The sequence below is a fragment of the Rhinatrema bivittatum genome, chromosome 6, assembly GCF_901001135.1.
Source record: "Rhinatrema bivittatum chromosome 6, aRhiBiv1.1, whole genome shotgun sequence".
Taxonomy (NCBI): Eukaryota; Metazoa; Chordata; class Amphibia; order Gymnophiona; family Rhinatrematidae; genus Rhinatrema; species Rhinatrema bivittatum.
The window spans coordinates 355,743,774-356,742,560 of record NC_042620.1 but is presented as its reverse complement, the minus strand read 5'-3'; the positions used below and the strand labels follow the sequence as shown (position 1 = coordinate 356,742,560).

At 44.7% G+C, this 998,787-nt stretch overlaps 2 protein-coding genes across 4 annotated transcripts; one reads left to right on the top strand and one right to left on the bottom strand.

The window, feature by feature from the left end:
- Positions 1 to 24,390: 24,390 nt before the first annotated feature.
- Positions 24,391 to 784,083, bottom strand: GRIA3 (glutamate ionotropic receptor AMPA type subunit 3). 3 transcript variants are annotated; one of them, XM_029607861.1, is made up of 16 exons: positions 783,497 to 783,601; positions 782,457 to 782,615; positions 621,768 to 622,007; positions 424,301 to 424,488; positions 355,495 to 355,548; positions 350,813 to 350,974; positions 294,583 to 294,750; positions 285,462 to 285,566; positions 271,825 to 271,932; positions 270,905 to 271,111; positions 208,651 to 209,024; positions 174,203 to 174,401; positions 113,658 to 113,905; positions 112,984 to 113,098; positions 48,663 to 48,911; positions 24,391 to 30,536 (listed from the first exon to the last, which is right to left on the bottom strand). In XM_029607861.1, the coding sequence occupies exons 1-15, from the start codon at positions 783,585 to 783,587 to the stop codon at positions 48,666 to 48,668; spliced, it is 2,664 nt and encodes an 887-aa protein (XP_029463721.1). In that variant the 5' UTR covers positions 783,588 to 783,601; the 3' UTR covers positions 24,391 to 30,536; positions 48,663 to 48,665. The 3 variants fall into 3 exon arrangements, 2 of the variants coding, with proteins under 2 accessions (XP_029463721.1, XP_029463719.1); XR_003857595.1 differs by lacking the exon at positions 24,391 to 30,536 and adding an exon at positions 52,188 to 52,302 and having other exon boundaries at positions 48,781 to 48,911; positions 783,497 to 784,083; XM_029607859.1 differs by lacking the exons at positions 24,391 to 30,536; positions 48,663 to 48,911 and having other exon boundaries at positions 111,476 to 113,098; positions 783,497 to 784,083.
- An 89,317-nt stretch (positions 784,084 to 873,400) lies between these two features.
- On the top strand, positions 873,401 to 874,705 carry LOC115094737 (piggyBac transposable element-derived protein 3-like). The gene has a single exon (XM_029607995.1). The coding sequence runs from the start codon at positions 873,401 to 873,403 to the stop codon at positions 874,703 to 874,705; it is 1,305 nt and encodes a 434-aa protein (XP_029463855.1).
- Positions 874,706 to 998,787: the final 124,082 nt, after the last annotated feature.

Genomic DNA, 998,787 nt, shown 5'->3' with positions numbered 1-998,787 from the left:
TGATTGGCTCTTGCAGCCTTGGTGAGTTAGCAGGCTTTAGTGAACTGGCTGTAGCAGTAGGATACTTATACATACATATTCTCATTCAATTGTAATCTGCACAAATTCTCACCAATTTTTTTTCTCATTTGTGATGACCCAATTAAATGATTTAAATGCTGTAGAACAGTGGTTCCCCTAGTCCTCCACCTAGTTGGGCTCATAGGATATTCACAATGGACTTGTGTGAGATATATTTCCATGCAATGAAGGCAGCAGATAAAAATCTCTCTCATGCGTATTCATTGTGGATATTCTGAAAACTTGGTATGGACTGGCAGATCTTAAATATTAATCTATATTTAGAGCTTCAAAATTTAGGGTTTTTAAATTGCAAACGTGTTTATTTCCCATCCATCTAGGGGTTCTATTAGAGTACAAAACAAAATCAGTGTTTATTGGTGGTTTTGCGATACAGGTATTATTGCTAGGTAGCTTTTTTGGGTGATTCAAAGTATTGTGCATTTGTGCAGCTGAGGAGTCAGCGTGAACAAGGCACAAAAACAGAGTGGAGGAGCTAAGGCAGGCAAGAGGAGGCGTGAAGTGTTTTCCCAGTGTTTATCCATTTTAGTTTTTTGCATCGGGGAGTTTTATTGCTGTGAATCAGTTAAAACCTAAAATCACATGCCCTATCTATATTTGTACCAAAATTATATCTTTTTTTGTTGCAGCTGAAAAAAAAATATACACCTCGGATCGGAGTAAACTAAATAACATGGTTTCAAAATTCTCACAAGTTCTCATGAAAATGTTCTTTATCTCTAGATAAGAAGATATTTCTGCCTTACATTTGCTGAAAAATCATGTCAAAATATTTTTCTCATATAAAAGCGAAATCATAGCTGGCACATACGTATACTGGATGGAGCCAGTTGAAGACGGCAGTCTGTGGACTAAAGGAATTACTTTTATTTCTCTGTCAGCCAGGGACACTTTCTGCTGGCATTGCCTTGCAATTTTGCACCATACTAGGCCTGCAGTTCTACAATTAGGCAGGGGCCAGGCATGGTGCAAAATTGTAAGACAGCACCAGTAGAAAGTATCCCCGGCTCCCGCAATCCGCAAGTAACTCCAACGGTTGTAAAAATAGGCAGGAGCTGTGGGAGCCCATGTGACCAGGCAGACCGGCCCACCAGGGCATGCCCGATCCCCCGATAAGCCAATCCGTGAAGGTGACAATATCGTTTCGACTGTGCGCATAGAAACATAGAACCAAAGGCCTCAGACCAGGGTCGGATTGGCTTATCGGGGGATCGGGCATGCCCTGGTGGGCCGGTCTGCCTGGTCACATGATCTCCCACAGCTCCTGTCTGGCCTATTTTTACAACTGCTGGAGTTACTTGCGGGTTGCAGGAGCCGGGGACACTTTTTACCGGTGCTGTCTTACAATTTTGCGCCATGCCTGGCCCCTGCCTAATTGTAGAACTGCAGGCCTAGTATGGTGCAAAATTGCAAGGCAGTGCCAGCAGAAAGTGTCCCCGGCTCCCGCAGCCTGCAAACAAGCAATAGAAGACGAGACCCAGAAAGGTTGTCGGCATCAACCCTCCCACCCGCGGCTGAGAAAAAGACCCGGGGGGCTACTGACACTAACTCTCCTGCCAGCGACCAATGAAAAAACCAAAGGGGCCTCCGGCAAAAGTCTTCCCACCCACGGCAGAAGAAAGAAGGAACCAGCTAAGAGGAAGCTTAGCGGGATGGGGCTGGCATACCTCTCCCACAGGAATTTTAACTACAAAGAACCTGTGGGGCCGCCGACACTGTTGCCCCCGCCCACAGTTAAAGAAGAGGCCTACCAGTGCTGGCACAGCCCTCCCAGCAGTTGTTTAATACAAAGGCCCTGCACATCCTCTGGCACCTGCAGCAGAAGAGGAGGCCTGGATTGTGAGAGAGCCAGTGAATGAGTGTGCGTATGAGAGGGAGAGAGCAGGTATGGGTGTGTGTATGAAGGAGAGATAGCCAGTGAGTATTATTGTGTCTGTGTATGAGGAGAGAGCCTGTGTGTATATGAGAAAGAGATTGAGAGTGAACATGTACAGTATGATTGTGTGTGAGAGAATGAATATATGTGTGGTGTGTGTGTGTGTGAGAGATACAGAGAAGATAGTATGTTCGCTCTCTTCCTCCTCTTCTAATCTATGACAATTTCAGGGTGACTGGAAATAAAAAATTTCCTAGGTATGGATGGCAGAGGATTTTTTTCATCCCTATTAGTTTTAATTATTGGGTAGTATTTGATGTCTGTAGTTTTGAAATATTTTGTTATTTCTGGTAAATTTTTAAACATTTTAAATGAGCTTTTTATATTATTGGATGTTCTAAATATCAGCTATTTCGAAATATTTTTTTTTATTACTATGATTGACTTTTTAAAAATTCTGCATGTGTGACTAATGTGAGGTATTCTGCTAACGTATAGTTTCTGTGTATGGATCTATAGCAGAAGGAGGTGTATTGGTGATTTAGGATCTGATATATTTCCAGTTTTGATTTTTTATAGTTAGGGCTGTTACTGTTTGAGTCTGGCAGTTAGTATGTTATTGTATGGCAGCAGTACATTTTGCAGGATTTTGGATTATTCCATGTTCCTGATAGTGGAGGGAATTGTTGTAGCTGTTAATGAGGTGACATCAGCATTTGAATATTTATTTTTTTATGGTGATTGGTAAGGAGAAATATCCTAGTTCAGCAGATTTTTCTGACTCTGGGACTAAGCCCATCAACTCAAGCTGCCGGTGACTGTGGAATACTGCATTCTTGTATTGCCACCTGCTCTTCCACTGAAAACAGAAAATGTACTCAAACTAGTAGGTTTCTTGTTGATTGAAAGTGCTTACTGAAATATTTTATATATGATATAAACCTTTCACCATGTTCGTCACTCACAGCACCAAGGTCGTCTGGCAAGAAGTCCAAGTGGGAATGAAGAAAATGTATCTTCAATGACATGTTGCACTTCATCAATTTGTATGCCTGAAGCAGATTTTCAACCTGTTTGACATATTTTTCTGCCTTATAGTTGCCTAGAAAGTTACAAATGACATTCTTGAAGGCTGTCTACGCAACACGTTCTGTACCTTGCAGAGGACTATCAAAGTGGCTGTCCTTCATCACAGCTCGGATTTATGGGCCAACAAAAACACCTTTTTTTATCTTTGCATCACTTATGCGTGGAAACATTTATAATAATCAAAGGCTTTACTTTGCTTGTTCATTGCCTTAATGAAGTTTTTCATCAGCCCACGTTTGATGTGCAAAGGTGGAAGAAATATCTTACTTGGATCCACCAATGGGTCGTGTGCAACATTCTTCTGCCCTGGAACCAACTTCTTGCGGAGAGGTCAGACTTTTCTGACATAATGTGAATCTCTTGCTCAACTGTCCCACTCACAAAGGAAGCAACAATACTTGGTGTAACCAAGCTGCAGATGTTGTGCTTCCTGGCCGCAGCCGGGCCTGCTCACCTCATGCTTCCATCGACCAGCTCCGGGCACCCCTCCCTTGCGGCCGCAGCCAGTTCACGGCGTCCTTGGACTCCACGCTCACCACAGACCTCACGGCAGAGCTCCTGTCGGGGCTCCGTGTTGTCGGCATCCTCGGCCACGCCCCTAGGCTCATGTGCGGCTGACGTGCAGCCCTTTAAAGGGCCCAAGGTGGGAAAACCCGCGGGGGCACCTCCTGATGACGTCACATAGACTCACTACTTAAGGCGAGACCCTGTCCCCAGGAACTCGCCTTGGCCATCGGGTCGACACCATTGGTGTACTAGTTTACCTTCATGTTCCAGTGTCTCCTGTTCTAATGTCTCTTGTTCCAGCATCTCCTGTTCCAAATCTCCATGTTCCTGCATCCTCCGTTCCCAGTGGCTCCATGTGTTCCTGTATCCTTCTCAGGTAGTACCTCTCTGGACTGACCTTTGGTACTGACCTCTGCCTGCCTGACCATTCTCTGCCTGCCGCCCGGAACCGACCGCTGCCTGCCTGACCATCCTCTTGCCTGCTGCCTGGAACTGACCACTGCTTGCCTGATCACTCTCTTGCCTGCTGCCTGGAAGCACTCCCCTTTGTGCACCCCTTCGTGCATCCCGTAGTGTTAGCCATTCCCCATGTTCTTTTATATCCCTTGTTAACAATCCCCATATTTAAATGTTTAATGTATTTGACAAAGGTAACGCATGAGTTCCTGCAAATTTTGTTTAAATGTAAACCGATGTGATATGTAAAATCGAACACCGGTATATAAAAATAAATAAATAAATAAACCAACCACTGCCTGCTTGGCCATTCTCTTGTCTGCCGCCTGGAACCAACCTCCTCTTGCCTCAACTACATTCGGACTGATTCTTGTATTGTCCTTTGTTTTGGCTGACTTGCCTGGACTGATACTCTGGCTCTGACCCTCGCGCTTCACTCGGACATTCTCTTCTGGCCTACTGTGACCATTGGACCACGCTGCTTGGAAACCAACAGCGGCTTCTACTTGGCTAGACCTGCAGGCACTGCCTGTCTTGCCCAGAGAACCTTCCTGAACTGTTGCCTCCCTGATATCTCCGGAGCTTCCAATTCGGGTCTAGCCAATCCACTCTGCATCAGCCACACACCCTTGCTCGTGGTGGGCACACCCCTCCACTACCTCTCCAGGAGACCACCAGAGGCCCACCTAAGCCCAGGCGGTTTGGGTACCCAAGGGCTCAACCTGCGGAAACCCCAGACTGTTATTGGTGAAGCCTCTATCTCCTTGTGTGGTCTGCCTCCTGGTGGCAGGCAGGCGCTCTCTGGGTCTGACCAGGGGGCTGTACCAATCCTGCACCATGCCAAGGGTCCACCTCCAGTGCAACAGCAGACCCAGTAGAATTGCAACTACCTTTAGATCACACAAATTCAAGTTGTACCTCGAGTACTCAATGTGGTTCAGCAGTAGCTGCATGTTCTCATACGTTTCTTTCATATGAATGGCATGTCCAACAGGTTTTGATGGGTAGATATTGCCGTTGTGCAGCAAAACAGCCTTCAAACTTAAGATTGATAAATCAATAACAGTCGCCATTTTGTTGGCTCGTGGTCACATCTGAGAGCACAAAACAATCCATTGATGTCACAGCAAAAAGTCAGACTGTCTACTTGGTTGAAATATTTTGTCAAATCTTCATGATGGCTGCAAAATACTGAAATTTTCATATCAGATGACAAAATATGCCATCCTTGCAGCCTTGACCCAAGCAGCTCTGCCTGACTCTTTGATAAAGCCAAATCTCTGACCAGATTGTTCAGCTCTGACTGAGATATTAAATGAGGATCGCTGGACGTTGATGGCACAAAGTCAGGATCAGCCTCAGCTTCCATATGCGATGGCTCACAATCATCGCCTTCCTCCTCATCCTCGTCATCAAGTGTCCATACGTCTGGTGGTTTTGGAACAGGAAGACTGTCGTCATGCGGCACTGGTCTCATTGCCAATGCAAGGTTAGGGTACTCAATAAACTTCCTGTTCTTTGAGTATCCTGACACATTCGTCATGCAGAAGTAACAATCAGTTATATGATCTTTCTGTTCCCTCCATATCATTGGGATGGCAAACAGCATGGATGGTCGCACACCTTTCAGCCAAGCTCGCAGACTACTGGCGCAAGATGCGCAACATATATGAGGAGCCCATGCTCTGTCCTGGTCACCAATTTTGCACCCGAAGTATAACTCGTATGCCTTCTTAATGAGTGCAGTCATACTCCTTTTCTGTGCTTTCAGAGTAAACTCACCACAGATGTAACAAAACGTGTCACGGCTATTACGACATTGGCGCAAAATTTCATAAAGTATATGAAATTTAATCCACAAGCTTTAAACTCAACAGTTTTTGTGATATGATTCGCTCATTCACACAGATGTTGCATAGGAGATTACTCATTGCTGCTGCTTATATAAGGCTGCATCGCATGGAAACAAGTTGGAATCTTGCAGCCCAGCTGGGGCATGCCCGAGCAAGTTCTGGCATGATCAGGCAGAGTTTCTTGGTATATTTTTTAAAAAGGTAGTCTGTTACATGTTACGTTGCTTATGGCTGTCAAAAATACGACATGAATTTTAAAAATCATAAAAACTACTGACCAGCAAGAAAATATATGTATGCGAGATAATGTTTTAAAATTTCTCAATTATTGAAACACAAAATTGGCTGTTTCTCAAAAATCTTACGTGATGTACAAATTTTGAAGTAATATCTGTGATCAGCATCAAAAAATCTATTTGGAACACCAAAAAGCCTGAAGGAAACAAAAACTTTGTTTACCAGTGAAACCCTGCCTTCAGCTCTCGGCCCTGAAGAACTGTTTCCCCACCTCGGGGTTGTGAATACCAAGCACCCTGAGACTGGGAAGGTGGCCCCACTGAAAGGGAGAGGGTTACATACTGAATTTCTGTCAAATATTTCTAGGTTTTTATCATATTCTCCCTTTCTCTTCTTTCCTTCACTGAGTACATTTTGAGTATCTTAAGCCTTTCTTTGTAGGATTTATGTTGCAGATCCTGTAGCATTTTAGTAGCCCTTTTTTTTTATCTTCTTCTTTCTCTCAATGTTTATATGAAGGTATGGACTGCAGAACTATACACAGTACTCAAAGTGGGGTTTCACTAGGAAGGAAGTGAAAGAAAATACTATACATGGATAAATAAGTTCTCTCATATATGCAGAAATACAGAGATCCATATTTAAATGCATTTAACCGGCTAACTCAGAAGTTAGATGGCTAAAGGAATATTTGTGACAAACCTAAACAAATCAATGCCACTAATGCAGCGATTGGAAAATACTGATAATCAATCTGGAACTGCTGCTCAATCGCTGAAACGTAAACAAGTTGAAAACTTAAATGCCTGTTTGTGAATTATTTATTAGAACTGGTATTTAGCAACAATTTATGACACCTACTCTGTATTCAGTGTATGCTAGTATGATTAAATGATTTATGTAATAATTTTTAAAAAGTGTTAAGGAGTGGAGGGAAAGTTTCATATAAACTCATTGGTGTCTCGGCACCACGGTTATGTGGTGGTATAATCATTAACTGACCCCCTCCTCCTGTGTGCGATTTTTTTTCTATAAAAGGATTTTTTTCACCTATGTAAACTCTTCCGTGAAACTTAATTATAAAGCCATAACAGTGCTGTATTTAAAGAGCAAAAATGCTCTGCTTTTAAAATGTTATGGAGTAAAGTTCAGACTTCCCTTTATGATGTTGGTATGCGCTGTCCAGTTTCCAACAAAGGTCCCGACACAGTCGATCAGTGTTTCAGACTATAAGTCTTTCCTCAGGGGTATGAAACATTATAGAGCTGCCAACTTGCTGGGAATCTGGATGAACTCCATGCGATGTAAGCCTCTGGTGAACTTGAGGTTTACGACTCTTGACGGGGTGGCTCTCACTCCGTCACCGGAAGAGTAAAGGAATATTTGGGCACATATCTAGCTAATTTATAGCCACCTAATAAGTTGGGTGGCTAGAATATAGCTAGATAAGTTCAGGGCATAACAGGGACATAACTGGGAGGAGCTGAGTTAGCCGGCCTAGTTAACCAGCTAACTCCGATATTCAGAGTTAACCAGATGACTTGCTTAGTCTAGTCAGACAAAGAGCTGTCCTAAAGTTAGCTGGCTAACTTTAAGATAGCTGGCTATATGCAACAGTGCAGCTGGATAAGTTTAGCTGGCTAACCCCCTCATTTATCAAAATGCTATAAGGCGTTTTCGCATGCATTAAGGCCTTATCGCATGCGAAAAGCGCTGTTAACACATGCGATAAGCCCTTAACATATGCGAAATCGCCTTTCATGCTTGCGATAGCACCATATCATCTGGTGCGATGCAAATCTGAAAAAGAGGAGGAGCTAGGGGCGGGCTGGGTTTACCATTTTGCGAAGCCCTATCTCACAGCTTTAACTACAACGTTTTCAGTAAGAGAGAGAGTCCATGTGCTAGGTTGAATGTCAAAGTGGCCCTTAACCCCTACACTAATACCTAAACCTCACCTCAAGTTACTTGGTGGGCCTCCCATAGGGATATAAATACCTATCTAGTATGAGGGCATTATGGCTCTCTCTCTCTCAAAATGCAAACAAGTTATTGTGGTAACTTAGCTCTTCATATAGGTATTATTGCAATAAAGTGTCTATTACCATAAAACATGCCCCTTTTTCTATCGCATGTGATACTTAGTGCATTTTGATAAATCCAGGCCTAAGTTTCCTATCTGGACCTTGTCTGAATATGAATCTCAGCGAAATAAAATGTTTCTTTCCTTTTGCCCCATCAGTAATCTAGTGGTTAAAACAGCAGGCTGTGAACCAGGGAAGGCGAGGATCAAATCCTACCGCTGCTCTTTGTGCCCTTGGGCAAGTCACTTCACTCTCCACTGCCTCAGGTGCAAACTTGGGGCCTGTCTTTTAATACTTTGCTTCCCTTCTGTGTCAATGGGAAAGTTGCTCAGTAAATCAGGCCCTTAAATGGTAATCCCTATGGGGGGAGGGAAATAACTACTGTACCTGAATGTAATTCACTTTGAAGTGAGTGGCCAGTCACAAAAGGCAGAATATAATTGCACAGATTACATTAAATTAAATTAAGGAGGAACAATCTCTTCGCAAACAGCACATGCTTGCTTTATACCAGTGATTCTGAAGTCAGTCCTGGAGTACTCCCCAGTCTGTTTTTTAGGATATCCACAATGAATATGCATGAAGTAGATTGGTGTGCAGTGGTGGCACTGCAGGCATAGCTATTGTAACCCTTGAAGTTCAAATTTCTTTATGATTCCTTGTGTCTGAAACCTGCACTTTGATTCCCAGCCCAGTATCAGAAATGAATCCACACGCTCTTTAGTGAGTAACAGTTTTATCTTTACTGGGATGAATGACTGAAATAAATCTGTTCACTTCCTAAGCATCTGCATTTTTCATATAAACACATGTATATAGTACAAGAGAAAACTTAACTTTGTCATAAACTCATGTGAAGTATTTCAACCAGAATCAGCATGTGATAATAGCACCCGACCTTAAGCAGTCTCTAAACAAGCAAAGTCCCAGATTGTACCCTACTGTGTGTCCATTTGAATTTAGAGCTGAAGATGGCGTCAGTACTGCTCTTTGCTTCAACTGTCAAATCCACAATACAGCAGCCTCGATCCGAAAGAAAAGCTTCAAATCCTGACAGGCACAGTTCAATTACTCCCAAGTCGTCCACAGCAGGGTTCCAGAAAAGAGAACCTTAATCAGCACAGATAATATTTATTAGTTCAGAGCAGGGCAGAAACTCTGTTCAGGCTGTAGCAGTGATCTGTTTGCACATGCTCAATACAATCCAATTTTGAATCTCCTTCCCCCCCCCCCCCCCCCCCACAGCTCTTAAAGAGACAGCACTCTATTGTCAGTCTTTTCATGTCACAATGATGATTCAACATTTCTCTGCCCTAGTTCCTAGAGGTATGTTACATGGTCCCCTCCTAAAACCTGACGTCCCCGGCAGGTATTTATGTCCACAGCTTATATATTAACTCTGTTTGCTCAATATCTCTTGCATCATACTACTTAGTTGCTGCATGGATATACACGCCTCTAATGGATTCCTTGAATATTACTGTCTCAATATGTTGTGGCTGTGCAACCCCTTGGGCAATTGCACTTCAAAGTCATCGAATCTACTAGGCAGTCTCCTTGGTCTCTGCGATCTTTGAGGTAACGGTAGAAGTCCTATTTTGGTCATTGATTCATCAAGAGTTTTCTTCTTCCCCGAGGAGGATGCACGCTGTTCTTCATTGACTGAGCTGTTCAGATCGCATGAATTGTTATGATTTACTGGTATACTAACTTCCACAGGATCCTCTTCCCATGACTCTGGATGAAACTCCTCCGCATTAGGATTTAATGTTCCATTTGACTGAATTTCACCAGTAATTGGACTCTCTTCCAGTTCAGCTGGATCTGAACTTCCCCTCTCCATGTTAGAGCCATCCATACTATCCTCAGCGTCCTCCTTCTGCTTTTTCATCAATTGCTGGGTACTATTGAATGGTTCACAGTGAATATCAGCCTCTTCTCTTCCAGAAATAAATCCACAGGGGCGCAGTAGATCCCTGTGTAACGTCCTTTCGGGTCCATCCCCTGTTTCTGGCTTCACCACATAGACTGGTATACCTTCAATTTGTTTTACCACAATATACACTGAAGACTCCCACCGATCAGCCAATTTATGCTTGCCCCTCAACTTCACATTCTTGACCAATACTCTATCACCCTCTTCCACTGAGGATGGCATTACTTTCGCATCCCATCTGCGTTTGTTGGCTAGTTGATGTTTCTCAGCTTCCTGAGTAGCCAGCTCGTATGCATACTTCAACCTCTGACGTAACTCTCGTACATATTGGTGATGAGTTTTAGCGTTATGACCCACTGGACTGATGCCGAAGCATAAGTCTATTGGAAGTCGAGGTTCTCTCCCAAACATGAGAAAAAACGGAGAAATTCCAGTACTGTCATTCCGAGTACAATTATAGGCATGTACTAGTGGCCGAACATATTTTCTCCAATGTTCCTTACACTTATCCTCTAATGTACCCAACATTTCTATTAAGGTTCTATTGAAGCGTTCTATGGGATTTCCTCGAGGGTGATATGGCGTGGTTCTGGATTTAGTGCCTGCTATTCTACATAGCTCTGAGATGAGTTCAGATTCAAAATTGGCTCCTTGGTCACTATGGATTTGTTTTGGAAATCCATAGTGGCAGATGAAATTCTCCCATAGGGTAACAGCAACAGTTCTTGCGGTCTGATCTCTAGTGGATATGCCTGAGCATACTTAGTAAAGTGATCCGTGACTACCAAAACATTTCGTGTATCCTTGTCGTCAGGCTCTAAGGTGAGGAAATCAATGCAAACTAGCTCCATGGGGGCGTAAGCTTTTATATTTACCAAGGGGGCTGCTTTTTCTGCCCTAGCTTTTCTCTGCACACATCTTTCGCATGTCTTCACCCATTGCTCTACCCCATGTGCCATTCTCGGCCAATAAAAATGTGCACGTGCTAAGTCCAAGGTCCGTTCACAACCCAGATGGCCAGTTTCATCATGTACCCCCTCCAGAGCTCTCTGACGATATTTTCTTGGAATCACAAGTTGTTGGTGTGGTCCTCCACTCCTCATCACTTTTCTGAAAAGTACCCCCTCTTGAAGACATAGTTTTTGCCATTCTCTAAAGAATAATCGCAATTCTGGATGCTCCCGATTCCTGTCTCGATCTTCAAATTACTCACCTCTCTCCAGCATCATTATGACTTGGGATAAACATGGGTCTTCCCTCTGGAACACTCTCCAGTCACCCAGGGTAAACCCAGGTAGGGTGGGTTGTCCAGGCCACAGGTCCGGGTCATCAAAATCATCTGGAATAGCATCTCCTCCTGCAGGTAAGATTTCCACCGAGGCACCAGGGCTGCACTCAAACTTGGAAGTAGAATGAGGTGTAATGGGAGTGTCGTAGTCTCTCGAATCTTCTGAAATATGTGTCAAAATAGAGACATCATGCTTCTGGAATGCCGCCTTACATATTACCTTAGATAGAATGTCCATTCCTTCTTGATCTGTCTTCACATGAGATAGCATCTTGGCAACCCTCTCCTCATATTTCAAAAATTCTTCATCATCTTCTTCAGGATCATGTGGTCTCCTAGACAACCCGTCAGCATCTATATTGGCTTTACCAGATTTGTATCCGATGTCAAAGTTGTACAGGGAGAGGGATGCTAACCATCGATGACCTGTGGCATCCAGTTTAGCAGTCGTCAGGATGTACGTCAGAGGGTTATTATCTGTCACTACTTTAAACTCTGCACCATATAGATAATCATGAAATTTTTCACAAACTGCCCATTTAAGGGCTAAAAATTCCAATTTGTGGATAGGGTAATTCCGTTCACTTTTAGTGAGCCCACGACTGGCATATGAAATCACTCGCAGTTTTCCTTCTTGAATTTGGTAAAGTGCAGTGCCTAGCCCTGTAGTGCTGGCAGCAGTGTGTAATACATAAGGTAGCTTCCAATTTGCGAAAGCCAACACAGGGGCAACCGTGAGTTTTTCCTTTATAATTTCGAATGCTTTCTGACATTCTGAGGTCCACCGCATACCCAATGGCTGCTGGCTTTGAATCCGGGCTTCTTTCCTATCCTTTCAACTGTTAGTCCCACTAACAGATTACTGAGCGGCTTCACCAAGCGTGAGTATTGATTCACGAATCTTCGGTAATAGCCCGCAAATCCTAGAAAAGATCGCAGCTCTCTAATGTTTTTAGGTTGTGGCCACTTAGTAATGGCTGAAATCTTCTCTTCATCGGGGAGCACCCCCTTCTCTGAGATATGATGACCCAAATATTTCACTGACTTCTGAAAGAATTTACATTTAGATGGAGAGAGCTTCAATCCGCATTTCAACAGTCGTTGTAACACCCTCATCAATCGATCCTCATGCTCTTCCAGTGTGTCCGAGAATATTATAAGATCATCCAAGAAGGCCACAACTTCATGTAGATTAATATCAGTCATTACTTTCTCTGTCATTCTTTGAAAACTTGCTGGAGCATTTGTCAGTCCTTGAGCCATTCTCTTAAATTGCCAGTTTCCAAAGGGCGTGGTGAATGCAGTTTTAGGCCTATCCATTTCTTCTACCTCAATCTGATAGTACCCACTCTTGAGATCTAGTACTGAGAACCACTTGCTACCTGATAGGAGAGTGAATGTCTCCTCAATTCGAGGCAACGGATAGGCGTCTTTTCTGGTTATGTTGTTCAATTTACGATAATCAACAACCATCCTCAAGGTACCATTTTTCTTTCTAACCAATACCACAGGTGAAGCATAAGGGCTATCAGACTCCTCAATCACTCCTGTGGCTAATAGCTCCTTCAGGTGCTGCCTGAGATCCTCAAAGTCAGCTGGGGATACATGACGTGTGCGCTCTTTGAATGGAGTTGGATCCAACAGGGTGATTTTATGCATTATTCCTGGAATACATCCAATATCAAGGTCATGACAGGAAAATGCTCCTTTTGCCTCTTGATTAATTCTCTTTTCTATATGCTGTTTAAACTCTTCAGATATTGGAGAATCTCCGAAGTCTAGCGACACCTTCTCAGACTCCATGTTACCCTCTCCAATAGCTTCTAGTTTAGCACCATCCTTATAGGTCGAGCCTGTAACGTTCATGGTCCTCACTATATCGACTGGTTCACCTACACCCAATGTCCTTCTAGGAGGCAAACTGATGCTACAATCCGATATATTCTTCAATAGCACCCTAGCCTTTGTGTGCGACTTACTGCCAGTTCGGATGAGTTGAGGTTGTACTAGTAAGCCTCCGGGTAGAGGATAATTTTCTGAAGCCTCAAGCAATATGGACAAACTCTGACCATGTCTGGGCATTCTCAGAATGCATTCCACTTCCTTGGCTTCATCTCTTTCGAACACTATTGGTCTGGTGCTGGTCAATCTAGCCATCATTGGCCTAGTAACTCTTTGATTGGAACTTTGATGAGAAACATAGGTCTGATATATAGTTACCCAATTTTTGTCCATGGCTAACTCCTTAAGGTAATTTGGGCCAGCCAGTTCTTTACAGTCATGTATTAGATGTCTGAGAATATTCGTTCCCACTATTAAAGGCAGGGGTTTGTTCTTTTGATCGGGACAGACTAGAGCAAGGACAGAATATTTGTTCCCACTTCCACAGGCCTCCTTGGGAAACTGTACTTCAACTTCAATATACCCCAGATAAGGAACAGGTTGACCTCCTGCACCCGTAACACAAAGTAAGTCTTCTAGAGGGTATAGCTTCCGATGTGATAAATATTCTTCATAGAAGGTTTGTGTTATGCACGTCACTTGAGAGCCAGTGTCCACTAAGCAAGGGCACTGCACACCATCCAAATAAGCGGTTGCAGAACAAACCTTTCCCACGAGGTGTTTCAAAACATCATCTGGTAGAGGACATGGTGGGATATGATCACTGGATATTTCTCTTTTGGGACTTATCTGAATTGCATTTGGTGCCTTTGTCTGCCCCTCGCAAAAGCACCTTTTTAGTTTAAAGGAGTATTTGAAACCTGCCTAATGCTGGGTATTTTTTTTTTCTTTCAAATTTTTCCCGCAATTTCTGTTGGACTAGAGCAGCATTTACAGGATTGATGCATTCTCCCATCATGTGTCCATTCTCTCCACAGTTATAACAAAATGAAAGTATCTTGAGATGATGCCTCCCTTTTTGAGGCATCTTCTCTATCCAAGAGTTTCTTCGCATCATGCTGTTTGCAGCAGGGCTATTTACTATTTGTGAATTGGCAGCTCTACAATGAGTGATCAATGGGGCGAGCAAAACATTATCTTCTTCTCCTGAAAATGTTCCCAACTCAGATCCCACCTTAAACTCACTTGCCTCTGGTGTCATATGTTGAGTAATGCTTATGTCATTTGCTAGGTAAGTCCTGCTTACAGGTTTAATCTGGGTAACTCCCAATTGACGTATCCTCCTAGATTCTTTCATGTTTCTTTCTTCCTCAATCGTTCTGATTTTCAATAGCAGCTCCGAGTACTGTGGCAGTTTCTTCGACTGGCTCTCTAATAAGTCCCTCAATTGCAGTCGGGTAATCAGGGTCTCCTCCCAGCACCCACGTACAAACTGTTGTAGTAACTGCCTGTCTGGGGCGAGCCCAAAGAAAATTCCCCGCTCCACGACTTTCTGTAACAGGACCTGAAGCCTTCTCAAATAGTCTGAAGATTTTTCTTTGCCATTCTGGAAAGTTTCAATAAACTGAAAAAATAATTCCTCTCCATTAGTTACACTGCCATATGCCTTCTCCAGTTCCTCTAAACACTGCTCTGCTGTGGCGCTTTTATCTATGTAAGAGACAATATTTAAAGCTGGAGGAAGGAGACTTTCAATTAATTTCCTTTTTTTTGCACCTGCGGTGAGATCTGGATCCTGCAATAATTGCTTAATTTGAATATGCCAAGTTTCATAGTCTCCTTCATTACTAGGTTTAGGGACATTTCCAGAGAAAACTTTAATTTTGTAGTACGTATGATTCAACTCTGCGCCCTTTTCCTTAGGAGTTTTGATCACATGCTCCACTATAACCTTTGAAACATCCGCAGGAATAGAAATTGGTGGAATGGAATATTGAGAATAATTGACTGCCACAGGATGTTGGGTTAGCATAGCATCCTGCCATTTGGGGACCTTTTTTCGGCTTTTAACTGGAGTCTGCAATATACTCTGGGGTGATTGATCCATATCTCGTGTTTCTTTTTCTTGTGACCCCAAACTCTCAATCATGAGAGCAGATGTTCTTTTTCTCAGATCTTGAATATTGATTTTATGACTGTCAGCTATATATGCTAATTCTTCTTGAAATCGATCTGTCATATCTAAAAGTATGTCACTCACTAGTGGGTCAGTGCATGCTTCAGGAGCAATCGACTCAACATTCTGTTCTGATAATGTCTCATCTAAGACAGGTAAAATTATCCACTGACTGTCCAGTTCCCCTTTTAAGCTCATTCTTTCTAAAATAATTATAGAAAGCGGTTCTTCAAACTCACACAAAACATGATCAGATGACTCAGCTCTTAAATGTTTCAATTTTGTAACTACACCCGCTGGGCTTAAGGCATCTTCTACACTTGCTAAAGATATTTCAGGGTTTACAGAACTCAGAATAACAGAGCTATCAGGAATACAATCATAGTATTTATTTATTTATTTATTTAGCATTTTTATATACCGACGTTCTCGATACAAATATCAAATCAGGTCGGTTTACATAAAACAAAACAATCGCGGTGAGGCGTTACAATAAATGGAGTTTCAGAACATGAGAATAAATATTAAATAAACAACAGTGACTCATCAAATGACGAGAATCTATATAGTAAATAACATGTAATAAAATAGATAATGGTGTAAATAACTAACTTGAAATAAAATAAATAATAAATAGAATAGTATAAAATATATATGTAAAGACAACAGTAACTCGTTATGAGTACTTGCAATACTCCATTTTATATGAGAAAGAAACAAAGAGAATACTGTGCTCACTTTGATTCCTTTTGATTTAAGATCTTTAGACGATCTTAAGAAATTCAAAACATCTGATAAAGATTTTCTTCTCACCCGTGCTTTTGAGATGTAAGCAATGAAGTTAGTCATCTAACTGATTAAGAATTTTTATAGTATATTTGAGATGTACCGTAATGAAGTTTTTGTTATCTGACTTCATATACAAATGTGACAATGTTTTGTCTGTTGACTTGATGATTTTTTTTTTTTTATTATTTAATCTCTGTTAACTTAAATTTTTGTGGAGTTTAGTTTTTGTTAAATTTTTATTGTAATGCTGTGTGTGTAATTATGTACATCGCTTAGGCCAATTGTGTTAAGCGATTAATAAATTTAAAAAAAAAAACAAAAAACAAACTTCACTAATGATGCTGGGTCGCTCAGTAGCAGGTCAGACAGAGAGAAGAAAAAAAAATTACAGCCCCACGTTGATGCACCAAAATTTGTTGTAACCCTTGAAGTTCAAATTTCTTTATGACTCCTTGTGTCTGAAACCTGCACTTTGATTCCCAGCCCAGTATCAGAAATGAATCCACACGCTCTTTAGTGAGTAACAGTTTTATCTTTACTGGGATGAATGACTGAAATAAATCTGTTCACTTCCTAAGCATCTGCATTTTTCATATAAACACATGTATATAGTACAAGAGAAAACTTAACTTTGTCATAAACTCATGTGAAGTATTTCAACCAGAATCAGCATGTGATAATAGCACCCGACCTTAAGCAGTCTCTAAACAAGCAAAGTCCCAGATTGTACCCTACTGTGTGTCCATTTGAATTTAGAGCTGAAGATGGCGTCAGTACTGCTCTTTGCTTCAACTGTCAAATCCACAATACAGCAGCCTCTATCCGAAAGAAAAGCTTCAAATCTTGAAAGGCACAGTTCAATTACTCCCAAGTCGTCCACAGCAGGGTTCCAGAAAAGAGAACCTTAATCAGCACAGATAATATTTATTAGTTCAGAGCAGGGCAGAAACTCTGTCCATCAGGCTGTAGCAGTGATCTGCTGCACATGCTCAATACAATCCAAGTTTGAATCTCCTTTTCCCCCCCCCCCCCAGCTCTTAAAGAGACAGCACTCTATTGTCAGTCTTTTCGTCACAATGATGATTCAACATTTCTCTGCCCTAGTTCCTAGAGGTATGTTACACTATCTCATGCATACTCACTCTGGAGATCCTCAGGGCCAGTGCAAAGATATTAGGTGCCCTAGGCGAACCCTACAATCTTGTGGCCCCCTCCTCTCACCCTGGTCTCACTTTCCCCATACACAATTAAAATGTATGCTTTTATAACAGATTTTACGTGGTATAGAATACCCCCAGAGTTGACCTGTCGAAGCCCTGTGCGAAAGGGAGGATGGAGATGTCCCTGACATTAAAAGCGATACCGTTTATACTGACTCCTGCAGAGTGAAATTGTCTAAGCCTTGGTCCCTCCCAACAGCATAGTGAAGCACGGTCCATGCCAGGTGGCCTTCAGCATTTGCTATTTGGATATTATGTTTGCCCTTTTGGAGGAAATAAAAATTGCTTTCTATGAACTTTTGAAATTTTTAGACTAGAATCATTGTGTAGCACACCTTCTTCTTTCGTATTTATAGAACGGGAGTGGCCAACTCTGATCCTCAAGAGCCACAAGCTGGCCAGGATTTCAGGATATTCACAATGACTATGCATGAGACAGATCTGCATACACTGCCTCCATCTCATGCATAGTCATTGTGGATATCCTGAAAACCTGGCCTGTTTATGGCTCTTGAAGATCAAATTTGGCCACCCCTGGTCCAGGACATTCGGTTTTCAGAGGTAAAAAAATATCACTTACAACATGTACATTATATTTACTTGCACTGCTAGAGTGCCAACCAGAAAGCGTAAAAATAAGTATAAAAGTCACTTGGAACCCATATGCTATTAGGTCTATTCTAATGTGTTGCTTGACCCTCAGAAAGCCATTAGTAAACAGAATAACAATAAGAATATAGTAAACCTCCTATATTTAAACAGCACTAACTGCCAACAACCCTACCTATGAAAAGGCAACACTGGAAATATTACACCAGGCCCTAAAACACCAATACATGTCCTATTAAGAACCAGCTAGGCTACTATAGATCCCTACACAGAAAGTATATACTAGCACAATACCTTACCTCAGTCACACATGCAGAACACAGACAGACCCTCATCAAATAGAGAATAGATACCATAAAGTATAAATTAAAACTTGCAAACAAAAGCTGTACTGTTAACAGCAACAAGCCAGAATCTGTATGTAGTGCAACACTAGAGATTTAGAAACATTGCCATTCCTCATGAAACAAACAATTAAATCAAGAAATATAAAACATCAGTCATAACAGTGAACCCATACTAATAGAAAGAATAAATATTTCCTAACAGTTGATAATAGAATAACATCCAATAATTAAAAGATTTTTTTTTTAAATTTCCAAACACCAATTAAATATTTCAAAAGAGCAGACACAGCAAATAACACCTAATAATTAAAACTAACAATTAAAAATATCCTCTGCGCTCCATACTTGGGAACTTTTCATTTACGGTACCCTGAGATTGTCATGGATGAGTGGAGGAATAGAGAAAGAGGGATTATTGTATATAGACTTTTTCTTCTCTTTCATATACCCACCCATACACACACACATGCATGCTTTCTCACTCTCATTCATATGCTCACTCAGAAACATGCTCATATGCTATCTCTCACCCATGCTTAATCACACACACACACACACACACACACATGAGGTCTTTCATACTTGCTCACACTCCCTTTCACACATGCTAAATCATGCACGCGCATGCTCTCTTTTTCAGACTTGCTCACTCATACTCCTCTCTCTCACTCTCTGTCACACACACAGACACACACAGATATATGTATATGCTCAGTCACACATACATATATTCACTCTCTCATTTCACTCCCCCCCCTCTGGAAGCCCAAGGGATACAGCAGCAACAGCCTCCTCCTTGAGCCCCCCCCCATGCCTCCCAGCCGCAGTCAACAGGGGTGCAGGGGCCCAAGCTGCTTCTGCTGATTTCTTCCACAACATGGGCGAATCTTGCTTTGCCTAGGCTTCTCCTCCTTTAAGCCTACATGGCAGATACTGCTCTGCCTCTTGCTCTTCTCAACCTTCGCGGGTGATGCTGCTCTGGGACCAACTCCTTTTAGCCTGTATGGTCGACGCTGCTCCATCTCCTGCTCTTCTTGGCCTGTGCAACCAATGCTTCTCTGGGGCTTCCTCTTTTCCACCGTATGGGCCCATGTTGCAGCCTCCTTCTTCTGGCTACGAATCTTCTTCTTCCTGCCTACACCAGGGAAGGAGATGCCGTCTGCCACCCCCAGAACCGTGGTGGTCTAGGCAGCTGCCTAGTGCTTCCACCAGTTCTAGATATCCTGAAAACCTGATTGGCTAGAGGACCAGCTGCAGAAACACTGCTTTATACTACTCTGGATTGCCAGTCTCCACCCCTCGTAGATTAGGATGCCTTCAGAGTTTAGAACAGACTATATAGAGCTGCCTAGTCAGTTATCCTCTCTATTTAAAAAAGATTTAATTTTGGGGTTAACAAAAGAAGTTATTGAGGTGAAAAATCAAGTAAGCTTAAATGCTACTGAAATAGAACAACAGAAACAAAAGTTGCTAAAAATGGAAGACCGTGTGACTGAAATGGAAAAAGTACATTCAACTGTGATATTAACTCATAATGATACGAACAGAAGGTTGGAAAAACTTGAGAATAACATAAGGGTCCATAATTTACGCTTCTTAAATTTTCCGGTGATAAAAAATGTCTCACCACTTGATTTGTTTAGGCTTTATGTTGCTCAGGCTCTTAAAATACCTGATGAAATAAAACCAGTGGTTACTAAAGCCTATTACCTATATGCTAAGCAAGGAAGCGCTGAGGTACAAGAAGAACAAGTTTTACCAGATTTGTCCTCAATATTGGATTCGTCACAAGAATTGGAGATTACTGTGAGAAGACCTCTTTTAGTCACTTTTGCCTTGTTGATGGACAGAAATAATATCTTTAAAAATTATTTTAGAAGCGCCCATGTATTATTCTTTGGACAAAGAGTTTGGTGTTACCCAGACCTTGTTAAACAAACTCAGATTAGAAGAAAGCAATTTCTCAATATGAGACAGGAGGTGGTAAAAATTGGAGCTAAGTTTAAACTTTGTTTTCCCTGTAAATGTTGCATGCAATATCAACAACAAATGTATGTATTCATGGAACCTATACAGTTAAGGTCCTTCCTAAACTCACATAGCACCCCCCAATAGCCCAGTATGGCGATTTTTTGTTTGGAATAGAACGGGGGTCTGAATTCAGAATGTCACTAACTTGAAATATTATATTTCCTAAATTTTGCTCCTTATATTACATGCTCTCCCATTATTTCCTTTATTATTTAGGTACATGAATTTAAATATTGCCTATTGAATATTTTGTTTCAATATTCTGGTTTCAGAATTTTACTTGGTTATTTATGTACTTAAGAATTTCAATGCAAGTGTTCTTGTATAAATTGTTTAAAAAGCAATAAATAAAGAATTTAAAAAAGATTTAAAACTGTCAGCATCACTTTCATAGGGAGCTGTGTGCTTACTGCAACAATCTGGCCCAGATTTACATTAGCCTGGAGCAAGAATAAATGTATTCATGCCTGAGGGTCTGGGAAGAGAATAAAGGATGCATAAATATGTAGGTGAATAAATGTTTGTAGGCATGTCTGTGGGCAGAATGGAAGGATTTATTAGAGCATCTATTGTGGCTTCTTCTCATACATACTCTGAATATCTTTTTTTTTTAAATTTTATTTTGGGAAAGTGACAAATATTTTCTTTTTTAAAGATGACTGTCTCATGAATTTCTTCTTTTATGTCATTTGTTTTTTGTCAAACCCTAATATTTACTACTATTTATTCTCCCGAGGCAAAAAGGAATATGGGTGAATTGAGCTCTAAGAGATTAGCATGAATGTAACACTAAATATTACACTTTAAATTCAGGGTCAACTTGTAAAGAAACTATAAACCAAAGCAAATATATTAAAAAAAAAAGTGATTTAAAATGTTACACAGGCAAACTCTGCAGTTTAAATTTCATTAGCGAGAGAGAGCCTGCAGCCAGCTTCTCAAAATAGTAAGTTTTCTTTGACGATCAAAGTTAAAGCATATGATCCAGCACATAACTGGTTAGCCAGATAAGCACTTCTGTGCTACACATTGTAAAGGCATCAGTAAGAGATAGGAAGCAAGGGACCAGTGCTGTTTAACCTTTACTTAAATGATCTGGAAAAGGAAGCTATGAGCGAGGTGATCAGATTTGTAGATAACAAAAAAATTATTCAAATCTGTTAAACACAAGTGGACTAAGAGGACCTGCAGAAGGACCTTGCCAATCTAGGGAACCAGGCATCTAAATGTCAGAAGAAATTTAAGTGCAAAGTGATGCACATAGAAAAAAATAATTCTAAGTACACAATGCTGGGTTCTGTGTTAGGAATCACCACCCAGGAAAAGGATCATGGAGATCAGGGGAGGGATGGAGGGGGGGGAGGGAGAGAAAGAAACTAGCCATAATGCCCTCACACTATATCCCTAAGGGAGGCCCACCTAGTAACTCGAGGTGAGGTTTAGGTATTAGTGTAGGGGTTAGGGGCCACGTAGACATTCAAAGTGAGACGTACGAACAGAACAGTGCTCTCTTATGAAGATTTGATGACCTTCGGAGTGAGGAAACTCACCCAAAGATGATATTTGTGCAATGTTCTCTCAACCTAGCTTGATGTTACCCAGGTAGAGAGTCCATCAAGCTAGGTTGAGAGAACATTGCATAGGGGAAGAGGAGCAGCTGGGAGGGGAGCTGACAAAGGGAAGGGGAGAAAGGGAGAAGGGATGCTGACTGGAAGGACAGTGAAGAAGGATGCTGTTGGCTGAGTGAGGAGGAGAAGAACTGTAAGGGGGAGAAGGAATGGGAAAGAGAGAAAGGGCTAGGTGATAGGAAGAGTGGCTGGGAGTGGAGCTGGAGTAGAAGAGAAGTAGACCTAAGCCATGAGAGGGGAGAGTGAATATGGGAGGGGAAAGGATCTGAAAGAAGAGAAAAGGGAATGTCGACTGGTGGAGAGCAAGAGCTGCTGGGAGATGGGACAGGTTGTGATGGGAGAGGACCTGAGAGACGGGGGAACATCGGTTCTGAGAAGAAGGGGAGTTGGGGGTGAGGATAAGAGGGAGAGCGAGGAGCTAAGAGGTGCAGAACACTGATCAATAAGAGACTTTAAAGTTTGCATGGACCAGCACTGCCTAACATAGTGTTCACTTGTTCTAGATAAGTACAGTTGTTTGAGATGCTTTAGTTACAATCAGAGGGCATTTTAGGTGCACATGTTGGGTTGGGGGAGGCATTTTTCAAACTGACTGCATTGGGCATACTTTGCTTTGAAATTTGACTTGGGTACAAAGTATCCCATGGACCATTTGCACCTGCTTTTTCTGCAGGTACTTTTTTCATGGAAAATAACGTTCATGGAGTTGAGAATGTAATCTCTGCACCTACTTTTTCTCCTCTGACCAAACACACCCACAGAAAGCTTCCTCTCCATGCGGCTAATAGTACATGGCGCTGCAGAGCAATGTGTGATCTTTTAGCCACATTGAGGAAGGGCAGTTTTTGGACAGCTCATGAAGGAAGGTAACCCCTGTTAATCACTTAGAAAATTGTATTCATGAAAAATTTGATAACATTTTGAGAAGAGACCTGGACCATGATTATAAATTAGCAACATTTCTATGAGTTTCTGTGAACTGAGTCACATGAATGTGCCCCTAGGTAACATCTATCATCTCATTACAATATAAAGTTTTGACAAAAGCATAAACATTCTGAAACATTTCTGGTTGCATAAGTTGCTCACAAAAAATTTGAATTCAGATATTTGTTTCTGGCATTCCATTTGCTTAATAATTAGCTAGGTTCATTTGGGCATTGATTTGGTATTTTGTTAGGACCCACTTTTTTTGTGTATTCTGATTGTGGTAATTTTGAGGCTGATTTTATGGTTTTCTCACTTTACACTATTGGAATAAGACACTGTTATCGTTTCATCTACCTTTGTCCCCCAAGCCTGTTGATGGCACATCCATTGAAAGACAGAAACTATAAAGTTCATGTGTTTTCCAGAGGAGGGCGTTGTGAGTGCACCCAGTGACCAAGAGCCTTACAAAGCAGATACATTGAGCATAGACCAATAAGGAAAAATGGAGCCAGTGGATCAAAACCTTTTTTTTCTTTACCCTTTTATTTACAAAATGTATTAAAACTCTTTGTACAACACCTCATTAAAATGAGGTTTAGTAAATTTATACCCACACATGCAGTTCTATGCTTTAAGAGCCATTAGTTTGCTTGGCAAGCTCTCTGTTCATTGAAGTGCTGTTAACGAAAGGCAAATGAAATCCAAATGCTAAAACCGAACCAAAACAAAAAAAACAAAACAAGAACAAAGAAATAAAAAAATAAAAGGAAAACCAAGTCATAGAATTCCTCAATGATTCCTCACATTAGTAGCAGGATTATGTAAGCAGTCAATACTTTTTCATGCAGGCTTTTAAAAAATAGCAAATCAATTACCAAAAGCCTTCACTTTTGTGAAGATCTTACGTTTAAAAAAATGCATTTCTTTCCATAAAGGTACATTTCTTTTATACAGCATTTAAGAAAAAAATTCTTTTTATTTTTTTTTAATTTAATACAACTATTAATCGCACAGGTTTATCTTCCCTGACTGGGACATTGGAGCATTCAAAAATCACAGTTTCATGAAATAAAAACATTGTTTTTCTTCCATACTTGTAAAAATTCGAAGTCTGTTTCTTGTGACATCTTTCACATTTTTTAAACTTCATTTGGAATGGAAGGTTTCTCTTTTTACATTTTGAAGGTTTTATTAACAAGACATTACTTTTACTTTTGATCTTTCTTTTTGTAAAGTAAAAAAAAAAAAAAAAGAGATTTAGTGTTGGACTGAATGAACTGGGTGTCTATTGGTCTTTGCCTTCCGAAGATCGTCTGGTATGTGACATCAATGTAGGAAAGCGCGTGTTGCGGCATTAAAGGAATCAGGGATGAAGAAAGCAATGGGTCATGATACTCACTTCTTGATTTCATTTTGTCTCACTCCTGTGTCTTTTCCTTTTTTTTTTTTTTTTTTATTAGCCCTGGATAATTTACAGATGAGGCAGGGTGAGTGGGCCAGTTTATACTTTGTTCAGAGTGTGTGTGTGTGTGTGTGGGGGGGTGTATATGGTCATGCTAGAATGTGAAATGTATATGTGTATATATATATGTGTGTGTATTTTATATCTTTTATATCTTTGTTTATATATTCATTTATGTATATGTATATTGTTATGGTTATTATGACAAAGTTCATTATTTGGTTCCTTACCGCTAGCATTCAATATATATTGACTACTCATTTGCTCCTTCTCTCTACTCGCTTCCATCCTCCAAGTTTCAGCAACCCTCGTTCATTGTAGCTCATCTCTTCTCTCAACTATATCAGTAGCTCCTTAGCTACAATTAAGTTAACGTTAATTTACCCTTGTTCGATGTGAACCGATGTGATGTAACATGTGTTATGAATGTCGGTATAGAAAAGAATAAAATAAAATACTTTTCTGATGCCACTTGGTACATTAGCACTCGTAAGGCTTTATTTTCAGAAGTGAGCAAAACAAAACTTCTTTCTGACAGAGCAATTTGAGTTGTATATTTATCTAGGGCCACCTATCAACTGCTTTTTTGATAAGTGCACAAATGTTTAAATTCAATTGGCACATGATAGATCAAATTGCACTCCTCTCAAAATATTAATACCCAAGTGGCTGAAATAAGTGCACAGTTAAACCAGTTGCCTGAGCATTTGATTGCATGACTTTTATGGGTTGAATTTTCTCCCTAAAAAAATTCTACATTTAAATAGATTTGTGTGACAGAGTTCTGAAACTTCATATATTGAGAAGCCGGACTAGATTAATAGCTAAGGATTTATCCTTAATCACTGTGGGGAGGAATCAATTCACTTTTATTGTGGTCAGAAAGGAGACTGAGGTGACTGGGTATACTGGCAGGCCAGCAAATCAAAATGTATGCTGTTCAGAGCTGGAGCAAAGACTGCACTAGAGACCGGCTGGAGCTGACTAGGGCAAAAATGGGCATTTAATAAAGCATTTCATGACCTGGATTCCATTAGCTACCTCATTATGCATGAGCTGTATTGTCATTTTTTCAACATGCAGAGTTACTCAGGTAATGTCGATCCCCTATAGAAAAAGGAGAGGAAACAATACTCAGCATATTTGGGTTATAATGTCAGTACTCTCTAAGGACAAGAAGCTCACACTCCAGTCTCCACACTGCCTTATTTGCATACTCTCTGAAACACATATTTAGCCTGACCATAAAAATCAATGGGGAAACCCCCAACATTTATACACACAGTACTACTTATTACAGTCAGAGAAAAGATTGGCAATGTCTTAGCAAGTTATAGGGCACGAGGAACTGCTGGCATGCAAGGAAGAATCTATTCAATTATCCCCCCGCCGTTCCCATTTACATAATCTTTACTCTCTATCCTTCATTCTCAGCTGTCCTTTACATGATGTGACAGCATGTACAGGGCGCGCAGCACGTTCATCTTCTACATAACCATGCAATCTTCAACTTCTGCAATGTGGGCAACTCCCTTCCACACAGACCAGCAAGGATAGGGGCACTGGCAACTGGAGTTTTCTTTGTTTTACACAAGGATTCCATCACTGCATCATCTATCCTACATGCTCAGTAGTCATGCTGTAATGGGGGGGCTCTGCCTTCATCCAGTCTATTTCTGCAAGCACTCTACCACCTTCTATAACACAACCATTGTGCATATTCGCTGGCCTAGAGCCTTCTAGGTAAGAATACCCTGCATATCTCCTTCTTTCACTGTTCTCAATAAGGATGCATGTCAGTAAGGCGGCAGCCACGTCACATACAAATGACTGGAAACATCTGGATGCCAAGGAGTAACTACTGACAACTACTGTTCTTGCCTGTCTTCTAAAGCTTGCTGTTTAGAATTGCCAGACAGCATAGGATACTTGTTAGCTATGCACAAGCAGCCCAAACAGACCTGGACCCTTTAAAGGCTGATAATGTGCCATCTTAGAAGTGCGGTTAGACACAATATAAAAAGGCAGATATCATGCAATCATGCTCATTGCCTGACTAAGAGCCAGCATGGCATCCAGGGCTAGCATCTTTGTCACTCCAGGTGAGGCCCACCTCCTTTCCTGCAGCAGATCCTGCTGCTCCAATACTGGGGCGAGGACGACTACTCCTGGTGGTTCTCCTCCCATTTCCGATACGTCTGACAGGTCATGTCAGCTATCTTTCTGTTTGAGAAAGGTAGAGTCTACATACTTTATTGATGAGTCCATTGTGTGTTGCTATAATGAAAATTAACCTTTCTTCTAGACTAATACTTTGCTTTGCCCTTGTTGCACTGAGTTTATAAATGAATGCCTCCTTTTTTGATATTTTACAGACCTATGAAATGCCTGTTCCTGGTCCAGAGGTTGGAACAGGGCACCCTGCCTCCTGGATACCAGGAGGAAAGGCTAGGGGCTAGCATGCCCTACTGGTTGATGGAAGGAGTACAAAGTTGCAGAGGACCAACTGGGACTAGTGGCATCTCAGAGTCAAATGTGCGTGTTTGCAAGTTTCTTATCGTGTGATGTCTATCTATGGTATGCTGCTATGGCATTTTCTGTGTTTTCTGGTCTTGTTTGTGTGTGCCATTTGGTCCAGTATTAACATAGTGCCTGCTCCCTTTTTCTGTCCCTTTCTTTTGTGCCTCCAAATGTGTGCGCTGTAGCATTGTTTTCTCAATTGGCTTTGAGTGTAGTCCTCTGTTGCATGTAATGGAAAGGCATGTGCTGTTTTTACGTTCCCTGAAGAGTGTCTGTCATACTTCTTGTCTTTGTCTTGGTGCATTGTATGTCTTCTCTCTTCAGTGCTTCCTGCCTTTGCATTCTTTGTTCATGCTTTAGTGTAATTGTAACCCCAATGAATATGAGTTTCTTCCCATTTCTTCCCATTTCTTTCTTTCGCCTTGTCTGCCCAGAACATGCAGCGGTCTTTTCAAAGGAGTGATATCCTGAAGCACAGGTATATCACCGGTGGATGCATGCACGTATTCCCTGGGGCTTGCTTTAGAAAGGAAGAGATATCCCTTATGCAAGTGTAGTTGTATGTGCTGCCTTCTTTTTAGCTTTGTATCTATTGCTTTCTGTCTGTGAGACATCCTACATGAGTCTCCTTTATCCTCTTGTTCAGCTTTGTCTGGATATACTCATGCTGGGAGGCCCATGAAGGTGGAGTGAGGATTCTCATCCCATCCAGAGACTTCATAACACTGGCACCTCTTTATCACTTACAGTCTGGGAAGGGGCAAATTATAATAACATTTTATTTGTGCACTTAATATATTATCTTTTATTTTGTTTGACTTTTGGTGTCCTAAGTGATTTTTCCTAGGCTTAGAGGAAAAGGCATGAATGATGTGTCTGAGTATGAAGGAGGTATAAGTGGGGAGGGGGAAGGCTAGGATGTGTGCGTGTGGAGGTGGGGAGGAGGACCGTGTGTGTTAAGATGCACGTGCAATAAATAGGGCCTGTCGGCATTGCTTTTCAACAGACAACTGCCATTATGTGTTGTAGCCATGGGGAAATTGTCTCTTTAAAAGCAACGTGAAATGGTTCCAGACAGGGCTTTTTTTTTTCTGATACTTCTTCCTGATTCCTTTGCAAAGGAATTGGTCAGAGTAAAATGAAACAGTGCGGCACAGGCCAGCTCCCTTGGAGGAGGAAAAGAAAAGGGAAAGTGTTTTCTCTTTCTGGCAATAACAAAAACTGTGCAGAAAATGGGAGAGCAGCTCACGCCTGTCCCGAGCTGGAGGAAACAGATTCAGGGAGAAACTTCCGGGAGGTGAATTAAAGCCATGTACCCAGGTGGGTGAATACTCAACTGTAGGCAGGATTGAAAGCATAGAGAAGCTCAATTATGGCATTTATAATATAGACAGAATCTACTGCTTGCACATTCCAAATATATTTGTTTTAGTCCCATGCAGAAACCTTTTTGAGAGAATGAAAGCACATAAAACAATAACTGAATATCCCCTTTTTCAACAGCAGAGATTCAGGAAAACCTGATATTTGGTCACCTCTTACCTCTTGGAGGCCAAAACCATTGGGGGGTGGGGGGGGGGGGGGGAGTGAATCGACCTCTAGGGTATTTATTCAGCAAAACTTCTGAGGTATGCAAAAACCTGTGCGCAGAAATAAATCTCTTCCATGTGACGCAGCCAAATATCTTGTGAGCTGCATGAGAAAAAAATGCCATCTGACCAATCATTTCAGACACTTTAAGTGCCTCAGGAGTTTTACTGAATTGCAACCCAGCAGTTTGGAGCTATCTATAGATTAGGAAAGAATAAGTGCATTCTTCATAGTCATGGAAAAAAAAAAAATCTAATCGTACTAGTTAGCAAAATAGTAATCTTAGTCTTTAGATCCATTAGCTGCAGTTTGGAATTGTAGGGCTAAAATAAACTTAACTATCCCGTTTTCTTGACTCAGGGTATAGTTTAGGCTTATTGGAGAGACAACTAAGATATCTTGCAAAAAAGAAATATCTGTGTTAAACTGTGCTATTGGTCTGTGCACAATTACACAGAAACGCAAACATAACCCATAAAATGAGATGCACTTTTCTACTATGAGGGATTAGTCATGGTCTTTTACTCCCTTTTATTAAGGATTATTTTGGTTTAATAGGGAGTGTAAATTTTGCAGGTCAGAGAAGCACCTTATTAAGCTCATTAGCTGATTGATCGGGAAGTGAGATAAATTAGCATCACCACATTACTTAGTCTAGTTTGGGGGTTGTTGTTTTTTTGTTACTCAAAATGTTGCATTTACTTCTGGCTGATATATATTTTTTTAGTGTCCTAGTTGAGAGAAGGACTTAAAAAGTCAAGAACGAGAGGCAAAAATCAAATCACAGAAAATATAACATAAAACAAGAGTGGTGGACAACAAAGGATGCCCTTGGATGATATCAAGAAATATTGAAATTAAAGCTTACAAATGCAAAGAAGGATGTCAAACAATTGATTAATATATACCTAAGTGAGATATACCATAATATTAATAATCATAAAAATAGTAGTGATAATAATATTATAATAAAATCCCAACAAGGCCATGGTTCAGGAAATTGCCTGCATCGGGGGAGGAATGGCTTAGTGAGTAGAGCAGAGGGCTGGGAAGCCAGGGTTGAAATCCTGTTTCTCCATTGATGCTCCTTGTGACTTTGGGCAAGTCACTTCGCCATCCATTGCCTCAAACTTAGAGCCCTGTTGCATAAGCATTTTTCCTCAGACACAAAATGGGCGAAATCTTTTAGTAAATAGACTCCTTAGATTATAAGCTATCTCTGGGGCAGGGACCTACCTGCTGTACCTGAACTGCAACTCACCTTGGGAAGGTAATAAATCTAAAACATCTAATGATTTATCATTTTTACTACCACCTTATTAGTTATTATTATTATTATTATTATTATTATTGTAGCAATCAATTGTTTGATGCCCTTCTTTGGTTTATAAGTTATAATTTCTATATGGTTGCTACCCTTCTGCAACATAATTTGCTGTTTACCACTCTTGGTTGTTTTTTTATGCTTTAGAAAAGGATTTAAAGCAATTATTAAAACAACTGTTGGTGGCTGTCACAAGTAATGAATCTCATCTCAAGAGAGCTGAAATGCTGTTGCCTTATCAAGAATGGGGTAACACAGTAAAACAGATTTATGAAACCGTGCAATGGTATCACAAAATGGCTTTTTCTGAACTGATTCCTTGTACAAGAATGTTTCCCCTCTTCCCCCAACTCCCCCGTACGAATCAGGTCTTGTTACCAGTTCTAGGGTGTTTTTTGTTTTTTTAAATTTATTTTCAAGCAAAGCAAAGGGACTGTTCAGGGATGATTTGCATCGTCGTGAGTTTGAGAACGTTTCATAAGGCACTGAAGGAAAACTTTCAGTTCTTCCTAATAAAAGTTAATTGCACCATCAGCAATTTTTGTTTGAGTCATGCCTGAACACCAAAGAGAATTTCACCGGCTCCGGTGCTCAAGATTCTGTGAAGTAGTAGCCGCATTCTCAGATGCTTCTCCCGCTGCATGCCCTCACTTTTAGAGACCTGTGAAGAAAAAAAAAATATATATATATATCTATAGTCTTTGAGTGGGCTTCTTGTGAGAATAAAAGATAATGGATTGAGGCGAGAGATAAACAATTCTGGTCCTCATGGGGCACATACAGTTCTGGGTATGTGGATAATCAAATACAAGCATGTCTCCTGTACATGCATTGCAGGTATCCTGAAAATCAGGCAAGTTTGTGGCCCTCAGTGACTAGAGCTGGCCTTCCCTACTTGAATTCTCTGATATTAATGTGACCATCTTTTTATTTTTTATTCAGTTTATAATAAAAATCATAGTTTGGATACTCATATTGCCTTTTATCCAAAGATAATGTCTATGTACTCCTTCAAAGCCATATATGTAGCCATTTCTGGGATGGAATATCTGAGATCCTATGTCTAGCAACCCATTTTGCTGCATGACAACTTCCAGTGGGAAATGGAATAATAACAGTATGATGCTATGATTAACTCTTAAACTGCAGCACAATAGAGATGTGAATCGGAACCGGTTCGGATTCCGGTTCTGATTCACATGTGTTTTTTTTTTCATCGGGCCCGATCGTGGTTTTGTTTAACGGCTGCACCCGAGCCGATAAACAAAAAACCCACCCCGACCCTTTAAAACTAATCCCTTTGCTTCCCTCACCCTCCCGACCCCCCCCAAAAACATTTTACAGGTACCTGGTGGTCCAGTGGGGGTCCCGGGAGCGATCTCCCGCTCTCGGGCCGTTGGCTGCCACTAATCAAAATGGCGCCGATGGCCTTTGCCCTTATCATGTGACAGGGTATCCATGCCATTGGCCGGCCCCTGTCACATGGAGGGAGCACTGGATGGCTGGCGCCATCTTTAAAAATGGCGCGGGCCATCCAGTGCTCCTACCATGTGACAGGGGCCGGCCAATGACACGGATACCCTGTCACATGGTAAGGGCAAAGGGCCATTGGCGTCATTTTGATTAGTGGCAGCCGACAGCCCGGGAGCGGGAGATCGCTCCCGGGACCCCCACTGGACCACCAGGTACCTGTAAAATGTTTTTTGGGGGGTCAGGAGGGTGGGGGAAGCAAAGGGATTAGTTTTAAAGGGTCGGGGTGGGTTTAGGGGTTATTTTTGTGTGCCGTTTTTTCCCGCCCTCCCCCAAAATGATAAGAGAACCCCCACGAACAATATCGTGGGGTTTTCCTATCGTTTCGGGGGAGCCCCCGATTTCTGACGATTTTGAAAATATCGACGATATTTTCAATCATCCGAAGCCCGATTCACATCCCTACAGCACAAGAAGATCACCAAAATTCACAGAGTAAGTCTCTAAAGAAGTGATAAAGCAGAGTTGCTGACGTGTAACAGGTGTTCTCTGAGGACAGCAGGATGTCAGTCCTCACACATGGATGACATCATCAGATGGAGCCCGGTTTGGAACTTTGATCTCAAAGATTCTAGAACTTTCAATCATGTTCTGCTGAGCATGTGCAGCTGTAGCTATCACCCTGCCTCCTAGGCAGAATCCCTCAGTCCATGATATAGCTCATATATGGAGAAATTAACTCCCAGGGGAGGCAGTTGGATTTTGTGAGGACTAATATCCTGCTGTCCTCAGAGAATACCTGTTACGGGTAAGCAACTCTGCTTTCTCCAAGGACAAGTAGGATGATAGTCCTCATACATGGGTGATTCCCAAGCTATAGGCTATCCGAGCAGGACAAAGCGGGAAATCACACCGTGCTGAAAGCACCACTTTTCTCCCTTTTGCTTGTGAGGCAGCTGACCCACAAATGGATCTATGCAGGAAAAGAGTTAGGTTCTACAAAGAGAAAACCATAGAAAAGACTGAGACACAAAACCCCAACGTGTAGCAGAGGCGCCTAAGGCAGGGGAGTGATGCGAGTACCAGCAAGAAACATACTCCATATCACAGAAAACATTACAAGCAGGGTTTCAGATCAGTAAACCCTGGCAATGACAGTAAGTCTAGAACCTCCTCGATACAGAAAAAAGTCTATAGATGTATACAAGAGAAGAACTCTTGGATGAAGACCACACAGTTTCCTTCAGTTTTACAAGACAACCGAAAAACCAGCTGGGGCCAGAGAACTCCCCAAGAAGAAACTGCGGTCCACTGACATCCGAAGGACAGAATGTCTCTGCAGAAATATACCCATGTTTGGCTGATAGGCACAATGGATTGAAAAACCAAAGAAACACTTGGAAGAATAATCAGCAACAACGGCAGGGTCTGTGACAGACCCTACATGCCAAAGTACCAGACATAGCTGACAAGCAGGACAGCATCAATAGTTTCAGGGGATGAAAGGTAATCCCTGAATGGGATTGCTAGCCCAAACCCCTAAGCAAGGAGAAGCGTTACACCTGAAGCTCACCCACAATGCACCCTGTCAAGGGCAAGGCTAACCAACCAGTCTATAGTATAGTTCAGATGAGCAGGAAGACACTTTGGGCAACCTAGTGATGTGAGAAAAGCTAAAGGCAGTACTGGCCAGAACCTGGCAAAAATATAGGGAACAAGTGGTGTATTGTTCCCTACAGGTATACATTAAGATATACCACAAATGCCTTAGTGTTATAACTTGTAAGAGTGTGAACCTTGGACCGAGGTGAGAGGTGTCTCCGCCCACAGGGTGGAGCCCTGTGAGCCTCACCATTCGCAGGTGCAGTCTCAGTGGTATCAGACACAGCTGTGGAATAGAGTCTTTATAAAGAGAGAAAGGCACAGCCCGCAGAGCGGGAGGTGCAGTATAAGTATAATTCTGAGCAGAGGGGTATACCCAGGGGTGATACCTCCGATGTGAAGATCCGGTAGTGGCCCGCAGAGCGGGGTACACCAGGAAGTCTCTCAGTAGTTTAGAAATACCTCAGACGTGCTGATCTGGTAATGGCCTGCGGAGCGGGGTATGCTGGAGAGGTGTCTGAGTAGTGGTAATGAGATGGTAATCCAAGGTGCAGGAACTCCGAGGAGAGTCCTGTAGCGATGGTGCGGTAATGACCTGCAGCGCAGGGTATACCGGAGTGGTTCCTACTGGGATGATGCGGTAGTGGCCCAAGGCGTGGGGTACACCGAAGAGAATCCCACAATGAGGCTTGGTATGTTGAAGTCCATAGTAGTAAGGTACTCACAGGAGGTAGTTCTAGGAGAAGTCCCGGGGAGTGGGACAAAAGGAAGTCCAAGGCGAGAAGGCCCTCTGAGGAGCGATTAGCCAGAGATGAGGAAGGGCCCCCAAGAAGCGGGTACCCAGAGCATCTCATGCCAAGTGTAGAGTCTGGAACCGGAAGTCCAAGGATGGAGCGAAATTCAGCAACGAGGGAAACTCCTTGCTAACTCATCAAACCGAAGCGCCAGCCAGCTTAAGTACAACAGATGGATGATGTCATCCGGAGGGGGTTCGCCCACGAGGTTCCCACCATAACGTTTACAAAGGTGGCCCCTGTGTGCACGCGCGTGACTAGATAATTCCTGAAACAAGATGGTGGTCGGCAGCACCCACGCCATCCCGGGAACACCAGGCTGGTTGTCGGTGGTGGTCGGAGATCGCCATTCTTCCAAGAGATGACAAGGCAGCAAAGAATGAGGTGAGCATTAGTGGTTGCATTCATCTGCAACCAACGGGCATAACAGTACTCCCCTTCTTAGGGCCCCTCCTCAGTGGTTTTGGTTTCCTAGGATGAGAAATGTGGAATTGTCTGATCAACTCCTTGTCGAGGATGTTGCTTGCAGGCTCCCAACTGTTCTCCTCGGGACCAAATCCTTCCCATGAGATGAGATACTTTCAGCGCCTTCTTCATTTTCTTATATCCAGTATATTCTTGACCTGATAAATGATGTCCTCTTCTGCGAAAAAAGGTTGAGGTTCAGGTGTTTTCTTCGAGAATTCTGAGAGGATGAGTGACTTTAAAAGGGCGATGTGGAAGGCATTGTGGATTCTAAGTGAAGAAGGCAACTGAAGGCTGTAGGTGATTGGACCCAGGCGGTGAAGTACTGAAAAAGGTCCAATATATCTGGGCGCAAATCGAGCGGAAGGCAGCTTTAAGCGGATGAAGCAGGTCCTGAGCCACACCTTGTCTCCGGGATGCAGCTGCAAAGCTGCTCGGTGGTGAGTGTCATAAACTTCTTAGCCTTTTGCCCAGTCTTTTGGTGGAATTCTTTGGTATGCTCCCAGAGTTGGTGCAGTTCTTGTGCCGAAGCCTGTGCTGCGGCAGAAGACACCGACAAAGGCACTGGAAGAGGAGGCAGAGGTTGACGTCCATAGACGATTTGAAAAGGTGAAGATCTGGTTGAAGCAGACTGGTGTGAATTTAATGCAAATTCGGCCCAGGGAAGCAACTCAGACCAGTCACTCTGTCTGGACTTAACGTATGGCCGGAGAAACTGTTTTAGCATATGGTTTGTCCTCTCTGTCTGTCCATTGGCCTGCGGATGGTAAGCTGATGTGAGATCCAGGGAGATGTCAAATTTTTTGCATAGGGATCTCCAGAATTTTGCTGTAAATTGGACCCCTCGGTCGGAGAGGATGTGTTTTGGCAGGCCATAAGAACATAAGAAAATGCCATACTGGGTCAGACCGAGGGCCCATCAAGCCCAGCATCCTGTTTCCAACAGTGGCCAATCCAGGCCATAAGAACCTGGCAAGTACCCAAAAACTAAGTCTATTCCATGTTACCATGGCTAATAGCAGTGGCTATTCTCTAAGTGAACTTAATAGCAGGTAATGGACTTCTCCTCCAAGAACTTATCCAATCCTTTTTTAAACACAGTTATACTAACTGCACTAACCACATCCTCTGGCAACAAATTCCAGAGTTTAATTGTGCATTGAGTAAAAAAGAACTTTCTCCGATTAGTTTTAAATGTGCCCCATGTTAACTTCATGGAGTGCCCCCTAGTCTTTCTACTAACCGAAAGAGTAAATAACTGATTCACATCTACCCATTCTAGACCTCTCATGATTTTAAACATCTCTATCATATCCCCCCTCAGTCGTCTCTTCTCCAAGCTGAAAAGTCCTAACCTCTTTAGTCTTTCCTCATAGGGGAGTCTTTCCTCATAGGGGAGCTGTTTCATTCCCCTTATCATTTTGGTAGCCCTTCTCTGGGGACCAGTGAGAGGGATTGGCTCCCTTTTTAGTCATGGCTGTAAGAGGCACGGTCAAAGTAGAATAATGGTGAATGAATGATCTGTAGTAGTTAGTGAACCCTAGAAATCTTCACAGAGCCTTAAGACTAGTGGGTTGTGGCCAGTCCCGAATACTCTTGGTTTTTTGTGGATCCATCTGGAACCCTTGGCTGGACACCACATAGCCTAAAAAGGGGACAGACTCCTGGTGAAAGGAGCATTTTTCCAGTTTGGCATATAAGTGGTTGTCTCTTAATCTCTGCAGAACATTAACGATGTCCAGTTGATGGCTCTGGAGATCTTAAGAGAAGACCAGTATGTCGTCTAGGTATACTACTACACAGCTGTAAAGCATGTCCCTGAAGATTTCATTCACCATGTTTTGAAAAATGGCCGGGGCATTGCAAAGGCCAAAGGGTATGACTAAATATTCAAAATGGCCGTCGCGGGTATTAAATGCGGTCTTCCATTCATCGCCCTGGCATATCCGGACCAAGCTGTATGCCCCTCTGAGGTCTAGCTTAGTGAATATTTTGGCCCCTTGGAGCCTATCAAAGAGTTCAGAGGACAATGGCAATGGGTAGCGGTCCTTCATAGTGATCTCATTTAAGCCACAGTAGTCTATGAACAGGCGAAGGGATCCATCCTTCTTTTCCACAAAAAAGAACCCGGTTCCAGCAGGAGACTTAGAAGGCCGAATGAAGCCCTTTGCCAAGTTCTCTTGAATATAATCGGACATTGCCTTGGTCTCCATCAGAGAAAGTGGGTACACCCTTCCTCTGGGGGGTTCGGTGTTGGGTAATAGGTTTATGGCACAGTCAAAAGATCGGTGAGGTGGTAAAGTGTCTGCCGCTTTCTTAGAGAATACATCTCAATAAGAGGAGTACTGCAGAGGTAAACCCGGAAGGGATGTGGTGGTGGTCAGCAAAGCGTAGGAGTCACAGTCTCTAGACACTTTCCATGGCATGAATTGCCCCATTGGGACAGTTGCAGGGTGCTCCAGTCAAATTGGGGTGTGTGCAATTGTAACCATGGCAGTCCGAGTACCACAGGGTGTATTGCCTTGTCTAAGACCAGGAAGGAAATGGTCTCCATGTGCAGAGATCCAGTGCGGAGTTGGATAGGTTGAGTGGAATAGGTGACTTCGCCAGGTAATGGATCGCCATGAATTGATGACAATAGCAGAGGTGTAGGTGTCCGAATGGTGGGGATTCGTAGGTGCTCCACAAGTTGTCCGAGTATAAAGTTCCTGCCGGCACCGGAGTCCACCAGGGCTAACATGTGGAATTCAAGGGTATCTGAGTTAATGGAGACTGGAAGAGTCAATGGAGGAGATGGAGAGTTGAGACCTAGGAGGAGTCCTCCAGCAGATCCTAGGTCTGAGAGTTTCCCGGAAGATAGGACAAGAGGGCACAGAGTGTTCCGGCTGACCGCTGTACATGCAGAGGCCTAATTTTTGCCGGTGATGTCTCTCTTTAGCAGATAGGTGACTGCGGCCCATTTGCATGGGTTCTTCCTCGATACTGGGTGTGGGAGTAGTCTGGGTGACTGGCGTTGGACGAGAGTGCGGGACCCCCGAGGACATCTTCTTGGGCCCCTTAGTCTCCTGGGATCGCTCACGCATGCAACAGTCAATGCGACCAGCGAGATCGATGAGAGTCCAGAGTCTTGGGGAGCTCACGTGCAGCTAATTCGTCTTTGACTCATGAATTGAGACCTTCCAGGAATATAGCACGTAGGCAACCCGGATCCCAATGTAGTTCTGAGGATAGAGTTTTAAACTCAATCACATATTCAGTCAAAGGTCTGGTACCTTGTAGATGCAGGAGTGCAGATCCAGCGACAGTCTTGCGAGCAGGGTCATCAAATACAGAATGAAATAGAGCTAGGAACCCTGTCAAATCATTGAGAATTGGATCCATTCGCTCCCAAAGGGGTGATGCTCAGGCCAGGGCTTTCCCATCCAAAAGGGACAAAATGTTCGTAGTTTTGGACACTATGTCCAGAAAGTAGGTAGGTTGCAGCAAAAAGTGCATACAGCATTGATTCAGAAAGCCCCTACATAACAGGGGATCACCTGTAAAATGAGTAGGTGCTGGCAAGGGCACAGAGAGCCGTATAGTCAGGCAGCGCATGTGAAGCAGAAGTGGGCTTGACAGGCATCAAGGCAGAGTCCAGCCGAGAGCTTAACTGATTGATGACATTAGCCAAATTCTCTAATACCTTTTGTTGCTCTGAGATTTATTTATTTATTTAAACATTTTTATATACCGGCATTACTTGTGGACATCATGCCGGTTTACAGCAAACGGGTTAAGCTTGGAAATTACATTTTAACAGGGAAATCAAAACTGGGAGGGGGTAACAAGAAGTAGAAGAGAATAGAAAAGATAACAATAACATGGTTCCTCAATGTGAGAAGAGAGAGGATAACAAAATATGGTTCCTCAATATGAGGAGAAAAGAGTAGATGCAAAGTGGTCTATTTTTGGAAACGGTGTGGTAGCCTTTTATTCTGGGTAGGCTTGCTTGAACAACCATGTTTTCAATTTCTTTTTGAAGTTGTTCATACATGGTTCGAGGCATAGGTCAGGCGGCAGTGTGTTCCAATGAGTTGGACCTGCTATGGAGAGTGCACGGTCACGTGTAGAGGAGAGATGGGCTGTTTTCAGGGAGGGCACAACTAGGGTGCCTTTTTTGGTCATTCTAGTGGGTCGACTGGACTGAGGAGTTGTGAAAGGGAAATCTAGCCAGTTGGAGTTGTGGGTGTGAATTGCTTTATGCATTATGGTGAGGGTTTTGTAGACAATACGAGAGGCTATGGGGAGCCAGTGTAGGTCTCTAAGGATGGGATTGATGTGGTCATATTTACGGGAGTTTGCAATGAGTCTAGCTGTAGCATGTTGTAACATTTGTAGTGGTTTGATGGAAGAGTAAGGGAGCCCTAGGAGTAGAGCATTACAGTAGTCTAATTTGGATGAGATGGTGGCCTGGATAACTGTACGGAAGTCTTGGTTGTGTAGAAGGGGTCTGAGTTTTTTAAGCACATTAAGTTTGAAAAAGCAGGTTTTGAGAATGGAATTTATGTAGTTCTTCATGCTTAGTTGGTGGTCAAGGAGAACTCCAAGGTCCCTCACAAATAGTTGTGTTGAGAGGAGGTTGAGTTTGGTAATATCAGATGGCGGAGGGGAGGAAGATGAGTGAGGGGAGATGAGTAGAAGTTCAGTTTTGTTCGTATTGAGGGCGAGATGGAGGTTAGTGAGCAGGGAGTTAATGGCTGTGAGGCATTTCTCCCAATGTTCTAGGGCGTCGGAGATGGAGTTCTGGATAGGGATGATGATCTGAACATCATCAGCGTAAAGGTAGAACTTAAGATTGAGATCAGAGAGGAGTTGGCAGAGGGGGGTGATGTAAATGTTGAAGAGGGTGGAGGAGAGAGATGAGCCTTGGGGGACTCCCTGCTGGAGGGGCTGTGGGGTGGATGTGGAGTTCCCGATTTTAACGGAGAACTTTCTGTTTGAGAGGAAGGATTTAAACCAGGTGAGAGCCAGGTCTGAGATGCCAATGTGCTCCAGGTGTGTTAGTAGATGATGATGGTGGGCCAGGACAGGGATGGCCTGGATGGCTGAGACCTGAGCCGGGTCCATGGAGTTAGCAATCTGTTATGACTTGTAAGAGTGTGAACCCTGGGCTGAGTTGAGAGGTGACTCCACCCATAGGGAGGAGCCCTGTGAGCCTCACTGTCATTAAGCGAGGAGAAAGGCACAGCCTGCGGAGTGGAAGGTGCAGTATAAGTATAGTTCTGAGCAGAGGGGTATAACCCAAAGGTGATACCTCCGATGTGAAGATCCGGTAGTGGCCTGCAGAGTGGGGTACACTAGGAAGTCTCTCAGTAGTGTAGAAATACCTCAGATGTGCTGATCCGGTAGTGGCCCGCGGAGCGGGGTATGCCGGAGAGGTGTCTCAGTAGTGGTAATGAGATGGTAGTCCAAGGTGCAGGAACCCCCAATGAGAGTCCTGTAGTGATGGTGCGGTAATGACCTGCAGCGCAGGGTATACCGGAGTGGTCCCTACTGGGATGATGCAGTAGTGGACTGAGGCGCGGGGTACACCGAAGAGGAACCCACAATGAGGCTTAGTACGTTGAAGTCCGTAGTAGTAAAATACTCACAGGAGGTAGTTCCAGGAGAAGGCCCTCCGAGGAGCGGATAGCCAGAGACGAGGAAGGGCCCCCAAGAAGCGGGTACCCAGAGCGTCTCACGCCAAGTGTAGAGTCTGGAACTGGAAGTCCAAGGATGGAGCGGAATTCAACAACGAGGGAAACTCTTTGCCAACTCGTCAAACTGAAGGGCCAGCCAGCTTAAATCAACAGATGGATGACATCATCTGGAGGGGATGCCCCTGAGGTTCCCGCCATGATGTGTACAAAGGTGGCCTGTGCGCACGCGCATGACTAGATAATTCCTGAAACAAGATGGTGGTCGGCAGCGCCCACGCCATCCCAGGAATGCCAGGCTGGTCGGCGGAGACCGCCAATCTTCCAAGAGATGACAAGGCAGCAAAGAAAGAGGTGAGCATTGTTGGTCGCAGTCGTCTGCAACCTACGGGCGTAACACATAGCTTTTATTCCCTTCCCCTTGACATTAAAACTGGAAGTTGGAAGGAGCGAAGAACACAAGGAGGCAGACCGCTGAACTGCAGAGGTAAGAAAAAGTCACTAGATTGTATATTTTAACCTCAAGTGAATTACTACTCACTGCTGATGTCAGTAGGGAATTATCTACTGAGATAAAGCCCTCAGCCTGCTTGGAACAGCTGAAACTGAGAGTGAATCCCCAGGGAAGAAATCCAGAAACACTACACCAAGAGACAAGAAGCCGGGGTGCTGCAAGTGCAAACCCCTGTAGAACAGGATTTTTTCACTGGCCTGGAAACCCTAAGGGTACAAGGCCAGGGTCAGTGTGATCTCGGAACAGACTGTCCACCAACCTGGCTTAGGTATTAATATCTCTGCCATGATTACATATACTTCCCCAAGGAAGCACAAAGTCCAATAAACTGAACAATTGTTTCATGAACCAGGACCAGACAGGGTTAATCCCTAAAATGTGGATGTATAGCTTGCAAACCATTGCAATCAAAGAGTAGCACCTCTGTTGTGGAGTCACTTATCTCCCAACTCCCTCAGCAATGGATTTAGTGATAGGTTGAAAGGCATACTTGCTAATTAGATGCATTAGAATGCTCCTCACTGAGGTAGGGACTCACAGGTATGAATGACTGGCAATAGTGGTCCTCCACGTAAAATGCCCATTGAGCTCAGCAGGTATCAAAGGTGACTTCCAAACAGGAGAAACCTTTCATCTTCACTGGGCAGCTAACCTAGGAGCAGACTCCTAGTACGATGGGGAAACTGAATCTGGAATGGCTTCCTTGCGAAATAGATGTGCTGTGCCTTAGGATGACCTAAGGAGAGTGCTACTGCCTGACCGGCTCTTGGATCCCGCAAGGAACAGCAACCATCTGCCAGTCAGAAGCAGTGATATCCATTCTCTGGGAAAAGGAGAACAAGGGACATTCAGTATAGGGGTGGACAACCAGGCGTACAGGGGGGGACCCATAAGGTTTGTCCTGAAAACTTAGTTGTATCTCTCCTTCCTGAATGGAGAGGAAAGCAACGAGAATGAAAACCCTTCCAACTCTCCAGGTGAGAATTGGGTTACAGACACTAATCCTTGAGGTTCAGAAGTGACCAAATCTTCCAATTATGGCCACCCTTAGATGGGGTAGGCCACCACGGTAATCAATGGAGGGACCCCAGCATAAATGGTCCAATGACTGCCGCTGCTGTTCCCCAGTCCTGGCCTACAAGGAGCTGCACATGTTCAAAAGAATTGAGGCTCCAGTTTGGTGATAAACCTGCAAGGGACAGAGCCCCATGGACTTCCCCACAAAGGGGATTTCTAACATGGAAGGGGTCAAAAGAAATAGTCCTCTTCTGAGGAAGTGGAAGACTCCCGACACTACCCTCCTGGTATCCACTCCCAGAAGGGTTTGACCAGGAACGCAGTCTTAGGTCAATCCTGTGGCTGCAGCGCACCTGTTGTGCTTGTCATGAGGGAAACACACACATACCCATACAGTAGAGGGCAACTGGAAGAATAGTGCTCTCCACTGTAAAAGCATGCTGACCAGTACTCAGGTGGTATCCCATCCTAAGGATGGCAGTACACTTACAAACCCACCCATTCTACTTGGGGATAGAATCCCACAGCACAGCAAGGACCGAGCATCACCAGAGTCAGTGGCTGCATGCTGCCAAAAAGCAATCATAGTGATTGTTATGGTGCCTTCCTCGTCATTGCTCCCAAGCACCTTATGATGCAGAATTAATGAGGTGGCTAATACTTGATATGACAATAACTCTAGCATGGCTGTGTACTGCACCGACAGAGAGAATTCTGCCTGTCAGAACCGAGGCATTTGGAGTAGATGCCCTGCCACACCCAACCTCACATGCTGCGCTCCACTGTCGCACTAACTCCCAATGGAGTGATTAGGAACATTATAACAACGGTGTTCCCAGTATCACTGGGGCTCTGATTATGGCATGGTGGTAGGTGGCATTCTATAGTGTCGTATTCATGGTACCCCAGTACCTGATAATGCTCCAAGAGGCTGAACACAGCCTTTGAAATTTTGTCAGAAATGGCTCACCACTGTTTGCCTCATGGAATGGCAGCAGCAAATTCCATGGCGACCGATGGTTCCCATGATGCTCTGTGGTAATGTCCTGCTGCATCCGACCATGTCTGCTGGTGCCTACCATGGTGATGGCGCCCATGGGCCCATAGCACTCTCGTGCTCACCAATGATGGATTGTATCAGTGGCACCAAACGATGCTGGACTCAGTTCAATGGAATACAATACCATCCCCAGTGCCCATGGACATCAACAGCCCAGAAGCACCAATAGAGACCCGGTTCTCGAAGGTATCGATGGATCTGTGGTACCAAGGATGCCAGGGGCGCCTGCAGGCAGAGGCTCTGCAGCCCCAACACGGCCTCAACTCACCTCATCATTGCCGAAAGGATCCGATGACTGCCAGCATCATCAACAGTTTCTGTTGGTGGCAATAGCTAATGATAGCCTCGACAGCAACCCTAGCACTCATTAGCACCAATGGTACACAAAGCCAAGCGAGGCCTCCGATGCCCCCTGATCCCAGCGGCTCAGGGTCCCTGAGATCATTGGCATCCATGGTACCCAACAGCCATAAGCCAGTGATGGGACAGCACGATGTCCCTCAGTGCCCCGTCTGGACACTGCAAATAAACCTCGAGGGCAACTGAATCACTGTGCCTGGATGCCTTGGCACTCCAGGATGCCTTGGCACTCCAGGGTGCCTTGAGAAGATGGCGACTCTGGCACTCGACAACACCAAGTTCACCAAGCCCTGTTGCCCTCAGGAGCCCCGGTGATCGATGGCCTTGACGGCAACCAGGTCACTCAATGATGATCCAGTGCCTTGTTGATGGTACTCAATATCATAGAGAGTGGTAATGAATAGCATTGCTGGTCAAAACCCCTGATGGCCTCCATGGCGGCCTCGCACCTTGATGGCAGCAAGGGCGTCGATGGTATCAAGGTAGCTCCACACCGTGATAGCACTGAGAGCATCAATGGTATTAAGGCAGCTCCGCACCATGATGGCATCAAGGCCACATACCGCGATGGCATTGAGGGTGGCCATGGCATCGAGGGTGGCCACAGCATTGAGGCCATGTACCGTGAAAACTTTGAGGGCGGCCATGCATGTGCCTCAATGGCATTGAGGGTGGCTCCGATATGTCGATGGGGACCATGGCGCTTGATGACCAGTCATGGTCCCCAACATTAGCGGTCAGAGCTGCTACTCCGCCACATCAAGGCCCAAGGCGCAGATGCCTATCCTCCGGTGCATCAAGGATGCACCGGAGGATAGGCCATAAGGGCCGTGTCGGCCATGTGCACTAGCAAGCACCATGGCCATGTGTACCAGCAAGCACCATGCGCTCAGAGCATGCATGGTGCTTGCTGGTGCACATGGCCCTTATGGCATCGAAGACAGTCATGCACCTTGATGGCATCGAGGGTGCCCTGGCACCTCAATGATGTCAAAGGTTAACATGGTGCTCAATGGCAGTCCTGGTCCCTGGTGAAGTCTTGACATCGACGTATCAGATCATCAGTTCATTGGTCACAGATGTGCATGGGCAACCAATACTGGGCATGGCAATGAAGGTGCAGCAGCAAGCTGCTTGCCCAGGCTCCTGCTTACTCTCACTCACAAGGAGACTAGATTGCCATCACAGGCAAGCAGGTGGGGAGGCTAAGTCTTCCAGGGCTCCTGCCCTTGGAGACTAGTTCCTCTGAATATGGGGAGGTTGAGCTCTCCCCTCCGCAGGAACAGTGTGGTCCTCGATCTCTTCACTGTACAAACCTCTATTGATGCTGATCAATCGGTGAAATGACATGGAACTCTTGCCCGGGTAGAACTCAGGCGAGTCCCCTGGCTCAGCAGCCTACACGGATCATTCTGTCAATCCTGTCAGCACCTGACAAAGGTACAAAAACAGTCAAAGCAAGGAGAGGGCACAGATATAAAACTGCAGGTGCAGTATTTATTTAATAAGGGATAGTATTAGACTCTGCAGGCTGCACAGCAACTAAGGCCCATCATGTGGCTGGCAGACAGTGGAAAGGAAAAAAATGACAAGAAAAAAGAAAATAAAACTACCGTAAGGTAAAGGAAAGAAAAACAGCTGCTGATCCAGAAAAAATCAATTTCAAAAACTGTGAGGAGAGAGCAAAGCTGAATACTATGACACACATGGCTCCGTGACCACACGGCTCTGCGGAAAGAAAGAGACTGAGAGACTGTGCCTAGGGGTCAGAGTGATGACTACAGCTGCACATGCTCAGTAGGGCATGTTTGAAAGTTCTAGATTCTTTGAGATCAAAGTTCTATGCCGGGCTCCATTCAATGATGTCACCCATGTGGGAGGATTAACATCTTGCTGTCCTCGGAGAATTCCAAATTCCTGAGCAAGGGGCTCTTCTGACTTTCTGTTCTAGCCATTACACAGCTCTTAGGTCCTTAGGAGGTGTTTTCATTAATCAACTCAATAGTCTAATTCTGCAGGTTTAATAGTTTCCGTTGCAAAACTGATACTTCTACCTTATTTAAATGGTTTCCAATGATTCAGCATGACAGCTGAAGGTTAATTCTTTCAAAACAAATCCATTATTTAAGGTGGTGAAGTAATCATATATCACCGCATCTTGGATAGCTATATAGCATTCTTTATACTTGTGTGGACTTTCCTGGATAAATAATAGCTTACAAAATTGCCTCAGGAGCTTCAAAAGTGTTATTTGTAGATGTAATTGGGGCCTGGCTACTTGCCAGCTTTATGATTGGGTATGCAGTGTATTGAGTGTCATAGCATACTGCAGACAATCCCAGTTATATATTCACAAGGAGGCCAATATTCAAAGCCATTTAGCCGGATAACTCACAAGTTATCCAGCTAAATGTCAAGTTTTAAATATCCCTGGTCAGGGCCAGATTTCAGATTTTGTTATCCATAGGCAGAGTGCCATGGCAGCACCCAATTGAAGCTGTGCCGGCACGTGACCCTAAAGAAAGCAGAGGCAGGCTTCTCCTTGGTGTACACATTTGGTACCTTCAAAATTTAGCACCCTAGGCAGTGGCCTATGCAGTCTATTCTTAAATATGAACCAGCACCTGCTATTTATTTGGCTAACTTTTAGCCGGTTAAGTCATTACCCAGCTATAAGTTAGCCAGATAAATAAAAGGGCATTTTGGGGGCATTCTGGGGTAGGGGACGTTAGCTGGATAACTTATTCGGCTAACTTTGATATTCGTTGAATACGTTTTTCGGCTAACTCTAGCTGTCTCCTTCAGCAGGTTTAAAATTAGCCACTTCAAAGCACCACCACCCAAAGCTGAAACCATGGGCCTTATCAGGCTGAGCCTCCCCAAACCTCTCTGATAGCTTTTTACCACTAAAAGTGCAACACGGAAAGCACTGGCCAGGATCTCAGTATCAATATATTGTGATCCCGGCAGAAGAAAGACGTGAAAAGGTACTGGGAGGGTGGGATGGTTGGCAGGGGTGTGGGGAGGAGAGAGGCACAGTAGGGCTGATTGTTGGACATTTAGGTTCACTGGGGGAGCAGGGGGGGGGGGGACTTGCCCCAGAGCCCTTGCACTTTTAGTGGTAAAATGCTATCAGAGGAGTTTTGGGGTGGGGCATCTTTTAGAAGCTGGCTGAGCAGGAGACAGCAAAGGGTAGAGGTAAATGGAGTTTTCTTTGAGGAGGGGGTTGTTACTAGTAGTGTACCTCAGGGATCAGTCCTTGGACTGCTTCTTTTCAACATTTTTGTGAGTGGCTTAACGGAAGAGTTGTTGGGAACGGTTTGTCTTTTTGCCGATGATACTGAAATCTGTAATAGGGTGGTCAGGCAGGGAGCAGGGAAAACATGAGGAGGGATCTAGCGAAGCTCAAGGAATGGTAAGGTCTGGCAGCTAAGATTTAATGCTAAAAATGCAGAGTAATGCACCCTGGATGCAAAAACCCAAGGGAAAGGCAAAATATTAGAAGTGAAATTCTTTTAAACATAAAGGAAGAGCAGGAGCTGTGGGTGAGTGTATCTGATGATCTTAAGGAGGCTAATTTGGTGGATAAAGTGATGGTAAAAGCCAGAAAGATGCTTTGCTGCATAGGGAGAGGAATGGTCAGCAGAAAAAGGGAGGTGAGGTTGCCCCTGTATAGGTCCCTGGTGAGATCTTGCTTGGAATACTGTGTACAGTTCTGGAGACCGCACCTTCAAAAGGATATAAGCAGGATGGAATCAGTCCATAGGGTGGCTACTAAAATGGTCAGTGGTCTTTGTACTAAAGCATATGGGGATAGACTTAAAGATCTAAACATGTATACCCTAGAGGAAAGGTGAGATAGGGGAGATATGATACAGATATTCAAATATCTCAAAGGAATTCATGTACAGGAGGTGATCCTTTTTCAGTGGAAAGGAGGATCTAGAACGAGGGGTCATGAGATGAGGTTGAAAGGGGCTAAACTCAGGAGTAATCTTAGGAAATATATCTTTACAAAGAGGGTGGTGATAAGAAGTGATGAGAATTATAATGCTAAATTAATTGGATAGATGGGCAGACTGGATGGGCCTAACGGTCTTTTTCTGCCATCATGTTTCTATGTTTCTAGCTGGGTTGATGGACTTTGATTCAGGCCAATAAGCCCGCAAGGCACTTTTTAAAAACAATTTCAGCATGGCCACTTAATCAGCTATATTATGATTGTAGCTGGTTAAGTGTAAAATTATCTGGCCACATGAATCTGGATAACTTTAAACCTAAAAAGCAATTTTCAAAAGATAGCTGATTAGATTTAAAGTTATATAGCTAAATGAGCCAGATAACTTTAATTGAGGATATTCAGCAGGATATTTATCTCACTGAATATCCGAGACAATTGATCCAGGTAAATTTAGCCGGATAAGTTATCTGTTGTATGTTTTTTGAATATTGACCCTGTGAGGGCCTTCTGACTGTTGACCAGCAGAGAGAGCAAAGTCAACTGCAGATAGTGAACAACAGTTCAGTGATTCCCCACCTCAGTCCCACTGAAGAGTACCAAATATTTTTCAAGGGCATCTGAAGCAACCTGAGACATCTGGTGGCAAGAAGGCTGTCAGAAAAGGAGGTGGGCAGAGATCCATGGGGCAGCTACAGAAGCTGTAGCTGCAGTAGCAGAGGGAGCCAGCAGAAACTTTATAGAGTTAAGGAGGCAGTTACAGAAGCAGCAACACAGCAGAGGAAATCAGGGGAGCTGCAGAGAGTTCTGAGGCTAGTCACAGGAGTACAGTCATTCACCTGTCAGCCTGAATTACAACACAGCCCTCACCAGAGAAGGCACAAGGAAACCTCATTTCTAAAATCCATCTGCACTCAGGGCAGATGCTTTAATGGCTTTCCAGAGTCGGGGGTCCTACTCTCTGATTGACTTTCTTCTGCTATTAAACATTTACCTTCCTTTCTGTTATATCTGCCATTAATCCCTGCTCTAATTGTACTCACTAACCAATGCTCATTAGACTTTAATTATGGATCTTATATTCCACTGTGCTTGTTTTCTAGAGGGATTTTCTTGTTTCCCAATTCTCTGAGCCATAATTGGTGCCACGTTTCAAGAGTTCCTCAAAGAAGAGCCCACAGCTCCTACCCTGGGGTGGGTGGTCTGAGCCGGTGGGGTTCATTTCCTATCCCTGTGGGCCGCAAATGGGTCAGGATATTTAGGATACCCCTATTGAATATGCATCAAAAGAGAGTGGTGGTACAATTGAGGCAGTGTGCATGCAAATCTATCTCACACATGTTCATTAGGGATATCCTGAAAAGCCAACCTGACCCGTTTGCGGCCCTCGAGGAGTGGAAGTGAACACCACTCTTCTGGGCTCCAAAAAGGCCATGCACCCAGCTGGCTCACTCTCCAGCCCTGAGGGAGAGGTAGCACAGTAACACGCTCAAAGTGGAAATATTAGCAAAATTGTAGCTTTACGAAATAGCCTATGGAATCAATATGTTAACATAATAATATTACATTATCCAGTCTTAACACTAGCTAAAGTAAGCACTGGCAAAAGTGCACAAGGAAAATAATTGGGAATGAATATGCTTACATGTATTTTAAGAAATATAATTAACATATGATCAACCTGAATTTTAAGAAGAGAATTACCATCTGAAAAACATTTCTCTGATACTTCATCTTAACAATAAAAAAAACCCAGAGGCATCAGTGGTTAAAGGGGCTTTTGTGTAGCGTTTATCACAGCAGACATGAGAGCACAAGGGGATCAGTGAATCAGAAATCAAGTTGTCTTAGCTCCCGAGAGCTTGGTCATACCCTTTAGATCTTAACACTCTCTGTTCCGTACACGTTGTATCCTTCTCGGTAAGTGGCATAATTCTGAGCACTGGTGGCGGGGACAGGCTTAAAGGTTTGTGAATTCTTTGTGAGTTTCATTTTTTTAGACTCTGCCCGGCTCTTGTAACAGAATTCAATCAAGGCCACCATCATGGCCAGACCAAGACCTCCAACCAGAATATAGAACACCCCAGCAACATTGCTCAAGCTCAGGGCACTTGTCTTGTCCTAAGAAAAATGGACAATATAGTTAGTTGTACTGAGATCTAGAAAGAAGGCTGGAAGCATAACTTGTACTAGTATGACTTGCTCTAGCTGTAAATAATTGAACAAATATGCATGACTCACTAGCACTTAACCCTGAACATGTGTCCTTAAGTCAGTTTCCAGATCAGAATACAAGGTTGCTGGTTCCTCTTATCTGGGTCCTCCACATAATGTGTTTCACTATTGGCTTTACAGTGGTTCTAGATTCCTAAATAGGGGATTTTGAGTGGTTCCACAGTCCTTCCTAAAAGAGGGCGGGCTGAATTCTGAATATTGATTTTTTTTTTTCTCATTTGGATTAATAAGGCCTTTGGTGTTGCTACATTTGTCTGGCAGCATAAGGAAGGGACTTAGTCACATCTTACCATCAGATTCTCCTTTCCCACTGCTCACCAATAAGCAGGCTAATGGCAGCTCAAGGCCACTCAAAACCTATGCAACAACCATAATACTTTTGCTTTGGTGAATGAAAAGTATTATATTTTTGCTAGTGAAGAAAATGGTTAATTATTTTCAGGTCATTCTGTATATTCCCAATTATCCTATTGGTCTTTATTCTAAACAAGAATCTAGGAAAATGATTTTCTATCTTTCATCATCAGCATGCCAGCCTCTTTGTGAGATAGAAGCCTCTTGTCCTTTGTTTAAAAAAATTACTACTTGTGACTGGTGTTAAAGTTAATTTAAATTATTTCATTGCTAAACTGATTAACTGCTAATAATAATATTAATAATACTAACATATGAACAGTTTTGGCCTGATTCTCTAAGCTTTGTTCATCCCATAGACAGAGAATGGAGAAAAACCTTACTCAATCAGGCTTCTGGTGTTTAACTTAAAGGGAAATTAGCCTTTAATACTCTCAAATACTATGTGCATTTATTATTGTGTAAAATAAGATTTTTTTTTCTATCTTTCAGGCTGATGTACTAAGCTGCAAATATTTTTTGCAGAAGGGGCTTTGCATGAAAAGTAGCGCAAAGTGCCCATAAATACGCAAAAACATTTACATTTTGGCATCTTGGAATATTTTATGTAAAGCCCCCTTTTGCTAAGAAACTTCCAAAAAGTGGGATTCACAATAGTAAGCTTTCCCATATAGTCCACTATGCGTGAAAGTTTATTGACATCCCATATCAACGAGTTGCTGAAATGCAAAACCATGCATAGCAGCCCATTAATGTGTGAATTTGAGAACAGGGGTACACAAAAAATAAGGCACACAGGCCCATTTTTAAAAAAGATAACTACTCCTCATTGAAATGTAGTTATCTTTGCTGTTCACCTGAGGAAGTGGTGATTTGTGCCTGCCAGCATGCAGTTCAAGGGGCCGCATGGCTGTCTGAACTCCCACATCGAGCACATGAGGTCAGCTGGCACCATTTTCCAAAATGGCACCAGCAGAGCAGGAGTGACTGGGGATCGCTTTGCCCCCAGAAGGCTACTCTATCTATAGAGTAGGCTTTGGGGAGGCGAGGGTGGGGCTTTAAGGGGCAGGGCTTAATAAAGAACATTTTTTAAAATACATTTACATACCACAAGAGGGCTGGGGGTTGAGGGTGGATGGTTCACATGGACCATCGTGGATTTTTGGAAACACATGGGGGGAGGGAAGCCTTCAGACGAACCACATGGCCCCCTTTAACACTGTGGCAGCTCCAAGGAACCTGGGCCACCATTGCGCATTGCCACAGTCGGGAGCCCAACTGCAAAATATTTCTTGCAAACATTTGCTGTGGATGCAAATGAGCTCTGACCTCATGAAAACAGACTTTTAATCCATGGAGTATACTGTAGGTTAGTACATCAACCTCTTTGTGAGATAGCAAAGCTACAGAAACATAGGCAAGGTCATGTGCACGTTGCACACATGTGAAAGACAAATGCATTCTGCATATTTTCTTATGGAAGATGCGGAATATAAAACGGTGTAAAAAAATAAATAGGAGTGCAACTAAAAGGAAATTCCTTTTAGTTGGATTGTATATCCCTTCCTTATCATAAGGAAAGCTACCAGCCTTAGCTAATATGCAGTGTTGCAGTAGCAAAACAATTAATCAGAGCACAATCAAAATGAATGCCCCCAAAGAGATGATGTGAATGTGAATGTCACAATGCCAGTAACAGAAAGGAAGAGAAAATTCTACCCTCTTATAGGAAGGATGTTTTCATGCTATCAGTAGGATGCTGTGTTGATAATGCATTTTTTTTTAAAGAGTCATGATGGTAGATCTTAAAACCACTACAGTTTGCAACTAACCATTTTTGTAAGAGAACTGTGTATGTGTCCAATAAAGTTCGACAATACAATAAATCCTACATCAAACAATGTACCTTGCATCTACAGTGTTGAGGTTGACATTAAAATTTGTTTTCTTTTCAAAAGATAGTGTTTTCTGGTTAAAAGATTAAAAAAAAAAAAAAATATATATATATATATATATATATATACATAATGGGCCAGATTTTCGAACCTACGCACGGGTGTAGATTTGTGTGCGCAACCCGGCGCACACAAATCTACACCTGATTTTATAACATACGCGCGCAGCTGCGCACATGTTATAAAATCCGGGGTCGGCGCGCACAAGGGGGTGCACACTTTTGCACCTTGCGCACGCCGAGCCCTAGGGGCGCCCCGATGGCTTTCCCCGTTCCCTCCAAGGCCGCTCTGAAATTGGAGCGGCCTCGGAGGGAACTTTCCTTTTGCCCTCCCACCTTCCCCTATCGAACCCACCCCCCAGCCCTAAATCCCCCCTACCTTTATTTAAGTTGCACCTGCCTCCAGGCAATCCCCTGGCCTAGCAGGCCTTCGGAGGCCTCTGGCCTTTGGCCCCACCCCCACCCCGCCTCTTTTTTCAAGCCCCGGGACATTCGAGCGTCCCGGGGCTTGCGTGCATCGCCGAGCCTATGCAAAATAGACTCGGCATGCGCAGGAGTGGTTTAAAAGGGTTACGCACATATATTACCTGCGTAACCCTTTTAAAATCCGCCCCTATATATATATATATATATATCTTGGGCCGTATGATTCTGAAATGCTACTGAATACAGCTAAGATGTTTTATGCCATTAAAGAATATCGTGGTGTCCTGAGCTGTTGGCTATTGTTGTTAGTGTCATCGTGAATCGGAATGTGGAGACTGTTTTGAAAATCAATTTTTCTTTTAAGCATGAACAGTGGATCAAAAAAATGTGATTTCTAAATCAGTACAAAAAGACCTTCTGCGACTGACCTTACTTCCCGAGTCCTTGGCGCCACATTCACCCTTATCGTACCACCATTTGTTTTTCAGCTTGTCTAAGATGCCTTGTTCACTGAGTTTCAATACTGCAAGGTTTACGGGAGTTCTTCACGTGGGAAATAACATAAATAACATTATATTATGTTATTTTATGTTATTCAAGCTTTAAACTACTTTAAAACTATGGAAAGCGATAAGGCAGGGATCCTGGTCACAAAGTTATCACACGGCAGGCAAACCTCGTCATCACCTCAAGTTTAAATTCTAGAGCGACTCTAATTTCACCAGGTCCTGCCCATATCGCTTTGAGTAATCGGCACACACTGTTAAGTAAAGGTAAATGAAATTAGATAACTTTAAAGAATACTCTTCCCTGGTGTCAACGTTTTTGACTCACAGTAGCTTTATCGTTATTTTGAAAAGTTTGATCTAACAGGATTCCTTACTCCACAAAGAGATGGGAAGCAATACTTTTTTTTTTTTTCTCTTTTGGCAGAATGGATGTATGGATTAATTTAGGAAAAGTCTGCCCAATAGTGTGCCATATCACCAGATAATCTGAGTTTGACAAGCTGAAGCTGAGGGAAACAGAGGTACCTAGTCTGTATTTGTGACACGGGTCATCCAACAAAGGGAATATTTGTTAGAGAAAATTGAAAGGAATGAAACATAAGAACTTGAGGGTTTTCTTTTTTTTACGTGCCCTTCAGCAGTGCAGTTCTAGCACGTTTTTAAATGTCAGGTCACGTCCTGGTGCTCACAGCCGAGGGACAAACAGACATATTCAGCTGCGCCACGGAATATACCCAGCTATTTTAAAGTCTGCTGGATAAGTTTATCTGGCTAACTTTAGGACAAGTCTATGGGCTGACCAGAGTTAGCCAGATTAACTATCCAGCTAACTCAACTCCTCCCAGTTATGCCATCCAGAACACTCCCAACTTATCCGGCAAAATTCTCGCCGCATAAATTATTATGCGGCTAGAATTTATCTGGATCAGTGCTCACATTTTTATTTAGATGCATAACTTCTCTGTTATCCGGCTAAATGCTTTTGAATATGGACCTGTAAGAGGGCAACTTTCATAGCTATTCACGCCGGTAAAAGCAGTGCTTTACCCATATAAGTTGCTCCTTTGAAAATTTTCTGCCCGGCGAGCACCTACATTTATGTGCATACGTGGATTGTGTGTAAACTTACGTGCGCACCAGGAGAGGCGTTCCAGGGGCGGAAGGAGGGCAGGGTAAGGATTTACGTGCGTATGTTTTACTTTCAAAATGTACGAGTGTAAGTTAGGATGGCAAAAGTACCTTCACAAATGGCAGGCACGAGTCTGTGTGGGTACATTTTCCAATTCCATTTTCGAAGGAAACTTTTCACCTTTGAAAACTGACGTAAAGTCTGGGGGTAAAAGATACCTACAAACATGATCCTTCCCAGCGCAGACTTAAAATTGCCCCTGAAGAATTTTTTTTTTATGCTCCCAGTACTCTTAGTGGTCGTATCGCCTCCAAGACATACCTTCAATGCTGCTGGTTGATTGGTAGGGGCTGGTACTATAGCAACAACCATTTTCCCTCCCTCCCTAACCCGGAGGCACCACCTTCGCAGCATGCCAAGTCCCATTCAGCCCTATAGGGTGAGGGATCTGAACCTGGATCACAGGGCTAGACTCCCAGAAGTCTACTTTAAAACCAAGGTGATGGAATTATTCTTTTTGTTCTGCTTCAAAAAAAAATCCAGATGTTCTTGGGTATTCTGACTCTTGCAGAAAGAACACTGATGTGGTCTTTCAATTATTCTTCAATAACGAACATTTTTTATTTTGTAATAAGATAACCTTTCCCTCTCCCCAGCAGCATAGCCTCAGTGATGAAACCACTGATGAGGTTCAAACATATGTACTTGTGTGCCAGCCTCACCAGGTACCAGGTTACTTGCCTGAGTAACAGTGAAATAAAAGGATTATGAGAAGTGCTTACCTTTAATTAATGGGATCATTGGAAGATATGAACTGTCTTCACTGTGCAAAGTATGGTGTTACATTTTTATATATGCCCAAATCATATAGAACCAATTTTAGTGCTGCCCCCTATCTGTATACATAATGGTCATTGCTGGAGAGTGTGTCTATGAGTTAATCATTTCAAACATAATTATCAGTTAATAGAAATCAAGAACTGTGAGTTGTCAGAAAGATTCATGAAGAGGTGTCTGCAAATCCTGCACAAATAATACACCACAAGGCCCTATACAATGGCAAAAACGACAATTTTAGGAAACAATATTCAAAACAGACCATGCAGGCACAAACCATGTGGGCACATTTAATGCAAGTACTTTTTGAAACTTTCCAAAGAGAAACTGTTTGCCCTGCTTCTTGTTGAAAATTAAGAAGTACAAAGGGCTGCACTAAAAGCTTCCACGTACTTTGCACCTATTTGTGCAGCTGGCGGAAGGATTTCAAAATAGTGCATGAGGGAGCAACTCATGCAGGTGAATATTTTTTAAAAGGAAAAGGTATGCATGCAAGCCCTAACTCAGCTCCCGAGAAATATCTTTCTGCAGTGCTCATAAATGCATGCATGAAACAGAGGTATATGCAAACTTTCATGTGCATTGAGTTCTAGGCTATATTATAATTTACATGCAAAAATCCAGGTTTTATGCCCATAAGCGGCTTTGAAAATCAGGCCCTAAAACAAACCTAAAACACAAACGAAATGGGAAAATAAAAAGAAAACAATTTCCCGACACAACTTCAGAAATTTCGATTGAGACAGTCAACCTTCCAGAAAAATGAATAACAATAATCTTTTCATTTTAAAAGCAAGATCTTGTGCTGCTACATTATTTTTGTTCTGGGCCATATATCCGTATATGAACAAGTCTAAGGGCCTGATTTACACCCAATCCATGCCAATCTAATCATGATGTTTGCTGGTTGGCTGATGGATGTTGCAAATATAACAAAATAAAAATTACTTTTACAATCGAACTTATGATACTCTTCAGTTTAAAGTCTTCCAAGCATATTATTTGTGATCATGCCTTTCCTGGGTACAGATGACTGATCAAGAACAAAGGCACTAAGAAACTGTTTTTCACTCAACTCACAATCGATGGACTTTTGGCCCATTTCAGCATGTCTTATGCTCTTATGGGGATAATGAAAGAAGGCTAAATGTCATCGTTTACATAAATACTCCTTTCTGGTTAAATGAGGGCATGTAACTGGCCCCTTCTAAAACTAAGATATTACAATTGTGTTATGGTGATGGTGTGTGTGTGTGTGTGTATAATATTTGGTTATTCTAAGAATGAAATGGTAGCAGTTCACAAGGTGAAAATTAATTGATGCTGAAATAGAAAAAAAAACAGAAAATCAGCAACAATAAATGTATATCTTTCCAGGGTGCGTGTCTGAGCCAAGGATGCCTTCCTTTGCATCCAAGATTATATTTTGAAGACTATCATCATCTAAAAGTATTCAAACAAGCATGCTTCTAGAAAAACATACCCTTAACATAACCAAATAATCCAGCTTCATAGTGTTTAACAGAGGCTTAAAATGGAATCTAGAAAGATTAAGAATAAAAGAGAAACCAAATATATTTCAAGCCTGCCTGAAAGCTATAATCAGCGTGAATAGACATACTGCATTTAGCAAGGTTTAGATGACTTACAAGTACAGCTTTATACAGAATTATGGGTGAAGCTATGCATATTTTAGTGAATCCAGTGCTAAGTGGAGTTATTTTTCATAGCAAGTGCCGGCAAAGAGCCTTCTCCAATGGTCACCGCAATGCTAGCATCATTTACCATGTTTTGTTGCAAATTTCCATTTTTAGAGCATTGTTCTTTGCAGGCACCTTAATTTAAATTAACCATCAGCAGAGATGGCAGATATTTCCTTCGTCTGTGCCAAGTGCTGTTCTGCTGAGACGTGCCACAGAAGAGGTGACATATGCCTCTCTGTTTGCTGTGTCAGCTTTTGGTAGAGTGGTTACGGAAGAAGCTCCTAACCGGCATCTAATGGCATTATTAAATGTCAGGTGCATTGCTTTGTGGGAATCTGCATGCATTATCTATGTTGCCTTGTGCTTTTACTTATAAATCAAAGTCAACAAGAACAAAGACACCATTAAGCAACATACCTAAGCAGAGAAATCGGATGCCCGGGACGATCAGGGTTTGAAAAATGTTAAGGCTGAAAATTCAGGGTGTAGAGAGTGAATTATTCATAGTTTTCAAGCCAAGCAAAACCCAGCCTCAAACCTTGAGGCTGGGTTTTGCTAGTAAAGTCAAATAAAAGTAAAATCAAGCACTTTCTTTATATAGTTGCTCCCAGGATTAAAATTCTAAAGTCATTCAAATGACTTCTGTTCTCCCTGTTGGGCAGGGCACGGATGAGATCTAGAATTTATTCATATTTTGAGACTGATATAGCTTAGACAAAGAAGTCTTTGTCTTAAAAAAAATAATAGGGCCATGTTTAATAAGGATTTTTCCCCCATAGGCACAGAATGGAAAAAGTCCCATTTCAATAAAGTTTATGTTATGTTAGAAACTTTAGCTAAGCAACCTGTATTTCTGGGGCAGGAGGGTCAGTGATTCCATGCATACACACAGATCTGGTTAACCTGCAATTGTTTTCTTCTAGGGATGAAGCAAGCCGTGCAACCTGTTGACCAGCCAATGCAATCTACAAGTAGAGAAGGTAACTGAACATTGCTAGAAGCTCTGTTACAGCACTGTGCTCTGTGGAAAGGGAACTCAAACACAAATGAACAAAATTATCATCCGTAGCTTGGCCACATTAATGAGCTTTAACAATGACAAAAGCAATAGGAAAAAGAAACAGAAATGACGGCAAAAAAGGACCAATCGGCCCATCCAGTCTGCCCAGCAAGCTCCCACACTTACTTTCCCATACTTATCTGTTTCACCAACCACCAAGTTCAGGGCCCTTGTTGGTAACTGTTTGATTCAAATTTCCTGTCATCCCCTGCCATTGATGCAGAGAGTAGGGATGTGAATCGTGTCCTCGATCGTCTTAACGATCGATTTCGGCTGGGAGGGGGAGGGAATCGTATTGTTGCCGTTTGGGGGGGTAAAATATCGTGAAAAATCGTGAAAAATCTAAAAATCGCAAAACCGGCACATTAAAACCCCCTAAAACCCACCCCCGACCCTTTAAATTAAATCCCCCACCCTCCCGAACCCCCCCCAAATGAGTTAAATAACCTGCGGGTCCAGCGGCGGTCCGGAACGGCAGCGGTCCGGAACGGGCTCCTGCTCCTGAATCTTGTTGTCTTCAGCCGGCGCCATTTTCCAAAATGGCGCCGAAAAATGGCGGCGGCCATAGACGAACACGATTGGACGGCAGGAGGTCCTTCCGGACCCCCGCTGAACTTTTGGCAAGTCTCGTGGGGGTCAGGAGGCCCCCCACAAGCTGGCCAAAAGTTCCTGGAGGTCCAGCGGGGGTCAGGGAGTGATTTCCCGCCGCGAATCGTTTTCGTACGGAAAATGGCGCCGGCAGGAGATCGACTGCAGGAGGTCGTTCAGCGAGGGTTCCGGCGCCTCGCTGAACGACCTCCTGCAGTCGATCTCCTGCCGGCGCCATTTTCCGTACGAAAACGATTCGCGGCGGGAAATCGCTCCCTGACCCCCGCTGGACCTCCAGGAACTTTTGGCCAGCTTGTGGGGGGCCTCCTGACCCCCACGAGACTTGCCAAAAGTCCAGCGGGGGTCCGGAAGGACCTCCTGCCGTCCAATCATGTTCGTCTATGGCCGCCGCCATTTTTCGGCGCCATTTTGGAAAATGGCGCCGGCTGAAGACAACAAGATTCAGGAGCAGGAGCCCGTTGCGGACCGCTGCCGTTCCGGACCGCCGCTGGACCCGCAGGTTATTTAACTCATTTGGGGGGGGGGTTCGGGAGGGTGGGGGATTTAATTTAAAGGGTCGGGGGTGGGTTTTAGGGGGTTTTAGTGTGCCGGCTCACGATTCTAACGATTTATAACGATAAATCGTTAGAATCTCTATTGTATTGTGTTCCATAACGGTTTAAGACGATATTAAAATTATCGGACGATAATTTTAATCGTCCTAAAACGATTCACATCCCTAGCAGAGAGTAATGTTGGAGTTGCATCAAAGGTGAGCATAAGGCTTAATGGTTATGGGTAGTAATCGCTGCATCAAGCAAGTTACTCCAATGCTTGTTTATCCAGGCTGCACAGATCAATGCCTTGATGAATGTTGTCTGAAAATAAATCCTTTTCCCACATTTATCCCTGCTGTTGAAGCAGAGAGCAATGCTGTATATGCATTCAAAGTGATGTATCAGGCTTAATTGGTTTAGGGTAGTAACCACCGTAATAAGCAAGCTACCCCTATGCTTATTTGTTTATCCAGACTGTGAAGTTCAGTTCTTGTAGGTTGTTGTCTGAATGCAAATCCTCTTTTTCACATTTCTCCTTGCCGTTGAAGCAGAGAGCAATGTTGGAGTTGCATTAACCATACGAAGGCTTATTGAGTAATGGTAGTAATCACTAGGTAGTAGCCTCCATTCCAACAAGCCACCCCCATGGCTCTTCTCTTCATTCCCATCCTCTTGCCTTTATGGATCCACAGTGTTTATCCCATGCCCCTTTGGAATCCTTCACAGTTTTAGTCTTCACCACTTCCTCCGGAAGGGCATTCCAGGCATCCATCACCTTCTCCATGAAGAAATTCCTGACATTGGTTCTGAGTCTTCCTCCCTGGAGTTTTGAATCATGACCCGATTTTTTTCCAATCGGAAAAGGTTTGTTGTTGACCATGGATCATTAAAACCTTTCAAGTATCTGCTCTGTTATGAGCCGCCCCCCCCGTGGTCGTCCCGTGCATGGGACAGCTCACCTTCGGGGTCACACAGGGGGTCCTGGTCCTGTCTCCCTCGCTGCCCTTGCAAGACTTCGTCTTCTTTCAAACATCCACCTCAGTAATCGATCTTTACTAGACCAATCACATTCATCATGATCACCTCCTACATTCCAGTTCTAAAATACTCGAACTTCACCACCAATATAATGAGAACAAAGTCTAACACTTCATACTACAAGTCTCTCATTCCAATTATGACTTCCCCCATCACTCAAATCATAGGATTAATGACATTTTCCATCCTGCTTATGAACACACAATCCCTACTAAAAAAGGCCATACTATTAGGTGATATACTCTCTGATGAGTCCCCCGACATATGTGCAATTACAGAGACCTGGCTCAAAGGCACAGACGTCTCCATTATAAATCAACTACCAACAGACTTATACGATATGTTCTCCATTCCGAGACCTAAAAAGAAAGGAGGGGGACTTCTCCTGGCTGCAAAAAAGAAATTCAATCTCACCCTGCAACCCACCTTACCTCCTCACAAGATTGAAATTGGTCTATTTAAATCAAAAGACCTTCAAATTTGTTTGATTTATGCCCCCCCCCCCCCCGGCATAATGGAAAAAAACCCTTCTCCCCTTGCGGAATATATTACAAAACACATTGACATCAGCATACCTGCCATCATCCTAGGAGATCTAAACCTCAATTTTGACCGCTCCCCTCTCACACCAGCATGTGAAGCCACACTCGCTACGCTAAATGCAATCGGATTTAAACAAATGGTTTCAGGCCCAACTCACAAGGCAGGCCATACCCTGGATGTTATATTCACGAATTCTCTCTTACACACTGACCACCCCCAATGCACCCCCATACCTTGGTCAGACCACTACCGAGTAGACACTCGCTGTACTCTCAACTGTAACCCCCATGCGACACCCCCTAAGAAAAGAACCATAGAATTTAGAAAAAAATGCCAAACGGAAGACATCATTGAAGCGTTTACAGAAGATCTCCATAAATTAGATCTCTCTGATGCCAATTCTGCCTGCCTCTCCTGGCACCAACTCACCAGCTGCATTGCAAATCGTCTCTGTCCTATACTAACAAAAGAGATCAGCTCTGAAAAGAAAGATAAAAAACCATGGTACACCACGGACCTTAGAAATATGAAACGCGAACTCTGCAAACTGGAAAAGAGATGGCGTAGAAACCAAGATCCAACACATCTACAAAAATACAAATCTCTACTCCACGAGTATCATAAAACAACAGATGAAGCCAAGAAAAGCTTCTACACAGCAAAAATTCATCAATACCAGTTTAACCCGCGTGCCCTCTTCCAATATGTTTCTAACATAATTTCCCCCCCCCCAATAAACATCAACCCAGAAAACGAAGATAAAAATAAATGTGAGAAACTAGCTACCTATTTTCACGACAAGGTTGCTAATATCATGGTTCGCTTCACCTCTCCTGCTCCTCCGGTATCCCTATTGTCCACAAGCACCATGATCCCCTCACCCACTCTCGCAAATTTCGAAACTACAACTGCATCAGAAATTGAATCAATTCTTAAAAAAATCAAACCTGCCATGCACCCCATTGATATCATGCCAACAAAAACACTCCTTTCCATTCCTACAAGAATTGCCCCTCCCATTTCTAACATCAACAAATCCATAACGGCTGGTGTTTTTCCTACGCAACTCAAGCACGCAATAATAAAGCCTACACTCAAAAAATCTGACCTGGATCCCGCTGAACCCGCCAACTATCGTCCAGTCTCGAACCTCCCTTTCTTGTCAAAAATCATAGAGAAAGCCATCAACAAGCAACTCACAGACTTTCTAGATGAAAATCGATTACTATTCCCTTCACAATATGGTTTCCGTAAGAACCATAGCACTGAAACTCTGCTAGTGTCCCTCTCAGATTCAATACTAAAAACCCTAGATACTGGTCATTCTTACTTACTGGCTCTACTTGATATTTCTTCTGCTTTTGACACTGTCAACCACAATACCCTTCTTTCCCTCCTCTCACAAATTGGCATCGCTGGCACTGCCTTATGCTGGATCCAATCTTTCCTGAAAGACAGGACATACAGTGTCAAGATGGGATGCCAAGTTTCGAAACCCAGAAATCTATCTCAAGGTGTCCCACAAGGATCTTCTCTTTCCTCAACACTGTTCAACGTATACCTTTCTCCTCTCTGTCGACTCCTGGTGAAACTGGACCTCCGTCATTTCATATACGCCGACGATGTACAGATCCTCATCCCCATCAACGATTCCCTCGCTAATGCTCTGAAAACCTGGGATACGGCACTGGCTGAAATAAAAAATCTTCTCACAGAAAACTTCCTAGCAATAAACACTACCAAGACAGAGCTCCTCATCATCACTCCACACAATAACATCTCCTCTAACACCACACTACTTTCAACATCAGACCCTCCCCATTTGCAGCAAGTCCGCAGCCTTGGCGTTATGATTGACAATCATTTTTCCTTAAAGAAATTCATCTCGGCCACAATCAAGAATGGTTTCTTCAAGCTACGTACACTAAAAAGAATTAAACCGCTTCTACATTCACATGACTTCCAGACAGTGTTACAAGCCACAATACTGCCGAAACTAGACTACTGTAACGCCTTTATTTATTTATTTATTTAGTGATTTTTATATACCGCGGCACGTAAAGATATACATCACCTCGGTTTACAGTAAGCAATAAATTAGCAACAGGCTTTACAGGAAGTAAACAAATGACAGCAACAGGCTTTACATAAATAACGGAATTCAGGAGTGCCTAATATAACTACTTTAACTATTAAGAACAAATGCATATTCTAATTCAATAACGAAGCAGGGGAGCAATATATGCAATTAACCTGCTACAGGCCTATTCCAATAGTTAATGTCAAGTCACAAATATTGCAAATAGGGATAGCAGGCGTAAATGGAGAACAGATAAATTAGCAGATTGAATCAAACATAAGGGAGAGAATAGGAACAGGAAACTAGTGAAATGTAAACAAGAAAACGGCATTTCAGATTAATCGATGATCATAGTGTGAAAGCTTGTTCGAACAACCAAGTTTTGAGGTTTTTTTTGAATGTTTTATGGCAGGATTCGAGACGCAAGTCCATGGGCATTTTATTCTAGATGTTGATACCAGCTATGGAGAAAGAACAGTCTCTTGTGGTCACGTGTTTGATGTGTTTAAGAGGAAGAGAGGCAAGTTTAGCTTGGTGGATATTTCTTATAGGTCTATTAGATGTACGGAATATAAACTGATCAGAAAACCATTGCATCTCTTGGTTATGTATTGATTTATGAATGAGGGAGAGAACTTTAAATGTAATCCTGTATGCTACAGGAAGCCAGTGCAGGAACATGAGAGCTGGAGTGATGTGTTCGTGTCGGCGAGTATTGGTGAGTAAACGAGCAGCAGAGTTTTGTAGCATCTGCAATGGTTGAATAGCGTTTTTCGGGAGACCTAGTAGTAAGGCGTTACAGTAGTCTAGTTTCGGCAGAATTGTGGCTTGTAACACAGTCCGGAAGTCCTGTGGGTGTAAGAGAGGTTTAATTCTTTTTAGCGTATGTAGCTTGAAGAAACCATTTTTGATTGTGGCCGAGATGAAATTCTTTAAGGAAAAGTGATTATCAATCATAACGCCAAGGCTGCGGACTTGCTGCAAATGGGGATGGTCTCCCTAAAAACACAATTCAACCATTACAGATGCTACAAAACACTGCCGCACGCTTACTCACCAATACCCGCCGTCATGAACACATCACACCAGCGCTCATGTTCCTGCACTGGCTTCCTGTAGCATCCAGAATTATATTCAAAGTACTATCCCTCATTCAGAAGTCGATCCATAACCAAGAGATGCAATGGTTCTCCGAACATTTTATGTTCCGTACATCGAAGAGACCAATAAGAAATATCCACCAAGCTAAACTGGCCTATTCTCCTCTTAAACACATCAGACACGTTGCCACAAGAGACCGCGCTTTCTCCATAGCCGGAATCAACATCTGGAACAAAATGCCCCACGGACCTGCGTCTCGAACCCTGCCATAAGAAATTCAAACAAAACCTCAAAACCTGGTTGTTCGAACAAGCTTACACGCAATGAACACCGATTAATCTGAAATGCTGTTTACTTGTATTCTTGTTCCCTATCTCCCTGCTCCTATTCCTCTCCCCAATTAATTTTGCTTGCTGCGAAATTCTCCTTTTTCCCTTTACTCCCGACCACCTTCTGTTTATGATTTTTGACTTGGCATTAACGAATGGAATAGGACATTCAACAGTTTAATTGCCTATTGTTCTTAACTAATTCGCTATTGATTTATATTATGTATTTGTTCTTAATAGTTCTTAAATGATTTATTTTATGTACACCTTATTTTCTTTTGTCTGTAAAGCCTGTTGCTGATTTATTGTTTAATGTAAACCGAGGTGATGTATTTTTTTTACGTGCCGCGGTATATAAAAAATCACTAAATAGGCTCCGGCGTTGGTCGCCGGGCCTTCAGTCGTGCAGAGCCTCACGCCAGGACTCGGCATCTCAGCAGCTAGCCATGCCCCTACACGCGCGCGGACCAGCCGCCCTAATGTAGGTTCCTAGTTCTGCAGCGCACCCTGATTGAACTCATGTTATAAGGAAGTTCCTAGCCTCATTTCCTTGCCTTGGCAATCGGTCGGTTTGTTCCTGAGATTGCCCTTGTTCGTGTTCCTGCTTGCTTGTTCCTAGTCTTGTTCCAGGATCCTTCTGTTCCAGTTCCATTCCTGCTCGTACCTGCTCCTTGCCTGCTTGTTCCTGTCTTCATTGTTTGTCTTCCTGGTCTTATCTCGGACTGACTTTCTGGTAAAAACCTCAGCTTGTTCCTGATCTGCCTGCCTGCCTGACGCCTGCCAAAGACCTCAGCTTGTTCCTGACCTGCCTGTCTGCCTGATGCCTGCAAAGACCTCAGCTTGTACCTGACCTGCCTGCCTGCCGCCTGCCAAAGACCTCAGCCTGCTCTTTGACCTTGCCTGACCTCTGGATCTTGACCCTTGCTTCGTTGACCACTCCTTGGACTGATCATTGGACTTTGACCCTGCTCGCCTGACCTTGCTTGATTCTGGCTCTGTCCCTAGCCTTGTCCTCACCAACTCTATTCTGGTTCTCTCTCTTCCAACCTGTTTCCAGCTTTGAACCCAATAGCGCTCTCCCAGTGTCTGTGGGCATGCCGGACTCTGACTCTCCCAGGAGACCCTGCGAGGTCCACCTAAGTCCCAGCAGCCTGGGTCCCTACAGGCTCCTCCCGGGGGGACCTCGAGCTTCCAGTGGTGAAGACCTACACTGCCTCTGTCTCCTTCTGTGCTCCACCCCCTGTGGCCAGTCCCTGTACTGCCATAGGACAGGGGTCCACCCCCGAGCACAATAGGTTGCCAAGGCCATGGACTCAGCGGAGTCTCCTGCCTCCAGGGCCCTACCAGGACTGGCCACTACCATAAAGCAACATCATCAATCCTTGGAGACGCTGGCTTCTTCAGTGGAGGAGCTACACTCTCATCTACAAGAGACTGTTATGGCCAACCCTGTGGGCCTCCCGACCACAATGCTTCCTAGAGCAACTCTGGCACTTACTGCACCCACTAGATACAATGGAGATTCATGCTCCTGTCGTGGCTTTCTTAATCAGTGCTTTATGCAATTCGCTCTCCAGCCTTCCTTGTTTTTGAAGGAGATCATGAAGGTCACCTTCATCCTGTTCTGGTTGGAAGGGAAGGCCCTGGCATGGGCCTCTCCCTTATGGGAACGTTTTGATCCCATCCACTCCAAGATGTCTGACTTCATTACTCTCTTCAAGCAGACCTTTGGAGATCCTGCTCGGATGGCTATTGCCGGTCACAATCTACTCCATCTCCGTCAAGGGTCAAGGACCCTCTCTGAATACACGGTGGAGTTCCGAACCTTAGCCACAGAACTTGAATGGCAAGAGAACTACCTACAAGCCATCTTCCTAGATGGACTCCCGTCTGCTCTAAAAGATGAGCTCTCCGTCCGTGAGACTCCCACGTCTCTAGAGGACCTGATCTCGCTTGCCGGAAGGATCGATCATCACCTCCGGCAAAGATGCCTAGAAGTAAAGGCTCCATGCTCTTCTCCAGTATGGGCTTGCAAGTGTACCATGCACCCCTGCAAGGAACATCACACCACCACCTTCCTCCACAGTGGAACCCATGGAGATGAGTCAGGGACGGCTGTCTCTCACTGAACATCTCTGCCGTAGAAAAGAAAGGCTTTGCCTTTATTGTGGTACTTCTGGACATCATCTGCAGTGCTGCCCGGTTCGTCTGGGAAACTGCAAATCCTGAGCCCGGCAGGGGTCCCGAGCTTGGGCGCAACTGTTTCTGGCCCTCAACTCCTGCTTCCAGTATCTCTGGGCATTAATACATACACATTCGCCACCACTGGCCTTATTGATACCGATGCGAGTGGCAGTTTCATTATGGACGATATCGCCAAAATCTTGGGAATACCTCTTCAAGCATTAGAGGTGAGTCTCTGTATCACTTCCATTCAAGCAGAACATCTTCCCAGTCTCATCACCCATTGGACCGTGCCTATTCACATGTCAGTGGGCACACTCTATAAAGAAGAAACATCCTTCTACGTGTTGAAACGCTCAACACATCTGGTAATTCTGGGGTTGCCTTGGCTCCAGACTCACGAACCCCAGTTTGACTGGCAATTCCTGCAACTGGTATGGTGCGGTCTGAAATGCCAAGCTACCTGTCTCCAGCCAGTGTCTCCCGTGATCCAGGTTTTGAAGTCCACTACGCTTCCTGGTCTGCCTCCGCAGTACGCGGAATTCAGTGATGTATTCTTAAAACAGAAAGTAGACATTTTGCCTCCATTACGTAAGTTCAACTGTCCCATTGAATTGCTGCTGGGCACGATGCCTCCCAAAAGCAGAACTTATCCCTTGTCACAGCCTGAGATGCAGGCTATGTCAGAGTACATAAAAGAAAACTTGGAAAAGGGCTTTATTCGACCATCTGATTCACCCGCAGGAGCAGGGTTCTTCTTTGTGAAGAAAAAAGATGGTGGACTCTGCCCTTGCATTGACTATCGGGGCCTTAACGACATAACGTGTAAGGACCGTTATCCATTACCCCTTTTCAGTGAATTATTTGATTGCCTCGAGGGTGCTAACGTGTTTACCAAGTTGGATTTGATAGTTGCGTACAATTTAGTATGCATCCAACCTGATGACATCTAGAAGACAGCGTTTAATACGAGGGATGGTCATTATGAATACGTGGTCATGCCCTTCGGGCTATGTAATGCCCCAGCCGTCTTTCAGCGTTTCATGAATGAGATCTTCAGCGATCTCCTGAACAAGTTTGTTGTCATCTACCTTGATGACATTCTAATATTCTCCAAGGACATCGAAAGTCACTATGAACATGTTCGTACTGTCCTTCAATAATTACGAGAAAATCATCTCTACACTAAACTAGAAAAGTGTCTATTTGAATGCACTCGTCTACCCTTCCTAGGGTATATAATATCTGACTGTGGTTTTTCCATGGACCCGGAGAAAGTCCAAGGAATCCCGTGACTGCCTCAGCCAGTTGGCTTTGAGCCTTACAATGTTTCCTAGGCTTCACCAACTATTATCGAAGCTTCAATGCTAATTACTCCTCCATAGTCGCCCCCTTACATCGATGACTAAGAAGGGGGCTAACACTCGAGTCTGGACACCAAAAGCCATCGCAGCCTTCCAGAGGCTCAAAGATGCCTTCAACTCTGGCCCGTGCCTCCAACACCCGGATCCCAAACATCCGTTTATTGTTGAAGTAGATGCCTCAGCCATCGGAGCCAGGTCCGGCTTAAGCCAATACTCATCCATGGGCAAATCGACTCCTTGTTCCTTCTATTCGCACAAGTTCACCCCCAGAGAACAACGCTATACAGCTGGCGATCATGAAGTTAGCCCTTCAAGAATGGTGCCCCTGGTTGGAAGGGGCGCAGTACAAATTCACTATATTCACGGATCACAAGAACTTAGAGCACATCAAAGAGGCCCAGCTTCTGAACCCCCGGCAGGCCCGCTGGGCCTTGTTTTTTGAGAGATTCGACTTTAATCTCTGTTTCCATCCTGGTTCAAAAAATCAGCGAGCTGATGCGCTGTCTCGATCCTTTGAACCCGAAGGCTTTCCAGAAATTCCTAGTTATATCATCGATCCTGCCTGTATATCCCTAGCAGCAACCACCACGGTTCCAGTCGGGAAGACTGTTGTTCCTCACCGACTCTGAGAACGGGTCTTAAAGTGGGCCCATGACTCAAAACTAGCAGGCCACCCTGGCCATGCCAGGACACTAGAGATGCTACACCGGCACTATTGGTGGCCCACCATGGTACAGGACTCGCGGAGTTATGTGGACTCATGTCCCACCTGCGCACAACAAAAGCCGCCCACAGGAAAGCCCGGGGGTTTGCTACAGCCACTCCCAGAGCCTACGGAACCCTGGTCCAGTATTTCAACAGATTTCATCATGGATCTTCCTCCATCACAAGGCAATATGGTGATTTGGGTTGTAATCGACCGCTTCTCGAAGATGGGGCACTTCATCCCATTACCAGGTCTTCCATCAGCCCCAGAACTCGCAAAACCTTTCTTGAGAAACATCTTTCCACTTCATGGGCTCCCCAAGGAGATTGTCTCTGATCTGGGACCACAGTTTGCAGCCAAATACTGGCACTCCCTATGTCAGAAATTAAGTATTTCCTTGAGCTACACTTCGGCCTATCACCCTCAGGCCAATGGGCAGGCCGAGAGAACAAATCGGACCTTGAAAACGTTCCTATGCTCATACGACAATGACCAACAGAATGATTGGTCAGACCTCCTCCCTTGGGCCGAACTGTCACATAATACTCACCTTGCAGCAGCCACCAATGTGTCTCCCTTTTCAGTGGTCTTTGGAAGGTAGCCCCATCTGCCTCTTCCTGTTCTGGTTCCGTCTCCTGCAGCACCATCTATGGCTCAAACCATCCGCCAAGTATGGACCCAAGTAAGAGAATGTCTCTCGCAGGCTGCTGAGTGTGCTAAACGCACTTCAGATCTCCATCAATGACCTGCTCCACTCTTTCGACCGGGACAGAAAGTTTGGCTGAGTGCCCGCCATATTCGTCTCCGACTTCCATCTCATCGGCTGGCCCCGAAGTATATCGGTCCATTCCCAATCCTCAGAAGAGTGGGGGCTGTTTCCTATCAGCTCCAGCTTCCCCGGTCCATGGGCATCCACAACATGTTCCACGTGTCCTTGCTGAAGCCTCTTGTCCTATCATGGCCCTCTCGCAAAGAACCTCCAGCTCCACGCATCTCGGCAGAACCCGATTCTTCTCTGCAGGTAAGAGAAGTTCTAGACGTCTGATCGAGGAAAATGGGAGTATCTCATCGCTTGGAAGGGCTATGGGGCCTAGGAGAATTTGTGGGAATCCTCTCAGAATATCCTTGACAAGGATCTCCTGAAGACCTTCCATAGACAGAATCCTGAGAAACCCCAGCCGTGTAGGGGAAGGCCTAGAAGGGGGGGGGGGGTACTGTTAAGCGCCCCACTTGCGGTCATCCCTCGCATGGGACCGCTCACTTTTGGGGTCACACAGCGGGTCCCGGTCCTGTCTCCCTCATGGCCCTTGCAAGTCCAGCTAGGCCCTGGCGTCCCATGGCGATGGTCGCCGGGCCTTCAGTCATGCGCCGAGCCTCATGCCAGGCCCCGGCGTCTCAGCAACTAGCCATGCCCCTACGCACGTGGACAAGCCACCCTAATGTAGGTTCCAGGGCGAGGCCTAGTTCCGCGGCGCACCCTGATTAAACTCATAACATGGTCTCACTTCCTTGCCTTGGCAATCGGATCGGTTTGTTCCCAAGATTGCCCGTGTTCGTGTTCCTGCTTACTTGTTCCTAGTCTCGTTCCAGAATCCTTCTGTTCCAGTTCTGTTCCTGCTCATACCTGCTTGTTCCTATGTTCGTTGTTCATCTCCCTGGTCTTACCTCAGACTGACTTTCTGGTAAAGACCTCAGCTTGTTCCTGACCTGCCTGCCTGCCACCTGCCAAAGACCTTAGCTTGTTCCTGACCTGCCTGCCCTGCCGCCTGCCAAAGACCTCAGCTTGTTCCTGACCTGCCTGCCGCCTGCCAAAGACCTCAGCCTGCTCTTTGACCTTGCCTGACCTCTGGATCTTGACCCTTGCTTCATTGATCACTCCTCGGACTGATTCTTGGACTTTGACCCTGCTCGCCTGACCTTGCTTGATTCAGGCTCTGTCCCTATCCTTGTCCTCACCAACTCTATTCTGGTTCGTTCTCTTCCAACCTGTTTCCAGCTTCAAACCTGATAGTGCTCTCCCAGTGTCTGTGGGCACACCGGACTCTCCCAGGAGACCCTGCGAGGCCCACCTAAGTCCCAGCGGCCTGGGTCCCTACAGGCTCCTCCCGGGGGGACCTCGGGCTTCCAGTGGTGAAGACCTACACTGCTTCTGTCTCCTTCCGTGCTCCGCCCCCTGTGGCCAGTCCCACAGCACAACAAGCTCCTCCTCTTCTCCAGGGTATACATATTTAGGTTTATTCTCCAGGGTATACATATTTAGGTTTATTTTATTTATTTTATTTAAAAATGTTTGTATACCGCTTTTACAATTGGAAATTAATCAAAATGTTTAACAAAATTAAAAACATACATAATCTAATTTTAAAACAAATTATAATAGCTAAAAAACCTTATAAAACAAATGCAAAGACTCAAACAAACAATCAAAATACAAACCATAGTGCCTTCAAAAATGTCAAATGAAGAGATATTATTGAGAGAAAATATAAATGAGTAAGCATAGATGAACTAGAGAATGAAGATTTATGATTGAGAATTAATCAGGGAATTGTATGCTTTCTGGAACAGGTAGGTTTTTAACGTTTTCTTGAATTGTTGTGTTGATGGTATGAGACGTAAGGAGTCAGGCAATGAATTCCACAAAATGGGATCTGCTACCGAAAAAGCTCTTTTGTGAGTTAGTTCTAATTAGGGATGTGAATCATGTGCCCGATCGTTTTAATGATCTGGATCGGCTGGGGGGAGAAAAAAATCTGATCAGCATGATTTTTTTGCAAAAAAAAAAAATCGTTTTTCTGAATAGTGCGCACTAACTCGAGTTAGTGCACACTAACAGAAGGTTAGTGCGCACTAATGCGAGTTAGTGTGCACTATCAAAAAATTGTTACTTAATGGTTTAAAATTTATTTATTTATTTATTTATTTATTTAACAACTTTTTAATATACCGACGTTCGTATGGTACATCACGCCGGTTTACAAGTAACTCAAAAGGAGGAAATTACAATGAACAGGGGAAGGGGGTGGGAGCAGGCGAGAAAGAGGAGAGGGGTGAGGGAGACAGGAGAGGAGGGAAAAGATAGGTAGCATGGAATGGAGAATAAAAGAACAACTGTTAAAATAGCAGGAACTTATTTACAGAAGGATCTATTTACAGTAACATTTGAGGAAATGTTCATTAGCTAGAGGTGCACACTAAGCCGCGCATGCTTGGTGCTGTCCACCGTGGCCATTTTGCTACCAGATATAGCACGCACTAGCCAGAAAGAGAAAAAAAGTGCCAGCAGGCTGCAGCAGTGACAGTGCCAGCAGTAGCCAGTCTAGCCTCAGCCTGCTCTTTAAATTTAACCACTGTAAATATAATAAATTAATAATAGTTTTTTGTTTTGTTTTTCTATAGTATGTTAATGTTTTGAAGCTCAGGTTGCAAGTTTCTTTATAAAATGTTTTGTTTCACTAAAGTAGAATATAGAGAAGTACTTAATTTCATGTTATGTAAAGTTTCTTTAGTTTAATACACAAAGTACTTTTATTTTATTCGACTCTAGTGAAAAAAAAGTTTAGTTTAACACAGGAACTGCAAACTTGAGCACAGTGAATGGGGGGGGGGGGGGGAAGAGGAATGTGAAGGGGGAGACAGCCCCTGCATTCAGCAGCTCTGATTTTCTGAAGAGATCTGTCCTTCAGAGACCAGGGAGTGGGACTGCTTGGCCCTTCACTTCCCCTTCCCTTCCCTTTGTCAAGCTACCAACCTTTTCCATTTCCCATCCCCCATATATTAAACCATCACCTCAGTGGGAACCTTGGTAACATCAATAAATAAGAGGGCAGCCAATAGGAATACATATTCATTCCTAACTGACCTTAACTGACCTGAAAAGTGTCAAATTGTATCATTTTCTGTTAGTGTGCACTAACCCGATTAACGATTTTTTTTACGATAAATCAGGGGAATTTCTATTGTATCGCACTCTTTAACGGTTAATGACGATATTAAAAATATTGGACGATAATTTAAATCGTTAAAAAACGATTCACATCCCTAGTTCTAATCTAGCAAGTTTGACCGTGGGTATGTCTAGATAGTTTTTAGAGAAGGATATTAGTTGTCTAGTTGGTTTGTATATACGAAGAGTGGAGCAAAGCCATGTTGAAGAAGCATTGTAAATGAGAGCATGAATGATTGTCAGTATCTTGTAGTGTATTCTGTATTTGATAGGGAGCCAATGGAGGGAAAATAGCACTGGAGTAATATGATTTCTACGGGAAATGCCTGAAAGAATCCAAGCAGCTGAATTTTATATTAGTTGCAGAGGGTAAATTGCAGAGTCAGATAGACCTAGATATAGCACATTACAGTAATCCAATCCCGAAAATAGCAAGGATTGCAAAACTGTACGGAAGTCTTGAAAAAAAAGCAAAGGTCGAAGTCTTTTCAAAAGATGTAATTTGTAAAATGATTTTTTTGTAATATTGAGATATGGTTTGACATAGATAAATTTGAATTTATCGTGACACCTAGACTAGTAGCATGACTGTGAAATGGAATAGAAATTCCTTTAAAATCTAAATGAGAAGCAGGACCTATAGAAGAGTTAGAGATTGACGTTAAATGTGTAGGTTCAGTTTTTGCAGGGTTTGATTTTAACCGATTGTGGGCAAGCCAAGTATTGATTGAGGATAGATCTAGTGTTATTGTAGAAAATGTATCTGACCAGGAAGTTTTATAGGGGTCTAATAGTTGAATATCGTCTGCGTGGATTCTAAAATAAACATTGAGAGCCCCGAGAATATGACACAAAGGCAATAGATAAATATTAAAAAGAATTGATGACAATGAAGAACCCTGTGGAACGCCTGATGAAGATGGATAATAATCTGAGGATTGGTTACAGACATGAATTTGTTGTGAACGATTAGATAAAAAAGATTGAAACCAAGAGAAGACAGTTGCCTGAATACCTAGAGATTTTAAACCCATAAGGAGAATATGGTGTTCCAAGGTATTGAATGCTGCAGATATATTTAATGAGATGAGAATGAAGTCAGTATAGGCGTCAAAGTCACAAAATACAGTATCAAAGCATGAAAGTAAAAGTGTTTCTGTAGAATGGCCTTTTCTAAAACCATGTTGCCCCAGATGTAAAAAGTCATTGTCAGCTAGAAAATCAGAAAGTTGGTGTAAAACCATGGATTCAATTAACTTAGCTAAAGAAGGTATTATTGCTATTGGCCTAAGATTATTGAAATCTAGAGGGTCTTTTAATTTGTTTTTTTGAATCTGCAGAATAGCAGTTTTTTTCAGATTATTGGGGAAAATACCAGCTTGAAGAGATTGATTAACCATTTCACATAAAAAATTACTGGTTAATGGAGCGATGACTTTGAATAAAGAACCTGAACATGGATTTAACGGAGAATTGGTGGTGTTCTGCTTCTGAATTATTTTCAGTAAAGTAAATTCTGTTATGGGAGAAAACTCAGACCAGTCGACTGCATCTGAAGGGCTCTTAAAAGTAGGTTAAGGTAGGCAGTTGTGAGTGGTTTGGAGATCCTACCTGGTGAGCCAGAGTTTACAGCTGACTTTCTCCGGTCCCCGGTTCTGTGACGGCATCGGGAGGGGCCTGCGCCCATATAATCGGCAATACTGCGGCGTGCTAGCCGCAGTTGTGAGTGGTTTGGAGATCTTACCTGGTGAGCCAGAGTTTACAGCTGACTTTCTCCGGTCCCCGGTTCTGTGACGTCATCGGGAGGGGCCTGCGCCCATATAATCGGCGATACTGCGGCGTGCTAGCCACAGTTGTGAGTGGTTTGGAGATCCTACCTGGTAAGCCAGAGGTTACAGCTGACTTTCTCGGTCCCCGGTTCTGTGGCATCATTGGGAGGGGCCTGCGCCCATAAAATCGTCGATACTGCAGCGCGCCTTAGCCGCTGGCACGCCGCCAAAGCCACGCGTGGCTTGGTCCGGCTTAGTCCGGACTAGGACGGAGTAGTGGCGGAGAAGTCTCTAAAACACTGCAGCTGCCAACCAGATCTCAAGATAGCGGCTGTTTTTTGATAGTGAAATAAGATCCCCAAATATACTTGATTTCTAGGGATGTGCAGATAAAAAGTTTATGTTCATAAGTCCATAAGTCGAAGGTGAGGGTCAATTTCGGTCAATATGGACATACGTAGAATTCCATAAGTTGAGGCTATGTCCATACGTGCACCGGTTCCCTAAATAAAAATTTAAACCCCTCACCCTCCTTAATCCCCCCCCCCCGAGACTTACCAAAACTCCCTGGTGGTCCAGCGGGGAGTCAGGAAGCCATTCCTGTATTCCTTTGCGAGGAGCACGTGACGTCGGCGTCACGTCGGAGTGACGCCGACGTCACGTGATTCACCGCGCCTCCACTCCCGGACCCCCGTTGGACCCAACCGGAAACTTTTGGCCAGCTTGGGGGGGCCTCCTTTTTTTCACGAAGTGGTGCAGTAACTTCAGTAGTGCTTCCAGTTGTTGGCGCGAGTGCAGAGCAAGTGCAGATGCCGCTGGATTTAAACATCTCGCTAGCCCCGGAGAGCCTGAGACTCCTCTGCCACTGTGTCTCGCACAGTCTCCAGTTTTGGGTGCCAGTAACTGACCAGAGCAGCTGGAAAAAGCTGTCCCTATCGGGGGAAATTTGGAGAAGGAAGGGGCGAGTCCTAAAATGAGGGGGAACACCGATGGAAGAAACGGGCTCCCCCTAACATCAACACCAACGGGGCATGATGTGAGGACAGAGGCCTCAGATGTGAGGAAGGAACCCTGCCCTCAAGGAACAGTGAGTTTATTAAATAGCTCATATGTGTCACAGTCACAGCCTATAACTCTGGAGAATATTTGGTCCACTTTTATTGACTTAAAATCAATTATCCTGTCTCTAAATACAACAGTTGTGGATTCACAAAACCGGTTATTAAAAGTTGAACCAGTAATTTTGCAGCATGAAGAGAAAAACCTAGGATTTGGTAATCAGCTTAATCAAATTGAAAAGGTTCAAACAGGCTTGATTCAGGGTGAATTGGTGAATAATAGAAAAATTGAATTTATAGAAAATCAAATGAGATATAATAATTTAAGAATTCTTAATTTTCCCAACGTGAAGCTCATATCTCCATATGAGCAATATAAGAAATTTATGATGGAGAATTTAATGTTAACTGTTGGTGAGCTACCAATTATTGAGAAAATCTTTTTTGTATCATTGGGAAAAAGAAAGAATGAAGTTAGTCAACAAAATTTACAACAGCAGAATGAAATAAGTAATATCACAGTTTTCTTGGAACAAACTATGTCTGAACAAGTTGACTGCCGAGGAACATTATGTGTAAAATTTAGGAATGCAATGGAGAGGGATAGGATACTTAAATTGTCTTTAAAGAACAAAGATAAATTGTATTTGGGTCAAAAGACTTGGACCTTTCCAGATATAACTAGAATTACTCAACTGTGTAGGAGAGGTTTTCTCCAGATGAATCAGGAAGTAAAAACCTTAGGGGCTCAATGTACAATATATTATCCGAGTAAATGTGTTGTAAAATTTCAGCAAGAGAGGTTTGTGATCTTAGAACCTATTGAGTTACAAAAATTTCTTGATGCCAGATTACCTGCACTGAATCCTAGTCTCAGCAATAAGGAAATAGCGCCACCTGTTTCTTAGTGATGTTATTTACCTGATTTTGCTCATATTGTCTGTTGTCTGCTATCTTGGATCTTTTTTTTCCTTATAAAAGGGATTGTTTCTTTTTCAGAGAAAATATGGATAATGGTTAATTAGATTACCTTTGTACTATATTGATTAAGATGTAATGGCTTAAATCTATATTTCTCATTTATAATTTTATTTTACTTGTACCTATTCAAGTGACAAGCGGATATTGCTGTCTGTATGATTGAAACTTGCATAAATAAAAAAAAAAAAAAGTAGGATAAGGTAAATGTTGAAATTCCTTTGAAATGGTATCTATCTTTGATTTGAAGTGGGTAGCTATTTTATTGCACATAGTAGAATCGTAACTAGTACTATTTAGCGGATTAATTGTAGTCAAAGATTTTACAATGTTAAAAAGAATACTAGGGTTACCATTAGCTTCAGAAATCTTTTTCGCAAAGGTTTTTCAATCTCTCCTCATAAGCCATTTTATGAAGACCTTCCACCTTTTTGGTCGCCCTTAATCTGGACTGCCTCCGTCCTGACTCTGTCCCTTTGGAGATACGGTCTCCAGAACTGAACATAGTACTCCAGGTGACAGAACTCAGAAAAAATGAGCAAGAAAAAAAAATCATCTTAATGAAAACATGACTCATGCAATGCAGCCTAGGTGAGACTATGCATGAATCCCGTGACGCTTACAAGGTGCTTGGGGCAGAAGAAGTAGGTTTCCATAACCTGCATGACTATCGACGAATTGCCTGCAGATCACACAGAAGAGTGGTGACCCGACCAATCTGTAGGATCTGCATGTGGATTGCGTAAACCTGCTTCTGCTGCCCCAGGCATCTTTAGTTTACATATTCACCTTGCAAGGGTCATATGATCCATGCACACTCTCACCTGGGCTTCATTGCTTGAGTCATGTTTTCCTTAAGAAGAGCTGTGACCAAACTTATGCAGGTTAAGTCATCTGTGAGCAGGACTCATGGTCTGCAAACAACATAAATCCAATGTTTCAGCTTGCATTCTATTTGTTTTCTTGGGTTCCTCTAGTTTCTTACTTCCTCTTTGGATTCCCAGCTCAACTGGAATTGATTCTTACTGGGGCTAGAGATCTATGAACCTTCATTCAGAGCTATCTAGTGTTTTCCCCATTTTTTAACCCTCTCCCATCTAGCCCAGTCATCCCAGTGACAGTGTTTGGCTACTGGCCAGATACCACAGCTCCCTTTAGTACCAAGTACACATGCACCCTGAACCTGGCCAGGAACTGTCATCTTGAGCAATGACTGGGTCTCATTTCAGCTGGGACTTTGATTGATGCTTCTGTGGCATCACCAGCTGTAGCTCGCCACAGCTGCAGAAGTCAAGCTTGGGAAGTAAACCCCGCTTTCTCGTATGAGCGACCAGAATGGCCCATAACATGTGCTCCAAATGCTATAATCTTTTAAAACTTTGAAATGTGAGACTTATTATGATCAATAAAATATCAAAATAATGCAAAGAACATAATTAACATATCATAAGGTACTTATAAGATAATTTAAGATGTTTTAATGTAAAATAAAAACAATTATAAAATATTAAGAACATTAAAGTGATAAAGTGTATTTATTTAAATAACACAAAGAGAAAATTGGCCACAAAACGTTTTGCAGAAAAAAACATGTAAAAGCAAAATAAAACATAGCACAACAAACCCAAAACTGAGTTAGAACTTAAGCATGCTTGGTAAGGTTAAGAACATGAGGGTGACCTGTTAGCATAGATATGGAAATCAATATGCTGCTTATTCACTGAGTCAAGGAGCGGCGACGACAAAATCAACTCGCATAGAACAGTGTATCACAAAGACCAGGAAAAGTAAAAAAAAAACCAAACCATGAAACCGCAGCAAGATGGTATATTTTCAGATTTAAACAAGGAGAGGCAGCAAGTTTCCTTACATGGGCAGCAGGCTGGTTTGACTACACTTCCCAGCTAAGGACAAAAATCACGAGCAATCTCCCCTACAGGGGATCCAGCTTGTACAGTTAACAGCTGAGAAATTACCTTAGCACTGTTCCCTCTAATACGCGTCATACGCGCGCACATGTACGCGCGCATGATGGCTTGCATCCAGAGAAGCATCCATTTCATAACATATGCGCGTATATGCGCGCATGTTATAAAATATCCTAGACGTGCATACATGAACACACAATTTTATATAGACATGCGCATGTGCGTGCACATGCTGCCTTTACTGTACAAGTGGAAGGACTTTAATAGAAATGTGTGCCGATGCAATTACCAGTTAAACCACTTTGCTCCCAGTTTGCCCAGGTAAGGGATAGGTCTTCCTAACCATTCTATTTAAACAGCTTTCATTTTCCCTTCTTAACCTCGATCTTTAAAATCCTGCTGTCATGCCTATATTTTTTTCTTTTAGGTCTTACATGCCATCCATAGCAGAAGTAAAGTTATCCAGTAGGGAACCCCAGTGCCCGCTTGCGTGCATAAGTTTTTATGCGCTGGTTTTATTCATAAATTCAGGAACACCCACACCCCACCCAGACCATGCCCATGCCCAGTGTGCTGTGGTGATCAAAAAAGCAAACAAAATGTTAGGAATTATTAGGAAGGGAATGGAAAATAAAACAGAGGATGTCATAATGCCTCTGTATCGCTCCATGGTGGGACCGCACCTTGAATACTGTGTGCAGTTCTGGTCGCCGCATCTTAAAAAGGATATAGCTGCAGTGGAGAAAGTGCAGAGAAGGGCGACCAAAATGATATGGGGCATGGAACAGCTGCCTTATGAAGAAAGGCTAAATAAGTTAGGGCTGTTCAGTTTGGAGAAGAGAGAACTGAGGGGGGATATGATAGAAGTCTACAAAATAATAAAAGGACATGATATGATATGATAGAGGTCTTTAAGATCATGAGAGGTCTTGAACGAGTAGATGTGACTCGGTTATTTATACTTTCGAATAATAGAAGGACTAGGGGCATTCCATGAAGTTAGCAAGTAGCACATTTAAGACTAATCAGAGAAAATTCTTTTTCACTCAATGCACAATAAAGCTCTGGAATTTGTTGCCAGAGGATGTGGTTAGTGCAGTTAGTGTAGCTGGATTCAAAAAAGGTTTGGATATGTTCTTGGAGGAGAAGTCCATTAACGCCTATTAATCAAGTTGACTTAGGGAATAGCCACTGCTATTAATTGCATCAGTAGCATGGGATCTTCTTAGTGTTTGGGTAATTGCCAGGTTCTTGTGGCCTGGTTTGGCCTCTGTTGGAAACAGGATGCTGGGCTTGATGGACCCTTGGTCTAACCCAGCATGGCAAGTTCTTATGTTCTTAAAAGTTAATGTAAATCGGTTACTTACTCTCTCAGATAATAGAAGGACCAGTGGCACTGCATAAAGTTAGCAATTAGCTCATTTAAAACAAATTGAAGAAAATTATTTTTTACTCAGCACATAGTTAAACTCTGGAATTCATTGCCAGAGGATGTGGTTTCAGCAGTTAGTGTTACTGGGTTTAAAAACTGGATAAGTTCCTAGAGGTTAAATCCAAAAACTGCTATCACGGTAATTAATAGGGGTGTGCATTCGTTTTGAACGCATATGTAAAACGCAACTTTTTTTTTTTTTTAAACTTAAAAAAGTGATGAGGCGCAACGATCGCGATTTCCAACTTATACAACATAGCTATGTTGAATACGTCGAACCTAAATAAACACTTAAACCCCCCACCCTCCTGACCCCCCCAAGACTTACCAAAACTCCCTGGTGGTCCAGCGGGGAGTCAGGAAGCCATTCCTGTATTCCTTTGCGAGGAGCACGTGACGTCGGCGTCACATCGGAGTGACGCGGACGTCACGTGATTCACCGCGCCTCCGCTCCGGGACCCCCGCTGGACCCAACCGGAACTTTTGGCCAGCTTGGGGGGGCCTCCTGACCCCCCAAAGCCTCCTGACCCCCCCCCCAAGCTGGCCAAAAGTTCCGGTTGGGTCCAACGGGGGTCCCGGAGCGGAGGCACGGTGAATCACGTGACGTCCGCGTCACTCCGACGTGACGCCGACGTCACGTGCTCCTCGCAAAGGAATACAGGAATGGCTTCCTGACTCCCCGCTGGACCACCAGGGAGTTTTGGTAAGTCTTGGGGGGGGATTAAGGAGGGTGAGGGGTTTAAATTTTTATTTAGGGAACCGGTGAACGTATGGACATAGCCTCAACTTATGGAATTCTCCATATGTCCATATTGACCGAAATTGACCCTCACCTTCAACTTATGGACTTATCAACATAAACTTTTTGTCTGCACATCCCTAGTAATTAATAAGCAATAGTAGGTTGTGATTTATCTAATGTTTGGGTACTTGCCAGTTACATGTGACTTGGATTGGCCACTGTTGGAAACAGGTTACTGGGCTTGATAGACCCTTGGTCTGACCTAGTATGGCATTTCTTATGTTCTTATGCCCCATTCCTTTTTTGGACTTTTTCATTTGTGCGCATACTGGGAGATATGCACACACTCGGGCAGCTTTTAAAATCTGCTCAGTGTTATGCTTTGGTAGGGATGTGAACCCTGGGCCGAGGTGAGAGATGACTCCACCCACAGGGAGGAGCCCTGTGGGCCTCACCGTCGATAGGCACAGTCTCAGAGGTTTAGGACACAACTGTAAGAGAGACTTTATTATAAAGGAGAAAGAGCAGAACCCATGGAGCGGGGCCTGCAGTAGAGATACAGTTCTTGAGCAAGGGGTATGCCCAGGGTGATACTTCAGATGTAACCCGCGGATATGCCTGCAGTAGAGATACAGTTCTTGAGCAAGGGGTATGCCCAGGGTGATACTTCAGATGTAACCTGGCGGGTATGCCAGGCAGACTTCTCAGTAGTGAAGCAATTACCTTTGATGTGCAGATCTGGTAGTAGCCCGCAGGGCGGGGTACACCAGACAGCCTTCTTAGAGATGAAGCAATTACATCAGGTAATGCCGAGGATGACTGTACAATGATGGTGATGCTGAGGTAGACAGATGTATGGAAGCTCAGAAGGTTCCTGAAGAAGTTGAGGCAGCAATCTGCAGCACAGGGTAAGGTGAAGCAAATCCTGCTGAGGAGAATGTGGTAGTGGCCCGAGGCACGGGGTACCCCACGGGGAATCCCAGCAAAGCTTGGTAGAGTTGAAGTACGAAGAAAGTACTCATGAGACATGGTTCCAAGGGAAGTCCTGAGAAGTAGAACAAACAGGAGTTCAAAAGCAGGAAGGCCCTCTGAGGAGCGGATAGCCTAGGAACATGGAAGAGCCCCCGAGAAGCGGGTACTCAGAGCTTTCACACAGCAAGCCAGGAACTGGAACCGATAGTCCGAGAGGTGGATTCAGCAATGAGGAAACTCCTTGCTAACTTGTCAGTGCATAGGGCCGGTCTCCTTAAGTACAGGTAACGAGACTACGTCATCCAAAGGTGATGCCCCCAAGGTTCCCGCCATGACGTGTACATAGCTGGCCCATGTGCGCACGCCTATGTGATCCTAGAAGCAAGATGGCGATCGTCAGCACCCATGCCATCCCGGGAACACTAGGGAGGTTGGTGGTGACTGGTGGAGGCCACCACTCGTCTTAGATTTGATGGTGTAGCGAAAAAAGAGGTGAGCATGAGAGGTTTCAGCCGTATGTGAACGACGGGTGCAACAGTACCCCCTTCTTAGGGCCTAGGGGTTTCGATTTCATAGGATGGGAAACTTGGAATTGCCGGATCAACTCCTTGTCAAGGATGTTGCTTGCAGGCTCCCAACTATTCTCCTTGGGACCAAATCCTTCCCAGGATATGAGATTCTCCCAGATCCTTCCATGTTTTCTCACATCCAATATATCCTCGACCTGATAGGTGATGTCCTCTTCAGCTGTAAGAGGTTGTGTTTCAGGTGTCTTCCTTGAGAATTCTGATAATATGAGAGGCTTAAGAAGGGAGATGTGGAAAGCATTGTGGATACGCAGAGAGGGAGGTAACTGTAGGCTGTAGGTGACGGGACCCAGGCGGCAAAGCACTGAGAAAAGCCCAATGTATCTAGGCGCAAATCGGGCAGAAGGCAGTTTTAGGCGGATGAGGTGGTTACTGAGCCATACCTTGCCTCCAGGTTGAAACTGTGGAGTGGCTCGGTGGTGAGCATCATAGAATCTTTTGGCCTTCTGTCCAGCCTTCTGAAAAAGTTCTTGGTGTGCTGCCAGAGTTGATGCAGTTCTTGTGCCGACACCTGGGCTGCTGGAGACGGTACCGACAACATAACTGGTAGAGGAGGTAAAGGTTGTTGTCCATAGACAAGTTGAAAGGGTGATGACCCTGTAGACGCTGATGGATGAGAATTCAATGCATATTTGGCCCATGGAAGCAGCTCAGACCAATCGCTTTGCTTGGAATTAACATAGGCTCAGAGAAATTGTTTTAGTGTGTGATTTGTTCTTTCAGTTTGTCCGTTTGCCTGTGGGTGGTAAGTGCTTGTGAAATCCAGAGAGATGTCAAATTTTTGGTAGAGCCTTCCAAAACTTAGCTGTAAATTGAACCCCCCTGTCGGAGAGGATATGTCTTGGTAGGCCATGGAGATGAAAGAAATGACGGATGAACAGTTTTGCCAACTCTGGAGCTGAAGGTATCCTGGGTAGCGCCACAAAATGGGCCATTTTAGAAAAATGGTCAACTGTGACCCAGATGGTGCTATTGCCGTTGGACGCTGGTAGGTCAACTATGAAATCTGTAGCAATATGTGTCCACGGTTCAGTTGGAGCGGGTAGTGGCTGAAGAAGTCCCCAAGGACGACCCGGCAGTGGTTTCTGTCTAGCGCAGGTAGGACATGACTCCACGTAGGCCCGAATGTCTTTTTTCATGGAGGGCCACCAGTAATACCTTTGTAGAGTAGCTAAGGTTTGGGATTGTCCAGGATGACCTGCGAGTAGAGAATCGTGGGCCCATCGGAGTATCTTCTTCTGGAGGGTCTGTGGAACCACCGTTTTCCCGGCTGGAACCGTGTTAGTAGCAGAGAGAAGTATCCTATTAGGGTCGATGATATGACTCGGAGTGTCAGGAACATCTTCCATAGAAAAGGAATGGGATAAGGCAGGGGTCAGGAACCTTTTTGGCTGAGAGAGCCATAAACGCCACATATTTTAAAATGTAATTCCATGAGAGCCATACAATATGTTTAAAACTAAATACAAGTAAATGTGTGCATTTTATGTAAGATCACACTTTTAAAGTACAATAAGTCTCTGAAAATATTACACCAGGCCTTAAGACACCAATACATCTCCTATTAGGAAAACGGACCAAGTCAGGCTGCTATAGAGTCCTACACAGAAACTACACGCCAGCAGAAAACCTCACCTGAATCATGTGCTGTCCCTCACCTAACATAGAATAAAGAGACCAAAACGCATAACAAGAAGCATGCAGAAAAAACTGAATTGGAAACTGCAACAAGCCAGAGTCTCTGTATGCAGTATAATAAAGGAAAAAAGAAACATCACCCATCCTTATAAAACAAATCAAGAAATATAAAATCATCAGCAGTAAAACTGTACTAACAAAAAGAACATATTTCGAAACAGCTAATGAGTGGAATATCCAATAATTAAAAACTCATATAAAACATTTCCAGATACCAACAAAATATTTCAAAATAGCAGACACAAAGATCCAGTAATGAAAAATAATAAGGATACAAAAATTTTTTTGCTCTGCATACCTGGGAACGTTTGATATCCAGGTGTCCTGAGATTGTTCTGAATTAGCAGGAGGCGGGGTGGTTTGCTTGGAACTTTCTCCTCTCTCAGTCGCATACCAGCGCTCTCTCTCACACTGGCTCTCAATGACACACCTATACACACATGCTCTCAGTACTCACATATACACATGTTTTTTCTCTCTCATATAGGCTCTTAATTACACATTTACACACATGCTGTCTATCTTTTCACGCTTACACACACACACAGGCTTTCAATCACATAAATACATGCTGTCTTTTTCTCTCACACACAGACTCTCATTCACATGCTTACAAACATGTCCTCTCTTTCTCTCATTTACACACAGGCTCTCAATCACATACTCACATGCTCCCTCACCTAAATCAGCTCTCAATCACACACAGACACACATGGTCTCTCTCTCTCATTTAAACACAGGCTCTCAATCACATACTCACATGCTCCATCACCTAAACCAGCTGTCAATCAGACACAGACACACATGATATCTATCTTACTTATACACACAGGCTCTTAATCATACATACACATGATTTCTCTCACACACAAAGGATCTCAATCATACACACATACTCTTTCACACAAACAGGTTTTCAATTACAAACTTACACATACAGGTTCCCAATGGTAAACTTACATTCATGCTCTCTCTCTCATAGGCAGGCTCTCAATCACAGACATACTCTCTTTCACATATACAGGCTCTCAATCATTCACATACATGCAATCTCTCACTCACACACACACACACACACACACACACACACACAGGATCTCAAACACACATGCTTGCTCGCTCATTCACTCTCTCTCTCCCCCACCCCGGGAACTCGCGGCAGCAGCAGCCTCCTCCCAACGCTAACCTCCTTCATTTTCAGCCCTCGCGGAGGCGAAGCCGGAGTCCCATCGGCCGCGGTTGAAACTCTTCATTTTCCTCCGAGCCGCGCTGCAGTCTTCTTCCCGGACACTAGCGTGGCCTCTTCTTCCCGCGCAGGCACCCGATGCTCTCCACTTCCTCTTCCGGGCCGCGGGAAGAAGAGGAAGTGGAGAGCATCGGGTGCCTGCGCGGGAAGACTCCCGCGCAGGCACCCGGCTGACACCCGATGACTCCCGCTTAGGTAACCGATGACTCCAGCGCAGGCACCCGGCTGACACCCGATGACTCCCGCGCAGGCACCCGGCTGGCACCCGATGACTCCCGCGCAGGCACCCGATGACTCCCGCGCAGGCACCCGGATGACTCCAGTCGTGCTGCTGACTCCAGTCAGCGGCACCGGCGTGCTCTCTTCTCCTCCCCCCCGCGGCCCGGAAGAGGAAGTGGTGAGCATCGGGTGCCTGCGCGGGAAGAAGAGACCACACTAGCGTGGTCTCTTCTTCCGCGCCAGCACCCGATGCTCTCCACTTCCTCTTCCGGGCCGCGGGGGGGGGGGGGGGGGAGAAGAGAGCACGCCGGTGCCGCTGACTCCAGCTGTCCTGCTGCGTTCCACCCGGGCTGACAGCATTTTAAACCCGGGCGGCGGAGGACTGGGGAGCAGCTGGGTCAGCGGGGAACCGCGAAGTGTGGCGACACTTGTCTGCGAGCCAGATGCAGCCCTCAAAAGAGCCATATCTGGCTCGCGAGCCATGGGTTCCCGACCCCTGGGATAAGGCATCCGCGCGAGTGTTCTTGTCTGCTGGGTGATACTTCAAGAGGAAGTCGAAGCGGTTGAAAAATAATGACCAACGGGCTTGTCTGCGATTCAGGCGTTGTGCGTGCCGCAAGTATTCAAGGTTTTTGTGGTATGTGTAAACCGTGATTTGATGTTGAGCGCCTTCGAGCCACGGGCGCCATTTCTCAAAGGCCAATTTAATCGCTAAGAGTTCCTTGTCTCCTATCCCATAGTTTCGTTCGGCTGGGGAAAAACGCTGAGAAAAGAAGGAACAGAGATATAGGGTATGATTGTCAGCGTGTTGGCTAAGGACTGCTCCTATCCTGACGTCTGAAGCATCTACTTCAACAATGAAAGGTCGTCGGGAATCCAGGTGGCACAGAAGAGGCTCTTGAAGGAACACCTGCTTGAGATTTTAGAAGGCGATCACGGCTTCGGGGACCATTGAGAAGGATTAGCTCCTTTTCACATCATGGCAGTAAGAGGCGCGGTCAAGGTGGAATAGTGATGAATGAATGATCTGTAATAGTTGGTGAAGCCGAGGAATTTTCTCAGAGCTTTAAGTCCAGGAGGTTGGGGCCAGTCTTGAATACTCTTGGTCTTTTGCGGATCCATCTGGAACTCCTGGCTGGATACCACATAGCCTAAAAAAGGAACGGATTCTTGGTGAAAAGACCATTTCTCTAATTTGGCTTGTCTCTCAGTCTCTGGAGAACTCTCTTGACGTCCAATTGGTGATTCTGGAGCTCCTGGGAAAAGACCAGTATGTCGTCGATAGACTACTATGCAGGTGTAAAGCATGTCCCTGAAAATTTAATTCATTATGTTTTGAAACACGGCCAAGGCATTGCAAAGGCCAAAGGGCATGACTAAATATTCAAAATGGCCTTCGAGGGTATTAAATGCTGTCTTCTATTCTTCCCCCCTGGCATATTCGGACCAGATTGTATGCCCCTCTGAGGTCCAATTTCGTGACTATTTTGGCTCCTTGGAGCTTATCAAAAGGTTCGGAGATCAATGGCAGTGGGTAGTGATCCTTCATAGTGATCTCGTTCAGGCCCCGGTAGTCTATACATGGGCCGACAAAAAAGAACCCGGCTCCAGCAGGAGACTTAAAATGTCGAATGAAGCCATTTGCCAAGTTCTCTTGGATATAGGAGGACATGGCCTGGGTTTCCGAGAGAGAAAGTAAGTACACCCTTCCTCTGGGGGGCTCGGTATCAGGTAGTAGATTGATGGAACAGTCAAAAGATCAGTGAGGTAGTAGAGCATCTGCCACTGCTTTAGTTGATTATGTCTTGATAGGCGGAGTATTGTGGAGGTAGGCCCGGAAGCGATGTAGTAGTGGTCATGCATGGCATAGGAGTCACCACCTCGAGACATCTCTCATGGCAAGACGTCCGCCATTGGGATAATTGAAGGGTGCTCCAGTCAAATTGAGGTGAGTGCAATTGTAGCCATGGTATTTTGAGTACCACCAGATGTATTGCCTTATCTAGGACTAAAAAAGAAATGGTCTCTGTATGAAGAGCCCCTGTGTGGAGACGAATAGGTTGAGTGGTAAACGAGACCTCACTAGGTAATGGCTCGCCATGGATTGAAGACAAGAGCAGTGATGTGGGTGTCCAAATGGTAGGAATTCGTAGGTGCTCCATGAGTTGTCTGAGTATAAAGTTTCCACCGGCACCAGAATCCACTAAGACTAATGTGTGGAACTCAAGGGCTTCGGAATTAATATAGACTGGAAGGTCAGTGGAGGAGATGGAGAGGTTAAACCTAGGAGGAGTCCTCCGGTGGATCCTAGGTCTGCGAGTTTCCCGGACAAATAGGTCAGGTGGGAACAGCGTGACCAGGTTGTCCACAGTACATGCAGAGCCCTAGTGTTTTCTGGTGACGCCTCTCTTTAGTGGATAAATGACTGCGGCCCAGTTGCATGGGTTCTTCTTCAACAATGGATACCGGCGCAGTCTGGGTAAAACTTGGAACCACTCCCGATTCCAGGGATCTATTGATCAGGTCACTCAGCGGACCCCCCAGCACATCTCTGAGCTCCCTAAGAATTCTCATCAGGCCCCATAGCTTTGTCTACTTTCAGTTTTCCTAACTCTTCCCATACATTCTCTTCCGTAAATGGGGTTTCATCAAATCCACCCCTGTCGACTGCCTTATTAACCAGCGATGGTACTTCCCCAGGGTCTTCCTTAGTGAACACTGAACTGAAGCATTTGTTTAATATTTCTGCCTTTTCTTGATCTCTTTCCACACATTGATCCTTTTCACCTTTCAGTTTCACTGTACCACTTTGGACCTTTCTCTGATGTCTCTGAAAAAAGTTTTGTCACCTCTCTTTACCTCTTTGGCAATCCTTTCTTCCGCCAGACATTTTGCATGCCTGATTACTTTCTTTGTCTCTCTCAGTTTAACCAGATATTCTTCCCTGTGATCCTCTTTTTAGGATCCTTTATATTTCTCGAACTCTGTTCTTTTTATTTTTATTTTGTCAGCCACCTCCTTTGAGAACCAGATAGGTTTCCTATTACTCTTGCTTTTGTTTACTTTTCTAACGTAAAGATTAGTTGCCTTTGTGATCGCTCCTTTTAGTTTGGCCACATTTGTTCCACTTCTCTCATTTTCTCCCAGTCTGCAAGTTCCATCTCCAGGAATTTTCCCATTTCAGCAAAGTCCGTATGTTTGAAGTTCAAAACTCGGGTCTTTGTGTGACTTCTCCGTATCCTGTTTGCAATATCAAACCATACCATTTGATAGTCGCTGGTGCTAAGGTGAGCCCCCACCTGGGCATTTGAGATGCTATCCCCATTTGTGAGCACCAAGTCAAGAATAGCTCCCTCCCTTGTGGGTTCCATCACCATTTGTTTGAACAGAGCCCTGTGCAGGGCATCCACTATCTACTTCTGTTAGATTCCACAGAAGGGATTCTCCAGTCTACATCAGGCAGATTATAATCTCCAACAATCAACACATCTCCCTTCATTCCCACCTTTTGTATGTCTTCTATCAGCTCTCTGTCTAGTTCTTCCATTTCAGTTGGAGGCCTGTAAACCACTCCTATAAAAATGGACGCACCATCCTCTTTTTTTTAGGACGGCCCATAATGCTTCTTCTCTACCCCCTATTCCTTGCAGTTCAGCTGCTTGGATATTATTTTTGACATAAAGAGTGACTCCTCCCCTTTTTCCGTCCTCTCTGTCCTTCCTTAACAAGTTATAACCCAGTATGGCCATAGCCCAATCAAGAGATTCTGTGAACCATGTCTCCGTAACAGCAACATCCAAGTCTGCCTCCACCAGGTCTCGGATTTTATTGCCCAGACTATGAGCATTTGTGCTCATAGCTCTCCAGTTTCATTTGTTCTGTTTACTGCTTTTCTTCAACTTGGTTTTTACCTTTTTCAGCTGACTTTTGTTATCCCTTTCATCCTTCTCCTTTGCTTTGTATTTGTTTTTATTTTTGTTGTTGGGGGTGATGCTCCACTCTCCTCCTGTCACCCCCATTGTTTAGTTTAAATGCCTTATGGCATAGGATTTGAATGTATCCCTTAGTAACCCTTTTCCTGCCACAGACAGATGTAAGCCATCTTTGACATAGAGACCTTTTCTATTCCATAAATTGCCCCAGCCTCCAATATCCAAAACTTTGTCCCTTGCACCAAGTTTTGAACCATGTATTGAATTTACGTATATTGCTTAGTTTCTCTTTCCCCTTTCCATCAACAGGTAAGACTTCTGAAAGGCAATAGTCTTCACCATGTGAGTAATCTGCTTCACCAGAGACTGGAAGTCTCACTCTACCACTTTGATGCTGTTCCTAGCAAGGTCATTGGTTCCCAGATGGATAATATCAGCTTCAGAGTCCTTGCCTTCTTCTTTGATTGCAATGACTATTTCAATAGCGTTTCTACCAGCTGAAGATCCCAGAAAGCTTTTGACTATAGTGTTCTCCTCGAAAGAGTTCCCAAATTAGAGCCTCTGATGATTGAGTCTCCCAGCACAATGAGCTTGGTCTGATTGTTATTGTTTGTATTCTGGAATTTTTGCATACACTGGGTTTCTTCCTTCTTGTCAAATGCCTCTTCAAGCTCCATCACTTTAGCTTCTTCATTATGTAATACAGAGAAGGCATTTTGTATTTGTGTCCCTTGAAAGCTTGTGTGTCTCCACATCACAGGTTTTACTGTACCAGAGCCCACAGTAATCCATTTGTTCCTGAGTTGCTATATGCTACTTGTAAGTGTGTATGTGTGTGTGTGTGGGGGGGGGGGGGGGGGCACATGTGGGCTTCACACTTGTGACGGATGAATGTGTTTGGGTCACATGTTTTGTCCTACTTGTGCCTACTGAAAATCACTTTTTCATGGGCTTCTGAGTTCTCCTTGGTAGTGGTGAAACAGTTCCTGATTTATACTGTAGAGTGGGTGTGGATTCCTTGTTAGTTTCTGATATTTTCTTTATTGCAGCTAATTCAGCTATAAGGTGAGCCAATTCCTCTTTCATGGAAGTGAGTTCTGAACAAATGGGGCAAACCCTAAGATTCCAGATGTTTTGCCTCAAAATAAAGGCTCCACAATTGTTACATTGGATAGTCCTCATTTTGTTCAATAAAATGATGTTTCCAATTCTTTATTCTGGTGGACTATATTAGAAGAACAAGCCTAGGGGTGGGAGGGAAATTAAACAGACGCTTTGGTTTCAAATAACTAATCAAAAACATCCCCAATTTCTAGTAGAACCAATAATCTGAGTTCCTCTATTCATAACAGACTTGGAAATTAGAATAATAACTGGCTTATGTGCTGCTGAGCTCTTTTAAAAAGCCTCTGGTCAGTCTTGCATCCAGGACAACATGTGCTTAGGAATTCTATGTCCAAAACAGGTAGCTGAAGATCACCCCTCCCCCCATTAACTAGATGGAACCAGTTTTCAGGGCACCCCAGTGAATCAAAGATTTTGGTTTAAAAATGTAAAGAAAATATCTATTCACCTAGCCAGCAAACACTAAATTCAAACAGTAATCCAGAGAAAAGACTACAAGGAAAGAACAGTACTAAGTATATTGTTTTTTTTTCTTTTTTGTATAGCTTTATTCAACTTCCCACACCTACAGCTTTCAGCACAATGCAAACATAAACTAATAAAAACAGCAAACTTGCCAGCAATAATAACCCTCCCAACCTTACAATGAGAAGAGCAAGGAAAAAAGTTGGAAAGATAGATTATGTATTCTTAAACGTATCTGCTGCTGAGCTCTTTTAAAAAGCCTCTGGTCAGTCTTGCATCCAGGACAACATGGATTCAAAACTAAAGGAGGAGGATATGTTGTCAGATGCAGATCTCTGAAGAATAACTAATTTGATTTTTTTGCAGGTTTAAGGCCAGGCAATTGTGAAAAGGCCATTGCTGAACCACTGCGAGCCATATGATTATTGACACCATGTGGACATAGCATCCAGCCTGTATTCCATGCCAAGCCCAGCAAGGAGCCTGCAAATCAGGGCCATGTCTATATGAGAGAGTGGCTGACAGGACTGAACCCGGGGGGACACTGGTGGTAAGATGCTGTTAAGCAGAACCAGTTCTCACTTGCTGAGATCTGTCTGCTAAATATGATTTAAACCATTTCAAAATGACTCCTGAAATTCTGTATTCCCTAAGATCTGATAATTCAAAGTGTAAAATTCTGCAGATACATCAAGTAAATCAAGTACATAACTCTGACCCGCATCAAATCCTCCCCTGAATGTATCTATGCTGGATAATAAAAGAGTTTCTGTGATAAGAGATTTCCTAAAACCAAACTGAAATTGATCAAGAATGGAATGATCTTGAATAAAGTCATTTAGATCTTTTAATATTCAATAATCTTCGACAGAAAGCACAGAGAGGAAATGGGACCAAAACTGGAAAAATTGGAAACATCCAGGGAAGGTTGTTTTAAAATAATGGTTGGACAGATGCCTGTTTTAAACTTGCTGGCAAACAGCCTTCCAGCAGGGAGAAATTGACAGCATTTACCACAAAGTGTGAAATATCATCCCTTGCTGCTTTTAGCAGCACAGCCATGCAGGAGTTTAAAGGGAAGAAGGATGTGTTCAGTGCTGCCATCCTCTGTCTAATTTCACACTGTGTTACTAAACTGAATTGGTCCCATTGCGATTCGGCACCCTGAAGTGAAGACAGTGATCAGTTACTACTGGTGGGAAATTCTGCAGATATCAGTAATCTTGTTAGTGAAAGAATGGGTTAATCTGTCACACTGTGTGCCAGTTGCAACTTGAGGTGGAGCTAGGACAATGGTGCAAGGAAGAGGGATTCAGTTTTGTAAGGAACTGCGGAACCTTTTGGGGAAGGGGAAGTCTTTTCTGAAGGGATGGGCTCCACCTTAACCAGGGTGGAACCAGACTGCTGGCGCTAACCTTTAAAAAGGAGATACAGCAGCTTTTAAACTAGAACAAAGGGGAAAGCTGACAGTCGCTCAGCAGCACATGGTTCAGAGGGAGGTATCTTCAAAGAATACTAATGAAGCATTAGAGTTAGGGCATCCGGACAGTGAGGTTCCAATAATAAGAAAAGGAGTCCAAGTACCTATAATTAAAAACTCACCTAAAAGATTCCAATTTATCCCTGTCAACTGAAAACCAGAATGTAAATACAAACAAAAAACACACTTTGAAATGTTTGTATGCTAATGCCAGAAATCTAAGAAGTAAGATGGGAGAATTAGAGTGTATAGCAGTGAATGACGACATAGACTTAATTGGCATCTCAGAGACATGATGAAAAGAGGATAACCAATGGGACAGTGCTACACCAGGGTACAAATTATATCGCAGTGGCAAAGAGGAGCATCTTCGTGGCAGGGTGGAGCTTTATGTCTGGAATAGCATACAGTCCTGCATGAGACTAAACATACAATTGAATTTTTATGGGTAGAAATCCCTTGTGTGTTTGGGAAGACTATAGTGATAGGAGTAATATTACCATCCACCTGGCCAAAATGATGAGATGGACAGTGAAATGCTAAGAGAGATTAGGGAAGCTAACCAAAATGGTAGTGCGGTAATAATGAGAGATTTCAATTATTCCAGTATTGACTAGGTAAATGTAACATCGGGACATGCTAGAGAGAGAAAGTTCCTGGATGGAATAAATGACAGTTTTATGGAGCAATTGTTTCAGGAACCGGCGAGAGAGGGAGCAATTTTAGATCTCTCAGTGGAGCACAGGATTTGGTGACAGAGGTTACGGCGGTGGGGCCGCTTGGCAATAGTGATCATAATATGATCAATTTTGAATTAATGACTGAAAAGGGGGACAGTAAATAAATCCACAGTTCTAGCACTAAACTTTCAAAAGGGAAACTTTGATAAAATGTGAAAAAAAACCCTGAAAGATGCAGTTACAAAGGTTAAAGGTGTGCAACAGGTATGGACATTGTTAAAAAATACCATCTTAGAAGTGCAGTCCAGATGTATTCCATGCATTAAGAAAGGTGGAAGAAAGGCAAAATGATTACCGGCATGGCTAAAAGGTGAGGTGAAAGAGGCTATTTTAGCCAAAAGATCTTCATTCAAAAACTGGAAGAAGGATCCATCAGAAGAAAATAGGGTAAAGCATAAGCATTGGCAAGTTAAATGTAAGACATTGATAAGACAGGCTAAGAGAGAATTTGAAAAGAAGTTGGCCGTAGAGGCAAAACCTCATAATAAAATCTTTTAAAAATATATCTGAAGCAGAAAGCCTGTGAGGGAATCAGTTGTACCATTAGATGATCGAGTTGCTTCTGCTCTACTGGTATCCCTTTAAAAATGGCATCAGCCAGCACCAATATTTGATGTGAACTAAATGATGCAATCTCAAAGCTGACTGGTGCCATTTTTAAAGGAATGTCAGTGGGGCAGGAGCAGCTTGGGATTGCTCCTGCCCCTTTCTTTGCTGAAGACTCCCATGGAAGAGGTAACTGAGGGATGGGGAGGTCTCCAGCCCTGCTTATTTGCAGGGGCGATGGTGGGGTCAGAGGGGTCTGGTGAAGCCAGGTATGCACCAGCTTATTGGTTGGGGTTGAGAGCTCCTGGGATATCTGGCACCTTTTTATGTTTTTCCTTTTATTTTTTTGGGAGCAAACTGAAAATATTTGAAAGTTTTCAGGTGTTTTGGGGTAAGTTTAGGGGGTAAGTCTATTTTGGTTCATTCTATTTGGAATGAGCCAAACATAGACCTTTTCCTTCAAAAAAAAAAAATGTGGCAAAAAATAAATGCATATCCTGAGTCCAGTGTTCATAATTTGCCTGGCAAGCTTGAGCAAATGCCTAGCCAAGCAAAACTAACAGCTCTTACTTTCCAGAAGGTGCATGAATCTATGCATATATAGATCCCCCAAACATTACACTTGTCAGGATCCCCTAGTATGCCCTGACAAATCTTGAAAATTAGGTGTAGATAGGACCCCAAATTGAAAAGTTATTAGGGACAAACATGGCAATTTTCTTCCCTTTGAAAAGTAGGCTAAAAATGCCTTCTCTCTAGATTTCATAGAGTAATTAATTACGTATGAAAGCATTTGTAACCCAGGCTTCTTGGTTGTAATGCTTATAATACACAATCTTTTCCCCCTGGGAGCTACCAGCTTGCTCCCTACCAGTTATTCTTTTGCATTCATAGAAGATCATGCAGCTTCTATTTCTTTTTCTCTAATAGTTAAAAATTGCTGCTTGAGTGGAAATCTGGTGGAGGAACTGGCTTAAGCCATAATTTTTAGAAAATCAAATTGGCGTCTATTCTCACAATACACATCGTGTATAATTAATAGAAACTGGAACCCAAGCATTAGAAAACTGGGGTTTATGATACAAATGTCGTATGATCCATAGCTATAGTCACATTACCATAATAGCTGATAAGTAAAAAAAATTATTTGCAGAAAGTACTCCTGTAATAAGGCTCTAATGTGTGCTTTCCTTTTCTATGTGTTATACTAAGGTTTATAAGGTCATATTTCATAGTGATGTGCTGCCATCTGATAGCAGAGTCCTGAGTGGTTAATAAAACATCACTTGCAACACATGCTGGACACATGCAGAGACAGAAAGATAGAAGACGATTTTGCTTTTATGAATAACATTATCATGAGTTCCAATCACAGTGATTTAAAAGGTTAGTTGACTATTCATAATGCAAGGAACACAAACTCATGATATAAGGCTAGACGAAACCAGACTCAGGAATAGTATCAGAACATATTCCTTCACAGAAAGGGTGGAGGCTCATGGAACAGTCTCCCAGTGGAGGCCATGGAGGTCAAAACTAACAGAATTCAAGAAAGCCTGGGATTAAAAACAGAGAAAGAAGAAGGGAAAAGCAATGACTGACTTTAATTCATGACAAGGCAAAAAAACGCAAATTCAGCAGACTAGATGGATTTATGGACCTTATCTGCTCAATTCCTTATGCAACAGAATGTCTTATATGACTGAGTTACACATGGTTGGGGAGTTTTCAAAGCAATGTAGCTGGGTGGATGACTTCCAGACATCCTGAGAGAAAGAAGAAAGAGATAGAGGAAAGAATGAGAGGAGATGGACCACATCTATGGCCCATAGTATCAACTGAAGATTGGGAGAAAAAGGTATCACCCTTGATATTACAAGAGAAGGCAGGAGATAAAAGACTTAACTCTTTAAAAGTACAATTTTGATACCTTCATCTACATTGGGAGGGAAGCGCCACACTTGCCCTGTATTCCAATGGGAGGGAAGAAATCAAGCAACTAAAAGAACAAAGTAAATTGGAGGAACATCTGGACTGAAAAAAGGTTGTAAGAAGTCACAAACTTGCTAAAAGTGTTTTGTATAATCTTGAAAAATTAAGTACCCAGCTGTAAAGACTTTAAACTCATCACTGCACAAGTGCACATTATTAGTAAAAGAGAAATATTGGAAACCCCCAAACAACTCTCCTGTGTCTTACTGAGATTATCAGTGCTGTGTGCAAGAGACTTACTTATGGGAAAAGTAAAGAGCCTTGAAAGGAAACTTCCCCAAACGCAGGAAACCCTGGAGATAAATATAATGGAACAATGACAGTGTCCAACCTCATAGAAGTGTGAGAGATGGCCTGTGGAGCTGTTATCTGGGTTCAGCCATCACAGGGGTTACACATGCATCAACGATGCAACGGCAACATCAGTGCGCTTGATGCTTCTACATCACTGGTGCATTCAATGCACCAGCATCATCGATGCATCGGCTGCAAATGTTGGAAAATAAATCATTATCCATGCGCCGCTACTTAAATGAGGCCATACTGGTAAAATGAGACCCCTTTTATTGTGGTTCTGTCAAACAGTTCACTATAGAAGTCTGGTAAGGCACTGAACTTCATTCTCTCATTGTCTTTACATGAAAATTAAAATGAATCATTCATTGCTTACCCAGTTCCTCACCCAAGCTGCAGAATTGCTGTTCCAAGCAGATACACTGTTGAGGTCCATATTCAGTGATGGATTTATAATTTTTGGCGTCCCTAGGTACTGTTGGTGCTGTCACACCCTGTCATCCCTATAACCTCCGCCCTCCCCCCAGGTTAGACATCAAGGAGCAGAAGGTCTAAGACACAGACCCCTAATTTCCTGTGGCTGTTCATGGGTAGATCCCGTGGCAAACATTAAAAGATTCTGAAGCAAATTGGCAGGCATTTCCATTTTTTATATTGCATTATAAAAACAAAGTAGTTTAACACCATGATTAGCATTATTTATTTCATTCTTATTGGATGAAGAAAAGTTATATCAAGAATCAGTGCAAGGGAAGACCTCAGGAATGTGGAGAAGGGAGGAGGAACAGGAATGGGGTGAGGAGAGGGAGAAGGAAAGAAGACTGGGGATGGGGAGGATGGGAGAGAGGAAATATTAGGGAATCTAGAATAGGGAAGGAGGAGGGAGAGAGAGGGAGGTTCTTAGAATGAGAAAGGGGAGAAGGGAGCAGGAAGGGTTGGGGTGTGGGCTCCACGATCTGGGGAGAAGGGAGAGGTAGGAAAGAAGGGAAATTTCAGAATCTGGGAGACAGAACCAAGATCAAGAAAGGGAAGATTTGCAGTGGATGGAGAAGGGAGGAAGGAGGTGTTACTACAATAGTCCTGCTCCTCCTTGTAGCTGCTCTCTGATATCTAACCAATATCACACACTCTCTCTCACACACACACACACACACACACTCTTCTCTCTCCCAAACATGAACACTGCCTTCTACCCTTGTTCCCCTCTCACATACATATACACCCCCAGCTGATCCTCCCTTTTACCCCCCCCACTCTCTTTTCCCACCCTCCAATGATTTCTACTCAGTTCCCCCTAATCTCCCCAAAATAATCCCCCTTTGCTCTGTCTGCTGCAGGCTTTCCTCTTCCCTGCATGCTGCTGAAGGGGAGGGGTTGGATCAGGAAAGAAAGGGCTATTCTCTGCTGAGTGAGATTCAGCACAGCTGAAAGGCAGCAAGTCTTCAGTCAGCCTGCTGCCTCCCAGATTTCTGCTGCCCTAGGCACAGGCCTAGTGCCTACTGACAAATCCAGGCCTGTCCATATTCAGACATAGCTGGCTAAGTAAGTTAGCTGGATAAGACTTATCCGCTAAGTTAGCTGAGATATTCAGTGGGGCAGCCATGCTGCTGAATATACTTGGATAAGTTTAGTCACCCAGATAAGATAACCAACTAACTTTAGACCAGCTTAATAGGAGGTCTAAAGTTAGTTGGATACGTTAGCTGGATAAGTTTGAAGATGACTACCTATCCGGATATGTAGCTCTTCCCAGTTACGTCCCTGGAATGCCTCTTTTTTATTTGGCTAGAATTTAGCCGGATAATAATTTATCCAGCTAAAATCTAGCTGGATAAGAGGCCGAATATGTTACCTCTAGAAGTTTTGGCTTCAGGATATAAGGAGCGCTGATGAATCAATTCTGTGCTGCTAATAAAGAACCATAGAAGATGAAACCACTTGCAAGATTTCTTCTGTGATTTTTCTTGCGATAAAGAGAAACTGTTCTTAACTTTGTGAAGGAAGAGGAATTTGGATTTGGATTTTAATATTGAATTTTTATAATAAATTGACTTTACTTTTGGATCAGCTATACTTGTCTTTGTTGGAGGACTGATAGCAAAAGCCCATCCTCCAGACAACAAAGGGTTAACATTCCCTGGTTGTGTCACCTGAATATGCAAGAGAAAAGGAGGGGCTGAAAAAGTTACCTAGATAGTTGAAACCTGTTTTTGTCAGTATGAGACAGCTACCCCTCTCTCCCTGTTATTGTGTCTGGTGATACCAGCACAACAGAATCATGTAACCATGTATATAAAGAGGTCAATATCCAGGCATAGCCAGCTATGCTGCTGAATATCTCCGTATTTGCTGCTACTTATACGGATACATTTTATCTGGCTAAGTACTGGCCTGCTATGGAACACATCTAACATCTGGGTAAATCTGAATATCGCTGCTTATCCAGCTACATTAGCTGGATAAGTAGTGCTATCCAGTTACGTCCATTGCTCACCCACTGAATATCTGGCTAACTACTTAAGTGACTTATCCAGCTAAATGGTGACCACTAAGTGTAGCCAGGTACTCAACAGCCGCCGCTTAGCTGGATAAATCCTACTTATCTGGCTAAGTAGTGTTTGAATATCGGGCTGAATGTTTACTATTTTCTATCATAATTTCCAAGTGAAATATCCTTGCATGCTACTACAGAAGGGTGCTGAATTATTTCGGCTTCATAATATCTATTTTGCCTGGAGAGCATGGGGTTTCTCACTGCACAAACCCAATTCTGACCCTGAAGAAAAAAAATCGGGCCACACCAGTGTCACTGCAACAACAATCAATCCAGTGATTCCAGTGAAATTGTTGCAATTTAGTTAAAGAGTGAAGTCTCAGCTGGCTGATGTGTGCAACTTACTTCTGCTCAAAGAAGCAGGTAAATTTTCAAACAAAAAAAATAAGGTAGGTAGGGTGGGTTTAGGGATCGGGGTAGAGAGGGGAAAAGGGAGGAAGGTGAGTTAGGGGGATAGGGAAGATTCCTCCCAATCTGCTCCTTAATTGGAGTGGACAGGAAGGGACCTGGGCAAAGGCCTGATCATGTCGCCGTGTGCGAGTTAAAAAAAAACTCCCCCCCCCCCTCCGCGCGTGCGAGTGGGTACCCGCGCACACATGTGTGCCGATACAAAATCAGGCGCGCATGTGGGTATTGGATTTTATAACGTGTGCAGCGACACATACATGTTATAAAACTGGTGCGTCCATATGCGCGTGCCGGGAACTGCGAGCACATGGATGCCCCCGCGGGCTTTAAAAAATTTACCCCATAGCCCTTTTGTGGTAATAAAAATAGCACACTTTGCTGTAAGGCCTTAACATGTGCATTCAGACGGTCACCCATCACATTAACGTGTAAGTGCTAAAATTAGTGCTTACTGATATTTAAATGAGGAAGATCATATGTAAATTAAGCTTTATTGGGCCCATGGGAAATAGCATGATATGCTCTCGACACCCGCCATTTTATGTGGTCTTGGTAAAGCCTGAAAGGGAACACCTGCCTCAGACCAGGTGCCACGGCAAGGTGTAAAAGGGCTATTTAGCTTTTATGAAGTGGACCTTGAGTCCGAGACAAGGTTGTTATCCACCTGCAGGGAGAAACCCTGTAGGTTCTCGTCGTTAGTAGACGGAGCTGGCAGATGCAGAGACCCAACAGGATCCTCACTAATACCAGCCCTGGTATTAGTGAGGATCCTGTTGGTGGAGAATCCTGTTAGTGGAGAATCCCATCTGCAGAATCTAATAATAGTAGAGAAATAGTAGATGCCCTGCAAGTAGCTTTGTTCAAACAAATGGTAATGGAACCCACGAGAGAAGGAGCTATACTCGACTTAGTGCTCACTAATGGAGATAATGTCTCAGACATCCAGGTGGGTGCCCACCTCAGCATCAGTGATCATCAAACGGTATGGTTTAATATCACAAAAAGGACATGGAAAAGAAGCACAAAAACCCAAGTTTTGATGTTCAAAAACACAGACTTTGATGAAATGGGGAAGTACCTGAAGGAAGAACTAAAAGGCTGGGAAAATGAGAGAGATGTGGATCAACAGTGGACCAATCTAAAAGGAGCAATTACCAAGGCAACTAATCTATATGTTAGAAAAGTAAAGAAAAGCAAAAGAAAAATGAAACCTATCTGGTTCTCAAAGGAGGTGGCTGACAAAATAAAGGCTAAAAGAACAGCGTTCAAGAAATATAAAAGATCCCAAAAGGAGGAGCACAAAGAAGAATATCTGGTAGAACTGAGGGAGACGAAGAAATTAATCAAGATGGCAAAAAGTCAAGCGGAAGAGAGGATTGCCAAAGAGGTAAAGAGTGGTAACAAAACATTTTTCAGATACATCAGTGAAAAGAGAAAAGTTCAAAGTGGTATAGTGAAATTGAAAGGTGGAAAGGATCAATGTGTGGAGAGAGACGAAGAAATGGCAGAAATATTAAATGAATACTTCAGTTCTGTGTTCACTAAAGAGGACCCTGGAGAAGGACTGTCACTAGTTAACAAGAAACTGGAGGGGAATGGAGTAGATCTAACTCCATTTACAGTAGAAAATGTATGGGAAGAGCTGGTGAAACTGAAAGTGGACAAAGCCATGGGGCCTGATGAAGTTCATCCCAGAATACTGAGGGAGCTCAGAGATGTGCTGGCGGGTCCGCTGTGTGACCTGTTCTAGATCCCTAGAAACGGGAGTGGTGCCGAATGATTGGAGGAGAGCGGTGGTGGTCCCGCTTCACAAGAGTGGGAACAGAGAAGAGGCTGGTAACTACAGACCGGTTAGCCTCACTTCGGTGGTGGGAAAAGTAATGGAGTCACTGTTGAAAGAGAGAATAGTGAAGTATCTACAGTCGGGAGAATTGCTGGACCAAAGGCAGCATGGATTCACCATTGGAAGATCCTGTCAGACAAATCTGATTGACTTTTTTGACTGGGTAACCAAGGAATTGGATCAAGGAAGAGCACTCGATGTCATCTACTTGGACTTCAGCAAAGCTTTTGACAGTGTCCTGCACAGAAGACTGGTGAATAAAATGAGAAGCTTAGGAGTGAGTGCTGAGGTGGTGGCCTGGATTGCAAACTGGTTGACGGACAGAAGACAATGTGTGATGGTAAATGGAACTCTCGCTGAAGAGAGAGAGGTTTTAAGCGGTGTACCGCAGGGATCGGTGTTGGGACCGGTCCTTTTCAATATCTTTGTGAGCGACATTGCGGAAGGGATAGAAGGTAAGGTATGTCTTTTTGCGGATGACACTAAGATCTGCAACAGAGTGGACACGCCGGAAGGAGTGGAGAGAATGAGACGGGATTTAAAGAAGATGGAAGAGTGGTCGAAGATATTTATTTTTTATTTATTTATTTAAGGTTTTTATATACCGGCAATCATGAGCACATATCTTGCTGGTTTACATGAAACGGGAGTGCATTAAATACATCAACTAGAACTGTGGTGATCGAAGGAGCAGTTACAAATAACAAGGGTAGCAGAACTTGGATAAGAAGGAAGAGATAGGAAAGAATAAACGGTTGAACGGTATACAAATAAATTAAATGCTATGTAAAAATGGCATGATTAATGGCTGAATATTTGAAGTCCTTGGTTTGTATCTATGACGTGATATTAGATTGTGTCTGGGAAAGCTTGCTTGAATAACCAAGTCTTAAGTCCTTTCCTGAAAGTTAAGAGGCAAGGTTCCAGTCTGAGATCTGTGGGAATGGAATTCCACAGAGAAGGGCCAGCAGTGGAGGTGGCACGATCTCTTAGAGTGATGTGTTTGGTCATTTTCGCAGGAGGAACTTTGAGGGCGCCTCGGTAGACATTTCTGGTAGGTCTTGTCGAGTTGTATACTTGGAGGGGGATTTGTAGATCGAGGGAGATGCGTTGATGAATAGTTTTGAAGATGACACAAATGGCTTTGTACATGATACGGAAGTGGACGGGTAGCCAATGTAACTCTTTCAGAATGGGGGATATGTGGTCTCTCTTTCTTGCGCCTGTTAGTAATCGAGCTGCTGAATTTTGAACCATCTGTAGTGGTTTGGAGTAGGAAGAGGGCAGACCTAGCAATAGGGAATTGCAGTAGTCTAATTTTGCAAAAATGACTGCTTGGATGATCGTTCTGAAGTCTTGGGCATGGAAAAGAGGTCTTATCCTCTTCAGAACCTGGAGTTTATAGAAGCAGTCTTTGGTTGTTTTGTTGATATGGGCCTTGAAGTTTAGCCGGTTGTCTATTATCACTCCTAAGTCTCGAACTTGTGTGGTAGGTAGGTTGGTGGGAAGAGTAGTGGAGATGTTGGTTTCCGGAGAAATGAGAAGGATTTCTGTCTTAGAAGAGTTTAAGATGAGGTGTAGGTTGTTTAGTAGTTGTTTGATTTTCAGGTGGCATGATTCCCAGTAGTCAAGAGTTTCAGAATATGTATCTTTGATGGGGATGATGATTTGGATATCGTCTGCATAAAGGAAGTACTTTAGATTGAGGTTGGTGAGAAGTTGGCAGAGAGGAAGAAGATAGATGTTAAATAGGGTCGGAGATAATGAAGAACCTTGAGGGACTCCTATGACAGAGTCAAATCTAGAGGATTCCTTGTTTTGGATTTTAACTTTGTAACCTCTGTTATTGAGAAAGGTTTTGAACCAGGATAGGACGGTGCCGCTGATTCCTATAGACGAGAGTTGGTTTAGGAGGATGGCGTGGTTGACCGTGTCGAACGCTGCTGAGAGGTCTAACAAGATCAATAGGAATGAGTTTCCTTTGTCAAGGCCCATTAAGATATAATCTGTCAACGAGGAGAGGAGGGATTCTGTGCCTCGATTTTTTCTGAAGCCGTGTTGTGGGGTGAAGAGAAGATTGTTGTCTTCGATGAAATCTGAGAGTTGAGAGTTCACTAGTTTTTCCATGATCTTGGCGATGAATGGGAGGTTAGCTATGGGGCAGCTGACATTCAATGCCAAGTGCTGACATTCAATGCCAAGTGCTATGGGGCAGCTGACATTCAATGCCAAGTGCAGAGTCATGCATATGGGGAGTGGAAATCTGAATGAACTGTATTCGATGGGGGGAGAAAGGCTGATGTGCACGGAGCAGGAGAGAGACCTTGGGGTGATGGTGTCTAATGATCTGAAGTCGGCGAAACAATGTGACAAGGCGATAGCTAAAGCCAGAAGAATGCTGGGCTGCATAGAGAGAGGAATATCGAGTAAGAAAAGGGAAGTGATTATCCCCTTGTACAGGTCCTTGGTGAGGCCTCACCTGGAGTACTGTGTTCAGTTCTGGAGACCGTATCTCCGAAGAGACAGAGACAAGATGGAGGCGGTCCAGAGAAGGGCGACCAAAAAGGTGGAAGGTCTTCATCAAATGACTTATGAGGAGAGATTGAAGAATCTAAATATGTACACCCTGGAGGAAAGGAGGAGCAGAGGTGATATGATACAGACTTTCAGATACTTGAAAGGTTTTAATGATCCAAAGACAACGACAAACCTTTTCTGTAGGAAAAAAATCAGCAGAACCAGGGGTCACGATTTGAAGCTCCAGGGAGGAAGATTCAGAACCAATGTCAGGAAGTATTTCTTCACGGAGAGGGTGGTGGATGCCTGGAATGCCCTTCCGGAGGAAGTGGTGAAGACCAGAACTGTGAAGGACTTCAAAGGGGCGTGGGATAAACACTGTGGATCCATAAAATCAAGAGGCCGTCAATAAAGAGTGGGTGGCTCGCCAGAATGACGGCTACTGCCTGGAGATAATACCCTTATTCAATAAACATACACATGGTTACTGTGACTCCAACATCGCTCTAAGCTACAACAGCAAGAGGAAATGTGGAAAAAAGGATTCGCACTCACAAAGCGGGGAGTAGCTGGCTTGTTACGGCGGTTACTACCCCAAACCAAATAAGCCTGATACTTCACTTTCAACCCATATCCAGCATAGCTCTCTGCTTCAACGGCAGGGGAGAAGAAAAACTGATACTTCACGCATATCCAGCATAGCGCTCTGCTTCAACGGCAGGGGAGAAGAAAAACTGATACTTCACGCATATCCAGCATAGCTCCCTGCTTCAACGGCAGGGGAGAAGAAAAACTGATACTTCACGCATATCCAGCATAGCTCTCTGCTTCAACGGCAGGGGAGAAGAAAAACTGATACTTCACGCATATCCAGCATAGCTCTCTGCTTCAACGGCAGGGGAGAAGAAAAACTGATACTTCACGCATATCCAGCATAGCTCTCTGCTTCAACGGCAGGGGAGAAGAAAAACTGATACTTCACGCATATCCAGCATAGCTCTCTGCTTCAACAGCAGGGGAGAAGAAAAAAGGATTCGCACTCACAAAGCGGGGAGTAGCTGGCTTGTTACGGCGGTTACTACCCCAAACCAAATAAGCCTGATACTTCACTTTCAATGCATTTCCGGCATAGCTCTCTGCTTTAACGGCAGGGGAGAAGAAAAACTGATACTACACGCATATCCAGCATAGCTCCCTGCTTCAACGGCAGGGGAGAAGAAAAACAACCAATAAGGACTGAATAACATAGTCTGGGTAAAACAAATAAGCATGGGTGTAGCTGGCTTATTGCGGCGGTTACTTCCCCTACTACCCCTAACTAATCAAGCTTGATATTTCACTTGGATGCAGCTCCATCACTGCTCTCTACATTAATGGTGGGGGTGGAAGGGAAATAGAACCAAAGAGCTAAGAGAAACAGATAAGTATGAGAAAAAATGTGTGAAGCTTGATGGGCAGACTGGATGGGCCGTTTGGTCTTCTTCTGCTGTCATTTCTATGTTTCTATGTTTCCTCTCGAGTTGTACTATTTATCAACAGAAAGTTCTCTGTCAAGATAGGAAACGCCAACTCCTCACTCTATCCCCTATCCCAAGGTGTCCCCCAAGGCTCCTCCCTCTCTTCTACCCTTTTCAATATATACATTACACCTCTATGTCAGCTCCTCACAGACCTCGGCCTCAAATTCTTCCTCTATGCAGACGATGTGCAAGTCCTCATACCCATTCACAACTCTCTTTCAGATTCCCTTGCTTTCTGGAACACATGCCTTGCAAACATAAATGACTTCCTCACCAACATCCACCTCGCTCTAAACTCCTCCAAAACAGAGCTGCTCCTCATCTCTCCCCACCTCCCTCCTAAACCCCTTGTCTCCAACGACCCAGCATTCGACTCCACACTGTCCCAACCTACCGTAAGAGACCTTGGGGTAATTCTCGATCAGCAACTTAACCTAAAAAAACAGATCAACGCCATCCTCAAAGAAGGTTTCTTCAAACTCAGTATCCTGAAGAAACTCAAACCCCTCCTCCACTATCACGATTTCCGCACTGTCATCCAAGCTACCCTCTCCTCAAAGCTCGACTATTGTAATGCCCTCCTCCTCGGCCTACCCTCATCCACCATCAAACCCCTACAGATGTTCCAAAATGCCATTGCCAGGGTTATCACCAACTCACGGAAAACCGATCACATCACCCCCATCCTCAAAGAACTCCACTGGCTCCCCATCGCATCCCGTATCCTCTTTAAAACCCTTACTATAATACACAAATCCATCCACTCGCACAACTCTAACTGGCTTGACGAACCCTTCTGTCCCATACGATCTGATCGACCCATTCGAGCTATCAACAAAGGTACTCTCTCTATTCCCCCATTAAAAAAAGCCCACCTCTCCACTACTAGGGATCGTGCACTATCCATTGCAGGACCCAAACAATGGAACACCCTCCCCACCTCACTCAGGCTTGAGCCATGCTACTCCAAATTCAGAAAAAAACTTAAGACATGGCTCTTCCAACAAGCCTACCCAGACTAATCTTCACCACCCCTGACCATCATTCACCTTACCTGTACCTTTGTATCTAGACCATCATTCACCCTACCTGTACCTTTGTATAGACCCCTGTAATTAACATGCTTAAGCCTTCTGTATATACCTGTAAATAGCCTGTTATTTGCTCTATTTTCCTACCTTCCTGCTCTATGTATATTCCTCCCTGTTTCCCCCTCCCCGTTGATTGTAATTTCAGCCTATTAGTTACAATGTGAACCGGTATGATGTATGCTTACTAATGCCGGTATATAAAAGTTTCAAATAAATAAATAAATAAATACTCTTGAATGCTGGTGCTGACTGGGCTTAGGAACAGGTCTCTAGAGAAGATGAACTCCAAGAGGCAGCAAGCCGGTGGGGGTCAAAGACGAGCCAGAAGTCAGGGCAGGCGATAACCCAACAGAGTCCTTATCCAATCCAAGGTTTGGGACTGGCAGCAATTCAACAGAGTCCATATCTGTTCCAAGAGTCGGGGCAGGCAGCAATCCAACAGAGTCTGTATCTGATCCAAGGGTCAGGGCAGGCAACAATCCAATGTAAACTGGACAGTCCAAACCAGAAACAGGAAGGCAATCCAGGAGAAGACAGCAACAGACGAGAGACCCACAAGGAGCATGACCTGTTGCTGAGGCAAGGCATAGCAGGCAGGTATGGCCTTGAGTAGGTAGAAGCACTGACTACATCAGGGAACCGCGGGAACTTTTCCTGCCATGGTCCCTTTAAGATAATTGGAGCGGCACATCTGCGTGCCTAGGACGCCTGCAAGGTTGGACTTCCATGTGCTGATCGGTGGCCCAGTGCCATGGGGAAGCACTGTGCTGGCGGTTGCTCTCTGCCGCTGCAGAAGAGCATGTGGTTGGACCAGGGTTGCCTTGGGTGAGTGCGGATGGCCATGGAATGCTGTAGCCAGTGTGCATAACAGATAGCATGGGGAATTTTTGCTCCCCTGAGACCCTCTCCCACCACGAGAGGCATGACCCTCCCCATCCCAGTGCAGACTCTTATCCCCCTCCCCCTCTCAAAGTCTCAATTCTCCAATATCAAAAGTATGAGTCCCTTTCAAGACAATACTTTGCTATCAAATGAAATAACCTCCACTGGTGCAAATCTCTCTTTCTCCCCCAAAGAATGGAAGGATCTCCTTCAAAACAGAAAAAGACCCCTCTGCAGGCTAGCCCATAACCCCCATCCATTTTTCTTGTGACGGCAGGGACATAGGTATAATTTTGGATGGTAATTTGTCCTTGAAGCCTCAAATTCAAATAGTGGCTAAGGCAGCCTTTCATAAGCTTAAGCTGGTGTGGTGGTTAAAATCATTGCTAACCTCATACATTTCAGGGTAGGAATGCAGGTATTAGTGCTTACTAGGGTCGATTATTATAATACCTTCCACTTGGGTTTGCCTAATATACATGCTTTAGAGATTATCCAGAATGCGGCAATATGCATTATTGTTGGAATTAGATACTGGGACTGGATAACTCCAGAACTGAGGAAACTCTACTGGCTTCCCATTGCTTGGAGGATAAAATCTACAGTTGTGCTTCTGATCTTCAAGACTTGGATTAGGAAGCAATATATCTTTTATAAAATAAATAATAAATACTCACCAGTCTGGAATGGCCATTCCTGTGGTCTCAATATTCTTCAGCAGTGGGAGGGACTGCAGAGTCTGAATAATGCCAGCTTGATATATAACAATGTGTCACGATGGTGTCACTTATAGGTGGCTGGGAGGGCAGCAGAGATCTGAAGAAAGTTGGACCTTCCAGAATGCTAGGTGACCATTCCAGAGCAGTGGGTGGGGAGATCTGGGCTGACTTGTGGATGGGGCTCTTTGAATTTTGGGGGACTGGTAAGATTACCCTGGAAGGGTCTCTTTCATTCTTTGGAGGAGAAGGGAGGGATGGGTTGCACTGGAAGGGGCTCTTTCATTTAACATTAGAGAATCAGGACTATTTTAGGGATGGGGTAGGGAAGGAGGCTGAGGGTCAGCACTAAGGTGGGGATGGGTTGGACTTCTAGTGATAGGAGGGTTTTGGAAGAGAGAGCCTTTCTCTTTCGGCCAATTGGCATGGGGATTTCTACAATGGAGCTAGTGCTCCATGTAAAAATATTTTTTTTTCTTTCTGTGGCCACACTAGGGGTGTGCAGCCAGAAAATGTATTGGTTTTCTTTTTGGGTTCATTTCACTTTTTAAATTTGTTTCATGTGTTTCTTTCAATTTTGTTAAATTTTTGTTTTTATTTAGTGTGCACTAATTCAGAATAGTGCACACTGAAACATTTAGGGCCGGATTTTCAAAAGGTTAAGCATGCCGGGCCTATTTTAAAAAGGCCCGGCGGCGCGTGTAAGTCCCGGGGATTTACAAAATGGGCAGGGTAGTCTGGGGCAGGGCGTGGGCGGGGCCAGAGGCCTGCAACACAGCGGCCATTGCCGCTGTGTTGAGGAATCGTGTGTCGCAGCCTGCTGGCAGGCGCAAAAGGTAGGATAAAACTTTGGGGGGGTTAGAGTAGGGCAAGGGGGGGAAAGGTTAGAGGAAGGGGTGGGAAGGTCAGGCTAGGGGGGAGTGAACGGAGGAAGGCTGCGTGGCTCGGTGCACGCAAGGTGCACAATTGTGCACCCCCTTGCGTGCGCTGACCCCAGATTTTATAACATGTGCGTGCACGTGTTATAAAATCTACCCCTTAGTGTGCATTAAAAACAAAAACAAATTAAATAAAAGCATATCCTTAGACCACGCCAGTGTGGCAAAAATGTATTTTAGGACAATTTTACAAGCATTGAGTTTTACTAAATTAGACTATTGCAACACCCTCTTACTGGGCCTTCCTGCTAGCACTATGCGACCGCTGCAACTCCTGCAGAATTCTGCTGCAAGGAGACTAACACTAAGAAATTTGAGCACATCACCCCTGTTCTGAAAGAGCTTCAATGGCTCCCTATGGGATACAGGTCACAATACAAAACACTTACATTAATACACAAATCCTTGTACAATGAGAAGCTCGTTTGGTTAAATGCAGCACTACACTTTCATGTACCAGCACGAATAACCAGATCTGCGAACACTGGGCTATTACCAATTCTGACAAAATCTGCTCATATGAACACTGTACGAGAAAGAGCTTTATCTATTGCCGGTCCCAACCTTTGGAACTCTACCACCACAGCTGAGGATGGAAATGGATATCAGACTTTTTAAAAAAGGAGTCAAACCTGCCTTTTTAACCAAGCCTTTAACAACAAGGATTGATGTTTTTACTTATAATTTTTAGTGATATACCTTTTAATGTTACATTTTGTATTTTTAAGATGTGCTTTGATCTATAGTTTTATTTTTTAAGATGTGCTTGGATCCATAGTTTTTTTTAATTTTAGCTTATGTTGAGACAGATTTTATATTTTAGATGAATCGTTTTAAAAGTTGTCCTCCTTTTATACGCAAATGTAGTAACCAACATTTGATTTATGTTGTAAACCGACGTGATATGTATCAACATGAATGACGGTATAAAAAATCATTATATAAATAAAATGAACATGCAGATGGTAAAACTTATTCCATAGCAAGGAGAGGAGTGTGAAGCCAATCAGTGATGCTGTTCCATATGAAATAAGGTGACAATAGATTAACAGATTTCTCAGGACAACATCTTTATATAATCAGCTTCAAAGGAGAATCAAAGTACAGCCCCCAACATGGCCGTGTTTCGCCATGGGGCTGCGTCGGGAGAGAGTCATGAAGAACAAATTCCAAAAATTGTTAGCTAAACAAGAAGTGAAGGATTAAATAAGAACCGTGGCATATAAAACATCTGACAAAAAACAACAAACAATACACAGCATGTCTTTTTGGCGGGCTTTTCACGTTTTTTAAAACAGCTTAGCCTTTCTTTTTCCAGTAGGCATCCCGTCTTTACATTTGGCAGTTTCTTAAAGTTTCATATTGTTGGTAAGAGCAGTTTTTTTAGGCTCATTGCGTCTTCTCAATATGTTACTTTTTTCTCCATCTTCTTTCCTTTTACTCGTGTTTCTTTTTCTTGATATACCTTTTCCCTTAAACACTGTGCTTTTAGCCCGATACTATATTTACATACCGTATTTTCCGGCGTATAAGATGAGTTTTTAACCCCTGAAAATCTTTTCAAAAGTCAGGGGTCGTCTTATACGCCGGATGTCGTCTTAAAGGGCGAATATTTGCTGGTGTATAGGACGGTGTAAAGCTCGCTGCGTAGGGCGACGGGAGCCATTTGTGGAGCGCTGACCTCTGTGCTGCGAGGACGGAGCAAGCAGCTTCAGATCATCTCACCGCCACCCCTCCTTGTTTCGTTCTGCTCTGCAAGGGAAGGTAGCGTGCCTTCGCTCGAGTCACTCCCTCCCCCCCACCGGACACTGTAAAAAAAAGTTCATTCTCCGCTCCCTTGCTCCCCGATTGGCCGGTGCTGGGCAAAAGGGGCTTGCCAAAGCAAGCCCCTTTTGCCCAGCACCGGCCAATCGGGCAGCGCGCCTTCGCTCCTCGAGTCACTCCCTCCTGCTGTAAATGTTGGAATGCGTTGGAAGAGGGGTAGTCTTATATGGCGAGTATATCCCAAATTCTATATTTTAACTGAAAAAGTTGGGGGGTCGTCTTATACGCCCAGTCGTCTTATATGCCGGAAAATACGGTACTCTGTTTATGGCATGCTTTTCTTCTCCTTTTTTAAATGAATCCTTTTTAATGATTTTCTTGTTTCCATCTTCTTTTTTTGTAGCATATTATTGAACATATAAACCACATACGGTATGTTTGAGCCTTAAAATTACTTTTGCAGTACTGCTGTTCTCAACACAGTTGTTGCACTTTTTTGTTCTTACTATTTTCTTCTGAATTTTTTACAGGATGTCTCCTACTGAGAAAAACTAAGAACATAAGAAGTTTCCATAGTGCATCAGACCAATGGTACATCAAGCCCAGCATTCTGTTTCCAACAGTGGCCAATCCAGGCTACAAGTACCTGAAAAGTACCCAAACACTAAGTATATCCCATGCTACTGATGCCAATAATAGCAGTGGCTATTCCCTATGGCGCAGATTTTAAAACCTGCACGTGGGCGCACATTTGTTCACGCAACCCTGCGCGAACAAATCTACGCCCAATTTTATAACATGCGCTCGCAGCTGCGCGCATGTTATAAAATCTAGGGTCTGCACGTGCAAGGGGGTGCACCGAGCCGCGCAGCCTGCCTCCGTTCCCTCCGAGGCTGCTCTGAAATCGGAGCGGCCTCGGAGGGAACTTTCCTTCCACCCCCCCCTTCCCCTCCCTAACCCGCCCTCCCAGCCCTACCTAGAACCCCCCCCTTACCTTTGTTGAAGAAGTTACGCGTGCCGGCCAACGGCCAGCCCACAATCCCGAGCACAGTGGCAAATGGACTCTGTGCCTGGAGGCTCAGGCCACGCCCTTCTCCGCCCCCGGACCGCCTCCGCCCCGCCCCTTTTTGCAAGCCCTGGGACTTACGCACGTCCCGGGGCTTGCGCGCGCCGCCGAGCCTATGCAAGATAGGCTCGGCATGCTCAGGGGGAGACAGGGGTAGGTTTTCGGGGGTTGAGCGCGTATCTTACGTGCACAACCTTTTGAAAATCTACCCTTAAGTCAACTTAATTAATAGCATGTAATGTCTTCTCCTCCAAGAACTTATCCAAACCTTTTTTAAACCCAACTACACTAACTGCATCCCTTGGCAACAAATTCCAGAGTTTAATTGTGAGTTGAGTGAAAAAGAATTTTCTCCGATTAGTCTTAAATGTGTCACATGCTAACTTCATGGAATGCCCCCTAGTCCTTCTATTATCTGAAAGTGTAAATAAACGATTCACATCTACTCATTCAAGACCTCTCATGATTTTAAACACCTCTATCATATCCCCCCTCAGCCGTCTCTTCTCCAAGCTGAACAGCCCTAACCTCTTTAGTCTTTCCTCATAGGGGAGCTGTTCCATCCCCTTTATCATTTTGTTCGCACTTCTCTGTACCTTCTCCATCGCAACTATATATTTTTTGAGATGTGGTGACCAGAATTGTACACAGTATTCAAGGTGTGGTCTCACCATGGAGCAATACAGAGGCATTATGACATTTTCTGGTTTATTCACCATTCCTAACATTGTTTGCTTTTTTGACTGCCGCAGCACACTGAGCTGACGATTTGAAAATATTATCCACTATGACGCCTAGATCTCTTTCCTGAGTGGTAACTATGAATATGGAACTTAACATCGTGTAACTATAGCATGATTTATTTTTCCCTATGTGCATCACCTTGCACTTATCCACATTAAATTTCATCTGCCATTTGGATGCCCAATCTTCCAGTCTCGCAAGGTCCTCCTGCAATTTATCACAATCACACCTTGTTACTATTGTTTTGGGTATGTACTTTGTATTGTTTGTTTATTGTCAGCTGTTTTATATGCCATGGTTCTTATTTAATCCTTCACTTCTTGTTTAGATAACAATTTTTGGTATTTATTCTTCATGTCTCTCTCCCAATGCAGCCCCATGGCGAAACACGGCCGTGTTGGGGGACTGTACCTTGATTCTCCTTTGAAGCTGATTATATAAAGATGTTGTCCTGAGAAATCTGTTGATCTATTGTGACCTCATTTCAATCGGAACAGCATCACTGATTGGCTTCACATTCCTCTCCTTGCTATGTGCTATTTTGTGTGTTCCACATTAACTATTTGCAAAACTTATTGCATACCATGTTGAAAGATCTTTTACTGTGCAAATTAAATTTTTATCAGCTCATGCAGCTGATTATTTTTTACAGTGTTTTTCTAATTGCATGTCCCTCAGTGAAAAAAATTGTGTTTTTATCAACTCACAGTCAGAATATAACAACTTTTGAATCGTATAGAAGAGACAAATCTTCTATGACGGTGAGATATTCTTAAGGCAAAGGGTAAGAAAAAGTGCATGAAAAACTGAAAAATGTTAAACACTGACCTATGTACTTTGATAATATGTATCATGACAGCGGAAGAGGTTAATCAAGTTACTGTAATAAATCACTTAAACACTGATTATGGATTACAACTGCTCTCTAAAGTCACATGTAGTGATTTATGAGCCCATTAAGAAATAAGGAGTATATAAGTGCATTCCAAATCCATTCCTTTCCATACCCTTAACTGGATGATTCCTGTCTCGGTTACAGAGAGTTTTGTGCACATTACAAAACTGAGTTCTTAGATCAGAATAGTATTTAAAATGTTATAAAACATTAGCTAACATTCTGTTTATTCTTGTTCTGTTTACTAAGATGAGCCAGGGGCATGCTAAGTAATATCACACAAGATCAGAGGGAGCTGGTTTAATGGACATGCTATGTGCTGCCCATATAGAAGAAGGTCTCTAGTTTGATCCCTGCGTAAGTTCATCCACACCCAAGGCTGAGGAGGCTGTGGAAACTGCATTCACAAGCCCAGGGTGGGCAAGGTGGGGGGAGGTCATGTTTATCACCAAATGCAATACCTGGTGGCCAGATTCCTGGCTCATGAAGCAGCGTCCAGGAAGGAGCCCTGGTGCACGGCCCCAAGCCTCAGGACTGCTGGGGCAATGAGGGCGAGAGGGGAAAGATCCCTGGATAGTTGTTGATGGAGGTTTCATGGTACCAGCCTCCCAGCACTGGTTCTGATTGAGCTGGAAGGTGAAAACACTGCATCTCCAATTCACTTCTCTAGGTCATGCTTCATGGGTTTGTAGGACAGAATACATTTTTGAGAAAGTGATTGCGTTTCGTAATCTATCATTGTTCAAGGTTGATTTATTGATACTCCAACTTTCCACTTAAAAGCAGAGGAAACAAACAGAATTCAAGCCAATGCAGACTTTTTTTTTTTTAATCCTCCCGGTTTGTTTATGACTCAAACATTTTGTGTTCCCAGAGGGGAAGCCCGGCAGGGCCTTAACTTCCCAGCAGAATTAAGCATGACACGATTCTCTTTTCTCTTACCAATGTTGTGCAAAGGTTATCGGAGATTAGTAAACGAAAGATTACAGTAAAAAAAGAAAAGTGATCAGTATTTTGTAATGGATTCTTTTTATGATGTAGGGACTGTTCATTTGTGAGCAGTGCCCAGAAATCAGGATGACAATTTGTGTGATGCTTCAGCGGTGCATTTTGAAAACTGAGTCTGAAATACCTTAAGCCTTGGGGGGAAAAAAAGCTTCTGATTTTTAGCTCTTGGAGGTAAGGTTCTACTACAGCCTCCATCTGTTAGTTCAATAAGGATTCCCAGTTTGACCAAACTTGAGGATGCAAATAAGATTGCCTAATTTGAAAGCTACTGTAAAAGTGATTTCAACAATGGTCATGACTTAAAAGGTTCAAATTTGTGTACCCTCTCTTTGATGATAAAATAACAGCTTTGCCGATTACTCTGGTCTAAGGTACCCGATTGTGGTGACATTGAGGCTGACCTTGGAGTCACCTCCCCCGCTGCCGCACTCTCCTTTGTCGTACCACCATTTGTTTTTCAATTTGTCCAAGAGGCCTTGCTCATTCAGTTTTAATACTGCCAGGTTAACAGCATTTCTTGAAACGATAAAACATAACTTGTAAGAAAATGCACAAAATGCTTAAAAAATCGTAACGTATAAAAAGGAGCACAAGAGGACAAATTGGCTAAATTTCACAGAACGTGGAGCTATAAAAAATGTCTGAACAGCAAGTACAGGGTTAAATATTGGAAGGTGGCATGGAGGATAACATTTGCTCAAAACTGAAGTGTGCGGGACGGGGAAATTGTCTGAGAAAATACTAACAGGAACACCACATCATGCAAGAAACATATGTCACGTATGGCAATTTAACTTGGCTTTTTACCATGTCAATTGAAAAAAAGCCATCGGACTGTAAAATTAAAACAGCAACAAACAGAGGACAACACACAGAGAACGCAAAAAACAAAAAGAAATTGGATGCATTAAATAAATGAAACCATAATTTACCCATCTTTTGTAACTTCAAGGAATATTGAAGAGTTTAAACTTTGTTACCTCAAGCATCCACAAGAAAGAAAATGACAACACAAACACATCAGGGTAGGTGGAATACTATAACAACGTACATATTGTTATATTATTCCACCCACCTTAATGCTGAGCCCTTTGGAGTTGCCACACCATAGCCCTTGGAATCCAGGTTTCCACCGACTTTCATCGTGTCGCACGGCTTGCGCTGCTCAATGTATTCGTTCATGGTCGACTCAAGCAGGAAGGCGAACTTCCCCTTGGACTTCCGAACCCTTGCCACACCATCATCAGTCGTTTTGGTGAACACAGATGGCTCTGCAGATTTCATATATGACCACATCTTCTCATAGACTGCTATTTTCGATCTCTGAAAAAAAATTGATGCACAGAAATTCAAGACAAAGTCATTAGACTGGTTACCAATATGCAAACAGCACCATTTTAAGCCCCAGAAGGCTCTGCCTCTGTATTTTATGTCATCAGAGTTACTTGCTGCTGATGGGTTCTTTGAGGATCAACAGAAGAAAACAGATTTACATATATTTCCATAATAAAAAAAGACAATTAATATTAACAAATGTTATGCTAATTGTAATCAAATTAAGTCCTCAAGGTTAACATATCCGGAAATCTGTTTTATATTCTTTTAGTTGCACAGAGTCTGAGAACTGCAAGCAATCTTGGAATCCAGAAGGTACATATAGAAGAGCACAGCGTATATTAGACATCCTTTAGTCCACAGAAAAATGGCTAAATTAGTGCAAATTTGTATCTTGTAAACAGTGATGCTATTGCCGATTTTTTTTTTGTGTGCTAACTCTTGTTTAAGCTTTTAGAAAATGATAATCGTAGGGACTGGGGATTCTGGGGAGCAGCATTCACAACCCCCAGGAGGAAAGGAATTGCACAACGACACCTACTGGATTGCTTACGAGTGCCCTGGCAGAGGATTCTGGAGAGAACCATAGTCTGTGCTTCTCAGTCAGAGGACCTTTGCCGCAATGTCTGGATTTAATAGGAGCGGGGAAAAAATGGAGAACCTCCAGTGATTAAAAACGTATTGCCTCTAAATGACCTGCAAATTTTATTACAGAATAGCTATTAATGGAAGTTGACAGCCTGCAGACTCTAAAGGGTTTATATATTGTAGGAATATTGTAGGAATAGTTCCTCCGTGAATTCAGTCAATGTGTAACTTGTTTTAGATCTGAATAAAACAATTTCAGAATGAGGTACTATGTAAAGTCATACAACTAGCATTCTGTCCCATATGCCATTTTATCTTTTTTCTTTTTAAGATAGTTTTTAAAAGATAGAACAGAAAGCTTCCCTGACTCCGTGGCGAAGGCAGCGTGACATCAAGCGCTGTTTGAATTCTGACAGCAACAAAGAGGCTGTATTTGATAGCTATTGTGTTTTCCTTGACAGTTTTGACCTAAATGCTACTATTTCTTGATGCTCTCACACCCTGAAGTGAACTAGATAAAACCAGCTAAAGATGTAATGCAATGGAAACTCTACAAAAAATAACTCATTCCTGTTATCTTAAAGGCTTGTAATTATCCCCATCAATGAAAGAACCTATTTTACATTGGTTATTTGTAGTTGTATCACTCCTGAGGACTTTCAATGTACTCTAGGAGCACAGAGAAGCACAGGGTTACAACAGCACAGGGTTACAACAGCAGCAGCCCCAAGAACAGTTGGGCGGCTGAGCCCATTCTGAGGCCATATCACTTCAAGCAAGCCTTCTTTTCTCTTTCAGAGCTTTTATTACTGAATAAAGTAACATGTTTGCTTAAATATGTGCAAAATAACTTTAATTTAATTTGCATGCTTAAATTCACTTTTCATCACTTCAAGAAACAACAAAGGAGATTACAATATCTAAAATAAAAAATACTCAATATGATTAACAAAATCCTACTCCCCTTACAGCCATCCTCCCGATTACTCAAAAACATCAATCAGAATTACATGCAAATTATAGAAGAAACAAATTTAAAATACAATATAGCATAACAAAAAAAACCAAACTTCCCTCCTCCTTAAAACACAGTAACTTCTCAATTCAAATGGAGTGCAGTACCTAACATTTCACTGATCTATTTATTAGATGATGTTAAAGATGTGTGTTGATAGAACTGCAACATGCTGTTCACTAAATGGTTCAAGCCTTTAGTGAACAGTATATAAAAAGCAGGTTTTACATTGGCCTGTAACGCATCCTATGTTCCTGTCCCTGGCTATAGTAACACCAGGCTGATCCACCCTTCAAGTGTACAGAAAGGGTAGTTTGTGGTTCGACATCCATGCTGTGAATAAAGGTCCTGCAGCAGGCTGAGTGATCCACCCTCCCGGGCTGGTGCCCCCCTCTGGCCAAGATCATTCATGGTGCCCTGATCCATCTTTCCTTCCCCCCTCCCAAGATCATTCAATTGGCTCCAAGCCCCAATGCACCCCCTCCTACACTCCTTTCTATATTCCCTCAGATCTATGCTCTACATTTTTCAAGTAATGCAAGGACAAAGTGGATTACATAAAAACAATATCCTTAATTTATGATACAAACAACATGCAAGGATATGGACACTTCCAGACAACCCAATCCATGAAAACCATAAAATGCCATGACTCCCACAACCCCAAGCCCCCACCATTACACCTCCACCCTAAACTACTAAATGCTGTTGGGGTAGGAGAGATCTCTATTGCTCCGATGAGGAAAATTACACTGGCTATCCTGATCTGACCTTTGCCCTGAATATCCATTAGCCAGCCATTAGCTGGATTGATTACTACAAATTGCCGACTGAGGGCTGACAATTTGCGAAAATTACTATGTATAAATTGCCAAGTAAATGATTTTGGAAATCACCCTCTGTATTCAAATAACACTGTTTTTAGTTCACTTTGCATTGACCTGATATCAGGAGTGCTACTGGCAAATAGCTGAAAGCATTTTTAAAAAATAATAATTTGGCAATACATTTTTTAATGAAGATCCAATTCATAAGGTGCATAGCTAGATTTGATTCAGGAGTGAGGGTTCCTCCAAAATGAAAGGGCCATGGTTCTAAGGGGCCCAATGAAGACCATCCTGTGGCAGTATCCGTCTCCAGTAAGGTCAGTCTTGTTCGTCCTAGGCCACATGGTAGTGGCAGTACATGTCATCCCAAAGAGATGGTTGAACAAAGTCACTACACCCATATAACCCATCTTCTGAAGTCACTGCATTGGCTCCCTAGCCACTCTCGCAGTTCAAGCTCCTCTTTCTCACCTACATGTGTTTTCACTCTGCAGCTCCTCGCTACCTTTCCTCTCTTATCTCTCTCTATACCCCTCCTTGTGCACCCCGCTCATCAGATAAGTCACTTCTATCTTTGCTCTTCTCCTCTGTGCTTTCCATCTGGCTGCCCAGTGTGTTTGGATTACAATTCCTGAGCATGTATGTCCGTTCCCTCTCTCGCCTTGTTTAAATCCCATCTAAAAACTCACCTTTTCTAGGCTGCTTTTAAATCTTAAGCCTGATTGTTCACCTTCAACCTCATTAACTAATTTATTTTAACCATTTCTTACCAAATGAAACTTCCTAAGTCTCTTGACCTATATGTTTGTCTTGATTAGATTATAAGCTCTATTGAGTAGGGACTGTCTCTTATGCGTTGTCTGTACAGTGCTGTGTTATAGAAATATTAAATAAGAGAAGTAGTAGTAGTAGTAAATTGTATCGGGTGGTTGCTGTCTTTTTAAAGTGCTGCAGAATACACAAACTTTCTTTTAACCAGTAAGTTGGAATAAGAAATATTTTGGTATGACTATTGTCATACTTTTGGGGCCCATGCAATAAAAGACATGCAACATTGTAGTGTGCAAAATTTTGCAAAAAAATGTAATAAGCTTGTTAAAATGCCACTTGATGAGCCATACAAAAAGGCTTAGCATGTTTGCAGTATAAATGCCAGAAACAGTGTGGTCAAGCCATTCTCGTGCATGAAAAAAAGAAAATGCATTGACTAAATAGTGTGAGCATACTACTTACTGAAGGTATTCTATATACTATGAGCACCTTAAAGTGAGCATGCTCAGTTCTCGTTTCATCTTGGTTCCTCCTGCTGGCTTCTAAGGGGTACAAACATTATGCTGGCACTTGGAGGTGGTTTGTCAATGTGGAGGTAAGAATGGAGAGACCTTCTGTACTCCTGGTGCTAAGAACTAGGAATAAGTCTATACTGCTTCAAAAGATGTGGCTCCAAAACAGGCCTGCTTTATTTGCAAAAGAACATATTTACAATGCTCATCCACAGATGGACAATTTGAGTGTACACAGTTAGATTTTTTTTTCTGTGCTGAGCAAGTAATTCAATTTCACAGTTCCAATATAGATATCAAATATTGTACATCACTCCTTTTCTAGATTTTTTCAGTATTTCAAAGCAGATTACATTCAGATACTGTAGGTATTTCCCTATCCCCAGTGGTTTACAATCTAAGGGGGTCATTTATCAAAGTGCTATATGGCATTTTCGCATGCGAAAAACGCCTTTAATGCATGGTGCGATGTAAATTAAGAAAAGGAGAGAGAGACTAGCTATAAGGCCCTCATAGTAGTTAGGTATTAATTAGGGATGTGCAGAGCAAAAGTTTAAGTTCATATGTCCATATGTCCAAAGGGGGTCCCATTTGCGGTCAATATGGACATATACAGAATTCAATAAGTTGAGTCTATGTCCATATGTCGCCCATTAAAGTCAATGGGGGAAGGATTTCCAGCCTATTTTTGGCTGCAGAATTGGGGTTTTCTTATCAATTGGCCCAGGAGAGAGTTCCCTTTCCTTTGTGCAGGGAAGGACTCCCTGGAAAGGGTCCACCCCTAGAGTTGGGTGTACCCGGTGTTTACATTGGCGTCCAGTGAATATCATTGGCGTCTAGTGAATTCTGTTGGCGTCTAGTGAATTCAGACTGTACTTACGCACTTCAGCTGATGACAAAGGAATTGGAGGATCTCTCAGAAATAAGAATACGTGTGGGAACACAAGGTCTGGATGAACAGGCAGGCACAGCAATGGAGTTAAAACACCAGTAGGAACACAAGGCCTGGATGAACAGGCACATCATTCGAGGACAGAGGTCAATCCCAGCTAGGGACACAAGGCCTGCATGAACAGGCACAGGAACTAGGTTAAAACACTGGTAGCTCGCCAGCATCTTTCTGATGCATGCTAGAATATTGGCAGCGGTATGGGCATGGTCCATCAGGTGGGTGTGCAGTAAAGCCCACCTCCACCCTCATGCTTGTTCAGGGAAGGACTCCCTGGACGGGTCCACCCCTAGAGTTGTGTGTACCCGGTGTTTACATTGGCGTCCAGTGAATATCGTTGGCGTCTAGTGAATTCCGTTGGCGTCTAGTGAATTCCGACTGTACTTACGCACTTCAGCTGATGACAAAGGAATTGGAGGATCTCTCAGAAATAAGAATACGTGTGGGAACACAAGGCCTGGATGAACAGGCACATCATTCGAGGACAGAGGTCAATCCCAGCTAGGGACACAAGGCCTGCATGAACAGGAACAGCAACCAGGTTAAAACACTTGTGGGAACACAAGGCCTGGATGAAGAGGTGCAGCAGTCGAGCACAGAGGTCAATCCCAGCTAGGGACACAAGGCCTGGATGAACAGGAACAGCAACTGAGTTAAAACACCTGTGGGAACACAAGGCCTGGATGAACACGGATACTCGGATAGTAATTTTTATTTGTTTTTATGTATTTATATTCTTATTCTAAAACGTTTCTAGCACTTCATACTTGATTACACTCAGGTACTGTAGGTATTTCCCTATCCCCAGAGGAACACAAGGCCCTGGAGGAACGGGCACAGCAACGGAGTTAAACACTTGTGGGAACACAAGGCCTGGATGAACAGGCACATCGTTCGAGGTTCAGAGGTCAACCCAGCTAGGGACTCAAGGCCTGGATGAACAAGCACATCATTCGAGCACAGAGGTCAATCCCACCTAGGGACACAAGGCGAACAAGCTCAATCCAAAGCAAATGAGCTAGCCCTATTCTTTCAGCAGAAGATTTCAAACACACTTGCTGTCCTTCCTACCAAGACTGACTACAACACCTCGTTCGATAACACCTACATTCTTAAGGGAGTCAAGTTCGACAAATTTGAATTAACCATCAAGCAAAGAGATTGGAATCCATTCTTAAAAGGCAGAAACCATCCAGCCACCCATCGGACAACATACCTTCCAAGCTACTGCTACTTATTCCAAATATAATCTCTGGTCCCTTAACCAAAATCATAAACTGCTGCTTAACTCAGGACTCTACCCAGATAGTCTAAAAAACGCATCCCTGAAACCAACTCCTCAAGAAACATAACCTAGACCCCTGGTGTTCTGGCTAATTTCCGCCCTATCTGGAATCTACCATTTTTAGCCAAACTCACAGAGAAATTGGTCAACATCCAGCTCTGGATTATTTAGAAGATCACAACTTACTTTTCCCTTCCCAATATGGGTTCCGCAAATTTCGCAGCACAGAAACCCTACTCATATCTCTGACCATATTATTATGGGTCTAGACAAAGGACACTCCTTTCTCCTAATCCTTTTAGACATTTTGGCGGCTTTCGACACCATCAACAACCCCATCCTCTTCAATCGCCTTTCAGACATAGGCATTTTGGGAACAGTCCACAATTGATTCAAGTCGTTCCTCAGTAATAGAAGTTTTAAAGTCTAAATAAAAATAAAGAATCACCATCTACAAATTCTTCCCTTGGCGTACCACAAGGTTCATCCCTATCACCTACCCTTTTCAATATTTACCTCCTTCCCCTTTGCCAACCGTTAACTAGTCTTAACCTCATTCACTACATCTATGCAGACCATGTTCAGATTCTTATTCCCATAACAGAATCTATTAACAAAGCCATCGCACTTTGGAACAACAGCTTACAAGCCATCACTAATCTCCTCAACAGTCTAGCATGAGATCTTATTAAGAAACTCACATTATTCTCAACAATTTTTTACTCCTAGCAAAACCTCTACCAAGTACACAGGGGTCTGTATATTGATAGCCCAGCGCCTGCTGTTTGAATACCGCTCTTGCCGTACTGACCCGCAGGGTCGATATTTATATTATTACAGATAGCAATAGATGGAACGGTCAATCCCACCTAGGGACACAAGGCCTGGATGAACAGGCACAGCCGCAACTGAGTTAAAACACTTGTGGGAACACAAGGTCTGGATGAACAGGCAAACAAACAGGTTGTTTTCTTTGCACCCCTGTTTTCTGTAAACCGACATGATGTTAAAGATTTCATGAATGCCGGTATAAAAAAACCTTAAATAAATAAAATCAATAAGTACGTAAGGGAAAGTTGAAAAGAACTTTCAAGAGCGAGTTCAAAAGGGCGGGAAAACCGTTAAGAGGTAAACGGGTGGGGTGGGGTCCGTGCAGTCCGCCCGGAGGATTCAACCCGGCGGGTTCGGTCGGACCGGGGTTTCGGCGGATCCCCCACCCCTTTCGCGGGGGGGTGGGGGGGGGGGGGGCGGGGAACGCGTCCCGGATGGCCCCTGCCTCCGCAGGGGCGCATTTCCTCCGCGGCGGTGCGCCGCAAACCGCTGTCCGTGTCGGCTGGAAAGGCCCAGGGGGGGCAGGTGGCCCGCCGCTTCCAGCGGCGAGTGTTATAGCCTCCCCCCGGCAGCAGCTTCGCAGTTCCCCCTGACAAGGTCCACCTCCAAGTTCACAACAATTTCTTACTCTTTACTTTGTCTGGTCGAGGCTTGACGTCTCTACAAGGGTTTGACCTGAAATGCTGTGCATGTCCGTCCCGGAGTATAATAATAAAATAAATAAATAAAAATCAATAAGTACGTAAGGGAAAGTTGGAAAAGAACTTTGAAGAGCGAGTTCAAAAGGGCGGGAAACCGTTAAGAGGTAAACGGGGTGGGGTGGGGTGCGTGCAGTCCGCCTGGAGGATTCAACCAGCGGGTTTGGTGTCGGACCGGGGTTTCGGCGGATCCCCCACCCCGGACGGCCCCGGCCCCCGCAGGGCGCATTTCCTCCGCGGCGGTGTGCCGCAACCGGCTCCGTGTCGGCTGGGAAGGCCCAGGGGGGGGGGGGCAGGTGGCCCGCTGCTCCGGCGGCGAGTGTTATAGCCCCCCCCCCGGCAGCAGCTTCGCAGTTTCCCCCGGACAAGGGTTCCACCTCCAAGTTCAACAATTTCTTACTCTTTACTTTGTCTGTAGAGGCTTGACGTCTCTAAAAGGGTTTGACCTGGAATGCTGTGCATGTCCATCCAATATCGCATACAATATAAAGTGGCCCTGTTTAATTCAAATGTTGTACACGGGGAGATCTCAGAAATGAACCTCGCCTCCTAACCTTTCGGGAAAGACTCAAGACATGGCTTTTCAGGCAAGCCTTCCCGAACTCCACCTAACACGCACCATCAATAAATTCTCTGCTCAGAAGCTGTATATATTGTATATACAGGTGGCCCGCCGCTCCGGCGGCGCGTGTTATCGCCCCCCCTGGCAGCAGCTTCGCCGTTTCCCCCCGCCGTTTCCTCCTTCCCCTTTGCCAACTGTTAACTAGTCTTAACCTCATTCACTACATCTATGCAGACGATGTTCAGATTCTTATTCCCATAACAGAATCTATTAACAAAGCCATCGCACTTTGGAACAACAGCTTACAAGCCATCACTATCTCCTCAACAGTCTAAGCATGAGATCTTATTAAGAAACTCACATTATCCTCAACAAATTCTTAACTCCTAGCAAAACCTCTACCAAGTACAACAGGGGTCTGTATTTTGAATAGCCCAGCCGCTTGCTGTTTGAATACCGCTCTTGCCGTACCGACCCGCATGGACCACCTAGGGACACAAGCTGTGGAGGAAAAGAAAGTAACCAGGATTCCCTCAGTAACGGCGAGTGAAGAGGGAAGAGCCCAGCGCCGAATCCCCGCCTGTCCGGCAGGCGCAGGAAATGTGGCATACGGAAGACCGCCTCCCCAGCGCCGCTCGGGGGCCCCAAGTCCTTCTGATGGAGGATCAGCCCGCGGACGGTGTTAGGCCGGTAGTGGCCCCCGGCGCGCCGGGACCGGGTCTTCTCTGAGTCGGGTTCTTTGGGAAATCAGCCCAAAGTGGGTGGTAAACTCCGTGTAAGGCTAAATACTGGCACGAGACCGATAAACAGCTAGTAGCAATCGGAATCTCTGGATTGGCGCTCGCCTGGTTCAAATTGTTTCTAACCAACAGAGGTTATAAGGTAAAAATCCAGAACAAAGAATCACCACGCCACGACTCGGCCATCGGAGTCCCACAAGGTTCCTCTTTATCCCCTAAACTCTTTAATATTTACCTCCTACCACTCTGCCGACTCCTTACCAACCTCAATTTAATACACTTTCTCTATGCAGACGACATCCAGATCCTGATCCCCATCAAAGAATCATACCAAAAACCCTCGAATACTGGGATTCCTGTCACCTAGAAATCAAAAGCCTCCTCAAAAGCCTAAATCTGGTACTAAACTCCTCTAAAACTGAAGTATTACTCATAACTCCTGACAACAATCTCACAGCTTGTCTCCCAACCAACCTACAAACTACTCATGTGAGGGATCTAGGTGTGCTAATCGACAATTAACTGAACTTGAAATCCCACATCAATAAAACCACCAAAGACTGCTTCTCTAAACTGCAAGTTTAAAAAGGATAAGACCACTCTTCCACGCCAAAGACTTCAGAACCATCCTCCAAGCCCTCATTTTCTACTACTGCAACTCTACATTACTTGGACTCCCTTCCTCATACACAAAACCACTCCAAATGGTTAAAACGCAGCAGCCCGTCTACTAACAAACACTAGGAAAGGGGCCACATTTCCCCAGTCCTAAAAGACCTCCACTGGTTACCAATTCAGTTCAGAGTCATTTACAAATCCATCACCTTGATATAAAAATCATTCACCAACACACCATAATCGACCTACAAATTCCTCTCGTTTATTCAAATGCACAAGACCACCAGGGAAGCCTACAGAGGATGCAATGCCGGTTATAAATAAATAATAAAATCAATAAGTACGTAAGGGAAAGTTGAAAAAACTTTCAAGAGCGAGTTCAAAAGGGCGGGAAACCGTTAAGAGGTAAACGGGTGGGTGGGGTGCGTGCAGTCCGCCTGGAGGATTCAACCCGGCGGGTTCGGTCGGACCGGGGTTTCGGCGGATCCCCCACCCCTTTCGCGGGGGGCGGGGGGGGGGAACCCCCGCTGAACGACCTCCTGCAGTCGATCTCCTGCCGGCGCCATTTTCCGTACGAAAACGATTCGCGGCAAGAAATCGCTCCCGGAACCCCGCTGGACTCCCAGGAAACTTTTGGCCAGCTGGGGGGGCCTCCTGACCCCCACAAGACTTGCCAAAAGTCCAGCGGGGGTCCGGAACGACCTCCTCCGTCGAATCGTTTTTGTCTATGGCCGCCGCCATTTTGCGGCGGCCATTTTGAAAAATGGCACCGGCTGAAGACAACACGATTCTATTGAGGGGGCTGTTCCGGACCGCCGCCGTTCTGGACCACCGCCGGATCCCCAGGTAATTTAAAGCATTGGGGGGGGGGGGTTCGGGAGGGTGGGGGATTTAATTTAAAGGGTCGGGGGTGGGTTTTAGGGGGTTTTAGTGTGCTGGTTTTCCTGCCCTCCCCCTTCCCCCGATTTACGATTTTTTAACGATAAATCGGGGGAATTGGTATTGTATCGTGGCCCTAACGATTTTTTGACGATTTAAAATATATTGGACGATATTTTAAATCGTCAAAAAACGATTCACATCCCTATTGACTTCTGGGAAACATGCCACCAGAAAATCAAACAAGTACTAAACAACCTACACCTCATCTTAAACTCATCCAAGACAGAAATCCTACTCATCTCTCCTGAAAACAATATCTCCAACACTACTCTTCCCACCAACCTACCTACCACACAAGTTAGAGACTTAGGAGTGATAATAGACAACCGGCTAAACTTCAAGGCACATATCAACAAAACAACCAAAGACTGCTTCTATAAACTCCAGGTTCTGAAGAGGATAAGACCTCTTTTCCATGCTCAAGACTTCAGAACGATCATCCAAGCAGTCATTTTTGCAAAATTAGACTACTGCAATTCCCTATTGCTAGGTCTACCCTCATCCTATTCCAAACCACTACAGATGGTTCAAAATTCAGCAGCCCGATTACTAACAGGCGCAAGAAAGAGAGACCACATATCTCCCATTCTGAAAGAGTTACATTGGCTACCCGTCCACTTCCGTATCATGTATAAAGCCATATGTGTCATCTTCAAAACTATTCATCAACGCATCTTATGCACTTCAGCTGATGACAAAGGAATTGGAAAATCTCTCAGAAATAAGAATACGTGTGGGAACACAAGGTCTGGATGAACAGGCACATCATTCGAGGACAGAGGTCAATCCCAGCTAGGGACACAAGGCCTGGATGAAGAGGCACATCATTTGAGGACAGAGGTCAATCCCACCTAGGGACACAAGCCGCGGAGTAAAAGAAAATAACTAACCAGGATTCCCTCAGTAATGGCGAGTGAAGAGGGAAGAGCCCAGCGCCGAATCTCCGCCACTCCGGGTTCGGGGATCTGAACCCGACTCCCTTTCGATCAGCCGAGGACGACGGAGGCCATCGCCCGTCCCTTCTGAACGGCACTCGCCTATCTCTTAGGACCGACTGACCCATGTTGAACTGCTGTTCACATGGAACCCTTCTCCACTTCGGCCTTTAAGAAGAATGCTTAGTCTGTTTAAAAAAAGAAAATGAACGGACCCACTCTGAAGGACAATGCTCAGTCTGTTTAAAATAAGAAAATGAACAGACCCACTCAAGGACAATGCTGCTCACTCTGTTTAAAATAAGAAAAAGTTGTAAACACGCAACTCTCCGACTACATTGAAGACAATAAAATTCTATTCCCCTCACAATACGGATTTCGCAAATCTTTGAGTACAGAATCCCTACTCATCTCCATGTCAGATTTCATTGTAATGGGCCTTGACAAAGGTCAATCATTCCTCCTAATTCTACTTGACTTATCAGCGGCCTTTGATACGGTCAACCACTCCATTCTCACATCCTTGCTGGCTTCTATAGGTATCTCAGGCTACGCACTCTCATGGTTTAAATCTTTTCTCGCCAACAGAGGCTTCAAGGTTAAGATTCAGAACAAAGAATCACCATGAATGGACTCATCCATAGGTGTCCCCCAGGGCTCCTCGCTGTCGCCCACGCTTTTCAACATTTATCTCTTACCAATCTGCCAACTCCTCTCCAACCTTTACCTCAAACACTTCCTTTACGCCGACGATATCCAGATCGTGATACCCATTAAAGAGTCTTTTACGAAAACATTGGATTACTGGGAAACTTGCCTCCTTGAAATTAAACACCTCTTATCCAACCTAAACCTAGTTTTAAACTCCTCCAAAACCGAACTGCTGCTTATCTCCCCAGACAACAACAACTCCATCTCAAATCTTCCAGCTATCCTTACTACCACACATGTGAGAGACCTAGGAGTATTAATCGACAACCGGATGAACCTCAAAGCTTCTATCAACAGAACTACCAAACTCAGACATAAGATTGGACTCCTTTGATTCGACCCACACTTTAGAGGTAGAATCGCTGATAAAAAGAATGAAACCTTCGACCCACCCGCTGGACCAAATACCTTCCAAATTACTGATTCTCATACCAGAATACATATCCAAATATCTAGCTGATATCATCAATTGTTCCCTTACACAAGGAACATTCCCGGACGCTCTCAAATTGGCCACGCTCAAACCCATACTCAAAAATCCAACCTGGACCCAGAAGACCTCACATAATTACCCTACCGTCCCATATCAAAATCTCCCCATTTGTAGCTAAGATCATGGAGAAAATTGTAAATAAGCAACTTTCAAATTACCTAGAAGACCACAATATACTTCACATGTCACAATATGGTTTCCGAAAAGAACACAATACGGAAACCCTCCTCACCTCCCTCCTGGATCAACTATTTATTGGTTTTGATAAAGGGACAGTCGTTTCTCCTAGCTCTCCTCGACATCTCTGCGGCTTTTGATACTGGTAAAATCTTCTAAACCGGCTCTCAGACATAGGAATTACAGGTTCAGCCCTCAGATGGTTCGAATCTTTCCCTCAGTAATAAAGGCTATAAGGTAAAAATTAAAAACATGGAATCACCTCATACTACTGCCATCTTTGGCATCCCCCGGGCTCCTCCCTATCACCCACACTGTTTAATATCTAAATTTCTCCCCCTCTGCCACCTACTTTCAAACCTCAAACTCAAATTTTATATTTATGCAGATGACCTTCAAATTTTAATCCCTATATCCAAATCACTGGACTCAACACTCAGTTATGGAACTCTCATCTACAAACTATAAACCATTACTTATCCAGCCTCAACCTCGTGCTCAACACTCTAAAACCGAACTCTTACTAATTACTCCAGAAGGTAGTCCCATACTTCTCCAATCACAAAATATTCCACATATATCACACGCCAGAGATCTTGGAGTCTTAATCGACAGTCACCTGAACCTAAAGCATTTATAAAACACACTACTAAGGAGTGCTTTTACAAGTACTCAAAAAACTCAAACCGCTCCTATTCCACTACGATTTCAGATCCGTCCTCCAAGCCATTCTGTTCTCCAAGATCGACTATTGCAATTCCATTCTGCACGGTCTTCCAGCCTCTACCATTAAACCTCTCCAGCTGCTACAAAATGCAGCGGCAAGAATTTTGACAAATACCAATCGGAGAGAGCATATTTCTCCTATTCTAAAAGATCTCCACTGGCTCCCAGTAAACTTCCGGATCCTCATAAATCTCTCACAATCATTCATAAAAATATCCACCATCAGACCCGCTTGATCTGTCTCATCCTCTCAGACTGCACTCGACAGCCAGGCCTTTAAGGGTAGCTACAAGGGATCTTTACACGTTCCTACAATCAAATTAGTGCACCACGCAAACATCAGAGACCGATCATTCTCTACCGCAGGCCCTTCCATGTGGAACGCCATGCCTCCAGACCTCAGACTGGAGACTTGTCTAACAACTTTTAAAAAGAAACTAAAGACATGGCTGTTCAGCCAAGCCTTCCCCACTACAAACCCCATTGCCTGATCTAGAATTGTCCACCACTCACCATTGTAAACAATATTTTCCATACTTTTCTTGCATAATATCCATTAAAGAGGTTGGCCCCTTGCCTCCTCTTCTGTATATAGTATTTATTTATTTTATTTCACTTTATATATTTATTGTTCCGTTCACCCCTTCTTTATTTTCCTACTCCAAGTTAAGGCTTCCTTGTTATAATGTAACTGTATGCTCCGTATCTCTTGTTGATTGGTTAATTTTATATTATGCTTAGTTCATTGTAAACCGAGTTGATTTGATTTGTATCAAGAAAGTCGATATATAAAAGCCTTAATAAATAAAATAAATAAATAAATTGTTTTCATAAACTCCAAGTACTGAAAAGAATCAGACCGTTCTTCCATCTCCAGGATTTCAGAACTATTCTACAAGGCATCATTTTCTCTAAGATCGATTACTGTAACTCTATCTTTCTAGGCCTCCCTTCCTCCTACACTAAACCTCTTCAGATGATACAGAATGCTGCTGCATGACTACTGACAAACTCTAGGAGAAGGGACCATATAACTCCAATCCTCAAAGATCTCCATTGGTTGCCTATTCATTTCAGAATCCTTTACAAATCTCTTTCCATAATATACAAAACCATTCATCAACACACCCCACTCGATCTACAAGTCCCTCTCCAAATTTATAAATCCTCCAGACCAACTAGAGATGCACTCAGAGGATCTCTTCAAGTACCCACTGCCAAAACTACCAGACACATCACATTAAGAGATCGGGCTTTCTCAACAGCCGGCCCCCCTTTATGGAACTCAATCCCTCCGGACCTCAGACAAGAACCTAGCCTCCCAACCTTCAGAAAAAGACTTAAGACCTGGCTGTTTAAACAAGCATTCCCAGACACTAACTAATCTCATACCATCAACTATACATCATACAGCCTGTCCTACCCCTTCTTTTATGTAAATATCTACAGCTAATGTTTAGCTAATGTAAATATCTTATCGTATCTAATGTATCCTATCCTGTATTTTCTCTTCTCCCAGTTTTATGTCCCCTGTTATTTGTACTGCTTACTTCCTCACAATAAGTACTCAAGTGTTCATGTACACCCATTGTTTATGTAAACCGCATGATGTTATTGTATCACGAATGCCGGTATCTAGAATCTTAAATAAATAAATAATAAATAAATAAATAACAAACAGACCCACTGTGAAGGACAATGCTCAGTCTGTTTAAAATAAGAAAATGAACGACCCCACTCTGAAGGACAATGCTCACTCGTTTAATATATGGTATCACCTCATATTTATTTCCTGCCTTATCTTCTTCCAGCTTGTTGCAAGCTTCCAAGTTCTCTTACCCTGTTGATTGTAACTTTTTGACTCATTCCTACCTACTGTTTTTTGCTGTACTTGAATTGTTACCCCAGTTATTTTCTTGTTAATTGTAAACCGATCCGATATGGTTATTTACTATGAAGGTCGGTATATAAAAACTATTAAATAAATAAATAAATAAATAAGAAAATGAACGGACCCACTGTGAAGGACAATGCTCAGTCTGTTTAAAATAAGAAAATGAACAGACCCACTGTGAAGGACAATGCTAACTCTGTTTAAAATAAGAAAATGAACGGACCCACTGTGAAGGACAATGCTCAGTCTGTTTAAAATAAGAAAATGAACAGACCCACTCTGAAGGACAATGCTCACTCTGTTTAAAATAAGAAAATTGAACAGACCCATTCAAGGACAATGCTCAGTCTGTTTAAAATAAGAAAATTGAACAGACCCACTCAAGGACAATGCTCATGTCTGTTTAAATTGCCGCCAAATTGAAAGATTGGTTATTTAAACTAGTTAACTTAAGAAAGTTAAAGCCATTCTTCAATTTTAAAGATTTTAGATCTGTTTTACAGAACCTTGATTTTTTCGAATTTAGATTAGCGACAGAGGCCATCGCCCGTCCCTTCCGAACGGCGCTTGCCTATCTTAGGACCGACTTGACCCATGTTGACCTGCTGTTCACATGGAACCCTTCTCCCACTCGGCCTCTTCAAAGTTCTCGTTTGAATATTTGCTACTACCACCAAGATCCGCACCCTCGGCAGCTCCACCCCGGGCCCTTGGCCCGGGCTTCGTGCCCACCGCTGGCAGGCCCTCCTATCGTCGCGGCCTTAGTTATTATTATTTAGTTATATTCTGGGGTGGGTATCTTGATACATAAAGATTTCCATTTTGAACTTAAACAGTGTGTGCCAGACCCGGAGGGGCGTTATCTTATGCTGCTCATCTCGGTGGGAGGGGGAATTGCTCACCCTTGTATCAGTTTATGGACCAAGTCGCATAAGAGGAGTTTTATTCCTCGTTAAACACACGTTTAACTAATGTGCAGAAGGCTTATGCATTATAGGGGGAGATTCCAATATTACTCTTCAGCCCAACCTGGACAAACTCAGCTGGGTGAAGAACTGATTCTAAACAGGCCAGGAAATCCCTGAGGGCCCTTATGAATAGCCTGGGCCTCATGGATGCATGGCGCTCTAGATATCCATCTTGCAGAAACTATACGTTCTACTCTCACCCGCACGACAGCTACTCACGCATTGACATGTTTATGTATATATTTGGTCTTAATAAAAGGGTTAATATAAAAAAACAACACTTGTGGGAACACAAGGCCTGGAGGAACAGGTACATCATTCGAGGACAGAGGTCAATCCCAGCTAGGGACACAAGGCCTGGATCAAACAGGCTGGCACCAGCAATGGCAGTTAAAACACAAGTAGGAACACAAGGCCTGGATGAACGGCAGGCACAGCAATGGAGTAAAACACTTTTGGGAACACAAGGTTCTGGATGAACAGGCACAGCAACTAGGCTTTAAAACACTTGGGGGAACACAAGGCCTGGATGAAACAGGGCACAGCAACTAGGGTTAAAACACTTGTGGGAACACAAGGCCTGGATGAACAGGCAGGCACATCAATGGAGTTAAAACACCGTAGGAACACAAGGCCTGGATGAACAGGCACATGAACTAGGTTACACACACTGTGGGAACACCAAGGCTGGATGAACGGGCACAGCAATGGAGGTATAACAATTGTAGGAACACAAGGGCTGCCACAGTAGACGCCGGGTCAGGCACAGCGATCCATGTCAAGAAAATGTGCTGCAGTGCTTACATTATCTTGAGCATGAGGAGGCAATTGGAGCTGCTGCAAGGCTTTCAATAGCTTTTATTCATCTTGCCATTCACAAGGAAAATCTGGAAAGCCAAGCAATGGCATGGTTTACTTTCAAGAACACTAGCATTTCCATCCAAGTCTGGTGACAGCCTTGAGCGGTGAGGGCTCATGATATCCCCTGTCATTGAAAAGACACGTTCACTGGGCACACTGGTTGTGGACATGACAGATATCCTTCAGCCACTTTGGCTAGGTGTGGCCAGACAGTGGACTTGTGTGCCCAATATGCCAGCGGATCTGTCTGCGTGTTCTCTATTGGCTCTGAGAGATACTGTGTCACTTGCAGCTGTGCTGCTGTCTCCTCCTGTGGCTTGGGAGGGCTGAGAGTCAACTCGATCCAGTTACTTCTCTCTCGCCCGCTGCACAACTGATGATCTTATGGCGACATGCCTTGGGCGTTCTGACGTGGAGGAGGAGGTACTAATAATAGTATCTGTCGCTGACACAGTGCTTCTCCTGCCAGGGCTCTAGCAGCAGCACAACTCTGTGACGTGCCTGCTGTTTCCACCTCTGCTTGAAGCCTAATCTGTCTCCGCCTATGGTGCTCCTGTTCACGGACCTTTGCTAACAACAGCTCCTTCACATATTGACAGACAATTGGTCTGTAGGGCGAGTTTTACCTTTCACACGGGGATCACAGACAGAGGCGAGCATGTATTGTGCTGTCCTCTGTTAAAGGCCTTAATCTGTCTTTCACTGCTGCTGCAAAACGTCCACAACACTGCAGCACCTCAGCAGTCATTCCCTCTTGCCGTTTAAAGCCCTCCAAATGTCATCCAGGAAATTTCACTATAGGGATGATGTCAGCCCAAGGTGGAACTTCTGGAACTCAGCTCCCTCCGTGACATCCTTGAAGGGCTGCAGGATTTCTACCAGCTGACTCATGACTAACCAATTGTGATGCCCTAGGGGATTCTGCACACCTATGGTCTATTGTACCAGAAAGTTCATGAAGGGTGTGTCTGCAGCTCCAGTAACCTCTCCAGCATCATAAAGGTGGAATTCCACCGGGTGCCCCCGCCCTGACACTTCTGTGGAAGTGTGCTGCTATGTTCCTGCACTTGTATATTAACCTACGCAGGTATTCAGTCTCCTTGTCCTTGCCACTCCAAGCCCAGACCTGACTTCACTACCAGATGCAGAGTGTGTGTGCAAAACATCGGATGTTCTTAAAACCGCCCATCGCTTATTGCCTTAACCATGTTTGCACCGTTGTCTGTGACAAAAAAGCCTGCCCGGGTTTACTGTCTCGCTGGTGTACTTGCCAGCTCGCCAGCATCTTTCTGATGCATGCTAGAATATTGGCAGCGGTATGGGCATGGTCCGTCAGGTGGGTGTGCAGTAAAGCCCACCTCCACCCTGATGCTTGTTCAGTAATAGAGCTGCTGGCTGCCCCTGCCTCTGCCATGTCCCACCAGTGTGCTGTCAGAGAGAGGTAAGAGTGTGCAGCGTTCATGGCGGTCCAGATATCGCAGGTGAAATGCACTCTTCCGTCTGCCTTACCTAGCAGTGCTTGCAAGCGACTGAGACAGTGCTTTGTACAGGCTGGGGATGACCTTTCTACTAAATGTGGTTCTGGAGGGGACTTTGTAATTTGGAAGTACGACCTTCAAAAAACGTTTGAAACCCACATTCTCCACTAAACTGCAGGGGCTGGTCAATCAAGGGCAATCATTTCCCCAATGCTCCTGGTTACAACTTTTTGAGGCTGCCTGCTTCCTTACCCCGGGGATAGAGTTACCCGCACTTCACCCCATTTCCTCCATGGTGCATTGTCGCTTCTGCCACGTGTCAGTGGGTTGCTGGCCTGCCGCCTGACTGCTAGAAGGGTATGAGGGCGTGGGCTGACTCTGCTGCTTTCCTACACTGCCACCCTGGTTGGAAGGGGAAGGGGACCCCCCACGGAAACTGGCACCATCCCCAGATGGCAGTAATCTTGTGGGGTGTTGCCTCTTTATATGATGCTCCATGCCAACAATTTGATAGATGTCCCATTTGCTTGCCTCTGCTAATATCCCTGGCACAGTAATTACACCGAGCATAACGCGGGTCTTCCGTCACTTTTACAATGTGCCCAGATCGCAGATAGATTTCTTTTGTGATCCTCCTCTCTTCCCACCCTGGGGGGTGGATGGTGGCACTGGAGTTGAGGTACTAGTGGGTGTGTGTGGTGCACCCACTGCACCCGGCGAAGCAATGCCAGCGGGGGGCAACAGTCACCCTCTGTCTCCCTTCTGACAGCTCTTCCTCCTCCTCGATATCAGTGGAATGTCTCCCCTGCCGCAGAATTCTGGAGGTGGAGGCTAAAACAGGACTAACTGACAATTCTACCGAAGATTGCTCAGGTATTACATCTTCCGTTTCTGATGAGAATCCCATCCAAGAAGATTCTTCTTCTGAATCAGAAGCTAACAGTGCCAGTGCTACCTTGTCACCGCGAAGTTTTGCAGGACACTTCTGTCCCCTGGCTGCTCTTGGGTGTGTAACTTTTGTCTGGCTAGACTCTGCCTCCTCTTCACTCTCCTCCAAAACTACAGGGCCAGAAACACGTGGTGGCGATAGCAAAGTTTCATGGTCTGATTTCTTTTTTTTTGCCATGGAACTGCCATCCCCTACAAAGACGTTTGATTGCGACAGTTGCCTTTTTAGCTGTACTGGTAGTGTTGCACTGGTGTCTTTTGCGGTGCCTCCGCTGCCATTCCCACTAAGTCGCTTGCATCTCACTTTCCCTGACATTATGGATTTAATGTCAATGAGTACTAGTGGTAACACTGCCCACTGTTCCACAATAATAATGTTCAGTCTGTTTAAAATAACAAAATGAACAGACCCACTCAAGAATGCTCAGTCTGTTTAAAATAACAAAATTTAACAGACCCGCTCAAGGACAATGTTAAGTCTGTTTAAAATAGCAAATTCAACAGACTGGCTGAAGGCCAATGTTCACTCTGTTTACAATGCCCACTGCCTCACTGCCCTGCCTGGCAATGCACTGAATGTCTCTGTTTGTGTGCAGTGCACACAGAAGTAGCTTGCTTTTACGTAGATATGAGGCAGAGTACTGCCAGCCCTGGCACTGCCCCACCCAGCTCAGAACCACTCAAGGACAATGTTAAGTCTGTTTAAAAATAGCAAATTCAACAGACTGGCTGAAGGCCAATGTTCACTCTGTTTACAATGCCCACTGCCTGCCTGGCAATGCACTGAATGTCTCTGTTTGTGTGCAGTCCACACACAAGTCACGTAGATATGAGGCAGAGCACTGCCAGTGCCAGCCCTGGCACTGCCCACCCAGCACAACCCACTGAAAAACACATGCTCAGTCTGTTTAAAATAGCAAATTCAACAGACTGGCTGAAGGCCAATGTTCACTCTGTTTACACTGCCCACTGCCTCACTGCCTGCCTGGCAATGCACTGAATGTCTCTGTCTGTGTGCAGTCCACACACAAGTCACGTAGATATGAGGCAGAGTACTGCCAGCCGTGGCACTGCCCCACCCAGCTCAGAACCACTCAAGGACAATGTTAAGTCTGTTTAAAAATAGCAAATTCAACAGACTGGCTGAAGGCCAATGTTCACTGTTTACAATGCCCACTGCCTCACTGCCTGCCTGGCAATGCACTGAATGTCTCTGTTTGTGTGCAGTGCACACAGAAGTAGCTTGCTTTTACGTAGATATGAGGCAGAGTACTGCCAGCCCTAGCAGCACTGCCCACCCAGTCAAGGACAATGTTTTTTTTTTTTTTTGCCTAACACAAAATCCGTTCTGTGTTGTCTATCAAATCTGGTTCTGGTTCTGTTCTGTGTTGTCTATCAAATCTGGTTCTGGTTCTGCTTCTATTTCTGCTTGCCTGCGCCTGCCACCCAGCCCACCTCCCCACAGAATCGCTGACAATGTCCGTGAGCCCTCGTGCTGCTGCTGCTTTTATAGTGCTGTCTCGTCAGGAAATCCTCAGAGAAGCACTGAATGACAGCGCGATTCGCTGCATTCAGTGCTTCTCTGAAAACGTGAATGCAGATTCGCTGCGTTCCGGTATCCATGCCGACCTGTCCAACCCTTACCTGTGAGTCACTGCGACTCACAGGGAGGGGTCAGACAGGTTGGCATGGTTACTGCAGGGGCGCCGCCATTTTGAGGTAAGCCGGGGCTCCGAGCTCGCAGCTAATGGCGGCGAGAAAGCGCGCGCATCGCGGTTCGACGTATTCAACATAGCTATGTCGAATAAGTTGGAAATCCGCTCGTATACGCCTCATCTTTTTTTTAAGTTAAAAAACAAATATAAGTAGCGTTTTGCATTTAAGTTCAAAACGAATGCACACCCCTAGTATTAATACCTCTATATGAGGCCCACCTAGTTACTCGAGGTGAGGTTTAGGTAGTAGTGTAGGGTTTAGGGGCCACTTTGACATTCAGAGTGAGACATACGAACAGAACGTCTCTCTTGTGAAGATTTGATGTCCTTTGGAGTGAGGAAACTCACCCAAAGATGAGATTTGTACAATGTTCTCTCAACCTAGCTTGATGGACTCTCTACCTGGGTAACATCATTGAATAGCGTTGCAGACAGGCTAGATCCCTGTGGTATGCCAGATTTACAGTTAATCCATTGAGAGATTTTATTTTCGAAAACCATCTGGAAACTTCTGTTCGATAGAAAAGATGAAAATCATTTTCCCACAGCACCAGTTATTCCCAATTAGGCCAAATGAAATAATAACAAAGAGTGATCAATAGTATCAAATGCTGCCGAAATATCTAGAAGTACCAACAAATAACTTTGTCCACTATCAAAAGCTCTTAAGATTGTATCTTATAATGCTAATAACACAATTTTGGTACTATGATCTCTTCTAAAAGCATAAAGGTAAATTTTAAAAAGGTCACGCTGATTTTATAACATGCGCGAGTCGCCGTGCACATGTTATAAAATCTGATACCCTCGCGCACATGCGTGCCTGATTTTATAACATGCTCGAGTCGCAGTGCACATGTTATAAAATCTGATACCCACGCGCACATGCGTGCCTGTTATAACATGCGCGAGTCGCCGTGCACATGCTATAAAATCTGATACCCACGCGCACATGCGTGCCTGATTTTATAACATGCGCGAGTCGCCGTGCACATGCAATAAAATCTGATAACCACGCGCACATGCGTGCCTGATTTTATAACATGCGTGAGTCGCCGTGCACATGCTATAAAATCTGATACCCACGCGCACATGCGTGCCTGATTTTATAACATGCGCGAGTCGCCGTGCACATGCTATAAAATCTGATACCCTCGCGTACATGCGTGCCCGATTTTATAACATGCGCGAGTCGCCGTGCACATGCTATAAAATCTGATACCCTCGCGCACATGCGTGCCCGATTTTATAACATGCTCGAGTCGCCGTGCACATGCTATAAAATCTGATACCCTCGCGCACATGCGTGCCCGATTTTATAACATGCTCGAGTCGCCGTGCACATGCTATAAAATCTGATACCCTCGCGCACATGTGTGCCCGATTTTATAACATGCTCGAGTCGCCGTGCACATGCCATAAAATCTGATACCCTCGCGCACATGCGTGCCTGATTTTATTTTGGCTTGTGCATATGCACGTGCAAGGAGGTGGGTTTTATTTAAAAGTGCGCAGCGACGCAATCAGGCCTTACCCATTTCCCTAACCCCCTAACTATCCTTCCTCCCTTTTCCCCTCTCCACCCCAACCCCTAACTCCCCCAACTCACCTAAATTTTTTTGTTTTAAAACTTATCTGCTTTCACGAGCAAAAGTAAGTTCCGCGCGCCGGCCAGCTGCCGGCATGCGCTTTACCGGGGCAGCGCCTAATGGCGCTGTCCTGGCCGACTCCCTCCTGCCCAGACCCTGCCCCCAGCTCTCCTCTGGCCCACCCCTTTTTAGAAACCTGGTACTTCCGCACATACTGGAGATATGCGTATGGCCAGGCCACTTGGAAAATGAGCGCAGTGGGTGCGCGGCTCGACCACGCGAGTATCTCCCAGTATTTGTGCGCGCCAGGAATTTAAAATCAACCCAATACTGATTGGGATTTAACAAAGAATTTTCCTTTCTAAGGAGGGACCATAAGGTAAGATCTATAACATCCTTAGACTGTGAGTATAAGGATGGTTCCCTTTTACTCACCATTGCAGGTCCTCATGACTCAGACACTCATACAGGTAGGATTGCACACTCCTTGCTGGAGCTCTGGAGCTTCACTAGAAGATTGGCTTCTATGCTACTGCCATTTCTTCTGGAAGTCTGTCCGTCTCAGCTCTGTGTAGAAAGCTACTCTCTCATGCTGCTTCACGCACCAACACCAGCTTCAATCTCTACTGCAAGACTGAAAACACACCCTGAACGCACTTCCTCTAAAGCATGCTCGCAACATCCCTTCATGGGACATTACTAATATGGTCCAAAAACACAGGGTTTCATATCTCTCTGGGACCTCGTTGCACAGGGGCTACACTGAGATTTTGGAAGAGAAGAGGAAATTCTAACTCAAGACATTTCTTGCTAACTGGCATTTAATTGACAACCTAACATTGAAACTGGAAATAATACAAGATGCTTTTTCTTCCTTTTTTACTCAGCTAAGTAAAGAGTACTGAATCTGAGGTCAGGGAGACATGGGAAAGCTTTTTCCTCCCCTTTGCGCATCTACTCAAACACAATTAGTAATGCATTGCATCCGATGATTCTCCACAACACACCAAAATGTGATTTCTTCATACAAAAAAGGTCCCTCCAAGCCAAGAATTCTAAGCTTTTCATCAGCCGCTAACAGAGTCTAATAGCTTCAGCAGGTCAATATGGGATGAGATTTTCTTCTCAAGAAATATGTACTACAATTAGCACGATGTTCTATTTTAAATCTAGCAGCTTTGGATCAATAGTGTAGGCATTCTGAAAGGGTTCAAATCTTAATGAAGCCACCTGAAAGCCATCCCGGGCTTAGTAATGAGATGCATTCTGCACTTAAACATTTAGAGGCCTGCAGAATGCCAAATGTTCCTGCAATCCATATCATTTATAATGCTTAGCTGAGATTCAGAAATCCTTACCTGCAATCCTGTTATTGCTGAATTGGTCACTTCAATGTTTAATTTGGCACTTCAATGTTTAATTTGGTGACTTCAGTATCTGACATAGATATATATGTATATATAATTTTTAGAGCCTCAAACATATTTCATTTGTTACAGAAGGGGGGCCTTAGGAGGCCTTGCCTTCTGTTATGTGCACGCAGGCTTTGGCTAGATGTAGCAAGAGATGCCATGAGCAGCTGCTGCACGAGAATAGGAGATGTGTGCCCTTGGACCTCGGTGAACCCAGAGAGGAGCTCCGGGGAAACACCGAGGCTGGTGAGACAAATCGGTGTCTGGGTCTAGGCTAAGCCCAGGCCCCTGCCAACCTGCATACTTCAGTGAGACCATCCAACCTTGGTTGGTCTCTGAGTGGTCCTCCAACTACTCCAAGCCCTTTTGGACCACCGCTAGGAACGGCAATGGCAGCAGGCTGGACAGGAGACAAGGGCGGATGAAGGCTCTGGAACATGAAGACTGAGACAGGAGACTTGGGACGTGAAGACTCAGATGAGAGGCTTGAAATGTGAAGACTCAGACAAGAAGCTTGAGCACGAAGACTCAGAATCAAGGTTTTAGGAACAAGTACTGGTTTGAGGCTGCGACGCAGTGCACCCTACACAGCCCATAGCCCGTGGACTGGTCGCGGACCACGCATGAGTGCGAAGCTGACTCCAGATGAATACGTGGTAGTTGAAGCCGGAACATGGCGAAGATTCAGTAGAAGCCTGTACCCAGGCACGCCCTACACAGCTGCCCATGGTTGGTCGCGGACCACGCTGGAAAGGCACAGGTTCAGTCAGAGTCAGGCATGGATGGTGCAGCCACCAGAACATCCGAGGGCCGAGACGAATTCCAGGGTAAAGGACCAAGACAAGACTTGGCACTGAGCAAAGGGAAGGGGGCCAAGGCGAGACTTGGCTTAAGGCATGAAACATGGGACCAAGACGAGACTTGGCGTCAAGTGAAGATGACCTTCCGGAGACTAGTGCTGTGAGACAAGGAGGCAGGCCCATGCCACAAGGTGACGAGACATGATGTGACACACCAGAGAAGGCAGCGATGAGGAACCAAGGGTCCAGGAAGCAGAAGCGGAGATGAGGCATCAGGAAGGAACATCAGGAAGACCATGAGACATCAGGAAGACAAGGGATAATCCAGAAGAGACCACGAACATGAAGAATGAAGAGGGATCCCAGGAAGAACAGGAAATACCAGCAGGAGCGAAGACGAGAAGTCCAAGAAGAGAATAACTCCTTGTGAAGGCAACTAAGGACTGGAAGCTGGGCCCTTACAAAGGGCTGAAGATCAGGAAATGCCCTAGGAGGAGTCCAGGTGGGGCCAGGAGGCTGGCCCTTTAAATCCGTGAATGAGGCGCGGCTCGCGCCCTAGGAGACAAGAAGCAGGAAGTATGCAGAACCATGGCCAGCAGCCATGCTGCAGGAGCAGTGCAGGGAAAAGCCTGGCCTCTGCACAGGCCCCGATGTCAGCAGCAGCTCCTGCTGCTGCTGGAGGCACAGAGGACAGCTCCAGCCGCCAGGAAAGCCCAGGGACTGCGGCCTCAAGGCCGCGAGGCTGAAGAGGGTGTCGGCGGCACTCCCTGCTGCAAGAGGGTCCTGATAGACGCGGCTCCATGCCGTGCTGAAGATTAAAGTCCACGGCTCCTGCTGCGAAGGTCGGCGGCTCCTGCGCTGCGGAGGTAAGTGCAGAATCATAACATCATTTCTCTTTCAATGCCATAAAGAACATGTAGGACAAATTGTTTATCTTCCTTCTCTGATCAAAGTGAAATGATACTGTGACAAGTCTAAGGATAATGCCATATCAAGTTGCTTTTCTAAGTCAAATTCAACAGTAAATCCTGAAAGATTTTTACTGGCCTATGTGGATAACTGTCATGAACACATGCCATTTTCACTGTTTAGATCTCCTAGAGACACTAGCCTTGCCTGTTCCGTATTCCAGTCTATTATGGGTCTGGTGTTTTCCCCTTTTTTTAATATTTGATTATTTTATACAATACAATCCAATACATCTGCATGATGTGAGTTTGACTTTGAACTGTTCACATATCTCTGAGAGGGAGAGAGTGGACTGATTATCCTGAAGTAGAAAAAAGGATTTTTACCTTGTTTTATGAAATTAAAAGTTCTTATGTTTTTTTGTTTCTGTATCTGTCCATTCATCTGTGATACTGGTGAGCAGGCGATGAGTAGCAGCAGACAGGCAGACCAAACAAGAACATAGGTGGTGGGGAAAAGACCGTCTGGTAGTGCTAACCTCACTGGGCCCCCAAAGGCACAGTAACATACACTTTTGCCAAGGCAACCTGATGGCAGAAGTAGGGCGCTGATTGGGTTCCTCAGACTCCACCAGCTGTAGATGTGGGGAAAGTTGCTGCTGGCGGAAGTACCACGTCTCCCCCTCCCCTTTTCCTCCTCCCCTTCAGGCCCTCACTCTCTCTCACCAACACCCATATCCACACTTCCCTCACCCATACCAATGCCTCCCATGCTTCCCAATGCACACACATCTAAGCATCCCCTCCTCACCTCACCCACCCCAAACTCCTACTACACACTTCCCTACTTACACACACATACATACACATATCCTACACACACACATGCAGGTCTTAGAGTCACAATATGCACTCTCAATTTGCTATGCAGTTCTAGAACTGTTTTGTTTTTTTTGGAACAGCAACTTCTTCCTGCTCTTTTGGGCTTACACCTTCCTTGGAACTTTTCCCTTTATTCACAATTACTGAGGGATTTTCCCCCTCACATCTAACCCAGCTAGCACAGGAACAAAAAGCCAGGACTGCAAGTTGCTCCAAAAACTGGCACAAGTATTGTTCTTGAGTCAGCATGTAGGTGACACCACTGTGCGATGACTGAGACTCCACAGAATCCCAAGCACTGGCCGGCCTAGAGATGAGGAAGCAGGTCAAGGAATTAAACCTAGGTCTCCTGCATGACAGTGCTGTATTGGGTGGGTTCCAGAGGTCAACATATCAGTGAGGGAAGCTGTTCCTTGAGCTGGTGATTTTGTGTGGTTGAATCTGGAGGTCGAATGCTCAGTTCTCAAGATCTCCAGCATGGTAAATGAGGCTGCAAAACCGAGGTGTGCCTAGTTGGGTACCAGTAGACATGATGAAAAAGCTAGAGCCCGACACCACTCTTGGAAATTGGGTCAGAGGCTGATGAGTAAACCACAAAAAGACCTCACAAGACTAAAGGAAGTACTGATGTAGCACCTGTGCCACACTGCATGTACCAGAGAGAGTGAACCCCTGCGTTTTGAGACCTAGTGGTAGTGCCCAAGAGATGTTCTGATCGTGCTCAGAAAGGAGTGACATTGAAGCTGGGGTTCGGGGTTCGAAGCAATGTGTTACATGCTAATGCTGTTGGAGAAATATAATGTTCTGACGGGAGCCAGCACAGAAGAAGGGGGGTATTGTAAACCTGAGCAGTAGTATATGTGCCCTGCCACTTTTCAGCTATTGCTGCTGCTGCTTTGCTGTTTCAGCCCTCCCCCACTTCCTGTGGCTTCCCATGCTACAAGCACCGAGTAAGACACTTGGCTCCTGTAGTCTGCCCTTTCGCTTCCTGCCTGTAGATGCATGCAGATACAGGACAGGGGAGACAGCCAATGGGAGGCGAGGAGGGCCTGCTGGGAGGGTGTGGACATCAGAGTATTCCCTGAGGACAGGCAGAGAAACCCAAGAAGCCAAGTGGAAAAGACATGAAACTGTGGGTGGGATCATTAAGTTGCTGCATTGTAGTTTATTGTATAATTAGAGACAGGAACTGTTAATCTTAGCTAGAGGCAGAAGATTCTGAGGGTCTATAGAAGGTGTTTGGGACTCTTTAGAAGAGAGATCCATGCACCTAGATGGGGAAACCCACGCTGGGGGGAACCCCAGTGAAGAGACTGGGAGGCCCAGCCAGTAACAAGACTGGAAGTGGCAGCTGTACCCAGGTGGGGCCAGTGGCACCTGACCCTGCCTGCCAAGCCCCACAACTGAGCACTGTTAAGAAATCAGCCAGTGTACTATGGAGAGGTTACCTTGTCTCCACTGAGCAAGCAGCCCCAGGACTGCAGCAGTGTAGCACAAAGGACTGAAACACCTCTTGTCTGGGAAACACCGAGACCTAAAGCTGTGAGTAAGCAGACTCTGCCTGTTGTATTACTGTTGTTAAAGTGTATATACAAAATAAAGTGTGTTGGACCCTTCCTGTGCGAACCCTCCTTCGATGCATGCTGCCACTGAACCCACGACCTCAGGGGCAGGAAGGGGAGAAGAACCCAAAAGTGTAACACTAACACATGCTGGCCCCTGCCAGTGAGATTGCATGAAGATTAAATTTGCTATTCTTCAACAAAGAGCAATCTGCCTTCACCTTGCAATTTAGCTGGTACAAGCTGGACACAAACTTGCTGACCTTTTCATTGCATCCTTAGAGTCGGGCGTGGTTCTGGAGGACTAGAAAAGGGTGGATATGGTTGCTATTCATAAAAGTGGAAGTAAGCAGGAGGCTGGGAACTACAGGTCAGTTAGTCTCTGTGCTGAGCAAACTAATGGAATCGCCGCCTCTGGCATCAAGTTCAAGACAGACTGGGCCAAGCAGCCGAAAAAGCCAAACGTGTTGCGGATTCCCATCGCTGCATGGCACCCCTATTCCAACCTGGCCAGAAAGTGTGGCTCAGTACAAGGCACACCAAATTACGCCTGCCTTCCCAGTGTCTGGCTCCTCGCTTTATTGGACCCTTTCCGGTCATTCGCAGGATTAGAGCAGTCACATATCAACTACGATTACCTCCTTCCATGGGTAGCCATAGTACCTTTCATATTTCATTGTTGAAACCCTCGTCATGAATTGGCCTTCTCGCAGACCTCCAGCTCCTTCGTAAGTTTCCGTTGAACCCGAGGACATCCTCCAAGTCAGAGATGTCCTGGACGTCTGGAAAAGGAGAGGCCATTGTGAGTACCTCCTGTTGTGGGAGGGCTTTGGTCCGGAAGAGAACTCCTGGGAGCCCTCCCACCACATATATGACAAGAACCTCCTTGCGGAGTTCCACAGGACTCATCCTGACAAACCCAGGCCGGTAAGGGGGAGGCCTAGAAGGGGGGGGGGGGGTACTGTTGCGCTTCCCAGCCGCGTCTGCTCCGCGGCCGGTCTGTTCACCTGGACCAACCGTCTACCAGCTCTGCCCTGAGTACCTGCGCTGCTCAGCTGCGGCATTCACGGGCATCCCCGGCTCCCTCGCAGCCTTCTACCTCGCTGCTCTCCTCATGCCAGGGCTCGGCGTCCTCCTTGGCGTCAGCCCCACCCCCTAGCGCGCGGCGCTCTCCTCCACTTAAAGGGCCCAGTGTGGGAAAACCTCGGGCAGCGCCCGAGTCTGACATCACATGAGCAAGGTATATAACCAACGACTCTAGCCCTAGCTCATTGCCTTGGCAATCGGGTTGTACACTCTGGTGTGTCTAGTTTGCCTTCCAGCGTTTCTTGTTCCAGTGTCTCCTGTTCCAGCGTATCCTGTTCCAGCGTCTCCAGCGTCTCCTGTTCCTTCATCTCTCCATCCTTGGTAGTACCCTTTGGACTGATCTCACGGTACTGACCATTGCTTGCTCCTGAATATTCTTGATCGCTGCCTGGACCTGACCTCTGCCTGAACACTGACCACTGCCTGGAACTGACCTCTGCCTGGACACTGACTACTTCCGGATTGACCTCAGGTATTGACCCCTGCTTCGGCAGACCATCCTTATCTACTTTGGCTTTGATTCTCACTATTCATTCGGACTCTCTGTTCTGGCCTCCTGTGACCATTGGACACTCTGGTGTTGACCTCGACCGCACACCCTTGTTCGTGGTGGGCACTCCTCTACACTTCCTCTCCAGGAGATCCTGCGAGGCCCACCTAAGACCAGGTGACCCGGGTAACCAAGGGCTCAACCTGAGGGAACCCCGGGTTGCTATTGGTGAAGCTCCAGCTAGCCTCTGTCTCCTGCTGTGCTCCGCCTCCTGTTGGCAGGCGCTCTCCGAGTTTGACTGGAGGGCCGTACCAATCCTGCACCGGGCCAAGGGTCCACCTCCAGCGCAATATATGTCAGCAAATTTTAAAACATGCTTCCATTCTGCCTCAGATTTTACAATCCATTGGATTCCAATTAGTTCACCAGTTTGTCCAGTTAATAGTGAGGTCTTTCAGGCCCCTCCGGTTCTTCATCCTGCACGCCACCCATTTGACCCAGACCCCTTATCTTGTCCTGTAAGATCTAAAACCTGAGATCTACAGACTTGCTTCTCATCAGGAGCAGCAGTAAAAGTACGCAGATATCTAGCATATGCGCGTTGCAGGTTTCATTTTTAAAATTCAGAGTTACTCGCAATTCTTGGACCCACCCTGCCCCTGAATGCCCATGCTCCACCCATGCCTTGCCCCTTTTCTGCCTCCTCACGTATGCACAGGTAAATATGCGTGTATTTTGTTGCTTTTTAAAACCCTGTTGTTTGTGCTCAGCCAACATACGCACCTATGTGGGCATTTTTGCGCGAGCAATGCTTTTAAAATCAGTCTGTATTTGCATTTATCAACCAGGAAGCAGCAGTTTCAAAAATTCACTAATCCTATGCAGTGGATTGTAATAAAATCCAATTACAATACTTACCTTGGATACTATACATAAAGTTATGACAAGAGCCAGAAGAAGTAGCTTAAAAAGTGACTGAATAACAAAGGATTGAAGTTTCTAGCTTAAGCTTCAAACTTGAACTTCCCACTCAGTCTGCCAAATCATCCTTGCACGTGCATCTGCAGGCCAAGCTGCCTCCCTCCTGCTTACAACTGTAATTACTCTGGGATTTCCACCCTGGGACCGTTGTAATGTAGCTACCTGTTGCTTGTTAGTGGAGAATATGGCTGGCTGTCCTCCATACAGAACTTGGGACCCTGACCAGACTTTTGAGATGGAAGCCTGTGATTGCAGCAGAGAGTGAGCGAATCAGAGACTGTTTAGATATCTTCAGCACTCCTGATGAACGAAAGATTGGCTAGTTACTATTCTTATGCTGGGCATTTAGACTGCAATATGTCTTTAAAGTGCAAGCTGGACTGGGGCAAACATAGGGTGTGTCCAAAGCAGTATAACAAGAATGATTATGTTAAACAGCAAAGTTAAAATAATATGCACCATATCTAAAACCATTATATGCCTTAAGCTGATAATATACTATAAATTCCTATAATCTGCCTCAAATGTTGTAAACAGTCCTGATCTCTTTAATTGAACTTGGCTCAAATTTTATCTTTTATCTAAACAATTCAGATTAACAAAAGGTTAGGATTTTGCCTGCTAAGCAGCCTCATCCTGCCCTGCTGCCTCCTGCTGTGACACCTCCTCAGCAGCAGAGGCCTCTAATGAACTCTGCCCTCAGTCACTGAAGCCAGCGACTCAGTGACCAACTTGACTCATTCCGTGGTACAGCCTTCTCTCTACTAGGAGTCCTCAGCAGGCTTGGCTTCCAGAACTTGCCAGATTCCTCCATCCTGCCTGCACCACATCCAGCCCCAGCTCTAGTTAGATTTGCCTTGAAAGAACCTCCTCTCTGGCTCATTGAAACATTCTTGGCTCTTTGTCCTAGCCTTTGTTTCTTGTTCTTGCTCTGTAGCTTCTGGGCCTTCTTGGTCCTTGCCTTGCCTTGCCTTGTGGCCTAAGGGCCTTCTCACTCCTTGCCTTGCCTTACGGTCTAAGGGCCTTCTTGCTCCCTGCCTTGCCTTGTGGCCTAAGGGCCTTTTTTCTCCCTGCCCTGCGGCCTAAGGGCCTTCTTGGCTCTTGCCTATCTAGGCCTTTCCTGACCTTGACCTCCAAGGCCCTTTGCTCAGTGGCCTTCGGGCCTCCTAGCCTTGCTGCCTTCGGGCTTATATGTTCTGTGTGATCCTTGTTGGTTCTTGCCTTGTCTAAGTCCTGCCCTAGTCTGCCTTGTTTGAGTCCTGTCCTTGTCTGGTCTTGTCGTGCCCTGCCCAGTTCAGTCCCCAGGATCCTATCCACAGCCCCCTGTTTGTTCCAGAACCTTTTCCACAGGCCCTGTCTGTTTCAGTACCTGGTCTGCTGCTCCCTGCCTGTCCCATTGCCCAGTCCATGCTCCTTGTCTGTTCTAGCTTCCAGTCCTCAGCTCCTTGCCTGTTTCTATATCCAGTCATCAACTCATTGCCTGCTCCAGTCTCTCTGCTCACTACCTCCAGCCTATGTCTGCCCGGCCCTGACCAATGTATACAGCCTGTCCAGTTAAGACCTACTGGCCTCCAGAACCCAAGGGCTCAACCTGCGGGGGAGGGGGCTGGCTAGGGAGAAGACAGATCCAGCTCCTGCCTTGTGGTCCTGCCCTGCTTCTGAGAGGGTATTGTGAAACAATAAGGTTATATTCCTTCCATCCCTCATCAGAACTCTAATGGAGACCTCACCACCTTAGTCCTCTTGGTAATTTGAAAGGTCGCATGAGGCCTTTCACGTAAAAAATTTGTGAACCCCTGTTCTAGGGCAGGGGTGAGGAAACTATGGCCTGCATGCCAAATCAGGCCCAACATTGACTTTTATCTGGCCTGGTAAACATTTTAAAATTAACATTAGGTGCAGCCTGCAATGTTTACCGAGTTCCAATGTCATCAGTAAAGGCTCATGCAATCCATTTTGAATCACATGCTGAATCATGCGATGCTGGGTCCTGGCCTTTGCTGATGACATCAGCACCTGAAGGGAGGAGGAAGTAAGCACATAGCCAAATATTTTTCTTTCCACCAGGGCGGGTGGGCAGGTGAGCATCTGTGCTGCATGGCATCCATCCAGCACTCATCTGCCTGCCAACCTTTCCCCATTTAAGTTTTTCGATTGGAGAGGAAAGACCTTGTGCTTCAGTGCTGGAGAAATTACCATCCCCCACCAAGAAGGAGAGACACAGTGCATTGGCGTTGATGGGGTTCCCATCCCCTGCCAGCAAGGAGAGTCCCCATGCTGCTGTGAGAAGTGGTGAGTAATAGGGGGTGTAAGGGAAGGGACAGAGAGGGAAGGAAGGGAAAGTGGCAAGAATGGTGTGAGTGAAATGGAAGGGACATGAATTAGTGGGAAGGAGAGGAAGGTGGTGAGTGTCAGGGAAAGGAATGAGAGTGAGTGAGTGGGTAGGTGGGGCTAATGACTGAGTGGGAAGGGGTAAGAATGGAAAACAAGAGGGTGAGTGGGAGTGACGGAGAGGGAAAGGGATTGAATGGGAGGGTGAGTGAAAAAGGGGGTGAATAGGAGTGAGTAACAGATGGAAGGGGAGGAATGGGAGGGAAGAGAAGGGACTGGATGGGAGGGAGTGACTGAGGAGTGAGTGGGAATGAGGATTGAGTGACAGAGGGAAGGGGACAGAATGGGAGGGTGAGTGACAGAGGGGAGTGAATGGGAGTAAGAGTGAGTGACAAAGGGAAGGGGGAATGGGAAGGGAGGGAATGGGAGGGAATGACTGAGGGATGAGTGGGAATGAGCAGTGAGTGACAGAGGGAAGGGTAATGAAGCAAGAGAAAAGAGTAAATGGAAGTGAGGGTGTGAATGACAGAGGGAAGAGAAGGGGATTGAGTAGGAGAGTGAGTGACAGAGCTAAGGGAAGAAGGTGAGGGGGGTTGAGTGACTGGGACGGAAGGAGGGTGAATGACTGAAAGCGAGTGAGAGGGAAGGGAAAAGGGAGGATGTAGAGGAGGAGAGTGAGGGTAGAAGGGTATATGAGTGTGTGTGAGTGAATGAACTTGTGGATATGAGAAAGGAGGAAGTTTATGTGTTTCCTCCTCTCCTTCCCCCTACTAATCCTCTACAATCTCAGGGTGACTGGAAATGTAAAGTTTCCAGGTATGGAGAGGGGAGAATTTTTTAAAATCCTTATTCATTTTAATTATTGGGTGTTTGATGTGTCTGCTGTTTTGAAATATTTGATTGATTTTGGGGAAATGTTTAAAGTTGTTCTTTATCCCTATTCTTCAGGTTGTCTATTTATCATCTGTTTTGAAATATGCTTTTTATTAGTATGGTTTCCTCATTGTTGTGACTGATTTATATTTCTTGACTTTGTTTTATGAGGAATGGTGATATTTCTATTTTGCACTATTGCACTGTGTCTGAGTCTGGCTTTTTTGTCTGCATTTGTGACTGAGGTGAGGTAGTCTGCTAGCTGAAGACTACCTTGTACCTGTTGGGTTGAAGGTTTTTCTGATTTTGATAGAGGCTACGATCCATAAGAACATAAGAAATTGCCATGCTGGGTCAGACCAAGGGTCCATCAAGCCCAGCATCCTGTTTCCAACAGTGGCCAATCCAAGCCATAAGAACCTGATTGAAGGGGCTCCTTGGGTGCTAAAAATGATGGCTCTTAAGCCTGCTGGATAATGAAATGCCTGCAGCAAGTGGTGGGGATTTGATTGCTCTCTCAAGGACCTGCCACGCCCCAACGTCCCGCCCTCATTGCGCTCAATAACATTTAATGTGGCTGCAGCACAAAAAGGTTTGGGGACCCCTGTTCTAAAGAGTATCTTTTTAGCTTAAGAACATAAAAACATAAGAACATGCCATACTGGGTCCATGAATCCCAGCATCCTGTCTCCAACAGTGGCCAATCCAGGCCATAAGAACCTGGCAAGTACCCAAAAACTAAGTCTATCCCATGCTACTGATGCTAGTAATAGCAGTGGCTATTCTCTAAGTGAACTTAATTAATAGCAGGTAATGGACTTCTCCTCCAAGAACTTATCCAATCCTTTTTTAAACTCAGCTACACTAACTGCACTAACCACATCTCCTGGCAACAAATTCCAGAGCTTAATTATGCATTGAGTAAAAAAGAACTTTCTCTGTTTAGTTTTAAATGTGCCCCATGCTAACTTCATGGAGTGCCCCCTAGTCCTTCTATTATCCGAAAGAGTAAATAACTGATTCACATTTACCCATTCTAGACCTCTCATGATTTTAAACACCTCTATCATATCCCCCCTCAGCTGTCTCTTCTCCAAGCAGAACATCCTAACCTCTTTAGTCTTTCCTCATAGGGGAGCTGTTCCATCCCCTTTTATCATTTTGGTTGCCCTTCTCTGTACCTTCTCCATTACAATTATATCTTTTTTGAGATGCGGCGGCCAGAATTGTACACCGTATTCAAGGTGCGGTCTCACCATGGAGCGATACAGAGGCATTATGACATTTTCCGTTTTATTCACCATTCCCTTTCTAATAATTCCCAACATTCTGTTTGCTTTTTTGACTGCCGCAGCACACTGAACCGATGATTTCAATGTGTTATTCACTATGACGCCTAGATCTCTTTCTTGGGTGGTAGCACCTAATATGGAACCTAACATTGTGTAACTATAGCATGGGTTATTTTTCCCTATATGCATCACCTTGCACTTATCCACATTAAATTTCATCTGCCATTTGGATGCCCGTTTTTCCAGTCTCACAAGGTCTTCCTGCAATTTATCACAATCTGCTTGTGATTTAACTACTCTGAATAATTTTGTATCATCTGCAAATTTGATTACCTCACTCGTTGTATTCCTTTCCAGATCATTTATAAATATATTGAAAAGCACCGGTCCCAATACAGATCCACTGAGGCACTCCACTGTCCACTCCATTTAAGTTTACTCACTCTTTCTGTGTATGGCTTATAGCACAGGGTGTGCACCATTTTGGTGACCCTCCTATAAATTGCTTCTATCTTGCCAATGTCCTTTTGTAGATATGGTCTCTGGAAATCAACACAATTTCAAAAGGTGGGGCACTACCAGAGCCCCATTTAGAGGTATTACTTCCCTTTTTCTACTAGTGATATTCTTGTTTTATCGCTAATTTAACAGTTCAAAGCAAACAACAAATCATGTCAGAAATTTCATAAAAACCCAAAGCAGTTTTATAAAAAAAGAATTCAACATAACTGATAAATAAGAAATAGCAGCCAAATTTTTTAAACATTTAAATCAACATCCAGCAATAAGTTTGAAAGAAAACTCAAAAGAAAAAGAAGTTAAAGCCTGTGCTAAAAACCAGGAATTAACTAACTTTCTGAATGATAAAAGATCTTGTGTCAGTTGGGCCTTTCCAGGGAGAGCATTCCGTTATTTAAAAACCACTCCCATAAGGCTTTCAATTATTGCTGTTAACCTAATCTCTCAGTTAGAGGGAATGTAAAGTAGTGTCATATGCAGATCTCACATGTGTACTTGAGATATATGGTTTTAATTGTTCTTTTAAATACTCAGGGCCAATTCCCTTAATATGTCTAGTACGTTAGTACTAATGTACTGGAAGCCAATATAGTTCTCTCAGAACCGGAATGATGTATCAGCTGTACCTTATGCCACATAAAATTCGAGCTGCCATATTTGATTGATTGCAATGTTCTTAATATCTTTAAAGGTAAACTATTACATAATGAATTGCAGTAATCTAGTCTTGAGGAAATTAAGGCATGCATTATGATTTCTAAGTTGAAGTAATTAAACAAAAGAGATAGCATTTTTTTTTTACGTAGCTGTACAAAGTAACAATTGATATGATAGGGGTTTTCATGGACAAGGTACCTCTCTCAGCATTGAACTGAAGTCTCCAGCTGCCCCCAGGCTGCCTGCCACCCTCCTCCCAATTTGCAAGTTGTGGCCGGCCCGGGGTAGGGGAAGGGTCTCCCTTGATAATGCGTGGGCTGTGCAAGAGTAGCCATTGGAACTGCTTTCAGTGATGTGCTGGATTCCTCCCCCACCCATGCCCCAAAGCGGGCACCCCTAGGCAATTACGTACTTTGCCTATTGGGAAGGCTGCCTCTGATCTTTCTTTAAACACTCAGATAAACTTTTACCTTTCGCAACTGCTGTGTCGCACTGATTGACTATCTCGAGATCATAAGAGATGATGATTCCCAGGCCTCTTTCCTATTTGGTAATTGCTACATCTTCGTCTCCATTAGTATTTGGCCTTTGAATTTTTGATTCCTAAATGCATGAATTTGCATTTTTTTGGATTAAATCATAGTTACCATATATTTGACCATTTTTCCAGTTTTAAAAATCATCTTTCATCTTATTTATTCCCCCTACCCTGGCATGTCTACTGCTTTAGAAATGTTCAAATTACAGAAATGACAATAGCAAATAACTTCCCTTGGGTTGCAATGTTTTGATTTGCAGATAAAGTCCCATCTTGATCATTTTCACCACCCTCAGGACTCAAATACTTCCTTCCCATTTTCATCTATCTATCTATCTGTACACACAGCACATATATATGCACAGATACTGTAATTCAGAGTCTACCATTATATAGTATCTAAGCCACATGGTATGTCTCAGAGATTATGTTTTAAATTGTATTGCTATAGTAGTGCCCCAAGAGATGTTGTGAGTAAGTTATAGAGTGAATGTGTTCAGTTCAGTGAGACTCAAGCTGGAGTTTGATATGTGACACAGCGCATGAGAGCAGCTGCAGTGAGTGAAGCTGAAAGACAGAGAATCTTCAGGAAGAATGACAGGAGAGAGAAGGCCAATTTCCTAGTGAAGCTCTAAGCTCCTGGGAGAGAAGTGGAGTTCCACTTGAAAGCACTTCCGGTCAGGGAGGGAATTGAAAAGTGACTAAAAAGGGATTCTCTTAACACACGAACGCACACACACATACACTCTCTCTCTCTCTCACTCTGATAACGCTCAACCCTATTCTAATGTGCTGCTGGAATAGAAAGGATTCATTGGTAGTACCTGTCTAAGAAGGAAATGTTCATTATCATCCCTTGGGTAGACTAGGGAGAAGCCAAATTAAGACTGCTGCGGCCTCTGAAGGTCCTGCTGCAATCTATGGGTTTTCAATAAGTAGTTCAGGCATTAATAACACCCTTGATTGACTACTGTAACATCCTATTCTTAGGCCTCCTATTTTATGCCATTAGGTCCCTGCAGCTTCTACAGAATACTGCTGCTCACTTTATTTCTGGCCTTTCAGTCAAGGATCATATTACTCCTGTTCTGTTAAGTCTACAATGGCTTCCGGTTGCTTTTAGAATCAGATTTGGTCCACAGCCTGTTTGGTCCACAATCTAAAAGCTCGTACAGCAAAATCTTGGGTTTCCATCATGATTAAGCCTTACTGTCCATCTAGATCTTTGTGTTCATTACAGAGTATTCCTTGATGTAACTTCTCCTATGGAGGTTCACCTGTATGAAATTCGAAAGACTGCATTTTCAGTTGCAGGTCCAGACCTCTGGAATAGTTTACCAGACGAGCTGAGATCGGTGACCTGCCTGAAAGTGTTTAGGAAATTACTAAAAACCTTACTTTTTGAGCAAGCCTACTATTGATACATTTTAGTTTTGCTCTCTAGTTAGCCATGCCAGAGTCTGTAGATGTCTTTCCTTGTGTTATTGTGCTGCTTGGTTCTGACCTGTTGTCATGAGATGGGATTGAAGGGATGTTAGTTTTATTGTGAGTTATTAGTCTTGGCTAGTGATGCTTATTTTATGTTGTTTTATTATGTTTATTTATCTATGTTAGTATTGCTTATTTTATGTTGTTTTTTATGTATATTTACCTATGTTTTATTATGTATGTTTTGTTGTGAAGCCACCCTGGACAGGGGCAGCATATAAATACATTTTATCCATAACCATAACCAAATGCTTTAAAATCTAGGATCCTTAATCGGAGAAGTATATTTTGATGAAGTTTATTACCTTCGTAGGGTTAGGAAAGCAATCAACGCCATGGGAACAGAAAACAAACAAATTGTGGCTGAATAACCCCCAGGAGAGTGAGTGTTGGAGATCAGTCCAGGTTGAATGGGATGGAGCCCTCAGGCTGGGACTTCTCCCACATTCAGATCAGTAGAGAAAAGTCCATGGCGTGAGAAAGCAAATGAAGGATAGGAGCCTGTCCCCGTCTGGTCCAGGGTCAGAGAGATGAGAAGACATAGGTGCAGACTTAAAAATAAATCTGGTTTGAAGGGCTAGAAGGTAAGCACAGTCCATCTGCAGGTAAGCACAGAAAGACTGTGTAAAACCATGTATAGCTCTGTGAAGTCAGCAGATGCTGGACCATTTCTGCCAGCGCAGAGGAACTGTAGTGAGTTGTAACTACATCTGTGAGACTAACAGGTGCTGGAAAAGTCTCTGGCATTTGCCTGTTCCAGGGGCGTTATAGGCTGTGAATAAGCTGTTTTGAAGTGTTGCTGTGAGGAATAGTGGCAAACACAAGCTGAGTTTATCCAGGAGGATCACCGCTGCTTTAGCCTCAGCCTGCATGCTGAAAGAGGGATTATGAAACATATCTAAAGTTGGAATAAGATGTATCAATGATTTCTCCAATTAATTATTATCCATGATCCAGAAGCTCCAAGACATAGCCATTAGCAGGAAAAAAACCTTGTTCAGGAGAGTGAATTGTCAGAACCACTACCTGCTGTAAGAAGCAGCATACTTTTAAAAATCCTTAAGTGCTTTCCTGAGAATGTTATCAGAAACAGGAGTAAGATAAAATGCCTAATCTCTGTACTGGAACTTTGAAAGTGAACCTATTTGCTCAGCACAGAGAAATAAAAACTGTGCTCATGTAAATGGTGCCAGTGGAACGGCTTGTAAACACTGGGAGTTGTCCGATATCATTCGGGTCTTGACAACCTCAAAACAGTGCTGCCGCAGTTGACTTGAGCATCTTTTTTTGTTTGAGTACTTTCACCGACGGGTCCATGATCTGATCCACTGCTTACTGAAGAACCAATAGACAATCAGACATTGACCCCCCCTGCCACCTCCCCCCGAGAAAACAGTGAGAATTAATAAAGCTAATACACTATAACGTAGTTCAGAAAGTACAAACTCCAAACCTAATTTAAATATGTAGGGCTGAATAGGCCCCAGTGGACTTTAATATTAGGAGCCACCTAACAATGGGAGGTTCTAACGGAGCAGTGTCACTGGAATAACAGGGAGGTGCATGCCCTAAAGAGGGGATTGCAGGAGTTCTGGGGCGTGGTAGAGAGAAAGAGAGCGAGAGAGATGTCTTGGAGGGAGCACAGGGGTGCTGGAGTCTCTTGGCTCCACAGATGAGGGCGCGTTCCTGTTCGGTTGGTGAAAGATTTTTTATTTATTTTTTTTTAAAAGGGGGGATTCTAACCTACTAATTGAGTAGAAGACTGCCTTTTACCAGCCTGCCACCAGGAAGTAACTGAGAGTGGGAGCATAAGGGGTTTCTGCAATTTTCCTGTTGGGGTTGAAGAGAAGGCCTTTTTTTTGGGAAGGCCCTGGAATCTTTCTTTTGTTTGAATAGAAGAAACTGTCTGCATATGTGAGTTTCTGGAATTTAATGAACTGTGTTTCCTGCTTTGACTTTTGTAATCTGGACTATGTCTAGTATTTTGCATCTGCTGAACTCTGCTTTTATTTAGTAAACTCTATGTCTCTGTTGGAGCACAATATTTGCACTGTTTATTTTAATCGTGATCCTTTTAAGGTCCTCGAGAACATAAGAACATAAGATTTGCAATACTGCGTCAGACCAAAGGTCCATCAAACCCAATATCTAGGTTTCCAACAGTGGCCAATCCATGTCACAGGTACCTGGTGGGATCCCAAACAATTGATAGATTCCATGCTACACATCCCAGGGATAGGGATTTTCCCCAAGTCCACCTTATTAATGGCTTATGGATTTTCCTTCCAGGAACTTGTCCAAACCTTTTTCTAAGCTGAGCTACACTAACAGCTTTCACCACATCCTCCAGCAACAAATTCCAGAGTTTAATTATGTGTTGAGAAAAAACCCCCTCCTATTTGTCTTAAATATATTACCTAGTAACTTCATTGTGTGTCCCTTTGAGGGAGTGTATAGGAGTCTTCCTCAATCTACCTTAAAGGACCAGGCTCAGATATTCTGCCTGGTCCTCCTTAAGCTTGGGCTCCCCGAGGTTTCCTGGGAGGAGGGAGGAGCCCAACCTGAGCCTAAAACCTGAGGGCCTAGACAGGGTAGATGGGCCCTGAGGAGCTGAAGGAGTCCCAGTGTACCGACTGAGGCCTTCTCTGTAATGTTGGTAAACTGCTTCTACTTAAAGCTGAGAGAATGTCTGAGTTCAAGGAGTCTGTTCTGTTGTCTGCTGCCACTTGTGTGTCTTTGAGATCAAGCAGGCCGATACAGAATGGTGTGCTTAGCTGAGCGCACCGTTTATCCCCCGTTTGGCAGCGCATTTTAGATGCACTATTATTACTATTATTATTACCCCTTATACTGCGTGGAAAACTCGTGGCCAACCTGCCCCCCCCCCCCGAAACTAATAGCGTTCATCACATGCAAATGCATGTTGATGAGCCTATTTGTTACTTACCCGAAATACAGAAAGTAAAATGTGCGGTCAAGCCGCACATTTTACGCTCAGAAATTAACGCCTGCCCAAAGCAGGCGTTAATTTCAGACGGCACCGGGCAAGTGTTCAGAAAAGCAGAAAAAACTGCTTTTCTGTACACCCTCCGACTTACTATCATAGCGATATTAAATCGGAGGCACCAAAAATAAAAAATAAAAAAATCCAGAAAAAAAAAATCTGCCTGCCGGTCGGCGGGTTTGAAAACGGACACTCAATTTTGCTGGCGTCTGTTTTCCGAACCCGTGGCTGTCAACAGGTTTGACAACCAATGCCGGTAAAATTAATTGTTGGTTGTCGGACCTGCTGACAGCTGCTGTTTCCGCTAATAAAGAGGCACTAGGGATGCGCTAGTGCCCCATGTGCCTCCTTATTAGCACGCAGCCTAATTTGAATAGAGAATCGTGTGCCCAGGAGAGGTGCCTGGGCGCGCGTCAGGAGAGTGGGCGCTCAACTCGGAGCACCGGCTCTCCCGCACGTTTTATTGAATCGCCTGATTGTAAATAAAGAGCACTTTAAGCACAGCTAGAGTTCCGGTGTGGTTTTCCTCTGGCTGTAACCACACCACTGACCACTCGAGGCCTCTAGTCTTTGTACTTTTTGAAAGGGTAAACATTTGATTCACATTTATCCATTCCACTCCACTCAGGTATATCCTGTTTCCATCACAGAATCCGTATCCCCCAACCCTGCAATGAGTAGGTCAGTGCTTAGCAGGGATTATAGGTGTAACTCCCTTGTAAAAAGGGGAGGGTTAGTACAAAGATTATACACATTAAGCTATGGGCATTAATGAACAGGCCCAGAACAATCTAAGAAAATACAGAGACACACTATTATATTGTACCAAGTCTTAAAAGCTTCCTAGAGACTTGACCCTCCCTTCTGAGGTTAAATCAGGTTATCTTTGCCATGTCAGATCGAGATCAAATGCTTTAGTGTTCCAGAAGAAAGTTCCATTGGGAAAATAACAGTGTGTCTAAGCCTTAGGTTAGCAAGAATATATTCTGAACTATTGTTCTCCCATGCAAGTGGTGTCTTTCTTTTTCATCATGAATTTTCTCATCTTCGTTTAAGATGAAATACACACTTTAGCCAAAGGCAAAAGGTACCTGCCCAGAGACCAACTGGGTTCCATGATAGTACACCAGGAAGAATGTTTGGCAGACTGGATGGAGCTTACGGTTATCTAGCAAATAACACTTATTCTTTATTTATTTTGAGCTTGTTGGCCCATTTGTGAATACTATTGCAACACACCTGTTATTTGCTATCCAGTCTAGTGTGTTCGCTCATCTTTCCACATTTCGTGTGTGTCCTTACTGTTATCTGCCATCATATTCCATGTTTCTATGACGGGAAACCTGCTCAGTGACCTGTATTTAAAAACGCATCGATTTAATGCATCGACTTTGTTTTCTATAGTATGACTAGATTCAATTTTTGCATTTTGAGATTGCTATATATTTGCTGCTGTATTTATCTTTGTACGGTACCATAGATACCAGCAATAGAATACTTCCAAAAAACATATAATAGATTGTTTATTACTAATCCCTTATTTTTAAAATGTATACAATAAATTTACACTTGTGCATATATTTATCTAAGGATACTAGGTAGATGTTAAAATGCTGGATGCACTAAGCAAATAACAGTCTACAGAAAAAGGAGAATGCGGCAGACCCATACTAATTTAAAAGCACAGCACACAGTGCCCATTATATTCATTAAGGTCAAACATCCCTAGCTCTCACTGACCTTCTTTGCTGTACCTAGCAATTCTCATTGCATTCAACACTTATCTGAAGGCGTTCTGGGCTTGTGCTGTCATAGGAATAAAATCCTGTTGCGGATGGAGAAAATCCGGATGTGGATCCTTAGGCCGACCGACCCGAAGGAGCAGTCGGTAGGCAGAACTCCCACTGGGCAATTGGAGCTTCACCTGGAAACCCGTGACTCCTCCAGAGGAGCTGTGGGAGCCCGGGTTGCTAGGACTTAGGAGTCTTCGCCCTGGAAGCCCGAGGTCCCCCCAGGAGGAGCCCGTAGGGACCCGGACCGCTGGGACTTAGGCGGAAACGAAGAAACCCAGGAGTGGAATCCGAACTGGAGTCTGGGCAGGCGGCGAGCAAGCAGCAGTCGGGGTCACGAACCGGGATCAAGGCAGGCGAAGACAACAGGAGTCGAAGTCACGGACCGGAGTCAAGGCAGGCTGAAGACAAGCAGGAGTCGAAGTCACGGACCGGAGTCAAGGCAGGCTGAAGACAAGCAGGAGTCGAAGTCACGGACCGGAGTCAAGGCAGGCTGAAGACAAGCAGGAGTCGGAGTCACGGACCGGAGTCAAGGCAGGCTGAAGACAAGCGTGGTCAAGCTATCCGAGGTCAAGGCAGGAGACAGGCAAGCAGGGTCAGGCAAAGCAGAGTCAGGCAGGAAACAGGCAATCCAGGAACGCAACTCAGAGCTACCAAAGGCAGTGAACCTCGTTGCAAGGCAAGGAAGGCTGGGAACTGCAGGGCTTAAATAGCCCTGCAGCGTCTGACGTCAGGAAAGGGAGGAGCCGTGTTTTCCCGCGCTGGTCCCTTCAAAAGCAGGGCTCAGCCGCGCGCGCCTGGGGGCGGAGCTAGCCGCGAGAGGACGCCGGCGGCAGAGAGGGAGCTGGCGCGTGGCGCAGGAAGGCCCTGCAGGCCCGCGCGGGGTCGGGACGGCAGGCGGAAGCTGCGGCCGGGGTCCCGAGTCCACGGAACGCGGTAGCTCTCCGGGGCCCGAAAAGAAGGTAAGGCCTCGGGCGCCACCGTGGCGACCGAGACCGCAACAATCCTGCATACCGTGGGTTTCCTCTTCTACCCTCTTTTTTTATTGAATCACTTGGTAAAAGGGGGCCGGGCGGGTTTCTGAACTCATTCTCAGTGTTAACACCCAATCAGCATTCCTTTTGCCTTTCTATTAACGTTCTCTCCAAATTCTTTCAGAGGGTGACACGGCAGCGTTCACTGGCAAATACCATCGCTTTGAAACATAGAAACATAGAAATGACGGCAGAAGAAGACCAAACGGCCCATCCAGTCTGCCCAGCAAGCTTCACTCATTTTTTCTCTCATACTTATCTGTTTCTCTTAGCTCTTGGTTCTATTTCCCTTCCACCCCCACCATTAATGTAGAGAGCGGTGATGGAGCTGCATCCAAGTGAAATATCTAGCTTGATTAGTTAGGGGTAGTAGGGGTAGTAACCGTCGCAATAAGCAAGCTACACCCATGCTTATTTGTTTTTACCCAGACTATGTTATACAGCCCTTATTGGTTGTTTTTCTTCTCCCCTGCCGTTGAAGCAGGGAGCTATGCTGGATATGCGTGAAGTATCAGTTTTTCTTCTCCCCTGCCGTTGAAGCAGAGAGCTATGCTGGATATGCATCGAAAGTGAAGTATCAGGCACATTTGGTTTGGGGTAGTAACCGCCGTAACAAGCCAGCTACTCCCCGCTTTGTGAGTGTGAACCCTTTTTTCTTCTCCCCTGCCGTTGAAGCAGAGAGCTCTGCTGGATGTGTGAAGTTACAGTTTTTCTTCTCCCCTGCCGTTGAAGCAGAGAACTATGCTGGATATGCATTGAAAGTGAAGTATCAGGCTTATTTGGTTTGGGGTAGTAACCGCCGTAACAAGCCAGCTACTCCCGTCTTTGTGAGTGCAAATCCTTTTTTCCACATTTCCTCTTGCTGTTGAAGCTTAGAGTGATGTTGGAGTCACAGTAACCATGTGTATGTTTATTGAATAAGGGTATTGTCTCCAGGCAGTAGCCATCATTCTGGTGAGTCACCTACTCTTCATTGGCGGCCTCTTGACTTTATGGATCCACAGTGTTTATCCCACGCCCCTTTGAAGTCCTTCACAGTTCTGGTCTTCACCACTTCCTCCGGAAGGGCATTCCAGGCATCCACCACCCTCTCCGTGAAGAAATACTTCCTGACATTGGTTCTGAATCTTCCTCCCTGGAGCTTCAAATCGTGACCCCTGGTTCTGCTGATTTTTTTCTTATGGTAAAGGTTTGTTGTTGCCTTTGGATCATTAAAACCTTTCAAGTATCTGAAAGTCTGTATCATATCACCTCTGCTCCTCCTTTCCTCCAGGGTGTACATATTTAGATTCTTCAATCTCTCCTCGTACGTCATCCGATGAAGATCCTCCACCTTCCTGGTCGCCCTTCTCTGTACCGCTTCCATCTTGTCTTTGTCTTTTTGTAGATATGGTCTCCAGAACTGAACACAGTACTCCAGGTGAATCCTCACCAAGGACCTGTACAAGGGAATAATCACTTCCCTTTTCTTACTCGATATTCCTCTCTCTATGCAGCCCAGCATTCTTCTGGCTTTTGCTATCGCCTTGTCGCATTGTTTCGCAGACTTTGACATGGTAAAACATAATCCCGTTGTTTGCTTATAAGAACAACACGATGTTGCTCTGCTTTTCTTTGTGCTTTGTGCTTCCTTTGCCTGCATTAGAAGGCTTAAGTTCCGGGCTGAACAAAGGCGCCTATATTTAAAATAAAGCTTCAAATCTTTTTCAAAAATTTTTTAAGGTTAGAACAATTGTAGCTTGAATTTATGCAATATTCTTTTTAAAAAAATGTTCTTTTCACCGAAAAGACAAACTATGGAAAAATTGTTCTCTATAATGAGCAGACTGAGTGGGTCCAAGTGGTGCTTATCTGTTGTCTTCTATGTGTCTATGTTAATGTTACATAGCATAGAGTAATACAGAACTGGGAAAAGGTCTACATACTTCAATATCCTTCAGTATTCATCAAGTAACTAACTCACTAGTTCATAACCTTCTCAGGGATTCTTCTCATTAATATGCTAATGAGCCAATCCAGATGTTTTTAAGGACACTTAGAATTAAATATAAAGAGACTTTAATAGGCCTTGAGACACTTCTATATTCACTCCTGTGAATTTGACAGCGAACTCCATTTTTGCATGAGAACCAGACCTAATTACACTTTGGAAAATTAATATTTAATAAAATATAAAGCAAAACATCTGAAAATAAAAAAAAATCTGTCAGTGCTGATACCAGCAATAACATTCTCATGTTCTTTAATTTGGAAACCGAAAGTTCATTGCTGGTGGAGGTTCACGTGATTTCTGTTGGACTGTGCTAGGCTTACTACAATCCAGATATTTTAATAAAAACTGACAGCAAATTATGCCACAATTCTTTGATAAATACTTGTCTATGGGTGAATAAAACTATGCCAAATTCATCACATAACCTAAAGAAGATAAAGCCAATAGCAGAGAAGATGGTTGAACATGTATGCTGGCTTTCCTTTAATGGATACAGGGGAGATTCCCAAACCAGAATTCCCTTTTGGGGATAAATATGAAGAAGCAGCTGTATGTTTTAGAACACCTTGATTAATTATGATGATAAGTCAGCAGGACTAAACACCTCTTACCCAAGAAGTCTAAAGGAACTGAAATCTGAAATGACAGAACACCTAACAATAATATGTTACCTCTGACTAAAAACAATCTAGATACCAGTGAACTGGAGGGTTGCTAATTTAATACCCATCTTTAAAAAAGGAGACAGCTCCAGAAGAAACTCAAGCAATTTTAGACCATTAAGTCTAACTTCTGATTCAGGAAAATTGGTTAAATCTTTAATTAAAAATCCAGAACCATCCTAGAGGGGCTGGTCCAGTGGTTCAGTGACAGTTCTGTGCACTGCCTGGATTTAATTTCCTGGGTGAGGTTTCTGTGCCCCAAGCTGGCTAGGGCTGTGATGTTGCAGAGGCAATATTTACAGTCCTTTGCAGGATGGAATCTTGGCCATTGCTCCATGGCGGCAACTAGTGGCCAGACTTAGGATCTATGTTAACTGGGCTTTGGAAATCAATGCAGCCTGTGGATCCATGGACCACGACTATCACTGCAATGGCTGGGCAGAGTTGGAAGAGGGATATACAATAGAGAGAAAAGACCTTGGCAGTTGCGAATAAAGGCTTCATAGCCCAATACAAGCCAGCTCTGACTGAGCTCAAAGCACAAAAGATCAAGAGGAAATTTCTGGGATTAAAAGAAAAGTCAGAATAAAAAATCACATATGTAAATATGATATGTTGGGGTAGATTCAATTTTTATAAAGGGAAATCATGTTTCCCTAATGCAGTGATTTTCAAACTATTTTCTGTCGGGACACACCTGACAGATGTTTCTCACATGCGTGACACACTGAACACATGACCATCATAAGGTAAATGTAAAAGTACAGTTTACATCCACAGGAACCCCCCTGACCCACAATTATGGATGTAAAGCAGAATTATGACATTCCCCGTACAACTCACCTTACAAAAAATATATTCTGGTTCTAGTGTAATCCCAGTAACAGCAACACAAACGCCAACTACCAGGCTCAATAGCCCTACTTATGAAAAGACAGCAGTTTACCACCAATGCATGTCCTCTTGAGAAAATACAACAAATAAGACTGATACAGTAAAATACCTCACCTCGTTCACTTACACAGAACCGACATAACATATTCCCAGGATCTGCAGTAATGCACATAAACTAATCAGCACACAGTTACACTTGTTATTATGGAATGCACTCAAACAGTAACAACCCCACCTATGAAAAGGCAACACTAAAAATATTAAATCAGGCCCTAAACACCAATACATCTATTAGGAAAACAGAACTAGCCAAGCAGCTATAGATCCCAACACAGAAATAATTGTATAACTATACTAATAAGTAGAATAAATACATAGAAACATATAAACATAGAAATGACGGCAGAAGAAGACCAAACGGCCCGTCTAGTCTGCCCAGCAAGCTACGCACTTTATCCATTTTTTTCCCCTTTTTTTTCTCTCCCACCTGTTACTACTGGCTTCCAGTACCCTCCAGCCCTAATTCCCCTCCACCCCACCACCAATTTAGAGAGCAGCGCCGTATCTGCATCCAAGTGAACCTCCAGCTCAATTAGGGGTAGCAACCGCTGTAACAAGCAGGCCACACCCTTACCCCATACTCTTACCCACCCCTGTTTTTATTTTTTTGTTTGTTTTTTTGTTTTTTGTTTTTGTTTTTGTTTTTTTTTTAGATAGCAGCCCTCCATCCTTCCGCTCCGTGAAGGTGGAACACCAACTACTGGCCACTGGCATCCCACTCCGTGAATGCCTCTGTGGCTACTGCCGCTCCGTGCAGTGTTTGAATGCCTCTGTGGCTACTGCCGCTCCGTGCAGTGTTTTGCTGCCTCCTCTTTATTCACGCCCTCTAGACTTGATGGATCCACAGTGTTTATCCCACGCCCCTTTGAAGTCGTTCACAGTTTTAGACTTCCTCCGGAAGGGCATTCCAGGCATCCACCACCCTTTCCGTGAAGAAATACTTCCTGACATTGGTTCTTAGTCTTCCTCCCTGGAGCCTCAGCTCGTGACCTCTGGTTCTGCTGTTTTTTTTCTGATGGAAAATGTCTTTGGATGTCGTTGTCTTTGGATCATTAAAGTTTTTCAAGTATCTGAAAGTCTGAATCATATCACCCCTGCTCCTCCTTTCCTCCAGGGAGTACATATTTAGATTGTTCAATCTCTCCTCGTACGTCATCCGATGAAGACCCTCCACCTTCCTGGTCGCCCTTCTCTGTACCGCTTCCATCTTGTCCTTGTCTCTTTGTAGATACGGTCTCCAGAACTGAACACAGTACTCCAGGTGAGGCCTCACCAAGGACCTGTACAAGGGGATAATCTTGTACAGGTCCTTGTACAGAATAATATCCAACAATTAAAAACTCATAACAATTATTTAAAATTCTCCAAACACCAATAAAATATTTCAAAACAGCAGACACATCACATAATATTCAGTAATTAAAATGTCAGTCAATCAAGGAAAAATAAACTTAAAAAGCCACCTTTACTAACCCCCTCCAGCAGCTCTCCTACTCCTCTTACATGCAGGCCAGTAGCAAACACCAGAAGCAGTAGTGGCCGAAGCTCTGTACTCATGGTCCTCTTCCTTAGTGCCCACGACCAGTCTCTCTGTCTCTCACACACACACATACCAGTTACACCCCCATGACCAGTTTCTGTCTTTCACACACCAATCATCTCCCAACCAGTCTTTCTCTTTCATACATACCAGTCACCTTCCTGATCAGTCTCTCTCTCTCACGCACACATACACACACACACACACACACACATATATATATACACATACATACACACACACACACAGGCTTCCCACTTCCATGGTCTATCTTACATATACAGGCTTCTCATTCCCATGCTGTGTCTCACACACACCCAGGTTTCTTACTCCTATGCTAGCTCTCGCCACATGCACAGCCTTCTCATTCCCATAATCACTTTTTCTCTCACTCACACACATACCAGTCACACTCGCATACCAGTTTCTGTCTCTCACACACCAATCATCTCCTGACCAATCTTCACACACACACACACACACACACTCACATATCAGTCACCTTCCCGAAGTTTCTCTCTCTCATGCACACACACACACACACACACACACACACACACACACACACACACACACACAGACTTCCCACTCCCATGTTCTATCTTACATATACAGGCTTCTCATTCCCATGCTGTGTCTCACACACACCCAGGTTTCTTACTCCTATGCTAGCTCTCGCCACATGCACAGGCTTCTCATTCCCATAATCACTTTTTTTCTCTCTCACACATACATACCAGTCACACTCACATACCAGTTTCTGTCTCTCACACACCAATCATCTCCTGACCAGTCTCTCACACACACACACACACACACACACACCAGTCACCTTCCCGAACAGTCTCTCTCTCTCATGCACACACACACACACACACACACACAGGCTTCCCACTCCCATGTTCTATCTTACATATACAGGCTTCACACTCCCATGCTGTGTCTCACACACACCCATGTTTCTCACTCCTATGCTAGCTCTCTCCATATGCACAGGCTTTTCATTCCCACAATCAGTTTCTCTCTCTCACACACACACACACTGCAGTTATCTCCCTGACCAGTCACTTCCATTGTCTCTCCTATATACACACACATCACCTCTCTGACCAGTTTCTCTCAGTCATACACATTTTCTCTCTCTCTCACACACTTTACATAGATGATCTCAATCAAATGCTCTCACTTACACACAGGCTCTCAGTCACAGTTACACATGCATACTCTCAATCACACATGCATTCTCTCACTTACAGACTGGCTGGCTGTCTCACTCTCTCATTTCCTGCCCCCCCCCCCCCGAGCACAAATGGTAGCTGCAGCAGCCTCCTCCTCTAGCCCCCACAGGCCAAGAAAGAAGAATCCCATTGGCCACGGGAGGCTAATTCTGCTGTCTCCTGTGCCGATTTCTGGCTGCTTCTGATTTTGCTTCGGGCCCATGCTACTGCTCGAAGCTACTGCTACTTTTTCGTGCAGCATGGCTCTTTCTTCTCCCCACGCACCCCACTGCACATCACTTCCTGTTCCGGGCCAGGGTGGGGGCAGGTACGGGAAGAAGAAAAGGCCCGGCCACAGTTGCCAGCCTCCACTAACACTGCTGCCGTTCCCATCCAGGCTTGAACGTGCTGATAGCCCGGGCGGCAACGGCAGCAGTGGAAGATAGCCTGGCTCTCGTTTGGTGAAGGAAAAGGGGGGGAAGAGCAGCGGGAGACCGGTAGCACGCAACACACCTGCTGCTGCTGCTTGGCAGTGTGTTGCGAGACACCGGTTGAGAAGCGCTGCCCTAATGTACTAGAGATATTTGAGAATGTCAGCAAATTCATTGATAAGGGCGATCCAACTGATAGAATATATTTGAATTTTCAAAAATCTTTTGGTAGAGCCACTCACCAAAGGCTCTTAATGAAACTTAGTTGACTTGGCATAAGAAGAAAAGTGTTCCAATGGATCAGAAAAAAAGGGAAGATCTGTATCATTTCACAGTGGAAGAAGGTAAATATAAGGAATGATGTGAGCATGAGCCCTTCGTACTGCGGTGTTGTTGACACTGTCTTGTGGGTGGGCCCAGGAGTCCTCCTCCTACAGCTGAAGAACGTGCTTTAACGAGCCAGATTAAGGCCTGAATCAGCCATCTTCCCTGCCAGTTGGGCCCTTGGGTTCTGGTGACTGGCAGCAGATTCAAGGGCAAGGCAGTATCCAGAGGTAGTCTAAGAGTCGAGGCTGGTGCCAGTCAAGGTGTGGTCCAGGTTCAAGGCTAAGGTCAGGTCCAGGCGGCAAGCAAGGGGTAGGTATAAGTCCAAGGCTGAGGTCAGAACCGGAGAGGTTGGCAAAGACAAACAAGAGACACAGAGGGACAGATAGGACAGGTCAGAAAAGACAAGGCATGGCAAAACTTTGAAGACACAAACAAGACAGACAGAGATAGAGCAAGGCTGGAAGACAGGCTGGATGAGGCAAGACTAGAAAGCAGGCTGGATGAGGCAAGGCTAAAAAGGCAGGCTGGAAGGCAAGATGGATGAGGCAAGGCTGGAAGGTAGGTTGGATGAGGCAAGGCTAGAAAGCAGGCTGGATGAGGCAAGGCCAAAAGGCAGGGTGGATGAGGCAAGGCCAAAAGGCAGGCTGGAAGGCAAGATGGATGAGGCAAGGCTGGAAGGTAGGCTGGATGAGGCAAGGCTAGAAAGCAGGCTGGATGAGGCAAGGCCAAAAGGCAGGCTGGAAAGCAAGATGGATGAAGCAAGGCTGGAAGGCAAGCAAAGAACATGTTGCTGAGGCAAGGTAGGGATGTCTGCAGTGCCATTTTATAGGGCTGAAGGAGATGATGTCAGCCTTGTACGCCATGTAATTTCTGCAGGCCCTTTAAATGCAGATATGTCGGGTGCGTGCATGCGCCTGTGGGGGTTGGAGATGGAGGTTATGGTGGCAACCTGCCATGCACAGGAAATTGGCAATGTATGCTGTGAAGGAAGGTGCTGGCAACTTTGGGGTATGTGTGGCGGCTTGCGGTAAAAAGTGGCATCCCACCAGGAAATGTGTTAGACCAGAGTTAAGGAAGTAACCAATGAGGCGGCAAAGCTTGCAGATGATTCAAAATTATTCTGTAAAATCAAAAACCAAAAGCAAATAGTGGAGAGATACCACTGGATGTCATGAAGCTGGATAGTTGAACCATAGAGTGGCAGATGAGTTTCAGCACTGGTAAGTGCAAAGTGATTCACATGGGTAAAAACAATCCATGGTTTACACCCACAGTAATGCATGCTGGTTTGACTATTACCATTCAGCATCTAGGATGTGAATTGGTTATTTACACTTTTGGATAATAGGACTAGGGGGCACTTCACGAAGTTAGCAAGTAGCACATTTAAGACTAATCGGAGAAAATTCTTTTTCATTCAACACACAATTAGTGCAGTTAGTATAAAAATGATAAGGCCGATATTCAGCTCCATTTGTCTGGCTAAATTCGTACTTTGCTGGACAAATGGCAGGATTAGAAAATCCCACCACGCTTACTGGCCCCAAGTTAGCTGGATAACTGTTTATCTGGCTAAAAAGTTATCTGGATAACTTGGGGAGCAGGGAGTTCTGGGACAAAGTTGGCTATCTTCCCTCTAGGCATCATAGTGGATAATATATTGAAATTGTCAGCTCAGTGTGCTGCAGCGCTCAAAAAAGCAAACAAAATTTTAAGAATTATTAAGAAGGGAATGTGAATAAAACAAAGAATGTCATAATGCCTCCGTATCGCTCCATGGTGAGATTGCACCTTGAGTACTGGTTCAATTCTGGTTGCCGCATCTCAAAAAAAGATATAGATGCACTGAAGAAGGTACAGAGAAAGGTGATGAAAATGATAAAGGGGATGGAATGGCTCCCCTATGAGGAAAGGCTAAGGAGGTTAGGGCTGTTCAGCTTGAAGAAGAGACGGGAAATATGATGGAGGTCTACAAAATCATGAGAGGACTAGAATGGGTAAATATGAATTGGTTGTTTATTCTTTCAGATAATAGAAGGAGTAGGGCCACTGAATGAAGTTAGAAAGTAGCACATTTAAAACAAATCGTAGAAAATTCTTTTTCACTCAATGCACAATTAAGCTCTGGAATTCATTGCCAGAGGATGTGATTAAGGCAGTTAGCTTAGCTGGGTTTTAAAAAAGGTTTGGACAAGTTCTTGGAGAAGTCCATAAACTGCTATTAGTCAAGTTGACTTAGGGAATAACCACTTTTTATTACAGGTATTAGAAGCATGGGATCAATTTAAAGTTTGGATACTTGCCAGATACTTGTAACCTGGATTGGCCACTATTGAAAATAGGATGGTGGGCTTGATGGATGCTCGGTCTGACCCAGTATGGGACCTTCTTATCTGTCTTAAATTAGCTGGATAAATGCCGATTTTCTGTGTTATCCATCTAACATAACCGGATAACATTAGTACTGCTGAAGAGTTATTCTACAATTAGCCAAATAAACCTATCTAGCTAGTTTTGACAAAGCTGGGTATATTCAGCAGTAGAGATGTGAATCGTGTGATCGATCGTCTTAACGATCGATTTCAGCTGGGAGGGGGAGGGAATCGGATCGTCGCAGTTTGGGTTTTTTAAATATCGTGTAAATCGTGTAAATCGAAAACTGGCACACTAAAACATCCCTAAAATAAATCCCCCACCCTCCCGAACCCCCCCAAAATGCCTTAAATTACCTGGGGTCCAGTGGGGGGGGGGGAGGGCGGGAAAACCGGCACACTAAAACAACCCTAAAACCCACCCCGACCCTTTAAAATAAATCCCCCACCCTCCCGAACCCCCCCCAAATGCCTTAAATTACCTGGGGTCCAGAGGAAGGGTCCCGGTGTGATCTTTTACTCTCGGACCTCGGACCTCCATGGTCTGTAGAAACAAAATGGCGCCGGAGCTACCTTTGACCTGTCATATGACAGGGCAAAGGTAGCGCTGGCGCCATTTTGTTTTTTTGTCCCCCGACGGCAGGAGCATAGGAGATCGCTCCCGGACCCGCAGGGACTTTTGGCCAGAAAATGGCGCCAGCCGTATGGCCGGCACCATTTTCCGAACGGAAAAACAATTCGACTGCAGGAGGTCGTTCCGGACCCCCGCTGGACGCCCAGGGACTTTTGGCCAGCTTGGGGGGGCCTCCTGACCCCCACAAGACTTGCCAAAAGTCCAGCGGGGGTCCGGAACGACCTCCTGCAGTCGAATCGTGTTGCCGTACGGCCGGCGCCATTTTGCGCAAATCGATAAAGGGCTCAAATTTTGCTGAGCTGTACTGTGAGACCTCTTGAGAAAAAGCAATAGATCATGTCAGATTTGCAGATAAACAATAAAATCCTGTTTCAGATAAACAATAAAATCCTAACTCCATCATGAAGAAATCAAATGATTCCACGTGAACCGTGTTTGATGTCAGTCATAGCATTACAATAGACATGGCATTGTTAGCTAATCTAACTAGATAAACGACGCTTGACCGACGTGCCGCAAATGCGCAGTAGAGAGCAGCTCTACTGCGCATGTGCGGGCGAGCACGTCAGTCTTAGGCAGCGTCAAAAAAAACCAAAAAACATGGCGGCAGTGGTGGTAGCAGCGGCAGCGGTAGCGGGCGGTAGCGGGCGGCGGCGGTAGCGGCAGCGGGTGGCGGTAGCGGGTGGCGGTAGCGGGCGGCGGCGGTAGCGGCAGCGGGGGCGGGCGGCGGCGGCGGTAGCGGGCGGCAGCGGAGGCGGTAGCGGCGGGCGGCAGTGGCGGCGGTAGCGGGCGGCGGTGGTGGGCGGCGGCGGTAGCGGCGGCGGGCAGCGGCAGCGGGCGGCGGCAGCGGTAGTGGCGGTAGCGGCAGCGGCCAGTAGCGAGGGAGGGAGGAGAGAGAGAGAGGGAGGGAGGGACGGACTAAGTGGGAGGGACGAAGAGAGAGTGGGAGGGAGTGACTGAGTGAGAGGGAGGGATTGAGTGAGGGGGGGGGAGTGAGGGGGAGGGACTGAGTGAGGGGGAGTGAGTGGGACTGAGGGAGAGGGAGGGAGGGAGTGGGGACTGAGGGAGAGTGAGTGGGACTGAGTGTGAGTGAGAGGGAGAGAGGGGGAGGGAGTGAGTGAGACTGAGTGGGAGGGAGGGACTGAGTGAGAGGAGAGGGAGGCTGGGGAGGAGTGGGTGAGTGGGTGGGTGGGAGGGAGGTAGGGGAGAGAGAATGAGGGAGGTAGGGGAGAGAGAATGAGGGGGAGGTGAGAGACAGAGGGATGTAGCCCGTTTTAACGGGCTTAACGGCTTGTCTTTCATATATAACCTTTGTTTTTTTTTTTTTACTTTGTTGTACTCTGCTTCAGGTGGCCTATTTTAAGACAGGGAGGCTGTTAAGAATTTTTAAATAAATAGATATACTTGGTACAACACTGCCAGCTGAAATGGCAGATTTCATGAAAATGGAAAATATAAAAGGACTCGACAAAGTCATCTGAATCTTCAGAAACCTCCACACTTTGAGATGATGCCATTAAATGATCAGAAGCCACTTCAAGTGATAACTTATCTTTTTCTGAATACCGGACATACTTAAGATTCAGAGGGGCCACCACCTGACTTTTCAATTCCAGATCAACAAAATCATTTGCAACCAACAGTGAATTACCCAGTGAGCAAAGAAGCCATACCACGTTACATAACCTGAAATGCAAAAATCATAATCCTGCTTCCTCCCTAGACACCACTAGTCTTTTCAGGGTTAAACAAGGGTTATTCCCCCCATTACACCAATATGGAACATATTAAAGTATTATAATATCTTTAGTTACTAACATCAGAGAGAGCATTTGCAAAGAGTATAATAGCTTCGGTGCCAATATAATTTTTATCAATGCTATTTTCTCCTGAATTAAACACTGGAAAATGTATCCAACTATCCAATTTTTCCCCAATGTTTTCATAGTTGGTGCAATATTTTATTTATATAATGCAATTGGTGGTTTGGTATTCCAAAATTCCAAAATATTTAATTGAATCTTCAGCCCCTCTGAGAAGGAAATTTTCTCAGGCATTGCTTAGGTGTCTCATAATATCCAAAGGCCTCCAATTTCTCTGGATTGAGCTTAAAACCTGAAAATTGCCCCTAGGATGTCAACCAGAAGTGATCACTTTGCCTCTGATATCAATAACAAAACATCATCTGCAAAGAGTAATGATTTGATGGGTTTATTTCTTGTTGGTATACCCAAAGGGCCTGATTTTCAAAAGCATTTACACTCTTAAACCGGGTTTTACACATGTAGATGCACTTTACCCGAGTATTTATTTATTTTAATTTTTTTTATTTATTTAGATTTATATTCCGCTTTTCGCACTTTTTTCAGCACTTCAAAGTGGATTACATTCAGGTACTTTAGTAAGTGAACTTTTGAAAACTGCTACAATACTGAATTGTCCATAGGATTTACCCATGTAAGTACACTTTACACGGGTAAATTACTTTTGAAAATTGCTATGATAGTAGTTACATTTACATATATAAACCCTTTTGAAATTTATCACCAGTGGAAGTAATTTTCAAAAGGGCTATGCCTGAAAATGTACATACTATCGTAGCAGTTTTCAGAAGCCCATTTATGCGCTTAAAGTAAAAATTTTAAAGCCCGACGCGCCTTGAATTTAGGGAATGCACTTGCTGCCAGGAGAATAAATGAAAAGTTTATAAAAAGGGGCGGGGCGTGGGTGTGGTCTGGGTACGGCACGGGTGTTCCTGGATTTTAATATGAAATTGGCGTACAAATACTTATGTGCGCTGGTGCGCGCGCGTAACTTTACTTCTGCTATGGATGATGTGTAACCTGTAAAAAAAAAAAAAAAATCTAGGCAGATCAGCGGGGTTTTAAGGGTCGGGGGAGAAGGGGGGTGGGTTTGGAATTCCTATCCCTTAACTGAGTGACCTGGGAATGAACTGTGAAAATGGACGATGGCATCGGCATGCATCCTTTTAAAAATTCCCTAGCTTACAAGGTCGAAGCGATATTTGTGCGCACATGTGTGTGTCCACTTAAAAGTGTGCGCATTCAGGCTATTTTATAATATGCACGCAGATATGCGCACCTGTTATAAAATAGCTGCAACCCTGGGCGCGAGCTGATGGATGTGTGCACATGTGCGCCCGTCTGCCACTATGAAAGTTACCGTCTTAAAGTGCACTTACACACGTAAAAACCTATTGACAATTCAATGTCATAAACCGTAGCCCACTTACACACGTAAAGTGCATTTGCCTAACACCCAGTTTTAAGTGTGTATATCCTCTGGAAAATTAGCCCCACAGCAACTCTCTCATTCTCCAATTTTCGTACCAAGGGATTCAAAGGTCAAAATAAACATAAAAGGAGATAATGAACAAACCTGTCTTGAACCAGTCTCCGGCTGGAAAGCGTGAGACAAGCATCCATGTACTTACTCTTCCATGAGTGCTTACATTTGAATATAACACATGGGCAAAATCCATAATTAGCCTTTGGAAACCATATTTTAAAAAGCGCCCAGGTACGTGCACAAATGCCTCAGGCGCGCACATATCTATCCTTTCAAAGAAGGGCGGACTCTGGGCCTGGCCAGGAAGTGAGCACATAAATCATTACGCGCCACGGCGTGGGCAGAGGCCCCCAGCCGCGTAACTTTACTCCTGCTATGGATGACGTGCAAGTTATAAAAGAAAAAAGACCAAGCAATTTCTAAGGGGTTTAAAGTATCTGGGGTAACTGGGGAGTGCAGGGTATTAAAACAGGGGGGTTGAAGGACCTAGCTCTTAACTGGGTGAACTGGTGGGTGAATTGGAAAACTGGTAATGGTATGGGCATGTGCCCCTTTTAAACCCCTCCGACTTACGCGGTAGAAGTGGGATTTGCAACCACATGCACACATTCATTTAAAATTTGGTGTGCATGTGCACGCGGCCAGGCTATTTTATAACATGTGCACATACACACGTTCCTGGGTTCGGGCCAAAGCCCACACGCCAATGTGCGCCCCCGTGCCAGTTTAAAAGTTACCGTCCCATTTCCCTCCAGCACCTAACATTTCCCTTTCCTAACCACAAGGTTGTATAATAATCTGAATAGCCATAAATACTACCTTGGCCATTGCCCAAACAGCCAACCGGTCCTGTGCGTAGCCTGCTGGACAAACGCACCTATGTGAGTGCCTGTGTTTCCACTAGGACTTTAGTTATTACAGAACTTGTGGCCTGCCACACAGACCCAGCTGCTAGTTTGAGTCTTATCATCAGTCTTATCTAAACAGATCATTACTGGCAAGACATCTGGTCCCTTTCGTAGCTTGACAAAAAAGACCACACATCTACACAAGCACCTGCATTTCCAGTAGGTTATCTAGTTATTATGGAACTTGCAGCCTTCCAGCAATGTTTCCTCACAATTATTTTCTGGGCGGTGTGCGCCAAAAGGTTTTTCATTGCAACGTAACGTACAAATTTGTGTGGTGAGTTCTTTACAGTGCCGGTGTGAGAGCCTCCAGCCGTCCTAGTCGGTGGTGTAATGGAGTTACTTGACTCTCCCCAAAATTGCGTACCTCTCGCACCCAATCTCTACCCTCCTCCTTGTCTCCCACACGACGAATCACTTGCAAGCCACCATCTCTCTCATTTCTCTGTCGCGCATTTAAAAAATGGCGCCCTTGCGTCACCCTAAGGCACCCCGCCCAATTCCGGCACCCTAGGTGACCTAGTCCCGCCTGATTCTTACACCATCCCTTGTTCTTCAAACACCATTCTACTTTCCTTTTCTTCTGCAGGCTGTGCTTTCCCGTGCGCGCTTGTTTCACGAACTGTGTGCATGCACACTCGTGCCCAGCTTACAGGGAGCATTGCCTGTCAGATGGACCCAGCTTCCTTCGCAGCTTGTCAGACACGCCCAGCCATGTGAATGACTGTGTCTAATAATATTTAATTTAAATTCTTTTTAAACCGCCTTTCCAGGCCAATTTAATTCCTCCAAAGCTGTGTATAAAAAAATAAATAAAGCAATTTTACATTTGACAGTGCATTACAATTCTAATAAAGCCCAGACATTGAAAGGCTTTGTTGGGATAACTTTGGGGTTACCATCACAAAAGCCAAGATATGAACATTCCCCCACCCTGCTCTGTAGCTACATTTTTCCCAGGTAACTCATTACCTGCACAAAATTTACCTGGACGGTGATGAAGGAATGGTTAAATTTTAGCCTGAATTTCTGGTCTACCTAGCTGAAATTAGCAGGGTAACTGGTCGGAAAAATACCAGTCTTAAAGTTACCCAGGTAACTTTATTTGGGTAACTTTAGCTGGGTATATTCAGCAGCAGACTTATCTGGGAAACCTTCCTGCTTGCAGACCTGCTGAATATCGACCTCTCGGTGTTAAATCAGGTGAGCACGATACTATGAATACCTAAACACCAGCTGCCAAGGCATGCTGCAGATGACAGAATATTGCATATGTTAATATACCTGTGCACTAAACTAGGCAATTTTTAGATGGGACTTTCTATAATGTCATACCATTTAGACACATATTTTATGCATATAAACAACATTTTACACAGGAGTACATTCCCTTTTCATAATTAGAAAGCCTGCCCCCCAAGATATCACTCACACCAAGTTTGAAAACGTAATACTTACTCGAAAAAATTCTTTGGTGGAGCCTGAATCCAGTGTTCCATAGGCTATTTCAGTTTGCTTGGCAAGGTCTTCAGCACTCTCTATAGGAGAAACCATCCTTTCCACAGTGAGAAATGCAGCAAGATTGGCGGTATAGGAAGAGATTATGATTAGCGTGAAGAACCACCAGACACCTCCGACAATACGTCCCGAGAGAGATCTGTCATAACAAGAAAGGGTCAGAGTAAGTTTTCCTTTTCCCCCTCCGATTTGGCAACTGAGTTGCTTTTTTCCGAAACCCAGACATCAATGTAAAACAAAAGCAGCCCAGTCTTACACTTCCCCAGCTGGATGGCGGGGCTGTGAATCCTGCGGTGGCAGGATTCACAGCCCCTGGAAGGGAGTCCCAGTCATCAAGCAGCGACGATGCTAGCAGACTGCGCAGCCCCATCTGAGGGCTGTCGCTGGAATGATTGGGTTAAGTGACTTGAGAGAGGGAATAAATAAAGCAGAGGACAAATTCCTATACAGTTCCCAGTGAAGGCTCATGGAGCCATATCACAGACTCAGATTCCATAGAGCTGGAGGAAACTGCCGAGTCATAAAAAATAAAAACAATGTCGCAATAGTTAAGATTGGGTCTGTTTGGATAATCTAAATTTCAGATAATTATAATTTAAAAAGCATATACTGGAACTAGTAATGGAGCAGGCCCTGGCCTGCACATCCGTGTATGTGTATGCAATATTACTCAAGTCCAAATAATCAGAACGTTCACTTTCAGATAACTTACTGGATAGCAAATACTGTAATATTGCATTTACATTGCCTACTGATTACTTACGTATGGGACAACGACAGTGTTTTTGCACTAACACAACCAGTAGTGTCTTACTTATTCAGTGCAAAACCCACTTTTAGATTTTAGAAGGTAAAACATTTTTATATTCAAAATTCTTTACTCCTGCTCTGAACTTAGCATATTATGCAAGTGCAAATTGTGATCGTTTCTAATGTTTTATGTTGCCATCTGAAATCAACTTAAAGAAGCTGTGTTATCTTCAATATAACCTGAAGCAATAGCATGACAGGGACTAGTATCATTCTTATCTTTCCTAGTTGTTTGACCTAAGTAGGAAAAGGAATTCAGGCCATCCCAACTGAAGGTTTACCCTTGTGATATTATAGCATCAGCAAAAAGAATGGGAACTTAACCTCTTATTGAACTGAAAATAAGAAATCAGGATCTGGGGTATCTCTGCATGAGTCGGAAGAGCTGGATTTTGTATGATGACCATTTAATCTTTCAGCCAACACAAGAACCCAGCATGGCAAAGAACTTCTATGTGGCCCCTATGAATTGGGCAAAAAAAAATGGTCAAAAACCCCACTGCAAACAGGTTTCTTGTACTATTTTGAAACAATGCCTCCTTTCCTGTACCTTCTAAAAGGGAAAACATTTCACAGATAAAAAGGATGCAAGCAAAAATATATTAAAAACGTGCTGTAGGGTCTTACCCAGGTAAGTCTGCCACTGAATATTACCTGAGAAAAAAGTTAGCTGGGTAACTTTAGGGGCGTGATTTTCATGACCAGATTTATCTTGCTAAATTTATTTGGGTAACTGAATATCAGTGCTAGCCAAATAAACTTTGGCCATGCACCAACAATCCCCCCTTCCCCCAACCACCACCGCCCTCCCTATTTTTAAGCAGCTAACTTGTTCCCTGGTAAAAAGTTACCCAGCTAACATTTTGCCTGTGGAAGATGTACAAAATTGAAATCTCAGGTTTTTCTGGGTAATTTATTAGTTCCTGGAAAAAAATGTTTCACTGTAGCAAGCTACTACAAACCAGATTCTTGCCCCCATTAATTTATCATGTGTTGGAGTCTTACAATGTGGACCAAGCTGCATCTGGATCTGAATGATGTGTTTTGCACCTGCCAAAAAAGGGTTTTTCAACCCCGCAGAGCCTGAAGAGACAACCTATTGCCGAGGAGAGACGTGCAAGGATAGAGAGCCTTAAATAGGAGGGGAGTCTTAATGTCATCAGTGGGTGCCGCGGGAAAGTTCCCGCCGCGGGACCGTTAAATTGCAGGAGGTCGGGTGTGCGCGCGCTTAGGGCAGCCCAGAATCAGGGTAGGCATCTCGGAGGCATCTGGAGAAGGCACGGGGCTGGAGGTAAGAGCAGCGTTCTGTGGGCACGTCCTGCAGATCACCAAATGCAACAAAAATTCATCAGGTCTTAAAATCAGTAGGTCTTAGTGGGAAAGGACAGAGGGCACAAAGCAATCTTGATACTGTGTGATTGAGAATCTCTTCTTCACTTAATCAAGAGGGAAGCGAGTTTGTCATGCTTAAGTGAGGAGGAAAGGGGATCTGCAACTGACATGGATAAATAAATGAATAAAATGCAGACGGTTCACACACAACACTGTTGAATGAGTCATGGTGCTCAGAGTTCATGGAAATCTCAAGGCAGCTTTGAGCAAATACCTTCTACTTTGTGATAGCGTCCATGTCAGCAATTTAACTTCTAGATAAATAGCAGAGTGGCCGCTGTTATGGCAGGTTACGGCAGTAGTGACATTTGTATAGTGTGGTCTTCTGAGCTCTCTGAAATTTGCAGAATCTTCCTCGGTACTGTGTGCTTTTGTCCTTCTGAGGACACAATGCTTTATTGTTTTGAGTTGCTTTGTTTGAGCTGTATTTTATACTAAAACTCCAGAACTCAAGAGCTATCACTGGGCACCGACTGAAACTAACAGGTCAGAGAGAGTTGTACGTGCAAAGATTTAGAGAAGTTTAGTCCATTTGAACTGGCTGCAGACCAATGGAAGAAAATCTGTGCCTGCCATGATAGGTTTTCTAGGCTCAAATGGGATCAAAAATTCCAAAGGCAATGAAAGAAGAAATGCCAGAAGCTTCTCATGCTTTCAAACCAATGATCGTCTTATTCCACCTACCAATCAGATTGGTGGAACGAGCAGTTGCTTGAAAACATTTTAGAAATAAAAACATTTCTCTCAGCCATCATATATGGCTGAAGGAATCTGGTTGCAATAGTAGTCTACTTAGGTATGCAAAAACATGGGTAGGCAAGTTGCAGGTGATAAGTTTTTTTTTTATTGGACCAGTATTGCCATAGGGGTCTATTTCCATTCATTAATTTAAAAAAAAACAAAGGGCATTACAAACAGGTTCAGTATAAAAATCATTTAAAATAGATCAGTCACTGAGATGTAATTTAAGGGGGTAATTTTTAAAAACATTTAGGTGTATAAATAGACTTTCTGAAAATTACCTTAGGAGTTGTTGGCATAAAAATACAATGTGGATGTGGTTTTGTGTGTACTTGAAACAAGCATTCCCCGAGGTGGAAGTGGGGAGGTGAAACCATTTGCCTGCATATTTTCAGTTTTCAAAAGTGTGTGTGTACATGTGTCCATACACATTTATATCTGCTCTGAAGCAGATATAAATGAGTACATGTGCGTGTGTGTGACCCTGCTAAATTTGAAAGCCGACTTACAGGTGTAAGTCTGCATTGAAAACTGGGCTGAAGTCCGCATGTACTTTCTACATGCGGACTTCAGCCCTATGCAGTCTATTATAAAAATTACCCTCCCTGTGTGTTAGGTACTATTTACATCTACTATTTAGAGCATATTGTAATTGATAGAAATCCAGTTCAATTGATCTGCTTAGTGTGGTGGTAGGGAAAAAAAATCCCTACTTTTTCAATATTTGCCAGACCTGATGTTAAATGCCCTCTAATCTACCATTCATTTCAAACTGAGAATTTGTGCTATATATTTGCACCTTACTGATAGGATCTAGTGAAGATCAGAAAACTATATTGTTAAGAAAAGCAAGATCCCGTGCCTGCCATGATATGGGACACATCATGGAAGATATCAAATCTTTGTTTGTTTACACAAAAGTGTTTTCAATTTCTAATCTAAGGAAATGCATGTAATGCTACTTTACCTATGCCTACCCACGCAACTCAAATAATATTCTTTGTGTTTATATAGAAGCTCTGCTTTGAGCAATACATCCCATGCAAAGAATTATGGATAAATAACCTACCTTATGACTGTACGCTCCTCAGTCAGATCCATATTATTTGCAATTAGGCATTTTAATACCACAAACTACAATTGTGTTGTGTTATCATTATCTTTTCTTACCATCCAGCAAATTACTATTGAATAATTTATATAACACATATGGGTAGCTTGCACTGTGCAACTGTACCTTACAAAGAGTAGAGGAAGAGATTGATACTACTTGGATGCTCTTAAATTCCTCTGGACATAATTTGTTTACTATCAAATTATTAACGATATGGTTTCTATTAATAGGAAAGCATTAATATTACCATGCAATTAAAGTTTAAGCCATGAGAGATACTGTGGGTGACATAATTAATTCACACCCCACTCTTGCACTAAATGTCACAAGATGAAGTTGAGTGACATTTACGGGAGGGGGCATGAATGATGAACTTACCTACTGAAGTGTTGTTATAATTCAGCCTATTGTTAACTCCCTAAATGTTATTATGATTTAACCTACAGCAGACAGGCAGCAGCAGCAAGGGAAGCAGCTGCAATGACAAAAGAGACAGGGACTAGAGCATCAGAAGCAGGAATTTGATGTGAAAATGGGCGACGTGTGCCTGTTAACAGTTGTGCATCAAGGCTATGCAAGCATCGGCACTATATTAGAGTACCTGGTAAATGCTGAACTGAACTGCGGAGTAATGTCAGGCACTGCTCATGATTATGACAAGGTTTAATGGCGATCTGCTACACAAATGGTTTATGTTTAGCCACCAATTTCACTGAAACAAAAACTCCCCTCTTAAAGATCTCAAAATTTTGACATGGGTATTTTAAAAGGTTTCACTTGGAACATTCTGCAGATAATTTTCAAAGGCTTTTATGCGCATAAATCCCAGTTTTATGCATGTAAGTGACTTTTTATTTATATTATTTATTTGTAGACATTTAGGGGAAGATTTTAAAACCGCGCGCAGGCGCAGATTTGTTCGCGCAACCCGGCGCGAACAAATCTATGCCTGATTTTATAACATGCGCATGTTATAAAATCCAGGGTCGGCACGCGCAAGGGGGTGCACAATTGTGCAACTTGCGTGTGCCGAGCCACGTAGCCTGCCTCCGTTCCCTCTGAGGCCGCTCTGAAATCGGAGCGGCCTCGGAGGGAACTTTCCTTCCACCCCCCCCCCCCCCCCGCACCTTCCCCTCCCTTCCCCTACCTAACCCACCCCCCAGCCCTATCTAAACCCCCCCATAGCTTTGTTGAAGAAGTTACACCTGCCTCCTGGCAGGCGTAACTTACGTGCGCCGACCGATGGCCGGCCTGCGATCCTGGGCACAGCAGCATATGCCCCCTCCCTGCCCCCTCCCCACCCAGGACCGCCCACTCCCCACCCCTTTATGCAAGCCCCGGGACATACATTTGTCCTGGGGTTTGTGCACGCCGCCGAGTCTATGCAAGATAGGCTCGGCGCTGCAGGGGCAGCTTGGGGTAGCTTTTTAGGGGTTACGCTAGTAACCCTTTGAAAATCTACCCCTTAATATTCTCCCTTTTCCCACAAAATATTCATGAATCAGATTATAATTGAAGTTAATTACAATTGCCATTGTATCATAGCTTATAATCATTAAAAGATTATTGATCAGAGGACAAAACCAGAAACAGAAGAGATGTGAAGTAGATTATCATGGCTGCTTAGAAAGTAGCAGGGTACGTCCTAGGAATTGGTCTGCTAACAGTGTCAAAGGGTAAGGCTAGAATAGGGATGAACATAGTTGGTTTCATAATGCAGGAATCAGTATAGATGGAAAATAGTTGTTAAATAAGATGTTAGAATACGAAAGCCCTTAGGGCTTGATGGGGTGGTCCAGTGATGAGTTCTGGTAGTCCTTACAAGAATAAAGCCTCTGTCATGGGGTTTATGTGAAGGCCTGGGTGAATAGTCATGCCTTGACTTATTTTCATAAGGTAAGGTAGCTTTCTTCAAGGTGAAGGGTAGCAGTAATGTGTTCCATGGTATTGGAGCATGGCAGCTGAATGCACACAGTCTAGTACAAGTAAGTTTAGCAGCTATGAAAGGATAGGAGGATAGGAGGGCCATCTGGGAAGATAAAAGATGTATTGTGGGAATGTAAGGGAGCAGAGGCTGGCAGACATAATCTGGGGCCAGTTTGTTCACACATTTGAAGACTAGGCAGCTGGAGGTTGATATTCAGAATCATTTAGCTGGATAAGTAAGGACTTATCTGGCTAAGTGGTGGTGGCTGAATATCTGGCCACACTTAGCAGCCACCACATATCTGCTAAGCATTTACCTGGATAAATACTTATCAGGCTAAGTCATTGGTGGAAAATCGGCATTTTTGGAGAGAAGCTTCTTATCTAACTTAGGCCTGGATTTATCAAAATGCGATAAGTATCGTATGCGATAGCAAAAGGGGTGTGTTTTATGCTAATAGACAGTTTATCGCAATTTGCGCTAATACCTATGCGAAAAGCAAAGTTAGCGCAATGTGCAATGATAACTTTTTCACACTTTGCAATAAGTTGTATTTCCTGTATACAACCACTGGGGGACCATTTTTAATGGTCCCAGGGAGCTCAGACATATGAGAGAGAGAGAGACTAGCCATAATGCCCTCTCCCTAGATAGGTATTTATATCCCTATGGGAGGCCCACCTAGTAACTCAGTGGACTCTTTACCTGGGTAACATCAAGCTAGGTGGAGAGAACATTGCCCAAATCTCATCTTTGAATGAGCTTCCTCATTCCGAAGGTCACAAAATCTTCATAAGACACCACTGTTCTGTTCGTACGTCTCACTTTGAATGTCAAAGTGGCCCCTAACCCCCTACACTAATACCTAAACCTCACCTCGAGTTACTAGGTGGGCCTCCCATAGGGATATAAATATCTATGTAGGGAGAGGGTATTATAGCTAGTCTCTCTCTCTCTCTCTCTCCCTCCAGATGGCTAGAGCTATCACTCATCTTAACATTACTGAAATCATTGTAGCTAAAATTGGCATTAAAGCCATGCGATAGGTCTTTGCAAAATCATTAACCCACTCTTCCTCTTTTTCAGATTTGCATCACACCATACGATATGGTGCTATCGCATGCGTTAACGGGGCTTATAGATACAAAATGGGAGAAAAGCCTTATCCCTTAGCTGGATAAGTAGCAAAATTTAAACTTAGCTGGTTAACTAGCGCCTTATTCGAGGATATTCAGCAGCATAGCCTGCTGCTGAATATCTCTTGTAAGATAACCAGGTAAGTCATATCCGGCTAACTTGCTGAACCATTTATCTTTGAGTATTTACCCCAGAGTTTTTAATTAGATCCTGTATTTGTCTGGATGTCAGTGCATCTTCTTTAGGTTCAGCCATATGTGGTTTGTTGCTTTGGCTTTGACCAAGATTCTGGTTGCCATGCTCTGTAAGAGTTGGAGGCATTTGAGTCTGTGTTGTGAAACACTAGCAAATACAGATCTGCAGTAGTCCATGTAACTGGTGATTAATGTATGCATAATGGTAACAAGGTTGTGCTTCTCAAAGTAGTTGCGCAGTTGGCCAATTTGACGCACGTACATGTCGGAGATTCTTATTATCTATGAGATGTTGGCTTTCATTCTAAAGTTGTGATCTAGCTGAATTCCTGGACTCCATACTGAGGCTAGGTTGTAGAGGGTTTCCTGATAGGGAGAGTAAGGTTTATAAGGAGTGGCTCTGTCAGTTTAGCTAGAAGAATTTGGATTTGAAGAGGTTTAATTTAAAGTTGTGGTGGTCCAGCCATTATGCTACTGCTGCTAGACATTGGTTGAGATCTGCAACAAAAGAAGTTTGGTGTAAACCTGTTTTCATGTAGAGGTGAATGTCATCAGCAAAAAGGTATTGAACAAAAAAAGCCCAATTCAAACTGAATGAGAATCAATAAAACACTCGATACAAATATCCAACAGAATCAAAAGTAACAATTTTTGTTGGTGCTCATTATATAAGGTTTGTCGGGCCTCAGTGAACCAGGAGTTTAGTAGTGTAAAATTCACAACTCGGTTAAACAATCCATTTTGATTGTTTTTTAAATATTTTTTAATGCAATGGTGTTCACAAAAACTTAATCAAATGCTACTAAAATTTCATTAATAAACTCGAATATAAAGTGTCCGTGAATTTTTTCTTTACACCGTAATATATTCAATACTTGGGAGAAATAACTCTCCTGTGATTTTATATGCAACTTATAATGAAAAAATTATCAGCAATAAAATTTAAAGGAAGAAGTGGAATGTTTCATAAATTTTTCGGGCATTACTGGATTGTAATGCCTTTCAGCTGTTTTAATCATAAACTTTCCACCTCCAACCTTTTTTGATTTTTTGTTGAATTTATAAAGTGCGCTGTGAAATCTCTAGGAGATAAATTACTTTGGTTGCATGTCTAAATCAAAATGATAATACCGACTTTATATGTCACTAAAATTTCATTGACATCAATGAAAATTGATGCTGCATGTGATAATTCCACAGAATGTCATCAACAAAAAGGTAGCATTCAATACTGAAAGACTGGATGAGGTCACAGATTGGACGAATGTATATGCTGAAGCACTGAACCCTGAGGTACTCCACAGCAATGTTCCTTCTATGGATTGGGTTGCTGTATGCAAATATTTTTGCTCATGAGCAAATATTTTTGCTTTAATTTCCCTGTCAGCACTACTTTATTTGATGCTAAAAGTCTATGAATGTTAGAGAGAACTTTGGTAGCAGCATAAACACAAACTCTTTCACATACACACAAACTAACATACTTGCATAATCACGCTCATACACTTTCACACAAATACATGCTCATTTTTCACACATACAGTCACACTCATTCTTCTCATTCATTCCCTAGACTCTCATGTACATACACACTCACTCAATTCTCTTCCACACACTCACATTCATCTCAGTAACTGCAAACCCTTCACTGCCAAACACTTTGAAAAGTAACACAAACCTCTACAAAAAAAAAAAAGTCACCTAGAACCTTGCCATACCATAACTTATCAGCACTATCTCAGGACTCAAACAGCAGCAGTCTTATCTATGACATCGCAGCAATGCAAATATGATACCATGCCCTAGAACACTAATACACCACCTACTGGGGTTAACAGAATAAGCCAGACTGCTACAAAGCCCTACAGAAAAACTACATGCCAGCAGAAATACTGCATCTCAGTTACACACGCAGAACATAGACAGACCCTTACTTAATACAGAATAAGGGACTACAAATTAGAAACAGAAACATGCAGACAAAAATAGAATAGAAATCCCAAGAAACCAGACTCTGAACAGTGTAATACTGAAGAAGGAACAAAATACAAATATGTAATGCACAGTCCCAAAGATAACATATGCCAATCACTAAAAATTCAAAGTATTTTCTTTTACCTTTTTTGTCTAATCTTATTTTTCTAATTGGTTGTTCCCAGACTCTTTTTCCATGCTCCCTTTCTCGGTCTTTTCCCAATTCCTTTTGCAGGACTTCTATTTTTTCTGTTTCTTCTCTCTCCACTTGTCTTCTTCCCTCAAACACACATTCAGGCTCTCATTCTCACATGCTGTCTCTCTCTCTCACATACACACACACACACACACATATGCTCTCACCTTATGTACTGTCTCACACACACATATGCTCTCACCTCATATGCTGTCTCACACACACACACACAGACTCTCATTCTCACATGCTGTCTCTCTCACATACACACACACATATGCTCTCACCTCATATGCTGTCTCACACACACACAGACTCTCATTCTCACATGCTGTCTGTCTCATACACATAATCTCTCAACCCTCTCAGTTATGGGCTTCCTCTTCATGGGCCACTGCAGGATCAGCTATGCAGCGGCCCTGATCTTCTTGGGCTGCCGCAAAATGGGGTCCGTGGCAGCCCTGCTACTGGCCTCGGCTGCTGTGAGATAGGATATGTGGTGGCCCTGCTACCGTAACTCTTCTCGAGTCACTGCGAGATGGGATCTGTGGTAGCCCTGCCACAAACGCTGCACCTCTTCTACATGTGGGCTGACGCTCCCCCTCCTTCCTGTCCACACGGCTCTGGAAATTCTTTTCTTCTGGGGGCTGTGCGGGCAGGAAGGAGGAGGAGTACTCAAGAGTTTTAGGGTTCTGTTTTGCTTCGGCCGTGGTGGGATAAGCTCCACTGTGGCCCTGCTGGTATTCCTGCGCAGGGGGGTATAAAAGTTGTACATGGCCGCAAGAAAAGTTGTATGCAGCCGCGCACATGTGCAGCTTAGAGAGAACAGTGCTCCACAGGTGATCTCTTTTGATGAAGAAGATATGTTTACCGATTAGATAGACTGAATCCTGTTCGCCAGGAAGGATTCAAGCCATTTAAAGATAGCCCTAGAAGTTTTGCACATGAAACTACATGCGGAACTCGATTTTGCATTTTATATGCATACTAAATAGCTGTTCCAGAGCTGGAGCTGGGTTGAGGAAAGGATTTATGCACATACTTTTGATTTTTGAAAGTATGCGTGTTAATCCGTACCCCATACATGCCTTGGAGAATAAATTGGAAAATATCATATTGCCTCTGATTCGATCCATGTTGCGACCGCATCGTAAGTAGTGTATACAGTTCTGGCTCCCCTGTCTCAAAAAAGTCGTAGCTGAACTAGAAAAAGTACAGAATGATAAAAGGAAGAGAATGGCTCCCCTGTGATAAGAAGCTATGCAGATTAGGTCTCCTCCACTTGGAAAAGAGACGGCCAGGAGAGGACATGATAGAAGTTTAGAAAATCATGAGTGGGCTTCAACTGGTAAATAAAGGATGGTTATTTACCTTAAACAAGGGGAGATTATATGAAGCTGACAAACAGCAGATTTAAAACAAATTATAGCAAGTACTTTTTTACTAGGCATTCAATCATGCTGTGGAATTTGTTGCCAGTAGACATGGTCAAGGCGACTAGCACAGAGGGGTTTAAAAGACAAGTCCCTGGAGGAAAAGTCCATAGCACATTATTAGTCAGGTAGGACAAAAAAAAAAGCAACTACTATCTGACTGAGCGAGTAACAGGAAATAGGTCTATTTCAAGGGGTCTGCTGGGTATTTGCAACCCGGACTGGCCATAGATAGGGTGCTGGGCTTAATGGACCTTGCTCTAAGCCAGTGTGGCATTTCTTATGTTTTTATTGTATATAGTAAGTGTTCTCAGTTGTAAACATTTGACAGACTGTGTAGGACGAATCAACATGCACTGCAATAGTATCTTTTAATATTTATAGATATTACCTGTATAGTTAAACTGCTGAAATGTCATTAGAAAATGGAAAATGAAATGATTAAAAAATATGTAAACCTTTACAGGAATACAGGAAAGGTTGCATGAAGTAAAATGACAAGAAGTTATAAAAGAGAGAAAAATACAGATAAAATTTCAAAATTTGCATAACAATTAAGATGTAATGATCAGTACATTTACTCTGGCTCTCCTGAGCTTTTATGGAGCACTAATCTATAAACACATTTAACGTTGTATAAATGACTGATGTGGAAAACTGTCTCTTGATGCTTGATCATAGATCGCTTGAACACATAATGTTCCTTGTCTATGCTTTTGAGCAACAGTTGATTAATGGAGTAAGCAACTGTTAATTAGCATGGAGAAAGTGTAATGTTTGGGGAAATATCAGCATTCTTTATGCTATGAATGCTGTGCTCTCTACAAAGTGTCTGACTTGTGACTAGTCTACCCATTTTCCAAACCAATCCCTGCTTATCGTTACCCCCAAAGGCAAACACAGAGGCACATTTCCATGTGCACTGCTTGCATGTTCCGTTTGTAGCCACATCACCTGGGCAGTAAGTGCAACGTAATCACTGCTATCCTGTGAGCATTTTATTAGCGTGCTCACTTTCGAAGGCAGAAAATCCACGGCGATATGGTAACAGATCGGCTTGTGCACTCCGTTAGGAAATGACTGTGCTTAAAGAAAATACCTATCTACTGTCTTTTCTGTTACATTTTATTTTCCTTAAATTTGAGTTGGGCAAAATATATGTACTGCCTATTTGAACTGACAGATTCATAATGCCTTTCCTTACTAGAGTCAATACTGAATATTCCTTGTTAGTGCTAAGTGGCCCGAATACGTGTGGATCATGTAGAAATGAGCTAAACATAACAGGCAGACGGTATCTGATCCAAGTTGATGGCCTTTTTGAAAAACTGCCTGCCCTGTGGGCAGATAAACTGCTTTGGGCGCCGTTTCAGGAGAGAAGTTTGGTATAAAAGCTTGAAATAGAATAGAATAGGATTAGCACATAGTGCCTTTACAGGCATAACATTATCTGCAGTGTGAAGAGGCATTCCCAGAGGTGGGGGTGGGGGAGGGGCTTCCACTCGCATGCCGCTTTTAGAATTTTCATAAGTATGCGAGTAGTTTTTTTTCTCGGAAAAGTTACCTGCGCAAATGAATGGGTATGAATGTGTGTGAGTGGTTTTTCCCCAGGAATAAATTTCAAAGTGAAACTTGATGCAAAATCCACAAGTAAAATGTACCCATGGGCTTTGTACGAGTATGTGAAGCTAGAAAATTATGCACCCCCCCCCCCCCTCAATATGACACATTTTAAAAACCATTCACTCTTACAAATGCCCTATTTATATGGTTAAAAGTGCTTTTTGAAAATGGTCTATCCTGTACCAGGGAAAAGTGCGCGTGCTACTCCACAATACCTCCATTTTTAACCTCCATTTTCACAGAAGCATTCCAGGGTGGAGAGGCGGAACTAGTATAAATAAAATGTATCATCAGTAGAGAATAAATGAAGCTCCTTGTTAATTCTAAGTCCCCTAGGTATTCTATTTATGTGGCAATATTCAGCCAATGTGGCAGCGTGAAGTTCCATACGTATCAACTTCCTCTTAGTTTTAATGAGGACATTCCAAGTCCCCCTCATTTGGGGGTGCAGGTGTGGGTGTATCTAATAATCTCAAACCCGCCAGAATTTCTGCTGAAGCTTGATCAGTGTAACTATGCATCTTATCCATTTTATTACCTTCTGTTTGTATTAAACTCACAAATACTGGTTGGTACCTATTCCTATAAATCCGCACAACGGGGAAACCTATTCAGGTCATAAATCTATGTGCATTACCTCTGTTACTCAAAGTAATTAAACTATTAAAACAGAGACTCGGCAAACTATAATGCCAATCAGTGAGTATATATCAAATTTTATTTAAGCAAAAGTTTCATATATCAGTATTATATAAGGACCACTATGTGCTGTGAACATTACAAATTAAAACCAACAACGACGCATCACATCCATTATATCATTCACACCATTCATACCATATATCCCAGCTTACCCCTAAAAATCAATATACTGAACAATTCTTATACCATAACCAACCAATGCCCAACATATAGCATACAATAAATCTCTACAATGTACAATGTATTATATCTGGTAAATACCTATGATGATTTAATGAATGCATATGATACAATATCCACTCTTATCAGCCAAAATTGATCAGAATATATGTCCTTATTATATCACAGGAATCTTCGCTACCACTCTCCATGTCATACATAAAATGGTGACTATGTGTATGTAACCACTAGATGTAAATGTAATGCCTGACATTTATGGTACTAAAACCACTAATAATTCACCCTGAGCATCCTTAAACACCATAAAAAGCCTCCCACTCAATGATGTCATTTAATCCTCAAGGATGCACAGTATTCCATGTATAAATGTATCTCTGCTCAACTCTCCTGAGAATATTACTTATGTCGCCATGCTCGTCGGGTAGTATAAATATTACATTGGTAATTTGTTGTTACAAGATTGTTAATGGTCAAATCATCATAGGTATTTACCAGATATAATACATTGTAGAGGTTTATTGTATGCTATATGTCAACATTGCTTGGTTATGGTATAAGAATTGTTCAGTATATTGATTTTTAGGGGTAAGCTGGGATATATGGTATGAATGGTGTGAATGATATAACGGGTGTGATGCGTCGATGTTGGTTTTAATTTGTAATGTTCATAGCACATAGTGGTCCTTATATAATACTGATATATGAAACTTTTGCTTAAATAGAATTTGATATATACTCACTGATTGGCATTATAGTTTGCCGAGCCCTCTGTTTTAATAGTTTAATTAAGCCTTTATTTAGGCATTTGACCTTTTAGACTTAACATAAGTCTAATAGTAGAAGCAAGCTGAGCCGCGAGTTTTTGTGATTTTTCTTTTCTAGTTACACTGTTAGGCTTTGCAATTGTTTGTTCTTCAATCTGCTGGAGATGGCACCGGATCACTCACAATCCTATCTCCCACTCTCTAACAAGGGAGTATATTTTGATCTTGCTCATAACTATGGGGAATAAGAGGCAAAGGGGTAAAGGGTGGAGGGAGGGGAAGGAGGGAAGGGGAGAAGCAATACCACTTGTTGGTGCATGGCTTTATAAGAGGAGCAGCAGTTGGTACATTTATCTTTGTATGTTTATTTGATTATGTGAGCAACTTAGAATATGATATCTTTATTTGCAAATTTTTCTTTCCTTTTAATACTTTATAAGAGATAAACCTGAAAAAATGTGGACTTCTGCATGGTCATTTGGGGATATTGCTTATGTCTATTACATGCTTAGTTTTTCTTTGTATGTGGATTGCTATAAATTATGTGCCAAACTTTATTTTTTACATTCGTACTTATAGGTCCTTTAATTAAGGTCGTAACCTGGAATGCGGCCGATCTGGGCTCACCAGTTAAGAGAGAAAAAGTTTTATCTCACCTTAACAGGTTTAAAAGACAGATTATATTCTTACAAGAGACCCATATGAATGATAAAGAGCATGTCAAATTACAAAATAAAAGAGGTTTTAATCAGATCTTTGTTATGACTGTTGGCTGCGGTTGGCCGTGGCCGACCCAGCTCACATCATGTCTTGCCCTGCTCTCCACTCCTGGTAAGCTCACTGCTGTGGCTTGCTGCTACTGCCACATTCTTCCTGGCTTTCGAGACTCCACATGGCGGCTGGGACACCGCTGAGCTACACTCCGACTCCGGGGCTCCCTAGACGCATACGCGCACGCCACTTGGCCTCTCTTTAAAGGCCCTATGGCGGGAACTCCAGGGGCGTCCCTGGCTGATGACATCACAAGTCTGAGATTCTTAAGCACCTCCTTTGGCCTATGCTAACTGACTTGGCAACGAGTTCCCTGAGCTCCTGTGGTGTTTGTTCCCGTTCTCCGGACCTACAGTTCCTGCCTTAGATCTCTGCTCTTCTATCTTGGGCTCTGGCTCTGGGTACCCGCTCCTCGGGGGCCTACTCTGCGCTCTCTTTCGGGACCTTGTCCTGCGCTGCCCCGCTCCTCGGGGTAGCCTCAGTGCTACTACTCCAGTCTCCACACTTCCCTGCTCCTCGGGGTAGCCTCAACGTTACCATGACCCTTTTTAATATTTATATGCTTCCTTTATGTAGAATTTTATCTGGTTTCAGTCTTACGTATTTTATATATATACAGATGATGGACAAATTTTAATTCCGATCGAAAAATCAATTGATCTATCACTTAAGCTTTGGGATATATATCAATCTGCCATTGATAAAATATTAAACCAAATGCATCTTTCTCTGAATGCAAAAACCCCCTGAAATTTTATATATCTTCCCTAAATTAAGCCAGGCAAAGGAACTTGAAATTCAACAATCTACAGGGGCCCTCTTTATTTATAAACATAAACTTTTCCAACACAGAAATAAGCCAAGTCGATTGTTAGCTAATTTCATGAAACCCCAGTATCAATCTAAATTTATTAGTAGTATCCAAAGACCTGATGGGTCGATTGCTCAATCCACAGCGGATATAGGGGAGGTATTTTGGAACTTTTACCAGACTCTTTATAGCAGAGACGAAGCTGATGTGACTGTCCAATCTAAATTTATGGGAAATCCGCAAATTCCCCATCTTTCTCAAGCACAAGTTGAGGGGTTAAATAAATCTATCTCCTTACTAGAAATTAACTTTGTTATTAAACAACAAGATGGGTTAAATTATTATTGTGTTATTAAAGAACAAGATGGGTTAAATTCCTTGTTTTATAAATCTCTTCAATCGTTAGTAGCCCCAGATATGTTTAATTTTTTAATTATATGATTCAAACCTCAAATTTTTATTTATTTCTATTTATTTAAAGTTTTTGTATACCGACATTCGTTAAGAAAACATCACATCGGTTTCCATGAAACAAGAAAGTAGCCAACAGGGCTTTACAATGAAACTGATATTAGAACAGGGGGGAGGGGGGGGAGGAGGAGGGGCGAGGGGAGGGGGGCGGGAGGGAGGGAGGGAGGTAACCAGGGTCTTTGCTGTACAATCAGTAAACGCGAAACATAATTAAGTACAAAAATATAGAATATATACAATAATAATACAAGGGGGGGGGGGGGTGAGTTAAGTGGACGAGTTATGGGTTACCTGAATCTATGTCCCTAGCAGTGTTAACGATCTTAGCCAAACTAGGGAGAGACCTATTAGATCCCAGCTTTTACAAGCCTATCTCCTTACTAAATCAAGATGTAAAAATTTATGCAAAAATTTTGGCCAATCATTTAAAATTCATTTTACCCACATTGATATCTCCTGAGCAAACAGGTTTTGTCTTCGGCAGGAAGCCCATAGCTAACATTAGATGCTTATTACTAGCATTAGAATCTTCTCATGTTAATGCAGAAAAAGCATTTGATACAAGTGGTGTGGCACTTTCTATTTACAACTCTACGAGCATTTGGTTTTGAGGATTTTTTCTTGTCAGCTCTACAGCTCCTCTTATAATCCTAATGCTTTTATCTGCATTAATGGTTCTGCCTCCTCTGTATTTAATCCGGGAAGGGGCACTCGGCAAGGATGCCCCCTATCCCCTCTTTTATTTGCTTTATCTTTAGAACGGGGGTAAAGATTGGAGCCTATGAGCTTAAAATGATGCTTTTTGCGGATGATGTGATGGTGGTTCTATCAAACTCACGCTCTACCCTCTCATCGTTATTGCAACACTTTCACTCATTTGGGTCCTCTTCAGGGTTAAAATTAAACCTTACTAAATCAGAAGCTGTGGACAACTTGGGATGGATTCCCTTTAGCCTGGGCTGCAGATTCTGTCAAATATTTAGGAGTTCAAATAGTTTACCTGCCCTTTGGTATCAGAGTAATATCTCTCCAGTTCTGGGGGAATTTCACAAAAAAATTGGATAGTTGGAAACATTTCCCACTATCGCTACAAGGGGCGCATGCCGCTGGTTAAAATGGTTTTAATACCCAAGATGATATACTGCTTGCAAATGATACCCATCTTCCTAAAAAAAAAGGATATTATGTCAATTCAAAAAATGTGTTCACAATTTTTTGGGGGTAATAAGAATGTGCGCCTTCGTTTTTCACTTTTGTCAACCCCTACAGATGGTGGTTTGGGATTTGCACACCTTCGTTTTTACAATTTGCCGTGTCTTCTACAAATTTTTAAGGAATGGTGACGTTATCAATCTTCGCAAAGCAACACCCGAGTTCTATTAGAAACAGAGTTTGTAAAACCCTATAACTTGTAACTTGTTCCTTCCTCTGTATGCAAATCCACAGTTTTTACCAAGCTGGGGTATAAATAACTATAACTATTTTGAACTTCATCAGCAAGGCAAAGCCAATCTAAATTCATTTGTTAATTTACAAGATGGCTCAGTACATTCATTTTCTTTTTGTTGTCAATCTTTGAAGTTTGTTACTGCTGACTACCTGAAATATAATAGTCAGTTATATTAAGGCTTTGCATGTGACAGAGTTTCGAATGTTAACTAATGGCCAATTTCAGCATCTGATTCACTCTTGTGAAAAAGCAAAAACTCCCATATCCTTGTTTTACAAATTTTTTCACTCTTCTTTTCAATATTGTATTTATCCCACTTTAGCAACTACTTGGTCGAAGGATATTGAAGGCAGCATAGCAAGTGATGACCTATGTAAAGCAGATCACTTTATACGTAGTGCTGCTTGGAGTGCTCTATATTGGGAAATTCATGTTAAGATACTGCACAGATCAATTTTTTGGCCATGCAAAGCCTTCTTGGCAGGGATCTCAACTTCTGACCATTGTCTCAAATGTTCACAGGCACAGGCTACTCTCTTTCACTACTTGTGGTAATGTGAAAAAGTAGAATCCTTTTGGAAATCTGTTGCACAACTTTGAAAAAATTAAGGTGCAAATTACAACTTGGGGCCCAGCCTTTTGTATTCTTGGTATCATTAATTCTAAATGCACAACTAATTTAGATGCTCTTTTACTTTTGATCAAAGGATGTTTAATTGTACTGAGGTTATTACTGTGAGAGTGGTTGATACCTAGGTGTCCTTCGCTGGGGTGTTTGCGCAACTTGATGTTGGAGTTATATTTATTGGAAAATAGATCTGCATTGGAAGCTTCAAGGATGAGAAGCCTGCTTCACAGGGACATCTGGAGGCCCTTCTTAATGGAAATGCCCAGAGACTTGATAAAATACTTGCAGATGGTTTAGTAACATTATTTATTTGCTTTTTCTAACATCATCTCTAAGGGCCTCATTTTCTAAAGTATTGCAGGCCTGTGATACTTTAGAAGATGAGGGGCGGGGGGGGGCGAAACGGGGGGCGGGCCGGCTGCCAATAGCGCCACCATAGGAGGTGTAGCGCCACCATAGGAAGTGTAGCTATTGGGAGCGAAATAGGCAGCGAAAAGGCACCTACCTTTTCGCTGTCCGTGGCATCGGCGCAGAGTCGGCCCCAGTGACGCCCCAACTCCTCCTCTTCCGGGGCCGACTCCGCCCCAACTCCACCCCCATCCTGGTATCGCATGCGATAAGGGACTTTTCGCATGCGAGCGGCTTGGAAAATGAGGCCCTAAGTTGCTTTTCAGTTTTTACACTTCTGTTTCATTGTTTAAGATCATCATGATAAGTACCAACTGCGTGGGAGGGAGGGAGGTGGGAGGGGATATGTTCACTGAGAGTTTCAAACTGATGTGTACTGGCAATGTGCTGTTGAAGGTTTTCTTGATGTGTACATATGCTGAAAAAGTTCAATAAAAAGATTTAAAAAAATATCAAGAAATATAAAACATCAGTCATAATAGTAAAACCAATATTTCAAAACAGCTGATGAATAGATTAACATTTAATAATTTAATTTATACCAAATTTTTTTAAAGTTCCCAAAAAAACAATAAAATATTTCAAAATAGCAACACATTAAATAACACCCAATAAGATTCCATGGGAGATAGTAGAGTGTGAGTAAGCACTGCTAAATATGTGTGTACTGAAGATGCCCAGTTTGGGCGCAAGCTGAGCGACATAGGATGATATTCAATTTATTATTCTCTGATGGTGGTCTTCATCTATGTAGACTTGCAAATTGTTTTAAGAGCATTATCTTATGGATGAATGAGAATAAGTTGGTTTTAAATCTAAGTATATCAGTTACAATGTGGGTAGCAGGTTCTTCCCCTCCTATGAATTTTACTTTACAGTTCTCCAGTGACATTAATTTATGCATTACTGCGGAGCGTGAAATCTTGGGGTTGTGACAGATTCAAAGTTGAGTTTACCCATATTAAAGTTGTTGCCAGGTCCACATTTTATAAACTAAAGATAAGACATCTGAAATTTTAGCTTTCTGGAGAAGATTTTAGGCTTATTGCATAATCATTGGTTTTGTCAAAGTTAGAATATTGTAACACTTTATTTGTTGGCTTGCCCACAAAATCTTGATATGTATTACCGCCAGTGCAAAATGCTACTGCTTGGGTCATTGCTAATGGGAATGTTCGAGCCAGAGAGTATTTCTCTAACACTTAGGCTGTTGTATTGGCTTTCAATTTAGCAAAGAGTTCAGTTTTGAGTTTTGATAATTGTTCATAAGTTTTTTTTTCTTTTTTAAATACAGAAAATATGGTACTTCCTGTTTGAGAAACGTATTGACTCATTACACCCCTGTTCTCTCATTCTGATCTGTTGAGCAAAATCTTCTTGCTGTTCTCTCTTTATGTGAATTCTCCTTGCAGGAAATTCACTGTACAGCTTTTATCTTTATGAATCCAATTTTATGGAATGGACTTCTCAGTGACTTGAGGGACAAGTCTGATACTTGCAATTTAAGGAAAAATTTAACATTCTTTTTTTTTTTTTTTAGCAGGCATTTGAATGAAAACACATTTTAGTTATATTTTACTTTTATCTGTGTTTTTAAAATTGTTTGTGTAAATGTTGTTATATTATGCATATAATAGTGTGATCCTCACTGAAAAACTGTTTGGAAGATGTGGAGTATAAGAATCAATCAATCAATAAAATAATTTAAACTAATAAGGATAAAAACATTTCCCGCTCTCTATACCTGGGAACTTTGATTTCCAGTCTTGCTGAGATTGTCGTGGATTAGTTGGGGGAGGGAGGCTCCACACAAATTTTATCTTCTCTCTCTCCTATACACACACGCACTCTAAGTATTATACCCATGTTCATTCTTAAACACACATACTCGCTCACACTCTCTCACATGCTTGCTCACACACACACACATGCTCATTTTCACTCTCTCACACAAATGCTCATTCTCACTCACTCACTCTAACAAACTCAATCATCTTGCCCTTCAGTGCACAAGCAGCAGCAGCCTTCACTTTCAGCCCATGCAAAAGATGGGAATCCTTCTGGGGCGCAGGCCAATACTGCTCCTCCTCCTTTCTTATGGCCATACAGTCTGACACTGCTTCTGCTCCCTCAGGCTGCCATGATTGTGCCTCTTTCGTCCCACCTATATAGGCCCACCCTACCCTCTTCTGGGCCCAAGTGGACAGGAAGAACAAGGAGTTGCAATCATTGAGATGCTGCCACTGTTGTGCCTTCCCTCTCATACCTCTCCCTTTCCTTCCCTTCCGTTCCACTCACCCCTTCCTTTTCCTCCCCTCCCTTCTCACATACCCTCCTTCCCTTTCATTCACTCATTCCCTCTTCTCTTCCTTCTCACTCACCCCTCGGGCAGATAATCATCTGGCCACATTGCCGCTATAGGGCTCTTCATTCTCCTGCAGCATGTTGGAACCCTGTGGGCACATCATTATCCAGCACTGCAGGACTCCTCTTCTTCTTAATTTAGTAACATAGTATTGTAGGCAGAAAAAGACCAAATGGCCATCCAGTCTGGCCAGCAAGCTTCCCATGGCAGTAACTGCCGCTCCATGGAGGTTACCCCCATGACTTATGTTAAGAATAGTACACTTACAAGCAAGCTCAAACAACTGTCAAACCCATAACAAAATTACTGCAACATTTTTACATGGAGAGCAGCTTTCCTGATAATTCAGACAATGCTTCTTTAATGTTCTTTGCTTTTGGACTTGCCTGCAGAATGTGCAAAGCTCATGGACACTTAATCATCCTACTCTGCAAGTGCCATCTTGTCTCTAGATATAAGGTATGGCAGCAATGGCAGGGGTGTTATGGGGGGGGGGGGGCACATGCTATCACCCCCACATTTTTTGCCATCTGAGTTGGCCACCTCACCCTGCTTAATGATAGAACTACCCTGGGCAGAAGTGAAACACATTTGCAGCACTCTAAAAAAGAGTGTTGGAAGTCCACAGGATGGCGCCACAGTGACGTCACTTTGGTGCCCATCTCAGGGACAGCACCATTTTCTTGTATGGTTGTATGTCACTTTTGTTCTTAGAGATAGCTGGTTCCATTTTCTTGTATGGCCGTACAGCCATATGACTGTGCAAGAAAATGACACTGGCCATCCCTGAGATAGACGGCAAAGTGCCATCACTTTGCACCATCCTGAGGGCCTCTGGTGCTATTTTTAAAATGTCAAGAGTGAGGGCAGGAGTGAGTTTGTCTTTATTTCTGTCCTTACTACTTGATGCAGTTATAGATGTGGGTGGGCTTACGTAGTCCCCGGAAAATTTTAAAGGGTGGGAGTGGGGTTGGGAACTGGATTTCTGTGGCTAGGAATGAGGGTCAGAGGTACCTGGGGAGGCCCCAGCTGGATGGACCCTGGCCCTGAGCTTCTCTTTGCCAGGTGGCAGAGGGGTTAGAGAGCTTCTGTGAAGCCTATTTTTTATTTTTATCACAAAAACAAAAATACCTACAAATATTTGGGTATTTTCATGAGAGGCCATTTTTGATGCAGTCCATTTGGAACAAAACAAAAATGGTCTTATTTGTTGCATTTTAAGCATTCATCAAAAATGAATCTACATCCCTAATCAACAAATAAATAGTAATTTTGCATTAAAATTGCAGAAAGATGTTGTGTTTAACTTTGAAGCATGTAGGGATTGTATCAGCCTCTGTTCACTTTGAGATTCATTGAAACATTCAATTTGACCAGGAGTGACTAAACCTTTGTGCACAACTCTGTGAGTGTGTGTATAAATATCTATATCTATCTATCTATAGAGATCTTCCCAGATCTCTACCAGAACCAGATCTCTATCAACGAATATTCCGTTGGTATGGGAGGAACTAGAGGAGTCATTAGTATGGGTATACAGCTACCCCATGTGTGCTCCTAGAGTATATAAACCTCTGCCATCATTTTAGAGTGTGGAATCTTTAGTTGCCCCTCCAGGAACAGCATATCCATGATTGTTCCCTGGCTTTTGTTTATTTTTTTTCAGGAGGAAGGCCTCTCTGGATTGAGATCTGGGTTCAGAAAAGGGGCAGAGAGCTTCACCCTTTTTGAAGAACTGTGTCTGGAACAATGCAGATCATTTTATTTATTTATTTAAGATTTTTATCTACCGACATTCGTAGGTACATCATGCCGGATTACATCGAACGTTGTTAACTGAGAAAACGAGAGTTACATGAAACAGGGGAGATAAGGAATTAAAGTCTTTTCAAGATATAAAGTGAACGCAGAGAATAACGCTAAGGCATAACAATAAATATGAAGAACGTAACCAATAACAATATAAGCACATGGCTTTGGAGGCCAGATTGCATAGCGAGGAAAGATGGAGAGGTTAAAGGTCAATGGAGGGGGGCAGGAGCGGTGAGGGGGGCATAATGCAAGGGAGGGCAGAATAAGGGAGAATAAAAGGTGGGAAGAGAGAGGAGAGAGTAGGGTGGCGGTTAAGGGAAAGCTTGTCTGGAAGCCTGGTAATTCTCCTGAATCCTGAGATAGCAGAAGTTGCTTACCTATAACAGGTGTTCTCACAGGACAGCAGGATGTTAGTCCTCACATATGGCTGACATCACAGGATGGAGCCCAATCACGGAACACTTTTGTCAAAGTTTCTAGAACTTTGACTGGCAACTACTGGGCATACCCAGGATGGCACTAACCCTGCAACCAGCAGGGGTCCCCCTTCAGTCTTGTTTAAAAGCTATAGTAAGTGCCAAAAAATAAAATAAGAAAACGTAACGAACCCAACACCGCAGGGTGGCAGGTGGGTTTCATGAGGACTACCATCCTGCTGTTCTATGAGAACACCTGTTACAAGTAAGCAACTCCTGCTTTCTCACAGGACTAGCAGGATGGTAGTCCTCACATATGGGGAGTATCGAGCTGAGGATGTCTGAGAAATGCACCAAATGTACCCAAGATGTGCAGTAGGCACAAGGACTGGGGTGGAATTTGGTAGAGGGCATCCTGAACCCTAACGGGCAGGCGGAAGGGTGTTGGTACATCAAGTTGCAAATAGGTTGCGCAAGACAGACTGGCCAAAGATGGAATCTTGTCTTCCAGCCTTGTCTAAACAATAATGGGCTGCAAAGGTATGGAGAGAACTCCAGGTAGCAGCCCTACAAATATCAGGAAGCGGCACCGAGCGTAGGTGCGCTACTGAAGTTGCCATGGCCCTGACAGAGTGTGCTTTAACATGGTCTTGAAGTGAAATTCCTGCTTGCTGATAGCAAAAGGATATACAGTCCGCTAACCAGGAGGAGAGAGTCTGCTTACCCATAGGTTTACCCAATTTGATGGAATCAAAGGAAACAAACAATTGAGTGGATTTGTCTTTTCAAGATATAAAGTCTTTTCAAGATATAAAGTGAACGGTCTAGATAGAATGCTAGAGCACGTTTACAGTCAAGGATATGCAGAGCCCGCTCTCCTGGATTTGAATGGGGCCTGGGAAAGAAGGTGGGTAGTATGATGGATTGATTGATATGAAACTCCGATACTACCTTAGGCAAAAACTTAGGGTGAGTGCAGAGTATTACCCTATCATGCAGAAGTTTAGTGTAAGGCAGGTAGGTAACTAAGGCCTGTAACTCACTAACTCTGCAGTGGATATGATCACCAAAAGAAAAATCACTTTCCAAGTGAGATAGCGGAGATCACAGGATTGGAGAGGCTCGAATGATGGTTTCATGAGCCGACCCAAAATCAGGTTGAGGTCCCAAGAAGGGACCGGAGGGCGCAGTGGAGGTTTACGGTGGAGAAAGCCCTTCAGAAAACATGTTACAAGGGGTTGTACTGAAATGGGAACATCCCCAACACCTTTATAGAAGGCAGCTACCGCACTGACATGCATCCTGATGGAAGAAGTTTTTAGACCTGCTTCTGACAAGTGCCAGAGATAGTCTAGAAACTTCATGGTGGAATAAGTGAGGAACACCATGACTTAAACCTGTTCAATTTGTAATAATAAGATTTTCTCGTGGAAGGCTTTTGTGAAGCAATCAGGACACGGGAAACTGGTTCCGAAAGGTTGAGAGGCTGAAGAATCAACCTTTCAACATCCAGGCAGTCAGGAACAAGGTCTGAAGATTGGGGTGGCATAGGCACCCGTTGTTTTGAGTAATCAGAAGTGGGTCCTTCCCCAGTGGAATATGCCTGCAAATGGAGAGGTCCTGAAGAATCGGAAACCACACTTGGCATGGCCAGTGAGGGGCTATCAGGATCATACTTCCCTTGTCCTGACGTAACTTCACGAGAGTCTTTGAGAGAAGTGGAAGTGGAGGGAATGCATATAGGAGACCGGTCGCCCATGAGAGACGTCTCCCCGGAAGCGCATCTGGATGGACATACGGAGGGGGACGACCCTCGAGCCCTACGGATTTTTCAAAAAGAAGAGCTGGATGAACTCATCCACCATATTATTCAGGAGCTGGACCTCGACCCACCTCCAGATCCGCCGATCCCTGTGGCTCCTGCCGTCGCCACCTCTTCTCGCAAAGGGGATCCAGTACTTGCCACCCTCCGTCCTAGGGCAAGGGCTTTCCCTATCCATGAGTCCTTCCTACAGCTTCTCACCAGGGAGTGGGACACTCCCGAGGCGTCCTTGAAAGTCACACGCGCCATGGAAAAGCTATACCCGCTCCCTGAGGATTTTTTTTTTGGATCTTATCAAGGTGCCCAAGGTGGATTCAGCGGTGTCGGCAGTGACCAAGAGGACAACCATCCCGGTCACGGGTAGAACGGCCCTGCGGGTTACGCAGGACCATAAACTAGAAACCTTCCTCAAGAGGGTCTTCGAAGTCTCCGCCCTAGGTATGCGGGCCGTGATGTGCAGTTCGCTCGCGCAAAGGGCCAGCTTACTCTGGGTACAGCAGCTTCTCACCTCTCAGGAATTGCCCCCCGAAGAGGCCGCCCAGGCGGACCGTCTGGAATCTGCCATAGCATACGGGGCGGACGCCCTATATGATCTCTTTCGCGTAATGGCGCGGTCCATGGTTTCGGTTGTAGCAGCCCGACGGCTCTTGTGGCTTCGCAACTGGGTGGCGGATGCTTCCTCCAAGTCGAGCCTTGGCTCCCTCCCCTTTCGGGGGAAGTTTTTATTTGGAGAGGACCTGGATCAGATCATCAAGTCACTGGGGGAAAATTCGGTGCATCGGCTGCCGGAGGATAGACAGCGTTCCTTCAGGTCATTTTCTTCCGGTAGAACCAGGGCCAGGGCACAGCGACGTTACAGGTCTTACCGGCAGTCCGGTTCCCGGACACAGCAGACAAGATCCCAGCCTTGGTCTCGTTCCTTTCGTGGGCGGAGGCCCGCGAGAGAGGGTCCAGGGCAGGGAAATCCACCCACAAAGTCATCCCAATGATGCCAAAGGAGCCCACTTCTCACCTCCCCGGATCGGAGGCCACCTCATGGACTTCTACGAGGAGTGGGCAGTTATCTCCACGGACCAGTGGGTGCTGGACACCATAAGAGACGGTTACGCCTTGGAATTTGTCCGCCCCCCGAGGGACCGGGGGGCGGTTCATCTTCTCCCCCTGCGGTTCAGATCTCAAGAGGATAGCGGTTCAACAAACACTAGACCGACTGCAGGAAATAGGGGCCATCGTTCCCGTCCCCTTCGACGAGGTGGGCTTGGGCCACTATTCCATTTACTTCATCGTTCCCAAAAAGGACGGTTCCTTTCGCCCCATCCTGGACTTGAAGGAGGTAAACAAGGCCCTCAGGGTCACCCGGTTCCGCATGGAGACTCTTCGATCAGTGATTGCCGCAGTGCACAAGGGAGAATTCCTCGCTTCACTGGATCTCTTGGAAGCATACTTGCACATTCCCATCCTGCCGGCTCACCGGCGGTATCTTCGCTTCAAGATTTTCGGTCAACACTTTCAGTTCAAGGCGCTTCCCTTCGGTTTGGCGACTGCACCTCGGACCTTCACAAAGATCATGGTAGTGGTGGCGGCGCCCTCCGCAAGGAGGGTATCCTAGTACATCCGTACCTAGACGACTGGCTGATTCGAGCGAAGTCCTTCTCTCATGGTCAGACCTCAGTGGCCAGAGTAGTACAATTCCTACGCTCTCTGGGCTGGGTGTTGAACCTTCCAAAGAGTTCCCTTGTGCCCTCGCAACACCTGGATTTCTTAGGAGTGAGCTTCGATACCTGGCGGGGTATGGTGTTCTTGCACCAGGACAAGGCGCAAGCCCTGAGAGAGCACGTGTCTCGGTTTTCCGCTTTGGAAGAACCAACCGCCTGGAATTATCTGCAGCTCTTGGGAGTAATGGCCTCTACCATCGACATGGTACCCTGGGCGTTTGCACACCTGCGTCCACTGCAGGCGTCCCTACTATCCCGCTGGAAACCAGTCTCCCAGGAGTATCAGGTGATCCTGCCGCTTCCACCATTAGCCAGGAAAAGCCTGGATTGGTGGCTTGTCCCCTCGCATCTGGCTCGGGGAGTCTCACTCGAGGTTCCCAATTGGGTTGTGGTGACCACCGATGCCAGCCTCGCGGGATGGGGGGCCGTCTGCGAAAGAAGCGCCACTCAAGGGACTTGGACGCCAGAGGAGGCAAAGTGGCCGATCAATCGCTTGGAAACGAGAGCCGTGCGTTTCGCTCTCCAGCGTTTTCTTCCCCTGGTGCGACACAGAGAGGTGAGGATCCTCTCGGACAACGCCACCACCGGGGCCTACATCAATCGTCAAAGGGGGACAAGAAGCAAGCATGTCTCCCTCGAGTCTACTCCCCTGATGGAGTGGGCGGAGAGCAATCTCGTCCGGATAGCGGCCTCTCACATCGCCGGGGTGGACAACGTTCAGGCGGACTTCCTGAGTCGTCAACAGCTAGACCCCGGCGAGTGGGCTCTCTCTGACGAGGCAATGCATCTCATCATCCGTCGTTGGGGGACTCCACACCTCGATCTAATGGCGACCTTTCTCAACACCAAGGCTCCACGCTTCTTCAGCCGCAGAAGAAAGCGCGGCGCGGAGGGGGTGGATGCCCTCGCCCTTCCGTGGCCGTCGGATCAACTGCTCTATGTGTTTCCTCCTTGGCCTCTGGTCGGCAAGGTTCTCCGCAGGTTGGAACATCATCGAGGGACTGTAATTCTCGTCGCCCCGGAATGGCCCCGTCGGCCATGGTTCGCAGATCTACTTCAGATGACGGTGGACGGCCCACTTCGCCTGTCCCATCTTCCTCATCTTCTCCGTCAGGGGCCGGTATTTTTCGAGCAGGCAGAACTCTTCTGTTTTGCGGCCTGGCTTTTGAACGGCGCCGTCTCCGCCACAGAGGCTACCCGGAGACAGTGATCTCAACGATCCTTCGTTCCCGCAAGCCTTCGACCTCCGTCGCTTACGTTCGAGTTTGGAAGGTCTTCGAAGCCTGGTGCTCCGACCGCGGGGTCCAAACCATGGAGGCGACTGTCCCGCTGATCCTTCATTTCCTACAGGATGGTCTGGATAAGGGTCTCGCCTATAATTCGCTCCGGGTTCAGGTGGCGGCCTTGAATGTCTTGGTACAGAAGGACTGCTCTCTACCCCTTCAGCCGGATATCGCACGTTTTCTGAAGGGTACCAAACACCTACGGCCACCGGTCAGGGATCCTTTCCCTTCTTGGAGCCTCAACTTGGTGCTGCGAATGCTGTCGGGCCCTCCTTTTGAACCCCTGAGGGGGTCCTCCCTCAAGGACCTGACCCTCAAGATGGTTTTCCTGGTAGCCATCTCTTCTGCTTGCCGGATCTCAGAGCTTCAAGCCTTGTCCTGCCGGGACCCTTATCTGCGTTTCTCCGACTCCGGGGTTTCCCTTCGTACGGTGCCATCCTTCCTACCAAAGGTGGTCTCGGCCTTTCACGTCAATTAAACGGTGGAGCTTCCAGCGTTCGCTCCAGAGGAACCCCGGTCTCTCCGGCTCCTGGACGTCAAGCGTGTGCTGCTCCGTTACCTGGAGGTTACCAATGACTTCCGGGTATCCGATCATTTGTTTGTCCTCTGGTCAGGACCGAGGAGAGGTTCTCAGGCATCCAAGACGACTATTGCGCGCTGGATAAAGGACGCCATCTCATCGGCTTACATTGCGGCGGGGTGGGTGCCGCCTCGCAGCGTGTCGGCTCATTCCACGCGATCCCAAGCGGCGTCCTGGGCGGAATCTCGCTCCGTTTCCTCCCAGGAAATCTGCCGTGCGGCGACGTGGAAGTCGTTGCACACTTTTTCCAGACATTACAGACTACACCTGGCGCCTCAGTGCACGGGTTCTTTTGGCGATCAAGTTCTCCGAGCAGGTCTCTCAGGACCCCACCCGGTTTAGGGAAGCTTGGGTACATCCCACTGTCTGGACTGATCCAGGTACGTACAGGGAAAAGAAAATTATTCCTTACCTGCTAATTTTCGTTCCTGTAGTACCATGGATCAGTCCAGATGCCCGCCACTAGGGGTTCATTAGGTCTTGCTCGGATTCTTCCAGGTAACTTTCATTCTGTTTGTCTCTGATTATTGTTAAAGTTCACAGCTCCTCACAAGTTGACTGTTGGTGGTCCCGTTGACCGTTTGTTTATATCTTTCTCTGTTCCTTTTCGGGAACGGTTCTGGATCCAAAATGTTGTGTTTTGCTTTTGGGCTTTGCTATGCGTAATACTGAGCTCCAGCAGAGGGTGCACTACTCTATATGCTGACACTCTCAAACTCTGTTCTGACTCCATCTGCTGGTCGGGGGATATAACCCACTGTCTGGACTGATCCATGGTACTACAGGAACGAAAATTAGCAGGTAAGGAATAATTTTCTTTTTGAGATCTGGAGCCTGGAATGGAAGGCCTTGGATGAGATTGGACTGATTCTTCCACCAAGCCAGAGATAAGCGAAGTGGGTTGGTGATGTGGACAATAGCTGACAGTGGTTGAGATGATTGTATCCCCTGTGACCTTAAAGTCCACTGCATGACTCTCATGGCGAGATGAGCCATTGGAGTGACATGTACCGAGGAAGCCATGTGTCCTAGCAATACTAGGAAGTGACGTGCAGTTGAGCGTTTTCGAGACTGCAGTTGATGGGCGAGAGAAATGAGAGTGAGAGCTCGTTCTTGTGGAAGAAATGCTTTTGCTTTGAAGGTGTCCAAGTCTGCCCCTATGAACGACAGGGTTTGTGATGGGACTAAGTTGGACTTTTGGTAATTGATGAGAAACCCTAGAGAGATCAGGATATGCAAGGGGGAGAACGTAGGGATGTCAGAGCAGTTTGCTGTGTGGGAGCCCTGATCAGCCAATCATTAAGGTAGGGGTAAACATGGACACCTTGAGTTCTTAGGAATGCTGCTACTACTACGAGGCACTTGGTGAAGACTTGTGGTGTAGATGCCAGGCCGAATAGTAGCACTCAGTATTGATAGTGCTTTGGGCCTACCAGGAATCACAGAAATTTGCGTTGAGACGGAGTTATTGCGATGTGTGTGTAAGCGTCCTGGAGATCTAGAGAGCTGAGCCAGTCTTCCTTTTGCAGAAAGGGAAGGAGGGAATCCAAGATTACCATCTTGAACTTTTCTCTTTGTAGGTATTTGTTTAAGGCATGAAGGTCTAGTATTGGGCGAACGCCACCTAATGTTTTTGGGATTAGAAAGTACCGGGAGTAGAAGCCGAGGCCCTTTTGAGAGTAGGGCACTGGTTCGATTGCTCTGGATTGAAGGAGGAGGGAGACCTCCTGATCCAGGAGAGGTGAGTGATCGGATATTCCCCACGTCAGCCGAGGTGGGGAGTCCAGCGGAATGGCGAGAAAGTTGAGATGATAACCTTGAGTGATTATGGCAAGAACCCACTGGTCTGAGGTGATTGTGTGCCAGATGTTGCTGAAGTGGCACAATCGACCTGCCACTGGTATATGCAGTAGTGGAGGCTGAATGCTGCTCTCTAGGAAAGAGTCAAAAACCAGATGCTGGGCCTGGCTGAGGGGTTGACTGTGGTTTTTGCCTGCGAGGTTGTCTGGACTGGCCTTTCTGGTAAGGCTTAGTAGAGCAGGCTTTGGACAGTGGAGGATAAGATTTCCTTTGGTGGTAGAAAGACTTTTTGGGATCCTTTCTGAATGTTTGTTTAGCAGGATATTCAGAAGGCAACAAGGAGAGTTGGCGAAGAGTCTCTTGGTGATCTTTGAGCTGTGCCACTGCTTGTTGTATCTGTTCACCAAAAAGATTGTCACCAGTGCCAGGCAAGTCAGATAGTCTGTCCTGGACCTCAGGTCATAGGTCCGAAGACTTTAGCCAGGCCCACCTCCTCGCAGAAATAGCTGTTGCTGATACCCTGGAAGCGGTGTCAAAAATATCATATGCTGATCTTATTTCATGTTTGCCCGCTTCTAATCCTTTTTGAATCAGGGCATGTAATTGCTCTTGAGACTGCTGAGGCAGGGACTCAGCAAAGTCCTGTATTTGTTTAAAGAGGATCCTGTTGTACTGGGTCATATAGAGCTGGTAAGAGGCAATGTGGGACATAAGCATTGACCCCTGAAAGACACGCCGACCTATGGCATCCAGGAACTTTTTCTCCTTCCCTGGAGGGAAAGAAGAGTGAGGCTTGGAGTGTCGGGCTTTCTTTTGGGCTAACTCAAGAACCACTGAATGGTGATCCAATTGAGTTTTTTGGAAACCTGGAGTTGACTGGACTAGGTATGTGGTATCCACCTTTCAGTTAACTGGTGTCACCGAACCAGGATGCTTCCAATTCCTCTTCAGAAGATCCAAGAGGACATCATGGATAGGGATAGAGGTGATTTCTTTAGGAGCATCCAGAAATTGCAGAAGTTCCATCATCTGGTGTCTATCATCTTGTTCTGTCTGAAGTTGAAATGGAACCAATTCAGACATTTCCTTCACAAAATTAATGAAGAACAAGTCCTCTGGAGGAGAACGCTTCCTGCTTTCAGTAGGAGAGGGTGGTGATGGTAAGTCATCGGTATCCTGGGACGAATCATCGGTCCATGTGTCATAGGGTTCATCACCAGCACTCCTAGGATCCTTAGAGGGACGAAATGATGGTATTCCTGAAGGTCCTGGTTGAGGCACCGAAAGCATAGAGGGAGTCACCGGAGGCATTGATGGGGACACAGGGCATTGATGAGCGGATCAGCGGCATCAATGGTAGCAAAGACTCTATCGGTGACATCGATGGCTGAGGCATCAGCAGGACTCCCGATGGAGGAAGTAACGGTGTTTCTCCTTCTGTCGATGAAAGAGGAATTGGGGAGGAGGGCACCGGGCCCATCGATGCCCCCGGATCCATCGGAGGAAAAGCAGTGAGCAGCGCTTCCATCCTCGTTAGCGCTACGGTTCAGGAATCGGCACCGGCATCGGAGGAATCTTGAAGCCTTCCATCGCTCTGCCGATGGCCTCTTGAATCATGAGATCCAACTCTTCTTGGAAACCTGGGGCGTGGAGCCCCGATGCTGGAGGAGGAGGCGGAGTCGTAGCCAGAGGGACCACCGTTGGAGGTGGAATCGCGGCTCCTATCACCGGTCATGCTGAAGGTTGCCTCGGTGACCCGGAGCCAGATAGGGATGGTGCCTTTTCTGGACGGCTTTCTTCGGCGGCGGCTCAGACGGTGGTGACGTCGAGGACTTGCTTGCATCGATGGTCTGAGACCTACGGTGTCGATGTCGATGCTTTTCTCGATGATCTCCTCGGTCCTTAAGCTGAGGAGGAACAGAGGGCGTTGATGGCCATGGAGTCATCGATGCCAGTCGGACACCGGTCGGTGTATGATACTGGTGCGACGTAGACAGTGTCGGCTCGGACAACGTCGAGGCTATGGACAACGTTGGAGTTTGTGACCAAAAGACAAGTTCCAACTTCTCCATTCTAGCCTTGAGACCTTTTGGTGTCATAAGGGCACATTTGGTGCAAGTAAGGACATCATGCTCACTCCCTAGACACATTACACAGACCTTGTGAGGGTCAGTAATGGACATTGTGCGAGTGCAGTCGAGGCATCGATGGAACCACGATGCCATGGCCTCTGAAAAGATTTAGCCGCGGTGCGGTCGATGGCCAGTAGGCCACGAGGGCCGAACTTGATGGGAATCGACCAGAATCAGGTAAAAAAACTTACCGGATCACTGCAGACACAAAAATTGAATAGGGAGACCCCTGTGGGGTATTAAATTATGAAGTAATTCCGTGAGGAAAATTCCTGTCAGGAATCTGTGTAGAGCTCCTTAACCGACGTGGCTACTGCTGCGCGTAAAAAAGAAGACTGAAGGGGGACTCTTGCTGGTTGCAGGTTAGTGTCATCCTGGGCATGCCCAGTAGGTGCCAGTCAAAGTTCTAGAAACTTTGACAAAAGTGTTTCGTGATTGGGCTCCATCCACGTTTTGGTTTCTCTTTTTTGTGTTTTAACATACCTGAAAACTCAACCATGGGCTCAGTGTATGCCAACTGAAGGTGTGGCGTGTGTCAGTCTGAGAACATGAGTGAACTGCAAGGAGTTCTAAAAGGAGTGGGCTCTCATTCACTTCTGGATGAAGGCGTGCCAAGGAGAAAAGGAGTTGCCTAGACCTAGTAGGCTTACTGTGATCTCAAGGAGATTCAAGGAGGAGTAAGAGAAATGCTAATCAAGAACTGTGAATAAGAAGAAGAAAGAAGGACTGCAGAAGAGGTGTGAGAAATTGGACTTTGTTTATGAAATCACTAAATTGACTAACAAGATATTCCCTTATCAGTTGAGAGGGAGCTTACAAAGTGACCCATAATTGATGGGAGAGGAAGAGAAATTGAACTTATTAAATGGAAATCATTAGAACCATCTATCTAAATTTTTTGGAAAGAAGGAAGGTAACAGCCTTAAATTTACGATATCAACTATTGAAACAACTATTGAAATTTTAATCAATTTCACCATTAGTAAAAGTTATGTTGGAAACCAATGATTCCAGTGTGATTATTACTGCTGTGATCATTAATGATGTTTGCATGAACTTTTAAAATTGGGATTTGACTAAAGAAATGCACACGACCTAGAACAGAAACTGTGGACAGTCAGATAAATTAACAGTTTTGGAAGAACGAACTTAAAAGTCTGTGTTTGAGGTATGGTTCCAAGGGCCTTTATCCAGGACGATCAGCCCAGGGATTATATATACATGAATGCATGAATGGCATTAGAGATAATGCCAATCATTCAGTCATAATACCCACTACTTATCCGCAAAGAATTATAATGATTTAAATCAACAGGAGGTTGGAGGTTGGTTAATGATTCTTCCTATGTTGGTTTAAGGTAACCTGGCAGGTACCGTTAATGACAACTATATATATGAAACCACTTCTCCTCTTTCAAATATTTTTTCTTTATTGAAGTAATATGTAGTGTTTTCATTATAATTCTTTGCAGATAACGAGTGGGTGTTATTTTTGTGTTAAAGTATACTTTTCTCACGACGTGGATTCTTGTATTTTTTTGGTAAGTCATACAGTCATAGCAGGTGAATGTTTAGCAAGCTTTATAGTGACTTGATGATAAAGCTTAGTGCTTGGCTGGAATGTGTAAACTAATAAATACAAAACAAAAGAAGTTGGAATTAAAGGCTTGAGAAAGAAACATATATGTGCATTTGATCATAAACCACAAGTACGTGATGGAGTAATATAAAACAAACCTTGGAGAAATATCGCATCCTTGCTGCATAAAGGCACCCAGAGAAAACCAAAGGCTGTTAAATATGCCAAACTCGTTTGGTGGGTCAGGAGGGTTCTGAGGATCACGGGCTTCATCGCTGTCCTCCAAGTGCCATTCATAAGGGCTGAATCTGCTGACCAAGAAAAGAACTACACTGACTCCAATATATGCAAAAACGATGCACATCCAGATCTCATAGGCCAAAGGATCCAAAAAGGAGAAGACCCCAGGTTTAGATTTTTGAGGCTTCTTGATCATGATGGAGATTCCCAAGCTCATAAAAGGTTTTGAAAAGTCTATCACTTCTTCTCGTACCAGTGTGATGGTGAGGGGGGCAACAGCTATATCTGCTCTCTGAAAATGGAGAAAATATGGGAGTTAGTTGAAACCTCTTTGCAACTCATTCTCAATCTTCTCATCCTAAATCAACAAGCAAAACATCTGCTGTATGTCATGGTTAATGTATAAGGCAATATAAAGCAGAGGAAAATGTATTCCAATTGCAGCAATAAAAAAAGAATGATAGAAATGCATATCAAGGAACCAATTTATAAAAGTATGCCTCTTTACAAGTAAGAAGTGAAGAATTTACACATGAATAGCTACGTTCTGAAGGGACATACTGTTACTTTAAGTCTGATTGTTGCATAATTTGAAGGGGAAAAGTGAAGGCATTCAGCTTTTCCATATAATTTATACTAAACATGTGCTTAATTGTGCAGCACTCAGATGGTCCCTGGCTGGTGCATTGTAAAGTGTGCATGTGAAGTTCATGTACATGTGGCATGTTTGAAGTTGTGACTATGTGGTCTTGAAAGCACATGTAGAAAGCTCATGTAGAACCTGTGTTAATCTGTAGCAACAAAAAAGACAGAGGCTAGGCTAGTGGCACGTTATAGATGAAATGATTTATTGAGGCCAGAATCACTTCATCCTCTAAAAACATGGACTTTTGTCCTAGAAAGCTCATGCCTCAATTAATTAGTCTATTATGTAGAATATTATTCTTATGCTGGTACAATAAAAAGTAACAGGACCTCAAAATGAATTCTACCTGAAGTTCAGAAAAGAAGGAGAAATTCATAAACAAAACAGAAATATTCCCCAATCTATTCACAGTGCAAATCTGACAGGATTTATTTAATCTGCACATTACAGCTGGTAGTCTCTCGATACTCCTGCAAGTTAATTCTTGGCACTTAACCAGTAGGGGCTGTCCAACTTCAAAGCCCGAAGAAAGAAATAGGGATTTGGGACAACTGACCCACAAAACTTTAACAAACCAATAACTTTTCAGACAGGTAGAAAATGCCAATGGTTTTCAACAGCAAGGGACTAGAATTGGGCTCCTTATGATCATGACCGGGGGAATACAAAGCATTTATTTATCTATTTAGCTAGTTGTTTTATATACCGTCGTTCCAAAAGAAGATCACAACTGTTTACAGTAACAGCATTCATAATACATGGTTTTCAATCATATACTTTGTGTTCACATTCCACATCTCATTCAAGACCATAGCAAGTGCATATTCTAGTTTATAGTTATACATATTCTAGGATATCAAACAAGCTATTATATAAATTTAGTTCATATTTCTAGTTCAACCCAACAGTAAATACAAATTCTAATTCTTATTGATACTTTTCTAGTTCAACATAATAGTGAATACATGGATACTTATCTCTCTTAAGGGGTTATTTACTAAGCCATGTTATTTTCCCCCAAAGAAAATACTTGGTACCACAGCTTAGAAAACCATGTGGTAGCTTCCACAGTGGTAAAATAGCCTGAGTAAAAATATTGCAGCTTACACCATGCAATGGCAGCACGCTCAGGGCCCTCTATCATGTTAAAGGGCAGAAAAGCCTTAACAAATCCCCCTGCAACATGTGGAACTTACACCGGGAGTCATGTGAGAACCCCATCCCAACCCACTGCTATCCCCTTGAGGTGGTTTCAGTGCCAAATAAAAAACATTTCAAAAAAATAAATGTGGTTCTGGCCCCTCCCACTCCCCAACCCTGCCCCTTTGCAAAAAAGGACCCTGGCCTCCAAACCCCTCCCAGCTCTAGGACCCACCTCACTCTAACCCACTCCTCCAATCCCTTTAACCTCGCAATACCTGGTGAGTTAGTGGGGCTCAGAGTGCCCCCTTAAATTCTGATTCCTGTGCCATCTTTCAAAATGATGCTAACCCTTAATTCCACTGTCACAAAGAGAGACCCCACACTGGAAGCAATGTGCAGAGGCAATATTGTTTATTTATTTTGTAGGTCACCTCCATTCATCTGGTTCATTTCAAATGAAAGCAAGTTTTTGTTTAGTCATTCCATTCACTTTTTGTTTTCCATTGAAATCAATGGAGAATATTTTGAGCTCTAAAATTTGGGTTTTCTAATCAATTTTAATGAAACTTGTTGGTAGACATTATCAGAAGTGGAAAGACAACTCTAGGGCACCAAGCCTGTGGCAAAGTGGCACAAACAGCCTAAGGCACTGTAAAGGGGCAAAAGGGCACTATTATTTATTTATTTATTTTTATTTTAATTACAGTATATTTTGCATTTCAAGCACTTCAAAGCAAATTTCATCATTGGCAGGAGTTCTCCAAGGCACTGTGAGAGGAGAAAAACAGTAGCAAGAATGGCAAGACTTCAAAAGAGGGCATCAACAACAGTGGCATGAAACCCCAAAGGTAGCACATGAGGGCAAATTGGCACCAGGAGTGGCAAGAACATCCTAAGGCACCAAAGGGGGAAAGAAGCAGCAAAGATGCCTGGAAAACCTTTAAGGCACTGCTAGAGGGATTAAGCTGCACCAAGAGTGGCATGAAGATTCCTAAGGCACCATGAAAGAAGCAAAGTAGGCACTCACAGTGGCAAGAACATCCCAAGATGTAGAGTCTGGCGTATGGCAATAAGGCAGAGTGGCAGCAAGATCCTCATGGTGTGAAGTCTGGGGCATGGCATCCAAGGCTGAGTGGCAGAAAGACTCCCATGGTGTAGCATAAGTGGTATAGTAGTAAGGCAAAGTGGCAGCAAGCCCCCCAAGCTATCGAGTCGAGTACGGCACCAAGGCTGAGTGGCCCAAAATCCTCCAGAGTGGTACATAAGGGGTATGACAACAAGGCAGAGTGGTAACAAGACCCCAGGATCATATATCAGGGGTATGGCAGCAGGCAAACAGACAGTAAGAACCAGAATATAGCCTAAGGGGTATAATGGCAAGGTACAGTGGCAGCAAGACCCCAAGGTATAGAGTCTGGGAAATAGCAGCAAGGCAGATTGGCAGCAAGACCCCCAAATTATAGAGTCTGAGGTACAGCAGGAAGGCTGAATGGCAGCAAGACCTCCAAAGCGGCACATCAGAGGTACAGCAGCAAGGTAGATTGGCAACAAGACCCCCAAGGTGTAGTGCAAGTATTATAGTAGCAAAGAAGTTTGTCAGCAAGAATCCCAAAGTGTAGTGTCTGGGGTACAACAATAAGGCTGCATGCAAGACCCCCAATGTGGTATATGATGAAATATCAGCAGGGGAGAGTGTCAGCAAGTCCTCTAAGGTGATACATCAGGGGTATAGCAGCAAGGCTTAGTGGCAGCAAGACCCCCAAGGTGTAGCATAAGGTCTATAGCAGCAAGGAAGAGTGGCAGTAAGGCCCCCCAAGGTGGTACAACAGGGTTATGGCAGCAAGGCAGAGTAGCAGTAAATCCCATGAGGTGTAGTGTTAGGAGCAGGGCTGTAAGACAGAGTGGCAGAAATCTTAAAGGCAGTTTCAGAGGCATCACTCATGCTCACTATCTGCACTGCCTGCTCTTCCTGGGGACTGCTCTCAGCACCATCAGTATCATCTACTTCCCCCACCTCCTCACTGAGGAGTAGATTTTAAAAGGCCCATGCACACGTCCATGTGCTCACGGTTCCTGGCACACAGACATGGATGGTCTGATTTTATAATATGCGCGCGTTGGCGTGTGCATGTTATAAAATCCATTTCCCATGCATACATATGTGCCAGATTTTAATATCCATGCACATGTAGAGGCGGGTGGCCTCCTCTGTACGCGGGGGGGATTTTTAAAATTAGGCGTGCCGACACGATTGGGCTTTTTCCCAGTTCCCTCCGAGTCTACTCCAATTAAGGAGCAGACTAGGAGGGATCCTTTCTATCCCCTACCTAAACTTCCTCCCTTTGCCCCTCTCCACTCCGACCCCTATATCAAGCCTAGCTAGCCCCAATTTTTTTGTTTTTGTACTTACTGTTCTTCTGGAGCAGAAGTATCTTCCATGTGCCGGCCGACTGCCGGTGCGCTCTTCCCAGGGACAGGGCCTAATGGCTACTGTCCCGGCCAGCCTCCACCCCCAGTCAGCCCCTTTTAGTTGGCCTGGCACTTCGGCGCGTATCGTGGGTTATGCATGTGGCTGGGCCTTTTAGAAAATGAGCGTGGCACACACAGGGCCCTGCTATGCGCATAACCCCCAGTATTTGCTTGTGCAGAGCTTTTAAAATAAGGGCTTAAGATGCTACTGCTAGAGCAGGGGTGGCTAACTCTGGTCCTTGAGAGCTACAAACACCTGATTTTCAGAATATCCACAATGAATATGCATGAGATAGATTTGCATACAATAGAGGCAGTGCACGCAAATCTATCTCATGCATATTCATTTTGGGTATCCTGAAAACCAGGCTTGTTTGTTGCTCTTGAGAACTGGAATTGGTTATTCCTCGACTACAGATTCCAAATTTTCTTTGATATCTTCTGATTCAGAGAATCTGAGAAACAATTCAGAATCAGTTTTTGAAAATACTGTTTCAATTACCTTAGAAGTAGTAATCATGGAGCTATTGGTTTGGGTGTCACACTTCTGTTGTCACTGTCCTTGCCCCTGCCCTGCTAACACCAACCTCAGATGGCTCTTCCATCTTTAGCCCCTGCTCCAAAGCAAGAAGGAGAAGAACAGGTGCAATACATGCTTTCCCAATTTTAACTTCTTATGGCTTGAGTCAACTTCCACTGCTTGCTTTCTGTGGTTAAAAAAATAACTTTTATATTTAGGGTCAAGACTTCCTTTCTGTCACTGCTACTAGTACTGCTTGTTCTTCTGGGCTGGCTCTGCTGCAACACCCATTCCTCTACCCCTACCATCTTTCTTCACGTTGCCATTTCTTCCTTTCCCCTTTGCTCACAGTGGCATGATGAAATTTGATGTGGCTACTGGATTTTGCTGTCACAATATATTTTATTGATACTGTACTACTCACCAGTACTACTCTGTTACTGACTGTCTGTCACACACACACTCAATCAAGTTGACAGACTGAGTTCACTTCAATGCTTAGCAAGCACAGTACTAACTTGCCAAACAGAGTTAGCAGCTTGCTAGTGGCGCAAACTCAGTCTCTTTCTTTCTAGGGCTATCCCTCACGGTCGGGTAGATTTTATAAATTTACGCTAGCGCGTACTTTTGTTCGCGCACCAGGCGTGAACAAAAGTACGCTGGATTTTATAAGATACGTGCGTAGCCGTGCGTATCTTATAAAATCCGGGGTCGGCGCGCGCAAGAGGGTGCACATTTGTGCAACCTGCGCGCGCCGAGCCCAGTGTGCGCTGCCTGTTCCCTCCAAGGCTGCTCCAAAATCGAAGCGGCCTCAGAGGGAACTTTCTTTCCACCCCCCCGCACCTTCCCCTCCCTTCCCCTATCTAACCCACCCCCCGGCCCTATCTAAACCCCCCCTACCTTTGTTAGCAGATTTACGCCTGCAGGCTGCTGGCGCGCCATCACCCGACCTGGGGGCTGGTCCGGAGGCCTCGACCACACCCCCGGGCCAGCGCCATGCCCCGGTCCCGCCCCGAACTGCCCCCTGACCCTGGACATGCCCCCGGACACGCCCCCAGACATGCCCCCTCCCCCACTCCTTTTATGAAGCCCCGGGACTTACGCTCGTCCCAGGGCTGTGCGCGCGCCGGCGGCCTATGGAAAATAGGCGCACCGGTGCGCAAGTGCCCTGCGTGCGTAAATCTGGCCGGATTTACGTGCGCAGGGCTTTTAAAATCCGGCCCAGTGTGTGCAAAAATGTCTCTCTCTCTCTCTCACACACACACTTAAGCATACATACAGGCAGGGTAATTTTAAAAGGAACTCATGTGCACCCATAAATGTGTGTATCTGCGCGCAAGCGGAGATATGCAACAATTTTAAAGCCTGCATGCAATAACATACATATCATTTAAAATACCCTTCCCACGTTTATGTTTGCATGTGATCTTAAGAGGTGGCTTTCATAAATAACCTGCACATATTTCTGCTAGGGCTTTAGCGGCTTTTATGCAAGTATGCAGGTGGTTTTTAATACATGCTCGTGTGAGGGAAAAAAAAAACAGTTTTTCCAAGTAGTCCACCAATTGCCCAGTTCATTTTGAGGGGTTCAAATTCTTCTGGCTTTTCATCCTGCAAGCCCTCTACTTGACCCCGAATCCTCTGGAGATCTTTAGGGCTAAAAGCCCTAAAGATCTCCAGACTTGCCCCCCATCAGGACCAGCAATGAAGTTGCACAGATAACAAGCTGAAGCGTGCCATGGTCAGCCTTTTTAAAAATACAAATTTACGCGCATAAGTCTTGACCCCACCCCGGAACACCTACACCCCCGCCCCTTTTCCACCCTCTTATTTTTGATACTTGCACTGGTAAGTACATGTGTAATTTGCGGCTTCTTAAAATTCACGTTGCTCGTGCGCGGCCCATATATGCATGTATATGGCCATTTTTGTGAGAGCAACACTTTTATTAAAATATACCTGAGTGTGTATGTGTATGTACTGCTGATTAACTCCTTTTGCAGCACAAAAAAACTGACAGAGAAAAAAATGGCAAGGCTGCTTTTCTGTTCTCTCTCTGCTAGTTAAACAGTGCATTGTGCAGTCTGAGCTAATAAACACTACTGTTTGCACACTGGCATTGCTTCTCTATCTCCTCTCCACTACCCTTTGCCCCACTCCAGTGAACAGACTGAAAGCAGCAGCACCTCTCTCTCTCTTTCACAGTGACAGTACTTTGACTGTAATAATGAAGAAAAGAAAAAGCCTTTTGCCAAGGCCTAAATTCTTCTCTATTTAAACATTTTCTTTGACTCTAAGAGAGCTTCTGAAAAGTCAACAGAGAAAACGGAGTTTCTTTGCCCTGCTCAGACCTTTCAGTGGGAACGAAGTTAATGTCACTTAATCCAGATGCCAGCTAAAGGCTAGTTAAAAAAAATGCTTCACCTTGATTGGTCCTCCATTTTGTCTATTTGCCTAGTTCTCCCACTTTGGCTCCAGCCAGGCTGCTGCCTCACTGTAAAATTTTTAATGTGCCATAGGCTTGAATGGGAATCATAATCAAATTAAATAAAATGTTTGTTTAAATTCATTCACACTTTCCATTCATTTTGAGGGTGCACAAATGAAACAAAAATGGTCTCATTTGTTGTATTTTATCCATTTGTTTCAAACAGATGCACATCCCTACATACTAGCATGTTATAATATAAGGCAGTAGGAGAGGCAAGCAAGAGAAGCAATGACACAAGGGAATAGAGGAGATCACAAGAGACAAATAAAGACAGCACACACCAGGCTATGATGGAATAAATGCATACATTTGTTTCATTTTTCTGAAATGCACATTTTAACCAGTATAGCTGAATGCAGCAATTTCAAATAAATGAGATACTCAGAAAAATGAAAAAAAAAATGTCTAACACAACCATTTTTTTCACACTTTTTCATTTGATTTTTAATCCTGGCTGGTTAACCCACTTTTCCATTCCCTTGACGCTAAGCACTTTTCTCATAGACACAAAATGGGAGTATAGCCTTGGTAAATTAGACCTTATATTTGTAATTACACAATTTCCTACTGGGGAAAAGAGAACAATATTGCAGGTGCTTAAAAATGCCACCATGAGATGCGTCAGGCTGACTATGCAAGAAACAGTTCCTACCACATAAAAAAAGTATCTTCAATAATTTGCAATGTTGGGAAGTAAATTCTAAACAAAGCACATGCCAATCAGGTGAGGTACATCTAGTATCAGAAGAGAATGATCTGATCAGCCTTATACATGATGGTTATTATAGCCACAACCCCTTCTGTGGTAGATTTTTCAAGATGCTGTGGCAAGAATTAGCAAATTCTGTGTTACAATTCTGTAGAAAATTTACATAAAGTTTTATATTTCTTGCAATGTAAAAAAGTTAATTTTTTATTTATAACTTTTCACAAAGTTTTTAAATATTTTTAACTCTATACAAATACAATATTTACCATGTAGAAAAATCAACTGTTTATCAAATAAAGCCATACAGTTCTATGCAAAGTGTATGGTCAAATTGTATGTTTCAATGAATCTCTAACCGAACAGAAGCTGAAACAGATACGCGCACAAAACCCGTTGCGTGCATATCTGAACATTTTCAAAAAGGGATGAGGATGTGGACATGGTCTGGGCATGGGCATTTCAGAGTCTGGACAAGAGATGTGCATGTAAATATTTACATGCCCTGGTGCATGCCAAGGTCCCCTGCCGTGTAACGTTACTTCTGCTATGGATGACGTGTAAGTTATAAAATAAAAGGATTGAGCCATTTAAAAAGGGTTTAAAGGATCTGGAGTAACTGGGGGGGCATGTAGGTTATTAAACTAGGGGGCTTTGGATCGCCTAGCTGTTGTGGTTGAACTGGTGGACTAACTGGTAAACTGGCAATGACATGGGTTCATGCCCATTTTAAAATCCCGCAATGTACATGGTAGAAGCGGGATTTGTGCGCCTATGTGCATGTCCATTTAAAATTTGGTGCACATGTGCGTGTGGCCAGGCTATTTTATAACATGCACGCAAATATGCACGCAAGTTATAAAATGGCTGCATCCCTGGGCGCATGCCAACGCACAGGCGCCAATGTACGCCCATGCGCTGGTTTAAACATTACTGTCCTTGGTTGTGATTTGAGTTCTGTCTGCTTTCAACATCCATGGGCTCCTCTAAGCAGCAGTTGGCTGAGCATTTGAAAATGAAGAAAATTCACTCTTACAAAGCAGGGGATGGCTATTAAAAATATATATCTAAATGCTACTAGCTAGCAATTTCAACTGTTAGAAACATTGTTAAGAAATGGAAGTTACATGGAATTGTTGAAGTCAAGGTAAGATCTGGAAGACCAATTAAAATCTCTGATAAAACCGCCCAAAAACTGGTCAGATCTGCAAAACAGAATTCACTGATCACTGCAAATAACCTGCTGAAAAGTTTAACTGACACTGGCGTAATTGTCCACAAGTACACAATGTAGAGATTACTTACCTGATAATCTCCTTTTCCTTAGTGTATGCAGATGGACTCAAAACAAGTGGGTATAGTGTGCTCGTGCTAGCAGTTGGAGATGGATCTGACGTCAGCACGGGTACATATACCCCCACAGGAAGTGTAGCAAATCAGTACTCTTCCTTGCAAAGCTTTTATGGATTTTCAGAAGGCGTTTGACAATGTTCCTCATGAGAGGCTTCTAGGAAAAGTAAAAAGTCATGGGATAGGTGGCGATGTCCTTTCATGGATTGCAAACTGGCTAAAAGACAGGAAACAGAGAGTAGGATTAAATGGGCAATTTTCTCAGTGGAAGGGAGTGGACAGTGGAGTGCCTCAGGGATCTGTATTGGGACCCTTACTGTTCAATATATTTATAAATGATCTGGAAAGAAATACGACGAGTGAGATAATCAAATTTGCAGATGACACAAAATTGTTCAGAATAGTTAAATCACAAGCAGATTGTGATAAATTGCAGGAAGACCTTGTGAGACTGGAAAATTGGGCATCCAAATGGCAGATGAAATTTAATGTGGATAAGTGCAAGGTGATGCATATAGGGAAAAATAATCCATGCTATAATTACACGATATTGGGTTCCATATTAGGTGCTACAACCCAAGAAAGAGATCTAGGTGTCATAGTGGATAACACATTGAAATCGTCGGTTCAGTGTGCTGCGGCAGTCAAAAAAGCAAACAGAATGTTGGGAATTATTAGAAAAGGAATGATGAATAAAACGGAAAATGTCATAATGCCTCTGTATCGCTCCATGGTGAGACCGCACCTTGAATACTGTGTACAATTCTGGTCGCCGCATCTCAAAAAAGATATAATTGCGATGGAGAAGGTACAGAGAAGGGCTACCAAAATGATAAGGGGAATGGCACAACTCCCCTATGAGGAAAGACTAAAGAGGTTAGGGCTTTTCAGCTTGGAGAAGAGACGACTGAGAGGGGATATGATAGAGGTGTTTAAAATCATGAGAGGTCTAGAACGGGTAGATGTGAATCGGTTATTTACTCTTTCGGATAGTAGAAAGACTAGGGGACACTCCATGAAGTTAGCATGGGGCACATTTAAAACTAATCGGAGAAAGTTCTTTTTTACTCAACGCACAATTAAACTCTGGAATTTGTTGCCAGAGAATGTGGTTCGTGCAGTTAGTATAGCTGTGTTTAAAAAAGGATTGGATAAATTCTTGGAGGAGAAGTCCATTACCTGCTATTAAGTTCACTTAGAGAATAGCCACTGCCATTAGCAATGGTTACATGGAATAGACTTAGTTTTTGGGTACTTGCCAGGTTCTTATGGCCTGGATTGGCCACTGTTGGAAACAGGATGCTGGGCTTGATGGACCCTTGGTCTGACCCAGTATGGCATTTTCTTATGTTCTTATCTTCTTATGTTCTTATGGATATATATGTGTGACTGACTGATCGATTAAATGAACAGGATTACCCTGACCAATTGATGGTAGCTGGAGACCGCCAGTGTACTCAGCCGGAAGGCGTCGACACCCGGCAGGGTGGATGCCCTATATAAGAAAACATGGCTTACCGTGAGTCGGCGAATCCCCGTGTATACCGGCAGCCGGGCGGGATGCTGAGTCCATCTGCATACACTAAGGAAAAGGAGATTATCAGGTAAGTAATCTCAACATTTCCTAGCGTGTAGCAGATGGACTCAAAACAAGTGGGATGTACAAAAGCTACTCCCGGACTGGGCGGGAGGCTGCCCGAGGATTGCCCTCGCAAATGCCGTGTCCTCCCTGGCCTGGACATCCAGATGGTAAAATCTGGAGAAGGTATTGAGGGAGGACCACATCGCTGCTTTACATATCTCTGCAGGCGACAGCAGCTTAGTTTCTGCCCAAGAGGCCGATTGCGCTCTGGTAGAATGAGCCTTGACCTGTAGAGGCGGTGATTTTCCTGCTTCGACGTAGGCTGCCTTGATAACTTCTTTAATCCAGCGGGCGATGGTTGGCCGTGAGGCTGCTTCCCCTTGCTTCTTCCCGCTGTGCGGGACGAACAGGTCTTTCGTACTGCTTCTGACATTTCCAGATATCTGGACAGCAGTCTGCCGATTTCGAGATGGCGTAGCATTCGACCTTCTTCTGACTTCTTCAAACCTTCCGTGGTAGGCAAGGATATGGTTTGGTTGAGGTGAAAGTGTGAGACCACTTTGGGTAAAAAGGATGGAACTGTGCGAAGATGGATAGCCTCTGGAGTGATTCTGAGAAATGGATCATGGCAAGATAGTGCTTGTAGCTCTGAGATGTGGCGTGCTGAACACACAGCCAGCAGGAACACCATCTTCAAGGTTAACAAATGGAGAGACAGGCCTCGAAGGGGCCTGAAGGCTGATCCCGCTAAAAATTCCAATACTAGGTTGAGGTTCCACAAGGGCACCGGCCACTTCAGTGGCGGGGAAATGTGTTTGACTCCCTTCAGGAAACGTGAAACGTCTGGGTGTTTGGCAATGGTGTTGCCGTCACTCCTGGGACCGTAGCAAGACAGTGCTGCTACCTGAACCTTGATGGAGCTGAGGGACAGACCCTTCTGAAGTCCATCTTGCAGGAAGTCCAAAATGATAGGAATCTTAGCGGCATGCGAATAGGTGCTGTGAGAGTCGCACCAGGCTTCAAAAACTCTCCAGATCCTGAATATGTTAGTGATGTGGAGAACTTGCGTGCTCGGAGGAATGTATCTATTACCGGCTCCGAGTATCCCCTTTTCTTCATTCTAGCCCTCTCAATGGCCAGACCGTAAGAGAGAATTGAGCTGGATCCTCGTGGAGGATGGGGCCTTGCCGTAGCAGGTCCCTGTAGGGAGGCAGAGGTAGAGGGTTCCCTGCCAGTAGTCTTCTTATGTCTAGTCGTTAGAATTTGGAAACACGCTCAGCGAGCGTGAGATAGCTCCAAACTGCTTTGGAGACGGAAACTACTGATTTGCTACACTTCCTGTGGGGGTATATGTACCCGTGCTGACGTCAGATCCGTCTCCAACTGCTAGCACGAGCACAATATACCCACTTGTTTTGAGCCCATCTGCTACACGCTAGGAAATACAGCTTTGCTTACACAACAGTGATTTGCATTGCAAAGTTGTAAGAAAGAAACCTTTTCTTATAACCTCATCACAAAAGTCTAATATATTAAGATTTAGATGATGACTAATTGCAGACCCAATGAATTAACTTGTTGGGCCTTATTAACAACTTTTTTTCTTTTTAATAATAACGAATCACCTGGACATATGTCCAAACTTTTGCATTGTTTTATTATTTTAAAATCAGCAAATAAATAGTAATTTTCCATTAAAATTGTCAAAAAGTATTGTGTTTAATTTGGAACATGTAGAGGTTATGTCAGCTTCAGATCACTTAAAGATTCATTGAAACATCCAATTTGACCAGGGGTACCTAAACATTTAACTGTGAAAAGTAATGCCTGTTTTGAATTGAAATGCAGTGCAATCCTCCTTTTTATATTTTGCTGAGAAAGTTTTCATCATCTTCTGAAGTATGAGTTTATGTAGCCCCTTTACAGCACACATAAAATAATGAGAGGATCTGACAAAATTAGAGCAAGAGCCAATTTCTCTAATTTATTTGGTGCATTCAGAAAAATGGGGTCACACAGATGGTGAAGTGGGCCCAGCTAGAGACAGTGGGGTAGGTTACTCCTCTTGGAATAATCCGGGAGTCTTCTAATATCCTCCCCTCCATGAACCCTGTCCCTCATTTGATCTTTAAGTGCTGGCCACCCTTGGAATCCCACAGATTTCATGCTAATCCAAGATTAAATTAAACATTAAAATTAAATTTTCTGGGATGTCCAGTCAGCAACTATGTATGTGCTATATCAAGGATATACAAAACATACTGAATTATGCAGTTAATGAGGTACTCAGCCAAGTTAAACATTCAATAAACAAGAATAATAATTTGCAAATATAATCTGGATTATCTCCTTCTCCCTTCAACATCTCCTTTTCCGTCCATACCATAGTCTGTCAGAATATAGAACTTACATCCTTCTCTCCCATAACCTTGTGCAATACCCCAAATGGTAAAACGTCTTTCATCTTCACAAGAGAATATGTAAAACATCCCCTCAATTTTATCTTCCTGTGCACATAAACTCCTACATGAGAGATGGGCTAAAACCGCTACTAACCAAAAAACACTTCAGGACAGTTCTTCAAGCACTGATTTTCACTAGTACAGACTACTGTAACACACTATTTCTAGGATTACTGTACTCGACAATAAGACCACTACAAGTCCTACAGAACTCTGCTGCCAGAATACTCACTGGCAAGAGCAAAAGAGATCACATCACTCAAACACTGGCCGAGCTACACTGGTTACCAATAGAGTAGTGAGTGCAATATAAAACATTATGCATAATTCACAAACTAATCAATGAAGAAAAAGCTGACTTACATGTACCCCAGAGAAATCTGAGATCAGACAATAAAGCTCTACTAACCATCCCCTCGGTAAAGACAGCAAAACTAACACAAGTTAGAGAGCGAGCATAAGGTACGCGCGTAACCCTTTCTAAATGCCCCTGCGCGCGCCGAGCCTATTTTGCAAGCCCCGGGACGCGCATAAGTCCCGGAGCTTTGCAAGGGGTGTGTGTCGGGGGCGTGTCAGGTGGGCGGCGCAAATTTTGGGGCGTTCTGGGGGGCATGTCTGAGGCATGGTGCCGGCCTGGGGGCGTGGTCGAGGCCTCCGGACCAGCCCCCGGGTCGGGTGATGGCGCACCAGCATCCTGCTGGCGCATGCAGAGTTACGCCTGCCTCTGGCAGGCGTAACTTTCCCAACAAAGGTAGGGGGAAGGTTTAGATAGGGCCGGGGGGTGGGTTAAGTAGGGGAAGGGAGGGGAAGGTGCCGGGGGGGTGTAAGAAAAGTTCCCTCCGAGGCCGCTCCGATTTCGGAGCGGCCTCAGAGGGAACAGGCAGCACGCGCAGGGCTCAGTGTGCGCAAGTTGCACAAATGTGCACCCCCTTGCGCGTGCCAACCCCGGATTTTATAAGATATGTGCAGCTATGCGCGTATCTTATAAAAATCCGGCGTACTTTTTTGTTCGTGCCTGGTGAGCGAACAAAAGTACACACACGCGTAGATTTATAAAATCTAACCCTATGAACACATTGCCACTAGAAACAAGATTACAGAGTGATCCAAATCTCTTCAAAAAAAGCTTAAAAACATGGCTATTCAGAAAAGCATTTTACAATGAGAACGGAGAATTACCGAGATGCGTGGTTGCAGATTCTATTCTTTTCTTTTATCTTTTTATATACTCAAATGATAATGTTAGAGAACTTCAGTTTAAGCACATTCTTGTATGATTTCCCTATTAATCATATAAATGGACTAGATCCATGTCACCTATCTTATATTATATAAGCATGTATCGACACTGTAATGGCACTTTCATAGATACATTTTTTTAACTATACTAAATATATGTGCGTCTATGTAAACCGTTGTGATGGTCCATTACTAAACGACGGTATAGAAAAGATTTTAAATAAATAAATAAATAAAACTCTTAATCCATACCTCATAGAAACATAGAAACATAGAAATGACGGCAGAAGAAGACCAACCGGTCCATCCAGTCTGCCCAGCAAGCCTTACACTTATTTTTCTCATACTTAACTGTTTCTCTTGGCTCTTAGTAACCTTATGTTCTAATTCCCTTTTCACCCCCACTATTAATGTAGAGAGCAGTGATGGAGCTGCTTCCAAGTGAAATATTAAGTTTGATTAGTTGGGTAAGCGGCAGCATAGCTCTCTGCCATGAAGCAGAGGGCAATGCTGGAAATGTGTGAAGTATCAGTTTTTCTTTTCCCCTGTCATTGAAGCAGGGAGTCATGCCGGACATGCACCGAAAGTGAAGCATGCCTTGAAAGTCATATTAACTATCATCAAATATTGAAAAGCCTAATAATTGGTAATACCTATAGCCCATGAACCCATCCCTGTTTTTTTCTTTTTTTCTTTTTTTTTTTTTTTTAATTGGGAGATGGATGCCCTTCATTCTTCTACTCTGTGAAGGTGGACACCTACCACTGGCCACTGGCATCCCGCTCCGTGAATGCCTCTGTGGCTACTGCCGCTCCATGCAGTGTTTTACTACCTGCTCTTTATATGCGTCCTCTAGAACTGATGGATCCCATCCCTGGTTTTTTTTTTCTTATTTATTTAATTGGGAGATGACAGCCCTCCATCCTTCCGCTCCGTGAAGGTGGACACCTACCACTGGCCACTGGCATCCCGCTCCGTGAATGCCTCTGTGGCTACTGCCGCTCCGTGCAGTATTTTACTACCTGCTCTTTATATGGACACCTACCACTGGCCACTGGCATCCCGCTCCGTGAATGCCTCTGTGGCTACTGCCGCTCCGTGCAGAATTTTACTACCTGCTCTTTATATGTGTCCTCTAGACCTGATGGATCCCATCCCTGTTTTGTTTGTTTTTTTTTATTCCGCTCCATGAAGGTGGACACCTACCACTGGCCACTGGCATCATCTCCTACTCATGGCTCTCGGAGCATCAGACACCTTGTCTTCTTAGTCCCAGCAGTGTGTAAGCTTCCCTTGTATCCTTTATACACCAGTCCTTTGAATGATATTCCTCCTTCTCTATCTGTTTCCTCAGGAGGAGGAAATCCCTCTTCTCCTGCTCCTGGCCATGGGACTCTCCCTTTGCAGGAAGAGCCCCTGAAGGGCCCACTCCATACTGGAGGGGGTCCCTGGGCTCACCAGTGCATGGGCTGGCCACTCCCAGCTCCCTACATCCTGGAGATCCCTCTCTTTTTCTCAACCTTAATCAAGATGGATATTGGCTAGGTAAGAATCAGGATGTAGCCTTACCCTCATCAGTAAAGGCTGAGGAAGGCTAGCAATCTCGCCATCAATGATCCTTATCTTCACTATGATCATTACTATTGCAATAGCAAGTTTCTCTAATTTATTTGGTGTGTTTTACACCCTCCTAGGCCAAACCTTCAAGAATCAGAACCCCTAATCTTCTTAAAGGGAATATCCATGCCAAAAACCCTTAACAACATTCAGGTTAAAACAGCTCAGTAGAAGACAATACAAACAAACAATTGCTCAGCATTATACCAACTGCTATCCAGTGATCACTTAGCAGAATTTAAAGCACAATATATTTTTTACCAACCAAGGTCACCCTAGGGTCTCCTCCACCCAAAGGTCCTTGTACACCTAATTGTACACTGCTGCACTCAGTATCAGCAGATTTTTTCATGCTACATTGAAATTAATGCCATCTCTGCCAGCTGTGGACGGAAGCTGCTGCAGGCTTCCAAAATGCATCCAAGTCTGTGTCAACTGGTGCATGGTTAGCCACATTTGTAGATGCAATAACTTTTGTAAAAAGGTTAAATTCTTCTAAAAGAATATTATTACATCGAGGAATTTCTGTATATCAAAATCATCTTCGGTTTGATTTAAAAACAAAAAAAAGAGATCTTTGAGGGCCCAAACACAGACTGTTTGTCCACTCCAAACTCATCTTCTGCCCTCCTTGGCGGGGGATAACAGGAGAGGAGCATCTGGATTAGGGAGCAGAGTGGCTTGGCTCTTGTCTGCTCCTGCTTCACCCTCAGCCTCCACTCCTGTTCCCTTCAAGCTGACTAACAGGTCGATACAGTACATTTGGAAGCGCGTTTTCGACGCGCTAGCTTTACCCCTTATTCAGTAAGGGGTAATAGTGTGTCGAAAAAGCGCGTCCAACCCTCCTGAGACTAATAGCGCACACAACATGCAAATGCATGTTGATGGCCCTATTAGTCATTCTCGTGTGATATAGTAAGTAAAATGTGCAGCCAAACCGCACGTTTTACTTTAAGAAATTAGCGCCTACCCAAAGGTAAGCGTTAATTTCTGCCAGTGCCGGGGAAGTGCACAGAAAAGCAGAAAAAACTGCTTTTCTGTGCACCCTCCGACTTAATATCATGACGATATTAAGTCAGAGGTCCCAAAAGTTAAAAAAAAGTTAAAAATAATTAAAAAAAAAAATTAAAAATGGGCCTGCTCAATTTTGCTGGCGTCCGGTTTCCGAACCTGTGGCTGTCAGTGGGTTTGAGAACCGATGCTGGCAAAATTGAGTGTCGGCTGTCAAACCCGCTGACAGCCGCCGCTCCTGTCCAAAAAGAGGCGCTAGGGACGCACTAGTGTCCCTAGCGCCTCTTTTTACAGCGGGCCCTAATTTAAATAAATTCACTTACTGAATCGCGCGCACAGGAGAGTGGCCTGTGCGCTCGCCTGCTCTCCCGCGATTTTTACTGTATTGGCCCGTACGTGTGGAGTGGCATAAAGCAGAGAGATTAGTTGCAATGGGCTGAGATAGAAGGCTGCTGAATCAGCCCTGCAGGCACTGATTGAATTATCATGGGGAGCTTTATATTTGTCAAGTGGGCAGCTGGTTGTAAATTATGTGGCAACAGGCTAATAATGTGGTATCTCCTGTGGTTTAAGACAGAATTGTGGGATCCTGGAGGCACTGGTTATAGCCTATTTAATTTCTCCTCCAATTAATCTGAGAGATTATTTAGCACTGCCTGTAGTATTCATCAGTAACTGCTGTAAGCACCTGTTGCCAAAAACTGTAGAAAAGTCAACTATACTATATTCTCTGGATACTCTGGAGCGATTTTGAAAGTATACTGGGATACCAGTGGTGATAACTGCAGGAGCAGCAGCAGCAGTGATAATGATCATAATGAAGATGAGGATCATTGATGGCGAGATTGCTAGCCTTGTTCACCTTTATAGCAACCTTAACTGATGAGGGTAAGGCTACATCCTGATTCTTACCTAGGCCATATCCAGATGCCCTCCTCACATAGATATAATTTGTCTTGCTTGCAATACTGATCCCTTCTCCCTTCTGTAACTAATTATTTTGTTGAAGTTGCTCATTAAGCATGGGTTTTATCTTTTAAATATCAGAGAGAATGGATAACTCAAGCCTGTTGTGCACGGGAAGTAAATTGTTTGCAAGGGTTGACTGCTCCCAGGGGTAGATGGGAGGGATTTTGGTATTGTTTTAAAAAAATTATTCCACATGTATTATCTTTTTAAGACAAATCTTGTTGCCTGGTAAAGTGGACTCATATATGGCCAAAAAAATCTGCAGTCCTCAATTTAATCACAATCACAAGGCTGGATTGAAAGATGAAAGAGCCTAAATCATTAGGCTCGTGAACTGTGAATGCCAGACTGCAAATCCTAAAAGCTGAATGAGCCTTGCTCTGTGTAAAGTATTGTATTTTTAAAATGTGCTTGCAGTGGCACTGCAATAGCTCTTTAAATACTCCACCACAGTCAATAAATATTGACTTTGCCAAAGAATCAATCAAATCCCATGGCAATATATGACTTCTGAAGGACTCTGAAACCTCTAAGCAAAATTTAATTTACTGCCTAGCTAAAAGGTTGTCCACCATTAAAGCAATCTTTGTAGAATCTAACACCTTTTTAAAGGACCAACAAAAAAGCTGTTGTACATGGAGCTATCAAAATCACAAAGAACACGGGAATTCATGGTTGAAGAGAAAACATTTTTCATGATTTCAGTATAACTATGGTCAAAGAGTCATAGGGAATAGCAAGAGCTGATGACAGTTGGCAGAAGACGAGAGAGAGAGAGAGAGGAAGAATCAAATAGTGCAGTAGGATGAAATAGTACTATAGGATCTTGCTGATGGAATGAGTTATCGAATGAAATTAAAACTGAGAGTTCTATAATCAGATTTCAGAAAATAGCCTACTTGTTCCAACAAGCTTATGGATTAGAGTTTTTACCAAGACTTACCTCATTTATATCTTAGAAAAGCCTTTAAAGACACAATTAGGCTGATGCAGGCGCACGCATGTTATAAAATCGGACGTACATGTGTGCGCGCTGGGTAGCGCGCGCACATGTACGCCCGCGCACAACCTTTTAAAATCTACCTCTAAGTTATATGCTTTGTAATTTTAAGTTTGCTTGTTTTTATGTTTTTAAAGATTATAAATGTTTTATATTGTTACCTGCCTAGTATTGTGGATAGGATAGTTATAAATAGTTTAAATAAATAAATAAGGAAAAAGTTAACATATATGTTTTGCTCATGCATACTATTCTGTAGCAAGAACATTACAGGGGTAACTTTATAACAGCCTGCATAAATTTGTAGTCTGCTTTGTGCCCATGTTATCCCAAATTTCAAAGTGAACATATGCTTTGAAAACTATCCCAGCAGAACTTGCACACAGAATTACAGGGTAGATTTTAAAAGGGTGCGCACGCACATATACACCCAATTTTATAACTTGCGCATACAAGCACGTCTGACCCCTTCCCGCCCCTTTAGTAAAGCCCAGGGACTTACACGTGTCCCGGGGCTTTATGCGCATCGCCGGCCCTTTTTAAAATAGGCCCGGCGCGCGTAACCCTTTTAAAATCCAGCCCTATATCTGTAATTTGGTGAACATATTTTTGCAGAGAGAATTTGCAAGCACATGCACTTCCTAATCCTGCCCACACCCCTCCTCCTGGAACGCATTTCCTTTCCCCTATGCTTGTAAAAATGTGCAGACATACAGTGTGCTTGCGAGTAATTTTACTCATGTATTGACCATGCAGTTTTCTGAAAGGGTCATTTCTGTGTGTAAAGCATTAATTTACCAGCTCAAGTCCCTTTGAAATTTTCTCTCCACATGTTCACTGTAGAGGTTCTGATGTAGAGGTGGTGGGACAATCTGTCTCCAGTTCAATAGAGGCAGGTGAGTCAATGCTAATTTTCAAGCATTCTGTGAATTTTTTTCATGTCACATCTTTGAAGCAGATGAAAAACGAGGACCAATTTGCCTTTTCCTTAGTACTTACAGTCAGATAGATACATTCTTGAGAGACTTTCTGAGTAAATCACTGTGGGGCCAGGACCAGTTTCTGTTTCTCTGGTCTCTTGGCTAACTTCTTCCTCTGAAGGTTTATCAGTCTCACAATATATAGTGTTGATGGATTTCAAAGATACTGTCTCTTCTCTTTTTATAAGTGTTTAATGAATCAATTTATAGTTAAAATTATGAATGTTTTACTCTAATGTACAATATGAGAGGGATAGGTATGGTGCTTCAAAATTATAATGTAATAGAACAGGCTCAATGCCAAATACAGCGCTATAAATTAATTATTCACAATTTCTATTTTACTGTGGATTTTAGAAATCTGGCATGATGTCTGCACACACTGGCGGCAAGAAGCTTCTTTCTGCATTTCGCTTATTGAACACTTATGAGCTGACTATTGCCAGTAGTGGGTGGACAATTATGTTTCTGGATATTCTAGAGATCTGCACAAGAATGGCAGAACTTTAAAATCTGGTTTACTCATTTATTTTTGCACCATTAAGTGTACAGAGCTCTGTACAAGATACTATACATGATTGCAATGACCCTACCCCACAGAGCTTTCCTGAGCTCAGGGATGTTGTAACTTGCTCCAGCAGGTGGTGGATGGGGGAACTGAGCTGGTATCTCCTGCTTCTCAGCACTGCACTGTTACTACTGCTATAACTGACAGCACTTCACTGTCACTCTCCCTTTTTCGCTGTATTGATAAAGGCAATCACTGCTCATCAAAAATTGGATGGCCTCAAATAAAAAAGTAAAATACATTTTTGCAAATTATTTCAGGCACTTGGCCTTCACAACATAACTAATCATTTGGCAAGCATTTTATTTGAAACTGGACATTTTTCAAAAAGTTGTGATTGAAGCCTTCATTTTGCCATTTATGTCTAAAAATAGACACTCTGAATCAGATGATGATTTTTACTCTTTTAGGAAAGCACATTTCCACACTGGAGAAGTTAATTACAGAGAAAAATGCAGCAAATGTTAAAGGCGCTCCTTTCCAAATGTTTCCTTCCGTTCTTTGTCTACAAACGAATCTGGACAAAAATAGAGCTTTAATGTAGTTTCAAAAGAAGGTGCTTGTAATTGAGGATTAAACAGTTAGGGATGTACAGGGGAAAAAAATGTTTTTGTTTCGTTTTTGGCAATTTTTTTCCCCATGAATTTCAGTTCATGGATTGCTTGATTTTTTTCATTCGTTTGAAAAAAATCAAATCAAGCAATTAAAAAAAAAACAAAAAACCCCAAAACGGCCAAAAAATGTAAACTAGACCTCCCTTCCACCCTCCCGGAAAAATGCCAGTGCCAGGATCTCCCCTGGCTCCCACTTACCCAGTCCAGTGGGGATCTGCTGGCTCGGACTAGGCTGAAGCCTTGGACTTGCATAGGCTGAGACTGCATAGGCTGAGACTGCAGTAGATCACTGTGGAATTGGCCTATGCAAGGCCTGACGCCTGGGCCTGAGCCCAGAATCAGGCTCGATGCTGCGGCCTGGCCTGGAGGCTGCTTCCCGACACTGGAACCTCTGCCTGAACCTCAGTTTGATGGTGTGACCCAACCTTGAGATGGGCCTGGACACAGGCCCAATGCCTAGACCTGACCTGAAAGCCAGGTCCCGATGCTGGGGCCTCGGCCTAGGTTGAGGCACAATGTTGCAAACCTGACCCAGAGGCCAGGTTCCCACACTGGGGCCTCAGCCCGGACTCAGGCAGATGCCATGACCCAACCCGGAGGCTGGGTCATGACGTTGCGGCCTCGGCCTAGGACAGGATCCAGATCCAGGCCAGACACCATGACTCGACCCAGAGGCTAGGTCCTGACTCCAGGGCCTTAGCCTGGGCCCAGGTTGAATGCTACAACCCAACGCGGTGGCTGGATCCTAACACTGGGCCTTAGGCCCAGACCCAGGGCCTTTGCCAGGTTCTGATGCCTGGGCCTTGGCCCAGGGTCAGGCCCAGGTCTTAGAGTGGGTCATGCCAGAGTTAATTATCTCTGGTGCATTCACCCCAGTGGACAGCACCATTTGGCTTTCAAGCAACCAAAGAAAGAAGACTAAAGAAGAGCTCCCAGGTCTGGGTTATGAGGCCTGGGCCCAGGCCCACTCCTCGTTGTCAGGACCCAACCTCCGGGTTGGGTTGTGGCATCGGGCCTTTGTTGAATACCTGATGGATCAGGTAAGTTTTTTTTTTTTTTTTTTTTTGGGAGACTCGGCCGAGAATCTGGCATTGGCCCATGTCTCCACTGAGACCCCGGCATTATGCTTTGGCCTCAGCCAAGGCCTTAGGCGAGGCCCTGGCTTTGGGCCTAGACCTAGGCCTGATACATTAGTTTAAAACAAAACAAATAAATAAATAAGATTTGTTTCTTTTGGGGGGCTCCCGATTTGGTTTGGGGCCCCTTAATGAAACAAATTAGCCTTATTTGTCTCATTTTGCATTTTCATTTTAAACAAATCACATTCCTATTATACATAGGATGACTTTTTCACCACTGTAAGCTTCTAAAACTGGAATTGGAAAGTTTAGTAAATGTATGAAATATGGACAAGATAAAGCAACATTAATTCATGGTTTCATGGTCCAATCCTCGGACCTTATTCCTATACGATCCTCGGCGAACACTGAATCCCCAATGATTACTATTTGAGGTATGGGGAGGGTTGGGGGGGGATCTGGAAGCCCCCCCCAGACCAACAGGCAACAATTTTTAGTTTGGGCTGGGGTAGAGGTGAATCCTAGACACCAGGGACTATATTTTATTTGGATAGGCTGTGGGGGGGGGGGGGGGGGGGGGGAGGATCTTGAGACTAAGGAGGCTTTTTTCACTATTAAGGGGAGTGGATGGAGAAGGGAAGGGTGCCGTTGCTGCATGGTTGGATACATTCAACATTTTTTATTTAGGGGGACCAGTACTGCCTTGGAAGTGGTGGAGGTCTTCAATGAGCTCTGGGGTGATTTTTGCAACTTTGGGGTGATATGCTTTTTTGGGACTCTGGCCCTTTAAGCAATGCCAGCCCTAGCTGAGGTGGGCTGACATAGTGTGGGAAAGCCCCATACCATGGTGTGACATTTTGTTGCACATTTGTTCTGCGATAAAAAATCATGCCGTGGTATTGACAGAATAGTCTGATGGAGAGGGACACAATATCCCATGGATACCTTCTGTGATATTTGGCCCCTCCCATAATAATCTATCGCAGCTTAGTAAATCTCCCTTTATTTATGTATGTTTTATTGGAAACCTCCTTGAAGCTCTTGCCTAGCCAGTCTAGAAATCTTCTAAAATAAATAAATAAAATAAGTTAGCTGGATAAGTTTGGAATGCCCATAGCCTGCTCCTGACTTAGCCAGCTAACTACTTAGCTAGCTAAATCAAAGGTGATGAAATCGGCTGTTTTTTAAAATCCTGTAGTTTGTCTGGATAAATTCGGGACTTAGCCGGACAAATCATTAAATCTATAGTATTAACCCTTACATTGGAGGATATTAATCTAAGTGTGCCTGTGTTGTGTTATTAGATTCTCTCTCATGAGAAAGGTTTAGGTACTAGGTGTATCTCTGTGTTTGGTTTCACATAGAGGATGTAAGTTCTAGTCTTTTCTAGATAGGCTCTCCTTCTCGTCCCTAAAGGCATCATTGCCCAATAGATTTTGCTATAGATGCAAAAATAGAAAAACCTTTTTAAAAGCAGAGTCCATAATATCTTCCTCGAAGACGAAGAGCAGTTTTCTTTAACATGGATATATCCATGTGATGTAGTCATTGAAAGAAAGGCAAAATGTTTTTACCACAGAATGTCCCCATTCTTGGAGTTACAAAGCCTGGTTTCAACTTCAATAATAGCACCCTTCCAGATTAACATCCAGGTAATGCAGGCTAGGGATGTGCATTCGTTTTTAACGAATGTGCAATCTGCAAAGCATAAGTCCTTATTTGTTTTATTTGTGGGTTGACGAAATCATGGCGATCCTCCACGAATAAAACATATCATATTAGTTTCATTCTTTTGGTTCGCAGTGATTTCTTAGCGGCCGTTTGAAATAGGAGAAGGCCATGTGGGAGTATCCATAAGAAAAACCAGCCCTTTCCTGTGAGTCATAAGTGACCTCACAGCACTGCACGGTGCGCCGGTCATAGAGTGGGTCAGACAGGTTGGATAGGAGACAAGAATGCATCCTATCAGAGCTAAGCATTTTTCTAATGCTGCCAATCACTGCTCTCACTCAGTGCTCTGTGACACTGTTCCTGATGACACCGAACTATTTATACCTTAAGCACGCAGCGTGCCACGCTCTTTCTTTATGGAGGTGGTCTGGGGATGGTGGCTTTACTTAGAGCTAGTCTGAGTGTCTCAAATCTGTATTCAATTGCTAGCTACTTTGATAGAATTTTCCATTGAAAAAGATATTTGTTCGTTTTTGCTGCAGTGCCAGCCAGGCAGGCTTTTTTTGACCGCACTTTTTTTTTTATTGATCTTAGACGGTCTCTCTGTCTCTCTCTCACTGAGACAAGCTGCTTATCTTACCCCCCTGGTGTAGGTAGTTGCAGGCACAGGCAGGGTGTGGGTGGGAGATAGTCTGAGTTGGTATTTTCAAACAAGAAGCAGCATCACTAGGAATTGTGCACACAGAGCAGTCTCAGTTGTAGTGTACTGTACATCAAGGCACTGTACTGCATCTGTGGGCAGTTTTGCAGACTCACATATATTGGGACAGCAGTGCTCTTTGAAGCCAAATCCCCAGTAGGCCTCTTTTGTAGTTACAAGTTTGGTGTGTGTACATACAGCGGTCCCAGTTGTAGTGTACATCAAGGCACTGCATGGTGCACCTGTGGGCAGTTTTGCAGATTCACATATATTGGGTCAACGGTGCTCTTTGAAGCCAAATCCCCAATAGGCCTCTTTTGGAAATAATTCTTATAACTGAAATTCCTAGTAGGCAGGGACATTAAATCCATGATGTCAGGGAAAGCTAGACATGGTCAAGTGATTGGGACTGGCAGTGGAGGCACTGGCAGAGGAGGCACTTCAAAAGGCATTGCAAGTCCCCCATTAAAGTTAAAAAGGGAGCTGTTCCAATCTAAAATCTCTGAAGGGGCATCCAGAAAAAAATGAAATTTAAAGATGATGCATCGCCACCACCTGTTTCTGACCCTGTAGTTTTGGAGGTGAGGGAAGGGGAGGCTGAGTCATGCAAGAGAAAAGCAGCAGTGCGACAGCAGACTCGACTAAGAGTTGAAAATGTAGCACAGGCACTGTTTGCTTCTGATTCCGATGAAGAATCATCTTGTGTGGGATTCTCATCATCAGAAATGAAAGAATAGCTGAAGAAGGTTTAGGAGGATTAGTTAGTTCTGTCTTAGCCTCCACTTCAGTGCTGCAGGGGAGAGATGAAATTGATGATGATGAGGAGGAAGAGCAGTCAGCGCAGGCACAGAATGTGACTGATGCCCCTGGCATTGCTTCTCAGGGTGCACCCGCTACTTCAACTCCAGTGCCAGCATCTACCCCGAAGGCTATAGAGAAGGGATGACGAAAGAAATCTGCAATCTGGAGCCACTTTAAAGTGATGGAGGACCTGCGTTTTGCTCAGTGTAATTACTGTGCCAGGGCTATTAGCAGAGGCAAGCAAATGGGACATCTAACTAATTTTGGCATGATGCATCATATGTTGAAGCAACACCCAACAGTACTGCCATCTGGGGATGGTGACAGTACCAGTTAGGGGACCCCTTTTTCCAGGCAGCGTAAATTAGGTGAAAAGGAGCAGAGTCACCCCACGTCCTCAGCCCCTTCTAGCAGTCAGGTGGCAGGCCAGCAGCCCCCTGACATGTGTCAGAAGCGACAACCCACCATGGAGGAAATGGGGTGGTGTTCGGTAATGCTATCCCGGGGAAGGAGGCAGGCAGCCTCAAAAGTTGTAACCAGGAGCATCGGGGAAATGATTGCCCTTGATGACCAGCCCTTGCAGATAGTGGAGAATGTGGGTTTCAAGCATTTGTTGAAGGTCTTAGTTCCAAATTACAAAGTCCCCTCCAGAACGACATTTAGGAGAAAGGTCATCCCCAGCCTGTACAACTAGGGCAGAGGGGAGTGTGCATTTCACCTGCGATATCTGGACTGCCATGAATGCTGCACACTCTTACCTCTCCCTGACAGCACACTGGTGGGACCTGGCTGAGGCAGGGGCAGGCAGCAGCTCTATTAGTGAACAAGTATCAGGGTGAAGGTGGGCTTTACTGCACACCCACCTGACGGACGAGGCCCATACCTCAGCCAATATTCTAGCATGCATCCGACAGATGCTGGTGGGCTGGCAGCTACACCAGTGAGACAGGAATCTGCAGGCAGGGTTCATTGTCACAGACAATGGTGCAAACATAGTAAAGACAATATCTGACGGGGGCTTTCAGAACATCTGATGTTTTGCACACACTCTGCACCTGGTAGTGAAGTCAGCTCTGGGGTTGGAGTCCAAGTACCAAGAGAATGAATACCTGCAGGACTTAATGTACAAGTGCAGGAACATAGCAGCACACTTCCACAGAAGTGTGAAGGCGGGGCAGGTTCTCCGACAAAAGCAGACTGATTTGGAGATGCCTCACAAGCATCTCATTCAAGACATTGCCACTGGTGGAATTCCACCTATATGATGCTGCAGAGGTTAGTGGAGCAGCAGACACCCCTTCATGACCTTTCTCTGGAAATGGAGGTAGGTGTGCATAGTCCTCTAGGGCATCATGATTGGTTAGTCATGAGTCAGCTGGTAAAAATCCTGCAGCCCTTCAAGGATGCCACGGAGGAGTTGACTTCCAGAAGTGCCACCTTGGCTGACATCATCCCTATAGTTAATTTTCTGAAGGAAAATTTGGAGGGCTTTAAACAGGAAGAGGGAATGACAGCAGAGGTGCTGCATTGTCTGGACTTTTTGCAGAAGCAGGTGCAAGAGAGATTAAGGCCTTTAACAGAAGAGCAGACATACATGCTCGCCACAGTCTGTGATCTCCATGTGAAAGGGAAACTCGCCCTACAGTCCGATTGTCTCATATTTGTGAAGGACCTGCTGTTAGTAAAAGTCCGTGAACAGGAGCGCAATAGGCAGAGACAGATTAGGTATGAAGCAGAGGAGGAAACAGCGGGCACTTCAGAGAGTAGTGCTAACCCAAGCAGGAGCAGTATTCTATCAGTGACAGCTAGTACTTCCTCCTCCACTTCAGTACACCAAAGCCATGTTTCCCCAAAAAATCATCTGTTCTGGAACGGGCTAGAGAGAAAGCAGCTGGCATGAAGGATTCTTAGCCCACCCAAGCAAAGGAGACACCAGTACAAATGTCAGTGTCACAGTATCTCACAGAGCCCATAGAGGACAAGCAGACAGATCCGCTGGCATATTGGGCACGCAAGCCAACTGTCTGGCCACACCTAACCAAAGTGGATCAGCGATATCTGTCATGTCCACCAACCAATGTGCCCAGTGAACGTGTATTTTCAATGACAGGGGATATCATGAGCCTTCACCGCTCAAGGCTGGCACCAGAGTTGATGGAAATGCTAGTGTTTTTGAAAATAAACATGCCTTTGCTTGGGTTTCCAAATTTTCCCTGTGAATGGCAAGATGAATAAAAGCAATGGAAAGCCGTGCAGCAGATCCAACTGCACGGCTTAGTTTTTGGGTACTTGCCAGGTTCTTATGGCCTGGATTGGCCACTGTTGGAAACAGGATGCTGGGCTTGATGGACCCTTGGTCTGACCCAGTATGGCATTTTCTTATGTTCTTATGTTCTCCTATGCTCCAGATAATATCAGCACATATACCTGACCTCTAACGCTGTGCCAGTCTGTCCACTGTCCAGGCTGTTCATCCCTACAAGGGCCTGACCTCAAATGCTGTGCCTGTCTGAGTTTAATTCTTGTTATGGTTCCTGGCTGTGCTTACCCGTGGCCAGGCCCCCCTACCTTCCTCATGCTGCCGGCACAGGGTCCCGATCAGGGCAGCCAGAAGCGCACGGACTGCGGCACGATGGCCTCCGGGCATCAGGGAGCAGTGTCGGGGAGGACGCGGCAAACCCCGCCTCTTAAAGGGGCAGCAGCACAAAGACCAGGCCGGCACCGGAAGATGACATCATCAGCCAGGGAGATTTAAACCTCTCCCTGAAGACAGGAAGACGCCTTTGCAACAAGGTTCCAGTGGTTACTTGCTTGTCTTCTTCTGGATTCCCTGTCTTCTGGCTGTCTCGGACTGGAGATTGGACTTTGCTGTTTGCCGCCTGCCTCGGACCTTTGCCTGGATTTGGACTTTGCTGCTTTGCTGCCTGCCCCGACCTGTGGCGTGGATTCTCTGTCTTCTGGCTCGACTCGGATTGGATTTGGACTTTGCTGCTTGCTGCCTGCCTTGGACCTTTGCCTGGATACTGGACTTTGCTGCTTGCCGCCTGCCTTGGACCTTTGCCTGGATATTGGACTTAGCTGTTTGCCGCCTGCCTTGGACCTTTGCCTGAATACTGGACTTAGCTGTTTGCCGCCTGCGTGGGACCCTTGCCTGGATACTGGACTTTGCTGCTTGCCGCCTGCCTTGGACCTTTGCCTGGATATTGGACTTAGCTGTTTGCCGCCTGCCTTGGACCTTTGCCTGAATACTGGACTTAGCTGTTTGCTGCCTGCGTGGGACCCTTGCCTGGATACTGGACTTTGCTGTTCGCCGCCTGCCTCTGACCACTTGCCCGGAACCTGGACTTTGTTGCTTGCCGCCAGCTCCAGACACCTTGCCTGGAACTTTTCATTCATTGAGCTACAGTACATTTCCACTTTCCGGAGACGAGCACACCTTGGCTTTGCTGGTGGGTATCATCCCTCGTCCCGGACCAAGGATCCACTTTCCTAACAGATTGCAAAGGCCATGGATCCGGTGGATTTGGTCTCCAGGCTATTCCAGGCCTAGCCCAACAGCTCATGCAGCAACGACAACAGCAGCAGCAACAGCAGCAGAGTCTGGAAGCTTTAACCGCCACCGTGGAACGCCTGGTTTGTCATCTTGATTCCGTTCATGGAGCAGAGGCGGCCACTCCTTCGCAGACAGTTCCAAGTAACCGTACTTCAGTTTCTCACATGCCTGCCCCTCCTCGCTTTTCAGGAGAAGCTAAACAATGTCGAGGTTTCCTGAATTTATGTTTTATCAGATTTTCCCTACAAGGGCAACAGTTCCCCTCTGACCAAATGAAGACTTCGTTCATCATTTCACTGTTAGATGGGAAAGCCATGGCCTGGGCCTCTCCCATCTGGGAACGCGGGGACCCCATCTTAAGTGACCTGACAAGATTCATCCAGACCTTCCGTCAAGTTTTTGATGAGCCTGGGTGGCTTTCAACGGCCTCTTCTGAATTACTCAATCTACGCCAAGATACCCGTACGCTAGCTGACTTTGCGGTTGAATTCCGCACCCTAGCCTCCAAACTTGGATGGCATTCCGACTGTCTATGGGGTATTTTCCTGGAAGGGTTATCACCCCGCATCAAGGATGAACTGGCAGCCCGGGAGATCCCGGAGGATTTGGAGGCGCTCATTGACTTGACAGGCCGCATCGACCGATGTCTACAACAGCGCGCAAAGGAATCAAGTCCACCCTGGCGAATGGTTCCTTTGGCCCCTACCTTCTCTCAGCCTTTGGTTACCCCTACTACGGCTGAAGCATCATCAGAAAGTAGGGAAGAACCCATGCAGCTAGGAAGAAGTCGGTTAACCGCTGAGGAGAAACAGCACCGGAGAAGAATGGGACTTTGTCTATATTGTGGAAACAAGGGACACCTATTGGCCCAATGCCAGGAACGGCCAGGAAACTTTTGAACCTAGGTGTTCTCGAGGAGCGAACCCTAGGGAGTAATCTGGCTTCTCACTTTGTTGTTCCGGTTACGCTGCAGCATGGGCAAGGATTCCTCACTACCCAAGCTCTTGTTGATTCAGGAGCTGGAGGGAACTTTATCTTTGCAGAATTGGTCCATCAGCTGCAACTTCCGATACTCCCTCGCAAGACACCCTTATTCATCTCCTCTATCCAGGGAGAGAACCTCCCAGGTCGTGTCACGTCTTGCACGGCTCCCATAACTGTCCAGACAGGGGTCCTTCATCAGGAAGAAATATCTTTTTTCATATTGGAGAAGACTGTCCACCCAGTGGTACTGGGTCTTCCTTGGTTACAAAGGCATTCTCTTACTATTAACTGGAGGACTCTTCAGATTACTGCCTGGGATCTGGACTGTTTTGAGACTTGTCTACAACAAAGACCACAACCAGTGATACCACTAACTACCACAAAAATTCCAGTGCCTCCACAGTATGCTGATTTCTCGGATGTCTTCTCCAAGGAAAGAACTGAGATCCTTCCAACTTATCGGAGATTTGACTGCGCCATTAATCTTCTACCTAATACTAGCCCACCCAGGGGGCGAGTTTCCCCCCTCTCTGGTCCAGAATCACAAGCCATGGCTCAGTATATAAAAGAGAGCCTTGAACAGGGGTTCATCTGCCCCTCTATGTCACCAGCGGGGGCGGGGTTTTTCTTTGTCCCAAAGAAAGACGGGTCCTTGAGACCTTGCATCGACTACAGAGGACTTAACGCAATTACTCGCAAGGACCGATATCCCCTTCCATTAATTCCAGAATTACTTGATCGCCTGCACAGAGCCAGAATTTTCTCCAAACTAGATTTACGTGGAGCCTACAATCTTGTCCGAAATAAGCCCGGTGATGAATGGAAGACTGCATTTAATACTCATGATGGTCATTACGAGTATCTTGTTATGCCTTTTGTACTGTGTAATGTGCCTGCAGTTTTCCAGAATTTAATGAACGAAGTGTTCCGGGACATATTATACAAACAAGTAATCATTTATTTGGATGATATACTTATCTATTCTAAAGACTTGGCTACACATCGCATGGATGTCAGACGCGTTCTGCAACAACTAAGAGAAAACCAGTTATTTGTTAAGCTCGAAAAATGTCTTTTTGAGAGAGAATCTTTACCCTTTTTGGGTTCATTGTTTCCACCACTGGATTTCAGATGGATCCGGATAAAGTGGCTGGTATTCGGGATTGGCCACAACCAGTGGGACTCCGAGCTATACAATGTTTTCTTGGCTTTGCCAATTTTTACAGGAACTTTATTCCCCAATACTCTCACATCATAGCCCCGATTACAGCCCTAACCAAGAAAGGGGCAAACCCCAGAAAATGGTCCTGTGAAGCCATACAGGCTTTCGAAAGACTCAAGACAGCTTTTCTACAAAGACCATGTCTCCGCCACCCGGATCCCACTCGACCATTCATTCTGGAGGTAGACGCCTCTGAAATAGCTGTTGGGGCGGTCCTCAGCCAACACTCTGATCGAGGTATCTTACTCCCCTGCTCATACTTCTCCCGAAAGTTTTCTCCCGCTGAGAAGAATTATGGTATTGGCGATAAAGAGTTGTTGGCCATCAAGATGGCTTTCGAAGAGTGGAGACAATGGTTGGAAGGGGCACAACACACCATTATGGTATATACTGACCACAAGAATTTAGAATACCTCAACAAAACTCAGCGCCTTAACCCACGCCAAGCCCGCTGGTCACTATTCTTTAGTCGCTTCGACTTTGTAGTAAGATATCATCCAGCAACCAAGAATATCCATGCGGATGCTCTGTCCAGATCATACGAGACGGAGGATACAAAAGAAACACTCAGCTATATTATAGATCCAGCCAAGGTGATACTTGCCTCGACAGACACTGCACCACCAGGGAAGACGGTAGTTCCGCTGCGACATCACCCCAAAGTACTATCCTGGGCACATGATTCCCTCACCGCAGGCCATCCCGGGAGAGTACGTACTCTGGAACTCTTATCACGCTATTATTGGTGGCCCCATATGAAAGGGGATGTGTGGGCCTACGTTGCCTCTTGCCCAAAGTGTGCCCAACAAAAACCATTACCCGGTCGACCGGGTAATGGTAGGAGGTAGGGGCCTCCTCCAGCCCCTACCTCCTCCTCAAGAATCCTGGACCCACAAATCCACTGACTTTGTAGTAGATCTTCCTTCGACATTCGGGAATCAGGTAATATGGGTTGTAGTCAACCGATTCTCCAAGATGGCGCATTTTGTTCCCCTGCCCAAACTACCATCTGCCCCTGAATTGGCGAGTCTGTTCTCTCTGCATATTTTCCGCCTCCATGGGCTTCCACGTCACATAACTTCTGATAGAGGCCCCCAATTCACGGCCAAATACTGGAGTGCATTATGCAAAAAATTCGGCATACAGTTGGATTTTACCACAGCTTTTCACCCCCTAGGGAATGGGCAGGCGGAGCGGATCAATAGAGGGTTGAAGTTGTTTTTATGTTTATTTGTGAACCAATGCCAAGATGATTGGTCTACACTCTTACCCTGGGCCGAATTTTCACATAATTCCCATGTACACTCGGCTACAGGACAGTCTCCTTTTCAGATCATTTTTGGCAAGCAACCTCGGCCTCCACTTCCCCTGCCTCTTGCAGTTGCCTCTCCGGCGGCTCAACTTTCGGCGCAACAACTCCATGAACTCTGGGAGGTTACCAATGCTCGCCTTCTCCATGCCGCCGAGACCGCGAAACGGATGTCCAACAAACGTCGACGACCTGCTCCACAATTTAATACGGGAGACCGGGTTTGGATCTGCACGGGTTCCTTTGATGCGGCTAGCTCCCAGATATATTGGACCTTTTCTCATTAGCAGACGTCTGGGGCCGGTGAACTATCGGCTATGACTTCCTACCAGCCTTCGCATTCATAAGTCTTTCCATGTCTCCTTGCTAAAGCCTTTGATTTCTTCTTCATTCCATGATATTCCACTCCGGCCTCCTGCCGTCAAATCCGATGATGATCCCATCTATCAAGTATGTGAGATTCTGGACATCCGTCGTAATCATAGACGATGGGAATATCTGATTGCCTGGGAGGGTTTTGGTCCAGAGGAGAACTCCTGGGAACCATCCTCGAATATTTTGGATAAATCCTTACTTCAACATTTTCAGAGGTACCCTAACAAGCCGGGTCCTTCCAGGAGGGGGCATAAGAGGGGGGGTACTGTTATGGTTCCTGGCCGTGCTTACCCGCAGCCAGGCCCCCCTACCTTCCTCATGCTGCCGGCACAGGGTCCCGATCAGGGCAGCCAGTAGCGCACGGGCCGTGGCACGATGGCCTCCGGGCGTCAGGGAGCAGCGTCGGGGAAGACGTGGCAAACCCCGCCTCTTAAAGGGGCAGCAGCGTGAAGACCAGGCCGGCCCTGGAAGATGACATCATCAGCCAGGGAGATTTAAACCTCTCCCTGAAGACAGGAAGACGCCTTTGCAACAAGGTTCCAGTGGTTACTTGCTTGTCTTCTTCTGGATTCCCTGTCTTCTGGCTGACTCAGACTGGAGATTGGACTTTGCTGTTTGCCGCCTGCCTCGGACCTTTGCCTGGATTTGGACTTTGCTGCTTTGCTGCCTGCCCCGACCTGTGGCGTGGATTCTCTGTCTTCTGGCTCGACTCGGATTGGATTTGGACTTTGCTGTTTACCGCCTGCCTGGGACCCTTGCCTGGATACTGGACTTTGCTGTTCGCCGCCTGCCTCTGACCACTTGCCCGGAACCTGGACTTTGTTGCTTGCCGCCAGTTCCAGACATCTTGCCTGGAACCTTTCATTCACTGAGCTACAGTACATTTTCACCTTCCGGAGACGAGCACACCTTGGCTTTGCTGGTGGGTATCATCCCTCGTCCCGGACCAATGATCCACTTTCCTAACAATTCTAGTATTTCTAATTTCAGTTTCATGTATTTGTGCATCACTTCTTTACAGAATATTCTTTTTCCTGTTTAGCAACATTTGGAATGTAAGAACATAAAAAGCTGACTTAAGATGTTTGGAACTTGCATATTTCATATGCTCAATAGTTTTTATGACCTTCATAATATGGGCCATTTTCCCTAAATCTTTCTTAGGTGCCAACATTAATGTTTCTAGTACTATAGATTACTGGTGGTAGTTGCACTCTAGTTCATCCTCTGTGTTCCCATAGTTTACAGAGGCACTGTGTAAACTACAAAGTCAACATAGGTTGATATTGTAGATTTGGACTTGAGTATCGGTTTTCTTATTTCTGAGAGCTTTTCAAGTTCCTTTGTCATCAGCTGGTGCATAAGTACAGTTAATAGCTTCTGGGTATTTACAAGGGCCTGACAATCCAGGCCTTACATCCCTACAAGGGTCTGACCTCTAACGCTGTGCCTGTCCATCCACTGTCCAGGCCTTACATCCCTACAAGGGCCTGTCCTCAAACGCTGTGCCTGTCCGTCCACTGTCCAGGCCTTATGTCCCTACAACGGCCGGACCTCTAATGCTGTGCCTGTCCGTCTCGGCCTCTATATCGCTCCATGGTGAGACCACACCTTGAATACTGTGTACAATTCTGGTCGCCACTTCTCAAAAAAGATATAGTTGCGATGGAGAAGGTACAGAGAAGGGCAACCAAAATGATAAAGGGGATGGAACAGCACCCCTATGAGGAAAGGCTGAAGAGGTTAGGGCTGTTCAGCTTGGAGAAGAGACGGCTGAGGGGGAATATGATAGAGGTCTTTAAGATCATGAGAGGTCTAGAACGAGTAGATGTGACTCGGTTATTTACACTTTCGAATAATAGAAGGACTAGGGGGCATTCCATGAAGTTAGCAAATAGCACATTTAAGACTAATCGGAGAAAATTCTTTTTCACTCAACGCACAATAAAGCTCTGGAATTTGTTGCCAGAGGATGTGGTTAGTGCAGTTAGTGTAGCTGGGTTCAAAAAAGGTTTGGATAAGTTCTTGGAGGAGAAGTCCATTAACGGCTATTAATCAAGTTTACTTAGGGAATAGCCACTGCTATTAATTGCATCAGTAGCATGGGATCTTCTTAGTGTTTGGATAATTGCCAGGTTTTTGTGGCCTGGTTTGGCCTCTGTTGGAAACAGGATGCTTGGCTTGATGGACCCTTGGTCTGACCCAGCATGGCAATTTCTTATGTTCTTAAGTCAAGCATATACCCTTGCCACAGCCACACAAGATAGGACTGTGACAGAGGAGCTGATGAACTGTGGTCTTTCTGTAAAAGACTGAAACCGGACCTGCTTTCTGTTTGTACCAAATAAACCTTTAGGGGAAGTTCCCCAGGAGAGAGAGAGACCTTCCACACACTGCAGTGCTCATCTAATTGGGTTGTCATTTAGCCAGTTGTATCATCAAGAGGGACTTCTTCATTTTCTTGATTGTTTTTTTTTTTACACACAGTTTTGTGTTTGGGACAGCAAGTGCCCTTTACAAACTGATGACATTGGTGTGGATCTGTTCCTCCCCCCTCTTTTTTTTTTTTTTTTTTTAGTACTCAGGGGTAAAGACAATTTTTCAAATCTGTGTACTTCACTGCTTTTCCCCAAAACCTTTCTCTATTAGCATTCCTTATTCATTTTTACTATCCATATGAGTATGTTCGTAGCCCTGGCTAACAGGCCATCCCCAGGGTTATTTCTGCATTGCTTGATTTAAAATAAGAAAACTGCATGTTTATATTTTGCTTCACTACTGTACTTTTGCCATTTAATGTTCTGGTTGGATTTACTTTCCACTTGCACAATACTAGTAAAAGGGTTAATTACTAGAGATGTGAATCGTGTGATCGATCGTCTTAACGATCGATTTCGGCTGGGGGGGGGAGGGAATCGGATCGTCACGGTTTGGTTTATTTAAATATCGTGTAAATCGGGGGAGGGCGGGAAAACCGCCACACTAAAACATCCCTAAAACCCACCCCGACCCTTTAAAGTAAATCCCCCACCCTTCCGAACCCCCCCAAAATGTCTTAAATTACCTGGGGTCCAGTGGGGGGGTCCCGTTGTGATCTTCCACTCTCGGGCCACGGGTGCGTTGATGGAAATGGCGCCGGCACTACCTTTGCCCTGTCATATGACAGGGCAAAGGTAGCGCCGGCGCCATTTTGGTTCCTGTCCCCCGACATCACGAGCGTAGGAGATCGCTCCCGGACCCCCGCTGGACCCCCAGGGACTTTTGGCCAGCTTGGGGTGGCCTCCTGACCCCCATAAGACTTGCCAAAAGTCCAGCGGGGGTCCGGGAATGACCTCCTGCACTCGAATCGTGTTGCCGTAATGAAAAATGGCGCCGGCCATATGGCCATATTGCCGTACTGCAAAATGGCGCCGGCCGTACGGCAACACGATTCGAGTGTAGGAGGTCATTCCCGGACCCCCGCTGGACTTTTGGCAAGTCTTGTGGGGGTCAGGAGGCCCCCCCAAGCTGGCCAAAAGTCCCTGGGGGTCCAGGAGCGATCTCCTACGCTCGTGACGTCGGGGGACAGGAACCAAAATGGCGCCGGCGCTACCTTTGCCCTGTCATATCATGCTTTTTGGCTTCACAAAGTCAGCTCACGTTTTCTGAAATCCCGCCCCCAACTCCTCCCCAATTCCTACCCTTTAAAAAATTTGCATCATACCATGCATTATGGTGCTTATCGCGATTTGATAAATAACCCTGTTAATTTGTTACGGCACCTCAAACCATTGCTTGATGCCAAAGACTTCCGAACTGTCTTGCAGGCGTTACTGTTTTCTAGTATGGACTACTGTAATTCATTACTCATTGGTTTGCCAAATTAAGAACATAAGAACATAAAAAATTGCCATGCTGGGTCAGACCAAGGGTCATTCAAGCCCAGCATCCTATTTCCAACAGAGGCCAAACCAGGCCACAAGAACCTGGCAATTACCCAAACACTAAGAAGATCCCATGCTACTGATGCAATTAATAGCAGTGGCTATTCCCTAAGTAAACTTGATTAATAGCCATCAATGGACTTCTCCTCCAAGAACTTATCCAAACCTTTTTTGAACCCAGCTACACTAACTGCACTAACCACATCCTCTGGCAACAAATTCCAGAGTTTAATTGTGCGTTGAGTGAAAAAGAACTTTCTCCAATTAGTTTTAAATGTGCCACATGCTAACTTCATGGAGTGCCCCCTAGTCTTTCTATTATCCGAAAGAGTAAAAAAACGATTCACATCTACCCGTTCTAGACCTCTCATGATTTTATTTATTTATTTATTTAACAGTTTTTTATACCGACCTTCATAGTAAATAACCATATCGGATCAGTTTACATTTAACAAGGGTATAACTGGAGTAACAATTCAAGTAAACGAAAGAAAACAATAGGTAGGAATAAGTCAAAGTTACAATCAACAGGGAAGGAGAACTTGGATCCCCCTCAGCCATCTCTTCTCCAAGCTGAAAAGTCCTAACCTCTTTAGTCTTTCCTCATAGGGGAGCTGTTACATTCCCTTTATCATTTTGGTAGCCTTTCTCTGTACCTTCTCCATTGCAATTATATCTTTTTTGAGATGCGGCGACCAGAATTGTAAACAGTATTCAAGGTGCAGTCTCACCATGGAGCGATACAGAGGCATTATGAAATTTTCTGTTTTATTCACCATTCCCTTTCTAATAATTCCCAACATTCTGTTTGCTTTTTTGACTGCCGCAGCACACTGAACCGATGATTTCAATGTGTTATCCACTATGACGCCTAGATCTCTTTCTTGGGTAGTAGCACCTAATATGGAACCTAACATTGTGTAACTATAGCATGGGTTATTTTTCCCTATATGCATCACCTTGCACTTGTCCACATTACATTTCATCTGCCATTTCGATGCCCAATTTTCCAGTCTCACAAGGTCTTCCTGCAATTTATCACAATCTGCTTGTGATTTAACTACTCTGAACAATTTTGTATCATCTGCAAATTTGATTACCTCACTCGTCGTATTTCTTTCCAGATCATTTATAAATATATTGAAAAGTAAGGGTCCCAGTACAGATCCCTGAGGCACTCCACTGCCCACTCCCTTCCACTGAGAAAATTGTCCATTTAATCCTACTCTCTATTTCCTTTCTTTTAGCCAGTTTGTAATCCACAAAGGACATCGCCACCTATCCCATGACTTTTTACTTTTCCTAGAAGCCTCTCATGAGAAACTTTGTCAAATGCCTTCTGAAAATCCAAGTACCCTACATCTACCGGTTCACCTTTATCCACATGTTTATTAACTCCTTCAAAAAAGTGAAGCAGATTTGTGAGGCAAGACTTGCCTTGGGTAAAGCCATGCTGACTTTGTTCCATTAAACCATGTCTTTCTATATGTTCAGTGATTTTGATGTTTAGAACACTTTCCACTATTTTTCCTGGCACTGAAGTCAGGCTAACCGGTCTGTAATTTCCCGGATCTCCCCTGGAGCCCTTTTTAAATATGGGGGTTACATTAGCTATCCTCCAGTCTTCAGGTACAATGGATGATTTTAATGATAGGTTACAAATTTTTACTAATAGGTCTGAAATTTCATTTTTTAGTTCCTTCAGAACTCTGGGGTATATACCATCCGGTCCAGGTGATTTACTACTCTTCAGTTTATCAATCAGGTCTACCACATCTTCTAGGTTCACCGAGATTTGGTTCAGTCCATCTGAATAATTACCCATGAAAACCTTCTCCAGTACGGGTACCTCCCCAACATCCTCTTCAGTAAACATCGAAGAAAAGAAATCATTTAATCTTTCCGCGATGGCCTTACCCCTTGATCATCTATCGGTCCAACTGACTCCCTCACAGGCTTTCTGCTTCGGATTGATTTTAAAAAGTTTTTACTGTGAGTTTTTGCCTCTGTGGCGAACTTCTTTTCAAATTCTCTCTTAGCTTGTCTTATCAATGTCCTACATTTAACTTGCCAACGTTTATGCATTTTCCTATTTTCCTCTGTTGGATCCTTCTTCCAATTTTTGAATGAAGATCTTTTGGCTAAAATAGCTTCTTTCACCTCCCCTTTTAACCATGCCGGTAATCATTTTGCCTGCTTTCCACCTTTCTTAATGTGTGGAATACATCTGGATTGTGCTTCTAGGATGCTATATTTTTTAACAATGACCATGCCTCTTGCACACATTTTACTTTTGTAGCTGCTCCTTTCAGTTTTTTTCTGAAAATGTTTCTCATTTTCTCAAAGTTTCCCTTTTGAAAGTTTAGCACGAGAGCCGTGGATTTGCTTACTGTCCCCCTTCCAGTCGTTAATTCAAATTTGATCATATTATGTTCACTATTGCCAAGCGGCCCCACCACCGTTAGCTCTCTCACCAAATCTTGTGCTCCACTGAGAATTAGATCTAAAATTGCTCCCTCTCTCATCGGTTCCTGAACCAGTTGCTCCATAAAGCTATCATTTATTCCATCCAGGAACTTTAACCCATATGCTCACTTTCTCGCGCACACATATGCGGGGATAAAAGGGGCAGTGTATAGGTAAAAGTAACACATGTAAGTTGATGTTTTTATACCTGTTAATTATCTGGCATAAGTGATATTTAATGTGTTTACTGTGTAGTACTAAATGAGTGGGAGGTCTACGTGGACTGGAGGGAAGTTCAGGCTGAAGAACCAGGAGGGTCTTGATGAGATGCAGAAGGACAGTCGAACTGGTGGACTAACTGGTAAAACTGGTAATTTCATCAGTGCGTGCAGGTTATAAAATACAACAACTTATATGGGTAACTTGGGACTGACATAAGTCCTACTTTACTTTCATGTTCAAAATCTACACACATATAGGGCTAGATTTAAAAATCTATGCCCGATTTGATAACATGCGCGTGTAGCTGCGCGCATGTTATAAATTCCGGGTTCAGCACACACAAGGGGGTGCAGAGTTGTGCACCTTGCATGTGCCGAGCCCTAGGGGAGCCCCAATGGCTTTCCCTGTTCCCTCCGAGGCTGCTCTGAAATCCATGTGGCTTCGGAGGGAACTTTCCTTCCTCCCCCCCACCTTCCCCCACCTTCCCCTCCCTTCCCCTAACTAACTCGCCCTCCAGCCTTATCTAACCTCCCCCTGACCTTTGTTGATGAAGTTGCGCCTGCCTCCGGGTAGGCGTAGGTTGCATGCGCTGGCCAAGTGATGGCGCGCGAGCTCCCGGCACGACCGCAGTGACGGAGGCCTCGGTCCCACCCCCGCCCTGCTTCCGGCCTGCCCACTCCCCGCCCACTTTTTCAAGCACCGGGACATATGCACGTCCTGGGGCTTGCGTGCGTCACCGGGCCTATGCAAAATAGGCTCGGTGCGCGCAGGAGCGGGTTTTTGGGATTACTTGTATAATATACGCACGTAACCCTTTGAAAATCCACCCCATATTTTTTTAAATAGGTGGTTAAAGAAGTACATTCAATGCATTGAAAAGTTCCCAAAAAGGGGCAGGGCATGGGTGTTTTCTGGGTGATCTTGGATTTCAATTTCAAATTAGCCCGTAAATAATTATGTGCACAGGTGCCCGCTGGGGCATAACTTTACTTCTGCTATGGAGGACATATAAGTAATAAAATAAAGATAGACAGATCGGAGGGGTTTTATGGGTTGGGGTTAACAGCGGAGAAGGAAGGCTATTAGTTTGGAAGTCCTATCCCTTACCTGGGACAACTGGGAGCAAGCTGGGAAAACTTGTAATGGCATTGGGGCGTGTGCCTATTAAAATTCCACCATTTACATGGTAGAAGCGGCATTTATGTGCATGGGTGCACATTCACTTAAAATTGCATGCACATGTGCGCGCATTCAGGCTATTTTATAGCATGGGCACATATACGTGCGTATGTTATAAAATGGCCAACAAACGCTCGCACATGTGTGCCTGCACGCCTGTTTAAAAGGTACCGTCCCTCTGTGCTATTTCTGAGGGCTTTTATTTGATTGTTGAATGTATTGTATTTGGTTTTATTGTTCCTTGATGTTTTAATTAGAGCTTGTAATTATTTGTGTTTTAATGTTCAGAAGATCTGAATACTGCTTTATTTATTTAAAAAATTTGTATCTTGCACCATTCTCAGCTCTGGGCAGGTAACAGGTTACATACATAGATGACAGATTTTTGGTTTTCGGTTTTCATTTTTGTATGGTTTAAATTGTTTATGAGCGCTATACATTTAGCAAGGATAAAGAGAGGTATGTTTGGGTGCTGCAGGTTGTCTGCTAGCTTGCTGCAGCACCTGACGTTCTACAGAGGGAAAAGCAAAAGCTTCGGGCTCCACAGGGTTAGGATACATGCAGCACTCGGTAAAAAAGATATCACTGTCCATACCAGAAAATAAAACCATTTACTGACGGCAGATGGTGCCTAGGGACAGTTACTTTAAAACTCTGATTTGGGTAGAGCAGCTCTCCTTCTCTAGCAGAAAAAGGAAACTAGAAGAAAATCTCCTGGACATTCACAGCTGAGCTCCTGTGGATTCCCTCTTCAGCAAATCTATGGCTGATCCACATGTCTGGAAGTTCTCCCTTTAGACTCCAACCAGGGAATCCCTTCTTAAGACCCTTAAGGTCTTAAGAAGGGATCTTCAGTGAAACTAGGTGAAACCAAGTGAAATCTTCAGTGAAACCAGGGAGTATGATGCTACCTCCCCTGTCACCAACTCTAGCCACTGTCCAGCTTTTGTTTGCAAGCCTTCCAAAGCTTGGGGGCCCATGTGCTCCTCCGTTGCATCTCAGCCACCTTTCCAAGACAGAAGACGGGAAGAAAACGCGAGCTAACGTGGGCTCATGAGTTTTATTAGTTCACACTCCTTGATAAAACATCTCCCACTGGGGAGTGTCAGAAAATGGTATGCACACCCTGACCTCATACATCCAGCATCTGGGAAGAATTCCATGCATATGGTAGGGGACACATTATTTTAATGGATGCATTATTTTATTGTTCCTCACCTTGAGCTTTACACTGGAAGAGCAGGTAACAAATGAAAATATAATATATTTTTAACGAGGGAAACGGCCATTCTAGCTTTAATATTATTATAGCCCAACGAAGCTACACCACAACTATATGTTTCATTTGCGGATTGCAATATGTTATATTGAACTAAGGTAAAAATTATTCACAGATGATACTGTACCTGAACTTTCTAGTCTACATAGGTCCTTTCTTCAAATGTGAATAACTGTGAGATCTAATGCATTAGTAAATATCAAACATATTCCTATGACGTATACTGTAAAATGTATTTTCCTGCAATTTTATTTCAGATAAATGTGATGGAACATAGTACCCTGGCCTGGGACCACATCTGTTCTTGATCTGAGAAAAAAGATCTTTTCTTTAAACTCTAAGAACTGAATGCAGCAAACATTAAAGGTATGATCTGGAAATTTTTTATAAGGAAAGCATGGCACTGGGCCATTTTAAAATGCATTAGGAGAAAAGCAGAAGTGCCTTCATTAAAGAACAAAAGACTCGGTGTAAAACACTGGAAGCTATATTTTTACCATTAGCTGTCTTTCATACAAAGTAGAAGCTCCTAAATGAACACAGATGGCAAAATGAAGTAATTATAAGAAATTTCATGATGCTTGAGTTTCTAATAATCTTAGCCTGTTGTGGAAAATAGGAGAATGCAATGCAATATATGCTTACATTTAGAAGAGCTTTATGATTTTAGTACAAAAAGATGTTGTATTAACATCAGAAATTTTAAAATTATGCAAGAAACATACCTTGCTCTGCAGAAATGACTACTGAGTAGTAGGTGGGTGTGTAACCCCCATTCGGGGCAGACTGGCCTATTGAGAGTGTTGCGGCGGCAGGCCACGGCCGGTCCCCCCTACCTCCTTCGTTGCCGGTTGCTGCCGCTGCTGCCCGACATTTTAAAAGCCTGCATGCGCCAAAGCCAAGAGATACATGCAGAGATCGGGCCGGTGCATGACATGTGTATTTTAAAAGGCGCCCCCATATGTGCATATCTCCTGGTACATGCACAATTTCTTTTTTTAAAGGGGCGGGGCACGAGTAAATACTTATGTGTACAAGTGTGCCCTGGGGTCCCCTACCACGTAACTTTACTTCGGGTATGGATGGTGTGTAAGTAGGGATGTGCATTCGTTTGCAAAGAAATAGGAAATTAAGACGATATTTTCTATTTCGTTGCATTTCAGGGGGGCTGCTGAAACAATAGGAAAACCCACGAAATCTTGTGTGGTTTTCTTATCGTTTTTGGGTGGGGAGAATGGGCACATTAAAAAAAAAAACAAAAAACCCCAAACCCACCTCAACCATTCAAATTTAATTAATTGCAACCCCTCACCCTCCTGACCCCCAAAACTTGCCCCCCCCCAAGACTTACCGAAAGTCCCTGGTGGTCCAGCGGGGGCCCGGGAGCGATTTCCCCCTCTCAGACCATCGGCTGCCACTAATCAAAATGGCGCCGATGGCCCTTTGCTCTTACAATGTGACAGGAGCTATCGGTGTCATTGGTCGGCCCCTGTCACATGGTAGGAACAATGGATGGCCCGCATCATTTTTTAAGGTGGCGCCAGCTGTCCATTGCTCCTACCATGTGACAGAGGCTGGCCAATGGCACCGATAGCCCCTGTCACATGGTAAGGGAAAGGGCCATCGGCGCCATTTTGATTACTGGCAGCTGACAGCCTGAGAGTGGGAGATCGCTCCCGGGACCCCACCTGGACCACCAGGAACTTTCAGCAAGTTTTGGGGGGGTCGGGAGTGTGTGGGGGCTTGTAATTAATTAAATTTGAAGTGTTGGGGTGGGTTTCGGGTTTTGTTTCGGGGGGGCAACAGAAATAAAATCGGCCCGAACCGCGGGAAAACGAAATTTCCCGCACGGGCCGATAGCCAAGGTCGAACCGAAAGGTTCAGCTGAACCACATCTCTATGTGTAAGTCCTAAAACAAAATAAACTAGTCAGCAGAGTTTTAAGGGTCAAGGTTAACAGAGGAAAAAGGAGGCTAATTAACTAGGGAGGTCAGGAAGTCCTATCCTTTACCTGGGTGAACTGGGAACGAACTGTGGAAAATGGTAATTGTGCTGGCACACGAGTCTATTAAAATCCTACCACTTTCGCGGTAGAGTCGGCATTTGTACGCACATGTGCACATCCATATAAAATTGTGTGCACATATATGCGTGTGCAGCCTATTTTATACCATGCACGCATATACACACATATGTTATAACATGGCTGCATTCTTTGGTGCGAGCCAGCATATGGGTGTACATGTTTATTATTTTTTAATCTTACTGGTTGTCTACTTTTTTGTGACCATTTGTTTCTTATTGATGCAATGCTGCTTGCAGGCCTAGCCGCGAGCAGCCTCTCACCTCTACTCCCGGAGGCCGCAGCCGACATCCTGCTCCGCGGTGGGTCAGCCGCCGCCACCGTTTCTCTCTTGCGGCCTGGAGCCGCCCACGCTATTCTCCTGCGGCGGGCAGGGCTGCCGCTGCCACGCTTCCATGCGGCCTGGAGGCCACCGACATCATCCCTGTGTGGGCAGGGCCATCGCCTCCAGCCGACCTTCCTGGGGGTAAATCCGTATCTAATCTGGTGTCCATTTCCGGTGACTGGAGTCCTCTTCCAGCTGGATCCTTCTTCGAGCACTGCCTGGATTCCTCCTTCGTCCTGAGCCTCAGTCCTGCGCATGTTCCACTCTCCATGTAGTCCATTGCCAGCCTCTTCAGGTTATGTAGGGCGCGCAATGGGACAGGGTGGTCCATGACCAGCCCAAGTGGGGCTGATAGGGTGCCCTGAGGGGCAGTGCTTGCCTAAGTCTCCAAGTATCTTCATCTCATCCAAGTTTCCAGGTATTCTAGTCTTGTCCAAGTCTCCAAGTGTCCACGTTTTGTCCCAGTACCATCGCCTGTCCTCGACCTCTGTCCATCCTGTCGCATCTGCTGTTTCCAGGTGGCAGGTCTGAAAGGGCTATCGAGGGGCCGGAGGGCTACCCCAGAGACCAGCATTGCATTGGGTCTCTTCCGGTGCATTCAGGTTCCGCAGAGGTCAGAGCTCCTGGTCTTCAGCCTGTCCACCCGTGCTCGGACTCATCTTGCCTGCCTCGGCGCTTCATTGGAGCTCCTCTGCAGTCACGCCATGGTCCAAGGGCACACTAACCTCCCCGGAATTGGGACCGCTCCCTAGCGCTCCTGCAACACTTATTAGTTTTAAGTTGTTTTAACTTTGTGATTTTATGATTGTTCAAGTTGTGATCCATACTGAACACATTTTTGTCTGGAGGATGCAGAATACAAGATTTTTTAAATAAATAAATGCACAGGGAAAATTGGCCCCAATGAGGGCCACAATCTACCTCCCTACTCGCCAGGACCAAAATTCAAGTGCCCAATTGCCCCCCTCCCATCCCAGCCCCTGACATCAAGTCAGGTGCTGGATAGCCTCTCTTCCTGTAACCCCCAAAGCAAAAATTACGAGCCTACCATCCCGTACCCCATTCCTTTCACCCTCCATCACTTTGGAGATTGTCAAACGTGAAATAGGGGATAAGAGGGAGTGCATTTTATTCCTGCTCCAATTTCCATTTGATGACCTCTTAAACAATAGTTGGGAGGGAGTGAGACATGAGAGAATTTGGAAGGTGGGATTGTGCACAACATTAGGTCTTTGGGGGAGGGCCAATTAAGAATGTGGAGATGATTATGGCCCCTTTTGAGGCTGGCATTACTAGGCCAGTAACACAGATGAGTTACCAGCAGTAGGAATGCAAAAAGCCAAAAGCCTGTGAGAGAGTCCTGCTAGATGACTAAGGAGTGAAAGGGGTACTTAGGAAGGATAAGGAAATAACAGAAAACTAAAATAAATTCTTTGCCTCTGCCGTTACTGAGGAGAATTGGGGTTATGCCCAGGGGCGGATTGTGAGAAAGTAGTGGTCCGGGGATTTTTCTCCAACTGGCCCTTGCATACCCAATTACACATACAATATAATTTACACCAGTGGAGGATTGCAGGAAAATATAGGCCTGGGGGATTTTTTAAAAACCAGCCGTTTCCCTGCAGCAGATGTCAACAGCTCCCAAAAGCACACCATGTTAATTCTGGAACCTGATGGAATTGAGCTAAAATATCTCCAAAATAAACATCTTGTGAGGTAAAAATATTACTTACAACATGTATACTATACTTGTATGGAGTGCTGAAAAACCCTGCAAAAAAGTAAAAAAGACCCTTGGAATTGGTATTAGGTCTATTGTAATGTGCATTGGGTATGAGCTTTGCCCTCAGAAAGCCACAAGTAAACTGGATTACTATTTCAATACAGTAAATCTCCATATCAAAACTGCAATAACTGCCAGCACGCAAACACTAACAACCCTACTTATGAAAAGGCAACACTGTGATCATTACACCAGACCCTAAAAAGCCAATACACCTACTGTTAGGAAAACAGAAAAATCCAAACTGCTACAGATCATAAGAACATAAGAAAATGCCATACTGGGTCAGACCAAGGGTCCATCAAGCCCAGCATCCTGTTTCCAACAGTGGACAATCCAGGCCATAAGAACCTGGCAAGTACCCAAAAACTAAGTCTATTCCATGTAACCATTGCTACACAGAACCTCCACACTAGCAGAATACGTCAACTCAGTCACAGATGCAAAATACAAACAGACTCTCACAAAAATGCAGAATAAAGTAACCATAAAGTATTATTACAAACATTCAGACAAAAATTGAACTGTTAACCGCACTAGGCCAGACTATTATGCAGTGCAACAACGGAAAAACAGAAATATTACAATACCTGAAAAAACATCAAAATCAGTAAATATATAAAGGATCAATAGAAATAAAACCATACTAATAAAAAGAATATTTCAAAACAGCTGACAAACAGAACAATATCTAATAATTGAAAACTCATATACATTTTTCAGACCAATAAAATATTTCAAACACTATGCAATACTTAAAACTTTAAAAGGATAAAAAAATCCCTGGTTGTTCATACCTGGAATCTTTTGATTTCCAGATGCCCTGAGATTGTTGTGGATTAGCAGGGGAGAGGTGAGGGGTTGTTCCTCCCAATCTCTCTCTCTCTCTCTCATATAAACACACATGCTCAATCATAGAACATGCTCTCTCTCTCTCTCACACACACACACACAAACATGCTCTGAGACACAGCAACACACACACACACATAATCTCACAGATACACACACACACAGACATGCTCACAGACACACACACAGACATGATCTCACAGATACACACAGACATGCTGTCTTAGACATGCAGTCATACACAGTCATGCATGCTCTCACACACACACATGCACAAACACATGCACAAGCACATGCTCTCACAGACAGATATGCTCTTTCACCTACACATGCCCTCACAGAGGCATACATACACACACATGCTCTCACTCAATCACTTCCTCCCCCCTCCCCAGCAGAAGTACAGCAGGCCTTGGGGGCTGATGCTGCTCTGTTTTCTGCAGGGGGGAGAGGGAGGTATCGCTGTTGATTTTCCTCTGGCCCTTAAGAACATAAGAACATAAGAAATTGCCATGCTGGGTCAGACCAAGGGTCCATGAAGCCCAGCATCCTGTTTCCAACAGAGGCTAAACCAGGCCACAAGAACCTGGCAATTACCCAAACACTAAGAAGATCCCATGCTACTGATGCAATTAATAGCAGTGGCTATTCCCTAAGTAAACTTGATTAATAGCCGTTAATGGACTTCTCCTCCAAGAACCTATCCAAACCTTTTTTGAACCCAGCTACACTAACTGCAATAACCACATCCTCTGGAAACAAATTCCAGAGCTTTATTGTGCGTTGAGTGAGAAAGAATGTTCTCCGATTAGTCTTAAATGTGCTACTTGCTAACTTCATGGAATGCCCCCTAGTCCTTCTAATATTCGAAAGTGTAAATAACCAATTCACATCTACTCGTTCAAGACCTCTCATGATCTTAAAGACCTCTATCATATCCCCCTCAGCCGTCTCTTCTCCAAGCTGAACAGCCCTAACCTCTTCAGCCTTTCCTCAAAGGGGAGCTGTTCCATCCCCTTCAAAAAAATGAAACAGATTTGTGAGGCAAGTCTTCCCTTGGGTTAATCCCTGTTGACTGTGTTCCATTAAACCATGTCTTTCTATATGCTCTGTGATTTTGATTTTTAGAATAGTTTCCACTATTTTTCCCGGCACTGAAGTCATGTTCACTGGTCTATAGTTTCCCAGATCGCCCCTGGAGCCCTTTTTAAGTATTGGTGTTACATTGGCCACCCTCCAATCTTCATGTGCAATGAATGATTTTAATGATAGTGTTATGTGCCCCGCCTGCGGCCGTCCCACGCACGGGCCTGCTCACCTTCATGGTTCCACAGCGGGTCCCGGGACGACCTCCCTCACGGTAGTTGCCAGCCCTGCCAGGCCCCGGCGTCCCGCGGCGGCAGTCACCGGGCCTTCCACTCCGCGCCAGGCCTCACGCCGAGGCTCGGCGTCCTCTGCCATGTTAGCCATGCCCCTATGCACGCGCGGACCGCCCAGACTCATATAGGGGCACGGGCGAGTCTTAGCTCCGCAGCACGCCCTGATTGATCCCTCGATATAAGGAAGTTCCTGTCTATGCATTTTTTTTCGTGCTGCCCGATCGGGTTTTTTTTTTTAAATCGGCTGCGCCCGAGCCAATAAACAACCCCGACACTTCAGAACAGCTCCCTTAGCTTCCCCCACCCTCCCGACCATCCCCTAAAACGTTTTAAATTATCTGGTGGTCCAGTGGTGGTCCCGGGAGCGATGGACGGCTGGTGCCATCTTTAAAAATGGCTCGGGCCATCCAGTGCTCCTACCATGTGACAGGGGCCGGCCAATGGCACGGATACCCTGTCACATGATAAGGGCAAAGGTCCATCGGTGCCATTTTTTTTAGTGGCAGCCGACGACCCGAAAGCGGGAGATCGCTCCCGGGACCACCACTGGACCACCAGGTAATTTAAAACGTTTTTGGGGGGGGGGGAGACTGACTTCTGGATCTTGACCTTTGCCTGCCTGACCTCATCTTCAGATTCTGGCTCTGTTCCTCGCCTTGTCATCACCAACTCTGTTCTGGTTCTCCTTGTTCCAACCAGCCTCCATCTTTGAACCTGATCGCACTCCCCCTGTCTCCATGGGCACGCCGGACTTTCATTCTCTCAGGACACTCTGCGAGGCCCACCTAAGTCCAAGCGGCCCAGGTCCCTACGGGCTCCTCCCGGGGGGACCTCGGGCTTCCAGAGGTGAAGCTCTTCACAGCCTCTGTCTCCTTCAGTGTTCCGCCCCCTGGGGCTAGTTACCTCATGTTCCCTTTCAGGAGACATTCCATCATCGTCCCAGGACAAGGGTACACCCCCGAGCACAACAGGTTGCCAAGGCCAAGGACTCGGTGGAGTCTCCTGCCTCTAGGGCCCTACAGGACTGGCCGCCCAGTAAAACATCATCAAGCTTTAGAGATGCTGGCCTCTTCGGTAGAAGAACTGCGCTCTCAATTACAAGATACAGCAATGGCCAACCCGGTGGGCTTCTCGGCCACTATGCTTCCCTAAGGAACTCTGGCACTTCCTGCACCCCCCAGGTATAATGCCTTGATGCCTCTTCCTGAGACGGCCCAGGGGATGCACTTGCGTGGAGGTGGAGGCTGAGGCGGGGGCACTGTTGCTGTTGCTTCTTGGACGCTGTGTGAACTTTGAGCCAATGCTGCCTGTTCCTGCAACAGCCAGCACTCTTCTTTTTCCTGCATGGCCTCTTCTCCTTCCCGCCCACGTGGACCCACCACTTCCTCTTCTCGGCCGTGCGGAAAGGAAGAAGGAGAAGTCATGCTATCGCCACCCCCAGACTAGTGGCGCACCGGCCCTGCACGCAGGTCCTCTTCAGCAGCCCGGCAGATCTCTCTTCACGCCGCAGCAGGATGGGCTCCGCCACGACCTTACAGTCCTTTCTCCCGGCCCCGGAATGACTTTCTTCTGGCCGCGGCAGGATGGGCTCTGCCACGGCTTTGCAGGTTCTCTCCCGGCCTGCATGGCTTTCTTCTGCCACGGCAAGATGGGCTCTGCTGCAGCCTTGCAGGCCATTCTCCCGGCTCTGCAAGTTTCTCTTCAGGCCACAGAAGCCCCACTTCTCTTTGGCTGGAAACTTTATAATACAAAAAAAAAAAAAATCATGTGACAGGAGTGACCGGCCCACCGGGGGAAGCCCAATCCCCTGATAGGGCAATCCGCCCCTGGTTATGCCCACGGTGGAAGCATTTTTTGATAGTGATGACTCTGAGCAACTAAATAAAATCACTGTGAAACTGGAGGATGTAATACATCAGATTGACAGACTAAAGAATAACAAATCACTGGGACCAGATGATATTCACCCAGAATTCTGGTGGAACTCTAACATGAAATTGCAGATCTGTTTCTGGTGATTTGCAACCTATTATTTAAAACAGCCACAGTACCAGAAGACTGGAGGGTGGCCAATATAATGCCAATTTTTTAAAATGACTCCAGGGGTGATCTGGGAAACTATATGTTACGTGCCCCGTCCGCGCCCGTTCCGCGCACAGGCCTGCTCACCTTCATGGTTCCACAGCAGGTCCTGGGTTGGCCTCCCTAGCAGCAGCTGCTAGCACTTCCAGGCCCCGGCGTCCTGCGGCGGTGGTTGCCGGGCCTTCTACTGCGCACCAGGCTTCACAGTGGAGCTCGGCAATTTCGGCGCTGTTGGCCATGCCCCTACACACGCAAGGACCGCCCGGCCTCTTGTAGGGCCAAGGTCATTAACTGTTTTTCCAAAATGGTCACTTTATTCCCCTGCATGGCTTTCCATCAGCTCCAGAGTTGGCCAAGTTGTTCCTCAAGCACGTCTTTCGTCTTTCGTCTTCATGGCCTTCCTAAAGAGATCATATCGGACCAAGGACCACAATTCGCTGCAAGGTACTGGCGCTCCTTGTGTAAAAAGTTCAATATATCCTTGAATTTCACGTCGGCCTATCATCCCCAGGCCAACGGCCAAGCGGAAAGAACCAACTGGACCCTAAAGACTTTCCTTCGCTCGTATGTGAACGATCAGCAGGACAACTGGTCCAACCTACTGCCTTGGGCAGAGTTGTCACATAATACCCACGTCGCCGCTGCCACCGATGTATCACCGTTCTTTGTGGTGTTTGGTTGACAGCCACGTTTACCATTACCAGTACCTCTCTCCGTCACCAGCTGCCCAGTTTACGGCTCACACCATTCGTCAGGTGTGGAACCAAGTCAAGGAACGCCTCAACCAAGCCGCTGAACATACCAAATGCACATCCGATGCCCACTCTTCCTTCTTGGCCAGAAGGTGTGGCTAAGCACCCGACATATAAGGTTGCAACTTCCCTCACATCGCCTGGCAACAAAATATATTGGCCCATTTCCGGTCCTTCGAAGAGTGCGTGCTATTTCATACCAGCTACATTTACCTCGTGCGATGGGTATCCATAACACGTTCCACATCTCCTTGTTAAAACCACTCATGCTCTCTTGGCCTTCCTGCAAAGATCCTCCACCTCCACAGGTCTCTACAGAACCCGACAATACCCTCCTGGTAAGAGAGGTCATCGACGTCCGTCCGTGTCGAGGCCACTGGGAATACCTTCTTGCCTGGGAAGGGTAAGGGGCCGAAGAAAACTCCTGGGAACCCTCGCACAACATCCTAGATAAGGAGCTCCTCAGGGCCTTCCACAGGGCTCACCCTGAGAAACCTCGGCCGCGTAGGGGGAGGCCTAGAATGGGGGGTACTGTTGCGCGCCCTGTCTGCGCTCGGCCCATGCACGGGCCTGCTTACCTTCCCAACTCCTCTGCAGGTCCTGGGTCAGCCTCTCCCGCGGCTGCAGCTTGCTCCTCAAGGCCTTGGCGTCCCACGGCGGCAGTCGCCGGGCCTTCCTCAGCACACCAGGCCTCACAGCGGGGCTCGGCGTCCTCCGTGGTGTCGGCCCCGTCCCTAGGCACACATGCGTGCAGACCGCCCGGTCCCTTATAGGGCCAGGGGCGGGTCCTAGCTCCACGGCGTGCCCTGATTGAGCACAGTGTATCAGGAAGTTCCTGCCTTCACTTCCTTGCCTTGGCAATCGGGTCGACACTGTGTGTGTGTACTAGTTTGCCTCAGTGTCTCATTGCTTGTTCCAGTCTTGTTCCAGTCCTGTTCCAGCGTCCTCCTGTTCCAGCGTTCTCCTATTCCAGTGTCCTTCTGTTCCAGCATCTGTCTGTTCCTGCGTTCCCTCAGGTAGTACCTCTTGGACTGACTCTCTGGTACTGACCTCTGCCTGCTCTTGACTACGCTGATCGCTGCCTGGATTCTGAGCTTTGCCTGCTTCCTTGACCACTTGTGATCTCTGGAACCTGACCCCTGCTTTGGATGACTACTCTCGGACTGACCTTTGGAACTTGACCCCTGCTTTGGCTGACTATTCTCAGACTGACCTCTGGAACTTGACCTCTGCTATCACTGACCACATCTCCTTGAGCCTGGCCCTGCTCCTAGCCTTGTCATCACAGACACTGTTCTGGCATTCCTTGATTCCCCAAGTCTCCAGTTCTGACATCGACCGCGCACCCTTGATCCTGATGGGCACACCTCTATTCTTCCTATCCAGGAGACCCTGCGAGGCCCACCTAAGTCCAAGCGGCCCGGGTTCCCAAGGGCTCCACCCGGGGGTACCTCGGGCTTCCAGTGGTGAAGCTCCAGCTAGCCTTGTCTCCTCCTGTGCTCTACCTCCTGTTGGCAGTTGCTTCCTGGGCCCAACCAGGAAGCCCCTCCTCACTGTCTCAGGACAAGGGTCCACCTCCAAGCGCCACAAAAAGTAAGTAATTAAATGTTTTCAACTTTCATTTCCCTTCCGCTAAGCCTCCAACAGCAGTAACTTTCAAATAGTACTTGAAAGTAAACTGATAGTTCTCAAGGAGTCTACAAGGATTCTTGTTACTTTTTCTTGTTTGTTTGGTATATTAGTATGCCACACACCAAAAGGAAGGGCAAGCTGAAGGAGGTGACAGCAACACCATCCTCAGCAAACCCAGCCCAGGCAAAAATTGAGTGCTTTTTCAATTCAGCTCCCGAGAAAACTCCAGAGGGAAGCACTGTGAACCCAGCTATAGAGCAAATGCTGGATTCACCTGCTTCAGCTATTTCACTCAGCCCGGGAGCGCCAGCAACCCCTTCTCCTCCCTTTTTGGATTGTCCTCTTGAAAGTGCTTTTCCTGAAAAAAGAACTTTAATATCTGATTTACCAGAAGTGGAAAAGGAATCATCACTGGGGGGGGGGGGGTGTTTAGAAATAGCCACTAAAACTCCGATAAAGAAGCTGGAAAAAACACTGGTAATTACATTGGATACCGTCTGGACGGCAATTGTGACTCTGGAAAAATCCAAATCTGGAAATGAATAAAAGGGTATTAAAAACAGAGTAACAGGACTTAGGGCCTCGTCCCGAGGGGGGCAAGCTGATGTCCTGACTGGGTTTAAGGACAGAGCAGCTCTTTTCCCCTTCTGAAATTTCTTCAAAAATTGCTACTATGCCGCCGAAACGTAAGGGAAAGGTGAGGGTGTTCCCTTCTATACCTATTCAGCTTTCTGAGCAGGCTCTAATAACCAACTTCCTAGCCCAGGGAGCTGTAAATATCGGGGAGGTCAATCCCGTTGCGGACATACCTGGAGGAAAGGTAATTTCGCCAGGGACCGAGGTTTCCCTCAGCTCCTCTGACGTGCGACCGCCGGCAGCTCGAGGAACATCGACTCCAGATGCCCAGCAGACGGTGCAGACTGATGAGGTCAGAGGCGTGGGTGAGCTGGGAGAAGCGTCGACGAGTCAAGCAATACCAGAAAGTGGAGAGGATTCAGCGGGGGAAGAAAATTTGACCCGCACTGACTCAATGGGACCGTCTACCTCCGAAACGACCCCCCCCCAACATCGGGTGTTCGACCTGAGATATTGGTAAGACCTGCAGTCGTCACACTTGAAAACTTGTGGGAATTATCTGCAGGACTAACATTGGCTGTTCGGGACTATAATACCAAATTGGACTCTTTTGCGTTGCAAATGAATCAAAAAGTTTTGGACCAAGAAAACACACTGACTCAAGTTCAATCCACTGTTGCAAGGGTAGAGGCAGATATAACGTAGTTAAAGAACTTTAATATTGCAACAATAAAGGATTTGTTATGCTCAGGCTTGTGGACCCTTGGCCGACGAGAGGATGGTATACCTTTCGGAGGGTCCGTAGGCTCTCTCGTCAGGTGGCGAGGCAGAACAGGAGGCAGGACCAGCTGACCCTTGGCACTGGACGCTGAGGTGAATACGGAGGCGATGAAGAGACGAGATGAGGCGCTGTGTCTTCACCACTGGTGGTCAGCGGTCCCCCCTGGGAGGAGCCCGTAGGGACCCGACCGCTGGGACTTAGGTGGACCTAGGGAGGTCAGGGAACGGTGCAAGGGCCAACTGGAGCTTCGCCCTGGAAGCCCGCGGTCCCCCCAGGAGGAGACCGTAGGGACCCGGGCCGCTGGGACTTAGGCGGGCCCTTGGAGATGGTAGTCTTGAAGAAATCCTAGGTCAAGTGCCAGAGGGTCGTTGCTCACCAGTCCGAAAATCACCACTTGCCAATCCGAAGGCAGGAACCAGAGAATCACTGTCAGCCAATCCGAAGTCAGGAGCCAGAGAATCACCGTAAGCCAATCCGAAGTCAGGAACCAGGAACACCAAGACGGAACAGGATCCAAAGTTCAAGGACTCACTGAAGCAAGCAGACTGGACAGCGCTGGAGGACGTTGCCAAGTCACTGGATGAGCAGAGGAAGCTGCCTTTTATACTTCCTCTGCCCTGGCTGATAGAAAACAGGTGAGGAAATTTAAAGGGATGGGTCCCTTTAATTCTGTGGAGGGGACGTGGCCTCATGCCCAAGCATGGCGGTGGCCATCTTGGATTTCCCCTGCGGAGGGGAGACGCCGCTGGGAGGAAGCAGGACGGCTTCCCCTGCAATGGGCAGCACTGGAGGCCGCGATGGCCCGAGTCAGAGCCCTCTCCCGGGGCTCCCGTGGCTCCCGTGGCACCGTGAATCAGGTAGGGGGCCGTGGTCGTGGGCACCACGGCCGCGGAGCACAACAGGATTGAGCAGCCTTATCTCATTGTTTGGAATTTCTGGAGAATTGGAATAGGCGTCTCAATTTAAGATTAATTAATTTTCCTAGAATAATGGGGAATTACCTTTAACTACCTTTAAAAGATACCTGGGAGAAAATTTAGTTACCAGAGACACAATTTCCTGCTATAAATAAGGTATATTTTCTCCCAGTAAATGTACAGGATTGTACAAGTGCACAGGCGGCTCCCCCCCATTGACTTTCAAAATTTAACCAACTTTTTGGAATCATCTGCTGTAGAGATTATTGATTTTCTACATTGTTAGTCTCTCTGATAATGGATGATATTAGTAAATTGATGACTTGTTACTTTAAAAATCTGAATACTATGTTCCATGGCAGAAAGGTTTGCATGTTTCCTGATATATCTAAGATTATTCAGGAGAGACGCAAGGGATTTCTTAATATGAGGCAGAAAGTGATATCCTTAGGTGCCACCTTTATGCTACGATTTCCCTGTAGGTGTGTTATAAAAAAAGAAGCAGATACATTTATATTTTTTTCTCCTGAGCAGTTGAGAACATATTTAGACTCATTTTCCCCTCATAACCCCTAGATTTTCAAGATAATGTTTAAAATAAGACATCATCTGTTATCAGGTTAAACCTTGATTGTGAAACTATTTCCTTTATTGTCCTCAATAATATAGTCCCCTCTGGCTCTGATTTATTTTGAAATTTGGTTATGGCATTAGAAAAAATAATAAAACAATAAAATGGTTCGAGTCATACTTAAACAATAGATGTTTCCAGGTACAAATAAAAAATGCACTTTCAGACAAAGTCACACTGCTAACTGGTGTCCCACAGGGATCAGCCCTATCTGCAACACTCTTTAACATTTACCTCCTCCCAGTATGTCATTTACTTGCAGGACTGGGAATCATACACTACATTTACGCAGATGATATACAATTACTGTTACCCATTCTAAATACCATCGAAGAAACAATGAAACTAGCCAATATGTATCTAGAAATAATCAAATAGCTCCTAAACCAGATGGAACTGGTATTAAACATTGACAAAACTGAATTCTTACACCTTGAACGTAAAAAACACACACCACACACAACCAACATTCACAATCAAAAATATTCAAACCGCTGAGTTAGATATACAAGTTTGGAATCTAGGAGTAATAATTGAGCCTGAGCTAAACATGAAACACCACATCTCACAGAAAATAAAAGAAGGTTACGCAAAACTAATGATCCTGAGAAGACTAAAACCTCTACTAACGATTAACAATTTTCGCACAGTTCTACAAGCAATGATATTTGCAAGCACAGATAATTGTAACTCCCTGCTTTTAGGATTACCTCAATCTATAATTTGGCCTCTGCAAATATTGCAAAATTCTGCTGCCAGAGTTTTGACAGGCAAAAAAAGAGTGACCACATTACAGGAACACTTGCTGAGCTCCACTGGCTTCCAATTGAACAAAGAATACAATATAAGGCACTTTGTATAATCCATAAACTAATCCACGATGAAAAAGCTGACTGGCTTAACACGGCACTGCGCGTGCACGTACCACAAAGAAACCTGAGATCTGCAAATAAAGCTCTACTAACTGTCCCCTCTGTCAAATCAGAACATCCCATGCAAGTAAGGGAAAGAGTACTGTTACTGGCTGGTCCCGTACTATGGAACACCATGCCACTTGAAATAAGACTACAGAGAAATCTGAAATTATTCAAAACTAATCTGAAAACCTGGCTTTTTAAACAAGCATTTTATAAAGATAAAGAGAAGGAGAAAAATAGTTGATAGATAAGTTTGCACCAAGCTAGAAGTTATTAGTAACCTACTAAAGCATATTAATGTTAAAATCAAACTGCCTAACTTGTTCCTAACAATCAGGATTAACTTACACACTGAGGGCCGGATTTTAAAAGGGTTATGCGCATAAGGTACACGGGTAACCCTTCTAAAACGGCCCTGCATGCACCGAGCCTATATTGCATAGGCTTCTGGCATGCGCAAAGCCCCGGGTCGTGCGTAAGTCCCGGGGCTTTCTTGGGGTGGGCGTGTCGGGGGTCATGAGGTGATCGGTGCGTCATCCGGGGGTGAGTTGGGGGCGTGTCGCGGTCGGCGTGTCATCCGTGGGTGGTGCCATGGGCGTGGTTTCGGCCCGGGGGCGTTCTGGGGGCATGGCCGAGGCCTCCGGACCAGCCCCCGGACCGGAACATGGCGCCAGGAAGGCGTTACGTCTGCGACAAAGGTAGGGGGTGTTTAGATAGGGCCGGGGGGGGGGGGGGGTGTTAGGTAGGGGAAGGGAGAGGAAGGTGGGGGGAGGCGGAAGGAAAGTTCCCTCTGAGGCCGCTCTGATTTCGGACTGGCCTTGGAGGGAACGGGCAGCACGCGCAGGGCTCAGCGCGCGCAAGTTGCACAAATGCACGCGCCGATCCCGGATTTTATAAAATACGTGCGGCTACACCCATATCTTATAAAATCCAGCGTACTTTTGTTCGCGCCTGGTGCGCGAACAAAAGTTCGCGCGCGTGCTATATTTTAAAATGTACCCCTTAGTTTATTATCTTAAATTGTTACCGTACTATGATGGCACATGATTAATTTGTAATCTATACCACCCATAGTTCTCTTTATCGTGCCCTTCTGTAAACCGTTGTGATGGTTAACTTAACGATGGTATAGAAAAGTTTTAAAATAAATAAATAAATAAATGTTTTGTTCATAACTATTGATAAAAGGAAAATTTGTTTCTATGTAATGTATTGTAACGTTTTCCTGAAATATTTCAATACAATGTGTATTTGAAAAGCAATAAATAAAGAATAAAATTTTTTTTTAATAAAAACAGCCCAACAACTTGAAAAACAGAACACACAGTTAGAGGAGCTTGAGCAAAATGTATCTCAAGTCCAGAAAGTTCAAGCGGGAATATTGTAAGTGGAGATGATGCAGATGAAAAACCTTGAAAGATTAGAAAATGATTCAAGATATTTAAACCTTAGAGTTATAAATTTTCCCCAGACTAGGTATACATCGTTACTTGATCAGTTTTAAAAATATTTGAACGAGGTTTTAAAAATCCCAATAGAAGCTATTCCTCTTCTCGCAAAGATATACTATATTTAATCTAGTAAAGTGAATGAAGAGCAAACATCTCCTCTAAATATGTCTGAGATTTTAGAGACATCTGTCAATGATTCTGTGGAAAACAGTGGAACTCTATTAGTAAAATTTGTATTTCCCTTGGATAGGGATACAGTTCTTAAGCTATTTTTGCAAAACAGAACTGTAAAAGTTTACTATCATCAAATTTGGATTTATCCGGACATTGTTAGAGCAACACAACGTAGAAGGAAAGAATTCCTAGCAATGAGATAATTAGCTGAGCAGATTGAGGCTCAAATGGTAGTTTGCTACCCATGTAAATGTTTTTTAAGATTAAACAATGTGAAATATGTATATTTTGATCCAGCAGATTTAAAAGTGTTCCTAGAAGCTAAGAAACTAATTGGGAGTAATACTGGCTAAGAAGGTTGCCACATAGTAAAAATAATGGGATGTTATACTTTCTTTTTCCTAAGATATAATACTTAAAATATGGCTCTACTTAATAAAGTCTGTTTCCTGCTAATTACATAGTAAATAGGGTATCAATTGACAATACTTCTGATAGAAGATAATATTGGACTGTTTTTGTTTTGTCAATTTTTCCTTTATAGATAACTCAATGCGTGTTATAATATCCAATATTATTTACTTTTGCATTTTGAGACAAAATGATATCTGTATTCTATTTTGACATGTTATATCATGATATTTGTAAAAATTAATAAAGTATAAATTTAAAAAATATATATTTTTCATTTTGAAACTAAAAGAAATGAATTAGGGTCCCCATGAAACATTTTAAAATGAAACACTTTTTCCTGCTTCAAATGCCTAGTGTGCTGTGGCGGTTAAAAAGGAAAATAGAATATTAGGAATTATTTGGGAAGGAATAGAGAACAAAACTGAATGCTAGGCTCGATGAACCTTGGTCTGACCCAGGATGGCACTTCTTATGCCTTTCTGCCACTGATACCACATATACTTTACTAGTGATGGTAAAACTTCCTATGGATTTCCAATGTACAAATGTTTTTATACATTTTAGTACATTGGGCCTTAAATTCCCCTTGAATGCTCGCCTTAAAATTGATGCATTAATCCACAATAATGACAGATTTTAATGCGGCTTAGTGCATAGACCACTAGGTGACATACTTATATAAAGTTACCCTCTCTAGTTAACTACCACACTATTCACATTCTTGTATATTAGTCAGAAAATATTCACTTCCTTCAAACAGGTGAGTTTTGAAAAAGTTTGTGGTGCTAGAAATTGAGAGAGAGCACTGTGCTGAGCAAGAGTTACACCTGACTGGATTTCATTGGATGTGGGGAAATCCACCTGTGGGACTACCACAATCCCCCTGTGGGACTACCACAATCTACAATGCGGCCACTGCAAATATTACAAAACTCAGCTGCTAGAATTTTGACTGGCAAAAAAAGAATGACCACATAACAGGAACACTTGGGGGTAGATTTTTTAAAAAAGCGCGATTGCGTACTTTTGTTTGCGCAGCAGGCGCAAACAAAAGTACGCCGAGCCGCGCAGCCTGCCTCCGTTCCCTCTGAGGCCGCTCCGAAATCAGAGCGGCCTCAGAGGGAACTCTCTTTCACCCTCCCCTCACCATCCCCTCCCTTCCCCTACCTAACCCACCCCCCCGGCCCTATCTAACCCCCCCCCCCTACCTTTATCCATGGATTTACGCCTCCCGGAGGGAGACGTAAATCCACGCGCGCCAGCGGGCTGCTGGCGCGCCGAGACCCGACCTGGGGGCAGTTCCGGAGGGCGCGGCCACGCCCCTGGAACGCCCCGGCCCGAAACCACGCCCCCAAAACGCCGCGTCGTTCGGCCCCACCCCCAACACGCCCCCTTCCAAAAACCCCAGGACCTACGCGCGTCTCGGGGTTCTGCGCACGCCGGCGGCCTATGGAAAATAGGCGCACAAGGCCCTGCTCACGTAAATCCGGGCGGATTTACGCGAGCAGGGCTTTTAAAATCCGCCCCTTGCTGAATTACACTGGCTCCCAATTGAACAAAGGATACAATATAAGGCTTTATGTATAATTCATAAACTAATCCACGATGAAAAAGCCGACTGGCTTAACACTGCACTACGCGTACATGTCCCGCAAAGAAATCTGAGATCTGCTAATAAGGCTCTACTAACTGTCCCTCTGTTAAAACAGCATGCCTCACGCAAGTAAGGGAAAGAGCTCTATCCCTGGTTGGCCCAGTGCTATGGAACACCATGCCACTCGAAATAAGGCTGCAGAGAAATCTGAAAATTTTCAAAACAAATCTGAAAACCTGGCTCTTTAAACAAGCTTTTTATAAAGATAAAGAGAAGGAGAAAAACAGTTGATTGATAAGGACGCACCAAACTTGAAGTTGTTAATTATAAGATACAAATGCATATTAATGTTAAATACAAAACCGCCTAATATGATCCTGATATACAAGCTTAAATTACACATATAGTTTTATATAAAATTGTTACCATACTGTGATGGCACATGATTAAGTTGTAATCTATACCACTCATTCTTTCATTATCATGCCTTACTGTAAACCGTTGTGATGGTTAACTAACTTAACGACGGTATAGAAGAATTAGTAAATAAATAAATAAATAAATAAATAAATAAATGTCAGTACCACCAGTATGGCGCCCCATAACATCAGAATTAATTCATTGGAAGTATTCCCAGAGATGATAGCATCTCCCAGAGAGATGTTGCAGGGTTTTGTTTTGTTTTTTGGAAGATCCTCTTGATTATCTATGGCTCTTGGCACATGGACATTCTTGCCTCTTTTCTATTTGAATATAGTCATTTGGTTATTGTATTAGTTCTGTTGGTCCAGACCAGCATGCAGTCGAATATTTATTTAACTTCTGGAAAGGTTTACAAATATTCAGAAGTTCTGCAGAACACACAAAGAATTCATCTGATTTCATTTTAAACAACTAAATGCTTGTGACCTCATTCGGTCTTTAGCAAAAGCATGTAAGATGATGACATTTTAGCACTATTCCAATAATGTAAACCACCACTAAGGAGCTGCTTCAATCCACTCATCTGTCCATGAGTCCAAAGGTTTCTAAACTTTCAGGAAAACTCATCTGTTAGTTCCAAACAGGGGCTGGGGGATGGAGAAGGAGCATGGGTCCGGCACCCAGTCTATTGTACATAACTTTTATCCGATACGGGCGAGGAATTTTTCAGTTGCGTTAAAGTTTGAAATGCACCTGAAAATCCATGCATAAGCATGGTTTTCACTTTTTTGTTTAAATGAATACTTGATTTTGTTGCGCGCCCGGGCCTGCTCACCTTCTTCCTAGCTCTGCGGGTCCCGGACTCACCTCCCCTGCTGCTGCGGCAAACCAGCTGCGTCCTCGGCTTCGGGCAGCGACGTCCCCAGCTTCCTCTAGCACTTAACTTAACCAGATGAGTTGGAATATCGCTACTTAGTCATTTAAGTTAACTGGATAAGTAGCTCTTCCCCAGAAAACTCATATTCCGCCTACAAATTATCTGGCTAACTACATAGCCGGATAAGTACTTATGCTGAACGGGACTGGATATTCAGCTGCCACCACTTGCATAATTATCCAGCTAAGTAGCACTGAATATCGGCTTCCTAGTGCTTGAATTCCTTATTTTTGATATGGAAAATTGAACCAGAGCTTTTGGAGAAATTCAGAACCTTGAGAAAAAAATGTCAAGCAGGTACCATCTTCTAACAATATAGCATGAATAAATCACACTTACCCCATAGACCAGTTCGCCCACCATGCCATTCCATATTTTAGTTTCAGGGTCCCTAGCTCCATATTTCCCATCTTCTACAATTGACAGTTTGTATGTTATTCCAACATGTTTTGCTATTTCATAAGCAAGGTCAACACAATATCCTTCATATCGGTTATTCCCTTCCAGTTGCTCATGGTTTTTCTTTTTCATGACATATGGATTTTCCTTTGATCAGAGAAAGGAAACATCAAAAAGATAATGACCATAACACATAGTAATGTATGGAAAATGAAAGCTGCTAGCCTCTTTTATAGAGAAGTGGCAATTTCTTGACTTGTTATGTATAGTTGAAAGGCCTGGGCATCCAAGTTAACATCAAACAAATCCAGATTTTAATGTTAAAATGCATTCATCATAGTTAAAAAAAATCTTTAGAAGAGTAATTGATACTGCTTAGATCATGAGTATATCACAGTCATAAATCAAACTTAAGATACAGAGTAAAACACATTGTTAGGGAATAAGCAATGTGATCATAGCCAGAATGTTAAGAAAATGGCATGTACTTAGTTCAGTTGCAATAAACATTATACAAACTTTAGCACTGACTATCATATACATTCTTGTACAAAGCAACTCTATTTATTTATTTTTTAAAAACACGTTATTTCCGCATAACCGGTGAAACACAATAAAGTAGAAATCTACTGATTATGGTAGGGTTCAAGCTGTTTTCCAGGGAATCAGATTTTCTTGAACAGTGAAGGCACAATTCATTTCGAGAAACCACAGACATCACAGAGCAAAAATAAATAACATTCCCAATTAAATCAAGGGGGCTGCTGATCAAAAATGAAATCTCTTCCTTCCCCATTCTTTAGATGGAGATTCTGACATTCTAAAAACTGGTTCCCACCTCCAATGAAGATACAACTCACCAGGATCGTAGTGACTACTATTGTCCTGTTTTCTACAGAGGAAGATTCATTTGTGGGTGGTTGATCAGCTGCAGGCACAAATCTTTCATATTCATTCCAGTAACCAACCTAAAAAAAACCCAACAAATTGTGGTGATAATATCTATCACAAGGCTTTCCAAATCTGCTGGGCTTTCAGAATATATACAGGGAGGGTAGATATTAAATAGGGATTTATCTGACTAAGCAATGACATCTGAATATTAGGGATGTGAATCGTTTTAGGACGATTAAAATTATCGTCCGATAATTTTAATATCGTCTTAAACCGTTATGGAACACAATACAATAGAGATTCTAACGATTTATCGTTATAAATCGTTAGAATCGTAAGCCGGCACACTAAAACCCCCTAAAACCCACCCCCGACCCTTTAAATTAAATCCCCCACCCTCCCGAACCCCCCCCCCAAATGACTTAAATAACCTGCGGGTCCAGCGGCGGTCCGGAACGGCAGCGGTCCGGAACGGGCTCCTGCTACTGAATCTTGTTGTCTTCGGCCGGCGCCATTTTCCAAAATGGCGCCGAAAAATGGCGGCGGCCATAGACGAACACGATTGGACGGCAGGAGGTCCTTCCGGACCCCCGCTGGACTTTTGGCAAGTCTTGTGGGGGTCAGGAGGCCCCCCCCAAGCTGGCCAAAAGTTCCTGGAGGTCCAGCGGGGGTCAGGGAGCGATTTCCCGCCGCGAATCGTTTTCGTACGGAAAATGGCGCCGGCCATACGCGTATGGCCGGCGCCATTTTCCGTACGGAAAATGGCGCAGGCAGGAGATCGACTGCAGGAGGTCGTTCAGCGAGGGTTCCGGCGCCTCGCTGAACGACCTCCTGCAGTCGATCTCCTGCCGGCGCCATTTTCTGTACGAAAACGATTCGCGGCGGGAAATCGCTCCCTGACCCCCGCTGGACCTCCAGGAACTTTTGGCCAGCTTGGGGGGGGCCTCCTGACCCCCACAAGACTTGCCAAAAGTCCAGCGGGGGTCCGGAAGGACCTCCTGCCGTCCAATCGTGTTCGTCTATGGCCGCCGCCATTTTTCAGCGCCATTTTGGAAAATGGCGCCGGCCGAAGACAAGAAGATTCAGTAGCAGGAGCCCGTTCCGGACCGCTGCCGTTCCGGACCGCCGCTGGACCCGCAGGTTATTTAAGTCATTTGGGGGGGGTTCGGGAGGGTGGGGGATTTAATTTAAAGGGTCGGGGGTGGGTTTTAGGGGGTTTTAATGTGCCGGTTTTGCGATTTTACGTTTTTTCGATTTTTTACGATTTTTCACGATATTTTACCCCCCCAAACGGCAACAATACGATTCCCTCCCCCTCCCAGCCGAAATCGATCGTTAAGACGATCGAGGACACGATTCACATCTCTACTGAATATCTGGCTGTGCTCAGCAGCTGCCACTTAGCTAGATTACTTATCTGACTAAGTAGTTAGCTGGCTAAGTGGTGGGCGGAACAGGGGCATAATGGGGAGGAGCTACTTATCCAGCTAACGGGCCGATACAGTAAACTGCTCTGCTGGGCACACGATTCAGGAAGCAAAGATATGCAAATTAGGGCCCGCAGTAAAAAGGAGGCGCTAGGGACACTAGCGCATCCCTATCGCGTCCTTATTGGCAGAAGCGGCAGCTGTCAATGGGTTTGACAGCTGATGCTTAATTTTACCGGCGTCAGTTGTCGAATCCGCTGAGAGCCACGGGTTCGGAAAATGGACGCTGGCAAAATTGAGCATCCGTCTTCCAACCCGTGGGCTGCGGGCAGATTTTTAATTTTTTTTTATTTTTGGGGTCTCCGACTTAATATCGCTATGATATTAAGTTGGAGGGTGTACAGAAAAGCAGTTTTTTTCTGCTTTTCTGTACACTTGCCCGGTGCCGTCTGAAATTAACTCCTGCCTTTGGCCAGGCATTAATTTCTGAAAGTAAAATGTGCGGCTTCGCTGCACATTTTACTTTCTGTATCACGTGGGAATAACTAATAGGCCCATCAACATGCATTTGCATGATGCGGGCGCTATTAGTTTCAAGGGGGTTGGCCGCGCGTATTACCCATTACTATATAAGGGGTAATAATAGCGCATCAGAAACGCGCGGCCAAACGGGGGCTAAAGGTGCGCTCGGCCAAGTGCACCATACTGAATCGGCCCGTAAGTTAGCTGAATAAGGGGCAATATTTAGACTTCTCTGGCTAACCCCTGGATTCATCAAAATGCTATAAATATAGTGGAAATAGTGCCCACGATAAAAAAGGGGGTGAGGTTAGGCTAATTTTCCTGCTTCCGCATCGCATAGGTATTTTCCACAATGCGTGATACATTTATCGTACCCATTTTATTTTTTGCATCGCATGCTAAGTAATCCACCTCAGGCACGATACTGACCAAAAATGTTTTTTTTTTTGCAAATGGCGGTTTAGGCTGTGAGAGAAAGAAAATCTTCACTGATGGCACCTTTGCTGTTCATACATCTGACTGGATATGTAAAACTCCCCCTCCAATGTATTCGACATTAGGAGCTGCTCATTACCATTAACTCCGCTCAAATTCCTCCCTCTTGCATAGCAAATGGAAATTTGCATATTAATGCGTGTTGCGCTATTTACTGCATGCATTATGGCGTTATGCACTAGCGTTAAGGCCCTAATGCAAAATGATAAATGACCCTGTAAGTTAGCCAGATAAGCTAGACCTGCTGTATCGTTTGTTCGGCTGCGGGAAGGCTCCACAATCAGCCACACTTACCCCCGAATGCCTCCAACGCAGCTAGGACGCTGCCATGCCAATCTTGCCCTGGTCCTCCTTAGGTGCATGCGCACAGCGCCGCATCTTAAAGGCCTTGCAGTGGGAAACATTTCTTCTGGCACCCACTGATGACATCATATGGCTAGGTACTTAATCCCCAGCCATGCTACATGTTCACCTGCTCTTGCACTGCATGTTGCTTGCTGACTCCGTGCCTTGCCTTGCTGTTTTCTTGCCTTTCCCTGTTCATTCTAGCCATGACTTGGTCTCTTGTACACAGTCTTTATCTTGTCTGATCGTCTCTGCCTGACTCCTGGTTCTGAGTCTAGCTTTGGACTCTGACTATGATTCTGGACTGACGCTTGCCCTGACCTCTGTCTGGACCTCGACATTGCTGTTATGACCGTCGGTCGCAGATCGCTTTGACTGCATCTACTCACATCCTGTACTGTCCTGCTTCCCTCTCCGGGCCTGCTCGTGGCTGGAGCCAGCCTGTACTGCCGTGTATCTCCTGGTCCCTTGTGGCGGCCAGGACACCACCGCCATCTACGCCGACTCTGGGCCTTCCTAGGCGCGCGCGCCACCGCGCCCCTCTTTTGAAGTTGCTTCAGCGGGAACCTCAGGGGCATCCCTCATTGATGACATCATTGGATCTGGGTTCTTAAGCACCGCCTTCACCCCCTACTAGCTCCTGTCTCCTTGGACCTGTGTGACTGTCTCGGACCCTTCTTGGACTTTGGACCCTGGTTCAGGTACCTGCTCTTCGGGGGCCTGTGTGCGCTCTCTCCAGAGACTTGATCTCCTGGCTTCCCCCGCTCCTCAGGCTAGCCCTGCGCTTTCCAGGAACTCTACCTGCCGGCTCCCCACTCCTCGGGGTTGCCGCTGAGACGCCCTTGCCACTTGGGAGACCTATCTCTGTGCTTCCCCACTCCTCGGGGCAGTGCCTACGAGCTACTCCAGGGACTGCCTATGCATCCCTGCTGCTTGGGGCAGTGACTACGTTCCATCCAGAGACTGTTCGTGCTTTCCCGCTCCTCGGAGCAGTGCCTAAGTTTTACTCCAGAGACTGTCTGTGCTTCCCCGCTCCTCAGGGGAAGCACAGAGATAGGTCTCCCAAGTGGCAAGAGATAGGCAGAGATAGGTATCCCCGGTGTTAGCTGGCACTTCCCCGATCCTCGGGGATATCTACGTCATCACTTGGAGATCCGACTTGTGCTTCCCCGCTCCGCAGGGTAGCCTACATCATCGCATCAGTACCTCCCTTGCTATGCAGCTCTGCCTCTTGGGGTTGCCTCAGCAGTATACCTCCGGCGCTCCTTGCCTCCTGCTTCGCGCTCCTTGAGCCTGCCTGGCACCACCCTCTTGGAGGTCTCCGCCTAGGTACTGCTCTCCAGCCTACCAACTTCCTGTGGGGTCCCTCACCGCTATGTCTCCCACCCCGCTCCTCGGGACCTTCCCACAGATTCTCTCTCAGAGCTCCTGTTGTATCAGACCTCACCTCCTGGTGGTATGGTCCTGTGGGGCTCCTCCCCACAGGTGGTAACAACTCCCACCTCAGTCCAAGGGCCCACAAAACCCACAAATCATAACAATTGCCTGATCTCCTCCTGCCCCAACCTTGGACTGGGCCTCGACACTGCATGTTTCCCACCTACTCCGACCTCTGCCTGAACCTCGGCACCACTTATTTGCTGCCCATCCTGACCTTGGCCTGCTACTCGACTTCATCTGACTGCTCCATACAGGACCTTCTCCTATGCCCTGCTGGCCCCTGGAACAGGGCTGGTATAGGTGAATCCCTGTACCTAGTCCTTGCAAGAGCGTGTCCACCTGCTGTTGGCATGGGTCTAGTGGGTTCACCTGCTAGGCTGCATCATCCGTGCCACAGCCAAAGTTAGCCAGATAGCCAACTAAGTTGGCTAACTCAAAAGTTATCCAGGTATAAGTAGCACAGCTAACTTACCTAGCTGGATAATTTTTAAATATCTTTCTCAAACAATATGCATGGATAGATTTACATATATTGGGTCTCCAATGTATGCAGTTTTATCTCATACATATTCATTATGGATCTCCTGTAAATCTGATTGGCTGTGGGGTCTCCTGGACAGGTTTGGGAAGCTCTGATCTACCATGTATATATTTTACAACTAATGTTGTAAACTATAAAATGGCAGGTAGCTGCTGACATTCTAGTGGTATAAACAATCAAGGATCAAGGATGGGACCACCAATATCATGCATTGTGGTTTAGTGACAAGAGAAGGTACAGGAACAAAAACTGCATTAGAATGCTCCGACTACTAAAATTATCCTTGACAAGTCCACTCCTCATGACCCACCCACAACTCTGGTTTTCAGCATAACCAAAATAGGCAAGTTAAACTTGCTCACAGATCAAACATCTGCCAAAATTGGTGGCTGAGAAGGGGAGACCACTGGACTACTGCTTGCATGGATCACAGAAAATCAAATGGAAGACTGCACATACTTCTTTTCAAAACATAGTTTCTACTGATATATGCAGATACTTTCGAATACTGGGGAGAACAGTTTTCAGTGGCATCCGGTCACATTAATCATGATTAACATGGCTAGATTGCCGTTTTGAGAACTGTGTCCCCACTCCTCCCATGCAGCCCAAGGTATCTGCATTGCTTCACATTGTGCGTACTTTTAGCTGCACCAAATGGGTGAGGGTGAAGGGTGTGGTTAGGGTGTGGAAGGTAAAATACATGCAGGGAGTTCATTTTGAACTCTCAGTGGTTACTTTCCCTACATATACTTTGTATCAGTGGGCAAGCAATGCATACTCGGTGTCCATGCTTGCCCAGACCTGCAACCTTCTCGGCCATTCATATTGCTCTCTTAAGATTGTAATATGCAAGGATTCAATATTAATGTCTTTAACTGTGCTTAGAACAACAAATCGTTTTGGATTTTTAAGGTTCAAACACCTGGTTTCTCATAATACCAGCTCTTACAGAAGTGAAGATGTGATGCATCCACTCGGAACATATATTGCCCACTCTAAAGCATGTGGCCTGTATGCTGTATGTATTTGTCTCAGTCAGGTGGCCAGATGACTGACTTTTATGTACTATTTCAGCAAATTGAAAAGCAGCTGGCTCATAAGAATACTAATATCCAAACTTCTCGATAATTAAGAGCGAGGTATTTGCCACAATAATAGTAGGTAATCATAGAAGACCAAAACACCTCTATTCTGAAAACACTTTCCCAAAAACTTGATTCAAAATTATTTTTTGTAATTTAAATGACCTCATATTAGGCTTTTAGCAGTGCATAATTTGCACGGTCATTTAGCCTTTGTGTGCTGTTTTTGTGCAGGATAGCATATAGCATTCTCTACTACCGCACTTCATATAATCATTGGTCATTCAAATATTTTCTCTTTGCCATTCGTGTCAATACACCATTGTGAGCAAATAAAGATTTGTGAAGTTTCTCCGTATCTTTAATGTACTTCAAAGGTCATTTTTGAATATATCATTTCCGCAAATTGCATTTAAGCAAGCATACCACAAAGGGAATGAAGAGTAGAATCCAGAGAATTGTATGATGCAGTCTGAAGAACTCACACACACACACACATCAGCTTACTCAAATGGTGTGTGTGTATATATTTTATCTTACTTTACCTCTATTAGATTACTTAAGTGTGGTCCTCTGTTTGCAAACTATTCATTGTTTTAGATTTTTATTTTTATTATATATTTTTGTAATTTTGAGCTTTTATAATTTGATAATCTTTATGTTCTTTTAAATTTAAATCTTTATTTACATTTGTTTTTTATTTAGTTATGTAAACCGTTTTGATTAAACACTGTTTGTAAAGACGGTATACAAACACTTTTAAATAAATAAATAAATAAATAAGTGTTAATTTATCTTATAGCCGATATACTTAAAGTTGACATGACTTATCACCACCACTAAGTAATATTTAATATGAAACTATGTTACAGTATTTTGATGGCACCTGTTAAGTTAATATAATTCAACACATTGAAGTTTGAAATTATGTGCCTTATTGTGAACCGTTGTGATGGCAACTAGCTTAACAATGGTATAGAAAAGATTTTAAATAAATAAAATAAATAAATTGTAACATTTCAGCTACTTAGCTTTTGTGAAGAAACAGTGACTCAATGCCTTGAGGTATCTGACAAGCTGCCCTCTCTATATCCGGCCATGTTGAGCCTCGGTATCGAAAAAAACGGCATCCCTGTCATCGATGAGATGATCGATAATTATTGTAACGGTACTCATCAGAAGAAACTTGGACATTTGATGCTGCCGGATATATAGTAGGAGGGGTGGTATAATCTTCTTCCGAGCCTGAAGATGAGTCATCCGAATTAGCAAAGGCAACTTTTCTTGGTTTTGTGATTTGGCGACATTGCCACGGATATACTGTACTTGCAGAATAATCTTTTTCGTATCGCTTACATTTTGAGATTTTATTCTGACGTAGATCAGCACAGAATTTTTCTATTATTTGATTATGCTCATGAAGTTTTTTATCATAGTCTTCTATTTTTTCCATGGACTGTAGTGATGTCTTAATTTCTTCACATGAGTTCCTTACTGTCTCTGCCATTTTCCCAGTGGTTTCTACTATAAGAAGCATAATGTCCAAGGAACATTTGTTTAAAATAGCAATCCATTTGTTGACAAAAACTTCATCTTCTGCATATAATGAAGGTTCAAGATTGATTCGTAGACCTCTTGGGATCCTTTCAGTCTTGATGTATTGTAGTAAGGTAGAAACCTGTAAATCAGAATGGATGAGACGCTTATGTTTATCTAACAATGAGTTCCAAATTTTATTATCTGATGGTTCCGGTTCATCAAGTATCAGAGAGCTTGTGCTATGTGCTGTTTAGTATAGCTGAAAACGTTAGACCACATTTTAGGTGCCAAGTATATATGAGAAGAAAAATTGAAGAATACTAATATCCAAACTTCTCGATAATTAAGAGTGAGGTATTTGCCACAACAATAGTAGGTAATCATAGAAGACCAAAACCAAAACACCTCTGTTTTGATTACCTACTATTGTGGCAAATACCTCGCTCCTAATTATCGAGAAGTTTGGATATTAGTATTCTTCAGTTTTTCTTCTCAAATATACTTGGCACCTAAAATGTGGTCTAACATGTTCAGCTATACCGAACAGCACATAGCACAAGTTCTCCAAGGCACCCTGCTACTTGATGAAACGGAACCATCAGATAAGAAAACTTGGAATTCATTGTTAAGTACACATAGGCGTCTCATCCGTTCTGATTTACATGTTTCTACCTTACTACAATACATCAAGACTGAAAGGATCCCAAGAGGTCTACGAATCAATCTTGAACCTTCATTATATGCAGAAGATGAAGTTTTTGTCAACAAATGGATTGCTATTTTAAACAAATGTTCCTTGGACATTATGCTTCTTATAGTAGAAACCACTGGGACAATAGCAGAGACAGTAAGGAACTCATGTGAAGAAATTAAGACATCACTACGGTCCATGGAAAAAATAGAAGACTATGATAAAAAACTTCATGAGCATAATCAAATGACAGAAAAATTCTGTGCTGATCTACGTCAGAATAAAATCTCAAAATTTAAGCGAGATGAAAAAGATTATTCTGCAAGTACAGTATATCCGTGGCAACCTGGTGCGAAGGTGGCGGACTTCAAGCGTCACCTAGATAAGATTTTAGACAGTGCTGGGGAGGAGCCGGCTGTCATGGTACATGTGGGCACCAACGACATAGGAAAATGTGGGAGGGAGGTTCTGGAAGCCAAATTTAGGCTCTTAGGCAGAAAGCTTAAATCCAGAACCTCCAGGGTAGCATTCTCTGAAATGCTCCCTGTTCCACACGCAGGTTCACCAGAGGCAGGCAGAGCTCCGGAGTCTCAATGCGTGGATGAGACGATGGTGCAAGGAAGAGGGATTCAGTTTTGTTAGGAACTGGGGAACCTTTTGGGGAAGGGGGAGTCTCTTCCAAAGGGATGGGCTCCACCTTAACCAGGGTGGAACCAGACTGCTGGCGCTAACCTTTAAAAAGGAGATAGAGCAGCTTTTAAACTAGAACAAAGGGGAAAGCCGACAGTCGCTCAGCAGTGCATGGTTCGGAAAGAGGTATCTTCAAAGGATACTAATGATGCATTAGAATTAGGGCATCCCAACAGTGAGGTTCCAATAATTAGAAAAATAGTCCAAGTGACTGTAACTAAAAACTCACCTGAGCTAAAAAATTCTAACTTATCCATATCAATTAAAAAGCAGAATGAAAATACAAACAAAAAACAAACTTTGAAATGTTTGTATGCTAATGCCAGAAGTCTAAGAAGTAAGATGGGAGAATTAGAATGTATAGCAGTGAATGATGACATAGACTTAATTGGCATCTCAGAGACATGGTGGAAAGAGGATAACCAATGGGACAGTGCTATACCGGAGTACAAATTATATCGCAATGAAAGAGGAGCACCCGGGAGGAGGTGTGGCGCTTTATGTCCGGGATGGCATAGAGTCCAACAGGATAAACATCCTGCATGAGACTAAATACAAAATTGAATCTTTATGGGTAGAAATCCCTTGTGTGTCTGGGAAGACTATAGTGATAGGGGTATACTACCGTCTACCTGGTCAAGATGGTGAAACGGACAGTGAAATGCTAAGAGAAATTAGGGAAGCTAACCAAATTGGTAGTGCAGTAATAATGGGAGAGTTCAATTACCCCAATATTGACTGGGTAAATGTATCATCGGGACACGCTAGAGAGATAACGTTCCTGGATGGAATAAATTATAGCTTTATGGAGCAATTGGTTCAGGAACCGATGAGAGAGGGAGAAATTTTAGATCTAATTCTCAGTGGAGCACAAGACTTGGTGAGAGAGGTAACGGTGGTGGGGCCGCTTGGCAATAGTGATCATAATATGATCAAATTTGATTTAATGACTGGAAGAGGAACAGTGTGCAAATCCAAGGCTCTCGTGCTTAACTTTCAAAAGGGAAACTTTGATAAAGTGAGAAAAATTGTTAGAAAAAAACTGAAAGGAGCAGCTACAAAAGCAAAAAATTGTTAAAAAATACCATTCTAGAAGCACAGTCTAGATGTATTCCACACATTAAGACAGGTGGAAAGAAGGCAAAACGATTACCGGCAAGGTTAAAAGGGGAGGTGAAAGAAGCTATTTTAGCCAAAAGATCTTCATTCAAAAATTGGAAGAAGGATCCAACAGAAGAAAATAGGATAAAGCATAAACGGCAAGTTAAATGTAAGACATTGATAAGACAGGCTAAGAGAGAATTTGAAAAGAAGTTGGCTGTAGAGGCAAAAACTCACAGTAAAAACTTTTAAAAATATATCCGAAGCAGAAAGCCTGTGAGAAAGTCAGTTGGACCGTTAGATGATCGAGGGATTAAAGGGGCACTTAGAGAAGATAAGACCATCGCAGAAAGATTAAATGATTTCTTTGCTTCGGTGTTTACTGAAGAGGATGTTGGGGAGGTACCCGTAATGGAGAAGGTTTTCATGGGTAATGATTCAGATGGACTGAATCAAATCACGGTGAACCTAGAAGATGTGGTAGGCCTGATTGATAAACTGAAGAGTAGTAAATCACCTGAACCAGATGCTATGCACCCCAGAGTTCTGAAGAACTAAAAAATAAAATTTCAGACCTATTAGTAAAAATTTGTAACCTATCATTAAAATCATCTATTGTACCTGAAGACTGGAGGATAGCTAATGTAACCCCCATATTTAAAAAGGGCTCCAGGGGAGATCCTGGAAATTACAGACCGGTTAGCCTGACTTCAGTGCTAGGAAAAATAGTGGAAAGTGTTCTAAACATCAAAATCACAGAACATATAGAAAGTCAGCATGGCTTTACCCAAGGCAAGTCTTGCCTCACAAATCTGCTTCACTTTTTTGAAGGAGTTAATAAACATGTGGATAAGGGTGAACTGGTAAATGTAGTATACTTGGATTTTCAGAAGGCGTTTGACAAAGTTCCTCATGAGAGGCTTCTAGGAAAAGTAAAAAGTCATGGGATAGGTGGCGGGATCCATAAAGTCAAGAGGCCGTCAATGAAGAGTGGGTGGCTCGCCAGAATGACGGCTACTGCCTGGAGATAATACCCTTATTCAATAAACATACACATGGTTACTGTGACTCCAACATCGCTCTAAGCTTCAACAGCAAGAGGAAATGTGGAAAAAAGAATTTGCACTCACAAAGCGGGGAGTAGCTGGCTTGTTACGGCGGTTACTACCCCAAACCAAATAAGCCTGATACTTCACTTTCAATGCATATCCAGCATAGCTCTCTGCTTCAATGGCAGGGGAGAAGAAAAACTGATACTTCACGCATATCCAGCATAGCTCTCTGCTTCAACGGCAGGGGAGAAGAAAAACTGATACTTCACACATATCCAGCATAACTCTCTGCTTCAATGGCAGGGGAGAAGAAAAACTGATACTTCACGCATAACCAGCATAGCTCTCTGCTTCAACGGCAGGGGAGAAGAAAAACTGATACTTCATGCATATCCAGCATAGCTCCCTGCTTCAAACAGCAGGGGAGAAGAAAAACAACCAATAAGGGCTGAATAACATAGTCTGGGTAAAACAAATAAGCATGGGTGTAGCTTGCTTATTGCGGCGGTTACTACCCCTACTACCCCAAACTAATCAAGCTTGATATTTCACTTGGATGCAGCTCCATCACTGCTCTCTACATTAATGGTGTGGGTGGAAGGGAAATAGAACCAAAGAGCTAAGAGAAACAGATAAGTAGAAAAAAATGTGTGAAGCTTGCTGGGCAGACTGGATGGGCCGTTTGGTCTTCTTCTGCCGTCATTTCTATGTTTCATTTCTATATGTTTCTATGTGGATTGCAAACTGGCTAAAAGACAGGAAACAGAGTAGGATTAAATGGACAATTTTCTCAGTGGAAGGGAGTGGACAGGAGTGCCTCAGGGATCTGTATTGGGACCCTTACTTTTCAATATATTTATAAATGATCTGGAAAGAAATACGACGAGTGAGATAATCAAATTTGCAGATGACACAAAATTGTTCAGAGTAGTTAAATCACAAGCAGATTGTGATAAATGGCAGGAAGACCTTGTGAGACTGGAAAATTGGGCATCCAAATGGCAGAAGAAATTAAATGTGGATCAGTGCAAGGTGATGCATATAGGGAAAAATAACCCATGCTATAATTACAGAATGTTGGGTTCCATATTAAGTGCTACAACCCAAGAAAGAGATCTAGGCGTCATAGTGGATAACACATTGAAATCGTCGGTTCAGTGTGCTGCGGCAGTCAAAAAAGCAAACAGAATGTTGGGAATTATTAGAAAGGGAATGGTGGAAAATGACATATAGAAACATAGAAACATAGAAATGACGGCAGAAGAAGACCAAACGGCCCATCCAGTCTGCCCAGCAAGCTTCACACATTTTTTCTCTCATACTTATCTGTTTCTTTTAGCTCTTGGTTCTATTTCCCTTCCTCCCCCACCATTAATGTAGAGAGCAGTGATGGAGCTGCATCCAAGTGAAATGTTCATTATTATAATGCCTCTGTATCGCTCCATGGTGAGACCGCACCTTGAATACTGTGTACAATTCTGGTCGTCACATCTCAAAAAAGATATAATTGCGATGGAGAAGGTACAGAGAAGGGCTACCAAAATGATAAGGGGAATGGAACAGCTCCCCTATGAGGAAAGACTAAAGAGGTTAGGACTTTTCAGCTTGGAGAAGAGACGGCTGAGGGGGGATATGATAGAGATGTTTAAAATTATGAGAGGTCTAGAACGGGTAGATGTGAATCGGTTATTTACTCTTTCGGATAGTTGAAAGACTAGGGGGCACTCCATGAAGTTAGCATGTGGCACATTTAAAACTAATCAGAGAAAGTTATTTTTTACTCAACGCACAATTAAACTCTGGAATTTGTTGCCAGAGGATGTGGTTAGTGCAGTTAGTATAGCGGTGTTTTAAAAAAAAGATTGGATAAGTTCTTGGACGAGAAGTCCATTACCTGCTATTAAGTTCACTTAGAGAATAGCCACTGCCATTAGCAATGGTAACATGGAATAGACTTAGTTTTTGGGTACTTGCCAGGTTCTTATGGCTTGGATTGGCCACTGTTGGAAACAGGATGCTGGGCTTGATGGACCCTTGGTCTGACCCAGTATGGCATTTTCTTATGTTCTTATTATATGAAGTGCGGTAGTAGAGAATGCTACATGCTATCCTGCACAAAAACAGCACTCAAAGGCTAAATGACCATGCAAATTATGCACTACTAAAAGCCTAATATGAGGTCATTTAAATTACAAAAAATAATTTTGAATCAAGTTTTTGGGAAAGTGTTTTGAGAATAGAGGTGTTCTGGTCTTCTATGATTACCTCATAAGAATACTATACAGCCTATATTTCAGTTCAGATTTTGCTCTGGAAACAAGCTAAAAATTAAACTGGAACATAAATTTCAAAATATTTGCAAATATTTGCAAACCCTTAAAAATACGGCAGCTAAAGGTGCCATACCTTTAATGAACATGTTGCCTTCCTATTGACTTCCATTATCTATCGTTTTCACTGATTAGCTGCCATATTCACTATCAAAAATTATACAAAAACTATGCCAAACTCACGCCCATTCTTCCAAAAGTCGTTTGCAGAAAATAATATCAAGTGAATTCTGGAGGACTTTTTTTTCAGTTATATTACATTTTTTTGTAGTTGGTTATTACCAACATTGTTTATTTGTTGTCCCTGTACAAAGCATTAGGAATTAACGTTAATTAAACACTTACTTTCTGTGGCCGACTGGCTTTCATTTCATACACATCAATAGTATAATTTGTTCTGCGTCCATAGGTGTCAAACTGGATGTTCCCAGTCATTCCTTGTACTTGTACCTCAAATATAAACCACAGTATAATATAATTATTAAACAAAAGATTGCTTAAATGATTTCCACAGTACTTGAATCATTTTGTCCGAATTAGCAGAAACCAGTCTTGCAACAACACAGTTGGGTTCTATTGCCAAATCTCCTCAAAGGACATTAATATTACACATTCCTGATCTCTAACATTATAGGATTGTAGAGGGTGACTGTGATCATTGCATGATGCTGCACATGACTGCTGACTGATTTTTCAGAGGTCAATACAGGGGAAGTAATTTTCAAAGGGCATATGTACGTGTAAGGAGCATGTACATGCTCCTTACACGTACATATGCCTAATTTATAAACCTTGAGAGCACGAGTGTGCTTGAAGATTTGCATGTAAATATTAACATGGGAAAAAGGGAGCAGTTTAGAGGAGTTCTGGAGCAGGGTTCGGAAATTTGCACACAAACTCTTATTTTGTGAGCAGTATTTACCCGTACATTGCTGAACTTGATTGTGCATTTTTACATCGGCTAATTGACACGCTCAATTGAAATAGTACTTGTCTTTTGTCTGCACAGTGTGGGTGGACTGGTGGGGGATCACAGTGAGGTGCTAGAGCTCTAGCTAAACTGATGAAAGCCTGCGTGGTGTGTGTGTGTGTGTGTGTGTGTGGTATGTGAAGGGGGAATTGGAAAACTGGTGATTCCAGTACACGCACATTTAAGTATTTTTAGAAGCAGCGTAAGTGCATATTTTATGTAACCTCTGGGCGGGACGAATCCTTCTACTTGCACCCAGGGGTACATAGGAAGAGAGATAGACCCTTTCTATGCACAGTTCTCTCTCTGTCTCTCCATGGATGAAACTGATATCCAGGTTCCAAGGCTTCCTGTGGAAGGGGACCATAGTTCCAAGGCCCTTTTACGTTAGTCCCAGTACCAGCCCCCTTTTCTTCACTGCATGTGCACTAAAATAAACACATCTAAGAAGCACTTGAGGGACATTGGGATCTCCTTCACTGATAGTTGATTAGATGACTGAAGAATATTTACAGCACTTGAGTCATGTGTCAAATAAAGTGAATAATTAACAGAACAGCAGAAAGATTAATAAATTTCTGATCTCACTTCTCTAGCAAACTGTTTTAATTTCTCCGGAAGCATACTTCTTCTACTTGATCTCTTTCTCTTCCTACTTACTCAGATTACTCATATTGAAGCTAGGAACTGAAAAGAGGATTGAACTAATTTGATAACTGTGCTGTCTCCCACTGTGGACTAGTTAGAATATCAGAACGTAAGTCCCAAATTCTCAGACCTTTCCTGAAGTACTTTAGCTCTGCTTATGAAGTACTAGGTGGGCAGTTTCTTCTCTAGTGTAGCACATCTTAGTCAGCAGCAAAAACAGTCCTTAAACCCTTTCAGCTTCTTCCCTCTAGCTAGGGACAGGACTCCTCTTCTTAGATGAAAACAACCTTCACTCCTTCTAGATGAAAGATGCCTCCTCCCAAAAGAATGGAAACTGATTACTCACTCAGCTCCAGCTGGAACAAAAACTGTCTTTTACAAAAAAAGAAAAACAAACTAGAGACAGGACGGGTGGAAAAACTTCTTTGCCTCCAAAATGAGGAGATAGCACTAAAAACAGATCCTTTAAAGTTGAAACTCCGCTGCATTGGGTCACTAACAGGTCTAAAGTCTGGAGGATCCCTTCCCTTGATTTAACCACACACATGGATGCCCCAATCCTCTGTGCACAGCTCATCCAAGAGTCTCACAAACTGAAGTCTCCCAGAATTGGATTACAAGAGAAAAATAACATCAAACTGGGCCAAACCGATAGGCAGACCCTCAAGGGAAAATCAAACTTTTCTCCTTTCCCCTCAATTATTAGATACAAATAAAAGGGCAGGAGATAGAGAGCTCCTGTCCTCTTGAAAGGATAATGAAAAATCCACAACTTAACCAATGTCTAACTAAAATCCACGAGGATTGATGGTGCTTGAGGAGGCTATCCCAGTAGAAAGAGGAATGGTCAAATATTCATAAAGTCCACTTATTTTTCAATAATAAAGTTTATATTTTTATTGAAACAAAGATGTAAAGAATGCATTTGTAATCCGTTGCACATGGAGGAGGATAAACAGTGAGAACCCACCATCGGCAGCTCCCACGTGCAGGAGTAAAACCCAGAACTCTCTTTTTATTGAATAGCTCTGAACCTCCCCAGCTAGTTAGTGCACTTCTTCTGCTAAGCAAACCAGTGATTCCTTACATTTATAAAATGCTTTCCTCCAATCTTATTTCTGGGTTATTATGCATGCATTACTACAATTATTACACTCGTAAAATATATGCGTGCACTTTTATAAAATGGGTAGAAAAGGAATGTGTTTTCTTGAATTACAAATTTACATGTGTACTGAAACATACGCATGCATTCGAGGTAGAAGTGTGGGCTCTTCAGTCAGTCCAGTTCTCCGCAGTATGGATACCAATAGGTTCTAAGATGCAGGATCAGATTTATTTATTTATTACTCTAATTCTTTGTTCTTTAGACTGGTTTCTGATTATTTATTCTTTTTATTTAAAAAATGAAATAAATTAACTGTGAAGCTCCTGCCAGGTTATAAAATACTAGCATAACTCTCCACAGATCCACTTAACGCATACACTTCTTGCCTTGTGCGCACCTTTGAAAGTCAGACTCTACATGCTGAGGACAATTTTCAGAAGGATCGAGCTGGCTAACTGGGGAACTAGACAAATCAATGCCACTACTACAGCGATTAGAAATTATAATCAATCAATCAGGTGCGGCTGCTCAATCGCTGGGATATGAAGATATTAAGAATTTAAATGCCTACTTGTGAATGATTTATTAGAAACTAGTATTTAATGACAATTTATGACACCTGTGCTGTATTCAGTGTATGCCAATGTTAATAAATTGTTTGTGTGATAATTTTAAAAATTGTTAAGGAGTAGAGGGAAAGTTTCATATAAACTCATTGGTGTCTCGGCACCACGGTTATGTGGTGGTATAATCATTAACTGACCCCCTCCCTCCTATGTGAAAATTTTTTTTGCTATAAAAGATTTTTTTCTTTCGCCTATGTGAACTCTTCCGTAAGATAAACGTAGAACTTGTTTATAAAGCCATAACAGTGCTGAATTTAAAGAGCTGAATGTGCTCTGCTTTTTAAACTATTATGGAGTAAAGTAAAGACTTCCCTTTTTGATGTTGGTATACGCTGTCCAATTTCCAACGAAAGTCCCGACACAGTCGATCCGTGTTTCAGACTGTTAGTCTTTCCTCAGGGGTGTGAAACATTGTAGGGCTGCCAACTTGATGGGAATCTAGATGAACTCCGTTCAATGCAAGCCTCTGATGAACTTGAGGTGTACGACTCTAGGCGGAGTGACTATCACTCCGTCACCGGAAGAGTAATTGTGTCTTCTCAACTGACCCTTTATATGTGCAGCTGAAAGAGTAAGTTATGACCAATGACCGTATACTAACTTGGTGACGTAATAACGCCAGCGTGAAAAGAGATTGATATACTGAATCACGACCTGATGGAGAACTCCTGTCTGGGTGGCTTGCTAACGTAATGACGTAGGCGAAGCTGTCAGGCTTGCTCGCTGGTGTGATGCCGTCAGTTGGTTCAAAAACGAATGTGTTTAAGTCCATCCATATTCACTGATCTGGTGCTCACATGAAACTGCATCAATGTGCCATATTAAACTGTTATCAGACCGTGCGGTCAGGTTCACTACCAGAACGCACTATATGCCAACGGGTTCCATGGACTGGTATACTGGAGATGGAGTTTTACAGCAACATATTCCAATTTAGATCGTCATTCATGCCCCGAGGTGCCGCGGTGGCTAAAGTGAAAATCCAAAAAGCTTCACGTTGATTAAGTAATGCTTTAATGTCCCCGCCCCTAGATGGGGCGTCCAGATGTTCCAGTACCGTCCATGTGAGATCTGCTATAATATGTCCCTTATCTGTCAGATGTTGCACCATTGGCGCTGTCATTTTTGCTGTATTGAATCTGGACTTGTGTTCTCCCAGTCTCACCTTAACTGGTCTTGAGGTACGACCGATGTATAGCTGGGGGCACGGGCAGATGATAACATAGACTACATTGCTGGATAAACAGTTTGTATTTTGCTTGCGCCAAACTTTGTATCCTGAAACGGGATCTTTCCATAGGATACCTTGGATGGTTTGTGCACACCATGTGCAATTGCCACATGGTTGATAGCCCACTAGCATCTCTTCTTGTTTGGGAATGTTGGCTTGTGCATGAACTGTGTAGTCTCTAATATTTCTGCCACGGGACATGGCAAATATAGGTGTTTCCTGAAATATGTCATGTATTGACAAAATATGCCAGTGTCTTCGTATGGCTGTCTTGATGACGTTGGATGCATCAGATTGTTTTAGTACACAGGTCAACCGTGTTTCCTGCTTGTTAGGCTTATACTGTAATAGAGTGTTACGGTCACTGTACTTGGCTCTTTTGTATGCTGCATTGATGGCTTTGCGAGGATAACCTCGTGCGAGGAATCTGTCTGCTAGAATGTCTGCTTGTGTCTCAAAATCCTTATCCGTGGAACAAATACGTTTTGCTCTAAAGTATTGGCTGACTGGGAGGCCCATTTTAAAGCTGTGTGAGTGATGACTGCTGAACTTGAGTAAGTTATTGCGATCAGTAGATTTGCGGAATATGGTTGTGTGTATTCCACCTTGTTCTATTCTTAGGAATGTTGGCTTGTGCATGAACTGTGTAGTCTCTAATATTTCTGCCACGGGACATGGCAAATATAGGTGTTTCCTGAAATATGTCATGTATTGACAAAATATGCCAGTGTCTTCGTATGGCTGTCTTGATGACGTTGGATGCATCAGATTGTTTTAGTACACAGGTCAACCGTGTTTCCTGCTTGTTAGGCTTATACTGTAATAGAGTGTTACGGTCACTGTACTTGGCTCTTTTGTATGCTGCATTGATGGCTTTGCGAGGATAACCTCGTGCGAGGAATCTGTCTGCTAGAATGTCTGCTTGTGTCTCAAAATCCTTATCCGTGGAACAAATACGTTTTGCTCTAAAGTATTGGCTGACTGGGAGGCCCATTTTAAAGCTGTGTGAGTGATGACTGCTGAACTTGAGTAAGAATAGAACAAGGTGGAATACACACAACCATATTCCGCAAATCTACTGATCGCAATAACTTACTCAAGTTCAGCAGTCATCACTCACACAGCTTTAAAATGGGCCTCCCAGTCAGCCAATACTTTAGAGCAAAACGTATTTGTTCCACGGATAAGGATTTTGAGACACAAGCAGACATTCTAGCAGACAGATTCCTCGCACGAGGTTATCCTCGCAAAGCCATCAATGCAGCATACAAAAGAGCCAAGTACAGTGACCGTAACACTCTATTACAGTATAAGCCTAACAAGCAGGAAACACGGTTGACCTGTGTACTAAAACAATCTGATGCATCCAACGTCATCAAGACAGCCATACGAAGACACTGGCATATTTTGTCAATACATGACATATTTCAGGAAACACCTATATTTGCCATGTCCCGTGGCAGAAATATTAGAGACTACACAGTTCATGCACAAGCCAACATTCCCAAACAAGAAGAGATGCTAGTGGGCCATCAACCATGTGGCAATTGCACATGGTGTGCACAAACCATCCAAGGTATCCTATGGAAAGATCCCGTTTCAGGATACAAAGTTTGGCGCAAGCAAAATACAAACTGTTTATCCAGCAATGTAGTCTATGTTATCATCTGCCCGTGCCCCCAGCTATACATCGGTCGTACCTCAAGACCAGTTAAGGTGAGACTGGGAGAACACAAGTCCAGATTCAATACAGCAAAAATGACAGCGCCAATGGTGCAACATCTGACAGATAAGGGACATATTATAGCAGATCTCACATGGACGGTACTGGAACATCTGGACGCCCCATCTAGGGGCGGGGACATTAAAGCATTACTTAATCAACGTGAAGCTTTTTGAATTTTCACTTTAGCCACCGCGGCACCGCGGGGCATGAATGACGATCTAAATTGGAATATGTTGCTGTAAAACTCCATCTCCAGTATACCAGTCCATGGAACCCGTTGGCATATAGTGCGTTCTGGTAGTGAACCTGACCGCACGGTCTGATAACAGTTTAATATGGCACATTGATGCAGTTTCATGTGAGCACCAGATCAGTGAATATGGATGGACTTAAACACATTCGTTTTTGAACCAACTGACGGCATCACACCAGCGAGCAAGCCTGACAGCTTCGCCTACGTCATTACGTTAGCAAGCCACCCAGACAGGAGTTCTCCATCAGGTCGTGATTCAGTATATCAATCTCTTTTCACGCTGGCGTTATTACGTCACCAAGTTAGTATACGGTCATTGGTCATAACTTACTCTTTCAGCTGCACATATAAAGGGTCAGTTGAGAAGACACAATTACTCTTCCGGTGACGGAGTGATAGTCACTCCGCCTAGAGTCGTACACCTCAAGTTCATCAGAGGCTTGCATTGAACGGAGTTCATCTAGATTCCCATCAAGTTGGCAGCCCTACAATGTTTCACACCCCTGAGGAAAGACTAACAGTCTGAAACACGGATCGACTGTGTCGGGACTTTCGTTGGAAATTGGTCAGCGTATACCAACATCAAAAAGGGAAGTCTTTACTTTACTCCATAATAGTTTAAAAAGCAGAGCACATTCAGCTCTTTAAATTCAGCACTGTTATGGCTTTATAAACAAGTTCTACGTTTATCTTATGGAAGAGTTCACATAGACGAAAGAAAAAAATCTTTTATAGCAAAAAAAATTTTCACAAAGGAGGAGGGGGTCAGTTAATGATTATACCACCACATAACCGTGGTGCCGAGACACCAATGAGTTTATATGAAACTTTCCCTCTACTCCTTAACAATTTTTAAAATTATCACACAAACAATTTATTAACATTGGCATACACTGAATACAGCACAGGTGTCATAAATTGTCATTAAATACTAGTTTCTAATAAATCATTCACAAGTAGGCATTTAAATTCTTAATATCTTCATATCCCAGCGATTGAGCAGCCGCTCCTGATTGATTGATTATAACTGGGGAACTAGCCTGTTGGATCTAGGGGGCTGAAAATTGCCCCCCACTTATTTTATAAAGTATGTGTGTACTCTGCTTCTGAAAATCCTTAATTTTGTAAGTACTTGAAATAATCAGTTTACCAATTCTTCTGTACAGTATTTCACAACTATTACGCATATTTAAAAAAGGCATTCCAGTGGGCGTTTTAGGGTGGGGGAGTAAACTATGCATGTATAATTGAATTTTCAAATGTACGTGCCTAGGTTTCCCCTCCCCCTCACTCAGACCTACTGCACCTGCTGATATAGCATGCGCAGAGGACACAGGCACTCTTGTACCCATCGAAGTGTGATCGATTTTTACAAAGGGAAACTACCTGGGTGGTTTATGTTTGAAAATGTGCTTACCACTTACATAAGTACAAAAGTACTTTGCCACTAGGCAGGCCAGTGAAAATTACTCCTTTATGTTCATCAGGATCTCTGTTCTGGTTATTGTTGATTACCCGACAGTCATGATAGAAATCAGTTGAGCAAAAATATTCAGAACCCTGGCGGCAGTAATGGAATGATAGAATGAGAACTGAACCCACTGGTCACAATCAACACTGTTGTTACTATCATCCTAAAAGCATAGCTGAACACATGCAGCACAAATTGTTTTTTTCCTTGTTGAATGAGCTTGTTACAATGCATTTAATTATTTTCAACAATATTGATGCACGTTTATAGGACGCGTCAAGATTTATTGCCCCTCAGAAGAAATCCTGACCTAAGCAAATTTAACCTTTCATTTTGATGTGCTACTCAACAGAAGTAAATATTGACTTGATGTTTGTGCTTAATCTTCCATGGAAGGACTCTTATTCTATATGATTGATTTCCTATTACTCCTCTTCAAATCAACTGAAATTCAATATATAACTATTCAGCCAAATGAACCTCACGTTGTAGAAATCAGGTAGGGCAACAACATTATTTTAGTCAATAAGAATCTCTCTGGTGATCGAAGAGAAGTTTAATCTGACAATACAACTGTGTTAACTGTTAAAAATAATTGCATTCATCTCCCCTTTCTCAAGTAATAACTGTGCCATGCCTTGCTAACTGGCCTTCTTAATTACAAACTGCATATCCCTGGTCTATTAGAAATTAGCTTCCTTGAGGGCTAACCTGGCAGCTCAGTGGCCATGCCGGACTCAATTCCCAGGCCAGCTCTTCTGCTCCGTGGGCCAGCTAGGAATGATACAGAGGCAGCATGCATAGCCCTTGGGTGAAGGGGGTGGGGGAGACACAACCATCCTGCAATGTTGACACCTAGTGTCTGGATCCTGGGATTACATTAGTTGGGTTCTGGCAGATATCATGCTTTGTGACCCCTGGCTGAGGATTCTTGCTTGAGGACAGTTGCTGCGACAGCTGGCCAGAGTTGGGAGGAGGGCTATAAAACAAAGGGGTGGGCAAACCTCTCCACCGGTTAATTACAAATGAAAATTTATGGTGCCGTAGCAGGTTAAAAATAGTAGGGCTCTTACATAATATTGCTGTATCTTTGCTCACTGCCTATATTCATATGTACTGCACTGAACCCATTTTAATTCCCTCCCTATCACAACAAATTACTTGACACCTACAAAAAGAAACCCGCATAGTGAGTCTCGTACCCATTTCAGAGCGTACTGGCTAATAATGCGGCAGTCAAGTAAAACACATTTTCTTTCATAAACACAAAGAGGACTGCCTTGATATGATTTTGCCCCGAGGAACTCAAAGGCCATATCCACTTGTGGAGAGTTCTAAAGAAGCTTCTTCTGGAAACAGAACGTCAGCTGCATGAGTGTATCATAAATTCTTTAATATTTCATATCCGAGAAGGCTTGCCTGGCTTCCCTCACCATTTTCAGTGCTCTTTCAATGTCGATTCCTTGGCTCCAGGGCACTGCGGGGTTTGCTAGGCAGTCTCCGGCACTGCCTCTCCTGGAAACATCGACCCGCTGCCTCCTCAAGTAACGGAAAGCCTCCGCAATAACCAAGACTGCATCGTGGGTTAGTGCAGATGTGTACTAAAAGCAAAGCAGACAGAATATTATAGGACCCTGCAGGCCGCAGAAGATCTTAGGTAGACAAAATACATTCTTCTTCTCTCTTTTTTTTTCCTTTAACAGCTTTTTGGAGCAGCTAGGGTACTGAGAATCTGGATTAGTCGCAGATATAAGAAGAGCTTAATTAAAATATATTACTTTATGGTTAAATGTGGTTTTCCAAATAGGGGTAGATACTGAAAGAACAACTGAGCGAGAAGGATAACCGGCTGATTTGAGCAGGTTATCTTTAGGAGAATATTCAGCTGAACCTTACTGGCTAGGATTTTAGCTCACTATCCACTCAGATCTGGCCAGATGGATTTATTGTGGCTAAACTTAACCTGGCTAGTGCAGAAAATCAGGCTCTAACCGGCTAAGTCTTGCTTAGAAAATCAAAACAAACAAGAACAACCATCAAACTCTTGAAATTGAAAAAAGTCCCTCCCCTCCCCTCAGTTATTATATTACATTTTTTTATAGCTGGTTATTGCCAACATGTTTTATTTGTTGTCCCTGTACAAAGTATTAGAAACTAACAGGGTAAACGCTTACTTTACGAGTTTGTCTGGCTAGACCGTCTTCCCTCCCTCCCTTTGGATTTTTAAACTGAAAAAATGGTACCAATGGGCATTCTGACCCCTTTATGTCCCTCCTGGTATTTAAAGTGAAGGATGGCCCCAGCCATGAAAATGTAGTAAATGGTCCTTCCGTCATGGGACCCCTTCTGGCCTCTCCTCTCCACACTTGAAAATATAGAAAATAGTCCTGAATTTGCCAGACCCCCCTTTAATACGTCCATCACCTTGAAAATGCATAAAATGGTCCCACAGCAGCGAGGCACCCTCCCTTCTCTTTATAATTGAAAAAATAAGGCCTCTTAGCAGGAGGACCCTCGCTTGCCTTCTTCGCTGCCCTTAAATGGAGAGTGAAGCTGGGGACACTTCTGCCTTCCTTCCTGCTGTTCAACTGAAAACTAAATGGCAGTAGGCTCTGAGAACTACCAGCACTTAGAATCCTTTATTTACTGGTAAATAGACCAACCCCCATTCATAATAATTTAGCTATGATTGGTCTCTTCACTGACAGGGCAGTGAATAAATGAATACTAAGTATCTGTAGCACTGAAAGCATGCCGACACTTAGTTTTCAGCGTGACCGATGGAGATCCCCAGTCGCGCTCTAAAGGGCAGCAAGAAACGAAAGGGGATATCCTTCTGCCATGGGGCAATTTCTTCCATTATAAAGAGGGAGGGTTGGAAGGGGTCCTGCTAGTGCAGGATCAGTTTGTACATTTTCAAGGGTGGGGAGTGAGGGAGAGGAAGGGTCCCATGACTTCAGGGCTATTTTCTATATTTCCAAGGGTGGGGAAAAGGGGGTCACACAGCCACAGAACTATGCTTTTATCAACTTAAAAACCAAGAGGGAGCAAGGGAAGGGGGTGCAGCTGCCTGAGCAATTTTTTTTTTCAATATTAAAAAGGAGGGAAGGTGACTGGACAAATTAGCCCCTAAATGTGGTCAGCCTGGTTGGGCATCTAAGTGCTGAAAATATGCATTAGACACCTAACTTTCTCTCCTTTTCCTAAGCTTGTCAATAATTTGACAGGCAAAAATTAGCCTCCTAGTGAAATTTAGGTGGCTAAATTTAGCCAGTTAGCCCAGCCAGTTTATAAAGGCTTTGGTTTAGCCTGTTGTGTCCTTACTTTGCTGGCTAGATCCATTTGAATACTGATCTTATAAGCCATATTTTAGATTTATCTCATAACCAGCAAGCCTAGACCATACCTATGAAAAATATTTGACTTTTGAGTTTTTCCACACTATTGAACATAGGCAGCTATCTTACAGTTAGCTGGCAAATTTTATCCAGCTAACGTTACGATAGCTCTTTCGCATAACCAGACAGGCCTAGATTAATCAAAAAGCTATAAATATAGCGGACATAGTGCCTGCGATAAAAAAAATGGGCATGGTTAGGATAATTTCCTGTATATCGCATGGCAGAGGAAATTATCGTGACGCGCATTGCGTCAGCATGTTGCGTGTGGTGTCAGTGCACAGGGCGTTGCATCAGCGCATTGCGTATCATTTTACACAACGCGTGTTATTGTTTTTGTTTATATATACCAGCTTCCTGAAGCTGCCTCTTTGAAGGTGTGTCAGGCATTGGAGAGAGGACAGGAGTTGAGTTATTGGATAATGGTTGGAGTAGGAGTTTAGCTAGCAATTTCTGAGTGCAGTGTCTTGTGTTCTGTTGCCATCTATTTCCCTGTATCTTGTTCTTTTGTCTTCTATGTTGGAGTGAAAGTTTTTGTCAGTTTGTCCTGTTTGTCTGTGTTTGTGTCAGGAGGAGGTGTGGTGGTGAGGTGGAAGAGGAGTGGTGAGGAGAATTGGTGAGGTGTGGTGGGCAGGAGTGCTATGGGAAGGAGTAGTAGGGATAGGAACAGGAGTAGAGATAGGGAGAGGGCTAGGGATAGGAGGAGGCAGGAGGGGGAAGGGGTTAGACAGGCGAGTCTGGTGGGAGGAAGACGACAGGCTAGGAACAGACAGAGAAGGCGGAGGGGAGGAGAGTTGGTGGGGCAGTTGCAGGGGGGAGGAAGAGAGGGGAGAGAGGAACATGAGCGAGAGTGAGGGAAGGGAGGACACCTCTCCAGAAGTGGAAGTGGCACCCCCCTCAGGCAGCAAGGCACATTCGACTCAGGGCCTTGGAGTTCAGCTGGGAAGACGACGACATGATAATTGCTGGGGTCCTGAAACATTATGCCATGTTTGGGAACTGTGCAGCCAAAATCTCGAAGGTAGCCAAGGGCCAGATCTGGTGCACCATTGCCCAGGCAATCTCCAGGTGCACCGGCATGAGACATTGTGGGGAGCATATGGCCCACAGATACCAGGACATAAAAACACAGTTAAAGACCAAGGTGGCGAACCGTAAGAGGTACATCTGGCAGACTGGTGGAGAAGGCTCGTGTTCAATAGTGCTGATGCCCATGGAGGAGCACCTCGTCCAAGGCTGGGACCGGATGTGTTCGAAGGCATGGCTGAGCAACTGGACACCACGCAAGCTAGAGCCAGTAAATTCACCTCCCCTGTAAATGGCAAGGTTCCTACAGTTGTGCACAACATTTGGCATAAGAGGCTCACATTGATTGACATGCAAAGTGTGCAGCTCATGCCAAACGGTCTGTGTGTGTAACTCTTGGCTTTGGTACTTATGTGTTTTTTGTTTTCACAGCTCTCACCCAGGACTCTGCTGGTCCCAGCCATCCAGCCCCAGGGACCAGCAGTGAAGAACCAGGGGCCAGCTGTGCAACAGCCTTTTTCCGTGCCCCTTTTCTCATGGACACAGTACAGTGAGGAGGAAGAGGAGCAGCAGCAGCTTCCTCAGCACAGCCTCATCCTGCAAGGCCTTGGCTCAACCAGCTCTCCGAATGTGAGCCTAAATTGTTCCAGCTTCATGAAGGAACCCAGCCTGCATTGACCCAGCTTAACCTCAATCCAGCATACCATGCTCAGCACAAGGCAGCACATACAGAGCCACAGCCATCCACCAGCTCCCTCATGCCACTTCTAAAGCCTCAACCCTCCACTCCGTCCACGACCAACACTGGACCAGCACCAGCTCTGCCAACACCACCGGCACCAACTGAGGCCTCAATGCACAAGCAGTCGGACTGGCTGGAAAGCAGCCATGGTGTCCACCTGCTCCACATACAGGCAGAGCTAGTGCACCTCAGGAGGGCAGTCAATGGGCAGACCCAGGCCATGTGTGACCAGACAGCAGCCCAGGCGCAAGCTCTCACCACAGTGGCAACATTAATAAATAACCTCACCAGTGTCCTCACACAGATTCTGCAAAGAATGCTGAAGCCTGCAGCATTGCCTTCCCCAACATCCCAAGACTCTATGCCTCATAGCAGTCCCTGCCCTGACAGGCGAACAAGGGGTAGCCCCCCAAAGAAATGCCACCTCTAAGTGGTAAGCCACAGCATGGCAAAGGCCCATGAACATTCGCCACTGAGGACCTGTTTTGCTGAGAAACAAGATTTGTTGAACAAGTCTGACTGGGCCTCTCGACAGAGTTTCTGTGCTGGCTAGATGGAAGAAGACTGCTGGGCCCATCCTCACTACAGAGTTCCTGTGCTGGATAAATGGAAGCAGACTGCTGGGCCTGTCCTCACTACAGAGTTCCTGTGCCAGTTAGATGGAAGACTGCTGGGTCCATCCTCACTACAGAGTTCCTGTGCTGGCTAAATGGAAGAAGACTGCTGGACTTGTCTTCTCTAGAGAGTTCCTGTGCCAGCTAGATGGAAGTAAACTGCTGGGCCCATCCTCACTACAGAGTTCCTTTGCTGGCTAGATGGAAGAAGACTGCTGGGCCTGTCCTCACTACAGAGTTCCTGTGCTGGCTAGCTGAAAGAATGGTCTACTGTCTGTCACTGTGGTGCTGCTGCCTAGCTCTAAAGCCCTCCTCAATGCTCTGCCCATACTCAAGCCTCCTTGATGTGGTCTCCAGTTCAGTCTATGAACATTCACCACTTAGGGTCCAGCTGCTGTCTCTTCTCTCCTGCTCTTGATCATAGTGTCTGGCTTATCTCAGCTCATCTCATCCTGGTGCTGCCTCCTCCATCTTGCTATGTCTCATCTTATCTCATCTCAGGCTGCAGCTACCTCTGTCCTGCTTTGTCTTCTCCTATGGCTGCTACCTCCATGCTGCTGTGACTTCTCCTGGGGCTGCTATTTCCATGTTGCTGTGAATTCTCCTGGGGCTCGTGCCTTCATGCTGCGGTGTCTTCACCTGGTCCTGCTGCCTGCTACTTGAACTCTGCAGCCTTGGTCCTTAGTTTGTCCCCCCTTTGAGTATGCTCTTTCAACATGGACTGCCTAGAGCCTTACTTGAACTTTGCTGCCTTGGCCCTTAGGCTGTCCACCCTTTGAGTGCACTCTTTTAACCTCGAATGTCTGGGTCCCTTTTGGTTTACATCACATAGTTGTGCTGATATCAGCTTTAATACTACAGCTGTACTGTAGCTTTTGAGGTGCTACATCTGCTTCATGTGCTCTTTGCTGTAATCATGATTGTGCAAAAGGATGATGCTAACACTGTATATATACTGTTGTCATTTGTAACAATGTATGCAGAGGTATACACTCAATGTGCTGTTAATTTCGCTTATAATGTGATGTGCAATTGTATCTCTTATCCTTGCAGAATGTGATTACCAAAGAATTTGACTTTCTTTCAGTCTGTTGACATTTTCTGTGTAATAAAGTGGTCACAGGTTTGAAAGAACACTTCTTGCTTGTCTGTTTTTATTGTGTACTTTTTCTCTTAAGGGTTCACTAGGTGAAAGTTTGGGGATCCACATGACCTTGCATGCTATAGTGCCAGTGGCCATTCCAAGTAGGCACTTTTCTGGCACGCAAGACGATTTGACCTATGGCATACAATCTAAAGCTGATTGTATGCTTCCAAGGAAGATGGCAATAGCTAAACAGGAAGCTCCTTACTGCGGAGCTTCAGTATTGGCTCCAGTTGCTTTCTCCAGAGAACATACTCTTACCTAACTGTTAGGTACATGGGCATGTATATGAGATGGCCAGTAGCTAGCTAGTGAGCACCTTCATATGCAGTATGGTGGAACAGGTGTAGAAATGTTTGGCTACAGTTGCAGTAGCTATGTTTTCACTCTGTTGGGGACCAATCAGTTGACCATCTATGCAAAGGTAATAGTGGACCTATTACAAACCATTGGCCTGTAACATTATAAAAATATATCACCTCTGAAAAACAATGGCCCTTCTCTCTGGCACCAAATGCTATCATGACCTAAGTCTTCAGTCAGAGAGCTACTAAAAAAAGACATAAAGTCCTAGGTGGGTTTTAGCTGTACTGATCCTAAATCTGCATCTGCAGGTGTCTGTGACAGAGAGTACATAGTATACATGTAAAGCCTGGGTGGTATTAAGGGCAAGTTTCACTAATCACCCCCCAATACTTTACATTGGGACCTTTACTTGGGTCCTCACACCACCTAAAAGGCAATCTGGACAAAACCCTATTTATGTTTCTCACTAAATAAAATATACACACAATGCCACAGCCCAGGATCAGATAGCTAGGGAGCCTGTAGCTGCTTGGAAGCAGGCAGCCCTCCACAGACCTGTTGGTATTATACAGATAATATAATACCTGTACAGATATATAATACCTGTTGATATTATACAGATCTACTTGCGAGGCTAGTACAGGGGAGGCAGCCAGTTTGTGAAGGTCTTCCTGCTCCCAAGCAACTGCAGGCCTATCCTTCACAACTATCCTCACTTCTCCTCAGTTGTCACACAGCTGATGACATGCTGTTAGAGTAGCCAGCAAGTAGACAGAGGTGCCAAATGCACAGGTTGTGTAGAGGACAAGTGATGCAGGGAAAATTGGCTGCTAACCCTATCCCCTAAAATCAACTGCAAAATCTGCCACCACTTCAATGTATGCACACAGAACATATCGAGCTACTAGGGATGTGAATCGTTTTCCATATCGTCTTAACGATAGAAATCGTGTGGCAGGGCAAGAAAATCGTCTTAGGCACGATTTTTTAGTTAAAAAATCGTTAAAAATCATTTTTTTCCGATTAGTGCGCACTAACTCGAGTTAGTGCGCACTAACGGGAGTTAGTGCGCACTAACTGGGAGTTAGTGCGCACTAACTGAAAATGATACAATTTGACACTTTTCAGGTCAGTTAAGGTCAGTTTAGGAATGAATATGTATTCCTATTGGCTGCCCTCTTATTTATTCATGTTACCAAGTTTCCTACTGACAGTATATGGGGGATGGGAAATGGAAACAGTTGGTAGCTTGACAAAACAAGTAATGTGATCAGTCAATGTGACTAGAACTTGTGCCCTAACCCTGATACCAGGGGTATTGTGATCTTCCTGCACACAGTGCCCTATCCCTATTAATACCAGGAGTGTTGTGATCTTCCTGCACACAGTGCCCTATCCCTAATACCAGGGGTGTTGTGATCTTCCTGCACACAGTGCCCTATTCCTGATACTGGGGGTGTTGTGATCTTCCTGCACACAGTGCCCTATTCCTGATACCGGGGGTGTTGTGATCTTCTTGCACACATCCCGGTATCAGGGATAGGGCACTGCATGCAGGAAGATCACAACACTCCTGGTATTAATAGGGATAGGGCACTGCATGCAGGAAGATCACAACACTCCTGGTATTAATAGGGATAGGGCACTGCATGCAGGAAGATCACAACACCCCTGGTATCAGGGATAGGGCACTGTGTGCAGGAAGATCACAATACCCCGGAGGAGTGAGGGTCAGGCAGCTCCCCCCTGTCTGTGAAGCCAGCCTCTCACTAGTAATGCAGGGAGGGAGCTGTCTCAGACTTCACCATCCTCCCCCCCCCCCCCTCACCCACACACCATTCACTAGCTGGGACATGGGGGAAGTCAGGAGTGAGGGTCAGGCAGCTCCCCCCTGTCTGTGAAGCCAGCCTCTCACTAGTAATGCAGGGAGGGAGCTGTCTCAGACTTCACCATCCTCCCCCCCCCCCCCTCACCCACACACCATTCACTAGCTGGGACATGGGGGAAGTCAGGAGTGAGGGTCAGGCAGCTCCCCCCTGTCTGTGAAGCCAGCCTCTCACTAGTAATGCAGGGAGGGAGCTGTCTCAGACTTCACCATCCTCCCCCCCCCCTCACCCACACACCATTCACTAGCTGGGACATGGGGGAAGTCAGGAGTGAGGGTCAGGCAGCTCCCCCCTGTCTGTGAAGCCAGCCTCTCACTAGTAATGCAGGGAGGGAGCTGTCTCAGACTTCACCATCCACCCCCCCCCCCTCACCCACACACCATTCACTAGCTGGGACATAGGGGAAGTCAGGAGTGAGGGTCAGGCAGCTCCCCCCTGTCTGTGAAGCCAGCCTCTCACTAGTAATGCAGGGAGGGAGCTGTCTCAGACTTCACCATCCACCCCCCCCCCCCTCACCCACACACCATTCACTAGCTGGGACATGGGGGAAGTCAGGAGTGAGGGTCAGGCAGCTCCCCCCTTGTCTGTGAAGCCAGCCTCTCACTAGTAATGCAGGGAGGGAGCTGTCTCAGACTTCACCATCCTCCCCCCCCCCTCACCCACACACCATTCACTAGCTGGGACATGGGGGAAGTCAGGAGTGAGGGTCAGGCAGCTCCCCCCTGTCTGTGAAGCCAGCCTCTCACTAGTAATGCAGGGAGGGAGCTGTCTCAGACTTCACCATCCTCCCCCCCCCCCCTCACCCACACACCATTCACTAGCTGGGACATGGGGGAAGTCAGGAGTGAGGGTCAGGCAGCTCCCCCCCTGTCTGTGAAGCCAGCCTCTCACTAGTAATGCAGGGAGGGAGCTGTCTCAGACTTCACCATCCTCCCCCCCCCCCTCACCCACACACCATTCACTAGCTGGGACATGGGGGAAGTCAGGAGTGAGGGTCAGGCAGCTCCCCCCTGTCTGTGAAGCCAGCCTCTCACTAGTAATGCAGGGAGGGAGCTGTCTCAGACTTCACCATCCACCCCCCCCCCCTCACCCACACACCATTCACTAGCTGGGACATGGGGGAAGTCAGGAGTGAGGGTCAGGCAGCTCCCCCCTGTCTGTGAAGCCAGCCTCTCACTAGTAATGCAGGGAGGGAGCTGTCTCAGACTTCACCATCCACCCCCCCCCTCACCCACACACCATTCACTAGCTGGGACATGGGGGAAGTCAGGAGTGAGGGTCAGGCAGCTCCCCCCTGTCTGTGAAGCCAGCCTCTCACTAGTAATGCAGGGAGGGAGCTGTCTCAGACTTCACCATCCTCCCCCCCCCCTCACCCACACACCATTCACTAGCTGGGACATGGGGGAAGTCAGGAGTGAGGGTCAGGCAGCTCCCCCCTGTCTGTGAAGCCAGCCTCTCACTAGTAATGCAGGGAGGGAGCTGTCTCAGACTTCACCATCCTCCCCCCCCCCCCTCACCCACACACCATTCACTAGCTGGGACATGGGGGAAGTCAGGAGTGAGGGTCAGGCAGCTCCCCCCCTGTCTGTGAAGCCAGCCTCTCACTAGTAATGCAGGGAGGGAGCTGTCTCAGACTTCACCATCCTCCCCCCCCCCCTCACCCACACACCATTCACTAGCTGGGACATGGGGGAAGTCAGGAGTGAGGGTCAGGCAGCTCCCCCCTGTCTGTGAAGCCAGCCTCTCACTAGTAATGCAGGGAGGGAGCTGTCTCAGACTTCACCATCCTCCCCCCCCCCCTCACCCACACACCATTCACTAGCTGGGACATGGGGGAAGTCAGGAGTGAGGGTCAGGCAGCTCCCCCCCTGTCTGTGAAGCCAGCCTCTCACTAGTAATGCAGGGAGGGAGCTGTCTCAGACTTCACCATCCTCCCCCCCCCCCTCACCCACACACCATTCACTAGCTGGGACATGGGGGAAGTCAGGAGTGAGGGTCAGGCAGCTCCCCCCTGTCTGTGAAGCCAGCCTCTCACTAGTAATGCAGGGAGGGAGCTGTCTCAGACTGGTATCAGGGTTAGGGCACTGTGTGCAGGAAGATCACAACACTCCTGGTATTAATAGGGATAGGGCACTGTAAGAGATGACTGTAGTAGATTGAATAAAGATCTGATGTTTCTGCTCTCCTCACACCAAACAAAAACAACACACAAGCAGAGAAGCCCTTCTTACAAAGCTGAGCTAGTGAGTTAAGTAGGAGGAAAAGTAAACATACTGGTGCCAGTGTGGCTACTTAAAAAATACACTTACCAACAATCAATTACATATATTTGAACTGTGTACAGTTCCAGCCAGGACCACCTTTCTAAAATGCACAGTGATTGGCAAATTCAACATGCACTAGCATTTCAGGTGCCTGCTAACAAAAATAATAAACAAACAAGTTCTAGTCAGGTGAGTGCTGATCATTACATTACTTTTTTTGTCAAGCTTCCAACTGTTTCCATTTCACATCCCCCCAACCATATTGGTAACATCAATAGATAAGAGCACAGCCAGCCAATAGGAATACATACATACATATTCATTCCTAAGTGACCTTTACTGACCTGGGAAGTGTGAACACTTTGTTTCATTTTCTGTTGGTGTTCGTTAGTTTCCAGTTCCATTTCCCATCCCCCCAACCATCACCTCAGTGGTAACCTTGGTAACATCAATAGATAAGAGGGCAGCCAGCCAATAGGAACACATATTCATTCCTAACTGACCTTCAGTGACCTGGAAAGTGTTTATTTGTATCATTTTCAGTTAGTGCGCACTAAATCGAGTTAGTGCGCACTAACGGGGAGTTAGTGCGCACTAACTCGAGTTAGTGCGCACTAACACGATTTAACGATTTTTAACGATAAATCGTTAGAATTTCTATTGTATCGTGTTCTATAACGATTTAAGACGATATAAACATTATCGGACGATAATTTTAATCGTTGAAAAACGATTCACATCCCTACGAGCTACATATGGCGGTATCTTTGTAGGCATAAGCTGGCAGCATATACATCTGGCAGAGTAAAGTACAAAAGATGTGACAGCCTCTATGTGGAGTGTCCAGGATCTGTTCTACAGAGAGGTGGGTAATTAAGGCCATGGTCTGGAAAAAGGGAACCTCTAATTGGAGTGCCAGCAGGCCTCAAGCAAGGCCCACCCCCCCCCAAGAAAAAACCCAGAAAACCCTCTCTGGCAGCTGAAGCTCTTGGAACCATGAACACCCCCAAATAAGTGGAGAGTTAGGACCACTTCAAGTACTAGGTAGAAAAGTATCAGGGTTCAGGGGGTGGAAGGGATATACTACAGCCAGATATCTACTCATGCAGAATTGTGACACAGGGCAGAACAAGTTTTACATCCCCTCCCCTCTCAACACAAGGAATAAACAATATGAGCCATAGGTGGAATGGTCTTTGAGTAAGCGTGAGGACATTTTCTCACCCTATGATACAAAAGTTTTTCTGAGGCACCCGTTGGAAGCACAGATCACTTGTGGTGAAAGACAGTCTGTGTAAAATGGATGCACACACACTGCCTGCTCTGGGTATGCATAAGTGTGATAATGGAGGGAACAAGGAGGCAAATATCATCCCCAGACACAGATGTAGACCAAGGTTAACACAGCACGTCACTCACCCAGATGCACACATTCACACATATGTGTTGGGCCTTTTTTGGGGACAGACTACCTCTAGCAGTTTGTGCACCTACACATGACCAAAGACTATGTTCCAGCCATGTCCGTAATCTGAAAACATTGATGTCTCTGGCTGCCTGGTTCCTATGTGATAATGAGGGCGTGAGAGTGCAAAGTACGCACAGAAGATTAGGTACACCGGCCAGCATGACAGACATCTGCAAGAAGTATATATTCCAGGCACTTTATAAAAGATACTGACATGGGTCCCTCAATCCTCCAGAGGACAAGAAATGCTTGTCTTTAAAGAAAGCAACACAGGAAGGGCATAAGCCATCATACCAACCACATGACACCTCTGGGAGCATTTGTCCCATTCAGTCAATAACAGGTTTCCCAATGAGGCTCCTGAGCGCATCAGCTGACAACAGCTTCTCTAGCCTTTATGCTATACACAGAGCTGATGATTGTGAGTTTATCAGCACACCTGCCCTTCACACCACTAAAATGTAAAAGTGACAAAGACCACATGAGGCACAGCCTAGAGGACAACAGTTCTTCCAGCTTGGCCACAAGTCCTGCCAGCCATGTGGCTCAGCAAGGGCCTGCAATCATAAAAGTATGGAAAGGTGGGGAATGACCTTGGAAATGGACCAGTCTGCAAGCTATTCACCCCAGGAGTGCTTAGCCTATGTGCTTTAAGGGTGGCCACAGATAGCATTAGACTGTAACTGATATTAGCGATCGTTGCAAGCAAACTACTCTGCATATTTTCTGGGTGCATACATACATACAGTAGCACCACATGACTATCTGTGAGCTACAACGGCCAAGAGCATTGCAGCACCATGAAATCTCCATATCTGACTAAGACTACCTGTGACGGGTCAGTCGAGGCAAAGAGCTTTGAACATACCTTAGCGTTGGGTTCAATGATGTGAACCTTAGGAGAGATGTGGGTGCTCTTAGAGCCATTAAAAACTATACTGTGATGGTGACATTTCTGAGATGACTGGCAACTACAAGTGAAGGCAGGCCACCATCTGATTCCCAATCCTGCCTTCACAGAGTCAGCCCTGCATTCTTGTTTAGCCTCCCTGAGAAGCTAACCTACCCAACATGACATCCCAATGGCCAAGGCCCTCACCTTCTGCACATGATACTTGACAAATAGCCTATGTAGATGTAGTAGGGTGCATCTGTGTATGAGTGAATGCAACCACAAAGAGGTATGCTAGCTTGGAAGGATCTGTGAGCATTGTGGGAATGGCACTAGCACAGGCACTTTACCCAACGCTGTAATGAAGGTCCCTAGGTGAACACTCTGAAGTCAGCAGTAGGGTTGCCAACTGCCACCCAGTTTCCAGGCCAGGCTGATTCAGTCCTGGCTTTCCCTCCTAGAGAGAGGCTGTGTGCATGTCGTGCTCCTGCAGCAGAGATTAAAAACCTTTATTTTTAAATATTTTCATTTACTTAGCCTTATAATTTTGATATATTTTAGTTAAGTTTGTATTGAGGCATCAGTCCTCACTTTTATTTAGAGTTTATTTCATTTATTTAGACTTTGATTAGATTTGTTTGAGGGGAAAGAAGCTCCACTGCCTTCCCATGTATACAGACTGCAGCCTCTCTTCCTTTCTCCCATTTACTTATACACACGTTTCTTTGTTGTAGGGTGAAGTTTTAGTTAGGCAGGGACAGTTTTTCAGGGCTTTAGTTTTAGGGTGAGTTTTGTTTTAGGCAGGGTTAGTTTCAAATCACATTTTCTATCTTCTTTGCTTTATAGTTTTACATTCTGTTGTACTCTTTCCTTCAGCCTCCCATTGGAGCTGAAGGAAGAGTTTTATTTCAACTGTCTTGTTTGATTTAGTTATTTAATTTCAACCCTTCCCCCAACAATTGCTTTTTTTAATTTTATTTTAGTTTTATAAGTTAAAAGAGCAGCAAGCTCTTACCTTTTTATTTTCTTTATTTAATCACCGAGGCTCCTGGAACTCTGGGATGGGAAGGGCTCAGCTCCTCAGCAGGGCCACAAGCTCTGAAGCCCGGCTGAGCTCTAATCAGACACCTGCTGCAGGCCTTCCTGGAGCAACCAAGGAGCTTTCTTTTCTAAGTTTTATTTATAGGTTTTGTTTTGTTTTTTGTACTTCTTACTCCTCTGTGCACTCTCTTTTTAATTTTGGAGCATAGGTTCACTTGTTCAGTTAAAACTTGTCATTTCACTTTTTATACATTTAATTTAATTAAAAAAATTATTAGAAAAAAAAGTCACCTTTAAGTGACCCTTCTCACCTTCCTTTTAATTTCAGTAGAGGCTGCTTCAGTCCCAGTCCCTATTGCCAAAGCTGAATAGAAAGAACAGCCTGGGCAATGGGGAAGAAGCAGCCTCAAGCAGGCCCCAAGAAAGCTGGGGGGGAGGTGCCAGCTGGAAGTCAGTACCACAGAAGAACATCTGTGACTTTCTGGCCCACACCTCAAAAGCTGCAGCAACAATATCAGCTGCAGCTGCACCCCCTCAAAATGCAGCATCCAACCCAGCAACAGCTAATAATGACATCTCTGCTGTTGCTGGGCACAATACTCCTATCCCAGCACTGTTATCTGCTGGAGCAGAGACCCCTATTATAGCTTCTTCCACCACTGAGGTAGCCATTCTGGCCAACATTACCCTTCCTTCCACCTCAGAGGTGTCTGTGTCGCTGGCCAGAGAGACAAGCGGTGTCCGTGCTGCTGCAGAAATTACTAAAAACACCTCAGGCAGCAGCAGGGCACAATAAAGACAGCTCAGGGTCCAAGTTCCTCCCCAGTCATTGCTTCCACTTCTGCTGCAGTCAAACTGCCGCAAACAAGATCCTATGTGGTGGTGGTGTCAGGCGCAGCAGCTGGTGGCTCTGCCGGGAGGAATGTAGGATGAGCACAACAAAAAAAAAAGAAGAGCCTCCTACTCTTTTTTTCCAGCTACCTTTGCTTCCAAGTTTATCCACCTTGTAGATTGTAACTTTGCTCCTTCTGTTAAATGATTGTTTATTGTTAAAGTTCTTACCCCGTTCTATGTAAACCGATCTGATATGGTTATTACCATGAAGGTCGGTATAGAAAAGTGTTAAATAAATAAATAAACAGCCAGGATCAGGCAGTAGAGCCCCATACCCAATACAATATGTCACCTATGACTTCCACGGGCTAACCCGGAGGCATGAAGTAAGGTGTCCAGCAATGGGAGAAGCAACTATCAAGGACCACGTCATGGCACTGGCCAACGTGGTGGGTCCTGCAGCCATTATGGTGGCTGTCAGGATGTACAGAAAAATAGTGTTTTTCCTCTGTTCACTGGCTGCCACACATATGGCAATTGTAAAGGGCATAGTGGTGGAGGGGTTCTTACCAGCTGAGGCTCTAGAGGTCCCCGGAACCAAGATGGTACTATCAAATGTGCCACCCTATATTCCTGAGGCAGTAATAATGGGTCACCTGTGCACCCTGGCGGAGGTTTGCTTTCTCATCACTGTGATACCCCTGGGGTGCAGGCACAGGATGCCACGTCCTGTCCTATAGAGTGCAGGTGACCATGAAGTTGCCTCAGGGAAGGGAAGTGGACGGCTCTTTTATTATCCCACATGAGAGGGCCCCCCACATACTATCTACTACAGCACAGAGGAAGTGAGGTGCTTCCTGTGCCGGGAGGTGGGGTATACCAGCAAAGTATGCCCCAAGGCAAAGAAAGCCAATAAGTCTCTGCTGTCCCCGAGCAGCCCTCCTCTCTTGCCCCCTCATCAGCAGCTGCTACTAACACCTTGGCAGCGCAAAGTCCTCCACCCCAAACTCCACCTGTTCCTCTGGGGGCCAAAGTCCTAGCATCCCTACCACCTCTGCTAGGACCCACTCAATTGGCACCACTCGGACCTCCCACTCCACTGCCAAAATTGCAGATGCCCATCACTTCAACATAACTGCCAGTGCTGAGGAACAGCAGTCCCTGATGGGGGGGGGGGGGGGGCCTTTAAAACCATCTCAGAAGTCCCCAGGGACATCACAGCCAGAACCCCTACTGCCAAATATGGCAATAACTTCCTCTAGCATGCCAAACAAAGCTACAAAGAAAACTAGCAGGGCATGCCAGATGTTGAAAATGCAGTCTCTCCTCTCACCATCCCAAAGATTTCTGCTCCTCACCCCAGTACTGTTGAGGCAGCTACCCATACAAATAATACCTGGCAGGGGCCATCTTGGATGAGAATGAGGCAGCCACATCTGCAGAATCCACCTAAAAGAAGACTTCACCCTATGAGTATGTGGCAGTCACTTCCTCAAATTCTAACTTGTGGGGAACTGCCCCAGATGAGAAATTGGCAACCACCCCTGCAAAATCCAACTTGCAGAGGTCTGATGGGAATGTGCCAGCCACTCCTGCGAATTCCATCGTGCAGGGGACTGCATCTAATGAGATGTGGCTACCCTAATGCAAACACTATCAACAGAGGACTTAACCACACCCCCAATTTCAGCAGGGGGGAATGGGGTAGTCTCTAGAGATTTGGCCGCTGCCGAAAAGATATGGAGCAGCTTAAGGAAGGAGAACAAATGCCTTCCTTGTCAATATTCACCCCAATAGAGGAAGCATTTGTTACTTATGTGGACCCTTGGGCTGTGACAAGATGGAGGGGCCAATGGGGGTGCCCCAAAGGTTCTTGCCATCAGCAGGCAGATACCCTTTCGAAGACCAGTAGCTTGGTACGAGGCCTGACAAGCTGCCCTTAAATAAGGGCAGCTTGATGATGTCCTTCACCCACGCCACAGAGAATTCCTGCCGCAGCCCTTTAAAGAAAGGGCTATTGTGCACGCGCGCACCTGGGAAAATCCACAGTAGCTCGTCCCTGCTGCGGAATGGCGACGTTTGGCGGTTGGTCGCGTCTCTGAGGTCCATGGAGGGTAACAGTACTCCCTCCTTTAGGGCTCCCTACACGAGGTCTTAGTTTTTTAAAATGAGTGGCATAAAAGGTCTTTAAAAAATGTTTATCTAGGATGTTTGATGCGGGTTCCCAAGAATTTTCCTCAGGAGCAAAACCTTCCCAAGAAAGTAATTATTCCCATTTATGGTTCCTATGGTGAACATCCAAAACTTTTTTTACTTGGTATACTTGATCCTTGGATGCAGTGGCAGTAGGTGTATGTGTCTTCCAGGAAGGCCATGTAAGAACCAGCGGTTTAAGAAGAGACACTTGAAAAATGTTATGTTACTCTAACAGTACCTCCCCTTAAAAGAGCCCACCTCTCCACCACAAGGGCTCGCGCAATCTCCATCGCAGGCCCCAAACAATGGAACTCCCTCCCGCCTGTTCTCAGACTTGAGCCATGCGTCTCTAAATTCCGAAAGAAACTAAAGACCTGGCTCTTCCGACAAGCCGACCCAGAATAGTACGCATCCACAAACCTCTCCCCCCCCCAGTACTCGCTCTAACACACCTCTGAACTTCACCATCTTTACCATTAGAAAACATCCCATAGTCTCTCTTGAACCCATGTATATAATTTCTCCCCAAGACCCTTGTATATAAGTTACTCCATTGCATTTTGTTCCTTCGTTTACCGTTTACTGTTCACTGTTTGCACTTTCTATACTACCTTATCTCTGTAATTACCAATTCCCATGCCCCCTCCCCTGTTCATTGTACTTTCGATCTTTCAGTTGTAATGTAAACCGGCATGATGTTTGCATACTAATGTTGGTATATAAAAACCTTAAATAAATAAATAAATAAATAAATAGGAGCTACCATCCAGGAAAAAGATCTAGGCATCATAGTGGATGTGCTCAGTGTGCTGCAGCAGTCAGATGTGCTCAGTGTGCTGCAGCAGTCAAAAAAGCAAATAGAATGTTAAGAATTATTAGGAAGGGAATGGTTAATAAAACAGAAAATGTCATAATGCCTCTATATCGCTCCATGGTGAGACCACACCTTGAATACTGTGTACAATTCTGGTTGCCGCATCTCAAAAAATATATAGTTGCGATGGAAAAGGTACAGAGAAGGGCAACCAAAATGATAAAGGGGATGGAACAGCTCCCCTATGAGGAAAGGCTGAAGAGGTTAAGGCTGTTCAGCTTGGAGAAGAGACGGCTGAGGTGGGATATGATAGAGGTTTTAAGATCATGAGAGGTCTTGAATGAGTAGATGTGACTCGGTTATTTACACTTTCAAATAATAGAAGGACTAGGGGGCATTCCATGAAGTTAGCAAGTAGCACATTTAAGACTAATTGGAGAAAATTCTTTTTCACTCAACGCACAATAAAGCTCTGGAATTTGTTCCCAGAGGATGTGGTTAGTGCAGTTAGTGTAGCTGGGTTCAAAAAAGGTTTGGATAAGTTCTTGGAGGAGAAGTCCATTAATGGCTATTAATCAATTTTACTTAGGGAATAGCCACTGCTATTAATTGCATCAGTCACTAACCAACCTCTTCCCCTTTTCAATAATATTCCAACAAAAACATATAGGGGATTAATTGCTCGGTGATAATCTTGTACGGAGGTAGTTCTATGAGGGTAACCAATTTATGGTTATCCTCTTGTGTACCCCCGTCTATTATTCTTTTATTAATTTTTATTTAATTTACCAACATCTTTTGCTTTTTGTAATTTTCAGTTTTTCTTAAAATCCCTTCTCCCCTGCTGCTTTTCCGCCCCACTAATGTTTTATTGCATACTTATCGGGACGTCGCCTCTATAATATCTCATGGGCGCGGAGCTGCTCGTCCGACACGGGCCATGTTTCGGCACAGGGTGCCTGCTTCAGGGACTGTGGGAGAATAAGCTGTGTCCAACACTGGGTTCACAGCATGTGGCAAACCTTCAATATATGAAAAAGTCAATCTCAGATAACACAAGCCTTATGAAGCCTTTATAACTTATTTAAGATCACAAGACCCACCTGGCTTTTTTCAAAAAACTTACTGTTATGCCGCTTTCCTTTGTCATACTCGGGACGCCCATAATGCTTATCTGGGCGTCGGCTTCATTCTAACCGTTTATATAGACCTGCCTGGGAAACCTACCTCCTCCTCTTTGTCAAAACCGAGGCTATCTCAGGTGTGGATGATCACAATAGTGTCTTGAATTTCCGACGTGGGCGGACCTGATTGTCTCTATGGGCGGCTTCAATTCAACCAGGGGCGTTTTCTAGGCGGGGTTAGTCACTTTCAATTTTTTCTGTTTAGCGTTTTACGCCCCCGGGTGAATCAGACCCGGGTGAATCAGACCCCGGGTGAATCAGACCCGGGTAAAACGCCCCCGGGTGAATCAGACCCGCCCGCTATGTCTCTATGGGCGGCTTCAATTCAACCAGGGGCGTTTTCCAGGCGGGGTTAGTCACTTTCAATTTTTTCTGTTTAGCGGGCGGGTCTGATTCACCCGGGGGCGTTTTACCCGGGTCTGATTCACCCGGGGTCTGATTCACCCGGGTCTGATTCACCCGGGGGCGTAAAACGCCCCCGGGTGAATCAGACCCGCCCGCTAAACAGAAAAAATTGAAAGTGACTAACCCCGCCTAGAAAACGCCCCTGGTTGAATTGAAGCCGCCCATAGAGACAATCAGGTCCGCCCACGTCGGAAATTCAAGACACTATTGTGATCATCCACACCTGAGATAGCCTCGGTTTTGACAAAGAGGAGGAGGTAGGTTTCCCAGGCAGGTCTATATAAACGGTTAGAATGAAGCCGACGCCCAGATAAGCATTACGGGCGTCCCGAGTATGACAAAGGAAAGCGGCATAACAGTAAGTTTTTTGAAAAAAGCCAGGTGGGTCTTGTGATCTTAAATAAGTTATAAAGGCTTCATAAGGCTTGTGTTATCTGAGATTGACTTTTTCATATATTGAAGGTTTGCCACATGCTGTGAACCCAGTGTTGGACACAGCTTATTCTCCCACAGTCCCTGAAGCAGGCACCCTGTGCCGAAACATGGCCCGTGTCGGACGAGCAGCTCCGCGCCCATGAGATATTATAGAGGCGACGTCCCGATAAGTATGCAATAAAACATTAGTGGGGCGGAAAAGCAGCAGGGGAGAAGGGATTTTAAGAAAAACTGAAAATTACAAAAAGCAAAAGATGTTGGTAAATTAAATAAAAATTAATAAAAGAATAATAGACGGGGGTACACAAGAGGATAACCATAAATTGGTTACCCTCATAGAACTACCTCCGTACAAGATTATCACCGAGCAATTAATCCCCTATATGTTTTTGTTGGAATATTAATTGCATCAGTAGCATGGGATCTTCTTAGTGTTTGGGTAATTGCCAGGTTCTTGTGGCCTGGTTTTGGCCTCTGTTGGAAACAGAATGCTGGGCTTGATGGACCCTTGGTCTGACCCAGCATGGCAATTTCTTATGTTCTTATGTTCTTATGTATGCCCATGGAAATGGGTAGTCGTAGTTGGTAGGTGACAGGACCAATTTGTCGGAGGATGGGGAATGGCCCTACATATCGAGGTGCCAATCTCATGGAGGGTAGGCGAAGTCAAAGATGTCGGCTTCTTGGCTTTCCATGCTGCTCGTTTTAGCATTTCCTCAGTACGAATCTGTAGTTCTTCCAACTCCTGAGTGGTAGATTGGGCGCAGGCAAAGGTTCCAATAGAGGTAACGGAAATGGGGGTAAAGATTGTTTTCCAAACATGATCTGGAAAGGAGAGGTCCCAGTTGCATAATTAACAAGTGAATTATGTGAAAACTCTGCCCATGGTAAAAGGGTAGACCAGTCATTCTGGTGTTGGTTGACATAAGCTCTTAAAAAGATAATGTTCTATTGGTTCTCTCTGCTTGACCGTTGGCCTGAGGATTATAAGTGGTAGTATGATCCAGGGTAATGTTAAATTTGCAACAAAGGGCACGCCAGTAATTGGCGGTAATTTGCGAACCTCTATCAGAAATAATATATTTAGGAAGTCCATGTAATCGAAATATATGAGTGACAATCGGGCTAATACTGGGGCTGAAGGCAGGCCTGGAAGAGGAGTGACATGGACCATCTTAGAGAACCTATCAATAATGACCCAAATTACTGTATTGCCATCTGAGGGGAGTAGGTCTACAATAAAGTCCATAGAAACATGCGTCCAAGGCTCCTTAGGAGGAGGTATGGGTTGCAACAGTCCCCAAGGCGTCCCCACCAACGGCATCTGCTCTTCACAAGTGGGGCTGGATTCCACATAGGCCTTTACATCAGACTGCATACGGGGCCACCAGTAGTAACACTGGAGAAGCTCCAATGTTCGCTTTTGCCCAGGGTGTCCGGGAATGTGTGAATCATGGGCCCATTTTAAGACTTTAGGTCGGAGGTGGCGAGACACAACATCTTACCAGGAGGAACGGTCTCTGAAGACACTAAGAGAATACAGGCAGGGTCTTTTATGTGTTGAGGTGGTTCCAATATTTCTTCGGACTCAAAAGATCGAGATAACGCGTCTACCCGGAGATTCTTTGAAGTAAGGTGGTAGCATATCTTGAAATGAAACCAAGAGAATAATAAGGCCCATCGGGCCTGTCAAGCGTCCAAATGCTGTGCCTGATGCAGATGCTCTAAATTCTTATGGTCCATGTAAATGGTAATTAGGTGTTGAGCTCCCTCCAGCCATTGACACCATTCTTCAAGGGCCAATTTAATAGCCAAAAGTTTCTTATCCCCAATACTATAATGTGTGAATTTCCGAGAAAAAATAGAACAAGGATGAAGACTTCTGGAGTTAGAATGCTGAATACATACAGCACCCATCCTGTAATCAGAGGCATCTACTTACAAGATAAAGGGATGGGAGGGATCTGGGTGATGGCATGGTTCTTGGAGGAAAGCCTTCTTTAGATCCTGGAATGCTTTGACCGCTTCCGGTGACCAATCTTTTGTATTAGCTCCTTTACGAGTGAGAGCCGTGAGGGAGGCAGTAATCAGGGAGAAGTTGGGAATGAAATTCCTGTAATAATTGACAAATCCCAGAAACCTCTGCAAGGCGTGGAGCCCAGAGGGTTGTGGCCATTCCAGAACAGTATGAATCTTCTCAGGGTCCAAGTTAAAGCCCTGACTCGACACTATATATCCAAGAAAAGGAAGACTTTCTTGTTCAAAACTGCATTTTTCCAACTTAGCAAACATTCTATTTTCCCGGCATCGTAAGACTAGTCGAACATGGTGATGATGCAAGTGGAGGTCCTTGGAGAAGACCAAGATGTCATCCAAATAAATTACAACACACTGATATAACAGATCTCGGAAGACATCGTTCATGAGATTCTAAAACACTGCAGGGACATTGCATAGCTCGAAAGGCATTACTAAATAGTCATAATGTCCATTTCAAGTGTTAAAAGCTATCTTCCATTCATCTTTGGATCATATACTTACTAGATTGTAGGGTCCTCAAAGATCCAGCTTGGTGAAAATTCGAGCTCCTTGTAATCGATCAAATAATTTCATGATGAGAGGTAAAGCATACCGATCTCTTTTGGTTATAACGTTTAGTCCATAATAGTCTATACAGGGTCTAAGAGAACCGTCTTTCTTGGTGACGAAAAAGAACCCCGCTCCTGTGGGGGAGGAAGAGGGTCTAATAAATCCTTGATCTAGATTCTCTTTGATATATACATTCATGGCTGTCATCTCAGGAGCTGATAAAGGGTACACCCGGCCGTGGGGTGGTATGGTTCCTGGGAGCAAGTTAATGGCCCTTAAATAAGGGCAGCTTGATGATGTCCTTCACCCACGCCACAGAAAATTCCCGCCGCAGGCCCTTTAAAGAAAGGGCTATTGCGCATGTGTGCACCTGGGAGAACCCGTGGCAACTCATCTCTGCCGCGGAATGGCAATGTTCGGCGGTCGGCCGCGTCTCTGAGGTCCGAGGAGGATAACAGCATCAAACCCTCCTGACCCCTTCCATATCATCTCTTCCCTTAACAACACCTCTGCTGGAGGAGAAATAAAGACTGTAAAGAGGGAAAGGGAGGAGCCAGGGGTACACTGAATGTGGGGTTAGTGCACAGGGAAGGAAAAGCCTGCTCCCAAAGTCAGGAGGAGGATGATATTGGTCCCTTATGGGATAAGGGACTTGGAATCAGATTCTGAGAATCCAGGCCCAATTACCAGCAAGGACCTGGAACAGAGGCCTAAAACACCAGACCCCAAAGCAGTTACACCATCAGAGGCCCGATCCCGGAAACATCAGCTCTCATGGGCAGAGCAAGTCCCCAAGCAGATCTCTTTTGATGAGAACCCCCTCCTCCATTGTGGCTCAGGCGGGCGGAAAATCCTCCTCCTGGTGGAACCGCAGAGGAAACCCCTCACACTTCCCTCTAACCACCACCAGCCAGCCCGCAGACCTCTGAATCCCGGGCTGCTGAAGAAGAGAGGGAAAGCCCCTCGGGGTTACCACCTGGCCAGGGTGGGGAGCTAGGTCTGACCCCAGTCACAATCACTGAGGTCGAGACAATCAGCGGGGCATATTTGACCTCAAGAGAGGCAGAGCCAGACAATGGATGAAGAGGAAGGGGTTTCCAGACTGTCAGTGACTCCGGACTTGGCCATGGAGACTGGCTCTGCTGAAACACCGGAGAGGAATCAACACTGCAGCCTCCTTAGAGGTTTCTCCTCTTCTCAGTAGCCATTCTCCTGAGGTCCCAGTAGCGGTGACCATAACCCCTCCAGAAGAGTTCCTGGAGAGGATGCCTATCACTTTTTTCTGGAAGCTTTCACCTCAACTCCAGAGGCACCATACCAAGCACCTCCAGGTTCCACCACTGTGGAGTCCACAGGTCCCTCACAATCAGAGACACCATCTTGGGGCAGTGAGGAACCAATTAACAAGTCTCTCCCTGATCATGGGCTGAACTTTGAAATCCTCAGCAATGGGGAGGCAAGGGATGATGAGCTGTCAGATGATGAGCCTACAAACTTCTAGGCTCCCATCATCCCAAAGCAGGAGATCCTTCAATTTCTGGAGGGAACCCTGCATCTCAGAAAGAAGGAGCGCTTGGTGTTGGAGAAGTGGCCAGATGCAGAGTTGCTGTAGCGATTGGTCTGGCCCATTCTCTGAGCCAACCATCAGGCCAAACTGTATGGGACAGCTGAACATGTCTGTCTCAGTAAGTTCTATAACAGCCTCAAGCTTCTCAAGTAAGGAGAATAACATCGACAGAGGATGGCTTTTAGCATAGGCACACTCAATGTCGCTGTATGATGGGGTTTAGGAGACTCCAGGTACTCAGCTTCCTGTGAGTGGAGAGGCATGCTGTGAACTTTCTCCAAGAGACCCACACCACTCCAGCAGTAGAGGCCAACTAGCTGCTGGAGTGGCGCGGCGGTGCCTTCTTTAACCACCTCACTGCTACATCTTGTGGGGTGGTGACACTGTTGGCAGAGTCCTTTCAGCCTGAGGTGCTATATGTGAAGGCCACCATGCCAGGAAGACTGTTGCACGTCAGGTCTGGCTCGTGTGGAATCATTAATTTTGTTAATGTATACGCTCAGAGCACAAGGCCCAGTACGCAGCAGTTCTTCAGCCAGATGTTAACCTTGTCATACAGCTTGGATGTGGACGAAGCTATGGTGTTTGGGGGTGATTTTAACTGTATCCTCGAAACCCTGGACAGGAACAGCCAGGAACCACATCAGGGCTCATCAACTGTCCTGAAGAAGTTAGTCTGCCGCTTCTCTCTGGTTGATGTCTGGCGAGAACACCACCCCGAGACCTCCGACACCTTTACCTTTGTCAGGGTGAGAGACAGGGTGGTGTCCCAATCCTGAATCGACAGGCTCTATATAGCCATCTGATGTAATGAGCCTGGTCCAGTTTCATTAGACTGGCGCCATTCACAGATCACAATGCGGTGACTGTGATGGTAGGGTTAGAGTCTGTGGAGCCCCGAGCAGCCTATTGGCATTTTAACAACTCCTTACTGGAGGACCTGGCCTTTGTGACATTGGTTCGGGAATTTTGGGACGACTGGCATGGCTACGAGGCAGACTTCTCACTGAGTCAGTGGTGGGACGTGGGGAATGTCCATTTCAAGATCCTCTGTCAGGAGTATGCCAGAGGTGCCAGTAGGAGATGCGATGCTGGGATCGAGTACTGGGGGGGAAGTGCTCAATCTTGAGAAGCACCTACCTGAGCTTGGGGACCAAGGCCTGCAGAGCCTGTACATTGAGAAGAAGCACACCCTCCGGGACCTAGTCAAGCATTGGAACCGAGAGGCTTACATCAGATCATGCATCCAAATCCTTCGGGAGATGGATCATAGCTCACGCTTCTTCTACAGGTTGGAGAAGAGAAGGGGAACCATGAAGCAGATAGCATACCTGCTGTCTGTGGATAGGTCTCTCCTTAACGATCCGGAGAGTATTCAACCCAGAGCTATAGAATTCTAATTGATGCTCTTCTCTCCAGATAACACTGACCCGGACACCTGCAGGGTTTTATGGGAGGGGCTTCTCACGGTCAGTCAGGATGATAGGAAATGACTGGATGCACCTCTTGGTCTCACCGAACTCTCTGAAGCCCTGGGTCTGATGCCCTACATTGTCTCCAAGTATCGTTGGGCTGACCGGGGAGTTCTATTGTCACTTCTGGAATGAGCTAGGGCCTGAGCTCTTGAGGGTCCTAGATGAAGCCCTCAAGACTGGGCGGTTACCACTGTCATGCCACCTCACAGTGTGAACACTGATACCTAAGAAGGGGGACCTGCGTGACATGAAGAACTGGTGCCCGGTCTCGCTGCTCAGCACAGACTATAAAATCATAGTCAAAGCCATCTCACTGCGACTTGTGCTAGCCGATGTGATTCACCCTGACCAGTCCTACACGATCCCGGGCCGAGTAATAATGGGAGACTTCAATTACTCCAATATTGACTGGGTAAATGTATCATCAGGACACGCTAGAGAGATAACATTCCTGGATGGAATAAATGATAGCTATATGGAGCAATTGGTTCAGGAACCGACGAGAGAGGGAGCAATTTTAGATCTAATTCTCAGTGGAGCACAGGACTTGGTGAGAGAGGTAACGGTGGTGGGGCCACTTGGCAACAGTGATCATAATATGATCATTTTGAATTAATGACTGGAAGAAGAACAGTATGCAAATCCGTGGCTCTCGTGCTAAACTTTCAAAAGGGAAACTTTGATAAAATGAGAAACATTTTCAGAAAAAAACTGAAAGGAGCAGCTACAAAAGTAAAAAATGTGCAAGAGGCATGGTCATTTTTAAAAAATACCATTCTAGAAACACAGTCCAGATGAATTTCACACATTAAGAAAGGTGGAAAGAAGGCAAAACGATTACTGGCATGGTTAAAAGGGGAGGTGAAAGAAGCTATTTTAGCCAAAAGATTTTCATTCAAAAATTGGAAGAAGGATCCAACAGAAGAAAATAGGATAATGCATAAATGTTGGCAAGTTAAATGTAAGACATTGATAAGACAGGCTAAGAGAAAATTTGAAAAGAAGTTGCCCGTAGAGGCAAAAACTCACAGTAAAAACTTTTTAAAATATATCCGAAGCAGAAAGCCTGTGAGGGAGTCAGTTGGACCGTTAGATGATCGATAGGTTAAAGGGGCACTTAGAGAAGATAAGGCCATCGCGGAAAGATTAAATGATTTCTTTGCTTCAGTGTTTACTGAAGAGGATATTGGGAAGGTACCCGTACTGGAGAAGGTTTCCATGGGAAATGATTCAGCTGGACTGAATCAAATCACGGTGAACCTAGAAGATGTGGTAGACCTGATGGACAAACTGAAGAGTAGTAAATCACCTGGACCGGATGGTATATACCCCAGAGTTCTGAAGGAACTGAAAAATGAAATTTCAGACCTATTAGTAAAAATTTGTAACTTATCATTAAAATCATCCATTGTACCTGAAGACTGGAGGATAGCTAATGTAACGCCAATATTTAAAAAGGGCTCCAGGGGCGATCCGGGAAACTACAGACCGATTAGCCTGACTTCAGTGCCAGGAAAAATAGTGGAAAGTGTTCTAAACATCAAAATCACAGAACATATAGAAAGACATGGTTTAATGGAACAAAGTCAGCATGGCTTTACCCAATGCAAGTCTTGCCTCACAAATCTGCTTCACTTTTTTGAAGGAGTTAATAAACATGTGGATAAAGGTGAACCGGTAGATGGAGTATACTTGGATTTTCAGAAGGCGTTTGACAAAGTTCTTCATGAGAGGCTTCTAGGAAAAATAAAAAGTCATGGGATAGGTGGCGATATCCTTTTGTGGATTGCAAACTGGCTAAAAGACAAGAAACAGAGAGTAGGATTAAAGGGACAATTTTCTCAGTGGAAGGGAGTGGGCAGTGGAGTGTCTCAGAGAACCTTACTTTTCAATATATTTATAAATGATCTGGAAAGAAATACGACGAGTGAGATAATCAAATTTGCAGATGATACAAAATTGTTCAGAGTAGTTAAATCACAAGCAGATTATGATAAATTGGAGGAAGACCTTGTGAGACTAGAAAATTGGGCAAAAAAATGGCAGATGAAATTTAATGTGCATAAGTGCAAGGTGATGCATATAGGGAAAAATAACCCATGCTATAGTTACACAATGTTAGGTTCCATATTAGGTGCTACAACCCAAGAAAAAGATCTAGGCGTCATAGTGGATAACACGTTGAAATCATCGGTTCAGTGTGCTGCGGCAGTCAAAAAAGCAAACAGAATGTTGGGAATTATTGGAAAGGGGATGGTAAATAAAATGGAAAATGTCATAATGCCTCTGTATTGCTCTATGGTGAGACCGTACCTTGAATACTGTGTACAATTCTGGTCGCCGCATCTCAAAAAAGATATAATTGTGATGGAGAAGGTACAGAGAAGGCTACCAAAATGATAAGGGGAATGAAACAGCTCCCCTATGAGGAAAGACTAAAGAGGTTAGGACTTTTCAGCTTGGAGAAGAGACGGCTGAGGGGGGATATGATAGAGGTGTTTAAAATCATGAGCGGTCTAGAACGGGTAGATGTGAATCGGTTATTTACTCTTTCGGATAATAGAAAGACTAGGGGGCACTCCATGAAGTTAGCATGCGGCACGTTTAAAACTAATCGGAGAAAGTTCTTTTTTACTCAATTCACAATTAAACTCTGGAATTTGTTGCCAGAGGATGTGGTTAGTGCAGTTAGTATAGCTGTGTTTAAAAAAGGATTGGATAAGTTCTTGGAGGAGAAGTCCATTACCTGCTATTAATTAAGTTGACTTAGAAATAGCCACTGCTATTACTAGCAACGGTAACATGGAATAGACTTAGTTTTTGGGTACTTGCCAGGTTCTTATGGCCTGGATTGGCCACTGTTGAAAACAGGATGCTGGGCTTGATGGACCCTTGGTCTGACCCAGTATGGCATGTTCTTATGTTCTCATGTTCTTATCTATTTGGTCTGTAATCTGATCCATCTCGCTCACAGGATTGGTCTGCCAATCGCCCTTCTCGCTCTAGACCAAGAGAAGGCATTTGACAGGGTGGACTATGGATATCTCATGGTAACCCTGCAGGCGTTTGGTTTTGGCCCACACTTCGTGGGTTTTCTCCAATTCCTGTACAGCTCTGCAGAGTGCCTTGTGAGGGTCAATTGGTCCCTAATGGTACCTCTGGCATTCAGGCGAGGAGTACGTCAAGGGTGCCCCTTGTCAGGGCAACTGTATGCACTGGCCATTGAGTCTTTCCTACACCTCCTATGCAGGAGGCTCACCAGGCTGGTGCTGCAGGAACCCAAGATGTGGGTGACTCTTTTGGCATATGCCGACAACGTTCTCCTCGTGGCCCGATACCCAGTTCATCTAGTGAGGGTGCATTTGTGTCAGCAGGTGTACTCTGCCGTGTCCTCTGTGAGGATCAACTGGGCCAAATGTTCCAGGCTTTTAGTAGGAAGACAGATGGATACGCTCCCCAAAGCTTTTTGTCATCTAGTTTGGAGCGGGGAGTCGTTGCAATACCTAAGCGTCCGCCTGTCGACTGTGGAGACGATGGCCCCTGTCAATTGGTTTGCACTGAAAGAGAAAGTAGATGCTCGCCTGAGGACGTGGACTGGTCTGCTCATGTTGCTATCCCTCAGGGGAAGGGCCTTGGTGATCAACCAGCTAATGGAAAGCTTCCTCTGGCATTGGTTTATCGCCCTGAGAGCTCCTCCCTGACACTGGGTGGGATGATGGGTACGTGAGTGGAGTTAATAGCTCCCAGAAAATTGGGAAAGTTACGATGGCATAAAAGCCTCTCTTCAAATCCATCAAGTCCTACCTGTCCTGAGGAAATGCTATGTACCTATTCATGCGGTCAGATACAGCTGTAATCACCTGGTCCAGGCAGCGGTAAAAAATTGGTTTGGGACATTCCTCCCACAACCTGTACTGTCATTTGGAAGGAACTGGTTGCCTTGAAATGCATGTCACTGGGTCCCAGTACTTAAGGCCAGACCCAGCCAGTGCTTCCTTGCCTTGGCAACAGGTCTCCATACTAGTCGTGTGCTTTGTTACTTGTTCCTGCGTTTCCTCCGTGTTCCTGGTTCCTGGTTTGTTCCTGCTTCATTTGTGTTCTTGTTCCTGATCCTGGTATCCGTTCCTGCTCCTATGTTCCGTGTCTACCCTGCTTGTCTTCTACTGATTGATTCCTGGCTTGACCTCCGCTTCGTCTGACCATGCTACTGACTGATACCTGGCTTTGACCTCTGCTTCTTCTGACCACGCTACCGATTGATACCTGGCTTGACCTCTGCTACATCTGACTACGTTCCTGCCTGTCTCTTGGTTTGACCTTTGCCTTGCCTGACCATTCTCCAGCCGACTCCTGGTTTGACCTGCGCTTGTCTTGCCACTCTTCCTTGCCTGCTGCCTGCCCTCTGCCCTGACTTCAGCCTGCTCTACGATGCTCCTGTTTAACTCGCTCTGGACTTGGCCTCTCAGGCTTCAGCCTGTTCTTACTCGGGCACCCTCTGCCTCCTGTTCTCATTGGCACCCGGGCCTCCAGGACTCTGCCTCATCCAGATCAGACCACCTACTCCTACTACCACTGCTGGTCCCTGGCTGACTTCCTTGTCGTCCTCAGATGGAGGCCCACCTAAGCACAGCCGGCCCCGGTACCCAAGGGCTCAACCTGCGGGGAACGAAGGCTGGTATTGGCGAAGCTCCAGCCTGCCTCCGTCAATCAACCAGCTCCGCCTGCCGACAGTGGGGACCTGTAGGGCTTGCCCTGTGGGTAGCATCAACCCCACCTCGGCCCAAGGGTCCACCTCCTGCGCAACAGGCAACATCATGCTTAGCTCATTTTGCATTAATGTGATCAAGAGAACAGAGCTGTCAAAAGCTAGTCATAAACATATTGTTAGTCTAATATAGAAATATAGAAACATAGAAACATAGAAATGACGGCAGAAGAAGACCAAATGGCCCATCCAGTCTGCCCAGCAAGCTTCACACATTTTTTCTCATACTTATCTGTTTCTCTTAGCTCTTTGGTTCTATTTCCCTTCCACCCCCACCATTAATGTAGAGAGCAGTGATGGAGATGCATCCAAGTGAAATATCTAGCTTGATTAGTTAAGGGTAGTAGGGGTAGTAACCGCCGCAATAAGCAAGCTACACCCATGCTTATTTGTTTTACCCAGAATATGTTATTCAGCCCTTATTGGTTGTTTTTCTTCTCCCCTGCCGTTGAAGCAGGGAGCTATGCTGGATATGCGTGTAGTATCAGTTTTTCTTCTCCCCTGCCGTTGAAGCAGAGAGCTATGCTGGATATGCATGAAGTATCAGTTTTTCTTCTCCCCTGCCGTTAAAGCAGAGAGCTATGCTGGAAATGCATTGAAAGTGAAGTATCAGGCTTATTTGGTTTGGGGTAGTAACCGCCGTAACAAGCCAGCTACTCCCCGCTTTGTGAGTGCGAATCCTTTTTTCTTCTCCCCTGCCGTTGAAGCAGAGAGCTATGCTGGATATGCGTGAAGTATCAGTTTTTCTTCTCCCCTGCCGTTGAAGAAGAGAGCTATGCTGGATATGCGTGAAGTATCAGTTTTTCTTCTCCCCTGCCGTTGAAGCAGAGAGCTATGCTGGATATGCGTGAAGTATCAGTTTTTCTTCTCCCCTGCCGTTGAAGCAGGGAGCTATGCTGGATATGCGTGAAGTATCAGTTTTTCTTCTCCCCTGCCGTTGAAGCAGGGAGCTATGCTGGATATGTGTGAAGTATCAGTTTTTCTTCTCCCCTGCCGTTGAAGCAGAGAGCTATGCTGGATATGCGGAAAGTATCAGTTTTTCTTCTCCCCTGCCGTTGAAGCAGAGAGCTATGCTGGATATGCATTGAAAGTGAAGTATCAGGCTTATTTGGTTTGGGGTAGTAACCGCCGTAACAAGCCAGTTACTCCCCGCTTTGTGAGTGTGAATCCTTTTTTCCACCTACAACTTTTTTCCACCTACAACTTGTTAGTTGACCTATATTTCAAAATATTTGAAAATTAAGGGGGTTATTTACTAAAGCTTTTTTCTCATTCTGTATCTATGGGGAAAATACTTAGTAAATCAGTCCCTAATAAAGATGTGAATCGTGTGATTGATCGTCTTAACGATCGATTTCGGCTGGGAGGGGGAGGGAATCGGATCGTCGCAGTTTGGGTTTTTTAAATATCGTGTAAATCATGTAAATAGAAAACCGGCACACTAAAACATCCCTAAAACCCACCCCGACCCTTTAAAATAAATCCCCCCACCCTCCCGAACCCCCCCAAAATGCCTTAAATTACCTGGGGTCCAGTGGGGGGGGAGGGCAGGAAAACCGGCACACTAAAACAATCCTAAAACCCACCCCGACCCTTTAAAATAAATCCCCCACCCTCCCGAACCCCCCCAAAATGCCTTAAATTACCTGGGGTCTAGAGGAAGGGTCCCGGTGTGATCTTTTACTCTCGGACCTCGGACCTCCGTGCGTTGTAGAAACAAAATGGCACCGGCGCTACCTTTGACCTGTCATATGACAGGTCAAAGGTAGCGCCGGCGCCATTTTGTTTTTTTGTCCCCTGACGTCAGGAGCGTAGGAGATCGCTCCCGAACCCCCGCTGGACCCCCAGGGACTTTTGGCCAGCTTGGGGGGGCCTCCTGACCCCCACAAGACTTGCCAAAAGTCCAGCGGGGGTCCGGAACGACCTCCTGCAGTCGAATCGTGTTGCCGTATGGCCGGCGCCATTTTGCGGCGCCATTTTGCGCAAAATGGTGCCGGCCGTAAGGCAACACGATTCGACTGCAGGAGGTCGTTCCGGACCCCCGCTGGACTTTTGGCAAGTCTTGTGGGGGTCAGGAGGCCCCCCCAAGCTGGCCAAAAGTCCCTGCGGGTCCGGGAGCGATCTCCTAAGCTCCTGCCGTCGGGGGACAAAAAAAAACAAAATGGCGCCGGCGCTACCTTTGCCCTGTCATATGACAGGTCAAAGGTAGCGCCGGCGCCATTTTGTTTCTACAGACCACGGAGGTCCGAGGTCCGAGAGTAAAAGATCACACCGGGACCCTTCCTCTGGACCCCAGGTAATTTAAGGCATTTTGGGGGGGTTCGGGAGGGTGGGGGATTTATTTTAAAGGGTCGGGGTGGGTTTTAGGGTTGTTTTAGTGTGCCGGTTTTCCCGCCCTCCCCCCCCACTGGACCCCAGGTAATTTACGGCATTTTGGGGGGGTTCGGGAGGGTGGGGGATTTATTTTAGGGATGTTTTAGTGTGCCGGTTTTTGATTTACACGATTTACACGATATTTAAAAAACCCAAACTGCGACGATCCGATTCCCTCCCCCTCCCAGCTGAAATCGATCGTTAAGACGATCGATCACACAATTCACATCTCTAATAATTACACAATGTTGGGTTCCATATTAGGTGCTACAACCCAAGAAAGAGATCTAGGTGTCATAGTGGATAACACATTGAAATCGTCGGTTCAGTGTGCTGCGGCAGTCAAAAAAGCAAACAGAATGTTGGGAATTATTAGAAAGGGAATGGTGAATAAAACGAAAAATGTCATAATGCCTCTGTATCGTTCCATGGTGAGACCGCACCTTGAATACTGTGTACAATTCTGGTCGCCACATCTCAAAAAAGATATAATTGCGATGGAGAAGGTACAGAGAAGGGCTACCAAAATGATAAGGGGAATGGAACAACTCCCCTATGAGGAAAGACTAAAGAGGTTAGGACTTTTCAGCTTGGAGAAGAGATGACTGAGGGGGGATATGATAGAGGTGTTTAAAATCATGAGAGGTCTAGAACGGGTAGATGTGAATCGGTTATTTAGTCTTTCGGATAGTAGAAAGACTAGGGGGCACTCCATGAGGTTAGCATGGGGTACATTTAAAACTAATCGGAGAAAGTTCTTTTTTACTCAACGCACAATTAAACTCTGGAATTTGTTGCCAGAGGATGTGGTTAGTGCAGTTAGTATAGCTGTATTTAAAAAAGGATTGGATAAGTTCTTGGAGGAGAAGTCCATTACCTGCTATTAAGTTCACTTAGAGAATAGCCACTGCCATTAGCAATGGTAACATGGAATAGACTTAGTTTTTGGGTACTTGCCAGGTTCTTTTGGCCTGGATTGGCCACTGTTGGAAACAGGATGCTGGGATTGATGGACCCTTGGTCTGACCCAGTATGGCATTTTCTTATGTTCTTATGTTCTAATGAAATTAATGATATGTTTGTATTCGTGGGGGATTGCGATCCGTTTCGCGAACCCACAAATACAATGAATATGGACCTGTACGTTGCGGATTGCCAATGCATTGCAAACAAATGCACACCCCTATTAGTTGGACAAATTTATCCACCTATCTAGGACATTATCCAGCTATATCCAGTGAACTGCTTAATTGGCAGTACTCCACTGAATATCTGTGATAGTTTATTTATCTTTAGCTGAATAAATTGCTCACTGTGCTGCTCAATATTGACCTTCAATGTGCTACCAAATACTAGATTTATTTGTATACTCTGTCTAGACAGACTGAAAGAAAGTCTAAAGAAAACAAATCATTTTCAAGCACATGACCAAAGTCATTGTGCAAAGGTGACACCTGGAGGCCAATATTCAGCCAGTATCTGGCTGACAAAGTTAGCTGGATAAATTAATCTGAATATCCTAGTTGAGACATATAGGTTGCTTTTAAAAGCCCTACGCGCGCCAAAGCTAGGAGATATGCCCATGTCTTGGGCTGGTGAGTGCCGCGTGGATTTTAAAAAGTGCATGAAGACATGCACAAAAGAAAAAGGTTTTAAAAAAGTGATGGGGCATGGTCGTGGTTTGAGCGGAGCATGGGTGGCTCGTGGGCATTCTGGGAAGCTGCCTTGAAATGTGCGAGTAAGTATTTATGCGCAGAAGCTCGCGCACTGGAGGTCCCTACTTCACAACTTCTGCTATGGACGTCATGTAAGTATTAAGATAAAAAAAACTAGGCCAGTCAGCGGGGTTTTAAGGGTCAGGGTTAAGAGTAAAAGGGAGATTACATGACAGGGGGGCTTAGGAAGTCCGATCCATTAACTGGGCGAACTGGGAATGAACTGGAAAAAAGGCTTTTTGCGTTGGCATAGGTTGTTTTTAAAATCCCCTCCACTTACGCAGTAGAGAAGCATTTGCACGCACACGTGTGCTTCCATATAAAATTGTGCACACATGTTCGCTCGTACAGCTGATTTTGTACCATGCGTTAAAAAAAAAGCATATGTTAGAAAATGACTGCGTCCATTCGCGAAAGCTGGCATACGCATGTACATGCACACCTGTGCGGCTGTTTTAAAATTACCATAATTGCAGCGCTGAATATACTTGGCTATCTTAAAACTAGCCTGATAGGTTTCTGGCTAACTTTAGGATAGCTGGATAATGTCGAATATCAGCTGGATAATGTCGAATATCAGCTGGATAATGCCGAATATCAGCCCTGCCCCTCACTTAGCTGGCTAACCTTTTAGTTGGATAAAGTGGCAGCCGCTGACTGCAGTAGAATATTTAAATCCCGCCATTTATCCGGCTTAGTCCAAACTTAGCCAGACAAAAGGCACTGAACATGGACCCCCTAGTGGCTCTATTTAGGTTCTGTGATTACAGGGTTGTGCATAGACCCCGGCTGAGGACTGTTTGGGAGGGGATATATAAAAGGGGAAAAAAATCCCTGGGTAGTTGTGAATGAAGGCTCATGGTGCCAAATCCCAGTCCTGATTTTGATAAAATTGAAGGCCCAAAGGAGTAGGAGGAAATTGTTGGGTCAACGCCATTTCCTTAAAAATAACCCAAACATGTAACTATAGAAATGACTCTTCTATTTGCTTAGCTACTAGGCTTGCAGGAATACGTTCAGAGATACTGACGGACAAGTGAAGAAAAGGACAGGAGCTAAGAGCTGTCAAGGATCCACATAAAGAATATAATACAGCATAGCACGTAGTTATGGAGTCTTCTCTTCCACACATTTATCAATTGTCTATGGATTGAGGTCCTTTCATAGCAGAGAGATTTGCACTATGGTCAGCATGCATCATTCTTGTTGGTTCTAGTTCTCTTGAATAAACTTGAGTGCAATCTTGTCCTTTACAATGCTCTATGCATCAGAATGTTTCCTCCCCCTTTTAAGCAACAGCTGGCAGCAGTGTAACATTTATTCACCTCACTGGTTGGATGGGGAGGGGAGAGACAGAATCATGAATGTTTTCCGCAGTGATGGAATACTATATCCCTTCAACTATGTCAGACATGGAGGAGCAAAAATTGCGGGGCAGTAAAAGCAATGTACAAATTTAGTGCACCTTAAGGCCCTATGTCTCAACTTGTGAGTCATTATCTCTTTTTGGCAGTCATGGGATCGTCTCTTGTGTCAGTGGGTCCTAGGAACGCCTGTGGAGAAACATCTGGATAGATATATTAATTCTTTCTTTCTGACATGAGGCAATATCATTAAAGAAAATAAAACACAGTAATTTTGTAGCATATAGTTATAGACAGCTGTTTATCACCTCACAGACAGCAGGGCACTATTCCACAGCTAAATGGGCAACACAATTATTCTCCTGTGCATAACGTACTGAAACTTCCTAGATTCTATATTAGGTGTTGATGCGAGGACGAGAAGGACTGATGAAGCTACATCTACAAAACTTTTTTTTTTTTTAGTCAATTGGACCTACGCAGACGACAGAGAATATGGAAATACAGTAACAAAGTAACATAGTAAATTACGTTACAAAAAGATCAGATTGGCCCATCCAATCTGCCCATTTGAGATTCTTCCACTTTGTTAGATAAACATACAGCATACTAGGGATGTGCAGACAAAAAGTTTTCGTTGAATCGTTGATACGTTTTCGTGGGGTGTCGATTTCGTTCAATATGGACTTATGGAGAATTCCATAAGTTGAGGATCTGTCCATACTTCTCCCGGTTCCCTAAATAAAAATTTAAACCCCCCACCCTCCTTAATCCCCCCCCAAGACTTACCAAAACTCCCTGGTGGTCCAGCGGGGAGTCAGGAAGCCATCCCGGCACTCCTTTGCAATTTCCTCATTGCGCCGATAGCCTGTGTCACAGGGGCTGCCCGTGCCATTGGTCAGCCCCTGTCACATGGTCACCGGCGCCATCTTGTGCTCCTACCACGTGACAGGTAGGTCATGTGGCAGGAGGTCGCTCCGGGACCCCCGCTGGACCCAACCGGAACTTTTGGCCCCCCCCAAGCTGGCCAAAAGTTCCGGTTGGGTCCAACGGGGGTCCCGGAGCGACCTCCTGCCACATGACCTACCTGTCATGTGGTAGGAGCACAAGATGGTGCCGGTGACCATGTGACCAGGGCTGACCAATGACACCGGCAGCCCCTGTGACACAGGCTATCGGCGCCATGAGGAAATCGCAAAGGAGTGCAGGGATAGCTTCCTGACTCCCCGCTGGACCACCAGGGAGTTTTGGTAAGTCTTGGGGGGTCAGGAGGGTGGGGGGTTTAAGTGTTTATTTAGGTTCAACGTATTCAACATAGCTATGTTGAATAAGTTGGAAGTCGCGATGCGTTGCGCATCATCACTTTTTTTAAGTTTGAAAAAAAATAAGTTGCGGAGTGCAAATGCGTTCAAAACGAATGCACACCCCTACAGCATACATATGCAACCCAACATCATTTCATCCCCCTTCTCCTCAATATATTTTATCAAATCCTTGAAGCCTTTCCTCACCCCCTGCCTTCTTCATCAGTCCCAAGCCTGCCCAGATTCTATTAATGTACTGGTCTCCATCACATCCAGTGGTAGGCCATTTCAAGCTTTGCTATCTTTGATTCTTGCACAACAACACTTAATCCAACATCTGGGTCACCCTCCTTGTGTTATCGCCAAGCTTTTTAACAATACACACTGCCATCAAAATCAGCAAGACTATTGTCCAAAACATCCAACCTCCCCATGCACATTGGTTTTAACCATGGTCACTCCATGCAAGTTACCCCAGCCTTCTTAGAAGGCTAATGCAGCCATACCACTGCTCTTAAGGTATTATGTAGGTTACATATGTTGGCCGTGCCCCATGGCCTTTGGTGCCATTAGTTCATATTTCAGGTATCCACTTTTTGAAAGTATGGATCATATGCCTTTTTGAAGTTTGTTACCATTTTAACCTCAACTCATTCATTTTGAGTTGTTCTAAGCATCCATCACATGTTCCATGAATAAATATTTCCTGACATTGGTACTGAGTGTACTCCATTAGAGTTCTACAACTTCCTTTCCATCAAAAAAGTTTTACTTGCTTCATTCAATAGAAACATATAAGCATAGAAACATGACGGCAGAAAAAGACCCATCCAGTCTACCTATCCGTTCAATAATTTAGCATTACAATTCCCATCACTTCCTTAGAGACCCCCTGCATTTATCACATGCTTTCTTGAATTCAGATACTGTTTTTGTCTCCACCACTTCCATTGGGAAGTTGTTCCACACAACTACCACTCACTCTGTAAAGAAATATTTCTTAAGATTACTCCTGAGTCTACCCCCTTTCAACCTCATCTTATGGCCCCTCATTCTAGAGCCTCCTTTTTATCGATTTGCTAGGGAGTTAGCAATCTGTTGTATATCTGCTGCTTGAGTTAGCAATCTGTTATGGATCTGCTATGGAGAAGATGCTTGATGGGAGGAGCAATCAGATAGGAGGAGCAATCTGTAGAGAAAGCTCTGTGTAGCGGGCTCCTGAAGAGGGAGGAGTCAGCAATCTTGTAGTGTCTCAGATATCGTCTTGCTAAGGAGTAGCAATCTGTAATGAATCTGATATAGTTGTGGGTGGATCCCTGGGCCAATGGCAGATGACCACGCTCCCAGGAGGATACCCCGAGAGGGACCACCAGCTAGGCTGGAGTATGGGAGAGACACATTAGTTCTTTTATTAAACAGGTTATTAGAAACCACAGAAGTGGCAGTAGTGAGCTTATATGCCCGACAGGGCTTTAGTCCCTCAGGTACTGGAACAATGATCCCAGGATGGCTGAGCTGTTGAGAAACTGTAGAAAGTGAGTAGGCAGAGTAGGCAGAGTTCATGAATAGAACTAGATGACAAAACTCACGTAAGGTCTCAAGTAAGCTCAGGAGCTGGAAAGGATTAGGCCCTCGAGGAGCTAGTACCTGGTTCCAGGGAAAGCTCTGAGAGAGCGATGGTAACTCACAGTTGTTTGTAGCAGTGATAGCTTCCAGGCAGTAGAGAATCTTCAGAGTGTCCAGGATCATGGGCCCTCGAGGAGCGAGTACCCGTTCCTATCTGTAATCTGAAAATAAAGAAAAGAGCGAGATCCCCGAGGAGCAGGTATCTCTGGTAAGTCCGAGGAGGCAGAGTAGCTTGGAATGAATCCCCTTGCTTATCCTTGCTAACTCAGTTTGTTAGCATTTTCAAAGACCTTTAAATATTGGAAGCAGATGACATCATCTCAGGGGGACGCCCCTGAGGTTCGCGCCCTTGCTGGTATAAGAGTCGGGATGCACGTGCACGCACGCCCTAGGCATCAGGACAAGATGGCGGAGTTGCAGCGTCGAGCTGGTCCGGGAACGCCAGAGAGAGACGGCATGGAGACGCCGCAGTAGCCAGCCGTCCATCAGACCCAGAGGGAGTTGCCACAGAGGTAAAGAGGGCGGAGTGAGGGCGTCGAGCAGCGATGGTCACAACACCTTTCCATTGAAAAAGGCTCACCTTCTGTGCATGGAAACTTTTGAGATATTTAAACATCTGTATTATGTCTCCCCTATCTCGCCTTTCCTCTAGGGTATACATATTTATTCTATCCCCATATGTTTTAGAGCAGAGACTACTGACCATTTTAATAGCCACTCTCTGGATCGACTCCATCCTGTTTATAAATGTTACAGAAGCGGGGCCTTAGGAGTCCTTCACGATCTGTTATGCGCATGCAGGCTTTGGCTGGATGTAGCAAGAAATGCAATGAGCAGCTGCTGCACGAGAATAGGAGATGTGTGCCCTTGGACCTCAGGGAACCCAGAGAGGAGCTCTGGGGAAACACCGAGGCTTGTGAGACAAATCTGTGTCTGGGTCGAGACCAAGCCCAGGCCCCTGCTGACCTGCATACCTCAGTGAGACCAACCACCCTTGGTTGGTCTCTGAGTGGTCCTCCGACTACTCCAAGCCCTTTCAGACCTGCCGCTGGAAATGGCAATGGCAGCAGGTCGGACAGGAGACGAGGGCAGATGAAGGCTCTGGAACATGAAGACTGAGACAGGAGACTTGGGGTGTACAGACTCAGACGAGACGCTTGGGATGTGAAAACTCCAACAAGAAGCTTGAGCACGAAGATTCAGATCAAGGTTTAGGAACAAGTACTGGTTTGAGGCTGCCACGCAGCACACCCTACACAGCCCACCGACATGGGCGGACCCCATGTCGGTGGGCGGACTGGTTGGTAAGGTGGGCGGACTGGTTGGTAAGGTGACGGTGTGTGTGAGAGAAAAGGTTTGGTGTGTGTGAATGTGAGAGAGAGAATGTGATTCAGGGAATGAGAAGCCTGTGCACGTGGAGAGTGAGCATGGAAATGAGAGAGACTGGTGTGTGTGTAACAGAGAGAAAGTGATTATGGGAATGAGAAGCCTGTGCATGTGAAGAGAGTGAGCATGGGAGTGAGAAACCTGGTGTGTGTGAGACACAGCATGGGAGGGAGAAGCCTGTATATCTGAAAGAGAACGTGGGAGTGGGAAGCCTATGTGTTTGTGTATGCATGAGAGAGATCAGGTGACTGGTGTGTGTTTGTGTGTATGTGTTTGTGTGTGTGAGAGAGAGAGAAAAAAGAAAGTGATTATGGGAATGAGAAGCCTGTGCATGTGAAGAGTGAGCATGGGAGGTAGAAACCTGGGTGTGTGTGAGACACATCATGGGAGTGAGAAGCCTGTATATCTGAAAGAGAACATGGGAGTGGGAAGCCTGTGTGTGTGTGTGTGTGTGAGAGAGAGAGAGAGAGAGAGAAAAAGTGATTATAGGAATGAGAAGCCTGTGCATGTGGAGAGAACAAGTAAGGGAGTGAGAGACTGGTGAGTGTGTGTGTGTGTGTGTGTGTGTGAGAGAGAGACAGAGAAAGTGATTATGAGAGTGAGAAGTCCATATATGTAAGTAGAACACAGGAGTGGGAAGCCTGTGTGTGTGTATGGCATGAGAGAAACTGTTCAGGAAATTGACTGGTGTGTGTGTGCCAAAGACTGTTTGGGAGATGATTGGTGTATGAGAGACATAAACTGGTCATGGGGGCATGACTGGTATGGTATGTGTGTGAGAGACATGAGCACTAAGGAAGAGGACCATAAGTATAGAGCTTAGCTTCTACTGCTGCTTCTGGTGTGTGCCACGGCCTGCATGGAAGGGGAGTAAGAGAGCTGCTGGAGGGGGTAAGTAAAGCTGGCTTTTAAAGTTTATTTTTCATGATTGACTGCCATTTTAATTATGTGATGTCTGCTTTTTTGAAATATTTTATTGATGTTTGGAGAATGTTTAATAGTTTTTATGAGTTTTTAATTGTTGGATGTTATTCTGTTCATAGCTGTTTTGAAACATTTATTCTGCTTATTAGTATAGTTTTACAATTATTTCTGTGTGGGGATCTATAGCTGCTTGCTAGTTCTGTTTTCCTAATAAGAGGTGTATTGGTTTTTAGGACCTGATTTAATATTTGTAGTGTTGCCTTTTCATAGATAGGGTTGCTCCTGTTTGAGTGTATTCCATAATACAGGTGTAACTGTGTGCGGATTAGTTTATATGCATTACTACAGATCCTGGGAGTATGTTAGGTCGGTTCTGTGTCAGTTACCGAGATGAGATATTTTACTAGCATGTAAGCGTTTGTATCGGTCTTATTTGTTGTGTTTTCTCAAGAGGACATGCATTGGTGGTAAACTGCTGTCTTTTCATAAGTAGGGCTATAGAGCCTGGAAGTAGAAGGAGTTTGAGTTGCTGTTACTGAGATGACACCAGAACCAGAATATCTTTTCTGTAGGGTGAGTTGTATGGGGAATGTCATAATTCTGCTTTACATCCATTATTGTGGGTCAGGGGGGTTCCCGTGGATGCAAACTGTACTTTTACATCTAGCCTCGTGATGATCATGGGTCAGTGTGTCATGCATGTGAGAACCTATGGTGAGTTGAGTCACATTCACATTATAAATGTCATAATTAAATGATAAGTGTGCACTAAAATCCAACCCCCTCCATAACCCCGCCCCCATATGACCAAAGCCCTGCCCCTGCCCCACCCCACCCTGCCCTGCCGGGCCATGGAAAAATGGTTTTGCTTGAAACCGGTCCCTGGTGCAAAAAAGGTTGGGGACCACTGCTTTAGGGTACCACTGACTCTTAAAGAAGATGCTGGACACTCTGGTGGGTTGTTCAAAAATAAATTTACTATCACCAAAAAAACTCCAAGTCGAATTACCAACAAAATTTCTCTAGTTGATCTCACAAAAAAATGAGTCCAAAAGATTCTATTTTCTTAGTTCTATCAGCTGAGTCAGTGTCCCTTAGGTGGCAGGCACCTGGAAACAGCCCAACACCCATTAGTGCAGAACGTGGGCTCCTGGTGGGGACTGGGATCTCCTTATTCCTCTCTCTGTGATGCTAACACTGGTGTTGTCCAAAAAGTGTCCAAAAATCGAAGGCCTCTTCTCACTTTCAATGGGCAGAGACTGATGGCAGAAAATCCCTTCCAAAACAACAGGGAAGAAATGGAATTTCAAAACTGCTTCTCTCTTCTTCTCTGCTAGTTCACTGATGCTCCCCCTTAGTTGGTCAGCAGGGAATCACCAGCACCCTACCTATCCTGACCTCCTCCAGTCCTCCAGACCAGGATCAGGCTCCAAAAAGAAAATTCTTCTCAAAAGCAAACAGCCTGCCCCCCCCACTCCAGAAACCCCCCCCCCCAAACAACCCAGAAACTCCTCTTTCACTCTCACCATACCCTCCCTTCCAGATCTGGTGAGTACTGGCCAGGGATAAGTCTCTTCCCCGGATCAGGCTGTTGGGCCCAAAATGGGGAGCACTGCACCACTCTCCTATTTCTGCAAACTCTTCAGAAAGCGATGGCAGTCCGCTCCTTGTGCACTGCTGCTTTTCAGGAGGAAGCTGTCCTATCCAAGCAAACCTCTATGGTCAGCAAACTACCCTTCCTACCTAAATGCCTAGGGTCAAAATAGCTAGTGGGGAACTAGGGTATACCTGCAATATGTTAAATGATATTTCAGTTTCCAATTTAAAAAAACAGTTGTACATTATGAGGATAATTTTGAAAGGCATTTCTGTGCTAAATAAATGCCGCTACAAAACTGCCTGCCTGATAAGCAGGTAAAATTACGAACATATGCCCTGTGCTTTTAGCTGCTTTGAGGAGGGCAGTTTGCAATCAGGGTGTTGCAAAAACCTAACACTGCTTCATTGCAATATTTCTACTGCACTATTTTTTTGCAGCTGTGGTATTTTTTACATTTTTTTGTGCAAGTCTTATGTTTTGTTTTGGGGGGATGGGAGGAGAATCACACCTCCAATTGCGAACAATTTTGCTGAGGTTTTTTTTTTCAAATTATGTCCTGTTTTTAAATCTCCCCCTAAATAGGCTTTCATCATTATCATATAATTTTTTTTTTTTTTAACAAAACTGTATTATTGTTTCAAGAAAGCATCTATTGTAGAAAGGCATTGTATAATTCCTTTTTATAACTGGATGCACTAGGACAGACTGTGCATCACTGAGAAGATTCATCATACAGTATTTGAATTTCTCCGACATTAATCAACTACCAGGATCCAAGCCATTCTGTGGTGGGGTGTTATAAATTACAGTAATAAAATGAAGCATATCTGCAGTTAATACACTTATGTACAGTAAATCTACATCTGGTCACCAGGCAACCACTGAAGGCAGGCCACCAAGTGCAAATGCCGGCAGTGCCTGAAATGGAATGCTCCATCCAAAGATATGCAAATAAAAAAAATGATATAAAGGAGAAGTGTGAGAAAAAATAAATAGCCCACAAATTCTCACTTGAATGGAGACAACTGTCGCCTAGCAAATGCACACGTTTCTATGCAGGCTCTAAATTCCCTATATAAAAGGAGGCAAAGACTTCAGACAAGAACCAAATATTTGCAAGTCACTGTCAGCTCAAATATTCTTAATCATCATCGGTCATAAAAACTTCCAAAGTCTCCTCACTTTCATTTTATAATTTTTATGCTTTGTGGAAAGCTACTACTGAAAGCAGTAGTCCTGAAAATATGTATAACACTAAAGAGAAGATTGTGCAGCCATGGTGAAGTTTTTCATCTTTTTGGAGCAAGTTACCTAACGCTGGCTCCCTGCCTCCCCCCCCCCCCACCTCATCGCAAATCCTTTCCCCTCCCCAATAAGACAACGAGACTCAGTGGTGGATAACAAAAGGCCGCAGCTTTATTGAACTTCAACACAAAATCATACCTATAGTACCTGAGCCATGGAGCACCCATGTGATGTTACCGCACCACCCACAATATGCCCCCCCCCCCCCCCCCCCCGCTGTGTCAAGCAAGGGAGGCCCCATCTCTGGCGTCACCACGTCCCACAAACCCATTTGGAACCGTCCTTTATGGAACATAATCTAGCGTTTGCCCCAGGTAGCAAGTCTGGCATCACGTTGCCTCGTCACCAAGGCTCGGGTGACTTGCCTCATGCACTCCCCCATCAATTAGCTGCAGCTGTGTACACCCTGACACCCAAGCATGCTTCCAAAGCTTCCTGCAGTGAGTTGTTAAATAAGTTCTGCCCAATGTCAGACAAATGAACCAAATCACCTCGATAGAGCCCCTCACATTGAATATCAGCCCACTCATGTTGAATCTGATGACCCCTAAACCTTGCAGGCATATGCCCACCTGCCTGTTTAACTTCCTGCATCCCCTGTTCCTTAGCTTCGAGTCACCCCATTATTTCCACGGTATGATATCGAACCATTCCTAGCAACTGTGTTTGAATAATGTGGCTAACACCTTGACGTCCTCCCTGATTGCCTTCAACAGCTGCCTGGTGGGTATTCTGCCTAGATTGTTCCCACCCAAGTGAATAATGATGACCTGTGGCTGAGCACAGTTGTTCCCACAGCATACTGCGATTACTGATCCATTCAATGCAGACCCCATATGGCGCCAGTCCAAGATGCATCCCATATGATTTCTCTCTCACCCTCTAGGCTGCCCAATGAAAGAAGGAGTGTCCAACACTCGTTGGGCTCCCCCTGTAACATAAATAACGATATTGTTAATTACCTCTGCCCCCCTCTAGCATACAGGTAAACTGTGGATGACTTCCATATACCTATTCTCTGTATTGTTTCCACGTCTTAACCCACACTCACATTGCTGGTCGCTGCGCCTACATGGAAGGAATAAGCTCTGAACTCCTGCGGCTTCAAACCCAAATGAGCCAAAGCCCTTTTTAACACCACATGAACTGATACCTCGTGAGTGGTGCCCCGTCGGCATGCACCGGCAAATGATTCCCTCCAGCCGATCTGCATGCCAAATAACGGTTGAGATTACTTAGCGGACACGTGACCTGAGATTCAACCCACCTCAAACGTAGCATGACCACCCCATTTTTCTGGTTGGCTTTCGAACGGTGTATTAAGGCAAGCACCACCCCGTCCCTAATATGTCCCGGTGTCCGCTTTGGAGCCGGCTACTAACTTGCTCACTCTCAATGCTCCAAAAAAGGCCAGGGAGAATGCCACTCTAAAGAGTGAATCTTTAAATCAGATTTGCACATCACAGGCAAGGTGTTCCATAACTGTACTAGCAACTCGTGTGTAATAGGCCTTCTGCCGTTCCTATTATTGACCAACCTCCGACCCCAGCCGGCAAGCATTTTCTTTACCAAGGAGGTCCTGGTCGGGTCCCCCCACCCTTGCGCCTTGGTGAAAAAAGCAAAACCGGCATGGTGGTTCACTACCATGCCCCTGGAGACCCCTGCCTCCTTTGCCCTTGCAATGTATTGAACAATCATTTTCGCTGGTACCGGGCCCTGCACCCAACCAAGTCCTTTCTAAAATGCCTGCACGCGCTAGTAGCCACTAGAATAGGCAGTCCACGTTGCTGGAGCTACTGCACTGTGTAACAAGTCCTCGGTGGTCATATTCCAATGGTCCATAAGCACTCTGGGATCCTCGTAGCCTCCTCATCCACATTTAGAACCTGTATATGAAATAAATCCCACTTAGCATGCAACAGGGAATTGGCCACTTCATTGCTTATGCTAGGTATGTGGCGTGCCCTAATGGTCATGTTTGAGCCCAAACATTGCAGAACTATTTCCCTGCATAACTCCCCCACCAGCAGACACTTCGCGGAATGCCTATTGATAACCTCCACCATCGCTCGGTTGTCGCACCAAAATATTATTCTTTTGTTGGCCAGCCACTTGCTGGCCACAGTGGTCGTGTTTGTTTTCCATAGACGATAGAGAACGGTGACGTGCCTGTAGCAGTGGCAATGTGGGAGTTGTGAGAAAACTCCGCCCAAGATAAAAGCTCGGACCAATTGTCTTGGTGGTCATTGATATATGCGCGCAGGAAGGCCTTCAAAGAGTGATTCATTCGCTTGGCTTGTCCGTTAGCTTGGGGATGATAGGCAGTTGTTAAACTGATGTTAATACCGAATTTTCGGCAAAGGGTGCGCCAATATCTAGCAACAAACTGTGGACCTCTATCTGAGATAATATCCTTGGGCAGGCCATGCAATCTAAAGATATGATGAAAAAATAGGCATGCCAATTCTGGAGCAGATGGTAGGCCCAGTAGAGGGACAAAATGGGCCATTTTTGAAAATCGGTCTATGGTTACCCATATTACGGTATGGCCCTTTGATGGAGGCAAATCCACGATGCAATCCATAGACAAGTGGGTCCACGGTTCCTCAGGTGCTGGAAGTGGTTGCAGGAGACCCCAAAGTCGACTGACCGGGGGCTTTTGCTGTGCACAAGTGTTACAGGATTCGACGTATGCTTTAGCATCTTAAACCATAGTAGGTTTATGACGCTGGATGACCGGCGAACTTAGAATCATGCGCCCAACGGAGAACTCTTTCTCAGAGTCGTCGGGGCACGACAGTCTTCCCAGCAGGGACTGGGTGAGTAGCAGACAAACAGATGCAGGCTGGGTCTATTATATGGCTAGGTTCTTCTGGATTATCTTCAGGCTTGAAAGAGCGTGATAAGGCATCGGCCCGGAGGTTTTTGTCGGCTGGGCGGTAATGAAGCTCAAAATTGAACCTGGAGAAGAATAGAGCCCATCGAGCTTGATGGGCGTTGAGATGTTGGGCCTGGCTCAGATGTTCCAGGTTCTTATGATTGGTGAACACAGTGAACTTATGTTGCACATCCTCTAGCCATGGGCGCCATTCTTCGAGGGCCAATTTTATGGCCAGTAACTCACGCTCCTATGCTGTAGTTCTGCTCCGTGGATGAGAACTTATGGGAGTAGAATGAGCATGGGCTGTAGTGCCAGAAGCAGTGCATTGGCTCAGGTCCGCCCCAGCTCCAATAGCAGAGGCGTCCATTTCCACTTGAAATGGACAGTTCAGATTGGGATGATGGAAACAAGACCCCACCTGGAAGGCTTCTTTGAGGCGGTGGAAGGCTGCGACTGCTTCCAGAGTCCAATTGCGAGTATCTTTACCCTTACAAGTTAGGGCTGTCAAAGGTGCAGCCAGAGTAGAGTAACGAGGGATGAAATGGCGGTAGTAGTTCAGAAACCCCAGGAAGCGCTGGAGAGCTAAAAGGAATCCCGGATTCCTTTTAGCTTAGCTGGGTCCATGGAAAATCCTTTGCTGGGAGATAATGTATCCGAGGAAAGGCAAGCTGGTCTTCTCGAACAAGCATTTGTCTAATTTTGCAAACAAGTGGTTCTCTCAAAGGCGTTGGAGGACTATACGGATATCAGTGCGGTGTGTGGCCAGGTCTTTAGAAAAGACAAGGATATTGTCCAAGTAGGTCACAACCTTGGTGTACAGTAAATCCCTGAAAGTTTCGTTCATCATTCGTTGGAAAACTGCGGACGCATTACAGAGGCCGAAAGGCATCACCAGGTATTCGAAGTGCCCGTCCCGGGTATTAAAGGCAGTCTTCCAAATGTCATCGGGGCGGATTCAAACTAAGTTATACGCCCAACTAGGTCCAATTTTGTGAATATAGATGCTCCCTGAAGACGATCGAATAATTCTGAGATTAGTGGCAGAGGATTTTTGTCTTTGTGAGTGATGGCATTTAGGCCGCGGTAGTCAATACACGGCCTAAGTGACCCGTCTTTCTTGGTCACAAAAAAGAATCCCGTCCCAGCGGGAGAGGTTGAGGGATGGATGAATCCCTTTGCAAGGTTTTCTTGGATGTACTCCGTCATGGCCTTTGTCTCGGGTAGAGACAGAGGGTAGGTACGTCCTCAAGGAGATGTGGTCCCTGGAAGAAGATCAATAAGACAATCAAACCTCCGAAGAGGCGGAAGAAGGTCTGCTTTTTGCTTGGAAAACACATCCTCGAAATTGGCGTAAGGAGCGGGTGTACCAGAGGAGGTAACAGCCAAAGGAATCATGGATGGCGGTACTACTTTTTGGAGACAGGACTGATGGCAGGCAGGACCCCACTCCATCAGTTGCAATGAGCCCCAATCAAATTGGGGAGCGTGCTTTTGTAGCCAGGGGAGTCCGAGGACTACCGGATGGATGGATTTCTAAGATACTAACAGTTCAAGTGCACAGCTGGACAGTTCAAGTGCACAGTGGTAAGGAAGATTCAACTGGGTAGTGGTTCTCCATAAATGGATGCTATACACAAGGAGGTCTCTAGCGAACAGGTCTTTATACCCAGAAGCTGGACAAGATCTTTGAGAATGAAATTACTTCCTGCTCCGGAATCCACCAGAGCAAGTACTGGAAAGGACCAGGAATCCCAGATAAAGGTGTCCGGTACAGATAACTGAGGGGCCAGAGAACTTGTGCCCAAGTTCAGGACCCCTACTGAACTTAGGCCGGGAAGTTTCCCGGACAGATGGGACAGGTCTGAAGATGGTGGCCAGATGCTCTGCAATACAGACACAGACCGGTTTGTCTCCACCGGAGGCACTCTTCCGGTGTCAGCTGCCCACAGCCCAGCTGCATAGGCTCTTCCGTCTTAGCCACAGTAGTGATCCTGCTTGTGGCAGGGTTGGTGGTCGGTGGCAAGCGGGATCAAACCCGAGAGGGCTTCTTGGGCATCTGACTCTCCCGGTGATGCTCTTGGAGACGATGGTCGATTCGGCCCATCAAGTCTATAAGGTCCTTGAGGGAGGAAGGGAGCTCCCTTGCAGCCAGCTCATCCTTCAGTTGTAAAGAGAGCCCGTCCAGGTAGATGGCTCGCAGGCAGTCTTCCTGCCAAGCGAACTCGGAGGCCAGTCCGAAACTCGATAGTATAGTCTAAGAGATTTCTTTGATCTTGACAAAGATGTAGTAAGCTAGTGCTTGCCACGGCATGCCGCCCTGGATCATTGAAGGTCCTTCGAAACACAGCCACAAACTAGGACAACTCCCTTAGGAGAGAGTCCAAGCGTTCCCACAGGGGGAAAGCCCAAGCCAGCGCCTTCCCCTTGAGACGAGATAGGATGAAGGTGACTAGTCAATTTTTCCTGGAAGATGGAGGGCTGCAGAGTGAATTGCATATAGCATTGGTTAATGAACCCTCTGCAAAGTCGGGAGTCACCATTGAAGCGTGGGGGTGCTGGTAGGGCCAGCAAAGCTTGAGGCATCAATGGTGATGGCTGTGGATGAGGAGGAGCCAGAATAGTATTGGTGAGGGCATCAAGCCGGGCGTGAAGGCGATCCATGGAAGAGGCCAGTGCCTCAAGAAACTGCTGCTGTTCTTGTACCTTGAATGCCAGGCCTGGGATGGCCTGGCGGGCAGGCGACTCTACCGAGTCCATGGCCTTTGCAACCTGTTGCGTCGGAGGTGGACCCTCTGCCTGAAAGGCAGAGGCCACTGGAGCTTCACCTATTCCAGCCCTCATTCCCCATGGGGCTGGCAGGACTTAGGTGGGCCTCTGAGTATAGTTGCAGGAGAAGTGGGTTCAGCCCATAGACAGCAGGCGAGGGATAGTTCAGTTCTTCTTTGGACTGGATAATGTCCTGGAAACTCGGGTGCCAATGGAACAAAAGCAGGTAGAGGGCGCTTGAGCAAAGGTGGGCCGAAGCCTGCTGAGTCCACGTCCAGGAAGTAGACAGAAGAGGCGTCCAATGGTAGGCTTGAGTCAGGGCTGGCGGCAATCCAAAGCAATGGTAAGCAAGGCTGAGGTCTGATCACGGAGATAGTCAATAGCGTAGTCAAGCAAAGCTGAGGTCTGATCACAGAGATAGTCAATAGCGTAGTGTTGCGTTTGTGCCTATTCTCGCCCTCGCTCCAACCTCTCTACCTTTGTGGTGACTCCCTTTGGTTCAGACGGACAGATGCAGCCGTGGCTCTCCACGCCTCTTGGTCCCTGTATCCCCGGCTGGCCTGACGCCATGGATCCGCCATGTTCCTGATGACGTAAGGGTGCACGCACCCGCTCCAGACTTTGTACCAGCAAGGGCGCGAACCTCGGGGGCATCCCCCCGTAGTGACGTCATCCGTTTTCAATTTAAAAGGTCTTTGTTTGCTAACTACAAACGAGTTAGCAAGGAACTCCAACGGGACTTGCTTCAGCAGTCCACGCTACTTGCAACAACAATCCGAGTCAGCAAGGGGAAATCTTTCTCCACTGCTCGGCCTTTTCAAACTTACCAGGAGTACCCGCTCCTTGGGGGCTCCGTTCTCTCTCTTCTTGATTTCAGATTGTTAGACGGGATCCGGTACTCGCTCCTCGAGGGCCTACGTTCCCGAAGGCACAGAAGACTCCTATTGCCTGGAGGCGATCGCAGACGTGAACACAGTGAGACCTATTACAGACAGGAACCGGGAGTCGCTCCACAAGGGCCCTTGTTCCTAATCTCTAAGACTCCCTTCAGTCTAAGACGTTATCGCAGGTACGGAGATTGTGAGTTGCCATTGTAGATTGCATATAGGAACCGGTACTCGCTCCACGAGGGCCTATGTTCCTAATATCTTTCTCAGACTCTCTTCTTCCTCAGAAGATATCGCATACCTATATCTTATGGATTACTATTCAGATTGACAGATAGGAACCGGTACTCGCTCCACGAGGGCCTATGTTCCTAAATATCTCCTAGCCTTTCTTCTATTCCAGAAGCCATCCCATACACAGTTATTGTGAGTTCTATTTCAGACTGCCTATAGGAACCAGTACTCGCCTGCGGCTCCTGTTCCTGAATACTGAAGACTCTCTGTTGCATAAGAAGACATTACTGATATCTTCAATTGTGAGTGTATCATCTACCACTGGTTATGTCCAGCATACCCTGTCTACTCACTACCTATAGACTCTCCTTACAGTTCAGCAACTCAGAGATTGTAGTTCCAGTATCAGAGGGACTTCAGCCCTGCCGGGTACATCAACTCCCTACTGCCACCTCTGGTGGTTCTACTTCTAGTCTAATAAAGAACTATCTGTGTTTGTCTCAATACTCCAGCCTAGCCGGTGGTCCCTCTCAGGATCTCCACTTGAGGGCGCTGTCATCTGCCATCGGCCCAGGGATTCACTATTTCTACTAAGTGTTACTCCTTACACTAATAGAGCGGTATTATCATCTGCCACTCTGTGGGAGCCAACCCACATCAGACCATTACTCCTCTTTCTGCGGAAGCTGATCCATATCAGATAGCCATCTCCTCGTGGGGATCATACAGGTTGCTGGCTCATATTTCTACAGGAACAAAGCATAACAGTTGCTACTCCTTCCGTCTGGGGAAGCAGAGCACTAACAGATTGCTAAACTCCTCCTCCTACAGGAGCCAAGCCTATCAGATTGCTATCTCCTCTCTTGGGAGGAGCTGATCGATACCAGATTGCTCACTCCGCCCTCCTGGCAGGGGTAAGGGCTAGCAGATTGCTAACTCCTTGGCAGATTCCATAACAGATTGCTAACTCCTCCTTCAATGGGAGTATCCAGCAGCCAGATTATAACAGATTGCTAACTCCTCCCTCTCCTGGAGGAGATTTATAACAGATTGCTAACTCCCTAGCAAGATTCCTAACACGTAGTCAGACGAAGTGGAGGTCTAGGTCTGGAGATAGGCTGTAGCATGGTCAGATAAGCAAAGTCAAAGTCTGTGTAGTCAATCCGAAGCATAAGCAGAAGTCAAGCGAAGCAGAAGTCTGGGCCTGGAGATAAGCTGTAGCGTAGGCAAGCGAAGCAGAAGTCTGGGTCTGGACATAGGCTGTAGCATGGTCAGATAAGTCAAAGTCCGTGTAGTCAATCCGAAGCATAAGCAGAACTGGAACAAGGAAACAGGAACCAGGAACAACAAGGAACAGGAATGTAGGGAAGAGATGAAGCTCTTAGTAGCAATGAATACTCGACCAGTGAGGAGACCTGTTGCAAAGGTAACGCTAGGGAGCGGAGCCTGAGCTTAAATACTGTGAACAGTTTGACGTCATCATTCGGGGCCGCGGCTAGGTTCCTGCTGCAGTCAGTACATAAGGATCAGCGATGCACGCGCGCGCTCCTAGGGCCACGCAGAGAGGCCCAACGAGTAGTGGCATCAGGACCGGGAAGGCTGGAGACTGTTGCAGGGCTGGAGGCACCGGAGAAGGCCTGAGGATGGAGCTGGCAGCCCACCGCCGCCAGCGAGGAGGAACCAGAGGCTAGAGACCTTAAGGAAAGGTGAGAGGGCCATGCCGCGGGTCTGCTGCAGATGGCACGTGTTGCAGGTACTGAATCCGCTTTTCCAGTGCTCCTGGTGACAGCTTTTTGTTCCTAGGCTTCTATTTTGATAAGGGCATGCTGATAGGCTGTTTGATTGCACATGCCTATTTTGAGATGTTCAGTTCATTCATACACTTGGTCATGGCCAAGGTCACAGGGAACATAAACATAATACACTATTTGAATGATGCACTTTATCTCACCCCTAGGGCTTCCGAAACCTGCATAGTGCTTTTACTAGGCTTCCAGGTGACAGCAGTAGAATTTTTCATACCCGAAGAGCTGGAAAGAAGTGAAGGGCCTGCTACAGTAATAATGTTCTTGAATATAGTTTGCGGATGCTGATTGAGCTAACCCTTCAAATATGAAATGCTTCATCAGCTTTTTGTGAGCACATTTTGTTTTGGCAGTGTTAGCATTTGACAGGAAAAAGTAACTTTGGATATTACTGTGACAAAAGTGCTTTTGCAATGGTGCACAGGCCAAACCAGAACATCATTACAAGTAGTGGCCTCCGCTGTTCTAACAAACTGCATCATTTTCATAAATAACACAACGGCTTCTGGCTGCTCGCTCTCATACTCCTGTGCTTGGCTTGCAGAGTTATTTGGCTCACTGCAGTAGATCACAGGTGCCAATCAAATATGTATTTATCCGGGGAGCTTGGGTAGCACAGCTGTCAGTTCATCAAGAAGTCCCTCCTTAGGGACAGCGGCACGGCAATGGTGCCAGTCTGCCTTATTTGATGTCACCTGTCGACATAATTTGTGTCAAAAAAGATTACCGACACACAATAGAGAAAAAAGAAGAGTTTATAGTCTGAAGTGGTTACTTACTGCCAGCAGAACAGACAGCAGGGCACCTGAGAAATCCATTAGGACTCTTGGGTTGTTAAAGCACAATCTATGTCACATGGGTGTACAAAGAGCAATCACTCTTTTAAAGCAAACCCTCAGAAGACCACTCACACCAGCCAGATTTAAAGAGCAGCGATTCAAGCTGACAAAGCCCCAGGAACCAAGTGCTCTGCTTGCTGAAGCAGCGAAGACAACAATCCTGGGCATTTAAAGATTCCCCCTCACCTGGAGCAAAGGAATGCAAATAATGGACCTGCTTGCTACAAAATAAAGACGTTTCCTGATGTTGCAGAGCATACAGAAGGGCATTGCCATTGCTCAGAAGACAGATCCTGCCACCCACAGCAGCAACATACAAAAAAAATAAACATATGATAGAAAGTCCATGCGATTACGAGGAGCCAAAGCCTGGGAAGGGTCATATGAAATATTATTTCCTCTGAAGGATGCTGTGCTGAGGGAATACCTTTCCTTGCCGTGCACCCTGATTTCTCAGTGCTGCCTTTGGAAAGTAGGCTGACGTATACGGAAGAACAGAATGATTTTGTTTCGTGCTCTAACCTGAGAGCATTATTAGATGATGTCCCCAGCAGTCTATAGGGATTTACAGGTCCTGAAAGCCAGCAAAACATGTAAAGGACTGATCTTTATCTGTGTAAGGCCCAGTTTTTATTATTTTACCTTAGACAGTCTAATGTTTTAATATGTATGCAAAAATGTTATCAGGTGTTTTCACTTTAGGGATTGTTTCATCTATTTTGTTGCATTTTTATACAATTAATACAACAAAAGGTTGCCTGTTTACAGAGATTCAATGGGTTGGTGATCAGACTCCTGATTCAGTATTTACTATGTCTAGAGGGTCAGTTACTACCTATCATCCACAGGTTCATAATTTAGTAGTTCAGGATTAAGCATGCTATCTCAAGCTCTGCTTTTTAGCAACTGATTAGACAAATGAGGTTTTATTTCTTACCCAAGTACTTTGCTCTGATTGTGCAAGTGTGTTGTTTGTGGACGTACAATAAATAGCCTTGAAGAGTTTCAGGTTGATTCAACAGATAACAGATTGGGGACTAAAGAGCAAAAAACCCTATTTTACCACTGCTGTGTGATGTCCACTGTTACCAGTCAAGTCCCACATTATTTTTAGGATTCTCTGTGTAGTTTTTAATGACATGGCCCCTTAGCTATCTCTCTGACTTTAAGGTAGAATTTTAAACCCGCGCATGGGTGTCCATGTGCGCGTGGTTAAAGGCGCAGGCACATGGACATGCCGATTTCATGACATGCGCGCGTTGACGTGCACATGTTATAAAATCGTCTATCCGCGCAAGGGGGGCAATTTTCTTAGAAACGCACAACAACGCGATAGGGCACTTCCCCAGTTCCCTCCCAGTCTGCTCCAATAAAGGAGTGCACTTGGAGAGAACGTCCTAACTCCCTAGCTAACTTGCCTCCCTTTCTCCCTAAACTTCCCAACCCTAAAATCTACCTGATTACCCTTCTGTTTTTTTGTTGTTCTACTTACCTGATCTACGGAGCAGCAGTAAGTTGTGGGCTGGCTGGCTGGCTGCTGGCGCGCACTTCAGTGGGACAGTGCCTAATAGTGCAGTCCCAGCCAGACCCCGCCCCTGACCCACCCCCTTTTTCAAACCCGGTTCTTCCGCACATACTGGGAGATAGGCCCGTGGCTGGGCTGCTTTGAAAATGCATACAGCGCGTGCATGGCCCGGCCATGTGCGGATCTCCTGATATTGGCGCACATCAGTGTTTTAAAATTTACTCATTTGGTTTTATGTTCTAGGGTAGTCTTTGCAATCATCCCAAAAATAATCCCTTTGTATCCCTGGTGCACAAGATGTTACCTAGGAAAGCGCGAGAAGTCACATGTTCTTGGTAGTTGCCCCAATAACATGGAATACATTGCCCATTGAAATAAAACAGATCAATAACTATCTTCTTTTTTGTAGGAAGCTTAAGACATGGCTTTTCCATACTGCTTTTGGTAAAAAAGGAAGATCTGGGAAGTTTATGTTCAGGTATTTAATTACTGAATCGAGATATTGCATGATACATGCTATTGCTTTTATCATTATGATTTTATTTGTTTGATTGTAAGCTTTAAGATGAATTTTAAAAGCCCGATGTGCACTGAATTTAGGGGATGTGTGAATATGTTGGGCTGGTGTGTGCCGAGCGGATTTTAAAAGTCGCCGCATATGCGCGTACTTGCTGCTGTGCGCACAACTGAAAAGTTCAAAAAAGGGGCGTGGGCTTGGTCTGGGCAGGGCATAGGCGTTCCTGGATTTAAACATGAAATTAGTGCGTAAAACCTATGCGCATTAGCGCATACCGGGTCCCATGCCGCATAACTGTATTAAATCTAGGCAAATCAGTGGGGTTCTAAGGGTTGGGGCTAATAGGGAAAAAGGAAGAGTTTTAAACTCAGGGGATTTGGAAGTCCTATCCCTTAACTGGGAACGAACTGGTAAAACAGGTAATGGCATCGACGTGTGTGTCTTTTAAAATCCCCCCACTTATGCAATAGAAGAGGCATTTATGCACACAGATGCGTGTCCACTTAAAATTGCGTGCACGTGTGCGCACGGTCAGGCTATTTTATAACGTGCGCATATATGTGCATATGTTATAAAATGGCTGTGTCCCTGAGCGGGGCCAATGAATGCATGCACATGTGCACCCGTAATCTGCATTGAAAGTTACCGACCCTGTGTTGCTGTACGGTTTTAATGATTCGTGGTATGTATTTGTGTATATGTTTTTTTCTCTGTGTCGCTTTGGGTCTACAGAGGAATGTGAGTTATCAATGCAAAAAATAAACAAATGACCAGAAATGGGTTGAACCTTTTTTGTCTGCTCTGCTTGGGTAAAGTCTCACAAATCAATTTGTTAAGAGGCCCACTGCTTTTCTAGCATGAAATCTTGAGTATTCAAAATGAGCTTTGCAGGGTACAAAGTGGTTCTCCGTGGATTTTCAGAGAAAAACTTGCTTGAAATTTGTGTGGGTAAATTTAGCACTGCCATATGCATGGCTGGGGTCACCTTGCTAAATTTAGCTGCACACTACTGAATTTTGCACTAACTGGCTAAATTTGGAAGCTCAAGCTAGGAACCTGACTCTTTTTTACCCAGCTGCGTACTAAGCATTTTTCTCATAGGCACAAAATAGGAGAAAACCTTTAGTAAATAAGGCCTTACATTTGTTCAGCTTGCAGTTTTAACCATATTAATTTAGGGAGTCAAAGGGAACACATTTTTAAATGGTTTATGTAGCTAAAACCCAGTTGTAAATTGGTAATTTTTTTTTAACATTGACCCCACCACAAATAAATAATAGCCATTGTTAATAGGTGAATATATATGTGTGTATGTATATATATATATATATATGTAATTTATTTATTTATTATTTTTATATACCGACATTCGATCTCAAGTGAGATATCACACCTATATATATATATATATATATATGTATATCTAATACTACTGATATTAGAGGTTAATGGTAAATCAGAATCATTGTGTGCAGAGATTATTTTATGCAAAGTGAGAAAAAGTTAGAAAAATGTCTGTAATACATATAGTTGCAAAGGAGTACAACTTTAATTAGAAAAAGCCTACCTTTAATGGAGAATTTCTGGCTTCAGGGAATTCCCTTTCATCCAGCCTAACCCATCTCTGTAAGAACTGTTGCACAAATGCATTTTCATTATTAACAATTTGGAATCCGGTCACGTTGGCGCCTCCATGCATAACTCTGTCCAGCACAATACCTGTAAAACCCTAGGAAGGCACAAGTGAACAAAAAATGTAAATAACCTGGTGATTGGCAGTGTATCTTGGTGAAAAGTACAAACCAGTGGTATGAGAGTGCCCCTGAATTGCCCTGGTTCGTGCTGTGTACTTGACAAGCATGTTGCTTGTCTGAATTTGCATAAAAGCGGAAAACAAAACAAAAATACACCAAAAACAAAACAAAAATGCACCAAAATAAGGGCCAAATGCTGGTGCCAGGATTTCTCTTGTGCACTCTTCAAACTACAAGCCTGCGATTTCCTTACTGTTTTCCCTTAAGGCCATGCAGTTAGGCTGGATCTAACTGAGAAATTGCATTTATTTTGATGTTGTGGACTTCTTCGTGCCAACATCACATTTTTTTAATACAATATTTTTTTAAAAATGAATTCCTTTATGCGATCTATGGCCACGTAGAATTTGGGAGAATGAAGGGTGTAGGCTGCAACCTACACCCTTCAACCCCCCCCCCCCCCCCCCCCCCCCCCCGACAAACAACTCTGATATAGGTTTGCCAACTGGCTCCATATTTTCAGGACAGGCTGATCCAGTCCTAGTTTTACCCCACTGAATGCAGGGATTTGTAGTCTTGCTTTTCTGAGGACCTGCAATATGGAAGTCAGAAATATAAATTCCTGCAAGCAATTGTGTGTGTGTGTGTGTGTGTGTGTGTGTGTGTGAAGAGATCTTACATGCAGATTATGACAAAATTACCCTTCCAAAGACATGGCTTATTTCAAAGGTTGAATTGGTCTGTCTTTAGGATGGAATATCATAGCAGAAAAAAAAATGCAAAGGAACCCATTACTGGCTGATTCAGAAACTTGGCACTGGGTTGAGCAAGTTGTAGAAAGAAAAAAAAATAATTTGACAATCAAACTGCATTTAGGGCACCTTGTGCTTCAGCTGAAAATATCAGTTTCTAGCTTTGCCACTAGTGATGCCTTAAAAAAGTGCAATAAGAAACTGCCTCTTTCATTGCCATATTGCTTACCCTTTTGGTCTTTTATCTAGGCCTCTTTTTTTTTTTTTTCTGGAATATATTTTTAAGGTGATCAGGACAGGCTGAAACCAGTCCTGGATTTACCCTGTTTCATGCATGGGATTGTCGTTCCAATTAATCTAAGAAAAAAGCAGGTACATGACAAGTCCACATATGGAATAGGGTATCAGCCCCTCCCTTACACACCTTACATTGAATTCATTATTGGCCCAATTTTAAAAGGGCCTCTCACGTAAAAAAACAGTGGTTACGTGTGTGGCTGGGCCTTGTGTGCACCGCGGGCATTTTAGAATGGGCCCGGCCACGCGCATAACCCCCATTACGCGCCGAAGTGCCGGGCCCTGCAAAAGGGGGCGGGCTAGGGGGGCATGGTCTGGGTGGGGAGGGGTGCGATGGGGCAGAGGGATGGGCCGGGACAGCACCAGTAGCCTCTGTCCCAAGGAAGCGCGCACCGGCAGCCGACCAGTGCATGGAGATTACTTCTGCTGCCGGGGAACAGTAAGTATTAAAATAAAACAATTAGGGATAGGTAGGGTTAGGTTAAGGGTCGGGGAAGAGGTAGGAAGGGTAGGGTTAGGGACTGGGAGGGAACTGGAGGAGGCCTGATTGTGTCGTGCGCGTATTTTGCTAAAAATCCCCTCCCTGCACGAACGAGTCGCAGGCCACCCGCACATGCACACGTGGATTTTAAAGTCTGGCACACACATGCGCACAGCCATCAGATTTTAGAATATGGACATGCTGGCATACACATTTTGTAAAATGGCACATCCATGTGCGCGCGCCGGGAACTGCACGCACAGGTCTTAAAATCGACCCCTATAGTTTTACAATTTATGTATTTTTTTATTTTTGTAATTAAAGCCATTTACTTTTTTCTTCTGGCCACATTCCCTGTTTCTAAAACTCTTCTTCGCCTCGACAGGTAGGTTGAGCTCTGTACTTCCCAAATCCCAGCCTGCAGCCTAGCAAGGGGCCAGCTGAGAATCAGCATAGAAGCACCCTGATTTACATATATTCAAGGCAGTGGGGGGAGCTTACAAAGCTATACAATTATTTCTTATCAGAAGTGACCTAAAACTCAGAATCACAAAGGGGAACCAATTACCTTCTTTATTTTATAGTTACATGTTATTTTGATAGGCCATGATTATCGGGTACAATCCTCTACGCCTCTCTCCCCGCCCCCACCCAGCCTGATATAATAATGAAGAAGCAAGTCCATCTATGTGATATTAAATATATGAGCCTCCTTTTGTAACATTGGTATGCCATCTAAATTGCTGAATATCCGAAGATATTTAGCCTGCCTCACAGGCTTGCAGAAAAGAAAATCAGATTCTCCTGGGGGTATTTAGCACTGAAGTGGCTGTTATACATCTATGAACTGAGTACATTTTTTTCTCTCTCCGAATATACTGGAGCGCCAGTATATGCAAATTTCTCTCATGCATACTCATTATGGATATCCTGAAATGGTTGTGGACAGGTTTGGGGAAACCACTGATAAATATAGGTATATATGATTATGCATACCCTCAAACATGCCTATATCTATTTGTATACATAGTTATTGATAATGATATATTTATTTATTTTATTTATTTATTTAAGGTTTTTATATACCGGCAATCATGAGAACATATCTTGCTGGTTTACATGAAACGGGAGTGCATTAAATACATCAAACTAGAACTGAGGTGACCGAAGGTACAGTTACAATTAACAAGGATAGCATTGGTGAAGAGGAAGAAATAGGAAAGAATAAATGGTTAAACGATATACAAGTCAAATTACAATTTATGTGCAAATAGCATGATTAATGGCTGAATGTTTTAGAGGAGTCCTTGGATTGTGTCCTTGGATTGTGTCATATATCATGATCTCATCTTTGCTCTCTATTCTGCAAAACTCTTGAACTATGTAAATCAGTGGTCCCCAATCCTGTCCTAGGGGCCCACCAGCCAGTCGGGTTTTCAGGGTATCCACAATGAATATGCATGAGAGAAAATGTGCATGCACTGCATGAGAGAAAATTTGCATGCATTGCCTCCATAACATGCACATTTTTTCCTCATGCATATTCAATGTGGTTATCCTGAAAACCTGACTGGCTGGTGGGCCCCCAGGACAAGGCTGGGGACCACTGATGTAAATGACCCAAATATTTGGATATTTTCTCTGAATGCTGGAAAAATAAAGATTCAGGCTGTCTCAGGGGGTTTTTGACTCTGTCCTCTGTGGATATGTAGACCTATGCAACATTTTTCACACACCTCCAAATTTTGCAGAATAGAGAGGCCTTTGTGTGTTCAAAGCCAAGTTGGTGTGCTGGGAATTCACTGCACTATTGGTGTATATATACACCAATAGTGTATATATATATATATATATATATATCTTTATAAAAAACAGTAAATGCTTTAGATTTTTAAGGGTACTGAGTCTGTTAGCATTCTTCCCAGGTGCATGCTGCTCCTGTGACATAATAATAACACTCAAACAGAATAGTCTTAAGTGACTGGCAGGTTGACGGATTCGTTTGATGTTTGATAATGTCAAGCACAGTGAGCATTTATCATGATTGACTGCTCAGTTCCCTCTGGGAGTGGGCAAGCGTTCTAATTTCTAATATACAATTAGGCAACTGGACATGAAGAGGTGCATATTATGGACATCCCTGCTGCTGTAATCCTTCCGGAGAGGGGGGGGGGGGGGGCGGTAGGGTAGGTGGGTGTAATTTAATTACTGACACAAATGCTAAAGTATCCAATTGCTATTATAAGCTGTTTGCAGTTTTTTATCTTTTTTTTTTTTTTTTTTTAATATTCTGATCATTTACAATAGCACACGGAGTGGATATGCCTTAATAGAAATGCATGCGTATCACATTTGTGCCACATGGCCTGCTTTCTTGGATTCCCCGAGTTATTTTAGAACTGAAATAAAAAAAAAACACAATTGCACATGGCCTGACAAAATGAAATGTGGCACCATTAAAGCATACAAAAACCCATGCTGAGCAAAATCGTTCATGCAACTTAGTTAACTCTTCAAGCATCTACATTATACAGTTCGATAGATCAATTCTGTCATAGTATTTGAGAAAAAAAAGAAAACAAACAGTATGAGCACATCACCAAAGTTCACTGCAGGCTCACACTGTCGGGAAAATGATGATTGCAGTTGCTTCATATTTTTTAAGGTGCGACACAGAAATGTACCATTAGCAGATGTCTCTATCGAGAACTTAAATGGCTAGACGGATACACCGCATGCAATTTATTTGTTATTTGAAAGAAGGAAAACATATGAAATACTCAGATTAAATTAAAAAGGGAAATATAGTATAAATGACAAGTAGAAATTGTTTCTGGTGGGCACAGAAGTCATCTTCCAAAACCCAATAAATATCTGCTCTCTGCTCCTTTGGAGGCATTTCTGCCTTGGATAATTAAAGTTCTAGAGATTACCATAGCACCCGTTCACAAAAACAAAGGCTTACCAGGTTAGCCAGCATGTAGTGATAGCCCCTTGTGTGTTTACCAAGGATCACAACCTGCAAGAAGCAGAAATGGCATGCATTAGCAAATTCGTTTTAAATTAGGACTATTTCATCTACAGAAAACGTACAATATTTGCTATTTTATGATTCTTCCTACAAACATTATTCTTTATAATCTTTTTTTCCTAGCCTTTAAAACATTTTTGTTTTAATTTGCTCATTCCTTCTTTCCCCAGTCTACTTTAACTAGTTTTTTTTTTGTTTCTTCTTTCTGCATGCCCCGTCATCCCAGAATGGCAAACGATGCTGCCTTAATCAAACCTTAAACCTCTAAAAAAGATCAGGAATATGAAGTATTAGGAGGGACAGAGATTAGGGAAACGAGGTAGAACATACAAGAATAGTCCCCATCATCTTAAGCACCACCAGGTTTATCTATTAAGAGCTAGGGATGTGCATTTGTTTAACATGAATAAGGAATCCAACTGAATCAGGCAGATTTATTTCCATTCACTGAAAATAATGACAAATGGCTAGTGCCCAAAAATCAACAAAAATGTTCATTTGCGTTCATTTTCATTTCCATTAAATTATGGGCCAAGCAAATCTGCAGGGTTTTTTTTCTCCTCAGGCAGCTAGCAAGCAGTGATGTCACTTGACCCTAGACTGACTAGGTTCAGGGCAGGAGCATTCAAGGTCAAGCATTTTTTTAAACCAGCCTATTCTAGCAGGAATCTGCCTAGATTGACAGTGACTTCTTTCTTTTTTAAAGCTGAAAGTAAAAGAAACAAGTGGACTATTTCAGTTGTCTGTGGACTGTGGGAGAGTGTGATTGTGTAGCTCTGAGAGCTGAAATAAAATACAAAAAGAATAAGAAAAGACTGAGGAATTAGAAGTTAAAAGCGAGGTGGGCTTTAGCTTTACTGTTGTCACATACTGTGTTATTATGTACAAAATCTTGTTTTCCGTTTTTATTTTCAGTGATATACCACATACAAAGTAATACTGAAAAAAAACAGAAGGAAAGGTCATTCAGAGAGCTCCGTAGCGAGTGAAAATGTCAATTTACTGACACAGAGGTTTTACAACTGAAGTGCACTGACTAGAAAACACAGCAAAAGGGCCAGGCTTGAATTTTTTGCTTTTTTGAGTTTCATCTTCTAGTGTAAAAAGGATTCAAATAATGTGTAAACTGTGCATGTGGTGTGCTGCTTTTCCATAAACTGTGACATCATCTCTGGAAAACAAAACACTGCCAGGTGCAAGTAGACACTTGCTAGGTAGGCAGGCAGTGGAACTGGCAGGGCAGCAAAGTGGCTGTGACACTCAGGCTATAGGTAGTCTGAGGGCCAAAGGATTGTTTCATTAAGGGGTAGATTTCTAAAGGTGCGCGTGGGCATCCATGTGCGCACGCTTCCTGGCGCACACACATGGACGTGCCGATTATATAACATGTGCGCACCGCTGCGTACATGTTGTAAAATCCGGAGGCCGCTTGCCAGATTTTATAATCCACGCTCGCATGTGCGGGCCCAGTCCGCTCCAATTAAGGAGCGGACTGGGAGGGAACTTCCCTGTCCCCCTACTTAACCTCCCTTCCCCTTTCCCTAGTAGAGTGCCAATTGCTCATCATTATCAAAAGAACTAAAAAAAGAAGTTATTTTTGACACAGAGCAAGTTTTAAGAAAAGTACACGAAGCACATTCGAGGCAGTCGGCTTGTAGCAGACCATAACCTGGTTTAAGAAAGAGGTTTGTTAATGGTATCCTTCCAGATGCGTTAATGTTACAGCCACTAAAAAGAAATTGTATAAAAATATTCTTGTGAATTTAATAAAAATATATGAACACAAAAAAAGAAAGATGTTCACACTGGCCAGGGTATGCAGAAAGCAGATGTATTGTAAATTACTAGCATTGAGGGTGAGGCCTGTATTTCATGGAATTAAAGAAGTCCAAAATGGTGCCCCCACTTCCTTTTCAGGCTTGCAAGCTGATCCAATGACTCAAAGCCCCCCCCCCCCCCCCCACTGGATTGGTGCCCAGAGTGGTTGCCCTCCTTGTCTACCCCTTGTGTTAGTTCTGGGCTGAGATGCCCCTTTAAACATACCTGCTTTTGTTCCATTGCATTTAGGTAACTTTACTCTGCGGGAACTTTTGTTTTTGATCAGACACAGGATCCAGGACTGCAGCTGTCATGCTCTGGAGGATTCTCTTTAATAAAGCCACTTTGCTGCTTCTTGATAATCTCATCAGGCATTTCTGCTGACAGCTTGAAATTTGCTGAGGTATCAGTTACTTCATTAGGCTCCCTGCTGCCTAATATATTAGATGCTATTACTTTATATATTCATTTAATTCTTAAGAATCTGCATACTTTCAGCAACTAGAACATAAATTGCAGTAAAAATCCATATGGGATTTTGAAAGAGACAGAAAGCATCTGTTGTCCATAACTGGTTCTGTTTTTTATGGACATTATTTTATACTGTTGTTTAGATTTGTCTGCTGTGCGCCCTTTTTAAAGACTGTTTTCTTTTATTAGCATTTCATATTTACATTTCAAACTTGGATGGCAAAGGGCTTTACTGATCAGAAAGCAGAACGAAGCGCTTTGCTTTCTAACACTCAGAAATGATTTGTGCTTTACAGCCTTGAAGCGAAGATGTGCTTACAAGGTCAAAACGACGAAGCCATTCCTGGCAGTAATGTCCTAAATTATCTTTTTCCATTATGCAGAGGAGCCGTGCTAAATGCTTACCATCCATGTACAGAAAGATCCTTTAACAGACCTCTTCCACTTTGTTAAGAAGCGCTAACGTATGGCCCTGTTTCCCCGAAGATACAAAATGGGAAATCCTTTCAGTAAATAGGTCCCTTAAGATGTTGCCAGTGAGGGAGAAAGAGCTGCAGGGTTCACATAAACCTTTTTTTTTTTTTTGCTTTATATGAAGGTAAGAGATGGGGAAGGAGGGGAGACCAATGTGAATGTTTCTTCCTGTGAATCCTCTGTGCCTGCAAATATATAACCAGATGGTGGAGGAAGCGTTCCAATCTCTAACCCTAGTTGCTGGTTCACAACTGAACAATTTTATATATGTATTTATTTATTCATTTATTTATTTTTACTATTTATTTTAAAGCATTTATTACTCATGCCCCCCCCCCCACCCCCCCACGTGTAGTTTCCGGGCAAGGTACATACATATATGCCTAATGAAAAGGGTTATTCCAATTATTTTGTATATTGTCTGGGTAATCATGCATTGATTTTCAGGCTTGCAGATGGTATCCTGTGCCAGTGGCAGAGCTTGCTGTGGTCTGAACAATCACAGTAAGTATAGGAATGTTTGCTCCCCCTTGTGAAATGTTATTCTGGATAGAGCCAGTTGTGGGTAACCAGCATAACTGTATGTAATTTAATACTCTGTGGTACATGATTAAGTGTCTTAATGCCTAATGTCCATTTATGTATTATGTTCTTCTTTAATGTATCTTTTAGGGCCAAAAGTTCTTACCTGAAGGTACATGTCAACCTATGGCACTGTGCGACTATATCTTGGGATATGCCTATTGGCGGGGCTTGTGTTTCTTTGTCACTGTGGAACAGCTTGGGAGACCCCTTGTATGTATTTGTGTAATACCTCTAGAGCAGTGGTTCTCAACCTTTTTTCTGTCGGGACACACCTGACAAATGGTTCTCACATGCGTGACACACTGACCCATGATCGTCACAGGGCTAGATGTAAATGTACAGTTTGCATCCACGGGAACCCCCCTGATCCACAATAATGGATGTAAAGCAGAATTATGACATTCCCCGTTCAACTCACTCTACAAAAAAGATATTCTGGTTCTGATGTCATCTCAGTAACAGCAACTCAAACTCCTTCTACTTTCAGGCTCAATAGCCCTACTTATGAAAAGACAGCAGTTTACCACCAATGCATGTCCTCTTGAGAAAACGCAACAAATAAGACTGATAAAACACTTACATGCTAGTAAAATATCTCTGTAACAGACACAGAACCGACCTAACATACTCCCAGGATCTGTAGTAATGCACATAAACTAATCCACACACAGTTACACCTGTATTATGGAATACACTCAAACAGGAGCAACCCTATCTATGAAAAGGCAACACTACAAATATTAAATCAGGCCCTAAAAACCAATACACCTCTTATTAGGAAAACAGAACTAGCAAGCAGCTATAGATCCCCACACAGAAATAATTGTAAAACTATACTAATAAGCAGAATAAATGTTTCACAACAACTATGAACAGAATAACATCCAACAATTAAAAACTCATAAAAACTATTAAAAATTCTCCAAACACCAATAAAATATTTCAAAAAAAGCAGACACATCACATAATATTAAATAATTAAAATAGCAGTCAATCAAGAAAAATAAACTTAAAAAGCCACCTTTACTTACCCCTCCAGCAGCTTTCCTACTCCTCTTCCATGCAGGCTGTAGCACACACCAGAAGCAGCAGTAGTGGCTAAGCTCTATACTCATGGTCCTCTTCCTTAGGGCCCATGTCTCTCACACACACACACACACACCATACCAGTCATGCCCCCATGACCAGTTTCTGTCTCTCACACACCAATCATCTCCCAGTCTTTGACAAACACACCAGTCACCTTCCTGAACAGTTTCTCTCATGCCATAAACACACACACAGGCTTCCCACTCCCGTGTTCCACTTACATATATGGGCTTCTCACTCTCATAATCACTTTCTCACATACACTCACTCACCAGTCTCTCACTCCCATGCTTGTTCTCTCCACATGCACAGGCTTCTCATTCCCATAATCACTTTCTTTCTCTCCCACATACACACACACCAGTCACCTGATCTCTCTCATGCATACACACACAGGCTTCCCACTCCCATGTTCTCTTTCAGATATACAGGCTTCTCACTCCCATGCTGTATCTCACACACTCCCAGCTTTCTCACTCCCATGCTCACTCTTCACATGTACAGGCTTCTTATTCCCATAATCACTTTCTTTCTCTCTCTCACATACACGCAAACACACACCAGTCACCTGATCTCTCTCATGCATATACACACACACATAGGCTTCCCACTCTCATGTTCTCTTTCAGATATACAGGCTTCTCACTCCCATGCTGTGTCTCACACACACACAGGTTTCTCACTCCCATGCCCACTCTTCACCTGCACAGGCTTCTCATTCCCATAATCACTTTCTCTCTCTCTCTCACACACACACCCGTCACCTGATCTCTCTCATGCATACACACACACACACAGGCTTCCCACTTCCATGTTCTGTCTTACATACACAGGCTTCTCCCTCCCATGCTGTGTCTCACACACACCCAGGTTCTCACTCCCATGCTCACTCTCTTCACATGCACAGGCTTCTCATTCCCATAATCACTTTCTCTGTTACACACACACACACCCAGTCTCTCTCTCATTTCCATGCTCGCTCTCCACGTGCACAGGCTTCTCATTCCCTGAATCACATTCTCTCTCTCACATTCACATACACACCAGTCACACCGACACCTTACCAACCAGTCTCTCTCATATACGTGCACACACACAGGCTTCCCACTCCCATGCTCTCTCTCACATAATCAGGCTTCTCACTCCCATGCTTTCTTTCACATACACCCCCACAACACCAGGCTTCTTACTCCCATGCTTTCTCACATACCCAGATTTCTCACTTCCATGCTTTCTCTCTCTCTCTCTCACACACACACACATCCCTGACTGTCTCACACTCTCACATACACATCAGTCATCTCCTTGAGCAGTCACTTTCATTGTCTCTCACATATACACATACATCAGCTCTCTGACCAGTTTCTCTCAATCACACACATACTCTCGATCAAATACATTCTCTCACTTACACACAGGCTCTCAATCACACACAGGCTCTCAATCACACACATTCTCTCACTTACACACAGGCTGGCTGGCTGCTTCTCTCTCTTTCTGTCACTCACTTCCTCTCCCCCCCCCCCCCCAGCACAAACGGTAGCTGCTCCTCCAGCCCCCGCAGGCCAAGAAGGAAGAATTCCATCGATCGCGGGAGGCTCATGCTGCTCTCTCCTTTCCTTTCCACTTTCTCCCCCAGAGCAGGAAGATCAGCTGCCTCTCCTGCTGCCACCGGACTCCTGCTATCTTCGGGCGTCCGAACTTCCTGTCGGGGGGGGGGGGGGGGGTGTAGCGGAAGCGCAGCGCACAATGTCCGCTTCCTCCCTCCCCCCACCCAAGCAGGAAGATCGGCGGACCATACGGCCCGACGCCCGAAGATAGCAGGAGGCCGGTGGCAGCAGGAGAGGCAGCTGATCTTCCTGCTTTGGGGGAGAAAGCGGAAGCTGTGCGTGACGCTTCCGCTCCCCCACCCCAAGCAGGAAGATCGACGGACCATACGGCCCGACGCCCGAAGATAGCAGGAGAACGGGTGGCAGCAGGAGAGGCAGCTGATCTTCCTGCATTGGGGGGAGGAAGCGGAAGCTGCACACGGCGCTTCCGCTCCCCCCCCCCCCCCCGAACAGGAAGACCGGTTGGCCATACGGCTGCAGCAGCGCTTCCCCATGTGTGCAGTGATGGCGCGCGAGGCGTGGGTTCTCTTGCGGCACGGCCTTTCTTCTTCCCGCGCACCACTTCCTGTTCCGGGTCCGGGGGGGGGGAATGCAGGCGCGGGAAGAAGAAAAGGGCAGCCGCGGATGCCACAGCTTTTTTTTTTTTTTTGCACCGCTGCCGTTCCCGCTGGGCTTGAACGTGCTGATAGCCTGGCGGCAACGGCAGCAGGGAAGAACGAGCAGCGGGAGGGACCGGGAGCCACGCGACACACCTGCCGGTGCTTGGCGACACACTAGTGTGTCGCGACGCACCGGTTGAGAACCGCTGCTCTAGAGGTCTCTGTTCTTATGTTCAGTAACAGTCTGCAGGAGGAACACCTCACTTAGGGGCCTGTTTACTAACAGGCCGATACAGTATCGCCGGAGCGCACTGTTAACCCACGATTGGACGCGCGTTTTCGACCCGCTAACTTTACCCCTTATTCAGTAAGGGGCAATAGCACGTTGAAAACGCGCATCCACCCCCCTGAACCTAATAGCGCCTGCCACATGCAAATGCATGTTGATAACCCTATTAGGTATTCCCGCGCGATACAGTAAGTAAAATGTGCAGCCAAACCACACATTTTACTTTAAGAAATTAGCGCCTACCCAAAGGTAGGCGTTAATTTCTGCTGGCACCGGGGAAGTGCACAGAAAAGCAGTAAAAACTGCTTTTCTGTGCACCCTCCGACTTAATATCATGGCGATATTAAGTCGGAGGCCCCAAAAGTTAAAAAAAGTAAAAAATTAAAAAATCTAAAACGGCTTGAAAACTGGACGCTCAATTTTGCCGGCGTCCGGTTTCTGAACTCGTGGCTGTCAGCGGGCTCGAGAACCGACGCCTGCAAAATTAAGCATCGGCTGTCAAACCAGCTGACAGCCGCCGATCCTGTCCAAAAAGAGGCGTTAGGGACGCGCTAGTGTCCCTAGCACCTCTTTTTGCCGCGGACCCTAATTTAAATAAACTAATTTACTGTATTGCGAGCACAGGAGAGTGTCCTGTGCGCGCGCTGGGAGAGCGGGCGCTCGCCCGCTCTCCTGCGACTTTTACTGTGTCGGCCCGTAAGTCTGTGAAGGGCTGTGTTTATGAGAAAAGCCATTTTAATAGACACATATGTTGCTGAGCAAGCCTTTATATTGCATTTAAACTTTGAAGGATCTATTTAACAATTGTTTATATGCTTCAGGAAAGTTTGAGCTGTTTGACTACCAGGACAAAACTGCCCCTGAGGAAGAAATATAAATCGAAATACGAATCGTGTCAGGCTTAAAGTAGGCTTAGCATCTATATGGCTTCTTTCAATGCACTTCTGCCATAAATTTCAAAAGATAAATGTCATTATATGGGATCTTTCTCTCTCTTTTTGCACATGTCTTTCCGTTGAAGCATATAGACAACCAGAAAAAGGGATGCCTCTCCCTGTGGAAGTAAGCCTGCACATGACTGATCCACCAGACCAATAGCATATGCTTGTGTCTTGGAATAAGCCATGCACGTCATAGTTACCTATGTGCACAGCACAGTAGAACTGCGAATGGGCCATGAAATCAGTTATGGTTCATGGAATGGTGCAGAAAGTGGGCAGAACAATGGATAACCATGGCAACTGGAAAGAAGGTGAGTACCATAGAGGAAGAATGGTACTAAAAGCTGAGCAGTGTTTCAGTAAGTTTGCATAACAATGTATGGCTAGGGCAAGATGAAAAGTGGGCAAGTACTGTAGGAAAAGGGGATTAGGCAAGAATCCTGAACACAGCTGGAACAGTGGAGGAAGCATCCTAAGGGGTAGATTTTAAAAGGTGCACGCGCTTCCCGGCTTGCACACATGGGCACGCCGATTTTATAACATGCATGCGCCGGCGCACGCATGTTATAAAATCCCATGGCCATGCACCCATGTGCGTGGGATTTTATAATCCAGGCGCGCATGTGTGGGCGGCGCACACGGGGGGGGGGGGGGGGGGGGTGGCCAATTTTATAAGATTATGCGCGGTGATGCAATCAGGCCTCCCCGAGTTTTTTCCCAGTCCGCTCCAATTAAGGAGTGGACTGGGAGGGAGCTTCCCTACTCCCCTACCCATATTCCCTCCCTCTTTCCCTCTCCTACCCACCCCCCTAAACCCGTTCTCCTACCTTGCCTTTTTTTTTGTTTTGTTGCATACTGCTCCGTTGGAGCAGAAGCAACTTGCGCGAGCTGGCCGACTGCTGGCGCGCGCTTTCCTGGCACAGCGGAAAATGGCCGCTGTACCAGCCGCCTCCAACCCTGCCTCTCCCCACCCCCCGAACTGCCCCCTTTTCAGGCTCCCGCACTTATTCGCATCCTGGGGTTTACACGTGTGGCCAGGCCCATTTGAAAATTCGCCCGGCACGCATAAGGCCCGGCCACGCGCGTAAATCCCAGAATTTACGCGTGCAGGGGTTTTAAAATCTACCCAAAAGGTTCCAAGACTAGTTTGGAATGGCAGCGGCAACAGCAGTAGTGCTGGTATATCTTAAGAATTGGAATGGTAGCAGCTAGAGATGTGAATCGTGTCCTCGATCGTCTTAACGATCGATTTCGGCTGGGAGGGGGAGGGAATCGTATCGTCGCCGTTTGGGTGTTTAGATTATCGTGAAAAATCGTTAAAATCGTGAACACACACTAAAACCCCCTAAAACCCACCCCCGACCCTTTAAATTAAATCCCCCACCCTCCCGAACCCCCCCCCAAATGCCTTAAATTACCTGGGGGTCCAGCGGCACACTAAAACCCCCTAAAACCCACCCCCGGCACACTAAAACCCACCCCGACCCTTTAAATTAAATCCCCCACCCCAAATGCCTTAAATTACCTGGGGGTCCATAGCGGCGGTCCGTAGCTTAAATTACCCCCGGGTCCGTAGCTAAATCGGGGAAAGGGGGAGAGCAGGAAATCCGGCACAGTAAATCGTGGTGTCTTCAGCCGGCGCCATTTTGCAAAATGGCCGCCGCAAAATGGCGGCGGCCATAGACCAATACGATTCGACGCAGGAGGTCGTTCTGGACCCCCGCTGGACTTTTGGCAAGTCTTGTGGGGGTCAGGAGGCCCCCCCAAGCTGGCCAAAAGTTCCTGGAGGTCCAGCGGGGGCCCCTGGAGCGATCTCCTGCCGCGAATCGTTTCCGTACGGAAAATGGCGCCGGCAGGAGATCGACTGCAGGAGGTCGTTCAGCGAGGGTTCCAGACCGCCGCTGAACGATCTCCTGCAGTCGATCTCCTGCCGGCGCCATTTTCCGTACGGAAACGATTCGCGGCAGGAGATCGCTCCAGGGGCCCCCGCTGGACCCCCAGGAACTTTTGGCCAGCTTGGGGGGGGCCTCTTGATCCCCACAAGACTTGCCAAAAGTCCAGCTGGGGTCCGGAATGACCTCCTGCGTCGAATCGTATTGGTCTATGGGCGCCCTCATTTTGCGGCGGCCATTTTGCAAAATGGCGCCGGCTGAAGACACCACGATTTACTGTGCCGGATTTCCTGCTCTCCCCCTTCCCCCGATTTAGCTATGGACCCGGGGGTAATTTAAGCTACGGACCGCCGCTACGGACCCCCAGGTAATTTAAGGCATTTGGGGTGGGGGATTTAATTTAAAGGGTCGGGGTGGGTTTTAGGGGGTTTTAGTGTGCCGGGGGTGGGTTTTAGGGTGTTTTAGTGTGCCGCTGGACCCCCAGGTAATTTAAGGCATGGGGGGGGGGGTTCGGGAGGGTGGGGGATTTAATTTAAAGGGTCGGGGGTGGGTTTTAGGGGGTTTTAGTGTGCCGGTTTTCCTGCCCTCCCCCTTCCCCCGATTTACGATTTTTTGACGATAAATCGGGGGAATTGGTATTGTATCGTGGCCCTAACGATTTTTGACGATTTAAAATATATCGGACGATATTTTAAATCGTCAAAAAACGATTCACATCCCTAGTAGCAGCAGAGCAAGGCAGCGAGAAGGGTATCTGTATCACCCCCAAAGGCGTTTGCCAATTATTGCACAGTGGATTGACTGGGCACCGTAATGTGGCAAGAATGGCTTAGAGCAGCAGCGGCAGCGGCAGTGGTGTTGCAATGGTTGATACTTTTAAAAACTAGAATGGTAGGAGCAGAGCAACGGAGCAAGAAGTGGGGATGAAACATCCCCAGAGTTGTGGTGTTGTCAGTTTCCTGTAGCTTTTGGAAAATGCCATCCTCTGCAGGCAAAAAATGAAGCATTCTTAGGGACTGCAAATTTTATTTGTAATTACTAAGGATCCTGAGCCTTTCTAAGACTGTTCTGAAATGGGCAAGATGTGCAAGCATGGCCATAAAAGTGCATTTAAACTCGACAGCTGGTGTGTATCTCCAGAAGCCGACATTACAGTCTACATTGTATGTGACATCCCAGAGGGGATTGTGTGTTAAGTTTTTCTTTTGGCAGAGGATATTACGATCCGTAACAGAGTACAGAGGCCTGAAGAAGTAGAGAGAATGAAAAGGGATTGAAGAAAGTTTGGTTAAAGATTTGGCATGTAGGATTCAATGCCAAAAAGTGCATAGAATGAATCTGGGGGTGCAATAATCCAAAAGAGCTGCATGCGATGGGGGGTGGGGTGGGGGAGAGAGAATTATGTGCACTGACCAGGAGAAGGATCTTGGGGGTTATATTATCTGGTGATATGAAGGCAGCGGTAAAGCCAGAAGGATACTGGGCTGCATAAAAAGAGGGATAACCATAAGAAAAAGGAGGTGAGAATGCCCTTGTACAGGACCGTGCTGAGGCGGGAGTACTGTGCTGAAGACTATATCTCAAAAAGGATAGAGATGTTAGCGGTCCATAGAAAAGAGACAAAAATGGTATGTAAGCAGAACTGTGGCCCAGCTGGCAGTGTTGGAGACACAGCAGAATTTAGCACTGGGTGTTTTCTGGCCCTTGGACTGGCATCTTGGAGCTGGGAGGCAGCAGCAGTGAAGTGTGGCCCAATTGGCAGTACTGGGGACACAGCAGGCAGATGTAGTCACTGGATGTAGCTGGATGCTGGATGGAGGCCCCATTGCTGGTACTTGATGCACGGCACGCAGATAGGTAGACCAGCTACAAAACTTCAAATTTATTTATTTATTTATTTTATTTATTTATTTATTTATTTATTTATTTAAGGAGTTTTATATACCGCGGCTCGTTAGCAAACATCACCTCGGTTTACAAAGAACATTAAATTATTGCTTTTATTCACCCTGCCACTCGCAAGGGAAATCTGGAATGCCAAGCAAAGGGAGATTGATTTTCAGGAACACTATGCTTTTCCATCAAATATGACAGCCTTGAGCGATGAGGGCTCACAATGTCCCCCTGTCATCGAAAACACTCTTTCGCTGGGTACACTTGGTGGGCAAGAGAGATAGCACTGAGCCATTCTCGCTGGGTCTGGCCAGACTCTGGAATTGTGGGACCAACATACCAGGACATTTATTTATTTTATTTATTTAAAAGTATTTATATACCACTTTATAAAATCGGTTTTGTCAAAGTGGTTTACATTAGATGAAAATAAAATTATAAAGAAACAATCGAAATCAAATTAAATTAAAATATACATAAAATTAATTAATAGCTGGAACAAATTCTAGCTTAAAATAAATCAGATATTTACTAAAAATAAATAAAATAAAAATTGTTGCCATAGGACTTGCTATTGCTATGGGAGGGGAGGAAGGAGAGGAGGATGGGACAGAAGAGTGAAATAAGATTAATGACATAACTGGCTGGAGGGAAGGAAGAGGAGGGGAGGAGTGGAATGATATGAGTGGAACTGATAGGGGCTATAAATGAGACTGTGGAAAAGCTTTATGTTTGGTCTTGAGTAAGTGTTTTAAATGCTAATTGAAACAAATGAGTTTTGAGTGATTTTTTGAAATGAGAGGAGTTTGAAATTAAGCGAAGAGGGTTGGGGAGTGAGTTCCACAGAATAGGTCCGGCTACCGAGAAAGCTCGTTTTCTGGTGACATCTAGCCTTGCTTGTTTGGGGGATGGGATATCTAGGAGATTTTGAGTAAGTGATCGTAAATGTCGAGTAGGTTTATAAATCTGTAATAAGGAGCAGAGCCAAGTGGAGGTTGGGTTGTGAATTAAGCCATGGATGGTAGACAGAATTTTATATTGTATCCTAAACTTTACTGGGAGCCAATGTAATGATTGGAGGATCGGGGTGATATGGTTGTGTAAAGGAGTCCTGGTTAATATTCGGGCTGCACTATTTTGGATAAGTTGGAGGGGATGTAGTGAGGAATCTGGTAGTCCTAGGTAAAGTGCATTGCAATAGTCTAGTCCAGAAAAGACTAGAGATTGGAGAATGGTTCTGTAATCACGATAGAAGAGTAATGGTCGAAGGTGTTTTAAAAGTCGTAGTTTATAGAAAGATTTTTTGGTAAGTGAGGAGATATGTTGTTTCATGGAGAGATCTGAATTTATGATTATTCCTAGGTTAGTGGCATGGCGTGTTATGGGGATAGTGGTATTATTTATTATCAATTGTGGTGGTGGGCCTATTGAAGAGTCTGAAATAGAAGATAAATGTATGATTTCTGTTTTCGAAGAGTTTAGTTTCAATCGGTTATGGGAAAGCCAGGAGTTTATGGTGGATAGATAGAGAGAGACCAAAGAATGTCGCTGACCAGGATGTTTTATATGAGACAAAGAACTGGATATCATCTGCGTAAATTTTGAATTGTAGATTTAGAGAAGATAGAATGTTACATAAAGGGAGAAGATATATATTAAACAGAATAGGAGATAATGATGAACCTTGAGGGACGCTGGAATTAATAATATAGGGGGTGGAAGAATGTTGATTGAAGTTGACTTGTTGAGGGCGGTCCGAGAGAAATGATGAAAACCAGTTTAAGACTGTTCCTGTAATGCCTATGGATTTTAAACCTGAAATGAGAATTTGATGATCTACTGTCTCCATGTCCTTAATGGTCTCTGCGAGATAGCGGGCTACAGAATTTGAGTTGCCATTTTATTTGCTTGTGTAGGACATGTGTTGTCCCAGCTGCTTTCATGATTGCTTGAGACAGAAGTGAGGATTGTTTCAGGGGCACCTTGCTTTGATGTTTTTAGTGAAGGAGAGAATGCTAGGTGTCGATGACAGGTTGCTGCTTTGACTTGCACTACTGTCTGACCTGCCCAATAATGGTGTTTCTTCCTGTGTCTTTCTTCGTCTGCCTCAACCTCTGGTGCTTTAGTTTACAGACCTTCTCTGTCAGTATGCTTTTCATATGTGTCAGATTGTTTGCCTGTAGGGTGAGTCTCCCTTTCACACGAGGATCACATAATGTAACAAGCATGTATGTGGGATTTCTTATGAGAAGTCCTAGTCTCTCTATCACCTGATTTTCCAAGGACTCAACACAGCACAGTACCTCAGCTCTCATTCCTGTTGAAAGCCCTCTAACTTTTCTAAATGGATGTTTACAATGGGGATGACATCTCCCAAGGTGGTGCTTGTAGCACTCAGATCCTCTGTGGCATCCTTAAAGGGCCTCAGGATTTTTACAAGCTGTCTCATGACTGACCAATCATGATGCCCTAGGGGGGCCTGCACACCTATCTCCATTTCCAGAGAGATCATGCAGAGGTATCTGCTGCTCCACTAGCCTCTGCAGCATCATATAGGTAGAATTAAAGTGGGTGTCTACATCTTGAATGAGATACTTGTGAAGCATCTCTAAATCCTCCTGCTTTTCAAGTAGAAGCTACTCTGCCTTCACACTTTGGTGGACACGCCCAGCTATTTTCTTACACTTGTCTATTAAATCATGCACATAGACATTCTCTGAGTTCCTGGACCCCAGCCCCAGGGTCTCCTTCACTGCTAGGTGCAGAGTGTGAGCAAAGCATTGTACACTCTGATATCCCCCTTTAGCATGTTAGAGCCATTTTCAGTGACAAACAACCTTGCCTTTAGACTTCTGGCACTCTGGTCCAGCTGCCAGCCAACCAGCATTTCTCCAATGGCTCCTAAAATATTGGGTGAGGTATGGGCCTTGTCCGCCCCAGGTGAGTGTGCAGCAAAACCCACCTGTGCCCTGATGCTCCGTCCCCTATGGAGTTTCTGCCTTCCCCTACTTCAGCCAGGTTCCATCAGTATGCCATCAGAAAGAAGGAGTGGAAAGTGTTTGTGGCTATCCAGATGTCATTAGTGAAATGCACGCTGCTCCCCTGTGCCTTTGCCAGCAGCACTTGGATGCGACTATGGCAATGATTGTACAAACTGGGGATAACCTTTTTATTGAAAGTAGGCCTGGAGGGCACTAATACCTGCAGCAAAAGCCTGAAACCCATATTCTCCATTACTTGCAGGGGCTGATCATCTAAAGTGATCATCTCGTTTTAGATGATCACCACTTTGGATACTGCCTGCCTCTTTCCCCGTGACAGTGCTAATGAACACCACCCCCTTTCCTCCACTGTGAGCTGTTGCTTCCAACGTATAGCTGGGGCCTGCTGCTGCTGCTGATTTGCCACCTCACTGGTACAAGGAGCTGAAGGCCTGGAGCAGCTTGAGGAAAACCTGTCTCCTTTTCAAATAATGTCCTCTGGCTTGCAGAAGGGGTCCCCCTTTCCTTGGGTCACCCTAGGCTATAATACAGACACTTCAATATGTCCAAAATTCGGCTGTCTGCATTATCTCTGGAACCTTGATGCGCCAACATATTTCTCCAGCTCTAAGACAGTATCACTGGGTTCCTATTATTTGGTGCGTCAAGTTTAGGGTTCTATTATTTATGTTCAAGGGCATTAATGGGATTGTGTCCTTTGCCTTTAACTCAGATTTGAAACTCTATCAACCCTCTGGGCCATTACAGTCAGGTATACAATTATTATTAGATATCCCATCCTATAAACATATAAGACTGGATGAATCTTGTGAGTGGCTTTTAATGATCCAAGGCCCAATATTGGGGAATTCACTACCAGGAGAAATAAAAAATGAAACATCCTTTCTTAGGTCTAGAAAGCTGATTAAAACTGAATTACTTAAATGGCCCAGTTGCTTGCCTCAGCTGATTTCCTTTTCACATTAATAACACAGAGCAAAGCATGGGTTGTCCTTCATTTAAAAATGCCTCCAGATCACAGATTTCTTTCATGATCGCTTTCCTCTGTCTGCATCCTTCGGGGTGGATAATGGTGGCACTGAAGTGGTGGAGACATAGAGCCTGAGAAACTGGTGCAAAGAATTCACTCATCTTCTGTTCCTGCACTGTCAGTGTTGCTTGCGCTCCCTCAGCTCCTGTCTCTCTCTCCTCCATCACTGAAGTGGAAGCTAACACAGTATTGAGTAATCCTCCTAATAAAGGGTCTTCAGCTATCAGCTTTAAGAAGATAAGAAATTGCCATGCTGGGTCAGACCAAGGGTCCATCAAGCCCAGCATCCTGTTTCCAACAGAGGCCAAACCGAGTATCATCTACTCGTTCAAGACCTCTCATGATCTTAAAGACCTCTATCATATCCCGCCTCAACCATCTCTTCTCCAGGCTAAACAGCCATAACCTCTTCAGCCTTTCCTCATAGGGGAGCTGTTCCATCCCCTTTATCATTTTGGTTGCCCTTCTCTGTACCTTCTCCATCACAACTATATCTTTTTTGAGATGTGGCGACCAGAATTGTACACAGTATTCAAGGTGTGGTCTCACCATGTAACGATACAGAGGCATTAAGACATTTTCCGTTCTATTAACCATTCCCTTCCTAATAATTCCTAACATTCTGTTTGCTTTTTTGACTGCTGCAGCACACTGAGCCGACGATTTTAAAGTATTATCCACTATGATGCCTAGATCTTTTTCCTGGTAGGTAGCTCCTAATATGGAACCTAACATCTTGTAACTACAGCAAGGTTTATTTTTCCCTATATGCAATAGAGATGTGCATTCGTTTTTGCCGAATTGGAAAATTGCAACGAAATTGTCCAATTCGGCATATTTCAGGGAGCCTGAAAAAAATCAGGATTTTCCTGTTTTTTCGCAAAAATTCGTTTTTCCGATTAGTGCGCACTAATGGGAGTCAGTGCGCGCTAACTCCCCGTTAGTGCGCGCTAACTCCTGTTACCTGGCTCCGCGGCGCTGCGAACCGCCGGGTTTCTGGCCTCCAGGGCCGCATGGCAGCGGCGTCTCCTCGTGGAGACGCCGCCGGAGACTCCTCCCCTCGATGGGGGAACGCGCGCGCGCGCGAAGAGCCGCGTTTTGAGGCGTCTGCACCCGGATGTGCAGACACGCCTCCTCTGACGTCAGACGCTGAGCAGGGGATTTAAACCGGGACTTTTGAGCTGGAAACTTGCCTTGCAACGAGGTCTCTCTTCGGAGTGCTAGTTGCCGTCGGATCGTTTTCCTGCCTGGTTCCTGATCTCTGCCTGCCTGACTCTGGTTTCGCCTGCCTGCCTGGTTCCTGATCTCTGCCTGCCTGACCTCTGCTCTACCTGCTTGCCGCCTGCCTTGACTCCAGTTCGTGACCTCTACTCTGCCTGCTTGCCGCCCGCCTTGACTTCAGTTCGTGACCTATACTCTGCCAGTTTGCCGCCTGTCCTGATTCCGGTCCGGGTCTTCGTTCATCTTTCTTCTTGGACCCCTCGGTCTTCACCTAAGTCCCAGCGGTCCGGGTCCCTACGGGCTCCTCCTGGGGGGATCTCGGGCTTCCAGGGCGAAGTCTCCTAAGTCCTAGCAACCCGGACCTCTACAGCTCCTCTGGAGGGGTCACGGGTTTCCAGGTGAAGACTCATCGATACCATCGAGTTCTGCCTCCCGTTCGTCTCTCAACGACGGTCGACCCAAGGATCCACCTCCGGATTGGACAATCATAACACTAAAAATCGATTTTTCGCGAAAAAAAGGACCCGAACTGAAAAAAACCGACAATTTCCATGGCGGCCGAAAAACAAAGAACGACACGAACACAAAAAACGATGCACATCTCTAATATGCAACACCTTTTACTTGTCCACATTAAATTTCATCTGCCATTTGGATGCCCAATCTTCCAGTCTTGCAAGGTCCTCCTGTAAGAACATAAGAACATGCCATACTGGGTCATACCAAGGGTCCATCAAGCCCAGCATCCTGTTTCCAACAGTGGCTAATACAGGCCATAAGAACCTGGCAAGTACCCAACAACTAAGTCTATTCCATGTTACCGTTGCTAGTAATAGCGGTGGTTATTATCTAAGTCAACTTAATTAATAGCAGGCAATGGACTTCTCCTCCAAGAACTTATCCAATCCTTTTTTAAACCCAGCTATACTAACTGCACTAACCACATCTTCTGGCAACAAATTCCAGTTTAATTGTGCGTTGAGTGAAAAAGAACTTTCTCCGATTAGTTTTAAATGTGCCACATGGTAACTTCATGGAGTGCCCCCTAGTCTTTCTATTATCCGAAAGAGTAAAAAACCGATTCAATCTACCCATTCTAGACCTCTCACAGTCTGCTTGCGATTTAAGTTCTCTGAATAATTTTGTATCATCCGCAAATTTGATAAACTCACTCATCGTATTCCTTTCCAGATCATTTATATATATATATTGAAAAGCACCAGTTTAAGTACAGATCCCTGAGGCACTCCAATGTTTACCCTTTTCCACTTAGAAAATTGACCATTTAATCCTACTCTCTGTTTCCTATCTTTTAACCAGTTTATAATCCACGAAAGGACATCACCTCCTATCCCATGACTTTTTAGTTTTTGTAGAAGCCTCTCATGAGGGACTTTGTCAAACGCCTTCTGAAAATCCAAATACACTACATCTACCAGTTCACCTTTATCCACATGTTTATTAACCCCTTCAAAAAAATGAAGCAGATTTGTTAGGCAAGACTTCCCTTGGGTAAATCCATGTTGACTGTGTTCCATTAAATCATGTCTTTCTATATGCTCTATGATTTTGATCTTGAGAATAGTTTCCACTATTTTTCCCAGCACTGAAGTCAGGCTCACTGATCTATAGTTACATTAATCGCCCCTGGAGCCTTTTTTAAATATTCGGGTTACATTGGCCACCCTCCAGTCTTCAGGAACAATGGATGATTTTAATGATAGTTTACAAATTTTAACTAATAGATCAGAAATTTCATTTCTGAGTTCCTTCAGTACCCTAGGATGCATACCATCCGGTCCAGGTGATTTGTTACTCTTTAGTTTGTCAATCTGTCCTACTACATCTTCCAGGTTCACAGTGATTTCGTTCAGTTCATCTGACTCATCACCCCTGAAAACCATCTCTGGAACTGGTATCTCCCCAACATCCTCATTAATAAACACGGAAGCAAAGAATTCATTTAGTCTTTCTGCAATGGCCTTATCTTCCCTAAGAGCCCCTTTAACCCCTCGGTCATCTAATTGTCCAACCGACTCTCTCACAGGTTTCTTGCTTTGGATATATTTTAAAAAGTTTTTATTATGAGTTTTTGCCTCTATGGCCAACTTTATTTCAAATTCTCTCTTCGCCTGTCTTATCAATGTTTTACACTTAACTTGACAATACTTATGTTTTATCCTATTTTCTTCAGATGGATCCTTCTAATTTTTGAAGGATGTTTTTTTGGCTAAAATAGCCTCTTTCACCTCACCTTTTAACCATGATGGTAATCGTTTTGCCTTTCTCCACCTTTCTTAATGTGTGGAATACATATGGACTGCGCCTCTAGGATTGTATTTTTAAACAATGTCCAAGCCTGTTGAACACTTTTAACTTTTAGCTGCACCTTTCAGTTTTTTTCTATTTTCCTTATTTTATCAAAGTTTCCCTTTTGAAAGTTTAGTGTTAGAGCTGCAGATTTACTTATTGTCCCCCTTCCAGTTATTAGTTTAAATTTGATCATGTTATGATCATTGTTGCCAAGTGGCCCCACCACTGTTACCTCTCTCACCAAATCCTGCGTTCCACTAAGAATTAAATCTAAAATAGCTCTCTCTCTTGTTGGTTCCTGAACCAATTGCTCCGTGAAGCAATCAATTATTACATCCAGGAACTTTATGTCTCTAGCAAGTCTTGATGTTACATTTACCCAGTCAATATTGGGGTAATTGAAATCTAATCACCAAAAATGTGGAACCCAAATAACAATTCAAGTAGTGGCCTAAGAAGGTGTCAGCAAGCCTTGACGTTATGTGTCACTCTCAAGCAGACACTAACCGGTCTTATCTATCATTCACCTTAGAAGGAAACAAATGGAGGACAAATTGTCCTCCATTTGTTTCCTTCTAAGATGGTTGAGACGTCTGGTCCCATCTAATATGATATGTGGCTCTGCATTGAAGTGCTTCTATACACCCCTGAGGAAGCTTACTCAGCTAAACACCGGCCAGTGTAGGGCTCCCCTACCAACTGTATATGAAAGAGTCATTTTGTTCATAATAATGGAGGACATTTTTAATTAATTAATTTTTGAAAAAAGAAAGGAAAAAAAGAAAAAATATTTTGTTGCATTAAAATTATGATGAAGGTGAATGATAGATAAGACCGGTTAGTGTCTGCTTGAGAGTGACACATAATGTCAAGGCTTGCTGACACCTTCTTAGGCCACTACTTGAATTGTTATTTGGGTTCCACATTTTCGGTGATTTGATTATATGTTGTGGTTAACCGCTGACTCCCTTGTGTGAGTAGGGTAATTGAAATCTCCCATTATTATTGCACTGCCAAAGTGGTTTGCTTCCCTGATTTCTCTTAGCATTTCATCATCTGTCTGACCATTTTGTCCAGGTGGACGGTAATATACTCCTATCACTATAATCTTACCAACACACATGGGATTTCTACCTATATAGATTCTACTGAGCATTTAGTCTCTTGATGGTCTTTATCCTGTTGGACTCTATACCCTTCCAGACATAAAGTGCCACACCGCCACCAAGTTGATCCTCCCTATCATTGTGATATAATTTGTACCCTGATATAGCACTGTCCCATTGGTTATACTCCTTCCACCAAGTCTCTGTGATGCCAATTATGTCAATCTCATCATTTGCTGCTATACTCTCTAACTCTCCCATCTTACTTCTTAGACTTCTGGCATTCAGACATTTCAAAGTGTGTTTTTTGTTTGTTTTAACAACCTGCTTTTCAGTTGTTTGGGATAATTCGGAAATCATTAGCTTTGGTGATTTTTTACACATAGGCATATGGACTATGTTTGCTTTTAATGGAACCTCTCTGTTGGGATGCCCTAACTCTCCTGTTTCATTAGTATCTTTCAAGGATATATTTCTCCGAACCATGCACTGCTGAGTGACTGTCGGCTTTCCCCCTTGTTCTAGTTTAAAAGCTGCTCTATCTCCTTTTTGAAAGTTAGTGCCAGCAGCTTGGTTCCACTCTGGTTAAGGTGGAGCCCATCCTTTCGGAAAAATCTCCCCTTTCCCCAAATGTTGCCCCAATTCCTTACAAAGCTGAATCCCACTTCCCTGCACCATCGTCTCATCCAAGCATTGAAATTCTGGAGTTCTGCCTGCCTCTGGGGACCTGCACGTGGAACAGAAAGCATTTCAGAGAATGCCACCCTGGAGGTTCTGGATTTCAGCTTCCTACCTAAAATCCTAAATTTGGCTTCCAGAACCTCTCTCCTACATTTTCCTATGTCATTGGTGCCCACATGTACGACGACAGCCGGCTACTCCCCAGCCCTGTCTATAATCCTATCTAGGTGATGCGTGAGGTCTGCCACCTGCGCACCAGGTAGGCAAGTTACCAGGCAGTCCTCCTGTCCACCAGCCACCCTGCTATCTACATTTCTAATAATCGAATCACCAACTATGATGGCCGGCCTAACCCTTCCCTCCTGGGCAGTAGCCCTGGGAGACTTGTCCTCAGTGCGAGAGGATAATACATAACCTGGAGAGCAGGTCCTTGCTACAGGATCACTTCCTGCTACACCAGGGTGATGTTCTCCTACTGGGAGACCTTTCTGATCCAAGGCAGCACTGGGGCTGCCAGACTGGATTTGGGACTTGGCTACTATGTCCCTGAAGGTCTCATCAATGTACCACTCTGTCTCCCTCAGCTCCTCCAAGTCTGCTACTCTAGCCTCCAGAGATCGGACTCGTTCTCTGAGAGCCAGGCACTCTTTGCACCGAGTGCACACATACAATCTCTCACCTGCGGGTAAAGAATCATACATGTGACACTCAATGCAAAAGACTGGAAAGCCCCCCTCTTGCTGCTGGACTGCTGCCTTCATCTTAGTTTTATTGAATTCCTAGTTAAGTTTAAGATACTAAGGGAGTTGGAATGAGAGTTCTTTAAATTTACAAGTGAATTTACTAATTAATCAGCTAGTGTCCTACAATGGGATGATTAAACTTTCAATAAGGGCTGGTACAATAGTATGATTTAGATAAGACCCTGATTGATTTTTAATGAGAAAGTGTCTCATGCCTAAAAATCAAAGGTTGAGTGGGTGGGAAAGACAGACACTAGAATTAACTATCTCTGGCTTGCTTATTATCTCAGACACACACAAACTCTAAAGAATATATCCCTTAATTTCACCTTTCACCAAACTTATATAAGCCCAAAAATTTCTGAAATCTATACTTACCAATCCTCTTTAACCACCGTTAAATGAATCTTCACTCAGTTAATGGAAGGGTTTGAGATTTGGCGCGCACTTCTGGTCTTCCTCTACTGCAACGGGTGCAGGGCCTCTGGAAGCTGGGGCTGTGGAATTCAATCCCTGGATCACTTGCGGTGACCTCTGGGCTCCTCTCCCAGGGGATGCTGGGAGCAGTATGCAGATGAGCCTTTTGGTCCTCCTCTACTGCAAAAGATGTGGGGCCTCTGGAAGCTGGGGCTGTGGAATTCAATCTCTGGATCGCTTGCGGTGACCTCTGGACTCCTCTCCCGGGGATGCTGGGAGCAGTATGCAGATGAGCCTTCCGGTCCTTTTCTACTGCTTTCCCATCTCTAATTCAGGAAATCCATTAAAGGGAGATTCTTCTCTCTCAGATTCAGAGGAAGAAACTGACAAAAATGCTTTTATTGCCTCTTTCGCACTAATGGATTGCGCAGCTGGTGTTTTAAGTTTTAGAACTTGAACTTTTATTTTCAATGGCACGGATGGTGGTTATACTCTGTCAGTGTCTGCCCTTTCCCTCTCCTCTGACACAAAAGGGCCTGGCAGAGACACCGATGGTGATGACATAGCCTCCTCAAATTTCAATTTCTTAAGGCTTAACCTGCCTGCCTCTACTGATGTTTAGTATTTGAAAAAAATCCCTCTATTTTGGTTGGAGGACTCACTGTTGTCTTATAAAAAAATTCTCTACCAACTGCGGGCTTCTCTCAGCCTCTACCTTTGCCTGACAAGATAGGATTTTATCAGGTGTAGTGCCTGTGGCATACTGGGATTTAAATGATAATGAATAGATGGGATTCTCGGGAACCAGAACCTCTGCTGAATCTAATTCAGTTCTCATTGGGCCCTGCCATGACTGCCTAACTGTCGGCCCTCAACAACCAAGTCTCCGTCCAGAACAGCATCATCGAGAGGCGCCCCAACCTGCATCATCCAGAAGCGCCGCGGGACAAGCTTAAAAGACGCGCCGATGAGCCGAGACCTTCCTCTTCATCGCAGACCTCATCCAGACCCCATTGACGGCCTCTGCTCAAGTCCTGCCCTCACACGCAGCCATGAGGCGATGCCCAGCGAGCCCCCCCCAGACCCTCGATCGGGCCCTACCGTGACCACCTACCTGCTGGCCCTCAACGACTAAGTCTGTGCCCAGAACAGCATCATCGAGAGGCGCCCCGACCTGCATCATCCAGAAGTGCCACAGGACAAGCTTAAAAGCCATGCCGGTGAGCCGTAGGTGCTGCGTGACAAAGGAGTGCAACTAAGGGGCACACCCTTAGTGTGCCCTTTTGTGCTGCCCCTCTTGCTACGCTCTCATCTTCTCTCATCCTAAACCCCCGCCTCACTAAAATTCAACATTCCTCATCTCACAAAGATCAGATCCCTCAAACCCAAATACCCAAATACCCAAATACCCACACCCCCATAACCCCTCACAGCTCCCTCACTCTTCACTCCCCTACTCTACAAAAAAATACCCCTTCCCCCATCAAAATTACCTCCCTCCTATCCATAGTGCATCCATTGCATCATCATCCTCCCTTCCCAACCCCTCCCAACTCCTGCACTCCTTATCCTCATCCCCTGCATCATTCAGGCCCTCTCGCTATTCCGATCACTCTCCCCTACTCCCTCCCAACTCCCCAAATCCCATCCTTTCAGAAACACAATGCATCTCCTGCCAAGAAAAACAACAACCATTTCATCAGAAACCTTTACCACAAAAGAAATGCCATTCACCCCAAATCCCTAATCCCAATCGTTATCTCCCCCATGTCTCAATTGCTCGGCCTTTATTTATTCTCTCTCATACTATTCACTGCCCAATCCTTGGTGAAAAAAACCCCAATCCTTCATGACATCCTAACTGACCACAACCCTGACATTTGAGCTGTCACAGAAACATGGCTCAAGCCAACCAACATAGTGCTAATCAAGCAACTCCCCCCACCACCTTTATGACATCATCTCCATTCCCAGAATCAAAAAAAGAGGAGGCGGCTTCCTACTAGCCTCAAAAAAAGAACTTAACATCAAACAAATCACCACTCACACAGCCCTCAACTATGAAATCGCTTTCCTCAAATCCAATCAACTCCAAATCTGCCTAGTTTACACGCCACCAGGTATCAACGTAATGCATCCCCTCTTATCAAATTCATCACGGAAAACATCAACATAAACACCCCTGCCAACATCCTAGGAGACTTCAACCTACACGTTGACACTATCCCCGTAACCCCCGCCTGCGAAACTGTCCTCAACACCCTATCAGCCATAGGATTCAACCAAATCATTAACTCCCCCACACACAAAGCGGGACACGCCTTAGACCTGATATTCGTAAATACCCTCATACAAACCCCAAAACCCCCATCCTGTACCCCTGTCCCCTGGTCCAACCACTCGCTAATCCATGAAATCTTTTCCATAAACACTCCCACCTACCCATCACCTGACCACAACCCCACCATTCAATTCAGAATACAATGTAAATCTGACAACCTGACTGAAGCACTCCTCCCCACCCTAAATAAATTAGATCTAACACTGAATCCGCCCTTGCCTCATGAAACTCCATCACAAGCGACACTGCTAACCAAATATGCCCACTAATAACCAAAGAAAGAAATCCGACCAAGAATAATAAAAACCCCCAGTACTCTCCAGAACTAAAAAAACTCAAACAAAACCTTTGAAAAATCGAAAAAAATGGCAAAACTCCCATGCCCCTAACCTGCTGACCAACTATAGAACCAGTCTCCACAACTACCGAACAGAAATCCTCAAATCAAAACGTGACTATTTCTTAAAGAAAATACATGAGTTCCAATATAACCCTAAAACCCTATTTTCATACATCACCAAACTCACAAAAAGTTCCCCACCAATCTCTTCTGACTTTGAGACTAAAACAAAATGCAACGAACTCGCCCTCTTCTTCAATGACAAAGTAAATAACATAATGGCCAAACTCCCCCCCCCACACACAATAACCAAAATCACCCTACCCAATATCCCTGATGCCGTCCTCAGTGAATTCGAAATAATATCATCCTCAGAAATAGAATCGCTCATCAGAAAAATCAACCCTGCCTCTCATCCAGCTGATGCAATCCCAGCGAAACACCTAAAATCTATCCTCAACATCATAGCCAAACCCATAACAGACATCATAAACTCATCCCTATCTCTAGGATATGTACCCATTGACATAAAGGAAGCCATAATCCCATCTTTAAAAATCCCCAACTAAACCCCGCAGAGCTAAACAACTTCAGACCCATATCCATCCTCCCCTTCCTTGCAAAAATCCTAGAAAAAATAGTAAACAACCAACTTACAGAACACCTCGAAAAATATAATATACTATACCCCTCCCAATTTGGCTTCCGCAAATTTTGCAGCACGGAAACACTTTTACTCTCCCTCACTGATACCGTCCTCAAAGGACTAGATAAGGGCCAATCTTTCATCCTAGCTATGCTAGATATCTCAGCGGCCTTCGATACCGTTAATCACATCCTTATCGACCGTCTAATTGAAATCGGTCTTTCTGGCATCACATTACAATGGTTTATTTCTTAGCTAGAGAATAGGCAATATAAAGTCAAAATTGGCAAAATTGAATCAGAGTCCATCAAAATAACCCAAGGTGTACCACAAGGATCCTCCCTATCCTCTACTCTTTTCAATATATACATGCTCCCCCTATGTAAACTCCTAACAGATCTAGGCCTAACCTTCTTCATTTACGCGGACGACATCCAAATCCTCATCCTCATCTCTGAATCCATTACCAATTCCCTCCTTCTCTGGGACAACCTCCTCACTTCAATTAAACATCTCCTCAATCAAATGAACGTCGCACTCAATACCGATAAAACCGAACTATTAATATTAAACCATAGATCCAATGACTTATTCCCCACTATATCCTCCCCCCAGCAAGGCCAACCACCTATTTCAAAAAAAGTAAGAAACTTAGGTGCACAATAGACAATGAGTTAAAACTAAAGAAATTCATAAACTCAACCATAAAAGACGGCTTTTATAAACTACAAGTCCTAAAAAAGCTAAGACCCCACTTACATCAAAACGACTTTCGAACAGTACTATAGGCCCTCATCCTATTCAAGTTAGACTATTGCAATTCCTTAGGACTCCCAGATATGTCCCTCAAGCCCCTACAAATGCTCCAAAATGCCTCCGCCAGAATCCTCACAAACACCAGAAGAAATGAACACATCTCCCCCATACTAAAAAACCTACACTGGCTTCCTTTACACCTCCAAATACGATTCAAGAGTCTTACCCTAATTCACAAAACTCTATACAACCAAAACATAAACTGGTTCAACACATCCTTCCACTTCCCCCCCCCCCCCCCCCCGAAGATCCACAAGATTAGCCGATAATGGCACTCTACCAACAACCTCCCTCAAACTCACTAACCTTGCCTTAACACGAGTACGTGCTTTCTCCATTGCCGGTCCTTCCATATGGAACACTATGCCACTAGACCTAAGGCTAGAATCCAACACCATTAACTTAAAAAAAAAAAGCTGAAAACTTGGCTCTTCAAACAAGCCTACCAATAACTTGTGTTCAATACAATCTCATTCACGCTATCTCCTCCCCCCCTTCCCCAGTCAACCTCTCCAGTACTATTAATGATTGAATTCTATCTCCCCTTTCAACATGTTAACCACATGCTTCCTCAACAATGTCAATAGTTATAGTTAATGCTTTACTTGATGGCTTTGTATTATTCTGTTCCTGCATCCCCTCCACCCTCTCTTACCCCAGAGCATCCCACTTTTATCTCCTAGTTACCCGAAGTGTTATAATGTAACTTCCTTCCTCATTCAATTGTTATAATGTAAACCGATGTGATGTGTAAACGAATGTCGGTATATAAAAGAGTTAAATAAATAAATAAATTTTTTTTATTTTGAATGAAGTGAACGTGTGTATAGTACCGACAGTGACTGAAATGATCACTCTGTGTGTAAGGGTGAATGACACATACAGACAATGCACTACACTACAAAATGTCCTCTTCACACTACTGCACTACACATATACAGAGCACAGATGAATAATGCTCTAGTGCATGCATGCTGTCAGTGCACCAGTACTGCAGTAATAAAATCCACAAAGTGGCTGGCAGTACCTGTGACTGGTGACTGCCTGTTTTCTTTGTAGATGCACTGACAACTCTGGTGCACTGTACAAACCAGACAGACAGAGAAAAAAAGCCTCTCTGTCTTGAGCTCTGTATGGCACAGCTAGCGTAGCTGCTGCTGGTTCACTGCAATGAGTCCAATATCAGCCACAGTCACAAACCTTTCCCCCAAAGAGGAGAGGAAGCTTGTTAAAAGAAAAAAAAACAAAACACCAGCCTTCCTTTGTCAGTGGGAGTGACAGTTAAATAAAATAAAAACCTTTGCAGATGAACACAGCACCAAAAAGGATTAGAAACTACATTACTGTTGATCTGAACACTAAAAAGAACAAAGGGGCCGATGCAATAATGTTCACGGAAAGCGGGCGCTGATTTTTCAGCACCTGCTTTCTTAATGAACACATGGCGCCCGCAAGGGGGGCGCCATGCAATATGTAAATTAGGGGGTCGCACTAGGAAAGGGGGCTTAGGGTCGCTTGCGCAACCTTAGCGCCTCCTTGCTAACGCGACCCGCCGTGGTGGCCATTTTCATTACTGGCAGACAGCCGGTTATGAAAACCGACGCTGAGTTTACCAGCATCAATCTTCATAACTCTGTGGTCTGCGGTCTTCTAGCATTGATCTGTCTGCCCAGATTCATTTTACAAGCCTTCTAGCATTGCTTCTGTAGTTTGTATTTTACCTCTTTGCTCTCCAATATGATTACCTACACCATCCCCCGCATCCATTACCCCACCCACCGATATCCCTCTCCCCCCATATTTAACCCCATAGCACACCGCAAATCCCTAATATCAATTCTAATCTCCCCACTGACTCAATTCCTTGGCCTCACCGTCCTAACTATAGTGCTCTTTAATGCCCAATCACTTACGAAAAAAGCTCTGATCCTCAATGATCTCCTTCTAGACTGCAAACCAGAAATCTGTGCCATCACTGAATCCTGGCTCAAGCACACTGACTCAGTACTCTTAAATCAGCTACCCACACAAACCTATGATCTCATCTCTATACCTAGGCCTAACAAAAGAGGCGGTGGACTCCTCCTAGCGGCCAAAAAACACCTCAGACTTAAACTCCTAAACATCAAGGCTCCTCCCAGACTCGAAATTGGCTTATTTAAATCCCACAAACTTCAAATATGCCTTATCTACTCCCCCCCTGGCCTACTTGAACAAAACCCCTCATCAAATTCATCTCCGACAACCTTAATATTTACATTCCTGCCATCATATTAGGAGATTTCAACCACCACGTGGATTCTATCCCCCTCTCTTCCTCCTGTGAGACGTTTCTAAACTCTATTAATGCCCTCGGCTTCAGACAACTCATCACCTCACCTACACACAAAGCAGGACATACGTTTGACCTAATTTTTGTCAACTCCAGTATACACTCCCCCTATGCACCCAATTGCACCCCTGTCCCATGGTCAGACCACTCCCTCATCAATGCGCTCCTCTCCATAAAGCCCTCAACTTCACACAATCCCTCACACACTAACACCATACACTTCAGAAAACCCTCCCCTAAAGAGGACTTAATCTCCTCCCTCTCCAACACCCTTGACAATTTAGACCTCACCAATCCTGATGCTGCACTCTCCACCTGGATTAACCTCACCAATAACATTGCTAATGAGTTATGCCCCTTCATTAGTAGAGAAATACACCACACACACAAATCTAAGAAACCTTGGTACACCCCTGAACTGAAAAAACTCAAACATGACGTCAGATCTAAAGAGAGAATATGGCACAAAAACCCCACCCCAAACAATCAGCCATATAGAATTCCACCCTCCATACCTACAGAATCTCCACTCTCCAGACTAAACGCGATTACTACGCAGCCAAAATTCACGATTACCAGTACAATGCCAAAGCCCTTTTCTCATATGTAGCAGGCCTCACAAAAACAGCCTCCCCTCCCATCTCCGATGAGGAAATTCATAAACAAATGTGAAGAACTTGCCCAGTTCTTCAACACAAAAATAGCAAATATTCTGTTCCGTTTTCCTACAACCACCCCTCACATGAACCCCCTCCCCAAAAACCCTAACGCCAACCTAGAATCACTTGACCTCACTTCTTCTGAAATCGAATCCATTCTTAAGAAAACTAAACCTGCCACTCACCCCTCAGACACAATCCCCACTAAATCCCTCCTATCCATCCCTAAAACCATTGCCAAACCCCTAGCCGAAATAATCAATTGCTCTCTCTCCCTTGGTAAAGTTCCTGACCCATTAAAGCAGGCCGTAGTCAAACCCCTCCTTAAAAAACCCACCCTCAACCCCTCTGATCCAGCCATCTACAGGCCCATTTCAAACCTCCCTTTCCTATCCAAAATAATGGAAAAGGTGGTCAACTCCCAACTCTCAGACTATCTATAAGCCCATAATATACTATTCCCTTCCCAATTCAGTTTCCGTAAGTTCTTCAATACGGAAACCCTCTTAATCTCCCTCCTTAAAGATCTAGACCAAGGTCAATCCTACATTCTTGCCCTGCTTGACATCTCCTCAGCCTTTGACACCATAAGCCACAACATCCTTATGTCCTGACTTTCAGAAATTGGCATCACTGGCACAGCCCATACCTTGATAAGAGAGAATACATAGTCAAAATTGGAAATGCGAAATCTATACCCATCCAATTAACTCAAGGTGTCCCTCAAGGCTCTTCGATATCCTCTACCCTCTTTAATATATACCTGCTGCCCCTCTGCCAACTTCTTTCCGACCTTGGCCTCAAGCACTTCATATATGTGGATGATGTCCAAATCCTAATCCCTGTTCAAGAATCCTTATCCAAGTCCCTAAAGATCTGGGAAAAATGCCTCTCATCTATAAATACCCTCCTTACCAACCTCCACCTGGCCTTAAACACCTCAAAAACTGAACTCATCATTTCAACCCACCATAACATATTGCCTCCCCACAGCACTGAACCCCTCTCCCCCCACTACCTCCTTCCCCCACATTGCACAGAACCTTGGTGTCACCTTTGACCAACAATTGAATCTGAAAAAACATATCAATGTACCTTAAAAGAATGCTTCTTTAAGCTCCATGTTCTAAAAAAACTTATTCTACATTTCTATGACTTCCGCACAGTCCTACAAACGACTATTTTTTCCAAAATGGACTACTGTAATTCCTTACTTCTAGGCCTCCTTAACTCAACCATCAAACCTCTCCAAATGCTGCAGAATGCTGCGGCTAGAATTCTTACTAACACCCGTAAAACTGACCATATTATCCCTGTCCTCAAAGAACTCCATTGGCTCCCAATCTCCTCCCGTATACTCTACAAAACCCTCACCATTATCCACAAAAACCTACACTCCCATAATTTACACTGGCTCGATGACTCCCTCCGCTTCCTTCCTTCCAACCGTCCTACTAGATCAGCCTGCAAAGGTAGCCTATACACACCTTCCCCCAGGACTACCCGCCTCACCTCGACCAAAGAGCGAGCTCTATCCGTTGCAGGCCCTGCCCTCTGAAACACGAAGCCCCCTGATCTCCGCCTAGAGCCATGTACTCAGAAATTTAAGAAAAAACTAAAGACATGGCTTTTCAAACTTGCATACCCTGAATAGGCTCCCTCCTCCCTCCCCCCTTCCTCTTCACCCGTTCCCACTTTCTGCTCACCCCTCCCCCCTCCTTCTTTATATTTTTCCCTTCCCCCTGCTCTCATATCCCCTTGTACGGCTCTGTACTCCCCCCCCCCCCATATCCTCCCTTATTGACCTGTACACCTTACTTCGTGTATAATATTAAGTGTTTATTATATATCAGTTGTGCATTTAATTGTATTCTATAGATATATAACTGTACATATATTCCTGCGTATATTAGTTACTCTTCATCTTACTATAATTTACCTATGGTTACCTATTTTAAGGCTCTTCTGTACTTTCTCTCCTTTTTTGTTTGTTCTCCCGGTTGCTCCCCCCATTTCCCTCGCCCTGTTCTATGTATTTCTTTGACTTCTATGTAAGCTGATATGATGTACCCACGAATACCAGTATAGAAAAGTTTATAAATAAATAATAAATAATTTTATTTTTTTTACTTTAAAAAAGAAAGAACAGAAAAGCAGTTTTTTCTGCTTTTCTGTACTTCTTTTACCTGCGCTCAGCTATTAAAGCCTGCTCCAGGCATGCGGAGTAAATGAGTAATGGGCTCATTCACATGCATTTGCATGTGATGAGCGCTATCTCATTCACTCCACGTTGGACGCGCGTTAAATAGGAGCTAATCCCCTCATTGCATTAAGGGGTGGATGAGTGCCTATTTATCCCGGGTTATACAGTGAGCTCGGCTGAGCGTACTGTATTGCATCGGCCCCAAAGAACTCAATACAACAGCTACAACATCCCTCTCCTTCCAAAGAAAAGGATCAAATGCAGTTTCCAAAGTACAACCATGCTCAGAAGTAAAGATAAGTCACAGGATATATAGACCAGCGATTTGATGATTTAGAAAAATGCTTCACTTTGATATGTTCATTTACGTTATCATTCTGGTTTTCTTGCAGCAGATCCTGAGCTCACACATGAGTTATAGTTAAGGACTGGTTGCTTTGGAGACTCCCACATGATCAGTTTCAGACAGCTCCACTAGAGGACAATGGGTTTCATTCTTTATAATTGAGCCATTATTCTCTATGTCCACTAATGAAACAAAAGGGGCATATTCGTCATGGAATTAACATTCTTTTTAAACAAATGCACATCCCTACTCCCTGCTGATTCCTTCTCAGTCAGACAAATCTACAGCTGATTCACATTTCTGGAAGCTCTCTTTTTTTACTTCAACCAGTAAATCCTCTCTTAAGACACTTTAGATAATCAGTGAAATTAAGGAATATGGAACTAACTTTTTTTTCCACATATTTTAGCTTCTGATCCTCTCTTTCTTAAAAGTCCTTTTGGACCCAAGTTTTTCCAAATCCTGAGGACTCGAGTGCTCCTCCCTTGAGTCTCAGCCACCCTTCTAGAACAGAAGACTCAAAGAAAGAACATGAGCTGACGTGGGCTCATGAGTTTTGTTAAATCACACTCCTTGACAAGACACCTGCCACTGGAGAGTATCAGAGAACACTCTCTAACCTCATATATCCTGCAACTTTGAAGAATCTGATAGATATAGGAAAGGAACACTTTGTTAACATGCTTATATGTAAAACTGAAAATAAGACATCTGAATCAAGCAAAAAATGCTGCAAAAACTGTCAACTGGAAGGAGAGTTCAAAATACTTAGATCTATGATGGAACTCTTTGGCAGCAGATACTGTTTCTCAATTGCATTCTTGAGCATTGCTTACTATATCTTCAAATTTATTTATTTATTTATATTTATTTCGGGTTTTTATATACCGGCATTCGAGAACGCAGTCCCATCATGCTGGTTCACATAAAAAACAAGGGTGCATCGTAAACAAAACTAAAACAATGGTGCGGAAAAAGGCAGTTACATATAACAGGGAGAATAGAACTTGGCAGAGAGAGAAGAGAAAGGACAGGTTATTAATTCAAACATGTAAACAATAGTGTAAAATAATATACAAATTCAAACATGATAGTTCAAATAGTTCAAATAGTTCAAATAGTTCAACTAATATTTTTTCTTTCATTCTCCTTTACAATGTTGAAAGCTTGTGAACCATAATTCCATCTTGAAGTAACCTCCATATGAATTCTTTCTTTTTACAGGGTCATCTACTACTGAGGTCTCTTATTTGATTTTGTGAAAAATGCAACTGTTCTATTCAGATTGAAAAGAAAATCTTGTATTGTTGAATATATCCAGCAAGCAGTACTAAATTTAAGATATCTGGATTAGAGTGAACTAATATTGCATCAGACCTTCTGTTCAAATCAACGATTGAACTCCATGCAAATCTGAAGCCATTACTGCAGCTCCATCAAGTGCGTGCATGGCAAGATTTTGCAAACATTAAAATTCTTTAAGAATTTGAAGAATAAGTATTGAAATTCCATGTGCACTTTTAAAACTTTCAGTTTGATAAATCCCCAAAATGTCTCCTATGATCCATTGTTTTCATTGGTGAGATATCTGACTGATGTAGAAAGTTGAGAAAGATTTGCTCTGTCAGAAGCTTCAACAGCCAGCACTGCAACAAATGTTTATTTCTGCAATTCCTTCTTAATTGAAGAATCAATCACAGCAGTGACTGAAGAAATTGTCATTCTGAATATAGTCTGATATTCCTGAGACAACTGTAGCTGTTTTCAAGTGCTGACACAAAACCAAATTATAACTTGACAAAACTGTTGCAGTTGGACATAATTTCCTCTGTTGAATGACTGCAAGACTCATCGTGAACGTGAAATACTAGTTCTTGTTGATTGAGAAAACAAACCACATCAATTAATCACTTCAAAGCAGCTCTGTTTCTTCTGACCACCACACTGTATTTCAAAATCCCAACTCGACGCTGTTCATTGATTTTGAAATCAGTTCAAGTTTGATCAAACATTTTGGGTTGCAAATTAGATTGCAAATGTGCACCTGCTGCCACCAACACCCCCTCCAGTGCTGCCAAATACGAAAGGTAACCATTTCCCCAACCCTTTCCCTATCCTTCCACCTGCCCTCATCTGTGGAGTCAAATACATTGAAATGGGGCAAGAGCAATTTCTAGTTGTTCCTGCCCCACTGCGTCCTGTTGACAAAATGGTGTTGGAATGGCTGACCCTGAGGCTGGTGCCATTCTGCTGCAATCCCGGATGTCGCAAAGCAGTACCAAGGTTTGTAAATGTAAATTTTCTCTGTGCATATTGTAAACATATAGATATATAATATAACATATATTCATACACGGGTATGTACTGTATATGAAGCCACCTTCTTGTCAGATGTTTCCTCCTGCTCTGTAGAATTTGTATTAGTCATGCATTTCTAGAAGTAACACTACTTCAAAAGAACAGAACCTAGGGGGTGTCTTAAGATTGAAATATTGACAATCCCTCGCATCTGACACATCTAATCACAGTTGTTTACTCTTCAGGCCACATGAAATTAATTAAATAAGGTTTTCTTTAAATCAAGATCTTTGTCTTGACAGATGAGAACAGAAATAATGGAGCTCTGTCTCAGAATATTGTATCTGCCTCCATAGTCCTTTAATCTAAAGAACTGGAGGCCAAAATCAATCAGAGAACCAAATCTAACCTTTTGCCACTCAGAGCCATCCTGCCACAGTTTACTGAGACTTGTTAGAGAAATATAGGCCTGTAAAAATGAATGAAGCATTCTTTACTAAGGATATTAGATTGTCGAATCAAGGGCTCTTAGACATCCCATCCCCCAGACTTGTCCATCTGGATGAAACCAGGGAACATGCCTTTTCATCAGCAGGGCCTATCCTCTGCAACTCCTTACCAGCAGAGATAAGAATTATGGAAAATCCAAAATTTTTCAGGAAAACAGTTAAGACATTTTTCTCCCGGATGTTGCAAAGCAGTACCAAGGTTTGTAAATGTAAATTTTCTCTGTGCATATTGTAAACATATAGATATATAATATAACATATATTCATACACGGGTATGTACTGTATATGAAGCCACCTTCTTGTCAGATGTTTCCTCCTGCTCTGTAGAATTTGTATTAGTCATGCATTTCTAGAAGTAACACTACTTCAAAAGAAATATAGGCCTGTAAAAATGAATGAAGCATTCTTTACTAAGGATATTAGATTGTCGAATCAAGGGCTTAGACATCCCATCCCCCAGACTTGTCCATCTGGATGAAACCAGGGAACACGCCTTTTCATCAGCAGGGCCTATCCTCTAGAACTCATCTGTGGAGTCAAATAACTAAATATTAGGACACGCAGAAGTTTTGTGTTATGACCAGCTATGTTTTTTGTATTTTAATTTTATACTTGTTTTGTTTTTTATTATGAGTGTTTCCCTGTAACCCACCCTGAATGTTGAAAGGGCAGCTAACAAATCTTTCAAATGAATGAATTAATTAAGAAATAAATTAAGAAATAGATAGAAAAGCAGATAGTACAGGCCACTGAAACTTTTTCTGCTTTGCAAGGAGGAATCAGAGGATTTCTAAGATGGCTTGATGCTGCTGTCTCCAAAGGGGCCCCTGGTTCAGAGTTTTGCAGAGCATGCTAAGCTCTGTGGAGATGGTGGAGTCTGGGAACATTGCATCAGAATTGCAGGAGTGGATGGTTTGCAGACTCAAATACTCTTAAAGCGTTTTTGGCCACTGCGATTCCATCAGCTGCAGTCTTGCCATGACAGTCTACCATTCTCGATGCTAAGGTTGGGTAAATGTGGAAAGATAAGTTGCATCAGAAGTTCCAGTAGCTCTTCAGTTTCAGTGACGGTGTCCAGTCCATGTGGAAGGTGGAAATATGAGAGGAAAAATCTTTTGGTGGTTGCAATTGTGTATAGTTTTCTGCTTCTTTTTCTTGAAATGAGATGGACGTCAGATTTTCCCTATGTCTGCAGCTGGTTCTATGAGCTGGGGAAGTCTGTTTGCTGGCACTCTTTACTGTGTGCACCTCTGGTTTGGTCCTTCGTTTGTGGCCTTCACGAAAGCAAATCAAGAGGGATGACGGCTGAGTCCAGTAGCGATAATGAGTTCTTGAATTGGAATCTATTCTTGACTTTTTTAGGATTTTGGGCCTCAAGATCTAGCGAACACAGAGGCTGTAGCTTGCCCACTAATGTATGTAAGTTCCATTGATCTTTGTATTTATTTATTTAAAAGGTTTTATTGCACATGTTCTCCTATGAAAGTTGGTTTCTGCCATGCCCTTCAAGTTTCTGGTTGGGGGAAAGTGTAGGATAGGGAGCCCAAGTCAGCATGGTAAGCAGTAATGGAGGAACTCATAGCCAGTGGTGATGAGTTGGGTCCCTACATAGGTAAGAGTCATGGAGGTGAAGTTCACTTTACATGGAGTGAATTGATCACATTTTTCAGAAAACACAAAATATTTAAAGAAGTTAAAACACAAGTAGATTGTGAGGAACTGCAGAAGGACTTTGCTAGACTTGAGAACTGGGCATTTAAATGGCAGATTAAATTAATGTGGACAAATACAAAATGATGCACACAGGGAAAAACAATCCAAAGCATAGGTACATAATAGGCACATGCATTTGTTTCAAATGAATGGATAAACTGAAAGAAACAGCCCATTTTTGTTTCAGTTCAGATTACAAAAACCCTGAACATTTTTTGGCATTTTCCAAGAAAAAATGGGGCCAGGGCCTACCTGGCTGGGCTGAGCCAAACCTAGCTGGTGCCTTCCCAGGTCAAGGTAATGGAGCCCATATCTACATGGCTGGGCTGAGCTGAACCCAGCTGGGGCCTCCCTAGCCCCTACTTGCCCCTTCTATGATGTTACCCACTGGAATCCCCACCGGAAGCCCCCAAACAGCCCTAAAACTGGTGCCCAATCCTGTCAGCCTAGATGTGCTGCAGTGGGGCTCGGCATAGCGTCTGGTGGGAGGGGCTCCAGCCATTTTCTGCCTATACCAACTCTTCTTGGAGAAGTGGTGGAGGAGGAGGGAGCCTGGGAAAGCTATCAACCAGCTCAAAGAAGAAGTAGAAAATATAGCAGCAGTTCAGGTTGTTGTGCTTGTTTATAGACAAAAAATGAGCACTCTTTAAAGAAGAAAATTGGAAAATTAGCATCTGCTTTTTTTTTAATATCGAGTGAAAAACAAAATTTATTTTATAAATCTGCATTCAAAATTCGAATTGCTCATTGATTCCTCATTTACTTTAAAGCGGTATTTTGATTGATGATGAGGTTGTGACTGTTTTAACATGAAGTGTTTGTTTCTTGAGCATCGCCAATATTTATGTGTCCTCTCATACAAACTCATACTCCACACGTATTGCCCATCCCTGATCTAGCAGGTTTGTCCTTTCAAGTATGGGCTCTGTTGGGACCAGTCTCTTGTTATTGACTTGTTATTGCTGGAGGTGCTATTAGTAGAAGGTGTTTCACAATAAAAAAAACCTCTTTGGGAGTCAAGGAAGCCTGCAGATCTAGTAAACCAAGTGATATCTGACAAGAGATACTTGGCATTAAAGCTGAGATACTCTTGAGCAGGGTAAAACCCCCTTTACCAGGATATTTACCACAACAGAATTAATTTGATCTTCATTGTACACATTTTTTTCCTCTTCTGATTTTTTTATTCTGTCTTTTTTGGGGGATATTATTGGTGATTATTGTGAGAAATAACCTGTATTTTCTTTAGTTGTTATCGAGGAACATAAATGTAAATTTCATTCCATCTCTCCTGTTAGGTGTCCCATGGACCAGAACCTCATAAAATCATAGCCCTGGAAAGCCTCAACACAAATTACTAGGACTCTTGGTACTCAGAATGTAGTAGAGGACTTGGGTGGAGTTGATTGAAAAACTTGTTTTTTTTATAACTGTAAGTGGCTAACCTACAAAATAAGCAACCCTTGAATTCTTATATGAAAAGTAAATCCATAGAGGATTGCTTGGCTATGATTTCTGCTGTACTAAATAGGCTACAGATAAAAATCAATTCCATTTCTTCTAAATCTGGTTTGATGGAAGCTCTAATCAGGTCAATGGATAAAAGGACTGAAGTGAAGATCAAGATAATTGTTTTCTGACACAAGCAGGTAAAATTCTAACTTGACAGGCACAAATTCAAGCGATTATCAAGGATAATGCTAGTTTACACCATAAAGCGGCAGATTTGGAGAATTTGTAGAGATTTAAGATGATAAATAATTTACCAACAGCAAGGAACTGGTATGTTAAGACTGTTTTTGTAATTACTTAAAAAAAGACTGCAGAATTAAGGAGATTACTTTACCATGTATTTTGCTAAGGCTTTTTTCTTGTCTTCTAGAATAAGGGAGTAGGATCCTGAATTGTTATCCAGTTTAGAAATGGCAGCTGGTAACAAGAAAACTTGATCTGAAAAGCTCTTTTGTTATTTAAATTTGATTTGAATGTGAATGAGTGATATGATTGGTGAGATTAGATCAGGGGTAGGCAATTCTGGTTCTGGAGTGCCACAAGCAGATCTGGTTTTCAGGAGATCCACAATGATTATGCATGAGATATTCATATTTGCATACAATGGCAGCAGTGCATGTAAAAATACCTCATGCATATTCATTGTGGATCTCCTAAAAACCAGACCTCTCGGTGGCATTCCAAGACTAGAATTGCCTACCTCTGGATTAGATCAAGATGTTTTATATGAAAGATTTAAGGTTTTATTTTTTTGCAAACATTGTTTATTGATTTTGATTTATAACTCACCTCTCCACTATAGGTGAGGAAAACCAAAATTAAAATACAATTCAAATAGATCTTTGTGAGATAAAGTCATAAAATTACACTAAATGTGACATGATATGCATAATGAGCTGAATTTTCAAAGCCATTTGTGTGCATAAAATTGGGTTTTATGCGTGTCAATGGCTGTTATAAAATAGCCCGGGGCTCAGTATCTTAAAAAGTATGTGCATAATCTAGTTACTTTTGTAGTTTTACAGGAATTGGGGATAGATGTAGTAGGAGATGGAATTTACATGCATATTTCTTTTATTTTAAAAAGTATGAAGATAACTTTCAGATAACTCTGTGCAGCCCCATATAAACACATTTATGGGGGTTGGAGATCTGCTATAATATTACCTGCACGTATCTGGTCCATGTAGATTATGAAATACATGCGTATGTTTCAGTATGCATAAATATCAACAACGCACTGAAAGCCCATACTTTATCTATTTTATAAATATACATGCATATATTTTATGTGTGAAAAAAATTAGCACTTATTTATGTAAAACTCTGATTTATACCCTGAAGTAGGTTTATTTTTAAAAAATGCATGCGCAATTGAAATCACCAATTTGCCAATACCTCCACCAGTTTATCCAGTTGATCTCCAGTTCATTGAGATCCTCCTAGTACTTCACCTTGAACTCCCCCCAGTTTACCCACTCACCCAATAGCAATCAACAGACAAGTCTGACATCAATTGTGCTAGATAATTAGCAGGTGTAAAATTGCATGAATAAGTTGCCTAATGTATTCACATAGATCTCTTATAAAATAGCAATTTAAGCACCTTGGCCCTGCCCAAGAATGCTTCAAGCCCATCCTTTTGTATAGGTAAATATGCATGCAAAACCAAATATGCAAATACTTTTGATGTTTATAAAATAACTTGTACGCAAGTAGAAGCTACTTATGTGCATATATGCTAATTTTACGTGTGTAACTCCTTTGAAAATTAACTAGTATGCATGTAAATTTATCCACACAAGTTATGCCCTCTGAAGATGAGGTGTAACTATTTCGTGACAGTTATTCTGTGCATGTAACAGGGCCTGCAAAGTTTCAAAGCAAACTTATGCCCATGAGCTCACTTTGAAGGGTAAAGTCTACGTGTAAAAGTATGCACAAATTTTACTGATTGTGCACAGTTATAAACTAACCCTTAATATATAAAAACAAAAATTTAAGCAACTTTAAAGTTAAAACTCAAGTTGAAAGAATTAGTGGGTGGGGTGGGATTTGTGTATAGATGTCTAAGTGTTCTTCCCCTGGCAAGCTTGAATGGATATGACTGTCACCTTTTCAAGCTCCATGGCCCTGGCTGCCTTCCCTATCAGGCCGATTAAAAAAAACCCGCGGGAGAGCCGGCGCTCCGTGTTGAGCGCCCATTCTCACGACACGTGCTCAGGCACCTCTCCTGGGCATGCGATTCTCTATTTAAATTAGGTCCCACACTAATAAGGAGGCGCTAGGGACAATAGCGTGTCCCTAGTGCCTCCTTATTAGCGGCTGTCAGTGGGTCCGACAATCAACGCTTAATTTTACCGGCATCAGTTTTCAAACCCACTGACAGCCACGGGTTCGGAAAACGGACGCTGGCAAAATTGAGTGTCCATTTTCCAACCCGCGGGCCGCGGGCAGATTTTTTTTTATAAATAAGTTTTCGTTTTTTTTATTTTTGGGGTCTCCGACTTAATATCACTATGATATTAAGTCGTAGAGTGTACAGAAAAACATTTTTTTCTGCTTTTCTGCTGGGTATACCCGGTGCTTTTCTGCTGGGTATACCCGGTGCTGGGTATGGTTAACACCTGCCTTTGGGCAGGCGTTAATTTCTGAGAGTAAAATATGTGGCTTGGCCACACATTTTACTTTCAGTATCCTGGGTGACTAACTAATAGGCTCAATAACATGCATTTGCATGTGATGAGCGCTATTAGTTTTCACGAGTTTGGATGCACGTTTTCAGGGCGCTATTACCCCTTACAGTATTAGGGGTAATAGACGTGGGTAGAAAATGCATGGCCAAATGGGTTCTGTACGGTGCACTCGAATGAGCGCACCGTATTGAATCAGCCTATTTGCTTGGTAGCACAGCACCTCCATGCATTACGTGCATTTAGTACTACAAGCAAGCAGGTCACAGATAGGACAGACAGACACAACCGGGACACAAAGCATTTTCTTATAGAAAACACCTAAAAATCATCAACTAACAGCCAGAGAATATAAAAGAAATACACAAATATCAAGTAATTTCAATTAAAACCTTGCCAAAATATCCATGATTTAATAAGATGTTTAGAAATCACATAATAGGTTTTTTTTTTCGGGGTGGGGGGAAGGGGCCATAACATGAGAAAGCTTGTTTGTGAGTTCTTACAAACTTTACCACTGATGAAGGAACTTGCAAAAAAAGCCTCCTGGGCTGAATGCAGTGCTCTCATAGGCAAATAATGAGTAAGGCAATTTTTAAAATAAGTTGGGCCTACTCCATTCAGTGCTTTTAAATCAAGCGATAAAACTTTAAACCATGGATACCGACAGCCACATGATCTCTGTAAATTAGCCCTGAATAATAATGGAGCACCTGCATTCTACACCAGTTGTAACAATTTTGTGCTGTTTAAGGGCAATCTGAGAGGGTTACAGTAGTCAATACGTGACGTTATGAAAGCATGTTTAATTGTAATCAAATCAGTTTTCTCAAGAAACGGGCTCCCCTGCTGAATTTGGCTGAATTGTGCACTCAACAGTTGTTGAGTTCTGAGCTTCTAATTTAAATTACTGTCAAAATCACTCTTTCATTTTTCAACAGGTTTACTGTTCTCTTTAATAATAGCAGAGCATCTCAGATCTAATTTTATTTACGCATACAATTTTATTTTATGCAGAATTTAACTTTAGTTTATTTTCTATCATTCTGTCATCTATGGCTATTAAGCATTAGTGGATTTCATCACTATTGCATGTTTTATTGTAAAATGCAAGTTTTATTTTTTTAATTGTATTTGACAATTTGTTTTATGTTAGCTTGCTCTGGGCCACAAGATTAGAGCGAGTCATCAAATTGAAGTAAATGACTAAATAAATACATTGGAACTGTATGAAATGTATAAATGCACATAATTTTCATAACAGTTGTAATCCATCTCAAACTTCTATATTATATTTCCTAAAAGATGCATGGAGATATTAAGCAAAGGAGGTGATAAGATGGAGCCTTGTGGGATTCTCTACACTGAAGGCCAGGGATGCAAACAAAAATCCACTTATTTATATATATATATATAGTTATTTATTTATTTGTTTGTTTGTTTATTTATTTATTTATTTATGGTAATTTTTTATTCGCCCATTACCAGATATCTGTTCTGGATGGTTCACAAAACAACATACATAATTATAATAACATCATATACCATGCTTTGCCTTTCAGAAAGGAGTCAAATAATTCAAGCAGAAGACCTTCAACTCCTATTCTTGTTAAACGATCTAACAGAAGGTTGTGGTCTATAATGTCATAATCTGCTGTTATATCTAAAAGTTCTTATAATCTTTGATGATCACCTGTGAGGGACAACAATGTCTCTGTTTTGAGGCCAACTCTAAAGCCTGAACAGCTCCCCTATGAGGAAAGGCTGAAGAGGTTAGGGCTGTTCAGCTTGGAGAAGAGATGGCAGAGGAGGGATATGATAGAGGTCTTTGAAATCATGAGAGGTCTTGAACAAATAGACGTGAATCAGTTATTTACACTTTCAGATAATAGAAGGACTAGGGGGCATTCTATGAAATTAGCAAGTAGCACATTTAAGACTAATTGGAGAAAAATCTTTTTCACTCAATGCACAATTAAGCTCTGGAATTTGTTGCTAGAGGATGTGGTTAGTGAAGTTAGTGTAGCTGGGTTTAAAAAAGGATTGGATAAGTTCTTGGAGGAGAAGTCCATTAATTGCTATTAATCAAGTTGACTTAGGGAAAGGCCTCTGCTATTACTGGCATCAGTAGCATGGGATCTTCTTGGTGTTTGGGTACTTGCCAGGTTTTTGTGGCCTGGTTTGGCCTTTGTTGGAAACAGGATGCTGGGCTTGAAGGACCCTTGGTCTGACCCAGCATGGCATGTTCTTATGTTCTTATTGCAGTGGATCAAGATAATTTATTTTCACTAAGAAATCCTGGAGCTGTTGGTGTACCACTTGTTTAACAACGTTTCCTAAGAAGGGACTGGAGACTGGTTTAGATCCATCCAGTTTTATAGGATCAAGGGATGCCTTCTTTTTAATTGTTACATTTGGCCAACTGCGGGGTAAGCCAAGAGCAACATGCACTGCCTGGAGCAGTGCATGTTGCTCCTGTCATTCATGCATTCTTGTTGTTCCTGAATTCCTGGATCCTACCTGCTTGTCTCATCCAGCCTTGCCTTGCCCAGCTCACCTCATCCAGTGTCTCCTTGCCTGTCCTTGCCCATTCTCCAGTCTGATCTCCTGTAATATTGCCTTGGACCTGATCTTGTCTGCCGCTCATTCCCAGCACCTCCGGTGGCCTGCTGACATGGCTGGAATGTTGCTGCTTGCTCATGGATTCTTTGTGGCAAGATACTGCCATCACTGTGCTGCTGTTGTCTACTTCTTTAGGCCCTGTGGTGGGAACTCGCTCCAGGCGCCCTTTGATGATGCTAGCCCTGCTGGGCTATTTTAGCAAGGATCTCACATCACTTCCTCACCTCAGCAACAGGTCTCGCCTGGAGCAGTGCATGTTGCTCCTGTCATTCATGCGTTCTTGTTGTTCCTGAATTCCTGGATCCTACCTGCCTGTCTCATCCAGCCTTGCCTTGCCCAGCTCATCTCATCCAGTGTCTCCTTGCCTGTCCTTGCCCATTCTCCAGTCTCATCTCCTGTAATATTGCCTTGGACCTGATCCTGTCTGCTGCTTGGCCCTAATTATTGTCTTGGACCTGACCACACTTGTCTGCTGTCCAGATCTGACCATTACCTTGGATCTGACTATGCTTGTCTGCTGCCTGGACCAGACCATTGCCTTGACTACACTTGCTTGCCACCTGCACTAACCCTTGGTTATTCCTGGTATCTCCTGTATGCTGTGTCCTGACCTCTGCGTGTTTTTTTAACTCTTGCTCACCCTACCACCCTAGGGACCCAGCTAAGTCCTGCCCACCACCAGAACCCCAGGGCTCAACCTGTAGGGTAGGAGGCTGGTACAGGTGAAGCCTACAAGGCTGCGTCAACTATGTCACAGCACTAAGGGCTCACACCCATGCCACTCATCACATTAACTGATCAGATTACTGATTTTTTTTAAATTGAGAAAGCAAAATACCATGGGACAAGGGGGCATTAACAATAATTTTAAATTACTCAAGTAGTTCCACCTTGACTTCCTTCATCAGCCAAGGAGAACGTGGATCCAATGAGCAAGTGATAGGCTTCATATATCTAGACAATTAATTTCCTTGAATTCAATAAACGACTCTCGTGACTAAATATGGTTTTCAATATATAACTGGGGTGGATTAATAGGTATAGATTAGCTGATTTACAAATCAGTCTCTCTCTCTCTTTCTCTGTCACTGGGAAAGTATAAAATACCTGTTTCTTATCAGCACAAGATTTGATGAGTGCAAGAAAAATAAAATGAAAGGAATGGATATTGAATAAATTTGTTAATATTACAAAATCTGATCTTTATACCAGGCAGAACAAGGAAGGAAGCTGCTTAAACTTGCCAATGAAATAGAAATCTGCTGTTTCAAATGGATTACAAACTGATTACTTGCTTGCAAGATGGAAAAAATGCACAGGAAATAGGATGTTTGACAAAGTATTCCAATGAGGTTTTTTTTTTTTAATTTGAAATACCAAAAATTCAGTGCAATGTTCTTGATTCAGTCAATATATCCATTACCTCTCAGCACTAATATGGAAGCTCTCTTCACTGACCATTTTGTCTCAATTGATATTATGTTCCTGATAGAAAAATATTCTCTCTTTCTCTCACACTAAGAAGAAACAGAAGAAGAAGACACTGCTAACTCTGGAACCAGCTAAAGTGATGAGTTACACTCACTGATTTGGTGTGAGATAATTCTTTTTTTTTTTTTTAGTTCTTTTATTGGATAGCTAGCTAAAGATGTATGCATGTCTGGAGTAGGTTATTTCTTAGTACTTAGTATAACTATTTTCTTAATACTAATAAAATTGTTTTATTCTCAGAAATTATCTGTCTGTCATTCTATTGCTCCACAGCATACTTCTTGCTCTTTACACTGCCAGTGATAGGGACAGTCAGAGAGGTGAATATTCAAAAGCATTTAGCTGGATAACTCACAAGTTATATTGCTAAGTAGCAATTTTTTTTAAAACACTCAGACACTTATCTGGTTAAATCTTAATTGGAAAAATCATTATGCAGTTACAGTTTAGTTCCAATACTTATCTCATTGCATTGGTTGTTGCGGTCCTGGCCGCGAGCACCGCAACCAGGCCCTTACCTCTTGTTTCCCGGACCTGCTTCTGCCTCCGGAGTTCTGCCTTGCAGCCTGTTTGGCGGCCTCCCCGCTGGGGACACCCTGCCCCTAGGCGCACACGCGTGCCACTTGGGCGCCTTTGTAGCCCGTTTCCCGCCAGTGCCGACTCCGCCCAATACCTGACGTCAGATGCCGCAGCCTTGATAAGCCGGCCACGGCCATCCAGCCTTTGCCTTGCAATGGGTTAGCATCCTGGTTTCCTGTTGCGTTGCGCCCTGGAGCGACCCGCATGGCTACATCGCTCCGTTCCTACCTGCTTGCTACAGTACCTGCTTGGTTCCTGCCTGGTTCCAGTACCTGAGTCCTGCTACAGTTCCTGCCTGGTTCCAGTACCCGAGTCCTGCTACAGTTCCTGCCTGGTTCCAGAACCCGTACCCAGTTACAGTATCACTACTGTCCTAGTCTGGTTCCAGTTACCTGTCCTGAACCACAACCCGCCTAAGTCCCAGCGGCCAGGCCCCTATGGGCTCCTCCCGGGAGGGCTTCGGCTTCCAAGGGTGAAGCCACCTAAGTCCCAGTGGTTGGGCTCCTACGGGCTCCTCCCGGGGGAATACCAGTTTCCAGGGTGAAGAGCATCTACGTCTCGCCTGAACGTCTGCCTCCCGGCCTGCTGTTCATCAGAGACATTGTCCATCTCCTCCTAGTCTCCAGCAGGTCGGCCCAAGGGTCCACTAAACTGAAACTCCCACAACATTGGTTACCAATTTTCATATACACTACAAAACAGCTTGTATCATTCATAACATTATATATGGTACAAATACAGAATGGTTAAATACATCAATTCATTTACACGTCCCCCCAAAAAACCTGTGGTCAGCACATAAAGGACTATTAACTGTCCCAACAATTAGATCAGCCTGATTAAGCCAAGATCGTGAATGAGCAATTTCCATAGCTGGCACAAAACTGTGGAACACTCTCCCCACTGAAATAAGACTACAAGCTGATACTAAAAAATTTAAAGCAGACCTCAAGACCTGGCTATTTAAATGTGCCTATGCAGAATCACAATGACAGAACAAGTATAGTCTTAACCCTGCACTTAAGTCACTTTATCTATTTTTATTTATTTTATTCGTAACTTATTTCTTTAGACTATTGACTTTAATTACATTTTAATCAAGTATTAACATGTATAATATTTTTTATGATGCTTCTATTATATTCTGTTTTTTGTTTTTATTGATTGCCTTTTTGATTGACTAAATATTGTATTTTCATGCTTTGAACACATTGTACACCGTTATGATGGTTTTACCGATATGACAGTATAAAAAATTAATAAACTTTAAACCTGTTCCAGGATGGGGTAAAGTTATCCAGATCACTTAGCCAATGTTCAACTATAATTGCTCAGTTAGCTGGATAACTTTAGACCTGCCAGTGGGACAGAGCCAAGTAGGTCCCAAATTAGCCTGATATCATTTTTGCAGCATAAAAAATGTACTTTAGGTGAATATTTCCAGATATTTGACCATTTACACATCTCGGGGAATTTGTAGAACTGAAGATGAAGTGCCATAATTGAATTTTTTTGAAATGTGATAGTACAAAAAATATGTTATCTTACTTTTCGCTATGGTACAAAATCTCTAGAGTTGAGAATTAAAGGTCTTCTTACATAATTTTCCACAGTTTTGTGCCAGCTATGGAAATTGCTCATTCACGATCTTGGCTTAATCAGGCTGATCTAATTGTTGGGACAGTTAATAGTCCTTTATGTGCTGACCACAGGTTTTTTGGGGGGACGTGTAAATGAATTGATGTATTTAACCATTCTGTATTTGTACCATATATAATGTTATGAATGATACAAGCCGTTTTGTAGTGTATATGAAAATTGGTAACCAATGTTGTGGGAGTTTCAGTTTAGTGGACCCTTGGGCCGACCTGCTGGAGACTAGGAGGAGATGGACAATGTCTCTGATGAACAGCAGGCCGGGAGGCAGACGTTCAGGCGAGACGTAGATGCTCTTCACCCTGGAAACTGGTATTCCCCCGGGAGGAGCCCGTAGGAGCCCAACCACTGGGACTTAGGTGGCTTCACCCTTGGAAGCCGAAGCCCTCCCGGGAGGAGCCCGTAGGGGCCTGGCCGCTGGGACTTAGGCGGGTTGTGGTTCAGGACAGGTAACTGGAACCAGACTAGGACAGTAGTGATACTGTAACTGGGTACGGGTTCTGGAACCAGGAAGCGCTTATCAAAACAGACTAACCACCCAACCGGCTAAATCCTCGCTGAGGAAACGCGCTCTATCCACAGCGGGCCCTTCACTCTGGAACTCGCTTCCTCCTGACCTTCGCCTTGAACCATGCCACGCTACATTCAAAAAGAAACTTAAGACTTGGTTATTCAAACAAGCATTCCCATAGAACCAAGAGCAGGAAGAAAATCAGTCACATATTTTCCGATCACCCCAGCATATTTCACATAACCTTGTTATTTAACCATGTTATTTTCTCATTAACCCTCATGTTATTTTACCAACCGCTATTGTATTTTATTTATTGTCATTTTTTATTGCCATTTTTCATTGATATTTATTGTTGTTTATTTATTAATTATTTATTAATTGTTATTGCATTTATTTTCATTTATTAATTGTTATTTATTAATTGTTAGCATTGTTATATATATATATTTTATTCTGTTTCTTGGATTAACTATGTTCATTGTAAACCGCTAACTTGAAGCGATAGTTACTGTTCATTGTAAACCGGGGTGATATGTATATTATACAGGAACCTCCGGTATATAAATCCTTAAATAAATAAATAAAATAAATAATTTATTCCGTCAGACTTAAGTTTTCAGACATTCTAGCAGCAGAACACAGTTTTTGCTATTCTCCAGGGCAATATACTGATCAGGGACTGTCTGCCTCGCGAATGCCTTTATTTAATTTCCACTGCATTCTTAAACCTCTTGTGATAACAATCCATTTTTTAAAGGACTATACAAAACATTTATAGTGTTCCAACATTTTGATCCTGAATACAAATATTTTTCCTCCTTTATTATCCCAGAGGGAATTATTAGAAATGAACCTAATCCCATTCTAGTCTGAAATATGATTTGTTTATCTAGAGAACTGAAATAACATTTATTTTTTCTGGAATTGAAGATATAGCTTAATATAGAATCCTAAATCTTAAGACTAGACGTGGAGATCTCTGTATGTGGGCATGCTAAGCTATTTTGATCTATATACTTCTTAACATGGAGCAGTCTCAGACTGAATACTTATTGTTGCTGCCCTATGTGGTAAATCCCTCATGTAGCTTTATCACCGTTCCCATGTCTTAACGCCTCAAAGTAGAAAAATCAAAATTCCCCATTCTGAACCTATTGGTTTAGTGAAAAAAATCAAAATATACAATGTGTTGTTACTTGTGTAGCCCCTACCTTAGAGCAAATAAAATGATGGGAAGTTTTTCCCTATTGAGGGGGAGGGTCCATCTTCCAAATTTATTTAGTGGGTTCCAATTTATGGGTCATGCAGATGGTGAAGTGGACCTGGATGGAGACAGCAGAGGCACTTTACCAATCTCTGGCCTGGTCAGGGAGACCCTCCATCATCCTTCCCTCCATGAACTCTGGCCCATAAACTATCCCATAGTGCTGGCAGTATTTAGGTATTATGAGGCGTCACACCACTCTTAGATAAACAGAACTTTATTTCTGGTTTTAATTCAGCCACTATGTATAGGAATAGCATAGGGTAGGCATATACATATTGAATACTCAGAATTCATGGGATACAAACAGAGTAAATCCCCAGTATGCTATATGGTACCTCATTGAATTAGTGTACCAGCTTTCACTTGAACATCAGCTAAATCTCCCAGCTCCACATTCCAAACATTTCCTAGGAATATAACAATTACATTCCCCCACATCTCAGTTCTCTCATTCTCCCCGTTGCATACTCTTCCTTTTCCATAGCTCAACTCACTTCCAACCACAAGGGTTAGGTACCACATTTCCAGATTCCTCTTAAATTTAAACACCAGTCTCAAACCCCTTTGAGAAGTGAAGTTCACCCCTTAGGATCTACTCATGACTCCGTCTTCACTCTATATTTCACTCTTGTTCTTTCATTTCCCCTCCCCAGTCATGTGCTCGGGCTTCCAGTTCGCCATTCTCCTCACAGCTCCCGTTGGGGCTCTGCGGCGTCGGCATTCTCGGCTATACCCCTAGGCACATGCACGGCCAACGTGCAGCCTTTAAAGGACCCAGGGCGGGAAAACATGCAGGGGCGCCTTCAGATGATGTCACATAGATGCACTATTTAAGGTGAGGCCCTTTCCCCAGGACCTCGCCTTGGCAATCGGGTTGACACCGTTGGTGTAGTGAGTTTGCCTTCGTGTTCCAGTGCCCCCTGTTCCAGCATCTCCGTGTTCCTGTGTCCTCCATTCCCAGTGGCTTCGTGTGTTCCTGTATCCTTCCCAGGTAGTACCTCTCCAGACTGACCTTTGGTACTGACCTCTGCTTGCCTGACCATTCTCTTGCCTGCCGCCTGGAACCGACCACTGCTTGCCTGACCATTCTCTTGCCTACCGCCTGGAACTGACCACTGCCTGCCTGACCATTCTACTGTCTGCCACCTGGAACTGACCACTGCCTGCCTGACCATTCTCTTGCCTGCCACCTGCAACTGACCACTGCCTACCTGACCATTCTACTGTCTGCCTCCTGGAACTGACCCTCGCTTGCCCTGACTACGCTCAGACTGATTCTGGTTTTAACCCCTGCTTTGGCTGACCTCTCCTGGACTGATACTCTGGCTCTGACCCTTGCGCTTCACTCGGATACTCTCTTCTGGCCTCCTGTTACCATTGGACCAACCTATTTGGAAACCAACTGCAGCTTCCACTTGGCTAGACCTACAGGCGCTGCCTGTCTCGCCCGGAGGATGTCCCTGAACTGTTGCCTCCCTGAGGTCTCCGGAGCTTCCGGTTCAAGTCTAGCTCACCCACTCTGCATCAGCCACGCACCCTTGCTCGTGGTGGGCACACCTCTCCGCTACCTCTCCGGGAGACTACCGGAGGTACACCTAAGTCCAGGCGGTCTGGGTACCCAAGGGCTCAACCTGAGGAAATCCTGGACTGTTATTGGTGAAGCTCCAGCTAGTCTCTGTCTCCTTGTGTGCTCTGCCTCCTGGTGGTAGGTGCTCTCTGGGTCTGACCAGAGGGCCATACCAATCCTGCACCAGGCCAAAGGTCCACCTCCAGTGCAACAGGTTGCCAAGGCCATCGACTCGGCGGAGTCTCCTGCCTTGCAGGCCATCCCTGGTCTGGCTAATCGTGTCTGAGAGCAACAACGGATCTTGGAAGCGTTGGCTTCTTCTGTGGAGAGGATACGTACACAATTGGAAGAATCTGTCATGGCCAACTCAGGGGGTCTTGCCCAAACTTTACCCTCATGGGCACCACTGACCCTCCCAACTCCACCCCTTTTTAATACGGATCCGCGCCTTTGTCGAGGCTTCATAAACCAATGCTATATGCAGTTCTCACTGGAACCCTTGCTGTTTCCTGATGAAGCAACTCAGATCACATTTATCCTTTCACACCTTTAGGGGAAGGCCCTGGCATGGACTTCCCCACTTTGGGAGCATTCTGACACCATCCTTTGCCAGCTCCCTCAGTTCATCTCTGTTTTCCGACGTACCTTCGAGGACCCAGGCCAACAAGTGGTCGCGGGCCACCACCTGCTCCACCTCTGTCAGGGCTCGCACCTGCTTGCTGAATATACAGTGGAGTTCAGAACAATAGCTACTGAGCTAGGTTGGCAAGAAGACTGAGGGTACTGTACCTCGAGGGACTCTCTCCGGCTCTTAAGGATGAACTGACCACTCGCGAGATCCCCGTATCTCTGGAAGACTTGATCTCCCTGGTCGGTAGATTTGATTACCATCTCCGACAACGTCATCAGGAGGTGAGGGCACTTCGACCTCCTGCCCCACGACCATCATGTGCAGCGAGTCCTCCGCTGAAGGCCTTATTGGCTCCTCAGCCACCCGAGGAGCCCATGCAAATCAATCACGGGTGCTTGACTCCAGAAGAACGTCTCAGACGCAGGAAAGCAGGCCTCTGCATATAGTGCGGCAGTTCTGGACACCTTCAAACATGCCCCATACATCCAGGAAACTCCAAAGCGTGAGCCCGGCGGGGACCTCCTGACACCCCCAAGCTGGCCAATAGTTCCTTTTGGGTCGAACGAGGGTCCCGGAGCGAACCCTCGGGGAATCACGTGACGCCGCGTCACTCCGACGTGACGCCGACGTCACGTGATTCCCCGCGGGTTCGCTCCGGGACCCTCGTTCGGCCCAAAAGGAACTTTTGGCCAGCTTGGGGGGGCCTCCTGACACCCCCAAGCTGGCCAAAAGTTCCTTTTGGGTCGAACGAGGGTCCCGGAGCGAACCCGCGGGGAATCACGTGACGCCGCATCACTCCGACGTGACGCCGACGTCACGTGCTCCTTGCAAAGGAGTTCAGAAATGGCGTCCTGACCCCGCTGGACCACCAGGGAGTTTTGGTAAGTCTTTGGGGGGGGGGGGATTAAGGAGGGTGAGGGGTTTAAATTTTTATTTGCACATATGGACATAGACTCAACTTATGGAATTCTCCATATGTCCATATTGACCGCAAATGACCCCCCCTTTCGACTTATGGACTTATGAACATAAACTTTTGGTCTGCACATCCCTATCTTCTGGCCTCCTGTTACCTCTGGACCAACCTACTTGGAAACCAACTGCAGCTTCCACTTGGCTAGACCTACAGGCGCTGCCTGTCTCACCCGGAGGACGTCCCTGAACTGTTGCTTCCCTGAGGTCTCTGGAGCTTCCGGTTCAAGTCTAGCTCACCCACTCTGTATCAGCCACGCACCCTTGCTCGTGATGGGCACACCTCTCCGCTACCTCTCCGGGAGACTACCGGAGGCCCACCTAAGTCCAGGCGGTCTGGGTACCCAAGGGCTCAATCTGCGGAAACCCTGGACTGTTATTGGTGAAGCTCCATCTAGCCTCTGTCTCCTTGTGTGCGCCGCCTCCTGGTGGCAGGCGCTGTCTGGGTCCTGACCAGAGGGCCATACCAATCCTGCAGCAGGCCAAGGTCCACCTCCAGCGCAACATCCCCTTCCCAAACTGTCTTAAGGGTGAACCCCCTCTATACTTGTGTTTCCTTATAGCCAATTTGGAAATCACATGGTAAATCTTTTTAACACTATGGAAAGTAGAAATTGTATGCTTTGAAAATTATTTACCTTGTGTTACCTGAATAATTCTGATTTATAGATGCTCAATGGCAAAAAACAAGATCCTGATGTACTAAAGTGTGAATGTCTTCATAAATGCAATAATGTGTGCAAGAATAGCAAATAATACATGCAGTCCCGTTTGCAAGTTCTTGCTATTTATGCATGTGTAATTTTTTATTTGCAAGGCAAAATTGTGCACGGAAAATCATGCAGTTTGGTAATTTTCTGCAAAACGTAAGTACACTTCGGAGAACTGCAATTTCATGTAGATTTAATTGTTAATAAATGCCATTGAACTCATTTCCATAGCATTTAAATGATCAGGTATCACGAAAGCGATTTTTTGTGGTACCGGCCCATTCCCATGGAGCTGGCTGTAGGTTACTACATTGGCCCCAAAGGCTTCTTTTTAAGGACTGGGCAAAAGAGAGGAAAAATTAAAAAAAAAATGCACAAAAAGACTGGAATCCATTGGCTTGTACAATTTTGAAATGGCATGTTTTGCCCAAGGCTAGTCATCGGTTGCAATGTCTGGAAATTCACAGAAAAGCTTCTGCTGAAAGCATATTGGGCCTTTTGCTAGTTTCTTAAATTGAACACTTTCGGGCAAAAGTCCCGCCCTGTGTTTTGCACAAGATTGTAATTGTGTTTTTTTCCTGTGGATTAATTTCCTTCCAAAAGTCACAAAAAAAATCATTAAAGCCACAAGGGAAAAAACCCCAGAAAAATACTGTTTCATACTGATGCAAGCAAATAGACTTACAGGCTTCTGTATCACATTTTTTACCTACTCCTGCTTGATCAATTATCCCTACCTACAAATAATTTTACATATGAGGCATTTTAATTTTTTAAGCAATTATAGCTCTTGTACAAATATGGTGTATTATGAACTAAAACGTGTCTCATAAAACCTGAAGACAAATTTCAGTGGACAGGGTAGTGCTGGGCATTTATACAAAACTCATACATATGTGTACTATTTGAATGGGAAGAGGAGATAATGATAAGGATGAATGGATTTATTTTTCAATTATGATTCCTGGATAATAACCAATTAACATTCCACAGAAGCCTGCACAGAAACTTGCACTATATTTATTATTATCATTATTATTATTGTAGAATTTTATATACCGTCGTTCGGTATTGCCATCACAATGGTTCACAATAGGGATGTGAATCGTTTTTTGACGATTTAAAATATCGTCCAATATATTTTAAATCGTCAAAAATCGTTAGAGGCGATATATAATAGGAATTCCCCCGATTTATCGTCAAAAATCGTAAATCGGGGGAAGGGGGAGGGCGGGAAAACCGGCACACTAAAATAACTCTAAAACCCACCCCGACCCTTTAAAATAAATCCCCCACCCTCCCGAACCCCCCCAAAATGTCTTAAATTACCTGTCATATGACAGGGCAAAGGTAGCGCCGGCGCCATTTTGGTTCCTGTCCCCCGACGTCACGAGCGCAGGAGATCGCTCCCGGACCCCCGCTGGACCCCCAGGGACTTTTGGCCAGCTTGGGGGGGCCTCCTGACCCCCACAAGACTTGCCAAAAGTCCAGCGGGGGTCCGGAAGCGACCTCCTGCACTCGAATCTTATTGCCGTATTGCAAAATGGTGCCGGCCATACGGCCATACGGCCGACGCCATTTTCCAATACGGCAATATGGCCATACGGCCGGCGCCATTTTGTATTGCAAAATGGCGCCGGCCGTATGGCCATATTGCCATACGGCCGGCACCAGCTTTTGGCCAAGCTGGCCAAAAGCTGGCCAAAAGTCCCTGGGGGTCCGGGAACGATCTCCTGCGCTCGTGACGTCGGGGGACAGGAACCAAAATGGCACTGGAGCTACCTTGCCCTGTCATATGACAGGGCAAAGGTAGCGCAAAATGGTATTGCAAAATGGCGCCGGCCGTATGGCCATATTGCCGTATTGCAAAATGGCACCAGCCGTATGGCCGGCGCCATTTTTCAATACGGCAATAAGATTCGAGTGCAGGAGGTCGCTTCCGGACCCCCGCTGGACTTTTGGTAAGTCTTGTGGGGGTCAGGAGGCCCTCCCGAGCTGGCCAAAAGTCCCTGGGGGTCCAGCGGGGGTCCGGGAGCGATCTCCTGCGCTCGTGATTTCGGGGGACAGGAACCAAAATGGCACCGGCGCCATTTCTATTAACGCACCCGTGGCCCGAAAGTGGAAGATCACACCGGGACTCCCCACTAGACCCCAGGTAATTTAAAACATTTTGGGGGGGTTCGGGAGGGTGGGGGATTTATTTTAAAGGGTCGGGGTGGGTTTTAGGGTTGTTTTAGTGTGCCGGTTTACGATTTACACGATTTACACGATTTTAAAAAACCCAAAACCGCGACGATCCGATTCCCTCCCCCCCAGCCAAAATCGATCGTTAAGACGATCGATCACACGATTCACATCTCTAGTTCACAATTCCAATATGTTTAACATGGTTAGCAATTTTTCATAGAACGTACATTGTAATGCTACAATTATAGTACATGAAATAGTAGGAAATACAGTATTACGTTAAATAGTTAAGGTTTGCCAAGTTATTAGTATATAGCAAGGTTTCGCTTATGGGTTTAGACAAGTATCATGGGTGTTAGTGATCTTTCAGAGTGGTGTGTGGTGGGTTATTGGCAGTGTGCATTTTGGTAGGCTTTGGTGAACAGCCATGTTTTCAGTTCTTTTTTTAATGTCTTTTGGCTTGGTTGTAGCCTTAGTTCAGTCGATAGTGTATTCCATAGTTGGGGGCTTGTTAGGGATATAGCGCGTTCACATACTGATGTCAGTTGTGTGGCTCGGCGGGGATGGGGGTGGGGGGTGGGGGGATTTCCAGGAGTCCTTTGTTGGCAGAGCTGAGGTTTTTTAGTTCTTCATGTATGTGTTTGTGTACAATGGTTAATATTTTGTAGTCAATTCGGTATTTGATTGGAAGCCAGTATAGGAATGTAAGAATTGGGGTTATATGCTCGTGTTTTTTGGTTCCGGTTAGTAGTCTGGCTGCTGAATTTTGTACAATTTGGAGTGGACGGATGGTGGATAGAGGTAGTCCGAGTAGTAGAGAGTTGCAGTAGTTGAGTATGGAGAGAATGAGAAGTTGTAATACTGTTCTGAAGTCTTCTTGGGTTAGGAAGGGTTTTATGCGTCTCAAGGTTAGTAGTTTTAGGTATCCTTTTTTTAGTTTTGTTGTGATGTGATTTTTGAATGAGAGTTCACTGTCTATGATGACTCCAAGATTGTATGTATGTGAGATCGGGGAGATTGCAGTTATTTGATTCTCTATAATTAGGGGTGGTGGGGGAGTTGGTTTGGTTTTTCTGTCAAGAATTATTATTTCTGTTTTTTCTATGTTTATTACAAGTTTCAATTTGGTTAACAATTGTTTGATTGTTGTGAGATACGTTGCTGTTTTCTTGTATGTTTCGTCCAGGGAGTTTTGAATCGGGATGAGTATTTGATTTAAACAGATTTGATTGCATGGAAATTGAAATTTCCATTTTAACAAAGACCTGGAATGGGGAGTGGTATTTATTTTGCCTGGCTGCTTTCTTCTACACCTCTGGGCGTTCCAAGGTCAATCAGAATCTGCCCCAGCTAAGGCAAAGGTACCACTGGCCTTCATTCACAGTTACCTCTTCACCTCCTCTGCAATCCAGTCATCACAGCAATGCTCATCCAACAGGGGTAGGAGGAAGACTGCGGCTGCTGTCAGATCCTGGTACTTGTACTACCACTTATTTTTAAAATGCTAATATACATACATGGAGCTTACAATCTAGTCATGACAAACATACATGACAAACAATAATCTGTGGAAAATATATTTTAAAATCCATTTAGGATTTTAAAAAGCCTCAACAGGTGAGTTTTTAGAAAGAATATGAATTTTGTGTAAGGAAATATATATGTGTGAGACCCTCTTGCCGTGATGCAGCTTCATAGATCCTGGACCCATACCAATGGTGGGTGAATGAATCTTGGCATGGGCCAAACTATGACTGAGTCCAAAAGTCTATACTAAGACCAGGCTTGTGGCTGAAGCCAGGCAAGGGCAAGACTGATGGCTTGAGACAAGGCTTATTGCTTGAGACAAGGCTGATGGCTTGAAACAAGGCTAAGGACTGAAGCAGAGCTGAAGACTGTACTGGAACCACAGGCAAAGACTGAAGCAAAGCTGGACTGAGAAGATGGAACCAGACTGGAAGGCTTGAGCATGACAGAAGGCTGGAACCAGGAGGCACAGAAACCAGGCGACCTTGCTGAGCAACAAATCCAAGTCCAGCCAGGCTAAATAGTCTTGAGCGTGTGACATCAGCATAGTCTTCAGCGTGTGACATCAGCATTCTTAAGAAACCCTTCTTAAGAGAAGGGTTTCTTAAGAATAGTTATATATTACACGTCTCCACTAATAAAGAATTGGAAAAGACTTCTTTGTGGCATCCACCTCTTTGTTGTTTCCTCACGGCTTTACTGGATCACCTACCTTGCTGTTTCTTGGGTCCAATCTGCATTGTGACAGGCAAGGAAGTAGTAGTCACATAACCAGGTAGGGACTCTCCATAGATGGATGAAATGACACAGGGGGTGGTTACGCTGGTAATAGGGCAACCACATTGACACAGCAATGATTCTTGAATAAAGTTGCCCCCAGTTCTGGAATCTAAAGCTTCAGTCTGAACTGAGTGTTTTCCATAGGTAAGACACACTGAAACCATTAGTAGTGCAGAGGAAGCAGGATGGTGCAAGGCTGCCCTCTCAATGAGACTTCTCTTTATAGAGTTTTCCAGTCTCATGAGGCACTGACAGACAAAAATGTGCAGCACAGTAGAGACAAAGATTTTGTGATCTTCACCTTTGTTTCTCATCAAGCAAAAGTTGGATATTACCCAAATGCATGGATTCTTTCAGGGCAGCCACCTTTGGTGGTTCCAGTATGGGTTGTGAAAGATTTGGAGGTCTGGGAACCACCAGCAAAGTCCACTGAGAGTTCTTTTCATGAGCCTGTTTGTAGAATCTCAGGTTAATATGAATAGCCAAGGTAATGAGTACTTTGAGGGACGGAGGAAGGTCCTGGGCTGTAAGTTCATCTTTTATTCTCTCACGTAATCCCAGCCAAAAAATGGCGGTTTGGCTATCTTTACCCTAACTGAATTCGGAAGCTAAGCTACAAAATTCTACTACATATTCGCCAACAGAACGATTGCTCTGACTAATACGAAGGAGTTCTGTGGCAGCGGACATGACATGCCCAGATTAATCAAAGATCAAATGAAATTGCTGAATGAAATTGTCAAATTCCTGAGAAGCAAATCATCTTGCTCCCACAAGAGAGAGGCCCAAGCAAGAGCTGGACTGTCCAGTAAGGAGAGTATATATGTGAGAAAAAACGAGCTGGTTGTAATTAAAATTGCATCTTCCACAAGTTAAAGAATCCTCTGCATGCTGTAGCATGACCCTCATACTTTGGAGGCAGCGGTAGTTGAATCATGGACTCACCAGTCCAGATAGGTGTCAGTGCAGGGTTCGCCAGAATTGGAATTGAGACTGAAGCTGGATGTTGAACTTGTATTACATCTAAATGCAGTGACAAGGTCGGTAAGGAGTCTTTAACTTGATCAAGTTGCTGCTGGGCCTGTTGCATGAACTGGTGCAGGAGACCAATCAATTCTGTTTTTTGCTCCTGCATCTGGGTGATCAAGGCAGTGATGGCCCATTGCAAGGCCATGTTCACCAAACTCATGGCCTCAACAAACTGTAAGGAACTATGTGTGCATGAGTCCCTCTTGCCATGATACAGCCTCATAGGTAGAGTCCTGAGACCCATGCCAACAATGGGTCTTGGCATGGGTCAGATTATGACTGGGTTCAAAAGTTTTATTTATGTATTTATTTATTTATAACTTTTATATACCGATCTTCTTGCATGGGATACAAATCAAACTGGTTTACAGTGAAACAATAACCTCGCATGAGAGCGTTACATAGAACATGAAACATTGAATAAACTTTGAATAAAACATTAGGAATATAGTACAAAGGCCAGGCTTGTAGTTGAAGCCAGGCAAGGAAAAGACTAATGGCTTGAGACAAGGTTGAGAACTGAAGCAGAGCTGAATACTACAGTACAATTACAGACAAAGACTGAAGTAAAGCTGAACTCGGCTCACCATCCAGCCTACCCTCCAGCCATCCAGCTTACCCTCCAGCCATATCCTAGACCAGTCGGATCTATCACTTGGCTCCACGTCTATATTCCCTATTCCTCACTTTCAAGGACCTTTGATACATTGTTCTAATTTTATCCTAGCCTCATTTTGAAAATTAGCTCCCATCGATTAAGACCCCCCCCCCCCCTTATAGCTAGACTTCTTATCCTCATCTGACTAAGTCCGCCGTAAGACTCTTACCTTGTCAGTTAAAAACTTTTAAACAGATTCATTAAATATTTATCTCACTTAGAACCCTGTTTAATTCAGATTATTAAGTATTGATCAATGTCTGTTTGGATGTAACTAATTAGTTATTTAGGTTTTTTTAACTATGTAGAGTATTGTTTCTGTTGAAATGGGCAAGCTCTTAGCCCTGGTTCTCTCACTATTCCATGTAACGCTCTTATGCAATTTTTTGTTCATTTTAAACCGGTCTGATTTGTAATTTTTTACAGGAAGGTCGGTATATAAAAACAAAAAATAAATAAATAAGACTGGACTCAGGAGGAACAGGAGCCAGGAGACGTTTTTGCTGAGGTAACAAATCCAACTCTAGGCAAGTTATGTAGTCTTGAGCGTGTGACATCATCATCAGGGCGGGTGCCCAACTCTCCCACCAACGTGTGCTGAATCATGCGCACATATGGCCTAAGCATCTCTTATCGGGTCCTAGTATCACACGCATCAGAGCATCCAATGATGGCACCCTATTGCAAGGTGAAGTCCACCACCAAGGAGTCTGGGAAGGCAGCTGGATTCTAACATATGGCCAGAGAGGGAGCATGACACACCAACTCAGGAAGTCTATTCCATGCATATGGTGCAGCAAGGTTGAAAGCACAGAGTTGGGGGTTGACGTGGAGGAAAGGGGCACAGGTTTATGTGTTCTGAATCCCACCCATAGGTACTGCTGTTGTGGAGTGGCTGGGAGAGTGGACACTGCCTCCAAAGCACTGCAGGTCCTTTTGAAAGAGAACCTGCAATGTTATGTTCTTTGGCGTTTGACATTTTATGAGTGGCATTTGCCAATGTACTCCTTGCTTTTCTTTTCGGAAAACAGCACAGACCTTGCTCAAATATTTGAAAGGAGGATGCAGAAATTGATTGTACTGACTTACGTGAAAAAATACAGGCAAGCAGACAAGAGAAACACCTACAGTGCTGTCCATTTAAATGTGATGAGCAGTCATGGCTGTAGGTGAAATACACTGCTTGTGCTCACATCCTCCATCATTCTTACTCTGATGGCACTTTATTAAGTAGTTTACAGGATTTTTATATACTTCAGCTTCTCTAGTGATCCTAGGAAAGGAAGACCTTACCCAAGCAGAATTGTTTTTTGCTAATCATCAAGAATAATGTGAATTTGTTCCAAAAATTGTGCAGTATAGGTCTCAGACAAACCATGGCTAAAAATGGGTCAGAGGCCTATGGGTATGCAAAGATTGTCTTGTAATATTATAAGGTACTTACTGAGAGAATAAAATGAGGTCTTTATTTTCAGAAGTGGATAAAACAAATTTTACAACATATGACCGAGTTGTGTACTTTTTCTGCTGGTTGAGCAATCTCCTTTGTGTGTAAATATAAAAATTGTAATGGCACCCATGGCAATTGTCACATGCATGGTGCCCCCAATCCAGCTAACTTGTTGTGTTTCCCCTGCCTACCCTGGGTAAATTGGGAAGGACATAAATTCCTAAAAAGTGAGTAATTTAAAACTAATTTCGATTCCTCCACCCGCCTCCATTGCATGAAGATTCAATAAAATATTTTTGAGAAGTTGTGTCAAAGGGGCATACATCCAAGGTAAACACCAATTTCCTCTATATTATTGCCCCATACCAAGCGGAAGGCAAGAGTCAGGGAGATGTCAATGTCATCCCCTGTACTGAATGCCTCTCAACCTCGGATTCCAGCTTTCTTTGCCCCTGCAACGGGTACAGAACCGGTGGAAAGGGCCGCTGGAGGCAGTGGTATGGAGCGAATACCTGCCTCCCTAGCCGAAACAACTTTAAGTCCCGGTGCCCCAAGTACTCCTTCTCCTCCATTACAATTTCCACAGATTTTTTAAGATTACATTCTGATAATCAGGAGCAAGGGGAAGGAGTGTCAGCCGCATTTGGGGAGCTAGACTCTAGAACACCAGAGAAATTACTCTTACATTTGGAAAAACCACCTTCAATAACAATGGAAAGTCTGTGGGATGCCATTAAAGCACTAGAAGCTGCTGTTTTAAATCTGACGAAGATAACAACGGACTCTAATCAGCGATTTAATAAAATAGAAACAGAAATGTCTAAGTTGAATTTACTATCTGAATGGGTAGAGAAGAGATTTGAGAATTTAGAAGTGAGCAGCAGAAGTTTGCCAGAGCGGAAATAGTTTATGATAAAAAGTTGGAAATTTTGGAAAATTTATTTAAATATTTGAACTTAAGAATATTAAACTTTCCAAAACATAATCTAATTTCCCCTTATGATATGTTTAAAGAATATTTGTTGGAAACCTAACATCGTGTAACTTTAGCAAGGGTTATTTTTCCCTATATGCAACACCTTGAATTTGTCCACATTAAATTTCATCTGCCATTTGGATTCCCAATCTTTCAGTCTTGCAAGATCCTCCTGCAATTTATCACAATCCGCTTGTGATTTAATTATGCTGAATAATTTTGTATCATCTGCAAATTTGATTACCTCACTCATGGTATTCCTTTCCAGATCATTTATAAATAGATTGAAAAGCACCGGTCCAAGTACAGATCTTTGAGGCACTCCACTGTTTACCCTTTTCCACCGAGAAAATTGACCATTTAATCCTACTCTCTGTTTCCTGTCTTTTAACCACTTTGTAATCCACGAAAGGACATTGCCTCCTATCCATGCCTTTTTAGTTTTCTTAGAAGCCTCTCATGAGGGACTTTGTCAAACACCTTCTGAAAATCCAAATACACTACATCTACCAATTCACCTTTATCCACATGTCTATTAACCCCTTCAAAAAATGAAGCAGATTTGTAAGGCAAGACTTGCGTTGGGTAATTCCATGCTATGTTCCATTAAACCATGTCTTTCTATATGCTCTGTGATTCTGATCTTTAGAATAGTTTCCATTATTTTTCCCGGCACTGAAGTCAGGCTTACTGGTCTATAGTTTCCTGGATCACCCTTTTTAAATATTGGGGTTACACTGGCCACCCTCCAGTCTTCAGGTTCAATAGGTGATTTAATTATAGGTTACAAATTTTAACTAATAGGTTTGAAATTTCATTTTTAGTTCCTTCAGAACCCTGGGATGCATACCATCCGATCCAGGTGATTTGCTACTCTTTATTTGGTCAATCTGGCCTACTGCATCTTCCAGGTTCACAATGATTTGGTTCAGTTCCTCTGACTCATCACTCTTGAAAACCATTTCTGGAACTAGTATCTCCTCAAAATCCTCATTAGTAAACACAGAAGCAAATAATTCATTTAGTCTTTCTGCAATGGCCTTATCTTCCCTAAGAGCCCCTTTAACCCCTTGGTCATCTAACGGTCCCTCACAGGTTTCTTGCTTAGGATATATTTTAACAAATTTTTATTATAAGTTTTTAACTTTATGGCCAACTTTATTTCAGATTCTCTCTTAGCCTGCCTTATTAATGTTTTACACTTAACTTGACAATGCTTATGCTTTTTCCTATTTTCTTCAGATGGAGCCTTCTTCCTATTTTTGAAAACATTTTTTTTGCTAAAATTGCTTCTTTCACCTCACCTTTTAACCATGCTGGTAATCATTTTATCTTCCTCCCACCTTTCTTAATGCATGGAATACATCTGGACTGCGCTTCTAAGATTGTTTAAAAATACAATGTCCATGCCTGTTGTTCACTTAACCTTTGCAGCTACACCTTTCAGTTCTTTCCTATTTTCCTTATTTTATCAAAGTTTCCTTTTGAAAATTTAGTGTTAGAGCTGTTCAAATTTGATCATGTTATAATCACAATTGCCAAGTGGCCCCACCATCATTACCTCTTTCACCAAATCCTGTGATCCACTAAGAATTAAATCTAAAATAGCTCCCTTTCTCGTTGGTTCCTGAACCAATTGCTCTATGAAGCAGTTGTTTATTCCTTGAATACTGCATGCAATTCTGGTCGCCACATCTCATAAAGATATAGTTGCACTGGAGAACGTGCAGAAAACGGCGACCAAAATGATAAGTGGCATGGAACGACTCCCCTATGAGGAAAGGCTAAATATGTTAGGGCTGTTCAGTTTGGAGAAGAGACGACTGAATGAGGATATAATATAGGACTATGAAATCATGAAAGGACTTGAACAGGTTAATGTAAATTGGTTATTTTCTCTCTCAGATAATAGAAGGACTAGGGAGTACTCTATGAAGTTAGCAAGTAGCTCATTTAAAACAAATCAAAGAAAATTCTTTTTCACTCTGCGTATAGTTAAGCTCTGGAATTCATTGCCAGAGGATGTGTTTATGGCAGTTAGTGTAATTGGGTTTAAAAAAGGTTTGGCTAAGTTCCTAGAGGAAAAATCCATAAACTGCTATTAATTAATAAGCAATAGTAGCTTGAGATCTATTTAATGTTTGGGTACTTGGCAGGTACTTGTAGCCTGGATTGGCCACTGTTGGAAACAGAATGCTGGGCTTGATGGACCCTTGTATGACACAGTATGGCACATCTTATGTTCTCATGATATTATATACCTGCGTCATAGCAAAAACTGGAGCAACATATGGGCTGAGATATGTCAGTGGCATGGGTACTAAAACCCCTTGTTAGGATTGATAGAAATATACTTTCATGAATGCCTGATCTTACTGTAGTAGGCATCAGCTGCCATCTTCATGCAGCAAGCGGGAAAATGCTGAAGGAGTGCTGCTGCTGTGATTTCCTCCAGTGACTCCATAGCTGTAGTTTCAGCAAGCAAATCAAACAGCATTGGCATCATAGGAAGCCCACCTCTCTCTCTACACCATCATGTTTCATAAAGTGTCCCAGGTCCTGGTTTGTTCCAAAGTTTATCTCCCCTACTGACCCAGTCAGGTGGGAGGTAGATTACTGTCATGGTGAGGTTGTGCTGTATCCACTAGCATCAGGAGAGAGAATATGAATGAAGCCTGAAGTTTGGTTACACCACCTTCCATGCAGATCATGCACACACTTCACTGGGTACAGACTCTCTTTGGACCCCAGCATTCTCCAGCAGGCCAAAGTAATTGGACAAGACAAGCGGTGGAGATGTGCCGACTCCCAGATCCTTGACTTCATTGCTGAGCATCAGTTGGGGGAGCAGTGGCATGTAACACAGATGCCTTGTGATGATTTGAGGGTATGTCTATCCATAGTCCCAACCAGCTCATGAAGTCCTCTGTCGCATCTCTGCTGTGCTTGTCATACTAGACTCTAGGAAGAGACTACACTATGTTTTAACTTATCTAGCTGACTGAACTAACCCACCTTCACATGGTGCAAAATCTTGTACCAGAGCCAATCTGGACAAAGGAGCAGGGGCAAGGCAGGGGCATGGAACTATTTTATAAATTTAGCTTCATAAACTGTGGCCAGGGCCTTTTAAAAAGTCAGCCTCATACAGGGGCATAAGACAACCCTGAAGAACCCATGTTGCACCAGATGTGGACCCTTGAGCACAAGGTGGGGTTGACGCAACCCGTAGGAAGGGACCTACGGGTCCCCACCGTCGGCAGGCGGAGTGGGCTGAACTACGGAGGCCGGCTGGCACTTCACCAATACTAGCCCTCGTTCCCCGCGGGTTAAGCCTTTGGGTGGACTTAAATGGGCCTCCATATGTTGTCGTTGAAGTAGAGAGCAGGGAGGTCAGCCCTGAGGCAGCAACGATGGAATGACGATGTCTACACTAGACGAGGCGTAGTCCCGGAGACCCAGGCACTGATTGGAGCTCGGACAGACAGGGGGCGCCCGAGCAAGAACAGGCCAAAGCCTGAGTAGGCCAAGCCCAGGGCATAGACTGAAGCGGCGTAGTCAGGCAATGCAGAGGTCGTGGCTCGGAGAAGATCAGAGGCATAGTCAGGCAATGCAGAGGTCGTAGCTCGGAGAGGGTCAGAGGCATAGTCAGACAATGCAGAGGTTGTGGCTCAGAGAGGATCAGAGGCATAGACAGGCAATGCAGAGGTCATGGCTCGGAGAAGATCAGAGGCGTAGTCAGGCAATGCAGTGGTCGCGGCTCGGAGGGTCAGAGGCATAGTTGGGCAATGCAGAGGTTGTGGCTCGGAGAGGATCAGAGGCGTAGTCAGGCAATGCAGTGGTTGTGGCTCGGAGGGTCCCTCTGCATAGTCTGGCAATGCAGAGGTTGTGGCTCGGAGAGGATCAGAGGCATAGACGGGCAATGCAGAGGTCGTAGCTCGGAGTCAAAGAGAAGACAAGGCAGGAAATCAGGAACATGGAGAAGCACAAGGCAACAAGTAACAGGGAGACCTTTTGAGAAGGCAACTAGTGAGAACTAGGCCTGGCCTTAAATACCGGGCCACGTGACATCACTGCAGGAAGTGCCGGCAGCCTTAGCGTGCAGCGGGCCCTTTAAATATTCCAGTGAGATGTGTGCACGCGCCTAGGAGGCCGGGCCGGCCAAGTTAGCGGCGGCGGCGTTTCTGCCACGAAGGTGCCGACCTCTGACAAGGCCGCCGTAAGGGAGGCAGTGCTGGAGATGCTCCCCCCTTGCCAGAAAGGGACTAGAGCCTGTCCCCAGGAATGCAGCAGAAGGTGAGGAAGGCTGGCCACGGGTACCTAGGCACCGTGGCCGGCCGATGTACCAACCCTAGCAAATTAATTTTGAGTATTTTTCAATATAAATTTGTATAAATGCATATTGAGGTGAATTTTAAAAGCCTGCAAAATCAATTAGGCGTGCAAATCAATTAGGGGATGTGCAAAAATGTCGGGCTTATATGTGCCGACCCTATTTTAAAAAGTGCTCAGATATGCGAGTAACACCCGCTGCGTGCACACCTGCAAAGTTTTGAAAAGGCGTGGGGTTTGGGAGTGGTCTGGGTGGGACATGGGAATTTCATGGCCCAGCCAAGAGATGTGCACGTAAATATTTATGCGCCCTGGTGCACGCTGAGATCCCCTGCCAAGTAACTTTACTTTTCCTATGAGGACTTTTAAGTAATAAAATTAAATGATCGTGCCAATTCTGAGAGGTTTAAAGGGTCTGGGATGATTGGGGAGCGTGTAGGCTATCAAACCAAGGGGGGTGTGGAGGACTTAACTGGGGGAAACTGGTAGACGAAGTGGTTAAACTGGCAATGGCATGGGCAGGCGCCCCTTTTAAGGTTCCCCGACTTAACGCGATAGAAGCGGGATTTCTGTACCCATGCACGCGCTCACTTAAAATTGGCCTGGCTATTTCATAACATGCGCACATAAATGGTCTCAAGTTATAAAATGGCCACTTTCCTGGGCGCGTGCCGATACACATGTGCCAGTGTGAGCCTGTGCGCTGGTTTGAAAGTTACTGTATCTTTATTTACGGTAAACTGAAGAAAAAAATAGTTTTATAAAATAGTTGGGGGGACAGAAGGGAGAACGGAGGAGCATTTTTTAAATTGAGAGATCCTTTCTATAATAACATACATCATTTTATTTGCAATAAAAGTGGAAAAATATAAAGAAAACAATGTATTTTAGGATGAAATAGCTATTTTGAGCAATCTGTTTAGTACTGTTGCATAAATAAACAGTGGTTAACCAGTAGTAAAAGCTCTCCGAGAGTTACCACTGTAGCCAGAAACAATGGGGCAGGCATTCAAAAAAAGCTGAGCTCCAAAATTCATCAAAATGCGATGGGCCGTTATTGCACGCAATAACTCCCTAACGTATGCAATAACTACCGCATTGCAATTTGAGAATGTAAATTAGGGAAAGGGGAGGAGTTTCGGCGGGGTTTAGGTAAATTAGGGGCCTGTAGCTCTGCGGGCAATAATGTATCGCACATTATCGACCTCAGTAGCACCGGAAATATCTATAGCTATTTCATTGGCGCTACAGGGGTGATAGTGTGCACCGTGGCTGCAACCGCGGTGGGCAAAAATGCACCACCGCGATGCGCCTGCCTGCTCCTTACCGCCCCCCCCCGCCCCTTTTTTTTTCATGGAATGAATCTAGGGGTAAATTAGGTCCCTAGGTTTTCAGCTGAAAATTCACATAAATGTAGGATGCTATTGATTTTCCTAGATTTACGCTTCTGAATTAGGTGCTTGGTTCTGAAAATCAGAGCTAAGCTCATAACTTTGTTTCCCTGTCCCCGTAGCCACCCATTTGTTTTGGGTTCTAAATTTAGGAGAATAATGAAGCTGGGGGGGGGGGGGGGTCAATTTTCAAAGAGTTTAGGCTCCTAACGTTTGGAGTTAGGGACCTAAATTAACCCTTTTGAAAATTTAGTAGGCCTAAGCCCTAAATTTTAGTTATTAAATTTTGAACCCTAAAAAAAGTGTGGTGGTTTATGGGGACGGAGTTAAGGAAGGGAACAAAGTTAGGAGATTAGCACTGATTTTCAGACCTAGGCACCTAATTTATAATCCTAAATCTAGAAAATACCATATTTGCCGGCGTTTAGGATGCAGTGGCGCATAAGACGCCCCCCCCCCCTTTTTTTACACACATTTTTAAGGAATGGTGTAATGTCCTGAATGCTCTAGCATTCCTGATTGGCCAGTGCTCCAGCCAGTCGGAAGCGAGGGTGTAGGGAATGCTAGAGCAGCCAGGACATTACACCATACCAAAACAGCGCACTAAATGATTTAACATAGTTTATCATTGGCTCTCTGGGATATTCATTTTGTAGAAAGAAGACTGTGATTGGTTTTCCTTCTGGAATAGAAGAAAGGATTTCAAAGATGCTGGAAAAGTGCCCACTGTCTGAGGAGCGAGAGCGCGCCGCCTGATTGGCTGGTGCTGGGCAAAAGGGGCTTGCTTCAGCACCGGCCAATCGGAAGCAAGGGCGCATAGAATCAACATTTACAGCAGGAGGGAGTGACTCGAGGAGTGAGGGCGCGCTGCCCGATTGGCCGGTGCTGAAGAATGAACATTTTTACAGCATCTGGGTGGGGGTGAGGGAGTGACTTGAGGAGCGAGGGCATGCTGCCCGATTGGCCGAAGCAAGCCCCTTTTGCCCAGCACCGGCCAATCGGGGAGCAAGGGAGCAGAGAATGAACATTTTTACAGCATCCGGTGGGGGGGAGGGAGTGACTCGAGCAAAGGTGCGCTGCCCGATTGGTCGGTGCTGGGCAATCACGGAGCGGAGAATGAACATTTTACAGCATCCGGGGGGAGTGACTCGAGGAGCGAGGGCACGGAGAATCAATTTCTACGGTGTCCGGAGGTGAGGGTGAGTGACTTGGGGAGCAAGAGTGCATCGGCCAATCGGGGAGCGAAGGCGTGGGGAATCCACCAGACACTGTAAATTTGGATTACCGGCGCATAGAACGCACTCCTTATTTTTCATCTATTTTCAGTGGAAAAAAGTGTGTCCTATACACTGGCAAATACGGTAAATAGCAGGCCTACATTTAGGACCTAACATATAGGATTGTAAATTTATGTGAATTTTCAGCTGAAATCATAGGCACCTAATTTAGAGGCCTACATTTAGAAGCTCATGGTTTTTTTTTTTTAATATCTGCCCCTGGGAGCCTAAATTTAGGAACTCAGCCCTAGTAAATTTTCAAAAGGGCTAATTTAGAAGCCTAAACTCTTTGAAAATTGACCCCAAAATCTTTTATTCTATGAACTGAATGCAGGAAAAATCAGGTAGAACACAGTTATGAAAAGTGCCGGATAGTAGGCATGTGCACATTGTATACATCCAAATTCTCCATACTTGTGCACCACAGGCTTGATTTATCAAAGTTTTCTTCCTCATGCACAGAGAAAAGAAGAAAGCCCTTTAGAAGTTATATCACATGTTATAAGGAGCCTGCAAAATACCATGCCAATGATAAGCATACCTGTTCCAAAATTGTGTTTATCCTCTCCACTTCACAGTCAATCACATATCTTTTCTCTTGACGTCTGTCCATTTCTTCTATAATCCGCTTAAATTCTTGCACATCTTTTATATTTCCTACAGATCGGGCTGTCACTTGCCAGTTGTTTTGTACTGCTGCTTCCATAATTGCTTGAAGAATGGAAAATCCTGGAGAATAATAATAATAATTTTTTTAAATTAAATAAAACCCAAAGCTGATCAATTTCTTGTTTCTTATGGTTTTTTGAGGAGAAGAATTTTAAATAAAATGCATATAAAAGTAACGCTCAACAAACCCGGTGGTTTCCTCTTGCTCCTTTGGGCTTCCAGCTCAGCTGTGGCCGGAATAGGAATCTGGTTCCATGAGTCCTCATTCTCGGTTACCCAGGGATATTTCCCTTTAATATCTCTACCCAGCTCACTTAGAGGGTCATTCATCAAAATGTGTTATGGCGTTAACGCCCGTGATAATGCCGTAATGAATGCGTTAATGCCATAACGCATGCGATAGTAATGCTATCGCATTGCGTGAATGAACATTTTTCTTATGGGTGGGATGGGGGAGGGGTTTGGGCGGGATTAATGAAAATGAAGGGCATTTTTGCGCTGTGCGATAGCACACCGGAAATAATGACACCTTTTTTCCAGGCATTAAACTGTACAAAATGCCCGCAGTGCAATTTGTGATAAAGATTGCAAATTGCATTTGGCCATTCCTGGGCTTCAGAGAGGGGAGAGGGGAGTGGAGTATAGAGAGAGAGAGAAAGAGTCTCTGGGGAGGCCTTCATAGTATTTCAACTATTTAAATTGTCTATAGGAGGGCAGCTAATAGTGCGAGGTGAGGTTTTGGTGGTGGTTTAGGGTTTTAGGGGCCAGTTTTACATGCAGAGTGAGTTGTACGAAGAGCACAGTACACCTCAGTGAAGATTTGACGTCATTTGGCGTGAGGAAAGTCTCACAAACATGAGATTTCTACTATATTCTCTCGCCCTAGGTTGATTGTAAGGATTCTGAATTGGGCTTCTTGAGCCCAATTCAGAATATCGGACGATATTTTCAAAATCGTCAGAAATCGGGGGCTCCCCCAAACGATAGGAAAACCCCATGAAATTGTTCGGGGAGTCTCTTATCATTTTGGGGGAGGGTGGGAAAAAAAACGGCACACAAAAATAACCCCAAAACCCACCCCGACTCTTTAAAACTAATCCCTTAGCTTCTCCCACCCCCCCCCGACCCGCCCAAAAACATTTTACAGGTACCTGGTGGTCCAGTGGGGTCCCGGGAGCAATCTCCCACTCTCGGGCCGTCGGCTGCCACTATAAAAATGGCACCGATGGCCTTTGCCCTTACCATGTGACAGGGTATCCGTGCCATTGGCCAGCCCCTTTCACATGGTAGGAGCACTGGATGGCCCGCGCCATTTTTAAAGATGGCGCGGGCCATGCAATGCTGTGCATAGTTCACATGGCACAGCATTCTATTTAAATTTAAAATTAAAAAGCTGCTGTGATGCAAGATCCTGCACAGTAGCTCATTAGTTATGAATGCCAGCTTCGCCCTAGCTAAATTTCTCACAAATGCTTGCCATGGAGCTCCTTCACGTCAATAGCAGATTTTCGTGGAATGGGCTGCCAACTCAGGAAGAAATCTCGCAGCATGCAGGGAATGGAAATGTGAGCCTCGCTTTGTGCAGCACACACATTGCACACAGTACCTCTTCCTCTCCCACTCTGAGTCTCATCCTTTGAGTCTTCCCAGCCTCTGTCCTATCCTCAAGCTGAGTGAGATGGGAGTGTTGGAAGCAGCAGCACTGGAGGAGGGATGTCTCCCTTAATCTGCCCTTGTATATAGAGGGAGCTGGTCTATCGTGAAGGGGTCATGTATTTTTCTGTCCCTCTCTTCCATTGTTTAAAATTTGGAAGAGAGAGTGGTGGGTCTTTCAGTGTCCCCTAGCTCTTCTTTTGGCGATATGAGTCGTCTCCATGTCCACACTGCGTGCTCCATGGAGGCTGATGTATTACACAACATTTTTGTTAATGTAGGTGCACCTTGGCTTCAAAAAGATTGGGAAACAATGTTGTATCTTAAGAGTAAGGCTTATTCCTGCCATTATGTGTATCTATGGGAAAAACCAAGATAGTTACCTTGGTTGCCACATGTGGCTGATATAGCTCCTTCACTGCTGTACTTCCAACATTAGGAGTAAGTCACATCCAGTGCTCAGGGTATGTGGCTGGGGCCAGGGCCGGTGCAAGGGGATTTGGCGCCCTAGGCGAGCCTTCTTCCTTGCGCCCCCCCCGGTCTCGGCCCCGACTCCTACCTCATTCTCAATCACGCCCGCTGACTGGGGTTTTATGGGTCGCGAGCAGATGGGCACTGCTGTGGCCCCGCCAAATCTCCACTCCTCTTTGCCACCACTTGCGGCCCCCATATGGCTCGCACCCAGTGGCGCACCAAGGGTCTCCAGCGCCAGGGGCCAATGCATTTGTGTGCCACAGAAAATCAGTGGCATCTCTAGACAGAAGAATTTGGTTTGGGTGGGGGGGGAGCCAAAATGACATTTCTTCATCACACCCACCTCATTAGCATGGATCCTGCTTTAAAATTGGTTATAAAAAAAAGTGTTGTTAAAAAAAGTCCAAAGGGTCCTCTGCATTATTTTAAAAAGCTGGCCAGTTTCACACTTCTAGTAAAACTACTATAAAATTATTTGATAGCCTCATTCAACTAATTCTATATGATTATGAGAGTGAAGTCTGGAATATATAGGAAGGGACAGAATGTCAATATAAATCCTGCACCTCCAGTTCTGTATCTCTGTGTATCCACTGAAATTCCCCCAAACAATGGAGCTTGGATGTTTCCCTTACAGCTCATCATACTAAAAGATATTTTCAAATTCTGGTGTCACTTCACAGTAACAGCAGTACAAACACCTTCCACTGCCAGGCACAATGTGAACTAACATAAAGCACCGCAAAAGAGACACCCAAAATCTATACTGCAATCCCATCATAACATAACAGTAATAACACCAAGGATTCAAACAATAATAACCCTACCTGTGAAAAAAGCAAGGGTAAATATTACACTGGGTCCTGGGATAACAATACACCACCTACTGAGGAAACAAAACAAACCCGATTGCTATAGATCCCTATACAGACACTACATGCTAGCAGAACCTCTCATCGTGGTCACACACACAGAGCAGAGACAGACCCTCACCAAATACAGAATACAAAATAAAGGAGCACAAATTAGACAAAACTGGAATGGAAACCCCAAGAAGCCAGACTCTGTGTATTAATAATGGAAAAAACAGAACCACCATTCCTCATAAAACAAATAAATCAAGAAACAAAGCATCAGTTATAATAGTAAAACCATACTAATAAAATATTTTAAAACTACTGATAAATAGAATTTCTATTAATTAAAATCATATACATTTTTTACAATTTCCCAAACACCAATAAAATATTTCAAAACAGTACATATATCAAATAACACACAATAATTAAAATTAATAAGGATTTTAAAAAGCCCCTACTGTCCATACATGGGAGCTCTTGATTTCCAGTCACCCTGATATTGTCGAGGATTAGGAGGTTATCCTCTCTCTCTCACACATACTCACATGTCCATTCTCTCTCACACATACACTGTCACATACATACACATTCATGCTCTTATACCCAACCATAACCTCTCGCTCTCACAGACACTGACACACTCAGGCTCTAAGGCACTCTCTCCCCCTCCACACACACCCCCACACAAACTCTTACTCCCCTGGATTTTCTCATACACACTCATGCTCTCACTCTCACTGGCTCCCTCACATACACACAAACACACACTCCCAGGCAAGCTCCCACTCGTTCTCACACACACACACACACACAGGCAAGCTCCTAGTCATTCTCACACTGAACCCCAGGCAGGCTCCCATTCATTTTCACACCACTCCCTCCCCATCCCCCAGGCATGCACACATTCATTCTCACACACACAGACCCCCAGGCAGGCACCAATTTATTCTCACACACACCCATACACCACAAACAGGCAGGCACCTATTCTCACACATACAAACCCCAGGAAGACACCCATACATTCTCATTCACAGACACACCCTCAGGCGGGCACCCATGCATTCACACACATACACCCCCAGGCAGACTCCCATTCATACACATGCACACACTAAAGGCAGAGACCCCCTCTCTTTCTTTTGCCAGCAACCTCAGAGCCTCTCTCATTCTTCTGCTGCCACTGTCACTGCCGCTGTATGGCTATTGCGGAGGTGCTGATTGCTGCTATTGGCACTGAAGCCCATTCTGCTGCCTCCTCTGTGCAGGCCCCATGGGCTTCCAGTTCCTCTATGCTGATCTCGTACATTGTGAGATCCGCATAGAGAAAGTGCTACTCTTGCACATTCCCAAAGATTACATGTTCCAATCAGTAAAAAGTAATGTATTTCTTTTTACATTTGCTGTCTGATCTTAGTTTTCTAATCGGTTGGTCACAGGCTTTTTTTTTTCCACCTTCCCTTTCTTATTTTTTTGCCAATTCCTTTTATAACATATTTATTTCTCTCCATCTGTCTGCTTCCCTCAAACACACGGTCAGGTTCTCATTCTCACATGCTTTCTCTCTCTCACATACACAGGCACTCATTCTCACATGCTGTCCCTCATACAATCATTTATACACAGTCTCTCTCTTGCACATGCTGTCTAACTCTCACTCCCACATGCTGTCCTGCTCAAGCACAGGCTCTCACTGTCACATGCTCTCTCTCATACAATCATTCCTACACACGGGCTCTCACTGTCACATGCTGACTCACACACACACACACACACACAGGCTCTCTCTCACTCCCACATGCTGTCTTGCTCAAGCACAGGCTCTCACTACCACATGCTGTCTCTCACACACACAAAGGCTCTCCCATGCTGTCTCTGCAAACATTCAGGTCTTCACTCCCACACACACACACACAGTCTCTCAACTCATCTCATACACGCACACATACACACTGTACAAACCCTCAGTCTCTCTCTCTCACCTCTGGGCCTCCTCTTCACGGGGCTCTGCAGCGGCCCCGGTCTTCTCGAGCCGCGCTGATCCTCTTCTGAACGTGGCAGATGCTCCTCCTCCTTCCGGCACGCGGCTGATGCTCCTCCTCTTTCCTGCCCGCGCGGCTCCGGCAACATTTTTCTTCCGGGGCCGCGCGGGCAGGAAGGAGAAGTTCCTGCATTGGCTGATGCTCCTCCTCCTCCTTCCTGCCCGCGCGGCTCCGGCAACATTTTTCTTCCGGGGCCGCGCGGGCAGGAAGGAGGAGAAGTTCCTGCATTGGCTGATGCTCCTCCTCCTCCTTCCTGCTCGCGCGGCTCCGGCAACATTTTTCTTCCGGGGCCGCGCGGGCAGGAAGGAGGAGAAGTTCCTGCATTGGGCTGATGCTCCTCCTCCTTGCTTCTCCTCCTTCCTGCCCGCGCGGCTCCGGCAACATTTTCTTCCGGGGCCGCGCGGGCAGGAAGGAGGAGGAGCACCAGCATGTTTAGACGCGGACTGTACCACGGCCCTGCGATCTTCTTGCTGTGTGTATCTGCCATTGGGATGACGTCCACCGGCGGCCATTGGCCGTCAGCGGCTCGGCGCCCCCTAATGCTCAGCGCCCTAGGCGATCGCCTAGTTCGCCTAGTGCTTCCGCCGGCCCTGGCTGGGGCTAGGACAAAGGCTCTGAAGGTGCTGTCTACGTTGTGAGCTGCATAAAGCAGAGTTCAGCTGCCCTCTAATTCCCACACTCCAGGGTTCATGCTGTAGCTAGGAGGAAGAGGCATGCCCAATTACACATGTTCTCAGAAAGGACTCCTACATGTGTAAGAGCCACCACTGGTGTCTCTTTATGCAGCAAGGCGCTGAAAGCATAGCCTAGATGCTGCTATGGATCTGGGCATCAGGAAGTGGCGACTTTTCCATGGCACACCTGATCAGGTCTAAAGGTACACCAGTGCGCCATAGCAGACTGGTTGGGATACACTATATTTTAAATCATTCATAAACTAAATATTTTATACTATCGGGCTGGGTTCTATACTTTTTCAGAACAAAATTCTGTGCTGTAAAATGTTAATCCTTTTACAGAAAGCTCATTCTGCTATGAGTGAATAGTTTTTACCTCTAATCATTAACAAAACACCAGACACACTAGCATATAAGTGCTTTTTGCTGAACTAAGTAGCTTTGCCGTACCCATTCAAGATGCTATCCGATCCCCAGCATGTACTAGCTGGAAACTGATCTTCAAAGTAGAGAACTAGAGAAGGCAAGGCAGGCAGAATACACAGTGCGTGCCTGAAAATGATTTTCTAGGCATCTTTTTAAAATGAAAGCTTTTCTTTGGGAGGGTGGAGGGACATGTACAAAGCTACTTAGTACAGCGCAGTGCGGCACAATTTAATGTAGCCTGAATTCTTTTTTCCTTGCTACACTCAGTCCTATCCAGCTTTCAATTGATTTATTTCATTACTCTTGTGTTTCTGCTCTGTTCTGGCTGTATTAAAATTGAAAGCCTTTTTAGCATGTGTTTCTAGAATATGGGTTCACAGTTCTTTGCTTGCTCACTCAGTACATATAAAGCTGATATTTCATTTGTGTGGTAATTAATATTTCTGTTCATGGGCCAGCAATGAAAATTTACATTTTTTTTTTTTTTTTTAAAGAATTGAGAAATGAATTGAGGGACTAGAATTTCTCACAGATTTAAGTCCTTGTTCTGCCACTGTCTCCTTCTGTGACCTTGGGCAAGTCCATTCTAGCTCCTTCTACCCAGGTTTACCCTGTTGTAACTGCTTAAAAATAAAATAGTAGCTCTTATACTGTTAGTTCATAACCTTACACACGTTCAAAATACCTCATTTCAAAATAGTTTTGCCATAGCTATGGATTGGGAAAGGGATTTTTTCAAAAGAGGTCCCCATGCAAAGTTATTTTTTTTTATTTTATTTTTGGCCTGGCAGTTTCCTCCAATGCCTTTGGACTTCTAGCTGTATCAGACTCAGCATCTATGGGACTACGGTGCCATGAACATAATATTCACAACCACTTAGGGGGGTATTACTCTGATTTTTATAATCTCCCCTAGCCAAGTCAAGGCAGAGACAGTCCTTGGCTGGGAGCCGCAGACTGTGATTCCTTTCAGTAGCACGTGCTCCCTAGTTCCAGCCAGCACTTCAGAGGAGGATATTGCAGGCCTGCAGGAAAAGATTGTGTCTTTAGAAAAAGAGATGAAAGGGAGAAAAGCCAAGTTAGAAGATTTGAAGAATTGATCTAGAAGGAGCAATCTTACAGGTAGAGTTTAAAAGCATTGCTTGCGCAAAAACGGCCCCATACTTCTGTCTGTGGGCCGTACGCAAGCAACGCAAATTTTAAGAAGCCAGGAAATACGCATGTACATATCTGTGCGCGCATCAAGAATAAGGAGGCAGAAAAAGGGCAGGGCATGAGCGATCCGGGGTGGGGCCTAGACTTACACCCCTAATGTAACCCCGAATTTTGCAAAGGCTGAACATGGCAATGCACACCCTGTTACCTGCATAACTTTACTACTGGTTCTAATGAGTCGCAAGTCTGGAGATTTTGAACCAGAGGGGTCCTGAACACTGGGGGGGGGGAGAGAGAGAGAGAGAGAAAGAGAATCTGACACTCTATATCTCCTACTGTAAGAGGGGCACTTTTAACTCAGGGTGGGTTTTGGAGGGGTGGTATTACAAGGGTCTACAGACCCTTGCACCCTAGGCAGACCAATGTAACACCCCCCCAAAAACCCCACCCTGAGTTTAAAGTGGGAGATATATAGTGTGTCAGATTACTCTCTAACAGAGTCTCTCTCTCTCTCTCTCTCCCCCCCCCCCCCAAAAAATATGGTCACTTGGTGTGTAAAGGCTACACACACATGTGTAGGAGGGATATTTTAAATGATATATGTGTAAGAACAATATAAAATTAAGCGTATTTTTGTTCGTGCACCCAATATGGGTGCATGCACACCCCTTTTAAAATGTACTTGTTAGGTTTGTGGGCATACCAGAATCTATTTTGAATTGGCAGAAACGCTGTAAGGTTGGCTAATAAAAGTGCTAAACCTATCTGATTTGCAAGTAAGGCTGGCAATAGAAAGGTCTTATCATCTAGGAGTGAAGCGCTCAGGTCAGGACCGTCCTTGTGTTGTCATCGCCAAAATATTGAATTATGCCCACAAGGTAAACATCTTAGGAGCCCATCAAAAGAATTGAGATATCCAATTTCAAAATGGAAAACTTTTAATATTTCAGGACTATTCACAATGGGCTGGATTTTAAAAGCCCTACGTGCGTAAATCCAGAGGATTTACACACGAAGGTTGAGGTTTACGCGTGCCGGGCCTATTTTAAAAAGGCCCGGTGACGCTTGTAAAGCCCCGGGACACGTGTCAGTCCTGGGGCTTTACTAAAGGGGCGGGAAGGGAGGCGGGGCGGGGCAGGCGCAAAAGGTAAGACAAAGGTCAGGGGGGGTTAGAGAAGGGCTGGGGGGGGGAAGGTTAGGGGAAGGGGTGGGAAGGTCAGGCTAGGGGGAAGGGACCGGGGGAAGGCAGCTTGGCTCGGCGTATGCAAGGTGCACAATTGTGCACCCCCTTGCGTGCACGCCCGACCCCGATTTTATAACATGTGCGTGCCTGTGCGCGCATGTTATAAAATCAGGCGTACATGTGTGCGCGCTGGGTAGCGCGCGCACCTTTTAAAATCTACCCCAATGTGTTGGTCTCCAAAGGAAGGAATTTGCAGCTACTTGCTCAGAACTGGTCAGGTTAAATGTACAATTTTCTCTGTTGTTTCCTGCATGACTTAAAATATGACATGGTAACTCCACTCACTTTTGTGATACTTGAAGAAATGAAGACTTTTTTTGCAGCACTTGCAAGGTCCAACAGGATGAAATATAACGGAGTTATAGGTTTCTTTTCTCAGTTGGCATTCATGTTGTATGTTATATTGCTCCACCTATAACTCAAAGCATCAGTAGATGCCTAAAATTGTATGAGGTTATCGGAATGTGGAAGGTTGTGGGATGGCACCCCACATATCTTTGTTACCTCTGTTCCATATGGTTGGGCATGTATGTGGGTTTGGTTGATTAATTTATGTCTGGTTGGATATATGTGTGATTTGAGAGTGGGGGTGGAGGGAGGGAAGAAGGAAGGTGAAGGTATCTTATGAGGAATTTGGGAATAAGGAATTGGATAGGAAAGAAAAGATGTATTGGATATATGCAGATAGTGGGTCTGTTCAATGTAATCAGGATTACATTGCTCGAAGTGGGATAAAATGAGGTCCTGGTGAAATGGTGTTTAATTTTTCGGTATTATGATCACTAGTGATCACTAGTGATCACTATGATCATCGCTCCCTCCCCCCGTTATCATTGATCCTTTGGTTCTCTTTGTATTCAGATTTTTGGTTCTGTTATTAATGTGTTATTGTTATATTGTTTCATTGTATTTCCCGCCTGAGTTCTTTGTAAACCGGCATGATGTGCTTCACGAATGTCGGTAAATAAAAGTTAATAAATAAAATAAATAAATAAATAGTGTTGGGATGGGGACCCCAATTAATTAGGTCACTTGGAATGTGGCTGGTTTGGGAACTATAATAAAGAGAGAAAAAGTCCTAGTGTATCTCAACAAGTTAAAAAGAGAGTGTGTTTCCACAGGAAACACAAACGTCAGGGAAAGAACACTACAAACTGTGAAAGAAACGGGTAAATCAGGTTTATGCAGCTCACAGTACCACCAAGAGTTGTGGGGTGGCAATTTTATTTTGCCACTATGTGTCATTTAACCTGCATAAATCAATATAGATCCTAATGCCAGGTATGTGATCATATCTGGTAAATTGTTCGGGGTAGATACCATTTTGGCATCCATTTATGCTCTGAATATACCTATAATCATGCATTTTTCACTGAGATTATCTCTTATATAAGTTCTTTGGTTCAGCTTAATTATTGAAAGGTGGAAACTTTAATTGTGTTCGAGATCCTCAATTAGATTGCCAGTCTAATACTAAGATCACATCTTTGGGCAATACAAAGGGTATAGATTTTTATGTCAGTCACTGAAAGTAGTTGATATCTGGAGAGCATTAAATTCTTTGGTACGAGATTTTATTCACCTTGATAAGTCGCACAATACTAAGTCTAGAACAGACTGTTAATATCAGAGCAGGTGTTCTCAAGGATATCTATAGTTACTATTGAAGCAATGTGATCTCGAGCACTGTTCAGTATTATGTTCCCTCAGATGACATTGCCCAGGACAAGGGATGAAGGACTGGTGGATGACTGCATGGTTAGTCACTGATAAGGATTTCCCTAAATTTCTGTCTGAAAAATGGGAAATTTTTGAGGAAAACTAATCAACAATATTAAAACAATCCTGTTTTTATACTGGGAAAATGACAAAGTAGTGATGAGGGGGGAGAATATTAGTGTTTAGTCAAGAAAAGGAGAGAATTAGATTCAGACATTTTGAATATGCATAAGGAATTACAGAGGGTGAAACAAAATTTATTATGTTGTGCGCCTCGTCCGTGCTCGCCTGCGCATGGGCCTGCTCACCTTTCCAACTCCTCTGCAGGTCCAGGTCAGCCTCTCCAGCAGCAGCCGCAAGCTCCTCCAGGCCTCGGTGTCCTGTGGCGGCAGTCGCCGGGCCTTCTTCAGCGCACCAGGCCTCACGGCGGGGCTCGGCATCCTCCATGGCGTCAGCCCCACCCCTAGGGCGCGCACACACGGACCACCCGGTTACCTTATAGGGCCAGGGGCGGGTCCAAGCTCTGTGGCGCGTCCGGATTGAACGCAGTACAAGAGGAAGTGCCTGCCTGCCCTTCCTTGCCTTGGCAATCAGGTCGACACCGTGTGTGTACTAGTTTGCCTTCTTGTCTTATCCCCTGTTCCAGTCTTCTTCCAGTCTTGTTCCAGTCTTGTTCCAGTCCTTCTGTTCCAGCGTCCTTCCATTCCAGCATCCTTCAATTTCAGCGTCCTCCTGTTCCAGTGTCTGTCTGTTCCTGCATCCCCCCAGGTAGTACCTCTTGGACTGACTCTCTGGTACTTGACCCTCTGCCTGCTCTTTGCCACGCTGTTCGCTGCCAAGATACTGACCTCTGCCTGCCTCCTTAACCATGTCTAATCTCTGGAACCTGACCCCTGCTTTGGCTGACTACTCTCGGACTGATCTTTGGAACTTGATCTCTGCGACTACTGACCATGCCTCCTGGATTCTGGCCCTGCTCCTAGCCTTGACATCGCAGACACTGTACTGGCTTTCCTTGATTCCTCAGGCCTCCAGTCTAGACATCGACCACGCACCTTTGATCCTGGTGGGCACACCTTTGAACTTCCTTTCTGGAAGACCATGCGAGGCCCACCTAAGTCCAAGCGGCCCGGTTCCCCAAGGGCTCCACTTGGGGGGATTGCAGACTTCCAGTGGTGAAGCTCCAGCTAACCTCTGTTTCCTCCTGTGCTCCGCCTCCTGGGTGCAGATGCTTCCTGAGTCTGACCAGGGAGCTGTCCTACACTGCTCCAGAACAAGGGTCCACCTCCAAGCGCAACAGGTTGCCAAGGCCATGGACTCGCCGGAGTCTCCCCCCCTCCCGGGCCCTACCAGGTCTGGTCACAACTGTCCAAGAGCATCAATGAGCCTTGGAATCATTAACCTATTTGGTGGGAGAGCTTTGTTCCCAGTTGCGAGATACAGCTCTGGCCAATCCCTTTGTCGAGGCTTCCTCAATCAGTGCTTCATGCAATTTGCACTGCAACCCTGATTGTTCCTGAAGGAAACCACGAAGATGACTTTCATTCTTTCTCGCCTCGAAGGAAGGCTCTAGCATGGGCTTCTCCATTGTGGGAACGCTCCAATCCCATGCTCTCCAGTTATCTGACTTCGTCACCGTTTTCAAGCAGACCTTCGGAGACCTGGGCCGCCAAGCAGTTGCCAGCCATAATCTTCTCCACCTTTGTCAAGGGTCGAAAACCCTCTCTGAATACACGGTGGAATTCAGGACCCTGGCTACTTAACTTGGGTGTCAAGAGGATTGTCTGCAAGCCATTTTCCTAGATGGTCTCTCCAGCACTCTCAAAGATGAACTCACTGTCCATGAGACTCCCATGTCTCTAGAGGACCTGATCTCCCTCATTGGGAAGATCGACCACTCTGGCAAATGTGCCTAGAAGTAAAGGTCTCTCGATCTCCTTCTCCACGCTCGATGTGTGCCAAAAGTCCTCCATCTAAGGCTTCATCGGCATCACCACTTCCTGCTGAAGAACCCATGCAGGTTAACATTGGGCAACTGTCCTCCGACCGAAGGTCTTCGTCGGAGGAAAGAAGGTCTCTGCCTTTACTGTGGTGCCTCCGGACATCTTCGGCAGTCCTGCCCGGTTTGACTGGGAAACTGCAACGCCTGAGCCTGGTGGGGGTCCCAAGCTTGGGCGCTACTGTCACCGGCCCCCAACTTCTACTTCCAATCTCCCTTGGCATCGAGTCCCGCTCCTTTGCCACCACTGCCCTTGTCAACACAGGGGAAAGTGGCAGCTTCATCATGGATGACATCATCAAGCTCCTGAACATCCCTCTACAGCCACTGGAGGTGACCCTCTGCATTGCGTCCATCCAAGGGGAACACCTTCCAGGACTCATCACCCACCAAACAGTGGCTGTCTGCCTTACTGTGGGCACTCTCCATGAGGAGGAGATGTCCTTCTATGTGTTGAAACGTTCTACACACCCTGTCATCCTGGGGCTGCCCTGGCTCCAGGTTCACGGACCTCAATTCGATTGGCATTCCCTGCAGTTGGTGCAGTGGGATTCCAAATGCCAGAAGACCTGTCTATGACAAATATCTCCAGTGGTAACCGTCTTAAAGTCCACCACCCTTACTGGGTTGCCAATCAAGTACGCCGAATTTGAGTACGTCTTCTCGAAGCAGAAGACAGACACGTTACCTCCATTGCGCAAACTGAATTGCCCTATAGAGCTTCTGCCAGGCACGACGCCCCCCCAAGAGTAGAACCTATCCATTGTGTTGTCCAGAAACCCTTGCCATGTCCGAGTATATTAAAGAAAACCTAGAAAAAGGGTTCATTAGACCCTCCGACTTTTCCGCAGGAGCGGGTTTTTTTCTTCGTTAAGAAAAAGGACAGAGGATTACGCCCTTGTATTGATTACAGAGGGCTCAACGCCATAACCTGAAAAGACTGGTACCTGTTACCCCTCATCAGCAAGCTGTTTGACCGCCTCTAAGGTGCTTGGATCTTTATCAAGTTGAATCTGAGGGGTGTGTACAATCTTGTGCGCATCCAACCGGAAGATATTTGGAAGACGAAATTCAACACTAGGGATGGTCACTACAAGTACACCATGAAACCCTTCAGCCTATGTAATGCCCCCGCTGTCTTTCAACATTTCATGAACGAAATTCTCTGAGACCTCTTATACTCCTTTGAAGTTGTATACCTGGATGACATCCTGATTTTTTCTAAAGATCTAGAATCACATCGGGAACAGGTCAGGACCGTACTTCAATGCCTAAGAGAGAACCACCTCTATGCCAAATTGGAAAAATGCACCTTCGAGCAGAACTGCTTACCCTTCCTAGAGTAAATCATCTCCGATCGAGGATTCTCTATGCACCCAGAAAAACTGCAAGGCATCCGAGACTGGCCTCAGCCAGTTGGCCTCCATGCATTGAAACGCTTCCTTGGTTTCATGAATTATTATAGAAGCTTTATTGCTAATTATTTTACCCTAGCTGCTCCGCTCACCGCCATGACAAAGAAAGGGGCTAATACCTTTCTTTGTCATGTATGGACTCCCAAAGCACAAGCCGCCTTTCAAATGCTAAAAGAGGCATTCTGCTCTGGCCCTTGCCTGCAACACCCAGACCCTAGACGCCCATTCGTTGTAGAAGTCGACGCATCTGCTATCGGAGCTGGGGTGGTCTTAAGCCAATTTTCTCCCAAGGGTACATTGGTACCATGTTCATTCTATTCGCACAATTTTTATTTATTTATTTTATTTATTTAGCTATTTTCTATACCGGCTTTCACGATCAGGTGTCGCATGAAACCGGTTTACATTTAACAAGTCGTGCATTGAACATAGAACTTGAACAACTAAACTGGTGCAAGAATTACAGTTACAATAAACAAGGAAGTATACAACTGGGAGAATGGGAAGAAGAAGAAGAAGAAAGTAGAACAATTGATAAAAACACATTTACAAAGGATCTTTACAAAATATGCAGCTTTAAAAGCCAGGACTGAGTGAAGTCCTGGCCTGAATTAGGTCGCGGATGAATAAGTCTTTACAATGGAATTATGGGATGTCGTGAACTTGGGATGATGAAATTAAGGGATGATATTAACATGGGTTAATCTGGGATCTGAAAGGCTTTTTTAAAAAGCCAGGTTTTTAGCCTTTTTCTAAAAGTTAGTAGGCACGTTTTCCTGGTGCAGCTCGGATGGGATGGAGTTCCATAAACGTGGTCCTGCTGTTGATAGTCCTCTGTCTTCAAGTGATTTGTGTTGGAAGGCTTTGGCGTGTGGAACATGTAATGCTTCTTTGTAACATTCCCTGATTGGTCTGACAGTGGTGTGCTTTTCCAGGGGAATTTGTAGATTTAATGGTGTGAGATGATGGATGACTTTGAAAATGGAAGTTATGGACTTATACATAATTCTGTATTGAATAGGTAGGCAGTGAAGGGCTTTCAGGATCGGGGTGATGTGGTCGAATCTCCGGGAGTTGGTCAGAATTCTGGCAGCTATGTTCTGCACCATCTGTAAAGGTTTTGTATGAGAGGCTGGGAGGCCTAGTAGAATGGAATTACAATAATCCAGCTTGGAAAATATAATTGCTTGTAGAATTGTTCTGAAGTCGTGGGAGTGGAAGAGTGGTCTGATCTTTTGAGGATGTATAATTTGTGAAAACAGTCCTTGGTCATTTGGTTGATGAATGGTTTTAGGTTTAGGCGGTTATCGATGATAGCTCCTAGATCTCTTACGTGTGTGGTTTGCAGGTTGGCTGGTGGGTTTGAGGTGATGCTGTTGTTTTCATGGGCTATGATGAGGAATTCCGTTTTTGAAGCATTGAGAATCAAGTTCAGACTGTTGAGGAGGGTGTTTGATCTCAGTTAGGCAAGCTCTCCCAGAATTCTAATGTATTTGTAATGGATTCTTTTATGGGGATAACGATCTGAAACGTCGTCTGCGAATAGGAAGTGTTTTAATTTTAGTTTAGTAAGGAGGTGGCAGAGTGGGAGCAGGTAAATATTAAAAAGGGTTGGTGAAAGGGAGGAGCCCTGTGGCACCCCTAGCGAAAGAAGGATGGTATTGAGATTCTTTTGTTATGGATTTTAACCTTGTATCCTCTGTTCTCCAAGAAGGTTTTGAACCATGTTTTGAACCATGCCTGAAACTCCGATGCTTGTCAGTTGGTTTAGTAGGATGTGATGGTTAACCATATCGAATGCCGCCGAAAAGTCCAGTAGAATTAGAAGGTATGCGTGACCTTTGTCGATGCCGGCTAGGAGGAAGTCTGTGAGAGAGAGTAATAGTGTTTCCGTGCTTGCTGCTTTGCGGAATCCAAATTGATTGGGCGATAGTATTTGGTGATCCTCCAGGTAGTTAGATAATTGTGTATTTACTAGTTTTTCCATGATATTTGATATGAACGGGAGGTTAGAGATGGGGCGGAAATTGCCGGGATCATTGGTGTTAAGGTTTGGTTTTTTGAGTAGTGGCTTGATTGATGCCGTTTTAAGGTCATCTGGGTAGATACCCTGGGCTAGGGAGCAATTTATAATGTCGGCTAGAGTTTTAGAAATGGTATCCGGGATTAGTAAGAGTATTTGGTAGGGATTGGTCGAAGGGGTTGTGATGATGGTTTCATTTTTTTTCAGGATCGTTAGTATGTCAGCAGTAGTGATGGGTTCGAAAGAATTGAGAGTGATGTCTTTGTTTGGATGAAAATATGAAGTATTGGAAGGTCCGTTTGCGTTTGGTGTCAGCTTATTAAGGAGGTCAGAGATTTTTCTATTGAAGTAGAGAGCCAGTTCGTCAGCTTTAGTCTGTGCTAGGTCCTCTGGGATGGCTGGAGTGATGGTTTTTGTGAGACTGGACACGTAAATGAATAAAGCTTTTGAGTCAAATATGAGGTGATGAATCTTGCGGGCGTAATAGTCTCTTTAGTTTTCAATGTGCTGTTTTTGTAGAAGTGGAGGGTGCGTTTGTATTCCTGTAGTGATGCAAGTGAAGGGGTTTTTCGCCATTTTTTTTTCCTTCTGTCGTAAAGTCAATTTGAGTTTTCGCAGATCCTCGTTGAACCATGGTTGACTCTTAGGTGCATTGTGTTTGAGATTTTTTGGTGTTAGGGGACCATAGCGTGTGGCTAATGATTCTGTTATTTTAGACCAGGATTGGACGGCTGAGTTGGGAGTGGAAACTTCTATGAGTGAAAGATCTGGGGCTAGATGCTTGGCGAGGTGTTCCGAGGGGCATGTTTTCCTGTATAGAAATGGTGGAGGGGGGGGGGGGGATTATTGTAGCTTGGTTTTAACAGTGAGAATGCGGTGGAGATTAATGTATGGTCTGACCATGGGACCTTTTTGCACTCCGGGTGTTCTGGGAGTGAGATGCCGGAGTTAGTAAAGAAAAGGTCCAGCGTATGACCCGCTTTGTGTGTGGGTTTGTTAATTTGTTGCTTGAAACCCAAGGCTGCCATGGCTGTGAGAAAGGTTTCGCAGTTGGGAGAGAGAGGGGACTTATCCACGTGAAGATTGAAGTCTCCCACGATAATGGCTGGAGAGTCTAAGTTTAGGTGAGTTGTAATGATTTCCAGAATAGGAGAGGAGTTGAATTCTAGAAGGCTTGGTGGGGCGTAGACTAAGAGAATTTGAAGATATTCAGATTTAAAGAGGTCTATTTCGAGTATGGTTGGTGATTTGATCGGATGATGAGTAAATCTCAGAGATTTTTTTACTGCAAGGAAAATACCCTCGCCTCTTTTTTTTTTGCCTTGGGATGGAGAAGAGGTCGTAGTTTTGGGTAGGAAGTTGGTTTAAGAGGGCGATGTCCGATGTTTTGAGCCATGTTTCAGTTATGGCGCAGAAGTCTGCGTTATTATCTTGAAGAAGGTCGTTGAGTATCAGCGTTTTGTTAGTGAGCGATTGAGCGTTGAAAAGGATGATGGTGAATAGTGTGAGTCCTAAAACTGAGTGGTGGGGGAGATCATGATAGGAATGAGAGATTTGTACGTGCTTGGCCGGTTGATCATTGTAGATATTGTAGATGTTTAGACGGCCTGCTGAGAAGATATTGTGGGTATAGTATATATTGTCTCCTAGATGATAAGGTGGCTGTTCGGGGTGGCGTTAAGAGCGGTGTTTATGCCCCTGTGTATATTAGAGGGAGAATGATTCACTTCTCGATGTTCTTTCTCCAATGTGTCGTCCTTTCTGGGCCCGGAGGAGGAGTTCTGTGTGGTTGAGTCCGGTTGTGGCTGAATGGGTGTTGTATGGTAGTGGATGTGTGCTGGATGCGGCTGGATGATGATGAGTGGGTCCTGGATGCAGCTGGATTGATGCTGGAAGCAGCTGGTAGTGTGATGGACGAATACGGATGTGTGCTGGATGAAGTCCGCGAAGGTTTTGGTGGGTTGGATTTTATTCGTTGAAGGTCTATGTGAGCCGAGCTGAAAGAGGCTAACTATATGGGACTGGGTTATTGACCTTGTTGCTAAGCCTCAGAAAGGGGCAGGCCCCTTAGTTCGCACTCGTTCTGGTGTGCGACGCCGCCGGGAGGGTCAACTAATTTAAAGGTCACTGCTTCCCACTGCTGCGTTCCGGTGCCTCCTCAACCCTGCTAGCTTTGATAGTCGGTCAGGCTCTGGCCCTGGGTGGGTCACGAGAGCCTCGTTCGAGGAGGAGGTATACAGGTGCGGTTGGTGGCGCTGTAAGTAACAGGAGCGGGAGAGCGCGAAAATGACTTAACCTAGTTCTCACCGACTGAACAGAACTACACAGTCGGAGATCGGGAACTCCTCATGGTCAAGCTGAATCTCCAAGAGTGGCGCCCCTGGTTAGAAGGAATGCAACATAAATTTACTATCTTCACCGACCACAAAAATCTCGAACACCTAAAAGAGGCACAACTCTTGAATCCAAGGCAAGCCCAATGGGCGCTGTTCTTTGAGCGATTCAATTTCGAACTGTACTACAGGCCAGCCTAAAAAAACCTCTGCACAGATGCGCTCTCCAGATCTTTTGAACCAGAAGACATTCCCAATGTCTCAAGACATATTATTGACCCTGCCTGTGTATCTCTCGCAGTGACCACTACAGTTCCTGCCAGAAAAACCGTCATCCCGAGTAGGTTATGTGAGTGGGTTCTTAAGTGGGCCCATGATTCTAAGTTGGCAGGACATCCGGGCCGTGCAAGAACCCTTGAGATGTTGCAGAGATTTTACTGGTGGCCCAGTATGGTGCAAGACTCCCGCAACTACGTAGATTCATGCCCCATCTGTGCCCAACAGAAACCCCCTACAGGGTGACCATGGGGTCTCCTCCAACCGCTTCCAGCTCCCACCGAACCTTGGTCAAGCATATCAATGGATTTCATCATGGACCTACCACCATCACAGAATAATACCATGTTCTGGGTCATCATTGACCGTTTTTCTAAAATGGGTCACTTCATTCCCCTGCAAGGCCTTCCATTGGCCCCAGAATTGGCCAAATTGTTTCTAAGGCATGTCTTTCGCCTCCATGGTCTCCCCAAAGAGATCATATCAGACCAAGGACCACAGTTCGCTGCAAGGTACTGGTGCTCCTTATGTAAAAAATTCAAAATCACCTTGAATCTCACATCGGCCTATCACCCCCAGGCCAACGGCCAAGCAGAAAGAACCAATCGGACCCTGAAGACCTTCCTCCGCTCATATGTGAATGACCAACAGGACAATTGGTCCGACCTGCTGCCCTAACATTTGCCTCTTGTTCTTCCAAGTTAATTTGCCCTACCATTTCGCACTTATGCTCATTAGCTAGATTTTTTTCTGATACTCCTCCTTTTTTCATTTATTATTTACTGTAAAGTTACTGAGTTCTTTGTAATGTTCCCCCAAATGTTATATGTAAACCGATGTGATGTCCTTCGAATGTCGGTATAAAAAAGCTTTAAATACATAAATAAATAATATCAACATTGCGACTGCCACCGATGTATCACCAATTTCTGTGGTGTTTGGTCGACAAACACGGTCACCGCTGCCAGTACCCCTCGCTGTGCCATCACTAGCCGCTCAATTCACAGCTCACACCATTCGTCAGGTGTGGAATCAGGTTAAAGAATGCCTCAATCAGGCCGCCGAACGTTCCAAGCGTACATCAGATGCTCACAGACGTCCCGCTCCACTCTTCCGTCCTGGCCAGAAGGTGTGGCTGAGCACCCGACACATAAGGCTGCGACTCCCCTCACATATTCTGGCACCTAAGTTCATCGGTCCTTTTTCAGTACTCCGGAGAGTGGGAGCAGTGTCTTACCAATTACAACTGCCACGTTCCATGGGTATTCACAACACGTTCCACGTGTCCCTGTTGAAGCCATTAGTCCTATCCTGGCCCTCTCGTAAAGAACCCTCGACACTTCGGATGTCTACAGAACCAGATTCCACTCTTCAGGTAAGAGAGGTCCTCAACGTCCGTTGGCGTTGAGGCAAATGGGAATACTTATCCTGGGAGGGTTATGGGGCCGAGGAGAACTTGTGGGAACCATCCCACAATATTCTAGACAAAGAACTCCTCAGAATATTCCTCAGGACTCATCCTGAAAAACCTTGCCCGCGTAGAGGGAGGCCTAGAAGGGGGGAACTGTTGCGTGCCCCGTCTGCGCACGGGCCTGCTCACCTCTCCAACTCCTCTGCAGGTCCCGGGTTGGCCTCTCCAGCAGCAGCCACAAGCTCCTCCAGGCCTTGGCGTCCTGCAGTGGCTGTCACTGGGCCTTCCCTCAGTGCACCAGGCCTCAAGGCGGGGCTCGGCGTCTTCCGTGGCGTCGGCCCCTCCCCTAGGCATGCACGGGCCGACCGCCAGTCCCTTATAGTTCCAGGGGCAGGTCCAAGCTCTGCGGCGCGCCCTGATTGAATGCAGTACAAGAGGAAGTGCCTGACTGCACTTCCTTGCCTTGGCAATCGGGTCGACACCGTGTGTGTACTAGTTTGCCTCCGTGTTTCCAGTCTCGTTCCAGTGCCCTTCCGTTCCAACGTCTTTCCGTTCCAGCGTCCTTCCGTTCCAGCATCCTCCTGTTCCAGCGTCTGTCTGTTCCTGCGTCCCCCCCAGTAGTATCTCTTGGACTGACTCTCTGGTACTGACCTCTGCCTGCTCTTGACCACACTGATCGCTGCCTGGATACTGACCTCTGCCTTCCTCCTTGACCACATCTGATCTCTGGAACCTGACCCCTGCTTTGGCTGACTACTCTCGGACTGATCCTTGGAACTCAACCCCTGCTTTGGCTGACTACTCTCAGACTGATCTTTGGAACTTGACCTCTGCGACTACTGACCATGCCTCCTGGATTCTGGCCCTGCTCCTAGCCTTGTTATCGCAGACACTGTACTGGCCTTCCTTGATTCCTCAGGCCTCCAGTCTAGACTTCAACAGTGCACCCTTGATCCTGGTGGGCACACCTTTGAACTTCCTTTCTGGGAGACCCTGCGAGGCCCACCTAAGTCCAAGTAGCCCGGGTCCCCAAGGGCTCCACCTGGGAGGACCGCAGTCTTCCAGTGGTGAAGCTCCAGCTAGCCTCCTGTGCTCCACCTCCTGGTGGCAGGTGCTTCCTGGGTCCGACCAGGGAGCTGCCCTACACTGCTCCAGAACAAGGGTCCACCTCCAAGCGCAACATATTATCTAGAGACTCCTGGGTCTTCCAAAAAAATGTTTTTCAAATTCAAAAAATTCTAAATTGCATCACAGAGCCATGGCATCGTTATTTTCATTAAAGCATATGCTTTTTATTTATGGGAATAAAATGGGCCGGCTGTTAGCCAATTTGCTGAGACCTAAGGGAAGCTCTGTGTTCATTCCTACTTTACAACATTCTTCTGGGAAGTTGGTTAATTCTCCAGATCAAATTTGCAAAAATTTCAAACAATATTATGAGAATTTATATACCGTTGATAAAGATGATGTAGAAGGGGGTAGACGATTTTTATCACAAACCACACTACCAGGTATAAGTCCATAGCAACTTGAATATCTCAATCACCCCATTCTTTCTGCAGAAATAGTCGCTGCTATTTCGGTTCTCAATAGTTTTAAATCTCCTGGTCTGGATGGTCTGACAGCTCACTTTTATAAGTCACTTAAAGCCGTCTTACTGCATATTCTCAGAGATTTGTTTCAAAGTATGATTAATGATGGCAACATGCCTAATTCTATGAAAATGACAAATATAGTAATTTTGCCTAAGCCTGGTAGTAAAATATTGCTCCCAAGCTCCTACAGTCCAATATTTTTATTGAATCAGGACATAAAAATGTATGCAAAAGTTTTAGCCAGTAGGCTGAAGGACTTTCTACCAAGTCTTATCTCTAGTGGGCAGACAAGGTTTGTTAAAGAGTGGAAGGCTAGTATTAATGTGCGAAGAATTTTGGCGTGGTTAGAACTTGCATTAGAATTGCATTTGATGGTGAACAGTCTTTCAGTTGAGTTTCTTGGACTTTTTTGGAAAATGTGTTAATTGCATTTGGCTTTGCAGGACATTTTTCTATGGCAATTAGAGTATTATACTCAAATCCAGAGGCTAGAAAAAGCCAATAATACCTTATCTGATGCCTTTTCTCTTACCAGAGGAACTAAGCAGGGTTGCCTTCTGATCCCATTGTTACTTATCCTAACTTTAGAGCCTCTAATAATAAACTTGGAGGAACAACTGGACAATGCTGTACCAAATTGTGGTCCTACTCTGTCTAAAGCAATGCTTTTTGCTGATGACATATTGCTATTTCTCCCAGATGCAAAAGGCAGCTTAAAGACGTCTTATCTCTTTTTAATAGATATGGGAGCTTTTCAGGTTTAAAGCTCAATTTGGAGAAATCAGAGGCTTTAGATCTTATCGGGACACTACAAGACACCTGGCCTAATTTTCCATTACACTGCACTGAAGACAGGATAAAATATCTAGGATTATATGTTCATTAGTCCCCAGACCACTGGCATTCTAATATCCCTAAAATAATCCAGATCTTTCAGCAAAAGACCCAGAGTTGGATGAATTTCCCCATTTCGTTAATAGGGCATCTGGTGCTTTTTAAGATGGTGCTTTTGCCAAAGTTGTTATTTACCTTACAAATGCTAGTGATTTGGATAAGAAAAGTAGCTGTTATAAAAATTAATAGAATTTGTTCTAGTTTTTTTATGGAAAGAGAAAAAATCTAGTCTATCCCTGGCAAAAATGTTTATGCCAAAGATTGAGGTGGACTGGGGTTTCCCGAACATCAAGTTTTATAATTTAGCATGTCTAAAGCGCCCATTGGGAGACTGGTTATGGCAGTCTAATCATTATTCAGATATCCATATGGAAACATGTTTATTCCCTGATCTTGTTCCTCGTTATGTTTTACACACTAAAAATGGGGATTTACCTGTCTTTACCTGTAACTCCTTACTAGTCTCCACAATGAGGTGTACCTGGAGATCTATTGGGGTATGTTATCATTGTCATGGGATGCATCTGGTTGGCTACCAATACTAGGCAATTTAGATTTTGCAGTGGACAGTTCTAGCAAAGTCTTTATAGAGTTGGTCTTAAGAGAGATTGATATAGTACAAAAATGTATTGACTTAAGAGCCTTTAAACCATACTCATTTGAGTACTGTCAGAGTCACTTAGGGATGAACAAGTCATTCTTCTTGGCTTATATGCAAATTATGGGCTATATAAAAGCTAAATTTGGATTGGCTCCCAGTCACTATATTTCTGGGGCTTTTCAAAGATTAATACAGATTTACAAGATGGGTAAGCAGTCACTCTCTATGCTTTACAAATTTTTACATTCTGTTACCGATTATACTTACCTAAAAGTACTGGCAGATACATGGAGTAAAGATATGAAGATAGAAATTACTGATGATCAATTGATAGTCTGTTTGAATAAGGCCTTCAAGACTACTGAATCTGCGATATTGAGAATACAGCAAATGAAAGTGATATATCATTTATATTTTTCTGCATATAAAGCCTATAAAGCTAATATTTCCTCTTCAACTACTTGTTTAAAATGTGAGGTGCAGAATGCTTCATTATATCATAGACTATGGGAATGCCCAAGAGTTCAAAGATTCTGGGTAGAAGTACTGAATTTTATGTCGGTCTTAATAATAATGCGGATACCTGCCAATCCTGTTCTATGTGTACTTGGTTATACAATTGAAATAGTGGGCCGTTATCATATCAATTTGTAATGTTGTTTATATTGAAGAGCATGATGCCAGCCAGATGAAGTATATTGAGAACTTGATTGATAGCCCAGTACTCCAATGCTGGAAATCATAATTTATTGAGCTATTGAGCCTTAACCACAGGACTTGGAGTCTTCGTATGGATGGAGCAAGGCACAAGTTTTGTAAAATTTGGTTACTACAGTCACTTCCACAAGATGTTCAAATGCAATTCAAATGATAGCAAAATTCTACCTGGTTGGACTGATAATACTATGTTGCTGGACTAAGCATTGAAAGGGATGGGTAGTAGGGGAGGATGAGGTTATTGGGGGGTATGAAAGCTGTTGTGAAAATGTGTTGAATTTGTTTCAAGGTTATATGGAACATTTTGAATAAATATATATAAAAAAAAGATTTTATCCTGGAGAAGACGTCAATAAGCTGTTATTAACTAAGTAGACGTAAGAAATAACCACTACCATTGTGCGATAGCAGCATGGGATTTATTTACTGTTTGGGATCTTGCCAGGTACTTGTGACCTAGATCGACCACTTGGGAAACAGGATTCCGGGCTTGAAGGACCCTCGGTCTGACCCAATATGGCAAATTTTATATTCTTATCTCATAGTAGCAAAACAATGTGACAAGGCAGAGGCCAAAGCAAGAGTAATGCTAGGGTGCATAGGAAGAAATATAACCAGTGGAAAAAAGGAGATGATAATGTATATGTAATTCTGTACAGATCATTGGTGAGTCGTGATCTGGAGTATTGTGTCTAATTCTGGAGGCCGTACCACTGAAAGGATAATGAAAAAGTAAAGATGGTCCAGAGAAGGGCTACCAAAAAAGGAACAGTGTATGCACCAAAAGCCCTACAAGATGTGGCCTAAGCATCTAAATGTAGAAGGGTGCCTATTTTCTCCCTCTTACAAAATGTCCCTGCCTTTTATAAACATGCAGGATGAAAAAAGAAGATAGATGCCTGATGTCTTATGAAATCCTTTATTGAAGCGGAGACACAAAAATTTGCCCGACTCAGGCCGAGTTTCGCCGTTTGAAAACGGCTGCCTCAGGGGCTTATATTCTCTCTAATTCACAATTGGGATAACTGTATACGAAAGGTCACATTGAAAACTATGCGACCAACTGCATTATCTGGTCTCATGGGTGCGTTCACGGTGAATTCTCCGCTTGAAAAGTCAAACATTTTATAAACATGCAACATGTGGCTTTAGTTGGTCTGAGTGTCCTCGGTAAGTCTGAGGTCTCAACAGTCAACAGTTTGGTGATATCAGAGAGTGTTAGTGTAGTAGTGAGGAGAAATATTCCCCATTGGGAGAGGGTTATATAGTGGAATAAAAAATCTTTACTCCCATGTGAGTAGGAGGAGGAGTAGCATTCTAAGCTCTAGAATCCTGAGTGGTGTCTAGAGCCCTCTTCCATTGAGGGGGTCCGTAGGGCCTGTCTTCCATGAAGGGGGTCCTGAGAAGTTGGAGGAGGGGAAGAATTCCAGGGTGGAATTTCTTGGGAGTTTGAAAGAAGAAAAGAGGATGCCAGTCAGTGGACAGGTAAACTGGGTAGTTACTGAGTGGTAGAGCATTTAGGCTGGGAAGGTCATCAGAGTCAAAGACTGATTCCAATGTCATCAACCAACGATTCCAAGCATTGAGAGAAAAGAGAGGTATTATGGAACAGATGCGAAATAACTATCCTGCAGGGTCTGTGAGGGCCCAGAGAGGAGAAGAGTACCTTCCTTGAAGAGCTAACTGGTTGGAAAAAAGAGGGAAGAGACTGTGATCTGGTGTTCTGTATTTCTTTTGTGGACTTTGTTACAATATTGGTGCACTACCCCAAGTGTACTATTTTGGATTTGCCATCAATTTTGAATAGACTTTAGTTTGGACAAGATTGCTGGCCTGAAGAGTTATTTTTTTCCTATGGCGGTGAAGAGAGTGACCGGTATGCAGAGAATCCTTCCAGACTGAGTAAAATCTCTAAAGGCCCTCCCCATTACGGAAACCCTCCCCATGACCCTCCCCATGTACCCTCCCTTGCCCAGGCCCAGAATGGGATGGGGACTACATAAATAACTAAACCCTAGAGATAGAACAGATAAAGGGATTTGAAGGAGACACTGAAATATCTCAGAACGTATAAATAATACACAATAAGCAAATCTCTGTCAATGGGAAGGAAGCTCTAGAATAAGAGGCCATAGTATGAGGCTCCAAAGGGAATAACAGAAAATCTTTCTTCACAGAAAGATGGATGTGTGCCATGGACTCCAAGTGGAGGTAAAAATGGAAAGGCAGGTCCAGAACAGATGACATAAGCACAGAGGATCCCCAACTGTGAAGAAATGGAGAGGAAGCCAAAGATCAACTGGTGTCTGGGCATCGTACTCAGAAGTAAACTGGGCAGACTGAATGGGCCTTCTGGTCCTTACCTGCCATCACATTCTATGTGACTATGGTGAAGGTTTTGTATCAGAGGGACATGAGTTATTTCCTACATGAATTTCCAAGCCAATCCCAGTTTTAGCATTCGGCATTCAGTCTTGCCTGCTTATGTGTCTTAGAATCCTCCTTTTTTTTAACTTCTGAAATGTGCAGGACTTTGAAAAGTTGAAGCCCCCAGAATGCCTTGCACTATGCATTAAAAATAATAATAAAAAAATGCTTGGATCCAAAATCTCTCATAGGAATTAATTGTTTACGAAAATGTTATTGGCTCCTTAAAATATGTTACACAAATAAAACAGAGCCACAAGCCTGCAGGGAAGCATTACAAGATAACAAACTTTCAGTGCCGAAGTGCTGCTTTAAGTACATTAAGATCCTAAACTTGAATTAAAGAGCAGGGGGAATTAGCTCCTTTCGAGCACCAGGTCTATGTTAGCTGATTGCGTTTCAGGCTCTGTGGAACAGCTCCCTTGTGTGTGCTGCACACGATGTGTTGAGTGCTGCTATGCTCTTTAAAACATACAAAGCAAAACAAAACAAAACAGAAAAAGCAAACTTTGACAAACAGACTGTCTTTTCCCTATTCCATTAATATCAGGGCCTAGAAGAGTGCTGCAGCTGCTCCCTGCGTGCTCCTGCATTGGCCTATGGGAGCAGAAGAGGGAAAACTAGGGGAAGAGCAAGAATAAGGCACATGGATCCATAGTTATTCACAGAGGTATTTCATAGAAATGATTTCATAATTTTGATTTAAGCTAAAAAAAAGAATATAGCTACATGAAAGTACATGGTAGCTATTACATTATATTATTTATTTATTTGTTTTTCTATACCGACATTCGATTCAAGGTGTCACACTGGTCTACATACAACAGGATGTTTAAAGGCAAGCCTTTTGGTAACATGATACACTATAACAGTCAGATTAACCAAGAAAATATAAAGAGAACTTGCTTTACATAATAACTATCTTAACTGAAAATATGTTCTGAATTTAACTTACTATGTACAATGGCGGGGGGGGGGGGGGGGGGGGGGAATTGGCTGTGCCAGGTGGGGGGGGGGGGGGGGACGGGGGGAGGGGGATTAATTGTCTGGAGGGAATGCTTTCCTGAAGAGCCAAGTTTTGAGATTCTTTCTAAAGGAAGGCGTTGAGGGGTCAGTTCTGAGAGGAGCTGGGAGGTTGTTCCAAATGTGGGGGCCTGCTATTAAAGCAGCGTGTTCTCTTGTGGAGACTCGATGAACTTCCTTAATGGAGGGAGCTGCGTTGGATGAGCGGAGGTTCCTTGTGGGGTTGTAGGGGTGCAGTGGTCCTTGTAACCATCTGGCCTTGTCATTGTGGACTGCTTTGTGGATAAGCATGAGGATCTTGTATTGGGATCTGAAAAGGACGGGTAGCCAGTGGAGTTGTTTGAGTAGGGGCGTGATGTGATCTGTTTTTCTGCTGTTAGTGATCTTGCGGCTGCATTCTGAAGGAGCTGGAGGGGAACGGAGCCGCGCAGCCTGCCTCCATTCCCTCCGAGGCCACTCCGAAATCGGAGTGGCCTCGGAGGGAACTTTCCTTCCGCCTCCCCCCACCTTCCCCTACCTAACCCATCCCCCCAGCCCTATCTAAACCCCCCTACCTCTTGTTGTACAAGTTACGCCTGCCTGAAGCAGGCGTAACTCGTGGGTGCCGGGCTGGCCGCCGGGGCGTGATTCCCAGGCCTGGGAGTCGTTTCAGAGGCCTCGGCCACGCCCCTGGGCCGGAACCACACCCGCGGCCCCTCCCCCGAATGACGTGCCGCCACGACATGCGTGTCGTGGCGGCACGTCCCAACACGCCCCCCAGGAAAGCCCTGGGACTTACGTGCATCCTGGGGCTTGTGCGCGCCGCCGAGCCTACTCAACATAGGCTCGGCGTGCACAGGGGGTACTTCGGCCAGGTTTTCGGGGGGTACGCGCGTATCCCTTTGAAAATCTGGCCCTAAATGAACTGAAAAAAGACACTCTTCCCATAGAAAAATGAAACAAACAAACAAACCCCCAAACAACAAAATATAAAATTTGGACTTGCACATCTCTAACTACTATTACTTAATTCAATGTTTGTTTTGTTCTCTGCAGTTTATTAATGGCTTTTTTGCTCTCCTGCTCATGGATTTTTACTGCAAACTGTCAGCAATGTACCTTTACTCAACAGAAACTGACATGTCACTTTGTTCAGAGAAATTCAACTTGCCCTTTTTTAGCTAAAGTGGAATTTGCAGGAAGTATCTCTCTCTGTCTCTCTCTGTCTCTCTCTCTCTCTCTCTGTCTCTCTCTCTCTCTATATATATATATAGATATGCACAAAACATTTGTTTAGAATGGGATATATCCAAGTATCACAAGATTTCACAACTAGAGTGATCCTATTCTAAAACTCGATACACCAACGCTAACATTGAAGGGCATCAAAATTACATTTTAAATGTGTACAGCTAAAAAGCACACCTGTCAGAGCAATCACATTCTGTGACGTCTGCCCTGCTAACACTACAGAGACATTATCTGACAAAAGAGACAGGAATGTGACAGCTGTCTTTAATCTGGCAGGAGGAGAAGCGGGTGAAGGGAAAAGAGAGAAACTGACAAAATTATTTATCCTAAAAGAAATGAAAACATTAACAGCTGCAAGAACCTTGTAGGAATGTTTTTCTCTTCTACCCTAAATGACCCTGTTTTTCAAATGTTTTTGGCTACTGTACCCCTGGTAAACCTCCGCTAAGAACAGGGTTAAAATCTGTAATGAAGGCTAACAGAACTGCCCAGGAGTGTCAGGTTAGACAATAAGAAGGACTCTGATCAGGGATTTCTTTGCTATGTATAATATAGGGCCATGTTCACGTAGCAATTTAGCCATAGATACAAAATGGGAGAAAACCTTTAGTAAGTATGCCCTATAATTTGGGATTAGTCACATAGAGGTCCATATTCACATATAGCTAACTAAGAAAGGCCCTGATTCATCAAAAAGCTATAAATATAGCAGAAATCTGGCACGTTAGCCTCTGTTCTAAACAAGGGTTGTGGTTAGGGAAATTTAAGATCTACTGCATTGCATAGGTAATTAGCGCAATTCGCGATACCTTATCGCGTCTCATGAAACCTTAGCATATCACGCATCATTTTACATGTTGTGCATTGATTTACGCCTGTTGTGTTATTTTTTTTATTTATATATGCCAGCTTCCTCTTTGAGGCTGTGTCAGGCATTGAAGAGAGGAGAGTAGGTGAGTTTAGTGGTTTAGTGGGAGTAGGAACTTTTTTCTTTCAATTACCTGAGTGTGTTGTCTTCTGTTGTCATCTGTTTCCCTTTACTGTGATCTATTGTTTATATTTGTGGTGAAAGGTTTTGTACGTTTGAAGAGGAATGGTAGTGGTGGTGTGGAGGAGTGGTGGTGATGATGTGGTGGAGTGGTGGTGGTGGTGAGGAGTGAGGAGTGAAGATCTGGAGAGGATGGAGCATGAGAGGCGTGGGGAGAGAGTAGAGGACAGGTGGCAGGAGAGGAGGGGGAGGATGAGGGGGAGGAGGAGGGCAGGAGTGGTAGGTGGAGGAGGAGGAGGAGTAGGGGCAGGGACTGGAGTAGAGATAGGCAGGAAGGAAGGGATAGGAGGAGGTGGGAGGGGGAAGGGGGAAGGGGATAGGCAGGCGAGAATGGAGGGAGGAGAATGGCAGGGTAGGGATAGACAGAGAGGACAGAGGGGAAGGGAAGTTGGTAGGGCAGGTGCAGGAGTGGGGAAAGATGGGAGGGGTGTGGGGAGTGGGAGCAAGAGCTAGATGCTTTGAACTGTCAAGTTGTAGCTTCAGTCTGTGCCTTTAAGCAGCTGAGGAACTTGTGATTTCTAAGATTTTTAAAGCAGTTGGCCTCCAAGTCCTAGGCCCTGCTGGAGTTCCATCATACCTATGCCACTATGTCGCCCACACATGAGGGCTAGGACGGGATCCAAGACATAGCCCTGGCAAGCAAGAAGGTGCAAGCTAGGGCAAGCTATACACACTGAATGGGCAGTCCTTCATGAATGCTATTGTCAGACATGGCATTTTTTAGATGGACAATCACTCAGAATACATTAGGTCAGCTACATGTCTTTGGTGTAATCTTTATTTTGTATCTTCTTGAAATACTCCAGACTATTGCTCCAATGTCTAGATGTAGCCTAACTAGGCCTAACTGGTTTCTGTGACCCACTGACCTAGACAGAGGACCTGTGATTAAAAGAAAGATCGAGGAGACCAGCTAGAAACACTCTGCTGGGCTCTCTTCCATGGAAGGGGAAGGGGTAGTTGAGGTCTAACAGGCAAAGTAGCATTATATGACACTTTGCCAAAGCTGGCTGCCAGTCTGTCTGCTGTTCCCATCTTCTGTGGAGGGGACATGGGGGTCCTCGGGTAGATCTGGAACTATGTCTATTGGGATACCATGGCGTAGAGCAAGAACCTGCAACTGTATCCCGAATCTCCTGCAGCAAAGAGAGAATGGCGGCATCACGCACAACAACGTGACTTTGTGATATCGCTGCCAACCCACAGCATAATTCAAGACAGTAGAAGCTATGCTCTAGCCTAGCATGAGCCTTAAAAGACTTTCCAAACCCAAAGTCCATGCTGCCTTTTACTGTGACAATATATGAACACTTTAGCACTGGCTTATAGATCTTCCTGAATGGAAAACTGTATCTGGGGTTCCTACCAAATGTGTCCATGTCACTCACAACCAAGCTATTGCAATCCCTATAACACTGAAGGAGTTCATCGCAGCTGCCACGTCATAGCTGGAAAACATCAACCTGGCTGTTCTGCTGTAGGTCCTCCAGAGAAACTCGTTTATCTGACCTAACACAGTGACTATGATAGGGCCTAAATGCACAGCCCTCAGCTTCTATAGAACCCGTGTGATGGTGAAGACAAACTGTGGCTGACATCCTGGTTGACTTGATCACTAACAGGGGCCTAGAATCCCCTGCACTGTGCACACAAAAAGGTTTGGGTTAACAAGTGACATTTCACAAGCTCCAAATGGGAGGATTTCAAAAGCCACTTGTTCAAAGTCATCCAGTAGAAAGTGGGTAGTGCCTGGTCACATAGAGTTTTGTGGCAATTGCCTTATTTGGGCAGGCCTCATCAGCATGGAGCGAGAAAGACAGGGCTTGGCTCAAAGGCTGGTAGATCTAACTGTAGAAGCCACTTATCATATAGTTGATGCTGTCACATCCATGATAGACCCTCCTGTCAGTGCTCTTTGCTGGAAACACATAGCTGGAGAGGGATGAGCCAACCGTCACTGTAGAGGCCATACTCAAAATTTTCAAATGGGGCCGATTGCCTAAGTATAAAGGAATCATGCACGGCTCCTGATATCTGGCACTCACATCGAGGATATGCATTCGAGAGTCTCAGACCATTTGCACATTGATGGAGTGGAAGAGCTTTCTATTGCAGTAGATCTCCTCCCTGCCACGAAGTGGGATGATGGCTACGTGAGTGCAGTGAATAGCTTCCAATACATCTGGAAAGTTGGCACTGGCATAAAACCCTCTCTTCAATTCCATCAAGTCCTGTCTTTCACGTGGGAATGTTATGTAGTAGGGATGTGAATCGGGCTTTGGACGATTGAAAATATTGTCGATATTTTCAAAATTGTCAGAAATCGGGGGCTCCCCCAAAATGATAGGAAAACCCCACGATATTGATCGTGGGGTCTCCCTTATCATTTTGGGGGAGGGCGGGAAAAACGGCACACAAAAATAACCCCTAAACCCACCCGACCCTTTAAAACTAACCCCTTAGCTTCCCCCACTCTCCCGACGTCCCCAAAAACGTTTTACAGGTATCTGGTGGTCCAGTGGGGGTCCCGGGAGCAATCTCCAGCTCCGAGCCATCCTCCCGCTCCCGGGCCGTCGGCTGCCACTAATTAAAATGGCGCCAATGGCCCTTTGCCCTTACCATGTGACAGGGTATCCGTGCCATTGGCCGGACCCTGTCACAAGGTAGGAGCACTGGATGGCCGGCGCCATCTTGTGCTCCTACCATGTGACAGGGGCTGGACAATGGCACCAGTAGCCCCTGTGACATAGTAAGGGCAAAGGCTATCGGCGCCATTTTGATTACTGGCAGCCGATGGCCCGAGTGCAGGAGATCGCTCCCGGACCCCCGCTGGACCACCAGGGGCTTTTGGCAAGTCTTGGGGGACCCTCCTGACCCCCACAAGACTTGCCAAAAGTCCAGTGGTGGTCCGGGAGCGACATCCTGCACTCGGGCCATCGGCTGCCAGTAATCAAAATGGCGCCGATAGCCTTTGCCCTTACTATGTCACAGGGGCTACCGGTGCCATTGGTCAGCCCCTATCACATGGTAGGAGCACAAGATGGCACCGGCCATCCAGTGCTCCTACCATGTGACAGGGTCTGGCCAATGGCACGGATACCCTGTCACATGGTAAGGGCAAATGGCCATCGGCGCCATTTTGATTAGTGGCAGCCGACAGCCCGGGAGCGGGAGGACGGCCCGGAGCGGGAGATCGCTCCCGGGACCCCCACTGGACCACCAGGTACCTGTAAAACGTTTTGGGGGCGTCGGGAGGGTGGGGGAAGCTAAGGGGTTAGTTTTAAAGGGTCAGGGTGGGTTTTTTGTTTATCGGCTCGGGTGCAGCCGATAAACAAAACCGCGATCGGGCCCGATGCAAAAAAACCCACATGTGAATCGGAACTGGAATCCGAACCGATTCCGGTTCCGATTCACATCTCTATTATGTAGTGATTAATGTGGTCACATACAGCTGTTATGACTTGGCCCAGACAGCAGGAAAATGAGGTTTGGGACATTCCCCTGATGACCCTGACTGTCGTTTGGAAGGATTTAGATGCCATGAAATGCAGGGCACACAATAGTTTGGTGAGGCCCAGTGTAGCATGAGACCTTTCTGTGACTGCATCCAGATCCCCTCTTAGTTCTTCATATAATTCTATTATAGCCTGAGAACTGAAGCTGTACCTGGTAACCACATGTCCCTCAGGTATGCCTAGCAATGTGGTGCGTGGATGAAAGATGCGCTCCCTGTATCACAACCATGCCATCCTATGAGGCAAGACCTGCCGTGAGCCAGGACACTCTACCGGTGGGGTTGGTGGCTCTAGCTCCGGTGCAGGCACTTCCCTAAGAGGGGTTTCAACTACCCTTGCCTGTAATTGTGATTCTTGTTGTTGTCGTTGCCTAACTGCCTGAAGTAGCCAGTATCCCGCTACAAGTAAACTTCCCACAAACATAGTAACTAATGGAAGACAGGTCAGGTAAGAAATGCTGTTTTTATTGGCCCAGGAGGGCTTTGTAGGTGTGTGCGATAGAAGGCCTCATTTTATCGTGTGCGATAATAGCCAAGACTTATCCAGCTAACTTGGCTGGGATACTGAGTGGCACAGCCAATCTACTGAATATGCCCGGATAAGTTTAAAACTGGATGCACTTTTTATAACATGCACACAACTGCCTCTCCTGGGTGCTAGATGTGATAGGCAAATCAGCCATAGCGCTAAAAAGGATGCACTACGGATAAATTGTGCGTCCCTAGCGAGTCCATAGCACCAGGTTCCCAGGATGAGCGTCCATTTTCCTAACCTGACTGCCAGCAAGACTTTTTGTTTTTTCACATTGCTGCTTTCTGTGGTTCCTCTGACTTAATATCACCATGCATTTTCTGCTTTTCTGTAAACTTTTGGGGCTCTCCAAGACTTAACTCCAGCTCTGGGGCTGGCATTAAGTTTTGAGTGTAAAAATATGCATGTCGGGCACACATTTATTTTTTACATAAGAGGATAATAACTATTAGCCTCATCAACATGGCATTTACATGGGATGGGCGCTATTAGCTACGCGTGTTTTGGACGAGCTATATTTACCTTATTGCATGAGGGGTTATGGATGCGCGTCCAACTGTGAGTTAACCTGTGTGCTAGCCTGGGCTCACGGTATTGTATTGGCCTGTTAATTAGGTACCTAAACACTTTGAAAACTAACTGGCCCTAAAGATGCTCTGGATTAGAATAAGTAAGTGAGATGCTTCTTTTGGTTTTTTTTTTTTTTGTCTTTGAAATTGTAACTGAATAACGCAATAGAAGAAAGGGAAGGAAGGAAGAGATTGGAGCACGGAACCTAACAATGGTAAAAACGGAGCTTGTAGAAAGGAAAAGCAGTGACAGCGGGAGGACAGGGAGCAGGGAATGGGGTACTGCTTCATGGAAACACCCTACAAGGCATTCTCCCTTACATTTATCAGGGAAATGGTAGATATTTGCAATACTGGTGCTATCAGAGAGCTGTCAGATGCAGGATTAAGACATGTTGTGGCTTGGAGGATGCAAGGGGATGTTAAGATTTTGGTTTATATACAGGAAAGCAAATCCTGCCTAGAAGAAAGACCCTTTTAAAAAGCCATTGATATACCTTATCAAAAACCAGATCTCTTCAAATGCCTCTCTGAAGTTAATCCAGCACAACCAGTGCAAGAGATATTAATCAGGGATGAGGGAGTCAGGATAGGGGCAGAATATATTAAGTGAAGCTTGGAAAATATTACTGAGACTCAGGAGAAGAAGGTAAAAAAGAGAGAGAAGAGTTTGAATTTATTCCCACTTACTTAATGGGTTGGGTACATACTGTACATGATGTGCATGGAAATACTAAATACCTATCCCAATATTTTTCTAATTAAATTAATACTATATTGAATAATTTAACTAACAAGGGATAAGAATAATATTGTTATTGTAGAAATATATTTTAATGTTATTTGCTGTGCAATGCAATGAGAAATTTGCATCCCGTGCAGCTATGATAGGAGAAAAAAGCAGGAAACACGAAGAAATAAAAAAAACCCCCAACTTTCTTTTCTTCTTAGAGTTATTGCCACTCAAGACAAAACTGGTTGTCTGTATTCCACATTTCAGTGTTAACATTTTTCGTGTCCCTGAACTGTAGCTCCTGGTGACACATTCAGCTAATATTTTCTTACACAACCAAGAATAATAATAGAGGCACATTCTTTACAGTCTGTTTTATTCAACAGCATAAATGATTTCCCTCTGATTTGCCAGGTGTATCTGCAAACAATCCCTCTGCATTGTGATTTTTCACCATTACAATTAGTTCTAGCTGAAGATGAACAAAAGGCTAACTCAGGTGAATGAGCAAGTTCACAAGCAGAAATTTGTCTAGAGAATTCTTTCCATTATCGTCAGCACTAAGGTAGAACATTCCTTGGTATAATAAAGAGCTATACACACCCACACACACACAGAGTTACCTTGCAGCAATTCACTCTGAGAAGCAGACACTAGATTAACTCACTGTTCTAATTGATGAACTTCCTCCATCTGGGTAATAAGAGCCATTTTATTGGTTTGCAATTTCTTATGACTATGTACAGTCAGTTATAACAGAAGTTACTGCTTGTTCTAATGGAGCCAAAATTTGCCACAAGGAATCCAAAGTGATGATAGAATATTTAAGCAGTGGGGACCTAGTAAAGAGTATAGTTAGTGTTGCCAATGTGCCTCCTCCCAACAGAGGGGCTAACTCCACTTATGTTTCCCAATGTCCTTGCTTGTTGACCCTCCACAGCAAAATCCTGTGAGAAAGCGAGAGGCCTTCCCCAGACATTGCCACATGCAACACATCTCCCAGTGTCACCGGATGCAACACAGCCACTCTGCTGAATTCTCTGACACATGGTGAAGGTTCAAGGAACTGCTGACACACCCAGACTTAGCAATGTCTCTAATCCGACGGCGGAATTGTTCATCTTCTCGCACTCAAGGACTGTCCATCTTCACCTGCCAGATAGGATCCTCTTAACCATAATAGGATCCTCTTAACCATAAAGGAGAATTGAGCAAGCCCCCCCCCAAATAAAGTTCAGAGGGAACTTCTTAAACGTCCTCTCATCAAGCCACCATCTTGAATCTCCAACAACATTTTATCACAAAAGTGAGTATTACCACTGTCCTTCACTTCAAAAGAATCTTTGATAATAATAAGACAGGCGAAGAGAGAATTTGAAATGAAGTTGGCCATAGAGGCAAAAACTCATAATAAAAACTTTTTAAAATATATCCAAAGCAAGAAACCTGTGAGGGAGTCGGTTGGACCATTAGATGACAGAGGGGTTAAAGGGGCTCTTAGGGAAGATAAGGCCATTGCAGAAAGACTAAATGCATTCTTTGCCTCCGTGTTTACTAATGAGGATGTTGGGGAGATACCAGTTCCGGAGATGGTTTTCAGGGGTGATGACTCAGACGAACTGAACGAAATCACTGTGAACCTGGAAGATGTAGTAGGCCAGATTGACAAACTAAAGAGTAGCAAATCACCTGGACCGGATGATATGCATCCTAGGGTTCTGAAGGAACTAAAAAATGAAATTTCTGATCTATTAGTTAAAATTTGTAACCTATCATTAAAATCATCCATTGTACCTGAAGACTGGAGGGTGGCCAATGTAACCCCAATATTTAAAAAAGGCTCCAGGGGTGATCCGGGTAATTATAGACCAGTGAGCCTGACTTCAGTGCCGGGAAAAATAGTGGAAACTATTCTCAAGATGAAAATTGTAGAGCATATAGAAAGACATGATTTAATGGGACACAGTCAACATGGATTTACCCAAGGGAAGTCTTGCCTAACAAATCTGCTTCATTTTTTTGAAGGGATTAATAAACATGTGGATAAAGGTGAACCGGTAGATGTAGTGTATTTGGATTTTCAGAAGGCGTTTGACAAAGTCCCTCATGAGAGGCTTCTACGAAAACTAAAAAGTCATGGGATAGGAGGCGATGTCCTTTCGTGGATTACAAACTGGTTAAAAGACAGGAAAAGACAGGAAAAGACAGGAAAAGGGTAAACAGTGGAGTACCTCAGGGATCTGTATTGGGACCGGTGCTTTTCAATATATATATATATATATAAATAATCTGGAAAGGAATACGACGAGTGAGGTTATCAAATTTGCGGATGATACAAAATTATTCAGAGTAGTTAAATCACAGGCAGACTGTGATACATTACAGGAGGACCTTGCAAGACTGGAAGATTGGGCATCCAAATGGCAGATGAAATTTAATGTGGACAAGTGCAAGGTGATGCACATAGGGAAAAATAACCCTTGCTGTAGTTACACGATGTTAGGTTCCATGTTAGGAGCTACCACCCAGGAAAAAGATCTAGGCATCATAGTGGATAATACTTTAAAATCGTCGGCTCAGTGTGCTGCAGCAGTCAAAAAAGCAAATAGAATGTTAGGAATTATTAGGAAGGGAATGGTTAATAGAACGGAAAATGTCATAATGCCTCTGTATCGCTCCATGGTGAGACCGCACCTTGAATACTGTGTACAATTCTGGTCGCCGCATCTCAAAAAAGATATAGTTGCGATGGAGAAGGTACAGAGAAGGGCAACCAAAATGATAAAGGGGATGGAACAGCTCCCCTATGAGGAAAGGCTGAAGAGGTTAGGGCTGTTCAGCTTGGAGAAGAGACGGCTGAGGGGGGATATGATAGAGGTCTTTAAGATCATGAGAGGTCTTGAACGAGTAGATGTGACTCGGTTATTTACACTTTCGAATAATAGAAGGACTAGGGGGCATTCCATGAAGTTAGCAAGTAACACATTTAAGACTAATCGGAGAAAATTCTTTTTCACTCAACACACAATAAAGCTCTGGAATTTGTTGCCAGAGAAGGTAGTTAGTGCAGTTAGTGTAGCTGGGTTCAAAAAAGGTTTGGATAAGTTCTTGGAGGAGAAGTCCATTAATGGCAATTAATCAATTATACTTAGGGAATAGCCACTGCTATTAATTGCATCAGTAGCATGGGTTCTTCTTAGTGTTTGGGTAATTGCCAGGTTCTTGTGGCCTGGTTTTTGGCCTCTGTTGGAAACAGGATGCTGGGCTTGATGGACCCTTGGTCTGTCCCAGCATGGCAATTTCTTATGTTCTTATGTTCTTATGTACGGTAATGCTATTCATTGAAAATAAATCCCAGTGCACGTCACGATTTAATAATTCCAAATTTACTTGTGTTTGGATAATGGAAGCCAGCATGCAAATTTGGTTGGCAGTGTTTCTTTATACTATTACTTTTTATTTGTTCTCTACTGTGGACTACAAACTAATGATCATTGTATATTATTTCTTTTTTTTTACTTTTTTAAATTGATATTTAATAGGGATGTGAATAGTATTTCGGACGATTGAAAATCGTCAGAAATCGGGGGCTCCCCGAAACTGATAGGAAAACCACACGATATTGTTCGTGGGGTTCTCTTATTGTTTTGGGGGAGGGCAGGAAAAATGGCACACAAAAATAATCCCTAAACCCACCCCGACCCTTTGAAACTAATCCCTTAGCTTACCCCACCCTCCCAACCCCTCCAAAAACTTTTCACAGGTACCTGGTGGTCCAGTGGGGGTCCCGGGAGCGATCTCCCGCTCTCGGGCCATCAGCTGCCACTAATAAAAATGGCGCCGATGGCCCTTTGCCCTTACCAAGTGACAGGGTATCCGTGCCATTGGCTGGCCCCCGTCACATGGAGGGAGCACTGGCTGGCTGGCGCCATCTTTAAAAATGGCGTGGGATGGCCGGCGCCATCTTTAAAAATGGCGCGGGCTATCCAGTGCTCCTACCATGTGACAAGTTGCCGGCCAATGGCACGGATACCCTGTCATATGGTAGGGGCAAAGGGCCATCGGCGCCATTTTTATTAGTGGCAGCCGACGGCCCGAGAGCGGGAGATCGCTCCCGGGACATGGTTGTAGGGGAGTTGTCATGAGCTTCTTTGTTCTCTCGTTACTTGATATTCTTTTTTTATGATCTGGGAAAACAAATAAGCATGGGAGTAACTTTCTGATGCGACTGTTACTACCCTTAACCAATAAGTCTTAAACTTGTGATGTAATTCCAACATTGCTCTCTGCTTCAACGGCAAGAGATAAGAGATAACAGGGAACTGGACTCGGACATAACCAACAAGGGCCCTGATTTTAACAGTTTGGGAAAGTGGAAAAGGGTAAACAGTGGAGTACCTCAGGGATCTGTATTGGGACTGGTGCTTTTCAATATATATATAAATGATCTGGAAAGGAATACGACGAGTGAGGTTATCAAATTTGCGGATGATACAAAATTATTCAGAGTAGTTAAATCACAGGCAGACTGTGATACATTACAGGAGGACCTTGCAAGACTGGAAGATTGGGCATCCAAATGGCAGATGAAATTTAATGTGGACAAGTGCAAGGTGATGCACATAGGGAAAAATAACCCTTGCTGTAGTTACACGATGTTAGGTTCCATGTTAGGAGCTACCACCCAGGAAAAAGATCTAGGCATCATAGTGGATAATACTTTAAAATCGTCGGCTCAGTGTGCTGCAGCAGTCAAAAAAGCAAATAGAATGTTAGGAATTATTAGGAAGGGAATGGTTAATAGAACGGAAAATGTCATAATGCCTCTGTATCGCTCCATGGTGAGACCGCACCTTGAATACTGTGTACAATTCTGGTCGCCGCATCTCAAAAAAGATATAGTTGCGATGGAGAAGGTACAGAGAAGGGCAACCAAAATGATAAAGGGGATGGAACAGCTCCCCTATGAGGAAAGGCTGAAGAGGTTAGGGCTGTTCAGCTTGGAGAAGAGATGGCTGAGGGGGGATATGATAGAGGTCTTTAAGATCATGAGAGGTCTTGAACGAGTAGATGTGACTCGGTTATTTACACTTTCGAATAATAGAAGGACTAGGGGGCATTCCATGAAGTTAGCAAGTAACACATTTAAGACTAATCGGAGAAAATTCTTTTTCACTCAACGCACAATAAAGCTCTGGAATTTGTTGCCAGAGAAGGTAGTAAGTGCAGTTAGTGTAGCTGGGTTCAAAAAAGGTTTGGATAAGTTCTTGGAGGAGAAGTCCATTAATGGCAATTAATCAATTATACTTAGGGAATAGCCACTGCTATTAATTGCATCAGTAGCATGGGTTCTTCTTAGTGTTTGGGTAATTGCCAGGTTCTTGTGGCCTGGTTTTTGGCCTCTGTTGGAAACAGGATGCTGGGCTTGATGGACCCTTGGTCTGTCCCAGCATGGCAATTTCTTATGTTCTTATGTTCTTAAGTGTGGGGGTAACTTGTATGCCACAGTAGATGCCACCCCCTGATGCTATCATTATAGGGGAAACCTGTATGGCGTGGCTGTTGCCATCATAAGCTTGCTGGGCAGACTGGATGGACCATTTGGTCCTTTCCCCCCATCATTTCTATGTTTTATATATAATTGTATGATTATCTGCTTGATTCTCATTCAAGTTTTCTTGAATTAATATGTTTCTGAAAATCCAATAAAGAGAATTAAAAAAAAAAAATTAGTTGTGGGGTGAATGACAAGACAACATTCTCGTGCTCATTCTCTGAAAGTTTCCAAAAGGCTGAGAAGAAGGAGCAGTACGATTAGTGTTTCCTATCCTGCTAAGGAGGGATCATTGGAAGCACAGGAGGATACAGTAACTTGCCCAAGGTCACACATAGTTTTCACAGAGTAGTAACAGAGGGGATTTATTTAACCTTTGGGATGCAAGTTTGGATACTTGTATCCCAGACTGTTTGCGAAATTGTGTCTCAGTGCTTCAGTGCCTTAAGCACCTGCCATAGGTGTAAATCTAGGAATAAACTGCATAGTATACACTTAACAGCTACAGCAAACAAAATCCTCAGGATCCTGTGCCCCCCTTTCTCCTTCTGATTTTTGAGTTTTGAGGTGATATTAAAGTGTTTGAAAGCCCTCCTGTTTATGTTCTCTCATCATCATGAATCTTGGTAAACCATGGGCACCACCATGTTAGATCCTTAGCAGTGCCCAATACAGGTATCGCACTAAGACATACTGGGAGCAATAATCAAAGTGCAAGCTACTATTCAATGGGAAACTCCCCATGGATTGTAAGCATCAGGGGCATATGAAAAGTGTGAGCCAGGGATCACTGGGTGCTCTACTAGATGAGGTGCAAATCTGAATGAAATTGGATGAATGGTTCCAAAGTTGTTGATGGGGAGAGTGGAGACAGACAGACAAGATGATCTTATAAAGTCAGTTTCTCTATAGGAAATTAGGCTAATAAAATAAATTAGTTCAAGCCAGAAAGTATGTGCAAAAAAAGGAAAACTGTGAAACAAGAGAGTCAAGAAACAGACAAATTGATATGTAAAAATAATCTTTCTGGTCCAGTTGCTTTAGGAAACCTTGCTTACAACAAACAGAAATCAAAGTGATTTTTTTTTCTGACAGGGGAGACAAGTTGAAGCAATTTGCCATGTCAAAGGTGTTTGGCCTTCCATGCATTTACAGCAAAGTATAGTTATTATCCTCTGCTCAATCTCACATGCTTGTGTGCGGCACTTCCTTATGATTCAGAATGTTGAGTCCTCCAGCTGAAGATTCTGTCTCAGTGCAGGAGTGGGTACCGACAATGCCAACTACTTCACTGTGACACTATGAGTACTTACATTAGTACTGCTTAAGCAGCTAATTACAGCCATGACCTCCGTGGACTATACAGTATTTCAAAAGTCGGAAAGGCATACAGCAACACCATTAGCTTTTACCAATTACAAACACTGCATGCAAGTTATTGCATTGAAGGTGCTACTCTAGAATTCTTTCCTGTGCCAAACTTCTAGAATTAGACCTTAGTTTAGAAGTGTGCACGCTGTTTTATTGAACTGTATTATTTATATTTTATGAGTGCTATTTTGGAATCTGCACTGCTTGGTTCTACTAGAATTGCAGAAAATAAGACTGATATATAAATAAATAAATTGGGTCACATAAGATGTTCATCTATCTGTGACATCACAGTGAATACGGATTCAGAATCAGTGAATGTGGCTCTCTTGCTGACACGCCTGCTCCCAAAGGGGGTTGGAGAATCTCAGAAAATTCTGCCTTAGCAGTAACATTTTAAAATGTCAAATAGGGAATATTGCTGCTTGTCATGCATATTTCTGAATTACTGTACTTCTAAAGCAAATAAATGAGGTACTGTTTTCTTTTAAGCATCACCATATTTTCTAACCAGTCAACCATTGATTGTTCATCAGAACACAAGATATGCCAATGGGTTGCTCAATTTCCTGTTCATACTTTGAGATGTTCAGCACATGTGTGCCCTGGATCAGATAAGAGATCACGGGGAGTAGCAACATAGTTCACTACCTTAACAGCTTCCAGTTTATAGACCTGGCCAGTAGCCATGTCCCGCACTTGTGCTGACATCCTGACTAGCAAAGGGTAAAGTGGAGAAGTGGACCACTCTTTCCTCCTTGCTTTTGGCAGGGTTCCTGACCTAGTAGCCACTAAGTTTTATTGGCATAGAGGGACTGAGTCATGCAACAGATCACAAAGTATGGAAATCAGCAGTAGGAGGCTGGCTAGCTATATGTAGAAGGCATGGTGGGGACTGTCCCCTTGAGGCTGCGTGGAGAACAGGTGAGGGCTAAGCTGATGCCCAGGTCAAAATTAATGGGAATGGAGCCCTTCCTATAGGGAGCTGGAAATGGGATTCTTTGCTAGGGATCTGCCATTTTGATGTATGGCTGTACATTTTTACAGCCGTACAACAAAATGGTGCTGGCCACACTGGATGAAGGCACCATTTTTAAACTGCTGGAACCCGGGGGGGGGGGGGGGGGGGGGGGGGGGGGAGAGTGACTGGGCATCGCTAATGCTCATTTTGATGCTGGATCCAGGAAGGAGGTAAGAAGGGGCCTGGATGGGAGATCTCCGGCCTTGGCAATTTTTAAGGAATAAACCACAGCCTGCTCTGGGAAGGCCTTGGGCTAGGCCTCGGTGCCAGGCCCAGCCTAGAGTTATGTCTCAGCAGCAGGGCCAGGCTTAAGTGCCTGTCCTGGGCCAGGGCTAGGCCCCGGGGCCCAACTCAGGGCAGCTTTTTAGCTTGGGAGGCCAGCCAAGGCCACTGAAGACCCAGTTTTTTAACTTTCAGTGGCTCATTTTTGGGGTTTTTTTTAAAAATGTTTTTTGGTTTGATAAATAAATTGAACTGAAAAAACATTAAACAGACTAAATAAAAATAAATAAATAAAAACAAAATGGAAAAACAAAACAAACATTTCTGGGATGCAAATCCCTATTCTTTGCTACTGCATGACTAAGACAATGGCAGATTTGTGTGGATAAGGGAATCTAGCTTAGGCATTGAGACTCACATGTATGATTTTTTACCCGCCGGTGAGAAGTTGTACATGTGCATGCGATGCAAAGAGCTCCTGGCTCAAAGAGAATGAGTCCAATCTCTGGAGGCTAGAGTGGCAGACCTGGAGGAGCTGAGGCAGACAGAGAGGTATATAGATGAGACCTTCAGGGACATAGTAGCCAACTCCCAACTTCAGACTGGCAGCCCTGGTGCTGCCTTGGAGGAAGAAGGTCTCATGATTGGAGAGCATCAACCTGGTACAGCAGGAAAGGATCCTGTAGCAAGGACCTGCTCTCCAGGTGATGCATTGTCCTTTCGCACCGAGGATATCTCCCCAAGGCCTATTGCCCAGGAAGGAAGGGTTAGGTCGGCCATCATAGTTGGTGATTCGATTATTAGGAATGTGGACAGCTGGGTGGCTGGTGGGCAAGAGGATCGCCTGGTAACATGTCTACCTGGTGCAAAGGTGGCGGACCTCACGCGTCACCTAGATAGGATTTTAGACAGTGTTGGGGAGGAGCCGGCTGTCGTGGTACATGTGGGCACCAATGACATAGGAAAATGTGGGAGGGAGGTTCTGGAAGCCAAATTTAGGCTCTTAGGTAGAAAGCTTAAATCCAGAATCTCCAGGGTGGCATTCTCTGAAATGCTCCCTGTTCCACATGCAGATTACCAGAGGCAGGCAGAGCTCCGGAGTCTCAATGCGTGGATGAGACGATGGTGCAAGGAAGAGGAATTCAGTTTTGTTAGGAACTGGGGAAACATTTGGGGAAGGGGGAGTCTCTTCCGAAGGGATGGGCTCCACCTTAACCAGGGTGGAACCAGATTGCTGGCACTAACCTTTAAAAAGGAGATAGAGCAGCTTTTAAACTAGAACAAAGGGGAAAGCCGACAGTCGCTCAGCAGCGCATGGTTCAGAGAGAAGTATCTTCAAAGGATACTATTGATGCATTAGAATTAGGGCATCCTGACAGTGAGGTTCCAATAATAAGAAAAGTATTCGAAGTACCTGTAACTAAAAACTCACCTGAGCTAAAAAATTCTAACTTATCCCTATCAATTAAAAAGCAGAATGAAAATAAAAACAAAAAACAAACTTTGAAATGATTGTATGCTAATGCCAGAAGGCTAAGAAGTAAGATGGGAGAATTAGAATGTATAGCAGTGAATGATGACATAGACTTAATTGGCATCTCAGAGACATGGTGGAAGGAGGATAACCAATGGGACAGTGCTATACCAGGGTACAAATTATATCGCAATGACAGAGAGGAGCACCCGGGAGGCAGTGTGGCGCTTTATGTCCGGGATGGCAGAGAGTCCAACAGGATAAACATCCTGCATGAGACTAAATGCACAATTGAATCTTTATGGGTAGAAATCCCTTGTGTGTTGGGGAAGACTATAGTGATAGGAGTATACTACCGTCCACATGGTCAAGATGGTGAGACTGATAGTGAAATGCTAAGAGAAATTAGGGAAGCTAACCAAATTGGTAGTGCAGTAATAATGGGAGACTTCAATTACCCCAATATTGACTGGGTAAATGTATCATCGGTGCATGCTAGAGATATAAAGTTCCTGGATGGACATTTTTATGGAGCAATTGGTTCAGGAACCAACAAGAGAGGGAACAATTTTAGATCTAATTCTCAGTGGAGCACAGGATTTGGTGAGAGAGGGAACGGTGGTGGAGCCGCTTGGCAATAGTGATCATAATATGATCAAATTTGATTTAATGACTGGAAGGGGGACAGGAAGCAAATCCAGGGCTCTTGTGCTAAACTTTCAAAAGGGAAACTTTGATAAAATGAGAAAAATTGTTAGAAAAAGACAAAGGAGCAGCTACAGAGGTAAAAAGTGTACAAGAGGCGTGGTCGTTATTAAAAAATACCATCCTAGAAGCACAGTCCAGATGTATTCTACACATTAAAAAAGGTAGAAAGAAAGCAAAACGATTACCAGCATGGTTAAAAGGGGAGGTGAAAGAAGCTATTTTAGCCAAAAGATCTTCATTCAAAAATTGGAAGAAGGATCCAACAGAAGAAAATAAGATAATGCATAAGCATTGGCAAGTTAAATGTAAGACATTGATAAAACAGGTTGAGAGAATTTGAAAAGAAGTTGGCCGTAGAGGCAAAAACTCACAGTAAAAACTTTTTAAAATATATCCGAAGCAGAAAGCCTGTGAGAGAGTCAGTTGGACCGTTAGATGATCGAGGGGTTAAAGGGGCACTTAGAGAAGTTATGGCCATCATGGAAAGATTAAATGATTTCTTTGCTTCAGTGTTTACTGAAGAGGATGTTGGGGAGGTACCCATACTGGAGATGGTTTTCATGGGTAATGAATCAGGTGGACTGAACCAAATCACGGTGAACCTAGAAAATGTGGTAGGCCTAATTGACAACCTGAACAGTAGTAAATCACCTGGACTGGATGGTATACACCCCAGAGTTCTGAAGGAACTAAAAAATGAAATTTCAGACCTATTAGTAAAAATTTGTAACTTATCATTAAAATCATCCATTGTACCTGAAGACTGGAGGATAGCAAATGTAACCCCAATATTTAAAAAGGGCTCTAGGGGCGATCCGGGAAACTACAGACTGGTTAGCCTGACTTCAGTGCCAGGAAAAATAGTGTAAAGTGTTCTAAACATCAAAATCACAGAACATATAGAAAAACATGTTTAAATGGAACAAAGTCAGCATGGCTTTACCCAAGGTAAGTCTTGCCTCGCCTCACAAATCTGCTTCACTTTTTTGAAGGAGTTAATAAACATGTGGATAAAGGTGAACCGGTAGATGTAGTGGGGTAGACTTTCAAAGGGGTACGCGCGTAAGATATGCGCGTACCCCCTGAAAACTTACCCCAAACCCCCCTGCGCACGCCGAGCCTATTTTGCATAGGCTCGTCAGCGCGCACAAGCCCCGGGACGCGCGTAAGTCCCAGAGCTTGCATGGAGGGGCGTGTCGGGGGATGTACCGGGAGTGACTCGGCATTTCGGGGGCATGTCCGGGGGCGTGATTCCGGCCCGGGGGCATTCCGGGGGCATGACAGCGGCCCCTGGACCTGCCCCCGGACCGGAACATGGAGCGCGGCAGGCGTAACTTTCGGGATAGAGGTAGGGGGGAGGTTAGGGTGGGTTAGGGAGGGGAAGGGAGGGGATGGTGGGGGAGGGGGAAGGAAAGTTCCCTCCGAGGCCGCTCCGATTTCGGAGCGGCCTTGGAGGGAACGGAGGCAGGCTGCGTTGCTTGGTGCACGCGGGCTGCCGATTTTGGGCAGCCTTGCGCGCGCCGACCCCGGATTTTAACAGATATGTGCAGCTACGCTATTGAAATCCCGCGTACTCTTGTTCGCGCCTAGTGCGCGAACAAAAGTACACGTGTGCGCAGATTTATAAAATCTGCCTCAGTGTACTTGGATTTTCAGAAGGCGTTTGACAAAGTTCCTCGTGAGAGGCTTCTAGGAAAAGTAAAAAGTTATGGGATAGGTGGCGATGTCCTTTTGTGGATTACAAACTGGCTAAAAGACAGGAAACAGAGAGTAGGATTAAATGGACAATTTTCTTAGTGGAAGGGAGTGGGCAGTGGTGTGCCTCAGGGATCTGTATTGGGACCTTTACTTTTCAATCATCCTAATAAATGAAGGTTGACCGACGTGCCGCAAATGTGCAGTAGAGAGCAACTCTACTGCGCATGTGCGAGCACGTCGGTCACAGCAGAGCATCAGCTGCTTGATAACATGGCGGCTGCAGCAGCGGCGGCATCGGCAAGGGGCAGTGGCGGCGGCGGCGGCATTGGCGAGGGGCAGCGGCGGCGGCATCGGCGAGGGGCAGTAGAGGCGGCGGCATCAGCGAGGAGCGGCGGCGGCGGCATCGGCAAGGTGCAGTGGTGGCGGCGGCGGTGGTATCGGCGAGGGGCAGCAGCGGTGGCGGCATCGGCGAGGGGCAGTAAGAGGTGGCGGCAAGCAGTAGCAGCAGCGGCGAGAAGCAGCGAACCCGGTGGTGAGGGAGGGGAGAGTGAGAGTGAGGGGAGGGGTGAGAGGGGGAGAGAGGGGGAGAGGGGGAGGGAGGGAGAGTGAGGGGAGGGAGGGAGAGAGAGTGAGGGGAGGGAGGGAGAGTGAGGGGAGGGGTGAGAGGGAGAGTGAGGGGAGGGGAGGGAGGGAGAGAGGGGAGGGGTGAGAGGGGGAGAGTGAGGGGGGAGGGAGAGTGAGGGGAGGGATGAGAGGGGGAGGGAGGGAGAGTGAGGGGAGGGGGAGGGGTGAGAGGGGGAGGGAGGGAGAGTGAGGGGGGGAGGGTTGCCCGTTTTAACGGGCTTAACGGCTTGTATATTTATAAATGATCTGGAAAGAAATACGAGGAATAAGGTAATCAAATTTGCAGATGATACAAAATTGTTCAGAGTAGTTAAATCACAAGCAGATTGTGATAAATTGCAGGAAGACCTTTTGAGACTGGAAAATTGGGTATCGTAATGGCAGATGAAATTTAATGTGGATAAGTACAAGGTGATGCATATAGGGAAAAATAACCCATGCTATAGTTACACAATGATAAGTTCCATATTAGGTGCTACCACCCAAGAAAGAGATCTTGTTATGGTTGTGGACCCTTGGGCTGGCTGAGACAGTAGATGGTATGCTGTGGAGTACCACAGCGAGCATAAAAGCCGGGAGGCGGCGTGAAAAGAGTCAGAAGAGGCTTCGCCACTGGAAGTCCGAGGTCCCCCTAGGAGGGGCCTGTAAGGACCCATACCTCTTGAACTTAGGTGGGATCCTATGCGAGCAAGGATCCGGGCTGCTGCCGAAGAGATGGATGAAGGACGGCTGGACCCAGGTAGCAGAAGAGTCTTCACCCTTGGAAGGCCGTGGCTCCCCCGGGAGGAGCCCGTGAGAGCCTGAGCCGCTGGGACTTAGGAGAATCCCTCTGGGCCAGCAAGTACCGGATACCTGAGATGATGGATGAAGCTGAGTCAGAGTCCAAGAGCGAAGCCGGGTCAGAAGCCAGAAGTCCAAGATCCAAACCAAAGCCAGAGACGCAAGCAGAAGACGGAGTTGTGGGATGGAGCCTGGTCAAAGCCAGAAGTCAGAGGACAAACCAAAACCAGGAGCGGAAGCTGGAAGCGAAGTCAGAAGATGGAGCCGGGTCAGAAGCCAGAAGACAAGACAATCAGAGATACTGCAGCAACTAGAGAGTCAGGAAACCTGAGGAACCTTGTTGCAAGGCCCCATGCTGATGGAGCTGCAGGGTTTAAATACCCTGCAGTGTTTGACGTCATCCGGGGCATCCCCTGTCTTTTTCCCATGCTGGCCCCTTTGAGGCTCCAGCCCCTGGGCATGCGCGCGCCTAGGGGGTGGGGCCAAGCGCGTCGGGCCGGCGGCGTCTCCCTCGCACAGGGAGAGCCGCTGCAGGCTGCGAATCAGGCCTGCATGGCCTCGGGAGCATCCATGCAGGCCGGGCTGGCCCGGAGGTAAGAGGAGGGACCGGAGCACGGCCCGGTCCCGTAACAGTACCCCCCTCCTACGCCCCCTTCCCGGGGGTTCAGGCTTGGCAGGATGAGCCAAGTGAAACTGACGGAGGAGGGACTTGTCCAGGATATGAGAAGAAGGCTCCCAGGAATTCTCCTCCAGGCCGTACCCCTTCCGGAGAGGAAGTACTCCCACCGGCGACGGTGGGATCGAACGTCCAGGACATCCTTTACTGTATAGGTGACGTCGGCATCAGCTTCAGCGGGGGTAAGTTCCGGAGGTGTGGCATGGAATGTGGAGAGCACCACCGGCTTAAGCAGAGACACGTGGAACACATTGTGGATCCTCAGGGTGGACGGCAGCCATAGCTGATAGAAGACTGCCCTCACTCGCTCCACTACCGTGAATGGCCCAATGTACCTTGGGGCCAGACGCAAAGAGGAAGTCCGCAGGTGGATATTCCTGGTGCTCAACCAAACTCTCTGCCCTGGAAGGAAGGTTTGAGCAGGCCGTCGTGATCTATCTGCATATTTCTTGGCCTTGGCTGCTGCTAAACAGAGTTTCTCCTGGGTGGAAATCCAGAGGGTGCGCAACTGTCGTGCCGTAAGCTGAACCGTAGGCGAAGGTACTGTCAGCGGCAAAGGCAAAGGAGGTCTAGGGCTCTTTCCATAGACCAACTGAAAAGGGGACAGGTTCGTTGCGGAGTGCTTGTGGCGGTTATATGAAAACTCTGCCCGAGGTAATAAAGTGACCCAGTCATTTTGCAGATCTCCGACGAAGGCCCAGAGGAAAGCCTTTAGTGTTCTGTTGGTCCGTTCGGCCTGGCCATTGGCCTGAGGGTGAAAGGCGGTTGTCAGATCCAGTTGCACCCTGAACTTCCTGCAGAGGGACTTCCAATATTTTACCGTAAACTGGGGACCACGGTCTGAGGTAATGTGCGAAGGAAGACCATGGAGTCGGAAGATGTGCTGGGTGAAGAGGGTAGCCAACTCCGGTGCTGAAGGTAATTTGGCAAGAGGCACAAAGTGGGCCATCTTCAAAAACCGATCGACTGTTACCCGGATCACGGTCTTCCCATCCGAAACCGGAAAATCCACGATAAAGTCTGTGGACAGGTGAGTCCAGGGCTCCGTGGAAATGGGTAGTGGCTGCAGGAGCCCCCAGGGGCGTCCATGTAGGGGCTTCTGCCGGGCGCAGGTAGGACACGACTGGACATAGATTCGTATATCTTTCTTGACCTGCGGCCAACAGTAGAACTCTGTCAGCAGCTCTAGGGTCCTGGCGGCACCTGGATGCCCAGCAGTCAGGGAATCATGGGCCCATGCTAAAACCTTTCTACGGGAGCGAGATGGCACGACTGTCTTACCCACGGGAGCCAGTTCAGATGCGGCCAGAAAACCTTGGGCTGGATCCAGAATGTACTGAGGTGGGTTGATGGTATCCTCTGTCTCCGCGGTGCGGGAGAGCGCATCCGCCTGGACGTTCTTGGATGCTGGTCGGTACCGAAGAGAAAAATTGAAACGGCTGAAAAAGAGTGACCAGCGCACCTGCTGTGGGTTAAGACGCTGGGCACGACACAGGTATTCCAGGTTCTTGTGGTCTATGTAAACGACGACCGGGTGCTAGGCCCCCTCCAGCCATTGCCGCCACTCCTCAAATGCAATTTTGATGGCCAGTAGTTCCTTATCCCTTTCGGCAGGGGAGAACTTGCGAATGTAGTAGGAACATGGCAGGAGTTTACCTCCATTGGACAGCTGACTTAGAACGGCCCCAACTGCTATGTCGGAGGCATCAACATCCATGATGAAAGGGCATTGAGGGTCAGGGTGGCGAAGACAGGTATCCTGGAGGAACGCTTCCTTCAATTCTTGGAAGGCTCGTAGGGCTGTCGATGGCCAGTGATTAGCGTCGGCGCCCTTTATGGTAAGGGCTGTCAGCGGAGCTACCTTCTGAGAGTAGAGGGATAAATTGCCGGTAAAAGTTGGGAAACCCCAGGAACCAGTTGGAGTGCCTTCACTCTTAGTGGTTGCGGCCAATCCTTGATTGCCCCGACCTTCTCTGGATCCATACGGAAACCAGTGGAGGATACAATGTACCCAAGGAAGGGTAACGACTCCTGCTCGAATAGATATTTCTCAAACTTAGCGTAAAGTTGGTTATCTCGTAGCTTCTGTAGGACTCTTCGAACATCTTGGCGGTGCATCTCCAGGTCCTTGGAATATATGAGTACATCATCGAGGTAAACGATTACCGAGGAATGTAGCATGTCTCTTAGGACCTCGTTCATGAGTTTTGAAAAACCGCCGGGGCATTGCAGAGACCAAAGGGCATGACTAGGTATTCGTAATGTCCATCCCTTGTGTTGAATGCGGTTTTCCATTTGTCGCCTGGACAAATTCTTACTAGGTTGTATGCCCCACGGAGATCCAGTTTTGTGAACACCTTGGCTCCTTGTAGCCTGTCCAGAAGTTCCGGGATCAAAGGCAGTGGATACCGATCCCGCCAGGTAATGCTGTTCAAGCCACGGTAGTCTATGCAGGGTCGGAGGGACCCGTCCTTCTTTGCCATGAAGAAGAAGCCTGCTCCAGCCGGGGACTTGGATGGTCAAATGAACCTACGATCTAGGTTCTCACGGATGTATGTAGACATGGCTTGTGTCTCAGGAAGAGACAACGGGTAGACCTGTCCTCGTGGCGGTGTGGTACCCGGGAGCAAGTTGATTGCACAGTCGAAAGGGTGGTGTTCCGGGAGGATCTCGGCTCTTTCCTTGGAAAAGACATCGTAGTAGTCCTGATAGTGAGGCGGCAACGCCAATGATGTCGTCAGGAGAGGTATCTGTGGTCGTGGAACAGCAGTCAAGCAAGAGCCGAAACATGAAGGGCCCCAGGATGCCACCTGGAGGGTCTCCCAACAAATTATGGGAGAGTGCTTCCGTAGCCACGACAGTCCCAGGATGACCAGGTACATAGACCTCTCCAGGATGAGGAATGAAATCTCCTCTTCATGCAAAATTCCCATGCGTAGCGTGAGAGGACTAGTACGAGTATCGATGGTCCCTGGAAGAAGCCTCCCCTGAATAGAAGACACTCAGAGCGTGGGTCGTTGGGGTTGAACTGCAATCTGGAGTTGCTGGGCCAGGTCCTTGAGAATGAAGTTTCCCCCAGCTCCTGAGTCAATCAGGGCTAGCGTCTCGAACTCTTCTTTGGGAAGGAGTATGGTCACCGGTACGGTGCATGGGGAGGCAGCAGTGGCGTGACCTAGGGTTAGCTCTCTGACCATCCCTAGGTCCGAGCATTTCCCGGACGCTCGCTACAGTGGGCGAGGAAATGACCCTTCCCAGCGCAATAGAGACACAGGCCCAGGGACCGATGTCTTCTCCTTTCAGAGCTTGCCCAATTTGTGCACAACTCTCTTCCTTGAAAAAGGAGCTGTCTGAGATTAAAGATCAATTAGCTTCAATTAAAAGTAATACACACACATTGCATTACTCAGAACATAATTCCCCAATATCACAAAAAAACCAGGAGTCAAGAAAAGGAGATTCATTAGGCTCAGGTAGGCCCCATAGTCACCCATTTTTGACAGATGGGCAGCCAACAGGTACACCCCCCCACTCAAACAGGTCATTAAGTTCTTTAAAATCCAGGAATACAGTGGGCTCAGGTAGAATTAGACCTGTGATGAGGAGACACACAATGTACCAAATGCAAAAAGAACAACAATCTATCTCTATATTAAAAACTGAAGAAGTTCTTCAGAAAAACATTGAAGTGTTACCAGAAATGAGAGAAAAAACACAATGCATGCAGTATTTCATGATCCATAACCAAAAGAAAAATCTAATTCAGATGAATAACTCTGTCAACAGTGGCACAACTAAAAAAAGAGAGAGTGAAGTGAATAGCAAACCTCAACTAATATCTTATAAGGAGTCCAGGAAAAGCAATAACCTTAAAGAGAGTACCTGGAAGGCTATGATCACAAATGCTCATAGTTTGGGAAATAAAATCCCAGATCTGCAGGCCCTAATGGCTGAGGCACAATTGGACATTGTTGCTATCACAGAGACATGGTTCACAGAATCTCATGATTGGGATACAACAATACCAGGCTATAACTTGTTAAGGAAGGACAGAGAGGATAGAAAAGGGGGAGGTGTGGCTCTTTATGTCAGAAACAACATCCAAGCATCTGAGCTACAAGGAAGTTGGGGTAAGGAAGAAGCTCTATGGCTCGACCTTAAAAAAGATGATGGAGCATCCATTTATATTGGAGTGGTTTACAGGCCTCCAAACCAAAAGGAAGAGCTGGACAGAGACCTGGTTGAAGACATCCATAAGATAGGTAAGAAGGGAGAAGTGGTGATCGTGGGTGACTTTAATATGCCAGATGTAGACTGGAAAATCCCATCTGCAGAAACTAAAAATAGCAGAGCGATAGTGGATGCCATGCAAGTATCTTTGTTCAAACAAATGGTGTTGGAACCCACCAGAGAAGGAGCTATACTCGACTTAGTGCTCACTAATGCAGATAATGTCTCAGATGTCCAGGTGGGTGCCCACCTCAGCAGCAGTGATCATCAAACGGTATGGTTTAATATCACTAAAAGAATAGGGAAAAGAACCACAAAGACCCGAGTTTTACAGTTCAAAAACACAGACTTTGCGGAAATGGGGAAGTACCTGGAGGAAGAACTTAAAGGATGGGAGAACGAGAGAGATGTGGATCAGCAGTGGACCAATCTAAAAGGAGCAATCACCAAGGCAACTGCTCTATACGTTAGAAATGTAAAGAAAAGCAAAAGAAAATTGAAACCTATCTGGTTCTCAAAGGAGGTGGCTGACAAAATTAAAGCTAAAAGAACAGCATTCAAGATATATAAAAGATCCCAAAGGGAGGAACACAAAGAAGAATATCTGATTCAACTGAGGGAGACAAAGAAATTAATCAAGTTGGCAAAAAGTCAAGCGGAAGAGAGGATTGCCAAGGAGATAAAAAATGGAGACAAAACATTTTTCAGATACATCAGCGAAAAGAGAAAGATCCAAAGTGGTATAGTGAAATTGAAAGGTGGTAATGATCAATGTGTGGAGGGAGACGAAGAAATGGCAGAAATTAATATTTCGGGTCTTTGTGTGCGAATACTTCAGCTCTGTGTTCACTAAAGAAGACCCTGGAGAAGGACCATCTCTACACAACAAAAAACTGGTGGGAAGTGGAATAGATGAAAATCCTTTTACAGTAGAAAATGTGTGGGAAGAGCTAAAGAACCTGAAAGTGGACAAAGCCATGGGGCCTGATGGGATTCATCCAAGGATATTGAGGGAGCTCAGAGATGTTCTGGCGGCTCCGCTGTGTGACCTTGTTCAATAGATCCCTAGAAACGGGAGTGGTGCCGAGTGATTGGAGAAGAGCGGTGGTGGTCCCGCTTCACAAGAGTGGGAACAGGGAGGAGGCTGGCAACTACAGACCGGTCAGCCTCACTTCGGTGGTGGGAAAAGTAATGGAGTCACTGCTGAAAGAGAGAATAGTGAACTATCTACAGTCCGGAGAATTGATGGACCAGAGGCAAATTGGATTCACCAGGGGAAGATCCTGTCAGACAAATCTGATTGACTTTTTTGACTGGGTAACCAAGGAATTGGATCGAGGAAGAGCGCTCGATATCATATACTTGGATTTCAGCAAAGCTTTTGACACGGTTCCGCACAGGAGACTGGTGAATAAAACGAGAAGCTTGGGAGTGAGTGCCGAGGTGGTGACCTGGATTGCAAATTGGTTGACGGACAGAAGACAATGTGTGATGGTAAATGGAACCTTCTCTGAAGAGAGAGCGGTTTTAAGTGGTGTACTGCAAGGATCGGTGTTGGGACCGGTCCTGTTCAATATCTTTGTGAGCGACATTGCGGACGGGATAGAAGGCAAGGTTTGTCTTTTCGCGGATGACACTAAGATCTGCAACAGAGTGGACACGCCGGAAGGAGTGGAGAGAATGAGACGGGATCTAAGGAAACTGGAAGAGTGGTCGAAGATATGGCAGCTGAGATTCAATGCCAAGAAGTGCAAAGTCATGCATATGGGGAGTGGAAACCCGAATGAACTGTATTCGATGGGGGGGGAAAGGCTGATGTGCACGGAGCAGGAGAGGGACCTTGGGGTGATGGTGTCTAATGATATGAAGTCTGCGAAACAATGCGACAAGGCTATAGCAAAAGCCAGAAGAATGCTGGGCTGCATAGAGAGAGGAATATCGAGTAAGAAAAGGGAAGTGATTATTCCCTTGTACAGGTCCTTGGTGAGGCCTTACCTGGAGTACTGTGTTCAGTTCTGGAGACCGTATCTACAAAAAGACAAAGACAAGATGGAAGCGGTACAGAGAAGGGCGACCAGGAAGGTGGAGGATCTTCATCGGATGACGTACGAGGAGAGATTGAAGAATCTAAATATGTACACCCTGGAGGAAAGGAGGAGCAGAGGCGATATGATACAGACTTTCAGATACTTGAAAGGTTTTAATGATCCAAAGACAACGACAAACCTTTTCCGTAGGAAAAAAATCAGCAGAACCAGGGGTCACGATTTGAAGCTCCAGGGAGGAAGATTCAGAACCAATGTTAGGAAGTATTTCTTCACGGAGAGGGTGGTGGATGCCTGGAATGCCCTTCCGGAGGATGTGGTGAAGACCAGAACTGTGAAGGACTTCAAAGGGGCGTGGGATAAACACTGTGGATCCATAAAGTCAAGAGGCCGCCAATGAAGAGTGGGTGACTCACCAGAATGATGGCTACTGCCTGGAGACAATACCCTTATTCAATAAACGTACACATGCTTACTGTGACTCCAACATCGTTCTAGCTTCAACAGCAAGAGGAAATGTGGAATAAAGGATCTGCACTCACAAAGGGGGGAGTAGCTGGCTTGTTACGGCGGTTACTACCCCAAACCAAATAAGCCTGTTACTTCTATTTCTATGCATATACAGCATAGTTCTCTGCTTCAACGGCAGGGGAGAAGAAAAAACTGATACTTCACGCATATCCAGCATAGCTCCCTGCTTCAACGGCAGGGGAGAAGAAAAAAGGGTTCACACTCACAAAGCGGGGAGTAGCTGGCTTGTTACGGCGGTTACTACCCCAAACCAAATGTGCCTGATACTTCACTTTCGATGCATATCCAACATGGCTCTCTGCTTCAACAGCATGGGAGAAGAATAAACTGATACCTCAAGCATATCCAGCATAGCTCCCTGCTTCAACGGCAGGGGAGAAGATAAACAACCAATAAGGGCTGTATAACATAGTCTGAGTAAAACAAATAAGCATGGGTGTAGCTTGCTTATTGCGGCGGTTACTACCCCTACTACCCCTAACTTATCAGCTAGATATTCTCTTGGATGCAGCTCCATCACTGCTTTCTACATTAATGGTGGGGGTGGAAAGGAAATAGAACCAAGAGCTAAGAGAAACAGATAAGTATGAGAGAAAAAGTGTGTGAAGCTTGCTGGGCAGACTGGATGGGCCATTTGGTCTTCTTCTGCCGTCATTTCTATGTTTCTATGTTTCCTCCTGTGAGATAGGCCCCCGACCCACCTGCATGGGTTCGGGATCAGAAGCTCCTGGAGAGGCAGAAGGAGTGAAACCGCTTTGGGAAGGGGTGATTCCAGCATTCCCAGGTCTGTGGGCAGGCCTCCTTTCTCGGAACCGACGTTGGATACGGCAGACCACCCGGCCCGCAAGGTCAATGAGATCATCCAAGTCGTCTGGGAGATCTCGGGCTGCCAATTCATCCTGGAGCCTTGGGGAGAGGCTTTCCAAAAAGATACCGTGCAAGCTGTCACTTCCCCAGTTTAATTCAGCGGCCAGCATCTGGAAATCCACAGCATGTTCCGCCAAAGGCAGGTTACCCTGATGCAGCTGGAGCAACTCTGATGCGGCAGTGGGTTTGCGAGAAGACTCATCAAAGACCCGTCTAAATGCAGAGACGAAGTGTACCAGGTTGTCCAGGCATGAGTCCTGGCACTTCCAGAGGTTGGAGGCCCATGCCAGGGGTCTGCCATCCAGCAGAGAGATAATAAAGCTGGTCTTGACCCGGTCTGTCGGAAAGTGAAGCGGGAGGAGGTTGAATCGAATATAACACTGGTTCAGGAACCCTCAGCAAAGCTACACGTCTCCTGAAAACTGCGAAGGGACCGGTATCTGTATGGGTGCTGAAGATCCGGAAGTTGTCCCAGCTCCGTGTACCGAAGGACTGGCAGCCGTGGCTTCGCCAACATGGTCGGCTAATCCCTGGATTGTTGCCATCAGGGTGTCGAGGCAGGTTTGCTGCTGTTGCAGCCTCCGAGCAATACCCGGAATGGCTTTCAGGCCTGCAAGATCCGCCGGGTCCATGGCCTTGCAAACTGTTACGGTCATGGACCTTGGGCTGGCTGAGATGGTGGATGGTATGCTGTGGAGGACCACAGTGAGTGTCACAGCAGGGAGGCGGCACGGAAGAGAGTCAGAAGAGGCTTCGCCATTGGAAGTCCGAGGTCCCCCCAGGAGGGGCCCATAGCGACCCGGACCTCTTGGACTTAGGTGGGATCCTATGTGAGCAAGGATCCGGGCTGCTGCCGAAGAGATGGATGAAGGATGGCTGGAACCAGGTAGCAGAAGAGTCTTCACCCTTAGAAGCCCGCGGCTCCCCCGGGAGGAGCCCGAGAGAGCCCGAGCCGCTGGGACTTAGGAGAATCCCTCTGGGCCAGCAAGTACCGGATACCTGAGATGATGGATGAAGCTGAGTCGGAGTCCAAGAGCAAAGCTGGGTCAGAAGCCAGAGGTCTGAGATCCAAATCAAAGCCAGAGACGCAAGCGGAAGACGGAGTCGTGGGATGGAGCCAGGTCAAAGCCAGAAGTCAGAGGACGAACCAAAACCAGGAGCGGAAGCTGGAAGTGATGTCAGGAGACAGAGCCGGGTCAGAAGCCAGAAGACAAGACGATCAGAGATACTGCAGCAACTAGAGAGTCAGGAAACCTGAGGAATCTCTTTGCAAGGCCCCGTCCTGATGGAGCTGCAGGGTTTAAATACCCTGCAGCGTCTGATGTCATCCGGGGCAACCCCTGTCATTTTCCCGCACTGGCCCCTTAAGGCTCCAGCCCCTTGGCGCGCTCGTGCCTAGGGGGCGGGGCCAAGCGCGTCGGGCCGGCGGCTTCTCCCTCGCACAGGGAGAGCCGCGACAGGCCGCGAATCAGGCCTGCATGGCCTCGGGAGCATCTGTGTGGGCCAGGCCGGCCTGAAGGTAAGAGAAGGGACTGGAGCACGGCCCGGTCCCGTAACAGATCTAGGCATCATAGTGGATAGTACATTGAAATCGTCGGTTCAGTGTGCTGCGGCAGTCAAAAAAGCAAACAGAATGTTGGGAATTATTAGAAAGGGAATGGTGAATAAAACAGAAAATGTCATAATGCCTCTGATTTACTCCATGGTGAGACCGCACCTTGAATACTGTGTACAATTCTGTTCGACGTATCTCAAAAAAGATATAACTGCGATGGAGAAGGTACAGAAAAGGGCGACCAAAATGATAAGGGGAATGGAACAGCTCCCCTATGAGGAAATATTAAAGAGGTTAGGACTTTTCAGCTTGGAGAAGAGACGGTTGAGGGGGGATATGATAGAGGTGTTTAAAATCATGAGAGGACTAGAATGGGTAGATGTGAATCGGTTATTTACTCTTTCGGATAGTAGAAAGACTAGGGGGCACTCTATGAAGTTAGCATGTGGCACATTTAAAACTAATCGGAAAAAGTTCTTTTTCACTCAACGCACAATTAAACTGGAATTTGTTGCCAGAGGATGTGGGTAGTGCAGTTAGTATAGCTGTGTTTAAAATAGGATTGGATAAGTTCTTGGAGGAGAAGTCCATTACCTGCTATTAATTAAGTTGACTTAGAAAATAGCCACTGCTATTACTAGCAACAGTAACATGGAATAGACTTAGTTTTCGGGTACTTGCCAGGTTCTTATGGCCTGGATTAGCCACAGTTGGAAACAGGATGCTGGGCTTGATGGACCCTTGGTCTGACCCAGTATGGCATGTTCTTATGATCTTATGAAATTATAATCTTCAATAAAGTATTAGTCATACTATGCCAGCTCTACCACCTGGATTTTGTATGGTTTTTGAGGGCATGGGTGGAATTGAGACAGCACAGTGCCAGAGGGGTCTATACGATACAAGAAGGGGGTTACATTTATTTCTTTCTTCAACCACAAAAGTTAGCATAAAAAAATCTCTCAGTGATTAAAAGTAAGCCATTATGACTTATCACATCTTGCAGACAGTGTTAACCTACTAACAGGGGTTGCATGCCAATATAATGTTATTTCTGTTCGGTGTTCACTGTGGAAGGCCTGTCGAGGGACCACATAAAACAAACACAAATAAGACTGGAAGTGTGGTAAACCTGAATAGATTTTTGGAAGTTTGTTTGTGAGAAGCTAACTAAACTTAAAGAGGATAAGGCATTGGGGTCGGATGGGATACATTGAGGAAATTTAGAGACATCCTGGCAGCTTTGCTGCAACAGGATGGACCATCAAGAAGATGTGGAAAACATCTGAGGGATCTAGCAAAGCTGGAGGAATATTCTAGGGTCTGGCAACTAAGATTTAAAACCAAAAAATACAAAGTAATAGGGATGTGAATCGTTTTTGAACGATTAAAATTATCGTCAGATAATTTTAAAATCATCCAAAATCGTTAGAGTGCATGATACAATACAAATGCCCCCGATTTATCGTCAGGGGCATTTGTATTGTATCGTTAAATAGGGCGCAAGAAAACCGGCACACCAAAAAAACCCTAACACCCACCCCGAACCTTTAAAACAAATCCCCCACCCTCCTGAACCCCCCCAAAATGTTTTAAATTACCTGGGGTCCAGTGGGGGGTCCCGACGCAATCTCCCTCTCTCTCTGGCCACGGCTGCATTGAGAAATGGAGCCGGTTGCCCTTTGCCCTTATCATGTGACAGGGCAAAGGTAGCGCCGGCGCCATTTTGGTTCCTGGCTCCCGACATCATGCGTGCAGGAGATCGCCCCCGGACCCTCGCTGGACCCCCAGGGACTTTTGGCCAGCTTGGGGGGGGGCCTCCTAACCCCCACAAGACTTGCCAAAAGTCCAGCGGGGGTCTGGGAGCGACCTCCTGCACGCGGGCCGTATTGCCAATCTTCAAAATGGCGCCGACGCTACCTTTGCCCTCACTATGTCATATGGGCGACGGTTGCCCGTATGACAGTGAGGGCAAAGGTAGCGCCGGTGCCGCTTTTCCCGCCCTCCCCCGATTTACGATTTTTAACGATTTAAAAAAAACCAAAAAAAAAACACGACGATAAGATTTCCCTCCCCCCCCAGCCAAAATCAATCGTTAAGACAATCGATCACACGATTCACACCTCTACAAAGTAATGGTTTAGGCTGCAAAGTTTAGGGTGCAAAAACCCAAGGGAGAGGTGCAGTATTGGAGGTGAAATTCTTCTAAGCATGGAAGAAGAGCGAGATCCGGGAATGACTGTATCTGATGATGTTAAGGTGGTCAAACAGCGATGGTAAAATGATGGCAAAAGTCAGAAAGATGCTTGGCTGCATAAGGAGAGGAATGGTCAGCAGAAAAAGGGAGGTGATATTGCATCTGTATATGTCCCTGATGAAGCCTCACTTAGAATACTATGTACAAGTCTGGAGACCGCACCTTCAAAAGGATATAAACAGTATGGAGTCAGTTCAGAAGTAGAATTGCCAACTGGCTCCAGATTTTCAGGACATATTGATCCAGTCCTGATTTTACTCCCTTGCATGTAGTACTTATAGTCTTGATTTTCTCAGGGAATGCAATAGGGAGAATCAGAATAAGATAAATACAGGGGATCTCTGAGAGAATGATGGGAATTATAAAGCTAAATTAATTAGGAAGATGGGCAGACTGGATGAGCTGTTCAGTCTTTTTCTGCCCTCAAGTTTCTATGTTTCTATGACACCTTGAGAGATTTTTAACACTACCTTTTCCTGTTTATTTGATAATTATTGGTGGTGTTTTGTTAGCCTTTCCATGTGTTATTTTTTTTCGTTGTGCTGTGATGCCTTAATAATGCAGTGATTCCTGTGCAGTGACAAGTGAGAATATTTTTACATATGTAACATCTATGAAATGAAAAACAAACTGGGATGGCTTTATAAATCAAGATAAAACTTGACTCATCTTGAAATAGATGGTAAAAATATAAAAGAGGATATAGAAATAAACAGATGGGAAGTGACAGTCTGGACAACAGTGAAAAAATTGAAAGGAAGGAGAAAAAAATATGAAAGGATTGTTACATAGTAGAATACTAAATGACAGCAGATAAAAACCGACTGGCCCCTCCATTCTGCCCCGTTGGGAGTTTTCCTCTGATTTCTACCATCCTGGTACAGATGACTATACAAATTTGTATATGCAGACTACACCAGTTTTCCCTATTCCATGTCATCCTCCTTCCCAATAGCACTGCCCTCCACATCTGATCCAGGCATGTCCAAAATTGCTCCACTGTCTCCACTTTCAGGCCACCTTAAGCCTTGCCATCTTCTTCTTTGATTGTTAAAAGACCAAGATCAATACTTAAGCCCATACACTGCCCTTCCATCTTCTTATCAAGTTATGAAGTAATCTGCACAGCTACCAAAATTAGTGAGGCTATTGTCCAAAACATATGACCTCCACATGCTCATTTATGTTTTGGTTGCAACCGTAGTCACTCCGTGCAAGTTACCCCAGCCTTCTTGGAAGCCTGATGCAGCTGTACAATTGCTGTTTAAGGTTGTTATGGCCTCTCCATGCAGGTTACCCCAATGCTTTTGGAAGCTCGATGCAGTCATAGCACTCTTTAGGGTTGTAACCACTGCTTGCTTTAGATTACAATAGTGTTTCTACCAAACTGGTTAGATGGGCATACAAGATCCCATACATAATCCTACATTTGCTGCCCCCCCCCCCCCATGTCTTACCAACAGGCTTTGTAATAATCAGCAACCAAAATTAGCAAAGCTGTTGCCCTAATATCTTGCCTGTCGGTCCCTGTTATCTTAAATATCTGAATCCCAAAATAATGTGTTGAACTATAATATCAACTGTTCAATACATATATTAATTGCTTAATTTGTGTGAAGGCCAACAGGAAAGAACACTTGCTTAAACAATATACTTTTATTCTGAAAAGGTAGAAACACCCCAACATGGCCATGTTTCGCACCAAGGCTGCATCAGAGGGATAGCGAGCATTCATATCAAGTCAAGATAAAGAGCGTTTTCTTGGCCATCACAATGTGAAAGTTATATATGACATCTTGTTTGGAAGCTACCAGCAAAAAGGGGACCACGAGTGATCAGAGATTAATATAATTTCAGTACAGTGTTTCAAAAGTGGCTTAAAGCCAGCATAGGAATATGTGAAAACTCAAGGATGAGGAAGCTTGTCAGGATACAATGTAGTTTGTTTTGAGATGATCTGTCGACAAATTCTCTTTGCACAAAACGAGTCAGGAATTATATATGTGTGTGCTATTTACTCCGCATTTCCTGTGTGCATCTTAAATATCTGACCACCATCCACCTGCTGGCACTGACCTTGTTGGTTTCTGGGAAATTGTAGCCTGATGGCAGCCAGCCATGTCAATGCTGGCAGATTGATGGTGGCTGGATACTGTCCAGTAAATCCACAGGGACCCAGAAGGCCAGATGTTAGGGCAACAGCTTTGCTAGTTTGGAATCTCTTTCATTGCAAAAATTCCTCTTAACTATTAAACTGTAGTATAATGTGGGTAATTTTTTTCAAAATGATTCCTATATCAAAAATATAAATAAAATAGATAATGGAAATTATAATTCACTTTACTGAATTATTAACAAGATTTATTTGCTTTAACTTCTTGGGAGAAACTTGACTGAAGAGCTTGGAATGAAAAGGTAAAATTAAAAGGAAAATCAACCGAGATTAAGAAAGTGTTAAGAATAGGACTATTTAAATTAGGGATGTGAATCGTTTTCCATATCGTCTTAACGATAGAAATCGTGTGGCAGGGCAAGAAAATCGTCTTAGGCACGATTTTTTAGTTAAAAAATCGTTAAAAATCGTTTTTTCCGATTAGTGCGCACTAACTCGAGTTAGTGCGCACTAACTGAAAATGATACAATTTGACACTTTTCAGGTCAGTTAAGGTCAGTTTAGGAATGAATATGTATTCCTATTGGCTGCCCTCTTATTTATTCATGTTACCAAGTTTCCTACTGACAGTATATGGGGGATGGGAAATGGAAACAGTTGGTAGCTTGACAAAACAAGTAATGTGATCAGTCAATGTGACTAGAACTTGTGCCCTAACCCTGATACCAGGGGTATTGTGATCTTCCTGCACACAGTGCCCTATCCCTATTAATACCAGGAGTGTTGTGATCTTCCTGCACACAGTGCCCTATCCCTAATACCAGGGGTGTTGTGATCTTCCTGCACACAGTGCCCTATTCCTGATACTGGGGGTGTTGTGATCTTCCTGCACACAGTGCCCTATTCCTGATACCAGGGGTGTTGTGATCTTCTTGCACACATCCCGATATCAGGGATAGGGCACTGCATGCAGGAAGATCACAACACTCCTGGTATTAATAGGGATAGGGCACTGCATGCAGGAAGATCACAACACTCCTGGTATTAATAGGGATAGGGCACTGCATGCAGGAAGATCACAACACCCCTGGTATCAGGGATAGGGCACTGTGTGCAGGAAGATCACAATACCCCGGAGGAGTGAGGGTCAGGCAGCTCCCCCCTGTCTGTGAAGCCAGCCTCTCACTAGTAATGCAGGGAGGGAGCTGTCTCAGACTTCACCATCCTCCCCCCCCCCCCCCCTCACCCACACACCATTCACTAGCTGGGACATGGGGGAAGTCAGGAGTGAGGGACAGGCAGCTCCCCCCTGTCTGTGAAGCCAGCCTCTCACTAGTAATGCAGGGAGGGAGCTGTCTCAGACTTCACCATCCTCCCCCCCCCCCCCCCTCACCCACACACCATTCACTAGCTGGGACATGGGGGAAGTCAGGAGTGAGGGTCAGGCAGCTCCCCCCTGTCTGTGAAGCCAGCCTCTCACTAATAATGCAGGGAGGGAGCTGTCTCAGACTTCACCATCCTCCCCCCCCCTCACCCACACACCATTCACTAGCTGGGACATGGGGGAAGTCAGGAGTGAGGGTCAGGCAGCTCCCCCCTGTCTGCGAAGCCAGCCTCTCACTAGTAATGCAGGGAGGGAGCTGTCTCAGACTTCACCATCCTCCCCCCCCCCCCCCCTCACCCACACACCATTCACTCGCTGGGACATGGGGGAAGTCAGGAGTGAGGGTCAGGCAGCTCCCCCCTGTCTGTGAAGCCAGCCTCTCACTAGTAATGCAGGGAGGGAGCTGTCTCAGACTTCACCATCCTCCCCCCCCCCCTCACCCACACACCATTCACTAGCTGGGACATGGGGGAAGTCAGGAGGGAGGGTCAGGCAGCCCCCCCCTGTCTGTGAAGCCAGCCTCTCACTAGTAATGCAGGGGGGGAGCTGTCTCAGACTTCACCCTCCCCCCCCCCCCCCCCCCCTCACCCACACACCATTCACTAGCTGGGACATGGGGGAAGTCAGGAGTGAGGGTCAGGCAGCTCCCCCCTGTCTGTGAAGCCAGCCTCTCACTAGTAATGCAGGGAGGGAGCTGTCTCAGACTTCACCATCCTCCCCCCCCCCCCCTCACCCACACACCATTCACTAGCTGGGACATGGGGGAAGTCAGGAGTGAGGGTCAGGCAGCTCCCCCCTGTCTGTGAAGCCAGCCTCTCACTAGTAATGCAGGGAGGGAGCTGTCTCAGACTGGTATCAGGGTTAGGGCACTGTGTGCAGGAAGATCACAACACTCCTGGTATTAATAGGGATAGGGCACTGTAAGAGATGACTGTAGTAGATTGAATAAAGATCTGATGTTTCTGCTCTCCTCACACCAAACAAAAACAACACACAAGCAGAGAAGCCCTTCTTACAAAGCTGAGCTAGTGAGTTAAGTAGGAGGAAAAGTAAACATACTGGTGCCAGTGTGGCTACTTAAAAAATACACTTACCAACAATCAATTACATATATTTGAACTGTGTACAGTTCCAGCCAGGACCACCTTTCTAAAATGCACAGTGATTGGCAAATTCAACATGCACTAGCATTTCAGGTGCCTGCTAACAAAAATAATAAACAAACAAGTTCTAGTCACGTGAGTGCTGATCATTACATTACTTTTTTTGTCAAGCTTCCAACTGTTTCCATTTCACATCCCCCCAACCATATTGGTAACATCAATAGATAAGAGCACAGCCAGCCAATAGGAATACATACATACATATTCATTCCTAAGTGACCTTTACTGACCTGGGAAGTGTGAACACTTTGTTTCATTTTCTGTTGGTGTTCGTTAGTTTCCAGTTCCATTTCCCATCCCCCCAACCATCACCTCAGTGGTAACCTTGGTAACATCAATAGATAAGAGGGCAGCCAGCCAATAGGAACACATATTCATTCCTAACTGACCTTCAGTGACCTGGAAAGTGTTTATTTGTATCATTTTCAGTTAGTGCGCACTAAATCGAGTTAGTGCGCACTAACGGGGAGTTAGTGCGCACTAACTCGAGTTAGTGCGCACTAACACGATTTAACGATTTTTAACGATAAATCGTTAGAATTTCTATTGTATCGTGTTCTATAACGATTTAAGACGATATGAACATTATCGGACGATAATTTTAATCGTTGAAAAACGATTCACATCCCTAATTTAAATCAAATTTAAATAACATTTCAACTCTGGAATCACAGTGTCTCCATAGCATGGAGAATATAATAGGCCTCTTTAAAATGAAGTAATGCCATTAGTGATAGGTTTCCCGAAAAGGAAACCTTAATCACTGAAGAGTCCCTCAAAAAGGATTCTGGGTGGGGAAGAGCATTTGATCTCTGCCCGGGATTTTGTAAATGTTTTGATAATGGTTTATATGTTATGGAAAATTTCTGATGAGGTAATTCCATTGAACCAACAGCAGATGGTATTGTGTTGTTATAATTCTGCTAGCGGGTTACTCCTGTAAAGGGAGGAGTTAGCAATCTGTTGCACTCCATAGGCGGAGTAGCATTCTGTTGTAGGATCTGCTATGTGGATGGGAAGAGCTAGCAGAGAGAATAGCAGTCTGATAGAATCCCCTCCCCAAACGGGAGGAGTAGCAATCTGTAGTGAGCTGCCTCCTATGGGTCTGCTAAGGAATGGCAATAGGTTATGATGTAGACTGCAGAGCTGACAATCTGTACCAGCGGAGCATTGGAGATGGTGCACAGCTGGACAGAAAGTAAATAGGTGAATCCTTGGGCCAATGGCAGATGACAGCGCCCCCAGGAGGAAGTCCCGAGAGGAACCACCGGCTAGGCTGGAGTATGGAGACAGACACAGATAATGCTTTTATTAGATAAGTAGTATAACCACCAGAGGTGGCAGTAGTGAGCTGGTATGCCCGGCAGGGCTGAAGTCCCTCAGATACTGGAACTGCGATTCCCAGGTTGCTAAGCTGCAAAGAGACTGTAGATAGTGAATAGACAGGGTATGCAGATATACATAGCCAGTACTAGATGATAACTCACATAAGGTCTTGAGATAGCTCAGTAGCTGGAAAGGGTTAGGCCCTCGAGGAGCGAGTACCTGGTTCCAGGGAAAGCTCTGAGAGCGCGGTGGTCACTCACAATAATCTGTATCTGGAATAGCTTCTAGTCAATAGAGAATCTTCAGAGTGTTCAGGAACATAGGCCCTTGAGGAGCGAGTACCGGTTCCCATCTGTAGTCTAACATAATAACTCACAAATGTCTGTACCTGCGATAGCTTCTGGGCAAGGAGAATCTTCAGAGTGTTCAGGAACATAGGCCCTCGAGGAGCGAGTACTGGTTCCCTTCTGTAATCTGAAATAGAGAAAGAGAATGAGGCCCCCGAGAAGCAGGTACCCTTGGTAGGTCCGGGGAGGCAATGCTGCAAGAGTATAGCGGGTCCGAAGGATCCAGGCAATGAATCCTTTGGGTGCAGAATAGTCTTTGGACAGCCGAAGCTAGTCCAATCGAAGTCCTTGCTAACTCGATCTGTTAGCAAAAGTAAAGACCTTTTATGTTGGAAGCGGATGACGTCAATACAAGGGCACGCCCCTGAGGTTCGCGCCCTTGCTGGTACATACTTCGGAGCGCGCGCGACCTACGTCATCAGGAACATGGTGGATCTGCAGCGTTGAGCCGCCCGGGGATGCCGGGGAGAAGCGGCATGGAGATGCCGCGGCATCAAGCCGTCCATCAGGCACGGAGGGAGTCACCACACAGGTAGAGAGGGTGGAGCGAGGGCGAAAGCAGGCATGAACGCAACACGTGTATGGCAAAATTACACTTTGCACGTGCAATTAGAGACAACTACCACTATTTCCAAAGTCTACTAATTGGCGTGTTTCCTTTAAGAGGATCTGGGAGGGAGCTTCTCTAGGGGGAGTTGGAATTGGGATTATATAATCCTGGATTTGAAGTTCAATGGGAGGGAAATTGAACTGGATGTGTTGAAATGAACCTGGAGCACATCTCCCCAAGGAAAGGGCTCTGCAGGGGCTTTCTCTCTCAAGGGGAAAGGCCCAATGCTGAGAGGTGCTTCTCCTCATGGGGAAATAACCAAGGGAACCTAACTGGATCATTGTGAAAGGAGGAGGAATCTTGGTCCCAATGTTGTGGAGGATCTGGAAGTAAGGAGGTCCACAGGGGTTTGAGTTGGGGGAATCTGAGGAACCCTTTACAAGTCCTCAAGAATTCAAAATATAAGAAAATATTATAGTCATGAGAGAGGAAGGTATTCTTGATCAAACTGAAGCTAAGATAAAAGTGTTCTGTGAGAAGAATTCAAGGAGTAAGGTAGTATATTCTTTCTGGGAAGTAATAGTTTGTTCTATTTGAGTAGTAAGTTGTTCTGGCTGGAAATTGATGCTGCTGCAGCTTTATGTGGAAGCTTCTGAACTTTCAATTTAATGAGTACAGTTTAAGATAATGTTTTGTATACTCTCACTACTGGTAGCCCTGAAAATATTTTGGAGTGAGTCCTTATAGGTGTGAGATTCTGGGAAATACCATTTGAAGAGCAGTCAGAAGAGGAGACTAGGTGGTTTGTTCCCCGTGCAGCTCAGGAATTCTCATTCCTTGCCTCTGGGCCCAGCCCACTACACCATCTTCTCAACCCACTCATCCTTGAACTCTAGTGAGAGACTGGCACTGGGATTTCAAACCAGCACCAGACTCTCTCACGCTTAATATGCTCCATCCAGGGGACTTAGACATACTCTTGCTATTTCATAGAAATAGCAGTCAATAAAACAAGTTCTGCCATAGCAGCATAGCAGCATACAGCATACAAGTTCTGCATAGTAGCATAGCAGCATACAGTGGCCACCTCTCCATTTCCATCTCCTCCCCACTAAGTCTTCATCAGTCTCGTTCCCTCTGACCCCTCTCCCCTCTCCCCTCCCACACCGCCCCCACCCAAGTGTTCATCAGTCTCACTCCCTCTGCCCCCTATCCCCAACATACAAAAGACAATTGGAATCCATATGACATTAGGCCTTTTGTAACATTGGGTGTGGGCTTGGCCCTCAGAAAGCCATTATTTATTTATTTATTTATTTATTTATTTATTTAATGTCTCTTATATACCGATGTCCGTTTGCACATCGCATCGGTTCACAGTAAAACATGAACTTTATGGGCGAAGCCCTTACAAGGAACAGATAAATACAGTTAACTTTAGGGCATAGCCCTTAACAAAAACCAAGGAAGAAATACATTGGAGGGGGGTATTGATTTACATACTATAACCTATATATATGTATATATATATATATATATATAAATAACTATAAACATAAAATTATAACATTTCAAGGTACCAAAATCAGAGGCATTTCGTAATCCAATATTCAGGCCGAGTTCACAAATGTGGATTGGGGTTATCCATTTCGGAAGGAGTTTATGTGATGGGGGGTGACGTAGGGTAGGCTTGCTGGAAGAGCCAGGTCTTTAGTTTTTTTTTGAAAGTGGGTGTATATGACTCCATGCGGAGTCATATACACTCCATGCGGAGTCATATACATGGAGTCATATGACTCCATGCGGACTCCATGCGGAGTCATAGTTTTTTTTTGAAAGTGGGTGTATATGACTCCATGCGGAGTCATTAATAAACAATTACAATATAGTAAGCCTCCCATACTAAAAAAGCACTAACTGCCAGCACTCAAACATTAAAACTCTATCTATAAAAAGGCAACACTGCAAAAATTACATCAGGCTCTAAAACACCAATATGCCTTCCATTAGGTAAACAGAACAAGCCAGGCTACCTGAAAATATCTGCAAAATAAAAAATACCTGTACCTAAAAATATAGTACAAAAGCTTTTAAAACTACAAGGGCCCTTTCTTCAGATGTCAGATGTGGAAACCTATCCCCTAAGGACTGATTTTATATTGCAACTTATTTTATAAGAATTATTACAGTACATGCTAAGTGCACATAACTCTTAAATATATTAGTTAGTGTAGCCTGATAGCTCCCGAGGGTCCTGGAGTTGGCTCTGTGTGAATTTATACCAGTGGGGGAGATGGGGGATGGGGTGAGCAGGAGTTCCAAGGTCCTATTGGTGGAGACATGGAAGTACAAATCTCTGACAACACTATGCATCCAAATCAAAGTCCAGATAGGAATTTGCTCCTAAGGATTTTATTCTGATATCAGTTCTACAAAAAATATCTGTTGGAATACACAAACATGGTGACAGCATGCATGACTGAAGTTGATGGATGATCTTCACAACTAGGTATTTCGTGTAAACAGCAGAGGTATGTAAATTAAGTCAATGTCAATAGCAACTTCCACAGTTGATGCAAAGAAAGTGATTAAAGGCTACTTTCTTCTTAGCCCTTTCATTCAAAAGGTTAAATCTAATTCTAATCTAATTCTAATGTCTTGTTCCACATGCATTATATCACCTATTCCAAGCCTGGATCTTTATTCAAAAAGATCCTGCAACACAGGTTTTGTTCTGTGCTTCTTGCAGGTAAAATGACCATTGGGTGATCAGGAAATGCTGGTTATATAGACTTCCAGGAGGCAAACTGAGTTGTTCACTGCCTCTTAATAAGTAGGCAAATTTAAAACAATGAAATGTGTGTTGAATTAAATCAAACTCTCACTGAGATAAATTTCTGCAGTTTCCACTGTCACAGAAATCCATGCAAATCTCTGAGGGCACTCCTTTTTCCCCCTTTGTTCCTCTAGAGGTCAAAATACCACCCTGGCCAGAATGTACCATTATGTCTACAAACTCAGAGGTGCATTAGACAAGAATGCACCAGCTCTCATTTACGGGTATATTTGAATATCATTTTAGTAAATAACCATAGTAAAACATTTACTGTCCTGTTGAATATTCAATCCAACTCTAGGGACACTAGGAACCTATCAATACTTCTTCCTATTGAAGGGGTCTGAACGCTTCAACCTGACAAAGGACTTCATGTACCAGAATTCCCTGCTTCATGACGGGTTTACTTACAGTCTGCAATACAGCTGTAATTAGGACATTGAGAAACTCTCTGTCAGCACATTGCACATTTTCATTTTTTTGGCTTCGCTGTTCTTATTCTCTGATAAGCTTTCACTGCTGTAACCTAGATTAGAACAATGGATGTATTATGTGATGGGCTGTATTACTGCAGACTCGCAAATTCCTTTCCAGAACTGCAAGTCCCAGCAGCCTCTCCTGCAGAACATGGGAGAAGTTTCACGAAAGTTCCAGGGTGTCTAGGGAGGGGGTCAGTAGCCCCTTCAGCCGGAATATGCTTGCTCAGCAATGCTTAGAACGCATGTGTAAAAGATAAGAACTGTAAAGTGCATAAGAGTCTGCTCCTGGAGGGGAGGGGCATGCAGTTGTACTGAGCCTTTGTCTTAGCTGCATCTTGCTGGCAATAAAAGTCTATCTTTACGGATCAGTTGTCTGGACCTCCTTACTGACTAAAAAGAGACGGTTACATTTGGCGAGCCTCAGCCAGGAGGTACCGGGGACGCTATTTTAGCCCCCCAGTTGGTCCAGGGGATTTTGTGGCGGAGTGATCCCCCAGACTTGCCTGGTGAGTGGCCACCGCTGAGTTCAGTGATCAGGTATCTGAGGGGGTCATTCCACGGAGATCCTCTGAGACCTTTGGGCTGGTGATCTGGGAAGAAGCTTTCGTGACGATCGGAAGAACCCTGCAGGCGAGTATTATGGGAATGATGGGAAAAGTGAAGAATAGCTAAAAGAGTAGCAAATGACCGGTCCATCCTTGAGGGGACCGAGGGGGCTTTGATCACACCCCAAGCGGTGGTTTGGTAGGAATTGCATTCCGAAAGCCACGCGCATAAAAAGAGGAAAAAGAAGTAACGCATACGATAGTGGGAATAGGTTTCTTGTTGTGTGAAAGAGAGTGAATGGCCTCGCAGTTCTAGGCCGGGCTGACCGCGTCCTAGTCGGGGCGATTGTGACCCTTTTGTGTCTGACGGATACGGACCCCTTACCTATCCGTCTTCCCTTCCCTCCTCTGTCTGTGAATTCTATCCTAATGAGAGGGGGTGGTTCGACTCCATTAAAAGCCATGACGGAGCACTATAGCGAAGTGTTCGATAGACATAAATGTACTAAACCCGGAATGATTCAACGATGTACCCATAGGTGGCCCAGTTTGTGTGTAAACTGGCCTCCGGTAGGAACTTTCGATTTCCAAACGGCCACGAGGGTCCAGAAAATAGTTAGTGAAGAAGGGAATCCGGGTTGCCCTGAGGATATACCGTACATAACTGCTTGGATTGCAGTCATTGAGAATCCTCCGTCATGGGCAAAGAAGTTAGTGGAGGGAGCCGCCCTCGTAATGGTGGCTCAGGCGCACAAAATGGGGAACTGGAAGTCCCCATTATTAATTAAGGATAATGTATGTAACTGCTATCTGTGAATTGCAAGCACATGTACCAACGATTTTTTGTTTTTAATTGTTTTAAAATAAAAAAAAAGACGTTGAGCCAGTGCGTAGTGCATTCAATATGGCTGTGCGTTTCAATGCTGGCATTGTTAATCAGAAGCTTTCAGTTTTCTTATATCTTCTATCCCAGTGTCCTCCCTATGCTTATCTTTCTATTCTCTAATACCATGTTAATTATTGTTCTTACTTGTCTCCTATATATTATCTGTTATTTAAAAGTTACATTGGAACGCATGATAAAGTATGAACTCTCTTTTGCTGACGCAGTTTATTTTGAAGCTGTCTCTGGGAAATTTAGAGAAATGATTAAGAATGGGTTCTTTGTTAAAGTTTTTCTTGTTGCTTCTTTGGCTAGCAGTAGTTAAATATGCAGAGCTACTCCCTGTTTTAAGGAACTGGCAAGATAAGACAGCCAAGCATTTGCAGCGCTGACTGTGGGAATTACAGGATGCCGTTTGTAAAAAAAAAAAAAACGGAGAAAACAAAGACTTAATATTAAAAATTTTGATTCAGTGGCAGGCGCAAGATAAGGATTATTGGAAGTTGTGGGCAAGAGAAAGGGCCACTATGCAAGATTAGGAACAAGAGCAAATATGAGTCGGCCCAAATGATAAAGTAGTGGCCCCCACACACATATATATATATATATTGCAATTATGTTCTTTTACCACTGGTGGGGGCTGGGCTCTGGCTATTACCATATGTTCTTAGTGTTTGCAATGTAATTGATACAAGGCTTCCAAGGGTTTGATCATCACTCCTGCACACCTAAAGCGCCCCCCCTGGATCCTTGCCTGCAGATCCAGGTTTACTTTATTGAATTAACCCAATGCCAAACTTACAAGTATGAAGGAAGCAATGTTTTGCAGCTTCTCAGCCTCGTCAGAACTGATTTGCCTCCAGGCGCAGGTCACCTATTCAATTTCCAGATGGACTGTGATCTTTTCATCATATTTTGAGGTGTATTGGAACAGGGATCAGGAAGAGAAGAAAAGGGCCCGTCCCTGCAACCAGGAACTTAATAATAGAGACCCGACATCTGAAAGAAGCTGCAGAAGGCCGAAGGCTTTGAGGGCATGAGCCTCAGCCAGTTAAAAGCTATAGCAGACCAAGTATGTGGAAATAGAGAAGTGGAAGAGAAAAGAGAGAAGCAAGTAGAGACATGAAGGAGAAAGTGACTGTTAGCCGCCGCTCTCGAGGACACGCGGACGGGAAGGAGCCAAGACAATGGCAGACCGCGAAGAGGAGGGGGAACAAGACCCCCCCTTTGGGAAAGAATCAGTGTGCGTACTGCAAAAATGAAGGCCATTGGAAGAGAGACTGTGAAGAATGGCAAAAGAAATACGGGAGCCCTGCAGTGAATACTAACGACAAAAATGGACCTGCACCGACACAAAGGGGCCGAGGAGGAAGGAGATTGGACAACCCCCACTGGCAGATGGCGGGGGAGGCGACAAGGAGCATACAGCCTGAAGAGACCGGGAGGGAAGAATCCCCACTGACCCTCTGGTGGAGATCCACGAGGTAACACAACAAAAATCAGGGGCCTGTTGGACTCAGAGGCCAATGATCTGTCATGACTGCACCAATCGGCCCCCCCGACGAAAGAGACTGTTTCTATAGTGGGTGCCTCAGGTCAGGTACTCACTGCCCCTCTGCAGAAAGAATGAACTATACAAGTAGGCGGGACCATGGTATCCCTTATCGGATGGAACCTGCTGTGTAAGCCTCAGACCACATTGAGATTTCAACCAACAGGGGAAGTTAAAGCCTCCTTCGGGGACCATCCAGTGATACTCATCTGTCCCCTCCAAGAAGAATGGAGACTACATCTTCCCATAGTCGAACGAACCATCGAACATCGATATGAAAACAACACCCCCCTCAACAAAAACGAAGACAACTGATGGATAGTGTACCCCAAGTATGGTTCGAACAGAACCCGGGAGGAATAGCTATCGACGCTACCCCCATATGGATAGAGATGAAACAGAATGCACAGGTGATTAATCAACCTCAATACCCCATTCCATATATGGCCAGACAAGGAATCCAGATACACCTGCAAAGACTGTATGATTTGGGCATTCTTCGGCGAATCCGATCTGCTTGGAACACCCCTTTGTTGCCAGTAAAGAAGCCTGGATCTAATGACTATCGACCAGTACAAGACTTAAGAAAAGTGAATAGTCAAGTAGCAGATCTAGTAGCCCTCGTCCCAAATCCGTATTCAATCTTGGCTCAAGTCTCTCCTGCATCAAAGTGGTACAGTGTCATTGATCTCAAAGATGCCTTCTTCTCCGTCCCGGTGGCGGAGGAATGTCAAAAGATTTTTGCTTTCACATGGGAAGATGCAGATACTGGAGTAAAGCAGCAGTACACATGGACTCGGTTGCCTCAAGGGTTTAGGCACTCACCTACGCTGTTCGGTGAGCAACTGGCAAAAGACTTAAAGATGTATCAAGTAAAGTATGGGCCAGTCATACAATACGTGGATGACCTTCTGTTGTTTCGAGAGACGTACCTCGAATGTGCGGTATCCACTCTTCAGCTGCTAAAGATGTTGTACTCAAAAGGGTATCGTGCAAGTAAAAAGAAAGTGCAAATCTGTGAATTGGAAGTAGAGTATTTAGGCTTCCAAATACGTGGAGGAACCCGTTGTCTGGGAGTTTCTCGCACCAGTTCTATAAGAGATCAACCTGTACCCACTTGCAAGAAAGAGCTCCGAGTGTTCCTTGGAGCTGCAGGATACTGTAGGCTGTGGATTGCTAACTATGCAGTTATTGCCCAACCCCTGTACGACAAGCTGCGGGGTAAAGAGGCAGAATCTCAACCCTTCCAATGGGAAGGAAACGAACTGGCAAGCTTACGTCAACTAAAAGAAGCCTTAATTGAACCACCTGCCTTAGGATTGCCAGATGTGATGAAACCATTCCATCTATTCGTTGACGAGAAAAAAGGCATGGCCATAGGGGTATTGACTCAAACCTTAGGCTCATGGGAACGACCTGTTGCATATCTGTCAAAAGGAATGGACAATGTTGCAAAAGGATGGCCAGGTTGTCTTCGAAGCATTGCGGCTGCATGCTTACTAATTCCAGAAGCAGTCAAATTAACTTTTGGACAAACCTTGAACGTAACGACTCCCCACACCATTCACGGATTACTAGAGACTCATGGACCAAAATGGATGACTAATTCACGTCTCGTCAAGTATTAAGCCTTACTGTGTGAAACACCTGAAATTCAAATACAGGACAGCAAAAACTTGAACCCGGCCACTCTTATGCCGGCACCTGAACCAGTTGCCCATGACTGTGAAGAAGTCATGACTACAATACATTCCAGTAGACCAGACCTGAGGGATCAACCCTGGCAAGGAGCTTGGACTTTATTCACTGATGGGAGCAGCCAAATCATTCATGAGATACGTTCTGCTGGATATGCTGTTGTATCCGAAGATGAAATCATTGAGGCTCAACCTCTTCCCCCAGGAACGTCTGCACAAAAAGCTGAACTAATTGCCCTTACTCGAGCTCTGCAGTTGGCAGAAGGACAAACTGTAAATATCTATACAGACTCTAAATATGCCTTCCTTACAATTCAAGTGCATGGAGCATTATAGAGGGAAAACAATTGAACAATGCATCAGAAGTACGTGAATTACTAGACGCAGTTTGGCTACCTCGCAAGGTGGCTGTAATGCATTGCAAGCACACACCAGGAAATCAAACCCTATTGTCAAGGAAATCAGAGAGCAGATGAAGCAGCAAAAAGGGGCAACTCGGGAACCCTTCCAAGCAGTATTAATTGCATCGAATCATCAGGCTTCAGGCAGTCCTGGAGCTCATCACCAACGACTGCTTTCGCTCTTAAACTCTGGGCAAAACAAAATACCAAAATTATGACTGCAGTGTACCAGAATAGATTGGTTTTAGATTACCCTCTGGCCCAGGAAGGAGGGTTTGTGGAACATTTAACCTCTCCAATTGTTGTTTACAGGTAGATGACCAAAACAAGGTTATCCAAGACATCACTGATCGCATGGTCAAGATGGCACACGTCCCTGTCCAGCAATGGAATAGTGCTTAGGACTGGACCAATGGATTCCGTGGTTGGTTTTCCATGATCGGTGGATTTAAGAGCTTGTTTGTTATCCCAGCCAGTTTAATTCTGTTTTGTTTTTTAGGACCCTGAATTATTCCTTTCTTGCTCAAACCGCCTTCGTCGGGTGATGAAGGACATTGCTGAACGCAAAACAGCCACGCAGCTTCTGTCACTGTACATGTATTCCTCTGAGCCTATAGAACCTGTTTAACCATCCTCATGTTTAATCCTGGGCCATCTTCCCATACATGACAAGTTCGGGCTACAAAGGGGGGTGGAGCCATTAGGGCCCATCCGTCTCACACCCGTGAAGAAACCATCGGACTGTTTGGGAAATTAGGGCCCCCTGAGAACTCAAATTGCTAATTTTCCTTGTTTCTGTTTCTTTCAGCTCCACAGTTGCGTTGTGATGGTGTGATACTTTTCATAAAGAATGATAAGTATCAAAGGGGGGAATGAAGGGGTCTGAACGCTTCAACCTGACAAAGGACTTCATGTACCAGAATTCCCTGCTTCATGACGGGCTTACTTACAGTCTGCAATACAGCTGTAATTAGGACATTGAGAAACTCTCTGTCAGCACATTGCACATTTTCATTTTTTTGGCTTCGCTGTTCTTATTCTCTGATAAGCTTTCACTGCTGTAACCTAGATTAGAACAATGGATGTATTATGTGATGGGCTGTATTACTGCAGACTCGCAAATTCCTTTCCAGAACTGCAAGTCCCAGCAGCCTCTCCTGCAGAACATGGGAGAAGTTTCACGAAAGTTCCAGGGTGTCTAGGGAGGGGGTCAGTAGCCCCTTCAGCCAGAATATGCTTGCTCAGCAATGCTTAGAACGCATGTGTAAAAGATAAGAACTGTAAAGTGCATAAGAGTCTGCTCCTGGAGGGGAGGAGCATGCAGTTGTACTGAGCCTTTGTCTTAGCTGCATCTTGCTGGCAATAAAAGTCTATCTTTACGGATCAGTTGTCTGGACCTCCTTACTGACTAAAAAGAGACGGTTACACTATGACATTACCATTGATACATGCCCACTGGTTTTTATTGCTTCAAACTTCAATAAATCATATTATAAATACTCTTGTTTACAGCATTCACATCCTTAAAATATGCAAATGGTTTGTTATCATATAGTGTCATGGAACAGATTCATAAGTCCCTCTCTTTTTTTTTTCTAACATACACGCATTTCTAATCAGTTCTGTCAAAACTTTTCTCCATCACTGTAATTAATTTGGAAGATTTTTCACACTTTTGGCAAGACATATGTCTGCCTCCTTTCATATAAATTGGAAATCATGTTCAATGGATTCTCAACTTCTTTAAATTTTGAAGGGGAAAAAAACATTCTGTTTTACAAACATCTCTTTAGATGAGATAAAATCCAATTACAAAGAGCTGGAAGCTACTGAAGTGACTAAACTAATCCAAATATAGTACCTGATTCACTAGGGGTTTTTCTCATAGATACAAACAGGGTCATTCATCAAAGTGTGTTAGGGCCTTATCGCGTGTTAAATGAGGTTTAACACGTGATAGATGTGTGATATTTATTGCATTGCACATTAGTATGCAAATATGATAATGAGCATGCAAACACTAGAACATTATGCAATTTAGGGACTCTCACTGCATATTGCAGTGAAATAACGCACAATAATGCAGGTTTTAATGTGGGAAATAACACCTTTTTTTTGGGCGGTAGAGGGGATCATGGCTATTATTGCGTGCGATAAAATGAGGCCTTCTCTCAGACACACCTACAAAACCCTCCTGGGCCAATAAAACCACCTTTTCTTTCCTGCCTGTCTTCCTAAAGCTACAATGTTAGAGGGAAGTTTACTTCAGGCTGCTTGGCAACAACAAAAACAAGAAAACAAGAACCACAACAACAGGCAAGGGAAATTTAAATCCCTCCTAGCGAAGTCCCTGCCCCAGAGCCTAAGTTGCCAGCCCCACTGGTAGAGCGTTCTGGCCCACAGTAAGGCTTGCCACACAGGAAGGCACAGTGGCGATACAGGGAGTGCAGGTATCCTCAGGCTTTTCATGGAATTATATCAAGAACTCAGAGAGGATCTTCCGGTCACGGAAAGGTCCCACGCTATACCGGGCCTCACCAAACTATTGTGCCCCCTGCATTTCCTGGCATCTGACTTCTTCCAAATGACAGTCAGAGCTGTCGGGGGAATGTCCCAAACATATTTTTCCTGCTGTCTGCGCCAGATCATAACAGCTGTATGTGGCCGCATGAATCACTACATAACATTCCCTTGTGAAAGGCAGGGCTTGATGGAATTGAAGAGAGGCTGTCAGGGATGTAACAGCATTGCTGATATGAAAATTGGCTTGTACTGTTAGGTCTCCAAGCCATCTGCTTTCTTTCTCAATGGTGGAGAGGTCTGCTAATGTTGTGTGCCTAAACAATGGAATTGCCACAAAGCTCTGTGTGTGACCAGTCACTGCACACTTTCTACTGGTTTACTTTAGGCAAGTGGCTTTTCAAATCCTCCCATTTGGAGATGTTGAAATGTCACTTATAAATCAGAACCTTTTTGTGTCCACAGTCCAGGGACTCCCAGGTCAGGTGTGCCCTGTTAGTCATGTCAGCCAGGATGTCTGCCACAGTTTGTCTTGATCATCACACAAGTTAAAGAGAAACTGGGGGCTGTGACTTTTGGCTCTATCATAGTCACTGTGTCATGTCAGACAAAAGTGTATCTCTGGAGGCCATACTGCAGAACAGACAAGGACATGCACCATCATACTAGGAGGTTGCTGTATTTCTGCAATGAAATGTGTGGCAGATGTGATGTACAGCTTCAGTGTTAGACAAGTACTAGAAACAGTTGTGATAGCTTGACTGTGAGTGACATGGACACATTGTGTAGGAACCCCAGAAGCTGTTTCCCATTCAGGAAGATCTGACACAGCATAAGCAAGAGCTACTGCATTAATATAGTGTCACAGTAAAAGGCAGCATGGACTTTGGGCTTGGCAATATCCTTTTAAGGCTCATGTCAGGCTAGAGTCTCACCTCTAGCATCTTACAGCATGCATTGTGTTGGCCGTGAGATCACAAAGTCACGGTGGTGTGAAAGATGCAGCCATTCTTTCTTTGCCACAGGAGATTCCGGATACAGTTGCAGGATGTGGCTTCTCACAACACGCCAGTGGAGCTGAGCTACAACAAAGCCTTGTGTTCTACCCGCTGTGTCATAGAATACATCTCTGGAGTTCTCAAAAGTAGATTTCACTTTTTGGATAAAACGGGGGCAGTTTTAATGAACATCCCACCCAGAGTCACTGAAATAGTTCTACTCTGCTGTTTCTTCCATAATCTGGTTCTATGGCATAGTATCCCAGTAGACATCATTCCAGATCTATCCTAGGATCCCCCATGTCCCCCCTGGAGAAGCCGGGGAGGCCTAACAGACTAGCAGCCAGCTTCAGCAAAGTGTCATACAATGCTACTTTGCCTGTTAGTCCTCATTTACTCCTTCCCCTTCCATGGAAGAGAGAGCCAAGAAGAGTGTTTTGAGATTGTCTCATCTCTAGCTTTCTTTTACTCACAGGTCCTCTGTCTGGTCAGTGTGTCACTGAAACCACTTAGAGTTTGTTAGGCCACAGAGACATAAACAAGCAATAGGTATAATAGACTGTAGTAGACAAAGTACAGAGCTTGCCTCTTGCCTCAGTTTTGCCTTGGACCCTGTCCTAGCCCTCACATATTGGTGAGATAGTGGCCTAGGTATAATGGAACTCCAGCAGGGCATTGGGCATGGAACCAAGTACTCTAGAAGTCATATACATCACAAGTACCTCAGCTGCTTAAAGACACAACATGAAGTTACAAGTTGACACTCACAATCATCAATCACAGCCTTCACATGTTACAGCCTGATTCCCTAGCTGACATCCATGTGCATCTGAAGATATCCACATGTACATCAGATACACAGTGTCACATGGGCCTGCAAAGCCACAATTGGCAGCACTGCCTCAGAAATGGCTGAGGCAGTGTCACATTGGAGTGCTCACCTATCAGCCTTTCACTTACAGCCTTTTGGAAAGCAATTGTCAAAGATAGTGCCAATCCCAAACTTATCACAGGTCATTGCAAGCTAGCATATTTTATTGGGGTTGCACAATAGGGATGTGCAGAAGGAAAAAATTTGTTTAAATTTGTTTTTCGTTTCAGGGACACAAATTCATTGCATTAGTTTCATAGGGGGAAAAACCAATTTGTTGATTAGTTTTATTCATTTTTCGTTTCCCCATTACGGTCAATGGGGGAAGTATTTGCAGCCTATTTCTGGCTGCAGAATTGGGGTTTTCTTATCAATTTTGATGAAACTTCTGGGGAGCAATCATCAGAACGAGAAAAGAGCTCCAAGGTACTTATACTGTGGCAAAGTGGCACCAAAGTGGCATGAATAGCCTAAGGTACTGTAAAGGGGCACCAGGAGTGGCAAGAGTGCTTTAACAAAGGTGCAAAGCAGCAGCGAGAGTGTCAAAAACACCACAGCTTCAAAAGAGAGCACCGATAACAGTTACATGAACCCTTGAAGGCAGCACAACAGGCAAAGTGGAAAGACAAGTGGCATCAATATCATACAGCACAATGAAGGGGGAACATAGCAAGCAGAAAGAGTGTCAGAAAAAACCACAAGGCACCGATAAAGAGACAAAGCAGCAGAAAGACTGTGAGTCGTCTGGTGTATGGCAGCAAGGCAGAGTGGCAGAAAGTTGATAGGGGCAAGACAGGCTGGCAGAGCTGAGGTAGTCATGTCCCTGTGGTTTTGATAGAGGCAAGACAGGCTGGCCCCGGGGAGCCCTTTCCTTTGTGCAGGAAAGGGCTCCCTAGAATGGGTTCACCCCTAGAGTGGGGTGTTTCCATTGGCGTCTAGTGAGCTCTTGCTCTGGTGGATGTAGCAGATATACAAACGAGAGTTTTGAAGGCCGAGGCGGAGGAGGTTTGCATGTGAACAGCGGTTCAACATAGGTCAGCAGGTGTTAAGAGATAGGCTGGCTACACCCTTGGAGATTTCCCTTTCCTTTGTGCAGGAAAGGGCTCCCTAGATTGGGTTGTTGGCCCCTAGAGTGGAGCACGAGCCTTCAAAGCGTGGTGAGTCGACGTGAAGGAGATTTCCATGTGAACAGCGGTTCAACATGGGTCGGCAGGCATTAAGAGATAGGCTGGCTACACCCGGGGAGAGTTCCCTTTCCTTTGTGCAGGAAAGGGCTCCCTAGAATTGGTTGGCCCCTAGAGTGGAGCACGAGCCTTCAAAGCGTGGTGAGTCGACGTGGAGAAGGTTTCCATGTGAACAATGGTTCTGGTTCAACATGGGTCAACAGGTACTAAGAGATAGACCGGCTACACCTGGGGAGAGTTCCCTTTCCTTTGCGCAGGAAAGGGCTCCCTAGAATGGGTTGGCCCCTAGAGTGGGGTGTTTCCATTGGCATCTAGTGAATACCCAGAAGCTATTAACTGCTTATGCACTTCAGCTGATGACAAAGGAACTTGAAGAGCTCTCAGAAATAAGAAAACTTTTACTCAAGTTCAAATCTTCAATATCAACCTATATTGACTTTGTACCCTACACAGTGCCTCTGTAAACTATGGGAACACAGAGGATGAACTAGAGTGCAACTACCACCAGTTTTCTATAGTACTAGAAACATTAATGTTGGCATCTAAGAAAGATTTAGGGACAATGGCCCATATTATGAAGGTCATGAAAACTATTGAACATATGAAATTTGCAAGCTCCAAACATCTTAAGTCAGCTTTTTATGTTCTTACATTCCAAATGTTGCAAAACAGGAAAAAGAATATTCTGTAACGACGTGAGGCACAAATACATGATCAGAAATACTAGAACTAAACTCAGACAGGCACAGCGTTTGAGGTCAGGCCCTTGTAGTGAAGTAAGGGCTGGACAGTGGACAGACAGGCACAGCGTTTGAGGTCAGGCCCTTGTAGTGTCATAAGGGCTGGACAATGGACACTGCAGACAGGCACAGCGTTGGAGGTCAGGCCCTTGTTGAGACATAAGGGCTGGACAGTGGACACTGCAGACAGGCACAGCGTTTGAGGTCAGGCCCTTGTAGTGTCATAAGGGCTGGATAGTGGACATACAGGCACAGCATTTGAGGTCAGGCTCTTGTAGTGATGTAAGGGCTGGACAGTGGACACTGCAGACAGGCATAGCGTTTGAGGTCAGGTCCTTGTAGTGATGTAAGGGCTGGTCAGAGGACAGACAGACACAGCATTTGAGGTCAGGCCCTTGTAGTGATGTAAGGGCTGGATAGTGGACACTGTAGACAGGCACAGCGTTTGAGGTTAGGCCCTTGTAGTGACGTAAGGGCTGGACAGTGGACACTGCAGACAGGCACAGCATTTGAGGTCAGGCCCTTGTAGTGATGAAAGGGCTGGACAGTGGACACTGCAGACAGGCACAGCGTTTGAGGTCAGGCCCTTGTAGTGACGTAAGGGCTGGACAGACAGGCACAGTGTTTGAGGTCAGGTACATGTGCTGATATTATCTGGAGCATATGAGGCAGTTGGAGCTGCTGCAAGGCTTTATATTGCTTTTATTCATCTTGCTATTCACAGGGAAAATTTAGAAACCCAAGCAAAGGCATGTTTATTTTCAAAAACACTAGCATTTCCGTCAACTATGGTGCCAGCCTTGAGCGGTGAGGGCTCATGATATCCCCTGTCATTGAAAATACATGTTCACTGGGCACACTGGTTGGTGGACATGACAAATATCGCTGAGCCGGAAGTGCACAAATCTGAAACCCATCAGTTAACTGAGTGAAGATTAATTTAACGGTGGTTAAAGAGGATTGGTAAGTATATTTTTTGGAAATCTTTGGACTTATAAAAGTTTGGTGAAAGGTGAAATAGAGGGATATATTCTTTAGAGTTTGTGTGTGTTTGAGGTAATAAGCAAGCCAGAGATAGTTAATTCTAGTGTCTGTCTTTCCCACCCACTCAACCCTTGATTTTTAAGCACGAGACACTTTCTCATTAAAATTCAGGGTCTTATCTAAATCATACTATTGTACCTGCCCTTATTAAAAGTTTAATCATTCCCTTGTAGGACACTAATTAATTAGTCAATTCACCTGTAAATTTAAAATACTATCATTCTAACTCCCTTAGTATCCTAAACTTAAATAGCAGATTAATTAGTAAATATTCCTGTAAATTTAAAGTACTCTAATTCCAACTCCCTTAGTATCCTAAATTTAACTAGGAACTCAATAAAACTAAGATGAAGACAGCAGTCAAGCAGCAAGAGGGGGGCTTTCCAGTCTTTTGCATTGAATGTCACATGTATGATTTTTTACCCGCCGGTGAGAAATTGTACATGTGCATGCGATGCAAAGAGCTCCTGGCTCTCAGAGAACGAGTCTGATCTCTGGAGGCTAGAGTGCCAGACCTGGAGGAGCTGAGGCAGACAGAGAGGTATGTAGATGAGACCTTCAGGGACATAGTAGCCAACTCCCAACTTCAGACTGGCAGCCCTGGTGCTGCCTTGGAGGAAGAAGGTCTCATGATTGGAGAGCAAAAACCTGATACAGCAGGAAAGGATCCTGTAGCAAGGACCTGCTCTCCAGGTGATGCATTGTCCTTTCGCACCGAGGATATCTCCCCAAGGCCTACTGCCCAGGAAGGAAGGGTTAGGTCATCCGTCATAGTTGGTGATTCGATTATTAGGAATGTAGACAGCTGGGTGACTGGTGGGCGTGAGGATCGCCTGGTAACATGCCTACCTGGTGCGAAGGTGGCGGACCTCACGCGTCAACCTGATAGGATTTTAGACAGTGCTGGGGAGGAGCCGGCTGTCATGGTACATGTGAGCACCAATGACATAGGAAAATGTGGGGAGGGAGGTTCTGGAAGCTAAATTTAGGCTCTTAGGTAGAAAGCTTAAATCCAGAACCTCCAGGGTAGCATTCTCTGAAATGTTCCCTGTTCCACGCGCAGGTCACCAGAGGCAGGCAGAGCTCCGGAGTCTCAATGTGTGGAGACGATGGTGCAAAGAAGAGGGAGTCTCTTCCGAAGGGATGGGCTCCACCTTAACCAGGGTGGAACCAGACTGCTGGCGCTAACTTTTAAAAAGGAGATAGAGCAGCTTTTAAACTAGAACAAAGGGGAAAGCCGATAGTTGCTCAGTAGCGCATGGTTCGGAGGGAGGTATCTTCAAAGGATACTAATGATGCATTAGAATTAGGGCATCCCGACAGTGAGGTTCCAATTATAAGAAAAGTAGTCCAAGTGCCTGTAACTAAAAACTCACCTGAGCTAAAAAATTTTAACTTATCCCTATCAATTAAAAAGCAGAATGAAAATACAAACAAAAGCAAACTTTGAAATGTTTGTATGCTAATACCAGAAGTAAGATAGGAGAATTAGAATGTATAGCAGTGAATGATGACATAGACTTGGCATCTCAAAGACATGGTGGAAGGAGGACAGCCAATGGGACAGTGCTATACCAGGGTACAAATTATACTGCAATGACAGAGAGGAGCACCCAGGAGGCGGTGTTGCACTTTATGTCCGGGATGGCATAGAGTCCAACAGGATAAACATCCTGCATGAGACTAAATGCACAATTGAATCGTTATGGGTAGAAATCACTTGTGTGTCGGGCAAGGCTATAGTGATAGGAGTATACTACCATCCACCTGGTCAAGATGGTGAGAATGATAGTGAAATGCTAAGAGAAATTAGGGAAGCTAACCAAATTGGTAGTGCGGTAATAATGGGAGACTTCAATTACCGCAATATTGACTGGGTAAATGTATCATCGGTACATGCTAGAGATATAAAGTTCCTGGATGGACATTTTTATGGAGCAATTGGTTCAGGAACCGACAAGAGAGGGAGCAATTTTAGATCTAATTCTCAGTGGAGCACAGGATTTGGTGAGAGCGGTAACGGTGATGAGTGCCGCTTAGCAATAGTGATCATAATATGATGAAATTTGAATTAATGACTGGATGGGGGATAGTAAGCAAATCCACGGTTATCGTGCTAAACTTTCAAAATGAGAAAAATTGTAAGAAAAAAACTGAAAGGAGCAGTAACAAAGGTAAAAAGTTTGCAAGAGGTGTGGTCATTGTTAAAAAATACCATCCTAGAAGCACAGTCCAGATGTATTACACACATTAAAAAAGGTGGAAAGAAGGCAAAACGATTACCGGCATGGTTAAAAAGGGAGGTGAAAGAAGCTATTTTAGCCAAAAAGTCTTCAATCAAAAATTGGAAGAAGGATCCAACAGAAGAAAATAGGATAATTCATAACCGTTGGCAAGTTAAATGTAAGACCTTGATAAGACAGGCTAAGAGAGAATTTGAAAAGAAGTTGGCCGTAGAGGCAAAAACTCACAGTAAAAACTTTTAAAAATATATCCGAAGCAGAAAGCCTGTGAGGGAGTCAGTTGGACTGTTAGATGATCGAGGAGTTAAAGGGGCACTTAGAGAAGATAAGGCTATCGCGGAAAGATTAAATGATTTCTTTGCTTCGGTGTTTACTAAAGAGTATGTTGGGGAGATACCCATTCTGGAGAATGTTTTCATGGGTAATGATTCAGATGGACTGAACCAAATCACGTTGAACCTAGAAGATGTGGTAGGCCTGATTGATAAGCTGAAGAAAAGTAAATCACCTGGACCGGATGGTATACACCCCCATGGCCTTCAGCGAGTCTGTTCAATTTGCTATTTTTAAACAGACTTAACCACATTGTCCTGGACTGGTTCAGTGCTGGGTGGGGGCAGTGCCAGGGCTGGGAGTGCTGTGCCTCATATCTACTTTAGTTCTGTGTTTTCTGCACACACACACAGATACATTCAGTGCATTGCCAGGCAGGCAGTGAGGCAGTGGGCATTGTAAACAGAGTGAAGATTGGCCTTCAGCGAGTCTGTTCAATTTGCTATTTTTAAACAGACTTAAAAGCATTGTCCTGGACTGGTTCAGTGCTGGGTGGGGGCAGTGCCAGGGCTGGGATTGCTGTGCCTCATATCTACTTTAGTTCTGTGTTTTCTGCACACACACACAGACACATTCAGTGCATTGCCAGGCAGGCAGTGAGGCAGTGGGCATTGTAAACAGAGTGAAGATTGGCCTTCAGCGAGTCTGTTCAATTTGCTATTTTTAAACAGACTGAGCATTGTCGTTGAGTGGGTCTGTTAAATTCTGTTATTTTAAACAGACTGAGCATTCTTCTTGAGTGGGTCTGTTAATTTTTTTATTTTAAACAGACTGAGCATTGTCCTTCAGAGTTGGCCCGTTCATTTTCTTATTTTAAACAGACTGAGCATTCTTCTTGAGTGGGTCTGTTCAATTTTGTTATTTTAAACAGACTGAACATTATTATTGTGGGACAGTGGGCAGTGTTACCACTAGTACTCATTGACATTAAATCCATAATGTCAGGGAAAGAGAGATGCAAGCGACTTAGTGGGAATGGCAGCGGAGGCACCGCAAAAGACACCAGTGCAACATCACCAGTACAGCTAAAAAGGCAACTGTCGCAATCAAACGTCTTTGTAGGGGATGGCAGTTCCATGGCAAAAAAAAAGAAATCAGACCATGAAACTTTGCAATCGCCACCACGTGTTTCTGGCCCTGTAGTTTTGGAGGAGAGTGAAGATGAGGCAGAGTCTAGCCAGACAAAAGTTACACACCCAAGAGAAGCCAGGGGACAGAAGTGTCCAGCAAAACTTCGCGGTGACAAGGTAGCGCTGGCACTGTTAGCTTCTGATTCAGAAGAAGAATCTTCTTGGATGGGATTCTCATCAGAAACGGAAGATGTAATACCTGAGGAATCTTCGGTAGAATTGTCAGTTACTCCTGTTTTAGCCTCCACCTCCAGAATTCTGCGGCAGGGGAGACATTCCACTGATATCGAGGAGGAGGAAGAGCTGTCAGAAGGGAGACAGAGGGTGACTGTTGCCCCCGCTGGCATTGCTTCGCCGGGTGCAGTGGGTGCACCATACACACCCACTAGTACCTCAACTCCAGTGCCACCATCCACCCCCAGGGTGGGAAAGAGAGGAGAATCACAAAAGAAATCTGCGATCTGGGCACATTTTAAAGTGACGGAAGACCCGCGTTATGCTCGGTGTAATTACTGTGCCAGGGATATTAGCAGAGGCAAGCAAATGGGACATCTATCAAATTTTGGCATGGAGCATCATATTAAGAGGCAACACCCAACAAGATTACTGCCATCTGGGGATGGTGGCAGTTTCCGTCGGGGGACCTCTTCCCCTTCCAACCAGGGTGCAGTGGTAGGAAAGCAGCAGAGTCAGCCCACGCCCTCATACCCTTCTAGTAGTCAGGCGGCAGGCCAGCAACTCACTGACATGTGGCAGAAGCGACAATGCACCATGGAGGAAATGGGGTGGAGTGCGGTAACGCTATCCCGGGGTAGGAGGCAGGCAGCCTCAAAAGTTGTAACCAGGAGCATTGGGGAAATGATTGCCCTTGATGACCAGCCCCTGCAGTTAGTGGAGAATGTGGGTTTCAAACGTTTTTTGAAGGTCGTACTTCCAAATTACAAAGTCCCCTCCAGAACCACATTTAGTAGAAAGGTCATCCCCAGCCTGTACAAGCACTGTCTCAGTCGCTTGCAAGCACTGCTAGGTAAGGCAGACGGAAGAGTGCATTTCACCTGCAATATCTGGACCACCATGAATGCTGCACACTCTTACCTCTCTCTGACAGCACACTGGTGGGACATGGCAGAGGCAGGGGCAGCCAGCAGCTCTATTACTGAACAAGCATCAGGGTGGAGGTGGGCTTTACTGCACACCCACCTGACGGACCATGCCCATACCGCTGCCAATATTCTAGCATGCATCAGAAAGATGCTGGCGAGCTGGCAGGTGCACCAGCGAGACAGTAAAGCGCGGGCAGGCTTTTTTGTCACAGACAACGGTGCAAACATGGTTAAGGCAATAAGCGGGCGGTTTAAGAACATCCGATGTTTTGCACACACTCTGCATCTGGTAGTGAAGTCAGGTCTGGGCTTGGAGTCCAAGGACAAGGAGACTGAATACCTGCGTAGGTTAATACACAAGTGCAGGAACATAGCAGCACACTTCCACAGAAGTGTCAGGGCGGGGCAGGTTCTCCGAGAAAAGCAGACTGATTTGGATATGCCTCAGAAGCGTCTCATTCAAGACGTTGCCACCCGGTGGAATTCCACCTTTATGATGCTGGAGAGGTTACTGGAGCTGCAGACACCCCTTCATGAACTTTCTGGTACAATAGACATAGGTGTGCAGAATCCCCTAGGGCATCACGATTGGTTAGTCATGAGTCAGCTGGTAAAAATCCTGCAGCCCTTCAAGGATGTCACGGAGGAGCTGAGTTCCAGAAGTTCCACCTTGGCTGACATCATCCCTATAGTGAAATTCCTGGATGACCATTTGGAGGGCTTTAAACGGCAAGAGGGAATGACTGCTGAGGTGCTGCAGTGTGTGGACGTTTTGCAGCAGCAGGTGAAAGACAGATTAAGGCCTTTAAAAGAGGACAGCACATACATGCTCGCCTCTGTCTGTGATCCCCGTGTGAAAGGTAAACTCGCCCTACAGACCAATTGTCTGTCATTTGTGAAGGAGCTGTTGTTAGCAAAGGTCCGTGAACAGGAGCGCCAAAGGCGGAGACAGATTAGGCTTGAAGCAGAGGTGGAAACAGCAGGCACGTCACAGAGTTGTGCTGCTGCTAGCCCTGGCAGGAGAAGCACTGTGTCATTGACAGATACTATTATTAGTACCTCCTCCTCCATGTCAGAACGCCCAAGGCATGTTGGCCATAAAGATACATCAGTTGTGCAATGGGCGAGAGAGAAAGTAACTGGATTGAGTGACTCTCAGCCCTCCCAAGCACAGGAGGAGACAGCAGCACAGCTGTCAGTGACACGGTATCTCTCAGAGCCGATAGAGAACATGCAGACAGATCCGCTGGCATATTGGGCACACAAGTCCACTGTCTGGCCACACCTAGCCAAAGTGGCTGAAGGATATCTGTCATGTCCACCAACCAGTGTGCCCAGTGAACGTGTCTTTTCAATGACAGGGGATATCATGAGCCCTCACCGCTCAAGGCTGTCACCAGACTTGATGGAAATGCTAGTGTTTTTGAAAGTAAACCTGCCATTGCTTGGCTTTCCAGATTTTCCTTGTGAATGGCAAGATGACTAAAAGCTATTGAAAGCCTTGCAGCAGCTCCAATTGCCTCATATGCTCAAGATAATGTAAGCACTGCAGCACATGTTCTTGACATGAATCGCTGTGCCTGACCGGCGTCTACTGTGCAGCCCTTGTGTTCCTACAAGTGTTATACCTCCATTGCTGTGCCCGTTCATCCAGGCCTTGTGTTCCCACAGGTGTTTTAACTCCATGGTTGTGCCTGTTCATCCAGGCCTTGTGTCCCTAGCTGGGATTGACCTCTGTCCTCGAATGATGTGCCTGTTCCTCTAGGCCTTGTGTTCCCACAAGTGCTTTAACCTACTTGCTGTGCCTGTTCATCCAGGCCTTCTGTGTTCCTACTGGTGTTTTAACTCCATTGCTGTGCCTGCCTGTTCATCCGGGCCTTGGGTCCCTAGCTGGGATTGACCTCTGTCCTCGAATGATGTGCCTGTTCATCCAGGCCTTGTGTCCCTAGGTGGGATTGACCTCTGTCCTCGAATAATGTGCCTCTTCATCCAGGCCTTGTGTTCCCACAGGTGTTTTAACTCCGTTGCTGTGCCCGTTCCTCCAGGCCTTGTGTTCCTCTGGGGATAGGGAAATAATACATACAGTACCTGAGTGTTATCAAGTATGAAGTGCTAGAAACTTTTTAAAAAAAGAATATAAATCCATTAAAAAGAAACTTTACTATCCGAGTATCCGTGTTCATCCATGTTCCTACTGGTGTTTTAACTCCATTGCTGTGCCTGCCTGTTCCTCCAGGCCTTGTGTCCCTAGCTGGGATTGACCTCTGTCCTCGAATGATGTGCCTGTTCCTCCACGCCTTGTGTTCCCACAAGTGTTTTAACCTAGTTCATGTGCCTGTTCCTCTACGCCTTGTGTTCCTACTGGTGTTTTAACTCCATTGCTGTGCCTGCCTGTTCCTCCAGGACTTGTGTCCCTAGCTGGGATTGACCTCTGTCCTCGAATGATGTGCCTGTTCCTCCACGCCTTGTGTTCCTCCTACTGGTGTTTTAACTCCATTGCTGTGCCTGCCTGTTCCTCCAGGCCTTGTGTCCCTAGCTGGGATTGACCTCTGTCCTCGAATGATGCGCCTGTTCCTGCAGGCCTTGTGTTCCCACAAGTGTTTTAACTCCGTTGCTGTGCCCGTTCCTCCAGGCCTTGTGTTCCTCTGGGGATAGGGACATAATATATACAGTACCTGAGTGTAATCAAGTATGAAGTGCTAGAAACTTTTGAAAAAAAAAAATATAAATCCATTAAAAAAATTAATTTACTATCCGAGTATCCGTGTTCATCCATGTTCCTACTGGTGTTTTAACTCCATTGCTGTGCCTGCCTGTTCCTCCAGGCCTTGTGTCCCTAGCTGGGATTGACCTCTGTGCTCGACTGCTGTGCCTCTTCATCCAGGCCTTGTGTTCCCACAAGTGTTTTTTTTTTTATATTTGTAACTTTATTAACAAGAGATCAGATACATTGAGGTCACCCCCCAACATTAAGGTTCCCCTTCCCATGCAACAAGATAAGATTGTTGACTTCGTTAAAGAATGTCCCCTGGTCCTGATTGGTTATTTGTTAAATGTAAGCCCCCGAGGCGACAGTTTTGTTTCATTGTACACCGGTGCGATGTGTATATTATACAGGAGCGTCGGTTTATAAAAACTAAAAATAAATAAATAAATAAATTGGGAGCATATAGATTTACAAAACTATATTCCGTTCCATCTATTCCTATCTGTAATAATAAATATCGACCCAGCGGGTCGGTAAGGCAAGAGCGGTATTCAAACAGCAGGTGCTGGACTATCAATATACAGACCCCTGTGCACTTGGTAGAGGTTTTTCTAGGAGTAAAAAATTGTTGAGGATAATGTGAGTTTCTTAATAAGATCTCATGCTTATGCTTTAAATGAGATTCTTGAATGAATACTACATCTGCTTTCAGCAGATTTAATTCTTTAAACAGGCTATGCCTTTTATAAGGTGAATTCATTCCCTTAACATTAAGGAATACCAGGTGGAATGTGGCCATTATCGCTGTTCAGAGTAAATAGTATTCCAGCACCATCCACCAAAATACACAAAGCCATGCATTGCCTTCCAGCTGAGCATTCTTCTTGAGTGGGTCTGTTAATTTTCTTATTTTAAACAGACTGAGCATTGTCCTTTAGAGTGGGTCTGTTCATTTTGTCATTTTAAACAGACTGAGCATTCTTCTTGAGTGGGTCTGTTCCATTTTGTTATTTTAAACAGACTGAGCATTGTCCTTCAGAGTGGGTCCGTTCATTTTGTTATTTTAAGCAGACTGAGCATTGACCTTCAGAGTGGGTCCGTTCATTTTCTTATTTTAAACAGACTGAGCATTGTCCTTCAGAGTGGGTCCGTTAATTTTGTCATTTTAAACAGACTGAGCATTCTTCTTGAGTGGGTCTGTTCCATTTTGTTATTTTAAACAGACTGAGCATTGTCCTTCAGAGTGGGTCCGTTAATTTTGTTATTTTAAACAGACTGAGCATTCTTCTTGAGCGGGTCTGTTCCATTTTGTTATTTTAAACAGACTGAGCATTGTCCTTGAGTGGGTCTGTTAATTTTGTTATTTTAAACAGACTGAGCATTGTCCTTCAGAGTGGGTCTGTTAATTTTGTTATTTTAAACAGACTGAGCATTCTTCTTGAGTGGGTCCGTTCATTTTCTTATTTTAAACAGACTGAGCATTGTCCTTGAGTGGGTCTGTTAATTTTGTTATTTTAAACAGACTGAGCATTGACCTTCAGATTGGGTCCGTTCATTTTCTTATTTTAAACAGACTGAGCATTGTCCTTCAGAGTGGGTCTGTTAATTTTGTTATTTTAAACAGACTGAGCATTCTTCTTGAGTGGGTCCGTTCATTTTCTTATTTTAAACAGACTGAGCATTGTCCTTGAGTGGGTCTGTTAATTTTGTTATTTTAAACAGACTGAGCATTGACCTTCAGATTGGGTCCGTTCATTTTCTTATTTTAAACAGACTGAGCATTGTCCTTCAGAGTGGGTCCGTTCATTTTGTTATTTTAAACAGACTGAGCATTCTTCTTGAGTGGGTCTGTTCAATTTTCTTATTTTAAACAGACTGAGCATTGTCCTTGAGTGGGTCTGTTAATTTTGTTATTTTAAACAGACTGAGCATTGTCCTTCAGAGTGGGTCTGTTAATTTTGTTATTTTAAACAGACTGAGCATTCTTCTTGAGTGGGTCCGTTCATTTTCTTATTTTAAACAGACTGAGCATTGTCCTTGAGTGGGTCTGTTAATTTTGTTATTTTAAACAGACTGAGCATTGACCTTCAGATTGGGTCCGTTCATTTTCTTATTTTAAACAGACTGAGCATTGTCCTTCAGAGAGGGTCTGTTAATTTTGTTATTTTAAACAGACTGAGCATTCTTCTTGAGTGGCTCTGTTCCATTTTGTTATTTTAAACAGACTGAGCATTGTCCTTCAGAGTGGGTCCGTTAATTTTGTTATTTTAAACAGACTGAGCATTCTTCTTGAGTGGGTCTGTTCCATTTTGTTATTTTAAACAGACTGAGCATTGTCCTTGAGTGGGTCTGTTAATTTTGTTATTTTAAACAGACTGAGCATTCTTCTTGAGTGGCTCTGTTCCATTTTGTTATTTTAAACAGACTGAGCATTGTCCTTCAGAGTGGGTCTGTTAATTTTGTTATTTTAAACAGACTGAGCATTCTTCTTGAGTGGGTCTGTTCCATTTTGTTATTTTAAACAGAATGAGCATTGTCCTTGAGTGGGTCTGTTAATTTTGTTATTTTAAACAGACTGAGCATTCTTCTTAAGTGGGTCTGTTCAATTTTCTTATTTTAAACAGACAGAGCATTGTCCTTGAGTGGGTCTGTTTAATTTTGTTATTTTAAACAGACTGAGCATTCTTCTTGAAGGCCGAAGTGGAGAAGGGTTCCATCTGAGCAGCAGTTCAACATGGGTCAGTCGGTCCTAAGGGATAGGTGAGAGCCGTTCGGAAGGGACGGGCGAAGGCCTCCGTCGCCCTGGGCCGATCAAAAGGGAGTCGGGTTCAGATCCCCGAACCCGGAGTGGCGGAGATTCGGCGCTGGGCTCTTCCCTCTTCACTCGCCATTACTGAGGGAATCCTGGTTAGTTTCTTTTCCTACGCGGCTTGTGTCCCTAGGTGGGATTGACCTCTGTCCTCGAATAATGTGCCTCTTCATCCAGGCCTTGTGTTCCCACAGGTGTTTTAACTCCGTTGCTATGCCCGTTCCTCCAGGCCTTGTGTTCCTCTGGGGATAGGGAAATAATACATACAGTACCTCAGTGTTATCAAGTATGAAGTGCTAGAAACTTTTTAAAAAAAGAATATAAATCCATTAAAAAGAAACTTTACTATCCGAGTATCCGTGTTCATCCATGTTCCTACTGGTGTTTTAACTCCATTGCTGTGCCTGCCTGTTCCTCCAGGCCTTGTGTCCCTAGCTGGGATTGACCTCTGTCCTCGAATGATGTGCCTGTTCCTCCACGCCTTGTGTTCCCACAAGTGTTTTAACCTAGTTCATGTGCCTGTTCCTCCACGCCTTGTGTTCCTACTGGTGTTTTAACTCCATTGCTGTGCCTGCCTGTTCCTCCAGGACTTGTGTCCCTAGCTGGGATTGACCTCTGTCCTCGAATGATGTGCCTGTTCCTCCACGCCTTGTGTTCCTCCTATTGGTGTTTTAACTCCATTGCTATGCCTGCCTGTTCCTCCAGGCCTTGTGTCCCTAGCTGGGATTGACCTCTGTCCTCGAATGATGCGCCTGTTCCTCCAGGCCTTGTGTTCCCACAAGTGTTTTAACTCCGTTGCTGTGCCCGTTCCTCCAGGCCTTGTGTTCCTCTGGGGATAGGGAAATAATATATACAGTACCTGAGTGTAATCAAGAATGAAGTGCTAGAAACTTTTGATAAAAAAAAATATAAATCCATTAAAAAAATTAATTTACTATCCGAGTATCCGTGTTCATCCATGTTCCTACTGGTGTTTTAACTCCATTGCTGTGCCTGCCTGTTCCTCCAGGCCTTGTGTCCCTAGCTGGGATTGACCTCTGTCCTCGAATGATGTGCCTGTTCATGCAGGCCTTGTGTCCCTAGGTGGGATTGACCTCTGTGCTCGACTGCTGCGCCTCTTCATCCAGGCCTTGTGTTCCCACAAGTGTTTTTTTTTTTATATTTGTAACTTTATTAACAAGAGATCAGATACATTGAGGTCACCCCCCAACATTAAGGTTCCCCTTCCCATGCAACAAGATAAGATTGTTGACTTCATTAAAGAATGTCCCCTGGTCCTGATTGGTTATTTGTTAAATGTAAGCCCCCGAGGCGACAGTTTTGTTTCATTGTACACCGGTGCGATGTGTATATTATACAGGAGCGTCGGTTTATAAAAACTAAAAATAAATAAATAAATAAATTGGGAGCATATAGATTTACAAAACTATATTCCGTTCCATCTATTCCTATCTGTAATAATAAATATTGACCCAGCGAGTCGGTAAGGCAAGAGCGGTATTCAAACAGCAGGTGCTGGACTATCAATATACAGACCCCTGTGCACTTGGTAGAGGTTTTGCTAGGAGTAAAAAATTGTTGAGGATAATGTGAGTTTCTTAATAGGATCTCATGCTTATGCTTTAAATGAGATTCTTGAATGAATACTACATCTGCTTTCAGCAGATTTAATTCTTTAAACAGGCTATGCCTTTTATAAGGTGAATTCATTCCCTTAACATTAAGGAATACCAGGCGGAATGTGGCCATTATCGCTGTTCAGAGTAAATAGTATTCCAGCACCATCCACCAAAATACACAAAGCCATGCATTGCCTTCCAGCTGAGCATTCTTCTTGAGTGGGACTCAAGGTGAGCCCACCGCCACCCCAACATTCAAATGAAAGGCAATGGCCCTCTCCTGGGAGAGAATGGGGTAAAGATTGTGGGTGGGTTTTGAGGGTGGGGTGGGGGACAGGAGGGGGCTCAGAGTCATTTAAATATTGTGGAGGGTGGGTGAGCGACTGGCCTTGGGTCACTATGGCCCGTGTCTTTTTAAAATTTGGGGGCTTGAGGGGAATTGGTTGCTAGTCTGCAAATACGTTCAAGTATTTTTTTTTGGGGGGGGGCTGGGGGATTAGGCTTGCAGGCCTGGAAGGTACTTTCTTTTTAGTTACCTGGCTATATTCTGAATATCGCCAAGTAGGGTTAAACTTATTTGGATAAATTTACCCGGATACCATTAAACTTACCTGGCTATGTTCCGAATTTACACTTAAATTTAAAGATATCTGGGATGAGTATATTCTGTGAAAGTCTTGTCTTGCTGAATATCCATCATAAGTTAGCCAGCTAACTTAAGCCAGATAACTTGACTGCTCACAGCTTTTCTGAATTTTGACCTCCAGGTGTCTCATTTAACTATTCAGCAGCTGAAATGAGATCTAGCAACTGAACTCTGTGGATAGGTAGCTAGATCGCTTTGAACATTGATTGCTAGCCGTCTACATATGTGAAATAATATTTGCATAATAAATTAGCATCATACAGAGACAGTAGTCGATGTAGTAAAGTTGGGATGACTGATCCATTTATTTCACTTACTTTTTACATCGTAATAATTTAAAAGATAGGTGACTATTTAGAGCAGTTTATAGGCTGGATCCCTTGCAGTATGTGCTTCCCAACCACTGACTTAGAAAGACACATAACCCATCTGCTTTTCAGGATATTCATAATGAAATATGCATAAGATATATCTTTATGAACTGGTGGGACCACACCTTGAATACTGTGTGCAATTCTGGTCACTGCATCTCAAAAAGGATATAGCTGCACTAGAGAAAGTGCAGACAAGAGCAACCAAAATTATAAGTGGCATGGAACGGCTGCCCTATGAGGAAAGGCTAAAGAAGTTAGGGCTGCTCAGTTTGGAGGAGGGATATGATAGAAGTCTACAAAATAATGAAAGGACTTGAACAAGTTAATGTAAATCGGTTATTTATTATCTCAGATAATAGGGACACTCCAAGAAGTTAGCAAGTAGCTCATTTAAAACAAATCGAAGAAAATTCTTTTTCACTCACAGGTAGATTTTCAAAGGGGTACGCGCGTAGGATATGCGCATACCCCCCGAAAACCTAACCCAAACTCCCCTGCGCACGCCGAGCTTATTTTGCATAGGCTCGGCGGTGCGCGCAAGCCCCGGGACGCGCGTAAGTCCCATGGCTTGCATGGAGGGGCGTGTCGGGGGGGCATGCCGCGAGTGACGCGGCGTTTGGGGGCGGCACTGCGGGCGTGGTTTCGGCCCGGGGGCTTTCCGGGGGCATGGCCGCAGCCTCCGGACCAGCCCCCGGGATCGGAACATGGAGCGGGGCAGCCAGCCGGCGCGCGCAAAGTTACGCCTGCTTCCAGCAGGCGTAACTTTGCCGACAAAGGTGGGGGGGGGGGGTTAGATAGGGCCGGGGGGTGGGTGGGTTAGGTAGGGGAAGGGAAGGGAAGGTGCGGGGGGGGGTGGGGAGGGAACGGAGGCAGGCTGCTCGGCTTGGCGCGCGCAGGCTGCCGATTTTGGGCAGCCTTGCGCGCGCTGACCCCGGATTTTAATGGATACGCGCGGCTACGCGCGTATCTATTAAAATCGCGCGAACAAAAGTACGCGATCGTGTTAATTTATAAAATCCGGCCCTCAGTGCATAGATAAGCCAGAGGATTTGGTTACAACAGTTATAAGCCAGAGGATTTGGTTACAACAGTTAGTGCAATTGAGTTTAAAAAAGGTTTAGATAAGTTCCTAGAGGAAATAGCCATCAACTGCTATTATGGTAATTAATAAGCAATAATAGCTTGTGATTTATCTAATGTTTAGGTACTTGCCAGGTACTTGTGACTTGGCTTGACCACTGTTGGGAACAGGATGCTGGGCTTGATGGACCCTTGGTCTGACCCAGTATGGCATATCTTATGTTCTAGACCCAGAATGTACCAATCTATCTCATGCATATTCTTTGTGGCTATCCAAAAAAACATATGTTCTTCCAGGCCTGGGTTTGGAAACAGTGATAGAGATCATACTTGATAAATTTAGTGATATTTTTGCTTAGCCTTTTGCATCATGCAATAGTCTGAAAACTATATCTTGTATAAAAAAATATAAAAGGATGACATTATACTCTTTTAACCTATGATAAAAAAATATTACAAGCTTTGTCAGAAGCTATCAAAAAGGATAAGGATTTGAAATGAAAGAATGTTCTTTCATTATGGGAAGGTCCAATCTGACATCCTAGATATGCTTCAAGGTTAATTTCTGTTTAACCAGAATTGATGAATGCATCTATTGAACAAAACGTTGGACCACTGCCAGTTTCATCTACTGGCAAGAGGACAGAATTTTTTGAACACAAGGGCTGATTCTTTGGATTGCAGGATCACAAACCAACAAAGCCAGCTATATGTTGATGTACTAAATTGTGCATGGCTTTGCAAACATGATAATGCGATTGTAATCTGCTCCAAGTGTCTTGCATGAATGAAGCTATGTATAAATTCCAACAAATACATATTAATGGCAAATAGCATGTGCAATCACGGTTGCAAATTTTAACTCATATGACTTGCTGTTTTTCTGTGCATAATTTTGCATTTGTCAAGCCATTCACAAAAATCATGCAGAATTGCTAAAGAGCTGAAGAATTTTGCAAATCAGCTCATTAGTGATTTTATGCCAAAAGAATCTCTACAAAGTCATTTGCATATTAGGTAAAATTTCTCTTGGCCATTCCTGCAGTGTTTGCCACAGTTTAGTATATCATCTCCCTAGCGTGGAGTATGTTCTGTGAGGGTGGGGCTTCTTTTGTATAAGAATCATGGGTTCAAACTAGTAAAATTACTGATCTCAGTTGGGAGTTATTTTAAACAGATTTTGCTGGATCATAAAAAAAAAATAAATCCAGAAAAGCAAAAACAATCCATGACCTCAAACAATTCCCTCCTCAATGCAAGAAAAAAAAATGTTGCCATATTGGAACATCAATTCTGAATCAAGATTCTGACATCCAAAATGCTAGACTATCTCTAGTTTTAAATTCAGTTGTGATTAAATAATATTTGGTAAGATGTAGATATTGTTCTGTGCAAACATTTGCATAAAAACAGTATTAAGATATATCGGAGAGATCCAAGAAGGCCGATCAGTAGACGGCAACATGGGATCTCTCTCAGGCGTTTTTTTTTCAACACCTTTGCCTCTTGTTCCTTTTAACCTGTAATGGGCAGTAAGAGAAAGCCGAAGCCTGAGGCTCTCCCCGCAGCCCACCTGACGCACCCCTTGATGGGTCAGATGAATGCCCATGTCGATAGCAGCAAGCCACTGGTGGGAGTCAGCCACTGGAGACAGAGGGAGGGGAATTTGAGCTCCCTTCTCCCCCCGACTCCCTTTCACTCTTCATCCTGGCAGAGAGAACCCTACCCGGGAGTCTCGCTGCAGTCAGAGCCTCCCGAGTGCTATTAGGATTGTCGCTGGTTGATGTAACTGGTGTGGCGATCTTGGCGGGGAGTGGTGGGGAAGGTCCTGCAGCTGTTAGAGCTGCAACCATCTCTGGACACTCAGGTGAAGTGTTTACTGGAGCTAAAGGACTGGGGACAGCCTGAGTGTGTCAAGTGTGTCACAATTGCAATTATAGCCATCCTTGTCTGTGAAGAGACCTTTTTCTTTTTCGCTGGAGTCTATATGGGACCAGGGCCGCCATCAGGAATTTTGAGGCCCCATACAGCAAGCAGACAGCGACGGACCGCGCGCTTTGCCGGCGCATACTGTCTGACGCGGCGGTGACGTCACAGCCGCGTCAGACAGTGAACGCTGGCAGGACAGAGCGCGCGGACGAGTCTCTGTCTGCGGTGCTCTGTAAATCAATGCTATGCGTGTCTAAAAGACACGCATAGCATTGATTCTCTCCCTTCTCTGGGGCCCGCACTCTTTGCCATGAACTAATACATCCCCCAAGCGCACCTGCCGCCTGGCGGCTGCGGCGGGCCCCCATATGTGGCAGTAGATCCTGGGGCCCCATACTGCAGGCCCAAGAATACTGCCCTGATGGCGGCCCTGTATGGGACTCCATAGTGGACCTTGGGAGTTCTATTTCCCAGCAGCTAACCCCTCTAGTTAAAAACTGTATTGATTTGGATAAGCGAGTTCAAGTATTGGCTAATTCTTCAATGGACCTGTTATGGTTCTGGGCCGTGCCCCGGGACCTCCACTTACTTTAAGGCTGGCCCGGGCTGCTGGAGCGCCGACTAGGCTTGTCCTGGTCTCGGCCGCAGTGCTCCCTCCTCGAGGGAGATGCCGGCGATCCACCGCGTCTGGCCCCGCCCCCTAGGCACACGCAGGGGCTCTGAATTTAAAGGGGCAGCGCGGGAAGCCTCAGCACTGCCTCCAGATGACGTCATACTGCAGGGTTACTTAAACCCTGCAGCTAGGCTCTTACCTTGCCTTGCAACAAGGTTCACTCTGGTTAGAGTAGCTAGTTGCTGCTTCGGATCCCTGATCCTGTCTTCGGCTTCTGACTCCTGGCTTCTGACCTTGGCTTATCCACTGACTTCTGGCTTCAGCTTCCGTCCATGGCTTTGACTTTGGCTTCTGACTCCTGGCTTCCGACCTTGGTTTGTCCACTGACTTCTAGCTTCAGCTTCCCTCCCTGGCTGGACTCTGGCTTCTGTCTTCTCTTAATCCACAGGTATCCGGTTCTTCGCCCACCAGGGGGCCTCGCTTAAGTCCCAGCGGCTCGGGTCCTCACGGGCTCCTCCCGGGGGGACCGCGGGCTTCCAAGGGTGAAGTCTTCATCAACCTCCTGGTGCCGGCTGCTTCCCTGGCCTACCTCCTCTGGTCCTCGGTCGCAGAGGACCTCGCCTAAGTCCCAGCGGCTCGCGTTCTCACGGGGTTCTCCCAGGGGGACCGCGGGCTTCCAAGGGTGAAGCCTTCCAGGGCCATCTCCTCTGCGCTGCCTCCCAGCTGTGACGTCCACTGTGGGTTCCCACAGTGCATCACCATCTGTCTCAGCTGACTCAAGGGTCCACGTTCCTAATAGGACCTGGGCCAGCAACTGGTGTCAATTCGTTCTGACATGAATGCTGTTAAATTAACCTAAAAGGAAATTATTAAAGAAAATTCAAATCTTGCTTTAAAAATGGAAAACTTTGAAAACATAGGGGTCAATTTTCAAAACCGTGCACATGCGTCCATGTGCCCGCGGTTCCCGGTGTGCGCACATGGACATGCCAATTTTATAAAATCCGATGTTCATGTGCACATACATGCCAGATTTTAACATCTGCGTGCACATGTGCGGGTGAACCGCGACTTGCGTGTGCTGGGGGGGGGGGGAATTTTCAAATTACACGCAGCAATGCAATCGGTCTTTTTTCCAGTTTCCTCCCAGTCCGCTCCAATTAAGGAGGAAACTTCCCTACTCCCTTGCCTAATCTTCCTTCCCTTTTCCCTCTCCACCCTGAGCCCTAACCCCTACCTAGCACCCCAAATGTTTTTATTTTACTACTTATTGCTTCTCCAGAGCTGAAGTATTTTACGCGCGCCGGCCAGGTGCCAAGCGCGCACTTCCCCAGGACAGCGGCTTATGGCCGCTGTCCTGGCCTGCCTCTGTTCTGCCCCACCCAGACCATGTCCCCTGACCCGCCCCTTTTTCAGGGCCCGGCACTTCAGCGTGTAATGGGGTTAGCTTGGTCCTTTGTAAAATGCGCATTCTGTACCTAGGTCCAAAGAGGACCTAGGTGCAGAATGAACATACAAATAAACCAGCCGAATGGTTTCTGGAATAACTAAGTTTTAACTAAGCATCTTCCTTTAGCAACAAATTTCACAAGCATAGAGCCATATAGGAAAAAGCTCATTTCCTTGTTCTGGTTAGTTAAATTTTGGATAATGAAGAGATAGCCAAGAGAGCTGTTACGATTCCTCCTGTAGCAGTGCCACAGGAGGCCTCTCACCTTTTCTCTGGAGGCTGCACCAAAGCCGGGGCCTTACCTAGACAGTCTATCCCGGTTTTGCTCCATGGCCTGGGAGGCCTTCGTAGCCATCTGGGCCTGCCTGAGGCCTGCTCTACTTCCTCCTGGACTTTCTGGTTTGGGCCTCGCCCCTTCTCCTAAGGGGCCGGCCTGCAGCTCTTTGCTTTAGTTATAGGGCCAGCCAGGTGTGGCCCATCTAAACTCCTCCCAGGAAGTTGCCTGCTTCCTGCACTACAAAAGGACTTTGCTTTCAGTTCTGCCTTGCCTTGCATTGGAGTTTCATGCTCCTGGTTGTCTCCCCTTCCAGCGCTCCGTCAGGCTTTCATTCTTCGTTGGAGCTCCATGTCTCGTCTTGATGTCCGTCGCCTGTTCCTGATGTCTGTGATCCATGTCTTCTCTTTATATTCCTTGCCTGTTCCTGATGTCTGTGATCCAGTCCTGATGTTCCTAGCCTGTTCCTGATGTCCGGTACCCCAGGTTCCTTGTTGCCTCCTTTCTGGCATGCCATGTTGTGGTCCGTGACCAGCCCATGGATAGTGGCTGTGTAGGGCGCTCATGGTACTAGGCCATCTTCACCTGCGCAAGTACAAGCCTCTGGAAGACTTCCACTTCAGTCCTGAGTTGTCTTAGAATCCTTGCTTGCTTCTGCCCTGGTCTTCGGAGTTCCTTGAACTGTGTCCATCCATACCAAAGACTCTGAATGAACCTGTGCCATTCCAGCGTGGTCCGCGACCAGCCTAGGATGGGCTGTGTAGGGCGCGCCTTACAGTTTTCTACCGAATCTTCGCCATGTTCCAGCTTCAGTTATTCCACACCTCTAGAGTCTGCTTTGCATGAAAGCGTGGTCTGCGACCAGCCCATGGGTAGTGGCTGTATAGGGCGCACAATGTCACAGTCTCAACCCAGTCCTTGATCCTGCTTCTGAATACCTTGCCAAATACCTCGTTCCTGAGTTCGTCTGTGCACCAAGTATCTCATTCCTGAGTCTACGTCTAGAGTCTCTATGTTTCAGAGCCTCCGTCTTTCCTCATCCTCAGTCCGGCCTGCTGCTTCTTGCTGATACCTTGTGGCAGGTCCGAAAGCGCTAGGAACGGTCGGAGGACTGTTCAATTACCAATACCATTGTGTTGGCTCCAGAAGCATGCAGGTCTGGCAGAGGGTCAGACCATCTGTCTCCACCCATGCTGAGACACGCCTCACCTACCCTCGGTGCTGCCTTGGAGTTCTCTGGGGTCGTGCTGAGGCCCAAGGGCACACAATCCCCTCAAGATGGGATTGCTCTCCTAGCGCTCCCCTTCCGTAACAGAATTCAAGGCCTTCTCGAACAGGAAGGTCTTTCGTAACAAGATCTTCATTAGCTAAATGTAAAAGCCTGGAGGATGTGCATTGGATATCAGCAAAACTTTTGATTCCGTCCCATACAAAAGGCTCATTAATAAACTGAAACAATCAAGAGCACCGCTCTGTCGCTAAGCTGTTCAATAAACTTTTAAATGAATAATGTGTGTGTTGAAATTATTTTTAATAAAGTAAATACCTACACTATTAATGGTGAGAAAATTTTTTGTCATCTATGTGGATTTAAAAATATTTAAGTGGAGTCAGAGAAAGGTTTCATACATAGTGTAGGTGCCCCGCACCTTCGTAAGGTGAACTTATAATCATCAACCTTCCTCCTCCTCCTCAATGATCTTTAAACAATTATTTTTTGAAAATTTTTTATGTAAGCTTGTGTTGTCCCTAACAACACATGAAAGGGCTCTTCCGTGACAATGCTGTTTTTAAATGCGTGACCGCAAAGAAGATTACTTCGTTATACTCAATGAGAGTGTCAATAAAGGGTAAAAACAGACTTCCCCGATTTAGGTTGGTGTGTCCTACTTCTAGATTAGGTCTGTCACGGTCATTAATAAACTGGCCTAGTCTCTGGACGAGGGCTGGACAAGACAAAGCTGGAGCAACACAAACTGCTAATAAACTGCTGAGACAAGGCAGAGAACACGGTTGGGGCTTTTAAACACAGCTGCGCGATGCCATTGGATCGTGCCGGTGGCCCTGCTTCCTGTTGCGGGGACATCAAAAGGTGTCGAGCCGCGTAAGCTCGCGCCTAAGAGGAGCCTTACTTGTCAGTATTGTCAGCACACAGGGGCCTTTCAGTGTGGCAGGACTCTGTGTGGCAGGCTCACGACCCATGACCATCAACTGTAACAACATTTGTCTGAGGATAGCCCTTTGAAGGGAGCCCAAGCTTTCTCTACTTCTAACCATGCCTTTAGCAAAATTTCCTTTATCTGAGATATAGAGCTGAATACTGTTTCAAAACATATGGGAACAGACACTAAATTTCTCTGTCATCTCCCCAAGGGAATCACATAGAAATTAAATAATACAGAGTCCGAAACAGAACTCTCGGAATGCCATAATGTAGAAGCTAGAGGATGGGCGGAAGAAGATTTTTCCAGAAGTAACAAAAGGAAATAAAAACAAAGCCGGACCTCACCACTGATCCCCAGGTTAGACAGCCAGCCCAGTAAAATAATATTTCTGGGCCAGTTAGGTCCAATAGTTAAGGTTTCCTAAACACAAACACTGCAGACTTGGCCCCAAATTAAGACTTCCTAATCCTATACAGTATAGTTAATCAGCATTGTTTGTGAACTAAGACAAACTACAGGCTGATACAGTATGGTGCGCTCGGCTGAGTGCCCCGTTTAGCATGCAATTGGCCACGCGTTTTCGACGCATATCTATTACCCCTTATATTGTAAGGTGTTTAGCGTGTCAAAAATGTGTGGCCAACCCCCCTGAAAACTAATAGCGCTCATCATATGTAAATATCGCACAGGATACTCAAAGTAAATGTGCGGCCAAGCCACACATTTTACTCTCAGAAATTAATGCTTGTCCAAGGGCAGGCGTTAAATTCTAAGCAACCCGGAAGAGTGCAGAAAAGCAGAAAATGCTACTTTTCTGTACACCGTCTGACTTAATATCCTAGTGATATTAAATTGGAGGAACCAAAAATAAAAAAAAATAAAAAAAATCCACCTGCCGGTCAGCAGGTTAAAAAAATGGATGCTCAATTTTAACGGCGTCCGTTTTCCTAACCCGTGGGGGTCAGCAGGTTCGGAAACTGACGCCAGTAAAACTGAGCGTCGGTTGTCGGACCCAGTGACAACCACCTCTACGCTAATAAGGAGGCGCTAGGGATGCACTATTGTCCCTAGCGCCTCCTTATTAGTGCGACCCCTCATTTAAATATTAAATCGTGCGACCAGGGGAGGTGGCTGGGCGCATGTCGGGAGAGTGGGCGCTCAACATGGAGCGCCCACTCTCCCGCGATTCTTACGGTATCGGCCTGTAAGTGGATCAATTGGTCTTTATCTGCTAATTTCCTCTATGTTTCCTTGCCTTCTATTAGGTTTTTGCAGTAAAGCCTAATCTTTGCTGCACACTTTCTTATCTGATGATGCTTTGGTCTATCTCCAGGCATGAATCCATTTTAATGTATGTTTTTTTTAAATGAATTATGCATTAATGAAGCTAAAATATTGCTTGAGTCCAGATCTAGCAGCAGAGCTGCATGGAAAGCAGTACAAGGGGAGGTACTATCCAATATGCTGAGATTCACTAACATCATCAAAAAATCAATTAATTAAATGGCAAATGCTATTGGTTATGATCCAGCTTGTTATTAACACACAGCACAGGATTGTAATTTCTTTTTTTACTAGACTAAGAAAAGCTCGCAGACAAATTGTAGGAGATATCTAAATAGATATTTGAAAAATGAGAATTTCATTTCACCAAGAACCCCCTCCACCCCCTAATTTGTAATACCCACTGTTAGTGAAAAAGTAAGGTACATCAGATGCTACAGGGTGAATCCATCAACATTTTGTACCAGTACAGAAAATGGATCCAGCTCACCCAGATGTTTTCCCTGTGGGAAAGACTGGTATTTTTATAGTGATAAATAGAGAGAAATGTAATGCATTGATAGAAAAATTGTTGCAAATGCTTGATAAATATGTCCCAAAGAGTCTAGTGCTATTAAAAACTGCTATGTAGTTTTAGAAAGATAAAAGAGCCTGCATGGTAAAACCAAGGAGCTAAGCGTAGGAGAAGATTAAAATCAACATTGTGTGGGTTTCATTTTTTTTTTCACCTGTGCTTTAGCTACTTTGTGACTGTAAACACCCCCTCATCCTCTTCAGCCATCAGAATGTAGCACAAACAGTGGCTGTTTTCTGATTGGTCGTGGTGATTATAGTCAGACAGCAGCAGAATACAGAGAGGTAAGCATATTCCATTAATCTCCTTTGACCATATATATATATGTTTATATATGTTTTTTTTTTTCTTTTTAACCTATTGTTGAGAAGGGAGAGGATGGTGAAGGGGGATGTTCTCTTTGTATTTTCCCTCCTTCAGCTTTTCCTAATGTGCTGTGGTAAATTGGGGTTCCTTTCTGGATGAGGGCTGCAGGGGATGATATCATCATGGGCGAATCTTCCAACACTCAATGAATGGGCTCATCTATTGAGAAGGCAATTTTCAAAGCCATTAACTTGGGTAAATAAATCGATTTATCTGGGTAAACAGGCCTGGCTGAAAATTAACCTCTTCTGCCCCAGACAAAAATGTGAATGGGCTTCCATAGCATGCATACTTGTAACCAGGTTACCAAGAGGCTTCTGGGGGGATGTTTAAGGTGGGAGATGAAAACAGAGCATGTATATTCCATTTTCAAATGCATGTGCGTTATAAGTGCCCGCACAACCCGCAGGTGCAAAGCACGTGCACCTTTTCTATGAGTGGTTTTACACTAGATAATTTTAAAAAGTGAAGCTTCCTCCCCACCTAGCTTCCCTTTGCAGATTAGCTACAAAGTATTAGGGATGTGCAGAGCAAAATTTTATGTTCATATTTTTTATGTCCGAAAGGGGGTCCCACTTGCGGCCAATATGGACATAAAAAAAATCCAATGAGTTGGGTATATGTACATATGTGCAAAAAAAAAATTTAAACCCCCTCACCCTCCTTAATCCCCCCCCCAGACTTACCACAACTCCCTGGTGATCGAGCGAGGAGTGAGGACGTCAGTTCTGCAATCCTTGGCGAGAAGCATGTGACGTCGGTGGCACGTCGAGTGACGCGGCGTCACGTGATTCCCGGCGAGTTCGTGCCGGACGGCTCGTTCGGCCCAAAAAGAACTTTTGGCCAGCTTGGGGGGGCCTCCTGACCCCCTCAAGCTGGCCAAAAGTTCTTTTTGGGCCGAACGAGCCGTCCGGCGCGAACTTGCCGGGAATCACGTGGCGCCGCGTCACTCAGATGCGGCGTCACGTGATTCCCGGCAAGTTCGCGCCGGACGGCTCGTTCGGCCCAAAAAGAACTTTTGGCCAGCTTGGGGGGGCCTCCTGACCCCCTCAAGCTGGCCAAAAGTTCTTTTTGGGCCGAACGAGCCGTCCGGCGCGAACTTGCCGGGAATCACGTGACGTCGCGTCTGAGTGACGCGGCGCCACGTGATTCCCGGCTCGTTCGCGCCGGACGGCTCGTTCGGCCCAAAAAGAACTTTTGGCCAGCTTGGGGGGGCCTCCTGACCCCCCCAAGCTGGCCAAAAGTTCTTTTTGGGCCGAACGAGCCGTCTGGCGCGAACGAGCCGGGAATCACGTGACGCCGGCGTCACTCGACGTGCCGCCGACGTCACATGCTTCTCGCCAAGGATTGCAGAAATGGCGTCCTCACTCCTCGCTCGATCACCAGGGAGTTGTGGTAAGTCTGGGGGGGGGATTAAGGAGGGTGAGGGGGTTTAAATTTTTATTTTGGCTCAACAATCGCGATTTCCCACATATCGAACATATCTATGTTCGATATGTGGGAAATCCGATCGTTTATGTCGAATCAATTTTTTAAGTAAAAAAAAAATATGAGTTGCGTTTTACTAATGCGGTCAATCCAAATGCACACCCCTACAAAGTATGGCCTGGATTCTCTAAGGTCGCAGACCTTAGAGAATCCGGGGGTAATGGGGGAAGGGGTGCGGTCCTGCGATAGCCGGCAGCGATCGCACCTTCGCTGCCAGCTTTCGCGCCAAATAACTACACCATAAAAGGTGTAGTTATTTGGCATGAAACTAGCGGCGATAAGGAAACTTACCTTTCGCTGCCAGCGATGTGTCTGCAGCGTCGGCCCCTGTGCCGCCCCGACTCCTCCTCTTCCGGGGCCGACTCCACCCAGAGCTAGCTATTGCACACGAAAAGGGACTTAGCATTAGAGAATGACCCCCTATGTGCGTTAAATGTGTGTGTGTGTGTATGCATTGCATTTACATTGGGGCCGATAAAGCATCAGAGATTTTAACAAGACCCACGTAATAATCAATAAGCCCAAAACAGTAAATGGAAACAATTATTTAAAAAAACAAATACCTTTACATCAAACACATGAAAAAAACAAACAAAAAAAAAGAAACAACAAATGACTGTCTGAAAATGTTTTGACAAATGTATAATAAAAAAAGTCCTGGAGAGGAAATACTTATAAATCCAAAAAAGCAAGAAAAACCTTCCCTAAATCATTGAACTCAGAGGGGTAGATTTTCAAAGGGTTACGCGCGTAACCCCCCAAAACCTACCCCAAACCCCCCCTGCATGCGCCGAGCCTATCTTGCATAGGCTTGGCGGCACGCGCAAGCCCCGGGACACGCGTAAGCCCTGGGGCTTTCCTGGGGGGCGTGTCTGGGGCGTGTCACGGCGGCGCATCACCCAGGAGTGGGGCCGTGGGCGTGGTTCCGGCCCGGGGGCATTCCGGAGGGCGTGGCTGCGGCCTCCGGACCAGCCCCCGGACCGGAACATAGCGCGCGAGTTACGCCTGCCTCAAGCAGGCGTAACTTGTGGAATAAAGGTAGGGGGGTTTAGATAGGGCTGGGGGGATGGGTTAGGTAGGGAAAGGGAGGGGAAGGTGGGGGGAGGCAGAAGGAAAGTTCCCTCCGAGGCCACTCCAATTTCGGAGTGGCCTCGGAGGGAACGGAGGCCGGCTGCGTGGCTCGGCGCGCACAGGCTGCCGATTTTGCTCAGCCTTGTGTGTGTCGATCCAGGATTTTAACAGATACGTGCGGCTACGCGCGTATCTATTAAAATCCTGCGTACTCTTGTTTGCGCTTGGTGCGTGAACAAAAGTACGCATGTGCGTAATTTTGTAGATCTACCCCTGTGTGTTCATTTTTTATTTTTTAACACAACACATATCTTACATATCTTAATAAAGAAAGCATTTTCTTAACAGTGTTACGTGATACTTTGATGAAGAGATGAGTATCTCCGGGTGTTTTTTCTAAATGAGGTGAAATTTGTTAAGAAATTTTTTTTACTATATTTAGATGACGAGATGAATACATTTCTCAACATCTTCTAATGAGATGAACACTATTCGAAAACCTTTTTGGACTATGTTTGATTAATCGGAGGAAAAAGACCGTTCCCTGAGGTAGGAAGCATGGTGACTTCTGAAATATAGACCACGTTGGTCAGTTTTTGGTCTTCCATCTTTGGAAATTCATCGAGACATTCTGTGGAGCACTCATCTACCACATTTAAGATAAGTGGTTTTCACTAATTTTCATATTTTTAAGATAAATGCTTTTCACAAATTCTTATGATAACTTTCACTAAAGCAAAAATGTAAAAATAAGCAAAAATAGGGAGGAGGCATAGACCAATGATTAAATCAATATTCAGGCATTAAAAAAGTTGCAGTAAAATTGCAACAATAAGCCTGTAGACATGATGGTCATGCTTTCTTTATTAAGATATGTAAAATATGTGTTTTAAAAAATAAAACATGAACACTGAGTTCAATGATTTAGGGAAGGTTTTTCTTGGTTGTTTTCAAAATGTTTTGAGATATTTTGGAGTAGATTTTAAAAGGAGCATGCGCAGTGTACATGTGCGCACGCAATCCAGCGTGCACACATGTGTGCCCGATTTTATAACTTGTGCACCTTGCGCGCACCAAGCCCATGCCAAGACGTCTGCCTTCCCCCCATACCCTACCCCCACCCCACCTTCCCTTCCCTGACCTCCCCTGCCCTTCCCCCTACCTTTTCCTTTTTCTTTTTTTTGTTTTAAAACTTACTTCAGCCTCTGGCCACGCCCCCACCCCACCCCCGGACAGCCCCTTTAATAAAGCCCAGGGACTTACACGCGTCCCGGGGCTTTATGCGCGTCGCTGGGCTTTTTTAAAAATAGGCCTGGAGCGCGTAACCCTTTTAAAATCCGGAACTTGGTGTTTATTTTATTTTTTTTTTAGAAAAAAATAGATTGTTTAAAAAATTTTTGTTAATTTATGGTGTCATCTAAAGATATGTTTTTAATTAATTAATTAATTAATTTTTTATTTATCAAATTTTTTAATTATACACACAATTATCAACCTGCTTGAAATATACAGTACAGGTGAAATAGATAACAATAGTATAATCATTTTATAAATTATGAAATAAAATAAATGAATACAGGTAGCCTGAGAGATTTCAATACACTTTCCTTATTAACAACCAAACAAACATTGAGGGCTTTAGGTGTGAGAGTCTAGAAACACTCTCAATTGAGAAGGTTCAAAATACACATAATTTTAATTATGATATCTTTTGCAGTATTTACATGGGAAATGCAGCTGAAACTGCGCTCCCTTCTGTAAGACTTCTGCTCGCATCGTAAGAAATAAGTTTCTCCTAACTTGAGTGGTTTTTATTAAGTCCAGGTAGCACCAAACTTTAGCCTGGATTCTCTAAGGTAATGGGGGGCGGTGGGGCGAAGTGGGGGGCGGTCCTGCAATAGCCGGCAGCGATTGTACCTCCACAGTGCGATCGCTGCTGGCTTTCACACCGAATAACTACACTATAAAAGGTGTAGTTCTTCGGCATGCAACTGGCGGCGATAAGGAATCTTACCTTTTGCCGCCAGCGATGTGTCCGCAGCATCGGCACCCAGTGCCGTCTCGACTCCTCCTCTTCTGGGGCCAACTCCGCCCTGAGCTAGCTATCACACGCAAAAAAGGACTTTTTGCGTGTGAAACGTCCCTTTTCGCATGTGATAGCGTGAGAGAATTACCTCCTTTGTGTACATAAAACAATGCTTGACTATTTCTAAAGAAATGCCTAAAGACATTGGGGCGGATTTTAAGAGCCCTGCTCGCCTAAATCCGCCCAAATCCGGGCGGATTTAGGCGAGCAGGGCCCTGCGCGCCGGTGAGCCTATTTTACATAGGCTCACCGGCGCGCGCAGACCCCGGGACTCGCGTAAGTCCCGGGGTTCTCCGAGGGGGGCATGTCGGGGGGCAGGCCCGAACCGCGCGGCGTTTAGGGGGAGTGCCGGGAGCATTTCGGGGGCGGACCCGGAGGCGTGGTTATGGCCCGGGGCGGCCCGGGGGCATGGCCGCGCCCTCCGGACCCGCCCCCAGGTCGCGTCCCGGTGCGCAGGAGGCCTGCTGACGCGCGGGGATTTACGCCTCCCTCTGGGAGGCGTAAATCCCCCAACAAAGGTAAGGGGGGGGCTTAGACAGGGCCGGGTGGGTGGGTTAGGTAGGGGAAGGGAGGGGAAGGTGAGGGGAGGGCAAAAGGAAGTTCCCTCCGAGGCCGCTCCGATTTCGGAGCGGCCTTGGAGGGAACGGGGGTAGGCTGCGCGGCTCGGCGCGCGCCGGCTATACAGAATTGATAGCCTTGCGCACGCCGATCCAGGATTTTAGTGGATACGCGCGGCTCCGCGCGTATCTACTAAAATCCAGCGTATTTTTGCTTGCGCCTGATGCGCCAGCAAAAGTAGGCCTATTCGCACAGTTTGAAAATCTACCCCTCTGTTCTTATCCATCAAGAAAGCAAACGATACTAACAACGGTCTCCTTCTCGCCACAGTTAACTCTTGTGAGGACTCAGGCAACGTTGTTACATCTAATGGTATTACTGATTCCACCAGATTTTCAAGATTAGTTTCACCATATGGAAGATAGTATGCTTTGGTGACAACAGGCTTCATAGCTTCTGGCATCTTCAATATCTGTGAACATATAGTCTAAAGAGTTCCAAAGGGGAAATATTTATTACTGGAAAATTTATAAATCTCAGGTTATGAGCTCTTAGGCTATTTTCCATATTTTCAAGTCTTTTATTAATGATTATTTCACCTTGTAATATAGTAGTTTGTACTTTCTCAACCTCCTGCAGCCATACTTCCATCGTTTCTATTTTATGGCTCTGTTGTAACAATTAATTCATTAGCATTTAGGAGCACTTGGTTTTTCATTTCCAATATTACTTTAGTGAGACCCGAAACTGACTTTTCCAGTGATTGTATTGCTATCCAAATAGTTGACAATGTTATTTCTGACGGCGTTTGCAATGTTATTTTCAATTCTGGTATTTCTTGTCTCTCACTTCCACCTCCCAATGTAACACCGACTCCTGTCTCCAAGCTTGAGGTCCCCAGCAACTCTGTGATATTCAGCCTCTCTGCACCACCATTCCTCTAAGGCTGTCTCTCAGCATATTGCTCCATGTTGGCAGGTCCCAAAGGTATTAATCCTTGCTGGACAGCTACTTCCCCTCCTTGGGCTCCTCTCATTGGGGTCGCAGTCTCCCAACTTCATCCGTCTCCTTCATGGCATGGTGGAGCCAGCCTGTTTGGAAAGCCGAGGCTTAGAGATGTTTCTGGGGTCAGAGGGGGGAGCGCACGCTCTGCTGTTGTCCCCTCAGCAACCTGCTCACTCGGTGTCAGGTGTATTGCCGCAGTGAAAAAACTTCCGATGTGGGGCTGGGTGGTCTCAGTCAGAGTAGAGGTAAGGTCCACTCCTCTTACCCTCGCTTTTCTTTTAGTGTGTGGCATATTGTGAAGAAAATCTTAGAAACAGGAAATTTCTCGGGAGCTTCTCAGCAGCATGTCTGCTCAGGTGGCTATCTTGCGTGACCTCTCAAGATATGACTTTTATTGGTTCATACTCTAAGAGCTGCATCTCAGCCTATTATCATATACCACAGAAAAACAGTCCATATTTTATTTTCAAACACAAAAATTCTTTTTAAAAAAGATGCCTCACAGGATATATACACTTGACATTTTGGCTTGGAATGCCTATCTCATCCAATATGTTAATATAGTGTTGAGCTTGTTGACTCCAGTTCTGTAACATCCTCACTCAAAATTGTTCTGTGACATTAAAAACCGCAAAAAATCTTTGAAAGAAAATTAAATTTAAAAAAATGCAAAAATAGTCTCAACATTTTCAAATAATTGTTTTTGACAGTGATTTTTGTTTGATGTAAAGAATTTGCACAAATAAAGAGTTTGGTTTATTGCATAATTAAATTATCCACTTTTTTTGGCTATCTGAAATTTGCCCTATAGTGCCCAGCCAGTAATCTGCCTCTGCAACCTAAGTTGCTGCCTCTGTGATGTGACAGCGATGAATAACAGAAGGGATGAACTTTGACCTAACACAAACATCAGAATCTGTCCAACTGCAATTTTTCCAACAAATAAAATGTAGCTTGCTCCCAGCATATGCCTGCCTTATCTGCCTCTCCAGTTAAATGCAATTTCTTATATATACTATATATGAAATGAATTTCTTCTTGATTTAGAAGATATAGAAGCCATTTGTGGACAAATCACTTCTGGCAGTAGCCAGAACAGTTTGAGTAGCACCGAGGAGCCATTACATAATGCAATAAAGTATGTTTATTGATGGATCCCATTTAGGAGTGTGCAACGTGCATCAGCACTGCAAAGCTAGCTGATTTTATGATGCTAGCATTGCTTGCATCAGAGAGTCAGTTAAACTAGAAATACAGTTCAGGTACGCCACCTGTATTTGCACTGAGAAACACAGCATGAAGGAAAGGCACATGACACATCTGACCCCAGAGAAAAGAGAGATATTTAAGATCTAGCTCAACCATGTTTGCTTGTATGACAGCAATACCAGGAAAAAAATGAGGCTATTGAGATCAAAGACTGCATTTTATATACTGATCTATATTCTCTGTGCTCAGCTAACAGACATCTACTCGCTTGGAGAAAAAAGAAGGGATACAAAGCCAACACTGTTTTGAAGCAGCATATGGCAGGGAGCCAGAGAGGAACTGGCAGCTGAGATTCAGCTGTGGACCTCCTGAGAATCCTTAGGAGTATGCATCTTCTGTCTTTCTTCTGTGGTTCTTTACTGTCTGATGCTGATGAGATGTGAAAAACAGGCTGCAACACTTCAGGACTAGGCTTAAAGGGGGCAATATTTACAGTGTACTCGGCCACTTTTAGCCCCCTTACACTACCCATGCTATTAACCTTGAAAAATTAGTAACCACTACGACAGCCCCATGGTTGTGGAACTTACTACTTTTATAGATCAGGCCAGGACTAGACTTCTTACAATTTACGAATGGCTAAATTGCAATATTATGCAAAACAGTTCATTAACTCAGAATTTAGTGATCAACTGGAGCACAACGATATCTTCATGGACTGGTTTTTGCAGGAAGATAACTACACCTCAGTGAAGTGTAAATTTCTTGTTTCTGTCGTCCCGAAAGCTCAGACTCACATATAAGTTTCCTACCTAGCTCATTTGCATAAGTAGAAAACCTTTATGTGAACGATGCCGCTAACCTCTGTGAAATTCCGCAGGTTAGTATATTAGCCCCCTAAGCTGTTGCATGAGGTGATCATGCATGAAAGCATATGATGTGTGCACTTTTAATTTGTCTGATTTATTGTTGTTTATTAGGTATGTGCATTTGTTTTAAAATGAATGGTAATCCGAACCAAATTGGGCATTTTCATTTTGATTCTTATCATTGATTAAGAAAAATTGGTGAGAGCACAATTGAAGACTGAACTAGACCAAATATTTGATTCTTACAAGCATATTGTTGCGCTGGAGATGGACCCTTGGCCTGGTGCAGGATTGTTACGGCCCTCAGGTCGGACCCAGAGAGTGCCTGCCACCAGGAGGCAGAGCACACAAGGAGAAAGAGGCTAACTGGAGCTTCACCAATAACAGTCCGGGGTTTCCGCAGGTTGAGCCCTTGGGTACCTGGACTGCCTGGACTTAGGTGGGCTTCTGGTGGTCTCCCGGAGAGTTAGTGGAGGGGTGTGCCCACCACGAGCAAGGGTGTGTGGCTGATGCAGAATGGATGGACCACACCCGAACTGGAAGCTCCGGAGACCTCAGGGAGGTAGCAGTTCAGGGAGGCTCTCCAGGCGAGACAGGCAGCGCCTGCAGGTCTAGTCAAGTGGAAGCCACGGTTAGTTTCCAAACAGGTTGGTCTGGTAATCACAGTAGGCCAGAAGAGAGTGTCCGAGTGAAGCGCAAGGGTCAGAGCCAGAGTATCAGTCCAGGAATAGTCAACCAAAGCAAGGGTCAATACCAGGGTCAGTTCCAGATGGCAGACAGGAGAATGGTCAGGCAGGCAGAGGTCAGTTCCAGGTGGCAGACAGAAGAATAGGCAGGCAGAGGTCAGTACCAGAGGTCAGTCCGAAGAGGTACTACCTGAGAAGGATACAGGAACACACGGAGACACAGGGAACAAAGATACGCTGGAACAGGAGACACTCAAATAGGAGACGCTGGAACAGGAAACGCTGGAATGAAGAACACTGGAACACACAAGGCAAACTAGAGCACCAACGGTGTCGACCCGATTGCCAAGGTAGGGATCAAGGGACTGAGCCCTGCCTTGTATACAGGGCTTAGGTGATGTCATCACGGCACACCATGAGGAGTTTCCCACGCTTGGCCCTTTAAATGGCTGGGAGTTCCGGGCGCATGCTTAGGGGCATACCCAATACCAGCGTGGACGTCGAGCCTCGGCATGAGGAGCCAGGAGAGGTAGAGGGCCTTGAAGGCCCGAGAGAAGTCGCAGGATGCCGCAGATGCTGGGAGCTAGCGGCAGTGGCAAGGCCAGTGCTCGTGGAAGGCCACACAAGGTGAGCAGGTCCGGCCGCGGTGCCAACACGGCCGGAGAGCGCAACACATATTGTAGATGACTGAAGATATTTATGAGACAAAGGGGGTCATTTTCCAAGGAGTTACCGCAGGAGATAAGTTCGCAAATCGCGCTAACAGCCGTTAACACAATTTGTGAATGCAAATGTTTAATTTTGTATTCAGGGGCGGAGCATATGTAAAGATATTGTGTGCAGCTCCTAACGCGGCCAATAGCTACAACCCTTTCATTCGCGATAGGTTGTGCGCTAGAGGCCAGTAAAGGTTTATCACGGTTCACGACAGCCTGTTTCGGGGGAGAGAGAGAGAGAGCGAGAGAGAGAGCCTTGCTATAATGTCTACTCCCTAGACAGGTATTTGTATCCCTATGGGAGGCCCACCTAGTAACTCGAGGTGGGGATTAGGTATTAGTGTAGGGGTTGGGGCCACTTTCACATTCAACATGAGACGTACGAACAGAACAGTGGTCTCTTGTGAAGATGTGATGGCCTTCGGAGTAAGGAAACTCACTCCAAGATGAGATTTGGCCAATGTTCTCTCAACCTAGCTTGATGGACACTCTACCTGGGCAACAACAAGCTAGGTTGAGAGAACATTGGCCAAATCTCATCTTGGAGTGAGTTTCCTTACTCCGAAGGCCATCACATCTTCACAAGAGACCACTGTTCTGTTCGTACGTCTCATGTTGAATGTGAAAGTGGCCCCAACCCCTCCACTAATACCTAATCCCCACCTCGAGTTACTAGCTGGGCCTCCCATAGGGATACAAATACCTATCTAGGGAGTAGACATTATATCAAGGTTCTCTCTCTCTCTCTCTCTCTCTCTCTCTCCTCTCTCTCTCTCTCTCTCCTCTCCTCTCTCTCTCTCTCTCCTCTCTCTCTCTCTCTCCTCTCCCCCCCCCCCCCCCCCCCCCCAATGCAATATTGGAAAATGAGGCCCAAAGTTAGTTGAATTTCAAGAAGCTACGAGTATGTAGGGTGAAGAACTAAATAAAATATAACACATTTCTTAGATATGAAAAAGATTATCAATGTGGCAACATTTTTCCGTGGATGCAGAGCAACCATGAATGCCCCGTAGATGGAGAATGACATTTGAGGGTTCTCACAATGACTCAAAGAGAGATGCAGACAGAACTTTGACCTCAAAGACCAGCTCTACATGTTGGACTAGAAGTGAATTGTAATTTGACCACTGGATATCCCAACCATGTCTTGTAATCGAGATTGACCCCCTTCCAGATTACAAATTACATGGAATGAGTCATAACTAATCTACCAGGTAAGCCACGTTTTCCTACTCAGATTTCAATTTTAAACAAAGGTTTATCTTTTCTTTCTACTTGTACACTTGACAATTTTTTAATGAAATACACCTCCAGAAATTCTTTAGACTTTTGAGACAGAGTATTTTTTTGGCCAATAATTGTTCACAATCTGATGCTTTTTTAGTATATTGAGCATTGAAATGGATTCCTTCGGGGTCCATAGATTCAGTCATAAGACATTTTATCAGTTAGTATATAAAGATCTCTGACAGATTATACAACTTACCAATAAATAATTTCACAATATTATAAGATTGGAATGGCAAGCTCTGAGATCTTTAAATCAGGTGATTATTAAAGCTGCTGACAAAGGAGGTGCCATTGTAGTAATGAACAGTGAGATGTAAGTATGAGAGGTTCTGTTGCGATCCCCCCTGTTGCTGCGCTACAGGAGGTATCTTACCTTCCTCCCGGAGGCCGCTCCAAAGCCAGGGCCTCGCCTGTGTTCCATCCGGGACTTGCTCCAGGGCCCGAGAGGCCTAGCTGTGCCTGTGGCTTGCATGCCAGCGTTTGGACTTCCTGTTTGGCGACGCCCTTCCCTAGGGGCCGGCCCGCAGCTCTCCTCCTTATTTATAGGGCCAGCGGTGGGCGGTCCTGGCAAGCTCCTCCCAGGGAGTTGCCTTCTACCTCCAGTATATAAGGACTTCCTTTTCATTTTGCAACTGGCCTTCGGATCAGGTCCTACAGTCGTCTGTAACCTTGCTGATCCAGGTCTTCCGTGATCACATTTGCTTTGATGGATCCCTGTCCAGTGTCTCTGCCTTGATGTCTGTTCCTGACCTTGCTTTGATGTCTGTTCCTGAAGCTGCCTGATTCCGTTCCTGTTCCAGTTCCGGTCGTTCTGCCCTGTGTCTTCGTCTGGTTCCTGAGCCTTCTGTCCTGTTGGGCCCTGGAGTGGCCAACAGGAGGGATTCGTCCCCCGGGCTCTTGAGCTTCTGTTCCTGCCAGCCGAAGGGGCTTCGGATGTCAGTATCCCAGCATCGGAGTTCCTGTTCGCCTGGATCTTCCCAGCACTCTCCTGTTCCCAGCGTGGTCTGCGACCAGCCTTCCTGGGCTGAGTAGGGCGCGTATGGGACGGGGTGGTCCGTGACCAGTCCAGCTGTGCTGGCTGAGTAGGGCGCCCTAATGGACAGTGCCCGTGTCTTCCTTCCTGCCCTCTTCTACAATGTCTGCTTCAGCCTGTCTACGATGTCTGCTTCAGCCTTTGCCCTCGTCCTGATGTCTTCAACGTCTTGCTTCAGCCTGTTTTGGATGTCTGCTTTAGCCCCCGTCTGACGTCTCAGTGTGAAGGACTCTGTCTGCCCTCGCCTCTGTCCGGCCTGCTGCCCATTGCCGTTCCCTGCAGCAGGTCCGAAAGGGCCGGGAACAGTCGGAGGACCGTTCATCAGTCAACTTCCCCGTGTTGGCTACCATGGGCGTGCAGGTCCGGCTGAGGGTCGGACTCCCTGCTTCTGTACCCGCCTGGCTCACCATGCCTGCCCAGCTCACCTCCCACGGTGTGGCTGGGGCTCCTCCCTAGCTTTCGCCGTGGCCCAAGGGCTCACCACCAGCTCAAGACGACCGCGCCCGCGCGCGCTCGTAACAGGTTCATCGTCAACTGGCTGACCATACTTTTTATACTCTTTTTGATTGCTATCCAACTTCAACACTTGAGTAAGATAAATGCTGTTTTACAATAAGCTTTTGAACAAGGGTGGATCACTAAGAGTGAGATCAAGTTTTTATAGGTGCAATTCCCTAAACTTCTAGTTATGTACATGTTGCCCAAAATTCATAAATCTTTGGATAATCTTGCAAGCAGGCCAATTATATCAGCAAGCAGATTGTTAGTGGAACCATTATCAGTTTTCATTGATGTTTTTTTAGGTTTTCATGCTTTACCTACCATCTTATGTATAAGACTAGGCAGATATAACCTCTTATTTATTTATTTAAAATTACTTATAACCTACTTATCATATACAGCAGCATACTGTCTAGCGGCTCGATACAGTAAGGCCGCGGTAAAAACAGTGCGGCAGTGTCAGGCGCACCCTTCCTCCCCGTACGCACAGTTCTCTTCACTAACTCCCCGATACTCTCCTCTAATCGCATGCAAATGCATGCCACGGCTGTGAAGCGTTAGGGAAGGGTTATGCCCGCGCAACCCATTTTACTGTATAGGCGCTGTAACAGCGCCTATACAGTAACCTGGGTGCGCTGGTACCTGTCATTTCAAATGACATTTGAAATGACAGGCACCAGGAAGTGTAAAAAAGTGTAAAAAACCTGTGTTATATAAAAAAATAAAACAATTTTAAATACCTGTCGGAGGGCCATGGGTCCAGGCGGCCGGTGGGCGGCGGGCAGCCATCGGCGGCATCCAGTAGTCCCTTCTCCCTTCCTCCCTCCCTCCCCTGCCTGGATGAGCGCCAAAATCGCACGGGCGGGTCGGCAGCGGGGGGGGCGGCAGCAGGATCCGGGAGCGGCGGGTAGGCAGCAGCGGGGTCCGGGGGGGGCAGCGGCAGCGGGGTCCGGGGGGGGCAGCGGCAGCAGGATCCAGGGGTGGCAGCGAGATCCGGGGAGCGAGTAGCGGCAGCGTGTTCGATCGGGCAGGCAGGTAGGTGGCAAAATAAAGATGGCCGCCTGCACGGGAAAATCGTGCAATTGGCCGCTGAAGACGTGACGTCACACCCCGTGACGCCAAACGTTGTGACGTCACGTCTTCAGCGGCCAATTGCACGATTTTCCCGTGCAGGCAGCCATCTTTATTTTGCCACCTACCTGCCTGCCCGATCGAACACGCTGCCGCTACTCGCTCCCCGGATCTCGCTGCCGCCCCTGGTTCCTGCTGCCGCTGACCCCGCTGCTGCCTACCCGCCGCTCCCGGATCCTGCTGCCGCCCCCCCCCCCCCCCGGCTGCCGACCCGCCCGTGCGATTTTGGCGCTCATCCAGGCAGGGGAGGGAGGGAGGAAGGGAGAAGGGACTACCGGATGCCGCTGATGGCTGCCCGCCGCTCACTGGCCGCCTGGACCCACGGCCCTCCGACAGGTATTTAAAATTGTTTTATTTTTTTATATAACACACAGGTTTTTTGTTTTTAACACTTTTTACACTTACCATAGCAGGCCCGAGCCTTGCTACTTTTTCGTTTGTTTTTTTTTTTGCTTCGGGAGGAGGGGACCGGACGGGGCTGCAGGAGACCGGACGGGACCAGGGCAGGTAAGCAATGTTTTTACACTACACTACACTACACTAACTCCTACTAGGGGGAGGCGGTAAACTAGCAGGTTAAGGCCGCGGCAGAACAGCGGGTTACGGAGGAGATAATATCAGCGCCCATTACAGTATCGCAGGGGAATAGCTAATTCCTTCATTATACAGCTTTTTCGTTCATTTACATGCTGGGTGCGGAAAGGGTTTAGGAAAGGGTTTAGGAAGCGCTAAGGACGCGTGAAACTGGAGACTGTATCGCTGGATGGCCTTATTCGTCTGTATTGTGCGCTCCCAGCACGTTACAGACCGGGAATCTTTAACTCAACGTTACTGTATCGACCTGTTAGTTTTCTGTAACAGCCTGTAAGAAGAAGCTGAAGGAGCAACATCTTACTTGGTGAACTCATGATTAGCTTTCCACTCAGTTCCTTGACTGGGTTTTCCAGATTGTCCCTAGGAGGACAATGCAGCACAACCAAGTGGGTGTCATTCCCTTGCGGGGGGACAACTGCAGGCGAGTTTTGAGAGAAATGTAAGACTTATGCTACGTATGACTGGATTAGAGTTCGGGAGTATTGGCCTCATGTCAGCTCAGAAAGACAGGGTCATCAGACCCTCTGCTAATACTATCCTAATTCATTCCAAAGAGCATGACGAGGAACGTGTGCTAGCCTGAACTAGAAACAATGCTGCCAAAGCTGTGCATGTTATGCTGCTGCCATCTTATTTAAGAAGATGTAAATTTAATTCATTGTGAATTGTCTGTGGTTTGGAATTTGCTTCTGTAAATAAACAGACCTTCTGGTATCAGCACCAAAGTCTTGGTCTGCTGTTATTGATTAAGAGAACATTCCAGGGGTGTCACGTGATGCGGTGAAGCTGAGTAGACGTTTCGTGCTTCAGCTCTGTGCCCCGCTCTCCTGATTCAGCATCGTTCGTAAGCATCTCAGCTCTGATTGTACTACTCTCTCTCAGGTACAAATAACTACATGTCGATAGACAAATTCATGTTAAAATCGGCGAACGGCATGCCCATAAAAGGAACGAAAAAAGATGAAGAAAAATCTGCCAACGCAGGAGTCAAAATGGCGGATCCCCCAGGACAACCTCTTTCACTCACTTCTAATACCACTGCTGCTGTGGCTGCAACCGTCGCTCAGCAAAGGCTGTGTTGTTCCTGCATCACCTCATCATCTTCCCTCCCCCTCCAGGAAGGCATTCCAGGCATCCACTACCTTCTCTGAAAAAATACCTCCTGACACAAAGGCCGATACAGTAAAACCCGCGGGAGAGCCGGTGCTCCGAGGCGAGCGCCCGCTCTCCCGATGCGCGCACAGGCCACTCTCCTGTGTGTGCGATTTAGTATGCAAATGAGGGCCCGCGGTAAAAAGAGGGGCTAGGGACATGCTAGTGCATGTCCCTAGTGCCTCTTTTTTGACAGGAGCGGCGGCTGTCAGTGGTCTGACAGCTGTCAAAGCTGACGCTCAATTTTGCCGGTGTCAGTTCTCAAACCCGCTGACAGCCATGGGTTCGGAAAATGGAGGCCAGCATAATTGAGCATCCATCTTCCAATCCATGGGCTGTGGGCCGTGGGCAGATTTAAACATTTTTTTTATTTTATTTTACTTTTTTTTTTAATTTTGGGGCCTCCGACAATATCGCTATGATATTAAGTTGGAGGGTGAACAGAAAAGCATTTTTTTCTGCTTTTCTGTACACTTCCCCGGCGCTGGCAGAAAATAATGCCAGTCTTTGGGCAGGCGTTAATTTTTGAAAGTAAAATGTGCAGCTTTGCTGCACATTTTGCTTTCTGGATCATGCAGGAATAACTAATAGGGCCATCAACATGCATTTGCATGTTACGGGCGCTATTAGTTTTTGGGGGGGGGGGGGGGGGAGGTTGGCCGCGCGTTTTCAACGCGCTATTACCCCTTACTGTATAAGAGGTAAAGCTAGCACGTCGAAAATGCGTGGCCAAACCCGGGCTAACAGTGCGCTCCACAGGAGCGCACTGTTAGCCCAGGTACAGGACAGTGAGCTCCACTGGAGCGCACTGTACTGTATCCTAGTTCTACAGCATCCTTTACATTGAAAATGCCTGGATTCCTGTGCGTTAATACCTTGTAGGTATTAAAATGTCTGAATTATATTTCCCTGTCTCGCCTCTCTTCCTGGGTGTACATATTTCCTTCAGAAAAGAATATACAGTACTGTACAGAACTGTTTTTTACAGTAGCTTATGGCAAAACTTCTTTGAAGCAGATCGCTTAAAAAAGGAACTCTGGTGTTTCACAAGGCAGTTTAATTGTGCTTTTTATACTTTGGCTAACAGAGCATGAAACACAAAACTGTTAGTGTATAAATCAATGCTATCCTTGGGCTGTTATATTCTGTGCCCCCTCAGACCAAAATAAAGCCCATTTTCTGAGGAGCATCTAATATAACAAGTCCAATCTTTATGCTTTGAGTGTCTCTTTCCAGCTCCACAGGCTAGCATCTGGTGATTTATATCCATGGAATCCATTAGATAAGAAAAAAAATATTTTTTCTTCTGTTTTTTGGAGACTGCTTTGAAAGATAAAATATTTAAGATCAGAAAAACAGATGTTTCTCTCATTATATAGTTTTATCCTAGAGCAAAATAGGCAGCCATAGAAATTGCCAGTCGTCAAGAATGAACGTGTCCAGTGATGCCTGCCATATAACTAGTAATGCTTAATTATAAAGACACATTGATGACGCTTGACCTTATCTTTTGAATCCATTATTCTTGCCCTTACATCAAGGGGACATATCCGCAGTCAAAGTTACATGATCCAATCATTGTATACTAAAATTTTCCATTATGTCTCAAGTAGATGATCAGTCACTAATCTTAAAATGTACCACATGGATACTGACTTCAAAGCCCCACCGATCTCTTACAGCTATGACTAATTTATGGGGCCATTCACTACTGACCTTAGTTAATGACCATGTTACTTTAAAACCTAAATTTAAAAATGGAGAAAATGTGCCCCTTGGTTTACAAACTCTTTACATATTTAAAACCTTCACTCCACAGACTCAAAAAGAGATGGCTCAAGCATTCCACCTGCAAAAATTTAGTTGAATATAGAGAGATGTTGTTTTAATATTGTCAGGCAATTAACTCTGCCAAAAAATCATATTTCTCTAGCTGGATAGAGCCACCTTGAATAATCTGTGAGAATTATTTAATACAGCTAACCAAAACTTTTGCTAGTTTCTTCTCTCAAAAGATTGCTAAACATTGTTTCTCTTTCTCCAACAATATATTTACAGATGATGTTCTTTCTGATGAGATCTCCATGGGATCTCAGACTGAAACCCTTCAGATCATTTCCAAAATGAATTCTTCCTCAAGTCCATTAAACCCTTGTCCCACTACACTTTTAAAAATATTTTGCCATGATACACGCAATTTATAACAAATCTAATAGGCCTCTCCCTCTGTACTGGAGACTTACCATCTTCTATAAAAAAGAGCCTCTATTAGGCCTGTCTTAAAGAAAGTATCTGTTCCAATGTTTAGGTACTTGCCAGGTACTTGTGACTTGGATTGGCCACTGTTGGAAACAGGATGCTGGGCTTGATGGACCCTTGTTCTGACCCACTATGGCATTTCTTAAGTTCTTATGTTCAAAAGCACTATTGAGTTACCATCCCATCTTGTCCCTTCCATTTCTAGCAAAAGTGATTGAAAATACATAGTAACATAGTAATGATGGCAGATAAAAGCCAAGTGTTCCATCTAGTTGGCCCAGCAATTTGCTTATGGTACTAACTGCCACTGCGTGCATTACCCCCACGCATTCTGTTAAGGGTAATAACGACCGCGCCGTGCAGGTTACCCCCATTCTGATAAGGGTAGTAACTGCTGTTCCGTGAAGTTTATCCCATGCAGAAATGTTACACCATCCCTTTCTTTAAGCCTTTATAGATCTGCAGTGTTTATCCAATGCCATTTTGAATTCATTAACTGTTCTTGTCTTTACCATCTCCCCTGGGAGGACATTCCAGGAATCTAGTACCCTCTCCATGAAGAAATATTTCTTGATATTGGTTCTGAGTCATCCACCCTGTTAAGCCATTTTTCTGATTTTCTTACAAAACATTTCACATTAGACCAATATCAATTTGGTTTTATAAAGTAGCAAACCCTGAATCCTTATTAATATCAAGTTTAGATACTGTGCATCGGGGTTTGACTTGGGCACAAAGTATATGCTTATACTACTTGATTTAGCCTCTGCCTGTTGCAGTGCTGCCCGTGGGCCTAGCTGCGAGCAGCCTCTTACCTCCTCTGCCAGTCTGCCTGCTCTCCCGATGCCGTCTCCTGTGCGCCTTGGTAGATGGAGCCAACGCCGTCTTGCCTCACGGCCTGGAGGCCGCCCACATCTTCCAGCCACCACTGCTGCCTCCTTCCTTGCAGCCAGGAGGCTGCCGATGTCTTCTCTCCTTTGCGGCAGGAGCTGCCGATGTCAGCGCCGCCCCCCCCCCCCGCAGCCTGGAGCCACTACCATTGTCCCTCCTCACGGCAGGAGGCCTCCGACGCCATTTCCATGCGGCCCAGAGGCCGCCATGGTTCCTTCAGTGGCTGGAGCTGCCTCCGAGGCCTCAGGCCTGCTTCACAGCATGGCTGCTGTCCCTGGTCCTGCCTCCTTAGGCACGGGGCCGTGCCTCTCCTCTAGCTTTAAAGGGCAAGTCCTTCTGGCCCCTCCTGATGATGTCATTGTGGGTGTTCCACTTCAGCCCTATAAAGAGGGACTTCCTTCAGTCCGTCTTCGCCTTCGCAAGGAGTTGGTCATGGAGTCTGACTTCTCCTGGATCCAGGAGAAGTCCCAGGAGTCCTCCGTGATCTTTCTTCACTTCTTCAGGGCACTCTGTTCCTCATTGGTCCTCCTTGTCTTCGTCCATGGTTCCTGAACCTTCGTCTTTATCTTAGTTCCATGTTCTGGTCTCTCGTCGGATACCAGCTCCATGTTTCCAGATGTCCTGCTGTCCCCTTGTCTCCAGATGTCCAGATGTCTCCGTCCTCTGATGTCTTCGTCTGTCATGTTCCTGATGTCCCTGTGGTCCTCCTCTCTTGAGGCCCCTGATGTCCAGATGCCTTAGATGTCCTGATGTCCTGAGGTACCAGTGTTCTTTCATATCCAATGTCCTATGTTCCAATCCTGATGTCCCAAGTCTTGAGTTCCAAGTCCTGACCTTGATGTTCTGTTCCAAGTTCTGATTTTGATGTTCCGAGTTCCAAGTTCCAAGTCTCGATCCTAATGTCCTTCGTCCAATCCTGATCCTGAAGTACCGTCGTCCCTAGCTCTGGGTCCAGCTTTGTCTTGCCCCAGACCCTGTCTCCAGCTGACCTTTCCTGGGAGTAAATCCGTATCAATTCGGTGTCCGTTTCCGGTGGCTGGAGTCCTCTTCCAGCAGGATCTGTCTTCGAGCACTGCCCGGATTCCTCCTTCGTCCTGAGCCTCAGTTCTGCACATGTTCCGCTCTTCGCGTGGTAGGTGACCAGCCTCTTCAGGTTGTGTAGGGCACGCAGTGGGACAGGGTGGTCCACGACCAGCCCACGTTGGCTGGTAGGGAGTCCTGAGGGGCAGTGCCTGTCTGTCTCAGAGTATCCTGAGTCCTTGTCCTCATTCCTTCCAAGTTCCAAGTGGTCTCGTCCAAATTCCAAGTTCCAAGAATCCTTGTCTTGTTTCGTCTGAGTTCCAAGTTCCAAGAATCCTTGTTTTGTTTCATCTGAGTTCCAAATTCCGAGTTCTTGTCTGAAGTCTTTCCAAGTTCCAAGTCCTCATCTGAGTCCTTCCAAGTTCCAAGTCCTCGTCCGAGATCTTCAAAGTTCCAAGACCTCGTCCGAGTCCTTCCAATTCTAAGTCCTCGTCCGGGTCCTTCCAAGTTCCAAGAGTCCTCATCTGAGTAACCGTAATCCTCTCTTCAGTCTACATCTGATTTCCTTCCACGTCTGAGCATCTTGCTGTCTGAGTTCCAAGTTCCAAGTGTCCTCGTCTCATCTGAGTTCCAAGTTCCAAGTTCAGAGTTCCAAGTTCCAAGCGTCCTCGTCTTGTCTGAGTTCCAAGTTCCAAGCATCCTCATCTTGTCTGAGTTCCAAGTTCCAAATTCCAAGTGTCCTCGTCTTGTCTGAGTTCCAAGTTCCAAGTTCCAAAAATCCTTGTCTTGTCTGAGTTCCAAGCATCCTCGTCTCGTCTGAGTTCCAAGTTACAACTTTCCTCACCTTGTTCATGTCTTCAAGCCTAGTACAAGTCCGAGGTACATGTCCTCGACCTGCTCTTCCTGCCGCATATGCTGCTTCCTAGTGGCAGGTCCGAAAGGGCTATGGAGTGGCCAGAGGGCTACTCTAGAGACCAGCATTGCATTGCTGGGTCTCTTCTGGTGCTTGCAGGCTCGGCAGAGGTTAGGGTGGTGGTCAGCCTGCTCCTCCTATGCTTGGACATGTCTTGCCTGCCGCGATGCTTCCACGGAGCTCCTCTCTGCAGTCATATCATGGTCCAAGGGCACACATCTCCCCGGAATCGGAAGCACTCCCTAGCGCTCCCCCAACACTGCCTTCAACACCGAAGATCACAACATTCTGCTTTCCTGTCTTTCTGCATTTGGAATCTCCTGTACCGATCACATCTTTTCTCTTACCCAGCAGGTAAAAGAGGAGGCTATTTAACTAGGGGAATTAGGAAGTCCTATCCCTTTCCTGGGCAACTGGAAATGAACTGGGGAAACTGGTTATTGTGTTGGAGTGCATTTCTACTAAAATCCCCCCACTTTCGTGGTAGAGGTCCCATTTGCGCTCACATGTGCGTGTCCATATAAATTGTGCACACATGTACATGTGTACAGGCTATTTTATATCATGTGTGCATATACGCGCATATGATATAAAATGGCAGCATCTCTGGGCACAAGACGGCATATGTGCGTACATGTGCACCTACATGCTGGTATGAAAGATATCCTCCCTGGGTGCATGACACATTTTAGAGCTCACTGGAGGTAAACGTTCCTTGAAACAAAGGCAAAAAATAACTAGGTTATTAAGTTATTTTATATTTATTGACATATGGGTTCTTTTATTTTAATTTACTAATGGTTTATAATGTTGGCTGATTATCTTCTCTGTTTTATTTAGTGCATTTTTATTTATTCTTTTACTGTTTAGTTGTGTTTATGCTTGACAATGCTTGTTTCATTTATTATTTTATTTAATTTATATTGAATAGATGTATTTATTAGATATTTTTTATGTTTTTTTATTAATTTTTTATGGAATTTGGATTTAATTTTATGGTACATTGCTTAGGTTACAATATGTAAGATATGCGATTAATCAAGTATGTAGAAATAAATAAATAAGTAGGTTGAAATTAAATACTCCTTCATTTGAAGATCAATGTGTTGCTAAATCTTTTCTTTAACTTCTATGGAAACAACAATTAATTTGTAACCTATCATTAAAATCATCTATTGTATATGGAAGATGGCCAATGTAACCCCAATATTTAAAATGGGCTCCAGGGGTGATGCAGGAAACTATAGACCAATGAGCTTGACTTCAGTGCGGGAAAAATTGTGGAGACGGTTATAAAGAATAAAATCACAACAAAAATTTAGATAGACATGGTTTAATGGGACACGCCAGCATGTATTTACCCAAGGGAAGTCTTGCCTCACAAATCTCCTACATTTTGTTTGAAGGATGAATAAACATGTGGACAAAGGTGAACCGGTAGATGTGGTATATATGGATTTCCAGAAGACATTCAACAAAGTCTTGCATGAGAGGCTTCTAAGAAAACTAAAAAGTCATAGGATAGGAAGCAATGTCCTTTTGTGGATTGCAAGCTGGTTAAAAGGCAGGAAACAGAGTGTAGGATTAAAAGGTCTGTTTTCACAGTGGAAAAGGTAAACAGTGAAGTAACTCAGGGAACTGTACTTGGACCGGTGCTTTTTAATATTTACAAATGATCTGGAAAGGGGTATGATGAGTGAAGTAATCACATTTTCAGTTGACACAAAATTATGCAGAGTAGTTAAATCTCAAGCAGATTGTGATGAATTGCAGGAGGACCTTATGAGACTGTAAAATTAGGCTTCCAAAGGGTAGATGAAATTTAGCATTGACAAGTACAAGGTGATGCATATAGGGAAAAATAACCCTTGCTGTAGTTATACAATGTTAGGTTCTATCTTAGTAATTACCACCCAGGAAAGAGATCTTAGCATCATAGTGGATACTGTTGCGGTCCCAGTCACGATGGTCGCGACCCGGCTCTTACCTCCTTGGTCCCGTTCCGTCTCCGAGAGCCTGTGGCCTGTTTCGTGGCGTCCCCTCGGGGGGGGGGGGACGCCACCGAGAAACCCTTCCTGGACGCCGTCTCCCTAGGCACGCGCGCGCGCAGGAGCCGCGCTTATGAAGGCCTTTTCCCGCTACTAAAGGCTCCGCCTTACCCCTGACGTCAGACGCTGCGGCCTATGTAAGGTCGCCGCGGAGCCCAGGACTTTGCCTTGCAATGGGGTTCCTTGCGGTTCCCAGTTGCTCCGAGCCCCGGAGCGTGCTATTGCATTAGCAGCTCCGTTCCTGCCTACAACTTGCTACGCTTCTGTGTCCAAGTCCTGTCTTTGCTTTTGCATGGTTCCAGTAACCTGTCCTGCTTCAGTTCCAGCTTGGTTCCAGTACCTCTCCTGCTTCAGTGCCTGCCTGGTTCCAGCAGCCTGTCCTGCTTCAGTTCCAGTTTGGATCCAGTACCTGTCCTGCTTCAGTTCCTGCCTGACTCCGGATCCCTGCCTGCCTGCTTCAGTTCCAACTTCCGTGATCTCCTAAGTCCCGGCGGCCAGGCTCCTACAGGCTCCTCCCGGGGGAGTACCAGCTTCCTGGGTGAAGCCCACTGTCCATCGCCTGCCTGGTATCGGCCTCCCGGCCTGCCCTCTAGCAGAGACTATAGTCCATCTCTCCCCAGTCTCCCGCAGGCCGGCCCAAGGGTCCACTAAAACAGCTTATCCTCAACAGATACTACATTGAAATCGTTGGCTCAGTGTGCTGTGGTGATCAAAAAAGCAAACAGAATATTAGGAACTATTAAGAAGGGAATGGCAAATAAAACGATGGATGTCATAATGCCTCTGTATTGCTCCATAGTTAGACCACATCTTGAATACTGTGTGCAATTCTGGTCGCCGCATCTCAAAGAAGATAAAGTTGCAATGGAGAAAGTGCAGAGAGGGCAACCAAAATGATAAGGGGCATGGAATGGCTGCCCTATGAGGAAAGGCTAAAGGGTTGTTCATTTTGGAGAAGAAACGACCTAGGGGGGATATGATAGAGGTGTACAAAATCCTTCTCCAAAATGAACAGCCCTTTAGCCTTACCTCATAGGACAGCCACTCCATGCCCCTTATCATTTTGGTTGCCCTCTCTGCACTTTCTCCATTGCAACTTTATCTTTTTTGAGATGCGGTGACCAGAATTGCACACAGTATTCAAGATGTGGTCTAACTATGGAGCAATACAGAGGCATTATGATAACCATCGTTTTATTTGCCATTCCCTTCTTAATTCCTAATATTCTGTTTGCTTTTTTGCTTTTTTTTACTTTCTCAGATAATAGAAGGACTAGGGGGCACTCCATGAAGTTAGCAAGTAGCTCCTTTAAAACAAATCAAAGAAAATTCTTTGTCACTCAGCACATAGTTAAGCTCTGGAATTCATTGCCAGGGGATGTGATTACAGCAGAGTACAACTGGGTTTAAAAAAGGTTTGGATAAGTTACTAGAGGAAAAATCCATAAACTGCTATTAATTAATAAGCAATAGAAGCTGGAGATTTATTTAATGTTTTGGTATTTGTCAGGTACTTGTGACTTGGATTGGCCACTGTTGGAGCCAGGATACTGGGCCTGATGGACCCTTGGTCTGACCCAGTATGGCATTTCTTATGTTCCTATGTTCTAACTGAAATGTTTTTGACAGCACTTTTTACTGACTAAAATAAGTAAATGCAAACAACTCAACCACAACTTAGGAACGCCTCTGCAAACTTATGCATATGGAGGCTATGGGGCAGATTTTAAAAGCCCTGCTTGCGTAAATCCGGCTGGATTTACGCGTGCAGGAGGGTTATGCGCGCCGAGCCTATTTTGCATAGGCCCGGTGACGCGCATATGTCCCGGGGCTTTGAAAAAGGGGCGGGAAGGAGGCGGAGGCATGGGGTTGCACGCACAAATCTATGCCTGCACGTAGCAATTAAAATCTGGCCATATATGTGTAAAAAACCACTATTTTACCATCAGAAATGTCTTTGAAATCTACTCTTCTTAGGAATATTGAATGTTGCAGAAAGCAGCAACAGTGGTTTAGGAGGATCCCCCATCTCTCCTTAACCAATGCTCCAGCATGCTAGGGGCAGGGCAGGGGGCCTCAAGGTCTCCTAACCAGTTGGATATTTAGGATTAGTAAATAAGCATGCAATAGATTTGCGGAGACCTGAAGCAATGTGCGTTCAAACCTATTTCATCCATATTCATTAGGGATATCCCGAAAACCTAAACTGGTTAGGGGCCTTTCAAGACCATTGTTGCCCACTCCTGAGATAGGCAACACTGAGCTGCTGAGGGTGCCATCTTCCTAGTGTGTCTTAAAGTCAAGTTCCTATTTACACTTGTGTTTCAACACAAGATAAAAACAATCTGGACTGCTAACATTACCCACATAAACAAACCAATTAAGCTAAAAAAAAAAAAGTTCTACCCTTTTATATATTTATAACTTGTTAAGCACTGTATAGTTCTTAGGACAAAAGGAATGCACAAATGGATTAATAAACATGTGTGTTTATGTGTCTGTGTGTGTGTGTGTGGGGGGGGGGGGGGGAGCAGGAACCCGTTGTGCTCCTGTTTAGTAATACAAAACATTTTGGGTGGGGAGCCCAAGGGTTGTCTTTGCTGTGAAAGGTTTGCAATAGAAATGTTGGTTGATGTGATACCAAGCAACTGATGTTTTGTGCTTTATTCATTTGTGTTAACCTATCTCTGTGTTAAGGGCTATGGTGGAGGGTCCCCTTGGGAGAGATGAGAGGAAATGATTGGTTGCAGCGTGGCCTGGGAAGGTATAAATTATGGGTCAGCTTGGCAGGAATTGCCCTTTCTGAGGATGGAGTGGAGGAAGAGAGGGACCTCTAGGATGTAGGGAGCCTGAAATAGCCAACCTGTGGGCTGGTGGGCCCGAGGGGCCTTCTCAGTAGAGAGTGGAGCCCTGCAGGGGCTTTACCATCAAGGGAAGAGGTCCAAGGCCAAGGAACTGGAGAAGAGGCAATACCTCCCCCCAAGGAAATGGCTGGGACTTAGCGAAAAATGGGGTGGTACTGGTTTCAAAACAAGAAGTACCCACAAGAATGGCCAGAGTGTGGAGGAGACTGGCGAAACCTGTGTACTGCTGTTGCAAGGGTGAAGTTGGGAAGGCTGAGGTGAAAGTTGAGTTGCATGGAAGTATAAGTAAACAGAGGAGGTATGGCGTGAGAGGTCCCAAAGAATTAGGGGTCCTCATCGGAGTTTGTTGTTTAAAAGGAAGAGGAGTCTGAAGCATATTTACCAGTCCCTTTGTGATGGGGTGGGACTACATGTGGAAAGAGGAGTACCTGAAGGGAGGGAACCTTCTGGTACTAGAGTATTAAAGGATGTAAGCGAGACATTCTGTTAAGTTGTGTTGGGAGAAAACTTGAGAACAATGGAGGGAAAATCGCACTTTAAGGTGGGAGGGGTATTCCAAATGCTAGGATACAATGCATCATTCTTTTGTTTGAATGTTTGTCTTGACTGAGTAACCCATGCACTCTGATTTATTCAGTACTGTTCTACTGTTATGTCTGTAGCTGCTGACTGGAATTTACCTGACAAATAAAAGTTGAGTGTTTGAAGATATCCTTGAGCAGCTTTCATTTTTCCAGGACACCGGGGGTGGGGGGAGCAGCAAAGGGAAGCTATCCTGGAGGGGTGGAGTTCATAGAGAGGGAGAGAAGGGTTTATCTCTTCCTGACCAGTTCAAGAGAAAAAGGGAAAAGCACTGCCTATGCCACTGCCTTCACCATCTGCGTGAGCCATTTCTGAACCCCCAAAATAAATCAGAGAGACCCTTGGTATATACAAGTTGGATCCTTTCAATATTTTATGTACCTCATAAGAGGGGTTACAAAAATAAAAATAATTTAGCCTTAAGCACTTCAGCATATCTGACTGAGTCTCTGCTAATATTTCTGTGCTCCTTGGATTTTTGTTGATGTAGGTTATTTTGTCTTTAGGAATGTTTTAAATTGGAACCTACTTCATACTTTTGAAGCGTGCGTGATGTGAATCTTTTAAATAAATAGAAATACATGTTTATTTAGGGGAATTACTTCATGAGCTTTCAGCACAAATGTTCTAATTCATGAGGACTGTGGAATGAAAGCCTGCACCGAGTTATATAGCACATTAAGTGATACTTTCCTTGGATTGAAAAGACTGTTTTTTCCTACCGATTCCTCTTAATTGAAAAAGAACAGAGAAAATGCATTCTGAAATTTTATTTTCAGAAATCCTGGCAGTATATTTCCAACAATAATTATTTTTTTCATGACAACATTCTTTACTCTTTGCCAAAATGTCGGAATTACCAATAATTAGATTTTATTTAATACAAACTTTAATTAAATTGAGATTAATTCTGCCAGCCCTTGCTCAAACACTATAGATCAATAACTTTGATGTTACTGGGGAGAAGCTGCCATTTTTTGTTCTCTGGCATGGCCTTTTACTGACCTGCTCAGGACATTTGATCTTGCCGACACACATAAAACAGAGCAGAGGTGTTAAAGGCACTTTTAAAGTCCTTTTATAAGGAAATCCTTTTATAAGGAAATCCAGAACCAGAAACAACATTAAAAACAGGCTTGTGCTTTTTAAACTTTTTACCTCTTCCTCCATTAAGGGGTAGATTTTCAAAGGGTTACGCGCGTAAGATATGCGCGTAACCCCCGAAAACCTACCCCTGCGCGCGCCGAGCCTATTTTGCATAGGCTCGGCGGCACGCGCAAGCCCCAGGACGCACGTATGTCCCAGGGCTTTAAAAAATGGGCAGTCCGGGGGTGGGGCCGGGGGCGTGGCAGTGGGCCAGGGGCATTCTGGGGGCGGGTTCAGGGGCGTGGTGGCGGTCCAAGGGTGGGGCCGGGGGCGTTCCTGAGTCCTCCGGCACAGCAGCCATGCTGGAGGTTCACTGGTCGGCGCGCTCAAGTTACGCCTGCCTTGGGCAGGCGTAACTTTTGAAACAAAGGTGGGGGGGGGGGATTTAGTTAGGGCTGGGGGGTGGGTTAGATAGTAGAAGGAAGGTGGGGGGGCCAAAAAAAAAGTTCCCTCCAAGGCCGCTCCGATTTCGGAGCGGCCTTGGAGGGAACGGGGAAAGCCATCGGGGCTCCCCTAGGGCTCGGCGCATGCAAGGTGCACATGTGTGCACCCTCTTATGCGCGCGGCAGCGAGCGCATGATAAAATCGGGTGTACATTTGTGCATGCCTGGTAGCGCGCACAAATGTACCCCATGCGCGTAATATTTAAAATCGGCCCCTAAATGAATAGCCGAAAATTGTTCCGTCAAAATACGTTGGTGATCCTGGGCCACTGTATCCAATTTTAAGGAAACACCTTGTAAGCGTTAAGATTGTTCCTGGAAGGTAGCAGAAAGTCCTGCCACTAAATCCCAAAGGGATTCCAGTGTTACAATTGCTGGTTTTATACTCCCCACAGGAGTCTGACTCACCCCTCCAGTTCCATGTTCATGATCACCTCCACCTACTGCTTCCGGCAGGGCTTCCCAGCAACAACACCTCCTCCTCCGGGGCTGCTCAAACTTTGGTCTGGGGTTGAGGTTCTGGCCCTCTCAGGCTCCACACTGCAGGCTCCATCCGCCTGAAGGTGGGATCCCTCCAGCACCTCCAGCATCCACGGTAGGTCTCAAGGAGAAAGCCAAGAGTAATTGCTGCGAATCCGGGGGACTCAGAGATATTTCCCCCGGTGAGAACAGAGCTCCTCTCTCTGTTCCACCAGCGGGGGTTGCCATTCCCAAATTCAAAGTGGGAACCGCAAATTCCGGAATTAGGCGCTGTTGTAAGGGAAGGCTGGGTTCAGGTGGGTATACCCTTACCTTCCCTTTCCTCTTATGTGGCATAGTTAAAATTCCAGGAAACAATTTCAAACAAAAGTGCCGCAGAGCCGGATGAAGCTTCTCTCCACGTCACCATATTGGATTTGCACACTGCGGTGATCACACGAGAGCTATTGGCCTCAGTTAGGAAGCTAAATTTCCCTAAAGTTAAAGATGAACTTATTGTGGTTACTTTAAAAAAATATCTGTTGGAAATTTTGAAAATCTTCTCGGAAAAGAATTCAGTAGTCAAGAAGGTATTATATCTATCTCAGAAGCAAAGTTCACTGAGAGTAAATCAGCTGGAAAATTTCTCAAATTTAACTCAATACCTAGAAGAATCCCAGGTGGAAGTCATGGGCGAGGTAACACTGCTTGTGACTTTCTGCTCAGAACAGGATTTGAATATTGTGATGTGTTTCTATTTTAAAAGCATGACTACATTATTTCTTGGGGGACTGGTTAGAATCTTTCCTGACCTAGCCAGGTCAACCCAATTACACCAGAGGGCTTTTCTTGAGTTAAAACCCGAGGTAGTTTTTTGGGGGGCAAATTTCCTGTTAAAGTACCCATGCAAATGTGTTGTGAAGCTGCTGGATAACACGTATATACTTTTTGATGTGGTACAGCTAAGAGATTTCTTGGCAGCTAGAATGCAAGGCCCTGTCATTAATATAAGTGGAAGTGGATCAAACTGAGATATAAAGGCGGGAAACCTTCAAGCCAGCTATATATTTCTTTTATACATATATGATTAATAATTCTCCTTATTGTTTTCCTGTTATCCCCCCTCCAGTATTACCTCTATGATGTTGGAAAGTGTGGAATAACCATGTAAAAATTATTTCTAAAACTTGATTGTTATATTTTTACTGTTTCTTTATATGGAACATTTTCTTGTGGGACACACTTAATGTTTCTTATACAAGGTGTGATTAGTTTGTTATTGTATTAAAAATTTAATAAAGAGAAAATTAAAAAACAAAACAAACAGGCTTGTGACTCCAGAAATGAAATGTTCAAATGAAGAAACACCTGCTCCAAAGACATTCACCACTGTGGATGGCCTTTCCAACAGAAAAAAACCTAAGATGCCATTGAAATCAGGCACTTTAAAACATGCACAGCAGACTGAAATGCACGAAAATGCCAGCGTTATGGGATTTTGCACATTTTAACACACATTGGGCCCTTTTGCGGAAAACATGTTCAAAACAGCACCCTCGCATGCAGTAAACTCCCAGTTTACTAAAATTCTGAGTTAATGAGCTTCTGAGATGCTAAATCATAAGAACATAAGAAAATGCCATACTGGGTCAGACCAAGGGTCCATCAAGCCCAGCAACCTGTTTCCAACAGTGGCCAATCCAGGCCAAAAGAACCTGGCAAGTACCCAAAAACTAAGTCTATTCCATGTTACCATTGCTAATGGCAGTGGCTATTCTCTAAGTGAACTTAATAGCAGGTAATGGACTTCTCCTCCAAGAACTTATCCAATCCTTTTTTAAACACAGCTATACTAACTGCACTAACCACATCCTCTGGCAACAAATTCCAGAGTTCAATTGTGCGTTGAGTAAAAAAGAATTTTCTCCGATTAGTTTTAAATGTGCCCCAAGCTAACTTCATGGAGTGCCCCCTAGTCTTTCTACTATCCGAAAGAGTAAATAAACGATTCACATCTACCCGTTTTAGACCTCTCATGATTTTAAACATCTCTATCATATCCCCCTCAGCCGTCTCTTCTCCAAGCTGAAAAGTCCTAACCTCTTTAGTCTTTCCTCATAGGGTAGCTGTTCCATTCCCCTTATCATTTTGGTAGCCCTTCTCTGTACCTTCTCCATTGCAATTATATCTTTTTTGAGATGCGGCGACCAGAATTGTACACAGTATTCAAGATGCGGTCTCACCATGGAGCAATACAGAGGCATTATGACATTTTCCGTTTTATTCACCATTCCCTTTCTAATAATTCCCAATATTCTGTTTGCTTTTTTGACTGCCGCAGCAAACTGAACCGACGATTTCAATGTGTTATCCACTATGACGCCTAGATCTCTTTCTTGGGTTGTAGTAACTAATATGGAACCCAACATTGTGTAATTATAGCATGGGTTATTTTTCCCTATATGCATCACCTTGCACTTATCCACATTAAATTTCATCTGCCATTTAGATGCCCAATTTTCCAGTCTCACAAGGTCTTCCTGCAATTTATCACAATCTGCTTGTGATTTAACTACTCTGAACAATTTTGTGTCATCTGCAAATTTGATTACCTCACTTGACGTATTTCTTTCCAGATCATTTATAAATATATTGAAAAGTAAGGGTCCCAATACAGATCCCTGAGGCACTCCACCTTCCACTCCCTTCCACTGAGAAAATTGTCCATTTAATCCTACTCTCTGTTTCCTGTCTTTTAGCCAGTTTGCAATCCACGAAAGGACATCGCCACCTATCCCATGACTTTTTACTTTTCCTAGAAGCCTCTCATGAGGAACTTTGTCAAACGCCTTCTGAAAATCAAAGTACACTACATCTACCGGTTCACCTTTATCCACATTTATTAACTACTTCAAAAAAGTAAAGCAGATTTGTGAGGCAAGACTTGCCTTCGGTAAAGCCATGCTGACTTTGTTCCATTAAACCATGTCTTTCTATATGTTCTGTGATTATGATGTTTAGAACACTTTCCACTATTTTTCCTGGCACTGAAGTCAGGCTAACCAGTATGTAGTTTCCTGGATCGCCCCTGGAGCCCTTTTTAAAAATTGGGGTTACATTTGCTATCCTCCAGTCTTCAGGTACAATGGATGATTTTAATGATAGGTTACAAATTTTTACTATTAGTTCTGAAATTTCATTTTTTAGTTCCTTCAGAACTCTGGGGTGTATACCATCTGGTCCAGGTGATTTACTACTCTTCAGTTTGTCAGTCAGGTCTAACACATCTTCTAGGTTCACCATGATTTGATTCAGTCCCTCTGAATCATTACCCATGAAAACCTTCTCCATTACGGGTACCTCCCCAACATCCTCTTCAGTAAACACCAAAGCAAAGAAATCATTTAATCTTTCTGCGACGGCCTTATCTTCTCTAAGTGCCCCTTTAACCCCTCAATCATCTAACGGTCCAACTGACTCCCTCACAGGCTTTCTGCTTCGGATATATTTTAAAAAGGTTTTACTGTGAGTTTTTGCCTCTACAGCCAACTTCTTTTCAAATTCTCTCTTAGCCTGCCTTATCAATGTCTTGCATTTAACTTGCCAACATTTATGCTTTATCCTATTTTCTTCTGTTGGATCCTTCTTCCAATTTTTGAATGAAGATCTTTTGGCTAAAATAGCTTCTTTTACCTACCTTTTTAACCATGCCGGTAATCGGTTTGCCTTCTTTCCACCTTTCTTAATGTTTGGAATACATCTGAACTGTGCTTCGAGAATGGTATTTTTTAACAATGACCACGCCTCTTCGACATTGTTTACTTTTGTAGCTGCTCCTTTCAGTTTTTTTTCTAACAATTTTTCTCATTTTATCAAAGTTTCCCTTTTGAAAGTTTAGCACGAGAGCCTTGGATTTGCACACTGTTCCTCTTCCAGTCATTAAATCAAATTTGACTATTGCCAAGCGGTCCCACCACCATTACCTACACCACCATTACCTACACCACCGCTACCCCAGGATGCCTAGAATCTGATCCTTCACCTTTGATTGAAAATATAACTAAGCACATCAATACCGACACGCCAGCGATACTCCTGGGGGACTTTAATCTTCATGTGGATGTATCTCCTCACTCTCAGAGCTGTGAAACATTCCTAAATGCACTAAACTTCATGGGTTTTAAACAACTAATTAATGAACCTACCCATAAAGCAGGTCATACGCTGGACCTAATTTTCATAAATCAAGAACTTTCTTCCTCCTCACACCCCACATGCCTCACAATCCCCTGGTCGGACCATAAACTGATCAACACTGTACTAAAAATAAACCTACCTAATCCACCAAAAAAGCAAAATAACACTTTCCAATTCAGGAAAATATGCAGCCAGGAGACAATCAACAACAGCCTAACTACTGAACTTAACAATCTGGACCTCACAAACGCGGACTCAGCCATTTTATCCTGGGACAACATCACCAAAAAAGTGGCCGATTCTTCATGTCCAATTATCACCAAAGCTGCCCGAGCAAATAAAGACAACAGAAAACCCTGGTACACACCAAAACTAAAATCCATAAAACAGGAGCTCAGAAAAAAAGAACTACATTGGCGTAAAAATCCAACATCTTCTAACCTCTCAACATTCAAGTCCATGATGCACATATACAGAACATCCATCCTCCAAGCAAAAAGAGATTTTTACTCACAAAAAATACATCACTTCATCTTCGACCCCAGAGCGCTTTTCTCACTGATCTCATCCCTCACGAAACCTCCATCAACAGACATACCAGATGAGAAAGCGGCAAGCAAAGCAGAAGAACTTGCAACTTACTTCAAAAATAAGATCCCAAACCTACTAACGCAGTCCAGGAGCAACAACAATTATACGCCAGTTACACCACATATTACCTTCCCATCACAAAAGACATGCCTGAAAGAATTCGAAATGACTGCCTCTTTAGAGATAGAAAATATCCTAAAAAAAATCAAACCCTCCTCACATCCTCAAGATACCATTCCTATCAATCTCCTCATCTCATGCGCTAAAACCATATCCAAACCCATTGCACAAATCATCAATTGCTCCCTATCCCAAGGGCTAGTCCCAGACTCTCTCAAAATGGCAATCATAAAGCCACTCCTAAAAAAACCTAATCTTTCACCAGATATCCCATCCAACTTCCGCCCAATAGCTAATCTATCTTTCATCGCTAAAATCCTAGAACGAGTAGCAAATAAACAACTCACAGAATACCTAAACGATAACAACATTCTCTCTCCAGCCCAGTTTGGTTTCCGCCAATCTAGAAGCACAGAAACCCTCCTAATCTCCTTAACGGATTCCATATTACTGAATCTTGAAAAAAGATGTCCTTGTCTACTCATCTTACTAGACCTATCAGCAGCATTTGATACGGTCAATCATAACACATTAATAGATCGTCTGTCAGATATTGGAATTAAAGATACAGCTCTCAACTGGTTCAAATCGTTCCTCAAGAACAGACAATATAAAGTCAAGGTCAACAAAGAAGAATCTCAACCAATCACCTGTGACTGGGGAGTCCCACAGGGTTCGTCACTCTCACCAACCTTATTCAATATTTACCTACTCCCACTTTGCCAACTCCTGCTCAACCTCAATCTCATCCACTACTTATACGCAGACGATGTACAGATCCTAATCCCAATCACCGAATCTCTCCAAAAAACTCTGGATTTCTGGAACACATGCCAACAAGCCATCAATAACTTACTCACAAGCTTAAATCTTATCCTTAATCAAAACAAAACAGAATACCTACTCATCTCTCAAGATGGAACCTACTCACTTCCCAGCACCAACCTCACCACCCAAATAACACTGTCACCACAAGTCAGAAATCTAGGAGTTATACTTGATAACCAAATGAATTACAGAGCTCTCATCAATAATATAGTAAAGGACGGATTCTTCAAATTACAAGTCTTAAAAAGACTTAGACCACTCCTCCATTTTCAAGACTTCCGATTGGTTCTACAAGCAATCATACTCACGAAAATAGATTACTGCAACTCTCTTCTAGTAGGCCTACCCGCAAACGCCTTAAAACCATTACAGATGTTGCAAAACGCTTCGGCAAGGATCCTAACCAAGACTAACAAAAGAGACCACATCTCACCCATTTTAAAAAGCCTACACTGGCTACCAGTCAATTTCAGAATACTCTTCAAAGTGCTTTCATCAATACACAAAGCATTACACAACCTGGCCCCACTCAAGCTCAAATTCCCTCTCCACCTCCACACCTCTACTAGACCAGTGAGACAAGCCTACCGAAACAATCTCCAGATACCACCAATGAAATCAGCGTTAAGCAAAAGAGCATTCTCCACAGCTGGTCCCAAACTCTGGAATACGCTCCCGCCAGAACTCAAATCAGTGCAATGCCCCATTATCTTCAAAAAAAGACTTAAAACTTGGCTCTTCCACCAAGCTTTTCCATAACATCAGACTGCACAATAATCTCTGCCAAGCTCCCCTTTAGGTCACTTTCAATCAAACTATAAGAGAACTATATAAGAACTTCAGTTAATTTCAACAACCTACAAGAGAACTATACAAGATCTAGACAAGTTCAACTTTAAAAAATTCTTTGAATCCCCATTGAATACCCCATAGAATAACTCAAGGAACTCCCCAATAAAAAAAAATAATAATAATAATTTTCCAACTCCAACTCCTTGGCAATTCAAAAGTCCAACATTTAATTCCCTACCTATTGTCAGTCCTAAACTCTTTACACAACCCCACACCGATGTTATCTGCCTCAGCCTATATTAGGCTTTGTATATTGTATTTCTTTGTTATTTAACCCCATATATTTATCTCCAAGTTATTTCTACCTGTTTTTTGTAAGACATTTTCTTGTCACTGTTATTGTTCAAAATGTAAACCGAATTGATCAGTAATTCTGTTATTGGAAAGTCGGTATAGAAAAGTTCTAAATAAATAAATAAATAAAATTACCTCTCTCACCAAGTCCTGTGCTCCACTGAGAATTAGATCTAAAATTGCTCCCTCTCTCGTCAGTTCCTGAACCAATTGCTCCATAAAGCTATCATTTATTCCATGCAGGAACGTTATCTCTCTAGTGTGTCCTGATGATACATTTACCCAGTCAATATTGGGGTAATTGAAGTCTCCCATTATTAGTGCACTACCAATTTGGTTAGCTTCCCTAATTTCTCTTAGCATTTCACTGTCCATCTCACCATCTTGACCAGGTGGACAGTAGTATACTATCACTATAGTCTTCCCCGACATACAAGGGATTTCTACCCATAAAGATTCAATTTTGTATTTAGACTCATGCAGGATGTTTATCCTGTTGGACTCTGCCATCCCGGACATAAAGCGCCACACCTCCTCCCGGGTGCTCCTCTCTGTCATTGCGATATAATTTGTAACCTGTTATAGCATTGTCCCATTGGTTATCCTCTTTCCACCATGGCTCTGAGATGCCAATTAAGTCTATGTCATCATTCACTGCTATACATTCTAATTCTCCCATCTTACTTCTTAGACTTCTGGCATTAGCATACAAACATTTCAAAGTTTGTTTTTTGTTTGTATTTTCATTCTGCTTTTTAATTGATAGGGATAAGTTAGAATTTTTTAGCTCAGGTGAGTTTTTAGATACAGGCACTTGGACTACTTTTCTAATTATTGGAACCTCACTGTCGGGATGCCCTAATTCTAATGCATCATTAGAATTAGGGCATCTCTCTGAATCATGCGCTGCTGAGCCACTGTCGGCTTTCCCCTTTGTTCTAGTTTAAAAGCTGCTCTATCTCCTTTTTAAAGGTTAGCGCCAGCAGTCTGGTTCCACCCTGGTTAAGGTGGAGCCCATCCCTTCGGAAGAGACTCCCCCGTCCCCAAAAGGTTCCCCAGTTCCTAACAAAACTGAATCCCTCTTCCTTGCACCATCGTCTCTTCCACGCATTGAGACTCCAGAGCACTGCCTGCCTCTGGTGACCTGCGCGTGGAACAGGGAGCTTTTCAGAGAATGCTACCCTGGAGGTTCTGGATTTAAGCTTTCTACCTAAGAGTCTAAATTTGGCTTCCAGAACCTCCCTCCCACATTTTCCTATGTCGTTGGTGCTCACATGTACCACGACAGCCGGCTCCTCCCCAGCACTGTCTAAAATCCTATCTAGGTGATGCGTAAGGTCCACCACCTTCTCACCAGGTAGGCATGTTACCAGGCGATCCTCACGCCCACCAGCCACCCAGCTATCTACATTCCTAATAATCGAATCACCAACTATGACGGCTGACCAAACCCTTCCCTCCTGGGCAGTAGGCCTTGGGGAAATATCCTCAGTGTAAAAGGACAATGCATCACCTGGAGAGCAGGTCCTTGCTACAGGATCCTTTCCTGCTCCATCTGGTTGATGCTCTCCCATCATTTATTTATTATTTTTATATACCAACATTCGATCTCAATTGAGATATCACACCAGTTTACATTCAGGTACTGTATTTCTCTATCCCCAGCGGGCTTACAATCTAAGTTTTTGTACCTGAGGCAATGGAGGATAAAGTGACTTGCCCAAGGTCACAAGGAGCGACAGCAGGACTCGAACCCTGGTCTCCTGGTTTACAGTCCACTGCTCTAACCACTAGGCTATTTCTTCCTCCAAGGCAGCACCAGGGCTGCCAGTCTGAAGTTGGGACGACTACTATGTCCCTGAAGGTCTCATCTATATCCCTCTCTGTCTGCCTTAGCTCCTCCAGGTCTGCCACTCTAGCCTCCAGAGATCGGACTCATTCTCTGAGAGCCAGGAGCTCTTTGCATCGCATGTACACATACAACTTCTCATCAGTGGGTAAAAAATCATGCAAAGCAGCTCATTAATTCATAATTTAAACAGGTGCAAGCATTTGCCGCTCGTGCCTATGGATGTGGTTATTTTATAACTTATACCATATACATGTGTATAACAGGTTAATTTAAGTGGGCATGCGCCTATGCGCACAAATGTCAGTTCTACCACATAAGTGGGGGGATTTTAATAGCCACGTGCACCAATGTAATTGTCCATTTTCCCGTCCATTTTCCCAGTTCGTTCCTAGTTTGCCCAGGTAATGGATAGGACTCCCCCCCCCCCCTCCCCCCCGTTTTCTAGCTTCCCTTCTCCCCTGTTAGACCCGACCCTTAATACCCCCTGACACAGCTAGATTTTTTTTTTATTTCCTGACTTACATGCCATCTACAGCAGAAGTAAATTTACTCAGCGGGTGACCCTGGCGCACGCTTGCACATGTGAGCATTTACGCGCTGGTTTCATTGTGAAATCCAGGAATGCCCACGCCCATACCCTGCCCCTTTTAAAAAAAACTTTGTGCGCATAGGGGGAGATACACGTGTACTCGGGCAGCTTTTAAAATCCATTTCGTGCCCAACATATTTGCATATCTCCCCGTTTTGGCATGCGCCGGGCTTTTAAAATTCACCTTTAATTGTTGTATCTGTGGATATTCTTTGTGAGCCACTTAGAATAGTGGATAATGCAGCAAACAAGCATTTAAATCAATCAATCAATCAGTAAGTAAGTAAGTAAATGTGAACATGTCTTTGCTGGCCGGGTCCACAAAAAAGATACCTCATTGAGCTGTAGTTATCTTTTCTCAGCAGCTCGTTCGTGTACAAGATTCCTTCCCAGCTTGTTTACACAGGTAGAAAATGTGCGCAGAAATGAAGCACTAACCTGTAGGAAATCCTGCGGGTTAGTACATCAGCCTCAAGTAGTTTTTTCATCTTAAATAAGCTATGGGGATACTCCTGGTTAGAATAATGTGCTAGAGTCTGTTTATCTGTCATTGTACAAGAAGTCATTGAAGCAATGGCTGAAGTCTCATATTTAAATAATATTTCTTGTTTTAATCTTCAGATACTACTTGTAACTTTTGTTTTGCTGTTTTAGATGCTCTGGTATTGATTCAAATTATTTGTGATGTGGACATACGTATGCATTGTACATTTCAGCAGTATTTATTGGAAATTGCTGCGTTTACAAACCCATTTGCCTAATTTTCTGCTTTTGGTGACTGTCACCCAGCTGCATGGCCAATATGCACCATGTAAATAAATAGTGTGAATGAGTCTTGTGGTAAAAGTGAGCAATTCCAGGACACTTGTCACAGGCAACTCAGAAGGCTTATACACAGGGCCGGCGGAAGCACTAGGCGAACTAGGCGATCGCCTAGGGCGCTGAGCATTAGGGGGGCGCCGAGCCGCTGACGGCCAATGGCCGCCGGTGGACGTCATCCCAATGGCAGATACACACAGCAAGAAGATCGCAGGGCCGTGGTACAGTCGCGTCTAAACATGCTGGTGCTCCTCCTCCTTCCTGCCCGCGCGGCCCCGGAAGAAAAATGTTGCCGGAGCCGCGCGGGCAGGAAGGAGGAGAAGCAAGGAGGAGGAGCATCAGCCAATGCAGGAACTTCTCCTCCTTCCTGCCCGCGCGGCCCCGGAAGAAAAATGTTGCCGGAGCCGCGCGGGCAGGAAGGAGGAGGAGGAGCATCAGCCAATGCAGGAACTTCTCCTCCTTCCTGCCCGCGCGGCCCCGGAAGAAAAATGTTGCCAGAGCCGCGCGGGCAGGAAGGAGGAGGAGGAGCATCAGCCAATGCAGGAACTTCTCCTTCCTGCCCGCGCGGCCCCGGAAGAAAAATGTTGCCGGAGCCGCGCGGGCAGGAAAGAGGAGGAGCATCAGCCGCGTGCCGGAAGGAGGAGGAGCATCTGCCATGTTCAGAAGAGGATCAGCGCGGCTCGAGAAGACCGGGGCCGCTGCAGAGCCCCGTGAAGAGGAGGCCCAGAGGTGAGAGAGAGAGACTGAGGGTTTGTACAGTGTATGTGTGCGTGTATGAGATGAGTTGAGAGACTGTGTGTGTGGGAGTGAAGACCTGAATGTTTGCAGAGACAGCATGGGAGAGCCTTTGTGTGTGTGAGAGACAGCATGTGGTAGTGAGAGCCTGTGCTTGAGCAAGACAGCATGTGGGAGTGAGAGAGAGCCTGTGTGTGTGTGTGTGTGTGTGTGTGTGAGTCAGCATGTGACAGTGAGAGCCCGTGTGTAGGAATGATTGTATGAGAGAGAGCATGTGACAGTGAGAGCCTGTGCTTGAGCAGGACAGCATGTGGGAGTGAGAGTTAGACAGCATGTGCAAGAGAGAGACTGTGTATAAATGATTGTATGAGGGACAGCATGTGAGAATGAGTGCCTGTGTATGTGAGAGAGAGAAAGCATGTGAGAATGAGAACCTGACCGTGTGTTTGAGGGAAGCAGACAGATGGAGAGAAAATAAATATGTTATAAAAGGAATTGGCAAAAAAATAAGAAAGGGAAGGTGGAAAAAAAAAAGCCTGTGACCAACCGATTAGAAAACTAAGATCAGACAGCAAATGTAAAAAGAAATAAATTACTTTTTACTGATTGGAACATGTAATCTTTGGGAATGTGCAAGAGTAGCACTTTCTCTATGCGGATCTCACAATGTACGAGATCAGCATAGAGGAACTGGAAGCCCATGGGGCCTGCACAGAGGAGGCAGCAGAATGGGCTTCAGTGCCAATAGCAGCAATCAGCACCTCCGCAATAGCCATACAGCGGCAGTGACAGTGGCAGCAGAAGAATGAGAGAGGCTCTGAGGTTGCTGGCAAAAGAAAGAGAGGGGGTCTCTGCCTTTAGTGTGTGCATGTGTATGAATGGGAGTCTGCCTGGGGGTGTATGTGTGTGAATGCATGGGTGCCTGCCTGAGGGTGTGTCTGTGAATGAGAATGTATGGGTGTCTTCCTGGGGTTTGTATGTGTGAGAATAGGTGCCTGCCTGTTTGTGGTGTATGGGTGTGTGTGAGAATAAATTGGTGCCTGCCTGGGGGTCTGTGTGTGTGAGAATGAATGTGTGCATGCCTGGGGGATGGGGAGGGAGTGGTGTGAAAATGAATGGGAGCCTGCCTGGGGTTCAGTGTGAGAATGACTAGGAGCTTGCCTGTGTGTGTGTGTGTGTGTGTGAGAACGAGTGGGAGCTTGCCTGAGAGTGTGTGTTTGTGTGTATGTGAGGGAGCCAGTGAGAGTGAGAGCATGAGTGTGTATGAGAAAATCCAGGGGAGTAAGAGTTTGTGTGGGGGTGTGTGTGGAGGGGGAGAGAGTGCCTTAGAGCCTGAGTGTGTCAGTGTCTGTGAGAGCGAGAGGTTATGGTTGGGTATAAGAGCATGAATGTGTATGTATGTGACAGTGTATGTGTGAGAGAGAATGGACATGTGAGTATGTGTGAGAGAGAGAGGATAACCTCCTAATCCTGGACAATATCAGGGTGACTGGAAATCAAGAGCTCCCATGTATGGACAGTAGGGGCTTTTTAAAATCCTTATTAATTTTAATTATTGTGTGTTATTTGATATATGTACTGTTTTGAAATATTTTATTGGTGTTTGGGAAATTGTAAAAAATGTATATGATTTTAATTAATAGAAATTCTATTTATCAGTAGTTTTAAAATATTTTATTAGTATGGTTTTACTATTATAACTGATGCTTTGTTTCTTGATTTTATTTGTTTTATGAGGAATGGTGGTTCTGTTTTTCCATTATTAATACACAGAGTCTGGCTTCTTGGGGTTTCCATTCCAGTTTTTGTCTAATTTGTGCTCCTTTATTTTGTATTCTGTATTTGGTGAGGGTCTGTCTCTGCTCTGTGTGTGTGACCACGATGAGAGGTTCTGCTAGCATGTAGTGTCTGTATAGGGATCTATAGCAATCGGGTTTGTTTTGTTTCCTCAGTAGGTGGTGTATTGTTATCCCAGGACCCAGTGTAATATTTACCCTTGCTTTTTCACAGGTAGGGTTATTATTGTTTGAATCCTTGGTGTTATTACTGTTATGTTATGATGGGATTGCAGTATAGATTTTGGGTGTCTCTTTTGCGGTGCTTTATGTTAGTTCACATTGTGCCTGGCAGTGGAAGGTGTTTGTACTGCTGTTACTGTGAAGTGACACCAGAATTTGAAAATATCTTTTAGTATGATGAGCTGTAAGGGAAACATCCAAGCTCCATTGTTTGGGGGAATTTCAGTGGATGCACAGAGATACAGAACTGGAGGTGCAGGATTTATATTGACATTCTGTCCCTTCCTATATATTCCAGACTTCACTCTCATAATCATATAGAATTAGTTGAATGAGGCTATCAAATAATTTTATAGTAGTTTTACTAGAATTGTGAAACTGGCCAGCTTTTTAAAATAATGCAGAGGACCCTTTGGACTTTTTTTAACAACACTTTTTTTTATAACCAATTTTAAAGCAGGATCCATGCTAATGAGGTGGGTGTGATGAAGAAATGTCATTTTGGCTCCCCCCCCACCCAAAACAAATTCTTCTGTCTAGAGATGCCACTGATTTTCTGTGGCACACAAATGCATTGGCCCCTGGGCGCTGGAGACCCTTGGTGCGCCACTGGGTGCGAGCCATATGGGGCCGCAAGTGGTGGCAAAGAGGAGTGGAGATTTGGCGGGCCACAAGCAGTGCCCAATCTGCTCGCGACCCAGAAAACCCCAGTCAGCGGGCGTGATTGAGAATGAGGTAGGAGTCGGGGCCGAGACCGGGGGGGGGGGGCGCAAGGAAGAAGGCTCGCCTAGGGCGCCAAATCCCCTTGCACCGGCCCTGCTTATACACTAAGTAACATGGAGACAAAAAGCTGTTGCTTTTGGTGACTGTCACCCAGCTGCATGGCCAATATGCACCATGTAAATAAATAGTGTGAATGAGTCTTGTGGTAAAAGTGAGCAATTCCAGGACACTTGTCACAGGCAACTCAGAAGGCTTATACACTAAGTAACATGGAGACAAAAAGCTGTTGCACAATGCATTACAATCATCTCCTGATTAATAATAAAAAAATTAATTAGTTTAATTTCATAGAAGACATTTTAAATTTGCCTTGACTGGTGGAAGATTTATGAGGGATTACTTAAGTACACGGCAGCACTGATTCTTAATGAGCAATAGAAGTTTACCTAACACACACTAGATTTTGTGCCTACTGGATTTCCTAAGGATTTGTAATACAGGTATCCGGCAGGCAAAAATCATTACAGAATTCAGCTCTTTAATTTGCTAGGAAAAAAATGCCTATTTGTAACAGGACAACTTTGCCAGCTAGACAATGCCAATGTCCATAGTGCTCTCTCACTTCATCTATTTAGCTCAATCCACTGAAGACAGCCCTAACATATACCCTGTTAACCCTGTCATTAATTATGTCTTTGTAATAAAGGTTTCTTCACTCCACAAATAAGTTATATGGGTTAATATAGCTGTAATGAACAATGTCTTCATCATATTTGTTGCACTTCGATGGAAGGGAGCGCTAGGGGGCGCTCCCCAGTGCGGGACAAGATATGTGTGACCTTGCTGAGAGACAGGTCCTTGTCTGGGAAAATGGAGGCCCTGACCCTCCACCGGACCTGCACGCTTCCGTGAGGCCACCAACGCAATTTTGGTCTCTGAATGGTCCTCTGACCACGCCAAACCCTTTCGGACCTTCCGCTGGGTAACGGCAAGAAGCGGCAGGCCAGACAGAGGCAGGCGGATGGAGACATCTGGCATAGGACGAAGAGACAAAGACTCAGGCATTGAGGAAGACAAAGACTCAGGCATTGAGGAAGATGAAGACTCAGGCGAGGCAAGGCATGGCACAACAAGGCATGGCATGGCAGGGCAAGACAAGTAAAAATCAGGTAGTTAAAAGTCCAGAACTCTCAAGAGAGTGCAGAGCCTCCGCCACTCATGGACACTCTGTGAAGAGCAACATGGCGAGGAGGACGAATGACAGCCCCTCAGGAGGTCCAGGAACAGGAGGAAGGAAGCAATGAGCAAGGTTCCTCAGGCGCCCTACACAGCCCAGCCGAGCTGGTCGCGGACCACGAGGAGAGCGGGGCCTACCCAGGGAAGGACAGACATCAGGCTTACAGACATCAGGACATCAGGAACAAGGTAGAGGTCTGACGAGGGACGAGAAGACTCCTTGGTGCTGACAGATGGAAAGACCCACCAGTGCCCTACACACTCCAACAGGGGTGGTCGCGGACCATTGGGCCTCTACGTGCCCTACTCATCCCAGCCGGGCTGGAGGGATGGATCAGAGCAGAGCTGAGGACATCTGGACAATGGAGAACATCTGGAATGTGGACGAAGACATCAGAACTGGAACGAAACATGAGGACGGAGACAAGAGACCAGGAACAATGACGACAAGGGAGCTCCGACGAAGATACAGGAATAGCATAGAGCAGGAGTCCTGAAGAGAACAAGCTCCTTGTGAAGGCAAGGTGGAAGTGGCAACTGAGCCCTTTTGTAGGGCTAAGGAGGCAACACCCAGGGAGGAGTCAGACGAGGACCACACCTGCACTGTCCCTTTAAAAGGCAGAAGGAGGCATGGCCCTGCGCCTAAGAAAGCAGGAAGGAGGAAGTCTGCAGGACCCTGGACAGCAGCCCTGCAGACGCTGATGCTGAAGCAGGGAGAACAGGCCGCAGGCAGGCCCCAACGTGGGAGGTGGCTCCCCTGCTGCCCGAGGAGGAACGAGGGCAGCTCCCTGCTGTGGAGGACACCGGGAACTGCGGCCTCTGGGTCACAAAGAGGATGGCTAACTCACGGTGGCTCCTGCCGCCTTGGGAACCCCAGCATGGCTCCTGTTGTGCCGGAAAGATGGCAGCCCCAGGCCACTGAGACCTCTGTGTCCATGGCTCCTACTGCGGGAGCCCACATGGGCGGCCTCCGGGCTGCGAAGGGACAGCATCGGGGAGGCAGGCCAGCTCGCCGAAGAAGGTAAGAGGCAGCTCGTGGCTGAAGCCACAAGCCGAGTCGCAACAATATTTGCTTATGAATTTTAAAATTATTTCCTTTTTAGAGAAAGATTCTTTACAGGTTGCAATAATTTCTATTGCCTTAGTGAAAGAATTATTCAAAGACAGTGCTGTACGTGAGTCTGAGACTACATAGACTTTTAGTCACATGTTTTAATTTAAAAGAGTCTGGACTGACAGAATCTTTTGAGGGATATAGAGTTTTATGGCATTTTGTAGCAGATGTCTATTGGTTGTATTTGGTGTGGTTTATTAGGAATATAATTTGTGTAGACTGTTTATTGTTTGTTTTTATTTTTTAAGTTTAGGGCTCTGGCCATGTTTAGGGTTTTATTAATTGTGTTAATGTTATGTAATTAGTGTTTGCAGTAGCGTTTATGTTATATTATTGTATTCTGTGTTAAATGTGTTGTTATATGTATTGACAAGTTTGATGTATATGCTGTTTATTAACTACAAGAAAAACCTCACAAATCAATTATGCGTCCACTGAATTTTCTAGAGTCAACAGAGTATGTGTCATCTCTAGAAAATTTTTAATAATGTCTGTGTTGAATAAGTGCTCAAAAATCCCAATCCATAAGAACTATTATTAAAAAGATTGCCAGGCTTATATTCAATGCCACAAATCAAATAAATGTGGAGGGGCTTCTGAGATGCCACTTGTCATGCAGAAACACTCGTTAAGCAAATGTCAAAGATATTTTACTCAATGCAGAATCACAGTTCATAGATCCCAGTCCAGAATTGGTGTAATATAAAATGAAGTTCATCGTCTTCTTCACACAAAAAAATCACTGTGAGATTTAGATTTGATATACAACTTATTGCACAAAACCCTCTGGTTTAACAAATACCTAAGGTGCTTATGTCAATGAAAGTGCTCTTACTGTCAGTTCCAATCTACAGTTATTCTCAAAATGATACTTAGCTTTCATTTGATGTCTGTATCTCACTGAAAACACAGGTAGTTAGCAAATGCCGATTTGGCCAGCATTTGCAAAAACATAAAAAAATAATAGAAAATGGAGGCTTTTCTGACCAATTTTGCAAATGACTGCTTTCGTAGGTCTTCTCCTCCAATATTAGTTAAAAATGATTACTTTTCTAGAGTCTACACATACAGTTTTTCAGTGAATGCATAATTTATTTGTGAGGTTTTTCTTGTGGTTCTTGAGTTCCCTCACATTATGCTGTTTATTAGACATTTTCTTGTTGTGATTGTATGGTTTTATTTTATATTTTTATACTGTAAGTTACTTACAGTGTTTGATTTTATGAGAGAAATAAAATGGCTAAATAAACAAATGTCATATTTTTTTTAGCCATTTCTTTGAACTTCCAGCTCATTCAGAACCAGAGCTGGGACCTTGAATCTTCCTTTGAAACTCTCCAGGGAGTTTTCTCTTAATAGACCTACCCTCCCACTGTTTCTAGCCTGGTCACTGCAGCAACATTCCTGAGACTCCTTCCAGAACCCTTCATCGTGGGCCTGAAATCTAGCCACCGGGAGTTGCCCATAACTGTGATCATGATTTCTGCCACCCACGGGCAGTGAACACAACCTTCAAAGCATCTGCAGCCCCAGCCAATCCAAGATGTGAAGGGCCCGATCAGGGAATCAAACTGAGGATCTTCTGCACGGCAGTGTGTAGCACTGGCACTGAACCATTGGACCATCCCAGAAATTGTTTTCATTTTTGCTTTTGATTCATGTGTTTTCTGTGTCACATCTTCAGTTCTTATAACACAGGAAAAAAAATATAACCTTGTCTTCATGAAACCCAGGCACCTGTCCTCTAGTTCACTGATGGCCAGAGTAGGTTTTTCCATTTGTTACAAAAATATTTGTGAAGGGAGCTTCGGGATGCCACCTTATGCTGAATCTTACTGTGATCTTCAGGTGCAACATAGTTCAACAAAGTAATGTGGTCCAGAATGAGGTCAAAAAATATTTTTAATACAACAAAACTTATAAAAATCATCACCAACTGGAGGCTGAATGAATCCTTGCTTAATGCTTCTGAACTTTTAGATATGTGACTCTACAATAGTGTTTAATTCCTTCATTGTTTGCTTTCTTTCATGACCAGTAGAAATGTGCATTCATTTTCAACGAATGTGCAATCCACTATGAATAGGTCCCTGTTCGTTTGATTCATGGGTCCATGAAACACATGGCGATACCCCAAGAATGAAACATATCATATTAGTTTCATTCTTTTGGTTCGCAGTGCTTTCTTAGCAGCTGTTTGAAATAGAAGGCCAAGTGGGAGTATCCATAGCAATAACTAGCCCTTTCCTGTGAATCATAAGTGACCTCACAGCCCTGTCATAGAGTGGGTCAGACAGGTTGGCAAGGAGACAAGAATGCCAACGTATCAGAGCGAAGCATTTTTCTAATTCAGCCAATCGCTGCTCTCAGTGCTCTGTGATGCTGTTCCTGCTGTATATCTACCTTAAGCAAGCATAGCACGTGGTGCGCCACGCACTTTCTTCTTGGCTTTTGTCTGAGGAGGTTGCTGTACTCATAGCAACTCTCTGAGTGTCTCAAACCTGTATTTAATTGCTATTTCTTGCTACTTTGATAGAATTTTCCATTGAAAAAGATATTTGTTCATTTTTGCTGCTGTGCCAGCCAGGCTTTTTTTTTCTGCACTTTTTAAAGCAGCCTTCAATTGCTAGCTCAGTAAAGTCTAATCGAAATACACATGGTGGTACTGACTGATCTGAATTGTTGGATGTGTCTAATAATATTATAAGAAAAAACTTACAAATCAATAAAAAATAGTTTTTCAATAAAAATAAAAAAGAAGTTTTTATGACCGATGACTGTATCAACTGGTTAATATTCTGACTATCTAAATTCAGAGAAATACCAGTGCTGAGGTCTTTTCCTCTACTTTTTCAAATATATTTATGCAGTCAAAATTATATAGCCATTATACACCATTATATTTTGCTTCACATTTGTGAAGAATCTGCTGTTAGTAAATGTCCGTGAACAGGAGCGCATTGGCAGAGACAGATTAGGCATGAAGCAGAGGAGGAAATAGCAGGCAATTCAGAGAGTAGTGAAGCCAATGCAGGAGCAGCACTCTGTCAGTGACAGCTAGTACTTCCTCCTCCACTTCAGTATGCCAAAGCCATATTGCCCCTAAAACAACATCTGTTCTGGCACGGGCTAGAGCAAAAGCAGCTGGCAAGAAGGACTCTCAGCCCACCCAAGCAAAGGAGACACCAGCAGAAAGGTCAGTAAAACGGTATCTCACAGAGCCCATAGAGGACATGCAGACAGATCCACTGGCATATTGGGCACATAAGTCCACTGTCTGGCCACACCTAGCCAAAGTGGCTCAGTGATATCTAACATGTCTACCAAACAGTGTGCCCAGTGAAGGTGTATTTTCAATGACAGGGGATATCATGAGCCCTCATCGCTCAAGGCTGGGACCAGAGTTGACGGAAATGCTAGTGTTTTTGAAAATAAACATGCCTTTGCTTGGGTTTCCAGATTTTCCCTGTGAATGGCAAGATGAATAAAAGCAATTTAAAGCCTTGCAGCAGCCCTAATTGCCTCATATGCTCCAGATAATATCAGCACATGTACCTGACCTCAACTGCTGTGCCTGTCCGTCCAGCCCTTAAGTCACTAAAGCGCCAACCCCAAACGCTGTGCCTGTCTATCCACTGTCCAGCCCTTACGTCACTAAAAGGGCCTGACCCCAAATGCTGTGCCTGTCTGTCCACTGTCCAGCCCTTATGACACTATAAGGGCCTGACCCCAAATGCTGTGCATGTCTGTCCAGCCCTTATGTCACTAAAAGGGCTTGACCTCAAACACTGTGCCTGTCTGTCCACTGTCCAGCCCTTGTCACTGCAAGGGCCTGACCCCAAACGCTGTGCCTGTCTGACCAGCCCTTAAGTCACTATAAGGGCCTGACCCCAAACGCTGTGCCTATCTGTCCACCATCCAGCCCTTACATCACTACAAGGGCCTGACCCCAAATGTAGCAAACTAGCAATAGCAATTGAATAAAGATTTGAGACACTGAGAGAGCTCAAACAGCAAACAAGCTTCTCAGATAGAACCCAAGAAGAGGGGAGCGGGGTTAAGGGGGACGGGGGCCCCTACATGTGGCGCGATTGTCAACCAGGGCGTACTGTCCACCCGACCCATCTTGAAACATGGACCAAGCAGTCTAACATGCATGCTAGGACCTGAAACGTGATGAAATATGCCTGGGTGGGGTGGAGCTGCTGCAGATGTAGATCTTGGTGATAGTAGCAAATATTTAAACAAGAGCCCCAGGGAGAGTTCCCTTTCCTTTGTGCAGGAAAGGGCTCCCTAGAATGGGTTTGCCCCTAAAGTGTGGTGATTCCGTTGGTGTCTAGTGAGCTCTCACTGGTCTTTTAAAATCTGGTGGATGTAGCAGATATACAAATGAGAATTTTGAAAGCCGAGGCGGAGGAGGTTTCCATGTGAACAGCGGTTCAACATGTGTCAGTGGGTGTTAAGAGACAGGTGACACCAGGGGAGAGTTTCCCTTTCCTTTGTGCAGGAAAGGACTCCCTGAAATGGGTTCGGCCTGAGAGTGGGGCATGAGCCTTCAAAGTGTGGCGAAGTGGAGGAGGTTTCCATGTGAACAGCGGTTCAACATGGGTCAGCGGGTGTTAAGAGATAGGCACACTCGGGGAGAGTTCCCTTTCCTTTGTGCAGGAAAGGGCTCCCTGAAATGGGTTCGCCCCAAGAGTGGGGCACGAGCCTACAAAGTGTGGCGAAGTGGAGGAGGTGTCCATGTGAACAGCGGTTCAACATGTATCAGCGGGTACTAAGAGATAGGCTACACCTGGGGAGAGTTCCCTTTCCTTTGCGCATGTATGTTGTGGTTGATCTGTCACTTTTTACTGAACTGGTTCACTGCCAGAAGAAAATGGCATCTTTTTCACTTGTGAAAGATAATTCAACAGAGGATGCTTTTAGAGCAATAGAGACTGCTATTTGTGAAGCAAGAACTGAGCTGGAGATTATTTGTGAATACCCAGAAGCTATTAACTGTACTTATGCACTTCAGCTGATGACAAAGGAACTTGAAGAGCTTTCAGAAATAAGAAAACTGCTACTCAACTCCAAATCTACAATATCAACCTATGTTGACTTTGTACCCTACACAGTGCCTCTGTAAACTATGGGAGCACAGAGGACGAACTAGAGTACAACTACCATCAGATTTCTATAGTACTTGAAACATTAATGTTGGCACCTAAGAAAGATTTAGGGAAAATAGGCCATATTTTGAAGGTCATGAAAACTATTAACCATATGAAATATGCAATCTCCAAACATCTTAAGTCATCTTTTTATGTTTTTACATTCCAAATATTGCAAAACAGGAAAAAGAATTTTCTGGAAAGAAGTGATGCAGAAATACATGGAACTGAAATTAGAGATACTAGAACTAAACTCAGACAGGCACAGCATTTGGGATCAGGCCCTTGTAGTGATGTAAGGGCTGGACAGACAGGCACAGTGTTTGGGGTCATGCTCTTGTAGTGACTTAAGGGCTGTACAGGCAGGCACAGCGTTTGGGGTCAGGCCCTTGTAGTGACGTAAAGGCTGGACAGACAGGCACAGCGTTTGGAGTCAGGACCTTGTAGTGATGTAAGGGCTGGACAGACAGACACAGCATTTGGGGTCAGGCCCTTGTAGTGATGTAAGGGCTGGACAGACAGGCACAGTGTTTGGGGTCAGGCCCTTGTAGTGATGTAAGGGCTGGATGGGCAGTCATATCAGTTGAGGTCATGCCCTTGTAGTGATATAAGGGCTGGACAGTGGACAGACAGGCACAGTGTTTGGGGTCAGGCCCTTGTAGTGACTTAAGGGCTGGACAGACAGGCACAGCATTTGGGGTCAGGCCCTTGTAGTGACGTAAGGGCTGGACAGACAGGCACAGCATTTGGGGTCAGGCCCTTGTAATGACATAAGGGCTAGACGGGCAGGCACATCAGTTGAGGTCAGGCCCTTGTAGTGACTTAAGGGCTGCACAGACAGGCACAGCGTTTGGGGTCAGGCCCTTGTAGTGACGTAAGGGCTGGACAGACAGGCTCAGTGTTTGGGGTCAGGCCCTTGTAGTGACTTAAGGGCTGCACAGACAGGTACAGCGTTTGGGGTCAGGCCCTTGTAGTGACGTAAGGGCTGGACAGACAGGCACAGTGTTTGGGGTCAGGCCCTTGTAGTGACGTAAGGGCTGGACAGACAGGCACAGCGTTTGGGGTCATGCCCTTGTAGTGAGGTAAGGGCTGGACAGACAGGCACAGCGTTTGGGGTCATGCCCTTGTAGTGAGGTAAGGGCTGGACAAGCAGTCACAGCATTTGGGGTCAGGCCCTTGTAGTGATATAAACACAGCAATCTGACTAACTAAGCTCTGCCAGCCTGTCTTGCCCCTATCAAAACCACAGGGAACTGACTACTTCTGCTCTGCCAGCCTGTCTTGCCCCTATCAACTTTCTGCCACTCTGCCTTGCTGCCATACACCAGTTGACTCACTTTACTCCTTGTGGTGCTCTTGCCACTATCATGGTTCCTCAGTGTGTTGGTGCTAGTCTTTCTGCTGCTTTGTCCCTTTATCGGTGCCTTGTGTTAAAGCACTCTTGCCACTCCTGGTACCCTTTTGCTCCCTTTACAGTGCCTTAGGCTATTCATGCCACTTTAGTGCCACTTTGCCACAGTCTAAGTACCTTGGAGCTCTTTTCTCATTCTGATGATTGCTCCCCAGAAGTTCTGCTGCCAAAAATATGCTGCAAATACTTCCCCCATTGACTTTAATGCCAAATGAAAAACAAATGAAACTAATAAACGAATTGTTTTTTTCTCCCTATGAAACGAATGAAATGAATTGTGATCCCACGAAATGAAAATACAAAACGAAACAAATTTTTTCCTTCTGCACATCCCTAATGACCAGTATAAGTTAAAGCCACAGTAAAAGCACATCAGCTCATTCAGTGGAGTCCTCCAGCAATGGAGCTGCAGTGATGGGTTACTTCTAATCCTCCTTAGAAGCTTTGCAGTTTTCATCATCTAAGGACATGTGACATAATGAACAACATTTTGATATAATTGACTAAAACTACATCTTTGAATGGCCATTGAGATTTGGCAAAAACGTATACAGCCAAGCCAAAATCTTTGTGCAGCTTCTTTTACTTCCTTTACACCAGCATTCACACACATACTATCTTGTGGCTCAACTTGGCATGTAGGAGCACTAGTAAACACTGAATATCATCAGCCAGTAAGATATCTTAAGAGCATTGCATCTTACCAAGCAATGTAGATTAAATGCTCAGCTCGGTGCTTCTGAGCCATTACATTCTATTAAATATGTCACCTTCCCCAAACCTAAACCCCAATGGGTCAGTTTGTTTGTTTGTGTAATATTTTCCAACTATTTGGTATTATTTTTTTTATTTCATATATGCTAAAAAGACTGCATTCTTGAAGTCATATGATTTCTTGTAAGTTGAGCCCAGAAGGCAGAAGCAAACCTAATGCTGATCTTTGACAAACTTTTACATTCTGGTTAACCTTTGGCATACTTTTAGCATTTCAACAGTCTTGGCTAGTTCCACATGTCTGATCAGTTCAATAATATTATACTTCTATTATAATTCTGCTTCTTCACCAGCATCAACTGGTTTGCCTCCATAGAAAACCCTGATCACTCAGGCCCTACTAAATAAAAACTGGCAGGGTGACAAGAACATCCCAATCTAGTAAACCCTGGTTACATAAGGAAGGTAAGTTTATAAGCAAGCTCAAGGCTAAAGTTTGCATGTAGAAATTAACAGGTAAGAGCCATAGAATAAAATGGAGCCGACCGCCTTGGAGGAAGATGCCACAATACCATTACGTCAGGACAGGAGTCATATTCAGTAGGGCTGTTAGTGAAAAAGTTATCCGGCTAAAGTTATTTATTTATTTTATTTAACAGTTTTATATACCGCAGTTCAGGTAACAATGTTACTAATCACTTCGGTTCACATTTCAACAATTACAATGACAATATAACGCATAGCTTATAATGTCTTACATAGAACAGGGGGATGAACTTGGAGAAAGTTAACAAAGAACTGGGAGATTACAACTTATATACAAATAGTTTAGAAGACCCGTATGTGAAGTCAATAGAGCTGTCATTGGAAAGAACTAGAGTCACTGTTTTGACAATCATTTGGAGAAGCAGGTGTGTATAGGATAGTATTTTTTGAAGGAAGTAGCGAGGGTGTAGAAGGAGGAAGGGGGCGGAAGAGTTAAACAGTGGTGATCTTACGAGGATAGAGGTTAAGAAAATGCTTGATTGAACAGCCACTAGATACATTCATCTTGCCACCATGCCCACCACCTCGCCCAAACTCTACAAATTAACCTCCACAAGAGCCCGTGCGCTATCGATCGCCGGGCCTATCCTCTGGAACACAATGCCAGTCGAACTTCGCCAAGAAGAATGCTCAAAAACTTTCAAGCGAAAGCTTAAGACCTGGCTCTTCACCAAAGCATACACTTAAATTCTCCTTGCTCTCATCTATGTTCCCCCCTTCTCTGTTCCCCCCTCGACCTTGCTTTTCACTAATAGTGGGTGAGTCTCCCCTCTCGACCTGGCTTTTCACTAAAGCATACACCCAACCTCCCCTCCCTCCCTTCTGTGTTACCCTACCCCTCTTCCTATCTCTCCTCCCCCCCTTCTCCTCACCTTCTCCCCCTCCCTGCATAATTATTAAATTATGTTTTTCCCTATAATTGTACATTTTGTATATACCTGCAAACTTTGCCTACAATAATTTATTAACCTAACTTTTTTTTTTTTCTTCTGTCACTTTTCCCCCCTCCTTTTTTCCTCTTTTACCCTCTTGTAAACATGTTATTTTAATTTTAGTTTAAATCTTTATTTCCCCCACCTTTCCTTTACTCTCTAGTTATAATGTTTCAATATGTTTCAATTGTTTTATGTTAAACATGTTCGATGTAAAGCGCCGCCACAGGCACTAGTTTCATGTTACGCTGTGAACCGATGTGATATCATTGATGAATGTCGGTATATAAAACTTTTTAAATAAATAAATAAATAAAATAAGTCTTTTTTTGAAGGTGGGTGTCGATTGTTCGAGCCTGAGGTCCGGAGGGAGAGAATTCCAGTGTGAAGGTCCTGCAGTGGAAAGGGCTCTTCTACTTAGTGTTGATTTTATAGGGTGTGCCTGAAGAGTGCCTTTCTGGCCTTGTCTCATTGGTCGAGCGGTAGTGTAATGGGATCGTGAGCTCAATTGGGGTGGAATTGTGGATGACTTTGTGAATGATTGAAAGGGTCTTGTAAAGGATTCTATATTTGATTGGGAGCCAGTGAAGGTTCTTTAAGATGGGCGTTATGTGGTTCCTTTTGTTGGATTTTGTTAGAATCCTTGCTGTGGCATTCTGTAGTATTTGTAATGGTTTTAGTGTGTTGGCCGGAAGCCCAAGCAGCAAAGAATTACAATAATCTATTTTCGAGAAAATGATTACTTGTAACACAGATCTGAAATCCTGAAAGTGGAGTAGGGGTCTTAGCCTTTTAAGGACTTGAAGTTTAAAAAAGCATTCTTTAACGGTGTTATTGATGAAGCTTCTGTAGTTGAAATGATTGTCGATGATGACCCCAAGATTTCTGACCTGTGGGGATAGAATAGGAAGGGATACGGTGTTTGCGTTAGATAATGAGAGATTGCCTTCTGGGGTGATGAGAAGGAACTCGGTCTTGTTGGAGTTGAGTATCAAGTTGAGTTTGGTTAGAAGGTTGTTGATTGATAGAAGACAGGAGTTCCAATAAAGCAAAGTTATCTGGCAGGTTATGGGAAAAGTTATCTGGCAAGTTATGGGAAAAGTTATCTGGCAAGTTAGCCAGATAACTTTTCCCATATTCAGTGGGATAAATGTCCCACTGAATATACTTGCTTAAAGTTATCTAGCTACATGTAGCTGGATAATTTAAAAACCTAACTGGCTATGAATGAATATAACTGAGTAGGTTTTTAAGTTATCCGGCCTTCTACTTACCCAGATATCTTCTTCTCCACAGCCAACTCCCTCATACTCCCTCTTTGACCATATTAAAGACCAATCTAAAAACTCACCTTTTTGTGGCTGCTTTTAAATCTTAAACACCTTACTAAACATTTCTATACAATAAATACTTTTCCCACAGACTCTTGGTTGACATGTAGATTTATCGACTAGATTATAAGATCCATAAAGCAGGGACTGTCTCATGTATATCCGCACAGAGCTGTGGCACTTTGGAAAATGATAAACAGCAGTAGTAGTGATTTGGCATAGCTGAGGTCATGTAAAGGTAGACCATACGAGAGCAAACAGAAACACAGTCATTTGTGGATCAAAAAGATGTCTGACATCTGAAGACGAGACCATGTGGGCTCACAGATACTGTTTGTTAAGTATTTGGGATTTATACTATAAGTATTCATCACCTCAAATTCTAAGAGAAGACAAGAGTAAGTCTAAGAGTGATACAGCTGGTGGTGTAACAAGTGATTTGGATACTTAAAAAAAAAAAATCACAAATATGGTGGTATGTGTCTCATGGAGCTGAAGAGACTGACAATTGTCTTAAGAGGACTAAAGATAGAATAAGGAAAGCAACCAACTGGTTATAGGTGAGCAGGGGCAGAAAATATGTTTGAGGTAGAAGACATCAAAGAGTGGCTTCAGTATTTTCTCCTCTTAAAAGAAGATGATGTGGTCAACAGACACGTGATACTGAAAAAAGCACAGGAAGCAATTTTATCGGTTAGGGCTGCAAGGTTACAAACAGGAATTCGCCATATAGCACTAAGTATTATTTCTCTAACAAAGCCCTTAGGTGCATGAAATGGCTTTATGGAACCTCAAAAAAGAATGGATAATGGTAGCAATCCATGCTGACCTCCTGTACTCATTTCTGCTATGTGCAGAGAAAACATTATTTAGGCTCTGGAAAGAGCAAATGTAAGCTTGCAGGATGGCCTGTCTTTAGTTGCATAAAACAGTGTATAAATATATGGGAAAACACGGGCATGAGACTGTAAGCTTGCAGGATAGCCTGTCTTTAGTTTTGTGCTCGGGGGTGGACCCTTGTCCTGGGGCAGGGATGGAATAGCTCCTGAAAGGGAATAGGAGGTAACTGCCCCCAGGGGGTGGAGCACTGGAGGAGACAGAGGCTAGGAAGAGCTTCACCACTGGAAGCCCAAGGTCCCCCTGGAGTGGGTACCCACCCCCATGGGGACCCAGGCCGCTTGGACTTAGGTGGGCCTCACAGGGTCTCCTGGGAGAATGGAAGTCCAGTGTTCCCACAGACACAGAAGGAGCGTGGTCGAGTTTGAGCTGGAGCAGGGAGAACCAGAACAGAGTTGGAGATGACAAGGCGAGGAACAGAGCCAGAATCTGGAGACGAGGTCAAGCAGAAGAAAGGTCAATGTCCAGAGGTCAGTCCGAGAGTGGCCTAAGGGCGCGTGCGCGGCATGGCCCCGACTCAAGTACCAGCTGTGGTGCGAACCTCAGGGGTGTCCCCCTGAGATGATGTCATCATCGCCAGATATTTAATGTCTCTTGTTTTGCTAGTTATTTGAGTTAGCAAAGGGTTTCCTACCTAGCTGCTTCTAGATATCGCTGCGGATTGGATTTGCTCTCCACATACCTTGTTACTCTGCCTCCTCAGACTTTAACAGGGGTACCCACTCCTTGGGGGCCTCTCTCTCTCTCTTGCTTTTCAGGTCGCAGTCTGGAACCGGTACTCACTCCTCGAGGGCCCACGTTCCCAGGCCTGCTACTGAATATACTTCTGCCAAGAAGTCATCACTGCCTACTACACCAGTGAGTTACCATCTCTCTCTCAGAGCATTCCCTGGAATAGGTACTCGCTCCTCGAGGGCCTACTTCATTCCAGCTCCTGGGCTGCTTCTAAGAGACTACTATGTGAGTGTTACCATTAAGGTTCTGTTCCTGAACTCTGCATACCCTGCCTACTCACTATATTTAGTTTCTCTACAGCTCAGTTATCCAGGATCACTGTTCCAGTATCTGAGGGACTACAGCCCAACCGGGCAATTCCAGCTCACTACTGCCACCTCTGGTGGTTCCATATACTGTTTAATAAAAGAACTAGTGTGTGTCTGTCTCCATACTCTGAGCCTGAACGGTGGTCCCTCTCGGGATCTTTCCCCGGGGGCGAACACTAACAAGGTCAAGCCCTTGTAGGGACATATGGTAAAGGAGCATCCAGGTTGCGGCAGATGGGTGAGGAGAGCCAACCACGGGATTCATGACCAGCCTTCGTAACAGTACCCCCTCCTCAATGCACTAGGGGAATCCCTGGCCTTCGTAACAGTACCCCCTCCTCAATGCACTAGGGGAGTCCCTGGCCAGAGCTGCATGCGAAGGTCCAGAAGAGAATGGCGGCGGCGGCCCCGCCGCACTGCGCAGCAGTAAAGGAGCATCCAGGCTGCGGCAGATGGGTGAGGAGAGCCGACCACGGGATTCATGACCAGCCTTCATAACAGTACCCCCTCCTCAATGCACTAGGGGAGTCCCTGGCCGGAGCTGCGTGCAAAGGTCCAGAAGAGAATGGCGGTGGCGGCCCCACCGCACCGCGCAGTGGTAAAGGAGCATCCAGGCTGCGGCAGATGGGTGAGGAGAGCCGACCACGGGATTCGTGGCCGGCCTTCGTAACAGTACCCCCTCCTCAATGCCCTCCGCTAGTGGTTCTTGAAGAATGGGTTTTCTTTGGATACTGGTTGTCTCTGGAGATAAGCAATACTTCCTCTTCTCTTGCCATAGGAGAATATGAAGGTCTCGAACTTCGTCTTCCTTGAAAGCTAAAAGGGATAGAAACCCTTCCAAGGTTTGGTTATGTTTCCTGATAAGGTTTTCATATTTGGTCATACTCAGGGTCTCTTTTTGAGGTGAGCTAGATTTGAATGAGGTCTCCTCAGTCTTTTGTTAAGAACAGACATTGGTAAGCGACATAGCTACAGTTAGGGAGCAAGGAGGTTCAATCGGGTCTAGACAGGATTCAGAACATTGTGGTCCCCATTGAATGAGATCAGCTGTGGTCCAGTCAAACTGAGGTTGATGTTTTTGTAGCCATGGAAGGCCCAGGATGACTGGGTTAACTGCTGTGGGAAGAACATAGAAGGAAATGAGCTCTGTGCGATCCTGACCCACCCTTAATGTAAGAGGATGAGTAGCCCGGATCACTGCTCTGGGAAGGAAGTCGCCATGAACTGATGAAAGAGCCATTGGTAATGTTAGCAGTTTAGTAGGAATCTGGTACTGGTCTACCAGACTCTGTTGAATGAAGTTGGCCCCTGCTCCAGAATCCACAAGGGCTTGAGTATTAAAGTTGGTGGAGGCAGTTTCCAATGAAGTTGATAACAGGAGCAACGGTGAGGTCATAGTGAGACCAAGAGGTATTGACCCGGTGCTCCCTTGACGTGATGAAGGTTCTCTTTTCATGGGACAGTGAAGGCAATGGTGACCCAGATCCCCACAATAGAGGCATAGGCCAAGCTGACGACGGCAGGATTTCTCATCTTCAGATAAACAGGCACAGCTGATTTGCATTGGTTCTCCGTACTCTCTGTGACCAAGAATTGGTTCTTGGAAGTAGAAACAAAGATCCTTGAGCGGTTCTTCAAGTTCAGTCGGTTTTTCGGGCCTGTTCTTGCAGTCGTCGGTCCAATTTTCCCGTGAGGTCCATCAACCCTTCAAGGGACGTAGGAATCTTCTGTGTGGTGAGTTAGTCTTTTAACCGGGGTGCCAGTCCTTCTAAAAAGATGGCGTGTAGACTATTCCCTTGCCAGTTGAGTTCCATGGCCAATGTGCGGAACTCGATGGCGTATTCAGAGAGGGAGCGATTCCCTTGTTTCAATTGCAACAAGCCGGAGCCCATCGTGGGAAACCTACCAGGCTCATCAAAGACTTGTTTGAAAGCTGACATGAATTGTGGGAGACTGGCCAGAAGTAGGTCGGAACCTTCCCAGAGTGGGGAAGCCCAAGCCAGAGCCTTACCCTCCAGAAGAGACAAGATGAAAGTGGTCTTAACCAAGTCATTTGGAAAAAGAGCAGACTGCAGTGAGAAATGCATCTGGCATTGGTTTAGAAACCAACGACATTGTCTAGGATTGCCTGAGTAACTAGGCGGAATAGGTAGTGAGATGGGTACCCAACCAGGGTCAGGGGTTGGCGCAGGAGTCGCCAAAGAGGGTAGTGGAACGTTTAACCAGCTCAGGAAGCCTTGTCGAGTAGCAAGATGATTCACATCAACTACCACTTGATCCAGAGTTGCCTGGAGTTTCTGAATGATCCCTGGATAGGAATCCATTCGGGAATGTAAACGTTCCAGGGAAGAGGACAGAGCCTCAAGACATCGTTGCTGTTCCTGGACCTTAGAAGCCAGGCCCGGAATGGCCTGCAAGGCAGAAGGCTCCGCCAAATCCATGGCCTTTGCAACCTGTTGCTCTTGGGGGTGGACCCTTGCCCTGGGGCAGGGATGGAATGGCTCCTGACAGGGAACAGGAGGTAACTGCCCCCAGGGGGCTGAGTACTAGAGGAGCCGAGGTCCCCCCAGGAGGAGCCCATAGAGATCTGGGCCGCTTGGACTTAGGTGGGCCTCGCAGGGTCTCCTGGGAGAATGGAAGTCCAGCATGCCCACAGACACAGAAGGAGTGCGGTCAAGTTCGAGCTGGAGCAGGGAGAACCAGAACAGAGTTGGAGATGACAAGGCGAGGAACAGAGCCAGAATCTGGAGACGAGGTCAAGCAGAAGAAAGGTCAATGTCCAGAGGTCAGTCCGAGAGTGGTCAGGCAAAGCAGGGGTCGGATACCGGAGGGCAGATGAAGTCAGAGGCAGGCAGAGGTCTAGAGGCAGGTGGCAGTCAGGCAAGCAAGTCAGGAGCAAGCTAAGGTCTTCAAGGCAGGCGGCAGGCAGGCAGGCAGGTTAGGAACAGGCTGTGGTCTTTGAGGCAGGCGACAGGCAGGCTTGGTCGAGGAATGGACTGGAGTCAAAAGGAAGGCGGCGAGCAGGCTTGGTTGAGGAACAGACTGGAGTCAGCAGGCAGCGAGCAGGCTTAGTCGAGGAACGGACTGGAGTCAGAAGGCAGGCGGCGAGCAGGCTTGGTCGAAAACAGGCAGAAGTCGAGGTCAAACAGCAGTCAATAGAAAGGAGTTCCAGAAGTCCACAACTAGCAAGGAGCCCGGGCAACCTATAGAGGAAGCCAGTTGCAAAGGCAAGCTCTAGTAGTCAGAGCTTGCCTTATATATAGGTCTGTAGGGCTGACGTCATCCAGAGGGACCCGGCAGCCCTAGCGCATCACGGCCCCTTTAAGCCTCGGGAAGAGGTGCGTGCACGCACTAGGGGAGTCCTTGGCCGGAATGGGGCTCAGCGGCAGAGGAGCCGTGTGCGAAGGTCCAGAAGGAAATGGCGGCGGCGTCCCCGCCGCACCACGCAGCAGTAAAGGAGCATCCGGGTGCGGCAGAGGGGTGAGGAGAGAAGACTACGGGATTCGTGGCCGGCCTTCGTAACATTTAGTTGCATAAAACAGTGTATAAATATATGGAAAACACAGGCATGAGATTGGGAATGCTGGGATGGGGTCCATGCTTCTGCGAAGCAGGCAACATTTTTGTAGGCTGTGAACAGCATCCTTCAGACCCACACAAATGCAGGAGCATATGTACTAAACTTCATTAATGGTAACACAAGTGTGTTAATGACATATTAATGGCAGATATTAATGTAATTTAGTACATTGGACTCGTAATCACTATGACCTTGGAAACACTATCACTGCCAAACAGGTCTCTTAGTCTATAAGCAGATATTCAAAGTTCACGGACAATAAGATTTACATTAGTATTTTTATGTTTGATATTGAACTGTACATAAACCAAAACATTTTAAAGCATCTTTATAGGAGATAATAAGATCTATTTGCTATGATTTCCTTATTTATTTTAATTGTATTCTAAGGCCTTTAAAATTTTATGACAGTAAAGGTAGTTTAGTACACAAGCAAGATATGGCTCTACTTTAATCCACTGGGACCAGAGTCATTTCTAAATCAAGGATCAATAGGAAAAACGTTCCAATGGCTTTTCTTTTTGCTCTTTTTCAAAGGATGGAGGTTCTACTTCTCTGAACAATGTCTCCATTGTTTGTGTTAAGAACATACTGTGTTCTCTCTAAACCGGTGATACAGAGGGGTTTTTCCCACTTTGAGGTTAATGTACTAAAATGTGAGAATTTTCATAGGTTGCCATGGTGACACTATGTTCTAAGCTGAGACAGAAAAATTAGTCTGTGATATTTTTACTGTGTTACCACATGCTATCCTGCTTACCAAATGAAAAGGCAATTTGTCCAAGTGACAGTGTCAGTCTAATATATCACCCCCTCAGGTCAAGTATAATAACTTGGCCATCAAAGTGACTTGTACACACTTATGCTAGATTGAAAAGAGCTACTGGAGGAGGAGAAGGAAGACAAGGAGATAGAAGAAGAGGTGAAGAATGAGCAGGAGAGGTGGAAAAGACAGAGGAGGAAGTAAAGGAGAGGGAGGAAGAGAGAAATAAAATTAGGGAAAAGGAAGTCTCCTCAGCATCTGAACAGCTGGAAATGGAAGTTACCATGGGCCATGAGGCAGCCCTACCCAGATTCCAGATCTGCAACCTCCTGTTGAAAGGTGAAGAGAATGATCTACTTCTTGTTCAGGTCTCAGAGCACTAGTAACCATTCCTAGGGGAAGAGTCAAGCAAGAGGTACACAGCACCAAAGGACCAGTTGTAGGAGATAATGTAGCCATTTCTTGGTCTACTTTCATTATATGGCCATGGGGTTCTTTATTGATCAGTTCAATCAGTTGTAGTATTGGACCACTGGGTGACGGCTCATTGCATAGGACAAATTTCCTCTCTTGCCATGGTTGTAAAACCTGGTAGAGGACTCCAAATAATAGTGGCCTACACACCAAAAGTGGTTCCAAACTGTCTGACTATATTGTTCATGAAATATTTACACAGATTGCATTTCACAGGTAACAATGTTTTTCAGTTCTTAACTTCTGCGAAGTGTAATTGAACTATGAAACAAATTTTAATAGGAACTCCACAGGGCAAGGGTGGCCAGCTTGTCTTCAAGAGCCACAAACAGGTCAGGGTTTCAGGATCTCCACAATGAATATGCAAGAGATAGATTTTTATGCAATCATGGAGCAGGGCAGAGAGTTCAACCTCTTGTGCTAAGTGCCCTAATGCTCCTGAGGAGGTTTATGAAGATGACTCATGTGGACTTTTCAGGCTGGAGAATTAGATAGAAATCAGCTCTTAAGAGTGTGAGAAACATGGTTTACTTCCCTCTGAAGAAGAGTAGTGTGACTTGAAACCTGGGTCGGACAGAAAGAAGGGTGCTAACAAAGTGCTTATAGCAGAGGTAGCCACTCACCTTTGAGAGCCATAAACAGGCCAGGTTTTCAGGATATCCACAATGAATATTCATGAGAAAGATTTGCATGCATTGCCTCCTTTGTATGCACATCTATCTCATGCATTTTCATCGTGGATATCCTGAAAATCTGGCCTGTTTGTGGCTCTCGAGGACTGAGGTTGGCCACCCCTGCCATTGGCACTGTGTCAGCACCCTTCTTTCTTTCTGACCTTGGTTTCAAGTCAAATTCAAAGTCACTTCAATAGTCCACAAAGCAATGAACACTCCCGATGAATCCAGCTTAAACTTTATGTTAGAAAGGACTTTATGATCTATTAATAAAGGCTTTTTAGAAGTACGATCTCTCCGTGGTGCATGACTAGGAGAAACCCATGACCGAGCATTCTCCATCGCAGGGCCTATCTTTTGCAACTCTCTGCTGGCCCAGATACAGCTAATAATTAGCTGTCCCATCCTGTTTCAAAAACAACCAAAGACATACTTGTTTAAACTTCATGATGTTAACCTATATTGTTGAAGTTATGTTACTTTCTGTTTTATTACATGATTTGATATTTTATGAAAGACCACTTTTATAAGCCACCATGAATACACAGAAATGTGCGGAGTACAAACTTTTAATAAATAAATAAATAAATAATGAAGAAATACTTCTTGACATTGCTCCTGAGTTTACTCCCTTGAAGTTTCAGATCATGACTCCTAGTTCTACTATTTCCTCTCCGGTTTGATTTTTGTGCATCATTAATTCCTTTCAAGATTTTGAAAGTATGTATTAGGGATGTGCAGAAGGAAAAAATTCATTTCGATTCGATATTTGTTTCACTGGGACCCAAATCCATTGCAATCATTTCATAGGGGGGATAAACAATTCGTTGATTAGTTTTATTCGTTTTCCAATTTCCCATTAAAGTCAATGGGGGAGGTATTTGCAGCCTATTTTTGGCTGCAGAATTGGAGTTTTCATATCAATTCTGATGAAACTTCTGGGGGGCAATCATCAGAATGAGAAAAGAGCTCCAAGGTACTTAGACTGTTGCAAAGTGGCACCAAAGTGGCATGAATAGCCTAAGGCACTTTAAAGGGGCAAAGGGGTACCAGGAGTGGCAAGAGTGCTTTAACAGAGGTGCAAAGCAGCAGCAAAAGTGTCAAAAACACCCCACAGCTTCAAAAGAGAGCACCGATAACAGATGCATGAACCCTCAAAGGCAGCACGACAGGCAAAGTGGCAAGACAAGTGGCATCAACATCCTACAGCACAATGAAGGGGGAACATAGCAAGCAGAAAGACTAGCACCAACAGCCTGAGGAACCATGATAGTGGCAAGAACACCACAAGGAGGTGAGTGAGTCATCTGGTGTATGGCAGCAAGATAGAGTGGCAGAAAGCTGATAGGGGCAAGACAGGCTGGCAGAGCTAAGGTAGTCAGGTCCCTGTGGTTTTGATAGGGGCAAGACAGGCTGGCCCCGGGGAGAGTTTCCCTTTCCTTAGAATGGGTTCGCCCCTAGAGTGGGGTGTTTCCATTGGCATCTAGTGAGCTCTTGCTGGCCTTTTAAAATCTGGTGGAGTTAGCAGATATACAAATGAGAATTTTCAAGGCCGAGGCGGAGGAGGGTGCCATGTGAACAGCGGTTCAACATGGGTCAACAGATACTAAGAGACAGGCTGGCCGGCTACCTGGCCCGGGGAGAGTTTCTTTTCCTTTGAGCAGGAAAGGGCTCCCCGGAATGGGTTGGTCCCTAGAGTGGAGCACGAGCCTTCAAAGCGTGTTTGTGTTAATTAAGGATCCATGCTGTGAAGGATTAGTATTTTGAATTTCCAGAGACTGAGGGTTCCCTTTGCAATGAGGGTTCAGCCATTAGGAGCAAAAGAAGTGCTGACGTCATCTCCCGCCCAAATCTACAATATCAACCTACATTGACATTGTATTTTAATAGTGCCTCTGTAAACTATGGGAAGACAGAGGATGAACTAGAGTGCAACTGTCACCAGTTTGCTACAGTACTAGAAACATTACTGTTGGCACCTAAGAAAGATTTCGGGAACATGGCCCACATTATGAAGGCCAAGAAAACTATTGAGCATATGAACTATGCAAGCTCCAAACATTTGAAGTCAGCTTTTTATGTTCTTACATTCCAAATGTGGACAGACAGGCACAGCACTAGCGGTCAAGCCCTTGTAGGGACATAAGGCCTGGAGGGACATGCAAGGCATTAGAGGTCAAACCCTTTTAGGGATATAAGGTCTGGATGGACAGGCACAGCATTGAAGGTCAAGCCCTTGTAGGGACATAAGGCCTGGATGGACAGGCACAGCATTAGAGGTCAAGCCCTTTGAGGGACATAAGGCCTGGATGGACAGGCACAACATTCGAGGATAGAGGTCAAGCCCTTTTGGGGATATAAAGCCTGGATGGGCAGGCACAGCATTAGAGGTCAAACCCTTTTAGGGACGTAAGTCCTGGATGGACAGGCACAGCGTTCGAGGATAGATGTCTGTTGCGACCGTTGCTGCCTGATGTCTCCACTACGCCCACCTTACCTCTTTGGCGACTCCCTCTTCGCCTGTTGGAAGTTTAGCTGTTGCGGCATCATCCTGCCGTTCCCCTCCGGCGTCCCCGGACCGGTTAGACACTGCACTCCGCCATGTTTCCCAGCAGCCTAAGGGCGCACGCGCGGCGTGGCCCCGACTCAAGTACCAGCAGTGGCGCGAACCTCAGGGGTTTCCCCTGAGGTGACGTCATCTTCACCGGATATTTAAGATCTCTGAAATTGCTAATGAATCGAGTTAGCAAGGGCTTTCCTCCAGGTATCGGCGGATGGGATTTGCTCTAGGCATACCTTACTACTCTGCCTTCTCGGACTTACCAGGGGTACCCGCTCCTCTGGGGCCTCGCTTTCTCTTTGGTTTTTCAGATCGCAGTCTGGACTGGTACTCGCTTCTCGAGGGGCCACATTCCCGGACTTGCTACTGAATACCACTTCTGCCAGGAAGTCATCGCTGCCTACTATACCAGTGAGTTACCATCTCTCTCTCAGAGCGTTCCCTGGAACCAGGTACTCGCTCCTCGAGGGCCTACTTCATTCCAGCTCCTGGGCTGCTTCTAAGAGACTATTGTGTGAGTGTTACCATTAAGGTTCTGTTCCTGAACTCTGCATACTCTGCCTACTCACTATATTTAGTTTCTCCAAAGCTCAGTTATCGAGGATTACTGTTCCAGTATCTGAGGGACTACAGCCCAACCGGGCAATTCCAGCTCACTACTGCCACCTCTAGAGGTTCCATATACTGTTTAATAAAAGAACTAGTGTGTGTCTGTCTCCATACTCTGAGCCTGACCGGTGGTCCCTCTTGGGATCTTTCCCCGGGGGCGTGGTCATCTGCCACCGGCCCAAGGATCCACCCACAGCTACCATGAACACAAACAAGGTCAAGCCCTTGTAGGGACATATGGCCTGGACAGACAGGCACAGCATTCGAGGTCAAGCCCTTGTAGGGATATAAGACCTGGAGGGACAGGCACAGCATTCGAGGATAGAGGTCAAGCCCTTTTAGGGACATGAGCCTGGATGGACAGGCACAGCATTAGAGGTCAAGCCCTTATAGGGACATAAGGTCTGGACGGACAGGCACAGCATTCGAGGTCAAGCCCTTATAGGGACATATGGCCTGGAAGGACAGGCACAGCATTCGAGGATAGAGGTCAAGCCTTTGTAGGGACATAAGGCCTGGATGGACAGGCACAGCATTAGATGTCAAACCCTTTTAGGGACATAAGGCCTGGATGGACAGGCACAGCATTAGAGGTTAAGCCCTTGTAGGGACATAAGATGGAAGCGGTACAGAGAAGGGCGACCAGGAAGGTGGAGGATCTTCATCGGATGACGTACGAGGAGAGATTGAAGAATCTAAATATGTACACCCTGGAGGAAAGGAGGAGCAGAGGTGATATGATACAGACTTTCAGATACTTGAAAGGTTTTAATGATCCAAAGGCATCAACAAACCTTTACCATAAGAAAAAAATCAGCAGAACCAGGGGTCACGATTTGAAGCTCCAGGGAGGAAGATTCAGAACCAATGTCAGGAAGTATTTCTTCACGGAGAGGGTGGTGGATGCCTGGAATGCCCTTCCGGAGGAAGTGGTGAAGACCAGAACTGTGAAGGACTTCAAAGGGGCGTGGGATAAACACTGTGGATCCATAAAGTCAAGAGGCCGCCAATGAAGAGTAGGTGACTCGCCAGAATGATGGCTACTGCCTGGAGACAATACCCTTATTCAATAAACATACACATGGTTACTGTGACTCCAACATCACTCTAAGCTTCAACAGCAAGAGGAAATGTGGAAAAAAAGATTTGCACTCACAAAGACAGGAGTAGCTGGCTTGTTACGGCGGTTACTACTCCAAACCAAATAACCAAATTACCACCTCCACCTTCCTCTATTCCTGATGCCTATCAACTAGCTTGATCACTCCATTCTTATACTTCACTTTCAATGCATATCCAGCATAGTTCTCTGCTTCAACAGCAGGGGAGAAGAAAAACTGTTACTTCACACATCCAGCAGAGCTCTCTGCTTCAACGGCAGGGGAGAAGAAAAAGGGTTCGCACTCACAAAGCGGGGAGTAGCTGGCTTGTTACGGCGGTTACTACCCCAAACCAAATGTACCTGATACTTCACTCTTGACGCATATCCAGCATGGCTCTCTGCTTCAACGGCATGGGAGAAAGACTGATACATCACGCATATCCAGCATAACTTCAAGGCAGGGGAGAAGAAAAAAGGATTCACACTCACAAAGTGGGGAGTAGCTGGCTTGTTACGGCGGTTACTACCCCAAACCAAATGTGCCTGATACTTCACTTTCGATGCATATCCAGCATAGCTCTCTGCTTCAACGGCAGGGGAGAAGAAAAAACTGATACCTCAGCATATCCAGCATAGCTCCCTGCTTCAACGGCAGGGGAGAACATAAACAACCAATAAGGGCTGTATAACATAATCTGGGTAAAAACAAATAAGCATGGGTGTAGCTTGCTTATTGCGGCGGTTACTACCCCTACTACCTCTAACTAATCAAGCTAGATATTTCACTTGGATGCAGCTCCATCACCGCTCTCTACATTAATGGTGGGGGTGGAAAGGAAATAGAACCAAGAGCTAAGATAAACAGATAAGTATGAGAGAAAAAATGAGGGAAGCTTGCTGGGCAGACTGGATGGGCCATTTGGTCTTCTTCTGCCGTCATTTCTATGTTTCTATGTTTCTATAAGGCCTGGATGGACAGGCACAGCATTCGAGGATAGAGGTCAAGACCTTGTAGGGACATAAGGCCTGGACAGACAGGCAAAGCATTAGAGGTCAAGCCCTTTTAGGGATGTAAGGCCTGGACGGACAGGCACAGCATTCAAGGAAAGAGGTCAAGCCCTTTTAGGGACACAAAGCCTGGATGGACCGGAGGGACAGGAACAGCATTAGAGGTCAAGCCCTTGTAGGGACATAAGGCCTGGATGGACAGGCACAGCAATCGAGGATGTGGTCATGTCCTTGTAGGGACATATGGCCTGGACAGACAGGCACAGCATTCGAGGTCAAGCCCTTGTAGGGATGTAAGGCCTGGACAGACACTCACAGCATTCGAGGATAGAGGTCAAGCTTTTGGAGGGACATAAGGCCTGGATGGACAGGCACAGCAATCGAGGATGTGGTCACGTCCTTGTAGGGACATATGGCCTGGACAGACAGGCACAGCATTCGAGGTCAAGCCCTTGTAGGGATGTAAGGCCTAGACAGACACTCACAGCATTCGAGGATAGAGGTCAAGCTTTTGGAGGGACATAAGGCCTGGAGGGACAAGCACAGTATTAGAGGTCAGGCCCTTGTAGGGACGTAAAGCCTGGATGGACGGGCAGGCACAGCATTCAAGGATAGAGGTCAAACCCTCGTAGGGGCGTAAAGCCTGGATGGACAGCCAGCAGGCACAGCATTTGAGGATAGAGGTCAAGCCCTCGTAGGGGTGTAAAGCCTGGACGGGCAGGCAGCAGGCACAGCATTTGAGGATAGAGGTCAAGCCCTCGTAGGGGTGTAAAGCCTGGACGGGCAGGCAGCAGGCACAGCATTTGAGGATAGAGGTCAAGCCCTCATAGGGGTGTAAAGCCTGGACGGGCAGGCAGCAGGCACAGCATTCAAGGATAGAGGTCAAGCCCTCGTAGGGGTGTAAAGCCTGGATGGACAGGCAGGCACAGCATTCGAGGATAGAAGTCAAGCCCTTGTAGGGACGTAAGGCCTGGATGGACAGGCACAGCATTCAAGGACATAAGGCTTGGAGGGACAGGCACAGCATTAGAGGATTTCCTTTGTGCAGGTATGTTTTGGTTTGATCTGTCACTTTTTCTTGAACTGTTTCACTGCCAGACAGGCACCGCATTTCAGGTCAGGTTCATGTGCTGATATTATCTGGAGCATAGGAGGCAGTTGGAGCTGCTGCAAGGCTTTCAATTGCTTTTATTCATCTTGCCATTCACAGGGAAAATTTGGAAACCCAAGCAAAGGCAGGTTTATTTTCAAAAACACCAGCGTTTCCATCAACTCTGGTGCCAGCCTTGAGCGGTGAGGGCTCATGATATTCCCTGTCATTGAAAATAAATGTTCACTGGGCACACTGGTTGCTGGACATGACAGATATCGCTGAGCCACTTTGGCTAGGTGTGGCCAGACAGTGGACTTGTGTACCCATTATGCCAGTGGATCTGTCTCCATGTCCTCTGTGGGCTCTGAGAGATACCTTGTCACTGACCGTTGTGCTGGTTTCTCCTTTGCTTGGGTGGGCTGAGAGTCACTCATGCCAGCTGCTTTCTCTCTAGCCCACAGCAGAACAGATGATTCTTTATGGGCAAAATGCCTTTGGCGTACTGAAGTGGAGGAGGAGGAGGTAGTAGCTGTCGCTGACAGAGTGCTGCTCATGCTTGGGCTAGCAGCATTCATGGTGGTCCAGATATTGCAGGTGAAATGAACACTCCCCTGTGCCTTAGCTAGCAGGGCTTGGATGCGACTGCGACACTGGTTGTACAGGCTGGGGATGACCTTTCTGCTAAATGTGGTTCTGGAGAGGATTTTGTAATTTGGAACTATGACCTTCAGCAAATGCTTGAAACCCACATTCTCCACTATCTGCAAGGGCAGGTCATCAAGGACAATCATTTCCCCAATTCTCCTGGTTACAATTTTTGAGGCTGCCTGCCTGGGATAGCATTACCGCACAACACCCCATTTCGTCCAATTTGGGTTGTCGCTTCTGCCACATGGTAGGGGGCTGCTGGCCTGCCACCTGACTGCTAGAAGGGACTGAGGGCATGGGGTGACTCTGCTCCTTTTCAACCACTTTACGCTGCCTGGAAAAAGGGGTCCTCTGACTGGTACTGCCACCATCCCCAGATGGCAGTACTGTTGTTGGGTGTTGCCTCTTCATATGATGCGTCATGCCAAAATTAGATAAATGTCCCATTTGCTTGCTTCTACTAATAGCCCTGCCACAGTAATTACACTGAGCAAAACGTGGGTCCTCCATCACCTTAAATTGGCTCCAGATCGCAGATTTCTTTCGTGATCCTTTCTCTATAGTCTTCGGGGTAGATGCTGGCACTGGAGCTGAAGTAGTGGGTGCACCCTGAGAAGCAATGCCAGGGGCATCAGTCACACTCTGTGCCTGTGCTGACTGCTCCTCCTCATCATCATCAGTTTCATCTCTCCTAAACCTTCTTCAGCTATTACTTCTTCCATTTCTAATGATGAGAATCCCACACAACATGATTCTTCATCGGAATCAGAAGCAAACAGTGCCTGCGCTACATTGTCAAAGCTAAGTTGAGTCTGCTGTTGCACTGCTGCCTTTGCGTGTCGCCATTTTGCCTGGCATGACTCAGCCTCCCCTTCCCTCATCTCCAAAACTACAGGGTCAGAAACAGGTGGTGGAAATGCATCATCTTTAAATTTCGTTTTTTTCCGAATGGAACTGCCTGTCCCTCCAGAGATTTTAGATTGGAACAGGTCCCTTTTTAACTTTAATAGGGAACTGGCACTGCCTTTTGAAGTGCCTCTTATGCCAGTCCCAATCAATAGATCACGTCTAGCTTTCCCTGTTATTATGGATTTAATGTCCCTGCCTACTAGGGATTTCAATTAAAAGAATTATTTCCAAAAGAGGCCCACTGGGGATTTGGCTTCAGAGAGCAGCGCTGTCCCAATATATGTGAGCATACAAAAGTGCCCCCAGGCCCTCGAGGCTGTGCCTGTATGTTCACTAAAACTGGGACCGCTGTATGGGGTAGATTTTCAGACGAGCGCGAATAGCCTACTTTTGTTTGCGCTCCAGGCGCAAACAAAAGTACGCTGGATTTTAGTAGATACGCGCGTAGTCGCGCGTATCGGCTAAAATCCTGGATCGGCGTGCGCAAGGCTATCGATTTCGTATAGCCTGCGCGCGCCGAGCCGCGCAGCCTACCCCCGTTCCCTCCTAGGCCGCTCCGAAATCGGAGCGGCCTAGAAGGGAACTTTCCTTTGCCCTCCCCTCACCTTCCCCTCCCTTCCCCTACCTAACCCACCCGCCCGGCCCTGTCTAAACCCCCATCCTACCTTTGTCGGGGGATTTACGCCTCTCGGAGGGAGGCGTAAATCCCCGCGCGCGAGCGGGACTCCTGCGCGCCGGGCCGCGACCTGGGGGCGGGTACGGAGGGCGCGGCCACGCCCCCGGGCCGTAGCCACGCCCCCGTACCCGCCCCCGAAACGCTGCCGACACGCCCCCGAAACGCCGCGACGACCGGGCCCGCCCCCCGACACGCCCCCGACACGCCCCCCTCCGAGAACCCCGGGACTTACGCGAGTCCCGGGGCTCTGCGCGCGCCGGGAGGCCTATGTAAAATAGGCTTCCCGGCGCGCAGGGCCCTGCTCGCCTAAATCCGCCCGGTTTTGGGCGGATTTACGCGAGCAGGGCTCTGAAAATCTACCCCTATGTGTGCACACACCAAGCTTGTAACTACAAAAGAGGCCCACTGGGGATTTGGCTTCAGAGAGCACCCCTGTCCCAATATACATGAGTATGCAAAAGTGCCCCAGGCCCAAGAGGCTGTGCCTGGATGTACACTAAATCTGGGACCGCTGTATGTGTGCACACACCAAGCTTGTAACTACAAAAGAGGCCCAATGGGGATTTGGCTTCAGAGAGCATCCCTGTCCCAATATAAGTGAGTATGCAAAAGTGCCCCCAGGCCCAAGAGGCTGTGCCTGGATGTACACTAAAACTGGGACTGCTGTATGTGTGCACACACCAAGCTTGTAACTACAAAAGAGGCCCAATGGGGATCTGGCTTCAGAGAGCATCCCTGTCCCAATATAAGTGAGTATGCAAAAGTGCCCCCAGGCCCAAGAGGCTGTGCCTGGATGTACACTAAAACTGGGACTGCTGTATATGTGCACACACCAAGCTTGTAACTACAAAAGTGGCCAACTGGGGATTTGGCTTCAGAGAGCACTGCTGTCCCAATATACATGAGTATGGAAAAGTGCCCCCAGGCCCACGAGGCTGTGCCTAGATGTACACTAAAACTAGGACCGCTGTATGCACACACCAAGCTTGTAACTACAAAAGAGGCCCACTGGTGATTTGGCTTCAGAGAGCACTACTGTCCCAATAATATATTTGTGAGTCTGCAAAACTGCCCAGTGCCCACTGATGCCCAGTGAGTGCACTGCGTGTCTTCTTAGCTTAAAAGAGCACAAAGAGACAGTCTAAGTTCAATAAAAAAAACTGCAATTAAATAAAAAGGATGGCTTGCTTGGCACAGCAGCAAAAACGAAGAAATATATTTTTCAATGGAAAATTCTATCAAAGTAACTAGCAATTTAATATATCTCCCACCCACAACACCCAAATACTGCTTGCAACCTACCCCAAGGAGTAAAATAAGCAGAAAAATGCCACTGCTAGCAGCTTCTCTCAGTGGCACAGAGTGAGAGACCATCTCAGATCAATAAAAAAAATTGCGGTCAAAAAAAGCATGGCTAGCTGGCGCAGCACTGCAGCCATATCGAACAAATATCTTTTTCAATGGAAAATTCTATCAAAGTAGCTAGCAATTGAATACAGATTTGAGCCACTCAGACTAGCTCTGAGTGCAGCCACCTCCCCGGACCACCTCCCCAGACCATCCCAGCCAAGAAAGTGTGTGGCACGCCACTTTTTTAAGGTATAAATAGTGCTGCGTCATCAGGAATAGCGTCACAGGGCACTGAGTGAGAGCGGCGATTGGCTGCAATACAAAAAATGCTTAGCTCTGATAGGTTGCATTCTGGTCTCCTTGCCAACCTGTCTAACCCACTCTGTGACAGGGTTGTGAGGTCACTTATGACTCACAGGAAAGGGCTGGTTTTTGCTATCTCATATTTCAAATGGCCGCTAAGAAAAAAACACTGCGAGCCAAAAGAATGAAACTAATATGATATGTTGTATTTGTGGGGGATTGCGATGCATTTCGCGAACCCATGAATACAATGAATAGGGATGTATACGTTGCGGATTGCCAATGCGTTGCAAACAAATGCACATCCCTAGTATGTATCATATTCTCTCTGTCCCTCCTCTCCTCCAGGTACACATATTTAGATCCTCTAGGTTCCTCTCATGTCTTCCAGTGCAGACCTCACACCATTTTGGTTATTTGTCTCTGGACCACTTCCATCCTGTCTTTATCCTTTACGGGCTCCAGAACTGAACACAGTACTTCAGGTGAGGTCTTATTAAAAACCTGTACGGGGGCATCATCCCCTCCTTTCTCCTTCTGATTATGCCTCTATGCAGCCTAGAATCCCTCTGGCTTAGCCAACGCCTTATGACATTGTTTCACCGCCTTCTGATTGTCAGACACTAGCACCCTGAGATCTTTCTTCGGTCCATGTCCATCAGTCTTTCAAACCCCCTCCTCCCCCATTATGCACAGTTTCTTAGGATTACCATACCCAAAATGCATGTTTCTGCACTTGTTGGCATTGAAGCCCAGCTGACAAGCCTTCTACCACTCCTCAGGTTTTCTTAGATTGCTTCTTATTCTCTCTGCTTCTTCAGGTGTGTCCATTCTGTTGCAGATCTTGGTGTCATCCACAAAAAATATCAAACTTTACCTTCTATCCACAATGCCGCACACAAAATAGGCTAAATGGCTAGAAAACAGCATCGTCACAGAGGGTTGGGAATGTAAACCCCAGCCGCGCTTCCAGATCTTGGCTCAACAACAGGTCTCCTGCCTTACCCACAGTGCATATTGCTATTGTTCCTGTGCTCGTCTTGCTTCCTGTGTCTCCTTGCCATGCATTGCCTTGTCTTGCTGTGCTGTCTTGTGCCTTCTGCTCTGCTCTTTGTCTCTGTCTCCATTTGCCTTATCTTGGTCTGCCCTTGTCTTGATCCTCCTTGTCCGTCCTGTCCTTGTCTTGCCTTCCTGGTATATTTATTTCATTTCATTTTCATTTATTAAAATATATTTATCGCTTAACACTTAAGGCATAGATCTTTGCTAAAGACCTGGGACAGTCTCCTGCCTGCCACCTGCTATTGACCTCTGCTGTTGACCTGGACCACTCTCATGCCTGCTGCCTGAATTTGATTTCTGCTATGGACCCTGACCACTCTGATCACTGCCTGCCCTTTCTCTTGGCTTGCACCCGATTACTGTCTGCTCAATGTCAGCCCTAACTTCAGCCCATACCTGGACTCTCTCTCTCTGATTACTTTTAAGGGACATTCACCTAAATCCTACTGGCCCCTGGGTCCCAAGGGCTCAGTCTGCTCAGTCCTAGCAAGGGTGTGTCCACCAGCTGTTGGCATAGGCCTGGTTGCTTTAACCATATCACAGCCCACGGGCTCACAACTGTGAAAGTTTGCTAGTACCATGAGTTTGGTGGGCTCAGCTCAGGCCTTTGGCCTGAGCTGAGTCCACCAAACTCATGAATTTCCAATCCACAATTCAAATAGCGTATATTATTTGAATCATGTAACCGAAACTTTATTGGCACCTACTAGCTAATTTATAATCCTAACCAGACTTATTTATGTGCCTATCTGTAAACCGTTGTGATGGTATACTATTAAACGACAGTATAGAAAAGTTTTTAAATAAATACATAAATAAATAAATCTTGGGCTTGGCACTTCAGGTACAGCAGCAACAAGACCAGTTAAAAAATATGGCCAGCACCATCCAAGGTCTGGCAGCTCATATCAGCTCCATGCCCCTTCCTGCACCTGTTACAGTGCCTTCTCTGGTCGCTTCAGTCCAACTAGCGGCTTCCATGCCGCACTTTCCACCACTGCCCAGATATGAGGGTGACCCCAAGGAATGCAGAGGATTCATTAATCAATGCAGGATGAACTTTCAGCTCTAAGTGGCCAATTTCCAGATGAGGCCCAGTCCTACCCAGGGTTAGTGGTAGGGTGGTGAGAAATATACGTTTCACTAAGCCCTGCCAAAATATGGCTGTCTGGCTATCTCTGTCCCAGCGAAGTTCTGCAGCCAAGGTGCAAAACTATAGCATAATTGCCCACAATGAAATTACCTTGACAAATCCTGAGTAGCTCCATGGCAGCAGATGACCATTGGGCTGGGCCTCATCTACCGGGCAAGGCAGTTACCATCACGTCTGTATACAGCAAACCTCTGTCTGGGTGCTTATTTCTCACCACCCTACCACTAATCCTCCAGATGAGGCTCCTTCTCCAGGAGACCATCTACTTCTATGTGCTACCCAGGGCCATTAATCCTATCATCCTAAGATTACCCTGGCTCATGCTGCATAACCTCTTGATACACTGGGAAATGCTGCATATAGCCCGATGAGGGCCCTCATGTCATGGACTGCCTCTCCCAGGTCCATCCACAAGTCATGGACACACAGATGTCTACCCTAGTTCTGCTGGGTCTCCCACCTCAGTACATAGGATTCGTTGATGTATTCAGCAAGCAACAGGCTGAGAATCTACCACTACATAGGCCAATTGACTGCCCAATTGACCTGCTCCCAGGCAAGATGCCTCCCAGGGGCTAGGTCTATCCATTCTCGTCCCTGAGACTGAAGCCATGACTAACTATATCCAGGAGAACCTGGAACAGGATTTCATCCACCTGTCCTCCTCACCCACCAGAGCAGAATTCTTCTTCATGGAGAAGACAGATGGCTCGGCTAAGACCATGTATAGATTACTGGGGCCTCAACACCATCACTCGATATAATCTCTACCCACTACCCCTCATCATGGAGCTATACGATCACCTACAGGGTTGCAGATCTTCACAAAGCTAGATCTCAGAGGAGCTTATAACTTTATATGCATCCAGGAGAGCATTCGGGAGTGTAAAATGGCCTTTAACACTAGAGACGGCCACTATGAGTATTTGGTCATTCCCTTTATCTTCCAGTACCTACTGTATTCCTATGTGGTGGTATACCTGGTCAACATCCTATCTTCTCACGTTCCCTGGCACAGCACCAAGAGTAGGTAAAACAAATGTTACAAAGACTCTGAGAACATCCCTTGTACATGAAAGTCAAAAAGTGTATATTTGAGCAAGAGGAGTTGCCCTTATTAGATTATATTGTCTCTCAGCATAGACTAAGAATGGATCCGGAGAAGGTTATGGCAATTCTGGACTGGCTGCAGCCTGTGGGACTTAAGGCTCTGCAGTCTGCAATGCTTCCTTGGCTTTGCGAATTATTACCTCCAGTTTGTGCATGGATACGCCTCCTTGGCAGCTCCCCTTACCGCCCTTACCAAAAAGGGCACACCCAATACTGGACTGACGAAGCCATTCAGGCCTTCAATAGCCTCAAAAGAGAGTTCCTTAAGGACCTCTGTCTCTGGAGGTAGTGTTGCGGTCCCGGCTGCGAGCACCGCGGCCAGGCCCTTACCTCTTGATTCCCGGACCTGCTCCTGCCTCCGGAGTCCTGGCTTGTGGCCTGTTTGGCAGTGTCCCCGCTGGGGCAGCACCGCCGTGAAGGTGCCGGTGGATGCCCTGCTCCTAGGCGCGCGTACGGCACTTGGGCGCCTTTGTAGCCCGTTTCCCACCAGTGCCGACCGCCCAATTCCTGACGTCAGACGCCGCGGCCTTGATAAGCCGACCGCGGACATCCAGCCTTTGCCTTGAAACGGGTTAGCATTCTGGTTTCCTGTTGCGTTATGCCCCGGAGCGACCCACTTGACTTCGTCGCTCCGTTCCTGCTACAGTACCTGCTTGGTTCCTGCCTGCTTGCTACAGTACCTGCCTGGATCCTGCCTGCTCGCTACAGTACCTGCCTGGATCCTGCCTGCTCGCTACAGTACCTGCGTGGTTCCTGCCTGCCTGCTACAGTACCTGCTCAGTTCCTGCCTGGTTCCAGTACCCGAGTCTTGCTACAGCTCCTGCCTGGTTCCAGTACCCAAGTCTTGCTATAGTTGCTGCCTGGTTCCAGAACCCATACCCAGTTACAGTATCACTACTGTCCTAGTCTGGTTCCAGTTACCTGTCCTGATCCACAACCCGCCTAAGTCCCAGCGGCCGGGCCCCTATGGGCTCCTCCGGGGGGGGCTTCGGCTTCCAAAGGTGAAGCCACCTAAGTCCCAGCGGTTGGGCTCCTACGGGCTCCTCTCAGGGGAGCACCAGCTTCCAGGGTGAAGAGCATCTACGTCCTGCCTGAACATCTGCCTCCCAGCCTGCCGTACATCAGAGACATTGTCCATCCTTTCCTAGTCTACTAGCAGGTCGGCCCAAGGGTCCACTAAACTGAGACTCCCACAACAAGTAGATGCCTCTGCCCTCGGGGGTAGGGGCTGTCCTCTCTCAACATAATGATCAAGGGACCCTGATGCCATGCTTTTTCTTTTCCAAGAAATTCGGTGGAGAAGAATTATACTATTGGGGATCGGGAGCTCCTGGCTGTGAAAATAGTGCTAGAAGAATGGTGTAATTTGTTGTAAGGAGCTAGACACCTGATCACGATCTTTATGGACCACAGGACCACCATTTGAACCCTCATCAGGTCAGATGGTCATTGCTTTTCAATTGCTTCAATTTCAAGCTCCAGTGCCATATGGTGGAGAAGAATCAATCTGCTGATGCCTTCTAGGTCCTTTGAGACTGAAGACTACTCGGAACCCCCTTGCCAGATCATCGACCCAGTAAGTATTATGGATGTAGATGCCATACCTGTCCCTCCAGGGAAAATTATGGTCCCCAAAAGACTATGAGAAAGGATGCTTGAATGAGTCCATGACTCCCACCTGACCAGACACCAGGGAGTTGCCAAAATTCTGGAATTACTGTTCAGCCATTACTAGTGGCTGCGAGTAAAGAAGGATGTGCAGCGCTATGTAGAATCTTGTCCCACATGCGCTGTCCCTAAGAGCTTGACCTTGGGAGTTGTTAGAGCCATTGCCAGCCCCCAAGGAACCCTGGACCCAACTGGCCACTGACTTTGTCACTGACTTTACCTTCTGTAATGGCTGCACCACCATCTGGGTAGGAATAGATTGCTTCTCCAAGATGGCTCACTTCACAACTCTCCCTGGACTTCCATCTTCACTGGAATTAGCCTGCCTTTTTGTCCAAAATGTCTTTTGCCTAGATAGGCTACATATGCATATCCTCTCTGATCATGGAGTACTGGAAAAGCGTCTGCAAAAGATTCAGGATCTCCTTGGATTTTTACCTTTGCTTATCATCCCCAAAGCAATGGCCAGACAGAGAGAACCAACCAGGTCCTCAATGTAAAGGAGGTATACAAAATTAATAACTAAAGGATAAAAAAAGGATTTCCTGGGTACTGGTTGCAGACCCTGGAGACAGAAAGCCTGCATTGCCCTGCCAGTACCTGAGGTCTGGATCTGTAATGGGCTGGAATCTGGAGGGAGACCCTATGGCAGAGTCTGAAAAAGATCCAATCAAGAGACAACCCAAAGCTAAGATAAAAGGGGCCTCAGTGAGACAGCCATCGGAAAGACAGGCTGGTGGCAGACACCTGCAGAAATTGTGCCCAAGTGGCAGTTGGATGCTGCGATTGAGAGACCTGGGGCAGCTGTGATGAGGCAGGAGCAGATGTGGGGAACTATAATCGTAGAAATGTGAGATAAAGTTATGTGAAGCGGGGAAGTAGTAACAGCAGCGACCACAAAGAGAAGATCGCGATCAGTGGGGCCGTTACTGTGAGAGGAGCCTGATCACTGAGAGAAGGAGTCAAGAGTAATGGCTGAATGCCATGAACATGAGACAGTCTAATTGAATAAAAGTTACTTGTTTATTCTTTTAAAAGAAGAGAGAATTTATCTATTACTATAATCCCTGCTGTCTTTATAGAGTGTATTGACTTCTTGTCTGGGTCACTTATTCTGGAAAGTAGGGTACATTAAACTGTACACCTTGTGCGTGTAACATCAGACAACTTGCTGTCTTGCAACACAACTACATAAAACATCTTGCATCTTGTCCACAATGATTCTTCAATGCACAGGTGATATCGTTTACATTAAGGGGTTTCTACAAGCCTATATTAATGAGCATCAGGATGACTGGGCATCACTCCTCCCCTGGGCAGAGTTCTGCCACAATAATCATGTCAGAAGTTCATCTGGATCCTCACCTTTTCAGATCGTGTGCATCAAGACATCCTAGGTTACCATGTCCCGTTCCAGTCTCCTGCCCTGCATCCAAAACTATAGGCCAGTACCTTAAAGACTTATGGCAGAATACACTCCAGCTCTTTACTGCAGCTGCTAGCCGATTCAAGAAACAAGCAGATAAGATGCATCAGCCCTCATGACATCATCTTAAACCTATGGAGGTGATTTCAGAGGAAGATACAGAATATGGGGTCCAGGAGATCCTAGACTCCAGGAGGGTTCAGAATCAGCTGCAATACCTTATCTTGCAGAAGGGCTTTGGCACCAAGAAAAGCTCATGAGAAACTCACTCTGAATGATTTTTAAAACAGGAAAGGGCGAAACATAAATAAATAAAAAAATAAATGAGTTCCATTATTGCTATCCACAGAAGCCTAAGCCGAGAGGCCTGAGGAAGGGGCTTAGAGGATGGGTACTGTAATCTATGGCCAGCCACGAGACAGCCTCACGATGGGCTGCACTCACCCCAGACACCGCCCGACACTGACACTCCCTCCATGTGGCATGAACACTGCCATCACTGCATTCTTCTACCAACCCACAGCAATCCCTAGCATGCACGTGTATGCCACTGGCCAGCTTTAATAGGCAATGTGGTGGGAAACCAGCATCATTGCAGCAGAATGACATCACCTAGGGCTGGGGATTAAAACCCCAGCCGCGCTCCTAGATCTCACTTCAGCAACAGGTCTCCTGCTTTGCCCGCAGTGCATGTTGCTATTCTTCCTGTGCTTGTCTAGCTTCCTGTGTCTTCTTGCCATACCTTGTCTTATTTTGCCTTTCTTTGCCATGCTCTCTTGTGCTTTCTGCCCTGCTCCTTGCCCCTTCTCCTGGTCTGCTCTTGTCTTGGCCCTCCTTGTCCGTCCTGTCCTTCTCTTTTGCCTGCCTGGTAAAGACCTCTTCTATGGACCTGGACCACTCTCCTGCCTGCCGCCTGGTACTGACCTTTACTATGGACCCTGATTACTCTTTGATCACTGCCTGTCCTGACTTGGCCTGGATTTGGTTACTGTCTGATCCCTGCCAGCCCTAACCTCAGCCCGTGCCTGGGCTCTCTCTCCGACCCCTCTTAAGAGATATTCACCTAAGTCCTGCTGGGCCCTGGAACCCAAGGGCTCAACCTGCAGGGAACGGGGCTGGTGCGGGTGAAGCTCCCACTCAGTCCCAGTAAGGGCTCTGTCCACCAGCTGTCGGTGTGGACCTGGTAAGTTCGCTTACTAGGCTGCATGAACCATACGCAGCCTAAGGGCTCACAACTATGACAATTGTTTACTCAGTCAAAAAAAAAGTCAATCAGGTTCATTTGACAGAACCTTCCTCTGGTAAATCCTGCAAACCATTGGATTGTAAATGGTTAGTGCAAAGCATGAAGTGTCTATAGCATGATAGAGGCCTCACCTTACTTTAGTACTTGGCCCATCGTGTCTCTGGAAACAATGTTTACTGCATCTGATTCATAAAGAATGTAAATGGCCATTAAATGAATTTGGCCAAGGTACAACACCAAATATAGAATACATTGCTTTGTGAAAGCTGGCGAAATATATGGTTATTGATGGTACTAATTAGTTGCAGTTGGCTGACTTGTCAAAAAGAAATGTTTCCAGCTGAGTTATTAGATACATGAAAAATGAAAGGACAAAGCATATATTAAGAATAATAGGGTTTGTTTTCTTATGTACATCTCTTTAATTATATAGTTAATTTTCCAGTTTGATTGCCCTTGACATAGCCTGACTAAAAATGTATCTGGCTATGTTGGAGCAATTGAAGGCATTTAAGGGCGGAGCACCGGTTTTCAGCATTATCTAGCTAACTTACAGGGTCATTCATCATTTTGCGTTAGGCCGTTATCGCATGTGGTATGGCGTTATCGTGTGCGATAACGGCCTATTGCAAATCGCGCATGCAAATTAAAAATTAGATATTCAATAGGGAGGAGTTTGGGCGGGGTTATGGAGATTAGGGGCTGCAGGAAATAGCTACAGATTTTCCCCAGGAGCGAAAATCTGGGCGAAAATGACTGGCGCAGCCAATATTGCTGTGTATGATAACGCAATGCCGCGTGCGTTACCATACACTGTGATGCAGCCGGCTGTCCAATTGCCTGCCCTCGCCCCTTTTCCTATGAATCTAGGATATAACTGGATAACTTTAGGGTTGCCAAAGAACATCCATAAAGTTTGCTGTATAAATTTATTCAGCTAACTTTTACATAGCACCTATGCCACTGAATATTCCAGTAGAATAGATGCTATGTAAAAGTTTAGTTCATCCGGCTAACTTTACCAGCCAGTTTAAAATGGACCTCCCCATATTTTCTTTCTTGCTCTTTTAAAATAAGAAATATAGGCCTGCATTAATGCATGTATTGTATCTTGGAATTTGTTCTGATTGTATATGTGTTTCAGCTGAGCTCAAAACAAGGAAGTGCGGTTTACACTGCTGACACAAATGTGAATTCTGGGCTTTAGTATTTTCCTAAAAGGAGATTCTTAAGGAGATTCTGTTGATTGTTTATATCTAATAATAATTCCATTGGGGATGATTAAAATGATTTTTGAGGCAATGAGCAGGCAAGAAATAGGAGCAAGTGATAAACAACCTATATGTTAAAAATAAAACTGGATATTGTGAGTCAAAGATGAAAATAAACATAGGAGCAAGTAGAGAGGTTTAATTTCATTCTGAATAAATGTTTTTTTTTCTATATCAGGAAATTGTTTAAAATCATAGAATATGATGTCAACTGAGACAGACCTTAGCACTTCAGTGAAGTTACCTTTCTTTTGTCAGATGTGGACAATTTTTCAAATTGTCCATATATGGACAATGAAGATTATGTAATAAAACTTGTGTGAAAAAAAGCTTAGCATGCTTTCACAAAAAAAATATTTATTTGCATATTAAAATGCTACTTAAGGAGCAATGCAGTAAGACAGGGGTGGCCAACTGTTATTCAAAAGATACAAATAGGCCTGTTTTTCAGTATATTCACAATGAATATGCATGCAAATCTATCTCATGCATATTGATTGTGAATATCCTGAATTGGCCACCCCTGTAGTATGATTTAGGGTGGTCACAATAAAAAAAAAAATCTATAATAGAGTGCTCACACTATTATTGTGCAAGGAAACCTGAATATGCATTAGCTATATAGAACAAGCATGTTACATACTAAGAGGAAGCTAAATAGTGTGATCTTACTCAACTGAGCATGCTCAGTTCTCTTTTCCTCTAGGCTACCTCGGCTTACTTATAACTGGTATACAAGTAATCCTGGCACATGGGTGCTATTTGTCACTCAGTATTGATAGAAGTGTGAGAGCTACAGAACCGTACAAGAGGAGGTGAAAAGAGAGCAGAAAACTGTCATGAGTGCATTTTTAGAACCATCTGTATTCTGTGTCCGTAAGGGTCTTCATAGCGGTCATGGCTGGGGACAGAAGGGAGCATAGAAGGGATTGACCTAGGAAGAAACTCACCACCTGACTTACATGGGCACTGGTATCTGACTATTTTCCCTTCTCTGACAACTCTCTTTGTGCTAAACAGTCTGAAAATGCTTCAAAGCTCAGAGAAAAGCCAAAACAATTGATTAGCTAATAGATGGTTCTCAATCTCAGACTGCGGTTCAGCCTCAAGCCTCTGAGTGCCTACAATGGTCTTTGACCACACTAACAATGTCAATGACAACAAATATCTTTGTTATTTGGTAACCTATTTCTTGGAAACACATTTACCTTGTGTAATGGTAGAATAACATATTTTTGAAGTGCATAAGCGAGAGTCAATGTGTTTCCTCTGTCACCTGCTTCCCTCTTTCTGTCATTATCTCCCCCTCCTTTATGTCTCCCCTGTATGAAAGACTGAGGGGGGGGGGGGGGGGGAGGGGAGGGGAGGGCAAGGACTAGTTGCTTGTTCCTGAGGAGAGGCCCCAGGGGTTTCTAGGGGATGGGGCCCCCAACAAAAACTGCTGTTCATAGTCAAGCCTCAGAGCACCTGCAACACTCATTGGCTAGACAAAGCATAGTTAGGAGAGAAATGATCCTGACAATCATGCCAATTTCTTGGACAGGCCCAGATTTATGCATAGGTAACTGCCTTTGTTATCAGATTTTGATAGGCGCTGGAGCGTTGCTGCTGCTAGTGTGCCTCTATTCGGGCCTGCCTCCCAGCTGCTTACCTAAAGCAGCAGCTTCCTGATCCCAAAGAGGCAATGGGGCAGCAGGAACAACTTAACAAAAGAAATTCAGTACGGGGCCTGAAGCTCAAGGCCTTATCCCTTCCTCCTATGCGAGCTTCCTGTTACGATGGAAACCCATGCAAAGGGCAGGGCCTTGAGTGTGTGGTGGACAGCTTCAGGTCCCACGCTGAATTTCTTATTTTAGGTTACTGTCACCATTGCCACCACAAAATTGGATGGCACTACTTTAGGCAAGGGGCTGGGGGTGGACCTCACTATTGGTGCCTGCAATGAAAATCCAGTCATTTACATACCACTATGAATTCAAAAGTAAGAAAGTTGCCTCTGTCAGAAGTTACATGAAGTCACATGTTTGCAAAGTGGTTCCCATGAAGCAGAAAGAAAATTTCAAAAGATGGTGGCCATATCTTTGAAAACAAAAATCTGTGCATTTGGACTGAGGCCTAACATTATAATAAAGAAGTTGGAATCAGCTTTTGTCTATTAGTATTGGACTGCATCTGTTTTATTAAGGTCTCCTGCATACATATTTTGTGGACATAGCTTGGGAGTTATAATCAGGGTTTTATGCGTGGGTGTGTTTTTCTGAATTTGTAGTATATATTCCTAAGGTGGTTGCTTGATTGGTGTGTTATGGTTTTACAAGGTCATTTCTCATAAATGGCCTTCACTTTTCAAGGCCCTACATCTGCAGTTAGCTGATGGCATACCATTGGTAAGCACTTAGTAAATAACATGGAGGGCAAGCACACATCACTATTTACCTTGCAGATATTAAAGCTTCATTTGAAGATGATGTTCCTTCTGTTACATGCATGGACCCGCTAACTTCAGTGTGCTCATGCTAATGTCTTTCCAGGCCAACATCAGATTCCATATGTTTATGGAAATGCACAAGTGTTAAGAACTTTGGTGTATTATAACACATATCATGCCATACCTAAGCATAGTATGGTGCATATTTTTTCCTTTGTAATTTGAATGTGAAAGAAGGAAAATCTTGCACTGCAGACATTTTGGCTGCTGAAACATTGCTGAGATCCATCAATATACCATTCCAGATCTGGGGTCCATCCTTGCAGTATACAGTACCTTAAAGTCTATAATGTCTGAAAGGTACCATGGGTAGGATCAGCTTTTTCTTGATGCTATAATATCTGGAAATGTACCACTTATTGTTTTTTCCCTCATTAATCTCTGAGGGGCTTAATTATTAAAGTGTGCTAATGTGCATTAAACACCTGCATTAGGTATCATAGGCAGGTAATGCATGTAAAGCAGCTTTAACATGCTTGCACTGGCACCAAATTTCACTGCATAATGCAAAGAATATTTAAATGAACTGTGTAGCACACAAATGTATGCTAAGAAGCTAATTAATATCCATATGTGGTTAGCCCAAATCATGTTTTCTTTGAGCCCACCTAGATTGCTAGAACTTGACTACACCTCAGGAGGTGTACTTAAGTCATTAGTGTCAGCCTCTGGCAATTAACAAGAGGCCTAATGTGGACCACTATCTCCCTTCCATCCCATTGGGGCTGACATAACCACCACTGGTAACTGCCATGTGCTGTTTGATGGAAAACAAGTGATAATGCTATGCCCAAATCATGTTTTCTTTGAGCCCACCTAGATTGCTAGAACTTGACTACACCTCAGGAGGTGTACTTAAGTCATTAGTGTCAGCCTCTGGCAATTAACAAGAGGCCTAATGTGGACCACTATCTCCCTTCCATCCCATTGGGGCTGACATAACCACCACTGGTAACTGCCATGTGCTGTTTGATGGAAAACAAGTGATAATGCTATATTTACTAAAAGCACTATGGATTTGGTAAATAGGTCCCTCAATTGGTTTACTTTTCTATTTTACATAAGATTACCATCTTAATTATTACCTATAAACAGAAGTATATTTTATACTATCAAGAGCTAACAGACTGAAAAACAAAACATCTGTCTGTTTCTCTTTTGTTATTTTTTTTTTTGAATAGTTTCAATTGCAAAGGTTCATGGCAGTCATCCTGCAAAACTGCTCTTCTCTGTTCTTGCTACTTTGCCTATTATTGATACATGGGTTTTCTATATGCTTTCAGTCTTCTCAGAATTATGAATTTTAATATCTTTATGTTCTTGTGATATAAGCTCCAATTTTTAGAGCAAAGGGAATCCAGTTGCCATACGAGTAGCATGCAGTGAAGCATCTCAGGCTTTGCAGTAGAAAATAACTGCTGCTAAGCTTGTCTAATTTTGTGGCGCTTTTATGACTGGTTTTGAAGTTCGTTGGGTAAATGCCCAGAACACTGAGTGTGCCATATGGATAGCAATGTTCTTCTCTGATACTGCACTCTTAGACTACTAAGAAAAGTACAGCTCGTGGTGACAGGAAATATATGATTATTTGATATAGCATGCACTTTGGCTTCAGAAGTGAAATAAAAATGAGTAAGTTAGCTCTCAATAATTTAAACCTACTCTTTTTCCTTCAGGCCTTCATCAATTCAGACTTCAAAGCTGTACCACTTTTACTTCTGAAATATATCCTATTTTACTGTATACATAAATGTATATATGAGTTTGTATGTACGTATGTATATATACAAACATACAGTAATATAGCTATATGCATATATACATACACACACATACATCTATATCTATATTTAGAGATATATCTCTTAATTAGAGAAATGCAGAGGACATACTAGCCTACAGACTTTTCCAAAACCTATTGGTCTGGTTTAGCTATAACGCTGGAGATTTGTGTCTAGATCAGGGCTTCCCAAACCTGTCCTGAGGACCCCACAGCCAGTCGGGTTTTCAGGATATCCACAATGAATATGCATAAGATACATTTGCAAGCCATGTAGACTCAGTATATGCAAATGTATCTTATGCATATTCATTGTGGATATCCTGAAAACTCGACTGGCTGTGGGGTCCCCAGGACAGGTTTGGGAAGCTCTGGTCTAGATCTCACCTGATCATCTCCAATAAAAAAGGATTTTTTTGGCCTTTGGATGAATAAATTTGGCTAGCAGATGGGTTATTGTGCTGAGTAAGGTCATGTTTTCTGATGGGTGTTGAAGACATTGTTTAGTTAGTATACTGTACTTGTTAGCTATATTGGGAGGTATATTCAGGAAGCCAGCAAGCAGACAAGTTATCTGGAAAAACGTAGCCGGAATAATTGCCCATATATTCAGCGACATAGACGTTCCACTTAATATACTCACTTAAATTTATCTGGCTACAATGTTCTCTCTGTTTAGGATTCTCAACTGGATTACACATTGAAAAAAATGTTACTATTACTACATAAACTGTAATACTTCTTGGAAACAAATGCCAGTTTTTGAGCAAAACATGCATTATTCTAGGTTTATTTCATAGATAATGCTTAAAGTATTTTCTATAAAATAAAGAGCTATATACCAGTTATGAAAGCTTCAAAACTGTTCATCCCCCCTTTGACATTGCCTTAATCAGCCCATGCTCTACTGCAGAGCAGCTCACTGAGGCAGTTAGCACCATGTAATTAATTAGATATTTCGTATGTACCACAAAAACAGGAAAGCAGCTCACAGTGTCAACTTATTGACTTTGAGTTAATCCAAGTAGAATAGATGGCACCCAACCACGTACATGGTAGCTGCTTGCATTTTCAATTAGTCATGATATTTCTTTATGGTCTGTACATTTGCACTCAAAAGGTTATTGTAATATTTAATAAGGCAAACATCTATCTAAAAGGGCATCTTTTTTTCCTGATCCTAACTGCAGCTCCCTTTGTAGAATAATTCTAATGGACTCAATTATCCGGCTCCAGCTAGAATTTTATTAAAGAATGAAGATAACCATTTCCATGTATTTATTTATTTATACAATTTCTATTCCGCCTATACTGTGCTAAGCGGATTGCCGCAATGCATGTACAATAATAAAAACAAACGACATGTAATATACATTAACAAACATTTAAGCCTACACTTCACTATCCTCTCTATTCCAGAAGACAGACGCGCCACCCAAACACCATTCTGTGACGTTTGCTCATGTTCGGTATACAGTTTGGGAGGGAAGAGAGCCATCAGTATTTCCTCCATGTTCGTGTTTATCCTTGATCATGCCTAAACCTGTTTAGTTTTTGAAATGTTATGGGATCGAAGCCTAGCATAGCATGGTCTTTCTTTTTTTTTTTTTTCTGTAAAATATTTAACAATTGTCCTGACTGATGATGTTCAGCAATTCATGACCCATTCCATAACTGTTATTCTCTTATTCTCCTAAAAATAAACAGTTTGCTTATATAGGGGCCGATGCAATAAATCAGCACGGAAAACGGGCGGTGAGTGTTGAGCTCCTGCTTTCCTAACGTGCGCCCAGCACTTCTCCTGGGTGCACGATCGAATATTTAAATGAGGGATCGCACTGCCAAGGAGGCACTAGGGACAAATGTGCGCCCCTAGTACCTCCTTGGCAGTGGGTGCCCAGGAGAGGTGGCTGTCAGCGGATTAGGAAAATGGATGCTCAATTTTACAAGCCATGGGTTAGAAAAATGGACGCTCATTAATTAAGCATCTGTTTCCCTAACCTGACCCCTGGCACACTTTTAGAAAAACTTTTTTTTTTAATTTTGCTTTCTCCGACTTAATATTGACATGATATTAAGTTGGAGGATATACAGAAAAGAAGTATTTTCTGCTTTTCTGTAGACTTTTTTGGGCTGCTCAGAAATCAACGCCTGCTTAAAAGTAAATCACTTAGATATACTGATAGGAGTCATACAAATAAATAAATACAATCAATAACTAGGACAAGGGGACACTCCATGAAACTAACATTTGGCTGATTTAAAACAAATCTTAGGAAGTATTTTTAGGTGAAACTTCTAAGAAATTCAAAGGTGAATTTTAAAAGGCCCAACGTGTGCTGAAATTAGGGGCTGTGCAAATACGTTGGGCTCTAGCACGCTTAGCAAATTTTAAAAGCTGCTTGGATACGCACATAAATGCTGCGTACTCATCTCAGAACTTTTCAAAAAGGGGCAGGGTGTGAGTGTAGTCTGGGCGGGGCATGGGCGGTACATGGGCGTTTCAGGACTCAAACCAGAAATTTGTGTGTAAATACGCAATCTGGCGCTCGCTAAGGTCCCCTGCCGCATAACTTTCCTTCTGCTATGGATGGCAAGTAAGTAAAAAATATTTAAATAATGAGTTATTTTGGAGGGTTTAAAGGGTCTGGGGTAACTGAGGGGTGTATAGGCTATCAAGTCAGGGGTGGGTGTGGGGTTTGGAGGACCTAGCTGGTAACTGGGTGAACTAGGGAGGAACTGGTGAAACAGGCAATGGCGTCGGCACGCATCCCTTTAAAAATGTCCACACTTCCTCATTTGAAATAACTTTTGTGCATGCCCAGGTGCGGGCCCACTTAAAATTATGCACACTTGTGCTCATGGATGTCACAAAGAAGTCTTTTCCAATTCTTTATTAGTGGAGACGTGTAATATACAACTATTCTTAAGAAGCCCGACTCTGGCCGAGTTTCGCCACAATGAGTGGCTGCCTCAGGGGCTTCATTTTAAAAACAAGTCAGAAGTCAGAAGATATCTCAAACAAACTCATCTGCAATAAAAATCTTTCATTTGACTGCCGGACAATACTGATGGATGAGTTTGTTTGAGATATCTTCTGACTTCTGACTTGTTTTTAAAATGAAGCCCCTGAGGCAGCCACTCATTGTGGCGAAACTCGGCCAGAGTCGGGCTTCTTAAGAATAGTTGTATATTACACGTCTCCACTAATAAAGAATTGGAAAAGACTTCTTTGTGGCATCCACCTCTTTGTTGTTTCCTCACGGCTTTACTGGATCACCTACCTTGTTGTTTCTTGGGTCTACTTGTGCTCATGGCCAGGCTATTTTATAACATGCATGCTTATACGCGGGTATGTCATAAAATAACTGCGTCCCTGGGCATGGGCCAAAGAATGCACACGCACACGTACGCCCATGCGCCACTTTGAAAGTTACCGTCTTAGGCATTCACAGTATTGTCAGGTTGAAAACTTTTCTGCAGACATGTAAAGTGGATTGCTGTTTTGTTTCTATAAACCCTTGGCTTAATACACACGTACAGTCGAAAAAGATATATTTTGGTTCATTTTTTTCATTTTGTGGATTTTCTTTCTTTCTTTCTTTTTTTGGTTATAGCTGTGCTAGAGAGAGAGAGAGAGAAGTTGCTGGTGAAGAAAGGGCAGGAGCTGTGCCTGTTCACTCCTACCCCAGCTGTCTCCTATAAAATGGCATCACCAGCCCTGAGAATGTCGTCAAGCTGACATTGCATTGAATGAACATACGATATCATGGCACCGATCAGCTCTGATAAGAGGGCCAAAGTGATATCACTTTGGCACTGTTCTCAGGGCAGGTGACACCATTTTTAAGGGACATGGCTAGGGACAGGAACAAATGGGCACTGCCCCTGACCTTTTCTTTATTGATGACACACATAGAAGGGGAAAGTGGGGGTTGGGGAGGACTCCGGCCCCATCAAATTATTCCTTGGGGACAGGAGGGGCCTGAGAGGGCATGGCTGAAGCCAGCTCAGCCCAGTCAGGTAGGCGTAGGCCCTGCAGTTTTGTTTGAGGAATGGGAGGGACCCGGAGGGGCCTGGGGATGCCCCGGCTGGGTTTGGTTCAACTCAGCCTGGTAGGCCTGACCCTGTATCTGCCTTGGGGAGCTAGGAAGGGAGTTGGAGGACCTCAGGGAGGTCTCATTTTTTAAACAAAATGAAATACCCAAACATTTGGTTATATTTTTGCACGAACTGAGAATGGATTTTTTTAGGTTGAGATGTGTCATTGTTTTAAAATGAATGCATATCCCTATTACTTATACTCTAAACTGGACTGATGATCTGCAGGGAGATCCTCAACCTGACAAGAATTTTCCATTCTCAATGGAATCTGATCACAAATGTCAGTGAGGTGTTTCGTTCGCTGTTCAGGTGAACAGGTAGTTATTCACCATTATTATTGTTCCTTCTGAATAACACAATTTTCTCTTATTCGAAGATCCATCAGAGTAGATTATCCGGGAAATCAAATCACCAGTCATAATTAGAGCTTGTCTGAATTTGGTGTATTTTCTGTACCTTTACTTTTCTGATATGTGTCTGAGGCTGCACTGATGTAAAACAAAATTCTGGTAATTCAACCAAATTAGCTCATTTTTTTTTCAGGCAGTAACAGATAGATTTTAATTATTCGTCTGATCTGATCTTGTAGTAGGAACTGGAAATTTCTTCAGCAAGATGCCTTGAAGTTATGTACTGAAATTTAATATGCAAATGAACTGCAAATTCAAAAGCAGTTGATGAAGTGAGGGCCATGACCTCAGAGCTATTCCTAGTCTCTGTGCCTGAAATAGAGATGTGAATCGTGTCCTCGATCGTCTTAACGATTGATTTCGGCTGGGAGGGGGAGGGAATCGTATTGTTGCCGTTTGGGGGGGTAAAATATCGTGAAAAATCGTGAAAAATCGAAAAAACGTAAAATCGCAAAACCGGCACATTAAAACCCCCTAAAACCCACCCCCGACCCTTTAAATTAAATCCCCCCCCCTCCCGAACCCCCCCCAAATGACTTAAATAACCTTCGGGTCCAGCGGCGGTCTGGAACGGCAGCGGTCCGGAACGGGCTCCTGCTACTGAATCTTGTTGTCTTCAGCCGGCGCCATTTTCCAAAATGGCGCCGAAAAATGGCGGCGGCCATAGACGAACACGATTGGACGGCAGGAGGTCCTTCCGGACCCCCGCTGGACTTTTGGCAAGTCTTGTGGGGGTCAGGAGGCCCCCCCCCAAGCTGACCAAAAGTTCCTGGAGGTCCAGCGGGGGTCAGGGAGCGATTTCCCGCCGCGAATCGTTTTCGTACGGAAAATGGCGCCGGCAGGAGATCGACTGCAGGAGGTCGTTCAGCGAGGGTTCCGGCGCCTCGCTGAACGACCTCCTGCAGTCGATCTCCTGCCGGCGCCATTTTCCGTACGAAAACGATTCGCGGCGGGAAATCGCTCCCTGACCCCCGCTGGACCTCCAGGAACTTTTGGCCAGCTTGTGGGGGGCCTCCTGACCCCCACGAGACTTGCCAAAAGTCCAGCGGGGGTCCGGAAGGACCTCCTGCCGTCCAATCGTGTTCGTCTATGGCCGCCGCCATTTTTCGGCGCCATTTTGGAAAATGGCGCCGGCTGAAGACAACAAGATTCAGTAGCAGGAGCCCGTTCCGGACCGCTGCCGTTCCGGACCGCCGCTGGACCCGCAGGTTATTTAAGTCATTTGGGGGGGGGTTCGGGAGGGTGGGGGATTTAATTTAAAGGGTCGGGGGTGGGTTTTAGGGGGGTTTTAGTGTGCCGGCTCACGATTCTAACGATTTATAACGATAAATCGTTAGAATCTCTATTGTATTGTGTTCCATAACGGTTTAAGACGATATTAAAATTATCGGACGATAATTTTAATCGTCCTAAAACGATTCACATCCCTAGAATATAACATGCCAAGTTTAGAACCTTTTTAGCTCATTATGTCTCAGAAAGCATAATGCAGGTAATGTAATTTCATCACTGGGCTGACATATTTCCTTGCAGTTTATATAAGTGATCATGGAGAGATTCATCTTGCATATACAGCATCTTTATCAGGCAAATCCCTAAAAGCTGCTTACAAGAAAGGTACACATACATTTTTGCAAGATAAGAACCAGTTATCACATTCAGTTACAGATAGGAATTATGTACTTTATACATTCTTTAAAATTACTAGCTTCCATTAGTTCTTTGATAAATTCTAGCAGACTCACTTAGGGGGTCCATTTTCAAAGAAAAGCAGAGCAGATAAGGTGATCGGTTAGATTTAGGCGATCTTTCGGGTAATATTCAGCCACACTAAGCAGTTAGGTTTTCAGCTGAAAAGTTCCCTAAATCTAGTGAATCTAGTTCACCCCAGGAAGGCCACTTTAGCTGAACTCAGGTGGTTAAATTTAATCGATTGACGGTGGGGAAAATGTCTAAAAGCAGAGGTTTAACTGGCTAACTCCCAAAGTTAACTGGTTAAATCTTTAGAAAGTTCACCTCAAACCGATTGTCGAATATTTCCCTATATTTATTGGAACCAAATGTTAATGTTATATACAAATACCAGTTTGTAAGAATGAGTGTACTGAACAATATCCATCCATTTACTTTGTTACCAAGTTTTTTGCTGTGGTCCATATATGCCATGTCCAGCTAAAGCCATCTGTTTCTATGCAAGTTAGCTAACAAACAAATATCAGGGACTACAGATTTCTTTTGCTCAAACTAGATTATGAAGAGGACATTTAACTCAACGTTTGTCCTAGTTGTTCATAGAAGGATGGCACCATGCTTAAATGTCTGCTTTTACCTCTTTCCGTGTCGTAGAGATATACAAACTTTTGCCAGTCGTAGTCACTTAGAAGACTCAGGATTGCTCCTTTCAATGCTGGTCGCATCTGAATGACGAACTGTACATCTGCATCTGTTGGGAAGCTTGGGGTGATAAAGGATGTATGCAGAGCCCCACAGAATGATGTCAGCGTGTTCATTGACATTTGGTCATAGAATCCAAAGATGGCATAAACTCCTCTGGAAAACTGTGAACAGACTAAAACGAAAGGAGAGACTCAGTATATGACTAAAGTTGGAGTAGTTTAACTGCACCTCATTATGAACATCCAGTTCTAAACATGTCTTTACGGTTTCATTTACAGTTAGCGTCTTAAAATCGAAAACGTTTTGCCAACCAGCCAAAAATGAATATTCAGGAGATAGATCCGTATGCAATGGAGGCAGTGCATGCAAATCTATCTCATGCATATTCATTGTGGGTGTCCTGAAAACCTGACTGGCTCAGTGTGTCCCAAGGACTGGGCTGAGAACCACTGCCCCAAATCATATACATCACTGACTATATATCATAAAAAAATACACATAGTATGAGTTTTAAATAGTATATACACAATGCCAGTCCTCAAAACAGTCTTAAAATTTATGGCGAGCCAATACATTTTCCATTGAAGTCGATGGATATCATGTATATTTTCATGATAGTCTGCACTAAGATTATGGAATATGGAGTAATGAGAATCTCAAAGAGGCCTCACTGTATTTGCTGCATATTTAGAGTACACTTGTCATTTTCAGATATCTGCAAGATATTGGCTTAATTATTACCTGTCTGTTCATTTCATAGAACATTCTGTCCTAATTCCTAAAGAAAGCTTCTGACAGCACAAACAGTTATTGTTGCCCCAATCTACATTTTCATGAAATGCATCTACCATAGTACTAAAAACTCTAACTAAATAGTAAAAAAAAAAAAATCATCCTTTTTTGTGATGCAGTAACTGGTCTATGGATAAGAATAATGCATGGTACTTACAAGCTGTATTGTAGCTTTATTTTCACTGTTATTCACCAATAAAAATGTTTATGTAAAAGAAAAAATGGTTTGCTCTAGCTATTCACATTTCTCCATAGCCATATTCCTTACAAACAAACCATTTGAGCCTTCCTTGTGATTTCTTTGACGATATGGTTATTAAACAGTTTATAATGCAGAATGGCCTGACTGTATTTTAAATGCTGTTGAATCATAATCTATAACTTGGGTGTAGAAGTCAGAAAACTGCTGATATGTCTATTCTTGAGTAAGAATGAATGTGCTCATGAATGTACCTAAATGATGAACCTCCAAACTCCTCTCTGTTCATCATAATGGCTCTGCCATTACAATCTGATCAAGGAAATTACTTTGAAATAGCTCACCTGCTAGCATCTGCACGGCCCACTCATTTTATACAGGTTAGCTCGCATTACACTTTGTGCTATATGCATAAAAGCAGACAACTTACAAAATTCTTTGTATAATTTAGGCCCTAAAGCACTGTGTGGAACTTTTATACGATTTTTTTGTGTGAACAAGTTTGGTTGTGCATTTTTCTTCTTTCTTGAAGATTTAGGGAATTAAATCTGAGGGCCAATAATGTGCTATTTCAATATTGTGCCTTTGCGTTTTTTTTGCCCTTCTTCTCTCTGAAATGTAAGCATGTCCTTTTTCAGTTTCTATTAGAAGTACAAATATACAGTTGTATATTTCCCTCCCATTATCTACATACTTAGGAGTGAATTTCTAAAAATGTACATATGTAAAATTAGCAAATGGGCGCATAAGTAGCTTGCACTTATACACATGCTATTCAGGGTCGGCTCAAGCCAATCTGCTGCCTGAGGCGAGGGCTGAAATGAGGCTCCCCCCCTCCCCAAAGCACGAAGCAGTTCAAATCATCAAGATGGCCCTGGGAAGGGAAGGGGGGGGGGGGGGCAAGGTTACCTTTGGAGTTTGGCCCTTTTGATTACTGGAAATGCTCTGGAAGTGGGCAGGCAGAGGTCAGAGTTCCCAGATAAGAGTGTCAGTGATAACATTTCTAGGAAGTTGGGAGCCCTATCATCTGCTTCCCAACCTTCCCTAGCATTCGTATCCAGGAATGTGGGAGATAAGTGAATGGCTAGGGCTAGTGCAAGGGTATTAGGCACTCGGCGAAACTTACAGGTTTGCACCCATCCTCCCAGCTCAAACACACAAAAATTATGCAGTTATAATAACAGATTTTATATGAAAAAAGACATTCAAAGTACAACAACATGGATGTTATATTTACATGCAGTGCTGTCATGAGAATGAGGAAACCCTGCAAAAAAGACACTTGGAGTCCATACATCTATTGTAAAAAGTGCATTGGGTTTGGGCTTGGCCCTTAGAAAGCCATGAATAAACTGAAGTACAATTACAGTGTAGTAAACATCCCATAGCAAAATGACCCTAAATGCCAGCACTCAAGAAGTAAGAACCCTACGCATGAAAATGTAACACTGCAAATATTACACCAGGCCCTAAAACACCAATAAACCTAATAAGAAAACCGAACAAGCCAGGCTACTATAGATCCCTACACAGAAACTACACAGTAGCAGAATTCTTCACTTCCATTACACACCAGAACATAGACAGATCCTCGCTAAATACAGAATAAAGTGACAAACTATAAAGATAAACACACAAACAAAAACTGTACTGGAAACAAAAACTGTACTGGAAACTGCAAAAAGCCAGACTCTGTATGTAATGCATCAGTGGAAAAAAAAGAAACATCACCATTCCTCATAAAACAATAAAATTAGGAAATATAAAACAATCATAATAATAAAACCATACAAATAAAAAGTACATATTTGAAGGCAGCTGATGAATAGAATACCATTATATAATTAAATTCATATACAAAATTTTAAAAAGTTCCCAAAAGCCAATAAAATATTTCAAAACAGTAGATACATAAAACATTCAATAATCATTAAAATTAATAAGGATAAAAAAATTCCCAGTTTTCCATACCTGGGAACTTTTGATTTAGTCACCTTGAAATTGTCCTGGATTAGTGTAGGAAGGAGAGCTACACATAAACTTTGTCTACTTTCTCTCATATACATACTCTAAGAAATAGATGCTCATTTTCAAAATGCATACTCACTCACACACATACACATGCTCGCTCATACTCTATCACATGCTTACATATTCAAATACACACACTCGCTCACAGTCTCTCATATGCTCATACCCATACATACACACTCACATGGTCACACACATTCTTCCTCACATGCTTAACACACATGCTTTCTCACACTCTCTCACATGCTCACACACGTGCAATCATTCACATGCTTCCTCTTGTACCACCTTCCCTTCTTTTCCCTCTCAACTGCTTCTCTTGTTTTCCTCCTCAATCACTTACCCCACTTTCTCTTTCATCCCCCCTCACTCACTCAGCCTCCTTGGCTTTACTTCCAACCCATATCATTCACTTAACCCCTCTACCATGCCATTCTCTCTCACTTAGCCCTCCCCTGCTCACACCCCACCACTTCCCTTTCATCTCAATCACCATCTTTTTCCTCCTGTCTGTGGGGCCTGGAATCCTCATGGGCACTAGGGATGTGAATCGTTTTTTCACGATTTAAAATATCGTCCGATATATTTTAAATCGTCAAAAATCATTAGGGTCACGATACAATACCAATTCCCTCGATTTATCGTCAAAAAATCGTAAATCGGGGGAAGGGGGAGGGCAGGAAAACCGGCACACTAAAACCCCCTAAAACCCACCCCCGACCCTTTAAATTAAATCCCCCACCCTCCCGAACCCCCCCCCAAATGCCTTAAATTACCTGGGGGTCCAGCGGCGGTCCGGAACAGCAGCGGTCCGGAACGGCCTCCTGCCGCGAATCGTGTTGTCTTCAGCCGGCGCCATTTTTCAAAATGGCGGCGAAAAATGGCGGCGGCCATAGACCAACACGATTCGACTGCAGGAGGTCGTTCTGGACCCCCGCTGGACTTTTGGCAAGTCTTGTGGGGGTCAGGAGGCCCCCCCAAGCTGGCCAAAAGTCCCTGGGGGTCCAGCAGGGGTCCGGAAAACGATCTCCTGCCGCGAATCGTTTTCCGTACAGAAAATGGCGCCGGCAGGAGATCGACTGCAGGAGGTCGTTCAGCAGGGGTCGTTCACCTGGGGGTCCAGCGGCTGCCGTTCCGGACCGCCGCTGGACCCCCAGGTAATTTAAGGCATTTGGGGGGGGGGGGTTCGGGAGGGTAGGGGATTTAATTTAAAGGGTCGGGGGTGGGTTTTAGGGGGTTTTAGTGTGCCGGCTCACGATTTTCATGATACTTTAAACACCCAAACGGCAACAATACGATTCCCTCCCCCTCCCAGCCGAAATCGATCGTTATGACGATCGAGGACACGATTCACATCTCTAATGGGCACATCATAATTCCATGCCACCAGTTTATGAGTGTGTCTTCCTGCCTGCGAGCTTGGGATCCAGTGGGGTACATCAAAATCTTGTGTCGCCATCTTAGGGTATGTCTTTCATCCCACGGGCTTGGGATCCTGTTGGGCATATCATAATCCTGTGCCGCTGTCGTTAATGACTTTCTGCAGGGTTTGGGAGCCCCTTGGGCAATTCATACTCCTGGCTGCATATTGTCAGACTTCTTCGCCGCCAACACTAGGTTTGTCTTTCTGCCTACGGGGCCCGGGATCCCCATGGGCACGGCATTATTTGGGGTGGCAGGCAATTTTTTTCTGTCTGGGTGTGGATGCAGGATGAGGCAGCCACCACAGGAGTATTTTGAGGGGCACTTTTTGCTGCTCTAAAATTTTGCTCCCTGAGGACGCCGCTTCACTCTGCCTCATGATAGAATCACCCCTGATTGTCACCCCTCTCTGCAGAAGTGTCTCTCTCTTGCTCTCACCAGTCATGGTCACTCCTCTCCCCAGATTAGCCTCTCTCTCGCTCTCTGTCACAATCACTGTCACCTTTCCCTCCCAGATCAGTCGCTCTCTCTGACTCTCACCAGCCACTGTTACTGCTTTCCCCAGTCTTTCTGTGGCTCTCAGTAGTTTTTGTCAACTCCTCTCCCCAGACCCATCTCTCTCATCACTGTCACCCTCTCTCTCACACCAGTTTCTATCACCAGACCAGTGTCCCTCTCCAGGAGTGTGGAGAAGCTACTCTGCTACCTAAGAGTGGGACCTGCAGGTTGCAGCAGCCTGCTTATTCAACATTACAGGTCTTTTGATATATTTCCCACCAGCCACCCCCTACCCTGCTCCAGACTTAGATCCCTATGTATGTGTGCTGCTTCGAAGTTGGCTCTGCTGCACAGCAGAAGATAATGAAATTGGGAGGGAGCGGGGGATGGGGGATGAAGAGCTGACTTTGAGGCAGCGCACACACACTCAGGAACCTGAGTCTGGGGTAGGGCGGTGGCTGGTAGGGAGCAGATCAGAAGACCAGCTATCACGTTCCACTCTCTGGCTGCGCCCCCACCCCCAAAATCCCAGACCATCAGCAATCGGCTTTTTTTTTTTTTTAACTGCAGTCCCCCTCTTGCCTGGCCATACAGCTTCCTCCCGCCCATAGTGCAGGCTGCCGAGTGACCAAGCAGCAGATGTAGAGGGAACACAGAAGAAAGGCTTAGCATTGCCGCTTTTTAAAAACTTTTTAATTACTTTTAATTTTTGTGAGCCACAGAGGCAGGAGGCAGCCAACACAGGCATCATAGCGTCGGCATGGGAAGTAAACCGGAAGCAAATTAGAAAGTAGCTCTGCTCCTCCCACCCAGGCCACAAGCGTGCCAAAGAGTTGAAAGCTGGCAAAGAAGATCCCCTTGTTCAGCTACACTCCAAAGCATGAACATGTGGAGGCAACAAAAAACAGAGAGCCTGCGCAGCGTGGTGGTGGTGTAGGATGCTGCACATTTTCTTTCAATGTGCAGAGTACTTTGCAGTCACGAGGGCAATGTAGGAGGCACAGTCAGGCAGCTGGACTGCCTCAGGGCAATTTGAGGAAGACGCCGCAAAGCCATTTTGAGGGGAGCATTTTTTTGCCGCCTCAAATTTCTGCCACCTGAGGCGGGGGCTTCACCCTGCCTCATTATAGAACCGCCCCTGATGCTATTTTATAAACATGAAAAGGGCACTTGTAGTTTCATTCTTGGGTGCACGTTTAGGTGTACAAAAAAAGTGGGGTGTTCCACTGCAGGGCCAATAAGCACGCAAGCAAGTTGCTATGTTTAAAGAGACGTGCATGCATTTGGCAATTTATTTGTGAAATTTTGCATCTGCTAATTATCTTCCTCAACTGATAACTCGTCTATTATCTAGTATTAGTTGGGTGGGAGGTCTGGGTGAGCTGGGGGGAGTTCAGAGTGAAGAGCTAGGAGGGTCTTGATGACCTGGAGAAAGTGGAGGTTTCAGCAAACTGGTGATTTCAATTATGCATGCGTGTTTTAAAATATAACAACTTCCGCATGTAAAACAAGATTTAATTCGAGCAAGTCACAAGTTTTTTGCATCTAAAATAGACACGTAAATGTTTGTAAAATAGGTAGGAAATGTACGCGCTTTCAATGCATTGCAGATATTCATGCATAAGGAAACTTTTGTTAGGGGATAAACAAAAACATATTTTATAATCTGCACATACCAGTTAGGCACAGGTTATAAAATATTGTAGCAGATCTCCGCACAGTCATATACACACATCTGTAGGGCCAGGTGGAGGTGTTTGAAAGTCACCCTCTTAATAACTAATTGCATACTAAAGCTAGGTATATATTTTCTAACTTGAAAAAACGACTTGCTTCCAATTGAATTCAATTGTCTTCTGATTATCAGTCTTCTTAGTAATCTGTTAACATAGAAACAACACAACATAGAAGTAAGGATATGCATGGAAAAATATTTTATTTTGTGTCATTATGTTGTTATATTTTTGTCATTTTATTTGTGACATTTTCAATAGTCATTTGCTTTATGTATGTTGTTTAATTTCTTCAAATAAAAAAACAAAATATGATGTCAGGTCTGGGGACCCCTCCTCCCTCTGTACTATGGATAGCCAGTGTAACTTGTGCGGCATTGTCTGACCCATGTTGGAAAGGAGCTGGAAGAAGATAAAGGTAGACTCCTGCTGCCAGCTTGTCATTGGGGATGTTCTTTGAGGGGGAGGAAGTTAAGGGGGGGTATCAGGGTGGGTTGGGGGGTGCCTAGCTGAAAAGCCAGAGCCAAGGTTTCCACACACAGGGGTGCCTCTTTTAACAAAAAGGAAGATCTAGAACAAGGCGTCTTGGGATGAAGGTGAAAGAGGTAGACTTATTGAATGAAGTATTTCATTACAGAGAGGGTGGTGGATGCATGAAACAGCCCCCCCGGGGAGGTGGTGGAGACAAGGACAGGATCTGAATTCAGAAAATCATGGGATAAGCACAGAGGATCCCTGAGGAAATGGTAGGGCTTGTGAAGCTGAGTAGTTGGTGTGGATAGGGAGACTATATAGTCATATGGGGGTCCATTTTCAGCCACTATGCGGCTCAGTTATTGAGCTGGTTAAACCTATCCATGGTCGTGCTGCTGAGTATCCCTGGCTATCTTACTTATAACCGGCTAACTTTAGAACAGCCCTACGGCCAGACCAGAATTGATAGCCACATAGCTAGTTACCCAGTTAGAATTTAGCCAGATAAGAGCTAAATATAGCCGGGTGAGTCATTTAGGGTCTCATTTACTAGGCATTATGAAAGAAAAGCCTTCATAACTGTTATGCTATCTGTCTAAAAGGCTTTTAAACAGCAGGTAGGAGCTGAAAAAGATTGGGTGGGCTCAGACCAAAGATAATTTTTTTTTTAAAGAGTGCATCTGAAGTGACCCAAACTACAGAATAATATTTCATTAAGTGGTTTAAGCCATTTTGCATGCATAATGACAAATGACAAGACAAATATCGCTGATATTTTCATGTCATTTGCAAATGAAGCACATTGCTACATAGAATATAATAACAGAAAGACTATACGGTCCATTTATTCTGTCTATTGCTATCTAATTTGTTAATACTCTGTAGGATCATGAAAGTATCCAATTTTCTTTTAAAAATGCTCAATAATGGTTCATTCGTAACCTAATAAAATACGATCGCGTATTGTTTATTCGGAACGGGCAAGACCAAAGCCATTCTAGATACAGTATTAGGCTTTTCTGGATAATGGGAGTTCCACCCCTCCTTCCATCCCCCCATCCCACAGCTCGACCAGACCCCCTTGGTGAGCAGAAATAAACTGTCCTGTATTTCACAGATGATCTACGGAGCACTGCATGTTTTTTTGCAGCTGATTTGACATTGTAAGCCAAGTGAAGTAGGGTTGGGGGAGGGTGCAGAGACAAGTACCAAAGTGGAAGGCTTCACAAATGTGGATCACTGGCAGCCACTTGCTGTGGAGGTCTGGTCGGGCCGTGGAGTGGAGGTAGGGGGTCAGTTTGGGGCGCAAACCAGTCACCTTAGAGGTAGGGCACCCGACTCAGGCTGAGTTCCACCTCAGTATCAGGGGCTTTCACCGTGATAAAATGTAACGTATGGCTCACACAAGGACTGGCATTCCCTGATAGTTGTAAAGCTGCATCCGCGGTTACAGTCATTCATGCCTGAACGGCTGTGTTGCGCAAACTGCGACGGCGAAAACATAAATATCCACTTCAAAAAGAACGATTAAGGGATCTTTACTGCATAAATAATGGCCACAATGCCATGAAGAAATGGCAGTATCTTCATGTGTCACCTCCTGGCTTTGGCAGACCGTCTTCTGTGCTGTATTTTAGGGGCCAATCTGGGCCACAGGGATTCTGAAATTTTCCAAATAATGGGAGTTTCCAGTTAATGGATTGTCAGATAAAGCAGTACTCCATGGTAGTTCTTTAATATCAATATATATACTAATCTTTTCCATATTATCCAATGTAAAAATATTCCTAAGCAAGTCATATATTGGCCTTTCGAGTATTTACAAACTGTACTGATAGCCCTTCTTATTTACACTATCACCATGCCCATATTCCAAGCTTAAACCAACTGGAAACAGTCCATAACCTTAGGAAAGATTATTGCAAGTCCCATAGCCTGAAAACATGCATCTTCCAGGCTTTTTTTTTTAGGATTTCAGGTCGCTGGTGTGTAAGGTCCTTATAAGACAATCATTCAACAGCAAACTGAGAAAAACCACATAAGAGCAACATCACAGAGGTGACAAGGCTAAACTGCAAGTAAATTGTCCATTTTCCAACTATATAAACTGGACACGATCTCCTGGGGATCAGCTATGTATCAAGCTTCCTTCCCCCGTGAACCTATAATGTGTTGGCGCCTTACAATTTGGACCTAGCTGTATCTAAATCTGAGTGATGTGTTTTGAACCTGTCAAAAGGGGTTTTCAACCCTGCAGAGACTGCAAGCATTTGCAGCCAAGGTAAAGAATATAAAAATACCCCTGTGTGCTCTCCTGTGAATGACAAATGTTCTGCAAGAACCAGTATCCAGCACTCATAGTATTCACAAGTTGGGAAAGGGCTGTACCGTTTAGCTTGCCAACAGAACAGCACTTCATAACCATCAGAGGAGAAAGCCAAAGGAATACTGGGAGACCATTTAAGAAATAAAAGGCACAATTTGTCTGGCTCTGTGTGTGCGAGGTAGGAATGGCCAGGAGTTGGAGCCAAAAGCCAGGAAGAAAGGAGTGCCTCTGGAAGCCCTGCAATCAGTTCTTCTCCTGAAGAGCTAATTATTGAGAGGGAAAGATAGAAGTCTGTGTTCAGAGGGATAGACCTTCAAAATCCCGGTGTGTGGGGATTTTATAACATACGCATGATGATGCATGCATGTTATAAAATGTGATTCCCGCATGCACATGTATGGCCGATTAAGGAGCGGACTAGGAGGGAACTTTCCTATTCCCCTAACTACCCTTCCTACCTATTTTCCTCTGCTCTCCTCTCCTCCCCTACCCCTAAACCCTTCCTATCTAGACACATTTTTTTTGTTTAATTACATATTGCTCCTTTGAAGCAGAAGTTACTTCTATGCACCGGCCTGCTGCTGGTGCACGCTTGCCCAGGACAGGGCTTAATGGCTGCTGGCCCCCCTTCTCACCCCTCCCTGCCCCTCCTTGCCCAAATCCCATCCCCTGGCCCGCCCCTTTGAGTCAGCCCGGCACTTCTGCGCATACCAGAAGGTTTCTAAAATGCACTCGGTGTGCTCAGGGCCTCACCATGCATGTATCCCCTGGTATTTGCACGTGCTGGGCTTTGAAGATTCACTCGTGAGGAAATAGAGAGACAGACAGCTTTTCTTGGTTCATAGCCAAGCTACATGTAAAATCCCTACAAGGGGCAGAGGAGTCAGGAGCTTGAGAGATGAGAGACTTCCTTTCCAGAGATATCCAGGCCCAGGAGCAAATGGCTGGATCACTCTCCTATGAGAATGAGTTAAGTAATTTAAACTTTGCACAGAGAGTATTTTAGTAGAGGAGGGAAAATGTTTATTTCTTTGCCGTTAGTCCCAAATTCAGCATCTCATCTTAATTGCTTCAGCTTTTCAGCTAAAGTCAAGCATAAACCCTTGCCAGAAAATAAAAACTGGTTGACTGTGGTCTTTCTGTAAGATACTGAAACCAGACCTGCTTTCTGTTTAGTATCAAGTAAACCTTTAGGGGAAGCTCCCCAGGAGAGAGACCTTCCAGTACTGCAGTGCTCATCTATTTGGTTTGAATTCTAGCCAGCTCCATCATCAAGAGGGACTTCATTTTCTTGATTGTTTTTTTTTTCACACAATTTTGTGTTTGGGACAGGGAGCACCCTTTTCAAACTTGTAACATTAGGGTGGATCTGTTCCCCCCTTCTTTTAAGTACTCAGGGGTAAAGACAATTTTTGAAAGTTGTGTGCTTTGCTACTTTTCCCTGCAACCTTTCTCTATTAGTGCTCCAATGAGTATGTTAGTCAGGGTCAGTGCAAAGGTATTAGGCACCCTGGGCAAACCTTCAGTCTTGTTGCTCCCCTCACCCTACACCTCGACCCCGACCTCCTTCCTCTCAATAATAGTAAAACCAATATTTTGAAAAAGAATATTTCAAAATAGCTGACAACAGAATAACTTTCAATAATTAAAAACTCATATTTAAAAAAATATTCCAAGCACAAAAAAAGTATTGCAAAATAGCAAGATTGGGCATCCAAATGGCAGATGAAATTTAATGTGGACAAGTGCAAGGGAAAAATAACCCTTGTTGTAGTTACACGATGTTAGGTTCCATATTAGGAGCTACCACCCAGGAAAAAAGATCTAGGCATCATAGTGGATAATATAGTGAAATCGTCGGCTCAATGTGCTGTGGTGGTCAAAAAAGCAAACAGAATGTTAGGAATTATTAGGAAGGGAATGGTTAATAAAACAGAAAATGTCATAATGCCTCTGTATCGCTCTATGGTGAGACTGCACCTTGAATACTGTGTACAATTCTGGTCGCCGCATCTCAAAAAAGATATAGTTGCGATGGAGAAGGTACAGAGAAGGGTGACCAAAATGATAAAGGGGCTGGAACAGCTCCCCTATGAGGAAAGGCTGAAGAGGTTAGGGCTGTTCAGCCTGGAGAAGAGATGGCTGAGGGGGGATATGATAGAGGTCTTTAAAATAATGAGATGTCTTGAAAGAATAGATGTGAATCGGTTATTTACACTTTTGGATAATAGAATGACTAGGGGGTACTCCATGAAGTTAGCAAGTAGCACATTTAAGACTAATTGGAGAACATTCTTTTCACTCAATGCACAATTAAGCTCTGGAATTTGTTGCCAGAGGATGTAGTTAGTGCAGTTAGTGTAGCTGGGTTTAAAAAAAGGTTTGGATACGTTTTTGGAGGAGAAGTCCATTAACTGATATTAATCAAGTTGACTTAGGGAATGGCCTCTGCTATTACTGGCATCAGTAGCATGGGATCTTCTTAGTGTTTGGGTACTTGCCAGGTTCTTGTGGTCTGGTTTGGCCTCTGTTGGAAACAGGATGCTGGGCTTGATGAACCCTTGGTCTGACACAGCATGGCAATTTCTTATGTTCTTAACACCCAATGATTAAAACTAACAAGGATGTGTTCTTATGATAGAAATGTGCCAGCTCTCCACACCCTGGGGAGGGGTATTGTTACACACAAATGTTTATCCTCTTTTTTTCTCACATACACACATGCATGTTTGCTCCTATCACACAGGCTCTCCTACACATAAGGTCTCTCAATCTCACATATACACATTCCCTTTCTCTCTCTCACACAGACACCTTCACAACCTTACACAGGCTCTCTCTCTCTCTCTCTCTCTCTTTCACACACACACACAGTCCAACTCACTCCCCTCTCTCATTCACACACACCTGAGGTTGCTCCTCTCACTCAGACACTAATCCTCACTGCATAACACAGGGTTCCTCTCTCTCTCACTCACTCACACATACCGTCATTCACAGGTGCCCTCTCTTTCTCTCTCTCTCTCTCTCTCTCTCTCACACACACACACTCCCTCAATCACAGGTTCCCCCTCTCTCTCTCATTCACACATAGGTTCCTTCTCTTATTCAAAGACACATGGTCACTCTCACACACTCCCATAGGCTCCTTCTCTGTAACACACACTCCTTCACATCCTGTCTCATCTCCCACTCAGGCTATGAGCCCAAAGATAAATCTTATCTATTTATTTATTTATTTAGTTATTTATTTATTTGTTTGTTTGTTTTACTTATTTATTTATTTAAAAGTATTTATATACCATTTTTAAAATGTTTTATCAAAACAGTTTACAAAAAATAATATAAAATAAAAGAGATTAGAGAATAAATTAAAAAAGGAATAAAAGTTACACAAATTGGCATATAAACAATAGAACAAATAGTTTATATTTAAAATAAAAGAGTCTTAATAGAGAAAAAAAGGTTGTGCCATCAAACGCCTTATATAAGTAAGGGGGGAGGGGGAAAAAGGGAGGGGGGCTGAATACATAACTGATTTTATAATGTTATAATGGGTCACAGAGGAAAATGCTAAAAAAGGGGGGGGGAGGGGCTGCGTGATTATTATTGTGCATTTCTCCTGTGGTACTCCTCACCAAGCATAAGGGTATTTCATAGTCCAGACTAAGGGGGAGGGGGGGAGGCACAAACAGTGCAGATGTGACCAAATATTCACCCACCAAGAGCCACAAAACCAGAATGCACATCTCATCTTTGAGAAGCTGGGGATGGAGGACCCTTACCCACCCCTCCCCTTCCTCTAGACAGAACCTACTCTCAACCTTCTCATCACCACCAGTCTGTCTCACCATCCCTTCTCTAGCCAAACTACTCTATTTCTCTCTCTGGCTCCCCCATTCTCTCTCGCTTCCATCCTTGCCTCTACCCTCTCTCTGTCCTGCCCCATTTCTTATGCTACTTTGCACCTCTCCACAGTGCCAAGCCCTTGTCATTTTTCTTGTGGGAGATGTTATGAGCAGAGTATAGTTGAGAGAGAGAGAGAGAGACATCAGGTAGAAGCTGTAGGGGCTGGGGAGGGAAGAGAGAGAGAGGAGAGATTAATCAGCAGTGTTTTGCTCTCTTTTTCTATGCTCTACCCAGTATCTCTCTTTCCTTGGTTCTGCCCAGCATTGCCATTTCCTTTTCTGATTCTGCTCAGCATATCCCTCTCTCTTCCCTGCACTCCTCCCTCTCTCATCATCCCCATCCCCATTAACCTGACTGAAATAATAAAAATAGCTCCTTCATAAAATATCTTAAAGTTAAAAAAGAAAACCCCCCACTTCTCCTACTAGTGGGAATGTGGTGTCAGGTGTTGACTCCTTCAGTCTCTCCTTCCTGGCAGAGATCTGCTATAGCGCAGATAAGTATTACCAGCAGGGAGTCCCTGATCTGGCTTTTGTGCCACAGCGGCAAATAGTAGGGATGTGCACACTTATTTTTTTAGTTTTCATTTTGTTGATTTGTTTTTTTGTGGATTTTTTTGTTCAATTTTAGTTTTTGGGATTTTAATTTTTTCATTTGTTTGTGGATTTTTTCATTTGTGGTTGATAGAGAACAGTTTTTGTTGAAAATGAAACATACAAACACATTTTTTTTTAAAGTTCATTTGAAACAAAAAGCAATATTCCCTCATTTGTCCCATTTTACAGTTTTGTTTCAAATGAATGCACATCTCTAGCAAGCTCCAGGGCTCAAAATTCCTGCACATAGTGTTCCTCTCTTTCTCAATAGCCAGCACGAAGGCAGAAGTGGTAAGTCCTACAACATCCTCCTGTAAGCAGGCTGCTGTTGAGGGGGAGGATTGCCACCTGCAGGAGCTGTGACAGCGCCTGGGCCCAGAGAGAAGGACCTGAATTACCCTCTGCTTACTACAACTGATGAATCAAATCAATGAGCTGCATGGGGCTCATGAGATACTGGTTGGCCACCCCTGACATCACTGTTACAATGGCTAGATATACATTTATGTTACGTTTGCAATAAAGCGTTCATGTCTTGCTTTTCACTTTGAACGTTTTTATGGATGTACTGTTGCACCCCTTCTAGAGCCTTGGAGATAGTTGCAGGCTATAAATTTGTTAAATAAATAATTATATATCTAAATAAATAAGTACATATTTTTAGCTCCTGTGCACCACATGATTGCCAGCAGAATGGGCCAGTTTATGTATTTGGAAGGCATGCATTGAAAAATATTTTTTATTCCTTATTCAATGAATAACAAATCAATAAACAATAATAAATATCCTTAAAATATATTAAAAGCACTGGTGTCAGCATTTTCTCCAAACTCCAGGACAAACATAAAAATATGCATAAATGTATACCTAATATATATCTTTAGGAATAGCTGCCATGACCTTTGCTTTCATGGCGCCATTCCTCTAATTAATCAAGCAGAGCTTGTCCATACATTTCAGAGTGCTATGTCAAGACTGATGTAAGCAGACATAAATTATTTAGCATGCTCCAGGTTATGGTCTCATTAGAATTTAGCAAAGATGCAGAACAACAATTATTTTCTCCACATATTTTTTCTCCTTTTGGGGGGCCAGTATATTTGGCACTTCTCAACATTGCATCAACTTTTATAGGTCATGAACAGTGACACAGAGATCCTTTTCAGTATTACTGCCACCAATTTCCTTACATCCAGCTCATATTGCAGCGCATTTGTTACTGCTGCCAAGTTGCATAAGCTTCCATTTGCCTGCACTGAAGTCCATTTGACAATTATTTTCCGCAGCCATCAACACACCTAATTCAACTGGTAAATATATCCTATTCAACAGTTAATCTCGCAGTCCTCAGCATTACTAGATGTGCCAGTTATTGCTGAATCTTTTGTAAATCTGGCAAGATTATTTTAACAGCCCAGCTTTCAAAATCCTCCTCGGTACACCATCCGCATGTGTAAATGGGCTTGTGGTGACTTCTGCTAGTATTTATAAACTGTGTGCAGGAGCTGTGCGTCTTGTAAATACTGTGTATTTCTGCCCCCAAAATATGCGCGTATGTTTCATTACATACGTGTATATTTGTAATGCGGGAACACGCATACTTTCTCTGCCCATTTTATAAAATCCCATACATATATTTTGTGGGCATAATAGCCTGTAATTAAATGCAGAAGATAATATTTTATATAGTACGAGTTATCCCGCTTCTGAAAATACTTGTGCATGTACCCGGAATCAACAGTTTGCCGAAACCTCCGCCAGTTCATCCAGACCCTCCAGCACTTCACCCTGAACCCCCCCACCAGTTCACCCAGATCTTTGCCAGTTCATCCAGACCCTCCAGCACTTCACCCTGAACCCCCCCCCACCAGTTCACCCGGACCTCCCGCTCCAAAAACTGCAGACAAAAGACACGCGTGACTTCAGCTGTGCGAGTCAGGTATCAGGTGCAAAAGTGGACAGACAAATTTGGTAAAGAGCGTGCATATACCGTTTACAAAACAGCAGCTTGTGCATGTACTCCTGAACCTCACCCCGGAAGGCCTGTAAACTGCCCCTTTTACCCCGTTATCATTTATGCTCGATAATGCAAGTGCTTGTGCACTCTCGAGGCTTGTAAAACAGGAAGTACACTCATACATGCCACTTGAGTCATTGCGTATGTGTTAATTTTATTTGTTGAGAAAGCAACAAGGAAGGCCGTCTAACAAAGCCGTGGAGGCAACAAAATGAGGATTAGAAGCCAAGATGTCAAATTTTAATCCTTTATTGGAGACTTGGAATCTTAATGTCGACATAGTGAGGGCAAAGGTAGCGCCGGCGCCATTTTGAATATTGGCAATACGGCCCGAGTGCAGAAGGTCGCTCCCGGACCCCCGCTGGACTTTTGGCAAGTCTTGTGGGGGTCAGGAGGCCCCCCCAAGTTGGCCAGAAGTCCCTGGGGGTCCAGCTGGGGTCCGGGAGCGATCTCCTGCACTCGTGACGTCGGGTCACAGGAACCAAAATGGCGCCGGCGCTACCTTTGCCCTGTCATATGATAAGTGCAAAGGGCCACTGGCGCCATTTCTCAACGCAGCCGTGGCCAGAGAGCCAGGAGATCGCGCCCGGGACCCCCCCCCCCCACTGGACCCCAGGTAATTTAAAACATTTTGGGGGGGTTCGGGAGGGAGAAGGATTTATTTTAAAAGGTCGGGGAGAGTTTTAGGGTTGTTTTGGTGTGCCGGTTTTCCCGCCCTCCCCCGATTTACGATTTTTGACGATAAATCGGGGGAATTGTCATTGTATCGCGGCTCTAACAATTTTTGACGATTTAAAATATATCTGACAATTGTTTTAAATCGTCAAAAAACGATTCACATCCCTACTGGCTAGAATTTAGCCAGATAAGTGTCAAAATATTAATTTAGCTGGCTAATTTCTGAGTTAGCCGGCTAAATGTTTATGAATATGCACCTCACAGTTCTCTTTGATAGAAGCATTAAAATCCCCTTATTCTGAAAAAAGTATAGTTTACTAATAATATAAATTCAAGTGCATGAATTTCCCTTTTTGTTCTTCTTTGTCAGCTTTCTTGGGTATCAGCTGGATCAGAATCTGATCTAATTGGCTAAGGCACCAAATGCCTTCATTTGTTGCAGCTGGGGGCTTTTCCTCACTCTATGCTTCTTCACCTCCCTCCATTCCAACCCAGCTATCGCTGTCACTGAGAGGCAGAGACCATGGTTTCCCTTTGGAACCTGGCACAAGTACACCTCCGTGCCAGTCAATCAATGTCACTGCTGTGTGATGGCTGGCACTTCTTCCTAGGGACTATGAGCTCTCTCGCCGCAGCATCCCTAATGAGCCTAATGAACAGAAGCTGGGTCAAGGACCTAAATGCAGGCTGCCCGCACAGCGGTACACAGTGTTGCTGCTAGTCAGGGGGGGGGGGGGGTTTCAAACCATATATCTCCCACTTAATGAATGCAATGTGCTACTGCAGCATGTTCAAGCAATTAAAAATTAATTGTAGTAAGACTGTCCAGCTAGGCACAGGCTCTAGATAGTAAATACCTTGAATACACCTTTGATTTTCCATCAGAGGTCTTAGCAGCAAACGTGTATGCAGCAACCATATCAAACCTGAATTTGACTATGGGAGACCTCAGCTATAGGGGTTGATATTCAGTAGATTTCTGCAGTTAAAAATGGGCTTTTAACCACAGAAATCTAACCTGTTAAAAGTTCCTCCACCTCCCACTTTTGTCCGATGAAAATCTGTCCATGCAAAATTGCTGTGTGCACAGATCTAGCTGGGAAAAGAAAGAGCCAGATGGAAGTGTGCCAGAGGCAGGGCTTTTAAATTTAGCCAGCTGCTGCAATATTCAACTCTAACTGGGTAAATTTATCCACCTAGGTACGGTCACGCAATAACTGCCTTAAATCTTGGTGTACACATTTTGTGTGGTTAGACTATGGGGGGAATTTTCTAAAGGATTTATCTAGGTAAAAGTAGCAGATATCGTAGCAATTTTCAAAAGCTCATTTATGGATTTAAAGTAGGGATGTGAATCGTTTTAGGACGATTAAAATTATCGTCCGATAATTTTAATATCGTCTTAAACCGTTATGGAACACAATACAATAGAGATTCTAACGATTTATCGTTATAAATCGTTAGAATCGTGAGCCGGCACACTAAAACCCCCTAAAACCCACCCCCGACCCTTTAAATTAAATCCCCCACCCTCCCGAACCCCCCCAAAATGACTTAAATAACCTGCGGGTCCAGCGGCGGTCCGGAACGGCAGCGGTCCGGAACGGGCTCCTGCTCCTGAATCTTGTTGTCTTCAGCCGGCGCCATTTTCCAAAATGGCGCCGAAAAATGGCGGCGGCCATAGACGAACACGATTGGACGGCAGGAGGTCCTTCCGGACCCCCGCTGGACTTTTGGCAAGTCTCGTGGGGGTCAGGAGGCCCCCCACAAGCTGGCCAAAAGTTCCTGGAGGTCCAGCGGGGGTCAGGGAGCGATTTCCCGCCGCGAATCGTTTTCGTACGGAAAATGGCGCCGGCAGGAGATCGACTGCAGGAGGTTTGTTCAGCGAGGCGCCGGAACCCTTGCTGAACGACCTCCTGCAGTCGATCTCCTGCCGGCGCCATTTTCCGTACGAAAACGATTCGCGGCGGGAAATCGCTCCCTGACCCCCGCTGGACCTCCAGGAACTTTTGGCCAGCTTGTGGGGGGCCTCCTGACCCCCTCGAGACTTGCCAAAAGTCCAGCGGGGGTCCGGAAGGACCTCCTGCCGTCCAATCGTGTTCGTCTATGGCCGCCGCCATTTTTCGGCGCCATTTTGGAAAATGGCGCCGGCTGAAGACAACAAGATTCAGGAGCAGGAGCCCGTTCCGGACCGCTGCCGTTCCGGCCCGCCGCTGGACCCGCAGGTTATTTAAGTCATTTGGGGGGGGTTTCGGGAGGGTGGGGGATTTAATTTAAAGGGTCGGGGGTGGGTTTTAGGGGGTTTTAATGTGCCGGTTTTGCGATTTTTCGATTGTTCACGATATTTTACCCCCCCAACCGGCAACAATACGATTCCCTCCCCCTCCCAGCCGAAATCGATCGTTAAGACGATCGAGGACACGATTCACATCCCTATTTAAAGTGCACTTACACTTTTAAAACCTATTTATAAGTCAATAGCACATATTGGAGCAATTTTCAAAAGCCCACATGTGCAGGGATGGTAACTTTAAAATAGGTGCACAGGCGCACATATACACACGGATAAGGGCGCGCAGGAACATACGCTGAAGTTTTATATCCTGCACACAAGTACGCACTCATGTTAGAAAATAGGCCTTGCGTGTGAATGTGTGCTCCTGATCTCAAGTGTGTGCGTGCACAGCAACATAATGTTGGCTTCGAGCCATGCAAGTGAGGGAATTTTATAACAGGGGCACATCCAGCTCATGACCAGTTTCACCATTTCGTCTACCAGTCTGCCCAGTCTACAGCTAGGATTTCCAGAGCCCCCTGGTTCTTTAGTTTGTACTCCTCCCAGTTAACCTAGACCCCTCAAACACTTCATAGATGCCTGGAAATGGTTTTATTCAGACTTACCCCACCTCCATAGCAGAAGTAACTTTGCGCTGCAATATTTCTGGGTGTGCGCCCAGGTGCGTAGGTATATGTGAGCATATCTCTCGGCCCCACCCCAGAATGCCCATGCTCCGCCCACATTCTGTCCCTTTTTTCCTCAATGTGATATATGTGCGCATTGATGCTTGTGCACATATGTGGATAGTTTATAAAATCGGGTGGGCACACGCATGTTGTAGCCTGCGTCTAGCTTTAAAAATTCACCTTTTAAAGTGCATTTATGCATGTAAAACCAAGATTTAAGCATGTAAATCCTTTTGAAAATTACCCCTATAATTTGATATTCAGCTGCATTTGTGGCTGGTTGACTATGGCTGAATATCTGGACAGAGCATACTAGTTAAAATGAATCAGTTAACTTCGCCACTCAGTTATACTTTATCTATCCAATAGTGCATAAATATATAGGGCTTAGCATGCACAAAAAATAGTGTACTATACAGAAAGGTCCTAGCATGCATGCCAAACTGGTCTTGAAAAATGTTAGCAGACATTTGCTAAAATTAGCATTTACATGCATGTCTCATACCAGGTGTTACCTTTTAAGTGTGCAGCTATTAATATAGGCATGTACAGGGGAAAAATATTTGTTTTCATTTTCGGTTCATGTTCGTGGGTTTTTTTTCCCCATGAATTTCGGTTCATGGATTGCTTGATTTGTTTAATTCATGAGAAATAAATGAATCAAGCTATAAACCCCCCCCCCCCTCACAAAATATGTCCAAAAATCGAAAATGGGGGCTTCTGCATGGAAAAATTCCAGGGGCCAGGATCCCCCCTGGGCCCACTTACCCGGTCCAGAGAAGATCCTCTGGAAAGGCCGAGGCTTTGACCGAAGCCTCAGACTTGCATAGGTCAATGTTGTGCGACCTACCATGCCCTCGGCTTATGCAAGGCCAACACGTCAGCCAAACTCAGGCTCGATGCCGGGACCACAGCTTGGACTCAGACCCAATGCTGCGACCTAGCCTGGAGGCCGGGTCCCGATGCCTGGGCCTTGGTCTAAACCAGAGCTTGGACCCAGGCCCAATGCCATGACCCAGTCCAGAAGTTGGGTCTTGATGCTGGGGCCTCGGCTGTAACCCAGGCCCAACATCCTGACCTGACCCAGAGGCTGGGTCTCAATGTCTGGACCTCAGCCAGAGCCCAGACACAAGCTTGACACTGCAATCCAGACTGAAGGACAGGCCCCAATGCCAGGGCCGGGGTCTGGCATGGATGCCAGGTCCGACACCTGGGCCTCGGCCACAGGTCAGGCCTAGGCCCAGAGACCAGGCCTCTCGCTGCTCCATCGTCATCCTATTCTTTCTTCTAATGATGTTCACTGGAGTTGTGCCGGAATTAATTAACTCCGGTGTATTCACCCCAATAGATGGCCGAACAATTGCACCATTCAGTGGGGTGAATGCGCCAGAGTTCATTAACTCCAGCGCAATCCCAGTGGACGGTGTCAGAAGAGAATAATGAGGGAACCGCAAAAATACTGGGCCTGACCCAAGGCCCCGGTTTAGGTGTCAGGACCCAGCCTTCAGCTAGGTTGCAGCATCAGGCCTGGGTCTGGGTCTGGGCTTCATGATTTTATTAATTTCTTTCAGGTCCTCTCTCAGGTGTCTCTGATCCAATCCATCCTCTCTATCATTTTTGTTGCCTATCTCTGCACCTTTTCTAATTTCCCTATATACTATGGCTTGATACTGTTGTGGAGGTGGATCCTTGGCCCGAAGTGGAGTTGGCGCTACCCGTGGGGAAACCTCCACGGGTCTCCACTGCTGGGAGGCAGGGATGAACAGGAAGTGGAGGCTGACTGGAGCTTTGCCAATACCAGCCCTCATTCCCCGCAGGTTGAGTCCTTGGGTACTGGGGCCAGCTGGTCATAGGCGGGCCTCCGCATGGTTGAACTTGGAGAGAGTGTCCAAGGCAGGGTGCCAGGAAGCAGCGGAGACGCGGGGTCCAAAGAGCGAGATTGAAGACATCCAGATTCCAGAAGCCCAGACAGACAGAAGCAGATGAGCAGTTAGGAACAAGTTAACTCCATGCTTGCAAGTAGGCAGGTGCCTTAGAAAGGCCAAGTCCAAGGCAGTCAGCTGGAGATAAGATCAGGTTCAAGCTGAAGTCAGGGCAGGCAGCTGGAGACAAGGTCAGGTCCAAGCAAGGGTCAAAAGCCAAGGAATCCATCCAGAGCGTGTTCAGGAACAAGCGAGAGTCAAAGCCAAGGAATCTGTCCAAAGTGTAGTCAGGAACAAGTGAGGGTCAAAGCCAAGGAATCTGTCCAAAGAGTAGTCAGAAACAGGAAGCTGGAACTGGAACACAAGGACTGGAACAGGAATACGAACACTGGAACAAGATCAGGTACTGGAACAAGAACACGAACGAGCAGCATCTAAGCACATGACAGGAAGCATGGAGACCTGTTGCCAAGGCAAGAACTGAATGGCGGAGCATGCCTTAAATAGAAAGGTTGAGAGATGTCATCATCCGGGGCCACAGGAAGGTTTCCTGCCATGGGCCCTTTAAAGTCAGGGAAGGTGTGCGCGGCTAAGAAGGGCAGGCTGGAACTAGGAGATGGCAGCATCTCCTCTCGACGCATGTGGGGAGACACGACTGGGACTGGAGGAGGCCACGGAGCATAGCAGTAGCGCGAGCGCATAGGCGACTGCCTACCGCTGCCAAGGAGGAAGGGCCAGGTCTGGAACCCGGGCCTCGGAGGTGAGTGGAGCTGGTCATGGGTCTGCCACGGCCAGGAAACGCAACAGATACTAGGGGTGTGCATTCGGTCCCTACGTATTGGCAATCCGCAACGGATGTTGCCAAATTCGTTGTATTCGTGGGGAAGTGAAACGTATCGCGATTCCCCACGAATACACGAATCTTCGCCAAATTATTCGGCCACCTAAATAAATCAATTTAAACAAAACCCCACCCTCCTGACCCCCCCCCCCCCAAAGACTTACCGAAACTCCCTGGTGGTCCAGCGGGGGGTCCGAGAGCCATCCCCTGCACTCTCACACCCTCGGTGCCAGTTTCATCATGGCGCCGATAGCCTTTGACCTACTATTTATTTATTTTAGAGCTTTTCTATACCGGCATTCATGATACAATCACATCATGCTGGTTTACAGGTAACAGCGGGTGTAATAACCTTGAACAGTTAACAAGTGGAGAGAAGCAGAGAAGTTACAATAAAACAAGGGTGTTAGAACTGGGGGAAGAAGAAGACAAATCTAGAGTAACTTAACAGTAAGAGGAGCAATTATTTACATTGTGCTGACAATTCTCTCAATAGTTGTTGCGGATGGCCACAAGATGGCCATCGGCACCATCTTGTGCTCCTACCATGTGACAGGGGCTGACCAATGGCACCAGTATCCCCTGTGACATAGTATGGGCAAAAGCTATCGGCGCCATTTTGATTACTGGCAGCCGATGGCCCGAGGGCAGGAGATTGCTCCAGGACCACGTTGGACCCCAGGGACTTTTGGCCAGCTTGGGGGCCTCCTGACCCCCACAAGACTCGCCCCTGTGACATAGTGAGGGCAAAGGCGATCGGCGCCATTTGAATACTGGCAGCCGATCGCCTTTGCCCTCACTATGTCACAGGGACCGACGGTTGGCGCCATTTTGAGTACTGGGATCCGACGGCCGGAGTGCAGAAGGTCACTCCCGGACCCCCGCTGGACTTTTGGCATCTTGTGGGGGTCAGGAGGCCCCCCCAAGCTGGTCAAAAGTCCCTGGGGTCCAACGGGGGTCCCGGAGCGATCTCCTGCCCTCGGGTCATCGGCTGCCAGTAATCAAAATGGCGCCGATAGCCTTTGCCCATACTATGTCACAGGGGCTACCGGTGCCATTGGTCAGCCCCTGTCACATGGTAAGAGCACAAGATGGCGCCGATGGCCATGTGACGGGGCTGACCAATGGCACTGGTAGCTCCTGTGACACAGTAGGTCAAAGGCTATCGGCGCCATGATGAAACCGGCACCGAGGGTGCGAGAGTGCAGGGGATGGCTCTCGGACCCCCCACTGGACCACCAGGGAGTTTTGGTAAGTCTTGGGGGGGGGGGGGTCAGGAGGGTGGGGGTTGTAGTTAATTTTAATTTTAGGTGGGACACGAATAGAAATAGCTGTATTAACACATCAGGGCGCCATACGGCCAAATGCAATGTATCTGCTCCCCGACGAATCCGAATCCCGAATGCAACGTATGGCGTCCCTCTGCACATCCCTAACAGATACAAAGGCAATACGATATTCTCTGTTTATTCTTCATTCCTTTCTGGATCATTCCTAACATTCTTTTTGCTTTTTTGACCACTGCTGCAACCTGAGCTAAGGATTTCAATGTATTCTCCACAAGGACTCCAAGATCTTTTTCCTGAGTGGTGATTCCTTATACAGAGCCCAACATTGTGTACCTGTAGCTGGCATTTATTTTTCCCTATGTTCATCATTTTGCACTTATTCATGTTAAATTTACTCTGCCCTTCAGATGCCCAGCCTCGCAGTCTTGCAGTCTCGCAAAGCTCCTCTGCATTTCCATACAATCTGCTGCTGTTTTAGCAACTGCAAATGTGATCATCTCACTCAATCCCTTTTCCAGATAAGAACATAAGAACATAAGAAAATGCCATACTGGGTCAGACCAAGGGTCCATCAAGCCCAGCATCCTGTTTCCAACAGTGGCCAATCCAGGCCATAAGAACCTGGCAAGTACCCAAAAACTAAGTCTATTCCATGTAACCATTGCTAATGGCAGTGGCTATTCTCTAAGGGGTAGATTTTAAAAGAAGCGCGATCAGCCTACTTTTGCTTGCGCATCAGACTCAAGCAAAAGTACGCTGGATTTTAGTAGATACGCGCGGAGCCGCGCGTATCCACTAAAATCCTGGATCGGCGCGCGCAAGGCTATCGATTTTGTATAGCCTGCGCGCGCCGAGCCGCGCTGCCTCCCCCCGTTCCCTCCAAGGCCGCTCCGAAATCGGAGCGGCCTCGGAGGGAACTTTCCTTTGCCCTCCCCTCACCTTACCCTCCCTTCCCCTACCTAACCCACCCACCCGGCCCTGTCTACACCCCCCCCTTACCTTTGTCGGGGGATTTACGCCTCCCGGAGGGAGACGTAAATCCCCGCGCGCCAGCGGGCCTGCTGCGCGCCGGGCCGCGACCTGGGGGCGGGTACGGAGGGCGCGGCCACGCCCCCGGGCCGTAGCCACGCCCCGTACCCGCCCCCAAAACGCTGCCGACACGCCCCCGCAACGCCGCGCGCTCCGGCCCCGCCCCCCGACACGCCCCCCTCCGAGAACCCCGGGACGTACGCGAGTCCCGGGGCTCTGCGCGCGCCGGGAGGCCTATGTAAAATAGGCTTCCCGGCGCACAGGGCCCTGCTCGCGTAAATCCGCCCGGTTTTGGGCGGATTTACGCGAGCAGGGCTCTGAAAATCCGCCCCTAAGTGAACTTAATAGCAGGTAATGGACTTCTCCTCCAAGAACTTATCCAATCCTTTTTTAAACACAGCTATACTAACTGCACGAACCACATTCTCTGGCAACAAATTCCAGAGTTTAATTGTGCGTTGAGTAAAAAAGAACTTTCTCCGATTAGTTTTAAATGTGCCCCATGCTAACTTCATGGAGTGTCCCCTAGTCTTTCTACTATCCGAAAGAGTAAATAACCGATTCACATCTATCCGTTCTAGACCTCTCATGATTTTAAACACCTCTATCATATCCCCCCTCAGTCGTCTCTTCTCCAAGCTGAAAAGTCCTAACCTCTTTAGTCTTTCCTCATAGGGGAGTTGTTCCATTCCCCTTATCATTTTGGTAGCCCTTCTCTGTACCTTCTCCATCACAATTATATCTACATGGGATCATGTATGAATATGTTAAAATAACTCAGGATCCAATGCAGATCCCTATGGTAGTCTACTGATGACCTTTCTCCATTTGGAAAAAGGACTATTTAGTCCTACTCTTTTTCCTGTCTTTTTTTTTTTTTAATTTATAATTTTATTGAGCATTTAGAAACAAAAACCAGGCTTGAGTCATAAACAAGCCAACGTATGATATAGAACATTTCTAACAAGGAAAACATGCCATGTAACTCAGTGTCCCCCCAGCCCTCCCCCACCGCCCCCCATCCATGAGCTCAAGCAAGCTAAACCTAGTGCATAGTCCAGTACTAACGAGATAGACCGGGTATAGAAGTTGAAATTGAAATTGTCCAGTGTCCTAAGCTTCTGTGTTGTAAAGTCCAATAGCAGAGGATGTTACTGAGCTGCCTGTTGCCACTCCCAAAGGATAAATGGGTGCCAGATGACTTGAAACTTGGGCACAGAGTCGTGAACCTCAGCTGTGATTGCTGCCATTTTGCAATAAAAATGTACTTTCTTTTGTACCAGTCGAAGAGTGGGTGTCTCTGTCTGTTTCCAGAACTGTGCAATCGCCATCCTTGTTGCAATAAAAACCTGATGACAAAACAAGGTGTGATCTTTATTGATAGCCGGTGGTGGGAGGTAAAGTAGCATAAAGCCAACATCCTGTATACCTTGGATTCCCAAAATGCCTTCAGTCCACATAGCTACCTCCTTCCACAATAGTTGCACATGTACACATGACTACCACATGTGAAGGAAGATACCACATTGTCCACAGCCTCTCCAGCACAGTGCACTGGCATGGACATATCTCTGGTGTAAGGTGTGCGGGGTGAGATACCAACGGGTAAGCAACTTATAGCAATTTTCTTGCAGAGAAGCAGACACCAAACACGAGCATATATATGAATCTTGTCCCATTCGTCTGCCTCCAGGTCACACCCCAGGTCTTCCTCCCAGTGCTTAACTTGCGGGAAAGGCTGCAACTCTCTACCCAGCAATAAAACATACAACTTAGAAATCATACCTCTCTTTGTATCTATATCTTCACAATAGTGTTCAAGGAGTGTCTTACCCTGTTGTAAGGAGGACAGTACCGGAGGGGTGTGCATTAAGTAGGAAATCTGGCAACCAGCCAGAAAGTCCTTGTTAGGCAGCTGGTGTATATCTTGCATTTCTGCCCAAGTCATTGGGGACCCTCCTCTAAGAAGGTGTGCAAAAAAGATTGATGCCTTTAGATTGCCACTCTCTGAAAGAGCAGTTGTCCCGCCCCATTGGGAACTGAGCTAGATAATGAATGCGTGCGGAGTAAAAATATTCCCTCTTATCCACAAATATACCCTCTTGACCACAATTTCAGAATTGTATCCAAGGACAGAGGTAATTTCCCATGTAGAGTCATCCACATATGACAGGGTTGTCACACCATAGCTGCGAGAGGCATCCCCCCTATCAAGTGCTCCTCAAAAGTCACCCATTGTTTCACCATATTCTGCCAGTGCATATCTGTAAGGGCAGTTAGCTGCACGGCTGCATAATACCATTCTAGGTTTGGCATCCCTAATCCGCCCCTGTCCCGTGGTTGGTACAACAAGCGTCTAGATACCCGGGGTGGGCGCCTGCGCCATATAAAGTCAAACAAAATTCTTTGCCATGATCGTAAGATAGCTGAACTAATATAGATCGGTAGGGTGTTAAAGAGGTAAAGGAACCTGGGCAGCACGTTCATCTTAATAATAGCAACTCGCCCTAGCCAGGAACAGTGGTGCCGATCCCATTTTTGGAAATCTCGTTTTATAGTGTTGACTAACGGGGTATAATTTAAATGAAAGAGATCCTTCACATCAGGCCCTATGTGAACTCCCAAGTATTTGAGGGATGTTGTGACCACTCTAAAAGGGTATTGCCAATTCCTGAAGGATAGTTTGGTCAGCTGTGACATTCAGGATTTCGGTCTTATCCATATTAATCTTAAAACCGGACACCTCACTAAAAGTTCGTATTTCCTCCGTAACACCTCGAAGGGATTTCGAGGGGTTAGTTAGGGTGAGTAAAATATTGTCCGCAAAGAATGAGATTTTTAAATACAGCTGTCCCAGGTGCACACCCTCGATCTGCTCTGAATGCCGGACCCTAGCTGTAAAAGGTTCCAAAAAGAGTGTGAACAGAAGTGGTGACAGAGGGCAGCCTTGACGAGTTCCCCGTTGAACCGGGAAAGGGTTCCCATATCCTCCATTGACCTTGATCCGGGCAGTCGGATCCTTATATAAACTATGTACCCATCCCATGAATGCGGGCCCAAAGTGCATCTTAGCCAGTGTTTGAAAGAAATTCCCCAGTGCAATAAATTGAAGGCCTTCTCCGCGTCTATGGCCAATAAAACCAGGGTGACCTTCTCCTTCATCACCCACCCCAGTATGTCCGTAACCTTGCGCACATTGTCCGCTGCCATTCTATGAGGGGTGAAACCCACCTGGTCTCTATGTACCAGCTGGGGAAGGATTACATTTAGTCGCGCCGCTAGTATCTTGGCCAGTATCTTCAAATCTACATTTATTAACGATATGGGTCGATACAACCCACATTGGGTGGGTGGGGTCCCTCCCACATTCGAATATGGGGGCAAAGATTCTCCCTCCCGCAGGCTGTTATAAAAGTTAGTAAGTGGGCTTACAAGTTGTGAACTGCATTTCTTGTAGAAATCACTCATGAACCCATCTAACCCGGGTGCTTTTCCATGCTTAAGGTCTGATATAGCTGTTTCGACTTCCACTTCACTAATAGGACTGTCCAGGGTTTTCTGTTGGGCCTCTGAGAGTGCCGGAAGTGTCACTGATCGTAAATACTGAGCCATAGCCTCGGATGAAATTCTCTGATCCTTACTATATAGGAGGGAGTAGAACTTAGTAAAACAATCTCTAATATCCTTGGTAGCGGTTAGTATTCGCCCTTCGCCATTCTTTATCTTGGCTATATTATTCTGAGTAAGGCGCCTTTTCAGTTGTCTAGCCGGAATACGACCCGCTTTGTTATGTCCTTCAAAGTACCTCTGTTTGGTCTGCTCTAGAGCATGCGCTATAATAGAGGACTCTAGCAAGTTCAGCTCGGTCCTTGCAGCCCGCAGCTGATGCAGAATGGCCTCGCTATAGGTTTGGGAATATCATCTGGCTAGCAAGCTAATAGTGCGTACTAAGTTATTCCGTTTGTTTTCCCTTCTTTTTTTCAGCGCGGCCGATAATGCTATCATTCGCCCTCGGATCACCAGTTTAGAGCACTCCCATAGAGAGCCCGCAGACTGCACGGACCCCGTATTAATCTAAAAATAGTCCCGAAGGTGATCCAAGATGAATTTGCTATTATCTGGATCCCTCAGCAGGTCATCCTGTAGACGCCAAAATCTGGGGCCGGGGGCCGGATCAGCCACCAATACCGAGGCCCAGACCGGAGCATGGTCGGACCAGGTAATATCCCCTATACCCACATCCGTGACCTGATTTTGGAGACCCTTGTCCATGAGGAGGAAGTCAATCTTTGAAAAGGTATTATGTGGGTTTGAGTAGAAAGTGTAGGACCTAGAGGTAGGGTAGCGTTGTCTCCATATGTCTACTAACTCCCAGGTGTGCATGAGCTTGGACAATTCTGAAGTGGCTGTCCAGCCTCCGGTGTTCCTAGGATTGGACGTGTCTATTCTAGAATTGCGAATTAAATTGTGGTCCCCTCCCCACAGTATTTGACCTTCCGCATAATTGGTAAGTATGTTCCCTAGCGATTGTAAGAAAGGACCCTGGTCCTTATTTGGTGCATAGACAGTGACTAGTATAAGGACCTTCTCATCTATTTGGATTTTCAATAAAAGGTAGCAACCCAAGAGGTCTGCTAAATGTGACCTGTATGTTGTGCAATGAGAATACCAACTCCCGTATACCTGGCTTTTTCGTACTGGCAGCATAGTAACAGTTAGGATATCCCTGGAACTGCAGCAGTCATTCATGATGTTTGCGAATATGTGTCTCCTGGATCATTGCTATATCTACATGTTGGTGCTCCAGGTCTCGGAGTAATAATTGCCGCTTAGTTGGGGTGTTAAGGCCCTTGACATTAAGGGACCATAATTTCAAAGCCATGATACCATCCCATTTCTCCCCCACCAGTCTCTCCTTATTCCCCTGAACAATATTCCCCCCTCATTAGCTGAACAATACAAAATACAGAAAAACAAACCCTTTGAACTCATGGACGTTTCCCCTCCCCCCCTTCCCATTCAATGAAAGTATATGTATCCATCCCTCGCATACCACCCGTATATGGGGTCTGCGTTCCCTATGGGATGGCTGCTTACCCGACGTCTGAAGAATCTCAGGCCTCAATACAAACCTCAAGTCCCAAATCATCCATGTTTCAAGTCATATAAATGAGCCAAATCTCTTGCAAGGATCCAAAGTTAATAGGGCTCATGGTATTTGGCCAAAAAGAATCCATCTTCCTCGACAAGCAGTCGCAATCCATCCAATGTCACCTGCAGTCAAGGATTCGCCATGTGTACATCCTTCTGCTTGTGGTCTTGTGTCGCCCCTTTCTGGTGCTCTAGCCGTTTGGTGTTGCCCACCCTCTGCCACCTAGAAGTAGGCCCCATTTTCGCAGATGATGTCTTTGACCGCGTGGCTGGTATTGCAAGTGGCAGATTAGCTTTGAGAAAGGCCTCTTTTGCTTCCCCTAAGTTCTTTATCCGGTGCATGATGCCTTCAACTGTAAATTGTAAGCCAAAAGGAAAAGTCCACCTGTACCTGATGTTGCACTCCATTAGTACTGTGGTTGCTGCCCTCAGCTTATATCGTTTGTGCAGCGTGGTTGCTGCCAGATCCTGAGCTTGCATCTGCTCCGTCAGCCATAAGAAATTGAAAATTTTTCGCCGCCACTTCCCTACAGTCGGCATACTTCTGTAGCTCAGGTACCCCATGAATGCGGATGTTGTTACGTCGCGACCTGTTCTCCAGGTCTTCAACCTTTTCTGCCATCATGAGCTGCTCCTCCCGATATTGCTGCTGATCATCCGCCATTTTGTGGACCAGGTCCTCCTGTTACTCGACCCTCGCATCCAATTCGTCCACTCTATGGCCCATGGCTGCCATGTCCTCATGAACCTCTGAGATGGATTGCATTAAATCCTTTTTGTGCTGCTTGAGATCTTTACGAAGGCCAACAAACCACTCCTGTAGCTCAGAGCAGGAGGGCAGCTTGGCGATAGACGCCAGTCCCACATGATTGGGCTCCGTGTTGGAAGCCGCGTTCTCGGTCTGGTGAGGGCCGGGCTTGTCTCGCTCCTCGCTAGTTTTGAGGTAAGAAAACTGGGTAAGGTCCGGACATTTTCTCTTGGATGCCATAATTAGCATCTTCTTACCCCAGTCCTCAGGAATTGACCGCATTTTAACGATGGATGCTACTGATTTGGGCTGATTATGAAAAGAAACGCTGAGAGCTCTCGCCTCAAGCCGCCATCTCTGCTGGTGACGTCAACGCGCCCCCTTTTTCCTGTCTTTTAACCAGTTGCCGATTTACAATGGGATACTGCCTCCTATTCTATGACTTCCTAATTTCCTGAGGAGTCTCATGGGGGGGACATTGTCAAATGCCTTCTGAAAATCCAACTATGCTATATCAGATAACTCACATGTACGCCCAATTTTAAGTGGATGCGTACCTATGCACGTAAATCCTGCTTCTACCACTTATGTCAGGGAATTTTAAAAGGGACACGTGTCCATGCCATTGCCAGTTTCACCGCCCACCATTTCACCCTGTTAACAGCTGGGTCCTCCAAACCCCCCTGGTTTGATAATATGCACGCCCCACCCCCTCAATTACCCCAGACCCTTTAAACCCTGGAGAAATGGCTCTTCCTTTTTTTTTTTAACTTACATCTCCTCCATAGCAGAAGCAAAGTTCCGCAGCAGGAGATCTTATTACGCATCCCGGCCGCATTGGTGCCGCAACTGGTCCTGCTCACCTCGCGCTTCCATATACCAGCTCCAGCTCCCCGTCTCTAGCTGCCGCGGCCAGCTCCCATTGCCCACAGCGCTCCCAGGTGTCCCCAGGCCCATCAGGGCCTTCCAGCTCTCAGCGTTCCTCCCGCCGGGGCTTGGCGTCTTCCATGGTGTTGGGCCCCGCTCCTAGGCACGCACGGGGGATCGCGGTTCCCTTTAAAGTGTCCAGCATGGGAAACCAGTCCGCGGCGCATGGAGATGATGTCACATAACCCTGGCATAAAAGGCGAGGCTCTTCCCCCAGAACCTCGCCTGAGCAATCAGGTCAACACCATGGTGTTCTAGTTTGCCGTTCCTGTCTCAGCATTCCTTTTCCAGTGTCTCCTTGTTCCAGCGTCTCCTCATTCCAGCGTCTTCCTGTTCCAGCGTCCTTACTCAGGTAGTACCCTTCGGACTGACCTCTGGTACTGACCTCTACCTGCCTGACTACATCCCTTCATCAAAAAAAAACAAAACTGTTAAATAAAATAAATCTGCTGCCTGGAACTGACCCTTGCTCACCTTGACTACTCTCGGACTGACCTTGGTATTGACCCCTGCTTTGGCTGACCACTTCGGGACGGATACTCTGGCTTTGACCCTTGCACTTAACTTGGACACTCTCTTCTGGCCTACCATGGCCATCAGACAGACTGGCTTGGATTCCGACCGCGGCCTTCATCTGACCAGACCAGCAGGCGTCGCCTGTGTCGCCCGGAGAACCTTCCTGGACTGTTACCTCCCTGAGGTCTCCGGGGCTTCCAGTTCAGGTCCGGTCCATCATTCCTACATCAGCCATGCACCCTTGCTCATGGAGGGCACACCCCTCCGCTATCTCTCCGGGAGACCATCCAAGACCCACCTGAGTCCAGGCGAAGTTCCAGCTAGCCTCTGTCTCCTCGTGTGCTCTGCCTCCTGGTGGCAAGTGCTCTCTGGGTCCGACCAGAGGGCCGTACCTCTCCTGCACCAGGCCAAGGGTCCACCTCCAGCACAACAGGTTGCCAAGGACATGGATTCGGTGGAGTCTCCTACCTTGCAGGCCATCCTTGGTCTGGTCACTCATGTCCGAGAGCAACAACAGATCTTGGAAGTGTTGGCCTCCTTCATGGAAAAGATGCGTTCTCAAATGGAGGAATCAGCCATGGCCAATCCTGGGGCTTTTGCCCATGCCTCACCCTCACGGGCACCACTGGCCCTCCCAGCGCCACCCCGTTTCAACGGGGATCACCGCCTCTGTCGCGGCTTCATAAATCAATGTTATATGCAATTCTCACTGCAACCCTCGCTTTTTCCTGATGAAGCAACTAAGATTACATTCATCCTCTCACGCCTTGAGGGGAGAGCCTTGGCATGGGCTTCCCCGCTCTGGGAGCGTTCCGACGCATTTCTTTGCCAGCTCCCTCAGTTTCTATCCATCTTCCGATGAACCTTCAAGGACCCAGGTCAACAGGCGGTCGCTGGCCACCACTTACTCCACCTCCGGCAAGGCTCGCACTTGCTCGCTGAATACACAGTGGAGTTCAGAATTCTAGCAACTGAGTTGGGTTGGCAAGAGGATTGCCTGCAGGCACTCTACCTCATGGGACTGTCTCCAGCTCCTAAAGATGAACTAGCCGCCCGCGAGATCCCCGTATCTCTGGAAGATCTGATCTCCCTAGTTGGTAAAATCGACTACCGTCTTCGACAAAAGCATCAGGAGGTAAGAGCTCTCCGACCTCCTGCCCTACAGCCACCCCGTTCAGCGAGTCCCCAGTTGAAGGCCTTTCCAGCAGCCCTTCAACCTCCCAAGGAGCCAATGCAGATCAAATGTGCCCGCCTGAGTCCAGAGGAACGTCTTCGATGAAGAAAATCTGGCCTCTGCCTGTATTGTGGTGGTTCAGGACATCTCCTCCAGACCTGTCCTGTGTGTCCAGGAAACTCCAAAGCCTAAGCCCAGCGGGGATCCCGAGCTTGGGCGCTACAGTTTCTGGCCCTCAACTGTTGCTGCCTGTCTCCCTCAGTAGGGACACTTATAAATACTGCGAAGGACAACCTTTTTTTATGTGGAGGATCGCTGGAAAATCTTAAACTCAAAATGCATACCAACGTTGTCCAAAAATCAAAACCAGATAGCAAGACGCAAATAATTTAAATACTGACCATCATAATAGGCATCATTGTATAGTTAAATACTTTCCTACTCTGCCTTATATATAATCATTGGTCAATAGTAGAAGGAATTTTTTGAATTTTTATATTATACCTCATGTGAAAGTCCATCACCAATTTAAAATAAAATCCTTGTTATTGGAAAATCAACCGTTGTACTTATCTTATTTTAACCATTGCAGAATGTCAGTTCATGCCCAAATGTCCAAATTTCTCTCAGTGGTATATTACAAACACTCGTGCAGCATGATGGCGTTTCAGCATTTTAGTGCTTTGATATTTATCAGCCCTTGATAAAGGACACTTTGTCCGAAACACGGCTCCATGTCGGATGTTGGTAATATATCAACGAACAAAATATTGGGAAAGAGTAAATGAGGTTATCGTGAGTGCCACAAACATGAAACTGATTGCAGCGCAGCCCTTTGTGGGCAAGAGCCAGACGACTGTAAGAGCATATTACGTTCTGATACGATTTCCCATAGAGTTTTAGATATTTAAAAGAAGTGAGTGTGAAAGATTGGTTCCTCTGAAATTGTTGTTTGTTCTTGTTAATTCATTTTAGTACATCGGCTCTTTAGTTTGCAATAAATTACCTTCCCTATCTTTCATTTTTAATTTCATTCATGTTTTTAATTTTTTTAAAACAGTAAGGGACTATGTTGGGTTTTTTTTCTAGTTTCTGAATTCTTTACATTTTTATTGAAAATATCTTTTGTAATTTTACAATCTTTTTGAATTTCTCTGTTTGTTTCTTTGCATTTAATATTGCCATTCTCCTCTCTTTGAGCAGTTTAAGATTCTTCTTTATTGTCATTATATTTCATATTTGTACTACACAGGCAATGTTTTAGAATGTTTTCTAGGTAACACTGTGCCTTTATACAGATATCAACTTCTATTGCCTAGGGTACACAGATTGAATACAATCCATGTATATTAATTTCTCACAGAGACACACAAAAGCTAAAAATTCAGACAATGAACTTTCTGATTATGGAAACAGAAATGCGCTATTAAATAAGACTGTTCTACTTTTCATTCATTTCTGTTCAATGCAACACCTTAATTAGGTTCTGAAAGCAAAATGAGTGGCCACCTCATATTATCTGTGGTTCAGCTGAAGCATAACATGTTATGAAGTTATAACAATGCTTTCATGTTCATGCTTTAATGAATTACACCAATGGGTACATTTCCTCACTCACAAATTTAAAGCTACATGTTGTATGGTAGTGGAACCTTGTTTTCAAAGGATTTTCTTTCAGTCTATTTCCTGGGACCAATGCTCTGGAATGATGTTGGCATGGACTCTTGGGCCAAGGTGGATTTGGTGCAACAAGCACCATGATAATCAAACCACCAACCCTAGACCTAGGAATTATTAATATTACGCCCTCAGATCAAGTACGAGACCTAGGAATTCAGATCGATGAGAACTTCACTATGAAAAAACAGAACAACAAATTAATCAAAACCAGATATACCTAGAGCTGGATTTTAAAAGCCTTACATACCTAGGGGGGGTTATGCGCGCCGGGCCTATTTTAAAAAGGCCCGGCGACGTACATAAAGCCCCAGGACGCGTGTAAGTCCCAGGGCTTTACTAAAGGGACGGTCCGTGGGCATGGCGTGGGTGTGGCGGGATGGTCCGTGGGCAGGGTGGGGCCAGAGGCCTCCGACACAGTGGCCATTGCCACTGTGTCGAAGGATCACATGCCAGCAGGCTGCCGGTGCGCACAACTCGCGCCTGCCCAGAGGCAGGCGCAAATGGTAAGATAATTTTGGGGAGGTTAGAGTAGAGCTAGAGGGGGGAAAGGTTGGGGGAAGGGGTGGTAAGGTTAGGTTAGAGGGAGGGAATGGGGGAAGGCAGCACGGCTCGGCGCACGCAAGGTGCACAATTGTGCACCCCCTTGCACGTGCCGACCCCTGATTTTATAACTTGTGCATACCTGCGCACGCAAGTTCTAAAATCGGGTGTACATGTGTGCGCGCCGAGTAGCGTGTGCTCATGTACACCACACGTGCTCCTTTTAAAATCTACCCCCAAATGAGAATGTTACATCGGCTGAAACCACTGCTAATAATACAGGACTTCCACATTGTCTTACAAACATTAATATTCTTGAACTTGGACTACTGCAACTCCTTCTTACTAGGCCTACCCTCAAGTATACTAAACCACTACAGTTACTTCAAAATGCCTCTGCTAGACTCTTTATTAGGGACAAAGAAATTCGAACATATCATCCCCTCGCTGATAGAACTGCCCTGGCTTGCTAAGCAATCCAGAATTCATTATAAAGTATTAACTCTAATTTTCAGTATCAACAATATTAACCCAGGTTTATTAGTTCAACTTTACACACACCACAGAGAGCCCTGAGATCACAAAACAAAGGACTTCTAATGGTTCCTTCTACTCGGAACACACACCTAACACAAATAAGAGACCAAATGTTTTCCATAGCGGGCCCCAAGTTGTGGAACTCACTTCCAGAGTCAATACGCCAGATAACAGAAAGAAAGAATTTCAGGCAAGAACTGAAAAGGTGGCTCTTTAGAAAAGCATACGATTTAACGTAAAATACCAATATGCTGATAATCTCAGCGTCAGTAGCAGAGATAATGTTAGTGGAGAGAGCAATAAGTAGTGAACAATATAAAGTGTATTGTTAGTTGAATTAGAATCTATATTTACTGTTGGGTCAACCTAAAATTGTCCAAATATGAACTAGATTAGGGCCTGACTATTGCAATGTTCTAGGATATATATGAATATGAACTAGAAGATATAGTTATTGTGGTCTTAACCTAGAATGTGAATACACAGCACGTGATTGTTGCCCAAGAATATGAATGCTGATATTGTAAACCGTTTGTTCATTTGGATCGACAGTATATAAAATGCCTAACTAAATAGATATATAAATAAAACCCAAGGCAGTGCACAGTGTTTGCCACTGATCTGGTCCAAATATTTTCTTTAATACACTGCCAGAGCCAGAGAAAAAAAAAGTCAAGGATGTGCTTCCACTTATTTCTTTACTTTATTTAATAACATTTATATTCTACCGATTTATACAGTGGAGTACAACAGGACATTAAAATATTTCAGTCATTAATCATATACAGTTACAATAGAACAATATAAGATAAAATAACAATAAGTACTCTGAAAATGCTTGTGCAAAGAGCCACCCTTTAGTTGCTTCTGAAAAGGTAAGATTACACTTACTTATCATTTGGTTCTTTCTAAATTGGTTCCACAAGGGCTTTCAAATGCCCCTGAAAAATCCTGCAGCATATCACTGGAAAAGGAAAGTCAGTTCAGTTTAAAAAAAACAACAACTCATTTTTATTGCTTTTCATGTAAATTCATCAAATAAACTGCACAGCAATTTACCAAACAACCCTCTGTGACTCATCCAACCTAGCCCCCTTCTATATCCCCTTCTCTTAGAACCACTGTACGTTGCTTTTCTATGATTTATGAGCCAACGAGGTGTGTCTGCCCGGGTTCCAGAGGCAAGCGTATTCACAACTTCTGAGATAAGAGAAAAACGCGAAGCAAGAGGTAGAAGTAGAAGAGAGGGAGGCAGCCCATCTGTGTTACCATTCTTATGATATACATTTGGTAACTGATGATTGAAAGAGTACCAGATCTGGTCATATTTAGGCGTCTCATTGTTGACTTTGTATATCACTGCTTAATAGGGAGCTCCTGTTGCCATCTCCTTGAGACTGTCTTCCACTGTGGCTATTTTCATGGCCTTCCACATTCTTAAAATAACTCTTATTACCAAAATCAATGCAATAAATAGCCACTTTTGATTCTTGTGCAGAGTAAGGTCTGAAATTCCCTGTATGATGCTAATTCTTGCATCTAGCAATATATGATGCTGGAGAATCTTATCTACTCATAGATTCATGCATTTCCAAAAAACTATTTCACCATTGCACAGCTTGAGGTTTTTTTATTTGTTTTAACACATATTTAAAAAGTCCCAGAATGTTTTGTAACAGGAGCTGAAAACCTGGACTGACTTGTCTGTTCATTATGAATTGAAGCTAGGTTGTGGCTCTGACATCATTCTTCACGTTTTGTCAGATCATTATATCACCTATACTTTAAATGCAATTTGCCAGGACAGCAGATATACCGTCATTTATCATAATCCATCTCTCTGCTATACCTTTTTTTGTTTTAATTTCCCAAAATAGAAAAATAGAATTCTGGCAGAACAACATCAGTTTTCATTTGAGAATTGTTGAAAAAAAAAAGTTTTACACATTTTTTTCAGCTTTATTTTCCTTAGCCATAAAATGTTTGAGGTATAGGAAATTGTTTTCAAGGGCAGCACTCCAGTTCCAATCATCAAGCTTCTCATTCTATTGGCATAAGAATGAGATGCCTGCTTATTTAGTCAGCATGCACCACAGGATGCTAATTTCATTTCACTGACCTGTTTAAAGGGCAAATAAACCTTTGTTTTTATAAGGGTAAGATAAAGGGCTAATTATCTAGCTTCCCCCTTCCCACCCTCCCCCCACACACACACTTTTCAGCTCATTTGCTTTCTGTTCCAGTAGTTCTCCTGATTCTGTGCCATCTTGAGTCCTTTGTTCATTGAGGTCCAGTGTAAAAGCGAATAGATAAGATATTGCATAAATAAATGAGTCATTAACTGCTAGCTTTTTATTTTATTCTAATATCAATTTAACATTTTGGTGGTGTGTTGACACAAAGCTTGTTAAATGTGTGTGTGTGTGTGTGTGTGTGTGTGTGTGTGTGTGTAACTGGTGTTAAGGGAATTGCCTTGACATGAGTTCTGCGGAGTCAGGGGTTGAAACTTTCTCTGTGGAAGGCTGACCAAATCATACTGCCTGACACACCTGGAATAATTTCTGGCAACTTCCTTCTAGTGGGTCCAACTGGTCTGGTTTTATTTATAGAAGAAGAGGATTTATAAAATCTTGTCTCCTTACCACTCCCAGCAACCCTTGGAGGAGGACTCCAGAGGTCTCCAAAGATCAGCGAGAGCAATCCAGGCTTCAGGTTCCACAGCCCCAGCTTCCAAAGGCCCCTGCACCCCTTTGTCTAAGACACCTTGCAGCAAAAGAGGACCGGAAGTGCACACCTGATGTCACGTGCACCTGAAAACTCTTCTCTAAATTTACTTACAGATTTTATACAGAAGGAATGTAATTCAAAACAAGAGTCAATAAGGTGATAATGTGGGTAACTAGGTAGCAATAAGTAGATTAATTGTAGTGTTTTGATGGGCATTGACAGAGAAATATAAAATAAATCAATAGATTAAAAATACTGTAGATTAACTTTACATCCCTACTCCCTTGGAAATTTTAACTCGATAACAAAATCAACAAAATTAAGATGCAGACAGTAGTCCAACAGCAAAAGGGAAGCTTTACAGTCTTTTGCACTGATTGCTACATGTATATCTCCCAGGTGGCGATAGATTGTATATGTGCTCTAGGTGCAAAGAGCTCCTAGCCATCAAAGAATGAATCTGAGCTCTGAAGCCTAGAGTGGCAGATCTGGAGGAGCTTAGGGAGACAGAGAGTCATATACAGGATACTTCCAGATACACCTAGAGCAGACCCAGCTCTAATTGGGAAGCTCCTGTTCTGTCTTAGAGGAGAAAGGTAATCTCACCATGGTGAGGCAGGAAACAATCCTGTAACTAGGACCTGCTTTCAAGGTGATGCAGTATACACTCACACATGCTCAGGAGGGAAGGGTTAGGACAGCCGTTGTAGTTGGCGATTCAATTATTAGGAAGCTTGAAAGCTGGGTGGCTGGTGGACATGAGGATCACTTGGTAACTTGCCTTCCTGGTGTGAAGGTGGTGGACCTCACACATCATATAGATAGGATTTTAGATAGTGCTGAGAAGGAACCGGCTGTCTTGGTGCATGTGGGTACTAATGACATAGGAAAGTGAAGGAGGGAGGTTTTGTAAGCCAAATTTAGGGTTTTAGATAAAAAGCTGAAATCCAGAACCTCTAGGATAGCATTCTCAGAAATGCTCCCCAATCCATGTGCAGGATCCCGAAGAGAGGCAGAGCTCCAGAGTCTCGATGCATGGATGAGATGATGGTGCAGGGAAGAGAGTTTTAGGTTTGTTATGAACTGGGCATCATTTTGGGGAAGAGGAGTTTTTCCGAAACGATGGGCTCTTCCTTAACCAGAATGGAACCAGGCTGCTGGCACTAACCTTTAAAATGGAGAAAGCGCAGTTTTCAAACTAGATGAAGGGAGAAATCCTATGCTTATAAGCGCATGTTTCAGAATGATGTATCTTTGGAGGATACTAAGAGAACAGGGAAATTAAGGCATCCTATTATAGAGACTGCAGTAAATGCAGGTGCCTTTATGTGAGCATACAGAACAGAAAGATTCCAAATTACCCCTGCCAACTGATAGATTGGTAATACAAACAAAAACAATGAAATGTCTGTATACCAATGCTAGAAGTGTAAAAAATAAAATGGAAGCATGAAAGTGTTTAGCATTGGATGAAGATATACTAGATACAATTAGCATCTCTGAGACCTGGTGGAAGGAGGATAATCAATGGGACACTGTCATACCAGGATACAAATTATATCAAAATGGTAGGATGGATGAAATTCGTGGAGGGGTGGCACTATACGTTAAAGAGGGATTGTGTCAAACAGGATAAAAGTTATTCAGGAAACAAAATGCAATGTTGAATCTTTATGGAAATAAACTCCAGATGAAAAAGTGAATAAAATAGTAGTGGGGGTATATTACTGTCCACCTGGCCAGAATGTACAAACAGTCAATGAAATGCTAAAAGAAATTAGGGAAAGTTAACAAAATCAGCAGCATAGTAATAATGGGTGATTTCAATTACCCCAGTATTGACTGGGTGAATGTTACATCAGGACAGGCTAGAGAGGTAGAGTTCCTAGATTAAATAAATGACTGCTTCATGGAGCAGCTGGTACAAGAACCAACAAGAGGGGAAGCTATTGTAGACCTAGTGATTACTGGAAAAGAGGATTTTGTGTGAGAGGTAACAGTGTTGGAGTCACTTCCCAATAGTGATCACAACTTGATCAAATCTGTTTTAATAACTGAAAATATCTATTGTGACAGCATTTAACTTTCAAAAAGGCAACTATGGTAAAATTAGGAAAATAGTGAGGAAAAAAATGGAAAGAAGCACCTTGAATACTGTGTACAATTCTGGTCGCCACATCTGAAAAAAGATATAATTGCGATGGAGAAGGTACAGAGAAGGGCTACCAAAATGATAAGGGGAATGGAACAGCTCCCCTATGAGGAAAGATTAAAGAGGTTAGGACTTTTCAGCTTGGAGAAGAGATGGTTGAGGGGGGATATGATAGAAATGTTTAAAATTATGAGAGGTCTAGAACGGGTAGATGTGAATCGGTTATTTACTCTTTCGGATAGTAGAAAGACTAGGGGGCATTCCATGAAGTTAGCATGGGGCACATTTAAAACTAATCGGAGAAAGTTCTTTTTTACTCAACGCACAATTAAACTCTGGAATTTGTTGCCAGAGGATGTGGTTAGTGCAATTAGTATAGCGGTGTTTAAAAAAGGATTGGATAGGTTCTTGGAGAAGTCCATTGCCTGCTATTAAGTTCACTTAGAGAATAGCCACTGCCATTAGCAATGGTTACATGGAATAGACTTAGTTTTTGGGTACTTGCCAGGTTCTTATGACCTGGATTGGCCACTGTTGGAAACAGGATGCTGGGCTTCATGGACCCTTGGTCTGACCCAGTATGGCATTTTCTTATGTTCTTCTTATGTTCTTATTAGAAAAAGTGGAAGGAATGTTAAAAATTCAATAAAGAGATATATAAGAAGGCAAAAACAAAAAGAAAACAGGGAAGGAAGGCTAAACGACTACTGGTATGATTAAATGGTGAGGTGAAGGAGGCTATAATAGCTAAAAGAACATCTTTCAAGAAATGGAAAAGGAATCCAAATGAAGAAAACAGGAAACAACTTAAGTACTGGCAAGTTAGATGCAAAGCATTGATAAGGAAGAGAAACAGATAATTTGAAAGCAAGCTTCCCATGGAAGCAAAAACTCTTAATAAAAATCTTTTCAGGTACAGTTGAAGTAGAAAGCCTGTAAGGGAGTCAGTTGTACCATTAGATGATCAAGGGGTAAAAGGGGCATTTAGGGATGACAAAGCCATAAGAGAGAGACATAAGGTTAGATTTTTTAAAAATACACGCGCCTCCATGTGTGCATGCTATAATTTTATAACATGTGCGTGCCAGCACGTGCATGTTATAAAATCTGGGCCAGCATGCGGGGGGGGAGATTTGGCCAGATTAGATGCGGTGACAAGATCGGGTCTCCCCCAGTTCCCTTCCAGTCTACTCCAATTAACGAGCGGACTGGGAAGGAACTTTCCTAACCCCCTACCTACCCTCCGTCCCTCTTCCCCTCTCTTCCCTGACCCTTTAGAAGGCCCTACCTTTTAGTTGGTTTCTTGTTTTTGAACTTATGCCACCTCCTGAGCTGGCATATGTTGCAATGGCAGGCTGCGCCCCCAGCACAGCGGCAAATGGCCCCTGTACCGGTGGCCTCCAGCTCTGCCCTGCCCTGCCCTCTAAGCACCCCTTGATATATGCCTGGTTCTTGTGCACATAACAGGGGTTATGCGTGGCTGGGCCTCTTCTAAAATGTGCGCAGCACACACAATGCCCAACTGCACGAATAATCCCCGTTTTTACGTGCAGGGGGTGTTTAAATCAAGCCTTAAATTAATTCTTTGTTTCAATCTTCACTGAGGAAGATGCAAGAGAAATTCTCATGCCAAAAATAATATCCAGAGGTGATGATTCAGCAGATCTGAAACAAATCTCGGTGTACCTAGAAGATGTAATAGCACAAATTGACAAACTAAAAAGTAGCAAATCACCTGGACCAGATGGCATACATCCCAGAGTGCTGAAAGAATTGGAAAATGAAAATGCAGACCTATTAGTAATTTGTAAACTATCATTAAACCATCTATGGTACCTGAAGACTGGAGGGTTGCCAATATAACAGCAATTTTAAAAGGAGATCAAGGAGTTATCCAGGAAACTACAGAATAGTAAATCTGACATCTGTGCCAGGCAAAATGTAAAAACTATCATAAAGAACAATAGTGCTGAACATATAGACAGGCATAATTTAATGGGACAAAGCCAATATGGATTTAGCCAAGGGAAGTCTTGCCTCAGCAATCTGCTACACTTGTTTTTGGACAAAAATAAACATGTGGATAAATGTGAGCCAGTTGATATAGTGCATTTGGATTTCCAGAAAGCATTTGACAAAGTCCATCAACAGATAATTCTTAGGAAATTAAAATGTCATGGGATGGGGCAATGTCCTATTGTGAATTGTGAACTGGTTAAAAGATAATAAACAAAGAGTAGGGCTAAATGGTAAATTTTCCCAAAGGAGAAAGGTGAATAGTGGCGTGCCCCAGGGATCTGTTCTGGGACCAATGCTGTTTAATATATTTATAAATAACCTAGAAACGAGAACAATGAGAGAGGTGATCAAATTTGCCGATGTCACAAAATTATTCAAAGTTGTTAAATCACAAGAGGATTGTAAGAAATTGCAAGAGGACTTTGCAAAACTGAGGGACTGGGTATGCAAATGGCAAATGAAATTTAATGTGGACAAATGCAAAATGATGTACTTAGGGAAGAGTCACCCAAATTATAGCAACACAGTGCAAGGTTCCACATTAAAAGTCTCCATTCAGGAAAAGAATCTAGGCGTCATTGTTGATAATACTTTGAAATTTTCTGCTCAGTGTGTAAGAGCAGCAAAGAAAGCAAATCAAATGCTAGGGATTATTAGGAAAGGAATGGAGAATAAAGAAGAGAATATCATCAAGCCTCTGTATTGCTCCATGGTGCAACCTCATCTGTTGTACTGTGTGCAGTTCTGGTCACCACATTTAAAAAAATACAGGGTGTTTCAAAATGATGGACCCAATTTTAAAGCAGTATATTTAAAAATCGGGTCCATCTTTTTGAAACACCCTGTATATAGCAGAATTAGAAAAGGTACAGAGAAGGGAAACCAAAACGATAAAGGGGAAGGAACAATTCCCCTATGAAGAATGACTAAAGAGGTTAGGTCTCTTTAGCTTGGAGAAGAGATGGCTGAGGTGAGATATGATAGAGGTCTATAAAATAGTAAGTGGAGTAGAACAAGTAAATGTTAATCAGTTGTTTACTCTTTCAAAAAGTACAAAAACCAGGGGACACACAATTAAGTTACTAGGCCATACATTTAAAACTAATAAGACAAAATATTGTTTTACTCAATGTATAATTAAGCTCTGGAATTCATTGCCAGAGGATTTGTTGAAAGCTATTAGTGTAGCTGTGTTTAAAAATAATTTAGACAAGTTCCTGGAGGAAAAAATATCCATAAACCATTCCTATGGTAGAGTTGCAGAAATCCACTGCTTATGTCTGGGATAAGCAACTTGGAATCTAAGTACCCCTTGTGAGCCTGCCAGGTATTTGTGACCTGGCTTGGCCACTGTTGGAAACAGGATACTGGGCATGATGGAGATGGACCTTTGGTCTGACCCAGTTTGGCAAGTCTTATGTTCTTATGTATATTATCCACCTCACGCCCTGAGGCAATTATATCAGAAGTAAAACACAGAAACACAGACACCCACATATATACAAAAACAAACACATTACCCCATAATGGCATACTTTCTGGCAAAAGCTACATCAGCTTAAAATTCAGACTCACAGGAGCCTTAGGAGTAACAACAGCAGTGGAAAGCATCCTTTCTTCTATGACTTGATCTTCTCACATTATTTGTGCATCTCAGAAATGTGTAAATATTCCAGAGAAGGGGCCCTGAATCCCTCTCTGCACACAGTACAGCAAAGATGTTTGGATACCAGAAGGGGCTCCTGAAAGGAGGATGTTCTAATGATAGTACTGTATGGCCTTCTACAGGCAATATGTCCATCTGGGGAGAATGGCAGGTTGCTGGAATATTCCATCCTAGTTCAGAAGCTGAACTGATGAGATGTTCACTCTTTGCCCAGCTTCCTGGAACTGCCTACATCTTTCTATATATTATTCTCCACTTTGGTGGTGGGGGGAGAGGAGAATTTGTTTCAGACTGCAACCCACACGGGCCTCACCTTTTATGGTCTAGGGGTAATGATATGCAGACATAAGGGGAAAAGCACAGGACTGTTTCTATGGCCAATTCCAAAAGCAAAGCAAGTCAGCATTGCTGGAAGTTTCAGGAGGCTTCTTAACCAGTAAAATGTTGCTAGCAGTAATTTTGTATGGGTTTTACAGTTGCTTAATTTTTTATTGTAAATATTACTATTCTTATCATAAGGATTGGGGGTAACTGCACAGACTACTCAAGAGAAATCTGGGGGTGACCTACATGGCATGGTAGATATTACCGTAAGAAGCTTGTTGGGCAGACTGGATGGACCATTTGGTCCTTTTCTGCTGTAATTACTATGTACTATACATTTCCAGCATTTGGGTAAGGGTGGAAGGATAGAGAGGGGTCTATAAACACATACATAGCATCTTCTGTCCTAGTTTACATGGGCCTCTGCATAAAGGGTTCCATAAGCTATTATGCAAAGGCTTAGGTTGCACAGGCATGCAAGTTTTGATCTGCACTGGACTCCTTATTAGGGCTGTGCATTCGTTTAAAATGAAAATGCAAAACATGACAATTAAGGCGAATTTGTTTTATTCGGGGGGGCCTCTTATTGGTTCATTTCATCTTAAACAAATGCATCTGGCCTAGGTCAAGGTCCAAAACAGGAACTGCGGCCTAGGTCCGAGCACAACACTGGGGTCTCAGCGAAGGCATGGGCCAACGCTAGGGCCTCGGCCGAGACCCCTGAAAAACAAAAAAATCCCAAATTTACCTGATCCGCTGGGTATCCGTCAAAGGCCAGGTCTTGACACTGGGTCCTCGGCCCAGGCCCAATGCCGCAACCCAACCTGGAAGCCAGGACCCGATGCAGGAGCTTCAGCCTGGACCCAGGTTCGATACTGTGATCTGACCCGGAGGCCGGATCCTGATGCCAAGGCCTAGGAGGCCGGGTGCTGACTCCGGGGCTTCAGCCCAGGTCAGGCCCAAGCCTCGATGTCCAGGTCTGGGAGCTCTGTGGTCTGTCATCTTCAAATTTTCAATGCCAAATGACGGGCATCCACTGGGGTCTTGCCATACATTAATATGGTGCTGTCTGCTGGGGTGAATACACTGGAGTTAATTAACTCCGACATGACACCAGCAGACGCCCGTCATTTGGCATTAAATGTGCTTTGAAAATTATCCCATGAAAACTAACCACAGAAAAAATTACACCTGCTGCTTTGTGCAAGGAAAGCTTTCAGGGGAAATATAAAAGTATGCAAGTAAATGCAAACCTTCACCCAGACTCTTCCTCCCTGCTCCAAAATGCCTCTCCCTGATGCACATAAAATTACACACATAATTTTATGCACATAAAGGCAGTGCAATTTTCAAAAGGGCTATGTCTGGGGGGCAAAGCACTGTTCCACCCACAGAAATCCCTTTGAAAATTACCCTCTAAAGGAGTTTGATAAATAATTATATTGTACTGTCTGGGAAATCAAAATGCTTGATGTGGTACAAAGGTATGGCTCTTATTGCCTATGGACAATGTACCAAATTTCAAAGGGAGAACAGATGTGGACTGTCCCTGTTCACACTGCTGTAGGTGCAGATTACCTGCAGATGTTTGCACTTGCTTTTTTGTGCAGATGGAATTTTTATGGGCATGAATAAATTTGAAAATACAGTGTCTGTGCTTTATTTTCTGATCCTGCTTCAAACACACCCCTGGGAGCGACTGCCTCAAATGCGATTCAAACTTTGCAACACTGAAACATCACAGTTCCTTTCAGCTAGATTGAGGAAGGGATGTTTTTTAGACAATTTACTCAGGTAAATTGCTATTTTCCTGCATAAATGATTTTGAAAATTGCCTTCCCCATTTCCAAACCATTTTCTAAAATAATGTAAGAAAATAGGGTCTGGTTCTTCTGTCTACCATGTGTGTACTTGTTGAGTATAGTCAGAGACTCATGAATTTTTCCAATTATACTCAGGAGTGTGCACATAGCTTTTTGTTTGTGTCCCCCCATTTTATACGAAATGAAAAAAACAAAACAACCTCCATAAAAAATGTAATTAAATAAAACATCCCCTCAAAAAAGAAAAAAAAAAAAACAAATCATGTCACCTCCACTACAGCCTCTTCAAAAAACCTCATCAAGCTCCTGTACCCTCCCCAGATCTCTTACCCCCAAGTCCTCTATCTTCATGAGGCAGGAGTGACCCTCAGACACTCTTATCATACCGGTGTTACATGGTAAATGGCGCTGGTAGACAAGAAATTGGCACTGACCTGAGGGAAGGCCTAGGAGGGGTTTGTGATTTAAATGAAAATAAACAAGAAATTTGCTCCAATTTTCAGCATTTCGTTTCCAAAGAATGCAAATCCCTAGTCAAGATTTCTAAGATCACTTAGGAATCCATATTGGCCAGGTTTCAAAAGATTCAGCCTTGGATTTCCCTCTTAAAGCAGCTGGGTGCCTTTGTGATGCCATATTTTGTTTGTGTTCAATATGTTTTATTGAGTGGTCAAACCTTCAATGCATACATGTAACATATATAACCCGGGTAATACGTACAATACCCCAATTTCAATATAAACTTATACAATATTCTTACCCATACCTATGACCACCACTATCCACATTTTCTCCCTGTATAGACCATAGAACTACCCCATAGTACCATTCCCCCCCCCACAGAAACTACAATTACAACCAATTGCCATATTTTGTTTTTGTGGCCAGTGGAAAAGCATTGATCACATGCTTGTGGACTGCCACCTGTCAGTGAGGGTTGCCTGCTTTCCTCATGGCCTTTTACTATGCTATCCCTTCGGTAACTGAATTGTTAAGACATGCAGGTCTAAGCTATAATAGGAAATGTTGAGTAAAAAAATTAGCCCGTCCCCATGAAATTTTGTCTCCAGAAGTAAGTGAAGTAATGGTAAATTCATGGGCAGGCTGCTACATTTGATGGTGATTATGAAAGGTGATGCAACTCTTTTGTCTATAATATGAAAAAAAAAACTTTACAATGCTTGCATATTTTATTAGGATACTTGCAAAGTTAAAGCAACTGCTAAAAATAAATTCTCTTGCCAAGCTAGGCAGAGTAGGATTTTTTTCCTGTGATACATTTCCTCTAATTTTCATCATGTTTTATTCTGTCTAATAAGTATCATCCAACATCCGCATGATAAACTATCTGCTAAACAAGAAATGTGCAATGCCACTAAACCTGTCTTGAACCTCCCAATTGCTGCTAATATACAGTGAAGGCCAAAAGGCCTTAAAAAGTTTGCTAAAAAATGTAGGTGGGAATTTTCTTTTTTTTTCTTTTTCATTTATGCATTATCCATTATTCATTCAAGAAAATTACAACTTGAATTTGAAATTACAGAGAGATTGATTTCTAATAAAGAAAAATAAACATAGCGGAAAACATATCCAGTATCTCTACCACAAGTTCACATTTAGGAGGGGAGAACCTGTCACAATACAAATATAATATTTTGCCTTCATACAGGAAAAAAAAAGACAACCTGACAGTATGGGAGAAATTACATGATCGTTCGACTGCAAGATCTTTATGGCTACTCACCAATTAGAGTTGTAGTAATGGGTGCTATTGAGACTTTATCAGACAAAAAATGTGTTAATTGTTCTGGAATGTAGAACACATAAGTGTTACTCTGAAACCTAATACCTTTACAAGGAAATTTTAACATATAAAAGGCACCTATATTAAGCACCTTAGGTTTCAATACCAAAAACTGCCTTCTTTTTATCTGCGTGGGTCTAGACAAGTCCGGATTCTTGCTAACTTTTAATCCCAAGAAAGTCTCTTGTCGATGACAGAAGAATAACTTCATAATCCAATGCTTATCTGACTCCATAAGGAAAGTAACTATCATTGTTGATGATATCACAAGATCCTCCTGAGTTGATTCCAGAATTTTTGTTATATCCAGATTTGGATGTACCGGGGAAATAATCTGCATCCCACTTTGCTTCAGAGATTCTTTCATGAAAGGGGGAATATAATAGGCCTTTGCTATTATAGGTAACGCTTGCTCAGAAATTTTCAAAACTTGCATCATATACTTTTTCAGCATGTCCTTTGCAGGAACTAGTGGTTCTTTAGTAAAATGTAATATCCGAAGATTCCTCCCTCGCAGCTGATTTTCTAACTTCCATGTTATTAAACATTCTGCTGTAGCTCTGAACGCTCTTGAGTTTCTTTCTTAATGGAATTGCAAAAGTCTTAGTTTTTTTCCACTGACCTTTCCAATAATACCACACGTTTCTCAATTATACTGTATGTATTAGCCCGTGAGTTTGTTTGTAGTAGTAAATTTTCATTTAAAGACTGTATTGCCTCCCATATCGAATCCAATGTAATAGAGTCAGGTCTTACCAGACAAAACTTCCATGTGGTTATTGTAGCTGTTCCGCTCTCCAATTGGGAAGACTCCATTTCTTGCAGCGTCCCCATAACCCGCGGGGCTTCCTGTGGATTCCACGAGCCCTTCATTGCTGGAGAGTTCTAGGCGCTGGGCCATTTCCTCCTGCCCTTCGCCTTGTTCTACAGCACGAAGTTGGTTCACCAGCCTTGCCTCTGCTGGGTTGTCAGGAGGCCTACGATCAGCTGGGGACAGAGATATTTGCAGTTCCTGAGGGGTACCAAGTTCAGCTTTCTCTCAGTCACCCCTCTGCGAACCTTCTCCCAACCTTTGCTCCTCCCGGAATAAATGAGCATCGGCCCCACAATCTGAACTGGAGGTGTCTCAGTTGTCGACTCGTGCTCTTTGGCATGGCATTTCCTCACAGTATGTGGCATAATTTTAATTTTCAGAGGAAAAAACAGATGGAGCGGTAACTCTCAAACCATCAGGTAGGTGGGAATTTTCAAAGAGATTTCCATGACTACATGGGTGGTTAACCACAGAAAAAAACTTTGAAAATTGTTCCCTCTTTGTGGGAGGAAAGAATGGAATCTGGGGAGGGTTTAGAGCAGGTCTGCTCAAGTATGAGTGAAAGTATCCTTGTGCAATGGCCTGCTGTGGGATTTTGAAATAAAAACTCCTTGAGGCACTTCCCTTTGAAAACTGGCTTGCTGGCATCCAAAGTAGGCATGCGCAAAACAAAAATTTTCACTTTGGTTTTTTTTTTCATTTAGGGTTACTTTTCAATTTTGGTTCATTTTTTTTTTTTTTTTTTATTTTGTTTTTATTGCATTTCTTAAATTTTTACAAGCAATAATTCTGATACATAGGTAGAAATAAACAAGAAAAATACTTACAAGACAAAAAATAATTCCCTCCAATTGTATCAGTTATGAGGATAATATTAGGAATAACATTAGTGAACTTTGACAAGCTGTAAACTATTGGAGCAATCATAAGGAAATATGTTTAAGGTAAAGTCTCCTTATACTCCCTCATACTTTCCATTTAACCCACATTTTATACAACCCTTAGGAGTGAGTATCAAGGAAAGCACGCAGTTGATCTGGGAAATTGAAGATATATGAATTTCCTTGATATTTTATATAGCACTTACATGGATATCATAAGGAGAACTGTGCTCCTTTTTCTTGTACTTCCTTCCGCATTGCTATGAAGTTTTTCCTCCTTATCTGTGTTATGCGAGTAACATCTGGAAATATTCTCCCTGGGGCACCATAGAAATTTTGTTTTTGTTGTCCAAAATGAAGTTTTAACACCTCATCTCTCTCTACTTGGGATTGAAACTGCACTAAAAGGGTTGCTCTTTTTTCAATTTTAGATTCATATGATTTTTCCAGGAATTCTGTTAAATTAAAGCTCTCCATAGATTTAACATTATCCTTTTCCTTACTCTGTTGTTGTAATAGGTAGTAAGATTTAGACAGTTTAGGAAATGAATTTACCGAATACTTTAAGATATTTTTTAAATAGCTATTGAACAAGTCCTCTGGTGTCACCAGATGGACTAAAGGAAAGTTCAGTATTCTTAAATTCAATTTTCTATTCTGGTTCTCTATCATTTCTAACTTCCCTTCGTGTTCTTGAATTGATTTTATTAAATTAACCTGGGTTTTCTTTATTTCTCCTGTTCTAGATGAGAAATTGGTTCATTTTTAATGGATTTTCTTTTTGTTTTAAAGCACTGTAAAATCATCACTTGAGTGAGTGGGCATTGCTCCTGCATTTTGTATGACAGAAACCCCCATGGAAGGGATAAGTGAGAACCAGAGAGGTCCCTGGCCCCAGCAGTTTTAGGAGACAGGAGAGGGGGAATTGGAGAGGCCCAGGAAGACCTCAACTAGGCCTGGGTCTGCTCAGTTAGGTAGGCCCGGGCCCCATGGTTGTGTTTATGGGGCCACACAATGCTCTTTGCAGGGCAGGAGGGGGGTTGGAGGGCCTCAGGGAGGTCTCATTTTTTAATGAAATGAAAATACCTGTAAGTTTTTTAGTATTTTTGCGCAAGGCCATTTTCAGTTTGTTTCATTTGGAACAAACTAAAAATGCCTTTATTCAGTTTGGATGTGCAATTCATTTAAAATGAATGCATACCTCTAGTACAAAAGTATCTGTGGCCCTGCAAGCACTGTGGGAAATATGAAAATTGCCCTCTCTTTGTGCAGTAGAAATTGTCACTTAATGGTCTGTGCACCGAATTTGAGCATACACACACACACACAAACACAATAAACTACAAAAACAACACACATATCCAACTCTCAAACTATATGCTTCTCTCATTCATACTCATCAATACTTGTTCTATAATAAAACAAAAATCCCTCTATTCAATGACCTACTCAGTGACCACAAACCAGATTTCATTGCAATTACAGAAACCTGGCTCAAAAACACGGATTCCGTTCTAATAAACCAACTATCCAACCAAGATTACAACACCTCTTCAATCCCCAGAAAAAATAAAAAAGGAGGTGGCTTAATGCTTATATCTAAAAAAAGCCTGCAACTAACACTTCACCCATCTAACATTCCTCCACCATTGGAAATTGCTTTATATGACTCAGCAAAACTGCAAATATGCCTCATTTACTGTCCTCCAGGAGCACTCGATAAAAACTGCTCACCTCTAATTGAATATATTATGAACAACATCTCCCTCAACAAACCCATAATCATACTTGGTGATTTCAACATACTCACTCAAAAACCTGCCAAACTATGGGAGTCGGGGCGGAGCATATGTAAAGCGGGAACCTGTGTATCGTAACAGCCGCAGTGTTAGCACGGCTAATAACTACAACTCCAACCTCGCGTTATGGACTGCGTTACAGGCCTGAAAAGGATTACCGCCATCCACGATAGTCAGAGAGAGAGAGAGAGAGAGAGAGAGAGAGAGAGAGAGAGAGAGAGAGAGAGAGAGAGAGAGAGAGAGACTTACTATAGTGCCTATGCCCTACATAGGTATTTTAACCCCTATAGGAGGGCCACCTACTAACTCGGGGTGGGGATTAGGTATGAGCGTCGGGGGTTGGGGGCCACTTTCGCATTCCACATGAGACCTACGGACTGAACAGTGGTCTCTAGTGCAGATTTGCTGGCCGTCGGAGTGAGGACGCTCACTCCAAGCGGAGATTTGGCCAACATTCTCTCCACCTAGCATGTTGTTGCCCAGGTAGAGTGTCCATCAAGTTAGGTAGAGAGAACGTTGCCCAAACCACTTCTTGGAGTGAGCGTCCTCACTCCGACAGCCAGCAAATCTGCACTAGAGACCACTGTTCTGTCCGTAGGTCTCATGTGGAATGCGAAAGTGGCCCCCAACCCCCGACGCTCATACCTAATCCCCACCCCGAGTTAGTAGGTGGCCCTCCTATAGGGGTTAAAATACCTATGTAGGGCATAGGCACTATAGTAAGTCTCTCTCTCTCTCTCTCTCTCTCTCTCTCTCTCTCTCTCTCTCTCTCTCTCTCTCTCTCTCTCTCTCTCTCTCTCTCTCTCTCATGTTTTCGCGAATGGCGAAAACATCGCCGCACACGATGTTTCCCCACTGCACGAAAGAAGCCTCATTTGCATTGGTAACGCCCCCTAATGCGTTACCAATGCGATATTGGAAAATAAGGCCCTATCATTGATGCACTATCAATTCTATATCTAGAACAAATAATCCAATCTCTAACTCATAAAGCAGGCCATACAATTGACCTCATTTTTGTCAACACTGAAATCTGGAAATCATTCTCTACCCACACCACAGAGATACCCTGGTCCGACCACCATCTAATTCAAGCTAACTTACATATCAACATATCAAACTTAAACCTCCTCAAATCATCCCAAACAAAATATCCTACCATCCACCATTCAACATAGAACTTTTACAAAATAAATCTTCAATCCGAATTAAACAACATCAATCTATCTAGCTCCAAGAACGCTACCTCATCATGGCTAAACATCACAAAACAAGTTGCAGACATCAATTCCATTATTACAAAGACTAAACAACAACCCAAACACAACAACCAATGGTATAACGAAAATATCAGAACTGCCAAATGCATACTCCGAAAAAAGAAAGAGAATGGAGAAAAAACAAAAATACTACCACACTAAATAATTATCAGAACAACTTAGCTCAATGTAAAAATATCATCAACAATGCGAAAAAGGAATTCTTCTCCAACAAAATCTCCAAATTTCATCATAACCCCAGAATGTTATTCACAATAGTTCAGAAACTTACCAAAACCACCCAAGAGTCTTCATGCACCAAACATAGAAGCGATGACTTTGCTGATTTCTTCAACAACAAAATATCTCATTTAATCCAATCCAACATAACCAACAACAACCAGAACATCAAACTTAACAACAAGATAACCTCATCATGGTCAAACTTTGACACTGCCTCCACCATTGAAATTCAATCTATAATAAATAAAATGAACCCCACCAGCCATCCATTAGACAACATCCCAATAACAACCCTCAAATCAATTGAACCTACCATATCAAAAACCATCACCAAAATTGTCAATTTATCACTGACCGAAGGCAACTACCCCAAATGCCTCAAATCTGCTGTCATCAAATCAATCCTTAAAAGAACAACCTAGATCCAGAAATCCTTACCAACTACTGTCCAATATCAAACCTTTCATTCATAGCCAAAACCATTGAAAAAGTCATACACACTCAACTAGATGACTACCTGGAGACAAACATCATCCTACCTCCATCCCAATATGGTTTCAGAAAAAACCTAAACACGGAATCTCTCCTCATCTCTCTAAATGACATTATTATAAGAGGCTTTGAAAAAGGTGAAAAATACTTGCTCATTCTTCTTGACCTTTCAGCCGCCTTCGACACAGTGATCCACAATATACTACTGAAGCGACTATCCCAAATTGGTTTAACTGGCAACACCTTACGTTGGTTTTCTTCCTATTTATCTGATCGAACATATCAAGTATTAATCAACAACAACCTATCAAAAATAATCAACCTCAACACCGGAGTCCCCCAAGGATCAGCTTTATCAGCCACCCTTTTCAACATATACCTTCTCCCCATCTGCCAACTACTAAAAGAATATGAAATCACACACTTCCTCTATGCTGATGACATTCAGCTCCACATTCCCATACAAAATTCGATTGAAGACACCTACAAGAAAACCTCATAACTACTTATCTCAATCAAACATCTCCTAAATTCCCTGAAACTCATAATCAACTTTGACAAAACTGAAATAATACTCATGGATAAAAAAACCCAATCCAACTCCGCCACCCCTGACAATACTTGACAAACAAATGATAACTATACTCCCTACCACCCACACCAGGAACCTCGGAGTTATCATTGATAAAGAACTTTCTTTCAAGAACCACATAGCAAATAATACTAAAGAAGGATACCACAGACTCCTAACCCTAAGACACCTGAAACCATTTCTCAACCCCTACAACTTCAGAACTGTACTACAACTTCTTATCTTCTCCACCTTCGACTATTGCAACTCCTTACTAATTGGAACACATTTTTCATCCCTCAAACCATTCCAAATACTGCAGAACTCAGCTGCCAGAGTCCTAACTGGAACAAAAAGAAGTGAACACATAACACCAATATTGACCTCACTTCACTGGCTCCCTATTACTGCACGTATTGCTTACAAATCAATGACCATGATCCACAAAATTCTAAACAATGATCATCAAGGTCTTAACACCCTAAACATAATCCCTCAAAATCCTCCAAGAAACCTATGGTCTAATAACTCAGGTTACCTAAACATTCCCCTTATCAAAAATGCGCATCTGGCAACCACAAGAGAAAGAGCCTTTTCAATTGCCTCACCTAAACTTTGGAACACTCTACCTAAATTCCTGAGAACCCAACAAGACTTAAAAACATTCAAAAAAGACCTAAAAACACTAATGTTCTGCAAATTCTACATTGACCTTCAGACGTCTGATCATCCCAACTCTCAATTGAACTCTCAGTTGTAAACCTCTTAATACATTCTCTTCACCCTGAACCTGCATACCCTCCTCATCCAACCTAATAATGCTCTCTGGACTTGATATGCTTATTTCTGATGTTGTTCAAATTTTTACTGTTGCACAACTGCTAAGAAAATGTATAACGTTCACATTGCTTTTCTGTTACACAACTGCTAAGAAAAATGTATACTTTTGTAAACCGTTGTGATGGTTCTACCGAATGACAGTATATAAAACTCAACAAATAAATAAATAAATAAAATAGCCTCTGCAGAGCATGAATGCTATGAGAACAAATTTCCAAGCCATGTACTTAAGTAAATAGTATTTACCCATTCAAATTGGCTGTCTGAAAATTATCCTCACCCAATGGGGTTACAAATAAATGGATTATTCCCCATTTTAATTGCATGAAGAGGTGGTATTTCTGGGTGGGTGTGTTTAGTTGAGTGAGGAAAAGCATGCATGTAGATTGCATTTTTAACCCTGTGCACTTTTCCAGTAAAATTATGTCCATATGAAATGCAAATACAAATGTAGGTGGATGCTTTGTACCTGTGGCCAGTTTCAAAGTGAAAGTGCATGTATGCATCTGCTTTGATGCACAGACTGCAGGTTAACAGTGTCTGCAGACTTTGTCCCAGTGTCTGCAGACTTTGTCCCAGTGCAGACCCTTTGAAGATTGTCATATAAAAACTGTAGCATTTATCAGTTCATAGTACCTAAAAACCAAATAGTGTATACACCCTGAAATGAGTGTGCACAGTCCTCTTTTCCTCATGAATCAACTCCCTTGCAGCAAACCTGTATAGAAGTCAATCTGGCATGTGGGGCTGTTGTCAGTTCTGAGGGCAGAAGCTGGAGAGCATCTCAACTCCCAGGAGAAGAAATGAAAAAAGAGAAATACTTCTTGGAAAGAAAAACAACAGACCAAAAGCATGTTCCTCTGATGTCTACCAAGAAAGAGAATGACTGGCCTCAGCCATCCTCAGCATATCCATCCCTGATGCCAGGGAGAGAAGTCTTGAAGAAAAGACAAAATAGTGGATGCCACAAAATAGTCTTTTTCAATTTTTAATCATGGAGACGTAAAGAATCATACATTTGTATATGATTCTTTATGTCTCCATGATTAAAAATTGAAAAAGACTATTTTGTGGCATCCACTATTTTGTCTTTTCCTCACGGCTTCACTGGATCACCTACCCTGCTGTTTTTTAGGGAGAGAAGTCTGACAGCCCTGAATCAGAAGCACACTGGCATTGATCATCCCCGCTCTACGAGCACCCTGTAATGTTGGGGCATCAATAGCACATTGTCAGGTGTTCATCCTGAAGCCTCAGAGTGCCTGTAGTTGGCAGACTACAGCAGTGACAACAATAGCCATTGCCATTTGTCTGTAAAGAGACCTAAAAATACCACTATCTGCCCAGACCTCCAAAGCTACTCCCCCTACTTTCTCAGTGCCCACTTCATCCATTTGAGGCAAGCGTTGCAATCTCAGAAGGGCCATGGACAAGAGATGGAAAGTGATGTCCAACCATGTGTGGTGGGACGGGACACTTCCTAGGTGCTGCCCAAAACCATTGTCAGATCACCAGAAACCATCTCATAGTCAGGCACTTGCAGTAAAATCATGCCTTTATTTTCTCATATAGCTTGTTCCTCCACAGCAGTAACACACCAGTTCCAATCCCTGTAGCACCAGGTCCTTCCTGATATTACAACAAATGCCTCATGTACAGGGTGACGACACATATAGAAATTGAACCGAAGGGTGAATAATCAATCACACGATGGTAAAAATCAAAATTCACCTGTACTTCATAGACACACTCTTGTGAAAAAAAAAATATATCTATCTGACCATCATATAAAAGACATCTGACCATCATATAAAAGACAGGGATATCTGCTTCTTAGTAGAGAGTAAAACTGGTCTTTTCCAGAGTGTGTCTACGAAGTAAAGGTGAATTCTGAATTTTACCATCATACACAGTGTGGTCTAAGTTCTGTGCTGCAACCAAATACCATTTTCACCTGTGCCCTGTCCAAGGTACTAAGTCTAGCAGTCGACTACCCAGCCTACTTACATGGATATCCCCACCTAGGGTGGTAGCCCTTGACTTATCTGGGCCCCCCATATATTCAGGCCACTTACTCCCTATGGCAGTCTCCTGGCCCTCTAATATCTGCCACTTGCAGTTTCTCCGAGACTTTTCTCCCTATCCAAAAACTAATCCTTTCAGGTCCTGTTCCTCTAGGACAACATTACCCTGCAGCTTTATCCTTGAAGGAACAATATTTTTTTTCCCTCTTTTGAATCACAAATTCCTAAAACTACAATTCCCAGGTGTCTTCCCCTTAAAGCACTGTATTACTCCTTTTTTTTCTCTTTCCCTTTCCCCTCTGCAGAGCTCTCTATCATTTTGATGGGCAAAGAGCTCCATACCGCTGGGCTCCTTCTGACCAGTATTCCTACTCCATCAGCGAGCATGTCTCCTAGTTACCAGGCAATGCCTTATGTGAGTGATTTGCTTGTTTCTGCTGTAATACCTGTTTTGCAGGCTTTTCATGTTGCCTGAGACCGGTCAGGATACAGAACACATGCAGTGCAACGTTTCAACACGGGCATGACATTTAATTAGGACTTGTGGGACAGGCTTTTATTTACATACAAAAAAAACAACATAGATCCATAGTAAATAATTTAAATGAAATTGTACTGTATTTAGAATGAAAAAAATAAAAAGCCAGCTCAATAAAGCTCACTTTCCATCGTTTAACTAATTAAACACTTGACTTTGGAATTCCTCATTACTGGGCCATAAAACACTCAAAAAAAACTTGACTTAATATTAATAATAACCACTTCTTGTGAATTTCAATTGAAAAAAAAACCTAACAAACTTTAGTGCCTATCTAAATTTACATCAAAATGTCCTTAACATAAAATTCATAAGCTTAGATGTGAGCTGTCACCTTTTCAACTCCTAATTGGTGTCACTTGAACAAACACTTGAAATGTAAACTCCAAATGCTTGTCACTTGAAAAATACCGCAAATGGAACAATCAAAACTGCTGTAAGGGGGATGAAGTCTCCACCTAACTGATACCGTTAAATTTATAAAGAACTTAAGTACTGAACACACTTTCCTCTGGCAAACTTCAATAATTACTACTGCTATCAAAAGTGACTTCTCTTATTTATATTCCACTTTAGGCAGTGTAGGTATTTCCCTATCACTAAAGGGCTTACAATCTAATGGGTGAATTTTAAAAGCCTTATGCGTGCCCAAGCCGGGAGCTACGTGCATGTATCAGCCCAGCATGCTCCGCATGGATTTTAAGAGGCGCCTGGGTACGCGTGTATCTCCCGGTGCGCGAGTACAATTTTTTTTCATAATAGGGGCGGGGAATGGGCATAGTCTGGACGGGGCATGGGCAAGGCATGGGCATTCCAAGAAATATGAATGAAAGCAGCATGTATTTACGCACACCAGTGTACGCCGGGGTCCCTATCCTAAGTCATGAAACAAAGAAAACAAGGTTAATCAGCGAGGTTTAAAGGGTTGGAGCTAATAGGGTAAAAGGGAGGCAAGTTAGCTAGGGGGTTTAGGAAGTCCTCTCCTTTACTGGGGTGAACTGGGAATGAACTAGGGAAACAGGTAATTGCATCAGCACAATTGCCACTTACGCGATCGAGATGGCAATTGTGCGCACATACGCGCATCAATGTGAAATTGTATGCATATGTATGCGTGTATAGCTGATTTTATAACAGGCATGCATATACACGCATATTTATTTATTTATCACATTTTATATACCGTCAAGTCATAAATTTGCCATGTCCATGTGCACGAGCTGGCCAACGCACGCACATGTGCTCCTGCATGCAGGTCTTAAAATTCACCTTTAAGTTTATACCTGAGGCAACAGAGGGCAGAGAGATGTGCCCAGGATTGGCAGTGGAATTTGAACCCTGGTTTCACTGGTTTGTAGCCTGCTGCTCTAACCATTAGGCTATCCTCATTGTCTATGGTAACATCATAAGATTTATTTATTTGACAATTTTTCGATACTGTCATTTGGGGTGCCGTCATAACGGTTTACAGTTCACATAGTAAAAATATAAAAACAATCTAATCAATCAAATAAATAAAATCAAACTAAAATCATAAAATAATCAATTAAATACTAATATCCAAATAAAACTTTAAATTCTTCAAATTTAAATGCAATCACTAAAAATAAAGTAAAATCCAATAAAATAACAATATAATTCCTAAAAACTTTATAAAAATATCACTTATTTACTCTTTGATTCTCTTTCCATTTGCTTAAATGCTGGGTATATAACCATGTTTTCAGTTCCTTTTTAAATTGCTTATGATCCTGCTGCAATCTCAGATTATTTGGCATTATGTTCCAGATCTTTGGACCAGCTAGTGAGATGGCCCTATCTCTAACCTGTGTAAGGCATGCTGTTTTTATTGATGGAATTGGTAGTAAAACTTCTCCTCAAACTGTTGGTAGTAAAACTTCTCCTCAAACTGTTGCTATTGTTACCAGGATTCTTCTTTTCATCTTGTTATGGTTTCACCAAGGAGGGGTTTGTCAAGGAGACTCTGTTGTTATCTCTAAATGATCACCTCTTGGCTCTATCAGTATTGGGAAAGATAAGATCAGTTAAGCTAACAAAACAAACCTTCTCTTGTGCTGCTCCAAGTTGTTGAGAAATCTGCCTGTCTGAGAGAATACTTGCCTTCAGACTCATATTAAAAGCTTGTTTATTTTACATACGATGTCTCTGTTTTACAATCTCTGGAATTATCTATTATTTTTTGTTAAGATCTGATAGCAGATTTAATTTTGATGGGGTTTCGGAAATGTTATTAGTTGGAGGAGGAGATTGTTTTTTTATATTAGTGTTGTATGTTTTTACTCCATCTTGAAGGAATTGCTTCTAGTTCTTTGCATTTATTGTTAATTTTAGTGTAGCCACATTTAAAAAAGGTTTGGACAAGTTCCTGGAGGAAAAGTCCATGAACCATTTTTAAGCTGGAGTTGCAGAAATCAACTGCTTATCACAGGAATAAGCAGCATGGAAACTATCTAAGCCTTGGAATCCTGCCAGGCTCTCTTGACTGGATTAGCCAGTGTTGAAAACAGGATAGTGGGCTTGATGGACCTGTGGTCTGACCCAGTATGGAAAACCTTATATACTTACTGTATGTACTTTCGGTTTGACAATATATTTGGTCTACATAAATGTGGAATTTATTTTTTTGGAATTGCTCAGTTGTGTTTTAGTGTCTTTCATCTCTGGCCTTCTTCTCTTCTCTTCTCTCCCTATTCTCCATACAACACTTTCCATAATACTTCCTGTTCTATCAACCCCAATCTCCTCCATCATTAATCCCCCAAGCATTTGGTTAACAGTCCTAAAAATAGCAGGTGCAAGGCAGTTGGGTAAGTTTTAGGCCATAGTAAAAGGCAACTAAATAGCTCATTGAGAGCATGCCATTCTATTTGGAACATATCTACTAAAGTCAAATTTGTATATGATGCTCCTTCATTTACACACAAATTTTAGCATGTACCTAGTGAGCCCATAGGATTTTTTAGTTCATAACATGCACATTTAAAGGTTGATTTTAAGACCCACGCACACGCGTCCATGTGCGCGGGTTGCTGGCGCGCGCACATGGACGCGCTGATTTTATAAAATGCACGCGGCGCCATGGACATGTTATAAAATAGGATATCCTCGTGCGTATGTGTGGGCGGGATTTTAAAAAGCAACATGTGGCAACGCGAGTAGGGCTTTCCCAGTTCCCTCCCAGTCCACTCTAATTAAGGAGCAGACTGGGAGGGAATTTCCCTATACCTCTATCTAATCTTCCTACCTTTTTCTCTCTCCTCCCCGACACCTGCCCCCTACCTATTAGATTTTTTTTTATTTTTTACCTTACTGCTCCTTTGGAGCAGCAGTAGACTCTATGCTTCCCTGGGACAGCGGCGAATGGCACTGTCCAGGCCTGCCCTTGCCCCACTGCTCCCTGCCCAGACCACACCCACAGCCTGCCCCTTTTCCCTCGGCTGGCACTTCTGTGCATAATGGGCCCATTGTAAAATGCGTGTGGTGTGCGCAAGGCCCATCCATGCACGTAAACACCAAAGTTACGAACGTAGCCCTTTTAAAATCCGGGCTTAATTATTTAGCATGTTGGCTCACACTCATAAATATAAAACATTAATTTTACTGTAAGTATAATCATGCATGTTTGTTGAAAGGTCCTTGGTTCAGGTGATTTACCTCTAGAGACTCCTTGGTTCTCTACCAGGAACCATGCGGAATATTCCATTTGTGAGGGGAGGAAAAATAACAACGTGGGCAGTTAGCTCGTCCATGTGGGAAAGTGCACACGGTGAACTCCTGACATACTCTGAACACCGCTTTATGTTTGGATAATTTAGTTACCTTTCTTAGGGCAACATTTCAAGATTGTTCCCTGTTTTCTTGTATTGAGGAAGTAAAGCCTCTGGGGTTCTCTAAATGAGACCTGGGACAGATAAGGAGTCAGCCTTGATTTACTTTTTTGAAGAACCACTTTTAAAGGACATTCTTTATCCAACGAGGAGTTTTCCCACCCTCCTGAGCACATACATTCTCCCCTTTTTTCTGTAAAAAGACTTTTATTTTTACTGGGTTTCCTATTAAATAGGGGCTCCACTTTTAGTTTTGATAAACAAAAGGGAAAGGTCCCTTCACCAAGAAGGAACCTGTGATCATTAGTATCCATGAGAAGGGATGACTTTCAGCCGTCCAGAGGAGGGGAGAAGGAGAGGAGAAAGGAGTCATCGTGAATCCCTTTAGGGCTCACTTAAATCTCCTGGAGATTGTGGGAGAAGAGGAGTAACAATAGTATCAATCCGGTGCTTGGAGAAGAACATGAATTCAGAAGAGAATACTACGCAGAGAAGTAGGAGATGAGACTAAATGGGACAAAACATTCTACTCACCATTTATAGGAGGGAAGTTTAGCACTGACCCTAATCCATGAGAAAGGAGAAAGAAATCCATGTTTATAAATTTGGACAATTGGCTTTTACATCTACTAATTAAAGTACTAAAGGGACCATAAATATATTTAAAACCTTAATTGCAACAGCTATATCTGAGGATGCAGCTGTAAAGAACAAATCATCATTGCGCATCATTTCAGTAAAATTATTGTTGGAAAAAATCACAGGTTTCTGTGTACTTTTTACTGTTTAATGAACTGAGCATTCATCACTGCCGTTTACAAGGACTGTACTCTGGAGATTTAAGTAACTGTAAATGCAAAAAAGACTTGTCTTCCTCCCGCTTAGTGAATCCTGGATTGTACTGAAGTAGAAATACAAAGAAAGTATGCCATCTATAACTGCTATTTCAGATCTGGCCTCTGGAACCACTATCCAGGAATAACTAACCCAGGGGATCACGCACCTCTGTTGTAGCCCAACAATCTAACAATGGGTTATTTTTAAAGGATAAATAGCATTCATTTCTTGATTTTTCTTTATTTTCAAAATAAATTACATTACAAGAATATCTTGTTTTAGGAAATACTGATGGATTGCAAAATCACAATGAAATATTGCAAAGCAAAATATCCTACCTTATGGGGAGGAAAAAACCCCAAAGAAGAACGAACATTAAATAGAATTCACAAAAACTACCTTCAAGGAGCCTTCCTAACTTAATAGACTGTTTCCCCAGCTCCCACAGAGCCAATCTTATTTTGAAGAAATGCTTCTAGTTGTACAGGCTCAGTAAATACATATTTAGCTCCCTGAAATAGGGAGGCCAATATTCAAATGGCACTTAGCCAGTTAAGTCAGACTTAAATGGCTTAGTGGCCACTGAATATTTAGTGGCTGCCAATTAGCTGTTTAAGGCATTTAATTGGTTGAGAACTTAGCCATCTAATTTCAGGGTGACCAACGGGTGAAACAGGGTGGAGCTACTTAGCTGGATAAATTATCTGGATAAGTAGAGATATTGAGACTTAGCCAGTTAAATTATCCAGCTAAGTTAGACCTCAGTAGCAGGTCTAAATTTAGATGGATAAAACGTATCCTGCTAAGCAGCAATTTATCTGGGGATATTCAGCTGCATAGCAGTGGAGCTGAATATCCCATCTAAATTAGCCAGATAAATCTTTCTGGCTAACTTATCCCTAGATTCATCAAACTGTGGTAAAAAGAGTAGAAATATGGCATGCGTTAGCATCCTGTGATAAAAAGATGGTAGTTAGGGAAATTAACGAAACACTGCATCACGCATGTAGCTATTCTGTCATAAGAACATGACAACATAAGATATGCCATACTGGGTCAGACCAAGGGTCCATCAAAGCCAGTCTCCTGTCTCCAACGGTGGTCAAACCAAGTCACAAGTACCTGGCAAGTACCCAAACATTAAATAGATCCCATGCAACAAGCAGTGGCGATTCCCTATTAATAGCAGTTTATGGACGTCTCCAGGAACTTATCCAACTCTTTCTTAAACCCAGCTACACTAGCTACATTAAACAAATCCTCTGGCAATAAATTTCAGAGCTTAATTGTGAATTGACTGAAAAAGAATTTTGTCCAATTTGTTTTAAATGTGCTATTTGCTAACTCCATGGAGAGTCCCCTAGTCCTTGTATTATTCGAAAGAGTAAATAACTGATTCACATTTACCCATTAAAGTCCTTTCATGATTTTGTTGTCCTCTATCATATTCTTCTCAGCTATATCTTTTCCAAACTGAACAACCCTAACCTCTTTAGCCTTTCCTCATAGGGGAGCCATTCCATGCCCTTTATCATTTTCGTTGCCCTTCTCTGTACTTTTTCCAGTGAAACTATATCTTTTTTGAGAAGCAGTGACCAGAATTGCATAGAGTATTCAAGGTAGGGTCTAACCACTGAGCGATACAAAGGCATTATGGCATCCTCCATTTTATTTGCCACTCCCTTCCTAATAAATTCTAACATTCTATTTGCTTTTTTGACCGCTACAACACACTGAGCTGACAATTTCTATGTAATAGCAACTATGATGCCCAGATCTTTTTCCTGGGTGGTAACTTCTAAAATGGAAACTAATATCATGTAGCTACAGCATGGATTATTTTTTCATTTATACACCACCTTGGACTTGTCTACATTATATTTTATCTGCCATATTGATGCCCACTCTTCCAGTCTCGCAATGTCCTCATGCAAGTTATCACAATCCGCTTGTGATTTAACTACTCTGAATAATTTTTTGTCATCTGCAAATATAATCACCTCACTCATGGTATCTCTTTCCAGAATATTTATAAATATATTAAAAAGCACCAGTCCAAGTACAGATTCCTGAGGCATGCAACTGTTACCTTTTTCCACTGTGAAAACTGACCATTTAATCCTACACTCTGTTTCCTGTTTTTAACCAGTTTATAAGGCCATGGAAGTAAGAGTCTGTACACCAGTAAGGGATAGTAACAATACATAGATCACACTTTACTAATAGCTGTCTATAGATCAACAATGAAAGGCAGTGCAGGGATGGTAGGGAGCAGGAGGAAGTCCACCTGGTCACAAGCAACAGCAGGCCTGATCGCTTTCTGCTCTTAGGCAGTGGGGACGCTCTATCCTCCACATATCCAGGACTCCTCAGTTGTCACACAGCAGGCTGTATGAGCTTTACATAGAAGCTTCTTTCTGGGATGACACCGTGTTCTAGCAGGTGACAAGTACACTGAGATCCAAAATCATTAGGTTTGTAGTGGACAAGTGATCCAGCTACAGTTAGCAACAAATCTTGTCCCATATATTCTGTAGGATAAATGTGCTACCTAATCTATTCAACTTAAACCTTATGCAGCTACATAAGGCTGGATAATTGTAGACCTAACCGGTCAGAGTGTAAATAAGGCAGAGTAAACCTAAAGTGATCTGACCTTGTGTGACTGGCTCACTGTCTGTTTACCAGATATCTTCTACAGCTATATGGGTACGTAGTGCTCTGTCCAGAAAAATATTACAGGTCTCCTGCCACCCCCTCTCCCATGTATCATGAATCCGCTGTCCCTCCCCTTCCCTCCATCCTTGCCTCCCCCTAAAAATCTGACATCTTCTAATACTCCCCAAACCACCACTTCCTCCCCGGCACCTGATGCTCTCCCCTCCACCCACCCAATACCTTAACAAATTGGCCCACTAAAGGTACTGAGTGGGACAGCGTCAGGTGCTAGCGAGGAGCGGGGGGGGTGGAGGTGTAAACTATAGCTAGATAATGACTTATGTGGCTAGAATGTAGCTGGATAAGTGGCTGAATATGGTACATTAGTTGTTTAGAGTAATAACTAGAGTTGCCCTCTAAATGGCTTTTGATGATGGACCTCAGGATATATAATGAAGTAGTATAGAGAAGGTGATGTATAGTACACACACACTGGATGCACATAGCAGTTTCTGATGCAGGCAAGACTCACATGCTTTCAACGTGTTCCACAGCAGCAGGACACCGCACACAATAGTAGGTGTGATGTGTGTACAGTTCTTCTACACTGGAACACAGAAAGCTGTAGCTACAGGTGTGCTACTCCCACACTCTGGGGTAGATTTTTAAAAAATGCGCGTTCGCGTACTTTTGTTGGCGCACCAGTCGCAAACAAAAGTACGCTGGATTTTATAAGATACGCGCGTAGCCGCGCATATCTTATAAAATCCTGGATCGGTGTGTGCAAGGCTGCCGATTTTGGGCAGCCGGCGCGCGCGCCAAGCCGCGCAGCCTGCCTCCGTTCCCTCCGAGGCCGCTCCGAAATCGGAGCGGCCTTGGAGGGAACTCTCTTTCGCCCTCCCCTCACCTTCCCCTCCCTTCCTCTACCTAACCCACCCCCCCGGCCCTATCTAAACCCCTCCCTACCTTTGTCCACGGATTTACGCCTCCCGGAGGGAGAAGTAAATCCACGCGCGCCGAGACGCAACCCGGGGGCGGTTCCGGAGGGCACGGCCACGCCCCCGGACCGCCCCGAGCCGAAACCACGCCCCCGGGCCCGCCCCCGAAATGCCGCATCCCGCCCCCAAAATGCCGCGTCGATCGGCCCCGCCCCCAACACGCCCCCGAGAAAAAACCCCGGGACTTACGCGAGTCCCGGGGCTCTGCACGCACTGGCAGGCCTATGGAAAATAGGCGCGCCGGCGCGCAAGGCCCTGCTCACGTAAATCCGGGTGGATTTACGCAAGCAGGGCTTTTAAAATCCGCCCCTCTATGTTTGCATTGCACAAGTGAAGCTATGCTTATTTGACCTCAGAAGACAATACTGTAAAGAATGTGTGAGTCCCACCATCCATTTGCCAAGCAATGGTGTTTTCTTTTGGGCTGGCGAGTCACATCCAAGCAGCAGCTTTCAGCTCTGCTCACCTACAGCTCAAGAGTATACATGATGTCCTAGTGCTTCTTACTTTGCATCTGGTACAGCCACAGCTGTATACATGTATAGTAAGGTGTTACTTAGTAGGCCTCCCCTTTCCTATACATGGGCATTCTGTGTTGAAAAGCCATAGGAGGCTTGTAGATTTTATTGGGAAGGTCTCTTTACAAGGTCAGGAGCAAAGTAGCTGATGTGTAGCCTTGGCCATCTACCCAGAAGGTGTACCACAGTTTTTGCAGCACAGTGCAGGTATACATCGTCACTGTAGATGTCCTCCACCACAACTAGGCTTAATAAACTACTGTGGGTATCATGGATTATATACTATATTCTTATGGTCAAGTCAGGGCATAGCAAACTATCACACTCCATTCACATTGAGTAGAGATAAAGATAAACATCAAGGTAAAGATAGACATGTGCAATTGAGTACATATATGCAGACACTAGGCATGCAGAAATATTTGTACGTTTTGGATGTTAATGTCTGGATGCGTGTGTCTCACTCTGTATTTAGGGTGTGTGGCATAAGTGTGTCCAAAACTGCTTGCTGCCTCAATGGAAATGAGTTTATGCTATTGGACTGCTTTGGGCACCTTCAAAATCATCAGAATGGACCCTTACAGGCAGTTTGTGGCTGTGTGACTTCATTTTCAAAATGCTTCAGGAACTTATGTGTGTGTTTTTGGGATGTATCAGTAATACATGTCAGCAAATTACAATGCAGCTAAATGGCCTCACATTGGTGGAAAGGACTCTTAGGCTATATCTTCATCTTGCATACAAGATTCCACTGACATATACACATGGGCCTACAGGCTGCAAGCATTCACTCAGAGAGCATATTCCCCCCAACACCCAGATAGCCAGAGAGTGACAGACACCGAGATATACTTACAGTGAGACCCATACAATGACAGTAACTGAGAGACAAACACACACAGCAACCAGACCCTCATAAACCATAGCAAGCCACAAAGCTCAGAGACAGACATGCACAGTGACTAGTACATTCCACACATACAGGCCGGTGCAGAGATGTGCTGCTAACCCAAGGCACAGGTGGAGCAAGTTTTGAACTCTCATATTGTGATTGGATGCTCAACTGCTGATGCAGCAAGCAGTTTCATCCTTATACAAATAAAACAGACTCTAATCTAAGTTCCTCTTAGCACCCTAACGTGAACTCTAAGCTCATGAGGCCATTACATTGTAACATGATGTCATGTAAGGCAAGCGGTAAATTCATCAACTGTATATGGGGGGTCATTTTCAAAGGAGTTACGCATGTAAATGTGACATACTATCGTAGCAATTTTCAAAAGCTATTTACTCGAGTAAAGTGCACTTACTTGAGTAAATCCTATGGACAATTCAATGGCATATATTGTAGCAATTTTGAAAAGCCCACTTACTTGAGTAAAGTGTATTTACTCGAGCAAAAACCAGTTTTGCTCGAGTAAATGCTTTTTAAAATCCGCCCCATGGTGTTTAACACGCGAAGAAACTCATTTTCAGAGCCACTTCCATGAGAACTGTACATGCAGGAATGAATTTTTAGAAAATTGCCTCTCTATATGGGAGTAAAGGTCCATGTGCAGGGCCCGTCTGCGCATACTTTTATTCTCAATGAGCGGTGGCGTTCCTGGGGGAAGGGTGGGGTTTGGACTCATGTCTCATGCAATGGGAACTCTGAATCGGTGGCTAAGATTTCTTTCCAGCCTTTTAAAGATTTCTTTTTCAAGGATCAAGAGTCTTCCAGCAATTGCTGTAGAAGCACTTCCATTTATCATATGCTCATGCGAGGTTTCCTCATCCTGTATTTGGACCCGAGTGCACGCCTGGTTTCATCACTGCAGATGACCATTCTGGCTGCAAATGTTGACGCAGCAGCTTTCTTTTCTTTTTTTGTTCTGAACTTTGTTTTTATTGAGTCAGAGGAATACAATATCGTTCGGCCACAACAAATCAGGAAACAAGTGAACAATGCGACCAACATATCCATATAGCAGCCTCTATATAAGGGAAAACACAATGCGAATAGCCCCATTCACAAAATTTTTCAAATAGGCAACAGAAAAAGAGAAATAGAGATGAAAGCCCCCCGCAACCACACACACCCAGACACACACACTCTTCAGTTTCCTGGCATGACACGGGGTGAAGCAGCAGCTTTCTCACCATCTTTTTGTGCTGTTATTGTGCTTTGATTCTTTTTGGATGATCGTAATTCAGAAAGCAGAGAGGATTTCCTCCGCCTAAATTCACAGTACAGAAAAATGTACGAATGAAAAATATTTGGCAGATTTGGAGAACGAAAACAATCTCAGTCCTCTGCTAAGAAGCTGCAGCTCAAATGCCTTGCTTGTCTTAGAAAACCTGTATAAACCCCTCATACCTACAGTACCTGACCGTAATCCGCTTCGAATGGACTGAAAAAAATGGACTATAAATGAATGAAATGAAAACAAAAATAATGTGCAGACTCTTACAGCCTTATTCACAAAAGTGCATTTAGTGTTAATATGCCAAAGGGTTAGACTTTAATACACGCGTGCTCTTCCTGGCACGCACACATGGGTGCACTGATTTAATAACATGCGTGTGCCGGCGTGCACACTTTATTTATTTATGTGAAACTTTTTTATATCGACATTCGTTTGCACATCATATCGGTTTACATGGAACAGGTATAAAATAACTTTAGAAGATTTACATGGACCGGGCAAGTTAAAGAAGAAACATTGATAACATATGGAAAAGGAGATAAAACATAACATGTTATAAAAATCGGTGGGCTGCGTGCACATGTGCGCCGGATTTTAGAATCCTTGCTCGCATGTGTGTGCGGCGCGCGCAAGGGGGGGGGGGGTGGAATAATGCAATTTTCGCGTGGCAACACATCCTGGGCTTCCCCAGTTCCCTCCCAGTCCTCTCCAATTAAGGAACGGACTGGGAGGGAACTGCCCTACCCCCTACACTAACCTCCCTTCCTCTTTCCTCCCCGCCCTCTAATCCTACCCTACCTTCTTGTTTTTTTTGTTTTGTTTTTCAAGTTGCTGCTCCTCTGGAGCAGTAGTAACTTGCGCGTGCTTCCCCAGCACAGCGGCAAATGGCTGCTATACCCACGCCTCCAGCCCCACCCCTGCCCCCGGACCGCCTCTTTTCTTTGGCCAGACACTTCTGCGCGTAACAGGGGTTATGCACGTGATTGGGCCCCTTCTAAAATGCATGCAGTGCGCACGAGGCCCAGCCGCGTGCGTAACCCCCGGATTTTACGCACGTGATGGATTAAAAAATTCGCCCATCAGCATATCCATTATTAGTGTTAAAAAAAGAGCCTGCTTTGGCGTGTTAATGCTTAATACACCTTTGTGAATAGAAAGCCCCACTCTGACTCAAGTAAAACCGCCTCATAAATTACTTGAACCCCATTATCACTTTTCAGCTCGATGGCCTCAGTCTCTCGATATTACTGACATTTGAAACTAAGCAGAGGAAACGCCATGAGTAGGCTCACGCTGTGATGTTAGCTTGAAATAATGGCAGGAAACGAAAAGTGTCTAGCCGCATGTCAGTCAGCAACCTAATTAAGAAACAGAGAAAAACGACGGCAGAAAAAGACCAAACGACCTGCCTAGTCTGCCCATCCCCACCACAACCAGTGCAGGTGCTTCCATTAGGCAAACTAGGCAGTCACCTAGAGCACCAAAATTTTGAGGGCGGCAGTATCCTGGCAGAGAAGGGCCCCAGAGGGGTGCCGTGCTAGAGCGAATACTGCCAAAGGAGAGTGCACCGTGCTGTAGCGACTGCCACCTGTAGGAGGGAGCGCTGTGCTGGAGCTGCCACCAACAGGTAAATTGGGAGTGGGGGTGATTGACCAAATACTCTTGCACTGGCCCTGCACACAGCTGCTGATCTCTACAATCCCTACTGCTCCCTCCCTCTATATTCTTGAAACTTCCATATCAGTCAATGGGAGGCAGGATAAATAAAAAAAAATATTGGTACACTGCTAATACTGAAACAAGGACATTAAATAGAATGTCAAACCAAAGTTAAGGAAGGCTCCCATATACCCACAAAGAAAAAAAAAATCAATCCCTTTGCAGCCTTTGGCTTGACTTCATTCCCTAATGCCCAGCACTGTGTAGCTTGGAGGACCTTTCCCATCACAAATAATACATTTCAGAATTCGTCAACTGTGAAGCAGCATTTTCTCCTGCTTTCTCTCTACAGAACCACTGTAATCAATACTCATCATAAATCAATGTTGTTCATTCTTGTATTTTTTTTTTTTTGTTTAGTTTCTTAAGGTTCACAGTGCTGTACACGTAAATGAATCCATGAATGTCATAATTTGGTCTGGTAGTTTTCATGATGGCTGATAGCGAGGTATGTTTGGAAGTAAAAACTGTCACTAGGCTCTGCACATATCTTATACTACTACCTAGAGTTGTGAGGGCAAAATGTTCCTTCAATTCCTATTTTGGCATTATAGAAGGCAATTTTCAAAGGCCACTTATTTGGGCAGCCCTGAATTTGTCAATAGGGAGCCATCATGCCTGCGCCTAGGGTGACAAACGTTTAGGGGCCGCAGGCTGGCTACAATTTTCTGCCTTCCAGCTCTGCTGAATCTCATTCACCAGAGAACAGCCTTCTGCCATCCTGTAACGGACCTTTACAGGAGGTGGTGGTGGGGATAAAGCACCAAAAGCCTCTTAGGGTGGCAAAATCCTAAATGCGTCCCTGGCTATTTTAAAATTTCCCACCCCTGACCCAGGTAAAAGCATGCGCAGGTGTAGGGATCAATGCTATGAATGCTTTTATCTGCATTCTGAATTGGTGTTTCCGGGGTCAAATTTAGGTCAGGTGGAGGAGGGAGGGACTGAGTGTTCAAATGTACACATGTGATTGTTATAGGGTGAAGCACAAGCAGCAAAAGCAAGCACAAGTCTCTGCAGGTACGTTTTTTTCCCCTGGGGCAATTTTCCGAAAGGATTGCATGCCCGAACTTTCGCTCGTGCAAAACCCATGGGCAAAAGTTATCCATATCTGCATGGGTAGCTTTCAAAATTGTCCGAATACTGTCTCACAGTGAAGATTCAGTACATACGGTAACATCCTTCAGTACCTGTGCAAGATGTGACAATGATAAAATGCATTTGCATGTACGGGGAACGTGCGAAGATTGCAAGCTTGAGTGCAAGAGTGGCTGAATGTGTGAGAGAGAACGGGAGAATGGACGTCAGTGTAAGGTAAAGGAAGGGTTGATTAGGAAAAAAGGGAGATGGCATGCCTGTTAGTTATTTAAAATTTCTTAGAACCCTGGCTCAGATCATAATATACTATCCTAGTAAATGTGTAGTTAAATATCAGAATGATAGGTTTGTGTTTCTAGAGTCGCTTGAATTACGTAGATTTCTTGATGCAAAATTACCTAATCACTAAAACCTTAACTAGGGATATGATAAAAGCGCTATGTAACCTACTGATTCTTTGTTGTTGTGCTTTATGCTTTGCTCAAATTGTTACCTTCTTGGATCCCCAGTTACCTTATAACGGGGGTTTTTCTTTTACATGTATATATGGCTATACAATGATAAAATGCTTCCTGTAAGATTTTTCTTTTTATGTTAAATTGCTGTATAACCATGGTATTACCTGGAAATGTTCTATATATACCTAATCTGTGACAAGCTGATATTGCTGTCTTTGGGGGTCATTTTTCAAAATGCGATAAGGCGTTTTCGCATGCGATTGCACCATATCATATGGTGTGATGCAAATTCTGAAAATAGGAGGAGTTAGTGGTGGAGAGTGGGCTGGGTTAGCCTGTCTGTGAAGAGCTATTGCACAGCTGTAATGCCAATTTTAACTACACCTCTTTCAACTGTGTTAGGCTGTGTCCATGTGGTTGAGAGAGAGAGAGAGAGAGAGAGAGAGAGAGAGAGAGAGAGAGAGAGAGAGAGAGAGAGAGAGAGAGAGAGAGAGAGAGAGAGAGAGAGAGAGAGAGCACACCTGGCCATAATAGGCAGGTATTTGTATCCCTATGGTAGGCCCACCTAGTAACTCGAGGTGGGGATTAGGTAAGAGTGTAGGGGGTTAGGGGCCACTTTGACATTCTACGTGACACCTAAAACAGAACAGTGGTCTCTTATGAAGATTTGCTGGCCTTCGGAGTGAGGAAACTCACTCCAAGATGAGATTTGGGCAAGGTTCTCTCAACCTAGCTTGATGTTACCCAGGTAGAGAGTCCATCAAGCTAGGTGGAGAGAACCTTGCCCAAATCTCATCTTGGAGTGAGTTTCCTCACTCCAAAGGCCAGCAAATCTTCACAAGAGACCACTGTTCTGTTCGTAGGTATCACGTAGAATGCCAAAGTGGCCCCTAACCCCCTACACTCTTACCTAATCCCCACCTCGCGTTACTAGGTGGGCCTACCATAGGGATACAAATACCTGCCTATGGGCCACAATATTATGGCCAGTCCCCCTCCCTCTCTCTCTCTCTCATGGTATCACAGGTTATTAGCATAAAACACACCCCTTTTGCTATCGCATGCGGTACTTACCGCATTTTGATAAATCCACCCCTATGTTTGTTAAAACGCATTAAAAATTAAATAAAAATTTCTTAGAATCCACGTCAACATGTGAGGTATTTTTAGACTAGTTTCCTACAGGGGAAACCAGTCTTATACATGTATGATGTCTCTGCATCTGTCTGACCCTGCAAGATTATAATAGACATGCATACACTTGGGTCAACAGGCGTCTGTGAGCATAGTGGAAGTGTAAATGAATCCATTTCCTGATGCTCCAAATAATTTTTTTCAGGCTGACCTGACCATCCTTTGCAGTATGGGTAGTGATTATTATTTTTTCATTATTGTCCTGCTTTAAGTCTTAGTATGTGTAGAGATGTTGGTTATACATAGGAAATGTCCTACCTACTGATGGTTAATGTTTTTGGCAGATATTCACTGCCAGACCTTGCTGGTGCTTGGGGTGTTTTTTGTATGTTTGATGTGTGTCCGTGGGAACATTTTATAATATGTATTATTTTATTGTAATTGTATATGGTATATTTATAACCCATTCTGAGCATTTGTACAGAAAGATGGGATAGAAAACAAAAAATTGAAATGTAACGATCCTTTATTTTCTTCTTTTGGGATGCTACTATTTCCTTTTAGGCATCCTCCAGATAATATCCATTGAAGCTCCTGGCTCATGGGCTGACTACATTGCTCTATTTTCAGATATTTGGTAATCTGTTAATGCCTAGTAACATACAAACATAGATTATGATGGCAGATACGGACCATTTGGCCCATGCAGTCTGCCCAATTTCCTTTCTGGTGCAGTGCCATAGATGCCAGTTGATGCCTGGCTTTCCCTTCACTTCTTCACAAATAGGGATCCACTGTGCTTATGCCAGATGTTCTTGAATTCTGCTTCTGTTATTGTCTCCAGCTCCTTTACTTGAAGGCCATTCCATGCATCCACCACCCATTTCATGAAATAATTTATGATATTCCACTTAGAGCTCCTTACCACAGAGGTTCTCAACCCAGTCCTCAAGACACGCTTAGCCAGTCAGGGTTTCAGGATATCTGCAATGAATATGCATTACATAGATATATTGGAGGCAGTGTATGCAAATTTTCCTCATGCATATTCACTGGGGATATCCTGAAAACTTGACTGGCAAAGTGTGTTTTGAGGACTGGAATGAGAACCACTGTCTTACCAGAGCAATGGTATTCATTTTCAGTCCTCATGGGGCCACAAACAGGCTAGGTTTTCAGGATATCCACAATGAATATGTATGAGATTAACTTGTATGCACTGCCTCCATAGCATGCAAATTTTATCTCATGCATATTCATTGTGGATATCCTGAAAACCTGATTGACTGGGGTCCTCTAGGACAGGTTTGGGAACCACTGTTCTAGAGCATTCTTTCTTCTGAAAAAGGTTTGCTTCCTGTCTTTGATCTATACTTTTGAGGTATCTAAATGTTTTTATCATATTGCCACAGTTCAGGGGTGGTCAACTCTGATCCTCTCCAATATATGCAAATCTATCTCATGCATATTCATTGTGGATACTCTAATAACCTGGCTTGTTTGTAGCTCTCGAGGACAGGAGTTGGCTACCCCTGCTCTAGAGTATACATATTTAGGTCTTTAAGTCTCAACAGAATTTTCTTTTGTAATTTTAGAGAAATAAAACATTAAAGCTCGTTAGTACACAAAAAGTTATTTAACATTTGGTGGAAAATTATGGAAATAATCACTCCTCTAGGCCCATTGTTTTTCTTTAACACTAGATATTAAGGTACATTTTTTAATCAAATATGAAAACAGAATGAATTCCTTTTGCTGATCACTAAAGATTAATTTGATATGTTAAATGGTAATTGTGCAGTGTTTCAGTTTATGGAATATACTGCAAAATGAACACGGAGATCTTCCAAATTTATTTTCCATTTTGCTCACACTGCTTGCCTGTTTTCCCTGTTAATGACTTTCCAGCTGGAAATGTCAGCTTTAGCTCAAAATGTGGCATAATGGATGCCCCCTGTGTTAAAACAAATATACTGAGATGTATGTGAAATAAAATTATATATAAGTAAATATGTGGCACTGCCACTGAAACCCTTCCACTCCTGGTTGACTAAGCCATTTTGACCAGATCATACATTTCAATGCCCTTGTCTAAAAAGACAGGTGATTTTGTTTTCTTCAGAGGAAATGCAGTTACTTGTTAGTAAGGATGTTGGTGGGCATGATTTAAACAAACAAAATAAAATTAATTATACTGCATTCAACTGGAATAAGAGTTAAAAATCCATGACTGTCCACTGATGACCTGGGGTTAGTGACATACAGTATTATCAAATACGAATAAATAAATGCATTTTAGCAAGTTCAGATAGATTCAGTCACAAAATAGCTCACCGGGAGGCTAAAGTACTAAATCGTGCTGATGTCTGCGATAGCGTTAACTAGCATTATGTGGATTATTTATTTATTTATTTATTTTTAATTTTGATATACCGACATTCTTATCCTGATGGTGAGGCACTCTTCAACCATCGCTGGAGCTCCCAGTGACATCATGTATGTTGTCAGCACTTTCAATGCATGTTAGCTATCGCAAACTTCACTATTAAATCTATGCAAAATAGGAAATAATAATAATCAGCTCATTACCTATGAACGCATAGTAAAATAATGTGTGTTAAAGCAAGTGAATGTCAACTTTTGCAGGAAACTTGTAGGGTCATTCATCAAAATGCGTTATGGCATTAACGCATGCGTTATGAACAATAACAATTTTTTGGAGGGGCAGGATCATCATATGGTTTTTAAAAGCCGGAAATAACTATACCTTTGGCGTTAGGCTGTGAGAGAGAGAGAAGAGAGCGCCTCTGGGGAGGCCCTCACTATGTACATCTATTTATATCTCTATAGGAGGGCCATCTAATAGGTGGAGGTGAGGTGCTGGTGATGGTTTAGGGTTTAGGGACCAGTTTCGCATGTAGAGTGAGATGTACGAACAGCACAGTACACCTTGGTGAAGATTTGACGTCATTTGGAGTGAGGAAAGTCTCACAAAGATGAAAGTTTGTAGTATGTTATCTCACCCTAGCTTGTTGGAGACTTTCCTCACTCCAAATGACGTCAAATCTTCACCAAGGTGTACTGTGCTGTTCATACATCTCACTCTACATGCAAAACTGGCCTCTAAACCCTAAACCACCACCAACACCTCAGCTTGACTTATTAGATGGCCCTCCTATAGAGATATAAATACATCACTAATATGAGGGCTTGTAGATAGGTTTTTTCTCTCTCTCTCTGTATTAATAATGCATTTTGATGAATCTAGGGGTTGTTGGGGTCAATATTCAAAGGCATTTAACCGGATAACTCAAACGTTTTCCCACTAAATGGCACATTTTTTAATTCTGAGCCACTTATCCAGCTAGATTTTAGCCGAATAAGTCATCCAGTTAAAATCTTGCCAGATAAAAAATGAGGCATTTGCTGGGATGGGCCTAAGTTATCCAGCTAACTTACCTGCTTTTACGTTCTATCCGGATAAGTCATCTGGATAACTTTAGGCCTGTCTCAGAGTAGGTCTAAAGTTATCCGGCTTTGTGTGACTGGATAACTTTCCACTTAACCGTATATCATAAAAAAAAAGTGAAATGCGGCTCTGCAGCATGATTCTAACCCCTCAAAAAAAAATTCATAAAAGGCCCTGCCAGGCTGAATACCTTCCACCCCCAAACCCCTTGAATAGTTAAAAGCAAAATGTTGTGTAGTCCCTCCTGTATCTACCTTCCCACCCAGATAAACTTTAATACCTTACTGGTTGTATTCAAACATAGCCAGTTAAGTTTGAAAGTTATTTGACTACATGTAGCTAGATAACTAGGCAAGTACTGAATTTTCCAGACAAATTTTCAGGCTAACTTTAGCCAGATAATTGGTCCACTCACTAACTTACTGAATATCGGCCTTTACGATTTTTGTATTAATGTTAGCGTTAACACATTCAATTTTATGCAAGAAATGTATCTACTAACTGATGTGCAGCACATTATCGTGGACCATTAGCGCAAAATAATTAACATTGTTAATGGCTCATGTTTAGCACTTCGGCTTCTAGGTTGGGGCTGAGAAATCTGTTAACAATTAGCCAGCTACAATATAGCCAGCTATTTTGGCACTGAGTGCCTTACTGAAAAATCAACCCTAAAGATTCTAGTTCTTTCCAGGACCAACATGGCTCCTGGAACTCTCAGCAAGATCATCAGCATTATATCTTACTTTAGAATATATTGTATGTCCATAAGGATTATGCTACCATATTTTTCTGAGTTTTTGGGTATCTAAAGGCTTTACAGAATTGGTAAAAAGATTTAGGGTCTTGTTTTTTTTATATTTATTTATTTATTTATTTAGCATTTTTCTATACCGACCTTCAAAATTAAATACCTTATCAGGTCGGTTTACATCGAACAGGGACGTAAACAGTAAAACATAAACAACTTATTAAAATCAGGAGAAACAAAGTTACATTTAACAAGGACTGCAAAACTTGGAAGCTTAAACAGCTGGAAAGAAGGCGTAAGAGGGTAGTAAGTTAAGAAACTAAGATCTAAAAGTCCGTGCTAGTGCTAGTTGAGCTATTATGATAATACTGGTGCTTGTGTCGTATTTAGAGAGGATCTGGGTTCCATTGCTCATGAGCCGGTTCGTCGTATATAAAAGATATATTCTTTTCTTTAGCCTCTTTTGAAAGAGTAGTTGGAGTCTAGTGTAGCTAGAGTAGTGTCTATTGAAGACTAATAGATTCAGTGTAGCACCTGTTAAGTAGGGACTGTGGAAAGAGAGAAACACTTCAGCAAACTTTCAGGGAGTCTGGCTGGGACATGGGCGGTCACTAGGGAAGGGGATGCTTGTGTTCGCTGCTAACAAGTCTGCCCCCACAAATTGGAAACCAGATCCAGGGAACTATACAAGGCTACTTTATTTTGCACTATACCTTAATAGCAAGCAAACAATCTATGGGAAAACAAGGCAAGGCAGTCAAAAGTCAGGAACCAAGGAAGCATAGGACTCAAGGCAGAGGAACGCAAGGCTGGCAAGGATTGGAGCAGGACAGCAGCAGAATAGCAGATACAATGAACTGGAAGGGAGCCAGAGATGGAGGAAGAAATGTCCTGAGCAATCTGGGCTGACTATTGCTAGGCCAATCAGAATACAGGAAAACACAAATGCACAGCAGTCATCACAGCTAGCAGCAAGCTGGCTGTAACCAGTCCCCAAGAGGCAAAATAGTCCTGCAGGAAGATCCAACCCTGGAATCCCCAGGACCCCAGTTCAAGGATGGCTGGCGCTTGACAGATACAAGGAGAGTGCTTGACTCATTACTCAGTACCCATCCTGGCACAATACCAGTAACAGACTCAAAACAGGAACCTACTAATGATAAAACAGGGTACTTAGCCTGCAGTATGAAAATGTTATAGCATCCAAAGGCACAGATCCACTAGACAATCACACCACCACCTGGGAAGGCTCCTTGTCTATCATTTAAAGTGAAGTACAAGTATTTCAGCTGGACAGGAAGTATCTCACATTTACTCCAAGCTGTAGATTATCAGACTGGCAGTAGGATCTTGAGGCAATAGCACAAATCTATATAACCTCTTAGGTTTCCAGGTTAAAATTGCATCTCCATTATTCCTCCTGCGTGAGCTTAATCAAGTTTTCGGACCTTCCTGTATCCATCTCTCTCTCTCTTTGTGGGTCTTGTTCTGTTTTGCTTTACAGAGCACTGGACTCAAATTTGGGCAGCTATTGTTTATTCCCAATAGCATGAAAGTGCTATGGGTAGCATCACAAGTCCCGTCAGGAGAAAGGCCTCCCATTTCCTGACCCCCATCGCCTTTCCCTAGCAGCCACACTTGCTTGTGAGTGAGGTAATTCGCCAATTCCAATACCTGGCTGAACTCATTTCTTTTTCTCAGACCCTAATTACAGTTGCTGGTTTGAGAAAATGCTTTTCACTTTGCATTGTGGTTCTCTTCTACTTGGCAGGAAAAACAAAGAATTAATTATAACTGGTTGCATGGTCCATTAAAGAAATGGGTCTCGGTTAATGCCAGCCCAATGATAGAAAACAGAAGATTTCCTAACCCATATGGACCAGTAAAGTGGTGGGGATTATGAAAACAGGAGTTGAAAGGGGAACAGAGATGGCTATAAGTAACCATTTCCTTCTAATTAGACTTCTAGTAAAAGAAACGTGACTGGGAGCAGTCACGTTTCTTGCCTAAAGGAGTGCAGGTGATGGTTTGTATTTGCTTTCCCAAGTTGTTATGAAAAACCTTCGAGGACTGTAAAGTTTGATGACATCATCACCGTACTCCTTGCCTTCTGCATAACAGACTGCCTGGGGAGAGGTCAACAATAATTTTAATCTGTTCCTGTGAACTTGGATTATATAATGAGATGTGTTACAAATATAAGTTTGAACTACAGTGTGCCTCTGCTTACTGTAGCCGTGGCTCATAAACAGTAATATAGATGTACACATGATGCTAGCTGAGACAGAATTTCAATTTCAACCTGCCAACATGATTGAGATTCTTCCCTGGGCTCCACCACATTCATCTCTGACACACAACTTGCACACTGTAACTCTCCAGGGGCGACCGGGTAATGCATATGGATTGAATACATACTACATCTGCTCTGTAAGGTTGATGGTGCTGCTTAATGTAATAGCTTTGCTAAAACTGAATTTGGGACCCGCTACAGCTCTGTCATTTGTCTGTGCTGTTGCCCTTATCCAGCTCTCCCTGGCTGTTATCTTAATTTTCTTTTAATTTAAAATGATTTATTCTTCACTTTTCTAACTCTCCTGCCTCAGTGACTAGGACATCTGGCTTTCTAAAACGGAAACCTGCTTGAGTTCTGTACTGAGATATTGAGAGATTCAGGCAGACTTACTTAAGAGATGAACACAATGGGGATCAGCACCTTGGCTGGCAGTTCATTGACCCTATGCTTCCCCACTATTGATGACTAGCCCTGCCCTGTCTCTTCTTTCTTACAGTATCCAGCTACTCAGAGGTGGACAGTCAAATACAACATTCCCATCAAGTACTACATGCTTGCTTCTCCTTGAAGGCTGAGGATCTACTCTTCTAATGACCGATTTTACTCACCTTTCCAAATTCAAGCTCATGGCACATTACAATCAGGTACAAATTGGTACCTGAGGCACTGAAGGGTGAAGTGACTTGCCCAAGGTCACAAGAAGCATCAGCAGGATCTTAACCCTTGCTTCCTGGGTTCTTACCATGCTGCTCTAACCATGTGGCTACTCCTTCACTCTGCTTACTCCCATCATACTTTTATATCTATGGATCTGTCCAGGCATTATGGAAAATGTATTTCTGAAATGTGTCCTCACCCTTATATGAATGTATACCTGCTTTTTTTTTTGCACGACAGCATTTTTGTGAGGTATATGTACAGTTATTCTGCATGGTCTGTATTAAGTCTTTTTTTTTTTTTTTGCTTTCAGGTACATTGTAAGACTCTACTGGCATATGATTAAAAAGTGTGATTTTGCTCGTGATACTAGTGTCAAACTTGCTCAACATCATACTATAGTCAGAGAAGAATTGAAAGGCAATAACTAAAGATAACATTTTTTTGTTCAGCCACCGCAGAGTGGCAAATATATCTTTCAAAATAACTTATCTGAAAGTGGATTACATTTGTTGAAATATTCCGCTACATATGTGAAACCCTCCCTCCCAAGGGAGAGAGGGGTAAAGAGCAAGCTACCATCTAAGTGAACTGCAGCAGAGAAGAAAAAAAAGAGAACAAAGCAGCTATGTAACATGAGCCACCAGCCCAGGAAACACAGAATGAGATTGAAAAGCTTGCCAGACCTATTACTGGGCTTAAATGACCATTGAATAGATGAGTTAGAGACTCGGGTAGGAGAATTTGCATGTCACAGCCCCCTGGAATACTGTTGGCAACTTGGCAGTGAAATATCACTTTAAATCATACAAAGCTATGACTGGAAATGTCCTGCATTGGAGAATTCTGAATGAGAGAGGGATTTATGAGAGAAATGTACTGAAAACAAGTCCTAGGAAGCTAACAAATTCTCACCCTGACTAGCAAGGGGAGTCAGACCCTTGGGAATCCAGTTCTCAGACAATAAAAAAAAAAAAAAAAAAAGACAGGCAGGATGGAAGGGTGTGCACATAGTATCTTTCCAAGGCCTTTTGACTGAGAGAAGGTGACCTATCCAGGCCTGGTAACAGTGAATGACTGGCCATGAGCTTAGTGGAGCTAAAATCACTGAAAGATGAGACTGCAGAGGGCCTGAATCACTGAACACTAAACAAGCCAAGAGCCTAGTAGAGCTGTAAACCCAAACCAGGAAAAACCCTCCTACCAAGGGAGAAGAACTGAAGCACTGCAGCAGATCTGGAGGTGGAGTAGTCCTTCCGGAGGGTGTGGACCCTAGTGGCAGGTTGGGTGGTTCCCCAAGAGGAAGAGAACCCCAGTGGCAGATCAGGAGGTGACCCTGGATGCCCTTTCAGCAAGGAGAACAGAGCAGCAGATCAAGAAGTCCCCCTGGAGTGTGTGGAGCCCAGTGGCAGATTGAGCAGTCCCCCAGGAGGAAGGAGACCCCAGTGGCAGATCGGGAGGTTAACCTGGGTCCCCTTTGAGCACAGAGACCCCAGTGGTAGATTGAGTGGTTCCCCAAGAGGTTGTGGACTCCAGCACAGATTGTGTGGTCCTCCAGGAGGGTGTGGACCCCAGCAGCAGATCAAACAGTCCCCAGGAAAAAAGGGACCCCAGTAGCAGGTCCAGAGGTGTAGTTTGGTTCTCCAGATGGGCGTGGACACCAGAAGCATTCCAGGAGGTGGAGTTGTGTCCCCCCAGGAGGCTATGGACTAGTGGCAGACTAGGAGGTGGAGTCAGATCCCCAGGAGGGCGTTGACCACAGCATTGGCATGGATCTTTCAGCAGAGCAGAAGCGACAAGAATATGGCAGCAGTTTAGATACAATGGACCCCCTCCAGGCCAACACTGCCCACCAGCCCAGTTGCATATTTTCACATGGGTGAGACTTGGGAAAAAAGGGGGGAGGATAATAATAACACTTGATTAAATGGGAACTCAAGAGGTCCCTTCTATTCTATATGATGATATACTGTGGGGGCCAACAATCCCAAATTGCCAAATATTAAATGTTCTTGCTACCTTGTAGAAATGTTTATATTTGGGTGGCCTGAGACTATTAACCATGAGTAGATAAGTGTGCTGTTTTAACATCCTATTAGTGATGTACATAGAATTGTAGAAATGTATAGACTTATATAGTCTAATAAACCTGTATATATTTGTACATACTGCCAGCCTGGTTCACAGACCCATTTGTTTTCCTGGAGTAAAGGGATGGAAATCCCATCCACTAACATCTTCTTGCCCAGGTGGAGGCACCAGGTGCCAAGAACGTGAGGACCATCAGTCTGCCCTAGTGGGAGCTCTGTCAGGTCAGTCCTGGACCCAGAAATGCCCCGTCGAGGTAAGTGGTCAAGGAGGCATTACATAAATGTTTGGAGGCACCGCTGGGATCAATTTGATTTTTCATACTGTAACAGAACTGGCAGATTAGGGAAACATGGATGCTAAGGATTTATTGGTGTTGAAAAATTGGTGTAGAGGTGAAGGGGTAACTTGTCATGGGCTATATTGGTGAATGGTGTCCATGAGGAGAAGGAATCGGTTGCCATTGAGCAGGGCCTAGCATAGCTCCAGGTGTTGGGGCAAGTAAAGTTTAGGGGGAGATTTTATGATAATGCATTGGGGAATGTGAAAGCTTTCTGTACTTGCTCTATGGATTTATTTCCTAACAAATCACCCTTTACAGTTTTTCTGGGAGTCACTATGGGGAGTAAAGTGTGTGTTCCCCTTAACCCCAGTGGGAGGATGGATGTTCTATCTCAGCCTCATGGTAGTTGGCAAGAAAAATTACAGGCCCTATTAAGAAGTGAAGGAAAAACTCTGCAGGGTGTAGCAGGGATTCTGCCCCAGGTGAGACAGCCAAGCTATTCCTCTGATACACTGATTGGTACCATGGGGAAGGTGTTAGAGTAGTACCTGTAGCCACATTATAGAAACATAGAAACATAGAAATGACGGCAGAAGAAGACCAAATGGCCCATCCAGTCTGCTCAGCAAGCTTCACACATTTTTTTTCTCATACTTATCTGTTTCTCTTAGCTCTTTGGTTCTATTTCCCTTCCACCCCCACAACTGATGTAGAGAGCAGTGATGGGGCTGCATCCAAGTGAAATATCGAGCTTGATTAGTTAGGGGTAGTAGGGGTAGTAACCGCCGCAATAAGCAAGCTACACCCATGCTTATTTGTTTTACCCAGACTATGTTATTCAGCCCTTATTGGTTGTGGCTGTGTTTCGACGGACGTTTGATGATCCAGGGCGGCACGCCGTGGCAAGCATTAGTTTGTTACACTTTCGTCAAGGTCAAAGAAGTCTTTTTGACTATACTATTGAATTTCGGACTTTGGCTTCTGAACTCGCTTGGCAGGAAGACTGCCTACAAGCTATCTACCTGGATGGACTTTCCCCGCAGCTAAAGGATGAATTGGCTGCACGGGAGCTCCCTTCCTCTCTTGAGGACCTTATAGACTTAACGGGCCGAATTGATCATCATCTCCAAGAGCATCACCGGGAGAGTCAGATGCCCAAGAAGCCCTCTCGGGTTTGATCCCATTCACCACCGACCACCAGCTCTGCCTCCTGTGGGGTCCCTATTGTGGCCAAGACGGAAGAGCCCATGCAGCTGGGCCATGGGCGGCTCATCCTGGAAGAGCGCCTCTGGTGGAGACAAACCGGTCTGTGTCTGTATTGTGGAACACCTGGCCACCGTCTATAGACCTGCCCCGTCCATCCAGGAAACTTCCTGGTCTAAGTTCAGTAGGGGTCTTGAACTTGGGCGCAACGTCTCCGGCCCCTCAATTGTCTGTATCGGTCACCCTGATCTGGGACTCCTGGTCCTTTCCAGTCCTTGCTCTTGTGGATTCCAGAGCAGGAGGTAATTTTATCCTCAAGGATCTAGTTCAACTCCTGGGTATAAAAACCCATCCTCTGGAGACTTCCCTGTGCATAGCTTCCATTTATTTATTTATTCATCTGGTGGTCTTAGAACTACCCTGGCTCCAACGTCACTCTCCCCAATTTGATTGGGGTTCACTTCAACTGGTGGAATGGGGTTCCACCTGCCACCAGTCCTGTCTATGTAAAGTGGTTCCGCCACCTGTGGTTCCTCTGGCTTCCACTTCTTCAGGCATACCTGCTCCCTATGTTGATTTCGAAGACGTATTCTCCAAGCAAAAAGCAGACCTTCTCCCACCTCTTTGGAGGTTTGATTGTCCCATAGACCTCCTACCTGGGACCACACCTCCCTGAGAGTGTACACCTATCCTCTGTCTCTTCCTGAGACAAAGGCCATGACGGATTACATTCAAGAAAATCTTACGAAGGGATTCATCCGCCTCCCTACATCTCCTGCTGGAGCAGGATTCTTTTTTGTGACCAAGAAGGATGGGTCTCTCAGGCCATGTATCGACTTCCATGGCCTGAATTCCATTACCAATAAAGACAAGTACCCTCTGCAGCTTATCTCGGAATTATTTTATCGCCTGCATGGAGCATCCATATTCACCAAGTTGGACCTATGCAGGGCATACAACTTGGTATGAATCCGTCCCAACAATATTTGGAAGACAGCTTTTAACATCAGAGACGGGCATTACGAATACCTGGTGATGCCCTTCAGCCTCTGTAATGCGCCAGCAGTTTTCCAACGAATGATGAATGAACTTTTCAGAGATTTGCTGTATACCAAGGTTGTGGTGTACCTGGATGACATCCTTGACCTGGCCACACACCACACTGATGTCCGTACTGTCCTCCAGTGCCTTCGTGAGAATCACTTATTTGCAAAGTTGGATACGTGTCTATTTGAGAAATCCAGTCTGCCTTTCCTCGGGTATATTATTTCCCAATGAGGATTCTCTATGGATTCACCCAACTCATCAACACCCCCACCCACAAATCCGGCCATACCCTTGACTTAATCTTCACCAACAACAAAATTTTCACCATTGGCCTACCCACAACCACTCCAACTCCGTGGTCTGACCACAGCCTCATTCAAGAAAAGTTCCAACTCCAACTCCCCCCAATGAAACCAAACAAACATGTCATTCAATTCACTAAACCATGCTCCAGTGAAGACCTCACTGATCTACTACCTGATGCCTTAAAGACCCTCAACAAAAACCGCCAACTCTGCCACGAACTCCTGGATATCCATCAACGCTGATATAGCCAAATCATTATGCCCCACCGAAGAAAAGGAATCAAAACATCAACAAAGCACAAATCCCCTTGGTACACCCCCGAACTAAAAAACACAAAACGATCCCTAAGACAAACCGAGAAACAATGGAGAAGAAACCCAACATCAGATCTGAAAGACAAATACAGAACTCTTCTTCACATATACTCAACGGAACTCAACACAGCAAAGCGAAACTTCTATTCAACAAAGATCCATGAGTACCATTTCAACCCTGGAACCCTTTTCTCTTACATCACAGAACTAACCAACCCAATCCAAAATGACCCAACCCTAAACACCCCCTCCATCTCCAGTGAAAACCTAGCGCAATTCTTCAGAGACAAGGTCAACAATATCATCACCAAGTTTCCCCCAGTCTGCCAAGACACAACTGAACAACTCTCACACAACTCCACTTGGTCACAATTCGACCCTGTTGCATCAACTGAAATAGAAACCATCATTAAAAAAACTAAACCCGCTTCCCACCCACTAGACTCCATCCCTGTCAAAACCCTAAAACTCATCAGCAAGAACATCACCAAAGACATAACCGATATTATCAACCTTTCACTTGAACAAGGAATATTCCCCAACAAACTCAAAAACACTGTGGTCAAACCCATTCTCAAAAAACCTCAACTCGACAAATTTGACCCAGCAAACTACAGACCAGTATCCAACCTCCAATTCTTAGCCAAGATCCTTGAAAAAACAGTCAACAATCAACTCACAGATCACCTTGAAAACCATAACATCCTTCTACCTGCTCAGCATGGCTTCAAAAAAATTTTCAGCACTGAAAGCCTCCTTATCACTCTATCTGATACCATCCTCAGAGGACTTGACCAAGGCCAATCCTATCTCCTGATACTCCTTGACATATCCACTGCCTTTGACACCATTAACCACAAAACACTCCTAATCAGACTCTTTAATGTAATTTTGTTATCCACTTTTATTTGAGAAAAGAGGTATAACAAAAGAAATTACTAAATATTGAGAGGCAGAGGCCAAGAATGAGGAAGAACAGTTGTATATTTTGCCATTTCTATGTAATAATTTTCTACTTTACCACAAGTCCCATGGTGACTAGTTAGAACTTGACATTTTTACCTAAATTCCTCTCATGTAATACATTGAATGTTTTATGTGCTGAAGAAGAGTTTTAGTCTTTATCATAAAAAGATACTTTAGCTCTCCTAATATTTTCCTCCTAGTTTCCATAAACTCCATCTTCAACTAGACTGAAAGAATTTTGTCAGTCAGACTTAACACAGTACTTGTATTTTAATTTTTCATTGGATAAAGATGTCTTTCCAAGTAAAACAGCTGAAGTAGGTAGGGGCTTTGTGGTGGGACACTGTGGCATTGAGGAGCAATCCTCCCTTCCCTGCACACATGGTAACCATGCTGCAGGGCCATGCAATGACATCACCGTGTAGCTGGCCCCAGAGAGGGAAGTGATTGGCTGGCTGCCCATGAAAGGGGGAAGGGAGCTGGCAGAGGAATAAAGGGAAGAGGAGCCTGTCTCTTGCCCCCTCTGGATCATCGTCTCCCCTGCCAGTTGCATCATTTTCCCTCTCACCCACCCTGTCTTCTTTGCTAGTTCGTGATAGCATTACATATATAATGTTAGATTTTAAGGCGTATTTCAGCATGTATGATCGAACTGTATAGCTATCGAAGCAGGAGTTTGAGCCTCTGGGGGGGGGGGGGGGGGAATGGCAAGGGGGCGGGTCCTGCTGGGCAGTATGTGAAGGGCTTCCTTCAGCGGTGAGCTTGAGCAGTTCCCGGCTCGGGCAATCGAGGGGGCACGACCTTGCGATCAATGGCAGGCCTTAGAAGGATGCTGCCTTTGGCAGGAATAGGCCAATGCTCACATGTGGCCAGAGGATGTGTCAATGAGGCGGCCGGGACAGGGCACATTGCCTTGAAGGCCCTGGGAACAGCACCTGGATCAAGGGCAGTTGCAGGACCCTCCCACTGAGGGTGAGGGTAGGGGCAGAGGTGGGGTGCAGAGGCTCAGCACTTGGTATCTGTTATTTTGTTTGCTATCATAAAGCTGTAGCCTTTAATATTCCAAACGGATTTAATGGACTGCACATATTCAGTAAGCATCTGTTTGAATCTGTTGGGTTAGCTGGGAACACAGGGGATGGAATGGGTCCCGGATGCACCTGTTACTGATTGCTGTTGTGTAGATACATTATTATAGTCTTTTAAATTTGTTAAAGTGTAAAACTGCACTAAGCCTGACAGACAATTTTGCTTTTTCACTAATTAAATGTATATAGTTGTACAGTCTTTCCCATATCTTCTTCAGGTACTAATCCTTTCATATTGAACTGAATTCGTCCATTTTGTCTCTTTTATTGATTTGTTTTACATTGATTGACATCTTTCGATCTATAGATCCTTCTAGCCCCAAATGAGAGACAAAGAAGCATTTGATAATCAAGTTTACAGACTTTATGTATTTTCCATTTATCTTGATATTGAATTCTGTATTGTATCAATCAAGAAGGAAACAACACCCAACAGGAGTTCTTCATGAAAAGTAGTTTATTTCAGTTAAACAAGAATGTACCACAAAGAAGTCACACAGATAATATGGATCCTTGAAGCACTAAGCTGGCAATCTGACAGTGCATCTTCTGTCAAACACTCACATATCCAGTCACTGAAATGTATAAATGAGTATTTTATTCAAACAGCATCAATTCTGAAGTCAGAGGAAAAGTGCTCAGGTCAGCTATAGAGGTGAGGACAACTATTGTGCAGAAAAAACTGTGAATGTGCAGAAGGCATTTTTAGAATTGCTGCCTTGTTAAAAACTCTTAACAAGAGGCCCATTATAACTTACCAAGATAAATGACAGAATGAAATGTATCCTTAATTAGTTGCAATGATGTGGGAATTATTGAGCTAATTAAAATGACTTTCTGAAAAAGATTTAATTCTGATTATAGGACATAGGTATAAAAAGAGCCCTTTTCACGTGTTCTTCAGAAACTTGACTTTCCCTAAGCAATTTTGATAAAGAGATCAGAGTTTTTGTTTTTGCCATTCAACCTCCTAGTTGATTAAAAATGCTAACATGTTGATAAGTCACTGTGAATATATGCACACTACTTGTGCCTGATTGTAGCACAGTGTTTAGAAGTCCTTTAATCTCGCCAGCAACATTTCCTGTTTAGAATTTCTTATCCCCTATTGCTGTCATCTGTGTGCCCACTTAGATTTTAATTATTAGCAAGGTTACTTCAATAGTGCTTGACAGCACTGACAGTACAGGTTTTCTGCACCGAGACTGGTGGGGAAGGGGATGGGGAGGTGAATATTGAAGCTGACTCGAGTTATGTACACAGAATGTTCTCCAGTATTTAAAAATTCATCTTGATCTAAGAGATATTAAAATGGAATTTAACATACTGTAAAACCACAGAAACATAATCAGGGAATATTACATACCTAAAGGCAAAGTCCCAAAGAAAGCCCCCATTAATTTTAAATATTTGTGTGGAAAAAAAGAAAAATGTCTGAAAATAGTTCTGCCTGCCCAGTTCAGTACTCTAAACCAGCTCATTCGAGCACTTAATAACAAGTTGTGAAATACAGTTTTTAGCTATTTTTGCTTTTAAGTGCTCACCCAAAATTGAGACTTTAAAAAATGCACGCCCAAAGATATCTGATAAATTTAGGGAATACAGATAATTGCACTGTATATTAAAAGAACATGGTTCAGAGAACCTGCATGTCTCTGAAAGTCCCCAGATAAACCTTTTTTATGTGAGGTTTTAGGAAGGGCCATGCCCAGGACCTGCAATACATCATAAGCTTCATTATAATACGTATATTCCCCATTATCTCTTCTCCGTATGCAATAGTGCTCTCCTGAAGTCACCAATATCTGGGAATTGAGCAAAGGAAGAGTACTAAATTTGCTCAGACTTTGCTTTTTCCTTCAGATCATCCAGGGTTTCTTGATGCTGTAAGTAACATTCTTATATCATTTTTTGGGGTATGCAAGTGTAAACCTACAAAAATTCACAGAAAATTGCAGTATCACTCCCCACCTCCGACCTTGCCACCTGTCATCTCATTATGATTCCTCCCAATCCCTTTATTTTTGATGCCTGCCAGTATTCCTTCCATCACACATCCTCCTCCATTGGTGCATCATGCACCACTCAAAGCATCTTTCAGTCACTATATCATAATATTCCTTTTCCATGTTTCTCATCTTCCATTTCTCCTTCAAGTCCTTCATCTTCCTCTCCATTTTCACCCCATCCTTATAAACTATCTTTTTTATGTTTTTATCTCATAACTCTCATCTCTAAATTATTTCTTTGTTACCAGCCCCCCCCCCCCCCCCAAACCACATTTCATCCACCATCTCTCTCTTACCACAATGCCTCCTCACAAGTCAGGACCACATACACAAAAGTTCCGTTCCCACTGATTTACAATCAGCACCTTCTTGACTTTGTGAGGCCCAACTGAGCCTATTTAATTTTTTTTAGTGGGTGTAGGACTCTTGTGGCTCCAGCCATCAACTGGTGTGAAATTTCACCAGCATCTTCTCTTGTAGATGTTAGAATCCTGCCACCTTCCTAGACTTCTCGGTGGCGGATGTTCAACATGCGGCAGAGAGCCACCATTGGATGCTCTGACACATGTGATACTAGGACCCGGTAAAGAGACACTTAGGGCATGCTTGCGCATTAGTGTGAACGATTCAGCACACGTTGGTGAGAGAGTCAGGTACCCGCCTTGATGATTTCACACGATCAAGACTACTTAGCCTGCCTGGAGTTGGATTTGTTACCTCAGCAAGAAGGTCTTCTAGTTCCTGTTCTTTCTGGTTCCAATCTTCTGTCTTGTTCAAGCCCTCCAGCCTGGTTCTTTCTTCTCAGCTTTCAGTTTTGCTTCAGTTGTTGGCTCTGATCCAGCCTTAGCCTTGTTTTAAGCCATCAGTCTTGCCCTTGCCTGGTTTCAGTTGCAGTCTAGTATTTTAACAGACGTTTGGACTCAATCAGTCTGGCTCGTGCCAATACTCGCTCACCCACTGCTGGTGTGGATCTCAGGACTCTACCTATGAGGCTGTGGCATGGCAAGAGGGGCTCATTATTGATCTTGTAACAACATTTAGATGTAATACAAGTTCAATGTCTAGCTTCAGTCTTAGTTCCAGTTCTGGTGAACTCTGCACCAGCACTTGTCCAGACTGGTTTGTCCTTGATTCAGCTACCGCCACCTCCAAGGCATGAGGATGATCCTAAAGCATGCAGAGGATTCCTTAATGTGCAAGATGCAATTTGAATTACAGCCAGCTCGTTTTTTCTCCAACCATGTCAAGATCACGTATGTACTCTCCCTGTTAAGACAGTCCAGCTTTCTCTTGGGCCTCTCCCTTGTGGGAAAAAGATGATTTGCTTTCAGGAATTTGGACAATTTCATTCAGCAATTCCATCTAATCTTTGGTTAACCTGGGTGTGCCACATCTGCTGCCACAGAGCTACTTTGTATTCTTCAGGGCAATCATTCTGTTGGCAAATATGCGGTAGAATTCCATACCTTAGCTTCTGAAGGTTGGGGAGAAGATAGCCAAACTGCCATTTTCTGACAAGGATTATCTGAGAGAATAAAAGATGAATTTATAGCCCGGGCCCTTCCTCCATCCATCGAAGCATTCATTGCCAGGAACAGGCTTGTGAAAAGAAGAACTCTCAGAGGACCTCGCTCGCGGTTTCCAGACCTCCGAATCTTTCGCAACCCATCCTGGAATCACCAGAACGTTTGCTTGATGAGAAACAAATGTGAAGATCACAAAATCTTTGTCTCTACTGTGCTGCAGAAGATAATTTTGTCCATCAGTGCCCCCAGAGAACGGAAAACTCTAAACAGAGAAGTCTCATTGGGAAGGCAACCTTACACCATCCTGCTTTTTCTCTGCTACTAATAGTAATGAAAATACTCAGTGCAGACCAAAACCTTTGTAGATTTTGGAGCTGGAGGCAACTTTATTCAAGAAACAGCTATATCAATGTGGTTGCCCTACTACCAGCTTAACCACCCTCGTGTGATTTCATCTGTCTACAGAGAAACTCTACCTGGTCATTGTTGTGACCGTCACTTCCCGATGGCTTCACTCCGCCTACCTTTCCTTTTCTGTGGCTCCTCCTGCTCTTCATGGACGCCTGGCTGCTGCGGCGTCCACCTGCCATTCTCTCCGGCGTCCCCGGACCGGCTTGGGCGCTGCCTCTCACCATGTTCTACAGGTACCTTAGGGCGCGTGCCCTCATTCTTATTTCCTCATTGGCACGTTCCTCAGGGGCGTCCCCCTGTGATGACATCATGCTGCCCGGATATTAAAGCCTACACTTTATTGCTAGCCGTTGAGTTAGCAAGGGGGATTCTTACAGATGGGATTCGCTCTCCGCACCCAGCTACTCTGCCTCTCCAACTTCTATTGGACTCTTTCTGCTAACGGGGTACCCACTCCTCGGGGGCCTCTTTTGCTTCTTTCAGGTCGCTATCAGGTAACCGGTACTCGCTCCTCGAGGGCCCTTGTTCCCTGACCTGCTGCCTGCATCTATCTCCTCTTCTACTTGGAAGAATTCGCTACAGACACCATCTGTGAGTACTACTATCATCCACTCCTCATAGCTGTCTCACTGGAACCAGGTGCCAGTGCCATCTCCTACGTGGAACCGCTGTGTGAGTACTTTGCCAACGAGTCTCCCTGCTTCCAGGGATCTGGTACTCAATCCTCAAGGGCCAGCTCTCCCTATCTCGGGGCTTCTCCATATTTGGGATTCTGTGAATGTTCTATTGGCATTCTATTGGCCGCACCATTTTTAAAGATGGTGCCGGCCGTCCATTACTCCTACCATGTGACGGGGCCAGCCAATGACACGGATACCCTGTCACATGGTAAGGGCAAAGGTCCATAGGTGCCATTTTTATTAGTGGCAGGCAATGGCCCGAGAGCAGGAGATCACTCCCGGGACCCCCACTGTACCACCAGGTAATTTTAAAATGTTTTGGGGGGGGGGGTCAGGAGGGTGGGGGAAGCTAAGGGAGCTGTTTTAAAGGGTTGGGGTGGGTTTAGGGTTGTTTTTGTGTGCCATTTTTCCCGCCCTCCCCCAAAATGATAAGAGAACCCCCACAAACAATTTCGTGGTGTTTTCCTATCGGTTTCGGGGAGCCCCGATTTCTGACAACTTTGAAAATATCGTACGATATTTTCAATAGTCAGAAAAATGATTCACATCCCTATTGCTCAATAAAGGAAAATACACTGATAAACATTTTCATGTTTATGTCAGAATGTTCACATTTTTGCCACAGAATCTGCTTCTGAGCTGCCTCAGGAATCTGTGGGAATATGCCTTAGCTCTAGGGGGAGAGCACGACAGCATCAGTGCCTAGAGACAACAAATTCCTAAATCTGTCATGGGTATGTACTGGGCTTTTTATTGTTTTGTTGACTGAAAGGAGAGAAAGTGGTAGTGGTTGTGGTAGTGGTGGTGATGGATGGGGGGGAATACAGTGGTTTCTTCTTTGCTTGTTGACTAATGGTTGCCAGAGGTGCTGTTTCCCTGTTGTGGTCTGGCAAGGGTTTCATAGATGCTGCTTCTGTTGATGGCAGGCTGCATTGGGGAGAGGGATCTGGCACAGTGGCTGCTTCTCGTCATGCTGTTGCACTTGCACACCATTGTGTTAAGTGGTACATTAACAACATCAGTGCCATATTTTTATTTTTTTTGCTTCATTTTTAGTGTGTATATTCAACTTTTGGACAGAATACTATTTTTATGCAATTGTATGTGTTTTATTCTTTGAAAAGTCACCTCAATCACATTATAATTGTATAACTTGCCAGGCAATACCCAGCAAAGTCTATTGTTTGATAATTTGTAAAGCACTTGAGAATTTGAAAGATATTAAAAAGATGCACTGTTTGAAGATTTTAAAATAAATAAAAACAACGAGAAGTGGGCTAACATCAGATTCCCACTAAACCAAAAAGTTCATTATTAGTACACAAATAACATTTTACATAATCGTTAGTCAGAGTTGATTTGCCCTGTCTTTGAAAGGGGCTAATTAATGTGTAGCTAAGGAGGTGTTCACAGATTATTATGTAGTCATGCTACATTTTTCTCTCACTTTCTTTCCATATTTTTCAGATAAACACAAATGAAACCAACATCCTCATGCTGATGTGGGAAATTTGGCAGAAGCTCCTTCCATAGCTAAAGGAGTAACTAGCAGGGATAGCCGGTCTTGAGTAGATGCATGTGGCATGCCCTTTTCTCACTCCCTATGAGTACACTTCTTACTTAGTTCCTTTCCTGACTGCTTGCATAGCCATATACGTGTGTGGATGCTATTTAGTTTTCTAGGTTATGGGTCCTTTATGGCTTGATTTGATCACTTTATAGGCCTGGATGGTTCATAATGCTCACTCTGTAACCACTATCAGCTAATTTTCAGGTAGGTTTAATGTTCGGTAGTAACTATATCTTTTCTCACCTATAGAATATCATCCTCATGCTTAGGAGGAGAAAGGAAAAGGAACAGAAGACTCCCATGCCATCAGGAAGCAGGTGGATAGGTAACATGCAGGGACTCTTCTACTTTTCACCTGCAGAGCCACCAAATTAAAAAAACAAACCATATTTGTTTACAAATTTTGTGTTAGTTCTATAAGAATCCATATGTAATGCAGGACGTGATAACATCCACGACTGTTGATAGAGAAGAATGTTTGAAAATAAAAACTTGCTAAGCTTAGAATATGTGTACAAGGCTGCCTAAGAACATAACAATTTGCCATACTGGGACAGACTGAGGGTCCATCAAGCCATGTATCCTGTTTCTAACAGTGGCAATCCAGGTGACAAGTACCTGGCAAGATCCCAAATAGTAAATAGATTTCATGCTGCTATCATGCAGTGATAGACAGTGACTGTTCCTTAAGTCTATTTGGTTAATAGTAGTTTATGGACTTCTCCTCCAGGAACTTGTTCAAACCTTTTTTAAATCCTATCATGCTAACTGCCTTAACCATATCTTCTGGCAATGAATTCCAGAGCTAAACTGTGTGTTGAGGGAAAAATAATTTTCTCTGATTTGTTTTGAATTTGCTACTTACTAATTTTATACAGTCTTCATATTTTTTGAAAGAGTAAATAACTGATTTATGTTTACCCATTCTATCCACTCATGATTTTACAGACCCCTATCATATCCCCACCTCAGCCATCTCTTCTCCAAGCTGAAAGGCCTCAATCTCTTTAGCCTTTCCTCATAGGGCAGCTATTCCATGCCCTTCATCCTTTTAGTCACACATTTCTGTATCTTTTCCAATGCAACTATATCTTTTTTTGAGATGCAGCAATCAGAACTGCACACAGTACTCAAGGTTTGGCCTCACCATGGAGCAATACAGAGGCATTATGTTTCATTTTCCATTCCTTTCCTAATAATTCCTAATATCCTGTTTGCTTTTTTTGATCACCACTGCACATTGAACTAAAAATGTCAAAGTATTGTTCACTATGATTCTTAGATCCTTTTCTTGGGCAGTAACTCCTAATATGGAACCTGACAGTGTAACTACAGTGTGGGTTACTTTTCCTATGTGCATCACTTTGCATTTGTCCATATTAAATTTTGTCTGCCATTTAAATGCCCAATTTTTCCAGTCTCACAAATTCCTCCTGCAATATTTCATAATACGCTTGAGATTTAACAACTTGGAATAATTTTGCTTTGTCTGCAAATTTGATCACCTCACTCATCATTACCCTTTCCAGATCATTTATAAATATATTAAAATGCACCAGTCCTAGTTGTTAGGCGCCCCGGCCGCGGTTGGCTGCGGCCTGCCCTCCTCACCTTCGTTTCTGGCGACAGGACGACCGTCGGAGCTTGTGCGGCGGCAGGTAGATGCCCCCGTTGCACGTATCTGGCCTCCTCCTCTCCCATGGCTCCTGCCACCAACGTTGCACTGCACTCCACAGCAGAGGGGACAACTTCCAGTCCCCTCATTGCAACATTGGGCAGCAGGCCGACACCATCTACTGCCTGCTTCCGGTCGGGCCCTTCCTAGGTGCTCGGCCGCGCCTCCTGCCGAGTTCTTAAAGGGCCAGCAGCAGGAACTTCTGGGACTCCTCCCTGATGACATCATCAGTCCAGGCCTATTTAGGCCTTCCTATCCTTCCATTACTTGGCAATGAGTCTGCTTCGCTCTGGTGAAGTCTTATGAGCTGCGTTGGTTCCTGTTCCTGCCTTCTGAGTCCTGTTCTGAACCTTGTTCCTGCCTTCCAAGCCCTGCCTCTGCTCCAGCCCCCATCCTTTGGTTCCTGCGGACGGATCTTCTGGCTTCGACCTCGGACTGGCTATCGGTGACTCTCTAGCTTCTGACTCTGGACTGGCTATCAGCGACTCTCTGGCTTCTGACTCTGGACTGGCTGTCGATGATCCCCTGGCTTCTGACCTTGGACCGTCTGTCTGCACTCCCGGCCACTACCCGACAGTCTTCCCAGGGGCCCATGTAAGACCAGCCGGACCCCTCACCCAAGGGCTCAACCTGCGGAGAACTGTTAAACGAGGATGGTATTGGTGCTCCAGCCGGCCCCTGCAACAGCCCGGCCTCGCCTCCTGACGGTAGGGACCTGAGAGGGTTCACCCTCTCAAGGTTGCGCCAACTCCACCTCGGGCAAGGGGGTACTCATTCTCGTCTGTCTCCACAACACTAGTATGGATAGATCCCTGAGGCACTCCACTGTTTACCCTTCTCCACTGTTAAAACTGATCATTTAGTCCTACTCTCTGTTTCCTGTCTTTTCATCAGTTTGCAATCCACTGTAGGACATTGCCATCTATCCTGTGATTTTTAAATTTTCTTAGGAGTCTCTCATTGGGAACTTTGTAAATGTCTTCTGAAAATCCAAATTATACCACATCCACTGGCTTACCATTATCCATATATTTATTACTCCTCTCAAAAAAAATGTAACCGATTGGTGAGGCAAGATATCCTTTGTTGCACGTCCCGTCCGCACTCGGCCCACGCACGGGTCTGCTCACCTCTCCAGCTCCTCCGGGGGTCCCGGGTCATCCTCCCCTGCAGCAGTAGCAAGAACGGCTAGATCTTGCATTCCGCGGCGGCGGTCACCAGGCCTTCATCCTCCAGCCAGGCATCACGGCGGGTCTTGGATTCCTCTGTGGAATTGGCCCTGCCCCGAGGCGTGCGCGGACCGCCCGGCACCTTAAAGAGCCAGGGGCAGGTCCCAGCTCCACGGCGTGCCCTGATTGTTGCGGTCTCTACCGCTTCCCCCTTGCTAGCCGTGTTCAGGGCTCACCTCCGAGGCCGGGAACGCCGCCTCCGCGGCTCTGCTGAGCATTCAGGGCGTCCGCCATTGCTGGGCCGTCTCGCTGCCGCCCCGCGCGCATGCAGGTACGCGCATTATGGACGTACGCTCACCGGAAGCCTGACCCCGCCTGAGCTGACCACGCCACGCCCCAAGCCTGATATAACCGGCGTCCCGCAGTCCTCTCATTGCCTTGCAACGAGGGTCGCTACAGTGTGTAGTTCTTAGTTGCCTTCCGTTGTTCTGCTTCAGCTACCGACCTCTGCTTGTTCCTGACTCTGCTTCTGCCTGCCGCCAGCCACCGACCTCTGCTTGTTCCTGACTCTGCTTCTGCCTGCCGTCAGCCACCGACCTCTGCTCGTTCCTGACTCGACCGCTGCCTGCCGCCTGCCTCAGCCCACGGCTTCTCTGCCGAAGCTGCTTGACCCCTGTCCTCCGGACAGTGCCTCCTGCAGGCCTGGGCTGGAACTACTGCCAGACTGTCTTGGGTTCCGAGACCTTCTACTTCCTGCCAGGCTCTGGCCTACTCGCTGCTGGCTCCCATCTTGCACCCTGCAAGTTCCAGTCAAGACATTACTGACTCTGATCCTGCTTCCGCTTGCTCTGTGCTCCCTGGCCTATAGGCTCTTGCTACTGGACTCTGTGCTTACTCCTTGCCTGGGCTTTCCTAGAGAGACTACACTGTGCAGAAGTCCCAAGGGACTAGGACCCTACGGGCTCCTCCTGGGGGGTCCTGGTTCCCGGGTGAAGAGCTTAGCTGCACTCCCAAGTCCCAAGGTTCTGGGACCCTACGGGCTCCTCCTGGGGGGTTCCCAGTTCCCGGGTGAAGACCCCTACGTGTCTCTCCTAAGTCCCAAGGCTCCAGGACCCTACGGGCTCCTCCTGGGGGGTTCCTGGTTCCCGGGTGAAGACCTATGCCTGTGGCTCCGCCTCCCGAGCTACTCTACCCAGGGTGGTTCGGCTCAGGGGTCCACTCTCGAACCGCAGCTTCCCAGACTGCAACACTGATTGAGGGACCTATATCAGGAAGCTCCTGCCCTGACTTCCTTGCCTTGGCAATCAGGTTGATCTTTGTGATTTCTAGTTTGCCTCTGCATGCCAGTCTGTGTTCCAGTCTCGTTCCAGTCTTTGTTCCAGTCTCATTCCAGCCTTTGTTCCAGTCTCGTTCCAGTCCTGTTCCAGCATCCTCCTGTCTCCTCGTCTCCCCAGGTAGTAACTTTCGGACTGTCTTCTCGGTACTGACCCTGACTTCCCTTGACTACGTTTGATCGCTGCCTGCCTCTGACCTTCTGCCTGTTTCTACAACCACACCTCCATGCTGCCTGGAACTGACCTCTGCCTGATGACCGACCACGTCTGCATGCTGCCTGGAACTGACCTCTGTCTGAACTCGACCACATTTGACTGCCTCCTGGAACTTGACCTCTGCTTTGGCTGACTACCCACGGACTGACTATTGGTAAATGACCTCTGCTTTGCCTGACTATCCACAGACTGATTACCCTCGCATTGGCTGACCACTCTTCCTTGAATCTGGTTTTGATCCTTGCTATAGATTCAGAGACTCTTCGGGCCTTCTCAGCCACCCAGGACTTCCAGCCTGAGTATCGACCGCACACCCTTGATCATGGTGGGCACACTCCTGAACTTCCTGTCAAGGAGATCCTGCGAGGCCCACCTAAAACCAGGCAGCCCGGGTACCCAAGGGTTCAACCAGGGGGTACTTAGGGTTGCTTGTGGCGAAGCTCCAGCTAGCCTCTGTCTCCTCATGTGCTCCGCCTCTCTGGGTCCGACCAGGGATCCTACCAGTCCTGCACTAGGCCAAGTGTCCACCTCCTGGCACAACATCCTTGAGTAAATCCATGCTGGCTATGTCCCATTAAACCATGTCTTTCTATATGTTTTGTGATTTTGTTCCTTAGAATAGTTTCCACAATTTTTCCCAGCACTGAAGTCAAACTCGCCAGTCTATATTTTTCTGGATCACCCTGGGAGCTTTTTTTAAAGATTGGGGTTACATTGGCCATCTTCCAATCTTCATGCATGATGAACAATCCCAAAGATAGGTTACAAATTACCAGTAACAGATCTGCAATTTTATTATTGAGTTCTTTCAGAACTCATGGATGTATACCATATTGTCCAGGCTATTTGCTACTCTTCAGTTTGTGTCATGTTTGGTGGGCTGCAGTTGTCAGCCCGCAATCTGTTGTATCTACTCCCGGAGACATTAACTATTTGCCACTGTGGCAGCCTCCCTAGGCAATGCTTGCATTTCTAAGCCCTGTGATGGGACTCAAATGCAGGGTGCAGAGTGATGATGTCTGCTGGCTGGAGGATTTAAATCCCAGCAAAACTGCTCTCCTCATCTTGCATCAGGTCTCCTGCATTGTATGCTCAGCATTCCTGTGTTCCAGCTTATTCCTGTTCAGGACCCCTACTAAACATAGGCCGGGTAGTTTCCCGGACAGACTGGGCAAGTCTGTAGGCGGTGGCCAGGTGCCCCACAATACAGACATAGGCCTGATTGTCTCCGCTGGAGGTGCTCTTCCAGGGACAACCGCCCACGGCCCAATTGCATGGGTTCTTCCACTTTGGCCACAAGAGGAACCCTACGGTGGCAGGGCTGGTGGTCGGTGGTGAGCGGGAGCGTACCCGAGTGGACCTCCTGGGCATCTGATTCTCCCAATGGTGCTCTTGGAGGCGAAGGTCAAATCGGCCAGTCAGATCGATGAGATCCTCAAGCAAGGGAGGGAGCTCCCGAGCTGCCAATTCGTCCTTCAGCTGCGGAGATAGTCCACCCAGGTAAAAAGCTCGTAGGCAGTCTTCCTGCCAAGAAAGCTCAGTAGCAAAGGTCCGAAATTCAATCGTGTAGTCAAACAGGCTCCTTTGGCCTTGTCTAAGGTGAAGCAAATTAGCACTTGCCACAGCATACCGCCCGGGGTCATCGAAGGTCCAACGAATCACGGCCACAAATCAAGATAATTCTTGCAGGAGTGAATCTGAGCGCTCCCATAAGCGCGAGGCCCAGGCCTTCCCCTCCAGATGAGACAGGATAAAGGTGACCTTTGTAAGTTCATCTTGGAAGATGGAGGGCTGCAGAGCAAACTGCATGTAGCATTGGTTGATAAACCCTCTGCAGAGCTTGGAGTCACCATTGAAGCGAGACGGAGCTGGTAGAGCCAGCAAGGCCCTGGAGGTAGAGGGAGATGGCTGTTGGTGGGAGGAACCCGTGCTGAAACTGGATTACCAGATTGGGCATCGCCAGGCGTGCACACGCTCGATGGAGGAGGCCAATGCCTCAAGAAATCGTTGCTGTTCTTGTACCTTTGAAGCCAGGCTAGGAATAGCCTGGAGGGCATGCAGCTCCACCAAGTCCATGGCCTTTGCAACCTGTTGCAAAGGAGGTGGACCCTTGGGCTGAGGTCTGGTTGATGCTACCCGTAGGAAGGATCCTACAGGTCCCCACCATTGGCAGGCGGAGTGGAATGACTGACGGAGGCTGGCTGGAGCTTCGCCAATACCAGCCCTCGTTCCCTGCGGGTTGAGCCTTTGGGTACCAGGGCCAGTTGGAGTTAGGTGGGCCTCTGTAGTCATCGATGAGAAGATGGAGTGGTCAGCCCAGAGGCAGCAACAGAAGAACTGAAGAGTCTGTACTGGATGAGGCAGAGTCCCAGAGACCCAGGTGCCAATAGGAACCAAAGTCTGACAGGGGGCACCCGAGCAAGAACAGGCCAAAGCCTGAAAGGCCAAGTCCAAGACATAGACAGTAGAAGTGTCATAGAACAAGCTGGAGTCGGGGCAGGTGGCAATCGAGGAGTGATGGCAAGGTAAGGCTGAGGTCAAATCCAGGAAAGAAGCAATAGCGTAGTTGGACGAAGCAGAGGTCTGGACTAGGAGATGATCAGTAGCATGGTCGGGCAAAGCAGAGGTCTGGACTAGACCTGTTTCAAAGGCGACTAACAGGAGCTGAGCCTAGCCTTATATACTGGAGCCTCAGTGACCAAGTTCCCGCCACAGGCCCTTTAAAAGAGACAGTGATGCGCGTGCCCATGCCCAGGGATGGGCGCGGTGCTGGATGGCAGCAACTCTCCGCAGGCCACGTGGAAAGGCTCTCCGCGGAACACAGGAGCTCGTCGTGACATCAGGAGCACCGGGGGTGGCCCAAGGACTGAGCCGGCAGCCTACCGCCATGAGGGAAGTGGATCGAGATGCTGGATTAGGCAGCAGAGGGTAAGAGGGCCTGGCCGTGGGCCTACTGCGGCCGGCACATGCAACACATATAGAGGCTCATACTCTGCTGAGATCTTGGTATCATATGTAGGTAGATGAAAATATTGGTATTGTTTGCTTTGGCAAAATCTGCATCCTTGAAAACATTTACAAGTAGCCATAAAAATCTAATTCTCAGTGGAGCACAGGATTTGGTGAGAGAGGAAACTGTGGTGAGGCCGATTGTCAATAGTGATCATAATATGATCAAATTTGAATTAATGAATGGAAGGGGACAGTAAACAAATCCACGGCTCTCGTGCTAAACTTTCAAAAGGGAAACTTTGATAAAATGAGAAAAATAGTTAGAAAAAAACTGAAAGGAGCAGCTACAAAGGTAAAAAGTGTGCAAGAGGCGTGGTCATTGTTAAAAAATACCATCCTAGAAGCACATTCCAGATGTATTCCACACATTAAGAAAAGTGGAAAGGCGGCAAAACGATTACCGGCATGGTTAAAAGGTGAGGTGAAAGAAGCTATTTTAGCCAAAAGATCTTCATTCAAAAATTGGAAGAAGTAACCAACAGAAGAAAATAGGATAATGCATAAGCTTTGGCAAGTTAAATGTAAGACATTGATAAAACAGGATAAGAGAGAATTTGAAAAGAAGTTGGCCGTAGAGGCAAAAACTCACAGTAAAACCTTTTTAAAATATATCCGAAGCAGAAAGCCTGTGAGGGAGTCAGCTGGACCGTTAGGTGATCGAGGGGTTAAAGGGGCCATCGCAGAAAGGTTAAATTATTTCTTTGCTTCGGTGTTTACTGAAGAGGATATTGGAGAGGTACCCATACCGGAGAAGGTTTTCATGTGTAATGATTCAGATGGACTGAACCAAATCACGGTGAACCTAGAAGATGTGGTAGACCTGATTGACAAACTGAAGAGTAGTAAATCACCCGAGGGTTCTGAAGGAACTAAAAAATGAAATTTCGGACCTATTTGTAAAAATTTGTAACTTTTTTTCACGCGGCACGGCTCTTTCTTCCCGCGCATCACTTCCTGTTCCGGTTCAAAGGGGGGGGGGGGGGGGGGGGCGGGAAGAAGAAAAGGCCAGCCGCGGATGCCACAACTTTTTTTTTTTTTTTTGCACCGCTGCCGTTCCCGCTGGGCTTGAACGTGCTGATAGCCCAGCGGCAACGGCAGTGCGGTGTGCGGGAAGGAGAAAGCCGTGCCGAATGAAAAAATTGCAGCGGCGACAGCAGGAACGGCCCCGAGCAGTCGAAGGAGCTGGTAATCGGGAAAGGAGACAGCAGCATGAGCCTCCCGCGGCCGATGGGTTTCTTCTTTCTTGGCCTGCGGGGGCTGGAGGAGGAAGCTGCTGCAGCTACTATTTGTGCTGGGGGGGGGGGGGGGGGTGAAAGAGAGAGAGAGAGAGACAGCCAGCCAGCCTGTGTGTAAGTGAGAGAATGCATTTGATTGAGAGCATGTGTGTGTGATTGAGAGAAACTGGTAAGAGAGCAGGTGTGCCCTATAAGACGATACCCGGCGAATAAGACGCCACCTGACTTTTGAGAAGATTTTCTTGGGTTAAAAAGTCGTCTTATACGCCGGAAAATACGGTAATTGGAGAAAGTTCTTTTTCATTCAATGCACAATTTAATTCTGGAATTTGTTGTCAGAGGATGTGGTTAGTGCAGTTAGTGAAGCTGTGTTTAAAAATGGATTGGATAAGTTCTTGGAGGAGAAGGCTATTACCTGCTATTAATTAAGTTGACTTAGAATATAGCCACTGGTATTACTAGCAATAGTAATATGGAACAGACTTAGTTTTTGGGTACTTGCCAAGTTGTTATGGCCTGGATTGGCCACTGTTGGAAACAGTATGCAGGGCTTGATGGACCCTTGGTCTGACCCAGTATGGCATGTTCTTATGTTCTTATGATATAAAATTGGTCTGCATCATAACGTAATATAAGAGGAAATGCATCAGATCCTTTTGCTGAAACTGTAGCTAGCTTTGCTTAAAAAAAGAAATCCAGACACCTGTCATGTGTCTGGTTATGTAAGTTGGTAATGTTTTGTTTCCTGTCTCCTCTTTTTCTTGGTTTGTCTTGATGTTTTGCTGTGTGCTGACACTATTTGTTTGTAGCAGATGATCAGTGAAAAAGTTTTACATTGTAGACCCCCTTCTCTGACCTTTTTATGAATTATGTATGTTTTGTTTCAAAGTCTCATTATATCATCTGAAACTGAGTGCTGCCTGAATGAAACTCATTCGGGGGCTTTTTAAAGGCCGTCACGCGCGAATCCCAGGAGTTACACACGTGGCTGGGCCACGCCCGTGCCAAGCGCAGTTTCAGATCGGCCCAGCCACATGCATATCTCCTGGTGTGTGCATAAGTACTGGTCCTTTAAAAAGGGGTGGGCCAGAGGCAGGGTCTGGGTGGGGCGGGGCCACCTGGGTCAGTGACATTAGGCCCTGTCCCATGGAATTTACTACTGCTCAAGAGGACAGGTAAGTTCTGCACAAAAAAAAAATAGGGTAGATTGGTTGGGTTTAGGGGTCAGGGAGGGGAGGGGAGGAGAAAAGGGAGGAAGGTTAGGTAGGGGGATAGGGAACTGTGTGCGCGAGTGGGTATCCGTGTGCATATGCGCGTGCCAATACAAACGGGCGCACGTGTGCGCGGGTATCGCCGTGAGCATGTTATAAAATCGGAGTATCCATGTGTGCACGCCAGGAACCGCGAGCACTTAGATGCCCACGTGGCCATTTAAAAATGTACCCCATTATGAGCAGCAGTCTCTGTCTAAGTGTCTATAGCCATGTGTTTGCTCAGCAGTAGCAGCATCAAATAACTGTTTTGACTCATATTCCTTCACTGCCCACTTAGGAATGCATTAGGGATGTCCATTTATTTTCTTGTTGTTTTCAAAACAAAACGATAGAAACAAACACAAAATTTTGTGGTTTTCTTCTATCATTTTTAGTGCGCACACTAATTGCCAAATAGTGCGCACTGTTTCTGAATATTGCGCACTATTCAGGCATAGTGTCAGAAATAGCGTGCACTCTTATAAAAATTAAAATAACCAAAAAAAGGAAAACTAACGACAATGAAAATCCACACCAAATGGCACAACATTTTTTGTGTTGCATGCCTCTAAAATGCATCCCACCCAAACAATTTTGCTGTTAAGATATAAAGGACTTACATTCCTTTTCTTTTTTTCTCCTGCTTATTCAACTGTTTCAGCTGAAATCTCAGAGAAGCCATAGCACAGTGGAATATCATCAAGCACTGCTAAAGCTGACTTACCTTGGTTAATGTTCCATGATAGGCTAGCTGTGCATCAAGGAATCTGATGATTGCTCACAGGATTCTCTGGCAACTAACATTGCTTAATTATTCTTGATTATTATGACAGTTTTCGAAGGAAATATTTTTAGTTTTAAATAAACATAGCAAGAAAATAAAAGCAAAATAAAAACTAAGAAAAAGTCCCATCAAAAGAAATGACCCTGTACTACAAGTTATTTTTTCCAATAACAGTTATCAAAATGTAACATTTTCACTATTTTTTTTAACAAATAGAAATACTAAAGAAACATCACATTGTTGCTCCTTTGTAATTATGTATTAACAGAAACGGTTTTATGAACAAGCTGACAACTGCATTTTCCACACCATGTAACTCTAAATTAATATAATATATGCTTTTTAATTTTAATTTCCTATTTCTTGCAAAAAGAAGCCTGTCTATGTGCTTCAGCTTTAATGATTAAAAATATTCCTATATATGAGATGCATAACTCTGTGCCAATTAAAAGAATAAGCTGCTTGATAAAAATAATGTATATTTTAAGGTTTGCGCCATTGGCAATTCATTCTCATTTTTTTTTTTTATATTAACATTTTGATTTGGAACAACAGATTGCTTCAGTAAGAGTACAGAGGCGGCAGCCAAAGGACCATCTGCTGAACATACCTCCGGAGAATCCAATACCAAAAGAAATAGTTGACTACAGAACCAAGGCAATGGGGATACACACCATTAACTAAGTGACAGAATGAAGGATGGGAAACTTTGTAGGGTCAGTGTAGACAAAGATGAAGACAACAGCTATAGGAATTTTTTTATTTTTAAATTCTAAAACAGAAAGATACAAGTAAGTATGCAGTGTGTGTGTGTATACATTTTCTGTTTTCCTTTTTAATACTAGTGTATCTGTGGACCCTTAGGCCGAGGCAGGATTGGCTGTACCTGAAAGGAGGAGCTTTGCAGGTTCCCACCATCAGCAGGTGGACCCAGACTAGGCAAAGAGCCATCAGGATCTTCCTCTATACCAGCCCTCTTTTCCCCTCGGGTTGAGCCTTTGGGTGCTGGGGCTGGCAGGACTTAGATGGCAACTCTACTGATGGCAGGAGAGGTCCATGGTAAGCTGGGTTGTAGGCAGGTGGCAGTCAGAGGTATCTGGGGTCCAGGAAATGGTCAGAGGCAGACAGCGGTCAAGCGCATCCGAGATCCAGGCCAAGGTCAAACGAGGTATCCTTCTGAATATGAGCAGAGGGACGGATAGGTATTGCACCCATCGGTCGCAGACGGCTGCGATCTTTGAAGCTCACCTCATTTTGCCCTGTAGCTCCCATTCTGGCAAAGATGGCCACCACTGCCTCTGCACGCCGACCTCCCTGGTGTTCCTGGGACAGCGTGGGCAATCCCGGTTGCCATCTTGAATCTGGTGTAACTTAGGGCACGCGTGTGCGTGCCTGCCTCCGTCTTATCCATGTCATGGCGGGAACCTCAGGGGCGTCCCCTCTGTATGATGTCACTGCCTATGTGTACTTAAGGCTATTGGACCTTCCTACCAACGAGTTAGCAAGGATTCCATCTTGCTCAATTCCTTTTCTCAGAGACGCTTCGCCTCGCTGTTCCTGCATTCCAGACTGATTGACTCAGGTACCCACTCCTTGGGGGCCTTGCTGCACTCAGGGCTATCTGCTCCTCAGAGAGCCTTCTCTGCGAGTCTCACCTTCATCACCTGTCGTGCAGAGTCCCCACAGGACTCCTCCCTGTGCGTGGAGTCAGCTCTGTCTATGACCCAAGGGCTCACAAACCAAGTTCAAGTATAACAGATTGCTAACTTCTTGGGTCCGGCTCAGCTCTAAGCTTACAGGCCATCCCTGGCCTGGCCCAACAGATTTTGGAGCAACAGAGGACTTTGGAGACTTTGGCTACCGCTTTTAATCAGCTGAACACCAGATTGAATACTGCTACTTCTGACCAGAATGCATCGCCCCAGTGGTTACCGGGCATACTACAGTTCCTTTGCCTGCCCCTACTCGTTTCTCAGGAGACTCCCTGTTGTGTAGGGGCTTTCTAAACCAGTGCTGTATGCACTTCTTACAACCGCTGTACTTCCCTACTGCGGTTACCAAGACGACGTATATCTTGTCCTTGTTGGATGGGAAAGCCCTGGCCTGGGCTTCACCACTATGGAAATGCAATGATCCAGTCCTGAATGACTTGCCTGGCTTTCCGGCTCTCTTCAAGTCTGTATTTGATGACCCTGCACACCAGTCTATAGCTGGTTCAGCACTCCTACATCTCCAACAAGGGACTAAGCCACTCTCGAACTACATGATCAAATTTAAAACCCTGTCTTCTGAACTTCTATGGGATTCGGGTTGATTACGAGCCATCTTCTTAGAAGGCCTCAACTCCCATATAAAAGCTGAACTTGCTGCACGTGAGTTGCCTGACACTCTAAGTTCTCTTATTTACCTCGCTGGATGGATTGACCGCCGTATACGAGAGTGATCTGCTGAGGTAAAACCTCCCAAGAGACACTCCTCTGGAGGTAATCGCCCTCGTTCCTTGCCTTCAGCTCTGGTCCAAGCATTATCCAATCCTGAAGAAGATGAACCCATGCAATTAGGCCGTAGCCACTTAACCGCCAAAGAGAGGCGCTTTCGCAAGAAGATGGGCCTCTGTATGTATTGCGGGAGAACCGACTTTGCAGTCCAAACCTGTCCTACCTGTCCGGGAAACATGCAGACCTAGAATTGCCGGAGGACTCTTCCTAGGTCTGACTGCACCATCTCCTCCACTGACTCTCCCGGTCTCCATCATCTCTGGGCCTCTTGAATTTGCCACACAAGCACTAGTCGATTCTGGTGCAGGTGGGAATTTTATTCTGAAAAGATTGGTAGAGCACCTACAAATTCCTACCGAACCATTACCCATACCACTGCTTCTCTCCTCCATACACAGCGAGCCGTTGCCAGGAGACGTCTCGCTCACCACACAACCCATTTGCCTATGCACTGGGTCCCTGCATATCGAGACCATCACATGTCTGATCCTCGAGAAAGCTATCCACCCCAAAGTGCTTGGCATCCCATGGTTACAAGACCATTCTCCCTAGTTCAGCTGGTCTTCAATGGAATTATCACAATGGAATTATCACAATGGGACAGATGGGACAGATGGGACAGATGCTTGAAAAAAGTAACCCCATTACCATGTATGGTCACCACTACTGCTGTCCCTGGTTTACCGCCACAGTACACGTCATTTCAAGATGTATTTTCCAAACAAGCAGCTGATGTGCTTCCACCACATAGATCATTTGAATGTGCAATTAACTTGAAGCCCGATACAGAACCACCCAGAGGAAGAGTTTATCCACTCTCGTTATCTGAGACTGAGACCATGTCAGCCTATATTCAAGAAAATCTACAGAAAGGATTCATTAGACCATCTAAGTCACCGGCAGGAGCCAGATTCTTTTTTGTTGGCAAAAAGGATGGATCCCTTCACCCTTGCAGTGACTATAGAGGTCTGAACGAAATTACCATCAATGATTGGTATCCTTTACCATTAATTTCAGATTGTTTGATCAGCTCCAAGGTGCAAAGATCTTCACAAAGTTGGATTTAAAGGGCGCTTACAACCTTTCCGCATTTGTCAAGATGACAAGTGGAAAACGGCCTTTAATACTTGCGATGGCCACTTCGAGTATTTAGTGATGCCATTTGGCCTGCGTAAAGCCCCGGCCATTTTTCAAAATATGATGAACAATATCCTGCGAGACTTGTTATGTCAGTGTGTGGTTGTATACTTGGACGACATCCTAATCTTTTCCAGTGATGTGCAGAGCCACCAAGCAGATGTCATCAAAGTCTTGCAGAGGCTGTGGGATAATCGTTTATACGCCAAGCTCGAGAATTGTGCTTTCCACCTGTAGTAGGGTACATTGTGTCCAACAAAGGCTTCCGAATGGATCCCCAGAAGACAAAAAGCATCCAAGACTGGCCTCCATCTAGTGGTATTAAAGCTCTCCGTCGCTTCCTGGGCTTCAATAATTATTATCGTACATTCATCAAGAATTACTCGACCTTGACAGCACCACTTACTGCCATGACTAAAAAAGGAGCCAACCCTTCACAGTGGTCTCCGGACGCCGTCACTACTTTCCAAACCCTTAAGGAGGCATTTCTCAAGAAACCTTGTTTACGTCATCCTGACCCTCATCAGCTATTCATCGTCGAGGTCGATGCCTCGGATGTTGGCGTAGGGGCCGTGCTCAGTCAGCACAGTGATACGCATACTCTTCATCCCTGCTCATTTTTCTCCAGCCGAGAAAAATTATGGCATCGGTGACAAAGAGTTGCTCGCTATCAAGCTTGCATTTGAGGAATGGTGCCCCTGGCTAGAAGGTGCACAACACCAGATAACAGTGTTCACTGATCACAAGAACCTGGAATATCTACGTCATGTGCAGAGACTCAACCATCGCCAAGCCCGATGGTCATTATTCTTCAACCAATTTGATTACTTGCTCAAATACCGTCCTGCTGATAAAAATGTTTGGGCAGATGCCCTCTCAGTTCCTTTACACCTGAAGATGTTCCTGACGTACCCCATCACAACATCAATCCAGAGAAGATAGCTCTGGCTGCTACCCAGCTGTTCCAGCTGTTAAAAAAGTGGTCCCTCAGACACTACAGAAGAAACTTCTGAACTGGGCTCATGACTCCCGGTTAGCTGGCCATCTTGGACAGGCCCATACTCTTGCCACCCTTCAACGCTTCTATTAGTGGCTGTCTATAAAAAAAGATGTCCAAGGATACGTTGAATCCTGCGCTACCTGCGCCAGACAAAAGCGTCCTGTCGGTCACCCTTGGGGTCTCCTACAGCCGTTACCTGTTCCGGACGAACCATGGACGTACATTGCAACCGATTTCATCATTGATTTACCGTCTTCAAGTGGGAACAATACTATATGGGTCACTGTGGACCGCTTCTAAAAAATGGTGCACTTTGTGGCATTACCTGGACTATCATCTGCCCCAGAGCTTGCCAAGCTGTTCATATGGCATATATTCCACCTGCACGGCATGCCTAAACACATTGTTTCTGACAGAGGTGTTCAATTCACTGCCAAGTTCTGGAGGGCGCTGTGTCATAAATTTGACATCGCTTTAGACCTGATATCAGTGTATCACCCCCAATCAAATGGGCAAACAGAAAGAATGAATCGGACTCTCAAACAGTTCATTCGTGCCTATGTCAACTCTAGGCAGAGTGATTGGGCAGAACTATTCCTCTGGGCTGAGTTTGCCCTGAACTCTCATCCTGCTTCTGCCACTTCAGATTGTTTATGGTCGTCAACCATTACCACCACTTCCAATACCTTTGTCAGGTACATCACCAGCAGCTCAGGCTACAGCTGAAGAGATTCACCAACTCTGGACTGAAACTAAGGACCTTTTGCACAAAGCAGGACAATGGACCAAAAAGCATTACGACGCTCATCACATAGAAGCACCCCAGTTTGAGCCAGGAGACAAGATATGACTCAGTACCAAGTACCTCCGCCTCAAGCTGCCTTCAGTCAGATTCGCTCCACGCTACATTGGACCCTTCGCTGCCCTTCGCTGCCTAGGTCCCTTGACCTAAGCCTGAAGATACCTTTATCCATGAAAATACACAATGCTTTCCATGTTTCACTTTTGAAGCCTCTCATCCTCTTAGAGTTCTCTCGCAAGACTCCAGATCCACAGCCTCTTGATGCTGAAGAGGACATCGCATACAAAGTGGATGATATCTTGGATGTACATAAGAGAGGAAAGCACTGGGAATATCTAATTTCCTGGGAAGGATTCAGACCAGAAGAAAACAGCTGGGAACCTGCTGTCAACATCCTTGACAAAGACATGATACACCAATTCCATCTAACTCATCCTAGGAAGCCGAAACCCCCTGTGAGGGGGCCCTAAGAAGGGGAGTCCTGTTGCGCCCGTCAGTCGCAGACAGCTGCGACCTTTGCTGCTCACCTCATTTTGCCCTGTAGCTCCCATTCTGGCAAAGATGGCCCCCACTGCCTCTGCACGCCGACCTCCCTGGCATTCCTGGGATGGTGTGGGCGATCCCGGTTGCCATCTTGAATCTGGTGTAACTTAGGGCACGTGTGTGTGTGCCTGCTTCCGTCTTATCCACGTCATGGCGGGAACCTCGGGGGCGTCCCCTCCGTATGATGTCACTGCCTACGTGTACTTATCAGACCTTCCTACCAACGAGTTAGCAAGGATTCCATCTCACTCAATTCCTTTTCTCAGAGACGCTTCACCTCGCTGTTCCTGCGTTCCAGACTGAGTGACTCAGGTACCCACTCCTCGGGAGCCTTGCTGCACTCAGGGCTATCTGCTCCTCGGAGAGCCTTCTCTGTGAGTCTCACCTTCACCAGCTTAGTGAGTACCTCTCGCTACTTCTACGGATGACCCTTCAGTGTTCCTGCTCTGGGTCTCCGCTGCTGCTACAAAGTTATCTCTACTGCAACTCTACGGAGTGAGTACTAGATCTGATCTTCAACTCTGCTTCTCTCTTGCTGTACGGATCCTCGGGTTACCCCGCTGTGCAGACCACTACCAGATCCTCGCTGTCTTATGCCTGCTGCCAACATCTACCTCCGGCCTACCCCGTGCTGCAGACCACTACCGGAGCTACTACGCACAAGAACTACCAAGAAGGAAGTATTTCACAGGTTACTCCGCTCTGCGGATCACTACTGGAGAATCCATCTCAGGTCTTCCTACTCAAGGACTGAGTTTGCAAACACGCTCCTCGGGTTTCTCTTTGCTGTATAATAAATATATCTCTGACTCCTGTGTCCATCACTGCTGAGATCCTGCCTGTCGTGGAGAGTCCCCACAGGGCTCCTCCCTTGGGTGGGGTCAGCTCTCTATACCACCCAAGGGCCCACAAACCAAGTTCAAGTATAACAATAGGCAAGGAGGTAGGTGAGAACAAGAACAGGCAAATAATGTGGAAGGAACAGACAAGGATGAAGACAGAAGACAAAGTGGAGACGGCTGGATGAGGACTGAGGACAGGCTGGATGGAGACTGAAGACATTGCTGGAACAAAGACTAAAGACAATGCTGGAATGAAGACTGAGCAACTCTCACTAAAAGGCTGTAGCTGGACTAGCTCCTGAGGCAGGTTGCTGTTCGGAAGCTACCCTCTTCTAGGGCAGCACTGCTGATGTGATCTCCAGGGACTGTGGGGCTTTTCTCACTGCAGTCCCTTTAAAGACTGAGAAGAGATGCATGCATGATGGGCCAGCGGTATCTCACCATGTTGGAGAATGGTGTCCTGCCGTGCTTTGCTGCATCAGGGATGGTGTGGCTGGGCCCATTATTAGAGGTAAGGTCAGCGGTTTGTGGGGTTAGCATGTGGCTACTGAACATAACAACCAGTAACTACATAACCCTTCAATATGATGTTTGTTGCTCTAAATGTGCAGTCTGTTGAAAAAAGCCGATTCTCGACAGCAAGGAGTTAAAACTGCAGTAAAAATGTTGTCTTATCCTATAGTCAATGCTTTGTTCACTTACTAAAGATTTTCTTCACTAAGGCAATTTTTCATAATGGTAAGTGCTCATCAAGGTTTATTACAGAAAACTCATTTCTCAGCTTCTGTTGATGGCATTAAGATGATCTTTTGAGTGTACTATAGAACACTTCAATATGCCTTATTTTATACAACCTCCACTTGAAATGTAACAGATACAGGTTTACATATGCTTGTTCAGCTTAGACTATAATAGTTTCTTTTAGTTTTTTGTCTATATTACTTATAAATGTATTTATCCCATATGGGATAGATAATCTAAGCTTTCCTCATTAATAAACTTGCAACCTTAGGGTCAACCCAGCAGCTCAGTGGTAGTTCAATTCTTAGGTCAGGTCCTCCCCCCTCCCCCCAGGCCCACCAGGGCTGAGGATGCTGCAATAACTCCCTCTGGTGGGGGCTGGGGGAGGGGGGGGAGAGAGTCCTACTCATCAGGCAATAGAGACACCAAGTAGCCGGATTTAGGATCAGTGATTGCAGGGATCCAGAGGAAGCCCTGGTACATGGCCCTTGGCCAATCATCATCACTGCAATGACCAAACAGTACCAGATTCACTAAAGGGCAAATTTTAAAAGCCCTATACACGGCAAATCCCAGAGATACGCGCGTGACTGGGCTGCGCACAGGCTGCGTGGATTTTAAGAGGCCCACAGTCATGCATGTATCTCCTGATTCATGCATTGGAAAGGTTTTTACAAAAAGGGGTAGGGTATGGGTGGGCATGGGCAGGGAATGGGTGGGTCGGGTCAGCACCATTAAGTAATTGTCGCATACAAGTGTGCACCGGGATCCCACAAGCATGTAATTTGCTGCTTCTATGGACTGCGGGTAAGTAGTAAAATAAAAATATTTAGGGTAGTCAGTGGGGTTTTAGCGGTTGGGGCTAGTAGGGTAAAAGGGAGGCAGGTTAGGTAGGGGGTTTAGGAAGTTTGCTCCTTTATTGGAGTGAACTGGTAGGGAACAGGGAAATAGGCGCTAATGCATCGCTGCTAGGGATGTACAGAGGGACGCCATACGTTGCATTCAGGATTCGTATTCATTGGGGGGCAGATACGTTGCATTCAGCAAGGGGGGCCCCCAATATGTACATGCGTTAATTCTTATTTGTTTCCCGGCTAAAATTGAATTAAGTACAACCCCCACCCTCCTGACCCCCCCAAGACTTACCAAAACTCCCTGGTGGTCCAGCGGGGGGTCCGGGAGCCATCTCCTGCACTCACACCCTCGGCTGCCGGTATTCAAAATGGCGCCGATAGCTTTTGACCTTCTATGTCACAGGGGCTACCAGTGCCATTGGTCAGCCCGTCACATGGTAGGAGCAATGGATGGCCGGCGCCATCTGCCACCCATTGCTCCTACCATGTGACAGGGGCTGACCAATGACACTGGTAGCCCCTGTGACATAGAAGGTCAAAGGCTTTCAGCGCCATTTTGAATACCGGCAGCCGAGGGTGTGAGTGCAGGAGATGGCTCCCGGACTCCCCGCTGGACCACCAGGGAGTTTTGGTAAGTCTTGGTGGGGTCAGGAGGGTGGGGTGTTTGTTTAAATTGGCTCCTTTAGACGGCCGAATAATTCGGTTAAGATTCATTGTATTCGTGGGGAATCGCGATACGTTTCGCTTCCCCACAAATACAACGAATATGGCCCTCTATGTTGTGGATTACAAATACGTAGGAAACGAATACACACCCCTAATCACCGCACGTATCTACTAAAATCCCCCTAAATATGCATTCAAGACAGCTTTCGCACACATGCACATGTGCACATCAATATAATATTATGTGCACATGCACGCAGGGTAGCGGGTTTTATAATCGGCGTGCATATATGCATGCTTGTTATAAAATCAGGGTGTCCATGTGCGCATGTTAGCAAACACGTGAACATGTGCACCTGCGTGCGGCTTTTAAAATCTACCTTTTAAGGGTTTTTCCCATAGATCCAAAATAGGAGAAAACTTTTAATGAATCTGGCCCTCAGTGAGTTGGGAGGGGATATAAATTATTGGCAAAAAATATACAGGAAGTTACAAATGAAGGCTCATGTCGACAAAACCCAGCCTCAGTTCCAAGTTATTAGAAGCCTAAATGGAGCAGGAGGAAACTGCCTTACGTCCCCCAAAAGATAACTTCTTATTTACCTTTGTAGACATTACATTATTGATGCCAGGCTACGATACCGAGATATTTCAACCGATTGGGTAAAATAGGATGCGCTACAGTACTGAAAGTGGCAGAGTGATCCAAGGACATTAAAACTGAGTCTATTCCTGTTTCCAAATCCCTTCTCAGTTCATGAGTCAGTGAAAGAAAAGCATTCTCCAGGGAGAAGCCCTGGAGATGCCCATTGGTTTTCATCAAGGAAATCCCGTTCTTCCAATACTAACAGTAATTGATCTAGTACCTTGTTTTTGGTTTTCAAGGCTTTGGTTCTGCAAAGTTGAAGAAAAAATTAAAATGGTATGAAACAAGTAGGAGCTTAAGGCCTAAAGGGAAATACCACCAGTAAAATGTTTTCGACAATCAAAATTGCTGAAAAGATCATTTGGTGATAGTGCTCCAGTGCTATGGAATGAGTTCCCTCTTGAACTGAGGGAGGAAGTTGATTTTAAAAAGTCTAGAAGAAAATTGAAAACTTGGTTTATATCTCAGTCCTTTAACATTGGAATTGTTGTAGTAACTAGGTAGAATGGAGTATTGAGAAATGTAGGCATTGGGTTTATGTCTCAATCCTTTAACATCTGAATTGCTGTAGTAAGTGCATAGAATGGAACACTGAGAAATGTAGGTAATGGTTCCTGCAATGTTATGTGAAGCTGTTTTATTATTTTTATTTTATTTTATGTATGTTATTAATTAAATTGTTGTATGTATAGATATTGTATACCACTTCAAGCATTTTTTAATCAATGAAGTGATTTATAAATATTATTAAATAAATAAATAAATAAATAGAACCACCCATTTTAGAATCTTACCCAAAAAGGCTATATGAGACACAGGATGATAGTTTTCTAGGTGGAGTTTTTTGAAAGAAAGGACAGATCATGGTCTCAGGGAAAGCATGGGCCTGTAAAGAAGAATTAACTAGTGGGGTTGGGTGTCAGTATTTCTGAGCATTCTTTCGGCAGAGTTACAGCAGAGGGATCCAAACAATGACTGGCACCCTTAATTAGAATTTCTTGAAGCCTTTATCGGAATTTTGTATAAATCTATAGAGGAAAGATTCAAAGCATCTTGATTATCTGATTGACAAAGAGCTCTAAATCACACAGGTCATGAAGGAGGCAGCCCTGACCCTTTGCCCTCCTAAGTGCAGTTCTCAACTGTACATATAAATCATATGTGCATTGATCAATCTCAAATTTAGGTACTAGGTTCTGAAATTGATGTATTCCCTTACCCTTCATATCTCAATACATATATTTGCCACCTAAACCTCAACCTGCTTTGTTATCAGCTTCAGGCATCTGGAGAGAATGAGCAATATGAAATGGATGGTTTCATAATAGTGAGATTTATTGTCACCTATCTCTGGAAATATTAAGATGCTTATATATTGCATTCCAAATTCCCAAGGTATGTGCAATAACAAGGTTTCTTAATAAAATTGTGCTACTTGACATTATCTCTGAGTGAAGTGTAACCTCTGGGTGGGATAGGACCCAGACACTAGACCCATGTAGAAATGTACACAGTTGTAAGAGTTCAAAGAATAACTAATCCTTGTGTGGTAAGGCCTGGCCAGCTCTGCTTCATAGCACAGAAAGACATTGGTGGACAAAACATACAGGTATGAAAAAGAATAGCAACATATGGAACACTGAGGAGGCCTGGAGGACATGTGCTTTGAATTAGCAGCCAGAGTGCCTCAGTATGCACTGTGGGGGGTAGGATTTGAATTCTGTGTCTGAAGAAAAGGGGGGTATTAAAAAACTGTTTTTTTCAGAAACAGCAAAACTAAATAGCAAACTTTAGGAAAGGATATGGTCAGCAATAAAGAACCAGTATGAACAGGTTCAGGCTGGACATTGGGGAATGTAACAAAGACTGACCAGCGACTATGGCACATACTCACAGGATAAAAGGAGCCTATTGTAAAATGAACCTTGGAGAGAAGTGCACAGAGATATCTTGTAACTTGTAGGAACCATAGCAATCTCTCCTATTACGCGCGCCGGGCCTCTCCGCGTGGCTTGCGGAGAGACGCCATCCTGACCAGCACCGCACCTCTCCCTAGGCGCGCGCGTGCACAGCTAGTCTTTAAATAGGGCCCGTGGCGGGAACCTAGCCGCAGCCCTGGATGATGATGTCGGCAGAGCTGCGGTATGTAAGCCCGGGCTCCGCTCTCTTAAATTGCCTTTGCAACAGGTCCCCTCACTAGTCGAGTACTCGTTGCCTCTTCAGTTCCTGGTTCCCGATCCTGATTGCCTTCGTTCCTGTTTCCTTGTTCCTGTGTTCCTGTTCCTTCGTCTCCTTTGGATTGCTAACCTGGTATGACCTCTGCATTACCTGACTACTCCGTTGCCTCTCTCCAGCCCCGGACCTCTGCATTTCCTGACTACTCCGTTGCCTCTCTCCAGCCCCGGACCTCTGCTTTTCTTGACTATGCCATTGCTTCTCTCCAGCCTTGGACTTCTGCATCGTCTGATCATCCTTTTGACTCTCTTCTCATCTAGACCTCAGCTGTGCTTGCCACCATTTCCAGACTGCCACCAGCCCTGATTCCAGCTTGCTTAGAGACGCCTCCGGCTTTTGTCCTGGACGTGGTTCATTCAGGCTTCGGCCTGCTCTTGCTCGGGCACCCTCTGTCAGACTGTGTTCCTACTGGTACCTGGGTCTCTGGGACTCTGCCTCATCCAGTACAGACTGATACCTACCCTAGTTGCTGCCTCTGGGCTGACCTTGATCCACCCATCGATGGCCACTAACAGAGGCCATCTAAGTCCAGCCAGCCCCGGCACCCAAAGGCTCAACCCGAGGGGAATGAGGGCTGGTATTGGTGAAGCGCCAGCTGGCCTCCGTCCATCAGCCCTCTCTGCCAGCTGATGATGGGGACCCGTAGGATCCCTCCTATGGATAGCATCAACCCCCACCTCGGCCCAAGGGTCCACCTCCGGCGCAACATCTCCCCAGAAAAAAAGAGCTGGCAATAAACATTAACTAATAAATACTAAGCAAGATTGATTTTGTATGCACTAAGATATTTGCTGGCTATTGAATACATTTTACTAAGTTGTACACATTGGCTTTATGTGTATCTCTTCCTGTCCATCAGTTTCAGGTAAGTAATTCTAATTAGAGTAAAACCTGAGAACTAGAATGTGGAGGGTTTGGCCCATATTAGCCTTCTGATTCCTCACCCCTAGCAGGCAGATAGACAAAGAGGGGCCAAACACCCAGAGGCACATAGAAATAGAAGAGACCCTATTTGCAACCAGTTCTCCATAGACAGCTTTTCTGTTCTGCAGGTCTGGGCACCCTGTGGAGGGGAAGCATAGCTTCAAGGCTCTTTTTCATTCAACCAATGTACACAGCCCTTTTACGGTCCCTGTAAACAGCACTAATAATCTACACATCCTATAGCAGCAATAATCACACTAAGAGGCAATTTGGTTTCTAACTCCTTTACTGATAGTTGACAAATTGACTGAAGATTCTTTAAAGCACTGGGACACTAATTTTAAAACAAGCTTGCATGTGCCCATAGATGTGCATATCAGTGTGTGAGTGAACATAAGAACATAAGAAAATGCCATACTGGGTCAGACCAAGGGTCCATCAAGCCCAGCATCCTGTTTCCAACAGTGGCCAATCCAGGCCATAAGAACCTGGCAAGTACCCAAAAACTAAGTCTATTCCATGTAACCATTGCTAATGGCAGTGGCTATTCTCTAAGTGAACTTAATAGCAGGTAATGGACTTCTCCTCCAAGAACTTATCCAATCCTTTTTTAAACACAGCTATACTAACTGCACGAACCACATTCTCTGGCAACAAATTCCAGAGTTTAATTGTGGGTTGAGTAAAAAAGAACTTTCTCCGATTAGTTTTAAATGTGCCCCATGCTAACTTCATGGAATGCCCCCTAGTCTTTCTACTATCCGAAAGAGTAACTAACCGATTCACATCTACCCGTTCTAGACCTTTCATGATTTTAAACACCTCTATCATATCCCCCCTCAGTCGTCTCTTCTCCAAGCTGAAAAGTCCTAACCTCTTTAGTCTTTCCTCATAGGGGAGTTGTTCCATTCCCTTTATCATTTTGGTAGCCCTTCTCTGTACCTTCTCCATCACAATTATATCTTTTTTGAGATGCGGCGACCAGAATTGTTCACAGTATTCAAGGTGCGGTCTTACCATGGAGCGATACAGAGGCATTATGACATTTTCCGTTTTATTCATCATTCCTTTTCTAATAATTCCCAACATTCTGTTTGCTTTTTTGACTGCCGCAGCACACTGCACCGACGATATCAATGTGTTATCCACTATGACACCTAGATCTCTTTCTTGGGTTGTAGCACCTAATATGGAACCCAACATTGTGTAATTATAGCATGGGTTATTTTTCCCTATATGCATCACCTTGCACTTATCCACATTAAATTTCATCTGCCATTTGGATGCCCAATTTACCAGTCTCACAAGGTCTTCCTGCAATTTATCACAATCTGCTTGTGATTTAACTACTCTGAACAATTTTGTGTCATCTGCAAATTTGATTATCTCACTCGTCGTATTTCTTTCCAGATCATTTATAAATATATTGAACAGTAAGGGTCCCAATACAGATCCCTGAGGCACTCCACTGTCCACTCCCTTCCACTGAGAAAATTGCCCATTTAATCCTACTCTCTGTTTCCTGTCTTTTAGCCAGTTTGCAATCCACGAAAGGACATCGCCACCTATCCCATGACTTTTTACTTTTCCTAGAAGCCTCTCATGAGGAACTTTGTCAAACGCCTTCTGAAAATCCAAGTATACTATATCTACCGGTTCACCTTTATCCACATGTTTATTAACTCCTTCAAAAAAGTGAAGCAGATTTGTGAGGCAAGACTTGCCCTGGGTAAAGCCATGCTGACTTTGTTCCATTAAACCATGTCTTTCTATATGTTCTGTGATTTTGATGTTTAGAACACTTTCCACTATTTTTCCTGGCACTGAAGTCAGGCTAACCGGTCTGTAGTTTCCCGGATCGCCCCTGGAGCCCTTTTTAAATATTGGGGTTACATTTGCTATCCTCCAGTCTTCAGGTACAATGGATGATTTTAATGATAAGTAACAAATTTTTACTAATAGGTCTGAAATTTCATTTTTTAGTTCCTTCAGAACTCTGGGGTGTATACCATCCGGTCCAGGTGATTTACTACTCTTCAGTTTGTCAATCAGGCCTACCACATCTTCTAGGTTCACTGTGATTTGATTCAGTCCATTTGAATCATTACCCATGAAAACCTTCTCCATTACGGGTAGCTCCCTAACATCCTCTTCAGTAAACACCGAAGCAAAGAAATCATTTAATCTTTCCGCGATGGCCTTATCTTCTCGAAGTGCCCCTTTAACCCCTCGATCATCTAACGGTCCAACTGACTCCCTCACAGGCTTTCTGCTTCGGATATATTTAAAAAAGTTTTTACTGTGAGTTTTTGCCTCTACAGCCAACTTCTTTTCAAATTCTCTCTTAGCCTGTCTTATCAATGTCTTACATTTAACTTGCCAATGTTTATGCTTTATCCTATTTTCTTCTGTTGGATCCTTCTTCCAATTTTTGAATGAAGATCTTTTGGCTAAAATAGCTTCTTTCACCTCCCCTTTTAACCATGCCGTTAATCGTTTTGCCTTCTTTCCACCTTTCTTAATTTGTGGAATACATCTGGACTGTGCTTCTAGAATGGTATTTTTTAACAATGACCACACCTCTTGGACATTTTTACTTTTGTAGCTGCTCCTTTCAGTTTTTTTCTAACAATTTTTCTCATTTTATCAAAGTTTCCCTTTTGAAAGTTTAGCACGAGAGCCTTGGATTTGCACACTGTTCCTTTTCCAGTCATTAAATCAAATTTGATCATATTATGATCACTATTGCCAAGCGGCCCCACCACCGTTACCTCTCTCACCAAGTCCTGTGCTCCACTGAGAATTAGATCTAAAATTGCTCCCTCTCTCATTGGTTCCTGAACCAATTGCTCCATAAAGCTATCATTTATTCCATCCAGGAACGTTATCTCTCTAGCGTGACCCGATGATACATTTACCCAGTCTATATTGGGGTAATTGAAGTCTCCCATTATTAGGGATGTGAATCGTTTTCCATATCGTCTTAACGATAGAAATCGTGTAGCAGGGCAAGAAAATCGTCTTAGGCACGATTTTTTAGTTAAAAAATCGTTAAAAATCTTTTTTTCCGATTAGTGCGCACTAACTGGGAGTTAGTGCGCACTAACTGAAAATGATACAATTTGACACTTTTCAGGTCAGTTAAGGTCAGTTTAGGAATGAATATGTATTCCTATTGGCTGCCCTCTTATTTATTCATGTTACCAAGTTTCCTACTGACAGTATATGGGGGATGGGAAATGGAAACAGTTGGTAGCTTGACAAAACAAGTAATGTGATCAGTAATTTGACTAGAACTTGTGCCCTAACCCTGATACCAGGGGTATTGTGATCTTCCTGCACACAGTGCCCTATCCCTATTAATACCAGGAGTGTTGTGATCTTCCTGCACACAGTGCCCTATCCCTAATACCAGGGGTGTTGTGATCTTCCTGCACACAGTGCCCTATTCCTGATACTGGGGGTGTTGTGATCTTCCTGCACACAGTGCCCTATTCCTGATACCGGGGGTGTTGTGATCTTCTTGCACACATCCCGATATCAGGGATAGGGCACTGCGTGCAGGAAGATCACAACACTCCTGGTATTAATAGGGATAGGGCACTGCATGCAGGAAGATCACAACACTCCTGGTATTAATAGGGATAGGGCACTGCATGCAGGAAGATCACAACACCCCTGGTATCAGGGATAGGGCACTGTGTGCAGGAAGATCACAATACCCCGGAGGAGTGAGGGTCAGGCAGCTCCCCCCTGTCTGTGAAGCCAGCCTCTCACTAGTAATGCAGGGAGGGGGCTGTCTCAGACTTCACCATCCTCCCCCCCCCCCCCTTACCCACACACCATTCACTAGCTGGGACATGGGGGAAGTCAGGAGTGAGGGTCAGGCAGCTCCCCCCTGTCTGTGAAGCCAGCCTCTCACTAGTAATGCAGGGAGGGAGCTGTCTCAGACTTCACCATCCACCCCCCCCCCTCACCCACACACCATTCACTAGCTGGGACATGGGGGAAGTCAGGAGTGAGGGACAGGCAGCTCCCCCCTGTCTGTGAAGCCAGCCTCTCACTAGTAATGCAGGGAGGGAGCTGTCTCAGACTTCACCATCCTCCCCCCCCCCCTCACCCACACACCATTCACTAGCTGGGACATGGGGGAAGTCAGGAGTGAGGGTCAGGCAGCTCCCCCCTGTCTGTGAAGCCAGCCTCTCACTAGTAATGCAGGGAGGGAGCTGTCTCAGACTTCACCATCCTCCACCCCCCCCCCTCACCCACACACCATTCACTAGCTGGGACATGGGGGAAGTCAGGAGTGAGGGTCAGGCAGCTCCCCCCTGTCTGCGAAGCCAGCCTCTCACTAGTAATGCAGGGAGGGAGCTGTCTCAGACTTCCCCATCCTCCCCCCCCCCCCCTCACCCACACACCATTCACTAGCTGGGACATGGGGGAAGTCAGGAGTGAGGGTCAGGCAGCTCCCCCCTGTCTGTGAAGCCAGCCTCTCACTAGTAATGCAGGGAGGGAGCTGTCTCAGACTTCACCATCCTCCCCCCCCCCCTCACCCACACACCATTCACTAGCTGGGACATGGGGGAAGTCAGGAGTGAGGGTCAGGCAGCTCCCCCCTGTCTGCGAAGCCAGCCTCTCACTAGTAATGCAGGGAGGGAGCTGTCTCAGACTTCACCATCCTCCCCCCCCCCCCTCACCCACACACCATTCACTAGCTGGGACATGGGGGAAGTCAGGAGTGAGGGTCAGGCAGCTCCCCCCTGTCTGTGAAGCCAGCCTCTCACTAGTAATGCAGGGAGGGAGCTGTCTCAGACTTCACCATCCTCCCCCCCCCCTCACCCACACACCATTCACTAGCTGGGACATGGGGGAAGTCAGGAGTGAGGGTCAGGCAGCTCCCCCCTGTCTGTGAAGCCAGCCTCTCACTAGTAATGCAGGGAGGGAGCTGTCTCAGACTTCACCATCCTCCCCCCCCCCCCTCACCCACACACCATTCACTAGCTGGGACATGGGGGAAGTCAGGATTGAGGGTCAGGCAGCTCCCCCCTGTCTGTGAAGCCAGCCTCTCACTAGTAATGCAGGGAGGGAGCTGTCTCAGACTTCACCATCCTCCCCCCCCCCCTCACCCACACACCATTCACTAGCTGGGACATGGGGGAAGTCAGGAGTGAGGGTCAGGCAGCTCCCCCCTGTCTGTGAAGCCAGCCTCTCACTAGTAATGCAGGGAGGGAGCTGTCTCAGACTTCACCATCCTCCCTCCCCCCCCCCCTCACCCACACACCATTCACTAGCTGGGACATGGGGGAAGTCAGGAGTGAGGGTCAGGCAGCTCCCCCCTGTCTGTGAAGCCAGCCTCTCACTAGTAATGCAGGGAGGGAGCTGTCTCAGACTGGTATCAGGGTTAGGGCACTGTGTGCAGGAAGATCACAACACTCCTGGTATTAATAGGGATAGGGCACTGTAAGAGATGACTGTAGTAGATTGAATAAAGATCTGATGTTTCTGCTCTCCTCACACCAAACAAAAACAACACACAAGCAGAGAAGCCCTTCTTACAAAGCTGAGCTAGTGAGTTAAGTAGGAGGAAAAGTAAACATACTGGTGCCAGTGTAGCTACTTAAAAAATACACTTACCAACAATCAATTACATATATTTGAACTGTGTACAGTTCCAGCCAGGACCACCTTTCTAAAATGCACAGTGATTGGCAAATTCAACATGCACTAGCATTTCAGGTGCCTGCTAACAAAAATAATAAACAAACAAGTTCTAGTCACGTGAGTGCTGATCATTACATTACTTTTTTTGTCAAGCTTCCAACTGTTTCCATTTCACATCCCCCCAACCATATTGGTAACATCAATAGATAAGAGCACAGCCAGCCAATAGGAATACATACATACATATTCATTCCTAAGTGACCTTTACTGACCTGGGAAGTGTGAACACTTTGTTTCATTTTCTGTTGGTGTTCGTTAGTTTCCAGTTCCATTTCCCATCCCCCCAACCATCACCTCAGTGGTAACCTTGGTAATATCAATAGATAAGAGGGCAGCCAGCCAATAGGAACACATATTCATTCCTAACTGACCTTCAGTGACCTGGAAAGTGTTTATTTGTATCATTTTCAGTTAGTGCGCACTAAATCGAGTTAGTGCGCACTAACGGGGAGTTAGTGCGCACTAACTCGAGTTAGTGCGCACTAACACGATTTAACGATTTTTAACGATAAATCGTTAGAATTTCTATTGTATCGTGTTCTATAACGATTTAAGACGATATAAACATTATCGGACGATAATTTTAATCGTTGAAAAACGATTCACATCCCTACCCATTATTACTGCACTACCAATTTGGTTAGCTTCCCTAATTTCTCTTAGCATTTCACTGTCCATCTCACCATCTTGACCAGGTGGATGGTAGTATACCCCTATCACTGTAGTCTTTCCTGACACACAAGGGATTTCTACCCATAAAGATTCAATTTTGTATTTAGTCTCATGCAGGATGTTTATCCTGTTGGACTCTATGCCATCCCGGACATAAAGCGCCACACCTCCTCCCGACTGCTCCTCTCTGTCATTGCGATATAATTTGTACCCCGGTATAGCACTGTCCCATTGGTTATTCTCTTTCCACCATGTCTCTGAGATGCCAATTAAGTCTATGTCATCATTTACTGCTATACATTCTAATTCTCCCATCTTACTTCTTAGACTTCTGGCATTAGCATACAAACATTTCAAAGTTTGTTTTTTGTTTGTATTTTTATTCTGCTTTTTAATTGATAGGGATAAGTTAGAATTTTTTAAGTCAGGTGAGTTTTTAGTTACAGGCACTTGGACTACTTTTCTAATTATTGGAACCTCACTGTCGGGATGCCCTAATTCTAATGCATCATTAGTATCCTTTAAAGATACCTCTCTCCGAACCATGCGCTGCTGAGCGACTGTTGGCTTTCCCCTTTGTTCTAGTTTAAAAGCTGCTCTATCTCCTTTTTAAAGGTTAGCGCCAGCAGTCTGGTTCCACCCTGGTTAAGGTGGAGCCCATCCCTTCGGAAGAGACTCCCCCTTCCCCAAAAGGTTCCCCAGTTCCTAACAAAACTGAATCCCTCTTCCTTGCAACATCGTCTCACCCACGCATTGAGACTCCGGAGCTCTGCCTGCCTCTGGTGACCTGCGCGTGGAACAGGGAGCATTTCAGAGAATGCTACCCTGGAGGTTCTGGATTTAATCTTTCTACCTAAGAGCCTAAATTTGGCTTCCAGAACCTCCCTCCCACATTTTCCTATGTCGTTGGTGCCCACGTGTACCACGACAGCCGGCTCCTCCCCAGCACTGCCTAAATTCCTACCTAGGTGACGCGTGAGGTCCTCCACCTTCGCACCAGGTAGGCATGTTACCAGGCGATCCTCACGCCCACCAGCCACCCAGCTATCTACATTCCTAATAATCGAAGCACCAACTATGACGGCCGACCTAACCCTTCCCTCCTGGGCAGTAGGCCTTGGGGAGATATCCTCAGTGCGAAAGGACAATGCATCACCTAGAGAGCAGGTCCTTGCTACAGGATCCTTTCCTGCTACACCTGGTTGGTGCTCTCCCATTATGAGACCTTCTTCCTTTAAGGCAGCACCAGGGCTGCCAGTCTGAAGTTGGGACTTGACTACTATGTCCCTGAAGGTCTCATGTATATACCTCTCTGTCTGCCTCAGCTCCTCTAGGTCTGCCACTCTAGCCTCCAGAGATCGGACTCGTTCTCTGAGAGCCAGGAGCTCTTTGCATCGCATGCACATGTACAACTTCTCACCAGTGGGTAAAAAATCATACATGTGACACTCGATGCAAAAGACTGGGAAGCCCCCCTCTTGCTGCTGGACTGCTGCCTTCATCTCAATTTTGATCAGTTCCTAGTTAGGTTTTAGGTTGCTATGGGAGTAGGAATGTGTCTAACTTCCTTTAAATGTATTAGTGAATTCACTATGTGTCTGGTAGTGGCCTACCGGGGTCTGATCGAATTCTCAATAAAGTTTTTGTTGATGTTTTTTTTTTTTTTGTTTTGTTTTGTGAAAGTGGCACCTGCCTATAAATTAAGGGATGAGCTAGGGCTGGGTGGGTGAGGGGTGGGAGGGTTGGGAAATACAAACAGTCTAACTTCAGTTTGTCAGCCTGAGTGACTCACTGCTCCCTTGATTAACAAATGTTGGTCCCTATTCAAACCCAATCACACTACCTCAACACCTTTCCAAGGTGAGTAACTGAGCTGAACTATTCAACTTTTTTACTTTGGTATATACTGCTCCTAGCTTATTTCTAGCTTCTGGCTACTTTTTTGTGGGGGGGGGGGGGGGGGGTTTGTGGGTTGTTTTTTTTTCAATACAATGCACTCAGTTAGTATTAAAAACAAACAGTCAGCTCTTTAAAAGTCTGGAGAACACTCAGTTCTGCAGACTTTTAAAAATAAACACACTATCTACTGCTACCTTATTGACTGACTAAAAATACAAACAGTCTAACTTGTTTATTCACTGCCTACCTACTGCTACCTTATTGACTGACTAAAAATACAGTCTAACTTGTTTATTCACTGCCTACCTACTGCTACCTTATTGACTGACTATTTAAAAATGCAAACTGTCTAACTTGTTTATTCACTGCCTTTCTGACTATTAAAGGCACAAACACACAAACACACTAAATAATATTCCCAAATAGTTAACTTTGCCCCAATACTTTTAAAAAAGTCAATGTCCCAAGCAAAAACTTACTGATTCCTTTCAGCCACCAGCAAGGTGATCCTCTCCTCTCAGTGTTTCCACTGGAATGAAGGTATGCTGGAATTTTAAATTGTGCACACACTTGCACGCATGTGCATTAAATTTTAAGAGGCTACTCAAACACAGCTTGTGCATGTCTTCCATAGGACTTTGTTGGCTATTACACTCATAAGTCAGCAGATTTTAAAACATTCTCGCATGGGGGACATTCCCAGTTTTCCAATTTAGTCCACTAGTTTGTCTAGTTAATATCAAGGTCTTTTAGGCCTCTCTAGTTCTTCATACTGCATGCTGCCCAATTGACCTGACACCTCACCCTGTCCTATAAGTCCTAAAGTTCAAGACTGTAAATAGCACTAATAATCCATCAGGAGTAGATTTAAAGTTATCCATATCTAGCATATGCACATTGTGTTTTTTGGTTTTAAAATTCAGAATTATGCATGTAATGTTGCATTGGAGGTGGACCCTTGGCCTGGTGCAGGACTGGTAGGCCCTCTGGTCAGACCCAGAGAGCGCATGCCACCAGGAGGCGGAGCACCCAAGGAGACAGAGGCTAACTGGAGCTTCACCAATAACAGTCCGGGGTTTCCGCAGGTTGAGCCCTTGGGTACCCAGACCGCCTGGACTTAGGTGGGCCTCGGTCTCCTGGAGAGGTAGCGGAGAGGTGTGCCCACCACGAGCAAGGGTGTGCAGCTAACGCAGATAGGATGGGCTAGACCCGAACTGGAAGCTCTGGAGACCTCAGGGAGGTCACAGTTCAGGACGGTTCTCCGGGCGAAATAGGAGCGCCTGCAGGTCTAGTTGGGTGGAAGACACAAGTGAATTCTCAGCAGGCTTGTCTGGTAGTCACAGTAGGCCAGAAGAGAGTATCCAAGAGAAGCACAAAGGTCAGAACCAGAGTATCAGTCCAGAAGTAGTCAGCCAAAGCAAGGGTCAATACCAAGGTCTGTCTGAGCATAGTCAAGGCAAGCGAGGGTCAGTTCCAGGTAGCAAACAGGAGAATGGTCAGGTAGGCAGAGGTCAGTTCCAGGCGGCAGACAGGAGAATCGTCAGGCAGGTAGAGGTCCATTCCAGGTGGTAGGCAAGAGAATGGTCAGGCAGGCAGAAGTCAGTTCCAGGCGGCAGGCAAGAGAATGGTCAGGCAGGCAGAGGTCAGTCCGAAGGGGTACTACCTGGGAAGGATGCAGGAACACATGGAGACTTAGGAACAGGAAGACGCTGGAATGAGGAGATGCTGGAACAAGGAATGCTGGAACACAGAGTAGGCAAACAAATAACACTATGGTGTTGACCCGATTGCCAAGGCGAGGTCCTGGGGGACAAGACCTCACTTTTATATGAGGTTTACGTGACATCATCGGGCTGCGCCGCGGAGCTGGTTCCCGCCCATGGCCCTTTAAAGGGCCAGGCGGTTTGTGCGCATGTGCCTAGAGGTGGAGCCGGAGCTGGAGAGGACGCTGCGCCCCGGCGTGGAGCTAGGCCCGACGTGGAGGGCCTGGGAGACTCCGCTGCGGAGCACTGCGAACAGGAGGCACTTGCAGCAGGAGAGGACGGCCTGGGGCTTGACAGCGCAGGAGCAAGGTGAGCAGGCCCGGGCATGGGCGTAGCGCGGACGGGACACGTAACACCTAAGTCTTGGCCCCACCCTGTCTCAGAACACCCACGACCTGCTCCTTTTCCACCCCTGTATTTCTCATGCTTGCATGTTGCACAATATGAAGAATAAAAATAAATTTGTGACCTCACTCTTCCAGTAACATCTCTGAATTCATGGAAGCTAATTCCTTCTTTCAACTCCAAAGTTTAGCTGAAGCTTCTCCCCACTGTGGAATAGTTAAAATGTAGTCCCAATTACTTATCAGAATACAAGAAATCCCAATTCTCTTACCTCTCCTGCAATCTTTTTAAATATCCAAGATCTACTTCTGGAGGCACCTAGAGGGCACTCTCCTTTCTAATGCAGCACATTTGAGTCAGTACAAAAAAACAACACTTGAACAATGCATTCAAATTTCAACTCCTTCCCTCGGGTAATGGACAGGGATCCATTCCTCAAAGATAACTCTTCTACTCTTCAGGTTCTTCCTAGTTGAAAGACACTTCTCTTCCTAATAGTTTGGAAACTGGGCCCCTGTTACCAATGGCACTCAGTTCCAAAAGGAACAAAAAAGACTTTGATCCAAAAGGGGAAAAGCAAAGAAGAGACAGGAACGGTGGAAAAGCTTCCTTATCTCCCAAATGAAAAGATAATCACCGAGGGAAAACAACTCAAGAATGAAACTCCTCTGCATCAGATCAATCCAGAGGAGGTGAGATAGAGAGGAGCAGAATCTTCCCTACCTCTTGATCTAATCTTGCTCCCTGTGAAGGGGTACCAAGGCTTTCACAGGGAAGGTTTCAAAAAATGGATGAAAAAGAGTAAGTATGCTAAAATAGGTCAGTCAAAAAGAGGGCAACTCAGGAGAAACCTGTTTAATAAATTAGCAAAAAATAATTAACAGGAGGCAGGGACATCCTGCCTTCTGAAAGATTAACCAAAATCCACAACAGAAATCCACACACTTAGTTGGTGGCAGAGGTTTATATGCTGCTAGAATATGCATCAGCTGCTCCCACATGGGGGGGGGGGGGGGGGAGTCAAACCCAAACCTCTCTTCACTAAGGGGCAGATTTTCAAAGAGGTATGCGCGTAAGATACGCGCGTAACCCCCGAAAAGCTGTCCCTTCCACTCCCAGCCTATGTTGCATAGGCTTGGCGGCACGCGCAAGCCCAGGGACACGCGTAAGTGCCGGGGCTTTCCTGGGGGGGGGGGGGCATGTTGGGGGGGGCGTGTCACAGCCGGTGCGACATCGGGGGCATGGCCACGGCCTCTGGACCAGCCCCCGACCAGAACATGGCGCGCCGGCAGCCAGCCCGCGTGCACAAGTTACGCCTGCCTCAGGCAGGCGTAACTTTTGAAATAAAGGTGGGGGGAATTAGTTAGGGCTGGGGGGTGGGTTAGTTAGGGGAAGGAAAGGGAAGGTGGGGGGCGCCGGAAAGAAAGTTCCCTCCGAGGCCGCTCCGATTTCGGAGCGGCCTCGGAGGGAACTCGGCACTCGCAGGCTGCCAATTTTGCGCAGCCTTGCGCGCGCCGACCCCGGATTTTAAAAGATACGCGCGGCTACGTGCATATCTATTAAAATGCGGCGTACTCTTGTTTGCGACAGGTGCGCAAATAGCATACCTTTTAAAAATCTGCCCCTAAATCTATATGAACCTCCCCAGTTAGTAGGTACTTTCCTTTTGGTAAGGAAACCAAAAGTTCCTTACAAAAGCATCAGCAGCAGAGGCAAATCCTCATCACCTGCCTGGTATTCCTCCAAAGTTATCCAGGATTGTACTGAACCACAGCACAGCCTCTCTTTTAGGGAAGCCATGTGTGTGGCGAAATAATAGACCTAATGAGAGTAAATTTCAACAGGGTGCATAACTCAGCATCAGCACATACACGCAGGAGTTGCTGCAACTTAAGTTAGAAAGTATTTTATTAACTGTGCGGCTTTCACGGCACAGTTTATAAAATACAAGTATATCTTCAACCTGAAAGTATGTGTGTATGTGTAATTTGTTATGAAGTGATGCATAAAGATTTTGTAAATATTTTATAAAAGTGAGTGCATATATTTTATGCATTAAAATAATTATTTGTGCACGCAATAATCCTCATTTAATGCAGGGAGGCAGGTATTTTATAATGGTGGCTGATACATGCATTTATCTCACTTATGAAAATATTTGTGTGTATATTATACTTCCAAGCACCAGTTTGCTGAGACCTCCATCAGCTGACCCTGACCTTCACTAGTTCATCCACATTTTCTGTCCCTTGCTCCAGAACCCCCACCAAGCTACAGACAAAAGAGAAGTCAGATTTAATATCCACACCTTGATTAGCAAGTGTAGAAGCATGTATGCATGTCTGATGATGTATATGCATATTCCATTTATAAAATATGTAAATGAGTGTGCCTTTTAAACCCTTCCTCAGAAAGCCCTTGAAATGCCTTCTTTGTACCTACATACTTTTCCATGTGCCAGCAATAGTATGCGTTCAATACTTCTGACCTTGTGAAAATGTGCTTAACGTGCACAGATGCTGCTTATGGACATACAGTATTTGCCACGTTTACAGACACACGTCTCATGTAAGTCTCTGAAAATGGAACCTTTTGTGGCTAAGAATTTTATCCCCCCATATGTTTAGGCATACAAAACATCCCTATCCCTATTTGAGGGGATCTATGGCATCCAAATAAGACTAGACATTTGAATGTTATGAGAAACAAACACCATTTGATGAATGTTACATAGAAAGTGTTCTGAACTCAATAACACATTCATCTTTAACAAATTAATACATCTTGCCCATGAGATATACTGTATAAATCAGCCTCTTTATGAGCTCTGATATTTTGTAAAACTGAATTGTACATTTTCCCAAAGTCCAAAAGTAAGAGAAGACCTGTATTCCCACATATTTAAACCTGTGTGAAATATTCTGAAGTTAGAGACGCATCTGCTGTAGGAATTTGAGTCCTTGGGCTTATCGGCATAATTTTGTAAAGATTATCTGATAATTAGAGACCATGCTATATTCACTCACTATTTGCATCAACACAGGAGCACATTTGTTATTGTGTATGATAAACAGCATAAGGGTATCTGCATGCAAGGATATTTTTTGAAAGAGTCTAGAAATGTGTAACTAAAGACAACGGAAAAGTCATATACCATCTGAGCAATAGATGCAATAGTTACATTAAAAAGAGGAAGAGATAAGGGACAACCCTGTCTTGTACTATTTAATATTGGATATGTACGAGTAAGAATAGTGTTTAATAAAATCAAAGCATGGGGATTTGTAGAAAGGGCTTTAGTTCAATCAACAATTTTTTTTAGGGAACCCAAACTTATTCAAGACCATAAGTAAGAAAGACTATTTTATTCCCTCAAATGACTCATTGGTATCTAATGATACTATTCGAAACAACAATTATGACTGCATCAGAGTGGTGGTTGGTTATAACCCTAAATAGCAGTGGTACAAAAAGGATTCCAAGAAGGCTGGAGAAACTGCATAGAAAGCTAAATGTGGAAGGTCATGCATTTTGGATTAAGTATTGTTCTTATAAGAATCAAAGTTGAAGATGAGAAGGCTTGACATGGTCTTTCAGCAGAGGTGGTAGAGAGTACTACACTTTTAGCAGATTTTGGGCATGTTTAGGATGGACATGTAGGTCAGTAGTGGGAAAAGGATTGAGAGGCTGATAAAAGACAAGGTGGGTGGATTTGGTTTTGGATTGTACGTGGGAATTTGTATGTTCATTTGCTCAAATGGGAAGAATCTCAGCTGGGCAAACTGGATGGGCCAATTTATCTGCTATCATCTACTATTGGCTAGATGTATTAAGCTGAAAAGTCTACATGTGTTGCTAAAAGACTATTTTTGATTGATCTGGATTGATTATGATAGCATAATTGTTCTAGTCTCTGTATAAGGACCTTAGCTAGTACCTTAATATCCATGTTGTTGATCTATGTTGTTGACTCCCAGGTGTTGTGCTGCGATGGGAGAGAACACCAGGGGGTGCTCCCCAGTGCAGGACGTGAGTTGTGTGCCCTTGTGGAGAGACGGTCCTTGTCAGGGAACTGGAGAACCGGAGACCTCCACTGGACCTGCACGCTTCCATGAGGCCACCTACGCAATGGTGGTTTCTGAGTGGTCCTCTGACCACTCCAAGCCCTTTCGGATCTGCCGCTGGGTAATGGCAAGAAGCGGCAGGCCAGACAGAGGTCATGGGCGGACGGAGACATCTGGTGTTGAAGAAGACAAAGACTCAGGCGTTTAGGAAGATGAAGACTCAGGTGTTAAGGAAGATAAAGACTCAGGCAAGGCAGGGCAAGGCATGGCATGGCATGGCAAGGCAAGGCAAGGCATAGCACGACAAGGCATGGAATGGCAAGGCAAGGCAAGCTTAAAATCAAGTGGTTAAAAGTCTGGAACCTCCAGGCAAACAAAGTCCCTCAGGTGCCCTACACAGCCCAGCCAGGCTGGTCGTGGACCACAATGAAGGACGGGACCTGCCCAGGGAAGGGCAGACATCAGGCTTACGAACATCAAGGCAATGCAGACATCGGACATTGAAGTCATCAGGACATCAGGAACAAGGCAAGTCTGACGAGGGACGAGAAGACTCCTTGGTGCCGTCAGATGGAAAGACCCACCAGTGCCCTACACACCCCTGCGGGGGTGGTCACGGACCACTGGGACCACTACGCGCCCTACTCAACCCAGCTGGGTGGGTCGTGGACCATGAGGGACAGGTCAGAGAGGGAGCTGAGGACATCTGGACGAAGACATCAGGAACATCTAAGACAAAGGAGATTCGGCCCCTGTGACATAGTGAGGGTAAAGGCTAGCGCCGGTGCCATTTTGAATACTGGCAATACGGCCCGAGTGAAGGAGGTCGCTCCCGGACCCCCGCTGGACTTCTGGTAAGCCTTGTGGGGGTCAGGAGGCCTCCCCAAGCTGGCCAAAAGTCCCTGGGGGTCCAACGGGGGTCCGGGAGCGATCTCCTGCACTCGTGCCATCGGGTGCCAGGAACCAAAATGGCACCGCTAGCCTTGCCATTACTATGTCACAGGGGCTACCGACGCCATTGGTCAGGCCCTATCACATGGCAGGAGCACAAGATGGCGCCGATGGCCATGTGACAGGGGCTGACCAATGGCACCAGTAGCCCCTGTCAAATGGTAGAGCTATCGGCGCCATTTTGAACTGGTACAGAGGGTGTGAGAGTGCTCCCGGACCCCCGCTGGACCACCAGGGAGTTTTGGTAAGTCTTGAGGTGGTCAGGAGGGTTGGGGGTTGTAGTAAATTTAATTTTAGCTGGGTAATGAATAGGATTAGAAGTATAACCGTATCGGGACGCCATACGGACGTATACAACGTATCTGCCACCCGATGAATACGTATCCCGAATGCAACGTATGGCGTCCCTCTGCACATCCCTACCAATTTTATCTTTCCTCTCAACTTACTTTAATCTAGTGAATGTGGTGGCTGCCCTTAGGCAGGGGTCGTACATCTAGGGACATAGTTTGGTGAGACATAAGTTGGATGGTGCCCCTCTTAAATGCTCCAGGTGCTGACTTGAGCCCCTCTGCCCCCCACTAATATGACCTCCCTCTTCCTTGCCCCCTCTCCCCAGACTAGGCAGGCAAACACATTTAGAACCCTGAAAATCATGGGCCTTAAATCTGGTTACCAGGTGTCATCACTGAACGATGATTATTACTCCCTCCCCCACTAGGAGCTATGAATGTTGCCTCTGCAACATTTCCAGCCCTGGCCGATCCACAGATTGAAAGACCTGAACTGGAAATCAAAGACAGGCCCCTCCTGCACAGCAAAGCACAGCACTGCCACTGACCCATTGGGCCTTGCCTGTTCTTTGATAGGTTTCTCACGTACCACGTGTGACAGATGGATTTCTTGGAGGAGAACGTGTAAATGTCTGGAACGGGTAAATGTGAATCGGTTATTTACTCTTTTGGATAACATGAAGTAGGCATGTAGCACATTTAAAACTAATTGGAGAAAATTATTTTCACTCAATGCACAATTATGCTCTGGAATTTGTTGCCAGGGGATGTGGTTGGTGCAGTTAGTGTAGCTGTGTTTAAAAAAGGATTGGATAAGTTCTTGGAGGAGAAGCCCATTACCTGCTATTAATCAAGTTGACTTAGAAAACAGCCACTGCTATTACTGGCATCAGTAGCGTGGGATAGACTTAGTTTTTGGGTACTTGCCAGATGCTTGGTAGCCTGGATTGGCCACTGTTGGAAACAGGATGCTGGGCTTGATGGACCCTTGATCTGACCCAGTATGGCAATTTCTTATGTTCTTATGTTCTTTTTTAAAAAAAATGTAAATGTTTGTTTTCTTTGTGCAGGTGTAAAGACCCTTCTGATATTAAAAGGGAGAGTGCATTAACTGCTATTTCTTTTCCCATTGTGCACAAAAGCAAATTGAACTGAAAGACAGTCAAATATTTCTATGTTATGCGATATCCTGCAATCTGCTCATGTAAAAACATAGACTTCTTGTAAATAAACTTACAGTATTAATTGAAAAGCAGACATGGGATTGCGATTATTTTTCACCCAACATCCAACAAACAATATCCAGTCACCACAAATTAGGAAGGAGCTTTAAATCTTCAACATCAGAAAAAACTTGCTACCTATACTGACATCCACATGAAAAGGCCTCAACTCCAAGGACTATATAGATAAATACAAAATAAAAAAAAGAGTCCTCTATGTAAAACTGGGAAAGCACATAAGATTGTTTATTAGTTTTCTTGGTTGGTGCATGGAGTGCAAACAAACCAGCTGGGTACAAAGTAGTTGACTGACATCACTGCTTTTGCCTCTGGATAACGAGGCAAGTAAGGACCCAATTATCCCCTTCCCCCAGCAGTGCTGGAACCCAGAAGCCGTGCTGCCTATCTTTACTACAACACTTTCAACAAAGGATAAAGAAGGATAAAAAAGGATAAAGAATTAAAAAAAAAAATTAGGAAAGCAAAGCAAAGCAATGCTGCAGGCTATTATCCAAAGTTAAAATTAGAAAAAATCTTTTCACCCCTACTCGCCACCAGTCAGGCAATAAATACACTCAGAAAGCCAAATCTTCCCCCAACCCACCAGAGCAGAAGTCGCATAAATTGTAGGGATGCGGACCATAAAGAAAATCTCATTTTGTTTTGTTTTTTCCATTTTGTTTTTTTTTTTTTTTTTGCAGGAGTTTTTCGTTTCATTTGATGCTTATTTCTCTTTGTTTGTTTATTTGAAGTGAAATAAACATCAAAGGAACAGAAAAAAAAAATCTCCCCTTCAGGCCTTCCCCTATGCCTCCCACCTGGATGCCTCTTACCCCTCCTGTGAGGTCTCTGAAATCCAAGTGAGGCAGAAATGATCCCCTAGCTTCCTCTGCTGGATGCCTCTTACAGATTCTGTGGAATCTCCAAAATCCAAGCAGGGTAGACGGCATCCTCATTTGCTTCGGCACTGCCAAGTCTGGATTTGAAGTTGGCACCAGCTGGCCCTGAGGCTGGCACCATTTTCTGGTACAGTGATACAGCATACATACCGGCCGAACAACAAAATGGCACTGATGCCATTTTCAAATCTGAAGGCAGCTAGCTAAACTTCGGTATATAAAAACATTTAAATAAAATAAATAAACCTTTGGTCTTTGGAGACCCCACAGAACTGGTGAGAGGCATCTGGAGGGGGATTTCAATTTTTAAATGTTGGTAGTGCTGACCTTTTTTGCAGTGGCAGCAGGAGGACCCATTTTGGAGTGGATGCCTTCTGTAGTGGAAACAGAATGAAAAACCCGTTGGATTTTGTTGAGGTTTTTGTTTTGAAACAACACGTTTCATTGGTGGGGTTTTTTTTTTATGTCATATGAAAATGAATCTACATCCCTAATGAAATATTTGCAGGACTTTGTTATAACATTCACTATGCAACACTTTCAAAGTTGCAATGTCTCAGATGGTAGCGAATGCGATATCCTCGAAGTCAAGTGTTTGCGACCTACTGTATTGCAAGCATTTACAGCCCTAACTTCCCGTCCCTCTATCTCAATAATAAGCAGCATGTTTACAGCCAGGCGGATATCATTCGATTAAGGCATTCCTACTGCAATAAAGTAGCCAATCATACTCTTCTGTGGATTAGCCATATTGAAAAGAAAAAGAGAAAAAGTTTTCAAGAATTACAGCTCTAACGTGGAACCTAAAAGGCAAAGACAAAAAAAAAAATCCTCATCCAGCTATAGCCAAGTAATAAAAAGAAGGAGAAAGAAAAAATAATGAATGATAATGTAAAGAGCAAAGTAAAAGCAAAGTTAAAAAAAAATTAAAATAAAAAATAATTCGTATTAGGTATGGAACACATCTAGAAGGGGTTTCTGTTGCGTTCGTGCCTGTTTTATTTATTTTATTTATTTTAGTTTTTTCTATACCGGCATTCGTGAGGGTATCACATCATGCCGGTTTACAATAAACAGTGGGGTGATAAACGGAAACAGTGAACGAAATAAATAAATAATAGGTGCTAAAAAATAACATAGTTAGTTACAATAAAACAGGGAGGCGTAAAACTAGGAGCAAGAAGAAATTGATAGGAACTTTAACATAGAATGTTAACCTGAAGTATGACGGGGTACAATATAAAGCATTTTGTGATTTACAATGACTTGTTCATTTGACTGTTCTCGCCCTTGCTCCACCCTCTCTACCTTTGTGGCGACTCCCTTCAGTTCTGATGGACAGATGCTGCCGCGGCTTCTCCTCGCCGTACTTCCTGGAATCCCTGGGCTGGCCTGACGCTGCGGATCCGCCATGTTCCTGATGACGTAAGGGTGCACGCGCGTGTGCTCACTCCAGAGTTTGTACCGGCAAGGGTGCGAACCTCGGGGGCGTCCCCCCGTAGTGATGTCATCCGCTTCCAACTTAAAAGGTCTTTGCTTGCAACTACGAATCGAGTTAGCAAGGGGAATTCTTTCTCCGCTGCTCTGCCTCCACTACCTTACCTAGGGGTTACCGCTCATCGGGACCCCGCTCTCTCTTCTTGATTTCAGATTGCTAAGATGGGATCCGGTACTCGTTCCACGAGGGCCTACGTCCCTGAATGCTCAGAAGACTCCTTACTACCTGGAAGCGATCGCAAACGTGAACACTGTGAGTTCTATTACTGATAGGAACCGGTACGCACTCCACGAGGGCCTATGTTCCTAATCTCTGAAGACTCCCTTCTGTCTAAGATGTTATCGCAGGTACGGAGATCGTGAGTCATTATTTCAGATTGCAGATAAGAACTGGTACTCGCTCCATGAGGGCCTATGTTCCTAAAACCTTCCAAAGACTCTCTTCTATTCCAGAAGCCATCTCATACACAGATATTGTGAGTTCTCATTCCAGACTGCATATAGGAACCAGTACTCGCCCACGGCTCCTGTTCCTGAATATACTGAAGACTCTGTTGCATGGAAGCCATTACAGACATCTACAATTGTGAGTGTATCATCTACTATTGGTTATGTATCCAGCATACCCTGGCTACTCACTACCTATAGTCTCTACAGCTCAGCAACCCAGAGACCGCAATTCCAGTATAGGAGGGACTTCAGCCCTGCCGGGCACATCAGCTCACTACTGCCACCTCTGGTGGTTCTACTTCCTGTCTAATTAAAGAACTATCTGTGTTTGTCTCCATACTCCAGCCTAGCCGGTGGTCCCTCTCAGGATATCCTCCTGGGGGCGCTGTCATCTGCCATCAGCCCAGGGATTCACCAATTTACTTTAAGTGTTCATTTCTTACACTACTAGAGCGGTATTATACAGACTGCCGCTCTGTGGGAAGCCAACCCACCACCGATCATTAACTCCGCCTACGGAGTATTACAATTGTTAGCTCTTCCCCTTGACAGGGTGATCCATAACAGATTGCTAACTCCCTGGCGGACGTATAACAGATTGCTACTCCCTCTCTAGGAGGAGATCCATAACAGATTGCTGACTCCTTCCTCTACAGGAGGAGCTCGATAACATATTGCTAACTCCGAGCAGCAGATTTATAACAGATTGCTAACTCCTCCCCTCTGGAGGAGCAGATCTATAAGTTTCTCATCTGCCACTCCTCTCCCTAGAATAAAGAAAACAGCAATTAAAGACGGCATAGAATATATAAAAAATAGGAAATAGTAGTGACTCATGTCACAGTTAGCTCCAAAAAGAAAATATCCAGTCTTTTGGGTCAGCTGATGTGCATGCATCCTGGGCGATTAAGGCTTCTCACAGACTATTCAGCATCACTAACTGTGGCCAGAGTCACGGACGGTATCTTTCAAATTGGCGCGCAGGCACTCTTTGAAGTGTGTGCATCGGCACATACCCATATGCGCAGCCATTTTATAACTTACGTGCGTATATGCATGCATGTTATAAAGTAGCTTATCCCCTCACATGTGTGAACAATTTTAAGAGGGCACGGAAATCCCACTTCTACCGCGTATGTTGGGGGATTTTAAAAGGGGCATGTGCCCACGCCATTGCCAGTTTCACCAGTTTGTCCACCAGTTCACCCAGTTACCAGCTAGGTCCTCCAACCCCCCCCCCCCCAGTTTAATAGCCTTCACTGCCCCGTTACCCCAGACCCTTGAATAACCGCACTTATAGCTAGTTTTTATTTTATTTTTTAACTTACACCTCCTCCATAGTAGAAGTAAACTGCCACATCTCTGGATCTGGGCGCGCACCCAAGCACGTAAATATTTGCATGTACATCTTTTGGCCATGCCCCCAAACACTCATGCCTCAACCAGTCCCTGCTCACACCCCGCCCCTTTTTGAAAACCTTTGAGATGTGTGCGCAGCGGGAGATGTGCGCATATCTGGGCAGCTTTTAAAATTCACCTTTAAGTGTTTTCCCTTCATGGGTAATCCTAAATTATGCATTATTCTACACAGTAAAGTTTAGGATTTTCTCATTTCCTTTTTACACCTCCACAGAGAAGTTCTGAAAAGCAAACAACCTGGTGTCTCGAAAATTCAGATCTGCAAGGTTCTGTCCTGGTCGCAGGTCTTGTTCTCCTTCTTGTCTTTTTAGTTATGGATTGTAGAGCTCTGTGAGCATGGTCCAGTTTACATTTTTTGAAAACAGTTTTAAGGACTGAAGGGAGCAATGTGGAAAGAAAAAAAATCATCACCGGATCATGTCTTTTCAGGTAAACCGATTATTCTCAGGTTATTGTACCGGCATCTGTTCTCCAAGACATCATGTTGATTCTTCCATCAGGGAACTTCCAAGTTCCCCAACATCATCTTCAACTTTAATGACTTTAATGACCCACCATCTCTCCTACCAACTGTGTCACTTTATCAGCAATAATTTCTGATACTCTAAGGTGGAATGATCTTTTATGGCCAGATTCCCCATCACATCTTTGATAGGGCCAACCAGTTCAGGGAAAAAAGGGTTGGGTCATCCATGTTTTTCTTCTTCTTTTCTGCTTCTCCAACAGGCTTTCTTTTATGTATTTATTTATGTATTGTTACTAGATCAGAGCTGGGCTCAGTCATTTTGCCAATTTCTTTAGATATTTCAGAGCCTTCAATTATTTAGAAATACAAATGATTTTGGCACAAACAGCAGCAGGAGCTTAGCAGCAGTGCTAGTAGCGCATCATGTGCCTTCAGCCGTTATCTGAACCATGTACATTCTGATATGAAATGAAGAATCTTCTAACTAAATGGTAAACATTTCCATCCTTTGGTGGCAGTACAATGGGCTATGTCAAACTCTTGCTTGATAAATTTCCATAAGAAAAGGCAGAACACATAAGTAGAGTAAATTTGAAAGGTGTTTCTGTGCATAAAATAGTGCGTTACCTGGTGAAATGGCTTATTACAGAACTGCCCGCCTGATAGGCAGATAAGCTCACTCACGTATATCCTATATGCATGTAAGTTTACCTGCACTGAGTAGAGGTTGTTCCCAGGGGAGGAGTTAGGAGACAGGCTAGGATTTAGGCACATAGGGGTAGATTTTTTAAAAAAGCGCGTTCGCGTACTTTTGTTTGCGCACCAGGCGTAGCCGCGCGTGTCTTCTAAAATCCTGGATCGGCGCGCGCAAGGCTGCCGGTTTTGGGCAGCCGGCGTGCGCCAAGCCGCGCAGCCTGTCTCCATTCCCTCCAAGGCCGCTCCGAAATTGGAGCGGCCTCGGAGGGAACTTTCTTTCGCCCTCCCCTCACCTTCCCCTCCCTTCCCCTACCTAACCCACCCCCCGGCCCTATCTAAACCCCCCCCACCTTTATCCATGGATTTACGCCTCCCGGAGGGAGACGTAAATCCACGCGCGCCAGCGGGCTGCTGGCGCGCCGAGACTTGACCCGGGGGCAGTTCCGGAGGGCGCGGCCACGCCCTGAAACGCCCCGGGCCGAAACCACGCCCCCGGTCCCGCCTCAAAACACCGCGTCATTGGGTCCCGCCCCCGACACGCCCCCCTTCCAAAAACCCCGGGACCTACGCGTGTCCCGGGGCTCTGCGCGCGCCGGCGGCCTATGGAAAATAGGCGCGCTGGCGCGCAAGGCCCTGCTCGCGTAAATCCAGGCGGATTTACGCGAGCAGGGCTTTTAAAATCCGCCCGATAGATTTTCCAGAAAATTTACTGCACACAGATTAGCAGGTGTAATTGTGTGTGGGTAGTATTGGTGGGACGGTTTTCAAAGTGAACATATGAATCAAATTCACTTTGAAAACCAGTGTAACTGGTGCGTGTATTTGCTGACTTTCTTTTGCAGGCAGTTACAAGCTTGAGTTCACTTTTTTTTCAGTGATTCATCTTAGGTGATAAAGCCAACCTTCTCAGATTGAAACATGAATAATCCCAGGTTATGATATTCGCTGTCATGGACTCTAATGCAAGTAGTACCAGATTACAATGAGAGTCATGCCATACTGTAATTCCAGCTGTCTCTCTGACCATCAATTGAAATATCTTGCATTGTAATTCCAATCATCTCAAGAATTTGAGTTGTCTCAGATTGAAAAGTCAGCTGTCTAAACTGTAATATCAGTTGTCTGATTTTACTGTGAGTTATCTCAGATTGCAATGTCAATTATCTGGATTTCGGTTGGATTTCTGATGACAGAAAATTCAGGTTTGTCCAGTTTACCTAATTGGGGGTGGGCAGAAAATTTTCTTATGATTTAAGTAGCTCTCCCACATAACTTTTGGTGGCAGCCTTAGAACAGTTGGAGTCAAGGGAGTATCCAAGCCATGGCAACTCTTGTACAGGTTGAGCATGCTAAAAAATGGGAATCAAAGTTGAACCACGATTGGTTGGGATTTTGGTAAACTAATGTTGGCTGGGATTTTAATAAATCTGAAATGCCAAAATAGTTGAATCTGAACTGAGCTATACCATGATAGACCCACCTGTAGTTCACAAATTCCAATCTACCTCATTCTCCCTTGGATCTAAACCTGCATGTTATTGATAAGGGATCTGCCATCATTCTCCCTCAAAAAGCAGTCAAAAAGCAAAGAAGAAAGAGTTAAAAGAAAATGGGAATGGCAAGGCATTATGTCAGGCAGGGGACTATCTAAAGATGAACAAAGTTAGATTATTTGTGATCTTAAAATTTGTTACACTGAACGAGCAGACTTCTTTAGAAAACAGTTTTCACAATTTGCAAATCCCAAAACATTTAGGGTCTATTCAAGAAATGGTGACAAATAGTGCATGAAATTGAAGATTTGTTCATCAAAATGAAAGGTTCATCTATCCAAACAGCATATGAATAGAATCAACTCTATAAAATCGATCAACAGCTGCCAGACAACAGAGCAATGGAGAATGTGAGGCAAGAGGCAAGCTACTTTATAACAAGAGTGATACTTTATGCTACTTGATCTGTCCCTAATTTTCAGGCTCTTCCCTAGAGCCCCTATTCTCTTGTTCACTGTTCTCATAGTTCCCCCACCCCCGTTCAATGTAATTTCAACCTTTCGTTTTGATGTAAACCAATATGATGTGTATTTTAATGTCGGTATAAAAAAAGATTAATCAGGGGCAGGTCTGGGGTTGTGCAATGCTCAAGTGACCCTGGACAGGATCCCTCCCCACCCCTACGAAAGTGAGATGAAAGCAATACACAGATGATGCAGTCATGGAGAGCACATCTACAAAATCACATTGATAACGTGGAGGCTTTTCAAAGAACCGTCACCAAAATGGTGCATAACATGCACTATAAGCTGTACATGAAGAGACTTATGGAGCTAAAGATGTACTCTCTGAAGAAGGAAATTGGAGCCAGGCTGTCATAATACATTCTTTTGATCTCTCCGATTCATTGTCTCAAGTTCTTCTGGCTTCTAGAAAGGAATCTATTACCAGGTCTTATGTCTGTACATGAAGGAGGTATATTATCTGGTGAGATGGCAATGCATTAGATTCTTTCTCCTGCCTCACACAAAAACTGCTTGGATATTTTGTTTATTTAAACTTTTTTTTTAAACTCTTTATTTAAACAGATGGAAGATACTTGAAAAACATCTTACAGTATACCAATAATCATCATCTCAAGACTCAAATTCATGTACAGACCACAAACTTCACAGGTTATAAAGGTAAATATGAATAAGATATTGGGATCTTACAATCTCTGTTCCCCTCAAATAACATACCAACAAATTCTTTACCCCAATGAACCCAAGTCTCTGGCATTTAAATATCACCAGTAAGGCCCCCAGATTTTATCATATATAAACAACTTCTTTCGAAGAGAAAAGGTCATCTTTTCAATAATAGCTATGTTAAACACCTGTTTATCTATAAAGGTTAACCCCTTGTATGTTAGAAGGTGAAAACACAAGATGATTTAAATTGAAGAAAGACCATCATATAGTGTACACATCGTCATTTGTGACTGAATTCTTGGGCACACAAAGTTTATAATCATTGATCATATATCTGTACCGCTTCCCCGCAATGTAGTCCATAATATTTTTTAAATACTTTTTGTATGCATATAACAGAAACTTATCTCAGACAGGAAGTGTCTATGAAGGTCTGATCCATATGTCGACTGACTTGATGTTTCAAATCCATTTTATATCTTTTCACAGATTAGAAAATGTTAAATGAATTTGAAACACTGAGTCAGTATTGGCATATGGGACAGACCTAAATAGACACTGAGATGTTTCTATTATATGCATAAAAAAAATCTTTAAAAAATATTGTGGACTACATTGTGGGGAAACCGTACAGATATATGACCAAAGATTATAAATTCTGTGTGCACAAGAATTTGATTGCAAACGACTTTGATGTGTAAAACACTATATGATGGTCATTTTTCAATTTAAATCATCTTGTGTTTTCAGTTTCTAACATACAAGGGGATAACCCGTATAGATTGACTGACCACCCCTGTGTGAGGATCCTATTTGTTTTAGTGTACCTGTGATTTCCAGTATGTTGCAATTGTGAATCTTGCCACAGGTATAAGATAGTCACATAGTTTACGTTGAAGACTAGTTAAAGAAAGATCAGCCCAAAGTCCGAGAAGGCATGCTAGAGGCATGAGACACATAGGATGACCCAGAATGCCTGAAATTTAGAATTCCACTCGCTTTCAAAAACTCTGCAACAAGGCACACGTTCACCAAACATGGAAACAAGACCCTACCTCCCCACACCCTCTCCAGCAAAACTGAGACGAAAGTGGAGAGAATTTTGCAAAGTGGAGAGAATATCTATAGGTTCCCAACACCAATTTGTACACTAACTCAGTTCTTTGACTACAAATAGAGACTCTATGCATCCTTTTCCAGATTCCCCTTCCCCCTCCATTCCCGTCCATCAAATTTAACCCCAAGTCTGCATTCCACCAAGCTCTCAGATTATTAATAGGCTTCTTCTCCTTTAAGTTAAAAAGATTGCTCTGCAAAGGGAGGATATGGTCTTCCTTCCCGTCTCTGTCAGAATTAACACCTGCTCCACATGGGAGGGTGTCCTCTGTCCGCTCCAATTTAGTCAACTGAGCTTTTATTTTGTCATAAGTCTCCCCAACTCATCCTGCAATTCAAACTCCTCTTGCAAGGTATCAAAGGACAGCCACCCCTCCTCATCCCATAATTGTCCCAGAAATCGTAAGCCGGCACTCCACCAACCAGTTACTGCAGCGAGGAATGTAGCTCTAGAGATATGAGGGTTATCCCTCAACACAGCCAGTGGAGTGAGAGTACCCTACCCACGGCTGTCTCCAAGCATTTACACATCCCTCGCCACACCTGTACCATGTGTGCTATGATTGCACAGGATCACATAGCTCATCTGATATGTGGGGGAAGTAGGGGACATGAATGGTAAAAGTGACAGATCTAGTCTCTCCGCTGCTCCGGCCTCTATGGAGAGCCAAGGCTGAGTATAATCCTTTCTCAGCTATGCTTTCAAGCAAGCAAGATGCGAGGCCCAGTAGTAACTCAAAAGATTAGGCAACGCCCCCCATGTTTCACTCTGGGAGATTTGCCTTGATCAATGAAACATGAGATGTACCCATTAAGGTTACTAAAAAAATGCCATTGGTAAACCAATAGGGAGATGTTGAAACAAATAAATTAGGCTTGGTAATACATTCATTTTAAAGATCCCAATCCGTCCTATCCATGTAATCATTAACCCTGACCAAATTCACAGATCCTCAAGGATCTTGTTATATTCTGGTGCATAATTTGTCCTGTAAATATCAGAACATTGTTGGAGGAGAAAAATTCATTGGCCTTCTGAAAATGCCTCATGCACCTTGGCAACGATTATTTTGTGGCTCCCCCAAGAAAAAAACGTTCTCTCTCTCGCTCTCTCATATATAAATGAGTCAGGACTTAACCTAACTTTGTCAGGCTTCACCTTAGAGCAGTGGCACTCATTATCATGTGGTGGGAAAATTAATTTCTGAACATCCCTTAATTGTGAGATTCATGCCAGGCTTGCTTCATTTGAAGCCTCCTATCAACCACCTGCAGGGTCGAGGCACCTCAGTGTGGTTTTAATCCAACTGATGAAAGCACCCTTTCAGTCTCTGGCCACCCGTGTACTAAAGTACCTGCCTTGGAAGGTTGCTTCTTCTGATGGCAATCATTTCAGCCTGTAGAGGGTGGTGCTGCTCATGCATCCTAATTTTTCCCCCAAAGTCATGACAAACTTCTGCCTTGGACATTTTTCCCCAGGATGCAATGCTAATAAAGGTGAATGAACCCTTCACACCTTGGACTGCAAGAGCTGTTGCTTTCCATCTGCATTGGACTAAAGGCCTTGGACAGTTTTACCCAGCTTTTTATTTCATTTTGCCCCAATAAGCCTGGGACTGCTGTTTTATACTCTGTCTAGCTGGACAGCAGACTGCATATTCTCCACTTATATCCAAGGTGGTCTGACCTTAGAAAGACACGTCAAGGCTCATATTTTCAGAGCCACGGATGTATTAGTGGCCCTTCAGATAACAACTTTTACAGAAGAGATATGCAAAGCTGTGATATGGACTTCAGGCCACACAGTTCCTGTACAATACATCTCATGATTGTTTAAATGCAGACACTCAGCATGACAGCAGGTTTGGGCAGCATATTCTCCAGGATCTCTCTGAGGGTACTTCATTCTCCATAGTCCCATTTTTAAATTTAGGATTGTCTTCCAAAACAATTTTTAAAAAGTACAAAAAGCAAACAAAAAAATAAACAGTGAATTCTAACCCACCAAAATGAGTCTGTTCTGTTGGTGAGATTGCTCTTGTTTTCCTCCTCTTTACCTGGGAGTCCCAAACATGTGACTCAGTGATTCATCATGTGTTCAGAGAAAATAAATGTGCTTACCTGTAACAGATGTTCTCTGAAGACAAGAGAATCACTAATTACGCACACTCACCCTTCGTCCTTTCCAAAATTCAATGTCTTAGTGTAATAATGGAACTGAGGCACGCTACGTGAATGGAATAGCAGCGAGAACTACTGCACATGCAAAAAGGATTCTTGGGGGTTTTTTGGGAGGTAGGGGGAGGACTGGAGATGAATTTCATCAAATGACATCACCCAGTTATATGACTGATGATTTCTCTGTCTTTAGAGAATATCTGCTGCAGGTAAGCAACTTCATTAATGTGCATGTTCATCTATCATTGATACTAGAATACAAAAGCAGCAAGATGATATAAATTGTCTTGATAAATATTGATATCTAACAAGCGGCCATGCTTTGTGGCTGGCAAGTAGAACACCTCCTTAGCAGTGTAGACAGGAACAGTGGACTGGGCAGACTGGATGGGTTGGGTGATCCTCTTCTGCCATCATTTACTATCAGGCCGATCCAATACAGCTCGCTCAGCCAAGCACACTGTTTAACCCGTGGTTGAACGTGGGTGTTGAATGCACGTTCACAACCCCTTATTCCATAAGGGGATTACCGCGTCCAAAACGTGTGTCCACCCCCCCCCCCCCCCGCGAAACTAATAGCGCTCATCACATGCAAATGCATGACATTGAGACTATTAGCTAAAAAAAAAAGATGTGCGCCTGAGCCGCACATTTTTACGTTCAGAAATTAACGCCTGCCCAGAGCAGGCGTTAATTTCTGAGCAGCCCAATAAAGTGTACTGAAAAGCAGAAAATACTGCTTTTCTGTACATCCTCCGACTTAATATCATGCCAATATTAAGCCAGAGGAACCAAAAGGTTTAAATAAAAAAAATATTTAAAAAAAAAATTGTGCTGCAGTCAGATTAGGAAAAGGGACGCTCAATTAACGAGCGTCCATTTTCCTAACCCGTGGCTGTGTACCGGTTAGGAAAACAGACCCTTATAAAATTCAGCATCCATTTTCCTAACCCGCTGACAGCCACCTGACAGCCATATCTCCTGGGTGCCCACTGTCAAGGAGGCACTAGGGGCACATATTTGACCCTAGCGCCTCCTTGGCAGCATGACCTCTCATTTAAATATTCTATCATGTGCCAGGAGAGGTGGCTGGGCGCACATTAGGAAAGCGGGTGCTCAACACTGAGCGCCCATTTTCCGCATGGCTTTATTGGCTTGGCCTGTATGTTATATATGATATATACACTTTGAGGTTAGTTAACTTTGTACATTATGATAGCTGAATTAAAGTTCTTTTTACATCTCTTTTCCTTTTTCTGTATATACAAAAATAAAGAGGGGCACTATGGTTGGATTTCTGGCCTGATATCATGTAAATTCCATCCCCTATACCATCAGGATGTCAGTCAGAAATATCCCTGAATTTGGAGTCATTCCAAAGTGAGACATGGGGATCATGGTGACAAGCAGCTGATGCCCATGTCCATGAAGAAGCTGATCCAGAATCTGAAGAGGTTCACAAACACACACAACCTCCATTTCCCATTCACAAAAAGCATACACAACCTTCCTCTCTCCCTAAGAAAACCACAGACATATGGTCTCTCTCTTACACACAGTTACATTTTCTCCTAATCAAAAACACAAAGAGCCACATTTTTTCACCCACCCACATAATCATATTGTCTCCCATCCACACATAGCCACTCATATACAGCATCCCTTTTTCACTCGTACATACAGACACATTCCTTTACTCACATACACAGCCCCATAACATTAAAGTTGTTTTCTTTCATAAAAGGAATTGCATTATTAAAAACTTTTCTCCCTTGTGAGGAACAGATATTTTTACACACAAATACTATTTTATTTATTTATTTTAACATCATTTGTATACTGCCATTCAAGAAATATCAAGGCAATTTACACAAAAACATACATAATAATGAAGATACATTACCAATAAAAAATATAAAGTACAAGTAAAAACATTTACAAATTAAAAAATAAAGAATAAAAGTAAATATAACTTCAGAAATAATAATAAAAATAAAAGTAAAGCATGTCAGATCAAAATATCACATTTCAGCATTTTTCACTGGAAACTATGGGGCAGATTTTACAATCTACACCCGATTTTATAACATGCGTGCGCTGCCGCATGTTATGATTATAAAATCCAGGATTGGGCACACAAGGGTGTGCACAATTGTGCAACTTGCATGCGCTGAGCTGCGCAGCCTGCCTCTGTTCCCTCCGAGGCCGCTCCGAAATCAGAACGGCCTCGGAGGGAACTTTCCTTCTGCCTCCCCCCACCTTCCCCTCCCTTCCCCTATCTAACCCATCCCCCAGCCCTACCTAAATCCCCCCCCACCTTTATTTGAGAATTTACGCCTGCCTCTGGGCATGTGTAACTTGCGTGTGCCGGCCAGCTGCCGGCGCATGGTCCCTCGGCACGGTGGCTGTTCCGGAGGCCTCGGCCCCACCCCCGGCCATGCCCCCAAAACGCCCCTTTTTCGAAGCCCGGGACATGTGTATCCCGGGGATTGCAAGCACCGCTGAGCCTATGCAAGATAGGCTCGGCGTGCGCAGGGGCAGGTTGGGGCAGCTTTTCAGGGGTTATGGGCGTAACCCTTTGAAAATCTGCCCCTATGTTAGTAAATTAGCCTTATCCTTCACCAAACTCTTCTTTATACAGCCAAGTCTTGACTCCTACTAGAATTATTGATGTACATTAAATACAAACATCCATATGCTGGTATGCATATATTACTCTGATCAAAATGTTTCTACCATACCTATGTAAAATAAAATAGCATGCTCAATAGATTAATGAGGAGATTTTCAAGCACAGAGGTTCCCAAACCTGTCCTGGGGATCTCCAGCCAATCAGGTTTTCAGGATATCCACAATGAATATGCATGAGATAAAATTTGCATGCTATGGAGGCAGTATATATATGTTTATCTCATGCATATTCATTGTGAATATCCTGAAAATCTGACTGGCTGGGGATCCTCCAGGGCAGGTTTCGGAACCTCTCTTCTAGCAGGAAAAAGGGAGGTGATATTGCTGTATATAGGTCCCAGGTGGGACCTCATTTGGAATATTGTGTACAATTCTGCAAACTGCACCTTCAAAAGGATATAAACCGATTTGAATCAGTCCAGATGGTGGCTACTAAAATGATCAGTGGTCTTCATTCTAAAGCATATAGGGTTAGACTTAAAAATCTAAAAATGTATGCCCATGAGGAAAGGCGAGATAGGAAAGATATGATAGAGACATTTAAATATCTCAAAGAATTCCATGCACAGGAGGTGAGCCTCTTTCAGTGGAAAGGAGGTTCTAGAATGAGGGGGGTCATAGAATGAGGGTGAAAAGGGGTAGACTCAAGAGTAACCTTAGGAAATATTCTTTTACAGAGAGGGTAGCAGATGCATGGAACGGTCTCCCAGTGGAGGTGGTGGAGATGAAAATGACATCTGAATTCAAGAAAGCATGGCATACATGTAGGGGATTTCGGAGGGCATGATGGGAATTGTAAGGGCTGCATATTTAAATGGATGGGCAGACTAGATGGTCCATATGGACTTTTTCCTACTGTCATGTTTCTATGACTGAAAATAGGTGCCTAACTTAGGCACCTAAATTGAGGCACTCAGTGCTATTTGAATATTGGGCTCTGTCCTCTTCAGAAAGAACAACAGAAGTCCTTTGTCCAATTACAAGCTGGTTATAACCACACACTCAGTCAATCTGCAAGTAGTTGGTGGAGAGAAGGGGATTCTATCCAACAATAGCCTTCTTGCAACCAGGCTCTGAGGTGTGACTGGTTCAGTAGCTCTGCATGCCTTGGAACTCTCTGGGATTGACCAAGAAACTGAAGGAGGTTAAGGAGCAGAGTAGCTCTTTTTCTTCCTGCTCTGTTCACTCCAACCTCACCCCTTACCCTCTTGTTCCCTGCATGACAGGAGGGGAGGACTGATTAGGGAGCAAAGTGGCTCTTTTCTATTCTATCTGCTCTAGTTTCACTGCCGCCCCTCCTGTTGCTTGCATGTTGCCTGGGGGGGGGGAACGACACATGGCACTGGAGCAAATTGCAGAGGACTGTTCTCTGCTGATTGACATAGATTGTTCTCTGTGGCATGCGGTGACATTTTTAGCAGGGGATTCAGTCTCACCTCCTCACCCTCACCCTGAGTGACCAGCAGTCTTGCTTGTTCAGTTCCCTTTCCCTTCCCACACTCCCTCCTCCAGATCTCCTGCATTCTCACTCCCTCAACTCCTTCTCCCCAAGACACAGAAGATATTTGGAATCCATATGGCATTAGGCCCATTTTATCATATATTGGGTGTGAGCTTAGCTCTCAGAAAGGCATGAATAAGGAATTACAATATAGTAAACCTCCCATACCAAAACAGTGTTCAAGCAACAACCACCCTATCTATAAAAAGGCAATACTGCAAATAATTCACCAGACCCTAAACACCAATACACCTCCTATTAGGAAAACAGAGTATGTCAGGCTGCCTAAAAATATCTGTAAAATAAAAATGCATGTATCTAAAAATATTGTACAAAAGCTTTTAAAACTTCACAGATTCCCTCTTCAGATGTCATAACAGAGACATTCACAAGACAGGTCCTACATTGTCTCAATAGCTCAAATACAGTATTTTTGGATCATACTTAAACACAGTCCAATAAAAGTTATCACAGCCAGCCAAGACTACAGTTTACCCCAAGAAACAAATCTGCCATATCAAAACAACATTAAATCCCAGGACTCAAATTTACCACCACCACACCCAGGAAAGTGCAAAACTGCAAATTATACAATAGACGCTAGAAAACCAATTCTCCTCTTATTGAAAACAGAACAAGCCAGACTGCTATAGACCCCTACTCAGAAACTTCTCACTAGCATAGTCCCACCCCTTGGTCGCATTGGAAGACTGATCAACAATAAAATAAAAAAATATAACACATCAATCGTAATAGTAAAACTATACTAATAAAAAGAATAAATATTTCAAGTCAGATGATAAATAGAACATTCAATAACTTAAATCTCATAAAAAATGTTCAAAAATTTCCCATAACATCAATATACTATTTCAAAAGTGTAAACACATCAAACAATATGCAATAATGAAACTTATAAGAATTAAAAAATCTCCTGCTCTCCATACATGGGATTTTTTGATTCCCAGTCACCCTGAGATTGTCATGGATCGGGGGATAGGGGCCACACAAACTTTATTCTCTCTCTCACACACACACACACACTCTCATAATTTCATCTATACTCCCTCTCTTTCTGTCTCACACACACACACAAATGTTCTCATAGTGCAACTCCTTCCGGTTCCCATACACATGCTCCCAAGCTCCTCTCCCCACCCACTCCCCAGCAGTTTTGATCCCCAGCCCCAACTCTCTACTGACCCCACCAGCAGTCATGCTCCTCAGTCCCCTCTCCTCACCCAGCCCCCAATCCCCAGCAGTCTTGTTCCACAGCCCCTCCCTTTGCCCTCCAAGACCCCCCAGTCTTGCTCCCAGCTCTTCTCCCCATCCCCCAGCAGTTATGCTCCTCAGTCTCCTCTGCCCACTCAGACTCCCAATAGTCATGCTTCCTAGCCCTCTCTCCCCCCACCCAGACCAGTTCCTGGCCGTCATTCTCTCCAGCCCCTCTCCCCATCTAGACCCCTTGATCCTCCAGCAGTTATGCTCCCCAGTCCCCTTTCATCACTCCCAGAAGTCATGGTCCCCAGTCCCCTTTCATCACTCCCAGAAGTCATGGTCCTCAGTCCCCTCCTCACCCAGCCCCTCAGTCCCCAGAAGTCTTGTTCCATAGCCCCTCACCCAGTCATGCTCCCCAGTCCGCTCTCCCCACCCAGATCCCTAGTAGTCATATTCCCTAGCCCACTCTCCCCACACACACACACACACACACACACCCTAGTTCCCAGCAGCCATGCTCCCCAGTCCCCTCTGCCCACTCAGACCCCCTAATAGTCATGTTTCATAGACCTCTCTCCCCCACCCAGACCAGTTCTCAGCAGTCATGCTCTCCAGCCCCTCTCCCCATCTAGATCCCTTCATCCTCCAGCAGTTGTGCTCCCCAGTCCCCTCTCATCATTCCCAGAAGTCATGACCCTCAGTCCCCTCCTCACCCAGCCCCAGTCCCCAGCAGTCTTGATCCACAGCTCCTCACCCAGTCATGCTCCCCAGTCCCCTCTCATCACCAAGAATCCCCAGAAGTCATGCCTTGAGATCCTAGGCCGCACAGATGTGCAGCTGAAAAAAAGTCCCATTCCCCCCCCCCCCCCCCAAAAAAAAAAGGTTCCAAGGCTGGGGATTCACTGAATCCCTTGAAAGCCCTGACCGCACGCCACTGGTGGTACTAGCTCAGTGCATCCATGCCTACAGAGAGGAACAGTACCTGGAGTCAGTGTTGGGGGAAGGGGAAGAGTTGCTGTGGTCATCTCTGGAGAAGGGGGGCTTGGAAGAAAGATAATGTGAGAGAGAGAGAGAGAGAGAGACTGGAGTGGTAGAAAGAAAGTTGATGCATTAAAGTCTCCCCCCTCCCACTTATCTATATTAAATCTCAGGGTAATCACAGCTATGTACTATGCGCTCAAACATTTATTGTGATGGTGGGATTAAACTGCAGGATAAGAGCACGTGTGCCCAGCTAGTAGAGTAGGCAATGCAGCTGCCAAAGGCATTTTTCCAGCTGGGAGGAGCTGGCGCCTCTCCTGGCCTGGGCCTCAGCAAAGAGGCAGGGTGGAGTCATTATTGCCACTGAGCCACAGAGGTGCTTTAGTTGATGACTGAAACTGAAAGACAGATAAGGGCAGGGAAGAGAGAAACACAGAGAGAGAGAGAGAGAGAGGAGATGCCACCTTGTTCTACCATTTATTTTGAGGGTTACCAGCTGCCGCTGTTTTAGACGAGAAGGCCTTATTGAATAAGGAATATGATAATAAGTACCAGGTGAAAATGACAGTTTTGCACAATAAATCCTTTATTTTCAGTTTTTATTTTATTTTTCCTGGGAATTTCAATATTATAACCAAAAAACCTGGAAAAATGACTGCTAGAACAAACAGGAGAAAAATGAGCGGTGATTCCTTTTGTTATAAAACATTGAAATTCCTAGGGAACATAAAATAAATAATTTGTTTGAATCCTTCCATAGGGAACAAAGACGATCTTGATGTGCTAATAACTACACTTTTGAAGCGTTTCATAGTTAGGATCCACTACTTTCGACTTACATAACAAAATGGGTCAAGAACTGTTACATTCTGCCCCCAAAAGGCTCAAGGTGGACCATACCATCTTTCTTAATTAATTTAAAATGTTTAATGTGCCAAAGCTCTAGATACACGTATAAACACTGCCTATCAAACCCATGACCAGGCAGGTTTTAGTCACCACAAAGAGCAAATTTCGAAAAGACCCCCCCCCCCCCCCCATTTCGAAATTTGCTCTTTGTGGTGACTAAAACCTGCCTCCTCTCTCTTCCTCAGGCCTTTCATTAACATCCCCTGGAAAGATGGTCATTTAACTTTCTTACACAGTGCAGCAGGAACTAGTTTTCAGAGCTGGCTTACAACCACTCACTGGTGTAAGAGACTCCACTGCCACTCTGAAATCTGTGCTTAGGGAAATATTCACAGCTTCTGCACGGTTTCCTCCTTCATCTGCTTTATGAGAGGCTTAATTACCCGAATTTCTGTAGCTCCAGAACCTATCCAGTCTCATTGCTTTCTGTTAAAGTTCGGGTTCCCCCATTTCCCATGTGCTTTTAGTTTTGTGAAAGGCAATGTGGCCTGTGCACCCCCAAAGATTTATTGAACAGGCAGGCGCACAAGATACCAGAGGTTATTGACAGCCAGCCCCGAAAAGACTATTTTAACCTAATAATGAAACAAAAGCATGCGCGCAAAAGTTTGCTAGCATTCATAATACACAAAGAACCTTTGATGATCTTCAAACTACATGTGAAACAATTTTAAATCTTGAGCAATGGTAAAGTAAGAAAATCTTCCTAAATTTAATTTTGTCATCACTGTCATTTTTTGAGAAGAAAGTAGTTTTCCATTGTACAGGGTCTATTTATTAAGTCAGGGGTGACCAACTCCAGTCCTAAAGCGCAAAAAACAAGCCCAAGTTTCAGGATATCCACAATGAATATATATGACATATATTTGCATACATTGTTACCATGCATCACATCTTAGTAAATAGATTCCATTGCAGTTTCCTGGGTGAGTTCTAGTTGTGTTGTCTGCCTTCAGTCAATAAAATACATTAGCCATATTAGGGTCTGGCTCACAGGTTCAGAAAACTAGGAACAAATAACCTGTTCGGAAGAATTGAACAAATAACCTGTTCGGAAGAATTCATTATTAAAGCAGTGGTTTGCATTAACCCGGTCCTCAGGATATATACCCAGCCAGTCTGCCTTTTGGAATATCCCCAATGAATATGCAAGAGATAGGTTTGCATACAATCGAGGCAATGCATGCAAATCTATCTTATGCATATTCATTGTGGATTTCTTGAAAACTAGACTGGCTGGGTGTGCCGCAAGGACTAGGTTGAGAAGCACTGGGCTAAAACCTTCAAGACAGCAGCATCTGGTCTTGGTTAATAGATAGCTGCAAAAGGGCTTCCTTTACAAAAGGATCCGCGGAACAAAGACCCACTGCATAGAATGATTTAGAAGATTTGCCAGTGTTACTTTGTGATAAATATATAAACAAGCTAAATAATGTATGGACCTTGGCCATTAGTTATTTTGTAGTTAACTATAGAAGGAAAGACCAGGATAAGCTGTCTTAAGAGTTCTTAAAAATACCATTGAAAAAGCCTTCTGAATTGGTACCATTTTTTAATGAGTTATAAAAAAATAAAACGGGGCACAAATTCTCAACTGCTAGTCAGCCTTTTGGTACTAAATCTAACCTAGCTCCGCAATAATTAGTTTCTGAAATCAAAGCTCCCCACCCCCACGCTCTTCATTCTATCAATATTACACGATCAACAGATTTTTAGGAATGCTAATGCTTATCTAGCAAAATTCTTCAGCAAATAACTTTGAAGGTTATATTTGCTGCGTTCCGCTTCTTGTGAACATTGTGTAATTCCATGGCGTTTGCTGGCTGGAAAGGTGTACAACAGCAGTTTTTTGCAATGACAGTGCAGAGAGGGGCTATGAGAGCTGTGTGCTAATGAGCTGACACTGCAGAGGCTGGAGAGATGTAGTAGAGTGCGTTGCAAGTGTACGGCAGAAAGAAGGAGGTGGGTTATTGCAAGAGAACATGATCTATAGGACTTTAGCATAATGCATTAATGCGAGCACAAGCCATGAGCAGTTTACAAGCTACATCAAAAAAAAAATGCCTCAGTCATAAATGCCTTATAAGTTGACCAATACTCATACAATGCATTCCAAAAATGTCCTCAACTTTTTTTTTAAAAGAGGTTAAATGTCTGTCTACACATACATACATGGTTATTCACAGAGAATGTAGGCACATGCCAAAATATGTAATTTACAGTATTGGCAAAGTCTTTCTAAGAGACTACTGTTCAGTTATGTACATATGTAATCTATGCATCTCTTAAAGAAAATCCTTATTCTCCCGATTACATGCATAAAAATCCCACTGCATACTCACTCTCCATTCTTCCTTACAAAAGTGACTGCAAGATAAACCTTGGACTTTTTACAAATTATTATCAGAGCAATTTGTTGAGAAAATAACATCTTCGTGCACAAGAAGTTTAACATCCCTTCCTAAGCATGTGTTATATGTTTATTTTTCATTTTTGTTAGCAAGTATTAAGTATAACAACTGCAATATTTAGAAATAGCATCTTGGTTTGACCGAAACAGACCAGCACAAAGCATGAACAGAATATCATATGCTTAGGTAATACAATTCACTCATGATATTGCTGATAATATACCATCACATGGCCAGTGATGGTGCTTTTGGGATTTAATATGAAATATCAACCAAGCTTAACATGCCATTGCAATCAGTAACATTTTCTATCTTATGCATAGTTGAATAGAGGGCAGAGAGATGAAGCATACATTGCAATGGCTGTTGGGTAAAGGCTTTATGCCATATGACTCATCAATGAGAGGAGAGTTTTCCAGTATATGCAAATTAGGTGTACCAACACCTTCCATCCTTAAGTGAGCAATGGGAATAAAATACCATCTCTACCAGGCAAGCATTAAGTATTAGGTTTCTAAATGCCACTCTGTTTAGAAAGATGTTAAATTGCTTCTCAGGTTGTTAAGGAAGACTGTTTCAATTCGACTACCCCAGTGCTTTTGAGATGTCATCAACCACTGACACTGCTCTCCTGAACTGCAGCTGATTTTGAGCCATCAGTCACAACTAATTGGACAGATTAGCTGCTGCGTCATTGTAGTCAAATTCCAGAGATGTGCTTAAACTTCTAGAAACAAAATTAAAATCATCTTTGCAAGGTACTTACTGGACATAAAGTTGACTAAGTTCATTAACTACTTAGAGAGAGGATACTTATGATGGCTGTCTTAAAGCCTAATATTTGTTTATCGATAAGTAAGGCCATTTTGATCTTAAATCCTTTTTCCTCACTCAGGGAATGGTATCAATGCACACTTCTGGTTTCTTAACATATGTTCTCATCCCGTAGGCTATAATTGGATACTCTGGGAAGATTCTACTGAGTGGGGAATTTGGAGAAGCAGCAGATGATGCAGTTTCTCTGGTATCACAATGCTAGAGGAATCTTGAGAAAGACTTGTGACTTTTTCCCTGTATCCTGAGCAGCACTCCTCTTTTTGGCATGATCGTCCTCTGCAGTATCATTTTTTGGGTCAGTGTCCAGAGACTCAGCTTAGTTAATATAGCAAATTCCTTGGTAACTGCATTAATGGGCCATGTAAGCAGAAGGTACCTGAGTCTCAACCTATTTGAACTACCCACAAGAGTTCTGCTATGGGACAGTGATAACATTCCTAAATTCTTGGCTTGGTGACCTGACCAAGTGGGATGGAACCTCTTCTACTCAACCCCTAACCATATTCCCTGTACGCAGGAAAGTGGCATGAAACGTCAACAGTGAAAAGTCTGTATCTGCACCCAGAGGGACAGAGAAGAAGAAGCAGTGGTGGTAATTGTACCTACTCAATACTCAGAAGCAGCAGTGACGGTAACATAGACCATAAACTGCTTTTCTTTTTCCATACAAAGTTGCAACTAGATAACTCAGAAAAATATTCAAGCCTAGAGGAACAACCACCCAGTTTCTGGAGTGCATTTATTATTTGAGAATCCCTCAATTTATAGAAGAGATATATTGCTGTAATTTTTTCTGAATGTCAAAATTAGATATAATTGCAATCTATTTTCTCTTTGAATTCTATTAGAAACCTAGAGACATATTCATAAGTGCATCCGGAGAGAGATACTTTGATAACATGCCGATATAATAAAAAGTACCTCACATGGAATATAAATTAATGTAGAACACTGTTTTCATTTATAAGTCATTTCACCACTTTTCATGTTCTTTCTCACTTTAGAACATTTTTCTTCCTTAACCCTCAATGGGCAAAGCAGCTTCCCTGACATCTTTAATCCGCTTCATCCCTCATCAGTTCACATTTTGCTTTCTGCTAAAATTATCACTTTAGATTTGTACCGCCTTGCTTTGAGTTTTAATATTTAAGACATTTTAATAAAAGAAATAATAATCATCAAACTCAAACAGGATGCACTAAACATGACAGATTCCATTACAGTGAGCCTCCACTGTCCGTGCATCAAATCTGGACCCCAAAATGGTAATTCCAATATTGTGAAATTCTACTGAGTTGCCCAAGGAATCCCCCGATGTCAAGAATCCACCTCACCATCTAGAAGACCCCATAAACAGGACTCACTATCCTCCATTCCTGCAGGCAGGACAGGGTTGGGTTTCATAGCTATGTATAAATCACTGCACCAAAATTAACTCCTGACAAGTGCAGATGCAATGTATAGGAGTCCTGATAGACCTTTTCCTGCAGTTTTCTCTCACTCCCAGGAGGCAGTGCAGAGGGATGAAACTCTCTTCACTGTTGTGCTAAAGGGCTGAAGGGCTCTGCCACCACATTAGAGACTGGTAAGCTGATTGGCAGTGTTCAAGGCAGTCAGCTTCACAAGCTGGCAATGTGACATGCTGGGCCATCACTCTGTTCCTATGAATTGGTATGTAGGAGCACTCTGAGACTGTTGCTTTCAAATCTTAGAAAAAGGAATAGCATGCTCATTTCCATTTTTATTTTTATTTTTTGCTGCTGTAAAGACTTTTAATGGAGTGAAGATGGTTCATATATATATTTTTTTTTGCAGCTGCTCCAGACACTGTCACCTTCACATTCTTTTTCTTTTATTTCTCAACCCCATTATATACATTTTCATAGCTTGATGTGGACTGTACAAAGAAGCCTCTAGGGATTCACTTTCTTCTCTCACTTAGGGTTTTTCCAATGGAACTTTCAGTATTAGAACCTGACCCAAATTCTATGAAGGAATAATAATGAATGTAATTTAGTTATCAGCAAGAATTTCTGTGGGACAAGAAGCTAATTGAATTATATGGCTGACCCCTTAAAATTACCAGAAATTCACAGTAACCTTAGAATTTCACTGCAGCTCTCAGCAAACTGTGAACTTTGCCAGGAACTCAAATGGCAAACTTTCTTATAATTGGGGACTAGCTATAAAAATCTAGGATGTATAGGTATGAGCTGCCATTGTTTTTAAAGAGCCTGTCATATCTTAATCATAGTACATGAAAATGCATGCACTGAAAAAAAACAAAAAACCCCAAAACAATTAGCCAGCCTAGCAGTCAAATGTATTTAGTTTTAATCCACACAATTGATATCTTGGAAACTATTATGTTTGAGATACAGCCTCTTGAAGGGATTACACTGATTAAGGATTAATAGATGTTTGTTATAAAAACTGTTGAGTCAGGGCAGGATTAGTAAAATTAGATGCAAATTGCAGACACAGAGCACCTTTAGTGTTCCAGAAAATTGAAAAAATAACTTTTCCGGGTCCTTTCTGGAAACCTCTCATGATGATTAGAGTTCATGCCAGTCCTACAAAGTACACACAACTTACCTATGTACTGTTCAAATTATTTCTTGTGTTTGTAATGTAAAGTGCCTAGGGCACAACACAAAATGTAGCATGGCAATCACCAGAATAATTTTAATATCACTGCACATCTTAAAGAGGGATTCCACTATACCATAGTTACTGGTAAAGTCAGCCCAGGCAGCCACAAGGAACAGACTAATACAAAGAAAACTTATACTGCTGTGCATTAAAGCTGGAACCAATGACCAATGGGATTTAAAAAAAAACAAAACAAGCAACTAGAAATGTTATTTTAAAAAAAGCATAGAATAGACTTCAGAAAACAAAATAGAATAGTTGAAAGAACCTAAGGCAGATTATACAGAGCTGGGAAGATATATGAAATGCTGTTCTGTTATCAAGGAAAGAAATAGACTGCTGCCGTGCTTATAGGCTTTGGCAGCATTTCCTGCACCTACAATGTTCAGTAAGGACTTGCCTATAATTTTCCATGCCACAGACATACAGAATGGACACTCTAAGTACTGCAACACAGAAAGCAAGATAGCTGATGCATTAATCTACCAGTGCTGCTTAACACATTTAAACAGAGTCTTTAAAATATTTTAGAGAGCTGGACCCCTGAATCCTAGGCCAGGTTTGCAATGTCCCTATCACCTTCACAAGAGGCAATATGAGCAATTCTGAAATGCATACATTGTTCATCTGGGAGAATGGACCTCTATGGTGTGGAAAGCTCGTGATCAGTATCTTTGGAAAATTCTTCAGTTGGTCCAATAGATGGGATTAATTGCAAGGAGCCTCTGCAGGACTACTATGGCTTCTAGGTATCAATAGAAGCTGCAGTTCATGCACAGGGGGGACAACAAGAATCCACTGGCAAATATCCCATTCCTGCCCTGTCATATTTATTTCCAAAAACGAGGTGACCCTCAGAGCAAATACACTAAATGAGTTTTCTAATTCTCATTTAAGACTTCCACATTTTCAGCTAAAAATACCTGCCTTTCTCCCAGACTCCTCTAGACAAGGTTCAGCTCTACAGCCTCTGTTCAATCCATAGACCCTATACTGCATTAGCATACATTTCCCCAACACATTTATAGCGGATGCTCTCTTCCTTTGGCCCCTCCCCAAAAAGCTAGCAATCAGTTTTAGTCGGTATTGTTACCATGGTTTTGGAAAGGAATTTCCTCTCTTATCTGTGCAGTATTTGTGAAATTAAAGTGTCTTCTCTTACAGCGCTGTAGTATAGTCCATTATTATCTCACCAAGCCCTGACATTTAAAAAAAAAAAAAAAAATTAAGACTTTGTTCTCTTCATGAAAAATGAAAAAAAAAAATATCCCTATCAAATTCTAAGCAGTATGGGGAGGGAGTGAAAGGCACGTTTAATATTACAAGAGCAGGGAATGGGGTGAACCTGCAGCCGTTGCATCAGACAGGGTGTGAATTCAAGTCGTTATCAAAGCACCAATATGAGCCAGAACTGCAATAGGATTCCTACTTACAAGCATTGGTGACAGAAAAACTGTTGGAGGAGTCGAGATGATCTACGTGGTGAAACAGCTGGAAGGGCTTTTCTGTGATATTTTGGTTTGTGTTGTACAGCTGCACGGCAAATAAAAATGCACTGTGTTCCTGAATGGTATTTCTCATGAACAGCCCGCCTATAACAAAAACAAACACACCAGATGGGATTTATCCCCGCTGCTTTAAAACTGTCCTAGAGAGGGTTTCGGAAGTGTCTTTTGCAGACCTCAGCCTAGCACCGACCCAATGCCGGGACGTCTTGAGCTGTGCCAAGGTGGGCACAAGAAGGCGGAATTAAACTCTTGCTTGTCCTGTCACATCCCCGCAAGCCGCCCCTGGTTCATCTGCACACAGCAGCAGGAATTAGTAAACGACTGCATGCTGTTATTATTTGCGGGGTCTCGGTGGCGTGAAGCCAGCTTTTGGGAATAACAAGCCTCCCCCCTTCCCATTAATCTCCGAGCACCGTTTCATCCATGGGCACCATTACCTGCACAACTTTGCACGAATTCCCAAGGACTTGTCCCAGGGATCCGGGACCGGGGCAGGACCCATTGAACTGCAGCCTTCCCTTTATTGTCCTCTAACCTGCTGGAGACGGAGCATCTCAGACCGCACAAAGACCCCGCTGTCTCCGGGTGGGAATACTCTTTCTTTTGTATGCAGAGGGTGCAACTTGAAAGTTCCCTGCAGTGTGTGCAGACAAGTTATTTTAGCAAAGCCTCCCTCCCCACTAGGTATAGGTAGTAGCCCCCCTCTCCTCCAGAGTCCCCCCACCCCTCCCTAGACATGCGGTTTTGCCTCGGAATAAGAGCTGCAGTCTTTGCCTCCCGTCAGATCGCGCTCTCCTAGCCTCCGGATTTGACCAAGGTGCATAACCTGACAAAGCATTTCCCCATGCGACGGGCAGAGGCTGGTGGAGACCTGTCTACTCCCCCACCCCATCCCCTCCCCTCCCCTTCCACCAGATCGCCGCACTGGCCCCCCGCAGCCCGATCGACGGTCGGAGCAGGCTTACCTATATTAATGGTGTTTGGAAATCCTCCAAAGGAATCTCCTAAAAGCCCCACCGCCACCAGGAAGACAGTCCGAAGCACGCCGTGCCCCATTGCCCGCAACCGTGAAATTCAATTCCTAAAACGAAACTGACAGGACAGAAGCATGGGCAGCACTGGGCTGGCGAGAGGTTTCCTGTTTTCCTGAATCTTTCTTTCTGTCTTCAAAACCACCTGGATGGGTTCATTGGCTGGAAGCTTGATTACAGTGCAATTTGGCTCCTTGTCACCAAAAGAGAAAAAAAAAAAAAAGCCCAAAAGGGAAAAAAAACAAACCTGTGATCTCCCCCCTCCCCCTAAGGATGGTGGTGGAAAGAGAAGCAAAAATGATTAGATCATGAATAAGGCTCTTCCAATTGGGCCAGTAGGAGGTTATTGATCAAACTTGATCTGACGTTGAATTAAAGCAGCATCTTTCAGCTTCGCTGCAAAACTGCAGCCCCAGACTGCAAAGCCCTAGCGCTGCGTTTGTCAACACGGAGATGCAATCAATAGAAACACACCAGCCTCACGTGGACCGCAGCTTAAAGCTGTAACTGGCCCCTTTAAAGCTGCATTGTCTCTGAGACAGGGAGGCAGAGAGAGACTCAATATATACACCAGGAAGTATTTCGATTCCAACCAGTGAAGTCAGAGTATGCAAAGAGCCCACAAACTGTATTTTGGTTCATGCAGTTTTTTTTAAACATATGCCCTTTGTTTAGCTTTTGAAATTTCTACTTACCCCCTACTCCAAGCAAAACGAAACAAAAATAAGGTGTATAGGATTTAATGAGCCATGGTCCTATTTAACCGAGTTCATAACTGACAGCTGTGCCTGCTCCTGTGGCTTCAAGATTGCCTGCACTCGACCTTAGGATGCCCCTTTGCCAGGATCCTCAGGGGACTGCCATCTGAACCCCCAAAGGAGGGTGAAAAGATGAGACTGGGTGCAGAGTGCAGTTTACATGAACTGCTAGCGCTTTGAGGAAGGAGATCTTTTGCAATATACCAAGCAAGACGATGCAGAGAGAGAGAGAGTGCAAGAAACTTTACTGGATATGGGAGAGAAAAAAAACCTGGAAACTTTTCTAGGTTACCCTAACTTGTCCAAAGTCCTTTAAAAAAGTATCACAACCTGCAAAGACTTCAGTATGTCCCTATAACTACTGGTGCTCTCCTTGAGGTTAAGCACTAGAAGGCCTTGTCTTTCCCTGGAAAATAAGCAAGAGACGACCCATATCCTAGGCCCCCCCCCACTTCCATTCTGCCAAATAACCACTATATTCCATATTCAGGTAAGCCTCTTTATTCCAATGATGAAATAGTTACAGCAGCTTTATTCAAACATACATGAAATGCAAAATATAAGTGCAACAATAACATAACAACATATTCTAACCTTTCCCCGGTTCCTTAGCATCATGCCACCAGCAACTTGAATCTTCCTTCTCTGATTTCTTTATTTATATGGTTTATAATGTTACAAACAAATAAAGAAACCTTGATATACAGCAAATAGATGTTATTACTAAAACTATTAAATGGTAGATACTTAAAAGAAAATGGCTCAGTAAGTTAGCCAGATAAAATGTATCCAGCTAACTGCTGAATATCCTGTCAAAAAATACTTAGCTGGATAAGTTATAACTGACACAAGTTATGGCAGGTTTAACTTATCCAATTAACTTAACTGGATAAGTCAGAAAATTGGCATTTATCTGATTGTTATCTGGCTAAGGAGATTGCCCTGTTATGCCCATTATCTGTCCACTGGATATCTGGCTATCTATTTATCCAGATAAGTGGCTTAACCAGCTAAGTGGTGACTGCTGAACATAGCTGGATATTCAGCTGCTGCCTATTAACCCCTACTTATCTGGCTAAATAGTGCTGAATATCAGGCTTAAAAAAAAATATATGAAAAGAAGAAAAAGAAAAAAAAGAGTCACATCGTATACTTAGACCAAATAAGGGAGATGAAAAGAGAGAAAAATTACAACACAAGGTAAAGAATTGCAATACAGGTAAATCTAACATAAAAGTACTCAAGTAAAAATGTAACTAACCTCAGTTGTGAAAGGAGAGGGATCAGCTATCTGTTCCTGGCCTATTCCAAAGAAAGCCCTCTAATTGATCAGGATAAAAAATACATATCTTATGCCATCGAGACTGACCTGACACTAACATGGATACTGAAGAAAAAAAGATGCTCCTAGAGCAATTACTTTCTGTTTTTTTCATTAGGAAAGATTTATATCCCAATTGAGTCATGCTGGTAATGTCCGGAAATAAGGAAATCCGACCACCAAGAAAGTTTAAAAAGTTTAAAAAAGATTTTTCATTGTCCAGACCTTATCAATTTCTGAAAAAAGGAAACCAAGAGAGTAGTTCGACTCCACCACTGTCTGGTACTGCTGTAGAGAGCTGAGAAGGGTCCTCAGAAGAAGAAGGTACAGCCCTCTGAGGGGTACAAGTTGCTTGATCTTCATTTCCTCTGGTAGAAAGGTAAAAAACCTTAGCAACCTGGGGGATTGATTTAGAGGAAATGTTTAATTCATCAATATAGAACCTCCTAAGCACATCCTGAGGGGAAACCATATGCAAATTCATTCTTCTAACATGGTTTTCAAAATTCTTAAGTCTTTGATGTAAATAACCTTTATCTTTGATCAAAGCTAGCTCACAGTCATGAAGCATCTCACATTACTCCTCAAGACCAGCAATTTTGTCAGTATGAGTCTGAGGAGTCTCTTTATATGAATCAATTTGCCTTTGTAGATCTTTATTCCCAGATACAACACACTGTTTATTTTGACAGAGATTTCTCCAACCCTTTGGTAGCATTCCACGATGTCACTAACGTGATTGGGCAGGTGCTCTCGAGAAGGGAAGAATGAGGTTTAGCAGCTTGCACACCATCACCAGGACCAGCTCTCACAGCAATATTAGCCAGACAACTAGGACCCAAGGATCCAGTCAAGGGAACAGACACAACATTAGGGGAAGTACATATGGCAGGGCTGAGAATGAGACCAGCCTAAAGCGGCATTTAATGCCAAATGAAGCAGATCCTGGCACAGTACCTGTGTTGGAGTTCAACGTATAAGCTTCAGTGGTTGCCTGAGTCATGGAAGGGGAATCCGTGGACTTGATGGGAGAGTCCATATGGTTCCCTTTCTCTACCACCCAACACTGAAGCAGAACGACATGGCTGGAAGAGGTGAATACGCAAAAACACCTGTGAAATTGCACAAAGGGTCTCCCAACCAAATTTCTTCCAGGGGCATGTCCTTTTGGCTGTGCGCTGGTGGCTGCATGCCACAGCCAGCTGAAATTTGTGAAAAGATAAGGCCCTTCTGTTATGGATCTGCTCCCCCAGAGGGGAGGAGCTAGCAATCTGTTTTCGATTAGCTCTTCCCAAGGGGAGGAGTAGCAATCTGTTATGGATCTGCTTCCCCAGAGGGGAAGAGATAGCAGACCATTAGTAATCAGCTCCTCCAGAGGAGAGGAGTTAGCAACCTGATATAGATCTGTTCCTCCAGAGAGGAGGAGTAGCAATCTGTTATGGAATATGCTCCCCCGAGGAGAGTAGCCAGCAGTCCGTTGTATTCCTTAGATGGAGTTAGTGATCTGTTGTGGGTTGGCTCCCCACAGAGTGGCAGTCTGTTATGATACCACTCTAGTAGTGTAAGGAATGAACACTTTAATGTAAATTGGTGAATCCTTGGGCCGATGGCAGATGACAGCGCCTCCAGGAGGATATCCTAAGAGGGGATACCGGCTAGGCTGGAGTATGGAGACAAACACAGATAGTTCTTTATTAGACAGGAAGTAGAACCACCAGAGGTGGCAGTAGTGAGCTGATGTGCACAGCAGGGCTGAAGTCCTTCAGATACTGGAATTGCGATCTCTGGGTTGCTGAGCTGTAGAGAGAGACTATAGGTAGTGAGTAGACGTATAAGTAAGTTTATTTTGTATAAGTAAGTTTATTTTGCACTCCTGTTTCATGTGAACCAGCACATGAAACAGGTTGCTGATCTGGGTTGCTGAGCTGTTGAGAGAGACTATAGGTAGTGAGTAGACGTATAAGTAAGTTTATTTTTCACTCCTGTTTCATGTGAACCAGCATGATGGGACTATTGTCTTGAATGTTGGTATATAAAAAACTTAAATAAAAAATAATAAAATAGACAGGGTATGCTGGATACATAACCAGTAGTAGATGATACACTCACAATTGTAGATATCTGTAATGGCTTCTATGCAACAGAGAGTCTTCAGTATATTCAGGAACAGGAGCCATAGGCGAGTACTGGTTCCTATATGCAGTCTGGAAGAAGAACTCACAATATCTGTGTATGAGATGGCTTCTGGAATAGAAGAGAGTCTTTGGAGGGTTTTAGGAACATAGGCCCTCGTGGAGCGAGTACCGGTTCTTATTTGCAATCTGTAATGGTAATTCACAAGATATAGGTATGCGATAGCTTCTGAGATAGAAGAGAGTCGGTGAAGGGTTTTAGGAACATGGGCTCTCGTGGAGCGAGTACCGGTTCCTATCTGCAATCTGCAATAATAACTCATGATCTCCGTACCTGCGATAACGTCTTAGACAGAAGAGAGTCTTCAGAGATTAGGAACATAGGCCCTTGTGGAGCGAGTACCAGTTCCTATCTGTAATAGAACTCACAGTGTTCACGTCTGCGATCGCTTCCAGGCAGTAAGGAGTCTTCTGAGCATTCAGGTACATAGGCCCTCTAAGAGCGAGTACCGGATCCTGTCTAGCAATCTGAAATCAAGAAGAGAGAGCTGGGCCCCCTAGGTAAGTTTGTGGAGGCAGAGCAGCAGAGAGAAGAGTTTCCCCTTCCCTTGCTAACTCGATTCGTAGTTTCAAGCAAGGACCTTTTAAGTTGGAAGCGGATGATGTCACCACGGGGGGATGCCCCCAAGGTTTGCACCCTTGCTGGTACAAACTCTGGAGTGTGCGCACGCGTGTGCCCTTACGTCATCAGGAACATGGCGGATCTGCAGCATCAGGCCAGCCCGGGGATTCCGGGGAGAAGCGGCGAGGAGAAGCCGTGGCAGCATCTGTCCATCAGACCCGAAGGGAGTCGCCACTAAGGTAGAGAGGATGGAGCGAGGGCGAGAACAGGCATGAATGCAACACCTTCTTAATCATGCCAGCACCTTCCACAGAACACACTGGCAAACTGGAAAACCCAGTCTGGACCTACAGATTGTAAGAAAGTTTAAGACAAATGATTGCCTCCAGCCATGACCCCCTCCAAGCTTGAACCTTCCTAACTAATCACTCAACTAGTAAGGAGGTTTCCCAGCAGCATCCTGCTCTGTGAATGATGTCACTAAGGGATGTCACAACAGCCACCCCATGCTGTTTGCCACTGCTTCTCTCTTTTTTTTATGGTCTTCCCTAGACCACGTCTACTATCATGGCTTGAGTAAACTCTTGAATCTTATCATTTATAACTACCCAGGTCCCCCTTTTCTACTGGGGACCTGGGATGCTAAAGTGCCTGTGGCTGTAACCAGCCTAGGTATCCTCCTATCCAATGGCGCCTGAGCACAAATGTTCAACTTGCACCCCTTTTTGTGCCAGTGAGATGCTGGCATGAGAGGGAACAGTAAACTATTACTTGGGCCCAGCCCTCCCCCACCTAGGCCACTATAAGAGTTTCAGTGGCCATTTGCATTGCTAGCAGGAACGTATCCATATCTGTATCTGATAAATGAACCCCATCTGACTGATAAAGGTCCAAACAATCGGCAGTTATATCCTCATGCTTTACCTTCATACTCCTTAGAATTTCAACAAAATCCCCCACTTGCTTGTTTAGCTTCCTTCTGCTTTTTTTTTTACTTCTTGTGCAGACTTAGAATTTTTCAATTCTAATCACATAGGACCAGATCATCATTGCATAGTCTTTCTTTATTATCAGGTCAATGGTTTTGTGAAAAATACAACTGGATATATGATTAGTCTATCAGGCCTGGATTGTTCTCTGGCCCGCAATAGGAACGTGGGTATCATCTGGTTCCAACTCATGCCCCTTTTCCCCTGTCAGTAAAGGGATATTTTCCTTTACGGTAGTAGCTCCAGGTGATCGCCTTACTTCTTGGCTTGTGCTCTTTTGTGTGCCCAGTATATGTAAGAATGTTTCATAATCCATATTCTTTGTGCTGCAGCATACACAGAGGAATACATGCAAGATAAATTTAGTGGTTTTGCACTACAGATATAAGATTTCAATCTGCTGGATGTCCACCTCTCTACATTTATAATCTGGTTGTCCACCAAACCCAATCTGTGGCAAGGAATTCTGACCTGATGGGAAAAGAATGGGTGCCAAAATCTTTGAGCTATTTTCCTATTGCTTTTGAGTATTTTATGGAATTGGAAATGGGATGGGGCCCGCCTGTCTTAATGCTTTAGAAAGACCTTCTCCCCAACCTCGAGTAGGACTTTTAGGTTGCTTAGCACAGCCTTAACATGACATAATAAAGGAGCATTAGTTGATGATAAGGTCACCCATCTGCCTCTCTGCTGTGAGTCAGTTTTTTATTTTATGATAAGGATTCTCATATTTTGTTGATCTATCTGAATATCCCCTTGGTTGCACTGGAGGTGGACCCTTGGCCTGGTGCAGGATTGGAACGGCCCTCTGAGGGATACCAGAGGGCGCCTTCTGCCAGGAGGCGGAACACACGAGGAGACAGAGGCAAGCTGGAGTTTCACCAATAACAGCCCGGGGGCTCCACGGGTTGAGCCCTTGGATTCCCGGGCTGCCTGGGCTTAGGTGGGCCTCTGGGGGTCTCCCGGAGAGGTAGCAGAGAGGTGTGCCCACCAAGACTAGGGGTGTGTGGCTGATGGTGAACAGATGAGCTAGACCGGAACAGAGAGTACAGGAGACCACTAGTACGAGGCAGGAACTGGAGGTCCTCCGGGCAGAGTAGGCAGCACCTTGTGGTCTAGCTCGAGGAAGGCCACAGACAGCTTCAAGGCAGATAGACCTGGTGGTCACAGGAGGAACAAAGAGAGTGTCCGAATGGAGCGCAATGGTCAAAGCCAGGGTATCCATCTGAGAATGGTCAGCCAAAGCAAGGGTCAATTCCAGGTATCAGTCCAAGTGTGGTCAAGGCAAGCAGAGGTCAGTTCCAGGTATCAGTCCAAACATGGTCAAAGGCAAGCCGAGGTCAGTTCCAGGTAATCAGTCCAAGCGAGGTCAGAGGAAAGCTGAGGTTAGTACCGGGTAATCAATCTGAGGAGGTACTACCTGGGTAGTGGAACATGAAAACAAGAGTCGGGAACAAAGGGACCCAGGAACTGACGCTGGAACACAGGAACAGGCACAGGAACACAGGAACGAAGGAACACTGGAGGATGCACAGGAACGCAGGAACACAGGAACAAGCACAAGGACGGCAACTAGCTTCACTCGAGGTGACAACCCGTTTGCCAAGGCGAGGTTCTGGGGAAAGGGCCTCGCCTTAAGTACTGTGCTCAAGTGATGTCATCGGGAGGCGCCCGGGCCGAGGTTCCCACCCTGGGCTGCGCGCACTCCTAGGGGTGGGGGCCGAGGATGCCGAGGACGTGGAGCCCCTGTGGGAGCTCCACTGGGAGGCCTGAGCCACAGCGGAAGCCAGAGACGCCCAGAGAAGGCATCGGGGACTGGCAGCCACGGCAAGGGAGGACGGACTGGGACCTGCGGAGGGGAGCCCTAGGTGAGCAGGCCCGGTCGTGGCACCAGCGCAGTTGGGACGCGCAATAGTACCCCCCCCCCCTTCTAGGCCTCCCCCTTACAGGTCGAAGCTTCTCTGGATGCTGAAGGTGGAACTCTCGCAGAAGATTCTTGTCAAGGATGTAGTGAGAGGGCTCCCACGAGTTTTCCTTAGGGCCGGCGCCCTCCCACGCCAGAAGATACTCCCAATGCCCTCTCCGTAGTCTGACATCTAGGACCTCTCTTACCAGGGGATTATTGTCAGGTTACGTGGAAACTTGGGTTGGAGATGGCAGACATCGAGAAGACCATGACAGGTCTAGAGGTTTAAGGAGGGACACATGGAATGTGTTGCATATTCCCAAGCTAGGAGGAAGTCAGAGTTGGTACGTCACGGCTCCGATGCACTGCAGGATGGTGAAGGGTCCCACATATTTAGGTCCTAGTCTCTGTAAGGGCAAGCAGAGGCAAATGTGCCTGGTACTGAGCCATACCATCTGGCCTGGAAAGAACGTGGTGGCAGCACGGCGATGTGCATCTGCAATTTTTATTGCTTGTTCGGCGACTTGACCCAGTCTCTGATTAACTTGCTTCCAGAGTTGTTGAATTGACTGGGTGGTAGCTTGGGCTTCTGGAGATGGCACATTCAAGGGAACTGGAAGTGGCAGATGGGGCTGCTGGCTGTAGACAACATGGAATGGGGAGCTTCCTGTGGCTGCTGCAACGTGAGATTGTGAGCAAATTCTGCCCATGGGAGGAGATCGGTCCAACCATCTTGCTGGTCATTCACGTAGGACCGAAGGAAGGCCTTTAGGGACCGGTTTGTCCATTCTGCCTGGCCATTCACCTGGGGATGATAGGCAGAGGTTAAATTTAACGTAATGTTGAACTTGTGACAAAGTGATCTCCAATAATTTGCGGCGAATTGTGGGCCTTGGTCCGATACGATCTCCTTTGGGAGTCCATGAATGCAGAAAACATGGTTCAAGAAGAGGAGACCCAGTTCGGGAGCTGAAAATAGGTTGGGTAGAGGTACGAAATGGGCCATCTTGGAGAAACGGTCTATGATGACCCAAATCACAGTGTTCCCCTTTGAGGGAGGTAATTCTACAATGAAGTTGGTGGTGAGGTTAGTCCAAGGTTCCATAGGCGCCGGGAGAGGCTGGAGAAGAACCCACAGGCATCTAGTGGGTGTCTTTTGCTGGGTGCAGATGTGGCAGGAATCCATGTAATCCCGACAGTCCTTTACCATGCTGGGCCACCAATAATGCCTGCGGAGCATCTCCAGGGTCCGGGCTCAACTCGGGTGACCAGCGAGTTGAGAGTCATGGGCCCAGTGTAGTACTTGCTCTCAGAGGTGACGGGGCACCACCGTCTTACCCAGTGGCACGGTGGTGGTAACTGCAAGGGAGATACAAACGGGGTCTATGATGTGAGTCGGAGCTTCGGGTGTATCCTGTGGATCGACTGAGCATGAGAGTGCATCAGCATGGCGATTCTTTGCAGCTGGGCGGTAACGCAGCTCAAAATTGAATCGCGCAAAGAAGAGGGCCCAGCGGGCCTGCCATGCATTCAGTAGCTGGGCCTCTTTCAGATGTTCCAGGTTCTTGTGATCTGTGTAGATGGTGAACTTAGGTTGAGCCCCCTAAAGCCAGGGACACCACTCCTGGAGGGCCAGCTTCACAGCCAGGAGTTCACGGTACCCAATGGTATTATTATTATTATTTAACAACTTTTCTTTTTTTTAATTTTATTTTTATTTGCATTTTTAAACAAATTACAAGAATAATTTCTTGTGAGTATAAATGAGGAATTACAGAAATAATTTTTTTACATAATCTTAACCTTTAAACAATACCAATATACCTCATCTTTTCCTAGGTAAATGAGGAGGGACATGGAAATAATGGAGCAATTTTGAAACAATAAGAAAAAGAATAAATGAATCACTGGGCCCCGGGGTTACATTTATATCAGTAAACTATGATGTTAATCCCAAAAGACCCTTTAGTTGTTCCGGGTCAGAAAAAACATAACATTTGCTTGTATTTGATATTGTTGAATCTTTTCTACTTTAATCAAACGTTCGTCTATATTTGTAATTTTCTTTTCTTGTTCTTTCAAATTTTTAGTATTACTTTTTTTTTATTTTTATAATTTATACTTTATTAAGTTTCTTGCCATTTTAACAATGTACATGAAATAAAGAAAAGTTTGAGTTACATCAGCAAAATTAAAAAAGAAATACTTTTACATAATAATTAATGTAAAGCCAAACACAACTAGCCCACTTTAAGGGGAGCCATCCAAAGATAATATTTCAGAAGAAATTAACTAAAACACAATGAGTACTTTAAGGAGACGAGCCTTACAATTTTTACACCAGACAATTATTTCCAATTCCGGGGGTTGTTACAATGTCCTGTCCTCCTTTATCTACAAGGAAATTTTCAAGGTGACTCGGTTCCTGGAAGACAAACCTATTTTTCTGATAAGTGACCAAACACTTGCAAGGGAATTTAAGATAGAAGGTTGCCCCTAGGGCCAGTACCTTCTGTCTTAATAGTAGGAACTGTTTCCGTCTTACTTGAGTATCCTTCGATACATCTGGGAACACCTGGATTTTCTGGCCACAGAAGCTAAATTCTTTATTTCTAAAGTACGTCTGAAGTACTACATTTTTGTCCTGTTCCAGGCTAAACTCAACTATTAAAGTGGATCTAGACTGGATATCATCCACTGAGGCCTCCAGAAACGCCGTTAAATTTGGACTATCTGTAGTTAATACCTCTATTTCCCCCTCAGGTAACAATACTTCTCTTCTTTTTATCGAGACATAATACATCTTGGATATAATTAGATCTTTAGTAATACTCAATATTTCCTTAATATATTTACCAAATAGTTCTTGAGCTGATAATAACCTAGTACAACGGAAATTTAATTTTAGTATTACTTTTTAAAGATTTATTGGTCTCAGTCACAGCTTCTGTTAATGTTGATATTGATGTTTCCAATTTTACAATCACATTCCATATAGAATCAAGTGTAACGACGGGAGGTTTAATCGTTATATTTTTGCTGACCTTAGGTCTTGCTCCTTGGTCCTGGAAGATATTCCAGTCAGAATCTCCAGTCCTCGGTGTGCTAGTCCCGAAGATAGGTTTCACAGCAGTTCCAGCTAACCCAGGTTCACGAATCGCTGGATTTCCCTGCTCCACCTATCCTCTTTTGAGACTGAATTCCTGTTCCTTCATCTCTTTCCTCTGGTCTTCTGGAACCTGAGCAGTGTCCAAGTCATTTTCCAATTTTTCCCCTGCGTCGAGCCAGCGCCCGGTGGAGACGGCGTTGCCGGTGCGCCGGGGCTCAACAAGGCTTCCTCAACCAAGATGAGGGAGTCTTGCTCCAGACCCCACCTGTCAGCAGTCCTCTCGATGGGAGTTACAGGGGGTAAGCTGAAGCACTCGGCAGTGCTCCATTGCGACGATTCATTTGTAGAGGCAAAGGGAAAACTTTTCAGTTTTGCCTTTCTTTTAGTGTGAGGCATTTTTTGTCGATTTGGAGAAAATAAGGTAAGAAAGCTTTAGGAAAAATGAGAGCCGAGCGTTTCCGTTGCTCTCAGTGGGCGGCCATTTTGTCCCTCCTGAGGCATTTTTCGTCGATTTGGAGAAAATAAGGTAAGAAAGCTTTAGGAAGAATGAGAGCCGAGCGTTTCTGTTGCTCTCAGTGGGCTTTAACAACTTTTCTATACTGACATTCGTGGATACATCATATCGGTTTACATGGAACTGAGAGAACTATAGCGAAACAGTAGGGGTAGGAACAACAGAAGGGGGATTAACAAGGCAAGGGTATAGAGTGCGAATTGGTGCAACACATGCAATTAACATTTAACAATAAATTATATATACAACAAGAAAAGTAATAAAATATCTATAGCATGGAGATATGAGATCATGAATATATAAAATTATCTAATGTAGTGAGGATAATAATAAGAAAGGTTTTAACATAATTGTAATTGCCATTATGATGAAATGATAGATAGCATAATGAAAATAGCATGGTGGAAAGAGTGTGTGTATGTGGGGGGGGGGGGGGGGGGGGGAGGGCTGGACGATCTATGCTGGGAATGCTTGCTTAAAGAGCCAGGTCTTCAGCTTTTTTCTAAATTTATACTGGCAGGGTTCGGTGCGGAGTTCTGTGGGAAGAGCATGCCAACGGGAGTGTCCTGCAACTGAGAGAGCTCGCTCCCTCGTGGAGGTGAGGTGAGCATTCTTGAGGGAGGGAGTGTGGAGGGAAGCTTTGTGTGATGTTCTAGTGGGGCGGTTGTGGAGGATGAAGTGCAGTGGCTCTTCGAGCCAGTTGGAGTTGTGATTGTATAATGTTTTGTGGATAATGGTAAGAGTTTTATAGAGGATCCAAGAAGGTATAGGGAGCCAATGAAGTTCTTTGAGGACGGGGGTTATATGGTCAGATTTGCGGGTGTTAGTGAGGGATCTGGCTACCGCATTCTGTAGCATTTGAAGTGGTTTTATGGTGGCGTATGGAAGACCCAGGAGAAGGGAGTTGCAATAATCAATTTTTGGGCAGATGGTCGCTTGAATGACTGTGTGGAGATAATGTGAGTGGAGTAGAGGTTTGAGTTTCTTCATAACATGAAGCTTAAAGAAACCTTCTTTGAGGACTATGTTGATGTGTTTTTTGAAATTCAGGTGTTGGTCAATCATGACACTGAGGTCACGTACAAACAGCTGAAAAGAGGACAAGTGGAGTGAGGGGTTGCTTGAGGGGGCTATCCTAGGGTTCTGTGGGTTTGATATGATGAGCAGCTCTGTTTTTGTAGTGTTGAGGGATAGGTGGAGGTTCGTGAGGAGGGTGTTTATGGAGGCGAAGCATTTCTCCCAGAATTTTAAGGAGTTGGTAATGGATTCTTGTATAGGTATGAGTACTTGGACATCATCGGCGTATATGAAGAACTTGAGGCCTAGGTCAGAGAGAAGATGGCAGAGGGGTAGCAGATAAATGTTGAAAAGGGTGGAGGAAAGTGAAGAGCCTTGTGGGATGCCTTGGGAGAGGGGGATATGGGAGGATTCAGAATTTCCTATTTTTACAGTGTATCATCTGTTGGTTAAGTAGGATTTGAACCAGAACTGGGCTGAACTTGAGATGCCGATTTCTGATAGACGAGAGAGGAGGAGGTTGTGGCTGATGGTGTCAAAAGCAGAGGAGATGTCAAGGAGGATATACTGTTGGCCTTGATCTCTGCCTCTGAGGAGGGTGTCTGAGAGAGCGAGTAATATCATTTCGGTATTGAAATGCTTAAGAAAACCAAATTGGGATGGGTGAAGAATATCGTGGGTGTCAAGGTAATCTGTAAGTTGGGCATTAACCACCTTTTCCATGATTTTAGCTATAAATGGCAGGTTAGAGATGGGGCGGTAGTTGGAAGGGTCCTTGGGGTCAAGGGTGGATTTTTTGAGGAGGGGTTTGACCACAGTGTGTTTTAGTGTCGGGGACTTTGCCAAAGGAAATGGAGCAGTTAGTTATATTTGCTAATGGTTTGGCGATGATATATGGAATGGACAGCAGTGCTTTAGTAGGGATAGTGTCAGATGGGTGGATTGCTGGTTTGATTTTTTTTTAGGATAGATTCAATTTCCTTGGAGGAGGTGAGATCAAGGGAATCGAGGGTGGTGTTGGCAGTTTTTGGGAGTGGGTTTACAGGTGTGGGGGTGGGGGGGTGGTGGAGAAATGGCTAAGGATGTTTGCTATTTTGTTGTGAAAAAAGAGGGCGAGTTCTTCACTTTTACTTTTAGTATCTTCGTCGGTGATGAGGTGGGGGACAGATTTGGTGAGTTTGCGACGTAGGAAAATAGCGCTTTGGCATTAAATTTGTATTCGTGTATTTTGTTGGAATAGTAGTCACATTTGGTTTTAAGGGTTGAGAGTCTGTAGTTGTGGAGGGCGGATTTGTAAGTGGAAGTGTGCTGAGGGGTAGGGTCTTTGTGCCATGTTCTCTTTTTCAGTCTGAGTTCATTTTTCATTCTTTTTAGCTCTGGCATATACCAAGGCTTTTTGTTTTTTTGGGCTTGGTGTAGATCTTTGCTAGTAAGGGGACATATTTCATTGGCAATTTTGTTGGTAAGGTTATTCCATTCAGCGAGTGCTGTATCAGGAGGGGAGAGATCTAAATCATTGAGAGAGTCAGCGAGGGTGGAAATTAGATCCTCTGAGGAGCAGGGTTTTCTGAAAATGATGGTGTTAGTGTGTGATGTGTTGTGTGTAGTAGTGGAGTGTAAAGAGAGGAGTGCATGTATCAAAGAGTGGTCTGACCATGGTACTGGTGTACAGGAGGGTGGAGCAGGTGAATGAATGCACGAGTTAACAAAGATGAGGTCGAGGGTGTGACTTGCTTTGTGAGTAGGGAATGTAATAAGTTGTCTGAAGCCGATGGTGAGGAGGGAGTTGAGGAACGATTCACAAGAGGAGGAGAGGGGGAGAGAATCTACATGGAGATTAAAATCTCCTAATATAATAGCTGGGATGTCTATATTGATGGAATCTGATATAAGTTCTATTAAGGGGGAAGCGTTATGTTCTAGTAGGTCGGGAGGAGCGTATATGAGGTAGATTTGAAAATCTGGGAATTTGAATAATCCAATTTCAAATCTGGGTGAGATGTCAGTTTGAAACGTTCTCAGTTTGAGGTGTTTTTTAGCCGCTAATGGATGTTGGTATAATTGTGTTCAGTGGGTGAGAACTTGTGGGAATAAAAGAAGCATGGAATTAGGGCTCCTCTCGTGGAGTATTGACTGAGGACCGCCCCTGCACCAATAGCGGAGGCATCAACCTCTACTATGAAGGGGCGGTTCGGGTCTGGATGTACGAGACAGGGGCCAGTATGGAAGGCCTCCTTAAGGGGCTGGAAGCGGACTGGGCTTTGGGACTCCACTCCCGAAGGTGAGTGGAGTGGCTAACATGGAGTAGTCTGCGATGAAGTGACGGTAATAATTTGTGAATCCCAAGAACCTTTGCAGAGCCCGCAGACCAACAGGCTGGGGTCAGTCGTGAATACCTTGGAATTTATCAGGGTCCATGGTGAATCCTTGGCTGGAGATGATATAGCCCAGAAATGGGAGACTGGATCATTCTAAAACACATTTCTCAGGTTTGGCGTAGAGATGGTGGTCCCTAAGCCACTGGAAGACAGTCTTGACATGAGAGCGATGGGATCCCATGTCCTTATATAAGATCAAGATGTCATCCAAATAGACTACCACATAGGAGTAGAGGAGGTCTTGGAAGAACCCATTCATCATTCTCTGGAAGATGGCCAGGGCACTACATAGCCCAAAGAGCATCACTACATATTCGTAGTGTCCATCTCGCATATTGTATGCCATCTTCCAAATGTCTTCAGGCTGAATGTGGACCATATTATAGGCCCCATGCAGGTCCAACTTGTTAAAAATTCGGGCACCCTGGAGCCAATCAAATAGCTCGCTAATGAGTGGGCATGGTTACCGGTCTTTGTGGGTGGCGGCATTCAGACTGCGGTAGTCAATGCACGGTCTCAAGGTACCATATTTCTTTTTTACAAAAAAGAATCCGGCACCTGCAGGGGACGAGAAAGGCCTGATAAATCCCTTGGCCAGGTTTTCCTTGATGTAGGCTGACATGGCCTGAGTCTTGGGACGCGAGAGTGGGTAGGTTCTCCCTTTGGGAGGCATGTTACCAGGTAACAAGTTGATCAGGCAGTTAAACTTCCGAAGCAGTGGCAAGATGTTGGTCTGTTGTTTTGAGAAGACATCCTGGTAGTCAGCGTAGGGTGTTGGAAGTCCAGGAAGAGTCGTGGAAATTAACACAGGTATGGACGGGGACACCCGTCATAGGTAGAGTGTCTGGCACCGAGAATCCCACTCAGTGAGCTGGAGCGACTCCCAGTCGAAGTGTGGGGAGAGTAATTGTAGCCAGGGTAACCCAAGGATGATGGGGTGTACTGACCATTTCAGGACCAAGAGAGGAATCTCTTCATGGTGGAGAGTCCCTACAGTCATCCGGATAGCTAGACTATGATGGGTAATACGATCGGGTAAGGGTTCTCCATGAATAGAGGCTATTCGTAAGGGAACCTCCAGGGGTTGAGTAGGAATACGGAGTAATGTAACCAGGTCTTCAAGAATAAAATTCCCACCGGCCCCTATGTCCACGAGGGTGGTGGTGGAGAACGAATGGGTCTCCCCAAACAAGGGAGACAGGAAGCAACAATTGAGGGCCTGTCACTGTAGTGCCCAAGGTCAGGACCCTCGCCAGGCTCAGGCTTTGGAGTTTCCCAGAAGCACTGGACAGGTCTGGATAAGGTGGCCTGAACCCCCACAGTACAAACAGAGACCAGATCTCCACCTTCGGAGGTGTTCTTCGGGAGTAAGATGACCGCAGTTGATTTGCATAGGTTCTTCTTTAGGTGGGGAAACCGCTGGTGGTGCCCTGTATCTAGGACTAGCGGACCGAGGTGGTTCTGGAGCCGCTCGTTGGAAGGCTTTTACTTCCCGATGCCATTCCTGGAGGCGGTGGTCAATCCGCCCGACCAAGGAGATGAGGTCCTCCAACGAGGCAGGGACCTCCCGGGCGGCCAATTCATATTTTAAAGCAGGGGACAGTCCATCGAGATAAAGTGCCTGCAGGCAGTCCTCCTGCCATCCCAATTCCGTTGCCAGGGTTTGGAATTCCATGGTGTATTCTGTGAGGGAATGGGAACCTTGGCGGAGGTGGAGATGGTGTCCGGAGACCACCTGTCGGCCTTGGTCATTGAAGGTGCATTGAAAAGAAGAAATGAAGTGGGGGAGCTGCTGCAGTAAGGAATCAGAATGCTCCCAAAGCAGGGAGGCCCATGCCAGGGCCTTCCCCTCCAAACGTGAAAGAAAGAACATGACCTTAGTCACAGAGAAGGTTGTAGTGCAAATTGCATGTAGCACTGGTTAATGAAGCCTCGGCAGAGACGAGGGTCCTCATTGAATTGGGGAGGAGCTGGGAGGGCCAGCAGTGCCCATGAGGGCAATGAACCAGAAGAAGCGCTAGGAGCCAGAGTCCCGGGGTTGGCCATAGCGGACTCTGCGAGTTCTGTTTGTAGTTCCTTGATCGAGTTGGCCAATGCCTCGAGATATTGCTGCTGCTCCCGGACACGTGTAACCAGGCCCGGAATAGCCCGCAAGGCGGGGGACTCCGTCAAGTCCATGGCCTTGAAAACCTGTTGCACTGGAAGGTGGACCCTTGGCCTGGTGCAGGATTGGTACGGACCTCTGAGGAAACCCAGAGGGCGCCTGCTGCCAGGAAGCAGAGTACACGAGGAGACAGAGGCAAGCTGGAGCTTCACCGATAACAGCCCAGGGGCTCCACGGGTTGAGCCCTTGGATTCCTGGGCTGCCTAGACTTAGGTGGGCCTCTGGGGGTTCTCCCGGAGAGGTAGCGGAGAGGTGTACCCACCAAGAGTAGGGGTGTGCAGCTGACGGTGAACAAATGAGACCGGAACAGAGAGTACCGGAGACCACAGGTATGAGGCAGGAACTGGAGGTCCTCCGGGCAGAGTAGGCAGCACCTAGTGGTCTAGCTTGAGGAAAGCCACAGACAGCTTCAAAGCAGGCCTGGTGGTCGCAGGAGGAGCAAAGAGAGTTTCCGAATGGAGCACAAGGGTCAAAGCCAGGGTTTCCGTCCGAGAATGGTCAGCCAAAGCAAGATTCAGTTCCAGGTGTCAGTCCAAGCATGGTCAAGGCAAGCAGGAGTCAGTTCCAGGTATCGGTCCAAACGTGGCCAAATGCAAGCCGAGGTCAGTTCCAGGTAATCAGTCCAAGCACGGTCAGAGGAAAGCTGAGGTCAGTACTGGGTAATCAGTCCGAGGACGTACTACCTGGGTAGTGGAAAATGGAAAAAAGACTTGGGAACGAAGGGACTCAGAAACAGACGCTGGAACACAGGAACAGCACAAGAACACAGGAATGCAGGAACACTGGAACAAGCACGGGAACACAGGAACACAGAAACAAGCACAAGGATGGCAACCAATTTCACTCGAGGTGACAACCTGTTTGCCAAGGCGAGGTTCTGGGGAAAGGGCCTCACCTTAAGTACTGTGCTCAAGTGACGTCATCGGGAAACGCCCGGGCCGAGGTTCCTGCCCTGGGCCCTTTAAGAGGTGGAGTGGCGGCCGCGCGTGCACCTAGGGGCGGGGCTGAGGACACCGAGGATGCGGATCCCCTGCGGGAGCTCCGCTGAGAGGCCTGAGCCACGGAGGAAGCCGGAGATGTCCGGGGTAGGCACCGGAACGCCGGAGACTGGCAGCCTCGGCAAGGGATGACAGACCGGAATCTGCAGAGGGGATCCCAAGGTGAGCAGGCCCGGTCATGGCACCAGCATGGCCGGGACTTGCAACACCCTTCCTCTAACCCGGACCAGGTGATAACAAGTGGTAGCGGAAGCGACAGCTAGATATACCCGGAGGTACTGACGTCATGCGGTGGGGCCGCCCCCAAGGTTCCCGCCATGACGTGTATTTGAGCTTTGAAGGTGTGTGCGCTTGTGCCCTAGGAGGCCATGGGAGTGAGCATGGTGGATGGGGACACCCATGCTGGTCTGGAAACACCGAGGACCTCAGCACTCTGCACTGGAGGCAGTCATCTTGCCCAAAGAGAATGAAAGGGGAGAAAAAGAGGTAAGGCAGAGCAGTCGCAGCCGTCTGCGACCAACATACGCAACAGTACCCCCCTTCAAAGGGCCCCCTCCAAAGCCTCTTCCAGGTGGTCTGGGCTTGCTTGGGTGTGCCAGGTGGAATTGACGTACCATCTCCTTGTCTGTAATATTGGCCAGTGGTTCCCAGGAGTTTTCCTCTGGGCCATAGTTCTCCCAAGAGTTGAAGTACTCCCATGTCTTGCCTCTTTTACATACATCAAGGATGTCGTCTACGGCATATTCAATGTCATCTTCTGTGTCCAGGCTGGTAGGATCTGGTTCTTTCCTGGAGAACTCGGAGAGTATCACTGGTTTAAGTAGAGATACATGAAATGCATTGTGAATCTTCACTGATGGAGGTAGTTTGAGACTGTAAGTTAGATTTCCTAATTGTCGAAGGACGGCGAAAGGTCCCACAAAGCGAGGAGCAAATCTTGCAGAAGGAAGCTTAAGTCGGAGGTACTTGGTGCTTAACCAAACCTTGTCTCCAGGCTGAAACTGGGGTGCCTTTTGATGTTGAGCATCATAGGTTCTCTTTGCCTTTTGTCCTTTAAGGAGGAGCTCCTTCGTCTGTCTCCAAAATTGGGATAATTCTGCTGCGGTAGCCTGGGCAGCAGAAGAGGCTTCTGTCAATGGAATTAGCAGCGGAGGTAATGGTTGTCTCCCGTAGACAAGCTAGAAAGGGGAAGACCCCATTGAAGAAGCAGGATGTGAATTGATGGCAAATTCTGCCCAAGGCAGTAATTCAGCCCAGTTGTTCTGTCTAGACATAAGATTGCAGAAATTGTTTCAGCGTCCTATTCATCCTCAGTCTGACCGTTGGACTGAGGATGGTAGGCAGAAGTTAAGTCCAAGGCGATGTCACATTTTTGACATAATGCTCTCCAAAACCTTGCAGTAAATTGCACTTATCTGTCGGCTAGGATATGTTTAGGCATCCCATGAAGATGGAAGATGTGTTTAATGAAGAGTTTTCTTAACTCAGTAGCAGAGGGTAATTCTGGTAATGCTACAAAGTGTGCCATTTTAGAGAAATGGTCGACTGTAACCCATATGGTGATATTGCCATTGGATGATGGCAGGTCCACCACAAAATTGGTAGCGATATGGGTCCATGGTTCAGCCGGTGATGGTAGAGGCTATAATAAGCCCCAAGGTCGCCCGGGTGGTGGCTTTTGCTTGGCACAGACAGCACAGAACCCACATACGCTTGCACGTCCTTCTTCATGGTTGGCCACCATCTTTGCATCATTGCTAAGGTGCGACTCTGTCTTGGATGGCCTGCCAGACGGGAATCATGTGCTCATTTCAACAGTCTTTTCCTTAAACCTCTGGCCACCACCATTTTCCCGGTGGGTACCTTGTAGGTGGCTGCAAGAACCACTCTTTTGGGATTGATGATATGATGGGGTTCATCTGGCACATCCTGTGGTGAGACGGAGTGTGATAGGGCATCAGCCCGGGTGCTCTTCTCTCTTGGTCGGTATTTCAGAAGGAAGTCAAACCTGTTGAAAAACAGAGACCATCTTGCTTGATGGTGGTTGAGTCATTGAGCATGTCGAAGGTACTCTAGATTCTTGTGATCGGTGTATACTACTATTTGGTGTTGTGTGCCTTCTAGCCAGGGATGCCACTCTTCAAAAGCCAGCTTGATCGCGAGAAGCTCCTTGTCTCCTATCCCATAGTTTCTCTCAGCAGGCGAGAACCACCTAGAAAAGAAGGAACAAGGATGGAGCACATTGGATTCGCTGTACTGACTAAGAACCATCCCCACACCAACGTCGGATGCGTCGACCTCCACGATGAAAGGAAGTGTGGGTAAGGGTGGCGGAGACACGGCTTCTTTTGAAAAGCCACTTTGAGTGTCAGGAAGGCTGAGATGGCTTCTGGAGACCAATTGGCAGGGTTGGCTCCCTTCTTGGTCATAGCAGTTAGAGGGACTGTCAGTGATGAGTAGTTTTTAATAAAGGATCGGTAGTTATTGGTGAATCCCAAGAAGCGACGCAATGCCTTCAGGCCTGTGGGTTAAGGCCAGTCCCGGATACTCTCAAGTTTATTGGGGACCATTTGAAAACCATTCTTAGAAACGATATATCCCAGGAAGTGTACAGCTTCTTTGTGAAATTCGCACTTCTCAAGCTTTGCATAAAGGTGGTATTCATGTAGGCGTCTTAAGACTTTCTTAACATCCTCCTGATGACTTTGCAGATCCTGAGAAAAGAACATCAGCTGCTTGATTAGAGAAACCATCCTTGAAGGAGGCATATTGTGGAGGTAAGCCAGGTAATGATGGAGTAGTAGGCATGGAGACGAGTGGTGAAACTTCAGCAAGACACCGACCATGACAGTCTGGTCCCCACTGGGACAGTTCCAAGGTAGCCCAATTATATTCTGGCATATGGTCTTGAAGCCACGGCAGGCCCAATACCACTGGATGCATGGCTTTTTCCAACACTAGAAAAGAAATTGATTCTGAATGTAGAGCTCTAGTTCGCAGGCCAATGGCCTGGGTGGTCAATGAAACTTCTTCAGGAAGTGGTTCTCCATGTATGGATGAGAATAGCAGAGACTTAGCTATTGGTGTGGTAGGAATCCGTAGATGTTCGACCAAGTGCTTCAGAATAAAATTTCCTCCGGCACCGGAGTCAATGAGAGCGAGAGTCTGAAATTCGAGACCTCCGCAAAGCAGAGGTACTGGTAGTGATAATGGAGGAGTAGGAGAGGCGAAGCCCAGGAGAAGTCCTCCTGCAGATCCCAGGCCCATCAATTTCCCGGACAAATGGGACAGGTTTGGACTGCATGACCCGATTGGCCACAGTACAGGCACAACCCCATGCGCTTGCGATAACATCTCTCCTTAGAGGTCAAGTGGCTTCGGCCTATTTGCATAGGCTCTTCCACCTCTAGGGGTGCAGACACTAAGCTGGAAGCAATAGGCGCAGGTTTAGGATGGTTAGCCCCCACTGTAGACTTTCGTGGACTCTTAGCCTCTTAAGTACGATCACAGACACAGCGGTCAATTCTCTTTGCTAGTTCCATCAGCGACTCAAGGGAATCAGGAAAATTGTGAGCCACTAATTCGTCCTTTATGTAAGAGTTGAGACCCTCCATGAATATGGCACGTAAACATCCAGTGTCCCAATGAAATTCAGATGCTAGAGTCTTAAATTCAATAGCAAAGTCTGTAAGTGGCTTGTTACCTTGCTGAAGGTTGAGCAAGGCAGATCCAGCGATGGTCTGGCAAACCGGGTTATCAAACACAGACTTAAAAAGTTGTAGAAATCCAGGTAGGTCATTCAGGATAGGATCTTCACATTCCCATAGTGGTGAAGCCCAGGCCAGGGCTCATCCTTCAAGGAACAACAGGATGTAGGTGGTCTTTGAAGCTTCAGTGGGAAAGAGGGTAGGCTGTAATGAAAAATGCATGCTACATTGATTAATGAACCCTCTGCACATCTTGGCTTCACCCGTGAAACAGGTAGATGTGGATAAAGGTACAGTGGTCTTAAGGGTTACCACTGGCAACAGCAATTCCTTAACAGGAGGAGCTGAAGAGTTCAGTTGAGCGTATAACTGATTGAAGGCAGTAGCTAGGTTCTTCAAAGACTTTTGTTGTTCTGTGATCCGCTGGGCTAGGCCAGGGATGGCCTGCAGGGCTGCGAGCTGAGCTGAGTTCATGAAGTTAGCAATCTGTTTTGTTTGAGGCAATGTGGACCCTTGGTCGCAATGGAGATTACTCCGCCCACGGGGAGGAGCCCCATGGGGAACCACTGAGATTAGCAGACACAGAATGGATAGAGTCTTTATTGTACTGCTGTAGATAGATGGTGAAAGCAGGAAGGTAAGGCACTGATCCACGAAGTGCCAGTACATTCAACAGGCTCAGAAGTATAGTCTCACCCAGATGTTCATGATAGGCGGGGGCCCGCAGTGCGGGTAACGCCGTGGCTGATGGGTGGAGTTGGAGCGCTGGATCGTAGAGGTACTCACAGAATGAAGGCATCTTCCTGGTGGTAGAATGGTGGGACCGAAGGTTCATGGTGCAGGATATAAAGGTGAATAGGCCCTCGAGGAGTGAGAACCCAATGGTCCAATATCCTGAAAGTAAAATAGAGAGAAAGACTCCCTAGGAGTGGTTGTCTTAGTTAGTGAGGAACCCCAAAGGGAAGCTGGAAGCGAGAGACCCCCGAGGAGCGGGTGTCTAGAAATTCTTACTGGAGTGAGGCCCTTAGCATGAAAGTAGCATCTAAGCATGCAGCTTAGAGCAGGCAGCAATGACAGGCATGCCAAAATCGTACGGCAGGCTAGCAGAGTGGCTACTCATGCAAAGCATATTTTAGCCAGACTCTGTGTTTGGGTGTCATCCAGTTGTTTTTGTCGCATCACCCGTGTACTTGGCAATAAGTCCCAGCACCGAGGTCCAAAATGATTTTAGTGTCTGGCAGTAGAGCAGGCGGTATAGTAGCATTCCCTCCTCTAGGCCACACTTTATGAAGAGCGGGGAGTCAGTAAGATCCATGCGAATGCGACACACATCGTCATAGTAAGCACGGTGTAAAAGTTTGAACTGCAGTTCGCGGAGGCCTGCATCCGGGTTTTGCAGTTATAAGGTCTTAAAACAGTTTGCCATATGCTCAGGGGTGATCACCATATTTAGGAGTCTAGACCAGGAATTGGCGATGTCATCCATATAGCCTTTAGATTTGAGGCTGTGCCCAGCTTGTTCCAGCCTGCAATAGTGTTGGCCAAGTGTGCTGTGTCAAAAACCTTGTTGGCAAATGCCACTTCTGCTGTGTAATGTTCCGCTGACCATTTGAAGGAGTGGAGATAATGGCGAGTTTGCAGATATGCAAAAAAATGGCGCTGAGATAGTTGATAGTTCCTGGACAACGTAGCAAAATCGCTAACACCACTAGATTCTGAGTCATACAGATGGAAGAGGAAAACAACACCACTCTGAGCCCAGCTGTGAAAAGGGCCACTATAGACTCCGCCAGGTGGAAAGTCCGGATTGCCACGCAAGGGTAGTTGCAGCGAGGAGAGGCCTGTCATTCCATTTGCTTTGCGCAGCCAGTGCCAGGCCCGATACATGGGCATAAAAGTTTCCGTGGGAAGGTCATGGAGTGCAGCACTGACAGTTGTAATTGCAGAAAACTTAGGGATGACCAGGGGACTGTCACTCTAGTTACCAGTCCAGCTTCACAATAGCAATACATATCCGTGAGCCACTCCCCCACAAATTGACAGGCCACATTATATAGTCTGAAATCTGGCAAACCATAGCCCCCCAGCTCCCTAGGGGACATTAGTGTGGTATATTGTATACGGGCCGTTTTACCTCTCCAAATAAATTTGAGGAGTCCTCCCCTCAACCATTGGTGGTCCCGTACAGTGAGCCAAAAGGGTACAATGTGTAAGACATAAAGAAGCTTAAGAACCACCACCATTTTCAATAGAGCACATCTGCCAAAAAATGAGAGGGGAAGGGAGCACCATGCGGACAGCTGCGCCAGTATTTTGGCAATCAGATCGGATATATTTAATTCATATAGAAAACCCAGATCTCATGGAATCCACACTCCCAGATATTTTATCTTTCCTGGAGCCCAGTTGAGAGTTCAAAGCCAAGGCCTCTGATTTAGAGTAATTGATTTTCAGTCCCGCCACCTTTTGGAATTGGTCAAAAATGGAAATTATCACCGGTATGCTGTTGTGGGGGCGCCCTACAAACAGCAGGATATCGTCTGCAAAAAGTGCTATTTTTAGGGGGTGATTCTTAAGACTAATGCCCCAAAACTGCCTCTCCTCCCAAAGTCGGGTAGCCAAGGGCTCTACAGCTAGTACAAAGAGAAGTGGGGAGAGGGGGCACCTCTATCGCACACCGCATTGTAATCCAAACAAATCAGTAAGAGAACCATTTAAGATAATATATGCACTGGGGCTTCTATATAACACCTCAAGCCAAACCACAAATGATCCCGAAACGCCATATTGTTGTAATGCCCAAAACAGATATTCCCAAGATAAAGAATCAAAGGCTTTTTCGGCGACCAGACTTGATTAATGCTTCCGCAATGGATTGATAACTAAGAGCTGCAATAAGTCGGCGGACATTCCTCACTCCCTGACGTCCTTTTACAAAGCCAGTTTGATCATTATCAATCAAATACGGCAGGATATTTTTTAAGCGTGCTGCTAGTACCGCAGCCAGTATCTTCACATCCACATTAAGTAGGGAAATGGGGCGACAGGAGCCAACTTCTGCAGGATCTTTACCTTTTTTTGGCAGGATTACTATAGTTGATTGATTCATAATGGGAAGGAGTATTTTAGTAAGAAGCAACTCATTATAAAATTTCATTAATGTGGGTAGCAGGGGGAACTTCAAAACCTTATAGAACTGTGGCTCTAAGCCATCTTATTCCTGCCGCTTTCCCCAACTTCAGCCCCTGAATCACTGAATAGATTTCCTGGTCCGAGACCGGTTTATTTAGATGCTCACCTTGTTCTGAAGTGACTTTCGGCCAGGGCAAGTCTAGAAAGAGACTATCTGTGGCTTCAAGTTTACTTAGGGAATAGCCACTGCTATTAATTGCATCAGTGCATCAGTAGCATGGGATTTTCTAGGTGTTTGTGTAATTGCCAGGTTCTTGTGGCCTGGTTTGGCCTCTGTTGGAAACAGGATGCTGGGCTTGATGGACCCTTGGTCTGACCCAGCATGGCAATTTCTTATGTTCTTATGTTCCCGGTCCCTATCTTTTTTGGTATATAAATTCTGGTAAAAGTCCAAGAAGCGCTTTGAGACTTCCGTAGGGGCAGTTTTGTAAACCCCAGCCCGATCTCTAATACCTGCTATTATGGATTTTTGATTTCTGGGCCGCACTAAATTAGCTAGTAGTCTACTAGCCTTGTTTCCCTGCTTGTATAGCTGATATTGATAGTAGTGCAATGATTTAGAGGCTCGCTGGTGCAAAAGAGGTTTAGAGTTTTCCTCGCCTGCTCTACTTGACCCTTGGTAGATGATGACATGGTGTTCATGTGTTTTTTCTGTGTATTTTTGAGCATAGCAGTCAAACGCAGTATTTCTGCATTGCATTGCTTATTCACTTTTGCTGTGTAGGCTATGATGTTCCCTCGCAGGACTACCGTCCCCGCCTCCCAAATTGTAGTATGAGTGATATCTGGAGTGGTGTTAAGTTCTATATATTCTTTCCAACAATTTTGTAGATAGGGGTGGAACGCTTTAAATATGGATTGGGCCTTATGCGCCAGGAGAAAGGTCCCCTTGATTTCTTGCCACAGGTCATGACAATATTGACCGGGGCATGATCGGATATGGAAATGACGCCTATTGAGGCATCCTCCACTCCAGAAAACCTTTTTTCAGAAACCAGCAAATAATCTAAGCGGGAGTATGACTGGTGAGGCTGGGAGAAAAAAGTAAAATCCTGCTTTGTCGGGTGCAATATTTGCCACACATCTAAAAGCTGCAACTCTTAACAGAGAAAATTTACCCCTAAGCGCAGATCTTTTGTGGTAGTGGGTCTAGGTGGTTTGCAATCTACTTGTTTATTCATTACGGTATTAAAATCCCCCACTACCACCAGAGTGTAGCCCTCCAACTCTGCTAATAGTCCCACTAGGTGAGTGTAGTACTCATGAGAATAGACGTTGGAAGCATATACATTGCAGAATGCCACTTGTTGATCTAATACTCCTGTAGCTATCACATACCTCCCTTCCTTATCATGGTAGGCCCAAGTGAGTTGGAATGGCAAATGTTTGTGAATGAGGATGCAACTCCCCGCTTACGAGAGGAGAAGGACGAAAACACACATTGACCCACCCATTCTCTCTTCAATTTTCCGTGTTCCACATCTGTCAGGTGCATCTCCTGAAGAAACATGACCTGAGAATGTAAGCGTTGAAACATAGAAAGCAATTTTTTCCACTTTACTGGTGAATGAATGCCATCCACATTAAGGGATGTAACTTTAACCCTTGCCATTTTCACTCCGAAACATAATTAATAACGTGGAGGCCCTAAATAAGGGTCCCCTGTAATTCAGAATTCGGATCCTGTGGCTTCCCAGCCAAGGCCCCGAGATCGTAAAAGACATTGCCTAAAGTTGCGGGCCCCCTGGTCTCTACTTCCTATAACCCTCCCCCTCCTCCAAGCCATTCACACTCCCCCCCTCCCTCCCATCCATGCACACTGCTATTTCCCATATCCATGCATACATCAGCACTATCTACATGCTCGAAGAGGATCAGGGTCCCTCCACCCAGGAATCACACAATCCAGGCAGAAAGGATACCCCCCTCTGACCCCAATCCTGCTCCCCCCCCCCCCGCTTATTAGTGCTCAACACAAAACATCACGTTTAGTCACTGATGTCTGGGCCCGTGAAGCTACACAGTGATTTCAAAAAGGAACATATGAGCCAAGGGCCTCAGGCTCATGGTCAATCGTGCGGGACGAAAACATCCTACAGCTCTGTAAAGAGGGTATGTCCAGCATGAGTAATCATCCCCGTCCCAGCCACCCGGCATAGTGGTTGGGAGCAGCGACAGCCTGCAGTTTTCCATGAACATAAACCATTTAACTGCAATAACGAACCTGCTGACATCTCCTGAGTGTTGCTCATGCCATCCCTGGTTTTGGAAGCGAGACTATGAAAGCTGTAGCTTCTTCTCGCGTATTGAAAAAGAGCACTTTGTTTTCAAAATGAACCCGCAACTTGGCAGGGTATAATAAGGCGAACTGGATCCCTCGCTTCTGCAGGTCAGAGCAGGCTGGTGACATTGCTTTCCTTTGGGCTGCTGTGTTCGCTGAGAAATCATTAAAGATTAAGATTTTGCTGCCTTGATATTCAACCATGGCATGCTGCCTGAAGGCTCGCAGAAGCTCTGTTTTGTGAGCCCAATTAAGGATTCGCGCCATAACTGGCCTCGGGTGGCTATTTGCCTCACGTGGAGGGCCCATGTGGTGCACTCTTTCATATCGCTGCTTATCTTCTTGTAATGTCAGGCCTACATGTTTGGGCAGCCAGGTTTCCACAAACACTGTCAGGTCTCCCCCTTTAACAGATTCCGGTAGTCCTATGATATTAATATTATTTCTCCTACCCCGGTTTTCTTGTTCTTCCAGCTCCTCTAAAAGGCCCTTTTGCCTGGTAGTTAACTCCTCCACTTGTCGTTCTGAGGCCGCCATCCTGTCTCCAATAGTTGGAGAGCATCTGTTCCGCGTGGTCTAGCCTCTTAGACTGTCCCTCAAGGGTACCTTTAATATCATCCATGGAGGTTTGAATCTTTTTTAGGCGGGCATCCAATGCTTCAGTCACACTTTGTGAGATCTGCTGCAGCACTTTGGTGGATATAGCTGCCAGCATTTTAGGGATCTCTGGCACGGCCGCCATCTTGGGTGCACATGGTCGGTGCTCGGCAGCACTTCTCCTGGGTCTCTGCCGTATCCCCCGCCACCGGGGCCCGATTCACGCCGGCAGGTGTGCAGCCCTCAAGAGATTGTTGGGGAGGCAAAATGGGGGAAAACCGCTGCATTTTTGCACTGGATTGAGTGGGGAAAGAGGAGTGGGGCCACAGAGCTCGCACCCAGCGCTTCCTTGCGGCTTACATCATCGCCGGAAATCATCCAGATTACTTCTAAATGGCTAAGTTACTTACATGCCCAGCTTTGAATATCTACCCCATGTTATTAGAATATAAGAGATAAAAATAAAAGTATTAACCAGTTAGAAATGTTTATGTTAACAAAGTAACTAACCCATTGGTGTGTAAGTTTAGGGGAGGTGATGTGTATAATCAGCTGTAAAGGTTCGAGAGCTCTGAGCTGTAAGTTTATTTTACATTGTTTGGTAAGATGCACTCTTCCTTATAATACCTTATAATAAAGATTAAAGATTTTTTTCTTACTTGCTGTTGGTATTTGGTGCTTACTAGCACCCCCAACATTTTGGTGCCCCATGTGAAGCACTGTGGAAGGGGGTCCATGTAGTTGGTAAGTAAAGGATTTTCCTTTCCCTTAATTCAGTGAACTTCTCTTCTCCTCCTTCCCATGTTTAAGGAAATTCACATGATTTGGGCATTTTACAACATGCCAGCAGCTGAGGGACAAATTTGACTTTTAGATTTTAGATTAGGAGTTTAGCCGGTGAACAGTTCATGCCATGAATAGAAATAGGAAGTAAAAGGGCACCTAGACAGATTAGTACAGTGACCATCAGGGTTTAAGTCCCTGGGAATAGGAGATCTCACATTTCTAGATAGCATCCAGGGTGGGAGGTTCTGCTGTGCTGGGCTCAGATGGTGGACAGTTAGACCCCTGGGGTATTGCAAAGATAATATAAGGTTTCAAGGGGGAGGCTGAAGAAGGGAAGTTGCCAGTGGCATACCTAAAGTATTTGGCACCCCACCCTAGGTTCACTCTTCCATCCCTCCCCCTGTGATCTCCAGTGCCTCTCTCCCTCACAAAGGCTCCCCCCCTCTCTCTCACACACACAAACCCCCCTAAAACAGTCTCTCTCTCTCTCTCTCTTGCACACACACACACACACACATATACACAACCCATCATACAGTATCTCTCTCTCTCATACACACAGTCTTGCTCTCAAACCCCCCCCCCCCCCCACACACACACACCAGGGACTCAGCCACACACACATACACACAAGCAGTCATCCACACACATAAGCTGTCATGATGCCACACACACACACACAGACTTGTCTTCAGCTACCACCGGGATGGGGTCTGCTGGCGGCATCACATCCTTTACCTCTTTTTGGTCACCAGTGGGATGGGGTCCACTGGCAGCCTCCCTCTTTTCATCAGTTGTGGGGTGGATAGCAGCAGGAGTCACATTTATCTGAATGTCTTCTCCCGCTGCCACAGGGCTAATCTTGTGGTAAGAGCTGCAAGATTGGCCCTGCAGCAGGAGATGATGTTTGGATAAATGTGACTGCTGCTGCCTAGTATGAGGTATAGGGAGGAGTGAAGCCACTGATCAGATCAGGAAGGGTTTTGGTTTATGCCTCCCTGAACTGATCCCTGTGTAACCCAGTGGTTAAAATAAAGAATGGGGATGGGGGTAAATACTTTTTTAACATTTATATAATAATTACCTGGGCTCCTGGAGCGGGGGAGTGCTGTCGTGGAGTGGCAACTGTTTGGGCTGTCATAGCCCATGCTGGAACCTAAGAGCTGCTGGAAACTGTCAGTGTACCATATTCAAGGTAACCCAAGTGCTTCAAACTAAGCTGACAAGACAGTTGTTGCAATTGGGATTCCAGTCTGAGAGTGGCAGTTGAAAGCAACATAACAGAAGGGTTTGTATGTCCCAGCTCTACCAGATCCTGCTCAGAAAACTTCCAGAAGAATTAAATAGAACAGAGAGGAAGGCACACACCAGAGAGTGTATGGATATTGTATATATGTGAGTGTATACAAAGTGTTTTAGTATGGGAATTCATAATATTCCAGGTAAGAACTAGGCTAGAGTCAGTTAATCCTGTAAAATTAATATCTGTGGCTGAATTCCATAGACTCCAAAGGGATGGGCTCCACCTTAACGAGGGTGGAACCAGACAGCTGGCGCTAACTTTTAAAAAGGTGATAGAGCAGCTTTTAAACTAGAACAAAGGGGAAAGCCGACAGTTGTTCAGCAGCGCATGGTTTGGAGAGAGGTGTCTTTAAAGGATACTAATGATGTATTAGAATTAGGGCATCCTGACAGTGAGGTTCCAATTATAAGAAAAGTAGTCCAAGTGCCTGAAACTAAAAAATCAGCTGAGCTAAAAAATTCTAACTTATCCCTATCAATTAAAAAGCAGAATGAATATACAAACAAAAAGCAAACTTTGAAATGTTGGTATATTAATGCCAGAAGTCTAAGAAGTAAGATGGGAGAATTAGAATGTATAGCAGTGAATGATGACATAGACTTAATTGGCATCTCAGAGACATGGTGGAAGGAGGACAACCAATGGGACAGTGCTATACCAGGATACAAACTATTAGAGATGTGAATCAGAACCGGAATCGGTTCGGATTCCAGTTCCGATTCACATGTGTTTTTTTTTTCATCGGGCCTGATTGCGGTTTTGTTTATCAGCTGTGCCCGAGCCGATAAACAAAAAACCCATCCCGACCCTTTAAAACTAATACCTTAGCTTCCCCCACCCTCCTGACCCCCCAAAAAACTTTTTACAGGTACCTGGTGGTCCAGTGGGGGTCCCTGGAGCGATCTCCCGCTCCCGGGCCATCGGCTGCCACTAATCAAAATGGCGCCAATGGCCCTTTGCCCTTACCATGTGACAGGGTATCCGTGCCATTGGCCGGACCCTGTCACATGGTAGAAGCACTGGATGGCCGGCGTCCAACTGGGATCAAAAGGGAATGGATAAGTACTCAGCTCTTCCAAAGGGCTTCAAACTGAAATAAAACAACAACATACAATGTTTACTAAAGAGTATGTTGGGGAGATACCCATTCTGGAGAAGGTTTTCATGGGTAATGATTCAGATGGACTGAACCAAATCACAGTGAACCTAGAAGATGTGGTAGGCCTGATTGATAAACTGAAAAGTAGTAAATCACCTGGACCAGATGGTATATACCACAGGGTTCTGAAGGAACTAAAAAATGAAATTTTAGACCTATTAGTAAAAATATGTAACCTATCATTAAAATCATCCATTGTACCTGAAGACTGGAGGATAGCTAATGTAACCCCAGTATTTAAAAAGGGCTCCAGGGGCGATCCGGGAAACTACAGACCGGTTAGCCTGACTTCAGTGCCAGGAAAAATAGTGGAACGTGTTCTAAGCATCAAAATCACAGAACATATAGAAAGACATGGTTTAATGGAACAAAGTCAGCATGGTTTTACCCAAGGCAAGTCTTGCCTCACAAATCTGCTTCACTTTTTTTGAAGGAGTTAATAAACATATGGATAAAGGTGAACTGGTAGATTTAGTGTACTTGGATTTTCAGAAGGAAAAGTAAAATGTCATGGGATAGGTGGCGATATCCTTTCGTGGATTACAAACTGGCTAAAAGACAGGAAACAGAGAGTAGGATTAAATGGACAATTTTTTCAGTGGAAGGAAGTGGACAGTGGAGTGCCTCAGGGATCTGTATTGGGACCCTTACTTTTCAATATATTTATAAATGATCTGGAAAGAAATATGACGAGTGAGGTAATCAAATTTGCAGATGATACAAAATTGTTCAGAATAGTTAAATCACAAGCAGATTGTGATAAATTGCAGGAAGACCTTGTGAGACTGGAAAATTGGGCATCGAAATGACAGATGAAATTTAATTAATTAATTTATTTATTTATTTATTTATTTATTTATTTAACATTTTTTATATACCGGCATACGTAGGACACATCATGCCGGTTCACAAGTAACTGAGAAAAGAAATTACAATGAACGGGGATGGAGGGCTAACTGGGAAAAAATTGGATAATATACGAAACTGGATAACATATGAAAGTATAGGAGAGAGAGTCAACGAGCAGGGATACAACATTATTGAACGACATGGAAATTACTTATCCATGTTAATGTGGATAAGTGCAAGTTGATTCATATAGGGAAAAATAACCCATGCTATAGTTACAAAATGTTAGGTTCCATATTAGGTGCTACCACCCAAGAAGGAGATCTAGGATTCATAGTGGATAACACATTGAAATCGTCGGTTCAGTGTGCTGCAGCAGTCAAAAAAGCAAACAGAATTTTGGGAATTATTAGGAAGGGAATGGTGAATAAAACGGAAAATGTCATAATGCCTCTGTATCGTTCCATGGTGAGACCGCACCTTGAATAGTGTGTACAATTCTGGTCGCCGCATCTCAAAAAAGATATAATTGCGATGGAGAAGGTACAGAGAAGGGAGACCAAAATGATAAGGGGAATGGAATAGCTCCTCTATGAGGTAGGACTTTTCAGCTTGGAGAAGCGACGGCTGAGGGGGGATATGATAGAGATGTTTAAAATCATGAGAGGTCTAGAACGGGTAGATGTGAATCGCTTATTTAGTCTTTCAGATAATAGAACGACTAGGGGGCACTCCATGAAGTTAGCATGTGGCACATTTAAAACTAATCAGAGAAAGTTCTTCACTCAACGCACAATTAAACTCTGGAATTTGTTGCCAGAGGACGTGGTTAGTTAAGTTAGTATAGCTGTGTTTAAAAAAGGATTGGATAAGTTCTTGGAGAAGAAGTCCATTACCTGCTATTAATTAAGTTGACTTAGAAAATAGCCACTGATATTACTAGCAATGGTAACATGAAATAGACTTAGTATTTGGGTACTTGCCCAATTCTTATGGCCCGGATTGGCCACTGTTGGAAACAGGATGCTGGGTGGACCCTTGGTCTGACCCAGTATGGCATGTTCTTATGTTCTTATTGATAGAAGTGCTGCTTGAACCCGAGAAGCGAGATTGTGAAGGAAGTTTAAGGTCACACATATCCAATTATACAGCTGTGTATATCTCTGCTATACCTCTGGCTCTCCAATAATAAGGAGAACAGGAGAAATTAAAGTCCGGGAGAGAAGTTTATTTCCTGAGAGGAAAAAAAGATTCGTTAATGACACCGGCTATATGATAACCAGATTCTCTATGAAAGAGGGAAATAGCTTCAGTGACTTTTTTTGATAAGATGTGTCTGGCTAGCTAATATGGGACTTAAGAGCTAATTTGCTTAAACTGCTTGCCTATATTACTTATAAGGTTAAACAGTAATGGAATCCCACTGCACAAAGTTGTGCTAATAAGGAAAATAGAGTGCAACACTTCACATTTAGTGTAAGGCTATCACCTTATCCTGAAGGGAACAAATTAAACGCTGGAAAGGATTAATACTCAGAGTTTAAAACTCAGAACTGTGAGTATGAAAAGAGATACAAGTACAGTAGTGTGCTATTATACTTGTAGTGCAGCAAAGGGGTGCACAAAGGCTCTCCCCTTTGTGCACCCCTTCGTACAAACCTTTGTGTATATGTAAAAATTTATATTTATGTTTCCTTTGTTAACTAAGCTGTTTCATTGTATTCGACTAAGGAATTTTTTCCTGCATTTTCTGTTTCACTGTAAACCGGCATGATTTGCATTTAATGCAAGAATGTCGGTATATAAAAGTTAAAAAATAAATAAATTAATAAATAATATTCTATCCCCAGGATCTATCTATCTGTCTGTCTATCTATTTCTAAAAGCTGACTAGCCTTATATTATTTAAATACCTGGTCAAGAAAACAGTGACCTGAAGTAAGTGTGTGAGTACAAAGAGAGACAGTGATAGTGTTTAATTTCTGTAAAACAAATGGAAGAAACCACTGAAGCAATTGCTCTGTGCTTAGATAGAAGAGAGGGAAATGTAATTATTTTTTTATTTCTTCCACTAAGCTAGCCCAGTCCATCAAGACTCCTTGACAACAGTTTGAGGGAACTCAAATCAGTACACTTGCGGAAGAGAGAGTCGGTGCCAGTGTAGTTAGGAGTACTCTGTTTCTGTTATTTAAAGCATAGTTAGGAAAAAAGTCAAGCCAGGAGACTACGCTTTCCAATTGGATCCAGTGACAGGGTTCTGGGATCTCCAGTTGCTCAAGCTGCGATCCCTAACAGTAATTTAGCCAGCAATGCCATCAAGCATCGGTGGAAGGGACGAAAATTGACGGCGAGGGTTCCTGAGATGATACACGGCACAGGTCCGCAGAGCGGGGTACACCAGTGAGGGTTCCTCAGATGATATCAGTGTGTGGGTTTGCAGAGCAGAAGGAGAACCCAGAAGGGAGTCCTCAAGGCAATGGTCTGCAGGGCGGGGTACACCGGCGAGGATTCCCATGTAGCAATCAGAACAGTGATCCAGAAGTGGTTCTCAGAGTGACAGGAAGTAAGTAGAAGTCCTGTAGAAGGCCTTAGGAGAAAGGCAGGCTGGAGTCCGGGTGAGAGGCCCTCTGAGGAGCGGATAGCCAAGAGATGAGGGGGCCCCGAGGAATGGGTACCCAGTAATCTCACACCACGGAAGCAAAACCGGAACAAGCTGAATAGAAGCTGGAATAACAGCAAGTGAACTCGTTGCCAAGCCGCTGGCGGTCTGGCAAGGTCAGTTTAAATATTAGAGCAGAATGATGTCATCTGATCGGGATGCCCCCGAGGGTCTCACCATGACGTGGTTAAAGCTGGTCAGGAAGTGTGTGTGCATGCTCTTAAGGAACCCCACAGGTAAGATGGCAGTCGGGAGCTCTCATGCTGCTCGGATAGGCCCGGGAATGGAGGCCAGAAGGCCGGTGGTTGCTGGCCAAAGCCACTAGTTCACCCAACAGAGCCAAAGTTGTGAAAAGGGAGGTGAGAAATGGCTATCTGTGGCCACGGAGAGTAACAGAAAGGAGAAGGTTGGAGCTCTTCTTTCCTTTGGGCCGTGGTTGGATGAGCTCCACTATGGCCTCACCAAGCTTCCTGAGTGGTAGGATAAAAGTTGTGTGCAGCCAAGCAGTTCAAAGGGAACAGTGGATGGCATTCCCTCCTAGTGTCAGTCGGGCCAGAACAGCCCCCTCCCCTTTAGTATTCCACTGGAAGTTGTCTGCCTGTGAGATCCTGTGCCACTTCCGGGGACATTGTGAGTGGAAGAAAGGGGCCTGATGTCATCAGAAGGAGCCCTGATTAACTGTGGCATCTGTGGTGCACCACAATCAGTGCACTGAAGTTGCACACAAAAGGGGTGCACCCCTTATGCAAACTCTCCTTCTCGTATTTCTTTGCACTATGGGGAAAAAAAGAAAAAGAAGCCATTCTCAGCTAAGGTAACACCTCCAACTTCAACTCCCCAGGCAAGTCTGAATTATTTTTTCAACCATCAAATTGATTCAGGGACTACGGGACTTGAAGCTGGTTTTTCTGTTCCCTTGAAGTTTTTCACCTCTCATCCATGAACCTCGACCTCCTGCTCTCTAGGGGATAGACAGGGGTAAAGGTCCAGAGCAAATCCCTTAGACAGTAGACAGATGCAGAAGGAAAACATTTGTTTTGGTTTGTTCATTCATTTCATTGGGACTCAAATTTGTTTTATTAGTTCAATATAAAAAAAAAATATGTGTTTATTTGTTTCATTAGGTTATTTGTTTGCCATTATAAGCCATTGAGGGAAGCACTGCATCTACTCTGGGCTTCACCATAGTGATTTTCTTATCAATTATAATGAAATTTATGAGAAGAAATCATCAAAAGGGGGAAAGAACTTCAAGGTAGTTAGACTATGGCAAAGTGGCATCAAAAGTGGCATTAATACCAACTGTGGTAGCATGAGTGGTGTGAGGCTTGGTAACAGTCAGGAAACAAGTAGACTCTGGCTGTAGCTTAAGTGCACTTTTATTTACAGTGGAAAAATAAAATTGCAGCACACTTTCAAGTATTTCAAACAGGCATTGCAAATGGAAAACAAACACTTCAGTCAGTTAACCTTTAATTCAGGCAATGCACAGTCTTAAAACAGTAAAGTCTTTAAATAGAGAGTTATTTAAGCAGAGAGTCTAAATCAACGTTAAACATAGCAGGTCTTTTCATTTTCAGGAACTCCATCAGCTCCATGGGGACCCTCTAACCCTTCTAGGCCCTCAGGTCTTATGTTCTGGTAAAGGGCTCCTTTACCAGAATATAAGACCTGAGGGCGCCGGAGCACTGGATGGCCGGCGCCATCTTTAAAAATGGTGCGGGCCATCCAGTGCTCCTACCATGTGACAGGGGCCGGCCAATGGCACGGATACCCTGTCACATGCAAAGGGCCATCGGCGCCATTTTGATTAGTGGTAGCCGACGGCCCGGGAGCGGGAGATCGCTCCCGGGACCCCCACTGGACCACCAGGTACCTGTAAAAAGTTTTTGGGGGGTCAGGAGGGTGGAGGAAGCTAAGAGATTAGTTTTAAAGGGTCGGGGTGGGTTTAGGGGTTATTTTTGTGTGCCGTTTTTCCCGCCCTCCCCCAAAACAATAAGAGAACCCCCATGAACAATATCGTGGGGTTTTCCTATCATTTTGGGGAAGCCCCCGATTTCTGACGATTTTGAAAATATCTTACTATATTTTCAATCATCCGAAGCCCGATTCACATCCCTAATTACAAGCATGAACTGCCACCCCAGCAGGTAGTAGTGTAAGGCCTCTAAGATCCACTTGACTGCCAAGGTTTCTTTGTCAAGAGTTGAATAACGCCTTTTACATGACATTAGCTTCTGGCTGATGTATGCAACAGGATGTTCTTGTCCTTGCTTCTTCTGGACTAAGACGGCTTCCAAGCTAACCTCTGAGGCATCAGTTTGCACCATGAAGGGTTTGGTAAAGACCAGACTTATCAGAACCGGATCAGAGCATATTGCTTCCTACAGGGCTCTGAATACCTTCTCTGCTTTCTTCAAGCACTGAATTTTCTCTGGTGCTTGCTTTACCAATAGCCTTGTGAAAGCCTCTGCCTTTTCTGAATAGTTTGGAATGAATCTTCTGGAAGGCCCAAGAACGCTCTTAGTTTAGCCTTTGTGGGACTGGCACCTAAGTAATTGCCTTGATCTCCCTGGTCTGTGGATGGATTTTACCTTTCCACAGATTGCAAACAGCACATAAAGTAGTAGTATATCCCAGTTCTTACTATCTTCATTTACAAACTTTCTTAACATCTGTTTGAGCATCTAATTGACGCGCTCGACCAGGTCATCTGTCTGCGGGTGATACACTGAGGTCCACAGTGTTTTTACTTTGAGCAAGGTGCAGAGTTGTTTCATGACTTTAGAGATGAAAGGGATACCATGATCCGTCAGGATCTCCTTGGGTAGTCCAAAACATGAGAAAACCTCCATTAGGACAGCTGCCACCATCGGGGTCTTCATATTCCATAGGGGTACTGCTTGCGGATATCTGGTGGCATTGTCCGATATGAAGAGAATGTATTTATTTCTTTGGGCCATTCTCTTTAGTGGCCCCACAACATACATGCCCACTCTTTCAAAGGAAGTCTCGATTATGGGCATTGGTATGAAAGATGCCATTCATATCCCAGCAGGCTTTGTGAGCTGCCAGGTAGGGCAGAACTGGCAATACCACTGGACCTGTTTATGAAGGCCCACCCAATAGAATTATGCTAGAATCATTTCCCGTGTCTTTTACTCCCCCAGGTGACACCCCCCCCCCCCCCCCCCAGAACATGATTGTGAGCTAACTGCATGACCTGTTGATGATAGGGTTTGGGAACCAGGAGTTGTTCTGTCACTTCCTTCACACTTCCCTTTTTGACTCTGTACAACAAATCCCCTTTCATGATAAAATAGGGAGGGACAGAGCCTACACTCTGTGCCCCTGGGACTACCTTCCCATCCACCCATTGTATATGATCATAGGCCCAATTAAAGGATTCATCATCCCTCTGAGATCGTCTAAAGTTCCCCGTATCACCCCCATTTCCACTCCAAGGGACCAGGTAAAGCATTTTAGATAGGTGGTTGTTCTCCCATCGATGCCTCCCCTCCTCCTTGGCTGTCTCTAAGTTAGCAGCATAGGTGTATTTGTCCTGTCATTTGCCTCCGGTACTTAGGAGTCTTAGAGTTTTTATGGAAGAGATCAGGGTCCTCCAGTGGGAAGAGATCTGGAAACTCCAACGCTTCAGGGTTGTGACTGGATAAACTTGTTGTAGGCTGATTCCAAAGAGACTTGAAATTTGGACAGTCCCATCCAATGATCACGGGGTACGGTAGCCAAGGGAGTATCCCCATCTCCACCATATCTTGACTGCCTAGGGTCTTCAGGCATACCTGACTGGTTGCATATTGTTGATGGTCCCTGTGAGTACATGCTAGGTCACTACCTAATTATAGTCAATTTGTATTTGCTTCAGCAATTCCCTCCGAATGAGCATTTTCACATCCCGGAGTTGACTAGTGCTTGTGTAGGAACCCCATCAAGCTCAATGGGGATCACAAACTTTGACATTTCCTGGCTGGAGATATCCACAAAGACACAATAGTGTGGAGTCACCACATTAATGTCCATCACTTCCTCTTCCCTGTGGGGACAGTCTCTTATGAAATGGCCCCTTTCTCCACAGCTGAAACATGGTGGTCTGACTGAAACATAGGAAATGATGGAAGAAAAGGACCAAACAGTCCAACCAGTCTGCCCAGCAAGCTTATGGTAGCATCTACTGTGCCCTACAAATCACTCCCATACTTAGTTTCACAGACTGTAAAAGTCAGGGTCCTTGCTTATTGCTGTCTGAGTCCAATTCCCTCTTATTTATTGCCATTGCAACAGATAACAATGTTGAAGTTGCATTAAAAGTATCAGGCTTATTGGTTAAGGGTAGTAACAGCTGCATCAGCAAGTTACCCCCATGCTTATTTGTTTCTCCAGATCATAAAAGTCAAGGTCCTTGTTGGTTGCTGTCTGAATCCAATTCCCCTTTTCCTCTTTTCCCCTTGCCATTGAAGCAGAGAGCAATGATAAGAGTTGCATCAACAGTATAAAGACTTATTGGTAATTCCAGCATCTTTAATAAATTAATTTTCCCCATCAAGGACAGAGGTAATTTGGACCAGACACCTAGACGGTGTTCCATGTGTTTGATGAGTGCGCCTATATTCGCTCCCTTGAGTTGGTCCACCGTTCTTGTCAGTTGGAGTCCTAAGTATCTCATAGTCTTCCCCACCCACCATAAGGGAAACTCCCCTTCCCACTGGGCTTTAACCCCAGGTCCTATGTCCATGGCCTCTGATTTGTCCACATTTATCTTAAGACCTGCAAACCTCCCAAACAATTCCTGGTGAGCTAACACCTGTAGCAGCGACTGTTGTGGTGAAGTCAAAAACACCAACACGTCGTCTGCAAACGCCGACACTTTAAATTCTATCGCTTTCCCTCTATAGCCTGCTATCTGCTCATCTAGCTCTATTTTCCTAAGAAGGGAATCGATTGTTAGGATATACAACAATGGCGACAACAAATTGGAGAGACTACAATCTGGTGTGTTTATTACGACATATACAAGACTGGTTTCAGGGCACGACTCTATACTCCCCGCATGAGTACCTTAGGGACTGGTTGGCGCCCTTCTACCCAGAAAATTTACTACATATACGACCCAGTGAAGTCCCGAGCCAATTCAGGAAAAGTATGTTAATTCAATCGTGTAGGAGGGCATGGGTCTATCTATGTAGATCCAAATTACAAATCGCAGGAACAGTCCTTATATCACCCTGAGGGGAAATCCACAGTTTGAGGGGGGGAGGACTAGTGTAACCTTCTATAAATGGGAACTAGAGGGTCTTACTAGAGTGAATCAGTTGTGGGATGCCACATATGCTCATGTGAAAAGCTTTCAAGAACTGCAAGAAAAATATGCCCTGGATTCTAAGGATTTTTATGCATATCTGCAGGCTAGACACTATCTTGAGACCCTGATCAAAATGGAAGGCCTTAGGGGTCTTCAACTCCTAAAACTGAGCGAGTTCTTTACCCCGGTAGGGAAGAAGCAGAACTCCTGCTCGGTCTTTTCTCGGGCTCTCCGGGATATTCCATCTCAGACAATTTTGACTGAGATACGAGATAAATGGTCTTCTCATGCTGGAATAAGTTTGAATATGAAACACATAGTCCAGATACTGCAGGATATGGTAGGGGCTACAGAGAACATCACATTGCGGGAAATAGGTTATAAAGTCTTGCGATGTATGTACATGTCCCGGGCTGGGGGTTTCGAATTAAGCTGTGTGACAATGATGTATGTCAAAAATGTAATCAAGAACAAGGAACGTTGTTCCATTCATTGTGGGGATGTATTAAAATAGCACAATATTGGGAAGGTGTAACGAACTTTCTGGGACATATCCTGCAGAAAGATATACCAAGGACACCAGAACTCTGTTTGTTGCGGCTTATCACAGGATCGATTGAACAACTAAAGGAGCATGACTGAATATTCCTGCAAAAAGCCCTATTGGTGGCGTTACAACCAATACGTAAAGAATGGATTTCGAAAGACTCTCCACAATTGGACATCTGGAAAAATAGACTGTTCAAAGTCTTAAGATTTGATCATCTGACGGCGCAACAAAAATCACAAGGTACTCAGGATAAGTGTCAAGCGATATGGAGTAGATACTGGAACTCCCTTTCCCCCACTATGCAGAAATGCGTTATAGAAAATTTTGCTTCAGACAAGTGAACTGAGCCTTTCGAAAACTTATTTTAACTGAGGAGATCCCGGGCATTCCACTGGATGGGGGTTGGGGGGATGGAGGGAAGAGGGAAAGGGAGGGGGGACGCAGGGTGGGAATGGATATGGAAGAGAGGAGGAGAGAGTTGATGGCTAGTGTTATGATGGTTAATTTTTTGGTTTGTTCAAACTGGTTTACAAGGTAATTTTATACTGTACTTTTACACTGTACTCTTGTTTATATCCATCACTCCTTATATGGAAAACTACAATAAACATATTTTCAAAAAAAATAAAGACTTATTGGTTAAGGGTAGTAACTGCCAACCAGCAAGTTACCCCCATGCATTTTTTTCTTCATTTCCATCCTTTAGCCTTTAGGGTTCCACAGTGTTTATCCCATGCCCCTTTGAATTCTTTCACTATTTTTGTCCTCACCGCCTCCACTGGAAGGGCATTCCAGGCATCCACCACCCTCTCTGTGAAGAAATATTTCCTGACAGAGGGTTGCAGCTAGGGTGAACAGTCTGGCCAAACCTGCTCTGCTGACAATTGAGACCTGAGTCTTAGGACTTCACTGACCCATAACCAAGTTAAGGGGTTTCTCTCTAAAATATGGTGGTTTGGACATGGATAGGCCTCTGCTACTTCTAGGGCCTCCACTACTTCTAGGGCCTTTTCAATTGTAAGGCCTGGCTGCTGGCAAAATCCACTGCCTCATGGGTGGATTGAGGCTGTCCTGGAATTGTTCCAGCAGCACTGCATTGGCTATCTCTACTCCTGTTTTCCCTTCCTGTTGCAGCCACTTCCAGGTGGCATCTTTAAGCCTGTGGAATAGGTTCCTAGGGTTCTCTTCAGCCTGTAGAGTTCCAAGTTGAAATCACTGTTGGTATGCTTCTGGGGTGACCCCTGCTCTCTCTAGGATAGCGGCCTTAACTTCCATGTGTGTGGCCATCCAATCCAGATTAGCTGTTTGATAGGTGTCTTGACTCGTTCCGATAAGTACATTTCCCAGATATGTAGCCCGCTTGTCCTCAGGCCACCCTGCTAGTCTTGCATTGCACTCAAAGTTCTTAAAAAAGCCATCTGGGTCTTCTCCAGGGTGCAACCTGAAAACTGTCAGTGCCACTGAAGGTGGACGGGTCATGACCATTTGCACCATTTGGGCTATTTGCAGTAGGACTGAATGCTGCTGCATCACCTGCTCTTGCAATACCTGCTGCTGGCTAATTTGTGTTTTCAGGGTGCCCTGTAGCTGCTACTGGCCAGTAGCAAGGATTTGAATCACCTGTTCCATGTTTCTTGCCTACTGAGCTGCCTCCAAATTATGTGCCTCTCCAGGAATAGGAGAGCAGGAGGGGAGGAAGGGAAAAAAAACCCTGCTGGCCTATCTGGCCTTTACTTACTCCTTGACCCCTGACTATACAAGTGGGGATAGCCTCCTTGGCCTGTAGCCCAAGATGGGGAAGTAGAACTGGGAGGTCCCAGGAAGAGGAACAAAAAACACTACAAGGGTTTCCCCCCCCTCCCCTTTCTTTCTGCAGCTGTGGGTTCTTGCCTGTGCTTTCTGCTTAGGCAAGGGATCCCACAGCTAGCACCAAATGTGGTAGCTTGAGCGATGCGTGGCTAGGTAACAGTTATAAGAAACAACAAGTAGATTCTGGATGTGGCTTAAGTGCACTTTTCTTTACAGTAGAAAACCAAAATGGCAGCATACCTTCATTTCAGGTATTTCAAATAGGCAGAGAAAATGGAAAACAAACACTTCAGGCAGTTAACCTTTACCTCAGGCAATGCACAGTCATTAAATAGAGAGTTCTTTAAGCAGAGAGAATTAACCAACCTTAGTCATAGAAGGGACTCCGTCAGCTTCCCGGGAACCTGTAACCCTTCTAGGTCCACAGATGTTATACTCTAGGGAAGGGCTCCTCCCTTCACCCTGGATTCCCCGCGGGCCTCAAGCTCAAGGAGGACTGGGCGAGACTGCTGTGCCCGGTCCTTTAAGGTAGCTTGAACGAGTTTTCTATACACTCCCTCACACTAACCTAAGGCTCTGGAAAGGGGCAAAGGGGTACCAGGGTTCCTGCATTGGCAGGAGTTCTCCAAAGCACTGTGAGAGGAGTAAAGAAGCAGCAAGAGGAGGAAGAACACCCCAAGGTGGAAAAAGAGGACACCAGCAATATTGATAAGAATACTTGATGGCATCTCGAGAGGCAAAGTGGCACCAAAAGTGGAATCGGCACTCACAAAAGGGGAATGAAGCAGAAAACGTGGCAAGAAAAATCCCAAAGTATAGATAAAGGGACCAAGAATCAAAAACAGTGGCATCAAGATTTCAAAGGGATAGGAGAGGTGCACAGCTGCACCCCAGATTGGCAAGAAGACCTCAAAGTGTAAGAGCTTGGAGTGTGCCAGGAAAGTACAGTGGCATAAAGAAGTTAAGAACCCCAAGGTGTAACATCTGTGCATGGCAGCAAGGCCAAGCAGCACAAGGATCTTAAAGTGTAGGATGAGGGCATAGTTTTAAGACAGAGTGATATGAGTGAAGCCAGTCATTCCATTCAAGCATATAGACAACCGTAGAGGGTGATGTCTCTCCCTGTTGAAGTATGGCTGCACCTGGCTGATCCACTAGTCCAGTAGCATATGTTTGTGTCATGGAGTAAACTACACACGTCATAGGTACCCACGGGCACAGTACAGTGGAAGTGTGAATGGGACATGAAATCAGTTGTGGTTCATGGAATGGTGCAGTAAGTGTGCAGAAAAAGGGATAGCCATGGCAAGAGCAAGTGATAGCATGAAGGTGAGTACCACAGAGGAAGAATGGTATTAAAAGGCGTAGGAGTGTTTCAGGTACTTTTCAAAGCAATGTGTGGCAAGGAAAAGATGAAAAGTGGGCAAGTACGGTAGAGGAAGGTGATTTGTCAATAACCTTGAGCACAGCTGGAGCAGTGGGGGAAGCGCCCTAAGGTACCAAGACCAGCTTCAAATGGCAGTGGCGGCAGCAGTGCTGCTGGTATATCTTAAGAACTGGTATGGTAGGAGCACAGCAACACAGCGAGAAGGGTATCTGTAATGCCCTAAAGGAGTATGCCAGTTCTTACACATGCACAGAACAGCAGAGCAAGTGGGCACCATAATGTGGCAAGAATGGCTAGGAGGAGTGGCAGCAGCAGTGATGTTGGTTAATAATTTTTAAAAACTGGAATGGTAGGAGCAGAGTAACAAAGAGGGAAGTGGAGCTGTAACACCCACAAATCTGTGATGTTATCAGCATGTCAGGTCCATGTATCATTTGGAAAATATCTCCATAGGTAGAAAATGTTGCATTCTTAGAGACTACAAAGATTAATTGAAGTTATTAAGGATACTGAACCTTTCTGTTTCGATATGGTTGCACCATGGCATGATGAAGCTGGAAGCCCCAGGGGGCTGTGGTTGGAGCATGACAGGCTTATGCAGGATGTGTCAGGCCTTAGTGGATATGGTTGGAGCATAGCATTTGGAAACTGGAAGTGTCAGGTCACCATGGATATGGTTGAACCATGGCAAGCTGAAGCTAGAAGTGTCAGGCCCCAGAGGTTGTGGTTGGAGCAAGATAGGCATATGCAGGATACATCAGGCCTCAATGGATATGGTTGGAGCATGGCCAGCAGAAATTGGAAGTGTCAGGCTACAGTGGTTATGGTTGGAGCATGGAATGCTGAAGCTGGAAGCATCAGGCCCCAGAAATTGTGGTTAGAGCAAGACAGGCTTATGCTGGATAGGTCAGGCCTCAGTGGACATTAGGGATGTGAATCATTTTTCTGACGGATGAAAATATCGTACGATATTTTCTCATCCGTCAGGAATCGGGGGGTCCCTGAAAGTTTTAGGAAAGTTTTAGGAAAACCCCACAAAATTTTCGTGGGGTTCTTTTATCGGTTTTTTTTTTTTTGGGGTGGGGGGGGGCGGGAAGAAAGGGCACACAAAAACAACCCCCAAACCCAACCCGACCCTTTAAATCTCATTATTTAGAATCCCCCACCCTCACGACCCCCCTAAAACTTTTCTAAAGTACCTGGTGGTCCAGCGGGGGTCCCAGGAGCGATCTCCTGCTCTTACCATGTGACAGGGGCTATCGGTGCCATTGGCCGGCCCCGTCACATGTGGAATTGTGGGACCAATAAGCCAGCACATCCATGCCCATGACCTTGATGGTCTCTGTGAGATAGCCTGTCACAGAGATTTGAGCGACCGTTTCCATTGCTTGTGGCTTTCTCCTTAGCTCCTTTCATGATCACCTGGGACAGAAATGAGGTTTATTTCAAGGCAACCTTGCTTTGATGTTTTAAAGTGGAGGTGCGAATGCTAGGTGTCAATGACAGGGTGCTGCCGTGACTTGCGCTACTGTCTGACCTGCCCAATAATAGTGTTTTCTCCTGTGCTACGTCCCTCCTCTGTCTCAGCCTGTGATGCTCTGTCTGCATGCTCTTCATATGTGTCAGAGTCTCCTTTTCACACGCAGATTACATAATGTAGCAAGCATGTAAGTGGGGATTTTGGTAAGAGGTCCTAGTCTCTCTGTCAACTGCTTTTCCAAGGACTCCAGACAGTGCAACACCTCAGCTCTCATTCCCTCTTCTTGTTGAAAGCCCTCCAAGTTTTCTAACAGGATGTTTACTATGGGGATGACATCTCCCAAGGTGGCACTTCTGGCACTCAGCTCCTCTGTGGCATCCTTAAAGGGCCTCAGGATTTTCACAAGATGTCTCATGACTGACCAATCATGATGCCCTAGGGGAGCCTGCACTCCTATCTCCATTTCCATAGACAGATCATGCAGGGATGTCTGCTGTTAGGCTCTGCACCAATGGTTAATGTAGGAGAAACATCAAGATTGGGGGAGGGGGGTTAAAATGAAAACCTTTCCTGCATTTGTCATCCATGATGGTTTGGCTTTCCTAGGAATCTGTGCAAGGCATGCATTATTAGCTACAGAATTATTTTTCTAAGATTCTTACATTTTTTAAATTCAATGTCATACTTTACAAGCAACGCTTATATGTAACTGGAAGCTCCTTAAGGAGAATTTAAAGGTATTTAGGCCTTCTATATTGCCCCTTTTAAGAAGATTGCATTATTAGTGGGGGTATCCTGGGAGCTTGCAATGTCAGCATTGTTTAGTAATGTCTAGTATTGTTTGATTGCTCTGGCCCATAGATATAGATTTTTTGTTTTGCTATATAGTTATACAATTGTGTTTCAGCTCTTCATATCCCTAGTGAGAGTAGAGTATGTGAATCACTTGGGATTTAGGGTTTTTATCATTTTTGTTATTATTATTGTTATTATCATTATTATTTTGTTTTTGAAATTATGTATTCATATATATATATATATATATATATTTTAATCCATCTAATTCACTTGTATAATTGAATTGTATGTGGATATGTTGCATTTAAACTTTATATAAGAAATGTATTTTATATGTGTTGGAAGGTCAAACTGGGTAGTCCTATAGTTCTGATTGAGTGGGATACAAATGTAAAGATAGGAAGATAAGAACTTCATAAAATAAACTTGTCATCTCATTTTCACCATTCTATTACCATTTCTCTGCAGAGTAGTAGTACAACAGCTACCATTTTGGTATCAGATTAAAAAACAGTAAGCAGCATTTGGTTGAAATAAAAATAGCATGGTGACATTCTGTAAGATCTGTGGACCATTACTTCTGTGGCAAGATTGGATCAATCTACGGGGAAGACCCCATAGGCTCTCACCGACAGCTGGCAGAGCTATGCAGAGAAGAGACTGACTAGGGGCTTCATCTACACCAACCCCTTTTCCCTTGTGTTGAACCCTTGGGTTCCGGGGGCCGGCAGGCGAGAGTCTCTGTGGTTATAGAGTAGGCATCTTTCCAGGGCCAGACTAGGGTCAGAGGTAGGCGGCAAACAAGAAAGGTCAGAGTCCAGGTAAGGGTCAGAGGCAGGCGGCAGGGAATCGTGGTCAGAGTCCAGGCAAAGGTCAGATCCAGAAGTCAAAGAAGAGACGAGGATATGAGGCAAGGAAGGATGAAGAGAAGAGGTAAAGATGGGCTGAGAGACGAGGCAAGGCTGGGCTGGAGAGATGAGGCAAGGCTGGAACGCAAGAACAGGAGCAGCAACACACACTACACTTCCCAGTGTAGATGACCTGTTGCTGAAGTGATGCTAGGGTGCACAGCTGGGCCTTAAGTACTCAGCTGCATGACGTCATCAGGAGGTGCCGGCAACCCCGGTTCTCGCTACTGGCTTCTTAAGAGGCGGCGTGGCGCATGTCCGTGTGTCTAGAGGCAGCCCACGGACGAGGGAGAAAGATGAGGCAATGAATGGTGACATCTTGCTAATACGAGCTCACCGGGCATCTCTCCAGTGAGGAAGGGGTGAGGGATACCGGTTTCGGGTGGCTCCCACAACTGGCAAATATAACACAATCATCTATTAAGGCCTCCTGTATCACAATCCTATTTGCACATCTGTATTCAACACCTGTATATTTAGGATGTAGATTGCCACCTCTGGATAGTTATGTAATAGTTTTTCATTAGGTCTGGGACAGTGTGCTAATCCGTCTGACTTACCATCTGCAGACATAGTATGGATTAATAATGTAAAATCTTTAATAATGGGATAATGTTTTTTGTTTAGTTTTAGAATGTTAAGGCATAATTTTTAAACCCTGCTGGAGCTTGCAGTATGCATAGGACTGAAGGTTTATTTTCAAAAGCAAACCCTATGCTAGGATTGCCTTTGAAAATGTATTTATTTATTTAAAATCTTTTCTATACCGTCGCTAAGTTATATACCATTGCAACTGTTTACAGGTAAAAATCCATCCAACAGCCCATAATGGGATGTAGCTGCGTATATTGTGTCTGAGACAGTGCACGGAGCTTTAAAATTCAAGCCCATACCCATTTTCCCTCCCCCGGGCTTTCTCTGCTCCTTCCCCCCGCCCTTTTCAACATGGGTAGAAGTATCTGTGCTGTCACCAGCAGGGATACTTTTACCCTCAGAGGAGATGGGCAATTTTCTCCGAGGCTTTTCCCATGGGTATATAGCTGTTTACTGTGGCAAAAGCTTTGAAAATGACTCCTCCCTCTGGTCTGCTGTTGAATGGAAAATGCTGTTTATGTTCCCATTGATTCAGAAAAATAAAGTACTGAAAAGAAAAACTTAATGCTCAGGCTCTATTAGATAGTGTGGGCCTGAGGGGGTCTTAATGTTCAAACTGTTTATTTACTTTAGCATGCGTGCCATTTAGCATATAAAAAGAAATAAGATTCATATACAGTACTATAAAGGAAAGAAGGAAATAATGTAAAAAATAATTAAGGAATTACAATGCATAGCTAAATAATATGAGAATTACATTATTATATTATATGCATCTCCAGCTGAGAAATTCTTATACATTAAAACAGTGAGCACTTTTTTCCAAATGCCTTGCTGTTCAGAAATAAAGAACAATATCTTTACAGGAACAGTATTCAGGTAGATTTCAATTATAAGGAGATACAGTTTTCTATAGAGAGTTACAAATATGCCTTCTACTTTTTAAAATCAGCTACAATTTATATTTATGTGTAAGGCACATCAGATTCCACCACAAAAGTTCCTCTATAAATACATGACTTTTCCAGTTTGCTGTGATAATGCTATAGGTAAGAGAAACTAAAATATCTAATAATGTCCTTTGAGGGGTTATATAATACCTGAAAGTGCAGAGCAGATTTCAAAATTATTATTTTATAAGAAATATCTATCTGAAGTTTCATCATCCCACACCATAACTTTCCTCAAAAAGGGTTAACAAAGGAGCAATAGTATAAGATATGATGAGAAGCAAGGTATTTAAAAGACGTGGGGCTTGGGCCCCTAAGACCTCCCCCATTCCATAATTTTAATAATTATGTTGCGGGCATGGACCCTTGGACCAAGGTGGAGTTGGCGCAATCTTCAGGGACATGCCCTGCAGATCTCCACTGGCGGAGCTGGCTGTGGCAGAGGCCCAACTGGAGCTTCAACTATACCAGCCCTCGTTCCTGTTGAGTCCTCGGGTGCTGGGGCCAGCAGGACTTAGGTGCAGACCCCTGTGGACAAGGTGGAGATCCATGGAGATAGATGAGTCACAAGTCAGGGTCCAAGACAGGATTAGCACAGGCATAGTCAGAGTCAGTGGTCAGGACAGGCAGCATTCAGACGTGGTCAAGAGTCAGAGAGTGGCCGGAGGCAGGCAGAGTTCAGTCGTGATTGTCAGGTGGTGGTCAGTGGAAGGCGGAGTTCAGTCATAGTCACAGGTCAAACAGGCCTAGGTCAGAACCAGAGATCTGTCCAAAGGAAGAATGGATGGATTGGCAGGCAAGGAGATGAGGAACAGTACAGGTGGGCAGGAGAAGACACTGAATAATTGAAGACTGACCACCGGACAAAGATGAAGACTGACCACAGGACAAAGACAAGGACCTCAAGAATGAAGACCAGGGAATAGGGACTGCCAATACAAAGACCAGGCAGGAATGAAGACCATGAACACAGGAACAAAAACCAGGAACACAGGATCACTGGAATAAAGACCAGGAACACGCTGCAGCAACTTGCTCTACCAGAGATAGTTGACCTATTGCCGAGGTGATGAAGTCCAGGTTTGGAGGACTTTTATAGGCCTAGCTGTCTGATGTCTTCAGTAGGAGCTCAGGGAACTCCCGCTGCAGTTCCTTTAAGTTTGGAACTGAGGGAGCCTGTGCCATGCATGAGTCGGCAGTGATGTCGACACATGAAGGCCTAGCCATTTTGGGCTGGCGGTGTTCTGCTGTATGGAGATGGTAGAGAGTAAGGGCAGTGGGGGTCCGAGCAAGAGATGAGTGTGGCAGTTCATGGGGTTAGCCTGTGGACTGACAAACACAACCATACTCCCCCTCCTTAAGCCCCTCTCCAGAGACCTTTGGTTTGCAGGGGTACCGGCCATTTGAGGAAACCTTTGGATTCCTATGGGTTTCTTGGCCTGGGAGTTAGCTTCTACAATCAAATGATTGTTTTTCTCCCCTAGTTCATGCCATTCTGGGGACAGAAGCAGAGCTGCAAAGGGACAGGCTCTTTCGCAAAGGTAAAGGCCTCTATCATCTTCTCAGGCTCTGGCTTAATAGAACTAGGCATGACTGTTGGATTCCTTTTGTTCTCGTTCACTTTATCATTGATAAATGAAAAAAAAGATATGTTAAACAATGGTCAACATTCAATGAGGTATCAGAACTGGAAATCGAAACTATACTAAAAAAACTAAATCCCACCCCACATGGTTATGACACAATAACAACCGCAGACATAAAAAAAGTAGCCAATACTGTATCCCAGACACTGGCAAAGATCGTTAATCTATCCTTAGAGGAAGGATCTATGCCAGACGCACTAAAAGGTGCAATAGTAAAACCGATTTTGAAGAAGAAAAACAGCGAACCACTTAACCTGAGCAACTACAGACCAGTATCAAACCTACCCTTAATTGCAAAATTAATAGAAAAAACTATACAAAAGCAACAAGCAGAGCACCTAGATAGCAATAACATCCTATATCCCTCACAACATGGCTTTCGAAAATACTATAGTACAGAGACACTCCTACTTGTGATGACAGATAACATCATGAGGGGATTCGATAACGGTAAACATTACATTCTAGTGATGCTAGACCTCTCAGCAGCGTTTGATATGGTAAATCACAACATACTTTTAAATAGACTAGAAGAAATAGGATTAAACAACAAAACAATCAGTTGGTTTAGATCATATCTAAGCAACAGATATTTTCAAGTGCAAATCAAAGATTCTATGTCAGAAAAAAATAGACCTTCAAACAGGAGTACCACAGGGATCCGCCCTATCTGCTACACTTTTCAACATATACCTGCTACCATTATGCCACCTGTTAGCTGGTTTGGGAATCACACACTATATATACGTGGATGATATTCAATTAATATTACCCATTGACGATACAATTGAAAAGACATTAAACATAGCGAACATGTATCTAGATATTATCAAGCAGCTATTAAACCAAATGGAGCTAGTGATTAATATAGAGAAGACAGAATTCCTACATTTAGAATGGAAAAAAATATGGAGATCTCACAGAGCCCAATCACACTCAATAACAACAAAAAAATAATACTAGCAGAGAAAGTACGGAATCTAGGAGTAATAATCGACACAGAACTAAGCTTCAAACAGCATATATCTCTAAAAGTAAAGGAAGCATACGCCAAACTCATGGTCCTCAGAAGACTTAAACCACTTCTAACAACAGCCAACTTTCGATCAGTACTACAGGCATTGATATTCGCAAGCACTGATTATTGTAATGCCCTTCTACTAGGTTTACCATACACCTCACTAAGACCACTACAAATCTTGCAAAACACAGCTGCAAGAGTCCTAACTGGCAAAAGTAAAAGAGACCACATCACTGAAACACTGGCTGAGTTACACTGGCTTCCCATTGAACAAAGAATACCGTACAAAACACTATGCACCATACACAAATTAATACACAACGAAAACGCAGACTTTCTTAACACAGCCCTTCGTGTACACATCCCCAGCAGAAACCTAAGATCAGCCAACAAAGCACTTCAAACTATTCCATCAGTCAAAACAGCAAGACTAACCCAGGTAAGAGAAAGGGCATTATCCTTAGCGGGACCCATACTATGGAACTCCATGCCCTTGGAGTTAAGGTTACAAAGAGAAAACAAAACATTTAGGAAAAATCTAAAAACTTGGCTCTTTAAACAAGCTTTTCAAAAAGAGAAGGCAGAGGAAGCGCAAGGTACACCCACGCACACAACAGTAATCACTAAGTTTGTAGTTTTTAATAGAGAGCACATCACTAAAGGATAAGTTACAATAATAAATCGAGTCTTGTACGCAAAACTGCTATAGAACTGACCTGGACATGATATTTTTCACATTTAACAATTAACATTGATTAAAAACTATGTTACCGAACCTTATGGCACCTATGTAAACTGAAAGATTTTAATAGCATTACTTTTATGTGCCTTACTGTAAACCATTGTGATGGTACCCACCTTAACAACGGTATAGAAAATATTTAAATAAAATAAAATAAATAAATACTTCTCTGGAGGTGCTGCAAAGCCATTTAAGTCTCCCTGGATTCCTTACTGGGGGTTGGAAGCCTCAGAAGAATCATTGGGTGAGCCCTGAACTTGGGTGCAACTTCTCCAGCCCTCCAACTCTCAGTTCCAGTCACACTAATTTGGGACTCTCGGTCCTTGTGCAACTCCTGGGTATTAAAATCCGTTCGCTTAACCCTTCCTTGTGATTTTCTGATGAGTCTGATTTCACTCAAACTTTCTCAATTATTTGTCTCAGCAAACTTTATTTTTCCAGTTACTTTCACTAATCTATCAATGCTGAAATAATTTCCATGGTTCAGCAAAAGTTACTTTAACTTTTATCTACTCTTTCCTCTTACCTTGATTGGATTCTTTAAATGTAAAACTCACACTCATTTAACATTCATACAAGTGTCATGTAAGTGTTTTTTCTTCAATAAAAAAACACTTTTGGAGCAACTTTTATGCTCCCTGAGCAATCTGAGCACAGAGCTTCTGCTCAGAGCAAGTTCAATCGAAAATTTTCTTACATTCTAAACTGAAAACAGATTTTCTTCTAAGCAATATTCATTCTCTAATGATGTTACGTCAAAATGTAGTTCCCACACTGCCTGAGTATTCTAGATTATGACCCTCAGCCAGTCTCCTCTGCTACAGGTGGACATAATCTCAGGGAAATTTGAGTAATCTTAAAATTACTCAAGAAATTCACAGAAACCTTGGAGAAGCTAAACGCAGCACAACCTTGGTATTTTTACACCTCAATATTTTTCACAGATCTCCACAGGGCTGACAAGGTTCCCTCATAAGAACATAAGAACATAATAAATTGCCATGCTGGGTCAGACCAAGGGTCCATCAAGCCCAGCATCCTGTTTCCAACAGAGGCCAAACCAGGCCACTAGAACCTGGCAATTACCCAAACACTAAGAAGATCCCATGCTACTGATACAATTAATAGCAGTGGCTATTCCCTAAGTAAATTTGATTAATAGCCATTAATGGACTTCTCCAAGAACTTATCCAAACCTTTTTTGAACCCAGCTACACTAACTGCACTAACCACATCCCCTGGCAACAAATTCCAGAGCTTTTTGTGCGTTGAGTGAAAAATAATTTTCTTCGGTTAGTCTTAAATGTGCTACTTGCTAACTTCATGGAATGCCCCCTAGTCCTTCTATTATTCGAAAGTATAAATAACTGATTCACATCTACTCATTCAAGACTTCTCATGATCTTAAAGACCTCTATCATATCCCCCCTCAGCCGTCTCTTCTCCAAGTTGAACAGCCCTAACCTCTTCAGCCTTTCCTCTTAGGGGAGTGTTCCATCCCCTTTATCATTTTGGTTGCCCTTCTCTGTACCTTCTCCATCGCAACTATATCTTTTTTGAGATGCGGCGATCAGAATTGTACACAGTATTCAAGGTACGGACTCACCATGGAGCGATATAGAGGCATTCTGACATTTTCCATTGTATTAACCATTCCCTTCATAATAATTCCTAACATTATGTTTGCTTTTTTGACTACTGCAGCACACTGAGCCGACGATTTTAAAGTATTATCCACTTTGATGCCTAGATCTTTTTCCTGGATGGTAGCTCCTAATATGGAACCTAATATCGTGTAACTACAGCAAGGGTTATTTTTCCCTATATGCAACACCTTGCATATAGTATTGTGGACAAGACAAGCACGAATACATTACAAAGCACTTTCCTTCATCCATAAAAGCCTTACAAATGAAAACCTCCACTGGATCAACCCTCCGCTCCTTCCTCGCACGACCACAAGACCTACTCATCCTGCCCTCCAAGGAACTCTCCGCACACCCTCAATCAAATCCATCAAACTTACCTCTACTATGAACAGAGCCTTTTCCCTTACTGGCCCTACTCTATGGAATTCCCTACCTCCTGATTTACGCACAGAGACCTCCACTCCTAAATTTAAAAAAAAATTAAAAACATGGCTGTTTATTTTAGGCCTACTCCTCACTCTCTTCCCTCTCCACGAAGAATACCTAACAGCTGGTAATCGATTATATGAATACTTGCAACTGACTCACTCCCCCACCACTGACCTCTGTACTTCCCCTAATTCCTTTTACCGAATTCAACACGTTTCCGCTTCTTCCCACTACTTTCTACCCTCCTCCCCCCGAGGAACCCTTATGCTCGCGTAGCTTTCTCACACTACCGTGTTTGTTATTATCCCCTTTGTGTTCTCCTGGATCCTCTCATCATAATCTTTTATGTAACCAGCATGCCAACTCAGACTTTTTTCTATTATCTTATTGCAACTTACCACTCATGAACTTTATGTAACCAGCGTGTCAGCTCAGACTTTCTCTTTTATCTCATTGCAACTGACCACTAGCGCTGCTTTGGAATAACCATGACTCTCTGTACATTGTATTATAGTCTCTTGTATATTGTAATGCAGTATTTTAGCATGATACCCTGTATTATATAATTCCTCGTATTAACATATAGTTATTTTACTTGTATCTGCCTAAGATACCCCATTTTATATAGTCCCTCGTTTTTCAACACATAGATATTTTACTGTTTCCTATTTTCATACAATTGTTATTGTTCAATGTAAGGGCCATGCCCAAAAGTTCTTAGTTGTATGTAAACCAATACGATGTGCAAACGGCTATCGGTATAGAAGAAATTCTAAATAAATAAATAAATAAATAAATTTAATTTCCTCTGCCATTTGGATGCCCAATCTTCTAGTCTTGCAAGGTCCTCCTGTAAGAACATAAGAAATTGCCATGCTGGGACAGACCAAGGGTCCATCAAGCCCAGCATCCTGTTTCCAACAGAGGCCAAAAACCAGGCCACAAGAACCTGGCAATTACCCAAACACTAAGAAGAACCCATGCTACTGATGCAATTAATAGCAGTGGCTATTCCCTAAGTATAATTGATTAATAGCCATTAATGGACTTCTCCTCCAAGAACTTATCCAAACCTTTTTTGAACCCAGCTACACTAACTGCACTAACTACCTTCTCTGGCAACAAATTCCAGAGCTTTATTGTGAGTTGAAAAAACAAAACAAAAAAACAAAAACAAAGAAATGATAAAAATGTTTTAAAGTTTGCAGGACCAATGATTAAAAATGACCCAAAAGTGGCTGAGAACACAAGCATTAAATGCATGTAGTCCACGGGTGTTATGACGGTCCCTAATAAGCTACGGAAAATGTATTATATTTAGTTATATTTAGTTAAATACACACATAAAAATTGGAAGCATTTACTGTACAACCTGTTTGCAACAGTGTTTACATAGTCGTATTTTTGAGGATATTTTTGGTAATTGAAATCTCCCATTATTATTGCACTGCCAAATTGGTTTGCTTCCCTGATTTCTCTTAGCATTTCATCATCTGTCTGACCATTTTGTCCAGGTGGACGGTAGTATACTCCTATCACTATACTCTTACCCAACACACATGGGATTTCTACCCATATAGATTCTACTGAGCATTTACTCTCTTGTATGATCTTTATCCTGTTGGACTCTATACCCTCCCGGACATAAAGTGCCACACCCCCACCAAGTTGATCCTCCCTATCATTGCGATATAATTTGTACCCTGATATAGCACTGTCCCTCCTCCTTCCACCAAGTCTCTGTGATGCCAATTATGTCAATCTCATCATTTGCTGCTAAACACTCTAACTCTCCCATCTTACTTCTTAGACTTCTGGCATTGGCATACAGACATTTCAAAGTGTGGTTTTTGCTTGTTTTAACAACCTGCTTTTCAGTTGTTTGGGATAATTCGGTAATCATTAGCTTTGGTGAGTTTTTACATATAGGCATATGAACTATGTTTGTTTTTGATGGAACCTCTCTGTTGGGATGCCCTATCTCTCCTGTTTCATTAGTATCCTTCAAGGATACATTTCTCAGAACCATGCACTGCTGAGTGACTGTCGGCTTTCCCCTTTGTTCTAGTTTAAAAGCTGCTCTATCTCCTTTTTGAAAGTTAGTGCCAGCAGCTTGGTTCCACTCTGGTTAAGGTGGAGCCCGTCCTTTCGGAAAAGTCTCCCCTTTCCCCAAAAGTTTCCCCAGTTCCTTACAAAGCTGAATCCCTCTTCCCTGCACCATCGTCTCATCCACGCATTGAAACTCTGGAGCTCTGCCTGCCTTTGGGGACCTGCACGTGGAACAGGAAGCATTTCAGAGAATGCCACCCTGGAGGTTCTAGATTTCAGCTTCCTACCTAAAATCCTAAATTTGGCTTCCAGAACCTCTCTCCCACATTTTCCTTTGTCGTTGGTGCCCACATGTACCATGACAGCCGGCTCCTCCCCAGCACTGTCTATAATCCTATCTAGGTGACGCGTGAGGTCTGCCACCTTCGCACCAGGCAGGCAAGTTACCAGGCGGTCCTCACATCCACCAGCCACCCTGCTATCTACATTTCTAATAATTGAATCACCAACTATGATGGCCGGCCTAACCCTTCCCTCCTGGGCAGTAGCCCTGGGAGATTTGTGCGAGAGGACAATACATCACCTGGAGAGAAGGTCCTTGCTATAGGATCACTTCCTGCTACACCAGGGTGATGTTCTCCTACTGGGAGACCTTTCTGATCCAAGGCAGCACTGGGGCTGCCAGAATGGATTTGGGACTTGGCTACTATGTCCCTGAAGGTCTCGTCAATGTACCTCTCTGTCTCCCTCAGCTCTTCCAAGTCTGCTACTCTAGCCTCCAGAGATCGGACTCGTTCCCTGAGAGCCAGGAGCTCTTTGCACCGAGTGCACACATACAATCTCTCACCGGCGGGTAAAAAATCATACATGTGACACTCAATGCAAAAGACTGGAAAGCCCCCCTCTTGCTGCTGGACTGCTGCCTTCATCTTAGTATTATTGAGTTCCTAGTTAAGTTTAGGATAATAAGGGAGTTGGAATGAGAGTACTTTAAATTTATAGGTGAATTTAGTAATTAATCAGCTAGTGTCCTACAAGGGGATAATTAAACTTTCAATAAGGGCTGGTACAATATTATGTTTTAGATAAGACCCTGATTGATTTTTAATGGGAAAGTGTCTTGTGCCTAAAAATCAGGGGTTGAGTGGGTGGGAAAGACAGACACCAGAATTAACTATCTCTGGCTTGCTTATTTCTTCAGACACACACAAACTCTAAAGAATATATCCCTTAATTTCACCGTTCACCAAACTTTTATAAACCCAAAGATTTCTGAAAACTATACTTACCAATCCTCTTAAACCACGGTTGAATTAATCTTCACTCATTCAAAAGAGGGATTTGAGATTCGTGCGCCATTAGGCGCGCGATTCCGGTTCTCCTCTACTGCAAACCTTGCGGGGCCTCTGGAAGCTGGGCTGTGGAAGTCAATCCCTGGATCGCTCATGGTGACCTCTGGACTCCTCTCCCGGGGGATGCTTGGAGCAGTATGCAGATGAGCCTTCCGGTCCTCCTCTACTGCAAACCTTGCGGGGCCTCTGGAAGCTGGGCTGTGGAAGTCAATCCCTGGATCGCTCGCGGTGACCTCTGGACTCCTCTCCCGGGGGATGCTGGGAGCAGTATGCAGATGAGCCTTCCGGTCCTCCTCTACTGCAAACCTTGCGGGGCCTCTGGAAGCTGGGCTGTGGAAGACAATCCCTGGATCGCTCGCGGTGACCTCTGGACTCCTCTCCCGGGGGATGCTGGGAGCAGTATGCAGATGAGCCTTCCGGTCCTCCTCTACCTCAAACCTTGCGGGGCCTCTGGAAGCTGGGCTGTGGAAGTCAATCCCTGGATCGCTCGCGGTGACCTCTGGACTCCTCTCCCGGGGGATGCTGGGAGCAGTATGCAGATGAGCCTTCCGGTCCTCCTCTACTGCAAACCTTGCGGGGCCTCTGGAAGCTGGGCTGTGGAAGTCAATCCCTGGATCACTCGCGGTGACCTCTGGACTCCTCTCCCGGGGGATGCTGGGAGCAGTATGCAGATGAGCCTTCCGGTCCTCCTCTACTGCAAACCTTGCGGGGCCTCTGGAAGCTGGGCTGTGGAAGTCAATCCCTGGATCGCTCGCGGTGACCTCTGGACTCCTCTCCCGGGGGATGCTGGGAGCAGTATGCAGATGAGCCTTCCGGCTACTCTGAATAATTTTGTATCATCCGCAAATTTGATAACCTCACTCATCGTATTCCTTTCCAGATCATTTATATATATATTGAAAAGCACCGGTCCAAATATAGATCCCCGAGGCACTCCACTGTTTACCCTTTTCCACTGAGAAAATTGACCATGTATTCCTACTCTCTGTTTCCTGTCTTTTAACCAGTTTGTTATCCATGAAAGGACATTGTCTCCTATCCCATAACTTTTTAGTTTTCTTAGAAGCCTCTCATGAGGGACTTTGTCAAACGCCTTCTGAAAATCCAAATACAATACATCTACTGGTTCACCTTTATCCACATGTTTATTAACCCCTTCAAAAAAATGAAGCAGATTTGTTAGGCAAGACTTCCCTTGGGTAAATCCATGTTGACTGTGTTCCATTAAACCATGTCTTTCTCTATTCTCTACGATTTTGATCTTGAGAATAGTTTCCATTATTTTTCCCGGCACTGAAGTCAGTCTCACTGGTCTGTAGTTACACAGATCACCCCTGGAGCCTTTTTTAACTATTGGGGTTACACTGGCCACCCTCCAGTCTTCAGGTACAATGGATGATTTTAATGACAGGTTACAAATTTTAAGTTATAGATCAGAAATTTCATTTTTTAGTTCCTTCAGTACCTTAGAATGCAAACTTCAGAAGCAACTTTCGCTGAGCTGAGCTGTGCCATTTGAAAGGAGAAAACCTGGATCAGATACCCAGTCTAATGTTGAATAGCGATTTTATTCACTCAATACACAATTATTAATACACAAGAAAGTGTCAAAGGCTTGCCCAGTACCTTCTACCACCTATTCCAATGGAGTTAGTGTGTGTGTCTTTTAAAATCCCTCCACTTATGCGGTAGAAGCAGCATTTGCGTGCAAGGCAGTGCATCCACTTAAAATTGGCACAGTCTAGCTCCTTTAAAACATGAACACAAAAATGGCTGTGTCCCTGGGTGTGGGCTGATGCCCGTGCACTAGTTTAAAAGTTACTGTTATAGAGCAGGTATAAATATACGCGAGTAAGCTGCCAATTCTACATCCATAAATTGCTTATAAAATAGCAACTTATGTAAATGTTGGCTCCTACCCCGGAATCCTACCCTGGCTCGTCCCTTTTATACATGCTGAAATGTACTCGACCCCTTTCTTATGCGTGCATGTTTGAGGTTTATAAAACAGCATATAAGTGAGTACACGCTATCTGCATGCATATATGCTGATTTTGAAAATTCATCTGAAGTGTATCACTAAATATCTAGTTGAATCTAACTGCAGAAAATGTGTGCTACTAGATTTAATTCAGCCAGTTGTGTGGACCAAGTTCTTTAAACAAATATTTTGCTAACTGGCTAAACTGGAAAATCCTGCTCCAGGCATTCCCCAGCTGGTCACTATTTGTCTGGATAAATACATATGCACAGCTATTCTGTGTGCACAAAATTTAGCAATTAGCAGAGGGAATATATAACTGTTTAGATTGTTGCAGTTAAAAGTATATTTTAACTACATAAATCTTTTGAATATTGACCCAATTGAAAAAGACCAAGTGGCCTATTTAGTCATTCTTGTCCACACTACTAAGGAGATATCCCAGCTTCCAGCCATGGATTGTGATCACTTGAAGGATATCTCTTCTTATCCAGGACAGCTTTTGCTGTACAGGTTAGATGTGCTTTACAACTAAAGATGGTCAAGATGATTGCTGTTGTTGATTAGCATTCTCAGTCCTACCCAGAATCCTTGTCCTTAAGCAAATGTTATTGTTGTGTGACCCGTCTGCACTAGGCTTGCGCCCAGGCCTGCTCACCTTGCTCCTGCGCTAACGGGTCCCGGGTCGTCCTCTCTCGCTGCCGCTGACAGCACCACCCATCTGCGGTGTACCGTGAGAGCGTCCCCTAGGGCCTAGATTCACGCCGGGGCGCGGCTCCCTCTCCGGTGCCGGCCCGGCCCTAGGTGCACGCACACGGACTGCCCAGCCCTTTAAAGGGCCAAGGGCTGGAACCAGCTCAGCGGCGCAGCCTGATGACATCACCTAACTCCAGAATATAAGTGAGACCCTGTCCCCCAGGACCTCACCTTGGCAATCGGGTCGACACCGTGGTGTTCCGAATTTGCCTATCCCTGTGTTCCAGTGTTTCCTTGTTCCAGTGTCTCCTTGTTCCAGCATCTCCTTGTTCCAGCATCTTCTTGTTCCTGAGTCTCCGTGTGTTCCTCTATCCTACTCAGGTAGTACCTCCTCGGACTGACCTCTCTTCTGACCTCTGCCTGCCTGACCATTCTCTTGTCTGCTGCCTGGAACTGACCTCTGCCTGCCTAACCATTCTCTTGTCTGCTGCCTCGAACTGACCTTCACTTGCCTTGACTATGCTCAGACTGACCTTGGTATTGACCACTGCTTTGGTTGACCACTTCTGGACTGATACTCTGGCTGTGACCCTTGCACTTCACTCGGACACTCCCTTCTAGCCTACTGAGGCTTCCAGACCAACCTGCTTGGAATCCACCCGTGGCCTTCACCTGACTAGACCCGCAGGCACTGCCTGCCTTGCCCGGAGAACCTCCCTGAACTGTTACCTACCTGAGGTCTCTGGAGCTTCCAGTTCGGGTCTGGTCCATCACCTCCACATCAGCTACGCACCCTTGCTCGTGGTGGGCACACCCCACCGCTATTTCTCTGGGAGACCATCCAAGGCCCACCTAAGTCCAGGTGGTCCGGGTACCCTGTGGAAATCCAAGTGGTCTGAGTACCCTGCGGAAATCCCGGACTGTTATTGGCGAAGCTCCAGCTAGCCGCTGTCTCCTTGTGTACTCTGCCTCCTGGTGACAGGCGCTCTGGGTCCGAGCAGAGGGCCATACCAATCCTGCACCAGGCCAAGGGTCCACCTCCTGCTTCTCATCCCAAACACAATCTCAGGACCTCTGACAAGCATCATAAACTGCCTTCTAACTCAAGGGATCTACCCAGACAGTCTAAAAACCGCTTCACTCAAACCCCTCCTCAAGAAACACAATCTACACCCTAATGAACTAGCGAACTTCAGACCCATCTCTAATCTCCCATTCGTAGCCAAAATAACGGAGAAACTGGTAAACACTCAGCTTTCAGAGTATCTAGAAGACCACAATATCCTATACCCTTCGCAATATGGTTTCCGCAAATCACGCAACACGGAAACCCTCCTCATCTCACTTACAGACCATATTATAATGGGTCTAGACAAAGGCTACTCCTTCCTATTAGTCCTGCTAGACATCTCGGCGGCATTTGACACCGTCAACCATTCCATCCTTCTGGATCGCCTTGCAGATATCGGAATCTCCGGATCAGCCCACAGTTGGTTCAAGTCCTTCCTCAGCAATAGAACTTTCAAAGTCAAAATCAATAATAAAGAGTCACCCTTAACGAAGTCCACTCTTGGTGTACCACAAGGATCCTCCTTATCTCCAACCCTCTTTAACATCTACCTCCTCCCCCTCTGCCAATTGTTAACCGATCTTAATCTAATTCATTATCTGTACGCAGACGACGTGCAGATTCTTATCCCTATTACAGACTCCATCTCAAAAGCTCTCTCCCACTGGAATAACTGCCTTCTATCTATCACCAGTCTTCTCAACAGCTTAAACTTGGTTCTCAATGCCTCAAAGACGGAGCTCCTCCTCATCTCTTCAAATGAAAACAATATCCCCCCACTATCACCACACAACTCCCACATCACCCATAAGCATGTTAGAGACCTTGGGGTAATTCTAGATAATCGACTAAACCTAAAGAATATGGTCAACACCACATCCAAAGACTGCTTCTACAGACTCCAGGTTCTAAAACGACTCAAACCTCTCTTATTTTTCAATGACTTCAGGACAGTCCTCCAAGCGTTGCTATTCGCCAAAATAGACTACTGCAGTGCCCTTTTCCTTGGCCTCCCCAAATCTTCCACCAAACCACTGCTGATACAAAACGCTGCAGCGAGATTGCTGACCAACACCAGCCGTGGTGAACACATCACACCCATCCTCAGAAACCTACATTGGTTACCAGCGAATTTTAGAATTCTATACAAATCAATCACCCTAATACACAAAACCATTCATCATCAACTTCAACTCGACCTGGAAATCCCCTTCAAACTCCACTCCTCCAACAGACCAACTAGAGATATTCACAAAGGCACTCTGAAATTTCCCCCTACTAAAGCCACACGCCTCTCCTCAACCAAAGAACGAGCATTTTCAATAGCAGGCCCATCTATCTGGAATAACATCCCATCTGACCTCAGATTGGAACCCTGCCTTTTAACATTCAGAAAAAAACTAAAGACGTGGCTCTTTCACCAAGCCTTCGCGGATCCTCCAGACAATCACTAGTTGCCCTTACTCTTACCTGGACAATGATCGTTTATTTTCATGAACAATGGACTCTGGCACTTCCAGGTTAAAGCATTTTAAGCTTTAACCCGTACTCTCTATTGTATTACTTTATAATTACTTCCTGCCTTACCTTCTTTCCAGCTATATAAGCTTCCAAGTTCTTACTCCTTGTTGATTGTAACTTTGCCTTATTCACATCTATTGTTTAATTTACTTTAATTGTTACTCCAGTTATACCCTTGTTAAATGTAAACCGATCCGATATGGTTATTACTATGAAGGTCGGTATAAAAACTGTTAAATAAATAAATAAATAAATAATAAACAGGTTGCCAAGGCCATGGACTCCACAGAGTCTTCTGCCTTGCAGGCCATTCCTGGTCTGGTCAATTGTGTACAAGAAAAACAATGGATCATGGAAGCATTGGCTTCCTCTGTGGAAAAGAAGCGTGCTCAATTGGAAGGATCTGCCATGTCCAGCCCAGGGGCCCTTGCCCATACCTCGCCCTCATGGACATCGATGGCCCTCCCAGCTGCACACCATTTCAATGGGGATCCTCGCCTCTATCGAGGCTTCATAAATCACTGTTATTTGCAGTTCTCATTGCAACCCTCGCTATTTCCCAATGAGGCAACAAAAATCACATTCATCCTCTAGCGTCTTGAGGGAAAGGCCCTGGCATGGGCTTCCCCACTCTGGGAACGTTCTGACACAATCCTTCGCCAGCTCCTTTATTTCATCTCCGTCCTCTGATGCAACTTCGAGGACCCAGGCCAACAGGCGGTCACTGGCCACCATCTACTCCACCTCCATCAAGGCTCGCACTTGCTCGCTGAATATACCGTGGAGTTTAGAACTCTAGCTACTGAGTTAGGTTGGCAAGAAGACTGGCTGCGGGCACTCTACCTCGAGGAACTGTCTCTGGCCTTTAAGGATGAACTGGCCACCCGTGAGATCCCCATATCTCTGGAAGACTTGATCTCCCTGGTCGGTAAAATCGACTACCGCCTTTGACAACGGCATCAGGAGGTAAGGGTCCTTCGACCTCCTGCCCTACGATCACCACGTTTGGAGATTCCTCGGTTGAAGGCCTTACCAGCAGTCCCTCAACCTCCCGAGGAGCCTATGCAAATCAACCGTGGCCACCTGACCCCAGAGGAACGTCTCCAACCTAGAAAATCAGGTCTCTACCTATATTGTGGTGGCTCCAGACACCTTCTCAGACTTGCCCTGTGTGTCCGGGAAACTCCAAAGCTTGAGCCCGGTGGGGGGGGGGGGGGGGGGGGTCGAGCTTGGGTGCTACAGTTTCTGGCCCTCAACTGTTGCTTCCTATCTCCCTCCTTAGAGAGTCACGTCCTTTTGCCACCACCGCCCTAGTGGACACTGGGGCGAGTGGAAATTTCATTATGGAAGAGATCGTCAAGCTCCTTCAGATACCAGTCCAACATCTGGAGATTCAACTCCATATTGCCTCAATTCAAGGAGAATCTCTCCCCAATTGTATCACTTACCGTACCATGGCCATTTGTCTCACCGTTGGGACTCTCCATGACGAGGAGATCTCCCTCCTGATATTGAAACGATCAACAGTTACATGCACCCCACTTCGACTGGCAATCCCTGAAACTCACCCAGTGGGGCCCTCGTTGTCAAACCCACTGTTTACGGCAAGTGTCTCCATCTGTGACAGTTCTAAGCTCTACAACCCTTCCAGGGTTACCTGCCTCATACTTGGAATTTCAAGACGTGTTCTCCAAACAAAATTCTGATATCCTACCTCCACTCCAAGAGTATAACTGCCTCATAGAACTCCTACCTGGAACCATTCCTCCTAAGGGCAGAACCTATCCCCTTTCTCTCCCAGAAACCCAAGCGATGTCAACATACATCAAAGAATATTTGGCCAAAGGCTTCATAAGATCCTTTAATTCTCTGGCAGCTGCCTGGTTCTTCTTTGTAAAGAAGAAGGATGACAGTCTAACACAATGCATAGACTACAGAGGTTTGAACGCAATAACCCGTAAGGACCGGGACTCGCTGCCACTTATTAGTGAAATGTTCGACCGCCTACAGTGCGCACACATTTTTTACTAAATTGGATCTCCGGGGAGCATATAACATAGTTCGGATTGAACTGGAAGACATCTGGAAAACTGCCTTCAACACTATGAGTATGTAGTAATGCCCTTCAGACTTTGCAATGCCCCTGCAGTCTTCCAGCGGCTAATGAATGAGTTTTTCGGGGACCTTTTGTACTCATTCGTCATAGTATATCTAGACGATGTATTAAGCTTCTCCAAAGACCTGAAGTCTCATCACTCCCACGTTCAAATAGTCCTCCAACACCACAGAGAACATCATCTCTATGCTAAATTGGAGAAGGGTATTTTTGAACAACCCAGTCTCCCATTCTTAGGCTACATCATCTCCAACCGCAGGTTTACCATGGACCCCCGACAAACTCCAGGGTATTTGAGATTGGCCTCAACCAGTGGGCCTCCGAGCCCTACAAAGATTCCTTGGATTCACAAATTACTATCGAAACGTCATTGCCAATTACTCCATGCTGGCCGCTCCACTCACCGCCATGACTAGGAAGGGATGTGACCTTTGAGTGTGGAGTCCCAAGGCCCAATCAGCCTTCCATGCCTTAAAGGAGGCCTTCTATACTGGCCCGTGCATACATCACTCAGATCCTAACCGCCCCTTCATGGTTGAATTCGATGCATCTGCCATTGGAGCAGGAGCGGTTTTGAGTCAATACTCCTCCAAGGGAACTCTAATACTGTGTTCCTTATATTCACATAAATTCTCCTCCACAGAACAAAATTATACCATAGGGGACCGTGAACTCCTCGCAGTGAAATTTGCCCTCCAGGAATGGCGTCCCTGGCTTGAAGGGGTGCAACACAAATTCACAATATTTACTGACCATAAAAATCTGGAACACCTAAAGGAGGCCCAGTTACTTAACCCAAGACAAGCCCGCTGGGTCCTGTTCTTTGAGCACTTCAACTTCGAGCTCCGCTATCGCCCAGTGGCCAAAAATCTCCGTGCGGATGCGCTCTCTCGCTCTGTTGAGCCAGAAGACACACCCGAGATTCCCAGGCAGATTATTGATCCAGCTTGCATATCTATTGCAGTCACCATCACGGTACTATCGAAACTTCATCGCTGTCTCCGTGAGTGCGTGCTCCGTTGTGGTCATGACACCAAGCTAGCCGGCCAGTGGCCTGGGATGATAAAAGACTCCCGTGAATATGTGGACTCTTATCCGGTTTGCGTGCAGTAAAAACCCCCGACTGGCCACCCATGGGGACTTCTTCAACCACTTTCTGCACCCACCGAGCCCTGGTCAAGCCTCTCCACAGATTTAATCGGGGATCTGCCTCCTTCAAAAGGAAATACTGTAATCTGGGTCATCATTGACCACTTCTCAACAATATCCCACTTTGTCCCCTTACCTGGACTCCATTGGCTCCTGAGCTAGCTCAATTCTTCTTAACCTACGTATTTCGTCTACATGGACTACCACAAGAAATTGTCTCCGATCGTGGCTCTCAATTTGCTGCTAAATATTGGAGATATCTCTGTAAAAACATTCAATATTACGTTAAACTTACATCAGCCTATCATCCGCAAGCAAATGGCCAGGCTGAAAGGACTAATCGCTCTTTGAAAACCTTCCTGCGATCATATGTCAATGACCAGCAAAATAACTGGGCTGACCTTCCGCCATTGGCAGAGCTATCCCATAACACCCATGTCGCCTCTGCCACCGATGTTTTACCCTTTGCGGTAGTCTTCGGATGTCAACCATGCCTACCCCTGCTGGTTCCACTCAGTGTACCCTCACCTGCAGCCCAATCTACAGCACAAACCATACGCCGGCTCTGAAACCAAGTAAGGGAATGGCTCTGTCAAGCAACTGACCGGGCCAAATGTTTCACGGACACCCATCGTCGGACCGTGACTCTGTTCCAGCCTGGACAGAAAGTCGGGCTTAGTACTAAGCACATCCGGCTACGATTGCCTTCCGAATGGCTAGCCCCTAAATTTATTGGTCCTTTTCCCATCCTTCGACGCATAGGGGCAGTCACCTACCAGCTTCAACTCCCAGCCTCCATGGGAATTCACAACACGTTCCACATGTCATTACTTAAATCTTTGGTTCTATCCTGGCCTTCACCTATACAACATGCAGCGGAGCCTGAAAACACATTACAAGTCAAGGAAGTCCTGGACGTGGGAGGGCTTCAGCCTGGAAGAAAACTCTTGGGAGCCCTCCTACCATATTCTTGACAAAACCCTGCTCCAAGACTTCCATTGTGACCACCTAGAAAAACCCAGACTGGCAAGGGGGAGGCCTAGAAGGGGGGGGGGGGGGTACTGTTGTGTGTCCCATCCGGACTAGGCCTGGGCCAGCTCACCTAGCTCCTGTGCTAATGGGTCCCAGGTCAACCTCCCCCACTGCCACTACGACCCGTCTGCAGTGTCCCCTAGGCCCTCCACCTTGGACCTAGCTTCACAACGGGGTGCAGCTCCCTCTCCAGCACTGCGGCATGCATGCACGGACTGCCTGGCCCTTTAAAGGGGCAAGGGCAGGAACCAGCTTCACGGCACAGCCCGATGACATCACCTAACTCCAGTATATAAGCAAGGCCCTGTCCCCCAGGACCTTGCCTTGGCAATCAGGTCGACACTGTGGTGTTCTGAGTTTGCCTAACCCTGTGTTCCAGCAATTCCTTGTTCCAGTGTCTCCTTGTGTTCCCCCTGTATCCTACTCAGGAAGAACCTCCTCAGACTGACCTCTGCCTGCCTGACCATTCTCTTGTCTGCTGCCTGGAACTGTCCTTTGCTTGCCTTGACTATGCTCAGACTGACCTTGGTATTTACCCCTGCTTTGGCTGACAACTTCTGGACTGATACTCTGGCTCTGACCCTTGCGCTTCACTCGGACACTCTCTTCTGGCCTACTGGGGTTACTAGACCAACCTGCTTGGAATCTATCCAGGCCTTACCTGACTAGACTTGCAGGTGCTGCCTGCCTCTCTCAGAGAACCTCCCTGAACTGTTACCTCCCTGAGGTCTGACATTTGATTGAGATATCACATTGATTTACATTCAGGTACTGTAGGTATTTCTCTATCCCCAGAGGGCTTACAATCTAAGTTTTTGTACTTGAGGCAATGGAGAGCAAAGTGACTTGCCCAAGGTCACAAGGAGCGACAGTGGGGCTTGAAACCTGGTCTTCTGGTTCGTAGTTCACTGCTGTAACCACTAGGCTATTCCTCCTCCCCATCTGCTTACTGCATCTCAAAAAGGATGTAGCTGCAGTGGAGAAAGTGCAGAGAAGAGCAACCAAAATGATAAAGGGCAAGGAATGGCTGCCCTATGAGGAAAGGTTAAAGAAGTTAGGGCTGTTCAGTTTGGAGAAGAGACGACTGAGGGGGGATATGATAGAAATCTTCAAAATCATGAACAAGTTAATATAAATGCCGACCAATGGCACCTGTAGCCCCTGTGACATAGTAAGCGCAAAGGCTATTGGCGCCATTTTGAATACTGGCAGCCGATGGCCTGAGTGCAGGAGATCGCTCCAGGACCCCCGCTGGACCACCAGGGACTTTTGTCCCTGGTGGTCCAGTGGGGTCTTGGCCTCAGAGGCGCCCTGGTGGTCCAGCGGGGGTCCTGGAGCGATCTCCTGCACTCGGGCTGTCGGCTGCTTGTATTCAAAATGGCGCTGATAGCCTTTGCCCTTACTGTCACAGGGGCTACTGGTGCCATTGGTCGGCCCCTGTCACATGGTAGGAGCACAAGATGGCACCGGCTGTCCATTGCTCCTACCATGTGACAGGGGCCAACCAATGGCACCGGTAGCCCCTGTGACATAGTGAAAGCAATTGGTGCCATTTTGAATACAAGCAGCCAACAGCCCAAGAGCAGGACCCCCGCTGGACCACCAGGGACTTTTGTCAAGTCTTGGGGGGGGTCAGGAGGGTGGGGGGTTGTAGTAAATTAAATTTAAAGGGTTGCGATGGGGTTTTTTTGGGGAAACAAATACATATGTAACTAATGAATGGATCAGGGTCCCCCGAGAATGGATGCAACGGATTTGGGTCCTGACGAATCCGAATACTGAATGGGATGAATCCATCCCTGCTGCACATCCCTAATGTTTAGGTACTTGTGACTTGGATTGGCCACTGTTGGAAACAGGATACTTGGCTTCATGGGCCCTTGGTCTCTCTCAGTATGGGAATTGTTATGTTCTTAAGGAGATTCGTGGGAATCTAGATTTGAATTAGAGGCTTTATTATTTTACTCACCATTTTTGCAGGTCTATTGTGTGCCTAGTGCAAGTATCATTTAAATTAGTAACCCATGAAAGACAAGCACAGTGGTAACACCCATTACATTTCAACATTGGTTTAATGGTTTAGATTGAGCAGGTTCTAATCAGGCCATACCTTTGTATAGAATTTTCCAATAGATACACTGTATCAAGGGTCAGGTTGGATTGTGCTGAGGTATGAAACCAAATGGTGCTATCATTGAACAAATAAGTCAATCCAAATCCGTTGGTAAGCTTTATATTGCTGTTGGAAAGGGTCCGCCAAACTTTTCTTGGGTGCCCTCATGGGTCAACAGTTCTAGAAGCCTTGAGAACTCTAGACATTTACTGCTATGTAGACGCTTGAGCAAGGCATTGGGATGTCTGCCTAAGCACCCCAGAGAGTGGTAGAAAAATCCCTCAGGCTGGCTTCCAATTTCTCTCTGCCAGACTGGTGGAGCAGATCAGAAAGACTCCAGCTCTCCCGCCCTTCTTTCAGGTGTTCCCTCCCACTAAGTTTTCCTAGATTTCTCTACACTGATTTTTTGCTTCTGTCACTTCTCTTTCTCAAATTCTTATCACCTAAGAACTTCTTTCTTGATTCCTCTTTGCCTTTTACTTGGTCTCTGATACTCTCCCTCTTCTGAAGCTCAACCCTTTCTCTCTTCACTGTGGATTTCTTTTTCTTTGCCCAGCTTTACTCATATTTTTTTTATCTTTATCCTTGGGCTGTGATATCTATCTCCTCTAGCTGTTTGCTGTTTCGGGGTCTAGGCTTCTGTTGTAGGGAATGTATACACCGTTACATAACTAAAAAAATATTTAGATTCATCATATTGCATCATGCAAACAAGTATTCCATATACTGTACATAACTGCATGGATAATAGCCTGCCTGTTTAAGTCTCACTGTGACTAAGGTTGAAAGGTCAACGTGCTGAGCGGAAATGAATCGAATGTGGCAATGAATCGAATGTGAAGCGCTATATGTGAACTGCCTGCTTAATCATTTAAAAAATGTAGTCTTCTAAATGAGAGGGGAAAATTCATACTTAGGAAGAATATTCTGTTCTTTGTTGTTGTTTTTTTAAAGCACAGCAATCTGTTAAATTGTTTAGAATTTATTTGTTTTGAACACACTATCCTCAGCTCTCAAGTGAAATCAAGGTGATTGCTCTTCAGAGATAATTCTGTGCTAATTAATTTAACCTAATACTTGTTGGTCTTTACAAAAGCAATAGTTTCCCTGAAAGTATTAGAATTGCTCCCAGTGTTGTTATGTACAAAGATAATATTACATTTGGAGGCTTGCTGTAAACCCAAATTGTTGCATTACCTTAATTTTCCTTTTATAATTTTTTCCTAACAGAGCAGAAATAAAAGGCAACAAATCAATTGCAGACTGACTTTTATTTCTACATATCCAAGTGGACAAATATGGCAACAACACTTCCTCAGAGAGTGCAGTGATTGCTGGTTGCTAATATAAATTATCCTGGTATAATGAAACAATCTATTGCATGACTAAAGAAAATCCCCAGAAGAAGGGATGCATTTGCTTTGTAATGTTTATACTACAATAGCTAAAAACCTGGAGAGACTGCAATGCTCAGGAAGACAATTTCTCCCACCTTTTCAAGGGGTGTGGATCTTCCTCAGGGACCGATGCAATAATCTTCGTGGAAAGCGGGCGCTGACTTTTCAGCATCCGCTTTCTTAATGTATGCATGGCACCCGCAAGGGGGCACCATGCAATATGTAAATTAGGGGGTCGCACTAGGAAGGAGGTGCTAGGGTCGCTATGTCGACATTTTGCCCTCACTATGTCGACATAGTGAGGGCAAAGGTAGCGCCGGCGCCATTTTGAATATTGGCAATACGGCCCGAGTGCAGAAGGTCACTCCCGGACCCCCGCTGGACTTTTGGCAAGTCTTGGGGGGGTCAGGAGGCCCCCCCAAGCTGGCCAAAAGTCCCTGGGGGTCCAGCGGGGGTCCGGGAGCGATCTTCTGCACTCGTGACGTCAGGTCATAGGAACCAAAATGGCGCCGGCGCTACCTTTGCCCTGTCATATGGTAAGGGCAAAGGGCCACCGGCGCCATTTCTCTTAACACAGCTGTGGCCCGAGAGTAGGAGATCGCGCCATTTTGAAACCGGCAGCCGAGGGTTTGAGTGTAGGGGATGATTCCTGGACCCCTCGCTGGACCACCAGGGAGTTTTAGTAAGTCTTGGGGGGGTCAGGAGGGTGGGGGGTATGTTTAAATTGGCTCCTTTAGGCGGCCGAATAATTTGGCGAAGATTCGTTGTTTTCGTGGGGAATCGTGATACGTTTCGTTTCCCCACGAATACAACGAATATGGCCCTATACGTTGCGGATTCCCAATTTGTAGGGAATGAATGCACACCCCTAGTAGACCCCCAAAAGACATGCCCCCCCCCAAGTAGCAAGCCATGTTGTGGCAAGGGACCATGAGGCAGCAGAGGTGGTAGCATTGAATGCCAAATAAGAAGAGTTGTACCAACAAGCTTGGCCGGGCCTCTCTACAGAATTCCTGTGCCAGCAAGATGGAAGAAGCCTCCTGAGCCAATCCTCACTACAGAGTTCCTGTGCCAGCAAGATGGAAGAAGCCTCCTGAGCCAATCCTCACTACAGAGTTCCTGTGCCAGCTAGATGGAAGAAGATAGCTGTGCCCATCCTCACTACATAGTTCCTGTGCTGGCTGGATGAAAGAAACCTGCTGGGCCCATCCTCACTACAGAGTTCCTGTGCCAGTTAGCAGAAGGGAGAGTCTACTGTGGTCCTGCTGCCTACCTCTAAAGCCCTCCTCGATGCTCTGCTCATACTCCAACCTCCTTGATGCAGTCTCTAGTCATGGTCCAGCTGCTGCCTCTTCTCATGTCTCATTTCCTGCCCCTGATGCTGGTGTCTGTCTTATCTTAACTCAGCTCATGCTGCTGCTGCCTCCATGCTGCTGTTTCTCATCTCATCTCATCTCAGTTCATGCTGCTGCTGCCTCCATGCTGCTGTTTCTTTGCCTGGGCCTCCTGCCTCCACACTGCTGTGTCTACTCCTGGGGCTCCTTCCTCCATGCTGCTATATTTTCACCTGGTCCTTGGCCTCTATGCTATGCTCTCCAGTCATGGTCCTGCTGCCTGCTTCTTAACCTCTGCTGCCTTGGCCCTGAGGCTGTCCCCCTTTGAGTGGGCTCTTTCAACCTAGACTGTCTGGTGCCTTCACTTGAACTCTGCTGCCTTGGCCCTTAGTTTGTCCCCTTCTGAGTGCACTCTTTCTACATGGACTATTTTGTGCCTTTTTCTTGCCATCACATATTAAGACTGCTATCAGCTCTAACATTAGAGCTGTACTGTAGCTATTGGGGGTGCCACTTCTGCTTTCTATGTTCTTTGCTGTAATAATGATTGTGCCAGAAGGATAAGATAATAAGCCTGTGTATTTAATGATGTCATTTCTCAAAATGTATGAACAACTCTACACTGAATGTTCTGTTCAGTTCATTTACAATGTTATGTGCTATTTGCTATCTTGTCCTTGCAGAATGTGATTACCAAAGATGTTGACTTTATTTGAAACAGTTGACTACATTTGTTCACTAATAAAGTGGTCACTGGTTTGAAAAATACATTTTCTGGTTGGGCAATTTCATTGTGTAGTTTTTGTCTTAAGGGTTCACTAGGAACAAGGTTTGCCCTCCACATGACCTTGCTTGCTAGAGTGCCCTTGCACATTCCAAACAGCCATTTATCTAGCAGGCAAAACCATATGGGCTAGGCCATACAACTGAATACTCACAGCTATATTTTAAAAGTGTTGCTCATGCAAAAAAAGGTCCCATACATGCGTATGTGGGCTGCGCATGAGCAATGCACATTTTAAGAAGCTGGGAAGTAGACATATATATACCTGTACACGTGTCAAGAATAAGGTGGCAGAAAAGGGGCATTCAAAGGTGGGGCCAAGACTTACATGTGTAACTCCTGAATTTTGCAAAGCTGAACATGGCAATGTGCACCATGTTACCTGAGTAACTTTACTACTGGTCCTGATGAGGCGTAAGTGGGGGGATTTTGGGCCAGAGGGATCCTGAACACTTGGGGGGGGGGGAGAGAGAGAGAGAGCGACTGAGATTCTGTTAGAGAGACAATCTGACACTTTATATATCTCCCACTGTAAAAGCAGCACTTTCAACAAGGTGGCTTGGGGGGGGGGGGGGGCACCATTACATTGGTTTTCCTAGGGTGCAAGGGTCTGTAGACCTTTGTAACACCGCCCCACCTCAAAACCCACCCTGAGTTGAAAGTGCCCCTCTCACAATGGGACATTTATAGAGTGTCAGATGGTCTCTCTCTCTCTATCTCTCCCTCCCCCTTTCAAGGTCACTTGTGGGTATGCACTTAAAGGTGCCACACATATGCACGGTAGGGATACTTTAAATGATATGCATGTACTTGCACGCACGATATAAAATTAAGAGTATTTTTCTCACGTTTATGGGTGCACGCGCGCTTCTTTTAAAATGTACCTGTCAGTGTTTGCTCCTAAGCAAGACAGGAAGAGCTAAACAAGAAGCTCCTTACTGGGGAGCTTCAGAATTGGCTCCTGTTGCCTTCTTCAGATAGCATACTGTTAGCTAATTCTTGGTTACATGGGTCTATATGTGAGATGGACACTAGCTAGCTAGTATTTAGCTCTATGTGCTGTCCGGTACAATAGCTGTCAAAATACTTGGCTATAGGTGAGGTAGTTGTAGAGCTATACACCGGTCATAGTGGAGCGCTAACAACCCATTAGCCTCTTCCATAGTGAAGATATATTACCTCTGACCATGCAATGGCTCTTCTCTCTGGCTATAGCACAAAATGCTCTCATGACATCAGTCTTTTCACAGGACTACTTGAAAAGTAACTCATGGCCAAGGTGTGGTTCATCTGTAGGAAGCTGAAATATACAGCTGCAGGTGCCTGGCCCACAGAGTACATTGTGTACATGTAGAGCTTATGTGGTGTTAAGGGGAAGTTACAGTCATCATCACACAAGACTTTACCTCGGGCCCCCTTACTTGTGTCATGACACCACTTCAAAGACGATCTGTACCCAACCCTTTTTAGATTTCAGACTAAACAAAATATGTCATCTACTTGTAAGTTGCAGGAACAGGGTATTAGCTGCTGTATGACAACTGAGGAGGAGGAGGAGTGAGGGAGTTGTGTCATGTAGAGAATGCCTTCAGACTAAGAGCAGAGGGCCCCCACCGAGTGAAGACATAACTACCTCACCTATAGCCAAGCATTTTGACAGCTATTGTACCAGACAGCACATGGAGCTAAACACTAGGGATGTGAATCGTTTTTTGACGATTTAAAATATCGTCCGATATATTTTAAATCGTCAAAAATCGTTAGGGCCACGATACAATACCAATTCCCCCGATTTATCGTCAAAAAATCGTAAATCGGGGGAAGGGGGAGGGCAGGAAAACCGGCACACTAAAACACCCTAAAACCCACCCCCGACCCTTTAAATTAAATCCCCCACCCTCCCGAACCCCCCCCCCAAATGCCTTAAATTACCTGGGGGTCCAGCGGCACACTAAAACACGGCACACTAAAACCCCCTAAAACCCACCCCAACCCTTTAAATTGCAGGGGGTCGTTCAGCGAGGGTTCCGGACTCCCGCTGAACGACCTCCTGCAGTCGATCTCCTGCCGGCGCCATTTTCCGTACGGAAAACGATTCGCAGCAGGAAATCGCTCACGGACCCCCGCTGGACCCCCAGGACCTTTTGGCCAGCTTGGGGGGGCCTCCTGACCCCCACAAGACTTGCCAAAAGTCCAGCGGGGGTCCGGAACGACCTCCTGCATTGAATTGTTTTGGTCTATGGCCGCCGCCATTTTGCGGCGGCCATTTTGCAAAATGGCGCCGGCTGAAGACTACACGATTTAGTGTGCCGCTTTTCCTGCTCTCCCCCTTCCCCCAATTTAGCTACGGACCGCTGCTACGGAGGTAATTTAAGGTTACGGACCCCCAGGTAATTTAAGGCATTTGGGGGGGGGGGGGTTTAGTGTGCCGGCTCACGATTTTAACGATTTTCACGATACTTTACACACCCAAACGGCAACAATACGATTCCCTCCCCCTCCCAGCCGAAATCGATCGTTAAGACGATCGAGGACACGATTCACATCTCTACTAAACACTAGCTAGCTAGTGTCCATCTCACATACAGACCCATGTAACCAAGAGTTAGCTAACAGTATGCTATCTGAGGAAGGCAACAGGGGCCAATACTGAAGCTCCCCAGTTTAGCTCTTCGTGTCTTGCTTACTGACAGGTACATTTTAAAAGAAGCGTGCGTGCTCCCATAAACGTGAGAAAAAATATGCTTAATTTTATATCGTGTGTGCATGTTCAGTGGGGGTCCTGAATTTGGGCACCTCTACTCCGGCCCCTCAACTGACACTGCCAGTCACCCTGACTTGGGACTCTCACTTCTTCCCAGCATCAGGAGCAGGAGCAGGCGGGAATTTCATCAAGGACCTGGTGCACCTCCTAGGCATCACTATGTGCACTATTGAAACACTGCTACGCATTGCCTCCATTCAAGGTGACCCATTGTTCAGAAGGATCTCCCATCCGTCTCCTCACCAGAGCGCTACACGAAGAAGAGATCGAGCTTTTTGTTTTAGAGAAATCCATCCAACCAGTGGTCTTGGGATTACCGTGACTGCAGCGTCACTCCCCCCAGTTTGACTTGAAAACCTTACAGCTCACCGAATGGAGCCCAGCCTGTCACAGATGTGCCTCAAGAAGGTGGCACCTTCTCCCGCGATCCCTCTCGCGGTGGCTGCCTCTAGTCTTTCTCCTCCATATGCTGACTTCGGGGTTGTATTTTCTAAACAGAAGGCAGATATACTTCCGCCTCTTCGCAAGTTTGATTGTCCCATCGAGTTGCAGCCCGGCATTATGCCTTCTAGGGGTAGGACTTACCCTCTGTCTGTGCCTGAAACCTGAGTAATGTCAGAATATCTTCAAGAGAATCTGGCTAAAGGTTTCATCCATCCCTCTACTTTGCCCGCGAGTGCGGGCTTTTCCTTCATCACAAAGAAGGATGGGTCTCTAAGACCATGTATTCATTACCACGGCTTAAATGCCATTACCCGCAAGGACAGGTACCCTTTACTGTTAATCACGGAGCTGTTTGACCACCTCCAGGGCACTTATAACCTGGTCTGCATACATCCTGAATATGTCAGAAAAACAGCATTCAATACCAGGGATGGACACTACAAATATCTCATAATGCCATTTGGACTTTGTAATGCCCCTACGGTATTCCAATGCATAATAAATGAAATATTTCGTGACCTCCTGTACACTAAAGTTGTCACATATTTAGACGACATCCTCATCTCCTTGAAGGACCTGACCACTCACAGTGCCGACGTTTGCAAGGAGCTCCAGCACCTACAGGAGAACCACTTGTTCACCAAGTTTGATAAATACCTTTTTGAAAAATCAAGTTTGTCTTTTTTAGGCTATATCATCTCCCAACGAAGCCTCACAATGGATCCCAGCAAGTTAAAGGGCATCCAAGACTGGCCCTGGCCTGTGGGCCTACGGGCGCTCCAGAGATTCCTAGGATTCACCAGCTATTACAGCACCCCTCACGCCCATGACCCGTAAAGGCAGCGACACTAAGAACTGGCCTCCTGAAGCCCTCGCTGCCTTCCAAAGCCTAAAGGATGCCTTCCTTTCAGGCCCTTGCCTGCGTCACCCGGACCCGAACCACCCCTTCATTGTGGAAGTAGACGCTTCTGCTATAGGGGCTGGGACAGTTCTGAGCCAGCACTCGACCCAAGGAGTCCTCCTTCCATGCTCATTCTACTCCCGCAAGTTCTCCCCCTCTGAACAAAATTACAATAAAGGGGATAGGGAACTGCTCGCTATCAAGCTCGCCCTCAAAGAGTGGTGTCCCTGGTTGGAGGGTGCTCAGTTTAAATTCACGATCTTTACCGATCATAAAAATCTCAAACATTTCCAACATGCTCAGCGTCTCAACGCACGCCAGGCCCACTGGGCACTATTCTTCTCCCGATTTAACTTTGAGCTCTGCTATCGTCTGGCAGAGAATAACCTCCGAGTGGGCGCTTTATCTCGCTCCTTTGAGCCTGAAGACACCCCAGACGAGCCAGGTCACATCATTGATCCAACTAGCATCTGTTTGCCTGCCACCATTATGGTTCCAGCCGGGAAGACCGTGGTACCTTGCCAGCTCCGAGAGAAGGTCTTGCACTGGGCACATGATTCTAAATTGGCTGGTCACCTAGGACGTGCCCAAACTCTATCATTCCTTCAACACTACTACCGGTGGCTCACCATGTCTTCTGATATCCATGCCTATGTGGACTCTTGTCCAACATGTGCTCAACAGAAACCACCAGTAGGCCTACCCTGGGGACTCCTCCAGCCATTGCCTGCACCCGAAGAGCCTTGGACCCACTTGTTCACAGATTTTGTGGTGGACCTTCCAGCATCTAAGGGGAATACGGTCATCTGGGTCATCATAGACTGATTCTCCAAAATGGCCAATTTCGTTCCCTTGCCTGCCTTACCATTGGCCCCGGAGCTAGCATGTCTGTTCTTTTTACACGTCTTTTGCCTGCATGACCTGCCCACGGATATCGCCTCTGACAGGGGCCCTCAGTTTGTCTCCCGCTATTGGCGCTTCCTATGTAAGAAGTTTGGGATCACCATTAGCTTGACTACAGTGTACCATCCCCAGGCCAATGGCCAGGCTGAGCAGATGAATTGCTCACTCAAGAGTTTTCTCCCTGCCTATTCCAATGACCAACAAGACAACTGGGCAGAATTACTTCCCTGGGCAGAATTCTCCCATAACTCTCATATTGCAGCAGCTATCGGAGTCTCTTCGTTCTCACTCGTGTATGGCAGGAACCCTAGCTCCCTCTAATGGTTCCTCTTTTGGTACCTTCACCTGCGGCCCAGGCTACGGCAGATGCCCTCCAGCACTTTGGACCCAGACTTACCTTCGTCTGCACCAGGCCGTGGCACAAGCCAAGAAATCCATGGATGTTCGGCGTCAACTAGCTCCAGAGTTCCAGCCAGGCCAAAAGGTGTGGCTAAGCACCCGGTATATCCAACTTAAGCTTCCCTCGCAGAGATTTGCACCTAGATTTATTGGACCATTTCCGGTTACCTGACGTATTGGGCCAGTTACATACCAGCTCCAACTGCCACCAACCTTGGGAATACAAAACACTTTTCACATCTCCCTGCTTAAACCACTGGTACTCTCCTGGCCATCACGTAAGGCCCCTGAGCCTACCCAGGTTGCTTCTGAGACTGATACATCTTATTGAGTCCATGATGTACTGGATGTCCGCAGAAGAGGCTGCCATTGGGAATACTTTTTATTCTGGGAGGGCTATGGCACCGAAGAGAATTCATGGGAGCCAGCACACAACATTCTTGACAAGGGACTCCTCCTTCGGTTTCATTGTACACATCCGGGCAAACCCAGGCCTCCAAGATGGGGGCGTAAAGGGGGGGTATTGTTGCGTGTCCCCATCATGGCAGCCCTGCGACCGGGCCTACTCACCTCCGGTGCCTGGCTCCCGGACCTGGCCTGTCCTCACTGGTGGCGGTGGCTAGCTGCTTGTGCTCTCACACCCCTGCTGCCTCCTTGGCCTCTCTCTGTCACTCTGCGGGCTCCTCTGGCTCTCCCTGTTCTTCCACGGACTCCTCCACTTCCCGGTGGGTCTCCCCGTGTGTGCCACGGGGAGACACTGCCGTCCAGTGGTCTGCTTCCTCCTAGGCACACGCGCACATGGTTCTTCCTCTTTTAAAGGAACGGTAGTGGGAATCCTACCTAGCAGACCCTGCTACTTAAGGCAGGGCCTGCCACTCGTTCCTTGCCTTGGCAACAGGTCTCCATGCTTGTCGTGTGCTCGTTGCTCGTCCTTGTTCCTGACTTCGTTCCTGGTTCCTGTTCCTGATTCCGCTCCTGGTTCCTCCTTAGCCTTGCTTGGACTGACTACTGGCTTTGACCCCCCCTGCTACGTTTGGACCACGCTCAGGACTGATTACTGGCTTTGACCCTTGCTTCATTGGAGCTATGTTTCGACTGATTACTGGCTTTGACCCTCGCATCGTTGGAATTATGCTTGGACGGATTACTGGCTTTGACCCTCACTTCGTTGGAACTATGCTTGGATTGATTACTGGCATTGTCCCTGGCTTCATTGGAACTTCTCTGGACTGATTCCCATCCTTGGCTCTTGCTCCATTGCTCCTTGACTAGCTCTGCCACCTGCTTCAACTCCTGCCTGTTCTCGACTACGTCTTCGGTATCTCTTTGGACTTGGCCCTCTCAGGCTCCGGCCTTCTGCTGTCTGGGCGTCAACAATGATCATTAAATTTCCATGTAGATGCGAATTGACGCACCAAAATCAGAAATATGTTTTCTTTGAAATTTCACAACTATGAGCCTTTTTGGCTTCCCTAATCCCAATGTCTTCAACTATAGGATCAGAGCAAAAGTAGAGAGATCATGTGTTCTCCTTGATTTCAATTGTTTAATGGGTTTTACCCAAATTACCTTTTGTCTGCTTTATATATTCTTTTTCTTTCCTGGAGTTTACCTTTAAATATGGATTTTTGTCATTTCATTGAATTAACTCAAATGAGATATATGATTTACAATTATCTGTACTTAAAATTGTCTATTTCTTTACTGTATATGTTAAACTGCATAAATAAAAAAAAAAAAAGGAACTGCTCTGGACTGTTTACTGGCTTTGACCCTCGCTTTGTTGGAACTATGCTCAGGACTGATTTCTGGCTTTGTCCCTGGCATCGTTGGAACTATGCTCTGGAGTGATTCCCATCCTTGGCTCTTGCTCCATTGCTCCTTGACTAGCTCTGCCACCTGCTTCAACTCCTGCCTGTTCTCGACTATGTCTTCGGTATCTCATTGTACTTGGCCCTCTCAGGCTCTGGCCTTCTGCTGTCTGGGCGTCACCTGCTCTTGTGTCTGGCCCTCCTCTGGAACCCGGGCCTCTGGACCCCTGCCTTGTCTGGACCTGCCTCTCTGATACCTCTGCTGATCCCTGGCTACCTACTACAACACCCACTGGGAGCCGTCTCACAAAGGTCTACCTAAGACCAGCCGGCCCCGGCAACCAAAGGCTCAATCTGCGGGGAACGTGGGCTGGTATTGGTGAAGTTCCTGTCGGCCTCAGCCTCCTAGTCTGCTCCACCTCCTGATGGAGGGGACCCGTGGGGCTTGCCCTATGGGTAGCGTCAACTCCACCTTGGGCCAAGGGTCCACTACCAGCGCAAAAACTGGTTAGTGGACAAGTGAAGCACCGAGAGTTTTAAGCTAAACCTGTCCCCTAGATTCTAAGAACATAAGAACATGCCATACTGGGTCAGACCAAGGGTCCATCAAGCCCAGCATCCTGTTTCCAGCAGTGGCTAATCCAGGCCATAAGAACCTGGCAAGTACCCAAAAACGAAGTCTGTTCCATGTTACTGTTGCTAGTAATAGCAGTGGCTATTTTCTAAGTCAACTTAATTAATAGCAGGTAATGGACTTCTCCTCCAAGAACTTATCCAATCCATTTTTAAATACAGCTACACTAACTGCAGTAACCACATTCTCTGGCAACAAATTCCAGAGTTTAATTGTGCGTTGAGTGAAAAAGAACTTTCTCCGATTAGTTTTAAATGTGCCACCACTTCTCTGTATGCACAGTAAAATTATTGAGCTACATATGACAGAATGCAGGTAGCCCTACCCTGTCAGCATATACACATGGCAGAGTGAGTGTCAAATGATGGGGTCTGGGGTGGCAGCCTCTATGTCAATTGTCCATGATATGATCTACAGAGAGGAAGCTAAGGAGACCAGTGATCAGAAAAATGGAACCTCAAATAGGCCTGCTTCCAGGCCTCAGGCACCTGCAAAGCAAACCAACCCCAGAACCCCCCCACCTCCTCCACACTATCTGCTACATGCTGGTACTACCCATCCCCCCAAACCCCAACCTTGATAGCATTAGGGGGTTATTGTCACTCTGCGTTCCTGCCATCCCTGAATCTCACATTCAGTGGACAGCATCTTAACAACCACAACCCCCTTCCCAAAACTGGAAAGCCTCCTTGGCAGCTGAAGCTCTGGGAACCCTGCAGAACCCCAATTAACTAGAATATTAGGTCCAATCTAGGTACTAGGTGGAAAAGCTTCCGGGGCGGGGATGGATGGTGTGCATTACAGGCAAATGTCAATTCATCCCAAAACGTTAGACTGCATATTTAAGGTCTGATGCTGCCAAGTTTCACTCTGCCCCATCTCTCAATGCAAGGTATAGACAGTGAGCAGCCTAGGGGGACTATAAGAGAACTACGCATGAGCCCATTCATACAGCAGCCCATACTATCTCTCTGAGGCACCCCTTCTCAAGAGAGGAAGCATTGGATCACTGCTGTCCAAAGGCAGTGTGTGCAAAATGAATGCACACATATACTGCCTGCTTTAGGGTATGCATTGGTGTCAACATTACCCCCCTCCCAGTCACTGAGATTGACAGAGTCTAACACAGCATGTCACTCACCGAGATGCACACTGACGCACACATCTATTGGATACTGACCTCCTGATGCCAATGCGAATGTTACTTGGACTGTTAGTCATCAAACAACATTGATGTCTGTGGCAGCCTGTCCCTAATTGCTAATGAAGTAGTCTGAGTCCTTACTCAGCACAGATTATCTATACCTGTCTGCATAAAAGACATCTGTTAGAGGCACATATGACATGAACTTTGTCTGAGGGACTGACATAGATCCCCCTCAAGGCTTCAGGTGGCACTAAATGTGTGTCTTGCAAGAGCCAACACAGAAAGGGCATAAGCCATCATGCCAAACACATGAGACCTCTGGGAGCAGTAGGCTTATACATTCAGCACCGTAGCCAGTTTACTATGGAGGCAATTTGTAGGCTCCTGAGGTCATCAGCTAACCTCACCTTTTCTAGCCTTTTTGCTATACACAGAGCTGATGATTGAGAGTCTATCAGCACACCTGTCCTTCTCACCACTAAACTATAAAAGTGACAAACACCAAATGAGCACAGTTTAGAGGACAGCAGCTCTTCCAGCTTGGCCACAAGCCCTGCCAGCCATGTGGATGAGCAAAGGCCTGCAACCATAAAACCATGGAAAGGTGGGGAGTGACCTTTGAAACAGACCAATCTGCAAGCTATTCAGCCCAGGAGTGCTTTAAGGGTGGCCACAGATATTAGTAACTGATACTAGCTATCACTACAAGCAAACTACTCTGCATATTTTCTGGGTACATACATACAGGAGCACCACATGATTATCTGTGAGCTACAATGGCCAAGGGCCTTGCAACACCCTGTCATCTCCATATCTGACTAAGGCAACCTGTTACAGGTCAGTCAACACAAACAGCTTCTAACACACTTTAGAGTTGGGTTCCATGATATGAACCTTTTCTTAGGAGAGATGCGGATGCTCTCAGAGTCACTAGAAACTATACTGTGATGGGGATATTTCAGAGGTGACTGGAAAATACAAGTGAAGGCAGTCCACCATCTGATTCCCAATCCTGCCTTCATAGAGTCAGCCCTGCATTCTTGTTTAGCCTTCCTAAGAAGCTAACCTACCCAACATGACATCCCAATGGCCAAGGCCCTCACCTTCTGCACATGATAATTGACAAATAGCTTATTTATTTATTTATTTGGTGCTTTTCTATACCGGCATTCATGATGCAATCATATCATGTCGGTTCACAGGGAACAGGGGTACAATAACCTTAGATATTAACAAAGCGAAGAGAAGCAGAAGTTACAATAAAACAGGGGTGCTGGAACTGGGGGAAGAGGAAGAACAAAGCATAAGTAACTCAACGGCAAGAAGAGCAATTATTTACATTGTGCTGAATGTACAGTAATGATTGCTATGTTTATTTTATTTATTTATTTATTTAAAAGTTTTTATATACCGCTCAATGGATAAATATATATCCGTCTAGGCGGTTTACACATAGTCAAAAACATACACAAATTAAAATACAGACAATTGTTGAAAGGTTAGTTGAAGATCATGAATTTATACAAACTATTGTAGCTGGAAAGCTTGGGTAAATAGGTAATGTTGAATCAGTGAGTTTCTGGAAAGGCTTGTTTAAATAACCAAGTCTTAAGCCTTTTTCTAAAAGTCACCAGGCAGGGTTCTTGTCTGAGTTCGGGGGGAATAGCATTCCATATGGTTGGTCCCGCTGTAGAGAAAGCCTGTTCTCTGGATACTAGATGGTGTGTGGATTTGGTTGAGGGGGCTTGCAGGGATCCTCTATAGGCTTCTCTGATAGGTCTGGATGAGGTGTGTAGTCTGAGTGGGAATTGAAGGTTGAGAGGGGCTTGGTTGTGGATGGTTTTGTGGATGATGGTGAGGGACTTGTGTAGAATTCTGAAACGTATTGGTAGCCAGTGTAGATTTTTGAGAATGGGAGAGATGTGGTCTCTTCTGCAGGAGTTTGTCAGGATTCTGGCCGCCACGTTTTGAAGCATCTGAAGAGGTTTGATGGAGGAGGTGGGGAGACCTAGCAAAATGGAGTTGCAGTAGTCTATCTTGGAGAATATTATGGCTTGGAGGACAGTTCTGAAGTCTTGAAAGTGAAGAAGTGGTTTAATTCTTTTTAGTTCCTGCAGTTTATAGAAGCAGTCCTTGGTTGTGTGGTTGACGAATGTGTTTAAATTCAGACGGTTGTCGATTAATACTCCCAGGGCTCTTGCTTGGGTGACAAAGGTATTGGTGAGTGACCTGTAGATGTATCAGGGTACATCTGTGTATGAGTGAATGCAACCACAAAGAGGTATGCTAGCTTGGAAGAACATGTAAGCATTGTGGGAATGGCACCATGTAGTACAAGTGCTTTACTTAAGGGTGTAAGTGAAGGCCTGCCAGGTGAGCACTCTGATGTCAGCAGTAGGGGTGCCAATTGCCCCCTGATTTTCAGGACAGGTTGATCTAGTCATGCTGGAACTTGTTCTGATTTCCTTATTGCATTTCCTAGGAAAAATATACTGTCTACCTGTACCTTTAAGCTTCAGAGCGAATTGTGATTTATAGTATTTCTAGAGCAGGTGTTCTCCATGCTCAAGGCCCAGCTATAGTCCCATCACAACTATGGCACTATCTCACCCACATGTGAGGACTAGGACAGGGTCTGATGGGGAGGTCCACCAAGCCAAATGCCATAAGGTAGGCCAAGCTATGTACACTGTGTTGACAGTCATACACAAACTCTCTTGTGACACATGGTTCTTTTAGTTTCACTTTCAGACAGAAAACATAATGCCAGCCATGTGTACTTGATGTTATCTTTGACTACTGTTTTTCAAGTACAGTCTACTGCTCCATTGTTAAGAGGAAACATAAGTAGGCATACGTATTTTCTGTTATGCATGCAAAAATTATTGCATTCACTTGGAGTGAATTTTCAAGGGAGTTAGGCATATAAAAGTAGCATATAGGGCCAGATTTTAGTACCTACGTGTGGGCATAGATTTGTCCGCACAACCCAGCGCGCACAAATCTATGGCCGATTTTATAACAGGTGCGCGCAGCCACGTGCATGTTATAAAATCCAGGGTCGGTGCATGCAAGGGGGTGCACACTTGTGCACGCCAAACCTTAGGGGATCCCCAATAGCTTTCCCTGTTCCCTCCGAGACCGCTCCGAAATCGGAGTGGCCTCAGAGGGAACTTTCCTTCCGCCCCCCCACCTTCCCCTCCCTTCCCCTCCCTAATCCGTCCTCCAGCCCTACCTAACCCCCCCATACCTTTGTTATGCAAGTTGCACCTGCCTCCAGGCAGGCATAGGTTGCGTGTGCCGGCCGAGTGCCGGTGCGCGATCCCCCGGTCTAGAGGCCCTGTGGAGGCCTCTGGCCACGCCTCACCCTGCCCCGGACCACCCACATCCCATCCCTTTTTTCAAGCCCTGGAACATACGCGCGTTCTGGGGCTTGCGTGTCACCGGGCCTATACAAAATAGGCTCGGCGTGTTTAACCCCCCTACACACGTAAATCCAGCTGGAGTTACGTGTGTAGGGCTTTTAAAATCTGCCCCATGGTGTAGCAATTTTCAAAAGCCCACTTACATGTGTAAAGTCCGTTTACATACATAAAATCTTTTGAAAATTCAGCCCTATGGAGTATGTAAAAGTAACAATTTTTTAAAGCCTATTTGTATATACAAAGGCCATTTACCTGCATAAAATCCATTTTTATGTGCATGCACCATTTTGAAAATGACTTCCTAAGTGACTAACCTTTTTCTCCTTGCATTAACTCTGCCCCTATTGCTGCCTACTTTTTAGGAACCTAAATTTATGTTCCTAGTGAAACTTGGCTACTAGATTTAGGTATTCAGTCAGTTTTCAAGGGGGCTGATTTAGATGTCTAACTCCCAAAGTAAGGCACCCTTTGAAAATTGAATCTTATACAGTTACACAGTATCATTTGATAATAGATGATGACAAAAACAGACCAGTTGTCCCATCCAGTCTACTAAATTCGTCCCAGGAGTTGAGAAACCAGGATTCACTTAACATGTCCATGTAGGATTGGAGTTAGTTGAGAGATATGCTGATGATAATATTCATTTATTTATTGAGGTCTTTCTGCATTTTCTGTGCTACGGGGCTTCAGAATGAAAATTTTGATATAAATAAAGCAAAATAAGTCATTATTTTTCAGCAGAAAGGACATTTCAGGACAAGAGGTTATACAGGAGGCTAATAAAAAATATTTAAAAATGTTCCATCTTGGATAGGGTGATGACTATAGGGAATAACCTTAAAGAGAAGGTTGTAGAGGCAAAAACAGTAACAAAATTCAAGAAAGCATGAGATAAGCACAGAGGATGTTTAGTTACAAAGGAGTGAAAGGACAGTGAGGCAACGTGACAGGAATAATTGGACAGACTAGATGGGTCTCATGGACTTTTTTATCTGTTGTCATATTCTTTTTTTCTATGTGGAAATGTGGAAATATCAAAGATGCTGACCTGTATTTTCTCCTATAGAGCATTGATTGACAGGTCAAGCAAAAATACCTATTTTTTTAAAAAGTTATCCTAAAAATTAACACTCAATACAAAAATTAGATCTGATGGTAGCCCTAAAAAGGGCCCCATTGTAGGGTCACTAAGATTTGTTGTGTGAGAATTGCATGATTTTATAAACTGAGCGAGCTGCAAGGGCAAGAGATGCAGGAGTTTATGCTCTGCTGGAATTTTGCAAATGGGCAAAGTAGGGATGTGCAGAAGGAAAAAATTTGTTTCATTTCGTTTTTCATTTTTCTGGGACCCAAATTCGTTTCATTAGTTTCATAGGGGGGAAAACCAATTTGTTTATTAGTTTCATTCGTTTTTCGTTTTGCCATTAAAGTCGTTTTGCCATTAAAGCCTATTTTTGGCTGCAGAATTGGGGTTTTCTTATCAATTCTGATGAAACTTCTGGGGAGCAATCATCAGAACAAGAAAAGAGCTCCAAGTATTGTGGCAAAGTGGCACCAAAGTGGCATGAATAGTCTAAGGCACTGTAAAAGGGCAAAGGGATATCAGGAGTGGCAAGAGCAGGGGTGGATTGGCCTATCGGGGGATCGGGCATCCCCCGGTGGGCCGATCACTCCAGTCACATGGTCTGCCGAGCATGGCCGTGACAGAGCCGCGCTCGGCAGACCACGTGATTTGTCCTGGGCCGGCCTGGGCGGCGAATACCCAGGTCGGTCCGACATCGTGAATCCGCCGCTGGGCAAGAGTGCTTTAACAGAGGTGCAAAGCAGCAGCAAGAGTGTCAAAAACACACCACAGCTTCAAAAGAGAGTACCGATAACAGTTGCATGAACCCTCGAAGGCAGCATGACAGGCAAAGTGGCAAGCAAGTGGCATCAACATCCTACAGCACAATGAAGGGGGAACATAGGAAGCAGAAAAAAACCACAAGGTGCCGATAAAGGGACAAAGCAGCAGAAAGACTAGCATCAACACACTGAGGAACCATGATAGTGGCAAGAACACCACAAGGAATAGAATCGTCTGGTGTATGGCAGCAAGGCAGAGTGGCAGAAATTTGATAGGTGCAAGACAGGATGGCAGAGCGGAGGTAGTCTGGTCCCTGTGGTTTTGATAGGGTCAAGACAGGGGCAAGGGGCAAGACAGGCTGGCAGAGTTGAGGTAGTCTAGCAAACAACCTTCTCAGATAGAACCCAAGAAGAAAGTGCACTATGTGCTATGCTTGCTTAATGTTTTGCTCCATGTTATGCTTGCTCCATGTTTTTACTCTCCCTGTTTTAATGTAACTTCTCTTTTCCACTTTACGTTAATTGGTTTTCCCCTTGTTCTAATGTAAACCGGTACGATAAGACCTGGTCTTGAGTGTCGGTATAGTAAAAGAAGTTAAATAAATAAATAAATACATAAATAAGGTAGAAATATAGTGGACCCTTGACTTACAAACTCAATTGATTCCAGAGGGCTGTTTTTAACTCAAGTTGGTTGTAAGTCAAGACTATTTTTTCCATAGGAAATAATGGAAATACTCATAATGCATTCCAAACCTACCAAAAGCACCCCTTACCTAATCATCAGCTATATAATTGAGCGGTGACCGACGTGCCACGAATGCGCAGTAGAGAGCAGCTGTTACCGACATGCCGCGCTTGCACAGATGAGACAGCTCTCACCGATGTGCCGTGCCTGTGCAGCGAATGCAGCGAATGCGTAGAAGGGAGCAACTCTGACTGCATGGAAGAGGGCTCTGACCGACGTGCCGCAAACATCCAGAGCTCTGACTGACGTGCCACGAACATCCAGAGCTTTGACCAACGTGCTGTGAACATTTCGCCCGTTTTAACGGGCCCATGAGCAGCTGTGACTGTGCAGAATAGACAGCTCTGGCCGGCACACCTTGCCCGTTTAACGGGCTTAACGGCTTGTATAATGTCTGTAATTACCAGAAACACCAATAATTTCCTAGTGTACTCACCAAAAAGTTATAAAATGTGCCTAGCCTACCAGAAACAATAATTTCACCTCCTCCACAATATATATATATATTTTAATTTAGATTTATACTCCTCAGTGGATTGTATTATAACTTAGATTTATAATTCCAAAGTGGATTATCATATTTCCCTATCCTCCAGAGAGTTTACAATCTATGTTTGTACCTGAGGCAATAGAGAGTAAAGTGACGTGTCCAAGGTCACAAGGAGCAACAGCAGGACTCAAACCCTGGTCTTCTGGTTTATAAGCCCACTGCTCTAACCACTAGGCTACTCTTCCACTCTGCCTAGAGACTTGCTATATGGGTATCTGCATATGGACTCTCTACCTGGGTAACATCAAGCTAGGTTGAGACAACATTGCAAAAATCTCATCTTTGTGTGAGTTTCCTCACTCCGAAGATCATCAAATCTTCACAAGAGTGCACTGTTTTGTTTGTACATCACACTCTGCATGTCAAACTGGCTCCTAACCCCTACACTAATACCTACACCTCACCTCGAGTAACTAGGTGGGCCTCATTTAGGGATATAAATACCTACCTAGTATGCAAGCTTTGTGGTTAGGTGTGTTCTCTCTCTCTCTTCCCCCCCCCCCCCCCTCATTGAAAATGAATGTACATCCTTAAAAAACATGACATTTTAGCAGAAATCTGTATCCCTGAAGCAGGCGTAAATTACATTTTTGTCTTTCATTGGAGGAATCACAGTACTAGGCACCTTAGAGCAACTGAGCACTTTAACCTTTTAGATCCCGACGTGCCAAAAGTGGAACATTTTTTTAAATGATTTTAATTACTCCAAACCTAAAGAAAATCAAAGTTTCAACCATTTAGCTTGAGAGTATAGAACTTGAACAGTCTAAATCCAAAAATGTGATATTCCTAGATGAATACTCTTAAAGATATGAATATGCAAAGTAGGTCAAAAACTGAAGTTTTGACATAGTTTGACCTTTTCACCTTTTGGTATGATACTGAATGTAAATAAAGGACTTGTGTGATATATTCAAGTTCCCAAGGGTTTTCTGATCATGTTGGCATAAATCTTTCTTTTGTAGGTAAGATACAAATTGATCAGCACCAATTTATGTTTGCATGTTCCACATGTGGAACATTGGGATCTTTGTGGTTCAAAATATACACATTTTTGAAAAATGAATAAAAATGCAAAAAACGGTTCACAAATATTTTAAAAAATGGTAAATTACATATAATCCCATGCTCTCTCTCATGCATACACATACACACAGACTTCTCATTCTCATGCTCTCTCTCAAGCACATACACAGGCTTCACTCCCATGCTCTCTCTCTCTCTCAAACATATATACACACAGGCTTATCACTCCCATACACTATATGAGGAATCTTACTCTCTCCTGGGCCTCCATCTCAGGATGCAAGGACTGAGCACAACAGGCTAGCTCCGCGACGGCGTCCTCTTCTCGGGCTCCGCGACAGCATCCTCTTCTTGGGCCCCGCAAGACTAGCTCCGCACGAGCGAGACTAGCTCCACGACGCCGTCCTCTTCTCGGGCCGCGCGAGCGAGACTAGCTCCGCGGCGGTCCTGTTCATTTCCTAATTTGGAATACAATGAAAACTCAGAAGTACTTGACTGTTGAAGAAGCAGTTGAACAAGTTTTGGGCGATTCTGAAGCTACAGAAGCTGATATTGTGATTTTACCACCATCAGATAATTTAGAAGACTCAGATATCGAAGATATCAATGACGAAGACCTAGCACCAGAAGTACCAGCAGATGTGTGTGGTGAAGTGGAAGTTGCAGTTGAGTCACGCGATGAGGAAGTGGATGAGGATGACAAATTGCTATCAACCTATTGTCAAGAATCAGGAGATACCAAAGGAAAACGAAACCCAGAGAAGCCAAACCCAAGTTGGATCAAGACAGATGATTTCACGACCACAATGGAAGAGCATGCCCCAACAAAGTTGGCTGATATTCGTCCAGATCTTCTTCAGAAGACACCATTTGAACTTCATAGAAATTATGGGTGAAGATTATTTAGAAGAATTAGCATACATGACAAATATATATGCCAGGCAGAAATTGGCAAGCATTGACACAAATGCTGATGAAATCACTCGTTTCTTCGGAATACTCTTGCACAGTGGCTATCACCATGTTCCAAAAGAAAAGCATTACTGGTCAACTGCAGAAGATTTGAGCAACCAAATTGTGCCAAAAACCATGTCAAGAAAACGCTTTGAGGACCTGAAAATCTATTTTCATATTGTTGACAATTTGCAACTACCACCTGGAAAAGCTGCAAAAGTTGAGCCATTTTATACCCATTTATCTGCTCAGTTTTTGAAGATTGGAGGTGTTTTTAGTGAAAGCCTGAGCATTGACGAATCAATGGTACCATATTATGGTCATCATAGCTGCAAAATGTTCCTTCGAGGAAAACCAATTCGATTTGGATACAAAATATGGATGATGTGCAGTCTAGATGGTTTTCCATTTTCAATGCAGATTTATACAGGTGCCAAATATCAGCCAGAAGAATCAGGCACTGATAAAACTGAAAAAGTTCCACTTGGTACAAGAGTAATTTCGGATTTGATTTCAGTCATTCAAGAGCCAAGAAATCATTGCCTTTTCTTTGATAATTTCTTCACATCACACAACTTGATGGTGGAACTGAAAGAAAAGGGATTTCGAGCAATTGGCACTGTCAGAGAAAACAGAACTGGGAAATGTCCCCTAATGGCACCTAAAGAACTGCGCAAGAAAGATCGTGGGGAATTTGATTATCGTGGTGATGGAGACATCATCTGTGTCCGCTGGAATGACAGCAGTGTGGTCACAGTCATGTCCAACTGGATGAAGCCATTTCCACTTCAAAAAGCCAGCCGCTATTCTCTCAAAGAAAAGAAAAAAGTTCTAATAAAGCAACCAAAAATAATTGGTGCTTACAATCAAGGCATGGGTGGTGTTGATCTACTTGACCGGCTTTTATCAGCTTACCGCCCAACACTTCGCTCCAAAAAGTGGTGGTGGAATTTATTTTCAAATGGCTTGAACATGGCTGTTGTGGCAGCTTGGAAAATTCACTGCCATCTGCTTGGAAAAGAAGCAATGAGCCACTTGGACTTCCTACGTGAAGTATCTACCGTAGCAATGAAATGTGGCCTTTCAAGCTACCGCATCCGGAAAGGAGGTCCTACAGCATCCATAAGTGCTGATGTAAAGGCATTACAGCCTCACTTCTTGTCCACAACTTCCCAAGGCCGATGTGCTGTCTGCTCCAAAAATACAAAAAAGTGGTGTAAATTTTGTGGTAAACGTTTACATGAAAAATGTTTTCCAGATTATCATGCTTGATTTTTTTGACTAATTTTCATTCTTATGTATGATATCAGCTGTAGTATTGCAGTATGTTACAAGAATTACCTAAAATAAAGAAATGTTACAAGAATTACCTAAAATAAAGAATTTTTGAAAAAGTACTTTTTGACTCCTGTAGATCCCAACGTTCTACTAGTGGACATGCATTTTTCTCAAAAACCCATAGTCCGATTTCCTTGAAATTTTTTTTATACCATATTTGGGTCTAGTTAACTAAGATATGTAAAAAGGGGCATCAGGAAATAAGTCCTTCAATGAGCGGGATCTAAAAGGTTAAGTTTGTCTTTCATTTTGAAACAATTACAGAAATGAGCAACATGTATGTGAATATATTTTTGAAGAGTATTTTGTTGATAATAAAGAAAGGAATTTTCTAGTAATTTTAATATAATCTAATTTTTTTTCTAGTTGAGAGTTGGATCTACACTAGGAGTTCTGTTCTTTAAGCTGTGGATTTGGCATTGTTAATTGACAGTGCCAAAAGTGGAAGGAATCTATTGCATGGTGTATAGCTTTACTGTGTGAGAAGTGCTTTATCACACTTAAGCACATTGGCCCAATAGTTAGTGCTTGAGTCTGGAATTATTTCTTTCCTTGGCCATTTTCATAAAGACTTTATCCCATTAAAGGTAAAAGTACATTGCAATTAATTGCTTTTTTGGTTTTCTCCTCCCAGTCTGCAGTACATGCTCTTTTATTTTTTGGTAGGTTCTCAATTGCTCCATTTTCCAAAGTCCTCCCACCCTGGTGATGATGATGAGAAAACTCTTTAGAAAATGGAGAGGTGGGGGATCAAATTTACAAAAGATATCTTTTTCAAAATAAATTGTGAGAACATACAGGTAAGATAACTGTATCAGCATATACATGCGTATATGGCTTTGTGTAGTTTTACCATAATATTTTATAGCACATTCATATTATAAGATACACATAAACGTGAATTTTAAAAGCCCGGCACATGCACATTAATTAGGGGATGCATGATTAAGTGAGGTTTCTGCATACTGAGCAAATTTTAAAAGCCACCTGGATATGCACATATCTCCCACAGCATGCACATCTCCAGAGTTTTCAAAAAGAGGCAAGGTGCCTGATCGTTTTCCGCTTTCAGTTTCGTGTAGCCATGGGAAAAGTTTGAATTCCCGTAGATCGGCATTTTTTTTTCCGTATAGAATCGTTTTTGGTTTAGTGCGCAGCCCGATCCTTCACATTTAATTATTTACAATCCCCCACCCTCCCACCCCCGCAAAACTAAAGTCCCTGCCAGCCCCTGCTAGTAAACAAAATGGCGCCGGTGGCCCTTTTCCCTTACCATGTGACAGGGGCTATCGGTGCCATTGGTGCAGGCCATCCATTGCTCCTACCATGTGACAGGGGCCGGCCAATGGTACCGAAGCCTCTGTCACATGGTAAGGGCAAAGGACCATCAGCGCCATTTTGATTTGTGGCAGCCAATGGCCCGAGAGGGGGACATTGCTCCCGGGGACCCCGCTGGACCACCAGGGACTTTAGGAAAGTTTTGGGGGAGTCGGGAGGGTGGGGGATTGTAAATAATTAGATCTGAAGGATTGGGGGGGGGGGGGTTGTGGGGGTTTTTTTTCTGTGTGCCCTTCCCCCCCAAAAAAACAATAAGAAAACCATACGAAATTTCGTGGGGTTTTCCTATCATTTTCAGGGACCCGAATTGTGACAAATTATGAAATATCGTACGATATTTTAATTTGTCATAAAAACGATGCACATCCCTAGTAGGAATGGTCTGGGGAGAGCATGGGCATTTTGGAGCATGAACCAGAGATGTGTGTGTAAATATTTATGCGCCTGTGCGCGCACCTAGATCCTCTGCCGCTTAAGTTTATTTCTGCCATGGGGGAGATGTAAATTATAAAATAAAGAAAAATAGGCAGATCTGTAGGGTTTAATGGTCAGGGTTAAATGGGGGGAGGGAAGGCTATCAAAGGGGTTTGGGGTGACTACCCCATAATTGTGCAAACTGGGGATGAACTGGTTTAATTGAAATGGTGTTGGTGCGATGCCACTTTTAAAATCACCTGATTTATGTGGTATGCGTGCGGCCAGACTATTTAATAAAAAATGTATGCATATGTTCGCTCATGCTATAAAATGGGTGCAAGCCGATAAATTTGTGCAAATGTGTGCCCGTGAGATGGTTTGAAAGTTACTCTCATATTTTTCCCCTATAACAGATCTGGTCAATTTTAAAAGCCCTACTAGCACCAAAGCCAGAAGATACGAGCGGGTATTTGCATATCTCCCGATATCTGCATAAAAAGTTTTCTCACCGAAAGGGGCAGGGCGTGGGTGTGGTCTGGGCAGAGTGTGGGCGGGACATGGATGGGCTGGGACTGCACCATGAAGGCAGCGTGTAAATAGTTACGTGCACAAGTGCGTGCCGGGGTCCCCTACTGCGTAACGTTGCTTCTGCCATGAACGGCATATAAGTTTTGTAACAAAAAAAAATGAGGCTAGTCAGCAGGATTTTAAGGCTCAGGGCTAATATGGTAAAAGGAACGCCAGTTAGCTAGGGAGTTTAGGAAGTCCTCTCCTTTACTGGGGCGGTGAACTGGGAGCGAACTGGGAAAAAGGCCTATTGCCGCACCACGCGTACTTACTAAAATTCTCCCCGCTTATGCGCTCGAGACGGCATGTGCATGCGGATAGCTAATTTTATAAGACACGTGCATATATGCGCATATATGCAAGTATGTTATAAAATCAGTGCATCTATGTGCACGCACCAGCAAATTTGCACACACGTGTGCATGTGCATGATTTTATATTTACTTCTATGTGCATATCTATGCTTATGTGCGAATACATGCAAGGCATTGACATTACGTATATGAATGCATTGAAAATGCATAATTTTCCTACCTATTTTTAAATGATACAGGCATATATTTTACACGTAATAGTAAAGTAGGACTTAAGTAAGTTCCGATATATGCGCTTAAGTCAGCCAATTTTAAAACATTCATGTGTAAATGAAATTAACAAGTTTACTAACTTGTCCACCAGTTCACCCATTCCTTCTCCAGGTCATGAAGACCTTCCTGTTTCTTCAGACTTCCCAGTTCACCCAGACCACCCACCCATTCAGTACTATACAATATGTTTAATATCATATATACTATACAATTACTATTAGCAAGTGTAAAAATACACGAGTAGATTGGAAAATGTTCATATGTAAGTGTATTTTAAAATAAATTAATGTATGTAAGTGTTGGCTCTTCCCTAGAATGCCCCTAGATCACCCATTTTTATGCGCATATAGGTGCATATGAAAGTGAAAATATACATGTATTTGTGACTTTTATAAAATACAGAATATGTTAATATAGGATACTTATGTGTGTATATACATATTTTTACATAAGTTAAGTTTTGAAAATTCACCCCTTTGTAAATAGAACTCATATAAAGCCATTTAAATAGGTAACAGCCATTTAAATAGGTAACAGGTACACAGCTGGCTGTGCATTGTGCACATTTTAGACACATTTCAGGAAGGCATTATTCTGGGTATGTTTCATTGAGGCATTGCAGGGTGTGCTTTGAGAGGGCTTGAAAAATAATGTGTGAGGATTGCATTTCACATTCTGTGCACATTGTTTTCCTTGAAAAATCTCCCTCCCAAAAAAAGCAATTTCAAAAGTCCATGGGCACTTCATACCCACAGCATAGAAAGAGAGAAACATGACAGCAGAAAAAGACTGTATGGCCCATCCAGTCTGCCCATCCATCCAATTTAGCATTATAATTCTCATCACTTCCCTGGAGATCCCCTGTATTTATCCCATGCTTCCTTGAATTCAGATATGTTTCCACCACTTCCACCGGGAGGCTGTTCCATACATCCACTATCCTCTCTGTAAAGAAATATTTCCTAAGATTACTCATCACATGACCCCTCATGCTAGAGCCTCCTTTCCATCAAACAAATGCTCACTTCCTGTGCATGGAAACCTTTGAGATATTTGAATGTCTCTATCATACCTATCTCATCTTTCTTCTAGGGTATACACGTTTACATCTTTAAGTCTATCCTCATATGCTTTAGAATGAAGACCACTGACCATTTTAGTAGCCACCCTCTGGATAGACTCCATCCTGCTTATATCCTTTTGAAGGTGCGGTCTCCAAAACTGTACACAGGATTCTAAGTGAGGTCTCACCAGGGACCTATACAGGGGCAATATTACCTCCCTTTTTCTGCCGACCATTCCTCTCCCTCTGCAGCCAAACATCTTTCTGGCATTTACTGTATAACTTTCATAGAGAAAGTATGTGCTTACTTCCCCTTTGAAACTGGGTGTATAGTCCCAAAGGTAAAAAGCACCCGCAGACTTTTCCCCAAAGCGGATAGTCTGAAAATTGCCTCTTAGTTGCTATGGGACATATTCAGAATAAACTGGACTCAAAATGGACTCAAAATATTACAAAAGATACACAGAAATCTACTTCATCAATATGTAGTTGAGTTTCCTTTATCTTCAGAGGCTATCCTGAAGAGTTCAGAGTAACATCAGCAAACAGAATATGTAAAGGTACAGCAGAACAGTAGTTAGAGGAAACAGTACAGGATAAGAGAGAATATAAAATACAATGGATATAGTTGTCTTAACAAGTAATTTCATGCAAGAATAAGGAAGGGAGGAAGGAGGGAAGGAATTGTAAATATAGGGAACATCTAAATGTGCAAAAATATTTCTCTACAACCTCGCATAAAAAAAGCAATTTATTATTCACATTTTATTTGCAACTAATTTGCAGAAGATGATGATTATCTTAATATGCTGCATTAAAGTAAATAAATTCTTGGTTCATTTGCTCTAGCATTTCCATTTTTTAAGACACTGAACTTAGAATGAGACAAGTGCAAGTCTCCAAGGCTGTGAAATGTAAGGATCTGGACTTCTGCGTCCTGCCTTTCCAGCCTACCAGCAATTTCTTCCAGGCAAAGGTTAGCAAGTTTCTTGTGCATGCTCAGGGAAGAAATATAAAAAAAAAAAGAAAAGAAAAAGAGAAGAACATAAATATGTATTGATCGAGAGACACAAAATTCAAGTCACCTAAATTCAGGACTTAGAAACATTTCTGGACAAATGTAACCCTTAGCAGGGTTTTAATCCCAAGGGCACACAAATTAATTTATTTCTCTTCGGGGGCTGCTCTAGCTAGCATAGTAAGTCTATCCCATACTTGATTCTTAATTCCTGGAGAGGGGGGATTCTGTTCATGGGGGTAAGCTCTCACTTGTGACCCAGACGTTCTAATGCAGCTCCCAGAGTGTGGGGGGTATACTGTAGGTGCATCTCATGAGGTGAGAGGCTGTAATAAAGTAGACAGGACCAAGCTCTGGATGTTAAATAAAAGTTTATTGATTGCTAATCATAAATTAAAACTCATTGGTCCATAATGTTGAATTTACATCTGAGTACTGGTATGCTAGTGATTTTCCTTTGTAGGTAGGTGTCCTTTAATCAGACCTCTGGGTAGAGCCCATGGTGATATATAATGTGCAAACTCTCCCAGGGGCTATCTGGGAATCCTACCTTAGTTCATCTTCTTCCTCGGACACTCGGTTCGTCCTGGTCCTTGGTATTTGTGTGTGGAGATCCATTTGGGGTCTCCCAATCTAGTTCTTCAATCTTTAATGTATTAATATTTCTGGGGGACTTCTCTTGGGGAAGCGTCAGCGGGACAAGGCTAATTCTCAGTACTGCAATCCGAGTGGGGAAGGGAGATTCAAAAACCTCAAAAATGTGATAACTAATATGAGGCTGATATTTAGTGATATTTAGCTAGATAAATAAGGACTTATTCAGCTAAGTGGCAGCTGCTGAATATCCAGCTTTATTCAATGGCTACCACTTAGCTGGATAAATATTTATCTGGCTCAATATATAGCTAGATATCTTGGGGCAGGCAATGGGCGGATCGAGGTGGGGCAACTTATCCAGTTAACTTAAACAGATAAGTGCTGATATTCAATTTATCCAGTTATCCAAATAAGTTAGGCCCGCTCAATAGGAGGTCTAAAGTTATCTGGATATAACTTAACCGGCTAACTGGAACTTATCCAGTTGTATTCAGCGGCATAGCCATGCCGCTGAATATCCCTTCTAAGTTAGCCAGATAAGTTAAATCCAGATAACTTAGATAACCATATAGCTTTGAATACTGGGCCCAAATAGTACACTTAAAATAACACTATTATCAGAAGTTTTGAAAACTATTTCAGTCTTTGGCTTCTTTATTGTGTGTGATTATTTTTCCATGCATCTTATTTGCTAAGCAGAGCATGTGCAAGCGGTTATTAAATAAGAACGTTTGTGCAGAGACAAAGAACTAGTGTTGTCACTGTGCAAGGACCATCCTTGTAGTTTTGCAGAACGTTCACGCTTGGACTATTGACTTCAAGGAGACTGGCAATAGGGGGGCACTCAGAAATCAAGTTACAGCAACCCTCCTTCCTTAAAAAAAAACAAAAAAAAAACAAACAAACAAATAGAGCAGGAGATATTACTTAGAACAGTGGTGCATATTTTTAATAAAATATTCACTGTGGTTGCCCTAGGAACTCCACATTTGTCATAATTTATTTTAATATCCATTATTCCTCCAGTAAAGGCACCCAATTGTGCAGCAGGGAAGCAAGACACAGAGGCCTACAGCAGGTAAGCTCTTTCTTCACTCAAATCATTTTAAGCATTTATTATTCAAGATTAGATCCCGTTCCAGCCTTTTTTTTTCATATCTGTTCATGCTTTATTCTTCTGAGACTCCAAAGTTGCATGATGAACAGAGTAGGGTTGACAACATAAGCAAAACAATTTTTTTTTTCAGTAGAAACATTTTTTAAATTAGGTATGACTACCAAACTAGTCATGTTAACTGAACTGGTGCACATACAAAATGTTGCCTTATTATTTCTAGCCAAGCAATGCTAATAAACCATTGAATCCACTGGCAGCATAAGCGGCTTCCATCTAGATTGGTGAGAGCTTCTTAGCGATCTAATTTTCACCTATAAACTTTAGAAAACTACCTGTCATTGCACTCCCAACTTCTGTAAAAAAAAAAATCCTTTTATTCACAAACATATACATGATTCAGACCTCCTCTGAATGGATATAAAAAATCCAGTGAATGCTATGTGGCAACCCGCCAGTTTGGCCACCATTTGTCACTGTCCCTGTATAGAACACACTATTAAAGAGCCATTCATCCCCCTCAGTCCCTCCCACCTGATGGGCTGTGGTTGGAAGCCTCAACACTATTTAGCCCAGCCATTTTACAACATTTTGGAATCAGTTTGAGAAAGAAATGGAAGGATAAAGATGTCTATGTTTTACACTCTCGTGAGACCTCACAGCTTCATCCAGATGGTGTTTCAGTTAGAAGTGACACCTTTTTACACCTGATTCGCTTTTGGGGCAAAAGAGCTCTCACCAGTGGACCAAAGAATCGTGAACCTGCTCTAAACCCTAGTGGGGCAAGAACCAGTGATGGATTCTGCTGTGAGAGACAGTGAGGACAGAAGATGTATCCAGTTTAACCTTAAGAAGTATTTTTTGGACTTGAACAAAGTGGGGAGATTTTTGGATCCCTCTCCCCACTGGGATGCTGTGTTGATGTAGCCTGATCCCCTTTGACTTCTCCAGGAGAAGTCCCCCCTGAAATATCACCTAAGGATGAAAGAACAAGATCAGGAGACCATAACCAGATCTCCATCTATGGGACCAGGATGGGATGGATGTCCGAGGAAAAGATGATCTAAGGTACAACCTTTTGCTGAGAAGTTGGGGACCCCTCAAATAGGACTCCAGGATAACCTCTAGGTAAGCTTTGCACAGTACAAATCAACATGGGGCTCTGCCCAGAGGTCTGAATAAGGAATGCCTATCTACAGAGGAAAATCATTTATGTACCAACAATCAGATGTAACTTCAACATTATTGACAAATGGATTTTAATTTATGATTACCAATCAGTAAACCTTTATGTTATAACCCAGACCTTGGTTCTGTCTGATTTGTTTCAGCCTCTCACCTCATGGGAAGCATCTACATTATTTAAGCACACTGTGTAGCAAGAGACCATGGTCCAGGTCACAAGCGAGAGCTTACCCCCATAAAAAGAATCCCCCAGATTAAAAGTCAAGCATGAGAGTAAATTTGCTGCTAGCTGGAGCAGCCTTGCAGACGCGCGCAAGTTATAGAATCAGGGATCAGCCCACGCAAGGGGGTGTACAATTGTCACCTTGCATGTGCCGAGCCGCGCTGCCTTCCGCCGTTCTCTTCCCCCTAACCTAACCTTCCCATCCCTTCCCCTAACCTTTCCCCCCCCCAACTTTTGTCAAACCTTTTGTGCCTATCTGGAGGCAGGTGCAGGTTGCGCGTGCCGGCACGTGATCCTCTGACACAGTGGCAATGGCTGCTGTGTCAGAGGCCTCTGGCCCCACCCACGCCCCACCCCTCCCCACCCCTTTAGTAAAGTCCCGTGACTTAGACACATCCCAGAGCTTTATGCGCGTTACCAGGCCTTTTTAAAATAGGCCTGGCGTGTGTAACCCCCACCCTATGTGCATAAATCCTCTGGATTTATACGCATAGGCCTTTGAAAATCCTACCCACATTGAACTCTGTGCCTGAATAGCCAGGCCTCAAGATCCACAAAGAGATCGCATTTTCAGGATAATCAGAACTCACAAATTAAACCATCTGTTAGGCTACAGCTTGTTTATTAAGTTTTAAGCCAGTGCACACAGAATGGGAGAAAAGCCTTATGCCCGGATTTTAAAAGGCCGGCATGAGTAAATCCCAGGGTTTACGCGTATGGCTGGGCCTTGCGTGCTCTGGGGTAGATTTTATAAATCTGCGCCCGCGCGTACTTTTCTTCGCGCACCAGGCGCAAATAAGAGTACGCAGGATTTTAATGGATACACGCGTAGCCACGCATATCCATTAAAATCCGGGGTCGGCGTGCGCAAGGCTGCCCAAAATCGGCAGCCTGCGCGCGCCGAGCCGCGCAGCCTGCCTCCGTTCCCACCAAGGCCGCTCCGAAATCGGAGCGGCCTCGGAGGGAACTTTCCTTCCGCCTCCCCCCACCTTCCCCTCCCTTCCCCTACCTAACCCAGCCCCCCAGCCCTATCTAAACCCCCCCTACCTCTTATTGTACAAGTTACACCTGCGATTCCCAGGCCTGGGAGCCTTTTTGAAGACCTCGGCCATGCCCCCGAAATGCCCCCGGGCTGGAACCACGCCTGTGGACCCGCCCCCAAATGAGTCACCGCCGTGACACCCCACCCCCCCCAGGAAAGCCCCGGGATGTGCGCGCATCTCGGGGCTTGCGTGCGCCGCCGAGCCTACTCAACATAGGCTCGGCGCGAGCAGGGGGTACTTCGGCCAGGCTTTCGGGGGGTACGCGCGTATCTGCGTGCATTTTCAAAATGGCCCTGGCCACACACGTAACCCCCAATATATCAGAAGTGCCGGGCCAGCTAAAAGGGGTAGGCTGGAGGCGTGTGTTTTTTATTTTGTAGATGCTAAAGATTTCCTGGTGTTATAGCCATGACACCATCTGGTGTCATGGCTATAATTTAACATCTGTTAATCAGTCTAGCTTGCTGAAATTTACATTGTAGAAACCCTAATTAAACTCAGAAAACACGCTACCTCTCTTTAGTATATCCTTCCTTTTTTTGGCACAGTGCAGTCCTTTTGATAACAGCACTATTCAAATGCACAAACTCAAATATCATCGAGTGTTTGCCAGGCCTATGATGATTGTTAGCAAGTTTGTCCTGCTGATTTTTATTCATTTCCTTATTTTTTTACTTTCTCTATATTTTACGTTAATATTTTAGATTTTATTGAGTTTTTATTACTATAATTTAAATTTCATTATGTTTATTAATGTTTCCTTTTGTATTAAGATAATCTTTATTATGTATTTTATTGTTCAAAATGTATTGTTAAACTTAATAACTACATTTTTATTTATTTATTTATATTATTTTGTATACTGGTATTCTGATATCAATCATAACGGTTTACAACATCCATATAAATAAACTTAGAAACAATAAATATAAAATCTACAATAATACAATTAATATCATTCCTATCCTAAAAATAAAATTAAAAATATAAATCATTTAATAAAACAGTAAAAAATACAATCATAATAAAAAAACCCAACCTCTCAATCAAAGCTCAACCCTTAATAAAATACATTTTTCTGTCTTATTATGATATTTGTAGATTATTTTAATTTATTTATTTGATTTGTATTTCACTTTTCAAGCATATCAAAACAGATTACAGTCAGGTACTCTAGGTATTTCCCTGGATTATGTATTTGACTATATAAATTTAATGGTGTATTGTTTGTTTTGCAAATTGCTTTGTTGATACACATGAAACTGGGGTTACTCAAGTAAAATAAATAATAAACATAATACTAAGTGCCACATTTTGTAGCAGGTACAGTAATAAGTTAATTAATTTATTTCCTCCTAAAGAAGAAAAGCATCAATTTTAAGGGCTGGATGTAATAAACATTTGTCTTATTGTCAAAAAAAGGGGAAAAACTCTTTCCTATATCTGGCTCCTGGGCCTAGATTTTCTAACCTCCAGTGGTGTCGTGAATTGCACGGTGCAGGGGGGCAGGCCTGCGATAGCCGGCAGCGATCGTACCTCTGCGGTGCGATTGCTGCTGGCTTTCGCACCCAATAGCACCATCATAAAAGGTGGTGCTATTGAGCACGAAAAAGGCAGCAAAAAGGCTCCTTACCTTTTCGCCGTCCACGCTGTCTTTGTGGCATCCGCCCTGGTGCTGCCCCGACTCCTCCTGTTCCGGTCTTGATGCCGCTCCTTTTTAGTGATCGCTGCAAAAAGTCCCTTTTCGCGTGCGATCACTTTGAAAAATGACCCCCTAAGTGTGGGCAGCAATATAATGAACTAAATACCTTTTCTAATATAAACACTACAGAAATTTTACAAAACTATTGTGTAGTAAGCACTGTATAATAAAGATGTGAACACTGTATAATAGGGATATGAGCACTGTATAATAGGGGTGTGAGCACTGTTTAATAGGGGTATGCTCTTGTTTAAAATGGACTAGAAAATGTCAATATTTTCTATTTTTAACTTTGATTTTATTAATCAAACAAAGAAAAATGAACAAAATATTGTTCCCTTTTCATTTGTTTCATATGCAAAAACTCTGCCCCTCCTGCCCCCGCTGACTAAATATGCCAAAATAGAAAAAAAAACCTCTCCTCCCCAGGCTTGATAAAACAGCACTCTTAAAAAATTAAATTAAATAAATCCCCCATAAATGAAACAAAATTAACACATTAATAAAAAAAAAGAACTCGCACACCTCTACTGCACAATATACACACCAAACAGAATTTGCCATAATACATGTTATAGATAGTGATGTATTATAGGATTTATGGTTCAGCAATATGCTGAATACATACGGCCTGCGTGCATAAAATCCAGGGTTTTACATGCGTGGCCGGGCCTTGGGCAATTTCAAAGAAGCCCAGCCATGCACATAAACCCTGGTACATCACAAGTGCCGGGCCTCTTCAAAGGAGCGGGCCAGAGGGGTCTGGGTAGGAAGGGGCGGGGCCGGGGGTGGGCCTGGACTGCGCCATTGAACACCTGCCGGCGCGCACAACTTACTTAAGCTTGGGATATGAAGTAAATTCTAAAACCAAACAAAAAAAAAGAATAATTGGAGTGGACTGGAAGGGACTGCAAAGGGACTGCAAGGGAACTGGGGAAGGCCTGAATTCGTCGCCGAGCAGAGTTTGCATAAATTCTCCCCCCCTTATGTGCACTGGGGTAGATTTTCAAAGAGTTGCGCGCGTAAGATAGGCACACAACCCCCGAAAACCTCCCCCTGCCTCCCCCTGCGCGCGCCGAGCCTATCTTGCATAGGCTCAGCGGCACGCGCAAGCCCCGGGATGCGCGTATTTCCCGGGGCTTCGAATAAGGGGCTGGCCGGGGGTGTGTCCGGGGCGTGGTGGCGGGCCGGAGGTGTGTCCGGGGGTATGGCGTGGTCCATGGGCGGGGACGGAGGCGTGACAGTGGTTTGGGGGCGGGGCCAAGTGCTCCGGCACAATGGCCTGTGCCGGACTCCATGAAATAAGGTAGGGGGGGATTTAGTTAGGCCTGGGGGGTGGGTTAGATAGGGGAAGGGAGGGAAAGGTGGAGGGGACAAAAAAAAAGTTCCCTCCGAGGCCGCTCCAATTTCGGAGCGGCCTCGGAGGGAATGGAGGCAGGCTGCTCGGCTCGGCGCACGCAGGTTGCACAATTGTGCACCCACCTGCGCGCGCCGACCCTGGATTTTATAACATGCGCGCGGCAGCGCGTGCATGTTATAAAATCGGGCATAGATTTGTTCGCGCCGGTTTGTGTGAACAAATCTGCACCCTCGCGTAAGTTTAAAGATTTGCCCCACTGGGCCAGATTTTATAACATGCGCGCGGGCGTAGATTTGTTCGCGCAACCCGGTGCAAACAAATCTACACCCGATTTTATACCATGCGCGCACTGTCGCTCGCATGTTATAAAGTCCAGGGTCGGCGTGTGCAGGGGGGTGCACAATTGTGCAACCTGTGCGCGCCGAGCCAAGCAGCCTGCCTCCGTTTCCTCCGAGGCCGCTCCTAAATCGGAGCGGCCTCGGACGGAACTTTCCTTCCGCCCCCCCCTGCACCTTCCTCTCCCTTCCCCTATCTAATCCTCCCCCAGCCCTAACTAAACCCCCCCTGACCTTTATTGAAGAAGTTACGCCTGCCTCCGGGCAGGTGTAACTTGTGAGCGCCAGCTCTCCATCCCCCAGCCCGGTGGCTGTTCCGGAGGCCTCAGTCCTGCCCCCGGAACGTCCCCGGGCCGGTGCCCCGCCCATGGCCCTGCCCCCGGAACGCCCATTTTTTCAAGCCCTGGGACTTCATGCGTCCCGGGGCTTGTGCGCGCCGCCGAGCTCCACTGCCCGCAGATACGCACGCGGATTATAAAATCTGGCACGCGTGCACCTTATAAAATCTACTCCATATTTTCTGTGAAAGAACACTAATATACTGTAATTTCATCATACAAATGTACTAAAACAAAAGTATTTGTTATATCGTATCAACTGTAATTAAGTTATAATTACTGCACTGGTTATAATATGTAATAGTATATTTGTCCTGTTGTTTTTTACACTTGCTGTTTTAAGTACCTTTTAACTGTACGATTGGTGTAATATGGTCCAGTTGGCACCATGCTAAACAGAAAAACTGGTTAGTCACTGTTTTGCATCACTGTACAACCAAATAATAAAGAAAAACACAGTTATTTATTGCATTGCAGAGTTTTTTTTTTAAATTATTTTCTTTTTTTAGCTTCAAAATGTTTGCAGAAGTGCAGATTGCCCATTAATATCTAGATCAATTCATATATTATATATATATCACAGTTAATTTATAAAAAAAAATCAAAGCCAAAGAATAAAGGAAATGGCTTCTTTGTTAAGTTTGTTCCAATGCCAAACACTGTTGATAGCTGAATTCCTAGAATTGTGGTCGCTCTTCTCAAACTACAAAAGGCTAAATGTCACATTTACTATTGTTTCTGAAAAGGTCTGACCTTTATTAGAGTAAATGGTAAATAAAATTCAGCCTGGTTTGTTTCCTTTCTAAATTAAATTGAATGCTCAAAGTTGGAAAGGTCAGTTCTCATCAAAGCTTGTGTTTGAAAACATCACCTCTTCTGGGATAAATTAAAGGAGTTAATACCCTTTTACAGTTTGGATAACTTGTGATTGTTTTAGCTTTCCCAAGTTTCAGATATCTGTATATTGAGGAGGGCATCTGCACATTGAATACTGAATGCATGGCGGAGAAGCATGTGGCATGTGCTCTTGAGCTAGTTAGTAGGTAGGTAGTGTTGCACAATGGCTGGGAGATCCTCCATTGCCTCCTTACTAGGGATGTGAATCGTGTCCTCGATCGTCTTAACGATCGATTTCGGCTGGGAGGGGGAGGGAATCGTATTGTTGCCGTTTGGGGGGGTAAAATATCGTGAAAAATCGTTAAAAATCGTTAAAAATCGAAAAATCGAAAAATCGAAAAACCGGCACATTAAAACCCCCTAAAACCCACCCCCGACCCTTTAAATTAAATCCCCCACCCAAATAACTTAAATAACCTGCGGGTCCAGCGGCGGTCCGGAACGGCAGCGGTCCGGAACGGGCTCCTGCTCCTGAATCTTGTCGTCTTCAGCCGGCGCCATTTTCCAAAATGGCGCCGAAAAATGGCGGCGGCCATAGACGAAAAAGATTGGACGGCAGGAGGTCCTTCCGGACCCCCGCTGGACTTTTGGCAAGTCTCGTGGGGGTCAGGAGGCCCCCCACAAGCTGGCCAAAAGTTCCTGGAGGTCCAGCGGGGGTCAGGGAGCGATTTCCCGCCGCGAATCGTTTTCGTACGGAAAATGGCGCCGGCAGGAGATCGACTGCAGGAGGTCGTTCAGCGAGGCGCCGGAACCCCGCTGGACTTTTGGCAAGTCTCGTGGGGGTCAGGAGGCTCCCCACAAGCTGGCCAAAAGTTCCTGGAGGTCCAGCGGGGGTCAGGGAGCGATTTCCCGCCGCGAATCGTTTTCGTACGGAAAATGGCGCCGGCAGGAGATCGACTGCAGGAGGTCGTTCAGCGAGGCGCCGGAACCCTCGCTGAACGACCTCCTGCAGTCGATCTCCTGCCGGCGCCATTTTCCGTACGAAAACGATTCGCGGCGGGAAATCGCTCCCTGACCCCCGCTGGACCTCCAGGAACTTTTGGCCAGCTTGTGGGGAGCCTCCTGACCCCCACGAGACTTGCCAAAAGTCCAGCGGGGGTCCGGAAGGACCTCCTGCCGTCCAATCTTTTTCGTCTATGGCCGCCGCCATTTTTCGGTGCCATTTTGGAAAATGGCGCCGGCTGAAGACGACAAGATTCAGGAGCAGGAGCCCGTTCCGGACCGCTGCCGTTCCGGACCACCGCTGGACCCGCAGGTTATTTAAGTTATTTGGGGGGGGTTTCGGGAGGGTGGGGGATTTAATTTAAAGGGTCGGGGGTGGGTTTTAGGGGGTTTTAGTGTGCCGGCTCACGATTCTAACGATTTATAACGATAAATCGTTAGAATCTGTATTGTATTGTGTTCCATAACGGTTTAAGACGATATTAAAATTATCGGACGATAATTTTAATCGTCCTAAAACGATTCACATCCCTACTCCTTACAGCTGAATTTTAAAAGCCTGGCGTGCGCCAAATTAGGGCGATCTGTGTACATGTTGGGCTGGCTCTTGCTGAGCAAATTTTTAAAGCTCCTGAGATGCACGTGTTTCTCCCGCGGTGCGCACATCTCATTTTTTTTCCAAAAAGAGGCATTGTCTGGGTGGAATCTGGGCAGGGCATGGGTGTTTTGGGGCATGGCCAAGAGATGTGCACCTTGGCATGCACCAAGGTCCCCTGCAGCGTATCTTTACTACTGCTAGAGACGAAATTTAAGTTTAAAAAAGTTAAAAAATAGAGAGATCAATGGGGTTTAAAGATTATGGGCCCGGTAGGGGCAATAAAGGCTATCTAACAAGGGGGGGGGGGGGTGGCAGGACCCAGCTGATAGCTGGGCAAACTGGTGAATAAACTGGTAAAACTGGGAATGGCATGGCGCATGCCCCTTTAAAAATCCCCCGACTTACATGATAGAAGCTGTATTTGCATGTACCTGCACATGCCCACTTAACATTAGGCAGAAATGCACTCAGCCAGGCTATTTTATAACATGTGTGCATATGCATGCACATTTTATAAAATGAAAAACCACGAAATAAATCCTTCACAATAAATTTATAAAATTTTATAAAATGGCCACATCCCTGGGTGCAGGCCGATGCATGTGCATCAATGTGCGGCCATGCACTGGGTTAAAAGTTATTGACCCTGTGTCTTCAGCCCTGTCAACCCAGGAGCTGTGTTTTGCAATCTAACCCAGATCTCCTGCTGGCTCACTGGGCCATCATATTAGGCCAGCTGACATTTCTCAGGACATGCGCTGAGATCGTTTTTCATGAGCTGCTAGATACAGTAGCTAAAGTCACAAACGTAGATATCAATGGGGATGAGCTGGTGAAAGAAGTGGATACATGCTTTAAAACAATTTCACAAGGTGCTCCTGGTTGTTCTGGCAACATTGTCCTAGGGCTGTACTGAACTGGATTTAGGCATAGGCAGCATAGTCCAATGTTTCCCAACCCTCTCCTGCAGGTACATCTAAACAGATGGGTTTTCAGGATATCCATAATGAATATGCATGAGTTAGATTTGCATACAACGGGGCTCCAATATATGCAAATCTATTTCATGTATATTCATTGTGGAAATCCTGAAAACCTGACTGGCTAGGTATGCCTCCAGCAGAGGGTTGGGAAACGCTGACATAGGCAACTGCTGAGGGCATGAAATTTTGAAGGCCCTGCCTATCCAGGCTAAAGAGAATTTTGCTTCTGATTGCTTTAGGACCATATTCAGATGCAGTTTTAATCTGGCCCTGGAGCTGTAATAAGTAAAGGGATTTTTTTTTTTTAACCATTATACCTACAGAAAAATAGAGATTAAGAACTAATTTATTTTAAACTTGGACTTAAAACAAAGATGGCTTAAGAATGATTGTGTACAAAAGATTTAACCCAGTCATTAAGTTTGCGTTGTGAAGCTCTGTTCTCTGCTCATTGTGAAATGTAATCGAAATTGCTCAGTGCTTAATATTTCACCCATTATTACTTTCACTTTTTGTTAATGAATTGCCGTCAGTCACAAAGACTTACATATTCCATTTTTATGCTGATATGACCATACTGTATGTCACAGTAATAAATCTGTTGAAGAAATCACAGAGGCACAACGGAGGTTTTACAAGATTTCACATATGGTTTGATTCTAATAAATTATTTTTAAATATACTGAAACCCAAAGTGCTATTTGAAATTCTCACTAAGAAAAAATAATAGCATTATACAAGAAATTAGAATGCTATTAGGGAACACTTTACAATGAACTATTGAACTATCATATTTCAAAGTGTTTTATGTTCAGGACAGAGGCCTTAATATCAAAAGCATTACTCATTCAATTGATCAAATTGCTTAGTTATTGCACTCAAACGCTTACGTTTTCTACTATATATACAAGTTTTCTAATTTCAGAACAAGTTATTTTAGCATGTGCGGTGCTGAGCCAGTGTGACTGAATAAAAAAGAGACATTTTGGAGCTGTTTCCACACCATGGGGCTGATGTAACACAGGGACCTATACAATAAGGTTTAGCATGCATGGCATAAGCCTTTTTTGCATGCTAAAAATAATATGCCTGATTGTGTACCCTAAAAGAGCCCCCCCCCCTATGTTAGCTGGTAGGTGCTAAAATTACTATTTACCTGCATATACAGCAGGGAGTGTCACATGCAAATGAGGCTCACTGGTCCCAGAGTAATTACAGTAATATGGTTTGCTCTCCACATGCACTATTTACAATGGGTCAAGCAAAGGGTAAAAATATAATACTTGCCTAGGATCAGGTATTATATTTTTACTGTGCACACAGGGACGGTCACTTTCAAATCTGCGAGCGTGCACACATTTGCGCACCTACGTCGGCCTGTGCCTAGCTATGCGGCCATTTTCTAACGTATTTGCGCATAGCCGTGCCTGTTATCAAATAGCCTGCCTCTGCGCACATGTGCACCAAATTTTAAGTGAGCATGCGTGTGCACGCAAAAATCCCACTTTTACAGTGTAAATCTGGGATTTTAAAAGGGGCGCGCACCGACGTCATTCCCAGTTCTCCTAGTGTCCCCAGTTCGCCCAGTTAAGAGATAGGTCCTCCAACTCCTGCTGGTTTGATAGATTTCATTCCCCTCAGTTAGCGCCGATGCTTAAAACCCTGCATGCCTGCATATTTTTCTTTAAGTTTAACTTACACGGCATTCATAGCAGAAGTAAAGTTATGCGGCAGGGGCCTTGCCGTGTGTCAGATCGCATCAGTATTTACGCGCACATCCTAATTTCACGCCCCAAAATGAACATGCGCCACGCAGACCATAGCCATGTTCCTTTTTGAAAAATTTCGAGATGTGCGCACTGTGGGAGATATGCATGTAACTTGGCAGCTTTTAAAATATAATTCCAAAACAATAAAGCCTCTAAATAAATCCTGAATCACCAATATCGTGTAGTCACTATGTTAAGAGGATGTATATTAACACGTTGGTGCGTGTATATGGCCGGTAGAGTATAAATCGCGAAAGCAGCGTTACACTCGCTAAATTTCCACTGCACCGTTTTATTCTTTTTGTCTTTTTATTGGATTGGATATTACAGTGTAACTAAAAGGAACTGAAGTTATCACATGTTGGATTAAATAAAAAGACAAAAAGAATAAAACGGTGCAGTGTTAATTTAGCGAAAGTGTGCTTTCGCGATTTACACTCTACTGGACATATACACCCATCAAGAAGTTAATATAGATCCTCTTAATATAGTGGCTTTTAAAATCTGCCTGGCACATGAACCCGACTTCTTCACGCATCCCCTAATTAATGCGTGTGTCAGGCTTTCAAAATTCATATCTATGCCCTAGAATCTCCTGTGCTATCTTCACTTGTATCTGGTTAGCCTCTGGAATTTTCTCTTCCCACACCCTAAATCCCAATGCAGGGAAAAAGGTCCCATCCTGAATTCCCTTCAAGCACCATCAACCCCCTGCATCGTAAGAATTCCCCCAAACACCCCAGAACAGCATCGGCTACCCTTTCAATAATGCATTCCCCCACCCCCCCACCTTCATTACCCACCCCTTCTGATCTCCCTCCTGCCCAAGCAAAATGTATTTCCCACTTACTTTTTATTTAAAAAAATGTTCTATACCTCCGCCTCATACCAACAATTGGAATGCTCAAAGCAGTATTTAAAAAATGTAAAAAATGAAAACCATAGAAGATAAAAATCATATAAAACAAAAATAAAATCTAAAACCTTCAATTTCAAAACTACTAGTCTTTTAAAAGTTTATTCACTTTCAGGCTGGAAACAAAAGGCAAGAAAATTAGTTTCCATCCTGATGTCTTTTGGCAAACCATTCCAAAGCACTAGTACACCAATGTGAATGCCCTTGCTCTATATTATATCAGTCTCATATGTTTTAGAGCAGGAACGTTTAGTATTCCAGCCTGAGATGCAATGGGAATCCCCCGTGGTGCAATAGAAATGACCCCACCTCTCCCAATAGGCATCCTGGTGCATCATGATACCCTCCCCACCCCCAGTATCTCCTAGGCATCTACCCCTCCAGACCCAAGTCTTACCAGCCTAGAGAGGCAGTATCTCCATGCTCGAGGGGGAGGGCCATTAGAGTCCTCCTTTCTACACTGCCGCTGCAGCTGAATGATGCCTCTTGGAGATGCTTCACCAGATGAGTAGTACACAGAAAATAGAATTGTTAACCTCCCTGCTTCCAGTGAAAGAGTAACCTGTTTAATTAATTTATTTTGTAAATAAGTCAGACAATTTTTGGAACCAAAACAGCTAATGCAATTTGCAATTATCTGGCTAACTTTCTTAAATGTTTAGGGGTAGATTTTTAAACATTTGTGTGTGTGCGTCCATTTGCGTGCGCTACCTGGTGCGCGCAAATGAACACATGATTTTATAACATGTGTGCGCCAGCGCGCGCATGTTATAAAATCTGGGGCAGTGTGCGCAAGGGGGAGTTGTTGAATAATGCAATTTTCGTGCGGCGATGCATCGCAGCCTTCCCCAGTTCCTTCCCAGTCTGCTCCAATTAAGGAGAAGACTGGGAGGGAACTTCCCAACCCCCCTACCCATACTCCCTCCCTCTTCCCCTGTCCTCCCTGACCCCTCAAAAGGCCCTACTTTTATTTTTCTTTGTTTTAGAACTTACGCTAACTCCCGAGCTGGTGTAAGTTGCGGGCGCCGGCAAGCGATCCCCCGGCACAGCAGCAAATGGCTGCTGTACCGGCTGCCTCCAGCTCCGCCTGCCCCACTCCCCGGACTACCGTTTTTCTGTGGCCTGGCTCTTGTGCGCGTAACAAGGGTTACGCGCGGGGTCAGGCCCCTTCTAAAATGCGCGTAGTGCGCACAAGACCTGGCCACATGCATAACCCCCGTATTTCACGTACGCAGGCGATTTAAAATTCGCCTGTTATAGATACAAGCTCTCTGTTTCAACGGCAGGGGAGAAGAAAAACTGATACTTCACGCATATCAAGCATAGCTCTCTGCTTCAACGGCAGGGGAGAAGAAAAACTGATACTTCACGCATATCCAGCATAGCTCTCTGCTTCAACGGCAGGGGAGAAGAAAAACTGATACTTCACGCATATCCAGCATAGCTCCCTGCTTCAACGGCAGGGGAGAAGAAAAACTGATACTTCACGCATATCCAGCATAGCTCTCTGCTTCAACGGCAGGGGAGAAGAAAAACTGATACTTCACGCATATCCAGCATAGCTCTCTGCTTCAACGGCAGGGGAGAAGAAAAACTGATACTTCACGCATATCCAGCATAGCTCCCTGCTTCAACGGCAGGGGAGAAGAAAAACTGATACTTCACGCATATCCAGCATAGCTCTCTGCTTCAACGGCAAGGGAGAAGAAAAACTGATACTTCACGCATATCCAGCATAGCTCCCTGCTTCAACGGCAGGGGAGAAGAAAAACTGATACTTCACGCATATCCAGCATAGCTCTCTGCTTCAACGGCAGGGGAGAAGAAAAACTGATACTTCACGCATATCCAGCATAGCTCTCTGCTTCAACGGCAGGGGAGAAGAAAAACTGATACTTCACGCATATCAAGCATAGCTCTCTGCTTCAACGGCAGGGGAGAAGAAAAACTGATACTTCACGCATATCCAGCATAGCTCCCTGCTTCAACGGCAGGGGAGAAGAAAAACTGATACTTCACGCATATCCAGCATAGCTCCCTGCTTCGGCAGGGGAGAAGAAAAACTGATACTTCACGCATATCCAGCATAGCTCTCTGCTTCAACGGCAGGGGAGAAGAAAAACTGATACTTCACGCATATCCAGCATAGCTCCCTGCTTCAACGGCAGGGGAGAAGAAAAACTGATACTTCACGCATATTCAGCATAGCTCTCTGCTTCAACGGCAGGGGAGAAGAAAAACTGATACTTCACGCATATCCAGCATAGCTCTCTGCTTCAACGGCAGGGGAGAAGAAAAACTGATACTACATGCATATCCAGCATAGCTCCCTGCTTCAACGGCAGGGGAGAAGAAAAACAACCAATAAGGGCTGAATAACATAGTCTGGGTAAAACAAATAAGCATGGGTGTAGCTTGCTTATTGCGGCGGTTACTTCCCCTACTACCCCTAACTAATCAAGCTTGATATTTCACTTGGATACAGCTCCATCACTGCTCTCTACATTAATGGTGGGGGTGGAAGGGAAATAGAACCAAAGAGCTAAGAGAAACAGATAAGTATGAGAAAAAAATGTGTGAAGCTTGCTGGGCAGACTGGATGGGCCGTTTGGTCTTCTTCTGCAGTCATTTCTATGTTTCTATGTTTCTATAAATCTACCCCTTTGTGTATGAGTGACATACACAAAGGGGTAGATTATATACAGTACAAACAAATTAAATCAAATAATAACATCAATGGAGTAATTTACAAAGACTTATATGTGAGTTTTAAGTGTAAAATCAGCATGTGCACACAGCAAGCAAATCTTCAGATGGGCTGGAATGTGTGCAATCTGTCACTGCCATGTGGAAATGTATGAACAGAGAAAGAGGACATTTCAAGGAGAATGCCATTGTACTTCTGTATCGCTCCAGGCTGAGACCACATCTTGAGTACTGTGGGCAGTTCTGGTCGCTGCATCTCAAAAAAAGATATAGTTGCACTGAAAAAGGTTCAGAGAAGGGCGACCATAATGATAAAGGGGATGGAACAGCTCCCCTATGAGGAAAGGCTGAAGAGGTTAGGGCTGTTCAGATTGGAAAAAAGACATCTGAGGGGGGATATGATAGAGGTCTTTAAGATCATGAGAGTTCTTGAACGAGTAGATGTGACTCGGTTATTTACTCTTTCAGATGATACAAAATCTAGGGGATACTCCATGAAGTTGCAAGTAGCTCATTTAAAACAAATCAGAGAAAATTCCTTTTCACTCAACGCATAATTAAGCTCGGGAATTCATTGCTAGAAGAAGTGGTTAAGGCAGTTAGTGTAGTTGGGTTTAAAACAGGTTTGGACAAGTTCCTGGAGGAGAAATCCATAAACTGCTATAAATCAAATGGACTATTAAAAGCCTGATGCATGCATTAATGAGGCGATGTGCAAAGAAGTTGGGCTTGCTTGCACGGAGCGGATTTTAAAAGCCGCCAAGAAGCGCAAGTATCTTATGCAGTGCACACATCTCAAAAGTTTTCAAAAAGGAGCAGGTTTTGGGCATGATTGGGATGGGGTATGGGCGTGTCAGGACGTGAACCAAAGATGTGCTCATAAATACTGATGCAACCTGGCGTGCGCTGAGGCAATCTGCCACATAACGTTACTTCTGCTATGGATGCCGTGTAAGTTAAACTTTAAAGAAAACTAGGCAGATAGGCGGGGTTTTCAGGGTTGGAGCTAACTGGGGGGAGTGAAGGCTATCAAACTGGAGGAGTGGGGCTGAAGGAAATCTTTTTTAACTGGGGCTGAACTAGTAAAATTGGCCCCTTTTAAAATCTCCTGATTTGCGTGGTAGAAAGCAGGATTTGTGCACACGTTTGCGCCACTTAAAGTTTGGCACCCGTGCATATGTCCAGGTTATTTTATAACATGCACGCATATCCACGTGCATGCTATAAAAAGGCTGCATACGCATGCTGACTTGAAAGTTACTGTCTTAAGCCCAAATTTTCAAAACCCTGTGCGCGCCGAAACAGGGCGATACGTGCGCGGCCGGGCTGAGCGTATTTTCAAAACGGTCCGGCCACACGCATATCTCCTGGTATACACGGAAGTGGGGGGTTTTGGAAAAGGGGCAGCTGGGAAAGCGGCCATTAGGCCCTGTCCTGGGGAAACACGCGCCGGCAGCTGGCTGGACACTAAAAATCTGGCTCCTGCGGCAGGCAGCTCCTTTCCTCTAGGGCCCTGTTTACAGACGGGGGCGGGAACTAAGGCAGAACGAGCAGCCTGAGAGTAGAGCTGCAGGCCTGCCCTATCTCCTGTCCCCGTCTGGGGAGGGGGGTGGGATCTCGCCTGGGCTCACTCTCCTCAGCAGCTGCTCTGCAGCTCTTTCCCCAGCTCCTCTGTCTACTTTGTCAGTAAGTTGTGGCAAGATGGGATGGGGACACAGCTCAGTCTTTCCCTCCTCCCGGCTGCTCTAAGCAGCGCCTCCTGCGTATCTCATGAATGCCTCAGAGAAGCGAAAGAAGCACAGAGGAGGCAGAAAGGAAGGGACGGGAGAGAAAAATAAGAGGTAAACACAAAGGAGAAAGGAGGGGGGCGGCACAGGCTGGAGGGGGAGATAGAGAGGGAGGTGCACAGGCTGGAGGAGAGAGCCAGAGGAGACACATGGAGGGAAGGAGGGGCAGAGAGGGGGCTCAGGGAATGAAGAAGGGAAAGAGACAGAGGAGGGCACAGGGGTGGAGGGACAGAGACACAAAGGATGGCTCAGGGGGTGAGGGAGGAAGAGAGTCAATAGGGCACAGGCAATGCTGGAGGAAGAAAGAGTGGGGCACAGTGGCTAAGGATGCAAAGATATAGAAAGGCACTGAAGGTGAGGGGAGAGAGAGAGGGGGGGGGGGGGCAAAGGGCCAGGAGGAGGCAGGAAAGGAGGCAGGAGGGAGAGAGATGAGGGGCAGAGGGAGTGTAAAGAGACAGTTGAGGCACAAGGAACAGAGGAAAAAAAGAGGCAACAGGAGCAGGAGACAAATATATGCTAATTTATGCTAATGTCAGAAAGGGATGGGGCACCCCATCCGCCTAGTCCTCAAGTGTCCAGTCATGGTCTGTGGAGAAGTTGGTAATCCTACTCGCTTCAGGGGAGTCGGAGTGGCAGCAGTGGCCTTACCAGTCGCTCGCTCTGGCTCTCACGTTTCTCCTGCTGCGAGTAGATCCGCAGGCTCCTGCGGTACTGCTTCACTCATGGCACACTGCGAGTGTAGAGGACACTGACATCATAAGGCTGCCTATCCCTCCAAGCCGATTTAAAAAAAACCAAAAAGCATTACAACGATGATTCCCAGCCTCCCTTGAGTCCCCAGGCTGCTTTAGATCTCTGGGCCCCAACACCACACTGGGATCTCTATCAGCAGCCCAAGCACCAGCAAAGTCCAGCAGAATCTTCAGGGAAGAAACTTAAATGTATGATTTTTTTTACCCAATTCATATTGGGGCAGATTTTCAAAGCCCTACGCGCGCCAGAGGATTGTGTGTTGGCAGGCTGCCGGCGCATACAACCGGCGCCTGCCCGGAGGCAGGTGCAGAAGGTAAACCAAAGATTGGGAGGGGGGGAGTTTAGGATAGTGCTGGGGGGGGGGGTAGATTAGGGGAAGGGGTAGGAAGTTTAGATTAGGGGGTTAGGAAGCAGCCTGGGAAGGAATGGGTGAAGGCCATGGGCGTCGGTGCACGCAGGGTGCACAACTGTGCATCTCCTTGCGTGCCGACCCCCAATTTTATAACATGCGCGCACCTGAGCACGCATGTTATAAAATCAGGCGTCCCCTTTAAAATTTACCCCATTATGTTCTTATGTTCTTATGTCAACAAACATGCGCACATGCTTTTATGCTTGCTATTTATTTTATTTATTTAAAAATGTTTGTATACCGCTTTTACAAACAAGGTAGATGAAAAGGGTTTACAGACATAGTATACATATATATATATATATATATATATATATGTATAGGTTCTACACACATAATTAAAATCACAAACAAAACAGAGTAAAATAAACATCAAATAAAAATAGCTATATGATAAAATAAAAACTAATAAAACAAAAGTTAAACAGGGGATACTTGCATCAAGTTTATACACAATTGATGGACTGTTGCGGAGCATGTCCTCAGGCCTGGTTAGGAGTTCGGAGGCGCGGTCCCATATAAGGAAGATGTGAGCCCCTGGGCCAAGGCACGGCTCAGGGAGGACCCCCCCAAGACACACCGCGGGAGGTGAGCTGATACGAGCACGGGTGGAGCAGGAGCGAGGCTGGAGTGAAGACAAGACAAGGATTATCCGGAACAGGAACAAGGCAGGCTCAAACCTCCACTGGACCTCCATGCACCAATGAGATCCAGCAATGTAATGCTGATCTCAAGAGTAGCCATCCAGCCACTCGATTGCCCTTCCGGACCCGTCGCTGGGGAACGACGAGTGTGTGAGGCCAGACGGAGGCTTAGGGCAAGAACATGAAGACTTGGATGAAGACTCAGGATACTCAGAGGATTCAGACGAAGACTTGGATACTCAGGAGACTTGGATACTCAGGAGACTTGGACGAAGACTTGGGTAGTCAACAAGGACTCAGGATACTTAGAAGACTCAAAGGACTCAGACAAGGATGCAAGATACTCAGAAGACTCAGACAAGGATTCAAGAGATTCAGAAGACTCAGACAAGGATTCAAGTTGCTCGGAAGTTTCAGGCAAGGATTTTCAGGAGTCAGGCGAAAGTACTGGGTGAGAATTGCATTGCAGCATGCCCTACACAGCCGCCCATGGCTGGTCGCGGACCACGATGAACGTGAAGAAGACTCCAGGTGAAGATGTGGATCTTGAGACTGGAACATGGCGAAGATTCAGAAGAGGCCTGCACCGGGGCGCACCCTACACAGCCGCCTGAGGCTGGTCGCGAGACCACGCTGGGGTTTGTTAGCAGGTCTGGCAGAGTCTTAGGCATGGATGGAAGCAGGTACAAGGGAACTTCGTAGACCAAGAACAAGATACTCAGGAATAAGGCTTTAAAACAGAAGTCTCCCAGAGGCTGTGCTGCAGGCGAGAAGAAGGTCTTGTACCACGAGGCGCCCTACACAGCCATCCTGTGGGCTGGTCATGGACCACGACATGGCATGCCAAGACAGGTGGACAGACAAGGGACCCCGGAACTGGATGAAGATCTGAAGAAGAGATGGACGAAGTCAAGACAGGAACATCGGACATCAGGAACATGGAACATGGCATCTCAGAACACAGGACATCAGGATAGCTGGACATGGAATATCTGGAACATCATGAACAGAAGACAGGTGACGAGGGAGCTCCGATGAGGGACAAGACCAGAGACATCAAGAAGACAAAGTTCAAGAACACGAAGAACATGGAGCGAAGATCCATCAAGGCACAGGAGACCAAAGAAGACCTGGAGCAGAAGGAAGATCACAGACACTGTGCAAACCCCTGATCCAAACACCCCTGAGGAACAGCAGCTAGGCCCTTTTATAGGCTGAAGCAGGAAACAGGTGGCTGACATTATTAGCGAGGGCCGCGGGGCTTTTTCCCCATCACTGGCCCTTTAAATACCGGGGAGAGGCACGCGCCCGTGCCTATGCAGAGGCAGGAGAGAAGATTGCACGAAGGCGGCATCCCTGCCGCATTGGAGGCCCAAAGAACGGAGGCATCGGCGGCGGCAGCCCTGCTGCAAAGAATGAAGCAAGGCTGCAGCAGCGGCGGCTTCAGCCACGAAGATGAAAGGAGGCATCGGGCTGGATGGTGGTGCTAGGATGGCGAAAGCCCCGACAACACGAAGGCCTCGGGGGCTGCACTTGGAAGTGGCGTCGGCGGCCTGGTTGCGTACAGCTGGAAGGAAGGTAGGGGGACTGCCCGCGCCTGTCGCGGGTAGGCCCACAACATGGACAAGGCATAGAGGTGTTGTCCGAAGGATGTTACCTTAAGATGCCAAGATGTTGTTGAAGGCCAGTTTGAAGAGATAGTCATCCATATTTAATCTGATTTCTCTTTTGTCTGCAGTTTCCTGGTGGGGGTGGGGTGGTCTGGAATAAGTGGTAGAGGGTGTGAGTGAACAGGTGACGATCTGGGTCATCTGGTGGAGGTCTCAGAAAACTAGTGCTTGGGAGTACACATACATGTAAGTATTTTCATAAGCGTGACATGCATCTACAGCAGCCAACTTTATAAAATATCTTTCTCTGTGCATAAACTGAAAGTTATTATATACATGTTACAATAATTTGATGCATAAAATATGTAAGTGTATTTTTATAAAATAGGTGCACAAACTATGTGATCCCTGTATTAAAAATATGTGTGTGCACTGAAACGTATGCCCACATGGTCAGGGCGATGATACGTGGCATTCTATAAACTTTGCTGCTTCCACTGCCCAGTTTATAAAATGCAGGCAGGCTTACTCTACATATATGTCTATGTGCTGAGTTATGCACGCTGTTGAAATCATCTTGACTGATACTAAGTTAACACAATAAGTTTTACACAATAAACAAAGAAAAAAAAAATGGGTAAATGTGTCCAACAAGATATGTTAATTATAAATGTTCTTACGTAGCCCGCCATGAATGCTGGAACATGCGGGTAACAAAGGCTTTTAAATAAAGAAAATAAAAGAAATACGTGGTGAAGTCTAGCAAAAAGTACTATTTTAATCAGTAAAGAAAGATATCCTTCAGAAGCTCTTGCCAGGCAAGTCCTTCCTGAGCAGATTAGTCATTCTTTACGAGCTTGCCCCCTTTCGTCATGGGATTATATAATCAGTAAAATGCTAATTTTCTCCACAGCTGCGCCTTCCTATATCCAGAATATTTTTTTGTCGTGCACTTGTACAAAGAGAGATCACGGAATGCATACCTCCATGCTTCCTATGTTTTACCTAGAGTGCAGAGTGAATTTATTTCATCTTGTTACCTAGAACAATGGTTGCATAACAACGCAAGCCCTTGTTTCCAGTTGCCATGAGAACTGCAGGGCCTGTACGTCATGATCAAAAGCCAAAGAACGAAATCTTTTCTTTAGCCATTGCATAAACAAAATCTTGGAGCAATTATTATATAGAATTTTGAAAAAGGAAATGAAAGCATACATTTAAAAAATATGTTTGAAGAAATTACACAAAACTGAGAACATTGATTTTAAAAACTTTTTTTCTCCCTAGTGCCTTTCACTCATACGCAAAATGTGCTTTGTTACTGGTATTAGTGCATTACCGGTGCAGCTGAGGAATTTTGGTCCTTGGTAATTTATCCAAACACCAACAGTATTTTCCCAGTGTACAATAATGTATGTTTATTCTATGTCACCTTAAATGCTAAAACCAAAATAGCTTTCAGAAACCAGAATGGAAAAAAGTAAGATCATTTCCTCACCAAGTCCTTAACCAATATGGCGGCAGCAACAACATAGATTCCAGTTTTACACAACTCTCAGCTGATTTGTGTTGGAGCTCATTAGCAACCAGCTTTCATATATTTTTGTGCTCAGTTACAGGCCTTTCCTTCTGTTTCAGGGGCTTTCACTTGCCTCAGTTTTTTCTTGCAGCAGTTAGAAACTCAGAGCTGTTCTCGTTCTCTGCAGAAACTTTTAAGCTACAACTCTCTAGCAGAAGAAGACTTCAGGAGTGTGAAAGGCAACAACTATTTTTGATGCTTCAGAAACAGATATGAATCTTGCCTGTGCGGCGGATGGCCTGGCAGCAGATATTTGGCGGTCTACATACAGGGCCCTAAAGGCAAGAGGAAACAAGGCTATTATTACCCAATGACTGTGAGGCAAACAGAGGCCCAATGAGATCACTTGACTTGTCCAAAATCAGTTGCTAACTTACATTTCAGAACTTTTCCTTGATGCAGACGTTAATGCTTTCAACTCTTGAATAGCTCAGTCAATGGCACAGATACTGACAAATACTGACTCATAAAAGACTGCAGACATCTAGAAAGATGCAGGGTAATGGAAAATATATTCTCTGCAAACTTGCATACCTCTGCAAACTAGAGGTATAAACGGTTTTGCCCAGAGAACCTTTGACTCCATGAAAAGTGGGTTGAAATAGGTCATGTCAGTGGATTACATGAATCTGGTGCTTGATTTGCTGGAATTTACTCTATGATTTATAACAAGTTAGTACAAAACACCAGCACTGGCCCTGAGGTACGATAACATTTCAGATAAATCCCAACAGAGACATCGCGAGGCTGCCTTCACTGTTAACCATGAGTTTTAAGAATAAAAACAGAAACAAAGGTTTTGCCCTTACTATGAAGGTTTGCCTAAGTGTAACCCCCCCTTCTGGGACCTCCTGGAATGCAGGAGTACACAACAGTCCCTGGGGCCACTCAGTTCTCCCTTTACACATGCCTACACAGTATTTTGGCCACCAGGTGCCAGGGCTCTTCCAGCGGAGAGAAGAACAAGCTTCTGGAGCCCTGGGCTAACCAGGGTAGGGACTCTTGAACCGTCTTTCTCTCTGCTCTCTGATGCTCTCACAATAGTTCTCACTCTTTGATGTCTTGACTTGTGTTTCCTCAAATTTGAAAGATACAGGCTGGACACTGGGAGTGGTGTTCAAATGATAATGCTTTACTGCAATTGAGAAAAATCTTTCAAAGTCCAAAATACAAAAGAAGCCCAGAAATATCTTGATATAGGAAAACGAATTGCAAGTGCCTTGTTCTCTATAGGCTGGATTTTAAAAGCCTGGCACATGTAAAAATTGCCACTTATGCGTGTGGCCCTGTGTGCGCCACGTGCATTTTCAAAACAGCCCAGTCACGCGCGTAAGTACGATACGCGCACAAGTGCTGAACCCTAAAAAAGGGGCGAGCTGGGGCTGTGGTCTGGGCGAGGCACACTGTCCCGGGGAAGTGCATACCGGCAGCCGACTGATGCATGTAACTGATTTCTGCTCCTGAGGAGAAGTAAGTAAGAAAATTTAAAAAAATGGTGAAAGGTAGATTAGGTTTAGGGGTGGGGGGGAGAGGAGAGGAGAAGGGGAAGGAAGGTTAGGCAGGGGGTTAGGATCTTCCCTCTCAGTCTGCTTCTTAATTGTAGCGGACTGGGAGGGAACTGGGGAAGGCTCCATTGTGTCGCCCCGCAAATTTGCAAACATTCACACCCCCCTGTGCGCCACCCACACATTCACACACGGATTATAAAATTCGGCATGCATATGTGTGTGGCCAATGGATTTTATAACATGCGCGTACTGGCATGCGCATGTCATAAAATCGGCATGTCCACGTGCCTGCACCGGGAACTGCGTGCACATGGACACATGCATGCGCATATGGTTTAACCATGGTTTAACGAAGAACTTCAAAAACTTAAGCAATCCCTTCGACAAAAAGAAAATAAATGGCGTAAAGAACCATCACCGTCCTCCCTTTCAGCTTACAAACTCTCACTCCACCTATACAAGAGCGTTACATTAAAAACAAAAAGGGACTACTACGCTCACAAGATTCATCACCTCATCTTCGACTCTAAAGCCCTGTTTACTTTCGTCTCGAACTTAACTCAAGTCAACTGTTACGAGCGCGCGCGGGCGCGGTCGTCTCGAGCTGGTGGTGAGCCCTTGGGCCACGGCAGGACTCAAGGAGGAGCTCCAAGCCACACCGTGGTAGGTGAGCTGGGCAGGCATGGTGAGCCAGGCAGGTACAGAAGCAGGGAGTCCGACCCTCAGCCGGACCTGCACGCCCATGGTAGCCAACATGGGGAAGTTGACTGATGAACGGTCCTCCGACTGTTCCCGGCCCTTTCGGACTTCCCGCAGGGAACGGCAATGGGCAGCAGGCCGGACAGAGGCGAGGGCAGACAGAGTCCTTACAAAGAAGACGTCAGACGGGGGCTGAAGCAGACATCTAAGACAGGCTGAAGCAAGACGTTGAAGAGGAGGGCTGGAAGGAAACAAGGCACTGTCCATCAGGGTGCCCTACTCAGCCCACCCGTGGGACTGAGTCGCGGACCACCCCGTCCCAGACGCGCCCTACACAGCCCAGGAAGGCTGGTCGCGGACCACGCTGAGGAAAGGAGGGTGCAGGGAAGACAAAGCGGAAGATCCAGGCGAACAGGAACTCCGATGCTGGGATACTGACATCCGAAGCCCTTTCGGCTGGCAGGCAGGGAAGCTCAAGAGCCTGTGGGACGAATCCCTCCTGTTGGCCACTCCAGGGCCCAACAGGACAAAAGGCTCAGGAACCAGACAGGATGTAGGGCAGAAGCGAACGGAACTGGATCAGGACATCAGGAACACATCAAGGCAGACATCAGGAACACATCAGGTAGTGGACATCAAAACAGGACATCAAGGCAGAGACACTGGACAGGGACCCATCAAGGCATAGGCGAACACGGGGGACCTGGATCGGCAAGGTTACAGACGACTGTAAAGCCCGATCCGGAGGCCAGTTGCAAATGACAAGGAAGTCCTTATATACTGGAGGTAGAAGGCAACTCCCTGGGAGGAGCTTGCCAGGACCGACCACCGCTGGCCCTATAAATAAGGAGGAGAGCTGCGGGCCGGCCCCTAGGGAAGGGCGTCGCCAAACAGGAAGTCCAAACGCTGGCATGCAAGCCACAGGCACAGCTAGGCCTCTCAGGCCCTGGAGCAAGTCCCGGGTGGAACACAGGCGAGGCCCTGGCTTCGGAGCGGCCTCCGGAGGAAGGTGAGAGACCACCTGTAGCGCAGCAACAGGGGGGATCGCAACATCAACCCACCAGACATCCCATTCGACCAAGCGCACGAAAAAGCGGAGGAGTTAGCCATTTTCTTCAATAATAAAATATCCAAACTGCAATCTCAGTTGAAACCCAATACCTTAGCACACTCCAGCACAAACCTCTATCCCTGCAATGACATTACTATACAAGCCTTTGAACCTATCACAACCTCAGAGACTCTTTCAGTATTGAAGAAAATGAAACCCTCCTCTCACCCTTTCGACCATATTCCTTCGAAACTACTGCTGCTAATACCAGATACCATCTCCAAAGCCCTGACTGACATTATCAATTGTTCTCTAGCCCAAGGAATCTACCCTGACGACCTGAAAATTGCTTCCATCAAACCACTCCTAAAAAAACCTAATTTAAATCCCAAAGATCCTTCCAACTTTCGCCCAATCTCCAACCTCCCATTCATAGCTAAGGTAATGGAAAACTTAGTTAACGCCAGATTATCAGACTACCTTGAAGACCACAATTTATTATTCCCCACTCAATATGGCTTCCGAAAATCTTTAAGTACCGAATCTCTCCTCATATCCTTAACAGATTACCTCACCATGGGCCTCGATAAAGGTCATGCCTACCTACTGATCCTCCTCGACCTTTGATACTGTTAATCACTCCATACTTCTAAATCAACTATCGTTCATTGGAATAACAGGCTCGGCACTGACCTGGTTCAAATCATTCCTGGGAAACTGAGGATACAAGGTCAAAATACACAATAAAGAATCTCATTTTTTTCCTTCCACTCGAGGAGTTCCCCAGGGCTCCTCCCTCTCTCCCACCCTCTTTAACATTTACCTCCTCCCCCTATGTCAACTATTAACTAAACTGAACCTCAAATACTTCCTATACGCGGATGACGTACAGATCGTCATCCCCATCAAAGAATCTCTCAAAAACTATCAAATTTTTAAATGTTTAAATAAATAAATAAATAAATAAATAAATTCTGGGATAACTGCCTTCTAAAAATTGATAACCTGCTATCCAGCCTAAATCTAATCCTAAATTCATCAAAAACCGAACTTCTTCTTATTTCCACCGAAAACAGTAACTTCGCCTCAAATCCTCCAACCGGCTTTCAAACATCACAAGTAAGAGACCTAGGAGCTGTCATTGATAATCGATTAAACCTAAAATCTTTTATTAATCAAACCACCAAGGACTGTTTTCATAAACTCCACGTCTTAAAAAGAATCAAACCACTTTTCCACTCACACGACTACAGAACAATCCTGCAATCAATAATCTTTACGTTAGATTATTGCAATTCCATTCTATTAGGCCTCCCGTCTTCTCACACTAAACCCCTCCAGATGGTTCAGAACACGACAGCCAGAATATTGACCAACACAAGAAGAAGAGACCACATATCTCCTATTCTCAAAGATCTGCACTGGCTGCCAGTCCACTATAGAATCCTATATAAGTCTATTACCATCATCCACAAAGCTATCCATCAACTCTCTCCGCTTAACCTTCAAATCCCATTCAAAAAACATACCTCCAGCAGACCGATCAGAGAGTCCTACAAAGATTCACTACAGGTTCCTCCTTCCAAAACCTTTAAACACAAAACCCTCAGAGACAGGGCTTTCTCCGCAGCCTGACCTTCTTTGTGGAACTCCATCCCACCTGACTTGAGACAGGAACCCAGTCTACCAACATTTAGAAAAAGACTTAAAACCTGGTTATTTATGAAAGCCTTTCCAGACACCAATCCGAATCCCTAATTCTCCTTAAGCAACCCTGATTACCTAACAAGGTAACCAATAACTTTGCCATGTTGGCAGGCTTCTTTATTCTCTGTTAATCACTTTCACCGCTTCACTATTCCAAGTTATATCTCGTCCCTGTTTTATTGTAAATGCTATGTTTTTTTCTTTTTGCACCTGTTAATGTTATTATTATTCTCTGTTGTCACACCCTGTTAATTGTAAACCGGCATGATGCGATCCCCTTCGCGAATGCCGGTATAGAAAAAACTCAAATAAATAAATAAATAAAATGTTTTTAAAATCAACCCTATGTCTATACTCTGAGCCAATGTCCTTTCCTGGTAATGGAGAAGTCAAAAGTTACTCTCCATCTTTTGTGGCTAGGAATTTGGTGGTAAAAGGATTCCTCCCAAAACAAGTGGAAAAATATTCTTCTAAAAGAAAACAAAAGCTCTCTTCTGAGGCAAGCCATTGCTAACCCTTTCCTTCCACTTGCAGTAGGGAAAATATAGCTTCTTATCCTGCCTTCTTCTCAACATATGTATGCAAATGCTGCCTCAGGCGTGTAAGTGGGAGGAATTTTAGTAGTAGTAAAATTCTGACTAGCCAATTTTTTTTTTTACATGACTTACTCGCTGCCCATAGTGGAAGTAAAGTTATGTGTTAGGAAACCCTGGTGTGTGCTTGTGCGCATAACTATTTACGACTTCATTTTACAAACTCAGCCTGCCCATGACCCGCCATGCCCCTCCCAGACCTCGCCCACTCCCTTCCCCTTTTTTGCTGTTTATGATTTGTGCGCACAGTGGGAGATACGTGCGTTTCAAAATCCATGTGGCGCATGGTGCGCCGAGTCACACATATATCTCCCAGCTTTGCGTACAAGGCTTTTAAAATCAACCAGATTACTTCGGCTACTGGTTATGTTTCTTAAAGGATCTTTAATAGAGAGGTCATAGATTTTACATTTGTCACTGGATATGTTTAATGAGAATACAATTTATCTGATCAGCTGTACACAGTAATTTCAGCATCTTGCACATATATTTTAAATAATTTAGTAGGTTGGGTAGTGACGTGTTTTGGTCAATGGGTAATAATGTTGATAAGTGGTAGATGACAAAGCATCAACTCAGGAAAGATTAGCATATGTTATATTCTATGAAAGGAAAAATAATGTGAAAATAACTAAAATGTAAATCTAATATTGGTGACAAATTCATCGTAATGACAACATTTAATAGTTTATGTAAATATAGATACATTTATATCAATATATCCAATATAAATAACTGCTTCTCACATATTATATACCTATGATTTAGAATATATATATATATATATATATATATATATATATATATATATATATATATATTACAGAATATAATGGATAACATGAATAGTAACTGAAAAAATAAATTGGTTAATATCTATCTCGCTTTAGATTTAGGTATATAGATAGATATATACATTTTTATCTAATTATTTTTCGGTAGGTTTATATCTCTATCTGTATCTGTATTTATACAGATCTCAAAAAAGATGTAGTTGCGATGGAGAAGGTACAGAGAAGGGCAACCAAAATGATAAAGGGGATGAAACAGCTCCCCTTGAGGAAAGGCTGAAGAGGTTAGGGCTGTTCAGCTTGGAGAAGAGATGGCTGAGGGCGGATATGATAGAGGTCTTTAAGATCATGAGAGGTCTTGAACGAGTAGATGTGACTCGGTTATTTACACTTTCGAATAATAGAAGGACTAGGGGGCATTCCATGAAGTTAGCAAGTAGCACATTTAAGACTAATCGGAGAAAATTCTTTTTCACTCAACGCACAATAAAGCTCTGGAATTTGTTGCCAGAGGATGTGGTTAGTGCAGTTAGTGTAGCTGGGTTCAAAAAAGTTTTGGATAAGTTCTTGGAGGAGAAGTCCATTAATGGCTATTAATCAATTATACTTAGGGAATAGCCACTGCTATTAATTGCATCAGTAGCAAGGGATCTTCTTAGTGTTTGAGTAATTGCCAGGTTCTAGTGGCCTGATTTTGGCCTCTGTTGGAAACAGGATGCTGGGCTTGATGGACCCTTGGTCTGACCCAGCATGGCAATTTCTTATGTTCTTATGTTCTTATATTTACTGTAACTATCTATAGACAGTAACCTAGTAACATATAGTAAATGATGGCAGATAACGACCAAAATGGCCCATTCTTTCTGTCCAGTTGAGATTCATCTCTTTTCGGTACATGTGTAAACTCCCAAATGCAAAGGTTGCAACCCAACACCAATTCCCTACCTGGATCTTCCACCCAGTCTCTCAACCCTCCTATCATATCTGTTTCAAGCATGTGCATCAAACGATCGGCTTCCCCATGTTTATTCTCGAGCCTGCTTTCTTGGGATGTAGCTGACATTCTTTGCAGGTTACCCTCATATTTTTTTTGGAGCCCTGATGTAATTGTACCCCGGCTGTTTTGGGTTGTAACTGTTGCTCTGTGAAGATGATCCCATTGTTGTAGTTCATTTCCCTCCTCTTGTCACTAATCTAACTTTCTATACCAGAAATTTGTAGTGAGAGCAATTGTTGTAGTTCATTTCCCCTCGTCACTAATCTAACTTTCTTTACCAGAAATTGGTAGTGAGAGCAATTTTCTTAAAGCCTTTTTTTACAGACAGTACTGTAGACATGATTTTTACATTTAATAATAATATTCCCAACAATAACTAGAAAGTTACCTTCCCTTTGCATTTCTTTCTTTAAACTAAAAAATTGTACATTGGCCTTGGCAGGAAATGCCTTCCTGTGAAGTCTTCTGTATGATCATATTAATGATACATAATAATTTCAGAGTAACTGAGAAAAATAACTAGGAATAACCAAACTGAAAGCTAGAAATAGTTTAATACAGTAGGTGAATTGAACATTTAATTATTTTCAATTTATCTTCTGTGACAAAAGAATTATGATCCTCTTAATACCTAGATTATTGTGCGTCCCGGCAGCATTGAAGGCATGGCCAGGCCTGCTCACCTAGCGCTTCCGTCTACCAGCTCCAGTTCCCCCTCACTCGCAGCCACCGCCAGTGCCTCTTGTCCACAGCACCCCCGGGCGTCTCCAGGCCCATTGAGGCCTTCACTCTCGCAACGCTCCTCACGTCGGGGCTCGGCGTCCTCCACGATGTCAGCCCTGCCCCTAGGCACACGCGTGGACCGCGCAGCCCTTTAAAGGGCCCAGCACGGGAAGCCAGTCCGCGGCGCCCGCTGATGACCTCTCATGATATCAGTATAAAAGGCGAGGCCCAGTCCCCAGAGCCTCGCCTTGGCAATCGGATCAACACCGTTGGTGTTCTAGTTTGCCTCGTGTGTTCCAGCATTCTTTCGTTCCAGTGTCTCCTGTTCCAGCATCTCCTCGTTCCAGAGTCACTTCATTCCCTGTGTCTCCGTGCGTTCCTTTATCCTTCTCAGGTAGTACCTCTTCAAACTAACCTCTGGTACTGACCTCTGCCTGCCTGACCATTCTTCTGTCTGCTGCCGGGAACTGAACCCTGCCTGCCTAATCATTCTCCTGTCTGCCACCTGGAACTGACTCTGGTATTGACCCTTGCTTTGGCTGACTATTCCTGGACTGATACTCTGGCTCTGACCCTTGCGCTTCACTCAGACACTCTCTTCTGGCCTACTGTGACTACCAGACCAACCTTCTTGGAAACTGACCGCAGCTTTCACTTGACTAGACCCACTGGCACTGTCTGTCTCGTCCGGAGAATCTCCCTGAACTGCTACCTCCCGAAGTCTTCGGAGCTTCCAGTTCGGGTCTAATCCATCCATTCTGCATCAGCCATGCACCCTTGCTAGTGGTGGGCACACCCCTCTGCTATGTCTCTGGGAGACCACCAGAGGCCCACCTAAGTCCAGACGGTCTAGGTACCCAAGGGCTCAACCTGCGGAAACCCCCAGACTGATATTGGTTGAAGCTCCAGTTAGCCTTGTTGCTCCGCCTTCTGGGGGCAGGCACTCTCTGGGACCGACCAGAGGGCCGTACCAACACTGCACCAGGCCAAGGGACCACCTCCAGTGCAACAGGTTGCCAAGGCCATGGACTCGGCGGAGTCTCTGGCCCTGCACACCATCCCTGGTCTGGGCACTTGTGTCCGAGAGCAACAACAGATTATGGAAGCATTGGCTTCTTCTGTGGAGAAAATACGTTCTCAATTGGAGGAATCCGTCATGGCCAACCCAGGGGCCCTTGCCCCCACCTTGCCCTCACAGGCACCACTGGCCCTCGCAGCTCCACCCCATTTTAATGGGGATCCGCACCTTTGTGCGGATCCCCATTAAACATAAATCAATGTTATATGCAGTTCTCACTGCAGCCCTCATTGTTTCCTGACGAGGCAACAGAAATCACATTTATCCTTTCACGCCTTGAAGGGAAGGCCCTGGCATGGGCTTCCCCACTCTGGGAGTCTTCTGATCCCATCCTTCGCCAGCTCCCTCAGTTCATCTCCATCTTCCGACGTACCTTCGAGGACCCAGGCGGTCGCTGGCCACCACCTACTCCACCACTGTCAAGGCTCATACTTGCTTGCTGAATATACAGTGGAGTTAGGAACACTTGCCACTGAGAGGTTGCGGGCACTCTACCTCGAGGGACTGTCTCCTGCCCTTAAGGATGAACTGGCCACCCATGAGATCCCCATATCTCTGGAAGATCTGATCTCCCTGGTCGGTAGAATCGACTACCGTCTTCAACAACGACATCAGGAGATAAGAGTCCTACGACCTCCTGCTCTATGATCAACCCGTTCGGCGAGTCCTCAGTTGAAGGCCTTATCAGCAGCTCCTCAACCTCCCGAGGAGCCCATGCAAATCAATTGCGGCCGTCTGACTCCAGATGAATGCCTCCAACAGAGAAAGGAGGGCCTTTGCCTATATTGCAGCGGTTCCATACATCTTCAGACTTTCCCAGTGCGTCCGGGAAACTCCAAAGCCTGAGCCCGGTGGTGGTCCCGAGCTTGGGTGCTACTGTTTCTGGCCCTCAACTATTGCTCCCTATTTCCCTCCTTAGGGAGTCATGATCATTCGCCACCACCGCCCTCGTGGACACTGGGGTGAGTGAAAATTTTATTATGAAGATATCCTCAAGATTCTCCAGATACCGGTCCAACCGCTAGAGGCACCACTCTGTATTGCCTCGATACAGGGAGAACATCTCCCCGGTCGTATCACTCACCATACCATGACCATTTGCCTCACTGTTGGGACCCTCCATAATGAGGAGATCTCCCTCCTGATCTTGAAATGATCCATGCACCCCGTAGTACTTGGACTTCCTTGGCTCCAGTTACATGCACCCCACTTCGACTGGCAATCCCTGCAACTAACTCAGTGGGGCCCTCAATGTCAAACTCACTGTGATACATTGCAGGAGGACCTTGCAAGACGAAGATTGGGCATCCAAATGGCAGATGAAATTTAATGTGGACAAGTGCAAGGTGTTGCATATAGGGAAAAATAACCGTTGCTGTAGTTACACGATGTTAGGTTCCATATTAGGAGCTACCACCCAGGAAAAAGATCTAGGCATCATAGTGGATAATACTTTAAAATCGTCAGCTCAGTGTGCTGCAGCAGTCAAAAAAGCAAATAAAATGTTGGGAATTATTAGGAAGGGAATGGTTAATAGAACGGAAAATGTCATAATGCCTCTATATCGCTCCATGGTGAGACCACACCTTGAATACTGTGTACAATTCTGGTCGCCGCATCTCAAGAAAGATATAGTTGCAATGGAGAAGGTACAGAGAAGGGCAACCAAAATGATAAAGGGGATGGAACAGCTTCCCTATGAGGAAAGGCTGAAGAGGTTAGGGCTGTTCAGCTTGGAGAAGAGACGGCTGAGGGGGGATATGATAGAGGTCTTTAAGATCATGAGAGGTCTTGAACGAGTAGATGTGACTCGGTTATTTTCACTTTCGAATAATAGAAGGACTAGGGGGCATTCCATGAAGTTAGCAAGTAGCACATTTAAGACTAATCGGAGAAAATTCTTTTTCACTCAACGCACAATAAAGCTCTGGAATTTGTTGCCAGAGGATGTGGTTAGTGCAGTTAGTGTAGCTGTGTTAAAAAAAGGATTGGATAAGTTCTTGGAGGAGAAGTCCATTAATGGCTATTAATCAATTTTACTTAGGGAATAGCCACTGCTATTAATTGCATCAATAGCATGGGATCTTCTTAGTGTTTGGGTAATTGCCAGGTTCTTGTGGCCTGGTTTTGGCCTCTGTTGGAAACAGGATGATGGGCTTGATGGACCCTTGGTCTGACCCAGCATTGCAATTTCTTATGTTCTTATGTTCACTGTTTACGGCAAGTGTCTCCATCTGTGACCGTCCTCAACTCTACAACCCTTCCTGAATTACCTGCCTCGTACTCGGAATTCAAGGATGTGTTCTCCAAACAAAACACTGACATCCTGCCTCCACTCAGATAATTTAACTGCCCCATAGAACTGCTACCTGGGACCTTGTCTCCCAAGAGCAGAACTTATCCATTGTCACTCCCTGAAACCCAAGCAATGGCAGCCTACATCAAGGAAAATTTGGATAAAGGATTCATAAGACCCTCTAATTCCCCGGCAGGAGCCGGGTTCTTCTTCATAAAGAAGAAAAATGGCAGCTTAAGACCCTGCACAGACTACAGAGGTTTGAACGCAGTAACTCATAAGGATCATCATCCACTGCCACTTATTAGTGAACTATTTAACCACCTGCAGGGTGCACAAATATTTACAAAATTGGATCTCTAAGGAGCGTATAACCTTGTATGGATTGAACCGGAAGACATCTGGAAAACCACCTTCAACTCAAGAGACAGCCATTACGAGTACGTACTAATGCCCTTCATACTTTGCAACGCCCCTGCAGTCTTTCAACGGCTAATGAAAGAGATCTTCCGGGACCTTTTATATACATTTGTCGCAGAATATCTGGATGATATACTAATATTCTCCAAAGACCTGAAGTATCATCATTACCACGTTCAAACAATCCTCCAATGTCTTAGAGACCATCATCTCTATGCAAAATTAGAGAAATGCATTTTTGAACAACCCAGTCTTCCATTCTTAGGCTACATAATTTCCAACCGTGGCTTCACCATGGCCCCCGACAAACTCCAGGGTATTTGAGATTGGCCTCAACCAGTGGGCCTCTGTGCCCTACAAAGAATCCTTGGATTCTAGGGGTGTGCATTCGTTTAGAACGCATATGTAAAACACAACTTATATTTTAAAAGAGAAAAAAAAGGTTTGATGCGCAACGCATCGCGACTTCCAACTTATTCAACATAGCTATGTTGAATACGTTGAACCTAAATAAACACTTAAACCCCCCACCCTCCTGACCCCCCCCAAGACTTACCAAAACTCCCTGGTGGTCCAGCGGGGAGTCAGGAAGCCATCCCTGCACTCCTTTGCAATTTCCTCACGGCGCCAATAGCCTGTGTCACAGGGGCTGCCCGTGCTATTGGTCAGCCCCTGTCACATGGTCACCAGCGCCATCTTGTGCTCCTACCACGTGACAAGTAGGTCATGTGGCAGGAGGTCACTCCGGGACCCCCGCTGGACCCAACCGGAACTTTTGGCCAGCTTGGGGGGCCTCCCTGACCCCCCAAGCTGGCCAAAAGTTCCGGTTGGGTCCAACGGGGGGTCCCGGAGTGGAGGCGCGGAGGAGCACGTGACGCCGGCGTCACTCCGCTCCGGCGTCACGTGCTACTCCGCTCCGGCGTCACATGCTCCTCCGCTCCTCCGCTCCCGGACCCCCCGGAGTGGAGGCGCGGAGGAGCACGTGACGCCGGCGTCACTCCGCTCCGGTGTCACGTGCTACTCCACTCCGGCGTCACATGCTCCTCCGCTCCCGGAGTTAGGGTTAGGGTTAGGGTTAGGGTTTTGGCCAGCTTGGGGGGGTCAGGAGGCCCCCCCAAGCTGGCTCCTACCACGTGACCTACCTGTCACGTGGTAGGAGCACAAGATGGCGCCGGTGACCATATGACCGGGGCTGACCAATGACACCGGCAGCCCCTGTGACACAGGCTATCGGCGCCATGAGGAAATCGCAAAGGAGTGCAGGGATGGCTTCCTGACTCCCCACTGGACCACCAGGGAGTTTTGGTAAGTCTTGGGGGCGGATTAAGGAGGGTGGGGGGTTTAAATTTTTATTTAGGGAACCGGGAAAAGTATGGACAGATCCTCAACTTATGGAATTCTCCATAAGTCCATATTGAACGAAATCGACACCCCACGAAAACTTATCAACGATTCAACGAACACTTTTTGTCTGCACATCCCTATTGGATTCACAAATTACTATCGAAACTTCGTCGCTAATTACTCCATGCTGGCCGCTCCACTCACCACTATGACTAAGAAGGGATGTGACCTTTGAGTGTGGAGCCCAAGGCCCAATCAGCATTTCACGCCTTGAAAGAAGCCTTCTATACCGGACGTGTCTATGACATCCGGATCCTAACCGCCCCTTCATCGTCGAAGTCGACACATCCACCATTGGAGCAAGGGCAGTCTTGAGCCAATACTCCACTAAGGGAACTCTAGTACCATATTCCTTCTACTCACATAAATTCTCTTCCACAGAATAAGATTATACTATAGGGGACCGTGAACTCCTAGCAGTAAAACTTGCCCTCCAGGAATGGCATCCCTGGCTGGAAGGAGTGCAACACAAATTCACAATATTTACTGACCACAAGAATCTAGAACACCTAAAGGAGGCCCAGTTACTTAACCCAAGACAAGCCCACTGGGCTCTGTTCTTTTGGATGCTTCAACTTTGAGCTCTGCTATCGCCCTGCAGCTAAAAACCTCTGCACAGATGTGCTCTCTCTTGCTCTGTCGTGCCAGAAGACATACCCGAGACTCCTAAGCACATCATCGATCCCGCTTGCATATCAGTTGCAGTCACCACCATGGTACCAGCCGGGAAGACCGTGGACCCTCGTCGTCTCCCTGAGCACGTGCTCCGTTGGGCTCACGACTCTAAGCTGGCCAGTCATCCCGGTCGAGCCAGGACTCTTGAGATGCTTCGAAGGCACTATTGGTGGCATAGTACGATAAAAGACTCCCACAAATACGTGGACTCCTGTCCAGTTTGCGCGCAGCAAAAACCCCTGACCGGCCCCCCATGGGGGTTTCTCCAACCACTTCCTGCACCCACCAAGCCCTGGTCAAGTCTTTCCACTGATTTGATTGTGGATCTGCCTCCTTCAAAAGGAAAAACTGTAATCTGGGTCATCATTGACCACTTCTCAAAAATGGCCCACTTTGTCCCATTACCTGGACTACCACAAGAAATCGTCTCTGATCGTGGACCTCAATTTGCTGCTAAATATTGGAGGTCTCGTTGTAAAAAGTTCAATATTACATTAAACTTAACATCAGCCTACCATCCGCAAGCAAATGGCCAAGCCGAAAGGACTAATCGCTCCTTAAAAATGTTCCTGTGATCATATGTCAACAACCAGCAAAATAACTGGGCCGACCTTCTGCCATGGGCAGAGCTATCCCATAACACCCATGTCACCTCTGCCACCGATGTTTCACCCTTTGCGGTAGTCTTTGGCCGCCAACCACACCTACCCCTACCGGTTCCACTCAGTGTACCCTCATCTGCAGTTCAGTATACAGCACAAACCATATGCAGGCTCTGGAACCAGATAAAGGAAAGACTCTGCCAAGCAGTTGACCGGGCCAAATGCTTCATAGACATCCATCGTTGAGCCGCACCGTGGTTCCGGCCTGGCCAGAAAGTCTGGATCAATACAAAGCACATCCGACTACGACTGCATTCTCAATGTCTAGCCAGCAGATTCATTGGTCCATTTCCCATCCTTCGACGCATAGGAGCAGTCACCTACCAGCTACAACTGCCAGCCTCCATGACAATTCACAACACATTCCACGTGTCGCTACTTAAGCCTTTGGTTCTGTCTTGGCCTTCCTGAAGGCCTCTTCCACCTACACAGCATACAGCAGAACCTGAAAACACCCTGCAGGTTAAGGAGGTCCTAGACGTGCGACGTGTGATGCCGTAGAGGCCACTGGGAGTACCTCCTGTCATGGGATGCTTCAGCCCAGAAGAAAACTCCTGGGAGCCCTCTCATCACATCTACGACAAGACTCTCCTACAAAACTTCCATCATGCCAATCCTGAGAAACCCAAACTGGTCAGGGGGAGGCCTAGAAGGGGAGGTACTGTTGCACATCCCGGCTGCGTTGGTGCCGTGGTCGGGCCTGCTCACCTAGCGCTTCTGTCTACCAGCTCCAGTTCCCCCTCACTCGCAGCCACCACCAGTGCCTCTAATCCACGGCACCCCCGGGCATCTCCAGGTCCATCGAAGACTTCAGTCTCGCAACGATCCTCATCTCAGGGCTCGGCATCCTCCACAGCATCAGCCCTGCCCCTAGGCACATGCACATGGACCGTACAGCACTTTAAAGGGCCCAGCACGGGAAGCCAGTCTGCGGCGCCTGCTGATGACTTCACATGATATCAGTATAAAATGCGAGGGCCAGTCCCCAGAGCCTCGTCTTGTCAATCGGGTCGACACTGTTGGTGTTCTAGTTTGCTCATGTTTTCCAGCATCTCCTGTTCCAGTGTCTCCTCATTCCAGCATCTCTTTGTTCCCTGTGTCTCCATGTGTTCCTGTAACCTTCTCAGATAGTACCTTTTCAGCCTGACCTCTGCCTGCCTGATCATTCTTCTGTCTGCCACCTGGAACTGACTACTGTCTGCCTGACCATTCTGTCTGCCGCATGGAACTGACCACTGCCTGCCTGACCATTCTTCTGTCTGCCATCTGGAAGTGACCTCTGCCTGCCTGACCATTCTCCTGTGTGCCACCTGGAACTGACTCTAGTATTGACCCTTGCTTTGGCTGACTATTCCTGGACTGATACTCTGGCTCTGACCCTTGCACTTCACTTGGACACTCTCTTCTGGCCTACTGTGATTACCAGACCAAGCTGTTTGGAAACTGACCGCGGCTTCTACTTGACTAGACCCACAGGCGCTGCCTGTCTCGCCCGGAGAACCTCGGACTGTTATTGGTGAAGCTCCTGTTAGCCTCTGTCTCCTTGTGTGCTCTGCCTCCTGGTGGCAGGTGCTCTCTGGGTCCAACCAGAGGGCTGTACCAATCCTGCACCAGGCCAAGGGTCCACCTCCAGTACAACATAGATCTTGAGAAGCTGGATGAAATGCATAATGATTCTGAAATTTCTGGCCAACCAGTCATGGTTCGTTCATCTTGGAGAGGATAATTTTCAAAGTCACTTACCTGGGTAAACTATCTGCAAACTGCCTTCATTCAATCTGGCTAAAGGTACGTGGAGGGTTCTATAGCACAGGCACTTCTAACTGGATAGAGGGCAGGACTTCCAGGAGGAGGCAGGGATTGGTCAATAACTCATGCAGACTGTAGTTTCAAACTGATGTGCATTTCTTTTCAGAAATTTTCACCTGTACAAAAAATGCAGTTGCAAAGATCTGTGGGTACTTTGTACTCATGGCGGTGGTCTAAGGGAACATATTCATGTGTTTTCCAATTGAAAATTAGGTTCAAGATTTGTAGCTAGGCTGGTAGCTTGAAAATTACCCTTGTGACAAAAAGGGATCTCAACATTAGTTGAAGAAAAGACTAACCTTATAGGTAATGCACAGATTGAGATGAATAAAAAATATATAAGACTTTACCTCACTTGCTGTCACTGTCAGCATTTCATCTATCTTAGACAGAAGGGCTTTGGATTTTAAAAATCAAAATACAACAATTGTATCCATCTCAAGCTTCAGGCTATAGCTGCAATCCCTCCTAGACTGCATTATAGGAAACAATGAAGAAACAGATGAAGACACTTGAATGCATATACAACACACACCAGACCTCTTCAGGGTATTTTATCTGCTCTCATTTCTATACAGAATCCAAAATTCCTCCCTTTGGAAAAACACAGTTATTTCACATATAAATCTCCCAGGTACATCACTACCAGTCATTGATAATAAATTGAGTTAATATTTAGCATATTTTTAATAAATAGCTAGTTTCACTATATAATTGTCAATTTTATTACCTTTGTTCTACTCTTCTGTAGTGTACAATCAAATAATGCGCACAATTTTGATTGCAAAGCAAATTAAATAAGTTGGCTATCCTATAAATAAATATAGTTTTATAGTTTGCAGCACATATTAGATCTAAATAGGTGCAAGAAACACTGAAGTGCATAGTACACTTTCTACATACATAGCATGCCCTCAACTTCATTTATAAAAAAAAATAAAACAATGTTCTAAGAAAAACCACTTCATCAAGATATGTAAAAAAAAAATGTGGTATATATATTTTACCAAAAAGCCAACATCGGCTGCGCTTTGACATCTTAGTGTCTGCTTCAGGGTAAGTATCAAGAAGAGGTGAGGGGGGGGGTGTCACTCACCCAGAGAAATAATCATTACAATTCCCCTGATTCTCCCCTATATAAATTATGCTCCTGATGTTGGTAATATTTTAGAAATATTCATTGGTGATTTCTGGCTGCTGCACCTGTGACCTTGCACACTGAATCCCTGCACATTATCATTCTTTAGGATCCTGCACTGGTGTTCTTCATGACCCTTCAGTTTTGAGGAGTAATTCCCTATGAACTCCTTTCAGCTTTTCATTGTGAATCAGCAACTTTATCTCTGATGATGATGAGTTACTTTTCTTTTGGCTTTTCCATGAGCTAAAAGATGGAAAAGCGATGAGAGCAGCTATTCGGCCAGGTATTGCCAACTTATATATAATCAGATACTTTGAGCAACAGTGGTTGCTCCAATTCCCCTTTCAGGTTGAGATCTACCTTTGGAAAATATACATTGTTAATACTTTTATAATGTCGAAGGGCAACGTAGAAGATTTGTCTATTTTTAGGATGACTAAATAGTTCTGATAACAATTTAAGGCTGTAGGTGTATAAGAACAAGAGCCAATGCTGCCTAAGCACACAGGCAAACCGAGGCAGTTCCCCTTATGAATCCTCAGTTTTGCCTGGTCAGCGAATGATTGATGAATTAATCTGCAGGTCAATGACTGAAGGGGGTGAAAATCCCACTGCAGATCTTACGAAGACAGCGTTAGATCTGCTGGACGTTACTCTGAGTCCCCCTGTAAACCATGGGCCCTGCCAGGCTGAGACTCCCCTACCCCTAACCCCTCTGAGAGGATTTTAAAACTAAATGTTCAAAGGGTACGGGACTGGTCTTCCCCTCCCCCTGCCCACTCCCCAGTTCAACGTAATTTTCCAACAATGAGCTCTCTTCTGTCTCCCTCTCTTTCCCACCTTAACCCTAACCCTCCCACACCCCTGGTACCTTTGCAAATCTCTACCTTCTGCTGGGATTGTGGTTTGCTGATACTGCGATCCCAGCAGGCGCTTTCTGCAACTTTTATAAACCAATTGGAATATTTTTCCATTTTTCTTTTTTGTTCATCTATTTATAATAAGTGGAAGTTTTGCTTCTTTTTTTTTTAAATTTTATTTCTACTCTGTACACTATGGCACAGCTGGTCTAGTGGAGAAGAGTAGCAGCATTCATTTCATCAACAATATGTGGACTCAGCCATAATGCTACGCACTCTGGAGGCAGCTTGATTAGGGTCATCTAGTAGCTCCTGGTACCTTTGCAAATCTCATCTAGTAGCTCTATATCAAGTGTACACCAGCTGAATACAGGTGGGCTGTGCTGCGCACCCAGGTGATCAACCAGAGCCATAACTCAGTCCATATCTGTGCGGTAATAAATGGCATGACAGATGGCTAGTAGCTATGCTAGAAACACATGACTATTCTTGATTTTACAATTACAGACAATAGAAGTGAGAGAAGTGAGCTACCAGGGGATCCAATGCTTTGCACACGTGATTTACCTGGCAGTAATTAATAAGAGCACCTAGCCACCAGTTTATTCAGGATATAGGAACCAGGTGGAATTTCTCCAATCTGATGATGAAATGGGAACTGGAGCAATAAATACCCCTTAACAACTCTTCTGTGGATGCTAAGATTAGTGTGGCTCACCCCCTGGGGCATTATTGGTTATACATGACACAGGTAGTACAAGTTTTGAAGCCCTTCAAGGATGCCACAGACAATCTGAGTTCAACAAAGCCACCTTGGGCAAGGTCATCCCCATAATTAATATCCTGGAAGAGAAGTTAAAAGGTTTCTGGCTGGAACATGGACTGGCAGAAGACGTATTTGGGGATTGTTGACTTCTTGCAGCTGCATCTGCAAAATTGACTCAAACCCCCATCCCTCTGGATCCTTGTGTGACCCACGAGTGAAAGAGAGTATTGCCCTCTGTTGTAGGTTCTTTTGGGGGTGGGATGTTTGCCCTGTGGTCTGGATCACATAGACAAACTAAGAAAATAATAACACTCACTATGTCTTTTTGTGAAACAATGGCAAGCTATATTTTCTGTATAATAACGGCCAAATTTTAAATCGTCCACGTGCATAAAAGATGGGGGTAATGCGCATGGCCGGGCCTTGCGCATGCCGTGCACATAACCCCCATTATGCACAGAAGTGCCGGGCCCAGAGAAAGGTGCAGTCTGGGTGGCGGGGAGGGGCGGGGCTGGAGGTGGCTGATACAGAGACCATTTGCCGCTGTGCAGGGGAAACAGCTGCCGGCGCATGCAAGTTGCTGCTGCTCCTGAAGAGGAGCAAGAGGTAAAATAAAAAATTTGGGGTTAGAATAGGGATAGGGGGCGGGGAGGAGAAGAGCGGAAGAGGAAGAAAGGTCAGTTAGCTGGGTTGAAAAGTTCCCTCCCAGTCCGCTCCTTAATTGGAGCGGACTGGGAGGGAACTGGGAGAAACCTGATCTCGTCGCCGCATGGAAATTGTAGAAGTCCCCCTCCCTTGTGCACGTCACCCGCACATATGCGTGCAGATTATAAAAGCCATCGCACATGTGTGCACGGCCCACGGATTTTCCACAATTTGCATGCCGGTGTGCGCATGGTAGAAAATCAGCGCATCCATGTGTGCGCGCTGGGAAGTGCGCGCACATGGATGCATATGCGCAAAGTGGAAAATCTACCCCTATATGTACAAAAGAGGTGCTTATGAGAGCGCCTGAGACAAATAAAGCAAACAAACAGGTATACAATACTGGATATGCTGAATCTTTTCTCTCTTGTCTCTGTTCAGCTCTCATCTCCTTTCCCCTCATCCTACCCTGCATCTGTATATTATGTCCTTGGCTTGTACATGCGCAGAAAAATTCCTGAAGATTTGCCAACTACTGATAAGAAAACCTTTCTGCATATAAAATGATGGATTTCTTGTCTTTTTGTCCACCACTATAGTCACCGTATTGTAAACCTAACTCATTTTGCCCTGGACAGTTGCCAGGTGTGACTTTGAAGCCTGCAGGCTTCTTGTGGGTTAAGAAGAGGGGGGAACTGTGTGAAGGGGGGGCCAAGGGGGAAATCTGTGAAAGGGAGAAGGCATGGGAATTATGTGAAGAGGGGCCATGGGCTGCTTCTAGCAGAAGCAAGGGGAAAAGGGAGGATGACTGCCTCTGTGCATGCTGACCTTGTAAGTATAAAGCAAAACTGTTTCTTAAAACTGCTTACAATCATTATGACAGTATTTTTCATTCATAAAAGATATAATTATACACAATAATACACCCTCAAGTCCAAAAATCTGACTTGCTGGAATGAGAGGCTGGTGGTTAGGATGTAAGAATGTGAGCACCAGAGGCAGAGGGGTCATATGGGTTCAGCAGAGAAATGAGCGGGATCTCTACTCAGTACTGTCAGCATCAGCTAACATTTCGTGTTAGTGTGCACTAAACGCCAGGTTTTTAATGGCTCATGCATATAAAACACAAGGGTTATGTGCGCGGCCGGGCCTTGTGTGCACCACGCACATTTTAAAAGGGGCCTGGCCGCGCACACGAGCCAGGCCTCAGCAGAGGGGAAGTCTGAGGGGTGGGGCGGGGCTAGAGGCGCCCAGTACAGCGGGCATTTGCCGTTGTGCCAGGGGATCGTGTGCGCCGGCAGGGTGCTGGCGCGCGCAACTTTCTCCTGCTTAGGTTAGGGTAGGGGGTAGGGAAGTTTCCTCCTTAATTGGAGTGGACTGGGAGGGAACTGGGGAAGCCCGATGATGTGTCGCCACGCGAATTCATGAAATTATACCCCCCTTGCACACGCCAACCGGGATTTTATAACATGCGCGTGCCAGTGCACACATGTTATAAAATTGCGCATCCATGTGTGCGTGCCAGGTAGTGTGCGCACATGGACACGCACACGTTCTTTTTAAAATCTACCCCTAACAGGACTTAGTGCGCAGTAACTATAGTTTTTCTATTTATAGGCTTAGTGCGAACTAACGGGAGTTTGGTGTGCACTAACTAGCTGTTAGTGTGCCTTACGTCTGTTATTGTGCACTACCTAGTTTTCTAATTTCGGAGTTAGTGCGCCCTAATAGGACTTAGGGCGCACTAATTGGATTTTAGTGCGCACTAACAAAAAATGTTACTAATAAGTTAAAAAGTGTCAATTGGGGATCAGTTCTTTAACTAGAGGTATGGTTCTGCATTCCCATTACTGTCTCCTTAGAAGGAGTAGAATGGATAAATGCAAATTGGTTGTTTACGTTTTCAAAAAGTAACTCTCATGCATTTAAGCTCAAATTCATTACCAGAGGATGTGGTAAAGGTGGCTAGCATAGTTGGGTTTAAAAAAAGTTTGGACAAGTTCCTGGAAGAAGCAGTCTTGGGAAAGCCATTGCTTGCCTCGGTGTTAGCAGCATGGAATCTACTATTTGGGATTATGCCAGATAGTTGTGACCTGGATTGGCCACTGTCTGAAACAGGATACTGGGCTTGATGGTCTGACCAAGTATGGCAATTCTTATGTTGTTGACACTACCTGCTGCTCTGCTCCCTACTGGTTATAATGAGATGTTTTGACACCGCCAAAAACACATGAACTCCCCTCTTTTCTTCCCCTGCCTATCTCAGGATGCCTTGGGAACTTGGTGCTTTGCTGCTGCTGGTGCTGCTGCCCGATGCCCTCCCTGTTCTTTGTGCCTTGCCTCTCTTCTTGTTCTGCACCTTGCTGTGTTGTTGGGCCACTGTTGCTGCCTAGTCTGCTCCTCCTTCCTTGCCTATCTCTTGGTTCAGCACCTTCCTGTTTTGAAGTCATTCTTGCTGTCCCACTCTGCACTGGGCCTGGGAGTGTTTAAGCCGTCCCTCTTAATGCCTTACCTCTCATTCAGTGTCTTGTGATGTTAATGCCACCGTGCTTTCTGCCTTATCCCTTGCTCTGTGTTGTGGGGGGTTCATGCCACTGTTTGTGCTGCTTGGCCCCTCTCTTGGAACCTTAGGCTGTTCATGCAACTGTTGTTTGTGACTTTTGTCCCTCTTTTGGTGACCTGGGATCTTCATGCCAATGTTGTTAGTGTCCCTTTTCCCTCTCTCTTTTTGCTTTGGGGTGTTTTTGTACCACTATTTTCCCTTTCTTTGGTGACTTGTGGTCCTCATGCCACTGTTGTTGGTGTTCTTTGCCTTTCTCCTGGGGGGGGGGGGGGGGTGTCTTCATGCAACTATTGTGTTACACTTTACCCCTTTCAATAGTGCTTTGGGGAATTCATGACAATGTTAGAGATGTGCATTCAGATAAACAGAATCTGCAAAATTAAACTAATAGGGCCAATTTGTTTCTTTTGTGGGGCCCCAAAAAGAATTGAGGGCCCCCCAAATTATACAAATTCTATTTGTTTCGTTTGTAAAAAAAAAAAATAAAAAAATCTCAGGTCGGTCCTACACCTAGGGAATAGGCTGAGGCCCAAAGCAGGAGCCATGGTCTAAGCCTGAGCATGACGCTGATGCCTCGGCCTAGGCCCTCACCTAGGCATAGGCTGAAACCCAACACAGGGACCAAGGCCTATGCTCAAGTACAATGCCGGGTTCTTGGCCTAGGCCTAGGCCCAATAAGAACATAAGAAAATGCCATACTGGGTCAGACCAAGGGTCCATCAAGCCCAGCATTCTGTTTCCAACAGTGGCCAATCCAGGCCATAAGAACCTGGCAAGTACCCAAAAACTAAGTCTATTCCATGTAACCATTGCTAATGGCAGTGGCTATTCTCTAAGTGAACTTAATAGCAGGTAATGGACTTCTCCTCCAAGAACTTATCCAATCCTTTTTTAAACACAGCTATACTAACTGCACTAACCACATCCTCTGGCAACAAATTCCAGAGTTTAATTGTGCGTTGAGTAAAAAAGAACTTTCTCCGATTAGTTTTAAATGTGCCCCATGATAACTTCATGGAGTGCCCCCTAGTCTTTCTACTATCCGAAAGAGTAAATAACCGATTCACATCTACCCGTTCTAGACCTCTCATGATTTTAAACACCTCTATCATATCCCCCCTCAGTTGTCTCTTCTCCAAGCTGAAAAGTCCTAACCTCTTTAGTCTTTCCTCATAGGGGAGCTGAATGTTGCAGCCTCGGCTTAAATCCGAGCAAAGGCTCAGGCCGGAAAATGTTTGCTGGGGTCAAGAGATTTTCTGCTCCCCACTTACCTGATCCATTGGGAATATGATGATGAAGACTGGTCCTGACACCTGGACCTTGGCCAAGGCTTAGGCCCAACATCAGAACCCAGACTGGAAGCTGGGACATGATGTCTGGGCCTGACATCATGTCAGATGTCAGGCCCAGACCCAGGCCAAATGCCAAGGCATGGACTGGTCACCAAGTCCTGAGGCCTGGGCCTCCACCTAGGCCTGAGCTCGGACCCAGGCCTGATGCTGGGGCCCAGTCTAGAGACTGGCACAGAGGCTGGGTCTTGACACCTGGGCTTTGGTATACACCATAGGCTGGATTTAGGTCCAATGCCAAGGCCTGGTCTGGAGGCTGAGTCCTGATTCTTGGGCCTTGGCCAGGGCCAAGACCTGCTGCCAGGGTCTGACCTAGAGGTTGGGTCCCAATGCCTGGGTCTCAGCTTAGGCCTAGGCCTGTGCCCAGGCCCAACATTGGGGCCTGGCCTTCAGGTCAGGTCCTGTCACCAGGCCTCAACCCAGAGTCAGTCCTAGGCCCAATGGTTGGAACCCAAGTCTTGGAGTCTTCTATCTTCTTTCTTCTTGAAATGACGCTGTCCATTGGGGATGTGCTGGAGTAAATCAATGTACTGCAAAATGGTGCCCTCTTTGAATATGTCTCCTTTCCTTTGATCTCTTTATTCTTTTGTTTTTATACTGATGAGCACCCTAGGACAGGTACCTGACACTCACTTTTCACTACTTCTGTATAGATCATTGTTCATACAATCAAATTCAAATCAAGATCATCTCTCCTCACAGTAATAAGACCCAGAGAGAGAGAGATTTACTCCATAAGAGTGGGGATACTTTCCATTCCATGGCTGGAATCCTTGGCAAGAGATACTTCTATGAAGTATTAAGGGTACCACCACAGGGACTTTGCAGTGTAGTCCTCCACATCTACTACAGGGCTCTGAAGACACTGGGAACAGAAGGCAGATTTTCTCCCTCTGCAAACTGCATTTCTTACTCTCTGTAAGAGGCAGGAGACCAGACTTCACCTTCTCCTAGGTCCAAACTCTCACATACTCATCAGAATATTCTTGGGTTTCTCTGACCAACACCACTGTGGCCATTCCTAGAGGGGGGTACCATAGCAAATGGTTCAGTCTGCTCACCAATCTGACAACTTCTGTATGTCATCTGGTGGGAGAACAGACTCTAGTGAAGGGTCCATAGGCTCCTTTACATTTATTTTCACAAATAATTCAATAAGGTGCTTTTGAGTAGGGATGGGCACATTGTTTTGGAAAGGGTTTATGTACTAATTCATCAAACCCACAAAGGATTCTGCAGGTTTATGAACCTTTCCTGAAGAAATGGGGCAGCTGTTAGCAAGATCTTCAGAAGAGCCACCCAAAATCTGTGCAAATTGGTAGATCCCCTTGGATTTGCTCAAAATCCCCAGCAAATCTAAAGCAATATTATTCTTGTGGATGTCAGCAAAATCTGTTAGTTATTTAAGATTTGGACCAGTCTGAAATCTGCCTGTTGTTAGTTTGAATTGAACTAATTTTGCATATCTCTGTTCTTCAAAGTCCTTGGAAGGCCCCTCCAGCACATCACTACAGTGAGAGCAGTGATTGGTTATCGAGTCTGGGGAAGGAGTAGACAAGCACAACTTCATTTCATCACTGGTCTGTAGCACAGATCTGTTATGTTAATACTGGGCTATAGATCTTCTTTACTTTGCTGTCATAAAACTGTTGTTATAACAGCAAAAATGACATTCTAGTATAATTCTATTGAATAAATGTTATAAAAACTGTTTTCATTACCAAAGGGGATTTTATTTTCATAGGGGTGCAAATCAGCATAGAGCAAATAATTTAGAAAACAGTTTTAGAAATATAACATATGGATGAAACCCTATTCGGAATGAAACTATCACCTTTAAATAGCTACAAGTGAGTGTTAAACATTATTCCCAGAGAGAGCCATCTGGGACACATACAGGATACCACAAGCAAAACTGGCTACTGGATATTAGAGATGTGAATCGTGTCCTCGATCGTCTTAACGATCGATTTCGGCTGGGAGGGGGAGGGAATCGTATTGTTGCCGTTTGGGGGGGGTAAAATATCGTGATAAATCGTTAAAATCGTTAAAACCCGCTAAAATCGTTAAAACCCGCTAAAACCCACCCCCGACCCTTTAAATTAAATCCCCCACCCTCCCGAACCCCCCCCAAATAACTTAAATTACCTGGTGGTCCAGCGGCGGTCCGGAACGGCAGCGGTCCGGAACGGGCTCCTGCTATTGAATCTTGTTGTCTTCAGCCGGCGCCATTTTCCAAAATGGCGCCGAAAAATGGCGGCGGCCATAGACCAACAGGATTCGACGGCAGGAGGTCCTTCCGGACCCCCGCTGGACTTTTGGCAAGTCTTGTGGGGGTCAGGAGGCCCCCCCCAAGCTGGCCAAAAGTTCCTGGAGGTCCAGCGGGGGTCAGGGAGCGATTTCCCGCCGCAAATCTTTTTCCGTATGGAAAATGGCGCCGGCAGGAGATCGACTGCAGGAGGTCGTTCAGCGAGGGTTCCGGCGCCTCGCTGAACGACCTCCTGCAGTCGATCTCCTGCCGGCGCCATTTTCCGTACAGAAAACGATTCGCGGCGGGAAATCGCTCCCTGACCCCCGCTGGACCTCCAGGAACTTTTGGCCAGCTTGGGGGGGGCCTCCTGACCCCCACAAGACTTGCCAAAAGTCCAGCGGGGGTCCGGAAGGACCTCCTGCCGTCGAATCCTGTTGGTCTATGGCCGCCGCCATTTTTCGGCGCCATTTTGGAAAATGGCGCCGGCTGAAGACAACAAGATTCAATAGCAGGAGCCCGTTCCGGACCGCTGCCGTTCCGGACCGCCGCTGAACCACCAGGTAATTTAAGTTATTTGGGGGGGGGGTTCGGGAGGGTGGGGGATTTAATTTAAAGGGTCGGGGGTGGGTTTTAGCGGGTTTTAGTGTGCCGGCTCACGATTCTAACGATTTATAACGATAAATCGTTAGAATCTCTATTGTATTGTGTTTCATAACGGTTTAAGACGATATTAAAATTATCGGACGATAATTTTAATCGTCGTAAAACGATTCACATCCCTACTGGATATCACTATTTTGCTACACAAAAACAGGTAAGAGAACATTTATTTGGCACTAATCATCTATTCATTTCATCTATTCATGGCAGCATAGTTACTCTTACTTATCATATATCGTCTCAGAGTTCTCCTATAATTATCAGAGATCCATGAAAAGGTTTAATTTTCCTATGTATTAAAAGCTAAATAGATGCAGTACAAAGTATTGCATTGGTATCAACACATTAATGTTCAAGACTGGCTCTGAGCATCAGATATAAGGAACCTATACGATAGTATCTCTTAATACCAGGATGGTAACTTTCAAAGCGGCACGCAGATGTACCTTGGTGCATGTACATTGATCCATGGTCAGGGACAAGGCGATTTTATAACTTCTGTGCCTATATACCACGTGCACATGGTGTGCCAGATTTTAACTGGGTGTGCAAATCCTGCTTTTAGCATGGAAATCTGAGGATTTTAAAAGGGGAGCATGCCCACACCATGCCCAGTTTACCAGTTTGTCCACCAGTTCTCCCAATTAACAGCTAGGTCCTCCAGTCTCCCCTGTTATCCCAAACCCATTAAACCCTTTAGAACAGACTCGGTCCTTTTGCTTTTTGACTTACACGTCATCCATAGCAAAAGCAAAGTTATACAAGCAGAGGATCTCGGCGTGCACCGGGGTGCATGAGTATTTAGGTGCACATCTCTTGGCCAGGACCCGAAATGCTCATGCCCCCCACCCAGATCATGCCCATACTCCGCCCCTTTTTGGAAACTTTTCAGACGTACACACGATGGCATTTACTTGCTTATCTGGGCACTTTTTAAAATATGGCTGGCGCACGCGAGCCATATACTTCCTTGTGCATCCCCCAATGGATGCACGCATGCACCGGGTTTTTAAAATTAATCTTATAGAGCAGTGGTCCCCAACCCTGTCCTGGGGGCCCACCAGTCAGTTGGGTTTTCGGGATATCCACAATGAATATGCATGAGAGAAAATTTGCAGGCACTGCCTCCATAACATGCAGATTTTCTCTCATGCATATTCATTGTGGATATCCCGAAAACCTGACTGGCTGACGGGGCCCCCAGGACAGGGTTGGGGACCACTGTTATAGTGTACAATTTTTGAAGACAATGTCTTATTTTAAGTTAGGCAGAAGCCCCCACATTCCCTCCGCCAAATTCAAATCCAATATTTGCTATTTCTCCAATCTCTGTTAGGCTCCATATATAAATATGAGTATCTATAGTTAGCTTGCACTCTCAGATATTTTGCATTTTTTACTGATCTGCTTCTCATTTGCTGCTTGTGTATGAGAACCCTGTTCTCTCCTTGCATAAGCTGTATACTCAAAGATGTTACTGCAAAATGAGTCCTTTGTAACATGCCTTAAACTCTTTTTGCTAGAAAAGCATGAAACAAATTAATAATGATGTTGATGTTATTTAGCTAGTTATACTTATGGAGGTCCATATTCAAAAGCCATTTAGGTGGATAACTCAAAAGTTAGCCATCTAATTGGCAAATTTAGCATATTCAGCCATTTATCCAGCTAAATTACAGCCGGATAAGTAGTTATCTGGTTATAATTTAGCCAATAAAAAATGAGCATTCCAAGGGCATTCCAGGGAGGAATCTGGTTAACATAGCTGAATTTGAGTTATCTGGTTAACATAGCCGAATATTGGGGATATCCGGCTATGTTAGCCAGATAACTTTAGGTCTGCTTCAGAGCTGGCAATTTGCTGGGACCTCAATACTTATTAAACAAAATAGTATTTTCCAGAAAAGATAGTTTTAGCAGTGAGATAAGTACAGCAGCTAAATTATATCTGTCACAAATAATGAAAAAATTAATCTCTGTCTAGCTAGAATTTGTCCTGTAAATTGAATAGACAAACAAAAACTTTCATTATCATAAAGATGAGTCTAGATTTAGGATACTGGCAGTTCTTTATCATTTCTTGTGCTATAGTAGATTGCTAAGTATCCTGAAAGTAACAATTTGACCAAAGTAAACTCTGGGCTCACAGTTTGAGGACCAGATCAATATTTTTCCTATTCAAGTTCCAGTTGTATTGGAAGAAAGTGCTTGCTTGGTCATGAATGACAAAAGACCTCTTGTCTTATAGACTTCTGTTTTTTTTTTAATTTTTCTGACAAACAGCATTAGAGGTTGTGAGATTTTCTACCACTTGCTTGTCGGTATGTAGATGAATATTCCTGTGACAACCGGTAATTTATCACAGTCTGCAAGCTCAGATCAGTAGCGTAACGGAAAGCGTATTAATGTATTGCTGATCTTGTGTGAACTGATATGAACAGGGGCACTGTCAGGGGTGTTAAGATGGGGACGTCTGACAGTTGTTTACAGCCACAGTGAAAGAGCAAAGATTTGCAAACTGTGGCAATAAAAACACCCAGCTGCAGCTGATCAGGAATAAGCTGCAAAGGACAGAACACCTTTGTTAATTCAATCTGCATATCTATGCTGCTGTACCACAGAGGATAATTAAAGCAAAACAGATAGTTCAGATGCATAAAATAGTAAGTTGCTTTTCCTTTTTTTTTTCACAAGATGCACAGAAATGTAATCTAATTTCAGTTGAGCATACATTTAGTTAAATGATGAGCAAAAATCATAAGAACCATAAATTAAGTTCCTTTTTTCCCCAAAATATTTCTCTTTCCTTTTGTTCCAACATAGGGGGTAAGGGTGGGGCCTCTTGAAAATGAAAATGCGTTTAGTGTGGGGGCATTTATGTTTTTCCCAACGAGTCTCTTATTTCAGTGATTTGTTTGCAAAAGTTAACATCATAGATCGATCAATACAATGCTAGAAGGTAAAACTGGAGGCAGAGTATCCATTGCTATTTGAAACAAAGCACAAAAGGCAGTAGACCCACTTGAATAAGGTTATAAGAACAACAAGGGCAATTTTCTATCTGGGCAAACTATTTTTTTGAAAATGTCAACCCTGTATGGTGGTAAAAGCACAAGCAGGCACATTGTACCCACATTTCTATAGAGGTGTTCCTAGGGTGAGTGAGGCCGGCACAGCAAAGTGCAGAGTTTCACATTTTCAAAACTATGTGCTTCGTTTTGGGCTGGGAAAAAGTATCTGCAGAAAGAGACTGTGCAAATCTATGTGGATCTCCTTTTTACCTTCAGCAATTTTCAAAGGGAAAAGCATGAGTGTACTTTGCCTTTGAAAACTGGAACGAAGCTGCAGTGGGGTAAAATGTACCTGCAGACTTTGCACCAAAACATAGTAGTTTTGAAGGTTGCCTCCAACAAGAGAACAATTCTTAAAGGGATTCAGAGCAGTAGCTAAGTAGTGGCCCAACCAGATATTGCCCTGCTTTAAAAATGCTCCCTCTTGATGCGGCTAAAATCACACGCACACACAGACTTATGCAATGTATGCAATTTTAGCCAATCAAAAAGAGGCCTTCCCGGGTGTTGAAGGGGGAGGGGCACATTTAGGTCAGGGAAGAAAACAGCGCTCATCCATTTGGATTTTCCACTCTACACTCACATGTTTGGCATCTGTCTCGCTGCCTGCAGAAATGACGGGCCCAGAGGGACATGGGCACTTTACCCTCTCAAACCTCCAAAAACGAGCTGGAAGGTCCAAGGGCACAAAAGCACCTGGGTACTGTGCAGTGGCACGGAGCTATTCATAATTGCACCCCACCCGAAAGGTTCTTCAGTATTCTTCATTTCAAAATGGGCTAGCCTAAATTGGAAAGAAAATTGGACACAATGACAGTTAAGAACTTCTGCCTTTCAAGTGCTTAGTTTTATCAATTCCTACCTATGATTCCAATGTGGCTGTACTCCTGAATGTGGTTTTGGGCTAAGTAGAGAAGGAGATTTAAAAAATATTAGAGGGACCTGTGAAATTAATTAAAAAAAAAAATAAAAACAAAACAACAAATAAAAAACCTCTCACTTTCCCAAACTGAGCCTACCCATTTGTCCTAAAGCAATAGATAAAGTGCAATAGACAGGGCTGTAAGGTTTGCTGTTAATGGCCCAGAGCTAAAATCAAATAAGCTAATTTACCCTGTCATATTTGTGGACCAAACTAAATGCCACACTCATGACAGATTAATTACCATTCACTTTTCCAAGCAAGCAGAGAGGAAATGACAGAGGATACCAGACACCCTCTACAAAAGAAAAACGCCTGCATTTGTGCAAGAGTCTCCTCAAGGCTCCATTCTGTCCCGATTCTTATTTAATCTCTGTCTGTCACCATTATGTGCAGTAATGAAGGGGGCAGGGCTGAAGAGCCATTGCTTTAAGGAGGACTTACAGATCTGTTGCCCGATAGCAAGTAATGGACTAGAAGAGATGGATAGGATCAAATAAGCCTCTGAATGAGGTGCGCCCAATGGTTGCAGATGAATAAATTGAAACTGAATGTCAACAAATCAGAGGTTCTGCAGATAGGGAAGAGGGAACCTCACCCTGCCTTTAAGGAATTGGTCGATGATTTAGAAATTCCTTTATATTTGGGTGGTGAAATTAGGCTCTCAACTCTCCTTTCATGCACAAATCCTTTTTTGTACAATAAGGGACGGGAAGCCTCCCTACCCTGATGTCACTGCCCTTTTTCGGAGGGAAATGGAATCCTTGTCACAGCCACTTTTGACAGTAGAAAGGGAGGAAACGTTTCCTTCCTGCCCTGAAACAGTGAGAGCTGCCTGTTCCAGAGTTCCTCCCATCATGGGATCCAAGAGAGATGAGAAAGAACTGAGCAATCACTTCTGAGTAAGAAAGAATCGAGAACTTTGAGCACACCCAAAAGGAGTCTTGATTCCTGGGGAGAGAGAGGATTTGGACTCTATGTATATGGACAGTGCGCTACCCAGGCTTTTTACCAACTCTGGAGGACTTTTCCCATTTGAACAAGGGAATCCCTGGTCTCACTTAGCCAAGCCCTGAAGGATGAATGTTTCTCCATGCCTCAGTATGCGAGAAACCTGCAGGAATAGAGCGAGAGACTGCAAGAAGGAAAATGACTGTAATGAAAAGGACTCCTACCCACAAACAACTTCAGAACTGTACTACAACTTTTAATCATCGCCAATATTGATTATTGCAACTCCATGTTACTTGGTCTGCCCATTGCCACCTTACGTCCCTTACAAGTCCTACAGAATTAGGCAGCAAGATTGCTGACAGGTAAAAAGAAAATCGACCACATCACGCCCGTTCTGATGTCATTACACTGGCTCCCGATAAAACAGTGGATCGAATTTAAGGTTCTATGTCTACTACACAAGCTCATTAACAATGAACAAACAGACTGGCAATTAGGCTACACGTTCCAGGAGAGAAACTTCGTTCTGCCGGTAAGGCCTTCTAACAATTCCATCCGTAAGAACAGCCCATCTATGTGATGTTCGTAACCGAGCAATTTCCTTAGCAGGCCCCAAAATCTGGAATGCATTACCACTATCCCTTCAAACACAACCAGACCCTAAACTATTTAGGCTAAACCTGAAAACCTAGCTTTCACCAAAGCATTCGAGGAACAACTCCCAGACAGAATTTGAAATATTAACAGGTGTCCCAGCCTCCTGCCCTATTACATTTGTAATTATTTTAGCATTGTTTTACATTTTAATTTATGTGTTTTACTCTGAATTATTGTATTAGCTTATGTTCTACTAACTTGTAAACCATTGTGATGGGTCTAACTGAATGACAGTATATAAAAATAATAAAATAAACAATAAATAAATAATTGTGGCCATATTTCACTTGCTTTATACCAGTAAAGTATTTTATTTCTGGACACTCAACCAGTGACTCCAGTGTATTATTTGGCACAAGCAGCACACACAGTGGAAGAAACTTCAGTATATCATTCCCAGGGAAAAGAAAGTACAAAGAAGTCACCCCCAGCCACTCTGAGCCCAGGAAGAGAAATTCTCTCCCCCCCCCCCCCCCCCCCACGCCCTGGAGGCAAGAGATAGTAGAAAAGCTAGCCTGAGTGATCCAGCCCCTAAAGAGACATTAAATACTTTTATGGTCCCATTGGTGGTTATCTGCCACTGAAAGATGGGGTTACACTTGGCCAGCTAGATCCCTTTGAATATTGACCTCTCTGTGCATGCAGATTTGTCTCGGAAAGAGCTTTATAGGCTCCAGCTGATCCAAAATACAGCTGCCAGAATCTTATGTAACCCCTATTATGAGGTTCATAAAATATTGGGAAGATCTGATCTGTATAAAGTAAAGATCAGGCTCCCTTATTTGTTTTGTGGGTTCAGCAAATGGGTCATGCAAATAGTGAAGTGGCCCAGATAAAGGACGCGAAGTGGTAGCATTTCTCCCTTTCTCTCTTGATCTAGTCAGGGAGAGATAAATCCGACTCTGCCCTCCAGGATAGCTTCCCTTTACTGGCTCCCTTGCAACCTGGACAAACAAAGACTGCTTAAGGATATCTAGTTATGTTATCCAGTTATGTACCATACCCTAGTTATGTTATCCAGGTTTCTCTACCTTGTTCAATGTAAGACAAGACTTTGTCATTGTTGTTTTTTGCTGGTTGTAATGTAAACCGAAGTGATAATTAATCCTGTTAATTGAACCTCGGTATATAAAAGTTATAAATAAATAAATAAATAAATAAATATCTTCAAACATTCAACTTTTATTCATATGGTAAATACCATAGCCAGCAACTATAAACATTACATATAGGGGTAGATTTTAAAAGAAGCGCGATCAGCCTACTTTTGCTTGCGCATCAGACTCAAGCAAAAGTACGCTGGATTTTAGTAGATACGCGCGGAGCCGCGCGTATCCACTAAAATCCTGGATCGGTGCGCGCAAGGCTATCGATTTTGTATAGCCTGCGCGCGCCGAGCCGCGCTGCCTCCCCACCGTTCCCTCCAAGGCCGCTCCGAAATCGGAGCGGCCTCGGAGGGAACTTTCCTTTGCCCTCCCCTCACCTTACCCTCCCTTCCCCTACCTAACCCACCCACCCGGCCCTGTCTACAACCCCCCCCTTACCTTTGTCGGGGGATTTACGCCTCCCGAGGGAGACGTAAATCCCCGCGCGCCAGCGGGGCCTGCTACGCGCCGGACCGCGACCTGGGGGCGGTACGGAGGGCGCGGCCACGCCCCCGGGCCGTAGCCACGCCCCGTACCCGCCCCCAAAACGCTGCCGACACGCCCCCGCAACGCCGCGCGCTCCGGCCCCGCCCCCCGACACGCCCCCCTCCGAGAACCCCGGGACGTACGCGAGTCCCGGGCTCTGCGCGCGCCGGGAGGCCTATGTAAAATAGGCTTCCCGGCGCGCAAGGCCCCTGCTCGCCTAAATCCGCCCGGTTTTGGGCGGATTTAGGCGAGCAGGGCTCTGAAAATCTACCCCATAGAGGGCAGATAGACAATACTGAATAAATCAGAGTTCATGGGGCCAAAATAATAGTATATTTTATCTCAGAGCTTGGAATACCTCCTCCCACCTTAAAGTATGTTCTTCCCTTTATTATTCCCATGACTTTCTCCAAACACTTAGAACCCAATTTTCAAAAGCATTTACATGCTTAAAGCTGGGTTTCACACATGTAAATGTACTTTACCTGAATAAGTGGGCTTTTGAAAATTGCTACAATATATGCCGTTGAATTAGTCATAGGATTTACCTACATAAGTGCACGTTACACGCATAAATTGATTTTTAAATTTGCTATGATAGTATGTTACAGTAACACGTGTAATCCTTTTAAAATTATCACCTAAGTTTTTTATTATTAAACAGTGCTATTGTGCATATGGAGACAACTTGCGGTTATTGAGACAATGGGAACAGAGATATATCTTTGAGTGGCAAACTTTAGCCCCTAAAGGTTTAAACAGTGAAATTGAATGGACCGCATTCATATAGTTATATCATTTTGGATAAGTGATGTGGCGGTTAATTTCAGCTTTGAATAGTGTTTGTGCTATAGAAGGTGTGTAGCTTCCCTTGTAGAGGTGGTAATAATATAGCACTTTTGAACTTGTGGTCCTTTTGAGAGAGAGATGAGGGTATTATTGATGTGGGTTTAGATGGGAGTTTTGGTGAGGTGGTTATATTATGATTACTAGGTATAGTAGTGCTTTGATTTTTTGAAAAAAATTGTAGATGTGATCGACCTCAAGTTTATTGAAAAAGCAGAGGGTGTCGTCATGACGTCGTCCCTGTTCTTCAGCCAGTTCAACTTCTCTCTCCGATATCGCCCAGCTTCAAAGAATATCCAAGCTGACACTCTCACACTTCCGAGTCCAAGGACACTCCAGTTGTACCCCAATACATCCTGAATCCAGCTCAGGTTCATCTTACTGCTACCAATATAGTCCCTACAGGCAAGACAGTAGTGCAACTTCACCTCAGGAATAAGGTCTTATCCTGGGCCCACAACCCTGACTGCTGGTCACCCTGGCTAGGTCCGCACCTTAGAACTATTGACTCACTATTACTGGTGGCCCCACATTAATCGAGACGTCCAAGCCTATGTTAGTTCTTGCCCAACGTGTGCCTGACAAAGCCTATGTTAGTTCTTGCCTATGTTCAAGCCTATGTTAGTTCAAGCCTATGTTAGTTCTTGCCCAACGTGTGCCCGACAGAGCTTTCTGGCCGCCCATGGGGGCTTTTGCAACTGCTCCCTATCCCTGAGGAGCCATGGACCCAAATTTCCATGGACTTCGTGGTAGACTTACCAGTATCTGAAGGGAAGCAAGTTATTTGGGTAGCCATCAATAGATTTTTGAAAATGGCCCACTTTGTGGCTCTCCCAAAACTGCCTACGGCACCTGAACTTGCCCATCTATTTGCCCAACATGTCTTTCATTTGCACAGTCTACCTCGACATATAGCCTCTGACCATGGCTCACAGTTTACCGCCAAGTACTGGCGTGCCCTCTGTAAGAAGTTCGGGATCAAACTAGACTTTACGTCAGTGTTTCACCATCAAGGAAACGGCCAAGCAGAGTGGACCAACCGCATGTTGAAGGGCTACCTCCGCTCATTTGTGGGTCACCGACAAGATGACTGGGCATCCCTCCTGCCTTGGGTGGAGTTTTCATATAACCACCATGTCCACTCTGTGACTGGGGCATCTCCATTCCAGATTGTCTCCGGGAAGCAACCAACTCCACCTTTGCCGTTACCCTTGGCCGTGCCTTCACCAGCAGCTTAACTCACAGCTCAGCAACTTCATGCCTTTGGAACTCCACTCAGACTCACCTTCAGCAAGCGGCCGAGGCCGCCAAGAAGAGTGCAGACAAACACTGTTGGCAGGCTCCACTCTTTAAATCTGGAGAATGAGTGTGGGTGAGCACTCATCACATCTGTTTAAGGGTACCCTCTATGCGCTTGGCACCCAAGTACATCGGACCCTTCACCATGAGGGAGCACTTAGGTCCAGTCTCATAGTCTGTACTTGCCCTCCAGTCTAAAAATCCACAATACCTTTCATGTCTCACTGTTGAAGTCTTTCATCAGAAGCCTCCCGAACCCCTGGATGTGGTTGCTAACGAGGATCCCAACTACCAAGTCCAAGACATACTAGACGTCAGATACTACCATAGATGGGAGTATCTGATCTCCTGGCAGGGCTTCGGCCAGAAAGAAAACTCCTGGGAACCCGCCTCCAACATCTTGGATAAGTCTCTCCTCTTTCAGTTCCATCGTGAGCACCTTGACAAGCCTGGCCCTTCTTGGAGGGGGTGTAGGGGGGGGTACTGTCGTGAACCCTGGCTGCGGACCACTGTGACCGGGCTTCTCCAACTCACCTGGCAGACGCCGAACTCCATCTGCTTCCGTGGTCCTGCTGGGCATGCCACATCAGGCCTCTGCCACGGCGTTCTCCCCACAAGGGAGATGCTGCCGACACCTTCCTAGACTCCTCCTCCCTAGGCGCGTGCATGCAGCCTAGCTCTTCATTCTTCTCTTAAGCCAGCTCAAGGGTCCAGAAACTCAACAGAAGAGTGTCGCAACAAAAGAGAGCATAGGACCAGAGGCATTTTGTTTTCTCTCCTGAAATACAGGCAGAGATGAAATGCAAACATGTTATTGATTGTATGAGAATGTTCAAACTATTAAAGATTTTGAGAATGCCTCTCCAGAAAAGTGAAAGTGACCTTAGTGAGCACTTTAAAAAGCTCTGCTATGTGCTTCATGCTTTCCAGATTGTTAAATATGCAATCCAGAGGTTGGAATCCCAATCCAGTAGTGGACATGTTCCCCGCCATTGGAATCTGCTCTACTTCTGTTAGAAAATTAAAATTGACACTTTAAATGTACAACTGACCATCTCTCCAGCAAATCATGCATGAGAGAGATCAAGAAATAATGTCAGAGCTCAAGTGAGCCTATATCAGAATGCAATATTACATAATGCTATTCAAGGAAAGAAGCTGGGTAAAAGAGAATACTCAACTTATAAAGCAAAGCAATGCATTGTTGCATGCAGATCTCAAAAGAGAACAAGTTAATTGTCCAGAGGTACTGGAATTGTCAGCTGGCTTTAGATCCACCAATCCAGAATCTAGTTCAGAGTTCTCAGATGCTCCGAAAACTAAATGTGACAAAACCATCCCTCTACTGGCTACCTCCAAATATGGACACCTGGCCAAAAAGAAGATGGGTGGGGGGGGGGGGGGGGGGGAGTGTCCCATCCATCATCACAGGAGGGAGCTCAGGAACAAAGAAATCCTGATTCTCACTAAAAATTTAAAACTGGCTCTAGAGAAAGTACTCAACAGAATCTGAACTCTGAAGAACAGATCTTAACAGATTTCTTCGAGCAATGTGCCAGATTAGTTGCATATGGAATACCATGTGATAATATTTTTGCTAAAAGCAGACTTAATAGTAAAAAGCCTCCAGTGCAAAAACAGGTGAATGCTATTTAGAGTTCTGACTCGCATACAGAGGAAAATTCTAAATCCTCTGATTTCCAGAATGAGTCTGGTACCAGTGAACTTGCTGAGGCACCTAATTATCTAGATTCCCCTGCTAGTGATAAAATGGTTTGAACATAAAAACTGATTCAGGTCTCTTGGAAACCCTGCTGGGAGAAATGCAAGCTGTCATCCAGATTTTAGGCACAGAAATTGCTACCCAATCCGCTGACAAAGGATCCAAGAAAGGTCCAGCCAAAGTGTCTACGATCAGGAGTAGTTTAGCACCTAGTACTTCCCAGGGGGGGAACTCCAGATCCCCTTCATCTCATGTTGATAAGAATTGTCTAACTGATTGTTTATCTCTTTCACAGGCATTCATCACCATTGCAATGGATCTCCTCAAGCCTGGTGAATCTGAACTGACTGCGTCAGCAGTCTTAAGTGAACCACTTCAGAGTGAGATTACTACCCCAGCTTCAGACACTATTATGAAGCATAAATATTTCTTGTGTAGACTTCAGCCCAAGGTACAATAATATACTACTGACATTAAATCGCAGAGTATATTCTCATGTGAGGCCCTTGAGGACCCAGTATCAGAAGTCACACTAATTACCCACAGCCTCTTTCAGAGATTAAATGCTGCAGTAGAGAGGAAAGTTGCCATCAGGGTAACTCTCTGAGATCGATTCTTAACAGGTTATGGGGATGAATCTATTAATACCTTTGAAAAGATGTGGCTCACTATCCAGATAGGAAAAATGACACTGAAACATTCCCCAGAGATCAGGGGAAACATTTTTATTGGGAAATGAACTCCTAAAAAGATTCTTCCCTGCATTGACTATGTCCAAGAAGTAATTTGAACTTGAGTCAAATACCCATTACCCAATTCCTTATGCCAAGGTTCAGCAAGGGGGGAAGGTTAAAAGTACTTGTTCTGTAGAATGTAGAGACACCACAATCAGAATTAATTTTCAGAGGTAATCTGATCCTAATCTCCTAGAGCTCAACTGCAAAGGAGCTGGAGAGAAAGCAAAGGAAAATGAGAATGTTATCTTAATAAACAAAGAACAAATATGTGATATTTTTCTTTGTGATGAAAGCCTGAAAATCCTCCTGAAGGAACCACCTGCGGAGAGTGACCAGAGTGAAAAGACACCAGAGATCTGCCAGGTAAAAGTACCTAAGCCTAAGGGCTCGTACCTGACACACCCCAGAAAACTCACTGACATACATCAGGAGGGAAAACATATTGAGGTCGATATTCAAATGCCGTTTAGATGCATAACTGAAAAAATATCCATCTAAATTTTTCTAGCTAGCTATTTTTAAAGCCATATGCAGCTAAATGATAGTCACACAATTATTTAAGCGGCTAGAATTTAGCCACATAATTTGGGAACAGTCCAGGGGCAGGCGGGAGGTTTTTTGGGACTGGCCAGAGTTAGCCGCATAAGTTATGTGGCTAATTTTAATATTCAGAGCTATATCTGGCTAACTTAACTAGCCACTCGGCAGTTGAATACTGGCGACATTATGGTATACACACAGTAGTATCCAGTCAGGAAGTCCCAGCCTACCTGTTATTGCACTATTCACTAATTATTGAGTGCTTCTTTCACTCACATAAGAGCAGAATATCATTGGAATCTGTCAAATGGATCAAAACCTGGATAAAGATACCAGAGCAAGGTGCCAAGTTACTGGTTTGGAACTTGTAGCAATACATTGAAATGTGGTGATAAAAGTTTCACACACAATTTCTCAATTTTGAGAAACTTGAAATTACTACAGTGTCTTGGCTCAGATTGTTTTATTAGACTTGGAGCCTATGTGGATTTAGTAAATGACATCCTTTGGCGTCATATGAAAGGTAATCCCTTGGGTTTCCCTGACATTTATAAGTCACAAAAGTCAAGGCAAACTGTTCCACAGGTTTGTGAGGTAACAAGTCCCACTAATGCTTGTGTACTAGGAAAAGTGCAAGATTACTTTCTTAGTGTTCAAATTGCAAAAGGGCAGCAAACGTTAGACTCTGGCCTTCTTTGTGTCCAACTCTCATTTTGAAGTTAGACTTGTCTCTTTGTGCATTGTTGAACTGACACAGATTTGCACCTGTTAGTCACAAACACTCAACCAGAAGAGATCACTATAACCAGAGATGAATTTCTTGGGTTTTTGATTGCATAATCATTCCTTGACTTGGAGTTGAATTTGCCTGTCATTGGCTAGTGTCCTATGAACTCTGACACTCCTCCAGATGAGAAGATGCTTGAAGTGGTCAGAACTTCTCCTAAAGGCCTTGTCACACACTACAGTTCACTGAGCCTCAAGATGACAAATCTTCCAAAATTCAAACAGGAAAGAACTATCTGCTATTATCAAGGGAGATTGCCAAAACAAAGCAGATGATTCCCGCAAAGCTGTCACAGCTAAGGGCGTGACAAATATTTCAAAAGAGATGGAGAATGAATTTAAGATTCCTCAGAATCAACCTTTTGCTAGTTGGAGGAATTGATAAACAATCAGCTTTCAGAAACTGATGCCTGTATAGCTGACACATGAAGCTGAGAAAGCTCAGCAAAAGAATGTTTCTGCCAGTACAAAGACTTCTGTTTTTGATGTTTATGCCTGTGGCTTAATTGACTTAAATGTCATACAAGTGCTACAAATATTGAGGCTATCAATGGATGCCACTCCTCATTATTCTACATGAATGTCACCATTTGAAATGATGACAGAAAATTAACTGACTTTGAAGGAATGCAAGATGCTAATTTAGCAATGCAACAACTGCACTTGCACACCTGAGACAACATTTGCAGATTACCTTTGCCTTTGCTCAAAAGAACTTAGAACAGGCTGCTAGATGTAGAAAAGCCTACTATGATCTCAGGACTACCTCTGAAGAATACCAGATTGGAGATAAAGTGTTTTATTACAATTTTGGCATGGATAAGGCAAAGGAAAGTAAATTTTTCATCTATCTGGAAAGGACCACTTCCAGTTGTGGACAAAGCTTCACCTGTTGCATATCTTATTCAAATTAAGAGAAACACTGAAGGTGAAGACCTCCTTAAATGGGTCTGCATTAATCGACTTCAACCTTGCCATCCTAACAGGTTCTGGAGTCACTCCTGAAATGATGACTAGTAACCAAGAGAAAGAATAGTTGTTTTTCTTTTTACAGATAGAGAACCAAACCCTGAAGGTTCTTTTCCTGATGCTGCTGCTGATGGGAACTGAGGTTGCCTAGGTGATTGAACCTGGTCCTACCTCAGGTATTCTGCTACAAGACACTCCCAGAGTCCTAATCACTCAGTCACAGATAGTTACACAGAAAGTGTAATTATATATCACTTGATCCTCACCATGTGGTGATAAGATACTTTAACCTTTATCACATGACATTATACAATACACAATAGTTTCAGGCGTACATGGACTATACTATTGCAAATGTGTGAAATACACTGAGACAGCTGGAAAAAATTATGATTCAACCAGTCAGGAAAGGTCATGACAGATCCAAGAGAGTTGTAGGATTTGTTGGGGGTGCACTTCTTTTCACAGTTTTGTGCTCTTTCAGGCCTATCCTGTAAAGTGCGGCCGCGTTTACCCTGCTCCTAAGCCGCTTTTAACTCACGTTCCGGCCGCGTTAGCCCTTCCTGCGATCCCGAATCCCCTTTAACCTACTCCTACCGCGTCCTAAATTCCCCAGGTAACCCCTTCCGCCCGCGGCATGTATATTGCATGCAAACGAGCGAATTAGCTCGATATTGCATGCAAACGAGCCAATTAGCTATTCCCCTAGCATCCCGTAACCCGCGCCCCGACTAACGCTACCTTTCCCTGCCGTTTTGTCGCGCGTTTAACCTGCAAACTTACCGCCTACCCTGACCCAGGCGGTAGAGGCATGGGTAAGGGGTAGGTGGCAAGCTTCCCCCAGCCCCCGCTCACCTGCCCCGGCCGCGATCATGGGTGCCGGTCTCCGTGGCAGCCCCCAGTCCTCTCCCCTCCTCCCGAAGCCAAAAAAAAAAAAAGCTTTTTTTTTTTGGCTTCGGGGAGGAGGGGAGAGGACTGGGGCTGCCACGGAGACCGCTTTCCCCCCGTGCAAGTAAGTTGTTTCGCCGCTTGTCTCTTCTTCCCCCCCTCCCGGAGCAGGGCGCGAAAAGCTGCCTTGCTCCGGGAGGGGGGGGGGGGAGAGATGACAGCGGCGAATCCAAAAAATAAGCGAAAAAAACTTAAAAGCTAAAAGTAAGTTGCTTCGCCACTGTCATCTCTTCTCCCCCCCTCCCGGAGCAGGGCGCGAAAAGCAGCCTTGCTCCGGGAGGGGGGGGGGGGGGGGAGAGATGACAGCGGCAAATCCAAAAAAATAAGCGAAAAAAACTTAAAAGCTAAAAGTAAGTTGCTTCGCCAATGTCATCTCTTCTCCCCCCCTCCCGGAGCAGGGCGCGAAAAGCAGCCTTGCTCCGGGAGGGGGGGAGAGAGATGACAGCGGCGAAGCTTTCCCCCAGCCCGGACGCCGGCAAAAACTTACTTTTTTGCAGCCATCAGCCCTGATCAGGAACAACGATCTGGCCTGCCTTAGCTCCTCCCGACAAGATGGCCGCCTGCACGGGGAAAGGCGTGCAATTGGCCGCTGAAGACGTGACGTCACGACATCACGTCTTGAGCGGCCAATTGCACACTTTCCCCGTGCAGGCGGCCATCTTGTTGGGAGGAGCTACGGGAGCCAGATCGTGTTCCTGCTCATGGCTGGCTGCAAAAAAGTAAGTTTTTGCCGGCGTCCGGGCTGGGGAAAGCTTCATCACCGTTGCTAGTGTCCCCCCTCCTCCCGGAGCAAGGCGGCTTTCTGCCCTGCTCCGAGAGGAGGGGGGGACACTGAAAAGTCGTTTCGCCGCTGTCTTCGCCGTTGCTGCTTCGCCGCTGTCAGTGTCCCCCCTCCTCCCGGAGCAAGGCGGCTTTTCGCGCCCTGCTCCGAGAGGAGGGGGGACACTGACAAGTTGTTTCGCCGTTGCTTCTCTGCGCTGTCAGTGTCCCCCCCTCCTCCCGGAGCAAGGCGGCTTTTCCGCCCTGCTCCGAGAGGAGGGGGGGCACTGACAAGTCGTTTCGCCGCTGTCTTCGCCGTTGCTTCGCCGCTGTCTTCGCCGTTGCTTCGCTGCTGTCAGTGTCCCTCCTCCTCCCGGAGCAAGGCGGCTTTTCGCGCCCTGCTCCGAGAGGAGGGGGGACACTGACAAGTCGTTTCGCCGTTGCTTCTGTGCTGTCGCCGCCGTTGCTTCCTGGTATCTGTCATTTCAAATGACATTTGAAATGACAGATACCAGCGTGGCGTGAAGCCTTAGGCCCACGCACCCAGGATCCTGTATAGGCGCTCTATCCAGTATCCTGGGTTGCGCGGGCCTAAGGCTTTTCGGACGCGGCTTACATTTACATATAATTAGGCTTCAGGATCGAGCGGTAGGTGAGCTGCACTGTGCGGGCGGTAACCGCGGGTGCCGTAGGCACTAACGCAGCTCTTCCTACCGCTCGGTACTGGATAGGCCTGAAACATGGTTCCACCATGTCTATAGTGAATGCTGTTTCTGTGAGAAATTTACAGAATAGTGTTCGAGAGTTAAAAGCTGATAGGAGTAGCATCTCAGTTCAGTTACGCCATCGACAGAGTAAATTAATTGCCCAGAGCAAGATACTGAAGGAAACTGTTACAGTAGTTAATTTACATTCACAAGCCATTGATCAACATGGACAGGACATGAATTGAATTTACTTAAGAAAGGGTTCAATGAGGAACATAGTTTCAATGCACCTATTCAAGCTCTCACCAATGACTTGCTTAGAGATTTAGGCAATAGAATCAATAACCTTATGCGGGGTCAGATCCCTACTTATCTGGTTTCCCCAGAGATCATTACTGATGCTTTTGCTAAGATTACTCATAATTCTATTGAGCCTATTCAGATTCAAATTGCCTTCCACATGGGAAGTGTCATTCCATTATATATAGATATAGACAAAATGGAGATTGCTTATGTACTGAATTTGCCTTTTATATTACCTGATAATGTTTATCAGTTAAAGCAGGTGATTAATATACAGTAGGTAAATGGTCCAATAATTTTTCTTTCATGTAAATATACCTGCCTTTTTAGCTTATCCACAGAAGAACCCCCAGCAATACTTCGTACCTAATTTAGAGCTGTGCCAGTGCACAAAGGACATACATTGGCTGTGCCTGGTAAACCCTTTTTGAAAGATGAAACAGAAGCTCTTTGCATTTCTCCTGTACATTTTCAGAAGATAAATCACAAAGTAACCATGGCTAAGTGTGATGATTTTTCTGATGCCAAAGCTGTTGTTGTAAATAATGCTTGGCTAGTTAGTACACCACAAAATGAGATACCAGTTTCTCATAGTAAACATGATGTTTTTGACAGAATGCCTCTGCCAAATAATGTGTATCTTATTACTGTTCCTAAGGATTTCATATTGGATGTGGGAGGAATCTCCTTGTACTACCCGGAACTAGAATCTGGATGTGTTTCAGGGACATGCTATTAACTTTAGTGAAGAGTTATATTACTTGTTGGACTTTACAGACTTTCACACTATTGAACTGTACGTGGACCAGGAGACCATACAGATTGCTGATTATCACTATGATGTTCATGATGTGGACGTTTTATAGATGGACCATGTTTCGAATAGCCTTCCTACTTAAAATCAACCCCAGACTGAGTAAAAAGTGCAGACCTATAGCAATACATACATAGAGTTTTGCATCCATGTGATGATTTTGGCAACTTTATATGAGACTGTTTTTCACGCAGAGGAGAAAAGACTATGGGCCTCATTTTCTAAGCGGCTCGCACGTGATAAGGGACCTTTCGCACGCGAAAAGTCCCTTATCACGTGCGATACCAGGATGGGGGCGGAGTCGGCCCCGGAAGAGGAGTGTCACCGGGGCGGACTCTGCGCCGATGCCGCGGACAGCGAAAAGGTAAGGCCCTTTTCGCGTCCTATTTCGCTCCCAATAGCTACACCTCCTATGGTGGCGCTATTGGGTGCGAAACCGGCAGCGATCGCACCGCAACGGTGCGATCGCTGCCGGCTAGCACAGGCCCGCCCCCCCATTTCCTAAAGTATTGCAGGCCTGTGATACTTTAGAAAATGAGGCCCTATGTTTGTTTCTTCATATCACAGTGTTGTCATCATCTCCCAAATAAGAGAAAAACCTTGGACCAGAACTGAAAACATGTCCTTGGTAAAACTTTGTATCTAGCCTGAGACCACTATGAAACGGCTATTGTTATCACTAATATACCACTCATTGAAACTTGTTAATCATCAGTTGAAAGCCCGGTCCCAATGCAAACATCAACAATCATAACAGGGACGCTCTTTCTTATTCACCCCACGAATTCGACGTAATGTCATTAGACCATCATAATAGGCATCACAGTAAGGTAAAATTTATACCGATGTTACTCAGCCTTATGTTTAATCATAGGTCCAACACAAAGCATGTATTTTTTTCTTTTTTTGTTATGCGTGCTCACAGCTACTTGTGCTTATCTTGTCCACGACCTCAGCGGATTCCCACTGATTTTTTGTTAGAGATTGCAAGGCTTGCTCGATGTGAAAATTTTTTTATTTTTCAACAGATCTGGTACAAACAGATAAGCGGAACGGCGATGGGAGCCACTATGGCGCCCAGCTTGGCGAATCTATATGTAAAAAACTTTGAAGAATCATTGTTATATCCTGCGGCAGAGTTCCAATTGATGTCCAATTGGACTAGATATATAGATGATATTTTTTGTTTGTGGCATGCTGACGTCGAAAGTTTATTGTCTTTTTTTAATTGGCTTAATACACTAGATCAACATTTACAATTTACCATCACATATCACAACACAGTTATTAATTTTTTGGACATTCTTATTACAAAACAAGGAGGAAATTTGTCGACGTCATTATATAGAAAAACCTGTGATAAGAACACTTTGCTACATTTTTCTAGTTTTCATCCTTACCATTTGCGACGGAACCTACCAGTAGGACAGTTTCTGCGGCTCCGTAGACTATGTGATTCAAAGGTGGAATTTCAAGTCCAAGCTGAGGACCTTAAAAAGAGACTACTAGTTCGAGGATATCCACCGAAATGTATAAAATCAGCATATAAACGAGCCTTTAATGCTGAGCGTCAGTGGCTACTATTAGAAAAAACACCATCTGACGACGAGGAACATTTAGTTTGTACCATACCTTACTCTGAAAAAGCAGGGAAGATTGCTTCAGTGATTCGCGATCATTGGCCCGTGTTAAAATTACATGAATCATTGGCGGAACCACCTATCATAGCTTATAAGCGGGGCAAAAATATAGCCGATAACATTGTACATTCTTTTTTAACATCAGTACCACAGACCGATATGTCGGGACTTCAGGGTCACTGGCAGTGCAAACATTGTTCCATGTGTGCCCAGACAATAGAAGGCACAACATGGTTAGATAAATTTGGGATTTTACATAAATTATGGCAATCTACGAATTGTCTATCCACAAATGTAATATATTTAATTATCTGTCCATGTGAACTGTATTACATAGGACGTACAAAACGTCAGATAAGAACTCGGTTGACAGAACATAAAAGCTGCATCACCACAGAAAAAGTAGCAGCCCCTATGGTCATGCATTGCATGGAAAAAGGACATTCATTTCAACAATTAAAATGGAGAGTATTGGATGTAGTACCTGCCAGTCCACGTGGGGGGGATCCAAATTTTCGTTTAAATCTTAGAGAACAACAGTGGATCTTTAAAATGAACACGGTAATCCCCGCCGGTCTAAACAACATGATTGAATGGCATTCATTATAAGTATTCAATGACGTAGAATTGCACGTCATTTCCGCGGGACATTTAAACTTGGGCGGTGCTAGCTAACCGGAAAAGAAAGTTAAAAAAACGCCGTGAGTTGCCATGCTGTTTGAAAAGTGAGTACAAGAAGAGGTTGATAAAGGGCGAAAATAGTACTATTACAGTGACTAATCGTTTCTTTTTATGATGTAGATTTTAGCCCTTGAAGAAGGACTGAACACAAGTCCGAAACATTGTGCAATGTCGGGCACTATCCAGCGGTATGATGAATGAACATATCGCTGTCAACATTTTGGGCGTCTAAGCTGGCGAATTGACTCTGATTCAAGTTCATAAGACAACAAGAATTTTCGCAACAGCGATACACAGATAAGTCTATATAAAAGCTGAAGTTTGAACAGTTGTAATTTTAAGATAAGCACAAGTAGCTGTGAGCACGCATAACAAAAAAAGAAAAAAATACATGCTTTGTGTTGGACCTATGATTAAACATAAGGCTGAGTAACATCGGTATAAATTTTACCTTACTGTGATGCCTATTATGATGGTCTAATGACATTACGTCGAATTCGTGGGGTGAATAAGAAAGAGCGTCCCTGTTATGATTGTTGACGGCTATTGTTATAACATCTATTTTGCTGATGGACTCTAAAGAGTGATTGAGACTATTCCTATGCACCGGGCCCCAGGCAACATCATTTGCAGGTGGCAATATCCAATATGGATCATCATTGGAACCTTATAGAATTGGATATTTAAGAGGGACTCTGAATTACCCAGAAGGATTTTGACATTGGACATTAGCCCGGGGACACTATCCGTAAGAGCCTTTGCTAAGGGATTTTCCCCATGACATTTCCTCACTGACTACCTGAAAGCTTGGTTTTGAGAGCCTTGTTTCCAGAACTGACGATACATGTCACAGCAATAGTGACTTGTAAGCTAGGACTGATTTCTTACTCAGCACAGTAGTTCCATAACATGAATGTAACTTTTGCCAATTATTCCCTTGAAGTACTTTTGTCTAATTAGTGAATCTTATTCTTATTCTGCCATCAGTTCTCACTGAGACATCTGTGAGAACTCTTTGGGTTACCTGTCATCCACCAAAAGGGGATTCACTGGATTAATCCCGGGTGTCAAGACATGGTCCAGTTATAAAAGTGACCCTGGACTAGTGCAGTCCCTATGAGGGCGAGAACACTGGCTTAATTACCTTTCAGATGGGCTAATATAGTTTGGCAATTGTGTAATTCCTAAGTGCAAATTTGGGCTTAGATAATGCTTAAATTTTGCTAATCTTACATGATAATGCTTGTGCTGTAAAACTAAAATTGTAACAAACCAAAACCAAATAAAGAAAAGAAATAATTGTACCATATTAAACTTTTTTTTACATATTCTGCTAATAAATTAATTGACTGCCTCACAAAAGTGTCTGTATCTGCTCCCTAAAACTAATGAATTTGTATCATAAGGTTACCAGATTAAATTCTGTTAATCAAATGTAAGCTATCCACACCAGATATTTCCTACATAAATATTCCCAGACTCACCAGACTCACAGGCTGGCTACTCCAGGATCCCTATATCCTGGAGGTCCCTCTCTTCCTCCACTCCATACTCAAAAAGGGCAATTTCATCCGAATTGACCCAGAATTTATACATTCCCAGGCCACTCCCCAACCAATCTTCTCTCATCTCTTTTAAGGAGACACCCCACCATACCCTTTAACACATAGACAGGTTAATACAGCTAAATAAAACACAAAACATAAACTGCTCAATATCATACCAACCAACAATATTTCTTTCGCAAACTCTCCCCAACAAAGACAAACCTTGGACTTCCCCACCCAAAATGTTAGTGAATTAGGAGCTGAAACTGCATTTGTTTTTTAAATTAAATTTGTTTTCTTATTTAGAGGTAAAAAGCGTTGCTCATGCAAATTGCTCACTTACGCATGTAGGTGGGCTGTGCACGAGCAATACGATTTTAAAAAGCCGCGGAGTACACACGTATATTCCAATGCACGCATCAAAAGAGACAGAAAAGGGGTGGGGCATGATCAGAGCATGGGTTTTCCAGGGTGAGGCTAACAGTTACTCACTTAAACTCCGTATTTTAAAACCAGAGACAGCGGTGCACATCAGCTTGTTATTCACATAACTTTACTGCTGCACCAGATGAGGTGCAAGCATGTAGATCTCGAGTTTTAGGGCTTACAGGAGAGGGTGAGGGGCCTGGGTCAAGTGGGGGGCATGCAGAGCGGTCTGGAAGACCTCAATATTAACTGGGCAAACTGGTGGACTAATTGGAAAAACTTGCGCAAGCATGTTTTCAAATCCGCCTACATACACGTGTAAAAGCCACCAAAGTCCTATGGAAGACACGTGCGCTAGCTGTGCTCAAGTAACCCCTTAAAATTAGGAGCATGCTTACATGCAGTTGGTGTATTTTAAAACATACACACACACACACAAGTGTGCGTACAATTTAAAATTCCAGCGTACCTTTGCTCGTGTGCCAATATGCGTGTGTATGGACACACCCCCCTTTGTTTTAAAATTAGCATGTTACTGTCTGTCCTTTCAGGCTTCCATCTCAATCAGAACTGATCTCTATTGTGGCTACAGTGCCAACAGCCTCAGGCACAAACTTAAAGGTGTACTTTTAAAAGCTTGACGCGCGCATTAATTAGGGGATGTGCAAATATGTTGGGCTTGCGCACGCCAAGCAGATTTTAAAAGCTGCCGAGATACGCGCGTACCTCCAGAAGCATGCACGACTTGGAAGTTATCAAAAAGAGGTGGGCATGGTCTTAGTGGGGCATGGGCATTTCAAGGCATGAACCTGAGGCATGTGCATCAATACTTACACGATCTGACACATGCCAAGGCCCCCTGCCGTGTACCTTCTGCTATGCATGAAGTGATCAATAAAATAAAGAAAATAGGCAGATCTGTGGGGTTTTAAGGGTCCAGAATAATGGGGGAGGGGGCGTGAAGGCTATTAAACTTGGGGTGGGGGGTTGAAGGACCTATCTCTTAACTGGGTGAACCGGGGACAAACTGGTAAAACTGGGAATGGTGACCGAACGTGCCCCTTTTAAAATCCCCTGATTTACATGGTAGAAGCAGGCTTTGTGCACACAGGGTCGGGAACAATTGGTGATCTCCGCACACTTAGGAGGTTTGGAATGTAGAAATCATGTGCCCCTACTCTTAAAAATTTACATTGGCTCCCTATTGAGGCTAGTAATTAAGATTCTGATATTGACATTTAAAGCCCTAAAGGGGGATGGTCCAGTACGTTCGGGAAAAACTGACCTCCTATTTATCCATATGGAATTTACATTCTTTGCAGGTTAATCTACTTGCTATCTTTCCATTAAGCATTGCCAGATACAGAAAACAAGAGGACGTATGTTTTCATTCTTTGCCCCTATGCTATGGAATAGCCTTTCTAAGGAGGTTAGGTATGTGGATGGATTCCTAGTTTTCCATAAGCAAGTTACATCTTGGTTATTCTGGCAATACTATCCAGAATAATAGGTTTAATTTGGACTGGATTTGAGGAAGAAACATTCTATGTTTGCCTGGTTTTGAGTGGAAGGATATAGAAAATGCATTGGTTCTTTTGATTGTCATCTGTTTCGGAAGGGGAGGTGGACATGGTGTTTTGTTTGTAGGTATTTTTATTTTGTTTGCTAGTTGTTAGATATGTATTTGTTTGGCTTATTGTATGACATTGTAAGATTTGAAGCATATTTGATGCTGCATTTATTTTTATGGTTGTGCTTATAGTATATTTTGCTTATGCTTTGTAAATTACTGTGAACTTTTATGTGATGGTGCTTGCCAGATGTAAATAAATGAAATGAAATGACAACAGAGGCAACTAATATTATACCTGCAACCACTTGAAGAAATATGGCAGGCACAACTCAGAAAACATGGTGCAGGGGTTGGCATGCATATCAGAGTGACTGAGTAATTTTATGCAGATAGGGAGGAGGGATGGATCACATTCATTTGTAATATCTTAACAAGGATTTATTTATACACATGCTGTAACACAAGAAGAACCTGGCTTATACATTACAGGCTATATCAATATACAATTTGGGCTATAAATACATCACTCATAGTTTGGAGCAAAGCTTTGTATCAATGTTTCCCAAACCTCTCCTGGAAGCACACCTAACCAGTTGGGTTTTCAGAATATCCATAATGATGATGATGCATGAGATAGATTTGCCTGCACTAGAGACGCAGGATATATAAACCTATCTCATGTTTGTTCATTGTGGCAATCCTGAAAAACCGACTGGATAGCTGTGCCTCCAGGAGAGGGTTGGGAAACATTTGTTGCACTGGTGGTGGACTCTTGGACCGAGGTGAGGTTGATACAATCCATAGAGCAAGCCTGCAGGTGCCGGGGCCGGCTGGTCTTAGGTGGGCCTCCGTGTGACGACTCCCAGTAGTGGTGGTGCAAGGGTTGCCAGGAACCAGCAGAGGTATCAAAGGAGCGACGTAGGTCTGGACGAAGCAGGGATCCAGAGACCTGGGCGCCAGCAGGAACGGGGCAGAGACAGAGGGCGCCCGAGTAATAGAGGCTGAAGCCAAGAGGCCAAGTCCACGTAGATACCAAAGGCGAAGTCAAGGCAAGCTGAGGTCAGGGCAGGCGGCTGAGCAAGACAAGGTACTGAGACGGAACAGGCAAGGGTCAAAGCCAGAGAGTTAGTCCAGAGCATAGTCCAACGTGTCAAAGCCAGAGAATCAGTCCTGAGCGTAGTCCAACGTAGCAAGGGTCAAAGCCAGAGAATCAATTCTGAGCGTGGTCCAACGTAACAAGGGTCAAAGCCAGAGGAGCTGTCCCTCCTGGGCAGTACTACCGAGCTGTATAATAAATACAAATTCTCTGTGTTTGCGTGTATAGAGTCTAGCCTAGTACTGCGGCTCCTCACGGGACTCCTCCCCGTGGGCGTGACCATCACTGCAGAACCCAAGAATCCACTCCAACTACCTCAAAACCATAACAGTGTTAATGTTGTACTTGCCAGGTTCTTTGGGTACTTGCCAGGTTCTTATGGCCTGGATTGGCCACTGTTGGAAACAGGATGCTGGGCTTGATGGACCCTTGGTCTGATCCAGTATGCCATTTTCTTATGTTCTTATGTTCCATTGATGAAGTGAATGGGATGTAGAGCTGTATGTCATCTGTGTATAAGAAGAAGGAGATACCTAGTTCTGTCAGTAATTTACAAAGAGGTAGTATATAGATGTTGAATAGGGTTGCTGAGAGTGTTGAGCCCTGGGGGACACCTGTGTTGATGGTGAAGGTGGCAGATAAGTGGTTCCCATTTTTACTTGGAATGTCCTGTTAGAAAAAACAAACAGAACCATTTGTGGACTATGCCATCGATTCCTATTTTTTTAAACTGGTGGCATAGCAGGGTGTGGTCGACAGTGTTGAAGGCTGCTTTAAAATTGATTAGCACCAGAATATAGGATTCATTATAATTAAACCTGCACAGGACTGGATCCATTAATGATATGAGTAAAGTCTCAGTTGAGCGATTTTTTTCTGAATCATAATTAGTTTGGATATAGAATATCGTGGTCTTCTAGGTAGTTTTCCAGTTGATATAGTACAGCTTTTTCAAGAATTTTTGCAAGGAAAGATAAGTTTGATATTGGATAATAATTGTCCCAATCGTCAGTTCTACCAGATTTATTTTTTAGGATTGATTTTATCACTGCTTGTTTTGTCCCAGTGTGGGACCAGTCCTTCAGAAAGTGAGTGGTTGATTATTTTTGCTATTGTAGGAGTGATTATGCCTTGTATTAGTTTCAAGGAACTTGCAGGGATTGGATCATGTGGGTGATTAGCAGGCTTAATTTTATTGATGATTTGACTGATTTCCAAGTTACTTACAATGTCGAAAGCGGTCCATTTAGCTTGTTCATGGTTTTCTTCTGGTTCATTTGTTGGTGAGCTGGTGAAGCTTTGTATTTTTAACCTATTGATTTTGTCCAGCAATGAGATTGCATAATCATTGCATGAGTTCTTTGAGAAGCTATCGTTATTTGAGATGGAGGAAGATGAGTCTTTGATTAAATGTTTCACCACTTTGAAGAGTAATTTAGAGTTATATATGACTCCATGAATCAGTTTGGCATAATATTCTTTTTTTGCTTTATTAATTAGTGTGCGGTATTTTGTGAGAAGAGATCTGTATTTCCCTAGGGAGTCTGTAAATGGGCATTTTTGACATATTTTCTCAGTGTCTGCTTAGTGCGTCTTAGTTCTTCGTTGTACCATGCCTTCTTCTGAGTAGTCGAATTCTTTTCTTTTTGTAGTGTTTTTGTTTGGATCAGACTTAGGTTTTTAGTGATTTCATTGACAATTTTGTCCCAGGAGTCAAATGCTAAGGAGGCATTCATTTGATTAAAGTCAGTTAGTTTATTATCCATTGCTTCTGGAAGTACCTCTATTTCAATTTTTTTCGGAAGTTGAAGGTTTGATTTTTATTTGTGATTTTTTTTGTTTTGTTGAGGAAAGGTTATTTTTGCATTGATTAATTGATAATCTGACCAGGGTAGTATAGTGTGTGTGATATTTGTATGACAATTGTTATGACTGGCAAAAATTAGATCAAGAATGTGACCTGCTTTGTGAGTGGGATTGGAAACAAATTATGACCATCCCATTGCTTCCATTGTTTCTAGGAAGGTTTCACATACTAAGGTTTTTGGAGTTCTATCTACATGTAGATTAAAGTCTCCTACTATCAGGGCAGGGTCAGGTGATGGAAAAGCTTTTGTAAATAGTTCGATTAGTGGTGAGCAGTTTTTTTTTAAGAATTCCAGGAGAGCAGTAGACCATTCCTATGTTTAGTTGTGTTGATTTTAGTATTGCTACCTGATAGGGTGGAATGATCTCAACTTTGTAGGGCTTTAGTTTAAGTTCTTTTTTACTAATTAGTAGACCCCGCCTTTGCGTTTAGGTCTGGGGAAATGAAAGAGATCATAGTTGAGATATATACTTTGATTAAGGAGCACATTGTCTTTGTCATTCAGCTAAGTTTCAGTAATGCAGAAGATAGTGGGTTTCACTTCTTCTAGTAGGTCATTGAACAGTGGGAGGTTTTTTTTGACAACGCCTGAACATTTAGCATGAACATTAGGCAGGAGGATATAAAGGGAGAGTTTTTGCATATAGTTGTGGAGACATCTTAATGTTCTTTCTATGGTTGCTTCTTGGAATTCTCCCTATATTTCCATATATTCCTTGGCCTAGAATGGGATCAATGACATTATGTTGCTCCATTTTTGTAGCTGTATAGTTTTAGGGGGCATTGAGAATTAACTTTAGGCTCCAGGTGCACATGAAAGGGCAGCTTTGAGGTGCTCCTTTGTGTGTGTGCCAAAGGCATGCCCAGCCAGCACAAGCACCACCGGCACTGCCATCATGGTCTGGTTTGGCGGAGTATGTGCTCTGGGGTGGGCAGAGGGCGGGATCAGACCCTCAGGCGTCAGCAAGCCTGCTCTTCCTTCTGGTGGGGGAGAGGAATGCTCCTTCCGCGCTTGTCTGGCTATCCAGTTCTCTCTCCTCACCTCCCACCAGCTGCAGCTGGTGTTGGTCAGGAAGGCTGCATGTTCCCCATGCCTCTCTTTAAGCTGCTCTGCTGTGTCTTCCATAATATTGCTCTATGCCATTGACTACTAATGGAGATAATTCCAGATCTCCCCCCAGATCCTTCATGTGAGCCCACACGAGCCGAGGACACCACACTGAGTGGCAGCCAGTTTCGGTAAAATCTTATACAATGCTATTTTGCCTAATAGGCATTACCTACCCCATCCCCTTCCAAGGGAAGACAGGCCAGTAGAGTGTTTGATGCTGCTCTCCTCTCTATCATCTTTCTTTCTCTCACTGCTTCTCTGTCTGGGTCAGTGTGTAACAATAGACAGTTTAAGGTTTCATTGAAAGAGTTCCCATTTTACAGCCTCATTCCATAGTTGAGAAATGTGTGCATGTGAAGTAGTACACCTGTACTGGAGAGGCTTAGTGTCACATGGGCATGCCAAGAAACAGTTGACACCACTGTCTCAGCAGTTTCAGAGCCACTGCTGACTAGGTTTACCAACTGGTTCCAGATTTATAGGACATGTTGATCCAGTCCTGGTCTTACTCCCATGCATGCAGTATTTATAGTCTTCATTTTTCTAGGAAAATCTATAGGGAAATCAGAACAAATCCCAGCTTGTAATGGGTTTAAAATCTGGACTGGATCAACCTGTCATGAAAATTGGAGCCAGTTGGCAACCCTACTGCTGACTTCAGAGTGCTCACCTAGCAGGCCTTCACTTACAGCGTTGGGTAAAGCGCCTGTGCTACATGGTGCCATTCCCACAATGCTCACGTCCTACCAAGCTAGCATACCTCTTTGTGGTTACATTCACCCATACACAGATGCACCCTACTGCACATAGATAGGCTGTCAATGATCACATGCAGAAGGTGAGGGCCTTGGCTGTTGGGATGTCATGTAGTTTGGGTTAGCTTCTCTGGGAGGCTACACAAGGATGCATGTCTGGCTCTGTGAAAGCAGGATTAGGAATCAGATGGTATCTGCCTTTATTGTATTTTCCAGTTACCTCTGAAATGTCACCATCACAGTATAGTTTCTAATGACTTTAAGAGCACCCACATCTCTCCTAAGCAAAGGTTTACATCATAGAACCCAATGCTAAGGTTTATTAGAAACTCATGGCTTCAACTGAATTGTCACATGTAGTCTTAGTCAGATATGTAGATGTTAGGGTGTTGCAAGGCCCTTGGCCATTGTAGCTCACGTATAGTCATATGGTGCTGCTGCATGTACATATTTATGTACCCAGAAAATATACAGAGTAGCTGGCTTGTAGCAATAGCTAGTGTCACTTACAGTCCTCATGCAATCTGTGGACACCCTTAAAGCACATAGGCTGAGCATGCCTGGACTGAACAGCTTGCAGATTTTTCCATTTACAATGCCACTCCCCACATTTCCATGGCTTTATGGTTGCAGGCCCTTGCTGATCACATGGCTGGTAGGACATGGCAATCTGGAAGAGCTCTGCCCTCTAGGCTGTGCCTCATGTGGTATTTGTTACTTTTACAGTTAGTGGTGAGCAGAGCAGGTACGCTGATAGACTCTCAATCATCAGTTCTGTGTATAGCATAAAGGCTAGAGAAGCTGTTGTCAGCTGATGACTTTAGGAGCCTACAAGCAGCCTCCAGAGAAAACAGGTCACAGTGCTGAATGTATAGGCCTACCTCTTCCAGAGGTCTCATGTGTTTGGCATGATGGCTTATGCCCTTTCTTTGTTGGTCTTTTGCAAGACACACATTTAGTGCCACCTAAGGCCTTGAGGGGCCCATGTCCCCCACTGTGCCCGGGGAAGCACGTGCTGGCAGTTGACCGCCGTGCACTAGTTGCTTCTGCTCCAGAGGAGTGGCAACTTAAAAAACAAACAAAAAAACCCCCCCGAAGGTATGTACCATTTAGAGGATGGGGAGGAGAGGGGAAGGGGAAGAGAGGTTAGGGTAGGTGGTAGGGAAGTTAACTCCCTGTCCGCTCCTTAATTAGAGCGGACTGGGAGAGAACTGGAGAAGGCCATGATTCATCGCCGCATGAAACTTGCAAATTTCTACCCCCCCTTATGCATGCCGCCCCGGATTTTATAACATGCGCATGTATGTTTTAAATATCTACCCCTGAGTGTTCAGTTCTATGGCCTAGGTCATATGGTCTTGCTTGCTAGATAAATGGCTAGTTGGAATGTGCAAGAGCATTCTAGAATGCAAGGACATGTGGAGGGCAAACCTTGTACCTAGTGAACTATTAACACAAAAACCACACAATGAAATGATACAACCAGAAAGTGTATTTTTCAAACCAGTGACCACTTTATTAGCGAACACATGTAGTCAATTGTTTGAAATAAAGTCAACGTCTTTGGTAGCCACATTCTGCAAGGACAATAAAGCAAATAGCAGATAACATTGTAAATCAAATGAACAGAACATTCTGTGTAGACCTGCACATACATTGTTTGAAATGACATCATTACATATACAGTCTTAGCATCTTATCCTTTTGACACAATCATGATTACAACAAAGAACATAGAAAGCGGAAGTAGCACCCCCAATAGCTACAGTGCAGCTCTAATGTTGGAGCTGATAGCAGCCTTACCATGTGATGGCAAGGAAAATGCCCCAGCCCATGTTGAAAGCGTGCACTCAAGGGAACAGTCCAAGGGCCAAGGCAGCAGAGTTCAGCAGGAAGGCAGCAGGACCAGGACCAAAGAGCGCAGCACAGAGGCTGAGGACCGAGACAAGAAACAGCAGCATGGAGGCAGTAGCAACATGAGATGAGACACAGCAGCATGGAGGTAGCAGCAGCATGACCTGAGATGACACAGAAGCATGGAGGCAGCAGCAGCATGAGCTGAGCTGAGATGAGACAGACACCAGCATCAGGAGAAGGAGATGAGACATGATGAGGAGGCAGCAGCTGGACCATGACTGGAGGCCGCATCAAGGAGGATGGCGTATGGGCAGATTATTGAGGAGGGCTTAAAGCTAGGCTGCAGGACCACAATGACAGACAGTAAACCACTCCTTCTGCTAGCTGGCAGAGGAATTCTGCAGTGAGAATGAGCCCAGCAGGCTTCTTCCATCTAGCCGGTAAGGAACTCTGTAGGGAGGATAGACCAAGCAGGCTTCTTCCATCTAGCCGGTAAGGAACTCTGTAGTGAGGATGGGCCCAGCAGGTTTCTTCCATCTAGCCGGCAAGGAACTCTGTAGTGAGGATGGGCCCAGCAGGCTTCTTCCATCTAGCCGGTAAGGAACTCTGTAGGGAGGATAGACCAAGCAGGCTTCTTCCATCTAGCCGGTAAGGAACTCTGTAGTGAGGATGGGCCCAGCAGGCTTCTTCCATCTAGCCGGCAAGGAACTCTGTAGGGAGGATAGACCAAGCAGGCTTCTTCCATCTAGCTGGCACAGGAACTCTGTAGTGAGAATGGGCCCAGCAGGCTTCTTTCATCTGGATGGCACAGGAACTCTGTAGAGGGGCCCGCCCAGGATTATTGGTACAATTCTTATTTGGCATTCGATGCCACCACTTTTGCTGCTTCATGGCACTTTGCCACGGCATGGCTTGCCACTTGGGGGGCATTTCTTTTGAGGGCCCCATCAGGGTTTATCAGGCTGGGGACTGCCTCTATATCGCTCCATGGTGAGACCGCACCTTGAATAGTGTGTACAATTCTGGTCGCCGCATCTCAAAAAAGATATAGTTGCGATGGAGAAGGTACAGAGAAGAGCAACCGAAATGATAAAGGGGATGGAACGGCTCCCCTATGAGGAAAGGCTGAAGAGGTTAGGGCTGTTCAGCTTGGAGAAGAGACAGCTGAGGGGGATATGATAGAGGTCTTTAAGATCATGAGAGGTCTTGAACGAGTAGATGTGAATCGGTTATTTACACTTTCGAATAATAGAAGGACTAGGGGGCATTCCTTGAAGTTAGCAAGTAACACATTTAAGACTAATCGTAGAAAATTCTTTTTCACTCAATGCACAATAAAGCTCTGGAATGTGTTGCCAGAGGACGTGGTTAGTGCAGTTAGTGTAGCTGGGTTCAAAAAAGGTTTGGATAAGTTCTTGAAGTACATTAACGGCTATTAATCAAGTTTACATGGAAGAAGGATCCATCTGGTAGGGAGGAGGAATAGCCTAGTGGTAAGAGCAGTGGGCTATAAACCAGAAGACCAGTGTTTGAGTCCCACTGCCACTCCTTATGACCTTGGGTAAGTTACTTTACCCTCCATTGCCTCAGGTACAAAACTTAGATTGTAAGCCTGCTGGGGATAAGGAAATGTAAACTGATGTAATATCTCAGATTGAATGTTGGTACATAAATAAAATGCCTCATACACACTCAAAGAGGTAGCTGCAGGAAGCCAGGATATATAAACTGCAAAAATAACATGCCACACACTAATCAACACCAGCCACATAAAATAACACACCACAAGCTGATGCAATGTAGTGTGCATTACTTAGCCAAGCAATGTGGTAGATAGGAAATTATCCTAAACATTCCCTTTTTTTTTATCATGGGCACTATTTTCACTATATTTATTGCATTTTGATAAATCTAGGCCCTGGTTCCTGTTTTGATTAACAGTATAATTTAATATAACTTTATTCTTTACTTTTCCAATATATTTTGCTTTATCTGTGCTGTGTATCCCCTCTTACCCCTAGAATGTTTCCTTCTTAAATAGTTCTTCCAAGGTCTTAGGTACAAATCTCTCAACTTCTTTATTAGTCACTATTAGCACAATGTCCTTTATTCAGTTTAACAATTGTGGTGTTAATGTCCCAAGGCCTATCATTTGAGATGTTTTTGACAATCTTACTCTTTGAAGATGCAGGCTTATTGATAAATAATTTAGCATAACATCTGTTTCTGTTATTTTATATAGGTAGAAATCCCATGTGTGTTGGGTAAGAGTATAGTGATAGGAGTATACTACCATCCACCAGGACAAAATGGTCAGACAGATAATGAAATGATAAGAGAAATCAGGGAAGCAAACAAATTTGGCAGTGCAATAATAATGGGAGATTTCAATTACCCCAATATTGACTGGGTAAATATAACATCAGGACTTGAATGTAATAAATGATTGCTTCATAGAGCAATTGGTTCAGGAAGCAACAAGAGAGGGAGCTATTTTAGATTTAATTCTTAGTGGAACACAGGATTTGATGAGAGAGGTAACGGTGGTGGGGCCACTTGGCAACAGTGATCATAACATGATCAAATTCAAACTAATAACTGGAAGGGGGACAATAAGTAAATCTGCAGCTCTAACACTAAACTTTCAAAAGGGAAACTTTGATAAAATGAGGAAAATAGAAAAAAAATGAAAGGTGCAGCTGCAAAGGTTAAAAGTGTTCAACAGGCATGGACATTGTTTAAAAATACAATCCTAGAGGTGCAGTCCATATGTATTCCACTCATTAAGAAAGGTGGAAAGAAGGTAAAACGATTACCGTCATGGTTAAAAGATGAGGTGAAAGAAGCTATTTTAGCCAAAAAAAAACATCCTTCAAAAATTGAAAGAAGGATCCATCTGAAGAAAATAGGATAAAACATAAGCATTGTCAAGTTAAGTGTAAAACATTGAGACAGGCGAAGAGAGAATTTGAAATGAAATAAAAATATATCTGAAGCAAGAAACCTATGAGAGAGTCGGTTGGACCATTAGATGACCGAGGGGTTAAAGGCGCTCTTAGGGAAGATAAGGCCATTACAGAAAGACTAAATTAATTTTTTGCTTTCGTGTTTACCAATGAGGATGTTGGGGAGATACCAGTTCCGGAGATGTTTTTAAGGGGTGATGAGTCAGATGAACTGAATGAAATCACTGTGAACCTGGATGATGTAGTAGGCCAGATTGACAAACTAAAGAGTAGCAAATCACCTGGACCGGATGGCATGCATTCTAGGGTATTGAAGGATCTCAAAAATGAAATTTCTGATCTATTAGTTAAAATTTGTAACCTATCATTAAAATCATCCATTGTACTTGAAGACTGGAGGGTGGCCAATGTAACCCCAATATTTAAAAAAGGCTCCGGGGTGATCCGGGTAACTATAGACCAGTGAGCCTGACTTCAGTGCCAGGAAAAATAGTGGAAACTATTCTCAAGATCAAAATCGTAGAGCATATAGAAAGACATGGTTTAATGGAATACAGTCAACATGGATTTACCCAAGGGAAGTCTTGCCTAAAAAATCTGCTTCATTTTTTTGAAGGGGTTAATAAACATGTGGATAAAGGTGAACCAGTAGATGTAGTGTAAGTGGATTTTCAGAAGGCATTTGACAAAGTCCCTCATGAGAGGCTTCTACGAAAACTAAAAAGTCATGGGATAGGAGGTGATGTCCTTTCGTGGATTACAAACCGGTTAAAAGACAGGAAATAGAGAGTAGGATTAAATGGTCAATTTTCTCAGTGGAAAAGGGTAAACAGTGGAGTGCCTCAGGGATCTGTACTTGGACCGGTGCTTTTCAATATATATATAATGATGACACATACATTAAAAAAACTCAAACCCCTATTATACCTTAATGATTTTCGCACCATATTACAAGCCATCATTTTGTCTAAAATTGATTACTGCAATGCCTTTCTCCTAGGTCTCCCAAAAAGCACGATCCAACCCTTATAGATACTCCAAAATGCTGCTGCCCAAATCCTCACGAATGTACACAAAAATGACCATATCACCCCTGTACTCAAACACTTACACTGGTTACCCGTAACATCCCGGATACAATATAAAACACTCACTATAATTCATAAATCTCTCCACAACAATGACATGCAATGGTTCAAGGAACACCTCTACTTCCACGACACTGGCAGACCCACTAGAAAACAACACACGGCTATCTTATACACACCCTCTCACAAATTGTTGAAACTGAAGTCCACCTCTAATCGTGCACTCTCCACTGCTGGCCCTTCCCTATGGAATAACATGCCTCACACTCTGCGACAGGAACCATGTTATAAGAAATTTAAACAGAACCTCAAAACATAGCTCTTCAAGCAGGCCTTCACCTGAGCCATCTTTCATTACTCCCTTCCCCCCCTAATTTTAGACACCCTCTCCCCCTATCGCCTGTCCTTAGTTTCCAATTTTCTCGCCAATTACATGTCACTTTCTCAGCTACGGTATATATCTATTTATTTTGATAATCTACACCACTGAGTAAATATGCCATGCATAGCTATTAATTCCTTTGACTACCATGTTATATGTACATTTATGTATATAGTTTTGTCATATATTGATGACTTTCCTAAACATAGTTCTACATGGTAATTATCCCGCTCGCACCTATTAGTTACATTAACTTCCAAGTATTATTTCCTTCGCTTGTATCTGAATTGTTGTTCACTAAGTTATATGTAAAGCCTGTTGCTGAATTGCTGTTCATTGTAAACTGATTAGATGTTCCAAACGATTATAATTATATAAAAACACTAAATAAATAAATAAATAAAATAAAATAAATCTAAATGATCTGGAAAGGAATATGACAAGTGAAGTTATCAAATTTGCAGATGATACAAAATTATTCAGAGTAGTTTAATCACAAGCGGACTGTCATACATTACAGGAGGACCTTGCAAGACTGGAAGATTGGGCATCCAAATGGCAGATGAAATTTAATGTGGACAAGTGCAAGGTGTTGCATATAGGGAAAAATAACCCTTGCTGTAGTTACACGATGTTAGGTTCCATATTAGGAGCTACCACCCAGGAAAAAGATCTAGGCAAGGCATCATAGTGGATTATACTTTAAAATCATCTGCTCAGTGTGCTGCAGCAGTCAAAAAAGCAAACAGAATGTTAGGAATTATTAGGAAGGGAATGGTTAATAAAACGGAAAATGTCATAATGCCTCTATTTCGTTCCATGGTGAGACCACACCTTGAATACTGTGTACAATTCTGGTCGCCGCATCTCAAAAAAGATATAGTTGCAATGGAGAAGGTACAGAGAAGGGCAACCAAAATGATAAAGGGGATAGAACAGCTCCCCTATGAGGAAAGGCTGAAGAGGTTAGGGCTGTTCAGCTTGGAGAAGAGACGGCTGAGGGGGGATATGATCTTTAAGATCATGGGAGGTCTTGAACGAGTAGAAGTGACTCAGTTATTTACGCTTTCGAATAATAGAAGAACTAGGGGGCATTCCATGAAGTTAGCAAGTAGCACATTTAAGACTAATCGGAGAAAATTCTTTTTCACTCAACGCACAATAAAGCTCTGGAATTTGTTGCCAGAGGATGTGGATAGTGCAGTTAGTGTAGCTGGGTTAAAAAAAGGTTTGGATAAGTTCTTGGAGAAGAAGTCCATTAACGGCTATTAATCAAGTTTACTTAGGGAATAGCCACTGCTATTAATTGCATCAATAGCGTGGGATCTTCTTAGTGTTTGGGTAATTGCCAGGTTCTTGTGGCCTGGTATGGCCTCTGTTGGAAACAGGATGCTGGGCTTGATGGACCCTTGGTCTGACCCAGCATGGCAATTTCTTATGTTCTTATGTTCTTATGAAGGTATCTGGAGATTCTTAAAGAAAAGGGATTTTTCATTTTCCAGCTTCCCATTGTAAGAACTAAATTTAATGCAGACCTTTAGACAATAATTATAGTAAAAGTTGGTTTCAAAGTATTTTCTCATTTTGCTGGAGTTCTCCCTCCAATATTGAACATTTTCTCTGAAATCTTTCTTACCCTGAATACTGCATATAGCAAAGTGCACATTTTCCAAAGAGTTTGTGTTGTGCCCGTTGGTCACAGACGGCTGCGACCTCTCATGCTCACCTCTTTTTTTTTCCCTGCACCTTCAATCATTGGGAGAATGGCGGCCTCTGCCAATCAATGCTGACTTCCCTGGCCCGGGACAGCGTGGGCGCTGCCGACCGCCATCTTATTTCTGGCATCAGCTAGGTGCGCACACGCGCGCAGGGCCTCCTTATGAATACATCATGGTGGGAACCTCAGAGGTGACCCCTCCCGATGACGTCAACACCACTAGTGTACTTATTCTGACTGGCTCATTGCTAAGATGAGTTAGCAAGGAGTTCTCTCGCTTGTTAAATCATCTCATACGTTTCACCCATGCTCTTTTTTTCTCTCGGCGTTTCTCTCCTGCTGAGAGAAACTACGGAATTGGAGATAAAGAGTTGCTCGCAATCAAGTTGGCATTCGAGGAGTGGTGCCCATGGCTCGAAGGTGCTCAACACAAAATAACGATTTTTACAGATCATAAAAACCTTGAATATCTACGTCATGCTCACTGGTCATTGCTTTTTAACTGATTCAGTTTCCTTCTGAGATATCACCCAGCAGACAAGAACACCCGTGCGGGTGCTCTCTCCCACTTGTTTACACCAGAAGATATCCCGAACACTCCGAAGTATATCATCGACCCTACTCGGGTGCTCCTCTCAGCCACACACACAGTGCCGGTCAGAAAAACCATGGTACCCCGGGCACTCAGGAAAAAGATTCTCATATGGGCTTACAACTCACTTCTAGCCAGTCATCCTGGGCAATTCCGAACTCTGTCCACTTTGGAGAGATACCACTTTGGAGAGGTCCGGTTGTCCTCTTTCAATGAAAGAGGACAACTGGACCTACGTAGAATCTTGTGTTACGTGCGCCAGATAGAAACCACCTACTGGTCGTCCCTGGGTTCTTCTCCAATCTTTGCCCACTCCTAGAGAACCATGGACCCACATATTCACAGACTTTATCGTTGATCTCCTTCTGTCTAGTAGTAACAACACCATATGGGTTACCGTTGATCGTTTTTCCAAAATGGCACATTTTGTGGCTCTACCTGGACTAATTTCTGCTCCTGAACTTGCAAAATTGCATGCTAACATGGCATGCCAAAACACATACTCTCGGATTGAGGAGTACAATTCACAGCCAAGTTCTGGAAATCTCTCTGTAAGAAATTTGATATTTCTCTGGACCTGATTTCCAGCTATCACCCGCAAGCCAATGGACAAACCGAAAGGATGAACTGCACTTTAAAGCAGTTCGTCCGGGCCTACGTCAACTCAAGACAGAACGATTGGGCCGAGCTGCTCCCCTGGGCAGAATTTGCGCTGAATTCATATCCTTCATCTTCCACAGGCTCTTCGCCCTTTCAACTAGTCTCTATGGTTGCCAGCCCTTATCTCCATTACCGATACCTTTATCGATGACATCTTTGGCCACTCAAGCTTCAACACAGGAGTTACATGCTATGGGAAAACACTAAAGTTTGCTTCAAAAGGCTGGACAACAAGCGAAGAAGTTTTATGATGCCCATCACAGAGCAGCTCCACAACTTCAGCCCGGAGATAAGGTATGGTTAAGTACCCATTTCATTCGTCTCAAATTTCCTTGAGTTCGATTTGCACCTCGGTATATTGGACCATTTCCTATACTCCATCGCCTGGGTCCAGTCACAAACAGCTTGCAGTTACCATCATCACTAAAGATCCACAATGCCTTAAACATCTCCCTGCAGAAACCACTCATCTTGTCCAAGTTTTCTAAGAAGACACCTGAGCCGCAGCCCCTCTCTGCGAAGGAAGACATAAACTACCAGGTAGATGACATCTTAGATGTGCAGAGACATGGGAAACGATGGGAATATCTAATTTCCTGGGAGGGTTTCGGACCAGAGGAAAACAGCTGGGAACCTGTAAGTAATATTCTGAACAAAGAAATAATCAGGCAAGGCTATCTGGCTCACCCCGGGAAGCCAAAGCCCCTGGGGAGGGGCCCCTAGAAGGGGGGTACTGTTGCGCCCATCGGTCTCAGATGGCTGCGACCTCTCATGCTCACCTCTTTTTTACCTGCACCATCAATCATTGGGAGAATGGTGGCCTCCACCAACCAACGCCGACTTCCCTGGCGTCCCTGGGACAGCGTGGATGCTGCTGACCACCATCTTACTTCTGGAATCACCTAGGCGCATACGCACAGGGCCTCCTTATGAATATGACATGGTGGGAACCTTGGGGCCGTCCCCTCCTGATGACATCAACACCGCTAGTGTACTTATACTGACTGGCCCATTGCTAAGAAGAGTTAGCAAGGAGTTCTCTTGCTTGTTAAATCCGCTCTAAATTGGATCTTCTATTCCAGACTCTCCTCCTGGCATTTGGATGCTCTTGAGTACCCGCTCCTCAGGGGCTCTTTCACATCTTGGCTATCCTGACCCACTCCTCGGGTATCTCTGCTGGGACTTCCTTGTATGAATACAATCTCTAACTTCTATCAACTTTGCGGAAGATTCCATGGCGTACCTCATTCCTCGGGCCACTACCGTTCTTTAGTCTGTCTACGCTACTCAATCTATGCATCAGGATATTACACTATCTATACAAGGTCTACGGCCTGGTTCCTATATCACCGACATCTGCCTCCTTGGCATCTATAGTATAGCTTCCTCGGAATACCCCACGCTTCGGGCCACTACCGGATCTGCACTCAGAGGTATTTTCATCAGCCTGCAGGAATCCCCAGGTGTACCCGACGCTGCTGGCTACTACTGGACCTTCATATCTACATCATCATCCTGACTACTGTATTTGCACAAAGACTGTGTTATGTACTATCTTTTCTCCTTAATAAAGTCTCTCTCACAGCTGTGTCCTCCGTCGCTGAGACCACGCCCACTGATGGTGAGGCCCACAGGGCTCCTCCCTGAGGGCAGAGACATCTTTCACCTCGGCCCAGGGTTCACAAATTCATCAAAACCATAACAGTTTGCCAAAGGGGGTGGGATAAATCCTTTTAGGGTTAGATCCCTTTGTATCCAGATGCTGTCAACTTTGCTTTTTGACCTGGCAGCTCCCTCCAGCTGCTTTATACTTCCAACTCTATTGGAATTAGGGCTGGAATCTGGCAGCATGAGCTTTCATTTGCAACTACCTGGGAATATATTTTCTTATTTTCTTATCCCCTCTCAACTTACTTTAGTCCAGTCATTGCAATAACAGCTCCTTCCAGATCCCTGTGATTGTGAGCCCTAAACCAGGGCTAGACAACCCCAGTCCTAGAGTGCTACAAACAGGTCTGGTTTTCAGGACATCCACAATGAATATTCAGAAGATATATTATTGCATGCAACGGAGACAGTGTGTATTTGTGTAAATATTTTCATGCGTATTTGTTGTAGATATCCAGAAAACCAGATGTGCCTGTGGTACTCCAGAACTGGAGTTGCCTACCCCTGCCCTAAATCATTCGCTTATGTATCCTTCACTGCAATATAACTATATGCTCTCCCCCCCCCCCCCGAGGGGTTGTGAAGGCTGCCTCCACAGCATTCCCCACCCCACTCAGCCCAGGATATCTGTGAGTGTTAAGCATTGTCACTGAATATTAATAATAATAATTTGTATGAGAGAATGAATATTTCATATTAGAAACATGGAAACTGAACAGTGAAGCAAGAAACCAGCTTCAGCAAATATTAAAGCCATGTACAAGTGTTTAATGCATGAATGACAAGGTTATCATCAAGACATCAGAATACCTTGACAACCCAGCTTGAAGTGGAATCAGTAGGCATTATTAAAATGATGAAATGGCACACAAATGTAGCTGTAAAGTCAAAGACTATTTGAGCTTTCCCATTTTACTTTATATATTTCATAAAAACTGAGATCCAATCTTGTTGTGCGCTTTAATTTTATACGTGTTCCTGGATAAAAGGACAAGCTATTGAAAACCACAGAAGGCTTGGCCATGCGAGAAACTCAACCTGAAATACTGCAGGATGGACTGATCCTGTGGCTCAGAGGTAAAGTGTTGTGCAAAAGGGCTTCTGTTTAACCCGTGAATTGGCTGGAACTGGGGATGCCATGAAGGCAGCGTTCACAGTCCCCACAGCGAGAAGGGAGTTACGGTCATTGCCCATGGTTTAACAATTAGCAGCCGGATTCAGGGCCCCTAATTGCAGAGATCCTGGAAAGAGCCATGGTGAATGGGCCCCAGCCCAGGACTGTCACTGAAAAAACACAGACTAGGCACACTGAGAGGGGGAGAGGGGAGATATAAACCAAGGGGGAAGAAGACCCAGGTAATTGTGAATGAAGGCTTGTGGCACCAGGATCATAGCAGAAGGCTGAAAGGAGCAGGAGGAAACTAGACCAAAACCAAAATATATATTGCAGGATATTTATTTATTTATTTTATTTGCTTTTATATACCGACATTCAACATGTGTTATCACATCAGTTTACAAAGAACGAGATAAGTGGGTTACATTGTAACAGGGTGTGGAACTTTGAGAAAATAATGGGGGAGAGTAATTTAACAAGCTATTAAAGGATACCTTTATCTCTTATCATCATTTAGGTATATAGAAGCTTAACATTCTGTGTTAATTGGGTTTCAAAATATGACTTGAGTTTGTGGGGGGGGGGGGGGGGAAGGAGGAGGGAGGAGGGAGGGAGGGAGGGAGGAGGGAGGAGGGAGGAGGGAGGAGGAAAAGGTAGAGGGGCGGATGGGAGTGAGTGAGTGAGATGAGTGTTGGTGGTCCTTAGTATGTTGCAAAGGCTTTTTCGAAGAGCCATGTTTTTAGCTTCTTTTTGAAGGTTTGTGTCATTGGTTCAAGTCTTAGGTATGTGGGGAGGGTGTTCCATAGGGAGGGTCCGGCAAATAAGCATGGGTGTAGCTTGCTTATTGTGGCGGTTACTACCCCTAAATAATTAAGCTAGATATTTCACTTAGATGCAGTTCCAACACTGCTCTCTACATTAATGGTGGGGGTGGAAGGGAAATAGAACCAAAAGGTTACTAAGAGCCAAGAGTAACAGATAAGTATGAGAAAAAAAAAAGTGCAAAACTTGCTGGTCAGACTGCATGGGCCGTTTGGTCTTCTTCTGCCGTCATTTCTATGTTATATATATGTTTCTATATGGAGAGGGCACATTCCCTGGTTGAGCTGTGGTGGGCTAGTTTTGGGGAGGGGATGGTGAAGAGGCTGGTGTTTGTGGAAAATAGATTCCTTTGTGGTGTTTGGAACTGTAGCACGGGATTCATCCATTCTGTTTTGTTGCTGTATAGTGCTTTGTAGATGAGGGACAAGGTTTTGTATTGTATCCTGTAAGGGATCGGGAGCCAGTGTAGTTCTTTGAGAATTGGGGTGATGTGATCTGATCTTTTGCTGCTGGTGAGAGATCTTGCTGCTGCGTTTTGTAGGAGATGAAGTGGTTTGAGGGTGGAAGCTGGTAGGCTAGGAGTATGGCGTTGCAGTAGTCTAGTTTGGAGAACAGGAGAGCTTGTAGTGCCGTTCTGTAGTCTTCTGGGTGTAGGAGGGGTTTGATATTTTTAGGAGTTTGAAGAAACCTTCTTTTATTGTGGTGTTTATGTGCTTCTTGATGTTTATTTCGCTGTCTAGTGTGATTCCTAGATCTCTTGCGGTGAGAATGATTTCTTTATTTGTTATGCAGGTATTGAGTTGGGGGTCAGGTGTAGTTGAGGTTTTGTTGCATATGTAGAGTATTTCAGTTTTGTTGTGGTTGAGGGTGAGAGCCATTTGAGTTTGTAGTTGTTGGATTGCTTTGAGGTAGGTGGCCCAGAGTTTTAGGGTATCTGCAATGGTGTCTCATATGGGGAGGAGGATTTGGACGTCTTCGGTGTATATGTAGTATGATAGACCGAGTCCAGCTAGGAGATTGCATAGAGGTAGGAAGTAGATGTTGAAAAGTGTGGATGATAATGAGGATCCATGGGGGACGCTGTGGGGTGGGATATTTGCTTGGATTCTGTGTTGTTGGTTCTGACTTTGTATGATCTGTTGGAGAGGTAGGATTTGAACCAGCTGATTGTAATGTCACATAGTCCAATTTCTTTTAATTTGTTCAGGAGGATGCTGTGGTTGATGGTATCAAAGGCTGCTGATATATCGAGGAGTATGAGAATGTATTTTTGGCCATTGTCTAGGCCTTTGAGGATTGTGTCTGAGAGGGATAGTAGGGTTTCTGTACTGAGGGTGCTCCTGAATCCGTGTTGCACTAGAAAGAGAATTTTGTGGCTTTCTAGGTGGTCTGAGAGTTGCTGATTGATGATTTTTTCTAGTGTTTTGGCTATGAAGGGGAGGTTTGATATGGGTCTGAAGTTGGCGACATCGGATTCATCAAGGTGGGGTTTTTTGAGTATTGGTTTGATGACAGCACATTTGAGTTTATCTGGGAAGATGCCTTCATCTAGAGAGAGATTGATTATGTTGGCGATGGGCCTGGCGATGATATTGGAAATTTGATTAAGTGTTTTTATTGGGAGGGCATCTATTGGGTGTGATGCAGGATTCATTTTTTGGATAATGGTTTCAACTTTGGTGGAGGCTAAGTTCTCGAAATGTGACCATCTGATGCCAGGTTTGCTTGAAGGGATTGCTGTCTCTTCATTCATGGTTGGGGTTTTTGTGGTAAGGTTGAGGATTTTGTCCTGGAAGAATTTGGAGAATTTGTCACAAGTGATCACTTGATTGTCTGTGTTATGTTTTTGAGGTGTTGGAGTGGATTCTTGGGTACTGTGGTGATGACCACTCCCACGGGGAGGAGCCCCGTGAGGATCCACAGTACTAGGCTAGACTCTAGACACGCAAACACAGAGATTTGTCTTTTATTATTCAGCAAAATGATACCACCAGAGATGGCAGTAGTGAGGTGATCCAGAGGTAGCATTCCAGGGGCCCTCGGCAGAGGAGACCCATCTCGCAATGATAGTATAGGGAGTGCAGGATGCAGGTTCCCAGTGCTGATCTGTAGATGAGACAGACTGACAATGTTAGATTACTCACTAAGTTGGTAGCTGTATAGATGGAGATCCCAGCAGGCAGAAGTAGTTGAATACAGGCACCGAGGCAGGGAGAACAGGCCTTCGAGGAGCGAGTACCTGATCCCTGATAGGCACCTGAAAGAAAGCAAAGGGCCCCCGAGGAGAGGGTACCCAGGTTAGAGAATTACCCCGAAGGGCAGAGAGAACTTCCAACGGCAGCAGGGAAGCGGCAGAGTAGCTTAGACTGGACAAGTCCAATCCAATCATTTGCTAATTCAAATTGTTAGCAAATGAAGGGCAGGCTAAATACCCGGATGGTGTGACGTCACTCAAGGGGGCCGCTCCCGAGGTTCCCGCCATGACATGGATAAAGGCGTGGGTGGCATGCGCACGCGCACCCTAGGAGACCCTTAGGAGAAACATGGCAGATTGCCTTGCCATTGCCATTCTGGGGACGCCGAAGAGAGCAGCATGCAGACGTGGAGGTAGCCATCTTCCCAAGGCTAATGGGGAGAGCAGAGAGAAAGGTGAGGCACAGAGGTCGAAGCCGTCTGAGATCGACGGACGCAACAGTCTGGAGGCGGGGGGGGGGGGGGTTTGATGGGTTGAGTGAGGTCATTAATGTAGGTGAAAAGTACTCTGGGGTTGAATTGGTAGTTATGTATTTTTCTGGCGTAGAAATCTTTTCTGCCTTTGTTGATGTCTGTTTTGTATATGTAGAGGACAGTTTTTTGTATTTATCTTTGAGTTGGACTGTTGGGTTTTTTCTCCTTTTTTTTCTGTTAGGGAAGTCCCTCCCCAGCCTACTGGAATATTTGAAGAGACCATCCCCCACTTCCAGGCCCACCATTTAACCCTGTGCTGATTCTGCTAGAGGAAACTAAACTGTTGGATTCACTATGGCTTTTCTCACATGCTATGTCAAAATACCTTTATGAAAGCCTAAGAGATCTTGCATTTAATTATTCATCTTTCCAAATGTGAGAGAGAGAGAGAGAGAGAGAGAGAGAGAGAGAGAATGAGAATATCTACAAGGCTCTTCTAGTAGTTAGCATTTTATGCTACTATAGGAGGCCCAACTAGTAACTCGAGGTGAGGTTTAGGTAGTAGTGTAGGGATTAGGGGCCACTTTTGCATGCAGAGTGAGACGTGCGAACAGAACAGTGCACTCTTGTGAAGATTTGATGTCTTTCGTAGTGAGGAAACTCACACAATGATGAGATTTGTACAATGTTCTCTCAACCTAGTTTGATGGACTCTCTACCTGGGTAACATCAAGCTAGGTTGAGAGAACTTTGTACAAATCTCATCATTGTGTGAGGTTTCCTCACTCCGAAGGACATAAAATCTTCACAAGAGTAAACAGTTCTGTTCGCACTTCTCACTCTGCATGTAAAAGTGGTCCCTAACCACTACAGTACTACCTAAACCTCACTTCGAGTTATAGGTAGGCCTCCTATAGTAGCATAAATAGCTGCTTATTATGGTGCAAATCCAAGAGGCTCTTCCCCCCACCCCCCAATCTCAGGCCCTTTCCCAGCCAAAAACAGAATTTGTAAACAAACTGCATTATGGGCATAATGCATGACATTGCACAGCTTAACATAATTTTAAAAAGTATTTTGGCATTAAAACTCTGCAATATAGTGCTTTATGGCTTCACGAAGCCAGCCCATTTTTGCAGAAATCCCGCCCTCAATCCCTCCCCTTTCAAAACTTTCCATCGCACCATGCGTTATGGTGCTTTATTGCATGCATCAAGGCTTTTTCACATGTGAAAATGTCATAACGTGAGTTGATAAATGACCCTGTCAGTAAGGATGTGCTTTCGTTTTAATTCATTTTGAAAATGAAATGAAGGAAGAGCAAATGGAATTTAATTTTTTTGTTTAGTTTAAAAGGAAGGCAGTAGCAGCCACCCTAGGTGGCTTACCTGGCTGCAAAGATCACATTTCTAAAAAATAAGTCCTACCAGATCTTTTCCTCATCCCCCTGCCCACCTGGAATCTCAGTTCTTCTGGCTTTCCCACAATCACAAGCATTTTCATGGGGCAGGAGTGATTCCTAGACTCTGTCCAGCCGATGCTCAATTCACTGGCAGGGCAGGGGCATCCGGGGATTGTTACTGCCCTCTGAAGATGCTAACGATTGCGGGTAAACAGGAGGACTTGGGGGAATGGGAAAAAGGCCCATGGGGCTTTTTTTTTGAACTGTGATTTTTGCAGTGTGCAGCCTTTAAAAAAAATAACAAAACAAACCTTAAATAAAAATACCCCCCTGTTGCATACAGCAGGTCTTTTCCCCAGAGACTGCTAATCTAAGCTTGTACCTACAGTGGAGGGCGAAGTAACCTGCCCATTCTCACAAGGATCATCAGTGGGAGAAGCAGGCTCAAAATGTAGCTTCACTGGTTCTGAGGCCACTCTTCTGCAAAAGATATCAGAGTATAAAGGAGGAAGTCAGAAAAGACCATTCCAGATCAGATGGACTTTTGCAGGCAGGGCCGGATTTAAGATGACTTAAGGCAAGGTCTTCCTTTCTTCCCCTCCCCTTTGGAAAGCAGAGAAGAGAGGACTCCCAGGTTGCGAGCATCTTTCAGAATTTGGCGTCTGAGGCGTGCGCCTATGCTGCCTATGCTGAAATCCAGCCCTACTTGCAGGTGGTCACATTCTGTGCCTGGCAGCTGTAGGGTGTATCCTTTGCAGTATAAACAGGATAACTGGATGCAGGGCTGACCTTAGCAGAATACAGGGCTTATAGTGTGTCAATAGCAACTGGGCCCTGAAAGGCTGAAATTATAGTGTTGGGGTTGGAAGTCTTAAAGGTGTGGGCCCCTCCCTCAAACTGGGGGTCCCAGGGCGGTCACCCCTATTCTCTCCCCCTCCCTGACTGGATGTGCCGCTTGCTCTGTTTCTGCTTTCATCTCCCATGTTTCTAAGAAATTATGAATAGACTGGAAGAGCCGGTTGGTTATTATCTGCTATCATTTACTATGCTACTATGTTGCTATGAATACTGACATTTGGAGAGTGCTATAGCTAACCCTCTCCCTCCACTAAAGGTCAGTATTTATATTACAAGTAAAGTATAAACATGATTGTAATGCTGCATACTAATATACTGTGAATGTTGCTGCATTCAGAATGAGCTATGCCTCTAAATGTGTCTTTGTAGAATTTTGTTGAATCAGCATTTTCTCACACTGGTAAAAAGATCACCCAAAAAAAAAAAAAAAAGTAATACTAAAAAGCATTCTAATGGTTTTATTAATCATCCACGTAACCCCTGGGTTAATAATACCAGATAAAGGTTCCAGAAACCCATATTTAAAACACATTGTTTTGTTTTTCCAATGTCCAAGATTCCCTGAGCAGGGGAAAGATATTTCTTCTAGGCCCTGTGCATGGCGATTTAATTAATTAAGTCATTTATTTATTTATTTAAAGATCTCTATCGCACCCTCTAAGGTTTGAGGCAGGTTACATAAAAACATACATAATTTAAAAATTAACTTACAATTCAGGACATACAATAATGGGAAAGCAGAAGACACTACTTCAGGAGAAGACTATTCCTGGCATACATGTTTAAACAAATGAGCTTTCTGTGCTTTCTTGAATTATTTGGAATTTATTATGGAATCCAGGTAGTGGATCTTGCTCTGGAGAATACCCTTTCGCGTGTGATTATCAATCGAGCATGCTTAGCGGCTTAGAGGCATGGTAAACGGCAGTGATGAGTGCTGACTTATTTATGCAGTAGAAAACACACTGAAGGCTGAACTGGTTTCCAACAATACTTTTACTGAAATATTATGTAATGATGAAAATGATCTTTACAGCTGTACTTTTCATATCTGGTTATTACAATCAAGAGTCCAAATAAATATGTGACCTCTTTTCTACCTTTAATTTATGAATAGATGTAAAAGCCAGTTATTGAAATAATTGAAATGCATCTTTTCTCTCCTTCCCATGAAGTTGGTATATTAAGGGTCCTGTCTAATTGAATTATCCCCAATTGAACAGTCACATCTATCTCCTACCTCTCCAAGAATTCTTTTTCCATGAACTCCCTTTCTCCTAGTAGGATCAGGTTGACACTGGTTGCACTCTTCTTCCAAAATCTCTAATAGATGAACCTGATCCCTTGCACTAGCACTCCTTTCTCCCCTCTCTCCTTCTCTCCTCTGGATGGCTGTAAGTCATTCCTCCTCTGGACACAGGTGATCCCAGGTTCCTTCACAGTGAAAGGAACCTCTCCCTTTTTGAAAGTCATAACAAAAAACTTGGCCAATAGGTAATGAGAACCCAGAAAAGGTAAGATAAAAGTCCTTTTAGGGAACAGTGGGGAAAAATGCACAAGTCCAGGAAAGTGGAAAAAAACTCCCAGCCCTGCAAATGTTTTACTGGCTTCGAGTATTCCAACGTCCTATATATCAGTATTCCAGGAACCACATTGAGACCTTTGCAGGTCGCACAGAATACTACTGCTCAAATCTTAGTCTCAACAGGAGAGAGCAAATTACTCTAGCCTTGAACAGTTTATACTGAATCCCAATCAAGTGGCACATCCTCTACCAAGTATCTACCTTCATTCACAAGATATTAGAGAACACTGATCAACCCTGGATCAATAATTTATTCAAAATGTATATCCCAACTAGATCCCTACGATCAAGCCAAGCAAGATTGTTAGATGTACCATCACTAAAACAGACTTGCTTAGCTTCAACTAGAGAGCTGGCTTTTTCCATAGCCGGTAGAAATGTGCAGCAGGGGTAGATACGTTTGATTCGGTATTCGTATTTGTCGGGATCCAAATCCGTTATATCCGTTTTCGGGGTCCGCGATTCGTCCATTAGTTACGTTTGGTATTCATTTCCCATTAAAGTTAAAAAAAAAAACAAAACAAAACATCCCAACCCTTTAAATTTAATTAACTACAACCCCCCACCCTCCTGACCCCCCCCAACAAGACTTGCCAAAAACCCCTGGTGGTCCAGCAGGGGTCCTGGAGCATTCTTCTGCACTTGGGCCATCGGTCCCTGTCACATGGTAGGAGCAATGGACGGCCGGCACCATCTTGTGCTCCTACCATGTGACAGGGGCCGACCAATGGCACCGGTAGCCCCTGTGACATAGTAAGGGCAAAGGCTATCGGCGCCATTTTGAATACTGGCAGCCAATGGCCCGAGTGCAAGAGATCGCTCCAGGACCCTCACTGGACCACCAAGGACTTTTGGCAAGTCTTGGGGGGGTCAGGAGGGTGGGGGTTTTATTCGTTAGTGATACGTTGCATTCGTGGGGGTTCGCCATATGTTTCGGAACCCCACGAATTCAATGAATAGGGACCTATACGTTGCGGATTGTGCATTCATTCAAAATGAATGCACATCCCTAAGCCAGTATCACTCTCTGGAATTCGTTACTCCCCACACTTAGGAACATGTCCTGCACAAAAGGTTTTAAGAGATTACTGAGAATGCATCTCTTAAAGCAGGCATTTCCTTTAGATGGGTAATTGATAGTAACCTTCCATACAGTCAAGCAAAAGTGTCTGTCAACATGTTTTTGTAATAAGAGTTTTATTATGATTTTATGTATATGTTTTATTTTGTGAGTGCATTAAGTTGTAAACCACCTTGAATCCCCGACTACGCGGTACAGAAATCTTTTTAAATAAATAAATAGCAAAAGGAAATGTTCTCAAAAGTGTTTTTTAAAAAAACAGAGGAAGGCTCTCTGATTCCACATCCTACCCATGTCTCACTTCTATGAATCCCATTGGCCTTTCCCTTCAACATTATCAAAACAGGGGATAGCTTCCATATAGGGGAGCTAACCACCTACACTATTATTATATTTCCTCCCAATATAAGAATTGGCTTAACCCTAACCTGGTAGAGAACCAAAGGGGCTCTGTATATGTATTCCATATTTTCACCAGACTGATAGCTTTATCATTTATTAACATTTGTATTCCCCATGGAAAATGAATGTGAGTGATGCTTAATTTTCTCCTGAGATGCAGACATGGTTCTAAGATACTAATTGTTGCATCTGACTCCATTAAAAAACACAAACAAAAAAACACAAAACATTTAGACATAACAGGGACTGTATTCAGCTCTGTGCAGCTTGGCAAGTTAGCTGCTGAATATATCTGACTATCTTAAAATTAGCCAGATAAGTTTATCTGGCAAACTTTAAGACAGCCTTGTGACCCAATCAGTTAGCCAGCTAATTTGACTCCTCCTCGATCTTCCCATTCCCTACCCCTGAGTTAACCAGCTAAAATCTTATTTGGTTAAGAGGTGCCCATGGCTGGATATTCAATGGTGCCACTTAGCTGGATAAGTCCAAATTATCCAGCAAAGTTTTCTTTTAATATCACGCTCAACGTCAAGATTAAATACAAGAGATATTTAGAGAGGCAATTTTCAAAAGTGGGGGCACTGATACAAATTCTGGGAAACTTTCACCTGCAGCCCCTTTGCACCAGTTCTCAAAAGGAAAGTATAAGCATAGGTTCCTTTTGGAAATTAGCCCGGGAAGACGTTCCGGTAGACGTCAATACCTGCTTTCTCTGAGATACTTTTTCCCCTCGAAAATAGCATGCGTAGATTTGAAGGTGCAATCTAAGCATGGTTTTTCACTGGCCCGACTTAAACGCAGCCCCAGAACCGTCTGCTTCTTACCCAGAATAAAGTATGCCAGCTGATGATCCTTGGGGAAAGCTGGACCATTTTCAGACAGTTTACCTTACCCGTGTGAATGGCTTCCGAAGATTGCCCTTTTAATATGCAAGATTCATGTTAAAGATCATTTTAAAGGTCAAAATTTGCATGTAGATTGAAAGAGCACTTAAACAAGGACATTTGCACAGACATCAGAGAGAAGAAAAAGGGGGTTTTGTTTTGTTGTTTGGTTCCAGTTCTCGTAAGAATACATGGCAGATTTTTACATGAAGAATCAACATGCTAACCAGATAGAATCATCAACACTGGAAGAATTCAGGCTTGAAAATAAGCTCTTTTCATCATTCAGAAGTCTACAAAAAAAAAAAAAATCATTCACAGCAACAAATCTCCATGGGACATAACCAAATCTCCTTGAGCCTAGCCCAAATATCTTTTTTTTCCCCCACAGCATCTAAAACAAAAGAATGCTATAGTTCAAATATTCTTGAGATAAGAGATGTCCCCAACAGTTCCCTTATGTCCCCCCGAAAGTAAAGTTAAAAAGTTCACTGCCAGTGCTACAAAGCATTTGGGGATCTGCTTTCATGCTGAAAATATTCATCAAAGTTGCCCTGGACTTCAAGGGGAAAATGTATGAATATCATCAAATTGCTGTAAATATCTCTGATTTTCTGTTTGATTTCTAGCAGTGTTGAAGGGACACTGTGCAAGTGAAAGGAGATAAAACAATTAGCCCTGATGGCATCGCGCTGTAATTAGGAAAGAACATGCCACTACAGAACTCAATGAAGTATTTCTAAACTGAGGGAGGGGGTTCAGTGCAGTTCAGACTAAGCCACCACTGGGTGTGTCCATGGTATGGCTTGGATCTCATAACCAAGTCATTTTTACTGTATTGGCCTGATTTTAATGTAGCCTCCCTTACCTCAATCTAGTCCTGGGCACAGAAGCTAATTATGAGGCTCATGGCCATGGGAAGGTTCCATGAACTCCTAGGGTTCCTGTATGGGGGGATGGGGTGGAGGGGAAGAAATCTCTATGTCAAGGCGCTTACAGCTTCTCCTTACTGGAGCTCTTTTGCTCATTAAGCCAACCCAAGTACCAAAAAAATACCACATGGACTTCAAACTGTTATTCAAAATTAAAAGTTCTTTATTGGCATTCGAGGCAGTTAAAAACAAAGTCCAAAAGAATTGATATGCCAATGGCTAGTGCACCAAACAATAACACAAAGTCCAAAAAAGCAGAAACGTAAAGCTGACTCCATTTCAGCAGCTATACACTGCCTACACAAACAGGTCAGTTCTGGCAACAGGAACCCTCCTGCCTTGGGTCTTCCAATGAATCTGCTTTGAAGATGGCTCTCCCCTTTCTCTCAGCAACTTCTCCAACTCTGGTGAGCTTCAGGTAGACTTTTTTCAAGGAATTCCTTGGGACTCTTTCCTCAACTGAGCAGGTTTCTTTTTACAAAATTTTCACCAAGGGCAAAATTCTTTTCTAGTGAACTCATTACCAAAACGTCTTCTAAGACACATGAGAAATTTCAAGCATCTTTGCTTCCTTCTCTTCAGGCATCTCAACATTCTCCGTGTTGAAACCCCAGAGCCACTTTCCCTTCCTGGAATTACTGCATACCTCCTACATTGGGCCCCTATCCTCTTCACTGTACAGGAACTCCTCTTTTCCAGATACTCCTCAGTAGTGAGAAGATCCCAGTAGTGAGAAAAAAATGTGTGAAGCTTGCTGGGCAGACTAGATGGGCCATTTGGTCTTCTTCTGCCGTCATTTCTATGTTTCTATGTTTCTATATGTTTCCTATGTGGAAGAAAAGACCCCAACTATACCATACCGAGTTGGAAGACTGGTTTTTCTTATTCTAACTCCCATGCTACTCCTGAATCACATAAGTGCAAGAGATTATTCAAACCCATGATACCTCCCATTGAGGAATGTCACACTTCCTTAAACATGCCTACTTACCTATACTGACTATTAGCAGGGGCAGGTTCTTAATTTCTTTTATTAAACATTTATAAACCACCAATGCCATAGCCCTAGGTAGTGAACAAGAGTTGGACACACACAATAAAAATAAATTAATCAACTTGCAAATCAAAAGATATTTCTACAAAGACGGCTTATAATTGGGCCAACATGGTTAACCAAGACTTGAATTAACTGCATTTTTGACCCAATTTGTTGAGTTGGGGCAAGGATGTCTGAGAACTGACAATTCACATGATGACTAACTGCTATAAATTTACTGTCAAAAGTCACAGATTAAGAGAGCAGATGAAAACATGGAATTCATAGCCCAGCCCACACTCTGAGAGGACCGGAACATCAAACAGGAATGTCCGAAATGGTTCAATGGAATACAAAAACTGGTATCCCACCTGGCTTATGGCCAGTTCACCAATGCCCAGTTTCCAATGGCAGGTGGGGAAAAAAAAATGTCTGGGACCCAGTTGAAGTGTTGTCCACAATTTGAAATAAGTGGGAGCTATGTTATAGAGATTAATACTAATCATGTTACCAAGCACAGAGCTGGAACCCCATAGTGTTTATTTATTATAGGCAATCAAGCTAATTGCAGAGAAGACTAGATATTCTGTCCTCTCTGCTAGAGAGAATGTTGGGTTCTTGCCATGATTGATGAAAAGATGAACAGGGAAAAAGTGTCAGATCTCTGAATGGAGGAATGGGCTAATCAGTTTCAACAGAATATTAAAACAAAGTATATGGATAATTAGCTATTGCATTTTAACTACACTATGATACATAGCAGACACACAGTAGGAATTCTTTCTACACTATAATTAGTAACTCATTTGACCACTTTTAAGCACTCCATAGTGGAACAAAATAATGATCCTGTTTGACAGTTCTATCACGTTAGATGTCTCTTCCACAAACATAATATAGCTCCTATTTGTAATCCTTCAATGTTCATTATTACAAACCAAAAATAGACTTACTCATCAAGGTTATAAATCAACTGGAAAACAAAATAAAATAATAAGTATAAGATCATGTAAACGATAAAGGAAATTTATTTGTTGCGATAGGCGGTCTGCGGGCTGCTCCTGCGGATCGCTGCTCTTACCTTCAGCCCCAGACCTGAGACATTTGCTGCTGAAGCCGCCAAGGCTTGGGGAGAGCTGCAGACACCCAACAGACACCACCACTCTGGCACTCTCGTTCCATGGGACTCCTTATGTGCGCGCGTGTGTACCAATCAGGAATTTAAAGGAATCACAGTGGTGAGAAGTCCTGTGGCCCCTGACATTGACATCACAAGCCCTGGCCTATAATAGGCCCTCACCTGCCTTAGTTCTTGCCTCGGCAACAGGTCATCCTGCTCCTAGTAGTGTGAGTCACCAGCATCTTCATTCCTGAGTCTTCAGTTCCAGCTTGCCTTCATCTTCAGTCCCAGCCTCTGTGGTCTTTGTCTTCTCATCTGTCCTTGTGGTTGCCTCTTTAGTTTTTCTTTGCATTCCTCCTGCTTTTCCTGCTCCTCACCTGCCTGCCCTATCTATCCATTCCCTCTTGTTCCTTCGGACAGATATGTGAGATTGATCTCAGTCTGACTCCTTACCAGCCTGACTGCCACCTGTCCCCGACCATAGTCTGCTACTGGACTTTCCTTGTCTTCTTCTGTTCCTGCCCAGTTACATCTATAGTTTATGCCACAAGCAAAGGGGAACATGGGCTGGTAAAGGTGAAGTTCCAGTTGGGCTTCTGCCTTCTCTGTTTCCAGCTGCTGATGGTGGGGACCTGCAGGGCTCCATCCTGCAGGTAGTGTCAGCTCCGTCTCAGCCCAAAGGTCCATGCATGCAACATTAGTGCATTGACCTCTGGCTATCCGAGGGGCAGAAGTTGAATCTCGGGTATGAAATTCCAATTTTTAATCGGTTTCTCCTGGACCTTCCCTCCATGGCTGTTCTGTCTTTTGTTTGTGACTGTTTAGAAATAAAGGTCAACAAATAAGTTTTAGGTGACACCTTTTTAATGGAGAAACTTAAAGCAGTTGTGAGTAGCTTTCAGGAGCTCCACTCCCTTCATCAGGTCAAAGTGAATATTGAATTCATATCCATAATTTTAACTCTGAGAAAGTTCCAGCTAGGAGCCAAGATGCCAGATGCTTCAATGAAGGAAACATCTCAAATCACTGTTGCTCTGCACTGCAGCACATGTGACTAATAACCTTGCTTATCATCAAAAGGAAAAAATGCACAATACACAAAAGCATCAAACGTGATCATTTACAGAGAAGCCATTCCAATTAGTCAACTGTAAATCAGCTTTGTTTATGAAAACTATAGACTGTGAATTTGATATACGCAAATTCATTCTGGCATCTGAGAGGTGACTATTAGAAAAGGTTTGAGTGGCAAATGTTGATATTCAGGAGATAGGTGGCAAAATCTAGAAAAGATAAGGAGGAGTCATGATAGATGCAACAATAGCGCCCACCATTTTACCTACAGACATGCCTAACAAAAAAACCTATTTACTCAAATAACTTTTATTCTCTTCTGGAAGACCTTAAACATACTCCTGCCCAAGGCTTGCATAAGACTGGACCAAAGCACTGCTGTAACTGCATCATTCCCATTACTTCCTATGGGGAAAATTAGAAGGCTTTGAAGGTCTTCATTACCTTTGCTCTCTGGAGATAAGGCTGCTACTGGATGTGCTGTCAGATCCTTATAGTGTCAGGTCCCAGTGTTGTTGCTGTTGGGGGACAAGTCAGGAAGCAGCAGAGAGTGACAGGCCCCAGTTTGGTGGATATGGACAAGTCATGAGGCAGTAGGGAGTGACAGGCCTCACTTTGGTGAATGGGGATAAGTCATGAGAAAGTAAGATAAGTCAGACTCCAGTTTCTGGATGGGGAGAAGTCAGGAAGCAGCAGGAAGTGACAAGGCCCAGTTTGGCGGATGGGGACAGTCAGGATGAAATAAGCTGAGTCAGAACCCCATTTGTGGATGGGGACAAGTCAGGAAGCAGCAGGAAGTGATAGGCCCCAGTTTATTTATGTATTTATTTATGTATCTATTTATTTATTTATTTATTTAAAAAAAGCATTTATTACCTGCTCTTCCTACGTTCAGGGTGAGGTACAATATGAACATACATAAATCAAATGAACATAATAAAATAGACATTACATAATTCTTCAATATGGGGGAACCTTGCACAGCAGCTGATGAGATATTAAAACATGGGAGGTGACTCCATTATGAAACAGCAGCTAATAGAGGGGCCAATAATCGGTTACAAAGAACTCACAGCGGGGGAGATGCTGGAGGTACTACATTATCATTGGGTTTAGAAATGTATTTCATTTGGTGGATGGGGACAAGTCATGAGAAAGTAAGTTTCTGGATGGGGAGAAGTCAGAAAGCAGGAAGTGACATGCTCTAGTTTGGTGGATGGAGAAAAGTCAGCAGGTAATGACAGGCCCCATTTTGGTGGATAGGGACAATTCAGGAGGAAGAAAGATGGGTCAGACCCTACTTTCTGGATGGGGACAAATCAGGAGGCAGCATGGAGTGACAGACCCCAGTTTGGTGGATGGGGGCAAGTCTTCAGGCAGGCAGATAGTCAATTCTTGTTGGCCCCTGTGATATTGGTAAGGTGAAGACAGGAGGATTGTGTCAGTGCATCTTAGCCCCTGTGATGTTGGCAAGGGCAAAGCAGATGGATTGAGTCAGTGAATGTTGGTCATTGTGATGATGTTTGAGATACAGCATGAACCAGCATGGTGTGTGGTGGCTCTTGGAGTGGCTTTTTGGGAAGGGAGGCAGCAACAGTGTGGTTGTTGAAGTGTGGCCCAACTGATTGTGTTGGGGAATCAGCAGGACTCTGCATTGCATTTCTTCCAGCCCTCAATCTGGTTTCTCAGGCCTAGACAGGAGCAGCAGTATAGTGGTTGGAGTGTTGCCCAACTGGCAGTATTGTGGACAGAGCAGGATTCTGCATTGCATCTCTTCCAGCCCATGATCTGGCATCTCGGACCTGGATAGGAGCAGCAGTGTGGTTGTTAAGGTATGGCCCAACTGGCAGTGTTGGGGACACAGCAGTGCTCAGCATGGTATGTTGTGGCTATTGGATTGACTTTTTGGGCCAGGAAGCAGCAGCATTTTTTACATTGGCCCAACTGGCAATGTTGGGGACACAGCAGGACTCAGCATTGCACATCTTCCAGCCCTTAATCTGGCATCCGAGGCTTGGACAGGAGCAGCAATGTGATTGTTGAAGTGTAGTCCAAATGATGATGTTGAAGACAGATCAGGCAGATGCAGTTAGTCAGTCACAGTCACTGGATAATGCTGGATACTGGATGAGGGCCCCATTGCTGTTATTGTGGCAGAGCAGGTAGAAAGGCAGAGCAGCCAGCAGCTACAGGTGCTTCCAGTTCCTCCCATTCATCTTGCCATTCATATGGCATATCTAGAAAGCCAAGCAAAGGCCAATTCGTTTTAAGGAACACTAGCTTCACCATCAAGTGTGGTGACACCCTGGAGCGATGAGGGCTTATGGTGTCTCCTGTCATGGAAAATATTCTTTCGCTGGGGACACTCATAACTGGGCAAGAGAGATAGCACTAAGCTATTCTCGCTAGGTCTGGCCATATCTTTGATTTGAGAGACCAATATGCCAGCACTTTTGTCTCCATGTCCTTGATGGTCTCAGCGAGATAGCATGTCACTGAGATTTGAGCTGCCATCTCCTTTGCTGGTATTGTACGTGTGTCTTTCTTCCCAGCTGCTTCAGTGAAGTGAGGGTTGTTTCCATTTTACTGTGGAGGTGTGCTAAGTGACGATGACAGGGTGCTGCTCTGACTTGCACTACTGTCTGACATGGCCAATGATGGTGTTTCCTCCTGTGCTACATCCCTCTTGTGCCTCAACATCTGGTGCTCTAGTTGATAGAACTCCTCTGTCAGCATTCTCTTCATGTGTGTCAGATTGTTGGCCTGTAGTGTGTCTCCCTTTCAGAAGTAGACCACATTATGTAGCGAGCATGTATGTAGGGTTTCTGATCAGAAGTCTGTAATGCTCCCTTGACCACTTACCTCACGGGGCGTTCCTGGGTCTGGGACCAACCTGGCAGGAGCCCCCCCTTCCCCTGGGCAAACTCCATTGGTCCTCACGTTCTTGGTGTCTGGTGCCTCCACCTGGGCAAGAAGGTGTTAATGGGTAGGATTTCCCTCCCTTTACCCCAGGAAACAAATGGGACTGTGAACAAGGCTGGCAGTGAATTGGCCTTTGCTTGGCTTTCTAGATATGCCATGTGAATGGCAAGATGAATGGGAGGAACTGGAAGCACCTGTAGCTGCTGGCTGCTCTGCCTTTCTACCTGCTCTGCCACAATAACAGCAATGGGGCCCTCATCCAGTATCCAGCATTATCCAGTGACTGTGACTGACTAACTGCATCTGCCTGATCTGTCTTCAACACCATCATTTGGACTACACTTCAACAATCACATTGCTGCTCCTGTCCAAGCCTCGGATGCCAGATTAAGGGCTGGAAGATGTGCAATGCTGAGTCCTGCTGTGTCCCCAACATTGCCAGTTGGGCCAATGTAAAAAAATGCTGCTGCTTCGAGATGCACAAATATATATAGGTTTATTAGACTATATAAGTAAATGCATTTCTACATGACTATGTACATCGCTAATAGGATGTCAAACAACACACTTATCTACTTGTGATTAATAGTCTCAGGCTACACAACCATATACCATACTTTTCGCTCCATAAGACACAATTTTTTCCCCCCAAAAGTGGGGGGAAAATGTCTGTGCGTCTTATGGAGCGAATATAAAAAAAACCTGAAAATCTAACTACAACCCCCCACCCTCCTGACCACCCCCCAAGACCTGCCAAATTAATTTACTATAACCCCCCACCCTCCTGACCCCCCCAAGACCAGCCAAAAGTCCCTGGAGGTCCAGCGGGGGTGCAGGAGCAAACTGGGAGCAATCTCCTGCACTTGGGCCGTCAGCTGCCAGTAATCAAAATGGCACCGACGGCCCTTTACCCTTACTATGTCACAGGGGCCGACCAATAGCATTGATAGCCCCTGTGACATAGTAAGGGCAAAGGGCTGTCAGTGCCATTTTGATTACTGGCAACCGACAGCCCAAGTGCAGGAGATCGCTCCCAGACCCCTGCTGGACCACCAGGGACTTTTGGCAGGTCTTGGGGGGGGGGGGTCAGGAGGGTGGGGGGTTGTAGTTAATTAATTTGGCAGGTCTTGGGGGGTCAGGAGGATGGGGGTTGTTAATTAATTTAAAGGGTTAGGATGGGTATTTTTTTGGGAGGGGGGTTCCCACAGAAAGAGAAAGAGAAAAGTTTTCTGATCTGGGGAGTAGACCAAAATGGCCCTCCCCAGACCTGAAAACAAAATGGGGACAAAAAAAAATGTTATGCACTCCCCTAATTTGCTTCATAAGACGCACAGACATCCGGGGACAGAGCTGGTTTAGCACACAATTTTTTTTTTTTAAATTTCCCCCCTCTGAATCCTAGGTGCATCTTATGGTCAGGTGCGTCTTATGGAGCAAAACATAAGTACATTTCTGGAAGGTAGCAAGAATATTCTATATTTGGCAATTTGGGGTTATTGGCCCTCACAGTATACTACCATATATAATAGAAGGGACCTCTTGATTTCCCACTTAATCAAGTGTTATTATTATGCTCTCCTTTTTTTCCCCAAGTTTCAACTAATGCCTTTGCCATCTCTGCTTCAACAAATCCTTTGAAGGGAGATTCAGCAAGATCTGATTCAGAAGATGACAAAACTGTTTTTACGGCCACTGTGGCACTAAGAATTTGTGCTGGTAGCTTAGGTTTCACTACTTGTACTTGTACTTCTAAAGGCACTGGTGGTTGTACTCTGTGGCTGCTACTAGGCCTTCCCTTTCCCTCTCCTCTGACACAGCAGGATCTGGCTGAGACACTGATGGAACTAGCATATCCTCCCCAAATCTCAATTTCTTGCGGCTGACATGCCTGTGTCTCCTGCTGACTTTCATGATTTGAAAAAAATCTCTCTTTATTTTTGTTGTGGACTCACTCTTGACTATCTAGCAAATCCCCTACCAACAACTGAGGGCTTCCCATGTCCTTTGCCTGACATGATGGATTTTATTTTTTTCTGCTGCAGTGCTGGACAAAATATGTTTTCAATTAATATTTATTTCTGAAAATAAGGTGGATGGATGTGGGACGCATTGATGATATTATTGTGACTTTTGTGTGTAAGGCTGAACAATACACAGAGAGAATACACTATAGTAGAATAGCTATTTTACTATTTTGCTTTGCTGACTAGCACAGTGCACACAGACACACAGAGAAAAAGCAAAAAATGGTATAATTCTCTACTATGTGTGATACTGGCAGAACAGTAGTGCACTATTAATAAATGCAGTAACAAAATATAAAGGTTCTGGCTGTACCTGTGGTGGTGACTGGCACAGACTGCTCTCTTTATGGATGCACTGATTTTCACACACAGACCCAGATACATAGAGTTATAGCAGCCTCTCTATGTTGGATACTTTGGCACAACTACAGCACTGAGACTATACTGGTTAGTAACAGGTTTAAAATGTAATAAATCACTGCAAATCACTGAAGGCAGCCTCCTTCACCCAGCTTGGAAGAAGAAGATGATGGAAAAGACTAACCTTCCTCTAGGTCAGTGTCAGTGACAATGTTAAAAAAAATAAATAAATAAAAATCTGTGCAAATTAACACAATGTGACAACAGCTAAAAGAATGAGAAAAGATGGAATGTTTCTAATCTTCAATAAAAGTACTGTTGATATAGAAGACTGTAGTAAAATACTGAATTCCCACATAACAGCAAAGCACGATGTATCCTCCACGAGTGAGAGATCCAACTGCAAGCTGTAACGGTCTGGGAATGCTATAAGAAGAAGAGACAGAGCAGTGATTCAATGATTTAGAAAGATGCTTCTCTCTGATACATTCCCTTGCTTGTCAGTCTGGTTTCCTTAACAACAGATCCTGGTTCTCCTCTGGCCTCACACATGAATCATAGGCATCAGGGATAGTTGCTATGGAAGCTCCCACATAACTTCCTCAGCCTCAGACTCTGTCTTTTCAATGCAGCCAATGCTTTTCTATGGGGAAACATAAACAAATGAAACGAATGACATGTTTCATTTGTGGGACTTGCTCATACATTTTTTGGAGCAAATAAATGAAACAAATATAGTATATTTGTCGAGGATCAGCCATTCATTTTAAATGAATGCACATTCCTACCTTAGAATCTAACCCTGTGCTGCCAAAGAAAACTGAAGGCTTTCTAAACAAAAATCCATGATGTGAGCAAGGGCTCACTGATGTTGCTCTTACAAAGGGTAATAGATTATATAAATAGAATTTTATTTCTTTATTCTCTTATATTCTAATTTCTGGTAAATAAACTTCTAGTTAGAAGCTGTAGAAGGCCGAGCTGAAAAACCCAACCAGCTCCCCTTCCACCACCCCCCCCCCCCTTCTTGCTGGGAAACACTAACTACATAGCACTATATATTATGCTTGTTGCGCTGGGAGGTGGACCCTTGGCCTAGTGCAGGATTGGTAGGCTCCCAGGTCGGACCCAGAGAGTGCCTGCCACCTGGAGGCGGAGCACAAGAGGAGACAGAGGCTAGCTGGAGCTTCACCACTAGCAACCCAGGGTTCCCTCAGATTGAGCTCTTGGTTACCCGGGCCGCCTAGTCTTAGGTGGGCCTCACAGAATCTCCTTGAGAGAAAGTTCAGAGGTGTGCCCACCACGATCAAGGTTGTGTGGTCGATGTTCAGGCCAGAAGTACGGGGTGCCTGAGAAGGCCAGAAGAGAGTCTCTGAATATAAGGCAAGGATCAAGGCCAGAGTCAAAGAAACGTGGTTAGCCAATGCAATGGTGAGAGCCAATGATCAGTAGGTGGATAGTCAGGAAAAGCAGGGGTCAAGTACCAGTAGTCAGTCTGTGGGTAGTCAGCCAAAGCAGAGGTCAGGTTCCAGGAGACAGTCAGATGTGGTCGAGTTCAGGCAGAGGTCAGTTCCAGGCAGCATGCAGACGTGGTCGGTAATCAGGCAGAGGTCGGTTCCAGGCAGTGAGTAGACATAGTCATAGAAACAGGCAGAAGGTCAGAGGCAGGCAGCAATCAACGTAGTCAAGAACAGGCCGAGGTCAGTACCAAGAAGACAGTCTGAGAGGTACTACCTGGGGAGACGAGGAGACAGAAGGACGCTGGAACAGGATGCTGGAACAGGATTGGAAGAGACTGGAACAAGGCTGGAACGAGGCTGGAACACAGACTGGAGCGCATAGGCAAACTAGAAATCACGATGTGATCGACCCAATTGCCAAGGCAAGAAAGTGATGGCAGGAACTTCCTTTTATGCTGAGATTAATCAGGGCATGCCGCAGAGCTGGGATCCTCCCCTGGCCCTTTAAGTGGCCGGGCGGTCTGCGCACTTAGGGGCAGGACCGACGCCATGGAGGACACCGAGTTCCGCTGTGAGGCCTGGCTGGAAGAGGAAGCCCGGCAACCGCTGCCGCGGGATGCCGAGGCCTGGCTGGATTCCCTGCCGCTGCGGGGGAGGCCGACCCGGGACCCACGGAGGTCTTAGAGAGGTGAAGAGGCCCAGGTGCAGGCCGAGCATGGACGGGACGCGCAACAGTACCCCCCCTTCTAGGCCTCCCCCTCCTCAGATGAGACTTGTCAAGATGTGCTCTATGAAAGGCCTTTAGGAGGTCATTATCATGAATGTTTTGTGAGGGCTCCCAAGAGTTATCCTCGGCCCCATACCCCTCCCAGGAAAGATGGTATTTCCAATGGACTCGACGTCGATGTATGTCGATGACCTCTCTTACCTGGAGGGTATGATCAGGCTCACTGGATGCTTGTGGCTGATGAGGATCTTTGCGGGAAGGCCAGGAAAGCATGAGTGGCTTTAGCAGCGAAACGTGGAAGGTATTATGGTTACCCATGGAGTGTGTCAACTGTAGCTGATAGGTAACTGCTCCAACTCTCCAGAGGATGGGAAACAGTCCCATATATTTTGGTGCCAGATGATGTCAGGGGAGTCGCAGTTTAATGTGCTTGGTACTTAGCCATTCCTTTTGACAGAGTCTAAAGAGTGGAGCTGACCGCCAATGAGTATCAGCGATTCTCTTCGAATGTTCTGCGGCTTGGGTGAGTCGTTCTTTTACTTGATTCCACACGTTGTGGATACTTTGCGTACTGAATTGCACTGCTGGCGAAGGAACAGAGAGTGGTACCGGCAAGGGTAGTCGTGGCTGCCATCCAAATACCACTGAGAATGGAGAGACATCTGTGGCGGCAGCAAGATGTGTATTATGTGATAATTTGGCCCAGGGGAGTAAGTCGGCCCAATTGTCCTGTTGGTCATTTACATAAGATCTTAGAAAGGCTTTCTGGGTCCGTTTAGTTCTTTCGGCTTAGCCGTTCACCTGAGGGTGGTATGCTGAGGTGAAACTTAACTGAATGTTACATTTTTGACATAAGGATTGCCAGTACTTCGTGGCGAACTGTGGACCTCTGTCCGATACGAGAAAGGCCCGGCAACCGCTGCCGTGGAATGCTGAGGCCTGGCTGGATTTGCTGCCACTGCTGGGGAGGTCAACCTGGGACCAGCGGAGTTCTTAGAGAGGTGAGCAGGCCCGGGCGCGGGCTGAGCGCTGATGGGACACGCAACAACAATGCTTAGGCTGGCACATATAGTTACAGACAAGGAAAGGAATGTGTAAGGCTGTATCTCCTCCCACATCCCTCCCTGCACCTGATTCTAACAAAGACTGTTTCATAGCAGTACAAACTAACAAGAAACATTGCCATTTAGGAATAGTATATGTGTGTTTTCTAGAGATGTGAATCGTGTCCTCGATCGTCTTAACGATCGATTTCGGCTGGGAGGGGGAGGGAATCGTATTGTTGCCGTTTGGGTGTGTAAACTATCGTGAAAAATCGTTAAAATCGTGAGCCGGCACACTAAAACCCCCTAAAACCCACCCCCGACCCTTTAAATTAAATCCCCCACCCTCCCGAACCCCCCCCCAATGCTTTAAATTACCTGGGGATCCGGCGGTGGTCCAGAACGGCGGCGGTCCGGAACGGCCCCCTCAATAGAATCGTGTTGTCTTCAGCCGGCGCCATTTTTCAAAATGGCCGCCGCAAAATGGCGGCAGCCATAGACAAAAACGATTCGACGGAGGAGGTCGTTCCGGACCCCCGCTGGACTTTTGGCAAGTCTTGTGGGGGTCAGGAGGCCCCCCCAAGCTGGCCAAAAGTTTCCTGGGAGTCCAGCGGGGTTCCGGGAGCGATTTCTCGCCGCGAATCGTTTTCGTATGGAAAATGGCGCCGGCAGGAGATCGAGTGCAGGAGGTCGTTCAGCGGCGGTCCGGAACCCCCGCTGAACGACCTCCTGCAGTCGATCTCCTGCCGGCGCCATTTTCCGTACGAAAACGATTCGCGGCGAGAAATCGCTCCCGGAACCCCGCTGGACTCCCAGGAAACTTTTGGCCAGCTTGGGGGGGCCTCCTGACCCCCACAAGACTTGCCAAAAGTCCAGTGGGGGTCCGGAACAACCTCCTCCGTCGAATCGTTTTTGTCTATGGCCGCCGCCATTTTGCGGCGGCCATTTTGAAAAATGGCGCCGGCTGAAGACAACACGATTCTATTGAGGGGGCCGTTCCGGACCGCCGCCGTTCTGGACCACCGCCGGATCCCCAGGTAATTTAAAGCATTGGGGGGGGGGGGGGGTTCGGGAGGGTGGGGGATTTAATTTAAAGGGTCAGGGGTGGGTTTTAGGGGGTTTTAGTGTGCCGGTTTCCCTGCCCTCCCCCTTCCCCTGATTTACGATTTTTTAACGATAAATCGGGGGAATTGGTATTGTATCGTGGCCCTAACGATTTTTTGACGATTTAAAATATATAGGACGATATTTTAAATCGTCAAAAAACGATTCACATCCCTAATGTTTTCCACAAAGCAATGTTATAGGCAGACAGGATGAAGGATGTAGCAAAAGTACATCCAATTTTTAGGTTAAAATTGAAAGTTGAAACTTGCCATTAGAATATGTTGTTTAAGCAAAATGTAAGGAGAAGAAATTGAAGCAAACCAGAAAAGCCTGATATCCCCATATTTGGAAGTCTGAAACGCATGAGAGATGCCTGAAGCAGAGATATCACTGAAATGAAGGCATCAGATAGGTTCAGTATCCTGAGATTGGGAGGAGTAAAATGATAAGTGAATGTACAATAATAAGATGTTTTAGCTTTGTGGGTATGCCTACTTCTGTATGACACCCGTACTTGCAAGTTCGTAAAATAAAGAAATAGATTGTCTGTCTCACCAACTCTTTGTGTTCTCTATATTTTATTATTTATTTATTTATTTATTTATTTATTTAAAATCTTTTCTATACTGTCGTTAAGAACTATACCGTCACAATGGTTTACAGTAAGGCACAAAATGTTGCTAAATGTCTTAAATTATATCAATTAAACAGGTGCCATAATGGTTCAGTAACATAGTTTTATAATAAATATTATTTGGTAAATGTGATAAATCATGTCCAATTCTATCTGTATCAGTTTTTAATACAAGAATAGCTTTATAATTGTAACTTATCCTTTAGTGGTGAACGAAAAGTAAAAATAAAATATACACATATTGAATACGGTGAGGTGTGTGGATGTTCTACTGTCTGCACCCTACACTTCCATGTGTTCTATTCTCCATTCTCTTTGTGATAAAGAGCCATGTTTTTAAACTTTTTCTAAAGGTTTTGTTGTCTCTTTGTAATCTTATCTCTAAAGCATGGTGTTCCATAGTATAGGTCCTGTTAAGGATAGTGCCCTTTCTCTTACTTGGGCTAGACTTGCTGTTTTGAATATAATTTTCTGAGAAGGTGCAATACCACTTCTTTCAATGAGAATCCTTAGAAATGGTCAGAACACTTGCTAATAGGCAGGCAGTTGGTAAGTTAAGCCCTTACTCTGTGCAGGTTGATTTATTTATTTTATTTATTTTTAACTTTTTTATACCGACGTTCCTGTAGAAAGTACAAATCACACCGGTTTACAATGAAACTAAAAAAGTCGCCTGGGAGCGATACAAGGAACAGGAGGTACAAGTAACTGGGAACGGGGAACTATAGATATCTTCGCTTAAAATCAACTTTGGGTACACTCATTAGTTACAGAGAAGGTAGCATGCCATGTTGAAACGCTCACAGCCTTGAAAACAAGTTAAAAAGTATACAATTTAAACTTATGTACATGTTAACTTAAGAGGACTTAAATATGATATTGAGTAGAATCCGAAAGTGGTGATCTGAACATATTAGTGGGCAGTCAGTCATAGAGGGATTGGTACCATTGAGTGGAAGCACTCTGGGGAGGGTCCAAGGTATGGTCTGGGAAGACTGGAACGTTACGTCGGAATGACCTTGCCGATGTCGGCACAATGGAGTGTTATATTTTCGGAAAAGCTTGGCTGAAGAGCCAAATTTTAAGGTTTTTTTTTTAATACCAATGGGCAAGGTTCTTGGCGGAGGTCCGGGGGGAGCCCATTCCATTGCAGTGGACCAGCTGTGGATAAGGCGCGCTTCTTTAAGGAGGATTTTGCTGGGGGGGCATACAGTGTGCCTTTATATGCTCTTCTGATGGGTCTGTCCGATGTATGAGGACGCTGTTGGATGCTTAGATTGAGGGGGGTGAGGTTGTGAATGGCTTTGTGAATCATCATGAGAACTTTGAAGATAATCCTGTATTTGATGGGTAACCAGTGGAGGTTCTGAAGGATGGGAGTGATGTGTTCTCTTTTGTTGGAGTTGGTAAGAATCCTGGCGGAGGCGTTCTGAACCATCTGCAGGGGTTTGGTGGTGTTAGCAGGGAGACCGAGGAGAAAGGAATTGCAATAATCAATTTTAGACAGGATGATGGATTGAAGCACCATGCGGAAGTCTCGGAAGTGAAGGAGTGGTTTCAGTTTTCTTAGTACTTGCAGTTTGAAAAAGCATTCTTTTGTAGTATTGTTAATGAATTTTTTTAGGTTTAGCTGATTATCAAGAAGAATGCCTAGATCTCTCACATAAGGTGAGTGCTTAACATTTGTTTTGGCAAATTGGAAAGAACTTGGAGAGTTGAAAAGAACGTTGTTATCCTGAGATATGATTAGAATTTTGGTCTTGTCGGTGTTGAGGACTAGGTTGAGGCTGTTGTGGTTAATTGATTGAAGGCAGCTGTTCCAGTAGGACCAGGTTTTGTGTAGAGAATCTATGATTGGGATGAGTATTTGAACGTCATCCGTGTAGAGGTAATGAGTTAGCTTTAGGTTAGTAAGTAATTGGCAGAGCTGGAGAAGGTAGATTTTAAAAAGGGTAGGTGAAAGGGATGATTCTTGGGGGACTCCCAGGTTGGAACTGACCGGGTGCGATTCTTTGTTGTTAATCCTAACCTTGAAGAACCTGTTACCAAGGAAGGATTTAAACTAGCTGAGCGCCGTTCCCTTGATGCCTCTGTCTGCGAGATGATCTAATAGAATTGCATGGTTCACCGTGTCGAAGGCCGCAGATAGATCTAGGACAGCTAGCAGATAGGGTTGTCTTTTTTCCAGGTTTGAGAGGATGGTGTCCGAGAGAGATGTTAGGAGTGATTCTGTGTTTAGCGTTTTGCAGAAGCCAAACTGAGATGGGGCGAGAATATTATGTTCTTCCAGGTATTCTGATAGTTGCTTGTTGACTATTTTTTCCATAAGTTTGGCAATCAGAGGCAAGTTGGCTATGGGGCGGAGGCTAGCTGGGTCTGTTGGCGTCAAGTTGGGCTTTTTTAATAGCGGTTTTAGAATTGCAAGCTTTAGCTGGTCTGGCACTAGCCCTTGAACTAGGGAGCAGTTTATGATTTCTGTGATAGGCTTGGCAATGATATTCGGGATGGTGAAGAGAAGGTTAGTAGGTATTGGGTCCGACGGATGTGAAGAAGGTTTAAGTTTCTTGAGAATATTTTCTATCTCAAGTGATGACGTGGACTTGAAGGATTCAAAAGTTGTGTTTCATTGATAGCGAGAAAGATAGTGAGCAGGGGAGGGGGCAAAGGATTGGATGTGATAAAAGGAGCAATAAGGTTGATGATTTTTTTTCTCGAAGAATTTGGCCAGTTCTGTGGCTTTGCTGAGGGCTAGGTCGTCTGGAATGATGGGTGGGGGTGGTTTGATGAGAGCAGAGACGTATGAAAACAGGGCTTTGGAATCAAATATGAAGTGGTGGATTTTTTTTGCGAAAAAATCTTTCTTTATTCTGAGGATGGCGTTCCTGTAGGCATTTAGGAGTGCTTTGTAGGCAGCTAGAGTCGTGGTAGAGGGGATTTTGCACCATCTATGTTCTTTGCTTCTTAGGTCTTGTTTGAGGGACTTCAGTTCTGGGGTAAACCATGGTTTCCTGTTGTCCAGGGAAGGATGTAGTACTTTAGTAATGGTTGGGCAGGTTTGTTCTGTGACTTTGTTGGTGATATTGATCCAGGAAGTGGTCGCAGTACTTGCATCTGAGAGGTCGAGATGGGCTAATTCCTTGGAGAACTTACTGCCAAGGTAGTCTGTGGTGCAGGGTTTCCTGAGATGGACTGTGGTTTTAGGAAAGGACTGGGGTGTGTGATCTTTAATCTCAAGAACCGTGGAAATGATCTGGTGGTCTGACCAAGGTACCGGCGAACATGTGGGGTTGGTGGAGAGAGAGATGCCTTCATTTATGAAAATAAGGTCCAATGTGTGGCCCGCTTTGTGAGTAGGGCTGTTGACAATTTGTCTGAATCCCATATAGCTGAGTGAGGAGAGTAAAGTTTCACAGTTGGGGGATTGTGGTGAAGCGTCCACGTGCAGGTTAAAGTCTCCCATGATTATGGCTGGTTTGTCAGCGTTGAAATGTTTAGCGATGAATTCAATAATGGGAGAAGGGTCGAATTCTAGGATTCCTGGAGGTGCGTATATTAAGCCAATTTGAAGATGATCAGATTTGAAGAAGGCGAGTTCGAGATTGGTTGTAGAATTTGTCAGTTGAAGGGATAGTCCTAGACCTTTTTTTGCATCTAATATAAGCCCTCCTCCTCTCTTTTTGAGTCTGAGGATTGAAAGGAGGTCATATAGTTGATAGGGAAGCTGATTCGTTAGTACAATATCAGTGGGTTTCAACCAAGTTTCTGTAATAGCACAGATGTCTGGTTTGACTTCTAGTAGATAGACGTTGAGAATGTGAGTTTTTTTTGTGAGAGATTGGGCATTAAATAGAGTTAGTGAGAAGAGAGAGAGGCCAAGTAGTTGTGTGACCGGCGAGATCATGATTAGAATTAGCCTCTGTTGTTGGAGGGGGGGATGTGAAAAGGGTTTAGAGCGACTTCTAAGGTGATTGCAGATTATGGGGATGGTGAAAGTGCGCTTCTTTGGAGTGAAGAGAAAGAAATGCGTGGGAGTGTTGGGAGGGCATAGAGCTAATTGAGGAGTGGGAAGCGGCAAACTCTGGCTGGTGGGGGCTGGGGTGGGAGGGCGGGTTTGTGCAGGAAAAACCTGGCTTAAGGTTGAAATCTGTAATTCGAGGTTGTACTTCGGGGCTGCATGAAGGGGCGCACAAAGGGGCAGGCTCCTTTGTCGCGCACTTTCGGCGCGAGATGCCCGCCGCATGGCACCTGGAGGCTGCACAGGGATTTAAATCCCAGTCGGTCGCAGTCGAGGTGAGGTCACCAGCGCGACTTGGAGCTGATTGGCTGACGTCGT

Bases quoted from the DNA above. Each gene is read 5' to 3' on its own strand.
- GRIA3 (XM_029607861.1), bottom strand. From the start codon at position 783,587: ATGGGGCACGGCGTGCTTCGGACTGTCTTCCTGGTGGCGGTGGGGCTT. The intron at 350,975-355,494 runs GTAAGCCTTTGT...GTGCCTTCCTAG, and splicing joins ACTACATGCTGGCTAACCTG to GGTTTTACAGGTATTGTGCT. The intron at 48,912-112,983 runs GTCAGCCTCAAT...CATTTTTCTTAG, and splicing joins GCGGGGGAGGTGACTCCAAG to GACAAGACAAGTGCCCTGAG.
- LOC115094737 (XM_029607995.1), top strand. From the start codon at position 873,401: ATGACAAATATATATGCCAGGCAGAAATTGGCAAGCATTGACACAAAT.